This window comes from Phacochoerus africanus, chromosome 2 (assembly GCF_016906955.1).
Source record: "Phacochoerus africanus isolate WHEZ1 chromosome 2, ROS_Pafr_v1, whole genome shotgun sequence".
Classification (NCBI taxonomy): domain Eukaryota; kingdom Metazoa; phylum Chordata; class Mammalia; order Artiodactyla; family Suidae; genus Phacochoerus; species Phacochoerus africanus.
In genome coordinates this window covers 130146674-131280071 of record NC_062545.1, presented here as the reverse complement: position 1 = coordinate 131280071, position 1133398 = coordinate 130146674, and the positions used below count along the sequence as shown (strand labels likewise).

Sequence of the window (1133398 nt, the reverse complement as noted above, 5' to 3'; positions counted from 1 at the left end):
GCCCCAAAAGATAAACAAACAGGGAGTTCCCCTCATGGCTCAGTAGTTAACAAACCCAACTCAGATCCATGAGGGTGCAGGTTTGATCCTCAGCCTTGCTCAGTGAGTTAAGGATCCAGTGTTGCTGTGAGCTGTGGGATAGGCCAGCAGCTGTAGCTCTGACTCGACCCCAAGCCTGGAAACTTCCATATGCTGCAGGTGCGGCCCTAAAAAGCAAACAATAAAAAAAGAGATAAACAAATAAATGCATAAACAAAAGTAAAAGGCAAAAGACAAATTGGGTAAATATTACAGACATATATGATAGCTATATTTAACTAAGGATATTAGAATCTTAAAAAGCTACTATGAAATTTTTAGGAAATAAAATGAATACTACAATAGACAAATAGTAAAAATTGAATGATACGGATCCCCGGTAGTAATCAAATAAACAAATTTAAAATAAATAGATAACATTAAGAATGGCAGACTTATTTTCCTAAGATGATGCCCAATATGGGCACTGGTATAGGGAAAAAATACCTTCTCCTCCGTTGTTGGGGATGGAATAAATTGGCAATTTTCTGGAGTCTGTACTTATCAAAAATCCTTTTTTTTTTCTTTTTTGGCGGCACCTGTGGCATGCAAAAGTTCCTCATCCAGTGATCAAAGTTGTGCCACAGCAGTGACAATGCCAAGTCCTTAACCACTAGGCCACAAGAGAACTCTGTATTTATTCAAAAATCTTGAAAATGCACTTCAAGACTTCTGCTTCTCAACATCATCCTTAAGGTGAAATGATTGATTTCCCTCTAAGATCAGGAACAGGGTAAAGATGTCCACTCATACCATTTCTCCTTAACAGTGTGCCAGAGGCTCTAGTTAGTACAGTGAGGCAAGAAAAAGAAAAGGTATCCAGACAGGATAGGAAGAAGTAAAGCTGTCTTTATTTGCAGAAAATATGATCATCTATGTAGAAAATTCTATAGAATCTACCAAAAAAATCTACTAGAACTAATGAGTTTAGCAAAGTTGTTGGGTATAAGACATAAATTTTTATTATATTTTTATATATAAGATGAATTTATTTTTATCAATATTTTGCTTTTGCTTTATAGCGCCACACGTGTGGCATATGGAAGTTCCCAGTTTATTTTTATTTTTATTTTTTTTTGTCTTGTTTTGCTATTTCTTTGGGCCGCTCCCGCGGCATATGGAGGTTCCCAGGCTAGGGGTCCAATCGGAGCTGTAGCCGCCGGCCTACGCCAGAGCCACAGCAACGCGGGATCCGAGCCGCGTCTGCAAACTACACCACAGCCCACGGCAACGCCGGATCCCCAACCCACTGAGTAAGGGCAGCGACCGAACCTGCAACCTCATGGTTCCTACTCGGATTCGTTAACCACTGCGCCACGACGGAAACTCCTGGAAGTTCCCAGTTTAGGGTCGAATCCAAGTTACAGGTGCTGGCCTATGACACAACCATAGCAAGACCTGATACTTAACCCACTGAGGCCAAGGGGCGAACCCTCATCCTAATCGATACTAGTCAGATTCGTTCCCGCTGAGCCACCATGGGAATTCCTTAAATTTATTATCTTATATAATATAAATGTTCATATTATATTTTTATATATTAGAAATGAATGATGGGGCAACGAAGTAAAAAATAGTTATCATTTGCAGAGTTCCCGTCATGGCTCATCGGCAATGAATCTGACTACCATCCATGAGGACGCAGGTTTGATCCCTGGCCTCACTCAGTAGGTTAACCATTGCCATAAGCTGTGGTGTAGGTTGCAGACGCAGCTTGGATCTTGCATTGCTGTGGCTGAGGTGTAGGCTGGCAGCCGTAACTCCTATTTGACCCCTAGCCTGGGAACCTCCGTATGCCTCAGGTGTGGCAGTAAAAAGACAAAAAAAAAAAAAAAGAAAAGAAAAAATCATTATCATTTGCAATAGCATCAAAATAGTAAATTAAGAGGGATAAATCTTAAAAAAAAAGTATGAGTTCTATACACTAAGAATTAAAAAGCATTTCTGGGAGAAGTAAAGAAGGCCTAAATAAAACGAAAATGTAGACCATGCTTTTGGATCAGAAAACTCAATATTGTTAAGATGTCAATTTCCTCCAAAATGATATATAGATTTACTGCAGTCTCAGCAGGCTTTTATTTTTGTTAATTGACAAGCTGATTCTAAATTCACATGTAGGGAGTTCTGAAATGAATAATCCAGCTAGGAACCATGAGGTTGCAGGTTCAATCCCTCGCCTTGCTCAGTAGGTTAAGGATCTGGTGTTGCCGTAAGCTGTGGTATAGGTCGCAGAGGCAGCTTGGATATGGCGTTGCTGTGGCTCTGGCGTAGGCCGGTGGCTACAGCTCCGATTGGACCCCTAGCCTGGGAACCTCCATATGCCTCAGGTGCGGCCTTCAAAAGACAAAAATAGATAGATAAATAAATGACTAAATAAATAAATAAATAAATTCACATGTAAATGCAAAGGACCTAAAACAGAACAACTTTGAATAATAAAAAAGTTAGAGGACTTATACTACCTAATTTTAAAACTTATTATAAAGCTACAGAAATCAAGATAGCATGGTATAGGTATAAAGATAGATATAGGTTGTTCCAAGATATAGCAATGGAAAAAATAGAGTCTAGACATAGACCTACACATATATATGGTCAATTGATTTTTGACAAAATACAAAGACAATTTAATGGCTAAAGGGAAGTCTTTTCAACCAATAATGCTAGAACGGTTGGATATCTATATCTGAAAAGATGAACTTTGATCTCTACTTTGCACCATATGTAAAAATTATCTCAAAGTGATTATAAACAAATTTAAGACTTAAAATTATGAAATTTCTAGAAGAAAACAGAAAATCTTTGCTACCTTGTGTAGGGAAGGTTTTCTTAGATGATACTAAAAGCATGGTCTATAAAAGAAAAAAATTGATAAACTGAACTTCATCGAAATTAAGAACTCTTGATCTTTGAAAGATACTATAAAGAGAATGAAAAGACAAATCACACTGAGAATACATTTGCAAATTACATATCTGATAAAGGACTTGTATCCAGAATACCTGAAGACCGCTTACAACTTGCCAATAAGAAAACTAACTGCCCAATTTTAAAAATAGAAAGAAGATATTTGGATGCTTCACTAAAGAAGATGCATGGGTGGCAAATAAGCACATGAGAAGATGTCCAACATCATTCATTGTTAGGAAAATGCAAATTAAAACCACACTGAGATACTACGATATGCCTATTAGAATGTCTAAAATTAAGTCTGATCAGTTGTTGGTGAGGATGTGGAGCAACTGCAGTTCTCATCCATTGCCAGTGGAATGTAAAATGGTACAAACACTTTGGAAAACAGTTTGATAGTTTCTTTAAAAGTGATGCATACATCTACCACATGACCCAGCAGGGAAGAAGCAAAGGGAAGGATTACAAAGAGCACAAGAAAACTTTTGTAGGGGTGGATTTGCTCATTATCTTGTTTGTGGTGATGGCTGACAGTTGTACACATCTGTCGAAACTCATCAAATTGTGGACTTTAAATACATGCAGTTTATTGTACGTCAATTATACCTTTACTAGTCTAGGTTAGACATGCTCACACATCTCAGGAATTTTATCCTGAGGGAATAGTGAATATAAAGCTTTATCTAAGGAATGTCTATCAGCATATTATTTATAATAATGAAAAGCTTTGACTAGTTGCTCCACCATGAAAGACTAGTTAAGCAGATGATGGATTCCTGTGCAGTTTCTGAAAATTGTGCATTTAAGAAGAATATTAATGACTGGGAAAATGCTTAGAATATGTTCTTAGTGGAAAAAAGGCAGATTGCAGAAGTGAATCTGCAATCTGCAGATTGCTATGGGAAATAGTAGGTGGTTTCTCAAACAAAGATAGAACTTCCATATTAACCAGCAACCCCATTTCTGGGCATACAGCCAAAAGAATTGAAGGTAGGGTCTCTAAGAGATATTTGTACAGTCATGTTCATATCAGCTCTATTCACAGTAGTCAAGAGATGGAAGCAACCCAAGTGTCGATTGTTAGATGAATGGACAAAATTTGTATGTACATATACAATGAAATATTATTCAGCCTTAAAAAGGAAGGAAATCCTATCACATGCCATAATCTAGATGAAACTTAGGGCATTATATAATATGAAATATGCTCAGACTGCTTTATCCTCCCTGCTGCCTGGAATGTGGACATGATGGGTAGAGCTCTAGCAGCCATATTGGACCAGAAGGAAAACTTAAGGGTGGTAGAAGAGCTAAAAGGAACCTGAGTCTCTGATTAAATATGGAGAAATAAACTTTTGTTTAAGACACTTCAGACTTTTTTGGTTATGTAGCAAAAGCAATACTATCTGGTACGGAATTTGAGCACATGAATCAAGAACTTAGGACATTAGCTTGGCCAGAGCTAAAGGTTTGAGAGCTTTTTCTTTCTTTCTTTCTTCCTTCCTTCCTTCCTTTCTTTTTCTTTCTTTCTTTCTTTCTTTCTTTCTTTCTTTCTTTCTTTCTTTCTTTCTTTCTTTCTTTCTTTCTTTCTTTCTTTCTTTCTTTCTTTCTTTCTTTCTTTCTTTCTTTCTCCTTCCTTCCTTCCTTTTATTTATTTATTTTTTTCTGTGTTGTGTCATGCAGAAGTTACAGGGTCAGGGATTAAACCTGCACCACAACAGGGACCTGAGTCACAATGGTAACACCACCAGAGCTACCAGGGAACTCCAAGAGTTTTCAAAATATTAACAGAAATCCTGGGTGATTGCATCAATTTATATTCCCACCAACGGTGTAGGAGGGTTCCCTTTTCTCCACACTCTCCCAGCATTTATTGTTTGTAGACTTTTTTTTTTTTTGTCTTTTTGCTATTTCTTGGGCCGCTCCCGAGGCATATGGAGGTTCCCAGGCTAGGGGTTGAATCGGAGCTGTAGCCACCGGCCTATGCCAGAGCCACAGCAACTCGGGATCCGAGCCGCGTCTGCAACCTACACCACAGCTCACGGCAACGCCGGATCCTTAACCCACTGAGCAAGGGCAGGGACCGAACCCGCAACCTCATGGTTCCTAGTCGGATTCGTTAACCACTGCACCACGACGGGAACTCCTGTTTGTAGACTTTTTGATGATGGCCATTCTTGACTGGTGTGAGGTAATGCCTCATTGTAGTTTTTACTTAGTGATGTTGAGCATCTTTTCATGTTTTTTTTTTTTTTTTTTTTTCCATCTGTCTGTCCTCTTTGGTGAAATGTCTGTTTATTTTACTTTATTTGATTTTTTTGTCTTTTGTCTTTTTAGGGCCACACTGTCGGCATATGAAGGTTCCCAGGCTAGGGGTCTAATTAGAGCTATAGCTGCTGACCTATGCCACAACCACAGCAATGCTAGATCTGAGCTGTGTCTGTGACCTACACCACAGCTCACGGCAATGCTGGATCCTCAACCCACTGAGCGAGGCCAGGGATCAAACCCACAACCTCATGGTTCCTAGTTGGATTCATTTCTGCTGTGCCAAGACACAAACTCCAAGAAATGGTCTATTTAGATCATCTGTCCATTTTTTACTGGACAAATTTTTGTTTTTTTGATATAATTCTCCCATTCTGTGGGTTGTCTTTTCATTTTTTATCATTTCTTTTGCTGTGCAAAGGCTTTTACGTGTAATTAGGGCCCATTGATTTATTTTTGTTTTTATTTTCATTATTCTAGGAAGAGAGGCTCAAACAAGGTATTGCTGCAATTAATGTCAAAGAGTGATCTGCCTATGTTTTCCTCTAAGAGTTTTATAGTATCTGGCCTTATGTTTATGTTCTTAAACCATTTTTAGTTTATTTTTGTGTATGGTGTTAGAAAATGTTCTAATTTCATTCTTTTACATACAGTTGTCCAGTTTTCCCAGCACCACTTACTGAAGAGCCTCTCTTTCCTCCACTGTACATTCTTGCCTCCTTTGTCATAGATTAGTTGACCATAGGTATATGAGTTTATTTCTGGGTTTTCTATCCTGTTCCACTGATCTAGATTTCTGGGGGGTTTTGCCAAAGCATGCCGTTTTGATTAGTATGACTTTGTAGTATAGACTGAAGCCAGGAGGACATTATGGCAGTTCCTTAAAAAACTAAATATAGAACTACCATATGATCCAGCAATCCTACCCCTAGGCATATATCTGGAGAAAACCATAATTCAAAAAGATACATGCACCCCAATATTTATTGCAGCGCTATTTACAATGGTCAAGACATGGAAGCAATCTAAATGTCCATCAACAGGAATGGATCAAGAAGGTGTGGTACAGAGATACAGTGGAATATTACTCAGCTTTACAAAAGAATTCATTAATGCAGAGTTCCCATCGCGGTGCAGTGGTTAACAAATCCGACTAGGAACCACGAGGTTGCGGGTTCAATCCCTGGTCTTGCTTGGTGGGTTAAGGATCCGGCATTGCAGTGAGCTGTGGTGTAGGTTGCAGACGCTGCTCAGATCCCAAGTTGCTATGGCTCTGATGGAGGCCGGTGGCTACAGCTCTGATTTGACCCCTAGCCTGGGAACCTCCATATGCCGTGAGAGCGGCCCAAGAAATGGCAGAAAGACAAAAAAAAAAAAAAGAAAAAAAAGAATTCATTAATGCCATTTGCAGCAACATGGATGGACCTAGAGATTATCGTACTGAGTATAGTAAGTCAGACATATATCATATGATATCACTTATATGGAATCTAATAAAAAATGACACAAAAGAACTTATAAAACAGAAACCAACATTTCAAAACCCATCTTTTGGTTACCAGGGTGAAACTGCTGAGGGGGGGAAGGAAGGATTGGGAGGGTGCGAATAACATATACACACCACTGTATAAAATAGATGATTAAAGAGAACCTGTATAGCACAGGACAATCTACTCAAGAGTTTGTAATAACCTATATGGAAAGAAAAAATGGATATATTTATATGTATGAATGATTCACTTTGCTGTACACCTGAAATGAACACAACATTGTTAAGTCAACTCTACTCCAATAAAATTAAATAAAAATTGAAAAAATTAAAAAAATATAAAAGAAGTCCTGGGTGAAAATGAGATTGCTTGAGAAGAGTATAGCCTGAGAAGGGGGGGACACTAAGGAGAGAGCCTCAAGGCCCAGCAGTTACAGGAGTGGGGGGAGGGACGGCCAGGGCAGGGGCTCAAAAGTGGAAGAAACCCAGGACCAAAGACGCCCAGTACATCTGGCTCCTTCATTCTAGGGCTAGGTCGGCAGTCCCTAATATGTGCCCGCTGTGTGCACAGCAAATGCTGAATTTCCTCTTTGTACCGCCAGCCTGTTTCCAGGTAGGCCTCCTTCGTGGGCCTAGAAGGAAGCTCCTGGAAGTGTCCATTGTTAATCCTTTTTATTGTCCCAGCGCCCACAGCAGAGACTGGCATGTGGTGGGAAGGCAATAAATATTTGCAGTCGGAACCGAACTGAACTGCTGTTGGCAAGGAAGTGCTGGGAAGGGAGGGTCTCAGGAAGGAGGGGGTGGCCTGCAGGGCCAAAGGCGGAGAACAGTCGGGTAAGATAAGGCCTATAAAGCGCCGGTGCCGTTTGGCTCAGTGTACTGGCCATTAGGAGGACACTGGTGACCTTGGGGAGAAGGGTCTCCATAGGGATGTCAGGGCAGAAAACATCTACCGTGGGGCAGGGTGTCTGGGCTGCATACGGGTGTGGCCACTATTGGGAAGGAAAAGGGAGACAGGGTGGGGGGGAAACTGGGGGAGAGAGTTTTAATTTTCTTTTTTTTGCTTTTTTAAGGCCGTACCTGCAGCATATGGAGGTTCCTACACTAGGGGTTGAATCAGAGCTACAGCTGCCGGCCTGCACCACAGCCACAGCAACTCCAGATCCGAGCCCCATCTGTGACCTATGCCACAGCTCATGGCAATGCTGGATCCTGAACCCACTAGGCGAGGCCAGGAATCAAACCTATGTCCTCATAGATACTAGTCAGGTTCATTACTGCTGAGCCACAATGAGAACGCCTTAATATTCTACTTAATTATAGCAGGGAAACTGGGGAGGAAGCCTCCCTGTTCTCTCCAGGGCACTGTGGCCTTGCCCCTCTTGGAGCCAACGACACTCCTTATTCCTTGTGTGGCCCTTACTCATCTCCTGCTCTGTGACATTGGTGGCCTTGTTTTATTTTTTGTCTTTTATCTTTTTTAGGGCCGCACCAGTGTCATATGGAAGTTCCTAGGCTAGAGGTCAAATCGGAGCTGTTACTGCTGGCCTACACCACAGCCACAGCAATGACAGATCTGAGCCGCACTGCGACCTACACCATAGCTCATGGTAACGCCGGATCCTTAACCCACTGAGTGAGGTCAGGGATCGAACTCAAAACCTCATGGTCCCTTGTCGGATTCATTTTCACTGTGCCACAACGGGAACTCCTTGGCAACCTTGTTTCAGAAGCCATGTGACTCTTTAACTTCTCAAGTCTGTAGAAAAATCTTTTCATTTCTCCCCCCGCCCCCCCATACCTCTCTACGTTCCTGGAAAGCAAAGGCTATTCAGGGACCACTGAGTATCAGGTAGCTGCTTGGCTGAGCTGGCTGCTCTTCCTTCCCCTCTATCAGCACTTCCAGAAAACCATCTGAACTTCAAACAGCGTCCATCAGCAAGGGCTGGTGCTCCACTGGTCCCTGACATGGCCTCATTAAAACAGAGGGGCAGCCCATCACAAGAAGGGGGCACCCATGTAGGAGGGGAGGGGGGTGGGACTGGAAGTGGCCTTCTCACACCTCTGGCAGGTGTGTGTGAAGCCCAGGCAGGAGTTACACATATTTTACAGCAGCGGGTTAATGAAGGCAGATGAGTTGACAGCACTGACCCACATGGCCAGTTTATTCCATGCTAAGATGATACAGTGATTTTATAAATCTTGTTTTACATACTTTGAGGAATCCAGGGCAGGTCTGCCTTCACCTTACAATAAACACTCAGGTCTTGTCCCGTGGTTCACTCGGATAGTTTAAGTAGAACCTGTTTGCTGCAGCTGGAAGGAAAAGATGGCAAAGCAGAGGCAGCTGGCTGCTGTGGTGGAGGGGAGGGGTGGCGTCCCAGGTCAGCATCCTTTGGAAGTGGGGACCAGATCTGCAGGAGCTCTGTTTATCAGTGGCTCAGGGGAGTTGATGGATTCATGCTTTCCACTTTACGGGAGAGTCTAACATCAATCCACGCCTCTCAGATTTTAGGGTACACAGGCATCACCTGGGGGCAGTGGCGAGGAGGTGGGAATCTCCTTAAAATGCAGATTCTGATTAATTGTATAGCTGGGGTAGAGCCCGAGATTCTGCATTTCTAACCAGCTCCCACCACACTTTAAGTAGCAAGGATGTAAATCAGAGGACAGTTCTTGTAACATCCAAAGGACTGCTTAAGGAGCATGGTGGCCCATAAAGAGGGCCGTCTTCCAGGTTTGCTGGGTTTCATGCAGACCACATGCCTTTCTGGTCACACTTTCCATGGGCTCCGGCAGCTCAGTGGCTCAGGTTACACATTTCTTTAGTTAAGTTCCCAGCCTGATGGGAGCCCTAGAGACTTCGGGCTTCTCTGTGTCCCAGGGCTTTCCCAGCAATTCATCTGGGAACCATCTCCATGGATGAACTTCTTCCTAGGGGTTAACCTGGTTCTTTCTGGGTGGATCCTTTCCAGTTCTGTTTTCTCAGGGTGGCTCTTCAAGAGTTGGGATGTGCTGGCCACAGTGTTTACATAATAAATAAGAGGAATCTCATTTAGAAATAAATAATCCCACCTGGAAACCAGAGAGGAGGTGGTGAGAGGACTGAGACATGCTGTTGGAGCAGGCTGATCAATGAGTGGCGGCCCCTGGCCTGAGCGGTGCCTGGCACCAGCACCCACCTGATATCCTTGAGCTGCATCCTAGATCCTTATTCGGCAAACCTGAGCTGCTCTGCCTTGCCTTTCACTGGAGCTGGATGCTCAGACAGGGCTGCCTGGTCAGGATCCCAGGGAACACTGGTCCTGGGGCTCCGAGTAGCTTCAGAGGGGCTGCTGAAACCCCCTCACCTGTTTGTGTTTGTTGTTAAAGGGACCAGGATGATTCCATTGCTCCACCGAGATCTTTTGAGTGTCATGCTTCCTATTAATTTGCTGATTCATAAAAATAAAAATCATAAAATACAACTACCTATAAAAAAAATCACAAGAATATCATTGCCTTAAATTTTAAAAAGCACTGTTTCCAGAGAACTCAGAATGCTTCTCAGATCTTCCTGAGCATCCCCTGAACAGAGAGGAGTAATGAGGTGAGGGCGCTAGGCCAGGGATCAAACCCCCACCACAGCAGTGACAGAGCTGGATCTTTAACCCACTAATCCACCAGGTAAGTCCCAGCCTCTTCTGTACATAAAACCAGGCGTGCTTTTATTTGCCACACTTTAGGCATGTGTGGGAGCTTTCGGCTGGTGGACCCCTTTTCCCTGCAGGGAAGGTTTAAAAAAATTCCAGTGGGTACAAAATCCTAATACCTCCCTTTGTTACTTTCCTTTGTCTTTTTCTCTGTCTCTTTCAACTTTAAGAAATTTTTGTTTTTTTGGTACAAAGCTCAGGCCAGCCTGCCTGCAGCCCCTGCCAGAGAGCAGAGCTAGCTGTGTGGGTGGGTTCAGCCCTGGTGGGCTCTGTGTCTCTGACGCTAGAAGCAGACACAGGATCAGTGAGGTGCCCTGGGACTTCAGAGGGGACACTGGCTCTTCAGGCGTTTCTTCTTCTCCACCGCCAGTCGTAAGGCCTGAAGGAGCTTGTCCTTGTTATTCAGGATGTTATACTCAGAGAGCTTCACCAGCTTGTCGAAGGCAGCCTCCGTGTACGTCAGCTCCTTGGTGGCGTAGGGAGTTTTGGGGCCATAGATGTCAACCTGGCCCTGCTCCAGCTCCTCGGGGCTTCGCTCCACACCTGGAAGAGCAGAAGGACTCATGGTAGCCCCTTTATTATGTGACGTTGTAGTGGCTTGTCTCTGTTCGTCTCCCCAAGGTCCACCCCTGCACACACAGGCATGTGTGTGCGCACACCTTCCGATCCCTCAGAGCAGGGACACAGCTTGCCTGTCTTAGGACTGGCCCTGCACCAGTACAGAGCCAGGAGCAGGGGGCTATGGGGGGTGGGGGGTGGGGAGCTATTCTTTCTTGCCAAAGCTAAGGTTGGCTCAGACTGGAGCTGGGCCAGGCTTCCCTGTTCCCTCACACAGCCTAAGAGCAGGAGCTCTTGGTCGAAGGCCAGGGCAGGTAGGGTGCGAGCTCACGGTGGCGGTGGCTTACCTGGGGCTTTGTACTTTTGGAAGGTGTCATTGATGAGTGGGAAGAAAATCACGATGGGGGCGTCAGGCTCCTGGGAGTTCTCCAGCAGGTAGCACTCCTTGAGGTTGTCCTCCTCCTGCACCTCATATTTGGGGAAGGGGATGTTCTGCTCGGTGCAGTACTCGCAGGTTTGTTTCATGGGCTAGAACATCACAGGAGGATGCATTTGAGTATCAGGATGGGGTTGGGAGTGGGTAAGAAATACAGAGTTCTTAGCTCCAGCTCCCTGATCTTTCCAGACTCAGGTCTCTGACTGCTTTGCCTGTTTGTGCTATTTTTAGGACAAAGCTGGGTCAGGATGAAGAGCCTGAGGCAGTAGGTTGGTGTGTGCCCAACTGCAAGCATCTTCCCCAAGGAAAATGAACAGAAGCCCTTTTGATGATGCAAAATCAGACCTGAATATGTGGGTGGCTCCCTGAGATGGTGGCAGACTTGGCTGACCAGGCTCCTGTGGGACATGCATGGGCTTTGGACTGACAAAGTGCTACAGGGCTGGGAAGGACTCTGAAAGAGCATCTTTTTTTTTTTTTTTTTGTCTTTGCCTTTTCTAGGGCCGCTCCTGTGGCATATGGAGGTTCACAGGCTAGGGGTCGAATCGGAGCTGTAGCCGCCGACCTATGCCAGAGCCACAGCAACACAGGATCCGAGCTGCATCTGCAACCTACACCACAGCTCACGGCAACGCCGGATCCTTAACCCACTGAGCAAGGCCAGGGATCGAACCCGCAACCTTATGATTCCTAGTCGGATTCGTTAACCACTGCGCCACAATGGGAACTCCCGAAAGAGCATTTTTTATAAACATGAGATAACAGAAGGAGTAGCAGGCACAAGAGTACCAGAATCCCCTTAGTTCTACCCTCTGTTGTATGCTCATGAGCTGTGTGACCTTAAGCAAGCCACTTACCCTCTCTGTGCCTCACCTTCCTCACCTATAACATAGACATAATAGCAGTTGTGCCAACTACCTCAAAGAGCTGGTATTAAGGATCAGGTAAGATCATGTGTAGGAAAGTACTGTCCCTTGTTTACAAACATGGCATTATCATTGGAGTCATGCTTGTCATCTGTCTCCACTCCCCCTTTCCTGGCCTCAGGATAGGACTGTATTAAAGTAGATAGTAGAAACAATAGTTTCTTTCCCTTAAAAAGCCAGAAATTTTCAAAAGTAAATAAATAAAAATCTTTGGTCCTAACTCTTTGGTATAATTACATGGAAGGTCATACTTCTGCTGGGTGGGTGGGTAGAAAACTATGTGATCACTTTTAAAATAGAGCATCTCAGAGTTCCCATCATGGCTCAGCAGTTAATGAACCTGACTAGTATCCATGAAGATGCAGGTTCGATACCTGGCCCCATTCAGTGGGTTGAGGATCCGGCGTTGCTGTGAGCTGTGGGGTAGGTTGCAGACATGGCTCGGATCCCGAGTTGCTATGGCTGTGGTGTGGGCCATCAGCTGTAGCTTTGATTTGACCCCTACACTGGGAACTTCCATATGCTGCGGGTCAGCCCTAAAAAGCTTAAAAAAAAAAAAAAAAAAAGAGCATTACTGGAGTTCCTTTAGTGGCTCAGTGGTTAACGAATCCAACTAGGAACCATAAGGTTACGGGTTCGATCCTTGGCCTCGCTCAGTGGGTTAAGGATCCGGCGTTGCCCTGAGCTGTGGTGTAGGTTGCAGAAGTGGCTCAGATCTGGCATTGCTATGACTCTGGTGTAGGCTGGCAGCAACAGCTCCAATTAGACCCCTAGCCTGGGAACTTCCATATGCTGCAGGTGCGGCCCTAGAAAAGACAAAAAAGAAAAAAAGAAAAAAGAGCATTACAAGCTTTAGAACTGACTCAACTCTATTAAGGCTATTTTTTTAAAAAACTGCACTTTCTTTTGCAGCTAAAGAATTGCCAAATGTGGAAAATACTCAAATGTAAGAATAAAATTAGAACTAGCTCAGTGAACCTAGTAAACTCTGGGCCCCAACGCGTGAGGACCAGCAGGCTGCCCCCCTGAGGTCTGGACATCTAACCTCCGTCAGGTATTAGAGCCTTGAGCTTCTCCGATGCCGAGTCTAGGAGCCTGTGGGGAGCAGCCCGGGGAGCCGTTCCTTGTTGCACTTGCCTTTGTCTGGGACCCGGCACAGTAATTGAGGTGGATGATGAGGTCAACTTTTCTCTCAGGCCTGAGGAGGGGCGGGTAGCTGGAGTTGACAAAGAACGCGGTGTCCAGCAGGCACAGGTGGTTCACAGACCCTGTCAGCTGGTTGGGGAAGCTGTCCAGCACCGTGTCTGAAAATTGAGGCTTCCAGTTACCTTCACTCAGAGACACCTGGTGGGGACCAGATACCCTGCCTGGAGCTCCTGCACCTCAGCCTGGCCTCCAGCCTTCACATTGGCCAGGATGCCTGGTGAGTCCCAGGGGCCCCTGAGTGGGCTGAGGAAGACCAGTATTACCTTGGGGCTTTAGCAAGTCTTTTATGGAACATGGACATAAAACCCACTGAGGCTCAGCCACAGAGCTTGTGGGGTAGCAGGGGCTTAAGACCATAAATTAGTGCAAACTCTGGGCCCACAGCCGGCTGCCCTTTCCTCCCCATACCATGAGAAGATGGATTATTAGGCCAGGCTCAAGCTGCCATTTGTAGGCCATGGCCAAGTAAAATACCAATGATGGTAGCAAGTCAATCTCAGAGCCTTAGCAGGGTGGGAATGAGGCACTGAGCTGAAGCTTTAAGGCCACAGTACTTTTTTTTCCTTTTTCTTTTAAGGCCACATCTGCAGCATATGGAAGTTCCTAGGCTAGGGGTTGAACCAGAGCTGCAGCTGCTGGCCTACACCACAGCCACAGCAATGCTGGATCTGAACCACAGCTTCAACCTATGCCACAGCTTGTGGCAACGCTGGATCCTTAACTCACCAAGAGAGGCCAGGGATCGAACCCACATCCTCATGGACACTATGTTGGGTTCTTAACCCTGAGCCACCATGGGAATTCCAAGGCCACAGTTTAAGACCCAGCTCTAACATTCACCATTTGGGGGCTTCTGCACTGGGCCATCCCAGCCTGACTCCGGGGGCATCACTCACATCAAAAGATGCCCCCAGAACACAGCTATAGAAAGTCAGGACACACATTTCCCCACAGGTAAAATGGGGCCAGCTTCTACCTCCTGGGATTGTCATAAAGATGTTGTGTGGCGTTTGTACAATTATTACATACACCACCGCTCCACCCTCTGTTTGAGGCTTCACCAATGTGGACTCTGCTGTGGGGAGAGCCTGCCCTCGGCCCAGTGCACTCCTGGAGTAGAGGAGTTTCTCATCCTTCACTCTGTGGCAGCCTCCATATCCACTCTTCTTCCTCCAAAGAGAGGGCAGACCTCGTTGGCAGCAGGTAAGGTTACCTTTCCACATGGAGAACTGGCTGTTCTGGAGGTAGTCGGTGTGCAGCTGCAGCCCCAGCAGAAAGTTGTGGAACTGGGACACAAAGGCCCGATGGGTGAGGACATTGCGGAAAGTATCAGACAGCCACGATGCTGGCGTCACCACCGTGGTGTCCAGGACGTTGGCATCACATTTGGGAATTTCAGGTAGGAGTGGCTCATCTTCTGCAGGAGAGGGAGTGGGGATGGAGGGCAGGTCACAGAACTGGGGTCCCAGGATTGCCCAGGTGAAGCACAGTGTGGTAGCCCCACACCCAGGAGTCAGCCTATCAATGCAGTGCACTCCTTCCTTGCCTAGTTTTTTGGTTTTTGTTTTGTTTTTTTTTTTTTTTTTTTTTTTTTTTTTTAGGGCCTCCGGCATATGGAAGTTCCCATGCTAGGGACTGAATTGGAGCTACAGCTGCTGGCCTACGCCACAGCCACAGCCACATGCATGGAATCCTAGCCACATCTGCAACCTATGCCACAGCTCACAGCAACACTGAATCCTTAATCCACTGAGCAAGGCCAGGGATCAAATCTGCATCCTCATGGATACTGGTTAAGTTCATTACCACTAAGCCATAATGGGAATTTTCTTCTTTGCCCAGTTCTCAAGGCCCTGGCATCTGAGCCAGGAGGCCCCAAGGGAGAAACAGAATAGGGGCAGGGTAGTGGAGAGGGAGCCAGTGTGACGGGCAAGGAGGGGTTCCAGAGAGGATGACATCCAGAGGAGCAGCCTTGAATTTCGCTCATAGACTCCACCCTCTTCAGCTCTCCTGGGCACTGTGTAGCTGTAGCAAGCCTACCGCACAGTGCATGCATGCCCCTGGGCCAGGCCAGAGCTGCATGGGCGTGTCCATCACAATCACCCTTCCATCCAGGAAGGGTAGACCCTCTAGCCCTAACTGCCTCCTATCTCTGTGGGCCGCAGGGATGATGTCAAAACACATGGCAGGTGGACTGGTCCTCAGTTGGTACCCTCCTTCCCCACCCCCCATCTCCCAATCAAGAAGGAAAGCCAGTGTTTCACCCACCGATATCATGCATTTTATCCCTTGTCCACATGTGGAAAAACTCCTCTGAGGTGTGGGACAGATTCCAGGCATCAAGCAGATTCAGGGAGAAGATACTGCTCCACAAACCTAGGGAGTGGGACCAGCCGTGAGTAGCTCTGCCCAAGCGCCTCCAGGCCCACCCACATACTGACTGGTTCTGCCCTGGCCTTGATGCCCCTTCCCAGTCAGGCTGCTCATGGGGTGGGACAGGCTTTGACTGCCCTCTTCCCATAGTGCAGCTGATGCAGGAGACAGGTCTTCTCCACCCTCCTCTTGGAGCTGGGAGAGCGTATGAAGACTCATAAGACACAGCCCCAGCAGGAACCTTATGTGGACAAGTACAGGCTTCAAGTTCAAGTATAGACATCACCCTTTGCATCAGTTAATACACCAGTTTAGGACAGTGCCTGGCACCTGGTGAGCACTCAGTCAATGTCATGCCATCTCTAATTATTATGATTAAAGAATGCAACACAATAATACTCATATGAAATCATTCACATACATCAACCCATCTGGATCCTCAGTAAGGGTGGTTTTACTCTCAAGCCCAATTTATGGATGAGAAAATTAAAGCTCACAAAGATCAGGTAATTTGGCCCACTTTGCACAGCTGATAAATGAGGAACCAGAGTTCAAGCCCAAGTGTCTTAACTACAGATTTCTGAGCCACATGCCTAACAGCATAGGTGCTCAAAGAAAGGAGAGGCTGCTGGGGGCTGTGGGCTTCAGGACAGACCTCACAGGAGAAAGTGGGACTTTCTGGGGTGGGTTGGATTTGGGATACATGGAAGGGAGTGGGTGTGGACAACTAGTTTAAACCAGAGCATGACTGTTGTTGAGGCTGTCAAGATGGGTCTATTTTTTGCAGTTGCCCTTTCTTCTGAAGGGAAGAACTCTATGAGTGGACATCCCAGTCAGGCCCCTGTACTCAGTGGACCAGATTCTGGAGAACCAGGGAGCCTAGTGTTGGGAGCTGGGCCCGGCTTCCCCAGAGACTGTCTTCACCCTGAGGTCTCCTCTGGCTCCTTGCATCCCTGGAACTGAGTCAGCCCCCATCCCCTCCAAAAAGAGCCATGGTGCTGCCTAGAGTCAGAGGTAGAGGGACTAGGAGTTCCAGAAGCTTCCATCTCTGCCTGCCATTCCCAGTCTGGTTCTGAATAGATCCCAAGGAGACCACTGGAGACCAGGACATCGGGAGAGTCCCCTGGAGGCCCCAATGACCTAGGGGCCCCTGTCAGGTCCTTTTGGGCCCAGGGAGATCAGTGCAGTCTGGGAGACTGGTCTCAGGGTAGGCTCAGGAGCCTCTCCTGGGATGAGGGAGAGGAAGATGCCAGCAAATGCCAGAAGGATCATATGCCTGAGGGGCAACCCAAACCAGTTCCAGCACCTGGGACAAGATCCTGGGGATACAGAGTGTGTCTTCTAGTCATTCCTTCAATTCAAAGGTAAAGCCTACCCAGCCTGGGGTGGGGTTCCCTGCACCCCACCCCCCACCTCCAGCCTGGAGTTACCTAGCATGTAGCACATCTGCGACTCTGGAATCCTCCTCATCAGCCGCCCCATGAAGAACTCGGAGCCAAAGAGCTCGGCAGGAATGAAGGCCCCGTACTTCTGCAGGCCAACCTCGTAGGGCGAGAACTCACACCACTCTGCACAGGGAGCAGCAGGGCCAGGTATCAGTCTCAGGTCAGGAACAGTCCCACCCACCCTCCTCGAGGAGCCTGTGGGAGGGAAGCTGCAGTTCCCTCATAGGGCACACGGGGGCGCCTGTGACTGGTTTCTGCTTGCTCCATGTTTGCACCCTGCACGGGTTCGTTTGCTTCTCAAAACAGGAAAACAGGACCAAAATGGATGTCAAGGCAGGGCAAGTCTCTAGAGTCCTTTCTTCTGGGCAGCTTAAGAAATATCTAGGACCTTTTCCCTTCATGACCCTTATTTCCTCTGTCCCGTCAAACCTCTGAGCCGGGAAGCTTCAGGACCACAGGCATCAAGGGCAGAAGGGGCGTGTGTGCTGGGGTGCTGAGTGCCTGTGCCTGCTGAGAAGAGACCCCCTCATAAATTGCTAGCCACCAGTGTTACCTCTGAAATCCTGGTTGCTTACATCATCCTTGACACTGATGGTGAGGTAGATGGGCAGGGGGTTCTGGCCCTGGCACAAAGCAGCACGCTGCTCTGAGAGTTTGCATTCGTTTTTCTGTGGGGAAATGAAAGGGTTAAGGAGAAGAAGCAGACAAGCAGCCTGGAAGCAGTATAGAATAAGAGGACAGTCTAGACCTCTGCTCTGGGAGCCCATTTCCTGACTCCTGAGCCCACCAGTGATGGGCTGCTGTGGAAGTCCCAGCTGACACCAATCGCATCTGCTCTTAAAATGCACCTGGAGAATGTTCACTCATCCATGCCCTTGCTGTTTACCACCCCCTGCTGCCGTCCCCCCACTCCCCCCGGTCTGTAGTTTAGGGCTGTCCCTCAGAGTCCCAAGCTTCTCCCATCTCAGGGACCAGAGAAAGAAAAGGTAGGCATGGAGGAGGCCACCACTGCCCCTCTTTGTTCCCATCTCCTTCCACCCCATTCAAATGGGAGCAGCTCCATTTATTTATTATTTTTTGCTTTTTAGGGTTGCACCTGTGGCATATGGAAGTTCCCAGGCTAGGGGTCGAATTGGAACTGTAGACACCATCCTACATCACAGCCACAGTAATGCTATATCTGAGCCGCATCAGCAACCTACACTGCAGCTTGTAGCAATGCTAGATCCTTAACCCACTGAGTGAGGCCAGGGATGGAACCCACATCCTCATGGATAGTAGTCAGGTTTGTAACTCACTGAGCCACAAAGGGAATTCCAAAGGAGAAGCCCCATTAAAAAAAAAAAAAAAGTCTGCTTTGGATATTGGGCTCCCTCCTAAATTTGGGAAGAAAAAAAAAAGCTTTTTTTTCTTTTTTTTTTTTTTTAACAAAGGGCTTGGAAATGGGCACCAGATGGCAGTCAAGTTCCTTCTAAGTCCCCAGAGCACAATGCAGTGTAATCAGAGCAGGAGTCCTACAGATAGCCTGAGTCACATGCCACCTCCCAAAGTGAATCAGCCAGTGTAGACAAGGCCAGTGGAGGTTTTAGAGGCCCAGGCTCTGTCCCCAGGCCAAGCAGCTGCCTTCTGGGTGACAAGCATGGTTACCCAAGTGCATAAAGGCCACAGAATCTGTGTGGGATGGTAAATGCATGTATAGGTCAAACAATTCTTAGGCCTCCCTTGAAAGGCCAATGAGGTGCCTGTCATAACCGGACCCAAAAATATAGGCCCTACAGAGCTGACCATCCTGGAAGGAGAAGAGGCTGCAGATTCGGAAATGAACCCAGTCAAAACACACTGTCAAGGGGGCCTGAGAGAAAGGGGCTTCTGCCTTGGCCAGAGTGGAAGAGCAGGGGCCTCCTCCCATTCATCCTAGAATTGCTTTCCCAGGAACCTTGGCTTCATCCCACACCAAACCCTGGGCAGCGCTCATACTTCTACTGTGAATGCTTTGGAGTGTGGCTCCTCACCACTGACTCCTGTTAGAAACATTAACCACCACTTATTGACGAAATTCCCATTTAAAGGAATAGCACAGAGCAAAGCCAGAAATTGTACTCTGTCCAGCCTGAATCCAAAAGCCAACAACTGCAGCCTCTGCCTGCCCTGCTTAGTCATGAGGACAGATTAGACAGTGGGTTACTGAAAGGGGCAGGGTAGGGTGGGATCCATCCAAAGCTGTGGGTTCCTGAGTCTAAATCCCCACTGCCAAGCACAGTTCCTGGCGTGTAGGAGATCCTTAGTTTTGTTGAAAGAATCAATTTTGAAGATGAGGTTTGGCCAGTCCTTGTTGCTCAAAATGTCTGGGTGTTCTGGAAGAGGAGATCTACTAAATATTATTAGAAAATAACTTGCTGTCCCTTCATGAGGCTTCAAGTCCCGCTTCATGGAGATTGAACTCAAAGGCTCTGGCCAAGACTAGAATTACCAGACCCTTATAATCGTCCCACTAGCCTCATTGTAATGCCCCTCCCTCCACCTTGAGCAAGCCGGCATAGCTTGAAGGGACTCTCCTGGAACTTCCCTATCACCTGTCCCACATGCAAATAAGGTGCTGCCTGAAACCAATCAACACTCAGCCCTTATGCATGTGCAGTGGGCTATGGCAAGAAGCACCAGTGGGCTGGGGTGGAGAAATCAGGCCCCCACTCAGGACTGCAGCATGGGGATTTAAGGAAAACCCAATTGCAGGGCCGGGCAATTCCTACTCCCAGTACTCCCAGGGCAGCTTGCTCTTTCTCTGAGAATGTACTTTGGTTTTAAGAAACTTTCTGGGAGTTCCCGTTGTAGTGCAGTGGAAACAAATCCAACTAGTATCGGTGAGGACGCAGGTTCGATCCCTGGCCTCACTCAGAGGGTTAAGTATCTGACATTGCCGTGAGCTGTGGTGTAAGTTGCAGACATGGCTCAGATCTGGCGCTGCTGTGGCTGTGGGGCAGGCCGGCAGCTGCAGCTCCCATTTGACCCCTTGCCTGGGAACTTTCATATGCTCCAGGTATGGCCCTAAAAAGCAAGCAAGCAAGCAAGCAAAGAAACAAATAAACTTTCTGTAACACACCCACCATTTCAATTCTTTCCTGTGGCAGGCTGGGGCCGAGGGACCAAAACAAGGCAACCCTAACACCTCCTCCTTCTGGCAAGTTCTGATTTGAAGTCAGAACCCCCTCAGTACCTTTGGGTGTGGGGCACATAGCTGTGTGGGCCTGGTTAGAAGTTTGATGGGAAGCCGTGCTTTGGGGCCAAGTCATGGCCCAAGCTGGTTCCTCCCTGGGGCCTTTGCAGTCAGAGGAGGCCAGGGGTTAGCTGACCTCACCCTGCTGTCGAGGACCGCAGCATCCCTCAGGGACCCCACTGCTTCTCCATGGCCCTCACAGCTGCTGGGACCCAACACAGGCTGCTGCTCTTCTTGGGAACATATTGCTCAAATCATTGGCTATCAGAGCTGGAAGGGACCTCATGGGTGGGGGTTGAGCATCCTCTGCGTGGTGGCCATGAGAAGGGGCCCAACAGACCTCCAGCTACAGGCCATGTAACTGGCTGAGGGCCCCAGCTACTCTGCTCAGAAACCCATGGCTGAGTCTGTGCTGAGGCCACACTTCCTACTGGGCTGCTCCCAGCCCATGACTGAACAGGGCAGGGGGCCTGAAGCAGGGGTGCCAGAGTCCCCGGCTGGCCACCTTGGCTGGAGGACTCTCTAAGGGCCTTGCTGACCTTTGGACCACACAGCAGGCTAGGATGCTTCCACCCAGCCTTCCCTCCCTCCTCCATTTGGGGTCAGACTCGCATCACAGTCTGATGGCTCCCTCCTCTTTCCTCTTACAGGTACTTTGGCTCTCAGAGGCCCCACTGCCTCTCCTCAGGGTGGCACCTAAGCCACCCTAAAGGGATGTTGGAAGACAACCCCACCATCTGCATCCATCATGCCTTCTGATGCCTCATGCTTCCTAAGGCCCAAGGATCCCTCTGCAGGTCTAAACCTAACTCCCTTCTGCTGTGATGAATGGCTTGACAGCCCGATGAAGGAGGAGGGCTGGGCGTCAGCCAGGGCAGCTCGGACCCCAGGAGAAGCTGAGTACCTACCTCATCCCCCAGACAAGCCTCGATCAGCAGGCCCCAGAAGTCTGTGAAGGTGACCTTGTAGCCTTCCTGGCTGCGCTGCCGGAGCTCCTCCTGGAATTTGGAGAGCTGGTCTGGGAACAGGGCAGGCATCTTGTCCTTGACTACATGCCTCCGCGCCTCGAAGATGGCAGGTTCCAGGTTCTTAGAGGACCAGTGGGGGTCGCGGTACAAGGTAGCCATGGTCCTGGAGAAAGACAGGCATGGCTGAGAGAGCTGAGCCAGCAGTGGTCAGATCGTCCCTGGACCCTGGCAGGAAAGAAGGTGGGAAGGTCCTGGGAAACCCTCACCTGCTGGGAGAGGAGCCTGGAGGAAAGGGAGTGAGGCTGGTGGGGGAGCAGAGAACACTCTTAGTCAGTCACAACTGCTGCTATTTCGTGACTGCCTGCTGTGTACCAGGTGGAATATGCTGCTTAAGGGTGAAGATTCTGGGGAGTTCCCGTCATGGCTCAGTGAAATGAATCTGACTAGCATCCATGAGGACACAGGTTCGATCCCTGGCCTTGCTCAGTGGGTTAAGGATCGGCATTGCTGTGAGATGTGCTGTAAGTTGTAGACATGGCTCGGATCTGGCGTTGATGTGGCTGTGGCATAGGCCAGTGGCTACTCGACCCCTAGCCTGGGAACCTCCATATGCCGCAGGTGCAACCCTAAAAAGACAACAACAACAACAACAACAAAAATAAGTGAGGATTCTGGACCCAAATCTTCCTGGGTTCAAAGCCAGACTCAGCCAGTTACCTAACTGCTCTTCACCTCAGTCTCCCCATCTGTGGCTTGGGGAGAATAATGATAATTGTGCCTACCTCACAGCATTCTTGCGAAGATGACCTGAGTTAGTCATCTATGCAAAATGGTGAGGATGGTATCTGGCACAGAGTAAGTGCTGGGCCCTGGAGTTACAGGCCAACATTTCAACCCAGGCTTTGCCGCTTCCAAATCCTGGACTCTTCCCCTTCTGCCACATTAATTCCCATAATTAGGGTGCCAGCCAAAGGTTCATGTCCCCTTCTTCTTCATAACTGAGATGTGGGCAGTGGGGAGGAATAAAACAAAGACGGAGATCCCCTAAGCCTGGGTCTTGGCTTCTGTCTGCTTCTGCTGGGCCTGGACCCAGCTCCTCCCAGTCAGGCTCAGGGCAGCACCCAGGAGTCCCCCTCCCCACAGTGGCCCTTGTCTGCAGCTGCCCAGTTTTTCTGAGCAGTGGCTTCTTCCTTTAGCAGATTTCTTCCACAGAAAGTACCCTGCTCTCCATAAGGGTCAGGCTGTTACTTTTATGCTTTGAAAAAGCTTTCAAAAACAAAACTATAAAAGATGGATTCTGATTTTAAAAAACTCCTTCCCAACGCTTCCCCAGGCCACCAGTAGGCTCCCTCTTCCCCTCCCAGCCTGGCCTGAGTTCCTCCCAGTTTCCAGCCTGGCCCAGGGGTAGGCCAGAGGATGCATGTGTCCCCTACCCCAAAGCAAGCAAGGTTATCTCCTTGACACACTTCCCATGGGCAGTGGTTTAATGAGGAGATTAAGAACATGGACCCTGGACTCAGACATCCTGGGTTCAAATCCCACTTCTACCACTCACTAGCTGAGTAAATACCCTTGTTTTTCCAACTGTAAAACCAGAATGATGTGGAGTTCCCAATGTGGTGCAACAGGATGGACGGCATCTTGGAAGTGCTGGGACACGGGTTCAATCTCTGGCCCAGTTTAAGGATCCAGTGTTGCTGCAGCTGTGGCTTAGGTTGCAACTGCGGCTCAGATCTGACTCCTGGCCTGAGAACTCCATATGTTGCTGGACAGCCAAAAAAACAAAAACAATGATAAAATAAAATGAGCATAATGTAAACATTGCCTTCATAGCCTTCTTGTGAAGAAGAAATGAAATGGTCCAGCGGAAGCAGCCAATAATTGTCAGTTATCCCTCTGTCCCATCTGGGCAGAAGTCTTGGGGCCTCTGGGGCACTAGGAACCCTTGATTTTTCGCAGAGAAGGTCCCATCCACCTGCTCAAATGAAAGCTACCCAGAGCTCCTCCAGGATGAAGGGCACAGCTTGGGACCCCAAGAGCTCTGAGGCCCACTAGCTCAGCACAGAATAAGATGCAGCCCAGGATGAGAGGCTGTGGATGGTTCCAAAGCCCTGGTCACCCTTGACCGAGGCTGCATTATAACTCTGGTGGGCCCTTTCCACCATCAAAATATTAAAAATTATGTTTTATGACTGTTGTATAAAGACAAGTATAGTAATAGTATTTATTAAAACATTTTCAACCTAGAAGTTCATTTTTTTTCTTTTGATCTTAAAAGAAATGGAGCCATTTTTGCGGGCGGCCCCAGGTTCCGTGGCTCCTGTAGATAAGCTGGCCTCACCTGCAGGGGAGCTAAGGGCTCATGGTCCCTGCTCAACAGTGAGAGTGAGGAGTTAGGAGCCCCAGGAAGCCTGCAGGGCAGAGGGAGTGCATAGGGATGGGGGTGGGCTGGGATGTGGGCAGCCAGAGGCCAGAGCCAGCACCACCGGCCCCAGGTGACCCGGCATGGTCCAAGAGGGCAGGTGCACTTTCCCAGTGGGATGGGGTTGGTGGCACCAGTGGTTCACTTATCACTGGCCATCACACTTCTGGGTTCCTGCCACAGCTCCTCAGAAATAGTAACATAGTAATAACCAACATGAGGCGCAAAATGTCCCCTTGTGTGCCCAGTACTGGGAACACATCTCACAACCCCTTGAGATCAGTGCAATCACCGTCCCCACTTTACAGATTCAGAAAAGGAGACTCTGAGAAGTTAAGCTGCAGGCCCTGGGTCACACAGCTGTGAGTGGCAGAGAGGCTCAGGTGTCATGAGTCACTCTCACATGGTGGGGCAGGGGGAGATGAGCTTCACCAGAGACCCCCCTCCCGGCAGCCCATATGCTGCTTGCTCTGGGTTTCACTGGACAGTGGCCCCTGGCTCCTTACCAGGTGGCCCCGGACAGGCCGGTGATGTAGCTGGCGCAGTTCAGGATGTTCAGCTTCTGCAGCCCCAGCAGGTGGCCATACATGGCAGTCATGGATCTTGTTCCGCCCCCAGTGGCCATGATGGCGATCAGCGGGACCTGGGGGCACACAGGGGCAGACTGTTTGGGTGATGCTGGCAGAAGACCTGGAGTGACAGGAGCTTAGAAAGAACAGTGGAGGAGGGAGAGCTTAGAAAGAACAGTGGAGGACTGGGTGACCTGAAACCGCCTTTCACAGAGGTAGACAAAGAACTGGATCTGAGCTCCAAACCCAATGGTCGGTGTCAGGCTCAGTAAATCAGAAAGTCATGGTTGGAGGAGTTCTTAGCACTGTTAACCTAGCCCTCAATTAACAGATGATGGAACTGGGATCCAGAGGGCTGGCTGGCTTGCTCAAGAAACTAGCTAGGGAGTTCCTGTTGTGACTCAGTGGGTTAAGAACTTGGCATAGTCTCCGTGAGGATATGGGTTTGATCCTTGGCCTTGCTCAGCAGGTTAGGGATCTGGCATTGCCACGAGCTGTGGCATAGGTTGCAGATGTGGCTCGGATCCCGCATTGCTGTGGCTGTGGTGTAGGCCGGCAGCTGCAGCTCTGATTCGATCCCTAGCCTGGGAATATCCATATACTGCAGGTGTGGCTCTAAAAAGAAAGAAAGAAAAGAAAAAAAGAGGCCAGCTTGTGTGCAATTCCCTCGTGGCTGCAAATTGACATCTGTATAAGGATTTGGTGTCAGGGCCCCAGCCCCAGGCCTGGCATGTGGCATGTGCTCAATACAGACTAGATGTACAAGAGCAGGAGTAAGTGAATTTTTTGAGGTGGGGGAACAGCAGGGTTGTCAGCTCTGGGTTTACCTAGGCTTAAGGTGCCCTCAGTGTGAGAGGTGGGAGAGGGAGGTGTGAGGTCTTCATTGAATGGGACTATAAGACCCTTCTGTTGGCCAGGGCCCTATCACAGCCATCTCTAGGCACGAGGTCTCTGTCCACACTTGTGGCTGGCCTGAGAAGGTGGGCTTGTGGGAGGGCTGAACTGCTGCCCTGGGGACTGTGGGCCTCAGTGCACACCAGGGACATGACAGAAGTCTCTTACAGAGCCATCATCATCTGCCCTGCGAGCTGAAGCTGGCCCTGCAAGTGGAAGCTGCTTCCCTCCAGCCTGACAGCTGTTCATTCTGGGTGTGTGTGTGCACTCACACATGTGCACATTGAGAGAAGGGAGAACTGAAGAATGAAGGGCCAAGGGTCTTTTGGGTGGAGGTGTGTGGCATGTGGGCTTTGGTAAGCTTGTGGAGTTTTCCTGTCTGGGGACAGGAGGCCATGTCATCCCCACATAGTAAGACATTGTCCATCACCTCAGGATCTGCCAGCTCCCGGAAAGGGGCAGCCAGGGTGTCTTCCTTTCTCCCTATTTTTCCCTTCCTGCTCCTTATGATCAAACAACTGAGTCACATCCTGCACAGCCCTCGCCTAGGCACCTGGAACCTCAGTAGTAAGAGCCACCAGAAAAGGCAGTGCTGAGGCCACCCTGGGGCAACAAACAGATGGACTGCAAGGGGCAGCTGGCAGGCACAGTGCTGGAAGGACAAGAGTGGCTTGGTGTGGACCTCTGCTTACCCACCTCGTCCATCTGCAGGTCCTCTTCCAGCTGCAAAACCTGCTTCAGTGCCTCGGCCGCCACCACCCTCCGCTTCTGCAGGAACTCCAGCTCTGCCTGGCACAGGCTAAAGCCCAGCCGCACGTCCAGTGTCTGGGGGCTGGGGGGACAGAGGACCTTGGCTGAGTGGCCCGTAGATACCACCTCCAGGGAGAAGGCATGGCTTTAGGGTCAGTTGGACCTAGGATGGAAGCCTACTTCTGCCAGGTAGCACCTCTGTGACCTTCAGCCTCTGCTTTCTCGTCTGTAGAATGGGGCTAATTGTGCCCAGTTCTGGCCCTGTCTTCAGCACTCAATGAGATAACAAACATCAAACCCTCAAAGTCTTAGCTAGAGCACTGTAAGCAGGTACTTAACACAATGAGGAACTCACTGATCCCCCTGCCTCTTCAACACGATCTGGAAAGTCCTAAAAAGCTTCCACCAGGCACCTTCTAGAGTCTGAGGCTAGACCTGGGGGACAAGGGGTCCTAAGATCCTTTTGGTCAATCCCTTGCAATAAGGCTCTTCTGAGCTGGTTAAATGAGGCTGTGTTCCTACGGAGCTCATGTTCCTGGGTGAGCTCTTATAGCCCCCAGAGTAAGATCATCCTGTGTGTTTGTGTAATTGACAAACCCCTTCATATCCAGATCTTACCCTGTCACCCCCACGGGTCTGCAAGGCAGCATCCTCAACACTTGCCCTCTTTTTATCACATTCCTAGGCTTCTGGCCAGGCATACAAGCTCCTACCTCATCTGTCCAACCTCATCTCCCACTGCTTCCTGGAAGAGTCCATCAACTGTCACAGCCCAGGAGCAGCAGTCCAAGTTCTGAGCCTTCGAGCAAGCCCTTGCCCCCACCAGAAGCTGCCTCCCTCTGCCTAACTACATCCATTGAGTCCTCCAGGGCCCTGCCCCCAGTGACTCCAAGAGAATGGATCTTGACAATTTCCAGCCTCAGTCTTAGTGACCTGAGTCACAAATAAGGTCATATCCCCTTGATGGCAGAGCCTGGGAGCTCTCCCATCACGTTTCCTCCATGTCTAGTGCAGGCCTGCAGACACAGCCCCGAGGAAATCTTTCCTTGGCCTCAACAAGGAGTGAATGATAATAGCATTAGTTCATATTTGGCCTTTCCTTGGCCTCAACAAGGAGTGAATGATAATAGCATTAGTTCATATTTGCTGAATGTGTTCCACTTCTCAGATCACTGATTCCTTCACATGCATCATCTTACTAGATCCTCAAAGCAACCCAGTTATGGACAGCTATACTCTTGGTATTGCTCCAATTTACAGATGCAAAAAACAGACTGAGAGAGGCTTAATCACTTAACCAAGGACAAATAGTGATCGAACTGCAAATAGAAACTAGGATCACGTGATCTTGAACAAGACCAGCAAGACAATTCAAAATGGGGAAGAATAGTCTTGTTACCAAATGGTGCTGGAACAACTGGATATCCACATGCAAAAGAATGAAGGTGGACCCCTGTTTCACAGTGTACATACATATCAACTCAAAATTGATCACAGACCTAAATGTGAGAGTTCAAACTATAAAGCTCTTAGAAGAAGAAAACGTGGGAGCAACTTTTCGTGACCTTGAATGAGGCAATGGTTTCTTAAATAGGACACAAAAAGCATCAGTGACAAAAGGAAAAATATACGTATGTTGGACTTCACCAAAATCAAAAACTGTGCTTCAAAGGACACCATCAAGAATGTGAAAGACTGGGAGTTCCCATTGTGGCTCAGTGGTTAGCAAATCTGACTAGAAACCATGAGGTTGCAGGTTTGATCCCTGGCCTTGCTCTGTGGGTTAACAATCCGGCGTTGCCATGAGCTGTGGTGTAGGTCGCAGATGTGGCTTGGATCCTGAGGTGCTGTGGCTCTGGCGTAGGCCAGCGGCTACAGCTCCAATTAGACCCCTAGCCTGGGAACCTCCATATGCCACGGCAGCGGCCCAAGAAATGGCAAAAAGACAAAAAAAAAAAAAAAGTGAAAGCCACGAGAATAGGAGAAAACATTTGCAAATCACTTCTGACAAGGGGCTTGAATCTAGAATATACAAAGAACTCTTACAACTTAACAATAAAAGGGAAATTACCCACCTTAAAAATGGGCAAAGGATTTGAATAGACATTTATCCAAAGAAGATATACAAATGGCTCATAAGCCTGTGAATGACAGGCTGGTCACCATCATTGGTCACCAGGGGAATGCAAATCAAAACCACAGATACCACTTCACACCCCCCAAAAGATGACTAAGTCAAAGGGACAGACAGACAGAGGGCACTTTACCAGGGTGTAGACTTCATGTGCAATTCACAGTTCTCATTCTGGGAAGTGAAAAATAAAAACTTTGTCAGGGATGACCATTCAGGGCCATGTGGTTCCAACCAAAGTCGTGGAGCCTCACCACGCTGCATCCCTGCTCGCACTTGACTTAGTTGCGTGTGCGCGCACACGCGTGTGTGCGCGCACACACACACACACACGCTCCAGCTCCACTCCCTCTACTGCATATGACCCTCCCCACTATCCTCCTCTCAGCCTCCACCACTGTCTTAGGCTCCACCCTGCAGCTCAGCAGTCTCCTACCTGACAGTACTCTTCTACCCCGCCTCAGAGAGACCCCATGAGGCATCCTCCCACCCACCCCAACCACCCTGGATCCCCCAGGCTCTTCCCTTCTCCCTGCCACAGGAGCTCCAGGCGAAGCTGCTCAGGGGCCCTTTCCCAAACTCAAGCCCTCACCAAGGATAGGGTCACCGTCTGGCCATCTGAGAGGCAATCAAGGGGCTGGCACACAGGGCTCTTCTTCTTGTGTGCACAGCAGCAGCAAAGCTGGAAGGATGGGCAGTTCTGTGAGGAGGAGGGGCTCCTCTAGCCCCGTTTGCTCTCCCCTCTCCCCCGCCCCAGGCCTGTATGCATACCTTACAGCTCCACCTGCTCTCGGGCACCTCCACGTGTAGCTGGGGCTGGAGATACTTGGGGTAGTGGAAGCAGGTAGGGTTTGGACAGCCGGGGTTCAGGTGGTGTAAGGTGCGCTGGGTATGCTCGAAGGACTCTGTCACTGTCACCAAGAGGTCTTTCACTGGGAGAGAGGATGAGAGGGCTAAGACCCCTGAGAAGCCTCTCATCCCCACCCCAACTGGGCCCGGTAAAAGGCCTCACTGCAGGCACCCAGGACAGGGGTTTAGAATCACTGGGGGGGGGGAGTTCCCGTTGTGGCTCAGTGGAAATGAACCCGACTAGTATCCATGAGGATGTGGGTTTGAATCCTGGCCCCTCTCAGTGGATTAAGGTCACAGATGCAGCTTGGATCCCATGATTCTGTGGCTGTGGTGTAGGTGGGAACTAGCCTGGGAACTTCCATATGCCACAAAAAGAAAAAAAAATTTAAAAATACAATTAAAAATATAAACACTGAGGGCACTGGTTAAAATGCCCCAGAGGGGAGTTCCCATTGTGACTCAGGGCGTTAAAGACCCCATGTTGTCTCCGTGAGGATGCAGGTTTGATCCCTGGCCTTGCTCAGTGGGTCAAGGATCTGGTGTTGCCACAAGCTGTGACAGAGAGTCTCATTCTCAAGGGCAGGGCCCAAGAACCTGCATTTTAACAAGGCCTGTGTGTGAGGTCTGAGACACTGAGTCCCCTGGACTAGTGCTTCCAGGTTCTGCTTCTTTACAAGGTGCCCCAAGGTTACCCTCCCACTGCACTGAAGTGGGCCCTCCCCTCGCCACTGGTTTGGGGGTAGAGCCTCCACCTCCCTCTTCCCCTCCCCGGCAGGCCTGTGGGGCTGGAACCCTTGCAGGGGGAATGGGATGGAGGTGAGCTAAGAATCTCCTAGTTATGGATCTTAGGTCTCACCAGCTTAAAATGCTAGGTCTCTGTGCATCATAATCTGACTAGAGGAAGAAGTACAGCTGGATGCGCCCAGGGTGTGTCCGGGCCACTGCCCTGGATGCTGACCACTACACTAGACCCAGGGACACCCCAGGCTGGCAGGGGGCGGCACAGATCAGTGTGGACAGATGGGCAGAGCTGTGCCACTGACCTCTGACTGAGGGTGCTCGTCATGCAGGAGCCTGGAAGCACAGTTCCCTTTTAGTGCAGGGGGAGGACAGGGGTTCATGACCCTTGAGGGTGAGTGATCCCAAGGAGTCTCGGCCAAGCTTTTGGCTCACCGACCGAGCCCAGGGCAGCCATGGAGCAGTGACTCTGGCATGGACAAGGTTGGGCAGTGGTGCTGCCCTCCCCATCCCCCAATAGGCAGAGGTGGTCAAAGGGCTCACCTTTCCTATTCTTCTGCCTCCTGGATTCTGCCTGAACCTCTAAGCAGGACATTTGTCGAGACTGAAACAAAGGAAGGTGAGGTCATGTGGGGAACAAGCTGCCCCACTGCTCATACCAGGCCACAAATTCCCAAAGACTGATGTTTAGGGGAGAGATCTCCTTTAGATGCATCTAACTGAAATGGCTGTACCAACAGCTGAATTAAGAAAATCTTTTTAATCCTGGACTTGTGCTTATAGAGATTGGGGTTGGAATAAAATGGGATGAGACTGACACCGGGAGGAGACTGCCACCTCCTTTTATTAAGGAGGTTCCCGAGGTCATAGTGGGAGATAGGTTGCTGGTCCAGGGCCATCGATGGCTCTGGTGTTTCCTCCCCAGGAGCAGGTGCCCAGCTGATGCCCCATCACCACCCATGCCCCTTTGTCTGGCTGCGTTTAATCTCAAATCCTGATAGCTCTGGGACAAGGGCCCAAGGGTGGGGGCCTGGTTCCCCCCCTTCAGTTCTGTTCCCGGAGAACAGCAGCCAGAGGTGGGCTCTGGAGATACAAGAGCCTGGAAGGATAATTACCACCAGCACGCCATTGGTGATGAGGTTCTCCGGTGGAGAAGGGCTGCAAAATAAAATGAGAACTCCTGGTCAATCTTTTTTTTTTTTTTTGCTTTTTTTGCTGTTTTGGGGGCCAAATCTGCCTCATATGGAAGTTCCCAGGCTAGGGGTCAAATTGAAGCTATGGCTGCTGGCCTACACCACAGCCACAGCAACATGGGATCCTAGCCAAGTCTGCGACCTACACCACAGCTCATGGCAACGCTGGATCCTTAACCCACTGACAGAGGCCAGGGATCAAACCCACATCCTCATGGTTACTAGTCAGATTCATTTCTGCTGTGCCATGATGGGAATTCCAGTCTCTCATTCTTGATGGATTTCTCACAAAGATGACAAAAACTTACGTAGGGTTAGTAAGGAGATAGCAGAGGCTTCTTAGTCCTGTGGAAGATACTGACTTAAGAAGCTTTAGCTTCCCATTGTGGGAAGTCCTGTCAAACCAAGAACTGAAGGAATGAGCCCAGATTTTCTTTAATGTGAAACAAATGAAGTTGATTTTAATATGTCAAATTATATCTAACTCAAAGTTTAAAAGGTGATTTTAACGAGGCACCTCAAATATTTCTAAGAGCCCCCAGACAGAGGAATTTGACAAGACCTCTTGTTCCAGTTCCTGGGTCTCATTTTCCCCTATCCCTAGGCTGATCAACTGATCACAGGGGATTTCTGCCCTCCAGGCAGGGACCTTGTGCCCCTCCCTCACTGCCCCTTCCCTTCCTTCCTCTCTCTTCATCCTCTTCTTCCCACATTCCAGCTCTATCACCCAATTCCACTTAAGTTCATAGCACAGCCATACCTCCAGGACCCTGGGTCCAGTTTTCTTAATTGGAAATGATGGAAAATAACCCCAGATGCTGGCCCCGAGCCTTTCCGTGATGTGGTTCCCGAGTTGGCTGCAGAGGGGCACAGCCTCTGCAGTGGGCCGGCTTGGTGGACTTTGCCCTAACAGTTCTGGGTTCAGGAGGAGACGCCTTGGTCCTGACCTCTTTCCCAGCCTGACCTCAGCAAGGCCCCACCAGCAGGGTGGCAGGCCCTGCTCAGAAATTCCAGGGAGCTGAGGCAGGTGATGAGGCCAGAATACTAGGTCTTTAAAGCAATACCGACATCAGCAGAACTGGATGAGAAGGGGTGGGACCCAGGCAACTATAGCATTTAGAGGCTCCCAAGTGATTCAGAGACACAGTGAAGAACCAGGGGTGGGTGGGAAAGATGAGGGGGCAGCAGACAGGAGGACCAGGCTCTGCAATGCCTGTGCCCAGGATCTGCTTGGGGTCAGGACCTTGGGGGAACCCCAGGGGGCTGCGCTTACTCACCTCTCCTCCAGCAGGAACTCCACCTCCAACTCCTCCATGCCCTGCAAGGGATGGCAGCTGTGAGCTGTGTCTACACCTCTCTGCAGACCAGGACCTTGTGCCACCCCAAGACACCCTGTGGACCTGCCCCTGTCCTCACCCTGCTATCCATCTGTCCTGGAGTGGAGGCAGCTGCTCTTGCTTCTTTTTTTTTTTTTTTTTTTGGTGTTTTGTCTTTTTTTTAGGACCACATGCACAGCATATGGAGCTTCCCAGGCTAGGGGTCTAATTAGAACCACATCTGCCGGCCACAGCCACAGCCACAGCAACACCAGATCCGAGCCATGTCTGCAATCTATACCACAGCTCATGGCAACACTGGATCCTTAACCCACTGACTGAGGCCAGGGATCGAACCTACATCCTCATGGATGCTAGTCAGATTAGTTTCCGCCGAGACACGACGGGAACTCCTGTCCCCGTCTTTGATGTCAGGAACATGCTGACCACTAAAGGGAGGGTCAGGGTATGAAGTTGACCCCCAACCCCAGTGGGTAAGTCCCCCTGCCCCAGAACTTTTTTCCTTTCATCTTCTCCCTCCAGTGTCCACTACCAAGAGCCTCAGCACCTGGGACAAGAGAGAGCTGAGATTTTGCCCCCACAAGCCCAACTCCACGGCCAGGAGCCCCTTCCTTCATCCACTACTTTGTATCTTTTGCCGTATAACTTCAGGACATCATGACCTCATTGGACCTTAATTTCCTCACTGGAATCGAACCCAGGCGAGAGCAGGAGTGCTGGTCCCCTGATGTGTCCCCAGTGCCTGGAACAGTGCCTGGCCCTGGGTAGGCATTCAAGTACTTATTGAATGGTTGAATCTATAACACGCTTTCCAGCTCTAACTTTCTTGGATTTGCAGATTTGCCCTTCTTTACCCTTATCTGTCCTCTACCCAGGGGCCATCCCAGCAGGACTCTGAGGGAAGAAAGAGAACCAACTCCACCTCCATGCGGTACAGGAACAATGCTAGATTGTTCTAGAAGGATACGAGATGCATGTATTCCCATTTAAACTTCACAGTGGCCCTGTGGTAGGAATTATTATCACTACTGAATAGCTGAGGAAACAGAACTCAAAGGAATCAAGTACTATCCACAAGGTCACACAGCTAGGATTTGAAGACCAGCGCTGTCTTCTCCTGTCATGGCTAGAGAGAGAGGAGCTTGTGGGACAGCATCATAGGAATACCCAGCTGACCCTCAGGAGGCAGGAAGCTGAGGCCTGGGTCACCAGCGCTCACCTCTGGGTTGAGTGGGAACTTCACATGGGTTTTCTTTCGGAAGCAGAGCTTGGTGAGGTCATAGAAAACTGTCAAGAGATGGTCATCTGGTGTCACTGTGTCTTCATCGCAGATGCTCAGCTCTAGCACGTTCTAGGGGTGAAGAGGGCACAAGTCTGGTTACCAAGGTTGCATCAACTCACTTCCAGGATGAGGGGCTGACCTCAGGCCTAGTGAGGAGGTGGGTCTGAAGGGTGGGGACCAGCACAGCTCAGGTGTGAGGGACACTTGTAGGGACATGTAGGGTTGTCCTTTCCAACACTCTAAAGCCTTCCTGCCCTTCTCTGATTTTCCTACTGGGGAACTTTTTGCTCTTTTGCAGGATTGGGAGGGGTCTGTGAAATGTGAGAGATTTCATTTCACCTGGGGGAAGGATAGAAGGGCAGAACAAGCAAGACCCCTGCTCGACATAGAATGTTTCCAGCACTGGGACCAGGAACTGAAGACAGTTCCTTTGGTACTAGAAAGCCCAGTTCAGGGAAGCCAACATCATAACAACCAGGGAGAGTGATGTGACAAAGATTATAGAGGCATTGCTTTGGTTGGTGTGATGTATTGAAATTCAATCCTTTGGTTTATCAACCCCTAACGAGGTCCCATGGATGGTCCCAAAGCAGCATGTAAGGTGGAGCAGCTACCCTATCATCTGGCTGAACTCTGAGGTTAATGATCTTAGATGACATGGATTAGCTTCTGAAGCTTCCTGTTCCAAGGATCCTGGGAGATGCAAGTTGGGGACAGGTTTGCCTCTTTGGTCCCTAACTAGTGGACATGAGGTGGTTCTGGGGGTTTCCAAATGAATGAGATCTGTTGACTTTTGTGATGACTAGAAACCAGGTGTGTCTCAGAGCCAACCCAGCAGCCCTATAGATCTTTAGACAGAAGAAACACAAATTCTGGTTTCAGGATGGCAGACTGAACCCATACTCCCTTTGCCACCAAAACCATATATATGATAGAAAAAATATTTTAAAACAATAAATATAAAGCCCTACCTGAAAACAAAAAATATACATCATGAAGCAGAAATGGAGATGCATTCATAAAATATGAAAGTAGTAAGTTAGATGGAGCTGTCAAGCCTCAACAGCCTAAATGCTGGGGTTGATGCCTCTATAACAAGGCCAAGATTGCCTTGTGGGCACTCTGCTGAATCTGTCAACCCTGTGGAAGGATATTCAAGAGAGGATTCCCTCTCAGAGATGTAAATGCAACTTCGAGTCACCATATATCCGAAGAAGACCAATACCATGAAACGGCAACTCAACAAAAGACATACACCCAAGGGATTAGAAATAACAAAGCCATCTAAAAAGGACTTAAGATAGAGAGAGTCCTCTGGCTGGAATTAGACTAGCCTCAGACCTAATAAGTTGAATGGCTCTCCACTGCATTCTCCTGATTGGAGTACCTTCTGGAAGATACTGGCAACACACTCTATTTTGGGGCAGGAGACGCCCAGTTCTAGCAACAACTGGGCAGAAGGACAAGAGAAACAGGGAAAGGGGAGAAAGATAAGTACACTCAGAGGGACAAGCATGAGACAGGCAGCAGGAATGAGTGGGTGAGTGGGTAGACAGGTCATAGGAGGTTGATAGAAGAAGTTGGCAGAAAGATAAATAAGCCTAAGAAGGACACCTGCACAAAGAGAAGGACAGGCAGGCAGGGCTGGGAGAAGACCTGCAAGCAGGGCAGGTAGGTATTGTCCCCCCATCTCACCTTCACTTGGCTCTGGATCTGGAAGTTGAAGGTTTCATTCCACTCTGGGTTTGGGCAGTTGGAGATGGTCCTGGTCCTCAGTCTCTTATGCGAGGCGGTGGGCAGCCAGAGGCTCACAAAGCAGTCAGTTTGGCTCACTGTCCAAGCAAGACAAGGGTTGGGGGAGGGGAAGGTGAGGCACCAACCCAGGTCCAGAGAGGAGACAGTGAGGGGCCAGGGATTGTCTCTGCTTCACATCCCCTCCTGACTCATGGCTGTGACTCTCCAGCAACCTTTGTCCCACAACCCCGACGAGATCATAGACGGTAGGCTAGAGCTATCACAAAGGGGACCCAGGTCTCACTGACTATTCTCATGGACACAGATGGCCTCTGGCTCCTCTCAGAAGAACACTGGCTCTCTGAGCAAACACCTGTTGGCCTGGGACAAGGCAGGGCTACATGGTTTTCCCTCTGCCAGGGGAGCTCTAGAGGACTGGCCCCCAAGTGTCCCGTTTATTGCTTAACCTTTGCCCACGGCACCAGGGAAAGCAAAGTGGAGCCTAGCTCTGCCCCAAGAAGAAGCAAAGACTAGAAAGGACACGGTCAGCTGGGAGGCAGCCCCGAGGGCCCCAGTGGGGAAGGGCTTGAGTGGCACAAGCTATCCTGCAGGGACTACAGTCCACACATGACTGAGGGCTCAGCTGCACCCAGACGTGGTCTTCATGTCTGTACTGGTCTTCCAGCCTGAGGTGTGTGACCCAAAAAACACTCACACCCAAGACCACACACTTATTTTACAATCTTTTTTTTTTTTTTTTTTAAGGGCCACTCCCATGGCATATGGAAGTTCCCAGGCTAGGGGTCTAATCGGAGCTACAGCCGCCAGTCTACACCACAGTCACAGCAATGCCAGGTCCAAGCCGTGTCTGCGACCTACACCACAGCTCATGGCAATGCCGGATCCTTAACCCACTGAGTGAGGCCAGGGATCGAACCCACAACCTCATGGTTCCTAGTCGGATTCATTTCTGCTGCGCCATGACAGGAACTCCTTATAATTATTTTAATAACCAAGTGGGATGACGCTATATATGCTCTGGAAAAGGGCAAAGGCTGTGATCCCAACAGGCCACTGTAAATTGGAAGAACGCCACCAGGGGGCCTTCTGTTTGGCGCAGTGGAAGGCATAGGGTGAAACATGGCAGCCCAGCCCCGTTCCCTCTTCCCATCCTACCTGGGAGGAGGGAGGAAGAGGTGCCAGAGTCACCCTTGTTATTCTTCTGGGAATCTGCCAGGGTAATTCTCAGGGTACCCACCCGATACATAAAGAATGGGAAAAGCCAGTACAGTTTCCAGTGTCAGAGAGTCTTCTAGCTGATAAAGCTGGGTGGGATGGGAGTTCTTTACTGACAGGATAGATCCAAACTAGTTCCTAATTATAATTAATGATGTCCTGTGAGGGAGTTCCCTTCGTGGCACAGTGGAAATGAATCCGACTAAAATCCATGAGGATGAGGGTTCGATCCCCGGCCTCACTCAGTGGGTTGGGGATCTGGTGTTGCTGTGGCTATGGTGTAGGTTGGCAGCTGTAGCTCCGATTCAACCCCTAGCCTGGGCACTTCCATATGACATGGGTGTGACCCTAAAAATTGAAAAGAAAAAAAAAAAAGTCCTTTGAGACAATGAAAACAAACTTACGACTACCAAAGCAGGAAAAGGAGGAAGGAATAAACTAGGAGTTTGGGATTAGTAGATACAAACTGCTATACATAAATAGAAAACAACAAGGTCCTACTGTATAGCCCAGGAATTATATTTAATATCTTGTAATAAAGTATAAAGGAATAGAATATAGAAAAGAATATATATACATGTATAACTGAAACACTTTGCTGTACACCAGAAAAATAACACGACACTGTAAATTAGCTATACTTCAATTAAAAAATACTGTTTCTGGAGTTCCTGTCGTGGCTCAGCAGTTAACAAACCCGACTAGTATCCATGAGGATACAGGTTCAATCCCTGGCCTTGCTCAGTGGGTTAAGGATCCGGCATTGCCATGAGCTGTGGTGTAGGTCACAGACGCAGCTTGGATCTGGCATTGCTGTGGTTGTGGTGTCGGCTGGCAGCTACAGCTCCAATTAGACCCCTAGCCTGGGAACCTCCAAATGCCATGGGTGCAGCCCTAAAAAAACAAACAAAATACTGTGTCTTAGAAAATGAAGGTGAAATAACAATTTGTTTTAAATAGTAATAATAATAATAATATCCTGTGAGGTATCAGGTGAGGAACCAGAGGTATCCCTCCCAGACTGACTTAGCCCTACATTGTCACTGTAATGAGGACTTTATCAGACTTAATAACCACAGTTTGCATCACCAGCATCCTTAGCTTCTGATGTCATCCCCAATGGCCGATTCATCTTCAAGGGCTCGCCATTCAGTGAATTAGAATTCACGACTTCCTCCCATTGAGCAGGGATAAGGTAACACTGTTCTTTAGATGTCACAATCATCATTAATCCAGTAACAAAGAATGACTAAAATCCAACAGAATCAAAAGAAAATGATGAACTCATTCGCTATCTTTTCCTTCCATACCCAACCTGTTTTTCCTGCACCTTCAACCAACACCACAGTTCACAGCAACGCCAGATCCTTAACCCACTGAGCAAGGCCAGGGATTAAAGCTGCATCCTCATGGATACCAGTCATATTTATTTCTGCTGAGCCTCAGCCTCATCTTTCCATCCTCCCTATCACCCCAGCTCCTTCCCTGCCTCCAAACACACACACACGCCATACATATGCATAGGTACGTGCCCACACACATGCAAAAATACACACTTGCACACGTGTGTTCACACTCCAGACCCCCTGGAGCCAAACCCAAACCTTTGCAGGTCTCAGAAGGCCATGCCGTCTTGCCATGAACAGCCTTTTCTTCCTCTTTCAGGCTACCCTTCCTTGGGTAGCCCTTCCAGATTGCAGAAGGGACTGCCCCTGGAAGCCTTACCAGAGCCCACAAGTCTGGACCAGGTGCCTATCCTAGCCCAGAGCCCTCTGCTCTTCTCCCAGTGGAGCACTGGCTACACCACCTGCAAGGGTGGTTCAGTACATCTGTCTCCACCGTGCCCTGAACCCAGGGAAGCCCAGGAGCACAGTGTTGGTGCCACTGGATATTTGTTGAACAAATGAATGATAGGAAAGGCCAACTTCCTGCTTTTGGTCTATATCAGAAATTCTGGGCCAAGTCACCCCAGACATAGGTAAGCAAGTTGGTATATCTAATGACTGCCCCTGGGGACTCCCTGGGGACTTGCTCAGTCTTTCTGGGACCCTCCCTTGGCTTTTCCTGGACTCCAGAGTGCCTCCTGCTGGTCTGACTCCTGTACATGAGGAGCCTGCAGGCAGGGACCCCATCAACCTGCACCCACTTGCTTAGCATGATTTGAAGGACCTCTAAAGGCCCCTTTCCCTCTAAAATCCCTTTCCTATCCTCAGTCCATGCCTCAAATCGTCCCGTGAAATCCATTAAAGTAAGCTGCAGTATCTTTGAGCCAAGGCTTAAATTTCTAATTAAGACAAAAATGCCCCGGAAGAGCCAGGATTGGTCAGACACCCATATTTCAACCGTTAATTGGTTTTCAAGTCCTTTCCCAGAGATCCGTTCCACCTGCTCCCACACAAGGTTGGGAAGGAGGGTGCAGCCAAAGAGGGGTTAATCCTGGGGAGGTGAGGGTGATGGAGGGAGGTGCCGGGCCCAGATGACAACCTGGGGCATCATTAGCTGACTGTGAGGATAGTGACCAGCATGCTGGCAACTAAGAGTGGTGAAGCAAGGATGACCCAGGTCTAAGGATTTCAGGGATTTCCGGGGATTTTTTAGGCATAGATAGATTCTAATTTTTGTTCCTTATTATATGACAGACAGCTTGGTCACTTGAATGGCATGTCTCTTTTCCCAGTATGTGGGTGGCCAAGGTGACTCAATGATGTCTACAGGTGTCAAGAACATTATCTAAGTACTTTAGAGACACCTGCCTTGGGGTGTTGGTTTGAGTTTTAACTTATTTTCCCAAGAGGAAGACAAAGCCCTGACAGCTGGGAGATTTCTGAGCTGATCTCTCATGTCCTGGCCCAGGGCTTGGTGGTGCGCTCCTGGATAGGGGCAGCAGCCCTGAATCTCATTCCTTTCAGGCTCCTGGAAATCTTGGATACTCAGGCACCCATTACAAGACTGAACCAGAGAGGAGCTCATTTTTGATCCAAGCTAGAAGGAACAATTTGGGCCGAGGTAACCCAGGACCTGCAAGATGTCAGGATAGTCCCAATTCAGGCAAGGCAGCAACAGACCCAGCTGGTGACAGCTGTGGATCCAGGCACAATTTAACCTGGGCCAACAGTCCCCAGACATCATGGATTCCCCCCACCTTGATCCTCAGGGGAATGAGGAAAATAACAAGAGGATCAGGTCCTCCCAGAGGGCAGCCTGTATCCCAGAGGCGGGTGTGGGGAGGGGGGAGAGGAGGGGTTAGGAGCAGACCTCAGCCCCCTTCTCTGGCTGCCTGCTTCCTCATCCCACCTCCACCTCTGGGGCCCGTAGGTGATGGGGGTGGCCAGGAGAAGACAGAAGAAAGGGCCCTAGATGATGAGAAGGTCTGAGTTCACAGGTGCAGACATGCCACCAGGGTGTGAGGCCAGCATGACCCACAGGGTGGGGACAGACACGCCTCCAGAGAATCGGAGGCAGCTGTGGGTGTGTGGGAACCTTGGCCATCCCGTCCCCTAGGGGAGTCAGGTGAGGTGGCTGAGGACCCATGTGACATGGCAAGAGAGGCAGCCTGGCCCCAGGTCTGGGGGACACTTCCAGTCTCCTCTGATCACTCTCTGGTGGCCTGCCTGGAAGGCCCTGAAAAGCCAGAGAAGTCTCTGGCCCTCTGGCCGGCTTCGCAGCAGAGCCGGGCCCAAAGCGACACTGGCTGGAACTGGTCCTCTGCTGTAGGCTCTGGACATTCACCCTCCTGGGACCCAGGCTGAATCCTGCTGGACCCCTTTGCTCTCTTTGGGGCTCAGGGCCCTGGGTCCTCCACCCTCCACCTTCCTCCTTGCTGTGCAGCATTGCAGAAGGTGTGTCAGCCTCTCTGGCCTGTGCTCTTGCACACTCCGGTATCCCTCAGGAAGTCCTGCAATCACTTCCTCAGGTACTCAGGTGCCCGTCACTTAGATCCCTATCCATCCTCTGAATGGCTCCCGCTTCCTTCTCTGGGCTTGTCCCATCTGCCCCCTAGCATCCAGACCTGGGGGCAGACATGGATTCCGCTTAAGGCAGTTAACCCTCATGTGAAAAGTGAGCCCCTGCCCTCAGGGGGTGGGGAGGTGGAATGGTACTTGGACATCTGGCCCCATGGTTCCCCTCTCCCCCTCAGGAGTGCCCCTCCCCACCAGCTTCTGGATGCTCATGCTCTACCCCTTCAGACCCCAGACCCTGAAAGCAACCTTCCTTAGCTACTCCCAGTTTTCAGTGTCCTCCTCCACTTCTGAATTCTGTGGTGACAAGATCAGAATGCCACCTCTATTACTGCTCTGCAATCACTTTGGGCATAGATGCCTCCCCTTGTATCACAACTGTCCCAGCCTAGGTGAGGCCCGGGGTGAGGGCATGGTAATGGAGCTTTGGGGAAGTTCCTATCATGGCTCAGTGGTAGCGAACCCAACTAGTATCCATGAGGATGTGGGTTCAATCCTTGGCCTTGCTCCGTGGGTTAAGGATCCAGTGTTGCGTGAGCTGCAGTGTAGGTTGCAGGTGAAGCTCAGATCTGACATTGCTGTGGCTGTGGTGTAGGCCGGCAGCTATAGCTCTGATTCGACCCCTAGCCAGGAACATCCACGTGCTGCACCTGAGGCCCTAAAAAAACAAGACAAAACAAAAAAACCCTGGAGCTCTGGGGAACCTGGGGCCCTTGGGCCATTCCTATGTGATCACTAGTGAGTGGGGACCCCCCAGCCATGGGCCTTGGCACAGAACTTTCTCCTCCTTGAGGGCCATGCTTCCCTCTTCCTCCCTGGATGGTCGGGGTCGGGGGTTGAGGACGAGGGCAGCCCAGAGAGGGGCTTTTGTTCTCTTGCCCACTCAGATGACTTCATTTCTTCCTGAAGCCAGAGACTTCCCTGGGTGCCCAGGGTCTGGGAATGCAGCAGGGGCTGTGATGAAGGGGAAGGTAAGGCTGCAAGAAGGCACTGCACAAAGAGCCCTGGTGAGTTAAAGCATATCCATGGGCTGAAGTGTGGAACTGGGTGCTCTGGGGTACCTGGCATGCACCCTCGAACCCGCCTGAGATCCACGTCCTGAGAAGGGCACTGGGGCTGAATAGGAACTGGCTCCAAGGTACTTTAGGGCTTCCCCTTACCAGCCCATAAACTCAAGCAGGAGCAAGGAGCACCCAGCGTGGGGAAAGCTGTACTCCTGGAACAGATCTCAGGAAGGGGAGAGTAGGGAGGAGAGAGGGAGGTGATCAGTGCTCTTGGATAAGGCCCACTGCAGGGTAGTGCCAAGGTGGCCACTAGAGGGAAGGGCTTGGAAAAATGATACAAATTCTAAAGTCTGAAATACAGCTTGAATACAGGACACAAGCACACATGAATGCATGCACACACATGTGTATACACACACACACACACGCTCACAGACACAGCCGCACTTGACCATTTCTCTCCCAGGGCATATCTCCTTCCTGCCCCCATAAGCAGAGAAGGAGGAGGGAAGTGGGAGGGGTGACTCACCCACATCAGCCCGCCGGACGTTTTTCATTCGGATGACCCTCACCGTCAGCAAGTGGCATGGAGACAGCCCCTCCTGTGGATTGAGAGGACAGTGGACTCACTCTTCAGGCAACGGTGGCAGATGGCCTTGTCAGAGAAAGCAGCTCAATCTGGCACTGGCTCCCACCTCCCAGACTCAAGTAGCCTCCCCCTCCACCCAGTTTCTGGGCTCTGGAGGACACTTCTGGTCCCCAGGGGCCCTGGGGCTGTGGAGGCCAGGGGGTTTGTCTTCACCCTGCTTTGAGCCTGTCCTGTCCATGTCTTTCCTATTTGGATCTTGGGATTAGAAACCCTTTCTCTGAAAGACCCAGGTCTAGGCCAGTCTTTTTACTGTCCACTCCCAGCCCACGTCCACAGCAGGCACCCTCAGACTCCTCCAACCCACCCAACAGCTCTGTTTATAGAGGCCTCTGAACTGGAACTCTTTACATGCCATGTGGTCCAGTCCATGTCTCTAGAATCACTTGAAAATCTTTTAAGAAGATGCAATTCTTTTTCTTTTCTTTTTTCTTTTTTTTGCCACAGAATACAGAGTCTTGATGTAGGATCTCAGTTCCCAGACCAGGGATTGAACCTGGGCTGCAGCAGTGAAAGCACTATATCCTAACCACTAGACCACCAGGGAACTCTTTTTAAAAAAATCTTGGGGTTTAGGGAAAAACATCAGAGTGTGAAGAAAAAAAAGAGTCCCTATAATGCCACCACTCAGAGGGGATCTCTATTATCATTTTTCGGTTGTTTTTAAAAAGTTATAATAATTTTTTTTCTCTTTTTTCTTGTCAGGGCCCCACCCATGGCATATGGAGGTTCCCAGGCTAGGGGTCGAGTCAGAGCTGTAGCCACTGGCCTACACCACAGCCACAGCAATGCTGGATCTGAGCCATATCTGCAACCTACACCACAGCTCACCACAACACCAGATCCTTAGCTCATTGAGCAAGGCCAGGGATTGAACCTGTGTCCTCCTAGATGCCAGTCAGATTTATTTCCGCTGAGACACGATGGGAACTCAATAATAATTTTTTTCAACTCAGACTGTCCTCATCTGCCTTGGCTATTATCAGAGATAGTATTTTAATAACATCTATTGAACACTTATTTGCCCAACACTTTTCTTATAGTTTCTAAATCTCATGAAATCTTTATAATAGAAGTGTTGTTATTTTTATTTTTTTTATTATTTTATTTTTTTTGTCTTTTTGCCTTTTCTTGAGCCACTCCCGTGGCATATGGAGGTTCCCAGGCTAGGGGTCTAATCGGAGCTGTAGCCACCAGCCTACGCCAGAGCCACAGCAACGCAGGATCCGAGCCGCGTCTGCAACCTACACCACAGCTCACGGCAACGCCGGATCCTTAACCCACTGAGCAAGGGCAGGCACCGAACCCGCAACCTCATGGTTCCTAGTCGGATTCGTTAACTACTGCGCCACGACGGGAACTCCGAAGTGTTGTTATTTTTAAAATTAAGGAGTTCCCATTGTGGCACAAAGGAAACAAATCCGACTAGTACCCACCTCGCTCAGTGGGTTAATGATCCGGCGTTGCCTTGAGATGTGGTGTAGATCGCAGATTTGGCTTGGATCCCACGTTGCTATGACCGTGGTGTAGGCCTGCAGCTGTAGCTCTGATTAGACCTCTGGCCTGGGAACTTCCATATGCTGCAGGTGCAGCGCTAAAAAGCAAAAAAAAAAAAAAAAGATATAATTGAGACATGACATTGTATAAGTTAGAGGTACACAGCATAATGATTTGATATATGTATTTTGTATTGAGATTACCACAAATTTACTTATCCATCACCACACATAGTTACATTTTTTTTTTCCTTCTCCTGTGAACTGTTATCATTTTGATGTCTGTCCTTCCAGCCTCTTTTGGAGCTTAATTCTAACCAGGAACAATAGGACAATGGCTGGGAAGCCTGTCCTTTAGTCTCTGAGATAGGTATGTAAGTCAATTTTAGGGACCCTTTCTTCTGTCTCCTCAGGAGATACCTCAAAATAGGAACAAAAGCCATACTGAAAGTCTCATATAGGTCTGAGGATTCCTTTTGTGAGATTAAACCTGAAATACCAAGTATCTTCAGGGTGAATAAACAGGACTCTAACAGGATTACATTTTGAGGTTTGAATCTTGGGCCAGAGGTTGCACACACCGCTTCTCTTCTGGTTCTGGAAGTAGAGCTGGGCCTTTAGCCAGCCCCGCTCTGGCCCAGTGGCCCCTCATTTCTCACTCTCCACCTGGGCAGAGCTGCATCCTAGCCTGACCTGGTGAGGAGGCAGAAGTCATCTTTCATCTGGGAGAGCAGTTCTGGCCAAGCCTGTGCCCCTGGCCCACTTTCTCAGAGAGCAGCTGGAGCTCAACTGGGGAGCTGCCCAAGGTCTCAGCTTAGGCAGGGTCACTCCTCAGGTCTCTGAACCCAGGGTCACGGTCCTCTCAGTCATCACAGCCCTTCTCCTGCCTCCAGGAGGGGCTGCCCTGGGCCCTGTGTCTTTCCTGAGAGCATTCACTGCTTCCCTCTCGAGGTCTCCCTGTCTTTCAGGAAAAGCTCTCTGCTGTCATCTAACCCCAATGCCTCCCAGTGAGGCTGACCATTTATTTCTATCCTAACCCAGCACCAATAACAACACCAGCTACCCTCTGTGAGTGTCTACCACACCCTACATATTGTGCGTATAATCTCTCTATTTTATCTTGTTCAATCCTTACTACCACGAAGGAGTTATCATTAGTCTCCCTTTACAGATGGAAAACCTGACCCTTAGTCTTTTGACATGGAGCTAGAATCAAAAGGAACTAAGTTTGAATCCAGTTCTAATTCTACTTTTTTTCCCTTTTTTTTAGGGCCGCACCTGTGGCATGTAGAAGTTCCCAGGCTAGGAATCCAATTGGACATACAACTGCTGGCCCATGCCACAGCCACAGCCAAGTGGGATCCGAGCCACGTCTGTGACCTACACCACGGCTCAAGGCAACCCCAGATCCCTGTCCCACTGACCGAGGTCAGGGATTGAACATGCATCCTCATGGATACTAGTTGGGTTTGTTTCCACTGAGCCACAACGGGACTCCCTCCAGTGCTAATTCTTAAGCCCATGTTTGTAACCATGGGGTACACTGTCACCTTACCTCAGAATGACCCTTGGCAAACACAAAGATGGGTTCCACTTGCCCCAGTCTCTTCATGTTCGGTCTTGTCCTCTGAAAATCTATTTTCTTGGCAGATTCTTCTTTATGCTCTGTATTCCCCCCAAAGCCTCAAAATGCCCCCAAAACTCTGGCCGTCCTTCTGCTTACAATGCTCTTCTAACACATCCCGTCATTTCCATTTTTTAAGCAGCCCAAGCACATGAACTCATCAGAGCGGTAAAGGTTCTTGGAGAAGTTCTCACTTTCTAGCAGCTACAGAGGCTCCTTTGTGGTCAACTCAGAGCCTCAGATCACACCTCTAGCTCAGGAATTTGCAGGAGACTCTCAATTTCAAAGCCCTCTGTACAGTGCTCTTACATCTGCCAGAACGGAGACAGAGCCCAGCAGGTTTGAGAAAGAGCCCTGAGGAGCCTTGTGGGGAGGAAAGCGGTGGGAACCCCAGACTCGGATCTTGGGCCCAGATGATTCCAGGCACCAGGGCTGTGGAAAATGACCTTCTGGGATTAAAATGAGTGAACATAGTTTGCTCAGTTGCAGTGGTGCTAGACACAAGTAAACTTCATGGCCCCGGAGGTAACTGATGCATAGTAGAAAGATGTAATAAACAGAACACCATGTCTGTGACTATGGGAACCAGAGTTTAGGGAACCCAAGTGTATGGGGTTTGTGAACTGGAGTTCTGCACTTGCCATCAGCCTCTCCATGGATTAAATCATGAGCCATGGCAGCTGCAGACCCGCAGCACCCCCAGAGCAGAGCTCAGGGTGAAAATCAGGAGTGAAAGCGCTCTGTGCTCTGGGGAAACTGGAAGAATGGGTCTTCAGATAGTCAGAGATTTTTGGAGAAGATTTTATGTGCCCATTTCTTGCATCTCCTCATATCTAGAAAAACACTAAAATCCTTCAAGGCGATGTCTGCTCCTTGCGACTAGTAGTAACCTTCACGAGATCAGAAATACATTTTGTAAAACATGCGTATGGCTGCATGCACCTCCCTTTCACCTTCATCCTATCTTGATGTCCCCCCCTTCCCTCTTGGGGTGATATTTCAGAGCTATCTGAAATACCACGTCTGGACTGTAGTTAAGGATAAAACAAAGAATGTCACGATCATCTGCAAGGGTGAGAGCCAGTGAGTCCTGCAGGCTGTGAAAACTCAGAATACTGGCCCTGACAGCAGAGATGCACATCCAAGGAATGATTTCAGTGAGCCCAGGCCTCTTTTGTTCCTGCTGCCTGCCCTTTGTTGCAAAAACTCCTATAGATCCGAGCTCCTAAACTTACCTCCTCCTTGGAGGATTTTCTCAGGGCTGCCTGAGATGACGTCTCCCGGGCTTAAGTCCTAATTTTGCCCCAAATAAAACTTAACTCTCAACTTTCAGGTTGTGTGTATTTTTTAAAGTTGACAGGTAGCTTATGGGATCCAGGTAAGAATTTTAGGGATTTGGACAATCCCATTCCTTGGGCAGGATGTCCCATCTGGGCATCAGGGTAACAGTTTAACAACAGGCGAGGCCAGGCACCAGGACAGCTAGGCTGTAGTCCTGGACCAGGGATGGGCATGATTCCTCTGGTTCAGAGGGGCATTGGAGGGTCCTGGGGCCACTTAGGGGGATGAAGCTCAAGCAGGGACTATTTGGCAAGCAGTCCAGAAGGGTGGCTGCTCAGGGAGGATGACTGGATGACACTTTTCTGGGAAGACACTGCTCAGCCTTCAGACACACCCGGCTCTAGTCTCCTCCCCTGGCCTTGGTCCCTGGAGCAGGTCTTGCAAGACTCCATTTCCCTCGAGACCTCCAGAGGGCAGAGGGATCTTGCAGCTCCTTTAGAAAAGACCTCGACTTTCAGGATTGGCTGTTTTGCAATCCAATGTCACCCCTTAAAAAAAAAAAACCCTAAACTTTATAGCTAGGACTTTGGCAGGGAGATTGGAAACACCCTTTTTTATCCTCCTCTGCCTGGGGCGCACTGCATCTGTTCTCACCTAGCACCGTCCCCCCACCAAAGACAAGCTCTGAGGAAGGTACTACGATCCATCCTGCTCTGTGGAGGAGATTCAAGAGCTTCCTGCTCACACAAGGTCAGGTGGCCCAGAAGGGGCGGGGCTGGGACTCAGGTCTGGGTCCACCTGACCACAGGGCAGCCTTTTCCATCCACCTGGAGGCTAGCTCTCACTGGGAATTAACTAAATCAATTAAAAACTTGCTCCAGGTCATGTACTAGACTAGTTAATAGCAGAGGCAGGAGGAAAACTGCTAACTCCCATTTTGGTGCTCCGCCCGCACCCCAAGAATTTAGCTATCGTCACAATTTCATCAGAAGAGTATTTAGTTACAGATGGGCTCCCATGGTCCAGCTCCCAGGTTGGGAGGAGGGTCTGACAACCCTGTTTCAAGGTGGTGGGTCTGAGGCTCATGCCTGGATCAGGCATACCCTAAGCAAACAGCCCATGAGGGCTGGGTGCTGGGGACAGAAGACTGCACCCAGGAAGCCTGTGGGAACCTCAGTGCTTTTTAGGGCAGGCCCTGCTGGTGATGCCGGAGCTGGGTGTATCCATCATCTCCCTGCAACACCCAGGTCATAGCTCAGACCGGCTGGTGATAGCTTCCAGGAGGCAAGGACTCTCCCTAAAAGGAGACTACTGGGATAGGGACCTTAGGGGAACCCAGAACCTTTTCTAGCTAGTCTGAGCAGCACCCCAGATCAGGGGTCATCTGGGAGAAGCCGTCATGGTGGATTTCCTCTTTATCATCCAAGCTAGGTGAGGGGTCTGGGCAAGAAGTCCCAGCTCTGAGTCATGGACCCTCTAGGACCAGAAAGGGATGGGACAGCTCCCAATGGCCTCAGCTGCTGCTTCAAGGTAAGCTCTGTCCCTTTTGTGGCAGTCTCTCTTGGCCCAGGCTCCTAGAGGCTCGCTGAGACCAGAGAGGCAGGAGCACGTGTGGACCAGAGGACCTTCTGGCCCCCTGAGGGCTCTGAGGAAACACAGCCCAGAAAGCAATGTCTACCCTGGCCCCAGGGCAGCAGGATCCCAAGGGATGGCGGCTTTCAGGGCATCGCTTGTCTCATTCTGGGACCTTTTTTTTTTAAATTTTTTTAGGGCTGCACCCACAGCATATGGAGGTTCCCGGACTAGGGGTCAAATCGGAGTTGTAGCTGCTGGCCTACACCACAGCCACCGCAACTCGGGATCTGAGCCTCATCTGTGACCTACACCACAGCTCACGGCAACACTGGATCCTTAACCCACTGTGTGAAGCCAGGGACGGAGCCTGCAACCTCATGGTTCCTAGTTGGATTCATTTCTGCTGTGCCACAAGGGAACTCCTCATTACAGACTTAGTGTGAGCTGGGGTGGGAGGGAGTGGGGAGGTGGTGGAGGTAAGGAGGGAGAAGTTGCAGCTGACAGCCCTGGGCAAGGCAAGCCTACAGCTAATTGGCAGATTGAGATATGATGGGGAAGCGGAGGCAGAGTTGGGCTAGAGCCACCTGGCCACCTGACCCATGAACCTGGGGTCTCCCTGTGAGGGGCTGTGTAGACCCAGGAGTCTTGACCACAGACCCAGGAGATGCGCTTCGTGGTGGATGGCGAAAGGTTGGTAATGGCACCGACCCTCACCAGACACCACACTCCACGCTCTCACAGCAGGCAGTTAGGATGTCCACAGGATAAAAGCCTACTCACCAATAAGACAGGCCAACATGGCCCACCCTTGGCAGTGGCCCCTCCACAGCATCTTGTCAAGCCAGTGGGTACCCGCAGCCAGGCCACCCACCCAGGAGCCCAGCCCCAAGTGAAGCAGACCACGTCTCCAGGCAGAGGCTGCCTGAGCTGAATTGCTTCATGTCTTTGCAGTGCTCCCAACCCTCCCTGAGCCCGTCTCCACCCTCAACTCCTGGCCCACCCACCCAACCCTGCTCCCTCACCTCCAAGGTACAGGTGGCTGGGGGCCTGCCATCTTCTGCTTGGTGTGGGTCCCCTGGGAAGCGGGAGACCCACACAGGCACCTGCTTCTGGAGCATTGCGCGACTCTGCAGCTGGGTGGTGAGATGGGAAACTTATACTGACTCAGAGCCCCGCCCTCTGCAAGACTCCTGGCAGTGGCTGGGATTGCCCAGGGGGAGGGGCTGTGATGGGTAGACAGGGGCCTGGGCCTAGGCCTCTTAGCATCAGGGGACCCTCAGGTCTTCAGATCCTGCAAATGCAGGGACCTGCAGGACCAGCTGTTTGCTGCCCCTGGAAGCTCAGAATGACCAGTCTTTCCAGTGAAACAGGGAATGCCAGGAAGAGGCTGCTGGCCTCTTGTGGCTTTAGGATTAGCCCTGCCACGGTGGGAAAGCCCTCTCTCTGCAGCTTGTGGAGGTCATGGCTCAGAGGTGGTCTCTGGGGGATGTGCCCTCCCTCTTGGTTCTATTTAGTCCCGTGACTAGGTGTCCTGGGAACACCTCAGAAGCAGCAGGGACCTCGAGAGAGCCAGGACTCCCAAAGTGAGAGGATGAAGAAAGTAATGGCCCGAATCCTTGGGGAGGACATGGTCGAGGGCAAGTGCTCCCTGATCTCCCTTCTGGAGGCCAGGTGTGCCCGGCTCCTTCCCAGGCTAAGGGCAGCTTTGAGGATGCTCCTGCCCCACCCACCCAGCTGATCTCTATCTCTAGGCTAGTGGCTGGCTCACTCGGGGGCCTGGTGAGGCGGCTCCGCTTGCTCGGCTGCCTAGCTAGGTGCACTGAGAGTTTCCTGCCTGAGCTACTGCCTGGGGCCCCACAACCGGCTTTTCTGGCCCACGGATTAAAGTGATTTTATGAAACTCAGGGTGAGATCTGCATGCAGGGCTGACTGGGCTCAAATGCAGGGGTGCAACCTGGTCGGTGATATCTGTGGGGCCTCTTCCTGTGCCAGGGGGAGGATGTCCCCACCCTGTCACCCTCTGCTTGTCAGGCCCTCCAGAGGGGATATTGGATTCCTCCCAGTTCCCATCCTTCCCTGCCATACCCCCCTGCCAAAGACACAAACTCAGCAGCCACTCCCTCGGTGGAATCTGCTAAATTTGATTTAATTTACAACACCCAGTGAGCACCTATTGCATACATGCTACAGAGAGAGGAAATTCCAGGCAGGAAGCTGCTGATACTCCAGTAGGGGAGCCAAATTCTTCCAACCCTCCCAAGGCACAGAGGGCTGAGTCTCCCATGGTAACAGAGAGTATCCTAGAAGGATCAACACAAACTTGACATTTGTAAATATCTGTGGTTTACAGAGCTAATAACTGGCTTGAGGGCACAGAAGCAGGGAAATGGGTGTCCGCTGGAAAGGGAATGTGGGTTTGAGAGGGCTTCATGGAGGAGGTGGCATGTGAATTGGATCTTGGAAGATAGATGGGATTGCAATAGCAAATGAGAGGTGGGAAAGGCATGACGGGAAGAAGGAACAGCACAAGCAGGAAGAGGGAGGCCAGAAAGCAGGGTATGCTCAGGTATGTAAGTGGTCTGGTATTGAAGCAGTGAGTTGTGTTGTGGGGGGAGATGTAGGAGGTGGAGAGTGGGACACAGAGAGCGTTGGAAGCTGAGCAGAGAGAGGGAGGCTCTGTGAAGGAACCAGTCTGGAAAAATACATTAGGGCCTGATAGTTGTGACCTTTAAAAGGCATGCCTTTTTATTTTATTTTTTATTGTCTTTTCTCATTTTAGGAAAAAAGCAGCATATGGAAGTTCCAGGCTAGGGGCTGGAGCTGCAATTGCTGGCCTACACCACAGCCACAGCCATGCCAGATCTGAGCCATGTCTGCAAACTAGGCCGCAACTTACGGCAACGCTGGATCTTTAACCCACTGAGCAAGGCCAGGGATGGAACCTGCCTCCTCACAGACACTATGTCGGGTTCGTAACTAGCTGAGCCACAACAGGAAATCCTAAAAGGCAGGCTTTAAATTTGGACTATTTTCTAGGCAATGGGGAGCACAGATGGTTTGTGAGCAGCAGAGTGACATGATCAGAGATGAATTTCAGTAAGGCAATGCTGACTGGTGTGGACAACCCCACCCACAGTACTGGAGTGTCCTGAAAGTGATGAGGTGAGGGCGACGGTGAGATCCAGGGGGCCACCTCACCTGTCTCCGCATTTCTTCCACTCTTTCACCCTTCACCATCAAGTAGGCCCACGGCAAGCCCAAACTCCAAGGCATCCCCCATAGCCTGGAACCTGATCCTTTTCTCAGTGAAGGAGCCTAGCCACACTACCCCACTCTATCCATCTGTCCTAGGCAGCGTATGGAAAATCTGGGTCTCCAGTCCTTGTATTTCCTCATTGTCCACAAACTCCTCAAGAGCAGGGCCTCACTCTAGTTGAATGAAGAGGCTGACAGGCGGTGGGTGGAAGTTTCCTTCTCCTCATCCTCTGCACGGCCTCTGACCCCAGTGGGACCTGATCCAACAGCAAACAGAATGGACCCATGTGCCAGCATTGACTGACTGCCCGGCTCTGTGCTGACAGGGTGTGGTCCGGAAGGAAATTGCAAAGAATTTGTGATCTAGTGCGGGGAGAAGAGAGGGTGAATTAAGGAGTGAATGGTCCAGTGTGGACTCTAAGTAGGGCAGGAAGGGACAGAGGACCGTCCTGTGGGGACAGTGGGGAGTGGGCTGGGAAGGCAAGGAGTGCCAGGCATGAGGCAACGTCCACACGATGCAGTCTCTCCTCTAATCCAGGGTGTCTCAGAATGAACATACCATTAAAGCCACAACAGTGCTCTTGGTACACAACTGATGCTCCAAGTTAACATCCCTGCCCCCAGAGCTCCTTCCAGTGGAAATTCTGAAGCCATCTCTGCACAAAGTGGAGAGGACTGGATTTTTTCCTACCCGCCATCCTCTCCTCTTTATTGAGCAGAGAGCCTGAGATCTCCCGGGACACCCCCATCCTGCTCCTCTGAGCCTCCATCTCTGGCTATGACTGGCCCATTGATAAGGGTGACCACCAGCAGCCTCTTGGCCTCAGGTAACACAGCATTGAAACTGCATTCCTCCCCATGGCTCAGCTGATATCACTCCCAGGCTAACCCCCAAGGGTGAATTCTTCACCTGTCCTCTTTCAAGATGCCTCTGGTGCTGTCCTTTCCTCCCACCTCATCAGCAACATCTGATTCTCAGCCTCTTGCCTCTCATGAGTTCCTCCTCCACACACCTGGGTAGCCAGTGAGCTGTGTGTGTGTTTTATACTTTATTTTTAGCAGGCTAGTGAGCTTTGTAGTCATCCCTTCAACCTGTCATTCTCCTGTTCAAACACATCTAATGCTCTTCTACCCTAACAGATTCTGGATTCCAATACCTTCCAAGCAGAGCCCAAAAACAGCCCCCTGTAAATATGAAATTTCAGTTACAATGAAGGAAATGTTTCAGATCGGCAATGGAAAGATGGACCATTCATTTTTGGAAAAACTAGCTTACCATTTGGAATAAAAAAGTTAGATCCCAACTTCTTAACTGCACAATAAATTCCAGACATATTAAATATATAAACATTAAAATAACACTATAGAAGGAAAGATTTAAAATAAAATATTTGAGAATTATGAGGATGAGGAGGATTTTCCTAAACAAGGTAGAAAACCTAGAAACCAATAAGGAAATATTGACAGATTTAAATACATAGAAATATAAAACTGGAGAAAAGTTAAAGATGCTGATAAGCACGGCGCCACCTCCAAAACATATTCCAGATTTCTTCCTCTTAATAAATTTCTGTGGATAACAAACTCACTCTTAAAAAATAATAGTAAAGAGGAAAGTCTTACTGCTGGATAGTAAAATAGACTACAAAGTCACACTAACACAAGCAGTAGCTTGTTAGTGCAAGAATAGGACCAATGGTACTAAAAAGAGGGGCCAGAGACAGACCTTGACATTTAAGGGCAGTTAATACATGATAAAATTGGCACCACAAATAAATAGAAAAAGAACAGATTTTTTTTTAATAGATGACATGGTTATGAGTGACTCAGAGGATAATCCCATAAAAGGGATTAATAAAAGAAATGGAAACCTGTAAAGATAATAGCAGATAACATAGGAGGATCAATTTGTGGTCTGGGGGTAGGAAGGATTTCTTAAACATCATTTTCAATCCATGTACCGTAAGGAAGAAAATCATTTCTAAATCTGATTACATAAGAATTACAGATTTCTGTCAACTAGGAACACAGAGAAACAGGGACTAGATAGCTGACAGAATGCTGGATTCCAATATCTTTCACGAAGATATTCACAATGCTGCTGCAAATCCCAAGAGGACACAGTGTCTAGTATATACAAAGAATTCTTACATACTGCACGAGAAAAAGATGGCCACGCTGACACAAGAGTAAAGTAGAGGTTCGAACCTGCAGTTTATTGAAGGGGAAACCCCCCAAACAAATAAGCATTTGAGGAGCGGCTCAAAGTCATTGGTATTCAGAGAAGTTGAAATAACAATAAAATTTCACTGCAGCTTTAAATTGGAAAACTCTGGGAAAGCTGAATAATGATTGCCTCTCTCCGAGGAGAGAATGGGAAAGGCTTGGTGGGTTCAGAGAAGTAATGAGAAGATAAGCTTGCGGCTCCTGGGCACCAAGGGTGACAATGGTCAGGTCCTCAGCCCTCTGCACTCAGGGGAAACTGTTTTCCCTCCAGCTTTCCCTCATCATCCCAGCCACTGCTCTAGCCCAAGCCATTATCTTCCTCATCTCTACTGTATTAGCCTAACTGGTCTTCCTGCTTCCACTTTTGCCTTGCTATAAGCCATTCCCCACAGAAGAGCACAAATGATTTCCTAAAAACATGAACAAGATTAAGCAACGGCCCTGAGGAAAACTCTCCCACAGCTTCTGGTGGCTTGTCCTTCTTGCCATGGTCCTTCACATTCTCCTTCCCTGGAACACAGCTCAGCTTGTGAAGTGGAGATGCTGTTGTATTTCACGCTACATGGTCAGCCACTGGTGTCCATGTCATCTACTAAAGAGTTTGTTCTTTTCTTACTGATCTGTGGTGCTGATTTCATCAGACCCCTAAATATCAGGGTCTGTCTCATGGCCTTCCACACTCGGAATGGGCTAAATTCTTTCATACATCAGGGATTCTGCACTTGCTGTTCCCTTGCCCGAAGTCCTTGACTTCTCATTCTGTGGCTAGCTGGCTCTTTCTCCTGTCATGGCTCTGTCCAACATCATTCTCTCCAGAAGCCCTGCCGGATCACCCTTGGTAACATATGTGCCTTTCATCCATTGACTTGCTTCTGTGTTGCTCTGGTTATTAAGTTAAATGAAATTTAATACAGCACAATTTATCTTGTTCATTTATTCTTTTTGCTTCCCTCCACTAGATGGTAACCCTTTTCAGGGCAGGAACTGCTTGTCTTGTTTAATAACTGGAAACACCTGATGCCCATCAGTAAGGGGACGGTTAATTATGGCATATTCACACTCTGGGCTATCACACAGATGTCAACAGGGACAAAGGGGGTACAAATATTGAAATGTTTACAAAATGGCAGTGTTTCTTTGTGTCTTCTATTACCTGTGAAGTAGATTCTATTACTATCTCATTTAAAGAAGAATGGAGACATGGAGAGGATAAGCCACTTGCTCAAGGTCACCCTGGCAAGTGACAGGGCTGTGATGCAAATCAGCCTGTCCCAGACCTTCTTGCTTTAACCATCAGAACTCAGCCTTTTGGGAGATGCCACTGGCCTAGAAAATCAAAATTCTCCATTACGTGTTTCAAAGGCTTCTTTATGTTCCTATGTTCCTTGATGAAGTTCAATTTCCTAAAACAAACATACGAGTGAATACATTTTTGAGAACCTGAAATAAAGCAAACTGTATACTCTCCAAGTAATGAGAGATTTTAAAAAATCAGCCATAGAAATTAATATGTCAAGATGATTCAGAACTTCTGGCCAATGAACTAGACATGACTATCTCATGATGAAGAGACACAAAATAAGGATAAATATGACATGAAAGGATCTTCATTTCAAGGTAGGTAATATTTAGGTTCTTAGTGTTCTCAACAGATCCCGCCTTTTAGGCATTATCTTGGTAAGAAAATGTTAAGAGTCCGACTCAGTGCTTTGCATTCTCAGAGCCCTTGTGTCCAGAGCACATTTCTCAACTTGTTGCAGTTTCTGCTGCTAAAACTTGTGCCTCTGGTTTCCACCGGATGCCAGGTTTTATCTTCCTGCTTTTGACTCTCCCTATCTCTTACACAGAGTAAGACTGCCAGGAGCCTTTTGTACAGAGTTGGCTCTTTGTTACAAGCTCCCTCTGTGAGGATGATACTGTCCTTGTCTCAAACATGATTGAACAGAGTCCAGTTACTTCAAGGTCTAGACATGGAAGAGTTATAGACCTGGGTTTGCACACTGGTTCTGCCACATGTTAGCTGTAGGAATGGGGTTAAATTCATCCCTCGAAGCCTGAGTTTCTCCACCTGTAAAATTAGAAGCATAATAATTTCTTCCTCCAACGGTGGTGTTGAAGAATAAATGAGATAAATGTCTTAGCACGTGGCTGGCCCTTAGTTCACAGTGGATCTACTGCAAGTTCTGTGACCCATGGCACAGCAACCTCAGAGACTGAGATGTCAAGCCCTGCCCAACAAGCGCACAGCCAAAGCTGGGTGAGAGGGAAAGGTCACGCAAACGGTCTCAGGCTGATCATGTCACACTTGAGGACAGGTGTGAAAATAGGATGCTCTGGGAACACAGCCACCCTGGGCTCGAAGGCCAGAAAAGGCTGCCTGCAGTAGGAAAAACTTGAACTTGCCCTTGAGGAAAGGTAAGGACCCAGGGAATAAAGAAGCAGGAAAGGGCATTTTTGTCAGGTGAAACAAGCCTGAGCAAAGGTATGAAGACTCAGAAAGAATATTAAAGAAAGTCCTAGGAGTTCCCATGGTGGCACAGTGGTGATGAATCCAACTAGTAGCCATAAGGATGCGAGTTTGATCTCTGGCCTCACTCAGTGGGTTAAGGATCCAGTGCTGCCGTGAGCTGTGGTGTAGGTTGCAGACATGGCTCAGATCCTGCGTTGCTGTTGCTGTGGCTGTGGCGTAGGTCGGCAGCTACAGCTCTGATTTGACCCCTAGCCTGGGTACCTTCATGTGCCATGGAGACAAAAAAGACAAAAAAAAAGAAAAGAAAGTTCTAGATGTCATTCTTTTGTTGGTAGTGGTGACTCATAGAAAGTTTTTGAGCAAGAGTATTTAGAAAGAGAGCAAAGCCTACTCCTGTAGGCAGAACAGGTGACCATCGGCATCATGCGTCTAGGGAAAAAGACAGGTGTGCCTCCTTCATGAGCCCAGAGTGGCTCACCGGGGCAAGCCATCACCTGCAGAAGGCCCCTAATAAAGAAAGTTTGTTCCCTTTTAACCTGAGAGGAAGGGCTATTGGTCTGGTCCTACCCAAATGCCCTGCAGGCCCCCAGGACTCTGGGGCCACACAGAATCTGTCTCATTTTCTCTAGCTGTCACTCTGGGCTCAAGGGGACAGTGCTCAGGAATGATCAGCCCGCATGTCTGTGGAGGAGAAGGAGGAATCCAGAGCAGGGCCTGTAAGTGTCAGAGGGCGATGGTGGGAGGCAGGCACTCATTCCTCACCTGGTCTCTCCTTGTCCTGGCTTGACCCAAGCAGAGTCCTGTCCATCTGTGTTCAGGCCAGGCTAAGTCTACACATGGAGTCACTGCCTTTCTGTCCAGTCACTTCACAGGAACAGAAGGGCTTTCTTCTGGCCATAAGACTGGATGTTGGCAGAGGTCAGTTTGCACAGGGGTTATGTGGCCATGGAGCCCACACAGTGCTAAGTGCTGGAAGAAGGTGGCTTTGCTAAATGGAGGAAGCAGCTGGTGTGACCTCAGTAGAGAATGTTTGCCAAGCACTCAGGAGGTGCCCAGAGCTGGCTCCAATTCTGGAGAAACTGATTCTGCATAGACTTCTTATAAGGAACTCTTTAGTTAAAAATAGATTGTCCTGGGAGTCAAAGATTTACCAAAGAGTTATGAGTTTTTGTTCGTCATTTTTTTTGTTTATTTGTTTTTTGGCTGCACCTGTAGTGTGTGGGAGTTTCCAGGCCAGGGATAAAACTTGTGTCACAGCATTGACCTGAGCCATTGCAATGACAATGCCAGATCCTTAACCCACTGCACTACAAGAGAACTCCAATTTACTAAAGAGTTGGGGGGCAGGTGGAAAAGATGAAATGAGAACATTTTTAACCTGTGCAATTTTGTGTTTTGGTCCCTGCAATCCCTATATTCCTTTCTTCCCTCAAAAGGGGAAGGCGACTATCTTCAAAATACAAACAGAAACAGAAGTTAAGTCTTGGCTTCTGAATGTCTCTAGGCCTCAGTTTTCCTATAAATAACAGTTATGGACACAGCAACATCTTGTTTGATCCACCTTCTAGAATAAGGTCAATTAAAAAAAATAAACCAATGGGGGCTAATTAAACTCAAAAGCTTTTTCACAGCAAAGGAAATCGTTAAAGAAATGAAAGACAACACACAGAATGGAAGAAAATCTTTCAAACAATCCAACAGACAAGGGCTTAATCTCCAAAATATACAAACGACTCATACAATTCAACAACAACAACAAACCAAACAACCCAGTTGGAAAATGGGCAGAAGACTTAGACATTTCTCCAAAGAAGATATATGGATGGCCAACAGCGACATGAAAAAATGCTCAACATCATTAATTATTAGAGAAATGCAAATCAAACTACAGTGAGGTACCACCTCACCCTGGTCAGAATGGCAATCATTAACAAGTCAACAAATAACAGGTGCTAGAGAGGGTGTGGAGAAAAGGGAACCCTCCCACACTGTTGGTGGGAATGTAAATTGGTACAACCGCTATGGAAAACAGTATGGAGGTTACTCAGAGAACTAAATATAAAACTACCATGTGATCCAATAATCCCACTCCTAGGCATATATCTAGACAAAACATTCATTCAAAAAGATATATGTGCCCCTATGTTCACTGCAGCTCTATTCATAATAGCCAAGACATGGAAACAACCTAAATGTCCACCGACACATGAATAGATTAAAAAGATGTGATACACAAAAGACCCAGAATTGCCAAAGCAATTCTGAAGAACAAAAACCAAGCAGGAGGCATAACTCTCTCAAACTTCAGGCAATATTACAAAGCCACAGTCATCAAGACAGTGTGGTACTGGTACCAAAACAGACATACAGACCAATGGAACAGAATAGAGAAGCCAGAAATAAGCCCTGACACCTATGGTCAATTAATCTTTGACAAAAGAGGCAAGAACGAAAAATGGGGAAAAGACAGTCTTTTCAGCAAGCATTGCTGGGAAACCTGGATAGCTGCATATAAATCAATTAAACTAGAACACACCCTCACACCACACATGAAAATAAACTCAAAATGGCCTAAAGACTTAAATATAAGACAGGACACCATCAAACTCCTGGAAGAGAACATAGGCAAAACGTTCTCTGACATCAACTTTATGAATATTTTCTCAGGTCAGTCTCCCAAAGCAACAGAAATAAAAGCAAAAATTTAAAAATGGGGCCTCATCAAACTGACAAGCTTTTGCACAGCAATGGAAACCAAAAAGACAACAAAAAGACAACTTACAGAATGGGAGAAAATAGTTTCAAATGATACAACTGACAAGGGCTTAATCTCTAGAATATACAAGCAACTTATACAACTCAACAGCAAAAAAGCCAACAATCCAATGGAAAAATGGGAAAAAGACCTGAATAGACATATCTCCAAGGAAGATGTACAGATGGCCAACAGGCACATGAAAAAAATGATCAAAATCCCTGAGTATTAGAGAAATGCAAATCAAAACTACCATGAGATGCCACCTCACACCAGTCAGAATGGCCATCGTTAGTAAGTCCGCAGATAACAAATGCTGGAGGGGGTGTGGACAAAAAGGAACCCTCCTGCACTGTTGGTAGGAATGTAAGCTGGTACAACCACTATGGAGATCAGTATGGAGATACCTTAGATATCTATACATTGAACTTCCGTATGACCCAGCAATCCCACTCTTGGGCATATATCCAGTCAAAACTTTCCTTAAAAAAGACACATGCACCTGGATGTTCATTGCAGCTCTATTCACAATAGCCAAGACATGGCAACAACCCAAATGTCCATTGACAGACATTTGGATTAGGAAGAAGTGGTATATATACACAATGGAATACTACTCAGCCATAAAAAAGAATGACATAATGCCATTTGCAGCTACATGGATGGAACTAAAGACTCTTACACTGAGTAAAGTAAGTCAGAAAGAGAAAGACAAATACCATATGATATCACTTATATCTGGAATCTAATAGAAGGCACAAATGAACTTTTCGACAGAAAAGAAAATCATGGACTTGGAAAACAGACTTGTGGTTGCCAAGGGGGAGGGAATGGAGTGGTTGGGGAGCTTGGGGTTAATAGATACAAGCTATTGCCTCTGGAATGGATTAGCAATGAGATCCTGCTGTGTAGCACTGGGAACTATGTCTAGTCACTTACGATGGAGCATAATAATGTGTGAAAATAAAATGTGTACATGTACGTGTAACTGGGTCACCATACTGTACAGTAGGAAAAAAATTGTATTGGGGAAATCACTATTAAAAAATAATAATATGTAAAGAAAAGAAAAGATGTGATACATATATACAATGGAATACTACTCAACCATAAAAAGGACAAAATAATGCCATTTGCAGCAACATGAATGCAACTAGAGATTCTCATGTTAACTGAAGTCAGAAAGAGAAATGCAAATACCATATATCACTCATATGTGGAATCTAAATATGGCAAAAACGATCCTATTTACAAAACACAGACAGATCACGGCCAAGGAGAACAGACTTGGGGTAGCCAGGGGGAGGGGAGAGGGAGTGGAATGGATAGGTAGTTTGGGGTTGGTGGATGCAAACTCTTACATTTGGAATGGATGGGCAATGGGGTCCTACTGTATAGCGCACGGAACTGTGTATGACTGGATTACTTTGCTGTAAAACAGAAATTAAAGAAACATTGTAAATCAACTATAATTTAAAAATAGAAACTTTAATAATCTACCTAGGATACGGTAATTTTCCTCTTCACATGTCTGGTTCCTCTTTTAGTAAAAATAACTAGAAAATACAAAAATAGATATGGAAAAATACATAGGCAGTCATTTATCCTACTGTGGGCTCCCTACCTCTACCATCCAACAGCTGGGGTAACAGGGAGAGACTCTTGGGATCTCAGAGCTGAGGGCAAGTTTGACCTCAGGGAGACACCATTAGCCCTCCAAAGAGTAGCTTGGGCAGACTTATGGAAACTCTGAAGGCTGCCTGAGGAGTCCTGGGAAATTATGGAGCTGCAGGCCTGCTGGAGATGGTGGGGCAGTGGGAGCCTATGGTGAGATCTGCTCAGTTGGGCCCACTGGAGCCTGGGCACCCAGCTCAGTGAATGCCATGTGAGGGGATTAAGTAATATTTACGATATTCAAAATGTATAAAAAATATTAAATTGAACACCTGTGAATCCACTACTCAGCTTGAAAAATTAGTAAAGAGTCGAATTCCCCTTGTGTGCCCCTCACCTGGTCTCTACCCTTTTTCGCTTGCTAGTGATAACCATGAACCTGAATTCGAACCTCAATTCAGTCACCACTCCCATGCATGTCTTTGTACTTTTCCTAGATTTCTAAGCTGTATTTGGTATTGTTTTTCATGTTTTAAGCTTTATATGAGATATCACATAAAGGATATGTATTCTGCAGTAAACATTTTATTCACTTGATATTATGTTTATATGATTTGCTTACATTGAGGGTATAGATCTGGCTCATTCTTTGTCATAGCTGTGAACTAGACTACAATTTATTTGCCCATTTTTCTGCCATGGACATTTAAGCTGTTTTTAAGTTTTTGTTCTTACCATATTTTGACAGTCCCCCCCCCCATTTTAACATATCTGAATTATGGGATACTTATTAAACATGATGATATGTAATACCTGGCAGTATTTTCCCTTGGTGAATGATGTGCTTAAAGTCAATGAAGAATGATACAAACAATCCTACTGTGCGCTTTCTTGTATATATTGTATTTCTTTAGTGTATACACCCCCAAGAGTAAAAAATTGCTGGCTTAAAAGGTATATTTTCCCAATTTCACTAGATATTGCCAAATTGTCCCCCAAAGTAATTTTTACTGATTCACACTCCCACTGCTATGTCAGAGAGTTCACATAGGGGAATTCTAAGAGGTATCATCTGACTTTTTGAGTTTTTCCAATCCAACGGGTATGCAATTGTCTCTCACTGCAGTTTTAGTGTGCATTTCCCCAATTATTAGTAATCTGGGGCATCTTTTCAAGATCTGTTACTTTTTCTAACCCATATTCTAGGGACTCTTCATCAACTCCCTTCCTTCCAGCCTCTTAACCTCCTTTACCATACAGTCAAATCCAACTACCACCCTCATTACTTAGTATAGCAATAGTTATCAAAAAAACCCCCAAACCCCACAAAACTATTTATGCCCAGATAATTCCAATCTTGGAAACTCCACTAAGGAAAAAATTGCTACATGCTTTAAAATATTAATTGCATCTAAATTTTTGATGCTAAGGAACTGAAAATCACCCAAACTATCAATATTGGTAGATAGAGCAATAAATGATGGCATAGTCCTATGACAGGGTTCTATGTTGTCATTAAAAGGAGAATTATTGGGAGTTCCCATCGTGGCTCAGAAGAAGTGAATTTGACTAGGATCCATGAGGACACAGGTTCAATCCTTGGCCTCACTCAGTGGGTGAAGGATCTGGCATTGCTGTGAGCTGGTATAGGTCGAAGATGCAGCTCGGATCTGACATTGCTATGGCTGTGGTGTAGGCTGGCAGGTGCAGCTCTGATTCGACTCCTAGCCTGCAAAACTCCTTATGCCATGGCTGTGGCCCTAAAAAGACAAAAAAAAAAAAAAAAAGGAGGACTATAAAGAGAATAAAGCAGTACAAAAATATATATGTATGTTTATTTGAATTTATTATATAATAAGAATGGCTGATTATGAAAATAAATAAAAACCATACATTTCCAATAGAAATCACACCTCAAAGGAAAGTAAGATCACAAACACAATAGCTATGAAAAACAAAATAAGTAAACCTGGGGGAAAATAAATAAGAAATTGATGTATAAAAATTATGGCATTACAAATTAATAGTGGAAAAGTGGATTATTTAATACTATTTTGGACAAATAACCATCTTCTGCAAAAAAAAAAAACCTTTTTGCTACTCAGAGAAAAGATAAGCTGGTTCCACATCTCACTCCTTATATTAAAATAAATTCTAGATGTAAATATAATCTAGTTGGTTACTGTTTTATTACCATTAGTGAGGAAATAAAACACAAAACACATGCAATGAAGGAAAACCAGTGGATAATTCTGACTGCATACATGTTAAATTTCTCCTTGTCAAAACAACTATAAGTAATAATAAAAGACAAATTTGTAACAATATGTACCAAATTTATTAAGGGCTAAATTCCCAATAAGCCAAAATTCTTTCAAATAAATAGTAACACCTTGGTAGAAAAATTGACAAAAGATATAAACAGGTAATTCATGGCAGAGATGTATATGTCTGTGGGGAGTTCCCATCGTGGCTCAGCAGAAACGAATCTGACTAGCATCCATGAGGATGCAGGTTTGATCCCTGGCCTCACTCAGTGGGTTGGGGATCCCACATTGCTATGGCTGTGGTGTAGGCCGGCAGCTGTAGCTCTGATTCAGCCCCTAGCCTAGAAACTTCATTAACCATGATTGTGACCCTAAAAAGCAAAAAAAAAAAAAAAAAAAAGGAAGAGAAAAAGAGAGAGACAAGAGAGACGGGGGGTGGGGGGAGAGGGGGAAACAAAGAGAAAGAAAAGAAATATATATATCCATGGCTCCCCAATGTTGGAATCACCTGGTGATCCTTAAACAAATATTGATGCCCAGCTCTAAGGTATTCTAATGTAAATGATAAGTGACTTGTGCACTGGGTTTCGTTTGTTTGTTTGTTTGTTTTTTCTTTTTGGCTGCACTCACAGCATGTGGAAATTCCAGGCCAGAGATCAAATGTGCACCACAGAAACAACCCAAGCCACTGCAGTGACAGTGCTGGTCCTTTACCTGCTGAGCCACAAGGAAGCTCCTAGCGTTGGAATTTAAAAAGCGTTCCTGGTGATTCTGACATTCAACAAAGTCTGGGAATCATTGGAATATGCAATAAGCCTATAAATGATTATCGCTAATAATAAGAATATAAATTAAACCAAAAAAAAGAGATGCCATTTTTCATCTATTAGATTGGCAAGGATGACAAGTTGGTAATGCTGTGTTAGTCATGGTGCAGGGAAGAGTCAGTAAGACTTTGTTGTTAAGATGTAAATTGTTAATCAAGGAAATTAAAAGGGGATTCTAAGAAGTGGAAAGATATTCCATGCTCCTGGGTTGGAAAAATCAATATTGTAAAAATGGCCATGCTACCCAAAGCAATCTACAGAGTGAATGCAATCCCTATCAAATTACCCATGACATTTTTCACAGAACTAGAACAAACAATCCAAAAATTTATATGGAACCACAAAAGACCCAGAATTGCCAAAGCAATCCTGAGGAACAAAAACCAAGCAGGAGGCATAACTCTCCCAAACTTCAGGCAATATTACAAAGCTACAGTCATCAAGACAGTGTGGTACTGGTACCAAAAGACATACAGATCAATGGAACAGAATAGAGAACCCAGAAATAAGCCGACACCTATGGTCAAATAATCTTCGACAAAGGTGGCAAGAATATAAAATGGGAAAAAGACAGTCTTTTCAGCAACGGGTGCTAGGAAAACTGGATAGCCGCATGTAAATCAATGAAACTGGAACACACCCTCATACCGTGCACAAAAATAAACTCAAAATGGCTTAAAGACTTAAATATAAGACAAAACACCATCAAACTCCTAGAAGAGAACATAGGTAAATATTCTCTGACATCAACCTTACAAATGTTTTCTCATGTCAGTCTCCCAAGGCAACAAAAGTAAAAGCAAAAATAAGCCAATGGGACCTAATCAAACTGACAAGCTTTTGCACATCAAATGAAACCATAAAAAAAAAAAAGACAACTTACAGAGTGGAAGAAAATAGTTTTAAACAAAACAACTGAAAAGAGCTTAATCTCTAGAATATACAAACAACTTATACAACTCAATAGCAAAAAAAGTCAACAACCCAATTGAAAAATGGGCAAAAGACCTGAATAGACACTTCTCCAAGGAAAGATGTACAGATGGCCAACAAGCACATGAAAAAATGCTCAACATCACTGATTATTAGAGAAATGCAAATCAAAACTACTATGAGGTACCACCTCACACCAGTCAGAATGGCCATCATTAATAAGTCCACAAATAACAAATGCTGGAGAGGGTGTGGAGAAAAGGGAACCCTCCTGTACTCTTGGTGGAAATGTAAATTGGTACAACCACTATGTAAAACAGTATGGATGTACCTCAGCAAGTTATGTATAGAACTACCATATGACCCAGCAATCCCACTCTTGGGATATATTCAGACAAAACTTTCCCTGAAAAAGACACATTACCCATATGTTCACTGCGGCACTATTCACAATCGCCAAGACATGGAAACAACCTAGATGTTCATCAACAGATGAATGGATTAAGAAGATGTGGTATATATACACAGTGGAATACTACTCAACCATCATAAAGAACAAAATAATGCCATTTACGGCAACATGGATGGAACTAGAGACTCTTATACTAAGTGAAGTTAAGTCAGAAAGAGAAAGACAAATATCATATGATGTCACTTACATATGGAATCTAATAAATGGCACAAATAAAACTTTCCACAGAAAATAAAATCATGGACATGGAGAACAGACTTGTGGTTGCCAAGGTGGAGGGGAGGGAGTGGGGTGGATTGGGAATTTTGGGTTAACAGAGGCAAACTATTGCCTTTGGAATGGATAAGCAATGAGATCCTGCTGTGTAGCACTGGGAACCAGTGATCACTTATGATGGAGCATGATAATGTGAGAAAAAAGAATCTATATATGGGTGACTGGGTCACCTTGCTGTATAGTAGAAAATTGACAGAGCACTGTAAACCAGCTATAATGGAAAAAAAATTAAATAAAAAAAAGATGTAAATTGGCACAAACTTTTGAGGGTGATATGGTCATTTCTATAAATCTGTAAACCTTGTATGAGCTTTGGCCCAGGAATTCTATTTCTAGGAACTTATTTACATAAACTCTTGCACAAATCCTCAAAGACATTCAATTCAGTGTTATTCCTATAATTGCTTTTTGTTGTCATTATTCCTTTGGCTTAACAAGGGCTATGGCTCAGGAGTGAGTCACTGATGGATCGAGGTACCAGTCATCCCTTCTCCCTCATATATCCATGGCACTGGGGCCTTGGACATTGCTGACGGGGGCTAGATAGCACTCTCCCTTAGGAAGCTAGTTGCGCCCATAAATTTACATAGGAGCAGAGAAGCCTATGGGGGCAGGGGGTTGGGGGAGAGGTTGCGACCCTGACAGCTTCCCATTAGGGATTCACTGAAATGTATATGATGAACTGAAGAGATCCTTTGGGAGCAGATGGCAAGGAAGGGCAATGAGAGAGAGGAAATACACCATAAGGATGAGGGAGGTTTGGACCAGTGTCTTGGCCTCAGTATTAGGCATTAGCTTGTTGGAAGCGAAGGCACAGAGATATTGCCAAACACCCTTTATATTTACTCATCTTGCTACCATGGAATTATTTGCAAAGAACTGGCTCCCTATGTGTGTGTATTGAGCTGTATCATTACCAAGAGATACTTGGTAACCAACTAACTTTGCTGGGGGAACTCTCCTCTTTGATCCAGACAGGGCAGATGCATCCCTGAGCCTGGGCAAATCAGCAGAGATGCTTTTGTAGAGAAGTCTAGAGTCAGCAGAGGAATGAATGAACCAATGAATGAATGAAAAAAATGCCTCATGGACAACGACAACAGTCTAGGAAATTCTCTGGCCTACCTGAAGGGAAATGGGGAAATATTGAATTTTCTGTCAACTTGGCAAAGAGGAGAGTGGAATCACTGCAATTTAGATATTAATATCATGCTTTCTGGGCATCAAAAATTGGAAACAACCTAGATGATATGATGGTATCTTATAGCCTTTTTTTTTTTTTTTTGGTCTTTTTAGGGCTGCACCCACAGTGCATGATCCCAGGCTAGGGGTCAAATCAGAGCTGCAGCTGTGGGCCTGCACCACAGCCACAGCAACATGGGATCCGAGCCACATTTGTGACCTACACCAAAGCTCACAGCAAAACAGGATCCTTAACCCACCGAGCGAGGCCAGGGATCAACCTGCCTCCTCATGGATACCAGTCAGATTCATTTCTGCTGAGCCACAACAAGAACCCTATAGCCATTTAAAAAAATCTTTTATTACTTAATTGGTAGAGGAAAACAATCACTAATTGCTGTTAGGTGGGAAGGACCTAATATGAGCTCAATTTTACATGTATAAATATATATTTATACATAAACAAAACAGATTTCTATGTATATATGTGCCTAGGAAAAAGACTGAAAGGAAATATTGAGGATTTAAGAGGTTATCTCTGAATGATGATAATATATATATTTATATATTTGTGTGTGTGTGTGTGTGTGTGTGTGTGTGTGTGTGTGGCATATGGAGGTTCCCAGGCTAGGGGTGGAATCAGAGCTGAAGCTGCCAGCCTACACCACAGCCACAGCAACACCAGATCTGAGCTATGTCTGTGACCTACACCACAGCTTACAGTAACACTGGATCCTTAACCCACTGACTGAGGCCAGAGAGGGAACCTGCATCCTCATGGATGCTAGTCAGATTCGTTTCTGCTGAGCCACGACAGGAACTCCTGAATGATGATATTAGCAATGTTTCTTTTTCTTTCTTTCTTTCTTTTCTTTTGTCTTTTGTCTTTTTAGGGCCACACCCATGGCATATGGAAGTTCCCAGGCTAGGGGTTGAATCGGAGCTACAGCTGCTGGCCTACACCACAGCCACAGCAATGCCAGATCCTTAACCCACTGAGCAAGGCCAGGGATCAAACCCGCAACCTCATGGTTACTAGTCATGTTCATTAGCCACTGAGCCACATGGGGAACTCTAGCAATGTTTCTTTTCTTCAGTAAACTTTAAAATATTTCTAGTGTCTATACTGAACAGATGTTACGTGCTCTTCATAGTCAGGATTTTTTCAAAGAGTAAAATTATTATATGTTAACAGATGATTATCTGTTGAATAAATAATTATGTGACACATAAATAAAGAGACAGGGGAAGAAAATAACATTCATTTTGTGTCTCCATGTGCCAGGCCACCTGGTCAGACAGTCACACACATCAACTCTGTAAAACATGTCCAAGTATATTGTCTCCTGCCTGTCCTCTGAGAGCAGCAGGTGGCCTTGAGTGAGGACAGGGTCAGGCAGGTTCACCCAGGGCACGAATTCTTCCTCAGGTGCCAGGAGGCCCTCTCCTCCTCCTCCCACCAAGCAGCTGGCTCACTGCTCACCATCTGGATCCTCCTCTTTCCCCACCTGAGACACCCACACTGGGCCAGGAAGGGGGCAAAGCCATGGCTCACTGAACACTTGACTGGAGCTAACGCCAGAGCCCAGGACAGGAGGGCCTTGAAACTGCTGAATGAGGACACTAGCTTTGGAGAAGAAAAGTGCCATCAAGCACAGTAAAGGATTATATACATGTTGTGTCACACCTGATATGGAAATGGGGCCTTTGTGAGTGGGTAGATTTGACTTCACTGTAAGAAAGACCTTGGGGAGTTTCCGCTGTGGCTCATCGGATTACAAACACAACTACAATCCATGAGGAAGCAGGTTCGATCCCTGGCCTCGCTCAGTGGGTTAACTAACAATCCAGCCCTGAGCTGTGGTGTAGGTTGCATACACGGCTCAGATCTGGAGTTACTGTGGCTGTGGGATAGGCTGGCAGCTGCAGCTCTGATTCAATCCCTAGCCTGGAAACTTACATACGCCACAGGTGTGGCCCTAAAAAGCAGAAAAAAAAAAAAAAAAAAGATGACCACCCTGGTCATTTGGGAGGTAAGAAGTTTCTTTGGCTGGGATTATGCAAGAGGTTTCTGCCTGCGAGATTCCTCCAGTGGGCAGGAAATTGCTTTAGAGTCCAGATGATCTGTTTCAGCTTTGAGATTCTGCTACTCCCCATCTGGCCATACCCCTGATCAAGGGCAGTTTGCTAATCCTGTCAGTTTGCTAATCATGCTTGAAGAGCTGTGGGAGAGGCCGTCTGAAGGCCAGGCCAACCTACATTGCCTAAGATGGAAGTGACTCCAATGGTGGGAATTCCACTAGGCAGGGAGGAGAAGGCAGGGCAGGGCCAGCCTGACCTGGTGAGAGAGCTATTTGGGGAAGGTGGGCCTGGGGAGCCCCCCCAAGTCAGGTTTGGTGGATGGCCATCCACTCAACCTTCTGAGCCTAGCCCTGCAACTCACCTTGCAGGGCAACTTGGACAGAAACATGGACTGTTTTGTCCTGCGTGGCCCTCATCAGCCCCCTGACACACCTCACAAAGGGCAGGCAGTAGGGAGCACCTGCTGTATACAGGAAGAGCACAAAGAAAACCTCTCCAACCAGAGAGGATATCAACAAAATGTTTACAAACAACAACCAAATTTCACAGACAACTTGAAAGTGGAGACAACATCCACATAGACCAATGTAGAGGAAAGAATAAGAGCACTGGAGTCATATGGACCTGAATTCCTGTCTTGGCTGTGGCAATGACTAGCTAGGGAGCATTAGGCAATTGCTCTCTCTCCCTGAGGCTGATTTTCCTAATCTGTAAAACTGGGTTAACAGTACCTATTCCACAGGTTTTGTGTAAAGATTAGAGAATACACGTATGTATATGTAATTGGCACACAGAATCTTGCATATAATAAACCTTAGGCAATTGCAGCTATTGCTGTTTTTATTTTTGCTACAGAACAAATAAATTGGGAAGAACTGAGTGAACCTGGAAGCAAAGAACCTAAAGGCTCCAGTATGGGCTGGAGCAGCGAGGGAAAGCTTTGTTCATTGATGACAATGACATAAGAGCAACTAATAAGTGCCAGGCATGAGGTTATAGTTCTGAGCGTCAAAAGAGATGTGGCACCTGCACTTGTGAGTATCCAGTGGAGTTGCTGGACAACAAACAAATAAATACAAAGCAATTTACAATCATAAGTTGTGGTAAGTCTTATCAAATAAAAGAATGGGTGCTAAAAAAGACACTCACAGAGGGTACCTGGTTCTAACTGGGGAAGGAATCAGAGAGGCCCTTGGAGGAAGAGGCCTTTAAGCTAAACCTAGGGAACCATCAGCATTAGCTACACTGGGCTGCCCCTTCTAGGCTGAAGGCACAGCACATGCAAGGTACTGAGAGGTGTTGAAAGCTGGTGTGTTTAGGGATTGAATGTGTGTGTCTGGGCATCGAGAGTAAGGAGCGATGAGGTGAGAAATGTCTGGGAAGGTGAGCAGTTGGCTGGATCACATGAGACACTGAAAGACTTGGTTAGGATTTGTTTTTTGTTTTTTTGGCTTTTTTTGTTTTTGTCTTGTTTTTGTTTTTGTTTTTCCCTTGCCTACAGCATGTGGAAGTTCCTGGACCAGGGATCAAACCCACACCACACCATCAACCCAAGTCACAGCAGTGACTATGCTGGATCCTCAAGTAGCTGAGCCACCAGGAAACTCCAGGATGTGGTATTTTATCTTAAGGGATTGGATGCTGTTGATGGGCATTAAGCAGATAAGTGATGTGAGTAAGATCATTCTGACACTGTGTGGAGAACGGATGGGACAAGCCTGGAGGCAGGAAGGTGAGTTGCGTGGTTCAAACGGGAAACAAATGGTGACTCAGGCCCGAGGTGAGTAGCAGAGATGGAGGGAAATAGTGATGGAATTCAAGAGGTATTTGGGGATAGAACCATTACAGTCTGAGGGATTAGATGTGAAGGGCTGGACAGAGGATGTCCAATGGGCCTCAGTAGCCTGGGGAGTTGGGGGGAGTGTAATGCCTAAAGGTGGTCCTGAGGGAAATCCACCAAGTACCAGCGTGGGGGGTGGGGGGCAGTGGGCAGATGGGGAGAGACTGGGGAACTGAGCTTTGAGCTGGGCCAGGCTGGGGAAGGCAGCAGGAGCAGGGACGGGAGGGCATTCCAGGAGGGGGAAGAGGCAGGATCTGGGTGAAGAGGTGGGAGTGAGCTTGCCTCATGCCATGTAGGCGGCACAGCCAGTGTAGGGTGTGGGGCGAGTCCCACCGGGAGGGAAGGGTGGGTGCCACAGGGGGTGCAGCAGGACTAGGGATGGAGCTGGGGTGGGGCCTGATTTCGCCAGGCCTCTGCAGCCAGGCAGAGGCAGCAGCATTGATGTCAGAGATAAAGGGAAGCCGTATAGCTGAATTCGATGTTCTAGGTCTGTGCCAGCAACTGCAAAGACATTAATGAGCAGCCACAGAGCTTGTCTTTCCTGGAAATATTTACTGACAACCTAATATGATAAAAGCATAGGGTGTTTATAGACAAAGCCTCTTGGCCTCTTGCTGTCTTCCAACCTCAGTGGCTATTCTTCTCAGTCTCCCTGGATGGCTCTTCTGCCTGCCAAGTGTCTGGAAGGTAGAGAGCAGGAGGGCACAGCCTCTGCCTCTTCTCTTCTGTCCCTTTCCCTATCCTTTGGAGATCTCATCCTGCTTCATGGCTGGAAACATCATCCATACTCTGCTTCATGTATCCAAACCAATGACTTCTCTGACCTATCTCCCAAGTTCCAAGCTTGTATTTGCCCCTGCCCACCTGACATTTCAACTCAGATATATGTATGACAAGCATCTCAAATTTAAAATGTCCCCCACAGGAGTTTCCTGGTGGCCTAGAAGTTAAGGATATGGTGTTGTTACTGCTGTGGCATGGGTTTGATCCCCGGCCTGGGTACTTCTGCATGCTGCGGGTGCAGACAAAAATAATAAAATAGTAAAATAAAGTAAAATAAAATAAAAAATATCCAACTCAGAACCCTCCAGTCCCCTCCACCCCAATTCACTTCTACCTTGGGTTTCCCCAGCTGAGTAAAGAGAACTTTCTAATTATGAAGGAAAAAAGCTGGGAGGCTTCTCTGAGTTCTCATTCCATAGTCAACCTACCATAAAGTCCTGGAAGTCCTACCTCCAGAAAAATCCAGAATCTCTCCACTTCTGTTTAAGCCGCCATCCATTTCCTCCCTGACTACAGCCAAAGCCTCCTCACTTATCTTCCTGTTTCCCCTCTCGTCCCCTAGAGAATCCATTTTCCACAGACCCGCTAGAATGATTGGTATAAAACATAAATCAGATAAAGCCGACCCTCAGATGAAAACCCTTCTAGGGCTCTTCCCTGATGCTTCAGAATAACCCCCAGCTGCCTTCTGCAGCATAAAGCTCTGATGGCTTCCTCTCTTCCCTGCTCCCTGCTCTCTAGACACACTGGTCTCTCAGTTTCTAGAACAGACCAACCTTGAGCCTACTTCAGGGCCTTTGCACTTAGAATTTGCTCCCTGTGAAGTACCTTCTCGCCAGTCTTCTCATCGTTCAGATGTTGGTTCAAACGTTGCCCTCCCACCTGATGTCCCTTCCCTGCTGCCAGTCACCCTCTATCACAAAGATATCTGTCTCATATCTTTGACATAGAAAAAGTTAATTATTTATTATGTCTCCCCCATTAGAATGTAAGTTTCAAGAGAGCTGGATCCTGTCTGACCTATTGAGTGCTCCAGATCCCACTCCTAGAACAACACCGGGTGCACAGTGGGAGGTCCAAAAATATTTATTCAATGACAAATACATGCTGCAGATGTGGTTCCTGGGCTTCTTGAGATAGAAGACATGTACAAGCCACAGAAAGAGTTACCTGAGAATACAGAGCAGGAAATGGCAACTCAAAATGAATCTGATAAACTAATCTTTGTTGAGGTATTGGTGGATGACAATAAGCTATCCAGTAATGCCAGCCTATAAAGAGCCCTAGAATGACAAAGGCATAATCTACAGGGTGGTCCTGGAGGGAAACCCTTCAAAGACTAAAATGGAGGTTAGAGGAGGAGCTGTTTAAAGGTTGGTGGGTTCTCCCCTTAGCCAGACTCATCAAGAAAAAAAGAGAGAGTACTCAAATCAATAAAATTAGAAATGAAAAAGAAGTTGCAACAGACATCACAGAAATACAAAGGATCATAAGAGATGACTGCAAACAACTATATGCCAATAAAATGGACAACCTAGAAGAAATGGACAAATTCTTAGAAAAGTACAATCTTCCAAGACTAATCCAAGAAGAAATAGAAAAGATGAACAAACCAATTATAAGTACTTAAATTGAAACTGTGATTAAACAATTTCCAACAAACAAAAGTCCAGGACCAGAGAGCTTCACAGGTGAATTCCATCAAACATTTAGAGAAGATTTCACACCTACCCTTCTGAAACTACTCCAAAAAATTGCAGAGGAAGGAATATTCCCAAACTCATTCAATGAGGCCACCATCATCCTGATACCAAAACCACACAAAGATACCACACACACACAAAAAGAAAGAAAATCATGGGCCAACATCAATGATGAACATAGACGCAAAAATCTGCAACAAAATACCAGCAAACCAAATCCAGCAATGCATTAAAAGGATCATAAACCATGATCAAGTGGGCTTTATCCCAGGGATGCAAGGATTCTTCAATATCCACAGATCAATCAGTGTGATACACCACATTAACATTAAGAATAAAAACCATATGATCGTCTTAATAGATGCAAAAAAATCTTTTGACAAAACCCGACACCCATTTCTGATAAAAATCCTCCAGAAAGTAAGCATAGAGGGAACCTACCTCAACATAGTAAAGGCCATATATGACAAACCCAGAGCTAACAACATTCTCAGTGGTGAAAAGCTGAAAGAATTCCCGCTAAGATCAGTAATAAGATAAGGAGGTCTGCTCTTGCCACTTCTGTTCAACATAGTTTTGGAAGTCCTAGGCACAGCAATAGAGAAGAAAAAAATAAATGGAATCCAAATTGGAAAGGAAGAAATAAAACTATTGCTGTTTGCAGATGACATGATACTATACCTAGAAAATCCTAAAGATGCTACCAGAAAACTGTTAGAGCTTATCAATGAATTTGGTAAAGTTGCAGGATACAACATTTTTTAGGCAAGAAATAGATTTATTAAGATTAGATGCTTGTAAGTGATGCAAGTGAGCAGGCAATGAGGCTCTGCCAAGGATACAACATTAATACACAGAAATAAACTGCATCTCTACACAGTGAAAATGAAAGATCAGAAAAATAAATTGGGGAAATAATCCTATTTGCCATCTCATTAAAAAGAAAAAAAATTATTTTAGGAATAAACCTACCTAAAGAGACAAAAGACTTACATTCTGAAAACTACAAGACACTGATGAAAGAAATCCAAGACGATACAAACAGATGGAAAGATACACCATGATCTTGGATTGGAAGAATTAATATCAACAAAATGATTATACTACTCAAGGCAATCTACAGATTCAATACAATCCCTATCGAATTATCGATAGCATTTTCCAAATAACTAGAACAAAATATTTTAAACTTTGTTTGGAAACACAAAAGACCTGGAATAACAAAGAAATCTTGAGAAAGAAAAATGGGGATGGAGGAATCAGGTTCCCTGACTTTAGACTATACCCCAAAGCTATAGTCATCAAAACAGTATGGTACTGGTGCAAAAACAGAAACAGGTCAGTGGAACAGGATAGAAAGCTCAGGATTAAACCCAGACACCTATGCTCAACTAATATATGACAAAGGAGGCAAAAATATACAATGGAGAAAAGTGGTGCTGGGAAAACTAGATAGCTACATGTAAAAGCATGAATTTAGAACAATCTTTAACACCATACACAAAAATAAATTCAAAATGGATTTAAGACCTAAATTAAGACTGGATATTATGACACCCTTAGAGGAAAACATAGGCCAAACACTCTCTGACATAAACCACAGGAATATCTTCTCAGATCCACTTCCTAGAGTAATGATAATAAAAACAAAAATAATCAAATGGGACCTGACTAAACTTTTCAGAGCAAAGAAAACCTTAAAACAAAGAGAAAACCTACAGAATGGGAGAAAATATTTGCAAATGAAGTGACTGACAAGGAATTAATCTCCAAAATATATAAACACCTTCTGCAGCTCAATATAAAAAACAAACGAACAACCCCATCAAAAAATGGGCAGAAGCTCTAAACAGATAATTCCCCAAAGAAGACAAACAGGTGGCAAAAAAAAACACATGAAAAGATATTTCACATCATTAATTTTTAGAGAAATGCAAATCAAAACTACTCTGAGGTACCCCCCCCTTTTTGTGTCTTTTTGTCTTTTCAGGGCCATAACTGTGGCATATGGAGGTTCCCAGGCTAGGGGTCTAATCAGAGCTACAGGTGCCAGCCTACACCAGAGCCACAGCAACACCAGATCCGAGCTGCATCTGCAACCTACACCACAGCTCATGGCAACGCTGGATCCTTAACCCACTGAACAAGGCCAGGGATCAAACCCAAAACTTCATGGTTCCTAGTTGGATTCATTTCCACTATGCTACAATGAGAACTCATGAGGTACCACCTTACATCAACCATAATGGCCATCATCAAAAAGTCTACAAACAAATGCTGGAGAGGGTGTGGAAAAAAAGGAACCCTATTATACTACTGGGGGAATGTAAACTGGTAAAAGCACTATGGACAACAATATGGAGATTTTTTGAAAAACTAAAAATAGAATTACCATATGATCCAGCAATCCCACTCCTGGGCATCTATCCAGAGAAAGCCATGATTCAAAAAGATACATGTATCCCAGTGTTCACTGTGGCACTATATACAATAGCCAATACATGGAAGCAACATAAATGTCCATTGACAGAGGAGTAGATAAAGAAGATGTGGTACATATACACAATGGAATATTGCTCAGCCATAAAGAGGAATGAAATGGCATTTGCAGCAACATGGATGGACCTAGAAATTATCATGCTAAGTGAAGTTAGTCAGACAATGAGACACCAACATCATATGCCATCACGTATATGTACAATCTATAAAAAGAGAATACAATAAACTTATTTGCAGAACAGAAACTGACTCACTGACTTTGAAAAACTTATGGTCACCAAAGGGGACAGGTTGGTGGGGAGGGATGGCTTGGGGGGTTGGGTTAGAAATGTTCTAAAATTACATTGTGATGATGGTAGCACAATTATAAATATAATAAAATTCACTGAATTAAAAAAAGAAAAAAAATAGATTAATGGTTACTTAGGCCTAGGGGAGTAGATTTCCTTTGAGACAATGAAATTAGATAGTGGTGATGGTTGCCCTACCCTGAATATACTAAAATCCACCAAAATAGATACTCTGAGTATATTTTATGATGTTATGAATTAGTTCACAAGAAAGCTGTTAAAATGTAAAACAAAAAAAAAATTTAAAAATACAGGTTGGTGGATTCTCAAGGAGGTGAAAGACTTATTTCACTGAGAACTATAAAACATTAATAAAAGAAAGAGGAGTCAAAGAACTAGAAAGATATCCCATGCTCCTGGATTGGAAGAATTAATATAATTAAAATGGCCAGACTACCCAAAGTGATCTACAGATTGAATGAGATCCCTATGAAATTATCCATGGCATTTTTCACAGAACCAGAACAAATAATCTAAAAATTTACATGGAACCATAAAAGACACAGAATTGCCAAAGCAATACTGGGGTGGGGGGAAGAAGCAAGAGGCATAACTCTCCCAGACTTCAGGCAATATTACAAAGCTACAGTCATCATGACAGTGTGGTACTGGTACCAAAACAAACAAACAGACCGATGGAACAGAATAGAGAACCCAGAAACAAACCCAGACACCTACAGTCAATTAATCTTTGACAAAGGAGGCAAGAATATAAAATGGGAAAAAGACAGTCTTTTTAGCCAGTGGTGTTGGGAAAACTGGATAGCCGCATGTAAATCAATGAAACTGGAACACACCCTGACATCATGCACAAAAATAAACTCAAAATAGCTTAAAGACCTAAACATAAGACACCATAAAACTCCTAGAAGAGAACCTAGGCAAAACATTCTCTGACATCAACTGTACAAATGTTTTCTTCAATCAGTCTCCCAAGGCAATAGAAATAAAAACAGAAACAAATTGGACTTAGTTAAACTTGCAAGCTTTTGCACAGAAAAGGAAACCATGAAAGAAAAGAAAGAAAGAAAGAAAGAAAGAAAGAAAGAAAGAAAGAAAGAAAGAAAGAAAGGAAGGAAGGAAGGAAGGAAGGAAGGAAGGAAGGAAGGAAGGAAGGAAGGAAGGAAGGAAGGAAGAAGAAAGGGAAAGAAAGAAAGAAAGAGAAAGAAAGAAAGAAAAGACAGACAGACAGGAAGGAAGGAAAGAAAGAAGGAAAGAAAAGACAGCCTATGGAATGGGAAAAAATAGTTGCAAATGATGCAACCACTAAGGGCTTAATCTCAAAAATAAACAAACAATTCCTACAGCTCAACAACAACAAAACCCCCAAACAACTCAATAAAAATATGGGCAGAAGACCTAAACAAACATTTCTCCAGAGAAGACATATGGATGGCCAACAGTCACATGAAAAAATGCTCGACATCACTAATTATTAGAGAAATGAAAATCAAAACTACTATGAGGTACCACCTCACACTGGACAGAAGGGGCATCATTAATAAGTCTATAAATAACAAATGCTGGAAAGGGTGTGGAGAAAAGGGAACCCTCCTACACTGTTGGTGGGAATGTAAACTGATACAACAACTATGGAAAACAGTATGGAGATTCCTCAGAAAACTAAATCTAGAACTACCATATGACCCAGCAATCTCACTCCCTGGCATATATCCAGACAAAACCACAATTCAAAAAGATACATGCACCTGTACGTTCACTGCAGCACCTTTCACAATAGCTAAGACATGGAAACAACCTAAATGGCCATCTACAGATGAATGGATTAAGAAGATGTGATACATATATACAATGGAATACTACTGAGCCATAAAAAGAACAAAATAATGCCATTTGCAGCAACATGGATGCAACTAGATTTTCATACTAAGTGAGGTAAGTCAGAAAGAAAAACACAAATACCATATGCTATCACTTATATGTGGAACCTAAAATATGGCACAAGTGAACTTATCTACAAAACAGAAACAGACTCACAGACATAGAGAACAGACTTGTGGTTGCCAAGGGTGAGGCAGAGGGAGTGGGATGGACTGGGAGTTTGGGGTTAGTAGATGCAAACTACTACATTTAGAATGGGTAAGCAATAAGGTTCCTGCTGTATAGCACAGGGAACTATATCCAGTCTCTTGGGATATCTATATATCTATATCTATATATGTAGATATGGCAAAATCTGGTTCATTTTGCCATACAGCAGAAATTGGCATAACATTGTAAATCAACTATAATCTTAAAAAAATCTAAAAAAAAAAATTGGTGGGTCCCTTAAAATTCTCCACATCCAGGATTCCTTTGTCAAAAAATGCCAGCACATCCTCCCCAATCATACATGCCCGCCCCCCACATACACACCCTAACTTCTCACCCTCTCTTGCAGAGCTGTGATTCTTTTTGTCATGTTCAGATATTTCATAAAGTTTTTAGGGAATGACCAGTTGACAAGTTTCTGAGAAATTCCATGGAAATTTACCAAAAAAAAAATGTACCTATGAATTCTGACATTTCACCATAAATCTTAATAAATTACAGCAAGGCACACAATGGAATATTATTCAGCCATTAAAGGAACAATTAAGAAGTTTAATCTCAACCTAGACAACATTTATGACTTTAATTTTAGGTTAAGAAAAAAAAAACAAACCTGGGCATAAGTCTACAAGTATACTAGATCTAGTATAAGTATTACAAGCACAACTCTATCAGATTAACAAAGAAGACTAGAAGTGAATAGTTATTGTATTGAATTAATAGGATTACAGTGAATTTTTCCTTTATGTTTCCAATGGTTTTTGAAATTACTTTTACATACATAAAAATGACAATATTATGATTAAGCACAGCATCTTTGTGTGGTTGCCTCTGTCCCAGCCCTGTGGACTTCCTGGTTTTTGCTCAAGCTGCCAAAGCAAGACAATGGGCACAGCCTCGTTTCTGGACCATGTCAGGTGTGTGGATGAAGGGGCAGAAGAGGAGAATTAATCATTAATCACAACAATGACAACAGTGGTCAGTGAGGTTCCAGCTTCACGCACTCCAGCCATTCTGCTCCTGACATGATTTTTCCACAGGGATGAAGAAACTAAAGTCTGAGAGGTTAAGAACTGGTCACAGGGCTGGCAACCTGCTGAGAAAGGTAGCAAAGCCCTGGTCTGATATCATAGCCATGCCCTCAACCCCTCTAACGGGATGCATCCTTGCAGATACTCACTGCTGTGATTCAATAGCTCTCGTAGTCTTTGGGGGGCCACCTATGAGTGTAAGTCAGGAGGCTTGGATGCCAGGGTAGGGGGGCCCTGACCTCCCAGAAGTCCTCAGATCTCCCCCCCCACCCCCGGACCCCACAGCATCTCAGAAGCAGGCCTGCCCACACCCCACCCCCCAGGACCTCAGGAATTCTGGAAAGGAGTTGGAGTCAGGAAAGGAAGGGGAGGAAAACCTGCTCCTTGGGGGTCAGGTGGTGGCAGGAAGGGTGAGAAAGTGTGGGGGGCAACCACTCTTTACTTGTGACTCTGAGAGGAGTCACCAGCAGGGACCCTGGCGCCTCCATGGGGTGGTCAGGGGGAGGAGCTGTGTGCTCAGGAGGACTGGCCATCCCCCCAGCATCCTCAGGTGCCTCGGGTGGTGGACACTGGGTTGACAGCTGCAGCTATGAAGTGGGACCTACTGGGGCCAGGCAAGGTGACCCTATGGTCAAGGCCCATGATAGACCTACCAAGACAGGGTCCAGACAGAGGGTGAGGAAGAGACAGAGGGGCCCGCAGGAGGTGAAGAGACCATGACTCAAGGGCTCCCTGTGAGCAAGGCCTACAGAGGGAAGCGAGCCTCACTGCATGCAGAGCTCAGCCTGGCACTGCCACTGAGAAGAGAATGGCCAAAGGGGTACGAGAACACTGCCCCCTCCCCATTGCTAGGACATACAGGAAGCTCACACATCCTCCTGGAGGAGAAGCAGGGGGTGAGGGGGAGACAGATCTAGACCCACTGATGATGACCTAAAAACACTCTTCAATGTTTGTAGTCTATTCAAAGAAGCAGGTGGAACCGACTTATTCAAGGTTTTCTTGCCACCGTCAGGGAGGTGGGGTAGGGGGTGGTCTTCGGGGAAGCCCTTTCCCTCCAACTCCCTCTGAGCTGCATGTGGCTACAGTTATGACCCTGCCCTGCCACTGTGCTGGATGGCACAGGCTAGGCATCTATTATTTGCCAGGTTGTCTTCTAAGTCCCTCACCTGCAGGATCTCAACTCCTCTTGTCAGTATCATATCAATAGAAACAGCCCCTGTCTCAGGTCTCTCACTGACCTTAACCTCTCAGAACCTCAGTTTCCTCATCAAATGGAGACACTGATCCCTCCCTAGCATAGAGTGTACGCAGGACAAAGTCATCACAGTCATAGTTATCATCTCTTTGGACACAAAGACAGGTAAGGACAGGTAGGTGATGGGGTAGGGCTGAAGGGACTCAACTGGAAAGAAAAACAAAGCTACAATGCCTTAACTCTCCAGCAACAACTCAAGGTGATCTTTTTCAGAGTCAGGAAAGCAGAGGGGGCTGTGTGTGTGGGGGGGGGGTGCAGAAAACTTAAGGGGCCAGGAGCCCTCTCCCCAGGAACGCCGACATACCTGAGAGCCCCCGGGGGCCATGGTTTCTGGTACCTGTGTCTGCTCCAGCTCACTGCCTTCTTCATCTCCTTGCAGGCTCGGTAAGACAAACACATCAGTTCCCAGGCCAGGCTGGCCTTCTGAGGCCTGGAGTGTCATTCCAGCCACGTCTCTCTCTCTGAGGTTCCGAACAGGCCGTGTGGAGCTGGGGCTGGTCCTTAACAGCGAGGCAAACAGCAAACATCCTTGGGAAATTTCAAGGGAATTTTGCAAGAAAAAAAGCGCCAGCAATGTTATCGGATTCCTCCTGCAGACAAATGAGCCTGATGAATTATTGAGGAGGTGAAGGAAGACAGGACTTGGTTAAGGGAGCCCCACATCGCTGTGACTATTTCAAAGGATCAGGCTGATTTGGGGGGAGGGGACGTTCACAGCGGCATCCGCGCACCAATCAGCCACAGTAACTGGGAAGCTAGAATTACGCTCTCATGGGGCAGCGCTTCTTGGGGGAGGCCTGCGTTTGTGAGTTGGGATCCAGGCTGAGAGAGAGCTCCCCACTGCTCAGGGCTATTTTTAAAAGTGTGACACGCCATACGCCAGTGGGGAGGGGTGGGGGAGCCAGGGCCGAGGGCGAGGGGCTGAGGCGGTCCAGACCCTGATATCGGGAGACTCGCCGGCTCTGGAGGATGCAGCCACTCACGACTCCTGGCTGACATCCGCACATCTCTCTTTTGAGCCCTGCAAAGAAATCCTTAACCTGGTGTTCAGCGCTAAGGTTGCCTTGGGCCAGAAGGAAATTTAGTAATTTACTCTGCTTCGTTTTCAGCCCTTTCTTTGGTTTGATTGACGCCACCTGACAGCCTAAAGAAACCCCGTCATAGCTCCATAGTAAAAACAAAAATACAAAAAAATTTTAAAAAACCAAACCAAAACAAACAAACTCTCTTTGCGTTTACAAGTATTTTAAAATATACATCCAAACGGTGCATCTTCCTGTCTTTCCAGGCTCTGAGTGATCCAGCATCCTCTGGAATCAGGGATACCCTACTATTCCCCTATTTAAACACTTTTCTGGAGTTCCCTGGTGTCCCAGTGGGTTTAGGATCCAGCATTGTCACTGCTACGGCATGGGTTCGATCCCTGGCCCAGGAACTTCTGAATGCTGAGGGTACAGCCAAAAAAACCAACAAAACAAAAGACTCTTTTCTGAGGCTGTGCCTTTCCATTGGGGACTCTCTCTGGCCTAAACGGCCCTATCAGAAATCAAGCAGCAGCCAGACCCCCAGACTGACTGACCAGTCATATGCTTGCGGGGTGGTGGGGGTGTGTTCCTAAATTGCCATTTTTCTGTTTGGGCTGAAAGGTAGTAGAATTCACACCCTCCACCCCCAAATATACCACTTGGCTTTAAGGATTGTTTGGGACTGAAAGCAAGGAGCAGATACAAGAATCACTCTCTGCTCTCCCCCTATTTGATTACAAGCAGCATGTGTGTTTCCTCCCCTCTCCATCTATAAGGACAGAACTTAATAAGCAACAATTTCTGACCTTTATCAGCCTAGAGAAGCACCAGAGCTGGGGCAGTAAATTATGGAAAAGTATGTAACTAGGAAGATAAAGGTCAGTTTAACCAGGTCAGCTTATGCCTTGACTCCCCATCTTTGGTGATAAGAATGTTTCTTTCCTTCAGGATAAGGAGAACATCTTCCACACAGGAATTCTAATCTCTAGTCTTTAGGAAGGAAAAAAAGTTCTGCTCTTTTTTTTTGTCTTTTTTTTTGTTGTTGTTGTTGTTGTTGCTATTTCTTGGGCCGCTCCCACGGCATATGGAGGTTCCCAGGCTAGGGGTCGAATAGGAGCTGTAGCCACCAGCCTACGCCAGAGCCACAGCAACGCAGGATCCGAGCCGCGTCTGCAACCTACACCACAGCTCACGGCAACGCCGGATCGTTAACCCAGTGAAGCAAGGGCAGGGACCAAACCCGCAACCTCATGGTTCCTAGTCGGATTCGTTAACCACTGCGCCACGACGGGAACTCCTCTGCTCTTTTTTTAAGAGCCTTTAATTCAAAATAATCAATATGCAGAGCAGCGTATTTGAGGGCAAATCTGCTTCCTTTCATAGCCACTATTTCTCTCTTTCTTTCTTCCTTCCTCCCTCCCTTTTCTTCTCTCTCTCTCTCTTTTTTTTTTTTGTTCATTAGGGCCGCACCCACGGTATATGGGGGTTCCCAGGCTAGGGGTTGAATCAGAGCTGTAGCTGCCAGCCTACACCACAGCCACAGCAACACAGGATCCAAGCCACATCTGTGACCTATACCACAGCTCATGCAACGCTGGATCTTTAACCTACTGAGGCCAGGGATTGAACCCACATCCTCATGGATGCTAGTCATGTTCATAACCCACTGAGCCACAATAGGAACTCCTGGCCACTATTTCTTAACAAGTCTAATTTCTGACAGGTCATTTTTTTTTTATATATCCTCAAGATATGCTTCTTTAAAAGATGCCATGTGAAATTTTAGTTATTCCTGGTTTTATTTTGTATCAGTTAGTCCTAAAAGTAATGCTTATTGGAAAGTGGATAAAAGACTGATTTTTAAAAATCTAATTATACTATTTTTTCCAGTTTTATTGCAATAGACTCGACAAATAGCTGTGTGTAAGTTTAAAGTATGTTGCTGTTCTTTTTTATTGCAAAAAGCATCGATAAAGAAAAGGCATTTTCCATGGTATGATTAAAATGGCATGATGCTTTGCTAGATGAAAATAATCATTTAGAATGTGAGAAGTCCTACAAATGATTAAAAACAGGCATCCTCAGTTTCTGGGAGCAGGTTCTTTAAGGAAGAAAGTTTTCCAACAAGAAATTCCCCTTAAAACATGATGGAAGACAATATGAGAAAAAGAATGTAGGGAGTTCCAGTTGTGGCTTAGCAGTTAAGAACCCAACTTGTGTCCAAGAGGATTCGGGTTCAATCTCTGGCCTTGCTCAGGGGGTTAAGGATCTGTCATTGCCATGAGCTGCAGTGTAGGTCACAGATGAGGCTCGGATCTGGCGTTGCTGCGGCTGTGGCATAGGCAGGCAGCTACAGCTCTGATCGATCCCTAACCTGGGAATTTCTGCATGCCTCTGGTGTGGCCTAAAAAGCAAAAGGAAAGAAAAAGAGAGTGTGTGTATATATGTATGCATGACTGGGTCACTATGCTGTACAGCAGAAATTGACACAACACTATAAATCAACCATACTCTAATTAAAAATAAATAAATAAATTTTAAGAAGAGAAAGCCCCCTTGAGGGAGAAAACCATGAAGAGAAAGGGGTTGTCAAGTAGACCAAACATACCAAGCCATTCCATAATAATTTTCCCATTGGTGTTTATGTTACATTACATTCTGGAACTGGCTCCTTGCACAGTGAACTAATGAATCATATAGGGCAGCACTGTGTCTTGAGATTTGGGGAGCTAAGGATTTATTTAATAGATTTTAAGCTATTAGATTTTATCGCTTAAAAGTAAGCTAAGGATTTACTTAAAATTTTCCGTGCACCTGCAGGCCTCCAATTTTAGGGAACAAAAAAGAAAATGTTTGCCAACACAAACAGAATATGCAGAAAAAAGTACATGTTGTTTAAATGAGCAATGGCTGTGGTCTCATTGTTGGGAACACTGTCTTTTCTCAAATATCTCTATCCAGCAGGAAGGAAGAATCTAACAGAGTATAGCTGGGGGCAGTTATTGGGAAAAAATCACATTGTTCCATATTTACTCCAGGAGCTGCTTCCATCTGTAAAGGGCTCAGAGTCTAGCAGCACCTGGCAAGCCCCCAAGGCACAGTGGCTGTCTCCTGTCAGTTGTGGGCAGGCTCTCCAGAAGGCGCTTTGGTTTCAGGCAACAAAAACCCACTTCATTATATTTGAAAAAAAAAAAAAAAAGTGAGATGGGGCTTTATTGGAAGGAGCTGATTACAGCCATGGAGACTGGGAGGTAATATCAATTAGAGTATCTCTTATAGGTCCAGGGACAAAGTATCAGGTGACATCAGGAGGCACAAAAGGCAAGGCACCTGTCCTGCGGTCCTGGATCCCCCACTGGACCCCCATCTCATCCCCCCCACCCACCCTGTGCACGTGGAGCAAGCCTACCAAGGAGCCAGCGGGGCTCGTGGGCGGCAAGGGGTTCCCACAGCTCCAGGGCAAACTACTGGCAAGTTATCCAAACTTTCCATGCCTTGGTTTCTTCATTTATAAGACAAGGACCAAGACGATGATGATGATGATGATGATGATGATGAGAGGCCTCATACAAGTGTGAGACTTAACACTTGCCTGAGAGTGGGCTGCCGTCAACGTTAATCCCTCTCCTGCCCAATACCATTACAGAAAGTGCGACTTCAGTAACCCAGCTTAATACCAGAACTGATTCATATGAATATTATAGACCTGTTGGCACCCTAAAATGATCTCAGTATTACATGGCTCTTTTTTATTTATTTTTGGCTGCAGCGTGCAGTGACTTGATGTGGGATCTCAGTTTCCAGACCAGGCATTGCACCTGGGCCAAGTCCTAACCACCAGACCACCAGAAACTCCCAACAGCGATATTTTTGGCAAAAAAAAAAAAAAAAGGTTATTGCCTTTTTTTGTCTTATCCCATGAAGGGAAGGGCAGACATTTCCCTAACTTTCCTTCAAGAGTGAGCTTTACGAGTGGTACACTTAGCACCCCCACCCTCACTCCTGTCCCGTCCCCCCTCCCCACATAAGAATTCTTCATCGCAGAGCAGGAAATGGGACAGGGCTTGGCTTGAGTTAAAAGTTCCCTCAGTCCTGCAGCCAGAATGCAGACATAGGGAAAGGAAGATAGCTCAGGGCAAGCACAGGGTTGAAGCTGCAGTGCAGAAACTTTTTGGACCCTGCCACCCTGGCACACCAGGCCTTGGGGACAATGGCTGTGGGCTGGTGCAAGCATCATGCACTGAGGAATCCAGGGGGTTCTGAGCCAGGAAAATGGTGAGCAATGCCCCAAGGGAGACGAGCCTGTGGTGTGTGCCCTGCAAAGCCCTCTCAGCTTCATTCTCTGAGAGAGGCATGCAGGGGCAAACAAGGCAGCAGATTTAGGGGGGCTCCCCAGTCAGCCTACCCAGTTTGTCCAGCAGTGGGCCAAGAGAACAAGCCCAGAGTAGCTGGAGCACCTGCAGTTTGTCATCGGTGCTACAGGGCAAGAGCGGGGGGCAGTGGCAGGTGCTAGCAGGGCCTGTGCTTCAACAGTGACATCATGTGGCACTGATTACACATAAAATAAACAACAAGGACCTACTGTATAGCACAGGGAACTATATTCAATGTCTTGTGACAACCTATGATGGAAAAGAATCTGAAAAGGAGTATGTGTATATATATATTAAATTTCTTTGCTGTACACTTGAAACTCTCAACACATTGTAAATCAGCTATACTTCCATTAAAAAAAAAAAAATAGCTCAAGAACTTGGCTGAAAGCAGGCTGTCCAGTTTCTTCTCCCCAGGACTTTAATGGCCAGGACCCTCTTTGAAATAGAAAGCATTCCTGGGTATTCTGTGGTCATCACTGATGGGAGAAATCCAGGAAGGAAAGACATTTTTTTCTTTCTTTCTTTTTACCGCCACACCCACAGCGTATGGAAGTTCCCAGGCTAAGAGTCCAATTGGAGCTACAGCTGCTGGCCTACACCACAGCCACAGTGACACCAGATTTGAACAGGTCTACAACCTACACTGCAGCTTGTGGCAACACTGAATCCTTAACCCACTGAGTGAAGCCAGGGATCGAACTTGCATCCTCACAGAGATGACATCAGGTCCTTAACCCACTGAGCCACAATGGGAACTCCAGGAAAGACCTATTTCTGAGCTTGATTAGTTGGAGGCTCAAAGTCAATTAGATCAATAATTTAAAGGATTTAATCTCATTTTGAACCCCCAGCTAGAGGAGTGGTTGCACATTATTACCTTGGGGCCTAGTCATCAGCCCTGGTTTAGACAAAAACCAGCAACAACTTATGAAACCTTCTGACATCCAGAGGAACCCTCATCCCCTTCTCGGAGGAGAGGAACTCAAGGTGCTCACACTTTCTCCGGGATTGGGTCCTCTTCCTCTTCCTGCTGCCTACCTCGGTGGGTGGCCCTGCCATCCACCCTATTGCTCAACTGATTAGTCAGGACTCCTTCAGTTGTAGGTACCAGGAGTGAGCTTAGGCATCAACAGCAAAGCCTTGCCTCATCCATCTGGGAAAGATGCTGGACTGACTCACAAAATTGAGAAATGAAGTACCTGGGAAGTGGACGATGGAGAAAATCTGGGATTTGAAGCAGCAGGACGTGTTCCCTGTCCTGCTTCCTCCTCCTCTTCCTCTGCTTCATTTGGCCCTGACATCAATCTTTCCTAATCATTATTTTAGAGACAGACCTGTATGCAGATTGTGAGGAGATGGAATACTTAATTGTATAAATGATCAGAGATCACTTCTGGGAGCCATGGTTTCAGTTCAGGTGATCGCCACCAGAGGGCAGTGTTGCCAAATGCTTGTTGCCAGGACAAAAAGGGGATATAGCCATTAGCACCCCAAGCTTCCCAAGCCTCACATCATGGGAGGGGTCTTCTCACCAGGCGTCTTTATCCTAGGGAAGGGCTCTAATCGGCCTGCTTGAGGTGTCTGCCCCTGGGCCACACACCCCCTGCCTCGCCCCTAGTGTTGAGAAGATGACGTACTGTGATAGGCCAGTCCTGGTCATACCCTCTCGCCCGAGGCCTCTGGACAGGGGTTGTGGGCAGAGAACAGTGACGGGAACTCTCACTTGCTGGGCACGAGCTGAAGACTAGTACAAGCACAGTCTACCCTGCAGATGCTGGTATCACCAGCATTTAAAAATAAACTCCCAAGTGGAGTTTAACCCACCTACAGAAAAGCGCATGAATCAGAAGTGTGCAGTTCGATGAGTTTTCGCTATTGACCACACCCACAGACCCAGCACCTTGACGAAGAAACAGACACTATCAGTATCCTAGAAATACTCCTTATAGTCCTTCCAATCACCACTCTCCTGACCGCCAAGGGCAAGCACTATCCTGATTTCTAATATCATAATTCATTTGATCAATTTTGGAAATTTATATAAATGCAGTCATCTGGTATTCTTTTATGCCTGATTTCTTACACTCAATATTATATTTATGAAATCTATCATATAGTTTGTACAGAGTGTTCATTTCATAGCTGCAAAGCATTCCATTGCATGAATACACCAAAATTTATTTCTCCTACTTAGAGTCTTTGAATGTTGCTCTGAATCATGTCCTTTGAATATACATGTAAGTGCTGGTTACTAATTAATATTTAAGGGCTCTACATGAGCTTACAAGCATATTTTGTGGAAAGGTTTGCAGAGCGATGAGGATGCTCTGCGCACACAGGGCCCACTTTTTCTCACCTTTTTGTCCTGGCAACAAGCATTTGGCAACACTGCCCTCTGGTGGCGATCACCTGAACTGAAACCATGGCTCCCAGAAGTGATCTCTGATCATTTATACAATTAAGTATTCCATCTCCTCACAATCTGCATACAGGTCTGTCTCTAAAATAATGATTAAAAAATTTAAAATAACACTATTTATCAAGTACCTACTATGGTCAGATATTATGTCCCTTCCTCTTTTTAACTTTTAAAAAAACTTTATGGAAGTATAAGTGATTTAAAAGGTTGTAATAGTTTCTGCTGTACAACAAAGTGGTTCAGTAATACATACACACGCATCCATTCTCTTTCATATTATGTCCATTCCTACCATAGAATATTCTATTTAACCTTACACCAAGGCTAAAAATTGGTTATCTCTGAGGTAAGAAAATAGACTTAAAGAAACTCAAAACTAAGAGTTCCCGTCATGGCTCAGGGGGTTACAAATCTGACTAGTATCCACGAGGATGTAGGTTCTATCCCTGGCCTCGCTCAGTGGGTTAAGGAACCAGTGTTGCTGTCAGCTGTGGTGTAGGTCGCAGATGTGGCTGTGATCCTGCCTTGCTGAGGCTGTGGCATAGGCCAGAAGCTGCAGCTCCAATTCAACCCCAAGCCTGGGAACTTCTATGCTGTGGGTGTGACCCTAAAAAGACACACACAAAAAATTGAATATACATGTAAATGCTGGTTACTAATTAATATTCAAGGTAGCTGCATGAGCTTTTTTTTTTTTTTTTTTTGGTCTTTTTGCCATTTCTTGGGCCGATCCTGTGGCATACGGAGGTTCCCAGGTCGAATTGGAGCCGTAGCCACCGGCCCACGCCAGAGCCAAAGCAACACGGGATCCCAGCCGAGTCTGCGACCTATACCACAGCTCATGGCAACGCCGGATCCTTAACCCACTGAGCAAGGCCAAGGATCGAACCCGCAACCTCATGGTTCCTAGTCGGATTCGTTTACCACTGAGCCACGATGGGAACTCCATGCCGCATGAGCTTAAAATCATATTTTGTGGAAAGGTTTACAGAGCGATTGATGGTGATGCTCTGGGCACGCAGGGTCCACCTTCCCTCACCTTTGTCCTGGCAACAAGCATTTGGCAACCCTCTGATTCAACCCCTAGCCTGGGAACGTCCATATGCCAAGAGTGCAGAGCTAAAGAGCTAAAAAGCAAAAGAGCAAGAAAGCAAGAAAGAAAGAAAGAGGGAGAGGGAGGGAAAGAGAGAAAAAGGAAGGAAGGAAGAAAAAGAAGAAAGAAAGAAAGATTCAATACTCATCTCAAGGCACACAGACCAGCATTTGAACTTCTGCTCTCTCCCACACGTACCATCCCTCAGAATTCCCCAAATGGATGCAACTCTGTGCGTTCAGTACTCACTTAAGACTCCCCCTCCCCCTCCCTAGGGGGGCTGGGGTTGCAGAGGAGCAGGCGCCACCTCCTGGGCTCTCTGCTGGGAGGCACGTGCTTCTAGCTCCTCTTCTGTCATCTCCCTCTCTGCTGAAGAGGGAGGGACACTTGCTTTCCCACGTCTGTTTCCACGAGGGAACACATTTTTGTGATTGGTAGAAGCCGGAGATGTTGACTGGGTCATGCTGTACTAGCGGATGGATTAATACACCTAAAGGTCGAGAGTCTCGGGGGGGTGGGGGGGAGAGGAGGGGGGGTTTCTCCATCTTCCGGCACCTGGGCAGCATAGGTCAGCCTGTTCTCTGCTAACTGCTCCAGGCCAGGTGTTAGGGAGGGTGACAAGCCTTTCCTGGTTTGTTGAGGACTTTCCCCATTTTTGCATTGAAATTCCAGAGTCCCAGAAACTGCCTCAGTCCCCAAGCAAGTTGACATCCCTTCTCACCCAAGTTGCACCACAGCGTCAGCTGTTTTAGATTCTCTAAGAGGATGAGACGTGATTTAGGCCTCTTGGTTTGTGACACCTGAGCCAGTCAGCTGCCATCAGAGCTCTGCATCAGGAATGACCATCCCCAGGTGGGCTCTGGCAGCACGAGGCGGGACAGGGTTGGGTGGCTCAGCATGTTGTTGGGTTCTGCAGGTGGCCTGGGCTCTGGCTTTGCTGTATGCAGAGCTGCCAAATGAGGTATGGAAACTTCATCCTATTAACCACAAGCTATGATAGCCTCCCAGGTATTGATCCTAAGTCTTCTATTTACTTTTAATTGACAATGTTTCATAACACAAAAGGATATCTATCATACACTCATATATGATGTAAAAAGTAGTGAAATGTATAAACCCATGTACTCACCACCACTACCACCCCCACTTGAGAAACAGAACTTTGCCAATGCTTTTGAAGCTCCTGCATGCTTCTCTGGAATCATTACCTCCCTGTAAGGGTAAGAAGGCATTGGAATTTTGTGTTTATCATTTTCTCAACTTGTTATATGTTTACTACATACATACGTATCCCTAAATAATATCTTGTTAACTGTGGAATACTTGGGTACTGATCCACATGCAACCACATTTACTTTCCTTTTTCACTTAATGTTGTGACTTGGGGGGGGTTCATCCACGTCAAGGTGCAAAGCTGGCAGTTGCTTGTTTTTTCCTTGCTGTATAGTATTCCACTGTTTGAATATTCTATAATTTATATAGCTATTCCCCTATTGACAGACATTGAGATTTAGTTTTCTGGTAACACAAACAGTGCTTCCACAGACAGGCTCTCTATGATTCCTGGTGCATGTGTGCACAGGTTACTCTGGGGTGTAGATCAGATCCTGACAGTCTTTACTGACCACCCAATGGCAAAGGTCTCTTCTCTGGTTTGATTTTCCTTCCACCCCAGAGTGCTGAGTCCAAGACTCTCCATTAAGCCCTCCTTCCCTGTGCTTTATTTAAGATCCATGATTGTGAGCGACAAAAACCCAACCCAGGTGAAATTAAACGAAAAAATGGGTGTCGGGGGTGGAGGAATATGTGGGAATGAAAGACTGAGCGGTCAGGAGGGGGACAACTGCATCATCACTGTTGACACAGCCCAGCATCTCTCTCCACCACTGGGTCTGGAGACCTCTGTCTTGCCTCTACCCTCAGATAGGCTCTCCCTCTCTCAGTGGGGGTGGTAGCACTCACTTCAGCCTCACAGCTGCCCAGGGTCAAGTCCAGTGGGAGAAAGTGCCTACCTCTGCAGCCCTGAAAAAGTCTCTTGGTGTCCCTCCAGCTGGTCACCTGCTCATCCCTGGGTCAGTCTCTGTGGCAGGGAGAATGCAGTGCCCTGCTCCAAGCTGAGCCGCAAGCCCAACACTACAGTCCTACGCTTGTGGGCTGAGAGTGGAGAAGGGAGTTCCTTAGCTGGAAATGGGTACTGTTCCTAAAAGAAGGGCAATAACCACAAAGTAGCCTAAAACAGTGAGTGTCCAGCTCACCCTAGGCCTGCCCTGTGTCCCTGGAGAAGGTATGTTGAATCCTCGGTGTCCATTTCTTTATGTGTGTCTGAGAGTGATGAGCTAAGGGCCCTGTGACCTTGTCGGGCTCTGAGCTCTGACTGTGGCCTTTGGTTGCCTCGTCATCCTCCTCCTGTTTCCTCTCGTGTCTTTTATGATCACACCCAGGTCTCCTACACGGTTGGTGGGATGTAAATTGGGTACAGCCACTCTGGAAAATAGTATGGAGGCACCTCAGAAAACTAAATATAGAGCTACCATATGATCCAGCAATCCCACTCCTGGGCACATATCTAGACAAAACTTTCATTCAAAAATATACATGTACCTGTATGTTCATCACAGCACAGTTCACAATAGTCAAGACAGGCAAAAAACCTAAATGTCCATCAACAGATGAATGGATTAAGTAGATGCGGTAAATGTACACAATGGAATACTACTCAGACATAAAAAGAACAAAATAATGCATTTGCAGCAATATGGATGGAACAAAAGATTCTAAGTGAAGTCAGAAAGAGAAAGACAAATACCATATGCTATCACTTACACACAGAACCTAAAATATGGCACAAATGAACCTATCTACAAAACAGAAACAGACTCAAAGACAGAAAAGGGACTTGTGGTTACCAAGGTGGGGTCGGGGGGAGTGGGATGGACTGGGAGTTTGGGGTAAGTAGATTCAAACTATTACATTTAGAATGGATAAGCAATGAGGTCCTGCTGTACAGCCCAGGGAACTATATCTAGTCTCTTGGGAGAGACCATGATGGACGATAATATGAGAAAAAAAATGTGTATATATCTATATCTATATCTGACTGGGTCATATGCTGTGCAGCAGAAATTAGCACAACACTGCAAACCAACAATATTTACTAAAAATGAATAAATAAGTAAATAAAATCACAGATGGGCCTACCCCTGTGGAACTGCATGGTCAGCCTTTGCTGCTCCGTCTTCCAAGCGTTTCCCCATGTTAAGTTCTCAGAAATGCCACACTGCAGTTCTGAGCTCACCTCCACCAGCCCCTTCCTCTGGCCACACAATATGACTTCACAGAGGCAGCTCCCCTGCTGTAGGACAGTTTCTCAACCCAAGCCCATCACAAGGGCCAGAGTCTCTAAAGCACTTCATCTTGCCTTCAGGCTGCAACCTTCAGAATTTTCAATGGATTGTCACCACCGTTATGCCCCTGAATCTGACTTGTCACAGAATTTGATCATGTCCTTCCTTTAGACAGTCCTTGAGTTCCCCTCTCTCCTTTTTTCTTTGTCTTTTTCTCTTTCTCATGGATACTAGGCAGGTTTGCTACCACTGAGCCACAATGGGAACTCCCCCTCTCTGCTTCTTCCTTGCTCACTTTGATGAAGCCAGCTGCCATGCTGTGACCTGCCCTGTGGATGGGCCCAGTGACAGGGAGCTGGAGACAGTCAACAGCCCATGGAGACCTGAGTCCTGCCAACAGACACATGTGTCAACTTGAAGGTGATCCTTCCCCTCCAAGGAGCGGGCGAGGCCTTGAGCTGATCATGATTCCGACAAACACCTTCATGGCAGAGGGTCAGGCACAGCAGAGGAATCCAGCCACAGAAACCAAATCAGCTCCAGGCAACTCCCGTCAAGGAACAGAGATGATCTTGCTCCTGAGGCTTCCCATTTAGGGAAATAAATCTAAATTTTCACCATTCAGGATTTTTTTCTTCTTCTGATACACACTGTATTAGGGTTTTTCTGAGAAACAAAAGAAAGAGAGGGAGAGAAAGAGAAAGAGGGTGGCATGGGGGTGGGGTGGGTGGGATTTACTTTAAGGAATTGCTCACACAGTTGTAATTCCAAAATCTGCAGGGTGAGCTGGCAGGCTGGAGACCCAGGGAAGAGCTGGCAGGATTCCCTCTTGCTCCAGGAGGTCAGTCTTTGTTTTATTAAGGCCTTCAGCTGATTGGATAAGGCCCATCCACGTTCCATAAGGTAATCAGCTTCCATAAAGTCCAGCTGACTTAAATGTTAACTCATTCACAAAACACCTCCACAGAAACATCCAGAACACTGTTTGACTATCTGGACACCACCTTGGCCCAGCCAAGGTGACATAAAAGTAACCATTAGATATACTCTACAGCTGCTTAAGTAAATGCCCTTCTAGTTCCAATTTATTAAGGGCTTTGCATAAATCCTGAGTTCGTATTGAATTTTATCAAACAATACTTTCATATTACTACTCTCATTTGAGCTCTACATTGTGACTTACAATTGATAAGTTTTCTAAAAACCCTTCTTGCATTGTGGAAATAAATCCAACTTGATAAGAAAAAAGAAGTGTTTCTCAATTTACCCTTTGCTCGCCATTCCAATTGCCACCACCCATGTTGGGCAATGGGAAGAGTGCTGGCCCTGCGCCACGACTGGTGATGAGACAGCCTGCAGGGCCTTCCGGTCGTCCCTGGCCATCTCTGGGCCTGACCAGGGAGAGGCCCACAGGCCGCAGGCAGAGCCTTGCACAATCCACATGGAGCCTGTGGGTGGGACCTGATAGCTGCCTGAGTCACAGTGCTCACCCAGATTGAGGTGGGGCGGATGGGGTGGACCTCCTGGTAGTCAGGGGGCCCAGGTAACAGCAGCTTGTGGAGGGTGGGGAGTGAGATGAACACTCATGCACACACACACTCACACAGGACATATGGCCCTGAGCCTGGGCCCAGCCCACTCTGGGGGCTATGTGGCACTCCTTGGCTCTCTCTGGCTTTAGTGAAAATTCCTCCAGAGTTCCCATCGTGGCTTAGCAGGTTAAGGACCTGACCCTGTCTCTGTGAGGATGTGGGTTCAATCCCTGGCCTTGCTCAGTTGGGTACAGGATACAGTGTTGTCACAAGCTGCAACATAGGCTGCAGATGTGGCTCGGACTCAGTGCCCTCAAGGTGCAGCTTGATTCAACCCCTAACCTGAGGAACATCCCTTAAAAAAAATTCCCCCAAAGGAACAAGTCTTTTTTCCCACTTGTCTCCCTCCTCACTCTCCAGAGCACAGGGGCTCTGAGTCAGCCCGACTTCAAGATTGAGGGCACGGTCCTCCAGACGGCCAGGACTTCTGACCCCCACTTGAGGAGGAGCTAAGGGAACAGCCCATACAAGATTGCCGTCACCTCCGACACCAGCTACAAGTTTGGGGATCCCTGGAACCAACCCCACTTCAGAGCAGCTGGCACCAAGACTACCCTCAGGTTTGATAATTTGCTAAGACAACTCAGAATTCAGGAAAGCTCTATACTTAGGATTATGGCATGTTTGGATTGATTGATTGATTGATTGATTGATTGATTTTGTAGTGAAAAGATATAAATTGAAGTCAAAGAAAGAGATCACAGGGCAGAGTCTGGGTGTGGGGCTAATGGGAGCTCCCAGCTGTCCCCCCTCTGTGGAGTCACAATCAGCATTCTCACCTCCTGGGCCCAGTGTGTGACAATTGGCCTATTACCAATCAGGGGGCCTGAGACGTTGGTGTTCGGTGTTTACCAGGGTGCCATCACCTGCTGCCCGCATGGCTGACCTTTACCCTCCAACCCCTCTGGGAGGTCAAGCTAATAGCTTTAGTCCCAGTTCCTCTGGAGGTTGGAACTGACCTGCCTGTTCCAGAGGCCTCATCACAAATCACACTGACAAACTGTCCAGCAGCCAAAGCAGGCAAACAAAGACACTCCCATCACACAGGCCATTCCAGGAGCAAGCCCTCTCTTCAGGTCAGGTTAATTCTTCACAATACAATAGGGCATGCTCCAGAATCAGTGCCCAAAGATGTGGGGTGGTGGGGCTGTTAGAAGCCTCACATTGATTTTAAAGCCTCCAGTTCCAGGTCTGGCTTTGCCACTTCTGAGTTTAGTAATCTTGAGCAAGTTGCCAAGGACCACTGGGAACATTACTGCAGGTGAACAACTTTTTTTTTAATTGTCTTTTTAGGGCCACACCCCTGGCATATGGAAGTTTCCAGGCTACTGGTCTGCCAGGCTATGCCACAGCCACAGCTATGCGGCATCCAAGCCATGTCTGCAACCCACACCACAGCTCACGGCAACGCCAGATCCTTAACCCACTGAGCAGGGCCAGGGATCAAACCCTCATCCTCATGAATACTAGTTGGGTTCGTTAGGCGCTGAGCCACGATGGGTACTCCTAGCTGAACAAAATTTGGGTTTGTTGATACTCATTGCAACCGAGGAGGCTGCACACTGTGGGGAACTATGGGGTGTCTTGGTAAGTGAGAGGCAGGAGGAGTTTATTGCAGGATTTGGGCTTGTGTGAGGTGATTTAGAGTGTTAAAAAAAAAAAAAATTTAACAGAAGCCTCAGACAGTCGGGGAGGCAGAAGGGGGAGCTCTCGTGCTCTAGAATGATAGCAGAGCCCAACAGGAAGAAGGCAGATGTCTTTCCTGGCAAAGGACTCAGCCAATGAACAGTCCTGGACTTTACTGTAGCCTTCCCAACTTTCCTTTCCTCTCTGTAAAAGTGTTCTCCTCCCTTGCACATGGTTCACCATGGCCCAGAATTGCACTTCTCTGCAGATCCTGGATAAACCCATCTTCATTGGAGAAATAGCTGACGATCTGTTGATTTCAGGTCAAGAATGGAATGCTCAAGGAAGCAAAGTGTTGCTCTGGCTTGGGTGCTGTCAGAAAGTGAGGGCAATTCTGGAGTTCCAATTGTGACTCAGTGGGTAAAGAATCCCACATAGTCTCTGTGAGGATGCAGGTTCAATCCCTGGCCTTGCTAAGCAGGTTAAGGATCTGGCATTGCCATGAGCTATGGTGTAGGTTGCAGATGCAGCTTGGATCCAGCATTGCTGTGGCTGTGGTGTAGGCCAGCAGGTGCAGCTCCAATTTGACCCCTAGCACAAGAACTTCCATATGCCATGGCTGCAGTCCTAAAAAGAGAAAAAAAGAAAAAAGAAAGTGACGCTAATTCTATGACTAGGTGTCTTAATTTTGATCTAGGAGGTGAGGGAATGGGAAATTCAACCCCACCTGTTATTCTCTGGAGAGGAGCTGGAAATTGAGTTTATAATCAATCATGCATATATAATAAAGCCTCGATAAAAATCCCGATAATAGGGAGTTCAGGGAGCTTTCAGGTTGATGAACACATACGCATGGGGAGGGTGACACACCACAATTCCACAGAGACAGAAACTCATGCATCAAAGAGAATAAAATACTTAGATATAAACAAGTGTGAGATGTGTTCACTGAAAACTACAAAACACTGTGGAAAGAAATTAAACACCTAAATAAATGTAAAGAACATCACATATTCATGAATTGTTTAAGACAAAGTTAAGATGGAAATACCCAATTCATTTACAGATTCAATTCAATCCCCATCAAAATCCTAGTGATATCCTTCGCACAAAGAGACAAGATAATCCTAATAATCACATTGAAATTCAAGGGACCCTGAATAGCCAATACAATCTTGAAAAGAAAAAAATAAAGTTGGAGGGGGTCACACTTCCTGATTTCAACTTACTACAAAGCTACAGTAATCAAGACACTGTGATATCAGCATGAGAATAGACAAATAGAGCAATGAAATAGAATCAGAGTCTAGAAACATACCCTCACATTTACAGGTAATTGATTTTCAATGAAGGTGTCAAGAAAATTCAATGGGGAAGGAACAGCCTTTTCTTTCAACAAATGGTGCTGGAAAAACTGCATATCCACATGCAAAAGAATGAAGTTGAACCCCTACTTCATATTACATACAAATATTAACTCAAATGGATCAAAGACCTACATGTAAGAGCTAAAACTATAAAACCACTAGAAGAAAATATATGTGTAGATCTTCATGACCTTGGATTAGGCAATGGTTTCTTAAATATGACACCAAAAGCACAAGCAGCAAAAGAAAATATAAACTGGGAATCATCAAAATAAAAAACTTCTGTGCTTCAGAGGATATCAATAAGAAAAACTTGATATCCACATGCAAGAGGATAACCCACTGGATAACCCACAGACTGGGAAAAAAACTTTGTGAATCATACAGCAAGTCAGAGAACATATAAAGAACTCTTCTAAATCAACAAAAAGACAAATAATCCAATTAACATGGGGAAAAGATCCAAACAGATATTTCTCTAAAGATATACAAAAGGCCAAAGGTATGTGAAAAGATTCTTGACATTACGGACACACATGCAAGATACCACCTCACACCCACTGGGACAGTTATAATTAAAAAAAAGACAGAAAATAGTAAGAGTTGGCCAAGACATGGAGAAAGTGGAACACACATAAGATGCTAACAGGAATGAAAAATGGTACAGCTACTTTGGAAAACATTCTGGCAATTCCTCAAAAGGTTAGCAGAAAATTAACATATGACCCAAGAATTTCACCCTTTAGGTATACATGCAAGAGTTAAAAACGTTGTCTGCACAAAAAATCATTTATGAACTTTTTTGTCTTTTCAGGGCTACACCCACAACATATGGAGGTTCCCCGGCTAGGGCTTGAATCAGAGCTGTAGCTGCTGGCCTACACTACAGCTCGTGGCAACATCAGATTCTTAACTGGCTGATTGAGGCCAAGGATCCAACCCGTGTCCCTCATGGATGCTAGTCAGATTCATTTCCGCTGAACCATGACAGAAACTCCTCGTATATGAACATTCATAATAACCAAAAAAGTGGAAACAATCCAAATGCCCATCAACATGAACAGGTAAAGTGCGGCAGAGCTACACAATGGAGTATTATACAGCCATAAAAAAACAAGACGTCCTGACACCTACTACAAAGTGGATGAAACTTGAAAACATTATGCTGAGAGCAGCCAGACACAAAAGGCCACATATTGTATGATTCCATTTACTTCAAGTGTCTAGATTAGACAAATCTATAAAAACAGTAATTAGTGGTTGCCTAGGGCTGCGGTAGGGATGGTTTGAGGTTGACAGTTAAGGGTGAGGGGTTCCTTTTTGGGTTAATGAAAGTGTTCTCAAATTGACTACAGTGATGGTTTCACAACTCTGAAAATATAGAAAAAGTATGCATTGAATTGTATGCTTTAGACAGATATGGGGTAGGTGGTTTATATCACTCAAGTTGCATAAAAATAGTATAAAAGGAGTAGAGGCAGTAAGAGGAACCTGTCAGGACATACTGTGACTCCTGTCACCTGAAATCTCTAGGGTAGACCATCCCAGCCCTGCCTGTCCCCACTCCTGGTCCTATCCGCAAGTCTGGTCTTGCACCTCCAGATGGTGCCCCAAATCCATCCTGGTCAGGCATGAAAAGAACTTGTGACTGCTTGGTCCAACCAGCTGTTCTATGCACTGGCCTGGTGAGGAGTTTATTTTCAGCTCCTCTCAAACCAGCTATGAAGGAGAAGGAGAACTAGGGGGTGTAGGGAGGCAAGACCAGTGGCAGAGGTAGCCCAGGCCTGGGAGAGCCCAGGAACCCCAGTGCCATGAGGGCCACTGTGGCTGTGCCCGCTGCCGTGGGGTTAAACCCCCAGCCCCTGGAGGGTCAGAGTGTGACCCTCAGGGTCCAGAGGCCCCCGAGCAGTCTCAAGTCTGTGCTTCTGGAGGCCTAGCACTTGGGGCCCGGTGCTTCAGAGCCATCCTTAAAGCCTGCAGGATGGTGCCTTGGCTGTTTCGGATGTTGTAGTCACTGAGCTGCAGCAGACGGTCAAAGTCTTCCTCCTTGTAGGTCATGTTGAATATGGAATAGGGGGAGGTGACCCCCGTGAGATCCACCTGGCCAGCCGGGAGCTCTGCAGGGCTGCGCTGGACACCTGACCAGGGGTGGGAGCAGGTTAGGTGCAGGGTCCAGAGGCCTCCACAGCTGGCAGAACTGTTCCACGCAACTGGACTCCAATGAAGGGGCTCCTTGCTTTCCTCCCAGCCCTCTGTGTCCTTTGCCCAGAACTCTAACTGTGGACAGCAGGATGCTCTTTTGAGATATGAAGCATGTGCTACATACAATTTCCTTGCAGCATTACAATTCTTCCACTGTTCAGGCCACCCCAGGTACCTATCTCACCTTCAGGGGGTCAGGTGGAAGCAGCAGAAAAACAAAGGCCACTAGGTTAGTGAGTAGATTCATACAATTCATGATGGAAGCATGAGTCTGAAAACCAAAGAGCTTTTGCTTTGCAAGAAACAGTCTCTGCTGAGAGCGAAAGAGAATTCCAAGAGGTGGGCCGAGTGGGGTTAGAATAAAGCTGGAGGGTTTGGAGTTATGGTGGGAACTGGAAAGCCAGGAAAATGCACAATGGCAGAATCAGTTTTTCCCATCAAAAGGAGGTGAAAATCTGACCAGTGGGTGGGAGGCGAGGATTAGAAGGAATGTGCTGAAAGTTCAGATTTTGGGATTCGTGGAGTAGAGGACTAGCTCCCTGAGAAAGGACCCTAGAGTGGGTTGAGATAGGATGACAGAGAGGCCAGATGTGATCCCAGATAGTTTTAGGGGAATCTGAGAGAGAGGGGTCACCTGGACAGTGACAGTGCCTTGATTCCTACAGCGCCTCCCCCCACCTCCCCCCAACCCCAGGGTGGGAGAGAAGAGCCCAGGAGTAGCAAGGGGCATTGGGGGAGGGGGAGGCCAGAAGAGCCTGGGGTCACGACACAAAGAACAGCAGTCCATTGACTTTGCAAAGAGAGGGCTCCTGCTGGGATGTGGGGATCCCCAAGACGCCAGGGTACTGTCCCAAACTGATGGGATCACCCTCAAGACTGTCCTCCCTCTGCTGGCTGCAGGGGCACTGGGCAGGCCCAGGGCGATGCCTCTGGTAGGTGGGGTAGGCTGTTAGGGAGGGCAGTTCCTCACCAGGGGCTGAGTGGTCTTTGAAGGAGGCATTGACCAGCGGGAAGTGCAGCACGGCCGGGGCGTTGGGGCAGTCAGGGTCTAAGAAGAGGTGGCACTCCCTGGGCTGGTGCTGCTCCTCCGGGCTGGGATCCACATGGGGGAACGGCAGCCCCCGGCCCCGGCAGTCCAGCTCCACCTGCTGCAGCACCTGGCAGGAGGAAGGGGGCCCAGAGAGAGCCCGCTATTTCCCAGTCATCCCAGGTCAGTGCTCTAGAAAATGCGAGGACAGCTCCAGCCCAAAGTGACTGCTCCGTATCAAGACAAGCGCGTTCTGTCCTGCTGGTGGCCCAGTCAAGCTACGCTGTGCCACGGAGGGAAGCAAAGGACTCCGGTGGTCAGCAGTGTTGTTTGGCTAAAATCTTTCGTGGGGTACAGACCTAACACCCCAGTTCCTACCTGGGATTGCTGTTTCTGGGTTATTCAATCTTAGAGCCTCAAGGGCCTCAGTAGGGGACACACTTCTGTCTCAAAGCCCTACCCACCTGCTCCCCAGAGTTCCCAGGGTGCCCCGAGGGTGTGGATGTGGACAGGCCAGGCTTTCCCCCCACCTCTGTGCAGCTGTTCCTCTTGGGGTAGGCATGGCAAGGATGTGCAGCTGATCCTCCCTGTCCACCATTCCAGGGAACCCAAGGCCCCAGCACCTCCACAGCCCTTCCCAACCCTGGCAGAAGCCTGTTGGTCAGAGCTTGTCACTTCTCTCTCTCTTCCCTTGGGACCCAGAAGACCTGAGCCACTGGCCCTGCTTCTCGCCCCTGGAGTGTGGTCTGGCTGGGCAGAGGCTCTGGGGTTCCCATGGGGTGAGCAGAGGCACCTCAAAGGGCGAGGACAGAGAGTAGTCGAAGGAGAGGATGAGGTCCAGCCTGCGACCTGGCCGGAACATGGAGGGACAGCTGGTGTTGAGGAAGTAGCCGGCATCCACCAGGCAGAGCTGGGGCTCCTGCGGGGTCAGCTGGCTTGGGGAGGAGTCTGGCTGGCAGTCTGAGGAGGCGGCAGCAATAGTTAGGGGCAGCCACCCCAACACAGGTCACGTCCTCTGTGCTGCCTTCGCTTCCATGTCCCCTTCTTACTCCTGGTGTCACTCCCTGAATGCACATGTAACCCCAAGACCTTCCCCAAGCCACACCCCAGATGTGGATGCTATAAACTGCCGCCCTGCTGCCAAAGCCTCTGTTCATCCCAGTCATGGTCCATTTCCACCCGGAAGCCCAACCTTGTCACCTGGGGACACTTACCTGCCCAGGTGGAGAAATCTTTCTGGGCACAGTAGTCCTGGTGCAGCTGGAGGCCCCGGAGGAAGTTAGAGCTGTGCTGGTAGAGTGGTCTGTCTGTCAGGAAGCCCTTAAACATCTGGGCCAGTGCTGTTCCAGGCTGCAACCATGAGGAGGTCCTCGAAGAGGCAGGGGACTCCTCTGAGCCCAGAGAAACAGACATTGGTCCAGTGAGGGGCCTGGAAACACTTAGCCCAGTCCCCACCCCCTCTGAAGGAGAAGTGGCCTCATCCCAGGCTCCCCTCAGTGCCTCCCTTTCCTACCCAAGCTCCTGATCTTGTCCTTGATGTGCTGCTTCCAGGTGTCACCAGAACTGGTGAGGTCATACCAAGCATCCAGCAAGTTCAAGGAGAAAATGTTACTCCAAATACCTGAAGGCCAAACCCCCAAGAGAAGTCAGCCCCCTGCCACCTATCCCTTGGAAACCAGCAGTTCCCAGCCTTGGGTGCAAATGGAAAATGGGAGTGGCAGCAGGCTGCCCTGCAATGGCCCTTCCCCACAGCCCACCCCCACCCTCACGGTGGGCTCTGCCCAGACCTGGGTACAGGTGTCACAGTCAGAGAGGCCTGGCCTGGGACTGGCCAGAGCCTTCAGAGTGAGCACTCCTCACCTTCCAGAAAGCAGACCCGAGACTCAGGGATCCTCCTCATCAGCCGCCCCATGAAGAACTCGGACCCGAAGAACTCAGAAGGGACAAAGGCTCCATACTTCAGGAATCCAACCTCGTAAGGGGAGAACTCAACCCACTCTATGCGGGCATGATGGGGAGGCAGGAGTGAGGACGGTGGGCTGGGGCGGGGGGTCCAGCTCTGACAAAGGCCAAGGATACTGCCCACCCAGAGGCCTCAGCCTCCTCCCTGTCCGGCTGACTCCTGGGCTGACCAGCCCCCGTGCCCAGGACCACCACCCTTCCAGAAGGCTGACCATCTGTGTAGGAGTTTCCAGTGTGAATTCTCTACGGACGCTCAGGGTGCAGAGGAGGAGTGCGTGCATGTGTGTGCAGGGGGAGGGTGGAGGGACAGGACTGAGGACTGTACCCTTGAAGTCGAGGGTCTGCAGATTGTGTTCTTTGACATTGAGGCTCAAATAGAGGGGTAGCGGGTTCTGGCCCCGCTCCAGCGCAGCGCTCTGTCCCGATAACTTCTGATCCATCACCTGGGGTGGGGACAGAGTTGCAAATAGGGTTCACCTCAAGCATCAGGGCCGAAGTGAGGTTGGGAGCATCCTGGAGGCAGGGTGGTTGCATGGGCTGGGAGGAGGGGGTGGAGAGGCAGTTGGCCCACTGGGATCTGGGTGGCCCGGGTGGGTATGCACATTCACTTTCTGCACACGCCCCCCAAGTTCTGACCAGCTCCATACGCGGGATTGCCACGTAGAGCCATGCAGGTTGTGCCCTATCTGCAGAGGGTGCCATCCACGAGGACCACAGTGTCAGCAGTGAAACCCACCCCTGCGTCCTGTGGTTCCAGTGGCCCACGTTTATGGGTTGAAAGATGGAGGGGACATGGACCCTGATGCAAAGACACAAAGATACATACACACGCGCAAGTGCATTCCAGAAAGGACTCAGGAAACCTGTTCAGTGTACACTGTAAGTTTTGCCAGGGGCTGGGCTGCCTCTTCTAAGTTCACCTTGATGCGGTTCAAGTTTCAGCCCCTCCCAAGCATTTTCCTAAAATCCTCCCCTCCCCTCATCTCCTCTTTTCCTGCTTTGCACAGCACGAAGTTATACTCCACTGTTTATTCCTGCCTTCTGTTTCTAGTCTTCTCTCCCAAAGAACTCCAAGCCCCATTTTGATGGCAAGGACTGTGGCTTGCCTTTTAGGGGAGCCTCCAAAGAGCCTTGCCAAGTTCTAGGGGAACAGAGAGGCTTCCTTCTATCCCAAACCAGAGATGCAAAAAGGGTTCATCTCAAGCATCAGGAAGGTTAATGGTGGTGGCACCCTGGAGCCCTACCTGAAAAGGATCCTGCTGCCACAGGCCCTTGGCTGTTTTTCACAGAACAGTACATGTACCACAAACATGCCACCTCTCTCTTAGGTTGTCTGAGCTGGAAGGCACCTCATTCAGCAGCTAGACCTAGGGGCTTCCCACCCCACCATATCAGCCTTTATCATTAGACCTGCTTAGAGTGTGTTAAATATACAGATTACTAAGTGTCTTCTGAAAATCAGCAGATGCCACTTAGGAACTTGCCTCTTTAAAAGTCTCCCCAGAGGTCCCATTGTGGCTCAGTGGAAATGAATCCGACTAGGAACTGTGAGGTTTTGAGTTCCATCCCTGGCCTCGCTCAGTGGGTTAAGGATTCAGCATTGCCATGAGCTGTGGTATAGGTCACAGCTTCGGCTCAGATCCCGAGTTGCTGTGGCTGTGGTGTAGGCCTGTGGCTACAGCTCCGATTTGACCCCTAGCCTGGGAACCTCCATATGCTGCGGGAGCAGTCCAAGAAATAGCTAAAAAGACAAAAAAAAAAAAAAAAAAAGAACCTGACTAGTATCCATGAGGATGTGGGTTCAATCCCTGGCCTCGATCAGTGGATTAAGGACCTGGCATTTCCACAAGCTGCAGCATAGATTGCAGATGTGGCTCAGATCTGGCATTACTGTGGCTGTGGTAGTTGTAGGCCGGCAGCTGCAACTCCGATTTGACCCTTAGCCTAGGAACTTCCTTATGCTGTGGGTATGACCCTAAAAAGACAGAAAATTAAATAAAATAAATAAATAAAATAAAATAAAATCTCCCCAGGTAGGGTTCCATTGTGGCCCAGTGGATTAAGAATCCAATTGCAGTGGCTTGGGTCACTGTAGAGGTGCAGATGTGATCCCCAGCCTGCTATGTTAAGTACATTAAAGGTATGAATAGGTATGTGTGTTGAGGAGGGAGGAGGCTTGATGAATATCTGTGATTGCCCTTCTCAAAGTCTTCTCGTTAAGAACCCTGTTTGCCTGCTTTCCTACTACAGATGCAATTTCTGCCCTAGGAAAGGTTGGGAACAGGGTCAGCACATCCTTCTATCTACTCAAACAGTACCTGGCAGTCCTTTCCCTTTTAATAGCTCACCAGTAAGTGGTGGAGGCCTCTGGATCTCTAGTCCCCCATTTCCAAATGAGGGTGCCCAACCCTGCAGAAGGCCACTCTGCTGGCATGTGGGGATTGCGGAAGCTGGGTGCAGTGCTGGGGATGTGTTAACGCTGGTGATCTAGACCTTGTCCAGGGTGGGACTAAAGCATCTCCAAAACTTTTGTCCAGAGTTGAAGATAAATATGTAAGACCTTCTTAACTCAGGAAAAGATAGAGAAAAACTGTTTCTCCTTGAGGAATGATGAGCAGTTTCTAAGCTATTTAGTGCTTGCCAGCAAGAGAGTAATGACAAAAGTTCCAAGGAGATAGAGTTTCTGCTGTGACTCAGTGGGTTACAAACCTGACTAGTATCCATAAGGACACAGGTTCGATCGATTCCTGGCCTCGCTCAGTGGGTTAGGGATAGTGTTGACATGAGCTATGGTGTAGGTCACAGATGAGGCTCAGATCTGGCATTGCTGTGGCTGTGGTGTAGGTAGGCATCTGTAGCTCCAACTGGACCCCTAGCCTAGGAAACCTCCATATGCCATGGGTGTGGCCCTAAAAAGCAAAAAAAAAAAAAAAAAAAAGGGGAAAATTCCAAAGAGTTATTTGAGAAGTGCTGCTTATAATAGGTGTATTTTACAAGTGGGTTTTTGCAAAAGCTGAAGCAATATTATAAACATATGTAGACTAATTAAGTTGTTCTGAGCAAAATTTCAGGGTATAGTATTTCTTTAATAATACTTAGTAGAATTGTGATTTGTTATGTATGGAGTTATATTTTCTGATAATTTAAAACAACTTTTGATACTGTAGACCAGTATAGTATAGAGTTAGTAAATACTTAGTTTTATCTAAAAACTTAAATTTGCAATCAATACTAAATTTGCTGAATAAAGAATTATTTTTAGAAGTATATAATGAATGTGAGTTTTAAGAGGTAAAGCATACTGACCTTAAAAAAAAAAGAAATAGTATATGAAAAGCTTTCATGTTGGGACAAAATTTTTAAAACCACATAGGTGCTCATTTTTAAGATTACATTGTTCAATAATACAAGGATTTTTATTCTTGTGAATTAATTTTTTAAAACTAATTGTCTTTTTTAAATGGCTATAAACTGTGTACATAAAACCATGCATTAAGTCGTTACTGGAGGATCAAATGGTAATTAAATATGTCTTCTTTATAGCCTAAGATCAAACTGCATTTTCTAGAACCTCATAAAGTGAACTGTTAAAACAAGCTTCCGGAATTTCCGTTGTGATTCAGTGGTTAACAAATCCGACTAGGAACCATGAGATTGCGGGTTTGATCCCTGGCCTTGCTCAGTGGGTTAAGGATCTGGCATTGCTGTGGGCTGTGGTGAGGTTGCAGACGCGGCTCGGATCCCGCGTTGCTATGGCTCTGGTGCAGGCCAGCGCTACAGCTCTGATTCGACCCCTAGCCTGGGAACCTCCCTATGCCGTGGGTGCGGCCCTAGAAAAAGACAAAAACACACACAAAAAAATTAAAAATAAAACAAGCTTCCGCCACTTAATAGCAACAAATTGTTGCCGCCAAGCTGAAAAGTGAGTTAATACAACACAGCACCCTCAAAACTGAACATGAACAGTAGCTCCAAAGATACATAGGATATATTAATAAAAACATTTCAATTAATGATGTTGGTTTTATAAATTCAATGCCATTTCAATAAAAATCCCAACAAGATTTATCATGAAACTTGACTAGCTGATTCTATTACATATATAGAAGGGCAAAGGACCAAAGGTAGCCAGGGTAATTCTGAGACCCAAAGTGGCAGATGGGGGTAAAATCTGCCCAGTCAGATACAGAGATATAACTAAGTAACTAAGCCAGTGCAATATTAGCTCAGAGACAGAGAATGAGCCCCATTAGAAAGGAATAGAGAGCTTAGGAAAAGTCCTGTGCGTGTATGATTTATTATATATTCATGCTGACACATGACCAAAGTAATAATTCGGATCAGTGGAGAAAAAAATCAATAAGTGATGTTGGAGAAGTCTGCTATCCATATGAAAAAAACAAAATAAAACTGAATTCCTGCTAACTTAATAACTTAAACTAAATTCTGGATGGCTTAAAGCCCTAATTGAAAAAGAAATCTTTAAAACTTGTATAAGAATATATAGAAAGGCATTTTTTAACTTTCGGGGAGGGAAAGATTTCTCAAGGAACTCTAAAAGTACAGACCACAAAGAAAAAAATGACACGGATTATATTCAAAGTATGCATCAAAGTCTACTAGAACAGAGAAAGGATTATTATCCTGAATTCATAATGAATTCCTACAAGATATTTAAAAGATGAATAGACAAAATGAAAAGAATTTGAGCAGTTTCTGCTGGGGTGCAATGGAATCAGCAGCGTCTCTTCAGTGCTAGGATCCAGGTTTGATCCCCAGTGGCTTAGAGTATCCAGCGTTACCTAGCTGCATCTTAGGTCGAAACTGTGGCTTGGATCTGATCTCTGGCCTGGGAACTCCATATGTCATGGGGCAACCAAAAAAATAAATAAATAAATAAACAACCCTTTTGTGTTTCAGATGTTTCAAATGTTTTAAAAGAAACTTTGTTCAGATAACTATATTGGTAAAACAACAGTTTTGGGGGAAAAAAATCCCTATTAATTTTATTAGTTAATGTAAGACTCAGCAGTTAACATACTAAGCTTTCCTTATAGAAGCAATGTATAAGAAGTTCCCAACATGGCGCAGAGGAAAAAAATTTCACTAGGAACCATGAGGTTGCAGGTTCAATCCCTGGCCTCACTCAGCAGGTTAAGGATCCAGCATTGCCGTGAGCTATGGTGTAGGTCGCAGACATGGCTCGCATCTTGCATTGCTGTGGCTGTGGTGTAGGCTGGCAGCTGTAGCTCCAATTTGACCCCTAGCCTGGGAACCTCCATATGCCGAGAGTGTGGCCCTAAAAAGCAAAAAAAAAAAAAAAAAAGTATAAACATTGTGTATGCTCAGTTTTGTCTTAATAATGTTAGGATAACAAAAAAGAAATAGAATAGCTAATGTTTAACGCTTACTCTATTCCAAGTCAGCACTGAGTGCTCAAAACAACCCTATACTGTAAGTACTATTCTCATTCTCATTGTAGAGATGAGAAAACTGAGGCTTAGAGAGGTTAAATAACTTGTCTAAGGACACATAGCTAGCCAGAGGCACTGGAATTTGAATCTAGGAATTCTGGACCCAGATTTTTTTTTTTCTTTTTAGGGCTGCACCTGCAGCATGTGGAAGTTCCCAGGCTAGGGATCGAACCTGAGCTGCAGCTGCTGGCCTACACCACAGCCACAGTCATGCAGGATCCAAGCCTTACCCATGACCTATGGCACAGCTTGTGGCAACGCTGGATCCTTAACCCACTGAGTGAGGCCAGGGATCAAACCCACTTCCTCAGTGACACTGTGTCAGGTTCTTAACCCACTGAGCTACAACAGGAAGTCCCATAGTCTGTGCTTTTAATGCTACCATGAAGTTGAAGAATACATTTTATATTACGCATAAATAAAATAAAAGCTGTTCTGAGTGGGAGGTTGTGGTTAGCAGATCTAAACTATTACATGTGGAGGGGATAATCAAGATCCTACTGCATAGCAGAAAAAACTACATTCAATGTCCTATTATAAGCCATAATGGAAAAGAATACTAAAAAAGAGTATGTGTGTGTATATATATACACACATCTGCTGTACAGCAGAAATTAACACAACATAGTAAATCAACTATACTTCAATAAAAAATTTAAAATAAATAAATAAAAGCTGTTTCAAAAATCTCACTGGTGGAGTTTCCATCATGGTGCAGTGGTTAACGAATCTGACTAGGAACCATGAGGTAGTGAGTTCGATCCCTGGCCTTGCTAAGTGGATTATAGATCCAGCGTTGCGGTGAGCTGTGGTGTAGGCTGCAGACATGGCTCGGATCCTGTGTTGCCATGGCTCTGGCGTAGGCTGGAGGCTACAGTTTTAATTGGACCCCTAGCCTGGAAATCTCCATATGCCGAGGAAGCGGCCTTAGAAAAGGCAAAGAGACAGGAAAAAAAAAAAAAAAAAAAAAAACTCACTGGCTCCAAAAACAATGCTTAACTGACTTTGGCACTGACTGGTCCCTAGCTCTTGGGAGATCCAGAAATGTCTGCTTCATGGCAATTAATTGAAGAATAACCTGGCCCAAAAAGCTGGCATCCCAAAGTTGGACAGACACTGCAGCATGGTGGTTTCCACATCTTTTAACCACTGGCCTCTTCTACCCAGCAGAAAATGCACACGTGTGTCAAGTAGCTGCAATGCTGCCCCAGCCCTGCCCGTGCACCCATGTTCCACCTCGCACATGCAGGAGCCCTACCTGACCGTGTAGCATGAACTCCAGCACCAGACCCCACAGGTCCACAAAGGTTGTGGGCTGGCCCTGCTCAGCCCGCTGCTCTAGCTCCTGAAGATAACTTGCCAGGTGCTCTGGAGAGAAGGCCTCCAGCTTGCTCTTGGTCAGGTGCTCCCGGGTATGTCTGATGGGTTCCTTGAGGTCCTTCTGTGACCACTCAGGGTCCCCGTACAAATGGGCCATTGTCCTGAGAGAACAAAGGAACATTACAGTTGGAGGCCAAGGCCCAGCACGGGTCGTTGCAACTCTAAGTCACACCCTCTCACTTCTCCCAACAGGTGGCCCCTGCCACCAAGGCCACGCCTATCTGGAAAATTTCTTGGGGCTTTCTCATCTTCTTGATCAGCATTGTCCAAAATAAATAGAATGTGAGCTACAAATGCAATTTGAATTTTCCTAATAACCACATTTTGAAAAAGTAAAGAGATCCAAAAAATTAATTTTAACAATATATTTCATTTGATTCAATAACCAAAAATTATCATTTCAGCATGTAATCAACATAAAAGTTAATGTAAGTTTATGTTTTTCTCAAACTGTTTTCAATATTCATTGTGCATTTATTTATTTATTTGTCTTTTTAGGGCCACACCTGAAGCATATGGAAGTTCCCAGGCTAGGCGTTGGATTGGAGCTACAGCTGCTGGCCTACACCACAGCCACAGCAATGTGGGATCTGAGCCACATCTGTGGCTTACACCACAGCTCACGGCAACTCCAGATCCTTAACCAGCTGAGAGAGGCCAGGGATTGAACCTGCATTTTCATGGATAATAGTTGGGTTTGTAACCCACTGAGCCACAATGAGAACTCCCTAAAGTCACATTTCAGTAAGACACAAAGGAATGAACCTCCAAGAGTGGAAAATCTGACCTCATCATAGGCAGGGTCGGGTGGAGGGAGACAATGGTGTCTTTAGGTAAAATAGCATCTCCTGACCTCAATTTCCTCATCTATACTATAGGGTCATTAAGAGAAACAGGAGTTCCCATTTGTGGTTCAGCAGGTTAAGAACCCAGCTAGTATCCATGAGGATGCTCATTTTGATCCCTGGCCTCACTCAGTGGGTTAAGGATCTGGTGTCATCGCAAGCTGCAGCGTAGGTCATAATATGGCTCAGATCTGACGTGGCTGTGGCTGTGGTATAGGCCGTGAACTGCAGCTCCAATTTAACCTCTAGCCTGGGAACTTCCATATGCCACAGGTATGGCCCTAAAAAAAGAAAAAGAAAAAAGAAAATAATAACATTAAAATAAGAAAGACCACCCTGGAGAGCATAGTGAGGATTATATGCGGTAACAACCATTAAAGAAAAAAGAGCTACCAGCTTGGAGCTCCTAATATGTGTCACATATGTTAAATGTTTTACTTGGGCTGTCCCACTGCAGTCTATGGAGTAGGTACTATTATTACCCCCATTTTGGAGATAAGTCAGCTGAGAATCAGATAAAATAAGTTGTTCAAAGTCACCGAGCCAGTAAGTGGTGTTGCAGAAACTCAAATCCAGCTCCTTCTAGATCAGCTGTCTGCCACCTCTTCAGTAGCATGGCAGGACTTTGGGTCTGTTTCCTCCCTTTTGAGGCATCCATCAGACCACACTGCCCACACCCACTTGTCTTCCCCATAGAGAAGGTTCCTCTCATGTCCATTCCACCCCCTACCTGCGGCCTGATCATCTCTGCTCTTCCAGTCCCCAGGGTCCTCACCATGTAGAGCCCGAGATGCCACTGAAGTAGGTCACACAATCCAGGAGGCCCAGCTTCTGCAGGGCCAACAGGTGGCCGTAGAGAGAGGTCATGGCTCGGGCACCCCCTCCTGTGGCCATGATGCCCACAACGGGTATCTGGATTGCACAGAGACACAGATTGGCTTAACACGGACAGGGGTAGAGCTGCCTCCTGTCTCCAGGGAAGGCACCTCCTGGTCAGGGCCTGTAGGAGTCAGGGTTAGAGCCAGCACCCAACTCCTCCCCAGACAGTGACAGCTCTTTGACTTGAACAGATCCCCAAAGAGGTTTCCCCACACCCTATATCTTCCCCCACATGCCCACTCCCCAGGGTCTGGAATAAGGCCAGTGCAATGTATCTGCACCTATATCCTCCTGCCCCACAAACCTCATCTTCCTGCAGGTCGCCATCCAGCTGCAGGACCTGCTTCAGGGCCTTGGCCACCACCTGCTTCCTCCTGCTCAGAAAGGCTTTCTCTTCTGCACACAGATCGAAGCCCAGACGCACGGCCAGCTCCTTAGGGCTGTGGCAGTGGAGGATCCAAGGGTCAGGATGCACTGGCTGGCCAAGCCCACAATAACTGCCAAATAAACTCCCTAATCCCAATCCCAAGGATCACCATCTCCATTTCCACCCCTGCCTGGTGACTACCCCTGTCCCCCTCGGATAGGAATGTCCCTTACCAGCTCTCAGCCTTGAGGTGCAACTTCACTCCTGGGGCCTGAAATCAAAGCAAGAGACCCCACTCAGAATGCCCTAGACCCTGGGGGCCTTGGGCTCCTCCATTTCTCTTCTCACTGGGACCTCCCATCCAGCTGAGGCCACTTACATTTGTAGCAGGAACATCAACGGTCACTTCCTTCCCCAGGGCCAAGGCCCTCAGGGCCACAGTGAGGTGCTCAGCTGAGTTGCTTGAGCTCCAGCCATTGCTTCTAGAGCTCTGGAGGGAAAATTCATTCATTCATTCATTCGTTCATGCACTCACTTAACCAATCCTTACTGAGTATCTAGACAGTGATCTGGACAGACACAGGCCCTCCCTGATAATACAAAAAGTGTACAATATTGACAGTGGTTGTAAGTACAATAGTTACCATTGCTAATAATGACAAACATAATAGCTGTCTAACTTTGCTATGTACCTGAAACTGACAGTGTTGTAAATCAACTATAATAAAAAATAGTAGCTTGTATTTATTTAGCATATTAATTGCTAACTTTTATTTATTTATTGTTCTGACTGAATTGGTGTGCATGAATTTATAAAGAAACAGGTAATGAACTGGTGTTAGTAGATACCATCAAGGAAATAGGCAGTGTGATGTGATATGAGAGTAACCGAAGGTGGTATGTGGGGGCCTATTTAAGATGGAGGTGTCAAGGAGGGCCTCTGAACAGGTGCCACTGGAGCCGAGATCTGAAATAGGAAGTAGAAAGGAAGGAAGAGGAGCCAGTGGCCTGGGAAGGAACCACAGGAGGACAAGGAGAGCACTTGGTGTGTTGGAAAAACAAGAAGCGACAAGCATGGCTCGAGCAGCATGAACGAGGGAAGCACAGAAGAAAATAAGGCGGCAGAGGTGGGCAGGGGCCAGGTAATGTGGGGCCTAAGGACATGGACATGGGATTTATTCTAAGAGCATTACTGGAGGAGCCCTTGTAAGGTTCCAACAAAGACTGACATGGCATAGCAGCCCGGTACCGCCCCCCGCAAGACCACCCACCCTAGGCCCCCAGTGACCAGCCCTGTCTGCCAAGGGCGTGCTGCCTAATTGGGGGAGGCCAACAAGGCTACAGGGGCCTGGCCTTGGGAGAGGGAAGGCCAGGCAAAGATCTGTGGCAGCTGACCCACCCTTAGGCACCCACTCAGCTCTGCCTCTTGGGCTGCCATGTAGTGGAAACAGAAGGCTGAGGCTGTGCCTAGGACAGATGTCTGCGTGTCCTCATACGACCCTTTCAGCACCAGCTCCAGCTCCAGTTTGTCCTGATCTAGGGAAAGAGTGGGCAAGTCAGCAAAGGGGACCAAGAGCCTGGAACCCCAGCTAGGATCCAGGAAACCGGAGGTACTGCCCAGACATGGGGAGACCACGTGACTAGACCTTGGCAAACAGCACTGTGGGAAGGACTCACCCACAATCCCCATGGGACTCCCACCTCCTGTGAATGCCCTCCCCCAGGCCCAGGGGACTCGCCTGCCCAGAGGAGACCCTTTGCACATGTGCTGAGTGGGCAAGGAGAAAGAGGGAGCTCTGCCCTGTGGCTCACCTCCTGCTCTACAGGTTCCAAGCCACCCCTTGCTCTCCCCAACATTCCAGGCAGAAACCAGACCTTGTTCTGAGCAGATCTCACCTGTAGCCATGGCTGTGCTCCCCATGGCGTCTAGACGGACATCCAGGCGTGACAGCTCTCGGGCCTGGGGCAGACCATTTGTTAGACAGGGGGCTCTGTGGGGGAAGCTGAGGTCCTCTCAGCCTCACCATCCCAGATCCACCACCATGCACAGAGCCAGAGGTGGGGTCCAGAGTGAGACTAGACACAGAAACGCCTCACCACACCTGTGATCCACTGCAACTGCGACGCCATGTATCCTGGAGCAGAGCCTCTCTGGTCTCTCTGAGAGCCCAGCACCCCACCACCCAACCGGCCCTCAGACTCTGTTCTTTCCTCTGTATCATCCTCAAGCTGGAGGATGCATTCTGCTACAACTGCTCCCAGTTTATGTGAACCTCGGGTCCCCAGGATGATGGAGAGGGTCAGAGAAACCCTTAACATTTTCACAACTGGTCTATCTCCTGATTGTCCTCCACGCAGCCAACTTGCCAAGTGAGCCTGCTGCATTCTCTCTGTGACGCGCGCCTGCTGCCCTCTCAGCTCTTGCTAATGACCTTCTCCCCCAGAACTGCTGAGTTCATCACCCAGCCACTGGTTTCCATCATCTCAGAGAAAAGGCAGCTGCCACAGGTGTGGGGGTTTGAAGGTGTTTTTGAAAAGGTAATACTAGCCCATCAAACAGGCATTCGTATGTCCCTGAGGGTGGGTGCCTGCTTCCATTCTGAGCTCTGACTGCCTTACTCACCTCATGCAGGGCCTGGCCTTGCTCCACAATCATGCCTGTTGTGCTGGCTGGGAGCCTTACTTTGAGTAGAAAGTATCTAATCGTTGCTCAACTCCCCCCATGCCTGTCCACTGCAGCTTCAGGAGCATCCTACGGTTTAGGAGAGCTGACCATGACTGTCCACTGTCCTGAGGAAGAGCTGATGGACTCCTGGCTCCATCTCAAAGCTGCCAGGTTGGAGGCACAGCACGCTGCAACTCCCTCTGAGGCTCGTTACCTTAATATTAAGAACCTGAACCTGGCCTGGCCTGCGTGCCCTCCTCACCACTTTCAAGGCTAAGAACTGTGAATTCAGCACACATGGACTTAACACCATCAGGGAGTGCCTAGAATTTGCCCAACACTCCCTCAGCCATCCTGCTACGGCCCAGAACGCCTCTTGGCAGAATCCTAACACCCACCTCTGCAAGTTCCCTTTAGTCCCAGGCCCCTCCAAGCCCTCCAGCCCCAGACTGCTGTCCCAGGCGACCACTTTAGTGAGGCCAGATGGCCTTACCACAAAGCCCTGTCCTTTTCTTGTCTCTTCCAGCCCACCCCTCCAAGGCAGCCGCCCCCCATCCCCCTACCCAGTGTCCATTCTAGGGCCCCCCCTCAACTCCCCCTCACAGGCCTGGAGAAGTGGTTACCACAAGCACGTTGTTGGTGATGAGGGTTTCCGGGCAGTCTGACCTGGAAAAAAATCAAACCATCCAGAGTCCAGCCTTGCAAAGGCAAAGGCTTCCTGCACAAACATGCCTCCTCCTGGCTGGGGCTGCCCCCAGGTGGGGCTTCTCTGAGTGACCCTGAATGTTCTCTAAGTCCTGGATGTGATTCAGGTGTGGGAGATGCTTCTGGTGCGTGAAAGGTGAGGAGAGATAGCGAGTAGGGCGGAGAAAACACCAGCCTTCCTCTACTTATTACTCTTAGGGGGTCTCCCCACCCCAAATGGCAGGGGTAGGAGATGCAGGACAGAAAATCTCAGCTGGACAGACTGATGGGAAGACCTGGGTCAAAGACATTTCCCTGAGAAAAGCCTGGGTCCTGAGACCTCCCTGGGCTGTGCCGCATTACTCACGTTTTCTCCATTAGGAATTCCACGTCCAGCTCCTCCCCCCTCTGAAATCAAAGATGAGCAAGCTGTCAACATACATATGTGTCTTGAGAGTTAGCACATCTCCTTTACGTGCGTTATCTCATCATCTCAAGCAGCCTCTAAGAGGCCCGGTGTTACAACCCTTGCCACTGTACAGATGAGGAAATGGTGTCTTAGGGAAAGCTGGGCCCCCTGCCCCAGTTCCCCGCAGCTAGCAGAGAGCAGCTGTCCTGCCCGGCAATGCCGAAGAGGAAGGAGAGAACACAAGGCAAAGGAGCTTGAAGATGCCCGAGGCCCTTTCCGTCTTCCTCCAGAAGGTGGGGGCTACAGATCTCAAAACTCAGGTCTTCCCCGTCCCCCTGGGGGCCGCCTCCTGGAGAGTGGAGATCTTCATCACCCAGGCCCTGGGCCCTGGGCGGGTGGAGGTTGGGTCAGAAGCTGTGAGCAGGAGTGATGAACCCGCCCCCACCCAAAGAGTTGGTCACCCTCAGCCGTGTTTTGTGATGGAGGAAGTTTTCTATCACCCCAAACCTTCCTCCCCCATTAGGTGATTCAGCCGGTAACAGTCAAGCCTCCTCTCCTATCCAAAGGTAAATATCTCTGGGCGGGGCTTCCGGCTTTCTGCAAATGAGTTCAACGCGGCAGCGTCCTAACAGCTGGGAGAAACTGGGCAACTTCCTCAGCCTGGAGCTGCGAGGTGGGGCCGGTGGGGCCGGTGGGGCCCCCCCACCCACCTGGGGATGCTGGGAGAACGTCTTCCGCAGCAGCGTGCCAGGGAGGACTTCCGAGATGTCGTAGAGAACCTTGAAGCAAGCATCATCCTCCGTGACTGGGTCCTCGTCGTAGATACTCAGTTCCAGAACATTCTAGGGACCCGAGAGCCGCAACTTAGCACATTGTTAACTCATAGCTCTGGCTCACACCTGTTGAATCCTCACGTAATCCCAGGGCCGGAAGGGAGTACTGTGCCTCCACACCTTGTAATTCAAAGTAAAAGTAATGGTGAAGCCTAAAAGCAGTCGAAAGGAATGTCTGGAGTTCCCGCTGTGGTGCAGTGGGTTAAGAATCCAGCTGCAGTGGCTCGGTTCACTGCAGAGGTGCAGATTTGATCCCCAGCCCAGTGCAGTGGGTTAAAAGATCTGGTGTTGCTGCAGCTGTAGTGTAGGTCACAGCTGTGGCTTGGATTCAATCCCTGGCCCAGGAACTTCCATATCCCATGGATAAAGACATTAAGGGAAAAAAAAAAAATCCCCCTGCTAATTTTTGTTTTTATAAAAAAATTGTTTCAAAGAGTTCCCCCACCCTTCCTGCCACTAGCTGCTCACCTGCTTTGCTGGGGCTCCATAGGTTCTGGGAGTCTTCATATATTGTGTCATGTAACCTCCCCCCAACCCAGTTAGAAGGGACTCTCACTGCTGCCGCTGCACACAGGGGCTTAGGGAGGCCCAGAGGCTTGCTGAAGCTCAGGCCACAGCAGCTGGTGGGCTCATATATTTTCCCGTACATCTAAGCTGAGGCACAAAGACACCGCCTGCCCAGTTTCTCTGCCAGGAGGACGGTGTGTTCTACCCCAAGAACTCTCCCTCCTCTGTGTGTAGGGGACAACCTGTCCTTGGTGAGTGGCCTGGCCTTTACCTTGACCTGACTCTGGATCAGGAAAGTGAAGGTCTCGTTCCATACAGGATGACTGCAGTTGGTGACTGTTTTGGTCTTAAACTTTGTTCCAGCTGCGGTTGGCAGCTGAAGGGTCACATAGGAGTCTGCCTCGCTTACTGCCAACATCAAGGGAAAAAAAAGAACGAAAGAAAAAAGAGCCTTGCCAGGTGCCTCCCAAGCACCCACAGCCTCTGTGGGCAGCCCAGGCCAGCCCAGCCCCAAGGCACTTGTCTGGGCCTTTCCCACAGGACCTGGTTGTCCCTATACCCCAGGAGCCCAGGACACAGTTACTCACACAGGTCAGCCCAGCCCAGGCCCCGCGCCTCCAGGATCCTCACAGTGAGCTGCCAGCAGGTAGAGGCCTCCCCCTGGAGAAAAAGAGCAGACCACCCAGTCATCCTGCTCAAGAGCCCCACCCATTGGTGCCGAGGCTTCTCCTGAGCTGCTTGCTGATGCTGCAGGTGTTCTGGGGCCAGGTGGCCGTTGCCCACTTCTGTCCATGGGGCATGGTCTCGGGCCACCGCAGTCAGGGAATGGCAGGCCATGTAGAGGGTGGAACCTTGGGACCCCCTCCCTTCAGGGACAGTGTGGTGGTGGAGAAAGCGGGAAGCAGAGGACCAAGGAATGGCCACCACCTTGGACATGTCAGTTTGGGGTCAACCACCCCCAGAGCTCCCAGGGAGGATGGGCCTGGGGTGAAGCATGTGACCCCACTGCCCAGCGTCCCTCCAGACCTCTGGACCGGAAGCAGGCATGTGAATCCAGGAGGCTGAGCCCTGGGGAGCCCAGTGCCCCATGCTAGCCTCAGGTACACACCCCTACTGGGTGTGCATTAGAATCTCAAGGGCATCAGGCTGTTGGAGTTCCCGTTGTGGCTCAGCAGGTTATGAACCCGACTAGTATCCACAAGGATTTGAGTTCAATCCCTGGCCTTGCTCAGCATGTTGAGGATCCGGCCTTGCCCCAAGCTGTGCCACAGGTAGCAGACAAGGCATGGATCCTGCGTTCCTGTGGCTGAGGTGTAGGTTGGCAGCTGCAGCTTCAATTCAACCCCTAGCCTGGGAACCTCCATATGCTGTGGGTGCAGCCCTAAAAAAAAAAAAAAAAACAAGAGAGAGAGCATCAGCTGAGCAGGTGTTGAAAGTATAAAGATGCTGGCGAGGGCATGTCAGCCCACAGACAAGCCCAGGAAGAATGAAGAAACAGTGAGCAGAAGCTGGAAGAGGCCAAGAAGACTAGCGGAGTTGGTGGCAAGAGGAAAAGCAGAGGGAAGGTGGAGGTGAGGCTGAGTCTTGCGGGGATAGGGCCCTGGGGCAGGGGTACGCTCAAACCCCTACTGCTGAGGCCCTTGGCACTGCTGGGGTCCAGGGAGCCCTTGGGTGGCTTTCTGTTCTCCCTGAGGCCCCACTGGGTAGCTTCTTCTGGGTACCCTGCTCACATTTCTTATAATAAAGTCCTCTTGCCTGAGACACAGGCAGCACCACGCTCGCATGGTGGACGTTCAACATTGCATGGTTGGGAAATGGCGCTGTAATGAAACCAAAGCTCTTTCCCACTCTGCACCCTCCCATGACCAGTCTCATTCCCGAAAGTCTCGCCTCTCACCGGGAACCCATCTCTCCTCTGCACAGGGACCGCCTGCCAGGGGCTGGCCCAGTGTCCGGGACCGGCTCTCTATGCCCCCACAGGGGAGCTTAAAGAACAGTGGGCCAAGGCAAAGCCAGTCAGGCTTATATCCCCACCCCCACCCCTCTCCCTGGGTCCCTGCGTCATCCCTGTCTTGTGGTTTCCTGCTGAGTATCTTTGTCATCCTTGTCAGCTCCCTGGCTGACACATGACCGTCCCAGCAAGGCAGACTTGTTTCTCTCTTCATGAGGATTAATGCCAGTGACGCAGCAACATTTTAACTCTATAGGCCTTAAGCCAGAAGTTGTAGGTCACGGGGACTCAGTGACATTATAGACACCTGCCTCTGTTCCTCCCAGCACCCAGATTCCATCACCACCCACTGCAGAGACGGTGCTGGCTAGGACCTGGGTTCCTGTGAGGAGACGTGCTTCAATGCCCACTCTGAGCCAGTGGGGGAGGCAGAGGCAGCCCAGTCCCTCCCTCCTCAGGGCCAGGGCCTGTGGGCTGCTCTAAAGTCACTTGGGGCTATTGAGAATCGAGTCCCTGTTGCTCACTTTCCAGCCAGCACCATGCCCAGTTAGGTGCCCCTTTCCCCCTCTGATCACTGAGAGCCTCTCACCCACAGAAAGCCCACCATTCCCTGGAGGACACTTTTCCTAGCCTGAAGCCCCATTCTCCTCACCTGCAAGACCGCCACCAACACAGAGCACCCAGAGGATGGGCTGTGACATCATTACAGTGACTGGCCATTGCTGGGGCGAGAGCACGGAAAGGACAAAGCCAGGCTCCCCACCAGGTTGTCTGGATCTAAACCCTGATTCTCTGCTTCCTTGCTGTGTGACCCTGGACAAGTCACTAAACTTCTCAGCGCCTCTGTTTTCCCATTGCAGTGGGACAAAGAATAGGACCAACCCAACCCAGTGTTCTGAGGCTGAATGTGTGAATGCCTGTAGAATGCTTAGCAAAAAGTAAGCCGTTTCTAGATAATTGCTCTTGTTACTAATTATGAAGCACTTGTGTTTCTGGATGCTGTACTAAGCTTATTACATATTTGAACTTGATTTATCTTCCACACTCTCGCAAGATAGTTCTTTCATTTCCACCCATTTTACAGATGAGAGAATTGAGCCTCAGCAAGGTGGACTTGCTCTAGGTCCCAGAGTTAGTAAGTGATATTGTTAGGATTCAAACCCAGGTCTTCAAGGCCAGAGCTCCCACCCCTGTGTGGTTCTGCCTTCCTGGGACTTTGCTTCTTTGTAAAAGCCCTTTCCCCCTCTGCCCTATGAATAACTAGACCTTAGAATATCAGAGATTTGTTTTAGACAAATATGATGATTGAGCCAACTAACATGTTAACTGATAGGATTCTTTTCTCCTGAGGGCTCTGGGACTCACCCTCCCTGTGGAAAGACCCTCCCACCTGAAATGCTGCCTTCATCACGACTGTCCCAGATGCCCATGGAGGGGCTCCCCAGCAGCCCCCCCCCCTCCCAATCGGTATTCCTACGGGATCCTGGAAGCGCCTCTCTGCTGAGAGTCCCAGCAAACCCCGCCCCCGCCCCTTGCAAGGCCCCTCCTCCATGACTCAGTGCTGGCCCCTGCCCATCACGAGGGATGTGACCCAAGGAAGCTTGAGGGGGCTGCAGTCCTCAGAGGAACTATGACCATGAAGTCTTCGCCGGAAGAGGAAAATGCGTGGGCTGCCTTTTCCCTCTACCAGGATTCAGTGACCCACCGTGGGGCAAAGCGAGGAAGTTGAGATATCAACCGGTGGAAGCTGCGGCCACAGCCTTGGGCCCTGCACCTTCTGGGTCAGGCTGAGCTGATGCTCTCAGACAATACAGTTGGCACTTCCCAGACCTAGTTCTGAATGCCCGGCCTGTCCTGCCAGCCAAACTCCTGCTGCCAAGGCAGTCTCCAGTTCCCTGTACCAGCAGGAAGGAGGGGTGAGGCTGCTTCTGAGGCTTGCCTGCCCCGGGAGCTGACTTGAAGCTCTCAGGGACTCAGCTGGAACCATCAGGCAAGAGGCTTTGCTGGTGTGTGGGCAAAATCGGGCTGCCAGGACCACTGAACTTTGAGCTTCAGTCTGGGCTGGGCCCAGAGCAGGCAGAGGGTGGGAGGAGAAGGATGCCCAGCCTTTTCTGGGGAGACAAGGAGGAAAGGAGGCACTTCGGAAAACTCAGACTCCTGGCAGGAACAGCAGATGGAGCCAGGGCTGTCCAGCCCCTCTGTCATCCCTCTCTTGCAGCCTTGGGTTTCTTCCCACACCCATCAGGGCGTTCACACTGACATCTGCCTTGGGGAGGGTCCTCCAGACCTCAGGCCACATGCAGGGACAGCAGGTGTCCTGTGATGGAGTGGTCCCATCTGTCTTCCCCAGGAATCCCTTGTGCCTGGCCTGCCACAAGCAAGTCTTCTCCAGGAGCACCAGGATGAAACTGCATAAGGAGACCCAACTCCAACTGTGGGTTAAGTCTCAGGGCCAAGATCCAGGAGTCTGGCCAGTCTGTGAAGAAGGCAAATGCCTCACGACAGTGAGGTTGACCCCCTTTGTGGCCACTGGGGCAGAAGGGAAGAACTGAAGAGTCAGTCCTTCTGGCCTGGTGAGGATGAAAACTATGGACCAAGGGGAAGCACCTGCCAGGGGTGAGGGCGAGCAGCTTGTAGGCCTCTTTGGCCTGGTTGCATCCTCCTAGCTCTTGGGCCCTGCACATTATTTGAGGTGGATGAGGAGTTGGATTGTCAGAGCTCCCAAGACACACAGGGTGGTTCCTGGACTCCAGCCAGTTCCAGGAAGCCCACTGCCTGCAGCGGTGGGCTGTGGGGCTGGTGGGGTCTCCTTCTGTGACATGCAGCCACTGTGTTCTCTGACGTGGTGAGTGAGCCTTGTGGGGGGAGAGAGAGGGACTCTCAGGGGGCTGCTGCCTAGTTGTTCAAGGTGAGGACTGGTCTCCCCGGCCCTGGCTTCTATGGATGCTAATCGTCTGTCCCTCCCACCCCCCATCCCTAAGAACGGATTCCCTCACCTTCTCTTCTCCCTCCTACCCTCAGCCTCTGCCTGGGCAGAGACCCCAGTCTTGGACCCAGGCCCTTCCCAGAGACCAGCATCACCTTGGTTTCAGCTCTGTCGAGCTTCTTGGAGTGCACCCTGGCCCCCAGCCCTACCCCATATGAGGCCCACAGGCTCGGTGACACTGTTACCTGGTGAGGATGGCCTGGTGGTCCCCTAGGCGTCAGTCTCTCCATGCCAACCCTTTGGCTCCACTCCAGGCCCAGCTCCTGCCAAGGTGTCAGCTCTCTGGATGCCTGGCAGTGACGACTCCACTGGGATGAGACCGACTGTGAACCTGCCAGCCTCGGAGGAGCCACGATCCTATAAAGAGCCTGGGCCCCACCTCCAGGTCACTCCCTCAGCCCAGCATCTTCTCTTCCCCCAGAAGCTGAGTCAACCAGCATCTCCAGATACCTCTGGCAGGGCTCCAGGGCTTGCAGGTGGAGCATCCCTTCCAGAGCTGTGGTGTCAGGACAGCAGAGAGGGGTTGGGGGCAGGTCCAGGAGTAGCGGCAGCAAGCTGGCTCCCCTGAGGCTGAGGGCAGAAGACAGGCTGGGGGCCAAGCTAGAAAACCCCTGCAGCCCAGCCCTGGGGAAGGAGGGGTGAGCACCTGAGAGCAGACAGGAGGCCAGGAGCTCTGGGGTGACAATAGGGCTGTCCCACGGGCAGGCACTAAGCAGACTCTGGAGACAGCTACAGAGACTCTGTACTCTGGTTCTGGGCCTCTCACCCCTTCTGTATAGCTGGTTCTAGGAGTTTAGAGGACTTCTGTTAAAATTGAATGGAAAGCTTTGTAATAAAGGTTAAGAGACCAGTTGGGAAAGTCTTATGAATATTATAGAAAAAAAGCTTTGTAAAGTCATCCATTTAAACTATTCAGTATGCACAATATGAAGGGTTCTCTTGAAATGCCCTGAATTCAGTCATCTTACTGTCATTACATAATTGAACAATAGTAATTTGTTGTTTGAAGCAAGTGAAACTGCTTTTTTTTTTTTTTTTTCTTTTTTAAGGGCTGCACCGGTGGCATATGGAAGTTTCCAGGCTATGGGTTGAATCGGAGCTACAGCTGCCAGCCTCCACCACAGCCACAGCAATGCTGGATCTGAGCCACATCTGCGACCTACACCACAGCTCATGGCAACCCAGGATCCCTGACCCACTGAGCCAGGTCAGGGATTGAACCCACAACCTCATGGATACTAGTCGGATTTATTTCCACTGAGCCACAACAGGAACTCCCAGGGGCAAGTGAAACTGAATTAATGGTAACTTACTCCAAATGGATCTAAAATGTATTATTACAGAAAGAGCTAGAAGAGAAAATTAGTAATGGTCTATGAAAAAGTGAAAAATGGGAGTTCCCTGGCAGCTCAGCAGATTAAAGATCCAACACTGCCACTACTGTGGCACCGCTTACAGCTGTAGCACAGGTTCAATCACCGGCCTGGGAACTTCTGCATGACAGGAGTGCAGCCAAATGAAAAAAAAAAACCAAAAAAACAAAAAAACAACTTCAAAATGGGTATAAAATCTCATGAAAAAGTAAGGTAAAATGTAGAAAATGACAAAAAACAATTCATTCCAAAGCGGGTCATAGATGAAGCAGTGCACAAAGTCACCAGCTGGTGAGGGGCAGAACTCAGGATTATGCTCTCTGGTCTGAAAGCCCTGCCCTCTCCCCAGACTGGACTCAGCCCAGCCTGGAGCCCACCCACCAGGACTGCCCCGGTCTTTGGTGGCCAGTCCCAGAGCAATCCTGGGACCACAGGAGTCTGAGGAAATACACCTCCCTGGGAACTGAATTCACATCTTCCTGAACTGATGCGGGATCTGGAAATACTCGCGGAGACTAGAGGGCAGAACTGCAACTTCACTCTCCAAGTGATCCCTGGTGCCGGAACCCCACAGCCCTGGAGGACAAGGCCCCTGGGCTGAGCTGGCTGGACGAGGAGGGGAGCGCGGTGCTGTTTCCCCATCTGTGCAGTGATGGTGTGGCAACGGCTGCACCTGAAGAAAATCATGAGATTCTTCATTCAGAGATTCTTAATTTAGGGCTAAGGCCCATGGATGGGATTCAGGGCCCTTCCCCCCAGTTCCTGAAATTATATACAAAACTATATGGATATTCATGCATGTGAATGCTTCTGGAAAAGCGTCTAGAGTGGCACTGTCCAGTAAGAATTTCATGTGGCCTACATACGTCATACTAAATTTTCCAGAAGCCATATTTTAAAAAGTAACAAGATACAAGCAAAATGAATTTTAATAAACCACTTCGTTTAACCCAATAGCATTACCAATTCAACATTTAATCAACATACAGAATTATTAAGGATGTCAATTGATTCAAAGAAGAATGCACAACCTGAGAATTATGAGTTTGTTTTATCCAAGGTCTTACTGAACTCTATAGCCCAGGAGAGAGTTGCTTAGTAGCTCTGAATAAACTGCTCCAAAGAAGTGGGGGAGGAACCCATACATACAGGAATTTTGGGGCTGGGAAATACATGTAATCAAGCATACATCTTGGTGAAAGATTACTGCTAATTACAAAGAACATATCTCATGGTAATGATTTTAGTCCTTTTCCACGTATGGGAGATTCAAGAAACTGGGGTCACTGGAATTCTTCCTGAGGCAAGCATCTAACTATCTAGGGTTAGATAGAACCCCTTCATCCAAAGCACAGGGTGCCTCGACCTATTGTGTTTTTTGTCTATTTTTTTTTTTTTTAATTGTCTTTTTGCCTTTTTGAGGGTGGCTTCCTGCAGCATATGGAGGTTCCCAGGCTAGGGGTCAAATTGGAGCTGTAGCTACCGGCCTACACCAGAGCCACTGCAACTTGGGATCCAAGCTGCGTCTGCAACCTACACCACAGCTCACGGCAACGCTGGATCCTTAACCCACTGAGCAAGGCCAGGGATCAAACCCGCAACCTCGTGGTTCCTAGTCGGATTCGTTAACCACTGCGCCACAACGGGAACTCCTATTGTGGTTTTTTTTTTTTTTAAATTCTATATTCCTTTGAGAGTGCAGTGCTGGTGGGTGACTACGGTGGGTGGTGACTTAACCTTTGTACAACTGGATGAAGTGCAATGCTCTTTGGTCTTTTTTGTCCACAAGGAGATATTTTATGTATCTCTCATCTTAAGTCTTCCAGATCCACAGTGTCTTTTACACTTACTTTATAGCTTAACTCAGATGAGCTACATTCCAAGTAGTACCACACGTGGCTGGTGGCTACCTTGTTAGAGAGGGCAGGTCTTCAGTGAGGCTGCAGAATCCTGCCAGGGTGAGAGGAGAGAGCTAGGACCCTCCCCTAGCAATTTGCCAAAGGTGCCAAGAAAAGATTTCACTTGAGCCCCAAGGTGGAAAAGAGGCAGGGCCAGGAGCAGGGAAGCAAAACTGCGGGCTTAAGTCTTGCGCATCTCCCCACCAAGACCCCAAAAAGATTGAGGCTTGGGGGGACATGATTGGGAGAGGTAAGTCAAGAAGGGTCAGAGTTCAGGGCGAAGTGACGGAAGAGAGGCCAAGGGATTGGAGTGGTCAGTCCAGTCTGAAGCAGGGCCAGAAGGCACAGCTGGCCTTGGCTGAGGCCATAGGTTGTCCATCCAGGCCAATGGCACCCTCAAGGGAGGGACCTGTCCACGGGGCCCAGCAGAGTAGGCCCTACCCAAGCTGGAGGAGGTCTTGGGCACCTCCAGTTCCCATTCTGTCACCACTCTCTCCTCTCAAAATTTGCTCTATGCTCACAGTGAATGAACATCTATTTTTTTCATTTGGCATTCAGAGCTCATTTAATTTTCCCAAATGTCCTCTGCAGAACCAGCCCTCCCCTCACTTCAAGGCCCTTGGTTTAGGGGGGTGTCACTCCACCTCCAGCCGTAAGAACCCAGCAAATGGCTCAGGCTGGCTAATCAGCATGGGCAGTTGCCCTGACCAGGTGATCAGTTCACTGGACCCAGGACCCAGGACCCAGGCTGGTGCATGAGGTATGGAAAGAGGTGCTTCGTCTTTCCTCCTGGATGTGAACCTGGGAGGATGTGAAGCTGGAGCTGCTGAATGCAGCCGTCTGTCCACCAGGAGAAGCAGGCCTGCCAGAAATGAAGCCAGTGATCACAGGTTGCACTCAAACTGTGTGCTGGCAGGATTGGCTTTACTGTGAAGCTAATGATGCTCAAGACAGGTCCTGCCATGAGAAGACCCCAACAATAGGTTCTTGGGACCATTCAGACGGGTGAGTAAAATCTACAAAGGTCAGCGGCTTTAACGACAATGGTGAAGACCACTGCCTCCCATTCTTTTCCTTCCTCTGTTAGTATTGATGCCACTGTGGTGTTTTGGGATCTGGCTAAGGAGAAGTTAGGTTAGAGATACATACGTTTAATTTCAGTTTGGTGGGACATAGTTATGCAGTTTGCAGTCGGTTTCTTGTAGAGTGAAGTGGGTGCCAGCCATGCTGGTTTAGAAATAGTTTCCAAAATATGCCTACCACCCTCAGGGCCAATTCGTCTGGCATCGTGCAAGGCAGACGATATACTGAAGACTAGGAAAAGAAACAAGCTCTGAAACACAAAGACCAAAACCAGTCTGTGGAAAATTCATCCAGTCAGACACACAAAGTCCTAAATGGAAGATTTAGTTTTCATTTGAAACGTGATCAAAACAGAAGTTCCCTCCTGAAGGCGATGTTTTCAATCACATCTTAAATGCTTTTCTTTCTTTCTTTCTTTCTTTCTTTCTTTCTTTCTTTCTTTCTTTCTTCTTTCTTTCTTTCTTTCTTTCTTTCTTTCTTTCTTTCTTCTTTCTCTCTCTCTCTCTCTCTCTCTCTCCTCTCTCTCTCTCTCTCTCTCTCTCTCTCTCTTTCTTTCTTTCTTTCTTTTTCTTTCTCTAATGGAAATGTCAAGAATTAGAAGTTATCAGAGTCTCCATTGTGGCTCAGTGGTAATGAACCCAAATAGTGTCCATGAGGATGCAGCTTCCATTCCTGGCCTCACTCTGGGCTAAGGATCCAGCATTGCCTTGAGCTGTGGTGTGGGTCCCAGATGAGGTTGAGATCTGGCATTGCTGTGGCTGTGGTATAGGCCAATGGCTACAACTCCGATTCAACCCCTAGTCTGGGAACCTCCATATGCTGCAGGTGTGCTCTAAAAAGAAAAAAAAAAAGTTATCATAGTCCTGTAGTACAAGTAGCTGGCATACCTACAATAGCTCAGATGTGAGAGAAACTTAGACTTTACTTTTTGATGACTATCTTTAGTGTTGTACTTAAGTTGATTTTTCTTATTTGTTTGTGTATCAACTGTAGATTTTTGGTTTGCAGTTATTCTGAAGTTTTGATATGAGTCTATATATATATATATATATATACGAGATTGTTTTAAGTTGTTGGTCTCTTAATTGCAAGTGCATCTCCAGTGTCCTGCATTTGTACCCTTCTCTTCTCAGGATTTCTGATTTTGGTGGCATAATTGTGTGTGGATGATTTCGTATCTTTACTGTATATATACCTTTACTGGTGAGCCTTGTCATTTGTGGAATTTTTGTTTCCTGTTGCTGTCTTTTCTTTTCTGCCTGGTGAAGTTCCTTTAGTATTTGTTGTAAAGCTGGTTTAAGTTCCTTTAGTATTTGTTGTAAAGCTGGTTTAGTGTTACTGAATTCTCTTAGCTTTTGCTTCTCTGTGAAGCTTTTGATTTTTCCTTTAAATCTGAATGAGAGCCTTGCGGGTAAAGTAATCTTGGTTGGAGGTTTTTTCCTTTCATCACGTTAAATATATCATGCCACTCCCTTCTGGCCTGCAGAGTTTCTGCTGAAAAATCTGCCGATAACCTTATCGGGGTTCCCTTGTATGTTACTTGTTTCTTTTCCCTAGGTGCTTATGAGATTTTCTCTTTGTCTTTAATTCTGGTCAGTTTGATTAATATGTGTCTTGGGGTGTTCCTCCTTGGGTTTATTTTATATGGTACTCGTTGCGCTTCCTGGATTTGAGTGAGTGGTTCCTTTCCCATGGTAGGGAAGTTTTTGGCTATTATCTCTTTGAGTATTTTTTCTGTCCCTTTCTCTCTCCTTCTGGCACCCCTATAATACAGATGTTGGTGCATTTAACGTTGTCCCAGAGTTCTCTGAGACTCTCTTCATTTGTTTTCAATCTTTTTTCCCTTTTCTGCTCTGCATCCATAATTTCCACTCATCTGTCCTCCCGCTTGCTTATTCGTTCTTCTGCCTCCTGTATTCTGCTGTTAGCTGCTTCTAGGGAATTTTTTATTTTAGTTATTGTATTATGCATCTCTTCTTGTTTAAGTTTTATATCTTATATCTCTTTTCTCAGTGTTTCCTGTAAGTTATCCATCTTTGCCTCCAGTTTATTTCCAATGTCTTGCATCATGTTCAGTATCAACAATCTAAAGTCTTTTTCCTGGAGGCTGAGAATCTCCTGAGCACTTAGCTGTTTTTCTGGAGTTTTTTCTTTCTCCCTCATCTTAGTTATAGTTCTCTGTCTTTTCATTTTTATAGGTTTTTGGTATGGTGACCTTCTTACAGATAAGAGAGTTGTAGCCTCTCTTACTTCTGGTATCTGCACCCCTTGTGGCTGAGGTTGGTATGGGGCTTGCTGTAGGCTTCCTGATGGGAGGGACTGGTGCCTGCCCACTGGTAGGTGGAGCTGATTCCTATCCCTCTGGTGGGTGGGGCTTGTCTCTGGATGAGATTAGGGGCATCTGTGTGCCTGGGGGGGGCGGTTCTTTAGGCAGCCTGTTTACTGAGGGGCAGGGCTGTGATCCCACCTGGATTGTTGTTTGCCCTGGGGCTTCTCAGAACTGATGGGTGGGGCCAGATTTTCCCAAAATGGCCACCTCCAGAGAAAGGCACACTGCTGAATATTCCCAAGAGCTTTGCTTCCAATCTCCTTTCCCCACAAGCCACATTCACCCCTGTTTTCCCAGGAGGTTCTCCAAGAACTGCAGCCAGGTTTGACCCAGATTCCTATGGAGACCTTGCTTTGCCCTGGGACCCAGTGCACGTGAAGGTCTGTGTGCAGCTTTTAAGAATGGGGTCTCCATTTCCCCCAGTCCTGTGGCGCTCCTGTGCACAAGCCCCACTGGCCTTCAGTGCCAGATGCTCCAGGGGCTCTTTCTCCCAGTGCCAGATCCCCAGCCGTGGGAGTTTGATGTGGGGCTCAGAATTCTCACTTCTGTAGGTGAGTCTCTGTGAAACAGTTACTTTCCAGTCTGTGAGGCTTCCCACCCGGGAGGTATGGGGTTGCTTATATCACGTAATCGCCCCTCCTACCTCTTGATGTGGCCTTCTCTTTGTCTTTTGGAGCAGGATATCTTTTTAAAAGTTTCTGGTCCATTTGGTTGAAGATTGCTCAACATTTGGTTGTAAATTTTGTTGTTTTTACTAGATTTTTCTTTTATAAAAGTGGTTAAAACAATGTCTTTTGTCCTCAATGTGCTCTTCTAGAACTTTGTCCCTCCCCCATCAAGGGCTGGAGGTGCTAATAGGATGTAAAGAACTTGACACGGCTTGACTGAGGTTATGTCACAAAAGGTGATGCAGCTTCTCCTTAGAGGCTGGAGCCCTCCCACCGACAGCCACTGTTAACAAATGGCTAAGTCCCTGAGCTTCCACACTGTGATAAAGCCAGGCCACCCAGAAAGGCCAGGAGTCCTTGTCTATAAGTCCTCTCAGCACCAGTCCAGTCCTGGGGATGCATGAGCCTTCAGAAGCTTCCAGCCCTACTACTGAGTCATCTGCAGCCTGTGTCCTTTCTGAATTTCTGACCCACAGAATCTGTGAGCCTAACAAAGTGGTTACTGTGTTATGTCATGGAGCTTGGAACCCTCTGTTACACAGTCATGTAATTAAATCAGAGGTTTTTTCAAAGTTGGTAACAATCCTAAAGTTTTGCCTGCCACTGCCAATGAAGAGCTATGAAGTGGAAAGAAACGATCAATATCAACAATTATTAACTATTAATAATTTAATAACTAAATTTTAATCAAACAGGTTGGGGGGGATATTGTATTCTATTTGCTTTAAAGAAAATTATATTGGGAGATCTCTTGTGGTGTGGCAGGTTAAGGATCTGGCATTGCCCCTGCAGCAGCTCAGATTGTGGCTCAGGCCTGGGTTCGATCCTTGGGCCTGGGAATTTCTGCATGCCGTGGGCCTGACCAAAAAATAAAGAAAATTGGAGTTCCCGTCGTGGCGCAGTGGTTAACGAATCCGACTAGGAACCATGAGGTTGCGGGTTCGGTCCCTGCCCTTGCTCAGTGGGTTAAGGATCCGGCGTTGCCGTGAGCTGTGGTGTAGGTTGCAGACGCGGCTCGGATCCCGCGTTGCTGTGGCTCTGGCGTAGGCCAGTGGCTACAGCTCCGATTCGACCCCTAGCCTGGGAACCTCCATATGCCGCAGGAGCGGCCCAAGAAATAGCAACAACAACAACAACAACAAGACAAAAAAAATAAAGAAAGAAAGAAAGAAAGAAAGAAAGAAAATTATATTACAAAGTTGCTGCTGAATAAAGAGGCAGTAAGGGAATATGAAACCAAACAATGAAGAAAAAGGAATAGAGGTTAATTAATAAAAATATTTTTCCTGGAGTTCCCTTCCTGGCTCAGTGGTTAAGGAACCCAACTAGAATGATAAGGATTTGGCCTCGCTCAGTTGTTTAAGGATCCAGCATTGCTGTGAACTGTAATGTTGGTTGCAGACGCGGCTCGGATCCTGTGTCACTGTGGCTGTGATGTAGGCTGGCAGCTACAGCTCCGATTTGACTCCTAGCCTGGGAACTTCCATATGCTGCAGGTGCAGCCCTAAAAAGACCAAAAAAAAGGATTAAAAAAAATTGTTCCTTTCAAATTTTTTTGTGATAATTTGGTATTTGTCAGTCTTTTACAATTTGTGTTTTTACGTGATTTCTTTTATCATTCTAAATAAATATTCACTTTCTTATATAATTTTATATCAACTTGTATAAACTTCAGGCTCCATAGACCATGGATCTAATCTGTGTGTCACACTGTTCAAAGCACTTTATATAACATAAATATATAACATTTTTATTGATTCCTCAAATCCTATGAGGCAGGTATTATTATTATCCTCACTTTAACAATGAGAAAACTGGGGCAGGAATCAGTTGAGGAACTTCCCCCAAGTCAACCCAGGCAGTGCTCTTCACCACCACTTCCAATATCTTCCCTCTGTGGCAGAAGTGTAGACAAGAGGGAGTACGAGAGAGTCCCTGGATCAAGCCTTGCCTGAAGGAGTAAATCTAGTTCTGTGTTTCTTATTTGGGTCTCAGCCCTTCCCCTTCTGTTTTAACTCTGGGAAGGAAGGTTCAGTCCCTCCCCTCCCTTTACCTTTCCCCCAGAATAGCACTCGATGACAATGTAATAGAGGAGAGGAAGTACTTGCCAGGGTGGAGAAGGCAACAGAGCTGATACCCAGCTGGTTCTCAATCCAGGAAAAGCCCTGAAGCAGGTTGTGGGACAGTAGCAAGATGTATTGAGTGAGGAAGGGATGACACACACACACTTCAGCATTCAGCACTAATTATCATGTCAAGATCAAGGCACTGGCGGGTCTGCGCTCTTGCCTCATGAGGAAGTGGTTATTCATCCAGCTGGCAAGAGATAAAGGATCATTTTCTGTCCATGACTGCTTGTGACCAAGCAGGAGAGGAGCATTTGCCCCTGCCCTCACTTCAGGGCTATTAGAAAGGATGAGCCTCTCTCTGAGCAAGGTGCAAGATGCCAACCAGCTAGTCCATTCATCCATCCAACAGCTATTTATTGAGTGTTTACCATGTCCCAGACAGAGAGCTGGCTGAGTGGAACAGGCCTGATTCCCATCTGAGGAATTTTCTGTCCAGTGTACAGTCTGCCTTCCTCTCCATGTTTCTCAGCCAAGGTAGCACATCAGTGTCTCAGAACCCAGGGTGTTAACACTGTAGGCACTGGAGAGCTGGGGCGGGTGTCTGACCCAGAATAGTGAGTAGTTCCCAGGCTAGGGGTCGAATCAGAGCTACAGCTGCTGGCCTATACCACAGTCACAGCAACATGGGACCCAAGCCACATCTTCGACCTACACTGCAGCTCACAGCAACCCTGGATTCCCAACCTACTGAGTGAGGCCAGATATCGAAACTGCATCCTCATGGGTATTAGTCAGATTTGTTTCCGCTGTGCCACATAGGTAACTCCAATATTATAAACAAATACTATCCAGCTAATTGATTTCTGTCTGGAGACAGTGGTGGCAAGTACATGAGTTTCAGGTAAGTTAAGAAAAAGAAGCACATCTCAAGAATCACCAATGGACCTGGACCAGTCTCTCTTCAGGATGCCTCCGCCTCCCCTAACCTGGCCTTCTCCAACTCTGCCGCATCTCCCCGGCCCCCACTCTGCCCTCTGCCCTCCTGGTGTTTTTCTCTCTGATTCGTTTTTTCATAAATACATTGGAAATGTGTCCGAGCCTTGAGAATTTATTGTGTTTATAACTTTTATACTCTAGCTCATAATTTTAAAAAATTGAGCCCTTCATACATTTTCAAAACCCAAACCCAAACTAAATTGTTTTAAGCATGAATAAGGCCCTTTAATGATTTTTACTTCTGTGGGTTGGTTTATCTCAGAAAAAAAAAAAAAAAATCTAAATTCCAGTGGTGACAACCCCATGTCCAGAGTTTCAGGTATCCTGCTCTGTTCCCAGGAGTTCATGTGAAATCTATGCTTCTCTGTCCACCTGGCATTGACACATCTGAAATGTGGTAGCTTTCCTGCAAACACCCAACCAACAACGACCCTCCTGGGGACGGTAGAAGAGGGGAGGATCATGAGACAATAATTAGCTTGCTGGGGTTCAGGAGGGGTGTGGGCTACACCTCTGCCCACCTGCCCCCTTCCTGCAGCTGAGGAAGCAGCACCCAGGCTCCCCTCCAAGAGCTGAGGAGCCTTCCCACCCTCTGCTCCATGGAGGGGCCGCAGTGAGTGACCTGAGCAGGAGCTGAGAGCTGGAAGGATGGCGGACAGGCCAGCCCCTCATCACACTCCCCAGTACCAGCTTAGTAGATATCTTGTCTCATGTAACAGGATTTAAAATATATACGTACATGTGCTTTTACAGTTTTGACCCATTCTCCTGTCTCTCTCCCCTCTCTTGACCAATGGCACCTGCTGTCAAAGCTTGAGGCAAGAGGGAAAAAGGAGCCTCCTTCTGCTGCAGGGCTTAGTGTCAACTCTCCAGAGACAGGGCTTGAAGGCTGACCATTGCAAGGAAAATAAAAGAGTTGGTAAATGTCATGAGTTTCCTTTTATGTGTCATGAGCAAAGCTTTGACATGGGTTTTGGGTAGAGAGCACTTTTATCTGCCCATCCAATGTAAGAAGAATAGAGAAAAGCCCTGTACTGCCAGGAGTGGAAAGGACAAGAGGTCAATGCTGGAGGTGGGGGGGTGCACCAGTGGGAAGGGATGAGACCTCTGGATAAGAATGAGTCTCCCTTTTGCCAACCCAGAAACTTCTGATCCTGGAGAAGTTCTCAATCTTTGGTGGATCACAGTGGCTTGAGGGAGTGAAAAACAGGGAGAGAGAAACGGACTTGCTCAGATCACAAGCTGCATCTGAAAAAGAGCCAGGAATTCAGACCAGGCTCTCTCACACACATACACATACATACTCGTTCACACACCCCACTCAGCTTCCAGAAGAAGGAGCCTGTGTTTGCATGGGGTGGCAGCTATGCATCTGGCCCAAATTCAAAGAGCTGAATGTGGATAATGAGACAGGAAACTGTGCACACCTGCCAGTAGCAGTCCTGCCAGCATGGGTCCATCACCCCATAGGCTTCAGGAGGCTGAGCAGTGAAGGTGCTGAGTTGGGAGGAGGGATTCAGGGAGGCTTCAGAGTGACGAGGAAGAGAAGAAAGGACAGCAAACCAGAACGTATGTGTACAAGAGTTCCCTTGTGGTGCAGAGGGTTAAGGATATGGTGTTGTCACTACTGTGGCACAGGTTTGATCCCTGGCCCATGAATTTCTACATGCCATGGGCAGGGTAAACGGAGGAAGGTAGGAAGGGAGGGAGGGAAAGAAAGAACGTGTACAGATGTAATGTTAGAAAGAAGTTACACTCCATGATTCTGTGTGTACCAGGATTTTGAACAGACAAAATTAACCTGTGGTGACAAAAGTTAAAATGCAGTTACTGGAGTTCCCGTCATAGCACAGTAGTTAATGAATCCGACTAGGAACCATGAGGTTGCGGGTTCGGTCCCTGCCCTTGCTCAGTGGGTTAACGATCCGGCGTTACCATGAGCTGTGGTGTAGGTTGCAGACGTGGCTCGGATCCCGCGTTGCTGTGACTCTGGTGTAGGCTGGTGGCTACAGCTCCGATTTGACCCCTAGCCTGGGAACCTCCATATGCCGTGGGAGCGGCCCAAGAAATAGCAAAAAGACAAAAAAAAATGCAGTTACCTTTGGTTGGGGTTCTTTTCTGGGAGGGAAGCACAATAGACTCTTTAGAAGTGATGAAAATGTTCTATATTTTGACCAAGATGGTAGTTGCTCCAGATGTACACTTATGTAAATATTTATCCAGTTGCACATCTATGATCTTGCACCTTCCTATAAAGGTTATACTCAATTAAAAAGTTTTAAATAAACAACTAGGAGTTTGCAATTGGGGGTGAGGGCAGAGAGCTAAAAAGCAAGCTGATTGATGGTTCCAAACCCTAGAAAAGCTCAGGTATCTCTAAGGGTAAAAGTGTAGATGAACCTGAAAATAGGTTGATTGGTTTCAAGCTGGCAGAAGAATCTTGATTCCACAGATCTCCTGCCTAACACCAACAAAAGATGAAAGATTTACTCTCAGGGAAGAGGAAGATTCAAGGGCAATAGGCACAGCTGGGAGCAGGTAGATTGAGTCTACATACTGAATATAAGTCACCACCTGGACTTCTTTACACTAAGAGTGTCGCAAGACATGTTTCTTTGAAAACTCCATCTTATCCTTCTTTACTTTATCCCATCTTCATTCATTCTTTACTTTATCCAATCTTCCTGCTTGGAAAAATAGTCACAGTGTTGGTAAATGACTTAAGCTTAAGAAGTGTGCCTAAAGGTCAGAGTAAAAGCTTAACGTTTTACCAGCTAAGTGGATTTTAATGTGGTAAAAGAACTTATATAATAGTAAACAAACCCTGTATCATCCACCCATAGCCACTCCTCACTTGATCTCATCTAAAGAGCACAATAAAAGGGTGTGGTTTCTTGAGGCAGTGCTCTTGGTCCCTGAGACCTTGAGTCCCCCTGGTTCCCACCTTTACTTAAGATAAATGTCTCTGTGTCTTGTTTTATGTTAACTTTTTTCCTTAAGTTCTTCAGCACCATCCTGCTGAGAGCCAACCTTATACCTCCCCTTCCAGCACTGTTGCCACCACCACCACACAAGAGAACAGAGATTCCCTTCCAGGGAAATGGAACAATAAAAGAGAAAAAAAAACTATCCCTATCATAGGTAAGGCTTGTACTATGCAGTTCTAGGTCCCCATCTGATCAACCTACAGTGAAGCCCCCACTCAATCAGGTCAGATTATCTCGTACAAGCCTTCCAGACATCACTTTATTGCTTTGCTCTTAAATGTGAACACACAGCTGGAGATCACCAATATGTGAAGAAATCTTCTAACATAATGACCAAAGAGCAACAATTACAAATCAAATAAAAAGATGCAGAGGAGACAGAGACAATAAAGATAGCTGGAGGAAAACTTAAAAAAAAAAAAAAAGTCTGCTGTACAGCACAGGGAACTATGTCTAGTCGCTTATGATGGAACATAATGGAGGCTAATGTGAGAAAGAATGTATATGTGCATGTGTGACTGGGTCACTCTGCTGTACAGTAGAAACTGACAGAACACTGTAAACCTACTATAATGCAAAAATAAAAATCATTTAAAAATAAAAATAAAAAATTTTTTTAAAAAACTAATTAATCTCTTTCATGAGATTAAAAAAAATGATGCAAGAACAACAGGGTGCCATGAAGTAAAGAATTTAGAGAAGGACCCCTGTATGTTAAATATATGATGGCAGAAATAACTAAAATTAATAGAAGAATTAGTCAATAAAGTTGAATAAATCTCCTAGAAGCAAAACATAAATACAAAGAAATGGAAATAGGAGATTTAAGTTAAGAAAATTTAGAGAATCATGCCAATATCTTCCTATTAGGAGTTCTAGGAACAGATAACAAAGAAAACAATTAGAGAAATTATTAAAGAAATAATAACAGAAAATATTGTAGAACACAGAAGAGTCTCCAGATTAAAAGGGTTCACTGAGTACACAGAGCAATCAACAAATAAACAAACAAAAAAGATCCTCACCAATACACAGTATCAAGAAATTTCAGAAACCTGGGAATAAAAGTGCCTGGAAGAAACATAAAAAAGTCACACACAAAGGGCTGGAAATCATAATGGAATTGAACTGGACACCAACACTGGAGGTTAGAAGACAAGGGGAAATAGTCTTGAAAATTCAGATAGAAATGATTTCAAATGTAGAATCTTATTTTCAAACTGTTAGTCCAAAGTGAGAATAGAATATTGGGATACACAAAAATGTAAGGTCTCAAATTATTTTTACCTTTCTCACAAGCTATTGGCACAGTGCTTTCTAACCTAAAAGTGCATGGGGATCACCTGAGGATCTTGTTAAAATGCAGATTCTGACTCAGTAGATTTGGGGTGGATCCTGAGATTCAGCATCTCTTAACAACTTCTCAGGTGATGCCAATGCTGCTGGCTCATGGACCACTTTTGGAAGTAAGGCACTAAAGGATGTGCCCCCATGAAATTGAGAGACTAAACCAAGATAGAAAAAGGAAGAGCATCCAGGAAATTGAGGAGCCAACATGAAACAAGTCAAAGGTAAAATAGAGACAACAAGAAAGTATCAAAAGAAGGAGGAGGCTGAAGTGGAGGAAAAAATGAAACTGATGATGAGGTGACATATTGAGAGAAGACTTTTAATGATAGTGGAAGGTTTGAGGATGAATTAGTGACAGGAACATAGAAATCTAAGCAAATGAAAAAGTGTGGCAAGTATTAATTTCAAAGAAAACCAAAACTTAAGAGTAAAAGAAATGTAATTATATACTACATAATCACAATAACATAAACAATAAATATGGACCAAAAATCATAACAAACATTGGGGAGTTGAGGGAGGGTAGGATATTAATAAAAATTGAGCCCTCATCTTTCATAGTAGGAGGTCATAAAAATCAAGAAAAACTGGTATAAGCATGTTGTTCAGAAATATGGAGGTAAATACCTAAAGAAACAACTAAGGGAGTTCCTGTTGTGGTGCAGAGGAAACAAATCTGACTAGTATCCATGAGGATGTGGGTTCGTTCAATTCCTGGCATCACTCAGTTGGTCGGGGATCTGGCATTGCCATGAGCTGTGGTATAGGTTGCAGACATGGCTCAGGTCCTGCATTGCTGTGGCTGTGGCAGGCAGCTGTAGCTCCAGTTTGACCCCTAGCCTGGAAACTTCCATATGCTGTGGGTGTGGCCCTAGAAAGCAAAAAGAAAGAAAAGAAAGGAAGAGAGAACTAAAAGAATTCCAAGCAATTCCCTGCTGAGTGGGAAGGAGTGGGGAAGGGAAATAATGCTTTTTCATTATAAGCTTTGCAAAACTATTTGATTTTTTTTTAAATTAAGTACATGGATAACTCTGATCAAAATAAAAATAAAGAAAACTATTTAAAAACGTGGATGCTTTGTCATTAATAATAAACCACTTAGAGTACACATCACAACTTAATTGCCACTCTCCAGTGTTTCAGGACCCAGTCTTGCAAACCACAGTTCAGAGGCAGTTCATTCCCTTCAGATGCTCAGTTCCAGGAGAGGCCACATGGCAGGAGATATTTGCAGAGAGAAAAATAGCATGTTCCAGAGATGGTTCTGAAACTTCCTGACAGCTAAGAGGATATCCAACAGGTTCCTGAATAAGGTAACCCTAAGCAGTGCCTACTTTTTCTAAAAGAGAAACTTTTCCCTCCTGGGTTTCCTATTTCACTAAGTAGCAACAATGTCCATCCAGTCGCCCAATAGATTAGTCAGGATTTTTTTCAGTTCCAGGTACCAGAAGCTAAATTCCAACTGGCTTAAGTGGAAAAGCAATTCTTGCAATCCCATGTGGCTCAGGGAAGGCCCTAGGGAAAACCCAGGTTCCAATCCTACCTTCAACATTCACCATCGTGCTGCGATGTGGACAAGATAATTAAATCATTTTAAGATGGAAGTGATAATATTATTGTGAATATGAAATGCATTAACGTTTTAAAGTACTTTGGACTGTCTGGTGCAGAGCGAACACTCAATAGACACGGGCTATTACTACTATAAGCTATGGTGCAGGAATCACAACAAATCTGGAGGACAAATAAAAACATCTATCCTGGACACATTGCAGTGTAACTGCAGAACATCAAAGATAAAGAAAAAAGTATCAAAGTCCTCAGGAAAGAGAGACAAGTTTCTTAAAAAGGATTGACAATTAGGCTGAAGTGGGCTTTTCATCAGCAGTCAGAAAAGCCAGAAGAAAGCAAAATATCCTCAAAATACTGAGAGAAAAAAAGTGACAAATGAGAATTTTTAACTCAGCGAAACTATTCTTTAAGACTCAGTATTAAATGAAGAACTCATCAGATGAAAAACAGCTGAAATTTACCACTAACAGCCCTCACCCAGCCCTTCTAAAGATTTACTCCAGGAAGAAGGAAATAGGACTGAGAACAAAGGATGAATGGGAGAAACACTGGTGGGAAAATAAGTTAGTAAACATATGGCAAATGAAAATATTGTTTATACAAACAACAGTCATGATGATGACTAATATAGGGAATTAAAAAGAAAGAAGTAAACACAGAATAATGATCTATGAAGTAGGAAGATGTAACAGGAGCTAAAACATTCTGCAGACCTGGTATTGTTCTGGAGGAGAGTAAAGGAACTGATTAACTTTGTGAATTTAAGCAAACAGGTTAAAATTTAACAGTAGTTATAGAAAATAATAGAAACATCACATAGATCCCAAAATAACAGAGAGAGAAAAAAAGAATCAAATAGAATTCAGGAAAACTTAGAAAGAGTGAATAGGAGGCACAAAATGAGATAATAGTAATGAATCCAAGTATTTCAATAATCACAATAAATATTGATGGACTAAATTCATCAATTTAAAAGCATAAATTTACCTTTCTATAAGATTGAAGTTTACCATAATAAAACATTTAAAAAGGGAGATCGTCAGTGTAGAGTTTCTACCAAAAAAACCCACCTATGGGTGTTTTCAAGGGTACACTGAAATCATAAGGACAAAAAAAGTTGAAGATAAGACATAAGAAAAAGCTACACCAGGCAAACACTGATCATAAGAAAACTGGTGTACGTAATAGATAAAAGAGACTTTAATGTAAAAGCCATTAGGGATAAAGATAATTACTATGGAAAGATAAAAAGAATAATTCACTAGGAAAATACGACAGTTTGAAACATGCATGTACCTAAATAATATCCCTGAAAATGTTCTAGTGAAAATTTGACAAAATTACAAAGATATTGACAAATCCACAATCACATCTCTCTCACTAATAAAAATTATAAAATATTATTAAAAATATAGAATGTTTGAGTTCCCTGGTGGCCTAGCAATTAAGGTCTCAGCATTGTCAGTGCTACGGTTCAAGTCACGCTGTAGCGTGAGTTCAGTCCCTGGCCTAGGAACTTTGGTATGCCATAGGTACAGACAAAAAAATAAAAATAAATATTTAAAAACATATATAAGATGCAAACTATTGTATTTGGAATAGATAAGTAATGAGATCCTGCTGTGTAGCACTGGGAATTATATCTAGTCTTGTGATGGAACATGATGGAGGATAATGTGACTGGGTCACTTTGCTGTACAGTAGAAATTGACAGAACACTGTAAACCAACTATAATGGAAAAAATAAAAATCATTTAAAAAATATATAGACGTTTTGAATAACAAAGTTAACAAGATTTATTTAAGGGCCTTATTTATAAAGACCCCTGTAGCCACTACATTTAGAGAACATACAGTCTTCTGAAGCGCTATGGAAAATTTATGAACATTAATCATAAGTGAACCTTTATGCTAAGTCTCAAAAATTTTAAAGGAGTAGTGTAAGAGAAAAGAACAAACTTGACTTCATATTGGATCTATTCCTTTAGCTCTAACCTTTGTGCTCTGTTGCCTATGCTTAGTGGTTGGCTCTGCACCTTTGAAAAAGAATGCTGCCTATAGTCTGAAATATATCTAACAGCCATTTCTCAAGGCTCTGCCTCCCTGGCTTAAACACTTTTCATCATAAAGGAGTTCCCATCGTGGCGCAGTGGTTAATGGATCTGACTAGGAACCATGAGGTTGTGGGTTTGATCCCTGGCCTCACTCAATGGATTAACGATCCGGCGTTGCCGTGAGCTGTGGTGTAGGTCGCAGACGCGGCTCAGATCTCGAGTTGCTGTGGCTCTGGTGTAGGCCTGTGGCTACAGCTCCGATTAGACCCCTAGCCTGGGAACCTCCATATGCCGTGGGAGCGGCCAGAGAAATAGTAAAAAGACAAAAAAAAAAAAAAAAAAGTTGCAGAACAAAAAATAACACTTTGGAGGTTTACAACAATATCAGACCTGCGAAAGCAAAGGATGACCACATCCCCTCCAGAGTTTGGCTGGTACCAAGAAGTCTGCAACAATCACAGCCCTCTTTCATTTTAGTATGAAAGAAGACTTTCATAGGCTTTCTTTTTTCTGTTTCTTTTTCAGCCACCCTTGTGGAAAATGGAAGTTCCCAGGCCAGGGATTGATTCTGAGGTGGAGCTGACGGCAACTACAGCATTGCTGGATCCTTAACCCAATGCCCCAGGCCAGGGATCTAACTGGTGCCTCCAAAGAGACAAGTTGGATCATTAACCTACTGTGCCAGAACGGGAACTCCCTGAAGTCTGAATTCTAACTCAGGTAAACTGGTTACTTGGGACAATAACCTGTCATCTTCTCCGTCTGCTGGCTTTCAGGATAAAGTTGCTATTCCTTGCACCAATCCTTGGATTTATCAACGCTTTGGATTTATTGGCTGTCCAATAAGTACAAGCTTTGACTTGGCAACCAGTAGTATATATAGATAACATCCTTTCACCAAGATGCTAACAAATTAGAAATCAATCACGAAAACATGCCTTTAAAAATCTGTGATTTGAAATTTTTAAAAAGCACATTTCCAAATGGAAACATAGAATAAGCTTACTTAAACTTCACTTTTTAGTACAGAAAAATTGCGACTAGTACAGAGCACTCGCATACCTTGTGCCCACTTTTCCCTTCACCAATATTTATACATTATTATTAACGAAATCCATACTTCATTCAGACTTCCTTGGTTTTAACCTAGTATCTTTTTTCTGTTCCAAGATTTCGCATTACATTTAACCATCACATCACCTTAGCCTCCTCTTGGCCGTGACAGTTTCTCAGACTTTCCTTGGTTTTGACAACCCTGATAGTTTTGAGGAGTACTGGTCAGATATTTTATAAAATGTCCCTTGACTGAGATCTCCATGACTATGCTATGGTTGTGGCTTTTGGGGAGAAGAATCACAGAGGTAAAGCATCATTTTCTCCATCAAGGGTATATACTGTCAAGGTGCCACATCACTGCTGCCATTGACTTTGATCACTGGGCTATGGTAGTGTTTGTCTGTTTTCTCGACTGTAATTTATTTTATTCCCCCTTTTCAAACTGTCCTCTTTGGAAGCAAGTCACTAAGCATAGCCCATACTTAAGAAGAATCCATCTCCCTTACAGGCGAGTATCTACATAAATCATTTGGAATTCTGCATTGAAGACTGATTTGTCTCTTCTCTCTCACTGACTTATTTATTCAATCATTTATTTCTATCAGTGTGAACTTATGGATATTTATTTATGCTTTGGGTTATATGATGTTATTTATTTTGTTGCTCAAATTTATATGTGTATTAATATACATTTAATATATTGTTTATGTATATACAAACCTGTGTGTATATACTTTAATCCATATATGTGCACAAATCCATAATTATTTTTATATGTATCTATCAGTATGTATGTTAAGCTAAGCATAAGTTCACACTCGCAAAATCTCTGACTCTAATCCAGTACCACATACTTCATTTGTTCTTTTTAATGAATAATTAAAAAAAATAACAACAAAAACAAAACTCAAGACCCAGATTGTTTAATGGCAAGCTTTATCAAGAATTCAAGGAATAGAGAGTGCCCTGGTGGTCTAGTGGTTAGGACTCGGCACTTTTATTGCTGCAGTCTGGGGTTCAATCCTTGGTGTAGGAACCAAGATCCCATATCAAGCTGCTGCACACTGCAGCCAAAAAAAAAAAAAGAATTCAAGGAACAGAGACAATTTTAAATATGAATTTGAAAGGCATCAACAAAGACCAAAAAAAAAAGAAAAAGGAAAGATATCCCACATTTAATGCCATTCCAAATGAAATCCCAGAAACGTTTTCAATGAAATTTTGATAAGCTGAATCTAAAATTTATGTAGAAAGTCCAAATAACAATAATAGCCAAGACAATTCTAAAGAAGAACACAAAGAGGATTTGCCTTACTATAAATTAATTACAGCTGAGCCTTGGTGCAGGCGTAGACAAAAGGACAAATATAACAGAATATGGAGCCCAGAAACAGCTCCATATTTGGGAAATTGCTATATGAGAAAAGTGACAGTGTGGCTCAGAGGAGAGAAAAAACTATTTATTAAATGGTGCTGGGGAAAACCTAACTCGGGCCTTATATTTAAAAGTAGAAAGTTTGGAGTTCCTATCGTGGCTCAGTGGAAACAAATCTGACTAGAAACCATGAGGTTGCGGGTTCAATCCTTTGCCTCACTCAGTGGGTTAAGGATCCCGAGTTGCTGTGGCTGTGGTGTAGGATGTGGCAGCTACAGCTCCGATTAGACCCCTAGCCTGGGAACCTCCATATGCAGCGGGTGCGGCCCCAGAAAAGACAAAAAGACCAAAAAAAAAAAAAAAAAGTAAAGAGTTTGATATTTACCACATCAGAATAAGGAAGGATTTCTTTCTTTTTTCTTTTTTTTTTTTTTGTCTTTTCAGGGCCGCTCCCACTTATATGGAGGTTCCCAGGCTAGGGGTCTAATCAGAGCTGTAGCCACCATCCTTCGCCAGAGCCACAGCAAGGCCAGATCCGAGCCACGTCTGCAACCTACACCACAGCTCAAGGCAACACTGGAGCCTTAATCCACTGAGCGAGGCCAGGGACTGAACCCGCAACCTCATGGTTTTCTAGTCAGATTCCTTAACCACTGAGCCACAACAGGAACTCCTAAGGAAGGATTTCTTAAACTAGAAACAAAAACCACACAAACCTTAGAGCAAAACAATTATATACTCAATTACATTAAAATGTAATTAAAATATAAAACTTCTTAATAAAAAACACCTTCCAAAGTTGAAAAAATAAACCACAAAAGGTGGGAAAAAAAAAGAAAAAAAAGAGGCACAGACTAAGGGAAGATGTCTGCAAAATATTTAGCCAAAAAAGTATTAGAATCAAAAAATATCTTCATATATTTACAAAGCAGTCACGAAAACAACAACTACAAAGAACTGAGCAGAAAAAATTAGCAGAGTATATAAATAGGCATATCACAGAAAAGGAAACCAGGATAGCCAAGAAACAATAAAAAATATGTTCAATGCCACTAGTATTCAGGGAAATGCAAATTAAATTCACTACTTCATACATATTAGATTTGCAAAAATTCAAAACTCTTACAAGATTTTAAAAGGGAGAAATAAATTCAGCATTTTCCCTTCTCCTCTTGGGAAGTCCTCCAAAAGCAACAGGAGAAAATAATAACAGAAACACAAACTCCACCTTTGATGAAACAATTTGAATCCAAACCCACAAATTATCTGGAAGTACTGCCAAAAGCAATGAAAATTAAGCAGCAGAGGCAAGCAGAAGGGCAAGGATGCAGGCGATGGCTGAGCTCAAAGAGCTCAGAGTTACATACCAAGGTCCAAAACATAACCAAAGCCAAAATGAAGAATGGGGCACATGGGCTTGTGGCTGGAACTTCCCGGAAATTGGTTTAATTATGAGAAATATTGGAGGTAGGGCTGATTGAGAATTCCCAGAGACATGCCCCTCAAACACAAAGCTGAGTCTATTCCAGCACCTGAGCAGACCCACAGCTGCTTGTCTCCTTTAGCTGAGCAATGGTGAGTCAAGGAACTCATGCAGGCTACCCTAAGATATAAGGATGGTTCCTGCTGGGCACTAGTTGCTCAGGCCTCTCCTGGAGCCTTGAGATTAACTTCCTATAAATAGTTGGTATTTATATGAGAGTTCTCCAGAGAAACAGAACTAATAGGATGTATATATAGAAAGAGGCTGATTGGAAGGAATTGGCTCAAGCAATTACGGAGGCTGTAAAGTCCACAATCTGGGCTGGCAGACTGGAGACCCAGGGATGCTGATGAAGTCAGAGGCAGTCAGCTGGAGAATTCCTTCTCACTTGTGGAAGCCGGTCTTCTTGTTCTAGTCACTCCTTCAACTGAATAGATGAGGCTCACCCACATTATGGAGGGCAATCTGCTTTAATCAAATTTAAGTGCAGATCTCATCCCAAAAACACTCTCCAAGGTGACACATGAAATGAATCATCACAGGGTCTAGGGTTCATTTCCTTAAAGGCAGAGTCTGAGGCAGGAATTTGGATGCACTTGTTATATAGAAGGAATCCTCTTGGGAAATGGACAGTGATGGAAATAGAACAGGAAAAGTGGCTAAACAAACATGAACTCTAAGCTGCAGTCTAGCTTCAGGCTGATCCTTTGGGGACTTCTGCAGCACTTTCATGACACCAATGTTGTTTCCACTTTAAGCAAGGGGTCTGGGCTCTGAACTCCTGTGTCTGCTGGGTGGTAACTCAAGGCTACTCCAGAGCTGGGGGTATGACTGAGAACATCACTTCCCAGGTGGGGTGGTCAATTTTAGGTGTTAACTTGACTAGGCTCTGCTGCCTTTTGGTCAAACACCAGTCTAGATATTGCTATGAAAATATGCTATAGATGTAACTAATTTATAATCAGCTGACATTGAGTAAAGGAGTCATGTGGGTGGGCCTCATTCAATCAGTTGAAGACCTTCAGAGCAAAAACTGAGGCTTCCCAAAGAAGAAGGAATTCTGCTCAAGACTGCAACAGTGATTCTCACCTCTTGCCTGAGTTTCCAGCCTAATGGCCTATGTACAAATTTCAGACTTGTCAGAGTCCATAATCACATGCACCATTTTTTCTCTCTTTCTCCAACAGGTTTTAAACCCTCACTAATACATCAGATGGGTGGGCTTTCATTCAACCAATGGCAAATCTTTGGAGAAGGACTTACCTATGAGCCATTAGTAACCAACCCTCCCAGCAGCTGGAGGGTAGGTGCACTGGTCTGGTAAAGGGAATCTGGTAGGGCACCAATCACATCCACTACAATCCACTCCTGCATAGGCAGATCCACTTGCTTCCCACATTAAATTCACTCCATCCACGGACAGCTTCTCCAGGATTCTGGTCAGTCACAATTCCTGGGGACTCTCACAAGAGAAAAGTTAGTGGAATGAACTACAGCTTGAACTGCTACAATTGATCTCATATCTGTAACTGATGCTGTCATCTTCCCCGTCTACACTCCCCCATCTGGGTTCTCCTCCCCCTCAACCAGCACTTGGTTGGTCCAAGTGGCTCCCATGGTAGAGTGTCCCAGACCCTCATGTCTGAGGGATCTGGAGCTCGGGTTACTATGCTTTTATCAGACCGTGATTGCTATATGTGCCCAGTTTACAATTTGTGTGAGAAAACCAAAGATCATCTGATGTCAGACACGCTCTGCCCTGCCTCCATGGTATAGCAGCAGCTTTAGCTCCTGAGGATCAGAATCAGTTACTCCTGCCAGTATGGTAGGTAATTGTTTCCTTTGCCTGCCGGTCCACCAGCATGAGTAGCCCGTATGACAAAGCAGCAGCCATAATTGTACGTTTAGTGGGATTCTTATTGTGTCCCCAGATAGAACTCTTCTCTCATCTCTGGAAACCAGGACCTCTAGACCCACAGAGCCTAAAGTTTCAGGAAGGGTGTGTCACACAGAGTAGTGGTGATCAGGGCCAACCTATACCTCTTGGTCCTTGGACCCATGTATTCTACCTTTTATGAGGAGACTATCACGTAATGACCATTGACTTACGGTGTGTATTGCTTCCTTAAGATCATCCTAAAGGAGAGACTTAAAATAATCCCATCGTTAATCACAGGGCATATATAGAGTAGGCAGCATTTGGGACTGAGAGACAATCAGCTGACAACTGACAAATTATCTGTGACTTTCCTTGGTACCATGGTTTTCTCCTTGACACTGTCATTCTTTTTGTCTCAGGCTCACCTTGAGAGTCATCTTTCCATTTTCCTCTCCTTTGGACCAAGTGTCCCAAGTCCCTGTATTCTTATCCCTCAGAAAAGACTCACATTCTGACTCTCCATTCTCAAGGTTAGAGAGCGCCATCACTCAGTTCTTAGATTCCTTGTATTCTGTTTGTATCCATTCCCTTAACAATCCCATTCAGTCTATGGCTTTAAGCACCATTTACACACTGATGATTTCCAGACGTATAACTTCAGATACCCTCAATTCCAGATTCACATAGCCATGTCATACTGGGGAGTCCTTCCTCTTGGGGACCTGGCTTCTATTTTTTTTTTTTGTCTTTTTGCCATTTCTTGGGCCGCTCCCACAGCATATGTAGATTCCCAGGCTAGGGGTCCAATCGGAGCTGTAGCCACCGGCCTATGCCACAGCCACAGCAACGCGGGATCCAAGTCACGTCTGCAACCTACACCACAGCTCACGGCAATGCTGGATCATTAAGTCACTGAGCAAGGCCAGGGACCGAACCCACAACCTCATGGTTCCTAGCTGGATTCATTAACCACTGTGCCACGATGGGAACTCCCTGGCTTCTCTTTCTATCAATGAATTCCAGGCCCAGAAACATTGCATAAAGTAACATAGTGGAGTTATGGTTGTGGCTCAGTGGTAATGAACCCGACAAGTATCCATGAGGATGTGGGTCCCATCTCTGGCCTTGCTCAGTGGGTTAAGGATCCAGCGTTGCCATGAGCTGTGGTGCAGGCGCTGACATGGCTTGGATCTGGGTTGCTGTGGCTGTGGCATAGGCCGGCACCTGCAGCTCTGATTTAACCCCTAACCTGAGGACTTCCATATGTCACAGGGGCAGCCCTAAAGGGCAAACAAAATAAAAAATAACAAAATAGAGTCATATATATAGTATATATGCGAATATGTTAACATACAATTAAGAACATATTAATTCTACATAACATCTAAGGCAATTACACCTTCCTTTCTGTGTGCTGCTTATCTACTTTGGCTATGTTTCTGTCAGATCTTTGGTCTTTTTTATTCTTGAACATTAAGAGTTCTTTATATGTTGGGAAGATCAGTCCTTCTTTTCAGCAAGTATTGCTGGGAAACCTGGACAGCTGCAGAAAAATCAATGAAACTAGAACACACCCTCACACTATGCACGAAAATAAATTCAAAATGGCTGAAAGACTTAAATATAAGACAAGACACCATCAAACTCCTGGAAGAGAACATAGGCAAAACGTTCTCTGACATCAACCTTATGAATATTTTCTCAGGTCAGTCTCCCAAAGCAACAGAAATAAGAGCAAAAATTAAAAAATAGGACCTCATCAAACTGACAAGATTTGCACAGCAAAGACAACAAAAAGACAACTTACAGAATGGGAGAAAATAGTTTCAAATGATACAACTGACAAGGGCTTAATCTCTAGAATATACAAGCAACTTATACAACTCAACAGCAAAAAAGCCAACAACCCAATGGAAAAATGGGAAAAAGACCTGAATAGACATATCTCCAAGGAAGATGTACAGATGGCCAACAGGCACATGAAAAAATGATCAAAATCCCTGAGTATTAGAGAAATGCAAATCAAAACTACCATGAGGAGTTCCCGTCATGGCGCAGTGGTTAACGAATCCGACTAGGAACCATGAGGTTGCGGGTTCGGGCCCTGCCCTTGCTCAGTGGGTTAACGATCTGGTGTTGCCGTGAGCTGTGGTGTAGGTTGCAGACGCGGCTCGGATCCCACGTTGCTGTGGCTCTGGCATAGGCCGGAGGCTACAGCTCCGATTAGACCCCTAGCCTGGGAACCTCCATACGCGGGAGCAGCCCAAGAAACAGCAAAAAAAAGACAAAAAAAAAAACTACCATGAGATGCCACCTCACACCAGTCAGAATGGCCATCATTAGTAAGTCCGCAGATAACAAATGCTGGAGGGGGTGTGGACAAAAAGGAACCCTCCTGCACTGTTGGTAGGAATGTAAGCTGGTACAACCACTATGGAGATCAGTATGGAGATAACTTAGATATCTATACATTGAACTGCCGTATGACCCAGCAATCCCATTCTTGGGCATATATCCAGTCAAAACTTTCCTTAAAAAAGACACATGCACCCGGATGTTCATTGCAGCTCTATTCACAATAGCCAAGACATGGCAACAACCCAAATGTCCATTGACAGACATTTGGATTAGGAAGAAGTGGTATATATACACAATGGAATACTACTCAGCCATAAAAAAGAACGACATAATGCCATTTGCAGCTACATGGATGGAACTAAAGACTCTTATACTGAGTGAAGTAAGTCAGAAAGAGAAAGACAAATACCATATGATATCACTTATATCTGGAATCTAATAGAAGGCACAAATGAACTTTTCGACAGAAAAGAAAATCATGGACTTGGAAAACAGACTTGTGGTTACCAAGGGGGAGGGGGAGGGAGTGGGGTGGTTGGGGATCTTGGGGTTGATATAAACTATTGCCTCTGGAATGGATTAGCAATGAGATCCTGCTGTGTAGCACTGGGAACTATGTCTAGTCACTTATGATGGAGCATGATAATGTGAGAAAATAGAATGTGTACATGTATGTGTAACAGGGTCACCATGTTGAACAGTAGAAAAAAAAAGTATTGGGAAAATAACTATAAAAAAAAAAAAAGATCAGTCCTTTTTCCTGTGAAATAGATTGCAAAAATTTCCCCAGTTTGTCATTTACTTTTTGAGCTTGTTAGTGATGTTTCTGTCATGCAAAAGGCTTTTGCATTTTTAATTTACATTTATAAATGTTTTCAACTTACTGTACTTGCATTTTGAATCATAATTAGAAATATCCTTAGGCCCACGTTTACTTCTAGTACTTTTTGGACTTCATTTTGTACCTCCCTGGCTGGTGAACCAGGACCAAGCGGTAGTGAGGAGGCTTTGCAGGGATGGGGGTGGGATGTCAAAATAGGGGTGGTCCTACCCCATAGGGAAGCAGATTTCTCCCTGCATCAGTCCACATCACAAACATGTTCCAGAACAGTCCTGGATCCCAGCCTGCTCTCTAGCTGCGGTTTTTCCCATCTACCACATTTCTGCAGCCTTGAGCTCCTCCCAGCCCAGAGTAGGGCACTTTCACCTACTACTGCGTAATGTCCTCTGGGGCAACTGGAAACATCAGGACCTCAGGCTGGCACAGGCTATGACAGCAAGTCCCAGGCCACAAAGCAAGAGGAGGGCAAGGGTTTCTTGGATCCTAGGACCTCAACCTGCCTCTTAGTCCTGGATTCCCTGAGGTCAGCCTGACCCCAAAGCAAGCCCTCTCTGGAAGTCTTGATTGGAAGCTGCTTGTCTAAAAGCCCACTCAGGACTAGGTTTTCAGAGTCAAGGCCCCAGAAGCCAGACAGAGTCTGGGAATGAGAGAAGGAGCCTCAGGATCATGGCCCTGTCACAAACAGGCCCCCTCTGTAGCCAGCCTGTGGGACACAAGGAAGATCTGAGGAGGCAGTTTGCCCACAGTGGTTCTTGCTCAGAGGAAGGCATAGAGTAGGAAAGGGGCATCTAGGCCTAAGGTCATCAGGGACTTCAACTGAGCAGGCTACTCTGCAGGAACACCTGGGAGCTGCTTGCCAGCCGAGTGAGAACAGGGAGGGAGGCTTGTGTGAAGGCTGTGGCCTCAGCTGTTGATCCCAAGAGGCAATGCAAGAAGGTTATGGCTGAGGAAGGCCAGGTGGTCCCTTAAGCCTGTACTTCCCAGCCTGTCATGTTACAGTACCACGACGTACTCGAGTGTGCCACCCTAGGGTAAATGGACAAGTCTGCAGGGAACTGGGGAAGGATAAGCAAGAGAGGTACAACCCCACTCCCCAGGCCCTTCCAGCCACCTGGAGGGCTGAGGAACTCAAAGTGCCTCATTCAGGAATGTCAGAGAACAGCAGCCCTGCCCTTGGCTACCAACTCGCCCTGACACTCCCCTCCCACCCTGGCTCCTGTTCCACTTCAAGCCCAGCTCTTGACAAAGACATCAGGTCTCTGGGTGGTGGCACTAATAATTGTACAGGGCTGGGGCCTTGAATCTGCACAGCTCAGCAAGGCCAGGATCTGTGAGGAGATCAGGGTTCCACCCTCTGGGTGGCTCCCACGCTGAGGGCCTTTTTCACCATCTTGTGGAGGTCAGCCAGCACCACCATGAACCTCCGGTATAGCTAATAAAAGAAAGAAAGAACACACGTATGCACACTGGGGGCACACAAAGGTAGAACACCTCCTTTCTGGCCAGGAGGAGAGAGGGAGAAGAGGAAGATTCATGGGGCAAAGAAAAGGAGTCCTGTCAAATTTCCCCAGGAGGCTAGATCCTTTCCCTGGCTTAGGGGAGAGATGGGGCCTGGGGACAGGTCAGTCTGGCCAGCATTGCCAACCAAGCAGCCCTACCCCCAGCAATGTGGCAGAAACAAGCTCAGGTCTGAGCTATATTCCTCTGAATGTAACTGGCAGGATGGGGGAATGGTAGGGATCCAGTCATTTAGGACAAGCCAAGAGGCCACTACTTCTCCACAGCTCAGAGCACTCAGCACCCCCTTTAAAAGAGCAACCAGCAAGTACTGACTGCACATAACACACCAGCCACTGTGCTTAGCGTGTCACGCACCTTGTCTCATTTCACCCCTCTGGCTCCCTGAAAATGGCCAGCAGCTCTACGGACCAAGAGGCTCCTTGCATATGTCAGAGTCCACTGGTCCCATATCAGAGTGAATGTTTGCTCAGACTGATGGTGCATTAGGGGACTAAAAAATACACTGGTGATTAAAAAAACTCAGATATTGTTACCAGAATAAAATTGTATGTGATGGCAACATATAACTTTTTTATTATTGAGGATAAACAATTGCTAATTTAATCTACGTCATTTCTTAAAAAGACAAATTCAGAAAATTTATGTTGGGGAGTGATCTTCGCCTGTCTTCTGTCCTTCATCTTGAAACTGGAATGCTCCTTTGTAATATTTTACTTACCTCCCACAACACCAAACCCATTAGATATAAATATAGATTAATAAATTCATAGCATTATTTCAAGGCTCTGACCCATCTCTGCAACTGCATCTCTTTGGCTTCCTCTGCAAGTCCCACACTGCCACCTGAAGGCCACCATTGCCATTGCATGGCCATTGATCAACCCAGAGCTTGTACAGAACAGTCTCAGAGACGAGAAGACAACCAAGAATTACCAAATATACAAAGAAGGCCAAGCTCATGAAGGAGAGGCCACAAAGAACCTATCCCAAGGAAATCGCTTACAGAACAATCAGGAAAATGACATAAAATGCACATATTAACACCATCTGAAGTAAGGAGTGATGGAAGCATATTCATACAACAAGAACAGATCGTTTTGGAAGATCCAATTAGAGAACTTAAACAGGAAAATGTGATAGTCAAAAATTAAATAAAACCCCCCAAAAGATGCATAGAGGATCAGACAGGATATAGGTGGAGAATGTATATGTGAACCAGAAAATCATGCAAAGAAAATTTCCAGAATGCAGCACAAGTGAAAAGATAGAATGTGCAAAAGGAAAGTTTAGGGATAGAGAGGATCGATTCATACATTTCAATATCCATTTATCAATATCCATTTAATAGGAATCTAGAAAGAGAGAATGAAGAAGAGTAGAGTTTTGATAAAATTGGAAAATAATTCCTTGGAGCTTCAAAAAGACATGACTTTCGAAATCGAAAGAGCTCACTGGAGTTCTTGGCTCAGTGGTAATGAACCCGACTAGGATCCATGAAGATGCAGGTTTGATCCCTGACCTCACTCAGTTGGTTAAAGGATCTGTCATTGCCATGAGCTGCGGTGTAGGTCACAGGTGCGGCTCTGATCTGGCGTTGCTGTGGTGTAGGCTGGCAGCTGCAGCTCTGATTCAACCCCTAGCCTGGGAACTTCCATGTGCCCCAGGTGTGGCCCTAAAAAGAAAAAAAAGAGAGCTCACTGATTTTAAGCTCATACTTTAGAAAAATCAGAGTGAAACACGTGAAAATCCAAGACAGAGAAAACCCTATAATTTAGATAATCTTATCTACAATGGGACAGGAGTTTTCGGCTGAAATCAGGCTGCTCAGAGGCAACATCCAATGCAAGGGAGCACAACAATCTGAGGAATGTGAAGCTCGAACCAAGAAGTCTACCTTCATCCAGACTATAATTCATAAATCAGGACAAAAAAAGAAAACTCCAGACATATAAGGACTCAGAATGTTTACAACCCTCCACTATAGACCTATTCAATTGCACACTCCAGGAAAGAGAAATAAACCCAAAGGGAAGATAGCAAGTCAAAGGAGAAGAGTCAGAAGGGTGTGTAAATACCAGCTCACCAGCCTGCCCATCCCAAGGGCCACTGGCCTTGGTGAGGAGGCAGGAGAGAAACAAGCTGCCCCCACCCTGTGCCCACCCACAGCACTGGCCCAGCTGCCTCAGTGCCCCCAGTCATGTCCAGTTGAAGGCCTGGGATCCTAGGCCAATCCGGGATGTGGATACCTTCATCCCAGCTGGGAGCTAGAACAAGGGTCTTCTTCCCAGAGTCAGGACAAGTGAGGCTTTGTCTCTTATTAGAAGAGAAAATGGGACTTTGGCCTTGGAGAGCATGTGTGTGTGTGTGTGTGTGTGAGAGAGAGAGAGAGAGAGAGATTGAGGCAGAGGCTGCAGCCAAAGAGAGCACTGCTGGCAGAGGGGAAAGAAATGAGCCAAGTGTTCCAGTGAGTGGTGAGTATGGCAGGGCGGCCCCTGAAGGGCACCAGGTGGCTTGGCACTGGGTGGGACCTGACGATCCCCACACCAGCCTGGTCAGGGTGGATCTCCCCTCCACAGACCTAAAGTCTGCCCATACTGGAGAGGGTCCAGGTATTTGGAGGGCCCCGGTGGGTCAGAAGAAATGATAAACAGAGGAGAGAGAGAGAGAGAGAGAGAGAGAGAGAGAGAGAGAGAGAGAGAGAGAGAGAGAGAGAGAGAGAGAGAGAGAGAGAGAAATCGCCCAGGTTGTGGGATATGTTTGTGAAAAAGGCAGGAGTTTCCCCTGTGGTACAGCGAGTTAAGAATCCGACTGTAGTGGCTTGAATCACAGCTGTGGCTCAGATTCAATCCCTGGCCCGGGAACTTCCATAAGCCTCGGATGTGGCCATTAACAAAAGAAAAAGGCGGGAACCCAGGCCCCAGCGTTCCCAGCCAGGGTCCCTCCACTTCTGCCCATCCCTGGCAGCTGACAGGCACTCACCAGCCACCCCGACTAGGAAGGACACAGACATGCTTGCTCACATCCACTCAGCCTCTGATAAATGAATATGCCCTCAGACATTTAGCTTCTGGGAATGGTGAGACCATTTGCACGAGGTGGCAGCTGTATGACAAGAGAATGGCAAGCGTAGAGAGCGAAGATGAATCATTAGCAGGGGGACCCAGGAGCTGGAGGCCAGCAGGGCAGGTTATCATCCCACAGCCTCCTGGAGGCTGAGCAGAGAAGGGTGGGGAGCTGTGACCAGGGACAGGGAAGCCAGAGGCGAAGGGGAGTTAGCAGGCAGGACCGGGGAGTTAGTGACCCAGAATGGCAACCCATGTGGTCCCCCTTCGTTCCTGATAGGCCTTAGCACTGAATCCAGGAGTGGGGTGAGCAGAAGATGGTCAGGGCTGGGGCCATTTGCAGAAAGTGTGGATTGGATGGATTCGTCTTTGCTTCTGGTCTCGGTTAAGAAGGGTAACCTGCACCTCAGCTCTCACGGCGCCCATTCTGTTGAGGATCTGGAGACCTGGGTCCTCTGAGGTCTTTCTGTGTTTGGGGTGGACCCTAGGCTGGACAGTTGCCCCATTTCCCTTACACACTCCAACATCACATGAGCCCTGTTCACCTTTGCCTGACCTTCCCAAGAGCCCCTGGAGAGAGCCTCTCCTTCCAGAAACCCGTGGGAGAAGATCCCTGCCCCAGGTCCAGGCTGCACTCCTGCAGGAGATTCCCAAGGCCCGACAAGATGGGAAGCAGGAGCCCCAGAGGGTTCCCACCCCTCCCCCTAACCTAGCCCTGGTCTGGAGCCCACAGTCCTTCCTCTCTGTCACAGCTGCAGCCTGAGTCAGCCTCCAGCCCTGTCCGCAGCCTGTCGCCGGTCCAGAGCCAGTCGGAGGGCCTGCTTCAAGGTCTCCACATTGTTCAGAACGTTGTATCGACTCAGGGCCACCAGCCGCTCAAACTCCTGGGGCTCATAGGTGAAGTTCATCATGCTGTAGGGGGTGTCAGGCCCGCTGATGACAAAGTCCCCACAGGCCTTCTCCTCAGCAGTTTGTCGCTCCACACCTGTGGTGGGGAGTGGAGAGAGGCCAGGCTGGGGCACTCTGTGGCTAGGAGCTGCCAGTCCAGAAGTCCCCCTTCCCTAGGACATCTGGCTGGTTCTGTGGACTCTGCTTGGGCCCAGAGCTCAGCTCCCTTGCCCCCCCGCCCCCCAGGAGGAGCCAGGCCAATCCAGGAAGCAGTGGCCACCTCGGGTCCCCCAGGTGTATTGCAGTGGTGAACCCAGTCTCAGAAAGGCACCCTAGCTCCTGGGCCAGCCCCAGCCCCAGCCCCAGGGTTTCCCCTCACCTGGGGCCAGGTGCGTGCGGAAGGTATGGTTGACCAGGGGGAAATGCAGCACGATGGGTGAGCACGGGTCCCCTGCCTTGGCAAACAGGTAGCACTCCTGGGGTTCCTTCAAGTCCTCAGGCCGCACCTCAATCTTGGGGAAGGGGATGCCTCGGTCCAGGCAGTACTGCTCTGTCTTCTGTAAGACCTGGGCGGGGACCCAGACCTCTGAGCTCCTGACCCTGCCTGGCCCCCTGCACTCACACGGGCCCAGGCTTCAAGGCAGCTCTGCCTCCCGCCTTGAGTGGCTTCGGGCCACAAGAAGAGAACCCACCCCGGGTATGGAATATGTCCATCACCTCTTAAGGCTTGAGGGAGCCGCTGGCTCACAGAGACTCCGCGAGGGAACCCTGAAGGTTCTGTTGTTACCACAGTAACAGAGGGACAGCAGACCTAAACCCAGGCCCAGATAGGAGTAGTAGGGTCCAGAACAGAGCTATCCTCTTCACTAGGATAAAGCACTCTCTTTGGTCTCCTTTCCTGACCCCCACCCTCTGCCATCACCTCAGCAATCCTCTTCCTCCAACCGGGAAGACCAGAGTGCTGACGGTGTTTGCAAGCTGCCCACCTGTGGCTTAGAACCCAAGCCCCCCCAGGAGGCATGATCCCCACTCAGCCAAGCTGCCCCTCAACAAAGAACTCCCCCCTTCTTACCTCAAAAGGGGCGTCCAGGGAGTAGTCAAAGGACAGAATGAGGTCCACGGCTCTCTGCGGCTGCAGGCTCAGTGGGAAGGGAGAGTTGATGGCAAAGCCTCCATCTACCAGGTACAGCTGGTCTCGCATGGGAGTGAGCTGGTTGGGGAAGGCATCCAGGTGCGTATCTGCACAAGGACAAGTGCTTCTCTTTGTGCAACCTCCTCTTCGCAATGCCCTTCTCCTCCTCTCTGACACCCATGGGGCCTCCCACCCCAGCCCCCAGCCCTGCTCCCAGCATAGCCCTTCCCCCACCATCCCCTGGGCAGCAGGGGCCCCACCCCACCCCCCAGGTCAAAAGGCAGCACTGGCCCAAGTGAATCAGAGCCAGATGGAGGACCCCGCCCAGAACTGCACCCACCTTTCCAGGCCACAAACTCCTTGCCAGCCACATAGTCCTTGTGCAGGCAGAGGCCCCGAGTGAAGTTCAAGTTCTCGGCTGCGGTAAAGCGGGAGGTGAATATGTCCAGCACAGCCTGGGAGAAGGGCCCCTGGGGGGTGAAGAGCCTGGTTCGCAGCCGTGTGGGGTCGTGTAGCTGGAGCTTCTGGCAGTCGTCTAGGTGAGGGTGGGACAGAGAAAGAGAGTGAGAAGTGGCACCCTCTTTTGTCCCGCAGTCCGTCTCCTCCATCCCCTCCTCCTCTCCCACTGTGCCTCCCAGGTCTCTGACAACTGCTTCCCAGAACCCCTTTTAAATGACTCTTTCTTCCACATTTCCCATGTTTTGAAAGTTGCATGTGACACTGCAAGTATTAAACAATATCACATACTATTAAAAAATAATTAATTAAATTAAACAATGTGCTATTCAACAATAGCACATACAACTTCTGATCAGAATTTCACCTATTAAACACACTCTGAGCAGCTCCCATGTGCTATGTTGGGCACTGTGTTGGGCACGGGGGATGCAAGCGTGAACAAGACCCCGCCCTGGCCCTCCAGGGTTCACAGCCTACTTAGGGGAGAGACACATAAGGAAATAATACATGGCCACAGTGCCCTCAGGTGAGGACAACATGGGAGGCGCACACAGTCCTGGGGGACCTTTAGGTCAGAACCTAAATCGGCCTGGAGGGACAGAGTGGACAGAGCTGCCCCTGGCAAAGCAGTGTCTGAGTGGATTCCCTGGTGGCTCAGTGGGTTAAGGATCCAGCAATGTCACTGCTGTGGCTCTGGTCACTGCTGAGGGTTCCATCCCTGGCTAGGAACTTCTGCAGCAAACAAACAAACAAACAAACAAAAACAGCAAACCAAACCAACCAACCAAAAAACCCTAAAAACAAAAAAACAATATCTGAGCTAAACTTTTAAGTACTAAGCAAGAATTACCCAGAGAAGAAAAGTGGGGAAGGTATTCTACGCAGTGGGGAGCTCATAGGCCATTTACTGAGGGGGCATAAATGGAGCCCTGGGGTGGGTGGAGAGAGTATCAATGAGACACCTAGGGGTCCAGGGCTGAGTCGATTAAGTGGAGCCCAAGCAGAGAATTAAAGGCTTATCACGGAGCACTCACAACTCCCACTAGATTTTCTGACCTATGCCCTCCCCACCCATCAGCACCCCCAGTGCTGCTCCCTCCCCACCCCTAACCACCTCTCTGCAAACCTTTGTGCATCCAGAGAACCTAAGCTGGAAGACACTGTCTTTTTTTTTTTTTTTCCCCCAAGGGCCAAAGATGCAACATATAGAAGTTCCCAGGTTAGAGGGTCAAATCAGAGCTGCAGCTGCCAGCCTCCACCACAGCCACAGCAACACCAGATCCTTAACCCACTGAGTGGGGCCAAGAATCAAACCATGGATACTGGTCGGGTTCGTTTCTGCTGAGCCACAGTGGGAACTCTTAGAAGTCACCTTGGTACTTCACTTAATGCAGTGGGACCTCTGAGTCCTTTGCTGCCCTCGCTGTCATTTCTCATGCCTCTGCCAGGGCCCTGATGCTGGAAAGAGGTGTGGGAGGTAGGGGGCAGGGCAGGGCCTCTGCACTCACCCGTGATGTTTAGGCTGCCTCTATGCCAGTCTAGGAAGCCAAGGCCTGAGCCAGCGATCTTCAGGAAGATCTCATCCAGGCTGGCTGCAAAGGCGCTGCCCCATATACCTAAGGAGAAAGGCAAGTCCCTCAGCCCTTGCAACTCCTCCACCCCACATCAGGGCCTGGCTCCTGCCCTGTCCCCAGCCCCCCAGCCCAGACTCACCCTGCAGGTAGCAGAGCCTGGGCTCCGGCCGAAGCTGCAGCAGTCGGCCCATGAAGAACTCTGAGCCAAAGAGCTCCGTGGGAACATAAGCACCATACTTGGGGAAGCCGACCTCATGGGGGGTGAACTCGCACCACTCTGGGGGCCCAGAGCAAAGGGAATGTCACCAGGGCCTCCCCACCAGGACCCTGTGGGTCCCCTTCCCCACTGCTCTCAAGCTTTGTGGCCTGAGCAGGAATGTTGGCCTTGCCAAGAGCAGGAGGCAACAAGCCCATTATGCTCCTAGGCTCCCACCTGTCCCCCGAGAGCCCTGGTGCCTCCCACCCTCCCACCTGCCGTTGCCTCCACCTGCACACCCAGACACCTGCAAAGTCTTCCCCACTGATGTTGGTACGGACGTTGATGCTGGCGTAGATGGGGTAAGGGTTCTGGCCCTGGCTGATGGCCTCCTGCTGGTCAGACAGCTTGGCAGGATCTTCCTGGTCAGGAGAGAAGGGCCTTTTGGGAATTCCCTTTCTCCATCCCCATGGCCTGAGGCCTGGCACCCTGTGGGGTGTGGTGTGCCCACGAGTGACTCTGGTTGCTGAGGCCAGTGCTTTAGAAACAGCTCTCTAAGGGACAGCCTTTGGGCTGCAGCAGAGGTGAGACTGCTGCAGGGCCTGTTCAATTCCAGGGGCACTGGGAACACCCTCCTGCCTTTCTTCCCATTCAAGAAGTCTGTCAGAACCCAAGGATTTTGTATTTTTTTCTCAGCAATGAAAAATCACATCTACAACTGAGAGCCACACTCCAGTGGGCCAGGCCCCAGGGCTGAGAACCTCAGTCAGCCCCAATTTCACCTCCCAACTCCTGCTGGACCTGCAGTTCTAGGATAAGCCACCAGGTAGTGCGAATCACGCCCACTGGGCCAAGGGGCTGCAGAAGTGTTCTGCATCCACTGCATTTGGTACACTTTCTTTTTTTCCAGGCCAGGGGTTGAACTGGAGCTACAGCTGCTGGCCTACACCACAGCCACAGCAACTCAGGATCCAAGTTGGGTCTTCGACCTACACCACAGCCCACAGCAACGCCAGATCCTTAACTTACTGAGCACTTCCTCATGGATACTAGTCAGGTTTGTTATCCACTAAGCCACGATGGGAACTCCTGGTACACTTTCAAAACACACCTGTACTAGGGCGCAACTGCTCACCAACCAAAACTGGTATTTCTGGAAGTGACACCTAAGCACAGATGTGTTGTTTTCTTTCTTTCTTTCTTTGGCCTCACCCACAGCAGGCCTTGAACCGGGATTGAACCCACACCACAGTAGTAACCAGAGCCACGGCAGTGATAATGCTGGATGGTTAACCGCTGAGCCACAAGGGAACTCCCCCCAGGGGCCTCAGACCTAAAGGACAGCTTTGCAAATCTCAGATCTTAGTCTAAGGCTAAGTGTTGGTGGGGCAGGATGGAAAGGAGACACGTTATTACCTGCTCTTTCTTTTCTTACCTGCTGGCACAGGAAGTACTCAATGAGAAGGCCCCAGAGGTCAATGAGGGAAATGCTATGGCCACAGCTCTCCCGGATCCCAAGTTCCTGGGCGTAGTACTGCAGACGCTCTGTGGACATCGCCCCCATCTTACTGCTGCAGACCCGAGCCTGGGCACATTTGATGGGGCCCTGCAAGGCTACCTGAGACCAGGCGGGGTCCTTGTAGAGTGTGGAGATGCACCTGGGCATGGAAGGAATGAGGGACGGAGGGAGCACAGCAAGCGGAGAAGGGAATGCAGGTGTCTGTGAGTCACCCCTCCTCCCCCATCACTTGCATCTCCTCACCTCCACCACCCATCAGGGGCCCCGAGGATTCAGTCCCTTCCTGCCCTTCCTAACCCTTTTGGAGACAGGATCCCAGCTTCTCCCCACCAGCTCACCAGGTCACATCCCTGCCCTTTCAGGGCTCTCCTTTATTCTGCCCTGTCCCCACATCACTTACCAGGTGGACCCCGAGACCCCACTGAGGTAGGTCACAGTGTCCAGGAGGCCAAGCTCCTGTAGCCCTGCCAGGCTGCCGTAGAGGGAAGTCATGGCTCGGGTTCCACCTCCTGAACCCAGCACAGCCACCACAGGGACCTGGACACAATAATTGTCACCATAATATCTACCACCCTTTATCGTTTCCATGTCACTGCTTAGCATGTCTGAGAGCCTGACTTGCATTTTCTTGTTGAAATCATCAAAGCAACCCAATGACATCCCCACTCTACAGATGAGGAAACTGAGGCAGAGGAAGGTTCGATAATGTGCCCATAATCATAGTTAGTAAGTAATGGGCTGTCAAGCCGAAGCAGTGTGGCCTCAGAGATGGCTCTTAACCAGGAAAACATGTACCTGGGAGGAACACTACATTCCCTCAAAACAGCTAAATCAGGGTCTCAATCTCAGCACTGCTGATAATTTTGGACCACAGAACTCTCTGTTGTGAGGCACTGTCCTGTGTGTCACAGAGTGTTTAGTGGCATTCCTGGCCTTTATCTAGCATTCCTCTCCCCTGCCCCCCAGTTGTAACAATTGTCCCCTAGGTGAGGGGTAGGGGGATGAAATAGCCCCCAGTTGAGAACCACAGAACTGAAGTGACAAAGTCCAGCAGGCAGCCTGAACCTGCCCCAGACATGAGAGGTGCCTGCTGGGGTCAGACCAGAAGCTTTTTGGCTGCTCAGCTTTCCCACACGAAGGTTTGGTTCACTCCACTCCAGATTTTGTTTCCTTTCCTTGTCCTTCCTTTCTTCTGTAGTCTTGAAAAAAATGCTCCCTGGCCACTGCCCAGCCAGGTCATGGTCCCTTCAGAGCACTGGAAGTGACAGAGCTCCCTGTAGCAGGTCTGTGCCCTCTCTACCCTCCACCCACTCAGCGGAGATCGGGTACAGAGCAGGCATTACCAAGCGAAAAATCTAGGCTTGCTCAGCAGGTCACCGCTGGGCACAGGCTCTGTCTCCTAGTACACATGCAGCCAGGAGGAAGCCACAAGCTCATCCTGGATTTACCACAGGGTTCCCTTAGTACTGCCTTTCCTCCTGCCTCCCAGCCACAGGCTCGCTCCCAAATCCCTTCGTCTACAGTTATGGCCTCAACTGTGTCCTCCCCACATTCATAGGTTGACACTCGAGTGTGACTGTATCTGGAGAAAAGGTCTATAAGGAGGTAACATAGGCTATGTGAGCTCATAAAGGTAGGGCCTCAATCCTATAGCACTGGTGTTCTTAAAAAAGGAAGAAGAGAGATCCCCCCAAACCCCTGCACATGCACAGAGGAAAGGCCCTATGAGGACAGCAAGAAGGTGGCCATCTACAAGTCAAGAAGAGAGGCCTCAGAAACCAATCCTGATGCCACATGATCTGGAACTTCCAGCCTCCAGGTGAGAAAATAAATGCCCAAGGCTTAAGTCGCCCAGTCTGTGGTATTTGGTTATGGCAGCCTGAGCAGACCAGCCACCTCCCCTGGCTGGGGCTGTTCAGCCCTCCTTACACATGGGGTCCCGACTCTCCCAATTGTGCCCATCAGCTTGGGCACACTGGCCTGCCCCTTTCCTCCTCTGGTCCCCCACTTCCCCAGTGCTTCCTGTCACCTCTTAGGCACATAGTCCTCTCAAGGAAAGAGGATGGGTGGCTGGGTGGCTGGGTTTGGTCCCAGTGATTCAGGGATCCAGTCCTCCATTCCATACCTGGCTACTGTCAGGAGCCTGGCTCAACCCCAGCACCTGCTGTAGGGCCTTGGACACGATCTGCTTCCTCTTGTCCAGAAATTTCTGTTCACCATCACAGAGGTCAAAGCCGAGACGCAGGTCAAGGTCCCCAGAGCTGCCTCAGATGGGGTACCAGGTGATTATTCAGTAGAGGAAAGCCCCCTGCCAAACCCATTCTTTCAGGAGCAGATACACGCTCCAGGAACCCCTCAGAAAGATGCCATGGAAACCACCCCCCAAACTCCAGCCGAGGCCAGGAGGCAGAAGAACCCCCACACGTGCTCACCTCATTTCTGCCTTCACATTCACAGCCACCTCCTGGCCCTGGAAGAGACAACAGCCCACCCCTGAGCGCACTGATTGGGAAGCTAGCACCTGCAGCCCCAGTTGCTATGGTAACCCTGGCTCAGATGCAGACACCATGGCGAGCTCCCAGCTGGCCTGACCCCCTCACAGGCCCTTTCCGCAGGCCTTTCTTGGTGGTCGCAGAGCAGACAGAGGGCCTTCAGGCACCCAGACAGAGCCTTACCTCCCCCAGGGCCACGATGTGCTGCTGCTCCTGGCCCAGGGCCAGAGAGGAGAGCAGGATGTTCCCCTGACCCAGCAGGCTCGTCTGGGCCTCCAGCTCAGCACTCGGGCCACTCTGCAGAGGAGAAACCACCCAAAGTGGAAAGGGGCCTCCTCCAGCCTGGCCTGACCCTATCATCCACCTCTTCCTGGGCCCTGTCACCCACCTGTAGGACTGTGAGCGTCTCTCCCAGCTCCACATCCAGCCTGGAGCTGAGCGCTGCATTCACATGGAAGGTAAACGTGGCTGGGAGGCCTGCCTCCCCTGGAGGCTGCAGAGGCAAGAGCTGAGGCTTCTCAGAGGCCCCAGGCACTGCCACCCGAATCTGCCTAGCGCCTGGGAGTAGAGGGCCCAGGTCAGTGCCGGGTGGGGGTGGGGGTGGGGGAGGTAGATCATGATGGTGGCACCTGAGCAGCAACTCCCCTTTCCTTCCCCTTGGAAATGCTATTTATCGCCCTGCTCACTCTCCAGCACTGTGTCCCACAGCAAAGGTGTCATGAAGGACACCTGAGGTCCCCTGACCCCTGGTCAGGACTGGGAGGCGGGGTGGGGGTGGGGCAAGAATCCCACAGTGCCTGGGCAAGGGCCCCTGCCCTGAGCTTGTGGGGCTATTGATTTTGAGACTACTAAAATGTAATTCTATAATTACATTATAATGATCCCACATTCATTATTACAGTAATTACCAGTATGCAACTGGTAGTTCCCCCTGTCTTGCCCCATTCCAGTGCTGTGCTTATTGCCTTGGGGGAGATTGGTGCCTGGAGAGAAAGCGAATAGACTGCACATTGTTTCTGAAGCACAAGACCTTGGGAGAACACAGAGGGTTTGCAGGGGAGGTAAAAGCAAGAATTGCGTTCGTGGCACAGGGAGAATAGATGTGGAGGAGCAGAGAAGAGCCAGTCCTGACTAGGTGAGGCCAGGCTGCAAGGAGGCGGAGAAAGGCCTCTGGGTCCAGAAGCAGCAGGTCTACCCTGTTCCTGAAGCATTCTGGGGCACAGGTGAGACCCTGGAGAGAAATGGCTACGCATGACACCCAGAGGGGACCCAAGGCAGACCCACCAAAGAGCCCCAGAACCAAAACACCCCAGGAGCAGAGGTCCAAAAGGAATCCCTCTGCCTGTCTGCCCTTCTTAGTGGTAAATGAGATCTGGGGACTTGACATGATGCAGGGTGGGAGGGACTTTGAGAAAATTAGGAAAAAAGGAGTTCCTGTCACGGTGCAGCAGAAACGAAGCCAACTAGGAACCATGAGATTGTAGGTTCAATCCCTGGCCTCGCTCAGTGGGTTAAGGATCCTATGTTGTGGTGAACTGTGGTGTGGTTCACAGACGCAGCTCAGATCCTGCATTGCTGCAACTGTGGTGTAGGCTGGAGGCTGCAGCTCTGATTGGACCCCTGGCCTGGGAACCTCCATGTGCCATGGGTACAGCCCTAAAGTGACAAAAGACAAAAAAAAAGTTATGAAAATGGTATTTTGCACACCACAGTTTACAACCTGAGGTTGATCTGCACTGTTGACAGTCAGAAACAGAATCTGTGTTGGGGAGAACAAACAGGCCCCCGGCTGTCACACACTTGGGTCTGGTTCTGGCTCTGCCACCTACTGCCTCCGTGACCTTAACCAAGTTTCTTCCTTAAGCCTCGGCATCATGAATGAAAAGATCATGACAGTACCTACTTTATGAGGCTGTTATGAGGATTAAAAGATCAAATACTGTAAAATGCTTAGCCCCAAGCCTGACTCAGAGAAAGTGTGTAATATTACCTGGCAGGACTCAGGCTGTAGGCTCAGACTTCCAGCGTCGGAGGGGACTTTAGCTGTCACACAGCCTCCATGCCCCTCCCACATCTGGACCCTCCTGAGTGGCTGCCCCCAGTGGCAGGTTGTGATGACCCCAATTCTTCACTTCTGGAAGGCTCACACTTTGCCACGTGACCTCACTCCCTCCACTGAAGAGGTCAGCCATATGCCTTTCCCTCCAACTGAGGGTCAGCCTTGTGCTCGTTTGGGCTAAAAAAAAATTAGTGTGTGGCTGTGACGTGACCAAGCACTTGCTTGAAAAGCACTGGCTCACTGGACTTGCTCTCTTGCACCTCTGCTGATGCCCTGAGATCATTCCCAGGCTCCTATGCTGGTCATAGGAGGTGGGTGAGGGACACGGGGAGAGCAGAGCCGGGCAGAACCAAACCCAGCCTAGATCAGCCAAGCCTCAGCTGATCACCAGACATGTCTGACACTGAGATTTTGTGGGTGCTTTTTGTACCATAGAGGTTGGACTGATACAGCCTCTGCGCTTTGATACTTCCAGGAACAGGAATTCACTACTCTCAGAGACAGTCCATTCCATCCTTGGCCAGCTTGAAGCAGTGAAAAATTGAGAGCTTTCTGCTCCAGAGCCCTCTTCTTGAAATCAGCATCCCCCACCCCCCAGAAGAGAAGGCAAGACCCAAGGCCGCTGACCAGACTCACCATAGCCTTGATGGGGGGCTGTCCCTTCTCCCCCGAGGGTGCCCTGGATTCTCAGACAGGGGTGAGCCTGCGGAAAGCAGAGGCCTGTGGGAGCCAGACAGGGGCCAAGCCAGGAGGGAGGGAGGGACAGGTATCTGGGGCAGGGTCGAGCTCACAACCTTCCCAGAGCTGGTGCCTTATGAGCGGCGGTCTTCTGTCACAGCCCCCCTCCCAGGACTCAGAGGAAGTGGTCCCTGGTGTGAAAGGTGGAGGAATGGGGGGGCCCTGACAGTGGCTCCTTGGCAGTCCCAGAAGCCAGGGGCCCAAGTGAGCAGTGTTCTGTGCACAGGTGGGCAGGCTGGCCTCTAGGCTACTCCCTTACATTGGAGGTGGCTTCCTGCCCCCTAGTCCCTGGAGATCCCCTCCAGCACTACTCCCCTCCGAGGAGGGGGCTGAGCGTCCTTTGGAGGCAAGTGGCCATCATGGGCTCAGTTGTGGACTCCTCACTGCCCCCCAGCCCCAGGCAGCCCCAAGCTGGCCTCCCCTACTCACCACCAGAACCCCATTGGTGATAACTTCAGATGCGGGCACCTGGCTGCAAAGGAGGAGCGGCTCGTGAAACAACTGAATCCCTCAAGATGGCTGTTATATGTAACCAAAGTGGCCAGAACAGCTTGGGGGCATGGCAGGGTTGGGGGTGGGGGGCAGGCATCAAGACCAGGACGTCCCCTCTCAGGCCAGGCCAGCGCAGATGGCCAGAGCCGTGGAGGAGTCTCAAGGCACATGGGGAGGGCACGGGCTCCACCTGGACTCACCTGTTCTCCAAAACAAATTCCACCTGCAGCTCTTGGGAATCCTACACGGAGGGAGTGCGGGAGCACCGATTATCAAAGAGCCCCTATCATGCTGTACAGCACAGGGAACTATATCCAATCACTTGTGATGGAACATGATGGAAAATGTCATGAGAAAAAGAATGTATATATATATATATGTATATATATACATATATACATATATATATATATATATACACATATATATATATAACTAGGTCACTTTGCTGTACAGCAGAAATTGACAGAGCATTGTAAATCAAGTATAATTTAAAAATTAATTTTTTTTTAATTTAAAAAAACAATGAGCCCCCAAAACCTCAGGACCCTCCCCCAGCACTGTGCACAGGGGACCCAAAAGGGGGTGGCAGCATCTCCATGAGGAGCTCCATCTGTTCATAGCTGCAGGCAGGTGCTCTTCTAGGCTCGGGACTCAGCAGTGACCGAGACCCACCCAGTGCTCTGCCCTTGAGGAGCCATGTGCGGGCTTTACTCAGGGAAGAAGTATTGGAGGGATGGTTCTGTGGTTTTGGGGCTGCAGGATGGAGGAGGGTCTGTCCTAGAGGCATAGCCTGTGCTGACCAGGAGCCCCTCCTCGGTGCCCTGTGCTGGGGCTCTTCCCCTTGGGCTAGACCCACTGCTGGTGCATCCAGGATGGCTCACCTGCTGGCTGAGTGGGAAGGTGTGTCTGTGGGGTTGGCCAGGCTTGAGGCTCTTCAGGTCAAACAGCAGCAGGGAGAGCTGGTCACTGCCCAGAACATCCTTGTCATAGAGGGTAAGCTCCAGGATATTCTGGGGCCGGGTCAGGAGAAGGGAGACTGAGGCAGGCACCCTGAAGAGACCTCTCCCTCCACAGCCCCAGCCCCTCACCCACCCTCACCTTCACAGCGCCGTGGATCCGGAAGTAGAAGGTCTCATTCCACTCGGGGTCACTGCAGTTGGCCACCACCCTTGTCTGGACGGGGCTGGGGGATGCCGTGGGCAGCCACAGTTGCACATAGCAGTCAGCTTTGGACACTGTAGGTGGCACGGGGAGGGGTCCTCAGGCTCTAGCTCTTATTGCTGAAAAGGTTGCCTGGAGGAGGCTGGGGCTGGATGGGAAGGGGCAGGGGGAGAGAAGGCTGCCCTTGCAGCGGCAGGGCAGGGGATGGCCGAGAGCCAACGTCCTCCTCTCCATCTCCACCAGTTGTACCTTCCATTCAACTGACTGGAAATCCTCCAGTGGTCAGTTGAAAAGATCAGGTGGCAGCACAGACCATTGAGTAGTTCCCAGAAAGAGCCTGATTCAGGACACAAGCTCCACCCATGCACAGGCATGCAAAGTCCTGGAGAGCAGATGGTGACTTCTAGCAATGGTGGGCCTCCCACACACACCCAGGCTGGCACCCCTCCTTGTGGGTCTCAGGGAGGAGTTGGTGGTCTGCATTCCCTCACCTCCAGCTCCCGCCTGCCTGCCTCCTCATCAGAGAGGCCTCTGTTCAACACCCCCCCCCCCACACACACACTCAGACCAGTCTCTGCTGGGCTCTGGGGAGGCCCCAGGGAAAGGAAGGGAGAAAGTGTGGAATTGGGGGCTCACTCACGCAGGTCTGTGCCCCGGATGTTTCTGGCCCTCAGCACCTTCACCTGGAGGTCGTAGTACGGATGGGTCTCCTGCTGAAAGGACTGAACTCTGGAGACTCAGTGCCGGGAAGCTGTGTGTGGGGCCCAACCTCAGGTTTTCTTTGTCCCATCACAGAACAGCAGTCTGGCCCAGGGTCACTGATGTCACTGTGCCAGGTATCCGGGAAGACTTGGCAGGGCAAGCGCTGGGACTTGAGCATGTTGGTGATGAACCTGACCTTGGAATCAGTCAGGCTAGATTCAAATCTAAGCTACACAGTGGTCTAGCTAATTGGCCTTGGGCAAATTACTTCATTTCCCTGTGCTTTGGTTTCCCTGTCTATAGTGTGGGGGTTATAATGATACTCTCATAGGGTTGTGGGTGAGGTTTCTTGTTTTGTTTTGTTTTTTATGGCTGCACCCATGGCACATGGAAGTTCCCAGGCTAGGGGTTGACTCTAAGCTGCAGCTGCCACCTACACCACAGCCACAGCCACACTGAATCTGAGCCCCATCTGTGACCTACACCGCAATTTACATAACACCGATTGCACTGGGCAAAGCCAGGCATCAGACCCACACCCTCACATATACTATGTTGGGTTCTTAACCTGCTAAGCCACAACAGGAACTCTGTGGTGAGCTTTAAGTGAGAAGTCATATAAAGGGCCCAGCATAAGCACTTCATACATATAGCCCAGATGTGCAGCTCCCTCAGACTATAGTGCTGCTGCTGCAGCTTGAGAGCTGAAGTGAGGGCTGGAGTGATGTGCTTAAGGAGATTAAGTATTAAAGGAGAAAACTGTGATTGATAACCCCACCCACTAGCTCTTGACAAAGCCAGAAGATGGCCCAAGAGGGGGCGGGCAGGTGAAAACAAGAGTCACTCAGCTGGTACTGGTCTGACGAGTCGCTAAGGAGACTGTAGCTTAGACCCAGGAGAGAGAACAGCAGACCGCAGCCTCCTGATCCCGGCCAGAGCCTTATTCCCCTGACCCCTCACCATCAACCCCCACTCTAGGGCCAGGGTAGGGCATTCTGGGCAACACCCCACCCCACCTGCCAGCTGCAAGTGTCACATGACCTTGCTCATATGCTCCTCGCCCTTCACTTCCTAATCAGGGGGTACTATTTTCAAGGTTTTATTTTATTTTTTTTTGGCTGTGCCCACAGCATGCAGAGAAGTTCTAAGGTCAGCGACTAAACCTGCACCACATCTGTGACCCGAGCCACAGCAGTGACAATGCCAAATCCTTAACCCACTGCACCACCAGGGAACTCCTCAAAATTGTTATTATTATTTAGCTAAACTCTCTAAGCTCCACCAGGTTATCTGGAGCAAACTGGTCACAACCCAGATTAAACCACAGTCTGGGGGCTGGCCCCAGTCTCCACCGGGACATGTGCTCCCAGGACTCCTCCTGTCCACACCCCTGGGGAAAGTCAGGTACTTTACCCGCCACGGCTTCCACTGAGGTCCTCTTTTCTCTCTCTTCCTCAGAAGCACCGCACCTAGGAGGGGCAGTCCCTTGCCTGTCAGCCACCTTGGCCAGAGTGCCCAGAGCATGGCCAGGCAGCCCTGCTCCCAGCAAGAAGCCCTGCCTGCGCTTGCGCAGCTCTGGCTACACTCACTGCTGGCTCAGGTCTGACAGGTAGCGCTAGGGTGGGGAGGGTGGAGCCAGCTGCTCAGCTAAAGACTTCTGGCTGGGGCTGGAGGTGGGGTTTGACCTGCTCCAGGAAGTGACTGAAGCCCCATTTCCTCTGGCAGGAAGGACTTTAGACCCTCTCCAAGAGGATGAGGAACTGGCACTCTGGTGCCCAAAGATCCTGGTTATTCCTGGGCTGCTCCCCAAAGAGCCACGCCTGAGACTTACCCCAGATGGTTTGATTTAGACGGTATGGGTAGAGCCCAGGTGTTCTTCATATTTCCAAGAAGGCTTTTAGGTAATGCTGACACAGGTGGCCCAGGGAACAGCAGCCAGAAAGTGCTGAGTCAGTGGCCTAGTCTCCCCCAGATATCAAAACTACCTAAAACCAGGCATTTTTCCTGGCATTTCCATTGCAGCTCAGCGGGTTAAGAACCCAACACAGTTCCCGTGAGGATGCAGGTTCGACCCCTAGCCTTGCTCAGTGGATTAAGGATCTGGTATTGCTGTGGCTGTGGTGCAGGCTGGCAGCTGCAGCTTGGATTGGACCCCTAGCCTGGGGACTTCAATATGTCTCAGATGCGGCCCTAAAAAGAAAAAAAAAAAAAAAAAGCCTAAAACCAACAACCTCCAAACCCTACCTTCCCCACAGCCCTTAAGGAGAAATATGGAAATTTCTGCTTCCCCATAGTGGTTCACTGGACTCAAAGATGTTTCTAATCTTTCAGACTTCCCTCATTTTTTTTCCAAACACTGAGAGGCTGCTGTGTGCCAGATACCAAACTAGGTAGGCCCTGGATCCAAAGCCGAGGAGGGCCCAGTCATGTCCTGAAGAAATTCAGACTTGTGACTCCCTGTGGAAAGGGCCTATGCCCAGGCCCTTTCTGAACGAGTGGAAATACCTGGAGGATCCAGGAACAGAAGTAGGGATACAGTCAGGTGGTATCAATAAGGGGCAGGTACAAACCAGCCTGCCTGCCCTCAAGCTACTAGAGATAAAGGCCTTAAGATCCCCTTTGACCATCATGAGCCTTAGGATGCAGATGGTGTGTAACGTCCCCTTTTCTGTGGACCGCCTAGGTGGCCAAGACAGGCACAGTTTCTGGAAGAAAGGATTTTGAGGGCAGTGAGCTGTTGGGAGATACATTTCTGTTCCCCAACCAAGACCCGATCATCTCCACTCTCCTCACCAAGGCCTGAATTGGAGACTGAAAAAAATGACATTCTTAAAAGAGGTGATTCAGCTCCAACATGAACCCTGCAGGCACGTTCAGACTAGAAACTACCAGAACTGCTGTTGGGAAGATTTCAAGGAGGGCCTGTTTCTGCTTAATTTGGAGCAAGAGACCAAGACCTGTGCTGGGGTCTCAAATGCCAGAGTCCACCCCTGTTAGTGATCTGTACACACACACACGGAGGCCCACAGAGCCACAGTAGGGGAGCCGGATGGCAGGGGCATGGAGCTCGCTGGAGGCAGAGTCAGGATTGGCATCCAGTGCTCCTGATGGATGTGAGTGCTTTCTGGGCTGCATCACTACCTCTCCTGGAAGTCATCAGCCCCAGGCCTCCAGAAAGTTCTGCCTCTCAGTTCCGTATGTTTTTCATTCCCAGAGAAAACTCAGGATGCCTACAGACAGCTCCTGAGAGGGGACGCAGAAAAACCAGGTCATCATTTTGAAGCTGGCCAAAGTGGGCCAACACTTCTCCACTTCTCAAATGTCCCCAGGTCCCTCAAGCCCACCAGTTTCACCCCTTCCATGCCCCTCCCAGTCACTGTGAGGCATGAGGCCCTAATACATGAAATACAGGGGAAACAGTTTGGCTTAGGTAGAGCTGCAGTGGCCATAAGCACTTTGTGGTGCTGGAAATGTTCTATATCTGTGCTGTCAGTATGCTGGCCATCAGCCCCACCAGCTGTGCTGGACAGCAGAGATCAAGACACACATGAGTCCCCGATGTGGCTAAATGGGATCAGGGGCACCTCTGCAGCACCAGGATGCAGGTTCAATCCCCAGCCAGACACAGTGGGTTAAAGGGTCTGGCCTTGCTGCAGCTGAGGCATAGGCTGTGCTCGCAGCTCAGATTGGGGACTGCATAGACCAGGGGACAGCCAAAGAGGAGGGATAAAAAAGACACACATGACAGAAATGTTACACTGATTGTTTTCTTAGTCATTTATTCTTTTCAGTTTTTAAACTATCTCTCATTGTTATTTTCATTAAATCCCACAGGAAAGGGGAAAAAAAGAGATCTAAACAGGCTTGGTTTCTTATGTCAAGATGTTTATTATGAAAGATCTTTGTCAGCCCTCACTACAGAGCTTTCATCTCTAGCCTCTCCACATCTCTGCGGAGGGCAGAGTCTAAGGAAGGAGGAGGGCATCTGGGAAAACTGGGTCGTTTATGTATTCCAGAAGGGAAGGAAACACACATTCTTTACTGCTTCAAACACGTGTGCCACCCAGGAGGTGGGGGTGGGAGATAAACGGCAGGCCAGGCAGGCAGGGCACATGGGGCGGGCTGGCCTGATGATTCTGCTGCTGCTCCTGGAAGAAGCTCCGTCCAAGCTGGTACAAACTGGGCCCAGGGCAGCACTGCTTCTGGTGGAGGGTGTGACCAGTTGGGACATGGCTCTTGTGAAGCGCTGCCGAGCCTCCAAAACCTGAGCAGAGTCTCCCACTTCTGTGAGCGATGCCCTCACTCCGTCCCTTCAGACCCTCCATGGAAAGCATGCCTGGAAGGGGCCTCATCTACACACCACCAAATCAGGCTACAACACAGGCCCCAAACAGCACAGTGCTGTGGTTTAATAAGTATCTTGGCATGTCAAGGACAGACCACCAGAACAATGTCACTATTGGGTGCTGTCACCCATCCTCACTACCATTAAGGACAGTAGGGCAACAAGACGGTGAATGTGCAAAAGCCCAAGGAGGATGGCAGGCAGGGCCACTCTCCCTGGGTATCCTCAGCCTGCACTCCGAGCACCTCACAAGCACACCTGACATCATGTCACTGTCAGTTCCTGAACTGATTATTCCCTGTGCGTAGCAGAGATCCACCTATAATATCCCAGCACAATCCTCCAAGCCCTGTGAAACAAAGCTGGGAGCAATGGCCAAGACAAGCTGTAAGGAAGGGGGCTGTCACTGGCTGGAAAGAGAAAGGTGCCCAAAACACAGAGCACCCCCTCACAGCCTGACCCAACCTGCCCTGGGTGGCTGGTGGAGGAAGCAGGAGCTTGGGCAGATGTCAGCCGAGAGGTCACATACCCAGGGCAGTCCACCCTTTAAGCCACCATCACACTCAGGCCCAAGCACCTGAGAATGATGCTCTCCTAAGCTTCTAGGCACAGAGCATACCAAGGAGTCTATTTACAACATATCTGACAGTCAATGATCAATGTATCACCAGAGGAGTTCCCATTGTGGCTCAGTGGTTAATGAACCTGACTACTATCCATGAGGACAGGAGTTCTATCCCTGGCCTTGCTCATTGGGTTAAGGATCTGGCGTTGCCGTGTGCTATGGTGCAGGTCGCAGATGCGGCTCGGATCTGGGGTTGCTGTGACTGTGAAGTAGACCAGCAGCTACAGCTCCGATTCAACCCCTAGCCTGGGAACCTCCCTATGCCAAGGGTGCAGCCCTAAAAAGATGAAAAAAAAAAGTGTATTCCCAGAAATTGGGACCTCCTCTCGCTTCTCATTTGACCTTGTTTAAATTTATTAGTTATTCCCGGTGTCAGGAAAATGGGAGAGAAAGCCTGGGTAGAGCAGTGTCGGGAGGGATAGAGGAAGAAAATAAATAGAAAGAGGAGACTGGAAAATAAAAAGCCAGGTGGCGAGGCTGGTGGGGAGGACACAGGGTCAGTGACTACAAAGTGACCAGCATTACCCAGAGGATGAGCCGTTGGGCTTTTGCAGCCAGAAGAGCTCTGGCACTGCTTTCCTCATGGGACTCCAGGAAGCCGAGCTGAGGGCTCCGGTGAAGTCCTGCATGTATCTTAATAGAAAACTCTGAATAAACAACCCTGGGGTTACAAACACTTGAGACAGTTTCCTCACTCAGGTGATCAGAATGCAATGGCAGGGCAGCACCCGTTCCCACCGCCTCCTGTCCCAGCAGGTGTTAAATTCTCCAGAATTGTCTGTAACATAATGGTGTATAAGGTGTAACTAATCTCTTTTTCTATTAAAAATCTGGCAATGCCAGAACATGAGTCTGATTAATTCAGAGATGTTCCAGGGCGCAAGGTAGCCAGTAGTGTCCAAGTGGGGAGACACCAGGGGGTGGCAGCAGCCCCCGATTTCCAGGACTGGGGCCCATCCCTGCTCTGGGATAGCCAAGCTGTCCACTGCTTAAATCCTCGGCTTGTTGGACTCAGGTGTCGGCCGGGTTGACCTCTTTGGAGCAGAAGTAGTGCACGACCACTCCGTTGGGGTATCTTGCAAATGCACTGCAGGAAGGCAAAGGACCCAGGAGTAAGTGCTGCTTTAAGACAGGGCTACTTCTTCCTGGAAAAGGCACCTTACGAGGAACCATCCCAGACACAGCCCACTCTACCCACAAAGAACAGCCTGGCCCTCTCTGCATTTATATAGCCACCATCTCTGTCAACTATCCGACCAGAGGACGAAGTCCAGACCATTCGAGTGCATGGAGCTCTTACTGTCATCAATGAGCCGGCAGATGGGGCCAGCATACCAGCCTGGCTCAGCAGCAGCTCACTGAGGGCAGGCTGCTCATAAGAACAAGTTTCAGGTTAATTTTAAGAAGGATAGCAAGTCTTACTACAGAAAAGGACTCTTTCAGCACATTAAAAAAAAAAAAAAAAAAGACAAATCACTCTTCTTTCAAGGAAAAGGGATCTACTAGAGTATACGCCTTGAAATACAAGGATGCTGGCTCAGGCTTTTAGTCAAGTCATGAAGCAGCAGGCTGAAAGATCTTTTTATGCTCCTCAGAGGCATATCGTTAAAACACAAGGACTTCCTGCCCACAGCTCTCACACATCCACTGGCTACATCACAATGTTTAGCGGCCAGAGGGGAAGGGCATTAAGGACAGGAAGTCAAGAGCCCCATGCCATACATTTCAAGCCTTTAAATTCCCAAAGCCCAACCCCAACAGACAAGAGGGCCTTCCCTGCAGAGGCTCAAGAACTAAGAGTGGCCTGACAGCCAGCTCTTCAGTTCAAGGGCAGACATCCATCCTGGACATGACCTGCATCCCAGCTGCATCGCAGCTGTGGCTGAGGCTCACCTGTTCCCAATTTTCTTCTTACACACCATGCACACCTTCTCCTCTGTGATGATGCACTTCACCTGCTGGTGTAAGATCCGCTCCTCCTGGACCTGAGAGCAGAAAGGTTGGGGGAGAAGCCCCACTGTCCAGCTGGCAGAACAGAAGGAGGGGCCGGCAGCATCTCACCTCCCAGCCCACAGCGCCTCCCCTCACTGGAATATTGTGCCTAGGTGCCCAGCTGGTTACACCTAGGCTTGAGCTAAGGCGTAAAGGAGCACAAAGCTCTGCCTTTGTCTACAGGGAGCATGGTCCCCGCCTTGCCCCGAGAAGTCCAAGGCCACCCTTGAGCCTGGAGGACTCCTACCCTCAGGAACTCTGCGTGGAGAAGGTTCTTGAGGACTTGATTGAACCGTTTCTTTTGTGCATTCTCTTCCAAGACCTTTTCCAGAAAGATGCGTATATCATTAATCTGAGTATTTGCTGGCAGAAGATTGATGGCCTGGGGACGGGAAGAGAAAAGAGAACCGAGAAGGGAACAGGGTGAGATGAGATAGGAGTGTGACAGGAAATGCCTGACGTCTTGGAGCCCTCAAAACCCCAGTCCTTCCTCTGGCCAATCTTCTCATTCAATGATCCCTGAAAGCACCCTCCATCTCCCCAAAATAACTCCTGACCTTGGTGGTGTCCAGTTTGCTGTGGTGCAGCTCGAGAACCTGCAGGGCAGCCTGGAGGTTGGCTTGTGGCTCCAGCAGTTCCAGCTTGATTGGTCCCAGGCAGTGGACACTGGGGGGTGACAGGTACATCCGGAGCAGGGACAGGTACACCTGTCTCGTACAGCACAAGCCACACATGTCAGGCCAGCAGCGACCCTCCCAGAGCCCCCCAGTGTGACCACACCTCAAGGTGAGCCTCAAGTGCTAAAGGAACAGCTGTCGCGGAGCATTTAAAACTCATCACTTTCACCCTTTTAAAAAATGTAAAGGCAGTCGACTGAAGATGTCGAAAACTAAGGACCATGTTTTCCCTGAGAAAAAAATCAAATGCCTTGTATTTTGCATTATATGGTTGACAAAAGGCCAACCCTGCAAAATGACTCAGAGACCCCTCATTTTCTTGGGCTCTGAAGACTGAGAGACCCCACCATGTATTAGCAGGTGAGGGAGACCCCAAGACGAGATGCCATGTGTTCTGCTGGTACCTGTACCACAGCACTTCTCAGCCTGGGCACTCAACACTCTGGGCCAGGGAATTCTGTGCTGAGGCTGTTGCCGTGCACTGCTTAGCAGCAACTCTGGCCTCTACCTCCTGGATTCCAGCAGCAACCCTCATCCCCAGTCACTGGCCACCATGTCTCCAGATATTGACAGATCCACATGCAAGCTAGACAGAGCACACACGTGCACCTTATCAGAACCCATCAGCTGTTCCCTCTCACCAGGCGGACCACAGACTTTATTATACAAGTTGGGACTCTTTTGAGGGTCAAGGGGCAAAGTAGAAGTAATCACACAAGAGCAACAGATGTCAGCCAGAACCATTCCAAGAAAACCAGGACCATGGTCACCCTGCCTCTCCCTCAACACACACATGCAAAGTCAATCAGCACCTTGAGCTACTCACTGTCCTATCTTAGCAGTTCATACCAGGGTCAGCTGTGGCCAAACCAGAGGGGTCAGCTATGCTAAGAGGGACAGTGCAAGGCACACATGCTTCATGCAGCCAGGCTCACTACTTACATCTTTGTTGCCATCTTTGTTTTGGTCATAATGCTTGTGGCAATACCTGCAAGGGAGAAAGTGGCTATTGGACAAGGTCAAGTCTAGAGAGAGGACAGTGATGCTGCCTGCATGACCAGCCTGATGACAGCAAGACCGGGGGCCAGTTCCCTCTCCTCCTGCTGCAGAATGGAGGGGTGGCCTTCTTAGCTTCTCACACCTCTCATCTCTCTGGGGCGGGGGTATGGGCGGGCTCTTTTAGACCTTTGGGAGGTGGGTGACAGGGTCAACGTACTCTTCAGCCATCCTCGTGTCCTTCAGGATGTGGACATAGATGAAGAGAGCTTGTTCATGTTTCCCCATGCGTCCCAGCAAAAGAGCACGCTCTTCTAAGAGGCCTGAGGGGGGAAAAGGAGCATGTGTAACCATCCACCGTCAGGCAGGCCTAAGGCTAGGGGCCAAGCTATTAGAGCAATGGAAATTGGGGAAATACAAAATTGGAAAAAGTATTTTTATTAATTGGGATTTTTTTCAAGGAGAAAATTACTAAAATTTTTGTTTTGGGTGGGTTTTTTAAATTTTGGTTTTAAATTTTATTGAAATATTGTTGACTTACAATGTTCTATTAGTTTCAGGTATACAGCAAAATGATTCAGTTATATATATGTGTATATATATTTCTACATAGATATGTACATATTCTTTTTTAGAGTCTTTTCCATTACAGCTTATTATAGGATATTGAGTATAGTTCCCTGTGCTCTACAGTAGGTTAAAATTTTCAAAAGGGATGAGAGGAGGGAGCTATTTTAGGAGGTACTCTATCCCATCTTTTTTGTGATCACTCAATAAATGGAGTAACAACACTTGATGATCAGCCAAGTGCACAAGCATTTGTGAGGTACCAGGTACTTCAGTGAAGGTAAGAAGACCCCTGGTCTCTGCTTTCATGGAGCTTACGCATCAGACAGACAGGTGTCTTTTACAGACAAATTATGCCCAATTACAAAAACTGCTAAACCATGAACTTGGCCAAGAACATGTACTGAAACAATAAACAGGTTTCAACCTGGCTAACTATTGGTATGTGGTGCACACCCAAAAGAGACTCCTCTCAGTCATGGTACAAAAGTAGGCCTGCATCATGTGGTCTTGTTTCCCAGGCCTGACTTTGTGGAGGTCTGGGGAACCTCTAAAAGAGAAAGATCAGTTTCTTTGTTTTTGTGTTTTTTTTAGGGCCGTACCCGTGGCAGATGGAGGTTCTCAGGAGTTGAATTGGAGCTGCTGCTGCCAGCCTATGCCACAGCTCACAGCAACGCTGGATCCTTAACCCACTGAGTGAGGCCAGGGACTGAACCTGTGTCCTTATGGATGCTAGTCAGATTCATTTCCACTGAGCCACGATGGGAACTCCGGGAAAAATCAGTTTTTGCATCATCTTCTGTGAAAGTGGCTCTGGAACTAAGCCAGACACTCACCATCAAAAGGAAAATCACAGATGAGCCGGGCTGGATCATAGTAGCCAGAAATTTCCAAGAATAAGAGGAGCTTCCGTCGATATTCTCCCAGTTCTCCCTCTTCCTCACCAGCAGGGACTGGAGCTGTGCCTTTAAGGGAAACCAAGCTCAGGAGGCTGTGTTGGGCAGCAATGGGGGGAGTTATCAAGAAAAACAAGGGGGATGGGGTTCAGCGATGTCACCACCATGATTGGAAAAGGCCCCCACAGTGGTTTCCAACTGGCCTTCTCTTGGTTATAGTCTCTACATGGCCCCCAAACATCAGCTTGAGATTAAGAAAAAAAAAAAAAAAGAGCAAACAAACTACTAGAGAGGCACTCAGACAAACAAACCTGTTTCTTTTTTTTCTTTTCTTTTTTTCTTTTTTTTTTGTCTTTTTGCCATTTCTTGGGCCGCTCCCGCGGCATATGGAGGTTCCCAGGCTAGGGGTCTATTCGGAGCTGTAGCTGTCAGCCTACGCCAGAGCCACAGCAATGCAGGATCCGAGCCATGTCTGCAACCTACACCACAGCTCACGGCAACGCCGAATCCTCAACCCACTGAGCAAGGGCAGGGATCGAACCCTCAACCTCATGGTTCCTAGTCGGATTCGTTAACAACTGAGCCATGACGGGAACTCCAAACCTGTTTCTTATCAGTGCAGTTGTCACTCTGCAGACACATCTGCTCCTTCCCCATCCGCCAGGGGTGCCAGCCAAAGAGGCTCACATGTGAGCTCCTGCATCTTATGGGCTGGCTTCCCAAGGCACTTCTGGCCCCCTAGGCCTGCAGAGAAGGTCTACTTCCCTACCCCACGCATGGCACCCAGGGCCACCCCGCTTCCTGAGGACTGGTACCTGCAGGGAAGGACAGGAGATATTCCTTCATCAGACCTTGCACCTTCTCACAGTAAAGCTGGATCAGGCAGTTGTGGAACCGGGAGCCCGTCTCCTCCCAAACGTGGATGACATGTTCCTGAGGTGAGACAGAGGTCTGCCAGTACCCTCTGTGCTGGGACCCAGCCCAGCCACCCAGGTTCCCTCACATTTTTAAGGCCCAACAGGTCCCACCCAGACTGTCCCCTAATTAAGTTGCACAGATTACCAGGGGACAATCTTCTAAAATCACTAGGACATTTCACAATACAACCCAGCAATACCAGAAATTATGTGCTTGATTTCCAAACTAGGCTCCTTTATTAACTCTGCCTCATCATCCTCCAAATCAGCCCATATAATTAAAGTTAAATATTTGCATTCTGGTACTTAGGACTGACAGGATTGTCCTGTGGTCACAGTTGAGTCTGGTTGTACCAATGTGAGTTTGAAATGTTCTTCTCAAACATCTTTCTCTTCTATCCCTCTGTACATTACCTAGATTTAGGAAGTAGCATCAAAAAGGTCTCCTGGGACTCTGTCTTCAGAGGAGATTAAAAGAACCCTCTTCCTTACATCCCCTCCAATCCCCAAGGGACACAAACCCCAATCACTGACTCATGGAGTCCTGGATCCTGGCTTGGAAGATTTTTTAGTTCAGATCAAAAAATATCTTACCAGATAAGGAATAGCCAGACTCTTAAAATTCTCTATTAAGAAGCCAAGCACTCGGTCTCGTGGCAGAGACTCCACCTCTGGGAGGTCTTCAGTAAATATCTGTTGGAACAAAACCTGAGCTCCAGCAGCAGAACTATCTGACTGCAAGTCTTCCAAAGGCACATGTGCACCAGCGTAGAGGCAAGTGGACAGACAGTGTGGCAGGAAGGATGGGCATCTGCAGCCAGATAGTGTGGGACAGACTAGGTCACAGGTCTCCTGACATCTGTCTACCAGGGCTCTTCCCGCTCCACCTTGCTGCTGTCGCACGTTTCCCAGTCTTTGAAACACCAGAGAAGCTGCATGAATCCTTCCTGTCCCTCCACCACCACCACTGCCTTAGGAGAATCATGACCAACTGTGGTGCCAGATAAATCCAAGGGACCCCAGTGACCTACCTTCAGGCCATCCTCTGGAAAATCCCTCAGCACCCACACTGAGTAGGAAAAAATCAAGTGCAGGTTTTCTGTGCCTAGAGGGAAGAGTAAGACTTGTCAGCAGATGCAGCCCACTGCCCTGCCCTCAGGACTGGGAAGGCAGGTGCCTGTCCAAGCACCAGCCACTCAGGGCTGTTGGGCTCACCAGGCTAGCCACACACCAAGGGGCAGTCATGGTTCCACCACCGGGCAACTTTCACCCCAGCTGAGGAACTCAGTTGGGTGAACACAAGGGAGGGAGGGGACTGACCGGCCAGAATCAGGAAAGGAGAGAGATCGGGTCCCCCTGAACACAGCCCCTTCCCTATGCCTGCCCATCAGCTGGACTCACCCAGATGTTGCAGGTACTGCACTGTCCTTTCATGGCCTTTCAGAGGGGAATTTGCTTTCTTGGACTGGTCCACCAGCACCTGCAGAGCTGGCCATGAAACCCAAGAACAAGGTCATGAGCCCCTCCCAGAAGGCGCATCTCCACACAGGGTCATCACACCCCAGGAGGCATACCCCGTCAACATGCAAGAGACCCTCCCCATCAAAGAAACCCCGTCCCCCAGCCACCTTTCTCGTGGAGTCCCTTCTTCTCATACAGGATGATCAGCTCGCTGTACTTGTGAGCCTTCTTCAGCACGTGCTCACTCTCTTCGATGTGGCAGTGATTGTTCTCCAGGCGCAGCAGGGGAGCCACCAGGGCCACGTTCGTCTGCAGTGGAGGCAGGACTTCAACAGAAACTGCTTCCCGGGGAGGCTCACCCTCACCCAGCCCTGGCCCACTTCCAGAAGGAATGTATGATAAGCAAGAGAGAGCAAACCACCCTCTTAGACTATGGTAGTGGCCTTACAGCATTTATGCTCTTTCACACAATGTGATAAGTGTTTTTTTTCCAGGGGCAAGGGGGAGAACAGGGAAGTTTTCTTTGGGGAAATACTGTCCCCTGTTCACCTTATAGCACTAACCTGTCTCAGCAGAGGAGATCAGCCTAATGTAAGATTTTGGGTCAACATCTCACCTTATCCCCTCAATTCCAAGAAGCTCACAGATGTCAGGCCAAGAGGAGGTGGTTCCTGTCATCAGGACTTCACTCTTACTAGTGATAAGGACCCCAGAGTGGCACCTTCCCAGTTTCAGTGACTGGGGGATTGTGGGGACCTGAGAACTCACGTGCAGGTAGCACTTCAGCAGCGTGGTGTCAATGATCTGCAGCAGCTTCTTCTTGGATTTGATGGTAGGCGTGCCTTCCATGAGCGGGGAGGTGCTAGACTGGTGATCAGAGTCATTCAGCTTCTTCACCAACTGGCTTCGTTTCTGCCAAAGACAAAAATGTGGGGTCGGGAGCTCCCTTCGTGGCTCAGTGGTTAATGAACCCGACTAGGATCCATGAGGACACAGGTTCAATCCCCGGCCTCACTCAGTGGGTTAAGGGTCTGGTGCTTCTGTAAGCTGTGGTGTAGGTCGAAGACACGGCTTGGATCTGGCATTGCTGTGGCTGTAATGTAGGCTGGCGGCTACAGCTCCAATTGGACCCCTAGCCTGGGAACCTCCATATGCTGCAGGTGCAGCCCTAAAATAGCAAAAAAAAAAAAAAAGTGGGGTCAAGGGCAGGACTATATCTTCCTGTGTCACCTACCAGGCAATTCCAAAGTCCTCCAAATTAGCTCATACCTTTCCACCCTGATCTCACGTTGGCATCAGTTTTTATCAGGGATCAAAACAGATGACCACCAAAATGCCAGATGCAATAATAACTATTTACTGGTATTTATTACCCTCCAGGCACTTCATGTATTTTCGTATTTTAAACCTAAGGCAAATGCGGGTATTATCACCCCCATTTTATAAGTGAAGAACCCAAAGCACAGATGTTAAAGGCACCTTGTGAGTAACAGAAGCAGATTTCAAATTATGGCCAGATTCTAAAACCCCTGTTCTTTTATTTTTTTAAAAAACTACTTTATTGAGGTTTAAGTTATACACAATAAAATGTACCCTTTAAAAGTATACTATCAGATGTGTGTTGACAGATACATACACCTATGTAACCATCACCCTAATCAAGGAACAGAACCTACCCCAGAAAGTTCCCTTGTGCGCTTCCCAAAGAATTTCACCTACTCCTTCCTGCACTGATCTGATTCCTATCACTAGAGATTCCTTTTTCACCTATTCTAGAACTTCATATAAATGGAATCATCTAGTATGTACTATTTTGTGTCTGGCAATGCCCACGGTCTTACTTGTTCTACCATCTCTCTGGCACAGTGTCAGTACCAGTTGCCTTCACACATTCCAAGCATCAGTGGAGAAGGCTGGGAAAGAATATATGCTGGGAGTCCTAAAGTTAGGATACTGGAAGTAGGAGTTCCCATCCTGGCGCGGTGGAAACGAATCTGACTAGGAACCATGAGGTTGCGGGGTCGATCCCTGGCCTCGCTCAGTGGGTTAAGGATCTGGCACTGCCATGAGCTGTGGTGTAGGTTGTAGACATGGCTTGGATCCTGCGCTGCTGTGACTGTGGAGTAGGTCCAGTGGCTACAGCTCCGATTAAATCCCTAGCCTGGGAACCTCCAAATGCTGCAAGTGTGGCCCTAAAAAGCAAAAAAAAAAAAAAACCCAAAAACTGGAAGTAGAAGGTATTTTGTGATGCCACACACTTGGGAGACTTTCTGCCTCAGGAATCTTTTTCACTTGGCACATGGGCTGTGCAACATGCAAAAAGAGGCGATATTTGTGTGTTCCCTGCAGGCTGCCAGCCACCCCTGGAGCCCTATGTTAAGGAAGTGCCAAGGCAATGGATGCCTGATTGGATCTGTGGGACACCCACCGAACCACTGACCCAGAAGTAGGTGGTGGGAAGCCAGCTCACAGTTCTCTTGTTTTTTTCTTTTTAGGGCCGGACCCGTGACATATGGAGGTTCCCGGGCTAGGGGTCCAATCAGAGCTACAGCTGCTGGCCTATACCACAGCCACAGTAACATGGGATCAAAGCCGCGTCTGCTACCTGTACCACAGTTCATAGCAACACCAGATCCTTAACCCACTGAGCAAGGCCAAGGATCGAACCCGTGTCCTCATGGATACTAGTCAGGTTCGTTAACTGCTGAGCCATGATGGGAACTCCCCAGCTCACAATTTTCTCAGGCCTATCAGGGGGAAACCCTCCAAAGCTTTGTAGAATACTTATGGGAAAAGTTAACAAGTTCTCTGACTCTGAGTGGGTGCAAATAATAACAAATAAATAATAGCCTTCTGCACAGAAATTTAGGGTTCAGAGGCTTCAATGGAGATATTAGTTTCAGTGCTGCCTGAAAATTTATCTGCCCATAACAGTAAATTGAAAATAACTTAAGTCTGAATACTCTCCCTAAAAAAACATGTCATAGAAGAATATTTAATGATAGGAAAGGACTTTCCTAACATATGGCTGAATGTTTTAAAAGTAAGCTGCATACAGCAGAAATTGGCACAACGTTTATTATAAATCAACTATACTTTAATAAAATTTTTTTAAAAAGCAAGCTATATAGGGAGTTCCTGTCGTGGCGCAGTGGTTAACAAATCTGACTAGGAACCATGAGGTTGCAGGTTCGATCCCTGGCCTTGCTCAGTGACTTAATGATCCGGTGTGGCTGTGAGCTGTGGTGTAGGCTGCAGACGCGGCTCGGATCCCACGTTGCTGTGGCTGTGGCATAGGCCGGCGGCTACAGCTCCAATTGGACCCCAGGCCTGGGAACCTCCATATGCCGAGGGAGCGGCCCAAGAAATGGCAAAAAGATAAAAAAAAAAAAAAAAGTAAGCTATATAATGATATATAATTTGATATTCATTTGTAATAAATAAACCAAATAAATAAATACACAAAAACTATTCACAAGTACATACGAAATTCTGGAAGAATAACAGTAGGAAAACCTTTTCTTTAGGTGGTAGAGTTACAGGTGATTTTCATTTTTGTTTCACACCTTTCTGTGTTTCCCAAATTTTCTGCATAGAGGAGGTATTTTTTTCCAAAAATACGTATGTTCCCAAAAAGTTTGCTTAAAAAAACTAATTCTTAGGAGTTCTCATTATGGCTCAGCAGGTTAAGAACATGACATAATCTCCATGGGGATATGGGTTCGATCCCTGGTCTTGCTCAGTGGGTTAAGGATCCAGCACTGCCACAAGGTGTGGCGTAGATCGCAGATGTGACTAGGATCTGGTGTGGCTGTGGTGTAGGCCTGCAGCTACAGCTCCAATTTGACCTCTAGCCTGGAAACTTCCATATGCCACAGGTGCAGCTACAAAAAAACAAAAACAAAAACTAATTCTTTTCTATCAACTAAACTTCTCTCTTTTGGGGAGATCCCATTGTGGCTCAGTGGGTTAAGAACCCAACATTGCCTCTGTGAGGATGTGGGTTCAATCCCTGGCCTCACTCACTGGGTTAAGGATCCAGCATTGCCATAAACTGCAGTGTAGGTCACAGATGCACGTCAAATCTGGCTTTGCCCTAGCTGTGATGCAGGTCCTAGCTGCAGCTCTGATTTGACCCCTGGCCCAGGAATTTCCCTATGCTGCAGGTACGGCCATAAAAAGAAAAAAAAAAAAAAACTTCTCTCTTTTTAGTTCCTGTGGTAGCTTAGTGTGAATTTACCAGGAACTGAGTGTGTTTCCTGGTATTAGGATTTTGCAAAAAAGAGCTCAATACTATTGTTAAAAAGGGAGATAAAGCAGAACAAAAAGACCCCCACGCCCATCCTAGATTCTACAGCATTCATTTTTGGAAGACCTGTGGCATTATGGAAGGCCCTCAATTCCCTCCCATAGAGAAGCAGGTACTGGAACCCCCAGGTAAACTCTTCCATACATTTCTTTTTAAAATTATAGTTGATTTACAATGTTGTGCCAATTTCTGCTGAATAGCAAAGTGACTCAGTTATACATATATATATATACCCATTTTTATGTCATTTCCCACCATGATCTATCCCAGGAGATTGGATACAGTTCTCTGTGCTATACAGTAGGACCTTGTTGTTTACCCATTCTAAATATAAGTTGTTTACCCATTCTAAATATAATAGTCTGCATCTACTACCACTCACTTCTATATCATACCTACCTGTGTCAGGTAGTCAATCAGAGCTAAGTGAGCCTTCTCCAACTCAGCCCCAGAGAGCACAGGCAGCGGGTTAGGATACTGCAGCTGCTTCCTGTAGTCTGTGGGTAGCAGGTCTGGGTACAAGCCCATCACATGGGTAGGATCTACATGGAAAGTAAACAGGATCCCCAGAAAAAACACAACAATTTGAGGATAAACCAAAACAAGATTATTACTACAGCAAAATAAGTTCCAGACTGATTATTTAAAAGGAATGACTCAAGTTCATACAAACTACAGCTATACACATATATTTTAAGTATTATTTATATGTATATTTCACTAAAACATCTCAAAAACGGCATGACTCTATTTCAAGACATACACAGAACTGGAATTGAATATTCATTATCTCGCTAAAAGCAAGAGAGAAAAAAATTTCCCAAAGAAAAATTGATAAGACACTGAAGTTGAAAGATCAAAAGGCTAAATAATTAAAAAAAGATGTCAAAAAAGGAACATAAGTAAAACAAAAGGACCAGGAAACAGGCTACAGAATATATTTGAAGCATAAAAGACTAATAGGTTGACTATATAAAACAAATTCACACAAACTGTTTAAAAAAAAAAATTTCATTTGATTAATGGACAAACTAACAAGAGAAGAATATAAGTGGGAAAGTGTTCTGCTACATCATTAATCAAAGCACTATGTATTAAAAATGTCAAAGGTAACATTTTCATATGCATTTATTTTTTTATTAATTAATTATTATTTTTTGGGTGGGCATACTCACAGCATGCAGAAGTTCCTGGGCCAGGGATCAAACCTGTGTCACTGAAGTAACCAGAGCCACTGTGGTGACAACACCAGATCCTTAATCTGCTGAGCCACAAGGGAACTCCTTTATATGCATTTAATTAAAGTTATTTTTATATAATACTACCCAGTGCTTGTAATAGTGTGAAAATGAATCACTCTTATACTGCTAAGGCAAAAATATGGATACCTCAATCAGGAAAAAAGCACTCAGACCACTTCTAAGAGTTTATTCTCAGAAAACAATCCAAAGATGAGAGGGCATGGGAAGTGGGGTCAGTGCACCCAGGGAAACCACGAGCTCACACTACTCCAGCTCTAGCCATTCCATAAGGTAGCCCTAGCAGCACTTAGCACACCCCTGGAAACCCCCAGCCAGCCAGCAAAAGCTGGCCAGCATATGCCATCTACACATAGAATGTTCCAGCACAAGTCCACACCTTCAAAACTAGGAGAGCTAACTGTTTTTACCTAATTCATAAAAACACAGAAAGTCAAACAAAACAAGGAGACAGAGGAGTATATTCCTAACAAAAGAACAAGATAAAATCCCAGAAATAAAAACCTAAAGAAACAGAGATAAGTAATTTACGGTAAAGAGTTCTAAGTAATGTCCATAAAGACGCTCAACAAACTAGGGAGGACTATGGAGGAATACAGTTAAGAACTTCAATGAAGAGTTAGAAAATATGAGAAAGAACCAATCAGAGCCGAAGCATACAATGACTGAAATGAAAAATATACTAGCAGGAATCACAGATTAGATGATACAGCAGAACACATAAAGGATCTGGAAGACAGAACAGTGAAAATCACCTAAAGAGAACAGCAAAAAGGGAAAAAAAATGAAAAATTATAAGGACAGTTTAAGGGACAACTGTAATGTTAAGAGTATAAACCTTCATCATAGGGTTCCCAGAAGGAGAAGGGAGAAAAGGGCAGAAAACCTACTTAAAGAAGTAATAGCTGAAAACTTCCCTAACCTGTGGAAGGAAAAAGATATTCAGGTCCAGGAAGTATAGAGAATCCCAAACAAGATGAAGTCAAACAGATCCAAACCAAGACATATCATAATTAAGATAGGGAAAGTTAAAAATAAGGAGAGAATTTTAAAGACAGCAAGAGAAAAACAACTGGTCACACATAAAGGAACCCTCATGAGGCTATCATTTGATTTTCCAGCAGAAATGCCAGAGGGGAGTGACATGATATATTTAAAGTGCTGAAAGGAAAAAAAACAAAAAAAAAATTACAACCGAGAATACTCTACCCTACAAGGTTACCAGTCATAATTGAAGGAAGATAAAAGAGTTTCTCAGATAAGTAAAATCTATTAGTTTACCATTGCTAACCAGCCTTAAAAGAAATGTTAAAGGGTCTTCTTTAACTGGAAAAGAAATGGCCGTAACTAGAAGAAAAAAGTATACGAAAGAGGAAAAAAAAATTCTCACTGGTGAAAGCAAATATATAGTAAAGGCAGTGGAGCAGCCACTTTAAAAGCTAAGAGAAAGGTTAAAAGACAAAAGTCATAAAACCAACTATAGGAGTTCCTGTTGTGGAGCAGCAGAAATGAATCTGATTAGGAACCATGAGGTTGAGGGTTCGATCCATGGCCTTGCACACTGGGTTAAGGATCCAGCATTGCAGTGAGCTGTGGTGTAGGTTGCAGATGTGGCTTGGATCCCATGCTGCTGTGGCTGTGGTGTAGGCCGGAGGATGTAGCTCTGATTGGACCCCTAGCCTGGGAACCTCCATATGCTGTGAGTGCAGCCCTAAAAAGAAAAAAAATAAAAATAAAAATAAAACCAACTATAACCACAGTAAGTAGTTAAATGATACACAAAGTGAAAAAATGTAAAATATTATGTCAAAAGCATAAAACTTAGGAGGAGAGGTAAAAATATACTGCTTTTTAAACAAGCAAATATAAGCTTAGAATAAACTGCTAATTTACAGACAGAAACATATGAACCTCATGGTAACCACAAACCAAAAACCCTACAATACCAAAAAATAAATAGATAAAATAAACCAACAACAAAACCCACCAAAAACAAACAAGAGAATGGAACCCAAACATAATACTAAAGAAAATAAACCATAAGGGAAGAGATTAAAAGAAGAAAGGACCAGAGAAGAACTATAAAAACAACCAGAAAACAAATTTTTAAATGGCAATGAGTACATACCTATCAATAATCACTTTAAATGGACTAAATGTTCCAATCAAAAGACATAGGGCAGCTGAATGGATAAAAAAACAAAACCCATATAAATGCTGCCTCTAAGAGACACAATTCAGATCTAAAATGCAAAAGGAAATACAAAAAATGAAAACGAACAAACAAAATAAGCAAAAGGACAGAAAAGACAGTTCACGCAAATGGAAATGAAAAGAAAGCTGGAGTAGCAATGCTCATACCAGAAAAAGTACAGTGGGTTTTTTTTTTTTTTTGGTCTTTTTGTTTTTTTAGGCCCGCAGCCGCAGCATATGGAGGTTCCCAGGCTAGGGGTTGGAGCTACAGCTGCCAGCCTACACCACAGCCACAGCAACGCAGGATCCAAGCCCCATCTGCAACCTACACCACAGCTCACAGCAACGCGTGGATCCTTAACTCACTGAACTAGGCCAGAGATCAAACCCACAACCTCATGGTTCCTAGTTGGATTCATTGCCACTATGCCATGACAGGAACTCCCAGAAAAAGTACATTTTAAAACAAAGATGTTAACAAAGACAAAGAAATTGACAGTAATACAATAATAGCAGGGGACTTTAATACTCCACTTAGATCAATGGATAGAAAATCAGTAAGGAAACAATGACCTTAAATGACACATTAGACCATATGGACTTCTTAATATATATATACAGAACATTCCATTCTCAAACTGCAGAATACATATCCTTTTCAAAAGCACATGGAACATTCTCTAGGATAGATCACATGTTCAGCCACAAAACAAATTTAAAATTGAAATTATATCAAGCATCTTTTCTGACCACAAATGTATGAAACTAGAAACCAATTACAGGAAGAAAACTGGAAAAAACAGAAATAATCAAGATTAAACAACACTCTAGTAAACAACCAATGAGACAGTGAAGAAAGTAAAAAACAGAGATAATCAAGATTAAACAACACTCTAGTAAACAACCAATGAGACAGTGAAGAAAGTAAAAAGTATCTCTCAAACTATAAAAATGGAAACACAATTTTCCAAAATCTATGGGACACAGCAAAGGTAGTTCTAAGATGGAAGTTTATAGCCACATAGGCTTATTAAACAATCTAACTTTACACCTAAAGGAACTAGAAAAAAAAAAAAAGCCCAAAGTTACCAGAATGATGGAAACAATACAGACCAGAGCAGAAATAAATGAAATGGAGACAAAGTAAAACAAAACCCTAAAACAAAACAAACAAAACCCAGAAAATGTCAATGAAAGTAAGAGTTGGTTCTTTGAAAAGATAAACAAAATTGATAAACCTTTAGCCAGACTCATCAAGACAAAGAAAGAGAGGGCCCAAATAAATAAAATCTGAAATCAAAAAGATATTACAGGAGTTCCCGTCATGGCGCAGTGGTTGGCGAATCCGACTAGGAACCATGAGGTTGCGGGTTCGATCCCTGCCCTTGCTCAGTGGGTCAAGGTTCTGGCGTTGCCGTGAGCTGTGGTGTAGATCGCAGACGTGGCTCGGATCCTGCGTTGCTGTGGCTCTGGCGTAGGCTGGCAGCTACAGCTCTGATTTGACCCCTAGCCCGGGAACCTCCATATGCCGCGGGAGTGGCCCAGGAAATGGCAAAAAGACAAAAAAAAAAAAAAGATATTACAACTAATTCCACAGAAATACAATCAATAAGTGACCATTATGGGAGCTCCCATCGTGGCTCAGCAGAAATGAATCTGACTAGCATCCATGAAGATGCAGGTTTGATCCTTGGCCGTGCCATGGATCTGGTGTTGCCATGAGCTGTGGTGTAGGTTGCAGACATGGCTCGGATCTGGCATTGCTGTGGCTGTGGTGTAGGCCAGCAGCTACAGCTCGAATTCATCGCCTGGCCTGGGAACCTCCATATGCCATAGGTGCGGCCCTAAAAAGACAGAAGTCAAAAAAAGAAAAAATAAAGAAAAAATTTAAAAGTGAACTATTATATGACCTTGCAATTCTAGTTCTAGCTAATTATTGAAAGTAAAAACACTAATTTAAAAAGATAAACGCACCCCAATGTTCACTGCAGCATTATTTTTTTGCCAAGATATGGGAGCAACCTAAGGGTCCATCAATAGATGAATGGATAAAGATGTACTATATATTTATGAATGGGATATTAGTCATAAGAGAGAATTAAATTTGCCATTGGCAACAACATAAATAGACCTAAAGGGTATTATGCTAAGTGTGACACATTCTTTAACATGAATTAGCTCACGTGCAACTGGTTAAGTGGGAGAATGTTGTCAGTATGAGGCAAAAGCTGTATTGGTTGGTAAGCAATTTTCCCCAGCCTGTTAGTATTTTGATGTGACCAGGGACAAGTATTTTCACAATTAAAGAGAAACCTTAACTATACAGGGAGACCTAAAGAGCTGAAAATCCTACAAAAGTGCCCTCTTTTAGTTCAGTAGAAGCTAGTTAATTAGCAGCTTCAAGAACCAGTATACTTTCTATGAAGTTAAACCATCTGGGGAAGATGAGAATTAAAATGAGGCAAAGATGTTCTCCCCATATTAACTGTTTGGAGGTCTCACAAAGGAGTCTATGCCCAGGATCGGATTTTTTTTTACTCTGATGAAACTAGTTTTTATTAGAAGAAAATATTCTCAAAGATCTGTGTCTCAAAGGAGAAAGCACAGCCCCAGGGTTTAAGACTCTAAAGGACTATCATTACCAACACCAGTCGAAATTTATTTTAGGAGGATAATTATTTTTATTAGTGTTCCACTTACAAAGTTGTCTAGGTTTTCCAAGGTCTGCTCCAATGTTATTCTTCCCATAAGTCCTGTTATTTTTCATATCTGTTATAGAATATAATGTGCAGGACCACATTCAAGCATTAAGAGTAAAAAATGCCTTTGCGTCAATACATATAAAAAACGGTGCCATATGAATATCCTGGCCATTAGAAAGGGATCCAGCCTCCCTACTGTAAACAAACAAAGGGATATTTTGTTAAGATATCAGTCTCATGTGTCAGGATCAGCCTGTCACTAGTAATCTGATGATCTCTGGACATATCAAGAATATCCACTTACAGAACCTAAGGACCAGACCTTAGACTGAGGTCAGTCAATGGAGGTGCTGCCCAAGAGAACCAGTCAAGAGCCAGCTGCCCCCGGATGACATCACCACCAGCACACACCTCCCGCCACTGGGAAGGGTCCACTTGTGCCTTATCTTCCGTACTAGACTGCTCTTTGAAAAGCACAATTCCTGTCTGCTTACTGTTGCTTGGGGCCCAGCAGAGTGTACTGCACCCTCTGAGAGCTCAGTATATATTTGTGGAATGAATAAATTAAAAGGCAGTAGCTTCATTAGGATTGACCTAAAAGCTTTATGATTGAAGTTCAAGTGTTGTCAGTACATGGGAAAAGGACCAAGTTATTACAGCAGGTCTAGCTTATTATGCCAGTGTCTTCCCAAAGAGCTGATGGCACACTGAAGACAAACGCTCCAACTAAGTTCATTCTGAGGAAGGATGCCAGGTATTCATGGATTTTAAATTATTCAGCTTCCATCCCCCTTCTTAAGAGGAACCTATTTCTTTTTGGTGAGCTACCCCTCCTACACCACATGCCATCTTGGTGGGAGAACAGTCCTAGGCACTTACCTTGGCCTTCAGAGGCAAAGGAGAGCCACAACCTTTTTCCCCACCCCTAGTACAGTCAGAGGTAGTGAGACCATGACCTAGTCCCAGCCAATCGGATACCCTTGATCTTGAAAAAGTGATTTAAGGTTGACAAGCAGTATGGCACACACCAACATATATCCAACCCTACACACTTCTTTTATGCAATGATGATAATCCTCCAAGAGCTGGGGTCTATGCTCCCATGCCTTGAACTTGGAAAGCCTTTTTAAATCAACAGAATATAAGAGAAGTAACCATCATAAAAGGCACTGAGGCTTCCTGCTTGGTCTCTTGGATTGCTCACTCCAGGAAAAGCCAGTGATTCTTCATAAAGACATTCAAACAACATTATGGAGACACACCCTTGGACAAGAAGTGAGGCCCCCAGTCCACAACCAGCACAAACTTGTCAGCTATAAGAGTGAGTCCTCTTGGAAGTGGATCCTCCAGCCTAGTCAAGACTTCAGATGAAGGTAGCCCAGCCAGCAGGTAGTACAACTGCAACTACATGAGAGCCCAAACAAGAACTGCCCAGCTTAGCCCTCAAATTCCTAACTAACAGATACCAAGAGAGATAACAGATGATTTATTTTAAGCCACTAAATTTGGGGCTGATGTTTGATAGCTAAGACAAACTGATGGGGAGCAATTTTTATTGAGGATGAAACAACAGGGGAGGTAGTAGCAGTGACAGCTAAGGAAGGGGCTGTGCCAGCAGAGGACTGCCCCTGCTGTCTTGGCTACAAAGAGATTACTGTCTGGCTCCCTGTTTCCTGCTGGGAGGGCCTCCAGAGTAACCTTGGGTTCTATCATTCCCAAGCCTGGTCCCCCCCCCCCCTAATTTTGAAGGCTCCTCCACTTGCCATTCTCCTAATATTCCAAGAAACCATACTTGATTTAACCAGCTACTGCTTAACTGATCAGAACTGGTCTCCACTGATCACAACCAAGAACCTTCACTGATAAAGGGAGTTTCCATATTTTATTACTGGCCAAGGTCAAGGGAAGGTAGAAAAAAGGCGAAACAAAGAGGAGGAAAAAAGAGGAGAGAAAGATATAGAGTCAAGCCAAGTATATATATAGCTTGATCTATAAGCAAAAATGGAATATACTCAAATGAAAAATTTAATAATAACAGCAAATACTTACCTGGCATTTATTAAGTACCACACACTGTTCTAAGCACTTTACTGATCTAATCATTTTACTTAATCTTCACAGCAACACTATGAGCTGAGTAGTACTACTTGCCCCGCCTTGCAGAGCAGAAAACTGAAGCACAGAGAGGTCTAATAACTCTGCCTGAGGTTAAGCAGTCTGACTCCAGAGCACCTGTTCTCCACCACAACGCTCTAATGTCTAGACAGTTTTTAGGACACTGAGAAAAGGAAAGGCTTTGCAGCACCACCCTATGTGGCTCTCAAAAATGAACTACTGTTGAATCCTACTAAGCTTAGGTCGGTGACTTTGGTCTAGAAAAGCATTCAGAATCTACTAGATGATCAAACACACGTACACTGACTTGACTTTGTTACCTTCCTTTAACGGCAAGAGCAAAACATCCCAGAAAACTGGAGGTCTGGATGCATAGGTGAGACCAGAGACTGTAACATCGGAACTGTAAATATGTAGCCACGTGGCCACCTACAGGATCCTGCTATGTACGAGGATCAATTTGGCTGAGTGTAAACTTTCCCCATTCTCGGAAGTCTGGCATCATTTCTCCCTGTTCTTTCCAGTTTCCCCTCCCTCGAGGTTTAAGTTCCTTATCCCAAGGCCGTGCCCACTTGTTACCTGTGCCAAGCTTAGCAAAGACCTGCATGGACTCATCAAAACGCTTCTGGCAGAAGAGGTTGAAGGCATACAAGTTCTTGATGTGATGGATCTGTTGCTGCTTTTCACTGTCAGAATCATCCTTCATTTCCTAAAAAGAGAGTAGAAAAGGTAAGAACTCATTCACTCAACCACTATGTATCTGCATTTACTAGGTATCAGACAGTATCTAAGGCCATGCATATGCCACAGTGTACAGAGCAGTCCCACAGCTCTGCCCTCACAGACTGCCCTTACGTTCTAATCATAAGTAACTAGGCAATCAAAAGACAACAGGGTTTCTACAAAATATCTGACCAGTATTCCTGAACACTGCCAAAGTCCTGAAAAACAAGAAAAGACGAAGAAACTGTCATAGATCAGGGGCACTAAGAACCCATGACAGCTAAATAAATACAATGTGATTTCTAAATCTGAACCTGGGACAGAAAAAGGGACATTAATGCAAAACTTGGTAAAGTCTGAATAAAGTCTAGAGTTTAGTTCAAAAGCAGAAAATCAAAACAAAACAGGGAGAATGATGATGGAAGCGTATGGGATAGGTATTCAGTCTAGTCTGAGTGGTGCGTCCAGGAAGGCTCCCAGGAGGAATGTGAGATACAGAGGACATGCTGGAGTTGGCCAGGCGAGGACAGGGAGGTGACAGGCAGGAAGAGAGGCCAGCACATCTGCCAGGCCCGAAAATGTCAGAGAACAGGGCATGCTCAAGGAATGAAAGACATTTAACATAGCTGGCACAGTGGGGAAAGGTCCTGTTCAGAGTAAAATCCAAATAGATACAGCTGCTTATTATCTGTTTCTTCCTCTAACCTTCCTCACCCCCAACCCCACATCCTTTTCAACCAACCTTTACAACACATTTCTTCCTTCAAAATGTCTCTCCATATGTTCCCTCCCTTTCTTTTCTGTTCTATTGCCGTCACCCTAATCCAGACCACCATGAGCATGATGTGGCCGCGCCTGGGCTGAGGTCTGCTTGGTGCTTTAAAGGCTCTCAAAGCCTGGGGCAGCCTCCCTATATAAGTTATTCCCAGATGTTCAAGCCACATCTTCTGTACCATTCAGGATGGGCTCCAAGCAGCCTGGAAATACTTGTTTCCACTTCTTTACCTTCCTAGGACTCTGTAACCCTCCCCGTTTCCTGCTCCTCCATGTCCTTAAAGGGTCCAACCTTAGGATGCCTTTTCCAGCCTGATACCAAAGTTTAGTATTGTAACTGCCTTCTGAAAGTTTCATTTATGCTCTCTGATTTATTTAAATAAAAGATAGGTTCTTTAAAAGCTAAGAGGATATCAAGCAACCTTCCTCATCACAGAGCAGAACACCTAGCAAATTCAAGCCTGGAAAATAGAAGGGAAAATGGAAACCCACTTCCATCTTTTCTACTGAAGATTAAACAGTCAATCTGCAACAGAAAGATCACTGAGAAGACCCCAGACCTTCCTGTTGAGAAAAATAGATACTCGAAATACTATGTGCTACCTAGTACCCTTTTTGATAAAGTTTAGGAAGTAAATACATATTCAAGCACACAAATATACATAAAAGATTAAACAAAAATTTAAAGGGCAGGATAACATAAAATTTAGGAAAATAGTGTCTAGTGTCTATATCTAGAGGGTAGGCAGATGGGTGGGATGGGGAGAACATACAGGTTATAGAAATTACTTTTGGGGGCAGGAGAGTGAGTTCATGAGTATTCATTATTTCAAAAATGAAAATAAAATAATTTAGAGCAATAGATGAGTGGGAAAAAAATAGTAAGATGCTGAAATTATATGCCTCAACAAAGAAACAATCTTTATGGGATATTAAATGTCTGTAAATATTAAGATTGGATTTTTTTTTCTTTTTTTGTCTTTTTAGGGCTGCACCCATGGCATATGGAGGTTCCCAGGCTAAGGGTCTAATCGGAGCTATAGCTGCCGGCCTATACCACAGCCACAGCAACACCAGATCCAAGCCACATCTGCGACCTACACCACAGCTCACGGCAATGCTGGATCCTTAACCCACTGAGCGAGGCCAGGGATCGAACTCAAGTACTCATGGATGCTAGTCAGGTTCATTAACCACTGAGCCACTATAGGAACTCCTGGATTTTTGTTTTGAATCTATAACTTATACATCCAAAATAAATGTTGCTCTTTAAAAGTATCTACCATATATAATTTTAAATATACATATTTCAAAATTTGTGATCACTGTTTTCTTTTCAGAAATAATTAATAAGATACTCTAAAAACTAAGTTTTCCTACTATTATCTGAATAAAAACCTCTTCTCTTTTACCAAATTAACACTGTCTGGTTTAATGACTAAGTGAAGCTTGGAATGACTTTTAGTTGTTTCCTAAAATCAAATCCACCCTTTAGAGATGACAATAATCACCAGTGGGGATATTTAAATAAACAGACAGAGCTTGAAAGTCAAGTGCAAGAAGCATGCTGGCAATGGAAGCATCACTGAAGCAAGAGCATGGTCAACACTCTGCAGTGAGTAACATCCCACACAAACATTCAAGGAGAGTGACAGTCACAAGAGTGCAGGCCTGGGAATGCAGCAACCTGAGGTGGGCTCAGAATACCTACTGAAGGCCTGCTTATCTGAACACAGGAACCCATCAGTGAAAGGGCTTTTGAGGGCCCTCCAGATATTGCATTCATCTGAACTGTAACCCTGACATCTGACTGTTTTTGTTTTTGTTTCGCTTTTTAGGGTCACACTGAGGCATATGGAGGTTCCCAGGCTAGGGATCTAAGCGGAGCTACAGCTGCCAACCTACACCACAGCTACAGCAATTCGGGATCTGAACCACATCTTTGGCCTACACCACAGCTCACAGCAACAACGCTGGATCCTTAACCCACTGATCGGGGCCAGGGATCGAACCCACAACCTCATGATTCCTAGTTGGATTTATTTCTGCTCTGCCACAATGGGAACTCCTTGTTACTCTTTACTTTTTTTCTTTTTATGGCAGCACTTCGGCATATAGAAGTTCCTGGGCTAAGGGTCAAAATGGAGTTGCAGCTGCTGGCCTACACCACAGCCACAGCAATGCTGGATCCGTAACAGGCGGAGAGAGGTCAGGGATTGAACCTGCATCCTCACAGACCCTATGTTGGATTTCTTAACCTGCTGAGCCACAATGGGAACTCTTGATTGTTATTTTAATGTTTACATTGTCTTTAATTTTTCAAGGCGATACTATATCTATTAAATTATTTTACTGTCCTATTAATTCTATGAGAAGCTATTATTATAACTGGCATTAATTGTACATTTGACAGATAAGCGAACTGAGACAGTGAAAGCATTTCGAGTTCCCTCGATATTTTATGGTGGGAGCAGATCCTGAATCCAAATCCCCTGACTTTTGGCTCTGTGATATTCCTCCAGCCCAAACTAAATACGAACATAAACTAAAATTACCTGCTCTGGAGAACAATGAGGAAGGCAAACTCACACCCAAATCTCAGAAACAAGACTTACTGCGAGCTGCAGAGCCAATTCGAACTGCTTGTCCTGGAGAAGCTGCTGGATTTGGGTTGCCATGGGGACTGGAATGAGTCTCCAAACAAAATGGTTGCTGGCCACGTAGATAATGTTTGATCTGGAGACAGAGTAAGAGGATGAGCAAAAGCGCCATGGCTTTATGGACACACAGAATACTTTAAGCTTTGGAATAATAGGGCAGCTACAGTAAAGAAAGCAGTTCCTTACCCTCCCGAGGTAATGAAACGAGGCCTTTGCAATTCAATGCTCTGGACCAGAAGCCTTGGCTCAAATGTTCGGATCTCTACATATCGAGGCAACACTGCAATGATGTAGGGAGGCTGGTGCTCTGCACAAGAGAGAACATTCTGAGTTGTATTTCTGCTCTAAGGCTTTAGGTTTATGAACTGATTCAGCTTCTCATTTCTTAGCTGCATTTGGATCTCCAAATAGTCCACTAGTCCAATACCAAGATCCCATACTGTGATACACAAAGGAAAATGTCTTGTCTCAGCGACGCTAAGAGAAATCTCATGCACAGAAAAGATGCATCCAGCTTTGTTCAGAGTGACCTGATCCCATTCCTGCTGTATCCTTGAGAGAACTGGGTGAGAGTGTCACAGGCTCCTTTCTCATCACAGCAGCACAAGGTCACACAACTTCTTTTTTCATTCTCTTAGGAAGGTCAAGAAGAGGACAGTTTCTTTTTTCTTCTTTTTCCTTGAAATTGAAATTTCTGGCCAATGTTATTTCTGCTTTAGATTTTCACAGGGATAAGTCATAAAGCTTTACCTGATGCTCACCAGTTCACAGAGAATGCAGCTGGATGGCATTCTCAGCGTAGCCATTTTCTTTTCTGTTTCTTTTGGCCACGCCCATTGTACATGGAAGTTCCAGGGCCAAGAATCGAGCCCTTACTACAGACAGATCCTTAACCCGCTGAGCTACAGGGAAACTCCTAAAGAATATTTATGTGGCTAACTTGCTATAAATTTGTCTTCCTTGTTATTTATTTTCTTTCTTTCTTTATTTTTTTTTTGTCTTTTTTAGGCCTCATCCACGGCATATAGGGGTTCCCGGACTAGGGGTCAAATCAGAGCTGTAGACACTGGCCTAAACCACAGCCATGCCAGATCCAAGCGACGTCTGCAACCTACAATGCAGGTCACAGCAATGCCATATCCTTAACCCAGTGAGCGAGACCAGGGATCAAACATGCGTCCTCATGGATACTAGTCAGATTCATTACCGCTGAGCCACGAAAGGAACTCCATTATTTATTTTCTGATAAAAGAGTTTTTCAGGTTATATTTGAAATTTATACTCTAAATGAATACTGCAATAAAATTTCAAAGCCAAAGGGAACTCAGAAATGCGGAAACTGAGGCCTAAGTAATACCTTTATCAATTTGAATGCTGTTGTTGTTATTATGTTGATATTTTTCATCTTACCAAAAAAAAAAAAATTAAATAGCCCATGGTTTTGTATTAGATTCTTTTTTTTAGGCTGGTCTCATTTTTAAAAACTATTACAATTTTCTTACATGATAATTTGTATAAATATGTAAAATTTCTCTGTCCTTGTAAAATCTAGTCCACTTTCAATAAGGTCTAATTCAATAAAGAAGCAATCTGGAGTTCCCGTCGTTGTGCACTGGAAACAAATCTGACCAGGAACCATAAGGTTGCAGGTTTGATCCCTTGCCTCGCTCAGTGGGTTAAGGATCCATCATTGCCGTGAGCTATGGTGTAGGCTGCAGACATGGCTCAGATCTGGCATGGCTGTGGCTGTGGCTATGGCCGGCAGCTGTAGTTTCGATTCGACCCCTAGCCTGGGAACCTCCATATGCTGTGGGTGTGGCCCTATAAAGCCAAAAAAAGAGAAGAAATCTACAATAAAAACCTTTTTGGTTGATATATCTTATCATTTTTTCAGTCTCCCCAACTTTTTGACAACAGAGGTGGTCTGGATCTGTCTGCCTCTTCAGCCTTGGCAGAGTGGCTGGTGTGCAGCAGGCATATAATGAATGGCTGACATTGATATGATTTGTATATTCAGCGAGCATTTACTAAGAGGCTGTGATATTTCAGGCACTACTCAAAGGGGACCAAGACATGAGCTCCTACGTGAGCAGAGGAGACAGAAAACTCACTGGCCAGTGGGACAGGGCGGCTGCCCCAACAAAGAAAGCTGAAAGGGCGGTGGGAATACCAAGGGGGAAGTGACTAATTCTGCCTACAGATCAGAGAAGACTTCAGAGAGGAAGTGCCACTGAAAGGCGCCTGGTCACAGGAGCATGACACTGGCTGGGCAGAGAAGAAAGGAATAGGTAATAGCTTGGAAAAAGGCACAGGGACAGGGAGGCCCTTCTAGAGCCTGGGAAAGTAGTGAGGAGGACAGCAGAGATATAAGCAGAGTTTAAAGTTACTCCATTCTAAGAAGGTTCATCTTCTTCCTATCAGATGGTCCATTCTACCTAGAAAGAACGTCTTCGCCCCCAGTACTTTAAGGCACAAAAACGCTTTTGAGAAACACTGCCAAAGGTGCTGGGCACTGGCCAAGATTAAAACAAGAGTCAGAAATCCACTTCCAGCATATTTCACACACTTTCACCTCATCTCCCTCTTCTGAAGGGAAAACAAGGGTCCCTAGAACATCACATAGCTTCTTGTGAAGCTCCTAAACATTCCCCCAATCCCCAAAATGTGTTAATATACATAATTTTGAGCCTTCTAAAATACTCCTTCTGGTCTATTCATCTCTAATCACCAGGAGAATAACCACCCTAGACCATGAGGCTTTTATCAAGACAATCTACCACTCAGGAATCTCCTGGCCACTCAGACCTTCTCCTGGGCCTCTAACAACTGGCCCTTCCTTATTCTTCCATAATCCAGACCATCTGTTTCAGCCAGCTCCATTGCTGGATGCCCTCTCACAAATCAGCATAGCTTCTGCCTTTCTGCTCATTGGTCAAACTATACTTTCTGCCTAGAATGAATGAAATTTTCCTTCAAGCCAGATCCTAAACTCTCTGCCTGGTCTAGTCCAATCTTAGTGAAACTTCTTACTGACTAACTGAACAATGAACTTTCCCTTTCTAAACCATCAAATTTCAACTCAACACCTTAACCAGGCCCTTGTTTCATCTCTTTACCCAAGATGTAATCCTTATGTCCTGAGCTAGAGGCCTTAAAGACAGCATGTCCTTATGCCCCCCAAAGCAGTAACTATTTCTTTTCTTTCTTTTCTTTTTTTTTTTTTTTAGGGTGTTCCTAGGCTAGGGGTCAAACAAGAGCTATAGCTGCTGGCCTTCGCCACAGCCACAGCCACACCAGATCTGAGCCATGTCTGTGACCTACACCACAGCTCACAGTAATGCCTGGATCCTTAACCCACTGAGCGAGGCCAGGGATCAAACCCGAATCCTTATGGATACTAGTTGGGTTTGTTACCACTGAGCCACTACTGGAACTCCAGTCACAAATGCTCACTCTTCCCAGTGAAAAAGAATTTCTGTGAGTATGGTCATATGCTTCCAGGCAATCACAGAGAGCTGGGAGCCTGAGGCAGGTGTCAGAGCAGAAACACATAATGTGTAGGAGAGACACACCTGAATACACCCTGAGCGCTAAGCTAAAAAAACAAGAGCAGCAATTACCACCACGTCAAAGACCTTTGGACGTTGAGTTATACACATTAAAGGACTAAATAAAGAACTTCCAATACTTTCCAAATGTAGTCCATTTGGCAGAGGACACAATAAAACAATTAAAAAGAAGGTAAAAGAAAAGGAACTGAGAGGTAAAAATAGCATTAGACATTCACTTCCTGAGATGTACAATTCTATTACATGATTTCTCCTCTAGGGCAAAACCCAACTTCCTACAAAAACCAGAATATCCTTTTTTTTTGTTTGTGTGTTTTAGGGCCACATCTGTGGTATACAGAAGTTCCCAGGCTAGGGGTCGAATTGGAGCTGCAGCTGCCAGTCTACACTACAGCCACAGCAATGCCAGATCTGAGCTGAATCTGCAACCTATGCCGCAGCTTGCAGCAATGCTGCATCCTTCACCCATTGAGCAAGGCCAGGGATCAAACCCACACCCTCATGGATACCAGTCAGGTTCTTAACCTACTGGGCCACAATGGGAACTCCAAGATATTCCATTTTTAATTATTCTAAAATATTTTTCTACTTACAAGAGGAACTGAGAGTGAATGACAGTGGAAACCACAGTCAGCTAAAGCTACCAACGGGGTTCCAATCTGAGGGTGGCACACAGCCCAAGCCCAAGGTGGGAAAGAGCAGTTATGGTGGTCTCACCCATGGCCACTGGAATGTCCGTCCAGTTGAGGGCACACTTCTGCGTGCAAATCCCCTCCTCATTGAGCACCACGGTGAGATCATCTTGACCTACGGCCACCTTTCCATCTGCCAGAGGTGCAACTAAGGGCTCCAGCTGTTTTCCTGTTGGGAAGAGCTCTTTGATGGACCCCTTTCCATCCACCTAAAGGGAGACACAGAGTGAGTCACCCAGCCTTCTCCAGCCAGAGGCATGAACACGATGGCATGGAAAAATCAAGTTAAAACTCCAAACCTACAGAAGCCAATAATATTCGTCATTTGGCATAAAGAAATATTATAGAGTTTGTTATGACAAATTTTGTCATCACAAGATATGCTTTTCTCTAACACAGAGAAAAGCATCTAGGCTGGCAACTAACAATGTCAAGTACTGGCGAGGATACAGAGCAAGTGGAATTCTCATGTGCTGCCGGTGAGAATGCAAAATGGTACAGCCACTCTGTTTTTTGGCATCTCATAAAGTTAAATACACACTTACCATGGAACCCAACAATCCCATTCCTAGGCATTTTCTCAAGAAAAACAAAAACCTGCTTTTACACAAAAATCTGGGGGCAAATGTTTATAGCAGCTTTGTTTATAATGGCTAAAAATTGTAACCAACTTTGTCCTTCAACTGATGAATGGATAAACTGTATGTAGTACATCCATACCATGGAATCCTATTCAGCCACGAAAAGGAATATACTGACACACACAACACAGATGGATGTCAAATGCATCATGCTAAGTGAATGAAGCCAGGCTTAACAGGCTACATGTTGTATGATTCCATTTATATGACATTCTGGAAAAAGCAAAACTGTAGCAGACAAAGGACAGATCTGTGGTTACTAGAGGCTGAGGTGTGAAAGGAGGGCTGGCTTCAAAGAGGCAGCATGAGGGAATTTTGGGCGGTGAGAGAACTGTTCTGAATCTTGATTGTGGTGGTGGTTATGAAACTCTAGACATCTGTGAAAACTCAGAACCATAGATCCAAACGAATAAATTTTACTCTACGTAAATAAATGAGTATGTTTTGAATAACCTGGTCCTGAAGCAAGCTTTCCCGCCCTCAAAACACTGCACCCTCAAGAAGGTGATGGCCATATCTAAGGCAGAGAAATGAGAGCCTCCTCCAAATTGTGGCTCTGCCTCCTACCCCTCGCAGGCTTCTCTCAGGCACCTGTCTACCTAGTTGCTATGCAGTCAGTGGCACAGCAGTACTCACCTACAGGCTTGCGGTGCTGATGCTGATAAAACTGTGCTATTCCAAAAATAAAAATATGGAACCAAGATATTCACTAGATAAACAATGAAGAGCTAACACAGCATGGGGTAGGGAAGTGGGAGGTGGGGAGAGAGCTTCGAGGATTGCCAAGTCTATTTTATGAGAGGGGTATGAAGCTGAGGAATTTATACTGTCCTATAAAATGAATGGTACAGTAACCTTTTCTACATTTAGTATGCATATTAGAGGGTAAAACTACCAATGTCATGGATATTTACCATGTAGGTTAAGAGAAAAAGCAGGGTATAAAACAATGTGTATAACACGATATTTTGGTAAACAGACACAGAAGCCCATTACCAAAAGGTTAACTGTGATTATTTCTGAGTGGGAGAATTATGGATAACTTGCCTGTCTTACTTTCCTTATCTACATTTTGTAATTTTCTACAATAAACACATGGCTTTTGAAATTTTTAAAAAAACTGAAAATAACTTTTACAACAAATATATTAAAAGATCTTGGGGAGTTCACATCATGGTGCAGCAGAATCGAATTGGACTATGACCCAGGAGGTTGCGACTTCAATCCCTGGCCTCACTCAGTGGGTTAAGGATCTGGCGTTGCCGTGAGCTGTGGTGTGGCTCAGATCTGGCGCTGCTGTGGCTGTGGTATAGGCCGGCAGCTGTAGCTCTGATTGGACCCTTAGCCTGGGAACCTCCATATGCCAAGGGTGCAGCCCTAAAAAGCAAAAAATTGGGGGGGAGGGGCAGGAAACTCAAGACTTAAAAATACTTAAGTTAATACTACAGTTAGTATATAATTCCTGAGCTTTCAAGCCTCAAGACAGCAGTCCATCAGAATGTTATTAAACAGAGGCAAGCAGCCCTAATTATCTAGTCCAATAACTAGACACAGGACATGGATAATTCATTATATAAAGGTCTGAGTTGATTCTGCCTGGCTTAAGTTACACCGACATCTTATTTGTGGAAGACGCTCAAAGCATGAAAAATACCCAAGCATACAAACACAAACCCTATTATGCCAAAGACTCTACTTAAGGCAGTCTCTTGACCTATAGCTCAGAAGCACATAATCATCTCCCCCAGGTAACTTTATAATCACCTTCCCCAAGGCAAGCTGATGATATTTGCAAAACAGTTGAATTTTACCCTTATTAAGTAGTAGTCTCTCTTGAAGCCCACACAGATAGAATTTTCACACCAGGCCATGGACTTGGGTACATCTGGTACACTAAAGTCCCCCTGAAGAAAGAGAGCAAGAGTTCAACTGGAAAGATGTTAAAAGAAAAAAAAAAAAAATGACCTTCTTGTTCTTTCACCTCCATTCTGCAAAATCACCCGCACCCTGATCTGAATACAATTTTATTAGCACAAGGCCAGGAAACCATCCATAATAAAAATATATGTCACCCATGAACTGGACAAGGCATATCTGGAAGAGGAGAAAACCCACTTTGAAAGGAATTAATCTGTACAGTTGTAGAATGATGTTACTCTTGCCTCTGAAGGCCAGGAGACGTAAATGTAGACAAGTGGGCACAAGAAACGCCCAGGTACTCATACTAGCAGGGCATTCTTCTAGGGAGAACTCTAAGATGGAGCTCCTGAGCTTCATGAGAACTGAACAGTAAGTCTTTCAAGCTGTGGGTCAGTTTAGCAGCAGCTCCCATCCAACCCATGGACCAGATAACAGTGGACTTTTACCTGCAATTCATGAAATTCCCTGTCTTTCCAGAAATAGAGCTGCAGCTTCTTTTTCACGGCCACACACATCCGCAACACCTCGTCACCAGTCTCTGTGTGCTGGGAAGAGACACCCAGAGCGAATGAGGATGCGCTCATGATGACTCCGTAACTGAGTGACAACTGAATTAGAGGTTTTCTACCCTGAAATGGCTACTAATCCAAACATCCTGTCATACAAGGTCACACTGCCAGACAAGCTGAGCCAAAGTACATTGGCCCCAGAAAATCTCATGGATGTTCACCATTTAGAGAGGAAAACCTACATAACTGCTTCCTCCTTTTTAAAAATAAATAGGAGTTCCTGTCGTGGCGCAGTGGTTAACGAATCCAACTAGGAACCATGAGGTTGCGGGTTCGGTCCCTGCCCTTGCTCAGTGGGTTAACGATCCGGCATTGCCGTGAGCTGTGCTGTAGGTTGCAGACGCGGCTCGGATCCCACGTTGCTGTGGCTCTGGCGTAGGCTGGTGGCTACAGCTCCGATTCGACCCCTAGCCCAGGAACCTCCATATGCCGCGGGAGCGGCCCAAGAAATAGCAAAACGACAAAAATAAATAAATAAATAAATAAATAAAAATAAAAATAAATAAATAAATAAATAAAAGTTTCTTGCTCATGGCTGTCAATACACTCAGGGCCAGGGACCAGTCTGTGTCAGTGAGAGCAGGCCCACTTTCAATCCTTTAAAGGAGTAGGGGGACAGAAAACATCTAGGTATAAAATGGATGCACCGTCAATGTAGACCCTGAGTGCTTAAAAGTGATCAAAGCTGTGTAGAGGGGTGAGGCAGATTTTGAAGAGCACAAGGATGATGAATTGGCAAAAGCCAGGAGAAATGTCTTTCCTGAATAATGAAAACTACCTAAAAACAAAGACAACCACAGTATGTTTAGAACAAGCATCAATTTTTCTTTCTTTTCTTTTTTTTCTTTTTAGGGTCTCAACTGCAGCATGTGGAGGTTCCCAGGCTAGGAGTCAAGTCAGAGCTGCAGCTGCTGGCCTACACCACAACCACAGCAATGCCAGATCTGAGCAGCATCTGCGACCTACACCACAACTCATGGCAACGCCGGATCCTTAACCCACTGAATGAGGCCAGGGATCAAACCCGCAACCTCATGGTATCTAGACGGATTTGTTTTCGCTGTGCCATGATGGGACAGTTACTACCTTGAATTCCCATTACTGGTTTGTCTATGCCAAACAGACATTTCATCTTTGGTTAGCTATCTCCTGAAATAGGGCTCTCTGGTGCTCTAATTAGCACACACACAAGGAATGTAAATGTTTCAACTTTGGCTCACCTATTAAGGAGGAAATTTCTCTAATACAATCCAAAATCAAATATTCTCTTTGGAATCTCTGCTGAGCTTTGATATCAATGTTATTCTTCCCATTTAATGGTAGGAATGATATAGGAAAGGCTGTATCTTTTTTTTTTCCTTGGCAACGCCCACAGCATGGGGAAGTTCCCAGGTCAGGGATCCAACTTGAGCCACAGCAGTAATAATGCTGAATCCTTAACCTCTAGGCCACCAAAGAACTCTAAGAAAGGCTGTTATCTATTAAACACAAAGTCAGATTTCATCTTGCCTCCACTTACCTGGAGGTCACATGTGAACAGTGATGCTCCCTTTGCCTTGGAAACTGTGGTGATTTGTTGAAATGTCAGTAGGTCGTGGACATAAATATTATTTTCTGTTTGGAAAGAGGTAAAACACCAGTATAAATGATCAAAATTTTCTAGTATAGCCACCTTCAAGACAAAGAAAAAAAACAACTGTGTAACAACCAGAAGAACCAAATGGCAAGTGTTGGTTCAAGATGTACTTTCAGCTTCACTAACAATGACTTATTCTGGTCCATCAACAGTATAAAATATTTAGGAGGTCACTTAGTCATCTAAACTTTGATATTTTGTTCCTTTAAATTTGGACTGGCTTGAAAAAAAGGGCTCTTTCACTTCTAAAGAGCACTCTCATATTCTGTCTTTCTCAAGTCTGGAAACTTGTGATGCAATATTTGTACAAGGAATTCCTTTCAAAGCTATTTATATCAGGAAACTCCAGTAAGAAAAAGGAAGTCCCCTGTGGATTTGGTACAAATTTGGCAAGGATGTCTTGTCCAACAAAGCAAGCACAATAATTTCACCTGGGCCTCCTACCTCGTTTTAGTTGTGTTCCTCTCTTGCCTAGAAATTAAGCTTAAATTGATTCTACCATTTGGGTCCTGGGCTGAACAGTACAGAGCAGGAGGCAAATTTCTAGTTCTGCTGCTTGTCAAGAAAAGGCCTCACTGGCTGCTTTCCATGAAAATACGGCTTTTCAAACCAGGCCTTGAACAGTCTCGCTCTGATCCCTCACCTGTCTCTCACCCTACACCCTAAGTCTGGTCAGATCTCAGGGCCTTTGCTTAAGCCATTTCCTCTGTCTACAATGCTCTGCTGACTTTGGTCTTCCTGTTGAAACCCTAGTCATCCACTGGACAATGCTGTCCCTCCCATTACTAATATGCTACAACACTTTTTATAAATATCCACTGTATCTTATCACACTGAAACATGCTTACTTTCTGTCATTTTGGTCTTAACAATCAGAATCTAAGTTTCAAAGACAGAAACTGTGTCTCATTCAACTTGGTACCCTCGATGCCTAGGTAGGACTCAACAAATATTTGCTCAATTACTGAGTGAATGAATGAATAAAGTGACACTTCTTGGAGAACAGAGCTCAGGATTGTGGGGGATGATGTTGCCTTTATTATCTGTGTGCCCTCCTGTATCTGGTTAGGAACGCATCAGTTTCAGGGTTAAGTAACAACTATCAAAGTAGCCATGAAAGGGTTAATCAGATCATAATTTTTTTTTTTTTTTTTAAAGGCCGCACAGCATAGAGAAGTTCCCCCCAGGCCAGGGATTGAATTCAATCTGCAGCTGTAGCAATACCAGATCCTTTAACCCATTGCACCAGGCCAGGGATCAATCTCATACCTCTGCAGTGACCCAAGGTGCTGCAATCAGATTCTTAACCCACTGCACCACATCAGGAACTCCTTGCTTTTGTTTTATGACACATGAAATACAAATGCAACCCCTTTTCTTACCTAACAAGCTGACCAGAATCTTAAACTGGGAAACCACATGGATCTGGAAAATAGCAAATCATTAGATTCAAACATTTCTGACAAGGTTTAGCAAATGTTCATTTTAACTACAATACTTTTTTTTTAAGAGACTAAAAGGCTAATATCAACAACAGGGATCTGACATAATTACATCAAGCACAATTTCTGCTCATGAAAGAGGGTCTCAGGTACATGATAGATGGACAGAGATCCCAGCATAAATGGGAGGACAGAGAATATGAGGATGAATAAATAATGCTACAAAAGTTCTAGCTGTGATAGGGTCTCATGGAAGTCAAATATTCTTCCACTGCCTACCTGCTGAATCTTTTTGGAAAAGTTCTTATTGGATTTCTCTAGTGTCACTTCAAACCTGTTGCAACCTATGAGAAAGAAACACACACTCACATTTCCAAACACAGGGATACATGTAAAAATAAATACAAGAAAAAAGCTGCTCCATGCTCTTCTCCTACATGAATTGTAAAAAAAAAATTCCTGAAAAGACTTTAAGTTGGAGATATAAAACAGCCAGCTGTCTTTACTGAGGAGAGTAAGCTGCTTTCAACTCCAATTTCAGAACAGAGGGTTTCATGCACCTTCACTTGGCATTAGCAAAAAGGACCATACCACAGAAGTTTACCGAAGCTGCAAGGTACTTAAAAGGATTTTATCTTACAAAATAGTACCTTGGCAAAGTATTTCACCAAAAGAAAAAAAAAAGTGGGCAAAGTAAGAGTCAAATATAGGAGCCCAAGCAATGAAACCCAGCCCAAAGCATCCTTAGCTCTAGATAGACTAACTAAATCCCAGCGGCTACCCCATGTCCTGCATCACAGGATACAGCAAACACTCAATACCATCCCCAGAGCTAAAGCAGTTTAATGTGTCTACACTTACTGCCACTCTCAGGTGATGCTACATCTGCTGACACTGTTGCAAAAAAGGGGAAGAAAGTTACAGACTATAAAAACATGTGAAGCCAGCCTTGCTGGGATGACAAAAATATTCAGCATCAAGTTACCAAAGTAGGGGAGTGGGGGAATGAGGGATAAATTAGGAGTAGGAGATTAACATGTACACACTTCTAGATATGAAATAGACAGCCAACAAGGACCTACTGTGTATAGCATATGAAACTATAATCAATATTTCATAATAACCTTTAAGGGAAAGGAATGTGAAAAAGAAAAAATACACAACTGAATAACTGAATCACATGCTGTGCACTTGAAACTAACACAACATTGTAAATCAACTCTATTTTAATTTTTTTTTTCTCTTTTTACAGCCACACCTGCAGCATATGGAAGTTCCTGAGCTAGGGGTCAGATTGGAGCTGCAGCTGCAGCCTATGCCAGAGCCACAACCACACTGGATCTGAGCTGCATCTGTGACCTACACCACAGCTTGCAGCAGTGCTAGATCTTTAACCCACTGAGCCAGGCCAGGGATGAAACCCATGACCTCACAGAGACAACGTTGGGTCCTTAACCCAATGAGCCACAATGGGAACTCCATCTCTATTTTAATTTAAACAAAAAGTTTCACAACTTAAATGTCCATCAACTGATGAATGGAGAAGTTCCCATTGTGGTGAAGTGGAAATAAATCCGACTAGTATCCATGAAGATGCAGTTTTGATCCCTGGCCTTGCTCAGTGGGTTGGGGATCTGGCATTGCTCTGAGTTTTGGTGGAGGCTGCAGATGCGCTCAGATCCCACACTGCTGTGGCTATGGCATAGGCCAGCAGCTACAGCTACAATTTGACCCCTAGTCTGGGAACTTTCACATGCTGTGGATGCGTCCCTAAAAAGAAAAAAAGAAAAAAAAAACAGTTGAATGGATACAGACGATGTGGTACATATATACAATGGAATATTACTCAGTCATAAAAAGAACAAGATAATGCCATTCGCAGCAACGTGGATGGAACTAGAGATTATCATACTAAGTGAAGTAAGTCAGAAAAATAAAGACAAGTACCATATGGTATCACTTAAATGTGGAATCTAAAATATAACACAGGAATTCCCCAGTGGCTCAGCAGGTTACGGATCCAGCACTGTATTGCTATGGCTCAGGTTCAATCTGTGGCCCTGGAATTTTTGCATGCTGTGGGTGCAGCCAAAAGAAAAAAAAACTTTTTTATGACACAAATGAACCTATCTACAAAATAGAAACAGACAAGGGGTTGCCAAGGGGGAGGGGGTTAGCAGAGTCATGGAGTGAGAGGTTGGGGTTAGCAGATGTAAGCTATTATTCACAAAAGGGATAAAAGACAAGGTCCTACTGTATAGCACAGACAACTATATTCAATGTCCTTTGATAAACCATAATGGAAAAGAATATTTCAAAAAAGAATGTATAGGGAGTTCCCGTTGTGGCTCAGCAACTAGTATCCATGAGGATGCGGGTTCAATCTCCGGCCTTATTCGGTGGGTTAAGGATCCAGCATTGCTGTGAGCCATGGTGTAGTTTGCAGACGCAGCTCTGATCCCATGTTGCTGTGGCTGTGGTGTAGGCCGGCAGCTGCAGGACTAATTCGAGCCCTAGCCTGGGAACTTCCATATGCTGCGGGTGTGCCTATAAAAAGCAAAGGAAAAAAAAAAGAATGTACATATATGTATAACTGAATTACTCTGCTGTACAGCAGAAATTAACACATTGTAAGCCAATGATACTTCAGCTGAAAAAGTTTCAGAATGAAAAAAAGTCACCTAGGATTCAAAGGAGAATAATTATTATAATAATAACAGCAGCTACCATTAACCAAGCAATAACTGTCAGGGTGTAGATTTTAAAATTTATATATATTTTCTGTAACCTAACAACCACCCCAGGACGTAGGTATTATTAGTCTAATTTCGCATCTGAGGGACCTGACAGGTCAAACATTTAGGGAGTAGTCAGTGAGAGGGAGCCCAGAGGCATACTCAGAGCTGACTTTTCGTAAAGCCTGTGTGCCCGCTACCTGCCTCCCAGCTCAGGGAGAGATTGTCCACAACATTGAGCAGGCAAGTCGGTGGAGATTCTGTGAGGCAGCCATAAGGGCCAAAGCCACCAAAGCTGGCCTTACTTCCTCCACGTGTCCCTCAAAAGAGGATTGAAGACAGGGCCCCAGAGTCATGGGAGATTCAGAAACCTGCCCTGTGCTATGTCATTAATCTTCTTAAGAAAAAAAAAAAAAAATCAGCCACTACTGCTTCATAAAGAGTTCTGTATCTGAAAAGGACTTTATTACCACTCTGCAGTCTCAGGAATCCTTCATAATTGTAAAAGGCACTGAGGACCAAAGCTTTTCCATGGATTATAGTTATCAATGTGTACCATAGCAGAAATTAAAACTGAGAAGTTTTAAAAACATGTAATGGGGTTTCCTGGTGGCTCAGAGGTTAAGGACTCAGCATTGTCACTGCTGTGGCTCACATCACTGCTGTGGTGCAGGTTCGATCCCTGGCCTGGAAACTTCCACATTCTGTGGGTGTGGCTAAAAAACCCCTCAAAAATATGTATTAACTGACTTAAACATAACAGTAATAAGCTCATTACATATTAGCATAAATAATATATTTTTGAGAATAATAACTATTCTTTCAAATTTTTAAAAAAGCATTGTTTTGTACTTTTATAAATCTCTTTAATGTCTGCCTTAATAGAATACAGCTGACTTTCACATCTGCTTCTGCATTTAATCTGTTTTGATATGTTCTTTGGTTGAGGTATATGACATTTAGTTGGAAAAGGGAGGAAAATGTTAATAGGCTTTTCAGATAATTGCGGATCTTCTCTGATGCTATACCAAAACTTGACAAATGGTGTTTTTTGCAGTCTAGAATCTGAAAACCATTAATGACCTTTTCTGTTAAGTTATAGTCCATTAGTCTATTTTACACTTTGAATGGCTCTTTTATTCATGCTTGCTTTAGAAATTTCATGAATTGGAAAACAGTGGTTCACAGAGTCAGGCAGATTTTCCAAATGTTGACACATTTTGTTGCAGGATTCAAAAAAGAAAAATCACATTATTATCACCCCCAATCTTATCAGAAAAATCCTTAAGTACTGAAAGGGGGTGGATACAAGTTTTCCACAGTTCTAATTTTCTCTTGAAAGCACTAGCTTCATTGTTAGTAACAAATATTGCCAGTTTTTTTCTTTGAAGTGACAGGCTCTCTTTGTTCATTTTTGAGAAAACATCTACTCAACAACCAAATGGTCTGAAAAACCAGTCTGTCAGTCATTCCTTCAAGCATAAATGATGCTTCAAGAGAAAAGGGGTCAGTCACATGAGTATTTTTCCCAAGAAAGCCACTGTACTTCATACCTTGCACACAGCAGAAGTGCTTAATGCACACTTGCTATTACATCACAGAGATTACTGAAAAGAAGTGTTCTTTTTTTTTTTTTTTTTAAAGTAGCACATGGAGGTTCCCAGGCTAGGGGTCGAATAAGAGCTGTAGCTGTAGGTCTACACCACAGCCACACCAGATCTGAGCTGCATCTGCGACCTACACCAAAGCTCACGGCAAAGCCAGATCCTTAACCCACTGACAGAGGCCAGGGATCAAACCTGCGTCCTCATGAATACTAATCAGGTTCCTTACCACTGAGCCACAATGGGAACTCTGAAAAGACGTGTTCTCAAAGGTTTTAAGATACAATAAAATGAATACCTTTTTACTGCCTCTTAAGTGACACTGGTTATTTAAAAAAAAAAAAAAAAGCACTGTGATTACAATGCTGGGAAAAAATACGACTGCTAGTACAGTGTGGTGCCAACAAGTTTGTGGACCACTGTCTTAAACTTGAGCTAAGGGGCAGAAGTTTTATCTAACCTTTTTTTTTTTTTTTTTTGGCCCTGCCCAAAACACATGGAAATTCCCAGACCAGGGGTCAAACTCAAATGACAACAGTGACAACACCGGATCCCTAACTGCTAGACCACCAGGGGACTCCAGTTTAAGTTACCATTACTTTCGTACCATCAGTGCAATGTCAATAAATATCAGTGAAAAAAATAGTAACATTTTAGTGTGATTGTGAACTTAGTTTTGAAGTTGTGGATCCTCTGAAAGTATCTTGGGACCTCCTAGAGTTAGAACCTGTCAACTGAAGTGGGGGGGGGGAGGACAACCTAAAACTTGAGAATTATGTTTCATTCTGGGGACTTGCTGAGAGGACTTAAGCCTAGGAGACCGCTCTGAGGGACTGCTCCGAAGAGGTAAAGGGGGGAGTTCCCGTTGTGGAGAAGTGGTTAACGAATCCGACTAGGAATGATGAGGTTGTGGGTTCGATCCCTGGCCTTGCTCAGCGGGTTAAGGATCCAGCGTTGCTGTGAGCTGTGGTATAGGTCACAGACGCAGGTCGGATCCCATGTTGCTGTGGCTCTGGCGTAGGCCGGCAGCTACAGCTCTGATTCGACCCCTAGCCTGGGAACCTCCATCTGCCGAGGGAACAGCTCAATAAATGGCAAAAAGCCAAAAAAAAAAAAAAAGAGGTAAAGGGGAAGCCAGGATATATAGGAGTTTTAAACAACCACAACAAAAAGCCAGGTGGTCAAAGTTCAGAAGATTATTGCTATTTAAGGAAGCTGGACATCTCAAGTTAATGAATTCAGGGCTTTTCTATATATGGGAAGATGCAAGAGTCTGGGTTCATTGAAATCATCCCTTTGATATGCACCTTAACCATCCAGGGCCAGAATCCTGTTTTTCTCCATCCTGAATCCCCTCAAGGTGCACAGTCCAGAGGCTGCAGTGGCTGATGGCTTGATGGCCACAACATCCTTTGTTTATTAATTTGGTAGGTGACTTTTTTCCTGCACAAGACCATATTTTGAGAACCACTGCTCCAGGGTAAGGCATCACTAAAGTAAACATAAAGTTGTGAAGACCTTAGATGAGATGTAATCTAAACCCTCTGTTTGGAGTTCCTGTCGTGGCTCAGCAGAAACGAATCTGACTAGCATCCATGAAGTTGCGGGTTCGATCCCTGGCCTCACGCAGTGGGTTAAGGATCTGGCATTGCTGTGAGCTGTGGTGTTAGGTCTCAGACTCGACTCAGTTCCTCACTGCTGTGGCTAGGATGTAGACTGGCAGCTGCAGCTTCAATTCGACCCCTAGCCTGGGAACCTCCATAGGCTGCAGGTGTGGCCCTAAAAAAGACTAAAATAAAAATTAAAAATTTTTAAAAATTTTTAAAAATAAAAAATAAACCCTCTGTTTAGGACATGTGTAGACTGAAGCCTAGAACCCAAAGCAGATGGCTCAGCTCAGATCAGAGTCCAGGTCCCGTTGATCCCAGTCTTTCTAGGACATCTTATTACTCTATCTCTCCCTTACCCCTGCTACAGGTTCCAAAGAAAAGGCTCTATTTCAAATATATATATTGAAAAGGCTCTATTTCAAATATATATATATTGTCTTTCAGGGGCCTCACTGGCAGCATATGGAAGTTTCCAGGCTAGGGGTCAATTCGGAGCCATAGCTGCTGACCTACGCCACAACCACAGCAACGCCAGATCTGAGCCTTGTCTGCAACCTACTGCACTGCTCACAGGAATGCCGTATCCTTTAACCCGCTGAGCAAAGTCAGGGATCGAACCCATGTCCTCATGGATACTAGTCAGGTTCATTACCGCTAAGCCACCATGGGAACTCCTCCACTCTTATACTAAGCTATTTACGATGGAAAGTTATATACTAAGTTGAAAGCTATGAAATTTTTCTTTTTTCTAATATAGCCAAATAATGACATGTGGTTCAACCTTCTCTGGCATTAACAGCCAATTTCTAAACTCTGTAGCTCCAAAGTATAATATCTAAACACATCAATTTTCCATAAAAAGAATATAGAAATAAAACTAGAAAAAGGGAGTAGACTACTCTTTTCCCCACTTAAGTATGCTCTAGTAGAATAAACTTCAAATACTTTTATTTTCCTTCATTTTTTACTGACAAAGTAATATCTGATTGAAGCCTTAGTTCTCAGTCCTTGCATCTGATCTCAACAATTCTGTAAAATACTTTATAGAAGAGGAAACTACTCACAGTCATGTGGCTGAGCAGAATTAAAGTGTGACTCAAAGCCAGGTCCTCTCTCTCCTAGTCTACCCCTCAGAAGTTAAGAAGATCTTTTAAAACCAATGCCTCCTAATTTCTTTTCCTACTACCACACCATTTACATGAGAATCTTATTCCCAATGGCAATATTTTTTATTTCTGGCATGAGTCTCCAATAAGTGAGAAGGGAAAAGACATCCAGCCCCACCTCCCAGAATGGGTGGGTGGGTGGGGAGAGTAAAGGAATAGAGTCTTAAAAAAAAATGAAAACCCTGGAGATTCTCACAAGTTTCTCCCACTTTCCCACTGCGCTACCACCAATCATTCTTTTAATGGTCTAGGAATAACCACTGATTTCACAGTTGTATACCAGCCAACTATCTTTTTCCTTTTTATGAACAGTGAGCCACTTCTTACTTGGTTCTGGAAAGATGCCACTTACCAACATCCTTCCGAATCCTATAGAGAAGAAGATGACCTTGTTTCGTTCCAACAAGCAGCCATTCCTCTGCAAAGAGAAGGTCAATGAGCTTTAGTTAAGATCCTATTTCTTTAGCTGGGGCTTACAATCAGAAACCAAAGGGTTGAGGAAATGAGTTGCTTTGGACAGTAGGTGTTTTGCAAAACTAAGGGATGTTTATATTCAAGAAATATTTGAGAATCAGCCAAACGAAAAAATAAATATTGAACTAGACGAGACATATCAGAGAGTGGAAAATGTCCCTGGCATCACTGTTTCAAAACAAATGGAAGAAAAAAATGATGGAAGTTTATAAAATCATAAAATGGGTAGTATAAACATAAAACTAGGCATCTAATCTCAGAAGTAACAGCTAAAAGGCATCCTTTGAAGGTTTAATGATTTTACTGTAAGAAAAATAAGAAATGCCATAGCATATTAAGCTTACAGAATGCATTATCTCAAAAGATGGTCTAACATGGAAAATAAACTTGTGGTTGCCAAGGCGAGGAAGAGGGAGTGGGATGGACAGGGAGTTTGGGGTTAGTAGATGTAAACTATTGCATTTGGAGTGGATAAACAATGAGATCCTGCTGTACAGCATAGGGAACTATATCCAGTCGCTTGTGATGGAACATGATGGGGGATAATGTGAGAAAAAGAATGTCTATATATGTATAACTGGGTGAAATATGTATATATGTGAAACTGACAGAATATTGTTAATCAACTATAACAAAAATTTTTTTAAAAAAGACGGTCTAACAGATTAATAAATGTTGACAAAGATGTGAAGAAACTGGAACCCTCCTCACACATTGTTGACAGGAATATAAAGTGGTGCAGCACTTTGAAAAATGGTCTGACAGTTTCATAAAAGATTAAACACAAGTTACCATATGACCTAGCAATGCCATCCCATGGGCATACACACTAGAAATGAAAACATATGTCCACACAAAAACCTGTATATAAACGTTTACAGCTGTATTATGCACAACAGCCAAAAGATGAAAACAACCCAAATATCCATCAATTGACAAATGGATAAACAAAATGTGGCATATTCATACAATGGAATATTAGCCATAGAAGCAATGAAGTGCTGATATATGCTACAATAGGGATAGAACTGACAACATTATGCTAAATAAAAGAAGCTACCTACAGCTTCTATTATTATTCTATTACAGCATGATTCTAATATATGCATGATTCTATTATATGAAAAGTCCAAAAGAGACAAATCTAGAGACAGAAAGATTAGTAATTACCTAAGGCTGGTAGGCCTTTAGGGTAATGAAAATGTCCTAAAATTGACTGGGTCATACTTGCACAACTCTATGAATGTACTGAAAACCACCAAATTGTACACCTTAAATGGGTGAATTTTAAGGTACATGAATTACATCTCAATAAAGCTCTTATTAAAAAAAAAAAAAAAAAGGATGTTCTAGGATAGCGGCTCTTAAATTTCAGTGTGTACCAGAATTTTCCCAGGATCTGTTAAAACAGATTGCTAGTCCTTGCCCTGGGTTTCTGATTCAGGAGGTCTGGAAGTGGGCCTGTGAATCTGCATTTCTAACAAGCCCCCAAGTGATGTTGATGCTGTTTGTTCAGGGACAGCATTTTGGGAGACACTGGCCTGTGCTAAAAGTAAAAAAGGCTCTGAAAGAACTTAAATAATTATCCTGACAGATTTACATTAAATCATTAAGGGATGTTAAGCATGTTCAGATACTTCCTCAGCCTTTTGATGCTGGAACGTAATGGTCACTCATTCCCTTCATAAACCCTTGATCCTCTGTGAAATGTTGGAAGAATGGCATAAAGAGATAAACTCTATTGAGCATGCATTGTGTTCCAGGAAAGAGCTAAGGACTTATCATGTTATAGCAACTATCCTTTGAAGTATGTCCTTTTCTTAGACCCCCATTTTACAGAAGAGGAAGTTGAGGCCTAAGGGATAAAAAACTGGTCCAGAGTCACTTAAGTGGTAAGATGTGTAGCAGAGTCAGGACTCCAACCCAATCTGTCTGACCCTTAGGCACATACTTTCTTGCACTTACTAGGGCATCTTGTCTCAAAAGACCGGGTGTTGGCCTGGGGCTGTCTGAAAGGCAATGATTATGCTTATCATAACAAGTCAGGAGCCACATCAGGAACATTTCTCCAAGTTGATGTCCTTAATCTTCCAGAAAAAGATAGTGACTCTGTCTTTTGTGTTTTAAAGTAAAGGCAGGACTCGGAAAGTAAGACCCAGTGAGCTCTCAATGACCTAAGTGGAAATCAGAAATAACACTAGCTCTAAGAGAACACTGGAGATTTTTGTTGGAACAGGACATGGGGGGAAAAAAGCATTTAGCTCACAATGCTTACTTTGCAAAAGATATTATGTTTAGAACTTTACTCACAGTTATCACTGTATTGAGTAATTGATCATATTCAATTTTTTGAAGATGCACTGATATTTCAGATATAAATAAAATGAAGTTGAAATTTTTTAAAAGATTTCATTTGTGACATACATAAACGTCTACAGCAAAAAGGCCAACACAATGTTCACCATCTTCCCCATTCCTCCCTCTCTACTCTGACCCCAAGCCCCTGCCAGTTTCTGTCTTTCTTTACCTCTTTCAACAGCCCCAGATCCCACCCAGGTCTGCAAGGCCAATCAATTCCACTGCTCAAGGAACCCAGCACCAGCTCTCTCTGGGGACACTGTGATGGCCTAGGCTGGTCTCACTCTGTGTCCTTCCATGTTTGCTATCAATTAACTTAGAGCATATCTTTGATGCTGTCACACTGGGGCCTAAAAAATCCTCATGAAGCTGCACTACCAAAATATGAAACCAAACTCCTAAGTATGACTTCAAGAGTCTTTTCATTTTTATTGAAATGTTTATTTGCCAATAGACGTTTCTTATCAAATGTCTACTCTATTGATCACAAAAAGGAATTAGATAAATTTGCTGAATTTTTTTTTTTCTTTTTAGGGCCGCACCTACAGCTTATGGAAGTTCCTGGGCTAGGGGTTGAATCAGAACTGCAGCAGCTGCCGGCCTACGCCACAGCCCTGGCAATGCCAGACCCAAGCCACATGTGGGACCTACGCCGCAGTTTGTGGCAATGCTGGATCTTTAACCTCCTAAGGGAGACCAGGGATCAAACCCCCAACCTCATGAATACTAGTCAGATTCTTAACCCCCTGAGCCACAACAAGAATTCCTGCTGAAATATTTTTTAAAAATTGTTAACTGAAATTTTATTTGACCCTTCTCGAGCATTCATCTGGAGATGCAGAGGAAAATGCACTTACCATTCTTGCCAATTATAACAACTCTCTTTTAACTAGTAAAAGTGACAGGGATAAAGTAGGCACAGGTAGGTTTTAGAAGTCCCAATAGGGGATCATAGATAAAGAGGGTAACCTGGGGGATGTTGGGAGACCACTGTATGTTCAAGAAAGCCATCAGAATAAGGCAGGCTTGCTTAACTAGTAGAGGTGCAAGAACTGCCTCAGGTCTTTGGGTTGGGGATGGGATGAGGCCTGCATTCAGATTCAGACCAAGGGCAAGAGTTTGAAGACTGCCCTTCAGCTGATTCGAATACACACCTTACCAGATACTAAGGAGGAGCTACTACTCTGGAAAGGAAGAGATGGGCTTTTCCAACCCCCACACCCCTTGGTTAATAAAACTGTGGCCCACAGGATCCTCGGGCAGATCCTACCTGCTTGCATCTCTAACAAGCGTCCTATCCTAATAAATCTGTTTCTTACCTATCACTATCTCTCACTGAATTCCTTCTGCATGGAGCCTTAAAGAACCTGAACCTTAGTGAGTCCAGACATAGGATGAGTAACTCGAATTTAAAACTGTGGGTTTAAGTCCCAGTCTGGCTTTAGGTTGGGTTCGAGTTCTGGCACATGGGTTCAAGTCCCAATCTGTGTTCTGGCTAGGTTCAGGCCTTTAGTGTTGTCAGTTTCAAAAGCACCACACACACATACTCATTTCTAATCCTCAAACTCATAAAGAAAAAATACTGCATCACCCAGACTTTGAATAATAACAGAACTTTGAAGAGGCTTGATTTGGTTACAAAAGCCAGTGGGGGCTCAGGTGTCATAGGCTGGGCATGCTCTATGACATGTCATCATATAACACAGCTGAGCATGCAAAACAGAAAACGAGAAGCCTGTAGAGCAGGCAGAGCATGGGGTCGACAGTCCCTTCTGAGACTCAATCCTGCACATCAGAAAGTCAAACAAACTATACAAATGGGTAATACACACGAAAAACAAAGGCAAGTCAGCCCTAGAAAACTTTTGAAGGTCTAATCCTGAGCCACAAGGTTGAACTTGATTCCTCCTGGGAAGAAAGGCAGAGCCCTCTTCCTCACAATTACCTTAATGAGGCTCTATCCAACACTGCAAGCCACTCCCAACTCAAGTGACAAACAACCACTGCTGAACATGGCAGGGAGTACAGAGAGGAACAGGACAGTGGTCACTTCATTTCTTTGGGTCATAGGGCAAAGTACAGTGTTTCTCAAAGCATGAGCCCCTTATAACCACTATGGAAAACAGTATGGAGGTACCTCAGAAAACTACATATAGAACTACCAACAATTCCACTCCTGGGCATATATCCAGACAAAACTTTCATTCAAAAAGATACATGCACCCCTATGTTCACTGCAGCCAAGACATGGAAACAACCTAAGTGTCCATTGACAGATGAATGGATTAAGAACATGTGGTACATATACACAATGGAGTATCACTCAGCCATAAAAAAGAACAAAATAATGCCATTTGCAGCAATATGGATGGAACTAGAGCTACTTGTACTACTAAATGAAGTCAGAAAGAGAAAGACAAATACCATATGATACCACTTGTATATGGAATCTAATACATGGCACAAATGAGCCTATCTACAGAAAAGAAACAAACTCAAGGACATGGAGAACAGACTTGTGGCTGCCAAGAGGAAGGAGGAGGGAGTGGGATGGACTGAGAGTTTGGCGTTAGTTGATGCAAACTATTGCATTTGGAGTGGATAACCAATGAGATTCTGCTGTACAGCACAGGGAACTATATCCAATCACTTATGATGGAACATGATAGAAGATAATATGAGAAAAAGAATGTATAGATGTATAACTGGATCACTTTGCTGTAGGGCAGAAATAGAACACTAAATAAACTAAAATAAATTTTTTTTAAAAAAGCATCAGCCCTTGAGTAGCTGCACCAGAATCACTTGGACTTATTAAAAATGTACATCTGGGAGTTCCATGGTGGCTTTAGCAGGCAAGGGATCCAGCATTGTCACTGCTGTGGCTCAAGCTGCTGCTGTGGCATGGGTTCAGTCCCTGGCCTGGGAAACTTTGGTATGCTGAGAGAGCAGCCAAAAAAAAAGAAAAAAAAAAAAAGCACATTCCTGAGCCCTGCTCCCAGAGATTCTGTTGCAATGATTCTGTGGTGGTGCCCTGAAATCTACATTATTTAATTTAATTTTGTAATTACATGAGACATTTACCTAGTTCCAAAGCTAAAACTAAGAGAAGTCCATCCTTGTCTAGTCCACCCTGGTCTCTTCCTTCTGCCATAGGTAACCCCTTAATCATTTTTATTTTTTCATTGGTTCTTTGGAAAATATAATTTAAAATGATTATGTACACATATATACTGATATACACACACACACCCTTACCTTTCTTGTAGGCTCAGAATATATATTAAAGTTTGAGAACCAGGTACTAGAATCAGATGTAATTTGCTGAATATGTCACCTTGGAAAAACTATGTAACTTCTCAGGTTCTTCCTCTGCAAAATGGAATTATTATTTCATAACTGCTTAATACAGATTAAAACCCAATAATGGAAGCCATTACTACTAATTAATTAAGCAAATATTTAGTAAGCATCCATTATGAGTCAGGAACTGTTCTAAGCAATGCACATAAAGCTACATAGAAAACAAAGTTACTGCTCTGAAAGAATTTATATTCTAATATGGAGAGGGATAATAATAACATACAGCACTGGGGGCAATCCATAAGATAAGGCTAAGTAAAAGAGTAGCACAATGGTGGATGAGGCAGTCTCTTTGATATAGAATAGTTAGGGAAGGTCTTATGTGACATTTCAACAGAGACCAGAATGAACTAAGGAATGAGCCATATAATATCTAGGACAAGCGAGTACCAGGCAGAGGAGACAGCAAGTGCAAAGACCCTGACCTAGTTACGTGCTTTGTGTGCTCATGGAACAAGGAAGACCTTGTGACTGGTACCAGAAAGAAGCAAGGGGTAAGACCATAGGAGATACGGTCAGGGAAGTAACCAGAGGCCTGAACATGATGGGCACTGCCAGTCATGGTAAGGACTCTGGAACTTATTCTAGTTGTGACATGAAGCTACTAGAGGGTTTTGAGCAGAGAAGAGATGTGACTAGATTGAGTTTTCAAAGGGTCACTCTACCTCTATGTGGATAAAATACTGCAAATGGCACAATGGCAAACCCAGGGTGATCAGTCAGAACACTACTACAGTAATCACATGACAGAGAACAGTGCCTTCATCAACAGTGGTAACAGCAGAGATAGAGAGAAGTGATGGGCTTATAGGTTTTTATTTGTTTGTTTTTTAGCTGTGCCTTCAGCATTCAGAAGTTCCCAGGCCAGGGATTCAAGCCACAACAATGACAATGCCAGGCCCTTAACCTGCTGAGCCACTAGGAAACTCAGAGATTGTAGAATTTTTCAGGAGGTGGCACAGACAAGATTTGTTGATGTACTGGATGTGGTGTATAAGAGAGTAACAGAAGAATAATTCCAAGGAGCAAAATAGAAATACCATTTGCGAAGATGCGGGATACAGGAGGACAGGCATGTTTTGACATCAACAACTGTGCTGGCCATGCTACCAGATATCCAAATGAAGATGCTGAAGGGGTAGCCCAAAACCTACCACAGCATCCTGGTAGGCAATGGGCATTTCTCCTGTAAACTGGAGATCAAGACCAAAAGCTATCTACAATTTCAAAACTGTGTTTTCAGAAAGCACAAGTACAGGGAATCTTTACTGTGACAAAGTGGAGTTGGTGAGACTGAAGCATGTGTCCTATACTAGTCTCACAGGGTATCAAAGTCAAGGATTCTGACAAGCTAAGTAAAGTGTGGTAAGCTGCTGCATCCATCCTCTTTATTTTTTTCTATTTATTTATTTTTTTTAATTTTTTTTGTCTTTTTGCCATTTCTTGGACCGCTCCTGCAGCATATGGAAGTTCCCAGGCTAGGGGTCTAATTGGAGCTATAGCTGCCAGCCTACGCCTATGCCAGAGCCACAGCAACGCCAGATCCAAGCCGCGTCTGCAACCTACACCACAGCTCATGGCAATGCCGGACCGTTAACACACTGAGCAAGGGCAGGGATCGAACCAGCAACCTCATGGTTCCTAGCTGGATTCATTAACCACTGCCCCACGAGGGGAACTCCTTATTTATTTTTTTGACTGAACCTGCAACATGCAGAAGTTCTCCAGCCAGGAATCAAACCCATGCCACAGCAGCGACCCAAGCCACTGCAGCTACAATAGTGGATCCTTAATCCACTGAGCCACATGGCACTCCCTGCATCCATCTTTTTTACACCCTAGTCTGAATGGAATATCCCACCCTCCATCTTCCCATATTAGGCTGCATATGTCTCTAGAATCATTTATCTTGTAATCTGTTCATATTTGTCTGCCACTGTGTGTCTTGGAAGCACTGGCACTGTTTCTTATTCATCCTTGTCTTCCAGTCCCTAGCATAGAGACTGGTCCATGCAGGTACTTAACACATACTTGACGACGAGACAGGAGAATGAGCTTCTTTGTGCTGAGTGTCAGGTCTTTAATTTTTTCAATTTCTTTTTTTCTCTTCTATTTATTTTTAACTTTTACTGAGAGCATTTAATGACTGAAAATGAGATGGGTTTTTTATTGTTTTGTGTTTTTGTCTTTTTAGGGCGGCAGCCGCTTCATGTGGAAGTTCCCAGGCTAGGGGTCAAATCAGAGTTGCAGCTGTTGGCCTATGCCACAACCACAGCCAACACCAGATCAGAGCTGCATCTGCAACTTACACCCTAGTTCATGGCAATGCCATTTCCCTGACCCACTGAGCAAGGCCAGGAATCAAATCCACGCCCTCATGGATACTAGTCAAGTTTGTTACTGCTGAGCCACAATAGGAACTCTGAGGTTTTCTTGAAATAACTGGAGGAAGCAGGATTCTCTCCTAACCCAAAGGGCTAGGACAGTTTGCTGTAGAGGTGTGACTTTCAAGAGGCCCAGGGCTAAACAGTAAGGTCCTACTGTATAGTATAGAGAAACTGATAAACCATAATGGAAAAGAATATGAAAAAGAATGTGTGTGTGTGTATGTATAACTGAATTACTTTGCTGTACAGCAGAAATTATCATAACATTGTAAATCAAATATATTCAATAAAATAAATTAAAAAAAAAAGAGGCCCAGGGCTGCTAAAGGCAAGAGGGCACATATTAGCAAAATGTGGTAAAAGCACCTTACTGAAGAGGATATGAGAACTCTGACTGGGTGGCACTGCCTATAGATAATGAATAGGATGCGGCTACCACCAAGATTCCACCAGACCCATCCACAGGTACCTAGCTTAGCATAAGATTTGATTAAGGATTCTGAGCCACCTTTTTATGGCCCTTGATTTCTAGGATCTATCTATACATTAACAGGAAAGATGGAAGTTACTTCTCTTTGGTCTTCGGTTATCAGACACAAACACTCATAGATAGGAGCATAAAGTTCATAGTCAAGAGTCAAGGTTTATTTCAGAAATCATTTGAAATTCTGGAGCATTGCAAGTGAAAAGATGCTGACCCTGCTTTCTGCACTGGCCAATTCCAAGAGGATCATGCAAGCTTTTGTGGGTTAGATTTCATGACATCCTGGAACCCACAAGGGTTGGATAACCTGGGCACTTTGACTCTAAAACAATTAACCACTTGGTTAGATTAAGAGTGGAGAGTAGTAAGTTAGCTACAGGAATGTAAACTAAGCGATGAGTGATCACTAGGGGAAAAAGGCTTACGTGTTAACTTATTCAATGCAAAAAACAGCCACTAAAACCAAAAAAAAACAAACAAACAAACAAACAAAAAAACAAAACAAAACAATGTTGTCTTTCACCTGGAAAACACAAAAATCCGGACAAGTTCAAGCCCATGGCAGGCGGAGAACTTCCCACTGCTTTGTCCTCCCCAACTAAAGACTTCTTAGGGATCGAAATAAGCCAAACCTGAGTACAATCAATAAGGAAACCTCCACCTCCAACCCTATACCGAGAGCAAGAGCATGTGAACGTCCTTAAAATACGTGGATCCCCGGCGACCACCCAAATAGCCCCACGACCCTCGTCAACAGTGCTTTGCCCTCCCCCTAACCCAGGACCCTCTCGGACGGCGTCAGACCGGAGTCCACACAGCCAGTCGCCCGTCCACTTCCCTAGCCTCGTGAAAGGTCCGGCGCTGACCCCTTGGCTCACCCCAGGCAGCCAGACAGTCAATTTGCAGAGGCAGTTTTTCTAGGATCGGAACCGGCTCGAAGGCGTCGTGCATGGCGGCGAGCGAAATCGCCTCCGCGGTCTCACCCGCACTGTTCGGGGTCGGAACGAGGCCAAGAGAAGAGACAGGACCCCTGTTACTGGCCCGTAGACAACAGAGCCATCTTCAACACCGGACTTCCTGTAGAGTGAAGCCCTCCCCTTCCGCAGTTGAAGCCCCGCCCCTTCCTCCCCGGCTTCCGGTGCAAACTCGAGGAATGCCCTGGTATCTGCGTCCTTTTTCACCCAGGAACAAGCTTCTCCATTGTGGAGCCTGAGTTAGCCATGCACTTAACGAGGAGGAAAAAGGATCTTAATATTAGAAATGTATAAGGCAGCATAGTATGGTGAAAAATTCAGGCTTTGGTTATCAGACCTAGATGGGAGATCTGCCATTTAGGAAATTAGCTAAGTAGCTGTAATGTTTAAGAAACTTAATCTCCATGGGAGTTCCCTTCTTGGCTCAGCGATGAATGAATCCAACTAGGATCCATGAGGATGCAGGTTCCAGCCCTGGACTGGCTCAGTAGGTTAAGGATCTGGCTTTGTGGTGAGCGGGGCTGTAGGTTGCAAATGCGACTGAGATCTGGCATTGCTGTGGCTGTGGGATAGGCTGGCAGCTACAGCGCCAATTCAACCCCTAGCTGGTAACTTTCATATGCTCCAACTGCAGCCCTTAAAAAAAAAGAAAGAAAGAAAGAAACAATCTCCAGAAACCTTAGTTTTCTTTTCTGCAAAATGATGGCAGTTTGCCTACCTCCTAGCCTTTTGAGCGATTAGCAATGCCTGACACTCTAAGCACCCAGTAATTGGTAGTTTTAATATTACCTTATAAGCCCAAATAGTTTAAGTACTTTACCCATATATTTTAAAGATTGTTCTAAAAGTGTGGTCCCTAGACCAGCAGCATCAGCTTCAACTGGGAACTTGTTAGAAAGGCAGTCTCATTCTCAAAAACTAGAGTAGGGGCGAGGAGGCGGTGTCCAGCAGCCTATTATTTAATAAGTACCCAAGGTGAATCCATGAAGGTTAAAGTTTGAGAACAAATGCAAGAATGATCTGTCATCTGGCAGTTTACCCACAAAAAAACAGGTATGTCATAAAAGTAAGCATTTGGTTTAAAGCAAAATATAAAAGAAAAAGAGTGAGTCCATGATAGGAGCTGTAAAAACAAAAAAACCCAAAACAAAAACACCCTTGGTCACTTTATTTTTATACAGTGTTAGTTTCTTCATATGAAAATTAGGAATATTGTCCCATCTTTACCAAATGCTGTTTCGGATAATCAAATATTTTCAAGTAGTAAACATAAAAACTGTTAAAACTTTGTGTTGTGGCTGGTTTTCACTATAGAAACTGAACATCTTGAAAACTTAGAATTACCAGCCGCTGTGCTAGAAAGCCTAATACTTTGCTGTGCTGGAAGTTCCAGGTCCAAGGACCAAGACCAAAATAGCAATGTAAACTTTAAAGTAACAGGTCAATATGATGCTATAAATTCTTTCTGAACCTATCCTAAGAACTGATGCACTGTAGCCAATCCTAGTAACACAAGAAGCCATAAAAGAAAGCAGAATTATCAGGTCCCAGACTATAGAATTTGTACTATACACCCCTGCTTAACACAATAGGTTTTTATTTTTGTTTACCTAGTCTCAAGTCAACATCTAGCCAGCCTAAAAATTGACCAACTATCTTGATGCATTATGACTATTACTCACTTGCTAAGTTTCACCGTGGGAAAAGCAAAGCAATTGGCAGTAATACCAGCCTTCTACTAGTGGGTCAACCTGAGACTAGAGTCAGTTCTTCGTATTGTTCTTTAGATATACTGCCTAGGTGATTTTTGTTGTTGTTGCTGTTAATCACCATACCAAACAGTTATAGAGAAATGTTACATAAATGTTAACACTTTCACTATAGTATGAGTTAGTGAAGATTGTGGTTGTGTGGTCACCGGTTTGAACAGAAAATAAGACAACTATGAAAACCATGGAAGGGGAGTTCCCATTGCGACTCAGGGGTTAACAAATCTGACTAGCATCCATGAGGATGCAGGTTCAATCCCTGGCTTCACTCAGTGGGTCAAGGATCCAGCATTGCCGTGAGCTATGGTATAGGTTGCAGACACAGCTCGGATCTTGTGTTGCTGTGGCTATGGTGTAGGCCAGTGGCTAGAGCCGCAATTGGACCCCTAGCCTGGGAACTTCCATATGCCATGGGTTTGGCCCCAAAAAGCAAATAAGTAAGTAAATGAATAAAATAAAAACCATGGAAGGGAAATTCTACAAGAGAGTTTGGGAGAAAGAAGGGTCTTTAGGAAAAAAGTGAGAAAATCTATCAATTTTGTTAAAATTTTTTTTAATATTAAAAAGTGGTATGAACTTTCTATGCAGAACAAAAATCTTGGGAAGGCAAAACTGGACAAAACCATTCAAACAAATATAGTGCTTCAAATGAATCCCATCACCTTGTGATGTTTCTTATAAACAACCGCTGAACCAACACCAATACAAGAACAGTTGATCCTAAACAATGAGCAGCAGTCCAGGGCCTCCACACTATTTCATGCAGAAAAAATTGTTTAAGCCAGAAGGACCTGTTTCTTTTATATTAGCTCCCGCTTCTGAAGCACTGTAATCCCTTTAGCAGGGTGCTCACTCACATGCACTTAAGATGGACTGCCTCTCTGCATCTAGTGCAACACCCAGTGAAAGGCATGAAAGCAAACAAAGCACTGCCTAGGACTCCCACAATGCCGTCCTAGGAGGCTTACAAAACAGTAGTTAAAAGTTCTGGAGTGTGCACCACATTGCCAGCAATGGGATGTGTCACAATAGCAGATGTCAAAAGAGTTAAGCTAATATTTCTCTCTAAAGTACATCTGAAATAGAAAAATCTTCAATATACACCATTTGTAAACAAAATTGCACTTGATTTCGCTTTTCAAATGATCTTAACTATACTGTAACAGTCTCTCTTCTTTTTTTTTTGTTGTTCTTTTAATCATTGATAGAACCGTGGCTCCTTAACACAAAAGGATTCTTTTTTTTTCTCAAAACTACGTCTGCAAGATTTAACCTTGGCTTCCCAGGAAATGCAAAAATAATTAACAATTTCCCCCATCACCTATTTAACTCCCTAAATAAATAAAAATTACAGGCAGTTGCTCCTGGATATTACATATTATGACATTGATGTCATAGTTCTTTAGGAGATGTTAAACTTTTTAGTGTGCAGATTAAACAATTTAAACATTATAGGAGGTTCAGGAACAACATATATAAAAGTTGCATAAACATCCACGTCAGGGTAAGGAAGAGAAAGGGGCATCAATGCTGCAAATAAAAAACTTGTAAGTTTTTCTCATCCTATGAACTTGTTTTCAATAGAATGCTCTCCTTGTTGCAAGACCTTTCGCCAGCTCCAATGCACAAAGATCAAGGAACAGATCAGGATGTCATTGCCTCCTTTAATCCCACGGAGCAGTGCAGAGACTGACACAGAAGCTGATCTCTTCCCAGTCACTAGCCATCTTCAACTGCGAATCTTCCCATTCCTACTCCATTTTGGACCTTTCGAAGTGCGTGATCATTCGTTCCTGGGGGGGCAGGGGTCGGGGGAAGAAGGTTTATTCTATGTGTATTAATTCAAATGGTCTACATTCCAAATATCTTTTACAAAGAGGATCTCACACATTTTCTGTAAGTACTTAAGTTCACTAAATATTTACAGCAATGGTTCTTAACCATCTATGAAGATTTTGAAACACAAAGATGTCCAGGCCCTACCCAAGATTTAAATGAATGGAAATTTCTAGGCTACCGGATATCAAACTGCAAATAGTTTGATTACTAACCTCATCTGAATCCAGAAGAGCTGGAAGTGCTCTGCAGAGACAAAAACAAACTGAATGATGTAAAATATAGCCATAAATGGTTCATAAAGGACAAGAGAAAAATGAGTGCATTTAAACTTTTTATAATTATCTAAGATTTGCATTCCATTTCAGAAAAAGAAAAAGCAAATACAAAAAAATAAGACTCATACTTACTAGAACTATATGGACTTTAATAGGACCAATGTTTAATTAAAATTAAAGGCATGGAGGAGTTTCCATTGTGGCTCAGCAGAAACAAATCCGTTGAGGTTGCTGGTTCGACCCCTGGCCTTGCTCAGTGGGTTAAGGATTCGGCATTGCCATGAGCTGTGGTGTAGGTCAGAGACGGCTTGGATTCAGCATTGCAGTGCCTCTGGTGTAAGCCAGCGGCTATAGCTCTGATTCGACCCCTAGCCTGGACCTCCATATGCCATGGGAGTGGTCCTAAAGATACAAAAAAAAAAAAAAACCTACAGGAGTGGGAAGGAACTTGGAAATTTCAAAAGGATTATCTGATTTTAGGAAGATCTATAGCTAAATCTTTCAGAGCAGAAATGTCATCTAAATGAGTAATATATATTACTTTTATCTGTATATCAGTCCTAGTCTTTAATTATTTTTTAATGTCTTTTTAATATTTTTAAAATTATTTCAAGGAATTTAATCTTTGACTTCTAGAGTTAACTACAAGCATTCCTATTAGTATGTTCTTCCGCTCATTCATTTAAAATAATAAGAGTGGAGTTCCCGTCGTGGCGCAGTGGTTAACAAATCCGACTAGGAACCATGAGGTTGCGGGTTCGGTCCCTGCCCTTGCTCAGTGGGTTAAGGATCCGGCGTTGCCGTGAGCTGTGGTGTAGGTTGCAGACACGACTCGGATCCCGCGTTGCTGTGGCTCTGGCATAGGCCGGTGGCTACAGCTTCGATTCAACCCCTAGTCTGGGAACCTCCATATGCCGTGGGAGCAGCCCAAAGAAATAGCAAAAAAAAAAAAAAAAAAAAAAAAGACAAAATAAAATAATAAGAGTAACACTGACTTTGAAAAAGGCCACGGTCATTAAGGTAATGATTCAAATACTTACACATCTGTCACAGATGAAGGAACATTCTCTTCTACCCACTTTAAATCATCTTCCTGCTGAGAATATATAAATGCCAGAATTACTAAAATGAACCAAAAAATACATCTCAAGTAAGGATTTAAAGAGGTCGCAATTTAATCTTTTGTCATTCTGAAGGAGTATAATCATGAAACGGGACTGCTAACAGAGAAGTCAAATAATGTAATTAAAAAACCATATAACCAAAATATAAAATATCTCACATCCTTAAAGGCTTTCTTCTCAAGAGTCTATTACCTAGAGTTCTGCTTCATGTAAGCTTTGCTCCTTAAAACTGAGATAAATTATAAAACCCTTTTAAAGGCATAGTGAATGCATAGTTCTTAAGAGAAAAAAAAGGCTGACTGAAAAAAATCTTGATCTTTACTACAAAGAAGATCACGTTAGGTTATTAATGGGGCTATGATTTCATTGATGAAAACCATTAAAAAGAATCATGAGACTAGTCTAGAACCTTTTCAGGACATAATAGTAAACCATCTAGTTAAAGATACTAGGTCCTAGACAGAATCTCTTGCTGTGTCTTATTTTTTAAACTGTTATGTAAATACATTAAGAGTTTTATAGGAGTTCCCGTCGTGGCGCAGTGGTTAACGAATCCGACTAGGAACCATGAGGTTGCAGGTTCGGTCCCTGCCCTTGCTCAGTGGGTTAAGGATCCGGCATTGCCGTGAGCTGTGGTGTAGGCTGCAGACGCGGCTCGGATCCCGAGTTGCTGTGGCTCTGGCGTAGGCCAGTGGCTACAGCTCCGATTCGACCCCTAGCCTGGGAACCTCCATATGCCGCGGGAGCGGCCCAAGAAATAGCAACAACAATAACAACAACAAAAAGACAAAAAAAAAAAGAGTTTTATAAAGTAAGCCTAATTCAGCATAGGTAAAAAAAATCATGAAGGCCTGTACATAACTGCTGAGCTCCAGGACAGAGGAAAAAGAAAAGTCAAACTTACTGCTTTGTTTACTTTACTATTTCCATTTGGTTCTTGTTTGGTACTTCTCATTTTCATTCCTTCTACAGAAGACAAAAAAAAAAAGATTGGTTAACTCCATCAGGAGACCAGCAAAAATGTATTCAAAGATTTATTGACACTAAATTTATACTAAAGATAGCTTTCTCCATCTTTATATCTGTGCTGAGAAGTTCAAAGTTAGGTTTTCAGCTCATCTCTAGCAAGTAAACTGGATATTTATTTATTTACTTATTTAGCTGCGCCCTTGGCATATGGAAGTTCCTGGGCCAGGGACGGAATCCTTGCCTCAGCTCTGATCTACACCACAGCTGCTGCAATATCAGATCCTTAACCCACCATGCTGGGCCAGGAACTGAACTAGTGTCACCAGAATGACGCCAGATTTTTAACCCACTGTACTACAGTGGGAACTCCTAAGCTGGATATATAATGTACCATTATTTATCGAACTTACCATGGTTTCAACTAAAGATCCATACCCTTACTTTCACTTCCCACTAATTTAACCACATACCAAACTGAAGAACAACATGTTATAAAACGATAAACAATGTACTTTATATCAAAGTCTCTTGGAGCTCCTGTCGTGGCACAGGGGAAACGAATCCGACTAGGAACCATGAGGTTTCGGGTTCAATCCCTGGCCTTGCTCAGTGGGTTAAAGGATCCGGCATTGCCGTGAGCTGTGGTGTAGATCGAAGACATGGCTCGGATCTGTTGTCGCTGTGGCTCTGTTATGGGCCGGCGGCTACAGCTCCGATTCGACCCCTAGCCTGGGAACCTCCATATGCCGCAGGTGCAGCCCTAAAAGGCAAAAAAAAAAAAAAGTCTCTTTATTTTGATAATCTAAATGTTATACTTCATTTCTAAAAACCAGAAAAGAACAGAGCACAAATAAAAGCTGAATTTTATCATTACCAAAGCTTTCTTTCAGCATTGGTTCTTTTTGTTCATCCTCCTCCTCTTCCTCAGACAATGGTGAAAAGGCAAACCTAACAGAACAAAGGTAAAACAGAAAAAAATCAGAAAACTAAAAAACTACTCCACTATCTGGATTTAACAGGACAAATTATGAAACCTCAACTATAGTCATTCAAAATCAGTTCAATGAATAATAACATAATTCTTCCCCATCATAAAGCTCTTGATTGCCTACACTAGCAAGAGAAGCAAGACAGTATGATATTTACGAGTGCAGGCTCAGCCACAGACTACTTGTGATCTTAGACAAGTTGCTTATTTCCTCTGTGCCCCAGGTTCCTCATCTGTAGATGGGGATAATAATAGAACATTACTCATAAAGGTGTTGTGTGAAAAGCAGGTAAGTTAATTCAAGTAGAGTGCTCAGAATGACAATAATCATTCAATAAATGTTCGTTTATAAGCATATGTATCACACAGGGGTAAGCAAATTCTCATGTAATTCAAAATTTCAGCCTTCAAATTGGTAGTTATAAGATGGAGAGCTTGGTCTTGTGTGCCCCACGTAATTGAAGATCGCCATTTCCAAGTGGGGAGCTGAGAAGATGAGGGCCCAATCTGGTATATTTCAGTTTTCTTTCCTTCACAATTTGCAAGAGATTCAGCAAAACAGCTGGAGGATAGGTAATTCTCAGAATGCTTTGGCTTTGAACTCATACTGCTGCCTATTTTTTTCCATTTTACTGCTGCCTATTATTTTCATTCTACCTTGTTTTAAAATCTCCCTTACATGATAAGAAAAACTCTTAATAGGGAATACCTAAAACCTTTTAAAAGGTAATTAACAAAAATTACAGTAAATATAAAAGTCAATGTGATGCTTGAGATGCACTTATTTTAAAGTCAGAATAAGATAATGAGGCCCACTCTCATTTCCTCTATTCAATATTATACAGGAAGGCCTAGCAAACACAAGAGTCAGAAAGAGACAGGAAGATTACTAATTGGAGATAATAACCAATCTAATGAGAAAATCTAGAAATTATTAGAACAAGATAACTTAGGAGGGCTGATGGATATGATAAACAAAAACAAAAGCATTCCTACCTTAAGTGGAAAAGCCTTAACTATTTTTTTAAAAGAGGTTGCATCCATAACAGCCACAAAATTTTCAAAACACACTTAAAGTTACAGAACTGAAGCACTGAAAGGACTGAAAAATGGAGAGATATCACAAAGATAAGGTTATCAAAAAGATATATAATTTCCCTCATTAATCCATTAAACTCAATTAAAATCCAATCAAAATCTGATAATGGTTTCCTAAAATTAAACAAGCCAATTTTTTTTTTTTTTTAAAGAGCAAAGACTCAGAGTTCCCGTCATGGCACAGCAGAAATGAATCCAACCAGGAACCATGAGGTTGCGGGTTTGATCCCTGGCCTTGCTCAGTGGGTTAAGGATCCAGCGTTGCCATGAGCTGTGGTATACGTCACAGACGCAGCTTGGATCTGATGTTGCTGTGGCTGTGGTATAGGCTGGCAGCTATAGCTCTTATTTGAACCCTAGCCTGGGAACCTCCATATATAGTGGGTGCAGCCAGCACGTGCGGCCCTAAAAAGCAAGAAATAAATAAAAACAAAATTTGCAAATACATATATCTTTTAACCCAGCAATCCCAAGTCCACTGGCTAATATGTACTGAGCATCTGGTATTGGGCCACTGTGTACTGAAAATTTAACCTTATATACACAAGGAGAGGTCTGGCCTTTGTTCTCAAATACTGGGAGGTAATCTCTGCCCCTGGCATATCCTGTCTGATGGGGAGTATCTTTGGTCACCCACTTGGGCTTTGGCCACAAGACAGTCTAAGAGCATGACTTGTGATGAGGTCTCTATGGCATCACTTCCGATCTCCAGAGGAATTAGCAACTGAAGCAACTGGAGACTGAAGGTCAGCCACACAGGCAGTAGGTGATCCAGCCCCAATAAAAATCTCTGGACACCAAAGGCTCGAGTGAGTTTCCCTGGTACACTGCAACCTGGAAGAGGAAACACTGTAACTCCACAGGGAGCAGACAACTTGACATGCTGCATTTGGACCTCTGCTGAGCTCTGCACTCTAAGTCTCTTTCCTTGGTTTTTTTTTTCCCCCTGTAGGACTGCATCTGCAGCACATGGAGGTTCCCAGGCTAGGGGTCGAATTGGAGCTGCCACAGCAACGCCAGATTCCAGCCGTGTCTGCAACCTGCACCACAGCTCATGGCAACTCCATATCCTTAACCTACTGAGTGAGGCCAGGGATCGAACCTGTGTCCTCATGGATGCTAGTCAGATTTGTTTCCACTGAGCCATGACAGGAACTCCTCCTCTTGGCTGACTTTAATTTTTAACCTTTTTCTGTAATAAGCCCTAGATATGAACATAACCGTGTTCAGTGGATTCTATGAGTTCTTCTGGTGAATTATCAAATCTCAGCTAGACTTGCAACTGGGGGTCAGAGGTAAGAACAGTCTTATGGGGACCATTCCCTCAGATTTTGCAGGGTGGCTAACTCCATGTAGCCAGGAACAGTTCTTTGCCCCCATGGAACTTACATCTGGTTTGGGGGGTGGGGGCTGGGGAGAGAAGGGAGATAGTAAATATTAAATATATAGATTTTAGATGGTAATAAGCACAATGAGAAAAAAATGGGGCATGGAAGTATTGGAGTGTGTAAGAATAAATGCATGTAGCTTAGCCAGGACTCCATGGGGCCTTCCCAAAACAGATCCTCCCAGGTCCTCTGCCTGCCTTTCCTACAAAGAAAAACTTTAGCCTCCAAGACCTTCCCAGAATTCCAAAGAATAAATTTAACCAGAAAAATGAGAGTGGTCAAGGGAGTTCCTGCTGTGGCTCAGTGGTAACGAACCCAACTAGAATCCATAAGGATGCAGGGTGCAATCCCTGGCCTCGCTCAGTGGGTTAAGGAACTGCCATTGCTGTGAGCTGTGGTGTAGGCTGCAGACTCGGCTCCGATCTGGCATTGCTGTGGCTATGGTGTAGGCTGGCAGCAGTAGCTCTAATTCCATCCCTAGTCTGGGAACTTCCATATGCCGCCAGGTACAACCCTTAAAAAGAGAGAGAGAGAATAGTCAAGCAAGACAAAATATGTTCAGCAATTAAACAAAGTCAAGGACCTTTAGTTCCCCTTCAAGAGCTATAGATAATATTCTGAGCCATGTCCTTTGAGCTGTTTTGCAGAGCCTGAAATCCCCAGCAGATAGAAGTTAACTGTATGCTGCCACAAACATAGACCCCAAATGGTTTGGAATCAGAGGGCTAACAGTGTTGACTCCAGATTACCTCACCAGCAACCAATCAGAAGAATGTCCAGGAGCTGATCATGAACCCTAGACCACCCCACGTGACTCTGTCTTTTAAAATCTTTCTGAAAACCAAGAGTAATTAAGGAGTTTTTTTTCAGTTTGCTTTTTTCCTTTCTTTCTTTCTTGGGTGCCCCACTGTATATGGAGTTTCTGGGCCAGGGATCAGATCCAAGCTACAGCTGCAACCTGCACCACAGCTGCATTAATGCCAGATGCTCTAATCCACTGTGCTAGGTGGGGATCGAACCTGCACCCTGGCACTGCAGAGACACCACAGATGGCACTACACCACTTAAGGAACTCCAAGTTCAGATTTTTTTAAGCAAGCCTGGACTCCTTGCTTGGAGCCCTGCAATAACCACTATGCTTTCCTTCACTGCTGGGACCCGTTCGTGAAAGTCTGCCTCCTGATATGGTCAAGGAGACTGATGACCCCAGACTGCATGGCAAGTCTGGGAAAGCGACAGTCCTGCTGCTTCTTCTCTGTTCAGTCATACTGCCAATGCAAACTTTGGGAGCTGGGGAATTACAGCTTAATAAAAGATTCCAAGAAAAAGACCCAGGAGAGTGTAAACGTCAGGGATTAGTGCTTTCTCAGAAGCTGCAAGAAATCCCTAAAGTCCCTACAATTCCCCCTTTCTCTATCCCCCTTTCCACTTTGGGGACTGCCCCTTTCTAAGAAAGTCCCCAATAGAATGCTTTCTGATTACCAGTGTTTGTGAGAACAATATGTTTAGGTTTGACAATAGGCCAAGACATGGGCCATTTAACCCCTATGTGTGAAGTTGTTTTCCCTACCAGGGAATAGTTGATAAATACAGTAGGCACTGGGCATTGACACGAGGAAAGCTGGTACAGTTTATACCTAGCAACTAAAAACAAGTTAGGAAAATATGGGGCTGCTGCAAAAGGCCAGCCAATTGTGAACTGATATGTCAGGTCTATTAGCTCTACCCCAAAGAGTGTAGACGTCACGGCCTCTATTTCTACTGTGATCTGCCCTTTTGATCTAACCACAAAGACTAAAAAGATCTTCTTTAGAAACCTTTGATACTATATAACTTTGCTAATGAAAAATAGAGCTAAACAAAGAGATTTCTATAGTTAACAAGCCTTCTCTTTCTGTTCCATAAGAATTAGGTCACAGTTATAAGTATATTAAATACTGAGAAGTCAAGTGGAAAGAACAAGAAAAAAAACCATTGTGAATGTCCCCTTGATATGCAAATCATGAGGATATAGTTGGTGGATTGGAAAGTTAAAAAATATCAGCAGATGTATGATGCATGCTAAGAAGAAATAAAAATTGTATATAAGCTTGGTCGATTCAATCAATAAACAAGCAGTCCCACACAAACGCTGGGTCTGTGTCCATTCCTTCGCCGATGCTGCCCCTCCTTCAGGAGGCCCTGGACCTGCTGGAGCGGGACTCTGGCACTTCACCACAATCCAGTGCCAGTAGACTGGCCTTATTGTACATGGGCAAATGGACCCAAGTTTGGTTCAGTAACATGTGCAAGGGTATTTAATATATTCTTGTAGCTTATTCCTATTTTTTTGGCCCCACCCACAGCATGCAGAAGTTTCCAGGCCAGGGATAGAACCTGAGCCACAGCAATGACAATGCTGAATCCTTAACCACTAGATCATTAAGGATCTCCACTTACTCCTATTTTTAATACCCCTAAGTATAAGAGTTAACAGAGTAGGCCTTAAGAAGGGCCTACATAAAAGGATGCCCCATGGCTGATGTCCAGGAACTTGGCACTTGATCTGGTGCCTAAATGATTAAGGGTAGATCACTGTGCCTAGACTGAATATGCAATTTATAATAAAATTTGCTTTGCTTCTGGGGATCTGGAATTTTACCGTATATTAGGTAGAGGGTGCTTATGCGACCAGCCCCCCCATAATAACCTGAGTGCTAAGTCTCTGGCTTCCCTGAGTATTTTTTGCTGCTGGGAAAAGAAGCATACTTGATGTACTTCCTTAGAGGAGGAAAAGAACATTCAGAAAACAAGGAAGTTCCTGTCATGGCTCAATGGTTAATGAACCTGACTAGTAACCATGAGGTTGCAGGTTTGATCCTTGGCCTTCATCAGTGAGTTAAGGATCCAGCATTGCCATAAGCTTTGGTGTAGGTCGCAGACATGGCTCGGATCCCATGTTGCTGTGTCTGTGGCATAGGCCAGCAGCTGCAGCTCCAATTCTACCCCTAGCCAGGGAACCTTCATATGCCATGGGTATGGCCCTAAAAAGACAAAAGACAAAAAGAAAACATGGATTTTTCCATACTCTACCTGTGTCCTTTCTCCTTGCTAATCTCACCATTTTACTGTAATAAACCTTGGATCTAAGTATTTACTCACAACTATATGCTGAGTCCCATGAGTCTTTTTTTTTTTTTAGGGCCACAGGTGCAGCATATGGAAGTTCCCAGGCTAGGGGTCAAATCAGAGCTGTAGCTGCCAGCCTGCACCACAGTTCATGGCAATGCCAGATCCTCAACCTACTGAGCAGAGCTAGGGATTGAACCCACATCCTCATGGATACTAGTCAGGTTCGTTTCTGCTGAGCCACAATGAGAACTCCCACGAATCCTTTTAAACATATTGGTGGTCTTGGGGACTCTGAAACACTCGAGCTGGAAATAGTCCAAATACCCATAAATAGGGAAGCAAGTTAATTAACTTTATTACAGCTGTACCATGTAATATAGTGTCATCCATGAAAATAGATGAGTTTAATTTAAGCCAGTTGTCTTGGAAAGTATTTCCACAATGCACTGTTGAGTGAGTAAAAGAAGATTCCATATTTGAACATGGAACAGCCTAATCAGATTAGGCTATTGACATGGGAATTACAGGCAGTGAGCACAATGTTTTAGAAGAAAAGGAGAAAGGAAAAGGGGAGGTAAAGCAAAACAATTTTTAAAAGACTGAAGAAAGGTGAGCTCCCATCATGGCACAGTGGGTTAAGGATCCAAATGAAGCAGCTCAGGTCACTTTGGAGGCATGGGTTCAATCCCTGGCCTGGGAACTTCCCATATGCTGTGGGTGCAGCCATTAAAAAAAAAAAAAAAGATTGAAGAAAGGGAAAAAATTTTATGTACAGATATATTAGCAAGTAAGCAGAAGATGAACAGCTTGATGTAGAGGGAGGGGGCAGAAAAGGCTGGGAAACAGCTGCCAGAGGTGACGGAGCAGTGGGCCCTGCCTGGTGCGTGGGAAGACGAAGGTAGCAGATTTCAGTCTGACCCAGATTACCACCTAGAGTACAATGGGGCAGTTGGCTGAGCCCATGGTCCCTGTGCTGCCTCATTAAAGGAGGGGGTAGGGCCACAGGCTTTGGGCAGCATCTGAAGAGCCATAGGGCTCCCACTTTTATTCCCACCCTAAGAGTTCTAGGAGCCAGCCTGCCATTAAAGGAGTCACTGTGCACTTTCATCCCAGAATCCTGTCACACTGCAGTTGTTTCCTTTCTTCTTTCCTCCACTTGGGTCTTAGGAATGCCACAACTTCAAAGACCCCAGAGTCTAAGGGCAGCTATTTTCCTTGAGCTGTTGTGAGATGGTTCTTTCTTGCCCCTGGCTGTCCAGGAAAGCCTAATGGCAATGTTGGAAGGCTTCCTTTTGTGAGTTTTGTGGGGAAGGAAAGAGGATATAGATTATATAGAAAGAGGAAATATATATGTGTGTGCCTATAATATGACACAGGAATAAATCTATGAGAAGTCTATCTACAAAAAATAAATATATTGATCAATGTAAAGGGTCACCACACCCTTAGTTATAGCATCTCATCCTTTCCTTTCTTGGTGTAGTTGCATAATATAAGCCCTTAACTGTCTAAATGCACAAGAAGAGAGGGGAAAAAAAGGGAAACAAAGGCATGGCTAGTCACAAAATAAACACAGCCAATTCCTAAATAACTGAGATTTTCCTATAGGAACAAAGCAAACAAAGCAAATTCACAGTCAGTCACTTAAGTTTTCATTTTACCCTCTCTATTGTAACAAAGTAAGCTGAGCTTCTAACTACAGAAATTGTTCTTTCCTTTTGGATGCTAGTTAGGTGAGACTTTCATTACAACTGTCACATAACTATCCACCTCCCTTATTTACCCATAAAAATACTTACATTAACAGAAGATGTCAGAACTGAAAGGGACCTCACATCAATAGGTATCAATTCCCCCACATTATGTGAAGATGAAAGAAAGGCCCAGAGAGGTGAAAACAGGCAGCATGCCAAAAATCAATTTAATAGGAGAGCTGAGACATGAACCCAACTCTCCTGATTTCAGGCCCAATGAGTATTATTTCCATTGTATGACATACCCCTGACACTGTCACAACACTAAATTGATGACATGGCTATTCAATGGTTAACAACATGAATAAAAAGTATCAAAAACCTCTGGTTGTTTGCAGATGGTCGCCACAGAACCATGATGACAAAGAGGATCATAGAGAATAGCAACCGCCAGATGGCATCGTCTACCCACAGCTCCCGCCAATCCTACCAAAAGGGGGAAAAAATACATTTTTTATGCATTATCTTACCCCTTAAAGCCTCTGAAATAGAACGAAAACTATTTAATCATTCAATTTATATTTACTAAGGGCTTGCTATGTGCTAAGAAGCACTGTGCCAAGCGCTTGGGATAGAAAGTAAATGAACCTAATTTCTTTCCTTGTACTGTTCACTATTGTGAAAGAAAAGGTACTGAGTAGAGCACTTGTCAATGCTTCATTAGAGCTGTGAAAACCTTTAGGGAAGGGTTTTTATAACTTGGTAAGAGAAAATAACATCAGGTTATTTTTTGTAATTTTCATTTATTTAGTTTTACCAAAATAGAGCCTAAGATGCCTCCGAAGAAATGCTAATGGCCATAGTCTTTGTGCTCAGATCTTAAGGACATGGCTTTTACTCAGACTGGCATTATTCACACATACTTAATGTTTAGGACTCTGGACATCTTGACTGAGAATTTTTAGTTAAGGCAAGACTGGGTTATGACAGACCATGGTTATCACTTATAAAATTCTCTCGAGCTACTAGTATAGTTAGACCCTCTCTCCCCCAAACAAAACACAACAAACCTACCATACCAAGCACTACAGTAACGCAGAATACTCAGAAGAGATGCATTCTAATCCTCAGAGTAGAGACAAATCTAATTTTTTATAAGGTGCAAACCTTACTATCATCATCATCATCATCATCATTGTGTATAACAAACTGTATACTCTTCATAAATCCATGTGTTTGTAACTCACCGACTGACAAGTCACTATCCTGAACTTCATGGTGGTCCAGATGATAAACACAATAGATGCTAAGAGGAATTAAAATACCAGATCAGTGTAAATGTTGCTTTACATCCCCAATTACATTCTTCAATTCTGATTAAGTGGAATCACACACATCCCTAACCCCCAAACATCACATTCACTTTTCTGGTTTTTAACATATTTATTCAATACAGATTTATTTAACTACTGTACTTAAATAATAGTTTTGTTTACTATCTGGTTACTTCAGTAACCCTGAGAATTGGAAAAGAAGATAATGGAAGTAAGACTTTTCCCAGCATTATCAATAACAGACTTTTTCCCTTCCTTTATCCTTAGCACAGTAATGCTAATTTGTCTTTAGCTGGTCAGATGGAAAAAAAGGTTGATAAAATGACTATAAGACAAACACAATTTGTTGGTTCTAATCACAGGCTAGACCTCACTATTCCTGGTACAAGGGCCAAAAGGCCGGAAATAAGCCTACTCTGGCTATGTTCTACCTAATGCCTATATTTTACACATGCTTAGTGACATACGTAAAAGGAATATAATGGTGGAGTTCCCGCTGTCACTCAGAGGAAATGAATCTGAGTAGTATCCATGAGGATGCAGGTTTGATCCCCGGCCTCACTAAGTTGGGGATCCAGCATTGCGGTGAGCTCTGGTGTATACTGCAGATGAAGCTCAGATCCCTCGTTGCTGTAGCTGTGCTGTAGGCTGGCAGCTGTAGGAACTTCCATATGCCACAGGTGCAGGCCTAAAAAAGCACACACAGAGAAAAAAAGAAATATAATGGGAATGTAATCTGACCTAAAATTCTATAGCTATTTAATAAAACCAAATAAGCAAGTATTAAAGTCTTCTAAAAGGAATCCGAATGGTATATGGCACTCAAACTAACTTGCCTCAAGAAAAAGAATGGAGACAGGATAGCAATATACTAAGAGCTGAAATTATATGCAATTAATTTTCAGTTAGTATACTTAAAATAAGTGGTTCTCAATCTTTTCTGAACCACAAATGCCTCTGGAGAATCACAAAAGTTAAAGATCCCTTCCCTAAGTGAAATCCACAAATCTTTTCTATGTAATTTTAGAGAACCCACCCATGACCTCTTAGATTAAAAATCTCTGTTCTACATGGATCACATTTAAATATGAGGAAGAAAGTCCCCAGCTTACCTGCCACTGCCAAGATAAGCGTGTTGGTGAAATGTCGGTATAAAGAGAGTTTTACAATGTTCCTCCGAAGTTTTAATAGCTTCATTGTTTGAGTCAGACTAATAAATATGTGTTTGAAGGTCAAGGAAATCAACAGTCAGGAAAAAACAAAAGCTAGTAAATTAACCCTCATGTTACTAGGAGGCTCTGGGGTCATAATGACAGAGCTATGGATCCCATAGGCCTTACAGCTCTCTTATTCTCAATCTCACAAACACCCCAAGCCTTACCAAGGTTAATAAGAAAGTCTGCATTTTCAATGAGATACTGAAGATGACAGAACCAGGATAACATGAGAACAGAAAAAAAATAAGGGAGTCCCCGTTGTGGCTGCTCAGCAGAAAGGAATCTGACTAGTATCCATGAGGACACAGATTCGATCCTTGGCCTCGCTCAGTGGGTTAAGGATCCAGCGTTGCCATGAGCTGTGGTGTAGGCTGCAGACTCGGCTCAGATCCCCAGTTGCTGTGGCTGTGGTATAAGCCAGCAGCTGCAGTTCCGATTCGACCCCTAGCCTGGGAAACTCCATATGCCTCGGATGCAGCCCTTAAAAGACAAAAAAAGAAAGAAAATAAGAAAAAAGAAAAGAGGAAAATGTTAAATAGAGAAATAAAGAAGCATTTTTCTAAAAAACAAAAATGAAATAAAGACAGACAAATAGAAGAAAATGAAATGAAAATGAGTAAGAGGCAAGGGAATATGACTTAGCATTACCTTCCCTCTTCCTTTAAGGTAAGCAGCTCTGTTTTCACTGTCCCAGCTAACTGAGGCTCAGGTCATAAATACACTCATGCCTACAACCTTCCAGAGTTCTATATTCAAACCCCTTGTGCCATATGAATAAAACTGCCATCAGTTGCCTAATCAATGCTGAATTATAAAAGGACAGTACAATTAGAATTCACTGATGATTCTAGGCAGTTAGGCTCTAAAAGCAATGACTCCATTTTCAGAACATTATTCCCAAGTAGAAGCTGCCACAGAAGACAAGAAGGGAACTGATGACTACCAAAGAGGATATCTACTCTCATGTCCAACTTCCAGAATGAGCAAACACGAAAATGAGTGACTTGGAACTTGGTCCATGCTTTGACAGAGACTGAGCTGCTACCTAATCATTGGTTTATCTTACTTAGGGTCTAATCCCACCTCCCTCTCTCCACTCCTCCCAATTTATAGAGGGTCACAAAACACATCTGAAAAATAAGTGATCTAGAACAGCTTGGCCATTTGAATCAAGATTTCAATTTCAAAGATTTTGATATATGACAACCTACTCAAATTCACAGAATTGTAGTTGTGTTTACATTCAGCTTTTACAATCACCACAAGTCTATCGAGACAATAATATTGCACAGGAGCAGGGCAGGAGCAGAGCAGCCAGTGATTCAAAGTGGGGTGCATCAAATACCCCCATATCAAAACATATTAAAAAAGAAAATCCCAAAAAATAAAAATCCAAAAACTCAAATCTTTACTCCTATGGGCCAAGCCCCTAATAAACAATATTTAATTTTAAGAGTGGGAGAAAAAAATTACTTAAATAGAAATTCATCTGTTACATGTTGGTTGACTTGGCCTGTAAATGAATCAATATTTATTTCAAAGAGTTGAAGCCTTCAGACAATCTCAAGTCAGGTTTTGAATAAGGATACAAAACATTTACCCTGTAAAGGTTTAAATCTACTAAAACCTACACAGAATTTTAAGAGCATCACACAAACTTAAGTAGTTCCCAAAACGGAGTTTAAGAATCAAAATCTTTTCATAGTTTTCAAAGTATTTAATAATCCCCCAAAAGTGAAAGAAATGGCAGGACAGAGCATGCCAGTGATTCTAAGTAGGGTGCACAAATAAGTCCAAAGTAAAGTGAAATGTTCATTGAAAAAAAAAAAAGCCAGGAGCTTTTATCCTGTGCTCAGATCACAATCACCAATTTCTGATGCAATTTTAACAATTAAAAATAAACAAAGGAATGCTTACCTGAGGCCCCAGGGTGTTAGACTGAAAATACCCTAATCCAGACTAAAGGGTAATCAACAAAACTGGTTAAAAAAAAAAAAAAAAAAAACCCTTGGCAGAAAGATCAATGAAAACCCATCTCCAAAGGGAGAAAACGGACCGCCATCAAACAAGCCAATGAGAAGGATATCCACCAGCACAGGGCAGTGTCTAGGAAAGCCAAGGGGATAAAGGCCAAGGAAGCAAGATCAGTCTGGGCCTGCAGACAAAGAAAAAGAGGTGGTGAAAAAAGAGATGTCTAGAAAGGAACAGAAAAGAAATCGGCAAATGATTCTGCATTTTTAATCATCTGGAGTGCTTCTGCATTTGAACTGAAAGAAAACAAGAAGGAGTAACATTTGGTGCCCTCGTCATTCTTCCCTTCTGACAAACCATCATGTAGAATATACAGCTGTACACATTTCGCACAAATTGTTGATTATGATCTCAATACAATGAAACATGCTGCTAACTAACAAGGGACAACCACCAGAGTTCCTAGCATGCTAAGGTCCACATTAAGAAGCAACCACACCAAAACTGACATGGTGCTATAAGCTCCCCATCCCATCCTACTATTTCTAATTATTTTGATTTTAGCTCTATGTTTAAAAAGGCCCTCCGCATAATTAAAATCACTTCATCATTAATATACTAAGAATTACTGATTTCTAATATTGTACTACAATATATTTTTACAAAAAAGAGCTCACCTCGAAATAAGATGTAAGGCAAATACCTTATCTGTCCCCCAAACTGTGCTGCCTGTTTCCACAAATTTAAGACGCTATTTAAACAACCCTAATTACCCAATCGCCAGGGCATTATTGAAAGGATATCCATAAAATAATACAGGCATCAATTGCTGAGAGGGCCAGGTTTACTATCAAAGCCAAGGGATAAGAAAAATGCTACAGCAGAAGAAGAAAATGAAATTGGCAGAGGATTAAAGTTGCTAAAAGTCTAAGGAAATTACATACAGAGAACAGTGTGGTTTGAAAACCAAATCTGTATCCATAAAGTATTTCACCTAAGGGGTGATTTGTTGCAAAACTTATTGAGCCCAGTTTGAGAGAAAAATCAAGTATATAGCATTTACCACCTTGACTCTAACAAGTTATTACAGAGAGTAATTTTTAAATAAATAGGAAAATAAATGGAATGACCTAAGGGGGTTCACTTTTTCACATTAATCCAGCTCTAATATAAATTTCTCCATCACTTACATCTCAGTGCTTTGGTTTCCTTTCCTGGCAAAAGGCATAATTATGTAATTCTCAAGAATTATGTGCCATTTTAAGAAAGCCTTTGAAATTTAAGTGCTGGTTAAGCAAAGAGCACTGTCACTTTAAAACAAAAGTCCGATTAACCACTGTGTGCATGATTACACAAGAAGGGAGCCCACTGCTCCACCGCTGCTCCCCACCGAGGAACTAGTAAATAAGTAGTAATCTGAGTATACAAGTGGGAAGGCATTCCCTGTCACATATTGAATTTAAAAGTTCTGATAGATTAAAAAGAAAAAAAATGAAATGGACATCTATTTTGAAAACCAGAGCCAAAAGGTGCTTTAGAGGAATGATAAAGAAGTCCACATTTCCAATTCACCTTCTCAAGACAAAAACAATACATCTGAAATGACTACAAAAACTCAGATAAGCAATACTGACCCCAGTAACTCTGAGGACCCCTTCCATGCCGGAGAACAAAAGATAAAGGGCTCCTGCTACCACAACCTTGTGAAGGGTAACACCAAGGCGAGGCCTAAAGAGGAAGCAAAGAGATAATTGAGTGCAAATGCAACTTAGCCTGAGACAGGCTAAGTAACAGAAACTCTATTTTGGCCTAATATAGGCCAAAAACTTAACAGAGGTAAGCCAGACATACTTGATTCACCTAAGGAAGAAAAACTCAAACAAACATATAGTCTTAAATCAAGACAGTGAATACCAGAACTTTAGACTTTGTCCCTGTTTGCTACATTTCTTTTTTTTTTTTTTGCTAGCACCCACAGCATGCAAAGCTTCCAGGCCAGGGATCAAATGTGAGCCACAGCAGTGACAACACCAAATCCTTAACCACTAGGCCACCAAGGAACTCTACTTATTGCTAAAACTTTTTATTATAGACAATTTTGAAACATTCACCTGCATAAAGGACCCCTATAAACCCATCATCCAGTCCCAATGGTCATCAACCAATAGCTAATTCTGCCCCACGCACACTTCCTCCACTTGCCACCCTCCCATATTATCCTGAAGCAAATCCTCAACATCTTACTTTTGATTGATATGTACTTCTGTATGCTTTTAAACAAGTACGGATTTTGAAAAAAACTACAATATCCTCATCAAATCTAAAAAGTTTAACAATTCTTTAATATATTGAAACTCACTAGATAAACTGAATGTTATCAAGTTAAAAAACCAACAAATATGAAAAGTGTATCTTCTGTTTCAAGGTAGAAAAATCTCAGATCACTGATATTCAAAATACTACTGAATCAGAATCTACATTTTAACAAGATCCCCAGATGATTCATTAGTGTGTTAGAGACATGCATGGCTTTAAATCACATCTACCTAAGCCTTTGCAATATCTGTTCTTATATTTTGTTATACACTAGAAAAACTGCAAATGGGCAGGAATTTATCTCCCCACTGGTGTAACTCAGAAACCCAGAATTGGTCCTTGCATACAAGAAGCCATCAAATACGTTAAATGAATAATTTTAAATGAGAAAAACTCCCCTTCCCTTAACCCTAAAGCAACACTTATTCATTCATTCACTCATTCACTCATTTATTTTGCTTTTTAGGGCCAAACCTGCAGTATATGGAAGTTCCCAGGCTACGGGTCGAATTGGAGCTGTAGCTGCAGGCCTAGACTACAGCTATAGCAATGCTAGATCCAAGCCGCATCTGTGACCTACACCACAGCTCATAGCAAGGCCAGATCCTTGACCCACTGAGTGGGGCTGGGAATCGAACCCACATCCTCATGGATACTAGTCAGGCTCGTTACCACTAAGCCACAAGGGAACTCCAAAACTCCTTTACATGAATGAATAAATTTTAAAAAAATTAAATCCCCCAATTCTTCAATTCCACTTAAAATTCCACTTAAAAATAACTCTATACCTAACTCCAATTCTTTCTTAAACTCACCCCAATCAAGCTTTTTGTCCTACTCCATTACCAAAACCATTATCTTCCACAGAGTAATCCAGTGGTCATTTCTCAATCCTCTTACTTGACACAACTTATCACTCCCTCCTTGAAACAGTCTTCAGCTTTGTCTCCCACTTCACTGGCCACTTCTCAATTTCCTCTGCCTTAATTCTATTTCATCTCACTGACTTCACTAATAGTTCAAGAGCTCAGTCCTTTGATCTCTTTGTATACATTCACTTCCTTGATGATCACATGCAGTCTCATGGCTTTAAATAACATCTACATCCTGATGACTCCCAAATTTATACCTCTGCCTTAATCTCTCCCTCCTACTTTCCTCACATGAATATCTAACTGAACTCCTAATCTTGTCTCCACTCCCATATTATGCTACCTAAGATCTTCCTCAACTCAGTAAATAATTCCATCCTTCCACTTGCTTAGACTGAAAGATGACATCATTCTTGATTCCTTTTCTCTTTCTTAGTACACATGTGATCTACCAGTAAATTTTATCAGCTCTACCTTCAAAATATAAGAATCTGACCACATCTTAGCATTTCATCTCCTGGGTGTACATACAGTTCCTTCATCAACTGGAGATCTTTGCTTAGATGTCACTAAGTGAAGCCTTCCATGACCAATGTTATTTAGAACTATAAGTTCTAACTCCTGCCTAGAACTCTCTATACCCTTTCCCTGCTTTATCGGCTCCACAGTACTTATCACTGACATATTAGATACTTTACTCATGTATTTTTGTCCATGCATCACCCCTCCACAAACATAAACTCCAAGTCTTTTGTTCTCTTGTTATATATATCCTTTGGGCCTAAAACAATGTCTTACAGAAGGCACTCAAGAATGCTCTTTTCATAAAAAAATCTGATTTGCAAAAATATTTTGGAAGAGTAAAGTCATAGTAAGTTTACTCTAAAAGTTCAGTGTTTCACTGTCATTTGCTGTACTGCATGTTTTCATGCGTATGCTGCTTGAACTCTAAGCAGTGAAATGAAACACTAACATTTGTCTAACTTTTATAAATCTACAAACTTTCAGATACTTTTTATTTCAGAACTACTTTTTTCTTTTGGGCCACACCCAATGTGGAAGTTCCATGCCCTATGTGGAAGTTGCCAGGCCAGGGACCAAACCCGAGCCACAGCAGCGACAATGCTGGATCCTTAACCCCACTGTGCCACAAGACAACAACTAGAACTACCTTTTTTTTTTGTCTTTTTGCCTTTTCTAGGGCCGCTCCCACAGCACATGGAGGTTGCCAGGCTGGGGGTCGAATTGGAGCTGCTGCTGCCAGCCTACACCAGGGCCACTGCAACTCGGGATCTGAGCTGCATCTGCAACCTACACCACAGCTCATGGCAACACCGGGTCCTTAACCCACTGAGCAAGTCCAGAGATCGAACCCACAACCTCATGGTTCTTAGTCGGATTCGTTAACCACTGAGCCACGACAGGAACTCCTAGAACTACATCTTATATCAACTCTTTCAGAACTACACTGGGAACCTGCAACATTGTTTCAATTAAATTAACATTTTAATTTGCTCTTCTATATAGGAAGTTAATACTTACTTGACAATGCCATATCCCAGACTGACTATGATGACCAAGGTTCGAGCCAGTGAGCGTTTAACAGCCGAAAGCAGCTCTGCAAGGATCAGGGCACCTTGGACTTTAAGAAGAAAGGGAAAAAGAGTGCAGAATGTAATCTAGGTTTGGGAAAAGGCTAATTCTAGAACCAGAATGTAGATTCCAAAAACTCTTCAGAATAAGCATTGATAATAGACCTACTTAAAAACAATACCTCTTCTGCAATGTTTACAAGCACAAGCTGGTATTACTTAGGATTTTATTCACGTGGAGAGCAATCCAGGTGTGCTCAATTTACCTGCTTACCACTTCACTCAAACTTTAGCAGAACACTTCACCCAACTTGAAAATTTTATAGCATCTAAGGAATATTCCTCTTACTTAAAAAAATTGTGAAATGTAGTTATACACAGAAAAGCACAAAACACACACAGAGTTTTCAATTCATTTTCACATCTACTATTTTCAAGCCATTTCAAAGAGAAGGGGAAAATCTAATTAGTGTATCTTGCAACCATTCATTAATAATAATTGGTCTAATGAGAGAACTAAAGCTATCACAAAATATTTCTGTACAAAACACTTTCTATCATTACCTACTCACCTTACTACACCATAAATACCCTCCTACTTTTTTAGTTTTACTCTATTTTACCAAATAGATACAAATCCCCGTACCACTCACATTTTAACATCTTTGAAATTAAGATGTGTCTTACAATCAATGTCATCTTACAATTAAATTCACAGTACTTTCTTTCTTGGATGGATATAATAATAGTATCCTAAAAATCAACAGCAATTGAGATTCAATAATAATAGTCCCCAAATGGCCAATACTGTTATAACTTTCGTGAATATATTTCAGTAAAATTACTTTTTTTTCAATAACTACTTTTAAAAAATTGACTTTTTGTTAATTTACAATGTTGTGTTAAGTTACAAGTATACAACAAAGTAATTCAGTTACATACAAATATTTATCTATGTCTATTCTTTATCAAATTCTTTTCTATCATAGGTTATTACAAAGCATTGAATGTAATTCCCTGTTTTATACAGAAGATCCTTGTTGTTTATCTATTTTATAGATAGTGGTGTGTATGTTAATCCCAAACTCCTAATTCATTTCCCCCCCTCAGTAAAATTACTCTTAAATCATTGAAACCACAAGTCAAGAGGTTAAAAACAAAGTCACAATCATAGTGATTCTGCTTAAATTATTCTAATAATTAAATAACTTAAAAGTAAAACTTAATGACTGCTAACCTTAGAAAAAGTCTCACCTGCTAATCACTCATGAATTGGCAAACATTTTTTGATTACATACCAGATTCTCCTTTGTATCGGATATTCTGAAATTCTGCATAGAAGACAGCTTTCTCAAGCATTCCCAGGAAGATGACAGCACCGATCCAAAACTGAATTCTCAGGAGATCTCTCCAGTAGCAAGCAGACCATGCCAGCCACAGTACACCAAACAGGACATATACAATACACATCACCATAAAAAACTGTCATCCCAGTGGGTAAAAGAAAAAAAGAAGGATTAGGGCCAAGAGCCAATTTAGGTCAACATGCAGTCTGAACATATTACAAATACACACACACACACACACACACACACTACACTTTCTATTTTAAAAATAAATTATTTTATTTCTTTGAAGTTCAATTTAGATAGAAAAACTATCCCCTCTCGGGCAGAGGGAGACTACCTAAGAACCTGTCATCAAGAGTGACTGCTCTACTATATTAAAAGAGTTTTTTAGCTCACGGTTTAAAATAATTTAAATTAAGATAACACTGAAGAGGAAAAAAGGCATGGCAGGGTTAGGATATATATGACAGCAATGAAAAACAACAGAGCGGGAAAACTGAAAAAGAAAAACAACTAATCACAAACAAAAGAAATCTGAAAATAGATTAAGGATATTCTTGGACACAGACACACTGAAAAGGAGGAAGGAAGTATCGTCATTTACTTATACTAAGTGGGATTAGAAACCATAGGGTTTTAAGAAGTACCCCATTTTTGGATTCTACAGAGGACGTGAGAGATGAAATGATCTTTGAGGTAGTTTCCAACTCGAAAATTTCACAAGTCATTGTCTTCCCCATTTTACAATGAGAAAACGAGGCACAGAGAGGTTCACTGACACTCCCAACATCACGTTCCAGGAAGAAGTTAAGCACAGAACCACATGCAATATTTTCTGAACTATATGCAGGAACAAGTCTTTAATACTGCCACAAAACATGGTCAATCTTTAAGGTTAAACTCATTTAATGGTCAGGTTAAAGAAAAAAGTTCACTTACAATCATCAGAGGATAGTCTTCAAGTGTGAGGTATTCATAGGGACCTTTCACTTCAACAGTCACTGCCAAAACATAGTCCTCAGAATTAATGAAAGGATGCAAACATTAAACAAATACCATTGTCTAATATTAGTTCGATTAAATTAATGAAAACTCCATTGGGTGATTTGCTTCTAATCATTTCAATCCTGGTGAATATTACATTTGTAAAGCACTTGCATGAAGTGCTTTACAAATGTTCTCATAGTTCACATTGTGTCCTGCACAAGCCTCCCTATGCCACTGCTCGTCAGTGTCTTAGGTGGAAAAGCTCTTTGTTCCTATACTCTCGTCCTTTAAAGACAAAGCTGAGTGTATTTCCTCCACAAAGTCTGCTGAGCCGCCCAAATGAACTATTCCCCAACTCTTCTCAATTCCAAACACTTCATACATATTTTTCCTTATAGTAACATTACTAATGTGCTTTGATAAGTACAGGACTTCATTCCTTCATTCTGCTGCTTTTTTGTCTTTTCTTTCTTCTCACCTCTATTTTTCTATTGCTTTTTTTTACCTACTTCAATTTTATGTCATTTTTCCTAACATAGGAAACATACCGTTTTCAAAAGGTGATTAATAACAACAAAGTGTTTAAGGAAACAGAACAAATGACAGTAACATCAAGAATTTAGGAGCTCCCGTCATGGCTCAGCGGAAACGAATCTGACTGGTATCCATGAGGACGCAGGTTTGATCTCTGGCCTCAGTGGGTTAGGGATCCAGCGTTGCTGTGAGGTGTAGGTCACAGATGCGGCTCGGACCCCACATTGCTATGGCAATGGCATAGGCCAGCAGCTATAGCTCCGATTTGACCCCTAGCCTGGGAATCTCCATATGCCCTGGATGCAGCTCTAAAAAGAGGTTAAAAAAAAAAAGAATCTGAAAGACAGATTTGTCTTACTGAAGTAAACCTATGACTATTTTAAATTGTAACTGATAAAACTATTTGGATGAATTTTAGATATGATTAATAAATAAACCCATTTATCTGAGAAGCGACAGCTAACTCCAGAGACAAACCATTCAAAAATTTCCTACTAATTTTTACCAGACAAAAAGGAAAATCATGTCCAATATTTTTATGAAGAAAAGGAGCATTCCACAATACCAATTACAAAAACTTCATAGATAAACTGGTTAGTAATCGAAACTTAATAAAAGAGCAAGTAAAATAATCAGTGACTATATGTCACATTGTTTGTTTACTCTATTGCAGATGTCAACAAAATATATAGCACATGGGCCAAATCTGGCCATCCACTTTTTGTAAATAAAGTTTTATTGAAGGCGTCCTCTTGTGGCGTAGAGGGTTAAGCATCTGGCATTGTCACTGCTGTGGCATGGGTTTGATCCCTGCCTGACCCAGGAACTTCCACATGCCTTACATGCCACCAAAAAATAAATAAATAAAAGTTTTATTGGAAAACAGTCACATCCACTCACAAATAGTCAACTGTATGGCTATATTTACACCATAGCGGCAGAATTGGGGAGCTGTAATAGAATATTTACCATATGATACTTTAAAAAAAAAGTTGGCTAATTCCTACTCTATTATACTACAATAGAACATAACATTTACAAAGCACTTACCATGTGACACATACTATGGAAAATATAGGAGATGGAAAGATGTACAAGATGTTTTCTGCCATCTAGTGGATTACCATCTACAAGGGGAGAGGGAGCTGGAAAGCAACAGAGAACTGTCCCCTGAGCCAGATCCAGAAGGATGTGTGTATTTTCCATGAGACACAAGTAAATAGCCATCTGGATAGAGGATATTACATGAACAAAGACAGGTGTGAAAATGCATGATCTATCTATCTATCTATCTATCTATTTATTTATTTTGCTTTTTAGGGCCACACCCACAGCATATGGAAGTTCCCAAGCTAGGGGTCAGATCTGAGCTACAGCTGCTGGCCTACACCACAGCCACGCCAGAACCAAGCCAAGTCTGCAACCTACACCACAGCTCATGGCAACGCTGGACCCCTGACCCACTGAGCAAGGCCAGGGATCAAACCCATATCCTGATGGATACTAGTCAGATTGGTTTCTGCTGCACCACAAATGGAACTCCTGCGTGGTCTATTTAAAGGACATACAGTCTGAGACTGCACACACTACCACCTAAGAGCATTTTGACACAAGGCAATAAAAGGTAAACTGATAATTTTGTAGAGTTTTATAAGCCTTGCTGTAGAACTGGATATTTTATAGGCAACAGGAAGACATCAAAGATTTTAATGAAGGTAAAAAGATAAAACTGTTTTAGAGAGAGGATTTTAGGACTTTCACAAGGTGTAGTTAAGTTTTAAGAACCATCTTCTTAGTTACAAACAGATAAATAAAACAAAAAGAGAGAGGAAACACAAAGGACATGAGCTGGAAAACAAGATAAACATCTCTATATATCAAACTGAACAAAAACTCAGAATATAGTAGTGCATGAGGCTGAATCTATGGTCATGCTGGACTCTGGGCCCCAAAGAAGGCTATAGTAGCTGGGCATGCAGCTCCTTGTGAGATCACTGAAACTAGTAGGTTTGTAAGATAAAGGGGGACCAGGGCCAGATTTGATGCATGAAGAGGCTGAAGTGGAGTACAGCAAGGTTTCTCCTCCATTCTTTTCAAAGAAAGGTTCAAAGTAAATGCTGGCAACTGCTACTTGAGAATGTTACTCATTAGAAAGCCACAGGGCTAGATGCAGGAGGATATACATAAGCCTTGGGTCCAGAAACTGCCAGATCACCTCTGGTCTTCCTAGATCTGCTACATCCCATATTACTATGGAGAATAAGACCCATCTCTGGATTGGGAATTAAACATTTAATACAAGAATCCAAAAACAGCAGAAGTTCAAAATTAAGCCAAATAAAATAAAGAATAAAGATAAAAGTAGAAATTAATGAAACAGGAAAATTAACAAAACCAAAAGCTGATTCATGGGGATAAAAATATAGTAAAATAGAATTCTAAAAAGGTTTAAAAAGTGAAAAAGAAGGCACAAAAGCAGTAATAAGAATGAAATAAGGGTGTTTTTTTTTGTAAAGAAATAGCATTATTAACTTTATGCCAACAAACGAAATATTAGATGAGACAGATAATTTCTCAGAGGGGAATAAAATCTTATTCAAGGAAAAATAGAAAAATTATTTAAAAAATGAATCACTGTTCAAAATTTTTGTTGGGGGAAAAAAGGATCATCAGGACAAAACACTACCATAAGTGAGTTCTAGCAAACATTCAAGGAATGGATAATCCTATCCTTACAAAAAATGTTAAACAAAATATAAAAATAGGGGACATTCTCCAATTCACTGTATGAGAAAAGAATAACCTTAATGTCAAAACCCATAGAAGATATTCAAGAAATGAAAACCATAGGCTGATCTTACTCTGAACAAAGACAAAAAAATTCTAGACCATAGAACCCAGACACACGCGTACATGCATGCGTGTGCGTGTGTTTGTCTGTCTGTCAAGGCCAAACAGGGGCATCTCGGAAATTCAAGAACAGTTTAACATTAGAAAACCAGTTAAGGAGTTCCCGTCGTGGCGCAGTAGTTAACGAATCCGACTAGGAACCATAAGGTTGCGGGTTCGGTCCCTGCCCTTGCTCAGTGGGTTAACAATCCCGCGTTGCCGTGAGCTATGGTGTAGATTGCAGACGCGGCTCGGATCCCGAGTTGCTGTGGCTCTGGCGTAGGCCAGTGGCTACAGCTCCGATTCGACCCCTAGCCTGGGAAGCTCCATATGCCGCGAGAGCGGCCCAAAGAAACAGCAAAAAGACAAAAAACAAAAAACACTTAGTAAACCAAGACTAGAAAGAAACATCCTGAATCAAAAAGAAGAGTGTTTTGGACTCTCCCGGTGGCTCAATGTGTTAAGGATCCGGTGTTGTCACTGCTGTGGCATGGGTTCAATTCCTGGCCTAGGAACTTACACGTGCCACGGGAAAAAAAAAATGAAAAATCTATAGTAAACATCATACTTAATGGTGAAGTATGACAATACTGCCAATAAAGTAAGGAGTAAGGTAAGGATGACCATTATCAATGTTTCTATTCAGTATCTACTTGAGAAAACAGAAGGAAAGAAAGCTAAGGAGGAGAAAGAAGAAACAAAAACTACAGAAAATAAGACCAATTAGTAACTTACTATAAAATTCTAGGTAAGAGGTAATGACTCCCTGACTGGCTAGCAAGAGTGGAAAGAAGCACATTAATAAAAATTAAGACATTAAAAAATTATCCAAGTCAATTAATTTAAAAATTTCCAAGTTCTGACTTGGCAATCAAGTTTTAAAAAGTTTAGCTTAGAATACTGAGAACATGATACTAATTAAAAATTTTAAAAGGAGAATCAAATGAAAGAGGATGAAATAAAGTATCTGTAATACATAATAAGAAAGCATATATGAAATGCCTAAGACTGTATCGCATACATAATGGTTGTAGAAAAATGTTAATTTTTCTCTCTCAATTTTTCTACGTCATAACATTTATAATTAATTATTCCCTCCTCTAAATCACCTCCTTTAAATTCTGATGGGTCACTACCCACCATGTGATGCAACAGAAAATACAAACAATAAAAAGAAATGAAATGTACTTACTGGTAAAAAGACTACTTGGGGAATTTTCTTTTGATGATTCCTTAGAGGATGAAATGCCAACATGTACAATAAAAATGTATGGTGCATCTTGCCAAGTTTTCAATGGATCATGCATTACCTAGAAAGGAAAAAAGTCATCAAATCTTCCAGTCTTGAGAATTAAGAACATAGATTAAAAACACAATATGGGAGTTCCCGTCGTGGTGCAGCGGTAATGAATCCAACTAGGAACCATGATGTTGCAGGTTCAATCCCTGGCCTCACTCAGTGGGTTAAAAATCTGGCGTTGCCATGAGCTGTGGTGTAGGTCGCAGATGCAGAAAAGATCCAGTGTTGCTGCGGCTGTGGCTGTGGTATAGGACCCCTAGCCTGGGAACTGCCATATGCCGCAGGTGTAGCCATAAAAATGCAAACAAAACAAAACAAAAAACCACGATATGAAAATTTTGTTCCAGAACGTGCCTGAAAACATGGTTGAGTCCTTCAGTTTTGCTCATTAAAACAATAACCTGCTTCTTAACAGTTCTTAACCTGCTGAGCCACAATGAGTACTCCAAGATTCCCATTTTTAAGTAAAAATAAACTTGAATACAGACAAAAGACTAGAAGATAAATATGTTTATAGTCTATCAGTGTGTGGCAGCATTAGATGTTTACTTTCTTCCCTTCATTTACGTATTTGTTTTCTAAATCTCTGATAATAAGAAAAAACACAATGGATATTGTTTAAAAAAAAATTAATGAAGCCTGCCATGCCTAACATATTTTTAGGTTAAAATTCTGTACAACTATAATTAGGGCATGAAGAGTAGGTTCACTTCCAGAATGGCAGAATAAGGACCTCTGAAAGTATATTCACCTGTAAATGCAACAAAAACTCAGGCAAAAACCTTCAAAATCAACGTCTTTGGAACTCTGGAAATTAAAGACTTGCAACCCATCCTGGAAGTATTTCCTCAAGAAAAACACCAGAATCTCAGCATAAGAAAAGCAAGTTTGTAGTGTTTTGCTCACCAAGACCTTTTCTAAGCTCCCTGAAAACAAAGTTCTCCCAAATGTAATAGCTGTGGGGTGGGGTTGGGGGTAAGCAGTTTGACAGCCACTGGAAAACAAAAGTTTGGAGGTCCCCTGAAGCCCATTCACCAGAGGTCTTTGGTAGATGCTGAAAGTTCCAATTTCAGGGCTTATCTTTATTTTTTCTTTTATTGAAGTATGGCTTATTTACAGTGTGTTTCTGCTGTATAGCAAAGAGATTGAGTTATACATATATTTTTCATATTCTTTCCCAATATAGTTTATCACAAGATATTGAAAGTAGTTCCCCGTGCTATACAGTAGGACCTTGTTATTCATCCACACTATACACAATAGTTTGTATCACCTAATCCCAAACTCCCAATCCACACCCGCACCCCACCCCACCCCCACAAATCTGTTCTGAGTCTGTTTCTGTTTCACAGATAAGTTCATTTGTGCCATATTTTATATCCCACATATAAGTGATATATATGGTATTTGTCTTTCTCTTTCTGACTTACTTCACATAGTATGATAATCTCTAGGTCCATCCATGTTGCTACAAATAACATTCTTCATTCTTTTTTATGGCTGAGTATTCCAGTGTGTGTGTATGTGTGTGTGTGTGTGTGTGTGTGTGTGAGTTTTTAGGGTCACATCTGCAGCCTATAGAAGTTCCATGTTGCTACAAATAGCATTCTTCATTCTTTTTTATGGCTGAGTATTCCAATGTGTGTGTGTGTGTGTGTGTGTGTGTGTGTGTGTGTGTTAGTTTTTAGGGTCACATCTGCAGCCTATGCAGTTGCTACAAATAGCATTTTTCATTCTTTTTTATGGCTGAGTAGTCCAGTGTGTGTGTATGTGTGTGTGTGTGTGTGTGTGTTTGTGTGTGTTAGTTTTTAGGGTCACATCTGCAGCCTATGGAAGTTCCCAGACTAGGGGTCAAATCGGAGCTGCAGCTGCTGGCCTACACCACAGCTACAGCAACATAGGATCTGTGCCGTGTCTGCCACCTACACCACAGCTCACAGCAACATTTGACCTTTAACCCATTGAGTGAGGCCAAGGATTGAACCTACATCCTTATGGATACTATTCAGGTTCTTAACCTGCTGAGCCACAACAGGAACTCCTATACATTTTCTTTATCCATTCATCTGTCAATAGGCATTTAGGATGTTTCCATGTCTTGGCTATTGTGAGCAGTGTTGCTATAAACACAGGGATGCCCATTTCTTTTTGAATTACAGTTTTGTCCAAATATATGCCCAGGAGTGATCGCTGGATCATATGGCAACTTCATTTTGAGTCTTTTGAGGAACCTCCATAGTAGCTGTGCCAACTTACATTCCAACCAACAGTGTAGGAGAGTTCCTATTTCTCCTCACCTTCTCCAGCATTTGTTATTTGTAGACTGGCCATTCTAGACCAGTCGGAGTTGCAGTTTTGATGTGTGATTCTCTAATGACTGGTTATGCTGAGGATCTTTACTGGTGCCAGGTCTTATCTTTTACATGACCTAACTCATAGCTCATTCAGTGGGAAGGACTCTGTACTCAAAGCATTGTCAAAAACACTCAGTAGCAACTGTGAAAGAGCAGAGCTGCCTGAAGTGACATTACCAGGTGAGACCATCAAGAGGCTGAATAAAACCTTAAAAGGAAAAACTGGAAATGAGATGCCCATAAGAGTTTTGAAAAGCTCCAAAATATTCCTGGAAATCTAAAAGGCCATAAGACATGCAGGACAATGCACTGTGCCCAAGAGAGACCTGAGAAGGCCCTAATTGCTCAGCCCTGACCAACCTTAAGGCTCTGTTCAAGAAGTAAAACTTGGAGTTCCCACTGTGGCTCAGTGGTTGACAAATCCGACTAGGAACCATAAGGTTGCAGGTTCGATCCCTGGCCTCACTCAGTGTGTTGAGGATCTGACATTGCCGTGAGCTGTGGTGTGGGTCACAGACACGGCTCAGATCCCACATTGCTGTGGCTTTGGCGTAGGCCGGTGGCTACAGCTCCGGTTAGGGTTCCCTAGCCTGGGAACCTCCATATGCCGTGGGTACAGCCCTAAAAAGACAAAAGACAAAAAAAAAAGTAAAACTTTTGCAACCACTATGGAAAACAGTATGGAGGTACCTTAAAAACTATACATATGGAGTTCCCGTCGTGGCGCAGTGGTTAACGAATCCGACTAGGAACCATGAGGTTGCGGGTTCGGTCCCTGCCCTTGCTCAGTGGGTTAACGATCCGGCGTTGCCGGAGGTGTGGTGTAGGTTGCAGACACGGCTCGGATCCCGAGTTGCTGTGGCTCTGGCGTAGGCCGGTGGCTACAGCTCCGATTCAACCCCTAGCCTGGGAACCTCCATATGCCGCGGGAGCCGCCCAAGAAATAGCAACAACAACAACAACAAAAAAGACAAAAGACAAAAGACAAAAAAAAAAAAAAAAAAAACTATACATAGAACTACCACATGACCCAGCAATCCCACTCCTGGGCATATATCCAGACAAAACTTTCCTTAAAAAAGACACATGCACCCGCATGTCCATTACAGCACTATTCACAATAGCCAAGACATGGAAACAACCTAAAAGTCCATCAACAGATGAATGGATAAGATGTGGTATATATACACAATGGAATACTACTCAGCCATAAAAAAGAACAAAATAATGCCATTTGCAGCAATAGGAATGGAACTGGAGACTCTCATACTTAGTGAAGAAAGTCAGAAAGAGAAAGACAAATACTGTATGATATCACTTATATCTGGAATCTAATACATGCCACAAATGAACCCTTCTACAGGAAAGAAAATCATGGACATGGAGAACAGACTTGTGGTTGCCAAGAGGGAGGGGGATGGAGAGGGATGAACTGGGAATTTAGAATCAATAGATGCAAACTGTTGCCTTTGGAATGGATAAGCAATGAGATGCTCTGTACAGCACTGGGAACTGAATCTAGTCACTTATGATGGAGCATGATAATATGAGGAAAAAAATGTATACATGTATGTGTAACTGGGTCACCTTGCTGTACAGTAGAAAACTGACAGAACACTGTAAACCAGCTCTAATGGAAAAAATAAAAATCATTATAAAACAAAGAAGTAAAACTTAAGCAGAGTTTTGTTTGTTTGTTTGTTTGTTTTGTCTTTTTGCTATTTCTTGGGCCGCTCCCGAGGCATATGGAGGTTCCCAGGCTAGGGGTCGAATAGGAGCTGGGGCCACTGGCCTGTGCCAGAGCCACAGCAACACAGGATCCGAGCCGCGTCTGCAACCTACACCACAGCTCACGGCAACGCCAGATCCTTAACCCACTGAGCAAGGGCAGGGATCGAACCCGCAACCTCATGGTTCCCAGTCGGATTCGTTAACCACTGCGCCACGACGGGAACTCCTAAGCAGAGTTTTATATTGTGAAAAAAGCCAGACACAGACCATAAACTGTGTGATTCCATTTGTACAAAATGAATAGAAGAGGTGAATCTATAGACAGATAATAAGTTGTTGCCTAGGGGAACAGTGGAATGGGAAGTAACTGCAAATGACTAGGTGATTACTTTTTGGTGTGATGAAGATGTTCTGGAATTAGACAGTGATTGATGGCTTCACAACTTGTGAATATATTAAAAACTTCTTAATTGTACGTTTTACAACAGTAAATTCTGGAGTTCTCATTGTGGCTTAGCAGTTAACAAAGCCAATTAGGATCCATGAGGTTTCGGGTTCGATCCCTGGCCTCGTTCAGTGGGTTAAGGATTCAGCATTGCCGTGAGCTGTGGTGTAGGTCACACATACAGCTCAGATCCCGAGTTGCTGTGGCTGTGGTGTAGGCTGGCAGCTACAGCTCCAATTAGACCCCTAGCCTGGGAACCTCCATATGACGCGAGAGCAGCCCTGGGGGGAAAAAAAAAAGACAAAAAAAACCCCCAGTAAATTCTGAGGTATGTATGTTTTAATGAAGTTGTTATAAAATTTAAAACTTCAACCAGTCTTGTTAAGGTATGACCTAACAGTGATAACTATCTTGTTTTCCTCTATGTACTTTTTTTTGTCTTTTTAGGGCTGTACCTGCAGCATATGGAAATTCCCAGGCTACAGGTCAAATCAGAGCTGTAGCCACCAGCCCACACCACAACCACAGCAACACCAGATCAGAACTGGGTCTACGACCTACACCATAGCTCATGACAACACCTGATCCTTAACCCACCAAATGAGGCTAGGGAATGAACACATGTCCTGATGGATACTAGTCAGATTTGTTTCCACTGAGCCACGATGGGAACTCCTTCCTCTACATTTTTAACTGGCAAAGTTTCAAAGAATTAGTTACTGTGAATTAGAAAGTGAATTACACAGGAGTTCCACTGTGGCACAGCAAGTAAAAGATACAGCGTTGTCTCTGCAGCAGCAAGCATTCAATCAGCGCAGTGGGTAAAGGATCCAGCACTGCTGCAGCCGTGGCATAGGTCAATCCCTGGCCCAGGACTTTCATATACTGCAAGTACAGCCAAAACAGAAAATGATTTATGAAAACTTAGAGCATATTTATAGTCCTAAACCTTATTTCAATCTTCCAAACTCTTCCAAAGACATTCTATAAGATAATTTTAAATAAGAGTTTAAGGTTATTTCTTGAAAGTTTCTGTTTATAAGTAATATTTATAAAGCAATAACTACAAAACAATATAGACTGTAGCAAACATGGAAAATACAAAAACACAAAGAAAAAATAAAAATCACTCAAAATATCATCCAGAGATAACTATTATTTAACATTTTGGTGCAGAGCTTCCATTCCTAAGTTTCTTTTTTTAAATGTCAGCATAAGAATTCAAAATACAGAAATATTAAGAAAACTGAAATGCCTTAAATTCCCTACCACACTTACAGTTTTGTCTCCAGTAACAGTAAGATTTGTTCCATTCTCCTTAGACTTTAAACAAAAAAAATGAAATAAAAAAAAGAAGAAAAAAGAAAATTAATTCAGAATTTCGACTTTACTCAGAAATAAATAACAAGAAAAACAATTACCTCCTGTTTTTCTCCTAAGAGAGGCAATCGATGTATGAATTCCCCAGAAAAGCTCTATGAAAGAAATACAAAACAAAAATTCAAGATGTATAATAGTAAAAGAAAAGCACAGCTCAAAATCCACAGAAATGGTTAAAGCAAAACATATTTATTATAACAATAAACCAAGGGAGTTCCCGTCATGGCGCAGTGGTTAACGAATCCGACTAGGAACCATGAGGTTGCGGGTTCGATCCCTGCCCTTGCTCAGTGGGTTAACGATCCGGCATTGCCGTGAGCTGTGGTGTAGGTTGCAGATGCGGCTCGGATCCTGTGTTGCTGTGGCTCTGGCGTAGGCCAGTGGCTACAGCTCCTATTCGACCCCTAGCCTGGGAACCTCCATATGCCACGGGAGTGGCCCAAAGAAATAGCAAAAAGACAAAAATAAATAAATAAATAAATAAACCTAATAACATGGCATTAACAGATAAAATACTTCCTTCCAATTAACCACAAACAAGCGAATAAAACCCTGCTGGGAACTAAAAAATGTCAAATCAAACTGGCCACTCGACTTCTCCATAAGATCATACATATTTAAGAATGACAAAACCCTAGAGAGAAGATACATGCTCTGGATAAAGACTAAAGGGATGTTATAGCTCCCCCTTTTTTTTTTGTCTTTTTGCCTTTTTCTAGGGCCGCTCCCTCGGCATATGGAGATTCCCAGGCTAGGGGTCTAATCAGAGCTGTAGCTACCAGCCTACACCAGAGCCACAGCAACTCGGGATCCAAGCTGCGTCTGCAACCTACACCACAGCTCATGGCAACGCCGGATCCTTAACCCACTGAGCAAGGCCAGGGATCTAACCTGCAACCTCAATGGTTCCTAGTCGGATTCGTTAACCACTGCACCACAACGGGAACTCCTATAGTTCCCTTTCTTTCTACAGAGTAGTAAAATGGGGCTCAAAGCTATAAAGCTCTAGATGAAGAAATGAGATCTGATCCTAAGATTCCAACCCCTGGAGCCCACTGCTCTTTTCAATACACACCCCATGCCCATACTAGTTACCTTTCTTACCAGTTATCAGCACATAAAGCATTATTCCTCCTGAGGAATTAGGGCGTGCGTTTCAACTCTATTACATTACACTGGAGGGGAGGAGACCTTATGAATACAGATTTATACCAAAACCCTGGAAAGATTATAGCAGATCTAAAAGTACTAAGCCCTGGGCAACAGTATGCATACAACAGGACACTTTCCACAATCAAATCCAAGAAAGGCCAACCAATCCTCCTAGCTTGGGAGATAATTTTGGAAAACCTACCAAAAACCCCCTATTCAACCCCACATCATGCCTAGCTATCTTTTTCCACCATTCTTCTACTATTTTAAAGGTATTTTCTTTTTCTTCCAAGTCCATAAAATCTATGTTATAATAAGAACTCAATCCTTGTAGTTCAAATATCAATTATTTCATCTGTTTATTACATAACTATTAAATTAAAGCTTTCTTATCAATAAACTTTACTTCTACAAACTAGACAGAAAACTTAGTTTTCCACAAAATCCTTGCCTCTTCAAGGCAAGCTGCTAAACATTCTGAAGCAGTATTTTAATGCAATAAAAACAAAGCAAAGGCTACAGTTAAAGTTAATTTTTTTCAACACCTATAAATATGTAAGTTTTTCTATCAAAATTTTGGGGTCAGATCCTGCTCCTAAGAAAAGAGAATTTTATATAAGTCCCTTGTAATCATATAAACCCCATTTATAGGATTACATACATGAAAGCATTAAAATACATAATATTGGAGTTCCCATCATGGTGCAGTGGAAACAAATCTGACTAGGAACCATGAGGCTACAGGTTCAATCCCTGGCCTCGCCCAGCAAGTTAAGTATCTGTCATTGCCATGAACTGTGATGTAGGCTGCAGACGTGGCTCGGATCCCAAGTTGCTGTGGCTGTGGCGTAGGCCGGCAGCTGTAGCTCTGATTAGACCCCTAGCCTGGAAACCTCTATATGCTGCAGGTACGGACCTAAAAAGTAAAAAAAAAAAAAAAATGGTAATAATAAATAAATTAAATTAAATATATATTATTCACCTCTTTCCCTTTATTCAAAAAAAAGATATAAAAATCAACCCTTTGATTTCAGGTCTACCTCAGTAAATTCTAAAAGTGCTGATTTTTCTGGGACATGTTAATGAAGTGAGATGACAAGAGAATTACAAATCAGGGGTTTCAGGAGTTCCCGTTGCAGCTCAGCAATAACAAATCCAACTAGTATTCATGAGGACGTGGGTTCAATCCCTGGCCTTGCTCAGTGGGTTAACATCTAGTGATGCCGTTGAGCTCTGGTACACATTGCTATGCCTATGGCATAGGCTGGCAGCTGCAGCTCTGATTCAAACCCTAGCCTGGGACCTTTCATATGCTGCAGGTATGGCCCTAAAAAGCAAAAAAAAAAATTTTTAAGCTGATTAAAGGTTCAATAAAGAAAATCTGGTATATACCTACTTACAATGGGATATTATTTAGCCTCAAAAAGGGATGTATTTTTGATACATGCTATATACATGAACCTTGAAAACACTCTGTTAAAGAAGCCAAAAAATATTATATGATTTTACTAGAACAGCCAAATTCACAGAGAAAGGATACAGAATTGTTGTTACCAGGGAAGTGGAGGTGAGGGCGGGACTGAGGGTTATTATTTAATGGTTGTGAAATATCAGCTGCAGGTGATGAAAAAGTTTTGGAGATGCCAATGGTGACAGTTGCACAACAATATGCATGAACGTAAAAGTCACTGAATAGGACTGAACGTAAAAGACACTTAAAAATATTTAAAATGGTAAATTTTATGTTAAGAGTATTTTACTATACTTTTAAAAAATTGGGGGTTTGCTTTTTAAACACAAAGGAAAGTACATCCTCTCTTCGATGAGATTAATATTTAAGTGGCTGACTATGTACCTATCAGAACACACTTCTAACTTATTTCTGCCAGAAGAAGGAATTGAGGAATGGGAAACAGATGGCTTCCAAAACACCAACATCACATTTTCACCTCTTCTACTTCCCTTTGACTACTATCACACATTACCTGTGCTTTAAAGAGTTCACTGCCGTTCTGGAACAATTTTGATGATGTTTGATATTTCCCAGACAAGCCTTTTTTTTCCTTAAGATTTTCTAAGTATGTCTCCACTTCTTCTGTCTGAAAAAAATGAAGAAAATACCAAACATTTAACTTACTTTTTACACGTAAGATATTTAAAAGATAACAAATAGATTGCCTATGATACAAATACAGTTTCGGATTTGCCATTTTAAAAAAATTAACAGCATCAGATAAAGACTCCAAGTAATAGTATTCAAGACTCTAACAGTATTAGACTCTAGAGTAGAGCATTCTAGTCTAACTCACAAAAGGTAGTTTCTCTAAAAATTCTACGAAGACCAGGAACCTGTCAAGAGTCCAGAAGGTTTTGTCATAAGAAAATACATTTACAAGAGTTACTTGACTAAATTAACAACACCAATAAAAATACTTGTGCTCCTAAATAGATAAACTAGAGCACAAAAGTGCTATAGCCATTCATAGCCCACTAGTAATACTCTGAAAAAACTTATCATTTCTGGAGTTCCTGCCATGGTGCAGCGGAAACGAATCCGACTAGAAACCATGAGGTTGCAGGTTCAATCCCTGATCTCACTCAGTGGGGTGAGGATCTGGCGTTGCCATGAGCTGTGGTGTAGGTTGCAGACGCAGCTCAGATCTGGTGTTGCTGTGACTGTGGCGTAGGCTGGCAGCTGCAGTTTCAATCAGACCCCTAGTATGGGAACCTCCATGTGCCACAGATGTGGCCCTAAAAAGACAAAAACAAAATAAAACAAAAACTTATCATTTCTGTAGTTTCATCCATCAATCAGTTCAGTGATTTTTCTTCCACAACAACATCCCTAATCTCATTGTGTTTTTTTTCCTAAGCTCCAATTTCACATCTCCAACTATCTGCTTGTCATTTCCATAATTCTGGCGCATGGCAGTCCAAAATAATTTTTAACTTCTCAACTTGTACTACCTACAAAGACTGAATCTTCTAAGCTCTTGACCATCCTACCACAAGTTTCAAACCTAAGAAGTTTTTAACTAAATTCAATTAGTTACCAATTAGGAAAAACAGATCAACTATATTCTGGAGATAGCATCATTTCTCTTTTAGTTGTTCAGCCCTGTAAGTCCTCATCATAGCTATCTTACCAAGTGCTGTATAACAAAAGCCAAACACAATCACAAACACTACAAAAAAGATAATGTAAAACTCTAATACGAGGCAGAAATTCAAAGGTTTAAAAAACCAACTGGAGGAGTTCCCTTGTGGCTCAGCAGGTTAAGGATCCAGTGTTGTCAATGCTGTGGCTCTAGTTACAGCTGTGGTGTGGGTTTGATCCCTGGCCCAGGAATTTCTGTGTGCCATAGACATGGCCAAAAAATTAATTAAATTAATAAATAATTTTTAAAAACCCAAGGGAGTGATGGACAATTTTTAAAGATTAGTCATATTATTTTTGAAAAGAAACCTCAAGAATAGTAGGGGAAATGTTAAAAAAAGAAAAGAAAAAAGAGAGAGGAAGGAAGGGAGGGAGGGAGGGAAAGAGAGCAAAAGGAAAGGAAAAGAAAGGAGCAAATAGGGGGATGGAACAGAATAGAAATGGCCTAAAAAATGTGTCTAGAAGCCATGTTTCTTCAATGTTCAAGTACAATGTCCTATGGCAATTCTGAAACTGCCCAAGGGCAATTTCATGAGGTCTAAGAAGTCAAAGCTATTTTCATTTTCACCATGTACCTAACTGTACTAGCAGTCATTGTACTCTTCAGTCATAAAATTACAGAAGGAAAAAAAAGTCAGTTTTACATAAGAATGCCCTTGATGAAGCAGTAAAAATTATTAATATCATTAATTCTGGACCTTTGGGTACATGCCTTTTAAAATATTCTATCAGACAAAATAAGAAATATATAAAATACTATAAATGATTGACTTAAGGTAAAGCACTTTGCAACTGTTTTAACCTATAAGCTAAACTATTCGCTTTTTTCATTGACCTGAAAGACTGATCAACAAACTACAGTAATTCAGAATTGATTATTTGGGAGATATTTTCTTGAAAAATGGGCAAAGGGAGGCTGTCACATGGAGGAAGACAACTGACAGTATCCATTGTCAATGATAAAATTTGAACTTTCAAGCAAAAACTGGAATTTTGGAAAATTTGCATGTTCGTCACCATGAGGATAATAGCTTCCAATACTTAAGGAGCTTCTGATGAGACCAAAAGGTGATATTAGCGAATGCAATTCTGAGTTAATTGTAAAATGAATTAATATTTGGAAGGTTTATATAATTCAGTAAACCAGTATTTTCTAAATGATCAATGAAAGAAAATGCAAAATCAGACAGGAGTAAAAGACCAAAGTATAAGACACATCAATATATTTTAACATAAAAGAGCACAAAAAAGTTCAATGAAATGGTTTCAGTTTCTACACTGCCACTAATCTCTGAGAAACTCCACTTGTTACAGCTGGGTATAGAATCAACAATATCCATAATTATTTCACAACATTATTAAAATCCCTTACCAACTAACCAATATCTGTGTGAGGCCCTATTTTGTGCATAAACTTCAACCAAAATAAATATCACAACAGACTGAGTAAAGAAGGACATAAAAGAATCCAGCTAGGAGTTCCCATTGTGGCGCAGTGGAAATGAATCCAACTAGGAACCATGAGGATGCGGGTGCGATTTCTGGCCTTGCTCAGTGGGTTACAGATCTGGCGTTGCTATGGCTGTGGCGTAGGCTGGCAGCTGCAGCTCGGATTGGACTCCTAGCCCGGAAACCTCCATATGCTGCAAGTGCAGCCCTAAAAAGCAAAAAAAAAAAAAAGAATCCAGCTAACTTCCATCACACCAGATAGTAAACAAACAGAAAACAGATTTGCAAAATACAAAATAACACCGTGCTTCCTGTTTTTTTTTTAATATTTTTCATTTAAAAAATTACTTTTTCAAATATAATGGAAAAATGAAAATCACATAATTAAAATATATATGCTTTTTATATTAAAAAGCAGTGAGCTTATTATAGTTTTTTAAAATAAATATTTCTCTAGTTTTAATTTCTCTTTAATTTTTTTTATTTTTTGCTTTTTAGGGTTGTACCTGCGGCATATGGAAGTTCCCAGGCTAAGGGTCAAACTGGAGCTGCAACCATCAGCCTACACCACAAACATAGCAACACCATACTGAAGCCACATATTCGAGCCAGACCACAGCTCACAGCAACTCCGGATCCTTAACCCACTGAGCAGGGCCAGGGATTGAACCCACATCCTCATGGATACTAGTCCAGTTTGTAACCCGCTAAGCCACAACAGGAATTTTTTTAATTTCTAATACAGTAACCCACATGAACAAAGACTTTTGGGGGTTTGTAGTAATTTTTAAGAATATAACACAGTTCTGAGGCCAAAAAGTTTGAGAACTGATTATACAAGTATGTCTGCAAATTGGGAAGCAAGATTCTAGTTTCAGCTCTTCTCCACAGCTACATGACACTAAATCTTCCACCAGTTTGGGACCCAATGATTTCTTAATGCTAAAAAAAGAAGCCTGTGATTTTTATGTTCCATACCTTGAAGTTGTATATCTCATTGTAACAGTCAGCACTTTTCAGATACCAGGTTATATTCAAAGATACGTCACAAGGTTCTCCATCAACTATAAAAGAAAAAAGCTTTGTGAATAAGACTATTCCCAAACAAGGATTTTTCCCTAAACTATTATCCACATCCTATTTATTTCCTGCTAAACTAAGACATTCAAAAGACCATCCCTTCTCCAAACAGAAAGTAATGAAGTAATAAATGTAAAAAGAACTAGATATTCTTCAGTTAAAAGTAAGAATTGCTGTTCATAGAAAGAAATAGCAGTTAAGCTGTTTTTAACCTTGAAACAAAATAAACAAAAAGCAAACCTGGCTGGGGAACAAAGGAATAGCAAAAGCCAAGATAAAAGATTAGGTTATTCTCAAAACCAATCTCAGGGGACCTCATGAAATCATAGAAGCCTCATATAACTCACTAAACATAATTTAAAACACAATATTCTAGTGGACCAAAGCATTAGTCTAAAGACTTAGGAGTGTAAATCTGATTAGTTGTCTCAGCTGGGGGAAATCAATATTCCCTTTTATATGTGACTCCAGGTGAAGAAGGGAAAACATACTAGAGATATCTACTTTGTGCAAATGTGACAAAGACAAGTATGATGGCATCTAGGAACCTACTTTTGGTTCTTAACAAAAGAAGCACATCTAAAATTATAATTTTCCCCTTTGTTTTGTTTTCTGAAACTAATTTTTATATGGCATACTTTTTTAAGGCTCAAGTAAAATATACAAGAATTTGATGTGTTGAATTTATGGAAATGATAAAAAGGACACTGTAATCTTGTTATGAACTACTCATAAGAACCATACAAAGAGGGATTAAGTAAATAAAAGCAAGTAAGAAAATGCCTTAAACAGGAGATTTGCTGGGAAATGTGCCTGCAAAAATACTATTTACATTAAAGACATTCTTTACAACTTTAAATGAATGGCTTTAAGAGACATTAAAAATGGGTTCTGCCAATTTCATGGAAATCTATAGTATTCCATACCCACAAAAGCATGAAATTAGAGACAAGGATAAGTATGAGAAAACAGAGAGAAGTAATATAGTGAAAGACAATGCAAATTTTAAGAAGCCGCAAATCCTCCAAAAACAATGAAATGTAGACACTTCAAAATATGCAGCTGGGAGTTCCCGTTGTGGCACAGTGGAAATGAATCCGACTAGCAACCATGAGGTTTCAGGTTCAATTCCTGACCTCGCTCAGTGGGTTGAGGATCCGGCATCGCTGTGAGCTGTGGTGTAGGTTAGACGTAGCTCAGATCCCTCGTTGCTGTGGCTGTGGTGTAGGCCAGCAGCTGTAGCTCTGATTAGACTCCTAGCCTGGGAACCTCCATATGCCGCGGGTGGGGCCCTAAAAAAGCAAAATATGCAGCTTGGGAAACAACCATTAGAAAAACCAGTAGCTGGAGTTCCTGTCGTGGCTCAGTGGTTAACAAACCCGACTAGTATTTGTGAGGATGTGGGTTCAATTCCTGGCCTTGCTCAGCGGGTTAAAGATCCAGTGTTGCCATGAGCTGTGGTGTAGGTCACAGATGTGGCTCAGATCCTGTGTTGGTGTGGCTGTGGTGTAGCCCAGCAGCTATAGCTCCAGTTCAATCCCTAGCATGGGAACCTCCATATGCCATGGGTGTGGCCCTAAAAAGACCAAAAAAAAAAGAAAAAGAAAAACCATTAGCCAAAATACAGATAAGAGGAGACTACATAATAAAAGGCTAGAATAGCAAAGAGGTTGTCAGGCTACTCCAAAAGAAAAAATACTGCTATCCCTCAAAGCTACTCTTTATCTAGTAAGGCAACTTCACAAGAAAGCCCAGTGTGTCAAGAGTAAGATTTGATTTAAACCAAACTTAAATCATTAGTCAGGAGATCATACTTCCATAGACGAAGCATATTCTTCATTGAAATTCTACCTGCCCCCTTCATCACCATAGCATAAGCTCAATGAGATAAAGGGTTTTTCCTATCACTGCCCTGCCATCTAAAACAGTGTCTAGCACATAGTAGGTTTTCTGTAACTATTTACTAAACGATTAAAAGAATAAAAGTACCCAACAATGACATAACTTTGCACTTTCATGGAAAGAAATATGCATAGCTGCACACATGGATGATCTGATCTTGAAATGAAGCTGCCTATCATCATTCATTCTCTAAAATAAAGCCAGTTGCAGAAATAAAATACAGCTTTCCTTTAATACACAATGGGGTATTTTGGATTCAGATACGTGGTTTTCCCACTGGACAGACTTGTTTTGTTCTACATAATCTCTATTTCCTGGTTATTATCTTTGAGCTTCCTCTTCCAAAGATCCAAGTAGTACAATACTCCTGCAAACAAAAGCTTTACTGAACATATTTGTTCAGAGCCAATGGTCTGCAAACCTAGATCATGTGTCCAGTAAACATCTAACATGCACACAAAAGCAAAATCAGTGGTTCTTTCTCTGACTCAGGACAGATTAAAACACCATGCAGGCAATCAACCAACACAATCTGTCTAACTATATACTGTAAACACCAGAAAAACAAGAGAAGAAAATAAAGTTCACACAACTAAGTATTCTGAAGATTATTCAGTGAAAGGATCTTAGTTATACTACATATGTTTATTCTTAGACAGTGCTGGACTATTAAACTTCAGAACTTATGTTGCTCATCAGAGGTAGAAAACAGGTAATTTAAAAGTTTGAAGACCACTCAAAAACTCAATAAAACTTCAGGAAATGCAAAAAACTCACATTTCAGGAAGATAGTAGTATTTTTGAAGAGGATCTTTCCGAAACTAAAATAATTTTTCCCCTGAAAAGATAAAGAAGAGAAAGGATAATTAGCATCAAATCACTTTAATCCCCAAAGCAGCATGCAACTGGTATAAAAACCTAAATTTATAAAATGTTCTAGTTAGTTTTCTTAACACACATACAAAAAATGCATAAATATCCTTCCTTTTAGTAAAATTCAACCATATCCAAACTGCAGGATTTTGAAGCTTGGTGCGGAGACATGATTTTTTTTCCACAGGCCATGAAGCAAGGACTCCGGAAGGAAGGCTCCTATAAATCCTCAGATAACTTAAATCTTCATGGAAGGTACTCTTTAATCGGTTCACTCCTTTTACTCACTGATCATTGTCTAGAATAACCAATCATTTCTTCAAATAAAGTATTCTATGAGCAGATGGCCAAATTCAACTATCAACCATTATACAAGTAACAATACCTAAAACTGAGAACCTGAAGATCTTCACCAACTGAACAAAAGCTATAATTCCTGCCATATCAAAAGCTCAAATAAGATTTGGGCATTACAACCAGTGAGCAGAGCAGAACAAAAAAAACTACTGTGATTTTAATAAGACTAATGACTTCTGGCATTTCCTGCCAGCTTGTGATTTATCAGCTCACAGGACTATAGCTCTTACTCAAAGGAGGTTTTAAAAGGGCCGAGGGTCAACCTATCTAGTTAATTTACCCAGAAGAAAAACTAACTTCTCACAATAAATTTTAGAATACTATTTCTTCCGTTTTGTCCACTCTCACATTAGACTACATTCCAAATGCTTAGGCTTCCTAATCACATGGCAAAGCTTAGAATAACTATTTCAAAGTCCAAACAAAATCAAACAGCTTCACAAGTAGAATCATCTAGTAGCCAAAAAATGAAGAGGAAGAAAAAGAAAGATGTCTATTTACATATCCCTCTCATTCAACCCGGAGTCATAAGATTCTGCGAAAGTTCAGCTGAAAAGAAAAACCACTTTCCACATATACATCAAGTTTACATGCTTCCAGTCAAAGTTCTCTGACTTTGCTGATAAGGAACCGCTCCATCACCACTCTCCGTTTCGGAAACGACCCTGGCATTACTGCTAATCTACCCACAGAAGTGTGGGGCTTTCCACTCCCGGTAGGTGAGTCCACGTTAACCAAGGACACAAACACTCCCGGCAGTCCCACCCCTTTGGAAGCGTACTTTGGCGGAACCTTCCTGGACCCCATGGGCCGCCGTAGCCCCACCCCCTTACTCTTCCAGGCTCAGTTTCTCCTTAAGTGAACACTCACCAACGATATCGGTATGTGCCACTTGGATCGGTCGGCAGCTGCCACGGATGCCGGTCCTACACCGAAATGTGACAGTGGGGACGTGGGAGCCCCCAGAAGAAGAAGAATGACAGGCAACACCTGAAGCCACGCAGCCGACGCCATCTTCACAGCCATGGAGTGCCTACCGAAAGTACTTCACCTTCTTCCGGTTCGTCCCGCCCTCTTCCGGCTCCCCTCTGGGGGCGGGATCATCCGGGTCCTCAAAACCGCAGGGGGCGTGTTTGTTTTGCGACTCAGCAGCCCCTCCTTCAGGCACACGTCACGGCCTGGTGTGAGGCTTTGTACCTACTGCGCAGGCGTCATCTTGCTGTCACCTAGTCACCTTGGAGCGCTAGGATCATCGCCAAAAGCCATCGCCGAGTCTCTCGACTCCTCTACCTTAAGGGTTTGGGGACCAGACAAGAACCCCGTGGGGCGTTTGGCTCTCTCCTCCTCCTGTTGGCCCCTGTCCCTCATCCCTTCTGAGTCCGAGTCAAATGCCGGGGCCAGGAGTCTAGGAAAGCCGTAAGTCTGGCTGCCTACTTAAAGTCTAGTATTGAGTTCTAGGTTTCCGGAGGTATTTAAGCAAAAACTGGAATTTAGCCGGGGTGGAGTATAAGCGATTCCTAAACTGGACTGTGTAACAGATAACTCCTTTTAAAAAACCTCTTCTGGCCCTTAAGTCTGTGATGTAGATGTTGGCCGGCGCACATCAACTTAGAGCGGCCACCCGGCCGGCACTTCCTACTCACAACTAAAACCGGGAGAGAGTGGGTCAGTTTTCAGTATCTGTGGCGTGACCGTCACTGAGAAAGATCTGCAGAAGCTTCGCCCAAGTCACGCAGACCGTCTTGTTATTTCTTGGTTCTCAGTCTCAGGGTTTTCATTCTCTGGGTCTGAGTACACGCCCCCTCTGTTGCAGAAACCTTTTCGGTTCCTAATGAAGGTAGTTCCTGACCAGCCACTCAAAACCAAGAAAACTTTGCCCCCAAAAAACTAGTAGAAAGACTAGTTTGGGCGTGGGAATCCCAGGAGCAGGTGTCAATTTGTCACTCCTTGAGAACCTGGAGCCCCAGAAACTTGACGGTGGTAAAGCGCTGGTGGTTATTTAGAGAGACAATCTGAGACCGCCTGGGGCCTTTGCCTGAGAGCTGGGAGCCTGGTGAAGTGACTGGGAAGCCATGGAAGCAGCTGGGAAAGAGGAAATCAGGTAAAGTCCCAGTAGTCCAGCAGGTACTGACTCCAGGGCCCACGGAGGCAGGCAGAACCTGGAAATAACATTCTGGCTTTGAAGATTTTATTGACTTTGATTGCGCTTATTTGCACGTTTGGTATTTGTACATTAAATTTATATCTTTTCAATTCTCCAGAGAATTAGGTGATATTAATAGCCCCGCATGAAGTATTTTCAAGATAGTTAACAAAACTGGAAGAATTGTTATCAGAACTCTTAACACATGAATTTCAAGCATGTAGCTTTCCAAATTCCGCTGTATACACCTCTTCCTGAAGCATTCCAGAGTACATTCTTCAAAGCTGGAAAGAATGCTAATTTCTCTAATCTTTGCACACTTGATCCAAAGAAACAGTGACAAAGGCTCAGTGAAGGATTTGATTACTGCCATGATAAACCATGTCCAAGTGTGTTTGTCTGAGCTTGTTTTCATAATATTTTGAAATAGTATTCAGTTATAGCTTCCTACGTAATCATGGTCATACTGACTACAGATGTATTCACTGTGTCTCATGCATGAAAGTCAATGTGGGTTTTTTTTTTTCATTATAGCCTGTAGTTGTTTTATTTTTTGTCTTTTTGCCATTTCTTGGGCTGCTCCTGCGGCATGGAGGTTCCCAGGCTGGGGGTCTAATCCGAGCTGTAGCCGTTGGCCTACGCCAGAGCCATAGCAGCGTGGGATCGGAGTGGATCCTTAACCCACTGAGCAAGACCAGGAATTGAACCCGCAACCTCATGGTTCCTAGTCGGATTCGTTATCCACTGCGCCACAACAGGAACTCTGCCTGTAGTTGTTTTAATCAGTATATGTTAAATACATATACTCAAGTAGCAATATACATACATCTTGATCATGTTCTCTTCAGAAACAGCTTTTCTGGAAACTTGATTTTAAAAAACATTGGCCCCTAGGTTGTCAGCATCATCTTAAAAGCAAAGGATTTTCCTTCTCCATTGGTTTCTATCCTTATTCTGGCACCTTGCACATACCTCATTATAGCATCTGTCATGTTGATTTGTGATGTCAGGCTCCCAAAGAAAGCTTGAACACAGTCCTTGTGTTATTATGGCCCTAACACAATTTTGCAACACAGTGGTTTATGTGCCATGTTTAACTAGAATTAAAGAAGGTGCAGGAGTTCCTCTCGTGGCTCAGCAGAAACAAATCCGACAGTATACATGAGGACACGGGTTCGATCCCTGGCCTCAGTGGGTTAAGGATCTGGCTTTGCTGTGAGCGGTGGTGCAGGTTGTAGATGTGGCTCAGATCTAGTGTTGCTGTGGCTCTGGCATAGGCCAGCGGCTACAGCTCAGCTCTGATTCGACCCCTAGTCTGGGAACCTCCATAAGCTGTGGGTGTGGCCCTAAAAAGACAAAAATAAATGAATAAAACAATAAAAAAATAAAGACAGTACAAAAATTGGATTTACAAACCCCATGTAAAATAGGTTTCATAAAATATAGGTTTTTTTTTTAGTGTTGAAGATGAAGCTGTGGATAAAAACATTTTCAAAGACTGCAGCAAGATTGCTTTCTACAGGTAAGGAGAGGAAATGTATGACCTAAGTAAAAGAGTTCTGAAAATATTTCAAAACTGATGTTTATTAAATTTTTGAGAATAGGCTTTCTGAAGAAAGAGTCAACTAGGAAACTCAGTATTAAGGAGTTTATCGGATAGAAGACATTCACCTCTACTACTTTAATTTGCTGTTGTATTTTATTAATATGTTCTTATTAATTATGATTAATTATATAATTATACATTATCATTAAAATTACTATATTAATAAACAGGTATTTTCAAAGTCAAAGCTTTTTTAAAGTAGTGTTAAAATTTTGAATCTTTGAAAAGGTAATACTTTTACATGGTTCAAAAATCAAATAATATAAAAAGATACACATTGAAAAGTGTTACTGTCATTCCTGCCCCCTTCCACCCCATTCCAAATCTTTCCCTGTAAGTAACCAGATTTATTCATTTCTTATTTATCCTTGCAATATTTCTCTTTGTGGATGCATATATTCTTTTTTTTTTTTTTGTCTTTTTAAGGCCACACCTGTGGCATATGGAGGTTCGAAGACTAGAGATGGAATTGGAGCTGTAGCTTCTGGCCTATGGCGCAGCCACCACAACTCAGGATATGAGCCACGTCTGCAATCTACACCACACCTACTAAGCAAGGCTAGGGATCAAACCTGCGTCCTCAAGGATGCTAGTCAGATTCATTTCTGCTGAGCCACAATGGGAACGCCAATGCGTATATTCTTATATCACTGCCATTCTTATGCCAAGTAACTTTCTGTAGACACTTGTATAGGTCTTTTTTTTCTGCTTCATAATTATTGTGAAGCCCTCTACATGAGTATATGGATTGTCCTCCTTTTAGAGCTCTATAGTATTCCATTGGGTGGATTTTAGAATTTATTTATAAATTCTAACATTTATTCAGTCTCTCGTCAGTTGCTATACGCTTGTATCTTTTTAAGATGTTTCTTTTTTTCCATTATAGTTGATTTACTAGACCCTTCGATTGTTTTCAGTCTTTGCTATAATGTCACTGCCACAGTGAAAAGCTAGGCATATGTCATTTTGTACACGTGCAGGTATATTTTTAGGATGAATTTCCAGGAGTGGGACTACTAGGTCAAAGAGTAAATGTATTTGAAATTTTAACTATTACCAGATATCCTTCCATAGAGATTGTGTCATTTTGCACACCCATCACCACTATAGGATTGCCTGTTTCCCCAGAGCCTCAAAAAATATTTCTTTAAAATCTTTTTTTTTTTTGACTGTCTGCCTTTATGTGATCCTGAAACTGAAATCCCCAAAAGTTATACAATTTTCTACTTTATTCACACTATATAAATGAAGAAAATCGTATCATTTTAATTATGAACATATACCTTAGAGGGAATTTTATAGTGAACTCCTGGTCACCTTGTCAAACCACTGAATTATGTTGGATAGCCACTAGAATTTAGAGAACTTCTATTAAAGTGTACATTTCGTGGGAAGAGGGACAGAAGTCAACAAGCTAATAAATGTCAGCTATGAAAACTGCCCACCTTCTCAATAAAGGGGACAAAGTACCATCCTTGAGCAGTATTATGTTGAACAGTTTCATTAGTATTCTTCTTTTTTTATTAAGACTCTTATTAATTTTCTTAGCACTCTAAAGTATTCCTGTTAGTGCTTTATTGAAGTACTAATACTGTCTGCCGAACTCACTATCAAAGTTAATTTTAATGACTACCATAAGAATTTATAGTCCTTTGGAGGCTGACAATCACCAGTGGTTCTCAGACATCTGTATACTCCGTATCTGTAGACGTCAGAAACAGCAGCTCTCCAAGAAGTCTACCTATCGGGCATTACTAGACTCAGTCACGACAGGCAAAGATAGCACCAGGTTCCAAATCATCAATGAAGTAGCTAAGGTAAGATAAAACTATTTTCTACAGAGAATTATTTATGTCTGTGTTTATTTGGGTTGAATTAAGTAAATTTCCACAAAGCCTAATTAAACTATGTATGCTTCAGAAGTAAACTCTGTGAGAGAAGTAATGTCATCTTTTTCATAGCTACACTAATACTACTTTAAAAGTCATATGAGGAGTTTCTACTGTGGCTTAGCAGTAACAAACTCAACTATTATCCATGAGGATGCAGGTTCGATCCCTGGCCTCGCTCAGTGGATTAAGTATCCAGCCTTGCCATGAGCTGTGGTGTAGGTCACAGGCGCACATGGATCCTGCATGGCTGCGGCATAGGCTGGCAGCTGCAGCTTCAATTCAATCCCTAGCCTTGGAATTTCCATATGCTTCACATGTGGCTCTAAAAAAATAGCAAAAAAAAGTTATATGAGTATCATATTTCTTTAAAAAACTAGTGCTGCTGCTTATACCACCCATTTTTTTCTGGAGGAATTTTCCCCCTTGCTTGGCATCTGTGAGACCTTTGAGTTCACAGCAGATGATACCCCTGAAGTCTTAGGTCTTTAACTGCTGATCTGAATCTCCCAAACTATACATCCCTTTGTAGCTAAGGTTGATAGCTGTTTTTGGGAAAACATGGGGTAGCACTAATTTCCTTCCTAGAGAGCCATTTGCATGTGGTCTAATAGCCTGAAACCCAGCCAAACCCATGTATCAGGTTCAGCAGAAGCATTTGGTTCCAAGAAATGCCAGGAGTCCACCAGAGACCTTCCAGGAGTCAGTAGGCCTAATACTAGCAGTAAGACCCTTTCTTTTCTCATTTTTCCTGTCATTTGCTCATTTTCCTTCTTGTCTCCAATGTGTCTAACCCCAGAGAGCTGTAGCTGTCCCATGGTCAGGGCAAGAATCCCTTTCCATCCTTGAGTAGGCTCAGTCTGTTGAACACCTGAATAATCCACTGTCATGATGACACATGCCAAAGCAGAAGGACTCTGAATCCCAGAATGGGCCAAAATGCAACTTCTTAATGCAGCTCATACCAGTGGATCCCTTCACATGGTCTTTTCAAGACTATAGGTCAGTTTCTTTATACATACCTCCCTTTGGGTCCTGAAAATGTGAGGGACAGTGCTGTTCAGGTCAGGTGCCAAGACCAGAGCACACCAGCTCTGGGTGCCTTCAAAGGAGAAGAAGCCACAGTCCGGGAGGACCCACAGGAGCTCAGCACAAGACAGCATGGAGCTCAGGAGGAGCTGAAGAGCTGGACAAGCAAGGGCAATTTATGCAGAATATCAGCAACATGGCTCCCAAGACTGAGAACCTTGAGGACCACTTGGAACAGACTCCATGCTCAGGTGCTGGAAATAACAGGGCTGCACGGGGAATCTGCACACTGATCTCAGGCAAATGCATGTAATGTGTATGTTTGGGAAGATTCTAAAATTCTGAGCTCAACTTCATTTTAACATCTTCCTTGCCCCTTGGAGTTGAGATGACTAATAAGGACTTAGGCTGTGTGCCCTCTATCAGTTTGATAGGGACACCATAGATCCAAACAGTAATTTCTGAAGTTGTCTGAACCTCATTTCCTGCTCAGCTCACATAGTCAAAGAGCTTCCATTAGAGGTTGCTTTGGGGGTGAAGTGGTTGCTTCATGGGATTTTTCACATTAGGATGTGGTATGGACATGGTATGGGTGTGGAGATTTTTTATTTTATTTTATTTTATTTATTTATTTATTTGTCAGGGCTGCATCCACAGCATACGGAGGTTCCCAAGCTAGGGGTCTAATCGGAGCTCCAGTTGCCGGCCTGCACCACAGTCACAGCCATGCCGTATCTGAGCCGCATCTGCAACCTACACCACGGCTCACGGTAGATCGTTAACCCACTGAGCAAGGCCTGGGATCAAATGCACGTCTCCATGGGTACTAATCAGATTCATTTCCACTGCACCACAATGGGAAATCCTAGAGATTTTTTTTTAAAAGCTGCATACATCCACTTATTCAAAATGATAGCTTTTTATTTCAGGTTCAGAGAGACAGAGCCTAAAGTCTAAGGGGATCATATTCAGCTCACAGCTGCAGTTCTCACATTTCACTTATGAGGCAGATTCTGACAAACCCAACACACTTAGTGCCTACCTGCCCCCACACCCTGAATGCAATAACTTTGTCATCAAGGTCTGTTGTTAATTTTTAAAATCCTTCTTCCCAATTTCCTTCCCCCAACTTACCCCTTAATAAGCAACCAGGAAACAGAACCAAGCTTCATGCACCATTGTCCTAGCTCACACTGCCATAAAAAATACCATAGACTGGGTGTCTTAACTGTGACATTTGTTTCTCACAGTTCTGGAATCTGGGAAGTCTAAGATCAAGGTCCCACTTCCTGGCTTGTAGACTGCCACCTCCTTACTGTACAGCTGACCCTTGAACAACACAGGGGTTGGGGGTGCTGATATCTCCACCCAGCAGAAAATCCAAGTGTAACTTCACAGTCAGCCCTCACTATACATGGTTCTGTATCAGCAGAGTCAACTAACCAAGGATCATATGGTAGTATAGTATGTATTTATTGAAAAATGCCATGTATAAGTGGACCCATGCAGTTCAAATCCCTGTTGTTCAGTGGTCTCAACTGTATATTCACCTAGTGGAGAGAGAACTAAATGGTCCCTTCCTGTAAGGGCAGTAATCCCAACATAAGTCCATCCTCATGACCTCATCACCTCCCAAATGTCACCACTTTGAGGGTTAGGGCTTCAGCATATGAATTGGAGGGCTGGACGAAGAGGAGGGTTGGAGGAGGGGGGAATGACACAATTCAGTCCATAGTAAACATGATGTTCCTGGGACACGGTAATGTTACAGAACAAAGTGTTGCCCTGTTGTCTCCAGGTCAGGACATCTAGATTTTGAAGAAAAGCTGGCTGCAGGTTCAAATGCTTCAGTTTTCTCACGTGGAATCCTATTTCTGATGACAAAATAATCAGTTAGATATGTGATTAAAAAGTTTCCAGAGTAAGTGTTCCCTTGTGGCCCAGCTGGTTAAGAATCTGGTGTTGTCACTACCGTTGCTCTGCTTACAGCTGTGGTGCAGGTTCAGTCTCTGGCCTGAGAATTTGCATGCTGTGGACACAGCCACAGCATTTTAAGCAACATGGATGGACCTAGAAATTATCATGCTAAGTGAAGTCAGTCAGACAATGAGACAACAACATCAAACGCTTTCACTGACATGTGGAATCTGAAAAAAGGACAGAATGAACTTCTTTGCAGAACAGATGCTGCCTCATAGACATTGAAAAACTTATGGTCTCCGGAGGAGACAGTTTGGGGGGTGGGGGGATGTGCTTGGGTTATAGGATGAAAATCCTGTGAAATTGGATTGTTATGATCATTATACAACTACAGACGTGATAAATTCATTTGAGTAATAAAAAAATTTTTTTAAAGCTTCCAGAATAAAATGATAAAGGAGTTGTCAGTAAATAAAACGTTAACTGCTTTTGTAGAACTCTTTTTCCTACTATCACCGGTTTTTTACCTTCAAGTGAAAATTTTACCTGGATTGAGAAACAAGGAAGATCTAATCACATGACATCAGAGTAGGGAAATGTATGCTGTCTTCTGAGTGTAGTTAAAAAGCTCTGCTAGGAGTTCCCATCGTGGCGCAGTGGTTAACGAATCCGACTAGGAACCATGAGGTTGCGGGTTCGGTCCCTGCCCTTGCTCAGTGGGTTAAGGATCCGGCGTTGCCGTGAGCTGTGGTGTAGGTTGCAGACGCGGCTCGGATCCCGCGTTGCTGTGGCTCTGGCGTAGGCCGGGGGCTACAGCTCCGATTCGACCCCTAGCCTGGGAACCTCCATATGCCGCGGGAGCGGCCCAAAAAAATAGCAAAAAAAAGACCAAAAAAAAAAAAACTCTGCTAGCCAGGCTATCTGGAACAGATCTATCCTTGACCTACTTTATATTGCTGATTTTTATGCTTTTTCATGATATGGATGACCATCTGGCAAAATGTTTCTCTTCCAGCCTGTTTGCAGGTTTTCACCGGAGACAGCACTTCCAGCAGCGTCTCTAAGGACGCAGGGATATCTCTGAACAAGTACCCCTTGCCTCTTCATCTAAGCCTCAAGAAAATGGGACTGTGCCAGCCACCTCCTCAGCAGATGAGGAACAACTACCATTTGTTAACTAGGACTGTTTCTGCAGAAACGGCCAGGCACAGGCAGCTAACCTGGGAACTGAACAGGCTAATTGTCCTTGGGGAACAGGCTAATGTCCAGCATGAACTTGCCAGCATTCTCCATAGAGAATCAGTGCTTGCAATAAGCCAACTAGCTGCCATAGTGGAAGGGGCACTTAGTGCCCTACAGCAATTTAGTAAACTCTTAAACCAGTCTCTGAATCCTGGGAAATATTGACCAATAGCTGAGAGAGATCATTGTTCACTCTTCTAGGCCTTCAAGGTCAACTATTCCTTATAGTATAATAGAGAGGCCTGGGCCAGAGGAAAAGCAAGATCTATCCATCAAGGAGAAGTTAATGGGGTCATAGTTTCCCTTCTTAGTACCTACCACCATTTAAATGTATTCTGGGCTATTCTGTTAACTCAGTCACAGTCTCTACTAGTTTTGGGTGAAATTTCTTTAAGTTTTGTTTTGATATAGTTGTGATCAATCCACTGCTTGAGCATACAGACAACGATGTTTTATCACCATGATTTTTATAACCTATCTGATTATTTTTGCCCTTGTGGCCAAAAAAATTAGACTTATGGATGACCAGCTACCAGGTTTTATTTTTAATAAGTAGGGAAGAAATAAGATAGGAACAGGTAATTTATATGCTTCCAGCTAAACCCATGCTGTCTCACATTATTTTAAATATTTAGTTACATATTTCTTCACTTATTTTGCATAAATCAATCTTGCTGCAAGTTGTACTTCTGTTATCTAAGTATTAACACTAAATAATTCTGAGTTTAAGGGTCTAACCTCTATAACTTAATGTATTTTTTTGCATTATTCTTTTTAATCTTCACTAATAGGAAGAGATTCAATAATTTATTTGTATATTATTTTAAATGTCCAGACTGGTCCCTGGAGAACAGGAATATCTATGAACTCTTAATATTTTAGATAGGAGGATATAACATTCATGTCCAGACTTTTTGACAGCAAGGTATTGATGGAAGAATTAGGCAATAATTGGCAGTTAGGAAACCCAGGGAAGTGGTTTATAAACTGTCATCCACAGAGCTCTGAGGTTTCCATGGAGGTTTCTCAAGATTCAGTGCAGGCTCCAAGCCCCTTCCTGCTGTCTTCAACCCAAGAAGCTTTTCTTATTGGACTTTTGAGAGTCCACTGTTGTTAAAAAAAAATTTTTTTAAGTCAATAAAAACAGCGTGAGCCAGATCATATGAGCAAATGTATACTAAGGTCCAAGGAAACTGTGCTTAGAATATGAAGCTATGTTGATGATAATAAGAGATAAGAATGAATCTGGGAGTTCCCGTCGTGGTGCAGTGGTTAACGAATCCGACTAGGAACCATGAGGTTGCAGGTTCGATCCCTGGCCTTGCTCAGTGGGTTAAGGATCCAGCGTTGCCGTGAGCTGTGGTGTAGGTCACAGACTTGGCTCGGATCCTGCATTGCTGTAGCTCCGATTAGACCCCTAGCCTGGGAACCTCCATATGCCGTGGGAGCGGCCCTAGAAAAGGCAAAAAGAAAAAAAAATGAATCTGAATATCAGCTTTGAAAAGGGTTACCTTTTGGCCAAATTGGCTTGCTTAATTAAGTTAGGATGAGAACAAAAGGGGGCTTTGACTCGGATTTTTTTGTGTTTGGTTGCATAAGGTCGTTATGGAAAAAAGCAGGCTTATTGCTACCTTCTCTCATATAATTAGGATTCTTTCCTAGGCAGCAGCCTCAAGAACAGAACATCCCGGACCAGTCTTTGGTTAAAAAAAATAAAGCATTCTATTTTACTAAAAATAGGAGGGTCTCTGTGTGCATAAACTAAATCCAAATTGTTAATCATATACGTAGGCAGACAGCCTGTGTGCCCTCTATGACATATGTGTTTCATCTTCTCTAAACTGCACTCTCCTTAAGAGTTTATCCATCTTTGGAGTTCCCGCCGTGGCTCAGTGGTTAACGAATCCGACTAGGAACCATGAGGTTGCGGGTTCGGTCCCTGCCCTTGCTCAGTGGGTTAACGATCCGGCGTTGCTGTGAGCTGTGGTGTAGGTTGCAGACGCAGCTTGGATCCAGCGTTGCTGTGGCTTTGGCGTAGGCTGTTAGACCCCTAGTCTGGGAACCTCCATATGCGGCGAGAGCAGTCCAAGAAATTGCAAAAAGACAAAAAAAAAAAAGTTTATCCATCCTTTTCACAGCAATCAGCACATCATAATATCAGGTGCCAATTAAATGTTAGGTGAATTAGATTTGAGAGAGCAGTGGAAATACATATCTAACTTGGGAAAGAATACATAACCTAACAGGATTTCAGCTTTACATTTTGGAAGCATTTTCAAATCTTAGAATTCTGATGGCACATTTGAAGTAATTCAAATATACGAAAGAATATTAAACATATAAGCAATGACTACAGTATGATTGGGGATGGGGGAAAGGGGGAGGTGCTGGCCAAAGAGTACAGACTTCCAACTATAACAAGACGAATAACTTCTGGAGATCTAATATACAGCATAGTGATTGTAGTTAGTTATACTCATATACTTGAAAGTTGCCAAGAGAGTAGATCTTAAATGTTCTCAGGACCAAAAAAGGGTAATAATGTGACTTGATGCAGGTGGCAGCTAAGACTATGGTGATGATCATTGTGTAATATCTAAGTATCAAATCAGCATATACAGGAGGAGTTCCCATCCTGGCTCAGCGGAAATGAATCCGACTAGGAACCATAAGGTTGCAGGTTGGATCCCTGGCCTCGCTCAGTGGGTTAAGGATCCGGGCTTGCTGTGAGCTGTGGTGTAGATCACAGCGAGGCTTGGATCCGGTATTGCTGTGGTTGTGGTGTAGGCTGGCAGCTGTAGCTCTGATTAGACTGCTAGCCTGGGAACCTCCATATGCCATTGGTGCAGCCCTAAAAATTAAAAAAAAATAAATCAACATATACAACTTAAACTTACACAGTATGTCAATTATATGTCAGTAAAGCTGAGGAAAAATAATTTCTGTATGATCACTGCTATATCATAAATGTTTTAAGAATGTCTGTGAAAGCAACCACAGCGCATGTGCAGCCTATTTACCTGGGCACTCTTCAGTGCCATGTCACTGTTTAAGTGCTCTGACTACTTTCCCATATTCTGAAGAAACAAGGTTCCAGTAACATCATTTTTGGGGGGTTCTTTGTTTTCATATTTTCGTGCTGCTTTGATATCTTCCCTGCTTCCTATATCTTGCTTGCATCACATTGTATCTGTTCTGTGTTATGTCACATAGCCTATAAGCTTAGCCTTTCATTTAACAGACATTATAGTAACAATGGACCCTGTCATAACCAGAATTTGGTATCACACCTGATGAAGGATTTGCAATCAAACATGTGGCTTGGCACACCAATTGAAAACTACTGTCTTAAGATATTTCTTTTATCTAGATGCCTCCTTTTGTAACCTATATCCAGCAATTTCTGCCCTTGGAATTTGTTTTATTTTTCAAATTCTATATTCTCTTTTTAATTGTGTGCTGCTCTCATCTTCCATTGTAACTAAATTCTCCAGCCTCTTGAGAAAGTTCCTGAGAACTTATTCCTAGGTGTACAGGAAGTGCAAGAAGCCTCATTTATCCATGCTAGAGAACCTCAATGGCCATCATTCTCCATTCTGTTCTGTTGTATTTTGTGGCTTGTTGCCCTTGACCTTTTAACACCAAACTTTTTTTTTCTTTTTTTTCTTTTTATGGCCGCAGCCACATCACATGGAGGGCCCCAGGCTAGGGGTCAACTCAGAGCTACAGCTTCTGGCCTACACCACAGCCACAGCAACACAGGATCCAAGCCTTGTCTGTGACCTACACCACAGCTCACAGCAGTGCCGGATCCTCAATCCACTGAGCAAACCCTCATCCTCATGGATCCTAGTTGGGTTCATTAATTGCTGAGCCAGGAAGGGAACCCCCACCAAACTCTTATTCTTAAGATCTCTCTAGTCTATCATAGATAAAGTAGGCCACAGGTCACAGTTTTCCAAGAGCAGTTTCAGCTTATGCCTGTCATTCACTATAGAGACCCCTTTCACTCTTAATGGTCCTGGTCTGGACAATTCTTGTTTTCCTAGTCATAGAACACATAGGAGGTGACTAGAGTAGAGCCAAGCATATACATGTATAGACTGGGGAGCTTTTTTCTTCATGATTGCCATTGTTCTCCAATTTGTTTGGCACATAACACTTTTAACATAGTTTTCTAATTATCATAATTTGTAGAACTGACCTGGGTAACCTGTTGAAATTAATCTGGTGTGTGTTCCCAGGTTCCTCTACTGGCTGAAGTTTATGGTATAGAGGGAAATATTTTCAGGCTTAAAATCAATGAGGAAACACCCCTGAAACCCAGGTATGAAGTTCCTGATGTCCTCACAAGCAAACCAAGCACTGTAAGGTAAGCCAGGGAACACACTACTTTGGAAACACCCTTAATAATGTTCTTCTATCCTACTTTGAGTAGCAGCTTTTGTATGAGCCTCATATTTTATTCAAAGACAGAACTATTTGCAGAGTTAGTTTTCAGTTATTTGGGAATAAATTTATCCATGTTGGTGTTATCCATTCTGTTTTCTCCTTATCCACCATTTGACTCATCAGCCCTTAATTAAAGGGGAGAAGCAGAGTTTCTGATCCCTGCTCTTCCCCTTACAGAGTAAACAGTTTATCAAACCAGACTTTGGGAGCAAGCACGTGAGCTGTTTAATTGACTCAGATTAGCAGCGAGACTCCGGAGATGTAATACACTCACCGAAGTCCCATGCTTACAGTAATTTATACAGTTAGACTAACTCACTTTTAATTAGTCTCAGAAGTACAACATGCAATTTGACTTAGAGTCAGAGATAAATTAATAATCAGTGTCTAGGTGAAAAAAAGCCTTTGGGGATTAAAGCATTTTTCATGTACCTGCAGAATCTGTATCAGTTCTCAGCACATTTTCAGGGTTATTTCCACATGACTCTGTTGGTTTGTTAAATTTTTCATATTTATCTCACTCAGGAGATATGAGATTATGCCAGATGCTTTAATTTTTCCTACATCATTATCATAGTTCTATATAAAATAATCTTATGTTTCCCCTAAAAATCTGATAATAAGAAATTAATTCAGCTATGGTAGAACTATCATAAATTTGTAATATATCACTGATCCACTATTATATGCCAAGAACTTGGGAACTAGGAATTATTTTTTTGTTTGTTTTTTGTTCTAATGGCTGCACCCACGGTTGATGGAAGTTCCTGGGCAAGGGGTTGAATCTAAGCTGCAGTTGCTACCTTTGCCACAGCTGCAGCAATGCCAGATCCTTTAATCCCCTAAATTGGGATAGGGATTAAACCTGTGCCTCTGCAGCCACTGTAGTCATATTCTTAACCCACTGCACCACAGCAGGAACTCCAGGAAATAGGAATTAAAAGGAGACCATTCTCAAGGCTTTGCAGTTTGATAGATGAGAGTATGTGTATGTATCTGTGTATGTCTGGGTGACATTTCTTAACTATCCTGCACTATTCATTTTAGTAGTGGATCCTTTAACATTTTTGCATCTGGGTTCATAAGTAAAATTAGTGTGTAGTTTTCTTTTTTGTGTTATCTTTGCCAGGTTTTGGGGTCAGGGTAACATTAGCTTTGGGTAGTAAATATGGTGTATTAGTTTTGCTTCTATTTCATCATCTTTCTAGAGGCCCTTTGGCTACTGTAATAACTAGAAAGCTTAAAAACTACATTTCTCCATTTCCCAGATGTCCACGTAGCTAGTTTCTGATGTAATTCAGGTTCCACCAATTAGATGCACTTATGGTCATCTTGATTTCAGAACTGAGTTTCCTATTTTGCCGGTGTGTTTTGGCAGCTGTAGAGTGACTCCAGAGCCACTAGTTAGGGCAGAGGTTTCTTGCTCTCTGCATTGCAGCTAAGGTGACATGATTCTGGAGCCCAGAAGTAGCCACACTGACTTCTGATTACACATCTTCCTTGATTCCAGCTGAGGTAGAAGTTCTGTTAGCTTCCAGTTATGCAATATTGTTTTAAAGGCCATTCCTGGACACTCATCCAGGCACCTTCCATGATATTGTAAGCTCCTAATTCCCCCCTCCCCCACCAACCCCGAATTAAGTCATTTATGTCCTGCTTAAAATAGCCAGAGTTGTTTCTTTTAACTACAGTTGAGTCTTGGTTGACATAGTCATTGGTATCAGAAGTAACTACAGGCAATAGACCCTTAAGGATGGGAATATGAGCTTAGTTAGCTAATCTAGTTGGATTTGAAGGCAGTGAAGGCCTGGTTTTCTTTAGAGGGTGAGATATTAGTGTTTGGGGATAATGTTATGAGTCTGGGCCCCCCTCCCAGACTCATATGTTGAAGCCCTACCCCTGCACCCTCCAGACCTCTATTCAGAGATAGAGCCTTTGAAAGGTAATTAAGTTAAAATGAGGTCATTGGGGTGGGCTTTAATCCAGTGTGACTGGTGTCCTATAAGAGGAGGAGATTAGGATACAGACAATATAGACAGAGGAATGACCCTGTGAGGACACTGTAAGATGGCCATCTGCAAGCCAAGAAGAAAGGCCTCAAAAGAAGCCAAACCTATGGACACTTTGGTCTAGGACTTCCATCTTCCAGAATTGTGAGAAAATAAATTTCTGATAAGCCATCCAGTCTGTGGGATTTTGTTATGGCACTTCTAGCAAACTAACACAACTAGCAATAAACCATGGCATTCTGTGGCAAAGTCATTAAATTACTACTATGGTCAACTGAAATAGAGTACCTATTGAAAGCATGTCTCTGGCAGACCAAGGGATGGGGCCATAGTATATAGCATGGCTGTCATACAAAATTCAAAACTCTGCGGTGGCCTGGCTGCTCTGGCTGCTAGTAATTTCACTGCAGAACTTGCAGAAAACAGCATTTTCAGAGTTTTAAATTCTTAGCTCAAGGTATTATCAAAGACCTCATAGACTTCTATGACAATCCTAGAAGTCTCTCATATCTATTGCAGCTACAGAGTCCTTGTCACTGAAAATCAAATACAGCGTTAGATTCAGTGGTTTGCTGAATGGGACTGTGAGTTGACTTCACAGCCTCATCAGGTCTGTGAATTTAGAGCATTAACTGAGAAGTTCCCATTGTGGCACAGCAGAAACAAATCCAACTAGGATAGGAACCATGAAGTTGTGGGTTTGATCCCTGGCCTTGCCCAGGGGGTTAAGGATCTGGCATTGCCATGAGCTGTGGTGTAGATTGCAGACATGGCTCAGATCTTCTGTTGCTGTGGCCATGGCACAGGCCAGCAGCTATAACTCCGATTCGACCCCTAGCCTGGGAACCTCCATGTGCTGCAGGAGTGGCCCTAAAAACCAAAAAAAAAAAAAAAAGCATCAACTGAGAAAAGGTAGGGCACCTCAAAACTGAATAGCGACATTTGGGAAGATATGGATGACTTAGTACCCAAACCTCAAAATGCTACTGACCCTCCAGTAGCATTTCAGCAGAGGAAGCTCCTCTCCTCTGTCCTTCAAGGCTGATTCTACCTTGCTTGGTCCCCTCGTGTTAACCTGACCTGAAATATGCTGTGCCGGGGCATTGCAGTGTTCCCATGCTTCACCCCTACCACCCTTCACTGCCTCCAGACCTACTATCAGAGTCAGACACCAGCATGCCTAGGGAGCCAATTACAGTCAAACCCAGGATGAAACGGCTTACACACCTCAAGAATTAGAAGATTTTACATTGGCGAAAACCTGGGAAATACACATGAAAATGGTTTCTGAGCGACTCCAAGACCAGAAAGAATGTAATTTTAAGATCACACTAAATATATTGACATGGATACATATACTAGAGAATCTAGATTTGATATGCTAGCTTGGACAGCTGAAAATGGCCTAATTATTTTCTTGGTTGGTTAACTATAACCTATACTCAGCTATGGACTCTGCTGAATGAAGTTGGGATATCAGAAGTTCCTTGGCGTGGTGTAAAAGACCATAGACTTAGGGAAATAAATATGAAGTGGATACATCATATGCAACCAGCTCATCTATGCCCTAATTCTGTTCTCCAAAGGATCCAAAAATACTCCCTACACTGAGAAATACACTGGTGAGAGAACACTTGGGAAGCATTGTAGATAGTGAATGTCTTTTGTGAGCTAGATAATGGTGGGACTTGGTGCCATTAAAATGGGCTTCCTGATTTCAGTAGCAGAGATTCTAGATAGTAGAGTCAAAGCAGCAGCATTTGGTTGTTAGAGACAACATGGATGTGTTTTCATAATGTGCAGTAGGGCCTGTGTGGTACTCAAAATGGCTCAGCCCTCAGCACTGATGTATTCATCAAGGGGTCCATTAAACTTAAATAGATGGCCTAAAATCCTACTTTATAGAGACACCAAAAGAATTCTATTTAAAGTTTGATGAATGGTGAGATACAACCTCTCAAACAACAGAGTTAGTTTCCAGAACCCAAGCGTCTTACTTGAGGGGGAGGTCTGGAATCATGGAGAAGGATTCTGTAAGGATATAATATAATTACAAACTTTCCCTCCTAATCATCCCTAAAGAGGCCTGTGACCATGTACCTGAGTGACTGTGCCCTAGAAAAAGAAATATTGAGACTTCGGTACTTTAAGTGCTACTTCTGAGTTTATGTAACTCCTCGAGATCCAAAACATCCTGAAAGTCTACCTGTCAAACTGGGGGCTGATGGAAGTCAGGTGATAAATAGATAAACAAAAGTTTGACCTTTCCATCTCACTGTGGACTCAGTGGATCAATAACACAATCTGTATTATTTCCTCAGTTTCTGAGTGTCTGGTTGGAGTGAGAAAGAAAATGAAAATGTTTAAATTCTATACATTTCTCAATGGTGAAAAGCTGAAAGAATTCCTGCTGAGATCAGGAACAAGACAAGGATGTACACTCTCACCACTACTATTCAACAGTTTTGGAAATCCTAGCCATGGCAACCAGAGAAGTAAAAGAAAGAAAAGGAATCCAAATTGGAAAGGAAGAAGGTAAAACTATCACTACTTGCAGACGACATGACACTATACCTAGAGAATCCTAAATACCAGAAAACTGTTAAAGCTCATCAATGAATTTGGCAAAGTCACAGAACACAAAATTAATACACAGAAATCAACTACATTTCTATATACTAACAATGAAAGATCAGAAAGAGAACTTAGGGAAACACACTCCATTTACCATCACATCAAAAAGAATAAAAATACTTAGAAATAAACCTACCTAAAGAGACAAAAGACCTGTATTCTGAAAACTATAAGATGCTGATGAAAGAAATAAAAGATGACACAAACAGATTGAAAGACCACCATGCTTTGGATTGGAAGAGTCAGTATTATCAAAATGACTATACTACCCAAGGCAATCTACAGATTCAATGCAATCCCTATCAAATTACCAAGCAACTTTTTCACAGAACTTGAACAAAATATTTTATAGTTTGTTTGGAAGCACAAAAGACCCAGAATAGCCAATGACATCCTGAGAAAGAAAAATGGAGCTGGAGGAATCAGGCTCCCAGACCTCAGACTATACTACAAAGCTACAGTCATCAAAACCCTATGCTACTGGCACAAAGACAGAAATATGGATCAGTGGAACAGGATAGAAAGCCCAGAATTAAACCCATGCACCTACATACAGTCAACTAATCTATGACAAAGGATGCAAGAATATACAATGGAGAAAAGACAGCCTGTTCAATATGTGGTGCTTGGAAAATGGGACAGCCATATGTAAAAGAATGAAATTTCCAACACCATACACAAAAATAAACTAAAAATGGATTAAAGACCTAAATATAAGACCAGATACTATAGAACTCTTAGAAGAAAACACAGCCCACTCTTCAACATAAACCACAGCAACATCTTCTCAGATCCACCTCATAAAGTAATGACAATAAAAAAAATAAATGGGACTTAATTAAACTTAAAAGTTTCTGCACAGCAAAGCAAACCCTAAACAAAACAAAAAGACAACCCACAGAATTGGAGAAAATCTTTGCAAATGAATCTACTGACAAGGGATTAATCTCCAAGATTTATAAACACCTCCTACTACCCAATACCAAAAAAACAAACCAACCCATCAAAAAATGGGCAGAAGATCTAAACATAATTTTGCAAAGAAGACATACAGATGGCCAAAAAACACATGAAAAGATGTTCAACATCACATTAGAGAAATGCAAATCAAAACCATGGTGAGGGACCACCTTACACCAGCCAGAATGACCATCATCAAAAACTCTACAAACAGTGAGTGCTGGAGAGGGTGTGGAGAAAAGGGAACCCTAATACAATGTTGGAAAGAATGTAAATTGGTGCAACCACTGTGAAAAACAGGATGGAGATTCCTCAGAAAACTAAAAATAGAACTACCATTTGATCCAGCAGTCCCACTCCTGGGCATTTATCCAGAGAAAACCATGACTCGAAAAGACATATGTACTCCAGTGTTCATTGCAGCACTCTTTTCAATAGCCAAGACATGGAAACAACCTAAATGTCCATCGACAGAGGAGTGGATAAAGACTATGTGGTACATATACCCAATGGTGTATTACTCAGCCATTAAAAGGAAAGAAATAATGGCATTTTTAGCAACATGGATGGACCTAGAAATTATCATGCTAAGTGAAGTCAGTCAGACAATGAGACACCAACATCAAATGCTATCACTTACATGTGGAATCTGAAAAAAAGGACAGACTGAACTTCTTTGCAGAACAGATACTGACTCACAGTCTTTGAAAAACTTATGGTTTCCAAAGGAAACAGGTTGGAGGGTAGTGGGATGTGCTGAGATTTTGGGATGGAAACGCTATAAAATGTGGTTGTGACAAGCGTTGAACAACTATAAATGTAATAAAATTCATTGAATGATAAAATAAAGTGCACCTAAAAATAATAAATAAATTCTATACACCACAGTGTTACTAAACTGTCCAGACCAAGGTAATAATGGTGATGATAGCTAACATTTATTGAGCACTTATTATGTGCCAGGCACTGTGCCAGATACTTATATGTGTGAGCTCATTTAATTCTCTCAAAAATCTCTATTTGTTATTTTATTATTTCCACTTTATAGATGCAGAAACACAGAAATAGAAAGATTGATTACCTTTTCCAAAGTTATACACCTAGTGTGTGGTGGAGCTCTGTTCAGCCCAGGCTCTCTGACACCAAAGCCTCTGCTCTCAATTACAGCTCTCCACTGCCTTATCTATTACTCTGTCCCATGAAAACTGATTTAGTGATTTGAATTGAAGATTGCATTGAGCCATGAAAACCTGTTGCAACTTTTTTTCTTCCTGCTTTGTTTTCTAGGCTGATTTCATGCTCAGGAGATACAGGAAGTCTGGTATTGGCAGATGGCAAAGGAGATCTGAAGTGTCATATCACAGCAAACCCTTTCAAGGTAGACTTGGTATCTGAAGAAGAAGTTGTTATGAGCATAAACTCCCTGGGCCAACTGTACTTTGAGCACCTGCAGATTCCTCCCAAACAAAGGTACTTTTTCATATTACTTGACACATAAAGAACTTAAGAAATCCTGATTGTAAATACCAGTAGCCTAAATAGATAATACATCACCATAGAAAATGAGTTTGCCTTATTTGCAAAATATTGTTCTGAGAAATTCCATCTTTTCACCTGTGCAGGTGAGTGCAGTCTTGATGACAAGAATGATTTCCAGACTTTTGTAGACATGACACTTTTAGCCCATCCTGTGTGTTGGACTGATGGCATTTTCTACTCTATATACATCCTTAACTAACGTCTTCAGAATTTCACTTTACCCCTTTATGATAACACGAGTTACCTTAGACTTGAATAGTTGTCTAGGAATTTTCTGCAACCACTTGAACAAAGATGTTTGTGTGTGGTTGCATGAATAAGGAGATAGTAGTAGAAGGAGATTCTTTTTCCATTTTTACAAATATTTTTAAATCCTCCAGTCTGTAGTTCTTTCTGTTTTTATCCTAATGATGCATATCTTGCAGAAAGCAGTCAACGTGTGATTTTTTTTCTTAATTTCAACTTATTTATATTTAAAAAATTTTTTTGCCTTTTTAGGGCCGCACCCATGGAGGTTCCCAGGCTAGGGGTCAAATTGGAGCTGTAGCTGATGGCCTGTGCCACAGCCACAGCAACGCCAGATCCGAGCCACGTCTACAACCCACACCATTTGGCAACACCTGGTCCTTAACCCACTGAGTGAGGCCAGAGATTGAACCTGCATCCTCATGGATACTAGTCAGATTCGCTTCTGCTAAGCCACAATAGGAACTCCCTATTTTAAAATTTTAATATTAGAGAATCTTATTTTATCACAGAAATGTATTCATTGTAGGAAAAAAATAGAAAAGACTGTAAAGAAGAAAAATTAAAATACCCATGATCTGCCACCTACTCCTCTAGTATTTTATGAATATTCTTCAATTACTTTTTTAACTGAAAATGCTAATAGTATAGCAAATATCTGTGTTTTGTTACTTATATTTAATTTATTATTTATCTATATTTACAACATTAATATTTAAAATATTTCTTCCTTTTAATAAACCCCCATTATTTTTGTTTTATTTGGTTTTAGAGGTGATATCTAAGTTGGGCCTTTTTGTTTTTTTTAATAAGAAAGTGGTACAAAGGTATATGTGATGAAGAGTCTCCCTCACCATTTGTCCTTGAGCTACCCAATGCCAGCCTTGAAAGTGATGTTTCCAATTTTCTGTGTATCCTTCCAGAGATAATTTATGCCTATACAATAAGATTGATATATTTTTTTGTTTTTTCCTTTCCTGATACAAATGATTACACCTTTACACATTTTTCTCTACCTTGCTTTTCTTTCTTTTACCAATGTGGTAGTCGGTAATTTCCTCAAAGCAGCTACATAGTTTTCAGTGTATAGTTCCACCATGATTCATTTAGCAAACTCCTTATTGATGGACTTTAAAGGTCTTTCTGATCTTGTTTTACAACTACTGACGTCATGAATAACCTTGTATATGTGTCATTTTGCATACATGCAAGTATATCCATAGACCAGAGTCACAGAAATATAATTTCTGATCAAATGTTTGTACATCTGTACTTTTGGTAGCTGTTTCCAAATTGTCTTCCATAGAGGCTGTATATTAGTTTACATTTCCACCATTTATATTTATATTTGTTTAGGAAAATTAGATTATACACATGGAAAAAAATTTACATTAGATCCTAACCTCAGAACATTAGCAAAAATGAATTCCAGAAGGATAAAAATTAAACATAAAAAAACAAAAATAGGAGTTCCCATCATGGTGCAGTGGAAACGAATCCGACTAGGAGCCATGAGGTTGCAGGTTCGATCCCTGGCCTCGCTCAGTGGGTTAAGAGTCTGGCGTTGCCATGAGCTGTGGTGTAGGTCAGACATGGCTTGGATCTGGCGTTGCCGTGGCTCTGGCGTAGGCTGGAGGCTATAGCTCCGATTTGACCCCTAGACTGGAAACCTCCATACGCCTCAGGTGCTGCCCTAAAAAGACAAAAAGACCAAAAAAAAAAAAAAAGTAGTTTCCTGGTGGCCCAGCAGGTTAAGTTTCCAGCAGGGTTACTGCTGTGGCGTGTGTTTGATACCTGGCTCAGGAACTTCTGGATGCCTTGGGTGCAGCCCAAAAAAAAAAAAAAAAGTTTTTTAAATAGCAGAAAATATAGAATATTTTTATAATCTTATTAGTGTAACAAAAACTGCAGAGCCATGAGGGTAAAGATTGATTGATTGGATTACTTAGAAAGTTTAGACTTTATTATAGCCACAAAGCCAAGACACAAATCAACAAAAAAATTGAACAAGGGAGTTCCTGTGCATTGTGGCACAGCAGAAACAAATCCAACTAGGAACCATGAAGTTGTGGGTTCTCTCCCTGGCCTCACTCAGTGGATTAAGGATCTGTCATTGCTGTGAGCTGTGGTGTAGGTCGCAGTCGAGGCTCGGATCCCGAGTTGCTGTAGCTAGGATGTAGGCCGGCAGCTACACCTCTGATTCAACCCCTAGCCTGGGAACCTCCATATGCTGCAGGTGCAGCCCTTTAAAAAAAAAAGCCAAAAAAAAAAAAACTTAAAATGAAAAGGCAAGGGCTTGTAATTTCCTGTCTGGCATGTGAGGAACTCAGAAGTTGCCACAAACAAGAATGAAACATGAATCAAAAATTACTACTCAAAATATAATATAGACCTAAATGTAAAACCTAAAACTGTAAAACTTATAGACAACAAGGTAGAAAGAAAATCTTGACCTTGGATTAGGCAAAGATATTTTAGATACTATATCAAAAGTGTGATCCACAAAAGAAAAAATTGGTTAAATGGACATAAACAAAAGTAAAAACACCTGCCCATTCAAAGATGATATAGAGAAAATGAAATGAGTCATAGACTAAGAGAAAATATTTGCAAAGCATATATCTGATAAAGAAGTTATATGTATAATATTAAAGAACATTCAAAAGTCAACAAGAAAATTATCTAATAAATAAAATGTTTAAACAGATATTTCACCAAAGAAGATAAGCACTTGAAAAATATGATCAGTGCCATTAGTCATCAGGGAACTGCAAGTTAAAACAACAATGACATACTACCACATACTATGAAAATGGCTAAAATTTGTCAGGCCAGCCACATCAAGTGTTGACAAAAAGAGTGACTAGAACTCTCATACAATGCTTCTGGGAATGTGAAATGGTTACAACCACTTTGGAAAATAATTTGGAGTTTTCTTAAAAAGATGAACATCCACCCACCATATGTTACAGCCATGACATAGATAGGAATTTTTCCACAAGGAATGAAAGTGTAGGTCCCTACAGATATTCATAGCAGCATTATTTGTAATAGCCAAAAACTGGAACAAATGTCCATCAACCACTGAGCATGAACAAACTGGTATATCTATAAAATGAGATACTAGTTAGGAATAAAAAGGCATGAACTATTGAATTAGATGAACCTCAAAATAATTATGAACTTTGATCCAAAAAAATTAGCCCAAAATACATTATTAAAAAATCCTATCACTACCCAAAGCAGTCTACAGATTCAATGCAATCCCTATCAAATTACCCAGGACATTTTTCACAGAACTAGAACAAACAATCCAAACATTTATATGGAATGACAAAAGACCCAGAATCACCAAAGCAATCCTGAGAAACAAAAACCAAGCAGGAGGCATAACTCTCCCAGACTTCAAGAAATACTACAAAGCCACAGTCATCAAAACAGTATGGTACTGGTATCAAAACAGACAGACAGACCAATGGAACAGAATAGAGAATCCAGAAATAAACCCTGACACCTATGGTCAATTAATCTTTGACAAGGGAGGCAAGAACATCAAATGGGAAAAAGAAAGTCTATTCAGCAAGCATTGCTGGGAAACCTGGACAGCTGCATGCAAAGCAATGAAACTAGAACACACCCTCACACCATGCACAAAAATAAACTCAAAATGGCTGAAAGACTTAAATATACGACAGGACACCATCAAACTCCTAGAAGAAAACATAGGCAAAACACTCTCTGACATCCACATCATGAATATTTTCTCAGGTCAGTCTCCCAAAGCAATAGAAATTAGAGCAAAAATAAACCCATGGGACCTCATCAAACTGAAAAGCTTTTGCACAGCAAAGGAAACCAAAAAGAAAACAAAAAGACAGCTTACAGAATGGGAGAAAATAGTTTCAAATGATGCAACCGACAAGGGCTTAATCTCTAGAATATATAAACAACTTATACAACCCAGCAGCAAAAAAGCCAATCAATCAATGGAAAAATGGGCAAAAGACCTGAATAGACATTTCTCCAAAGAAGATACACAGATGGCCAACAAACACATGAAAAAATGCTCAACATCGCTGATTATAAGAGAAATGCAAATCAAAACTACCATGAGATATCACCTCACACCAGTCAGAATGGCCATCATTAATAAATCCACAAATAACAAGTGCTGGAGGGGCTGTGGAGAAAAGGGAACCCTCCTGCACTGTTGGTGGGAATGTAAACTGGTACAGCCACTATGGAGAACAGTTTGGAGATACCTTAGAAATCTATACATAGAACTTCCATATGACCCCGCAATCCCACTCTTGGGCATCTATCCAGACAAAACTCTACTTAAAAGAGACACGTGCATGCACCCGCATGTTCATTGCAGCACTATTCACAATAGCCAGGACATGGAAACAACCCAAATGTCCATCGACAGAGGATTGGATTCGGAAGATGTGGTATATATACACAATGGAATACTACTCAGCCATAAAAAAGAATGACGTAATGCCATTTGCAGCAACATGGATGGAGCTAGAGAATCTCATACTGAGTGAAATGAGCCAGAAAGAGAAAGACAAATACCATATGATATCACTTATAACTGGAATCTAATATCCAGCACAAATGAACATCTCCTCAGAAAAGAAAATCATGGACTTGGAGAAGAGACTTGTGGCTGCCTGATGGGAGGGGGAGGGAGTGGGAGGGATCGGGAGCTTGGGCTTATCAGACACAACTTAGAATAAATAGATTTACAAGGAGATCCTACTGAATAGCATTGAGAACTTTGTCTAGATACTCATGTTGCAACAGAAGAAAGGGTGGGGGAAAAATGTAATTGTAATGTATACATGTAAGGATAACCTGACCCCCTTGCTGTACAGTGGGAAAATTAAAAAAAATTATTTAAAAAATCCAATCAGCATGCTGTACAGTATCATTTATATAGAATTCTCAGCATGCAAAGTGGCTGCCTAAGGATGGGGGTAGGGAAACAAAGGAGGGAGAGGAATGCAAACAGAAAGGAAGAATTGCAAACAGACACAAGGCAACTTCTGGGGTGACAGGTGGTCATTATCTTTATTGTGGTTATGATTTTATGAGTGTATACATATGCCAAAAGTTATCAAAATTGTACGCTTTAAATATGTTCAGTTTATTGAATGTCAGTTCTACCACAATAAAGTTTTTTTTTTTAAATAAATACTGGAGAACAGAATCATTATAGTAAAAATGAAGAATGCCTCTGATGGACTTATTAGACTGAATGCAGCTAAGGAAAGAATGTCTGAGTTAAGGATGTGACAGTAGAAATAATCAACTAAAAAGCAAAATGGAAAAAAGACTGGGGAAAAAATGAGAATGGGTTACCCAAGAACTCCAGGGAATCTACTGAAGATATAATATACAAATAATAGGAAGAAGTCTAGAAGGAGAATAAAGAGAAAGGAACAGAGGAGTGCCGATCATGGCACACTGGAAACAAATCCGACTAGGAGGGTTCGATCCCTGGCCTTGCTCAGTGGGCTAAATATCCAGCATTGCTGTGAGCTGTGGTGTAGGTCACAGACGCAGCTTGGATCTGATGTTGCTGTGGCTGTGGCGCAGGCTGGCAGCTATAGCTCTAGCTATAGATCAGACCCCTAGCCTTTGGAACCTCCATATGCCATAGGTACGGCCCTAAAAAGCAAAAAAAAAAAAAAACAAAAACAAAAAAAAAGAGAGAGAGAGAAAGAAAGGACAGAAGGAATATTTGAATCAACCACTAAAAAAAGTTTAAAATGAGTATAATTGATATATTAAGAAAAGAAAGAAATGGATTCATATAAAATGCTCAGTTAAAACCATAAAAGACAGGAGTTCCCTTCGTGGCTCAGTAGTTAATGAACCTGACTAGGATCCATGAGGTTTTGGGTTCCATCTCTGGCCTCTCTCAGTGGGTTAAGGATCCGGCATTGCCCTGAGCTGTGATGTAGGTTGCAGACACTGCTCAGATCCAGCAGCTGTGGCTATGGCATAGGCTGGTAGCTGTAGCTCCGATTCAACCCCTAACCTGAAACTTCCATATGCCAAGGGTGCAGCCCTAAAAAGCAAAAAACAAACAAAACAACAAAAACAACATAAAAGATAGAAAAAGTATGGAAGACAAAAGTGGAGCAGAACAAGGGCAACAAATAGAAAGCAGTAATAGGAGTTCCTGTCGTGGCGCAGTGGTTAACAAATCCTACTAGGAACCATGAGGTTGCGGGTTTGATCCCTGGCCTTACTCAGTGGGCTAAGGATCTGGCATTGCCGTGAGCTGTGGTGTAGGTCGCAGATGCAGCTCGGATCCCGCGTTGCTGAGGCTCTGGCGTAGGCTGGAGGCTACAGCTCCAATTCAACCCTTAACCTGGGAACCTCCATATGCCGTGAGAGCAGCCCAAGAAATGGCAAAAAGACAAAAAAAAGTAATAAAAGTAGTTATTACTCTAGGTGTATCAATAGTCATCTTGAATGTCAATGGTCTGAATATACTAATTAAAAGACAAATCATCACTATGGAACAACATACAAGGTTCAATTAAACATTGTCTGTAAGAAACAGATGTTAAATATAAAGACACATATGAATAAAAGTAGAGAGGGAGAAAGACAACCATGCTAACACTAATCAAAAGAAAGTAGGAGTTGGAGTTCCCTGGTGACCTAGCAGTTAAGGATTCAGCATTATCACTGCTGTGGCTCAGGTTTGATCTCTGGCCTGGGGAACTTCTGCATGCCACAGGTGTGGCCAAAGAAAGAAAGAAAGTAGTTATATTCATTAATAGAAAGAGCTGACTTTAAAACAAGGAGTTATCAGGAATGAAGTTTACTACATAATGATAAAGGAGTCAATTCTCTGGAAAAAACACAACTTTACTATGTGTGTGCCTAACAACAGAGCATCAAAATAATTGAGGCAGGAATGATATAACTAACTGCAGGGAGAAATAGATGAATCCACTATTATAATTAGAGACAACACCCTTCTATCAGAAATGGACAGACTCAGCAGAGACAAAATCAGTAAGGGCATATTCTAATTCAAAAACATCATCAGAGTTCCCACTGTGGCACAGCAAAAACAAATCTGACTAGTAACTATAAAGATATGGGTTCAATCCCTGGCCTTGCTCAGTGGGTTGAGGATCCGGCATTGCCGTGAGCTGTAGTGTAGGTCACAGATGTGTTTTGGATCCCACGTTGTTGTGGCTGTGGCATAGGCCAGCAGCTGTAGCTCTGATTTGACCCCTAGCTTGGGAATTTCATATCCTGCAAGTGCAACCCAAAAAGAAAAACAAAAACAAAACCCACCATCAATCAACTGGATATGACTGACATCAATAGACTTCTTCATCCAATAATACAGATTCTTCGGAGTTCCTGTCATGGCTCAGTGGTTAACAAATCCGACTAGGAACCATGAGGTTGCAGGTTTGATCCCTGGCCTTGCTCAGTGGGCTAAGGATCCAGCGTTGCCGTGAGCTGTGGTGTAGGTTGCAGACGCGGCTCAGATCCCGCGTTGCTGTGGCTCTGGCGTAGGCCGGTGGCTACAGCTCCAATTCAACCCCTAGCCTGGGAACCTCCATAGGCCTAGGGAGTGGCCCTAGAAAAGGCAAAAAGGCAAAAAAAAGAAAAGAAAAGAAAAGAAAAAAAACCAATAATACACATTCCTTTCAAGCTTACATGGGACATGCACCAAGATAGACCATATTTTGTCTCATGAAATACATGTTAACAAACTTAAAAGAATAGAAATCACAAAATGCAGCTCTCAGACCACAATGCAATTAAAGTAGAAATCAATAATAGAAAGATGGAAAATTCCAAAATACTCAAAGATTAAACAACATGCTTCTAAATAACACAAAGAAATCCAAAAAAGAAAAAAAATTAAATGAAATGAAAGTGAAAGTACAACTTATCAAAATTTATGGGATGCAGCAAAAGCAGTGAAGAAATTTTGCTTTTCTAACATATGAATTCAGTGCTACAAAGATTTTTGTTGTCGTTGCTAAACTTAAGAAAAATAGAAGACTACGCAGAGAGTGGCTTGTATGTGTGTCCTGGACAGAGAAACTTCGTGAGCTGGGTTAATATTAATTTACATAGAGACTCAGACAGGACACCAGTTACCTTGGGCAAAGTACTGGTAGTGACCAAAGCTCTTCCCTCTGACCCTCTCCTGAGAAACAGAGCTACTATCAAGACAAATTCATGTACACTCTGTGTGCCACCATGTCCTCAGCTCCTACATTGAATGTTTTGAAGGCCTGTCTGTAAAGCCAAAACTGTTGTTGGGAAGAGTTTTGCCTATGAAAGTCTTGATGATTTTAAGGATCAATCCATTTGCTGCTCTTACAACTAACTAATCCTGGTGACAGATCTGTATTTCCTGGAGAATAGGCTAGAGCTGTGATACAGACCTTTGAAAAGTATTTTGGTCATCACATGAAGTCTTAGATTCACAACAACAAAAAATCCTATAGTGCATCCTTAGTCATGTTGACTTATGACATTGTGTGGTCACTGTTAGGGTAAGCTTAAATTCAGGAGACATAGGATGTTCATGTAGGTTCTGATAAGTTAGATTACATAGCCAAAATTTGGACATTTTTAGAGAATCTTGTGCTTTATGTAAAAACACTCCTAAGGGAAAAAAAGAATATCGTGATTTTTAAGATCCAAAGTTGCTCCTAAAAAGACAGTATCAATTAATGTACCTACTTTGTACTAAGCTAAGGATCCCATACTGTTCTGATCTCCTAACCTGGAGAAAGACATAAATACTGGATAATCAGACCTCTGGGACTGAACGATTGTTCTTCCAGGTTGTTATGTCACCCTACCCTAACAGCTCTAGCCTCTTCTACCAGGAAATACAGGTCTGTCACCAAATTATTTCACTCAAAATTTAGTAAAGTGTTTACCTCTGAAAGCTGTGGGAGTGTGCAGGGAGATAGATACATTTGATGAGAGGTACACAGGACCTCCAAAGGAACATGTCATTTCTGTTGCTTATGCTCACTGGTGGGTTCTTAGTCATTCAGTTTAGAATTACTCTTTAAACTCAGCACATAACAATATATACTCTTCTCTATGCATGCATTTGACACTAAAGAAAAAATTAATGTATGATGAGAATGAATAGGTAATTCACAGAAGAACTAAAAATATCTGTTAATGGATAAAAAGGTAGTCTACATCATCAGTAATAGAAATTCAAATTGAAATGCATTATCTTTTCTAAAATTTTAGATTGGCAAAAGTTTGTTGTTTTTGTTTGTTTGTTTTTGGCTTTTTAGGGCCATACCCACGGCACATGGAGGTTCCCAGGCTAGGGGTCTAATTGGAACTATAGCTGCTGACCTGTGCTACAGCCACAGCAATACCAGATCTGAGCCGCATTTCTTACCTACACCACAGTTCATGGCAATGCTGGATCCTTAATCCACTGATCGAGGCCAGGGAATGAACCCACAACCTCATGGTTCCTAGTCAGATTCGTTTCCACTGGGCCATGGCAGGAACTCCCTAGATTGGCAAAGATTTTTTTAAATCCATAAAGTCCAGCATGGAAGAAATAATCTCTCAAATACAACTGTAGGTGTTAGAATAAGTTGTCAATCATTCTAGAAGACAGTGTATCATGTTGCTCGGCACTAGGGTAACAATGCCTGAGAGGAACTGTGTTCTACCTTCTTATGTTTTGTTTAAATATTATAAGCATGTATTACAATAATAATAAAAAACTGATACATGCATTTTAACTTTTTTTTTTAGGGCCACAGGTGAAGCATATGGAATTTCCCAGGCTGGGTGTCAAATTGGAGCTACAGCTGCCTTCAACCACTGAGCGAGGCCAGGGATCAAACCTGCGTCCTTATGGATACTGGAGGGGTTCATTACTGCTGAGCCACAACAGGAACTCCCTGATAAATCCATTTTTAAAATGTTAACAAGAAAACTCAAATATATCTACATCTTTATAAGAAATCAAGCTATTAGATTAATGTCATAAATGTTTGTAAACTCTGTAACATTTTTATAATGATATTATTTGTAATAAGTTTAAAGGATATAATTTATGGGATCTCAGACATTGAAAATCAAAATCTTTATCATTGAACAAAATTCTGTCAGTCTTGCCAGGAGTGAACAACTTTATTTATATTAAAACAGAGCTACCAAGGAAAATGAGGAGGATGCATCAGTTGACACCACTCAGGTAATTTAGATTAAGCAATTTATCTTCTTCACTTTCATCATTATTACAGAGAATAAAATGGGTTCTGTTCTTCCCTTCTACAGATGGGTAATTGGCAAATGCTGTATTATGTACAAATGGGACCACCTGTCTCTTCTGCTCACTTTATCATCACAATGATTTATTTACTCATTTGTTCATTCATGTATTCATTCATAAAACAGATAATTCCTGAGTCCCCGCTTTGTGCCAGGCACAAAAAATTATTCTAGGCAAGGAGAATCAGCAGTGAATAAAGCAAATCCCAGCCTGTCCTCATGAAACTTAGAAGCTATTGGGGAAGTTCCCGTCGTGGCTCAGTGGTTAATGAATCTGACTAGGAACCATGAGGTTGAGGGTTCGATCCCTGCCCTTGCTCAGTGGGTTAAGGATCCGGCGTTGCCGTGAGCTGTGGTGTAGGTTGCAAACGCGGCTCGGATCTCACGTTGCTGTGGCTCTGGCGTAGGCCGGTGGCTACAGCTCCGATTCAACCCCTAGCCTGGGAACCTCCATATGCCGCGGGGGAGTGGCCCAAGAAATGGCAAAAAGACAAAAAAAAAAAAAAAAGAAGCTATTGGGAAAGACACAACACTAAGTAATTACAAACATGAAGAGTGTTACAAAAGGATGCCATAGGAGCATACGGCGAGGAACCTGACCAAGACGAGGGTCAGAAAAGACCTCCTGAAGGAAATAATTTTAAAGCTAAAACTGATGCATGAGGATATATATTAGCTAGTCAGAAGGTTGGGAAAAGAATATTCCAGGTAAAGGGAATTATATACTCAGCGATCATGAGTACATTTGAAGAAATGTTGTATAATACAGAGACACACACATATACACATCTTTTAGCAAGAGAAAGGAAAGCAAGGGAAAAGGTGCTATATAACATGGCGAGAGAGAGAGGCAGAGGCAGTTCTGTGGAGAGTCTTGAATAATTCTTTTACTCAGTAAACATTTGTTGAGAACCTCCTGTATGCCAGGCACGTTGAAGGAGTTGATGATATATCACTGAACAAATCAAATTCCCCCATTATCATGGAGCTTACATTCTTGTAAGTCATGTTAACCTTGGTCTTTAAGGAAAGGTCTTAAGCAGCAAGGATGCATGGTCTGATTTCTGTTTTTAAAAGATAATTTTGGTTGACTTCTGAAGAATGGATATTTCAGAAATCTCTTCATCCAAAGCCACATGCGTTTTTCAGAGAAGCTCTGACAGTAGCTCTGGCCACCAGGAATGGTGAAAAATATTTCAAGTGCAGTAAGACAAAAGCTTTTTCCTCTTAAGAACTGACCCCTACAGATGAGTATAAGAGAAAATAATTTTTCCACTTTCAGATAGGGAAGATAAGAACAATGAACACAGTTGTTGTGCCTTACACAGTTTTGTGATAATATGTTTGACCCACTTTTGGGAGACCTCTAATCAGATAGCTTAGATAGCAGTGAGTCAGACACCCCCTGCAAGAATCTAATGACAGCTATGAACCATCTCTGTAGAAAAAAATTTTTTTTTCATATTGTTTGAGGGAGTTTAAAAACTTTAAAGCCTATGTAGACCTCAGGATAATAACCTTTAAGAATTCAGGTGTGATTTTTAAAAAACAAACACAGACTACTCACTTTACAGAAGTTTTAAGTATGAAGAAACAACCTAAAAGTAAGGAAAGGGTTCATTTTTTTAAAACAAATGTGCTTTTCACATACACACACAGTTTTTTTAAAGCTTTTTCCATTTTACTAGAGAAAAGGAGATTTTCTTGAAGCTGGAAGTTTATAACTAGGTCAAAAGACTCTGAACCTGAGCAGTCCCCATCCCAGTTGACTCTCCACCCAGCACAGGAACATAGCTAGTAGCTAGCTAACTGAAGCAGGGGGAAAGTGCCCATCCCAGCCAAAATCTTTGCTTAGAGTCTCTCAAAAGAGACCCAAATTATTTGATTCTAAATGTTTTGTCTTCATGTGTAAAGACTGCATGTTTCAAAGGGCTTTCACATCATTTTGGCTCTTGTAAAGATATCCCTGTCAAGCAGTATGGCAGTTCCTAAAAAATTAAACATAGAATTACGCTATGATCCAGCAATTCCACTTATGGATATATATCCAAAAGTGAAAGCGAGACTCAGACTATTTGCATGCCTCTGTTCATAGCAGCGTTATCACAATGACCGAAAGGAAGAAGCCATCCAGCAATCCAAGAGTCATTGTCACATGAATGTACACACAAAATGGGGTTTATATATACGATGGAGTATCATTCAGCCTTTAAAAAAGTAAGAAAGTGCTGAGGCATGCTGCAAAATGGATGAACCTTGAAAACAGTATACCAAAGTGAAATAAGCCAGTCATAAAAGGACAAATGAGTATGATTCTATCTCATATGAGATACCTAGAGTTGTCACATTCATAAAAACAGGAAGTAGAAAAGTGGTTGTCAGGAGCTGAGGGGAAGGAAGAATGGGGAGTTATTTTTTAGTGGGTGCAGAGGTTCAGTTTGGAAAGATGTAAAAGTTCTGAGATGGACGGTGGTGAGGATTGCACAATAATGTGAACATACTTAATGCCACTTAAAATGGTGAAAAATGTCAATTTTATATTATGTATATTTTACCACAATAAAAATATATTCATGTCAGCTATAGGCCACAGGTTGTTTAATGGGATTCATATAGAACATAGATCTAATTTGTTAAATGTACTGGTATAGTCTTTTAAAAGATGAACTCATTTCCTCAGTTTAATAATTTAATCAAAGAAATGCTATCGTGGTAACCACATTTGTTGCAATACATAAACTCACTTTGCTACCCTTTTTTGTGCCAACAGGAGAATCCAGAGGAACTAGGCCTGTGGGAGGAGAAATTTGGAAATTTTGTGGATGTCAAAGTTAATGGTAAAATTGAAACTGGTGTAGTGTTAAAATAGGTCTTTCCAAAATGGTAAATGTCTCTATCTAAAGGTACCTTGAGGAGTTCCTGTCATGGTGCAGCAGAAACAAATCCAACTAGGAACCGTGAGGTTGCGGGTTCTATCCTTGGCCTCACTCAGTGGGTTAACGATCCAGCATTGCCATGAGCTGTGGTGTAGGCTGCAGATGCAGCTTGGATCTGGCGTTGCTGTGGCTCTGGTGTAGGCCTGCAGCTGTGCTTCCGATTAGACCCCTAGCCTGGGAACCTCCATATGCCATGGGTGCAGCCCTTAAAAAAATAAATTTTAAAAATTTAATAAGTAAATAAATAAAAGTACCTTGAGCTTTGGCACCTAAACACATGTCTTCTGTAAGGAGAACAGAAATCTCAGATTTGGGTCCCCTATTCTTCAGTAATGCACCAGAGAAATAGTGAGTGTCTGACCTGTGGGAAGTTTAAAACAGGTATAGGCCTCACAGAGCTATGGTCTCATGGAAGGCCCTAGGTCAGCATACTGCTTGCACTATCCAGTGACTCAGGTGCAAATTCCACATTTACAGCATTCTGTACCCCCCCCCCCGCCCCATTTTCCACATTCTATTTTTTCCTCGTTTTTACAGCCACACCTGTGGCATATGGAAGTTCCAAGGCTAGGGGTTGAATCGGAGCTGCAGGCCTATACCACAGCCACAGCAACAGTAGATCTAAGGCACATCTGCAACCTACACTGCAGCTTGAGGCAATGCCTGATCCTTAATCCACTGAGTGAGACCAGGGATTGAACGCTCATCCTCAGAGACAACATCGGGTCCTTAACCCACTGAGTCACAACAGGAACTCCCCAAATTCTATTTTTACGAGAGTCAAGTGATGAGAAACCAAGTTCTAGAGCTTCTTACCTCCAACATGTGCAGCCAGTGGTTCTGAACCTTTTCCAGTCCTCTCCATCATTCATGCAAGCATCATGTGTCCATCTATGACATTTCTTACTAGGCTTAGTGATGGTGGGGGGATGGGTGGGTCTAGATGGCTGGGAAAGAATTTGTCTCTTTAGGAGATAACATCAAATACTTTTTCCTTGTGTAGTTGGAAAAAATACTTTTCTGCTTCCTACTCCCTAACCTGTAGAATAACAGACCTTCCCTAACTCCTTGAGAATCTCTATTCTAGCATCCTCTTCTATGGCCTAGTATAATGATCGAGACTGACATTGTGTCCAAAAATTGTACGTGGGGGGCCCTAGGGCTCTCCTTTCTGTAACATTATAATCTTTTTTTACCTTATCTATAAAATCCCCTTTCCATAAACTCCTCCAAATAAGGACCATTTGATGTCAAATACTTTTCTCTAAGAGTGAATTTCAGCCAATGTTATCTTTCTTAGTTACTTTCATTTTCCCCATATTTCTAAAATAATTGTTAAAATAAAGGACTTTTGTTAAAGGAAATTTATTAATTTACAATCACAGGGAACTGGGGGGGAGGAGGATTTTGAGGAACAAGGAAAGTTTCTCCTGGTGTCCTTGACATTATAATTCTGCATGCGGTAAGCGTGAATGATCAGGCAGAGGACATGCAGTCTTTCATCCAGCAAAGATTAAAAATGCTCACTATCTTCTGCTTCCTAAGGCAAAGAAGTATGCAATGTATTTCAGAAAAATTTAGATTAGGAAAAAATCTAGAATTTTGTAAACATATTTTACAGATAGAAAAGAGATTTACTATAAATAACGACACAGAGAACTTTAGCACACAGTCAAGGAAACATAACTAATAAGTGACCAGAACTTTGCCTTGTGCATTTTTGTATCCCCACAACACCTGAATATAACATCATACAGAGTCAGCGTACGTGATCAGGGCAAGCTCAGGTCTCTCGATCCTTAGTCAAGTCATCTTGCTACTCTTAGAGTTAGTTGAATCTCCTTAGTTGATTGTCCCACTGAGAAGGAAAACTCAGTCACTGTCCTGGTCCCTGCAGGTCCTACGTCCATTGGTTTGGATTTCTCCTTGCATGGATTTGAACATCTCTATGGGATCCCGCAGCATGCAGAATCACACCAACTTAAAAATACCAGGTAAAGTGAAAAACAAGAATTCTTACCAGAGGCTTTGGTTTTTGGACTGGAAATGTTTGAAAGTAAAATGTGAGATGTCTGCGCCGTTGCTAATATGAGCCTCCCCTTTTCCTTTTTGATATTGCTTGTAGATCTTTAAGTATTTTCCTTGAATGATTACTCAGAGCAGTGGTTTTCAATTTTTATTTTTTGTTTGTTTTTGTTTTTGTTTTTGTTTTTGCCAGGCCTGCAGCATGCAAAAGTTCTCAGGCCAGGGACTGAACCCACAACACACCAATGACCTGAGCCACAGCAGTGACAATGCCAGATCTTTAACCCACTAAGCCACCAGGGAACTCCCTTATTTAATTTTTTTGGCAAAAATTAGACAATTATAAAAACTGTAATGTGGAACCCTAAAAATATAGAGTAAATAAAAATATGGAGCTGCTGTGGTTGAGTAGGGTGGAGTTCTTCAACACATCACCTCCCTGGGTTTTGCTTTTAGCTCTCAAGGCCTTTCTGAAGACCCCTTGGAAACACGCTGTGAAAATCACTGACCTAGAAAAAGCTTTTACGAAAAATGGACAGTGAGCCAGAGAATGTAATCACCCTCGGGGAGGTTATTTCAGACTAACACTATTGACCAAAAAAATGCCAGAGGTATCAGAGGAAGTAGAACCAAATGAAACACAGTCTGATCAAATCTGCCAGGTTTAGGTGCTGCTTAGATAATAAGTAGACATAGTGACAAGTGAATCAGAAACTGTGTTGCTCTCACAGCAACCTGAGTTCTATGCTCCCCACACAATTCTGTTCCTAACTTTCCCTGCTCAGCACCGTAGAAGCATATTAGGACACCGGCATTCTGTTTTAGCAACAGAGAAATACTCATAAAATTTGTCAATTTATTGTGTGCTTACTATTGTGGAGGATTCACAGGAAACAGTCCTCACCTCCCAAGAGATGTTCAGAAAAGATATCTCAGTTATGAGCTCATGCATGCCTATAGTAGCATGAGGGGAAGCTAAAGCAGTCAACGGAGGGGAGCCATATTTACCCAGCCTGGGTCAGAAAACCTCTAGGGAAATGTTAAGAGTTGAGCTTTGAAAGATGTATAGGACCTAAGACTTTGCAGGGGAGAGTGGAGCTGTACTATTCGTTAATGTATACATGATGGTCATTGATAATCCTTTGTGTGTTTCAGAGATGGAGAGGCTTACCGTCTTTATAATCTAGATGTATATGGATATAAAATACATGACAAACTGGGCATTTATGGGTCAGTGCCTTATCTCCTTGCTCACAAAGTGGGCAGGACTCTAGGCATTTTTTGGCTAAATGCCTCTGAAACGCTAGTGGAGATCAATACAGAACCTGCTATAAAGGTGAGCTATATCTCATGGCTGCATGTCATACTTACAAAAGAAACAAAACCAGTGAAGAGTAATCATAGCTCTAGGTTTTCTAGTGGCAGTCATCTGCCACCAGAGTCTTCACAGTATAATCAGTGAAAATTATTGGTATGTAGTAAAGGGACAGACTATTACACACATTCGGGTGTGTGTTGTGGGTTGGAAGGAAATTTTTCAGACCTTCATTCCATTCTTTTTCCAGTATACACTGACCCAGATGGGTCCAGTTGCTGCTAAACAAAAGGTCGAATCTCGAACTGATGTGCACTGGATGTCGGAGAGTGGAATCATTGATGTTTTTCTGCTGACAGGTCCTACACCTTCTGACATCTTTAAGCAGTACTCATACCTTACAGGTATTTGCATGTGGAAGTACCTGTTTCTTATTCCATTATATTTCCTGTATCCCATGTATGATCACTGTAAGTTACTATCTGTTTCACACCATGTAGAATTTACAAACAATTACTCAAGCTTTTTAAGAAGCAAGCATTTCTGTTCTCAGACTCATCCCATTCAGCTTGGTTAAACATTCCACTGGGGCTTGAATTCTTCATTCTCTAATCCCTGATACTCACCATCTGTATTCCTTGGAGCCTTTAACCCCTGGGCTTTCTCTAACTTCATCTCAGATGACCAGTGTCCCAACCCAAACTCTTGTCTGTTCTCTTCTTCATTAAAACATACCACTAAAGCATTTTGTCTTTAAAAGATGTAAATGATTGGAGTTCCCTGGTGGCCTAGTGCCATTGGATCTAGCATTATCACAGCTGTGCCTTGGGTCATTGCTGTGATTCTGGTTCAGTCCCTGGCCCGGGAACTTCCACATGCTGCAGGTGTGGCCAAAAACAAATGATAGAAAAGACTGTTTTAACTGATGCAGAAAAAGCATTTGACAAAATCCAACACTACTTCTTTTCTTTTCTTTTTGGTTGCACCTGTGGCATGTGAAAATTCTTCAGCCAGGGATCAAACCCGTGCCACAGCAGTGACCCAGGAGGCTGCAGTGACTACATCGGATCCTTAACCCACTGCACCACAAGGGAACTCCCCAATGCTATTTCATGATTAAGACTTTCAGAAGGTTAAGAATAGAAGGAAACTTCCTCAACATGATAAAAGGCACTTAAGAAAAATTCACAGCTGTCAAACTCAGTGGTAAAAGACTGAAAGGTTTCCCCAAAGATCAGAAACAAAATGAGGCTGCCTACTTTCACCATTGTTATTGAACATTGTAGTGAAGGCTCCAGCCAGAGAAATTAGGCAAGAAAAAGAAAAGGAATCTAAATTAGAAAGGAAGAAATTATTTCTATTTACAAATGATGTGATCCTATATAACAGTATTTCAAAGTCACACACACACACACACACACAAAACTACTGGAGCTAATAAACATGTTAACCACAGTTGCAGGGTTCTTGATCAACACACAATCAGTGGTATTTCCAGCAATAAACAATCTAAAAAGAAATTGAGAAAATAATTCAATTTACAATAACATCTAAAAGAATGAAATCCCCAGGAATAAATTTAACCAAGGAGATGAAAGACTTGTATGCTAAAAATTATAGCACATTCCTAAATTTAAAAGGCCTGGAGTTTGCGTTGTGGCACAGTGGGTTAATGATCTAACTTATCTCTGTGGAGGCTCCTGTTAGATCCATGGCCCAGTGTAGTATAGCATTGCTGCAGCTATGGCATAGGTCAAAGTTCAGGCTTGGATTCGATCCCTGGCCTGGCAACTTCTGTATGCTTCGGGGACAGCCTGAAGAATAAAAGAAAAAAAGAATAAAATGAAAATAAATAGGCTTAAATAAATGAGAAGAAATCCCATGTTCATGGTTGGAACACTTAATATTGTTACCATTGAAAGTAATCTATAGACTCACTGAAATCCTTGTCAAAATTCCAATGGCCCTTTTTGATAAAATGGAAAAGCTCATCTTAAAATTCATATGGAATCGCAAAGGGCTCTGAATAGCTAAACAGTCCTGGGGGTTAAAAAAAAGTTAAAGGAGACATACTTCCCACAACAGGGATCTTCTCTAGCCCAAAATCGTGGGAAACTAGAGGCTCAAATTGAAAGTTTGTGTAGAGAGAATGAATCTCTGCGAAAAGCAAGTGAACGTGATAATGACACACTAAGAATTAAGTGCAAAATCATAGAAGACCAAACTGAAACCATTGGAAAATTAAAAGAATGTTTACAGGAAAGAGAGGAACAAATCAAAACATTACATGAAAAGATCACTGAAATACAAAAGTGTACTCAAGAACAGCTTGATGAAAAATCTTCACAACTGGATAACGTAACTGAAAAACTAGAAAGACATAGTGAAAGAAAAGAAAAACTAAAACAGCAGTTGAAAGTAAAGGAATTAGAACTTGAAGAAATTAGAAAAGCTTACAATACACTTAATCAGAAGTGGCATGATAAAGGAGAACTTCTCCGTCATCTTGAAATGCAAGTAAAAGCAGTAAAAGAAAATTTTGAAAACAAAGAAAGGAAACTTAAAGCAGAAAGAGACAAAAGTATTGAACTGCAAAAGTAAGAATTAAGTCCTAAAGGATGCAATGGAAAAGCTTCATAGTATGGATGATGCCTTTAAAAAACAAGTTGATGCAATTGTTGAAGCTCATCAAGCTGAGATAATACAACTGGCAAGTGAAAAACAGAAATGTATTGATTCTGTGAATTTAAAGGTCCATCAGGTTGAAGAAGAAATGCGTGGACTTCTGGAGGAAACATGCAAGAACAAAAAAGCAATGGAAACAACAATTAAGCAACTTGCTTTTGCTCTAGATCAAATTCAGCAAGATATGTGATGGTTCTGAGAACAAATTTAATTGAAATGGACCAGCAGACCTATTGTAAAAATGATTAAATATTGTAATAGTAGTAACTGCTATGACTTTGAAATGTCTCTTTCTGTACATTTCATTCTGATTATAGCTGATTATATTTTAAAAGACTTTTTGATCAAGTATTAATTGTATATGTAGGTTTTTTATAATAAATTGTTAATTATGTGTATTAGAAAACCTATCAAAATAACTAGACTTAAAACACTTTTCTTGTTAAAAAAAAAAAAAAAAAAAGGAGACATACTTCCCAGTTTCAAAACTTACTGCAAAGTTTAAGTACTCCAAACTGTGCTACTGGCATAAGGATAGACATATAAGCCATTGACAAGGTAGAAATGAACCCATACATCTCTGACCACTTGATTTTCAATAAAGGTTCAAGACCATTCAGTGGGAAAAGAATCATCTCTTAACCACATGGTACTGGGACAACTGTATATCCACACACAAAAGAATGAAACTGGACCCCTATATCACACCACAGACAAAAAATTAACTCATAATGAATCAATGGCATAAACATAAGAGCGAAAGTCATAAAAACTCTTAGAAGAAAACAGGGGTAAATCTTCATGACTTTGAATTTGGCAATGGATTCTTAGCCATGACACCAAAAATATGAACAACAGAAGAAAAATTTAGATAAGTTGGACTTATTTAAAACTGAAAACTTTTGTGCATCAAAAACATTATCGAGAAAGTAAAAAAGCACCCTACAAAATAGGAAAAATGTTTGCAAATCCCATATTTGATAAGGGTCTCAAATCCAGAATATGTGAAAATCTTAACAACAAAAAGGAACAGGTTTTTTTTGTTTGTTTTTGTCTTCTTGGTATTTCTTGGGCTGCTCCCATGGCATATGGAGGTTCCCAGGCTAGGTGTCGAATCGGAGCTGTAGCCACCGGCCTACTCCAGAGCCACAGCAACTTGGGATCCCAGCCGCATGTTCAACCTACACCATAGCTCATGGCAACGCCAGATCATCAACCCACTGAACAAGGGCGGGGACCGAACCTGCAACCTCTTGGTTCCTAGTCGGATTTGTTAACCACTGCACCACGATGGGAACTCCCAAAAAAGAACAGTTTAATTCTAGGATGAGCAAAGGGCTCAAGCAGACATTTCCCCAAAGCAGTAGACATTTCCCCAAAGCAGATGTGCAAATGGATTAACAAGCATCTGAGAAGATGCTCAACAGCATTAAGTATTAGGAAAACGTAAATTAAAGCCACAATGAGGAGTTCCTATTGTGGCTCAGTGGGTTAAGAACCCAATATAGTGTCCAGGAGAATGCGGGTTCGATTCCTGGTGTTGATCAGTGGGTTAAGGATCCAGCCTTGTCTCAAGCTGAGGCACAGGCTGGCAGCTGCACCTCGATGAGACCCCTAGGCCAGAAACTTCCATATGCAGCAGGTGTGGCCATAAAAAGAAAAAAAATATATTTAAAATACACACGCAATGAAATACAAATACTGCTTCATAGCCACTAGGATAGCTAAATAAAAAAAGGAGAATAGTGTTGATGAAGATGAGGAAGAGTTAAAAACTCACACATTGCTAGTGGTAACATAAAATGGTTCATCTGCTGTGGAAACAGTTTGGCAGTTCCTCAAAAGCTAAACATAGAATTATCATATGACCCAGCCCGAAGATTAATTTTATGTGTCAGCTTACCTAGGTCATGGTGTCCAGATGGTTATACACTAGTCTCAATGTCTCTGTGAGGTTATTTTTTTTAGATGAGATTAACAGAGTTAAATCAGTAGACTCTGTGTAAAGCAGATTACTCTCCATAATGTGGGTGGGCTTCATCCAATCATTTGAAAACCTTAAGAGAAAAGGACTGAGGTGTCCCCTAAAGAAAAAAGAATCTGTCTTCAGACTGACTCCCTTTGTATTCAAACTGCAACTTCAGTTCTTCCCTGAGTGTCCAATCTGCTGGCTTACCTGCAGAATTCAGAGTTGCCAGCCCCCACAATCACATGAACCAGATCCCTAAAATCAATCACTTTTTCTTTGTGTATATGTATAAATATGTACATACATACACACACCCTATTGATTCTCTGCAGAACCCTGGGCATCTACTCAAGAAACTGAATAAGGACTTAAACAGATACTTGTATGCCAGTGATCATTGTAGTATATTCACCATAGCTCAAAGGTGGAAACAAGCCAAGTACCCATCAAAGATGAGTGGATAAACAAAAAGTAGTATATAGAGAAAATGGAAAATCACTCAGCCGTAGCAAGGAATGAAGTTCTGATACATGCTGTAACATGGATGAACCTTGAAAGCATTATGCAAAATAAGCCAGACACAAAAGGACAAATATTATATGATTCCACCTATATGAAGTACCTACAGTGGGCAAATTCATAGAGACAAAAAGTAGGTTAGCAGTTACCTGGTGCTAGAGGGTGGGATGGGTAACAGAAAGTTACTGCTAATGCTTACAGAATTTCTGTTTGGGGTGAAATTTCTGTTAAAATTTTTGTAAAATAGCTAGTGGTGATGTTAGTACTACACTGTGAATGTAACTAATACCACTGTATTGTACACTTAAAAACAGTTAAAATCGGAGTTCCTGTCATGGTGCAGCAGAAATGAATCTGACTAGGAACCATGGGGTTTCGGGTTTGATCCCTGGCCTTGCTCAGTGGGTTAAGGATCTGGCATTGCTGTGACTGTGGCTTAGGCTGGCAGCTGTAGCTCTGATTAGACCTCTAGCCTGGGAACCTCCACATCCCGCAGGTACAGTCCTACAAAGCAAGACTTCACTTAGCAGTAATATGTTACATATATTTTACCACAATTTTTAAAAATTGATAACATACCCCCCAAAAAAACTCACATTGAATTGTATTCTTTATATGGGTAAGATGTATGGTATATGAGTTACATATCAATAAATCTGTTAAAACTCAAAGTAAGATAGCATCACTTCTGCTGCATTCTATTGTTAAAATTTCCTGAGTCCAGCCCATTTTCAAGAGAAGAGGAATTTGATTCCAGTTTCGATGGAAAGAACAAAGAATTTGTGAATATGAGAAGATACCCACATAGGAATAAGTACCATCAAGACCCACCTACTTGAGTTCCCATCTTGGCAAAGGGGAAACAAATCTGACTAGGAACAATGAGGTTTCTGGTTTGATCCCTGGCCATGCTCAGTAGGTTAAGAATCTGGCATTGCTGTGAGCTGAGGTGTAGGTCGAAGACATGGCTCAGGTCTGGCATTGCTGTGGCCCTGGCGTAGGCTGGCAGCAGCAGCTCTGATTAGACCCCTAGCCTGGGAACCTCCATATGCCATGGGTGCAGCCCTAAGAAGACAAAAGACAAAAAAAAAAAAGGCCCACCTACAGTCCCTTTCAGCATTTTTATTAGAGAGAATAAGCCTGACTTACAAGAAAGTGCTTCAGAAACAATGGATCTACCACTGTGGTCAAAGAAAGCTGATTTAAAAATTTATAGATTATCTGTTGACTCCTGAGGAGGATTTAGCTCAGTGATATCTCTCCAGTATTATACCATAATTCCCTGGCTAATCAATATTCAGTGTTTACATTTTTCAGATGCTCAGAGTAGCAGATGCTTTATCCATTCCACTTCCTCCCATGGAGATTTCCTCCCAGATCTCAGTGTGGACTGCTGTTTTCTAAGCTCCCGGCACAGCTTTCATCCTAGGACTTACCATTTTCTGGTGTTAAATCCCTCCTTTCTTGGATCCTGTGTTTCCTTTTTTATTATTATTACCTTGTTTTTGTTTGGGTTTGTGTGTGTGTGTCTTTTTGTCTTTTGGATGGCACCCGAGGCACATGGAGGTTCCCAGGCTAGGGGTCTAATCAGAGCTACAGCTGCCGGCCTACACCACAGCTACAGCAATGCGGGATCTGAGCTGCATCTGCAACCTACATCACAGCCACAGCCACAGCAGGATCCTTAACCCACTGAGCAAGGCCAAGGATCAAACCCGCAACCTCATGGCTCCTAGTCGGATTCATTTCCGCTGCACCAAGACGAGAACTCCTGTTTTTGTTTTTGAAGTATCTTATGGTAGTTTCCTATGGAAGTGTGCATTAGAGGTGTACTTTTTGCCTCTTTGCAAATATGAAAACATCTTCTTTTCCTACTTTCACCCTTGTTTGATAATTTGGCCAACTAGATTAAAAGTTATTATCTCAGAATTTGAAGGCATTTCTCTGCTATCTTCTTGCTCCAAAATAGCACTGAATTCTGTTCCTTTGTATATGATCTTTTCTCTCTGAACTATCTTATCTCTTGAAATTTGTAATATTCTGAAACTCTGAAATTTTAGAATCAAATTCCTTGATAGAGACCTTTTAAAATAAACAGTGTGCTGCTTGTTCATTCTTGAGAATTGTGTCCTTCAGTTTGGGAAAAGTCTTGTTATTCCTTTGAAAATTTTTTCCCCTTTTTCTCTCTATACTGATTTTATAATCTCTCTTCTGTTTCTGAACAATTTTCTCAATTTTCTCTCTTCCAGGCCTTCCATTTTTGCTATCGTATTTCTATTTTCTGCAGACTTTTCTTATTTAACTTTTTAAATTAGAGTATAGGTGACTACCAATATATTAGTTTCAGGTCTACAACACAGTGGTTCAATATTTTTATAGCTTCTACTTCATTTAAAGTTATAAAATTGGCTTTATTTCCTGGGCTGTAGATTACATCCTTGAATCTTATTTATTTTATACATATGAGTTTGTATCCCTTAATCCTCTACTCTGTCTTGCCCTTCCCCACACTTTTAAGCACCTAGCTTTCCAGGAGCCTGAAATGTATAAAGGAGTTAAGAAACGTTTGTGTCCACTCTTACTACTCAACACCAGCATTCATTATATGGGGAAGGGAAAATGCAGACTTCTATCTTCTGATGGTCCCTTATTTCTAATATCTTATACTTGCTTATGCTATCTGAGTCTTATTTTATGGTGCAACCTTTTTTTTTCCCATCTCTCTGGAGATACAACATTTTGATGTTTACTTTGATTCCTTGTGTTGTCCCTGTTTTCTCAGATAGCCTTTTATTCTGTTTCCTTATGTGAGTTGCTCTCTCTAGCTTTGGAGCCTTTACTCAAATGTTGGATGATCTTTGGCTATCCATGCATATTAAGAATAAGGTTCTGCCTGGAAGCTCTATGTGCCTGGATGAGCTTTACACTGTCATGTCAGGTGGTGGGGGGAGTTCTCCTGTGTACTAGTGTTCTGAGAGCAGGGATGAACTCTTCTTGTTGACATCCCCCTCAGAGGAACTCTGGTGAAAGCTTACCCAGCTTTGCTCAACAGTAACCATCCCTCCCCTGCCTGCTGCCTTTCAAAATTTTGATGAAATTACTCCCCTCCTGTTCTCTTTCTTCTTGTGGTTTTATTCTTTTTCTCCCCCCCATTTTTTCTGATCTTAGTAGGACTGTAGGGAGGGAAAGGAGATAAATGCAAGTGGTTGACTAGAAGTCCTCCATGTTATCACTAAATGTTTTAGTAATAGTTTCTTAACAGTTCTTCTTGCCTTCATTCTCCCTTCAAATCTGCTACCTAATTTTTCTAAAACATAGGTCTGCTAAGGTTACAGCTTGCCAAATTTTTGAGACTTCCCACATGAGAAGATTTAGAATCCTTAGCCTGAACTATAGGACCTTTTACAAATTGACCATCTCCAGGTTTGTTGTTTACTGGTCTCCCTCTGTGTAACCACCCTGGAATATTTGTTTTTCCCTAAGCTTATCATGTTCTTTTCTGCCTCTGTGTCTTTTCTGTTTCTTATGCCTGAATACTTTATCCCTTCCCCTTGTCTGATATGCTGTTACTTATTCTTCAGATTTCAAACTAAGTGTTGTCATCTCTGTGAATCCTGTCAAGACTCCACATTTCACTGCAGGCAGAATTTATCAGCCCCTGTGCAATCCCACAGCACCAGGCTGATGCCTTTAACATAGCAGGTTCTATCTCAGAGCAGAGCAGTTTGTTCACATGCTTACCTCATCAGCCAAACTGTCACTCTCTTAAGGGTAGGGCTCTGCTTTCCTCTTGATATTCTAAGTACCAGGCTCAGTGCTTAGACCCTGTAGACATTCAGGAGATGCTTATCAAATGTATAATTATCATGGCATGGCTTCCGTGCCTGCCCACTTGCATCTCTCATAAGCATCCTATCTTAATAAATCTATTTCTTGCCTAAAAAAATGTATAATTATCATGATGGTGATAATTGGCTCAGTTATCATCTCCCCCTTTTAGGCACACAAGCCATGCCCCCTCTCTTCTCCTTGGGGTACCATCAGTGCCGTTGGAACTATGAAGATGAGCAGGATGTAAAAGCGGTGGATGCAGGATTTGATGAACATGACATTCCTTATGATGTCATGTGGCTGGACATAGAGCACACCGAGGGCAAGAGGTACTTTACCTGGGACAAGAAAAGATTCCCAAACCCCAAAAGGATGCAAGAGCTGCTCAGGAGCAAAAAACGTAAGGTAAAATAAGCCAACACTCAAATCTTTTCATTACAAAGAACTTTTAAATGTTGCCTTGGCACATTAGTAGAAGAGAACAATCTGGTAAAAAAATGGCCATGAAAATAGAACCTTCAAGTGTAACTGTAACTGTGATAACAGAGAAGCACTGGTGAAAAGGTGATGATACCATCCACCCATGCCTAGCTGTCTAGGTTCCCATAAGGATGAAGGGGCCTAGAATTCAGTCCCATTTGTTATGGCCTCCCTCTAGTGATGTGATAGAGGCACCCCATGCAAAATGTGGTTTTGATGTCAGGATTGATGACACCACACTGGCACCAAGAGGGTATGAAAAGGTTAATTAGTCCCATATGTTTGTGGAGAGCGGAGCTGACTCCCCATTCCTTTGAAAATGGCCTGAGAGAGGAGTTCCCATTGTGGCTCAATGGGTTATGAACCTGACTAGTATCCGTGAGGATGCAGGTTCAATTGCTGGCCTTGCTTAGTGGATTAAGGATCTGGTGTCACTATGGCTGTGGTGTTGGCTGGCAGCTATAGCTCCGATTCAACCCCTAGCATGGGAACTTCAATACTGTGCAAAAGAAAAGAGAGGAGTTCCCATCACGGCGCAGTGGTTAACGAATCCGACTAGGAACCATGAGGTTGAGGGTTCGGTCCCTGCCCTTGCTCAGTGGGTTAACGATCCGGTGTTGCCATGAGCTGTAGTGTAGGTTGCAGACGTGGCTCGGATCCCACATTGCTGTGGCTCTGGCGTAAGCTGGCGGCTATAGCTCCGATTCAACCCCTAGCCTGGGAACCTGCATATGCCGAGGGAGGGGTCCAAGAAATTGCAAAAAGACAGAAAAAAAAATAGAAAAGAAAAAAGAAAGAAAAGAAGAGAAAATAGCCTAAGAGAGAGCTGGAAAGGAGATTGGCTCAGAGGTGGTTAGAGGGTTGGACTGGGGTAAGGATTCCTGTGCACACACCGGGGCTTGTGTGGTTTGAACTTCCTGTTGGCATCAGAGAAGGGAGCATCAGGGCTTGCTCTGCATGCATAGATGTAGGCAGAAGGGTAAAGGGGAGCAGTGAGGCTTGAAGCTCTTAACAGTCTCTTAACAGCTGTATTACACCATTTTTCCTGCTTGCTTTCCTGATGGACTCTATCTGTCTATCTAGTTAAGGAAAGAACTAAAATAGGAGTTCCCATCGTGGCTCAGTTCCCTTAGTATCCATGAGGATACAGATTTGATCCCTGGCCCCACTCACTGGGTTGCCATGAGCTGTAGTAGGGTCGCAGACTCAGCTCAGATCCCCGTAGGCCGGCAGCTGTAGCTCTGATGAGACCCCTACCCTGGGAACCTCCATATGCTACAGTTGTGGCCCTAAAAAAACAAAAGACCAAAAAAAAAAAAAAAACAAAACACAAAAAATTAAAGCTAGAAAATGGAAAGGGGGAGAACACATTGGAAAGTGTGTTATACCAGGGTGGTTGTGGTGGTAATAGCAATAATGAAAAGAGTGAAGGAGAAAAAATATGATAGAGGAAAATGGGAGAGCTCCATATGTATCATGTAAATGGATCCCTGCACTTAATCTCGCTCTGAGATTAAAGATGCCTTTTCAACCCATTCCACTGAGCTTCAGGCCTTTCACAGGTGGTCAGAGCCAATGCTGTTAACTCCTAATTTCTCAATGAATAAACAGCTACCATTTATCAAGCATTCATTATGAGTCAGAGAGTACAATAAAACACATTATTCCTTCCAGTTTTCATAAAATTATGAGGTACATCTTTTTATATCACTTTTCAAATGAAGAAACTGAGGTTTAGAGTAGTTTTGTATTTTGCACAAAGGCATACAGTAAATAAGTAAGTAGCAGGGCAAGAATCTGAACCCTGGTCTGCCTGCCTCCAGAGCCTACATTCTTATAAGCAGTTATTTCTCAGGGCCTTCAAATGTCCAAGATGCTGTGCTAAAGATAAAGGGAATGAAGAGATGAGCTCCTTGGAGTCTTACAGTAAGTGATGGAGAGGTAGGCGTACAGAAACCACAGTACAGGGCAGTAACGTGACAGTCAAAGAAAGATGGGAGGATCGGAGGGAGGCAGGAGGTGGACCAAGAGAAAGAAGATTGCATCCTGCTGGACTCAAGCTGGGCTTTCTGCATTTTTGATGAGCCCTGAGGATGTCTGTCTAACTTGTGGAAAAGGGGGAGAGGAAAGAAAGTGTAGCCAGAGGTTGGAGCACCCCGTGGTGTTTGGAAAGCATCGCGCAGGCTGGTTTGACCAAAAAGCAAGGCATGTACAAGGTATGAATAGGTGGGAATCTGACCTTATTGTAGGCTGCTTTGTATGCATTTGGAGACATTAAAAGTTTTTGAATAAGGGGTTAATAAGCAGAATATACGAAGAACTCCCACAACTCAACAACCCTAAAATGACCAGATTAAAATTTGGGAAAGAGCTTGATAAACATTTCTTCAAAGAAAATATACACATTGCCAACAAGTACATGAAAAGATGCTCAACATCACTAATCATTAGTGAAATGAAACTCAAAACTATGGGGTACCACTTCATACCATTAGAATGGCTACTACCAAAAAAAAAAAAAAACAGGAAACAACAAGTGCTGGTAAAGATGTGGAGAAATTGGAACATTTGTGCACTGAATGTGGAAATGTAAAATGCTGCAGCCCCTATGGAAAACAGTATGGCAGTTTCTAAAAAAATTAAAAGAAATTACCATATAATCTAGCAAGCCCACTTCTGGGAATATACCCAAAAGAACTGAAAGCAGAGACTGCAGCATAAATTTGTATGCCCATGTTCATATCAGCATTGTTCACAATAGCCAAAAATTAGAAGCAGCCCAAGAGCTCTTTGACAGACAAATGGACAAAGGAAATGTGGTGTATACATACAATGCAATCCTTCCTTTTTAAAGGAAGGAACCTCTGACACCTGCTACACCATGGATGAACTTTGAGGACATTATGCTAAGTGAAATAAGTCAGACACAAAAAGACAAGTACTATATGATTCCACTAATCTGTAATACCTAGGGTAGTCAAAATCATATATAGAAAGAAGAATGGTGGTTTCCATGGGCTGGTGGGGAAGAAGAAATGGAAAGTTGTTTTTGATGGGTATAGAGCTTCAGTTCTGCAAGATGAAAAGAGTCCTAGACATTGACTATACAACACTATGAATGTATTTAACACTATTGAACTGTACACTAAAAATTGGATAAGGAGTTCCCATCATAGAGCAGTGGAAACGAATCTAACTAGGAACCATGAGGTTGCAGGTTCGATCCCTGGCCTCCCTCAGTGGGTTGAGATCTGGCGTTGCCGTGAGCTGTGGTGTAGATCACAGATTCAGCTCAGACCTGGCATTGCTGTGGCTCTGGCATAGGCCAATGGCTACAGCTCCGATTAGACCCCTAGCTGAGGAACCTCCATATGTCGTCGGTTCGGCCCTAAAAAGACAAAAGACAAAAGACAAAAAATAAATAAATAAAATAAAATAGGTTAAGATGGTGAATTTTATGTTATGTATATTTTACAGTTTTGTCATTTTTTCAAGTTTTTGAGCAATGAAATAAATTTTTAGTATGTAAAAAGATTTGAATCGATGTGAAGAAGGATGATTAGAAGGTTATTCTGGGGGAGTTCCTGTCATGGCTCAGCGGAAACAAATCCGACTAAGAACCATGAGGTTATGGGTTTGATCCCTGGCCTTGCTCAGTGGATTAAGGATCCAGTGTTGCTGTGAGCTGTGGTGTAGATCACAGACGTGGCTCGGATCTGGCATTGCTGTGGCTGTGGCCTAGGCCGGCAGCTGTAGCTCCAATTAGACCCCTAGCCTGGGAACCTCCGTATGCCGCAAGTGTGGCCCTAAAAAGAAAAAAAAAAAAAAAAAAAAAAGAGGTTATTCTGGCCAATTAAAGAGGCCAGTGGTCTTGAGGGCCCCTGACTGCAAGTAATGGTATGAGGAAGGGAGAAAGGGATGCTGGAGACACTGAGCCGTGATCACAGCTTTTCTCAAACCTCCTTCCTGAATACGCCTGTACCATTGGACTGGGGATTTTTTTTCTTTGTTTTTAATGTGCTAGTCTCTTTTCTTTAATATTTGCTTTTGTCAGTGTTATCTTATCCTCTAGATGTCTAGGAAGCAGGGCCCTTGCCTACTTAATGCTTTATGTAAAGCACCCAGCACCACAGAGGGATAGAAGCTTAGTAAATGTGACCTTAAGAACAGTATTGGTAGGGCAGCGAAAATTATGAAAAAATATTGACCTGGTATCAATTTATATTCCCATAAGCACATGAAAGGTTATAGGTTTTACGGGTGTCTGAAATATTTCAGTAATAGTTGTAGTTGTTTTGAGTAAACTTTGAACTCCAAAACTATACGATTAAAACATATAAATGAAACATACGGCTCATATGAAACTGATGAGATCTTTAAACCTTTATGTCCTGACAGCTTGTGGTCATCAGTGACCCCCACATCAAGATTGACCCCGACTACTCAGTGTATGCTAAGGCCAAAGAACAGGGCTTCTTTGTGAAGAACCATGAGGGGGGTGACTTTGAAGGTGTATGCTGGCCTGGTGAGATATTTTATTTACCTATCACCCTCTGTTTAGTCACAATTATTGAAGGCTGCATGGCCATCACTCTAATTTCTTGTATATGTCTCATGCCAGATTTTAGGTACCTTTCCTTAAAGATGATGGTATTACCTTCTTTTATATCTTGCATCTAACACCTGGTACAGTGTGCTTTGTATACATTTATAAGTCAATGAGTGAATGAAAAAAAAAAAAAAACAAGCAAACCTCAATGACATGCTATTTCCCTAAGCAAACAAAAATTTAAAAATAGAGAATGAGAAAAGGAGAGAAGGAGAAACAAAGAAAAAGAGTCCTGCAATCTCTCTCCCTATGATTCTTTTTTGCCCTGTTAGGCCATAGTTTTGACTTCTCTCCAGACACCCCTAACAACTCTGAAGTCTTCATTTGGAAATTCTTAAAGCCTTGGTAGAAACCCCTCAAGGATTCTACCACATCACAGCGTTCCATCACAAATCCATACACTGCAGAGAAACCCCACTCGTTCCTCTTCCCTTATACCATGTATAAACATGTCTCTGTTCTCTTTAAGAATGGTGGGATTGAGAGTTCCCATCATGGCTGAGCAGTTAACAAACTCGACTAGTATCTATGAGGATGCAGGTTCGATCCCTGGCCTTGCTCGGTGGGTTAAGGATCCAGCATTGCTGTGAGCTATGGTGTCAGTCACAGATGCAGCTCAGATCCTGTGTTGCTCTGGCTGTGGCATAGGCTGGTGGCTACAGCACTGATTGGACCCCTAGCCTGGAAACCTCCATATGCTGTGGGTGTGGCCCTAAAAAGACACACACACACAAAAAAAAGAAGCAGAGAGGGGTCACTCCAGGTCATCTACATCCTTACTAGGGCTGTCTGAGCTGGAGGGACAGGCTCTCCCCCTGGCCTCTGCGCTCCTGATTATCACTGGAGTCCAGCATTGCCTTCTTCATTCACTTCTTGCCAGATTGTGCCTCTGTTTTAGCTATTTTTACCTTTTTTTTAAGATTCTTTTTAAATTTTTTTCATTCTTTTATTTTTATTTTTTGGCTGTTGCATATAGCAGCTTGATGTGGGATCTCAGCTGCCAGACCCGGGGTGAACCTGGGCCGCAGCAGTGAAAGCCCTAATCACTAGACAGCAAGGGGACTCCCAGCTATCTTTTACATTTGATGTGAGGTGCCAATTGATTATCCAGCTTTCACATCTGATATTTCTTTTTTTTAATTTTTTTTTTTTTGTCTTTAGTTTTTTAGGGCTGCACCCACAGCATGCGGAGGTTCCCAGGCTAGGGGTCTAATTGAAGCTACAGCTGCCAGCCTACACCACAGCCACAACAATGCCAGATCCAAGTCGCGTCTGCAACCTACACCACAGCTCACGGCAATACTGGATCCTTAACCCACTGATCGAAGCCAGGGATCAGACCCGGAACCTCATGGTTGCTAGTTGGATTAATTTCCGATGCGCCAAGATGGGAACTCCTGATATTCTTCTTTACAATTCATCTTATCTTGAGAACTACTGTTCCTAACAGGCTGTCTGTTCTTCTGCCTCTATAGGTCTCTCCTCTTACCTGGATTTCACCAACCCCAAGGTCAGAGAATGGTACTCCAGTCTTTTTGCTTTCCCTGTTTATCAGGTTTGTGTTTATTCTTTTGCTCTTTCCTAGTTACTTGAAAGGATGAAATAAGGGGAAAAAGCGAGGAGCTCCTTTGTGGCACAGTGGGTTAAGGATCTGGCATTGTCACTACAGTGGCTCAGGTCACTGCTCTCGCATGGGTTCAGTCCCTAGCCCAGGAATTTGCACTTCCATAGGCCTGGCCCCCCAAAACACTGATTAAATAGAACTACTCTGCTTCACCGCGTAGCTCTTGATAAATACCACTTGTATGAAAAGGCAAGGATGCCAACCATATTATAGACTTTGATAGTGAAGAGATGCCATGTGAATTACCAAATACACAAATCTGTGATTTTGACTTCTATTATGATAGACTCTATGATATTATCAAAGTACTTAATGATATAGATTTATTATCTTTTCAAGTTGTGTGAATTTTTACATAAACTAGTATTGCATGATGTATTTTTTTAATTAATTTTTTTGTCTTTTGTAGGGCCACACCCACAGAATATGGAGGTTCCCAGGCTAGGGGTCTAATCGGAGCTGTAGCCACTGGCCTACACCAGAGCCACAGCAACTTGGGATCCAAGCCTTGTCTGTGACCTATACCACAGCTCACGGCAACACCGGATCCTTAACCCACTAAGCGAGGCCAGAGATCGAACCCACAACCTCATGGTTCCTAGTCGGATTCCTTAACCACTGCGCCATAATGGGAATGCCCATGATATTATTAAAGATGATGACAATGATATATGTGAAGTATATATAACGTGACACAAAGTAAGGTGTAATAGGAGTTCCCTGGTGGCCTAACAGTTAAGGATTTGGCATCGTCACTGCTATAGTTCAGGTTTGATCCTTGGCCTCAAAACTTTTGCATGCCATGGGCACAGCCAAAAAAAAAAAAAAAAAGGGTAAGGTATAATAATAATTCTTAAAATCGTATAAGAACCACAGAGAGGACTGGAGAGGCCACATCTGGAGCACTCTTTCCAACCAATAGGAGCAAGGCTAATAATGATACCTAATATACCTTGAGCTTGTGCTGTGTGCCAAGCTAAGCACTATGCTAGTCACTTCGTGTGCATTGTGCCATTTCACCTTTGATAATAATTCTTTGAAGTTGGAACTGTAATTAACTCTAATCTCATAGTTGAGGGAATTGAGGCATGGACAAGTGTAAAAACCTGCTTGGAGTTACCATCATGGCTCAGTGGTTAACAAACCTGACTAGCATCCATGAGGATGCTGGTTCCATCCCTGGCCTCGCCTCGCTCAGAGTTAAGGATCTGGCTTTGCCGTGAGCTGTGGGGTACATCACAGATGTGGCTCAGATCCCACGTTGCTGTGGCTGTGGTGTAGGCCAGCGGCTACAGGTCTGATTCAGCCCGTAGCCTGGGAACCTCCATATGCCACCAGTGCGGCCCAAAAAGACAAAAAAAACCTGCTTAAGTTCACCCATCTAATCAGTGGTGGACCCAAGATTTAACTCAGGTCTGTTTGTCTCTCAAGCCCATCTCTTTACCAGTAAACTCTCGTTTCTGAGCATCCTGTATTAGGACGTAGAAAATAACTTGGAGCAGGGTAAACACTTGGGCCAGTCTAGCCATGCTCATTTGCTTCCCTGTTGTCTATGGCCGCTTTCACATAACCCTAACAGGGTTGGGTTATTGAAAATGAGGCCTTATGGCCCACAAAGTTGAAAATACTTACTATCTGGCCCTTCCAGAAAAAGGTTGCCAACCCTTGTATTAGAGGGTGCTAAAGAAGAACAGTCAAATTAGTTACATATTTGGAAACCATACAGCCTTATTCACAGAAGTATATACGATTAGAAATAATTCACCATAAAGAGTCAAAGAAAACAGGTAAGACCATCATGTGGGTGAGGCAGCAGGTGTATTCGGTGGTGTCCCAGAAGGCAAGCTAGGCCCTGTGAGAGGATGTTACAAGGAGCAAGGCTTTCAGAAAACAAGGGGATGAGCTGCCTGAGGGCCTCCCAGTCATTGTAGCTATTGAGTCACATGCTGCAAAACCAGGGATTATGAAAAGGGATTGCAACATCATGTTAACTAGGTGACTCAACAGCCCCTTCTTACTCTGAATCCATTCTGTGTGGAACACAAACTATAGTCCATGCTAATAACAAACATGTATCTTAGCTATCAAATCTTTCAGAGCACTAGAGGGAAGGCGGAAGGAACCTTTTTATGAACAGCTAAACTGCCCTTAGTTAAGGGCTGTAGCAGATGGTGGATGATGTAGAGTCTAATTGTGAACATTCACAACTTCTCTCTAGGGCTTCTCCAGCAGGATCTCGGAGTGGACTTGCTGGGCAATGTGGGAATACCGCACAGCACTCTTTCCTTCATCAACAAGTACTTAACCAAGAACCCTCTGTGGTTCCAGTTGTTCTAGGTATTTGGAATTTATCAATGAACAAAATAGACAAAATTCCTGCCCTGTGGAACTTTTATTCTAACAGAGGACAGAGCATAGATAATAATAAATAATAAATTAAATGGAGTATGAAAGGGGAATATCATACACACCTTGTTGCCCTGTAGTTTTCTCATGACCAAGATTGACTTCCTAGGGATCTACAGATATCCTCTACATATGGAATGACATGAATGAGCCGTCTGTCTTTAGAGGGCCAGAGCTAACCATGCAGAAGAACGCCATTCACCACGGCAACTGGGAGCACCGGGAACTTCACAACCTCTATGGCTTTTATCAGGTAGGACATCTAAAAAGAAGCCATGTGCCCTGCCTTTTGGGCTGAAAGTCATTTGCTTTGTAACAACCTTACCATACCATTCATTTCTCTTTGTGTATCCTTTCTGACAACTGTGTCTTATCAGGTTGTAGCCAGTATAAGACTCATTATTTCCCCCTTTGCATCTTCTCCTTCTCAAATGAACTTGATGAATTATAACACAGAAACATCTTCCTTGAGAGAAGCCATTAGTAAATCGCACTGGATACTACCTCAAAACTTTGACTGAAATAGGCTGTATATAAATACATAAAGGCAATTAAAACGAAAGTTTTGAAATTTCACAAATGTCTAAATACAGCAAGTCTGATATTCATACCAGGGGAATAAGGTTTAGAACACAGATATACAACTTCAATAAGCATACTCTCTCAATGTAGAAAGCTTTCCTTTAGTACTCGCTTAGCCTTCTCAATAGAAAGTGATAGAATTGTCTTCCATTTGCCAGTTGCATCCAAAAAACTTGGCAATAACTTGCCCTAATTTATATCCATGCTTCCTATCTTCAGAATGTAACAGGGTTCCTATGGCTCTCCCACCAATTGCTGTTCTCCAGTGGGAGCTGCTGATTACATATAGCAGGGTTTTCAGATAGCATCTGTATACTTCTCTCACAGTCTCTTACTATAACTGCAAACTACTTTATAGTTGGGGAATTTTCTTATGTAGGCCAGGGCTGGTCACTTCGTCTCTCTGAATCTCAGTTTTTTTGTTTGTTTGTTTGTTTTTCATTAACGAAAACTATCCCAGAGGTTATAAGAGAAAACCTTATAAAAATGCCTAGCAATAGTAAGCACCAAGTCAATGCTATTTTATTATTTACTATTATACATTGCTACTTTCATCGAAGAGATTTTTTTTACACTTTTGTGGGAGAATTAAAGTAGTTTCATTGCATCATGAAAATTATTTGGCAGATTTTTTGGCGGATTTTTAATATTTTTCCATTTCACATTCCCACCTATTTATTTTCGCCTGTAACATAGCTTACTGGGGATGTCTGTTCAGTGCCATAATCCAGTCATCTCTCTGAAATCTTTCTTTGACATTATAGCAAATGGCCACTGCAGAAGGACTGATCCAACGAGCTAAAGGGAAGGAGAGACCCTTTGTTCTGACACGTTCTTTCTTTGCTGGATCACAGAAGTATGGTAAGGACTGGCTTGTACAATCAGACTTAAAAACTCAAGCTGGCAATCTGTCTTTTTTGACCATCTGTGGTATATGGTGCTACTGTATTGATGCCTTCCATTTCAGTAGCCATTGGTCAGGTCTTAGATTGTAGATAATGCCCTAAAGTAAGCCTTGTGTCCTGTGAGACAGAGTAAACCTATTGTTTGTTTTTTCTTTTTGGCCATTGCCCATGGCAGGCAGAAGTCCACAAGCCAGGTATCGAACCCATGCCACAGCAGTGACCCAAGCTGCAGCAATGACAATGCCAGATCCTTAACCACTAGGCCTCCAGGGAACTTCCAGAGTAAATCAGTTTTAATAAAATTTAGCTACTTGTTTCCCACTAAAGAAATAGCCACTTAGTTGTTGAGTGAATGACTTCAGAGTATCTTAGTTTGCTGCAGTGGGCGTCCCTGATCCTGGTTTATCAAAACCAGGGAAAATACACTTCTAATACATTCCTTCAGCCACCTGTTCCAGTCAGTAATGTGGCTTAAAATAGACCTAGCTTTTGCCTGTGGGGTCAGGGTCATCTATAACTGGATCTGGTTTACTAGCTAATGCGGACCTAGTTCATCTAAACCACCCTGTGGCAGAAGGGCTATTTTAAGTCCCCTGACCTTGCATAAATAACCTGAAGCTTAGAGCCTTTATTGTACCATAGACATTATTAGGCCTCCTGCTCCACCCCTGAAAACCAGCCCCATTGGTACTCTGGAAAAGACCAAAATGTTATCATCAGACAAAGATTCATGTACAGAGATGCTTACCACAGCATTGATCCTTAAAATTAAAAAGAAAGAAAATCCAAACATCTAACAGTAAGGGAATAGTTATAAAAGTATGGTATATTCACATGATAGACTATCATAAAGCTATTTAAAATAGTAGCCTTGGAGTTGCTTTGTGGCACAGTGGCTTAAAGATCCAGCATTGTCACTGCAGTGGCATGGGTCACTGCCGTGGCACAGGTTTAGCTCCTGGCCCAGGCTCTTCCACATGCTACAGGGCATGGCAAAAAAAATAAAATTAAAAAAAAATAACATAGTTACCTTAATTGCATGAGAAAATTTTTATGACACGATAAATGAAAAAAAAAGCAGAATGCCTATTTATATATTATCCTGCTTCTGTTAAAATGTGTGTGTGTGTATGTGTGTGTGTGTGTGTGTGTGTATAATATACTCTCACACACACACACACCAATATATGTAGCTAGTAATCTGAACAAGTATTATACTGTGGTGATTATGAATGATTTTAATTTTCTTTTACTTATTCTTATTTTCCAAATTCTCTGCCAGTATCCTTTGTAATCACTATAAAAACCAAAGTATTTTAATGAAAACAGTTATGAACAGCAGTTTAAAAAATATAACAGAAGATATGCATACTAAGTAATCTTTGAGCTTTTAAATATGGGCCCACTGCCTAGTCTTCAGTACCCTGTGTGAAGTTGTCAGCTTTGCCCCAAAGTAGAGAGTAGAGCATTACTGGGCCAAGTCCTGTGCTGAGACCAGTAGCAGAGAGAGCTTCTGACTAAAGAATCATGTGAGACATGAAAACATGTCTGCGTGTTTGCATGAACTTCGTATCTGGCTAAGAATATTGTCCTGTGGATTTCAAAATCATCATGTAAAACTATACATAAAGCATTTGAAGTCAAGGAGAAATTATGAGGTACTATTTTAAAAGAAAAGCCCCTCACAAGGACCTACTCTATAGCACAGAGAACTCAACTCAGTATTCTGCAATAACCTATATGAGAAAAGAATCTGAAAAAGAAAGGATATATATACAACTGACTCGCTTTGCTATATGCCTGAAACTAACAGAATACTGTAAATTGAGTATATTCCACTATAAAATAAAAATTAAATTAAATTGAAAGAAAAAAGAAAAGTCCCTTGAAAATATTTTTCTTTGCTGGACATAGGACAGCCTAAATTTCTATGGAAGACTCAAACAAAAATAGCTACCAAAACTATTTTGGTTAAAGAAAGACAGAAATGTTTCAGGATTAATCTAGACTTGGTAAAATAAGGGGTTTTTTTTTTTTTCCTTTTATAGATATCTTTAATGGTACGCATCTTCACAAGCTCTTATCAGCTATTCAGTGCACAAGGGCTCTGGCTTTAGGGTCAGACTGCCTGAGCTCCAATCCTGCCATATCACTGCCACATTTCCCACATCTGTAAAATAAAGTTAAACTGTGTTAACTGATAGGGTGGTTGTGATGATTAAGTGGAATATACAAGCAAAGTAGGATAACACCTGGCTTGGTGAGGGCTCTATAAATGTTAAGTATTGTTATTGCCACTGTTATTATGTCTCCCTTATATGGTTTATACTACTCCTCTCAAATCCTCAAATAGAGCATTTTTTAGGGGGTTGGGAGAACAGGCTTATAGATCTCTGAAACAGAATTGAGAATCCCAAAATAGTCCAACACATATGTGACTAAATGATGAGCAACAAAGTTGCCAAAGCAATTCAATAGAGAAAGGAGTTTTTTCGATCAAAGGTGCTGGAACCTGGGTATTCGTTGGGGGTAGGAGGGAGAACCTTGACCCTTAATTACCTCATACCATATACAGTAAATAACTCAAAATGGAATATAGATCTAAATTATAAAAGCTGAAACAAACAAAAAGCTTCTAGAAGAAAACACAGAAAATGTTTGTGACTTTGAAGTAGGCAAAAATTTCTTAGAACATAAAAAGCATGAACCATAAAATTAAAAAGTGATAAATTGGACTTGACCAAAATTAAAACCTTATGCCCTTTCAAAAATATTGTTAAGAAAATGAAAGTTAAGCCACAGACCAAGAGAAGATATTTATAATATACATATATATCCATCAAAGGATTTGTATCCAGAATAATATAAAGAACTTTTACAATTAAATATAGAAAGAAATATTTTCCTTTATGTTAGTCTGTTACAAATTAAGAATCTACATATGCAATTGAGTACATGGGCTGATTTGTGATTTTTTTTTTTTCTTGTTTTCTTTTCCTTCTTACTGGTGGCCAAAGGTGCTGTGTGGACAGGAGACAACACAGCAGAATGGAGCTACCTTAAAATTTCTATCCCTATGTTACTCACCCTCAGCATTACTGGGATCTCTTTTTGTGGAGGTAAGATAATATTCTCAGCCTTGAAGAGAACAAAAATAAAAAGGGAGAGTGTTTTGTCAAAGCTGGTTACAAATGCTTTTTCAATAGCTGTTTTTGATAAAATGAAGAGGGTGAGAGCAGAGTGAAAGGGCCACTTCAGAGCTATCTGTGTCTTGTCTGAACTGAGGACAGTGAAATAAAATCATCAGAATGGCAGCCAGAGGGTTTCTTTCCCTCATACTTTTACTGCTCTCTCCTTAGATGCTCTTAATAACTGAGTTTCTCTTCTTGCCTTTTCAGGTAGAAAACATGACTTTTCTACTTGAAAATGAGAAAAATGGAGAGAACTACAAAGAATTTAGCAAGTCAGAAATCAGCCTTTCAGAAATCCTTTGACATATCTTAACTCATATGTATATAGCTGTTAAATATACGTGTGTGTGTGTGTGTGTGTATAAAACAGTGAGGGAAGGCAGCTCTTTGGAAAGATAAAATTTATTTATTTTATTTATTTATTTATTTAGGGTTGTACTCGAGGCATGTGGAAATTCCCAGGCTAGAGGTCGAATCCGAGCTACAGCTGCCAGCCTACACCACAGCCACAGCAATGCCAGATCAGAGCCGCGTCTGTGACCTACACCACAGCTCATGGCAATGCCAGATCCTTAACCCCCTGAATGAGGCCAAGGATCAAACCTTCGTCCTCATGGATGCTAATCAAATTTGTTTCCACTGAGCCACGACGGGAACTCCAGGAAAAAGAAATTTACAATTAAAATAAGATTATTGGCTGAGCTTCCTTCCCTAAACTCCCTGCAGATGAGAGATCTCAGTATGCAACACAGCATGGTGGCAGATCCAGCTGCTTGTTTTCTGTGAGACTAGAAGCATCTTAGCATCACTTCTTGATAGATGTGTTTCTCAATGGTATTGGTCTACATACAATACAAAGAATATATATCCTGCTTAAGGGCTAAGCATGAAATTCTACCTAAACCTCTAATTCTGATTATATTCTTCTCTTTAGTTCTTTCCGTAGTTCTTGTTTCAGTTGTTGCTTTCAAACAAAATCAATCACCAGCCCCCCACTGCACCACTAAATACAGACATATTGAGTCAGGCTGACATTCTGCCATTTCCTGGTTACCTGGGTTCAGGACATACTGAGATATTGATTTTGCAGTCGTGCTCTGAAATTTTTTTTCTTTCTTCTTTTTTTTTTTTTTTGGCTGCAACCACGGCATGTGGAGGTTCCCAGGCTAGGGGTCTAATTGGAGCTACAGCTGCCAGCCTACACAACAGCCACAGCAACGCCAGATCCAAGCTGCGTCTGTACCCACTGAGCGAGGCCAGGGATCGAACCCTCAACCTCATGGTTCCTAGTCGGATTCGTTTCCGCTATGCCACAACGGGAACTCCAGTGCTCTGAATTTTTGACAGGAAAAGAATATATTCAAAGAGCGTATTGTCAGATCCCCAAGCAGGCTGAGCTTTTTAGTATGTGCGCCCTAATTTGAGGCCACAGTTTTTTGCTGTCGTTTTGAGTGCACATACAGCACCTTTGCCCTGTCAGTCTTCAAGGCCTTATCTTACCTGTGAGCATCCTTGTTAGAAGCCTGGGTGTCTCACTCGGACTTTCTTTACTGACTACTCAGCGGATGTAGGCGGCTTCATTGGGAATCCAGAAGCAGAACTGCTAGTGCGGTGGTACCAGGCTGGAGCCTATCAACCCTTTTTCCGTGGCCATGCCACCATGAACACCAAGCGACGGGAGCCCTGGCTCTTCGGAGAGGAGTACACCCGGCCCATCCGAGAAGCCATCAGAGAGCGTTATGCCCTCCTGCCCTACTGGTATTCTCTGTTCTACTCTGCACACGTGGCTTCCCAGCCCATCATGAGGTAAAAAGGCTTCACTGTTCAGGAGACCCAGCAACCAGTCTCCCCCAGGAGATCCCTTCAGCCTCTGGGAATGGAGTAATTACAGTGATTGCAAGAGAGAAGCTTGGTGTTTGATCAAGTGTCAATCAGCTTATTGAGCACCAACTGTGAGCAGAGTCAGGCAGTGGAGGTCACAGAAAAACTAGATCAGCTACTTGGTGATTCAAGTGTTAATATTTGGTAGGAGACAATGAGATTTTTCAAAGGAAAAAGAAGTGACTTTGTAACTGAATTCATTCAGAATTTAACATATGTAGAAGGACAGGAGTTCCCTTCGTGGCTCAATGGTTAACAAATCCGACTAGGAACCACAAGGTTGCAGGTTCGATCCCTGGCCTCGCCCAGTGGGTTAAGGATCCAGTGTTGCCTTGAGCTGTGGTGTAGGTCACAGATGTGGCAGGATCTGGCATTGCTGTGGCTCTGGTGTAGGCCGGTGGCTACAGCTCCAATTAGACCCCTAGCCTGGGAACCTCCATATGCCGTGGGTGCGGCCCTAGAAAGACAAAAAAAAAAAAATGTAGGGGAACAAAACTTGCCACCCCAAGATGTGTCTCTTTGGCTTGAGGATTATTTGGGGCTACTTGTTTTTAAGAAACAAAAGGCTCAGGAAGTCTTTCTTTTTACCTCCTCCTTAACTCCCTAAAAGAATTCAAAGGGCCTGGTCCAGGAAGTGCATTATCACTAGCGATATCTGCAAAGAATATGAGGTAAGCATGGTAGGGAACGTGGGGACCAAAGTCCTCTCTACGTCCCATTGTCTCTGGCTGGCCCAGCAAACACCTGTTACCAAACATTTGTTTTTCCATCTCCAGGTGAATATCCTTTCCCGCTTTGATATCCCACACCCCACTCCTTTCTCCTTCTCTCAGGTGGCATATAAAGCCTCAATTGCCTATCTTGTCCTTAGGTGTCATATTTATGGAACCCCGTATGTACATAATTAAATTTAATTTTCTCTCATTAAACTGTCCTGTATCAATTTACTTTGTAGATCAACTAGGAGAACCTAGGAGGGTGGAGGGTTGTTTTTTTCATCCTCACACCCACACACATCCTTCCATGAAGTCTAAGCTTTATCTTACTGCAGGGTTTTCCCTAGTGTATAAATTATATTCTGGTTCTATTTTGAGGGCAGGATATGAATACCAACTCTCTGGGTTAGAGAACAGAACATACAGAGACACACATAGTACACCAAGGCCTCCAGATCAGCAGGTCCTCAGCCTGGCTCAAATCAGAATCACCTGGGGGAGTTCCCGTCGTGGCTCAGTGGTTAATGAGCCCAACTAGTATCCACGAGGACATGGGTTCGATCCCTGGCCTTGCTCAGTAGGTTAAGGATCCAGCATTGCTGTGGCTGTGGTGTAGGCTGGCAACTACAGTTCCGGTTGGACCCCTAGCCTGGGAACCTCCATATGCCACAGATACAGCCTTTTAAAAAAAAAAGACAAAAGCAAAAATAGAATCACCTGGGAGCTTTGTGAAAATAAAGATTCCAAGGCCAAACCTCCAAACTTAGGTTAAGTTCCAGACATCTATATTTATTAGAAGTTCCCCTGGTGATTTTAGACATCGACCAACTTTAGAGACCTCTGCTTTGTTACCTTGTTAGTAGGAAAGGAATGGTTTATTACAAAGGCTAGTGAATAAACTAAGTTTCTCTTACTAAAAAACACCTTTTCCTCATGAAATTGAAAATAATACTAGAATGATTAAGTTGATATCCAGATACATAGATACTGAAAGTTTTATGATTTTTATAAGCCCAAATGCTTCCTAGTTAGTTGTGTGCAACAATAACAACAAAACCAAAAACCAAAACCACACGTTTCTGAAAGTTCCATAAATGTCGCCACCTTGAAAACCAAAAAAAAAAAAAAATTAATTCTTTTTATTTACATAGGATTAAAGATACATGAAAAGCAGTGACAGCATGAAAGAAATGGCACAGATTTTACAGCACTATAAAATACCCTTTTACAAATATTTACTTTGTTTTATACCAAACGTGTTAGGCATTTGGATTGGACAAAGCTCTGATTCTGCTTGTCAGAGTAGTATTCAGTGCTCAACAATGAGAAGGGGAAATTTCAGGTACCAAAATTCTCAATCTTTCATAGGACCATTTAAGCTAGTAGATAGCTTTTTCACATAAGAAAAATAGGCAGTAATCATTACAAGTGCTCATAAAATCTTGAATTATATGAAAAAGAGTCTTGGCCTTTTCCAGTTTTCTTTGAATAGTGATAAAACTGAAAATATAAGTTATTGTATTATAATAAAACAGCTAATGGTGCTGAAGCAAAATTTCTTTTTTTTTTCCTTTCTCGAGGCCTCTGTGGATAGAGTTCCCTGACGAATTGGAGACTTTCGGTGTAGAAGATGAATACATGCTGGGTAAGCTTTTCTTGACTAATTGTAGTTATGATGAATACTGTAATTATGTTTTTCTTATTATATTTTCCAGTGTAACAGCACTGAAAAAAAAAAAACCCTACTCTAAGAAAGCCAAAAACAAAAATAAATTCCGTCACCAAGGTTTTTCGTGTATCACAGCTTTATTCTGTTGTCATGTAGCACTTCTCAGAACACGGCAGCTTCATATGAACCCATTCTATTTGTGGATGCAGTTTGGGATTCTTGTTCTGGGTCCACTTCTAAGCCTTATGATACCACCACAGGCAAGGGAAGTATTAAAAAGTAGACCAGATGGTGATCGTAAAGAACCAGAAGAGCTTATTTCCTGTGCGAGATAGGGATGTTTTAACTTCGTGTATTGTTTCGTTTTCAGTTGGCCTCTTTTTTTTTTTTTTGTCTTTCTGCTATTTCTTGGGCCGCTCCTGCAGCATATGGAGGTTCCCAGGCTAGGGGTCCAATTGGAGCTGTAGCAACTGGCCTACACCAGAGCCACAGCAACGCGGGATCCGAGCCGAGTCTGCAACCTACACCACAGTTCATGGCAACGCCGGATCCTTAACCCACTGAGCAAGGGCAGGGACCGAACCCGCAACCTCATGGTTCCTAGTTGGATTCGTTAACCACTGCGCCACGACGGGAACTCCCAGTTGGCCTCTTCTTTAACAAGGATCAACCACGTTTGGAACATGGAAGTTTATCAGTTGAGGACTAGGGGTCAAGAAACCAAGATCAGTGGAGCATTGCCCAAAAGGTGACTCGTGTTTCTAAAGAATGGAAACTCCCTAATGTAAAAAACCTGTCTCTTTAAGTCTCCACTCATCCTTAGGTCTCAGGCTAAAAAGCTGCTTCCTTGGAGAAAATTTCCCAGACCAAAATTGCCTCCTAATACCTAATTCCATCTACCTTAGTCAAAGTCAGTCCCTCTTATTACATAACTTTCATTCCATTTTGTACTTTTGCCTGTTTGGTATTTGTCTTAAGTGTAATTAATTTTATCTTTTTAACTCCATTTTTAAAAATTTTTTTAAATTACCGTTGATTTACAATGTAATTCTAATTTGTAATTACTTGCTTAGTATCTGGCTTTACTGATGGTAAACTTCATGAGGGCAGGGACCAAGTCTGTCTTACTTGCCACTCCATCCCCAGGGCCTAGCACAATGCCTGGCACTCAGCAGGAACTCAGTGAATATTTGTTGAAATTAAAGAGAAAATTCATAAATGGATTTTTTTTTTCATCTTTTTGGGGTTGCAGGTGCAGCATATGGAAGTTCCCAGGCTAGGGGTCAAATCAGAGCTGCAGCTGCCGGCCTATGCCACAGCCACAGCAACGTCTGATCTGAGCTGCATCTGTGAGCTACACCACAGCTCCCCACAACATCGGATCCTTAACCCACTGAGCAAGGCCAGGGAGTGAACCCATATCTTCGTGGATATTAGTTGGGTTCATTACTGCTGAGCCACAACAGGAGCTCCCTGGATGGATTTTTACATATGATGGTACCCAGATCAAAATGATATTAACAATCCAGATTGCCTTTGAGAGAATTATAGGTTTCCGGATGATATCACCCAAGGAGGAGGACCTGAGCACCCACGCTGACCACACTTCCAGGTCACAGTTGTGGGCTCACCAGGCTCAGAGCCACTTAGAGCCAACAAAAAAGCAAGGTTCCCCTTTAATCCTAACACACTTAAGTGGGTTAATGGTAGGTAATAATACAGTCCTCTTTGAGCACTTGTCTTCTAACAATGCATCTCTCTTTTGAATCACTGGTTCAACTCACCAAGATCTCTACCTTCTATTCGGGTGGTCTTTGAAACCACAAAAACACACAATTAAAGAGAAGGGATGTTTTCAGACCTCCTGTAATGATATTCAACTTTATTTCTTCTTCATTTTTCCAGGAAGTGCTTTATTGGTTCATCCAGTCACAGAACCAAAAGCTACTGTGGTTGATGTATTTCTGCCAGGATCAAATGAGGTAAAAGTAAATGAGAAATAGCCATATACCTTACATGTTTCATATCTCTTCCCTTCGAACTCGGTGGCTTAAAACGACAAAAATTTATTCTCTCACAGTTGATGTCTGAAATCACAGTGTGAGCAAGGTTGGTTCCTTCCAGAGGCTCTGAGAGGGAATCTGTTCAGGACCCCTCTCCTGGCTTCTGGTGGCTGCCTGCACCCCTTGGCCTTCCTTGGTGTGCAGCCACATCGCTTCAGGGTATCCTTCCATCTTCACAGTGTGTGTCTGGGTCTCCTCTTCCATCTCTCTTGTAAGACACTTGTGATGATACTTTAGGGCCCATCTGAATAATTCCAGATAATCTCCGTATCTCAAGATCTTTACTGTAGTCAGATCTCTGACCACAGAAGGTAACAGTCACTCCTTTCAGGGATTATGAAGTGGGTGTATCTTTTTGAGGGGCCACCATTCAGTCCACTACGCTTGTCATTATTGATACGACAGACTTTTCTACAGAAGTAACCAGACTTTTCTACAGAAGTTTCAAGATTTATGTTCCTCAGGAGTTCCCGTCATGGCGCAGTGGTTAGCGAATCCGACTAGGAACCATGAGGTTGTAGGTTCGATCCCTGGCCTTGCTCAGTGGGTTAAGGATCCGACATTGCCGTGAGCTGTGGTGTATGTCACAGACATGGCTCAGGTTCCACGTTGCTTCGGCTGTGGCGTAGGCCAGCAGCTACAGCTCCAATTTGACCCCTAGCCTAGGAACCTTCATGTGCCGTGGTGTGGCCCTAAAAAGACAAAAAAAAAAAAAAAGATTCATGTTCCTCTGCTTGGTTTCTCTAGTAATTTGTAGGTATGAAGGTGGGGGCTCTTTACAGAAGTTCCTCTCAAGTAGGAAACCGGAGAAAAGGTTAACTATAACAAGAGCAAAATAAATTGTCCTGCCAGGCATTTCTGCTGAGTTTCTTCAGTTGATTCTAACAAAGCATAGGCTCCTGTTTAAAGGAATTAGCTCCCTTTTCCAGCTTAGCTGCAGATTTCTATTAATGACCTATGATCGTTGCAAGCACATTGTTGTGACTGGGTGACTTATTCCCTCAACACCATTGCCCAGAGTGTCCTGTGATTATTTTTCTTGCTGCTTCTTCCCAAAGCCTAGGTAGGAGAGACAAACCGTCTCTTGCCAGACCTTTCCCTCACTGGTTAGCTACCATGACATCACACTGTGCGAGGGAGCTATCTAAAGTCCCTTGCTGTCACCTTCCCCATATTTCTGTATGGCCCATTCCTTCTCCTGCAAGTCTTTGTCCCAGTACCTTCTCAGTGAGGCCTTCTCTGACCCCTTCTTTAAGATTACAAACCACTCCTACAGCCCCTGCTACTGTCCAGCCCTCCTTCATCCCTTATTTTTCTCCATGGAACATGCCATTTTAAACAGTCTATATATTTCCTTTTATGTTTTATTTATTATTCCTCTCTCCCACTAGAATGTTGGCTTCTTGAGGGCAGTGATTTTTATGTCGTAGTCACTGCTGTATCCCCAGCATCTGGATGGGCATCTGGCACATAGTAAGCCTTCTGAATACTTACTGGATGAGGAGCTTGGTAACTAAGCTCTGGGTCTGCTCTACAGGGGGTTTGGTACCAGTTGTACCCTCCCCGGCTGGGCTCTTTGAATATGGCACCAGAGCACACCCCCTACCTCTCACTCCACTTACTTCTGGAAATGGTAGACAGGTAATCCCAAAATTGTGTTTGAACACTTTTTTTTTTTTAACCTTTCACTCCTATCAGCTCTTTATATAAAGCTACTAGAATTCACCAGAGAAAGACATTATAAGAAAAGAAAGCCAAGACAATACTCCTTGCAAACACAGACACAGAAATCCTTCACAAAACATTAGCAAATTGAATCCAGCCAAAGGTAAAAACTTCATGGCAAGGTGGGACTGATCCTGTGGAATTAAGAGTTCACCGTAGCTAACAACAGTCAAGTCACAGCCCTCTCACATTCACAGCTGGACAGTGACAGATTCAGCAGTCCAGCTTTATAAAGGATGTGGCAATCCCAAGAGATGAATTTGTGACATAGACTGTGGCTGCCAGTAATTATATTGGACTAGAAGAGAGAAAAAGATTTTGTTTTCATGCTGCTGCTGATGGTATCTTAAGTATTAATCCCATCAAATGACTTCATAGGACCTTTTTGACACTTCAGCAAGTAAACCCCCTTGATAGGCATCTCAGATAAGAGCTTGAACCTCACCACTACATCGTACTCGGTTTTAAAAAAAAGAAGACACTATAGTAGTAATCCAAGTTTCCGTTTGTTTTTCTCCAAGATCTCTTTCCTTGTCTGACCCTTTCTTTACTCACCTCGTTTCTGATTTATTTGCCTGCAGTGTGTTTTTCTGCTTTGTCTGTTGCTGTTTTATCTCTTCCATCATCTTTTTTACTGCTAGGTCAATAAATTTTTAGAAGCCAACTGGAGTATAAAATCCATGAAGGCAGGAACTGTCTTTCTGTTCACTTGTGGGTACCCAGCACTGCTGAGCAGGGCACATGATATGTTGTTTAATAAATAACTTTTGGATGGATGCATGGAAAAATGAATGGCCTTTTAGTCAGCTTCATCCATCATAGTACTAGCTTAGTCTTTCGAGATTTTTTTTTTAGGGCCGCACCCATAGCATATGGAGGTTCCAAGGCTAGGGGTCCAATTGGAGCTACAACTGCTGGCCTATACCACAGCCACGCAACGCAGGATCTGAGCCATGTCTGCGACCTACACCACAACTCATGGCAACACCAGATCCTTAACCAACTGAGTGAGGCCAAGGATCCAGCCCGAAACCTCATGGTTCCTGGTCTAATTTGTTTCCACTGCGCCACAATGGGAACTCCTAGGATTTTTTTTTTTTTTTTTTGAAAGCCTATGTTCTTCCTAACCTCTCTACTCAAGGTTTTTCTTAATTATACTTATTTTAGTTTTCTGGTTATTTGAAATTCAGATACATGGATGTTTTATTGAATCATGAAATTGTGAGCAGAGTTGCTCATACACTCTTTTTCATTAGGGTCCTTTGCTTTTCAGGTCTGGTATGACTCCAAGACATTTGCTCATTGGGGAGGAGCATGTACTGTAAAGATCCCAGTAGCCTTGGACACTGTAAGTTATTTTCAGACGCCATTTGTACCTGTTGTGCTGTATTAGTCTGCACAGGCTGCATAACAAAATACCATAGACTGGGTGGCTTAAACACCAGATATTTATTTTCTCCCAAGTTCTGGGGGAAATCACAGGGCCAACTATTTGGTTCCTGGTGAGGACTTTCTTCCTGGCTTATAGACAGTCACCTTCATGCTGTGTCCTCACATGGCGGAGGGAGAGAGTGAGAGCTCCTGGGTCTCTTATAAGGACAGTAATCCTTTGGATCAGGGGCCTACTCTTATGACCTCACTAACCTGCATTACCTCTGTAAAGGCCCATATTGGGGGTTGGGGCTTCAACATATGAATTTTGTGGGGACACATTCGTCCATAGCCTGTGCCTTCATAGAAACAACCAAGGACATGAGTGTTCTGCATAATAACACATAGATGTAGAGACTGAAAATAAATTAGTAGTTGCTGAGAACTAAAGGCTCTTTATATCAATAGAGCTATTAAAATGTGAGGGTAAAAAAAGTATAAAAATAGCATGTACTCTGATTTCACAGTATGGAACGTTAAGGACAAACAGCTCTTTCCCATATATTTACATTTGTATATCTAAGAAAAATGATAATAGTGAAAACAGAGTAAACACAGTGGTCACCACATGCACTGAACAGAATATCCTTCTATACAACAACAGAAATCATGAGTTTTTAGTTGAAGCTTTAGGCCCAGAGGAAGTCTGTGAGTTATGCTGTTAGACTCAAAGAAGCCCATCCAGACTGCATTTCTGAAGGGAAGTTTGCTCCTGTAGCTGAATCACAACCACTATCATGGGCCCTAAGTAGTATAAAGATTTATAAGTAGCTATCAATGCTATTTTTTTTAATTTCCCTATAATTATTTTTTATTTTTCTATTATATTTGGTTTACAGTGTTCTGTCAGATTTCTACAAAGTGGCCCAGTCACACACACATATGTATATACACACATTCTTTTTCTCACATTATCCTCCATCATTGATGCTGTTTTTAAAAATTCTCAGCAATGGTATGAACTCCATTATAAAGAAAATGAGGAGCTCCCATTGTGGTGCAGCAGAAACAAATCTGACTAGGAGCCATGAGGTTGCAGGTTCGATCCCTGGCATTGCTCAGTGGGTTAAGGATCCAGCGTTGCCGTGAGCTGTGGTGTAGGTCGCAGACACGGCTTGGATCTGGCATTGCTGTGTCTGTGGCATAGGCCGGCAGCTGTACCTATGATTGGACCCCTAGCCTGAGAACCTCCATATGCCATGGGTGCAGCCCTAAAAAGCAAATAAAGAAAGAAAGAAAATGATATTGGATGCAACTTCCAGATCTAGAAGAGACTTTGACATTCATCTACTCAAATCCCTCATGCTTACTGGTGAAGAAACTGAGGTTTAGAGAAGTTAACATACACGTCCAGGGTTGTGGCTAGATTGTGGCAAAGCTGAGACAAGACCCAGGTCAACTGGACTCCCACCCCAGAGCCCATCCATGCTACTCACTGCCTCATCTGTGGAGGAAAAGAAAAAAGAAGAGATTGACTGATGAGGGTGGGAGGTCGATGCCACTGACTGCAAGTTGAGCAGAGGGTGGACATCCCGACTGTTCCACCCTCACGTCCAGCTTCATTTATATAGCAGTCCCCTTACCCATGCTTTCACTTTCCGCAGTTTCCATTACCTTCATCAGCCAACTGCAGCCCCCACCTGTGACCCAAAACATTAAATGGGAAAGTCTAGAAATAAACAATTCATGGGTTCTAAATTGCACGCCATCCTGAGCAGTGTGATGAAATCTCATGCCATCCTGCTCCATCCTGCCCAGGACATGAATCATCCCTCTGTCCAGTATATCCACACTGTATGTGCTACCTGCCCCATTAGTCTAAAGGAAAAATATTGCATTCATAGGATTCAGTACTATCCTTGGTTTCAGGCATCCACTGGGAGTCTTGGAACATATCCCCCACAGGGAAGGGAGGACTACTTCATTATTGCTCTTCTCCCTGCTCTGTGATTCAGAAAACTTCCTTAGAGAGGATTGCACTTCAAGGCAGGAAACCTACTGGGCTGTCCCTGCCGGAAGTGCCATTCCAGAAGACCCATAATTTGGGGCTATGGCTACAGCTCTGTTGTCAGGGTCACTTAAAGTGCCTTTGGTGGCTTCTGTAATTTCACAGATTTATCCTCAAAATTGAGTCAGTCATCCCCAGGAAGCCAGGAGCAAGAAGGGTATAGACAGAAGTCATTTTCCCCAAACCAAGAAAGTATTATCTTTTATAAACGCATACACACATATATCTGAGCCTGCTTGTACAGATAGAAAAATTCACTCTGTAGCAGAGCCCTAGAAATAAATTTGTTTATTATGTTGAAAGGATAATTAAAAATACAACACAGGAAAGGCTACTTAAAAGATAGGCAGAGTAGATAATAAATTAGTGAAGGGTGAGACGTTTCCTTAATCATTAAAAAGCGAACCATCTTGGAGTTCCTTTTGTGAACTCAGCAGGTTAAGAACCCGACTAGCATCCATGAAGATGCATTTTTGACCCCTGGCCTTGCTCGGTGGGTTAATGGATCTGGCGCTGCCTTGAATGTGGTGTAGGTCACAGGCACAACTTGGATCTGGCATTACTGTGGCTGTGGTGTAGGCCGGCAGCTGCAGTTCTGGTTCGACCCCTAGCCTAGGAACTTCTATATGCCATGGGTACGGCCCTAAAAAGAAAAAAAATAAAGAAAAAAAAGAACCATCCTGTACAATGAAATATTTTTATTTACTTTGCAATTGCTTTACATAAATGCTCTGTCTCTGAAAGTGTTGCTCTATTACAGATACCAGTGTTTCAACGAGGTGGAAGTGTGGTACCAATAAAGACAACTATAGGAAAATCTACGGGCTGCATGACTGATTCCCCATATGGACTCCACGTGGCCCTAAGCACTAAGGTATTTGAAAAATGTTACTCTTACACATCTCATTTGTTACTACTCTCTTTAGAGTGATAGCCTTTTGAGTGTGTAAAAGTGGTGAACCCTGTCTATGAAATAAGCACTTCTGATATTTACCCAGAACAAAGCGTTGAATCATTGTCATCTTGTCTGACTTTTGTGGATTTGTTCTTAAGACTACTCTGAGAGCTAGAAACCATGGAAATGTCCCCTGAGGCATCGTGACCCTTAGCGCTCTGCGCCTTGGCATTGATTACCACTGCACTGAAAGGCCATCGGGCCCTAGGCAGCCTGCCATGTGGATTAGCCCTGAATTTCAGTCTCCTGTAAAAGGGTCCCGTGTCTATGCAACATTCCAGGGACAAAGTCCGACACAACAACTTCTGTTCTCCTCCGATGACTCAAGCAACTAAAATAGCCTTGGCTAAATGCCAGAAGGATCCAGAATTGATCTGTCCTTTTGAGGAGATGTTTGGAGCCAAGTGAGGCCTGTAGCCAATTCCTCCTCTCTCCATTTGCCAAACAGAAATTCCTACTCTTAAGCATATATTACAAAATAAATAAGCTTTCTTTTTCTTACATCTTTCTCTTCCTTCCATTTCCTTAGGCATGTCTTCTTGGGCTAAACTATGGTCCTTAGGCCCACATGAAGCCATGGAATAAATTCAAGAGACTTGAGGTTCATAGCATCAGGCATTGTCAGTAACAGTGAATTGTCATACGGAGTGCCGTGACCCTGTCTGCCATGCAAAGGCATCTTCCTACTAAAAGAAAGTAGGAACTAGACACCATTCTCTAAATGGAGGGTCTTCTAGAGATAGTTGACTGACCTCATCCATTATATACCAATTTTTTACTTTTAATCTGCTTCATTCCGTGAACTCTTCTTGACCTGCTGTTGCATTCTAGGACAGTATTTTTGGAGAAGCCACCTGTGCCAGTGACTATACTTCATAGTTTTTGTTTTTAATTTTTTTTTAATTTATTTATTTAAGGCTGCTCCCGTGGCATATGGGAGGTTCCCAGTCTAGGGGTCCAAATTGGAGCTGTAGCCACCGGCCTACACCACAGCCACAGCAACTCGGCATCCAAGCCGCGTCTGCAACCTACACCACAGTTCACGGCACTGCCAGATCCTTAACCCACTGAGCAAGGCCAGGGACCGAACCCACAACCTCATGGTTCCTAGTCGGATTCGTTAACCACTGCGCCACGACGGGAACTCCCTATACTTCATAGTTTAAATCTCTCAACAAGGCTTAGCTCTTTGTGCCCTTCTTGTGTGACTTCCGTATTCATGTTATTTCATAAATGGGTATTGAGTGTTTATATTGTATGCTGACTTTGCATAGCTTGAATATTAACCTGTGGTTGGTTCAACATAACTTTTCACAGACTTTTTTAAATCTATTACTTCCTTTAGGAGGTGGGCATCTTTTTCTGGAAAACTATGACATAAGCATATTCTCTGTCTGTGATTCACTCGCCAGGGTTCTGCCATGGGTGAATTCTATCTCGATGATGGCCATTCCTTCCAGTACCTCCATCAGAAGCAGTTCTTGCACAGGAAGTTTTCGTTCTCCTCAGGTGTTTTGATCAACAGGTAATAGCAGCTAAAAAAGCTGTGTGCCTTCTTAAATAAATGATGCCATCTTTTTGCTATCCTCACATGCACAGCTGATATTTTAAGGTACTATTTATAGAAATTAACAGTGAGGGCCATTTGTGGAGTATTTTTCCTTTTTTTCAAATTCATTAACTGAAAAATAAAATTTTAATATAAACATACAAGTATAATACACAAATACAGTTGTAATGTATTTATAGTACACAGTGTGATGACTGGATTTGATTGTATTCTTATCATTGTGAAAGTATTCTCATCATCAAGTTAATTAACACATTTATCACCTCACATATTTAACCTTTCTTTCCCCTTTGATGTGGACACAAGTTCTACTCTCTTGGCAGATGTCAATTGTGCAATACAGTATCATCAACTATATTTACCATGTTGTACATTAGATTCTCAAACCTTATTCACCTCGTAACTGAAAGGTTGTACGCTTTTACCAGCCTCTCCCTGCTTCCTGCATCCCCAGTCCCTAGCAGCTACCATTCTACTCTCTGTTTCTATGAGTTCAGCTTTTCTTTTTTTACATTCCATATATAAGTGATACCATATAGTATTTATTGACTTTTTCAATTCACTTATTGTAGCCTTCAGGTCTGCATTTTGTTTGGTACTTTTTAATATTTTGTCTCTTTGTTGAAATTCTCAATTCGTTCATGCCTTGCTCTATGACCTTGGTGAGCATCTTTATTAATGACCATTAGTTTGAATGTCTATCAGGTAAATAACTTATCTCCATTTCATTCAAGTCGATTTCTATGGATTAATCATATTCTTTTGTTGAGAACATATTCTCCCATTTCATTTTCCTTGACGTTGTGCATTGGTTTCCCACATTAGATAAAGCAGCCAGCTCTTCCAGTCTTGACAGACTGGCCTCATGTAGCTCCTTGTTGCTCCTTGTTGCTTCCCTGAGCTCCTTGTTGCTTCTCAGACCCTTGTGATCATCCAAGCTGCCACTTTATTCTCAGCAATTCCCAGGGGTTGAGGGTATGCTAAGACCCATCAGTGTCCCAAAGAGGCAGATTTTAGTCAGCTTCTGGATGCAGGCTGGTAGAAGCTGGACCCTCAGCAGTAGCTGGGAAAGTTGTGCAGTCAGATCCCTTCCAGGGAGAACCTGGGAGATGGATGTTTTTGTCTGCTCCCCCTGCACTGAGCCCGGGTGGTGGGGTGCGGCTCGCCACAGCACTGCCTATTAACAACTACTTCTTTATCTGCTGTAATTAACCCTGTTGGCTATCAGAGCTAGGTGATTTGGGGGCCCTTCCCTCAGATGGGAGCCTTAAAAGGTATGGCACTAGAAGTGTGATCCAAACCCCTCCCTCTCCCTGGAGAAGCTGGACATTAGGGATTCCTTCCCAATTATACGGGACTGTGCCAGGGGTGGGGATTGTATTGAGAAGGTGTCTCAGCCTCTCATGCTTGTTTGGATGTGGGCATTTTCTCAGTCACCTGATGTGTAGGAATCACTCAGCTAGTTTCCAGATTTCTCTCGAAGGGATCTGGGTATATGTGGCTTTAGATTTAGTGTGTCTGTGGGAGGAGGGAAATCCAAGTGCCTCTTATGTTGCCATCTTGGTCCGGAGCCCCCAGGAGTATGTTTCGGTCACTCCATGAACATCTCTTCCTCAATGTCTCCGTTTTCCTTTCCTTCCCTTTCTACATAATAAAAAAGAATTCAGTTTAAGTTCCCATTAATCCTATTTATTTCCTCCAGTCAGTCAGTAAGTATCTGATTTCTTACAATTTGATTGCAGTGTCCACGTCACATTTGAGACTTCAAGGTCCTTAAATTATGTCTCTCCAAATGGTTTGTGAAAGGAAGACTACTGGTTAGTGGGTCCTCAGCACCTGGAATCATCTTTTTCCATTTCTTCATCCTAGTAAATGTGACAGCTGTATGTTTCATGCCTCCATAGGATAAGATGGAAGGCAAAGTCACCACTTGGGGACCTGGTCACCAGTCCAAACTCCTGTTCCTCTCCTTTTCCTAATGCCATTTGTTGCATCTGTTCCAGTTGTGCCGACGAGCGGGGTCATTATTCCAGCAAGTGTGTGGTGGAGCAGGTCTTTGTCCTGGGCCTCAGGAAGCGGCCCTCTTCTGTGACTGCGCGCTCCTCTGGTGAGGAAATGCCCATCTGTTTTTGTAAACATAGACATATCTGCAGTGAAGAGATGATGAGTCTAAATCTGACATGATGTGCTTAGCCAAGCAGACTCTCCTCTTTCTGGCAGGAGTCAAATAGACTGATATCTAGAGAGAATGAGGCCATCCTACTTCTCTTCATCAGCTGGTCTTTCTGCTCATTGTAAGCTGTTAATACTCCTCTAAGGGAAATTATTTGGGACCTAAAATAATATTGTAGCTCCTCTGAATGTTTAAACTGTAGATCCCTGAAGTCCTGGAGACACCTACTCAACGTTTATGGAGTTTCTGAAAGGGCATAGGACAAGACATGTCATTTTGTACCTCCTGAATTTCTTGGACAAATCACTTTGTTCCTTACAATTTCTTTACAACCCGTCTTGCACACAAAAAAACGGGGTGTTTCATTTTTTAAAAATTCACAGAAGTCCGTGGGTATAAGTGCTGTTAGATTCTCCTATGTGGGGTATAAGGTCTTATGACAGTCAGAAACATTTCAGATTCAAAGAAAAGATTTTTCTCTCCTACATATTCATCAAACATTCTATTTTTTCTAGATGGTAAAGCTCAGCCTGTGGCTTTTTCATATTGTGCCAGAACGTCCACTCTGAACCTGGAGAAGCTCTCACTCAACATTGGCACTGACTGGAAGGTCCACATCCAGTGACCAAGCAGGGCACCTGGTGACAAGTGCTGGGAGCACCTTCCCGGAGCCTTGCGTTGTGATTTGTGCTGCACGCTAACTTGTCTAGTCCGAGGTCATCTTTCAGTACTTACCAGTTTACTAATGAACAATAGGTTTCAGATTTTTCGGATGTCATGTTTTTAGACGTGCTAGGAATACTCTTTGTGTCACACACCACCTCTTCTCCTACATGCAAGTGGCCCAGAGACATTCGCATAGTTCATGCATCTTCCACACCCCTGGATTCATGATCTGTGGCAGGCACTGTGGCCCATGCGTGGCTTCTCTCTGAGCACAGCTGGGTATTGGGCGTGCTTTATGTGAGAGGCGGGCCAAGCCCACACTGTGGCCCACTTTCGGTAGAGCCACTCGTGCTGTAGCAGCTGAGATCAATCTCCGAGCGGACAGCAGCCCCTGGTGTCCCACCATTATCTTTTAGCACATAGACGTGAGCAAAACAACCCTTTTCTTTTTTTTCTTTTCTTTTTTTTTTTTTTTGGTTTGTTGCTCTTTGGGACCGTACCAGCGGCATATGGAGGTTCCCAAGCTAGGGGTTAAATCAGAGCTGCAGCCGCTGGTCTATGCCACAGCCACAGCAACTCGGGATCCCAGCCGCATCTGCAACCTACACCACAGCTCTTGGCAACACCAGATCCTTAACCCACTGAGCAAGGCCAGGGATCAAATCCGCAACCTCATGTTTCCTAGTTGGATTTGTTTCAGCTGAGCCACAAGAGGAACTCCAAAACAACCCTTTTCTGCTTGCACTGCATACACTGCAGCAATGGGGAGTTACTCTACCCTAGAGATTGACCTGGGAGCACAAAGGATCCTTTGCCCTGTTGTGTTTGGGGGCCTCCAAGATTCCAAATTAATCTCCTTAAAATTCTAATTTCTTTATATTGATTGTTTTTATTAAATACCATCTACTAGCCAAAGAATATTTGTAGCATGAGTAAGGTATAATTAATAATAATAAACCAAATACTCATGTCCCCACCATCAAACCTTAGAAATAGAACATAGGGCTGGGACTAGGATGAGGCAGGTAAGGTACCAGCCTTGGGCACAACATTAAAGGGCATGCTAAAAATCACAGTAATCAAAATAAATGATATTTTAATGCAATATCTTTAAAAATCAGAAGTAATTCAAAAAAATCATGATGAACAAAATATCAAAATACTGGATTTAACTCTGTTTTGTTTGTTTTTGGCTGCACTGGTGACATGTAAAAATTCTCAGACCAGTGATCAAACTTGTGCTATAGCAGCAACCTGAGCCACAGGAGTGACAATGCCAGACCCTTAACCTGCTGAGTCACCAGGGAACTCCTGCTGGGTTTTACTCTTGCCTCAGACTCCAGGACACCTTGGCCTGGGCAAGAGCATTACACCACCCAGCTCCTCAGGGTACTCCCTGCTCTGAGACCCTGAGAATTCCTGCTGCCACAGAGTGTGCTGGAGCAGCTTCCAGCCCTCAGAACTCCTCCACTTGTATTTTTTCTCCTCAGGCTTCCATCCCTTAGCACCTTGCCAACTGCCACCTCTGTGCTTCTGTTCCCTGGGCCCCAGTATCCACTGCCTTCCCTCTACCTTTGCACCTCCTACCATCCATCCAGGCCCAGCTCAAACCCCACTTATCCATAGAGCCTTTCCAACTACCCTGACACCCTAGATTCCCCTTTACCATGAGCCGTGATTTTGCCCTTCTCTGAAATGCTGCCCCACTTTTCATATGCACTCTGCTTAGCATTCTCAGGGATGGCCCCTTGGTGTTTCAGGTTTGTCTGTCTTATGCCCCTACTAGATTGTATGTTCTTCAAGATCATGTTATATTTGTCTTATATCTGCCAGAGCACCATTATACTTGGCTTTTAGTGATGATCGGCTTAATGGGCTGACTGATGGATTTGATTGATTAAAAAATTTGAGAATTGAGTTTGTTTCTGATTTTCTGACATAGGACTCTTCTCTCCACATAGAATAAACACTGCACAGCTCCTCATGGACACATGAATCCATTGAGATTTGCACCAGACATAAGCACACATAAGACATATGCAGATTCCTTGCTCCTGTTTCTCTAAGTTTTGCATTCAAGAAGAAAGGAAGAAGCCTACAGTAGCTGAAGTCCTATTTCCCAGCTTCAGATTTCCCTTGCCAACCTACAGTAAGGCAAATGATGGCTTTTAATGGTATTTAAAGCTGAGTAAGTAAGACCTATCTTCAGATTATGTCTATTCACCCACTTAAAATATTTTTGGAGAAAGGACTAAAATAAGAACCGTAGACTAAGTTGGTGAGGAACTGCTCTGTCTTGATCCAGAATGTACTGAAATGTTTAACGAGACACATTGAATGAAGAGAAATACGGCCTGGGGGCTCTTAAATGTTCTCTGCCCTTCTTGCTTTTTCACCCTTTACCCACCTCCTACTGAAGCAACGGTCCAGAGAGCTACGTGGGGCTGGGTTGGCCTACAGTTACCTTGTTGTAGCTAATCCTCAATACATTTTCTCAGGAAACTAGATTCTATGTGAGAAATGAGAATCATTTCAACAGAGGATATACAGCCCTAAAATGAATGTATAATGTGTCTTTCCTTGAAGTCTTAGATTTAAACGCCAAGAATGAGTTGACAAAGCAGTTCAAAATAGAACTGCTCAAAAGAAGTATGGTCAAAGGTAGTTCATAAAAGAAATTGAAACAGGCAAAATAAGCATGAAGTATAGCATTCAGACATGTTAATACTCAAATAAATGGGGGGCGCTTGATGGGCCAGCATTAAAATGAAAATGTCCAGTGCTGACGTTGACATGAGACTAGGCATTCTCATGTACCACTGGTGGAACTATATATAATAAGCATAATCTTTCAGGATGGCAGTGTGGCAATGGCATCAAAATTTTGTATTTGCACACTTTAACACAGCAGTTGCACGTCAGATAAATTACTCAGAGCTACTCATCGCACTGTGGCTTAGACTGTGGAAATCTAGAAATAAACTAAATGTCTTTTAATAGGGGATTGGTTAAATATAGCCCTTTCATACACTGGGATATCTTGCACCCATTAAAACAACAGTCTTGGAGTTCCCGTCATGGCGCAGTGGTTAACGAATCCGACTAGGAACCATGAGGTTGCGGGTTCGGTCCCTGCTCTTGCTCAGTGGGTTAACGATCCAGCGTTGCCATGAGCTGTGGTGTAGGTTGCAGACGCGGCTCGGATCCCGCGTTGCTGTGGCTCTGGCGTAGGCCGGTGGCTACAGCTCCGATTCAACCCCTAGCCTGGGAACCTCCATATGCTGCGGGAGCGGCCCAAGAAATAGCAACAACAACAACAAAAAAAAGACAAAAGACAAAAAAAACTTGAATGAGATCTTTAGATTATATAGAAATTTTCCTAATTTTGAGAATTGTACTATGATTATATAACAGAATTTCCTTGGTTTTTAGGAAATACACACAGAAGCATGAAAGGATAACAGGCCATCATAGTTCTTACTCTGAAATGGCTCAGAAAATAATTTACATACATATACAAAAAAGAACAAAAATTAGCAAAATGTGTTAAAATGTTACAATTGAAAAATCTGGATGAAGGGTATCTGGGAACACCTTATACTCCATGTTCAACTTTCTCGTAAGTTTTAAACTATATACCAGGTCATATCTCCATAGATAGCATCTAATAACTTTAAAATGTTTAGTTTCTATCATTATAAAGGCATAAAAGCTGTGGCACATAAAACAGGAGCAAACAAACGGAGTTAGGAATGAACTCCAGACCAAGAAAATACCTTTATTTTTGATGCAGCAGAATCTTCATCAGATCAGCGGTACTTCCCCTGAAAAGTGCTGGTGGCACTCTACAATAGCACTCTGTGTGACTGACTGCAGGAGCTGACCAAGGAGGCTTCAGGAGGGCATCCGCACTGAGAAATAGAATGGAATACATATTTATGGCAGGCAATTATTTAGGGTGGATGCCCTGTGCAGTGTTCAGAGAAAATCCTTTGTGTGTTTGGAAGCCCAGTTTGGTCACCTTCCCTCTTTTCCTAGGTCTAAGTCATCCAGCAGGTCATGGCTGTGATGGACCTGGGGTGGTCAGTTCCTGATAGGATCCCAGGACGTTGCTTCCAGTTTGACTAGGCACCAAGACATGCCCTGCCCCAGGAGTCGTGTTTCATTTAAATGGACCTATGGGGAGTTCCCGCTGTGGCACAACAGAATCTGCAGTGTCTCGACAGCACAGGGAGACAGGTTCGATCCCCAGCCTGCCACAATGAGTTAAGGCTCCTGCGTTGCCACAATCACACGGCGGCTCAGATCTGATCCCTGGCCTGGGAATTCCATATGCTGTGGGGTAATCAAAAAAAGAAAAAAAGAAAATGGACCTCTAGGACTAATTATGTTCTGGGGTACAGCTCGCTTCAGGACGAAGTGAACTCCAGGGTCTCGGTCCTTTGCTTCAACGGGACCACGGCCAGTCCCAGACTGGCCCATTCTCCCGAAGGCTCCCTAGGGGACCACGGCCAGTCCCAGACTGGCCCATTCTCCCGAAGCCTCCCTAGAAAGGAAAGCACAGCCTGCCCCGCGAGCTTGCCTTAAATCATGCTCAGCCTGTTAATCCCGGTTAACTAAAAGCTGCCTATCAGGTCGCTGTAGCTGTAGGGAAGACCACGATTCTGGAGTTTGGTCCGTGTGCAGAATTCCTTCGCATTTTCACATTCCTTTCAGTGCCAGTGTATCATCATGACAAGCAGCAGAAACATGTCTAAACACATAAATATTTGGAGTTTAATGAGTTTTAGTTCATAATTGACCAACTTGCCTAAAAGCTTTCTTAGCAATAGGACTCCTATGACAACAGCAAGCATTCTACTCTGCTTTTAAGATTTCCGTCTAAAAGTTCCTAGACAGAAACGACTCTGACTAGTATCTATGAGGATGTAGGTTCGATCCCTGGCCTCGCTCAGTGGGTTAAGGATCTGGCGTGGCTGTGGCTATGGCGTAGGACAGCAGCTACAGCTCCAGTTCAATCCCTAGCCTAGGAACCTCCATATGCCAAGGGTGCAGCTCTATAAAGACAAAAAAGAAGAAGATTTCCGTCTACCAAACCCTCTGAATGCTCTGCATAATTCCAGGGGTAGGGGGAGGCACTCTAGACTAAAATAATTTCTCAGCCCAGGGGGTAGAAAGTCCTCAGCAACTCCACTGGAAACAGATTACCATACTAACCGTGAACAATAGAGGCCATATAACTTGCATTCCAGTAGAAATAAAGGAAACCTTGGCATCTGCCAGTCTTATGACCAGCCTTGCTCAAGACTGCAATGGCATGGCAAGGCCAGCCAGAATCAAACAGCTGCTACTTGACAGTTGTTTTCAGCCAGGCTAATGGTGTTAGATTCCACTCCAGTCCGAGCAAGGGGAAGGGAAGCCCTCTGTCTCTGCGAGGACCCAGAGATCTTCTGTCTCATTCACATTACTCGAATCTTGGTCATTCATTTTCCTCCTTCACTGGATAGCAGGAGACCTGGGGTTTATTTGGTTCTGTACTGAACTGGCCATGTTACTTAATCTCTCTAGGCTTTAGTTTCCTCTTTTGTTCAAGAAACAAGATAATCTCTAAAATTCCATGAGTTTCCTATGACTAAACTGTAAAAATACAGGGAGTTCCCATCGTAGCTCAGCAGTAAGGAACCCGACTAGTAACCATGAGGTTGCAGGTTTGATCCCTAGCCTTGCTCAGTGGGTTAAGGATCTGGCGTTGCTGTGAGCTGTAGTGTAGGTTGCAGATGTGGCTTGGATCCTGCGTTGCTGTGGCTGTGGTGTAGGCCGGCAGCTGCAGCTCTGATTTGACCCCTAGCCTGGGAGTTTCCATATGCCATAGGTGTGGCCCTAAAAAGGCAAAAAAAAAAAAAAAAAGAGTATTCCAAGTGTATAGGAAGGAAAAACAGTAACTTTCCAGAAAAACTGGTGGACACGCCACCTTAGCCAAGTAGTCAGGGTTGATATTACCTGTAATAAAACATCAATATCCCAAACCCTCAGATCTGATTTGATGAGAAGGGCGCATCACCTCTGTGACATTCTTCCCCCAAATCCTTAATTTCAGTCTGATCATATGAAAAACATCAGACAAACTCAAGTTAGGGACATCCTACAACAGACCTGACAAGCACTTTTCAAAAGTGCCAAATTCAGTAGAGACAAAGACTGTGGAACCATCTTTGGAGGACACTAAGGAGACATGATAATTAAACACAGATCAGATTCTGTAACAGAAGAAAAAAAACATTAGTGGAAACACCAAAGAAATCAAATATATCTTACAGGGGAGTTCCCATTGTAGGTCAGCAGTTAATGAACCCGACTAGCATCCATGAAGACATGGGTTCCACCCCTGGCCTGGCTCAGTGGGTTAAGGATCCTGCGTTACTGTGGCTGTGGTGTACGTCAGCAGCTACAGCTCTGATTGGACCGCAAGCTTGGGGACTTCCATATGCCACGGGTGCAGCCCTAAAGGACTATATATATATAATCTTGCAGTTCAGTTAATAGTATTTTATCAACATTAATTTCTGAGTTTTGATCATTGTACTATTAAGGGAGGCTGTTGAAGGGTATACAGAAACTCTATGCCATCTTTGCAAAAGCTTTCATACATTTAAAATTACTTTAGGCTTGGCAGATTAAGATCTGGCATCGTCACTGCTGTGTCTCGGATTCGATCCCTGACCTAGGAACTTCTGCATGCTGCAGGTGTGACCAAAAAAAATTTAAAAGTTTTTAAAACGGTGTAAAATGGCTAGCTCACTTAATGATATATAATTAGGTGTTCTAATTATAAGGAAATGCATTGATTCCAAGAGTGTTGAATTAAAGAAATGTTGGTGGAAGACAGTGATATGTAGTCATTAATTATGTTGTTGCTGCAGCAGAAACCATTCCACCTACAGATATTGCATGATGTTGGCTGAAACATGTTATAAAAACTAGTTCTTCTCCCTTAAAGAGGCTGCCAGGAATTGAATGTGCAGCTGTCTACATGTTTATTACCTGCCGTTCATGGGCTCAGATTGGATTTCTCACTGATGGTATGTTTCTACAGCTGTGCAGGTCCTTCTTGCCTTTGGACCTGCTAATCTAAGAAGGGCTTTTAGGCCACACAATTGGTAAAGCAAAATGAATCATAGCCCCTTGCAGTCTGCGTGTTCAATATTCCCATCCGGCTATGACAAGAGGCTGATGTCTACCACACACCAGCTTAGTTACCACAGATGAAGCTGGCTTAGCTGAGGAAAGATCAGCAAGTGTGTGGCCGGCAGACAGCTCCACCCCCAGAGGCAAATCAACCAAGATACTTTGATCGCCTTGGCAAAGCAATAAGAAGTGGAAGAAATTTCTTCTTATGTAGGGAAATTTCATTTGACAAATATACAACATTTTTTTTGGCCACACCCATGGCATAGGGCCAGGGATCGAACCCACACCACAGATCAAACTCACACCATGGCAATGACAATGCCAGGTCCTGAGCCCACTGTGCCACCAGGGAACTCCACAACACATTTATTAAAAGACTTCTGTATGCTTAATCTGAGGGCAGAGCAGGGACCCAGTTCCCACCGTCACGGAGCTTACAGTCTGTGGGCAAACAGGAGGCTCAATAAACAGAAACAGAAAAACATGGGTCAGTGCTGTGAATTTCAAGATGGTATAGAGCACGGGATGGGGACTGGAACATGTAATGGTGCACATGACAGTGGGGGCAGGAAAGTCCTCCCTTTGCTTTCCATTCTATTAGTGCACTTGAGGGTTGAAGTTAGGCTTTACAGAGGCTCTTTCAGTGCAGGCAGATAGGCACACCTCTGACCAGACTCTGTGACCATGTGGTCCCTGGCAGATGCGCCCATCCTGGAGCTGTGCACATGGAAGATGGCTGTCCAGTAAACACTCATAGAGTGAATGCAGATTTGCACACTGAGTGACTCTCACTCAACTTGATTTAACCCAAGAGTAATATTAACTTTGGTTCATCTCTAACAACATTTATTATATGCTTAAGTCAATCCTGGCACTATTTTAAATGTTGTAGGCAATGTGTTTAATTTTTACAACTCTGTAACACAGTGACTCTCATTATACCCATTTTATAGGCAAGAAAACTGAGACCTAGGAAGAAAGTAAGAAGTGACTCACCTAGAGCTACACAGGCATAGCCAGTGAGCAGCAGCCCGACTTTGATATTTCTTTTCTTTTTTTTTTTTTTTTTTTGTCTTTATAGGGCACACCTGAGGCATATGGAGATTCCCATGCTAGGGGTCGAACCGGAGCTGTAGCCTACACCACAAACACAGGAATGCCAGATCTGAGCTGCATCTTCAACCTCCACCACAACTCATAGCAACACCAGATCCTTAACCCTCTGAGCGAGGCCAAGGATCAAACCTGTGTCCTCATGGATACTTGTCAGATTCATTTCCACTGAGTCATGACAGGAAATCCCAGGAGCCTGACTTTGAGCCCAGACAGTCAGCTTCAATGCTGCCCTCCTCTCTCCTGCCTCCCCAAGAGTAGTAGCAGAGATCCTTGGGCACTTCCTTGGAGGGAGGGAGAACAGGCTGATGGTTCCCACAAGCCGCAACTCCAGACACAGGGGTCCTCAAAGCTGCTTCCCCAGGGATCGTGGGCCTGGGTAGTACTCCCTATTTCTGCTGTCACTTTCCACCTTCTCTCGTAGCCTTTAGCCTTGGGCTGAAGGGAGGGTTACATGGCAATAGGCAGGCCCGTAGTGGGGGACTAGCCTCCACTCAGCCACACCTGGAATATGGCCATCTCCTTACAGCCTGGGTAGAGCTACCAAGAGTAGAAGACAAGGTGGAGGCCAGGCAGACAGTTCCCTTCCTCAGAGCTGCATGTGATCTCCTCCAACAGACCTGAAGCCAACTCTTCGGGTATGACATACTGGAACTCGACAGCCGACCTGGTTCAGTATCCATTTCCAACTTCTGACTCAGATGCCTAATGTGGCACGGTGGAATAATCTGTACTCAGGTGCACTTTTTTGTAGGTGATTTGGTCCCAGTGTTTGTGCTGGGGGTGGAGAGAGACAAGAGATGGCTAGGTTGGGTGGGCAAGAAGACACAGGGATTTTTCTCAACTGAGGACTCTGCTGAGTGGCATTTTCCACCCAGACAGTTTCACTGAACGCTGACCCTAGAACATTCTAGAAGAGATGCCAAATCCAGTTGAATAATGTTCTGATATCCTAGAATTTTAAAAAGTAAGAACACGTGTTCTCAAAACTGCCCAGAACATTCTCCTAGAATTCAGAATTTCCCACTCACCCTTGCTGGCTGTTTTCAATACTGTTCCCCACCAGTTTGGTGGCCAATAGTTTGACAGTCTGGATAAGCACCAAATCAATAATGTAGCCATCATTCTTTCTAATTCTCAGTGTCAGCCTTAAATGTTCCCCTTTCATTTCCTGAAGACAACAGCGCTTAAGGGCAACACAGCTGCACTGCTAGCCTCTCTCTTGCATTCGGACTCATGATATTTCTTCATGGCTATTTTTGGTTTTCCTGGCTCAAGCTGCTTCAGGCCACTGAAACACAACCCTCACTCCCTTTCTCTCCTCTGGCATGTACGCTGCTGGTAGGAGCCCCCCAGGGAAAAACTAAAAACTGCAGCCGAAATCCTTTAGGGCTCCTTCCTCAGGAAAACTGATGACTTCTAGATCACAGCTCAAGTTTTAAGACGGACGCAAGCTGGACATTCTTCTGATGGGCTTTAAACTTTGAACTGGATGTGGACATTTTTCTCTCTGATGACAGAATCACTGCAACTTCCCCCTTGCAGTTGCTTCCTTTCCTTAAAGGTAGCCGTATCTTGTTTTCTTTAAAAACCTTTCCCTTCCAAATTTGCCTGTCATGCCGACTGTCATTAGCGCGTCTATGGCCCCACGGACAGGGGCCGAGCCCAGGTCCCCAGGGCCGATGCCCCAGGCGGCCCAGGGCAAGGGCACGGAGGCCGGGGTTGGAAACCCAGGTGGTAAATACTCAGCCATCATCAGCCGCAATTTTCCCATTATTGGCGTGAAAGAGAAGACATTTGAGCAGCTTCACAAGAAATGCCTAGAAAAGAAGGTTCTTTATCTGGATCCTGAGTTCCCACCGGACGAGACCTCTCTCTTTTATAGCCAGAAGTTCCCCATCCAGTTCGTCTGGAAGAGACCTCCGGTGAGTAGCTAACTGGTTGCTGCTTGGGTTTCCCCTCTGAGAAATCTGCCCCCTCAGCGCCTTCTGAAAGCTCTGCAGGGCCCTGTCCTCAGGTGAGGAGCAATTCTCTGCTCTTTCTCGCTTTCTGAAAAAAAAAAAAAAAACCTTGCATTAATTGGAACTCAGGTTAATTCCCCCTATAAAATAAATAGTCCTTTCCCACAACAAATTCCAAACTGCAATTTCCAAACAAATCCCCAGATTCCCACCTGGAGGGTAATCCAGACCTATTCCCTCCATTTAAGTAACTTTTTATAAGAGTCCTTCAGTTTCTCATTGAAGGGCTAAAATCGTGATGTTCTTTTTAGTTTGCTGGCAGCCATGCCTCTGAAATACAGAGCCCTGGGAAGAGGAGAGTGGCAGCAAAGACGGCTTTTTTTAGGCAGGAAACTACTAGGATTAGAAGAAACCCTAGCAATCGTTTGTATCCATCACCTCCCATATGAGGAGATAAAGACCCACCAGAGGGAAATACATCCAGGGCGACCTCGACAGCCCTGATGGAGAAACACTTTCTCTTTCAGGGACTCTTCCAGAACCTCTGGGTTTCATTTACAGTCATGTACCGGGGGGGGGGGGGGGGCGGGGAAGTCACATTCCCCTGGCTCCCTTCTCTGATCACACCTCCAGTATGATTCTTTTTTTTTTCTTTTTTTTTAGGGCCGCACCTGCAGCATATGAAAGTTCCCAGGCTAGAGGTCGAATTGGAGCCATAGCCACCGGCCTACATCACAGCTCACGCCAACACTGGATCCTTAACCCACTGAGCAAAGCCAGGGATCGAACCCGTGTCCTCATGGATACTAGTCGGGTTCATTACCACTGAGCCATGATGGGAACTCCTCCGGTATCATTCTTGTTCATAATTGAAGAAAAATGTATTGAACCGGGGTTAGAGCCAGAAACCAAGCAAGCAACTGAGGACACAGCGTAAATGAAAAAAAAGAGCAATTCCTGCTCTCCTGGAGCCTAAAGTCCTGAGGCGAAGACAGGCTTTGAACCAGGGCGATGACTATCAGAGCAGGTTCAGGGTGCTCTGGGATCTGAAGGCAAGGGAAAGAAACCCTCCTGAGGAAACCATTCCAGCTCAGCCTCAGTGCTCCTCATTAGCTTAACCAGGTTACACTGAGGCCCAGGGCTGTTCAGAAGCCACGTGTTTCTCTTTGACAGGAGATGAAACATCCAACAACCCTGGGCTCGCCCTGCCTGTTTCACAAGGGCCCTTTTCCTCTCCAGCCCATGACTGTCCTGAGGACTCTCAGTTTAGAAGAGAACTAGAAAGAACTTCATTCTCCAACCCCATCACTGCCCCCGCTGCTAGAGCCCACAATGGGACATGTCACATCCCTGCGGAAATAATTTCAGCGACACCGTTCTCCCCTCCCCCCACGCCTTCATATTCCTTCAAACTCCGTCCGCGGCCTCTGGGCCCTTCCCCAGCCAGCCCGGCCTCCTTGCCTGTCTCGCCCTCGCCCCCGCCCCTGCATCCTGGCACTTGCAGCTGCTCATACCTCACGGCCTTGGCTTGTGCTGTCTCTCTGTCTGTCTGTGGTGCTCTTCTTGTCTTCATCTGCTCCTCCTCACCCTCGCCGCAAATCCCTGCTCAGGCGTCACTTCCTTCCCAGCTCTCTCCTGTCTGTCCCCATGGGCTGAGAGCAAGGAGCACTCCTGTTCCTCCTTGGACCCCCTCACCCAGCAAAGGGCCAGGCCCTGTAGGTACTCAGCGGCTGGTGGTGAATGAAAATCCACACTGGAGGGCGCTGACCGCTCAGAGAGGAGGTGGGCCCTGCGTTCCCGGGCTGGCAATTCCGGAAAGCCTTTTCCAACAGTAACACAGAGAAAAAACTTACTGCTTTCAGTGAAGTCGTTGGTGGATTTTAGCCTTCAAACCTAGAACTGCATATTCATAAAAACATTTTAAGGGTCTACTATGCTCTAAGCACTAGGTCAGTCCTGAAATTGTGTCAGTGTGATATGAGGGGCACCAGAAGGCCTGTTCCAAATGACGCTCCCACCACTGCCACCATGCAAAATCCTGAACCATCTACTGTCAGGAAAGGTCCTGATAGCACGATAGCACAAAGCTCATGCTTGGTTAAAATATTCTTATTTCCCCTGGGGTTAAAATTAGGGGAAAATGGTTTGTTGGGTTTGTTAGCATAAATTAGAATATAGAATAAGGGATGGTCAGAGTTGGAATATCTTGGGGATGTGGTCCAGCCCTTTCACATACAGGTGAAAAAATTAAGGTCTAGAAAGGGCATAGAGCTTATCTACAGTCACACAGCACACTGACTGAAACTGAAGTACTGCAGTAGCTCTATAACTTTCTGAAAGGTAAATCCCTTCTTGGAGACAGGAGTTTTTCATGCACTCCCTGGATGCAGTGATCTTTGGCAACCTTGAACAGTCTGAAAAGGGGACTACATCCTATGAGAGGCCCTTCCTGCTTTTACTATCAAAGTCACAGAGTCAGTGAAAAACAATCTGAACTTCTCTTCATAATCAAGTATACCTATTACAGTCAGATAATGATGATGATGAAGGGGAGAATTATTCGTGGCCAACTATGATTCTTGTAAAGACAACAGGCTGCACTTTCAACCATGTCCTCTTAAAAGAAGAGAGACCCTGCAGAGTTCCCATTGTGGTGCAGCAGAAATGAATCCAGCTAGTATCCGTGAGGACGTGGGTTTGATCCCTGAGCTGGCTCAGGGGGGTTAAGGATCTGGTGTTGCCATGAGCTGTGGTGTAGGTCACAGACACGGCTCGGACCTTGAGTTGCTGTGGCTGTGGTGTAGGCCGGCAGTTGTAGCTCCTATTAGATCCCTATCCTGGGAACCTCCATATGCCGCGGGTGCGGCCCTAAAAAGCAAAAAGTAAAGAAGACCCCCCACCTGTTTCCTCTTGTGCCCTCTCCTCACACGCCTACAGAGGGGTCTCACTGCCTTTCCTCCTCTGTCAGGGAGCATCCTGCATGGCGTTTCCAAGCCAGACAACCTGATTCCTTTCGCCTTTCCTTACAGCATCTATTTTTAGGATCAGAAAGAAAACAAACCATACACTATTTCCCAATTGTTTAGCCAAATTTTCTTGATGAAAAACACCCATGCAGGAAAGAACAGCTCTAGAACAGGGCTTCTGGGAGACCGATGGCTCTGTTCCAGTATCACTGGGGACAGGTGTGTGGGCAGACACGTGTTTCACTTCATACAGTGCAGGCTGCAGGCACACAAAATTCCTGGCCTCTCTTCTCTCCGCCAACCCCTACCCCAGACTCTGGGGTGGGGAGAGGGATTTGTGAAGAGAACCTGACCTGTGAAGCCCAACCCTTTCCTTCTTTTTCCCTCCTGGAACAAGCTACCTACTCCCCCTTGAGGCAAAGTTTTCCAGAGGCAGTTCCCCATGGGGAGTCCTGCAAAGGTTCTGGGCCACTTGCCACAACTACTAATAGCAGTGCTAACCGCCAACCTTGACTGAGAACTCATCACATGATAGTCCCTATTCTAAGTGCCTCCATATGTTAGCTTATTTCATCTTTGCAACAACCCTGTGAGGTAAGTACTGTTATTGTCCCCACTTAGCAAATGAAGAAACGAAGTCTCAGAGGGATAGATAACATGTTGAGATCTCACAGTTAGTAGAGGGTATAGCTGGGATTGGAACCCCTGGCTTTAGAACCCCAGCTCTTAACAATGAAATCCATCTAATTTTGGGGTTTAGAAGCCAAGATCAGATTTATGAACAATAAATGTGGTATTTGGGATTCTCGCCTGCTCTACACTTTTGTCTTCTACATCCATGGGTTCAAAACTCTGGCATGGAAATGAGGTGTCACTTATTGGGCCTCCACAAGCCATAACAGGAATTGGGGCTCAGGGTTTGACCCCTGGAAGCAGCAGCCTCTGTGAGCTGGCATTAGAATAGCAGAGTGGCTGAGACACAGTCCCCACCACCACCATTGGGGTCAAGTACTGGCCCTCCTACTTAAGGCTCGGGTCATCTTGGTCAAGTACTTTTCTCTTTGCTGGTCATAAGTTCCCCTCTGAAAAATGAAGGATAGTCCTAATGAAAGGACCCATCTCCTAAGCTTGCTGTGAAGACGGAGTTAATCCACACTAAAGGCTTACAGGTGCCTGGCCCTTGGGGGAGGGCCCAGTGAACACGGACAGCTCCCAGCACCACCTACATCCAGCTCTGCAGCCTCTTCAGTGAGGAAACCTCAGAAACATCATTCCAGCTTCATTTGTGTCTAGACCAATCAGGATACTAATCACAGCAGTGTACCTGAGTACTTTATTTTTTTCAGGTTTAAGGTTTTGTGTTGTTGTTGTTTTTAACTCAAATTGACCCAAAGCAAAAGTTATATTACAAAGAAAGAACAAAGTACATTATGATATAACACACTAGGAGTTACAGGAAAGCCTCATCTAAATGAATCAGTGCAGGAAGTTCCCTGGTGATCTAGTGGTTAGGACTTGGCACTTTCCCTTCTGCAGCCCAGGTTCAGTCCTTAGCTGGTAACTGAGACCCCACATCAAGCTGCTACACACCACAACCTAAAAGGAAAAAAAAATTAAATGGAACTTTTAAAACAATGAATTGAGAGTTCCCATCGTGGCTCAGTGGGTTAAGAACCTGACTAGTACCCATGAGGATGTGGGTTCGATCCCTGGCTTCATTCAGTGGGTTAATGGACCTAGTGTTGCCATGAGCTGTGGTGTAGGTCGCAGATGTGGCTTGGATCTGGCACTGCTGTGGCTATCAGGTAGGCTGGCAGCTGCAGTTCCAGCTTGGATTTGACCCTTAGCCAGGGAACTTGCACATGTCATGGGGAACGGCCCTAAAAAAGAAAAAAAAAAAAAAGAATTGGTCCAACCAATATGAGGATATGTGTGTGAACCATCCCCTCACAGGCAGGCAACTGTTGTAAAATGTGAGTGTATCACGCAAGTATGGAGGTGACCACATAAAGGGGGTTCATGCTGGGCTGGGGTACTTCATCACTCACTCAATGAATGGTTATGACAACCTGGGAAATAAAGGGGTGACCAAATTCTGCCACTTTTCCATCTGTCTTTGTCTTGTGCATTCCAGGTTATTTCTCCACATTCTGCAGTCACTCAAAGTCAGGGGCAACCTAGATCCCTTTTGCTTTTGGAGGGAGGAGCCATAAGGGGCCAGCTGCAGGGCCTTGTGCATCTGGTACCCCCTTACCCTTTGGAAGGAAGGATCCCCAAATTGCTCCATAGCGATCCAAAGGCCCACAAGGAAGTTCTCTCTTGGGAGGTAGCATCTCCTGTCTTGGTAGTCTAACGCTTCCAGACCGGAGTCCTCCCATAGGAAAGTTGACTCACATCCTCTTTTGGCACAGGGCACAAGGATTCTGCACAGAGGGTTATGTTCTGACCCTCCAAGTTAGCTCAGCTAAGACCTGCAACGGCCAAGACTCATGACATGCACCTTGGTCCCAAGCCTCCTCTGTCTGGGGCCTTGGCAGAGTAGCTGCCATTCCGTACCTTCCATCTCACTCCAGCCCCGTCCTAACCTGGACCACAGAGAAAGCGTCCACTCGATTGGGAGCCAGGTTAAGACAGACCTCAGGTTAAATTTCACTTGATGGATAGGGCCTCAGTGTCTCTGAGCTCTGCCGGGAGAGGGAATTTCCTATTAGGGCCTCCCATTCACAGCTCTGAGTTGAGGTCAAAACTGCATCATTGATACACAGCCACCCCTAATGTATTCCCTCAACTCTTTGCCTAGGAAATCTGTTTTCCCTTCCTCCTCTGCCCTCCAAGCTCCTGGGGCTCAGAGCTGGGACCCTGTATTTTTCCCTGAGCCATTTTCTGCTCAGCTTTCTTTGTTTCCTCTGGCTGTTGGGGGGTGGGGGAATTTACCCCCTTCCCCTTATCTCCAGATCCAGAACCTTGCAATTTGCTGGCCACGGCTGGTCCTCTAGCCATAGGCTGCCTATTTACCTCTTCCCCTCAAATCCTGTCCCCGTCACTCCATGTCTTTAGGGCCTGACCCTTTGCTAGTTCGGAGCAGGGTCTCAACTTCACCCACGTTTCTCTGGTGGACGCCCTCTCTCTTCTTAGTATCACTACAACCCCATATCCAGGTCTGCTCTGCCCTGCCCCATTGGCCTAAACCAGCTCTCCACCCTGCTCTTCTGCACTCCTTGGGGCAGCTAGTCCCCTGTGCCAACACCTAGACCTGAAAAACCTCTTTGCCTCTATACTCTGAACAGGTGACTTTATTTCCTATAGTTGCCATGCCTGGAAACCTCTTGAAACACACTTTTTTAAAGGATAGAGTTTAGATAAGTTTCCCAGGCTGTAACTTATCATGAACTGTATTTTACCAAGTCTAGAAGATTTTGATGCTGGTACTTTTTTTTGGCCAGGGCTGCACCTGCAGCATATGGACATTCCCATAGGGGTCAAATCGGAGCTGCCCCCCACAGCCACAGCAACATCAGATCAGAGCCAAGTCTGCAACCTACACCACAGCTCACAGCAACACCAGACCCTTATCCCACTGAGTGGGCCAGGGGGCAAATCCGCATCCACGTGGATACTAGTCGTGTTCATAACCGCTGAGCCACAATGGGAACTCTGTTCCTTGATCTTATCAGAGGGTATACACAGAAAGTCATGACCACTACCCAGCTGCATGCAATTGAAGGAAGCTTTCTAATGAAATATGTATCACAATTTCAGAGATGTTAAAATACGAGGGAGAAAAGGGCCTTTTAATTGGACAGATAAGACCCCTTTCACAGTTCTGCCATGTCCTGCCTACTCCTCTTCCCAAACCATTTCTTTCTCCCACCTGCCTATCAGCCTGGACCCAACCCCACCAGCTGGGCTTTGCTGCTGCCTGTCTGATCTGGTCTCCTGCCCCTTCCCCAATTCCCACCATCCAGGCAGAACTAACTTCTCCCTTGTCCCAAGATGTTACACCAGACAAAATTTAAAAATAAATTATATCCTTCAGGTTAGGTCTTGTCCTCGCTACAAAATTATCTTTGATATTTGACACATACTTATCCAAATGTGCTTCTGTGTAAATCCTTAGCATGGCTGACTCTTCACCTTCTTGCTTCAAGAGGAAAACACATGAAGAAAAAGTAGGGAGATTCTTGTAATGACAGAAAGGGGGCTGTACATGGTTGTTTTCTAGGGGAGAAAAAAGGAAAAAACACGGCTGATTTACTTCCAAGAGCTAGAAGAGAAGCCAAAGTATGGTGGAGAAAGCAACAGGGCAGGAAGCCACCCTCTCCTTGACCTGACCCTCAAAGACCTTTTGACCGATGAACTTGTGAAACGCCAGAGGCACATGTGCAACTTTTCTTGGTAAAGGGTGGAAGTTAGTGTCTTGATTTACACGGGCAGGGTTGAGCCAGCACACCCGGAAGTCAGCATGTGGAAAGTGCAGGAGTTGGGAAAGAGCAGCACAGAGAAGCAAACTGCTAGAAACTCACTGAACTCTGCTGGGGGTGAGGAGGCTCTTCCCTTTCAAAGGCTATAAGTGGGTGTTCAAGATCTCCAAGAAACCCTGAGGCCTCTGCTAACGCCTGGGAAGCATTCAGCTTAAGAGAAGCTGACACTTGCTTTACCAGTTTCATCCAACTTTCAGGTTTAAATAAGCACCATCAGAACTTTTACAAGTTGATTGTGTACCCTCAGAACACCTACCACATATAATAGTATAAAAACTGCTATTAAAATCTCCTTATAGGAGTTCCTGTTGTGGCTCAGCAGTATCCATGAGGATTTGAGGTTGATCCTTGGCCTCACTCAGTGGCTTAAGTATCCAGCATTGCTGTGGCTGTGGTGTAGACCAGCAGCTGCAGCTCTGATTCAGCCTCTAGCCTGGGAACTTCATATGCCGCAGGTGCAGCCCTAAAAAGCAAAACAAACAAACAAACAAACAAACAAAACTCCTTATAAATCATAGGACTGAAATCTTTGAGGAAGTTCCATGGTGGTGCATCAGGCTAAGGATCCGGCATTGTCACTGATGTGGCTCAGGTTGCTGCTGTGGTGCAGATTTGATCCCTGGCCTAGGAACTTCTGCATGCCTTGGGTGCAGCTTTAAAAAAAAAAAAAAAAAGGTTTGGGAACTACTACATTCTGCCATTCCAGGTAGATGGGCTTTTTTCCTAATGTGAAGGTTTTGAAGGTAAAACAAATGCCCCTACCTTCTTCGTTAACCTGTAGTTAGTACCTTTCACAGTCTGAAAGTTCATCCTCATTTCTAGCCAGAACTCTTCCAGCCACAATTTTAGCACGTTACATCTGGCTCTGATCCAGAAGACAGAGAAACAGTCAGCTGATTTCTTCTATATAATATTCTTCCTATTCATGAAGAATATGCCATCCTTCCTTAAGTTGCTACAGATCAAATAGTCATAAAACTAACTACCCCATAGGTGTGACTTTCCCAATGCTTTGGATGTCAGTGCTGTGATCCATGGACAGCCAATCCCTATTCAGGGTCACTTGACCTGAGTTACTCAATTCCAAAAGAAGAAATCCTAGGTTGGCACAAAATAAAAGTCACTCCATTCCAATGTGTGATGAGAGGGAGGGAGCAGACCTACAGAAACACAGAGGCTGTGTGCAGTGAGCTTCTCTCAGGGGGTGTTAGCTTTCCAGTGAGCCTGTCATCTTCTGTCAGTTTTTGTTTGTTTGTTTTTTTCTATGTTGGCCTCCCCATGGCGAATAGAGTTGCTGGGCCAGAGATCTTCTGTGCAACCCCAGATTCTTTAGCCCACTGCCAGGCCAGGGATTGAACATGTATCCTGGCGCTGCATAGATGCCACTGATCTCATTGTGCCACAGTAGGAACTCCCCGTCAGACAGTTTAGAGAGAAGTGGGATCCCTATACAGAGAGGAAGAACTGGGGCATGGTGCTGAGTGGTTAAGACAGCTGGACTTAGAACAAAATAGACCTGGTCTGAACCATGGTTCTACCAATAGCAAGTCACGCAAACCTTCCAAGTTTCTCTTCTGTAATGTGAATGAGGATATTCTCATCATGTGGCTGTTTTGAGCTAGTAGCCATAAAGTCCTAGCAAGTGCTCCAGGTAAGGCAGCAATTACTATTAGGACAGGCAGCAGAGGACAGGAGCATAACACAGTGATGAGGTGCACAGGCTTTCAACTTAAATTTGATTCAAATCCCAGCTCTGCTGCTTACCAACGTGACCTCAGGCAAGTTAGCCATCATTCCTGAGTCTCGGTTTCCTCACCTGTGGAAAAAAAACTCTTACTTTCTTAGAGTTGTTGTAAGGATTAAATGAGATACTGTGTCTAAAGATGTGTGGTTCTGTTGCTACACTCTGTTGTGTTCCATTGTGTCAGTAAATCTTGACATCTAATAATAGAGCAAGTCCTCCCAACCTGTTTTTCTTCTTCAGTTGTTTAAGCTATATCTGGCTATTTGCCTTTCCATCTAAATTTTAGAATAAGGGTGTTGAGTTCCACAAAAAAAAAAAAAATTTATCAGGCTTGCATTGGATTAATCTAGGAAGAAGGCATGTCTTGACAATATTGAGTCTCCTATCCATGAAGAAGGGATATCTCTCAATTTTAATGGGTCTCCTTTAGTATCTGTCAATTAAGATTTTTTTAATGATTTTCTCCATAAAGGGAGTTCCCGTCGTGGCTCAGTGGTTAACAAACCCGACTAGCTTCTATGAGGATGCGGGATCAATCCCTGGCCTTGCTCATTGGGTTAAGGATCTGGCATTGCCATGAGCTGTGGTGTAGGTTACAGAGGTGGCTCAGATATCATGTTGCTGTGGCTGCGGCATAGGCTGGTGGCTATAGCTCTGATTCCACCCCTAGCCTGGGAACCTCCATATGCCACAGGTGCGGCCCTAAAAAGACAAAAAGACAAAAAATGATAATAATAACTTTTTCCATAAAGGTTTTGAACATCATTTGTCAGATTTATTCCTAGGCATCTTTTGTTGTTGTTGTTGCTATTTTTATAATTGGCATCTTTCTTGAAATGGTACTACATTTCTCAAACATAAACATGTGCTATATTTACTATACTCTTAGTAATTCAAATAATTTGATTGTCGATGCCAAGTTATTTGTCTACAGAATCTTTGTTTCTGTAGAGTTAGGTCACTTGCACATAATGACAGGGCTCCCCAGTACATTATGCACAACTGTATTCAGCAGCCTAATTCTTGTTTCATTGCACTGGTGAAACCCTTTAGCATAATGTTAATAACTAAGGAGATAGCTGGCATCTTCATCTGGTTTCCATTTTTAAAGGGAGTATTCTTAATGTTTGCTGTTGAACAGATTTTTTTATAGATTTACTTGTAGAAACAATTTATCCTTAAGGAAGTTCTCTATTCCTGCTTTGCTAAGTTTCTTTTAAAATCATAAATGGTGGTTGAACTATATCAAATAGTTTTTCTGCATTTATTAAGAAAATCATGTGATTTTCCTCCTTTAAACAGTTAATATACAAAGTTACCTTAGTAGAGTTTTCCAATAACGACCCCTTTCGTTCTTAGAATAAAACAAACTTAGAATGGATTCTCTTTTATATATCACTGAATTTTGGTTTACAAATCCTTTATTTGGGTATTTGCATGTATAATCATTAGTGAGATTGGTTTATTATTTCCCTTTCTGCTGCTGTACCGTTTTGGTTTCAAGATTATATTAACCTCCTGGAGTTCTCGTTGTGGCTCAGCAGTAACAAATCTAACTAATATCCATGAGGACACAGGTTCAATCCCTGGCCTCGCTCAGTGAGTTAAGAATCCGGCGATGCTGTGATGTAGGTTGCAGACACGACTCAGATCTGATGTAGCTGTGGCTGTGATGTAGGCTGGTAGCTACAGCTCCCATTTGACTCCTAGTCTGGGAACTTCCATATGACTTGGTGTGCTCTACAAAGACAAAAGACCAAAAAAAAAGATTATAATAACCTCCTAAAATGAGTGGGGATTGTTCTTTCTTCTATTCTGTGAGGGAGACTGTGTAAGATGGAAATGATGTGTTCCTCAAATATTTGGTAGAATTTTGCCAGTATTTTTTTAAGGAAAGATTTTAATCTATTGATGCAACCTCTTCAATAATAATGGAATCATTTGAAATTGCTTTTCTTCTTAAGTTAGAGGTAATATTTATTCTTCTAGGAATATTTAGTGACCATCTTTATCTCTAAAAAAAAATTTGTTTTGCTCTGAAGTCCATCACATTGGATATTAATTTATGTACACCAACTTTGTAGGTGTTTCTCTCGATTTTTTTTTTCATTATTTTACTTCCAACATTTCTATGTCCTGATGGGGTGTGTTTTTGCTTTTGCTTTTGCTTTTTTTTTTTTTTTTTTTTTTTTTTTTTTAGGGCCGCACCCACAGCACATGGACATTCCCAGGCTAGGGGTTGAATTACAGCTACAGCTGCCAGCCTACACCACAGCTCACAGCAACATTGGACCCTTAACCCACTGATCGAGGCCAGGGATCAAACCCGCAACTTCATGGTTACTAATTGGATTCATTTCCACTGCACCATGACAGGAACTCCTGGGGTGTGTTTCTTATAAACTGTGTATAGCTTTTTTTAAAAATCCAACCTGAAAATTTTTGCCTTTTAGTTGGAGATTTTAGTCTATTTACATTGATTATAAGCATTGATATACTTTGAGTTTATTTCTATCATCTTAACCATAACCTTTCTGTTTGTGTTGCTTTTGAAAATGTTCCTTTTTTGCTCTTTATATCCTTTTAACTGATTAAAAGTGCTTTCTCTCATTTTTTTTCCTACTGGTTGGGAAGGTATTGACTATTTATGTCTTTTCAGTGGTTGCCCCAAATTTTTAGCAAACATATTTATCTTGACAAGGCCTGAAATATCAATAGTACCATTTTTCTCATAAATGAGAACTCCTCTTCTGGGAGTTCCCATTGTGGCTCAGTAGTTAACAAACCCGACTAGTATCCATGAGGTTGCGGGTTCGATCCCTGGCATTGCTCAGTGGGTTAAGGATCCAGTGTTGCCGTGAACTGTGGTGTAGATCGGAGACGTGGCTTAGATACCCACGTTGCTGTGGTTGTGGTGTAGGCTGGCAGCTGCAGCTCCAATTCTACCCATAGCCTGGGAACTTCCATATGCTGTGGGTATGCCCCTAAAAAGACCAAAAAAAAAAAGGATGAAATAAATAAATAAATACTCTTCTTGTAACCAATCGGCCATTGTTGTTCAGAATTTTAGCTCTAGCTTAATTTTTCAACCTTAAAAAGTAGAAAATACAATATTTGCTTAGATTTACACACATTAGACAGTTTCTTTGCTTACTGTTCCTTCTTGAGTCTTAGACTTTCCCTTCTATAATGTTTTTATTTTTTCCTAAAGTACATTGTTTGCGTCCCCATTGTGGCTTAGTGGGTTAAGACTCCAACTAATATTCATGAGGATGTGGGTTTGATCCCTGGCCTTGCTCAATGGGTCAAGGATCGGGTGTTGCCATGAGCTGTGGTGTAGGTCGCAGACGTGGCTTGGATCACCTGTTACTGTGGCTCTGGCGTAGGCCAGCAGCTGTAGCTCTGATTAGAACCCTAGCCTTGGAACTTCCATATACCCACAGGTGTGGCCCTTAAAAAGACATACCAAAAAAAAGTACATTGTTTAGACGTTGCTTTAGCAGGGATCTATTTATTATAAGCATTTTCAATTTCTCTTTGTGTGAAATTTACTGTCACTCAAAATCATTTTCTCAAGTAATCAGCCCTGGGTTGATTCTCAGTACTGTCTGTCCTCTGGTTTACACTGTTGGATTGAAATCAGCAGTCATCCTAATTGGTATCCCTTAATAGGCCACCTGCCTTTTCTGACTGCTTATAAGATATGTCTACAGCATTCTGCAATGTTGTGTTTAAACATATATTTCTTAATATCTTTCCTGCTTAAAATTCATTGGGATCCTGGATCTGAGGATTGGAGTCAATAATCAATTGTAGAAAATCTCTTAGAATATTACTTTTCTCCATATTTTTTATTATCTTCTTCTAGAACTCTAAACATACATTGAGCTTACCTTGCTCTATTCCATACATATCTTAACCTCTTCTCTTTTTTTTAACCTCTTCTTTTTCCTTTTCTAAAAATTTCTGACCTCTCTGATTCTCTGTGTGGTGTTCTGGAAGATTTCTTCTGCTCTATCTTCCAATTCACTAATTCTCACTTTAACACCACTTAATCCAATTATTGAATTATTTGTTGAACATTAATTGGATACTGCTTCAAAAAACAAAAGCATCTAGGAGTTCCCGTCATTGTGCAGTGGTTGGTGAATCCAACTGGGAACCATGAGGTTGGGATCTGGCATTGCTGTGAGCTGTGGTGTGGGTCGAGGGCTTGGCTCGGATCCCAGGTTGCTGTGGCTCTGGCGTAGGCCAGCGGCTGGAGCTCTGATTAGACCCCTAGCCCAGGAACCTCCATGTGCCACAAGAGCAGCCCTAGAAAAGGCAAAAAGACAAACTGTATAAACTGAACAAAATTATTTACTTCTTTTTTTTTCTTTTTGTCTTTTTACCATTTCTTGGGCCGCTCCCACGGCATATGGAGGTTCCCAGGCTAGGGGTCTAATCGGAGCTACAGCCACCAGCCTACGCCAGAGCCACAGCAACTCGGGATCCCAGCTGCGTCTGCAACCTACACCACAGCTCACAGCAACGCCGGATCGTTAACCCACTGAGCAAGGCCAGGGATTGAACCCACAACCTCATGGTTCCTGGTCAGATTTGTTAACCACTGCACCACAGTGGAAACTCCTGCAAAATTATTTCTTTAAAAAAACTGACCTTAAAAAATTATCTTGAGCTATTATAGTATCCTATAAAGCTAATGTCATGGTTTCAAACACCAGTGAAAATAGATTACCCAGTGTGCTTATTGAAATTGCATAATCCTATTGATATAATTTAAAAATAAATAAATAAATATAAATAAATAAATAAATTGCAGAGTCCCAGATCTCTACCAAGAGGTCTTAAATCTTTAGGTCTGGGGTGAGCCCTGGGAATCTGCATTTTAAAGTGGCATCCCAGGTAATTCTGATGCAGATAGTCCAAAGACCACATTGTTTTATCTGGCCTTGCCCAGGGCATGTGAAAGTTCCCAGGCCAGGGACTGAACCTGAGCCACAGGAGCAACCTAAGCTGCTGTGGTGCCAAAGCCAGATCCTTCACTCGCTAAGCCACCAGGGAACTCCCAAAGACCACATTTTGCAAAGCACAGACTAGATGAAAATGAACAAGAGTGAAGAGCAGACAGGGAGATGGCATCCACCCTCCACCCATGGGCAGGTTGCCAGACCTGTGTTGCCACCTATCTCAGCTCCCTGCATTTGGAGCTGCCCACTTGAGCGCTGTGAAACTTCTTCTGGTAAATATAATTCTGACATACATTTATCCTCCTTCCCCGTCCACCACATTCTCTGCCTCAAAGGTTCTGAACTCACAACCACGGATGTCTGTCCACTGCCACTGGGACCCACTCTGATGGGGACTTTCATTGGGAGTCAAGCTACCTACGCTCTGGGTCCCTCTCCCAGATTAGATTAAACGGCCAGTCAAGGTCTTTGCAGGGATGGGGCAGGGACATGGGGAGAATGAAGGCTTCATTAACCTCAGACAATGGCCTGGAGCAGATTCCTCCTATGCATTCAGCAGCCTGTATAGGATTAGTGTATACAGCATGTTTTGATGGCCCCATGTTATATCCCATTGGCCGCCAGGGTTGAAGGCATGAATGCCTTTTGCTGAGGCAGGGTAAGCCTCTCTGTAACTATATTTTCTCTTTTTAAAGAAAGAATCCCAGCAAGGCTGATAGAGGTAGGCTGAAGGACTGCCGGCCTTGTGGCCTGTCCTGGGGCTGTCTCTGGCTCTTGCTCCCCTTGCCCGCTCCCTCTTTGATGGGCATGGTGTCGCCCCTTGACCATGGGCTCAGGGGCCTCCAGGCAAAGCTGCTGACTCTGACCATGGCCTTTCTCTGGGCTGTGTTCATTTGCATTGCACTGCTGAGGGTGGAGGAGCTATATAGGCTCCAGGCCATTCACAGGAGGATTAGGCCTGGACTGAGGGCGCAGCCAGATAGAGGCCGCAGTAAAGGCCCAGCTCTATGCCCTGAGCAGTCACCATGCCCTACCTGCTGCCAGGATTCTTCTGTGACCGAGTGATCCGGGAGAGGGACAGGAGAAACGGGGAGGGCACCGCCACACAGCCCCTCAAGTATGAGGGGCAGGATTTTGTTGTTCTCAGACAATGGTGCCTGGCTCAGAAGTGCCTCTTTGAAGACCGTGTGTTCCCAGCAGGTGTTCAGTCCCTGGGCTCCCTTGAGCTGAGCCAGAAAACCAAGATGAAGGCCATCACATGGAAAAGGCCAAAGGTAGGGATGGGAGGGACAGGGCTTCAGGAGACAGCTCCTGGGGGTAGAAGGTCAAGTAGTCCAGAGCCTGAAGCCATGGACCCCAGGTCTGAGCAAATGGCATATCAACTTTTTCCTGCCCATGTGCCCCCCAAATACTTCCTGCTTCCTCCTGAAACTGGAGCTGTTCTTTTCTATTCCTGAACTAGAGATTCTTTAATACCTTATAGAGCCTTGAGACTATAGCTATTTTTAAGCGAGCTAGTACGCTGACTGTGTTCATAGTGAAATAGTAAGAAATGACTGACTGTCACACCTCTTCTGAGAAAAGCTATTCTGAGGGTGGGAGAGTGGAATGGTTAAGAGGACTAAGGTTCAGGGTTTCCAGAAGAGTTTCGTGGAAGGTGATGAACAGGGGATTGCAGGAGGCTGGAGACCTGCCTTCTTAACTTTTTGCCTAAGGCTGGCTCATTAGTGATGTGTGACTTCTGTTTAAATAGGAAGGTCCGTGCTGGTGCTGACTGGCCAGGCTCCTTATAGGGAGAAGCGGTTGGCTTAGGATAACTTACCTCCTGGGCAACTGAGAAGCCAATTTGTTTCGGCTGCATTCAGCTACTCTGTGCTTCTCAAAGTGTGGGCTTTGGACTATCTGCATCAGAATCACCTGGGATGCCAGTTTAAATACAGATTCATAGGGCTCATCCCAGACATCTGTATTTCTGTATTTAACTATCTATATAGTAAGTGACACTTGAGTTCATACTGACTTATACCAAAGTATTTCTCCTTGTGTGTGTGTATTGTAAATGGATTTTTTTTTCAAGTTCCATTTGTTCGATTGCTAGTATATAGGAAAACAACTGACTTTCATATACTAATGTTCTACGCAACTGTGCTATACTTGCTTCTTAGTTCCAGAAAGGTTTCTTTTTTCTTTTTGTCTTTGGTATTTTCTCATAGACAGTTACGTCATCTGGGAATAAAACAGTTTATTTCCTCATTTCTAATCTTTATAAATTTTATTTACTTTTCTTGTTTTATTGCATTAGCTAGTTCAGTAGGATATTGAATAAGAGTGGTAAAGGGAGACATTTTGACTTGTTCCTAATCCTAAAGGGAAACTACCTTCTTTCTTAACATTAAATATGAAGATAGTGGCAGTTCTTTAAAAAAGTAAATTTTCTTTACCAACTTGAGGACATTCCCTTCTATTCCTAGGTGGTTTTTTGTTTTTGTTTTTTCATTTTGGAGTTTTTGTTTTGTTTTGTTCTGTTTTTTGCTTTTTATGGCCACACCCTAGGCATATGGAGATTCCCAGGCTAGGGGTCAAATTGAGGCTACAGCTGCCAGCCTACACCACCGCCACAGCACACAGGATCCAAGCTGCGTCTGCAATCTACACCACTGCTCACGGCAACAACAGCTCCTTAACCTACTGAGAGAGGCCAGGGATCCAACCCGCCACCTCATGGATACTAGTCGGATTTGTTTCTGCTGCACCACAATGGGAACTCTGGTTTTTTGGTTTTGGGTTTTTTTTTTTTTTTTTTATCATGAATGGGTATTGAATGTTGTCAAATGTTCATTCTGCATCAGTTGATATGATCATATGATTTTTCTTCTGCCTGTTGTGGTGGATTGCAGTGATTGACTTTCAAGTGTTGAACTAGCCTCGAATACCTGGAATAAATCCCATTTGTCTACAGTGTACAATTTCTTTTACATATTGTCATTTTTGAGTTACTAATTTTTTTGAGGATTTGGTTTATATTTTCATAAGAGATATGGTCTGTAGTTTTCCTTTCCAATATCTTTTTCTGGTTTGCTCATTAGGGTACTACTGGCCTTATAGAATAAGTTATGAAGTGTTCCCCTCTGCTTCTATTTTTCTGGAAGATATTGTAGAGAATTGGTGTCATTTCTTCCTTGAATGTCTGGTGGAATTCACCAATAAAATCATCTGGGTTTGGTGCTTTCTTTTTTGGAGGGTTTTTAATTATTGATTACATTTCTTTAATAGGTATAGCCCTATTTAAATGATGTTTTTGTCCTTGTGTGGGATTTTGCAGCTTGTGTCTTTTGGGAAATTAGTCCATTTTATCTAAGTTACCAAATAAATCTGTGGGTATAGTGCTATCTGTAGTTTTTTGTTTTTGTTTTTGTTTTTGTTTTTGCAGGGAGTGTAGTATGTCTTTATTATTCTTTAGTCCATGGGATGAAGAGTGGTGATCTCTCCATTCTTCCATTTAGCAACTGATGTTGGTAAATTGCATCTTCTCTCTTTTTTTCTTGGTTAGAATGGCTAGACAGGTATTGATTTTACTGACCTTTTCAAAGAACCAGATTTGGGTTTTATTGATTTCTCTATTGCTTTGCTATTTCCAATTTCAATGATTCTGCTCTAATCTTTTATTATTTCTTTATCTGCTTGCTTTGGGCTTAAATTTTTCTTCTTTCTCTATTGTTCTGAGGTAGGATATTGATAGTGATACCAGATCTTTCTTCTTTTCCAATACATGCATTTAATGTTACAGATTGCCCCTCTAAGTACTGCTTTCACTGCATCTCACAAAATTTTTTTAAGGGAATGTGGATCAGTTATTACCCCTTTATTGCTGTTTTATTTTTAAATTTTTTATTTTTTTCATCTCACAAATTTTGATGTTATGGTTTCATTTAGTTCAAAACAATGTTTAACCTCTCTTCTATGACTTGTGTGTTTAGAAGTGTGTTGTTTAGGAGTTCCCATCGTGGTGCAATAGTTAATGAATCTGACTAGGAACCATGAGGCTGTGGGTTCGATCCCTGGCCTTGCTCAGTGGGTTAGGGATCCGGCATTGCCGTGAGCTGTGGTGTAGGTTGCAGACGCAGCTCGGATCCAGTGTTGCTGTGGCTCTGGCGTAGGCCGGTGGCTACAGCTCTGATTCAACCCCTAGCCTGGGAACCTCCATATGCTGAGGGAGCGGCCCTAGAAAAGGCAAAAAGACAAAAAGACAAAAAAACAAAAAACAAAAAACAAAACTTTATAAGGATTTCCCGTTGTGGCTCAGTGGTTAACGAATCCGACTAGGAACCTTGAGGTTGCAGGTTCAATCCCCGGCCTTGCTCAGTGGGTTAAGGTTCCGGCGTTGCTGTGAGCTGTGGTGTAGGTTGCAGACAGGGGTCGGATCCCGAGTTGTTGTGGCTGTGGTGTAGGCTGGCAGCTGTAGCTCTGATTAGACCCCTAGCCTGGGAACCTCCATATGCCGAGGGAGTGGCCCTAGGAAAGGCAAAAAAAAAAAAAAAAAAAGAAGTGTGTTGTTTAATTTCCAAATAATTTGGGATTTTCCAACTATCTTATTGTTACTGCTTACTAATTTCATTCCACTGTGGTCTAAAAATATACTTTGTATGTTTTCAAGTCTTTTAAATTTGTCAAAGTGTGTTTTATAGCCCAGAATATGGTCTATCTTAACGACTCTTCCATGTGATATTGAGAGCAAAACGTGTATGATGCTACAGTTTGGTGGAGAATTCTTTAAATGTTAATTAGGTTGTCTGCTAGTGCCCTTCACGTCAAATATATCCTGACTGATTTTCTGCCTACTATCTATAATTACTGAAAGAGAGGTAATAAAGCCTTCAGGTATCATACTAGACTTGTCTGTTTTTCCTTTCAGATATATCACCTTTTGCCTCATGTCTTTTGACACTGTTGTTAGGTGCATCCACATTTAGGATTGTATGCTTTCTTGGAGAAAATTTTCCTTTATCACTGTATAATGCAGCTCTTAATTGCTGACAATTTTCCTTGTTATGAAGTCTGCTTCATAACAGAAATTGATACAGCTACTCCAGCTTTTTTCTTTTTCATGAGTATTAGCAGGGTATATTCTTTTCTAGCTAACTGACTCTTTTTATTAAAGTGATTTTCTTATAGACAACATATAGATGGGCCTATTTTTTTTTTTTTTTTTGACCTCACTAGCAGCATGTAGAATTCCTGGGCCAGGAATGGACCCTGTGCCACAGCAGTAACCTGAGCCACATCAGTGATAACACCGAATCTTTAACCCACTGTGCCACCAGAGAATTCCTAGTTGGGTCTTTTAAAAAATCTATTCTCACAATCTCTATCTTTTCATTGATGTATTTAAGCCATTCACATTTAAGTGATTATGCTATGTTTGGATAAGTATCTACTATGTTTATAACTATTTTCTATTTGTTGCAATTTTTCCTTGCTTCTTCCCTCTCCCCTTCCCTGTCTTCTCTGTTTTAGTTGAGTATTCTATATGATTTCATTTATCTCCTCTCTTAGGTATATCATATGATTTCATTTATCTCCTCTCTTAGGTATATCAATTATACTTTTTTTAAAAAAAATGTTAATAGGGAAGTTTCCATCATGGCTCAGTGATAACAAACCCCACTAGTATTTATGAGGACTCAGGTTTGATCCCTGGCCTTGCTCAGGGTTAAGGATCTGACATTCCCATGAGCTGTGGTGTAGGTCGCAAACACAGATTGGATCCCCTGTTGTGTGGCTGTGTATGGTGTAGGCTGGCAGCTACAGCTCCGATTTAACCCCACAGCCTGGGAACTTCCATATGCCATGAGTGTGGCCCTAAAAAGACCCACACACAAAAAAATGTTCATGGTTATGCTAGAGTTTCCAATATACACTACAACCAATCTTATTTCACCTCAAATAACATGTACCATTGCATGTGTAGTCTAGTACCTTATAATAGAAAATTCTCAATTCCTCCATTCCTTCCCTCATAACATTACTGTCATGTATTTCATTTATCCATAGGCTATAATTATTCAATACACTGTTATTATTATTACTTTAACCAAAGTTGCCTTTAGATTAAGCATAAGAAAAATAAAAGTGTTATTTTACTTTCATTTATTCCTTCTCTAATGCTCTTCCTTTCTTTATGTAGGTCCAGGTTTCTGATTGATACAAATTTCCTTCTCACTGAAGAGCTTCTTTTAATGTACATATCTTGCAAGGCAAGTCTTGTGGAAATGAATTCCCTGTGGTTTTATTTGTCTGAGAAAATATTACTTCTTCAGTTTTGAAAGATAAATGCTCTGTATATAGAATACTATGTTAGAGGGGTTTTCTTTCATCAGGAAAAAATTTAAATATTCAAATATTTCAATCTAATCTTTCTTGTTTGCATGGTCTCTGCTAAAATTCTTGTTTTTATTCCTCTAGAGGAAAGATATCACCCCCACTCCCCTTTTCAAGGTCTTTTCTTTATCTTTGGTTATCTGCAGTTTGAATATGATAGGCCTAACGATTGTTATATTTCCTTTCATTTTGCTGGCAATTATGCCACTGATGTGCTCTGGGTTTCCTGGATCTGTGATTTGGGATCTGTCATTAATTTTGGAAAGTTCTTAGGCATCATTGCTTCAAATATTTCTTTACTCTCTTCTTTTTTTCCCCTCCAGTATTCCAATTATGCATATGTTGCACCTTTTGAATTGTCTCATAGGTCTTTGATGTTCTACTCTGTTTTGTTGTCGTCATTATTGTATTTTCTCTTTGCATTTCATTGTGGGAAATTCCTATTGTCTTATCTTTAATCTCACTGATTTTTTTTCTTTGTCCATGTCTAATCTACTGATATGATCATCAAATACATGATATAGTGGGTTTTGGGTTTTTTTTGGTTTTTTTGGTGTGTGTGCTTTTTAGGGCCACACCCATGGCATGTGAAAGTTCCTAGGCTAGGGGATCGAATTGGAGCTGCAGCTTCTGGCCTCCACCACAGCCACAGCAACACAGGATCCCAGCCATGTCTGCGACCTAACCACAGCTCACAGCAATGCCGGATCCTTAACCCACTGAACGAGGTCGGGGATCGAACTCGTGTCCTCATGGATACTAGTCAGATTCATTTCTGCTGCACCACAATAGGAACTCCATTTGGGGTTTTTTGTTTGTTTGTTTGTTTTTTGCTTTTTGCTTTTTAGGGCCGGACCTACAGCATATAGAAGTTCCCAGGCTAGGGGTTAAATCAGAGCCACATCTATGACCTACACTACAGCTTACAGCAATGCCAAATCTTTAACCCACTAAGTGAGGCCAAGGATCAAACCTGCATCCTCACGGATTCTAGATGAGTTCATTGCTGCTGCCACAATGGGAGCTCCCATGTTACAGTGTTTTTTAGTTCTATCATTTCCTTTGGATTCTTTCTTAGAGTTTCCATCTTTCTGCTTATATTACCCATCTTTCCTTGAATATTATGTACTTTTTCCATTAGCACTTTTGTCATACTAATAGTTATTTTAAATTCTGAGTGATAATTCCTTTCCAACATCTATGTCATACCTGAATCTAGTTCTGATGCTTCCTTCACCTCTTCAGACTGCTTATGCTTGCCTTTTGACATCTCTTGTAATTTATTTCTGAAAGACAGACATGTTTTGTGTAATACAAACTGAAATAAATAAGCTTTTAGCGTGAGGATTTATGTTAAGCTGCACAGAAATTGTGCTGTGTTTGTTCCTAATAGCTGCAGGTGTCAGAGGCTTCAAATTCCTTTAATATCCTTGTTTTGTCTCCTCTCTTGACTTTAGGCTTTCCCAAATACTCTTCATTGGAGTTTGCATCTTGCAGCTCTTTCAGCTGTAAGTCACTGTTATTACACTGGAGCCCTGTTGATGAGGTGTTATGATGAGGGAGGGGAAGTGTTCTATAATCTTAAGATTAAAGCTGTCTTACCTCTTTTTAAAAATGATTTTTATTTTTTCCATTGTGGTTGGTTTACAGTGTTCTGTCAATTTTCTACTGCACAGCAAAGTGACCCAGTCACACACAAACATACACATTCTTTTTCTCACATTATCCTCCATCATGTGTCATCATAAATGACAAGATATATTTCCCAGTTAAAGCTGTCTTTTTTTTTTTTTGTCTTTTTCTAGGGCCGCACCTTCAGCATATGGAGGTTCCCAGGCTAGGAGTCCAATCAGAGCTGCAGCTGCCAGCCTACACCACAGCCATAGCAACTCGGGATCTGAGCCGCATCTGTGACCTACACCACAGCTCATGGCAATGCCAGATCCTTAACCCACTGAGCAAGGCCAGGGATCAAACCCAAAACTTCATGGTTCCTAGTCGGATTCATTAACCACTGAGCCACGATGGGAACTCCAAAGCTGCCTTTCAATGGGCCTATCTCTCTGGGCTGTGACTTTCGCACACTTCTCATTGGTACAGCTTTCCCCCTTCTTAGATGAGAAAGAAAGGCTGGAGGGTGCTGGAGTGGGAGTACTGCCCATTCCCAAACATAAGTAAGACTCTGGAAAAGTCTATTCCCATGTAGAGAGGATTTTTCTTGAATTTCCTGCATGAGAATTTGGAGAAATTTTGGAGGTAAAAACCATGAAATTGGGTGTGGGGGGAAATCCTCTTAAGAACGTGGCCTCCAGAAGTTTCTCACTCTCATGCCAAGTCCACACTTGGCTTCCTGGAATTCATCAAAATTACCATTTAAGTGTTCCTCCCAGTTTATGGCTGAGGCAGCTTCTGTTCCAGATAAGCAAATCTTGGCTCTAACTCTTTGGTTTCACTTGTGTCCATATTTCAGGGTGGTCGATTGCCCTGCAACCTCAGTTCTCTGATGGGTCTAAGCAAAGTCATTGGCCTTCAGTTTATTTGGCTTTTTCTTATAGCAAGGATAGGAGTGATGACTTCCAAGCTCTTTATATGTTGGAGCTGAAATCAGAAGTCCCCTACATATATCTATATTAGCCCACCCTATTAAATATATGTTGTTTATTTTATAAGGCACATGATATGTTAGGACAACACACACACATCATTTAAAACTAACAAGAATACTTACCAGAGTTCCCGTCGTGGTGCAGCAGAAATGAATCTGACTAGGAACCATGAGGTTTCGGGTTCGATCCCGGGCCTCGCTCAGTGGGTTAAGGATCCATCATTGCTGTGAGCTGTGGTGTAGGTCACAGATGCAGCTCGGATCTGGGGTTGCTGTGGCTGTGGTGTAGGCTGGCAGCAACAGCTCCAATTAGACCCCTAGCCTGGGAACATCCATATGCCACAGGTGCGGTCCTAAAAAGCAAAGAAAGAAAGAAGGAAAGAGAGAGAGAGAGAGAGAAGGAAGGAAGGAAAGAGAGAGAGAGAGAGAGAGAGAGAGAGAGAGAGAAAGAAAGAAAGAAAGAAAGAAAGAAAGAAAAAGAAAGAAAGAAAGAAAGAAAGAAAGAAAGAAAGAAGAAGAGAAAGAAAACTTACCTAGGGTTGCATGTTCAGAATGTTTTAATGATGGGAGTTATACGATTTTTTAAAAAATGTTTGGAGACACTGTGCAAACCACAATACTCAGAAAATGAGGAATGGTCATCTGCTGCTATTTGCTGGGAATCCATCATTGACAGATTTAGTTTCCATGTTACATTATAGACAAAGGAGTGACCGGAGGTCTTAGGTCCCCAAGCTAAAATGATAGAGCCAAGACCAGTTACCCTTTCTTCATGCAAACCAAGAAAAATAGGTCTCAGACATTCCAGGGGATATTTACACAGTGGTTATAAGTAAGGAGAGAGGGAAGTCAGCAGTGGTGGTGGCAGCAAGGCAGGCAGTATCTAGGCAAATCAGAGCTGATGAATTAATCCTCAACTAGCTCGGTAACTCTCACCCAATCAGACATCTCTCATGAGGACAAACAGTTGAGGGTCTCTAGGCTGGGGTTTCCTGGAAGGCAGGCCAGGGTGATTTCCTATTTGTCCTTAAGTCCCCTAGGTCTCTACATACTGGGAAGCTTAATTAACATCTAGTGAATTTAGCTGAGATAGTGCTGAATGTAAGTGACATATTGGGGAATCTCTACTAAGGCACAAAACGTAGCACCATTCAAATACCTGGACCTCCAAACAGATGGAAGAGAAGTCAATGCATGTACTACAACCTTTCCAAGGGCGTCAGCCCCAGAACCGGTGGCCAGTGGAGGATGAGGTGTGTGTCTCAAGCTATAGACCCAGAGAGAGGAAGCCACACCTGTGACAGTTAAAAATTGTAGCTAAAATTCTAGTATTTGAGTCACTTTATAACATATTCCTTATCACAGGGGCTTAGTGAAATGTCTCAGCTGGCAAGTAACAGAGGCCCAACTCAAATAGGCTTCAACCCAGAAAAGCTCATAGAACTTGAATATTCAATGGTGATGACACACACAACCCAAGCCTCAAACCATGTCACCAAGACAAATATTATCTATTTGTCCATCTGTCTAACACCACCATCCTCTCTACCCACCGCTCCATCTGAGTCCTCTGAATTGTCTTCATTCTCAAGCTGGCTACCTTCACAAAAGGGCAAAGATGACCATCAGCATCTTCAGGCTGACTCTCTACAAGCTTAGTAACTCCAGCAGAAGAATATATTTCTTTCTCAAGAGTTATAGCAAAAGTCTTGGCCCATAATTCATCGCCCCAGATTTAGTCATGCGCCCATCCCTAAACCAATCACTCACACTCTTAACTGCCCTTAAAAGCCATCTGGAACTGGGAAAAGCCCACAGGGGAAGCCCATCAGAACAACGTGGGCTGACAGTAGGGTTGCTCCCCAGGGGAGAAATGAGGTATAACGCCAGGAGAAGGGGGCAAAACACAGGGGAGACAAAAATAACATGTGGACTATAATTGGTTTCTTTAAGAGGAAGGAGTCTTGTTTGGAATAAAGAGTTTTATATTTTCTTAGAGGGAAATGGTTTTCAAAGATCATAATCTGGGAGTTCCCAGTGGCTCAACAGGTCTAGGATCTCGGCATTGTCACTGCTGTGGCTTTGGTCACTGCTGTGGCACAGATTTGATCCCTTGCCCTGGAACTTCTTCCACATGCCATCGGTGCAGCCTAATAAATACAAATAGGAGTTCCTGTCGTGGCACATCGGCAACGAATCTGACTAGTAAACATGAGGATGCACGCGGGTTCAATCCCTGGCCTTGCTCAGTGGGTTAAGGATCCCGTGTTGCCATGAGCTGTGGTATAGTTCGCAGATGCAGCTCAGATCCTGTGTTGCTGTGGCTGTGGTGTAGGGCCAGCAGCTAAAGCTCCGATTTGACCCCTATCCTGGGAACTTCCACATGCCATGGGTACAGCCCTAAAAAGCAAAAGAAATAAATAAGTAAATAAAAATAAACACTACATCCTGGATGTGGATGTTCTTTTTACTACTTGATTTTTACTGCATTTTTTGTGTTTGTTGTTGTTGTTATATTTTGTTTTAATGCAGAGAGATAGGGAAAAATTTTTTTAGAGAAAAATAAATCATGAGTTACATATCCAATTCAACTTTAACACTGCAATTTTAACATTAAGTTTTTCAATTTTATAACTTTACATATTTCCTCTTACACTAAACATATCCTGGTGCCTAATGACACTAAATACATTCTTATTTACTTTATCGTGCATGTCAAAGTTTTAAAATAATAACAATATTATTTTTATTTACTATGTTTCATATTTATCTACAGTTTGGGGTTTTGACCTTAGGATACACCCCAAAAGGACTAAACAGCCAAAATTTTATATTTTAAGTCAATGGAAATAATTCATTTTAGATGTGTGGTCATGCCACCAATTTGATAAGCAGTTAGGTTCCTTTGCTTCAATTTGCTTTCACTTTTTATAGATTGCTTTTTTTTTTTTTTTTTGTCTTTTTAGGACCACACCTGGGGTATATGTAAGTTCCCAGACTAGGGGTCAAATCAGAGCTGTAGCTGCCGGCCCACGCCATAGCCACAGCAATGCCAGATCTGAACCGCATCTATGACCTACACCACAGCTCATGGCAATGCCAAATCCTTAACCCACTGAGCAAGGCAAGGGATCATACCTGCACCCTCATGGATGATCAGATTTATTACTGCTAAGCCACAATGGGAACTCCTTTCACAGACTGCTTTTTAAAACTATCTTGAATTTTGCCTTTTAATTTTGTAAAATTTCCATGGTTCCTAAGTCAAAATTGTTCTCAAACAGTTATATTCAGAGTTTTACTTCTGTCCCTATATTCACCTCCTTAATCCTTCACTCCCCTTCATCCTTCACTCCCCTTAATCCTTCACCTTTTTAAAAATTATTGTTTTTGTACTAGTGGCCTCCAGACCCTCCAGTCCTAAGGACTAAAAGTGTTAACCCCTGTGACACTGCCCTGTTACTTCACCATCAGTCAGTCAGAGAACTGGGCGTGAGCTGAGTACATACCCAGACACCTTCCACAACACACACACACAACCCTCCCCTTGCCTTTACAAATGCTGTGCTGAAACCGTTTGAAGAGCTCAGTGTTTCTGGGCATGAGCCACCTGTTCTCCTGGCTGGGCCCTGCAATAAACCTTTCTTTGCTTGGAAAAAAAAAAAAAAACCCCTCAAACAAAAATATATATGTTGTTTTGGGTTTATCCTTCCACTAAGAGTTTTGAGTGGGAGGTGTGTGTGACATGGTCAAGGTAAGACTTCCCCTCTAATAGGAGGGAAAGATCCCTGAGTGCTGAGTTCAGGGAACTTCAGCTCACTTGAGGGTATCGGGTGATTGTGATGGAAAGATGAGGTGGAGGGGCTGGGTCACAGGGACAGCAATGCTCCTTGAAGCTGTGAAGAAGGGTTTTAAAACCAAAGCACAGGAGCTCCTGTTGTGGCACAGTGGAAATGAATCCAGCTAGTATCCATGAGGATGATCCCTGGCCTTGCTCAGTGGATTGGGGATCTGGCATTGCCATGAGCTGTGGTGTAGGTCATAGATGCGGTTCAGATCTGGCATTGCTGTGGCTGTGGCGTAGGCCGGCAGCGACAGCTCCAATTTGACCCGTAGCCTGGGAACTTCCATAGGCCTCTGGTGTGGCCCTAAAAATCAGGAAACAAAAACAAAAGCAAAAATCCCAAAACACAGAATCCACAATTATTTCTGAAGTTAAAAGACAAAGCATGATATATCTGAACAAAAACAAGAGCACCCTCTGTTGGCCACTGTTGGGATGAACATAATTGGTAGTGCCTGGATTTGAAAAAGGTTGGGGCCAGGGGAGCTATGTGGGTTAGCTTGAATGAAAAAATGCACTCTTGGGAGTTCCCATTGTGGGGCAGCAGAAACAAACCTGACTAGTATCCATGAGGATGTGGGTTCGATCCCTGGCCTTGCTCAGCAGGTAACGGATCTCTCATTGCTTTGAGCTATGGTGTAGGTCAAAGTTGTGGCTTGGATCCCATGCTGCTGTGGTGTAGGCCGACAGCTGCAGCTCTGATTCAACTCCTAGCCTGGGAACTTTCATATGCCTTGGGTGAAAGTTGGGTGCAGTCTTAAAAAAAAAGAATAGAAAAGAAATGCACTTTCCAACAGATGGGGAAGTCTTAGAAGCCCACATTGAATTTACTCTTGGCTCTTCCCAGCTCTCAAGTCCCGTGGCCTTTGGGACATGTGCTGATACTAAGCACCTATGTTACCACATCTTGAGAAGAAAGATCCTATTTTCCCTCCTTCACCTCTTTTCCTGGCATAGAAGAAAAAAAAATCAAGAACCTTGTTTTCTATTATGCCTTTTCCAAAGCCCTCCCAGAAATGACACTGCCCTAAGGCTGAAGGTACATCCTTACTCAGACAGTATATCAGTGTGAGGGAGCAGGGTGGAACAATGAGAATAGGAGACATGTATCTGGCTTTGCTTATTTACTAGCTGTGTGTCCTTGGGAAAGCTTTCTTAACCTTTCTGAGACTTGGTGTCCTTACCTAGAAAATAAGAATGACTGTATCAAATTCACAGAGGGTTTTGGAGGCTTACATAAGTGATGAATGTAAAACTTTTTTTTTTTTTTTTCAGTAGCATCATGCAGCGGCTTAAGATGGGATCTTAGTTCCCAGACCCGGAATTGAACTCAGGCCACAGTGGTGAAAATGCCAGGTCCTAACCACTAGACCACCAGGGAACACCCCTAAAACTCCTGATACGTGACACCAGTACTACAAAATGGACCTCAGTAAATAATAGCTACTACCACTATTATTTCCTTTTTGTTTTTCACAGGAAATTTGCGAGAATCCCCGATTTATCGTTGGTGGAGCCAACAGAACTGACATCTGTCAAGGAGACCTAGGTAAGAAAGTCCCTCAGGTCACATCTAGCTGAACAATCAAGGGGTGATTAAAAGGTGTCATCCCTTTACAGGAAGTAAAAGGATAATAATCTGGGTTTTTGTTGTGGTCTGTCTTTTTAGGGCCTCACCCATAGTATATGGAGGTTCCCAGGCTAGGGGTTGAATTGGAGCTACAGCTGCCAGCCTACGCCACAGCCACAGCCGTGCCATATCCGAGCCACATCTGTGACCTATACCACAGCTCACGGCAACACCGGATCCTTAACCCACTGAGCGAGGCCAGGGATCAAACCTGCGTCTTCATGGATGCTAGTCAGATTCATTTCTGCTGAGCCACGACAGGAACTCCTTGGTTTTGTTTTCAATGAATTTGGAGGGAGAGGGTTTTGGTAACATTGCCCTCATTTGTCTAAGTGCTGAGGATTGCTTCATTTAATCTTTGTCCCTCACACCTTTCTCATTGATTCTTTGCATCACAGGAGATGTGCCTCATTCCACAGCCTCCTCTTCAGGGCACTTACACACCCCACTCAGCAAGACAAAAGCCCTGCTTTTAGGGGGACCCCCACCTTCCTTAAAAGGCAGCTCTGAAACTGTCCGTGTACAACACACATCTCTTGGGCACACAGAATCTCTATGCTCACAACAACTGCTTCTGTAACTCCAACTCTTGTTTAAATTGCCCCAGAATCGCTCCATATTAAAGGAGTCTTAATCATGCTAAGTGAAGTCAGCCATACAATGAGACACCAACATCAAATGCTTTCAGTGACAAGTGGAATCTGAAAAAAGGACAGACTGAACTTCTTTGCAGAACAGATGCTGACTCACAGACATTGAAAAACTTATGGTCTCCAGAGGAGACAGTTTGGGGGGTGAAGGGATGTGCTTGTGCTGTGGGATGGAAATCCTGTGAAATCAGATTGCTATGGTCATTATACAATTACAGATTTGATAAATTCATTTGAGTAATAAAAAAAAAAATCTGAAAAAAAAAGTCTTTCAACAAAGGTGACATTTGCCCTGTGGATGAGAGTCAGTTTTCTACCAGATTAGTTAGTTTGGCTGCGTCACCCTTCCTCTGTCTCAGCCTCTTGTTCGGAAAAGTATTACTTTTGGTGTGGACTGCAGGAAAGTTCTGTGAAGTAAAGTTGGAGGCGACATCAATAGATTCAACTTAGAACTTGAGGGGAAAGGACCAAATGAAAAGAATTTGTCCCCAGGAGCACAGGATGAGGAGGTTGGGAATATCTGAGTTCCTGCACTCGAGGGAAGGCTGCCTCCAGAGCCTTGGGCAAGCTAACAATCTGGGCCTTCTAGTCAATACACTGTTTCAAAGGAGAGGCTGGCTGCTTGGGGTGAGTGGTGGAGGAGGGACTGTGGCAGCTCTCAGCCTCCCCTCTGCAGTCTCAGAAATGCTAGCACATCCCACACAGCACAACAGAGGCTTTGCATAACAGCATGGGTGCACACACACACACACACACACAGCAAAGTGTCCCCTCCAACTACCAACTGGCTTTCCTTACAATATAAGTTGGCTGAATGGATGGCTCTCAGATGCCCAGCCTCCTCTAAGGTCAAAAGGGGAAATGGACTCCCATTGCAAAGGCAAGGGGCAGGCAGGTGTTAGAAAGAATGACCCAGTTACGACCACCTACGGCTCTGTCTCCACTGAGGTCCAGAAAGAAAGTGAGCTAATATTGCAGATAGAGGAGTTGCCTACAGCCTTCAGGAAAATCAGTCAAGTCAGTTATTTTGTTGATCACCTGGTCCAGGGTCTGCTATCAAACTCCTTCCCTGGGTTGACACCTCTGTAAGGCCAGTTCTGGAAGTGGGACAATGACCGCCAACTGAATGCCTTCTCCAAAGAAGTGCAGCAGCTGATGGGAATAGGGTCTCTTTCTTCCCTGGAGGTGCCGGCCCTCCTGTGACCTGTGCCACGTGTTTGCCTGCAGGGGACTGCTGGTTTCTGGCAGCCATCGCTTGCCTGACCCTCAACAAGCGCCTGCTTTTCCGAGTCATACCCCATGATCAGAGTTTCACCGAAAACTACGCAGGGATCTTTCACTTCCAGGTGAGGTCATGGGACTGTAACTAATAGGGCCAGCTGCCATCCACAGGTCTCCCGGCCTTGACTTCCCAGTGGCTCTAGGAAAAGTTCCACCCACCCTCCCTGCCATGTGGGCAGAGATTCCCTTCAGGCCTCAAGCCTGTGAGGAAGCAGTTATTTATTTTTTCCTACCCCCATTCCTTCCGCTAGGCCCCAGGAAGGCCCGAAGATATCCTGTTTGCTAGCCTGCAGGTCTATTTTTGCCTCTCCAGCTGGCTGGCTGCTGTGTTATTACCGGCAGCCCTTCTCAAGTTAGTCCCTAAGACAGCCGTGGGAATCCAGAGGAGCTTTAGGTTGAGAAGTCCCATCCACAACTGCCACTCCTGACGACCTGTGTCCTTTAAACCCCAAGGCCAGCCTACACCATGTATACTACTCACCCCTTCTAGGCTGCAGTAAAAAAAAGTTCAGTTAATCTGGAGACCAAACTTTTGGGTTGGCCCAGAAATGAGCCTTTTGGTTCCAGAATCGATCCAGCCATTGGCAACATTCTGGATCTAAATTGTCCTGGCAAAGAGCCAAACCCCGTGCTGGGCTAGAACAGAAATGAGCTTCATGTGTGGGCATCTAGCAGACACCAGGGTTCTAAGACTTCCATCTGTCTCCAGCCCTGAAGGCTCCTAGTGTCCTGGGACTGACCCAGACCATCAGTCGATCTTGTATCCCAGGACGGAAGGCCTCAGAAAAGGTCTTCTCTGAAAGTTCAGAATCAGTGTCCTGCTGCCGTCTGAGTGCTGGCAAGACAGGTGGACCCTGAATTTTGTTTTACAAGCTGCTTTACAAGGTCTGATATCTCAAAGGCCATAAATGCAAAGACCAGACAGATGTTTGTCCTCTTGTCCATAGGAGAGAAAATGTCATTAGAAGGAAATTAAACAGATTTTGCTTTCTTGGGTTAAAACCGATCTGTTCAAAAAGGATCATCCATAATTGAGATTATTAGATAGTGTTCCTGCTTCAGCCAGAGTCAATTTCCTCTTCCACATCAATCCTTCTTCAAAAGCAATTTCTACCTTTTTTGTCATCAAGAAACACATAAGTTGTACATCATCTTCACCTAGACCAGTAGTTCTCAACTCTGGCTACACATTAGGATCAGGTGAGGTACCTAAAAATACTGTACTGAGGCCCTAACCCAGATCTATGAACAGGAAAAGGAAAATTTCAAGCCCTCAGATACACTCGGAGCACCTCCCATCCCCCATACTGGGTGGACTGTATGGAAGAGACAAAGTGGTTTGTAACTCACTTCCTGCCCTTGAGGAGTTCACAGTCCATTTAGAGAAAAATTCACACACCCCAAACCCAGAATAATATGAACACAGCACCAAGATGCAGAGCCAAAGAGAAGGAACTGCTTTGGGATGAACGACCACTAAGGATGTGGGGTAGGAACACATTTCCCAGTGATAATCTGAGGATGTGACTCTGTGCTTGACGCTTCCGAGCAGTTCTGGCGCTACGGAGACTGGGTGGACGTGGTTATTGATGACTGCCTGCCAACTTACAACAATCAACTGGTTTTCACCAAATCCAACCACCGCAATGAGTTCTGGAGTGCTCTGCTGGAGAAGGCTTATGCTAAGTAAGGCAGCCCTTTGGGATGCAAGGCAGGGCTAGAGACAAGGAAGTGGACTAGAAAATCCAGTGAGGTCTCACTCACAAGAGGAGGCGTGTTACATGTGTGTGTTTGGGAGTGTGTATGTGTGTGTCTTCAACTCTGACACCAAGTCAGAGAAGATCAGGCCAACGGAGCAATGACTAAAACCACAGATGAAATGAGACGTGTGCAGGAAACACTTAGCCTCCCGTAGTGAGCTCCTTAATCCTGCAATTGTGGTGGCATTGCAAGTCGTGGATCTGAGCCTTGTATCTCTAGAGCTCAGCTCCCAGAGTCTTGCTTGGCTCAATCTCTTGAGCTTGCAATAGACGGATATGTTCAATTTAGAAGCCCCACCCCAGCTACTAGTGGCCTTAATGGAGCTCTATCTCGGGTTCAGGGTGTAGTGGAAACAGAGGTCTCAGGAAGTGAGAATAGCTGGGTTCCAGTCGCAGTGTTTCTCCTCTCTGTCACAGTCTCTGGAGCTCAGTTTCTCCATTGTTAAAAAGGGGAATCACAGTACCTATTCCAATAGCTTACGGGGTTACTGGAGAATTGGATGAGGAACATCACAAGACCCAAGGGTAAAGTTCTGGCGATAGTGGTCCCTGGGTCATGTTCCCTGGAATCCTGCAACCCCAGGCTGGTCTTCATCCTCTCTCCAAGGCTCCATGGTTCATACGAAGCCCTGAAAGGTGGAAACACTACAGAGGCCATGGAGGACTTCACAGGAGGAGTGACAGAGTTTTTTGAAATCAAAGATGCTCCCAGAGACATGTACAAGATCATGAAGAAAGCCATCGAGAGGGGCTCCCTCATGGGCTGCTCCATTGATGTAAGTCTGGGGGTGGGGGGCAGGGGGCTGCCAACTGTTGGGAAGCCTTACCCAGTGAAGAGCAGTGCAGGACTTTCCTCTGGGACCGAGTGAATGTTTTGCTTTAGGAAGCAGGAACTGGCTCTCAACCCTAAAAATTGGGAATTCCTCAAGGGAGAGGAGTTTCTGGGTATCTTCAATAAAGATATTGAGCAAGGACCCTGCAAGCCCTGGAGTTTAGGTGGACATAGGTCCAGAGGCCTATGTCAGTATTTCTCAGCCCCTGCATGCCCCTATTCAGCTGGCCACACACTTGGCTATGGACCTGAGCCCTCCAGTTCCCTAAGAAAGCCTCCCAGCCATTGAGCTTTGCTTGCATCTCTTCTTGAGACACAGGGCTTTGTGTGGTAATCCCAAGAAGCTCAGCCTGCAGCCCCTGCTCTCAGTGCAACAAAGAGGTAAGAACTGAGGCCAGAGCCAAGGATAAGGGGATGGCAGCCTGGCCAGGAGACACACCTTCCTCAGGGGCTGCTTCATGTACAACAGTCCTGGCGATTTCCATTGCGGAGAAAGGGGCCCAGGCAGAATTCCTGTTCCTCCCCCTCCTAGTACACCCAGTAGACAGGGCAGCATGGGAAGATCAGCCAGCGGATACTTTTCTTTCTGCATCATTGTTCTCTACCTTTTCTCCATTCATGCTCTACTTCTCTCTCCTCTTGTCCTTTGTCTGTCCCTTCCCTTCTTTCTGTCCCCTTCCCTTTCTGTCACCCTCCTTTGTTTGCTCTCTCTCTCCCTCTCTTGGACTGTCCCCTGCCTGCCCCATCGGGCCTCAGGATGGCACAAACATGACCTATGGAACCTCTCCTTCTGGGCTGAAAATGGGGGATTTGATTGCACGGATGGTGAGGAACATGGACGAGTCGCGGCTCAGGGACTCAGACCTCATCCCTGAGGGATGCTCAGATGACAGACCGACCCGGGTGTGTACGCCTCCAACAGTCTGGGCTGACCATCCCTGCCACCTGCATGACCCAGCCCTGTTTGTGTGATGTCAGACACCCCCGCCTCAGCTACCAGTGCCTCACACACACACTCCGCCTGGGGTCTTCTGAGGGTCTGGGCTGGGGCAACCTGCATGCTCCAAGGCTCCTGGGAAAGGTGGGAGACAGCATTTGGAGGGAATCTCTGTCAGAGTTCCTCTGGGCTTCACGGTCCAGGCAGTTTCTCTGGTAACAAATGAACAGGCAGAAACACAAGAGAGAATTCACTTATTTTTAAGTATTTCTCTTCCTCTAAACATTCATTTCTGTATCCAGTACATATTTTTTGAGCTCCTACTAGGCACCAGGCATTCTTCTAGCAAAGAAAATTCTCTCCCCTTTGTTCAGGATTCTAGTGAACGAGCCAAGTCTTCCCTTCACAGATCTTATATTCTAGTACTTTCAGAAGTAATAAGTGCCGAATAGTAACGCAGAGAGGAAATTAACCCTTTTTAAGGATAATAACATGTTATATGTCCTTTTAGGATTTTACTACGCATACACTTAATCTAAAGTTTTATTTTAAGAATGCTGTCACACTATATGTACCTCTTTGCAGCATGCTTTATATTTCAGTTAGCTCTATATGCTTAATGGACCAATGAGAATAGTATTCTTTTTGTATATTTTTTATAGTACTCTTTTTTATATTTTTAATAGTAATTTTATTACTATTATTTTTGGCTGTGCCCAAGACATGCAAAGTTCCCAGGCTAGGGATAAAATCCTCACCACAGCAGCAACTCTCACCACAGCAGTGACAACACTGGATCCTTTAGCCACTAGGCCGTCAGAGAACTCCAGAATTATATTCGTAATGTGTCTCCTATAACATTTTTAGTGGCTGCACAATATGCCAGCATACAGATATCATTTATTTACCTAGTACCTTATTATTAGGAAATTAGATTGTTTTCTTTTTCTGCTTTTAGCTATTGTTTTAAAAGGTTAGAATGGACATCCTATTAGATACATCTTTGTGTCTCTCTGTGATGATTTCCTTAGGACAGATGGCCAGCAGTGGAATAGCTAGGTATGCATAAGTAATGCTGCAAGAGTCCTTTTAAGCAGCTTCCCTGGTCTAGAACTGAGAGATGTGTGACTCTCCTGTTCCCTCCCTTTTTACTCATCATGATCTGGGTCCGATAAAGGCGGAAATCTGGAAGAGGCTAGGATGCCAAAAGCCCTGGCCTCTCATCTTGAAAAGGACTCCAGGATGTTCCTCTTAAAGCTGTCATGTTATCAGGCAAAGTGAAGCCACAGGGTCTATCTAGGGTTCACCAGGCTTTAGGAATCCTAGCCCTCTACCAAGGATCTCCTATGGAAACAAATCTCAAATGGAAGAGCTACCCCTATTCCCTGAAGCACAGTCATGTCTGAGTAGGACTTGCCTCTCAGAAATCTCTCCCTGGGCACTATGACTTTCGATTTCTTGAATATCATGTTCTAGGCGGGTGTGGAGGAGGTGAGGGGTATAAAGATAAAAGGTTAGACCTACCTGTTTCATCTAACCCCTTTTCTTAATCCTTTTCTCTTCCAGGAATTGTTAACCCTGGGTGGGCTCAAGGGAAGGGGAGGCCAATCCAGGTCAGCTTCTATCTGCCCTCTTCCTCCTCTGAAAGGCCCCAAGGGATCCAGAAAGGAGGGCTAGGCACACTGTCACCCAGCTCGTGCCACAGGCTCCATCCACAGTGCTCCCCGATGGTCAGAGGGCCAGCTTGAGAGAAAACACTGCCTGGGCTGCATCTTCTCGGCTCTCTTAAAGGGCCAGTGAGGATCTTCTCATGGCATCTTCCAGGGTGTGAAGGAGTCCTTGTCCTCCCAGATCCCAGGACATGGACCAGTGTGAACTTGGTTTCAGACAGCACCCCCTGACGGCCTGTCTGGTTTTCACTCCACAGACAATTGTTCCTGTTCAGTTCGAGACAAGAATGGCCTGTGGGCTGGTCAAAGGCCACGCCTATTCGGTTACTGGGCTGGAGGAGGTAAGCCTGGCAGGGCCTGGTGGGACGAGACTTGAGGGCTACTTGGATGACCTTTCAAAGTCAGGATGTGGCTTCCTGTGCCCTCCACATCTGCAGAGTCTGCCTCCACTCAGGCACTCAAGCCCAGTGCCTGGGGTTGGAGGAGACCACTGGGACTTGCCACAGAATGGGGCTCAATTTATGTTTGATTTTAGTGCTAAACAGCAATTGCTCCAACGTTTCCAAGGAGCCAACAGAAATCACTTTGGTATTACAAAGCTGATTTCATGGGCTCTTGTGCTGCTTGTTTTTCATGGTCAGATAGTTATGATGTTTTGCTCCCATTGGGATGTCTGGCCTTCGCTGGGTCACACTGGAGACCAAAACCTCACCAGGCTTCTGTGCACAGTTGGGCAAGTTGTTCCCTATTCACAGGGATGGGTAGACAGGGACAGTCATCTGCCGTGGTCCACGAGGCAGATGGGAGGAAGGGGCATCTTCTGATTGATCCATCTAGAGGGGACGTTTTCTGTAGCTCCGCAGTCAGCAGGGTGTTATTTCCCATTCATGCAAAGACACTTAATATGCTAGCAAAGCCCTACATTACATGCCCCACCTCCTACCCCAAAGCTCTTCATGGCCAGATGTTCCTTAAGAAAATCATTTCTTAGAAAATGGCAAGGTGATGGCCCAGCCTGACTTCTGTGGACTCAGGTTCTGCCCCATCACCCTGCCTTTCCACAGGGAGCTTCTGATCAGTCTCCTTGACCAGGGCCAAGCAGGACATCCCCAGTATGGGATTCTCTCCCCACTCCCACCCCAGCCCCCAGGGCAAGACAGCAAACCCCTTTCCAGAAAGGACCCAGAGTGAGAGAACTTTTTCTCTTTGCTCAAGGCCCTGTTCAAGGGTGAAAAGGTGAAGCTTGTGCGGCTGAGGAACCCCTGGGGCCAGGTGGAGTGGAATGGCTCCTGGAGTGACAGGTAGGTGAGGAGACCCCACAGGGAGGGAACAACGGAGCCTGGGGCAAGGCTGGGTTAGGTACCAATCCACAAGAGTACTACAAATGCTTGGTCTAAAAGTATCCTTAACACCAATGATCCACAGAGGAGAAGTGGGGCTGTCGGCTCGGGAAAAGGGCAGTAAGATCAGAGCCAGGGGGATTCTGGGATCCGGAGAGCTCACATGGCCACTGGCTGAAAAAGAAAGATTCTAGAAATGGGCTGAGCAAATCCTTGCTTCCTTGGTGCACAGTGTGTGCCAGGCCCCATGCTACTGTTTGGGGACTTAGAAATGAATGCAGAGACTTAGACCCTGACTTGTAGGCTTTCAGATCCAATGGGAAAGACAAACACTAATAATCACTGATATAAATGCTAAGGTAAGTGTCACAAAGAGGGAGCCCCTCCCCTAGCTTGGACAGGAAGGCAGAAAAGGGGTACCTGGAGAGGGTGGCATTTGACCTAAGCTCCCTGCTCGGGGAAGGCCCTCGGTGCCCCATCAGTGGGCCACGCCTCTGGCCCGAGTCACCCACAGGGATCCTCGCTGTGTCCTCCAGTCTCAGAAAGTGGTATCTGGCCTTAACTCACTTTCTGCCAACACCTCTGCTGCAGGGACTGCTGACAAGTGAGGCCCAGCCTCGATCACTCAGAGGGACTCCCTTTCCCCACTGTGTCCTTCCTGCCGGTCTCAGGACTCGCCATTCCCTTCAGCATTCCCTGCTTCCAAGCACTTCCTCAATCCCTTCCCTCTCCAGAACAACCCATTTAGTTTCACTCTCCTCCACGTGCCTGAAACACAAATGTGCTTTATTTATGTCCTCCTCCTTCGGGAGAAAGAATGTATAAAGCTGCTCAACCTTTAAAAACACAAAACAGGAGAGTTTTGTGGGGTGGCAGGGTGGAAGGAGAAGTTGACATGTTTGGGCTTTCTCTCCGTTACTCAGACAGTCACTTTGTAGATGACGAGGACTGTTCTAAAAGTTTTTCATGAGTGATTTTATTTCTTGCTCATCACAGCCCTGTGTATAGGTGACATAATCATTCCCCTTTTGCAGCTAAGACAGAAGCAGAGCAAGGGTGAAGCGACTTGCCCAAAGTTACAACTAACATTATTACATTGAAACCCCAGTTTATCTACTTCTAGAGCCCAAAGTCTAACTTTTAAAGTGTTTACGAATGGTTAAAGAATCAGCTAGGAGTTCCCGTCGTGGCTCAGCAGAATCAAAACTGACTAGGAACCATGAGGTTTCAGGTTCAATCCCTGGCCTCCTTCAGTGGATTAAGAATCTGGCATTGCCATGGGCTGTGGTGTAGGTTGCAGACATGGCTCAGATCTGATGTTGCTGTGGCTGTGGTGTAGGCTGGCAATTGTAGCTCCGATTGGATCCCTAGCCTGGAAACTTTCATATGCCACGGGTGTGGCCCTAAAAAGAAAAAAAAAAAAAAAGTATCAGCTAGAAGAGTCCCCACTATGGCACAACAGGATCAGTGGTGCCTTGGGAATACTGGAACACAGGTTTGATCCCTGGGCTGGCACAGTGGGTTAAGGATCCAGCATTGCCATAGCTGTAGTGTTGGTTGCAATTGTGGCTTGGATCTGCTCCCTGGCCCAGGAACACTGTATGCCATTGGGTGGCAAAAAAAGGAAAAAAAAAAAAAAAGAATCAGCTAGAGAAGAGTCAAGCCCTTATAAACCATTTAAGGAGCTTGATCTTAATCCTGAGGGTGGTAGGAATCAATTACTGGATCTTACACTGAGGGTATTAGATCAGATTTGCATTTTAATGGGTCACACTAGCTGAGATGAGCTATTCTCTAACCTTCTTCCTGTTTCTCTGATACCTCCTGCCCTAACCTATACCAGGCCTTCCCTTTCTTCTTCCTTCTATAACTCCTCCATTGTCCCTCTAGTTGGAAGGACTGGAGCTTTGTGGACAAAGATGAGAAGGCCCGTCTGCAGCACCAGGTCACTGAGGATGGAGAGTTCTGGTGAGTCCAAGACCCAGGAAGACCCTGAGGGGTAGGCGATTGGGTAGGGGCTGAAACCCTAAACCTCAAACCCCAGAGGCCATCAGATTCCAGCCCTTGGGACATCTGGGCTCTGTTCATCTCCAGCCAGTGGCCCCGAAGATTGAGGTTTGGGGAGGAGCCCGAGAGTCAGGACCAGGCCAGCACGATGTGGCCCCGCCCTCTGCCATGCACACTGCTTCAGCCACTTGCTCCCGGCCTTCATGGTGCCACTTTCTAAGCCCAGGAAGCTCTACTTACTGTGCTCATCCAGTGCCACCCTTATCCTCACTCAGATCATTTCTACTTAGCCTTCGAGTCAGATTCAACTTTTCTTCAGGATCCCCTTGTCTTCCCTAGGACTGAGATGAATTTCTTTGTGATACTCATCACGTTTAAAATTGCTTGCTTAGGAGTTCCCGTCGTGGTGCAGTGGTTAACGAATCCGACTAGGAACCATGAGGTTGCAGGTTCGGTCCCTGCCCTTGCTCAGTGGGTTAACGATCCAGCGTTGCCGTGAGCTGTGGTGTAGGTTGCAGACACGGCTCGGATCCCGAGTTGCTGTGGCTCTGGCGTAGGCCGGTGGCTGCAGCTCCGATTAGACCCCTAGCCTGGGAACCTCCATATGCCGCGGGAGCGGCCCTAGAAAAGACAAAATAAATAAATAAATAAATAAAATTGCTTGCTTAATTGTCTGTCCTTTCCCATCTGTGTCTCTTTTCCCTGTGCCTGGCACAATGCCTAGGACCCAGTGGAGGGGCACACATGAAACATTTCAGAGAACTGAACTGTGCCAAGCAATCCCATCAAGGACACACGAGTTTGAGTCTTTATTTCAAGAGATACATCAGAAATGACCCTAAAAAGGAAGGACAGGGCTCTCTCTAGGTCCATGACCAAGTTTCTCTGGATCATTTCATTGTGCTGTGTTAGCCTTGGAGTCTTACCTTTCCCAGCTTCCCATATGGGTCTCTCTTTCCTTCCGACTTCTCAGGATGTCTTATGATGATTTCATCTACCATTTCACAAAGTTGGAGATCTGCAACCTCACAGCTGATGCCCTGGAGTCCGACAAGCTTCAGACTTGGACAGTGTCCGTGAACGAGGGCCGCTGGGTGAGGGGCTGCTCTGCTGGAGGCTGTCGCAACTTCCCAGGTGGGAGATGCTCTGAATGAGGGAAGGGTCCAAGCAGAACAAGTTCCAGGCAGAATAATATTAACCAGCATTTGCCGAGTCTCTACTAAGTCCCAGACAGACATTACCTTATGAAATAAGCCATCCCTATTTGACTGAGAAGGAAACCTCAGGAGAAGTTTTATATGAAGGGGCTGGTAACAACTTTTAGGCAGGTTATTGTGTCAGAACAGGACCATGTTCATGATGCTGAGATGGGACTGGAGGACTACTAGCATCTATGGCAAGAGTTCAAGCCAGGGAGGATGAAAGCCTAGGCCAAGTTGGGAGCAGCAGAGATGGGAGGATGGGACAGGTTAAGGGGAGAGGATGTTGGGTGATGTGGAGAAGGAAGAAGGTAGAATGACACTGGGTTTCCCAGTTTGAGAACCTGAGTGGATGCTGCCTATGATGCAACATGAGACACCTAAGAAAGAAAAATCAGTGTGTTGTATGTTTTTGGCGGGGTTGGCTATGTCTTTGCAGGGAGGGAGCATGGGATATGGGAAATGGGATTTCTGAAGCCCCTGCAGAATATCCAAGGGAAGATGTGTGATAGTGGACTGGCTGCATAGATAAGAATGGTACTTGGCTCTATGACAGGGATTCAATACATATTTGTGGAGGGAAAGAAGAAAGGGTGAAAAGAAGAGAGGAGGGAGAGAAAGGAGAAAAAAAGAAAGTAAGGACAAAGGGAGAGACAGATTGAGGCTGGGATCTACAGCTCAGGCATCATCAGAGTATCGGGAAAAGTTAGAAAGTGGACAGGGTGAGAGAAGAGGCCCAGGAACAAACCCCAGGGACCAACAACACTGAAGGGGCAGGTGAGGGAAGTGTAGCCATCTGCAAAGAATGAGAATGAAAGTGCAGAAGAGGAAGCCACACAGCCCATCAGCACAGCTCCATCTGTATAAAGCTATAAAGGCTACCACCCCCAACACACCAAATAACTAGACAAATGCTGGGATCATATTTTCCATACATACCTGAGCACCTATATGCTGGGGGGATAGAGATAAAGAGGTTCCCTCCATCTCATCTCCTGGGCTGCCCCCTTCAAGAGGCAGACCTGAACATACCATTCCTTTGTGGGGGCACAGACACTTTCTGGACCAACCCACAGTACCGTCTGAAGCTCCTGGAGGAGGATGATGACCCTGACGACTCCGAGGTGATCTGCAGCTTCCTGGTAGCACTGATGCAGAAGAACCGGCGGAAGGACCGGAAGCTGGGGGCCAACCTCTTCACCATCGGCTTCGCCATCTACGAGGTACGCAGTCCCTAACTGGCTTCAGGCTACCTTTTCAGGGAGGAGGCTTTCATGGGGCTTCCCCAATACTCAGTGACCTCTCCCCCAAATCCCCAAACTCCCTTTATCAGGCCCCCTTGTGTCAGAACCTCTTAGAAGTTTGTAAGAGTTAAAAAAAACTCATCTAGGGGAGTTCTCGTCATGGCGCAGTGGTTAACGAGTCTGACTAGGAACCATGAGGTTGCGGGTTCGATCCCTGCCCTTGCTCAGTGGGTTAATGATCTGGTGTTGCTGTGAGCTGTGGTGTAGGTTGCAAACACGGCTCGGATCCCACGTTGCTGTGGCTCTGGCGTAGGCTGGCAGCTCAGCTCCGTTAGACCCCTAGCCTGGGGACCTCCGTATGCCACAGGAGTGGCCCAAGAAATGGCAAAAAGACCAAAAAAAAAAAAAAAAACCACCCATCTAGGGAACGTGAAGCAGGGCCAGGGTTGTCAGGTAGGTACAGAAGGAGCCAGATGCCTGCATTCACTCAGCAGTTGCTAGCATTCACTTCTGGCAAGCTTTTTGTCCCCCTTCAGATCTGAAATCCACAGAACCTGAGCATCTTCTCTTTCTCCCCAAGGTCCCCAAAGAGGTATAGAAGCGGAGCAGCCAGCTGTGTGTGCAGTGCCACCTGGGGTCCTATGTCTGTGACACATCGGGAAGCTCCTGAGGGGTTTGTGGGCAGGACTGTGGTAGAAGAGGGCCTTGCCCCAGTCACTCAACTCCAGAACAGATCCTCAGGGTGCGGCATGGCCTCCTGACTACCACCCCCACCACCTGCCCTTTCTCCCCTCCTGCCAGAGAGGGAGTCATACACTCACACACTGAGTCACACACACACACGTTCTGAGGGTGACTGCCCTCTTTGGGTTAGAGGGATTGCCTCCCTCAGACCTAAGCCACAGCTCCGCTGCCTCGCTGGGGTCCTATTTCAACCCAGAGGTGATCTGGAGCTGACCAGCGGCAGTTCTGGTAAGTGGCCCTGAGCACGGGATGCTAAACTCGACCTTCACTTCTGATCACAACCAGAAAAGTTAGAGGGTATGGGGTAGGGAATTCCAGGGCTGTTGAGCTATTTGAGACCTTGGGAATCAGAAGCTGGTAGATCCTGACTGTGAGAGGGGTGACCAGGCTGTAACAAAGAAGGACTCCCCAGAGGAGGGCTGTGAGCAGGACAGGGTGTCCCTCCTGAGGGGCTCAGGTCCCTTGGGCTCTTCTCTCCCTCAGATGCATGGAAACAAGCAGCACTTGCAGAAGGACTTCTTCCTGTACAACGCCTCCAAGGCTAGGAGCAGAACCTACATTAACATGCGGGAGGTGTCCGAGCGCTTCCGCCTGCCCCCCAGCGAGTACGTCATTGTGCCCTCCACCTATGAGCCCCACCAGGAGGGGGAATTCATCCTCCGGGTCTTCTCCGAAAAGAGGAACCTCTCTGAGTGAGTCCCAGCCTGGCTTTCCCCGCCTGTTCCTAAGAGCCCACATGGCCCATTCCAGAGACTGGAGGCACGAGGCAGCAGGACAGGTCTCCTCCACATCCATCCATCCATCCCACAGATAGTTACTGAGCACCTACTATGTTCCAGGCTCTCGTCTTCTAGACACTGAGGATAGAGCAGTGAATTAAACAGAAAGAAACACCTGCCCTCATGGAGCTTGACATTCTAGCACACGACAGCAATGTACAGGAGTATCTTCAATTTAGATAAATGATAAGGAGAAAATATAAAGTGGGTAGAGGGAGAGGAGCAATTAGGGGTGACTGAACTTGTAGGAAGAGTGGCCAGGGGAAGTCAGCAAGGCCACATCCTGCCCTCTTGGTCACCACAGCATAGGCTATGCCACTTGGACCTCTGTCTCTAAAAGAAACACAAGGTCCATGTGTAAGTGGCTGGGTCCTGCCTCTGAGGAAATCTGGACAAAGCCAGCAAGAGCCCCTGGGTCTGCACTTGGCTGCAGGGGATGGTAGCCACAGTGTGGGATGTCAGTTCCTGGGGTTCTCTTGATTTTGGTCCCGACTTGGCTCCAAGTAGCCAGGTGACCTGAGCAAACCCCCTCTGTGCTTCCCACTTACTCCTGGTGACACTGAGACCCTCTCACGTTTGTGTTCCTCACAGGGAAGTTGAAAATACCATCTCTGTGGATCGACCAGTGGTGAGTGGTTTGGTTCTTACGTGGGAAAAGGCCCAAGGCACAGGCTTGTGGTGGAGGGAAAAGTGGGTATGGGACGGAGGCACAGGAGTCTGAGTTATTGAGTCTGAGTCTGCAGTTACTCCGTGTTACTGCAACTTCTGTTTGGCATGGCCTGACGTCACAAGGCACTTATGTCCTGGGGCCATTTAGTCAGCCCAGGGGCTAGAAGGACAAGAAAGTCCTAGAAGGAAGAGGGGTTTGAACTATTAGAGAGAGGGATCAAAGCCACAGGAAGGGATGACAAGAGCAGCAGCTAATACTGGATTATGAGCCGGAACCCCACACAGAAGAAAAGCAGCACTACACAGGGTCTGGAGTCAGCATCAAAACCTGGGTCCCCCACCTGCCAACTTGGCACAACCTCTCTGACTCAAGTTTCCTACTCAGTACAATACGGATGATAACATGTAAGCCTTGCAAGACTTCTGTGAGGTTGGAATCAAGGAGATCGTGTACATGAAGGGTCTGGCACATCACAGGCCCTCATGGTTGTTACTGCTCATGTTTTACATCTGACCACGTAGTGCTCACATGTGCCATCTCACTCCATCCTTGCAAGGTTTCTGAGATGTAACCAGGTTGTTACCCCTGGCTTTCAAGTAAGGAAGCAGAGGCTCAGCAGAGTTGAACAGCTCCCCTGAGTTCACAGAGCTCATAAGGGGAAAGGCTGGAACTTACATCCAGATTCTCAGTGCCCAGGCTCAGGCCCTCTCCCCTACCCCATGCTGAGGCTTGTCCCCAGGGGTGGGAGGCCCAGCGTTAGAAGCAGACAGCTGGTGTGTGTTGCGGTCTTCTTGTGTGAGAGTCTTATGAATGCCCTGGATGGGCTCTGGCTAATACATGGTCCCTTGTGCTCTGTGGGTGTGTCCTAGGCCAGTAAGAGGACAGCAAATGCCCCACTTAATTTTCTGCTGCGTGGTGACACTCATGGTTTTCATCCTGGCCCTGTGCCAGTGGAAGATTTCCCAGTCCCTTCTGAATTATCACAGACCTTGGTTTTAGTATTAAGTGCATGTAGTGCTATTCTTATCATTTGGACGTCGGTGATCAGGGTATTCATCAGGAGTTGCAAACTCAAAGGCTTATGGGAGCTGGCATGTCACCTAACTGAGAAGAGCTGGCAGGTGTGGGGGTTTTGGGCGTCCCTACACTCATATACTTGCCTGTAGTTCTCAATTGACACTTGGCTTCACTGTCGGAGGGAAGACTGGTGTGGTGGTGACTGTGGCAATCTGGAAGGTGTGGAGAGCTGCTGCTCTTGACTCCCTGGATTGCTGTCACAGGGGGTCACAGAAGATCCCCTTCCTTGGCCATGTCCAATGATGGAGTGAACTATGAAAACAAAGCCATAGCAGCTGCCTATCTCTGGCCTGGAGAATTCACCCTCCAGCCCCCTTTGGCTCCACATGACCCAGATTTTCTGAATCCTGGAACCTCACTTCACACTGAGGACCAGGTCACAGGAAAGCCAAAAGCTGCTGGGTTTTATGGAAATTGCCTTTCACTTAATCTGCATTTACCATTTCCTTTCCTTGTGCAGAAAAAGAAAAAAACCAAGGTGGGTGTAACAGGGTGAGTGGGCAGAGAATGGAATGTGTGTGCGTGCGCATGCGTGCACTGGACTTGCCTCCTCCCCAGCCCTCCGCCTCCTTCCCCGAGCTCCTGTTACAGCTGTGGGTGTGGGGCCATGACAGCAAACACTTGCCAGGTGGAAGCTATGCACCAGACACTCTTCTAGGTGCTTTCCATGAATTAACTCAATCCTCACAACTACCCTATACGATTGGTACAGGTAGACCTCGGATATATTGCAAGTTCAGTTCCACACCATCACAATAAAGCAAACATTGAAATACAAAGCGAACCACAGGAATTTTCTTGGATCCCCAGTGCACATAAAAGATATATTTGCCCTATACTGTTGGCTATTACTAGCGATAAATAATAAATGTGTTCAGTACCACTAAAACTAAAAAAAAAAAAAAAATACATACCTTTATGGCTAAAAAATGCTAACCATTCTCTGAGCCTTCAGCAGGTCATAGTAGTAACATCAAAGATGCTTGACCACAGACCACCATAACAAATATGGTAATAATGAAAAAGTTTGAAATATTGCAAGAATTACCAAAGTGTGACACAGAGACACAAAGTGAACAAATCCTGTTGAGAAAATGGCGCCATAGACTTGCTCAACATGGGGTGCCAGAGACTTTCAATTTGTAAAAAATGCAGCATCTGCCAAGCACAATAAAGTGAAGCACAATGAAACGAGCTGTGCCTGTATTATATTATTTCCATTTTCAGAGGAAGAAAAGGCACAGGCAGACTGACTGACTTGGCCAAGACCACACAGCCAGTAAGTGGCACTTGGTGGTCTGGCTCCACAGTTTGGGCTCTGAACGACCAAGCTATACTATTGGCCGACCAGTGAAAATGGGCCTGAAATAGGGGTCCTGCAAAAACCAAAAGGAGCCCCTCTTCTTTCTCAGAAGTGGGTTTGGCTAAGCTAAGCAAGACTTGATTCTTGGGAATGGCAAGGTGTTCTGTTCCTCAGGGTACATTGAGAGAGCTGTGTGAGGTTTTCCAGGGAGAGTCGGGGTCTTGTGATGCCAGTTGTCTGCTCTGTAGCTGGACAGCTCCTTCTCCCTCCTCTATTTCCCCCTGCCTGCTCCCCATTCCTTCTTTCTTAGCCTTCTGGGAAAGGGGTGGGAGAGGACACCCAGAGGGGCTGTCACTGCCAGAGCTCTTGTTCCAGGTGAAGCCTATTGCAAAGCCCCTCCTAGACAGTGACCTCTCTCTCTCTGAACTAAGCCCCTCTAAGTCAAGTGCCCTGATGGACTGGACTTGCTCACACATCCAGATGGCAAAGGGGAAGAGAGCTTCACCTCACAGCCCCAGGAGAGCTGCTCAACTTGACTGTTTTGAGGGGGAGCAATAAGGAGAGCTACCTGCGCAGCTTCTACTTCTGGGTCTTAAGGAATAGCACCTCCTGGGTGCCCTGGTTAAGACCCCTTTGCTGTAAGGATGCTATTGCTCAAGGTGACAATGTGTGCTAAGAGCCTCCCAGGGACCTCGTAGCAAAGCTTTCATCTGAGACCACGGTCACTCTTTCCCTCAAGATTATGGTTGTAATCAACTCGGTCCTTGCTTCATTCACCCCATAACTTCCCTGTGGTCTCCCAGCCTTCCTCCTCTGGCTATCCCTGTGGGATGTAAGCACCAGCCAGTACTGGTACAGCATGGCAGCTGCTCTCCACCCTGTTGTATCCTCCTCACTTGCATGAGCATGTCGGCAAATACCCTTGATATTTGGGTAGTATCTTAAATGTTTTTGCAGCACAACTTTACATTCATATCTCGTGTGATCCCCACAAGAGCCCTATGAGGAGGGCAAAGCAGGTTTTATCACCCCCATTAACGGATGAGTCAACTGAGGCCAGAGGCTATTTCTCTTAGGTGAGAAGCAGAGCTGGGACTCCAGGCCAGTGTTCTGACCTCACATTGACCATGCCACTAATCAGGGTCCTTTTTCCAATCTGTCTTCTGCAGAGTCTGACAGGTTCCTTAGAGGTGCCTAAGAAGCTGCAATGGTGATGTGGGGTGCTAAGAGAAAAGAGCCCTGCTCTCTTCATCAAGCACAGAAGCTCTGTTTTTAATGGCTTCTGGGGAAGTTTTATTTGAAGGATTTCCATTCAAAAAAAAGAAAAAAGTCTATATAATACCCGAAGATCAGTGTACTACATCATGCTGCCTTTTTTTTTTTTTTTAACATTCTTTGCATTTTCCACACTAACTACCTTGTTTAATCCTCATAACTCTACCATGAGGAGATAGGGAACTGAGGTCCAGAGAGACTGAGCATTTTTCCCCACACAATTTCTTAATGGCAGAGATAGAGCTTGAACCAAGGTTCAAGAGCTCCCAACTCTGCTCTTTCCCTCTTCACTGGATGAAGCTGCTCCAGGAGCGAGGCTGCCTCCATGTCTCGCTCAGCCTGTAATCCTTGCTTCCTTCCTGCCCCTCCCCAATTCCCTTCTCTCTCCAGCCCATCATCTTCGTTTCAGACAGAGCAAACAGCAACAAGGAGTTGGGTGTGGACCAGGAATCAGAGGAGGGCCAAGACAAAACAAGCCCTGATAAACAAGAGAAATCCCCAAAGGTTTCTGAGCATGTGCATGAATGGGGTAGCCAGCACACAACTGAGGTCTATGTTCTGGGGGTGCATGGGGGTTGGAGGGGCTGCAGGGGGTGGGGTGTTCTTTTAACATCTAGGGGTCTGGGTTTGTCCTACTGACCTCTCTTACCAAGTCCCCCTAACGCTCTGGGATGCTGCTTGGGTGAATGTCTTGGGGTTGGCTGCCATACCAAGTGGGTCCTAGGCCTCTGCTGGAGCCTGTCCACCCAGGACAATGAAGGAAGCGGGATCCAAAGCCAGCAAGAGAAGCAGCTTGAGAGTACTGAGACCAAACAACTATTTCCCAGTTTCACTAACAAAGGGAGGATGAAGAATAATACCAGGAAAGGAGGCTGACACCAGAAATGAAGTCCTCTAGAGCCCAGGGGAGGGTGTTAGACTGGAGTGGAGAGAGGGGGTCATATAAAGCTTAATGGAGGTGAGGCTAAGAGGTGAAAGTCCACAGATAGATCCAGGGACATCTCTATCCTGTAGTGCCCATGCAACAGAGTGGGGGTCTTCTGACGATGTGGTCTTGAGGACAGAGGCGGCTGGAGGTGTCAGAATGGTCTGGCCCCCTTTGTCCTGCTGGGGCTGGTTTGGTTGGGATGGTCAGGCTCAGAACAGTGGAGAAGGTGCCAGCTGGTGGGGATAGCTAATCGGGGGAGAGGACCAAGGGGGCTATCAACATGTTTGCACAGCTAATGTACCTCCTCTGGCTGGGACGTCTGAGCTGGGGAGGTATGGAGTGAAAGGTCATTGGGGCCTGGATGAGTCTCACTCCAGATCATCTGGTTCAGCTAAGAAAGAAGAGCATGTGCCCCGTCCTCAGCTCCTGCTGCCGCCTAAGGCTGTTTTAGGCATTCTGATTCCTTTGGCCCAGAAGGAACTTTCCTCTTGGGTCTGTCTAATCTCCATGGTCCCCCCTTCGCCAACCAGTTTTCCTTTGTCCTTCCATAGCCAGAGCCCAGCAACACTGACCAGGAAAGCGAGGAACAGCAGCAATTCCGGAACATTTTCAGGCAGATAGCAGGCGATGTGAGTACCTCCAGCCCTAACTCTCCTAGACACTCCTTTCCTTGATTAACAGCTTGATTTGCCAGTTATCTCACTACTTGTCAGCAGAGCTCATTCTGGCTTTTGGTGGAAACAGAAATCAAGTCCACAAATCAAGTCCTTGAGCTTTAGACCAACACCTCCACTGGGTGGCTCTGAGCTGCCCACTGCAGTTGAGACAGCTGAGGGTGCAGTGTCTTCCTCAGAAGAACCCCCACTTCCCCATGACAGAGGAGCCCTGACAGGGACAAACCCCAGAGAGCAGGCATGTTCTGCAAAGCCTGTGCTCCATCAGCTGCTATACTCTCAAACCCTCTCTTTTCCCTTCCTCCTCAGGACATGGAGATCTGTGCAGATGAGCTCAAGAATGTCCTTAACAGAGTGGTGAACAAACGTGAGTGGTTCACACTCTGGGGCGGCGGGGGGCGGGGGGGGGGGGCGGGCGGGCAGCGGCAGGGCAGTATGTGTCATTATCTTAATGTGGCTCCTTGCTCTTCTCCACGCCCCCCAGATAAGGACCTGAAGACTGAAGGGTTCACATTGGAGTCCTGCCGTAGCATGATTGCTCTCATGGATGTATCCTTCCCACCATTCCCTCCCCAGCCCTCTCATCAGCCCCTGTGCAGCCTCTGGGGGCTAGAGCAACAATAAGGGGGATGCCCAGCCAAGCTGAGGGGTTCAAATTCATGCCTGAGGAAAGATTTAAGGAGACCCTAAGTCAGAATGTCCTAGCTGCTGGTCTGAAAGGGGCCATTGGAAGAGGCAGGGTTGGTAAGAACACTGGCCCCTGCTCTTACCTCAGTCCTGGGGTTCTGCTTAGGACTCTGCACAACAAAAGTTGTCCTTAGGAGAACTCCCTGGGTTACAGCCTAGGGAGGCCCGGTGGGGGTGGGGGTGGTTGTTAAAATACCAGGATGGGGTGGTCAGTGGGAAATCCTGGGCAAAGCCCTCCTATGGGGCTACCTTCCCAGCAGAGCCCCCCGAGAAAGCCCTCTCCCAAGACATGGGGATTTTGCTATGTGCCCTGTAGCCCTGACCTCCTTCCTCCAGACAGACGGCTCTGGAAGACTGAACCTACAAGAGTTCCACCACCTCTGGAAGAAGATTAAGTCCTGGCAGGTGGGATGAGAGAACGAAGATGGGAGTGGGGAAGGGACCGACGCAGAGATTCAGGGTGTGATCTCTGTTCTCAAATTTCTATTGCCAGAAAATTTTCAAGCACTATGACACTGACCAATCCGGCACCATCAACAGCTATGAGATGCGAAATGCAGTCAATGATGCAGGTGCGGGGAAGAAGGAGGTGGCCAGAGTGCGCGCTGGTGGGAGCAGGAATGGGAGGGGGACTGGGGCCCCACTAGAGAGAGGACCGAGAAAAGCTTCTCATTTTCCTCTCCCAGGCCCCACAGAGTGACCAGGGGACAGGGAAGAGAGCAAGTAGGCCTGAGGACTCCAAGCCTACTTCCTCCTCCCTGTGTCTCGCCCACAGGCTTCCACCTCAACAACCAGCTCTACGACATCATCACCATGCGGTACGCAGACAAGTACATGAACATCGACTTCGACAGTTTTATCTGCTGCTTCGTCAGGCTGGAGGGCATGTTCAGTAAGTGGACAGCTACCCTTCTGCTCTCCTGTGCCCCTCCTGCAGCGACAGCTGTGGCAGTGGGCATCTCCGCCTGATCACCTTCCAGTCTGCTCTGGGATGGCGAAGGGAGGGTTACTGGTGATACCCTGCCTGGCTGACTGCTGTGCTGGAGGACAGCACTCAGCCCCTGGTCCTCTTAGGACAACATAGAGTGGGTGGAGTGGGAGTGGGCCTGTAACTGGCCTCTGGCCTGTGTTCTTCCACACAGGAGCTTTTAATGCCTTTGACAAGGATGGAGATGGTATCATCAAACTCAATGTTCTAGAGGTAAGGCCTAATAGAGGCAGTACACTCCCCCTGCACCTTAAAATTTGAGGTGGAGGAGTCCATGAAGACTGGACCCCTGTGTGCTGCTCACTTCCCAACAGTGGAGGAGGGATGGGGTGGGAAAAGAACACAAAGGAAGCTCAGGTCAGCAGGGTGTGGCTTGTAGGGAACATGTACCAGGGGAAGGCTCCAATGAGGCCTCAGTTCCTAAAATGACTTTATGCAGGAAACCATTTACCTTCTAGGAAAGATCCGGGGAAGGATGCAGTAATCTGCTGCTTCTCAGAGAATTGTCCCGTGTTGCCAAACTGGGGCTGTCCCTTCCCTCCATCCTGTTAGACCCCTAGGGCTGGACTCTCATTTCTTGCCTTCTGAGCCTGGGACTTCCTCTTTCAGTGGCTGCAGCTCACCATGTATGCCTGAACCAGTCAAGCTGGCCTCATCCAGGGCCAGGCAGGATCGCTCAGGATTTCAGTGTCACCCAACAGAGCTAGAGCCCTTACCTCCAAGGACACGGCAGCTGCACCCCCAGCAGACCTTCAGGCGCCTCATCGGTCTTGTTCTTCCTCTACTCACTGCCCTGTCAGTCTCAGGGCATCTCTCATCTTGTCATGCCCAGTCTGGCCCTTTAGTTAAGGAATGGAAGGAGGGAGAACAACTGTCCCTCCACCACCCGGATGCAAGGGTCTCTGTCTGCATCAGTAAGCCAGAACCTGGTGAGAACTTTGCTCAGAGTGGCCTCAGCTCCAAAGCCAATGCTCCCCTAAGCTTGCCCTAGGCTGTTCGCAGAAGCATTTGCCAATGGCACTCAGCACTTCCTGGTGCTGGACCCCTCTATCACTTCTACGGTCTCCCACCCCTGGGACAGTAACCCAGTAAGCACTTGGTTCTTCTGCCTGATTGTTTCAGGATGAGCCTGCTCTGCAGTAAACTAGCTCAGGGGCAGAGGGCTGGACACAGTGGGTTATCTGACTCATAAGTTTGGCTTCATTCTAAAAAAAAGGCGATCTAAATAAAGGCACACGTTTGGGTGGTTTGTCTGTGTTTTGTTTTCTCATATTTGGACACCAGCCATAGCAGGGCTGAGCAGCTCCAATCTTACCCATCAGGTAAGAACCCTAGTTTCAGAATACACCAATGGAAAATACACACATACACAAATAAATCCTGAACCCCGCTTTAATCATGCCTTTTGCTACCTCTTGAGCACAGGAAGTACTCGAATACTTTCCAAGATACATGAGGAAAGGAAAAGGAATAGCTGTTGGTGTCTAGAACATCAAGACAAAATGGATCACCTGTAACTAGAGAGGCCAGTTACCTGAGTATAACGGAACAGAGATAAAGTTTTTAATCCTCGTTCCTCCACTAATATGACCTTGAAAAAATCCTTAAATGTAGCTGTTTGCCAAGCTTATTTGGACCATGGTCTATGGTTTTATCTATAGTCACCTTGCATTTTCCACTTTCCTTGTTCTCTAGACCAACACGGTGAAGAAGGGCTTGGCTATAAATATGCAGATAAGGTAACAAAAATAAACAATTAGTAAAAGTACTTTATTTTCCTCTTATATTTGCTTCATAGCTTGCTTTACAAAGTTAGGAAGTTCACAGCTTTATACCAAAATGTAAGAAGACTAAGCTATTTGCTTATAAACATTTTTGCAGTCAAGTATCATCTAATTTTATTCTTCTAACCCAAATTCAGTTAAGAATTAAAAAAGAAAAAACAAACGAACAACAACAACAAAAAAACCCTTATCAGACCCCAAGGGTGCTGGAACAGCTCTAGGGCATATATTTCTCTTATGCAGGAGAAAGATCTTTAACAGCCTTTCCTCCTTGACTCCCTCCTCTCCCAATTCAGGAGGGCTACTCTTTGAATTTAGAGGAAATCTAGGAAATGTTAGTCACCATGTGACCCCACAGGGCCACATCTTGGGGGTTGGACATGAGCTAAGAGGTTACTATCTGATGAGTAGGAGGTTTGGTTGACATCAGGATTTCCTACCCACTTGGATCTGGAACTCAGTATAACCCAAATCACCTCTACCACTGCTTCTATGCCTAACCATTACACAGCTTCTCTGAAATCCTGAGGATCCTGATGATTGGGGCAGGGTTAAAAATCACTATTTTAACAATTTGGCAGGCATGGCCTTCTTAACAGTTTTAGGGGCTCTCCTTTAGGCAAGAGGAACACAATTTAAAAGTCAAAATTTCTAAGTATAAAAATTGCAGTTATTTGAGCAGACCAGAGGGTATGTGCTGTTTAAATCCCACTTCACAATATACTATGATTTCCCCTCCAGTGAATTCTCTTCCATAAAATATACCAGACCACTCTGCTAAGTGTTGTACACCTACTCCCACCAAATCATCCACATACCTAGTCACTAAGTTGTCCACTGTATAGTCTACCAAAGAGAAAAAAACAAACAAAAAAAACCCTTTGTTAGGCAAACAATCATTGAAACAGCAATAATGCTGCCTATAAATTATAGATATGTCAGGAGCTAAATACTCAACTGCTAACTCTTCTGAAGTGGGGGGAAAAAACTCCCCGTTAAAGCAGGAGTGTAGTAACAATAATATTCTCTCCAATTCAAGTAATGGCAAGTCAAGATACTTCTTTGTTTGCATTGTGTTTAACTGCTTGCTTGATACAGAGTAGAGTAGTATGCCAACATTTTGAGCCTGATTAAAAACTTCAGGATAAAACTTGAAGTGACTGATAGTTCATCAGAACAAACTGCTATTAAAACACAAGCATATGGAGTTCCATTGTGGCCCAGCAGAAAGGAATCCAACTAGTAACCATGAGGTTGCAGGATCCATCCCTGGCCTCGCTCAGTGGATTAAGGATCTGGCGTTGCCATGAGCTGTGTTGTAGGTCACAGACACAGCTCAGATCCCACAATGATGCGGCTGTGGCTTAGGCCAGCAGCTGCAGCTCCAATTTGACCCCTAACCTGGGATCCTCCATATGCCTCAGGTGTGGCCACAAAAAGAAAAACAAAAAACAAAAAACCACGAGCATATGCACACAAAGGGATTTATGCTATGGTTATCTTGGCTTTGGCTGCTAGAAGTAGATACAAGTAATTAAAAATAACATTCTAAAAATGGCCTCCAATTCCTTATGACTTGCACTTCGTAAGGTCATGTAACAGTTCCTTCTTTAGTTAAGTACTAAATACCAGAGCCAACACCAGCGTGTACACGTACAAGGAGCCTCCATAACTGCACACACAAAGGCAGATAGACTGTGCATGGTACTATCAAAATTAGGCTCAAATCAGTTTTTACTAACAGTCTGTTCATACCTTCAAGGGTTCCCCATGACTGCCTAACACCTCACATACCCGATTCCTGCTGTACAAAGTCTCCATCGCGCTCATCTTCTCAGATATGTCCTTAGGCAGGACAGAAGGGGAACTATGCAACAGAGCACGCAAGCCCTTCTCAGCACACTGCCCAGCCAACATGGAAATGCAGATTCTCTATAGCCCAAAGGACAGAAGTTGAAGAATAATTCCAAATCTACTTTCCCAGGAATCACCATTCCCAAACCCACAGAACACCTTAGCTTCTCTGGTCACCTGAACAGGAAACAGGGTGAGAGATGGGAAAAGCTGCTTGCTCTCAGAAAGAAATAGCACAAATAAACTTTATGCAACAGGATCTTTTCTGTCCTCTCTCAAGCATCACGCAAGTCTCAAGAATGTAGTCAACACAAGGGATCTCCTATTCAGAAAAACAGAAGTAGACACCCTGTAGGGCCACTCCTTATCTAGATGTAGCTCCTAGATTCACTTTTAACTTTTTTTTTTTTTTGGATCCAGTAAGAAACACTGAAGCCTTTCCTGGAAAAAAAGAACACCTCTTAGTCTTGCACACAATTCCAGGGGATTTGCACACCCCTGAAACCTGTCTACAAGGTGAAGTCGCCTTGCCTAGTGAAGACGAGTGAGTGGAAGTATGTGTGCTAACAGAGGTGGAGAGAAACCTGACACTCTGTAATCCCAGGAAAGAGTAGAGATCATGTTTGAAGCTTGGTATGCAATGAAGCTGGGCTCTTTTCCCTTGTCTTCTCTTTCTCTGTAGAATCTTTCAGTTTTGAATCTAGAAACAAAAGGCTGGAAAGCACCACCTCAATGGTTCTCATAAGAGTCCAGAGAAAATCTCAAAACAAAGCCACCTCACGAAAGCTTTGTTCATCTGGCTGCTCTCAATGGACAGGCAGGGTCTTTCCCTTCACCCGACTCCACTCCCCTTCCTTTCCAGCTGGCGGGAAGATGAAGTCAAGACACTGGTCTTTAAGACACCTGCTTGAGGCCTTAAAAATGTATTCAGATGCTTTATTCTGACTCTCCCACTGGGTACTATGGGTGGGTAGAAAGCACCCTGTGAGCCCAGAGGAAGTATCTGACAGCTGCCATCAATCTAGGCACAGTCAGAGAGTGGGGGAGAGAGGGGTCAGCAATAAAGCAAACTAAAAGCTTCCAAACCCACAGCCTGCCGGGAGAGTCAGAAACTGGAAAGAGAGATAAAGGCTATACCTCCAGTTTGAACAGCCTGCCAATGCCTGCTGTGAGTGTCCACATCTAACAGTGAGACTTCCAAGTAGACACGAGGCTGGTGTACTGCACTGAACGGAGCACTCTCGCAAAACTTGCAGAGGTTTAATAGGAAGTACCGTAGGTAAGGACTTGTCATTATGTGATTTGTTGTCTGAGTTCCTAAAATATAATCAGCAGAGCAGTTACTCCAGCTGTTAAAAATCTACTGTGTGTCCCTTTAGCATTTAAAGCCAGCACTGCCCATCTGCAAAGTAAAAGAATACTGAAACGCACTGTACATAATTGTTAGGAAAGGAATCTATTTGCTTCCAATTTAAAAACCCAGTTGTTACAATTAACTGACTGTAATAAAGGACAAACTAAAACTGATCCTAAAAATCTAGCATTTGAGCACATTTATACTTAAAAAAGTCTGACTATAGGTTTAAACCATCATAAGAACACAAACTAAAAATCACAAACTGAAATCAACAAAATATACGTTATGATTAGGGTCAAATTGGGTAACCAATTAAGATGTGTTTCTTTAATAAACATCTGGAGAACACTAGTAGCATCAATTATTATATGCCATACTGTCCCAGAAGAGTATGGTTCCTTAAAAACCTGTTTAAATCTGACAAACCTCCAGCAAGAACTTAAAAGTATAACCTATCATCCCATAGAGCTGCCCAGACTTATGCTAGGTGGTAAGCCTGGCTAGTAACCACTTTCTCTTCCCCTCTTTCACTGGGGAAGGGAAGACACTGGCCTATGTAAGGGGCCAATGTGAAATTACTTCAACTAAAGACTTCCCAACATGGGAGGCAAAAAACTTCATGAATCAATTTTGCTGTCATCCTCAGCATGCCGTTCAATGTGTCCTGCAGCATCCTAGGAATAAAGGGAAAAGGGCCCATGAGAGAGAGAAAGGTAGTAGGACAAGAGAAAGCCAAAGCCAAGGACAGCTTCATGGGTACATGCTAAGATCCATATATGCAAGGCAGTGAGGACCTAGCACTTTCCTAATTCACATGGAACTATGCCCTTAAAGATGAGTTCTTGTCTTAACACAAGAGCAGTGTAACAAACCTCTGGGTTCAGTTACAGGATTGGAAACATGTGAAAACATTCTTTTTAGGCTCTTTTCAAAAACTACTGAGGAGTTCCCATGGTGGCACTGTGGTAACTAACCCGAGTGGTATCCATGAAGATGCAGGTTTGATCCCTGGCCTCGTTTAGTGGGTGAAAGATCTGGCATTGCCATGAGCTGTGGCGTAGGTCACAGATGCAGCTTGGATCCCAAGTTGCTGTAGCTGTGGTGTAGGCTGGCAGCTGCAGCTCTAATTAGACCCCTGGCCCGGAACTTCCATATGCTGCAAGTGCGGCCCTAAACAGACCAAGAAAAAAGGGAGGGTGGGAGGGAGGGAGCGAGAGCCTTGTATCTCTCTGTTCACTGCAATCCTGTTTCTAATAAGGCAAAAAAGATTTACTGAACTCTGCTCTGGGCAGTCATATGATCCCAGACTGACCCCAAAGCCAATGATGTACCTGTTTGGATCCTTTCCTAGCAGTAAAAAAAGCATCACAGTTCTTCCAGCGACATTTCAGAGTCTGAAAGTTTGGATTTGTATGGTCAGTCAGCAAGTGTTGTTTTAAATGGTCTATAACACCAAATATCAGAGCACAACCATGCCACTGGAAAGAAAAAGAATGAAAGGGTATGTTATAAAGAGCACAGGAAACATGCAATGAAAACAGCCCTCATATGTATCTCATAAGTAAGCCCCTAATCCCTTTTTCTTTTTTTTTTCCCCCCAAAGTGGCTTGATGTAGAATCTCAGGTCCCAGACCAGGACTGAACCGAGGCTGCAGAAGTACCAGGCCTTAACCACTAGACCACCAGGGAACTCCAACAGAATCTATTCTTTATTCTTGGCTAGAAAATTCAACAAAGTCAGAGGCAACCAAATTAATTATAAATATAATGAGAAACCTTGAAGAGACTGGGAAGTCTTTTGACACTTCAGCATTTTGAGAAGGTAAAGCACTAAGGCAGCCATTACACCATGAGATAAGGTCATTACTGATAGCCAAGTTCCACATAATTCAATTTAAACCATACTTATCCTTGGAGTTCCCATCATGGCGCAGTGGTTAACGAACCCGACCAGTAGTAACCATGAGGTTTCGGGTTTGATCCCTGGCCTCACTCAGTGGGTTAAGGATCTGGCGTTGCCATGAGCTATGGTGTAGGTCACAGACTCGGCTTGAATCTGGCGTTGCTGTGGCTGTGGTGTAGGCCAGCAGCTGTAGCTCCAATTCAACCCCTAGCCTGGGAACCTCCATTTGCCATAGGTGTGGCACTAAAAAGCAAAAAAAAAAATTTTAATTTTTAAAAAATAAAAATAAAAAAATAAGCTTATTTGTCCTACGTGGAAGGCAAAAGCAGACACTCAATACAAAAAGGATAAACTGATGATAATGGAGATCTATAAGATGGCCTAGGGTTGAGCAATATCTAAGTCTAGTGGCAAGAACAGTTTCACTTCTTACCCAGCAGCGGTAATTCTGCATCAGATTCAGCCTCACGGCCTGAATACTGCCGTCATAACAGCCAGTATAAATCTAGAGAAAAAGGTTTATCACATCAGACCAAAGCTACAGAACACAAAACAATACACACACACAAAAATCCTCAAAATAAGAGTCAAAGCTACCAATCAGTAGCTGCCACAACATGAAAAAATAAACCTAAACCCAAAGCAGCCCCAGAGTACCACAATAGGGAGGTATCTTCTAGCTCTTCAGTCTGGCATTTGAAACTGTGCTCCTTAGAGTATCACTGGGGACTGCAGCTGAGAGCAGCAGTGGGGCTTAGGGGCATGGGCTTATACTTTAACTGGTGAAGCTCTGGCTTCTAATGGGCATTACATATTAGGCATCGGTATTTCAATGGAACAAAAGGTTCACGTGCTTAAAGTCTGAAAAACATCCACTTCGGTTCAACTTCAAAATTTAAAAATAAAATAAACCAAGGATTAGCAGGGTGAATGAGTTAGCTTCTACTTTTAGGTTTGCTAAAATTATGCCACACTGCCCAAATCTCCTGATTCAATTCCAGTGTACTGCTCAGATCATAATGTACTGCTCTGAAAAATGCATTACTCCATTTCTTTAAAATATCTTAAATTTACCTTCTATTTAATGGTATTATATTTTTATTGCAATTGTCTTAGATCTTAATAAAAAATGAAATATTCAACAGCCTTACTAGGTTACTTCTCAGTATTAAAATACCAAGAGATAACCCTGCTGTATAGCAATGGGAACTATATCTAGTCACTTATGATGGAGCATGATAACATGAGAAAAAAGGATGTATACATGTATGTGTAGCTGGGTCACCTTGCTTTATAGTAGAAAATTGACAGAACACTGTAAACCAGCTATAATGGAAAAAATAAAAATCATTATAAAATAAAATAAAATATGGAGAGAAAGACATTCAATAATGAGGTATATCAAAAATGGGTGTCATTTTTGTGACAAGTGACAAGAAGAAACACTGTTAACAGTTTGTAGAATTTTTAGCAAACACATTCAAAGATTCAAAGGCAAACATGTGACACAGAATATTATACTCACCATACTTTTATGGATGGTCATACACATAATCATGTCTTTGTGTCCTCCATAAACTTGCAATCGATCATGGGACTGAGGTGGAGGGGAAAAAAAAAAGAGAATTAAGGTTATGTATACTTTGTATTTAATAAGCATAGTCCTTGAAGGCCTTTTGCAGGTTTAAAATTACATCTGAGATACCAGGCTGAAGCACCAGTAGCATATTAACAGAAACATAATTTAGCAGCAACCTTTCTAATAAATCCTCCTCTCTCAGGGAAGAGCTGGGAACTGGAAGAAATAAAACCAATGTCTGTTTCATGTCAAAATCTCAAACTTGAAATTGTACACAGGAGAACTAGACAGGTGTTGGAGACTACAGCTGCTCTCCAGAACATTAACTTTTTATTTCTTTTTTTTAGGGCCACACAGGCAGAATACGGAAGTTCCCAGGCTAGGGGTCCAATCAGAGTTCTAGCTGCAGAGCCTACACCACAGCCACAACAAAGCTGGATCTGAGCGGCATCTGTGACCTAACACCACAGCTCACAGCAACACCAGATCCTTAACCCACTAAGCAAGGCTAGGGGTCAAACCCATGTCCTCATGGATACTAGTCGGGTTCATTAACCACCTGAGCCACTATAGGGACTTCCAGAAATCATTTACAATTTGACATCTGTGAGCCTGACCAGTATCTCAGAGCAGTGTTTCTGAAAGTGCTGTCCAAGCACCAGCTGCTTCAGAATTATCTAGAACACTTAATGCAGAATGCAGATTCCTGGATTCCACTCCAGCCTTTCTATTTAAGAAAAACCAAGACCATTTCCAAATAGACAATCTCCCCAAATCATTCAAGCAAAACACTGGATCTAAATTCTACCTGTAATTCATAGACACGAACAAATTTATCCAGGCAAGCCGTCACCATCACTTTTCCTAGGATATTCACCACAGTCACTGCATGATTGTGACCTTTATAGATCCGCACAAGCTCACCAGTCTGCATCAGAACAGAGGGAGAAGGCACTAGATTGATGTGAAAGATTCCTTCTGACTTTTGATATTTATGATTCTGTAAAAGTCGTAATTCTGAGACTAGCTGTAGCTGTGCAAATTTTAACTGATGAAGTACTCCCACAAGCATTGTTATATATACAAAATATATGCACTGTATTTTGATAGAGAACCTAGTGTCATAGAAAGAAGGGGCTACAGCTCCGCGTGTATGTATTTTATAGCTTTCTAAGTATTTTCACTTTTATCATTTCACAGGATCTGGACAACAAGTCCCTGAGGCTGGATCACCCCCAGGCTTACAGACCAGGGAACTAAGCTTCAAAAGTGGCCTCTATGACCTGAAGAGAGTCTCTTGGCTGTTTTCATTTGTGCTATTTTAAACTACCTATCATATCCACTCTCTTGAAGCCTCAGATGCTCAATTTATCTCATGTTCAAATGAGGCATTCAAACTAAACCTTATGTAAACTTTGAATTTGTCTCCCACTAAGAACTATGATGAGGTCAGAATTTCTGTGGTGCTCAGTGTTATCCAAAAGCTTACTACACACAGGGATTATTATTAAGTCTTTCACTAGAAAAAGGGCTCAATTTAAATTGCAAGAGGTCTGAAGAGTCCTTCGAGCTTTAACCACCATTCTATTAAAGATTTCTTTATGCAACACAACTTACATGAATGTTGTGGGCGTGGACTGACTGATCACTAGAACCACTGAACACAAGGTCATTCACCACCTTAAAGAAAAAAATTCAGGGAGTTAGAGTCGGTATAAGGTTCTGCGTTTCCTTCAATTTGCAATGCACATTGATAAGTTCTACTTTCCACGATGAGCAAGAATAAGTTAAGTTTCTCAGATAAATTTTTTGAATTGAAACTTCAGTCCTACCACTATGTACTCTGATGAACTGGCAAGGTATTATTGGGTTTGTCACCTCTTCAGAATGATTACGAAGTAGCCTAGAAGGCATTAGAGTATATCTACATTCTACAATGAGATACACTTTTGTTTCTCAGTTAATATACTAAAAATAATAATAATATATCCCATTTTGATCCAGGCATAAAGAAAAGGACTGCAATCTCCTTGCACCTTTCAAGATGACTGTGCTCTACAAAAGGCATTAGACAACATGGGAAATTTCATTCAATCCTTTCTATTTGTGCCAATGAACTCCTGTTCTCTTGCACTATACTTGCCTTCATGCAGAGAATGGTTTTGCTGTGGCCCTCCAGAGTTCTAAGGAGCAGTCCGTTCCGTGCATCGCGTACACTGATGGTACAATCATAAGACCCCACAACCAGCAGCTTTCGGGCCCCTTCCTGGGCTGTGGCAAGACAGCTGACAGCCCGAGGGCCATGGCATTCAAAGATTTCAAGTCGCTTGTTGTTCTGAAAATTAAGTCACCGTTATATGAAGTAAAAGCAATTTAACTGGAAAAACTCAACATCAACTAACCAAAATCACTACCTTGCTACAAACTCTAAACCCTAACACCCCTAAGTACTCACATCCACTCCCTATCCCTACCCCTCAGCCCCTGCCATTCCCATTCCAATTCTCTGTGCTCATGGTTTTTTTCTCCCTCATTCCAGTGGGGACAGTCTTACATTATAAACTCAATTCAACCTTCAATCCACACTATAATTAGAATTTGGTTTTCTTTTTATGTCCTCTCTCACTTCCCTGAAATTAATAATGAATGATGAAATTTTTTTCGTATTTGAATATATTTTCTTTCCATGCCATAGACCTAAGAACTCTGTTTTTTGTCACCTAAAATTTATGCTTTCTCTTTGTCGTGGTGTTTCAAAAATTCTATTGAGAACTTCTCAGACAGAGTTTCTCATTCTCCACCTTTCTGTTATTCTAACATTCTTCTGACTTCTGGTTCTATGTCTATCTCTGACATCATTTAGTTAAACTACAGAATACAGAAGCCTTTATATCAGTCAGAGTGGCATGGCCACATCCTGAGTTCCCATTTCTTTCCCTCAGATTTTAGACTTGCTTCCTTCATCCCTAAACCAGTCTTGTTCATAAAGGTACTTTAGGTGCATGCATGGGATAAAACTCCCAGGAGGAGTTCCCGTTGTGGTGCAGCAGAAACGAATCCAAGTAGGAACCATGAGGTTTCGGGTTTGACCCCTGGCCTTGCTCAGTAGGTTAAGGATCCAGCGTTGCCGTGAGCTGTGATGTAGGTTGTAGATGCAGCTGGGATCCTGCATTGCTGTGGCTGCGGAGTAGGCCTACAGCTATAGCTCCAATTGGACCCCTAGCCTGGGAACCTCCATATACCATGAGTGCGGTCCTAAAAGAAAAAAAAAAAAAAACCTCCCAGGAACTAAGCAAGAACAGCAGCTGGGAGCCTACAGAGCTGAGCATCAATTTCGACCATCTTGAGATGCTGGGGAGACGGACCAGTGGAGTTCAGGGCACAATGGTGGGTACACCCAAGTAAAAGTCCTGGCCTACTGAGCCCTAGGAAGCACCGCATTTCAGGAGTATGGGTAAAACAGGAAAGGCCCAGCCCTAACAAGACTTCAAAATTCACATCTCTGCAGAACCTTTCAAATCTGTCTCGAAATTCACCTTCACTGGAGCTTTTCAACCATTTGAAGACCTTTTCAAAAAACAAAAAGACTACTCCCATTTGAATTTGTCATCATCTTGCCCCAAAAGTCTTGTTCTTAACATCTATCTACCTTTGATTACATCCATCTCACAAAATATTAGAGAACTGGGTAATTATCAAGTTTCATCCTTTAAAAATACCTTAAATCTATTTTTTCATCTTCATTTCTATTGCCCTAACCAAATCTAATCTAGGCTTTAGCACTTTGCATTCGGAAAGCAAAAAGCTTCACTAATTACCCTTCTGTGATCTATTCATATCAAATGAACTGAGTAACTTGGCACTTGATTATATGTGCTATTTTCTTTTTACTTAATTTTAAGCTTCTTCTTTTTTTTTTTTTTTTTGGTCTTTTCTAGGGCCACACCCGCAGCATATGGAGGTTCCCAGGCTAGGGGTCTAATCGGAGCTGTAGTCAATGGTCAATGCCAGAGCCACAGCAACGCAGGATCCCGAGCTGCATCTGTGACCTACACCACAGCTCACAGCAATGCTGGATCCCTGACCCACTGATCGAGGCCAGGGATCGAACCCGCAACCTGATGGTTCCTAGTCGGATTCGTTTACCACTGTGCCACGATGGAAACTCCAATTTTAAGCTTCTTAAAGGCAGAAACCATGATATATTTTCTTACATTCCTTATAAGTAGGCCCAGCTAGCCAGTGGCAAGAGAGATAGTAGGTGCTCACTAAATGTATGAATGATAATATATAATTAGGCGTAACGTAGAAAACATTCTAACACACTGTTAAAAGATGACCAGAAGGCTTTGGGATAGAATACTACAGCAAACCAGTAACCAAACCTATCACTTCCACCTCCAATTACATCTTTTATTTATTATCTTCTCGTCACCTTAGTCTAAATTCACGTCAGTTGCCATAGCAAAGCCTCCTAGTCTCCCTGCTTTTACTAATACCAGAATTTTCCAATCTGTTCAATTCAGGGTGACTTTTTCTAAAATACAAATTGGATCATGTCTGTCATACTTTAAAGCTTACAAGCTTGACTACATTAATAAGGCATATAGGGCCATCAAGAACTGGTCCATATTCACTTCCTAAGCCTCATCCTGGGACCTAGCACTTGATAGTGCTCAATAAAGGTTTGCCCAACAAGTGGAGTTGTCTTTGTCTTAGGAAAGAATAAGGCTCACAGGCATGAAGGCAAACTTTTGACTTAGTTCAGTTTATAGAACAGGCTACCCTCATGAAACCCTAAATCAGTTCCAAACCACTTCAATGTCAAAGGAATTTCAGCTCATTTTTCATGGCGTCATTTTTAAAATGAAATAGACTAGTTTAACCTATGACTCATTATCTGGCCCCAAATCATCAGGCTTGGTTTAATTTAGTAGAGTCACATTTTTGTCCTGGCACACTTGGGCCTGAGCAGACAGAATGCAGCATCTTGTTTCACTTACAACAGAAGATAAGTTTTTGAGGAGTGGCTCATTCTGTTGCTTTCTCACACACATACAAAAACAGGAAAATGTCTGCATTCTACTTCTTCCCACACACACTCACACTATTTTCAAGAGGCATGGAAATTTGGCCTTCTCTCCTCAGTCACTAACCTTTATGTTAAAGGTGACTACAGTGCCATTTGCCAGTCCTGCGTAGAGAATTCGCCACCTACTGTGGAGGCAGAGAACGCGGTCTTCCAGCTGTAACTGCTCCAAACACTCTCGTGTCTGATAAAAGTACACAACACCTGATCAGCAGAGGTTAAAGGCAAATAAAATGTAAAAAAATCTTTCTGAAAACTGAGTGTGAAATTATTTTTATGAGGACAAAAATGTAGCATCTTCTGTTGTAAAAGATTAGATTTTTTTCTGCTTTGAAATATGTGGCCAAAGACACTCAAGCTGTTGGTAATATAGTAAACAAATATAAGTTCTAATAATGTTACCCATATTTCTAATTTGGAATGTGCAAATTCTTCAAAGGGCCCTAAGAACTGGGTTTTAGCTTCTTAACTAGCCAAGATAAAGTTAAAGCTGCACCTGATAGAGTATTCTTGGTTCTAGTCTCACAGACATAGAGAGCAGACTTGTGGTTGTCAAGGGTAAGGTGGAGGGAGAGGGAGGAACTGGGAGTTTGGGGTTAATAGATGCAAACTAATACATTTAGAATGGATAATCGATGAGGTCCTGCTGTATAGCACAGGAACTATATCCAATCTCTTGGGATATAACATGATAGAAGACAGTACGGGAAAAAGAATGTACATATACATATGTATGACTGGGTCACTATGCTGTACAGCAAAAATTGGTACAACACTGTACGGAGCTCTTCTGTTGCACAACAGCTTAAGGATCCTGTGTTGTCACTCAGTGGCTTGGGTCACTGCTGTGGTGAGGGTTCAATCCTTGGCCCAGAAACTTCCACATGCCACAGACGAAAGGAAGGGAGGGAAAGAGGAAGGAATTGGTACAACACTGTAAATCAATGATACTTTAATTTAAAAAATTAAAATTTTCTTTATTTTTGCAAGGTTTTTTTTTTTCTTTTCTTTTTTTAGGGCTGCACCTGCAGCATATGGAAGTTCCCAGGCTAGGGGTCGAAAAGGAGCTGCATCTGCCAACCTACAACACAGCCACAGAAATGGCAGATCCAAGCTGCACCTGCAACCTACACCACAGCTCACGGCAATGCTGGATCCTTAACCCACTGAGCAAGGCCAGGGATCGAACCTGCATCCTCATGGTACTAGTCAGGTTCATTACCACCAAGCCACAAAGGGAACTACTCTTCCTTTACTTTGTGTTCCTATTATCACACATATTCAATCTATATATGCTGAAACCTTAATGATTTAGTATTATAAATATAAGTTCTGCATCAAATAATTAAGTCTTTTAAAGTTAAGTATTCATATTATTCACCTATGTGTTTTTATGCAAACAATTTTCTCTTATTTTTCCCAACACATTCAGAAAATTCTGTCTCAGAGGAGATATCTACATCTAGGTCTTCAGGTTTAAAACACTTAAACATTTCTTTTTCTATCTAGTATTAATTTTGGCATATGATGTGAAAATAAAAATCAAGAGTAATATTTGTTGAAAAGATCAAGGGAGGTATATCATTAATAGGAGTAAGTGAAAAGATAATGGTGGAGAGAGACAGAAAATGTGGTTTACATCTAAGCCTCATTTCTACCAAGGTTATACGAGTGTACTGAAATAGGCTGACAAGCAAGTAAGTGATCAGACTGAAGCATCTGTCTGTCTCCACTCTATAGAGTAAATACAGTCAAAGCACTTCAAGATTATTACTTTCAATTTCTCTGGATCCACTCACCTTAACATTATAGCAGCGAATAGTGTGATCACTAGAACCAGTATAAAGGGTGGCACTCTTCCCAGAGGTCTGAGTAACCAAGAGGCAGTTCACTTTGGAGGTATGGCCCTCAAACACACCAATGCACTTCCGACTCTAAAGTCAAGCACACATCAGATCATTACTTCTGGATACAGATGGATAACAACACACTTCCTCAAAAAAAAAAGTGCTGAACCAAATAGGCATTGTTGCATTGTTGTATCCTCAGAATCTAGGACAGTGCCTGGTATCAAAAGATGTTCAGTAAATACCTGTTTACTGAATGTCCCGCAAATAGTCACTATACCTGCAAATCTATGTTAGCTGAGCCACTCCAAAAAAATATCTAGGGCAATTCACTATAAGACAAATCAGAATATTAATTAATGCCTAGGGCGGAGTTCCCATCGTGGCGAATCTGACTAGGAACCATGAGGTTGCAGGTTCCATCCCTGGCCTTGCTCAGTGGGTTAAGGATCCGGCGTTGCCGTGAGCTGTGGTGTAGGTTGCAGACACAGCTCGGATCCCACATTGCTGTGCCTCTTGGCACAGCTCTTGCCAACGCAGGATCCTTAACCCACTGAGCAAGGGCAGGGATGGAACCCGCAATCTCATGGTTCCTAGTCGGATTCGTTAACCACTGAGCCACAATGGGAACTCCAAAAATGCCTCTTCTTATACATCCCCAATATTCATTCTATTCCTCCTTTGCTATATAGCAGCTATATGACTGACCTTGGCACCAACTCCAGGGCTGGGACCTGACTATCCCCAAGCCTACTGTTATAATCCCATCTCCTTTTGCCAAGTAACTCTTCAGGAAGGAAAATACAGGACCATATTTTGGTGGTGGGAAAGCCATGAAACTCCAATGGCTCCTGACATCTATCTGTGAGCAGGAGGAGAACTCACTTTAGGAAGTGGTGATACCAGAGAAGGCAGAATGGAAAGAAAGAAAGAAATTAAGTCCCCGGTAACCCCACTGAGTCACTGGATCAACTGTATCTAAAGTTAGTCTAAAGCCCATTCCATCTCTCAACAGCAAATAAATTTCTATTTAAGAGAGAGCAGGGTAGTTTCTGAAACCTGCAACCAAGCAAAAACATTCAAAGTGATCTATCAACTTACCACCAGATTATAAACACGGACAGTTTTATCTGCTGAACAGGTATACAGTAAATTTCCAAATATTTGAATTGCATTTACTGCAGCCTGGTGCCCCTCAAAGCTCCCTTCTGTGGGTTCATCATCCTCTCCTGGCTCTGAAGATATTTCTAAAAAACAAGAGTATGTTTCAGAGATGCGTCTGCTTGTGTCTCAAAGATATAAAAAATTAAAACCATCTTGCCATTCTCAATGAAACTGGTGGATATACAGGGTATTACGCTAAGTGAAATATGTCAGACAAAGACAAATACTGCATGATCTCACTTATATGAGTATAAAAAACAAAATAAACAAAGCAGAAATAGACTCACAGAAACAGATAACAAAGAGATGGTCACCATAGAGAGAGGTGGGGGTTTGGGCAAAATATATGATTTTCAGTTATATAATAAATCAATCACAGGGGTATGATACATAGTATAAGGAAGATAGTCAAAAATATGTAATAACTTTGGGAGTTCCCACCGTGGCTCAGTGGCTAACGGAACTAACTAGCATCCACGAAGATGCAGGTTGGATCCCTGGCCTTGCTCAGTGGGTTAAGTATCCAGCATTGCCGTGAGCAGTAGAGGTCACAGAAGAGGCTTGGATCTCGTGTTGCTGTGGCTGTGGTATAGGTTGGCAGCTGAAGCTCCTATTTGACCCCTAGCCTAGGAACTTCCATATGCTGTGGGTGTGGCCTTGAAAAGGGAAGAAAGAAGTAGAGAGAGAGGGAGAGAGGGAGGGAGGAAGGGGAAGAAAGACAGTAAGGAAGAGAGAAAGAGAGGGAGGGAAGAAGGAAGAGTTCCTTCTCAAAACAACCCTCCCCTCCCCAGAGCCAACCAAACCTTAATGTAGTTCCCTTGGGAAATCCCGTCGTGCCTCAGCAGTTAATGAGCCCCACTAGCATCCACGAGGATGCAGGTTCGATCCCTGGCCTTGCTCAGTGGGTTAAGGATCTGGCATTGCCGTGAGCTGTGGTGTAGGTCGAAGATGCAGCTCGGATCCCAAGTTGCTTTGGCTATGGTGTAGGCTGGCAGGTCCAATTCAATCCCAACCCTGGGAACCTCCATATGCCATGGGTTCGGACATAAAAAGACAAAAAGACCAAAAAAAAAAAACCCAAACTATATATATAGTTCCCTTGGTATTCAAGGGGGACTGGTTCTAGGATCCCCCACCCGCTCCCACATATCCAAATTCACAGATGTTCAAGTCTCTTATAAACAATGGCATAGTATTTGCATATAACCTACACACAGCCTCCTATTTACAGCAGACCCTTGAACAACATGGTTTGAACTATACAGATATTCTTACACACAAATTTTTTTTCCAACAAATGTGTATTACATGATCTGCAGTTAGTTGAATCCACAGAGGTGAAACCAAAGATACAGAAGGCCAATGATACTAATTAATTGAATAGATAAGAAAGATGGGAGTAAGAAACTTAAATGCCAGGATTTGAGGATTTAGGGATACCGTAACTGCTGGTCAAATAATTCTTCCTGGTGATAAGCCCCAGTACCCACCCTCTACTCTATAAACATATTTAAGTAGATTTGAACTCTAATTTTAATACTGACAAGACTTTTTTTGTGATTAATTTAAATAAAACGGAACAACCAAATACCTGAAGAGTTCTTTGATCCTTTTATGGAAGAGATCACAGTCTGAGTTTCTGCCACACTACAAAATAATAGCAAAAGTCTTCTTAGCATCTGTATGAACAGGACAGGGAGTAATACTTCTATTTTCCCGACACAAAAGATTACTCTAACCAATTAACAAAATAGCAATATATGAGATCAGTTTTTCCATCTGAAATTTCTATATGAAAGGCAATAAAAGTATAGTAAATATTTACAACACAAATGAGAAAGCAGAAAATCTCCATTGTTAGGGTTTAAGTCTTCCATATCCATAATCCCTACTGATTTTCTATATATGATTCTTTTAGAAATTCTGATTAATAACCAAAAGTCCATTTTTTTAAGACAAGAATGTTGAAAGCTGTTCCAATTGGACCAACACAATACCCTTACCTCACAGGGACGCCATCTTCATAGCGAGTGCCAATCTCACTGGTAGAGCTAACTTCATCACAACCAGAGCGAGAAGTTTCTAAGTTTCGCTCTGTGGGGTTCCAAATATCCTTTTTAGATGGGCTGTCTGGCTTCTCTTCTCCAGATTCAGAAGAATCAATGGCTACCACTTCTAACTGAGGATTAGGAATTTCTAGGACTTCCAGAGACGAATCACTATCTGGTTCATCCCTGACACTCTCCTGCTCTGGGCCAGTTCTGCTATCTTCCCAGGTAGAGGTTGTCACTTTCCCCCCTTTAGTGGACTTGGCAGTTTTTACTTTCCTTACAGGTTTAGCAGTAAATACATCCTGTTCAGTGTCACTGTTCTCAGGAACATGGGCAGCCCGTAGAGTTTTCTTCTTCCGAAGTTTCTTCTTTTTCTTGTTCCCCCTAGTTTCAGCTGATGTCAGAGTGGACTCTGCCTGGTGGTCTGGCTGGTCAGCTGGAGAGTGGGGCTCTTTCTCTAAAGGGGTTTCTGAAGCAAAGGACAATCTTGGAAAAGAACTGGTACAGGCTTCAGACCCACTGTTGCCTTTGGTTGGCTCTTCACCTTCTTTATTTATGCTAGGAAGACCAGCTGATTGGGAAGAGGGGGTGTTCCCTCTGTTTCTGATATTTCCTTGCTCCATGGAAAACTTCAGTTCTTGGCTAGGCTCATGGAATCTTTCTGTTAGCTCTGATAAGGACAATGCTGTAGTCATGACTGGATAAACTGGACAACTGTCACTGATCTCTCCTGAATTGAGAAGGAAAAAAAATTATTGCACCTTTTTTGTGTCTATTTATAGTCAGAAACTGCAATTATCACTGACTGAATTTCTACCAAATTATGACAGTTCAATATGTTAACTAAACCATGACTGTTAAAAGTTATCTCACCTCTGAGTGTCCCATAACGTACACAAATTTTTACTACAGTACTTATATACTTAGCCTTGCATTAATCTCGCAAATAACATGCATGTCTTATTCCTTACAAAAGCTCCTTTTATTGCCAGGGATTGTTTCTTTTGATCTTTTTGCTTTCTTGTTTGAAATGTCCACATATTTAACAATGTGTTGTATTCTTAATAAACATTTACTTAAATATCTACTTAGCTGAATGCTTTCACCTTTATTCCTTATAAGTTTCATTGTGCATTTTACCTGTACATCATCCAATTTAGTTATATACTAGTAGTTTAAAAGTCTGCTAACTTAAAAATGTCTATTTTCTGAGTTCTTGCTGCGGCGCAGCAGGTTAAGGATCCAGCGTTGTCTCTGCAGTGGCGAGGAATCTGACCCCTATCCAGATGTAGTGGGTTAAGGATCCAGCATTGCTGCAGCTATGGCATAGGTTGCAGCTGCAGCTTGGATTCAATCCCTGGCATGAGATTTGCCCTAAGTGGTGGGGCGGGAGTCTGTTTTCTTTCAATTAGTTATTTCATGTCTAAGAATTTAAAATGATGAAATAATCACAGACATGTTCAAAGATATATATAACACTCAAAGAAAATTGTATAAATTATTGCACATCCAGATTATTATGTAACTTCTGAAATATTATGCAACTAGTAAAATAATGTTTTAGATGGGTTCCTTTTATGACACCAGAAAAATGATGATAATTAAGTGGGAAAAAATGATTTGTCCTTTGTATAAAGTCTCCGTGTAAACACATAACATTTATAATTTAGGAAAGACTGAAATATATAACAAAACTACATTTTTATAGTTTCACATTGTCAACAATGAACATCAATCAATTACTTTTGTAATCAAAGGAAATCTAATAAAAGTTATTTTTGAAAAAAAAAATACCTCTAGTTTAAAAGAACACTAAATACTATCCGTATAAAAGTAACATAATTCAATGTGAAAGATAATATAAATTTGATATAGATATCAGTGATCAGTGTTGCAGCAGGTAGCAAAATCTAGGGTGATTCTTCAGACTTTTTTTTTTTTGCTTAAAAAAAAAAATCACACAATGTAAGTTTGTTTGCTTTTTATTTAATTTTCAATACAGCACCATTGTGGTTATGCAAACTGCAGATAAAGATTTTAAGTAGCTTAGAAGTTATACTCATATGGTAACCAGGTAAGAATTATTTTATGAAAAGAGTAAAAACCCTAGCTATTTCTTAAAACCACCCAAGTTCCTATTAGATGATTCCAAAACCCAAAGCCTTTCACCATGGTCACCTGCACGCTTAGGCCTTTATTAATCTTGGTCTGTACTTGAAATGATAAAGACAGTTAAGTGCTGAGAAACTCAGAGGATGTATCTTATCTATAAAATTGACTGAACAGCTTCAACAACGTTTATTTCTCCCCCCCCCAAAAAAAAATCAGCACCAATCCTAATAAATGGAACCTGTCAGGTGCTAATCCAAAGTCAATTTAGTAATCTTACATTAGAGAAAATTAGAAAAAAGTTACTGATATTTAAATAATCCCCCTAAATAAGAAAACTTCAAGAAAAACTGTAATAACTTCAGGAGGTTTTCTGAGCCGCACCTACAGCATGCAGAAGTTCCTGGGCCAGGGCTGGAACCCACGCCACAGCAGTAACCAGAGCCACAGCAGTGACAACACTGGATCCTTAACCCACTGTGCCACCAGGTAACTCCAAGTAATAACTTTAGTTTTAATGGGCAAGTATGACATTACATCACTGATAGGAAATTGTCCAAGACCCACCATAGGGTTGCCCTTAACCTAGAGAAAAGTTTACATACTATTAGCTTGCAGTAATTCCTTGGACACATTGCAAGCAGAGCCTTGTGACACAGCATTAACATTCTCATCTTGTTCAGGAGACATGGGTTCTTGTTTAATCTGAACTGATGAGTCTGGAGCAGGAATACTGCCGTGGCCTTGGAAAGTAGATGCGATTACTTGGAGAGGGGCTCCAGTGGACGATGGAGACACATGGGAAGATGGAGGCTCCAGGAAAACTGGGGAAAAAGGATTCGGCAGCAGTGGGGCATCAGCAGACGTTTGAGGTCTAACGTTCCTTTGTTCTCGAGTAAGGGTACAGGGAACCTGGTCTGGACGCTCAGAAGGTTCATAGGTTTCTAAAATGGCAAACACACATACGAATGCAAAAATGTTTGTCTGAAAATCAGCCACTCATTCCTGAACCAATTTGTATTTTTAAAGATTACAAGAGAATTTTAAAGACCCTCATAATTCTTCAAAATAGATTGTTATACAAGCTATACAACCACCAAGGATACCAACAGAACAGGCATTAGTATTCCCATTTTTCAGATTTTAAATGACATCCAGTGTCAAATCAGTACTAATGGAAGAGTCAAAATTTGAACCCAAGTCTTGGGATTCCTAACCCAAGACTCTTTCTCTAACATATCTCCATTACTAAGCACTTTGGGGCTGTAGTATGTACAGAACTATGAAACCAAGGAGACATGAGAGAAATCATATTAACTTTTTCAGGACTATTTTAATTCCCCTCTACAGAGAACAAAAAATAACAAGTTACAGGGGGTCTGATCCATCAAATTCTCTGAATACCTTGTAGTCCCTGTAGAATCTGTATTCTATGGGTCCTCAGGGCACTCATCTCCATAGTTATCTAAAAATAAAGTTATTTTGTTAAGCATCTGAAATCCAACTTCAAGATGATCCAATTTTCATTAAACCTTCCATGTGCTGTTACCTGCTGCTTGAGCATAAGTAGCCTCTGAACTTCAACATAAGCGGTCTGAAGTGCTGCACGGGCTTGTAGAAGGTTGTTATCCAGGCACTGCAATGACTTGCTTAGCTCTTCCTCCCTTAAAGAAATATTCAGCAGCTGGTCAACCTGAGAACGTTCTGTCAAAAGAAACCATAAGGTTCAGTTTAATAATGGAGACTTCTAATAATACAGCTCCTCAGAAGATGGGGCTACATCAATTATCTAGGATAAGCCTTTATTTTCTTTCCAATAAGTCACTGGAAGGAGACTCATCAAATTTCACAAATCATGTAGTCAAGCCTGATGTGTCAGAGCTAGAAACCAAGCCTCACAGGTTCAAGTGTACTACCACATGGTACCATCTTACCAAATCACCATCTTTTACCATGACCCTTTCAAGCAAAATCTCTGCCCTAGGCAGATCAACTCTTGTAGGTTTCATTTCCAGTCTTCTTTCATCTGCTACCCTCTTTACTCAAGGCTTTTGCTTAGATTGGGCCCCAGACCTGAACTGCCTGCACTCTCTTCCTGATTCATATTTTTCTAGTCTGTTAATTTAAAATAATTCTCTTTATTAGAGAAGACATCCTGAAGAAAATACAGTACATGCAGGAGATCCCTGAGTTCACTGTGGCTCAGCAGGTTAAGAAATTGACTAAAATACATGAGGATGCGGGTTCAATCTATGGCCTCGCTCAGTGGGTTAAGGATCTAGCACTGGCACAAGCTGCGTGCGGCATGGGTCACAGATGTGGCTTGGATCTGGTGTTGCTATGGTTGTGGCTTAGAGTGGCAGCTGCAGCTCTAATTTGACCCCTGGCCCAGAAACTTCCACATGCAGCAGGAGTGGCCCTAAAGAGAAGGGAAGGGAAGGGAAGAGAAGAGAAAGAAGGCAGGTAGGAAGGAAGAAGGAAAGAAAAAGGGAAAGGAAGGAAAGGAAAGGAGGAAAGAAATAGTTTATTCAAGTTAATTTTTATTTTTTTAAGAACCACACCAGACTAGGGCTTGAATCAGAGCTGCAGCTTCCTGCCTACACCACAGCTCACAGCAATGCCAGTTCTTGAGCAAGGCCAGGGATTGAACCTGCATCCTCTTAGATACTACTCAGATGCGTTTCTGCCGAGCCACGATGGGAACTCCCATTCAAGTTACTTTAAATAAAATGTTCTACCATGTCTATGCATTTGTCATCTTTGTCTCTTTCCCATTCAATATGCTAAGACCTCTCACCTAAAGTCCAGACCCATATATCCAAATGCCACCCTGATATTTCCAGGTAGGAGTCTCTGAAGTCCTTTAACCCAAGGGATCCAGAAGGTAACTCACCTTCTTCCTCTACCCTCAACCTGCAATTCTCATGGAGTTTCCTACCTCTACAAATAATGCCGTCATCCTCACAATTGCCACAGCCATAAACTGGGGTCATCCTTGACTCCTACCTTAGCAATCACACCCAATTGCCCCAAGTTCACCCAATCTCTTCCTGCACTAGCCCTTATACTGAGGAAGGTTAGAGTCAGTGGAAAGCAAGAGTCGTAGAAGCTTATCACTCAGGAAGTCACACTAATAATTTCTCTCCTTAAACTCACATGAGAAAAAGCAACCAAGATGCCTCAAAAATAGAAAGTGAGAGGGAGTTCCCATTGTGGCTCAGTGGAAACGAATCTGGCTAGCATCCATGAGGACACAGGTTCAATCCCTGGCCTTGCTCAGAAGGTTAAGAATCTGGCATTGCCTTGAGCTGTGGTATAGGTCGCAGACTCAGCTTGGATCCCGTGTGGCTATGGCTGTGGAGTAGGCCAGCAGCTACAGCTCCATTTGGACCTCTGGCCTGGGAACCTCCATATGCCACGGGTGCAGTCCTAAAAAGACAAAACAAAAACAAAAACAAAACAAAAGTGAGAGAAATGGCTATAAATGACCAACAGAGACAAAATTTTTACTATATGTCCTATTCCTCTCCATCCCACCCAAAAGGCCTGGTGAGACCTTCTGGCTTTATACTGAACTCAATTTGTCCAAAATATGCATTAACTTTAGCTTACAGGTCTAGGAGGCATCATGTATTTCTTCTCTAATTTCAGCTGGATATGGAAGAAAATCAAATTTTTTCTATGTCCTTAAGCAAGACAACAAAAATATGAAAAATAAATAAATAGGCGATCAGTGTTTGATAAACTACACTTGGTGTCAAGTTTTAAAAAGGCTGAATTGCTGTAAGAACAATTTCTTTTTGCCAGAATATTCTATACTCTACCTTTCTTTCCTTTAATTTTCCTTCTTTTGTTTTTTCTCTCAAGACTTGGGAGTTCAGGAGAAGACCCATCCTAAGGAGATAAAGAAAACTGAATATTAAACATGTAAAGGCCATTATTGGGGTTTATTTGGGTTTATTGGGAGGGAAGAATCAATTCTAAGATCATCATACATTATTCTTCATTATTGCTACCATCTCTAACAGGACAGTAGGGGTCTCATGCATATGGTATGAATTCAAATATTAGTTGAATGAATGGATCTGATTTAAAAAAAAAATCCAAGGTAAATTACATTCCTGGCATCCTAGAGGTGGCAAAGCCCACAGGGCTCAGGCAAAGCATTTCACCTGGGTAAAAGCTAGTAATACGTTACCTGATTTCATAATTTCTACATTAGAATTCAGCAAGAAGATCTTCAAAACAAAAAGCTCAACAGTCTGAGACTAGCCTCAAGATAACAGCTTTGTCATAATCCACCAATGCCCACTACAGCATCTAGCTCAAAGAGGCAGAGGAGGGGAAGCTAAACCCAGGTTTAGAACCTATGCCTCTTACTTTGTTATACTGTCTTGGAATTAAAGGAAATGGCTCATTTTCTCACAGTGCCAAACTCCAGACCACAGTACCACCAGCAACTCTTTCTTTTTAGAAAGGGTTCCACAAAGAGTTAAGTGCAACATTAGAAACAGAGGCGCCAAAAGAGAAGTGTCAGTGAAGTAACGGACCGGGATGGGTAACTGAAGTACAAAACATACCGAGTGACAGGGACTAAGACTATGCTCACACACACGTACTCTCATGGTATTAAAACCTCCTCGGGGATAAGCCTAGTAGTCCCGGGGGCTGACAAGCACACATGCCCAACCAATTCCACACTAGAGTATCCTTCTTCAGTAGCAGTACAGAATGTATCATGAAAACAGATAAAGTTACAGCTGAAGATATGGCTTATTCCTTGGTCAGTTGATACAAAGAATCATTGGCTTAGAGACTAGTTTTAGAGATGACTTCATAGTTTCCTAGTACTGTACATTCCTATTCTATTACACCTAACTTAGTAGAGCTACTCAGTGAAAGAATCCAGGAGGATAAAAATATGAAAGTAAGAATAAGAACCTCAGAAATCTTCTATTCCGGAATAGGGAGAAGCACATCCCCAGATATCCAAGAAAGATTAAACAGTTAAGTCTTTCTTATTATGGCCAAGTCACCACATAAAATGTTCTACAAACAACACAAGAATCATACTCACCCCAGTGGCTCTTCGTTTTTTTCTAATGCTCTGGCCATCATTTTGTTCAGCACCAGAGGTACAGCTACTATCTGTGGCTGCATCTGCCAAACTGGAGATTGCAAGGGCTGAGGATGCACTTGATGACAAAGAGTTTCCTTCTCCATTACTCTCCTGGGCATTGTGATTTTCCGAAGGTGATGTGGAGCTCTCCTGGCTGTGCAGGTCTTTTGCCAAATGCATCAAAGGGATCGTATGGTCAGATGATAACTGGGCACTATGTCGCCTTTGAGTAGCATCATATTCAGCCCTTTCATCTGTTCTTAGGGAGGCAGCCAGAGGTGTGACTTCCTGCTTAAGGACCATGGTTGTTTTCTGACTCTGTGTAGACCTCAATGAGTTATCTGGTGAAAAAATCTGCTGGGGCTCATTTTCTTTGCCAGTACTTTCCTCACTGAAGAAGCTATACACAGAAGCCCTATCCATGATCACACTACTCTCCGAAAGGCTTCGTTTCCTTGCCAACCCAGGGGATGAAGAAATGGAAATATCTTCCCACTGGAATCCTTCTAGATTGGACAGATCATCCCCATCCAAATCCAAGTCTTCTTGTTCAGTTTGAACCAGAGGCACCATTTCTATGCCAAACCTCAAGAAATAAAAAGAAAAAAAAAATCATAAATCAGACATAGTTGGGAAAGGGGGAAACCACTTAATGTGCCCAATTCTGTTTGGCACTGAGGTTACAAATACAAACAAATAACATGGTTTCTGCCCTCAAGGAACAGTCTAGTAGGAGTTCCAAACATAAAGTATGTAATGCTATTATAAGTATTATAATGTAATGAATTCTAAATTAAATATTTTTTGTGTACAACTATATACAAAGGGGGGAGTAAAACTGAAGATTTAATGTGGAGTTCTAAATCAACGATAATAAATGTATAAGTTTTAACAGCAAATAGAAAACAAACAATAATGTTTAGTGAGCATTCACAAGCAGGAGACACCATGCTAAGAACTTTATAATCTCAAGGATACAAGTTACGGGAATAGAAAAGGGGGTATAATAATTATGTTATTTCAACAAGGATAGAAATTTAAGCCTGGATGGCTATACAACTGTAACACAGCAGGATGATTTTCAAGTAGCAAACCTATGGTAAAGGCTGCTTTACCATTCAGAAAAGTTTAGTGCCTCAACATAAGATGAATAGCCAAACTACTACACAAGTACTCCAGAGAAAGTATTTTGTGATTATGAATATAATGCCCAGAGTAAATACAGAAAGATAAGCATCTACATGTTCTAAGTAAAATGCAATGGAAACACTTACACGTAAAAGTTGTACCACTGATTAAGATCTACAAATAGATACAGATTTACAGACATACTTTTTTATGCTGCGACTTTATGGCCCCATCACGAAAATGCCGGATTTCTGATGTTTTTTTCCTATGTCCCCACCTCATTTCTCAGAAGCAGGTATGCTTCTTTTTAACCTTAAGTCCTTGCTAGGAAACACTTTATTTCATTTGTTACAGAGTAGGAGTCACTCTTGGATATTTAAACCAGACATCTACAACGTATATTTTTTGCAAACATTTAATTAAATTTAACAAGTAGAATTCTCTTCACCAGAGTCAAAGGGCAAGTTTAAAAGAAAAAAAGAGAAATGGAAACTGAAAAGAAGCACACACCTGGGTAAGCCTTTGCCTAGTTCTTGCTTTTTCTTGGTTACTTGCTGAATGACCTGTTCCCAGTTGACATTTCTCCGAGATGCATTTAGAATCTGCCGAAGGGTTGGCTTGAGTCCAGATTCCTTCTCTGTCTCACTCTTTCGATGACCACTGATATTGCGAATGCGGCGAGCACTATTGAGGTTTGGCTCAGGAAGGTGTGCTCCAGTTTTGCTCTTTAAGCTAATGTGCCGGGTTAGATCTCTCTGGAGTGAGGCAGGAAAGCCAAGCTTACTTAGTTCAGGCAGGAGGGGGCCTGAGGGCTGACCTACATCGCTTTTTTGAAGCTCGGCATCCAGGCTGGTACTCTCGAAGCCTTCTGTTTCATAAGATACATGAGATTTAACAGGGTCATCAACCTGTGCCTCTGCTAGAGAGGTTTTCAAATCTAACAGTAAGCCAGAGTGTGGGCTGGTTATAGATGTCATTTGCAACTCGGATTCTTTCTGGTCAACTGTTGAGTTACATGGAGAGGTGGATGGTCTTCTAGATGTTTTCAGGTTTTGGTCATCCCCCCTTTTCTCATCAGCAGCATGAGTACTGCAGGATAAAACTTCTGTAGTTACAGAATCCAAGGTTCCAATTTTTGTTCCATGCTTTTCTGTGTCAGATATCTCTCCATCGCTTTCATCTTCTGATGCGTGTACTTGAAACTCAATCTTCAAAGATCCTTTTTCAGACTCTTCTACATTCCTACTTGCTTTTGCATAATTCCTGGTGCTTTTAGAAGTGCTAAGAAGTGGATTCTGCAGTGATTCATGACACTGTAGCACCTCTTTGGCTTTTTGTAATGTATCACTTAAATTTTCATCAGGATCTCTTTGGATTCCTGATGTACTTTTATTCCCTTTTAAAACACGAGGACAAGAACCCTGCGATTTGGATATTGAAGAAGAACCCTGATTTTCTTCCACAGTGGGTTTGTCCAGGGGATTTGAATGTTCTCCAGGAAAGGAAGAATTTGTTTTGGTGGTTTTGGAGGCATTCTTTGAATCTTGTTTTTGAGAAATTGATTTAGTGGCTGGAATTGGAAGGAGTGGGGATTTTAATGATGGTGTCTTATTTGATTTATGTTCTTGTTCAGGTTTTTCTGTAATGGGACTTTCCCTCACCACCTCATAGGAAGCAGTGCAGCCAGAAGTGGCTTTGCGACTAAGAGACCCGGTATGTTTTTTTTTGTGTGTTTTCAGCATTGAGGAATTATTTGTTTCATCAACTTGGGGGTCTTTTGTTCCTCCAGTTATAAGGCTAAAATCAAAGAGAGGCTTCTCTATCACTTCTGACTTGTTACCAGCGACTTCTTTCATTCCCGATTGTAAATCCAAAGTCTTCTGGGAAGGGTAAGGAGTCCAGCGATGGAGCTTTTCCCTTGCTACACTGCCATTCTTCCCACCAATTTTGGAAGCTGTATTATCTGTTTGTTTAGTGGTTTGGCTTTCCAGCTGCTCAAAACTGAAGTCAAGTAAGCCTTCTGAAGGAAACCTATCACTTGTAAATCCTTCAGAAGGACCTCTGTATGTGGCAACTGTACCAACCTTGTCATTTTCTTGCCGCTGCCAACTGTATCTCCCTTGACTGTATTTGCCTGACTTAGATTTCTTATTCCATAACATAGTCATGTCCTCCATTTGACAGTTAGAATTTCTGTTTCTGCTTGGTTGAAATTTGTCTCCGGGGCCACTGTAATTCCAACTATTTGCACTACGTCCATTGGATTTCCAGTTTCCGTTACTGCTGTTCATATGCCAACTGGAAAAGCCACCTGTTCCTTCAGAATGCCAACTGGAATTCCTTCCTGCACCATTATGATTCCAATCTACCATTCCACTACTTGAATGCCAACCACCTCCAGAATTACTATGGTTGTGAAACCAGGTTGAGGAGCTTCCTGCAACACCCTTATGCCACCCGGAACATCCTCTTGGTCCACCACTATTCCTCAAAGAATGTGGGAAGCTGTTTTTTCTAGTATTATTAAAGCCATCTTTCTCCCATTTCCAGTCCCGCTGAGGAGGTCCACGGTGATGCCACGATGGCTGACTGAAGTTCTCTCTGTCTTGGTAAGGGACTCGGTCTTCTCGTCTCCTTTGGGGTCGCCTGTCATCAGAGTTTATTTCTTGGCTGCTATTGGAAGGTTCATCTTGTCTGAAAGAAAAACAGTCTTTCATTAGTGATTTAAAGGCGTTTTTATGGTCCCTTTAAAGGCATAACCCGCCAAATTTACCCTTCTGCTTCTCTCCTCTGTTACTCAGAATATGTAATAGAGTCTATTTTTATTTGAAATAGTGGTAACTTTCATATCTTTAAATGATATAAACTTATATTTCACAACTTACTGATTTAGAAATTAATATCTTATGTCTCCTATCACCCAAGAAATATTTAAAACTTGACACATTTATACTATCCTCCCTCTCCTGCTTCTGTTTTTCTTGGCATATTCTGGGATTTTGTTCCTATCATGCAATTCTTATTTTGATATTATACAACTTTCTGAAAATAAGAACAAGTACATTTTGTAGCTATGGCTAGCTATCATAGTTAACACAATTTTTAATTTCAGGTGGTCTTAATGCCATAATTCCTTCAGTAGTTAGTTCCTTCTGAAAAACCCAGTTTCTTAAACTATTTTAAATGGTAAGATTTTACTTTGCAAAATCACTTTCATTAATACTTTATCAAGTACACATTCAATGACTGTTAGTAATAGAACTTTTAAGCGTAGTTTCTGTTCCTGAAGAGCTTACAGCCTTAGCTACGGAAATAAGACCACAAACAAGAGTAAAATAGCACATGACAAGTAAGTAGCACCCATAATAAGTGCTATAAGGAGCTCCATGAGCTACAAGTTTTTATAAAGAAGTCACAGATAGGAGTTCCTGTCATAGCGCAGTGGTTAACAAATTCGACTAGGAACCATGAGGTTGCGGGTTCCATTCATGGCCTTGCTCAGTGGGTTAAGGAGCCAGCGTTGCTGTGAGCTGTGGTGTAGGTCTCAGACGCAGCTCGGATCCCACGTTGCTGTGGCTCTGGCTACAGCTCTGATTCGACCCCTAGCCTGGGAACCTCCATATGCCACGGGAAGCAGCCCTAGAAAAGACAAAAAAAAAAAGTCACAGATATATGAACTATTCATATTAGACAAGGAGCCCACAGAAATGTGAACGAATTTAAGCAAATAACACAAGAATAAGTGCAAAAGCACGTGTGTGTGTGTGTGTTCTTCTAGGGACGCACCTGTGGCATATGGAGGTTCCCAGGCTAGGGGTCGAATCGGAGCTGTAGCCGCCAGCCTACACCACAGCCACAGCAACGCCAGATCCAAGCCACATCATGGCAATGCCACTGCTCACTGAGTGAGGCCAGGGATTGAACCTTCGCCCTCATGGATGCAGGTCAGATTAGTTTCCAATGAGCCATGATGGGAGCTCCTTTTGTTTTGGTTTTTTTTTTTTTTGGAAAAAACATTTTTCTCTACAAAATGCCTATGGTATGCCTAGCTCAGTGCTTAGCATGTGGCAGGTGCTCAAAAAATTGAATAATACTAGTTAAAAGTTATTAAGTGCCTACTGTAAGATTATCTTGCTTAATTTCCACAACCTTGTGACAAGTATTCTTATCATTCCTACTTTTTTAGATAAGAAAACTGAGATTTATATAGGTTAAGTAACTTGCTGAGAAGAAAACAGCCAGTAACTGTTATTGCAGATTTGAAACTAGGCAGTCTGACTCTAGAGACTACACTCTTAACCTTGGCCTTGAGAGGATGAAAAATCTCAAAGTTTCTGCAACTGGGTTTTCTCCTCTGATCTTGACTTAAATCTAACTCAGTACTGACTAACTGGCTTCAAAAGTTTCTAATGTCTGTAAGATTTTGGATATAAATTGGAATTTCTTCCTTTTTCACAACATAGAATTAAAAGTTAATTTACCTAAAGGTTTGAAAATGCACTTGCATTATGAATTACAACCATTTCTAAATAGGAGACCCTAAGATCCCAAGTGACAAGTGTTACTACAGACAGTTGCAAGATTTTTATATCACCATCAACCAGAGTGCTTTTTTCTTGTTTCTAAGCAGTATGAAACTTTTAAAATCTAAAGGGATTACTGACTTGGCTCTACTAATGTGATCCAGATACATGAGGAGAATTAGGCCATAAATGAGTCACAAAGTAAAATTTCTAGATCATCATGCATTGGCTAGGTTGGGGAGGTGGGGTGGGGGGAACAAAAGCATGCAGCTAATAAATCCACAGCCCAGAAAGAACAATCTAATTAAAAACTTCAAGAAGGAAAAAAGAAAAAAACCTCACAAAGAAATCAGTAAGTGATTTTATAAATAGGTCACCAAAGAGGCATGTTAAAATAATCAAAGAATAGTAACTATGACATGAACGTCTAATGTACTGAGAAGCTCTTTCACTCTCTGACTTAATGTTTAATCATTTACACAGATAAGCTAATAATGGCACAAGAGTGTAAGAACAAAAATAGAAGTTAGTCTCCTAGAGGCTCCAGCACTCTAAAACAAGAGTAAACCACAGCTATATTGAAAGTAGTGAGAATGTCACTTGAAGGATAAACACCTAAACAACTTAAGAATCAAATTGCTACATACATTTTAAGACTAATAAGAAAGTCTCCTTCAAGGACTTGTTCAAAAAACTTTTAGCAGACACAATAAAAATTACTTCTCTTTTATATTCAAATCTCTAACTGAAAATGAAATACAGACCAGGTATAACTAGTATTCAGAAAGGATCTTTAAAAATTTTTGAATTTGAAATGTTTTTCATCATGTCCTAGGACTTAATTACCCCATCTCATAAATGGTTCTGTATCTCTTTTACTCATACCTAAAATTCTCTGCTTCACTGATGAAACACTTTAGACCATAAATCAGTAAGGGTGAAATACAAAAGGCTAATACCTGAATTACATAGATATGAAATTACATAGTACAAGCTATAAAACTTATATTTGCTGAGATCATCTTGACACTAATTTAAAATATAGTAACAAAGGGATAAATGAAATTTGGTAGAAGCACCATGTTAATTCACATCCAAAAAATAATTTTTTCCTAGGGGATGCAGTAAGAAATGCTATATAATATACTCAAATGAAGTTTCTTCACTAATACCTTTCCACTAGAAAATCTGGATACCAAATAATAACAATTTATTGGTACCAAAAATATTTGGAATAAAAACAGCTCTAAACATAGTTATCAATATGGTAAAAAAACTTCAGATATGTAGCAGCTGTAGCTAGGTTTTATGTAGGGTCAATACTGAGGGGTTTTTTTTTTTAAGCAGTTAGTACAACTGTTTAAGAAAGTATTCCACTTATCCTTTTATGAATAAGACAGCAAATTCAAGATAAACTTTATAATTAAGATAAGTCTGAATGCTATAGGCTGAAAATAGTAGAAATGTAAATTGTATTCTCTACTACATTCTGTTTCATATAGGCTTTTTAAAATATCAAAATCGGAGTTCCTGTCATAGCTCAGTGGTTAATTAATCCGACGAGAAACCATGAGGTTGCGGGTTCCATCCCTGGCCTTGCTCAGCAAGTTAAGGATCCGGCATTGCCATGAGCTGTGGTGTAGGTCACAGATATGGCTTGGATCCCGAGTTGCTATGGCTGTTATGTAGGCTGGCAGCAACTGCTCCGATTAGACCCCTAGCCTGGGAACCTCCATATGCCTCGGGTGCAGCCCTAAAAAGACAAAAAAATAAAACATCAAAATCATTACTCACCGACTTTGTTCATCCCTTTGTTTTATTAACTGAACGAGTTCCTTGTCAAAATAATCTTCTTCCTCTTCTTCTCCCTTTCCATCATCTTCTCTTTCCTGGGCATCAACGTTATCTTTGTGCAACTGGCCAGAAATGTGCTTTGCATATGCAGAAAGACCCACTTCTGTGACCCCGCACACTCGGCACTCATGACTACTGTCCCTAGGGAAAGAGGGAGATGAGGGACATTCAATTCTCCCCACTGGCATGACACACTCACCAGATCTGTTACAGTTTCCTCTGAAAGACACTGCACACTTTGGCACAGTGAAAAATTAGTGCTAATCAGTTTCAATGCTCCTTTCATCACTTTCAGTAAGTTTGCTCATAAGTTACTTTTGAAATGAATTAAAGATTTTTTCCAGCAATCAAGAGGCAATACACTTCAGAATAATGTAATTTAGGAGGAGGAATCTTCTTGAATTGCTGTACTTAAAATCTTGCCAGAGGAAACATGGTGAAAGGGGAGGCAGGGCAGGGGGCTCAGAGCAAACAGAAGTTGCTCCAGAGCACACCCATGGTGCCAGCTGCACTCAGAAAGCCTGGCCAGGCGCTTACATTTAATCTCTGGCACAAAAGCTTTCTCCCAGTGAAAATTAAGGGTGGAGAAAAGATTAGGCGGCATAGCCAATCACAACCCAGTAACTAAATCGGTAACTAAATCGGAACAGCTGGAGCTCTGCCTGGAATGTGAAGATTCCGGACCCTAGGGCAAATGATAGGAGTAGTCTCAGCAAACTTTTTTTGGTCTGGATGATACATGTGATCTACATTCTGCTTCAAAAGGGCTTTATTTTAAAGGGAATGGAAAGCATTTCAGTTGTAGGAAGTTAACAGCTGTGCTAGGCAAATGGTTTTTCTCAGGTTTCAGAAAAGAATACCATTAAAAAAAAAAGAATACCACTAAGAGAGAAGCAAAACTAAGTTCTCAGTTAAGATAACTGGGCAAAAGGCTTTTGCTTCTTTTACTTTACACACCTAATGGTATATCTCATACTTGGCCAGTTTAAGAAGCCAAAGTCTTGAATCAATGTCCAGAGCTACAGCAAATGAATAATTTCACTGCCTTTTTGGCTTCCTAAAATCTCCGATTGGCTCGGCTGTCTGTGCAGTCATTGACACATCTGAACACGATAGCCACATGTGTAATGAGTGGACAGTAATATCCACTCAATAATCCAAACTGGCCTAACTGTATCATTTTATAATTTGTTTGGGGTTAATACTAGTGGTATTTCTGCACTTCCTATGCCATTCTATAACACACACACACAGAAACATGCTGTCTTTGCTAATACAAAGACACACAATACTGCTCCATCTTCCCCTCACATATATCCATCCAGACATGGGCAGATTTCACATCAGCCAACCAGAAGAGACTTTCATAATTAAGCACTTCATTTACTAGAAGATGGTTTCTGTTACAGATCATCTAAACATCAACAAAATAAACAAATAAACCATACTGATCAGCTACTAAATTTCAGGGAGCATATGGTTAATGGTGACAAAGTATAAACAAATAACGCCCAGTAAGTTAAACAAAACAAAAAACACTTTTTTTTACTTGTAATAATCACGAAAAATACTTCAGAAAAACAGAGAAAATTAATAAGTTTCCATCTTTTTTACTTTGTAACTACAAATGTTCTGGATGTAATATAGTCTTTGACATTAAGATTCATTTTAATGAGTTCTGGCCAGATTCCCTGAAAACGTCATTAGCCAATTACCCCAAATATCAATATTCTAATTCCATCTAATCCTCCAGGAACTTAAACTAATTTCACCGAGAGTTTTCCACTCTACTTTCTACATTTACACACGTGAAAAAGAATTCTCATTTCTGCAGTTTACCAGGGATATACACACTCCTCTCAAGCAATTAAAATTACAGTAGTTCATTCAAAGTGAACGTTAACTTGCAACAGAAAGCAAGCTTTTTCTCACAGCAACACAGAATAAAGTAGAAAATGTATATATAAATATAAATCTATCCCCAATGGGCAGCAATCAGAAGAATCCAAAGACTGTAACAAACTTAGAAAACATAATTTAGGAGTTCCCGTCGTGGTGCAGCGGTTAACGAATCCGACTAGGAACCATGAGGTTTCGGGTTCGGTCCCTGCCCTTGCTCAGTGGGTTAACGGTCCGGCGTTGCTGTGAGTTGTGGCGTAGGTCGCAGACGCGGCTCAGATCCCGCGTTGCTGTGGCTCTGGCATAGGCCGGTGGCTACAGCTCCGATTTGACCCCTAGCCTGGGAACCTCCATATGCCACGGGAGCGGCCTAAGAAATAGCTAAAAAGACAAAAAAAAAAAAGAAAACATAATTTACACTATAACAATGACTCAAATCAACTGGATTTTCTGGTTAGAAAATCTTTTTGGCTTTAAATTCTTTAATAAAAATGTCTTAATCCACTTTTCTACCTAAAAAATTTCAGAATGCTAAACTGTATCATACTGCAGTACAAGGGACATCATTCTAAAAGGTATTCCTAAATAAAATCCCTGATTTTATCCTTACTTCTAAAATGCAAAAAGGAGTTTCCAATGTGGCCCAGCAAGTTAAGACCCCAACTAGTATCCTTGAGGATGCAGGTTCAATCCCTGGCTTCACTCAGTGGGTTAAGGATCCAGCATTGCCACAAGCTGCAGTGTAGGTCACAGACACAGCTTGGATCTGGTGTTGCTGTGGCTCCAGCATAGGCCGCCAGCTATAGCTCCAATTCAACCCCTAGCCAAGGAACTTCCATATGCTGCAGGTGCAGCCCTAAAAAAAAAAAAAAAAGAAAGGACATAATCAGAAGGCAATGCTCACTTTTTAAAATATTAAAGAAGTAGTGTAAAATAGACAGTAATTAACTCTGTTAAAAATAAATATCCATAATCATAAATCCACACATTTTGCAATTTCCAAAGCACAAGTATATGTTGGGTATGTATCAGACACTCAAACAGATTTTTAAAACATTTCTACTTTCACTGCAAGAAAGAGTATTAACCATAATTCTGAAGTTATTTGATAGAAAAATATCTCAAGATCCTACCCAGAAGGGTACAGGCAATAAATGCAACATAAAAGCTAAGACTGAAAAGCTTTTATCAAAGCATAGAAATCCTTAACATTTTTCCTACAAATCTAGTTGTTTTTTTTTTTTTTTTTTCAAAAAAAAGATAAGCTTTACAAGAAATTTCAAAAAGAGAAAAGAGAGAATCTACATTTATATAGGGAAAGAGAAGTATAAGTGAACCACATCTTGTGAAAATTCAAATGCGTTTGTGTCTGGTGTCAAGCATATTTCCTGTCATACACACAATAAGCATTCATGCTTCCACATAGGGTGTTTGGGAAACCACATGTTTTTAAAAGTCAGTAGCAAATTAAATAATATTTTAATGATGCTATGTTCCAATTCTTTTTTATCGGAGCTATAGCTGCCGGCCTACACCACAGCCACAGCAACATGGGGTCTGAGCCATGTCTGCTATCTATACCACAGCTCACGGCAAAGCCAGACCCTTAACCCACTGAGCAAAGCCAGGAATCGAACCTGCATCCTCATGGATACTAGTCGGATTTGTTTCTGCTGCATCACAACGGGAACTCCCAATTCTTTATCAAATAACCAGTGAAAACACTACTTTGCATAAATATATGAAGTAATTGTTGACAAAAAAGTATTACTTCACTTCTTGACTAATAAAGGCAATAATTTTTCTCAGAACTTTTAACAGAGAGCCCAAATTAGCTTCATCCTGTTACCACGCAATTTCCTCTCATGTGCGAAAGGCAAAGCCTTCAGATATTCTATCCATAAGCTCTTCCTTATTAAGCTTGCTCTAACTATACCACAACAGCTGGTGGATAAATTAAGGTTTGTTCCCTTTTAATAGCATCGATCTGTAGAAACTACTTACAGGCCATAGATCTGAACAAACACATTAGGAAAAAATAGGGAAATGCTTCAGATGGCCACAACTGTGAACCAAATAAGGTAAGTAAGTTACTTTCCAATCAAGCTTGCATTTAAAACCTAAAATACGCTCTCTAAATTTCTTAACCAGATCACAACCAAAAAGTATAGTGATACAAATAAAAGCCAAACAGAAAGCCTTAACATGAGAAAATCAGTAATTAAACATGAAGTCCAGAGGAAATAATCACAAACTGAGGACAGGAAGAAGAAAGATAATGGCTGATAACTATTTGTCCCTTTGGTACAAATTACTGATGACTGTCATGACAATAAATGTTCCAAGTCAGTAAATGATTTGAGATTTTTATCCTTTTTTTTTTTTTTGTCTTTTTGCCTTTTCTAGGGTTGCTCCCACAGCATATGGAGGTTCCCAGGCTAGGGGCCTAATCGGAGTTGTAGCCGCCGGTATATGCCCACAGCCGCAGCAACGATGGGATCCGAGCTGCGTCTGCAACTTACACCACAGCTCACAGCAATGCCGGATCCTCAACCCACTAAGCAAGGCGAGGGATCAAACCCGCAACCTCATGGTTCCCAGTCGGATTCGTTAACCACTGAGCCACGACGGGAACTCCTTGTCTTTTTTTTATATATAGTTCTGCCAGTTGTTTTCCTAGCCACCTGCTTGGCTTCTCCCTTATAATTTGTTAAAGGCCAAGAAAACTGACAGCACTGTATCTAAAATATGAGGAAATAAGTGCTTTCCTCTAAATAAAATGAGTTTGGGTGCAAAGGCTGACATTGTCAGCTCAGAGGCTTCTAACGCTTATTCCTTGATTATTTAACTATGCTGCAGGAGTTCCTCTATAGTGCAGAGGGTTGAGGATATAGAACTGTTGTGGGTTTCATCCCCACCCTGAGAACTGCGACATGCCACAGAAGCAGCCAAAACAAAAAGAAAAGAAAACCATAAAGACTATGTATGCTCCAAATAAATGAAAACAGTAGACAAACTCTCCATTACACAGTTAAGTTGATGAGTGGAAGAGAGGAGAAATAAGTTCCAGAACAAAACATACATGGCATGTGCTTCAGTTATGTTAATAAGATGAAACAAAATGTGTGAGTGTATATAAAAATATAAATTTATGTATACACACAAAAAAGAGATTTGGGTAGCTTATACACCAACCTGTTGATTTTCCTCTAAGAGAGGAATAAAATAAGATGCAGTGGGAGGGTAGAAGTGAAAGGACCTCTACTTTTTTGTTACTTTTTATGATTCTGTGTAACTATGAACATGAATCTTAAGTTATCAAAATTTATTTTCTTAATGTTTTAAATAGCTGATTAGTGATCTATGAATAAAATAAGGCATTAGTTTTAGAATAAAATGGGCTTCTCTCCTAATGACTAGATTTACTGACCTCATTTGTTTTGTTTAATTTTATAATATAGTACAGGTCAGTAAGTAGTCCAGGAAAGGTAAATTCCAGAAGAAAGTCTGTTGGAAATAGGATCAAGTAATTAAGATAATCCACAAATAAGTAATCAAGGATTGACCATATTTCACAGATTTTAAATGATAATAAGTTAAAAATCGTGTGTGTGTATATATATATATATATACACATATCATATATATACACACACACACATACAGTATAAGGGCTCTCCACACAAAATCTCAGTAAAGCCTCTTTTACACAGTTGCCAAGGCCTAACCTTCACAGAGTTAAGACCACTGAAAAATTCCACTAATATGCTAAACAGGTGCCTAAAGGTTAATCACATATTAATTTGCCCACACAACCTAAAACTGTATTATTTAAAATACAAATAATGTCAAATGGCTTAGGCTGGTACCCTGACCAAGCCTTGTAACCATTATTCATGGACTAAGGTATAAATTCCTAATTTCAGTTTACCAAAGTTTCTCTGTTCCACATGCTCAAAATTTCAAATTCACACGTCTAAAACATCAAAAGAGGAAACTTAATTGGAAAAAAAAATATGGAATATACATCCTGCTACATTTAATTTTTTAAGGTGCTAATTTATTAGATTTTCTTAAACTTTTCGAACATTAATTCACAAAGTAACATTCTTAAATACTCAAGGTTTATATATCAATTTTATTTACAGTAATGAGATTCAATGCTATTTAGCAGACTTTGGACTTCTTAGACAATTCCGGCAGCAGTAAAGGTTTATGGCATGCAATAATCTGAACAAAGCTGAGACAATAATATGAAATGTCTTAGATGCAAGGCTGGTGTGTCCGAATGAAATGGTTTACTAATGAGAGAACTAGCTCATCCCAACCCACCTTTGTGGTAATCTATTTGCTAGAACTGTGAATTCTGCACATTTGAGATGCACAAAGATTTATCCCTTTTCAATGGAAAAAAAAGACCTACTGTACTTGTTAGTACTTCCAAAAGATAGTTCTATGCCATTAAACAGTATTAACTTATGACGGATTACTATACAATAAGCTGACAGGCACAAGCAGCCCTCAGACCCCCCACACCCACAAGTTTATGGAAGACAGCCGTTCCCATACCTGCCCTTCAGGTTTTCAAGTTCCCTGTGATGCAACATGCTCCGCATGTGTTCATCCATCTCCTTCAAAATTAAAGAAAGCAGATTAAGGGGATTGCTTTGAGGAAAAAAATTCCTCTGTCCTATTCTATCAACAATTGGGGCTCAAGCTCCTTGAGTCTAAAGAGTTTTTTGCGGTTACTCTTCTCAACTCAATACTGAAATCAGTCATTAATTATTTAGCTATGCTTTTGACATACTTCATTTTTTAGTAAAGGAATTAAGAAAGACCTCTGGGAGTTCCCGTCGTGGCTCAGTGGTTAATGAATCCGACTAGGAACCAAGAGGTTGCAGGTTCCATCCCCGGCCTTGCTCAGTGGGTTAACAATCCGGCGTTGCCGTGAGCTGTGGTGTAGGTTGCAGACGCGGCTCGGATCCCGCGTTGCTGTGGCTCTGGCGTAGGCTGGTGGCTACAGCTCCGATTAGACCCCTAGCCTGGGAATCTCCATATGCCGCAGGAGCGGCCCAAGAAATAGCAAAAAGACCAAAAAAAAAAAAAAAAAATGGGAGTTCTATCATGGCTCAGCAGAAACAAAGCCAACTAGTATCCGTGAGGATGCCAGTTCAATCCCTGGGCTCACTCAGTGGGTTAAGGATCCAGCAGTGCCGTAAGCTGCGGTATAGGTCACAGACATGGCTCAGATCTGGCATTGCTGTGGTTGAGGCATAGGCCAGCAGCTGCAGCTTCAGTTTGACCCCTAGCCTGGGAACCTCCATATGCTGCACACACAGCCCTAAAAAGCAAAACAACAACAACCAACCTGAAATCACATAACTTTTCGACTACTTGGCTATTTTTCTCCATACTCTTTCCTCACTCAACTGCGAGTTTCTCAAGATTAAGTTACAACTATCATCCATGTCTTGGCCATGCCTGACATACAGTTATTAATATCTGTTTAATAAAGAGATGGCTATATCAATTCTAGACAGAAGTTACAGATATAACAAACTTTTTCGGGAGTTTCCGTCGTGGCGCAGCAGAAACGAATCTGACTAGGAACCATGAGGTTGTGGGTTCGATCCATGGCCTCGCTCAGTGAGTTAAGGATCCAGCATTGCCATGAGCTGTGGTAGAGGTCACAGATGTGGCTCAGATCTGGCGTTGCTGTGGCTGTAGCGTAGGCCAGCAGCAACAGCTCCAATTAGACCCCTAGCCTGGGAACCTCTATATGCCAAAAAAGACACACACACACACACACACACACACACACACACACACACACACAACCCAAAAAACACAAAATTTTTCTATGGCAGATCAAGAAGTTTTTAAAAAATGCTTTGAACACAGCAGTTCAATCACACCTGCACCTTCACTGCCCATTCCCCCTCCCCACACCAATGACTTGTTTGGTTCCAATGAAAATTTGTTTTCAAACTTCTAATGAAAAGTTTGAAAATGGACTGCATTCTCTCCTCCCTCCACCCCATCCTTGGTGGGAAAGAAAAAAATCTGCAGAAAGAGCTTCCACTTAAAAGTGAAAGTGGAGTTCCCTTGTGGGGTTAAAGGTGTGCTAAAGCTTGGGTTGCTTCCAGCCCCGGGAAATTCCACACGCCAAGGCCAAAAACAAGGTGCAAGTGTGCCACACATATACACACACACCTCAAAAAACTCAAAAAGTTGTAAATATCTCTTTTTGACACCAACGTACATAGACCAGTATGCCATAGAGAATGGTTACATAATTGCTGAGTATTACTATTAACTGCACCCTGTGTGCTAAGTGCCCCAAATATTTTCGCATTTGAACCACAAAACACTGCTAAGGGAGTAGTACTGACATCATAAGGCCACAAGGAGAAACTAACTTGTTTATTCACTAAATATTTATCAAGTGCTTATTAGGTGTCAAGTACAGAGTTAGACATTGAAGGGAAAATATTCAGTCCTACCCTCTCAGAGTCAGTGATAATCCAGTGATGAAACAAGACTAAACTCTAGCAGATCTGATATCAAAACCAACATTTCAAACACTGTGTAACATTGCAACATTTACTGCACTGAGACTTTATTATATACAGTTCATTTGTTAAAAAGAATACAACAACCTATTCTTTAAATTGTCTAGGAGTTCCCTTGTGGCACAGCAGGTTAAGGATCAAGCATTATCACTGCAGCTGCTTGGGTAGCTGCTGTGGTGTAGGTTTGATCCCTGGCCCAGGAATTTTCACACACCATGGTCCCATGGTCGCAGCAAAAAACAAACAAACAAACAAGTTATCTACACACAGCATGATACACAGTGTTACGATTCAAAACACTTCCCTTAAACGGTAATTATATTGAGGATGAGCATCCTTTCCTTCCCATCTCTACAAATGCTTCATCCAGAGGGAAAAGCTTTGCATGTGACCCCTTTTAGCTACAACTGATCGGCTATTAACCGAATGAACACTGAGGTGAAAACTGAATTGAATTAGTGACAGGATATAGAATGAAAAAAATCCATGAACAATATACAACACCTGCTCAAATCCCTATGCTTCCTATTGTTTAGTTTTCGTTCCTTGTTGTTCAGTTTTTCCTTGGATTATTTTTAATGTATGCAAAATCTCCTTTTTCTTTGAGCTAAGTTTAGGTGGGTTCTGTTTCGTGCAGTGAAGCCATTCTTAACCAGAACAGCATTAACTGAAATGAATGATTTTTCTCTCATTAAAAAAAAAAAAAAAAACACCTAATTCTAGGAGTTCCTGTCATGGCAAAGCAGAAACATATCTGACTAGGAACCATGAGATTGTGGGTTCAATCCCTGGCCTCTCTCATTGGGTTAAGGATCTGGTCTTGCCATGAGCTGTGGTGTAGGCCGAAGACGGCTCAGATTCTGCGTTGCTGTGGCTCTGACATAGGCCGGTGACTATAGGTCCGCTTCAACCCCTAGCTTGGGAACCTCCATATGCCGCGGGTAGGCCCTAAAAAGGACAAAAGACAAAAAAAAGATGAATTTTATATTCTATTTCAGTAAAGATGTTATCATTCAAAACTAGTTTTGTTTAGAGTTTCTGTGTAGTGGCTCAGCAGTTAACGAACCCACTAGTATCTTTGAGGACTCGGGTTCAATCCTGGCCTTGCTCAGTGGATTAAGGATCTGGTGTTGCCATGAGCTGTGGTATAGGTCAAAGATGCAGCTCAGATCTAGTGTTGCTGTGGTTGTGGTGTAGGCCAGCAGCTACAGCTCCGATTCGACCCTTAGCCTAGAAACTTCCATATGAGGCAGGTACAGTCCTAAAAAGACAAAACAAAACAAAACAAAAAAACTAGTTTTGTTTGTTTGTTTTTTACTGCTGCACCTATGACATCTGGAACTCCAGCTAAGGCCTATACCACAGCTTGCAGCAACACCAGATCCTTAACCCACTAAGCAAGGCCAGAGATCAAACCTACATCCACACAGAGACAATGTCTGGTTCTTAACCCACTGAGCTACAATGGGAACTCCCAAAACTAGTTTTAATTTTTTTTGTTATTTTTGTTTTTCTAGAGCTGCACTGTAACACATGGAAGTTCCCAGGCTAGGGGTTGAAATTGGAGCTGCAGCTGCTGGTCTACCACAACCACAGCAAAACCAGATCTGAGTCACATCTGTGACCTTCAACACAGCTCAGGGCAATGCCAGATCCTTAACCCATTGAGCGAGGCTAGGAATTGAACTTGCATCCTCATGGATCCTTGTTGGGTTTGTTGCCACTGAGTCATAATGGGAACTCTCCAAAACTACTGTGTTTTTGTTTTCGTTTTTTTAGGGCTGCACCCATGACTCATGGAGGCTGCCCAGGCTAGGGGTCAAATCAGAGCTGTAGCTGCTGGCCTACGCCACAGCCATAGCAACTCGGGATCCCAGCCTCGTCTGCAACCTACACCACAGCTCACAGCAACGCTGGAGCCTCAACCCACTGAGTGAGGCGAGAGATCAAACCTGCACCTTCATGGATACTAGTCAGATTCCTTTCCACATCCAAAACTAGTTTTAATGAGACATTTGATTGTCTAAAACACTTTATTAAGCTTTTTCTAAATTTACATGTGAAATCTCACCCATTCCGTTTCAAGAAATGAATGCAAATAATGAGATAACTGAGTTTTTAAAGTAACTGAGAAAGATTCACAGGCACAGCCCCAAGTGCATACCTACTCAGTTACAAAGTACCTTATACTAGTATTATGGGGTTTTTTTGGTTTTTTTGTTTGTTTTTTTCTTTTTTCTTTTTTTTTGTCTCTTGTCTTTTTAGAGCCATACTCCGCAGGATATGGAGGTTCCCAGGCTAGGGGTCTAATCAGAGCTATTGCCGCTGGCCTACGCCAGAGCCACAGCAACGCGGGATACAAGCTGTGTCTGCGACCTACACCACAGCTCACAGCAACGCTGCATCCTTAACCCACTGAGTGAGGCCAGGGATCGAAGCCGAAACCTCAAGGTTCCTAGTTGGATTTGTTTCCGCTGTGCCACGAAGGGAACTCCTATGAGCATTACGTTTTTAAAAGGAGGGGGAAGAAGGGGGAAAAAAAAGATTTGGGATTGAACAAATTTGGCAAAGACTAAGTAACACAAAAAAAGTTTTTAGGAGTTCCCGTAGTGGCTCAGTGGTTAATGAATTTGACTAGTATAAATGAGGATGCAGGTTCAATACCTGGTCCTGCTCAGTGAGTTAAGGATCTGGCATTGCCATGTGCCCATGAGCTGTGGTATAGGTTACAGACGTGGCTCAGATCCCGAGTTGCTGTGGCTGTGGGGTAGGCTGGTAGCTACAGCTCTGATTTGACCCCTAGCCTGGGAACCTCCATGTGCTGCGGGTACCACCTTAAAAAGACAAAAGACCAAAAAAAAAAAGTTTTTAAAATATTTTTAGACTCCAGGTCTTCTCAGACTTTCAAAATTTAATAAGCATCAGGATACTCGGGGATATAATATACAGCTATCCTTGACCCTTTCTTCCTCCGTAGTATATTTGAAAAAACTAGGGTTATAGTAGTAAGGAAAATTAGAGGAAAGCACTGCTTTAACGTAAGTTTTTCCCAGTCTTATCTAAAAATAAGTATCAGAGTTTATCCCTTTTAATTAACCCATTCTGTTAATTTCTTAGACCATATCTTAATACCTAAATCACGCCATTCCTTTGCTTAGAAAAGATGAAACATGTTTTAACACAGAATAGAAGAAATCCCAGAGCTCCCATCATGGCTCAGCGGTAATGAACCCAACTAATATCTATGAAGACTCAGGTTCAATCGCTGACCTTGCTCAGTGCATTAAGGATCTGGCATTGCAGTGAGTTGTATAGGTTGCAGACATGGCTCAGATCCTAAGTTTCTGTGGCTGTGGTGTAGGCTGACAGCTACAGCTCGGATTTGACCCATAGCCTGGGAACCTCCACATTCAGCGAGCGTGGTCTGAAAAAAAAAAAAAAAAAAAAGACAAAAGACAGAGTAGAAGAAATGCAAAAAAAAAAAATACTTAAAATGGCATAACTATGAGACTAACAAGATAGGCTGGATACTCTATACAATTCTGACAATATGTCTCTGAGTATCTGCCTATCTACCTCACACCTCAATTTCCTATTTCTTATCTGAGAGTAGCCATAAGGAATTTTTATTTATTTTATTTATTTATTTTCTATTTTTTGTCTTTTTAGGGCCGCACCTGTGGCATATGGAGGTTCCCAGGCTAGGGATCCAACCGGAGCTACAGCCACTGGCCTATACCACAGCCATAGCAACACGAGATCCAAGCCAAGACTGCAAACTACACCACAGCTCACGGCATTGCCGGATCCCCAACCCACCGAGTGAGGCCAGGGATCGAACCTGCATCCTCATAGGTGCTAGTCAGATTCATTTCCAATGAGCCATGATGGGCACGCAAGGAATTTTTATTGAAAATCTGCATAAACCCTGCCTAAATTTTTAAAACTCAAAGAGTAGTTCTTTTACTTTTGTAAAAGGCAGCAGGTATATTCTAAACATAATTTAAAAATCTTAACTGATTTTTCCATCACTAATAGGAAAAAAATTCTTTACCCTAGCCTAACAGATGGATCATAATCAAATCCCTCAGTCTGGCAGGCAACACTCTTTATCAGCTGTCTTCATTTAAATTACAATTAAGTTGCAGTCCTACTATTCTCAAGATCAAACTGTTTTAATCAGATAAGCTGTCTTTTTTTTTTTTTTTCTTTTTAGGGCCATTCATGTGGCATATGGAGGTTCCTAGGCTAGGAATCCCACCAGAGCTGCAGTTGCCAGCCACAGCCACAACCACAGCAACGCAGGAACCCAGTGGTGTCCGTGACCCATATTACAGCTCACAGCAATGCTGGATCCTTAACCCACTGAGCAAGGCCAGGGATCAAACCCACATCCTCATGGATACTAATCAGATTCATTACTGCTGAGCCATGACGGGAACTCCTCAGATAAGCCTTCTTACCAACCCTTAGAACTGTTATACTCCATTCTACTTCTGTATCTTTGTACATATTTTTCTCCCACCTAAAACGTCTCTGCTCAGAGTTCCCATTGTGGCTCAGTGGTAACGAACCCGACTAGTATCTACGAGGACGAGGGTTTCGATCCCTGGCCTCACTCAGTGGGTTAAAGATCCAGCAATGCCATGAGCTGCAGTGTAGGTCACAGATGCAGCTTGGATCCCGTGTTGCTATGGTGTAGGACACACTGGACCCCTAGCCTAGGAACTTCCATATGCTGCTGAGGTGGCCCTAAAAAGCAAAAAAATAAAATAAAATATCTCTTCTCCACTGCCTTTAAACCATTTTACTCCCAAACATCTTTCAAGATTCCCTCAGAATTCCCTAGCTAAACTTGCTCATGATAGTCTTCCCAATTCTCTGAATTTCCAATGACAAGAACATCTTAAAAGCACAGGAAAAATATTGCTCAGTATTTAACCTAGAAGCACTACTTTGAAAAGAAGGATATTAAAAAAAAAAAAAGCAAAACTGTTAAGACCAATTGCAGCCAATTTCCATAAAGCATTGGAAAATTCTTTTGGTGCAAAAAACATGTTTTTTCTTTGAGCAACATCCCCACCTTGTGGATGTCTAAGGATATAGCTAATATCATTGCCACTGCTGCACTTTTCATAAGCACATACAGAAAGAGAATGCCGCCACCTATCAGTTGCCTTAGCTAATCAGAAAGTTGTTATCATCTCAACCCGAATTTTAATTTATTTCCTCTATAACTGGTTACTAACTAAATTTCTCTTTATCTTACTTTTGAGTAGCCTCAAATTCTGGGTAGAGGTTTAATGATACAGTTACTGGCTTCATGAGAAAGTAATGAGAAAGAAATCAATGAAATGAGACTAAGGTTTACAAAAGAAGCATAAACAGGATGTTAAAATCTTTCACCCATCCACAAATTTTGTCTCTGACAAAATGTCATAAAAGCCTCAGATTCTCCCTCTTCTATTATTACCTTTTTTGAGCTGTACACAGTGTTGCACAATATGCATTTTCGTTCTCGTACCATAGTGACCAGATCTGAAGCACTCAACTTCACACCTGCAATGAGGAAGTAACATTTAGTAACCTTTTCTTCCCAGATGTCTTCTTAGATTCCTCTTAACATAGCCCCAAACACAAGCCCTGCATCTCCCTCACCCCTACCCTCCTCCTCCCCCAGTCCTCCCATCTTGGTAAATGAAAATTCCAATTTTCCAAATACCTAGGACAAAATCTTTGGGAGTCATCCTTGATCCCCACTTTCTCACCCCATATTGACCACCATCAGCAAATCCCACCAGTCCCACCTTGAAGTATATCTAAAACCACCCGTCACTGCTTAGCACCTCTATCATCTTATATGGCAACAACCTACTGACTTGACTCTACTTCCACTCTTGTCTATCCTCTCATGGTCTGTTCTCAAATTAGCAGCCAAAGATTCTCAGAATAGGATTCTCTTAAAATTTAAGTCCGATCATTTCACTCCTCTGCTCAGAATATTCCAATAGATTCCCATCTCACCTACAGAAAATCCAAAGCCAGAGTTCCCTTCGTGGCTCAGCAGAAATGAATCTGACTAGCATCCATGAGGATGCAGGTCTGATTCCTGGCCTTGCTCAGTGGGTTAAGGGTCTGGCGTTTCCGTGAGCTGTGGTGTAGATAGCAAACATGGCTCAGATCCTGAGTTACGGTGGCTGTGGTGTAGGCCAGCAGCTGTAGCCTTGATTCGACCCCTAGCCTGGGAACCTCCATATGCCTAGGGTACGGCCCTAAAAAGACCAAAAAAAAAAAAAAACCAAAGCCCTTCTCCATGATCTGTTTCTCTCCCTCTGACTCCATACCCTATTACTCTCCCTGTACTGCCCCATTCACCACATTGCCCTCCTTGCTATTCCTTGACCCTACCAGGGATTCTCCCACCTTAGAGCCTCTTTCCTATCTCTCCGCCTGGAATATTCTTCCTTAAGATGTGCTTGTGGTTCTCATGACTCACTATCTAATGTTTTGTTTTAGTTTTGGTTTCTTTATGGTCACACCCATGGCAAACAAGTTCCCAAGCCAGTGACTGAATCAAAGTCGCAGCTGCGACCTGCACCGCATTCTTAATCTACTGTGCCACAATGGGAACTCCTCACTCTCTCGTGTTGCCTCACTGGGGAGGCCTTCCCTAACCTCCTATAGAATAACCATATTTCCTGCCCCCATTTCTTCTACTCCCCTATTAGGCTGCTTGAGTTTTTACTTTCTAATAAGCACTTTGATAAAGAGTTTCCATAGACAGCCACAACATTATCTCCCAACCCACATGCTCTACTCCAATATGACACTGTCACCTCCACCCATCAAAAGGTAGAGCCTGTTTTCTCTCCTCATGAACTGTTTTGACCAAAACAATGCAATCAGAAATGGCAATGGAATTTCTGAGGCTGAGCCTTAAAAAATCTGCAGCTTTTAGAGTTCCCTGGTGGCTCAATGGGTTAAGGATGCAGCACTGCCACCATTGTGGCATGCGTTTGATCCCTGGCTCAGGAACCTCTGCATGCTGTGGGTGTGGCAAAAAAAAAAAAAAAAAGCAGTAAATAAGCAAAATTAAAAAAAGGAAAGTCTGCACCTTTTACCTTTGCACACTTAGAACACTCCCTCTTAGAACCCAGCCACATGGAAAGGCCAAGAGGAAAAAAACAGGTCCTAGCTAAGCACCCAAACAACAACTAGCACCATATGACAGCCATATTGAGTGAGTAGGTCACATTGGGTGTTCCAGGTTCAGCTGCCAATGAGGGATTCCAAGTGAGACAAGCTGAAGAACCATGCAAGGAGGCCCTTTCAAGCCATAGAATTTTAAGACTCAATAGCTATTTTAAGCCAGTAAATTTTAGAATAGCTTGTTAAACAACAAGAGATATCTGAAACAAGCATCCTTTACTACCTGATGTAATATATATTTGTTATTCTATTTCCCACAATTAAATACTGGGGTCTGGATTAAGACCAGAGGTTCTCTATTCTATAAGCACTAACATACTTTCCTCCTATATCCTGCAAGGATGCCCTACATGAGAATTTAATTGTACTCCCCAAGTAGAATTATTTTCCCTCCACACATATAACACCAAACTCTAACAGATTTAACTGCTTTATGGCCTGGGTTTATTCCTTAGGGGACTTAACATTGTGAGGTAATGAAATTATAAGCTACACTGTTTTAATCTATAACCCCTAGACAACATAGCAGAAGGACCAATGAGAAAGAGGCCTAAGATTCTCTATTTCTCTTGTCACTGAGCAGTTTTCTTGCTATTGCAACCCAGTCCATACCACTAATGAATGTCTGAAATAACTATTCAATAACGAAGAATGAAACACCAAAACAAGATGGTAAGGTAAAATTTTGGACATTTGAGAAAGCTGAATGTCAACTAATAAAACAAGGAAATGCACCTTTATAGATAGGTATAGTATTATTCATGCTGCCAGTATTACCACTAAATAATACTATCCTGGAGTTCCCGTCGTGGTTCAGTGGTTAACGAATCTGACTAGGAACCATGAGGTTGCAGGTTTCAGCCCTGGCCTTGCTCAGTGGGTTAAAGATCTGGCGTTGCTGTGAGCTGTGGTGTAGGTTGCAGACGCAGCTCGGATCCTGAGTTGCTGTGGCTCTGGTGTAGGCCAATGGCTACAGCTCCAATTAGACCCCTAGCCTGGGAACCTCCATGTGCCGAGGGAGTGGCCCTAGAAAAGGCAAAAAGGCAAAAAGACAAAAAAAAAAAAAAGGCGAATCAAAACCATAACTGCTAGCAAAGTAATCAAAAAAGACCTTGTGGAGTTCCCGTCGTGGCGCAGTGGTTAACGAATCCGACTAGAAACCATGAGGTTGCGGGTTCGGTCCCTGCCCTTGCTCAGTGGGTTAATGATCCGGCGTTGCCGTGAGCTGTGCTGTAGATTGCAGACGTGGCTCGGATCCCACGTTGCTGTGGCTCTGGCGTAGGCCGGTGGCTACAGCTTCGATTCAAGCTGGGAACCTCCATATGCGGTGGGAGCGGCCCAAGAAACAGCAACAACAACAACAACAACAACAACAACAACAAAAAAGACAAAAGACAAAAAAAAAAGACCTTGTATTTACAAATAATGAGCTGGTATGATTCCAGCTAAAACTTTAATTTCTAGGTGAATGATTTCCATTAAGCTTTCTGAAATACTGAAATTAGCTCTCAGCCTTCTATTTGGGAAGCACTGCTCTCTTTATAAGTCTTAACAAGGATGAAAAGTCAAGAAAATGAAACTATCCAGCTCTGTAACCTCAAAGTGCTTGAGAGATTACATTATACAAGTCAAGTAAACATAACATAACATACGACACTGCTGACCTCACTTTATTAACCATCTTACATTTTTTTCCCATATCACTTAATTTTTTTTTAGGTTTTTAGTTCTATTATAGTTGATTTACATTGTTCTGTCAATTTCTGCTGTACAGCAAAGTGACCCAGTCATACATACATACACATACATTCTTTTTCTCACATTATCCTCCATCATGTTCCATTGCAAGTGACTAGATATAGATCCCTGTGCTTTACAGCAGGACCTCATTGCTTATCCACTCAAAATGCAATAGTTTGGATCTGCTAACCCCAAACTCCCTGTCAGTCCCACTCTCTCCCCCTCCGACTCGACAACCGCAAGTCTGTTCTCCAAGACCATGAGTTTGTTTCTTTTCTGTAGAAAGGTTCATTTGTGTGCCATAGATTCCAGATATAAGTGATATCATATGGTACTTGTCTTTCTCTTTCTGCCTTACTTAGTATGAGTCTCTAGTTCCATCAATGTTGCTGCAAATTGCATTATTTTGTTCTTTTTAATGGCTGAGTAGTATTCCATTGCCATATCATTTAAATATGATACCAATTATCAAATATCTCTCCAAATAACTATAAGTATCTGTGATATTTATTGATGTCTAAAAAATCCTATAGTAAATACTTTTTCTCAACATCTTAATTACTATTCCTGTTAGTGCAATTATCATTCCTATAGGCAGATGTATACTACTGATTCTTTTCTTTCAGATTTTCATATTAGTCACCAAACACTGACAGATTTCGATTTTTTTTTTGCTTTTTTTTTTCCTATTTTTGGGTTTTTTTGCTTTTTAGGGCCACTCTCGAGGCATAGGGAGATTCCCAGGCTAAGGATCAAATCCATACGCCACAGTCACAGCAACATCAGATCTGAGCCACGTCTGCAACCTATACCACAGCTTTTGGCAACAATGGATCCCAGACCCACTGAGCAAGGCCAGGGATGGAACCTGAATCCTTATGGATATCAGTCAGCTTCATTTCTACTGCACCACAGCGGGAAGCCCCTAATTTTTAAATTTTTATTTACTCTTCAGTGTGATAAACCTCCATGATTTGTACCAATTCTTCTCCCTTCACCCGACTGCTCTACTCACTAAAGTCTCCTGTCTTGACTTCTGTCCCCAATATATGAGCAAGTTCTAAACCCAAGTAGTACATCAGAATCACCTGTATAGCTTATTAATAAAAAGAAACAGTGGTGTGTAGGCAGAGTATAGAATCTCCAGACACTCCATTTTGTACATCATCATGCTCTCCCCAACCTAATATAAGGGTAGCCACTCAAAGTGACAAACTGATCAGCAAGACTGCCTTTCAAGTTACCACTGTCTTATAACACTATGGTCTATCTCAAACATCAGTGTTAGAATATTTCTCTAAATATTTAGGTAACCCAAGGCTGGAAGACACCTGTTTAGCATAAAAAAATTTTATTTGAAACATTGTCACATTATCCTATCTTACTGTTAAAAATAGCCTGCGGAGTTCCCATCATGGCACAATGGAAAAGAATCCACTAGGAATTCCATGAGGTTGTGGGTTCAATCCCTGGCTTCGCTCAGTGGGTTAACGACACAGTGTTGCCGTGAGCTACAGTGTAGGTCACAGATGTAGCTTGGATCTGGTGTTGTTGCGGCTCTGGCGTAGGCTGCTGGCTATAGCTTCTGTTGGACCCCTAGCCTGGGAACCTCCATATGCCACAGGTGGTGTGGCCCTAAAGAGACAAAAAGAAAAAAATAAAAATAAATAAATAAAACAGCTTGCTATATAAGAACAGGCTGTTTGAAGGTAGCCTGATCTTCCTGACTTTATCATGAGGTCCTTTTATATACCTCATAATACTGGTTACAATAAACACAGCAATACTTAAAGATATTTGAACTGTGACATACTTCAAGCCAACTCAGATTCTATATGACAATAATAAACTGTGAAACACTGATTAAAAAAAGCTTCTTGGTTTGTTAGGGTTGGGGGGAGTGGTACTCAGATTAGAATCCCTTTTCTAAATTCCACAGGTAACTTCCTGTGTCTCCACCTTAACTGACAGAAAATTAATGGATTTCTGGTGAGCAAGACAGTGCAACAGAGAGACAGTATTCAGTGATAGAACATGTTTTTGCCACTACCCCTAGGGAGCCCAAAAGGTTATGGATCAAAGACGTGACTGACACTTCTGAAAATTCTTCACTTTCCTGAGTGGGACGCCCTAGAAAGTTTCAAGGCTCCTAGCTAAGGAATGAGTTTTAGTAATCTGACAATGGAGGTTAGTAAGTATTTTGGGACACATCAACCTATAACCACAATTTTCAAAAGCTTATTCTGGGTAGCTGCCCTATTTTCTAGGTCTAAGTTCTGGCTGACTCTTGTTCCCAAGGCAAGTGATTGGTGGTTTCCTGCATCCAGGATTTTCTTTTTTCTTTTTTTTTTTTTTAAGCCCACATCTGAGGCATATGGAAGTCCCAGGCTAGGGAACGAATTAGAGCTGTAGCTGCTGGCCTACACCACAGCCACAGCACCTCAGGATCCGAGCCTCGTTGGCAACCTACACCACAGCTCATGGCAACATCAGATCCTTAACCTATTGAGCGAGGCCAGAGATCGAACCCACATCCCCATGATACTAGTCAGGTTGTTTCCACTGGGCCACAACAGGAACTCCCAACATCCAGTATCTTTGATAGAGCATAAGTTCACAAGCATTTTACTCCCTGGCATTCCTACTTTTAATATTATCTGCCCTAACACAACACTTAGTAATATAGATATAGATATATACCAACCACTCTCTATTAGCAAGCACAGAGCTAAAATAAAGACAGCAAATTAAGGCTGTGATTCAGGAAAAGGAATTAAAACTCAAACATCTGGCAAATGAATCTGTTCATACTGCCCATCACCAGGCAAGGAAACAGACAGGGCAGAACATGATCTGATTCCTTACCTCAGAATTAGAACTACCGTCAGGTTCTAATTCCTCACTCAATTCTGGACATTAGCAAGCATTATATCCTAGAGGGAAAAATAACTGAGAAAGAACTAGGACAATACCAACCCTAACAAGGTAATAAAAATACTAGCAAAACTTACCATCATATAACAAAGTCATAAGCCCAAAGATAGCTTGTACAAACACTGTTTGGGTTTTTTTGTTTGTTTTTTGAGGTTGTTGTATATGGAATTCCCAGGCCAGGGATCACATCTGATCCATAGTTGTGACCCAAGCTGCAGCTGTGGCAATACCAGATCCTTAACCCACTGTGCCGAGTCAGGCATCGAATCTGAATCCCAGCACTCCCAAGACACTGCCAATCCCACTGCACCACAGCGGAAACTCCTATAAACACTGATTTAAAAGTTTAACTTGGAAAAGTTCTCACTGTGGCACCGTGGGTTAAAGATTCAGTGTGGTCTCTTAAGGCTCAGGTCACTGCTGAAGCACAAGCTTGATCCCTGGCCCAGAGCAGTGGGTTAAGGATCTGGCATTGCCAAAGTTTTTGGGCATAGGTTGCAGCTGCAGTTGAGATTTGATCCCTGGCCCAGGAACTTTCCCATGCTGCAGGCGAGGCCAAAAAACAAAAAAAAAAGTTTAACTTGGGAGTTTCCTGGTGGTCTGGTGGTTAGGACACAGCATTTTTTTCACTGCTGCAGCCCAGGTTCAATCTCTGCTCTGGGAGCTGAGATCCTACATCAAGCCACTGCACATGACATGAAATAAAAAAAAAGAAAAAAGAAAAAAAGGTTTAACTAGGTAGCCTGCTGTATTTATTTAACAGTTTAAAAAGGTGTGCATTGTTTTTTTTTTTTTTGTCTTTTTGCCATTTCTTGGGCCGCTCCTGTGGCATATGGAGGTTCCCAGGCTAGGGGTTGAATCGGAGCCATAGCCACCGGCCTACGCCAGAGCCACAGTGGGATCTGAGCCAAGTCTGCAACCTACACCACAGCTCACGGCAACACTGGATCCTTAATCCAATGAGTAAGGCCAGGGATCAAACCTGCAACCTCATGGTTCCCAGTCGAATTCGTTAACCACTGAGCCATGACAGGAACTCCAAAAAAGGTGTGCATTCTTGTAGTCAATATCATTTATATATATTTCCAAACAGCTGCAAAGACCCACACAGTAATTTAAAATTCTGTGACGTGAATTATAATCAATGCAAGCTAATGAGTAAGCCACGCCAACTGCTCAAAAAGCTTTGTTGTTCTCCATGCATCTTATTGCTAACAGCACATTCAATAATCTTCACCTACTATATACAAGTATGACTACAATAGCAACAGTTTTCATTATTTCTTCTTTTTATAGAATCTTTTAACTTCAAGGGTGACTACATCACAGTGTTGGTGTATACAGTAAAGCATTTACCTTAATAGTTTTAACTGATGTTAACAGTTTTCTAAACGCCTCTGTCCTTTATTAAAAAAAACCACTAAGTCCCTGAAAAGGTCAACATATTTTTTATTAGATTTTAAGGAGGAATTTATGTACCACTAAAGTAGTGGTTTTGCAAATTATGGAATCTGCAAAAATCTCATATCCCTGTAAATGTCAAAAATGTCAAAAGCCTAATGTTTATTAAAAGCTCACAGGAGTTCCCACCGTAGCTCAGCAGAAACAAATCTGACTACCATCCATGAGGACACAGGTTCAATTCCTGTCCTTCCTCAGTGGGTTAAGGATCCAGCATCGTCATAAGCTGTAGTGTAAGTTACAGAAGCTGCTCGGATCCCAAGTTGCTGTGGCTGTGGCTGTGGCGTAGGCCGGCAGCAGTACCTCTGATTCAACCCCTAGCCTGGGAACTTCCATATGCCACAGGTACAACCCTAAAAAGACCAAAATAAATAAATAAATACTCTCATGCATACTGTGATTGTGGCAGTGATATATCCAAAATCTCAGCAACGCAGTAAGAAAATACACTTACAAAGAATTAGCTCCTGTTTGGAGTTCCCATCATGGCACATCAGAAACAAATCCGATTAGGAACCATGAGGTTGCAGGTTCAATCCCTGGCCTCGCTCAGGGGGTTAAGGATCTGGCGTTGCCATGTGATGTGGTGGTGGTTGCAGATGCGGCTTGGATCCCACATTGCTGTGGCTGTGATGTAGGCCGGCAGCTGTAGCTCCAATTGGACCCCTAGCTTGGGAACCTTCATATGTCGTGGGTACAGCCCTAAAAAGACAAAAAGACAAAAAAAAAAAGAAGAAGAATTAGCTCCTGTTCAAAAGTACAGTATTCCACAAGCTTGAAAAAGTCTTACAAGGCCCACTTGATATGATCCTTCCTAATGTGTACTACAGAAGTTTGAGCTTCTTTCCCCCTTGATCTCTATGCACCAAACAAAATGGCATTTTCAGTTTTTCCCAACTACCATGCTCCTGCCACCAGGCTTTTTCTTATCCTGGTCCTTCTCTGTAGAATGCTCTTACTCCTTTCTATCTCGCTGACTACTCATCCTTCAAATCTCAGGCCAAATGTCAGATGCCTGAGGAAGTATCCCCTGACCTCTCAGACTAGCCACTCTCCTAAAATCCAGGACCTTCTTTATACCACTTGTCACAACTATGACTACTCCTGAGGCAGATAGTAGAGCAGCAGTGCTCAACAATATCAGATCAAATCTTTTTCCTAAAACCTTATGGGAATTTTCATTCATACATAAATATGAGGGATTATTAGAAGAACCCCCAGTCTTGGAGTTTGCTCCTGGCCTGGCCTAATGGTTAAGGATGGGTGTTATCACTATTGTGGTTCCGGTTCAATGCCTGGACTGGGAACTTCTGCAACCCGACTCAAATGGCCAAAAAGAAAAAAATCCGGAGTTCCCATCGTGGTGCAGTGGTTAACCAATCCAACTAGGAACCATGAGGTTGCGGGTTCGATCCCTGGCCTTGCTCAGTGGGTTAAGGATCCAGCGTTGCCATGAGCTGTGGTGTAGGTCGCAGACACAGCTCGGATCCCGAGTTGCTGTGGCTCTGGCGTAGGCCAGTGGCTACAGCTCCGATTAGACCCCTAGCCTGGGAACCTCCATATGCCGCAGGAGCGGCCCTAGAAAAGGCAAAGAGACAACAAATAAAAAGATAAGAAAAGAAAAGAAAAAAATCCCCAGTCTGCTTCTCTGTCAGCTTCCCCAATTGTCACCACACAACTATTTTTCTTTAAAGATATTTTTAGGAGTTCCTGTGTAGCTCAGCGGGTTAAGAACCCAAATGGTATCCATGAGGATGCAGGTTCTAGTCCTGCCCTTGCTCAGTGGGTTAAGGGTCCAGTGTTGCTATGAGCTGTGGCATAGGCCAGTAACTGCAGCTCCAATTGGACCCCTAGCCTGGAAATTTCCATATGCCGCCAGTGCAGCCCTAAAAAGGCAAAAAAAAAAAAGATATTTTTATATCTTTTTTATTGTAAATATTTTATAATACCTCCTTTAGTATAACTTCCCTTATACAAAATTCAGAGCTACTGTAACTTACACTTAAAAATGTTTAAATAGGAGTTCCCGTCGTGGCGCAGTGGTTAACGAATCCGACTAGGAACCATGAGGTTGAGGGTTGGGTCCCTGCCCTTGCTCAGTGGGTGGACGATCCGGCGTTGCCGTGAGCTGTGGTGTAGGTTGCAGACGCGACTCGGATCCCGCGTTGCTGTGGCTCTGGCGTAGGCTGGTGGCTACAGCTCCGATTCAACCCCTGGCCTGGGAACCTCCATATGCCGCGGGAGCGGCCCAAGAAATAGCAACAACAACAAAAAAGACAAAAGACAAAAAAAATGTTTAAATATTGTGCTAACTCTAATAAAAAAGAAAATTTATCATAAAACAATATATATTTCAACATATAAATGTTTTGGTATGATAAAAATAAGATATAAGACTATGAATGGCGGGAGTTCCCGTTGTGGTGCAGCGGAAACGAATCCAACTAGGAACCATGAAGTTGTGGGTTTGATCCCTGGCCTTGCTCAGTGGGTTAGGGATCCGGCGTTGCTGTGAGCTGTGGTGTAGGTCACAGGTTCGCCTCAGATTTGGCATTGCTGTGGTTGTGGTGTAGGCCGTGGCTACAGCTCTGATTAGACCCCTAGACTAGGAAACTCCACATGCTGCAGATGTGGTCCTAAAAAGCAATAAAAAAAAAAAAAGACTATGAATGTAACAGTTACAAATACAGACAGATATGTATATATCATAAACACATATATATATGTTATAACAGATATATGTTATAACATATATCTATGTTATATTGTTGATAAAAATACCATGAGTAACATTGCTGTCTGTAATATGATTTTCAAAAATGGTGACCAACTCTTGATAAACTTTCTGAAATAACGAAACCTCAATGTTTTGATTTACATGATAACTATGTTCTATTAAAAAAAAAAAAAAAAAACAGAGGAGTTCCCATTGTGGCACAGCAGAAACAAATCTGAGTAGTACCCATGAGGAAGCAGGTTCAATCCCTGGCCTCCTGCAATGGGTTAAGGAGCCAGCAATGCCATGAGCTGTGGTGTAGGTCACAAACAGGGTTCAGATCCTACATGGCTAGGGCTATGGCTGGCAGCTACAGCTCTGATTGGACCCCTAGCCTGGGAACGTCCATATGCCATGGGTGCAGCCCTTAAAAAAAAGCAAAAAATAGGAGTTCCCATCATGGTGGAGTGGTTAATGAATCTGACTAGGAACCATGAGGATGTGGGTTTGATCCCTGGCCTTGATCAGTGGGTTAAGGATCTGGCGTTGCCGTGAGCTATGGTGTAGGTCGCAGACACGGCTCAGACCCCTCGTTGCTGTGGCTCTGGCGTAAGCCAGCGGCTACAGCTCCGATTAGACCCCTAGTCTGGGAACCTCCATATGCTGTGGGAGCAGCCCTAGAAAAGACAAAAACAAAAAAAAACAAAAAAAGCAAAAAATATATTTATATACTCTGCATTTATACCTAAAGCAAATTTGGTTCTAGGCTCAAATAGTCATAAATGGATTTTCCAACTATGTCAAAAATCCTCTGGAACATTTGAAGGTGATTCAAGATATGGAATAATTTTTTTTTTTTTTTTAGGTCCACGCCCACAGCATATGGAGGTTCCCAGGCTAGGGGCTGGATCAGAGGTGTAGCCACCAGCCTACACCAGAGCCACAGCAATGCCAGATCCCAGGCACCTGCAACCTACACCACAGCTCACAGAAACGCCAGATCCTTAACCCCCTGAGCGAGGCCAGGGATCAAACCCGCAACCTCATGGTTCCTAGTTGGATTTGTTTCCACTGCACCACAACAGGAACTCCTGGAAAAAATTTTTTTTTAATGTACAGGGATGTTCCTTACACTGCAGGATATCCCGATCTGCATCCACTCAACTCAGTGTCACCCTCCCAATCATTTTGAAGCTCCTGCAAATTTCCAAACCTGAGGAATGATCCTTAACACATCACTGAAAATCAATGCAATAGAGTAAAGGAAGAAAGCAAGATCTCTATAGCCAAATTACTTGGGTTTGAAACCCAGCTCTATCACTTAGCAAGTGTGCAATCTTGGGCAAGTAATTTAATCTTTCTGTGCTTCAGTTTCCACATTTATAAAATAAAAATATCAGTATCAATATCAGAGGGCTGTTATAAGGAATTAATAAGAAAGTCCACACAGTGTTTTGTACAAAGTAAGTACTAAGCCTTTGTTATGTTTAGCTATTAGTATAATTATTAGTAAAATTACCACCTCTACCAATAGAGTGTAAACTCCATGTCAGCTGGCAGGAATGCCTGTCTTGCTCATCATTCTATTCCCATCTCCTGGAATATCATCTGGTATAGAACCGGTATTCAGTATTTTTTTTTTTTCATCTTTTTACCATTTCTTGGGCCACTCCTGTGACATATGGAGGTTCCCAGGCTAGGGGTCAAATCGGAGCTGTAGCCACCAGCCTACACCAGAGCCACAGCAATGCCAGATCCGAGCCACGTCTGCAACCTACACCACAGCTCACGGCAACGCTGGATCCTTAACCCACTGAGCAAGGCCAGGGATCGAACCTGCAACCTCATGGTTCCTAGTCAGTTTTGTTAACCGAGCCACAATGGGAACACCAATATTTTTTGAATGAATGAATGAATTAGATTAGGGAGTATGTTTGGAATAGATACATAATTTAAAAACTGGAGTATAACCTTCAACAGTATTATTATTTTACATTATACTACTAAGACACTTAGATGAACGTCAGGATTTACCCTGATGACATATACACATGTAGAATATCTCTAATGGGACACTTAAGAAACTAGTAAAAGGAGTTTCTGTCATGGCTCAGTGGCTAATGAACCCAACTGTCATCCATGAGGTTTCGAGTTGGATCCCTGGCCTCAATCAGTGGGTCAAAGATCTGGCATTGCCCTGAGCTGTGATGTAGGTGGCAGACTCGGCTTGGATCCAGTGTTGCTGTGGCTGTGGTGTAGGCCAGTGGCTACAGCTCCAATTGCACCCCTAGCCTAGGAACCTCCATATGCCATGGGTGCAGCCCTAAGAAGACAAAAAGACAAAGAAAGGAGACAATCATTGCCTCTGGGAAAAATAATTGAAGACCTGGGAGTCAGGGATTTACTTTTCTCTATGAACTCTTTTGTGCTTCCCCCAAATTTATGCAGTAACACACATATACAGCTGACACGAACAAAATGGGCGTTAAGGAGCTCTGACCCTCCTTTCAGTCAAAATCCATGTAGAATTTGTAGTCAGCCCTCCTTATACATATTCTACCAACCACAGATAATGCAGTACTGTAGTATTTACTATTTTTTTTAATATGCATATAAGTGGACCCATGCAGTTCAAAACTATATTGTAAGAGTGTATTACTGTTCTTAACATTTTTTAAGCTTTTTTTTTTAAACCCATAATTTTTTTAAACCTAGAAGACATGAGGCCAAGAAAAAAAGACTATACAGTGTTTCTATGTAGAGAACTTATCTGGAGCTCCAGAAATCATCAAGAAGTTTGACATTCACATATTTTGAACTTTCAAAATGGCTCATTACAGGTTATCACACCACATTGATCAATCCCTATTTACTGATACTCCAAAAAAGTCTCATCTCATTGGATATTGATTACCTGTCTAGAAAGACATGAAGAAGGAACAAGTAATAACAATTTTACCTTTATATACTAGTTTATGGTTTACAAAAAATGGTGGGGAAAGCATGACCTTGGAATTAGACAAAAATATCTAATACATCTATCTCCTTGGGTAAATTTTAATCTCTCCAAAATTCAACCTCTCTTCTATAAGAACAATGCCATCAAGTTATCAGGGTTTTAGTTTAAAAAAAAAAAAAAGAAGAGGCAAGTTATTGCAGTGAGTTTTGTCTTTTTAAAGCTAACTATATTTTGCATAAACTAGTTTCAAAATTCTAAAGGTACAAAAGGGCCTACAGCTGGTTTCAAGGGGTGAAATGCAAGTTTACAAGGGAGGACTCAAGAATTATCACATGAACCCACTAATCAATCTCAGCATCATTATGGGGAAAACTAGAGTACTAGCCCAGTACATATAGTTCCCAAAGTGTTTACCTGAACTAATCAAGTTTTTTTTTGTTGTTTGTTTGTTTGTTTTCTTTTTGCCATTTCTTGGGCCGCTCCCGCGGCATATGGAGGTTCCCAGGCTAGGGGTCGAATCGGAGCTGTAGTCACAGGCCTATGCCAGAACCACAGCAACTCGGGATCCCAGCCACATCTGTGACCTACACCATAGCTCACGGCAACACTGGATCCCAAGGCCAGGGATCGAACCACAACCTCATGGTTCCTAGTCGGATTCGTTAACCACTGAGTAAGGACAGGAACCCCCTGAACTAATCAAGTATTACCTCTACCTTCCGGTTTACAGTAACATGATAAATGATAACACTAGGTATCAATCAGATAAGTCCAGATAACTATACTAATCTCTTTTTTCAGTCAACTTATGACTGAAAAAAGAAAAGTGAAAGGAAAAAAGAAGGTAACTTCTAGATTTAAAGACTTCAACAGACGTAACAGTCAAACGCAATACATAGACTTCAATTAGAAAACGGATCAAGGAGTTCCCGCCATGGCTCAGTGGTTAACCCCCGACTAGCATCCATGAGAACGCAGGTTCAATCCCTAGCCTCGCTCAGTGGGTTAAGGATCTGGCGTTGCTGTGGCTCTGGTGTAGGCCAGCAGCAGCAGCTCCAATTAGACCCCAAGCATGGGAATCTCCATATGCTGCAGGTGCGGCCCTAAAAGACGGGGGGAAAAAAAAAAAAAAAAAGGAAAATGGATCAAAAATGAGTTCTCTTGTGGTGCATTGGGTTAAAAATCCAATGTTGTCATGGCAGCGGTTTGCCAATCCCTGACATGGGAACCTCCACATGCTGCAGGCTTAGCCCAAAAAAAAAAAAAAAAAAAAAAAAAAAGGTAAAAACAGACAAGAGAAAGGATAATTGGAGGAAATTTTAATAAGGATTGGATGTTACATAATATATAAAATGTATTGTTGTTCAGTGTGATTATAATACAGGGTTATGCAGGAAATGTTTATTAGAGATACACTTAGGGGTGAAATATCAGGAATAAAAGCTGTAAATACAGCAAAATACTAACAGCTTTTGAAATCTGAGTCATCAATTTACACAAGGTTCAATGCAGTATTTTCCCTACCTTTCTGGATGTTTAAAAGTTTTCTTAATTAAAGAAAACCTTCTATGGCATTTCCACTGTGGCAGTGGGATTGTCAGTGTCTCTGGAGTGCTGGGACAAAGGTTTGATCCCCAGCCTGGCACAATGGGTTAAGGATCTGACCACAGTTGCGGCACAGGTCGAAACTGTGGCTCAGGTCTAATTCCTAGCCCAGGAAACTCCATATGCCATAGGGTGGTCAAAAAATAAATAAATAAATAAATAAAATAATAAAATAAAACAAAGCAAAATAAAATAAAATATAAAAAAGCTTGTAGAGGAGTTCCCATCGTGGCTCAGTGGTTAACAAATGCAACTAGGAACCATGAGGTTGTAGGTTGGAACCCTGGCCTTACTCAGTGGGTTAAGGATTCGGCGTTGCCATGAAGTGTGGTGCAGGTTGAAGATTTGGCTTGGATCCCGAGTTGCTGTGGCTCTGGTGTAGGCCAGCGCCTACAGCTCCAATTAGACCCTTAGCCTGGGAACCTCCATATGCCATTGGAGCGGCCCTAGAAATGGCAAAAAAAAAAAAAAAGTTTGTAGAGAAAATTATTCCACTCGCACTCCTGTTTCCCAGCTAACGCCACCTTATCACTGTTAACCAGTTTCTTATGTATTCTTTCAGAGACAGTCTATGCACATACATGAAAATACATATACTTTTTTAAAAACCACAAATAGTTGCCAACCAGAACACCCACTTTTGCATTTTTTTCCACTTAACATATCTTGGAGATCACTCAATATTAGCACATAGAGGGCTGGCTCATTCTTTTTAACAGGTACATAATTTCTTTAACCAGTCCTCTACTGACAAACACTTAGAAACTTTCATTTCTCTCTTTTTTTTTTTTTTGCTTTTTTTTATGGTCGCTCCCAAGGCATATGGAGATTCCCAGGCTAGGGGTCAGATGAGAGCTACAGCTGCAGGCCTACACAACAGCCACAGCAATGAGGGATCTGAGACCTACACCACAGCTCAAGGCAATGCCGGATTCGTTAACCCACTGAGCAGGACAGGGATCAAAACCAAAAAACCTCAGATTTGTTTCTGCTGCGCCATGATGGCAACTCCAGGAACTCTCATTTCTTGATAGTCTTTCAGATTAAAAAATCAATGATGAAAAAAATCCCTGACTATAAGGTTTCAATGAGAGATTTAACATGCTGGATGTACAATTGGAGTATTCATATGTAACCCGTGTACCAAGTTATTCATTCGATATACGATATACGGATTAACCCTTTAACTTCCCATTAAAATAATCCAATCAAAAATTGGAGTTCCTGTCGTGGCTCAGTGGTTAACAAATCTGACTAGGAACCATGAGATTGCAGGTTTGATTCCTGGCCTTGTTCAGTGGGTTAAGGATCCAGCACTGCCATGAGCTCTGGTGTAGGTTGCAGACGCGGCTTGGATCCTGGGTTGCTGTGGCTCTGGTGTAGGTTGCAGACGCAGCTTGGATCCTGGGTTGCTGTGGCTCTGGTGTAGGCCGGTGGCTACAGCTCCGATTCGACCCCTAGCCTGGGAACCTCCATATGCCGCGGGAAGTGGCCCTAGAAAAGGCAAAAAAACAAAACAAAACAAAACAAAAAACCCACAATATGGAATTCCTGTCATGGCTCTGCGGTTAATGAATCTGACTAGCATCCATGAGGACACAGGTTCAATCCCTGGCCTTGCTCAGTGGGTTAAGGATCCAGCATTGCCGTGAGCTGTGGTGTAGGTCGCAGACGAGGCTCGGATCCTGCGTTGCCGTGGCTGTGGCATAAGCTGGCAGCTACAGCTCTGATTTGACCCCTAGCCTAAGAATCTCCATATGTCTCAAGTGCAGCCCTAAAAAGCTAAAAAAAAAAAAAACAAAAAAATATACAACATGTATACTTCTCACTGAGCCTTTCCAGATCCCAGAACCAAATCAGCAAGCACCTACCATTATTCTTTGCTTTTCTTGTACAGCAGCCCTTAGATTACACGTACTCTAATATATAAGCACAATAACCACCATTCACAGTTTTTCCTTTTTAAATATCTTCCTTTCAATCAAAGCAATTGGTTCTGATGAACTAACCTGATCAGCCTGCACACCCCCTAACTCCTTCCAAGCCACTTTGAAGTTCTCTTCAAAAACCATCTAGTTGAGGAGTTTCCCTCGTGGTACAGCGGAAACGAATCCGACTAGGAACCATGAGTTTGCAGGTTCAATCCCTGGCCTCACTCAGTGGGTTAAGGATCTGGTGTTGCTGTGAGCTCTAGCGTAGGTTGCAGAAGAGGCTCGGATCTCGAGTTTCTATGGCTGTGGCATAGGCCCGAAGCTGTAGCTCTGATTAGACCCTAGCCTGGGAAGCTCTATATGCCACGCATGAGGCCCTAAAAGGACAAAAGATAAACAAAAAAACAAAACAAAACAAATCTAGTTGACAGAACACTGTAAACCAACTATAACCAATAAAATAAAAATCATTTAAAAACAAACAAAAAACATCTAGTGATGTAGGAGTTCCCATTGTGGCTCAGTGGAAACGAATCTGACTAGTATCCATGAGGATGAAGGTTCCATCCCTGGCCTCGATCAGTGGGTTAAGGATCCAGCATTACAGCAGTGTTTAGGTCGCAGATGAGCTTGGATCTGGCATGGCTGTGGTGTAGGCGATTCAACCCCTAGGCTGGGAGCCTCCATATGCCTCGGATGCAGCCCTAAAAAGACCAAAAAAACAAAACCAAAAAACATCTAGTTATCTTTAATTAAGGCTCCTACCATTCTCCAGATTCATCTGTTAACTCTAGAAACTATAACTATAGCATAGTTACTTCTCAGCAGAAGTACTTACAATATCTAACTTGATGTAACAAGAAAAAGATGAGCTTTGTCATTGTATCTGATTTTCACGACTTACCCTAGTTAGGCTATCTTGAGCCAAGTACCATCAAACTCTCAGCGACCTCCTCTGAAATGTGCTCCAAAAAACCTACCTTCCATTACAATACCTCATTAATTTTTTTGTGACAGACCTGAGAGTATCTGGCACATGCGTAGTAAGTGCTAAATAAATCCTAGTTGAATCTAAACATTATTTTCCATTGTTTCATTCACACCAAACTTAAGAACAGGGCTTGAAACAAATTTTAAGACTTCCTATGAGGCTTAGAATACTATGAGGTTTTTAGTAAGTGCTCAAAAGTTATTCTGGTTTGAGTAAATTGGATATAAACAATTACGGTGGATAAAGATTCGTTTGCTAGGTAAGATAACTTCTCTTAACTAGGATGCGAGTCCCAAAATGCTAAAAGCCATAGAAATCTTAAACTTCCTAACAAGATGGCTTAATCCGACTCTCAAAAATAAATTGAGGAGACTGAAGGGGGAGTGAGGCGCAAAGCATTTCCTCTCCATAATTATGCACTGAGATTTGGATTAAATATTGACACATAGTAAGCATTCCATAATCAGTAGCTATTATTAAGATGCATCCCACAGGGAAAACGGAAGGAGGAAAAAGGAGGCTGTCAGTCACGAGAGGTCGAAAAGTGTTCGTGGTCTGAGTCCTGTAAGCCTTAAGAGAGCACTTGGGTCTCTGCGCTCCCTGCGGCCTCCGGGGTGGGAGGGGCGCAAAGGAGGTCAGCGGCCTCGCCTAAAGGTCAAGACTCTGGAACCACGTTTCCTGCTGGATCTCAGAGCAGAGCCGGAACGCCCCCGCGAGAATATGTACCCCGAAGCAAGAAGCACCGCCTGCCCGTAAATCTCGCGGGCTCTGCGAGAGGGGACTACCCGGCGCCTCCGCGCCGCAGCAAGCAGGAGCAGACACCCGCAGCTTCCTACAATCCCATAGCCTCCCTAAAGTGGCAGACTACAGGGTCCCTGGGCTCCGATACGCCTCTGCGCAGCCCGGTCATTCGGTACTCACACTCACAGCAGATCCCTCTTACTCCATCAGGCCGCCGAGGCCCCGGCGAGGGAGCCCCCCTGACGCCCCCGCCACCGCCTTGGCTTTGGGTCCGGCAACCCGCTTCGGACCCACTCCCGCCGGGTACCACCTCTGCCTCCGCCGCCGCCGCCGCCGCCGCCAGAGCGCAGGCGCATGGTACTGGCGTCACACTCCTTCCCCCGCCCCCGGCGGTCAGCTTTTCTCAATAACCTAGCTTTATTTGAACACAGGAGAGTGAGCAACGGACACAGAGGAACGAAGCTTTACTCCAAAAGAATGAAAGACCGAAGAAGGCAGGCTGGCTTATGGATGAGTTAGTCTGCTGCACAGGACGCTGCTGTAACCAGCCTCCCTCGTTTCTTTTTTATTCTCTTTGCTCTTTCTGGGCCTTCTTCTCGTATCTACTCTCTTCATAAATCCCCACTATTCCGTGACACTGTCGTGGCTAAGTTTCAATCACTCCTGTGTAAAACTTACTGAAGCTTAATGGAAGACGCAAGAGCTTTAGAACAGACACACCTGAGTTCAAGCCGAGCTAGGTACTAGTAATTTGTGATTTGGGAAAAATTATAAGTTCTCTTGAATCTCACTTTCCTCAGTTAAAGTTAGGATACTGATATCTCTCAAGGTGTTGCTGGGATTGAATGACATAACATAGATCCAGCGCTGTCCCTGAAATGGTGCCTATCGCAAAGCAGATAATCTAACAACATCAATGATTATATTATTAGTACCTAATGTATTTACCTTCTTCAATAAACTCAGCCCATATCCATTCCTTTAGGGTCTTATTTTAGTGACGAAATCTAGTCAGGTAAACAAAGTTACATTAAGGTTGACAATGATGTGAATTTCCTATATTATTGAACTTCTAATAAATAGCTATGTTTAAAAAGACCTTGAATGCTTCACATCAAAGTAAGCAACTCCCTCCATCTCTGTGTAAGATTTGCTTCTTGAGGATTGAGGAATTTATTCCAATTCTGTATTTGTGATATCACAAGTCCTTTAACTACCAAGATGTGCGGGGTATGCTGCATATTCTTTTTTTTTTTTTTCTTTTTACTGCCACACCTGAGGTATATGACGTTCCCCAGCTAGGAGTCAATTCCGAGCTGCAGCTGTGACCTACACTGCAGCTTGCAGCAATGTTGGATCCTTAACCGATTGAGTGAGGCCAGGGATGGAACCTGCATCCTCACAGAGCCAACACTGGGTCTTTAACCAGCTGAGCCACAACGGGAATACCCTTCTCTCTTTTAAAGGTATGTAGTGGAAGAACTGCTTTCTCCTATAAGCTTAGGGCCATAGTACAAGAGAAAGCTTATAGAAGACCAAGGTCAGCTGTTGGTGAGCATCAAGGTAATCCTAGATCAGGGTTTTTCAACCATGGCACTATTGATATTTTGGAGATAACTCCTGTGCTTTGCTGTGCATTGTAGGCTATGTAGCAGCATGTCCGGGCACTAGATGCTATAGCAGCTCCCCTTCCATCCCCTACCTCCCACACATACACACCTGCCATCTTGACAATCAAAAATATCTTCAGACTTTGCCAAATGTCCTCTGGAGGGCAAAAATGTCCTTGGTTGAGAACCATGGCATTATACCAGTGAACATCCCAACTCTAAATGAACTCAACCCTACATTTTCTCCACTTCTCCTCTCAAGAAGTGATTACTACTTAAGAAAATCACACAGGAGGGCAGAAATTGGTGAGCTCATTTTTACCAATCTTTTATAGGCCCTCAATGCAGCTTAACAGTCATACTGCTTTTCTCTGGTCAATTTGCTCCAGCACTTTCTACAACAATATTCCAAATCCTTTCCAATTTCCCTAAAACTCCTCTTTATCAGCAGATGACCTTGTCTCCTACTTCACAGAGAAAAGAGACCATCGGATGAGAACTTCTTTAACTTCCTGTTACTAAACATACAAATTTACAAATACTTCCTCTCATTAAAAGTAAGGAGATATTGGAGTTCCTGTTATGGTGCAGCAAAAATAACTCTGACTAGGAAACATGAGGTTGCAGGTCCGATCCCTGGCCTTTCTTAGTGGGTTAAGGATCTGTCATTGCCATGAGCTGTGGTGTAAGTCGCAGACTTGGCTTGGATCCTGCGTTGCAGCAGCTTTGATTCGACCCCCAGCCTGGGAATCTACATATGCCATGGGTGTGGCCCTAAAAAGCAAAAAAAAAAAAAAAAAAGACACTGCTGAGGAGGAGGGGGAGGGAGTGGGATGTACTTGGGAGTCTGGGGTTAGTAGATGCAAACTATTGCATTTGGAGTAGATAAGCAAGGAGATGCTTCAGTGTAGCACAGGGAACTACATCTAGTCACTTGTGATGGAAGACGATGGAGGATAATGTGAGAAAAAGAATGTATATATATATGTGTGTGTATGTATGACTGGGTCACTTTGCTGCACAGCAGAAATTGATAGAACAATAGAAAAATATAATAGAAAAAAAAAAAAGGAGTTTGCATCATGGCGCAGCGGAAATGAATCCGAATAGGAACCATGAGGTTGTGGGTTTGAGCCCTGGGCTTGCTCAGTGGGTTAAGGATCCGGCATTGCCATGAGCTGTGGTGTGGGGTTGCAGACTTGGCTCAGATCTGGCGTTGCTGTGGCTGTGGTGTTCCTGTGGCTATGGTGTAGGCCAGCAGCTACAGCTCCAATTGGACCCCTAGCCTGGGAACCTCCATGTGCCAAGGGTGCAGCCCTAGAAAGACAAAAAGACAAAAAAAGAAAAAAGAAAAACCTAAAAAAAATGTAAGGAGATATTCTCTTTTTTCCTTCCATCAGTGTTTTGGATTGCTTCTACTCTTACCTACCCAAGATCTTTACCTAATGACTAGCACTTCTCTTTGAAACTGTTTTTCTCAGTTGTGTCTTCCCTATCAGGCAGTTGGTTGGTTCTGTGTGTCTCAATTCTAACAACAACAAAACAACAGAAACAAAAAACTTTGACTCCTTGTCATCCTCTTTCGCTCCTCCCCTCAAGACCAAACTTTCCAAAGGCATTCTACAACTTGACCCCATTTCTGCATCTCCCCTCTCTCTGAACTATTGCATATGGAGGTTTCCAGGATAGAGGTCAGATGGGAGCTACAGCTGCCGACCTACGCCACAGCCACAGCAATGCAGAATCCAAGCCACGTCTGCGACCCACACCACAGCTCATGGCCAGATCCTTAACCCACTGAGCAAGGCCAGGGATCGAACCCATAACCTCCTGGTTACTAGTCTGATTCGTTTCCACTGCACCACAACAGGAACTCCGCAGTCTATCTTTCAACCTCATCATTCCATCACATGGTTTTCGCTAAGATCACCAATGACTTCTGTGTTACTAAATTGGAAGGCTATTTCCCAGGCTTCATCTTCCTTAAACTTTTAGGAGTACACAAACTCCTGTGAAAGGTTTTTTATTTCCAGCACTGTGCTTTATTCTCAGTGATGCCTGGAAGCATTTCCAGATCTGCTTAAAATTTTTTTTTTTGTCTTTTTGCCTTTTCTAGGGCTGCTCCTTTGGCATATGGAGGTTCCCAGGCTAGGGGTCCAATTGGAGCTATAGCCACCGGCCTACGCCAGAGTCACAGCAACTTGGGATCCGAGCCACGTCTGCAACCTACACCATAGCTCACTGCAATGCCAGATCCTTAACCCACTGAGGAAGGCCAGGGATCGAACCTGCAACCTCATGGTTCCTAGTCAGATTCTTTAACCACTGAGCCACGATGGAAACTCCTGCTTAAGATCTTTTGATATTCTCAGTGATCATGGTAAAGTGAAAAAATGCAAGATCTTCCAAGATCTTTTTTAAAAAATTGTAGTATGATTGATTTACAATGTTATGTTAGTTTCATGAGTACAGCACAGTGATTCAGATATATATATTACAAAATGTTGGGTATCATTCCCTGTGTTATACAGTAGGTCCTTGTTGGTTATCTATTTCACATGTAGTAGTATCATTGCCAACATTTTTTTTTAACAGCTGCATCTGTGGCATATGAAAATTCCCAAGTCAGGGGTTGAATAGGAGCTGAAGCTGCAGCCTGCAGCTTCAGATTCCTGGGGCATCTGTGAAGCTGCAGCAAGATGGGAGGATCCTTAACCCACTGAGCCAGGCCAAAGATTGAAACTGCATCCTCACAGAGACAACTGTTAAGTCCTTAACCCACTGAGTCACAGCAGAAACTACATCATTGCCAACTTTTAAAAACCCTTTCTCCCCTTCACCGGAAGGCGGCGCGCTTTAAGCCTCTTAAGTAGGATGAACTGCAAGGAATTTCCAGAAGGTGTTATGTTGTTCTTGGCACACTCTGTTCTCACAGTCTGGAAACTCCTATCTCCTTCCATTCCAAATTTCCGGGGGAACTCCTACTTAGCCTTCACGATTCAAAAGTCACTTCCTCCGGGAACTCTTCCAGATACCCTAAGAATAAAGCGCTTTGTTCTCTGTGCCCCAACGGCGCCTCGGATTTTTCATATTCCAAGCACTATATTCTGTCCACTACAATTTGTTTACATATCTATGTCCCAGTCTAGGCAAAGGTCGGGGAGGCATTCTATTCGTTTTCTCTTCCTCAACATTCATCTCGTACATTGCCTGGTACATGGTTTGCCCTCGGTAAATGTTTATTGCATAAACACTTTCCATCTTGGGCGGGACTCGAATTGTCAGGTTAACCGGTGAGTCCCCAGACTCTCCGCCTGCGTGGCAGGGAGATTTAAACCGCCCCCCCGCCCCCACACGAGGGTGATTGGCTCCAGCTGCAGGGGTGTGTCCGCGCCCGCCGCGCCGGAGGAGCGCGCAGGCGCGCAGGTTCGGCGCGCGCAGGCGCAAGAAGGGAGCAGTTGGAGAGTCCGGCCTGCGGGTGTCCGATCTGCTGCGGCCGGAGAGGAGTGGCCGGAACTGCTTGGTGAGTCTCCAGGAGTGGGATTGAGGGAGTTGGCTGGGGTGAAGATTGGGTTCATAATCCCAAGGAGAAAGTGTATATCGTGACAGTTGAAAAATTGGTGGGGTCGGGCTTGAGGGGAGGAGGGGGCGCTCTGGCCCGAACTGAGCTGGTCCGGCCGGGCTCGAAGACGCGAGGCTCCTGGAGACTCTCTAGGGGTCAGAGGAAGAAGGGTGGAGGGATGTTGGTTCTCTGGACTTTTCCTTGAAACCTAGCAGAGGTAAACTCCCACTCCCTGACTTCTCACCCTCGCAGTTGTCGGGATTAATAGACTGTATGGTGGCCACAGTGATCAGATTAATTTTCAACTACCTGTATGAAGGTTTCTGAGATTCATGGCATTGGAGAGTCCATGCTCTCTAGGAAAGTCTGTACTTGGCTCGCGGCTTCACTGAAGACAAACGAAGGAAAGAGTTACTAAAAGTACAAATTCCACGGAGTAAATGGTGGTGGTGGTGGGGAAGTCCTGGAAAGTGCTGTTTCACCTGGAACTTTTTTTCATCATTAGTCACCACAATGCTAGACAAGGCAGATGGGGGTCAGAGGAAACGAAAGTCGTCAAAATTGGGAAAAGAAGATGAGAAGAGAATATAAATTTTGCCTTTTGCTATTTGCCCTCTCCTTTGGGGAGGGCTGGAGACGATTATGGATACTGGCCGCTTATGACAGTGTTGCCTTAGCTTCCTGAAAATAATGTAGCTTCTTAGTAGAAGGTATTTCAAGAATTGAGAGTGATATTATTCCATCTGCCCTGGGACCTTAAAACTGGTTTGCAGATGTTCTGGTGAAATCCTGCAGGTTTGGCCAGACAGAAATTGTTCTTCCACTTTCTTGGTTAGCCTGAAAGATACCACGCTTGAAATTCATGAGACATCTTTAGCAAGAATACTTTGACATTTAAACTTAAAATATTTCATAGTAAAATTTTAAAATATTATTATTTCTTCCACCAGCAAATTTGATTCCTAAGGCATCCACTAATCACCTGCCTTTCATTCCTTTGGAAAGAGGTAATGAGAAAAAAACACTTTCATATAAATATTAACAAATATTAGGAGAAAACCCTCTTCCTATATGACCATGCTCCTTTGACAGGCCATGTGAAAGTAAAGTAAATGATCATGTAACTTAACCCACAACTTAAATATCAGTGTTGCTAGGGATCTTTTTCTAGGTGCTTGTGACATGTAAATATGCCCTAGAGAATTGCTGTTATCTTAGTTTCATAATAGGAATGGCTTATTGTGTCATTATGTTTTTAACAATATTACACACTCTTTCCTATAAACAGAATTTCTGAATGCTTCTTAGTATTTGTTTCTTTTACTCTAAATTAGCTTTAGTAACAAGCTCACTGAACTGAAGGTCACATCTTTTTATCATTCAGAACCCACCCTTGAACCAAAAAGAAAGCAAACAAACAAACCTGAAAACAGACCCTGTTGCTGATGGGACAGCTGTTGTTACTTCCCTTGGTATGAACCATACCACCGTCATAAAAGTCCAAAGTAATAAATGTGTTAATTACTAAGCACATACGTATTGCTTAAATAACAACTAAAATTTCTTTTTCTTGCTTTGCACTTTGGAAAATAGTGCTTTGGGCCTAATTGCCTCTTTTTTTAAAATAAAATGAAGATTGGATTATCTAAACTCTAAGGGCAGAAGATTCCAAAATTCTGTGAGCCTTGTGATGGCATTCATTGTTGTGACATAATTCTAACAAACCAGATGAAAGTAGATTAGAATAGCAAAAGGGAAAAAAAGGATGTTCACTCTTTGACATTTTTGTGAAATCAACTGCCTTTGTTTTGTTTCTTCTGAATTGTTTTGTTTTCCTCCTGTAGTTGCTATTTCTCCTTTTTTTTTTTTGCTTTTTTTTGCTTTTTAGGGCCACTCAAAGTATAAGGAATTCCCAGGCTAGGGGTCAGAATGGAATCGGAGCCACAGCTGCCGGCCTATGCCATAGCCACAGCAACGCCAGATCCGAGCTATGTCTGTGAGCTACACCACAGCTCATAGCAACGCCAGATCCCTAACCCACTGAGTGAAGCCAGGGATCAAACCCACATCCTCATGGATACTAGTCAGATTCAATTCTTCTGTGCCACAACAGGATCTCATCTATTTCTTGAACATTCTGGAAATCTGATTTTTAGCTGGATTTGTACTCTAATTATGTATATGTTAGCATTTATAATATATGATGTTACTTGCATCCAAGAGTGCCGAACTTTTCACTCCAGAACCATGTTTTGTTTCCAGTTCTGTAGATTGACGGGGAAGTAGATGACAAGGACTGGTCTTTTCTTTGTCTTGGTGAGTAGGGGTGTGGAACAGATGGATCCAGTGCCTCTAACAATTGGAGGAAGTGGATTGTGGAGCCAGGAAACAGCATCTCCTGTTCTTTTTGTAATATTGAGCATTAGAAATGGGATTCCATTTGCAGTCATTTAAAGTTCAATTGGAGTTCTTGTCGTGGCTCAGTGGTTAAAGAATCCGACTAGGACCATGGAGTGGTGGGATTGAATCCTGGCCTTGCGCAGTGGGTTAAGGATCCAGTGTTGCTGTGAGCTGTGGCGTAGGTTGTAAATGTGGCTCGGATCCCACGTTGCTGTGGCTCCAATTCGACCCCTAGCCTGGGAACCTCCATGAGCCATGAGAACGGCCCAAGAAATGGCAAAAAAAAAAAGAAAGTTCAATTACATTTTGGTTCTATTGCAATTTAGGTTGAATTGCTCCTAAATTTTTTTTTGCCTTTTCGTGCTGCACTCTTGGCATATGGAAGTTCCCAGGCCAGGGGTCAAATCTGAGCTACACCACAGCCACAGCAATGTGGGATCCAGGCTGTGTCTACAACCTACACCACAGCTCTTGGCAATGCCAGATCCCCTACCCACTGAGCGAGGCCAGGAATTGAATCCACCACATGCTCACGGAACTAGTCAGATTTGTTTCCACTGCTCCACAACGGGAACTCCCGCTACTAAATATTTAAATCACTGTTCACTGTATTTTTCTGGAATCCCCTCATCTTACTGATTTTTTTGAGTTCTTTGATTTAAAACTTGTTTAAAATTTATTTTGACAATGTTTTGATAATTAGGTTTCTTCTTGATGCTTATAAAATAAAATCAAAACTTCTTGGTGTAGTATACAAGCCCTTCATGACCTATCTCCTGTCTGCCTTTTTTTTTCTTTTTAGGGCCAAACATGTGGCATCTGAAGTTGTAGTTTTTTTCTCATTTTGCTGTTCTGATTGGGCGATTTTCACTGTTCTGTCTTCCAGATCCTTTACATGTTCTTTTGTATCATCTAATCTACTATCGACCCTTTCATATATATATGTATTTATTTATTTATTTATTTATTTTTTGTCTTTTTGCCTTTTCTAGGGCTGCACCCTCGGCATATGGTGGTTCCCAGGCTAGGCATCTAATCAGAGCCATAGCCACTGGCCTATGCCAGAGCCACAGCAACACAGGATCTGAGTCACGTCTGTGACCAACACCACTGCTCACGGCAATGTCGGATCCTTAACCCACTGAGCAAGGCCAGGGATCGAACCGTAACCTCATGGTTCCTAGTCGGATTTGTTAACCACTGCGCCACGACGGGAACTCCACTATTTTCCTTTTCTGTACTCTTCTTTTTCTTTTTAAATCTGCAAAATAGTGTAACAGCTTCAAAGGCTTTTTGTGAAGATTAAATGAAAGGATACATTAAAAAACTTAGAACAGAGCCTGGCTCATTTTAAATGTCCAGTGAAGTGCTAGCTGTATATATATATATATATTTTTTTTTTCTTTTTGGCTTTTTGCCTTTTCTAGGGCTGCTCCTGTGGCATATGGAGGTTCCCAGGCTAGGGGCCCAATCGGAGCTATAGCCACCAGCCTATGCCACAGCAACAACAACACAGAATCCGAGCCGTGTCTGCAACCCATACCACAGCTCATGGCAATGCTGGATCCTCAACCCACCGAGCAAGGCCAGGGATCGAACCGGCAACCTCATGGTTCCTAGTCAGATTTGTTAACCATTGTGCCACCAGGGGAACTCCTGTATAATTTTTTTTTTTTTTGTCTTTTTGCTATTTCTTTGGGCCACTCCTGCGGCATATGGAGGTTCCCAGGCTAGGGGTTGAGTCGGAGCTGTAGCCACCGGCCTACGCCAGAGCCACAGCAACGCGGGATCCGAGCCGCGTCTGCAACCTACACCACAGCTCACGGCAACGCCGGATCGTTAACCCACTGAGCAAGGGCAGGGATCGAACCCGAAACCTCATGGTTCCTAGTCGGATTCGTTAACCACTGCACCACAACGGGAACGCCTATTTTTTAATCAGTTATTGTATTCTTCAGCTCTGATTGGTTCTTATATTTTCTAACTTTTTGTTGAAGTTCTCACTGTGTTCCTCTATAGTCCTCCCTAGATGTTGAGCATCCATATGGTCATTACTTTGAGCTCTTTTTTTTGTTTTTGTTTTTAGGCCCACACCTGTGGCATATGGAAGTTCCTAGGCTAGGGATCTAATCAGAGCTACAGCTGCTGGCCAGTCATTGCCAGATCTTTAACCGACTGAGTGGGTCCGGGGATTGAACTGCATCCTCATGGATACTAGTTGGGTTCATTTCCACTGAACCATAGCAGGAACTCCTGTGGCATTTCTTTAATAGTCTATCTAAAGTCAGGAGTTCCCTTTGTGGTGCAGCAGAAACGAATCTTACTAGTAACCATGAAGTTGCAGTTTCGAGCCCTTATCTTTGTTCAGTGAGTTAGGGAACCAGTGTTGCTGTGAGCTGTGGCATAGGCCAGCAGCTGTAGCTCCGATTCAACCCCTAGGCTGGGAACCTCCATATGCCGTGAGTGCGGCCCTAAAAAGACCAAAAAAAAAAAAAAGGAATAATAGTCAGAAATCAAAATGTTTTTAGAGTTGGTCCTACTTGGGTTTTGATTCTCAAATCAAAATTGTGAGAGATGCTTAATGATTATTATGAAAATTTGTCTTTTTTTTTTTTTTGGTCTTTTTAGGGCCCCATTCATAGCATATGGAAGTTCCCAGGCTAGGGGTTGAATTGGAGCTGCAGCCGCTGGCCTATACCACAGCCACTGCATTGCAGAACCTGAGCCCTGTCTACAACCTATACCACAGCTCATGGCAATGCCAGATCCTCAACCCACTCAGCAAGGCCAGGGATCAAACCCGTGTCCTCATGGGTACTAGTTGGGTTCATTACCGCTGAGCCATGATGGGAACTCCAGCTCCTGAATGTTTTTTTGTATAATTTTATTGAGCATTACATTCTAGCAAAGTTCTAAATGCTGTGAATAATTAACTTGATCCTTAAAACAACATTTGAAGTAAGCATTATATCCTCATTTAATGAGAAAACTAAAGAATAGAGAAGTTAAGTAATAGAATTTTAAACCTTGATGCTTCCAAATAGGGGGCGCTTAATCAGAATACCATATTGCTTTCTGTATAAACAACAAGAATGCCACTCAGTCTACTGCAGGGGGATATTCCTTTCTAGGGATCTGAGTGCTTTATGTTTTCCATCTATGGCCTCTGACTCCTCGTATCAGAATATTTGAGGAGTTCCCATCGTGGCGAAGTGGGTAATGAATCTGACTAGGAACCATGAGGTTTTGGGTTCAATCCCTGGCCTCACTAAGTGGGTTAAGGATCTGGCGTTGCCGTGAGCTGTGGTGGAGGTCACAGACTTGGCTTGGATCTAGTCTTGATGTGGCTGTGGCATAGGCCGGTGGCTACAGCTCTGATTAGACCCCTAGCCTGGGAACCTCCATATGCCGCGGGTGAGGCACTAGAAAAGACAAAAAAAAACCAAAACAAACAAACAAACAAAAAAATGAGAAGCTAACCAGAAGTGTCTTGGATGGTTATGGTGAATATTTTACTCGGTCATGGTAAAGCCTTAGCTAGTCATCCCCACCTCAAAGTATTTCCCTAGCAGATACCATACGTATGTCTGCCAGATTATGTCTCTCTCTTCCCTAGAGAATGAATGGTACATTCTCGATCCTACTTATCTTTCGTATAGATCATCCCTTTTCTGTTCACACAGCCTTTTTTTGGACATAGTCCATGTAATTGATTATAATAACATTCAGATCATCCTCCTCGGGATTATACATTGGTCACTGGGGGTAGAATTGTGGAATTTCCAAGGCTCAGCAGGACTTGGAAACTAGGAGATGAACATCAAGTAATTAAGTTATAATAAGTGCTTCTGTAAAACTGAAGTGAAATTTTGATTTTTTTTTTTTTGTCTTTTTTGCCATTTATTGGGCCGCTCTCGTGGCATATGGAGTTCCCAGGCTAGGGGTCTAATCGGAGCTGTAGCCACCGGCCTACACCAGAGCCACAGCAACACGGGATCCGAGCCGAGTCTGCGACCTACAGCACAGCTCACGGCAATGCCGAATTGTTAACCCACTGAGCAAGGCCAGGGATCGAATCCGAAACCTCATGGTTCCTAGTCGGATTTGTTAACCACTGTGCCACGACGGGAACTCCTGATCTTTCTGATTAATGCTTTTTAGTGGTACTTTCTCCCTCAGCGGTCTTGAATCATACGTTTTGGGAGTTCCCATTGTGGCACAGTGGTTAACAAATCCGACTAGGAACCATGAGATTTCAGGTTCCATCCCTGGCCTTGCTCAGTGGGTTAGGGATCCGGCATTGCCATGAGCTGTGGTGTAGGTCGAAGACGCTGCTTGGATCCCACATTGCTGAGGCTCTGGTGTAGGCTGGCGCAACAGCTGCGATTAGACCCCTAGCCTGGGACCCTCCATATGCCACTGGAAGCGGCCCTAGAAATGGCAAAAAGACAAAAAAAACCCAAACAAACCATGTGCTTCATTGCTCTTTGAAACCAAGATATTTAATAGATATGGTTCAGTGGTATACTTCTTGTATTTGCATAGTTTTCAAGCCTTGGTATAAGAATAGTTAAAGTTGTTCCTGTAGAAAGTAGAAAGGAAACTTGAGAGAGGAAGTAAAAGAAGGAAACTAACATTAGCATAAATAAGACGTCCTCTCATCTAAATGCCTTCAGGAAGAGTTAAATTTCCTAACCAGAACATGGATTCTTTTTGGCCAGACTGGAGTGCTTTAGGTATTTTGGAATACCGTGCACCCATACTTTGTGAGTATACATGTGAACATTTTTTCTTCTTTACTTCCTTTCTTCTTTGCATGTGTACACTTTTTATGTTTCATACTAAAAATGGAAAGTAAGAGTGAAATATATTCTTAAAAAAGTAAGCCCTTTTATGCAGTGAATTTCTGCTTCGTTCTCAGTATACTAACTTTTCTTCCATTCTTTGCGTTTATTCTCCATTATTCATCTTCAGCAGTCTTCATTTGGTAACTAGAATGGCACCTACTAACTCACAGCATGAGAAACCATGTCTGAGCAAAATATTCACCCCAACCATCCAAGTATTTTGGCTCTGATTCTGAGTTTATCTAGAAGCTTTCTGATTAGTTTCTCAAACATTTGAACTAGGAGTCAAACGCCACAGGCAACATAACAAATAACATGAATAATAATACACAGTTCATTAATAATTGTCATTTAATGAGTCTACTCTGTATTAGGCACTGTGCTAAGCACCTTATGTTACCTGTGCACTTTATTTCTGAAACAACCCTGAGAGGTAGAACTGTTATCCTAAAGAACAGGGAAATAGAGACTTGAATAGGTTAAGTAATTTGCCTAGGTACCCAAGCTAGGATAAACTCAGGATCTGTCTGATGTCAGCATTTATTATGAACCACTACATTATGGTCATTCACAGTTTCTTAAATTTTCTCATTTTATCTGAAAGTAGTAAGTTTAGTCACAGGAGAATTAATAACTGAAATTATATTCAACCCAGCTATGCTTTGACAATAGGTCAGATGGTCTTAGCCTCAACGCTAGCATGACTGTAGTCCTGCAGAGGCAGAATTTATTTGCATGAAACAACTGGAAGTTTAAGTGAAAAGGAAAACTATATGTTTGGAGGTAGTAGAGAAGAATGTTTTATTTTCCATATTCTAAATACAGTATAACATGAAATTCACATTTCAAAAGAAACAAAGGCAATTTTCTTGGCATAAAAATATGTTCCCTTACTTGATAGTAGATACTTGAAAAATGTTTGTGGAATGTATTGAAAGCGATGTATTCTAGGACTAGGGTTCCTTTCTGCCACGCCTTCAGACTAGGCAGGCTGCTGACTCCTCCTTGCTCTCCATCCATTGGCATTAGGCAGTTTTCAGCTCTCTTGGAGAGGTCATCATAGCTGGATGGTAGTTTTCAGCAGTTCTCTTCTGACAGCACTGGTCTGTAGTTTCCCTCTTCATTTGGACCCTAATCTATCTTGTTCTCTTAAGACCACAGTCCTGTGCTTCTCCTTTTCAGATACCATCAAGTCTGTTCCAAGAAGTACGCCCCACCCCTGCCACTTCCCCATTAAGGACTGTGTATTTTATTTTATTTATTTATTTATTTGTCTTTTTTTGCTATTTCTTTGCGCCGCTCCCGCGGTATATGGAGGTTCCCAGGCTAGGGGTCGAATTGAACCTGTAGCCACTGGCCTACGCCAGAGCCACAGCAACGCGAGATCCGAGCCGCATCTGCAACCTACACCACAGCTCACGGCAACGCCGGATCGTTAACCCACTGAGCAAGGGCAGGGACCGAACCCGCAACCTCATGGTTCCTAGTCGGATTCGTTAACCACTGCGCCACGACGGGAACTCCCAGGATTGTGTATTTTAGAGAGAGCCTAATAGTTACATATTATTCTCTTAGCATAAAGTTGGACTCGATGATCTCTGAGGTTTATTTCTATTCAGAGATTTCTCTGAGATGAGAAACAAACTTTGTTCATAGATAATTGGTTAATTAAGCAGAAATTTCTATAGGCTAGTGTTTTCCAAATGGTCATCCATGGAACCCTGGATTCTTTGAGATTAATAAAAGTATTCTTGGAAGGAAGGACTTTTTTTTCTGCTGCACTCATGGCGTGCAGAAATTCCTGGGCCAGGGATTGAATCCATGCCACAGCAGTGACAAGGACTGGGTCCTTAATCCACTATGCCACCAAGGAACTAGGATCTTATTTTGTTTTTTTGCCCCTTTTTAGGGCCGCACCCATGGATGGCATAAGGAAGTTCCAAGGCTAAGGGCAGAATCAGAGCTACAGCTGTGGGCCTAGCCACAGCCACAGCAACTCGGGATCCAAGCTGTGTCTGCAGCCTACACCACGGCTCACCGCAGTGCTGTATCCTCAACCCACCAAGCAAGGCCAGGGATCGAACCTGAAACCTCATGGTTCCTTGAGGTTTGTTTCTGCTGTGCCATGACTAGGATTTTATAGTAATATACATTCGAGTGGGATCAACAAAGTTAACAGATTACTTCACTGCCTCAGGATTTATTTCCAACCAAGAATTTAAGGAGCCAGCCGCTCTATAATGTAAGGATAAACATAAACACTAACTAGAAGAAGGAGTTCCCATTGTGGCTCAGCAGTTACGAACCCGATTAGTATTCATGAGGATGCAGGTTTGATCCCAGGCCTCCTCGCTCAGTGGGTTAAGTACCCAGCGTTGCCATGAGCTGTGGTGTAGGTCTCAGACGCGGCTCAAATCCTGCATTGCTTGGCTGTGGCGTGGGTTGGCAGAAAAAAAGGAAAGGAAACTTGGAATTTTGTCCCTTTAGGGAAAGACATATTTTCAGAATTCGGAGAATCTGGCATGAAAACTTTAATGCTTCAGGTCTGTTTCTTAACATGGTTGTTCTGTCTTGTTTTCCAATCACCATTCTTCTTCCTGGAGAAGAAAGGTGGTCCATTTGATGTAAAAAATAAAAAAAATAAAAATAAAAAAATTAAAAGTTTTTTATTTCAGTGATGCTTACTCTATAGCCACTACCATTTATTTTAACTAAATCCCTTAGATTTTATACTACGGCAGAAGATTGTTTGGCATAGGAAAAGCTACAAAATTAATGTTTTCCTTCCTGTCTTCCTTTTAATTCCTATTTATACTTTTTTCTTTTACTTTAGTATTCTTTTTTTTTTTTGTCTTTTTTGTTGTTGCTATTTCTTGGGCCGCTCCTGCGGCATATGGAGGTTCCCAGGTTAGGGGTCGAATCAGAGCTGTAGCCACCGGCCTACGCCAGAGCCACAGCAACTCGGGATCCGAGCCGCGTCTGCAACCTACACCACAGCTCACGGCAACGCCGGATCGTTAACCCACTGAGCAAGGGCAGGGACTGAACCCGCAACCTCATGGTTCCTAGTCGGATTCGTTAACCACTGCGCCACAACGGGAACTCCTTTTTTTTTTTTTTTTTTTTAACTTTTTAGGGCTGCAAAGCAGCGTGTGGAAGTTCTCAGATTAGGGGTCGGATTGAAGCTGCAGCTACCAGCCTACACCATAGCCAGAGCAATGCCAGTTCTGAGCTGCATCTGTAACCTACACCACAGTTCACAGCCAGATCCTTAACCCACTGAGCAAGGCCAAGGATTGAACCCTCATCCTCATGGATACTAATTGGGTTCCTTACCACTGAGCCACAATAGGAACTCCACCTTAATGTTCTTTCAAATAGTTTTTTTCCACCTTTAAGTCTTTTTTAAAATTTTTTCACTTTTTTAAAAGTTGAGATGTAATTCACATAACTTAAAATTCACCATTTAAATATGCCATTTAGTAGCTTTTTATATATTTATAAGGCTGTGTAGCTATCACCACTAATTCCAGAACCTTTCCATTTCCATCCCCCCACAGCAATCCCATACCTCCCCCAACCCTGGCAACTGCTAATATATTTTGCCTTTATGGATTTATCTATTCTAGACACTTTGTATAAATGGCATCATACAGTAGAGGGCCTTTTGTATCTGGCTTTGTTCACTAAGTATAATGCTTTAGAGGCTCATACATGTTGTAGCATATAACATTCCTTTTTATGGTTGAATGATATTCCATCATATGGACTTTTGAGTTTTTCCCTATTTTTTTTAATTGATGGTATAGTCGATTTACAATAATGCTTGAGTTTCAGCTGTAAAACATAGTGATTCAGGGTTTTTTTTCAAATTATATTCCGTTATGAGTTATTGTAAGATATTGACTATAATTCCCTGTGCTATACAGTAAATCTGTGTTGCTTATCTGTTTTATGTCTAGTAGTTTGTATCTGATAATCCCATGCCTCTAATTGCTCCCTGCTTTCCCTTTGGTAGCCGAAAGTTTATTTTCTATGTCTTTGAATCTGTTTCTATTTTGCATATAGATTCATTTGTATTACTTTTTAGATTCCACATATAAGTAACATATTTGTCTTTATCTGACTGATTTCACAAAGCATAGTAATTTCAAGGTCCATCCATTTTGCTGCAAGTGGCAATATTTCATTCCTTTTTTATAGCTGAGTAATACTACATTGTGTGTGTGTGTGTGTGTGTGTGTGTGTGCACACCACATCTTCTTAAATCAGTGGTCTGTTCATGGGCACTTGGGGTTCTTCCATGTCTTGGCTATTGTAAATAGTGCTATTGTGAACACTGGGGTATGCCTGTCTTTTCAAATTAGAGTTTTCATTTTTTCTAGAGATATACCCAGGAGTAGCATTGCTGGATCATATGGTAGCTCTAGTTTTAGTTTTTTAAGGAACCACTATGCTGTTCTCCATGGTGGCTGCACCAATTTATGTTCCCGCAACAGTGTATGAAAGTTCCTTGTTCTCCACATCCTCGCCAGCATTTATTATTTGTAGACTTTTTGTTGATGGCCATTCTGACCTATGTGAGGTGGTAACTCATTGTAGTTTTGTTTTGCATGTCGCTAATAATTAGTGATGTGCCTCTTGGCCATCTGTCTGTCTTAAAAAAGAGAGAAATGTCTATTTATGTCTCTGTTTAGCCCATTCTTTTTGATTGTTTTTTTTTAATTATTGATTTTTATGAGCTTATTTGAATGTTTTGGATGTTAACCCCTTGTTGGTCGCATCATTTGCAAATATTTCCTCCCATTCCTTAGGTTGTCTTTTCGTTTTGTTGATGGTTTTTCTTTTGTTATGAATAAGCTTTTAAGTTTAATTAGGTCCCATTTGTTATTTTTACTTTTATTTCTTTTGCCTTGGGAGACAGACAGATCTAAGAAGATATTGGTAATTCCTATTGTGGCTCAGCAGGTTAAGAACCTGACATAGGAGTTCCTGTGGTGGCTTAGTGGTAATGAACCCAACTAGTATCCATGAGGGCACAGGATCAATTCCTGGCCTTGCTCAGTGGGTTAAGGATCTGGCATTTCTGTGAGCTGCAGTATAGGTCATACCCTGTTCAGATCTGGGCATTGTTGTGGTTGTGGCACAGGCTGGTGACTGTGGCTCTGATTTGACCCCAACCTAGGAACTTCCATATACTTCAGCTATAACCCTAAAAAGAAAAAAACAAAACAAAACCCGACATAGTGTCTGTGAGGATGCGAATTCAATCCCTGGCCTAGCTCAGTGGGTTAAAGATCTGTCATTGCCACAAGCTACGGTGCAGGTTGCAGACACAGCTTGTTTTTTGTTTTTTGTTTTTTTTTGTCTTTTTGCTATTTCTTTGGGCCGCTCCCGCGGCATGTGGAGGTTCCCAGGCTAGGGGTCTAATCGGAGCTGTGGCCGCCAGCCTACGCCAGAGCCACAGCAACGCAGGATCTGAGCCGCGTCTGCAACCTACACCACAGCTCACGGCAACGCCGGATCGTTAACCCACTGAGCAGGGGCAGGGACCGAACCCTCAACCTCATGGTTCCTAGTCGGATTCGTTAACCACTGCGCCACGACAGGAACTCCAGCTTGTTTTGTCTGATATGAATATTGCTACTCTCACTTTCATGTTGTTTTCATTTGCATTAAATGTATTTTTCCATCCCCTCAGTTTTAGTCTGTGTCTTTTGCCCTAAAGTGAGTCTCTTGTAGGCAACATATTGCGGGTTCTTGTTTTTTAATTCAATCTACGACTCTGGTCTTTTTTTTTTTTTTTTTTTGTCTTTTCCAGGGCCGAACCTGCTGCATACAAAGGTTCCCAGGCTAGGGGTCTAATTGGAGCCGTAGCTGCCGCCCTGTGCCACAGCCACAGCAACACCAGATCCGAGCCGCGTCTGTGACCTACACTACAGCTCACAGCAACTCGGGATCCTTAATCCATTGAGCAAGGCCAGGGATCGAACCTGCAACCTCATGGTTCCTAGTTGGATTTGTTAGCCACTGAGCCACGACGGGAACTCCCGACTATGGTCTTTTTTTTTTTTTTTTTGTCTTTTTGCTATTTCTTGGGCCGCTCCTGCGGCATATGGAGATTCCCAGGCTAGGGGTCGAATCGGGGTTGTAGCCGCTGGCCTATGCCAGAGCCACAGCAACTCGGGATCCGAGCCGCATCTGCAACCTACACCACAGCTCACGGCAACACCGGATCGTCAACCCACTGAGCAAGGGCAGGGACCGAACCCGCAACCTCATGGTTCCTAGTCAGATTCGTTAACCACTGCGCCACGACGGGGACTCCCGACTATGGTCTTTTGATCAGAGCATTTAGTCCATTGACATTTAGAGTAATTATTGATCAGTATGTACTCATTATCATTTTAAACCTTGTCTTCCAGTTGTTTTTGTAGTTCTCTGTTCATTTCTTCTTTTGGTTTCTTCTTTTGTGGTTTAATGGTTTTGATTTGTTTGTACCCTGGATTTCAAGTATATTGACCCATGAGTATATCTGTTTGCTTTGAACTGATAATCATACAAGTTCAAGTCCCAAATTTTTATTCTCCCTCCTCTATATTTTGTGATTTCGATGTCCTATTTTACATCTTCATGCTTATTCTTTTGCTGTTAATTATAGTTATAATTGCTTTTATAAAATTTTTGGATTGTTTTTTAATCTATATATTGGCTTATCTAAGTGATCTTCAGTTCTTTTATATATTTGCCTTTCCTGTTGTAATTCTCCCTTTACTATAGCTTTTGCTTCTTTTCCATTTAGAGAATATCCTATTTAGAGAAGACCCTACTTTTTTAAACTAGGTTTAGCATTGCTGTATTCTTTTAGTTTTTGCTCATCTGAGAGATTCTTTATCTGTCTGCCCTTCTATTCTAAATGATAATCTTGCTGGGTAGACTATTCTAGGTTACAGGTTTTTCCTTTCAGTACTTTCTTTTATTTTTTATTTTTATTTTTGTTTTTAGAGCTGCACCTGAGGCATTTGGAAGTTCCCAGGTAGGGGGCAATTTGGAGCTATAGCTGCTGGCCTACACCATAGCAATACAGGATCTCAGCCACGTCTGTGACCTACACTGCAGCTTGTGGCAATGCCAGATCCTTAACCCACAGAGTGAGGCCAGGGACCAAACCTGCATCCTTGCAGATACTAGTCAGGTTCCTAACCTACTGAGCCACAACAGGAACTGCCCTTTTCAGTAGTTTGAATATATCATGCCACTTCCTTCTGGCCTGCAAAGTTTCTGCAGAGAAACCAGAAGATAGTCTTATAGGGTTTCCCTTTTAACTGATTCTGTTTTTTTCTTTCTCCTTTTCTTTAACTATGCCATTTTAATTAAGATATATCTTGGTATGGGTCTCTTTGGGTTCATCTCGTTTGGGACCCTCTGTGCTGCTGTACCTGTGTCACATTCCTCTTTACATTTGGGAAGTTTTCAGCCATAATTTCTTCAAATACGTTTTTCAGTCCATTTCTCTCTCTTTTATGGAACCCCTATTATGTGTAGATAGGCACATTTTCCATAGATCTTGAATGTTGTTTTCTTTTTCTTTTCATTTTTCTTTCTGCCTGCTGTTCTGGCTCAGTGATTTCTGTTATTCTGTCTTCCAGATCACTTACTTGTTTTTGTGTCATTTAGTCAGCTATTTATTGTTATTAGATTGCTTTTTATCTCATCAATTGATTTATCAACTTTAGACTGGTTCATTTTTGTAGTTTCTAGTACTTTGCTAAAATAATATGCATTTCTGGAGTTCCCATTGTGGTGCAGTCTGCTTTTTTTTTTTTTTTTTTTTGTCTTTTGCCATTTCTTGGGCCGCTCCTGCGGCATATGGAAGTTCCCAGGCTAGGGGTCAAATCGGAGCTGTAGCCACCGGCCTACACCAGAGCCACAGCAAAGCGGGATCCAAGCCGCGTCTGCAACCTACACCACAGCTCACGGCAATGCCAGATCCTTAACCCACTGAGCAAGACCAGGGATCAAACCCGCAACCTCATGGTTCCTGGTCGGATTTGTTAACCACTGCACCATGATGGGAACTCCTCTGTCAATCTTTTTTTTAAAGTTTCTTCACGTAAATTTATTATTATTTTTATCAATCATCTTTCTTAATTCAGATCTTTTTTTTTCTTTTTACAGCCGCATCTGCAGCATATGATGATTCCTGGGTTAGGGGTCGAATGGGACCTGCAGCTGAGGCCTACACCACAAGCCACAGCAATTCGAGATCTAAACCACGTTTGTGACCTATGCCACAGCTTGTGACAATGCTGGATCCCTAACCCACTGAGCAAGGTCAGAGATCGAACCCACATCCTCATGGGCACTATTTCCAGTTTTTAACCTGCTGAGCCACAATAGGAACTCCTTAATTCGTTTTTTTTTTTGTTTTGTTTTATTTGCTCTTTAGGGCTGAACCAGCAGCATATGGAAATTCCCAGGCTAGGGGTTGAATCATAGCTGCAGCTGCTGGCCTATGCCACATACAACCACAGCAACTTGGGATCCGAGCCGCATCTGCGACCTCCTCCACAGCTCATGGCAACGCTAGATCCTTAACCCACTGAGCGAGGCCAGGGATTGAATCAAGTCCTCTTGGATACTAGTCAGGTTCGTTCCTGCTGAGCCATGACTAGAACCTGAACTCCTAATTCAGTTATTTTTATTACCACTTTTGAATTCAGGATCTGATGGACTGGTGAGCTCTGTTTCATTATTTGTTCTTTCAGGGGATTTCTCTTGCTCTTTCAGTTGGGAGTAATTCTTCTGCCTTTTCATTTTACTTTCTTTGTCTCTGTGTTTCTCTATAAGGAGAATCAGTTATCGCTATGGTCTTGGAGGGGTGTTTTCATGTGGTAGTGTCCCTGTGTAGATTGTGTGTGTCCACTGACTTTGTGTGAGCATTGGTTTTTGTTTGGCCAAGCACATGGCATGTGGAAGTTCCCTGGGCCAGGGATTGAACCCTCATCACAGCAGTAACAACCAGAGCTTTAATCTGCTGGGCCACCAGGAAACTCCAAAAGGAGTCTTTTTTTTTTTTTTTTTTTGTTGACCCATGAGCATATGGAGGCCCCAGGCCAGAGATCAGAGCAGACCTAGGCTGCAGCTGCAGCAACGCCAGATCCTTTACCCCGTTGTGTCAAGCCAGGGATCGAAGCTGCGTCCTGGCTCTGCAGAGATGCCACCAATCCCATTGTGCCACATTGGGAACTCTTGAGGGTTGGTTTTGATATGGGCACCAGCCACATCTTTCTTCAGTGTGTGTTAGCCATTATCCCCTGATAGGAGGTCTGTAGTTGGTGTTGGAGGGTCTAAAGCCTCTGTGGGATGTCAGCCAGGATTTCCTTCCTGCTCCTTGGCTGCCCTGTCAGGGGCAGGGTCTCCTCTCTCGTTGTTGGAATAGAAGCCCTAAGGGTTGGGGTGGTGGATCAGGCTCTGTTACCCTTGAGTGCGTGCCTTGCCCCAAAGGTGGTGATTGCAGAAGTGGGTGATGCCTGTGCACTCACAGAGGACCAGTGGCACTACGTCAGTGCATATAGGCATTCATGGCTCTGCTTAGAAGCAGCCCAGGGACATGTCCCTTCCTGTATTGTATTCATCTCAGATCTAATGCTAAGCTGTGATGTGGAGTAGGTGGGGCCAGAGCATTCACTATGCTGGAACTGAGGGTCAGGACATTGCTAGGGCATTCTCCCTAGGAGACTGACACTAGGTACTGCTGACCCAACCCAGACCACACCCTAGGCCCCCCATGCTGTCTCTGTATAGCTAGATGGAGTTCTGTCATAGGGCCTGTCTGCCTAAGCCGCTGCACACTCCTGTGGTGCTACCCCATGTTTGCACTGACAGTGGCCGCCACCCTATTCAGATCACACCCCAGGCTCCATGGTCTGTGCCTGTGTAGCTAGACATAGTTTTTGCCCAGATCTTGCACTCTGCTGTGGTATGGAGTGAGTGGGTCCATGGCATTCACTCCATTCGGATTGAGGAGTGCAGAGCAGCAGCAGCCACTAGAGCAAGGCTCTCTCCGCTCTGATTATTGGTGAGCCAGCACACTTGCACTCCTTGTAAGGAGGGTCTAAGCTTCTCTAGTGCCACCTTTCTACCATGGTGGCATATCTCCTCTGCCAGGACCCCAGGACTGCTAGGATGCCCAGATTGTGGTTTGATCTGCTCATTCCCCAGCGCAGGGGACCACCCATGCAGACCTTCTCTTCCTTTCAGCTCCTTGTCAGGGGTGAAGATCCCTGAAGCCTTTGTTCCTTCCTACCTGGTGACGTGATCTTCTCTTGAAGCTTTGGTTGTATAGTTCTGCCAGTTTCTAGCAGTTTTCCTTGAGAATTTTCCCCATGTAGATACATTTTTGATGTGTTTGTTGGGGGATTGAGGTCTACATCCTCCTACACTGCCAACTTGATCTCCCTATGGGGAGTTCCCTACTTTTTGGCTATTATGAATAATGCTTATTTGAACTTTGGTTTACAAGTTTTCATGTGGACATATATTTTAATTTTCCTCTAATATATGTAGGAATGAAATTGCTGGATCATATTGTACTTCTGTGTTTAACTTTTTTTTCTTTTTTTTTTTCTTTTTAGGGCCATACCTGCGGCAAGTAGAAGTTCCCAGGCTAGGGGTTGAATCAGAGCTACAGTCTGCGACCTCCACCACAGTTCACTGCAACACCAGATCCTTAACCCACTGAGCAAGGGCAGAGATCGAACCTGCATCCTTATGAATCCTAGTCAGGTTTGTTACCACTGAGCCACAACGGAACTCCCCTGTGTTTAACTTTTTGAAGCGTAAGTTGTTCTTGTCCTGCGTCATTAAATGCTCTCTATGTTTTTCCTTCTTTAGGTACCAGAGTTGTAACGGGTAGGATATCATCCATTAGTGTTTTTGTGTATAACAAAACCTTTCACCTGAATTAGTGGTTTTCAAGCCTGGCTACACATTGGAATCACCTGGGGATCTTTAAAACTAACTGATGTCTGACTCTCACCCCCCCAGAGATTCTGATCCAATTAGTGTGAGGTCCCACTTTGGCCTCCATATTTATAAAGGCTCATCAGTTGATAATAATGTGTAGCCAAGGCTGGGAACCTTTAAAATGTATTCTAAGCCTGGGGTTAGACTTGCTACTTGAAAAGCAGAAGACAGGGACTTCATGTATATTCAGATTGACCGTTGAACAGCCTGGGTTTAAACCGGACGACTCCACTTAAGAAACCAAAAACCAAAACCCAGATTGGGACTTGAACCCACTGTTTTTTAATTAGAATCACTTACCTGGTTCTGGACTTACTGAGGCTCAGGTTCTTTGTGTCTCAGCACAGAAGGAATTCAGCAACAGACTGAGTGATAGGCAAGAAATAGATTTATTAAGATAGGACACTAGTGAGAGATAAAAGCAGGCAGGTGAAGAGGCTCTGAAGAATTAGGTGGGGCTACATTTTTATAATCCAGGGAGAGTGGGAAGAGGGAAAAGACCGCCTTGGAGTTCCTGATGTGGTGCAGCGGAAACAAATCCGACCGGTAACATGAGGTTGTGGGTTCGAACCCTGCCCTCACTCAGTGGGTTAAGGATCCGGCGTTGCTCTGAGCTGTGGTGTAGATCACAGATGTAGCTAGATCCCATTTTGCTGTGGCTGTGGCAGCAGCTGTAGCTCTGATTTAACCCCTAGCCTGGGAACTTCCATATGCTGCAGATGCAGCCCTAAAAAGCCCCCCCCCCCAAAAAAAAGACTGCCTTCTTCCTCCTTCTTCGAGTGGATGTCAGGCTTACCTCACTAGCTCTTCCTCACATTGGGTAAGAGAGTGTCTGACCATGTGAAGTCAGATTAGGACTGTCATAGTGCTTATTCCAATCAGCAGAAGGGTAGTAACATGTGCTAAAATATGTTAAATTATCTCAGTTTTTCATTTAACGAGGATCTCCTACTTTGGAATGTCATCTTCCCCTTAAATTCCTGTCCTTGGTCCTAAGGATCATTGTCTTGCTGAACTTAAATGCAGGCCTCATTTTATCTTTCACTTGATGACTTGAGGCATATCTCATACTTTTATTTGTGGTTTTATAGTTAAGCAAGATCACTTAACTGATGGCTTTCTTGAGTGATTATTTACTTATTTGTTTATGTTTTGTCTTTTTTAAGGGCTGCATCTGCGGCATATGGAGGTTCCCAGGCTAGGGGTCTAATTGGTGCTGTAGCCACAGCCACAACCACAGCCACAGCAACACCAGATTCGAACCACGTCTGCAACCTACACCACAGCTCAGGCAACGCCAGATCCTTTACCCACTGAGCAAGGCCAGGAATCAAACCTGCAACCTCATGGTTCCTAGTCAGATTCGTTAACCTATGAGCCATGACAGGAACTCCATTAACTTGCAGTAGTCTTTCAAAGTTCCCATGGTTTCCCTCTCTACCTATGGACCCCTACTGGGACTTCTATAGCTTCCTGTGTAACTATCCTATTCTATCCCTATCATTTATACTCTATATTTTACTCTGTATGTCTATATTTTTTGCCAGTACATACCTACTACATTACCAGCCTAACCCTGTTTTGTTCAAGGGTCAACTGTACTTTTTTTTGGGCAAAGCTACTACTTTGAATATCTTGATAACATGGCTTTCTACTCTCCATTTAATATGTGTAATAGCAACTGAAAACAAATACTCTGTGTACAGTCTGCCTGTTTTTCCTCCTGGCTCTACTGTGTGAGCTCACAAAAGTTGCTTAACCTCACTGTTCTTTAGTTTGTACATCTGTGAACTGTGGGATTAAATCGTGTTTGCTTTGGTCTTATTGTTTGTGTGTCCTTCCCTCCAAAATTAAAAGTTAAAATCCTAACGTAATAATGTGATGATGTTAGTAGGTCGGGTCTTTGGGAGGTGCTTAAACTATGAAGGTGGACCCCTCACTAATGAGATTAGTGTCTTAAAAAAGAGACCCCAGAGAGCTCCTGGCCCCTCCCACCATGTGAGGATGCAGCAGGTTTGTGTGAGCTCTAAAACACCAGAGAGCCCTCTCAAGAACTTTCAAAACACCCAGTCTGTGCTTGTAAGGATGAAATGAATGTGTGTGTGTATGTATTTGTATATTTGTAAGTATTTCTTAGAATAGTATCTTGCATGTATAATGCTTTATAAGTATTAACTATTATAGTTACTTTGAGTCCTCTCAATCCCTTACCCACTACCTAGACTTTAAAAATCGTTGAGTAGAGATTATGTAAAAAGTTAGCTGCCATTTAAAATTGGTGTATTTTTGAAATTTTTTCATAATAGGAAGTTGAGAAAGTAGCGTAGTGACCTTTCATGTGTTATTCACCCAGCTTTAGCAGTCATGGCCAACCTTGCTCCCTCTATACACCCACCCATTTCCCCACCTCCAAATTATTTTAAAGCAAATCCTACAGGCTCTCATTTAAATAGCCTCTAATTTCATACATTTTCTTTGAATCCCTGAGGGTGCTGATTGTAGAATTAGAGAACCAGGATACATTGGAGGTGAGGGGCCATGACAGGAGACTGACTGTATTCCTGAACTCCAGGGTGGAGCTGTTGTAAATTTTCTATTCCAGCTCAGTTGTCTGCTTCTTTATAGGATCTTCTTATCCACTTATTATTTTGCCATGAAAGTACTAAGAACGTATTCAGACCCCATTAGAACCCATTCGTAGCACCTTGTGTGAAATATGTTTCCCACCCAGTCAAACCATTACAAGGGCCTTTGCTCTAAACATCTTTTAGCAGGACATTTAGGACAGATTTTTCTACTATATTATTTCTATACTTTCATGGTTGGGATGGGTGATCATCAGTTAGTGGATGGAAATGTTGCCATAGATTACACTTGCTGTGAATATGTGCCAACTGGAAGATCTTTCTCAAGAGAGGCTGAGGATTGGGAGTTCCCATTGTGGCTCAGCAGGTTAAGAACCCTACTAGTATCTGTGAGGATGCAGGTTGGATCCCTGGCCTTGCTCAGTGGGGATTAAGGATTTGGCATTGCCGCAGGCTATGGGGTAGGTCACAACTGTGTCTGGGATCTGGTGTTGCTGTGGCTGTAGTGTAGGTTGGCAGCTGCATATCTGATTCAACGCCTAGCCTGGGAACCTCCATATGCCATGGGTACGGCCTTTGAAAGGGGGGGGAAAATTGGGAGGCTAAGAATTGATATTATGCTTATAAAGTAGGGTCTATAATTTATTCTTTGTCCTTAATTTCTCCAGCCTTATAAATCTGTTTTCTTGGTTGTCATAAGGTATCATATTTTTCTTTTTTTTTTGGTCTTTTTAGGGCCGCAGACCATCCTTGGTTTCATAGTAGATCCAGACTTGAATAATAGATCTGCTCTTGACTGACTCATTTACCTTGAGCAAATTACTTGCTTAAACTGAGCTTTAGTTTCTCCACCTCTAAAGTGGTATAACAAATAATGACATATACAAATACTTAGTAGGCTATGTGACATGTAGTATGTTCTCAGTGAACATTTCTCCCTCCCTTCTCCCCCCATCACCAAGGTTTATGATAGAAATTAAGAAAGGCAAATTAGGGAGTTCCCGTCGTGGCGCAGTGGTTAACGAATCCCACTAGGAACCATGAAGTTGCAGGTTCGGTCCCTGCCCTTGCTCAGTGGGTTAACGATCCGGCGTTGCCATGAGCTGAGCTGTAGGTTGCAGACACGGCTCGGATCCCGCGTTGCTGTGGCTCTGGCGTAGGCCGGTGGCTGCAGCTCCGATTCGACCCCTAGCTTGGGAACCTCCATATGCTGCTGGAGCGGCCCAATAAATAGCAAAAAGATGACCAAAAAAAAAAAAAGGCAAATTAGGAGTTTACTAGTAAGCCCAAATGAACTATAGTAAGGGAAATATGGTATAGGAGCACTGAGAAAAATACGGCATTTTCATCTCAAAGGCACACAATTTGCATAGTGTATTAAGTTCCCAGGAGCATTGGGAAAATGACATATTTAATCTATTAGATTCTATCTAGGAAAAAACAGTTTAATGGGATTTTTGTACCAAATGATGTTTCATTTTTCTTCCCCTCCCCATTCTGTAATTCTCTAACATTCTGGATAGCCTTTCTTGACTCCCTGAGAAAAACTTCTGGAGATAATCAATATGAATAAAACTATATAGCTAATTCTAAGTTGCACCTTGCCTGACACTTCTGAGCAGTTTAGTTAAGGCTAAAAGAGCCTGGGGAGTATTATTCTTTGTCTCTTTTGGCCTTCCTCTTACAATTCTGCTTTGTCTTTGTCCCATTTACTGTAATCATGTGCTCAAATCCCTGCTAGATAGCTCTGGCCTGATATCAGCATGTCAGACATGTGAGAACTTTACAGATCTGTTTCTTGTCTTGTGTGTCATCTATCTGCTCAGGGAGGAAAAAAAAGAAGTACTAGGCAGCACTTTGAGTTCCCTGAAAGGGTGTGGCCTACAAAATGATATCATTTGCTATGCCAGGAATGACTCTTCACATCCACTTCACAGCTGTATCTGCCTTTTTTTTTTTTTTTTTTCTTTTGGCTGCACCCATGGCATATGCAAGTTCCTGGGCCAGACCTGGAACCCAAGCCACAGCAGCAACCGAGCCACAGCAGTGACAACACTGGATCCTTATTCTGCTGAGCCCCGGGGAACGCTTATATTTGCTTTTTTTGGATAATTAAAGGCAGGACTCTTGGAATCTTCAAGTTTGACAGGTCAGTTTTGCATCCAAGCCTCTCTTTGAACCTACATGAAATTTTGCTCATATTTACTAAGAGAAATAGCAAATATTGACTTATAATTGGCAAGAATCACCTCTTGGAGTAGAATTACAAAATTGTACAATTTGAGGAATCTGAGCTTCCTTACTCCCAAAATATCTTCCTCCCCATAGGAAAATGTATTGGAAAACATGACTAGGGATACTAATTCCACATACTAATTGGTTAATGAGTATGGCCTTTTTTTTTTTTTATCATTTTCTGCTCTGTAGGGCATGTGGGAGTTTTACATGAGAGGGATAGATAACTTTGGAGCATACTCCCTGGGAAGGACAGACTTTGAAATGTTTCTTGTTGGGGTGCTAGGAAGTAAAAAGAGAAGCGTAAGGCTGCCTGGGAAGGCAGATGTGAATATTAGAGAAAGGAGGGATGTACAAGAAAGGTGAGAGGGTAGAAAGCAACTTCTTTTTCTTTTTATAATTAGAATTATGAAAGATTGACAAAAGAGAACTATAGCATGAACATGTGTGATTAAAGCTAAAGTCTCATAAACAATTAGCAAAGCAATAAATCATGGTTCTATTTAGGCATCTATCAATGAATAGTTCTTAATTTAAGAAAGACCTTTATCTCTTGACTATGTATCTTATATATCAGCCTTTTGCCAGAACTACAGTCCTGTTATGGCAGGCAAGACATGAGATTAAATTTTCAACTTTTAGTAACAGTAATTTTAATATTAATAATAATTTTATGAACCTTAATGTCTTTAATCAAGCCTAAAAATCTTAATTAAATCTTGAAACAGCTGCGGCAATGGAATTATAAACAGGACTCTTAATGTAATGCCTTCCTGTCCTGGGACTATATGATATTGCTGCTTTTTGTTTAGGTAGGTCTTTTTTTTTTTTAGGGCTGCACCCACGGCATATGGAAGTTCCCAGGCTAGGGATCTAATCAGAACTATAGTTGCCAACCTACACCACAGCTCACAGCAACACCAGATCCTAACCCACTGAGAAAGGCCAGGGATCGAACCCTCGTCCTCTTGGATACTAGTTGGGCTCATTACTGCTGAGCCACAACAGGAACTTCCTGTTATTAGATAGTTCTAGTAAAAGTGTTGTTAGCTATGGATGCGACTAAAAAGATCTGTATGTGACTAGCAGGCCATTCCGGATCATAAATGTGTAATGGCAGATTTTGGTTTGTGGATCTATTAGATGTAGCTTTGTTTCTAAGATCCTCTTCAAACACTTAGAAAGTACGCCTTGTTTTTCTACTTATTTATTTTTCTACTCATTTATTCATTCAGAACACATTTACTGGCGTACTAGCTGTCCAATCCTGTTAGGTGTTAGAGGTACGAAGATAGAGTCCTTGCCAAGAGTTCAGTCTAGTGCAGTCACAGTTAACAAGGTTTCCTGTTTGTCAGTGAATGCACTCCATGGCACAATTTCTCAACCTTAGCACTTTGACATTTTGAGCCAGATGATTCTTTGTTTTGGGGGCGGGTGCTGTTCCAAGAAGTATTATAGGATGTTTAATAGCATCCCTGGCCTCGACCAATTAGATGCCAATAATACTACTCCTCCCCTCCTCCCAACCCCCCAACTCCTGACAATCAAAAAATTCTCCATACATTGCCAAATGTTTCCTGGGGATAAATGCAGAATGTAAACCAAGGGCTTTGGTAAAATTGGTTTTCAAAAATTTAATACAGGAGTTCCTGTTGTGACTCAGTGGTATGAACTTGATTAGTATCCATGAGGACACAGGTTTGATCTCTGGCCTCACGCAGTGGATCCAGGATCCATGTTGCTGTTTGTTAGCTGTGGTATAAGTCGCAGACATAGCTTGGATCCCAAGTTGCTGTGACATAGGCCAGTGGCTACAGCTTCGATTCGACCCCTAGCTTGGGAACTTCCATAAGCCACAAATTTGGCCCTAAAAAGACTAAAAAAAAAAAAAAATTAATACAAAGCTAGCAAATGTAGGAGTTCTCTTGTGGATCAGCAGGTTAAGGATCTGGCTTTGTCAATGCAGCAGTTCAGGTAGCTGTTAAGGCATGGGTTTGATCCCTGGCCTGGAAACTTCCACATGCCACAGGTGTGACCAAAAAGCTAGCAAATGTAATGAAAACGACCTAGATAAGTCATACAGTGCATTACTCCAGTGACTGCTCAAAGAGGAATACTACACAGCAGTATCACTGTTGATAATTAGAAGGCAGGACTTCACTAAAACAACAAACAGTACAGTAGTTGGGAAGGGAGAGTCTACTTTTAATAAAAACTTTAGTTTTGGAGTTCCTGTCATGGCTTAGCGGTAATGAACCTGATTAGTATCCATGAAGGATGTGGGTTGCATCCCTAGCCTTGCTCAGTGGGTTAAGGATATGGCATTGGCCTTGAGCTGTGGTATAGGTCACAGACACTGCTCAGATCTGATTGCTGTGGCTGTGGTGTAGGCCAACAGCTGTACCGATTCTACCCCTAGCCTGGGAACTCCATATGCCACAGGCACAGCCCTAAAAACCAAAGAACAAAAAACCAAAAGCTTTTAATTATTTTCTGAGCTCCTTGTATCAACATTATCCTTTTCTTGTTAAGAATGAAGCATTTCGGGAGTTCATCGTGGCTTAGGGGTTACCGAATCCAACTAGGAGCCATGAGGTTGCGGGTTCGATCCCTCACCTTGCTCAGTGGGTCAAGCTGTGAGCTGTGGGGTGGGTCAAGCTGTAGGGTAGGTCACAGATGCGGCTTGGATCCCAAGTTGCACTGGCTGTGGTGTAGGCTGTGGCTACAGCTTCGATTAGACCCCTAGCCTGGGAACTTCCATATGCCACCGATGTGGCCCTAGGAAAGACCAAAAAAATAAAAAAGAATGAAGCATTTCATTTTCTCTGAGTAGCCTGGGCAGCTGATACATTTTAAGATTTTTTTTCCTGTGTTCTTCAGGCACATGAATTTGAATTTTGTTACTTGACTCATGGAGTACTACCTAGCTTAGACTTCTTCACCTTATTTAATACTTTTCCATATTCAGACATTGTACAAAGTACGTTGTACCAGACGGCATTCATTTATTAGTTTCTTGCAGCTTGTCTTCAGTAATGCCTGCCTTTTCAAAACTTAGGGATCACTTTCCTATTAGAAACAGTGCCTCACTGGAGTTCCTGCTGTGGCGCAGTAGGTTAATAATCCTGCAGCAGCTCAGGTCACTGCGTAGGTGCTGCTTTGTTCCCCAGCCTGTTGCAGTGGCTTAAAGGATCCAGCATTGCTGTAGCTGCAGTGTAGTTTGCAGCCATGGCTCTGATTCAGTATCTGGACCAGATTCAATACCTGGCCTGGGAACTTCCATATGCCTTGGATGCAGCCATAAAAAAGAAAAGAAAGAAACAGCGCTTTACTGGAAGTCCTGAAACCTGAGTTTAGTTTCATCTCTGGTACTAACTAGCATTTAAACATTTAATTACTGTCCCCCAGCCTTAATTTCTATAGATAGATAGATATAGGTATTAAATAGATAGAGACAGGCTGTTTTACCCTGTTTTCCAGATACGTATTCTAAATTCTATAAATAACCCACTCTGCTCAAACAGACTTGTTTGTGTCCTTATTCTTAACAGAATATCTACATTTCGGTTTCTGCACCTATTAAGAGTTTTAATTCATCATGGATAATCTGTCAGCAGAAGAACTTCAGCTGAGAGCTAACCAGGTTACTGATGAGGTAAGTGTTGTACTTAGAATAGGCAGTGAATTCTCTTTTAATTTTCACAGTGGAAGGATGAGAGGACCTTCTTAGAAGACCGTTTTGGCCTGCTCCCAGTCTCTTTATATCAAAGAATGCATTTATCCTAAAGTGCCATTACTAGCTCCTTGCTTTTAACTCACCAAAGTATTAAGTGAAAACAATTTGTATGATTTTTTTTTTCTAAGATAGTCGTTACTGAACAGTTATTTGCAACAAAGATATCCTGGACATTAGTTTTAACAGAATTTTCTAATTTCTGTCTACTATACCTAGGTTTCTGCTTACTTTAAATATTTATAAATCCCATTAACTATCTTCACCTTCCAGATTTTCTCTTAAGCAGCACCTGGTAGGAAGAAAATAACTAAAATTATAGTGACCAACTTGTTTTAAAGTGGGAGATGAATGGGCTGGCAATCTTTAAAAATAGGGTTGCATCATAAATATGGCTTGTAATTAGATTTTTTGCAGGAGAGACAGGGGCTGCATGTTTTAGAATACTAAAATTCTGTATTTTTTCCTAGTCTCTGGAAAGTACAAGGAGAATCCTGGGCTTAGCCATTGAGGTAAGAAAGCATTTAATCATCAAGTTAAGTATAGAAACTGTACTTAATTCTAATAGCACAAGTTGGAATTTTTGTTAAGAGTTAGGAGGGCATTGTACCAGTAAATTTGATTATTTGAAACCAGCGATTGCCAAAATTGTCAAACCATGCACTAATGGGTTTTAATTTTTCTCGTCAGTATTGGAATGTGGCGGGGAAGGTCAGTTCACCATGAATTTGTGACGTAATTAATTTGTGGGGGTTAATATGTTAAACTGTGTTGGTTTGGGGAGATGAGTTTTCTCTGTAGCTCTAATCCTTAGAACTTAGGTTTCTAATGATTCTCTTTTGATGTTTTTCAGACCTTGTAGATTTTGTTTCTACTGGGTTTTCGTTGTTGTTGTTTTGTTATGCTCTCAGCTTTTTTCCCTTCTTTTAGTCTCAAGATGCAGGAATCAAGACTATCACTATGCTGGATGAACAAGGGGGTGAGTTGCAATCATTGGCAGAAAATCTTGATTTAGGACGACAAGAAACCTTTTCAGATTAATCATGTATAAAATTAAGCCTTTGGGAGTACCTTCTCTTTGTAAGATAAGAATGATGTGCTCCTTTCTTTCTTCTGATTTGGATTATAATATCATGTTTGTTGCCTATTTGAAGTAGAGGCCACAGTGCCCATTTGTTTACCAAATATTTGTTACACATAGCAGGGCTTATTATATATATTGGTCATATGTGTATTAGACTTTATGATGTTCTTGCACCATTTTCAGAAATCAAGTCCTTAAACAGGTCTAGATTCATGTGGGCTTGGAAACTTTTAGTGTGATTTATTTGGTCCTGAGAAATCTGGTCCAGTTTTTATTAATCTTATAACAGCCCTCAGGTTTCAAGCCTATTCAATGATAGAAATGCTGGAGATAAAAATTAAATGAATAGAGGAGTTCCCATCATGGCTCAGCAATTAGTGAACCCAACTAGTATCCATGAGGACACACACGGTTTCAATCCCTGGCCTCACTCAGTGGGTTAAGGATCTGGCATTGCCGTGAGCAGTGGTGTAGGTTGCAGACACAACTCGGATCTGGTGTTGCTGTGGCTGTGGCATAGGCCAATGGTTACAGCTCTGATTCGACCCGTAGCCTGGGAACCTCCATATGCTGCTGGTGTGGCCCTAAAAAGACCAAAAAAAAAAAAAAAAAAGAAAGAAATGCTGGATCTTGTCTGGTCAAAATATACTTAATTTGGTTGCAACGGTGATCTCTAAACCAATCCTCACATGCTCTTATTATACAAATTTCTTTAGAAAAAAATCTTTCCGTTTTTTTCAGAAAGAAAAATGGTCAGAGGCAAAATGCCTCAGAATCAGTATGTGAAAGATTGTTTTCATTTTGGACAGTATGTGATACCTTCTGGCACGATACAGTCACCATGATGGGTTAATGGTAGATTCAAGGTTAAAATTTTCTATTCCATAATAATAGTGTATTCTGATTGGGACCATGAAAATAATAGAAAGTGTAACTTCCACAACTTATTCTTAGAACAACTAAACCGAATAGAAGAAGGCATGGATCAAATAAACAAAGACATGAGAGAGGCAGAGAAGACTTTAACAGAACTCAACAAGTGCTGTGGCCTTTGTGTATGCCCATGTTATAGGTGAGTTGATAAATCAAGACCCTTTTCAAATAAATCTAAAGTGAGAGTGCGCGCGCACACACACACAACACCCCGCCTCCATGTTCCGTAATAAGTGTGACTGGGCCTAAATAAGGAACTTTGTTAGACCAACTGAAGCTCTTTCTCCTTCAGGCAGAGAATTAGATCCTGGCTTTAGAAGATATATGAGAAGGAATGGCATAAAGTAAAAACTGTGTAAATCTACTGCTAGATCATGTGATATCAGCTGAGGCTAAGGATACAAAACTGATAAAAGTTGGTTTGGAGAACATCCTACAGGAGAGATAGGACCTGAGTTGGGCTCTGGACGATTAGAATGATCTGGATGAACATGGAAGAAGTGGGAGACATTTCCTGTGGAAGATTTAATGTAAATAAAGATTATGAAGGAGCTTGACCTAACCATACTACATGATTCATAAAGATGATAAGTGGAAAATAAGATATAAGTAGGCAGTAGAGAAGCTTGAATGCCAGCCTAAGGAGTTGATTGATTGGAGTGAAGTACATAACTGTACTACCCTAGGAGGCCAGTTAGGAACCATTTGTAATCTGGGCCTGTGGGGTATAACTTTTTAATCAAGATTAGAGAGAAAAGTGTAGATCAAAGAAAATTCACTTTAAATCAATTAATTGTACATCAAACATGAAGGAGGAAAAATCATAGAAGACTCTGAAGTTTTGAAGTCCAGTAAGGTAGGAGATGAAAAGTCTTCAAAATGTTTACAGTGTATGAGATTGTATTTGACATAAAGGAATTCATTCTATTTGGTGACTTTATTATGGATATTTAAATTCTTGGAGTTTTCATTGTGGCTGAGCAGATTATGAACCCGACTAGTATCCATGAGGTTGTAGGTTCAATCCCTAGCCTTGCTTAGTGGGTGAATGATCCAGCGTTGCTGCAACCTGGCATTACCGCAACCTGCAGTGTAGGTCACAGTTGCGGCTTGGATCTGGCATTACTGTGGCTGTGGTATAGGCCGGCAGCTACAGCTCCAATTCAACCCCTAGTCTGGAAACTTCCATATGCCGCAGGTATGGCCCATAAAAAAAAATAAAGTACTTTAAAAAAAACCTCTCAACTTGGGTAAAACAGACTCCATAGTGTTGACAAATATATGTATTCAGACAAGGGTGACCATGTCACCCTTCTTCTCTGCTATTAGAAGAAACTCATCTTTGTTTTAAAAAGTCATTAAGAAGACAACTTTGAACTTTATCCTTGACTGAAATGACATTGTCTGGAGACCAAATTACTACCTTTTCTGCTGAGAGTATTCATTTTTTAAAGAGCTTTGAAAGCATTAATACTTCCATCCAGTTGTCTCAGCTGGTATGGTAAACCAGAAATGGGATACAAAGGTTTAGAGACTCAGCATTTGTATTCCTCAAAGGAGTTAAGAATAGAGGAGCGTTCTGTCCTACTTTGAGGTAAAGGTTTTCATGTGACAGGATTCTCTGTGCCATTTCTACTAGAGAAAATAGAGTTAAATTGTTTGTCGGTGGAAGTTCCTGACTCATTGGAAATGAATCCGACTGGTATCATGAGGCTGTAGGTTCAATCCCTGGCCTCACTTGATGGTGTAGGTCACAGGCGTGGCTCAGATCCCGGGTTTCTGTGGCCAGCAACTGCAGCTCCAATTCCACCCCTAGCCTGGGAATTTCTGTATGCCACAGGTGCAGACCTTAAAAAAAAAATTGTTTGTTGGTCAAATTTAGTGTTTATTTTGGGCATAAGAAGCTAAGAAAAACAATTCTCTTGATGTGTTCAGACCTTGGTTGACTCTCTCAAGATGCATATTTTAATAACTATGACCTGTCAAATAGGGTTTAGTGGGTTACTTTAAGAATACAAGTTAGAAATGTACAGATTGTTTAAACTCTTTAACTGTGTTTTGTGATCTTACTTGTGCTTTTCTCCTCTGTTCTGTGTATCTTGGAAGAGAGCAGAGAAAAAGAAGCAAATTAATTTCCCTGAGATAGATACTAAGAGACGGGCCAGGAAAGGGGATTCCTCCTTAGTACCTAGAGCAAAGTATCTCTGAGTCAGAGGTTGATGCATAGGAAGAGCAGTGACTCCTCAGATAGTCTGATATCATAGAAAATGGGAAATGGAGCTATAGAAGTATTAATTTTATTTTTCTTTGTGTGCCCAGCTAAGCATAGGCAGGATTTTCTTGGACACTGATGCAAGCGAAGGTAGACATCTCTAACCTCAGCAGAGCCTTTACCTAGTGGGTCAAGAGAAGAAAGCACTTCTTAACAGATGCAATCAAGTTGTTCCTGTAATAGGACCGATGTTCCCTAAAGAGGAGAGGGTAGTTTTTCAGTTTAAAGATTCTGATTTTAATTACCTTCCCTCCACCTGTCTCTCCTTTACACCATTGAGCCCTTGCCCTCTATGGTAGCTCTTGTCTTCTTTAGCTTTACTTATTTTCTTTCCTGCCCGGGTCCTGATCTTTGTAATCTTATCTGCTGATCTGTGTTTCAGTTAGGCTTATCATGTAAATAGCTTTAACATGAGTTTCTCAAAGGCAGAGGCAGTTCTTAATTTTCTGTATAAATCTAGTACTAGTTCAATGGTGATAACAACTCAGCCTCTTCTCTGCCCTTTTGAAATCTAAAAAACTCTCAAAGCCGAAGGTTTGTTTTTTTTCAGAATGTAGTATCACAACTCATTTATTAAGCTGTAAGATGTAACTGGAACTGAGTCTATTTAATGATCTTTATCACACTTAGTGTAAATGTTAACCTCTTTCATTACAGAAATATTGATATGTGTGATTATGTGGTACTGCTCAAGATGTATCACATCCAGGGGTTTGAATGAGAGTTTTGGGCTTATAAGTTGATATAGGCTCTTACTATCCTAAGCACTTTAAATTCAGTCTTTACAGTAACCTTAATATCAGGTATATGTTCTTGATAAATTATCACCATTTTATGTATGAGGAAACAGAGGCTCAAAGAGGCTACACTAGCAAGTGGAAGAGCTGAGATTCCAAACCAGGCAGAGCCCTAGTTTTTAACTATGTGTGACCTTGCTTGACTCTGGCAAGAAAAGAATGAATCTTTTTATTGTTGCTCTTGTTAGGCCTGTTGCTATATAGAAAACCTCTTGAGCAGATTTGTTCTTTGAGTTTTGTTTTTGTGCGTGTGTGTCTTTTTAAGGCCATACCCTCGGCTTATGGAGGTTCCCAGGCTAGGGGTGGAATCAGACATGTAGCCGCTGGCCACAGCCACAGCCACAGCCATGCCAGATTCAAGCCGCATCTGCAGCCTACACCACAGCTTGCAGAAACACCAGATCCTTAACCTGAGTGAGGCCAGGGATCAAACCTGAGTCCTCATGGATAGTAATCAGATTCGTTTCTGCTGAGCCAAGACGGGAACTCTGAGATTTTTTTTGTTCAGTAGTATTCACTGAAGCTACATCAGCAAATCTTTTTTTTTTTTTTAAGCAATCTTTTTTTTTTTTTTTTGATTAGACATGGAAATAGCTTCACTTAACAGAACCCTGTATTAGAAGGGAATTTTAACCTTAGCTAATTCTTTTTTTTTTTTTTTTTTTTTTTTAGGCTTTCGTACTTTTAGGGCTGTACCTGTGGCATATGGAGGTTCAGGCTAGGGGTCCAATTGACATTACAGCTGCTGGCCTAAGCCACAGCCACAGCAATGCAGGATCTGAGCCATTTGAGAACTATACCACAGCTCATGGCAACACCAGATCCTTAACCCACAGAGTGAGGCCAGGCATTGAACCCGCAACCTCATGGTTCCTAGTCGGATTCATTTCTGCTGTGCCATGACGGGAACTCCATAAACTTAGCCATTTCTTCTTAAATGACTACTAGAATTTAAAAACAGAGAACCAGGATTAAAAATTGTGAATTAATGTCATTCTTTTAGCCTGCTACTATTTGAATCCTAAAAGCAAAATAGCATAGATTCCTGTCAGTAACTTTGATAAGTTGTAATTCTAATTAACAAGAGTTTAAAAAGAAGGCAGGCTTAAAATGGAATGCCTCATAATAGTAAACTGCCTCGTGTCCCAGTTTAACCATTCTCACACAGGTATTCTTCTGTCTTTAACTCTCCTCTTTTCAGTCTGTGCTTAAAATGTCAAACACAATGGAATGGCTCATAGTTTGAAGACAAATTGATACTTCAACCTCTTATTAAAGAAGTTCAGAACTAGCACTATAGGTTTTATATTTACTGAGTCTTATGTCATATTAAGTTGTAAATATTCAGCTCTGATTGGTTAAAGTAAGTCCTGAAGTACTGTATTTTAGTCAACAATTGAGTATTTCCTCCTTCCTACTCTCACTGGAGATACTACACATTTGCCTTCTCTTCATGTTAGTTTTCATAATTTTAGGACAGAATATCATCATTCAGACATTATTAAGAAAACTGAGGTATGCTCTGGTTGAAATAGTTTTCTTGTTTTTCTTTTTATCTAGATTCTCAGATGTTGGTTGTTTCTGTGAAACCAGGCAGGAATTTTAAATGCATTATGTTTTGAAAACTCTAAGCTTGCTTTTGTTCTATTTGACCGGCATTCATTACTTTCTGCATTTCATTTTCTCACTTAATCTCTTCCTTTCTAATCTGCTTACTAAAAATGAAGATTTAACATCAGAAGCCGGGCTCAGTAACTGATCAAAGGAAACTTTAAGGTGCAATCTTGTGGCGTGACTTGGGCTGTTAACCTGCTATCTAAAGGTGATGCTTCAAATTGCTTTTCTGTGCATGTGCATGGATTTTGTGAGTGGTAGAGACTGCCTTAAAAGCTGTGCTGTTGTATGTGATGTAAAGTGAATTTGTCCTTGATGAGTGCTGTCTACTGGAAGATGGACTTGACAAAATGATCTTAATTTATAATATCACTCTTTGACTAATGGCTCTGATGCTAAGTTTTTGCTAAATAACACTTAAGATTATAAAAGTAGGAGTTCCCTTCGTGGTGCAGTGGGTTAACAAATCCGACTAGGAACCATGAGGTTGCGGGTTCGGTCCCTACCCTTGCTCAGTGGGTTAATGATCCGGTGTTGCCGTGAGCTGTGGTGTAGGTTGCAGACGCGGCTCGGATCCCGAGTTGCTGTGGCTCTGGCGTAGGCCGGTGGCTACAGCTCTGATTCGACCCCTAGTCTGGGAACCTCCATATGCTGCGGGAGTGGCCCAAAGAAATAGCAAAAAAAAAAGATTATAAAAGTAAAAACACACCTGAAGTTTCCTAAGAAATTTTAAATAGGTTGATCTTTGTAGAGAATTGCTGCATTCTAGTTCTGTTCAAAGGTAAGGGAATTTAGGCTCAATCCATCTTTCCATGGACTTTGATTTCAGCTATCTTCTCTTAAGTTTCCCTACTCCTTTTGGTTCTAGATTAAGATTTCCTCTACTAAAGTGTTGCTTCTAATGATTTTGATTCTCCACTATTTAGGCCACTACCAAATTGAGGAGTTAATTGTCAATGTAAGTCATCTTAAATGCCATTTGGAACAAGGTGGGATACTAATTTAAAATGTTACCATATCCAGTATCTCCTTTTTTTAAAAAAAAGAAGGGTTTGTCTTCTTTAATCTATGTTATAATCTGTTCCATAGTAGCTATTATGTCATACGTTAGCTTGCTATGGTTTCATATTGAATTAATACAGAGCTAACTAATCTTAATTTTTTATGGACGTTAACCCTCTAGTCAGCTCTCTGTTTATTATGTTTGACTCCTTAATTTTGGATCTTTATGGGAACTATGAAGAGTATGGTTAAATTGTAGCAAATTAAGTGTTTGATTTCTACCCTGTGTCTTTCTCTTTTTTTCTTCTTTCCTGTAACCTGGTATTCTCTTTTTCTCTCTCTCTCTCATACACACACACACACACACACACACACACACACACACACACTATTTACTTGATCCCTTTTCTCCTTGATAAGAAAGAATTATAGCTAATATTGGGCTTTTTGCTGTTTTTATTCAGTTAGTACTAATGTTGACAACCAAAACTCAAAGTGTTAAAATTGCAGTTGTTAAATTGTGATTATTGTTAAGTTATTGTTAAAATTCATATCCTGATACTCGTTTTCTGTATTTCCATCACTTTCTTGAATTAAGGGATATTTCAAATTCTTGTTTCAATAATGCCATTTTTGAAGGTGATATTTATATGAAAAATGTGGTAAAGATTATTACTCTTCAGAACTGACAGTCAAGGGTAAATCTATCTAGATAGAGTTCTTAATTGGTTAAAATCTATCACAAATTTATTTAGCATTTTATCATGAAATCTAATTTCTTCCTAAAGAGGCTGTAAATTCTATTATGCAAAAGAGTTCTGTTGCAAATCAGAACCATTTCTTTTTTACTTACTATAGACCAAAACCAACCCTGGCCAAGATGTCTTTTTTATGTAGCTAAATTCCAACTATATTTAGTTATCTGTAGATCTCAAAACTAGGGAATGTTAATGGGCTAGAAGAATAAACATGCCATTTGGTAATGTGTACACTTAAAGGGATGAATTGTTAACGAAGGATCAGGTTGAAGTTCTAACCAAAGAACAAAAATATTTGTCTAATGCTTTATAAAGCAACTTTACATCTATCATCAACAGCCCCGTGAATTATTAAGTATTGTTATCTTAGTTTTACATATAAGGAAAAGATGCTCAGAGATGAAATTTTACATAAGGTTCCATAACTACTGAATGACAGGTCTAGGATTGGGACTCATGTCAATTTATTATAAGTCTTGTGGTTAAAAAAAAAAATCCTGTGTGAATACTTAAGACTACCAGAGTAATCTAAAATATCCCTTCTACAAAAGATTGGAAGTCTCGTAGAACAGTGTTTCTCTTCCCTGATTGGGTAGCTAAATGACCTATTGATTTTAAATAAAGCAATAGTTACAACAGAAGATTCCCAGCCTCCACCCCATATACACTGAAGCAGAATCTTCTGAGCATAGCCTGTGCATCTATATGTGCAAAAGCATCCTGGTCATTTTGGTGCTCAGTCAGGTTTGGGAAGTACTACTTTTTAAAGCATTTATAACCTTTTGAAGGAATAAAAATTAGATTAAAGCCATTATTATTTTTATTAGATACGCAGCTGCCTGACAGTGCCCTTAAAAACAGGTAACTAAGGGTGTTACAACTCAGTTGGAGAAGCTGCAGGATAGTGGCATGCGGCAGGATGTTGAGCAAGCAAAAGGCACTACCTGGAGTAGAGGAGCTGAAAGAGACATGAATGTGTCAGGATGAAGATATGAAGTCAACAGCATATAAATATCACTGCTTTGTAAACATGCAAAACATGTCCTAACTCCATGAAAAAAAAGTGCAGGATTTTTGTTTCCCCAACCCTTTTGAAAGTAAAATGACAGCTCAATTAAGATTAGCTTTTTGGGAGTTCCCGTCGTGGTGCAGTGGTTAACGAATCTGACTGGGAACCATGAGGTTGTGGGTTCGATCCCTGGCCTTGCTCCGTGGGTTAAGGATCCAGTGTTGTCATGAGCTGTGGTATAGGTCACAGATGCGGCTCAGATCCTGCGTTGCTGTAGCTCTGGCATAGGCTGGCAGCTACAGCTCCGATTGGACCCCTAGCCTGGGAACCTCCATATGCCGTGAGTGTGGCCCTGGAAAGACAAAAAAAAAAAAAAAAAAAAGATTAGCTTTTTGTACCTTTTCCACTGGATTTTGGAAGAACTTCTTTGAGGATCCAGTTCTTTTAAAGGGAGAAGGGTTTGATAACCAGTTTGACTCTTTGTTTATAAACTATGCCTTAATTGAACCTCATTCACAATATCATGTTAAAACAATATGTTTCCATTTTATGCTCCTTATATCTGATTAAAGGAAAAATTCTCAGAAGTTGAAGGAATTTGAAATATTCTTTTTTTTTTTTTTTTTTTGTCTTTTAGGGCCACACTGGCGACATATGGAGGTTCCCAGGCTAGGGGTCGAATTGGAGCTTTAGCCACTGGCCTACACTAGAGCCACAGCAACACCTGGCCACAACAACGAGGGATCTGAGCCGCATCTGCGACCTGCACCACAGCTCATGGCAGCGCTAGATTCTTAACCCACTGAGTGAGGCCAGGGATCAAACCCGAATCCTCATGGATGCTAGTCAGGTTCATTAACCACTGAGCCATGACGGGAACTCCAGAAATGTTATTTCTTAAGGTTAAGAAGATTGGAGCATATATATATATTCACTCGTTAGACCAAGAGCCCACAAGTCCTGTCCCGGCCTGGTAACACTGCCAGAAGCATCATGTCTTATTATTTAGTGACTTTTGAATTCCAGCCCTCACTCTTTGACCTGTTTTACAATCTGACATTCTTATAAAGGCCCTACCTACTTTATATCACTTCTATTAATATTTCTGGTTAACTTTATGGTAAATAATGCATTGTTTATTTTGTTTAGTTGCTATTACTCTGCTTCTGAATTTTGCCTGAGACCCATCTTATTAACGGAGAATACATGTAAATGGGTTTCTACCAAACTAACAGATAATTATATATATTCATTTAAATAATATTCATCCCACCTTGTTCCAGGAATAATTTAACATGGCTTAATAATAAATAGATTAATTAATTAAACATAATAGCATGAATAGGAAATCAGTTGCAAAGAACTTAAAGTGGAACCTGGAAAGGCACTTTGAGAACTAGCTCTTCAGTATCCATTGATTTATTTTTTCAGCACTTCTTACCCAAACAGTAGTAGTAGTACCCTTTTCTGTAGCATTGGTGAGTAAGGTCTAAGATCCCATTCTAAGTTTGCCAAAAACAAATCCTCACATGATCCTATTAGGAAAGAAGCCATTGTTTTCATAACATCCCTCCTTTGCTTTTGCAATTTCAAAATTTATTCATTAAATATATCATGTGGAATGAATTAGAAACCAACATTATAACCATATACTACTGTTTTGTTTATAGAAAAGCAAAAATTAAATTTTGTGAGTAGAGACTGTACCTAGCTAAATTATCAGTTAAAGTTTTATATGTGTTTTTATTTTCGTAATAGCCTTTTTAAATGAAAAAGCCCTAAACCAAAGGATTTATAACTGGCACCAGGGTACTCATTTATTGGCTATTTAATTTGGAAAATATTTCATGCCTCTTCTTCATGATATGTGTTTCTTAAGAAACTTTTTTTTTTTTAATTAATGCAAAATTCTGACTTAAAAAAAAATGGACCAAGGGGAATTACTACAGTTCAAGTGAGTGGGCAGCTGAAGTCTAAGTATTGCCCACTCAGTCTTCTTTCTCTTCCATCTTTCATCAGCCTCTGAGATGCGTGCAAGGAACTCTTAAGGCATCCCAGAGCATCTTTCCTAAGGAATTTTTTCCCTAGTGTCCAGTACCCTCTTCTGGAGAGTGTCAGAAACTAAGGGAACATGAAAAATAGTCAGTAATTACATTATGCTATTTGCTACCTGCTTAGTGAATATTTGGTGGAAGTAATTTAAGTTTAAAAAAAATTTTAATGTCATCGGGCTTAAACAGTTCATCTTTTTCCCATACCAGATTGTGATAGAGCATAGTATGGATAATCTCGATTTAGCTGTGTGTAGCATTTATGCTAAGGGTGGTAGGCCATCACCAAGGTAACAAGCACAAATAATAACAGTTCTCCTTCTCCTGCTTTTTGGTATCTCTCTACACTCCTGTCTCTCACACAGGACAAAGAACTTTGAGTCTGGTAAAGCCTATAAGGCGACATGGGGTGATGGTGGAGACAACTCTCCTAGCAATGTAGTATCTAAGCAGCCAGGCCGAGTGACAAATGGTCAGCCTCAGCAAGCAGCCACAGGAGCAGCCAGCGGCGGATACATTAAACGGTATGCTAGCTCTTCCCAGTGTATTTACCCTTTCCCTGAATGAATAGCTCTTTCTGGAGGATGGGTATAGTTATGCATGAATCCTAACTCATCAATTAGAAATAGCATTTATTGGAATTCCCCCCACCGTGATGCAGTGGGTTAAGAATCCGACTGCAGCAGGTCACTGCAGAGGTGTGGGTTTGAAATAGCATTCATTCTGTTCTAAAATTTGCCTTCTGACAAAATGGCCTTCAGTGATGAATTAACTTTTCTATATAAAATACGTTTCCAAATTATTCAAGAAATCACGTTTTACTTCTGTAAATACAAAGATGTGTTTTAAAATGTATCATCCAGAGTTCCCGTCATGGCTCAGTGGTTAATGAACCCAATCAGGGTCCATGAGGACGAGGGTTTGATCCCTGGCCTTGCTCAGTAGGTTAAGGATCTGGTGTTGCCATGAGCTGTGGTGTAGATCACAGATGCGGCACGGATCCTGCATTGCTGTGGCTGCGGCATGGGCCAGCAGCTACAGCTCTGATTCGAACCTAGCCTGAGAACCTCCATATGCCAAGGGTGTGGCCCTAAAAAGACAAAAGACAAAAAATAAATCATCCAAGGAGTTCCCATGTGGCGCAGTGGGTTAAGGATCTGCCGTTGTCACTGCTGTCGCTCTGGTAATAGCCGTGGCATGGGTTTGATCCCTGACCCAGAACTTCTGCATGCTGTGGGTGGGGCCAAAAAAAAAAAAAGTGTCATCCAGAGTAGCAGTTGACCAGATCCCTATAAGGATATCTGTAAATGGTCAGTTAGTAAATATTTCAGACTTTACAGGAGTTTTGCAACCTATTTCAGAGCAGTGATTCTTTAGACTTAAGCATGCATCAGAATCACCTTTGATGTTTAATAAAATGTAGATTGCTAGGATCCCTTCCAATCTTTGATTCAGGAGATCTGGAGTGGAGTGTGAGAATGAGCATGTTTTTTGCTTTTATTTTGGCTGTGCCCATGACATGTGTGGTCAGGGATTGAACCTGCACCACAGCAGTGGCAACTCTGGATCCTAGGCCACCAGGGAACTCCCTAGAGTTGTTTCTTTATCTTGTCTTAAGGGTTTTTAAGACATTGCACTCTCTTGGGTCAGTCTTTGCATTTTTTGCTATAGAGTATTTCCCAAAAATGGTAACCTGCATTCCTTAGGTTCAACACTTGCTGAGGTCATTTTGGTTACTTATTTTTATGAAAACTAAATCACCCCATAATTCACCCCAAAGTACTGAATTAAATTTTTTTTTTTTGCAATAGTATAACAAATGATGCCAGAGAAGACGAAATGGAAGAGAACTTGACTCAAGTGGGCAGTATCCTAGGAAATCTAAAAAACATGGCCCTGGACATGGGCAATGAGATCGAGGCTCAAAATCGACAAATAGAACGGATCACAGAAAAGGTAAGAGCTTCTTAGTGCCACAGGAAAATGAGACATCCAATACAGTGTTTTAGCAATGGACATCTGTGCTAGATACTTTGGGGAATAGGATAAGATCTTATCCTCACAGGTCTTAACAGTTTTGATGAGGCAGCAGGTCTAACACATTGAAAAACAACAGTTGGAGTTCCTGTTGTGGTGCAGCGGAAACAAATCTAGTATCCATGAGGATGCGGGTTTGATCCCTGGCCTCCCTTAGTGGGTCAGGGATCTAGCATTGCTGTGAGCTATGGCATGGGTTGAAGACACAGCTCGGATCCCACGTGGCTGTGGCTGTGGCTGTGGCTGGTAGCTACAGCTCCAATTCGACCCCAAGCCTGGGAGCCTTGGGTGTGGCCCTAAAAAAAAAAAAAAAGAAAAGAAAGAAAAGAAAAACATCAGTCAAGTCCTCCTCTCTCACTCATGGTAGTTGTTCATTTTGAGACTAAGACCTTGGAATGAAGTGCCTTTATTTAAAATTTCACTCATGAAGCTTACTGTCTTCTCTAACTTTTGTGTGTGCTGTCATTTGTTTTACTTTCCCCTTAATGAGCACGTAAGCTTTTGGAATTTTATTTTGTTAATAACAAATTACTAAATTTCTAAGTCCTCATGTCGTAAGTAGGTAAAAATCACTTTTGCAGAATGGTTCCTGTGGGGTAGACACAAAAACACAAGATAGAGTCCTATGAGTAATGAAAAAGTATGATTGCTATTTTTTACTTCACATGATATAAAAGAAACTGAAATTATGTTCAATATTTGGTTGTGTCATATCTAAAAGCTATTCTTACTTCTTGTTACTTCATTAAAATCTCTCCGTTAAAATTTGGGTTAATCTTTTAAGCCTGGCTCTATTGAATCACTTATGATGGAGTTCATTGAGGCAAACAGTGGTTCATAAGATGGTTTTAATGCTGTTATGTGGGTTTAGGCTACATAGTAAACCCATCATTTTAATTCACATATTGATGTGGTTGGCAATACATCTGTTCCAAACATCTTGGGGCAGGTTATTTCATTCTCTGAGTTAGACCCAGGGTAGCTCCAGATGAGATTCTTTTTTTTTGTCTTTTTAGGGCTTCACCAAAGACACGTGGAGGTTCCCAAGCTAGGGGTCAAATCGGAGCTACAACTGCCAACCTATGCCACAGACACAGCAAGACAGGATCTGAGCTGGGTCTGCGACCGACACCACAGCTCATGGCAACACCAGATCCTTAACCCTCTGAGCGAGACCAGGGATCGAACTTGCATCCTTATGGATACTAGTCAGATTCATTTCTGCTGAGCTATGACAGGAACTCCTCCAGAGGAGATTCTGTGTTCAGTTCAGGGGACTCCCACATGGTCCAGATCTCCAGCAGAGAAAAGCATTTTTATATTTTCATTGCATCTAAAATGCCATTTAATATAAGATGCATCCCAGTTTCAGACATATTAAACTATGAAAAAAGATGTTACAGAGGGAGTTCCTGCCATGGTGCAGTGGGTTAAGAATCTGACTGCATCGGCTTAGGTTGCCATGGAGGTGCAGGTTCAATCCCAGCCTGGTGCAGAACGTTAAAGGATCTGGTATTGCCGAAGCTGGAGCTCGGATTCAGTCCCTGGCCCAGGAACCTGCATATGCCATGAATGCAGCCATTAAAAAAAAAAGAAAAAAAAAGAGAAAAAAGTTACAGAATTCTCGAAATACTGGCAAGTTCTTCTCTTATACCTTTGTCATGTTTATATACCCAAGTAGTTCTAAACGAGTTTGATATTCTATCACTTCTTACCCAAAATGAGTTTTGTAATGTGACTATCTCCTGAATTTTTCTAAGTATACGAAATTTAATGTTTATTAGAGCAGCTTACCTCGTGAAGTAATGCTGGTATCTTTTTTTTTTCAGGCTGACACCAACAAAGACCGTATTGACAATGCCAATGCCAGAGCAAAGAAACTCATTGACAGCTAAAGTTACTGCTGTACTTCTTTATCATATGTTCACTTCCCTAGCTCCTCCTTCAAAGTCATTACCTTTCCAAAGTTTGAAATTTTGGTTCCACACTTCTAATCGAGAGAGGATGTGGAAGAAGATCTAGGAGTAACAGCCCCCTATTTTTTTTTTATTTTCTCTTTTTCCCTTGAGAGTAGACTGCTGCTTAGTGTTCCATCTAATATTTTTTCTCAGTTCATACTCTGAGATTGGTTTTCACACGTCATATGTAGTGTTTTTCATCCCTTCCATTTACTTTTAGCAGGTTCTTTTGCTTTCAAGATTTGGAAATGCTGCCAAAGATAGCCATGTAAAAGGGAAGCTGGAGGTGTTGGGGGCATTCATGAGGAGGAGAGGCAAGAGATAAAAGGTTGTTATCTCAGTAAAATCTGCAGACCCTAAAGTAACCAGTGAAGATCTGGTTCGGTTTCATTTTTATTTAAGTTGCAGTTATTGGATGGTTAGTTTTAGAACTTTCAAAACAATGTTTTGGTTATACATCACAACTTTGCAACCTCTGCTTCAAAAAAGAATAGAGTGAGTTTTAATGTGAGCTTAATTTCTGAACTCTTAGTGATTCATGTATGTACATAGATTCTATGATCCCATTTCATATTGCACCATATAGGAACACATGTATAAATAAATGGCTTTTTACTTCCATATTATTAATAGTATCATGGTCCCATCATAGGCCTGTTAACCTCATAAATTTGTCATTAGTCTTTGAAGAAAAAAATATGTAAATATGTATGTATAGCATAAGAATTTCTCTCTAAAGCAGGGTTTTAAATTTTTGGAAAAGTCTGACAAAGTATATCACGTGAATTCAGATTTACCTCAATGCCAAGAATTATGTTTAGATAGGAAAAAAATAAACTTGTTTTGATCTCAGGTAGAAAATAGTTAGGTTGCTTTAGGTTTTATGTAGCTTTAGACTTTTAAAAACTAGAATTTGTGCTGTTTAAAAATGATTTAGAAAATTATGCATTTGGTTTACTTATTGATGATTGCACTATCGTTCTCTTACCTTTTGTATTGGACTTCCAGAATCACATTTATTTAGATCCTCAGCAGTGTTATAAGAATGATTAGTATTTGTCACTGTTTATTTAAAAACTAGCTTCTGCATACTTCAAAGCTATTAATGTGGATTGGTTTGACCAATAATCACTCTTTGATCCTTACGATTAAATTTCATAACTAACTAATGGAATTGTTCTTTCAAATAAGTAATATGTTTCTGTGACTTCTTTTTTGGGGAGATGGAAGGCAATAATTTCATCAGCTCCTAGTTGACAAACTGAGTAAAGCGAAAGTCCATCAATCAAAAGGCACTCCAGCACAGAGCTGCCTTTAGCACCTTTCCCATTTTTATTGGAAATACAAGACTTTTCCCTTCTATGATTTGTCATGAGGTTCATTTTAATGACTTATTTTGAGTCTTTTATTCATTTGAGCTCGAAAACACTAGTGACTGTAAGGATAATGTTTATGAGTGAAAACTACAACCCACTTACTGGAGGAGATAAGAGTTAAAATGGGAACTTTCAAAGGCTGAGAGGGAAAATATTTAAAGTGAGATTTTATCAGGCCCCCAATAATGACAGCCGTATGCTAAAAGGAGTAATTTTGCAAGTGGTAGCATATGTATAAAATAAGAAGGTATAAACTTAAATGCCCTCCCTAAAAGCATTTAAAAAAAAAATTAACACTATTATGACTAAAAGACATGGTTCTAAGGATACCAATATGCTGTTCCAGCAATATAATTGGGAGTTCCCGTCTTGGCCCAGTGGTAATGAACCTGACTAGGATCCATGAGAATGCAGCATTTGATCCCTGGCCTTGCTCAGTGGGTTAAGGATCAGGCATTGCCATGAGCTGTGGTGTAGAACACAGACATGGCTTGGATCCTTTGTTGCTGTAGCTGTGGCGTAAACTGGCAGCTGTACCTCCAATTCGACCCCTAGACTGAGAACTTGTATATGCTGTGGGTGCGGCCCTAAAAAAAACAACAAAAAAAAAACCCCAATATAATTAGAAGTGTGAGCTAAGGCACTAAATTGTATTTACACTCTAGCTCTGGCACTTTCTGGCTCAGTGACTGTAAATCCATTTCTGCATCTCAGTTCCCTTGTATGTAAATAGGGATTAATGATTCCTACCTCAGAGTTGTTTCAAAGACCGAATGTATAATGTGTTTAAGGCACTTAGAACAGTGCCCAGCAAATGTAAGCACTTTCTAAGTGATAGTTGCTGTTCTTTCTAGAGTGGAACTCTCTATTGGGTCAAAGATCTCTGTGAATTTGATGTAAGACCACTTCAGAGAAACAGACACATGTGTATCATGCTTAAATGGGTCTTCAAAGCCCATCCATGGATCACAGGTCAGACTTTTTCAAAGCTTTTAATACTGAGAGTAGAGGAATAAGGACCTAGCAATTAGGCTCATAATGCACTAGAAATAGAAGCTGTTGACTTAAAACCCTTTCTGATCTTTTCCTGTAACACTATCTGGAAACTTGTTTCTGTTACTTTTGAAAGATGGTAACTGAAGTGGTTAGTACAAGCTCTGGGGTCTGACCATCTGGGTTCAATTTTTGGTTTAACTCATTTACTAGTTTTGAGACCTTGAGCATAAAACTGACCTATGATTAAGGAGTATCCTCCACAGAACTTAAAATTTTTCTTTTTTTACAATAACCTCCAGAGTTCCCGTCATGGCACACTGGAAACAGATCTGACTAGCGACCATGAGGGTTCAATCCCCGGCCTTGCTCGGTGAGTTAAAGATCCGGCGTTGCCGTGAGCTATAGTTTAGGTCACAGACGTGGTTCCGAACTGGCATTGCTGTGGCTGTGCTGTAGGCCAGCAGCTGTATTTCTGATTAGACCCCTAGCCTGGGGACCTCCATATGCCGAGAGTTTGGCCCTAAAAAGAAAAAAAAATAAAAACAAAACCCACCAGTAACCTTCATCTTCAAATTTCCAGACTTATAATGACAGTGATCTTTATTCCCTATAGTTGTGCCTGTTTTTTTCATCCTTCAAAATTTTAATTCATCCTTTGTTACCATACCTTTTCATGTCATGTGTGGATTATGAGTCACTCCTTAAATTTCTACTTCCCAGACATCCTATACTCAATTGCATTTAGAATTGGTTTCTTTAAATGCTATTCTTTAGGTTACTCTTGTACTAATTCTAAATTATCCCATTTGCATTCCTAATCATATTTATAGTTCTCATATATTCAAGTTCTTTCTTCTGTAGTCATTTATTTTTCATCCTAGTGTAGTGTTTGGTCCAAGTCTTGCATTTCTGTACAGCTTACTAAATTCTATTTTAATGTTTTACATATGAAATAAATGGGACCTTTTTTTTTTTTTGTCTTTTTGCCATTTCTCGGGCCGTTCTCACGGCATATGGAGGTTCCCAGGATAGGGGTCGAATCGGAGCTGTGGCCACTGGCCTACACCAGAGCCACAGCAACGCAGGATCCGAGCCGCGTCTGCAACCTACACCACAGCTCACGGCAACGCCGGATCGTTAACCCACTGAGCAAGGGCAGGGACCGAACCCGCAACCTCATGGTTCCTAGTCGGATTCGTTAACCACTGCGCCACGACAGGAACTCCCGGACCATTTTTTGAGTCTTACCATGTCATGGGCACTATACTAAATGCTTTTTATATATCTTTCCACCAAATCCTTATAATGTACCTGAGACTAAGAGGTATTCCCCATATTATATAGATGAGAGTAAATTGCTTAAATTCATAAAGCTAGTAAACGATGGACTTTGGATTTAAACCAAGATCTTTCTGACTCCAAGGCCCATGAACTTACTCAGCATTCTACACTGACTTCCAAACAAGCCGTAAAAGAAGGCAGGCAACTTAGGACTGGTGGGCCACTAGAACCTACTTTGTTATCTCATATTTAAGTCTAAATACTTGTGTACTATGTCTTTGGGCATATTACTTTATTTAGTCCATGCCTTCAAGTAGCTCAGTCTGTTAAGAGACAGATGAATACAGAATGTGAGAAGTGCTACCCTAACAGATGGAGCAGTTAATTCGGATTAGATATCTAAAGAAAGGGGCTTAGACATAGGGAAGGGCAAGTTAGTAAGAGAGGGTGTTCCTGGCTGAGCACACAGTGTAAAGACAATTAAAGGAGAGAGACACTGAACTATGGGTTTAAGGAGCAGAATAATGTGGTATAACGGGGCAGGCAAATGAGAGCAAAGAGAAGGATATCTGGAAATAAGGCTGAGCCCAAGGTGTGAAAGTTAGCAGTCACTGATTCTCATGAGGGTGGGGATTTTATAAACTCTAGTTAATAATTAAATGTCTGGGGACAATAAGTTTAATTTGTAAGTTCTAATTTATTAAATAAGTACTAATAAAGAAATGCTAATTGTTCCAGTAGATCAATAAGATTAATTAAGCATAAACAGTTTATAGAAAAACAAAACTCAATTGATGATGATAAATTGGTACTGCCATCCCTCCCCAAATTGTGAAACAGAATTAACATGGGAAAAAGATTCCTTAGACCAGATTTAAGGTCAGAGAGACTTTCTTCATATTAAACACTAGGTTCTTGTGATCTCGTGACTTAATAGTTAAACTAGGTTTTGGCTAAGACAAAACTTTAGAAAACAACAGAGTGGTAGCTTTCTAAATGTTCATCAGTAACAATCTGAAATCATCTGCCTTTATACCTTCTGTGTCTCTTACCAAGCATGGTTCCAGGACCACAGAAATGTTTATCAGTCACTTGAAGGCGGTTTGCTACTTTTGCAACTTGAACAAGAACATGAAACATTTCTTCCTAATCAGTTTACTTTCAAAGGGCTACTTGCAGCTTAAAGTTCTCCTGTCTTCTTCCTTGAAAGGATTAGCCTTTCTTCCAGCCATAGTTCATTAAAAAATCTTTTATTATATTCCCTCATTCAGAGAATAAATTTAATAAACATAAGTTGTTGTAAAATATTGTAGCAGTTTTCTGATAGGTACTTTGATTATTTGAGTTATAAATACAAAAAGATTACCAGAAATAAGACACTGTTTCCAACAAAGCTTCAGGAAAATCTTGATTATTAAAACCCTTGTATCTTACAAGTTTTGCATATATAGTTTTAGCTCTTCAGAGCCCTCTATCAATAAGGCACCTGCAATAGTGAAAAATTTGCTACTGCAGCCTTGGGGAACATCTCTTAGTGTTGTGTGGTTGCTTCTCTACAAAGTACACTTTTAATCAAAAGAGTCATGTGTTTACATACATCCTAAATCCCAAGTATAAACATTGCAATTGAATTGATGGACTGGAATCTTAAATTCTTTAACTATAGCAGCCTCTCACAAATTATTTGAATTTCATAATATAAAATATAAAATATAAAATGTTAACACAGAAGTGGAATGGCATCTGACTTTATGAAAGCTTGCACATAGGAAACACATGAAATTTCAAGCTGTTGTGTGAAGCTATTCTGGTACCAGGCAGCATCCTCTCACTGTATAAATAGCAACTAGCTACTGGGTTTCTTAAAGCCAAACTAATGATGGTTTTGAAGATGAACATTGTCCTTTGCCCTATCCATGACTTAAAATGGAGGACTCTTCCTGTCTCTTGATTCCTTTTAGCTTATTTGAGATAAGCCCTGGGAAGGAAAACGATCAGAGTGAAATATAACCTCCTGGAGGGTCATCTCCTTACTGCAGACATCCTTGACAGCAGGAACCTCTGATTCTGCCAGATTGCAAAAGGTTCCAACCAGTGTCCTGTAAGGTTCCCATGTTCCTGGAGAACATCACGCAAACTTCTTCTTGGTGGCCGTGAACCTCTCCATGTACTAAAAATTATGAAAGAATATATATTTTATTTTGCCATGAGCAAATAATTAACTTATTGGTTATCTAGAGTTTTATATGATTTTTTCCTTTAGGTTTTTACTGGATATGGTCCATTTCCTATAAAATCTACATATTCTAAATGCAAATTTTTTTAACTCAATGAATTTTACTACATTTATAGTGGTACAATGATCATCAAACCTCTAAATGCAAATTTAAAGCACATGATTTTATGGGTTTTTTCCCCTTTTGTATCTTAAGAGGAAACCTATCAAAAGATAAAGATGCTTGATAATAAGCTGTCTAGAGACAAGTAAACATCTTGGTACAGTACCACTTGGCTGATTCTCAGAACCCGCCTCCACAGTGAGGAAAAAATCCTATTGACATAAACAGGATTATACAGACATCCTGCACCTAAAAACATTTGTGTGGGTTGCTTCACCTCTCTCTTCTCCAGAGCAGTGACTAGAAATGCAGCAGTATACTGATACATACCTTGTCATAGCCTTCTAATTCTCGAAGTTTTTTTATTTCAAAAAGGTTGCCTTCCACAGCAAGCAGACAGATCTGGGAATCACTGAGAATGCTCTGTGGGAGCATACTGAGCTCAAGGCAGTTCTCCTCCAGACGGAGAACTTTAAGGCGAGGACAGCAAGATATCTTCACTGAAATCTGAGATATCTATTGAATAATTTCAAAAAAGATAATAGGACAAAGTATAAACACTATAATTTTTTAAACTGAATTATCACTTTTTTTTTTAGGGCCACACCTGTGGCATATGGAGGTTCCCAGGCTAGGGGTTGAATCAGAGCTGTAGCCTGATTCTTGTACTTAAGTAGTATGCTTTGGAGTTCCCGTTGTGGCTCAGTGGTTAACGAATCTGACTAGGAACCATGAGGTTGCGGGCTTGATCCCTGACCTTGCTCAGTGGGTTAAGGATCCGGTGTTGCTGTGAGCTGTGGTGTAGGTTGCAGACACAGCTCGGATCTCGAGTTGCTGTAGCTATGGCATAGGCTGGCAGCTACAGCTCCAATTAGACCCCTAGCCTGGGAATCTCCATGTGCTGCAGGTACGGCCCTGGAAAAGACCAAAAAAAAAAAAAAAAAAAGTACTGTGCTTTTCCTCCTATATTTTGAATTATTCCTGATTTTTGGCTTCCCTTCTTGTCTCTATAGTTTTTCAAGCAGCAGTCCCTAATATTTAATATTCAGTCTTTCTAAACTCTCCTAGAAAGCTCATTCATTCTTAGTCTATCATTTCTGTTAAGCTTTCTATCTACACTCATATCTGCTCCCTCTATTGCACTTCTGTCTTTAATTTTTAGTAAAACACTGGATGTTTCACCATCAGAATCCACTCAGTGTGCCCATTCCCAGTAGCACCACTATTTAGGCCTTTGAGTTCAATACCAAGCAGTTATCTTTGACTCATTCACCTCTTCTGCCCTTTAAATGACCCAAGTCAGCAAGTTTTTTTTTTCTTTTTTCTTTTTCTTTTTCTTTTTAGGGCCGCACTCATGGCACATAGAAGTTCCCAGGCGAGAGGTCGAATCAGAGCTGTAGTTGCTGGCCTACACCACAGCCACAGCAACACCAGATCCAAGCCATATCTGTGACCTACACCACAGCTCACAGCAACGCCGGATCCTTAACCCACTAAGCGAGGCTGGGGATCAAACCTGCAACCTTATGGTTCCTAGTCGGATTCATTTCTGATGCACCACAATGGGAACTCCTAAGTCCCTAAGTTATATTTACTCTGATGGTATCATCTCAGACCATCACCTGGGACCTAGTTAAAAATGTAAATTCTCAGGAGTTCCCATCATGGCCCTAAAAAGCAAAATAAATAAATAAATAAATTTTCAGATGCTACCCCAGACCAACAGAATCATAAGCAATGAGTGTGGCAGTCCAGTGATCTCTCAACCAACTCCCCCAGTTATTCTGATGCACACTATAACCTAAGAACCGATTTAAGGCAGCATAGGTGAACGTGGAGTAAGTGCTCAACTTTCTTTACAAGTTTTTTTTCCTTTTTTTCCCTAACATTCAGAATTTTCCAAAAAGCTAAGAACATACAAGAATATCCACTTTAAGGAAAAGATAAAGCCAGTCTTCTCAAAGGCTGATTGGAATTTCATCACAATATAAGGTCACTACAATATAGAACAGTTTTATCTAATAAAACTTGTTGTGGAGTTCCAGCTGTGGCACAACGGGATCAGTAGCACCTCTGGAGCACTGGGACGCAGATTTGATTCCTGGCCTGGGTTAAGGATCAGGTATTGCCACAGCTGTGGCATAGGTCACAACTGTGGCTAGAATCTGATCTCTGGCATGGAATTTCCCTATGTCTCGGGGCAGCCAAAAAAGAAAAAACTCACTTCAATGATTGGAATATTCTATATCTGTGCTGTCTAATATCGGAAGCCACTAGCTATGTATGGCTACTGAGCACTTGAAATATGACTAGTGGCAACTGAGGAACCAAATTTTTAAATCTAATTTAAATGAATTTTAATGGCCACGTGGCTAGTGGCAGGCTGTAATGGACTATGCAGATCTAGAAGCATGGACACCAGCGAAACTAAAGACTACCTAGTCTCACTGTGATCAATGTTTAATCATTTGTGCCTTATGTATAGCCCAAAGATGTTTTTCCAGTCAGATACATATTAACCAAAGAGCTTCTAAAATCATGGAAACAAATTTCAAACATTACAATTAAAGCTGTCCAACAATGAAATGGAATTTCTCCAGAAATCCTATCACTGATGATTTTTCAGCAAAAGCAGGACACACATTTGACAAAGATGTCAGAAAAAAGACAACTGAATGACCTCTGATGTCCAACTCCGACAACTTATGAGTTTAAGCTTCTTTTCCACACTATCTTCCTGACATGGCTTCTTGCTAAATGATTAGAGATATATCTGAGGACAATTGGAGGAAGTCCTCAAGGTTTATGAGACAGAGGTTTAACTTTTGAAATTATCTCACCCCGTTACACATCCCACCCTCCCAAACGTACACAATAAAGAGTTCCCATTATGGCAATGGGAATAAACCTGACTAGTACCCATGAGGATGCAGGTTTGACACTTAGCCTCGCTTAGTGGGTTAAGGATCTGGTGTTGCCGTGAGATGTGGTGTATGCCTGCGGCTACAGCTCCAATTCGACCTCTAGCCTGGGGATTTTCATATGCTGCTGCAGGTGCGGCCATAGAAAGCAAAAACAAAAAACAGGAGTTCCCTTCATGGCACAGCAGAAACGAATCCAACTAGGAACCATGAAATTGCGGGTTCAGTCCCTGGCCTTGCTCAGTGGGTTAAGGATCCGGCATTGCCATGAGCTGTGGTGTAGGTCGCAGGCACAGCTCAGATCCTGTGTTGTTGTGGCTGTGGTATAGGCTAGCGGCTACAGGTCCAATTAGACCCCTAGCCTGGGAACCTCCACATGCCACGGGTGCAGCCCTAAAAAAGACCAAAAAAAAAAAAAAAAACCCACAAAACAAACACACCCTATGTCTCAACAAACGTCATAATACTTTGGGCTTTGAAATTAATACAGCCCAAAGAATATACCTTTGCTCTAGCCTTAGACACCCCTCTCCATGATCACAGTTGAGAAAACAATTGGTTATGCAAGAGACTATAAACCCACACATGCTGTAGAAAAACCCCTTAAACTCTACACCTGGTTCTGGTTGAGGTTGAGTTCGATGACCTGCAGCTCCCCTACTATGTCAGGTATGCTCCGAATCTGGTTCTTGGAGAGATCCACTACATCCAGGTGCCGTAGGCTACAAAGCTGGGGTGGTAGTGCTCGCAGCTGGTTCCCAGAGATGCTCAGGGTCTTCAGGGCAGACAGTTGCCCAAAAGTAGATGGCAGCTCTCTTAAGTGATTGTTGTTTAGACTTAGTGTCTCTAGCTTTTTCAGATGGCATAACTCATCAGGAAGAACAGCTGGCAAAGAAAAATGTAAAAATCTGAATCTGATAACAGCTGAAAAGCACTTTTGATGAAGTATATAAAAACTATATGGTAGCTGTTACTCCTCTTGTTAGTATACATAGGAATTTTTGGAGTTCCCCATTGTGGTGCAGCGGAAACGAATCTGACTAGGAACCTTGAGGTTGTGGTTGCAGTGTTCCATCCCTGGCCTCGCCCAGCGGGCTAAGGATCCGGCATTGCTGTGAGCTGTGGTGTAGGCTGAAGACGCAAGATGGATTAGGCGTTGCTGTGGCTGTGGTCTAGGCCAGCAGCTGTAGCTCAAATTTGACCCCTAGCCTGGGAACCTCCATAAGCCAGGGGTGCAGCCCTAAAAAAAAGACAAAAGACAAAAAAAAATAAAATATATATATATATATATATATATGTATAGGCATTTCACATGTTGTGCCATTTTTATACCTTTTTACCAACATAGTCTTCAGAAGGTGAGGATCAAAATGCAGGAAAGTGGAGTTTCCATCGTGGTGTAGCGGAAATGAATCCTACTAGGAAACCATTAGGTTACAGGTTTGATCCCTGGCCCCTCTCAGTGGGTTAAGGATCTGGCGTTGTTGTGAGCTGTGGTATAGGTTGCAGACGTGGCTCAGATCTGGCATTGCTGTGGCTCTGGCGTAGGCCAGCAGCAACAGTTCCAATTAGACCCCTAGCCCGGGAACCTCCATATGCCACCGGTGTGGCCCTAAAAGGACAAAAGACCAAAAAAAAAAAATGCGGGAAAGCATTATGTGTATAATGGGCTCCTTTTGTGAAGGGGCCACTGCACAATCCCACAGCAGTTTTGTGGGATTTGGAACACCCTCCCCTTTCCATCCCATCTGCCCTCCCAAATCAGTAGCAAAATTAGCCCTGCCTACATTACCTCCCAAAGATGGTCCCTTTCAAATCCAAATTAACCCCATCCCCAACAATACAACACCAGAGGAGGCTTATAAATATAATTACAACAGATAGAAAGCTTCAAGGACTCAGACATTCTCCCTAGTCTTGAGCTCCTGAACTGTTTCATAACAACAATCAGCTTGTTAGGAAAAAACCACCCTTTTTTTCCCTTAAGATTCTGATATATTTATTTGAAAACTAGTTTCATAACATTATAATCACACTCCACACTATATTCCAAGAGAAAAACCACCCTCTTTAACACCTTATCACTAGCAAAAGCTTCCCCAGGAGCAAACCTCCCCAGGCGCAAAAGCCTCCCCAGGCGCAAAAGCCTCCCCAGGCGCAAAAGCCTCCCCGGGCGCAAAAGCCGTACTCAGTCTGTTGTTGTTCAAGGAGAGGCTCTTCAGTAGAGTGAACTTCCCTATAATCATAGGCGGTAGACTCTCGATCTTGTTGCTGGACAAGTCGATGGTCCTGAGATTGCTTGTCAGCTTCTGCAACTCTGAGGGGAACTGATGAAAGGGGTTCACAGCGCAGAGAATCCTTTAACTTCCCCGCCCGCCGTCCCTCTCCCTTTAAATTCCCTGGTCCGAGTCCTTCCAGTCTCACCTCGGTCAGCCCACGATCCTTAAGCTGAAAGACACCAGTTTTCTGCGCGGTTTCCACATGAGCACGGAGGGCACTGTTTCCCATCCTAGCGCCACTGCTCAGGTCCCTGTGGGAAGGAAGCGCAGCTGTCACCGCTCGGTCCAGGCACCCAGCCACCCGGTTGGCCTCCCGGCTGGGTCTGAAGCCTCAGCTGTCACCTCCTGCGGATCCCTGGATCTTGGGGGCCAGCCCAAGAGTGGCTGGGAAGAAAGAGCAGAACACCAGGCCCTGCCGATTTTGCAGCTCTTCCGAAACCAGCCGCCGCTAGGAGCCTAGGGAGGATCCGGGATCCCGGAACTCGCCTCCTACCCCTCAGCTCACAGCCGGCTGGGTGGAGAAAGACCCAGGACCCTCGCTCGCAGGGGATGAGTTCCCCGCCCGGGAGGAAACACCCTGTGACGTCATCGAGCCGCGCCGAGCGTTCCACTCACTCTCCGCGCCACCCGGGAAGGTGTTGCCCAGCCATGGCTGCCGCTAGCCCCTGGGACCTGGCCTCCGCGCCAAACGCTGCCGGGCTACTGCTGGGCCATTTCGTAGCTTCAGGGTTGGTCACTCAGGTGCGTGAGGGCTATGGCGTCATTAAGGGGGTGCCCAAAGTGGTGACAGAAGATGGCTGTGAGGTGGTGGTGGTGTTGGCTGCGGGAGTGGGTGTGAGGGTTAGCTGGAGGCTGTGCGAGGTTCGAGGCAAGTGGAGCTCCTTGCGGGCGGCAGAAGTGTCTAGTCCGCGGTGGGTTCTGCAAAATCTTGATTCTGAGAAGGTGTTTCAAGTGTCTGGCGAGTGAGTTACCCCAGATCATTTCATGGGCGATAATAAAGATTAGTGTTCCCAGCTTTTTTTCATTCAGTGATACCGCCTGTAGATTGTAATGGGTGGCGGGGTTGGGAAGTACGGGTGGGTGCTAAAACATGCATCTCCAAATAACGCTCGTTTGTGTGAAATATTGAGGCATTACGGGAGACGCTGGATACAGGAGAGCGGCAAGGGAGGCATGCATCTTTAAAGGCCAGGGGAAAAAATATTGGCGAAGAAGACCCATAAAACCTTGGAACCTGAATGAAGGAAGGTGTTAATTTTGAGAAGAGAAGAGGGAGACTAGCTCAAGGGGGTGGTAGTTTTAGATTCGGCAGGAAGCGCATGTTCGCAGGTCAACGGGAAAGAGCCAATGGAGGGAGAAATTGAAGATGTGAGGGAGTAATGGAATAGAAATAGCAGATGTGACAAGGGAATGGGGAAAGTGGGGTTAAGAGAAGAGAAAGAAATTTTGAGGTAATGAATAAGTTGAGAAATTTCACTAAAAAAGGAAACTGAGAAAAATAGGTAAAACCACCTGCAGAGATTAGCGGTATACACATGATGGAAGATTTGTGGGAAATATGCAAGTCTTTATACCCAGAAGAGTCATTAGAGAATTCTATTATCTGCTTAGAGTAATTTTAAGATGCAAAAACCAAAACCTAAGGAGACCAAGAAACATGTCCAAGTCACTCAACTAGCGAAGTAGTTAGATCCTGATGCTCCCTTTTCTGACATATCATATCATCTCTAGGATGACTTGTGACACTGTCTTGAAAGAGTTTAAACTGTTGAAGAACTTGAAGACCTAGTAACAAGACTTTATGGACTTTGGGGAAAATGAGTGTATTACTTGAAGACCTAGTAACAGGACTTTTTATGGATTTTGGGGAAAATGAGTGGAAGTAAGGAATGCATTGGAAAATAGACAAAACATAACCACAGCACTCCATAGTTCTCACCTTCCTCACTTGTCTCCTGTGTTTTCTTTCTGCCACGTTGCATAGTGCTTTCACTCATGTTGTCTAGTTCTGTACCAAAGTAATTTGCAAAGTTCATGCTACAAGATTTGGGATTTATCCCTTTGGAACGAACTGGTGGGAGATAAAAACACCTAAGCCAAAGGAGTAAGTCTCTGGTGAGAGAATTGGGCTGCTGTTAGTGTCCCTCAGGTAACACTGATTAGACAGTTACCTCTTTTGCCTACAGGTAATATCTGCCAATCCATGGCTCCTTAAGCCCATCTTACAATGTTATTTATTGCACAGCTAGACCCAGTGAGGAAACTTTTGTAGATTTGTAGCATGATTTTACTTTAAGCAAACTTTACATATAAAACCTACTTTTATTACAAGGATTTATCATTGATCTTTTCAAAATGAGCTATTATATGATTGCTTTAAACAGTCTATTCCTTAAGTGCACATCATCCATGTGCATTAAAAATTGAGTGATGCTTAAAATTGATATGATACAACTCTTATAGAAAATATAGCTTGTGTAAGTTTTGTTTTGTTTTGTTTTGATCTATCCACTGGAGAATGATTTAGTGAAAGAATTTCTAGGGATAATATGGGATACTATTTTGCCTTATGTCCTAGGACTGCTTCAGAGGCCTTACATCCTAGATGTTATTCTGGCAAGCTTGAGTCACAGTGCCTTGATCAAAGTCCCCTCTACTGGCAGTGCATAGGATAAGGATCTGGACCTAACAAAAAAACCCTCAGGATCTCTTTTCTTTTTTTCCCTTTTTCTTTTTTTTGGCCGCACCCCTGGCATGTGACAGCGCAGGGACTGAACCTGTACCACAACAGCACCCAAGCCACTGCAGTGACAACATTGGATCCTTAACTCGCTGTGCCACAAGAGAACTCCTATTTCCTAATAGAAAGAATACTACCCTCCCCACACATACATATATCATCTATTTTCTCAGTCTGTGCACTGATCTTCTCTGCACCCACCCCCATTTTAAGGTCTCTCTGCTATACTACTTCCCTTTAAAAAAAAAAAAATTGAGAGTTCCCATCACGCAGCAGAAACAAATCCAATCAGGAAACATGAGGTTGTGGGTCCAATCCCTGGCCTCGCTCAGTGGGTTAAGGATCCGGTGTTGTGTGAGCTGTGGTATAGGTCACAGATTTGGCTTGGATCTGGTGTGGCATAGGCTATGGCATAGGCTGGCAGCTGTTGCTTCGATTCGACCTCTAGCCTGGGAACCTCCATATGCGGCAGGTGCGGCCCTAAAAAGCAAAAAAAAAAAAAAAAAAAATTGGTCACACCTGTGACAGATGGAAATTTTCTGGCCAGGGGTTGAACCCAAGCTGCAGCTGCAACCTATACCACAGTTTCAGTAATGCCGGACCCTTTAACCACTGGACCAGGGATCAAACCCTCACCTCCACAGCGACCAAGCCACTCCAGTTGGATTCTTAACCCACTCACCACAGCAGAAGCTCCTATACTGCCTCTCCCTTTTGTTTTTTAACTTATTTTTTTGTCTTTATTTATTTATTTTTTGCCTTTTGAGGGCCGCATCTGTGGCATATGGAGGTTCCCAGGCTAGGGGTCTAATCGGAGCTCTAGCCACTGGCCTACGCTACAGCATAGCAATGCCAGATCTGAGCCGCATCTGCCATCTACACCACAACTGATGGCAATGCCAGATCTTTAACCCACTGAATGAGGCCAGGGATTGAACCCACAACCTCATGGTTCCTAGTTGGATTCATTTCCGCTGTGCCACGATGGGAACTCCTATTTTTTGTCTTTTTTAGGACTGCAACCTTTGCATATGGAAGTTCCCAGGCTATGGGTTGAATTGGAGCTGTAGCAGCTGGCCTACACCACAGTTTATAGCAGTGCCCACATCCTTAACCTTCTGAGCAAGGCCAGGGATTGAACCTCCAACCTCATGGATACTAGTGGGGTTCTTTATCGCTGTGCCGCAGTGGGAACTCCCTGCATCCTTTTTAATATACCCCCCCCTTTTTTTGTTTTCTGTCTTTTGTCTTTTAAGGGCCACATGCGTGGCATATGGAGCTTCTCAGGCTAGGGGTCCAATCGGAGGTGTAGCCACTGGCCTATGCCAGAGCCACAGCAACACCAGATCCAAGCCGCATCTGCGACCTACACCACAGCTCACAGCAATGCTGGATCCTTAACCCACTGAGCGAGGCCAGATATGGAACCTGCAACCTCACGGTTCTTAGTTGGATTCGTTAACCACTGAGCCACGACGGGAACTCCAATATCTCCCTTTTCATAATTCAGTATGGGGAGTTCCCATCATGGCTCAGTGGAAAAGAATCAGACTAGCAACCATGAGGATACAGGTTCGATCCTTGGCTTTGGCTCAGTGGGTTAAGGATCCAGTGTTGCTGTGGCTGTGGCATAGGCTGGCAGCTATGGCTCTGATTCAACCCCTAGCGTGGGAACCATCATATGCCAAGTATGTGGCCCTAAAAAGACCAAATAGGAGTTCCCATCGTGGTGCAGTGGTTAACGAATCCGACTAGGAACCATGAGGTTGTGGGTTCGGCCCCTGCCCTTGCTCAGTGGGTTAACGATCCGGCGTTGCCGTGAGCTGTGGTGTAGGTTGCAGACACGGCTCGGATCCCACGTTGCTGTGGCTCTGGCGTAGGCCGGTGGCTGCAGCTCCGATTCAACCCCTAGCCTGGGAACCTCCATATGCCGCTGGAGCGGCCCAAGAAATAGCAACAACAATAACAACAACAACAACAAAAAAAAGACAAAAAAAAGACCAAATAATAATAATAATAATAATTCATTATGAAGAAAAGACAGAAAGAGGATGTAAGCTTTTATTTATGTATAAATATATAAAGCTTTTATTTATGTATATATATTAAACACATAATGTAATCAGGTTTGTGTTTTTTGTTTTTTGTCTTTTTAGGGCCACACCCAAGCCATATGCAAGTTCCCAGGCTAGGGGTCAAATCAGAGCTATAGCTGCCAGCCTACAGCCCAGCCCCGGCAACACCAGATCATAGCCACATCTGTGTCCTACACCACAGCTTATGACAACGCCGGATCCTTAACCCACTGAGTGAGGCCAGGAATTGAACCTGAGTCTTCATGAATGCTGATCAGATTCATTTTTGCTGAGCCACTATGGAAACTCCAGTGTTTTTATATTAAACATAAATGTCCTGGATTTCAGCTTCTTGTTTCTAGCTGCAGAGTAAACACAAATACCTTAAACAGACTAGCAGTGGCATGAAAATTATGTAATATATAATGGCAATCATCAACAGTAAAGACCTGTGTATTCCCAATCTTTGAATTTTTTTTTTAAGGTGTAGGGCTAAGTCACATGCCTCAAATAGAATTTCCGTTTAATAGAGGAATTTGACTGCTCTTTCTTTCCTCTCTCTTTTTTTAGCTCTCCCTTTCTTAAAAATTCGTGTTTACCCTCTGATTTCTGTTTCATGTTCTTGACTAAGCTCCATTACCTTGTTGTTGAACCCAAGAGTTTAGTAGTTTACAAACGTGCAACTAAGATTAGTGTATAAACATGGAGGGATGGAGCAGTACCAGAGAGGGAATACGTTACGGTAAGAAATGGGAGATGTATTACTTTCATTACTTTCCACCTAAGAGAGAGAAGAAAGAAAAATACAGTCATGTTGATATGATGAAAATGCAGATTAGATGTATTCTCACTTTAGCACTGATGCACATAGGCAATGTGAAGTTGAACTAATACTTAACCTACATACTCTTCAGTTCTGCCATCAGTAAAATATCTTGTGTTATCTACCTCATTGTATGGCCTAATTAGCTGTCCAGTCATGTAAAACAGAATCCTTCAAAGTCAGTATTGACTTGACTTTATCCTTTGTTTCCCCGTATCGGCTAGGACTTACTGTTTTTCTTTTTTCTCTTTTTAAAAATTAAAGTATGGTTGATTGACAATATTCTGCCAAACTAGGACTTATGAATTCCATCTTCCCAGAAACTGATATCTCTGACTTCCTTTCCTTTTTTTTTTTTTTTTTGTTGTTGTTTCTTATTCAAATGAATTATTTGTTTCTTGGTTTGTTTGTTTTTCTTTTCAGGGCTGCACCTGTGGCATATGGAATGTCTCAGGCTAAGGGTCAAATTGGAGTGCTTTGGGGTTTTTTTAATTGAAATGTAGTTCGTTTACAGTGTGTTAGTTTCAGGTATACAGCAAAGTGATTCAGTTATACATACATCTATAAATATTTTTTTTTTCAGATTCTTTTCCATTATAGGTTATTGCCAACTATTGAGTATAGTTCCCTGTGCTCTCCAGTAGGTCTTTGTTCGTTACCTGTTTTATATATCACGGTGTATATGTTAATCCCAGACTCTTAATTTATCCCTTCCTTTCCTTTTTAACTGCTACTGACGTAGTCTGCAGCTTCACCTTCTCACTGGTAATGCTATAGCAGCCACCTTTTTAAATATCCAACCTCCAGTCCATCTACACTAGTTTTTTTGTTTGTTTGATATTGTTGGCTAGTTACCAGAGTAGGGTTTTTTTTTCAGTGTTGTGAAACTGTTTTTAAAACTTTTTGTAATCATCCCCAGTGGTAGCTCCATACTTATTAAGCAGTCACTTCCCATTCCTTCCTTCCCTCATCCCCATTAATTTTGTTTTCCATACTACCCCATTTACAGTTCTAAAATATATATAGGAGTTACCATCATGGCGCAGAGGAAACAAATCTGACTAGGAACCATGGGGTTGTGGGTGTGATCCCTGGCTTTGCTCAGTGGGTTAAGGATCCGGCATTGCCATGAGCTGTGGTGTAGGTCACAGACGTGGCTCGAATCTGGCGTTGCTGTGGCTGTGGCGTAGGCTGGCAGCTGTAGCTCTGATTAGACCCCTAGCCTGGGAACCTCCATATGCCACGGTTGTGGCCATAAAAGAACAAAAAGGCAAAAAAAAAATAAAATATATATGATCAGGTTACTTCATAGGAAATCTGAATTGCTCTCATTTTCTGCATTGTGATTGCATATCATAGCTGTCAAGATCTCCCATGATCATGTAGAAAACACATTTCCAGATTCATCTTCCTCTTTTTCTCACATATGTTAGTGCTAATTGACAGTTTCTGAGCATTTGTAATGTTTAGTTCTTTCTGTCTAGAATACCTTTTCTTTCCCATCCATCATGAGTTTGTTAAGGACAGACAGGTTGTTTCATTCATCCTTGAATCTTCCTCTTTCTAACTCATAAATATTTGTAAAATTATCATTGGTCGGAGTTCCCGTCGTGGCACAGTGGTTAACGAATCCGACTAGGAAACCATGTGGTTGTGGGTTCAGTCCCTGGCCTTGCTCAGTGTGTTAAGGATTTGGCGTTGCTGTGAGCTGTGGTGTAGGTTGCAGACGTGGCTCAGATCCCGCATTGCTGTGGCTCTGGTGTAGGCCGGTGGCTATGGCTCCAATTCGACACCTAGCTTGGGAACCTCATATGCTGCGAGAGTGGCCCTAGAAAATGCAAAAAAAAAAAAAAAGACCAAAAAATAAAATAAAATACTGAAGGCATTTAAAAAAAAAATTTATCATTCATCAGCAAACTTGCTATGAAGGGCCAGAGAGTAAGTATTTGGGACTTTTCAGTCCATAGGGGTGTAACTAGGATGTTATAGTGTGAAAACAACATGAGATAATATATAAATGAGTGAGAGAAGTTGAGTTTCAATAAAATTTATTTCTGGGCCCTGAAATTTGGATTTCATTTAATGTTCATGCATCACAAAATAGTTTTCTTTTGGGTTTTTTTTTCCTCCAACAACTAAAAGATATGAAAACCATTCTTAGCCTTTAAGCTATACAAAAACTGTCAATGGGCTGCCTTTAGTTCATAGGCTATGGTTTCCCAATACCTGGTCTATATGATATCTGAAGTACTTTCCTGTGCTAAGGAAAAGAGGAAGAGGATAGAAGAAGTTATGGATGAAGCCAAGAGTGAACAAGATAATATTTGTTCTGAGATAACCTGCAATTTAAGAAAACAGTATAACATAGAATGAAAGGATAAAGAGGAGGTGGGGGAGTTCCCATTGTGGCACAGTGGAAACAAATCCAACTAGGAACCATGAGGTTGCCCTTTCGATCCCTGGACTTGCTGGGCAGGTTAAGGATCTGGCAGGATCTGGCATTGCTCTGGCTGTGGCATACTCTGGCAGCTGTAGCTCTAATTTGGCCCCTAGCCTGGGAACCTACATGTGCCACAGATACTGCCTTAAAAAGTTAAAAAAAAAAAAAAATGTAGGCGGGGTTTTGAGGGGAGAGATAGGTGCTTTTTAGAAGAATAATTTTGCCTGGACAAAACATCGCTTTATCTGAGAGAGTGAGAATGTAAAAGGAGACTGTATGAATGATTTATACCCAGTAGAGGTCATCATTCAATCAGGTGAATGATTCCATGGCCCGGGAAGTGTTTGATTTTAGCCCCAGGAAGGGCTGAGAGAATAGGTTTCAGTCATTTGTGTAGAAGTGATTCTCCAACCTCAGCCTTAGAATTCTCTGGTTAGCTAATAGTAATGCCAGTCAATTGTGTATAATACTTTGGAAGATAGTACAAAGTGATTTTCTTGTTTTTCTTATTTGAATATTTGGTCAAAAGATTTGTGATAGTGGAGGTTTTAAAAACAGGAAATACAGGAGTTCCCATCGTGGTGCAGTGGTTAACGAATCCAACCAGGAACCACGAGGTTGCGGGTTCGATCCCTGGCCTCTCTCAGTGGGCTAGGGATCTGGCCTTGCCATGAGCTGTGGTGTACGTCACAGACGCAGCTCAAATCCAGTGTTGCTGCGGCTGTGGGCATAGGCTGGCAGCTACAGCTCTGATTAGACCCCTAGCTTGGGAACCTACATATGCTGAGGGAGCAGTCCTAGAAAAGGCAAAAAAAAAAAAGTCCATAGACACAAGAAGGGAAGCCAAAAATCAGGAATAATTCAAAGTATAGGAGGAAAAGCACACTACTTAAGTACAAGAATCAGGCTACAGCTCTGATTCAACCCCTAGCCTGGAAATCTCCTTATGCCTCAGGATCATCCCTAGAAAGGGCAAAAAGACAGAAACAAACAAAGGAAATACACATTGCTACTATCCTACTCTTTTTCATTTTTCAGGGACAGTGTTAGACGTAGTATATCCTCATATTTTATTTATTTACTTATTTATTTATTTTTTGTCTTTTTGCGTTTTCTAGGGACCGCAACCTCATGGTCCCTAGTCAGATTCGTTAATCACTGAGCCACAACGGGAACTCCTATCCTCATGTTTTAAACACGTGGGCATATGAGTCCAGTGCACACAGAACCTTTTTCTTTTTTTTTTTCTTTTTTTTTCAAAGTTATTTTATTTATTTTTCAGGATCTATTTTTTTAAATTACTCAATGAATTTTATTACATTTATAGTTGTACAACAATCATCACAACCCATTTAAAGCATTTCCATCCCAAACCCCAGGCACATCCCCCCACCCCGCAACCTGTCTCCTTTGGAAACTGTAAGTTTTTTCAAAGTCTGTGAGTCAGTATCTCTTCTGCAAAGAAGTTCATTGTGTTCTTTTTTAAGCTTCCACCTAAGTGATAGCATATGATATTTGTGTCTCACTGTCTGGCTAAGTTCACTTAGCACGATAATTTCTAGGTCCATCCATGTTGCTGCAGATGCCATTATTTCTTTCTTTTTAATGGCTGAATGATATTCCATTGTGTATATGTACCACATCTTTATCCACTCCTCTGTTGATGGACATTTAGGTCCGTTTGCATGTCTTGGCTGTTGAGAACCTTTTTTCTGACATACTGCTGCTTTCTCTGTTTACTTACCAATAGGAAATGTTAAATATATCTAAGAATTCAGCTTCTTGCTTTGTAAACTTCTCCAGACTACAGCACATCACAGATGTTCAAGCTGAAATCTACCAGGTAAATTATGTTGGAGTTTTTACTTTCTATATCTAGTGTGGGGAAAACCTTTTTTTAAAATCATTTATTTATATATACATTTTTTTCTACTGTACAGCATGGTGACCCAGTTACACTTCCATGTATACATTCTTTTTTCTCAGATTACATGTCCCATCATAAGTGACTAGACAGTGTTCCCAGTGCTACACAGCAGGATCCCGTTGCTAATCCATCCCAAAGGCAACATTCTGCATCTATTTACCACAAGCTCCCAGTCCCTCCTACTCCCTCCCCTTACCCCTTGGCAACCACAAGTCTATTCTCCAAGTCCATGATTTTCTTTTCTGTGGAAAGGTTCCTTTGTGCCATATATTATATTCCAGATATAAGTGATGTCATATGGTATTTGTCTTTCTCTTTCTGATTTACTTCACTCAGGACGAGAGTCTCTAGTTCCATCCATGTTGCTGCAAATGGCATAATTTTGTTCTTTTCTATGGCTGAGTAGTATTCCATTGTGTATATATACAATATCTTCCTAATCCAATCATATATCAGTGGACTAGTGTTGGGAAAAAGTCTTGATTGGTTCCAAAGCAATTTTCTTGCCCATTGGACAATGTCTAGCACATAGCTATATAGGCATTTCTTTGCAGTACTAATAGTAGTAATGCTCATAGTAGTAGTTAGGAGTAGTAGCAGTAGCAGCAAAAGGGCTTGAACACCAAAATCAAAAGCTTCAATAAATCCTTGGGGCTCTTGTAACAAATCATCCTCCTGCTCCCCTAACTAATCCTGAGTTAAAGACTGCCCATTTTTATCAAAGTTTAAGCCTTTACTTCAGGCTATTTTTTGCGTAAACTAAATGTTATCTTTGTTCCTAATGTAGAAAAACCTGGAAATTGAACTCCTACGACTAGAAAAAGATGCCGCAGATGTTGTCCATCCTTCATTTTTGGGTAAGTGGTTTAGCTAAATGAGTAATCATTGGAATTTCAACTTTTTCTTGGATTACTTTAAAAAGCACCAAGCTATAAAATTATGATAATTATTTTAGGTATTATCCCAAAGCTAACAAAGTCTGCATTGTTATATGCTTGAAGAGAAGTCCTGTTGGCTTAACTATTGTAAATAGCATAAAAAGTGAATGAGGCAGGAGCTCCCCAGAGTCAGTAGAGCTTAAACAACAAAGGCTAAAGAACTTTCCAGGTTAGAGGATGCTAAAGGGACATGACAGCTAAAGTACAGTATAGTCGTGAATTAAATATTAGAAAATTTTTTGCAATATAAAATGTAAAAAAATAATTTTTTTCTATAAAGGACATTTTTGGGCTATTTGGAGATGTTTAAATATGGGCTGTATTTTTTTTTTCTTTTTCTTTTTAGGGCCACACCCTCAGCATATGGAGGTTCCCAGGCTAGGGGTTGAATTAGAGCTACAGCTGCCAGCCTATGCCACAGCCACAGCAATGCCAGATCCGAGGATCTGGATACAGATCCAGCAACGCCGGATCTTTAACCCACTGAGTGGGGCCAGGGATGGAACCCGAAACCTCGTCATTCCTAGTCGAATTAGTTTCCTCTGCTCCACGATGGGAACTCCTGGGCTGTATTTATTTATTTGTTTATTTTGCTTTTTAGGGCTGCACCCTAAAAAGCATATGGAAGGAAGTTCCCATGGTAGGGGTCTAGTCGAAGCTATAGCTGCCAGCCTACGCCATAGCCACGGCAACGCCAGATCCGAGCAGCATCTGTGACTTATACCACAGCTCAAGGCAACATCAGATTGTTGACCCACTGAGTGAGGCCATGGATTGAACCTGCATCCTCTTGGATACTAGTCGGGTTCGTTTCTGCTGCACCACTACAGGAATTCCTAAATATGGGCTGTATTAAATATTGGTAGTATTGTACCAATGTTAAGTTATCTGAATTTGATAATTGTAGTTATATAAGAGAATGTTCCTATTTTAGGAAATACTTGCTGAAGATTTAGGGGTAAAAGTTCATTACGTCTGCAACTTACTCTCAAATTGATCAGCAAAAATATATGTATGGGTGTGTAGAGAAAGGGGAAGAAAAGGAAAATGTAGCCAAATATTACAGTTGGTAAGTCTAGATAAAATGTATATAGGAGTTTGGTCAGTGAACTATTCTTTTTTTTTTTTTTTTTGTCTTTTTCCCATTTCTTGGGCCACTTCTGTGGCATATGGAGGTTCCCAAGCTAGGGGTCTAATTGGAGCTGTAGCTGTCGGCCTATGCTACAGCCACAGCAACACGGGATCCGAGCCACATCTGCGACCTACACCACAGCTCATGGCAACGCCTACACCACAGCTCATAGCAACGCCGGATCCTTAACCCACTGAGCAAGGCCAGGGATTGAACCCAAAACCTCATGGTTCCTAGTTGCATTTGTTAACCACTGAACCACAATGGGAACTCCAGTCAGTGAACTATTCTTGAAACTTTTCTGTTACATTTGAAATTTTTTCCAAATAAAAATTTAAAAGAAGAGGAATTGATAGCCATCAATTGAATTCTGTGGAAAATATTGAAATAATATTACTTATAAGATAAATGCTTTTTAATATTCATGTACAATATTAGAGGCAGAGATGGGAAAAGAAACTATTTGAAGAATGCGACTCTGGCTATAAAAACGGAACCAAGAGTAGAATTGAAAAACACAGAGAATTTAGCAGTAGATTTGATTGTCTATAGGAAAAGTAAGAGAAAATAGTTGAAAATGAAATTGGTGGCAAAGATAGCCAAGATAAAGATAGCAAAGATTAAAGATAGCAAAGGGGGATATTGAGGAGGGAAATGATGGGATTAACTTTTGACATTGATGGTATTAGTGATTTCAAAACTTACTTGTCCTGTTGCTAACTATAACTACTCCTCCTCGTTTGTATAGCTGAGAAGTGTCATGCTCTGCAAAGCATGAATAATCATTTGGAAGCAGTGCTGAAAGAGAAGCGGTCCCTCAGGCAAAGACTGTTGAAAGGCACGTGCCAAGAAAACTTGCCAATTGAAGCTGTTTATCACAGGTTAGACTAAAAAGTAGACATTAACAGTTACACATGTTTTCTGAGGGTAGTTTTTGTTTAGTAGATACTTATTTCTTTATTTTCCTTTTTAGGGCCACACGTGCGGCATATGGAAGTTCCTGGGGCTAGGGGTTGAATCAGAGCATATGTAGGCCACTGGCCTACACCACAGCCACAGCAACAGCAACACCAGATCCCAGCCATGTCTGCTACCTACACTGCAGCTCATGGCAATGACAGGGGCCAGGGATCCAACCCACATCTTCATGGATTCTTAGACTCATAGTTATTTCATCGCATACTTTGTTAAACAGTATATGAATGATTGGATCTGTTAACATTTTATTAATGCTGATACATTTAGCCAGAAAGAAAAACCTTTACTTTTTTGGAGTTCCTGTGGTGGTGCAGAGAAAATGAATCCAACTAGGAACCATGAGGTTTTGAGTTCCATCCCTGGCCTCACTCAGCAGGTTACTGATCCTGTGTTGCAGTGAGCAGGATCTGATGTTGCTGTGGCTTTGGTGTAGGTCGGCAGCTGTAGCTCTGATTCGACCCCTAGCCCCGGAACCTCCATATGCCAAGGGTGCGGCCCTAAAAAGCAAAAAAAAAAAAAAAAAGAAGAAGAAAATCCTTTACTTTTAAGAAATTACAGCAATGGTGAAGAGAAGGCATTCCTTTTGCCCATTGTGTTGGGAATTATAAATAATGATTTAATGAAAGAAATTAGATCTATAACATACAGTAGGGTGTGTAAGAATCATTTTTATTCTGTGTAGAGTATTTATTGTAACAGATTGATTCTTGCATTAATGTTGCCTCTACATAAAAATTCTTTTGGGGGATTTTAAGCAGGGACAGATGAAAACAATGTCAACTAAAAGAAGAATAACAGGAGTTCCCTTCGTGGCTCAGTGGTTAATGAATCCGACTAGGAACCATGAGGTTGCAGGTTTGATCTCTGGCCTTGCTCAGTGGATTAAGGATCCGGTGTTGCCGTGAGCTGTGGTGTAGGCTGCAGACGTGGCTCGGACACTGCATTGCTGTGACTGTGGTGTAGGCCAGCGGCTACAGCTCCGATTCGACCCCTAGCCTGGAAACCTCATATGCCGCGGGAGCGGCCCAAGAAATGGCAAAAAGACAAAAAAAAAAAAAGAAGACTAACAGTTCTGAGCTCACCTCTGCTGTTTGTATGCCTCAAAGCCTTGGGCAAATGATTTAAGTTTTTGTCTGTTTCCCCATCCATAGAATGAGGATGCTTTCTGTTGCTTTCTTTTTCATAGGAGTATGGCAAGTATCAAATTGAAGATCTAGATTTTTACTACTAATAATAAAATTAAAAAGCAGGCATCTGGGGATCTGATTGCTAACTTTCTCCATCAGTGCCTCACTGACCCTGAGCAAATCAATATTTTCTCTTAAGCGTTAGATCTTTTATCTTGTATTAAAATGAGATATACAAATCCCATTCTTGTGGATATACTCATATCTATTCAGTACAGTAACTACCATTAATGTGTATATTAAATAATATTATATATATCAGAAGAACTGAGTGATGATTTTAAAGCATTTTGCAAAAGCAAAGATTCAAAGTAGTTTCACATGTAGGCTATTTCAGTGAAGTATATCTATCCTTATTGTCTTCACCCTTCACTGAGAATGAGTAGATGAAACAGAGGTTTTACCTAGAGAAATTTTTTTACTTATGTGAGAAAATTATTAACATTGAGGTTTGTGTAACATTATGTTGGGTTCCAAAATGATTATTGGAGTCCATTTTGGCTGATGTTACGGATATGGCATTGTCACTGCCTTGGTGCAGGTTCAATACCTGGCCTGGGAACTTCTGCATGCCATGGGTGCAACAAACCAAATATGATTAGTGTCGTCTCTTTCTGTTTTTCTGTTTGGGTGGCAAGTTAATTCCTGCTTAAAGTGAAAGCAAAGGACCTTTTCTATCACTGGTATTTCCATGAATAAAGAAAGATTGCTAATGGTTCGTTTGGTAGATTGTAATTCTCTTATTTCATAGTTAAAGTCCTAATTAAAGAGAAAAAAGATAATACAAAATAACTAAACTGAAAGATAAGTTAACTTCTGAAGTTCCCATTGTGGCTCAGTGGGTTAAGAACCCGACTCTTATCTGTGAGTATATGGGTTAAATCCCTGGCCTTGCTCAGTAGGTTAAGGATCCGGTATTGTCACAAGTAGCAATGTAGGTCACATGTGCAGCCTGGACCTGGCTGTGGCTGTGGCATAGGCCAGCAGCTGCACCTCCAATTCAACCCCTATCCCAGGAACTTTCATATGCTCCTGGTGCAGCCCAAAGAAGAAAAAAAATTCTAAAAAAAAAGTTGACTTTTTTTCTCCCTCCTTCAGATATATGGTACATTTGCTGGAGTTGGCAGTAACTTTCGTTGAGAGATTAGAAAGCCATCTGGAGACAATTAGAAATATCCCTCATTTAGATACAAATCTAAAGAAAATGGTGAGTATTTCCAATAACACTTAAGTGCCTCATCAACTTCTTTCACTTTTAGCTATCTTTAGTTCTTTTATACTAGAATCTCAAATGTGCGATCTCATTTTTTTTTTTTTTTGATGGCTGATATTATGAGTGAATTATTTTTTTTGTTTGTTTGTTTTTTGTTTGTTTTTTGTTTTGGGGGTTTTGGGTTTTTTTTTTTTTTTTTTTTGTCTTTTTTCCATTTCTTGGGCCGCTCCCGCGGCATATGGAGGTTCCCAGGCTAGGGGTCTAATCGGAGCTGTAGCCACTGGCCTACACCAGAGCCACAGCAACACGGGATCCGAGCCGTGTCTGCAACCTACACCACAGCTCACGGCAACGCCGGATCCTTAACCCACTGAGCAAGGGCAGGGACCGAACCCGCAACCTCATGGTTCCTAGTCGGATTCGTTAACCACTGCGCCATGACGGGAACTCCAATGAATTATTTTTTAAATCAAGATGCTTTTTCTTCTTTATATCATTTTTCTTTAGAAGTTATTTTACATTGTTTTATTCCAGTATTTTAAAAAAATTTTTATTATAGTCAATTTACGATGTTCTGTCATTTCTCCTGTACAGCAAAGTAACCCAGTCATACACATATATACATTCTTTTTTTCACATTATCCTCCATCATGTTTCATCACAAGTTCCTTGGCCTATAGAGCAGAATCTCATTGCTTATCCACTCCAAATGCAATAGTTTACATCTACTAACCCCAAACTCCCACTCCTTCCACCTCCCTCTTGGCAGCTACAGCTCTGTTCTCCATGTCCATGAGTTTGTTGCTTTTCTGTAGATAGGTGTATTTATTGCCATATATTAGATTCCAGATATAAGTGATATCATATGGTAATTGTCTTTCTCCTTCTGACTTACTTCACTTAGTATGAGAGTCTTTAGTTCCATCCATGTTGCTGCAAATGGCATTATTTTGTTCTTTTTTATGGCTGAATAGTATTCCATTGTGTATATGTACCACATTCTTTTTTTTTTTTTTGCTTTTTAGGGCCATACTTGTGGCATATGATCCCAGGCTAGGGATCATATTGGAGCTGCAGCTGTTGGCCTATGCCACAGCAACACAGGATCCAAGCCTCATCTGCGACCTACACCACAGTTTATGGCAGTGCTGGACACTTAACCTACTGAGCAAGGCCAGAGATTGAACCCCCATCCTCATGGATATTAGTTGGTTGCATTTCTGCTGTACCGTAACAGAAATTCCCATATGGTAGTTCTATATTTAGTTTTCTCAGGTACCTCCATACTATTTTTCATAGTGGTTGTACCAAGTTAAATTCCTGTTTTATTCCAATATTTAATAAATATGTGTTATCTTCCTTGGGCAAGGGACTATGCTATAGGTATCATGAGAAATAAACAGGTATAACCAATCGCTGCCCTCAAATTCTCAAGATTTGATGGATATACTATAAAGTAGAAAGTATCTTATACTTTCTTTATAGCATAGTATAAAGAAAGTACAGTGTATTCATACTTGCACAATGAATATAGCAGAGAATTATAAAGAAGATGCTATCTGTTAAGCACAGCAAGAGAGGGGATTACTTTCCCTTTATGGAGCTTGGGAATAGGGCAGGAGGTAGGAATACCTCAATAAAGTTTTACATAGGATTTAGTAGTGAACTGAATCTAAAAGAATCAGTGAAATTTGGATGCACATCAGAAAGAATATTTGAGCCCAAAGCAGCAATGTGAGGAAAGATATGAAAATCAGAGAGCACAGGTAGTTTGAGGGAAGACTGGTACTCTACTTTGACTGATGCTTAAAGGTATTGAGAAGGAGATTGACTCAGGGTTTGTTTATGCAATGCCTTGAAAACCAGACTAAGGAGTTTAAACTTTGTCTAAGTCCTGGGAAACCATTAAATATTTTTTGTTTTGTTTGTATTTTAGAGAAGGACACAGAGAAGTGGTTTGATCATAACTTAGTCATGGAGATAGAGTAGGCTGAGCCTTGCCACTCAAAGTAGGTGCAGAGCATCAGCATCACCTTGAAGCTTGTTAGAAATGCAGAATTGCAGACCTCATTCACCTTGGACCTCCAGAATCTGAATCTACAGTTTAACAAGTTCCTCAGGTGATTCCTATGCACATTAAAGTTTGATGAGCTATGGGTGGAGTTCCCTTCATGGCTCAGAGGTTAACGAATCTGACTAGGATCGGTGAGGATGCGGGTTCGATCCCTGGCCTCACTCAGTGGGTTAAGGATCCAGTGTGGCCGTGAGCTGTGGTGTAGGTTGCAGACACAGCTCAGATCTGGCATTGCTGTGGCTGTGGCATAGGCTGGGGGCTGCAGCGCCAACTTGACTCCTAGCCTGGGAACCTCCACATACTGCGGGCACAGCCCTAAAAAGCGGAAAAAATTGAAAAGAAAAAAAAAAAAAAAGGCTATGGGTTAGAGCACTAGGCAGAGGAACCAAAGGCAGAGAAGCTTAGAGAATAAATAGTCATTCTGATAAAAGATTTCAAGCATAGGATTAAAAAGGATTTTGGAGATCAGATTTCTAGCACATGGCTACTACTATTTGAACAAGGGACACATCCAAGGAATGAAGTTTCTAACCTTGATGACTTGCAGATGTGTAGGGTCAAGAGATTAGTTTTTTCACATCTTGCACAGATAGTGTTTAATCACGCTTTGTTGAACTGTAGTTATATCGAGTTTGAGATGTTGCTTGTGCATCCAAATGGAGATTTCCAACAAACTGAAATATGGGACTGAATTTTAGGATGTTGATTCAGGGTCCTCTGCATTGAGCTGATAATTGAAGACAAAGAAGAAATGAACCCACAGAGAAAAAAAGGTGTGCATAAAAAGGAGGAGAGGAGTTCCCCTTGTGGCACAGTGGAGGCAAATCTGACTAGGAACCATGAGGTTTTGGGTTCGATCCCTGGCCTTGCTCAGTGGGGTTAAGGATCCAGCGTTGCTGTGAGCTGTGGTGTAGGTCGCAGACATGGCTTGGATCTGGCATGACTGTGGCTGTGGTGTAGGCTGGTGGCTACAGCTCTGATTGGACCCCTAGCCCGGGAACCTCCATATGATGAGGGTGTGGCCCTATAAAGCAAAAAAAAAAGGAGAGTACACTTTTAAGAAGCTTTTGTATTAAGGGGCTAGAAAAGATCAATTCTTAACTTTTGGTATCATAACTATTTGTGATACAATAATGATATATTAATGACAGACTTGATTTATCTCCTGTTTTCCCTTTCTTTCAAATGTTATAGAGCACAGCTTTAGCAAATATGGACATTTTGGTGATGAAGACAGAAGAACTGGCAGAAACTATACTCAAGTGGCGAGAACAACAGAAGGAAGTTTCCTCTTGTATTCCCAAAATATTAGCTGAAGAAAATTTTCTTCATGATGTTATAATGCCTCCTTTACCTTTTACTTCCAAAGTTAAAGTCCAAACTGGTAACACCAAGTGATTATCAACTGGGTATTTTTGTTTAATTATATATAGTTGTGTGAAGTCCATTTCTAGTCAGTTATGATATTTATAGACTTGGCTGCTAGCATTACTCAAAGAGCCCTCTTTGTAGTAAGATTCCAAGTCCATTAAGACCAAACTGAATTTTCCTTTGTTTGTCATATATTTTTCATTTCACTTTTCATTAAAAAATATAGCTATGATGATCTGTTAACATGAGTGCCTTAACCATATTGTAGGCAGCAGACTTTATATGATGTTTTTTAAAAAATGCTTATTTCTGGGAGTTCCCTTCATGACTCAGTGGTTAATACATCTGACTACCATCCATGAGGAAGCAGGTTCGATCCCTGGCCTCGCTCAGTGGGTTAAAGATTCTGTGTTGCCGTGAGCTGCGATATAGGTCACAGATGAGGCTTGGATCCTGTGTGGCTGTGGCGTAGGGCAGCAGGTCCAGCTCCAGTTTGACCCTTAGCCTGATAATCTCTCTATGCCATTAGTGCGGCCCTAAAAAGCAAAATAAATAAATAAATTTTAAAAATTAAAAAATGTTTATTTCTGAATTAGAAGAGTTTTGAATTTGAAAGTATGTTATTTATTCCTGCAGGATTGTCACTAAGTGTGCAAAAAAGAGTAGCATAGCCAGCCCAACTGCTGTCCTTTGAAAGGCCTTCTTGTAAAGTTGGTACTTGGCTGGCATCTGGGAACTTAGATTTCAAGAGGGTTCCCTCCACTCTCACCGATAAGAGTTGCTCACTGTGACTAAGGTGTTTATACAGGTTTATGTGAACACTTCCTTTCTTCCTGGTAGTCTACAATTTTGGTACATACACAGCAGAAGATACCTATGTGACTAGCCCTCAGTAATAACCCTGGTAATGCATTCTTTTTTTTTAATTTTAAAAATAGTGCTCTTGGAATTCCCATCATGGCACAGTGGAAATGAATCCAGCTAGGAACCATGAGGTTGCAGGTTCGATCCCTGGCTTCGCTCAGTGGATTAAGGATCTGACGTTGCCATGAGCTATGGTATACATCATAGACATGGCTTGGATCTGGTGTGGCTGTGACTGTGATGTAGGCCAGCAACTCTAGCTCTGATTCGACCTCTAGCCTGGGAACCGACATATGCTGCTGGTGCAGCCCTAAAAAAAAAAAAATTAATGCTCTTTATTATAAATTACAGAAATATTTCTCTTTTTTTTTCTTTTTTTTCTTTTTTTTTTTGCCATTTGTAGGGCCGCTTCTGCGACATGTGGAGGTTCCCAGGCTAGAGGTCGAATCGGAGCTGTAGCCACCGGCCTACACCAGAGCCACAGCAACTCGGGATCCGAGCTGTATCTCTGACCTACACCACAGCTCACAGCAACACCGGATCTTAACCCACTGAGCAAGGCCAGGGATCGAACCCAAAACCTCATGGTTCCTAGTCGGATTTGTTAACAACTGAGCCACGACGAGAACTCCAGAAATATTTTTTTTGAATAAATATGTGCAGAGTTTGACTTGGATTGGTATTTTGTTGAGTTCTTCAAGCATCTCCTTCCTAACAGCCTCCAAGGCCTGGGTGGGGGAGTCGAGGGGAGCGAACTGGAGAGGGAAACTTTATAAAAGACAGTGACTGAGGCAGATTTTAAACATTATTAAAAAGCACAAATAAGGAGTTCCCGTCATGGCACAGCAGAAAAGAATCCAACTAGGAACGCTGAGGCTGTGGGTTCGATCCCTGGCCTTGCTCAGTGGGTTAAGGATCCAGTGTTGCTGTGAGCTGTGGTGTAGATGGCAGACGCAGCTTGGATCCCACGTTGCCGTGGCTGTGGCATAGGCCAGTAGTTACAGGTCCAATTAGACCCCTAGCCTGGGAACCTCCATAATCCATGAGTGTGGCCGTAAAAAGAAAAAAGACCAAAAAATCCCCCACAAAACCCAAACAAAATAACAGAAAAAATCACAGCTGCCCCATCCAGCCCAATACCTGTCACAGAAAAGTTTGTTTGTTTAGTTTCCCCCCAAAAAAGAACAGTTCCAGGTAATTCCATTGCCACCACATTTGTGTAAGTTTTCACTGATCAGTGGTATTACTGAGTGGGAGCAACTTGGTAGCAGGGTCCAGGGGGCTATGAGGCCTGGTGGCTCTGCTCTGGCCAGAGCCCAGGCACCACTGACCGACCACTACCAACTGGGCTGGCATCTTCCTGCACTCACCTCTCCAATTTCTCCCACCAAACGGTAAATGGCCTATGGGCACCCCTCTGAGAAATCCTTGGCTTCTGCTTGGATTGGCTGAGTGTGTGGCTTCTCCTGTGCCAGTCCCTATCCATGGGACAGGGAGCATTTAAGGCAAGTCTAACCAGATATAGTCAGGGATTACAAAGTAGAATGCCCCATCTTCTCTGTCTGGGGTCAAAGGTGGCTCATCTCCTTCATCCTTCCCCACCCTCCAGGTGGTGGAAGGGATAGGATATGTGGGGAAAGAACAATGGGCCAGCCGGCTCCCCCCTCCAAATGCCACTTCTGCCTTAAAGCAGGGGAGGCCCTGGGCACTAGATGGACTTTGAGACCTGTGTTTCTGTTTTTCTGTTTTCTGTTTCTGTTTTCTGTCCCAAGGTGGGGGGGAGGGGCAGCAGAAAGGTCCGTTTCATAACCCCTTGCCCTTCTGCCCAGAGCCAGGGGTGGATAATGTAGCCACCCTCCTCATCTGGGCTGGGCGGTTTGTGTGGCCATTTGCTTAGCCAGCCTGCAGTGCTAGGCCCCTGAAGTGCCCTCTTTCTCTCGTCCACCCTTTTCCAGGCCCAAGACCTGCTCAGGTTTAAAGCTGTTTTAAACCAAGTCAAAGAGCAAACAAGGTCCATTGGAAAATCAGAAGATTCCCAGCAGTTCTCACTAGTTCAGCATTCAGTGTCCCCTGTTTGCAAGCGCAGGGGGGTCGAGGAAACTAAGAGGAGAGAGAATCCACTGTGGTGGTTGATGTGGTCCCCCAGGCCAGCTGGCTCCTCTGGAGAAGCTGGAATCACGGAGGGACGCTCAGATAGCTCTCTGCCTTCCCTCAAACACCTTCCAGGTCCCCACGACCCTGTTCTGCAGTGGGGAGAGCTGTAGGTTAGGGCCTATCCACCCCCTGGCTCATCCAGAGCTTCAGGATTCTCACGCCTGGATTGTTGTGCTTGTGCCATGTGCTACAGAGGAGAAGGGACCCTGGCCCCTCGCCCCGACCTCTGCCCTTTGCTCCTTAAAGAGGACACCATACTTGTCCAGGAACTCTCGAATGGGCCCGGGCAGCTGGGGGACTTTCTCATAGGAGTCCAGGTGGCCACTGACTGTCTTTCGACAGAAATGTTGGAGAGGGGTTGGCTCAACACCAGAGGGATCTTCTCGGCCCTGGAGTAGATGTAATAGGCTCTTGGACGGGCGCGGGGAGGGGGCTCCCAGGGAGAGGGTGAGCCGGCGGCTGTCAGGCACCTCGAAGGAGGCCAAGGAGGAGGGTTTAGTCCGAGGCGAGGAGAAAGAGGAGACGCCGGAGGGGGGCAGATAGTGATGCATTGGCTTGAGTACGCAGTCGAATCGGGCACGGGCTGCGTGCTCCGGAGGTAACCCTGCAGCAAGAAGCTGGCCACCTCGCACTGGACGTGCAGGTTCTTGATCCCAGACTGGGTCTTGACGCTGCGCGTAATAAGAGGCGCTGGTTCGAGCTGTGGCGGATGAGAAAGGTGCTGGCGGGCTAGGCGCTGAGCAGCAGGTTCGCCTCGCTTCGGGTTACGGCGCTCCAGTAGAAGCCGCTCTCCTGCAGCTTGCGCACTGCGTTCACCACCAACTGGTACTTGTTCTTGGAGCTGAAGGTCTTGAGGCGCAGGCTGGTGTCCGGGGCCCGCTCATCCCAACCGCGGGAAACGTTGTTGGTGACCCGGGCTCAGGGAGCCAGTGTGGATCTGTGCGGTGGTGGCGGCAGCTACTCGGAGGCCTCCTCACAGCGGATGCTACCTCATCCCGGGCGGGGCTAGCCCTAAACCAAAATCCCTGGCCTTTGGGCTGCGCCTTCTGTGGTCCCCAAGGCGCAGAGGTGGAGCTGCGGCCCGCGGTGGCCCTCTCTGGACCCAGAGGTCGGCGACCGTGAGATCCACAAAGAGGCCTTGTGCGCGCGCCCCTCAGGCTTTGCTGGCGGTCCCCGCACCACCCTCTGGGCGCCCCAGGGCCGGCCGGGCGGAGGTTGGGGCGAAGCGGCGGCAGGAGCTGGGCTGGAGTCTTGGCAGTGGCGGCGGTGGCAGAGGAGCTGGGAGTCCAAGTCGGAGCCCTGGCATTGCATCTTTAATGAGCTCTTGTGGTAGACAGCATTTCGCACACGTCACAACTCAGTTGCTGGGGGAATTAAGCTTATCCTGTGGGGATCCACTGGTCGAGGACTCAAAGCTTGCGCCTGGTTTCCCCCAGACTTTGTCCCGTACACTTTTCCCATTGCTCTTTTGCTTTGTATGCTTTCGCTGTAGTAAATCATAGCCATGAGTACAATGATATGCTGAATCCTATGAATCCTTCAAGCATATCGTCAAAACTGGGGGGTGGGGAGGAGGTCTTGGGGACTCTGACACTAAGCAATTCCTGAAGGTGTTCACTGGCAGCCTTAGGAATGGGCAAAGAAGGATTGCAAAGAAAAGAAAAAGGCACATCAGGAGTTCCCGTAGTGGCGCAGTGGTTAACGAATCCGACTAGGAACCATGAGGTTGCGGGTTCGGTCCCTGCCCTTGCTCAGTGGGTTAAGGATCCGGCGTTGCCGTGAGCTGTGGTGTAGGTTGCAGACGCGGCTCGGATCCCGCGTTGCTGTGGCTCTGGCGTAGGCCGGTGGCTACAGCTCCGATTCAACCCCTGGCCTGGGAACCTCCATATGCCGCGGGAGCAGCCCAAGAAATAGCAACAACAACAACAAAAAAGACAAAAGAAAAAGGCACATCAGGGTAAAACTTTTAGAGGTTTGATGTTGGAGACCACTGAACTGCTGAACTCTGCAGAAGGCAAACTTGGTGCACCTGCAAAAGCACAACAGGCTAAGGAATGCTTAGGATGGCAAAGCCAGATAAGCATATCTGCTGATGCACAGTTCTAAGGTACAGGGTCTCCTTCAAAGACAAGATAAGGGAGCTATGCATAAGCAGCTGCACTATGTCCTATGGATAGGCACTTCCTTGCTAGTAGTTTCCTTTGTTATTCACTAGGAGATATTTTTGTCACTGCCTATGCCTGATTTTGCTAGCTAACCTACATACATCGCCTTCCTTAATAAATTAGTGTGTGCTAAAACCTAGGCGTCTTTGTTCTGTGGAATAGAGTGCCTCCTGGTCCCCCACTTTCTAAATGTAAGAGTCTTGTGTGTTTTGCTATACCACGCTGTCCCTCTTTCAGGATCTCCCGTTGCCCTGCAGCACTGGATGCGGCAGTTTTACTTTACAAATTGCTATCTGAGATTATGCATATAAAAGGGAGAGGTACACAAATACTAAATCTCAGGATGTATTCATTTACATCAATAGTACAACTGCCCTTGGCTTCACACTTGGGGTTTTCTTTTGCCTTAAGATGTATGCTTCAATATTTTGATACTGTTACATTCTCTATATCACCACATTTCACTCATCCTTATACTCATCACACTCTTTAAACTAGACCTCAATATAATAGATGAGTTAAGTAGCTTTTCATAAGGAAACAGGATCATTACCAAAAACAACTCTTTTTTTTTGGTCTTTTTAGGTCCGTACCAGAAGCATATGGAGGTTTCCAGGCTAGGGGTCTAATTGGACCTGTAGCCGCTGGCCTTTGCCAGAGTCACAGCAATGCTGGGTCCGAGCCACGTCTGCGACCTACACCACAGCTCACAGGACCTCACGGCAATGCTGGATCCTTAACCTACTGAGAGAGGGCAGGGATCGAACTTGAGTCCTCATGGATGTTAGACGGGTTTGCTAACAGCTAAGCCATGACAGAAACTCCTAAAACAACATGTTTTGAATCCTATTTTGCTGCCTTTGCAAGTGGCATATAGAATGGTGGTCATAACTTTTTTTTTTTTGGTCTTTTTTGTCTTTTAGGGCCACACCCATGGCATATGGAGGTTCCCAGGCTAGGAGTCCAATTGGAACTGTAGCCGATGGCCTACTCCAGAGGCACAGGAACTCGGGATCCGAGCCATGTCTGCAACCTACACCACAGCTCATGGCAACATTGGATCCTTAACCCACTGAGCAAGGCAAGGGATCGAACCTGAGTCATCAGGGATGCTAGCTGGGTTCACTAACTGCTGAGCCACAATGGGAACTCCCATAACTTCTTGAACAGTGCCTAACATTGCCTAAACACTAAGCAAAAATTTTAGTTGTATTTCATTAGAAATCTGTTCACATCCAGCTTTGGTTTTTACATCTTACTAAGTTTTTCTTCATGTGATTTTATGTATGTGGGTATGTATGTGTGTATATATATATTATCATGTCACATGTATCACGATTATTGATGTACCTGGTTATTTTAGTTTTTATTTTTAGTTTTTTGTCTTTTATGTCTTTTTCAAAATAAACAAACCTGCAATTTCATGCTAAAATTTTATCTGAATCCTATATGATTAAAAGGACATACTCTCTATTTAGTGTACATAGTTAAAGTGTAAGCCTGCAGGCTGATTCACAAAAGCTTGAGGTAAGTTGAGACTGAGACCTACTACAGAGAAAAGCTAATTTAGTACTGTGCTAGAGCCAGTAACTTCAGGTCAATTTTTTCTCAGTTTCTAGACATCTGGATATCCCCCCCCCCAAAAAAAAAACCTCTGAAATGTCTTTCTGCTTACACTAGGAGGTGTGTGAGACTTGCAAATTCATTTCCAACATAAAAACTATGTCACTTTATGATGGTTTCTCGAGGAATAAAGATGCTGCCTGGTTTTTCCAACATTTTTTCTTATATCATTCCTTGCTCTGATCTATGTCTTCCAGCCTGAGCACCTGTTATCCTCCCAAACCTTAAATAAAGTTAGAAAAGTAGTCTGAGGAATAGGAAAACACAAAGGTTTTCTTGACATGCAAAATTAAGAGTTGAGGGAGGTCCTGTTGTGGCTCAGTGGTAACGAACCCAGCTAGTATACATGAGGATTCGGGTTCAATCCCTGGTCTCACCCAGTGGGTTAAGGATCCAGTTGTTTCTGTGAGCTCTGGTGTAAGTTTCGGAGGTGGCTTGTATTTGGCATTGCTGTGGCTGTGGCATAGGCCGATAGCTGCAGCTTCAATTCTATCCCTAACCTGGGAAATTCTATATGCCATGGGTGTGGCCCTAAAAACCAGAAAACAAAAAAAAGCCAGAGTTGAAATAAGACTAATCAATGTATTGCAGAATCTCCTGAGATGTCTGTAAAGCAAATAAATTTACATATGAGATTTGTTCTACAATTGGGGGAATCCACTTATGTAATTGCTTTTGTTTTTTAAGTTAGTAATTGCTTTTGTTTTTTAAGTTAGTATAATTCAGGGAGTTTCCATTGAGGCTCAGTGGTTGTCGAACCCGACTAGCATCCATGAGGACTCCTGTTTGATCCCTGGCCTCGATCAGTGGGTTAAGGATCGTGCATTGCCGTGAGCTGTGGTGTAGGTCGCAGACCTGGCTCAGATCTGGCATTGCTGTGGCTGTGGCGTAGGCCAGTGGGTACAGCACTGATTGGATCCCTAGCCCAGGAACTTTCGCATGCTGCGGGTTCGGCCCTAAAAAGACAAAAAAAAAAAAGAACAAAAAAATTAAATTAGTATAATTCAAGATAAGTAGATCACATACTAGAGTTCCTTTAGTTTTGTCTTTTCTTTTTCCTTTTTCACTATTTCCAAGTTATATTTACCCCTCTCCTTTTGGAAAAAAAATCTTATAAACATATGCAGGAAAAGATTTACATTAGGATGTGGTAAAAGCAGGAGTTCCATTAGCAGTTTTATGAACTTTTCCTGGGAGACTACAGACCTCTGATGTTGCTATACTAGAATTTATGGTAACAAAATAGGAATCAAATACCTTACTTGAGGCTTTGAATCACGTTATTAATGTGGAAGGCTAGTAAAAGTGAAAAGTCAGGAGTTAGTGGCTTAGCAGTTAAGGATTCCATGTGGTCACTGCTGTGGCTCAGGTTCCGTTTCTGGCATGGAAACTAATGCATGCCATGGGTATGGGAAAAAAAAAAAAAAAAGTGAAAGCTCATTCATTTCCTCAAAGTTTGAGGAATCTTTTGTGGGACATAAAAATTTTCCTTGTTCAATGAAGTTTTACTGAAAAAACTTTGCTGGATGGGAGGTTTTCTGTAGATCACCTGAAGTTTGTTTAGTGAATTAATTGAACCCAAGGTCGGGTGGGGGGGCGGGTCATCAGAACCTCCAGTCTGTAGCCTGGGCTTGTGACTGATGTCAGTGGTGGAAGGCAGTTTTGTGGGACTGAATTAACCTTTGGCATCTGATTCTGTTTCTGAGCAAATGGTATCAGAGTTGGGTTGAATTGTAGGACACCCAGCTAGTGTTGGAGAATTGCTCCATGATGTGAGGAACCCTCCTACCCCCTCCCTCCCCTCATATTGGTAATTGAATCCAGAACCTTTAAACTCCTAATGAATTGATCATATAATTAATTTAGAGGATGATCATTAGTGGCTGTAATAGCACAAAAAGACAGGTGCCACTTGATTTAATCAAAGCTCTGGATTGAACTAGTAAGTTGCAGAAGAAAATTTAGAGGATAGAAAAAGATTTAAATATCACCATAGGGATCAATCTGTAGAACTAGTCTGTGAGAAAACAGCCTGGTTGCTTAAACAAATAAATACCAGGGTTGGGGTGGAGGAAGGAGAGGGACAAGAAAGCTACTAGATAAAAGATTAAAAGACATATTAACCAAATTGTATTTAGATCCTGATTCAAACAAAGAGATTGTTAAAAAAAAAAAAATCAATCAGGGAGTTCCTGTTGTGCTGCAGAGGAAATTAATCCGACTAGGAACCATGAGGTTGTGGGTTTGATCCCTAGCCTCGATCAGTGGGTTAAGGATTTGGCGTTGCTATGAGCTGTGATGTAGGTTGCAGATGCAGCTGGGATCCCGAGTTGGTGTGGCTCTTGCTCAGGCTATTGGCTACAACTCCGATTTGACCCCTAGCCCAGGAACCTCCATATGCTGCAGGTTCGGCTTTAAAAAAAAAAAAAAAAGAAACTGGCGTCTTTGATTATGATAATAATATTATGGTCTTGTTAAAAAGGAAGTCCTTGGGGGAAAAATGTAATTGTAATGTATACATGTAAGGATAACCTGACCCCCTTGCTGTACAGTGGGAAAATAAAAAAAAAAAAAGGAAGTCCTTGGAGTTCCCGTCATGGTGCAGCAGAAACGAATCTGACTAGGAACCATGCGGTTGCAGGTTTGATTCCTGGCCTTGCTCAGTGTGTTGAGGATCTGGCGTTGCTGTGAGCTGTGGTGTAGGTCGAACACAAGGCTTGGATCTGGCATTGCTGTGGCTGTGGTGTAGGCCGGCAGCTGTAGCTCCAATTCGACCCCTAGCCTGGGAGCCTCCAAATGCCGCCACTGCGGCCCTAAAAAGACCAAAAAAAAAAAAAAAAAGAAGAAGTCCTCATCTTTCAAAGGCACACATTGAAATATTTATAAACGGTATAATTAAAAATATAGAATACTGTTATTCCAACTTCTCCAACCTGAAGATAGAAATATATTAATGCAGCAATACTTTCCCCCTTAGCTTTACTGCGATATAATTAACATATAATATTGTAGGAGTTTAAGTTATACAGTGTGATTATTTCATACATATATAAATAACATTTATATTGGCTAATATATCCTTCACCTCACATTTTACCTTTTTTTTTGTGGGCGGTAGTGATGAGGACTTTTAAGATTTAGTCTCTTAGCAACTTTCAAGTGTACAATACACTATTGTCAACTACTGTCACCATGCTGCACATTAGATTCCCAGAGTTTATTTGTCATATATCTGGCAGTTTGTACACTTTAACCAACATATCCCCATTTCCCCCAACCCCAGCCGTGGCAGCTACCAATCTACTGTTTCTATGCATTTTGACTTTTTAGGATTCCATATATAAGTGAGATCATACAGGATTTGTCTTTCTCTGTCTCAGTTATTTCACCTAGCATAATGCCTATCCCTGTTGTCATAAATGGCAGGATTTCTTCTTTTTAGTTGTTGAATAATATCTCATTTTATATATACGTATATATTTTATATGTATGTATATATAAAATCATTTTCTGTATGTATTCACCTTTGATGGACATTTAGGTTGTTTCCATATTTTTGGTAATTGTAAATAATGTTGCCATGAATATGAGGGTGCAGGTATATCTATGACACAGTGATTTAATTTCCTTTGCATATATACCCAGAAGTGGGATTGCTGGATCAGAAGGCAGCTTTATTTTTAATTTTTTTTTAATCTTTTTGTCTTTTCTAGGGCCACATTTGCAGCATATGGAGGTTCCCAGGCTAGGGGTCTAATCAGAGCTATAGCTGCCAGCCTATGCCAGAGTCACATCAATGCTGGATCTGAGCCGCATCTTCGACCTACACCACAGCTGACGGCAACGCTGGATCCTTAACCTACTGAGCGAGGCCAGGGATCAAACTCACAACCTCACGGTTCCTAGTCAGATTTGCTAACCACTGAGTCATGACAGGAACACCTATTTTTTAAAATATTTTGAGTAACTTTCATACTGTTTTCCCTAATACAGCCATTCTTTCCACTGCAGAGCAGTGAGTAGAGGAGCCATGCAGAAGACTAGGGTTCAGGTCAAGTTGAACTGTAGATCAGCTGTCCCAATACCCTGGGGATGATCCTTTCGAATGAGAGTGAAGACTGGATTGGTAAACTACGAGTGGCGCATGTCTGACGCACTAATCAAAGGCATTACCATGACTCTATTACTATCACTGGAGCACTTAAACTTCCTCCTGACTGGTCCCTCTTGCACTTCCATGCTTATCCACTCCTCAGGATAGTCTCAAAACAGTGGCCAGAGTAATCTTTTAAAAATATAAACCATATAATTTTACTTTTCTCCTTAACACTTTCCAATGGCTTTCCACCTCACCTAGAATAAAATCCAAAGGCTTTACCCTGGTCTCATGCTCCCTTTATGACTCTCTGCCTCTGCCATGCCATTCTATCCCCATTGGTTTTCCTGCTGTTCCTCTAACATTTCAGGCTTTCTTCAAGTTCAGGGCCTTTACATGTGCTTGTTCCCTGTGTCTGAAATTGCCCTTCCACACAACAGCATGACTCTTCTTTTACATCCTTAAGATTTTTCTTAAGTGTCACATTCTCCACGAGGCTTTCCCGAGGACTTCCAGGGCCACATTATCTACAGTTTCAGCACCCTCTTTACTTACTTCCTATCCCCTTTCTGCTTTATTTTTTCTTTAGCTAATCTCATACACATTTTACTTAAATTGCTTCACATATTATTAGTTTCTCTCACCAAGCTGCCTGAGGTCAGAGCTTTGCTTGCTCTCTTCTCTGCAATGTGCCTGGTTATAATAGGTGATTTCTTAGGAATTACTCGTTAGATACATAAATTAATACCTGCAAGTTGCCCCCCCCCCAGTTTATTCAAACCTGTTTGTCACCTTATCAATAAGGCCTTTCCTGAATATCCCATATAAAGTAGCACCTTTCCCCCTACATACACACACAGAGACCATTACCATACCTCCTTGCTCTCCTTTTTCAAAAAATCTCATTTAGCACCATTCAAGTTACCATATAATTGTGTATTTATTCTCTCTTCCCTTCCCTGTGGATTCTAATTTCCACGAAGCCTGGGGCTGTATCCTCAGGGCCTTAGAACAACTTGACTCTTGGCAGGCAGTAGCTATTTCTTGGGTGAATTAATGAACTAATTCTATTTGGTAATATACCCTTCACGATCACAAACTGTAATGGTGGCTATGAGCTTCCAGTACAATCTAGAGAAGCTCGCCAGTAAGCGTTCTAAATTCCTTTAACTCCAATGCCCCGTCAAAGAAAGTTCCTTATAGAGAACTGCAAAAACATTGGTGTTGCCCATTTCATTTCCACCCCTAAAACTTAAGAATTGACAGCTCAGGCGAACGCAGCGAATAAAAATATTTAGCAAATTATTTTGTAAATTGTCTGGCGTTCACCAAACTTAACGTATTTACTTGACTCACTACCGCCGTCCACAATGGGAGAACAAGTTCCTAGTAGGCAGGGCAAGCCCCACCCGGCCAGGATCTGCGCCTTCCCACCCGCGGGGCTCAGGATTGGTCTAGGCTCTGCAGTCAAAGCCGGGGTCAGGCAGCGGCGCGCGCGGGCGGGGTCGTCCCCTTGAGGCGTGTGGGCGGAGCGAGGCGGGGCAGCCCGCGCGTCCTCCCGCCCACGGGGCTCAGGATTGGCCAAGGCTTGGCAGGCACCGCCCTGGTCGGGCAGCCGCTGGCGCATGGGAGGGGCCGTCCCGTGAGGCGCGTGGGGCAGGCGGGGCCGGACAGGGTTGGGACTGGGCTTGGGGTTGGGGCCGGGGATGCAGCAGCAGGGCGGACCTGTGGGGTTTGAGCCGTGGCGGAGGGATGGCCAATGTGCGGGTGGCCGTGAGGGTCCGGCCCCTCAGCAAAAGGTGAGTCTGGGCGGGAGGTAGAGCCTGAGGCGTCAAAAGAGCTGAGTCGAGATTGAGGAACCCGCCTCTCTCTCAAGTGATTCTGGCGCGGCGAAATCAGACACAAAGTGGTCCAAGGGGCCAGCGTCTGGAAACTAAAACCTGGCGGGACCAGGCCTCGCTTGGGTTGAGTTTTTGATTACTGCCCGGCGGGTAGTGGTGAATGAATGGTCTCAGGGTGGTCTGCCCTGTCTGTGTCCCTGGAGTCCTGCCAGCAGGGGTTTTGAGGGACCGCGGCCCAAGTCTTGGTGATGCACGAATTGGGCCTTTTTCTCTGGGTTTGCTGAGAAGGGCTGGCAAAATGTCTCTTGGCGCGTGAGGGAGCCGCGGTCTCCTGTCTCTTCTCGGTGGCTCTGGAGTATCTGTGAGGACTGAGGCAGAGTTGTGTGTGTTCCTGCCTGCCCAGGGGTTTCTCTGTGAAGCTGTGGAGGAAGGCATGAAAGGGAAAGAGGCTCAGAGGGGTCATGATTTCATTCTGTGCCCAAAAGAAGATCTACGACTAGGGGGAAGTCGTTTTAACCCTCATTGTAGCCAGTGCCCGGTTCCTCATGGCTGAATGTGACCCTGCACTTCTCAGCTGTTAAGGCATCCACTGCGCGGACACACAATTTCTTTCCCTTTTCACTGATTTTCCTCTGATAGGTTTGGAAATTCAGGGAGGGCTTCTCAGAAGGGTTGGCGTTTGAAGCTAGTAGCTTTTTAAAGAGCTAATAGAGTTTGCTGACAGGTGCAGAAGATGTAAAGAGCACAATACTGAGATCTAAGGACTTGGGCTGTTAGGAAACAAAAGTTTTGGTTGAGAGGGTGTGTGGAGGGAGGTGAGTGGTAGGAGATAAAGCTGACAATGTGTTTTGGGACCAGAAAGCACATATTGGAACCATTTGGGAGGTTTAAAATTTTCCAGGACATAAGTTGGCTGGAAAATTGGGCCGAAGGGTCAAATAATCTCCCATAACAGAATTTGGTACTAGCAGGGATTATGTTTGTCCTGATTGGTGGTGATTGGCTTTGAAAAGTCATGGAATTGACAGAATAATGAGGAAAGCAATGAAATGAGGGAAAGGAGCAAAAACTGAAAAGAAAGAAGGAAAATACAAAAGAGGTACAATGAAGAAGGCAGGAAAGCAAGCACGTGTCTGAACTGCTGTGTTTATATTGGTGCATGGTTTATGACATCTGGTTTCAGCCTTACAGATGTAGTGGCTCAGGGTCGGTGGGTTTTCGTGGGTACAGCTGCCACTCTCAAGATAGCCTCTAGCTGATCCTCTTCTTGTGAAACTGTTCTTCTGGGTCCTCAGGATAACAATACTGACCACTCCTAACAGTAAGTTCTCAGTTCTTTGGAAACTAGGAATTAATAATAGCATGGATTAGTTTAAGAAAATGCTGTTGAAATTAAGTTATTTGCAGCCACATGGAGAATAACATATTAAACAAAAGAGGAGGGAAAGAGGGGCACAGAAGTTATTTACTTTTAGCTCAGGTTAGGAGCTTTGACCCTTCAGCAGGGAGTCGAAGGTCAAGACTGCAGATAGCCAGGTGTAAGCAGTTATTAGCAGGCTGCTGCTTCAGGAGCAGATGATGTCAATAAACCCCAGCCAAGAAGTTGGGACCACTCCTATCTCCTTACAGAATCATATACAGATGCAGCTACGTTTCAGGGTTTGTTAACTTCCATCGTCTTTACTGAAGCTCACTGGAGCATACAGAATCTACTGATTATGTGGTTTGTCCCAACCTTCAAACAAGTCATCGGTACAGACTCAGTTAACAAAGTCATTGGCTCTCATGTGGTACCTGGGAAGAAATCTTAGAGATCATGTGGTCTAAGCTTCCATTTTTTTTGTTCTTCTAAATGAGAAAAGGTCTTATTTAAGATCTAAAAGTAGGTAGAGCAATGAAATGAGGGAAAGGAAGATTCCATTCACTAGACCAAGCTGCTCCTTCCTGAGATTAGAGAAAAGTTGCACTTCTTTCTCAAATGTCTATTTGCTCAGAGGACACAACAGACCATTGGTAAAATGATAATTATGGGAAATGGATTTAGTGCCTTCCCTTTTACCTCCCAGTTGTTTTCCGTGATCAGAAAGCCCGTGTCTCATTAAAAGATGCTGCCCCTTGTCTATACAAATCATTCATTGTTGAGAGGACATATTTTCTTTTGCCAAAACTTTGGGCTCTGGAACTCTCCCCACCGCCATGCCCTGTCAAAAGTTACTTCTCATGTACTATATTCCTTTTCTTTCTTTTTTTTCTTTTCTTTCTTTTTCTTTTTTGGTCTTTTTGCCTTTTCTTGAGCTGCTCCTGCGGCATATGGAGGTTCCCAGGCTAGGGGTCTAATTGGAACTGTAGCCTCCGGCCTACGCCAGAGCCACAGCAACGTGGGATCCGAGCCACGTCTGCGACCCACACCACAGCTCACAGCAATGTCGGATCCTTAACCCACTGAGCAAGGCCAGAGATCGAACCCACAGCCTCATGGTTCCTAGTTGGATTCGTTAACCACTGCGCCACGACGGGAACTCCACTATTTTCCTTTTCTGTACTCTTCTTTTTCTTTTTAAATCTGCAAAATAGTGTAACAGCTTCAAAGGCTTTTTGTGAAGATTAAATGAAAGGATACATTAAAAAACTTAGAACAGAGCCTGGCTCATTTTAAATGTCCAGTAAAGTGCTAGCTGTATATATATATATATATATATATATATATATATATATATTTTTTTTTTTTTTCTTTTTGGCTTTTTGCCTTTTCTAGGGCTGCTCCTGTGGCATATGGAGGTTCCCAGGCTAGGGGCCCAATCGGAGCTATAGCCACCAGCCTATGCCACAGCAACAACAACACAGAATCCGAGCCGTGTCTGCGACCCATACCACAGCTCATGGCAATGCTGGATCCTCAACCCACCGAGCAAGGCCAGGGATCGAACCGGCAACCTCATGGTTCCTAGTCAGATTTGTTAACCATTGTGCCACTAGGGGAACTCCTGTATAATTTTTTTTTTTTTGTCTTTTTGCTATTTCTTTGGGCCGCTCCCGCGGCATGTGGAGGTTCCCAGGCTAGGGGTCTAATCGGAGCTGTAGCCACCGGCCTACGCCAGAGCCACAGCAACGCAAGATCCGAGCCTCGACTGCAACCTACACCACAGCTCACGGCAACGCCCACTGAGCAAGGGCAGGGACCGAACCCGCAACCTCATGGTTCCTAGTCGGATTCGTTAACCACTGCGCCATGACGGGAACTCCTTGTATAATTTTTAATGGCTATTTTTATTCCTCTCTATTCTTAGCTGTCTTTTTTTTTTTTTTTTTTTTTAGTTTTACAAATGAGGTAAGAAGTGGATGGCTTGGTTATTTTCCCTTCTAGGATAGTGGTTCTCAAATTATAGTATACATACAGTCTACCTGGGGAGCTTCTTATAATGCAGCTTGTTAACAGGAATTCAAATGAACTAACCTCCCCATCTCCCATAATTCTGATGAAGGAACCCTGTGGGCAACACTTAGAGAAACACTGTCCTAGGAGTAAATGTGTAACTGAGGATTTATCCTTGTGCAAAATCTTTAACCCTAAAGAATGAATGCCTTTTGGTAGAATTCACCACCTAGAGGTAAATTGTAGTGGCACTACTAGGCTTCCTTTGAGCTCTGTGAAGCCAGCTGCCCAATTGTAGTTGGTTCTCTTTCTTTCTCTTCATTTTGTTCTAGAATATTTTGGAACTACTAGGTTACCAATGGCAGTAGTTCAGGCAGGGGAGAAGCAGCCTCTCACCCACCTGTAGTGTCACATCGTTTTGTCAAGACCTCAGGTTTAGGACGTATACATATATATTGGCTGCTTTATGCTAAAGAATCCTAGATGAATCCTCAAGAAAGGGCACACTTTAAAAAAATTAAGTAATAGATTTGGAAAAGTTATTTCATGTTTTTTTTCTTCTTTATTGTCCAAATTCCTGTATATTTTATAGTAGGTGGAGGGGTAATAAAATCTACCTTAAAATGCAGAAAGGAAAAAAATGTTATCCTTTAAAACATTAATACCTGAGCTGAAAGGTTTTGTTGAGCTGAGGGCTTGGAGTAGGGATGCAGTTTTGTTTTGTTTTGTTTTGTTTTGTCTTTTGTCCTTTTAAGTCTGCACCCACAGCGTATGGGGGTTCCTAGGCTAGGGGTCTAATCAGAGCTATAGCTGCTGGCCTACACCACAGCCACAACAATGCCAGAGCCAAGCCGCATCTGCAACCTACACCACAGCTCACGGCAATGCTGGATCCTTAACCCACTGAGCAAGGCCAGGGATCGAACCTGTAGTCAGATTCATTTTCGCTGCACCATGACAGGAACTCCGGGATGCAGTTTTATGATGCTGGGGGACAAAGAATATTTCTGCTGCCTTAAGTGCTGTATAATATGAAATGCGAAAGAGTATGAGGGCCTTGAGGTAATTTAAGTAACGTAAATGTCATTACCTGGGAGAGGGATTTTTTTTTTAAATCCAGGGCTTTATCCCAAACTTACAGGTTTAAAAAAAAATCATGGAGTTCCTGTTGTGGTGCAGTGGAAATGAATCCAACTAGGAACCATGAGGTTGTGGGTTCAATCCCTGGCCTTGTTCATCGGGTTAAGGATCCGGTGTTGCCATGAGCTGTGGTGTAGGTCGCAGATGTGGCTTGCATCTGATGTTGCTGTGGCTATGGCATAGGCCAGCGGCTATAGCTCCGATTAGACCCCAAGCTTGGGAACTTCCATATGCCGCAGGTGCAGCCCTAAAGAACAACAGATAAATAAACAAACAGCCTTGCTCCCTCTAGGTGAGATCCAGGAAGGACAGTGTGGTGTTAGGCTCATAGAACTGGCACATCCTCCACTAGATGACAATGGCTTTGAAAGTGCTCCCCACCACCCTTTGTATCCATGGGATGACTTTTCCCTGAAGATTAGACCAGAAACCAGGTGACTACAAAGATTACAAACTTGACAATTTTAGTATTAGAAATAAGTTTTTTACTGACATCGCTCTGAAGGACTATGTAATACTATGATGAAAAGTGTGGGTTTGGGAGTCACACTGCCTGGATTGAAAGTCAGCTCTTACCACTTACAAAACGACATAACTTTAGGCAAAATACTCAGTCTCCCTGCACCCCAGTTTTCTGATCTGTAAAATACAGACAGTAACAGTACCTACATCACAGAATTGTTGTCAGAATTAGGTAAATTTTAATGTAGCTCTGATTCGACCCCTAGCCTAGGAACCTCTGCCATGGGTGCGGCCCTAAAAAGAAAAAAAAAAACAAAAAACAAAACAAAAAAACCCTTAAATCTAAAAGCCCCTGTCTGACTGTGTGCCCCTTGCTACCTCTGCCTCCCCAAATCCTTAGGGTCACATCCTGGGAAACCCGAGAAAGGATAAAAATGAGACTGAACGTATTTTCTCAACTCTTGGGTCCCAGGCTGGAAGTAATTTAATTGATAGCTTTCATTGTAGTGGAAAGAGTGTTAATGAATTAACTCTCATCTATTAACATCCTGGCCTGGAGCTTTTTATATTGTGAAAAGGGTTTCTTATTTACTGGAGTGTATGCCAGTCATTTTTGGCTGAAGGTCTGGGTCACTTGGATTACACCCTTGAAAGTGAATTTAGGGCTTGGGTAATTGTTAGCAGTGTTACTACATAACTGTAATATAGGAAGGTTCTTAAGGATCTTGGTTCTTACTCTCATTTAAGAAGATGTAGGGAAAGGATTTAGCAAATATGTTCTCAGTTCTCAACAGAGAGGACTCCAAAACCTTTTTTGTTGTTTTCTGCGCTCATAATCTCAGAAAAAATGAGAGGTGATGCCATGCTGTGTGCTGAGCTGAGGATACTCTCCAGGATATCCAAGCCTGATTTCTAAACACACGACTTTCAGACAGATTTGTGTTTATATTTCAGCTCTGCCACTGCTAGCTGTGTGACCTTGGGCAAGTTACAGAATTTCTCTCAGCTTTAGCCTCCCATCTGTAAAAATGAAGATAAATGTGTCACAAGGTTGCATTAGGATGACTGCATAAAACAAAGTACAGTATATACTGTATTTATATTACAATACCTAGCACATAGGGGGTACCCAGTAATGGCAACTCTTCGCAGTTCCCAAGCCAAATTCTAACTATCCAGAGAAGCACATCAGTGAGGGATGGCTTGATGTGATGATTACAGTGATTTGTAGAGATGGACACCTTGGTTATGGAAATAGCTGTAGGGAAACATTTTGTCCCAATAGCACTGGTGTCAGCTTTTCCTTTTTCTCTCTCTTTCTTGCTTGCTTGCTTTTCTTTTTCTCTCTCTTTCCTTCTTTCTTTCTCTCTCTCTTTCTTTCATTCTTTGTCTTTTTAGGGACACACCTGTGCCATAGAGAAGTTCCCAGGCTAGGGGTCAAATCAGAGCTCTAGCTGCCGGCCTACACCACAGACACAGCAATGCCAGATCCTTAACCCACTGAGCGAGGCCAGGGATCCAACCTGCATCCTCATGGTTACTAGTCATATTTGTTTCTACTGAACCATAATGAGAACTCCCCAGCTTCTCGCTCTCTCTTTTTTTTTTTTGTCTTTTTGCCTTTTCTAGGGCTGCTCCCATGGCACATGGAGGTTCCCAGGCTAGGGGTCCAATCGGAGCTGTAGCTGCTGGCCTACACCACAGCCACAGCAATGCGGGATCCGAGCCAAATCTGCAATTTACACCACAGCTCACGGCAATGCCGGATCCTTAACCCACTGAGCAAGGCCAGGGATTAAACCTGCAACCTCTTGGTTCCTAGTCGGATTCGTTAACCACTAAGCCAGGACGGGAACTCCCCAGCTTCTCTTTTCTTGTTTGTTTATTTGCTTTTTAGGGTCACACTTGTGGCATATGGAGGTTCCCAGGCTAGGGGTTGACTTGGAGCTACAGCTGCTGGCCTATGCCACAGCCACAGCAATGCCAGATCCAAGCCATGTCTGTGACCTACACCACAGCTCACGGCGATGCTGGATCCTTAACTCACTGAGTGAGGCCAGGGATTGAACCTGCATCCTCACGGTTACTAGTCAGATTCGTTTCTGCTGTGCCATGATGGGAACTCCCCAGCTTCTCTTTTCTTGACTAAGAAAAAAAGACAGGAGTTCCTGTTGTTGTTCAGTGGAAATGAGTCTGACTAGTATCCATGAGGATGGGGGTTTGATTCCTGGCCTCATTCAGTGAATTAAGGATCTGGTGTTGCCATGACCTGTGGTGTAGTTCAAAGATGCAGCTCGAATCCTGCATTGTTGTGACTGTGCTGTAGGCTGCAGCTGAACTCCCTGGTCCCAGGGAGTTCAATCCCTAGCCTGGGAACTTCCATGTGCCACAGGTGTGGCCCTAAAAAGCAAAAAAAAGAAAAAAAAAAGGCAATATTTCTTCTCATATGGATTTGTGTCTTATTTCTAGGGAGACCAAAGAAGGGGGAAGAATTATTGTGGAAGTTGATGGCAAAGTGGCAAAAATCAGGAATTTAAAGGTAAGCCTGAAATGGTTCTCCTTTTTCTTTCCAGTGAGGACTTAGTATTATTAGATGGGCTTCTGAGATGAAGGTGTGGATATAAATGTGTTTAGAGAGGGAGAGTGGGAGGGAGAAGGGCTTGTGAGGGGACTGTGGGAAGAGCTTTGATCAGCCACAAATCAAGTATAAAAAAGCAGGAGTTCCTGTCGTGGTGCAGTGGTTAACGAATCCGACTAGGAACCATGAGGTTTCGGGTTCGATCCCTGCCCTTGCTCAGTGGGTTAACGATCCGGCGTTGCCCTGAGCTGTGGTGTAGGTCGCAGACGCGGCTCGGATCCCGCGTTGCTGTGGCTCTGGCGTAGGCCGGTGGCTGCAGCTCCGATTCGACCCCTAGCCTGGGAACCTCCATATGCCGCGGGAGCAGCCCAAAGAAATAGCAAAAAAAAAAAAAAGCCCCCCCCCCAAAAAAAAAGCCAAAAAAAAAAAAGCAGGAGTTCCTGTTGTGGCGCAGTGGAAATGAATCCGACTAGGAAGCATGAGGTTGTGGGTTTGATCCCTGGCCTCGCTTAATGGGTTAAGGATCTGGCATTGCTGGGAGCTGTGGTGTGGGTCGCAGATGCAGCTCGGATCCTGCATTCCTGTGGCTGTGGCGCAGGCCAGCAGCTGTAGCTCTGACTTGACCCTTAGCCTGGGAAACTCCATATGCCTTGGGTACAGCCCTAAAAAGTAAATAATAATAATAATATTAATAATAAATCAGAAAAGAATTGCAGGGGATGTGGCTGCTGCAGCCCAAGTTCTGTCACATAGGGTGCAGCTGTTTTGGAACCTGGTCAGGGGCTGCTTTGAAAGTAAACACCAGGGGTGTTATGGGGCTGTGGCCATTGTAAATCATGTTGGGGAAAATCCATGCATATATTTAACTTCTCTAACCACCAATTAGACTTTGATACCACTTCATGTCGTAGCATTACTGGGGATTTTGGTGTGTATCTACTAATGCAGGACTCATTTTGGCCATAGGGAGGGCCAAGGAAGAGACTTGAGATCCCAGAAGAGTCAGTCACTAGCCTGAGTCTTGCTAAAAATTCTGTTTCAGAGACCTCTGAGTCATAATTGGACAAATACTGGGAACTTCCTCCCCCATGATTCACCCCCTCCTAGGGCTCATTTCCTCCATTTCATTCTTCCGTTTCCCAGGCCAGCGGAAGTAAAAGGGTCTCTTTCTTTCTGGGCCTTGGGCAGTGGAGAGGGACAAGGAAGCTGGCTGTGTGACTGCTGCTGTTGTCAGCTAGCAGGTGGTACTCAGCATGCCTGAGAACTGAGGAAGCTGACTTGCAGAATAAGGGTTATCGGGACCCAGGCCCCCTAGCCATGCCCACTTTTGTATTACTCCTGTGACGTGATCTGTTTCATTTTGTCAGTAGCTCTCTGCTGAAAGAGAAGCCTGCCTGCCAAACTTTCAACAGGAGCTCCCTGGGGACAAAAGGCCTTTCATTCTCTGCTGTCTCTTATTTATATCTCTGTTGCCTAATCACTTCAGCTGCTTTGTTCTGATAGCTCATAGTTTTGGTTCTTAAGAATAAGTCCTGCCAAGATTAAACTCTAATCTGCCCCCTGCACACCTCACTGGCTGCTTACTTCCTTGAGGTCATTTATTCACTAAGAACCTGTGGACAGCCTCATTCTCCTGTAGTTTATGGTGCCTCATTCAAGGGGTTGTTTCTCCTTGTCCACAGTCTAAATTTCAAGTAGTAAGATAGGCATTTCTGTGATAATGCCATTCTCCCCATTACCTGGTTGTCCAGACAGTCTCAAGCTCTGAATCTGCCCTCATCTGCCTTGGGTAGTTGGATTGGTCCTGACCCTTGTATCCAGCATGCTTTCGCACTCACTGGGGGTGGATACGCCAGGGACCTCTGTGAAAGCCATAGGCTGATAGAGCCTGTCAGACCCAGAGACTGAATTACTCATGCACTTCCGCTATCCTCTGCAGAAATACTTAGAGAAGAAATGATAGTGATAAGAGGAGGCTCGGAGAGGGAAAGGCTTTTTCTCCCCAGCTGTCTCACATCTCATAGGGTTGGTTCATATATGGGTAGATATGCAATAGTATGATAGATGTTTAATTCTCTGGGGCTTCATTGTATCTAACAAGGTGAAGACAAAGTTTACTCTTTTTTTTTTTTTTTCTTTTTTAGGTAGATACCATAAAGAGCCTCATGACCAGTCCAGGTTTCTCTAGCTACAGTAGAGAGGAACCAAGTGTTACTGGCCAGATTCTGATATTATAGTAGAGAAGACACTGGATCCTATGTTTGATTTTAGGTGGATGGTCGACCTGATGGCTTTGGCGACTCCCGGGAGAAGGTTGTGGCTTTTGGCTTTGATTACTGCTACTGGTCAGTCAACCCAGAGGACCCCCAGTATGCATCTCAGGATGTGGTAATGTCATTTTTCCTTCACTCTCCCCAGGTCTTAATATCTGGATAATTTACTGGGAAATTAACATGGAGTCTGGGCTTGTATGTTTCTTTCTTATGGTAATTTGGTCAGAAACTAAGGATGTTTTGATCTGAGAAGTAGTGGGAGGCATCAGTTGTAGAAAGAGCAAAGGAGATAGGAAAAGACTGCTGGCTGGGGGCATGGAGGTTGGTTAGTGTCCATTTAGGCTTAGGCCTCAACCTGATTCAGATTCAGTAAGTTCAGGTGATGTTCTGCTTCTTGTGTAGGTGAATGGGCCCTCCTCAAACCTGACCTTGTGTTGTGTGTAGCAGAAGGGCCCAAAATTCTAGAGACTGGTATCTTCTTTGTGGTTATGCTCCTATGCTGAGTATAAAGGGTTGGACAGCTAATCTGCCAGTCTATAGGGTAGCAGCAGCAGAGGCCGATTCTGCTGATCTGCTGAGGGTTGAGAGGACTAGTCGAGGCTTTGCCGGCTAACACTGTGGGTCACTCTTCCTGCTGCTTAGCTCTCCCACAAGTTTCCAAGGCAGCAGGCCTGGCCAGATGAGCCTATAGGACTTCTCTCTGTTTCTGTGAAGCAGCAGCATTATCCTGGTTGGAGCACTGTCAAAGGTCATGCGTTTAGGAGTTCCTGCAGGATTGATGGTGTCTCTGGAGCACTGCGACACAGGTTCGATCCCTGGCCTGTCATAGTACGTTAAGGATCTGGCATTACTTGTGGCATAGGTTGCAACTGTGGCTCAGATTTGTTCCCTGCCCAGGAACTCTGTGTCCTGAAGGGTTCCCAAAAAAGAGAAAAAAGAAAAAAAAAGTCATGAGGTAATGCATTTAGTCCCCATGATGACTGGCAAGCCTTGTCTCATTCAGTTCTATGACTGCTGGCAGTAGCCTTCATCCCAGCAGCCACCAGAGTCCTGTCTAAAATTGGAAAAATCATTAATGTGGCCTTTAATATGTTCTTTCTTACATGCAAAAGAAAAATACTAGAGGACTATGTCCTTAGGGAATTGCATTGAAAATGGAAACATTTTGTGGGGAACCCTAGACAACTATTGCTGTCAGTCTACATGGCTTTGAATAAAAAGCCAAAATGTGTTTTCTGCTAAGTAGTTCAGCCTTTTGTGTAACTTTTCCTAATTATGCTAAAGAAACAATGTTATCAAGTTTGAGTGACTTAGAGGACAGCATAGGCATACCTGGTTTTATTGTGCTTTGCTTTATTGTACTTCACAGATAATACATTTTTATAAATTGCAAGTTTGTAGCAACCCTGCATAGAGCAAGCCCTTCGGTGCCATTTTTCACAGCATTTATTCATTTTGTGTGTCTGCGAAATTCTCGCACTATTTAAAACTTTTTCATTGTTATATTTGTTATGATCTGTGATTTTTTTATGTTACTACTATGACTCACTAAAGGTTCAGATGATGGCTAGCACTGTTTAGTAATAAAGAATTTTAACTTAAGGTACATTCATTGTTTTTTAGACATAATGCTATTTCACTCTTGGTAGAATATAGCATAGCATAAACATAACTTTTGTGTACACTGGGAAACTGAAAAATTCATGTGACTGGCTTTGTTGGAACATTGGCTTTATTGTGTTGGTCTGGAACCAGATCCGTAAATATCTCCGAGGTACACCTGTACTGATTTTCTGCTGATGCAGACTTCTGAAGACGGTTGGATAATTCTAAACCATGGAAGTATAATTCCTCATCCTTCCCTTTTGAGAGGAGTATGTGGAAACAAGACCCTAGACCTTGTGGAATATGTTGTTTCTTTGGGTCCCTTCTATTATAATTTTTTTGTGGTCACAGTGTGTTTGCTGTAAATGTTCAACAGAAAAGGGCAGTGTGGATATTACCTGGCCCCTACCAAGTCTTCTCCATCCTGTGGGGGATGAGGGCACTGGCAGGTCCAGGCTTGTCTTGTAGCCCTTGACTTTGATCCCAGCACTCGGGTGGGTATGAGGTATCTGGTTATTGGTGTTGTACTGTTCCATGGAGGTCCTCCAAGAAGAGCCAGGAAAGGAACTGACTCTCAAATAAGAGGATGAGACTCCTCAAGTAGTGACTGTGTGTGAGGCATAGAAGACAGTGGTCTTTCTATTAGCAGAAAGTGTGAGCATTCTTTTTTTTTTTTTTTTTGCTATGGCATATGGAAGTTCCTAGGCTAGGGGTCAATAGGAGCTGCAGCAGCCAGGCACAGCCACAGCAACACAGGATCTGAGCTTTGTCTGTGACCTACACCACAGCTCACGGGGCCAGGGATCAAACCCGCAACCTCATGGATCCTGGTTGGGTTTGTTAACCTCTGAGCCACGAAGGGAATGCCAAGTGTGAGTATTCTAATGGCTCCTTCAGTCCTTCTTGGCCACAGCCTACCTATGACTGTTGTGTACATAAGAAACATTAGTTATTTTGTGTAATACTTAACAGGTAAAAAGTCTGGGAAATGTGTAAACAAAACAAAACTACATATCTATATCTACCTATTTATACATCAACAAGCTTGGGTAGAATTTTGCTATGAAGCTCACATTTCACATTTATGTAGCTTAAATGTATAAAAATACACTTGATCTTAGCCAAAAGGCCGAGAAGCGATTAAATGTATAAAAATAATCTGGTGAAAAGCCAGAAGCCCATAAAGGATGGGAACTCATGAATTTGAAGTCTGATTTAAAGTTCAATGGAAAGATCAAACAGGATTTATACAGGAAGCCTGTGCAGAGAGATAAAACCAGTGTCTCCTGAGGTTTATTTTGGCTTGTTTATTAGTTGTCTAAGGCCCTCATTGGTCAGGGCAGGAGAGGGAAGGAAAGGGAATCTATGTCACAGGCTGTAGAAGAGCCAGAGGTCCCAGACTGATGGCAGGACTCATACCCAGAAGATTTTGTTGGAGGGACCCATGGCTTTGACATAGAAATTAGAGCCCAGACTTAACCCTAATCATTATGGCTCTGAGGTGAGAAGGGGTAGGGAGGCAGATTGTCGTAAAATCATAGGGCTTGGCACAGGAAAGATTTTAGATGTCATCCAGTTCATCCGTTACCAAAGTATAGTGATCTTCTATACTGCCTTTTGTTTATTTATTTAATTTTTTTTTTTCAGTGGGCTTACTTTTAAGACAGCCAGAGGGCTGTGGGAAATAGAAACTCCACTCTTTTTTTGTTGTTGTTGTTGTTGTTGTTGTTGCTATTTCTTGTTGCTATGGCATATGGAGGTTCCCAGGCTAGGGGTTGAATCGGAGCTGTAGCCACGGGCCTACGCCAGAGCCACAGCAACGCGGGATCTGAGCCGCATCTGCAACCTACACCACAGCTCAGGGCAACGCCGGATCGTTAACCCACTGAGCAAGGGCAGGGATCGAACCCGCAACCTCATGGTTCCTAGTCGGATTCGTTAACCACTGCGCCACAACGGGAACTCCTATACTGCCTTTTGATATGGGGGGTGGGGGTGAAGGGAGAGGGGCCGGTCTTATTATTTTGTTGTTGTTGTTGTTGTTGTTGTCGTTGTTGTTGTTGTTGCTATTTCTTGGGCCACTCCTGCGGCATATGGAGGTTCCCAGGCTAGGGGTTGAATCGGAGCTGTAGCCACCGGCCTACGCCAGAGCCACAGCAACGCGGGATCCGAGCCGCATCTGCAACCTACACCACAGGTCACGGCAACACCGGATCGTCAACCCACTGAGCAAGGGCAGGGACCGAACCCTCAACCTCATGGTTCCTAGTCGGATTCGTTAACCACTGCGCCACGACGGGAACTCCTGGTATTACTTTTTTTCCTTTTTTCTTTTTCCGGGCCATACCTGTGGTGTATGATGTTCCCGGCTAGGGGTTGAATCAGAGCTACAGCTGCCGGCCTATCCCACAGGCACAGCAATGCCAGGTTCCAGCTGCATCTGCTACCTATTGCCACAGCTCTTGGCAGTGATGGATCCTTAACCCACTGAATGAGGCCAGGGATCAAATCTGCATCCTCATGGATTCTAGTTGGGTTCTGAACCCTCTGAAACACAACGGGAACTCCAGGGGCCAGTCTTACTGAAGTATAATTTAGACACAGTAAAATTCATTATTAAGTGTACAGTTCTGTGGTTTTGACAAACACAGTTGTGTAGCTTACACCCCAATCAGTATGTAAAACAGTGTATCATCTCCCAGATTTCTTCATGTCCCTGAAAGTCAAACTGTTCTCCTTACCCCCAGCCCCAGGCAACTGCTGATCTGTTTTCTTTCCTACAGTTTTGTCCCATGATGTTGTATAAATGTAATAATAGGTAGTCTTTTGAGTCTGGCTTCTTTCACTTAGCATGGTGTATTTGAGAGTCACCTCTGCTATTGTGTGTATCAGGTCTTATTCTGATCTTTATTCAGACTTATTTAAATCATCTTCTTCCCCAGAGAAATCATGTGGCTTTGGGTACACTGATTCTGACTGCAAAGAATGAGGGACCAAGTCTCTGGGGGACTGTGCCTCCTTTTGTGAAGGAAGGGGTGTCGTCACCCTCTGAAGTTACAGTGTTGATTTCAGAATATCCAAATATCTAATGGAAAAATTTCTCCACTGGCCTTTGGGGGATTTTGAACATCATAAGCCTTTGTTTGATGGGTATTGACAAGAAGTCACATATTCCATGTTGGTGCTGCCTCCTCTTCATAGTCTCTTGGAGTGTTAGAGCTTAAAGGGAACTTAGCAGTCATCTAAGCCAGGTTTTCCTAACCTCAGCGTTATTGATGTTTTGGCTGGGTGATTCTTTGTTCTTGAGGGGTCTTCAGAGCAGAATATTCAGTAGCATCCCTGGCCTCTATCCACTAGATACAAGTAGCAATCCCAACTGTGACAACCAAAAATGTTTCCAGACACTGATTACACCTCTAGGCCAACCCCCATGTGTTCCAGATATAGCATGTAACTTACATGGGCTTGTACTGGCAATTAATGCCCAAGTAGTGCTAGACTCATGCTTGCTGGGGAGGTCTTTGCATTGTATCACTCTCCTTCCCTCTTGTTCTTTATTTTATAGCCTTGAGATAGGTTCAAGATTAAAATTCCTTATTGCTTTAGGATTTCCCAGTCCCTAGTGGTGACATACTTGAACACATAGATCAAGTGTCAGCAAACAGGAGCCTCTAGAGAACAAGTCAGCTACTATAAATTCTGCTGAGAGGCAGCTTCTTGTCAAATATCTACAGACTCTAAGTATATATCATTTCATCTGATTCTCTTCCAAAATCTATTAAACCTGTATTATTTACCCCATATTATAGTTAAGGAAACTGAGCCTCAAAAAGTTTACAAGACTTGCCTGAGTCCTTTAGCCAATAAGTGGTGGAGCAGGGATTCAAACTCAAGATTGTCCGGCTCCAGATTGTATGCTTTTTCCACTAAGCCTCTCTGACTCTCAGAGTTAAATCTCATTTAGTCTACTAGTGACCTGATCCTCTCTTTATGCATATTGCTTGATTTAATCCCTTCAACACCTGCAAGATAGATTTTATCCCTCTTCTCTAGTTGAGGAAATTTAGGCTTAGGGAAGCTACACCATAATCTGCCCAAAGTCACACAATAAGAAAATGAGTCTCAGAGTTCCCATCCTGGCACAGTGGAAATGAATCCGACTAGGAACCAGGAGGTTGCAGGTTCGATCCCTGGCCTTGCTCAGTGGGTTAAGGGTCCAGCACTGCCGTGAGCTGTGGTGTAGGTCACAGACATGGCTCAGATCTGGCATTGCTGCGGTTCTGGCCTAGGCCAGCGGCTACAGCTCTGGTTAGACCCTAGCTTGAGAACCTCCAAGTGCTGTGGGTGTGGCCCTATAAAGACAAAAGATAAAAAAAAAAAAAGAAAAGAAAATGAGTCTTCTGCAGGATCATCTGAATGTGAAGTTCATATTCTTTACTAAACTACAGTGTAAAAGGAAAAAAATAAAACTCGGGATATAGGCAAAGAAAGAGATGGAAAATTTGAGGAAGAAGAGAGAGGGTGAAGGGGAAAGAGAGAAAAGTTATAGTGAATGGGAACTGGCAGGGGATTATACCACTTGTCCATTACTCATGACTCTGGTGTCATCAGCACCCCATTCTTAAGGGAGGTTGTTATTGGCCTAAATTGTGTTTTTAGTCTTTGTTAGTGTTTAGACTTTCAGTCAAGGCTTTTCCCAAAAATTGACCTACATTTTATCTGGTTTGAATCTATGTTAAAGTTAATCGGTTTCTTCTCATGAAGTTAGACCTGCCTTTGAGTTTAGGCACAGACACTTATGTGCTGGCTTACTTTGGACAAGTTACTTAACCTCTCTGAGTCCTATAGTTTCTTCATCTTGAAGAAGAAACAAGTAAGGATGTAAAGTGCCCAGCCCAGGCTCTGCCACTAGAAGTTGAATAAGTGAGGTCATGAGCATTGTGGTTTGGGTCCCTGTTGTAATTACCATAATCACAGTACAGGGAAAGCAAGACTGATGCTTCTTGCTAGGAGATGAACTAGATTTGAAAATCTCTTCTTGGAGTCTACTTGTGATCCCTTGTGAGACTGGCATGCTCCACTTGGAAAGTTAACTTCCTTCCTTTCCTCCTGGACAGGAACAGCTGTTGGAGCAGGAGTCCTATGCCCAAACATTATTGTGTTTGGGTGATTGTATGTTTGTAAAACTTTCCATAAGGAGCATTAGCTCAGCTCTACCCACCAAGGACTGTAAGTGGCTGTCAAAACAAGTGCAGACTGAGTCAACAGAAAGCACGTCAGAAACAAAAAGCTACCCAGCCCTTTCCCTGTGGAAAGTAATTGCTTCTATTCTCCTGGGAATCTTTATTTAAAAATTCTCTGTTATTTGGTTAAAATGCAATACCTAAAATGCTTCTAGCTTTTGCAGATTAAAAAAACATGTGAGCGAGGAGATTTCCTCCTCACAACCATCAAATCTGAAACTGAAATTATAGCAGCAGTGTGAGTGTGCTTGTTGTTTTAGTATTATTTCATCTCCATAATATGCTGAACACCAAATAGCACACAGAGTACATCCATTGCTTACCCTCAGAGGGCTCTGGTGGTGGTGGTGGGGGCACAGTGTGTGTGTGTGAGCAAGCATTTGTGTTACAGGTTCTTTGGTGAATATTTTATCCAGTTCCGAACTTTAGCGTGAGGATGTTAGGATTTAGAGAAGCTTCAAATGAAAATCCCACACCCCCCAAATGATTAAAGGGCTGGCTGCAGGAATCCAGGAGAAAGCCCCTGTAAGTGAAGTGTACCTCGTGTGCATTCTGCTTGTGGTGATTTAATGAAGGACTGTTGTTTCGGAGACAGGGAGACAGGTGATAATAATGCTTGGTAAGTACAGAATATGATGATTTTAACAGTTTAGGGAGCAGTAGCACCAACTTGTCTTTATTACCCTTGGGATTAAATTGCAGAGGATTGTATATAATTAGGGCATGAAGAGTAACCTGTGCAGAAATTTTGAATCCTGATATGTGGTAGCCAAATACTTTGATTTTAGAATTCCAGAATGTTGGTGTTCAAAGAAATGCTAGAGACCCTTATGATACTTATTTTATTTTATTTTTTTGTCTTTTTTGCTATTTCTTTGGGCCGCTTCCGCGGCATATGGAGGTTCCCAGGCTAGGGGTCTAATCGGAGCTGTAGCCACCAGCCTGCGCCAGAGCCACAGCAACGCGGGATCCGAGCCACGTCTGCAACCTACACCACAGCTCAGGGCAACGCCGGATCGTTAACCCACTGAGCAAGGGCAGGGACCGAACCCGCAACCTCATGGTTCCTAGTCGGATTCGTTAACCACTGCGACACGACGGGAACTCCATGATACTTATTTTAAAGATGAATGCCTAGAGAGACAAAAATAACAGGTTTTTTAATATATGTATATGTGTATATATATGTGTGTGTTTATGTGTGTATATATATATACACACACTCTTTTTTTTTTTTCCTTTGTGGCTGGTCCAGAATTGTGCTTGATGTTGCAGGGAAATGCCTGTTGCTTATTCTAGTGATGGGGCCCTGAACTGCAGGGCAGGAAGTGTGCTGCTTATTAGCAGAATCCCAAGGAAAGAGCTTGTTCTTTGTAATGGGCCATTCCCTGGCTCTGTACTCCATCAAGATGAGGAAATTGCACTATTGCCATCTAGTAGTATGGGGGAGTATTGAGCACCTGTTACTACTAATGTGACCGTGCTGCGAGTAGTTACTGCTGCCACGGAAGCAGCATTTCTGTCTGGGGACCACACCCACTGTAAGATGAAGACAAGTGATCCATGACCTTCTGCCTCAGAAAGTAAGTGGGGTGAGGTGGAAAGGACCTACTTTCTCTGAACTTGGAGTGTGAATGAAGGCTTTGGGGAGATAGAAGAGGGGTGGAAGAGCTCCTGAAACTGAGGAGGGGCCTTGAAGGTGTAGGAGGAGGGGAAAACATGAAGAAGAAACTAAGGGGAGGAAGTTCCTATTGTGGCTCAATGGTAATGAGCCTGACTAGTATTAGTGAGGATGCAGGTTTGAACCCAGGCCTCATTCAGTGGGTTAAGGATCTGGAATTGCTGTGAGCTGTGGTGTAGGTTACAGACAGAGCTTGGACCCCAAGTCGCTGTGGCTATGGAGTAGGCCAGCAGCTGTAGCTCCAATTCAATCTCTAGCCTGGGAACTTCCATATGCTATAGATGCGACCCTGAAAAGAAGAAGGAAAAAAAAAAAAAAACTAAGGGGAGAAGGAATTTGAGAGTTCACAGAGGGAGAGATGCTGTTAGGATTATATCACTTCTTACAGTAGATACTGTTATGTCTGATTTGGGTATGGGCACAGGCTCAGACAGGTTGAGGAGCTGGCTTTAAGGTCTTAGAACCAAGTGATGGAACCAGCACTGAAACCTTTGGCTCATTCCAAAGTCAAGTGCTCATGTGCTGCCACACATAACTCTGTTTATTTCTGAATTTCCAGTGCTGTACATCTTAAATGATCAATTAATGGTTATTGGATTGATCATCCAATTTATGGTTCCATAGATGAAAGACAAGTTAGGACTCTGCCTTCTCAGATCTTGCTGCTGGTTCTGAGAAGGCCTTGCAGTTTGGCCTAAGTTAGAGAGCCACAGGCCTCTGTGAGTTTCCCTGTGCATCCCGTTCCCTAATGCATGTATGTGCCAGGGCAGCGGGGGAGCGTGTGGGTGTTAAAGCATTTTCTCATGAATATTTGCAGAACTGTGTACATTCCATCACTAGTGCTATTTCTTCCCAGCCAAGATGAAGACAGAAGTAGAAGGAAGAGAAGTTTGTAAGAAAAAAGCCTTTTTGTGCAATAATTGGATGCGGCTCTGCAGGCATGAGTGGGGGAAGGGATTTAGCATGAGTGCTTCATTTCAGTATGTTCCCTCTGCCAACAGCACAGCTGCTCAGCTCCGTAAGCATGGCCAAGGGCTGGATTTTAAAGGAATAAGGTCATTCTTTTCACCTCATCTAACTTATTTTTTCCCTCTCTTTAGAAACTTGATTATGGGTCTTTAAATAGTAGTTTTTAGGTGTTCCCACCATGGCAGAGTGGGTTAAGAATCTGACTGCCGTGACTTGGGTCATTGCAGAGGTGTGGGTTCACCCCCTGGCCCGGTACAGTGGGTTAAAGGATCCAGTGTTGCCATAGCTGCGGCATAGGTCAAAACCAGGGATCAGATTCAGTCCCTGATCCAGGAACTTCCATATGTTGGGAGTGTGGCTATTGGGAAAAAAAAAAAAAAAAAGTAGTTTTTAGGACCATAGAAAAATCTGAAGAACGGAGTCCTTGACAATGCTTTCTATTGGTGCTGGGTGGCTGTAATAAAAATGAACAGCAGAAACTAGAGAGATCTCTTAAAATGAAAAAGTTTGGATTCTTTTTCTCCTCTGTGAGCCAAGGGTTATAGGAATTCTGGTAATATCTGGAGTCCTTGAGATTTAGGCTGGAGAAAAGAGTCTATCTGTAGGGGAGGTATGCCCAAAGTTTGGTAGTCAGCTGGAGACCTGGGACAGCCTAAACATAAATATTGATAGAGGTCCTGTGACCATTGTCCTTGACATTCCCCAGAAGTTCTCTTGCTTGCTTCTGCAGTGCTGAGAAATTGTCCTGTACTCCATTCCCCTTATACTTGAAGTTGTCCTGGATTTAAAAGGCTTTTCAATTAATAGCTCAAAGAAGAGAGGCCTGATGATGGAGATGATCACTCTGAAGGTCTTTGGAAAAACTGGTTCAAAACATAATCTGGATAAGAGGATACCAAATGAAGAGCAGCTCTTTGAACAAAAGGTCTGTGTGTCCACCACAGCAGACACGTGTGGACAGGCAGACTGGTAACAGTGGGCTTCTCCAGAGGAAGCCACCTGGTCCACATTGCCAGGTGTTAAATTCTTTCCCACATGCTGGCATAGTAAGTCTGTGTTCAAGTCCCCACTCAGCACCTTTCAATGGTCCTCTGTTTGGGGGAGCCAGTCCAGCCGACCAACAAAAGTGCAGTGTTCTGAAAAGAGTGCAGAAAGTGTGAGGAGAGAAATGGGACTGGTTTCTAGTTCTGTGCTCAGCAGAAAGCAGGCAAGTGCATAAATTGTGTGTCAGCAAATCAATTATCAAAATATTTTGCTATGAAGGCAATACAAACTAACTGGACAACATTCAAACAGTATGGAATGGTAAAATGTAAGAAGTAAAAACCCCTTCCCTAATGCTATAAAATTGGGTTGTAATAGTCATTGTACAACTATAAATGTAATAAAACTCATTGAATTAAAAAAAAAAAAACCTCACTCTTCCCTTCCTTCTTTCCCATGGGTCTCATTCTCCAGAGGTAACCACTGTCTGCAGTTCCTTTGGTATCCTTTCAGGCATTCTCTAAACATAAGTGAGCATACGTAGCATGTCTTTTTCTTTTTTTTTCTTTTATTTGGCTTTTGTCCTTTTAGGGCCGCACCTGTGGCAAATGGAGGTTCCCAGGCTAGGGGTCTAATTGGAGCTGTTGCTGCCGGCCTACACCACAGCCACAGCAACACCAGATCTGAGCCGCGCCTGCTACCTACACTGCAGCTCACGGCAGCTCGGAATTCTTAACCCACTGAGCGAGGCCAGGGATCGAACCTGCAACCTCATGGTTCTTAGTTGGATTTGTTTCCACTGCGCCATGACGGGAACTCCAGCGTGTCTTTTTCAAAACAATACAGGAGTTCCCGTCGTGGCGCAGTGGTTAACGAATCCAACTAGGAACCATGAGGTTGCGGGTTCGGTCCCTGCCCTTGCTCAGTGGGTTAACGATCCGGCGTTGCGTTGCCCTGAGCTGTGGTGTAGGTTGCAGACGCGGCTCGGATCCCGCGTTGCTGTGGCTCTGGAGTAGGCCGGTGGCTACAGCTCCGATTCAACCCCTAGCCTGGGAACCTCCATATGCCACGGGAGCGGCCCAAAGAAATAGCAAAAAGACAAAAAAAAACACAAAAAAACAAAACAATACAAAGGGGTTTACACTGTACATACTATTTTTCAACTTTGTTTATTCTAATCAACTTAGCCCTAATTTATTTGTAGTTCCTATAGTTCTGCCATGTTGTCTTAATGCTATATAGAATTCCATTGTGGATTTCCCGTTGTGGCGCAGTGGAAACGAATCTGACTAGGAACCATGAGGTGCGGGTTTGATCCCTGGCCTTGCTCAGTGGGTTAAGGATCCCGAATTGCTGTGAGCTGCAGTGTAGGTTACAGATGTGGCTCAGATCTGGTGTTGCTGTGGATGTGGTGTAGGCTGGTAGCTGTAGCTCCGATTGGACTCCTAGCCTGGGAGTCTCCATATGACTTGGTGTGGCCCTAAAAAGAAGAAAAAGAAAAAAAAAGAATTCCATTGTATAATCTACTGTAGTTTATTTAGTTTTCTAGTGATGGACTATTAGGGTATTTCCAGCTAAATATATAATATAGTATATTGTTATGTGATTATGTAATTATATAATTATAATCACATAGTTATATAATTCTGCTGTTATATAATATAATGTTTCTGCTAATCTCTGTATACTGGAGTGAACATCTTTGTAAGTATAACTGTTAAGATAAATTGCTGGAGGTACAGTTGTATGTTCAGAGAGTATGTATATTTTAAATTTCAGTAGATTGTTTTTGTCTAATTGCCTTCCAAAAAACTGTACCAATTACACCCTTAACAATAGTGTGTCAGGGGAGTTCCCATTGTGGCGCAGTGGTTAACGAATCCGACTAGGAACCATGAGATTGCAGGTTTGATCCCTGGCCTTGCTCAGTGGGTTAAGGACCCAGCGTTGCCATAAGCTGTGGTGTAGGTTGCAGATGTGGCTCAGATCCTGAGTTGCTGTGGCTGTGGTGTAGACCAGTGGCTACGGCTCCAATTGAACCCCTAGCCTGGGAACCTCCATATGCCACGGGAGTGGCCCTAGAAAAGACAAAAAAACAAAAACAAAAACGAAAAAACAATAGTGTGTCAGAATACTTGACCACATTCCTTGTCAACACTAGGTATTATCAAGCTTTTAAACCTTCGCCTATCTTATAGATAGTCTTATTTTTGACTCTTACTGTAATTGAGATTGAGCATCTTTGTATGTTTCTTGGCCAGCTGTATCTTTTCTTTCCCATAAATTATATGTTCATATATTTTTCCCATTTTTCTATTGTATTAGTCATCTTTTTCTTATTTTTAAGACCAGTTAGAATATTAAGGAAATTGATCCATGTCAAAGATGTTGCAAATGTTTCCCCTATTTACTTTTTTTTTTTTTTAATGTCTTTTGAGGGCTGCACCCACAGCATATGGAAGTTACCAGGCTAGGGGTCAAATTGGAGCTGCAGCCACCAGCCTATGCCATAGCCACAGCCCCAGCAACTCGAGATCCAAGCCTGGTCTGCAACCTACACCACAGCTCACAGCAACGCTGGATCCTTAACCCACTGAGTGAGGCTAGGAATTGAACCTAAGTCCTCATGGATACTAGTTGGGTTTGCTACTGCTGAGCCACAATGGCAACTCCTCCTCTATTAATTTTTTTTATGATTCTGCTTATGATAATTTTTTCCCTGAGTCTCTCTGTGTGTGCACATGTGCGCTTAAATGTAATTAAATGTATTTTTTTTTTTTTTTTGCTTTTTAGGGCTGTACTTGCAGCATATGGAAATTCCCAGGGTAGAGTTTGAATTAGAGCCGCAGCTGCCGTCGATCTGAGCCTCATCTGCAACTTATGCCACACACAGCTCGTGGCAATGCTAGATCCTTAACCCAACGCGAGGGCCCAGGTATTGAACCCACATCCTCATGGATACCAGTCGGGTTCGTTACCACTGAGCCACAATGTGAACTCCAAATTTATTGATCTTTATGGCTTCCCGGTATGTTAAGCTTAGAAAGGCCTTCCTTTCTAAGATTATGAAAATATTTGCCATGTTTTTTTCTGGCATGCTAATGAATTTTTCTTCTTAATAGTTAAAAATTTGATCCCTTTGAAATGTTTTGGGGAGTTTCTGTCGTGGCGCAGTGGTTAACAAATCTGACTAGGAACCATGAGGTTTCAGGTTCAATCCCTGGCCTTGCTCAGTGGGTTAAGAATCTGGCATTGCCGTGAGCTGTGGTGTAGGTCGCAGACTTGGCTTGGATCCCATGTTGCTGTGGCTGTGGTGTAGGCCGGTGGCCACAGCTCTGATTGGACCCCCTAGTCTGGGAACCTCCATATGCCGTGGGAGGGGCCCTAGAAAAGGCAAAAAGACGAAGAAAAAAAAAAAGAGAAATGTTTTGGTGTAAGAAATGAGGCGAAGCTTCAGCTTTATTTTTTTTTCCCACTTAGCTAGCCAGCTGTCCCATTAACACATATTGACACCCATCCTTTCTCCACTGATATGAAAAAGCCACTTTTATCATTTACTTAACTGTTATATATACTTGTGGTCTTTTTTTTTAAATCACTGAATGAATTTATTACATTTATAGTTGTACAATGATCATCACAATCCAGTTTTATAGGATTTCCATCCCATGTGGTCTCTTTTAAAACTATTTTGTTTCATTGATCTCTTTGTATTCTTGTGCCAGAAACAGTTTCAGAAGTTTTCAGACGTTCGTAAAAGCACATACCATTCTGTTTTACTATTTTTTAGAATTGGATAGGACTAGTCTTTTCTCATTTCTTTTTCAGGGTATCCTGATTGTTTTGGTTTTTGCTCTTTCCACAAATGCCATGTACTTCCCTCCTGCTTTTGGTCATGCTGACTCCTCTTTCTAAAATACATTAAAATATCTCACTTCTCCACTTTCTGTCATTCAAATGCTGCTAGTTCTTTTTTTTTAATCTAGTGAAGAATTTTTTATTTTTGTCTTTTTAGTTTTTTTCTAGACCGCACCCATGGCATATGGAGGTTCCCAGACTAGGGGTCTAATTGGAGGTGTAGCTGCTGGCCTACACCAGAGCCACAGCAACGCGGGATCCAAGCCGCGTCTGCAACCTACACCACAGCTCATGGCAACGCCAGATCCTTAACCCGCTGAGCAAGGCCAGGGATCGAACCTGCAACCTCATGGTTCCTAGTTGGATTCGTTAAACACTGAGCCATGACGGGAACTCCTGAAGAATTTTTTAATATCTTTATTTTTTACTGAGGTGTAGTTGATTTGCAATATTTTATTAGTTTCAGGTGTGCAACATAGTGATTCAAATTTTTATAGGTTATATTTCATTCAAGTTATTATAAAATATTGGTTATATTTGCTTATTCAAGACCCACTTAAAATGTTACTTTCTCCTTGAAGTTCTCACCATGCCTTAGATTCTCATAGTATCTTGTTACTCTCTTATAACACTCTTGGTATTAATTAAAATTAATGTTCTTTAGGTATATGACTTAGCTTTTACTTTAGACTGAGTGATCCTTGAAGGCAGACCAGGCCTAATCTATCTTTGAATACCCGACATTTCCTAGCATGGTGACATTTCATTCATTAATTCAGTAGGTATTTATTTATTTATTTTGTCTTTTTAGGGCTGCACCCCTGGCATATGGAGGTTCCCAGGCTAGGGGTTTAATCTGAGCTGTAGCCACTGGCCTATGCCAGAGCCACAGCAATGCCAGATTCGAGCTGTACCTGCAACCTACATCACAGCTCATGGCAACGCCAGATCCTTAACCCACTGAGCAAGGCCAGGGATTGAACCTGCAACCTCATGGTTCCTAGTCAGATTCATTTCCACTGCGCCACGACAGGAACTCCCTAATTCAGTAAGCATTTAAGAAGCAACTGTTGGAGTTTCCGCTGTGGTGCAATGGGATTGGCAGCATCTAGGGATAGCTGGGACACAAGTTCAGTCACCGGCCTGGCACAGAGGGTTAAGGATCCGGTTCTGATCCCTGGCCTGGGAACTCTAACTCCATATGCCAAAGGGTGGCCAAAAAAGAAAAAAAAAAAAAACAGTCATCATCTGTAACACAATGAAGTTAAGTGCTGTGGAGAATATGGAGTGATATAAGATGCGCTTCCTGCCCTCAGAAAGCTTACAGTCTTAATGGGAATAATAAACATAACAATAATATATTTATCAAATATATATTTATATTTATTATTTATTTATAAGTATTTTTAAATAATAAAAATAATCAACAATACCAAGCATTCAAGTGTTAAATGAGTGGTACTTACATTAAGTACTTTGGGAATCCTGGGGAATAACACACTATCCATGAGTTCAAGGGAGGTCATTTCAGTCAAAAGGAGAGGTCTAAGCAAAGATTGGAGGGCAAGAATGTACAAAATGTGTTGCAGTGGGTTAGGTGGTGCTAGTCCAAAGTGAAGCTAAGAGGATGTAGCTGTCGTGTCCATCTCTCCAAGTGTTCCAGGAAGCCAGACTCCCAAATTCCATCTCTGTGCTGCTCCAGAATCCTAGGGGATATGGAGGCTAATCTCAGATTCTCTGGTATAGTGGTAGAGTGGCCTCAGGAGCATCCTGTATACTTAGCTGGGTCCAGCAGGTACAAGCCATGTCATATAGGCCATGTAGATATTTTACTTGAGAGGAGGAGGTGGAATATACTGGGTTACAAGGTTACAGAAATAGCACTCACCATTTATCTATTTTATGCCAACATATGCTAGGTAAACAGATTGGAAGTGTGTGTGTATGTGTATATGACAGAGACAGAGTTTTGCTTAGTTGCTTTACCTCACTTGATGTAATACCTTTTCTGTTGATCAGATTTTGAACAAATCTAATGTCACATTCAAGATTTTTTTCCTAGAGGTTCTAATAGGCTATAGTGCCCGTACTGTGTCTTCGTTCACTCCCATTGCTTAGACACCATTGCCTTCCTTTGTTTCTAAACTTTGGTTTGGGGCCATGTTATCTCCATCATTCCTGCTCTGTCAAGAGTCTGCCCTGGGACATCATACAGATCTGTTTTGTTTCCAAATGGTAGATGTGTTCTGATTTCTTTCTTTTCTTCTTTTTTGGGGGGGTGGTGGTGGGGGGAGCTGCACCCAAGGCATATAGAGGTTCCCAGGCCAGGGGTCGAAGAGGAGATATAGCTTCTGGCCTACACCACAGCCATAGCAACACCAGATTTAAGCCTTGTCTGTGACCTATACCACAGCTCACGGCAATGCGGGATCCTTAACCCACTGAGCAAGGCCAGAGATTGAACCTGCATCCTCATGATTACTAGTCAGATTCATTTCCGCTGAGCCACAATGGGAACTCCAGAAGTGTTCTGATTTCTTGTAGAAAAATGCCTTCTATGAGCACATTACTGCTTTTTTCTTGTGGATGCGCCCACTGATCTTTACTAAGGACTATGTATGTCCAGATATGACCTTCTAGTGAAAGGAAGAGGACATGCTTCCTACTCTTTGGGAACACAAGTGTAGAGAGCTAGGGGTGGTTCTGCCTTGCTCCTCAAAGTGTGGACCTTGGTATTGCCTAGAACTTGTTAGAAATGTGTATCTTCAGAACCTAAGTCAAATGTACTGAATCAAAATCTGCATTTTAAAGAGATCATCAGACATGAGTGCACATGAAAGTAGTAAAATTAGGCAAGCAGATTCAGATTTAAGAGGTTTGGGTTGGAGCTTAGACACTACTGGGCTGAGGACTACACTTTTAATAACAAGATTCTAGAGTACACGATAACTTGTACCTTAAATTATGCAACTTTGAATTGATTACTGCTTTTCCCAAGGCCCAGATAACTGTGTGTTTGCTGTAAAATGTAGATTATTCCCTAATCGACATTTATGTTACTTGTCGGTCTGGCTGACCCAAGAAGGAAGCTGTGTTAGATGCTGACATATCCATTTACATATCTGCCATCTCTGGTAAACTTAGATGACTTGTGGTCTAGTGAAACAAGCTTTATATTATGTGATTTTACATAGCCTCAGTTGGGAGTTCCCATCATAGCTCAGCAGTAACGAACCCTACGAGTAACCATGAGGACCTGGGTTTGATCCCTAGCCTCCATCAGTGGGTTAAGGATCCAGCATTGCTGTGAGCTGTGGTGTAGGTTGCGGATGTGGCTTGGATCCTGTGTTGCTATGTTTGTGGCACAGGGGCGTCAGCTGCAGCTCCACTTTGACCCCTAGCCTGGGAACTTCCACATGCCGTGGGTATGGCCCTAAAAAGCAAAAAATAAAAAAATTAAAAAATAGCCTCAGTTTTCTTATCTTTCAAGAGGGAGTGATAATCCCCACTTACCAACACACAGGAATATTGTTGGACCAAAATAAAGTATTAGGCTTGAAAGAACTTTGAAAAAATCACAGATTAAATAAATATCAGTTGGCATTATTACTACTACATTCTCTGATGTTTATTTACCAAGGAAGAAATCTCTTTACAGATTTCTGTATATTGCCAGTGAAAGTAGCTTTTGCTCTTAATTCTTTAATAATATTTTTCTTCTAAAATACTGTAATTTATTAATTAAAAAATAGGTAGCATATGCACATGGCAGAAAAATAGTCCAAAAGGATGTACAGTGAAAATTACATCTCTTTTCTATCTCCAGCTACCTCTTTCCCCTATTCTGAGGCATTGTTATCAATTTTTTGTGTATATTCCTTGATATTTTATGTAGATCTAAGCATGTAGCTATATATTTCCCTTTTTTTTTTTTTCTGTCTTTTCTAGGGCCGCGCCCACGTCACATGGAGGTTCCCAGGCTAGGGGTCGAATCGGAGCTGCAGCCACCGGCCTACGCCAGAGCCACAGCAACGCGGGATCCGAGCCGCGTCTGCAACCTACACCACAGCTCACGGCAACGCCGGATCGTTAACCCACTGAGCAAGGGCAGGGATCGAACCCGCAACCTCATGGTTCCTAGTCGGATTCGTTAACCACTGCGCCACGACGGGAACTCCTGCATCTTGTTTTAACATGTATTTACTCAGTTAATACATCTTGGAGATATTTCCATATCCATCTATATGATTACCTCACTTTTTTATGATCATATAGTAAAATTCTGTGTGAATGTTATTTGCTACTATGAATTTTTAAACTATGTCTTTATATTTACAGTGAATTTCTTGTAGGCAGCATATATGCAATTGGCTCTTGTTTGTTTTCCTCATCAGAACATCTTTACCTTTAATTTGGGCTATTTAGACCATTTACATTTAGAGTAATTACTAATATAATTATGACAGTCATTTTGCTGTTTTTTTGTAATTGACCCATCTGTTCCATTTTTGTATTTTTTCTACCTTTATTTGGATTGTTTTTTATTCCATTTTATTTTTTGTGGGTTTATTAGCTATAGCTCTTTGTAACTAGTTGCTTTAGGGTATACAGTATACATTTCTAACTTATCACAATCTTTCTTTAAGGGATAATATACTACTTCTCACATAAAATAAGATATGCTAAAATATTTCTCTCTCTCCTTTCTGCCTTTATACTATCAAGTCATACATTTTGTTTACCTGTGTTATGAACTCCATAGTACATTGTCAATAATTTTGTTTAAACAGTAAATTATCTTTTAAGGAATTTAAATAATAAAAAAATCTTATGTACTTACCTATGCAGTTACCAGTTCTAATGCTCTTCACTTCCTTTTGTAAATCTGTATTTACAGATGGTGTCATTTTCCTTCTATTAGTATATTCTTTAACTTTATTTCAGCTATCATATTTTGGGCCCTGCAAAGATGGAGACTGTTTGATTTATATCTGACAAATCATATACTGTCAAGTCTGGTGTCAGCAGATGATCCATATTGGTTTGGGATTTGCTCTATGGACTCAGTAGAGCAAATTATAATTTAATATTTGTTTCTTAAACTAAAGGCAGTGAGTGCCTTTGACAGGCACGGTGATAATATGCTATGGCTTCTAGAACATGTCCAAGAGTCTTTCCCTTACATCCTAAAGACAAACTAAATCAAAAATTGATAATTTACTCTGAAACATTTTGGAGCATTTCCAGTTATAGGCCTTAGCTATCCAGTGTCCTTATTGCTGGAACAGGAATTTGACTTTGTATTTTCTTTTCTAGGCTCTGAAGCTAGGGGTTGTCATCACTGTACACTGGCTCTAATTAGTCAGTGATTCTTATATATAAGAATTCTTACCTTCCAGCAAAAATAACTTCTCTAGAATCCTGAGCAGTTGTGGGAATGAAGGGAAACAGTCTGTTTATACCTTTATTCTATTTGCTTTTACCTGTTTGGCCCCATTTTTTTCTCACTTCTTCCTTAAAGTAACATTAAATTTGATGTGTCTTTTATTTGTGAAAGTTCATTAGGTCAATAATATGTGATTTTTTTTTTTTTTTGCCATGTTCATTCATTCGTTCAACATACATATACTGAAAAATATGCCAAGAATTTGGCTAGGCACTGGAAATAACCAATAGGAACTGGACATTGTACTTTTCCATGAAAAACAGTTCTTGAGAGTGACAGATACATAGAGTTAATTACTTAACAGTGTAGTAAATACTGTAATAAACATTTTTTGGTTTTTGTATTTTTGGACACGCCTGTGACATGTGGAAGTTCATTGTGCCACAGCAGTGACAATGCTGGATTCTTAACAAGAATCCACCAGGGAACTCCTATAACAAACATTAAAAAATTTTTTTTGAAAATTTTTTGTTTTTTAGGGCCACAGGTGTGGCATATGGAGGTTCCCAGACCAGGGGTTGAATCGGAAATCCAACTGCTGGCCTATGCCACAGCCACACCAAGGTGGGATCTGAGGCACGTCTGCAACCTACACCACAGCTCACAGCAATGCTGGATCCTTAACCCAGTGAGCAAGGCCAGGGATGGAACCCTCATGGATACTAGTCAGGTTCATTTCCGATGAGCCACAATGGGAACTCCCATAATAAACATTTTAATCAAGCATTTGAAAAAACTTGAAGAGAGAGGTGGGCCTTTTTTTTGTCGGGGGTGGATAGGGGAGTTGTCAAAAATCTAGTCCACAACATGATTGCTCTTTTTAGGATTGAATGGGATTTAAACCTGTAGTTCTGCTTCCAAAAATTGGGAAGGAAATTTCTTCTTGACTTAAAGGTGGTACTTCACATACATGGATTTAACTACACAGCTTGGTGGGTTTCCAAAAACATCAGTGACTTTTCAAAGCACCGCATGAATCATTCAGTAATCCTAACTTGGCACTCCCTCCAGGTTTCATTCTAGATACCATTTAGTCATATGAAATACGTATATGAATCATTTGCTTAAGGCTGGCTACTTAGCATAATAACTTGATTTATAATCATTATGAGGGAGCTACGTTCAGTGAAAACCTCTTCTTTCTGCAGGAAAGGCAGAGTGGATGGTTTCTCATTTTTCAAGTATGAAACAGGAATATGAGCTATTTATAGACTTACTTCCCGCCATAGACTGAACACAATAGGAGCCTGAAATCAAATGGTGACCAGATGTGCCCAGGCATCCTAGGAAGTTGGTCTCAGAGCAAAAACGGTTGGACTCACTCATAAGATGATCATCTGTATACAAACAGCCCCTTCTATCTGGTCCCCAGGAGCGAAGAGGTAAACAGAGGCATGTGCTCCAACTTGTTTTTCTTGCTTCTCTTCCTCAAAGTGGGAGATTATTCCTTTGTTAGTAGTTTCATTTCCCAGCTCTTGTCTCTGTAGTTAGGCAGTGAGAGAAAGTACAAATGCTTTCTGGGGATATGTGCCCAGTTGTAGGAGGAAGAGTTAATGTGACTTCCATGCAATTGGTGGAGGTAGTGGTTCTTCTCAGATGAGAGCTGACAGGAGTGGAAACCCTTAATTACTTTTTTCCCCACTTTACTATTCCTCCCCTGTTAAACTAACCCCATCTTATTTGTGGTGGTGTTATGGTTTAAAGCACAAACATGTAGTGGTTTCTGGCTGGTACTGCTTTTCCTTTTCTCCCATGTTAGAGATTTTGAGAAAATAGAAGCAACTTCCTCCTTCAGTAAGCATCTGACAACATTCCTGTGCAGCTGAGAGATTTGATTTCAGGGTTTGGAAAAACTGTGCTTTTTTTCTTTGTCTTTTTAGGGTCGCACCCATGGCAAATGGAAATTCCTAGGCTAGGGGTTGAGTTGGGAGCTGCAGCTTCCAGCCTAGGTCACAGACACAGCCATACCAGATCCAAGCCAAGTCTGCTACCTACATCACAGTTCATGGCAACGCTGGATCCCTGGCCCACTGAGTGAAGCCAGGGATCAAACCCACATCCTCATGGATACTAGTCAGATTCATTACCGCTGAGCTACAATGGGAACTCCTGTAGTTGTGCTTAATTTTGGAGAATGTTCTTGTGACCGACTCCCTTAAGTGGCAAGTAAGAAAAGCAAATACCACTTGTTGAGAACCTTCTCTGTTCCAGGTACTGAACTGAGTTCCTCAGTCATCTTATTCACTCTTGACAGCAGCCCTGTAGAGTGGGTTATCATCATTTCTATTGTACAGACTTGAAAACTAAGGCTCAAAGAGGCTGGGTAACTTGTCCAGGGCCACACTACAAAGAGGTGGAGCCCTGAGTGAAACCCATATCTGCTGCCTCCAAAGCCCTTGCTTTTTCCATTACACCTGCTGTGTGTGTTAACTCCTCCTGACTGTGTGTCTGCCCCGATAGTTGAAATAGGATGTGAATTAGCTGGCAATTAGAAAAATCTGGAGTGTTAAACTTTACATTTCCTGTAGAAAAGGACCCAAGAATCATAACAAAGAACACGAGGTTTTTAAGCCTCCCTGTTGATGCCTCTCTCTCTCTCTAAGGAGAACACCACCTGTTTTAAATTTGAATCTGACGCAAGTGCTTGTGTACAGGTGCAGTCAAGGTGTTTACTTCTGAATAGGCCTAATCGACCCAACCACTTTCTTAGATCCAAGAAATAGCTCATACCTCATAGCAAATTCTGCCACAGGGGTGAGGTTTTGAAGTGGACTTTAAAAGTGATGAAATGTGTTCAGATGTGCCTGTGGAGGAGCCTGGGGTCTATGTACTAACCCTGCTAGCCAGTGTGCTCCTTTCCTTCTTGGCATAACTCAGTATTGCCTGGTGCCTCTTTTCTGAGTAGGTCCTTTCTCATCTGTACGTTGGGGTGTTCAGTTTCATATTGTAGAAGGAAAGAGTGAATGTAGGAGCTCTAGATTGAATCCAAAGAACCTTTTTTTTTTTTTTTTGTCTTTTTAGGATCAAACCCGCGGCATGTGGAGGTTCCCAGGCTAGGGGTCTAATTGGAGCCTTAGCCTCCGGCCTACACCACAGCCACAGCAACGCCAGATCCGAGCCGTGTCTGCGACCTACACCACAGCTCACGGCAATGCCGGATCCTTAACCCACTGAGCAAGGCCAGGGATTGAACCCGCAACCTTGTGGTTCCTAGTCAGATTCATTTCCACTGTGCCACGATGGGAACTCCCCCAGAAGAATCTTCACATATGTTTTTGAATCAAATGAAATCCTACATTTTTTTCTAGTTTTGTCCTAAATTCCACCAACTTTAATTTCAAAGTGTTTATTTTTCAGCGAAGATAAACCTCATCTGTTCAGTGTCTTCTATGTGGAATGAATCTCTTAGGTGTTCCTCAGCTCTGTTAGGGTTTTTAGAGCCTTATTAACCATGCTTCAGTGAAAATCAGTCCCAGGTTCCTGAGTGGCTATCCATGTTTGTGTCAGAGCATCTCTTAGCTATCACTGGCAAGTAATTGTTGAGCCGAATGCTCATCACTGTCAGGTCTCTCTTCCATCATCTTATTTTTTGGTCTTTTGCTGCACTTTATTAAAGTGGCTGTGACAACTCCAAGAAACACCTTTGTTCCAGGGCTGTTGGCTAAGGCTGGAGCCATGCCTTGTTATTTGGTTGGGGCGACTTGATGTAAGGGGCTGAGGCACAAGGAGTGCTAGGAGACGAGCATGGTTAGAGGTCTTCTAGTTTTAACAGACAGCTGTCTCTGCAAACTACACAGTCTTCAGGGCTTGAGGAGGGAAGTATGGCTCGAAGGAGGAAGGCCCCTGCTGGGGGATGCATGACGCAGATGCTGTTCAGATCAACACAAAACTGATCTCTTTAACTAGACCTTGAATTGCTGAGAATGACATGGGCTGGTGGGGCCCCACTATGAAGTCAGAACTGTCTTGGGGAGGCCCAGCTCATCTGCTTCTCCCACATTAAGATTAGTCTCTTGAGACCCATTCAGACTAAACAATATTAGAAACAGGAAATTGGCTCCTAGCAGCATGGTTGCAGGAAAACTTTTTCCACTTAGGCAGGAATGAGAGTTAAAAACAGAAACTCCAATCTCTAGGCTTGTTTTCTTCTTATATAAAATTGGTATTAGCAATTCCAACAACTTGAAGTAGCTATGCCCCACAGACTGCCTCTCAGAGTGCTTGCCGCCCTGGCCCCATTAGAGAAGGTGGTAAAGAGCCTGGTCAACACATTAAAAAAAATGTGGAAACAGCACTACATGGAGGATACTGAGCTGATGTTCATCTTGGCTGAAGATCACTTATGTGGAATTAATGCAAGCAGCCCACAGGGACGACCTAGACAACATTCATTGTTGAATTTTATTCAGCATACATTTATTGTGTGTGTTCTGGATGGGGTGCAAAGATTATTTTTTCTCTTACTCAATCAGTGGTAATTGAGTGTGTACTATGTGTCGTGTGTGGGTGCCTTAGATCTGTGGTGTTCTTTTATCCCTTTAGTACCATAGGGGCCTGCTCAGGTTTCCTTCTGATAGTCAACCCAGGGCATCGCTGAATCTAGGGGTTCAACTCCTGGGACTTCTGTTTTTTTTATGTAATTTGTTGGTGGGGGTGGACAGGGGACCTTTTTGGAAGAAGGGAGTGTGGACATGAGGACAAAGAGGAAGCTGAAAGCTATTGAGGAAATGTTCTTCTTCTTTGCCTGCTGTGATGTCACTCTGCCTAAATAGGCCAGTGTTGAGGAAGGCCTCTGAAGCCCTCACTGTCACCCCAGCCTCTGTTCACAACCCCTCCTTTGTGTCATGAACAAGCTTCTGCAGTAGAAGAACCCGGGTGGTGTAAAGATTCTTTAGCAGATGCGTATCATTATGTTTTGCTGGTAAGGAAACAGAACTACTCTTTTGGAAACTTTTTTTTTTTTTTTTTTTGCTTTTCAGGGCCACACCCACAGCATGTGGAAGTTCCCAGGCTGGGGGTCAAACCAGAGCTGCAGCTGGTGCCTACGCCACAGCCACAGCAGTGTAGACCCCGAGCTGCATCTGTGACCTACACCACAGCTCACGGCAATGCCAGATTCCTGACCCACTGAGCGAGGCCAGGGATCAAACTTGCATCCTCATGGATGCTAGTCAGATTTGTTTCTGCTGTTTAAGGGGAACTCTTGAAAACTGTTTAAATTGAAATATACATATGAAAAATTGCACATATTATAAGTGAATAGCTTGGAGTTCCTGTTGTGGCTCAGCAATAATGAACCCTACTAATATCCATGAGGATGTGGTTTGATTCCTAGCTTCAGTTAGTGGGTTAAGGATCCAGCATTGCCATGAGCTGCAGTGTAGGTCACAGACATGGCTCCAATCTGATGTGGCTGTGGCTGTGGTGTAGGCCAGTAGCTGCAGCTCTGATTCTGCCCCCTAGCCTGGGAACTTCCATATGCCACAGGTGTGGCTCTAAAAAAACAAAAAAATAAAAACAAATTAAAAAAGTGAACGGCTCAAATTTTCTTTTTTTAAAAAATTTATTTTTTTTTTGTCTTTTTGTGCTTTTTGGGCTGCATCCGAGGCCTATGGAGGTTCCCAGGCTAGGGATCGAATTGGAGCTGTTGCTGCCGGCCTATGCCAGAGCCACAGCAATGCCAGGTCCGAGCTGCGTCTGCAACCTACACCATAGCTAATGGCAACTCAGGATCCTCAACCCACTGAGCAAGGGGAATCGAACCCGCAACCTCATGGTTCCTAGTCAGATTCGTTTCCGCTGCACCATGACGGGAACTCCTCAAATTTTCTATGCACCTAAACTTTTACAAGCTGAGCATACTCACATAACCAGCATTCAGATCATGAAATAGAATGTTGCCAGCACCTCAGAAGTCCCACTTGTGCTTTATTAAAATATATTTTAAAGTTCTTACCTGGGGCTTTTTTCCAGTGAATGCTCTGAGATCTTGAGAGGCAAAATAATGTTGCTACCTAATAGCTGAATTTAAGAGAGGGTAGGCAGGCCAGACACAGCACTGCCAGACTTTGTTTTCAACCTTCCCTTCTTATTCTGACTTGCAGCTGTCAGTGTCCTATTAACTTTTTCTAACATCCAGCCCGGGGCTGGTTTCTAGCTATAGAAATGCATTTCAGTTTGTTCTTTCTTTGTGTTAAATTTATAAAATACACTGAAAGTGAAAAAGGACATTTCTTTAACAGATCGATATGTCGTGGAGAACACTTCAAAATAGAGTAGATCAGTGCGGTTTCAGTATGTGTACTCTTTGGTACCATTCAAGTTGCATGTATGCCCTATTTATTAGTTGTATGTAGGATTGTATCACAATCCAGCTTTATGAGTTATTACCCACATGCAGAGAAAACTACCCTGGCAAGCTTCTCGGGAGCTGTATGCCTGCGCTTTGGCATAGCTCCATTCTTTATCATATGACCCACATAGGAATGGAAGGTATATATATATATAAAGGGAACCAATAAGAAGAAAGGTCATAGAGTTAGAATTTTGTAAACTGGAAAGCGTTTTTTTTTTTTTTTTTTCTTTTCAATAAACCATTGTTCAGTGTTGTTTTTGGTCAAGATTATGGACTGTAGTGCCACCCTGCTTAGGTTTGATCCCCGCCTCTGACATTTACTAACTGTATGAGTCTTGGCAACTTTCTGGACCTCCCTCTGATTTAATTCCCTCATCTGTAAAATGGAGATGATAATAATATTTACTTCATGGGTTATTGTGAGGAGTAAATTATTATTACTTTTTTCTTTTTTTAGTGCCACACTTGTAGCATATGGAAGTTCCCAGGCTAGGGGTTGAATCGGAAGTACAGCTGCCAGCCTACACCACAACCACAGCAACGTGAGATCCAAGCCATGTCTGTGACCGACACCACAGCTCGAGGCAACTCTGGATCCCCAGTGTACTGAGGCCATGGATCGAACCTGCATCCTCATGGATTCTAGTTGGATTGTTTCTCTGCACCATTATTTTTTTTTTTTTCTGTCTTTTGTCTTTTTTGTTGTTGTTGCTATTTCTTGGGCCGCTCCCCGGCATATGGAGGTTCCCAGGCTAGGGATCGAATCAGAGCTGTAGCCACGGGCCTACGCCAGAGCCACAGCAACGCGGGATCTGAGCCGCGTCTGCAACCTACACCAGGGCTCACGGCAACGCCGGATCGTTAACCCACTGAGCAAGGGCAGGGACCGAACCCGCAACCTCATGGTTCCTAGTCGGATTTGTTAACCGCTGCGCCACGACGGGAACTCCTGCACCATTATTAATACATGAAAAGTGCTTTGGAAATTACCAGGTACATTTCCGTAGCGAATAAGTTGTTACTTTAACATCTATCATGGCACTAGACTGGAAACTCTGAATCACTTTCTCTCTTCCTTTCTTTCTTTCCTAAATGCAAATTAGTATGGGATTGTGATGGGATATAGAGTTTCCTCTACAGGAATTTTCTTTACAGCCAGCTTTGCTTGCACATGTTTATTTCACAAGATGAAGACATCCATGGCATGGGAGAGAAAAATACCACAATTTTTTTTCTTTTTTGGGCCGCACCTGCAGCATATGGAAATTCCCAGGCTAGAGGCTGAGTCAGATCTGCAGCTGCTGGCCTACACCACCGACAAGCCAGATCCAAGCCATGTCTGTGACCTACACCACAGCTCGCCGCAACACCAGATCGTCTAACCCACTGAGTGGGGCCAAGGATGGAACCCACATCCTCATGGATACTAGTCGGTTTTGTTACTGCTGAGCTGCAGTGGGAACTACCACAATGAGGTTTTTTTTTTTTAAAGCTTAGTCTTTGTCTCCTAGAAATCCCCTCTATGGTGAGGTAGAACTACTGTAAGCTTCTATCAATTTCATCCTATGCAGGTGGCTGATGTTTTCCTTCTCAAAATAAGGTCTCCAAATTAACAGCGTTAATACTACCTGGGAACTTGTTAGAAATGCAGATTAATGGCTCTACCCCATACCTATTGAATCAAAAATTCTGGGGATGAGGCCCATCAAACTTTTTTTAACAGTCCTCCAGGTGATTATGATGTATGCTAAACTCTAAGAACCGCTGCTTTCTGTTTGTTTCTATTTGTAGACAGGTGGGAGCATAGTCAATTTACATATTGGGGGAGGGATTAGAAGTTGAGAAACACCTGTCTTAAATGAGCTAACTTTGCAGTGTAGTGTTCTCGTTTCAAAGTGCTTTCATGTGTATTGTCATCATTGCATGTATTTGCCACAAAATTGTTGTGGTATGTACCATTATTTCTACATTTTAGAAGGGTTGATAAAGACTGCTGTGATCCAATAAGTTGTAGAGCTGGAACTTTGGAGTGTTCTTTGTCCAAATCCTGGCCCCTGTCTGTTGTAGCACGGCATAGCCTTTCTATCCTGGAGCTATGGCTGGGCTGTTTCCAGTCTGGCTTCCTTAGTAATAGGCCCTGAGATAAAGAATTATGGGAAAGTCATTTATCTGGAAGTATTGCTGGGAAACAAGTGGTAGGTGGGGTGGGGAAATGAGAGCAGCAAGGGAAGGAGGACGCCAAGCAGCTCCGCAGAGGTGCTCTGAAGACAGAGTATAGAGTTTTCCTAACTGAGAATGTACTGAATTTTCCTGCACTCATCAATCACTGGTAAAGACTGCCTCCTAAAAACATCTGGCTCTCAAAAGGAATTCCAGTAACCTGAGGGCAGTCCTCCAAAAAAAGAAACAGAGAGACACAGATGCTGACTTTTGGAAGTTAAAGCACACTAGCTGCCTGGTGTGCATGAAAATGGTAAAAGAGTGCAAATGTATATAGGCATAGAACATTAACAGCACCTGCCTATACCATCAGAGCGGACCCAGAAGACTGCAGTAGGGAACTAAGGAGTGATGAAATACATCCTGGTCCCAGAGTGGGCTGTGGCAAAAGTGCTCTGTGTATCCTGTTTCCCAAACTTCCTGGATGAGCCCTGCTCCCCATGCAGTTACTGATTACATCCCATAGTCAGTAAACACTGTCTCCTGTATTTTCTGCATCTATCAATGTGGACATCAAGAATTGATACTCATAATTTTGACCCCAGGTCCTGCTATTGCAAAATCCTTAGACATAGGTGTTCCCATTGTGGCTCAGTGGGTTAAGAACCGGACTAGTATCCATGAAGATGCAGGTTCAATTCCTGGCCTTACTCAGTGGGTTAAGAATCTGGCATTGCCACGACCTGCAGCATAGGTCACAGGCGCAGCTTGGATCTGGCATTGCTGTGGCTGTGGTGGAAGCAGTCCACTGCAAATCTGATTCGACTCCTAGCCTGGGAATATCCATATGCCACAGATGTGGCCCTAAAAGGAAAAAAAAAAAAAAAAGAACAAAATCCTTAGACACTAAAGAAGACTAAGTCAAACAATTTGAAGCCTTTTTTTTTTTTTTTTCTTTTCATGGATACACTTGCGGCACATAGATGTTCCCAGGCCAGAGGTCAAATTAGAGCTACAGCCACAGCCTATGCTGCAGCCTGTGGCAACCCACTGAGCAACGTCAGGGATTGAATCCACATCCTCACAGAAGCAATGTGGGGTCCTTAACCCACTGAGCCACAATGGGAACTCCAATTTGAAGTTTAATGTAAATGAAGTTGACTTACTTTCTCACTAACCAATGTATCAGAAATGTTTTTTTAATAAGAAAGTTTCATTTTATGATCATTGAGGTAAAAGTGGCTGAGGCTTCACTATGATAATCATTCATACTGCTCACTAAATATTCATGGCTCTTCATCTCCTCTTGTATGTTAGAATTTCCCTTCCTGGTCTCATTGTGTGAGGTGAGGACATATGATGAACTCTGTCTAGTATATTTTAGGGAGATATGATGTCTGAGCTTTCAGTTGCTGGAGCATAATCTTCCAAAGCCCTGTTTCCTTCTGGCACCAAGATAAGTAACGCTGGGGATCTGTAGTTCTATCAGAGAAGCTGCAACCATCAAGACTCCCTGCTGACCACACGAAGCATGAGCCAGAAATAAATGTCTGTTGTTTTAAGCCACTATGCTTTGGGGATTTGCTTCTGTAACTCAGCTACGCTTGTTCTGACTGATGTCTCTTCGATGTTGAGCTTATTGAGTGACTTTAACTTTGGTACAATATCAGTTACAGTAAGAAAATAGGTCAAGGTGATCTATCCATGTATTTCCACTTTATTTTTGATGATAAATTATTTTAGTATATTTCAGAAGGCTGTTCATGTATGCAGGACTTTTAAATTTTGCTTCTTTTTCCTTTTGGAACCCACAAACTTCAAAACTATTTTTGAAGATGTTGGCTCTTAAAAGGGCTTTTGCCCTACAGCTAGGGATGACAGACTATGGCCCGTCGGCCAAAGCTGGGCACTGCCTGATTTAGTAGAGTTTTACTGGAATATAGCCATGCCCACTTGTTTATGTAATGTTTATGGATGCTTTTTACTGCAAAGCTAGAGTTGGGTAGTTGTGACAGAGACCATATGGCCCACAAAGCCTAAAATATTTGCTATTTGGCTCTTAATAGAAAAACTTTGCTAACCCCTGTCTTATAGTTCTTTAATTATTAGGAATGGAAAGATTTCCAGATGATTTGCCTCAATTGTTACAGATACCCTAGCTCTTGGAAATTCTGTCTGATGGAATGAAGGCCTTCTCCTGGCTCTGCAATGTCCCTTTATCTTATATCCTCTCCTGAGGGCAGTGAAACAGCTTATCCCTCCTGGATTCTGCCTGTGAATAAACAAAGACTTCCTTGCCCCTGTTAATCAGACTATTTTCCATGGTCCTGTCCTCATTGTCTCTGTCCCGACCAGCTGCTGGGCAAACTGCTAACAAGTACACTTGTCATGTGACTGCTGCTCAGTGATTCTCCTTTGTGCTCGTTGCTGTTGACAATTGAATTTGCCATCATGATCGGGCTTTTTCAAGCTGCATGGAAGGGTGGTGATCAGGTTGTCTCATGTGATGGGTCATGAACGTGAGGCTATGTGAGGAAATAGGAAGCTGGAAACTGCAGTCACACAGCCAGCCCACATGACAGTGGAACATTATTCATTACTGCTCAGAATTCAGCAGCAACTGTAGGAGGCCAACGGCAGCTCCCTCTCTCCCATTCAGAGCTCCCCAAGAGATTTGATCCTGTCCATTGATCTTTATCCAATTTGCCATAACGTTATGAGCATTCCTCTTTGGGGTCATCTAATGGTTGACAGCCTCTCTTTTGCCTATATGAATATGCTTGCTTTGCTTGGGGTCTGGTCAGATGGGGCCTGGTAAACAGGGTTAAATGACAAAACATGGCAAATTAGGATCAAGGAATCACTCGTGGTTGGCTTTTTAGAAGTGATTGTGGGAATGGCAGGAGTCTTCAGATTCTATTCCAGTAAATCCATCTTTCATCTTTTCTCACAGGATCCTGTCTACAGAACCCATCTTTTTGCAGGGAGAAGGGAAGCATTAGAGCTACATACCCATCTATCTGGCTATGAATTCCTTGCTCATATCCAGAGAGTATGAAAGCTGCATATGGGACCTACCAGATCTCACATACCACTTGGACAGCTGTCCATGGGAACATTCCTTAGCAAAAAAAAGCATTGTTAGAAATAGCAAAATCTTGTATAAACAAAGATGTGTGTTTTAGTGATCTTAAAACTCAGTTCTACTTATTCCTTCAGAGAATATGAGTTTATGTTTCTCTGTGCCAGGAGTATGTGTATCACCTCTATATGAGTATTTGCTGCTATGTGCAATTTTTTTCCTTTACTTTTTTTCTTTTAGAAAATTTCTATTATTTATTTATTTTAAATTAATTAATTTTTTTTTTTGGTCTTTTTGTCTTTTCCAGAGCCGTACCCGCGGCATATGGATGTTCCCAGGCTAGGGGTCAAATCTGAGCTGTAGCTGCTGGCCTACCCTAGAGCCACAGCAATGCGGGATAGGAGCTGTGTCTTCAACCTACACCACAGCTCACGGCAATGCCAGATCCTTAACCCACTGAGCAAGGCCAGGGATTGAACCTGCAACCTCATGGTTCCTAGTCAGATTCATTTCCCCTGTGCCACGATGGGAACTCCTCTTTTTAATAGAGGTGTTAAAAGAGTTGCATTCAGTAGAGAGGGTGTATTTTAGGGTATAATACCAGAGGGACCCTAGACTTTCCTCTTTAACACCCCATCTCCTTCCTAGATGAAAGGTGGTGAAGTATAGTGATTAAAAGGATGGTTTTGGAGGAGCTCCCCTTGTGGCTCAATGAAAACAAATCTGACTAGTATCCATGAGGATGTAGGTTCACTTCCTGGCCTCACTCAATGGTTAAGGATCCCACCTTGTTGTGGTTGTGCAGCCTAGCGGCTACAGCTCTGATTCGACCCCTAGCCTGGGAACCTCCATATGCCATGGGTTCAGCCCTAGTATGGTTTTGGAGTTCTCATTGTGGCTCAGCGGAAACAAATGTGACTAGCATCCATGAGGACGTAGGTTTGATTTCTGGCATCACTTAGTGGGTTAAGGATACGGCGTTGCTGTGAGCTCTGGTGTAGGTTGCAGGCATGTCTTGGATCTGATGTTGGTGTGACGTAGGCCAGCGCGTACAGCTTGATTCAACCCCTAGCCTGGGAACCTCCATATGTCGTGGGTGCGGCCCTAAAAAGACAGAAAAAAAAAAAAGTATGGTTTGGAGTTCCCTGGTGGTCCAGGGTTTTAGGATTTGATATTGTTGCTGTTGTGGCTTGGGTTCAATCCCTGGTCCAGGAACTTTTGCATGTTGTGGTCATGCCCAAAAAATTATGGTTTATTTCTCAGATTTCTCTAGATCCTGGGCTAGTTTCTTTATCTCTCTGTGCTTCGGTAATCTATTTGTAAAATGGGGATAATGATACCTACCTCAGAGTTGTTGGGAGTACTAAATGAGTAAGTAAATATAACGTACTTAGAAGAGTGCTTAGCAGGTAATAAATGCTACATACGTGTTATCTCTTATTATTTTCTCTGATACCTGATCACGATCTTACCCACATAGAATGATTTCTCCAATCTTTTCTTTTTTTTTTTTTTGTCTTTTGTCTTTTGTCTTGTCGCTATTTCTTGGGCCGCTCCCGCGGCATATTGAGGTTCCCAGGCTAGGGGTCGAATCGGAGCTGTAGCCACCGGCCTATGCCAGAGCCACAGCAACGCGGGATCCGAGCCGCATCTGCAACCTACACCACAGCTCACGGCAATGCCGGATCGTTAACCCACTGAGCAAGGGCAGGGACCGAACCCGCAACCTCATGGTTCCTAGTCGGATTCGTTAACCACTGCGCCACGAAGGGAACTCCCCCAATCCCTTTTCTATTCATGATAGTGTGTCCCTCTATCCTTCCCAGTAGCATGTGCCTTTAATAGGGGGCACTATGAAGTTACAGCTGACTCAGATGCGTTACTCTCATGGTGAGAATGTCTAGTGTTTTACAGGATGGTGGGGAAGATCATTTGGGGCACAGTGTGCCAGGAGGTTGTAGAGTCAGGGGAAATCACATCCTTAGAGAATATCTAGAAATCTGAGAAATACTCAGCTTGCTTCCATTCCTAGCCCCAGATTTTCTTAAGAAGCTATAGGGTTTGCTTAGCCTCCTGTGGAAACCTGAGCCAGGTCTGTAGCTTTCTACTGTTTTCTCATTACCATGTCCATCTAGGAGAATGCTAATTCACCAGCCGCCTGCTTTAACAGATTCAAGAACAAGGGGCCAAGAGTATAGAAATGAGGCCATGAGGAATACAAGTTAATGTGGAGCTGAGGAAAGCTAGGAAGGATGACCAGGTGCTGAAAAGGAAAGCTGTAAGCTTGTTTATTGGTGCTGCTGCTTCTCCACTGCCGAGAAACTGGAATAGAGTGCTGTAAATTGGTCTGTTGATGACACTGTCTAAGGCATTCTTAGCAACAGTTTGGAGAGCCAGCTCCAGGTTACTCAAGCTGCTGGGAAACTGCCCTCTAGGCAAAACAGCCCCCCATAGACAACATCATCTAGGCTGGTTTAATTCCAAAATTTATGTCCTTCTTGGGCAGAACTGAATGTAGTCCTGTTCAGTGTGAATCTGCTTGGGTGCTCACTAACATTGCTTCCAGGACATGTGAACAGACTGGGGTCATGGTAGATGGAGGTGCTGTCCCAGCATTCATTCCTCTGTTGGTATTTCCATGCTTACTACATCAGTGAAGAAGCTGTATGCGCTCTAGGAAACACTGCAGGTGATGGTTCATTTTTCTAAGACTTGGTTATTAAGTATGGTGTGGTTGATCCACTAGTGAGTCTTCTTGCAGTTCTTAACATTTCATCTTTAGCATGTGGGTACTTGTAACACCTTACCTGGACACTTTCAGACTTTGGTTGCAACAAGAGTTGTGCACCCCTGTTAGAGGCTGTTGAGAAAATTCTTCCTACTTAAGTTTGTCCCTTGCATCATGATGCTCCAGAACTATTAGCAGATATGTGGACAATGTTAAATATTGTAGCTGGCTGCCAGCACTAGATACAGCAAGTTGTGAATCATGGATTAGTCCCATTCCTCTTAGGCATTCTTGCAAAGGCAGACTAAGACACAAAAGGAAGCTCTTTGGCCTGTGACTGACTATAAAAGTGGTGGAACAGTTGAATAGATCATGTAACAGATCGTTTATTGTGGCATAACAGAATCGTTCATGAACCTCTTAGCTACAAACAATAGTAAAATTACCCTGGTTATTCTGGATGCCATTTCGGCTATCTTCCAGGCTGCTGAGAAGCTAGGTGGAACTGAGACACTTGGTGTAATTGAAGAATATAGTAGTTTGGACAAAATAAAATCTTTATAAAACCATGAAAATGAGTCTGTATACAAAGCTTCATTAAGCTTGATTGAGAAATGTTTACCATAGAGGAAGAAGAATATCAAAATATTATTCCAGAAACTACCTCTGAAAGCTGTTCCAAGTTCAGGATGGCATTCCTGGGACCATTAACTTTTAGGCTGTACAGCTGAGGCATGAATTTGTTATACTAAACATGTACTGTGTGGTTTGTCTGTTTCTCTACTGAGAACTCTTTAAATGTGATTTGTTGTTGTAGCACTTTTTTTTTTTTTTTTGACTGCCCCATGGTATGTGGAGCTCCCAGGCCAGTGATCATATCTAAGCCACAACTGTGGCAATGCCAGATCCATAACTCACTGTGCCGGGTGGGCAATCGAACCAGTGCTCCCAAGATGCTGCGGATCCCATTTCACCACAGTGGGAGCTCCTGTAGCACTTTTATAAGGAAACTGTACTTGAACAATTCTAAACTGTACATACTATATATGAAGTTTCTCCTTTCAGTGAGTCTCTAGAATTCTTCCAAATCTGGTATCATTATTAACTTCAAAGTTGCTCTCTAGGCACAGGTTCATTTGTCTTAAGGAAAGAGGACTTGACATTCCTCCAGAAAAACTGAAAAATAGCTGTCTCCCCATCAGGACTGTAAATGGTCACTGTAAATGGCTTTTCTCAGTGGGTTTCTTATTTCTGTGTGGAATTTCATACCTTGCAGTGTCCTGGAAATAAAGATTAAATGTCACCCCTTTCTTTATTTCAAGAATTAGAAAAAAAGCGGCAGTGGTAGCTATGAGTCAGCAGACAGTCAGGATCTAGAGAGGGTTCAGGAGAGGCCTCAGGCTTTGCTGCAGTTCTAACAGAGGAAGTTGGACTTTATACTTTGAAATACTTACAGGTAAGGGTTGGAATGGATGGATTCTTGGGAGAATCCAAGATGAGGGGAAAGTTGGCATTGATCAGTCACACTTCTTGGTATGTACCCAAAGAAGTTGAAAACTATATGCACACAAAAATCTATGCTCAAAATATTTATAGCACCTTTATTCATATTTGCCAAAATTTGGAAGCAAACAAGATATCTTTCAGTACCTAAATGTGTAATTGATGGTACATCCAGATGATGGAATATTACTCAGCACTGCAAAGAAATGAGGTATCAAGTCATGGGAAAAAAAAAAAATGGAGGAAACAATGCGTATTACTAAGGGAAAAGAGCCAATGTGCATGATTCCCACTATATGACTCTCTGAGAAAGGCAAGGCAATGGAGACATAAAAAGAACAGTGGTTGCCGAGGCTTCATGGGGAGGGAACAAGGGATATCTAGGTAGATTATAGGGGATGTTTTTAAGGCAGTAAAATTATTTTTTATGATACCATAGTGGTTGCATGGCATTATATACTTGTCAAAATTCAAAGAACTGTGAAAAACAAAAAGCCTTATTGTGAACTATGGACTTTAGTTAGTAATAATATATCAATATTGGCTCATCAATTGTAACACATGTAGCACCGTAATGCAAGATGTTAGTAATACGGGAAACTCAAGAGAGGAAAAGAGGCTGAAGGCAACGTGGGATCCGAGCCGCGTCTGCGATCTACAACACAGCTCATGCAATGCCCAATCCTTAACCTACTGATCAAACCCGCAACCTCATGGTCCCTAGTCAGATTTGTTAACCACTGAGCCACGACGGGAACTCAATTTTTCTGTAAACCTAAAACTGCTAAAAAAAAAAAAAAAAAAAAGTCTTTTAACCTAGAAAAAAGTTAATAGATTAGGGAGAAAGTATTTTCAAAGCATATGGCAGATAAAGGGCCAATGTTTATAATATACTTTTTTTTTTTTTGGTCTTTTTGCCATTTCTTGGGCCACTCCTGCGGCACATGGAGGTTCCCAGGCTAGGGGTCGAATCGGAGCTGCAGCTGCCAGCCTACGCCAGAGCCATAGCAATGCCGGATCCGAGCTGTGTCTGCGACCTACACCACAGCTCACGGCAACGCCGGAACCTTGACCCACTGAGCAAGGGCAGGGACCGAACCCTCAACCTCATGGTTCCTAGTCGGATTCGTTAACCACTGCGCCACGACGGGAACTCCCAATGTTTATAATATACTAAGAAGTCTGTCTGTCTTTGTTTCTTTTTTTTATGGCTTCACTCATGGCATACGGAGGTTCCCAGGTTAGGAGTTGAATGGGAGCTATAGCTGCCAGCCTACACCACAGCCACATCAATTCTGGATCCAACCTGCATCTGTGACCTATACCACAGCTCATGGCAAAGCCAGATCCTTAACCCACTGAGCGAGGTCAGGAATCGAACCCGCAAGCTCATGGTTCCTAGTTGGATTTGTTTCTGCTGCGCCACGATGGGAACTCCAGAAGTCTTTCATATTGACAAAACAACAACAACAACAAAACAACTATCCAATCGAAAAAACAGGCGAAAAATATGAATAGACCCTTCAGAAGAAAGCAAATTCAAATGGCCGCCCCTGCCAAAAAAAGAATGATGAGTTCAAACTCACTGTTATTACAGTAACAATGAGATAGGAGTTTTATTGTTCAAACTAAGAGCAGTTAAAAAAGATTGCTGGTGGGAATATGGAGGAAAGGGTTCTATCATTGTCAGTAGAAATGTAAATTATTATAAGCTTTTGGGAAAACAGTCTGTCAATATTTATGAAAATAAGAAATATTTTAATCCTTTGACCTACCGATTCCATTCCTGACCTGAAAATGAAAACAATACGTCAGGATACATGGTCAAGGATATTTATTGAACCATTGTGAGTAGGCATAAAATAGTAGAAACAAATGATTGCTCATCTATAGGGGAATGGTTGACTCAATTTGGGGGCATTTATACCATGGAATATATTGCAGATGACTTAGAAGAATTTCCGTGAGATGGTGCTGACTGAGAAAAGGTGTATGATAACATCTCATTTTAAAAGAAGTGAACAAAACCCATAAATATGTGAGTGAGTATGGGTGCACTTAAGATTATGACCATGGGAAGAACAAGAAATGCCAGTTGTTAACATGTTCCCCACAGCAGGGGGTTAATGTATGAGGAAGGTGAAGAGGAAGGGAAAATAAGGGTAGCAAAGTAAAAGGAAATAAAGCATCCACCCCCCCACAGCATGAATGCTATCCCAGTTATTTTAAATTAAGTAACTATGGCTGTAAGTCTATGCATGAAAAAAGGAAGAGTTATATCTATGAGAAATAACCTGTATGTACATGTTATGTGATAAAAAGAAAGTTGCAGGTTGATGTGTATTATATGTGTCTATTTCCATAAAAACAAACAAAAAACTGTATATCCGGAGTTCCCTTCGTGGTGCACCAGAAACGAATCTGACTAGGAACCATGAGGTTGTATGTTTGATCCCTGGCCTCGCTCAGTAGGTTACAGATCCAGCATTGCTGTGAGCTGTGGTGTAGGTCACAGATGCTGCTCGGATCTGGCGTGGCTATGGCTGCGGCTGGTGGCTGTAGCTCCGATTTGACACCTAGGCTGGGAACCTCCATATGTTGTGGATGTGGCCCTAAAAAGCGCACGCACATGTGCACACACACAAACCGCATATCCTTATATATGTGGAGAATGGTATAGAAGAACATATCTATTGAGTATATCCTCTTACCTTGGTACATAAAGGGCACTTGTTGGATACTTAAATGAGTAGGATTGGGGTGGTAAGGGATAAAAGATTAGCTTTTTCTTCATACATTGTATTTTTTCAGTTGGAACAAAAAATGAGCTTTCGCAATAATTTGAAGGACAGCAGAGAAAAAAAATATAATTGTATCTGTCTATAATAAGGCTTCAAATTCTAGTCATTCAATAATGGCGATATGGTAGAAATTTGGTCATTAGATTATAATTCTTTTCATGTGCAAGTGAAAAGGTTAATGCAGCAAAAGGACTCCAAAAGTGATTAACAAATTGCAGAAGGATCAGACTGTGTTGTTTTTGACCAAAGGCTGTAACAAAATTTTACTGAAACTGCCATTTAGAAGTCCTGAAAAGGAGACTTGGTAAGGTTTCCCCGAGTGTGAGCAAAACAAAAGGAAGTAAGCAAACCTTGAAGAACAGTTTTAAATTATAGGGGCATAGCTTAATGCTCAACAGATAAGGTTTGCCTTTCCTAATAACTCTGAACAGTTATTTTGGCAGAATATCGCCATGATTAAGAGCAAGAGCTTTGTTTAGAGGTATTTACTATCTGTGGAACTTCAGTTTTCTTATGTGAAAATTAGAGAACGATGATAATAGTAACTACCCTCATAGATGTATTGTGAGGATTAAATGAGTTAATAACATTTAAGGTGCTGAGAGCCTAATACAAAATAATTACTTAGTAAATGTGACTAGGTATATAAATCTAAAACTCTGGTTTTGAATATAGCACTTCTATAGAAGTATATGTTGTACAGTTTAATCCTAACAAGCATCCTTAAACAATAAGAGTGGTGCATAGCATAGTATTTTGCTTTAGCAAGCACTCTACAAATTTTGGTTGAGCAAATAATTTCATATGATTTTACTAGAGTTCCTGTTTAATATTTTACATGTTTATATTTTTCAGAAAATTGAAATTAAAAGTTTATAGGGTGATAATTTGTGTGCATCTTAATGGATTCAAGAATAAAACAGATTCCTATGTGCTTAAATATACACAGCATTCAGTAGGAGAATGAGGATATTAATTGGTATTTTAGAAAATCATTATGGAGAGAGGATTCTGGGAAGAAGACAGGAATCTGTCTTCCCACCTAGATAACAATTGCATTGGAAGAATCTGTCTAAAATAACTGTTTTGGAACTTTGGAATCTATTGAATGACTTGCCACTTCCAAAGAAGACTTGGAGGATAAATTGAAGTTAATTTCAATTTCAGCTCTCAGCACAGTAGCAGCTACACATTCTTTTTCTCTAGCCACGTGGCATGCAACTGTGCACTAGTCCTGGAGCATCTTACACATGGCTTGCAGAAGTCAGGGTGGGCAAAATGGGACCTGATTTCCAAATATCAGGAATCTGTCCTGATTGCTAATTGTTGTATCTGACCACAGAAATGTAGACAAAGAAGTAGGTGGCTGTCGTTGCAGTACTTCAAGTCCCTCCCATCCTGCCAAGTGACTTCCAGGGCTTTAAAGAGCCAGAACCTCTTTTCCCCTCTACCACCCCACTTCATTTTTCTCTTTTCCCCTTGTGAGAGCCAGACATTTAAGACTGGGACATTTAAAAACAACAAAATATACAGGAAAATTAGAAAGCGACCACATATGCCCAGGGAAAGGCTCAGAAAGGACTTGAGAATGCTTTAGTTTTATACCTCTATCTGATGCTCAGCACAAAGACAGCCTACAACAATCAAAACACAAAAACAATTTTAAAAAAAGAATAACAAAAAACATACCATGGAGAAAGGGAATAATCTGATTTCCAGAGTGACTCCATAGTTTGGTTCAAATCTCCAGTTTTCAACAACAAAAAAAATCACAAGGCACACAAAGAAACATGAAATTATGGCCCATGCAAAGGAAAAAAAAAATCAATAGAAACCACCCCTGAAAAGGATCTAAAGGCAGATGTATTGGACATATACTTTTAACTGTCTTAAAAATGGAAAAGGAACTAAAGGAAGATGTGGAGAAAGTCAGCAAAAAAAAAATGTGTGAATAAAAATATGGTCATTTCAGTACATGCAGAAAAAAGCTTGTAACCAAATTCAGCATCCACTTATGATAAAAACTTTCCACAAAGCAGGTATAGAGGAAACATACCTCAGTGTAATAAGGCCGCATATGACAAGCCTGCAGCTAACATCGTGCTCAATAATGAAAACCTGAAAACATTTCCTCTGAGATCGGCTCACTCTTGCACTTTTATTCAACATAGTATTGGAAATCTTAGCCACAGCAATCAGACAAGAAAAAGAAATAAAAGGAATCCAAATTGGAAAGGAAGAAATAAAACTGTCACTATTGCAGATGACGTGATACTATACATAGAAAAATTCTAAAGTTCCTGTTGTGGCCTAGCAGATTAAGAACCTGACATAGTGTCGTGAGGATGCAGCTTCAATCCCTGGCCTATCTCAGGAGTTGAGGTTCTGGTGTTTTGTCGTGAGGATGCAGCTTCAATCCCTGGCCTATCTCAGGAGTTGAGGTTCTGGTGTTGCCACAAGCTGTCACAGATGTGGCTTGCATCTGATATTGCTGTGGCTTTGGTGTAGATATCAGTTGTAGCTCCAATTCAATCCCTTAGCCTGAGAACTTCCATATGCTGCAGGTGCAGCTGTAAAAAGCAAACAAAGAAAAATCCTAAAGATGCCACCAAAAAACTACTTGAACTCATCAGTAAATTTGGTAAAGTTAAAGGATACAAAATTAATATACAGAAATCTGTGGCATTTTGTATGCTAACAGCAAACTATCAGAAAGAGAAATTTAGAAAAATCTTATTTACCATCACATCAAAAAGAATGAAACTAGGGGAAAAAAATCTAACTTAGAAGGTAAAAGACCTGTACTTGGAAAACTAAGACAGTGATGAAAGAAATTGAGGACAACACAAATAGGTGGAAAGTTATACATGTTCATGGGTTGGAAGAATTAAGATTATCAAAAATTTCCTTACTACCCAAGGCAATCTACAGATTCAATGCAATTCCTATCACAATACCAAAGGCATTTTCATAGAACTAGAATAAATCTTTTTTTTTTTTTTTGTCTTTTTGCCATTTCTTGGGCCGCTCCTGCGGCATATGGAGGTTCCCAGGCTAGGGGTTGAATCGGAGCTGTAGCCACCGGCCTATGCCAGAGCCACAGCAACGTGGGATCCGAGCCGCATCTGCAACCTACACCACAGCTCACAGCAACGCCGGATCTTTAACCCACTGAGCAAGGGCAGGGATCGAACCCACAACATAATGGTTTCTAGTCAGATTCGTTAACCACTGCGCCACGACGGGAACTCCATAGAATAAATCTTTCTAAAATATGTATGGAAACAAAAAAGACTCCCCAAAGCCAAAGCAATTTTTTTGTTTATTTGTTTTTTTGTCTTTTCTAGGGCCATTCCCACGGCATATGGAAGTTCCCAGGCTAGGGGTCCAATCGGAGCTGTAGCCTCCAGCCTACACCAGAGCCACAGCAATGCAGGATCTGAGCTGGGTCTGCAGCCTACACCACAGCTGAGCTGTGTCTGCAACCTACACCACAGCTCACGGCAACGCCGGATCCTTAACCCACTGAACAAGGCCAGGGATCGAACCCGCAACCTCATGGTTTCTAGGTGGATTCGTTAACCACTGCGCCATGACAGGAACTCCAGCCAAAGCAATCTTAAGAAAGAAGAACAGATTTTGAGGTATCATGCCCCCTGACGACTGACAATACTACAAACCTAAATGATCGAAACAGTATGGTACTGGTTGAGAAATCAGCCGCATAAATCAATGGAACAGAATAAAGAGCTCCCAAATAAACTCACACACTTATGGTTAATTGATGACAAAGGAGGTAAGAATATACAATAGGGAAAGGACAATCTCTTCAGTAAGTGGTGTTGGGAAGCTGAACAAACACATGTAAAAGAATGAAATTAGAATTTTTTTTTTCACATCATATACTAAAATAAACCAAAATAAATTAAAGACCTAAATTTAAGGCTAGAAAACCATAAAACTCTTAGCAGAAAACTTTGCTACAATTTATATCAGAAGATGTTTTGCCTGTGTTCTCTTCTAGGAGTTTTATGGGGTCAAGTTTTATGTTTAAGTCTTTGAGCCATTTTGAGGGTTTTTTGTTTGTTTTGTATGATGCAAGGGGGTATTCTAGCTTCATTGATTTGTATATGGCTGTCCAACTTTCCCAACACCACTTGCTGAAGAGACTGACATTTCCGCATTGTATATTCAGGCCTTCTTTGTAGAAGATTAATTGACCATAGGTGTGTGGGTTTATTTCTGAGCTCCATTCTGTTCCATTGATCCATGTATATTTTTTTGGTGCCGATAGCATGCTGTTTTGGTTACTGTAGCTTTATAGTATTGTGTGAAATCTGGGAGATTTATGCCTCCTGCTTTGTTCTTTTTCCTCAGGATTGCTTTGGCAATTTTATGTCTTTTGTGGTTCTGTATAAATTTTAGATTATTTGTTATGGTTCTGTGAAAAATGTCATGGGTAATTTGATATGGATTGCATTAAATTTGTATATTGTTTGGACTGCATGCCCATTTTAACAATATTAATTCTTCCAATCCAAGAGTACAGTATTTCTTTGAATCAGCTTCAGTTTCCTTTATTAATGTTTTATAGTTCTCAGCGTATAAGTCATTTACCACTTTGGTGAGGTGTATTCCTAATTTTTGGGGGTTTTTTAAAATGCAATTTCAAAAGGGATTGTTTGTTTACATTCCCTTTCTGTTATTTCATTGTTAGCATAGAGAAATGCAACCAATTTCTGTATGTTAATCTTGTATCTGGCTACCTTGCTGAATTCACTTATCAGTTCTTGTAGTTTTTGTGTGGAGTCTTTGGGGTTTTTCTGTATATAGTATCATGTCATCTGCAGATAATGACAGTTTTACTTCTTCTCTAACAATTTGAATACCTTTTATTTATTTCTACTGATTGCTGTGGCTAGGACTTTGAATATTATGATGAATAGAAGTGGTGAGAGTGGGCATCCTTGTCTTGTTCCAGATTTTAATGGGCAGGTTTTCAGCTTTTCACCACTGAGTATTATATTTACTGTGAGTATGTCATAAATAGCTTTAATTATGTTGTGGTATGTTCCCTTTATATCCACTGTCTTAAAGGTTTTTATTATGAATTGATGTTGAATTTTATCACGTTTTTTCTGCATGTATTAAAACGATAATGTGGTTTTTGTCTTTTGTTGACATGCTGTATCATATTGATTTGCATATGTTGAATCATCCTCGTGACCCTGGGATGAATCCAACTAGGTTGAGGTGTGTGATATTTTTTACATGTTGTTGGATTTGGTTTGCTAACATTTTACTGAGAATTTTAATTAATTAATTTACTTACTTTTTTTTTCCTTTTTGGGGTTCATGGATGGCATATGGAAGTACCCAGGCTAGGGGTCGAATTGGAGCTGCAGCTGCCGGCCTACACCAGAACCACAGCAATGTGGGATCTGAGCTGCACCTGAGACCTACACCACAACTCATAGTAACGCCAGATCCCTAAACCACTGAACCAGGCCAGGGATCAAACCCTCATCCTCATGGATACTAGTTGTATTCATTTCCCCTGCATCACAATAGGAACTCCTATTGAGAATTTTTACATCTATATTCATGAAGGATATTGGCCTGTAATTTTCTTTTTTGGTAGTGCCTGGTTTTGGTATCAGGGTGATTATGACTTCATAGAATGTCTTTGGGAGTGTTCCTTCCTCTTCAGTCTTTTAGGAGAGTTTCAGAAAAATTGGTATATGTTTGGTAGACTTTGCCTGTGAAGGTATTTGGTCATTGACTTTTGTTTGCAGGGATTTTTTTTTTCTTTTATTTTAAAATTACATATTCTATTTCACTTCTAGTGATTGGTCTGTTCAAGTTGTTTGTTTCTTTTTGATGCAATTTTGGTGGGCTGTGTGTTTCTAGAAACTTGACCATTTCCTCTATCAAATTTGTTGGCATGTAAATTGTTCATAATATTCTCTTAAGATTTTTTCTTCTGTGTTATCAGTTGTGTTTTCTCCTCTTTCATTTCTTACTTTGTTTATTTGGTTATTCCCTGTTTTCTTATTGGTGAGCATTGCCAGAGGTTTGTAAGTTGTTTACCCTTTCAAAGAACTAGCTTTCGGTTTTATTGATTTTTTTTTTGTAGTATTTTTTAATCTCTATTTCCTCTCTGATCTTTTTTTTGTTGTTGTTGTTGTTGTTGTTGCTATTTCTTGGGCCGATCCCGAGGCATATGGAGGTTCCCAGGCTAGGGGTTGAATCGGAGCTGTAGCCACCGGCCTACGCCAGAGCCACAGCAACGAGGGACCCGAGCCGCGTCTGCAACCTACACCACAGCTCACGGCAACGCCGGATCGTTAACCCACTGAGCAAGGGCGGGGACCGAACCCGCAACCTCATGGTTCCTAGTCGGATTCATTAACCACTGCGCCACAACGGGAACTCCTCCTCTCTGATCTTTATTATTTCCTTCCTTCTACTGACTTTAGGTTTGTTTGTTCTTTTTTTCTACTTCTTTTAGGGGTTGGGTTAGATTGTTTATTTGAGTTTTTTTTTAATTTCCTGTATCACTTCGGAACTTCCCTCTAAGAACTTTTTGCTGCATCCCATAGTTTCATATGGTTATGTTTTCATTGTCATTTAGATAGGCTCATTGTAGATCAAGACAGTGTTTTAAATATCTTTCAAATCTCCCACTGCACTCTATTCAGTGCTAGGTCCCTGTTATGGATTTAATAAATAACTTCCTGCCCCAGTTCTGGGACCTGCATATCTCAAGACTGTTCCCCTGCCCCCCTTACTTCCCAGGCCCTGAACAACGATTCTTTCTTCTCTCTCTTCATTAGGTATGACATAGGTTTCAGTTGACCTTATTCATGTTTACCTGCATTTCAAAATTTTGTTGTAATTTCTTTCTCCTCCTGTTCCTTGGAAACTGTTTAAACAACAATTTACATGGTATGCATTGCATGGATATATATGATATGAATAAATATGGGAAATAAATTTCTCTGTAGTTCAGAGTATAAAATGGAAAAGGCAAATAGGAAATCTAGTTTTATCTGTCAGTCAAATATATATAGCCTGTTGCCTGTTTTTTTGTTTTTGTTTTTGTTTTAAATCTGCTTCAAAAGACAGGAAATAGGACCCAAATGATGTTGATTAACTCCTAGGCAAGCTTTTAGTGGGAAGGGACTCTGAAGATTTATGCTGAGCACAGACCCAAAGATGAATGACTCAGAGTAGCATTGAGGGACCAGCTTGATGTTTATGAAGAGTGAATAGTATTTCCTGATAATTTGTGGGGCTGTTTTGGCAAAGCTGGCACAGATGAGGCCTTCTTTTTCTTCCTAGGTAGGTTTCATGCACTTAAAATAAGCTACTGCCAAGTGGACAGTGTGGCTTAGATAGATGTGTATGCCTGAGAGGTAGAGCTGAAGCATGCTTTCCCAATGAGAAATTAAGCAGACATTTTTTTTTTGGTCTTTTGTCTTTTTTTGTTGTTGTTGTTGTTGCTATTTCTTGGGCCGCTCCCGAGGCATATGGAGGTTCCCAGGCTAGGGGTCAAATTGGAGCTGTAGCCACCAGCCTACGCCAGAGCCACAGCAACGCGGGATCCGAGCCGCATCTGCAACCTACACCACAGCTCACAGCAACGCCGGATCGTTAACCCACTGAGCAAGGGCAGGGACCGAACCCGCAACCTCATGGTTCCTAGTCGGATTCGTTAACCACTGCGCCACGACGGGAACTCCAGTAGACATTTTAAGTTAAAATAAAAACATTAAGTTATTTAAGTATAAATATTGGTGAAACTATGCTTATGAGTACCATAAATAACTAGAGTAAAACAAAAAATAAAAATAATTAGGCTAATTTCCTCATTCAAGTGTTCTTTTTTTTCAATAAATTTTATTGAAATACAGTTGACTTAGGACAAATATTCTTTTTTAAAAATTTTTTTTATTTTTTTTGTCTTTTTAGGGCCACACCCATGGCATATGGAGGTTCCCAAGCTAGGGGTCCAATCGGAGCTGTAGCTGCTGGCCTACACCACAGCCACAGCAACATGAGATCCAAGCCGAGTCCATGACCTACACCACAGCTCATGGCAACGCTGGATCCTTAACTCTCTGAGCAAGGCCAGGGATCGAACCCACATCCTCATGGATACTAGGCAGATTTGTTTCCGCTGAGCCACAGAGGGAACTCCCGGACAAGTATTCTTAGTTACTATATTTATATCAGAATTTAAGACCTGAAAGGGATATTAGGTATTATCAGGAATATAGCAAAAGTCTGAAAGAGTGAACTACATACACCAAAATGTTAACAATGGTTATCTCTAAATGGTGGGAGTATTTTTATCAGCATTTTCTGTTTTTTTTTCCCCCTGTTTTAAAGATATTTATTTATGTAATAGAACATTATAAGAATAATTCTCAGAGTGATATTCAGATGCTAATCCTTATAAGTAAAGATATTTTCTATTACTTCATTAAATGCAGTGTTACTTAAAGTCGTAACCAGAGCAACTGAAGTGACCATGCCTAATCCTTAGTCCACCGAGCCACCAGGGGACTCCTCTTAGAATCCTCTTATTTTAACAATAGGAGTATAGACTAAGGGAGATACATAACATTTAAAATTCATTTAAATATAGTATATTATAGGAATTCCCGTCATGGCACAGTGGAAAAGAATCCAGCTAGGAACCATGAGGTTACAGGATTGATCTGTTGCCTTGTTCAGTGGGTTAAGGATCCAGCATTGTCATGAGCTGTGGTGTAGGTCACAGACGTGACTCAGATCCTGTGTTGCTGTGGCTGTGGTGTAGGCTGGCAGCTCTGATTCGACCCCTAGCCTGGGAACCTCTATGTGCCATGGGTGCGGCCCTGAGAAGCAAAAAGAAAGAATATATTATAGAATTTATGGAGTTCCCATTGTGGCTCAATGGTAATGAACCCCACTAGTATCCATGAGAATGTGGGTTCCATCCCTAGCCTCGCTCAGTGGGTTAAGGATCCTGCGTTGCCGTGAGCTGTGGCGTAGGTCTCAGAAGTGGCTCAGATCTGGCATTGCTGTAGCTGTGGTATAGGCCAGCATCTGCAGCTCCAATTTGACTCCTAGCCTGGGAACTTCCATTTGCCACAGAAGCAGCCCTAAAAAAAAAGGAGTTTCTGTGGTGGCTCAGTGGTTAACGAACCCAACTAGGATCTATGAGCATGCAAGTTTGATCCCTGGCTTCACTCAGGTGTTAAGGATCTGGCGTTGCTGTGACTGTGGTGTTGGCCAGCAGCTGTAGCTCCAGTTTGACCCCCTAGCCTGGGAACCTCCATGTGCTGCAGCTGCAGCCCTAAGAAGCAAAATAAATAAATAAATAAATATATATATATATATAATAGAATTTAAGGCCATTTTCTCAAGTATTTCTTAAGTAAATTAATAAAACTGGTTAAGAATCTTTTTGTGTGTGAAAACCTTAGTTTATAATAGCATTTTTTAATAATAGAAATGTATGGGTCAAAAGATACAAATATCCAGTTATAAAATGAGTAAATTATGGGACTATGGCATACAGCATGGTGACTATTGTTAATAATACTGTAATGCATATTTGGAAAGAGCTAAGAGAATGTATAATGAAAGACCATAGCAGGAAAAAAATTTGTAATTATGTATGGTGATGAATATTAATTGGACTTGTTCTGGTGATCATTTTCCAATATACAGAAATAGTGAATTATTATGTTATATACCTGAAACTAATATAGTATTATGTTATTTATACCTCAGTTTTTTAAAAATCCAAGGAAAAAATGAGGACTATATGAAGCCTTTTTGTGGGAAAGTATTAAGGGTCAAGAACATGTATTTTATTGGCCAAATAACCTCAATCAGGTATATGATTTTCATATTTTAAGAGGGAAATAATGATCCATAGGCCCTAGAAACCTACAAGATATGAAGAAAGTTTAAATTGTTTTTACTTTAATGCCTTTTTTTTTTTTTTGGTTCATCTAGTGCCATGCCTGTGGCATATGGAAGTTCCCAGGCTAGGAGTCAAATTGGAGCTACAGCTCTTGGCCTACACCACAGCCACAGCAATGTGTGGTATCTGAGCTGCATCTGTGACCTACACCACAACTCAAGGCAACACCAGATCCTTAACCCACTGAGTGAAGCCAGGGATCGAACCTGCATCCTCATGGGTCCTAGTTGGATTTTTTTCTACCCTGTCACAACGGGAACTCCTACTTAAATGCTTTGTGAAGACTTTTTTTTTTGAAGTAAAATTTTAATAGGATGGATGGCAGAAATTTTTCAAATGTTTCTGGGTGGGAGTTCCCGTCGTGGCTCAGTGGTTAATGAATCTGACTGGGAACCGTGAGGTTGCGGATTCGATCCCTGGCCTTGCTTAGTGGGTTAAGGATCCGGTGTTGCCATGAGCTGTGGTGTGGGTCGAAGATGTGGCTCAGATCCCGCATTGCAGTGGCTGTGGGGTAGGCCGGTGGCTGCAGCTCCGATTAGACCCCTAGCCTGGGAGACTCCATATGCCGTGGGAGTGGCCCTAGAAAAGACAAAAAGACAAAAAGCAAAACAAAACAAAACAAATGTATCTAGGTGAAATTGGGACAACTATGGTATCTGTATTCAGATAGTCATTTTCTTAAATAAGTATGTGGTTCTTTTAGAGTATGTGGGAGTACCAGAGAGAAAATTAACTCTTTTGAGTAGTCTATATACCAAAAAATGGAAAAAAATAATGTGTGGTTAAAAATTTAAAAGACAGCACAATAAAAAACTGTTCTAAAAATTTGACATGTATCAAGCCAGTTAATTCTCTCAAAAACTGTGAGTTTTAGGTACTTTTTAACCTCCCTTTCACACGTGAGGGCACTGAGGTAAGGTTATTTGCCCTAAGAACCAGGTTTTGAACCTATTAAGTTGCAAAGCCTATGTTCTTAACCATTAAGCTGTAACTGTAGCTGTTTAGAGGAAAGAAATCCTGAGCCCTTCCTCCACCTTCAGGCCCCATTAAGTTATATTTCACATGAATACTCTCTCTTCAAATAACAGACCCAGAACCCTACTTTTCTGTAGTACTACCACAAGTTTGGAGAGAGGATAGGTCAATAGATCCACAAATAGTATGAGCTATACCTCACCATCTCTGTGCAATGAAAAATATAAGTAAATACAACTCTGGGTCACTTGAGGTTTTCCTAAGTAACTAACAGCATTAGTGAAAACACATGTTTGAATAGTTTCCAGAGTTGTCTGGAATTATTTTCCAGTTTAAAGATTCCTGCTAACAGATACAGTTAATTTTTAGATTTTTTTTTGTTGTCCTTTTGGCCACACTGGTGGCATCTGGAACTTTCCAGGCCAGGGATCAAATCTGAGCTGCAATTGCATCAATGTCAGATCCTTAACCCACTGCACTGTGCTGAGGATGGAACTGACACCACTAGAGACAAGCAGGATCATTAACCCACTGTGCCATGGGGGAACTCCAACTTTTAGATTTTTTAAACTAGATTTTTTTCTCTCCTTGAAATGTCCTTCTTATTTCTTACTCATTGAACAGTTTCTGATAGCTGCATTTGAAATCAACATTTATTTCATCATTTTGAGCCCTTTCTCATCCTGAATTGAAGTCATGGTTTTTTGGGGTTTTTTTTGGTTTATTTGTTTTTGTTGCTGTTGTTTGGCCACACCTGCAGCATGTGGAAGTTCCTGGGCTAGGGATCAAACCTGCGCCACAGCAGCCACTCAAGCTGCTGCAGTGACAACTCCAGATCCTTAACCTGCTGAGCCACAGGAAACTCCAAAGGTGTTTTTGTTATGAGTCTACTTGGGACTGAGAGAACACAATATATAGTAGAAAGAACTACAGAACTACCAAAAAGCAAGCAACTGAAAATAATCTATCAATGAAAAATTTCTTTAGGGAAATACAGGGCAACCATTATTCTTGGACCTTTAACAGTCATCATGAAATCTCCAGACACATGGTTGATTCTCCCTGGTTTTAAGAAAGGTGTATCTGATAATATTGCTGATATTGGGGAAATTCATTCCTTCATTTATCCTGTTGACCTCCTTCTTAAAAAATAGGCTGTATTTGTTAGAGCAGTTTTTGGTTTACAGAAAAATTGAGCACAAAGTACAGAAAAATCCCATATATATTCTGTCCCCCGACTATCAACATCACACATTATAGTGATACATTCGTTGCAATTGATAAACCTCCATTGATTGATATATCATCCAATGTCCATAGTTTACTTTAGGGTTCATTCTTGGTTTTGTACATTTGTGAGTTTGACAAATGTATAGTGATATGTGTACACCATAATGGTGTAATATAGGGTAATTGCACTGCTCTAAAAGCCCTTTGTACTCCACTTATCATCTTTCCCTTCCCCAACCCCTGTCAACCACTGATCTTTTTACCATCTCCATAGTTTTACCTTTTCTAGAATGTCGTAGAGTTGTAATCATACAGTATGTAGCCTGTCCATATTGGCCACTTAGTAATGTGTATTTAAGGTTACTCTGTTTTTCATGGCTTGATAACTCATTTCTTTTTGGCACTGAATAATATTCCATTGTCCGGAGGTACCACCATTTATTTATCTAGTCGATGTGGAGAAGAGTATCGTGATTGCTTTCAAGTTTTGGCAGTTATGAATAAAGCTTCTGTACACATCTGTGTGCAGATTTTTGTGTGGATTTAAGTTTCAATGCCTTTTGGGTAAATAGCAAGGAGTGTGATTGCTGCATTTTATGGTAAAAATATGTTCAGTCTTGGAGTTCCCGTCGTGGCGCAGTGGCTAACGAATCCGACTAGAAACCATTATGTTGTGGGTTCGATCCCTGGCCTTGCTCAGTGGGTTGGCGATCCGGTGTTGCCGTGAGCTGTGGTGTAGAGTCGCAGACGCGGCTCAGATCCCACGTTGCTGTGGCTCTGGAGTAGGCCGGTGGCTGCAGCTCCGATTAGACCCCTAGTCTGCGAACCTCCATATGCCGCGGGAGCAGCCTTAGAAAAAAAGGCAAAAAGAAAAAAAATATATATATATATGTTTAGTCTTATAAAAAAACCCTGCCAAAATGTATTCCAAACTGGCCCGGACCATTTTTCATTCCCACCAGCAATGAATGAGCACGCCTATTGTTCCACATGCTTGTCAGCCTTTGGTGTTATCAGTGGATTGGATTTTGGCCATTGTAATAGGTGTGTGGTGATACCTCCTTGTTTTAATTTGCAACACTGATGACATATGATGTTGAACATCTTTTCTTATGCCATCTGGTATATTCTTTGGTAGGGTATCTGTTCATATTTTGTGTGTGTTTTAATCAGGTTGTTCATTTTTCTTATTGAATTTTAAGACTTTTTTGGGTATATTTTGGGTATCAGTCCTTTATCAGATATGCCTTTTGCTAATATTTTCTTCCAGTCTATGGCTTGTCCTCTCATTTTTTTGATAATTTTTTTTAAAATTCTGGTTCCTGGCTTTGTTGTCCTTAGGAAATTGTTATTGCTATGGATTTTGTTTTGGGCTTTAGGTGTTGTGTCTCAATACAGTAGCATCCAATGAGATGCCCCCTATTTAGCTAGTACTTAAAAAGACCAGAAGTACTGTATTACATAAAATTAATCTCTATTGAATGCTTTCTTCTATTTATATTCCACAAAAAAAGTTACATTACCCATTTCTCTTCCTAAACTGGACCCTCTAGCTTTATATTGCCTTTTGGTGATTTATTTTAGCTTTCAAACTGTTCTTGGTATTTATAGAGAACTCTTTCCTTCTGTTTCATTATAATATCACAATGAGAGTGGACTATGGTGTCATCTGGCTCTATTGTGCTCTATCTAGGGCTATGCTTTTTCGTAGAATTTATGATGAGCTAAGCCTCACAGTTCTTGAAGAATGGTAGCTGCATCTTAACAGCTTATGACAATTCCAGGTTTGGAGCCTACTGGTTTTGCCTGTTCAGGTCTGTTACTGTTGAGTGAAAATGGTATCGTTAAAGATGTTTTTCATAGAAACTCAAGGTGATTATTTGAATTCAGATAAAGACATTGAAAAGTAATATTCTGTTTTCTTTCTTCACAACCCACTGAGCTCACCCTGCCTTGCTATATGTGAGCTGTGGGAAGAAATACCATATACACTAGATGTGGCCTTGGTCTGTCTGCACCTGTTTCCACTTCCTGCTGGAACACTATTAAGAAAGGTTGAGGACCTTTTAAGTTGGAACATGAATGACGAAGAGGCTTCCATGCAAAGATCTGTGTTTAAGTCTGTTTAAGCCAACATGGAAAATGCTATAAGGTGGTGGAGTAGAAGGACCTTGAGCTTACCTCCTCTCACAAACACACCAAAATCGCAACTAACTTCTGAACAACTATTGATAAAAAAAGACTGAAACCTACCAAAAAAGATATTCTACATCCAGTAATATAAAGAAGAAACCACAAGACAGTAGAAGGAGCACTCGCCATATTGTCAAATCCCTTACCACCTAGGTGAGCAACTCACAAACTGGAGAATAATTATATTGCAAAGTTCTCCTATAGGAGCAAAAGCTGTAAACATTGCATCAGTCTCCCCAACCTAGGGCTCTAGCATCCGGAGGAGGAGCCACTAGAGTATTTGGCTTTGAAGGCCAGCAGGGCTTGATTGCAGGAGCTCCACAGGACTGTGGGAACAGAGGCTCCACTCTTGGAGGATGCATACAAGATCTCACACTTACTAGGACCCAGGGCAAGTGTAGTGACTTCATAGGAGCCTGGGCCATACCCACCTGTTGGTCTTGGAGGGTCTCCTAGGGAGGCGGGAGGCAGCTTTGGCTCTCTCAGCAGTGATAAAAGCCAGTGGTAGACATATCAGGTTGTGTTCATCTGTGAACTCTTGGTGGAAGCAGACATTTTGCTTGGGTCATTAGCACCAAGACCTGGCCCCACCCAACAGCCTTTTGGCACCAATACTAGGGGGCCTCAGGTCAAACAACCAACAGGCCAGGAACACGGTCCCACCCATCAAAAGACAGGCTACCCAGAGACTTCCTGGGCCCATAGCCACCTCTTGATACACCCATTGACATGGCCTTGCCCATCAGAAGGCCAAGGACCAGCTCCAGCCACCAGGGGGCAGATACCAGAAGCAAGACAACTATGATCCTGCAGCCGGAAGAACTGAGTCTGCAAACACAGATCAGAACCTACCCTGGGACCAGCTGGTACCTGGCCCTTGGGTGACGAAAGGGGAGTGCACTGCTGGGACACATAAGACATCCCCTACAGAGGGCCACTTCTCTAAGGTAAAGATGATTCAAGAACGTGGAAAAGAATGTATGCTTAGAGCGAGAAGTTACCAGAAGTTTTAAGAGTCAGAAAATAATGAAGAACAACCAGATTTGAGGAATACAATAACTGAAATGAAAAAAAAAATGTTGAGTTTTGTGGAACACTTCCATCTAGGAAATGGATAGCAGCCAACTCAAGTGCCCTGAGGAAGAGAAATGACCCCTCCTTTTTTGGTCCCTGGAAATTTAACCCACAGATGACAAGAGGCAAAGTGAACACTGCCTGAATTTAAGCTTGCCTTTTTTTTTTTTTTTTGTCTTTTGTCTTTGTTGTTGTTGTTGTTGTTGCTATTTCTTGGGCCGCTCCCGAGGCATATGGAGGTTCCCAGGCTAGGGGTTGAATCGGAGCTGTAGCTACCGGCCTACGCCAGAGCCACAGCAACGCGGGATCCGAGCCGTGTCTGCAACCTACAGCTCAGCTCATGGCAACGCCGGATCGTTAACCCACTGAGCAAGGGCAGGGACCGAACCCGCAACCTCATGGTTCCTAGTCGGATTCGTTAACCACTGAGCCACGATGGGAACTCCCCTGAATTTAAGCTTTCTAATGTAAAAGTGAATGAATGGAGAGAGGAAAGTACAGAGCTGGGAATGAGATTGGGGGACAGGGTGGCAATGGTACAAGGCCCAAATCTTTCACTGCTCCCTGGGAGCTTTTGGCCCTCTGAGTATTAGCACTAAAAAAATAAGCAAAGAAAACATAAATATTTCACTGGCCAAGAAGTATAACTGCAGCTGCTAAAACAGAATAGGATAGTGTAGCCTTACGTTAGCAACGCCTGCCATCATCTCTGTGGTCCTTACCTACGTGTGTTACCTCAGTCTTCACAACAAACCTGTGATATGTATACAAAATGATATGCATATAGCTTAAAAAACCTGATGCTTACAAAGTTTAAGCAGTGTTCAAGATCACACAGCTGTGAACTGTAAGAACCACATTCCAATTATCAGGTGGTTCATGGAGTTAAAGGGAAAGAGGAAAAATGGGCAGGAAACCATGGGACCCTAGGTAACAGGGAAGCCAGGCAAAGCCATGTCACAGAATAGTCTGATTTGAGCACCACACTGGCCATTTGTGTGCTCAGGATGCAGTACTGTCAGACTCTTGATGCCAACATGGGGAATTTATCAACTGTTCTTTTGTTTTTGTGTCATTCTTTCAGAATTCAAGTGGGAGAATCTAATTGGCAGCTTTCATTTCACATGTTAGTGTTCTAACCACCAGGAGATGGAGAGAATTATCTGGCCTCTTTAGCTTCTGTTGGGGAGGGTTGGGCCCTGCTTCCCACCAAGACTTATTGAAACAGAGATCCCCCCCACAAATAGGAAGAGTATTTGTATGCTGGGCAGCAGCAATACAAAGGATGAATGTCCACCATACCAGCCATGGTGTGCAGATGTCCATGTGACATTCTGCAAGGACTGGGTGAACTGGAAACTCTGCTTTTCCTATAAACCAGGCTGTTTTTCTTCAGCCCAGGGTCTGCCTGACAGAGTCCAACAGGACTTTCAGACACTACACAAAGTATAGGTTTTCACACCAGGATCTCTTGCTGTTTCTGATTCATTAAAGCTAACCACCAGAGAGACGAATGTTAACAGAACGAGCTAGCTGTTAGGTCAGTCTGAGGAAGCAGCATAGAGAAAGGGAGCCCAGAGGGAAAACTCCTCCCTAACTTCTGGTCTTAACTGATCCTCATGTGGTGTCATGAGACCATTGAATTTGTGTGATATATTACCCAGCAATATCTCATTGTCGTTTTATCTGGTTAACCATATTAAACTTTTTTTTTTGTCTTTTTAGGGCCACACCCGAGGCATATGGAGGTTCCTGGGCCAAGCGTTGAATCAGAGCCTATGCCACAGCCACACCAATGCCAGATCCGAGCCACGTCTGTGACCTACACCACAGCTCATAGCAATGCCTGATCCTTAACCCACTGAGCAAGAACCTGCATCCTCATGCATAGTCAAATTTGTTTCTGCTGAGCCATGATGGGAACTCCTAAACTTTTTTTTTTTTGGTAATAGGAATGAAAAAGAATTAATGTACATGGTCTTTCTTCACGAATTTGTTTGCATGTCTTTGCCCTTCACCCAGACTCTCTTTGTCTTAAGATTAGGGACTATGTTAGTTTTGTATCTTCAGTGTCTAGCACTGTGCCCAAAATACAGTAAGCACTTTAAAGAGCATCTGTATGAATGACCACCTGAACGAATTTTCCTTAGCAGTCTTTCTCTGAAATGGAATTGTTTCTCATAAAAATGGTGGGGAATTTATAGTCAGGGATGTTTGAAACATTAAAATTTTTTTTGGTTTGTTTTTTGACTGCGCCCATGGCATACAAAAATTCCTGGCCCAGGGATCAAATCTGTGCCACAGGAGTGACCTGAGCCACAGCAGTGACGACAAAAGATCCTTAACTGCTAGGCCAACAGGGAACTCCTGTTTGAAACATTTTGTAATATTTTAGGTTAAAAAAATTTTTAAAGCTGCTTTGGGAAGGACCGTAGTGACTTGCTTTCTCTTTTTGTTCTTACAGGTGTTCCAGGATTTGGGGACTGAAGTTCTATCTGGAGCTGCCAAAGGCTACAACATATGCCTTTTTGCCTATGGGCAGACAGGTTCTGGGAAGACATACACCATGCTGGGCACCCCAGTGAGTACTGGGATGGGAATGCCGTATCTTTCAAAAGCCACAGCAAGCCTGAATCATGTGTGGTCCTTACCACTGAGAGAGAATGTGTGTTTCACAGTGAACTTCAGTAAGATTTAATGGGTCCTATTCTGTATTATTCCTAGGCTTCTCAGCACTTTAATTGAAAGGTAAACTTTGAATAATTAGACCCTCTTTATTATATCCTGAAGAACCTTAGAATTTCACTACTCTCTTTGAAACAGACCTTATCAGACCTTCTGAATTTCTCATATCTTTTCCAAGTTTATCACTTGTAGCTTTTTAACACCTTTGGTATAGACAAGTCCGAGACTGAGCCTTAGGTACTGTTTAGGGCTGTGTGGACATGGGATTGTGTGTGTTAGATCCGAGTGTTAGAAAGAAGAAGGTGAATCAGGTCCTGAGATAGGAGCTCTCAGAAGTGTGTAGGACTTATGAGAATCTTCCTTTGTCATGGAAAATTAGTGGGTAGAGTTCCTTAAGAATACCTATTTGTTTTAGGTTTAAAAGTATCTGGTGAGATGAACTGGTGGAGCAGATGACAAATAACAGCACACTCAATAAAACAGCGTCCTTCTTTAGGACACTCTTCCTCCTGAAAGATGATCCCTGCCACCATGGGCCCAGTGCATTGCTTCCTAGGTCCATGTTTAGTGTGATTTTTTATGTAAAAGAAGAACATGCCCACTCAACCAGGGGTGTTAAGCCCTTAACCTTGGTGCGGGTTAGCACTGGGTTCAAGATGAATAGAGAAGACTGTTCTCTCTAAATGTGAATTTTGTCTTTTTTTGTGGGGGGGGGGTGCACACCTGAGTCATATGGAGGTTCCCAGGCCAGCGGTCAAATCGGAGTTGCCAGCTACACCACAGCTCATGGCAATGCCGGATCCTTAACCCACTGAGTGGGGCCAGGGATTGAACCTGCATCCTCATGGATACTAGTCAGATTTGTTTCTACTGAGCCATGACGGGAAACTCCCTAAATGTGTATTTTGAACACCCATGTACTCTAGTCCTGCTGTGTGTGTGTCGTGGGGGGGGGGGGCAAAGGAGATAGGGTTCTTAGAGGGACCATGGAAGTCAAGTGGCTTTATCCAAGAAGCTATAACCTTTATGGCATGAAAGCAGGAAGCTGGGTCTGCTAGTTTCTCTTCTCTTCCTTCTTATGGTGGTGATCTGCCTCTCATGTGGTACATTCCTCCCAGGAGAGGCTCCTAAAAGCACTGGGAAATAGCATCTTTCAAATAGCCTGGAAAATTGCCTGGAATGAAGAGGTTGGTGCAAGGAGCCCACCCAGTGGGTGTGGTTCCTGGGAGTCAGGGGAGAGCCTCACAGTGAGTGAACAGTAATGCTTTCCTTTCTTCTGTTCTCCAGGCCTCTGTTGGGCTGACACCGCGGATATGTGAGGTACAGACTCTATTTTGACCGGATCCTCTCAAAGTAGGTCTTCTTTGTGTACTGCCTTCGGTGAAGCCCCAATCTCTGGTTTGTGCAGGGTCTCTTCATCAGGGAGGATGACTGCACCCCGCTGCCTTCCTCCTGCAGAATAAAAGTCAGGTAAGAACTGACAGCCTCTAGTGTCTGAAGTGTTTCTAGTTCAGCTCCAGATTCTAGCATGCTCAGCTGTCCTCTCTGCTTTCAGATCACCCAGAGGAAGCCACAGCAGAAGTATCTTGTAGTACAAGATGGAAAACATACTTAGATTTTAGGTTGCAGGAAAGTTTGTACCTAGCCTCAGGCTTAAAATGCTGGTGTTTGCTGTGGACTGGCTGGCTGGTTTCCTTTTCTTCATTTTCTGTACAGTTTCATGTTATCTTTGGGGACCCCTCTTCAAGCCTCTTCTGGGTTGTTCTCCAGGTCAGCAGTTTCCAAACTCTAGTTCCCAGACTAGTGCTGCCTTACCCACCTGACATTTTCATTAGTCTGCACTGTAAATGTTGGTGGAAGGTTAGCAGTTGCCCCTAATTTACTGGTATCTATGTTTTTTGTTTTGACATTCAACATCCTTATTTAAAAACATGAGGTAGGAGTTCCTGTTGTGGCTCAGTGGTAACGAACCCGGCTAGTATCCATGAGGATGTGGGTTCAATTCCTGGCTTTGCTCAGTGGCATAAGGATCCGTTGTTGCTGTGAGCTGTGGTGTAGGTCACTGACAAGGCTTGGATCTGATGTTTTGTGGCTGTGGTGTAGGCCGGCAGCTGCAGCTCTGATTTGACCCTTAGCCTGGGAACTTCCATATGCCATAGGTTGGGCCCTAAAAAAGCAAAAAAATAAGTAAATAAATAAAAATAAAAAAACACAAGGGGTTCCCTTTATGAATGAATGAAATGAATTGAATCCGACTAGAATTATGAAATGAATCCGACAAGTAACCATGAGGTTGCAGTTTTGACTGACCTTGCTGAGTGGCTTAAGGATCTGATATTGCAGTGAGCTATGGTGTATGTTGCAGACATGGCTTGGATCCCATGTTGCTGTGGCTGTGGTGTAGGCCGGCAGCTGTAGCTCTGATTCAACCCCTAGCCTGGGAACCTCCATATGCCACTGGTGTGGCCCTAAAAAGCAAAAAATAAATAAATAAGCAAAATAAAATAAAAAACATGAGGTGTAATTCACATAATTCACAAACCATGTAGTTCATACTTTTAAAGTATATAGTTCGGTGATTTTTTTTTTTTACAAGGTTGTTCAACCATCATTACTATCTAATTCCATAACATTTTCATTACCCTAAAAAGAATAAATGTCCTTTTTAAAAATTAAATCATTGTTGGGAGTTTCCATTGTGGTGCAGCAGAAACAAATCTGACCATTATCCATGAGGATGCAGGTTTGATCCCTGGTCTTGATCAGTGGGTTGAGGATCCAGCATTGCCATGAACTGTGGTGTAGGTCACAGATGTGGCTCAGATCTCGTGTTGCTGTGGCTGTGGTGTAGTCCAGCAGCTATAGCTCTGATTCTATCCATAGTCTGGAAAAAAAAACCAAAAAAAAAAAAAAGAAATCATTGTAAACATTATTTTACTTTTTTTTTTTGGCCACACATTCTAAAACAGACTCAAGGACCTGGCGTGACCAAGGTCTCAGGGTGTCAGAGTTAGAACTGGAAAAAGAACTAGGACCTTGTGATTCTTGGCTTAGTGTTTTCCCCACCTCTAATTATATGCCTCTTTCTACATGTCTCTAGCTTCCTGGAAATCTATAATGAACGAGTGCGGGACCTGCTGAAGCAGTCTGATCAAAAAAAGTCCTATACCCTTCGGGTCAGGGAGCACCCAGAGATGGGACCCTATGTACAAGGTGAGCCACTGGAGGTCTGAGACCAAACTGAAGCCTGGGAAGTTGTCCTCATGGTCACAGATTCACTCGCCGAATGCTAATGAATACGTAACTATGTTCCAGCTGCAATGCTAGGTGCTGAATTGTACTGATAAATGGAAAAGACAGTCCTGCCCTCCCAAGCAAGCTTAAACTCTCACTATAGGGATGAATCAGAAAACAAGCACTAATTACAGTTGTGATAAAGGCTAATAAAAAAAAATAAATAGATACAGTGACAGAAAAGAACACTGAGTGGTGTAGGTGACCCATCTGCTTGGGGTGGTCAGGGAAATCTTCGAGAGGAGGAGGAGCCCATTGTGTGAGGACAGGTGTGTAGCAAGGGGAACTGTGTTTCAGATACAAGCAGCTGCATGGCTAGAACCCTGAGGGAAGGGCATGGTGGTTTCCAAGGAGGCCAGTGTGTCTAAAGCTTGGTGAATGAGGGGGAAAGTGGCGTGAAATAGGGTTGTGTCTGTGGTGTCAGATCCAGCAGAGCCAAACTATTTCCCAGGTCGGCCAGGCTCCTTTTTGGGGTGTCTTTCCATTGCTGCCAATAGTCAGGGAAATGGGGAGATATCAAATGTGGCGCAGGGTCTGCACTGCTTCCTCATCAATCACTGATGTTTGGTGTTTGGTACCATCTGTCTTGTTCCACTAGGCTGGGTGTTGCTATTCAGTAGAAACTCTTGGGTTCTTTCATGAGGGGAAGCTTTTACTCTTTTGGGCCACCTGCAGATTTTACGCTCTGATCCCCTTGACAATATGCTGTTTAAATTCTGACCATGAGAGGGCTATGAAATGTCAAGAGTTGGTCTCTGATTAGCTAAACAGATCAGAGTGCTAATGGATGACTCAGTAGTTTGCCAAGCACCGATTCTGCTACCTATGTCTTTCCCCAAAAGTTCCATCATAATTGGCTGCCTGGAAATGACAAAAATATCGCTTACTTTGCTGGGAGCCAGTTGGCGTTTCCTCTGTAAAACTCTGGATACACATTTTTGTGTAAAGCAATACTCTGAAAGCAGACCATGAGTTGATGCAGTAGTGCCCTAATTTCTCATCTCTTTGATTATTTTTACCTTAATATATTTTTATGTTTAAGTGTCTGGCCTGGGGGAGTAACTAGAGGAAACCTCAGACATAGTCCTTATGTCCTCACTGCACAGAAGAGAAAATGAAGTCTGGAAGAAGTTAAGGGATGTCCCTAAAGTCGAACAGCTAGTTGGAGCAGGGTTGGAACCGGGAACCTCGTGTAGGACTAGAAGAGAAGAATGGAACAGATCCTGTACATGGTGGGGGTGGGGTGGGATGGGGACCTATGATCATAGGTTTTTTTTTGTTTGTTTGCTTTGTTTTTTTTGTCTTTTTTTTTTTTTGCCATTTCTTAGGCTGCTCTCGCGGCATATGGAGGTTCCCAGGCTAGGGGTCTAATAGGAGCTGTAGCCCCCGGCCTACGCCAGAGCCACAGCAACGCGGGATCCGAGCCGCGTCTGCAACCTACACCACAGCTCACAGCAACACCGGATCGTTAACCCACTTAGCAAGGCCAGGGATCGAACCTGCAACCTCATGGTTCCTAGTCAGATTCGTTAACCACTGCGCCACGACGGGAACTCCAGATCATAGGTTTTTTGATTGTCACAGTACCTGAAATCCAGAGAATTCATGCAAGGTCATACAGCCTGGGGTACATGCCCAGGGTCAGTGACAGGATCAGGTTAAAATCTCAGGGCCCTTTTAGATGCCTTCATGAAGTGAACCCTTGTGGCAAGGGGGGAGGGTTGGTAGGAAACAATTAGAAACCATAAAAAAAAAAAAAGTCTCTTAGATCCTTTGGGTTACATGCTTCTTAAAGTTGGTCTGGACCTTTGCAAATCATTACATTTCTCCTGTTTCTTAGAGATGAACCAAGAGCTCAAATAGGATAGAACTAGCCCTAGAACCCAAGACCCTGAATGGTCACATTAACTTAACTGTGTTATTCATTTACTACCCTCTGATGGCATTGCAGCAAACTTTTTTTTTTATTAAATTTTTAGCACCTCACCTGTGGCATTTGGGAGTTCCCAGGCTAGGGGTCACATCAGAGCTGCGGCTGCCAGCCTATGCCACAGCAACGCAGGATCCAAGCCACATCTTCGACTTAGACCACAGCTCACGGCAACGCCAAATCCGTAACCCACTGAGGAAGGCCAGAAATTGAACCTGAATCCTCATAGATCCTAGTCGGGCTTGAAACCTACTGAGTCACAATGGGAACTTCAGCAAACTTGTTATTTTTATTTTTTAAAATGCTTGCTTTCTTTATTCATTTATATTATCTGCCTGTCTGTCTACCTTTCTTTCTTTCCTCCTCCCTCCCTCCTTCTTTCCTTCCTTCCTTCCCTATCTTTGGGCTCTTACATTCTGTGAATATGACTCCAAAGCAAAAAAGCATTTCTGCTTTGAAACCAATTCTACAGGAATTTATTGAGTACCTGCTGGATACCTATACTATTCAGGGTACCATGGGAAATATGAAGATATAAAGACTTTAAAGAACTTGTAGTTCCAATTCAGAACTGTGAGCTGGAACTTGATAGCTACCTAAATCCAAGAAAAGGGATAGCCTCTTACTTTCCATGAAAAAGTTTATTAATTAGATGACAGATTGTTGAAGTATGAAATGAACAGAGCCCTACCCAAAGCAAACATGAGAGCCCAGTGGTTACAGGGTCTAAAATTCTATCTGAGTGAGACAGACGGTGTTATATTTTTGCTTTGGCCTTTATCTTAACATATAGGGTTGGGTATAGAGCAGGAGTATAGAGATGGGTAGTTGGGACTCTGAAAAAAATTATTTTGTATTATTTTTGTACTTAGTTTGCAAATAACAGGAGTATTTTGTTTTTTAATTCTTATACTTTTTTCCCCTTGCCTTTCTCACTGACTAGGATCACTAGTGCCATATTAAATAAGGGTGTTATTTTTACAGTCTTTTTTTTGGGGGGGTCCTCTTTTTTTTAGGGCCACACCTGCGCCATATGGAGGTTTCCAGGCTAGGGGTTGAATCGGAGCTGTAGCCACCTGCCTACGCCTCAGCCATAGCAATGCCAAATCCGAGCCGCTTCTGTGACCTGTACTGCAGCTTATAGCAATACTGGATCCTTAACCCACTGAGCAAGGCCAGGGATCAAACCTGCGTCCTCATGGATGCTAGTCAGATTCATTTCCCCTGAGCTACGATGGGAACTCCAAGAGCATTAACAGTCTTTAATAAGTCTTTAGTCTTGTTCCCAAGGGAAGGCTTCAGCATTTTACCATGATGTTTGCAATAGCATTTGTTGTCATTAGATACTTTTTATCATGCACTTTTCAAACTGTTGGAAAGGACTAGTTTTGTTTATTTGTTTTTGTGGGGTTTTTTTTGTGGGGGAGGGAGTTTGCCACATCCATGGCATGTAGAAGTTCCCAGTCCAGGGACTGAATGCATGCCACAGCAGTAACCTAGGCCGCTGCAGTGACAGTGTCAGATCTTTAACCTTCTGCTCCACAAGAGAACTCCAAAGAACTAGTTTTTTTTTTTTTTTTAATTTCAGTCCATGGCAAACCGATACTTTGATAAAATAAAGATGAATTACTAGAAAAAAAGAAAAAGATGTCTTAATTATGACACAATTCTTCTTTATTAGATTCAAAAGATATAAAACTACTCCATCATATTTTTGTAGAAGTTTCTAACACTCTCATTTTTGTACCTAGCTTATCACACATCAGTAGCAGTTTTGAGAACTGGCCCCAGTCTGTGCAGTAACTTGGAAAAGCACTTCCTTAGCAGATTAAGGGAATTCTCTTTTTATGTTAGTTTTATGAGTCTTTAAAATTTTGTAATCTTGAAACAAATCAAACTTTTGAAAAAGTAGCAAGCACATGAGTTCCCATTGTGGTGCAATAGGATTAGCAGTGTCTCTGTAGTGCTAGGATGCAGGTTCAATCCCTGTCTCATAGTATAAAGAACTTTTTTTGTCTTAAACAATTTGAGAATAAATTGCCCACCTGATGACCCTTGATGATTTTATGGTGTCTTTCTTTCAAACAAGAATGTTCAACACAACCATCCAAATCAGGAAGTTAACTTTGACACATAACTACCCTCTGATCTTAGAGCCCTTTTAAGTTTCACTAATTGTCCCAGTAATTGTCTGAAAGTTAAGAGTTGCCTTTGGTTGGGATGTCTCTCTGATGTTCTGCATCTGGAAGATTCCTTGTTCTCTCTTGACTTTCATGAACTTGACATCATCAAGTGGTGCACACTTTTGATTTGTTCCATTACTCATGATTTTTTTTTTCCGCTTTTTAGGGCCACATCCTTGGCATAGGGAAGTTCCCAGGCTAGGGGTCCAACTGGTGCTGCAGCTGCCCACCTACACCACAGCCTCAGCAACGATGTGGGATCCAAGCTGCATCTGTGACCTACACAACAGCTCATAGCAATGCCGGATCCTTAACCCGCTGAGCAAGGCCAGGGATTGAACTGGAGTCCTCATGGATACTAGTCAGGTTTGTTACCGCCGAGCCACGACAGGAACTCCCATTACTCATGATTTTTAATTTCTTCATTTAAGATGATATCTTCTTCACTCTGAAATTACTATTTTCATTTTGTCATCAACAAGTATTTTGTGGGGGCGGTACCTTGGAACCATGTATGTGTCCAGTACTCACCTAACTTTCAGTTTATTTATTAACTTGTTTATGCTGGCAGAGATTCATGATTTCTTATCACATTAAATGAGTCACCTTCTGTTACTATTGTTTTTTATTTTCATGCTCCAGTTATCCCAGATTTAGCCAACGGAATCCTCTTCTTGTTCACTTCTGTGACATTTTAGCATATTGCTGTCATTCTTTGAGTACTTACTTACTTTCTGACATGACATGTTCCAGGCTTATCTGCTTTCCCAGGGTCAGTCTTGGAATCAGCCATTTCTCCCGGGAGCCCTGCTCCTTTTTATCAGAGAGTAATATTTGGAAGCCAACAAGATCTAGGTGCTAGTTATACTCATTGCTTTTCAGATGTTGCAACTCCTAGTCCCTCTGAGTGGACAGAGCTAGGTAACACATGTTCACACCAAAACCTGGAGATGCAGTCCAACACAGCAGGGTTCATTCTGCATTTCTCCCTTTGATATTCCTTTCTCTAACAGTGGAAATGCTTCTTTGATTCCTCCCCTGCCCCATGTGTAATTAGTCTCCTTGTCATTGCTGTCCTGTCTCTTATGTGGATGACACCCTGTGCTGGGTCATTTCCCTTGCTACAGGAAGCCCTGCCATGCCTGCAGTCCAGTGCTCTAAGCAGGCTGCCTGTCCCCCCCACTGCACTATGCAGGTCCTTTTCATACCCCTCTTGGTCTCAGTTTCCCTTTGCTGGGCCACCTCCTCACCCTGACATAGAAGCCCTGTTTACTCTCTGTGTCCGCCTTTCTCACCTTGTTTGGGCTCTGCCCTCTCATGGCCCTACACGCTGGCAGTCTGCTCACCTTCCCCGGGCTTCCATGCCCTGTCTGGCTCCCTGAGTGGGAACGCTCTGCTCAGCCCGCTGTTGCTGACCTGCCACGCATATTGGCCCCTCCTCACCCCATTGTGGTGCCAGGCCTTCTCTCTGCATGGACACCCTTCTCGCTCCTCTTAGGCTCTTCATCCTGGTGTCGTTGCCTGCCTTGCTTTGCTTCACTTAAGGACTTAAGGACTAAATTACTCAGGAAAGGGAAATGGAAGGGGTACTAAGAATTTTTTAATATAAGCAACTACTGATTTTTTTTTTTTTTTAATTTTTATGGCCGCACCTGTGGCATATGAAAGTGCCTGAGCTAAGGGTCAAATCAGAGCTACAGCTGCCAGCGTACACCACAGCTTGTGGCATTGCCAGATCCTTAACCCACTGATTGAGGCCAGAGATAGAACCCTCATCCTCATGGGCATTATCTCAGGTTCTTAACCCTCCAAGCCACTACAGAAACTACTAGCTACTGAATTTTTGCAAGTGCTTTTCTATATGCAAATGTGCCCTTTATCCTGTTAATATGGTAAATTATGCTTATTTTTGAATGCTGTAGCAATCTTGCATTCCTGGCATAGACCCAAGTTCATTGTGATGTATCATCCTTTTTATATTTGCTGGATTTGTATTTCTAGTGTTTTGTTTGGAGTTGTTGCATGTATGTTCAAGAGTGAAATTCTGAAGAAAAAAAAAAAGTGAAATTCTGTAATCATCTTCCTTGCCCTGTTTCTCTTCCTCCTCTTCTTTTTTTTTTAATTTTTTTTATTACTTGAATGAATTTATCACATCTGTAGTTGTATAATGATCATAACAATCCAATTTCACAGGATTTCCATCCCATAACCCAAGCACATCCCCCCACCCCCCAAACTATCTCCTTTGGAGACCATAAATTTTTCAATGTCTGTGAGTCAGCATCTGTTCTGCAAAGAAGTTCATTCTGTCCTTTTTTCAGATTCCACATGTCAGTGAAAGCATTTGATGTTGGTATCTCATTGTATGGCTGACTTCACTTAGCATGATAATTTCTAGGTCCATCCATGTTGCTAAAAATGCCGGTATTTCATTCCTTTTAATGGCTGAGTAATATTCCATTGTGTATATGTACCACATCTTCTTGATCCACTCCTCTGTCGATGGACATTTAGGTTGTTTCCATGTCTTGGCTATTGTATAGAGTGCTGCAATGAACATCGGAGTGCATGTATCTTTTCGAGTCACGGTTTTCTCTGGGTAGATGCCCAGGAGTGGGATTGCTGGATCAAATGGTAGTTCTATTTTGAGTCTTCTGAAGAATCTCCATACTGTTTTCCATAGTGGATGCACCAATTTACAATCCCACCAACAGTGTACTAGGGTTCCTTTTTCTCCACATGCTCTCCAGCACTTATTGTTTGTAGACTTTTGGATGATACCCATTCTAGCTGGTGTAAGGTGGTACCTCATAGTGGTTTTGATGTGCATTTCTCTAATAATGAGTGATGTTGAACATCTTTTCATGTGTTTTTTGGCCATCCATATGTCTTCTTTGGAGAATTGTCTGTTTAGATCTTCTGCCTATTTTTTGATGGGTTTGTTTGTTTTTTTGGTATTGAGCGGCAGAAGTTGTTTATAAATTTTGGAGATTAATACTTTGTCAGCGGATTCACTTGCAAAGATTTTCTCCCATTCTGTGGGTTGTCTTTTTGTTTTGTTTAGGGTTTCCTTTGTTGTGCAGAAACTTTGAAGTTTGATCAGGTCCCATTTGTTTCTTTTTGTTTTTATTGTCAATACTCTAAGAGGTGGATCTGAGAAGATGTTGCTGTGGTTTATGTCAGAGAGTGTTTGGCCTATGTTTTCCTCTAAGAGTTTTATAGTGTTTGATCTTGTATCTAGGTCTTTAATCCATTTGGAGTTTATTTTTGCATATGGTGTTAGGGAGTGTTCTAATTTCATTCTTTTCCACGTGGCTGTCCAGTTTTCCCAGCACCACTTATTGAACAAGCTGTGCCTCCTTTGTCATAGATTAGTTGGCTGTAGGTGTGTGGGTTTAATTCTGGGCTTTCTATCCTGTTCAGTGGTATGACTTCTGATCCCTGGTCCAGGAATTTCAACAAGCCACAGACATGGCCAAAAAAAAAAAAAGTGAGTTAAAATCTCCTGCTATGACTATGGGTGTCTTTTTCTCCTTTTAATTCTGTCAATTTTTGTTGTATACATTTTGGTACTTCATTATTATGTGCATACAGAATTGGAATTATTAAATTTTCCTGGTGAGTTGAATGCTTTTATCATTTTGGAGGATTCCTCTTTATTTCTAGTAATGGTTTTGCCTTGAAGTCTACTCTACTTTGTCAGATATTACTATAACTACTCTAGCTTTGTTTTCGTTAGTGTGGGCATTTTTATCTTTTTTATACTTTCTCCTTTTCTGTATCTATATGTTTTAGGTGTGTTTTTAATAAAAATATTTATTTGGCTTTCACTTTGTTTCATAACAATTTTGATCTTTTAATTTGAGCATATGGTCTGTTTATTTTTAATGTAGTTACTAATTTTATTTGGATATAACTCTGTTACCTTATGTTTCTATTTACGTTTTCTGTTTTATGTTCCTTTTTCTCTACTTGCATGACTTTTGAGTTGGTTAATTTTTACATTATCCCATATTTCTCTTCTTTTAGCTTACTGTTTATACATTGTCTTATTATTTTTGTAGTTGTCCTAGAGATTACAACATGGATCATTGACTTATCAAAGACTAATATTAGTTGGTACTTTTACTTCATCCCAAAGAAAGAATGTTGGAAAACTTGAATTCCATTTATCCCTTCGTGACTTATATGTCATTATTTTGGTCTAAATTTTTTTTTTTTCTTTTCTAGGGCCTTACCCACTGCATATGGAGGTTCCCAGGCTAGGGGTCTAATTGGAGCTGTTGCTGCTGGCCTACACCACAGTCACAGCAACACCATATCCGAGCTTTGTCTGCAACCTACATCACAGCTCACGTCAACGCTGGATCCTTAACCCACTGAGCGAGGGCAGGGATCAAACCCACAACCTCATGGTTCCTAGTTGGATTTGTTGACTACTGAGCCAAGACAGGAACTAAATTTTTTTAAAATCTACCTTCTGTCTGGTATTTTTTTTTCAGCCTCAAAAATAACTTTTAGTATTTCCTCTAGTGTAGGTCTGCTGTTGACGAATTCTCTTGTTTTTCAATTGATTGAAAATAACTATTTTTTCTTTATTTTTGAAGGAAAAATCCATTAAGTATAGAATTTTAAGTGTTTATTTTTCAGCAGTTAATTATCCCATTGTCATCTGCCTTCCATTATTTCTTTTGAGAAGTCATCTTAGTAAATATTTTAGTGGTTTTCTCTTTGCCTTTGGTTTTTAACAGTTTACCATGAAGTACCTAGGGGTAGATTTTTTTAAAAAATTGTTTCAAGCTTCCTGAATCTGTGGTTTTATATCTTTTTATTTGTTGTGGACATTTCTTAGTATTACTTTTAACATTGCTTTTACCCACTCTCTTCTTTTGGAACTCAGAAATTACAGCTATGTTAGACCTAAGCCATATCTATATGTATATGTATATCTATATCTATATATATATATATAGATATAGATATAGATATATCTTATGCTTCTTACTCTCCTATATTTTGTATCTTTTGGCTCTCTCTGCTTTATTTTGGTTATGTGTTGACATGTGCTCTTGTTCACTAATTTTTTTCACCTGTGTCTAACCTGCTGTTTAACTTATATGTATTGAGGTCTTACTTTCACTTTTAGTATGTTTCATTTCCCAAATCTACGTTTGATCCTTTTTATTATAGTCTCCAATTTTCTTTGAAATTTTATAATCTTATCTTTAGCTCCTTGAGCGTAATAAGCTGAGTTAATTTAAAGTTACTGTAATTCCAATATCTGGATCTTTTTTGCTTCTCTTTATTTTTTCCAACTGCACCTGTGGCATGGGGAAATTCCAGGGTTAGGGCTCAAACCCACACCATGGCATTATCTGAGAAACAGCAGCGATAATGCTGGATCCTTAACTCACTGAGCCAGGGAATTCCTCTTGGGTCTCTTTCTATTCCCTATTATTTTTGCTGGGGGTTTTCATTTATGTTGCCAGGCCTGCTAAATGTGTCTGGTTTGTTAAAATTTTGTGCCAGACAATATTTACTAAATTGTTTATTAAAATAGTTTGGAGGCCTTGGAGTTCCCATCGTGGGTTGGTGGTTAATGAACCTGACTAGTAACCATGAGGTTGCAGGTTGGATCCCTGGCCTCGCTCAGTGCGTTAAGGATCCAGCATTGCCGTGATCTGTGGTGTAGGTTGCAGACTCGGCTCGGATCCCACACTGCTGTGGCTGTGGCGTAGGCTGGCAGCTATAGCTCTAATTTGACTCCTAGCCTGGGAGTCCTATGCCCTAAAAAGACAAAAGACAAAACTTTTTTTTTTTGAGGTCTAGAACAACGATATCGTCTGGTAAGATGACTTAAATTTGTTTGTGACAGGTTCCTGTACATACCAGTGATCCAGAATCACCTTAGTCCAATTTAAGGACTAAGAATGTTCAAAGCTGAGCTGCCATCCCTTCAAAGGCTGTTTACTTCTAATTCAACTTTATTCCTGTGTTTCAGTCCTTTGAGCTTCCAACCCAAAGAGATGGGGTGCCATAGGGCCCCCTCTGGGTGGGCTCTGGACTGCAGTCTGTGTCTCCGTAGTCCTGTTAAAAGAACCCCTGTCAGCCACTTCTCAAGATTTGGCAAAAAAGGGTTTATTTTTCTGGGCCTCCATCTTCCCCCAATATATGCCCTGGAAAAATTTTACTCTCTGGTCACCCCTCTGTGTCTTTAAGATGATGTCTTTTATATTTTGTTTTTATTTGTTTATATTTTGTTTTTAAAAGTCTTCAGTGAAAATGTTGTTTATGTTATCTAGTTTTCCATTACTGAAAGCAGAAGGTCTCTATCTTTAATTAAATTTTAAAAATTCTTTCTATTATAGAGAATTTTGAACATTTTGAACAAAAACAGACCTCCATGTTTTACCCCATAACCATTGACAAATTCTGCCCTATCTACATTATTGTCTACATTCCTCATTCTATATTGGTTTGAGGAAAATTCCAGATGTCACATCAATTCATCTATAAATATTTTAGTATATAGCCCTAAAAGATATGGAGTGTTTTTTTAAAAAATCACCCCTACAAAACTGTTATCTCATCTAAGCAATAGCAATAATTCCTTAATATAAAAAAATCCAATCACTGTTCAAGGTACTTTGTTGATTTTTATTGTAGTTGTATTCCGCTATGAGCCCGTGGAGTTACTTTGTTCCTGAATCTTTTTTTTTTTTTTGTCTTTTTGCCTTTTCTAGGGCCACTCCTGCGGCACATGGAGGTTCCCAGGCTCTAGGGGTTGAATCGGAGCTGTAGCCACCAGCCTACACCAGAGCCACAGCAATGCAGGATCCGAGTCACGTCTGTGACCTACACCACAGCTCACGGCAACGCCAGATCCTTAACCCACTGAGCAAGGCCAGGTATCGAACCCGCAACCTCATGGTTCCTAGTCAGATTCGTTAACCACTGAGCCACAACGGGGGAACTCCCCTGAATCTTTAATACAGAGATTCTCTAGCACGGTTGTGAAGGCCTTGTCTTACCCAGAAGGTAACCAGTCATAAAGATGGACTTTCATGCCCCTGAGCTCCTCTTGATCTATCTAAATCCTACTTACTCTATAGTGGCTAAATTCAAGTCTCATTTCCTTCATGGAGCTTGTCTTTACCACTCTAGTCTCCTCAGCATTTATTCTTTCCGCTCCCATGGCATGTGGCCGTATTATCATGTAGCATATAATTTCTCATGATTGTAACCTGTGGGAGGATAAGGATCTGTGTATGTCACACTGAGTCCACCATTTTGTGGGGGTACATAGTGCCTAATTCAGGAATTTTGTAAGGGGCAAATGAGGTAATGTATGAGAACTTATAACTATATATAGCAAAATCATAAGTAATTATTATTGTTATTCTTTTTGTTGTTATCATAACCAAGTGACTTCCAGACTCTGTGAGAGCAGAGACCTGTGTTCCAGGAGCCTGTCAATGCCTGACAGTAGGCTCCCAATAAATATTTACTGACTTAATTTATTATATGAATGAATGAAGTCATTCCCTCATTCTTGCCTATCAACTAATACGAAATAGGATGATAAAGTTAATTACTTAAAGGAAAAGGTTAAACTTTGCAAAAAGTGTTATTTAATTTCTTTTTTCCTCCTCACAAATCTGATAGGTTTATCTCAACATGTAGTTACCAACTATAAGCAAGTAATTCAACTCTTGGAGGAGGGGATAGCAAACAGGTAACAGGTTTGTTTGTCCCTGTCATTCTCGCAATCTCATTTGTCTTTCCCGTGTTCTCATCCCCCTTTGCATCTGTATATTTTCTCTGCAGCTCTCCACATTCACAGAACAGTAATGTACCCAGGGTAAGGGGCCGTGGCTAAGATTTAGTGCCATTCTCACTAAAGATGAAGTTGGAGTTTGTTCTGGATGTAATAATATTAGTCAGTAAGCCCAGTTAATTATTCTATGCTCTGTCTTAGAATACACAACTTCTCCTGTTTTGATCAAACAAAAGATTCTTGTCTGCACTGTCTTCTCTGTGGTAGAGATGATATCATTTAATATAGTTTATATATAGTTTAAAGTGATTGAGAAAACCATTTTTCTTCTAGTTTTGCATACTGTAAAGGTTATCCAAAAAGACTGTTTTGCATCTGCTATGAATATGTAAGTGCTATAGAGTCTTCTAAAAGTTATTGTAAATTATGATAATATTCCATATTGTTAGTTACTGTGAAATATCCAGAATGTTATTAATATGTGCCTGAAAAAATTACCCTTTTTACCTGAAAAAAAAATGGGACAGTTTAGAGACTTTTATTTACCCTATGGATAACAGGTCCAAGTTAATTGAACATGAAGGAAGAAATTTAAATTTAGCATTCTGCTCCTTGGCATTCATGAAACTCTCCTAGAGGCACTTTTGTATTGGCCTTCAGGATATCCTGAGTTCCTTGATCTTTAAGTGTCAGGCTTCACTTTGTCCTTTTTATCTTTGAATCACTGAGACCATCCTCTAGATTTTGACTCTTTTATTCAATTCTGCAACTCCTCTGAGAATAGAAGTCATTGGGTCGGTCTTAAACTGGAACAAGGTTGACTTGGATTTAGAAGAAGGGAAAACTCTCCTGACTCTCCTAACACTGAATGACTCGCTCCAGGAGATTATGAATTCTACCTGGCCTAAGAACGATGTTGATATAATTCATTTTAAAGCTCTTTCTGGTGCTATAAGATTAACATTCTGTGTTAAACCATGACTGACCTTCTCTCTCTCTTTGAGGCTTTTCCAGCAAGCTCTTCACCTCTGCTTGTCTTAAATAGGTTTGGGGAATATTCTTCCACGTTGATGACACTGTAGTATCATCTTTACAACTCTGACTTTTAGCTTCTGTTGCTTAAAAAGAGTTCTAATTGTGGTTTAGCATGAAGCTACTACATTTGCTTTTATCCTGAGATATCAGTACCTAAAGCACTGCCTCTTCCCTGTTTGGACCCCTCTCCTAACTATAACAGACTGAATATGGATGTTTTGTGAACCTCACTTGTCAATCTCAGACTAACATTTCTTGTGTTCCTCATAGATCCTAAGGATCCACCATGCATAAACAATCCTTCTCCTAATTTTCTTCCCTTCTACACACAGAATCACAGCAGCAACCCATGTTCATGAGGCCAGCAGCAGATCCCATGCCATCTTCACTATCTACTATACACAGGTTGGTTACCACTTATATTTGCTTAGAGGTCGTCTTTTCACTTATATTTTGAGTACTTTCTATCTTCCCCCCATTTCTTTTTTTTTTTTTCTTCTTCTTCTTCTCCTTTTTAGGGCTGTACCTGAGGCATATGGAAATTCCCAGGCTAGGGGTCTGGATTAGAGAATTGGAGCTGTAAGTGCTGACCTACGCCACAGCCACAGCAACACAGATCTGAGCACATCTGTGACCCACACTGCAGCTCTCAGCAACACCAGATCCTTAACCCACTGAGTGAGACCAGGGATTGAACCCACATCCTCATGGATACTGGTTGGATTCTTAACCTGCTGAGCTACAATGGGAAGTCTTCTTCCCTCCTATTTCTTTTTCTTTCTTCCTACCCACCCCTTTATAAGTCCTCTAATAGGACCTAATATTATAAGGAGGACCTACACACAATCTACTAAGCTATACACCCAGAAAGGGTAGAGTCAGTTCTTAAAGACAAATCAAAATATCTTTGATTTATATTTTACTTTTAACATTTCAAATATTTTCATATCTGTATGATCAGTATGGGCATTTAAAATGAAAAGCAAGATTGAAATGAAAGAAAGCATTAAAATGAAAAAGTAGAAGATTCACTTCCATCATGATGGAGTGAGAAGATTGACACATCCTATCCGCTCAAAGCAACTAAAAACCTAGACAACACTGTCAAAGCAGCCATTTCTATACTCTAGAAATAGACCAAAGCCATATTGTAATCCAAGAAGCATTTATTCAAGAGAACTACTGAATTGCAGGTAAGAACAGTGCAAATGTGTGCTGTGGTCCCTTGGGCTGCTCCCATCCTCCCCACCCACATTCCAATGTCTGTTATGGAGGTAGTTCAATCAGAGAAGGGAAGGTGGCGAAAACCGGCAGCTCTTCTTGCTACCTGCTAGCTGACTCACTCGATTAGGAGCATTGTCATTTAAAGTAGTGATCTTGGTGGCAAGCTAACAAGGAGATCAGTGTCTCTATTAGCCTGAGATTGTAGGTCTATTTAAGGCAAGAAATGAACAGGCAGATTATCTGGGGATTAAACAGTGATTTCTAGGAGATAATACTGTGATAGGAGACTTGATAACATCTTCACATATCCTAGGTTAAACAAAAACTGTGCACATATGCAACAGAGACTACATGGGCTCAACTTCCCACACTCCACTCCAGCCCTGATGACTCTTCACATATGTGCAGAGAAGACATAAAAGGGCCCTGTGGCTTGTGAGTACTGGGGTAAACTTAAAACAGCCCCAAATCTTAGTGCATAGCCCCATCTACATATAGATCTCTTAACAGAGATAAAAGTACTATTGACTCAGGGTGTTTTTAATTACAACTTCTGACCCATCTTTGGCTGAACATTAAGCCATGCAGACACAGGATAGCCCCCTAAAAGCCAAGCTTACAGTCAAAAACAACTAAAGGAAAAAAACGAAACAGAGATCTCTTTGGCTATATGCTGTGACGGACACAGATTTTAGCGATTTAGTCCATGCAGATTACCAGACAAAACAACAACTACTACCAACCTCGAGAGGAAAAAATCAGAATCTAGAGTCGTTACAGTGTTATCTTAAATGTCTTTTTTTAACTGAAAATTATTAGACACGCAAAAGCAATCAAACAGGATATGCTAAGGATTAAAAAAAAAGTCAATAGAAACTGACTCTAAGTGCGCCAGATGTTGGATTTGCATACAAAGACTTCTAAGCAGCTAATAGAAATATGTTCAGAGTTGAAGGAAACCATGTTTAAAGAATTAAAGGAAAACATGATGGCAGTGACTCTAGGGAATCTCAATAAAATGATAGGAATTATTTTAAGAGGGAAATTCTGGAAATGTATATTAACGGAAATGAAAAATTTACTAATGGGACTTAACAGATTTGTTTGTTAGTCTTTTGTCTTTTTAGAGCCGCACCAGCGGCATATGGAGGTTCCCAGGCTAGGGGTCTAATTGGAGCTGTTGCTGCTGGCCTACGCCAGAGCCACGGCAATGCCAGATCCAAGCCACATCTGCAACCTAAACCATAGCTCATAGCAACTCAGGATCGTTAACCCGCTGAGCAAGGCCGGGGATCGAACCCGCAACCTCATGGTTCCTAGTCAGATTCATTTCTGCTACGCCACGGTGGGAACTCCTCAAGAACAGATTTGATACAGCAGAAGAATTAGTGAAGTTGAAGATAGACCAATAGAAATCATTCATTTTAAAGAAGACAGAGTGAAAAAATTAAAGTAAAATGAATAGAGCTGCACAGACCTGTGGGACACCAGTTTTGTTAACGTAAGTATAATGGGAATCCCAGGAAGAAAAGGGAGAAAGCAGGCATTAGAAAAAATCGAAAAACAGTGGCCTAAAACAGTCGCCAAATTGTTGAAAACTGTTAAGTTTCAAGGTCTAAGAAGCTTAAGAACTTGAAGTAAAATTAACACAAAGAGACCCACACTTAGACACATCATAGTCAAACTGTTGAAAGTCAAAGAGAAAATCTTGAAACCATCTAGAGCAATATGACTCATGATATACAGAAAAATAATTATGTAATTAGTGGCTGACTTCTTATCAGAAACATTGGACCCCAGAAGAAGAGTGCTGAATAGAAGTAAGACTATCAACCAAGAATTGTATATGCAGCATAACTTACTTTCAAAGTTAGGGTGAAATAACTATCATTTTAAAAAAGGAAAAAAGAGAATTTATTGTTAGCAGACCTACATATAAGAAAACTAGGTGAAATCTTTCAAACTGAAAGAGAGTGATAATCAGACAGTAACTTCAGTATAGAGGAAGAAATGAAGAGTGCTGAGAATGGTAAATATGTGGGTAAATATAAAAGACTATGCAGGAGTTCCCATCGTGGCGCAGTGGTTAGTGAATCCGACTAGGAACCATGAGGTTGCAGGTTTGATTCCCGGCCTTGCTCAGTGGAAGGATCCAGCATTGCCATGAGCTGTGGTGTAGGTCGCAGACACGGCTTGGATCCCGAGTTGCTGTGGCTCTGATGTAGGCCGGCAGCTACAACTCTGATTAGACCCCTAGCCTGGGAACCTTCATATGCAGCAAAAGCGGCCCCAGAAAAGGCAAAAAGACAAAAAAAAAAAAAGACTATGCGAATAGACTCATTCTCATTTCTTCTTATGAAAACAATAAGATTGTGTAAATCATACAGTAATTATAATGCATTATTATATAGCATATATTTACATTGTCATATATAATAATAGCACAAGGGAGTGAGGAAGAAAAGGAGATATATTGGAGCAAACTTTCTGTATTTTATAGGAATTAAGTTATTGTGTTTTGAAATTTATCATGATAAGTTATGATGCATATTGTGATCAGAACCACAAGAAAATAGCTCAGGGAGTTCCCTGGTGGGCCAGTAGTTAAAGGATCTGGTGTTGTCACTGCTGTGGTGCAGGTCGCTGCTCTCACTCTTGTTTGATCCCTAGCCCAAGAACTTCCACATGCCTCAGGCATGGCCCAGAAAAATAGCTCAAAAACGCAGTTTAAAAATCAGCAGAAATGGGAGTTTCCATTGTGGCTCAGCGGGTTAAGAACCAGACTCATATCCATAAGGATGCAGGTTTGATCCCTGGCCTCACTCAGTGAGTTAAAGGAGCCATTGTTGCTTCGTGATGTAGGTCATGGATGTGGCTTGGATCTGATATTGCTATGGCGTGGCGTAGGACAGCAGCTCTGATCTGACCCCTAGCCTGGGAACATCCATATGCCATGGGTGCAGCCCTAAAAGGATGGAAAAGAAAATAATCAGCAGAAATGAAATAGTACACTAAAAATACTTATATTAAGAGAAGGCAGTGAAGGAAGAACAGAAAAAAAAAAAAAACACGAGATAATTAGAAAATAAATAGAAAAAGAACAGACATGATTCTGAAAAAATCAATAGTTACATTAAATATGAATGAATGTCCAAATTGTCCAACTGAATAAAAGCAATACTCAGCTATATACTATCTTCAAGAAACACTTCTTTTTTTTTTTTTGTCTTTTGTTGTTGTTGCTATTTCTTGGGCCGCACCTGTGGCATATGGAGGTTCCCAGGCTAGGGGTCGAATCGGAACTGTAGCCACCGGCCTACGCCAGAGCCACAGCAACACAGGATCCGAGCCGCGTCTGCAACCTACACCAGGGCTCACGGCAACGCCGGATCGTTAACCCACTGAGCAAGGGCGGGGACCGAACCCGCAATCTCATGGCTCCTAGTTGGATTCGTTAACCACTGCGCCACAATGGGAACTCCAAGAAACACTTCTTAGGGAGTTCCTGTCATGGTGCAGAGGAAATGAATCTGACTGGTAACCTTGAGGTTGTGGTTTCAGTCCCTGGCCTCAGTGGGTTAAGGATCCGGAATTGCCATGAGCTGTGGTGTAGGTCACAGACGTGGCCTGGATCTGGCATTGCTGTGGCTATGGCACAGGCCAGCAGCTACAGCTCCGATTCTACCCCTAGCCTGGACACCTCCATATGCCGTGGGTGTGGCCCTAGAAAAGACAAAAAGACAAAAAAAAAAGACTTCTTAGAATCAAAAATACGTATAGATTGAAAATAAAGGATGGGAGAAGATACACCATGCAAATCATGAGAGAGCTAGAGTACTATATTAATGTAAAGCAAGGAAAAAAAATAGATTTTTAAGACATATGCTGGAGACAAAGAAGGACATTTCCTAATGATAAAAGGTCTGTACAGGAGTTACTGTTGTGGCTCTTCAGAAATAAATCTGACTAGAAACAAATTGAGGACGCAAAGGTTAAATCCCTGGCCTCGCTCAGTGGGTTAAGGATCTGGCATTGCCATGAGCTGTGCTGTAGGTCGCAAATGCAGCTCAGATCCGGTATTGCTGTGGCTTAGTGTAGGCCAGCAGCTCCAGCTCCAATTTGACCCATAGCCTAGGAACCTCCATATGCCACAGGTGTGGCCCTAAAAAGACAAAAAAAAAAAAAAAAGTCTGGGAGTTCCCGTCGTGGCGCAGTGGTTAACGAATCCGACTAGGAACCATGAGGTTGCGGGATGTGGTTTGGCCAGACTTTGATCTCGCTGCTGCTCTTTCCACAGCCACAGCAGTGACCGATAGAACCCCTGAAGCCAGGCAGCTGCGAGGGAACTCCCTGAGAGCTTGCTGGAGGATACCAATCAACCCACCTTAATTCATCAGACCTGGTTTCAGTCAGCCCTCCATACCCTGGCGCTCTACTGAAATGGGAGCTCCGTTGCCCAGGAGCTCCCTTCATGGCTCAGTTGGTTTAACGAACCCAACTAGGATCCATGAGGACACAGGTTCAAACCCTGGCCTCGCTCAGTGGGTTAAGGATCGGATGTTGCCGTGAGCCATGGTCTAGGTCGAGGACAGGGCTCAGATCTGGTCTTGCTGTGGCTATGGTGTAGGCCAGCAGCTGTAGTTCCAATTTGACCCCTAGCCTGGAAACTTCCATATGCCTCAGGTGTGGGCCTAAAAAGCCAAAAGAGAAAAAAAAAAATCTATGCCCCGTGAAAGAAGCCAGACATTGTATGATTCCATGTGTCTGAAATATTCTGAGAAGACAAATTTATAGAGCTAGGAAATCAGTGAGTAGTGGCCTGCGACTGGAGATAGCAATGGAGATGGATTGCAGACAGACTTGAAGGAATTTGGGGAGTCATTAGAAATGTTTTAAAACTGGATTTTGGTAATGGATGCACAACATTATAATAAAATAACAACAACAAAAAAATATTGAAATTTTTTTTTTTGGAAAAAGGGGAAGTAGTTTTGCCTCTGAGGGCTGGATGCCCCTGGATAGAACAGAGGCAGAGTCCTGCCCAGCAGGGTACCGTGCTGTGATTGAGGTTGACAAGACACAGTCTCCCATCAGGGGACCCCCCCCCCACCTGCTTTGGATCTGTGCTGATGAGGGCCAGAGCCTTCTGCAGGGCAGTCGAGCATTTAATTGGTAAATTGTGCTCAGCCAACTTTGTGAGAATTTGCCCACTTTGTGTGTGGAAGTTTTGCTCATAATTTTAATGAGGGGAAGGCCCAGGGTTTACTGATTGTATCTGTCAAATATTGAGAACTCATCTGGTTAGGAGAACATTACAATACAGATTTCTTGAGTGAACTGGCTAAAAGTCCAAATATCACCTTGGTTAGGAGGGTGTCTATGGGGAGAAAACAACACGTTGTTCCCAATGAGAAGCTTTACCCATATTTTATCCCTTAGGCAATCCTGGAGAACAACCTCCCCTCAGAAATTGCCAGCAAGATCAACCTTGTGGACCTAGCAGGCAGGTAATTAGGATCTCAAGGCCAAGGGAAATGACTCCCTTGACCATGACCTTGTTCTCTCCCGTTTTACAGGGAATAAACCTTTTCCAGCCTTTTACACATTTCAGTCGTCCTGAGAAAATTACAGCAGAAACTAATTGTTTGAATGCTAGGTAAAGAAATTATCATTTTCCAGGGGCTGAAAAGTTCTGTGTCGGGGTTCTCAGTCTTTGCTGCCCATTAAAATCTCCTGGATCTTTTAGAACTCCCAGTGCCCAGGCGGCACCTCAGATCGAATAAATCAGATTATTAGTGGAGTCAGGGTGCATGCAGTGTATAACCAGGACTGAAAACCAGTGCTCTAAGTAGAGGTGACTGAGAATGCTTTTTTCCTTTGACCTAATACTGATTTTATGCAGCTCCATATGCTACTTTAAAAGAAAAAAATACTCTGTCATTGAGGAGAAAATACTACCTTATTTAAAGTTTTATTTTATTGGAATATAGTTGACTTAAAAAGTTGTGTTAATTGCAGGCATACAGCAAAGTAAATCAGTTATACTACCTTTTTAAGTATTAGGAGGAAACATGAATTGTGCTCATTATGTCCAGAAAGAAGAAACTCTCAGAAATAATGTGATCACAAAAAAAGTGTAACATGAAATAAGGCAAATTTTCGTATTTTAACCCTGCTAAATAATTAATATGGTACAGTACTCCCTTAAAAGCTTAAGTGCTTTCTGGAAGAAACTGTATCAGCCAACTGGAAGTGTGAATTTTTAATATTTCCCATTTACTTAAATAAGGAATTTGAAACCATTAATGACATAAAGCCATTAATATGTAAGATTAAAACAATAGAGAAAAGGGGAATTGTATATACAAAAAAAACTGTTCATATCATTACTGTAAATAAGTATTATATTTAACTCAAAGTGCCCTGGCAGACAAAATAAAAACAAATGTAATGAATTATTTCATTTTTACTGCCTGAGAAGCAGAAGAATGCCAGTTCGTTACAAGGTGGTAACATTTATTTTTTGGAACTGAATTCTCAGAGAAATTATTTATGGGGGTCTTTTACATGATGTACAATACAGTGGGTGGTGTCTTTCAACAGCATTATAAGGATAGGGTCTTCTCGTTTGCTTTTGTTTTCATTGACTGTTTTAGTGAAAGAGCAGATCCCAGTTACTGTAAGGACCGGCTTACTGAAGGAGCCAACATCAACAAGTCTCTCGTGACTCTGGGAATCGTCATCTCCACCTTAGGTATTTTCTGGGCCTGGATTATCAGAGTGGGAAGGAAACTTTGGAAGATAACTCCTATGTTTTCATTTTGTCAAATGGAGTAGGTACTTAAAAGGTTATTTTTGATAAAGTTACCCTCTGGTTTGGGGCATGAAAAAATTGATGTTTGTGGTGTCAGAACATAAACCCACATCCTACCACTCTCATTCCCAAAAGAAGGGAGACCACAAAATTGTGCGGCTTAAATATTCTATCTCTTGAGTCCAGAGACTAATTCAGGGCCCATGCTTAAAGCATCCTGTCAAGTGCAGAAAGAGATCAGAAGTATGATGCTATGTTTTCCAATCATTGCTTTGTTTGAATGCATTTGCTTCCTAATTCCTTTTTTTCTTCCACTTTTATTATTTTGTGTCTTTTAAGCCCAGAACTCTCAAGTGTTCAGCAGCTGCCAGAGCTTCAGCAGCTCAGCCAGCGATGGTGGCAACAGTGGGGTCCCTAGCTCTCCTTCCGGGACCAGCAGTGGCGGGGGACGCTCCCGGAGGCAGTCTTACATCCCGTACAGGGACTCTGTGTTGACCTGGCTGCTGAAGGACAGCCTTGGAGGCAACTCCAGAACCATCATGGTTGCCAGTGAGTGGGACACTGGAGCTGGTTCTATGCGAGGACTGGTGCTCTCCTTTAGAGGAAGGGCCACAGCCACCCATTTCATCAAGGGCCTTATACAGCGTGGGCCATGGCAGCAAGGCCAGTGGTCATGGGCTGGGTCAGAAGGGCTTGGAGGGTTCTTTAACTTTCTCCTTCTACTTCAGCCGTGTCTCCTGCACACACTAGCTACAGTGAGACCATGAGCACATTGAGATATGCATCCAATGCCAAAAACATCATCAACAAGCCGAGGGTAAATGAGGTGAGACCTTCATCTGAGGTCCTGGTCTGGTACAGTTTACACTAAGTTCTCCTTTCTTTCTCTCATTGATTTCTTTCTCTTCGTATTCACCCCAACTGTCACACTTGTCTCTGAATGATAAGAGAGTGAAATTCTTGCCACTCGAAGAAAAATTGTTTAAAAGTTTCTGTGTTTACTGCTTTATTCTGAGTTTATGTTAATATACATCTTTTATTTTTTTTCCTATGCAAATTACAGTGACTTTTCTGTTTAGGGCTAAAAACTTTAGACATATGAATTCTTTAGTTTTGAAAACTGAGTAATGATGAGAATATTCCAAAAGTTCCTTACATGCTTTGCAATTTCAGTGAAAATTCTGGGACAGAAATCACAAACTGGGGGCCAGATAGATATAGCCCAATATATATGCCCTGGCATTTATGTTACCTGCCTGACCTCCTGCTCTAGGGCACTGATTCTCAAACGTTAGTGTGTATCAGAACTGCTTGGAACGTTCATTAGACCACTGGTGTGTCCCAGCCGTCAAGAGTTTCTGATGTAATAGATGTTGGTGGGGGACAGAATTTGTATTTCTTTCTTTCTTTTTTTTTTTTTTTTGCTTTTTAGGGCCGCATTTGCAACATATGGAGGTTCCCAGGCTAGGGGTCGAATTGGAGCTGCAGCTGCCAGCCTACGCCACAGCCATGGCAACTCGGGATCCAAGCTGCATCTGCAGCCTACACCACAACTCACAGGAATGCCAGATCCTTAACCCACTGAGTGAGGCCAGGGATCAAATCCACAACCTCATGGTTCCTAGTTGGATTCGTTTCTGCTGTGCCACGATGGCAACTCGCAGAATTTGCTTTTTTTTTTTTTTTTTTTTTGGTCTTTTTGCCTTTTCTAGGGCTGCTCCCTCGGCATATGGAGGTTCCCAGGCTAGGGGTCGAGTCGGAGCTGTAGCCACCAGCCTACACCGGAGCCACAGCAACTCAGGATCTGAGCCACGTCTGCAGCCTACACCGTAACTCACGGCAACTCCAGATCCTTAACCCACTGAGCAAGGCCAGGGATCGAACCTGCAACCTCATGGTTCCTAGTCAGATTTGTTAACCCCTGTGCCATAACGGGAACTCCAAGAATTTGCATTTCTAATAAGTTCTTAGGTGAAGTTGACTCTGGCTCTGAGACCACACTTTGATTATTTTTGTTTTCTTTTGTTTTTCTTCTTTTCGTTTTTCTTTTTTGTCTTTTTTTTTGGTCTTTTTTTTTTGTCTTTTCTAGGGCCACACCTGCGGCATATGGAGGTTCCCAGGCTAGGGGTCCAACCAGAGCTACAGCCGCCAGCCACAGCCACAGCCACAGCCACTCGGGATCCAAGCTGCGTCTGCAACCTGTACCACAGCTCATGGCAACAACAGATCCTTAACCCATTGAGTGAGGCCAGGGATCGAACCTGCAACCTCATGGTTCATAGTCGGATTCATTAACCACTGAGCCACAATGGGAACTCCTGAGACCACTCTTTGAGAAGATTACCCCAGAAGTTACTCCCAAGGAGCAATCCGCTTCTTCCAAGCTAATTGCATGTAGCATCCTATAGCCATTGGGGGCCTGATATCAATTGCTGGTGACCGAGTTCTCTGTGTTCCAGGATGCAAATGTGAAGTTGATCAGAGAGCTCAGAGACGAGATCGGAAGACTGAAAGCCATGCTGCTGAGCTTCGAGCTGGTATGTGGGCAGTAAGGACTTTTCTGTCCTCAGAAGCCCCTTTTCCTTTTTGCAGGGGATCTGAGCCCTGCTTCATTCTATGTTCTCAGTGAGGTGACCCTTGTGGGGCAGGGGCAGGAGCAAAGATAGGACAGGGGTTACTCTGGTACCTGTGTGGTTTCAAATGGTTGGCACCCTCTCACTGTATCCTCTCTACCATCCACAGGGCATACACCTAGATGGCCCTTGTTCTGTATGTGAGCAGATATGGGGAAGGAGCCCAGCAAAGAAAATGTCCTTGGATTCTCCATCTTTGTAGCAACCCGAATGCAAATACTTAGGCTTCTGCTTTGTTTCTGATTTTAACCATTAAGTTTGTCCTTTATCTGCATCTTATCTTTCTTCACAAGAGTACAGGTGGGACCCACAAAGTACATCCCTCTCTTTATTTGCGCAGAGAAACTTCCATTCATTGAATGAGGGAAAGGAAGAGAATCTGAAGGAGCTGGTTCTCCAAAATGAATTGAAGGTGGGTGTGTTGGGGGGGAACTCACTTGTGCTTTATATCACCTCAGGAACAGGTCTGACCTCTCTCTGGCCAGGCTTTCTCCCTCGTCAGGACAGAGATTGTATCTGAGACATCTTTTCTTTCCATTGATCCTTGAGTTGGGGGGGAGGTGTTTGTCCTGGGGTTCATGACTGTCTTTCTGAATCTGCTTTAATCTTTCAGGGGATCATGATAACTCCCTTCACATAATGACAGTAACCTAGAAAAAAAGTTATTTTCCAGTCAGTAAATCAACCGACCAACATGTATTGAGCACCAAATAGGTACTCAGCATGATGCCGCTGGAGATACGAAGACATTCCTGCCCTCAGGTGGCTTGTAGTCTAGTTGGAGTCATATTTAAAGAATGGTTAAGTGGGATAACTTACCGAGTTAGATGGAAGGAAGAATCATTACGCTTGGAATTGTCAGGGCCGAAATCAGTGCTGGAGTTGGAAGTAGACACCAGTCTCCAGTGCTGGAAATAGACTTTGAAGGATGGGTAGAGTCTGTTAGCTGGAGAGAAGGGCTTTGGCATTGGGGAGAGGGAGGGGTGACAGAAGCCAAGGCAGGGAAGTGAGAGAAGGACTGGTGTGGGAGCAGGACTAAGCCGGCTAGAACAGGTGCTCATGGTAGAGAGTAGTGGAGGCAAGAGTGGGGCCAGTTTAGGACTTTTGACCTTGGCATAAACTGGATGACTCATAGCTTCTTGAACCAAGTTGACATAATAAAGGAATATATTGGGGAAATTAGCATAGAATGTAGGATGCATGTAGAGTGGAATGAGGATTGAATTCAGAGAGACCATCAAGGAAAGAGACTGTTGTTGTGACCCCATGAGGATCAGGACAAGACTTTTGCAGAGATGAGAGAGATTAGATTAAATGTTGATTCCCAGAGGCATTTAAAAGGGGGAAGTTGCAGATATTATTTGCTGACAGGTTAGATTTCGATCTTGCAGATGAATGTGTCAGTTTCTAATATTCTACTGCATCATTCTATATATTATTAAAGTATCCTGGCTACATCAGTATTTCATTGCCCAAACTAAACTTTAGGATTACTGCACATATCCATAAGTTTCTCAGAAATCCTGTTTAGCTATATGTGTTCTGATCTGGGGTTCAGAAAATACCATCCCTCTATAAGTGAGAGATGAAATAGAAGAGTCATATTATTCCAGGTTCATTAGCATTTTTATTTTATACAGGCCAGCCAACCTGGACTTGAACCTGCCAGTTGCTGGCCTCATGACCTAGCACAGGTAGGAGTAAGTAATGAAGGCTGGCCAGAAGGGAGGTGTGCTCAGCAGTGTCTCCAGGGGGCTGTGCCCTGCCCCCTACCTCTGCCAGGGCCCAAACTACCCCAGCCCTTCATGGGTACCCCCTAGTTTTCAAACTTCAACTCAATGATTATAATGCTCAAAAGAATATTTCTAGGATCATAAAATTTTGTACCTAAATTTGGCATGATTTCTTTTTCTTAAGTTTTCTCTTTATCAGAGAAGGACCTAAGCTGAATCCATTCCTTTTCCTGGGCTTCCTCCGTTCCTACACTCCCAGGAGAAGCTTCTTCCTTCAGCATTAGTTTCTACCATAAGAGGAAATAAAGGACCCTATATTCAACATTGTTCCTTCACGTTTCCCTAATGGACTTAGTTAAGGCTGCTAAGCTGTGGTGTAGGCCAGCAGCTGCAGCTCTTATTCGACCCCTAGCCTGGGAACTTCCATATGCCACAGGTGTGGCCCTAAAAAGATTAAAAAAAAAAAAAAAAAAAAAACCTGCTCCTGATCCACAGTAAGATGTCAGTGTTCATTCCTGTTGTTACTGGTTGTTGTTGGCTTTTTTTTTTTTTTTAATTTTCTTTCTCTTTCTTTTTTCTTTTCTTTATTTTTTTGTCTTTTTTGGGCTGTATCCATGGCATATGGAGGTTCCCAGGCTAAAGGTCAAATTGGAGCTATAGCTGCTGGCTGATGCTAAAGCCACAGCAACAGCAATGTCATATCAGAGTCCCATCTGTGACCTACATCACAGCTCACAGCAACACCGGATCCTTAACCCACTGAGTAAAGCCAGGGATCGTATCTGAGTTCTCATGGATACTAGTCAGGTTTGTTACCGCTGAGCCACAACGGGAACTCCACAACTAATTTTTTAAAATAAGATTTATGGTGTTTTTTTTTCCTAAAAAAAATACATGCTCATTGCTGAAAATAACATTTATTGAGTTTCTATTTATTAAAGTAACACTTGCCTATTGAGGAAAACTTAGAAAACACAGAAGGCTCACAGAGGATGTGCAAGGACCCCCATAGGGCCTTGAATAGTAATGGAGGAAAGTGAGAAGCGATGCCATGAGGATGGCACCAAATGTTTGTCTGCTCCCTGTGCTGAGGGTCCAAGACCATCTCGTCTGTCTTCCCAGATTGACCAGCTGACCAAAGACTGGACCCGGAAGTGGGATGAGTGGAAGGCCCTTGTGGAGCATTACAGAGTGGACATCAACAGGAGGAGAGCTGGGCTGGTCATTGACTCCAGCCTGCCACACCTGATGGCCTTGGAGGATGATGTCCTCAGCACAGGTGTCGTGCTCTATCACCTGAAGGTGAGTGGGTGGGCGAACCCCTTCTATCCTTGAGCAGCGGCCCCAGAGGTCAGGGAGGGTAAAGCCAGCAGTAGTTTAGGCCACAGAGCTGCCCCCAGGTTTGCCTTCAGAAAGCTGGGCCAGGCCTGCCAGGCAACTGTGATCTCTTGCTTTTGTATGAATAGAGCCGAAGACTAGAAATCAGAACAATCCTTTGGTTTTCAACTGCTGCTATCATTGCTCTTTTGTTCTCTGTGCCTTAATTGCCTCATTTTAAAGTAAGAATAATGGTGCTTATACTCATTTTTCATCATCTTTTTAGGGCCATGCTGTGGCATGTGGAAGTTCCCAAACTAGGGGTCGAATTAGAGCTGTAGCTGCCAGCCTACACCACAGCTCACAGCAACGCCAGATCCTTAACCCATTGAGCAAGGCCAGTGATAGAACCCGAGTCTTCATGGATACTAGTCGGGCTCATTACCACTGAGCCACGATGGGAACTCCCTGTTTTTCGCCTTCTTGAAGCACAGGAATGCAGCCATGGAGGTGAAATCTAACCTCAAAATTCCATCAACACTCCTGAGTGCTCTCCAAAAATACAGGCCGCTCATGGACGGCCTTCAGAGGCTAAGGCATCAAAAGATCAGAAACAGTTTCCTTCCAGTACTTCATTCTCACCTTCTCCTTCTCCATTTCTAGGTTTACCTCGGAAAGTAAGAGAGGAGAGAGGAAGCAGACAGGGGGCGCTTCAAGAAAGCGTGTGGGTGAGGGCTGACCAGGGTGTGTCAAGCAACCACCCAGAGAAAATAGAGTGCTTTGAAGGCCTTGCACAGGGACCTGGCTCCCCTGGTTCTTTGTCACCTGGAGGCCAGCTCCTCATTTCTAAATGAAACGTTTTGAGTTAGTGATCTATAGTCGACAGAATCTTATATCCTGTCTTCATTAAAAACATGTGCCCTACTGTAGAAGGGCAGTCCCCATGAATGGCTGACCATACTCTACGTGACCAGAATCTGTATGCTCACTAAAAATCCAGTCTTCATTTTTCCTAATTGCCCCCAGCACATTAAATTGACATTTAAGAAACAGAGCTTATGGGGATGTGTGATGCTGCTGTCATCCCTAGAGAAGTTAGGCTGCTAATGCTGCAGCGCACATGGTGGGAGATGTCAGCAAAGCTCACGTTTAGAAAGTCTGTCTTCTTAGGATAAGCCCTTAGGCAAGTTGTCAGAGACTGAGCCTCCCAGACAGAAAGTTAAAGTAGCTTCTTTTTTTGCCACAGTATAAATCAGCTCAAGAATGTGCCTCAGACAGTAGTGGCTCTTACCTTAATGACAGCTCTAAGCCCCAAAGGCTTTCAGTCCTATTAGTCAGAATCTCGGGGAGAGGTTGGAGGTCAGGTAGAGACCTAGTGAATTAAAATGCTCAATATCTCAGTGGAACCAATCTGATATATTGTTTGGATGTGGAGTGAGCGAGGAAGGTAGACGTCAAGGGGCAGAGCTTAGGGTAGCAGAGGTTGAAGGATGATGGTGAGACTGAGCCGTAGGCAGCTGGCAAATGATGCTGGAGCACTGGTGCCCTTGCCGAATGCCCTGAGGGGACTGAGGGTGGAGTCAGTGAACCTGAGGGATGAGGTTTCAGTCCACTTCTTTTTTTTTTTTTTTTCCTGTCTTTTTAGGGCCGTACCTGCAGCACATGGAAGTTCCCAAGCTAGGGGTCCAATTGGAGCTTAACTGCCAGCCTATGCCACAAGCATAGCAACATAGGCATACCTCAGGGTAATGCCAGATCCTTAACCCACTGAGCAAGGCCAGGGATTGAACCCGCATCCTCATGGATGCTAGTTAGAATCGTTAACTGCTGAGCCACGGCAGAACCTCCTCAGTCCACTTCTAACCCTGGCATTTCTTCAGTTTTTGTGCCCATTTTCCTCCTTGTTGTTTGTTTAGATCCTAGTTTGGGTAGTAATGTAACAATCACTCAAGATTCTCAGTTTTTATTTGCTAACTTAGTTCTAGGCCCAGGACTAGTCCCAAGCGATGGCCTGAGAGCTGTTTTCCCTTGAGTCACCTTGGGAAGCACTGTGGATGGGGAGCAGGCAGTGGGAGGGGTGGGTGGAGCACAGGTTACTGCTGTCCTGGACTTCATCTTCATGATTGTCTTTGTGCCGCTGCACCTCCCCAAAGAGGCAGAGGGGGAGTTCCCTGGTGGCTCAGTGGGTTAAGGATCCGGTGTTGTCACTGTGTGGCCCAGTTGCTGCTGTGATGTAGGTTGAATCCCTGGCTCTGGAACTTCTGCATGACACGGGCATGCCTCCCCCACCCCCTGAAAAAACAAGAGGCAGAGTGGGCAGCAGGCACCAGCACCAGCTCAGCCCATGTTAAACAAGATGCCAGCATGTTTTAGGGGAGGCTGTTGTGCGCATCTAGAAGTTGGGATGTGCTGTGGCCTTTATCCCTTCGAGAGGAATGTGCCTCCTCATCGGGGCTGACCCGAACCCCCACCGAGCAGTCTTAATGCTTCTCGCTTGGGTCTGGCTGGTGGCGTCTGGAGACTGGCATCCATTGGCTTGTTCTATCCTCAGTGGATGAAGGGGAAAGCCTGGTCTCAGCCTGGTTGTGAGTGTATGTGGAGCCAGAGCCCCTCTCATTACTTCCAGGCATCTTTCTTCTCACAAGCAATTTGGAGGGAGCTCCAGGGCCCTCCTTTGTGGCTGCTGACAGTGAAGCCTAGTGTGGAACTTCCTAGTTACTTCAAAAACATCAGTCACTAGGGAGAGGTTGGAAAAGCATGGACGCAGGACCCAGAGAGACCTGAATTTTAGCCAGAGTTCTAGTTAGTGTTTAGGCTCCCTGGGTAGCTTATCCACTATCAGCTTCAGTTTCCTCCTCTGTAAGGGGGATCATGACACCTATGTTTTGAGTCGTTAGAGGATTAAATAGGAGGTGTCTGTAAAGCACTTGGCACAGTGCCCAGGACATAGATTATTCAGTAAATGATAAATACATATCTAAGCTTACATCTCTGTTGCTGTGGCGCTGCCTTCCTCACCCAGAGCCGTGTGGTCTTAAACTGCACGCATTTTGTAATCCAGGCCCCAAAGGCCCTGTCTTCCACTAACCCAGTGGTTCACTGATACTAACTCCAGTTTCCCCCTCCTCTGTTATACTCCTCTCTTCCAGTCTGTTTTGATTCTAGATGTGCTTTTCTCCTTTTTGTGCTTTACTCTTCTTAGAATCTGGTGTCTGTTAAACTTCACCTGTGGACCAAGAAGGTAAACATCCTGTTTCCCACACATCATCATAGAAAGTGTGTCTCTTTGAGACTGACTGTAGCAAACTTGGATCACACTAGCCTAGCCTCTGGGAGAAAGCTATTCCCGTCTGCCTACTTCATCAGACTAGAGAATCTCTGATTGACAGCCTGACTCCAGGCTATGGGACAGAAAGGGGCTGGCCAGCACTATTTGGACTTTGTAAAAAAGCTGGTGCTGCTTTGTCATGTATTTTTTGCCCTCACCTTCTCAGGGGCTTCCTAGGCTTCAGAGTGAGTGGGCACAGCAGTCAGAATAGCCTAGACCAAAATCGAGAAGTGGTATGGAAAAGGCTAGGGCGGGTGTGGGAAGAAGACAGTGATGACACTCAAACAGGTGGACTTTCCCTTGGGGGCAGGGCTGTGTCCATTTTTATTCTCATTAAAGTTGTTTCACTTTTCCCTTTAGGAGGGGACAACAAAAATAGGAAGGATCGATTCGGATCAGGAACAGGACATTGGTGAGTGACAGAGCGAACTGGTCTGATGCCTTGTGGCAGGTACTCACGCCTGATGGGTGTCTGCAGAGGAACCTCGTGGTGCCCTTGGAGGAAGGAATCTTCAAGGTCTGAGGGGTTGCTCCTCTTTTCCTGCCAGCCTATGGGTCTGGGACATGATCGGAGGAGAGCCACCCTGTGGAATGATCTGGATCTAGGTGGTTTCAGGTGGTGGCTCTTCCTCTCTTGTCATGATGTGAGATCTTTCAGATGTGGATTCTGATCCCCTAGAAAGAATGGAAGAAGTGTTTCTGTGGGCTGTGCCTCCACTCAAGTGACCCCCCTCTTCTGTAGTCCTGCAGGGTCAGTGGATTGAGAGAGACCACTGCACCATCACCAGTGCCTGTGGAGTCGTCATTCTGCGGCCGGCCCGTGGGGCCCGCTGCTCAGTCAATGGCCGGGAGGTTACCGCCTCCTGCCGTCTGACCCAAGGTAGGTCCATCTGCAGCCCTGCTTGTGCCAGGATGAGTGATAGACCAGCTGTGTTCTTATGAACCAGACCCAGAGAGCTCAGTGAAGAATGCTCTAAGGATGGAACACCCAGCCTCTGCACCCAGAGAGCTGAAGATTTTCTAATATTATCCTCTTCCTGTAAACACAGAAGTTCCAACTCCAGGGCTCCAGAGTGGAGAATGACTGTCTGAATTTGGTACCCATGTTTGTTAGCTTTGTGTCCTTGGGAAAGTCTCTGAGTTTCAATTTCCTCATCTGTAAAGTTAGAGGATAAGTAGATAATTAGAGGATCATTGGGAGGATTGAATGAGCTAATCCATGCAACATTCTTAGCAGTGTCCTTGGCACTTAGTGAGCACTCATTGTCATGATTACTGTTGCTATCCCTACTAGAATTAACCTGTTCAGTCCTTTGAGGCTGAGCTTGGATACCCCCTCTTCCACAAAAGCTTTCCTTGCCCACCCCACCTGGAGCTCGTCTTGCTTTCCCTTGGATACTAGAGCTCCTCTAGTTCGTCTCATTAATTCGATGCTGTATAATATTCAGAGTTCCCGTTGTAGCTCTGCAGGTTAAGAACCCCACCTAGCATCTATGAGGATGTGGATTCAACCCCTGGCCTCACTCAGTGGATTAAGGATGCAGCATTGCTGCAAGTTATAATGCAGGTTGAGGATGCTGCTCAGATCCCATGTTGCTGCGGCTGTGGTGGAGGCCGGCAGCTGCAGCTCTGATTTGACCCCTAGCCTGGGAACTTCCATCTGCTGCGGGTGTGGCCCTATAAAGCCCCCCCAAAAAATGCTGCACAATATTCAGTGAATATATATCTTATTGACTCAGCCTAATTACCAACTTGTTGAGGGCAAAACTTTGTCTCAGAGCAGTGCCCTGCCTGTAATATGTACTGAGAATATGAGCCATGGGTTGAAATCACATCTGTCTCTGTGCCACAGGAGCCGTCATAACCCTGGGGAAAGCGCAAAAGTTCCGATTCAACCACCCAGCCGAGGCCGCCATCCTTCGGCAGCAGAGGCAGGTGAGTGCTGAGGCATTTTCCACGAGGCTGCTGGCCTCTCTACTTCTTCCTGGGGTAGGGGGGTGGATCGGGTTTGCCTGGGTCTTTTGGGGAGGGGGTGATGATGTCAATCTCACTGTGCTTCCTCCCTGGTCCGCAGGTTGGAGAGGCTGTTGGTGGCAGTGGCTCTCTGGAATGGTTGGATTTGGATGGAGATGTCACTGCTTCCCGGTTGGGTCTCTGCCCCTTGCTTTGGAAGGAAAGGTGGGAAATAGCTGCTCCCTCTGTGGTGGAACCTATTAGTTTTGCTTTTTTTCCCCTAATTACTCAATGAATTTTATTACATTTATAGTTGTACAACAATCACACAACCCAGCTTTATAGCAGTTCCATCCCAAACCCCTAGCCCATCCCCCCACCCCTCAATCTGTCTCCTTTGGAAATCATAAGTTTTTCAAAGTCTGTGAGTCAGTATCTGTTCTGCAAAGAATTTCATTGTGTCCTTTTTTTAGATTCCACGTGTAAGTGATAGCATTTGATGTTGGTGTCTCATTGACTGACTTCACTTAGCATGATAATTTCTAGGTCTGTCTATGTTGCTAAAAATGCCGGTATTTCATTCCTTTTAATGGCTGAGTAATATTCCATTGTGTATATGTACCACATCTTCTTGATCCACTCCTCTGTCGATGGACATTTAGGTTGTTTCCATGTCTTGGCTATTGTATAGAGTGCTGCAATGAACATCGGAGTGCATGTATCTTTTCGATTCGTGGTTTTCTCTGGGTAGATGCCCAGGAGTGGGATTGCTGGATCAAATGGTAATTCTGTTTTAGTTTTCTGAGGAATCTCCATACTGTTTTCCACAGTGGATGCACCAATTTACAATCCCATCAACAGTGTACTAGGGTTTCTTTTTCTCCACACCCTCTCCAGCACTTATTGTTTGTAGACTTTTGGATGATGGCCATTCTGGCTGGTGTAAGGTGGTACCTCATAGTGGTTTTGATGTGCATTTCTCTAATAATGAGTGATGTTGAACATCTTTTCATGTGTTTTTTGGCCATCCATATGTCTTCTTTGGAGAATTGTCTGTTTAGATCTTCTGCCATTTTTTGATGGGTTTGTTTGTTTTTTTGGTATTGAGCGGCAGAAGTTGTTTATAAATTTTGGAGATTAATACTTTGTCAGTGGATTCATGTTTATAAATTTTGGAGATTAATACTTTGTCAGCGGATTCACTTGCAAAGATTTTCTCCCATTCTGTGGGTTGTCTTTTCGTTTTGTTTAGGGTTTCCTTTGCTGTGCAGAAACTTTTAAGTTGAATTAAGTCCCATTTGTTTATTTCTGTTTTTGTTGTCATTACGCTAGGAGGTAGGTCCGAGAAGATATTGTTGTGGTTTATGTCGGAGAGTGTTTGGCCTATATTATCCTTTAAGAGTTTTATAGTGGTTTTGCTTCTGAATTCATTACAATGTGGAGTGGGGAGATAAGTGTAGCAGTCAAGCCCTGCACAAGGCCTGGTCTGAACCAACTTGGGTGAGTGATCTTAAGATGCAGATGAGCTGCTCAGCTGGTGGCTGCCAGGGAAGTGGTCTTGGCCTTCATTCATTTCCTCTTGGTTATTGCAACTTTATTTGTCCCTAAAAGAGGGACATCATTTGATGTTTCCTGTGGCTACTTTCCCCTGTCAACAAGACTTACATGTGGTGTGTTTGTGGATCTCTTTGATGCTGCTTCTGAACCTACCTCCCTATAAACCTAGGCTGCCTGTGTGTGAGCTTTGGGTGTGTCCATTAGCTTCCTGGGCTGTGGTTTCCTCTGAATTTTTGAAGTTATCGTGGGACTGAGAATGCTCTTTTCCTCATAACCAAGGGTCCAGAATTATGCATCTTAGGGGTGAGAACTCTAGGAAGAGCATGAAAATATCTTAGGGTTCTGCCCTTTCTTCCACATTTCACCTGCCTTGTGACTGTGGAATGCGGGGTCAGAGTTTTCTATGTGATTTGTGGCAACTGCTCTTCTTCCTCATAGTCATTCTTCATCCACTTCTGCATTGACCCTCCCCTCCCAGTTCTAGATGCCTTGCAGGTTGGATACTAGTAGTAACAGTGGCATCTTCCTGTTCGCTAAGCTGCAAGTGACTTCTACCTTGGGAACTCTGTGTGGAAAATGGCAACAGGGGACTTGGTGCCTGTGAGAGTGCTGGTGTGGGGGGCTGTCCAGCCCATGAGCACGGGGCACCTGGGAGGGTTATGATGGCCCTTCCCCTGCTTCCTTCAGAGGAATCTAGCTGCTCTTTGCTTAGGCCAGGAGCATTTGATGGCAGCCGAGGGTAGTGTTGGGTCAGGTGTTGGAGGTGAGGTGTTGGGTGAGGGCAGAAGCGCTTTGATGCAGGGAGCCCGAGCAGCAGGCGGGTGTTCACAGGAGTGCTGCTAAGGGCCCAAGGACAATACTCAAGTCTAAGGGACGATGGCCCTAGTGTCGGGCAACTCTGCGCCCTGAGAGCTGACACAGGATGAAGTGTATCAAGACCCCACAGACTCAGGACCGAAGCCGGGGCTCTTGTTTTGTCAGAGTAGCCCTCCATTTTTGTAATGAAGTCAGGAGAGGAGGCCTTGTCTTAGATAGGTTCTGTTGGGAAAATGTACAGAGGATGTGTTTTTCCCGGAGTCCCGAGGCTCACAAAGAATGGCTCTTCAACTTAAGGGGCTGTAGCTTTTGAGATAGGTTGGAGTTGGATAAAGCTGCCTTATCTCCTCGCTCTATGACAGAAAAGCTGTGTGGCTTTAGGCAAGTTACTGAGTCTCTGAGTCTGTTTGTTTACCTCTAAGTAAGGATACTACCATCTCTTCCAGGGGTCCTCGTGATGTGGGTTGAAAGAGCAAGTGGAGTCCCAGTGCCCGACACCCCACAGCCCTGCTGCCAAGAGGCTGTCCTTTCCTGTCCTCCCTTCTCACCCCAGCAGACCTTCTACCCTGGGGAACACGGGTCTTTTCCTGCCTTTTTAAGGTCTTCTCAGGCTCTCTAGCCCTGTGGGCATGGACGTGACCTTTCAGTAACACCAAGAATGCACTCTTTCATTCAGAGGACAGAGGAGGATTGGAGAAGCAGGCTCTTTCCCCTTCACTGCCTCACTCTCAGCTCTAGCTCCCGGAGCCCGTGGGCCGGGCCTCTCCTGCCCAGCTACCATCAGGGCCTTTGTGCACCAGCCCCTGGTGGCTGTGGGTGGTGTGAGCTCAGGCCTGTGACTGGGCAGAGGGGCCAGGAGAAGACCTGAGAGTGGGGAGCCCAGCATGTTTTCAGTGGGGCTACCCATCTGGGCTTGTGGCCGTGTCTCCATGAGGGTTTCTCACCAGCACTTGGGCGGGGTCAGCTCCAAAGCCGCCTCAATTCCTGGTTTTCTTTCCATCCCCTTTCTCTCTGGAGGCATACTTCTCTGGTGGGGACCCTACAAAGCAGAGCTGACTCCAGAACAGGGGAAGTTGTCCTGTTGACTACTTTTTCTCCCTGCAGCAGTGATCTGGACCTGAGAGCAGTTTGCTCTTGACAACTGTTTTTTGGTCTGTGTTCTTGGCATTTGGAATTTTGGGAGCTTAACCTTAAGTGCCTAGAGCCCAAGCCTGTCAATGCCACTGTTGCCTCAGCGAGTAGGCGCCGCTGCATTCCTGCCTTGGAAGCCTCCAGAGCCGAGTAGCCCAAGGGCATGGTGGGTCCTGGCAGTAGCTGGGGTGCCTGAGCCCTCAGGATAAAGGGCACCATCTGAGCAGGTTACCTTGGCCGCAGGTAACTGAAGACTGCCCTTGATAATCTCCCTGGCATGTAACATAAAGTCAGCATTTTCTTTCTTTCTTTCTTTTTTTTTTTTTTGTCTTTTTAGGGCCACACCCACAGCATATGGAGGTTCCCAGGCTAGGGGTTGAATCAGAGGAAGAGCTGCTGGCCTACACCACAGCCCCAGCAATGCAGGATCCGAGCTGAGTCTATAACCTACACCACAGCTCATGGCAACATCAGATCCTTAACCCACTGAGCGAGGCCAGGGATCGAACATGCGTCCTCATGGATGCTAGTCAGAGTCATTTCCTCTGAGTCACGACAGGAACTCCCTGCATTTTCTTTTTCACCTACTTACTGGGAACTTGGCTGACTTGCTCAGCACAGGATCCATTTTCAGTCTGGTGGAGTGTGGCTTCTCGAGCAAATGTGCAGTGTGTGCGGGGTGGGGAGGGGGTTCCTCCCAGACTGCCTCTCCTTGCAGGGCTTGCTGCTGCTGTGGAGGAAGCTGTATTGGTTCTGCGGAAGCTGACCAGCTGGCTTCCACTTTCCTGAGAAGGGTGGAGGGGCTTTTCTCTAGGGAGACGCAGATTGTAAATCTGAGGGTTGGTGGACAGACAGAGAAGAGAGCTGAATACTCTCAGGGAATTCAGAGTAAAGACCCCCTCCCTGCCCCTTGTATCTGATGGTCTGGATCTTAGCTGGATGGGCTCAGGTTTGTGATTCAGCCATGGCTGTGGTCAGACACATACAGATATATGTGTAAAATGTTACCCATCAACTGCTTTTTCTGTTTGTGTGGTGCCAGCTGTTTTTATTCCAATGCTATACCTAGCCTTTGCTTTACCGGTGATGAAGGGCGCCTTTCCTCTTTTCTATATATTCCACTGTGTGTGTTTGGCTTTCTGCCCACAACAGCCAGTGCCTGCCTTCCTCAGGGCACACATCCTGGTCCCTGGACCCACTGCACATTGAGTCCCCTCACAGCCTCCTTTCTAGAGAGGAGCCTGCTGATGTGTCAGCTCTACTCATGCCCCCTTCCATCTATTCCCTCTCCCACCATCCATCCTTCACTGTCCTCCTAAGGCTGCACTAAGAAATCTGAATTTCTTCTAAGATAGAGGCAGCAAACTTTCTGTGAAGGGCCAGATTATATTTTAGGCTTTGTGGGCTATAGGGTCCCTGCCCCAGCTACTCAGTTCTGCCAGCGTGGCACAGAAGCCCCCAGACCATCTGTAACCATGGGTGTTGCTATGTTCCAATAATTTTATTTACAAAAACAGGCAGAGGACCCATTTGGCCCATAGGCTGTAGTTTGGTGACCTCTGCTTTGATACCCCCTAATTTCGTTCTGCTCTACAAAATGGTAACTCTCCTAAGCAGAGTGGACCCTTTAGAGCACACTGCTCAGACCGTTTGAGATATGGTTCTAGTGTCAAGTCACTGAGTGGGTCTCCAAGCCTGAGAGCCATGGCATGCCGGGGCTGGAATGAGGGCCGACGGCAGCCTAAGCAAGGATCCAGCTTCTGTGTTAGCTTCCTGCAGACCCTGACCCTCTCACCACAGAGCGGAGCCCTGCAATTGGCTCTTTTAGAAACCTGAATGGCAGGGATGGAGAGACCCTGCAGAAACAGCATGGGAGGCCCTTGCACAGAAGGCAGGGAGAGGTTAGCACGCGGGGAGAAACTGTCAGTCTTCAGAAGGTGACTCTGGGAGTTCCTGTTGTGTCGCAGTGGTTAACGAATCCGACTAGGAACCATGAAGTTGAGGGTTCGATCTCTGGCCTTGCTCAGTGGGTTAAGGATCCGGCGTTGCCATGAGCTGTGGTGTAGGTTGCAGACGCGGCTTGGATCCTGCATTGCTGTGGCTGTGGCGTAGGCCGGTGGCTGCAGCTCTGTTTAGACCCCTAGCCTGGGAACCTCTATATGCCGTGGGAAGCAGCCCTAGAAAAGGCAAGAAGGGAACCTGGTGGCAGAGTAGAGCATGACTGTGTCTATAATTTTTTTTTTTTGATGAAGGTGCTGGGGCCTCATGCAAGCCAACAGAGTCTTTTTAAGTTTCATATTATTGGAAAAGTCCAAGCATACTACAATGATCAATTTGTAGCTAATCTTGTTTCATTTATATCTCCAATTCACATTCCCTACTCCTCCCCACTGGATGTAAAGAGATCCTGGACAGTTTTGTTGCAGGATTCTCATACAGGGAGACGAGACATGGAGGTTTTTTGCCAGCAAGCAGTGTTTATTCGTGCCAGCACTGGCTCTGCGGATTCATACCCAAAGGCTGAGCCCTGAATGCAGCGGGGCGCAGTCTTATATACCCTCTGTTATTATTTTTTTTTAGCACTTTGGTCCCTTTGTCCTTCTTATAAGGTAACATACATTCTATAAATTCTGGTTGGATGGTCTATGCTACAAAGTTGCACACGGAAAGGATTATGTCATACTGCCACAATGTTGTGCATATGCGTGCACAGCTGTTTTTGTACATTACCTTCCCTTTGTTCTGGGAGGGCCCCTACCACAGTTTCATCAATAAAGGCGTCAGGGTATTTCTTTGAAAAGTATGCTTGAGTCTAAAACTCTTGAACCCTCTTTCGGGGTTGGTTTACGGACAGCAGCCCTGGAGTGGAGACCAGCTCTCCTCTGGGCCCCTGGCTCACCACATGGGAGAGGGTTTCTGCTTCAGGGGATGGAGATACAGTCGTGATCTCTGAACTGAGAGGAGAGTTTTCCTTCCCACAATGTTTCTGGAGCTCCTGCTTTACTCTAGTTACAAAGATTTTCAACATACTTTTTTATTTTTTTTTAAAGGACAAAGTTTCTTGATTTAGCAAAAATGTTTTTTTTTTTTTAAATAAAAATAGCCGCTTTACTTTTCCTGGTCATTTTCCTTGACCAAAATGAACTTGTGTTTCCATTAAACCCATAATCTAAGAATATGCTAGTCTCAGGCCTCTTCTCCCCTCCTGCACTGTGACATCATGAACTGCCTGTGACACTGTGCCTGTGTGTCCCAAGGGGCCGGAAACCCAAAGCTCTCTCCTGCCCTTTCGGATGCTTGGTTCCCTGGCTTGGCTGAGGTCACTACCAGTGTGTACTGAGCTGGGTTTGCATTCCTCCCGGTAACCCCAGCCCCTGTGACAGGAGAGCACTGGGAGAGCAGATCGACGAGGACCACCAGCCACCGAGGGCTAGAGAGACACCTCACAGGTCCCAGGTTCAGCAGCAGCATCGCTATCTGGGGGATGTGAGGCAGCGAATCCTAGTGGGACAGATTAGAGCCCAACAGGAACCGGAATTGGACGGGGCAAGTGCCGGCCGACAGATAAAAGAGGGTAGGTGCCTGCTTCCCCTTCCCACTTCTCTATCTCACTGCTACCTAGGCCTTCTGTATTCTCTCCTTTGTTTTCTTTGTGATAAGATGGAATCTTTGGTATTAGGTGTTCTCTCACCTCTTAGAGACCAGAGGCTCTTACAGGGGGCTGGGAGCCGGAATAAACAAGCCACCTTCCTTGCTGCCCCTGGAGGTGATGCACCTCCTGCTCGCTTCTTCACACATGCACGTTTTTCCAGGCTCTGCTGCTGGCCTGCCTTAGTCTGTGCCCACTGCCGTGCTGGGGTCAGGGGGCCCAGCACTCCCACCGCATCACCCTGGCCAGCTTTTCACTGTGCAGGTGCCGCTATGGCCGGAGGTGCTAGAGTCCCAGCAGCCACAGGTAGGGAGGGAGGGCTGACCTTCTCTCAGGGTGTTTTTGGTTTGCAGACTATCAGTGGCTGCTCAGAGAAGAGACCTGGCTGCCACAGCAAGACCATGTAGCAGAGAAAGAACTTGAAGCCTCTGTGCCATCTGATTCGTGGTGCCAGACAGACCCTGAGACTCAGCCATTCCCCCGGGTCCGAAGCCAGAAAAGGCTGGTGCACCCACAGCTCCTGCGGAAACACGCACTTCGGGTGGCAGAGCAGAAGGTCAAGTGGAGAAGGGCCTCCTTTCAGCTGGAGAGGATTGTCAAGAGGCAGAGGCTGCTGGAGGCCCACAGGAGGCCGGAGCAGCTCAGGGCACTGTGCTGGCTCCAGGATGACCACCCCCGGAGGCCCCTGTTCCAGGCCCCCGACCCTGGTGCCCTGGTCTCAGGTCCTCAGTGTAGAAGCACATGGACCAGGTGCAGTTCTTTGAGCCTCCGAAGGCCCTGTGGCCAGCACTCGGCCCAGCTGCACAGGTACAGCCAGCAGGCGCGTCGGGAAGCTCTGGCTGAGGTTTACAGCCTCGTCATCTGGGCACTGATCTTTACTTCCCAGGACCTGAGTTTCCTTGGTCTGTGAAATGAACTTTTTCCCTCTTCTGCTCACTCTTTTTTCCCTGTGATTGATATTTTCTGAGACTCAGTCTTTTCCCTGATCCCACCTTGGGTGGCTTTGGTGGTATCTTTTTTTTCTTTTCTTTTTGCATATGGAAATTCCCAGGCTAGGAGTGGAATCAGAGGTACAGCTGCCAGCCTACGTATGCCACAGCCACAGCAACGCTGGATCCCCTACGCACTGAGTGGAGGCCTGGGATCAAACTTGCATCCCCATGGATACTAGTCAGATTCATTTCCACTACACCACAGTGGGAACTCCAGGTGGTATCTTCTTTTTTGTTTGTTTGTTTGTTTGTTTTGGTGGTCTTTTTAGGCCCGCACCCCTAGCATGTGGAGTTCTCATACTGGGGGGTGGAATCAGAGCTGCAGGTGCCAACCTACGCCACAGCCACAGCAACTAGGGATCCAAGCTGCATCTGCAACCCACACCATAGCCCACGGCCATGCCGGATCACCAACCCACTGAGCATGTCCAGGGATTGAGCCCTCACCCTCATGCACATTAATCAGGTTTGCCACCGCTGAGCTACAATGGAACTCTTGTCGTATCTTCTGAGAGAGAATCTCAGCTTCATTTTCCATCTGCTGTAGGCCCTGACTGTCCACTTATGTCTCCCTGTGTGTGTCCTGCCACTACCTCCACCTCATATTGCCTCAAATGACACTCGTTCCCACACCCTTCCCACCTCCCCCTCCCACCTGACCTGCTGGGTCCTGTGAGCTTGCCGACCCCATCCCATGCTGAGCAGTGGAGCATTGTTTGTGACCCCTGGGTGCCTGTTTGTTTTCTCCTTTACTCACATTTAGTCAAGATGAGGAGGTGTTATCGCCCAGACTGCTTGGAGCAGAGGACTGTGTCTGCCTCTTTATATCTATGGCCCATAGTAGGTGCACAATTAATGTCTGTCAATGTTATGTTTGTTTGCTCACCAATCTGTTCTTCAGAGTACTAAGCAGTTTTCTTTTTAAAAACTTTTTATTATGTAAAAATTTCCAACATGCACAAGGTTGAGAGACTTGTATCTATCTTTGTCATCTCCATTCAGCAAATGTCAAGATGTACCATGTTAGCTTTGTCTCCCTTCCTTCCTTTTTCTGATGAAGTATTTTATTTTATTTTATTGCCTTTTTAGGGCCGCACCTACAGCATATGGAAGTTCCCAGGCTAGGGGTCTAATTTGAGCTGCAGCTTCCAGCCTACACCACAGGCACATCAATGCTGTATCCTTAACCCACTGAGTGGGGCCAGGGATTGAACCCGAGTTCTCATGGATACTAGTCAGGTTCATTACTGATAAGCCACAATAGGATCTCCAGATAAATTATTTATTTATTTTTAAAATTATTTCCCCAATACATTTTTTTTTTCTACTGTACAGCATGGTGACCCAGTGACACATACATATACACATTCTTTTTTCTCACATTATCATGCTCCATTATAAGTGACTAGACATAGTTCCCAGTGCTACATAGCAAGATCTCATTGCTAATCCATTCCAGAGGCAATAGTTTGCATCCATTAACCTGAAACTCCCAATCCACCCCACTCCCTCCCCCTCCCCCTTGGCAACCACAAGTCTGTTCTCCATGTCCATGATTTTCTTTTCTGTGGAAAGGTTCATTTCTGCCCTATATTAGATTCCAGTTATAAGTGATATCATATGGTATTTGTCTTTCTCTTTCTGACTTACTTCACTCAGTGAGAGTCTCTAGTTCCATCCATGTTGCTGCAAATGGCATTATTGTTCTTTTTATGGCTGAGTAGTATTCCATTGTGTATACATACCCCCTCTTCCTAATCCAATCATCCGTTGATGGACATTTGTGTTGTTTCCATGTCTTGGCTATTGTGAACAGTGCGGCAATGAACATGTGGGTGCATGTGTCTTTTTTAAGGAAAGTTGTTTGATATATGCCCAAGTGTAGGATTGCTGGGTCATATGGTAGTTCTACATATAGATTTCTAAGGTACCTCCATACTGTTCTCTGTAGTGGTTGTACCAGCTTACATTCCCACCAACAGTGCAGGAGTGTTCCCTTTTCTCTACACCCCTCCAGCACTTGTTATTTGTGGACTTAGGAATGATGGCCATTCTGACTGGTGTGAGGTGATATCGTGGTAGTTTTGATTTGCATTTCTCTAATAATCAGGGATGTTGAGCATTTTTTCATGTGCTTGTTGGCCATCTGTACACCTTCCTTGGAGAAATGTCTATTCAGGTCTTCTGTCCTCTTTTCCATTGAGTTGTTGGCTTTTTTGCTGTTAAGTGGTATAAGTTGTTTGTATAGTTTAGAGATTAAGCCCTTGTCAGTTGCATCATTTGAAACTATTTTCTTGCATTCTGTAAGTTGTCTTTTTGTTTTCTTTTTGGTTTCCTTTGCTGTGCAAAAGCTTGTCATTTTGATTAGGTCCCATTGGTTTATTTTTGCTTTTATTTCTGTTACTTTGGGATACTGACCTGAGAAGATATTCATAAAGTTGATGTCAGAGACTGTTTTTCCCATGTTTTCTTCCAGGAGTTTGATGGCGTCTTGTCTTATATTTAAGTCTTTCAGCCATTTTGAGTTTATTTTTGTGCCTGGTGTGAGGGTGTGTTCTAGTTTCATTGGTTTGCATGCAGCTGTCCATGTTTTCCAGCAATACTTGCTGAAAAGACTATCTTTTTCCCGTTTTATGTTCTTGCCTCCTTTGTCAAAGATGACTTGATTGTAGGTGTCTGGGTTTATTTCTGCATTCTCTATTCTGTTCTATTGGTCTGTATGTCTGTTTTGGTACCAGTACCACACTGTTTTGATGACTGTGGCTTTGTAATATTGCCTAAAGTCTAGGAGAGTTATGCCTCCTGCTTGATTTTTGTTCTTCAGAATTGCTTTGGCAAATCTGGGTCTTTTATGCTTCCATATAAATTTTTAGCTTGTTTGTTCTAGTTCTGTGAAAAATGTCCTAGGTAATTTGATAGGGATTGCATTGAATCTGTAGATTGCTTTGGGTAGTATGGCCATTTTTACAATATTAATTTTTCTAACCCAGGAGCATGGAATATCTTTCCATTTCTTTACATCTTCTTTAATTTCCTTGATTAATATTTTATGTTTTTTTTATTTTTTTGTCTTTTTGCTATTTCTTGGGCCACCCCTGCGGCATATGGAGGTTCCCAGGCTAGGGGTCAAATCGGAGCCATAGCCAACCGGCCTACGCCAGAGCCACAGCAACGCAGGATCCGAGCCGCGTCTACAGCCTACACCACAGCTCATGGCAACGCCAGATCCTTAACCCACTGAGCAAGGGCAGGCACCGAACCCACAACCTCATGGTTCCTAGTTGGATTCGTTAACCACTGCGCCACGACAGGAACTCCATTTTTTTTTTTGTCTTGATTAATATTTTATAGTTCTCAGCATATAAGTCCTTTACCTCCTTGGTCAGGTATATTCTCAGGTATTTGATTTTTTGGGGTGCACTTATAAAAGGTATTGTATTTTTGTATTCCTTTTCTAATATTTCATTGTTAGTATACACAAATGCGACTGATTTCTGAATGTTAGTCTTATATCCTGCTACTTGGTTGAATTTGTTGATCAGTTCAAGTAATTTTTGAGTTGAGTCCTTAGGGTTTTCTATGTATAGCATCATGTCATTTGCATACAGTGACAGTTTTACCTCTTCTCTTCCTATTTGGATGCCTTTTATTTCTTTTGTTTGTCTGATTGCTGTGGTTAGGACTTCCAATGCTATGTAGAATAACAGTGGTGAGAGTGGGCGTCCCTGTCTTGTTCCAGATTTTGGTGGGAAGGCTTTCAGCTTTTCTCCACTGAGTATTATATTTGCTATATTTATTTGTTTGTCATAAATGGCTTTAATTATGTTAAGGAATGTTCCCTCTATACCCACTTTGGTAAGAGTTTTTATCATGAATGGATGTTGGACTTTGTTAAATGCTTTTTCTGCATCTATTGAGATGATCATGTGGTTTTTGACCTTCCTTTTGTTAATGTGGTATATGATGTTGATTGATTTGCATATGATGAACCATCCTTGTAAACCTGGGATGAATCCCACCTGGTCATGGTGTACGATCTTTTTGATATGTTGTTGGACTCGGTTAGCTAAAGTTTTGTTGAGAATTTTTGCGTCTGTATTCATCAAAGATATTGGCTGATAGTTTTCTTTTTTGGTGGTATCTTTCAGATAAAGTATTTTAAAGCAACTGCTAGACCTCATGTCATTTTTAATCCTACATCAAGTATACACTTCTGAAATATAAGGACTTTTCTTACAACTACATTGTCATCACACCCAACAAAATTAAGATGAAATTACTCTGTATAATCAAAAACCTGGGCCATATCCAAGTTTCTCCAACTGTTTCAAATATATATATATATATATATATATATATATATATATATATATTTATAGTTCATTTAAATTAAGATCCAATATGATTTACATACTGAATATGGTTGTTATGTCTTTTAAGCTTATTTTAATCATTTTAATTTTTTTCTTCATATCATAAATTTCTTAAAGAAACTGGGTCAGTTCTGTAAAATACACCTCTGTATAGATGTGTTTCTTTGAATCCTTACAGCACTGGTCAAGTAGTTCTCATCCTCATGTTGCCTATTAACTGGAAGTTTTCCCTAAAGATATGATGACATTCAGATTCAGTTAAACATTTTTATAAAATAAAGACACCTGGGGCTTCTTTGAGGGTCAGTACAATAGTCCAGTTTCCTCGTGTACCTGGACAGCTTTTTTCTGACACCAGACATTATATCACATTAGGGACAGTGACATTGGCCTAATTTTAAGCCTCTTTTGGAGGAAACTAAGTGGGACTTTATATTCCCCCGTCAGTAGGAAGTAGGGGCCTCTTACTTTCCTGTAATGGCTTTCATTGTCTCCACAGTGTTTTCCTGAATCAGGATTCCTCCACCACGTTACCTCCTCTGCCTGACCCTACTGACCAATTATCAGAGAAAATCCCCTCAGAAGAGTATGTACCCCAAGCTGCTTCCTACCCCCCAAGGATGGTGCATTTCAGCAAGCATGCCCTCTGTTCCTCAGGCGAGGAGCAGCTCTGCACAGCCACGAAGGGCCTGGCCAAGAAGAGAGCCTCAGCCCCAGGCACCTGCCTCACCACGAGCTCCGGGTCTGCCAGCGATCAGCAAATTGAGGGAGTGGGTAAGCAGCCCTACGCAGTAGCCCCAAGTTTAGCGTCTTAGGGCTGGTCAGCTCACAGGATGAACCAGGGGCCCCTCACCCCTTCCACCCAGACCAGAGGGCCAAGGGACTAGCTGACTGTGGCCACACACCATCCCTGGGAAAAAAGAAGGGAACCTCGGGCCCCACGAGGCTGCTACGGGAACCAGTTTTAGTTCCTCACATCCCTGTGGACCTAAACAGGCAGCTAGGAGTGGAAAGGCAGCCAAGACTTTCCGGGCAAAATCCATACCACCTTCTCCAGACAGAGCATCGCAAAGGCAGCAGAGGGAGTTCCCATCTTGGCTCAGTGGTTAACAAACCAGACTAGCATCCATGAGGACACAGGTTTGATCCCTGGCCTTGCTCAGTGGATTAAGGATCTGGCGTTGCTATGAGCTGTGGTGTAGGTCGCAGATGTGGCTCGGATCCTGTGTTGCTGTGGCTCTGGTGTAGGCCGGCGGCTACAGCTCCAAATGGACCCCCGGCCTGGGAACCTCCATATGCCGTGGGTGCGACCCTAAAAAAAGATGAAAAGACAAACAAACAAAACCAAAAACAAAAACAAAAAAAACCCCAAATCAAAGGCAGCAGAGGGTCCTGGCAGTTAGGGTCAGGGATGCTGCCCAAAAGTCCTCTTGTTTGCCCCATGACAGCCCTTTGAAGAGGCAGCACAGTGCAGGGAGACCCAGACACTGTGGCCTCACTCATAGATGCCAGCCCAGTAGTAGATCATGCAGGAGAAAAAGCTAGTGACTTTCCTGATGCAGAGAGAAGTTACTCAGTGGATTCTCTCTCCCATGTCTGTGCCAAAGCCCTGACAGAGCCACTGAAGCTGGAGGAGCCCCAGAGGAAGGAGCAGGATCTCCCAGAGCCTGAGAACTCCGAAAGTGATGACAGCCAAATATCTGCGGACTCGCTGGCCGAGAAGGGGTACCAAAGCCCACAGGACAGCCCAGGGGACAGTTATCTCACCCTCGGCCACAGCCACCTCAGGGCCAGGGCTCAAGCCTCTGTGAAGGGCTTCACCACATCGTCAGGCAGTGGACTACTCACCCAGACTCACAGGAGCTTTTCCCTCGATAGCCTGATCGGCGCTGAGGAAGAACTGGGGGATGATCAGCAAGAGGAGCCTTTTCTCAGTGCTGGTGCTGCTGACGAGATGCCCGCGGAGACTTTCTGGCGCCTGCAGACCTTCAGTCTGCCAACAGGGGACAAGGAGGCAGCATGCAGGCTTGGTTCAGTTAGCCACAGAACCGGAGCCAGGCTGGACACTGTCCTGCCAGTGAGCGGTTCATTTTACCTGGAGCCCCAGCCCCGCTGTGAGCAGCCTGAGTTGGTGGTGGAGGCAAGCTCCTCAGAACAGGCCATGCAGCTTTCAAGAGGGAGCCCTCTGGTGTCCATGGATTCCTGGTTCTCCTGTGACTCCAAGATCAATCCCAGCAGCCCCCCAGATTCTTTATGTCCAAGTCCTAATGGCCAGGATTTTCAGCCCTGTGGTTGGGAGAGGCCTGGATACTGGCGAAATATGGAGGCACTGAAGTCATCAGGTACAGAAATAGCCCTGCCCCACAGCCCTGGGGCTGAGCCACCCTCCTCTGTCAGAGGTGTGTACCCGGTCCCTGCTTCCAATTCGTCCAGGTTCTCCCTCTGGGGCTCTTCCAGGCTTCTGCAGCCAGGAGTCGAGGGCACCTTTCAGGCCAGAAGTGTCTCTGACCCAGCCCAGCAGGGCTTCTCTGAAGCATCCAGCTCGAGTGGGTCAAGCTTGTTGGCTGCCTCTGCCACCTCATTCACTTATGTGGGCAGCGCCCGTGAGAGAGACTGGGCTGCCCTTCAGCAGAAGTACCTCCTTGAACTGTCTTTTCCTGTTTTGGAGGCCACAGGAGAGCCCCGGCCAGTCTGCCCCTCCCTCCAGGAAGACTCTGGTTCCCTGTCCCAAGTTTCTGGCAGGGGAGGAGATGCTGTATTGCCAGTTGGTCCTGGGGTATCTGGCAGCCTGGATGTCAACAGTTCTCCTGTCCATCTGTCCAAAATTAGGCGTTTGAGAGCAGAGAAAGAACAGGACAGTCTGAGTGTTGAGGTAGAGGGTACTTCAGATTTCTTTACAACTAGTGAGAAAGAGGTGAGTTACAGTGGAGCTTATTCAGCAGACGTAGAATCATCGACTTCTGGAGCCACAAATGCCCGGGTCTCTGCAGCCGAGAGCAGGATAGAACATTCCATGATGGAAGCACCAGAAGTCAAGCAGAACAGCTTGGAGGTATCCTCTCAGAGTAGCGAGAAACCTGGACCAATAACTTCCTCTGATGAATGTTTTGTCCTGAAGAACCCTTGTCACCATATCGTCACCATAGCCACCAAAGACCCCCACTGGCCACGAGCAGAGCAATTAGGTCAGAACAACCACCCCCCCTCACAGGACGAGAAGACAGACTCCCAGGAGAGCTCCAAGGAGGCTGGTGAAAGACGCAGCAGGCTTTCCTTCACCTTCCCATCAGGGCCAGAGCTGTACCTCCATTCTGCTCCCTGGAATCCACTCCCATCTTCCCTGCAGCCCCCTCCCTTGGAGACCTTCTACGTGACCAAAAGCCGGGATGCCCTGACAGAAACCGCCTTGGAGATCCCGGCTTTCAGAGAAGCGAGGATGCCTTCCCCACCCGCCAGGGAAGCCTGGGGCTTTAGTCATGAGCACCAAGACCTCCAAAATGTTTACAAGAAGAAAAAATCACCAGTGGTGTTACCGAATTCCAAGATTACCTCATCTCAGCAGGTCACAGAGGAGAGGCCCATTGATCTGACCACCAAGCAAGTCTGCAGAGAAAAAGGAGAAAGACCTGGAAATGTTGAAGAAGAAAGCCATAATTCAGTTTACTTTTTTGTCACTCAAAACAGACATTTTCTTCCATCTACCAAGATAAAAATAGGTGAATTTGAAAATGAAGCTGGAATTTTAAATAAACACAGGCTTCCAACGCTCAAGCCAGGAGAAAAGGCCTACTGCAGTGTTTCCTCAAGCAGCTGTGGGTCTAGAGAGCCTCTCCTTTGTGAATCGGAGGCAGATAAGGAAGAAGAGCAGGGGCAGAATGCAGTCTTCAGACAGTCCCAGGCCTTTGACACCAAGAGACAGTGTCCTTCTGGGTTCAGGTCTGATTTCATCCGTAGAACCTTCAGTTTAGGCCTTGACAAGGACATGCAAGGGGAAGGTGCTCTTCCCCTGAAGTCCAGATTGGTACATCATAGAGTAAGCAGCCTGGAGACCTCAGCCCAGGATGAGAGGCCAGCCCACAAGGGGGAAGGGAAGAATGAACCCAAGCTTCTTAGAAAAGCTCTCCATCCCAGAGACAGCTCCGGAGGGTTTAAGCTTCCACAGGCAAAGTCTGCCTTTGAAAGACTCCACTCAGTTACATGCTCTCAGGAAAGAAACCTCGGTGAACGTATGGTCCCTGCAAAACCACAAGAAACTTGGCTAAACCCCAAGGAAGAACCTCCTGGAAAGAAGCGCAATAAAAGAGTTAATAATGCTGATGAGATGGCTAGGCTAATTAGGAGTGTAATGCAGCTGGAAAATAGCATCTTGGAAATGGAATCCAGGCAGAGTAAGCAGCTGTGTGCATCCTACACACTGGGAGTCGGTGGGGAGTGCGTGTCCCAGGACCAGAAGCACCAGGAGATGGCCAATGATGTACTAAGGCCAGGCAGCTCTGGAAACCACCAGTCCTTCAAGGATCAGCCATCTGCTCCAAGAGGGACAGCTGATGTCACCTTTGGGGACGGTGAAGCCGGGGAGGTGGAGGTTCACAGTAGCGCTGGGAAAGATCCCCAGGTGTGCGACGCCAGGTCTGTGAGAGGGCACACCTACCCAGCTGTGTTAGACAGCCCCACCGGGGACACTCTTGACCATTCAGGGATCTGTACAGTTTTCAGAGAGCCTACCGGCACTGGTGCTGATCCAAGGAGAACAAAAGCACCGGCTGGAGCTGTGTCATCGCAGCCCAGGCCTCAGAGGACTTCCGAGGCGGGCAGGCAGTCCTGTGGCTTGGGAAGTCTGGAGGCGCTGGAGGTTGCGAAGGGATTTCAGGAAAGCCAACCTGCCAAAGGCGTGTGTAGCTCTAAGCAAGACGAGCTGAAAGTTCAGGGCCGAATTGAAGAAATGGTTGTGTCAAGAGGGAGCCTGCACGAGGGAAACAGAGCGGTCTCATTGACTCACAAACTCCCTGGGCCGTGCCTTCATTGGGAGGACACATTTTTCAGCCAAGAGAGCAGCCTGTTGCTGAGCCAGCCAGACTCCTGTATGGCTCCTCGCCAAGACCTGAGTAATACTTTGCCCTTGAATTCAGCAAGGCTACCAAGAAGCTATCCTCATGCACCTGATGCTATAGGCATCCCTTCTGTTGTCTACGTGCTGGATCCCACCATGTTGAAAATGCCCACCAGCCCCTTGGTAACCGGAGTGAGGTGTCAGGACCAGAGTGGGGATCCTGGATGCCACGGCCTGCAGGGAGACATTGGAGGGGCCCCCTCTGTGGCACACCCTGCTTGGGCTGGGTCTGTGATATCCATGGCTGCAGGATCTCATGGTCAGTCCAGTGCACCAGAGAGCATTACTCTGGGGGCAGAGGGCAGGAGATCAGCAAGCACCAGTCCCCAGGACCACAGAGGGGACTTCAGAAGCACCTCAATGGGCTTGAGTAGCAGGGCAGGTTCTCCAGCTGAAGCCGAGACAGCTGTACAAAGAGGACCAGAGAGAGCCAGCTCCCTGAACAGGGCCTCTGGCCCACTAGAAAGGAGGGCTGGCTGCCCCTTAGAAGAGGGGAGCACCCATGGCCTGGTGATGAGCCAGAAGGCAGAGGAGGAGGCCAAGGACCCTGGGCCCACCTGTGGTTTTTTCTCAGCACCAGCGTCCCTGCGGCAGGTGCCTCAGCCAGAGCCCTCTGCCCGTCCACCCTCACGCCTGGTTGTTTTGGGAGAGATGGGACAGGCCGAGGCCCAGCGGAAGCAGCCTCATGATGTGGTGACTAGGGGCACAGTCCTTTGTTACAGTGAGACTTTGTTAGAACCTGAAGGTTCTTCAGGGGCCCCTGGCAGACCTCAGCATCCACAGATGTCCCAGTCAGTGTCAGACAGGGCCAGACATGAGGGGGAAGCACAGGGACTCCATGTGGCACCTCTCTCTGCTGAACCAGGACACCTGTCCATTGATGAGAGGACATCCGTCCTTCAGGCCACACCCCCCTCTACAGACAGCTTTTGCCCTCTGCTCAATGCAGACACTCACCCGGGGCCACAGCGTCCCTCACGGCCTTCTTCTCGTGCTGACCCTGCTCTGGGTAAAAGCCATCGTAACGGGAAATTGGAACATTTCCTGGGAGCAGGTGAACAGTCTGTATGTCACTCTACCTCTTTTGAAATGATAGAGCAAAAAGAAGCAACCAGAAGATCTTCTGCTGATCCTTTGGGCTCAAACAGTCTTCCTCCTTCAGCAGCTGTGGAGGAGGCCAGGAGGGTAAAAACAGAGGGAGTAGAGGCTGCCTTAGCTTCTCAGGCCCCTTGTGATGATGCTGGTGGGATTCCACGTGGGGGAGGCCAGTCCGCTGCCCATCAGGAGGCTGCTGAGGATGTGTCCTCTGGTGGTCAGGAGAGCAGCCCAGTCCAGCAAGAACCTGGGACTCTGAACAACATGAGGGAAGGAGGTCCTGGTAACTTCCTAATGTCTGCACAGGGAAGAAAAACAACCAGTTTGGAAAGTCACCAAGATGTCCAGAATCCTGGCAGCCTCTCAGGGCCTAACCAAGGCCAGGTCCAATGCCTTGAGCCTCCCACCGGCTTGGAAGGGAGGGTGAGTCCTAAGCAGGGTATTGTCCTGCCTGGAGCCCTGAGTGGAGTGGAACCCGAAGCTCCCTTGCAGCAGCGTGTGAAGCAGGAGGGCAGTGTCAGTTCTGGGCCGGCAGAGGACTGCAGGGCCGGCGGGGAAGGTCCCAGGCCAATCCCACTGCTAGCTCCCAGCCCCGGGGCAGTTAGGGAGGACACCCCACACCGATGCCTGCAGCAAAGCCCAGATTCTGTTGTCTTCTTGGGGAGCACTGGAGGTGGAAGGACCCTTGGTCCGTCTGGGGGGCTAGGAGGCAGCAAATCTCATCCTCCCCAGCACCTGTGCAGCCCCCAGCCCATTGCTTCCCAGGGCCATGCCTCCCCTTCCTCCGATTCACTGTGTTACAGAGTTGGTGACCTGGGCAGCTGGGCCTCCAAGGCTGCCCCACATATGTGCCATTCACCCTGTATGGGAGCCTCTAGGGGCTGGGGAGTGGACAAGAGGGGAGAGCGCCGTTGCAGGGACCCTGACATGCTCTTGGGACACGACCTTGAACCCAAAGACATTAACGTGGAGTTGGGGCTAGCAGACAGCAGCCCTCTGGAGCCCCCAGCTGCTGCTGCTGACCTGCCTCTTGCTCAGGGCTGCAGCTCCCCTTCTGCCCCAGATGTGAGGACAGGCTCCCTCAGCTGCTCAGTTGCTGATGGAAGCTCCGGGTCAGTCAGAAATCCTGAGAAAAAGCTTGAGGAGAGGAAAGCCAGCACCGAGCTCGAGGCTGCCGCTTTCTGCACAGGCAGGAGCCCTGAGCCACCCAGGGGGTTTCAGGACAGTTGTGCTGGTGGCCAAAGTGCACAGGGCTCTCAACCCAAACCAGAACGGCCCACAACAGCTGGTGGACGACACAGTGAGCCGCTGGTGGGGCCACAACATGGATGTTTGGGAAACACCATCAGTTGCCTTCCAGAGAAGACACAGCTTTCTGCGGAGTTCAGGGATCACCGTGGCTTGGATCCCAAAGCCAAATATGTAGCAAAGGTTAAGTACATCCCCAGTCCCCAGGCTGACAGCCCCTGGGAGGAGGAGGAGCAGCAGAGAGACTGGGCTTCAGGTGGTGGTGAAGACCCTGCCTGGAACAGGAGCCCCCCACCTCCTGAGGAAGACAGCTCAGACATCCATCACATTGGCGGTACAGGCAGAGAGCAGGTGGCTGAGGCCAGGCCCCCTGTGTCCAAGACACTCTCATCAGGCTGCAGAGGCTCAGCCACTGTCCCCTTGGAGCAATGTGGAGCACCTCAGCCTGCGGTCCGGGTTCCTGCACAGGCCTCTTCTGGCGGGGACCAGCCAGCGCCCCACCACCGGTGCGCCCTTCCTGTGCTTGCTGTCTTCTCTGGCCCTGAACACTTGAGACCCCAGTTCTCTGTGATCAGCTCTTCCCGGTCACTTCAGAAGCTGAACTTGAGCGTGGAGCCACCTTCCCTCACAGATGAGGATGTGCAGGAGCCTAGCAGACTGTGGACCCCACTTCCCGGGGGCTCTTCCTCAGGAATGTCTTCGGTGGCAAGACCATCTGTGAAAACTGAGGGCTGTGATCAGGGAGCCTCCAGTGATTTGGACAAGAGCACCGCTGATCCCAGGCACCTGCCACCTGCGCCCCCTCCTCACCCAGGGATGGCACATCCCCCGTGTGTGCCAACCCCCAACTTCACGGCCAGCCAGCTGTCTGGTTCTCTGGAACAGGCCTGGCCAGGAGAGCCAGAGAGACTGGGTGCCCAGGCCAGACCTGGGGAGCTATGCTCTGGAGCGGGCACAGAAGACCTGCTCTTTGGCTCCAGCGATATCCACCCCCGTGTCCTGCCCTGGCATCCCGTGGGGCCTGAGCGTGTTGGCTGGAAGCAGTGTGTGTTTGGCGGTGTGGTCGATGTCTCCCGTGGCTGCAAATCCCAGTGCTGCAGCACGGATGGCGTAGAAGGCCAGGACTCCGCATTCCACTCCTGCCCCAGTACCTGCGCCAGCGCCCGCGGCCTGGCCAGCACACGCAGCACCGAAAACACCCAAGGTTCCCATCAGGCCTGGAAAGTGTGGGGTTCCTCGTTTGCCCTGGGGAACCCCCATGCGCTGGCCAGCTCTGGAGGGACAGCCCCCACCAAGGGCCCTAACAAAAGAGTCCAGTTCCTGGGCAGCCCTGGTGAAGCGGGCTGTCTGAGGAAGGAGCTGCCCTTGACAGAAGGAAGTGCTGTAGGTCCAGTGGATGAGGTTATGATGCTGTGTCCCTCAGAGGCCCATGGCCCTGTGGGACCGCCTGGGATGAGCACCTTGGAGCAGGGCACACAGACCCTGGGCTCCGGGCCCCACGGGAACCATCCTGCCATCTGCTGTGCCCAGTCGGATGCGGCCTCCTGGGCCAGCATGCATAGCCTGTCTCTCCGCCTCTCGCAGCTCCTACACAGCACCTCGGAGCTGCTGGGGAGTCTCTCCCAGCCAAGTGTGGCTGAAAGGGAGTGGAATACCAAGAGGGAGACTCCAGATGAGGCGCCCCAGGCCCTTAGGATGGACAGCTGTACCCAGACCACCATGGATGAGGGAATCCAGACGGACCTGGCCTCACCACCTCTGCACCTCCAGGCCCCAGAAGCCAACCCTCAGAAGGTCGATGTAGTCCTCGAGGGGCTGGGCCCAGATATTTCCATCACATCGCAAGAAAAGGGACATGTCCTGGGGACACTTGAGAAAAGAGAAGCAGAGGAAACAGTACGGAAAACTGTGGGGCTGCAAGATCTTCAGGAAGAAAGCACTCAATGCAGGTCCCGGAGCCCTCTAGAACCCTCGTCCCACTTGAGCTTTTGGAAAGGCTGCTTTGGGCAGAACCTGCCTTCCCTGAGCCCCCAGGCTTCTCCTGATGCCTCCCCACCTCCCAGCTCCCAGCCAGAGGAACCCTCTTCTCTGGCTGGCAGCAGCCCTGGCACAGCTCCCTCCTCAAAGCCTTGTACCCACACTTTGGAGTCTCTTGGGGAGCCCAGGGTTCTGAAGAAGCAGGGCCTCTCAAGTGCCCCACTGGTAGACAGGGCCTCCTCTCCCATCCTTACCCTTAGTGCCCACACCCAAGGGTTGGGGCTCCCCTCAGGTGCTTTGTGTCTCAGCACCCCCTCGGCTCATTCCCTTGAAGGCCACCAGAAGCTCACCTCCATCCCAAGCCTTCCCCTTTATGCCCCCAGGCTTCCAATGGGTAATTCTCAAGCCACCGATGAGTCAGCTGACACTCAGAGAGTGGGGGTTCTGTGTGGAGAAGGCAAAAGTTCCTCAGAAGGGGGTGATCGCAGGCCCTCCCAGGAGGTGAGCTCCCAAGGCAGCCCACGGCCGAGCGCAAAACTCCAAGTTCGTTTCGTGGAGCAGCCCCCACGGGAGCAGCAGCAGCAACAGCAGCCGGGGACTACCACTGGGGGCCCCAGCAGACTGCATCCTCCACCCACCAGGAGCCAGACCCACAGGCTGGCCCTCGGCTTCGGGCCTGAGGACACGACCTCCCTAGAATGTGGCCCACTGAGCAGTAGGGGGCCGAGTCAACGGTGGAGCAGGACAGAGAATGGGTGTGAGAGCTCAGCATCTCCAGCGAAGCCACGGCCCTCTCTGCACGATTCCTTCTCCTGGGAAGGCCTCCAGCGCCACAGCCCCTGCCCTTTCTCTGAATTGACTCATACTCCAGGGCTCCAGGGTTACATCTTGGGCCCAACTGAGGCCTGCCAGCCTGAGGGGCCACTGCACCCCAGTTCCCGGATTTGCATGGACCAGAACCTGAGGGACCTTCCCATGCATAACAAATTTAGCGACTGGTGTGGGGTTCAGGATGGCTCTCCCAGGGAGCCAGGTGTGATGGATTTGCTGGGAACCGGGCGTGACTGTGGCTCTGGAGAGCAGGGGCAGAGGCCCGCACAACCTCCTGATGACCAGAGCCAGACCGAGTGGTCCAAGAGGGAGCAGATCCCCCTGCAGGTAGGGGCCCGGAGCCTCTCACTCAGCGTGGAGCTCACAGAAGCAAAACTGCACCACGGCTTCGGGGAGACAGACGCCCTGCTACAGGTGCTGCAGAGCGGGACGGGGGAGGCGCTCACTGCTGAGGAGGAGCCACGTACCTGGTGAGGGCCCAGCTTGGAGTGGGGCACGAGGGATGGGCCGAGAGGAAAGAGAATGGGGAAGGCTAACAGTTGTCTGTTCCTTCTCTCCGGCTCATCCTGGGATCTTCCCGCGGTCAGAGATCTGAAGATGGAGAAGGGCGTTCATAGTCAGCTTCACTGAATCAATTGCATTTTCTCTCAGGTCAAAACAAGCCATGGAGAACCTGCCAAGGGAGCGGGCTGGGCCCCCTCAGAGCTTTCGTCGGACGCGAAGCCTCAGCCCTCAGAAGCAGCCGATCTCCACGTCCCACCAGGATCTCCCCACCCGGGACTTGGACCTACCCAGCAGGCGCCGAGAATACCTGCAGCGGCTGAGGAGGGACGTTGTGGAGACCACCAGGTATGGTGGGCCCAGAACCCTGTGGGGAGCAGGCTTCGTGTGAGACGAGTGTGTGTGGGGATCAGGGCCTGAATGTTAGTGTCTGGAGACAGGAGGAGCGATGCCAGGAGTGGGTCCTCCATGCCTGCGCACAGCCCGAGGCAGCCGTGGAGACTGAGGCAAAGGGAATGAGGAGGATGTGGGAGGGGCAGCGGGGGAGGAGGGGCTGTGACGTGCTATGTAAGCCTGTGGGCCTGGGCCTCAGGGTGGACATAGAACCAAACCTGAAGACCCTATGGGCAAAGAGAGGGTGGGTCCTTCAAGAGGGTGGTTGTGAGCGGGCCTGGGGTGAGCAGGCCGGGGCCGTCACCCACCCAGCGTATTAGGAGGCATCTCTCCACCCCTGTGGTTTTTACCCAGGAACCCACGGTCGGCGTCAAGGTCGGCTCACCCTCCCTCTGACATAGAGCTGATGCTACAAGAATACCAGCGGGCCCGTGAGGAGGCCAGGGTGGAGATTGCCCGGGCCCGGGACCGACTGCGGGAGCGGACGGAACAGGAGAAGCTGAGAATCCGCCAGCAGATCGTCTCCCAGCTGCTGCAGGTGGGGAGTGGGGCAAGCCTCTGATTCGGGGGAAGGCCCGGGGCCTGGGGCAGACCTCAGACTGGGTCATCCACCCCTGGGGCTGCCTCTGAGTCTTGGAATGTAGCATCTGGAGGAGGGCAACAGACCCCTGGTGCCAGCTCAGCCTCGCCTCGCTCCCTCTTTACATGTCCCCCCCGTCAGACCAGCTACTGCCCTGGGCCAGTCTGGGAGGAGGCAGCTTTGGTATATAGTTGGGGTGCGGGTGGGGGAGGCGTGAGGTTGAGGCAGGAGGCACTGGGAGGTGATGGGAGCTGGGGAGGTGAGAGAGGATGGTTTCCGGGGCGATGGGGGTGGGCAGAGAGGGTGCACCTGAAGCTGGTTAACAGTGATCTGTCCTTCCCAGGAAGAGGAAAAACTCCACACACTGGCCACCTCCAGCTCCCGGTGCACCAGCTCTGATGGAAGCCTCTCATCTGGTGTCACCTCTGGCTACAATAGCAGCCCAGCCCTGCCAGGCCAGCTCCAGTCCCCAGACATTGTGGTGAGTAGGCAGATGCAAGGCACGAACCAGGGGCTGGGACCACTGTGGCAGGAGTGGGGGAGGAAGCCCTGCCTCCCAGAGGCCACTGCTGACCAGGGTGCCCATGTACCATGGCCTTCTGTCTTCCCCGTAGCTTGTCTGCCTCTCCCCATTTACTCATTCCTTCAACAATTACTCATCTTGTTGGCACTGAGCAAAACTGTTCTTTCCCTTAAAACAGATTATTGGAGGGATAAACAGCATATTTTATGATTATTTCATTACTGTTGCAGTAAGATCTGTGAAGAAGGGGTACTAAGCCAGCATGAAGCAGGAGAGCTGGCCTGGTCAGCAAAGATGCTCCGAAGAGAATATGTTTAAACTGAGACTGGAGGGCTGAGAGGTAGTTAACGCAGTTAAAACTGCTGTCGGGAGATACATGGAGGCTGGAGAAGAGCCTTCTAAGCCGAGGGCCCAGCACATGAGGCTCTGAGGGAGGAGGAGCTTGAGGAACTAAGAGAAGGTTCGTGTGGCTGGGATGTAACGAGCAAGGTGGGAGAGAGGACTGTGAAAGGCCAGGCTCTGTAGGCTCTATTGAGAATTCTAGCCACTTTCTAATCCATCTGATCATAGTTCTTCCCAAAGCTACTGACAAGCTTTGTGGTAGGGAGGAGAATGTTGAGATTGCCAGAGAAGGGGCAAAAGCAGCCCTGGCTTGACCCGCTCACGACCTTGGCAAAGCTGAGTGAGAGACTAGTTGCTTGGTTTAGGGTGCTGCCTTAGCAGAGGAGTGGATGTACGTGGAGGACTTGGTGGGGAATCAGAAGTTGGAGGCAGGGAGTGGAGGAATGGAGAACTGCATGCACTTTGGGCTCCAAGGGCTGGTGCTGGCCATGTGACAGGGAGCTCCCAAGGGGGCAGAGTTTGAGGGGAAGATGATGAGTCTCGTTTTGGATTCACTGGGTTGAAGGTGTGTGTGAGAAATGCAGCGGAGCAGCTGGAAATCAGACAGTTGGGATTCAGATCTGGAACTCAGAAATAAAATCTGGCTAGGGATATAAAATCTGAAATTGCTTTTATAAGCAAAATTTCACATAGTTTAAAAAAATACTCAATTTAAACAGTAGCAAGAGACAAAAAGTGTCAAGTGCATCTTTCAGTCCCTTTTGCCTCTAGAAGCAATCATCTATCCCATTCGGATGTATACTTGCCAAGATAATCTGTGCATCTATTAGAAAATGTATATCTTTTAAGAATAGTGAAGGAGTTCACATTGCGGTGCAGTGGAAACAAATCCGACTACTATCCTTGGGGATGCGGGTTTGATCCCTGGCCTTGCTCAGTGGGTCCAGGATCTGGCATTGCCTTGAGCTGTGGTGTACGTCCCAGATGTGGCTCACATCTGGCATTGTTGTGGCTGTGGTGTAGGCTGGCAGCTGTAGCTCCACTTTGACCCCTAGCCTAGGAACTTCCATATGCTGCAGGTGGGGCCCTAAAAAGAAAAAGCAGAGGAGTTCCTGTTGTGGCTCGGCAGTAATGAACCTGACTAGTATCCATGAGGTTGTGGGTTCAGTCTCTGGCCCTGCTCGGTGGGTTAAGGATCCAGCATTGCTGTGGCTGTGGTATAGGCCAGCAGCTGCATCTCTGGTTTGACCTAGCCTGGGAACATCCATGTGCTGTGGGTGTGGCCCTAAAAAGAAAAAATATTAAGAATATTGGAGTTTCCATTGTGACTCAGCAGGTTAAGAACTCGACTGGTATCCATGAGGATATGGGTTTGATCCCTGGCCTCTCTCAGTGGGTTAAGGATCCAACGTTACTGTGAGCTGTGGTGTAGGTTGCAGATGCAGCTCAGATCTGGCATTGCTGTGGCTGTGGCCGGGAGCTGCAGCTCAGATTTAGCCCCTAGCCTGGGAACTTCTATATGCTGCAAGTGCTGCCCTAAAAAGAAGGAAAGAAAAAAGAGTATGTATGTCTTTTTGTAAAGCTCATGAATACACACATACTATAACCATTTTGTCTCTTTGCTTGTTTCCTTAAAAATATTTTTTAGATATCTTGTCACATCAGGAGTTCCCGTTGTGGTACAATGGTTAACAAATCCGACTAGGAACCATGAGGTTTCAGGTTCGATCCCTGCCCTTGCTCAGTGGGTTAAGGATCCGGCGTTGCCCTGAGCTGTGGTGTAGGTCCCAGACGCGGCTCAGATCCCACGTTGCTGTGGCTGTGGTGTAGGCCAGTGGCTACAGCTCCGATTTGACCCCTAGCCTGGGAACCTCCATATGCCGAGGGAATGGCCCTAGAAAAGTCAAAAAGACCCTCCCCCCCCAAAAAAAAATAATAATAGGGGTGTTTGCTATACTTAAACAATTTTCATCTGATTTGGAAAAAATAGGGAGTTCCCATTTTGGCGCAGTGGTTAATGAATCCGACTAGGAACCATGAGGTTGCGGGTTCGATCCCTGCCCTTGCTCAGTGGGTTAAGGATCCAGCGTTGCCTTGAGCTGTGGTGTAGGTCGCAGACGCGGCTCAGATCCCGCATTGCTGTGGCTCTGGTGTGGGCTGGCAGCTACAGCTCCGATTTGACACCTAGCCTGGGAACCTCCATATGCTGCAGGAGCGGCCCTAGAAAAGGCAAAAAGACAAGAAAAATAAAATAGATATCATGTCACATCAGTAAATCTAGTACTCCTTTTAACAGTTGAATAATGTTTTCCTTTTTTATTGCAATTTTTTTCATTTATGGTTGCACCTGCGGCATATGGAAGTTCCTGTGCCAGGGGTCAAATTGGAGCCACAGCCACAGCAACACTGGATCCTTAACCCTCTGAGTGAGGTCAGGAATTGAATCCGTATCCTCACAGAGACAATGTTGGGTCCTTAACCCACTGAGTCTCAACAGGAACTCCTTTTATGGTCTGTTTTTAAATATGATGTTTTGTATAGATAATATATTCGTGTAGTAGAAAAGTTAAGAAATATATGCATATCTAAAGATATTCAGGGAGGAGTTCCTGTCGTGGCTAAGTGGTTGACGAATCCAACTAGGAACCATGAGGCTGCAGGTTTGATCCCTGGCTTCGCTCAGTGGGTTAAGGATCCGACGTTGCCTTGAGCTGTGGTGTAGGTCACAGATGCAGCTCTGACCCCGTATTGCTGTGGCTGTGGCATAGACCAGTGGCTACAGCTCCAATTAGATCCCTAGCCCGGGAACCTCCATATGCTGCGGGTGTGGCCCTATAAAGACAAAAAGACAAAATATATATATATATATATATATATATATATATATATATATATATATATATTTTTTTTTTTTTTCCCCCAGGGAAACAACTGTTTCTGTCCCCCATCTACCTAGACCTATCCACCCAAGAGAACAGTTGTGGTTTGGGGGGGATCCCCAGGGAGCGTCCTTATATATGCAGAATACAGCCCATTATGCCACTCATACTTTTTCACTCTGTATATCTTGGAGCTCCTTCTGCATAGAACACTGCACAGCGCCCCACTGTGAAGAAGCACTGGGTTCATTTAACTGGTCCTTCACCTTGTAACTGATGCTGCAGTGATTAACTCTGTGCATGTATCATTTCGTACATGTGCAAGGCTATCTGTGTCATAAATTCCCAGAAGTGGACTTGCACGAAGAGGATGTCCATTTGGAACTGATAGATACTAGCAGATCTTCCCTCACGGATGTCCTCCTTTGTATCTCACCCCCAGTGGGAGGTGACAGTGCACCCCCTACCCACCCTCACCATCATGTGGGTATCACATGTTTGGATTTGCTGGGCCTTCTCTTCAAATCCTTTGCTCATTTCTCTTTTTTTTTTGTTGCCAATTTCCAGGAGTTCTCTTAGCAAGATATCCCTTTGCTTAATGTGAATTAAAAATATTGTTTCCCTTTTTCATCATTCTCTTTTGGCTTTGCTTATTGTGTTCGGAGCCATTTAGAGAGTTTTATTTATCTGTTTTCCCTTTATAATGTCCATGTTCTGAATCCTAATTAGAAATATACTCTTCATTCCAAAATTATAAAGAATTTTTCCTGCAGTTTCTTCTAGAACATGTATGGTTTTATTTTTCATATTTAAATCTTTGATCTGTTTGGGACACACACAGGATGAGGTGTGGGTCCAACTTTATTCTTCCCAATGGCTGTCCACTTGTCCCTGTCTAGTCATGAGAAGTGTGTTGGACACTCATCTTTGCCTCAGCAGTTTAAGATGAAAACTTTTCTTGTACCAACGCTTGTAATATAGTCTCCTACCCATTACTCTTCTTTTCCTGAGCTTTTCTAGTATTTTCTTTCTTGTTTTTTTGTCTTTTTTTTTTTTTTTTTCTTTTTAGGACCGCACCTGCAGAATATGGAGAGTCCCAGGCTAGGGGTTGAATCAGCTACAGCTGTCGGCCTACACCACAGCCATAGCAATGCCAGATCCAAGCCACATCTGTCACCTACACCACAGCTCATGGCAATGCCGGATCCTTAATCCACTGAGCGAGGCCAGGGATCGAACCCTCAACCTCATGGTTCCTAGCTGGATTCATTTCCAGTGTGCCACAATGGGAAGTCCCTCTTGTTTATTTTTCATATAAAAGTTAGGATCTCTTTCTCTAGCTCAATTATATATAAAAACTTTTTAGTATTTTTAATCAGGTCATATTAAATTTATAATTTGACTTAGGGAGAGATCACGTCTTATGCTGTGTAATTTCCTAACCAAGTTTCCTTCATATGTCTCTCAACTTTCTTATCAGATTCATTCTTGTGTTTTATCTTTTTTGTTACTGTTATAATGAGTTTTCTCTTTCTTTATATCTTCTATCTGGTTGTTCTATGTATGAAAGGTATTGATTACTTCATATTAATTTTGTGCCTGTATTGTTTTTTGATTGATTTTCTAGATCTACCCTTATAAAGTAGACAGCAACACATGTAGCTATCTTAATTTCCGTTTAAATTAATTAAAATTTTACTTCTTAAGTCACACTGGCCACATTTCACGTGGTCACTAACTGCATGTAGCTAGTGGCTACCATGGTGCATAGCCCTGCCCTTGATATTTTTTCAGGTATACAACCACATCATCTGCAAATAGTGATCATTTTACCGTTTCCTGATTTTTGTACCATTATTTTCTTCCTCTTTTCTAATTAAATCGCCCAGTATCCTGGCATAAGTAAAATAATAAGCAATGACAGTGAGCCTTGCCATCTTTTTCTAGGCTTTAGTTGGAATGCTTCAAGATTTCCTCCTTTTTTTTTTTTTCTTTCTTTCTTTTTTTTTTTCTTTTTAGGGCTGCACCTGCGGCATATGGAGGTTCCCAGGTTAAGGGTGCAATTGGAGCTATGGCTGCCAGCCTACGCCACAACCACAGCAACGCCAGATCCGAGCCATGTCTGTGACCTACACCAAAGCTCATGGCAACGCTGGACCCTTAACCCACTAAGTGAGGCCAGGGGTCGAACCCGCAACCTCATGGTTCCTAGTCGGATTCATTTCTGATGCGCCACAATGGGAACGCCAAGATTTCCTCCAGTTAAGCTGAAGACTAGCATTTGAGCTGAGATAGGTATATTTTGCAATACTAAGGAAGTAGCCATCTATTCCTGTTTTATAAAGTATTTTTGTCCAGAATGTTTATTTCAGAGTCTCTGGGGATGAGTCTTTGATTGATTGATTTGGGGACTAATACTGAACCATTCCTACATTCCTGTAGTCAGTCCTAAAATATATCATATACTTACGCATATGGTATCTTATTATTTTAATGTATTTTCAGAGTCTGCTGCTATTTTATTCAAGATTTTGTATTATTACTCATGAGTTTTTCCCCTGTAGTTTTTGTTTTTGCAGTATTTTCAGGTTTTGGTATCAATGTTATGTCTTTTTATAGGGGAAAAAAAAGGTGGTATTCAGGAATAGTTATAAAAGTAATGAAAACTTTCTACCTGTTGTCAAATTAGAAAGCCAGATGATGCCAGGACTTTGGGGATATAGGAACCCGTATAGGTCTTACAACCCAGCAGTGTTTGCAGAGGTTATGAGGGAACATATATGAAATTGTTTATTAAAAAATTATTTGAAGGGGCAAAGATTTGGAAGCCATTAGAGAATCAGTCCATTAGTGAGAGAATGGACATGTACAAGGGGATACTGTTTAAGAGAATCCGCAGACTGGGTGGACATCCAGGCAGAGTACTGGATGAAAACACTACAAGACAGAGTGAAGTACAACATGTTACTACTAATTATATACATTAAAACTATACATACACAAAACAATCCTTTTTCAAGAATACATACAAACAAAAAGATATTCTCTAAAGACATCCCAGTGATTTAAGGTGAAAAAAAAAAAAAAAAAGAGAATGATTTAAGGTGAATGGAAGAGGGAAGTTAGGGATGAGAGATTAAAACATTTTTAGAATTTTTAGTAATCTCTTTAAGAGATGACTCTTTAAGTGGGGCCTAATTATGCTGTGAAAATGACAAGGCCTAGTGTTTGGAAGGATTAGTTCTTTGAAAAATTTCTTCAGAGCTCTCCCGTGGTGCAGTGGGTTAAGGATCCAGTGGAAGGAAAAGAAAAAAGAAATTTATTCTGTGTAAAGTGGTGTTTTGAGATCAGGGGTTGGCAAACCCCTTTGGCCATATCTGGCTCATGGCTTTTTTTTTTTTTTTCTTTTTTTCTTTTGCCACACCTGTTGTGGCATGTGGAAATTCCTGGGCCAGGGATTGAACCTGAACCCCAGCAGCTGTGGTGACAACACCAGATCCTTAACATGCTGCGCCACAAAGGAATGTTGCCTCACGCATTTGTTTACATGTTGTCTGTGGTTGTTTTGATGCTCTGGTGGCACAGGTGAGTAGTTAGAGCTATTCAAATGGTCCACAAAGCCTTAGGCACTTACTGTACCCTTTACAGAAAAAAGTTTGCCAACCTCTGGTTTAGATTTTCCATCTCTTGTGGAGTCCGTTTTGATTCTAACTTGTTAATTTCTCCCTTCTAAAATAATTAATTCCTTTTTCCCATGATAATTTCTTAGTCTTGGTTCATGGTCAGTAATTTTGTGGAAGGTGTTTGCCTCCTGTTTTCTCATGATTAGATTGTGGTTATGCATAAGAAGACCACAGAAACAACATGCCCTCCTCATTTGCCAGATAAAGCAAAGCAAAATACAGGATACCAGCTGAATTAGAATTTCAGAGGAACAGCAAATTGTGTTGTAGTGTTAAGTATGTCCCATGCAGTGTCTCCTCCTCTATACATTCTATCTGAGGGTACGTGATATCGTTATGTCTTATTAGTGATGTTAACCTTGAAGTTACGGTGGTGGGTAGCTGTGATCTCTCCACTGAAGGTATATTTCTCTTTATACACTTTTTTTTTTTGTCTTTTTGGGGCCACACCCGCAACATATGTAGGTTCCCAGGCTGGGGGTTGAGTCAGAGCTGTAGCTGCCGGGCTACACCACAGCCACAGCAACGTGGGATCCGAGCCGCATCTGCGACCTACACCACAGCTCAGGGCAATGCCGGCCGGATCCTTAACCCACTGAGCCAGGCCAGGGCTCAAACCCGCATCCTCATGGATACTAGTCAGGTTTGTTAACCACTGAGCCACGATGGGAACTCTTCCCTTTATAAATTAATGAACATCTTGGGACAAATACTTTGAAGCCATGCAGATATCCTATTTTTCCTCAAACTTTTGCCCACTTGTTTGTATCTTGCCTGAAAAAATTACTACTTTGGTGCTTTAATGCCAATTTTGAATTCTCCTCATTTCTTCTACATTTACTAATTGGGATATTTCTGTAAGGAAGTGTTATCCTTTCTCTCCCTATTTACATTTATTCAATTATTTATTTTGTTCAGTTTGTACTCATAAATATTTCATTCTGTGGGTTATAACCTAGTACTGTCATTATTAATTTAATTGCTCACATTTCATTATTTGGAGTTCTTTCAGATTGGGTCCTATGCCCTTTTAACATGCCCATCCTTTCTTGAGCATGCCCTAACTTTAATTCATTTATTATTTTGTTGTTGTTATAATTTATGGGTTTTTAGTATCTTCACAGAGTTGTATATCCATCAACAGAAACTATTTTGAAATATTCTTATTGCCTCCAAAAGGCTGTTAATCCCCAAACCCACCATTCCCAACCCTAGGTAAACCACTAATCTACTTACTTTCTGCCTGGATGGATTTGCCTTTTCTGGACATTCCATGTAAGTGGAATCATATAAGTGGCCCTTTGTGACTGGCTTCTTTCAATCATGTTTCCAGGGTTGTCTTAATATCCTACGGTGGCTATAACACATTACCATAAACACAGTGCCTTAAAACAACTGAAACTTATTCTCTCATAATTCTTGAGGCTAGAAGTCTGAAATCATGGTATTGATAGAGTCATGCTCCTTTGAAAACTCTGTGGGGACGGAGCTGTGTCTTGGAAGCGCTGGGATGGAGGTTCGATCCCCAGCCCAGCACAGTGGGTTAAAGATCCAGTATTGCCGCAGCTGCAGCTTAAGTTGCAACTGCGGCTCGGATATGATCCCTGGCCAGGGAGTTCCATATGCCTTGGGGTGGCCAAAAATGGAAAAAAGAAAAAAAAGAAAAGAAAACTCTGGGGGAAGACTCTGCACCATGCCTCTCTCTGAGCCTCTGGTAGTTTCCCACAATCCTTGGCATTCCTTGGCTTGTAACTATCACTCCAACCTCACATGCCTTCTTCCTGTGTGTCTCTGTGTCCCTGTGTCTTCTTGTGGCCTTCTTATAAGCACACCAGCCATTGAATGTAGGTCCCGCTCTAATCCAGTAGGACCTCATCTTAACTTGATTATATTTGCAAAGACCCTATTTCCACATAAAGTTACAGTTACAGATAGAAGGGTTAGGACTTCAGTGTATCTTTTTTGGGGGACAATAATTCACCCTGCAACAAGGGATCGTCTACACTGTAGCATGTAGCAGAATTTCATTCCTTTTTATGGCCAATAATACCACGTTGTATGACTGTCATGTGTATTTGTCCATTCATCAGAGGATGGACATCTAGGTTGTTTCCACTTTTTGCCTGTTAAGAATAGTTGCGTCATGATCATTAATGTACACATTTTTGTGTGGACATGTTTTTCATTTCTCTTGGGTATTCGCCTAGGAGTTGGATTGAGACCATAGGGTAACTGTTTCGCCATTTGAAGAACTGACAAACTTTTTCAGGATGGCCTCACTATTCTGCAGTCCCATCAGCAGTGTGGGAACAGTGTATTTCTCCACATCCTGGCCAACACTTGTTATTATTCACCCCAGTGAATATCAAATGGTACCTCATTGTGGTTTTGATTTACAGTTGTCCTGATGGTTAGCATCTTTCCATGTGCTTATTATACATTTATAAATTTTTCTAGGAACAATGTGTTCTCACATTTTTTGTCTACTAAGTTTAAGAGTTCTTCGTATATTCTAGTACAAGTTCTCTATCAGTTATATGATTTATAAAAAAAAACTTCATGATTCTGTGTGTTTTCACTTTCTTGGAGTCATCTGAGGCACAAAAGTAATTTTTATCATGTCTACTTTATTTTTTCTTTTATTGCTTGTGCTTTTGTTTTCTTATCTAAGCAACTACTGGAGGCTCAGTGGGTTAAGAAGCCAACTAGTATCCATGAGGATTCGTGTTTTGATCCCTGGCCTTAATCAGTGGGTTAAGGATCTGGCATTGCCAAGAGCTGCAGCATAGGTCACAGATGTTGCTTGGATCTTGTATTGCTGTGGCTGCGGCACAGGCCAGTAGCTGCCGCTCCAGTTTGACCCCTTGCCCGGGAACTTCCATATGCTGCAAGTGCAGCCACAAAAAGGAAAAGAAAAAGAAACTTTTGCCTAATCTAAAGTCCCAAACATTATGCCTATATTTTCTTTTAGTAGTTGTATAGATTTAGTTCCTACATTTGGGTCTTTGATCTGTTTTTGAATCACTTTTTGTATATAGTGAGAATTAGGGATCAAAGTTTCCTCCTTTGCATGTGGATATCTAGTTGTCCCAGTACTATTTGTTCAAACAGCTGTTCTTTTGTCCCATTGAATTGTTTTGGCACCTTTGTCAAAGATGAACTGACTTATAGATGGGTGGACTTATTTCTGGATTCTTAATACAGCTTCACTGAATTAAATGTCTGGCCCTAGGCCAATACCATACTATTTTGATCAGTTACTATTTAGGTTTGTAGTAGATTTGAAATCATAAATTTCCGTCCTCCAACTTTGTCTTTTTTCAAGATTTTTTTTTGTCTATTCTAAGTCCTTTGACTTTCCATATGAATTTAGGGATAAGCTTGTCAATTTCTGAAAAGAAGTCACCTGGGATTTTGATTGGGATTGCATTGAACCTGTAGATCACTTTGGGGAGTGACAATATTAAGTCTTTTGATGCATGAACATGGGATATCTTTCCATTTATTCAAGTCTCCTTTGTTTTCAAGTATTTTGTAGTTTTCAGAGTATGAATTATGCATTTGTTAAATTTATTCTTAAGCATTTTATTCTTTCTGATTCTAAGTGGGTGTGTTTTCTTAATTTCATTTTTGGCTTGCTCATTGCTACTATACAGAAATACAATTGATTTTTGTATATTGATCTTGTCTCTTGTATTCATTTATTTATCTTTATTTTAATTTTATTTTTTACTTTTTAGGGCTGCATCTGTGGTATGTGGAAGTTCCCAGGCCAGGGTTCAAATCAGAGCTACAGCTGCCGGCCCACACCATAGCCACAGCAACTCAGGATCTGAGCCGCATCTGCGACCCACACCACAGCTCGTGGCAACATCAGATCCCTAACCTACTGAGCAGGGCCAGGGCTTGAACCTGCGTGCTAGTCATATTCGTTACCACTGAGCCATGACAAGAACTTCCTCATTTATTCTAATAATTTTTTAGTAGAATACTTAGGATATTCTATATACAAAGTTATATCATCTTGTTTTGCCTAACTGCCCTGGTCAAAATTTGCTTTTGCTTTTTAGGGCCATACTCTCGGCATGTAGAAGTTCCAAGGCTAGGGGTTGAATTGTAGCTGCAGCTGCTGGCCTACACCACAGCCACGGCAATGCCGATTTGAGCCCTGTCTGTGACCTACACCACAGCTCATGGCAAGGCTGGATCCTTAACCCACTGAGTGGGACCAGGGATAGAACCTGCATCCTCATGGGTACTAGTCGGATTTGTTACTGCTGAGCCATGTTGGGAACTCCCCTGGCTAGAATCATGAGCACATGTTAAATAGAGGTGGTGAGAACAGACATCCTTATTGTGTTGCTGATCTTAGGAGAAAAACACACAGTTTTTATTATTGGGTATGTTACCTGTGGGTTTGTCGTAGATAATTTTTATCGAGTTGAAGACATTTCCTTGTAGTCCTGGCTTATTTTTTTATCATGAAAAGGTGTTGGATTTAGTTAAATTCTTATTCTGCATCTATTAGGAAGGTCATGTGGGTGTTCTCTTTAGTTCTATTAAAATGGTATATTACATCCATTTTTTTTCTGTGTTGAACAAACCTTGTATTCCAGGGATTAAATCCCACTTGGTCATGGCGTATGTCTGATATATGTTGCTAGATTCAGTTTCCTAGTATTTTGCTGAGAATGCTCATGTCTGTGTGCATAAGGGATATTGGTCTATAGTTTGTGATGTTATTTCTGGTTTTTGTATCAGGGTAATCTGGCCTCAGAGAATGAGTTGAGAAGTGTTTCTGCCTTTATTTTTTGGAAAAATTGTGAAGGATTGGTGTTGGTTCTTCTCTAAATGTTTGGTAGATTTCACTAATGAACCTATCCCATTTTGAAATTTTCTTTCTGGGAATTTTTTTGATTACTAAATTTACATGTTAAAGGTCTATTCAGATTTTCCATTTCTTCTTGAATCAATTTTGGTAGCTTGTGTCTTTCAAGAAATTTGTCCATTTCGTCTAAGTTATCTAATTTGTTGATGTGTAATTGTTCATGGTATTGATTCGTTTATATTTTACTTTTTCATAGATATAAATATCTAAAGTTAAAAATTTCTAAGCAAGGAGTTCCCCTTGTGGCTCAGTGGTTAACAAATCCCACTAGGAACCATAAGGTTGTGGGTTCGATCCCTGGCCTCGCTCAGTGGGTTAAGGATCCAGCGTTGCTGTGAGGTATGGCGTGGGTCACAGACTCAGCTTGGATCCTGCATGGCTGTGGCTGTGGCTCTGGCATAGGCCAGTGGCTACAGCTCTGATTAGACCCCTAGCCTGGGAACCTCCATGTGCTGTGGGTGTGGCCCTAGAATAGACCAAAAAAAAAAAAATTTCTGAGCACTGCTTTTTTATCCCACAGGTTGATATATGTAATCTATCTTTCTTTCTCTCTCTCTCTCTCTCTTTCTTTCTTTTTCTTTCTCTCTCTCTCTCCCTCCCTCCGTCTTCCTTCCTTCCTTCTTTCCTTCTTTCCTTCCTTCCTCTTTAGGGCCGAACCCTTGGCATATGGAGGTTCCCAGGCTAGGGGTCCAATCAGAGTTACAGCTGCCGGCCTACACCACAGCTACAGCAATGCAGGATCTGAGCCATGTTCGTGACCTTAGACCACAGCTCACGGCAACTCCAGGTGCTTAACCCACTGATTGAGGCCAGAGATCGAACCTGCGTCCTCATGGATACTAGTTGGATTCGTTTCCACTGAGCCACAGTGGGAACTCCTCTTCTTTTTTCTCTTTACCTTTTGTTACAGTATTTCTACACTATAAATGGTCTTTGCATTCAGAATGCTAGTTCTTGTATTAGATCAAATGGACTCTGCTTACTTGCAGTTCTTTGGCAAACATTCTTTTTTCCACCCTACTGACTTTTCTTGTAATTTCTTCAAAAAACACTCAAGGTTCTCTGAGTTGATACTTGAAAATATTTATTGCCATTTAAGTGAAAGAACATCTGTAGGTTAAAGTATATGGTAAATATTTCCAATATATACCTATTTACACTTTCAAATAATAGTATATAACAGAGCCTACTTGCCCACACTCTGCTTAACAGAGTGTTTATTAAGGGCTTTTACCTTTAACCTTTGCCAGTCTGACAGGCATAAAATAGTATTACTTTTTTTTTTTTTTGGCTTTTTTCTTTTGTCCTTTTAGGGCTGCACCATGGCATATGGAGGTTTCCAGGCTAAGGGTCTAATTGGAGCTACAGCTGCCGGCCTATGCCAGAGCCACAGCAACGCCAGATCTGAGCGTGTCTACGACCTACACCACAGCTCACGGCAACACCGGATCCTTAACCCACTGAGCGAGGCCAGGGATCGATCCTGCAACCTCATGGATTCGTTTCCGCTGCGCCACGACAGGAACTCCAGTATTACATTTTTGTTTTAATTTGCAGTTCTCTTGTGTCTGAGATTGAGTGCCTTTTCAGATATCGAAGAGCCCGTTGGCTTTTTGCTCTGCCTGCCAGTGTGCTGGGTCCATTTCTCTGTTCTCCCTTTGTTTTTGGAGGCCTTTCTTTATATTAAAAAAAGTATTATCCTTTTGTCATCTGAGAGGGTAGTGGTTTTTTTTTTCCCTAGCTGTTTGTTTTTATCTTATGGTATGTTATCTAGTTTTTATCAGTCTTTCATGGCCTCTGGATTTTGTGCCCTGATGAAGCAGGGATTTCTTCACTTGTGAGACATTAAACATTTTTTTCCCTCACAGTAATATTAAATTCTCCCCACCCTGTATATTTTGAGCCACAAAGCATAAATAAGTTATTCTGGCATGATGTATAAAGTGGGTCTGATGTAGCCTTTTCTTCAGATTTCGTATGGTGACCCCATTGTCTCAGCAGTATTTATTGATTAAGTGACACATGTATTATTTTTGGAAGTCTTTAATATAGCACTTGGAACAGATGGGATCATCTCCAGTATATTATAGAGTGAGAAGAGAGGGGCTAGGCTGGTCTTGAAAGAATCCCAATACATCAACTTAGGCTTTTTGTTTTTTTGGCCATACCCAGACCAGGGATTGAATCCCAGCTGCAGCTGCAACCTACGCCAGATCTTTAACCCACTGTACCACAGGGTGAGCTAAGAGAGGAAATGGGGAAGGAGCACCCAGAAAGATAGGAAGCCAGGATCCTAGGAATTCAGGAAGCAAGTATCTCAAGTGAAAGGGAGATGTTCAGCAAGATGAGGACAGGGACCTGTTCTCCAGGTCCAGCCACACAGATGTAGCCAAGGCTAAACTTGAATGGGTTCAGAAGGGAATAAACAGTGGGAGATGGCAAACTGTGACAGCTGCTTCAAGTTTATCTATGAAGGACAGGAGAGCAAGCATGCCTGCTGAGGAGGTTTTTAAAGGTGCGAGAGAAGTTTGCATGCTTAAATGCTGATATGGAGAATCGTCAGGAGAGAGAGCTGGAGGCACCAAGTGAAGGGAGATCATCCATCGTGAAAGGTGCTTAGGAAAGCGGCACAAAATCTCAATCTTGGAGTTCCCTTTGTGGCTCAGCAGGTTAAGAAACACCACGCAGTGTCCTGAGGATGTGGGTTCAATCCCTGGCCTCACTCAGTGGGTTAAGGATTCATTGTCACTGCAAGCTGTGCTGTATGTAGCTGATGCTGCTCAGATCTGGCGTTGCTGTGGCTGTGGTGTAGGCTGGAAGCTGCTAGGGAGCCCAGGAACTTCCATATGCTGTAGGTGCAGACCTAAAAAAAAAAAGAAATAAGTGGGTTAAGGATCCAGCATTGTCCCTGCAACAGCTCAGGTCACTGCTGAGATGCAGGTTTGATCTCCAGCCTGGGAACTTCCATATGTCACAGGTGCACCCCCCCACCCCCTACTCCCCCAAAAATCTGAATCTGCCTAAAGAGTCCACTTGTATGTTACAGCAGGAGGGAAAGAGGCAAGGATGGAAAAAGAATGTCTTTGCTCACCTCTTCTTGTCTTTAAAGGAGCACTAGGTTAGGAACTGATGATAGAAGTAGGGTGGTGGGTGCCTGTTAGATCCAGCAGAGGTCAAGGGGCTGCTTGAGGTCAAGGCGGGGCGACTGTATCACAGATCCAGAGGTTCATCCCCATCTGGCCCCAAATTAGGACATTTGGCTGAGCTGCTGTACCTTGGGGGGGCCAAAGGTCAGTCATTTCAGAGCCCATCATTTTTCCTTCTCATTCCACCTCCCAGTTGGTTTTGTTTGCTGCCCACACTGAACACAGCTCTGGCCACGTCCTCATTCCTGGTGCTACAGTGGCACAGAGGGTGGCCCACCACTGACCCCGGTACTCCATCCTCAGGCCCCAGTTCATTCTGATCCCTGTTGGAGCTCTCCCACAAGCAACCTTTGAGCGGGGGACTTGAAGGGCAAGGAGCCCTCCAGGGTTGGCGCCTGTTGCTGTTGACTTCTCCGGGGCATCCAGCCTCCAGCAGTCTCAGTGGGGAAGATCTTTCCACTTGATCCTTTATGTCGGAAACTGTTGGTGTCATTCAGAGGCAGAGGAGATGATTTTGCACTGGTTTTCCGGCGTGCTGCATCCTCCCTCTCTCTGCCCTGGTCCTGAGCATCTTCTCTGCTGCAGGCGGACACAAACTCACCTGATTCCAGAGACGCCTGGCTCGGGGATGTGCGAGGCCGCTCTGCAGGGAGGAACAGCCAGCCGAACCTGGCCGGGGCTGCCTGGAGAAGCTTAGCCTACAGTGAGTGGGGGGTGGGGGGCGGCTCAGAGCTACCTGCCTGGTGTGGGGACTTGGGGGCTGAGGTCTGCTGGATCCATGCAGGAGCCCATTCTGTTCGGAGGCCGTAATGCCCTTGCCGTCTCAGAGCCCCCACCTGTTCACTGCAGGCCGCAGAGCCTCCCTGGGCAGCTGGTGCTGTTCTCCCTCCAGCCTGTCCAGCCTGGGGACCAGCTTCTCCTCCTCCTACAAGGATCTGGCCAAGCACATTGTGGACATCTCGATGGCTGACGTGAGGTTCCCTGTAGCACTCTGCTGGGGGTGCGGGAGCAGGGTGGACGAGGGCTTCAGCGGCTCTCTGGCTCCAAAAAAAGGGAATCCAGTGAACGTGGCCCGAGGGTCTAATCCAAGGGTCTGCTTTGTCCCATGCCCACTAATTGGCGTGTGGTCCCTGTGTCCCCAGGTAATGGCTGCTTGCTCAGATAACCTGAACAACCTCTTCAGCCGCCAGGCAGCAGCTGGCTGGAAGTAAGTTCCTCTGCAGGCTCTGGTCCCTGCGGCCCTGCTCCTCTCCCTCCTTCCCCCCACCGGGTTCCTTGAGTCCCTCACCCCGAGCTCTTCCTATGACCCTAGCACCCAGTCTACTCCCTCCTCTTCCTCACCCTTGGTGTCTCCCTAGCCATCAGGGTGAGGAGCAGGAGGTGCAGCTATACTACAAGGTGTTTTCTTCTACTCGGCATGGCTTCCTGGGGGCGGGCGTGGTGTCGCAGCCGCTGTCTCACGTGTGGGCAGCTGTAAGTGACCCCACCTTGTGGCCCCTGTACCACAAGCCCATCCAGACAGCGAGGCTGCATCAGCGGGTCACCAACAACATCAACTTGGGTGAGCGCAGGGACAGAGGCAGCCCTCTCGGGAGGCTGGGTGCTCAGGGCAGGTCCAGTGGGGTGTCAGGCTATGGAATGATGGGTGTTGGGGGCCTGAGTGCCATCTGTCCGTGCACCTGCCAACTCTCTGCATCCCTGCCCCTCCAGTGTACTTGGTGTGCAACACCACCCTGTGCGCACTGAAGCAGCCACGGGATTTCTGTTGTGTCTGCGTGGAAGCCAAAGAGGTGCCTGCCTTGCTGGTGGTAGAGGTGCTGGGGGAGGAACTTGGGCTGGCGTGTTGTGAGCAGCAGTCTTGGTGGGTGTCAGGTCCTCTGGGGGAGGGAGGGCAGGTTGGACAGGGTGGGGTGGCTTGAAGGCTGGCCCAGTGTTGCCTTCCACAGTACCGATTGCACAGAAGCCCGTCCCTGGCTGTGCCACGTGGCACAGGCTGAACTCGCATTGTTCCGCTTGCAGGGGCAACTATCTGTCATGGCAGCTCAGTCTGTGTACGATGCATCCATGCCCAGACCCAGCAAGGAGGTGGTCCGAGGAGAGATCCTGCCCAGTGCCTGGATCCTGCAGCCCCTCACTGTGGAAGGGAAGGAGATCACCAGAGTCATCTACTTGGCCCAGGTGACCCACTCCATGCGGTTGGCCATGCAGCACGCCTGCATTTGACCCTGGCCCCATGGGAGTTTTCTGTTTAGCTGTTCAACATCCTTCAGTGCCCAGGACCTGTGGCCTGAGAACTAGAGACTCGGGGATTTCTTGGGTCACAAATCAGTGGGGAGTCAGATCAGAGTGAGACAGAGTTGATCAGCTTTCTCTGAAGCTGCTGTTATGGCTGACATGCTCTGGCTGTTCCCGGGGTCCTCAGGAGGTAGATGAGCCACCGTGGGGCAAAGCAGCATCCTCAGTTTCCAGCCTGACCTTTGTCATTAGGAAGCCAGGCCTTTGCCTAGACCCAAACAGCAGGGCGCAGGGTGCAGGGAGCAGGGCTGTAGACATCTCAGTTCAGTGCTTCCCTGTGGCAGCACGCAAGGGGTGGCTCCTTTACAGCTGAAGCATTCCCTGGGGTGCATTCTCAGGTCTGTTTGCCCCTTTAACTCTTCCCTCTTTGCTTTATTTCAGGTAGAACTTGGTGCTCCAGGATTTCCCCCTCAGGTCCTAAGCGCCTTCATCAAACAGCAGCCACTGGTTATAGCCAGACTGGCTTCCTTCCTTGGTAGTTAGCATCTCACTGTCAAGATGATGCTCCAGGACGCCCCCGGGACACTGTGGCAGCTCTCAGGACTCTGTGTCCTGAGGCAGGAGCTGAGACTACCCGCTGTGGCAGACAGCACTCAGCCCCGAGCTGCCAGTGAAACCCCATCACTCTGGCACCTCTGCAGTATGAGGGGCCTGAGCTCCTGGCCGTGGCCGTCCAGAGTGAATGAAGCTCAACTCACCTTTTCGGATTTCTCACCTTTCTTTCCCGTCTCTGGGACCCTGTGGCAGACAGGCCATGCGAGGATCAGGACCGGGCCCAGCCAGGAGAGCTGGGGGACTGCAGTGCTCTGCCTCGGTGCTGCCTTAGTTTGGTGCAGCCCTCGGGTTGGTAGGGAAGTGAGTGGCCACTGGTGAGACCCTGCTCAGCATCTGCCTTCAGCGTTCAGCTCCGCTATGGGATGGAGTGTTAGGAAATAGCAAAACAGGAAAACAGTTTTAAAAAACAGCTGCACAAACCAGAACACTGATTTAGAATGTTTGTCCTCCTTGAATTTTTACCAAATGCTTTATAATTGATTTTGCTTTGCCCCCTCTACCTTTCCCTTGCAGGAGGGGACGGTTGTCTGGATCTTTGTCTGAGTCGGGAGTCCTGAGCCATGCTCTGTCATGGAGCCATCATCCAGAGCTCAGGAGGGTGGGAAGGCCACTGTAGAAGCTAAGCTGGTCGGATAGATGTGGGGTCAGGGTGGGGGCCTAGCTCTTTGAGGAGGGCTGGGGATGGAAGGACACCTCTCCTCTGAGAGATAAAAATTGTCCTGTGAAAGCAGGTGGGAAGCTCATGTACCCCCTAGAAGAGGTAAGTAATTTGTTAAGAGGAACCTCTCAGTTTCATTCCTTACCTCCTTCAGAGCCTTGGTCCCAGGCTTTGGTTTTCTCTTGTTCCATAGACTGCTGTAGACACTTCTAGGATGAGATGGAGAATGGGTCGTTTTCTTGTACCTTGGCCTGGCTGATCTTGAGCTTTGAATATTCTGTGTGGTTACCTGGGAATGTGGGGACGGGAGAGCTTCTCAGCTTCAGTTCCTGTGCCTGGAATCTTTGGTGGAGGAGTGTGACCATAGGGGATTGAGATGTGGTGGGATGGTAAATTTCTGAATAGTACAGCAGAGATTTATTTTTCTAAGTGTTTGCAGGATTTTTTTTCTTACCTCATATTAAGTTATTTATATATTACTAAAGGTTTTTTTTTTTTAATTGCTTTTAAACTTATTTTTCTGGTTAATTTTTTTTTGGTACCACTTGATATATTTAACACCCTATCTATGTACTCCTATCTCTTTTCATATAAATCTCTTCCTAAGACCATTGATAGAAAAGGGCAGAACACTTGTGTACTTTTATTCAAGTGAAGACTGCCCTGGGAGAGCCTAAGTGTGTCATTTGAGCTCAGAATTCAGCCTGGAGATTATGATGGCAATAACTGCTCAGGGCCCAGTTTCAAGCTCTAAGAGTTTACACATATGTACCAAGTGTTTCCTATGAGCTCAGTATTGCTTCGAACATAAATAGCAACCAGATTGGTTGCCCAGCCATGGCCAGCTGTAGCCCAAATATGAACATGAGACAGAAGAGTCACTGCCACACTCAGTGGTGACCACAGTCCCCTGGAAGGAAGGTCTATAACAGTTATGCACCTCTGGGGCTTCTGAGGCAGAGCCTGCAGTAGGAATCTGAACATGTAGCTGCAGCATATGGAGGTTCCCAGGCTAGGAGTCAAATGGGAGCTGTAGCTGCAGGCCTACACCACAACCACGCCAGACCTGAGCCATGTCTGTGTCCTACGCCACAGCTCATGGCAACGCCAGATCCTTAACCCACCGAGCGAGGCCAGGGACGGAACCTGAGTCCTCGTGGATACTAGTCGGCAGCTCCAAAGTCAGGTTGTTTCCTCAGACTTTATTGTGCACCAGAATCACCTGAGGGACTTGTTACACCCCAGGCTGGCCCCTACTAGTTTGTATTTCTAGGAAGTCCCAGGCGATCCTGAGGTTGCTGGTCTGGGGACCACCCTTTAAAAACCACTGTTTTAGACAACTAGTAGCAGGTATGTGGAAAGGAACCTAAAAACTGATGAGTTCACTACTTCATTAACTGCCTGTCTCTGTAATTCCTAAGGTATCTCATTGCTTGCCTGAAGTAGGCCTTTAAGGTTCACACAAGCCAGCATTTCTTCCTGCAACAGGCCTGTGCTGCTGGTCCCACCTCCTGTGAGGCTGGGTGTCTGAAGTAGCTGCTGCTTCCTGCAGGGCTCAGCTTCCTGGGACAGTGCTTTTGTTCAGCCTGATGGGTGCAGAAAGATAAAAGCATTTCTTAAAACTGTTTTGGCTCCCAGGCATTTAGAACTTTCAGATAAAGGCCTTTGAAAATGAAGATGAAGAAAAAAGGTTCAGATGCAAAAACTTAAGGAGTGATGGACAAGCTGAGGGGACAGGGAAGTTGCAGCCTGACTGGGCAGAAGCATGACTACAAAGTTGTGTGACACACCCCCATTTTTAACTTTCTGTGCTGACTGGACCTATTGTGAGTTAAGAGCTTTACCAAAGTCACAGCAGACCTCTCCAGGCCCCGAGCATCTTACCTCCCCTTCCTTGGGTTGAAGATCTCTTTGATAGCTGGGAATTTTCCCCATAAGAAATACACACACACACACACACACACACAGATTGTGCAGGGTGTGCACTTTAGGAAGATTCACTGAGTACCCTTGTCCCTCCCGTGACAAAGCCTGAACCTCTTACACACTGCGAAAGTAGAAAGACCATTAATTTTACAGGAGTGAATGCACATTATCAAGCTAGTGCTTTCTTAGTCAAAATAAGTGCATGGTTTGTTGACATGTAGAAAAATTAAACACCTCAGCACCAAAGAAAATAAGACTCATGAGAGCTGGTAAGCTGGTAAGGCATCCGGTAAGTAGGAGTTGTGCACATTATCCTAAACCTTCACAGGAAGTAGCACAGAAATCAAGACTGCTGGCAGCGAGGTAACCAGGGCTCCAGGCTCACATGATGGAACACCTAGGCACTGCTAAGTGGGCCAGCTCGACCTTGTCAACATCCACCTGCCACTTCACCACCTTCCTCAGGGAAGAGTAAGGTGAAAATAACTAGACATGAAGCCCTTGGTACAGAAAACAGTTTATTTTAAAAAGCACTAATGTTCTGCCTGTGCTTGGCCCCTGGATGGAGCTAGAGTCAAGAGTGACTACCTGCACGGGGCTGAAGGCAGGCGGCGTGCAGGGTAAAAGGTGGGTTTCTGCCAGGCGAGCCCCACCTTATCTGTTGTACATTTTTAAGGAGATGGCAGTCCAGCTCCTGGTGGTAAGACAGACTCTGACTCCCAAGATTCATGTTTGAACTTAATCATTCAAGTCACTTGCCTCTGTCATGATTTCCCAAATCACAGAGCTCTAAGAGGTGCTGGGATAGCAGCAAGTGGTGCTCACAGGAGCCTCCCCACATCATTTCATTTAGTATCCAAGTTGTAAATGCCAACTCTTCTGCTCCAGGGCTGGAGTCTCTAGGCTTTTCCACTATAATCCTGAATCAGGTGACCCCTCCTTCCTCTGGGACTTGGGATGGCAAGCCTGTAGTCAGTGGGATGCCAGGCAGCCACCCTCTCCCTTCACATGGAAACAGGAAGCCTGACGACAGACTTAGCTACTCCCACAGCAGCAAGGGTCACAGTGGGCACTTGGAGTGGCTCTGGGGCCTTGTCTTGAGGCACAGTCAGGCTGGGTTCCAGCGCTCTGGTGAGATGCCCAAGGTAGGGCTACTTCCCAGCCCTAACTCTGGGCCAGCAGAGTCCCCCGGTTTGGCTGCACCAACTCACAAGCTCTCAGCTGGGGCTCTGGCACTTGAGGCTCAGCTGGAAACAGGTTGAAGACTGTTGCTAATTCTTCAACAAAATCCTGGAAAAAGCACAAAGATGACAGAAAAGGATACTTCACCCTTTCTACTAAAAATCAATCCCAAATATCTCTAGCTATTTTATTTTTTCCCAACTGCCTCCTACAGTGAAATGGACTTGAGACCTTGTCCCATTAGCACTCTAGGACATTCAAATTCTGGCAGGGAGAGTGAATGCGTCGGAGGCTCAGACTCAGAATCACCTGGTGAGTACTTCATATGCACGTTCTCTCTTCATGAAAAACCCTAGAAGGTGTAAGTTATTCCCATGTTATGGATGAATTACCTTGTCCCGAATCACAGTAATATTAAGGATGAGCTGAAATTGAAATCCAGCTTATTCTGATTTAAAAAAACGCACCCTCCCTAGGCCATGTTGCTTTCTAACTCCCTGCCTTGCCCTCCTCCATGGACACAGTCCTTCACGCAATAGCCACTTAAATGTGCAGGAGGCCCCCCACAGCAGCCACTCCATTTCAGGGTGGGCCTCAAGACACTTGACAGTCCACTGAGCAGTAGGAAGCTCCCTAAGAATGACACCTGTTCTCTCTCCAGGTAGGAGGAGATGAGGAGTCCTTACCCCCGGCCACTGGGCCTCATGGAGGTTGCCCAGGCAGGCCTCTATCTCCATCCGTCCCATGAGACCCTTCTCCACCAGCTCCCGGAGCAAGAACAGCAGCAGGTCCCACTGCAACACACAGAGAGGAGGGGGTTAGGGCGTCCGGGAGGATTGCACAGTGACCCTGACAGGCAGGACAGAGCTTTGGGGCGGGAGGAGGTGGAGACAAGATAAAGTCTGAGCATGGAGAAGAAAATAAGCACAGCCCCCAAACCAGCTGATCGCATTTGAGGTGAGGGTGGTGGGTATAAAACATGACTGAAGCCTCCCTGCTCCCAGCCGACCACTTCTCTGGCTCACCTCCCTCGGCCGAGTGTCTGCCAGAAGGCCCATATTTCTTGGGCTCAGCAGCAGCTGCAGCGGAACTGGCACCTGGAAGTCATCCTTCCACAGGGAAAGCAGCATGAGCAGGAGCCTTCGAGCCTGCCCTCTCTCTAGCCGGTGTTGTGCCGGGGGGCCCAGGACAGGAATTTGATCTGCAACTACAGGAAGAGAGGAAAACCAAGCTTTAAGTAATGGAGACAGGGTTATGTGGTCAGCCCGTGAGAGGAAGAAGAGCAGAAGAAAGCTCCATTTTCTAATCTTGCCCGTACCCAACCCTGAGAACTGGGGGATCTGGCAACAGAGTGATGTGATAAAAAGGAACCATACCAAGGAGGGACGCTAACTCCACAGAGCACTTTGCCAGATGCTGCTCAGCAGGTGGGCACAGGAACTGTGGGGGAAAAGCAGGGAGACCCTGGACATTAGCGCCATCCTTAGAGCAGCGGCCCAGAGCCAATGCGGCTCTGGTTATAGGCACTGGACAAGGGTCTACAGGAAGAGCATCCTGCCACGTCTCACCTGGCGGCACCGCAGCGTCTCGCCCAGCTGGCCTAGGAGCCGCTCCAGATGCTCTGGGGAAACTCCCTCCTCAGGGTCCCGGGGCCCCACGGCCAGAGAGAGCACATCCTGGAGAAAGTTGGGGTGGGAGCAGAGTAAGGCTTCAGGCCAGGCTATGGCCTAGGAGGCCACAGAGAATGTGCCTTGGGGTAGGGATCGGCCAGTGGAAAGAGGCGAAAGGAAAAGGAAGACCGGGCCCTGGGGTTAAGTGACTGGGCCAAGGTGCCTTTAGACTTGGGGCTCGGGCAGGACAGCACAGCTGGGAGAAGCAACCAAGTGGACAACAGAGGAACGAGATGGAGCAGGTAAGCCGAGGGACAACATACTGCCAGAGAACTCGGGAGGTGTTAATCGTCTTGGGACAAAGACGTACACAGCTAATTCCCAGAGGGCATCTTACGCCGAAAGCATTTAGGGGAACTGTCCTACTTTGTACATATGATATTTCCTGTCCTTTATGGTATTCTGTTCATCTTCTCAGGAGAGTTGAGGTTTCAGTACAGAAATCCTCTGTATATACAAAACCAGTAACTAACGGCTAGGGAGAGTTTTCTTCTCCCTCTTACAGACTCTAAATTTTAGCCGTACCTTCTTAGTCCCTAGTCCAATCTTTTATTTTCCTTTTTTTTGGTCTTTTTGTCATTTCTTGGGCCGCTCCCGCAGCATATGGAGGTTCCCAGGCTAGGGGTCCAATCGGAGCTGTAGCTACCGGCCTACGCCAGAGCCACAGCAACACAGGATTCGAGCTGTGTCTGCGACCTACACCACAGCTCATGGCAACGCCAGATCCTTAACCCACTGAGTGGGGCCGGGGATCAAACCCGCAACCTCATGGTTCCTAGTTGGATTTGTTAACCACTGAGCCATGGCGGGAACTCCCAATCTTTTATTTTCTGACACTACTACCTCTGACCTGGGCCAGAGAGAACTAGTTTCAGACTCTGCCCCATCACTCAGCTCTGCCATTTTTCCTTTTCACCCTTTTGGGTGATTCAAATACAAAACTCAGAGAACAATTACTAAAACCATTCAATTCTGTTCTGCCCTACCTAATTCCACTCAGTCATGAATAAAATGGCAACTAGCTGAATAACACAGAAAACTGCCACACAAATACTGGAGCTGAGGGAGAAAGGAAGGAGACCAGGAAAAGAGCAAGGAGAGGGAGGGGAGCCAAAGGGAGTAGGGAGCTGTGTACTTTTATCTCGGAGATGAGGTGGGAGGGGAGGGGAGCATGGTGCTCACAGGCACGGGAGCAGCCCCTCCGCTCCCCCCGGGTGGCCGACTCAGGACCCTGGGCTCGAAGTGTGCGACTCACAGCTGCCTTCACCTCCCTCCTGATCAGTGCTGCAAGTCAGAGGGAGGACAGAAGAGACGTCACCGAAACAGCTCTGAATAGCCCACCATGCAAACCTATGCCTTCCCCATGTACAACTGGCTCTGAGTCTTGTCTCCCCTGGTGGCCTCCGCCTTCCTGCCAACCCACTCCTGAAAAACTTGCCTGGCCCTTACCTGTGATGTTGGCTGACAGCCAAGCACAGGCTTTCTCTGTTGCAAGCCCCACGGCAATATTCTCTGCACTGCTCAGAACCTGTGACACAGGAGGACTGCAGAGTCAGGGGCCAGTCAGGGACAACGATGAGTGTCCAAGCCCAGGACTGACCCACCTGCCCCAGAAGCCTCACAAGCTCGCTCTTGCCCGCGCGCTCTCTCTCTCACTCTCACACACACACACACACACACACACACAGGACTCCTTCCTACGTACAGCTGCCGGGGTCTCCTCAGGAAGCAATGCCTGCACGGCACCTGGGCTCTTCTTTTGGCAGAACCTAAAAAGAGACAAAGGTTGCTGATGTCTAGATATGTCTGCCTGGCTCAGAGAAGGAGATGTCCTAAGTGCACCAACCACCCCAGCCAGGAGGGCTCTGCCTCAGGGGAGGCACTCAGCCCTCCTACCCCACCCCGGATGCTGGGGGAATGGATACCCAACCACAGGCTCTTCCAATACCACTCTGGACTTCGGGTCCTAAAACCTCCCAAACCCAAGGTAAGAGCCTACAGAGCGGGCAAAAAAAGAATGAAAAAAGCAGGGTGGGGAGAAGACATGAAATAAAGGAGGAGTATAATGAGGGCAAAGGGACAGGAGAGTAAAAGCGAAGAGGGGAGTGGCGATGAAGGTCCAAACAGACTGGCGCCTTACTCCCGCCCCAGGGTCAATGCCTGGGCCCCGTGGGGGCACAGCTGGGAACACAAGATCTCCAACAGCTGGGCTGGGTCTCCCCCTTCTCGTCCCTGCGTCACCAGCTGCTCCTGAAGAAGTGACTCTGCCTGGCGCACCAGATCTGCCACCAGTGTGGCCCTACAGCAGGAACAGCAAAGTTTGGAGGTAGTTGGAAAAGCTGAACAGGAAAGGAGCTGCAAATTCAAGGAAGCCTGGTCAGAACTAACATTCTAAGAACATTAGCAATTTTAGCGGCCCTCCTGCCGCCTGGCCGATGTCCTCTATCACCCGCTCCCCCACACCCTCAGGCTGACTTTCCTCAGTCTGAAGGGAAAAATGGTAAGGAAATGAGACTGGAACCCTCAACCCAGGCTCACTTGATATGCTTGACACAGTTAGAGCCAATTCTCTCTGCCACAAACTCCACAGTCCTGCGCAGGGATGGCGGCTGGTTGTGGAAGAAGGCTTGGGCCAGCTGTGCCTGCGGGGAGGACGGAGCACTGTGTGGAGTGCTCCCTTTCCCTTTCCCCTGGGTGACGCCCGCCTCACCCTGCCCCTTACCTGCAGCCCCTGGGTGGTCCGGGGAGGCTGGGCCCCCAGCCCAGTGGTGGTGGTGGGGGTGATTTTCCTCACGAAGCCCCCACTCCGCCCACTGCTGCCTGATACCCATGAAGCCAGCAGTTTGCGGAGCTCTCCTGCATCAGGGAAGCCCAAGCACTTAGTTCCAGAACCATCCCACCCTCCCAAGTATCTTGACTTTAAGCATTTGTGGAGTAGAGAGAATGAGGCAGCAGGGAGCGCCTAAGAACCAAACAATGTATTAGGGTGCTGGGCCCCCAGGGTGCCTCTTGGGGACTCACGAAGGGACAGGCCAAGGACTGGGATCCTCGGCGGGGAGACTGTATCCTCACCAATATAGGGGCAGCAGGTGTAGAGCAGGTGCTGGTCCACGACAGGCATGCTGTCCTGGGGGAGAGAACAGGCCAGGGATGGGGAGGCAGGCTTCCTATCCCCCCAGCATGCCAGAAATGGGGCACTCAGGTGAGAGCATCACATAAGACTTTAGCCTCTACTCTGGCTTGTCTCCAGCTGGGCCACACCAGGCAGCCTGCCTCCTTGACTCTTGTGGTTCCCGTGGTTCTGGCTGGATGCCCACACTTACCAAGCCATGCTCTGAAACTACTGTGTTCACCTCAAAGGCATCCAACTGACCATCTCCCAGAAAGAATAGGTCCTCAGGGACTGTGGGAATCTGACAAGAGATCAGCGCAGTACAAACTCCAGTCAGCACTTTAGAGATTCATCACACCTTCTTCCTTGTAGTTTCAGGGTTTAGACACCAGGTTCAAAGCAACCTTCCTCTCAAACTATGGCAAACCCTGGTCCTCCTCTGGACCTTCACCTTCTGGCTCTGCCCTGGTTCAGACTCAGACACCCTCCCTCTCTCCATCTCTAGCCACAGTAGTTACCCCCTTCCCCAATTTGGACCCTCACTCCACCAACCTGGAAAAGCCAGCCCAGGACAGCCAGCAGCAACAGCTTGTTCAGAAAACACATCTCCCCTTCACTTTCTTTTGACAAGACCAAGCTCCTAAAAGGTAAATGAGGGTGTGAACGGAGTCTGTGCAAAGAAAGAAATGGAATGGCATAAAAGAAAGCTATCAATGGGGAGATAATTCTCAACAGTAGACATAGAAGGGACTGCTGTCATGCAGGCAACCAGGTCTTACGGCCCCTCCCAGATGTGTATTCCTCTTAGCTGGGCCACAGTAGGGATAGTAAAGGGCCAATAGGAGCAAAGGAAATAATTTAAAAAAAGTGAAAAGACAACCCACAGAATGGGAGGAAATCATTGCAAATGAAATAACCAACAAGGGATTAATCTCCAAAATACATGAAAATCTCATACAGCTTTATATCAAAAAAACCAAACCACCAAATCCTAAAGATGGTCAGAAGATCTAAATAGACATTTCTCCAAAGACAGACAGATGACCCAAAAGCACATGAAAAGACGCTCAACATTCTAATTATTTGAGAAATGCAGATCAAAACTACAATGAGGGATCACCTCACAACCCTCAAATGGCTATCATCAAAAAAGCCTGGAAACAATAAATGCTGGAGAGGGTGTGGAGAAAAGGGAACCCTTCTAAACTGTGGGTGGGAATGTAAATTGGTGCAACCATCATGGAGGCTCCTTAAAAAACAAAATATAGGCATTCCCATCGTGGCTTAGTGGAAATGAACCTGACCAGTATCCATGAGGACGCAGGTTAGATCCCTGGCCTCACTCAGCAGGTTGAGGATCAGACATGGCTTAGATCCCGTGTTGCTGTGGCTGTGGTGTGGGCCAGCAGCTACAGCCCAGATTTGACTCCTGGCCTGGGAACCTCCATACGCCACAGGTGCAGCCCTAAAAAGTAAAAAAAACAAAAAAACAGAACTACAACATGAATATGACCCAGCAATCCCAATCCTGGGCATATATCTGAAGGAAACCAGGAAACCATAATTCAAAAAGATACATGCACCTCAGTGTTCATTGTAGCACCATTTACAATACCCAAGACATGGAAGCAACCTAAATGTCCATCAACAAAGGACTGGATCAAGATGTGGTACATACATACAATGGCTTTTTACTGGGCCCTAAAAAGGAAGAAAATAATACCATCTGTAACAATATGGATGGATCTAGAGATTATCCTACTAAGTGAAGTAAGTCAGAGAAAGACAAGTATCATTAGGAGTTCACTAATATGTGGAATCTAATAAAATATTATATAAAAGAACTTATTCACAAAACAGAAAAACTCAAAGATTTTGGTTACCAAAAGGGCAACACTGAGAAGAGGGATAAATTGGGAAGCTGGGATTGGTATATAGATACACTACTATAAACAAAGTCAATAAGTAACAAGGACCTACTGTATGGCACAGGGAAATCTACTCAATACTCTGTGTTAGCCTATATGGGAAAAGAATCTGAAAAAGAACGGATATATGTATCACTGATTCACTGTGCTGTACACCTGAAGCTAACACAACATTCTAAGTCAACTGTACTCCAATAAAATTTTTAAAAAGTGGTGGGGGAGCAGTCAAAGTGCAATTAACCGCTCACTGTCTTTCCTTGTGGCCTGGCCTCTTCCCTAAGGGTCAGTTCTGGCTGTGCACACAGGAAACAAAGGCTGCTGGACCCTCTTCATAAATGGCAGCCTCAGCAACATTGCCCCGGTACCCTTTGCTCAAGCTGTGCCCTCTCTCTACTCACCGATGCAGGTGCAGCAGGAGGGTGAAGATGCTGCGGTAATAGTCCAGCATGGGGACAATGTGGTCTGCGAGGGAAAGGAACTCCACCAGCCAGGGCACCGTGAGCACTGCTCGGCGGGCCCGTAGCCCCTGTTGCAGCAGAGCCCGCACATCTAGGGCTGGGGGCACCTGCAGGGCCAGTGTCAGTCAGCAGGCATTCTGGGGGGCTGGGGAGACCCTTCTAATGCCAGTGCCTTGCGTCTCCTCCCAGCTCCCTCCTTACCAGAGCCCCCATTCACCTGGCTCCTCAGGGCCAGAATGGAGTCCTGGAGCTCACGGGTCGGGGGTGGTTCGGGCCCCCGGTATGGCAGAAAAGCCACAAAGCCAAGGAATTTAGCCAGAAGCCTCAGGCTGAGCAGCACCACAGCAAATTGCCTCCGTTCACCCTTCAAGAAGTAAAAGTCCTAAGCATAAAGCTTCTAGAACAAAACCAAAACTGTTACAGATTTCTTCTTGAAAATACCCTTTTTCCACTAGGTCAGAACCCCATCATCTCCTATGTTCCAGTTTCTTTCTTTCTTTTTTTAGGGCGGCACTTGTGGCATATGGAAGTTCCCAGGCTAGAGGTCAAATTGGAGCTGCAGCTGCTGGCCTACACCACAGCCACAGCAACAAGGGATCCAAGCTGCATCTGTGACCTACACTACAGCTCACAGCAACATTGGATCCTTAACCCACAGAGCAACGCCACGGATCGAACTCGTGTTCTCATGGATACTAGTTGGGTTTGTAACCCGCTGAGCCACAAGGGAACTCCTCTTGTTCTGCTTTCTAACCTGCCAGTCCACGTCTGACTCTCCGTCTTCATCACTAGGCTCAGGCTGAGGCAGGGCAAGGCTGTTGAGCTCCCGGATCTTCAAACTAAGACTATCCATGAGATGCTGGTTAAACTGGAAGCTATGAAGGGGAGAGGGGAGAAAAGGCACCAGAAGAGATGTAGGAAGGACCAGAATAAAGAGGTGCTACACACAGAAAGGCTCAGCAAGGTGGACAAGGGAGGCCAAGGAGCAATGAGGTTACCCATGTGGGCTAAAGAATGAGAAGGGACATGGAGGCAGGAGGTGTGGGTTAGAAGGAGCCCCGATCACCCAGCCCCACCATGTTCTGCTCCAGGCCAAGGAGAGAAAACTGTCTACTCTTCTTCGAACATAAACCTTTCCTGGCATGTGCCCTCATTCTTTGCGTAACAGGGGACCTTTACCTGCTGGCACTTAAGATGAAGTCTCTGAAGAAGCCCTGACAGCCTGGGAAAGTGGGGGGTGGGCAGGGACCCCCGCTGCTCTGAGGGGCCACAAGCCGTTCCTGTAGGCGCCGCAGCCGCCCTAGCTTGTCAGCTCCAAGCATATTTAACACATCCGGAGTCTCACCCAAGACGGTGCCCCCAGCGCCACCAGGACTCTGACACATCTAGGGCAGGGGGAAGAGGAGAGAAACCGAAAACCAGTTAAGTTTTTCTGGGAAGAACTGAAAAAAATGAGGAGGAAGCAATGAAGCCAACCATGTATCATGTGCCATAGATACATTTTTTTGAGGTCTGGATTATACTCTTTTTTTTTTTTGGTCTTTTTAGGGCTGCACTCATGGCATATGGAAGTTCTCAGGCTAGGGGGTGAATCAGAGCCATGGCTGCCAGCCTACACCACAGTTCAAGGCAATGCCAAATCCTTCACCCATTGAGCGAGGCCAAGGATCAAACCTGTGTCCTCATGGAAACTATTTGGGTTTGTTTCACTAAGCCACAACCGGAATTCCTATATTCTTGTTTTTACAGGTGAAGAAATTGAAACTTCAAGATTCATCATTTGCCTAGGGTCACAAAAGCTAGGATTTGAAACTGGACCTGTCTGAGTCCTAGGCCTGTGCTCTTTCTGTCACAAGAAAGGACAAGGGCAAGGAAGTCGTGAGAGGCTGAAGGAAAGCCAGGGAAGCAGGGGGTGCAGGCATGTGAGAGAATGCTCTGGCTCCTCTCAGGCTGCCCCAACATCAACCACCACCCAGAGAGCAGAACTCTTATTCAACCTCCAGCCAAGGGCCTTCCCACCCACCTGCCTGACCAGTCCCAAAGTGCCAGCCATATCCTGGCTGCCTATAATATATACTGTCCGCTGCAGATGAATCTCCTTCTGGGCTATTACCTGGAGAAGTTGTTTTTGGAAAAGTCGAACAAAATGGCTGTGGCTGCAGGCTGCAGAGAGTTGACTCATCATGGCTCTGAGGAATGAGAGACACAGATGGAGTTGTGAGGGAAGGAGGAGCAGGGGAAAAAGATCTGAGAGAACAAGCCAATCCTTGGGCCTTTCAGCCCTTTACCAGGGACTTGAGCAGACCTCTGCCAGAGCTGGCACAAGGATGTGGGAAAAGGCATGGGACACTTTCCTCAGCACGGAGATCCTTCAAGGCTAGAGATACATTTAACCCAACAAGGAATAATACCACCCCTCTCATCTTCAGTTACACTGAGTGCCTGTGAGCTTTATGACCAACATGGATGGTGGATCACTGGACAAGAGGATATTCTTTCTGCATTCTAGTTACCTAGGTATGCAAAGTGATCCGTGTTGTCAAACCAAATGATGGAGAAAACAGGTCAGAAAGGGTCTAACCAGTGACTTGGGCCAAAACTCAAGCAACCTGGAATAAGAGCGTTCCAAGCACTCGAAATCACAGAGCATGTGCAAATCATTTCTGAGTGGAAGGAGCTGGAGAGACAAATCCCTTCTGAGTAGAGGCAGAGGTGGCAGTAACTGGAGAGATGAAGGAGGACAGAAGCTAACAGCTGGGAGCTAGAAGGAGTGGGGCAAAGCCTTCCTCCAATCAGCTACCAAAGCACTGCTAGACTGCTCAGTGTTGGAAGCAAGGAAGACAAGGTGACTAGTGTCTGAGCACCTACCTGATCCTGCTGCCCAAGCCCTTCTCAAAATCCCAGCCGGGCTCCTCGTGGCGGTCTTCCCACTCTCGAAGCACCTCATAAAATACATCCCTGACAGACACACAGGAATGCCTATCAACGGAGGCACAGCTGACCTGACTCACTCTCAGGAGTGCCTTCCATAGCTTAGAACTGAGGCCAGGACTACCCCACAACCCCATTCCTTTCCTCTCCAAAGTGCTCTACATGATAACACTACCATCTGGGAAGCAGGACACCACACGCTTCACATGCTTCTGAGGGCAGTTAAAGCTGATCTGGCAATCTGGCCTGAGAACCCTGTGACTAGAGTCACAAACCTGTGAGAAGGCTGCTAAAGTCAGAGGTTCAAGTCCATGGATGGGCATGAAACAGAATGAAGCTAAGCAGCCCTTATGATATTTGCTAGGAATGGTCTGCTGGTGCTAACCTACCACCTGTTCATGCCAAACTCCTAGTTTTTATGAAAATGCTGCATCACCCCTCTCCCAAAGTTCCCTTCTCTTATCACCTCTGTTTTTTAAAAGTATGAAAGGCTCGGTCACTGGAGAAGTTGGCACGATTGTCAGTTTCTGGCTGGAAGGAGACAGCTTGAGCAGACGGAGGCATTGCCAGAGAGACCTAAAAAATATGGCAGTGGCATTAGGGACTGAACCGGCAGGGTTCATGTGCAGAAAAGTTCATTCCCATATTCCAGCCCAGTTTTAGCCCATATGACACTAGAGTGGTGTGAACTGGGGTTCCTGGATTGAGTCTGGGAGAGGTCAGGTCCGGGCTAGTAGATGTCTAAGATGGGGTCACTACCTTGGCAACGCTGCCCTCATAGGCAGCTCGGAGGCGGCCTTGCAGAGCTGGTGAGAAGCATAATAGCCGCTCATTCTCAGCCAACAGCTTCAGGGTCCCTTTGTCCAGGTGGGAAAGAATGCTATAGGGACAAGAGCACAAATGACTGGGAATGAGACAGACTGCAAACAGGAAAGAGGACACCTGCACACTACACAGCGCATTACCTGGACCATGGAGCGGGTACATAAGGAAAAATCATGGGCCAAGGATTAAAGATGATGAAGGCAAAGGGGAAGGAAATGAGATCTTAGGGAGCAAGGAACAAGAGAGCAGGGCAGAAACATTAGACATAAACCCAAAGGTCAGCTACCAAGACCACTGGTGGCAGTTTGATTCTCTCAAGAGCTAAATTCATAGCCTTGACATAAAATTCAAGGCTACATTTAGGAAAAGGTCCAGGGTCACTGCATCTGTGTCAAGCGCAAGCATGTATCCAAGTAGCCAGAGAACCAAGTAGACAATGGGAATAAGGCTCAAATGCCTCAACTGGAGAAACTCACTGAAACTGATGCTCCAAAACCTGCACAGCAAAGAAGACACAATCATGGACACTCTGGAACAGCGGGCTTTCCAGGGAATCTACAAGGACAGTGCCAAGCTGCTGGTTAAGAATGATTCCATTTCCAGACCCCATTTCTCAAAAAGAGGCTGGTTCACTGACCTATGGGTCCTGGACTTGGTTCAAGGTCACTATCCTTGGCGACCACCATTCTCCGGGCAGTAAGAAGTTGAAGGACGAAGAAAAGCTCTAAGAAGAGGTTTGGTACCAGGTTCTCTGGATAAAACAAACAAACAAACAAACAAAAACAAACCTCCAGGACACTGAACACCATTCAGAACCCAGCAAAGTTCAGTTCTACATGCCTTATCAATCTTTTTACCCTATAGTTCTACAAGTATCTCCATTCCAATCCCCTTTGCTCTTACTGACCTGCAATGCATGAAGAGTAGACAAGGGCTACTAGCTCCAGGCGCCGGCGGTAAGACACTCTGGCAGGGTCAGCAGGTTCAGCTGTGAGGTTTCCTGTCCGCATGGGGTGAGGGCACCCTGATTCTGGGGTTGGACAGGCAGGAGCAGATGACTGCTGCAGCTGCTTAGAACTATGGGGAAAGTAAAATGTCAGGAGCAGTCAGCCTAGCTTCCCCTCCACAGCCACCCTCAGGTTCCTTCAGAAACACATCCACAGCCCAGGGTTCCCAGGGGTCAAATCAATCATGGAGAAACCCTGCATATCCCCTATGGTCGAAGCTGACATCCCAGGGAGCGGCAAGGCCATACCGCTCCTTCCTGAGCATCTCCCGCTCCTCTTGGAGACTTCGGCACCCTGAGGGGAGGCCATGGCCCCAAGGGCTAGTGTCCAGGACTGAGGGTTGGGAACTGGGGACACAGTTGATTGGGGGTGAGGTGAAGCAAGTCTTGGGCTTGGAGAGTGACCGCTCTTCGCTCACCGGAGTTGGGTTGATCCTGCGTGAAGGCTTGGTCCTGCTAAGGAGTAGCCACAAGTTTTTCTCAAATTCTTTTTCAAGCATCTCCCCCTCCACCACAATCTCATTGCAAAACACGCCTCGCTATGGTAGTTATCTCTTTTCCAACCTTCTTGCCAATACTACGCTCTACCATAGAGTACCTAGCCTTAATTTACTGACTGCCCTAGCGGAGCCTTGCTACCACCCATCTCCTCGATGAAGGCTGATTCTCACCCTGCAGAGCCCGGAGGAACCGAGCCTACGGGAGGGAACTCCTCCAGGTTGCTGAGGTTTGGCGGGTCAGAGCGCGCGAGGCTAGGGCTGCTGGGGCTGCCGGAGCTCTTGGGCCTTCGGCCTCCGGCCCAGGGTAAGCTCTCCCCGCTGACTCCCTCCTCCAGGCCCCCGGGGCCCCGGCCTCCACGCTCGCGGGCCGGCCCCGGGCCCCGCCTCCTGCCCCCACGGCGGGCCGAAGGGGCCTCAGCTGCGGCAGCGCTCGAAGGCTCTGTCGGAGGGAAGAGCTGGCTGCGCGCTCCGCGGCCCCCCCGCGGCGGGCCCCCCGGCCTCCCTGGCAAGGCTGCGGAGGAGCCAGGGGCCTTGGCGGGGGTTGGGGGGCCCTGCGGGAGGACGCGGCTGCTCTGCTCCCTCAGGAAGTTCAGCAGGAATGGAACGAATTCCTTCCGTAGTGGCCGAAGTGAGCTCAGCGCGGCCGCCTCCCCGGGGTCATCCTGAGGAAGAAGCGGCAGTGAGCGAGAGGGTCAGCTGCCAGCCCGCGGCCACGAGCAGTAGGGGCTGCAGGGCGCGCTGAGGCAGGCGGGCAGCCGGGGCATCGGCCCCTAGTTGGAGAGTACTCGGCCCGGGCTGACAGCCAGGCACCCCAGAAGAAGGGGACCGGAGGATTGGTGTCTCCGCGGGAAGCAGTTTCGGGCCAGGCTGGGGGCGTGTCGGCACTGTTACCTCCGAACTCTGGGCGCTGTGCGCGATCCACCGCACGGCGGCTGCGACCGACAGCTCCTCTCTCAGCAGCGACTCCAAAACGGCCGCCATCCCGGTTCGGGCGCTCGGAGGCGATTGCGCAGGCGCCGGCGCGCCACGGGCGGTCTGGGAGGGGCGGGGCCGGCGCCGAGGGGCGACCGTTGGGCCGCGGGGCGGAGGAGGCGGGGCCGTGGGCGGGGCCGGGACCGGCGGCGGCGGGGCTTCCCCATGCTGAGGCTCGGCTCGGGCCTTGGATGAAGGCCTCGGCTGGGCTTGCGGTTACCGGCCCAAGGCCCGGTGGTTTGCTAGGTGCGGCGCGCCGCTGTCGGTGAGACCGGGTCCCGGCTGCCCTGGGCCGAGGGCGACCTGCTGGGGCTCGGGACGCAGCCGGGGAGACCTAGGGCCCAGGAGAGCGGCAGGACGGTAAAGGTGAACAAGTCTCCGGGGAAGGAAGATGCCTATATTTACGATAAACACGTTCTTTTAAGAGTTTACGTTGTCTAGTTTTCAACCATCACCACCCCGAAGAAGTTAGGAAAAAGTTAACTTAATTTTGACATTGTCTTTCTCAAAGGCTGCGTTTTCAATCCCGTCCCATCCTGTACCCAGGCACTGTTTTTCCAGGATTCACCATCAAAAGATGACTTAAGACTCTTAAGACTCAATTCTTGCAGGGGCGCTTTTTATGATCCTCAGCCCACAACCCTCAGAGTGCTTCAGGCCGTCCTGCACACATAATCGCCTACTATGTATCCCTCACCCGTTACACAAGTTTACTTATTTCAGCTACTTTGCAGTTGAGAAGTTAATAGGCACATACATGATTAGTTTCTGGGAGCTTGAGGTGTATGTATCTTAATTTCTTATTCTGAAAAACAGGAGAGGGAGCTCTTTTTGGATAGTGCTCCTCACCGAGAAATCGAGAAAGGGAAACCAGGCAGAGAGAAACAAATGGCAGTAACACTGCAGGCCAATCCAAATCAGGAAAGGTGAGGCAAATCGGCCCACAGGAATGCCTCTCGTGAGTTCCTTTGGTTCTAAGGAAGGTGGAAAGGAGTGTGTGGGGGGAAGCAGAAATCACTTCAGTGCTATAGGTAGGATTCCTACAGAGAAGGAGAAATTACCTCCCCCTAGAGATAGAATGATGGCTTGAAAGAGAGCTTTTAACACGTTCGATTTTTACATGGGGAACCATCTCCCCCTATCCTCCAACTCTGGTTTTTGTCTTCAGGGATACTGAACACCTAGTTTCTATTCAGTCTAGTGCTTCTTTTTCTAGGTCACTTCTGGATGTGATACTGCATTTATAGTAACACTTTCTGCTCCCCCTTGATCTTGTAACCTGTGGTGCATTTGATAACTTTATTAAATTAGAAAAATTATATTTCCCACTTCTGAAATCCAAACCACCACACAAACAGAACTAGAGTTTGCATGCGGAATGAATATTTTATTACTAGATTATAAAAATAAAATACAAAATAATTTTAAAACAGAACTTAAAACACTGTACAAAGCTTTAATATGATCCAAATGGGAAAATTAAATAAATAATTACACGTTTATGTACAGATGGCCTATACAAAGCACTCCATGTTTCTGCCAATACTCTATGTCCTTGGTTGCCTGAGCAAAAATGCATAAAGAGGGCTACTTGAGGGTAAAGGGACACAATACAGTACCTTTGGAGGTATTTCAAAGAACAGTTTCTCATCACTCTGTGTCATGAAGAGGAGAAGAAAGGAAGAAAACTGTGGAATTGTTGAAGTTCTCTATTCTAACTTATTGGTTTTGCTTGACAAGAGAAAATTCCTCTGATTCGTGGGTCCATTTAACAGCTGCCAAGAGGTAATATTTCAAGATTTAGATCTAATTCAAAACTAGTTGTTTCCCAACTATCTCTTTTTTCCTAAAAGCTGTGAACTTGTAAGTAAATAACTTGGTTATTTTAGGAAAGGATCAGGAAGGGGTCAGGAACTGTGAACTGAGGGAACTCAAGCCCAGGTCATGTGTTCTTTTCTTTATTCAGTTCACCATTCCAGTTTCAGAGTCCCAAGTGGTACAGTGTTATATTTGCTTTAGCTTCCTATCTCTGTTTTTCTGAATGCTTTTTACTTTAGTAAACTAACTGGTCACTAGTTTAAAAATAAAAAAAATCCCAAGGGCTTTCCCCTCCCTGGGTTGATCCCTAAAATAAATCACATTCAAGCTCTGGTAGATTTGTTTATCCCTTGTGGATCAGTGAAGAACACCCTGACAGACTCCAGGTATGGTTGAACGCTGCGCATGAATTTTTTTTTTTTAAGGATTTAAACCGTGTATTTCAAGGGGGGAAGAAAGCAACAAACATATGGCAAGCGTAGTCTATATAAAAATTTGGTTTACCCAGTACTTTTAACTGGGAAAGTTAATACTTATGTACACAATATGAAACAATATTAAACTACTTTGAAAAGAGAAAATTTCCTATCATTAGAGTGTAAAATTATATATCATCAGCAAATTCTCTAGTTACAGGGACTCAAAGGTCTGCTTTACTGAATCCTGTTCTCTAGGTCAAGGAACCCAGAATTCCTGGCCCAGGGTATCTGACAGACATGTCAGTATCATCAGTGATACATACTCTGCCCATACTATCACTTCAATTAAAGAGGCAGATTCTGTTCAGTTTTCACAGGGTAATGAAGAAAAAGGCTTCACTTCCTTTACATGTCTCCTTAAAACCAAGGATCTCCAGCAAAATCTAAGGAAATATTCAAGTCATTACTGAGTAAAGGTTTCTATTTCGCTATTCAGTATCTTGAGGCTGTGTATCACCTCAGGGTTACTTTGATCTTATTACATACTTTAATTTTCTGGTCCAAATTTGCTTAAGGGGGATAATTAAACATCTAGCTTATGTTTTAAAAGTTGGAGCAGATAATCACAGCTGAATTAGAAAATGTATTGATGGGTCAAGACTTTAATAGCATCATTTCATATCCAGCCAGGGATCTGAGATATGCAGCACCCAAACTCCCCTTTAATTGGGATCCTTGTCCCATGTCAGGGAGTTACTAAGAACTATAGGAATTCCGCATTTATCTCCTGCAGTTCTCTCTAGCAATGTTGGTAAATATCAACATGTGAGGACTACCATAGTGGTTACATGCCTTAATCCTGTAATACTTTTTGTATTAGAAGATAGATAAGTAACTATTCTGCAAATAGTTACTATTGATTGGTTCTGTAGACAACTATTCTGCAACAGAACCAAACTCAAAAAAATTAAAGTACAGTTGTCATCAACCATTCTATCTCCTCAGTGATATAGGTGCTGAAATAGTCCTCCCTTTAGGCAAAGTCCCAACACATAAACAGAAATGGACAGATTTTAAAAGAGTAAATGCAAATAACTTAATCCCAAAACACATCAACATGACAGAAGAAACAAACGGTTCCCTAACATATGCCACATTTTGATAGATATAAAGGAATGAAAAAAGGTTTAAAATGGGAAATTTTTGATCTTTAAGACAAAATCTAGACTTATCTACAAATAAATGTATTTTCAAATAGGCAGAGTAAGATGCATTTTTTTCCACCTAAGCCACTAAATTCTGAATTCTGGATCCTGTTTCTCCTATCACCAATTTATAATGTTAGATTAAAAATGTAGTTCCTATAACAAAGAATCCTCTGCTCTTGAGGGAAAAAGCATCTGGTTTTAATTCAAAGCTACTGGATATAGAAAAACTAGTTATAGTTTCAACTGTCTGTCTCTGGGTTTATAAAACATGCACCAACATTCTTCCTTGCCAGTTGAATATAAACATAGAAACATTCACTTAAAAATCTGTGGCCTGGAAGGAATCTCTGATGATTACAGAAGAACCTCAGGTTCCCATAGGGGCTAAGAGCGAAACATAAAGGGATACTGCACCCTAGTCCACTGGATTAGTAATAGCTGAGATTTGTTTAACATTTTAAAGCAAGTAATATAAAGTGGATAATGACAACAGTGGGTCTCAAATGACCATTTTGCTACTTATTTAGGGTTTGATTAACTTGGCAACTTAAAAAACCAAAACATTTACTCCACAACATGCAACTTAAAAAAAGAGTAAATGTAACAATGCCACTGTCAGCAAGGCCAGTTGCACACCAAGTTGAGAATGAGAGCACCTACTTAAGATTTACCATTTAAAGATGTTTTATAATCTGTGCAGTCAAGTTAAATTTGATATGACCCAATCTTCCTTCTTTGTTGACTATAGTTAAAGTTAAATGCCTTTAAGCTGTGCAAAAAACTGCTGTGCGGAATTTTAATATTTCAAACAATCTGCACGCCATGAAGATTTGGCAACCTAATTTAGGAAGAATGCTACCTACAGGGATTGAGCTGTTGCTAATTCCATCTTTTGCTCTACCCAAGTAATTCCAGAGACTAGTCAAGGCCTCCCTTGACTAGTAAGGGCAAGTGTGACTAGGTGACTAGCCATTTTGTAGTGAGAAACTAGGAGGCACTTGGTTTTCAAAAGATAATTTTTAACTTCAGCCCCATACAACTCTTAGTGTTGGTTGGCTTAACTTCAATTGATGGCCATGTCCCTTATCTTAGGTAGAATAACCAAACTAGTTTAAAATTACTTGATCTATGTTTGTCACTGAAATATGAAACATGGCATCACTAAAAAATAAGAATAAAAAAAATAAAAAATACAGAACTAACAACAACAACAACAAAAATCCCAATTCATTTTCTGTCGTTCTCTAAAATAAAATAACAAAAATCCTGTGCCAACAGTGCTCTGCTCAGGGCTGCCAACTTCTCTTTTTAGACTAAAATATTTAAAAGCTAAAAGCACAAACTATGCTTTTAAAAACCATAGAGTTTTTAATACGTAAGATATAATTAGTCTGTCTTCTTTTGAAAGTATCGGAGCACAAATATCTTTGGTTAACTCTTTTCCCTACATGCAAAATAAAATATTCTTACACAACAAGGGTCTTTCTGGATCTTGAGTTTGTCATTACCATTTAGAAAACGGGATAGATAACACAGTGGAAAAGCTGGGAGAAAAATGGAAGGAAACAAGAAAGAGAACATTCAGCTGTCATGTTGACATCAATGTCAGTTTTGATTGCTAGCAGAGAAATGCCAATAAGAAATTAACACACACACCAAAGTTGCAGCCTCATCAGCTTTTCAAATAGTTACCATGAGCTTATTTCTGATTAGAGAGGTCAGGATTTAAAGCTGGCTACTTTTAGCACAATTTAGCTAACACAATAGAAAAAAGAATATACTTTCTTAATTGTAGATTACTTCCCAGTACTCCTGCCCTCCCCCCAAAAGTGATGTGAAAAGAATAAAGCAGAATGGTAATTTTAAAGAGATTAAAAAAAAAAAATTGTCAGACCCATGATTATCATCCCAGTTTATCCACTCTAACCATGACAGAATTATGTGATTAACATGACAAATCTCTGAACCAGTCTTATAAGCATTTCCTAGTAATTATTCCCCTATTAAAAATTTTTAAATGAAAATTAAATAACCTATCTTGGCTTGTTAAAGATCGCCAACCTCTGCATTATACACAAGGAAGGCAAAAAGAATCTGAAGTGTCACATGCCAAGAACATATTTTCAGAAAATGAAGATAGGCAAGGCCCAAGTGTACTCGAGGCACACAATAAAAAGTATTTTCACCATCTGTGATCTTGAAATTACAAATGGAGAATGAGAAAGAATGAGTTTATATAAGCATATGTTTCTCTATATATTTATAAGTATTTATATAATTTACCATGAAGACATGCAAATAGTGTTATAGCAACTATTATACAATATAATACATAAAGATCAGTCTTCCAATATTACAGTTGCTCTAGTTAAACAGCAAATATGTCTTGTCTACTGCATTCCTCTGTAGTCTTGAAACCAGAGAGAAATTAAGATTTCACACTATGCTACATTTCTTATGGGAGACCATATATGCCTCAATAGTGTTTTGAGTTGTTGGGTTTTTTTTCTTTGTTTTTTAAAAGCTCAACACAGATAAAGAGAACAAGAGAGGTTCAGTGCAGCTTCAGGGCGGCTTTGATGCAGCATTAGAATATGTTCACTTTGTGAGGAAATATCTTTTTTTTTTTTCCCCAATTCAACCATTATTAAGTTTGGCAGCAAACACAAGGTCAAAGAGAAAGCACAGATGTTTGCTAGAAGGCAAATTTCAACAACAAGCAGACCAATCTACCTGACCTTAATAAGGTCTTTACAACACAAAAACTACAGAGTATAAAAGAGCCCATTTAAAAAATTGAGTATAATGTAACTTTGCCTAATTCCTGTTAGAAGAAGAGTAAGATCAGAACAAATATGATCCTCCTAACAGTTTTCTAAATTAAGATTACATGGAAATCAGGTCAAGAAGCCCAAATATTCAAATTAAAGCACAGGAAAAGCAAGTAATAAAACACTGAAAGATATATAATGAGCCTAAATTTATTTCCTCAGATACTCATTCCTTATTGGCTAAATGTATAAAATACAAAGTTTGAGAATTTTAAGCCTCAATATATTTAATTTCTAGTTTTCTTTCCAAAGCTCTAAAAGCATAGAGTCACATTCCATAGCAATGTACTTCCCTGGTATCATCCCAGAGGTTGATATGAGAAATAGTTGGTACCTAGAAGCCTTGAGGAAGCAAGGTCTACTCCCATCAGTGTTCCCCCCACAAGCAGGAAACTAACAGGAGAAGAGGGTTCTTCTATCCTGAAGGGCATTACCCTCACATTCTGCCCCTCTCCCTAAAGCACTAAAGCACAAAATAGCTCTGTTTAGACTTTTCCTTAAGTTCCATCAGTTATTTTTCATAATAAAAATATACTAAGAACTGTTGCTCCAAAGAGAAATACTAGGGGGTTCAAAAAAGTAACTTTATTTGAAATTCCAGCATGTGCTGCTAGAGCACATGAGAATGTACTGTTAAAATAGAGACTGGATCAGGTGAGAATCACTAACTTTAAAAAAATGTGTAATCCAGTGAGATAATAGGAATGAGGCAAAGTAAAAAGGTGTGAACTCTCAATACACCAGAGCAACACACAGGCCAAATGTATGTGAGCACTGGCTCCCCAGCAACGGGCTTCTTACACACTTGAATGTTGGAGCAATTCTGACTCTCCAAGGTTGGGAAGTTTTGAACTGAAAATATTAAAATGAGGAGTTTTCATTTTTGCTATATAATCTGAGTGGAGCCTTAAAAAAAAAAAGTAAGCTAAACCCCTTAAAATTGCATTCCACTTCCTACCTTCAACATTTTTGTATTGAAGGCAGCTAATAAATGAGAGTTCATGTAATCAGTTTCACCTCCTTGGATTTTACTGGACTCCCCCTTCCTATGCAGAGGCATTGATTCCTGATCTGCTTGCTGCCTGCCTTAGGTAATTCCTTATCATATATTTTTATCTTCTTATAAATAATTTATCATGTTACTTTCTTTTGCAAGAGAAGATCAACACTGATTTTTTAAATAGACAGTACAGGGACGCACATGCATCAGGTTTAGGAGGAAGATCTCACACCTTTCACAGAAACACAGCCCAGCTCCTATCTGCTGAGTTTACTGGCTGACTTACTCTTCCCTGGGGGGGCTTTAGTGCTGGCCGAGTGGTGGTGGAGGCCACTGGATCCTTTCAGGCCATTCTTGCTGGGTTTGCAATGCTCCTGTTGGCAGGACCTCCTGGAGGAGGAAGATCCTGAGTGGCTGGGAGGCGACTTGCTTCTCCCCAGATGCGGGGATGAACTCCTCTGGTCATGGGGCCGTCCAGCCCTAGATGGTGAGGAACTAGATGTGCGAGGCAAGGAAGAGCTCCGAGGAGAGGCACTGGGACTCCTGCGAGGGACAACTGGACTCTTGGGTGGTGTTTTTGGATTGTGAGGGGATCCTGGGCTCTTGCACTGAGTAGTGCTCCGGGGTTTCTGAGATCCGTTTTGAAGAATTTGGGCCAGGCGAGAGAAAAGGTCTGAGTCGGAATTGCTACTCCCTAGGACTTTATATCTGCGGAGCCTTAAATAAAAGAACAGAGAATAATTATTTTCACTTAAATTCGTTTCAGGAATTCCCATCGTGGCTCAGTGGTTAACGAATCCGACTAGGAACCATGAGGTTGCGGGTCTGATCCCTGGCCTTCCTCAGTGGGTTAAGGATCTGGCGTTGCTGTGAGCTGTGGTGCAGGTTGCAGATGCGGCTCGGATCCCGTGTTGCTGTGGCTCTGGTGTAGGTGGGCGGCTACAGCTCTGATTCGACCCCTAGCCTGGGAACCTCCATATGCCGCAGGAGCAGCCCAAAGAAATAGCAAAAAAAAAAGACCAAAAAAAAAATTATACACACAGTATTCTTCATTAGAATTTTACATCATAATGACATCTATTATAAAGGGACTATGACTAGACCACACTAGCAAATTACCGAGTATCTAGTTAAAATGGACTGGGGAAGAGACAAAGCCTTTGCTTCATGCTAATAAACACTAAGCAAAGCTCTAAACATATTCTACCTGAGTTCCTCTTCCAAAAATCATGAGGCAAATATTTTATCATTTATCATTTTATAGATAATGAAATTGAGGTTCATAGCACTAGAAAGAGGGAGAACTAAGAATTAACATGGATGGGATTTCCTGTTGTGGTGCAGTGGAAATGAATCCAACTAGGAACCATGAGGTTGCAGATTCGATCCCTGGCCTCGCTCAGTGGGTTAAGGATCTGGTGTTGCCATGAGCTATGGTGTAGGTCACAGATGCAGCTCAGATCCCACGTTGCTGTGGCTGTGGCCTAGGCCAGCGGCTACAGCTCCAATTCGACCCCTAGCCTGGGAACCTCCATATGCTGAGGGTGTGGCCCTCAAAAAAAAAAAAAAAACTAACCCGGATCAAAATGACCCCTTCAACTACACTGTGCTTGGGAAAGGCAGGGAAGGAAGTACTCGATCAGAAGCAGGCAAAGGAGTAATGACACTGGTGACATATTATAATTAAGCAGACACAGAAATAATGCTACACACTTAACATTGGGAGAGCACACTGCATTACCTGGCTTCTACTCCAGGCCTTGTGGGTGGCTTTCCTGGTGGTGGTCGAGGCAAGAACTGAGATGAAGTTGAGTTATTGACTTGATCTGTGCTGATCCATGAAACTGGCCTTGGAATTTTGCTCTTTCTGGACTGGGAGATGATGGGTGTCAGAAAGCTGTCTTCAGCTGACCTGCTCAAGTGTGAATCTACAGCCAGTCTTGAAAAGGGAGTGAAGACTTGTTCTTCAGAAAAGGGAGCAGGAACAGTGGCTAATCTCTCCTCTAGCAGTTTATCAGAGGCACTTGAGAGGTCCCCAAGGAAAGACTTGAGTTGCCTTTTTTCTACCAGAAACTTGACTAGATCTGGCTGATAAGCTTTCTTTTGGAGGAGCTTTTCTTTTGCAGAGACTGGAGAGGATGACTCAAAAGCCGAGTCTATCTCTTGTGCTAAAACAGGGATTCGGCTGTGTCTAGTTACAAAGGATGACCTAACCACATCCTTCCGGGATGGGGGACAATGCTCACTCTCTGAAACAGAATGAAATAGTTCTCCATTTCTAGGGGCCATTTTCTCTCTCTTACCCTCTTGGTGCAAAAAAGTAGAGAGGTCTCCTTGATGACTTGGCAAGTCTTCACTCTTGAGGTCACCATCCTTAGATATCTTACTTTTTTGCATTGCTGCCATCTGGCCTATCTGTCCTTCGACATGTGGGTCAGTAACGTGCGGAGAGATTTCTGAAGTTCCAACTGCCAGAAGCTTCATTATCTCATGATTTTTGTCTTGATTTGGCACCACACTGAAAGTCTGTGTCTTTATCACATCAAGAGGTTCAGCAGTAGCTGTGTGATCCCTTTCCACTGTTACCAAGTCTCCTGGGAGAGGGGCGATCTCAATATAATGCTGCCTTTTACTCAATTTCTCATCTTCATTATCTGACCCTAGAAGGATGCTTTTCCCTTCCTTTTCCCTAGGGAGACCCTCAAATTCCCTCAGAGACGGTCTGTCATGGTCAGAAAGGTCTTTTGGTCCCAGGTCTTGGGGTCTGTCACACTCTCTAATATTGGGTAACACGTCATGACCAACATGATCCATCTGAAGACCCAAGTCTGTTCTGCTTCCTCCACTAGGAGGTTCGCCCTCTATCACAACCAAGCCAGAGAAGTTCTCCCTTGGAGAGAAAAGTTCCACAGTGGGCTCCATAGGATGAAGGTCTTTCTTTTCTGGCTGCTGACCATAATGAAAGCTTCCTGAAGTCGACTGCGTAGATGCCACAGAAGGTCTAGGAATTGTAATCTGGTGAGAGGAGAAAAAAGGTTAAATGCAATAATGTGGAATTATAAATGAAGATGCATGAGTTGAGATTTAACACACCAAGTTCTAATCTTTTTTTTTTTTTTTTTGTCTTTTTGCCGTTTCTTGGGCCGCTCCCGCGGCATATGGAGGTTCCCAGGCTAGGGGTCGAATCAGAGCTGTAGCCACTGGCCTACGCCAGAGCCACAGCAACGCCAGAGCCACAGCAACACAGGATCCGAGCCGCGTCTGCGACCTACACCACAGCTCACGACCTACACCACAGCTCATGGCAACATCAGATCGTTAACCCACTGAGCAAGGGCAGGGATCGAACCCGCAACCTCATGGTTCCTAGTCAGATTCGTTAAGCACTGCGCCACGACGGGAACTCCTCAAATTCTAATCTTTAAGAGGAACACAGATGTCAACTAAGTCTGCCCAATTCGTACTTAAAATGAACAGTTCTGCTTTTTTTTCTTTAGGGCTGCACCTGCAGCATATGGAGGTTCCCAGGCTAGGGGTTGAACTGGAGCTGTAGCTGCTGGCCTAGGCCACAGCCACGCAGGATCTAAGCCATGTCTGTGACTTACACCACAGCTCATGGCAATGCTGGATCTTTAACCCACTGAGCAAGGCCAGGGATTGAACTTGCTTCTTCGTGGATGCTAGTCAGATTCGTTAACCTCTGAGCCACGACAGGAACTCCCTAAAGTGAACAATTCTGAATAAAAATGCATGATACTCAAGTTCCCCTACTCGGGAACTATACAGAACAGTCTCCCTGGATTATCATCCCTGCCTTTTCTCTAGCCTATTCTGTGCCCTGAAAGACTGACTTCTACACACTGTACTATCTAGGCTCCCTTTCCTTCTGGTTTCTGGTTGGGTTTGCCCAATGGGCAGCACCAACACGGCATCAGAGAGTTGGAGGAGAGAAATATCTGGGTATTTCTTCTCTCAGCCTCCTCCCAAGGGACTGCAGCTTTGGTAGGAGCTATAGCATACCACTCCTGGCCATAGCTCCTGTCACATGGCCCTGCTCCCAGAGGTATGACCCTTACCAGGTTCTGCCCCTCTTCTTTCTCTTTCAGGACTCAGAATGGGAATGGCTCCCTCTATTGCTGTTCCTGTTAGCTCTCTTAAACTCTACCCACATCTGTAAAAAGTTCCTTTCAATAAGTTTTCTCCAAGTCCCTTTGAATGTGCCAGCTATTTCCTGCCAGAATCTAGATACAGGATTACGAGGGGAAATTACTGCAAATTATTGTAAGCTGAAAAAACTCCAAACTTACATGCATTTTGTTGCTTCCCATAAATTCTGTCAAATACTGTTATGAATATTATATCTTCCTATAAGCAACCATACAAAGATATTCACTAATATTTTATACCTTCTTTAATTTTTTAAGGTCAAGGCTACAATAAATGAAACTCTACCCTCTTTCCACAGAAGACCTTTCAATTCTATGCAAATATGATTAAATATTTAATAAGAATGTCTTTTCATTTTTTGCCTTTTCTAGGTCCGCTCCCGCGGCATATGGAGGTTCCCAGGCTAGGGGTCGAATCGGAGCTATAGCCGCCGGCCTACACCACAGCCACAGCAACGCCGGATCCAAGCTGCGTCTGTAACCTATACCACAGCTCATGGCAACGCCAAATCCTTGACCCACTGAGCAAGGCCAGGGATCGAACCTGAAACCTCATGGTTCCTAGTAGGATTCTTTAACCACTGCGCCACGACGGGAACTCCAAGAATGTCTTTTCTTAAAGACATTTACATCTTCACATTTGTTAAAAGTGATGTGTGAGGAGGCAGAGCATGTCAACCACATAAACTAGTAAGGAAAAAGGCTTTTTGAGAAATTAAATAAATCACTTTATGATGCCCCTAAGTTCTAATAAAACTATGGAAATTAGTCTGAATTCAAAACAAAATGAGGAGTTTCCGTCATGGCACGGTGGTTAACGAATCCGACTAGGAACCATGAGGTTGCAGGTTCGATCCCTGCCCTTGTTCAGTGGGTTAAGGATCCGGCGTTGCTGTGAGCTGTGTGTAGGTTGATGACGAAGCTCGGATCCTGAGTTGCTGTGGCTCTGGCATAGGCTGGTGGCTACGGCTCCAATCAGACCCCTAGCCTGGGCACCTCCAAATGCCGCAAGAAGCGGCCCTAGAAAAGCCAAAAGAAAAAAAAGAACAAAACAAAATGAAAGTGGACCTGTCATAGGAGATTTAACCTCTAGTCCAATGACACCAAGAAATCCAATTGGTTCCAGAGTCAGAGAGGTTGTTTAGATCTTTTCTCTGTGTGTCAGGAATACAATTTAATTTAAGAACATGTAAAAAAGCTTGCCCTAAGCCCAGCCCAGGGAGAAAGCACCTAACTAATGGTCTAAGCAATTATGATATCGTAAGTCTGAGCAATTATTATAAACTGCATAGGAGAATGGAACCAGTGTTCAGAGACTCTGTCAGGTTAATCCAAGACAGGCTGGATTCAGACTTGAATTCTCACAATAAGCCTAGACCGATAATGACCTATTGGTGCTGTCACCCTTTAGGAAGTCACCCCATACCTCTCTTTCATTCTATAATGTATTCAGGCAGATGGCAATTTTCTCACATTTTTTAAAGTGATATTGAAACCTAAAATTTGTACTTACTCTTCAAAATTTACTTTTTAAGATCTGACTGTGATGGTGATAAGAAAAGCAGATGTGAAATTATGTTAAATACCAAATAACAAGGGAGATGACTATATTTACATTCAAAATAAACCAATGGTCATATTATTACTATACGTAGCTCCAAGTACAAAAGCCACAAAAACTCAGCAGTATTTATAAAAATAACATTCCACTGGGCTTCTGAGATTGAAGCTAGGGAATCAATGTACTTCTGAGCCTAACTCAGCTAGCCTCAGGATATAATGTACACACACGTATGGTTATGAAAAAAAGGGAGTATATAGAAAAGATGTGATCCACCAGACAAGAGTATTTCTTTTCTTGAAAAAAGTCTGAGCAATTATGATAAACTGCATAAATTACTGTCACATAATATTTATGTAACACTTTAAATTTATAAAATATTGCTAAAATCATTTTTATTGTTTCATTTCATATCTGCCTGGTATTTTAATTGAGTACTTTTATTAACACACATTTCACAAATGAAGAAAAACAGTCAGAAAAAAGTCAGAGGCAGGACTCGAAGATTTTGAAAATCCTGCACAGCATAGCCTATTGACATGTACTACACACTCTCAAATGAAGTCTGGAAAACCAAATCTGCAAAAAAAAAAAAAACATTATCAAGATAAAAGGAGAAAAACCAAAGATCAATAGCTGCACATAGAGAATAGCACACTACCTCTGAGTATAACTAAGGACACTCTACAAATAGACTAAATTACTGATCTCCAGGAAGCCATAAGCATCTTTTATTGAGTTCTATAATTCACAAATATTTCATTCAGGCATGAATTCAGTCATTTCCTTTCCTCTGTTCTGGAACTGTATCAAGTATGCCTTCTACAGAATTAAAATATAACCCTAATGTTTTCTATTTCTTTCCTATTTCCTTATTTTTATTAATGCCTTGCACTGAATTTGACTAACATCAATCTCACTACTTTTTTAGTTCAGATAAAGCAGCCTCATTATTTTTTACATGTTTACAACTTGTCACACAGCAAGAGACAGTAAACTGGAAAACAACTACCTACATTTTAACTTACAAATGATCCTTTCCTTTTATCTCATTCAAAGATAGTAATGCTATTAAGATAATAAAACTTTGGGAAATTCAACATTCATACCAAATAGTCTCTCTTTCAAATGAAAGGTATGTGGTATATGAAATAGCAATATTTCATTTTGGTTTCTGACAAATAATTTAGAAGAGATATAGGTAGTACAATATTTTATTGGTTTCTACTATAGCCAAGAATGACTGAGTTATAGGAACAAATTCCTGGCCTATTAAAAAAATTAAATTTTAGGAGTTTCTGTTGTGGCTCACTGGGAATGAACCCAACTACTATCCATTAGGATGTGGGTTTGATCCCTGGCCTTGCTCAGTGGCTTCAAGATCCAGCATTGCTGCAAGCTGCGACAAAAGTCACAGATACAACTCAAATCTGATGTTGCCATGGCTGTGGCGTAGGCCAGCAGCTCTTCCTCTGATTCAACCCCTAGCCTGGGAACTTGCACATGCTGCAGGTGTGGCTCTGAAAAAAAAAAAAAAATTCAAATTTCTTTGGGCCAAATTCCTCTATAGACTTCTTTTGTTTAAAGCATCTTTATTTAATGCTTTATATTAGTGTCAAAAATTATGACTAGGAGTTCCTATAGTGGCTCATTGGTTAATGAGCCTGACTAGTCTCCATGAGGATGTGGGTTCGATCCCTGGCCTTGCTCAGTGGGTTAAGATCTGGCATTGCCATGAGCTATGGTGTAGGGTGCAAATGCAGCTCGGATCCTGTGTTGCTGTGGCTGTGGTGTAGGCTGGCAGCTACAGCTCTGATTCGACCCCTAGCCTGGAAAGCTCCATATGCCGCAGGTGCTGCCCTAAAAACACAAACAAAAACTTATGACTAAAATTAAACTACTATTATTGAACAATTTTTTTTTGTCTTTTCTGGGGCCGCACCTGCAGCATATGGAGGTTCCCAGATAAGGGGTCCAATCAGAGTTGTAGCTGCCGGCCTATGCCAGAGCCACAGCCACGCAGGATCCAAGCCGTGTCTGCGACCTACACCACAGCTCACGTCAACACCGGATCCTTAACCCACTGAGCAAGGCCAGGGATCGAACCCGTAACCTCACAGTTCCTAGTCGGATTCGTTAACCACTGAGCCTCAAAGGGAACTCCTCAACAATGTTTTTATGTACCAAATTTTTATTTCTATAAAGACAGTACACAGTTGTGGTAACATCTGAATATAAGGAGGCCATAAATGCTAACAGAATGTCTCACTCTCTCACTCTTTACCCCTACTGCTTACTCTTACCACGTTTATGTTGGTTACTTTTGCTAAAAATGCCATTATATTGTGGTTTGGCTTATATAGATAGATCTGAGGGTGGATTGGGGGGGGGTGAGGGATGGAGAGGGTGGCAGTCTTTGCTACAAAGGTGGGTAAAACAGAAAACCTAAAGCTTTAAGACCTATGTAAATGACACGTAAAAGTCGTTTTTTCCCTTCCCCTGTTATCCTACCCCTCAGAGCCAGTCATTATTAATAGTTTATATTTAACGGAGCTTAAAGCTATAAAATTTTTGTAGAGGTACTAGGAATTATAAATAAGTCGCAACTGACACCCAAAGAATAGAAGTCCCAGAAAAGACAGACTGGAATAAAAATATTTCTTGGCTCATCTGTAATTATATATAACATACGAGGCTACAGGATTTAACAGTCAGTTTTCAAATCCCTTCATACAATCTTGGAAGACATTCTGGGGGCAAATCTAGTCCAACTATCCCCAACTTCTATAATCTATAGATTTCTACCACAGCATCTGTAACACTTAAGTCAATAAGGAGACTCACTGGGCTTTGAATTCTTGACGACTAGCACTGCACCTGACACAGAGTAGATGCTCAGTAAATGTTGAATATATGAGTCAATCAACCACTGGATGCTTGGATTTCCTCCACGAAGCCTCTCCCAAGTGATAGTCCAGTATATTTTTGAACACGTCACAAATGGGCTTTTTTTTTACTTCCCAAGCTGGTCCATCCAATTTCTGGTCTTTTCTGACTGTTCACAGATTTAATTATATTATCATATATAATTCCAGAGATGTAATCTCTTAGAAAAAAAACTTTCCTGTAATTATGATGACAAAACTTTCTAGATCAAAAATAGATATTCATGGTTAGACAGAGGACATTTGGCCACTGCCCAGTCAATGCACATGCATCTGCTAAAAAATCCACTTCCAGGGAGTTCCCACTGTGGTTTGGGGGTCAAGAACACTTCTAGTATCCTTGAGGATGCGGGTTTGATCCCCGGCCCTGCTCAGTGGGTTAAGGATCTGGCATTGCCATGAGCCATGGTGTAGGTTGCAGATGTGGCTCAGATCTGGAGTTGCTGTAGCTGTGGTGGAGGCCAACAGCTGCAGCTCCAATTTGACCCCTAGTCTGGGAACTTAAATATGCTACAGGTGTGGCCCTTAAAAAAAAAAATTAATTAAAAAAATAAAAGTGGTATGGTGATGCTTACTCTGCTAAAAAAAAAATCCACTTCAAGAAGTTAATCAGGTGGTAATCAAACCAAAAGTCTTTACCCTTCCACTTATTAAAGCATACATCTACTAAAATATTACATGAATGACCCATTTTTCAGTGGAGGCGCTCAGTAACTCCATGAGCTTTCAGTCATTCCAGTTTATAAAAGGGCTCCAAATATTCAGTGGGACACTGGAAAAGCCACATGAAACTACTATTTCAAGTAAGTTGTACCACTGAAATGTCTCAAGTCTTCATTGCAATTTTGACAGTTCAAGTTCAACCCCTTACATTTTCTTGGACTACTGCCAAAGCCTCCTCACTGGCCACCCGTTTTCCCTTACATGGCTCCCAAAGAGCAAATTACTTTCCGCCCTCAACCCTGGCACAGTTTCTTGTCCCGCAGCCCATACAACTCAGCACAAAAGGCCAAGACTATCACCTTTCTTTTGCAGCTCATCTTCAGCCCCCTTCATTTGCCCTAAATTCTGGACCGTGTAAATACTCCGAACTTCAGTGTTTCAAGCCTCTGTGCCTTTGCACATGCTGTGTGTTTTGCCTGACACTTCTGCATCTCCTTCTAGAAAACTTAATCCTCCTTCAAAGTCCTCTTATTTTTTGAAATACTTCTTAACATTCCCAGAAAGATTTAAAATTTTTTCTTTCCTCCCCAATTATGAAAATAATGTATCTTCACCACAGTAAATAAAATTAGAAATTAAGAGTTGAGAAAATTGAAACAAATATTGCACTCTCCTATAGGCAGATTTATCTGTGTCCTTAACTGGGTACACAGCTCCAGCACAATCACTTCATGTTGTTTAAGGTAAACTTTCAGATGTAGGACTTCACTGTCAACCTAACAGGTTGATGCCAACTGTTTATCCCTGAGGTACAGCATAAAGCCTGGAACTTAGCAGACACTTCATAGAATTGAAGGACTGAAAAGAAAAGACTTAAGTCAATGCAATCAACTGCTGATCTTAATCTTATAGTACTGGTATTGTAATTCCTATAAATATAGTCAGAGAAGCAAGTCAATGAGCAGTCCTTCAGTATGTTGACAATCCCCTGGTGTGAGGAATGGTTGGTCTGTATGACCAATAGAATATAGCAGAAATGATGATATGCCCTTTGAAACCAGGTTATAAAAGACACTGTGGAAGTTCCCTTGATGGCTCAGTGGTAATGAACCCAACTAGTATCCATGAGAATGTGGGTTCTATTCCTGGCCTCACTCAGTGGGTTAACGATCTGGCATTACTGTGAGCTGTAGTAAAGGTCACAGACACAGCTTGGATCCTGCATTGCTGTGGTTGTGGTGTAGGCTGGCAGCTGTAGCTCAGATTTGACTCCTAGCCTAGGAACATCCATATGCCTCAGGTGCAACCCTAAAAAGAAAAAAAAAAAAAAAAGGCACTGTACCTTCTATCTAGTGGAGGGTGTTCTCTCCTCCCCCATCTCTGTCTCTCTTCCCTCACTGGAAAAGCCAGCTGCCATGTCAAGTATGCAGGGCCTACACAGTGAGGAACTGAAGCCTCTGGCCAACATCCAGTGAGGAGCCAAGGCCTGCCAACAACCATGTGAGTGGGCTTGAAGTGGATCTTTCCACCCCAGTCAAACTTTATCATGATTTCCCTGGCTGACAGCTTGGCATCAGCCTTATGAGAAACTCCAAGCCAGAACCATCAGACTAAGCCACTCCTGAATTCCCAACCTTCAGAAAAAGTATGAAACAAAAACTGTTGTTTAAAGCTGCTAAATTTGGGGTCATTTGTTACAAAGCAATAGGTAACATACATACAGATGGTATTATAATTCCCCAGTCACATTTACACTGTTTCCAAAGGTATTACTAAAAGGAAGCAGTGCCTTTCTAAAAGACTGTCGAGAACCAAGTGATCATGTGGTGCAATCTGCCATGATGGGGCTTCTGTAAGGTATAACCCTTCCATTTCCACATTACAATTCAAGTCCAACCTTCTCCCTACAAACGGTGATTACCCACCACCATGTAAAACTACAATTACTGTCATTCTGGACCAGTAGTTAGACTTCTTTTGAAAGCAATTCAAGTTATTTTGTCTTCTCTACATTTGTTCATTACGCCAGTTTAATTTTGTCTTTCCATTTGCTAATCAAAACAATTTTTCTCTCTCCTGTAAGCCAAAGCTTAGTCTTATTTCTCTCCTTATAAATCTATGCTGTTCATCATCTTTTTAGAAGAGATTAGTAGTGGGAAAAATTCATAACTGTTTACTCTGGGGAAAAAAATCTAATTTCCAAAAATAATTCCAAACCAATTTCTTTTCAACCTAGCAAATTTACCCATCTTTCAAAATAATTAGCTAAAAAATTTATACATGCAATTTGATAACTAGTGGTTCACGTATATAGATGAGGAAAGTCCTAAACAAGACTAACAAATCTGTACTAAGAAATAAAGAGAATTAGAGAGTGCTAAAGTTCCCACAGTAACACCAACTATACCTGTAACACAGATAAACTTTTGCTTTGCCTATTTTTAGAGTTCCTTCATATTTTAAGATAACAGGACATTTTCCTTTCTCACCACCATAAAAAAGAAACAAGGCTGAATGAAAAAGATATAAACTTGGAGGAGTTCCCGTCATGGTGCAGTGGTTAACGAATCCGACTAGGAACCATGAGGTTGTGGGTTCGCTCCCTGGCCTTGCTCAGTGGGTTAAGGATCTGGCATTTCCGTGACCTGTGATGTAGGTTGCAGACGTGGCTCAGATCCCTCGTTGCTGTGGCTCTGGTGTAGGCCAGTGGCTACAGCTCTGATTAGACCCCTAGCCTGGGAATCTCCTAGAAAAGGCAAAAAGACCAAAAAATATATATATATATATATAAACTTGGAGTTCCCACTGTGGCATAGTGGGTTAAGATTCCGACTGGAGGAGCTCAGGTCACTGAGGAGGCCAGGGTTCAATCCCTGGCCTAGACCAGTTGGTTAAAGAATCTGGCACTGCTGAAGCTATGGCATAGGTTGCAGTTGTGGCTCAGATTAATCCCTGACCTGGGGACCTTCCATATGCCACAGCTGCGGCCCTAAAAAGCAAATAAATAAATAAAATAAAATAAATAAATAAATAAAATACTTGAGCAACAGTGAGTACCTAGCAGAGTCAGAGAAATAATAATGGTACAGAATAATAGAGTCAAAGAAAAGGAGAAACTGAATCTAGGAAGGTGGAAAGAGGAAATTAATGGAAAGAGGAAGGTGGAGCGGTAAAAGAAACACAGGGAAGGGAAGGAGGCATTAGGATCTGCCTCTAGCCCACAGGGAACCTTTGTACAATTTGGAAAAAAGATGCCCCTCGAAGAGGAAACAGCCCTGCACAAAGATGCACAGTTTGGCTACAAAGTTTGGGTTAGATTTCAGCCCCAACTTGGTCCCTTGGCTTAGCCAGTTTATGCAGTCAACAACCTGTGTAACTGTACAGTACAGTCCTAGGAAAGGAAGAAAGACCAACTATCTCTGATGAAAAAAGAGGTTAGTATTTATTTACCTGTTTTGAAGTACAGGTAAATTCTTCCAGAGCTGTACACAAAAATCCAATTTTGTTAACTTTTCTTACTGCTTTACACCTGCATATGGAAGTCTTTTTAACAGAAAACATTTCAACTTGGGTGACAATGTTGTTACAATTGAGCTGGAAGAGACAGTTGCTAGATGATTATGGAATTTAAGGAAACCTATGTTAAGGGCAGGCATACCTACTTGCACCTGAGGTTTTTATAATTCCTTACTGCTTCTATATCTGGCTTTTGTTGGACTCACACAGTTACAGAGGGCATCAGTGTTTACTGATAAGACGCTTAATAGGCATCTCTAGATAAATTTCCAAATTGAGAGTAGAGCTTCCTCACAATGTTTCTTTGCAAAAGGCCTGTATCACAACTGCCTTCAGTCGCTTGTTAAAATGCAGATTCCTGGGTTTTACCATCCTAGACCTACACAAGCAGAAATTCTGGAAGTGAGGCTGGGACTCTATTTTATAAAAATGGACATTAAAGCTTGAAAACCTTTTTTTTTTAAAGGCCACATCTGCAGCATATGGAAGTTCCCAGGCTAGGGGTTGAATTGGAGCTGCAGCTGCCAGCCTATACCACAGCCACAACAACGCCAGATCTGAGCCGTGTCTGCAACCTATACCACAGCTCAGGGCAACTCTGGATCCTTAACCCACTGATTGAGGCCAGGGATCAATCCCATATCTTCATGGATTCTAGTTGGGTTCATCAACTGCTGAGCCATGAAGGAAGCTCCTGGAAAGCTATTGTTTAAGAGGAAGGTAAGATATGAGAAATTTCTGGGTGAAGGTTATGAAGGAGAAAGGGAACAAAAAGAATGAGACCTGGCAACAGTGTACAGTATAAAGTAAAAACCAGGAATGGTTATATGTATTCCTTCCTCACCACATTTATAATGTAGAGATCCAAAATGTGTAGAATAACAAATTTTTTTTAAAAATCATGTTATACACACACACACACAGAAATAGTGCTTGTGGTCTAATTATAAATGTTATTCTGAAATTGGGTTATAAGGACATTTTGTGTATTAGGCTGCTAAACAGACAGAAAACCTCACTGGAGAAATTTCACACCGGAAGACAGACTACAGAATTTAGTCCAGACATCACTCTCTACAACTATTTGCCAAACTTAGGCCTCTGCCTATGAAGCTTAGTTGATCAACTACTATTAGTCTTTTCTTAATAGTGTCTTGAGTTAATGACAGAAAAATGACAAGAGCAAATCACTTACCGCTGTAAGGGGTCCCTCTGCTTGCGCTTCCATTGGACTTGTCGGTGTAACTGCAATAAACTGACCAGCAGCTCCAGCCTGGAGTTCCAGCCTATCTGTGTATTGTTCTGAAGCAGCAGTGGCTGGGCACTCTCTAGAAAGTGCTAAGATCACACCTGAGGTTTCCTTCTTTAAATGATCATTTTCTGCCCAAGGACCTAATCGGAGTTTGTCATCTTGAGGCGATTCCTCCAGGACTTGAAGTACTTCAGGCTCTTCATCAGAAGGGCTTCCAGTTGTTTTATGACCTAAAGCCTCATTTGTCCTAAAATCCCGAAGGTCCTGTTCCTTATCCACAATCACCCATTCTTTGGAATCAACCTCCTGCTTGCAGGAGCTCAGGTTAACAGCTACAAATCCATTGCTGCCACCACCATCTGCTTGCTCAGGGGTGTTGGCAGAGGCAGGCTTGGAAGCATCTGGAAGATATTCTTCATCATAGTGCCAGATGTGGTCAGTGCGGGACACAGAAGGAACACAAGGCTTATGCAGCAGAGCAGGGAGAAGAACTTCCTTTCCTGCGCTGGAATCTTTCTGCATTTTCTCCAAGCTTAAGAAAATGAATACAAGTTACTCATTTGTCCTAGGGAAATACCTGTTATATTACCTCTAAGCTCTACGAAGATGAGAGAAACTAATATGGACAAAGCATAAGGAATGTTTCATAGGCTGACAATGCTCTTCTCCATATGCCATGAATCTGTTTGGGAACATGGAGCCCATGGAGGGAGATGTCTCTCCTGATGCTGGGCAGAGGAAAGAAGCCTAACCAGGCTAACCAGGTGACCCATTTCACCTTTGCTCTGCCAACTCAATCACACTGCCCTCTGCTCTGTCAAGGGAACTGGGGGATAACATACCAAGGAGCTTTTGGCCTGAAAGAAGTCCTACAAAAGGAAATGTGGAAGCTGATAAACATCAGGCAAATAGGCATCTCATTTGTTTTATCTTCAGAGAGGTATAGAAATGTAAACTCATTCAGGCAAACCCCTTCAAAGGCAGGGCTTTCAACCACACCCCGCCCATTCTGCATAAAGAGCTCCACATAGCAGGGAGGAAGTGACCTTGGTGGTTTGGGAGCTTCAGCATGTATTTTTGGTTTTGTTGAATTAAAAAGGCGGCTGACACTGTACAAATCTCTATGCTGGCTGAGGGGCAAGCAACAATAATGTGTAGACACAAGCTTACATCACACAGCTGTGAAACTGAATGATTACTATATGAGGAAGAATACACAGCTATAGAGTACTATTTTAAATGGAAACAAGACTGGACTAGGCCAGAAGCAGCTAAACTGTCTTCAGGCACAGTAACTACTATGTAGTCAAATACATGGCCCTTCTAACCTCATATTTCATTGCTAATAGCAGCCACCAGGGATGTACAGTGAAGGATGTGACTATTATTAAAGCCTTAATATTACTGAAGCCTTCTACAGTTCATAAATATGTCCTAAGTTCTTTTTAAAGTTTCATTTTAGTCTTCTGTTATCAAAATTGGAGGTACTGGGCCTCATAACCATGAACTACAAACAGTTGTTACCTATACATAGCTCTCCAAAGTTCCATCTTTCCTTCTTTCCCAGTAGAATGATCAACATTCATGTCTCTTTTTTCCTATAGCACTTGAATTGAACTGCCTATAACTTGCATTTAAATTACTTTTTCCCCTACTTCAGGTACCTTCCCCTCCTTCTTGCCTAATGCCATCCTTATCATGCCCTCTGTAACTCTACACTGCACCTTCTCCATTCCAATAAAAGAGATCAGGGCATTCCCATCCTGGCGTGGTGGAAACTAATCTGACTACAAACCATGAGGTTGCGGGTTCGTTCGATCCCTGGCCTTGCTCAGTCTGTTAAGGATCCTGTTGCTATGAGCTGTGTTGAAGGTTGCAGACACGGCTCGGATCTGGCATTGCTGTGGCTGTGGTGTAGGCCGGCAGCTGTAGCACCAATGTGACCCCTAGCCCAGGAACATCCATATGCCATGGGAGCGGCCCTAAAAAGGCAGGAAAAAAAAAAAAAAGACCATCTTCCAAAAAATATCACCTCAAAATGTTCATCTAATTTGCACCTAGTGTTATGAAGATACGATTCCACTAGTCAGTTCTCAAAGCCAAAGACTGTATGTTATAGAAGTTATAACAATATGAGAAGACAAATCACATTAAGAATGAGGATAATTGGGAGTTCCCGTCGTGGTGCAGTGGTTAATGAATCTGACTAGGAACCATGAGGTTGCGGGTTCGTACCCTGGCCTTGCTCAGTGGGTTAAGAATCCGGTGTTGCCGTGAGCTGTGGTGTGGGTAGCAGACGTGGCTCGGATCCCTCATTGCTGTAGCTCTGGCGTAGGCCGGTGGCTACAGCTCCAATTGGACCCCTAGCCTGGGAACCTCCATATGCCGCGGGAGCGGCTCAAGAAAAGGCAAAAAAAGACAAAAAAAAAAGAATGAGGATAATTAAAAACATGGGTGAACATGCTCAGTCAAATCACTACTACAAAAATGCAAGCATTCCTTATTCGAAAAACTTTACATAATAGAAATGAATAATAATACTATCTTAGTTGCTTCCAAAAAAAGAAAAGAAAAGAAAAACAAAAACTATTCTATACCAGGTCTCAAGAAACTTGTCAGTATCTGGCTTTGGCTCCAGTGCCAGACGTTTTTCTAGCTCAAAGCTGTGGATGGAACGTAACTTTCGCACCAATGGAACATCTCTGTCTGGCTGAGTAATCTCTGAGCGGACACGAATTGGTGAACCGAGACTTGGAGCATTCAGAATACCATTTGCTTGACCATGGCTGTTCTCTTCTTCAGTAGCAGCCTAGACAAAACATAAAAAAAAATTCTAGTTGCTAGACATTGTAGGAATCATTGAAGTCTCTCAAAATAATATCAGCAAATGACTAGGATTTTTTTCCAGAAGATTAGGATATTCTGGCTAGTTTAATTCATTATATACTTGTCTATTAACCCTTTATTAAATAAGTTTTCTTAATTTATTTTCAGATTCAGTACTTAGTTTTTTATATTTTGGTGCAAAGATAAACAGACTAAAAATGTTTAACAATCTCAGTTTTTTGTCCTGTGTCCCGATGCTTGCAGGATCCCATTCCACTAAACTAAGATTAAAACCTGGAGAGGAAATTCTCTTTGAGACAAAGTTGTCTCACAAGAGATAGGAGAGATTGCCTAGCCTGAATACTCCCTGTCTCATTTCCTCTCTAAAAACCAACAAGAAAACCAAAGCTAGAATAATAAGGAGCTGGGTAGAGCAGAAGGAGGCTGAGCATGAGGCAACCCAGAGGGTTGGGGCTGCCTAAGGACAGATGCCTACAGCAGCAAAATTACAAGGAAATTCAGCCTTACATGACAGTAGTGTGAGAGAGGAAAGTCTGGATTTCTATTTTGATTAAAGACCTTCAGACTTCCCATCGTGGCTCAGTGGTTAATGAAGCTGACTAGCATCCATGAGGTTGTGGGTTCAATTCCTGGCCACTCAGTGGGTTAAGGATCAGGCATTGCTGTGGACTGCGGTGTAGGTCACAGACACAGCTTGGATCCTGCATTGCTGTTGCTCTGGTGTAGTTTGGCGGCTATAGCTCTGAATTGACCCCTAGCCTGGGAAACCTTCATATGCCGCAGATGAGGCCCTAAAAAGCAAATAAATTAATTAAAAATAAAAATAGTTTATGCTAGATTCAAAGTTTTTGATTGACAGTTATTTTTCTTCTGTTTTCAATTATTAGTGTTTAGAAGTTTACCGTTGTTCTAGCTTTTTTTTTTCTTTGGTAGATGACTGTTCCCTTGCTACTTTTTAGCTTTTCTCTTTGTCTTTAGTGTTCTGAATTTTAATATGATATGTCTAGGCATATGCGTATTTTCATTCTGCTTGGGCTAACTTATGGCTTCCTGAATTTTTGATTCACAATTTTGCATCTGTTCTGGGAAATATACAACTATTCTTTACCTAAATAATGCCACCTCTTCATTCTTTCTGTTCTCTCTCTAAGACACCAATCAAATAAGAATTCATTAGTTCTTTGCTTTTTTTTTCTTTTTTTTCTTTTTTTTTTTGTCTTTTCTAGGGCCATACCTGTGGCATATGGAGGTTCCTAGGCTAGGGGTCTAATCAGAGCTGTAGTCGCTGGCCTATGCCAGAGCCATGGCAACGAGGGATCCGAGCCTCATCTGCAACCTACACAACAGTTCATGACAATGCCTGGATCCTTAATCCACTGAGCAAGGTCAGGGATTGAACCCGAAACCTCACAGTTGGTAGTTGGATTCATTAACCACTGAGCCACGATGGAAACTCCTCATTAGTTCTTTTATTCTGTCATATCTCCTTTTTATTTTATTTTATTTTACTTTATTTTATTTTATTTTTATTTTTAGGGCCTCACGTGTGGCACATGGAAGTTCCCAGGTTAGGGGTCTAATCAGAGCTACAGCTGCAGCTGCCAGCCTATGCCAGAGTTACACCAATACCAGATCTGAGTCACATCTGCGACCTACACCACAGCTCATGGTAATACCAGATCCTTAACCCACTGAACAAGGCCAGAGATCGAACCCGAAACCTCATGGTTCCTAGTCAGATTCGCTTCCACTGCGCCATGATGGGAAGTCCTAGCATAAACAAATTTTTTTTTTTTTTTTTGTCTTTTTGCCATTTCTTGGGCTTCTCCCACGGCATATGGAGGTTCCCAAGCTATGGGTCCAATTGGAGCTGTAGCCACTGGCCTATACCAGAGCCACATCAATGAGGGATCCAAGCTGAGTCTGTGACCCACACCACAGCTCACGGCAATGCTGGATCCTTAACCCACTGTGCGAGGCCAGGGTACAAACCCGCAACCTCATGGTTCCTAGTCGGATTCATTAACCACTGAGCCACAACGGGAACTCCGACATAAACTATTTTTAAAGAATAAGGCTGAAATAACAAAAAGAACAAAATAATGCCATTCACAGCAACATGGATGTAATTACAGACCATCAAACTCAGTGAAGTAAGTTAGAAAGATAAGGACAGGAGTTCCCGTCGTGGCGCAGTGGTTAACGAATCCGACTAGGAACCATGAGGTTGCGGGTTCGGTCCCTGGCCTTGCTCAGTGGGTTAACGATCCGGCGTTGCCGTGAGCTGTGGTGTAGGTTGCAGACGAGGCTCAGATCCTGCATTACTGTGGCTCTGGTGTAGGCCAGTGGCTACAGCTCTGATTCGATCCCTAGCCTGGGAACCTCCATATGCCTCAGGAGCGGCCCAATAAACAGCAAAAAAAGACAAAAAAAAAAGACAGATAAGGACAAATACCATATGACATCACTTACATGTGGAATTTAAAATACTGCACAAATGAATGTATCTACAAAACAGAAACAGACTCAGACATAGAGAATAGACTTGTTATCAAGGTGGAGAGGGGAGGTAAAGGATAGACTAGGAGTTGGGTTTAATAGATGCGAACTATTACATTTAGAATGGATAAGAGGAGGTCCTTCTGTATGGTACAGGGAGCTCTATCCAATTTCCTGGGATAGAACATGATGGAAAATTATATGTATTTCAAAAGAATGTATATACATGCATGACTGAAATTGGTACATTACAAATCAGCTATAATTTAAAATTTTTTAATTAAAAAATAAAGAATAAAGCTGAAATAAATACATTTACAGCTAAGTAAAATTTGAAATACTCCTCTATCAAAAACCTCCACTGAGAAATCTCTAAAGGGAATATTTCAGGAAGAAAAATGATAATCCAGGTCTTTCAAAATTGCAAGGAGGAGTTCCCATCGTGGCTCAGTGGTTAACGAATCTGACTAGGAACCATGAGGCTGCGGGTTCGGTCCCTGGCCTTGCTCAGTGGGTTAAGGATCCAACGTTGCCGTGAGCTGTGGTGTAGGTTGCAGACACGGCTCGGATCCCGAGTTGCTGTGGCTCTGGCATGGGCAGGCGGCTGCAGCTCCGATTTGACCCCTAGCCTGGGAACCTCCATATGCCACAGGAGCGGCCCTAGAAATGGCAAAAAGACCAAAAAAAAAAAAAAATTTGCAAGGAAATGGTAAGCATCTATGAAAAATCCATATAATCATTGCTTATATAAAATAACACCACTAACAATCTAACTTACCTAATATCATAAAAAGAATTAAAAATAGAACTAAATCAAGTTTAAATAATGATAATGTGGGAAAGACAGAAAACTAAAGTAATTAAGATCTACATCAAGTGTCATTTCACTCTGCCACATACGCAAACATCCATATGGGCTGGCAACTGAGAATGTCACAAGAGATTTTTTATTATAAGAACAGTTTGCTCCTGGTACTGAAACCAAGCAGGGCCCCATGAGTCTACTGAGCATACAAGCCTTTCTGTGTCTTCCATTTCTTGTTTTTAGGGAAAAACCTCAGCCTCTGTGACCTTCCCTGATTTCCAAAGGGTAGGTTCAAACAGTTGCTAATCAGGGAATAGAGGGTACTCAGAGACCAGAGAGGAGCAATCAAGAAAAAAATAGTGCAGCTTTGGGGGCAGGGTCCTGGTCCCTCCTCAAGGAATATAGATAACAATATCTTTGAGTTCTTCTATAGAACTAAAACCCCCAATGAATGGAAGATGTTAATGAAGCATTCTTTATTCTGGAAAGAAGACCACCAGACAGACCACTGAACACCAGCTTTGAAAACAATGCAGGCTTGCCTCTACCCTGATCTTTATCTGTGGCCCCATTTTTCACTCCCCAAGCTATAAAACCACCTTCCAATCTCTCCTAAGGGGGGCACAGTCTTTGAGGCATTAGCCTTCCATGACCCTCCTTTGCCTGGCAAAGCAATAAAACTACTTTCTTCTCCTTCGCCCCAAAATGTCTCCTCGTTTCTATTCGGTCCTTGTGAGCAGAGGCCTAGTTCCAGCAATAGTACCATAAAGACAGCCAGAGGAGACACTACAAAACTCTGACACTGAGTTCCTGACCACTTTTCACTACTTGTTCCTGATTACTATTAGTCTAGATAATGCTTATTCAACAGCCAGACCACAGGGCAGCATATCAATCTATATAGAGAAATGTTTTTGCAAATGACTCTCATGACTAAAAGTATATTCATTGTTAATTTTTTAAATGAAATGTTTGAAAATATAGTGTATATTGCCCCCAAATAGGCCAAGCTCCTCAAATCTTCACAGAAGATTGTTTTCAAGATGTATTTCTCTTCCATAAAGCAGAACTAGCCAACTTGCTATCAATCATGTTAACAGACTTAAGCCACAAGTCTCATTTTAAACTTATGAATTTAACCTCCTTCCCAACTAAAGCACTACAAAAATATAGGGAGTACCAAAAACTGATCTGTAATTCATTACTCCTCCATCCCATTTATCTTCATCTTATCGTTGATGAAAATGGAAATGAAAGGAAACAGTAAAAACAAAGAGAAATTTGGGGATAATCTATCCCAAGATCACTAAAACTCATTGAACTCTGAATTCTTTATCACTCCCCATACTTACCAGTGGACCTGCTCATGATCCTAAAGAAGAAAAAATCATGTTACTTACTCAACATCCACTTTGTCAGCTCAAACCAGTGTGATGCTTTCCATTTCCAACTCTTATTTCCCCACATCCCTCTGAGACAGTTTTCAGAATGAACCCTCCTAGATCCACTGTTCTACACTACGAAAGGGCCCAGTGTTGTCACTTTTTTTGGAAAGACCATTAACTTCTGTTCTATAGATGTCTCTTCTTTTAGTCTCTGTGTCTGGTTATTTTTAATTTATTTTTTATTACTCAATGAATTTATTACATTTATAGTTGTACAATGATCATCACAATCCAATTTTATAGGATTTCCATCCCACAACCCCAGCGCATCCCCCCACCCCCTAAACTGTCTCCTTTGGAAACCATAACTTTTTCAAATGCTGTGAGTCAGTATCTGTTCTGCAAAGAAGTTCAGTCTGTCCTTTTTTCAGATTCCACATGTCAGTGAAAGCATTTGATGTCGGTGTCTCATTGTATGGCTGACTTTACTTAGCATGATAATTTCTAGGTCCATCCATGTTGCTAAAAATGCCAGTATCTCATTCCTCTTAATGGCTGAGTAGTATTCCATTGTGTATATATACCACATCTTCTTGATCCACTCTTCTGTCAATAGATATTTAGGTTGTTTCTGTATCTCAACTATTGAAAATAGTGCTGCAATGAATGTCAGAGTGCGTGTGTCTTTGCGAGTTATGGTTTTCTGTGGATAGATGCCCAGGAGTGGGATTGCTGGATCAAATGGTAGTTTTGTTTGTAGTTTTCTGAGGAATCTCCATACTGTTTTCCACAGTGGTTGCACCAATTTATATTCCCACCAACAGTGTACTAGGGTTTCTTTTTCTTCACACCCTCTCCAGCACTTATTGTTGGTAGACATTTTGATGATGGCCATTTTGGCTGGTGTAAGGTGGTACCTCAACGTGGTTTTGATTTGCATTTCTCTAATAATGAGTGATGAACATCTTTTCATGTGTTTTTTGGCCATCTGTATGTCTTCTCTGGAAAACTGCCTGTTTAGATCTTCTGCCCATTTTTTGATGGGGTTTGTTTTTTTTGGTATCGAGCTGCAGGAGGTGTTTATAAATTTTGGAGATTAATTCCGTGTCAGTTGTGTCATTTGCAAATATTTTCTTCCATTCTGTGGGTTGTCTTTTTGTTTTGTTTTTTCTGTTGCTGTGCAGAAACTTTTAAGTTTGATTAGGCCCATTTGTTTATTTTTGTTTTTACTGTCATTACTCTAAGAAGGTGGATCTGAGAAGATGTTGCTGTCATTTATGTCAGAGAGTGTTTGGCCTATGTTTTCCTCTAAGAGTTTTATAGTGTCTGGTCTTATATCTAGGTCTTTAATCCATTTGGAGTTTATTTTTGTGTATGGTGTTAGGAAGTATTCTAATTTCATTCTTTCCCATGTGGCTGTCCAGTTTTCCCAGCACCACTTATTGAAGGGACTGTCTTTTCTCTATTGTGTACTCTTGCCTCCTTTGTCATAGATTAGTTGGCTGTAGATGTGTGGGTTTAATTCTGGGCTTTCTATCCTGTTCCACTGATCTATATTTCTGTCCTTGTGCCAGTACCATATGGTTTTGATGGTTGTTGCTTTGTAGTATAGTCTGAAGTCTGGGAGACTGATTCCTCCAGCTCCATTTTTCTTTTTCAGGATGTCTTTGGCTATTCTGGGTCTTTTGTGCTTCCAAATATACTTTAAAATATTTTGTTCGAGTTCTGTGAAAAATGTTCTTGGTAATTTGATAGGGATTGCATTGAATCTGTGGACTGCCTTAGGGAGTATAGTCATTTTGATAATATTAACTCTTCCAGTCCATGAGCATGGTATATCTTTATATATATTTGCATCATCTTTGATTTCTTTCATCAGTATCTTACAGTTGTCAGAGTATAGGCCTTTTGTCTCTTTAGGTAGGTTTACTCTTAGGTATTTTATTCTTTTGGATGCAACGGTAAACGGGATTGCTTCCCTAATTTCTCTTTCTGCTCTTTCATTGTTAGTGTATAGAAATGCTGTCCATTTCTGTGTATTAATTTTGTATCCTGCGACTTTGCCAAATTCATGGATGAGCTCTAACAGTTTTCTGGTAGAGTCTTTAGGATTCTCTAGGTATAGTATGATGTCATCTGCAAATAGTGATAGTTTCACTTCTTCCTTTCCAATTTGGATTCTTTTTATTTCTTTTACTTCTCTGATTGCTGTGGCTAGGACTTCCAAAACTATGTTGAAGAGTAGTGGCGAGAGCAGATATCCTTGTCTTGTTCCTGATCTCAGAGGGAATTGTTTCAGCTTTTCACCATTGAGAATGATGTTAGCTGTGGGTTTGTGATATATGGCCTTTACTATGTTGAGGTAGGGTCCTTCTATGCCCATTTTCTGAAGGGTTTTTATCAGAAATGGGTGTTGGATTTTGTCAAAGGCTTTTTCTATGTCTATTGAGAGGATCATATGGTTTTTATTCTTCAGTTTGTTAATGTGGTGTATCACACTGATTGACTTGAGGATATTGAAGAATCCTTGCATCTCTGGGATAAATCCCACTTATCATGATGTACAATCCTTTTAATGTATTGTTGGATGTGGTCTGCTAGTATTTTATTGAGGATTTTTGCATCTGTGTTCATCAGTGAAATTGGCCTGTAGTTTTCTTTTTTTGTGGTATCTTTGTCTGGTTTTGGTATCAGGGTGATGGTGGCCTCATAGAATGAGTTTGGGAGTATCCCTTCCTCTGCAATTTTTTGAAATAATTTCAGAAGGATAAGTATTAGCTCTTCTCTAAATGTCTGATAGAATTCGCCTGTGAAGCCATCTGGTCCTGGACTTTTGTTTGTTGGGAGTTTTTAAATCACAGTTTCAACTTCAGTTCTTGTGATTGGTCCGTTCATCTTTTCTAATTCATCTTGGTTTAGTCTTGGAAGATTGTAGCTTTCTAAGAATTTGTCCATTTCTTCTAGGTTTTCCGTTTTTTTTTTTTTTTTTTTGCGTATAGTTGGCATAGTCTCTTATGATCCTTTGTATTTCTGCGATGTCTCCTTTTTCGTTTCTAATTTTATTGAGTCCTCTCTCTTTTTTTCTTGGTAAGTCTGGCTAAGGGTTTATCAATTTTGTTGATCTTTTCAAAGAACCAGCTTTTTGTTTCATTGATCTTTTCCATGGTTTTCTTCGTTTCTATTTCATTGATTTCTGCTCTGATCTTTATGATTTCCTTCCTTCTACTAACTTTAGGTCTTGCCTGTTCTTCTCTCTTGAGCTGCTTTAGATGTAAAGTTAGCTTGTTTATTTGAGCTTTTTCTTATTTCCTGAGGTGGGCTTGTATTGCTATAAACTTTCCTCTTAGAACAGCTTTTGCTGCATCCCATAGATTTTGGAGTGTCATATCTTTGTTGTCATTTGCTTCTAGGTATTTTTTAATTTTCTCTTTGATTTCTTCAGTGATCCTTTGGTTGTTTAGTAGCATGTTTAGTCTCCACGTGTTTGTGTTTTTTGCAGGTTTTTTCTTGTTGCTGATTTCTAGTTGTACAGCATTGTGGTTGGGAAAGATGCTTGATATGATTTCAATTTTCTTAAAGTTACTGAGGTTGGATTTGTAGCCCAGGATGTGATCAATCTTAGAGAATGTTCCATGTGCACTTGAGAAGAATGTGTATTCTGTTGCTTTTGGATAGAATGTCATATAAGTATCTATTAAGTCCATCTGATCTAATGCTTCATTCAGGGCCTGTGTTTCCTATTGATTTTCTGTCTGGATGATCTGTCCATTGCTGTAAGTGGACAGCAATGATTGTGTTATTGTTGATTTGTCCTTTTAAGGTTGTTAGCAGTTGCCTTATATACTGTGGTGAACCTATTTGGGGTGCGTAGATATTTACAATTGTTATATCTTCTTCTTGGAGTGATCCTTTGATCATTAGGTAGTGACCTTCCTTGTCCCTTAAAATAGTCTTCATTTTAAAGTTTATTTTATCTGATATGAGTATTGCTACTCCAGCTTTCATTTGATTCCTATTTGCATGGAATATTTTTTTCTATCTTCTCACTTTCAATTTGTATGTGTCCCTAGAAGTGAAGCGGATCACTTGAAGACAGCATATATATGGATCTTGTTTTTGCATCCATTCAGCCAGTCTATGTCTTTTGGTTGGGGCGATTATTCCATTAAGATTTAAGGTAATTATTGATACGTGTGTTCTTATTGCCATTTTATTAATTGCTTTGGATTTGTTTTCGTTGCTCTTTTTTCTTCCCTTCTCTTGTTCTCTCCTCTTGTGGTTTGATGACTATCTTTAGTGTTGTATTTGAGTTGATTTTTCTTATTTGTGTGTGTATCAATTGTAGATTTTTGGTTTGCAGTTATTCTGAAGTTTTGATATAAGAGTCTATATATACCAGAGAGTGTTTTAAATTGTTCATCTCTTAATTGCAAGTGCATCTCCAGTGTCCTGCATGTGTACCCACCTCTTCTCATGATTTCTGATTTTGGTGGCATAATTGTGTGTGGATGATTTGGTATCTTTGTGGTATATATACCTTTACTGCTGAGCCTTGTCATTTGTGGTATTTTTGTTTCTGGTTGCAGCCTTTTCTGCCTGGAGAAGTTCCTTTAGTATTTATTGTAAAGCTGGTTTAGTGTTGCTGAATTCTCTTAACTTTTGCTTATCTGTGAAGCTTCTGATTTCCCCTTCAAATATGAATGAGAGCCTTGCTGGGCAAAATAATCTTGGTTGGAGGGTTTTTCCTTTCATCACGTTAAGTATATCATGCCACTCCCTTCTGGCCTGCAGAGTTTCTGCTGAAAAATCTGCCAATAACCTTATCGGGGTTCCCTTGTATGTTACTTGTTTCTTTTCCCTAGCAGCTTTCAATATTTTCTCTTTGTCTTTAATTTTGGTCAGTTTGATTAATATGTGTCTTGGTGTATTCCTCCTTAGGTTTATTTTATATGGTACTCATTGCACTTCCTGATTTGAGTGAGTGGTTCCTTTCCCATGTTAGGGAAGTTTTTAGCTATTATCTCTTCAAATAATTTTTCTGCCCCTTCTCTCTCTCTTCTCCTTCTGACACCCCTATAATATGGATGTTGGTGCATTTAACGTTGTCCCAGAGTTCTCTGAGACTCTCTTCATTTGTTTTCAATCTTTTTTCTCTTTTCTGTTCTGCATCCATAGTTTCCACTAGTCTGTCCTCCACCTTGCTTATTTGTTCTCCTGTCTGGTTATTTTTTAAAACTACCTTCATCTTTTCCATAAAATACAAGATGAAGGTTATGATGTCCATACCTGAGTGCTATGAGCAAAATAAGCCAAAATGCTGTATTATAAATACATACATAACTAGCAATACAATGTTCTACTTTCTCATTCAAAATTGAGAATCATGACACTTTGCTACACCAATAGGAAAAAAATAATAAGCACACAAGATATCACTTCCCATGCAAGAAATACATACCTTAAAGACCCCGAGCTTTATTTTATTTCTGTTGGCATCCAGTTCTTCCCAGACATCCTTCTCCTGTGGACGAGGGTGTCCCAGAGATCCAGGCAATTTATCTGGTGACACACCAGCAGGGATGCCATTCTCCCCATCACTAAGCTGTTCATCTGGAAACACCTCATCTGTATTTTCTCGAAGCAAGTCTCCTGGGATGGGAGTGGCATTGGCAATTCTGAAAATAAGGGATGAAAAAAACTTAAAAACACCAGATTGAAAAATTACTATGAGATTATCCTACATTTCATTTACAGATTTAAATGGTGAGGTCTATACATAATTAAGAGAGTAAAACAAAACAAAAAAACCTCAGAAACTTAAGGCATGCCAACTCTACTGAAATTAAACTGCTTTTTTTTTTTTCTTTTTTAGCCACCCAATGGCATTTGGAGTTCCTGGGCCAGGGATCAGATCTAACCTACACTGCAGGTATGGCAAAGCTGGGTTCTTTAACCCACTATTCTGGGTTAAAGGATTGAACTCGTGTCCTGGCACTGCAAAGATGCCTATGATCCTGTTGTACCACAGTGGGAACTACTAAAATTGCATTCTGACCAACAGAATTTTCAAGCTGATTTAAAAATACAAATTCCAGGAGTTCCCATCATGGCACAATGGAAACGAATCTGACTAGGAACCATGAGGTTGTGGGTTCGATCCCTGGCCTTGCTCAGTGGGTTAAGGATCCAGTGTTGCCATAAACTGTGGTGTAGGTTGCAGATGCAGGTAGGATCTGGTGTTGCTGTGGCTCTGGCATAGGCCAGCAGCAACAGCTCCTATTAGACCTCTAGCCTGGGAACCTCAATATGCTAAGGGTGCAGCCCTATAAGGACAAAAGACAAAAAAAAAAAAAAAAAAAAACCAAAAAACCCAAATTCTAATACAGTAACTCATTGATTTAACAATTACTTCATTTTTTTATTTTTTGCTTTAATTATTTTTTAGGGCCGAACCTGCAGCATATGGAGGTTCCCAGGCTAGGAGTGAATTTGGAGCTATAGCAATTGGCCTACACCACAGCCACAGCAATGCCAGCTCCTTAACCAATGAGTGAGGCCCAGGATTGAAACCTCATGGATAGTAGTCAGGTTTGTAACCCAATGAGTCGCAACCACAACTCCCAGAAATCACTTTTTTTTTTGTCCTTTTGTTGAATCAGAGCTGCAGCTCCCAGCCCACACCACAGCCATAGCAACGCCAGATCCTTAACCCACTGAGCGAGACCAGGGATTGAACCTGCATCCTCATGGATCCTAGTTGGGTTAGTTACCACCGAGCCATGATGGGAACTCCCCAGCAATCACTTTAAAGGTTAGAAATATTTTGTCTATTTTCCAAGAAGCATTTGTGAATTTTAATAATTTCTATTCTTCACCCACTTTTCTTAACATAAAAATGTTAAGTGTCAAAATGATGTAAGTAGATATCAGATCAATCATTTATGTTACATTTTTTTTTCTTTCTTTTTTTTTTGTTGTTGTTGTTGTTGTTGTTGCTATTTCTTGGGCCGCTCCCGCGGCATATGGAGGTTCCCGGGCTAGGGGTCGAATCGGAGCTGTAGCCACCAGCCTACGCCAGAGCCACAGCAACTCGGGATCCGAGCCGCGTCTGCAACCTACACCACAGCTCACGGCAACGCCAGATCGTTAACCCACTGAGCAAGGGCAGGGACCGAACCCGCAACCTCATGGTTCCTAGTTGGATTCGTTAACCACTGCGCCATGACGGGAACTCCCGATTTATGTTACATTTTTTAATAGAGTGAAATGTGCACTTGCTCTTTCACTAAAGACTTTTTACTACCTATACATACAAGGCTCTAGGGATATAAACAGGAGAAAGGAAATTCTTGCTCTCTAGGGGAAACTAGAAATTCTTCAATTATACAGTTCATATGATTCTGTACAAACTGACCAGAAACAAAATAGAAAATATTAATTGGCACTTATCTACATATTCTTTCAAAGTAATTTCATGTCCTATTTACAGGGTTGGTCATTTCTCCCTTAGATTTCTGGCCCACGAGAGGCTTCTCTAGTTCTCAGTTATTACTTACTAAGTGATCAAGCCCCTGCTGCCTCTAATGTTCTATAACTCTACATACTAGCTGTTTTTTTTTTATTTTTAATTCTTTAGCTGCTGTTGTTTTATTTTAATACTGCTGATTTAACACAACATTTAGCACAGAGTGAAACCTTTCCTTAGAATGATCTGCAGTGTTTAAAAGCAGAAAGACAGTCTTCAGTAGATTGTACTGACACATAAAATTACTATGAATGGGAAAATAGGCATCTTCTCAGTGAGCCACTCTAAAGGAAATGGTCACATCCTGGCCCACGTGTCAAAAGTATGTCATGCTATGAGCAGTGATTTCTCAGGGATTTTTTCTGACAGATTTCAGATTTCATGACCTTCACTACCACCTCTCTCAATGTTAATTGGGAAAAGCACAGATAATAGCTGCCAGGAAAAAACCCTAGAGCCTTCTACAGTATTGCCTGTAGTTTTGACACTGGGAACACAGTGAAAAGGTCATTTGGCCCACATTAGTTCAAATGAAAGTAATTAAAGTTCAGAAACAGACTACTTAGAAGATGTATTTTTCAGATACAAGTTCAATATTAATTCATATACCGATGTAAAGAATTACAATGGACACAATCGTATTTGTGCTACGTGGTAAACCAAACGTTTCTTTTCATCTTTTCTTAACAAGTTTTTTCTTTCTTTTTTTTTTTTGGTCTTTTGTTAGGGCCAAACTTGCAGCATATGGAAATTCCTTGGGAACTGGAGCTGTACCCGCCAGCCTACACTGCAGCTCATAGCAACACCAGATTCTTAACCCATTGAACGAGGGCCAGGGATCGAACCCACATTCTCATGGATACTAGTCAGGTTTATTACCACTGAGCCACAATGGGAACTCTCCAAATGTTTCTTCAAAGAATTCCCTCTACTCCTAAGGAAAGGGAATGGCAAAAGGAGGAATATTTGAATTCAGGAAGCTCAGCAGACTTGTTTCCACCCCGCCCTATTTTAATCACTTGATGTTCTAAATCCCTTTTCCCTAGGCCTAGCTATGATTCTGCTTTATTCCCACCACCCCAATTCCTTGGCATTTCTTCCTTCCACCTCCCAGGAAACACATCACACCTCTCCTTAGGAAACTGCCTCTATTTTTGCTCTCAGAGCCTCTTTCTTACATCATAAGCTTCAGTGTAACTTCAAGGATCATATCCATCTTCTTCACACAGGCTCTCACCCACATGACTCAGGTTCCTCCCTGCATTTATTCCTCCAGTTTTGGTCTTTGTTTAATTACTATTTTCTTTCTAACTCTGATCCAAATCTGGAGTTTGAGATATGGAAAGAAAGAACTCTTTCCCAGGAAAATTATTTTATGTTCAGGAACAAGAATGATGAGAAAGATATAAGTGAGGATATTACTAGTACAGAACCTGTGTTTGCAAGCAAGGAATAAACTACAGAAGATTAGGGAAAAAATGGAGACATACGGAAAAAGTGGACAGATGTCAAGAGAAGTAGTAAGATTGGACATCTTTTTCTTTTTTTTTTTTTTTTGGCTGTGTCAGCAGCACATACAAGTTCCTGGGTCAGAGATCAAACTTGCACCACAGCAGCGACCTAAGCCACTGCAGTGACAATGCTGGATCCTTAACCCACTGTACCATAAAGGAACTCCAGACAACTTTTTCATGTGCCTTTCCCCATAATGTAAGGGAGAGGCTGGCAAATTAGGGCCTCTAAGTCAAATCTGGCCTATTCACCAATTTCTGTAAATAAGTGTATGCACACAGGCATGCTCATTCGTTTACATATTGCCAATGACTGCTTTAGCCCTACAATGGCAGTGGTAGTGGTGGGAGACAGCAGAGCCCACAAATATGTGTCTGGCCCTTAGTTAACAGATAAGGCCTTTTACCTTCTCGTGAACTTACTTTCTCCCTTTACTACAAACTAAGAGTTGTGGGACATAAATTATCATTCTTTCTCCTTAACACTGATTCTCTAGGGCTTTCCAGGTATTCTACCATGTCATTTGCAAACAGGAATAGCTCAGAGATCTGTAAACATTTTCCTCATAGGGTCAGATAGTAAAAGGTAGATTTATAGGTCTAATACTTCGCAGGTAAGATAGATGCTACAATTAGTAGGCAAACATATGAAAAATAGTCTCTAAGTATCTTCCCACAAGATACTTATTACTCACAAAGGAAAAAATAGTAACTTTATAGTGGAGAAACCTGATTATCGACATTAATATCATCAATAATAAGACATTTTGACACTATGTATTTCCTTATTTAATGCCATCAGTTTTCCTCTTATCTTGTCTTTAAATGTATTGCACAAATTCTGATATGTAGTGTTCTAATTATAATTATTTTTCTAATAACTTCAGTTTGTATTTTCCTTTTCACTCAAGAAGAGTTTAACAGGAGGTTTTAAAGTTTCCAGGTGGAAGAGCCTTTGATATTTTTGTTTTTGTTGGTAATTTCTAGTTCTATTACACTGTGATCAGATAATATTTCTGCTTTATGGAGCTACTTATATTTTCTTGGTGACCTGACGACTGGTCAATTTTTGTGAATATTTTGAGTGTACTTGAGCAGAAGGCGCAACCTCTATCATCAGAGTGTAGATACTGGAAAATATGTCTAAGATCTAACTTCTTGATTATGGTATTTGTCTTCTGTTTCTTATTCTTTGTTCACTTGAACTGAGTCATATATTAAAATCTCCAATTACCAGTGATTTTCTATTTTTAACTCTTTAACCTCCTTTAGTTATTGCTTCGTAAAAATGACTGTTGTAATTCTGATGACAAAACATTAATAAATGCTCTTTCTCATTTCTGAATTGGGACACTTGGCACTAAAAAGTACACCTTCACCTTCGTAAATTTTAATGTGTTTTTTAGCTTGAATTCCACATTGTCTGATATCATCATTCTCTTCAGATTCTTTCCATCTTTCTGGCATATCTTCAACCATCCCTTTCTAAAACACGTTTTTTAGGTGCATCTCTTGTATCAGCATATGTACACAGCTATATAAACAAACTAAAAACCTTTTCCTTTAAACGGATGTGCTCACTGATACTTATTGCTTTGACTGATATGTTTGGTCTTAATTCTGTCCTAGTATTTTATAATTTTGTGTATTTTGTTATATCTGCTATATTTCTTCATGAGATGGGTATTCTTTAAATTTATAAATTTTGAGTTTCTCAGTTTTAATTGGTATTGTTTTGCTTTTCTCCTTCAAGGACTTGAACAATACAAATGCCATTCCTTCTCTGTCTTCCTTCCAATGGCATTACTTCCTCTCTAGCCCTTTTATTTTATTTATTTATTTTTTGTTTTTTAGGGCTACACCCACGGCATATGGAGGTTCCCAGGCTAGGGGTCTAATCGGAGCTACAGCTGCCAGCCTACGCCACAGTCACAGCAACTCAGGATCCAAGCCAAGTCTGTGACCTACACCACAGTCCACGGCAACGCTGGATCCTTAACCCACTGAGTGAGGCCAGGGATTGAACCCGCAACCTCATGGTTCCTAGTTGGATTCGTTTCCACTGTGCCACCAAGGGAACTCCTCTCTAGCCCTTTGAATGATTTATTTATTTTCATTCCCTTGGGGCTTTTTCGCCACTAACTTTATTCAATGCCCTTTATTAAATTTCTGTTTGAGTCTATTTTTCCTTGTGCACTTTTTTATTTATTCCATTCTAAGACATCTTTTTCTTCCACTTCTTTCCTGAGTTCAGTCAACTCTCATTTCATTTCTTCCTCCCTCTTTTCCTTTTCCTTCTTTCCCTCTTCACACCATACTCCGTTTTTGTTCTTAGTTTTTAAATTTCTGATTCAATTTCTTAGTTTTTAATTTTGAGTCTGGTTATCCATATCTTCAAATGCATGAGTATATTTAGTTCCATTTGAGGTTTTGCCTTATAACTGTCTTCTTCAAAATTTTTTTTCTGAGAGGAAATTTTCTTAATATATATTAGATTGTCTTGATTTTTTGAAAGAACACTTTATGGATCTTTAAAATATTTTTCTTGGAGTTCCCGTCGTGGCGCAGAGGAAATGAATCCAACTAGGAACCATGAGATTGCAGGTTCGATCCCTGGCCTCACTCAGTGGGCGAATCCAACTAGGAACCATGAGGTTGCCGGTTCGATCCCTTGCCTCGCTCAGTGGGTTAAGGATCCGGTGTTGCTGTGAGATGTGGTGTAGGTCACCACGCAGCTCAGACCCTGCATTGCTGTGGTTGTGGTATAAGCCGGTGGCTACAGCTCTGATTAGACCTCTAGCCTGGGAACCTCCATATGCTGCCGGTGCGGCCCCAAAAGGATAAAAGAAAAAAAAATTTTTTTTTCTTGTTCATTTTTGTGGTATTGGAGTGTTTTACAAAATTCATAGTTTAACTGACCCCCTCTTCTGTCAGCATAGCAAAATCCAAACACTTGAGTGGGCTTTTATTTGGTCAGGGGAGCCGTGTATCTTCTGCTTTTATGTTTCTCTTTTCCTGTAGGTAATTAAATATTATTTCCATCCTTTTCCCTCTGTAATTATTAATTTATTGTCTTTTAGGTCCAAATTCATCCTTGTTGCCTATTCTGTGATAGTGGATCTGTGCCCTTTAAATCTTTTCCTTTGCAGCTGTCATGGGAGCTTTGTAGAAGGCACTGAAGAGCCACTGCAGGAGGAAAGGGTTTTGCTTTGGGATCCAGTGTGCAGTTTGGCAAGCTACCCCAGTGTGCGTGGCTTTCCCCAGTGCTTGTCTCCTGCAGCACATAGACAACAGTAACAATTCTCATCCTAGAGTAACCCCTACTATCCAGAAGTTGTGTATCAGACTGACTCTAGTGAGACACCTCCAACAAATCCCTGTCTCTGGCACCCCAGAAGGTAAGGTTTTCAGCAAATTCTATCAGTGTGGCATCAGAGCAACCTCTCTGCCATCCAATGACTGAGGACATGTCCTCTCCAACAAAGTTAGAACTCAGCCCTGGGATGGGGACTGAGGGAGCTCTTTCCTAGATGCTTAATGCAGCCCTGTGAGTAGGAGCTGCACTTTATATTTGTGATTCCTGTATTCTTTACAGTTCTCTCTATCTCTTCAATCCCATGTTATTCCAATTTTGTGTTATGGGTAATATTTCTTTGTATCATCTTTCCCTGTCAAATTACTATGTAGTTTCTCCCTCTGACTGGACCCAAACAGATCTGCGTTTTTTCCCTTCACCAGTCAACTGACAAAGGGGTATTTCTCCCTTCCGTTTTTTTTTTTTTTAAGTTTGTTTTATGTTTAGTATATTTTGTTTAGTTTTAGTTTGTTTCATGGCTGCACCTATGCCACATGGAAGCTCTTGGACCAGGGATCAAAGTGGAGATGCAACTGTGGTCTACACCACAGCCACAGCAATGGCGGATCCTCAACCTACTAAGCAAGGGCAGGGATCGAACCTGCAGATCGAACTCACATCTTCACACAGGTAACTTCAGGTCCTAAAACTGCCGAGCCACATCAGTAATTCCTCCCCCCCTTTTTGTCTTTTTTTCTTCCCAGAAGCTATGTGTCTTGAATCATGCATATTTTTACCTCCTTATAATTCATGATCTGATCTACCTGGACATTTTTTGGTATTTTCATTATTTAGACGTGTTTAGTCTTTCTGACGGTTTTAGATCAACATTAAGACCCAGTGCTAACTTTCCTCTTCCCTACAGATTTTACCTATCTGCCTTCAGTAAGCATCATGGTGGGTGAGGCAGAAGCATTAGAGATATTCCACAATGCTTGGTGTTTTGTTTTTTCTCTTTTTACTTATAGTTATTTTTAATTCGGCATCCTTTGTCTTCAAATTATGCTGAGGACGCAGTTTTGTGTGGTTTTCCTTTCTTGTTATTCTTTCTTATTTTAGGAATAAACACTGGGAGATGGGAACATAAAGTGTCTTCACTGACTTCAGCTACCAGTAAGTGTTATCACTTGGATTTTTGCATGTTTGGGACTTCTTTCTTTCTTTTTTTTTGGGGGGGGGGGGAACTCGCGGCATATGGAGGTTCCCAGGCTAGGGGTTGAATTGGAGCTGTAGCTGCTGGCCTATACCACAGCCACAGCAACAAGGGATCTGAGCCGCATCTGCAACCTACACCACAGCTCATGGCAATGCTGGATCCTTAATCCACTGAGCGAGGCCAGGGATCAAACCTGCATCCTCATGGAACTAGTCAGGTTCGTTAACCATTAAGCCATGATGGGAACTCTGAGACTTGTTTATTTCTAACAACAATCAAAATTGGAGGACAGAAGTATTAAAGCAAGAATAAAAACTTCTACATAGGCTTCAGCTCTGTCACTAATGTTTATCTAAAACTGAATGATTAGCTCAATGTTAGGATCATTTCCTCATTTTTAAAATGGGGTGGCTGGAGTAGGGCAGTGGGTCCCAAACTCAGATAAGCATGAGAAACATCTGATGCATATGGACTTCTGTGCCATTCCCCTAGATGTCTGGGATGAGTCCTACAAATGAGTATTTTAAACAAACATCTGTGGTAATTCTGTTGTAGCTAGTTAGGGTCTCACATTTAAGAACCCTTAGACTAGCTTAATCATGGATATCATCACCACTTACATGAGTCCATGTAAGCTTTTCCGATTCAATAAGCTCTAGTGATCCCAACTCAATACAAAAAAAAGCAATGGATTAGTGATAGAGTTTCCCAATTAGCTCACTGTATGATTTTTCCCTCTTTACTTAAAACAAACAAACAAACAAACAAAAAAAACATTTAAAACAACCAGAAGAGTTAAAAAAACAAAAGGGTCAGAAAAAAAAAAGACAATGCCCCCAAGACTGAGAAACCAACAAAGCAACTGTATTTAAACCATAGAGAGGGAAAAAAAACATTTTAAAAAACCACTAAAAAACAAAAAACCAAACAGATGGAAACACACTAACCTCTTCCTAATACACTTCGAAAATGAAATCTCTTTCATGTTTGGTTCCCACTAACCTTAAGCACGGACGGTACAGTTAGGTGTGGCTGTGGCTTGTTCTTTCCAGGGCCTGATATATTCTTTGGTAGTAAGTGCAGCAGAGGCCCGCTCTCACTTTTGAAACCAAGCAGGGCCCTGTGGGGCTCCTGGGCACACAAGCTTTTCTGTGTCCCCCATTTCTTGTTTTTGGGGAATGGGGCATTAGCCTCCATGACCTTCCCTGAGTTCCAAAGAGCAGGTTCAAACAGTTGCTAATTGGGGAAGAGAGGGCTTACAGAGACCAGGGAGAAGCAGTCAAGAGACAACAATACAGCCTTGGGCAGAGTCCTAGTTCCTCCTCAAGGAATGCAGATAACAATACCTTTGAGTTCTTGGGCAGAACTAAAACCCCCAATAAATGGAAGATGTTAATAAAGCATTCTTCATTCCAGAAAGAAGGATAGCCAGCTTTGAAAAACAATGAAACCTTGCATCCACCCAGATCCTTATCTGCAGCCCTATTTTTCACTCCCAAATTTTAAAACCACCTTCTATTCTCTCCCAAAGTGGGGGTGGGGGGGTACGGTCTTTAGAGCATTTGCCTGCTGTGACTCTCCTTTGCCTGGCAAAGCAGTAAATTTAACATCAACAAGTCACACAAGCTCTAAGCTCCCATTTCGAGGTACTTTCTAGAAAAGTAAATGCAATAAAGGCATATATAAGATAAGTGTTAACTCAAGGAAATCCAGAGGCATCCCTCTGTCTTAGCATTTTGTCAACTGAAGGAATCTGGATGAAAGAAAAGACATTTCTGCTAATAGGATGCATGGAGGAAAGATACTGCTGAACCACCTGTTGAGGACGTACCCAATTGCTGCAGGGGTCAAGCGGGTGTGCAGCTGAGGAGTGGTGGAAGTAGTCGTGGTTGTAAGGGAGCCATCGGTGCCAGTCTTCTCCCAGTCAAAAGGGTCACTCTCAATTACTCCAAAGGTCTTGATGCTGTTGTCAAACACGGATGTGAGAAGCTAAATCACAAAAGGAAAAACCTAGAGTAAGCCAACAGTAAACATGGTGACTTTATTCTATAAGCACCCCAGACTCTTAAATTAGTAGTGTAATTTAAAAACAAAACCCAAAACCTCATGATATAAAAAGGGTAATCTGATTAAGGACTATACATGGATGATGATATTCGATTAATACTGATTTTTCTTAGTTGAGGCGCTGGTTTGTAGTTGTGTAGGATAATGTATTTGCTCTTGGAAAATAAATAACAAACTGTCATACCTAAAACCCACTTTCCAATGGTCTGGCAAAAGAAAATGTGTACTGTTTGTGTGCATTTGGATTCAATCATCCACGTGATCAATTTTTTTTTTTGTTAAAAAGGGGCATTTTCATATGGTTTAATTTAAATATGTGACCAGTACTGACGTTGGTATATCTAGGTTAAAGGGTATACAGAAGTTCATTGTGCTTTCTTCAAATGTTTTTGTGGGTTTGAAAATTCTCATACTGTGCGTGTGTGTATGTGTGTGTACGAGAGTGTACATGTACGTGTGTGTACCCATGTGCACACGCACAAATGATAAAAAAGAAATTCACTAATATTTGATTTATGTATTAGTTCACTTTTGTCTTTAAATTCCAAACATCTAATATACTATTGAGAAAGATCTCACAAAGACCTTCCTTTACTATTTGACAGTATGCAACATTTTCAATTTTATAATTAAAACTGGATTAAAATCTCATCATTTCTCTTACTCTTTTAGGATCCTATTTTCAGAGATTCATCTTATACATTTTCTGTCCCAGACGTGAAATCAGCACTTCTTCATTAGAAGATTTTTACAAAAGTCTGTTTAGGCTTTAAAAAGATTATTCTGGCTACGAAGTGGAAAAACATGCTTAAATGGGGTGGGAGATGAGGGTGCTAGGAACATGACTAATGAGAAGGCTGTCAACTGAACCAGCTTAGTAACAGTGAGAGTGATAAGAAGTGTTAGGATTTGGTCACAATTTGTAGAGGCAACATAACCTCCTGATAGAAAGGATGAAAGCTGTGAATGTAAAGAAACAAGAATAATTCAGATTTCTGTCCTAAGCCACTGGGTAAATGGTGGTGCCATTTACTGAGATGGAAAGCAGTGAGTATGAGGACTGGGATATTCAGATTTTTATGGAGTTGAGGGAGGAACAGTGAATATAGATACAAACTTGAGAGTCATCAGCATATAGATATTAAAGCCATATGACTAGATATCACCTAAGGAGAGTAGGTAGCAAGCCCTAAGGCTCAGGGCACTCCAACATTTAGATGGAAAGAAGATGAGTAAAGGAAACCAAGGAGTGGCCACTGTGGTTAAGAAACAGAGTGCAGGGTTCTAGACACCAAGTGAAAAAACCACCTCATCAAATGATGGTCAATGCTATCAAGAGTAAATTTATAGTTATTTCTGATTATTTAGTTGTTGTCTTTCACCAAGGCTGTAAGCTCCAAGGGGCTGGTGCATGTCTGATCTTGCACACTGTAACACTATTACAGTACCATATTGTGATGTGTACGAAACATTTATTTAGTCATTTAGAGAACCAAAAATATATTTCTTATAGATATTTAGTCTTTGTCCACAGTTCCTGGCTCACAGCTCCCAAAACCCTTGAAATTTTCTGAGAGGTAAGATCAATGGGAGTATTTTTTGTTACATTATTTGATCTCTAGTCTGCAGTTCCTGAAATCACTTCAGAGCCATAAATGTGAAATGAGTGTCTTGTTATTCATAACAAGTCCCTTTCCATCACAACTAGGTTGAGGATAATAAGGTGACTTTTGGAAAGCACCTAAGAACAGAGGCTGGTCACCATCAGGACCAACTGTGTGATTAGAGGGTTGAAACTTTCAGTTCTACCCCCTTGATCTCCAGGAAAGGGGAGAGGGGTTGGAAGTTGAATCAATAACCAATGGTCAATGATTTAATCAATCATACCTATGTAAGGAAGCCTCCATAAAAAAACAAAACTGGGAATTCCCGTTGTGGGTCAGCAGTAATGAACTCGATTAGTATCCATGAGGACACAGATTCGATCCCTGGCCTAACTCAGTGGGTTAAGGATCCAGTGTTGCCATGAGCTACAGTGTAGGCCAGCAGGAAGCTCCACTTCGGCCCCTAGCCTGGAAACTTCCATATGCCACAGGTGTGGCCCTAAAAAGACAAAAAACAAACAAATAAAAAGAACCCCACCAAAACCTTGGAGAGCTTCCAGGTTGGTGACCATGTGAAGGTACTGAGAGAGTGGTGCTCTTTGTGAGGTCATGTAGGCTCCACACCCTTTCCTCATTCCTTCTTATGTGTAGTTCTTCCATCTGGCTGTTTGAGTTATATCCTTCAGCTTTTTTTGTTTTGTTTTGTTTTTTGGCTTTATAGGACTGCACCCTCAGATATGGAAGTTCCCGGCCTAGGGGTCAAATCAGAGCTGCAGCTGCCAGCCTACATCACAACCCCAGCAACACTGGATCCTTAACCCAGAGTGAGGCCAGGTATCGAACCTGCATCCTCTTGCATACTAGTTGGGTTCATTCCTGCTGAGCCAAAATGGGAATTCCCTGAGCTATATCCTTTGTAATAAACTGGTAATCTAGTGGAAAAACTGGTTTCCCAAGGCCTGTGAACCACTTTGCAAATTAACCAAACCCAAGGAGGGGGCCATAGGAATTTAATTTATAGCCAGTCAGTCAGAAGTACACGTGACAACTAGGACTTGAGAATGGTATCTGAAGTGGGGGGCAGTTATGTGGGAATGAGTCCTTAACCTGTGGAATCTGTTGTGTAGGTAGTGCCAGAATTAAGTTGAACTACAGGAACCTAGCTGGTGTCAGAGAACTGCTTGGTGGTGTGGGGGAAAAAAACATGTTGGAAATTGTGGGTACACAATCCTTAAGTAGTACTCTAAAAACAATTCGAGAATAAATGTTTATTTTTAATATTTACTGAAAGATTCACATGACTTTACCTTTCATTTAAGTCTCAAAGAAAAAAATAATAAATGCAGAAAAAGAAATTAAAAAGCTAAAAGGAATTGGAAAAGGCATGGTTATAAAACCTGGGAATTTTAATTTTGGTCATATTTTTGTTTACGAAAGTTATCTAGGTTACAGCTTAGACCTTCCCAAATTGTCAGAAGTAGAGGGCTACAGAAAACACAAAGGAGGAAAGGAAAATGGATTGAAACCCTGGTATGAGAATTTAGGTGGTACACCTTAGCCCTCTCTCCTGACTCTGGAAATCAGGTTCTCATAGGTTCCCCTGGAGTGAGATGCTTCTTTCCTGAAAGGTGGAGTTCCTACCCATGAGGGAGCACCTGCCCTGCTGTGAGAGCACTCAGGATGCTACTGCTAAATGCTGAGTCTGACTGGGTGGCAACAGGGATGACCCTAAACATTTTTACTGCCAGATGTCCTTTTGTCAAAAATTCTTCTCTTGCATTTATCACAGTATTAAATGTCTTATAAAATGTAGCATATGCCATTGGACAATCAAATAAGAAACAGTTTGTTACTATGATGGTGATACTCAAGACCAGCAGAAGGAGGCAGAGGGATGGAGGATAAAGTAAGAAGAAATAGAAGGAAAGTTAAAAGTATTGAAGCATTAAAGGGACCTTACTGTAAACAAATGGTCAGCCAATACTGAGCACTGCAATACCTTAAAGAAGAAAACATTTGTAATAGCAGAAAAAATTTTCTAATTCAGGACCAGGAAGGCTCTGAATCCTCAACTTCAACAGATGGAATAGGAGAAACAGGACATATCAAGGACCTTTTTTTTTTTTTTTTGGTAACTGAATTCATTATATCACATTTGGCTAAAATAAGTAATAAAACCAGAAAACTCAGGAGTTCCTGTTGTGGATCAGTGGTTAACGAATCTGACTAGGAACCATGAGGTTGTGGGTTCGATCCCTGGCCTTGCTCAGTGGGTTAAGGATCCGGCGTTGACGTGAGCTGTGGTATAGGTTGCAGACACAGCTCGGATCCTGAGTTGCTCTGGCTCTGGTGTAGGCCGTGGCTACAGCTCCGATTGGACCCCTAGCCTGGGAACCTCCATATGCCGCGGGAGTGGCCCAAGAAATGGCAAAAAGACAGAAGAAAAAAAAACAAAACAGAAAACTCAATTCAGTTATTCATTCAAACAGATTTGAGAACAATATAAATCTGTCACCTTATAAATCAAATATATATACACACATACGTGTGTGTGTATAATAAATAAAACTTGTAGTTTTCATCCTTTTTATACCCTAATACCACTGAGGATTAAAACACTATCTGATCAGAGCAGGAGAACACTGTACAGTAATTCTCAAACTGAAAAGGGGACAGAGCTAAAAGTGAAAGAAACTTCCACAATTCCCTCTGACACTTATCTCTAAGAAAGCATGATCCATGTCTCTTCATTGAGAATCACTGGAAATCTAGTATACATCTGACTACTTTTATTTAATAATATATTACTGGAGTTCCTATTGTGGCTCAGTGATTAACGAATCCAACTAGGATCCATGAGGTTGCAGGTCCGATCCCTGGCCTTGCTCAGTGGGTTAAGGATCTGGCATTGCTGTGGTACAGGTTGCAGATGTGGCTCTGATCCTGAGTTGCTGTGGCTGTGGCTGTGGTACAGGTTGCAGATGTGGCTGTGGTACAGGTTGCAGATGTGGCTCTGATCCTGAGTTGCTGTGGCTGTGGCGTAGGCAGGTGGCTACAGCTCCGATTGGACCCCTAGCCTGAGAACCTCCATATGCTACAGGTGTGGCCCTGAAAAGACAAAAGACAAAATAAACAAATAAATAAATAAGAATATATTTTTAGAAAATACAAACTTATCTACAAAGTACAAGTTTCTCAAATTAGAGTAACATGCAGCCATATGTCAGAGAGAGTTTAAAATCCTTAGATAAATGTGCACAGCTTCCTGGAAAATTTTACTCACAGATAAGACGTATAATATGATATTTTATAAAACATTGCACACAAAGACATTAGAAAGCAAAATCCACAGGAACATTTAGGATAAATCAAGAAAATGCAGAGAAAATTTGCATTTAGGGCTGACACTTTAAGACTGTTCCCAGACCTCTTGAGAACCACTTTGCTGCATAAAGAGAAATTGATGAAATAGTGTGAGAAACATGAAAAGTATTAGCATCAACAGGAAGGTGAATCTTCCTTGAATGGAAGGAGGGAAGGAGACATTGGTGGGAAAGGGAAGACCTGGGGACAGTCTGGACAGGACAATGCAATACAACTTTTATTTATTTACTTTTTGCTTGTTAGGGCCACACCTGCGGTATATGGAGGTTCCCAGGCTTAGGGGTCCAATTGGAGCTACAGCTGCCGGCCCACACCACAGCCACAGCAACTTGGGATCCGAACCATGTCTACGACCTATACCACAGCTCACAGTAATGCCAGATCCCTGACCCACTGAGCGAGGTCAGGGATCCAACCCGCGTCCTCATGGATAGTGGTCGGGTTCGTTTCCACTGGGTCAACAGGAACTCCCAATACTACTTTTAATGTGGTTGCTGTTGTTGTTGTTTGTGTCAATTTCCCTTCTACTTGCACTTATGAATAAGAGGTAGTCTGTTTTTCTTAATCCCAATTCTAATGGGATATACAATATAATGACAGACCCCCAACAAGTACATAAAAATCAGATACTATGTCCAGTTAATGAGATTCTGAATAATTTGGATTTTCTACTTTTCTGTAATTTCCAAACTTCTATAATGACTTGTATTACTTTTATTTATTATTATCATTTTTTATTTTTTTTGCTTTTTAGGACCACACCTGTGGCATATGGAGGTTCCCAGGCCAGGGGTCCAATCGGAGCTATAGCTGTAGGCCTATGACAGAGCCAGAGCAACGCCATATCCAAGCTGTGTCTGTGACCTACATCACAGCTCATGGCAATGCTGGATCCTTAACCCACTGAGCAAGGCCAGGGATCAAACTCGCATCCTCATGGTTCCTATTCAGATTTTTTTCCACTATGCCACAATGGGAACTCCATGTATTATTTTTAATAATAAAAAAATTTAAAAAATGCATTATCTAAAATAAATTATATACATAAGCATATGTAGTCTGCAAAAATACCTGGTACTAGCCCCACTCCCCAACCTGGAATATTCTTATTCTTTGCAGCAACCAGTCATCTGACATAGACATAATGCCTTAGGGAAACACCCCTTATCCTTGGCACAAATACAATTCAATAGCTTTATCAAATTTACTGCTACATGAAATCCCAGTTTGCCCTTTCGAAGAGCATAGGCAAAGTCCAGTCTTTGCAAAAACAAGAAGTATTTGTAATGTGATACTGAGGACTGAGAATTCTGATTCCTGAATTCTCAGTTAACAAATGATAAATTAATGGATCAATAGAGCACTTAACCAACAGAGCAGAATGGCAATGCTGGCTTGGCTGATTCAACAATAGATTATTTAAAGCAAAAGAAATTGCCTCACTTCAGTGATAAGCAGATGAAATAGAGGAAAAGAAATGTACATGTCCCTTTTTTTTAGGGCCGCACTTGAGGCATAGGGAAGTTTCCAGACTAGGGGTCAAATCAGTGCTACAGCTGCCAGCCTACACCACAGCCACAGCAGTGAAGGATCTGAGCCATGTCTGTGACCTACACCACAGCTCGTGGCAATGCTGGATCCTTAACCCACTGAACAAGGTCAGGGATGGAACCTGCACCCTCATGGATACTAGTTGGATTCATTACCGCTGAGCCACAACAGAAACTCTCGCACATGTTCTAGATTTCTCTCCTGGGAAATTTTTGTCAGCATTGGTAGAGGGGAAAAAAAACTGCATTACACCCATCCTTTAGAGAACAGAAAAACAACAAAAAAGAGATAGATTAAATAAAGAGAATGAGTTTTAAAAGCTGCAGAATTTTAGGCTGCTTTCACCATTCACATCAAGATATTAGGGCTACCTGACACTAAATGTCATCTGTTTCTTTCAGGTGCTCATCAGACAATAAGATAAACTGGTAATGTCTAAGCTTCTCAATGCTTTCTATAAAGCTCAATAAAAAAGGTAAGCAGCATTTCCTTTTTGCCTTAACTAAACAAAGCACCATAAAAGGAAATAGAAGTCCTATTAAGAGAGAAGTAATGTTGAACAGAATACAAGAAGAGAGATAATTATAAGCAAAGGTAGTGTCACTGATGTACATGTAAAACCACTTATGTTTATATAATACTTTATAATTTATAAAACTATTCTCACAATTATCTCATTAAAATCTTAACAACACTGAGGAGTATTTCCACCATTTCACAGACAAGAAAACGGATTTAGAAAGGCCATACGAATGGTATGTGGTAAAGCACAGCTGCAACAGGTCTTTTAAATCCAGTGCTTTCCTACTGTATAAGAGATATGGCCAGTCATCAGGTGTTGAGCTTCACCCCACAGGCCTGCAAGTCCCCTGTACCTGCCCAGACTTGAGACCCAAGAAAGAGCCTGGAGACAGTGACGGAGACAGGGGATCTTACCTGTTCCCAGCCAGAGGGTCCTGGAGCAACACCCCCACTGTGTATGGCACACAGGACATGGCAGCAATCTTTACTACTCAGGGGAGAGGGTAGCTACCATTTATAGGGGGGAAATGACATCATGTTGGCTCACCAGTTACCAGAGAAACCAGCAGCTGGGGGAAGTCTCTCAGCTCCTCAGATTAATGACCACTATGAGGGTAGATGTTTCCCTTTAATAAATTAGCAGGTAGAACCATTCTGGCCTAAAAATTAGAACAATCACTAGCTGGGGTAGGAGGCAAACACATTCATGTCAGTGGGGTATAGGAGAGGCAGGCACTGGTCAAGCAGGGGATGTACAAAGAGCAAGAGAACAGCTATCTTGAGCAGCCTGACAGTACCACAGGCAAGGCAAAAAAAAGTATAAAGTTGAAATTATCCCTGAAAGCCCCTTATGAGGCCCATAAAGTACAGGACAGTAGTTGTACAACATAGCTGGTTTTTCCTCCAGCATTGGGAGAGACTTCTATTTCTTCAGATAAATGCATGAGGCTGTCTACATTTAGGGGGTATATTGTAGCTAAAAAATTACTTAGTTCTTTTAAGCATTAGAATCATACTCAGTGCCTAATTCTGGATGACTGGACTGGATGGTGTTAATAAGAAAAAGGCTGAGGGAACAGCACATTTACAAAGGCTGCACTATCACCCTCACCACAGGGCATGGCTAATGGAGCCACAGGGCAGGTAGAATCACAGACATGTTCATCTCCTGCATATGCAGCTGAATTTCAGTGAATCAAGTAAACACAGCTTTAGTTATATGCGTTCTGTAGTTATTTCAAATACTCACTCACTGATTCAGACATACATGGAATGCCTACTATGCTGAGTGCAAGGCATGTGAGGGTGTTAAGTCTTGTTATCAGAGAATTTGCATTTAACAGAAGTAATACTTACATTAAGCAGATTTAATTCAATTTGGCAAACTTTCATTAAATGTCTATTATGGTGCTAATTTCTTGAGAAAAACTGAGATAAATGAGCAAGGTCCTGGCTCTAATGCAATTTATGTAGTAAGGAGACTAAACAAAGTACTGCTATGACAGTTTAGCCTAAGAAATCACTACTGTGTGAAAGGAATCAGAGGAGACTGTGGAGAAATTGGCATCTGAGTAGGGTCTTCTATTTCACAAGACAAGCATGCATTATGGGTGGGGCGAGCAGAAAGAAGGGCTGGTAGTCCCATTTGACTGCATAAGCACAATTGAGAATGAAGGGGAGTGATTAAAGGAGGGAGAGCAGGAATTCATCCACTTGTCTTCATCTCCACTGCTCATATCCAAGTCAAGACCATCACTGTTCCTTGCCTCCTGCCCACAAGGGAAGACGCTATCTCCCCGCCTCCCTTAATGTTAGAATTGAGCCACTGTGAATTGGTTCTGCTCACAGAGGTATACGCCAAAGCGTTTACATCACCGCTAGGCCTGGTCTTAAAACCCCTCAGCCACCATCCACACTCACTCTTCCCTTTCCTGGTGACTGTAAAAGCCATGGACTAAAGACAGCAGTGTCAAAGTGAGTGGAGCCTGGATGTTCAAGTTACCACTTGAGAGATGCCCAGGAGAGCAGCCCAACTTAACTATGCTGTTATGTGAGCAAAAAAATAAACCTCTGTGGTGTTATAACAGTGATTTTTAAAATATTTCTTTCTCACCAAGGCCCAGCTCAGCCTCTCTCAATACCTTCCTAAGTAGACTCTGATTCTCATCTACCTCATTTCAATGCACACGACTGCAAAAGTAATCCTCTTTGAACACAAACTAGATCACAGCATCCTGTTTATTAGACTTCCAAGGCATCCTGTTGCACTTAGAATAAAATAAAACTCCTAAACAAGGCCTACAAGGCCCTGTATCTGGCCTCTGCCTTTCTTCCTAATCTCATCTCAAACCACTCTCTACCCACATTTTCTGTGTTCTGGCCACTTTTCGTTCCATTCCTTTCTCGTAGCAGAGTCTAAGCACATATTCTTCCCTTTGCTGATAACCTTCTTCCTCTTGTTTTTGCTCTCCACACGGCCAATACAGTCCCCTTTTTTAGAGTCTGGCTTAAATGACAACTTAAAAGAAAGACCTTCTCTGATGCCTTATTTTATGGGAGGTTCTCACTTTTATTCCCTAGCTCAGCCTCTTATTTGCTTCACAAGCAGCCTATCTACTATGCCTTTTGAAAAATTTAACTCTGCTGTTACTCAAGTCAGAGGATCCTAAAATGGCTCTAAGTCCCCCAATGCAGAGGCAAGCTTGCTGCATTTTGGTGTAATCTCTGTATAAATAGTCCTAATTCCTAAACCTGGAAAGTATACTACCAAGATTAATGAAGCTTGGCTGGCTTTGGACTTCCTCTCTCTCGTATGCTCTTATGTTAGAAATGCTGTGGCAATATATGAACTGGCTGATATACATAGTTTATTTTCAGGTTCATCAACGCTATATATGTTTATGGGTTTCATTAGTCTTCTCAATTTGCTAAATGATGCTTAACACAATCTGACACTCTAAAAAGAAACTTTTGTGTTCTTATGTCAGGATCATGTGACCCTATTAATGACTAACAATTTCTGATAGTTCTTCATATAACTTATTAGTTCTTTCATTGTAATTTTATTAACCACTCATGTCTGTATTTACTTAACAATGCCTGCTATGTTTGTGGCCACTTCTCCAAGGAAGGTATGGATGGGGTAAACCAGAAAGAGCTTGAGCCTTTTTGAAAGACTCAGAAATATGTTCAGGTACCACTTCTAGGAGCACTCATTTTCCCAGGCAATGTGTCTAAACTAAGTCTCCCTAAGATAGGGATAACACGCTACCCATGTATTACTGTGACAATGCCATGTCATTATTGTGATAATGTGTTAAGGCACCAAGGATTCTTCTTTATCCAATCTGATGCTGCGGTCTTAGTTTCCCATTAACTAGTAACAGTGTCACCTACAGAAGGAAGTACTGTGGTGGAATTTAAGGTTGCTAAGATTTTGCTAGGCACCCCTCAAAAATACGTCCCTTTCTCAAAATATTTTAAAGGGATTTATTTAAATTATATGGTGGCAACAACAGACAATGTTTTTATAGCTGTCTATGTTTCTGAAAGTGCTGTCCTGGCACTTTTTTAAACTTTTAATTTGAAATACTTAAAAGATTCATAGGAAATCATAAAAACAATACAAAGAAGTCACCTTTACCCAGTTTACCTCAATGGTAATATCTTAAATAACTAGAGTACAAGATCAAAAACAAGGAAATGACATTGGTACAATCCAGAGTTTATCAAATTTCACCAGTTTCATGTGTAGTCTGTGTGCGTGTGTGTGTGTGTGTGTGTGTGTGTGTGTAGAACTATATAATTTTACCACTAAAGGAGATTCATGGCCCAGCACTTGTCTTTTATAGTTGCTATACTCTTTCAAAATCTAATAATAAAAACAATCCACAGGTTCTACATCTGTGGATTCAACCAACCACATCAAAAATGGTTTTTTTAAATCCAGAAAGTTCCAAAAAGCAAAACTGGAACTTGCCACAAGCCAGAAATTATATGCCAAGCATTTACATTGTATTAAGTATTATAAGTAACCTAGAGATAATTTAAATTATATGAAAGCACAAGTTACATACAAATATAGCTATTTTATATAAGGGATTTGAGGACCTGGCATCCCCGGGGGTCTTGGACTCACCTGTAGATAGCGAGGGTTGAATGTATTCATAATGAGATATCTGGTTTAATCTTCACCATAATATCTTTACCTTTAGTTTAGAACATAGTATTTACGCACTTATGAGAGCTGATTCTCCTTGCATTTCCTGAGTAGGAAACTTAAACTAGGCAAACTAAGATTCAATTCAACTTTTCTAACATTTGTTGAAAATTTAGGTATAGCAACATGCCAGGATAGTGTGGATAAAAAAAACAAAGTAATATATGGTTGTACCCCCCAGGATTTAAAAGCCAGTGGAGAAGGCAGACATAAATAAATACTAAGTAGTGACAAACTTTGGGTGTAATTTCCCAAAACACCTTCACACTTTCCAAAAGCAGGTATCAGGCTTCATTCAAATTGAGACATGCATAAGAAATTCCTGGTAGAGAGCAAACAGCTCTTCTCTCTAGGTCTACACGTTCCATGTGAGTGAGCACCAGCAGGTTACTTGGTAAGGTAAAGATTTACAAAACATAGATATTGAAAGTGAAAATGGCTTTGTAAAAAAGCATCATACACTTTGATTATAAAATACACTTTAGTCTTGGTTCAGCTGGAAACATACTATTATCTGAATACTTTGATATAGTTAGGGAAGCAGTCACACTAAAGACTGGTACAGTTTTTGCTTGCTGCTGGAGTGGTTTGATTTTTGTTTTTAACTACATTGGTTGTTCAATATGGAATTTAAATTCTGAGAGAACAGTAATTCAACTCAAATTCAGAAATGAATTCCAAACTCTAAAATTAGCCACATAGACGGCATTAGTTCAGAAGAACGTTCAGATTCAAAGCAGAGAAATTTTTCTCAAAATGAAGACTTCAGCAGGGCATTGTGAGGAAAGCCAGAGACAGAAGCTGCCAAGGTCAGATCTTTGCAGAACCTGTTATCACACTGATACTAGTCATCAGAATGCATCAGTCACCGACAACGATGTTTTTTGTTCCCAATCATCCTTCTTCCATCTACCTGCCCTCTACTCCCACCCACTGCTTACGAAGGACTGGGGAACAAGAAAGAATCAGAAAATGAAATGTTATGCCTCTTCTCTCTCTTCCAAAAATAAAAAATTACTATATATTTTATACTGTTACCAGGTGACAGAAACACAGAAAAGCCCTGAAGAGAATGTCCAAATGAAAAACTGGACAATAGTCATAGGTCTAACTTTCAAACTTTAGCTGGTAAACACGATAGTCTTCTTTAGATTGTAGGCTAAGTGGAGAATGTGATGAAAATTTTTTTTACTGTGCTAAACTTTAACACTTGCATGCAAACTTTGTCAATAAAAAATTTATCAGCATCCAAGATGGGAAAGTTGGAACACTTTCCAGCTCCTCATGAATCTAGTCTTGTATGTACAATTTCATTGTTTTATTGCAAGTGATGTGAACTCTCTGCATTTCAGAAAATCCATATAAAACATAAACATGAGAACATATTCTGAAGTAACTCATATGCAATGTAATTTTTCTATTTGTCTATACAGTTTATAACCCAAATAGCTATATATAAAAGAACAAGACAAGCTCACCCACTTAAGGTCTCTAAGGACCAAGACTATGTTGCCTCTCTGCTTTGTATCCTGTTTACATCTTATACAAAAGCTGCAGTGTCACAAAGAAATTGTTATTAAATGCAAAAAGTTCACTGTGCTGTAGATAGTCTTTTAGTCTTTTGACACTAACAACACTTTAGAATGTAAAACTTCCATTAACAAGGAGTAAATCCAATGTGCTGTCCTTTGTATTTAAAAACGATACACTAAAATACTACTGTTATTATTAATTGATGTGTCTTCATTAATGTTTTCAGTGGTAATGATTATTTTGCATTAAGCTCTGACCAAGTTTCCCTGTTTTCAGAAATAGAATCTTCTGAAATCCAACTGGTTGGGGTTAGGGATGCAATCTGTGGTGAACCTAGTCAACCCTTTTAAGGCCTCATTAACTGATGCTCTAAGGAAATGATTCACTGACCACAGACAAAATGGAGCCAATAATCTTCACTGACTGTTGTCCCATAGCATATTAACTTATTAAATGCAGCCCTCAAGCCCTCGACAGATACATTACCTTTGGACATTTCCTTCTGGTCAACAAATTCCAGAAGAGAAGAAACACATACATACATGCACAGACATGGACATAGAATAACAGTATTATTCTAGGGACCTCCCATATTCATTTATAACATCCTAAAAGGTACAAGGAGTGAAGACAGAGACTAAAAGAGAGAGCAGAATTAACCTAGAGAACTCACAAAGATGATTACCTGGTAGTCTGGTTTTGTAAAATAATCCAAAGAGGAGATGTGGTCCAGAAAGATGCTGAATTCTGGAGGGAGATGTTTCAACATAAGCCTGTGGTCATACCTCTCCTTAATAGAGCCTACTTGTTCCTGGGAAGTAAAGAGAAAAGGAACCAATGTCAATTTCTCTTGGCAGCTACACATTAAGAGCCTCGCAGTAACCATCTCAAGGGTATGTACTAGCAGCTGAGACAGCGGGTAATTAAATATAAAGCAAGAACTGAGCTCTTACTATAGCTAATAGCTTAATGCACACTGCCTTAAATGAGGGGAAAACTGTAACGCAGAACCAAAAGAGTAACACAGAGTTCTGTATCAGTGAATGAATAGCTCCCCAAAAGAAAGAGCTGATCTTAAGTCTGGTCTGGTTTTATTAATCAACAAATGTGTTTGCAAGTTTCAAACCAAACAATATAATGTGAAATTAAAAAATTAAAAGCCTAATTGACTTATAAAAAAGAAAAAAGGGAACCAGTAAAAACAAAAACTAAGAGGTAGGGTTAGAAATTAAATAAGAAATGAGGGAGTTCCCGTCGTGGCGCAGTGGTTAACGAATCCAACTAGGAACCATAAGGTTGCGGGTTAGGTCCCTGCCCTTGCTCAGTGGATTAACGATCCGGCGTTGCCGTGAGCTGTGGTGTAGGTTGCAGACGCGGCTCGGATCCTGCGTTGCTGTGGCTCTGGCGTAGGCCGGTGGCTACAGCTCCGATTCAACCCCTAGCCTGGGAAACTCCATATGCCGCGGGAGCGGCCCAAGAAATAGCAACAACAACAACAACAACAACAAAAAGACAAAAAGACAAAAATAAATAAATAAATAAAGTAAATAAATAAGAAATGATAATTAGAAATTATTCTTTTCTGTATACATAGAAAAAAATCATAACATTAATTATATCTCTAATATCAGCTCATAGAAAAATACACATATTGGGATATAGTGAAAATGTTTGTAAATTTTAATTCTTATGCATAAGTATATTCTCAACCAAAGTGCCTACTCAGGAGAGGGAGTTCCCATCATGGCCCAGCAGAAATGAATCTGACTGGCATCCATGAAGGCACAGGTTCGACCCCTGGCCTTGCTCAGTGGGTTAAGCATCCAGTGTTGCTGTGATCTGTGGTAGACGCAGCTCAGATCCAGTGTTGCTGTGGCTGTGGTATAGGCTGGCAGCTACAGCTCCCATTTGACCCCTAGCCTGAGAACCTCCATATGCTGCAAGAGTGGGCTTAAAAAGACAAAAGACCAAAAAAAAAAAAAAAAGCCTACCTAGGAGATATTTTTATTCTTCCCCCTACCCAAACTTACATTTCCATTTCCAAAATTACCTTGTCCTTTATTTTTCTCCAAGGCAGCTGACCAACTACAAATTCCACCAACATGTAGAATAAGGACCAAAGGTCATCATGTCTTCCCATTTCCTTCATAACCAAAACAGAATTCAGTCATATTACATTACCACTCCTTGTGAGTACATTACATTGTCTAAGACCTAACCATTGTGTTTCCATCTCCCATAAAATTATCAGCTAAATGTATATATCTATATAGCTACCTAACAATCTACATAGCAGAACAGATATACGGAAAATTTTTTGATGCAAAGAACACCCCAAAACCCAGAAATGGTGGAAAAATATAATTAACAGCCCGTTAATCAATGAATGAGTTCATTAAGAAGTAAAAAAAAGTAGTTACCAAGGGCTTGGGGGGAAGGGGGAAGAATTAGTTTTCAGTGGGTACAGAGTTTCAGTGTTGCAAAATGAAAAAGTTCTAGAAATCTGTTGCACAATAATGTGAATATACTCAAAACTACTGAATTGTACACTTAAAATGGTTATGGTGGCAAGTTTAATGTTAGATGTTCTTTAATACAATAAAAAAAATAAAGGAAATCTTTAGAGGCAAAATTTTTAAAAAGCTAGAAACATGTGAAACAAGCTAATACTGAAGCTTTGGCTTTGGGAACACCTGTCATATGTTTATCAACCATGCAGTTGACAGTGTAAAAGCACTAAGCCTACACAAGACAGGAGTTGTAACTGAGACACTGCCCCACCTCAACCCTCACCACATAGCTAGGACCCTCAAAGGGCTATATTTACTGAAATATTTGGTAAGTATGTTATACAGCAATAATTTTTTTCTATAAAATTATTTCTATAAACCACTATCAAAGTAATAAAGTAAGTGATAAAAAAAATCTGCTCTGAGAATCTGTTACCATAGGCCAACCCCTCAACCAGATTTGGAGTTTAAATTTATATTGTTCATGTGACCCAGGAAACCAAGCCCAGAAATTAAGTATTTGCTGGGTGATCCTGTTCTCCAGTAATGACAGATGCAAATGAAACTCCTCTCAAGTTAAAAGCACCTTTAAATTCAGACCTCATAGAAATCCTATAGATAAACTATAAAGAGCAGAAATTAGATATCCAAGAATTTCAAAAATGGAATTATAAGATAGATAATATGAAATAAGAATATTTAAAATGTTTAAATAAAAATAGAATCAAAGTCACAAGAATGTAAGCATATTCTAACCCCTAAAATAGAAAGAACAATTACATATTAAAAAGGATCAAAAATAACATCTAGAAGTAAAAATATAGAAATTAAAAACTTAATGGATGCAAACTACTATATATAGAATGCAACAAGGTCCTACTATAGGGCATAGGGAACTATATTCAATATCCTGTAATATGGAAAAGACAAAAAAAAAAAAAAAAGGAGTTCCCGTCGTGGCGCAGTGGTTAACGAATCCGACTAGGAACCATGAGGTTGCGGGTTCGGTCCCTGCCCTTGCTCAGTGGGTTAACGATCTGGCGTTGTCGTGAGCTGTGGTGTAGGCTGCAGACGCGGCTCGGATCCCGCGTTGCTGTGGCTCTGGCGTAGGCTGGTGGCTGCAGCTCCGACTCGACCCCTAGCCTGGGAACCTCCATATGCCGTGGGAGTGGCCCAAGGAAATAGCAAAAAGACAAAAAAAAAAAAATCCTGTAATATTGGAAAAAATTAAAATCATGAATAAAAAACAGTTTTGGACAAAAAATACCCTGTAATAAACTATAATGGAAAAGAATATGAAAAGGAATATAAACACATATATATATAACTGAATCATTTTGCTGTACAGCAGAAATTAACACAACATTGCAAATCAACTCTGCTACAATAGAACTGAAAAAAAAAATTCAATAGATAAAACCCAAAGGACAGGTTAAAAAGCTGATCGAACACATCAGAAGAAAAAAATTAATGAACTAGAAGAAAGATCTGAAGATATTATCTAGAATGCAAAGCAAGAGACAAAAAAGAGAAAATCTGGAGTTCCCATTGTGGCTCAGCAGTAACACACCCGACTAGTATCCTCTGGCCTTGCTCAGTGGGTTAAGGATCTGGCGTTGCTATGAGCTACGGTGTAGGTTGAAGACACAGGTCCCGCAGTGCTGTGGTACAGTGTAGGCCAGCAGCTGCAGTTCTGATCCGAGCCCTAGCATAGTTCCATATGCTGTGTGTGTGACCCTACAAAGGGGGGGGGTGGCGCTAGAAAATCTAACAGAGTCATGGAAGACAGAACAAGAAGGTCTAAAATACATCAATTTGGAAATATGGAAATAAAGGTATAGAGAGAAAGAAAAAGAGGCAATATTTAAATAAAATAACATCTGAGGATCTTCCAGAATAGACAATAGACATGAATGTTCAGATTTAGGAAGCATAACAAATCTCAAACAAAAAATATAAAGAAACCCATACCAAGGCATATTTGAACATATCTATAGTTCAGCAAAGACAATAATATCAAAAGCAGTCAAGAACACAAAAAGGAAAATTAAATATAAAGTAATGACAATTAAGTGGTCAAAGGACTCAGTAGCAACCGCAGAACCAGAAGAAAGTAATTTCTTCAAAGTACTGAGATAAAACAAATAGTTACAAAGGATTAAAATGAGATAAAATAAAAAGAGAATCAAGTGCTTTGAAAAATCCTTGTATTGTCTGGAAATTATGTTAAAAGATTAAGATACCAAAAAAATAAAAATGGAGTGTATTAATTAGGTTTAGAAATTATCAAACCAGGGTCACAGAGTATGAAAGAAAGAAATATATTAGAATTATCTGGGAATCATTTTAAATCAGACAAGACCTCTCAAGTTTCCATTAATTGCACTCCTATATCACCACATATACTGATGACACTGCTATGAAGCTGAGTTACTGTGTAAAGCATTCTATTTCTCAGGTGTTTTGGGAGCAGGGTAAGAACCACTGCTATGCACTATTAAATTTCTCCACCCTGGTCAGATGAATAACTACTAATAAGAAGGTTAACACAGCAACTGATAGAGCACTCTAGGCTCGAAAAGATTTTAGAAGAATTCTTTACTCTCTAGATTAAAAATTACATATATGGAGCTCCCGTCGTGGCTCAGTGGTTAACGAATCTGACCAGGAACCATGAGGTTGCAGGTTCGATCCCTGGCCTTACTCAGTGGGTTGAGGATCTGGCGTTGCCGTGAGCTGTGGTGTAGGTCACAGACACAGCCCGAATCCCACATTGCTGTGGCTCTGGCGTAGGCCGGCAGCTGCAGCTCTGATTCGACCCCTAGCCTGGGAACTTCCATGTGCCACGTGAGTGGCCTTATAAAAGGCAAAAAGACAAAAAAAAAAAAAAAGAATTAAAAATTACGCATATATATATAAAATCCCTTTCTATTAGCTATTTTGGAAATGTTATACAGCTATTATCATCTCTGAATACGTTTATGCTTAAAAGAATGTCCTATTTCAAAAATTCCAATGTGGACCTATCTTTAATAGGATTAACTAAAAAGCATAGTACTTGTAAAATTTTGTAAGAATCTACTTGGAGAATAAGAGCACTTTCTTTTCAAGGCAGAATAATTAACTAGATGCCATAAAATAAAGCAACACTGAATCTAACCAAAGCAGTTAAAATGTTTGGCAGAGTGCTACACACTGATAAAAATACTTTTCTGATTTTTCAGAAAAGTTTATAATCACATCCCAAGAAACCAAATTAACTGGAGTGTAGCATATTAAACCACAGCATTCCCCTCCTACTATATTTAGCATTGGTCAAATTTTAATTAAGTGAATTTGGATTCACAGAATAAGAATAAGGTAACAAAAGATGAAGAAAAGGTTTCTTGGGATTTCCCATCGTGGCTCAGCAGAAACAAATCTGACTAGGAACCATGAGGTTGAGGGTTCGATCCCTGGCCTCGCTCAGTGGATTAAGGATCCAGCATTGCCGTGAGCTGTGGTATAGGTTGCAGACACGGCTTGGATCTGGCATTGCTGTGGCTCTGGTGTAGGCCAGTGGCTATGGCTTCGATTCCACCCCTAGCCTGGGAACCACTATATGCCATAAGGCCCTAAAAAGCTAAAAAAAAAAAAAAAAAAAGAAAAAAAAAGGTTTCTCTTTATTTTATCAAGGAATCACTTGTTAAATTTCTCAACTCCATCCAAACAAAATCAAGGACTGAGAGTCATAGTGTATCCACCTTTCCCTACTCTTAATTAAATTTCAGGATGAGGGGGGAAAAAATCAGAACAAAACAAAAGGACCAACATAAAAAAAAAAGAAAGAGAAATTTAAAATATTTAACCCAAGAGGAAAGGTACAATTTACTAAGATGAAAATAAAAGGTTTAGGTTGTTTATACTTTAGATCTTGATGAAAACAAAAGGCTTGATGGAGAGGGGATATCAGAGCTTAGATGCAGATTACAGATGCATGGTGATCTCCTATATTTCATTAGGTACTGATAGTATGAATTTCCAAATAATTTCTTAGATTAGAACTCATGTTTTATTTCTTCAAAATTCTGTATTCAATTTATTAATATTTACCCATACCTAATTAAGGATACAAGATTCCCTATAGACATATATGTATACCTATTATGTTTTCTGACAAACCCAGTTTATTTTCTGTGCAGCTGCAACATCTACTGTCCACTATAGACCTTACCAAGCATTAGTACTACTAACATTTTTTCATCTGCTCCTAAGCACTTTCCACAGCTTTGTACTCCAATATAAAGAAGTCAGTTTGATTCAAGCCATCAGCATGCTCATGCAAATATGACTCTAGTTCAGATACCTACCCTGTTCCGATGAGCATTGATTGATGCATAACGAACTGTCCCTCGAAAGCCTGCCACAGCCCGAGGCTACAAAACCAAGCAAAGAATAACAAATGAGCTTCAAACAGCGTAAGTTTCAGCACACTCAAGCCCATGAAGTACAACAGAGAAACATATGTCTTATTGTTGCAAGAAAACACTATTTAAATTTCTAACTTTTCATTGTAAAATTATAAAAATCAGAGAATATCTCTGAATCATGTTTAAAAAACCACTGGTAACATTTTAGTCATCAGTGAGTCCCATCTTTCCTACATACATTTTAAAATAAAGTGGCATTTATGACAAACTCTGTACATTAGAAAGCATTAAATGCTTTCATGTACCTTGAATCATGCAAGCAACACAGTATATTCATTAATATTCAGGCTCTGGTTATAAATAAGTATATTAAGACCATGAGAAGGAGTTCCCATTGTGTCTCAGCAGTAACAAACCCAACTAGTATCCATGAGGATGCAGGTTCAATCCCTGGCCCTGCTCAGTGGGTTAAGGATCCCCAAGACATCATGACTAACAGGAATATCTATTCTCAATTTGGTTGATGCAACTCTGAGATCAGAGATTTCTCCTTCTAGAAGAAAAAACTAAGAGGATAACTGAAAGCTTACTATCAACTCTTTTCAGTAAGTAACATTTCAGAGGAAATGAATGTACTTTCATCCATTACCTGAGAAGAGCATTTGCTTACACTAAAATGTTTCTGTAACATGCAATTTGTCCAATTATTTTCACCCCAATATCTGTCAGAATGAAAATCTCTAGACCCATTATCACATCCTGCAGCCTAGTCCATGGTTACCTGGGTACCTAGACTTGCCTTGATGGATTCTATCCAAGACAAGCCCAGAAGACTCTGTCCAGTTAAGAGTTCCCTGGTCTGGCTCTGATATTCTACCATGGAAAGGTTGAGATAAAGAGAGATTAACGTGTCTAGTGAGATCTTGCTGTGCTCCATCAAAGAAATAATACCAGGTCAAGAAAATTCAGACACTTTATATAATGCAGAAAAGACAACTCAACCCATTTGAGGAACACAGTTATATTTGCAAATAATTTTAATTCAAAGCAGGTTATAATAAACATCAGCAGCAAAATACAATATACTATGAAAGCCCAGGAGCGGTAAGCATTAGTTCTCTTTGGTGGAAAGGAAGAAGAAAATGTCTTAAGAAAGAAGAAAATCTTAAAAATAAGGTGACACTTAACTGGGCCCTGAATAGGCAATCTCCTGAAACTTCCCCAGTTGATGGCAATTTGGCAATGTCTATCAAAATTGCAAATGCATAATTCTCTTTGACCCAGTAAGTTCACTTCTGGGAATTTATCTTACAGATAATACTTGCATATGTGCAAAAATAATGATATACAAATTTGTTCACTACATTAGTGTTTATGATAGCCAAAGACTGGAAGAAATTCAAATGTCCAATAATAGGCAACTGTTTAAATAAATTAGTGTACTTCTATACAATGGAATACACTTTGCAGCTGCAAAAAAGAATGAAGATGCTCTATATCCTGACATGGAAAGGTCTTACAGACACAGTTAAGTGAAAATAAGAGAAGTGCAGAATGTACATCATGCTACCTTTTGAATCAAAAAGAAAAATGAGAATATCTATTTGTATTTATAGCATATGCAAAAAGAAGTTTGAGAAGAATACATTAAGGAACTGATTACAATATAACTACCTCAAGGTGAAGGGAGGGATAAAGGCAGTATGGGAAATGAGTGGATTTGGAATAGCAGGGGTGAAATGGTGATTTGTTTCACTGTTTATCTTTAAAATTTTTTCAAGTCAGGTTTATTAAAGTATAATTTACATACAATAAAATCCATACTTTAGGTACACACAGTTCTATGAATTTTGACAAAACTATATAGTCATGTAATTTACCACAGCAGTCAAGATATAAAATACTTCAGAGTTCCCTGGTGGCTCAGCAGGTTAAGGATCTGGTATTGTCACTGCAGTGGCTCTGGTTGCTGCTGTGGCACAGGATTGATCCCTGGCCTAGGAACTTCTGCATGATGTGGGTACAGCCAAAAAAAACCAATACAGAATATTTCTGTCACCCCAAGAGTTCCCTTAATGCCCTTTTTAAGTTAGTTCCTTCCCCTGACTCCTAGTCTCTGGTAACCTCTGATTTCTGTCCCCCCCCTCAGCATTTAAAATTGTCTGGTATTTTTTAGGTTTAACCATTCTAATTTCAGTGTAATGGTATCTTACTGTGGTTTTAATTTGCATTTCCCTAATAACTAAAGATGTTCAGAATTTGTTAATGTACTTATTTGCCATCTGCACTATCTCTTCTTAATGAAATGTCTATCCAAATCTTTTGCTTATTTTTATTGGTTTATCTCTTTTCTTATTATTGAGAGTTGCTTATAAATTCTGGATATAAAGTCTTTTGCCAGATGTTTGCTTTTGCAAATATTTTTTCCCAGTTTGTGACAGTTCTTTCTGTTGCTTAATAGTGTTTTTCAAAGAGCAGAAGTGTTTCATTTTGATGAATTTTTCTTTTATTTTTGTACAATATGAATATATTACATTTTCAAAAATTATATTAAAAAACACCTTTAAATAAAAAGAAACTAAAAAGTGAGAGTAGTTAATAACCTAAGAGCACGTTTTAATAAAATAAATACCTAGAAGCCAAAGCAACCTAAAGAAAAAAGAACAGAGCTGAAGGTAGAGCCTCTGACTTCAGACGATAGTACAAAGCTACAGCAATTAAAACAGCATGGTGCTGGAACCAAAAACAGACACACAGATCAATGGGACAAAATAGTGAGCCCAGAAATAAAACCCAAACAATTATGGTAAATTAATCTATGACAAAGGGGGCAAGAATATATAATGGAGAAAAAACAAGTCTCTTCAATAAGTGGTGCTGGGAAAACTGGACAGCTACATGTAAAAGAATAAAATTAGAACATTTTCTCATAGCACATACAAAAACAAACTCTAAATGGACTGAAGACATAAGTATAAGACCATAAAACCACAAAATCCTTAGAGGTAAACATAGGCAGATACACTTTTGACAAAAATCAGCATTTTTGTTTGTTTGTTTGTTTTTTTTTTCAGAAAAAAGAAACCTATGAATGGTTTTGTTTATTTATTCCACAGGGAGCTACTGAATATTTGTCATGCACCAGGCAGTATCCTAGGGGCTGGAAATACAGCAGTGAACAGATCAGCAGTGAACAAATGAGATAAATTCATGGAACTGCAGTTAGAGGGAAACACTTAAAAAAGTAAACAAGACATATTTGTCAAGATCAGGGCAATGACGACAGTGAAACTGGATGCTGTGAACCAGAGTGACATCCAGAAAGTGCAGAGTCAGTGTAGATCGGGGGGTCAGGTAGGGAGGAGAGAGCTGACACCTGAGTTATGAAAAGCCAGACATTCATGACCCGGAGGAAATATTCCAGGCAAAGAAGATGGAGAGAACCCAGAGTGTCCACTGACAAGTGAAAGGAGATGAGTGGGGAGATTTAGGCAGACAGACCACAACTTCTCCTCTAAGATCCGTCATGGAAGTGGATGGTTTTAAGTAGGAAAGCAACATCAGCTGACTTCAACATTTAAAGTCCGTCTGTTTGCTATGTGGGAAGAAGACTGTAGGGGCCAGGAGGAACAGGGGGCACTTGGGAGACTGTAGCATCAGCCCAGATGAGAGGAAGAGAAGCTGAGATTAGGGTGGAAGGGGGGGTATAGAGAAGTGGACTGCCTCTGACATGTGGGAGACAGAGTTTGACAGGACTATTACATATTAAGTGCCTTCATTGTCCCACACTGCTTGAACTTCTATAAAAGATACAAAAATACTATTATTACTGAGACTCTAATACTGGGAGTTTTGTGTTTGTTTGGGCAGATGAGAATGTTTATTCACATGACATATTTATAAAACATATACTGATTCAAAATGCCTCCATGTGTGATACAGGGAATAAAGTAGGCAAGAAGGCTCCAGCGTGGGTAAAAGTAACAAGGAAAATTTCATGAACTTGAGATGGGCCTTCGAAGACACGTAAAACTGAAGGAGAGCATTCCGAATTCCAAGTTGGACAAGCCAGGAACAAAAGAGCAAAAATCAGCATTTTTTTTTTGGATGTTTCCTCAGGCAAAGGAATCAAAAGCAAAAGTATCTAATTAAATTTAAAAGCTTTGCACAGCAAAAGAAACCACTGAAAACATGAAAAGACAACCTATTGAATGGGAGAAAAATATCTGTGAATGATATGACCAATAAGGTGCTAGTATCTAAAAACTTATAAACAGCTCATTCAACTCAATATCAAAAAAAGACGACCCAATTAAAAAATGAGCAGAAAACCCGAATAGGCCTTTTTCTTTTTCTTTTTTCCGCCAGATTCTTTTCCCATAAAGATTACCAGAGAACATTGGGTAGAGTTCCCTGTGTGTACAGCAGGTCCCTGTTGGCCAGTCACTGAATAGAAGACCTACACAGATGTCCAATAGGCACATGAAAAGTTGTTCAACACTGCTCATCATCAGAGAAATGCAAATCAAAACCACAATGAGCTATCACCTCACACCTGTCAGAATGGTTATCACCAAGGAGAGTATGAATAACAAATGCTAGGGAGGATGTGGAGAAAAGAGAACCCTCATATACTGTTGGTGGGAATATAAATTGATGCAGCCACTATGAAAAATATTCTGGAGGTTTCTCAAAAAACTAACAATAAAAGTACCACGTGACCTAGAAACTCTATTCTTCTGTAAGTATCCAAGAAAATGAAAACACTAATTTGAAAAGATATATGCACCTCAATGTTCACTGCAGTATTATGTACCATAGCCAAGATATGGAAGCAACCAGTGTCCATAAACCTATGAAGGTATCATACACACACACACACACACAGACACACACAGAGGAATATTACTCAGCCATTAAAAAAGAATGAAATTTGAAATTTTACCATCTGCAATAATATGATGAACCTGGAGGGTATTAGACTAAGTGAAGTAAGTCATGCAGAGAAAAACAAATACTGTATGCTATCACTTTTATGTGGAATCTAAAAAAAAAATGAAAAAAATGAATGACTATAACAAAACAGAAGCAGACTTACAGATGCAAAGAATAAACTGTGGCAAAAGGGGAGAGGGTCATGATAGGGATAGAGGAGGAAGAGACACCAACTACTGTGTACAAAATAAATAAGCTATAAGGGTATATGGTACAGTACAGGGAATATAGTCAACATTTTATAATAACATAAAATGGAGTATAATTTATAAAAAAAATCAAGTCACCTGAAATTAATACAATATTGCAAATCAACTATAATTTGAAAAAAGAAAAAGAAAAAATACCTAAATATTTAAGTAAAAGTGAAAAAGAAAAAATAATTTGAGCCTTAAAGGACTGAAAGAATTACAAAAGGAAGAAGGAAATGCATTTTCAGTAAAAAGAACACAGTGAACAATGCAAAAATAGACAAAAGTACTGTGTTAGGGAAAAGAGTTTGGCATGATTGATGCAAATGGTGAGAGAAAATAATGGAAAAGTAGGTTGGAACCAGATTAAAGATGGCCTTAAATATCATATTACGTTGTCTGGCTTATAAGGTAGAGGCAAATAGAATTCACAAAAAATTTTTAAATAAAGAAGTAACATGACTGAGGAAGTGCCTGGACGTTTACTCTGCTGGAAGTACAAAGGACAGATTGCTAGGAGAAGTTAGGGAGACCAGTGAGGAAATTATTTTAATAATTCAAAGAAGAAACCACAAGACTAGTACAAGGACAGAAGCAGTGAGGGAGGGGACGAATGTTAGAGACAGAATGAGCTCCTAGGAGAATAAATCCAGAAAAATGGAAGGACTCTGGGTATAAGCCCAAGCCTACTGCTAACCAAAGGGAGAGGATCAGGAGGGGAAAAAAATCATGGAGAACTATGTAATAGAATGCTCAAAGGAAATAAGAAAACGTCTGAAATTCTGGAATGGTAACATTAAAATTTTTGTCTTAAGTAGGTCACTATTGCCCTAGGTACTGGAAGTTTCAGGTTAAGAAGAAAGTAGGAGAAAACATGGCATTCCAAGAGCTCAGACACAAAAGGCCAATGTGAGATGCCAGACGAAGGGCTAAGGAAATTGGGGCATCCTCTAAATCAGGAAGAAAAAAAAGAACATGCAGATTCAAATCATTAAATAAATAGAAGTACAACTCCGCAACTATAAGGCTCAAAGTAATATACAGATATATAGTAATATATATATAAATTTCAGAACTTCTTTATACCTCACATTCCTATTACATCTTAACTAGAACATCTTTTTGTGTGTGTGTGTGTGTGTCTTTTGTTGTTGTTGTTGTTGTTGCTATTTCTTGGGCCGCTCCCGCGGCATATGGAGGTTCCCAGGCTAGGGGTTGAATCAGAGCTGTAGCCACTGGCCTACGCCAGAGCCACAGCAACGCGGGATCTGAGCCGCGTCTGCAACCTACACCATAGCTCACGGCAACGCCGGATCGTTAACCCACTGAGCAAGGGCAGGGACCTAACCCGCAACCTCATGGTTCCTAGTCGGATTCGTTAACCACTGCGCCACGACGGGAACTCCAACTAGTACATCTTAAATGTGCTAAATAGTACAGGCTCTCAAAACCAACCATACAAACAACTCATTAGTGTCACTTGTATAAAAGATACGATTCATCATTCTCTTTATAACACATTCTGACTGATGACCCTATACCATAAGTTTGATAAGGAAATATACATTTATATTCTGAGGGAGTTTGTGGTGATGGAACACTTTCGTATCCTCACTGTGGTGGTAGTTATATGAATCTACAGGTGTGATAAAATTTTATATACCACTTCTCCCCACAAGAAAAAGTGCATGTAAAAAATAGTGAAATCTGACTCAGGTCTGTACTTGAGTTAATAATAGTATACCAATAACAATTTACTAGTTTTAACAGTGCACTACAATTATGTAAGATGTTATTACTGGGGGAAGCCAGGTGAAGGGTATATGATAACTGTACTATTTTACAATAGCTCCCTGAATCTGCTCCATACTTCCAAACAAGCATCCTCAGGTCTACAGTAGAGAGAAGAAAAGCAAAGCACGGGACTTGTTAATGAAGAATTCAGAATGGAGGTTATTGCTGCAATGGCCACTATACTAGCAACTTAAAAACTAAATGAAATTTTGAATCCAGTTCCTCAATTGCTCTGGCCACAACTCAAGTGCTCAATAGCCACATGTGGCTAGTGGCTACCATATTAGACAGTGTAGATACACACACTTCCATCTTTGCAGTAAGCTCCACTGGACAGTGCTGCTTAAGGAAGGAAGAGGGATGTGCTCAGGACGGGACCCCCAGCACACTTAGAAGGTGGAAAGGAGCTATTTCTTAACCTAGGTGGAGGCCATGGATGTTTTAATATTCTTCCTTAAATTTTTTATATGTGTTTTTTATACTTTTCTGGAATATAAATATAGAAGACAAAAAAACTGAAATAATGGTTTTTGCAGAAAACATGATGGCATATCTAGACAACCCAAGCAACTTAATACAAGTTTCTTAAAAGCATTAAATAAGCAAAAGTGTACTATATGAAAGAAGTCTACAAAGGCAACTTTTGATTTTATATTAGTGGAACAGTATAAGAAAATAATTTCAGTCATAATTAGGGTCCCAAAAGTGGAAAGTAACTTTACTTGGAATTTGAGGGTTTTTTTTTTTTTTCAGTGAAGAAAGAATCAAGGCCTTTTGCTTAGAGTGCAGAATGGTGTTGGAGGTTGAGGACAGAAGACAGCACATGAGAAATGGTTACCATGGAAAAGGAGAGAGTAAACTGACTAGGAAAACTGATTGCTGGGCTGTGCTGAAAGCTCATTTGATTATGATGGTAACTTAAGGTAAGACTGTCAGTACAGTTGTGTTTTTTCCTCCAGATACTTTTAACTGCTTGTTTAGAGATGGAGTTTAGTCTAAGAATTGAGTTTAACCTAGACTGGAGTCAGGTTAGCACATTGGAAGAGAGAGGGAGGGAGGGGTTGAGAGAGTATCACTGTGGTTGAATTTAGCCCAGGCTAAACAGGAGTTGACTTGCCCTTTATTTGCATATTAATAGCTAGTTCCTTTTAGGGGTTTTTTGTTTGTTTTCTTTCTTTCTTTCTTTCTTTTTTTTTTTTTTTTTGCCTTTTTGCCCTTTTCTAGGGCCTATGGAGGTTCCCAGGCTAGGGGTCGAATTGAAGCTGTAGCCGCCAGCCTACAGCAGAGCCACAGCAATGCCGGATCCGAGCCGAGTCTGCAACCTACACTACGGCTCACAGCAACGCCAGATCCTTAACCCACTGAGTAAGGCCAGGGATCGAACCTGCAATCTCATGGTTCCTAGTCGGATTCGTTAACCACTATGCCATGATGGGAACTCCCTTTCTTTCTGTCTGTCTGCCTGTTTTTCTAGGGCCACACTCCAGCATATGGAGGTTCCCAGGCTAGGGGTCCAATCAGAGCTATAGCTGCCAGCCTATGCCACAGCCACAGCAACAGAGGATCCAAGCCTGTCTGCGACCTACACCACAGCTCATGGCAACACTGGATCCTTAACCCACTGAGTGGGGCCAGGGATCAAAAGCCACAAAAGAACTTCAACGTCCAACACCAAATTTAAATGTCTGCCTGCTGTGTCCACATTCTTCCTTTTCTCAGTTACAGTGGAAGAAGTGTTTTTGCTCTAATTTATTTGTGCCAGGATTCCTTTCCCTATCACTTACTTGTTCCTGCTCTGTTCTACATCACCAATTTTTTTGTTCATGTTTCTTGAATCATTACTACAGTACACAAACATGTTATAGCTGCCATTTAAAAAAATAAATTAGGGAAGGAAGGATTTTACTTCCAACTACTTCCCTGTTTTACCTACATTCCCTTTCTCCACTTCCTCTGCCCAACACTCTCTTTAACCTACTCCAATAAAGTTTTCATTGTTTTACAGAATCACTCTTATAAAGGTCAGCAGTTGCTTCTATTTTTGCCAAGTCCAGATGGTCAGTTCTCAGTTCCCACCTTACTTGATCTATCAGTAGTATGTGATACAGATAATAACCACCCCGCACATTTGAAGCACATTCTTCACTTGGCTCTCAAGATACCACATTCTCCTGATTTTCCTCCTACCTCACTGGCCAATTCTCCTCCCCACTCTTCTTAGCTAAAGTGACCCAATAGCTCAGACTCAGAATCTCTTTTTTTATCTAACCTTTTCCCTGGCTGATCTAACCTATTTCCATTTTTAAAATTGCCGTTATTTTTAAACACTGGGAGCAAATGATTCTTAAATTTATATTTTCTCTAGCACCGATTTCTCCTTGGAGCTATAGATTATGACATCAAATCAAGTATTATTTCCATCTGGAATCTAAGAGGCATCTTAACTTTAAAAAACCAGAGCTCTTGTTTTCCCCTCATCAAATCTGCTCTCCAGTCTTCTTCCCTATCATGGTTAACAGCATGACCACTCATTTAAGACAAAAATTTAGAAGTTGTTCTTGAGTTGTTTTTTCTTGTGATTTTTTGTTTTGTTTGTTTGTTTGTTTTTGCTTTTTAGGGCCACACATGCAGCATATGGAAGTTCCCTAGCTAGGGATCAAACTGGAGCTGCAGCTACCAGCTTACACCACAGCCATAGCAACACAGGATCCAAGCTGCATCTGCGACCTACACCATAGCCCACAACAACACCAGATCCTTAACCCACTGAGCGAGGTCAGGGACTGAATCCAAGTCCTCAAGGATGCTAGTTGGGTTTGTTACTATCGAGCCACAAGAGGAACTCAAAGAAGTCATTCTTGCTCTTCTTTTTCTTTTTCTTTTTTTTGTCTTTTTTTTGCCGTTTCTTGGGCTGCTCCTGCGGCACATGGAGGTTCCCAGGCTAGGGGCCTAATTGGAGCTGTAGCCACCGGCCTATGCCAGAGCCACAGAAACTTGGGATCTGAGCCGCGTCTGCGACCTACACCACAGCTCACGGCAATGCCAGATCCTTAACCCACTGAGCAAGGCCAGGGATCAAACCCGCAACCTCACGGTTCCTAGTCGGATTCGTTAACCACTGCGCCACCATGGGAACTCCGCTCTTCTTTTTCTTTCACATCCAAATATCAAATCCAGAAAGAAGTCTTGCTAAATCCATATTTTTCAACCACGTTCACTGTATCACCTTAATGCCCTAGGTGTGAGTCACCACCAATGATCACCGACTAAGGCATCAGCCCACTAACTTGTCTTCCTGATTCTACTCTTGTTCTCAATAATCTCTTCTTCACGGTGATTTTTTTTTTTAAAGCATGCCCTAAAAATTGAAAAACTGTTTTAGAATAGAAATGGGATTCAAGAAAGATATTCAAATCCAATAAACTACACAGAACCTAAGTTCTCTACCTGCCTGACTACCAATTAATGCAAGAACATTGATAAAGCCAGATTGTCTCCCCACAATTTCCAGGCACTTAATTTCTCATGCAGCTATGTTTTATTGATTCTGTTTGTCTGTTTTAGAAAAAGGTGATTTTATTTGTATTTTAAAACTTTTTAAAAAATATCTCTTTTTTTTTTTTGTCTTTTCTAGGGCCATACCCACAGCATAGGGAGGTTTCCAGGCTAGGGGTCTAATAGGAGCTATAGTCGCCAGCATACACCAGAGCCATTGCAATGCAGGATCCAAGCCAGGTCTGCAAGCTACACCACAGCTCACGGCAACACTGGATCCTTAACCCACTGAGCGAGGCCAGGGATCAAACCCACAACCTCATAGTTCCTAGTCAGATTCATTAACCACTTAGGAAAATGGGAAATCCTAAAATCTTTTTTTTAATTGAAGTTTAGTTGATTTACAATGTTGTGTTAGTTTCAAATGTACAGCAAAGTAATTCAGTTTTATATATAACTGATTCTTTTCCCTTATAGGTTATTACAAAATACTGAATATAGTTCTGTGTATTATACAGTAGGTCTTTGTTGGTTTTTTACATATAGTAGTATGTTTAAGTTACTCCCAAACTCCTAATTTATCCCTCCCCTAGCCATGTTTTAAATATAACCTACTTCTGTATATAACTCTATAATTAGCTTATTGACAGATCATGTAACAGATTATGCAACAACCCTGATCAAAATTTTCCAAAAGCTTCTTATTACACTTAGAATAAAATCCCTCTCTTTGCAGAATCATACACATTCTGGGGCCCACCAAACTCTTAAACTTCATCTCTCTCCACCTGCCCCTTCATTATGCTATGCTATGTCATGCTGCAGCCACAGTGGCCTCCCTGCTTTTCCTTAAATACACCAAACTCACTCTGACTCAGAGCCTTTGCACTCGCTGTTCCCTTTGCCTGGCATGCGCTCTTTCCAGATAATCACATGGCTTAGTCTCATGTGTCCTTTGACTCTCAACTCAATACCTCCTTAGAGAAGTCTTTTCTAATACCTCTAAAATAGTCTCCCAGCCTCACTGCTCATCACTCCCTATGTCAATACCCTGCTTTCTGATTCTCTGTAGAATTTATCACGATCTGAAATATCTATTGTCTACCATCTGTCTTCTCCACTACAAGCCTCATTTTGTTATCCTTGTTTACTGTTGCCGTACCAGCACCTAGATCCATGCCTTACATATAATATTCTCATTAAATATGTATTTTATAAATGAATAAACAATAACCTTGTAATATTCTAAAAACTAAAAACAAAGATACGTGAAACAGAAATATATTCAAATCTAATAAGCCATATGGGACCTAAATTTGTTACCTGCCTTGCTATCTATTATTGCAAGACCTTCGCTAGAACCAAAAAGATTATAACTTTTAAGTGCCTAAATTCTCATGTGCATAAATTTTAAATATAATTATTTATTGTATACAAGTTCATTATTATACATATAAAGCTCATTCAAAACCAGTGTTTCTACTTCTGAGCAATTAATCTGCTAAAAATGAAAATAACATTCAGTACCAAGTTAAAACAGAACTAAAGGTATATAAGGAGACATTAAAGAGCTGTAGTATGAGATCAACTGCCAGCATGTCAACATGAGGCACTCAACTGACCTGCTCTCCAGTAAAACTAGTAAAAATAATTTAGACTGCTCCCCTTCTTTCCTCTCTTCCAGATCAGTGAGGGTGGCTCCACTGCAGAATGCTGCAGCCAAGAACAGAAGGCTCACTTCTTCCCCAGTTCCCAGCCAAAGGGCTTTCAGGGTATAGAACCAGGACTTCAGCACTGCTCATCTTCTCCCAGCTGCCAGCTGCTGAGGAGGCCAAGTTGCAGGCCAGTGTGATAGAGGTAGAAGCTCCTCTCTTCCACCCAGCTTCCACACTGTGCTGGTTCCATGCCAGGAGAGGCAACCCAGAGGCCTCAAACTACCGCCCCCACCTCAACGTGAAGGCTCAGCTGTTAAGAAAGCCACTCAGAAAGAAGCTTGCCATGAACCTCACTCCCAAATCCAGAGCCCTCATTCAGAGATTTTGCCGTAAAAAAAGATACCTACTAATCTCTTCCTGAAAGAACGTATTTCATTTGCAACAGTGAAGTTAATTAAACTTAAGACCCCTCTTAAAAATATGAGAGGTTATAGTAAAGAGAACTGGGAGGAGATCTGCAGGCTGCCAGGTGAGAACCAGGGGGATTAACAGCTCAAGGGAGCTCTTCTAAAAAATATCAAACTCCAACCTCAGAAATTTTAGGACATACAATTTGACTGGATTAGTTTTTTAAGGAATTGACGCCTCAGGGTCAACAGAGCAATCAGTGAGCAATAATCCAGTTTTTAAACTGGATGAGGTCAGAGAAAGTACAGAAGAGAGCCCCACCAGCACCACCGTCTTCTAGAGTGATAGTGGGCAGGGCCAAAGCCGCGTCTCCCTCTGAGGAGCAAAGCCAGAGATGTAACACTGTGTGTTGTGCACCTAGGGCAGGTGACGGCAGGGGCGGGGGGTGGGGGGGTGGGGTGGTAAAATAATCCAGTCAGTCACTAAACAAATAGGCAAGTAACATTAACAAGCCCTGGAAGGGAGGACCATTTATTATCTAAAATGTTCAGATTCCAACAACAACAACAAATTATAAGGCAACAACAACAAATTATAAGAAACAAGAAAATGTGACCCATACATGTAAAAAAAAAAGTAAGCAACAGAAACTGCCTATGAGAGTTACTAAATGTTTCATATAATGAGAAAAGATTTCAAAGTAGGCTTTACAGAACTAAAGGAAAGCTTGCTTAAAGTAGTAAGAGGGAGTTTCTGCTGTGGCTCAGCAGTTACAAAACTGACCAGTATCCATGAGGATGCAGATTGGAGCCCTAGCCTCACTCATGTGGGTTAAGGATCCAGTGTTGCCATGAGCTGTGGTGTAGGTTGCAAATGAGGTTCAGATCTAGCATTGCTGTAGCCGTGGCGGAGGCCAGCAGCTGCAGCTCTGATTTGACTCCTAGCCTGGTAATTTCCATATGCCTAGATAAGATCCTTAACAAAAAAAGAAGAAGAAGAAGAAGAAAGTACACTGATATTGCCATATCGCATAGAGACTTCAAAGAGAAATTTTTAAAAAGAACACTTCTTTTGTTTTTTTAGGGCAACACCTTCGGAATGTATAAATTTCCAGGCTAGGGGGTCAAGTCAGAGCTGAAGCTACCTGCCTTCACGAGCCATGCCAGATCTGAGCTATGTCTGAGACCTACACCACAGCTTGCAGCATCAAGGGATCCTTAACCCACTGAGTGAGGCCAGGGATCGACCCCACATCCTCACGGATACTAGCTGAGTTTTTTGTTTGTTTGTTTGTTTTTTTGCTTTTTAGGGTCACACCCGCGGCATATGGAGATTCCCAGGCTAGGGGTCAAATCGGACCTACAGGTGCCAGCCTACAGACACAGCAACGAGGTATCCAAGCTGTGTCTGCAACCTACACCACAGCTCACGGCAACGCCAGATCCTTAACCCACTGTGCGAGGCCAGGGATTGAACCCGCAACCTCATGGTTCTTAGGCGGATTCGTTTCTGCTGCACTATAACGGGAACTCCACTAGTTGAGTTCTTAACCCGATGCCCACTGAGCCACAGTGGGAATTCCCAAAGAACATTTCTGAATGGAAATTCTGGATATGAGAAGTACAACAACTAAAACAGAAGAATTATGAAATGTAGAAAAAGCCTCAGAATGCAAAAGACTCTTGATCCTAAAGGGTCAACAAGTGTGTTCTTACAAGACCACTCTAAATCTGCATCTAATATACATGTTTTTACTTGTTTCTTTCTTTTTCTGGCCAAGCCTAGGGCATGGGAAGTTTCCAGGCCAGGGATCAAACCCATGTCACAGCAGGGACCCAGACCACTGCAGTGACAATGCCAGATCCTTAACCTGCTACACCATAGGAGAACTCCATAATGTACATGTTTTCTTTTGTTTTGTTTTTTTTGGTTTTTAGGGCCTCAGCTGCAGCATGTGGAGGTTCCCAGACTAGGGCTCCAATTAGAGCTACAGCAGCCAGCCTGCACCACAGCCACAGCAACACAAAATCCGAGATCCGAGCCGCATCTTCGACCTTCGTACACTACAGCTCATGGCAATGCCAGGTCCTTAACCCACTAAGCAAGACCAGGGATTGAACCCGCAGCTTCATGATTCCTAGTCGGATTCGTTTCTGCTGTGCAAAGACAGGAATTCCTGTATATGTTTTTAAAAGCCACAACTTTCAATAGTAGAATTAACTCCATTCTCTACTGTAATCATAGAATCCATATGCTACTTCTTGGATGACTTCTGTTCTGATACATAGTTAACATTTCTTTAAAAAGAGTAATAGTATAAATAATAAGTTAATTTTTTAATATTTAACAATGATATGAAAAATCTTACTGGTCTGACGTCACCAGAGGAATTGGTAAATTGTCGAGCCAAGCCAAAATCAAGCATGTAACATTTCCTACATGTACTAGGAAAGCGACCCATGGCGAAGTTCGACTAGAAAAATAAGGAAAATATACTTATTCATATTACACTTACTCCTTACATCTTATCCTTCCTTTATCTTATTCTTCCATTTAAACTCTATATAATACACATGTCCCAAATATACTATCCTAGTCAATTATGTTTACTGAATATTAACACATAATTTTGCAGTAAGTTCTGTTAATGCCTAGGATCAGATGAACTCTGAGCAACAAGAAATTTACGTAATTGTATAAAATTACAAAAACACAACACCAACTTAACCAGAATCAGTACTTGAATTCCTTAAAATTCCGGTCTATGTCACTGTTTGAATGAACACTCAACCCCTACTTTTTTAAAATCAGAAGAAGTAGAAGTGAACAGTATAGAATCCACAGCTCAGAAATTTCAAGGAATTTCCTATAAGCACCATTATGCTGAATTTCACTAAGTATAAAAATTAAAATACAATTCAAAGAAACATTTCAAAACAGATTTAAGGAAAATACACTTGCATTCTTCCTTTAATAAAAGTAAATGTAACATTATATGACCACAGACTTGCAAAGATGGGTATATAAACAAGGGAATTTATAAAGTAGAAGCCAAACTGTTACAAGAATTGTTAGCTTTTATTTTAAAATAGTATTCTACTTAGGGAGCTTTCTTTTCTTTTCTTTTCTTTTTTTTTTTTTTTGCCTTTTCTAGGGCTGCTCCTATGGCATTTGGAGCTTCCCAGGCTAGGGGTCTAATCGGAGCTGTGGCTGCTGGCCTACGCCAGAGCCACAGCAATTCCAGATCTGAGCCATGTCTGTGACCTACACCACAGCTCACGGCAACGCCAGATCCCCAACCCACTAAGCAAGGCCAGGGATTGAACCCGAAACCTCATGGTTCCTAGTTGGATTCGTTAACCACTGAGCAATGACAGGAAGTCTTTATTTTTTTTTTTTTTCCTTAGGGAGTTTTCTGATCAAAATTGAAACTCTTCAGTCACCATGGTTCTCAAATAATATTTAATTTGACATAAAAATAAGAGCAGGAGAAATCTACATTAAGTCTGACTCAACTATGCCAATTTTAGTTGTCATTTTCATGTAAACTATTTAATTTTAAAAATCATGTAGCAACAGATGGGTAAAATTTCCAATGGTACCAACCAACATCTGATAAATTTATAGTAAATACAGCATATAAGAAATGGGTCATTTTCCCTTATGAGCAATGAGAAAATTAAAGCATATTTCAGTTGCAGAAATGACAATTTCTAAGAAAAAGAGAATAGAAAAGAATACTATATATTGGTACTATAGCACTCAGGAGAAAAAATAAGCTCTTTCACAACTAATGGTTTATCATAAGTATAATTTGTTACTTGAGAAATTAGTTCAAATAACACAAACATCTAAAAGCAACATATGTATATATTCTTAACCAACATAAAGAACAAGAAATGCAAAGAATACCAATTTAGGTGTAAGGCTAAGTAATTAGTTAATACAATAGTCTAGCATTAATAATTTTTAATTTGGCTAGCATTAATAATTTTTAATTTGGCTGCTGAGCAACATTTTCACTGTATGAGAAAAGCTCCTGATTTTATATGTTATAGTTTGTAATTATTATTTTTAATTAAAAGGCACATTACTATTTTCTTCAAGTTATATTTTTGCTACAGAAATAAAATATTGCTTTGTATTTAACAAAGAAAGCTACATTTGTAATTTGTGTTCCATCATAAGATTAAGAGTATCAAGCAAACTCATTCTGTGCTCTGGCAAGAAAAGGCCTCCTACCGGTTTGATGTCTCGGTGCAAGAATCCCACAGAATGGATGCTCTCAATAGACTCCAGAATCTGTCTACCCAACCGAAGAGTAGTGCTAATAGTGAATGTGCCCCGGGACTGGCTACGGCGTAGATCCGCCAGATTCCGACCCTGTAGAAATCAAATAAGCACTTTCAAATATGGTACTAAAAATGTTAGAAGAGAGGGCAATTATTCATTTACCATTAAAAACTGCTTTGACTGAAATAGAAAGGACTTACCCAAACCATGATCCTCTCACTCCACAAAGAGAATCTCTTAAGGTAATTCATGAACATTTCAGAAAAATTTAGGAATAACTGAAATTTCCTTAAATATATTATGTCTCTAAGTCATCATGTTTCCCTTTGTCACTGATGTCATAACAAAATATGGTCTTTTTTCTAAAACATTTTTATTAAAATATAGCTGATTCATAATGCTATGCTAATTTCTGCTGTACAAAATATAGTCTTGATTACTTAAAAAAGATATAAATAAAAAATATATAAACAGGGCAGTAATTACTCATTATTGCCTAACATATATTCCTATATAAACTACTTAACTTTTCTGTGTCACAGTTTCCTCAAAAAATGGGGCCAATAATAGCTACTTTATAGTGTTTTATAAGGATTAAACAAGATCCATGTAGTGTTTAGAATACTATCTGGCACACAATTATTGTTATAAGCAAAAATGATATGAAACAAGCAATTACTTCTAGCAGCAGATAAAAGCAACAAATTTATCTAGTCTATGCAGATGTATTACATTCATGACAGCATTTAGTCCTTGCAGAACCTTAAATAGAAGTTGTTATTCCTGTTTTACAGATGAGGAAACTGAGGCTCAGAGAGTTTGAAAACCTTAACCCATTAAGGTAAAGTTGCTCTTCAAATCTAAGTCTATCTGACTCCAAAGTGTTCTTTTGCCACTTCATAGTGCTGCTTTGCCCAGAAGACTCCTTATCGTGTAGGTGGGTAACAGACCCAGCAACTTGGGTCTATAAGGCTGCAACTCCACCTCTCAAAGGATGGAAACTAGCTCCACATCACAAAAGGATTTAAATATCCTGAAATTTTACAGTACATGTTTGGGATGAATACGATTATTACCATAACCTCAACTAAAGATAGCTGATTTGCTTTTGGAAAAGTAATAAGTTCTTAAATTACTTAAATACCATTTAAAGTAAAACATTAAAGAGCAGTTAAGAAATATGAGAACTGAAAAATTATAGAAAACTAAGAAAACTTTCATACATCATATCTTCTTGAAAAATGTAGTTTTCCTATAGCATAAATTGGTAGTTATCTTTATTATTCTTTTTTGATGTTAGCAGAATTTATTTTATTGTCTTACATCCTCAGCAAATATAAAATGAGTGATAATCTAGAGCATTGAGTTTTATAATCCCTACAAGTACCTAATAACTCTTACCAGCATTTCAATATTTTTTTCCTTCAAAAATTAACCTCCAGCCCACTAAGGATCCAGCATTGCTGAAGCTGTGGTAAAGGTCACAGCTGTAGCTCAGATCTGATCCCTGGCCCAGGAATTTCCATGTGCCATGGGTTTAGCCAAAAAAAAATAAAAAACAGAAGAAATGAAAAAGAAACATACTTAAAAGGGGAGAAAATAATATAATGAACCCTCATATACCTAATGCAGAATTAATAATTATCAGTTCATGGCCAACATTGCTTTACCTGTCATCTACTCCTTTCCTCCTCCCATGCAATATACAATGTCTCTCGTTCCACACACGTATTAAATTATTCTCATGTAAATTCCAACCATATAATTTCATCTACATATATTAAGGAAAGACATGAAATTATAAAATCAAACATGTTATAAGCAAGCGATTTTCTCAACATAAATCTGAACTGGAAATATGAGTATGAACCATAATATACTTTTTTGTAAAAAAAAACAGTTCCTCTCATGACTCAGTGGTCTAGCATCCATGAGGTCTCAGGTTTGATCCCTGGCCTCGTTCAGTGGGTTAAAGATCCAGCATTGTTGTTAGCTGTGGTGTATTTCACAGACGCAGCTCGGATCTGGTGTTGCTGTGGCTGTGGCAAAGGCCAGCAGCTACAGCTCCGATTGGACCCCTAGCCTGGGAGCCTCCGTACGTCATGGGTGTGGCCCCCCCAAAAAAATATATATATACACACACACACATATATAAAGATATATATATATCTATATAAATCTATATATATGACCTGAACCCATCCACTTGAAAAGAATTTAAAACAATGGCCAACTCAATTGCAGTAGGCACCCATAGCATCTATATTGTGGTTTCCAAATACCATTTCACATTAAGAAGAATCAAGGCTTAATGGAGAAATGGCTGATTTCACCTCTGGTGCATGAAATATATAGAATAAACCTGGTACACAGTGTTGTACCTGAAAGTAAAGGTGCTATCCAAGTTCCCTATTAGAGAACCAATTCATTATTCTGAAAATTGATAATAAAAGAATAAAATATTAATCCTGCCTTTCTGTATGAAATATACATCAGGATAACCTAGTAGTTGGCAGAGTGCTTTTAAACAATTCCAGCTAATAAAGAAGAAATTATAAAATTACAATAGTACATTTTCAACCCCAATGAAGTAAGGAACCTAGGCAGTGATTATTAACAGACTGATGAAATCAAAAAGAAAACTCATTGGGAACTTTAAAATGGATGAAGAGGCTGACAGGCCCTGAACCTCACTGATCAATCTTACAACACAACTAAAAGAGGGACAACCAGACACTGCCTAGAGATATGATATAAAGAGGAAGCACATAACTCAACTTTGAAATATTCTGGCCAAATAAAACAAAACTGGAATCTGATCTAATCACAAGTTTATAGGAAATACAGGGGACAGAAGAACATGTTACATACCACCACAGGGAGACAGTAAAATTCAGAATATGGAAACGTCGTCTTTTTCTTTCTTTCTTTTTTTTTGCTTTTTAGGGCCATACCTGTGGCACATAAAGGCTCCCAGGCTAGGGGCTGAATCAGAGCGCAGCTGCCCGCCTATGCCACAGCCACAGCAATGAAGGATCTGAGCCACATCTTTGACCTACACCATAGCTCACGGCAATGCCGGATCCTTAAGCCACTAAGTGAGGGCAGGGATGGAACCCTCGACCTCACGGATACTAGTTGGGTTTGTTACTGCTGAGACACAATGGGAACTTCCAGGATATGCAAACTTCTGCATGACAAATGACTCTGTTTTTATCAGTGACAATGCAAACAACAATAAAAAGGAAAACTTAAAAAAAAAACCCAAAAAAACTGTAAGAAAGAATCTATAGTTTGAAAGAGGCTTAAGAGATATACAGCCACCAAATACAATGTATGAACCCTGTTAGCAACCAGATTCAAGTAAGACAAATACAAAAAAATAAAAGAGAAATTCCCTTGTGGCCCAGTGGGTCAATGATGTGGCTTGTCTCTGTGGCAGGGCTGGTTCAATTCCTGGCCCAGTGCAATGGATTAAGGATCCAGTGTTGCTGCAGCTGTGACCTACGTCACAGCTGTGGCTCAGATTCAATCCCTGGCCCAGGAACTTCCATATGTGGCAGACATGGCTGAAAAAAAAAAGAGAGAGAGATACAATAAAGGCTATCTTAAGATTGACTTGATATTGATGCTATTATTAATATATTACTGTGTATTGTGGTTAGCAATGGGAAAAAAGAATCTTTGATTCTTAAAAACATATATTGATATACTTAGAGATAAAATATGCCTTAGATTTGCTTTGAAATCATCTGGAGAAGGAGAGGAAAGGGAGAGTACACCTCAAACAAGACTGGCCTTGTTGAGGTTCCTCACAAAACTAATTATACAACTACCATATAATCCAGCCATCCCACTCCTGGGCATATATCCAGACAAAACTACAATTCAAAAAGATACATACACCCATATGTTCATAGCAGCACTATTCAGAATAGCCAAGACATGGAAACAACCTAAATGTCCATCCACAGATGAACAGATTAATAAGACGGGGCACATATATAAAACGGAATTCTACTCCACAATAAAAAAGAACAAAATAATGCCAATTTTCAGCAACATGGATGCAACTAGAAATTCTCATACTAAATGAAATAGGTGAAAAAGAGAAAGACAAATACCATATGGTATCACTTATATGTGGGATATAAAATACGGCACAAATGAACCTATCTACAAAAGAGAAACAGACCTGCAGACATGGAGTAGAGACTTGTGATTGCCAAGGAGGAGTGGGGAAGGTGTGGGATGGACTGGGAGTTTGAGGTTAGTAGATGCCAACTATCACATTTAGAATGAATAAGCAATAAGGTACTACTGGATAACATAGGAAACTATATCTAGTCTCTTGGGACTGGCCATGATGGAAGATAATATAAGAAAGGGAAGGTATATATATGTATAACTGGGTCACTCGGCTGTACAGCAGAAATTGGCACAGCATTGTAAACCAACTATACTTTATAAATTAAAGGATCTGGTGTTGCCATGAGCTGTGGTCTAAGTCACAGACGTGGCTCAGATCTGGTGTTGCTGTGGCTGTGGTGTAGGCCAGCGGCTACAGCTCTGATTCGACCCCTAGCCTGGGAACTTCCATATGCCATGGGTATGGCCCTAAAAAGATAAATTTTAAAAATTTCTAGAAGTTCCTATTGTGGCTCAGCAGTAATGAACCCAACTAGTATCCATGAGGATGCAGGTTCAATCCCTGGCCTCACTCGGTGGGTTAAGTATCTGGTGTTGCTGTGAGCTGTGGTGTTAGGTCACAGATGTGGCTTGGATCTGGCACTGCTATGGCTGTGGCTCAGGCCAGCTGATGCAGCTCCGATTCAACCCCTAGCCTGGGAATGTCCATATGCTGCAGGTGCAGCCCTAAAAAGAAAAAAAAATTTTGAATGACAAAAAAGAATAATGAGAGTTTTTAGAAGAAATCAGAAATGTCAGTGGGAAGCTGAGTCTGAGCATATAAATTTTATCAAAATACATGGGGGAAACCTAGTAGTTATCTTCAATATGTCAAATAAGAGAGAGAACCCTTTAGTAGTTATATCAGCTTTGGTCTTGTCCCAAATCAAGTCAACCATAACTACAGAGATGGGGGGTTAATGATGGGTTAATTATCTTATGACAGGAAAAAAATATATAGCATATAAAGTCAAATGGAAAGGTTATTGAATGAGTCCACAGGAGTCTGCTAAAGGTTATAAAAGCCACCATTATCTGATACTCACCACCCTCTCTTTTCCCAGACTAAAGAGCCTTTCCATTTCCAGAAAGTAAGATTAGGTAAGTGCAAATAAAACTAAAATGAGCATATGCAAGACTAAGAGAAACTACAGACTGAAAGAGCTCCTGTCCATATTCTCCAGTCAGTAGGAGCCTAATGACAAAAGGAATTTTCTCTTATTGTGCCAACAATACTGGCCTCAGGCTTCCATCAAGCCCTAACTCCCATCAAGTCAGTCAGTCTCCAGCAAACCACAAACCTTCTTGAACTTAAGCTTCTTTGTTTGCAAAATGGGGATTAAACATGTTCTGTCCTCTTCAAGGGATATAGTAAGGATCAAATAAGATGCATGATAAAGCCAAAAGAAAATAATACATATCATATGAAAAGTTACATTATTATTGGCTAAAGTGAGAGGAAGCAAGGTCCATATTAATGATCTAAAAAGGTACAGGGATAGCTGCTTCGAAAAACAGAACTATGCTGGCTCAAGGGTAGTGAGTCTCATGGCTCAAAGACTTTAAGGCTACAGTGTACAGAGAGATTAGTATCTATAGATCTAAATCAAACACTGAAGAATAGTAGAGGGAAACAAGAAAAGCCTCTGATGATAAAACGAAGCATTTAGGTTCAGATCCATAGTAGTGAAATCACTACCATGTAGTTACGTTGAAAGAAAATAAATAACCAAACACCCAAAGATGCTAAAGATGAAGGGAAACCCTGAGAACTTTAAATCAGGCAGCAAGGGGAACCAGGGCTTTTACACTTTGATGGTGACTACAGGTTCAGAGCTGTGTGTGCGTGTGCGCGCGCGCGTATGTGTGCGTGCGCGTCCGCACGGCGCGCACACTCAGAGGAAAGACACTGTCAGAGAGAATGCAGTAATTTCCCTCTTCTCCTTACTGCAGCCATTACCCCAATGTTCCCTTTCTGAATTTCTTTTCTCTGCTACCTCAACCCAACTCCACTTGCTATCTAAAGGATAAAGAATAGTGATGTTAATGATGACGAGAGAAAGATGAATGGCATTTCTCCCCTACTTCATCTTATGCTTAAATTTTCAAGCAAAGTTGATATTTACAAAAATGAAAAACTAGAGTCTTTAAGGTAAAGAAGGGTGGGGAAGGAAGGGATGGGGATAGGGTAAGACTCACGTTATAACTAGCAATCCATGTGGGGATTAAAAACTACAATGACGACAATCAATGAAGATATGGATTAACTAAAATAGTTGACAAGGACAATCCTTCCATCTTTGGAAAAATCTGTTATCAAGTCTGTTTAAATAAAGTTCCATCTGCACAGTATAAACTATCCTGATACCAAGAATACCTAATATTATTTGAATCTACCATAATTAGGTGCTTTGACCAAAACTGGACAATTTTTTTTTTCTTTTTCGGCCACACTCATGGCATATGGAAGTTCCTGGGCCAGGGATCGAATCCAAGCGGAGCTGCAACCTACTCCACAGCCCCAGCAATGCCAGATCCTTAACCCACTGCACCTGGCCAGGAACTGAACAGGTGCCTCCACAGAGACAAGCCAGATCATTAACCCACTGCACCACAGCAGAATTCCAAAACTGGACAATTCTAAGATACATTTTCAGAGTAACCTACCTGCAACTGCATCACCACATAGTTGAATCGATCATTCCTCCCACAGCCAATAAATCTACAAACATGGTCTTTCCCTGGATAAAAGAAAGAAAGAAAAAAGAAGAAAACAGTGGAAAGGGTTATACTATGGTTTCTTTTCTTAAAAACAAATACCTTGTTTTTCTTTATAGTATTTTATCATTGAATATAAAGGGACCTGTCTTAAGAACCTTAAGGACAGGAGATTTGTATTATTCAAATTTTCTACCCATTTCCCCCCATATCCTACATTGCTCCTTATGTAGTGACATAAATGTCTACTAAATGAATAAACAAATGAATTAAAGAACAAGTGAATAATAATTTACTTAGGAAGGAAAGAAGTATGAGGTCATATCAGATCACCTTGCCCAGACATGATAAATATGAAAGCACAGAAGAACAAAAAATAAGAACTTGTTAGGAATACAAATCTTGAATTTTATATATGGCCTGCCATTCTCCATTATATGTCTCAGTGAGTCATTGCCTTTCTGGCCCTCACTGACTTATACTTGCTGAATGGCATTTAACCTGAGCTGCATATCTGAAATCCAAGTACGTGCTAAGTGGCAACGGTACAGAGGGAAGCAGAGGTGGAGCAGAGAGAGATCTAAGGTCCTATCCCTGATTCAACAAAAGTAAACCAAAGTCTTAAAAGAGGATCGGGACTGGTTGATACCAGGGCCAGAAGAGGACATCTGGCTGGAAGGAGAGAGAACAGAATAAGATGATGCTGGATAAACAGGCAAGTACCAGATGATGGAGGAGTTAAAGTGATGGAGGAGTTTGATTCTGGGGCTTTTATGCTTATCCTTTTCTTTCTTTCTTTACTTTTTTTTTTTTTTTTTGCTTTTTAGGGCCACACCCGAGGCATATAGAGGTTCCCAGGCTAGGGGTCAAATCGGCTGTGTGCCACAGCCACACGGGATCCTAGCTGAGTCTGTGACCTACACCACAGCTCATGGCAACGCCAGCACCCCAATCCACTGAGCAAGGCCAGGGATCAAACCCAAATTCTCATGGACACTAGTCCGATTCGTTTCTGCTATGCCACCACAGGAACTTTTATATTTATCCATTATGCCAGAAATAAACGAAACCAATTTTAAAGTCAAGTAACACCTTGTCAATAAATATTAAAATTAAAAGGTAAATAAAGATTATGACAAAACACAGACAAGAAGACCTACTGTGTGCCAAGTGCTAAAGTAGGCACTAAGAATACAAGATAAATTACATAAGATCCATGCCCTCAAGGAATTCACAGCCCAGATATATCAACAAAAATTGTAATACATTATGATGAACTCTATATTACAGACAAATTGCTGTGGATACACAGATGATAAGAAAATTTTGTTTATGAGGCTTTCCATGAGTTAAATCACTAGATTTTTTTTTTCTTTCTTTTTTTTTCTGGCAGCACCTATGGCATATGGTCCTGGGGCACAGACTGAATCCATGCTACAGCAGTGACTCCAGCTGCTGCAGTGACAATGCCAGGTCCTTGATCCGCTGCACAAGGGAACTCCTAAATCACAAGATTTTAAGTATATAAGAAGAGCATTCTAAGAGACAGACACCCACAGAGTGTGAAGGATCCAAGCATATATGAAAGGTGATTAATAAAATTAACAGGCTAAAGGCGGGATAAGGGTTAAAAGGTAGGCCAAGGTAGGGGCATGCTGAGACAAGAAAAGTACACTCAAGTCTTGCATACCACATAAAGGAATGCAGTTTTACTCATTATTAGATAATGAGTGGCAGCTTGGGGTGGGATCTGGTTCAAAGGTTTTTCAAGCATGAGAGCCACATGATTTGGCTTGTGTTTTGGAAAGGTAATGCTGTTCACCATTAGATGCTGATTTATGGAAGAAATGAGAGGCAGGGAGATCAATTAGGAAGTTAATATGGTACACCAGGTAAAAGCTGGAAGAAGGTTCAAATTAAAGCACTCAGAGTGAGAATTTAAACAGGAAAGATTTCAAATTAAGCTTTAAGAGACAGATTATGGAAGAGGGAGAAGAAAGTGAAGGAAGGCTTTTAGGTTAAGCTAAGTGGATGAAGTAAACTGCATTAATATAAACCAAGACAGGATCCAGCATATCTTTTTTCAAATTCTAACACAATCTCATCAGAATCTACCCTCAAAAGGATCCGGGATATCTTCACTGTTCCATACTCTAACACAATCACATAAGCTTCTAATCTCAGAAAGATGTAGCCCATCCTCACTGTTTCAAATTCTGACTTAAACACATCAAAATCTACCCTCAAAAGGATGCAGCACACCCTCACTGTCCCATAGTCTGAAATAATCACATAAGCATCTACCCTCAGAAGGATCCAGCTCATCCTTAATGTTACATACTGTAACACAAACAAGCATCTAATCTCAGAACGATTTATCCCATTTTAACTGTTCAAAATTCTAACACAGAGTTTTCCCTCAGAAGGATCCAGTAAAAAATATACGCATGCGAGAACTCGTGTGTGTGTGTGTGTGTGCGTGTATATATTAACCAAGAGAAGAGGAGAGGGTTTGGGGACTTTGCATAGGACATGCCAGCTGTGTTAGAAATTTAGGGGTTGGAGTTCCCATCATGGTTCAGTAGTTAACGAATCCAACTAAGAACCATGAGGTTGCCGGTTCGATCCCTGGCCTTGCTCAGTGGGTTAAGGATCCGGCGTTGCCGTGAGCTATGGCGTAGGTTGCAGACGTGGCTCAGATCCCGCGTTGCTGTGGCTGTGGTGTACGCTGGCAGCTGAAGCTCTGATTCGACCCCTAGCCTGGGAACCTCCATATGCTGCGGGAGAGGCCCAAGAAATGGCATAAAAAAAAAAAAAGAAAGAAAGAAAGAAAGAAAAAGAAATTTAGGGGTAGAATTTAACAAGGGTCAACTATAGAAAGGTGTCAACTATAGAAAGATCTTTGGATTTTCAGTGGAGGTTGAGTTGATTGCCCAGATAAGATGGGTAGTTTGAGAGAACTGGATCGATGCCAGGATACCAACACATCAGGGAAAGAAAAAGGAACTGGTGAAGGAGACTAAGAAGGAAATGGGAAGCCCAAGGAGTCTTGTACCTCATAACTTCCATACTTCCTGTGAAGAATTAAGCAAAATAATCTCAAAAATGAGCAGAGCAGGGTGGGTTATGCTTGAAGAGAATGTCAGTAATTCAAAATAACTGCGGCAGAGAAATAGAAAGAGAGAGAACCAGGTTCCCAAGTATGGAGTAAGAAGTGAGCCCTGGAGTTCCCATCATGGTGCAGAGCAAACAAATCCAACTAGGAACCATGAAGTTGGAGGTTCGATCCCTGGCCTCAATCAGAGGGTTAAGGATCCGGCGTTGCTGTAAGCTGTGGTATAGGTCACAGATGCAGCTTGGATCCTGCATTGTGGTGGCTGTGTTGTAGGCCAGCAGCTGCAGCTCCAATTGGACCCCTAGCCTGGGAACCTCCATATGCCACAGGTGAGGCCCTAAAAAGCAAAAATAAAATAAAATTTAAAAAAATAAAAAAGAAGTGAGCCCTAATAAATTGTCATTCAGATAAGAATCCTGAGTACAATCCAGATACCAAAACTATAACAATCTTTGTGGTAAATTAGGTACTCGACTAGGTCATATCTAACTGGTAAGCAACTAAAAAACAAACGTTCCTACACTATGTGCTATTAGGTCTGATCATGACTCTCCATTCACAAAAATAGTTGTTCAACTTCGCACACAATAAGATTAGAGGTGAGGTCTAGAAATACTTCAAAAACAACTCAAATTTCTTAGGACAACCATTTTATAAACTTTTATGCACTCCCAGTACAAAAGACAGCTAAGTAATCTCAATGACACTCCAGACTAAGGTTATTTTATACAGAAGTGATGTCAAATCCAAGCCAACCTCTCATTTTATTCCTATCTGATTAATTTTAATAGGTTTTTACAACTGTACATAAATGGCACCAGTACATATGTATGAACTTAATTTCAGCATCTTGAGGCTACACTGTCTATGTCTGCTTGTCTGATGCCTAGACTCTAAGTACTTCAAGAGAAGCTCTGCACAGGATACATACTAAATGAATGATGAATGAATAAATATTTTACAATAGCGTATTAAAACATTATTAACATGCCACAAAACTCACTCACTTCAAGTGTAAAATTCAACAGCTTTTAGTATATTCATAAAGTTGGACAACCATGACCACAATCAATATTAAAACATATTCATCAGCCCTACCCACTCCACCAAAAAACCCATAATAATTACTGTCCTCCCCACTCCCCACTCCTAATTCACCCAACCCTATGTACCACTAATCTACTTTCTCTCTCTAGAGATTTGCCCATTCTGAACATGTCATAGCAATGGAGTCACACAATAAGTGGTATTTTGCGACTGGCTTCTTTCACTTAGCATAATTTATTCAAAGCTCATCCACGTTTTAGCACGTGTATTTCATTTCTTTTCAGTCTTGATAATATTCCACTGCAAGGATCTGCCACGTTTTAACCATTTATTGTCCCTTTGGGCTGTTTACACCTTTTATTGTTATGAAAAATGCTGCTATGAACTTTCATATACAAGTTTTTAAGTGGACATGTTTTTATTTCTCTTGGGTATTTAACTGGGAATACAACTGCTGGTCATATGGTAACTACATGTTTAATCTTAAGCAGTCCATAGGAACCTCTGGTTTGTTTTTCAAAGGAGCTGCAGTTTCATATTCCTACCAGCAACATGAGGGTTCTAATTTCTCCATATTCTCACCAATTCTTGTTATCATTTATATCTTTTTAATTATAGCCATCCCAGAGGGAATTAAGTGGTATCTCATACTTTTAAGTTATATTTCCGTAATAACTAATGATGTCAAGCATCTTTTCATGTGCTTATTGGCCATTTGGGGAAGTGTCTGTTCAGATCCTTTGCTGATTTTTCAATTGGGTTATCTCTTTATTATTGAGTTATAAAAGTTTTTTATATATATTCAAGATAAAGTCCCTTATCAGATGTATGATTTGCAAATATTTTTTCCTATTCTGTGGCAAGTTGTCTAGTCACTTTCTTGATGGTGATTTTTGAAGCACTATAGTATTTAAATCTGATGAAGTACAATTTATTTATTTTTCATTTTGTTGCTCTGTGGTTTTGGTGTCATACCTAAGAAACCATGGTCTAATCCAAGGTTATGAAGATTTCTTTTTGTTCTCTTAAATTTCTTTTAACTTTTTACACAATTTTTAAAGGTTACACTCCATTTACAGTTATTACAAAATATTGACTATATTCATTTTGTAGCCTACCTTACACTCAATAATTTGTACCTCCCACCCCAATATTCCCCATCCCACTGGTAAGTACCAGTTTGTTCTTCATATCTGTGAGACTGCTTCTTTTCTGTTATTGTATTCACTAGTTTGTTGTATTTTTTAGATTCTGTACATAAATGATACCATAGAGTAATTACCTTTCTCTGACTTATTTCACTAAGCATAACGCCCTTCAAGTCCATCCATGTCGCTGTAAATGGCAAAATTTTATTCTTTTTTATGGTTAATACTCCGTGTGTGTGTGTGTGTGTTTGTGTAAACATCTTCTTTACACATTCATCTGGTTGGTAGACACTTAGGCTGAGTCCATGCCTTGGTTATTATAAACACTGCTTTTCAAATTAGTGTTTCTGGGTTTTAGGGGATATATACCCAGGTGTGGAACTGCTGGGTCACATGGTAGGTCTATGGTCAGTTTTTTGAGGAATCGCCATACTGTTTTCCTCAGTGGCTGTACCAATTTACATTCCCAACAGTGCACAAGGGTTCCCTTTTCTCCATATCCTCCCCAACGTTTGTTAATTGTGCTCTTTTTGATGACTGCCATTCTGACAGGTGTGAGGTGATACCTCATCGTGGTTTTGAATTCCATTTCCCCGATGATTAGCGATATTGAGCATCTATTCATGTGCCAATTTGCCATCTGCATTTTCTCTTTGGAAAAAAAGGTCTATTCAGTTCTTCTGCCCATTTTTTAAATTGGGTTGTTTGATTTTCTGTTGAGTTGTATGAGCTATTTGTTTATACGTGTTGGATATTAATCCCTTGTCTGTCACATCATTTGCAAATACTTTTTCCATTCAATAGGTTGTCTTATGTTTTGTCAATGGTTTCCTTTGCTGTGCAAAAGCCTTTATGTTTAACTAGTTCCCATTTGTTTATTTTTGCTTTTATTTCCTTTATTTTAGGAGACAGATCCCCCAAAATATTGCTGTGATTTATGCTAAAGAGTGTTCTGCCTAAGTTTTCCTCTAGGAGTTTTACAGTATCTGGTCTTACACTTAGGTCTTTAATCTATTTTGAGTTTATTTTTCTATATGGTGCTAGAGAATATTCTAATTTCATTCTTTTACATTAGCTGTCCAGTTTTCCCAGCACCACTTACTGAAAAGATGTTTTTTTCTCCATATATTTTTGTCTTGTTTGTCACAGATTAACAGTAATGTCGTGAAGACATACATCTACGCATTCTTCTAAGAGTTTTATACGTTTAGGCCTTTGAGCCATTTTGAGTAAATTTTTATATATGATGTCAGGTAAATATCCAACTTTATTCTTTGCATATGTGTAACTGTCTTAGAAAGACACACTCCTCTTGTGTTTCTCCTTTATTCTCATTCCTCTACCATACTCACAACACTTCTCATACCAGAAGCGTGGTCTTTCCATACATCAAGCTATTCTCCTAGATACCAGCTAAATGTCCTATTATTAAATTCAATTCTTACACTGTCTTCCTGGAGTTTGCATCAGATGCCCAGAAGGTAAGAGCTCAGAGTAAGATGGCCCCCACTTCAGATGTCAATCACAAACTCTAGATTGTCATCTGTACTTCTAATTAACCAGCTATAAATTGGGGTTCCCATCATCACCCCCTTCTTGAGTTTGAACTTACTAGAATGGCTTTCAGAATTCACCTATGTTCACCAGTTTATTCCAAAGGATAGATATGAACAAACAAATTTAGAGATGCAAAGGGCAAGGAAAGGGGCACAGAGTTTCCATGTTCTTTCCTATTACTCCACTCTCCCAGCACCTCCACATGTTCACCAACTCAGAAGCTTTCCAAACCCCACAATTTTAAAATTTTTGTCGAGGCTTCATCCCTGAGGCATGATTGATCATTAACTCAATCTCCAACCCCTGCACACTAGAGGATAGGAGGTAGGGCTGAAAGTTCTGAACTTCTAATCGTGGTTTAGTCTTTCTGGCAACCTACCACCATCCTAAAGCTATGCAGGAGCCCACCAAGAGTTGCTTCATTAAAACAAAAGACATTCCTATAACCAAGGAAGTTCTAAGGGATTTAGGAGCTCTGTGTCAAGAACCAGGGTTCTGACCAAATGTCATCTAAGACCAAATATTGGAACAATAAATGAACCTAGTACTTTTTTTTTTTTTTGCTTTTTTAGGACCGCACCCACAGCATGAGGAGGTTCCCAGGCTAGGGGTCTAATCAGAGCTACAGCTGCTGACCTACGCCACAGCCACAGCAATGCCAGATTCGAGCTTCGCCTGCGACCTCATGGTTCCTAGTTGGATTCATTTTTGCTGTGCCACAATAGGAATTCCTTGAACTTTTTTTGTTAAATTTATTCCTAAGTATTTTATTCTTTTTGTTGCTATTACCTGTTAGTTTCATTTTTGGATTGTTCATTGCTAATATCTAGTAATACAAATGATTTTTGTATATTAATCTTATATCCTTCAATCTGATGGAAATTATTAGTACAGAGGTTTTTTTTTTTTTTTTTTTTTTTAGTGTATTCCCTAGGATTTTCTAGATATAAGATCAAGTTATCTGCAAATAGAAAAGTTTTACTGGGAATTTACACTGTGGGTCAGCAAGTTAAGGACCTGGCATTGTCTCTGTAAGGATGTGCATTATTACATCCCTGGCCTCGCTCAGTGAGTTAAGGATCTGGCATTGCCACAAAGCTGTGGTGTAGGCCATAGATGTGGCTCAGATCTGGTATTGTCATGGCTGTGGTGCAGACTGCAGCTGCAGCTGCAGCTGCAATTAGACCTCTAGCCCAGGAATTCCCATATGGCACAGGAGTGGCTGTAAAAAGAGGAAAAAAGGAGTTTAACTTTTTTCCAATCTTTATTTCATCACATTTCATTGAAATAAAGTGCACTTTATTCCCTTAATTGAATAGAAGTGGCAAGAGAAGAAGTCCTTGTCTTGTTCCTTATCTTTAGAGGAAAGAGTACAGCTTTTTCAACCATATTTGCTGTGTGTGGGGGGTTTTTTGGTTTTTTTGTTTGTTTGTTTGTTTTTTAATAGATGCCCTGGATCAGAGTGAGGAAGTTTCTTCCTATTTCTAGCTTGATTTTTTTTTTTAGGGCTTAACCCACACCATATGGAAGTTCCCAGGCTAGGGGTTACATAGCTCAGAGCAATGCCAGATCCTTAACCCCCTGAGCAAGGCCAGGGATTGAACCTGTGTCCTCATGGTTACTAGTCAGATTCATTTCCACAGAGCCACGATGGGAACTCCATAGCTTGAGTATTTTTATCATGAAGGGGTACTGGATTTTGTTAAATGGGTGTTCTGTGTCTACTGATAATCCTGTGGTTTTTGTTCTTTATTCTATTGACATATGTATTTTATTAATTGATTTTTTTTAAATTTTGGCCATGACTGCAGCATACAGAAGTTCCCAGGTCAGGGATTGAAGCCATGCCACAGCAGTGACCCAAACCACTGCAGTGACAATGCTGGATCCCTAACCTGCTATGCTACCTGGGAACCCCTGATTTTCATATTGAACCAAAATGCAATTCCAGGGATAAATCCCACTTAGTCATGGTATATTATCCTTTGCTGGATTCTGTTTACCAGTATTTTGCTGAGGATTTTTGCCTCTATATTCATAAAATACACTGGTGTCTTCTAATGTCTTTGCCTTTTTGGTACCAGAGTAACAATGGCTTCATAGAATAAACTGGGAATTGTTCTCTCCTTTTCCATTTTGTAGAAGAGTTTGTAAAAAATAGGTATTAATTCTTTTTTAAATTTGGGTAGAATTAATTCACCAGTGAAGTCATTTGAGTCTGGTCTTTCCACTGTAGGTAGGTATTTTGAATTATTTTTTCAATCTCTTTATGGAGTTCTAGTCATGGCTCAGCAATAATGAACCCAAACAGTATCCAAGAGGACATGAGTCCAATCCCTGGCCTGACTCAGTGGGTTAAGGACCCAGAGTTGCCAGGAGCAATGGTATTGGTCACAGATGTGACTTGGATCCCACATGGCTGTGGCTGTGGTATAGGCCAGCAGCTGCAGCTCCAATTCAACCCCTAGCCTGGGAACTTCCATATGCCATGGGTACAGCCCTAAAATTAAAAATCTCTTTACCTGCCATAGGCCTATTTAGATTTTCTATTTCTTCATGAGTTAGTTTCAATAGTTTAAGTCTTTCTAGGAATTTGCTCATTTCATTTAAGTTATTTAATCTGTTGTCATGTAGTCCATAGTATTCCCTTATCATAATCCTTTTTATATTTCTATAAGGACAGTAGAAATGTCCCCTCTTTCAATCCGATTTCAGTAATTTGAGTCTTCTTTTTTTTTTTTCCAGATCCATTTAGCTAAAGGTTTGTCAATTTTGGTCTTTTTTTTTTTTTGCTTTTTGGGCTACACCCAAAGCATATGGAAGTTCTCAGGCTAAGGGCTGAATCAGAGCTGCAGCTGCTGACCTACACCACAGCCACGACAACACAGGATCCAAGCCACATCTGTGGTCTATACCACAGCTCATGGCAATGCCAGATCCTTAACCCACTGAGTGGGGCCAGGGATCAAACCCGCATCCTCATGGATACTATAAGAGTTCATTTCTGTTGTACCACAACAGGAATCCCATTGGTCATTTTTTTTAAGGAGCCAATTTTTGGTTTTTGTGGATTTCCCCTACTGTTTTCCAATTCTCTCTTTTGTTAATTTCCACTGTACTCTTTATTGTTTCCTTCCTTTTTCCTCCTTTGCTTTAATTTGCTCTTCTTTTTCTACTGTCATAAGGTTAGGCTACTGAACTGGAAATCTTTCTAGCTTTGTAATGTAGGTGTTTACGTCTATAAATTTCCTTCTACTTAGGCTGCGCCCCATAACTTTTGGTACCTTGTAGTGATTAAGGAATCCGCAGAAAATCACTTTTGAATCATAGAAAGTAGGGTCATTAATGCCATGTATCATGCAGGATAACCTATTTTTTTTTCTCTGTGATTGTGTGAGACACAATATTGATGGAAAGAAAAAAGTAATGTCCTAGAGTTAAATTTCCACTCTTCCACTTAATAATTATGGGACCCTAAATAAGTTTCAGTTTCCTCAGCAAAGCAATTGAAAAAAATTAAGTGAGGTAATATATTTATAAAGCATTTTCCTAATTAACTATTCAGTATTCATTCCTCCTATTAACAGCACCCCAATTTTCCTTGGGAAATGATCTTTCTCAATTGCGTATCTACTGTCTCAATGAGTTTGATTCACTCTTAGGAAAACTGGGCATTAATCCTCTAAGCCAGTCAGAATAATTTAGAGGTTGAGCTCAGTTTGATGATGGGAAGAAAACTAGATATTCAAAACCTACAACAATCAATTATGATGTTACTCTAACAAGTATAATGTTTCAGGGATGTTCTAATCAGAGCAAAACTCAATACTTTCATATAATTATAAGAAGAGATGTTATTTTTAGAGAAAGAATATAGCTCCCTTCCAGTTGCTATCAGCAATCATCTCTCAACCATCAAAGAAACCAGATTAAGAATAAAGTTCACAATATGGGAGAGATAATTATAGGAATAAGTCAGATGGGCAGTCACATGCAAAAGAATGAAGACTAACTTCTATCATACACAAAAATCAACTCAAAATGAATGAAAGGCTTGATCATAAGACCTGAAACCACAAAACTCATAGAAAAAAATACGAGGGGTAAGCTCCTTGACAACAGTCTTAGCAATGATTTTTTGGACGTGACAACGAGGGCAAAGATGACAAATGCAAAAATAAACAAGCAGGCTACATTAAATCAAAAAGTTTCTGCACAAGAAAGGAGTTTCTGTTGTGGCACAGTGGAAATGAATCTGACTGGGAACCATGAGGTTGTGGGTTTGATCCCTGGCCTCACTCAGTGGGTTAAGGATCTGGCGTTGCTGTGGCTGTAGTATAGGCTGGCAGCTGTAGCTCCAATTTGACCCCTAGCCTGGGAATCTCCATACACCACAAGTGTGGCCCTAAAAAGCAAAAAAAAAAAAAAAAAAAGTTTCTGCACAAGAAAGGAAACCGTTAAAATATAACTAAAGCATATTCCACTTATGGCTCTTTCAGCTTGGTATAGAGGAAAACTGAATGTGCTCAAGACTAATCTCTATAAGCCACATGAATAATAACATAGTACTTACCTCAAAGAGTTATTGCACAAGTGAAATCAGCTAAGGTACATCTAATACTTAATATGCTGCCTGGTGCACAGTAAATGCTAAATATATGTTCGCTATTATTGCCATTAAAACTTAGTGATTATGAGTACTGATTCTGGAAGAAGCTAAAATACTGGCTCTACTGACCAGGCTCACCAAGCATATGCCTCTCCCTGAAACCATCCATTCTGTCAAATCTGACTGTACTTCACTGGACCAGGTCAAATATATCCCATAATGTCACTGTCCACACTGTTCATAGGATAATATCCCCAAAGTAACTGTTTTTATCATTTGCCTACTCAAGAAATCATTAACAATAACACCTAGAGAAATAAAATGGTGAAGCTGGAATTCGATTCATTCTGCATTGCTTATCAAATCTCATTTCCTTCAGTTCAACAGGAACTATACACTCTGATGAAGTCTGTTTCTTTTTTCTCTCACAAATATTCTACCTTATTTTTTGCTCACACTATTTCCCACAACTTCACCTCTTCAAATCAAATACAGCTCTTAAAATCTAAATATCCCTGGGTAGTTAATATTAATGAATGAATTAATACTCAGCACTAGATTTTCAGATATTTAACATGTATGTCACCTGGCCAGGTTCTGAAGGGGAAAACGTAAACAAGACAATTAAAATAAGAGTTCCTTGGAGGCAAATAAGAGCAATAGACTCTGATACACAGATGAAACTAGAGAAAGAAGAGAAGTCAGCAAGGCAGCGCTGATCACTAGGAGCCACACAGACTACTGACCACGAGAAAACATAGAATGGAAACATACCAACAAACCAATTTTAGCTTTCTGCTTATGTGTCTCCTCTTAGTAATCTGCTAAAAGACAAAAGGAATCCTGAACATACACCAGATCTTTACCAATCACTCAAAATATCAACACTAATGCTTTTTCTTAATATTCCTGTTCCCGACCACTCTAACCCTATAGAGAATGCTTGTGGTCTATCACCAAGCTCTGTGCAAAAGAGAAATAATCAGTGATATCATCCTCCCAAAAAAAAGACAGTAAGACGTAGATTAATTTAGACAGAGATGATATCTGAAGATACTATAGGTAAGGTAGGACCTTGCTGGTTAACACAGATCTTTAACTGTGATATTAAGAAAGGATTTCTATACATCTAAGGCAAGTAGTGATAAATTCTTCTCTAATTGCCCCCTTTTCTTTTCTTAAAGGAATAGATATGCTATATGCTTAACTAAATGCACATATAACCCAAAGAATCTTTTTGTTCTTACAATTTCAGATGATCAGATACTACTCTTGCTTTCAATTCAAGACCTTAAAACCATGGCAGGTGGTGGTGTGGTAGTATACATCCTATCGTTAAATGTTCCTAAGAGTAAAATGTCATGCAAAAGGCAAACACTTTTATAAGACCTGCTGCTAGAGGAAAGTAAAGCAATCAGAGATGGGTATCAATCATTTTTCTTTTTAAATAAAAAAGCTGGTTAGCAATAAAGTGAAAAGCTGAGCTAAAAGTATCCCTAACCCACTAATGGAAATGCTCTGGAATTAAAAAAACGAATTACAAATTAACAGGTAAGAAGATTCTGCAAAACTGGACTATTAGGCTGCTAAGGACACAATAAAACCAGCATTCCTTGTCCAGCTATCATTTACTCTTCATATTTTCCCACTCTCCACCAAAAGCAAACCAACCATATCCACCCTAATAATAATTGATGAAATACATGCACCAATGGGAAGTGAAAAAATACAAAGCATAGGTCCTGTCCTCAAAGTATTTACAATCTTATTAAAAGAAATAAATATTTACAAGACCAATACAGGCAGTACAAAATCATATTATAGCTTATAAAAACAAGGAATATGCATTACAGAGAAAGCAGTAGATTAATTAGATTAAAATGAATCATAGTTTGAAGCTTGATTGAGTTTACTTGACAGTGATTTTTTTTTTTTTAAAAAAAGGGTGTCTTCTAAGCCAAGTGCTTAGGAAAAATAATTTAGACAAAGAGCCCAAGGAACAGGTTCCTTATGGTGAGTTCCCTTGTGGTTCAGTGGGTTAAGGATCTGGCATTGTTGCCACAGCAGCTCAGGTCACTGCTATGGCACAAGTTTGATCTCTGCCTTGGGAACTTCAATAAGCCACAGGAACAGCCAAAAAAAAATGAGTCCAAGAAACAAAGACTCCTATCAGCACTCATTAGGATGCCTATCTAACAATCCCTTAGGTTCTAAATATCTCACCAGGAGCCAAAGGAAAAGGAAGGACTCTTCAGTCTAGATAACGATCACAGGGAATTTTAACACTGAAACAAGACTATTTTATCATAATGGCCGATTTAAAACTAGCAGTCTTTTTGGAGTTCCAAGTTGTAGCTCAGCAGGTTAAGAACCAACTAGTATCCATGAGGACTCAGGTTCAATCCCTGGCCTTGCTCAGTGCGTTAAGGATCTGGTGTTGCCACAAGGTGTGGCATAGGTCAAAGATGTGGCTTGGATCTGGCATGGCTGTGGCTGGCAGCTGCAGCTCCAATTTGACCCCTAGCCAGGGAACTTCCATATGCCACAGGCACAGCCCTAAAAAATAAAAATAAATAAATAAATAAAAAACTAGCAGGCTTTTATGATTAGAATGAAAAAAAAATGAGTATCATTTCATCACCCTACCTTATTTTTTCTTTGAAAGAGGAATAAACTTTTTAATGAATGGTGCTAAAAGAACTGGATATCAGGAGGGATAAAATTAAGTAAATAAATACATCTCATACCTTATTTTAAAAATGAACTCCAAAAGGATCATAGACTTAAACATAAAATGTGAAAATATAAAACCTCTAGAGAGAAAAATAGAATAATATCTGTAGGACTTAAGAAGAGGCAAAGTATCCTTAGATTTGACAGCAAAAGCAAAATTCCATAAAGAACGATAAATTGGACATTGTAAAAATTAAAAATCTTTGCTTTGTGAAAGTATTGTGAAAAACTTACACACTGGATGAAAATACTAGCAAATCACATAATTCAACAGAATCTGAAAAAGAATGAATATATGTATATGTATAACTGAATCACTCTGTTATACACCTGAAACTAATACAACATTGTAAATCATTGTAAATCAAACTAATACAATCATTGTAAACTGTACTTCAATAAAAAAATAAAAATTAAGACAGGACTTACATTCTGAGTATATTTTTTTCTAGCTCGAAATAAATTAAAAAAAATTTTTATTATGATTGATTTACAATGTTCTGTCAATTTCTGCTGTACAGTAATGACCCAGTTATACACACACACACACAAACATACATTCTTTTCCTCACATTATCCTCCATCATGTTCCATCACAAGTGATTAAATACATAGTTCCCTGACATCACCCTATTTTATTAGCACCACGCTCTAACCAACTGAGCTAACTGGCCTTTGCCAACATTACACTATTTTAAAATTTACTAATCTATCAAAATGTATTATCAAATTTATGTAAAAAAAAAGGAGAGAAAAAAATAATAGATTAAGAGAGCATGAGAGGCCCAGTATCTGCATAACAGGTATGCCAGAAGAGAGGATAGACAAAATAAATGGATGGAAATGATCACGAAAATAATTCAAGAAAACTTCCCCAGAAAAACTTACAGATCATGAGTATCAATAAAGGACACAGCCTGGCACACTAGGTGAAAATACACCCATACCATGGTGTATCACAATGACACTGCACAACACTGGGGAAAAAGAGAAAAACAAGTTGCCAGAGTAACAAGAATCATAATGAGAATTATACTTCTCGACTACTATAATGAGTCTGAAGACAAATTTCTGAAGTAAAATCAGCAGTCATTCATTCTTTTTTATTAAAGAATAATATTCCACTGTATGAATATCCCACAGTTGATTTAGCCATTCACTCTCTGAAGGACATATTTTTGGCAATGAAGAATAAAGCTTATGGAGTTCTCCTGTGGCACAGTAGGTTAAGGATCCAGTGTTGTCATTGAAGTGGCTCAGGTTGCTGTTGTGGCTTGAGTTTGATCCCTGGCCTGTTAACTTCCACATACTGAGGGTGGGGCAAAATAAAGCTGATACACCAGTCAGAATGGGCATCATTAAGAAGTCTATAGAGTTCCTGCTGTGGCACGACAGGACTGGAGATGTCTCTGGACTGCTGGGTCACAGGTTTGACTCCTGACCAGGCACAGTAGGTTAAGGATCCTGCATTGCTACAGCTGTAGTATAGGTTGCAACTGCGGTTCAGATCTGATCCCTGACCCAGGAACTCCATATGCCCTGGGGCTGCCAAAAACAGAAAACAAAAAAAGAATTCTACAAATAACAAATGTTGGAGAGGGTGTGGAGAAAAGGGAGCCCTCCTATACTCTTAGTGGGAATGTAAGTTGGTGCAGCCACTACAGAAAACAGTAGGGTGGAGTTTCCTTAAAAAACTAGAAGTAGAGAGAGTTCCCATCCTGGCTCAGCAGAAACGAATCTGACTAGTATTCATGAGGATGCAGGTTCAATCTGTGGCCTTGATCAGTGGGTTAAGGATCTGGCATCATTATGAGCTGTGGTATAGGTAGCAGAGGCAGCTCGGGTCTGGTATCGCTGTGGCTGTGGCATACCACCAGCAGCTGCAGCTCCAGTTCAACCCCTAGCCTGGGAACTTCCATATGCCATGGGTGTGGCCCTAAAAAGACAAAAAAACAAAAACAAAAACAAAAAACCCTAAAAGTAGAGTTGCCATATGATCCAGCAATCCTACTCCTGGACATATATCTAGACAAAACTATAATTCAAAAAGATACATACACTCATATGTTCACTGCAACACTATTCACAATAGCCAAGACATGGAACTAACCTAAATGTCCAACCACAGATGAATAAAGATGATGTGGTGCATATATACAATGGAATACTACTCAGCCATAAAAAATGCCGTTTGTAATAACATGGATGGAACTAGAGACTACCATATTAAGTGTAGTAAATCAGAAAAAGAAAGGCAAATATCATATGACAGCACTTATATGTGGAATCTAAAGTATGACAAAAGAACTTTTATGAAGTAAAAACAGATTCACAGACATGGAGAACAGACTTGTGGCTGTGAGACTAGGGTGGAGGTGGAGAGGGATGGCGTGGGAGTTTGGGCTTAGCAGATGCAAACTATAATATAGAGAAATGATAAATAACAAGGTATTACTGTATAGCACAGGGAACTATATTCAATACTCCATGATAAACCACAATGTAAAAGAATATAACTGAATCACTATGCTGTATAGCAGAAATTAACATTGCAATCAACTGTATTTCAATAAAAAGATAAAAAGAATAAAGCTAATATAAATAGTTATGTACATGTTTTTCCATGACTATAAATTTTCATTTCCTTAGGGTAAAAGCCTCTGAGTGGGACTGCTGGGTCACATAGTAAGTCCATATTTACATATGCTAAGTATATGTTTAATTGTTTTCTAGAGGAGCTATACCAATTTGCCTCCCACCAGCAATGTGTGAGGGTTCCAGCTGTTCTACATCCTTGTCAGCACTTGGTATTGCCAAAAGTTTTAAACTATTTTAATATACATGCAAAGGTAACTCACCATGGTTTTAATTTATATTCCCCTATTGGCTAAGTATGTTAAATATCTTTTGCTGGGAGTTCCCATTGTGGCTCAGCAGTAACAAATCCAACTAGTATCCATGAGGACATGGGTTCAATCCCTGGCCCCACCCAGTGGATTAAGGATCCAGCATTGCTGTGAGCTGCGGTGTAGGTCACAGATGCAGCTCGGATCTGGCGTTCCTGTGGCTGTGGCTCAGGTAGGCAGCTACAGCTCCAATTTGACCCCTAACCTGGGAACCTCCTATTGCTGAGGGTGCAGCCCTAAAAAGCCAAAAAAAAAAAAAAAACCTTTTGGTGATCTGACTTTCCACTCTATATCCTCTGCCAAAGCCCATTAAAGATTTTTAATTGGATTGTTTTCTTACTATTGAGTTTTCAGAGTCCTTTATATATTATGAATATAGGTACTTTGAGAGTATATGATTTGCAAACATTTTATCCCTATATATAATCTGTCACTCATTCTCTCTCCTTTTTTTTTATGGCTGCACCCACTCAAATCCCTGCACCCAGGGACTGAATCTGAGCTGCAGCTGTGGCAACACTGGATCCTTTAACCTACTGTGCCTGGAAAGGATAGATTCCATGCCTCCACAGCCACCCAAGCCACTGTAGTCAGATTCTTAAGCCACAGCAGGAACTTCCTGCCTTTCCATTCTCCTAATGGTGTCTTTCACAAGCCAAGCTTTTTAATCTGATTCAGTCCAATTCATCAATTTGTTTTCTAGCAGCACCTGCAGCATGTGGAAGTTCTCAGGCCAGGGACCAAACTAGTGCCACAGCAGCGACCTAAGTAACAGCAGTGACAGTGCCAGGTCTTTAACCTACTGAGCCACCAGGGAACTCCAAGGTTCATTATTTTTTTATATGGATATCCAATTATTCCAACACCACTTATCAAAAAGACTATTTCTGGGGAGTTCCCATAGTGGCTCAGCAGAAACACATCTATTTTCCATGAGGACGGAGGTTTGATCCCTGGCCTCACTCAGTGGGTTAAGGATCTGGTGTTGCCATGAGCTGTGGTGTAGGTCACAGACATGGCTCAGATCCTGTGTTGCTGTGGCTGTGGTGTAGGCCAGCAGCTGCAGCTTCAGTTCAATCCCTAGCCTGGGAACCTCCATATGCCGTGGGTGTGGCCCTAAAAAGACCAAAAAAAAAAAAAAAGACTATTCCTTTTCCACTTTGCAACTTTGTTAAACATTACTGGTCATACCTGTGTATGTTTCTGGAATCTATTCTCTATTTCATTGATCTATATGTCTATCCCTTTCCCAATATCACAGTCTTGATTGTGGTAGCTTTGTACTAAGTTTTAAAATCACGTCATCTGAACTATATAAAAAATAGATAAACAGGAATTCCCGTCGTGGCATAGTGGTTAACGAATCTGACTAGGAACCATGAGGTTGCGGGTTCGATCCCTGGCCTTGCTCAGTGGGTTAAGGATCCGGTGTTGCCGTGAGCTGTGGTGTAGGTGGCAGACGCGGCTCAGATCCCGCATTGCTGTGGCTCTGGCATAGGCCGGTGGCTATGGCTCCAATTAGACCCCTAGCCTGGGAATCTCCATACGCCACGGAAGCGGCCCTAGAAAAGGCAAAAAGACAAAAAAAAAAAAAAGATAAACAAGGACCTACTGAGTAGCACAGAGAACTAGCTCAATATCTTGTAATAACCTAAAATGGAAGTCTAAAAACTAATATATGTATATATATATATATATATACATATATATACAGAAATACATATAACTGAATTACTCTACTATATGCTTGAAATTAACATGACATTGTAGATTAATTATACTTCAAAAAATATCAAGTGGTTTGACTTTTCCAACATTTTTTCTTTTTCAAACTTGTTTTAGCTATTCTAGGTCCTCTGCCTCACTAGAGATTTTCTAAAATCAGTTTCTCTAAAACTACAACAGAGCTGTTGGGATTTTTATTGTTATTGCTTTGAATCTATAAATCAATTTGGGGAGAATTAACATATTTATAATAGTGAGTCTTCTAATTTATGAATATGACATGTCTGTTTACTTTAATCCTTTTTGATTTTTTAAAAACAGGGTTTTAGAAGTTCCCACAGTGGCTCAGTGGTTAACAAATTCAACTAGGAACCGTGAGGTTGTGGGTTTGATCCCTGGCCTCCAGTGGGTTAAGGATCCGGCATTGCCATGAGCTGTGGTGGAGGTTGCAAAGGCGGCTCGGACCCCTCACCGCTGTGGCTCTGGCGGAGCCCTAAAGGCCAAAAATAAATAAATAAACAAAATAAAATAAAATCAGGGTTTTCGAGTTTTTGGTACAAAAAGCTCATAAATATTTTGTTACATTTATAAGTAAGTATTTCATTTTGGGAGAGCTATTATAAGAGGATTTTTTTGTTTTTTGTCTTCTTAGGGCCACACCCATGACACATGGAGGTTCCCAGGCTAGGGGTCGAATCGGAGCTGCAGCTGATGGCCTATGCCACAGCCACAGCATTAACTCACGTCAATGCCAGATCCTTAACCTATTAGCAAGGCCAGGGAGCAAACCCACGTCCTCATGGATACTAGTTGGGTTTGTTAACCACTGAGTCATGATAGGAACTCCCTAAATGGATTTTTTAAGTTCAGTTTTCAATTTTATAGCCAGTATACAGAAGTATAACTGCTTTCTGTGTGCTGACCTTGAATCAGTTATAAACTCATTTATTCCAGGAATTTTTTTTTTTGTGGATTCCTTAGAATTCTCTACATAAACAATCATGCCATCTGCAAACAGGAACAATTTTATTTATATCCAATCTGTACACCACTATTTCTTCAAATATTTTTGCCATACCACGACCATTCTCTTCTCATTCTGGGTCTCTAATGACACAAATGTTATTAGACCTTATGACAGTCTCAAGGTTTCTGAGGCTGCTTATTTCTGAGGCTGCAATCTGTTTTTCAAGTTGGATCATTCCTATTAATCTATTTTCAAATTCACTGACACTTTCATCATCTGTCATGTCCTCTTTGCTTATTACGCCAATCCATTTTTTTGTTTGTTTCCATTACTGTATTGTATTTTGTTTCCATTATTGTATTTCTCAGTTCTAAATTTCTGTTCAGTTCTTCTTTATATCTTCTACTTCTTTGCTGAGACTTTCTATCTTCCCACTCGTTCCTGGAATATGATCATAATAGCTGATTTTAAGTCTTCCTGAGATAATTTTAACATCTGTGATCTTGGCACTGGCATGTTTCCCTTCTTTTTCCATGTGAGTTCAGATTTAACTGGTTCTTTTTGAGCTAGGTAATTCAAGATTGTACTATAGACATTTTGAATATTACCTTCTGTGACTCTGGGTTTTATTTAAGTCCCATGAAGAATGTTGGTGTTTTTGTTTTAGCCAGTAATTGACCCAGTTGTGTTCATACTTCAAGTTCCAACCCGTCTTCTATAGGTTGTATTTCCAATTACCATACAGTTTGCAAAGCTTCTGCAATTATACTGAATGGGTTCCATAATCGTCCCACGCAGCGTCCAGTTTGGGGCCTGGGGTAGTCTATCCTATAATTCAGTCCACAATGTTTCTGTATGCTATTTAGAATCAGACCCACACATCCACAGCTTGGAAGTCAGCTCAGTAGTCTGTGGCCAACTCTAAGTGGTTAATTTCCCAAGCTCACCATTCTCCTGCAATCTTCTGGTGTCCTGGGGCTTCTCTTTTTCAGCCTTCCAGCAGAAAGCTGGGGCTTCATTAAGCCCATATTGCCATGTGCTTCCCATAATTGTGCCCACATCAGGGCCAAGCAACAGAAGAGCAGAGGGAGAAGAAAAGCAATGGGATTTGCCCCACTTTCTTGAGTCTATAGCTCCTCCAATTTGAGAGGGAGGAAGATTCCCTTCCCTCTAAGATTTCAGAGTCCTGTCTGCCCCACTGATGCAACTGTGGCCACTGTCACGGATTGCTTGAGGTCTAAGGTACAAGAGAATGAAGAAAGGGAGAAGAAAAGAGCAAAAAGAGGAAGATGTGGGATTGCCACATTTTCTCTGAGTATTAAGAGACCCTTTCCTGCCCCTTGAGTCAGAACTCGTGGGCTTCTGGTGCTTTTTCTGTCCGTGTTAATAATGCTCATATCCAAGTTTCAGGATACCTTAAGTTCAGGCTGGAAGAAAAAAAATGGTACACTCACCGCTGGTTCAGCAGTACTTTGAATTCTGGTCTTCTTCCTCAGTCTGCTTCCTACTATTTATTTTTCAGAGTCCGCAAATAGGCACTTCAAGCATTCTGTCCAGGTTTTATAGCTGCATTCAGTGGGAGAGACAGGGTGAAGTGTGCTTACTCCATCTTATCTGGAACCAGAACCTGGACTACTGCTTTTCATAACAAACTTTGTAGAACTCATTGACTATTTAAATTATTTGTTAAATTTGATTATAAGAAATTAAAAATAAATAAATCCTGTAATAACCTTATTAAGGAAAAGAGAATAAGCAAGGTAATTAGGATCATATTTTTTTAAGCATATATACTTTTGGATATTAAATGCTTTGGAAAAATGAAGTTCTTCTTAATTGTACTTTATTTTATTTCTTTAAATCTTATTTTACCTCTGAATTTTTATAAATACCGGGACTGTTATAAACTTTTTTATTTTTATTTTTTGCTTTTTAGGGCCACACCCACGGCATATGGAAGTTCCAAGGCTAGAGGACAAATCAGAGCTACATCTGCTGGCCTACGCCTCAGCCACAGCAATGCGTGATCCAAGCCGGATCCTTAACCCACTGAGCGAGGCCAGGGATGAAACCTGCATCCTCAAGGATACTAGTTAGGTTTGTTATTGCTAAGTCACAAGGGAAACTCCCTAAATTTTTTTTAAAGAAGAAAAAAAAAAGGAGTTATCCAAAATATGAGACAAAGGAAGCTACAAACTGTTTGAGAAACTGAAAAAAAAAGTTCAGGATGACCAACATTCTGAATGTAAGCCCAACAGTTTCAAGAAACGAGAATCTGGCAGGCATCAATTTTGTATGCCATGTTAAGGTGCCATGTTATCTACCTGAATAAAGGAAGGCCCTACAGTGTTTTGGCAATGGTTGGGGGATGACCTTATCTAACTGCTGTTTGAAGGATCCGTCCTCTACAGAACATAAAGATGCATAGAAATAAGTCTTACTGTCTGAATCTATGGGGTCACATCAAGTTGCATAACAGTATATATAGTATGATTCCACATGGGGTTGAGGGTTGTGGATAGGGAAAGAGATTTAATACACAGATACACGTACACGTATGCATGCATGCATGTACACACATAATATCATTATATATATCATATATATACTCATGATTATATACCCATATACCCATAAATCATATGATTTTTATATCTGATTATATGATTATACACATGTATGTATGTGTGCAAATAAATAGATAAAACAGATACTGAATGTTTTGGGAAAAACCACAATAAACTAGTTAACAGGGGTTAGCTTTAGAGAAGGAGAGTGAAGGACTAAAAGAAAAAAGCTTTCATTTTTATTCTTCTGTTTAAAATTTTTTTACCATGCAAATTCATACCCTTAAAAAGGGCTGTAAAAAAATGGAAAGAGACTTTATGCATAAACTAGATATGAGATAGATATAAGATATTAAAACAAGATATGTATGAATGAGCCTAGAATTCAACAGCACTGTTCCAAGCATGTAGTAATTAACATTCAAACACAGTTACAGATCTCCCCACAAATGTTATTTCCAACAATTTATAAAATAAGTTCACAACATAGAACAGCTTTTTAATTAATTTCACCTAATTTACCAGGTATTTTCAAGCATTCAGAAATGTGAAGAAAGATAAAGAGTTCTTATTTTGAAGATATTTATAATTATCATTTAATTATATTTTTACCGTAAAAGAAATGTTTATGTTATTTATCTCAACTTCTTAAGCAGTGAAGTGTTTAAAAGGAAACAGCAAAAAATCCTCTCCTTTCCTGCTCCCTCTAATTCCAATACCCATTCACAATGGCTTCTTGAGTTCAATATAATGCCAGACTTTCTTTGTACATATAAAGCACATATAAACATACACATTTACAAACATATCCTCCCTCAAGGAAATACATCTCTACTCCTTAAAATAATCTAGATCTGTTCTATTTCCCACATGTCATTTTTCTAAACCCAAATATAGTAATGAATAGACAAATCTCTAAGCTGGATATAATGTTAAATCTTCCAAGTTAGGAAGAGTTAAAATGGACATATTGAACAGATTAAGTTCTCAGTGACTGCCTAATACCCCTTGATGGAAAAGATGAACCCTATCCAGGGCAAGCAAAAGTTACTTTAAGGGGAAAAAAATGTACAGGCTGAAATGAACAAAAGGTAGATGATAGTGGTTTTGTTTTTACAGTGACTTGATGTGTGGGATCTCCGTTCCCAGACCAGGGTTTAACCTGGCCACAGGGGTGAAAGCACCAAGTCCTAACCACCAGACTACAAGGGAATTCCCTTTTTATAATTTTATTTATTTATTTATTTGCTTTTTAGGGCCACACCTACTGCATATGAAAGTTCCCAGACTCAGGGTTGAATTGGAGCTACAGCTGCCAGCATACACCACAGCCACAGCAATAACAACATGGGATCCAAACCACGTCTGTGACCTACACCACAGCTCACAGCAATGCTGGATCCTTAACCCACTGAGCAAGGCCAGGAATCAAACCCACATCCTCTCGGATACTAGTTGGGTTTACTTCTGCTGAGCCACAATGGGAACTCCAATTTTCTTTTAGGTGATAGGTTTATTAAAGGTTTAAAAATATACTGAGAGTAGTTCCCCTTGTAAAAAAATACATATAGGTCTAAGAGTCCAACTACTATACTCTCCCATAGAAGGAATTATCAGAGATTTTCTAAAAAATTCTTTGATGGAACAGAACCTTAAACAAGGCAAGCAAATTTGAAGTAACTTTCATAGACTCTTCTATACTGAACAGACCAGGGGTCATAACCCAGAAATTATGAATTTCTTATATTCTTATGAATCAGGGAAAAGAGGAGTCATAGTTTATAACAGCTGTAAGACTTCAAGCAGGGAAAAGAGTAAGTGCAGATGATACTCTGTGATAGAAACCCTTCATCTTAGCTCTTGGCTTTTGCTCTGCAAGCTCCAAAGAGAAAATAAAATCTAGGACCAATATTTCAGGGTTAAAAAAAAACACTCCCAAATTTCAAAACAAAATCACAACCTCTTTATGGGCTATAAAGAAAAGTTTTTCCCTACATTTATATGGGACCAAAAAAAAAATGAATTCCTATTTCAACTGAGAATAAAAAAATTATTTGGTTATCAAACAGTAGCATTTACTTTTTCACCTCAATATAAATAGGATTTTCACTTGCTTTCAGAGGATCTAGAGGAGAAAAACTTTTAAATAATTAAACAAGCTTTTGATCAATTATTTTCTCATGAACCTAGGTCACAGTGGTGAAAGTCTAACTACTAGACTACCAGGGATTTCCCTCAAGTTGGTATTTTGAAAGAGTACAAGAGATAAGATGATGTTGATCATTCACAGCATGAACTAAAGAGCTAAAATGGCACAGAAAGGCTGGACAACTTTCCAGTCACTCACTAACTTAAGAAGTGATTTTCCAGTACAACAAACTTCATTAGAATTAACTCATTATGGAGGGAACACACATAAGAATTAGCGAGAGGAATTCCCATCGTGGCCCAGCAGAAACGAATCCAACTAGGAACCATGAGGTTGCGGGTTCAACCCCCGGCCTCGTTCAGTGGGTTAAGGATCTGGCGTTGTCGTGGGCTGTGGTGTGGGTCGCAGACGCAGCTCGGATCTGGTGTTGCTGTGGCTGTGGCGTAGGCTGGTGGCTGTAGCTCCTATTAGACCCCTAGCTTGGGAACCTCCATATGCTGAGGGAGCGGCCCTAAAAAAAAATAAAAAAAAAAGGAATTAGTGAGAAATCCAATCTACGGAGTATCTTTAAGGTAAAACTATCTTTAAGCTTAGGTATTTATTTATATACCAACTGACAGCAAGTAAACAAAACATAAACTTTTAAAGAAAGACTAGGAAGACTTCCTTTGATGAAAAGATATGTGAATTTTAGACATTTTATAATATTCTGAATTTCCAAAACATTAGACCTATATACATGCAAAGATTCAAACAAACAAACAAAAACCAACCTTCTAAACAAAACAGAAATCATTTTCTGGAGGTCCCAAGTGACTATCTTTTATAACAATTAAGAAATGAATATCTATATAATAAGGTTTTGAGAAACTAAGCCCTGGTTATCCAAAGGTGACTTCATCAACTAATATTTATAACACTCTACAACAAATTATTCCAGAATCTTAGCATTTCTTTTTCTTACAAGAGAAAGTGTATTAAGAAAATAACAACCAGGAACTCCCGTCGTGGCACAGTGGTTAACGAATCTGACTAGGAACCATGAGGTTGCAGGTTCAGACCCTAGCCTTGCTCAGTGGGTTAAAGATCCGGTGTTGCCGTGAGCTGTGGTGTGGGTTGAGGAAACGGCTCGGATCCCGCGTTGCTGTGGCTCTGGTGTAGGCCGGTGGCTACAGCTCCGATTAAACCCCTAGCCTGGGAACCCCACGTGCTGCGAGAGCGGCCCAATAAATGGCAAAAAAGACAAAACAAAAAAAAAAAGAAAATAACAACCAGAAATAGGGGAGTTAATGTTATCTTATTCTCCCACATCTCCATTCACAAATGTATATATACTATGTTCAAATACAAAGCCATTTCCTGCTAGCATTTTGCCAAAATATAAATGTTAAGTTTAAATGTACATAATTCCTGCCCTTTTAGATACATGAAATTTAACAGAGAGCAGAAATATATTTTAAAAATACATTTATTTTAAAATAACATTGTAGGGAGTTCCCATCATGGCTCAGTGGTTAATCTGACTAGGAACCATGAGGTTGCAGGTTCGATCCCTGGCCTTGCTCAGTGGGTTAAGGATCCGGCGTTGCTGTGAGCTGTGGTGTAGGTTGCAGACTCGGCTCGGATCCCGAGTTGCTGTGGCTCTGGTGTAGGCCGGCAGCTGCAGCTCCGATTTGACCCCTAGCCTGGGAACCTCCATGTGCCCTGGGAGCGGCCCAAGAAATGGCAAAAATAAAATAATATAAAATAAAATAAAATAACATTGTAAACATGTTGAAAAGACCACATAAGAATAAGGAAAAATCTAGTATTTATTTAAAACCTATGGAGAGAAGTGTGTTGGTCCAATTGCAATTAGTGTCCCAGTGCCTATACTATGATCTAAACTGCTTCCCATTACAAGGAAACCGGGCTTCTTGAAGAAAAAGTGTTCCTGATCCCAGCTATTGTGCCAGAAAAGTTCAAGGAAAGCCTAAAACATGTACTATCCCAGAAAGCAAAAATGACATCAAAGCACAATGAAGTTACATCAGAAAGACAAGCAGCCCACTTGAAAGGGCTTCCACTAGCCAAAAAAAATGAAAAAAAAAATTTAACCTGAAAAGAATAATGCCTGCATTGGGTTGAAATAAAATATATACCAACCCATGACCTCATGGTGATACTCAACAACATACTTGTCACATAAAGGCACAACTCATTATTTTGAAAATTGGTAAATAAAAGGGGAGAAAACCTCAAGTCTTTACCCTATCCTTCTTAAAATAAATGTATTTTAGGAGAAACAAGCAGCTGACGAAATAAAAGTTCTACTCTGTTGACTAATTCCAGTTTAGAAATGTAGAAGGAATAAAAGAATCAGAAATCACCATTTTGCAACCTCTGTGAAAACAGTGGATGTAGACAACATACTCTCGCCAACAACAACATCATTAGGACACAAATCTCATTAAGCCTCCAGGTCTAACTACAAGTTCACAGGAAATATGGAGACAGAGGAACACGTTAAACAGCACTACGAGGATACAATCAGCCAAATTCAGAATTTAAACTATTTCTTCAAAATAAGAACTTAATTTCTCAACAATAACAAAAATGGCCAGAACAAAATAAAAAAAAAAAAAGGTAGGAGAGGGGAGGAGGAACTCTAACAGATCAAGAGAGACTTAAGAGATATATTAATCAAATGCAATGTGCCTATCATGTACATGAATCTTGAACAAGTCGACTGTAAAAGGATATTTTTGAGACAATGTGGGAAATTAAACACTGGCTGCTAGATTTTATATGAGATTGAGAAATAATTTTCTCAGGTGTTTATGACTACAGTGTTTATGTTATTAACAAAGGAGTCCTTTAATATAAATGATGGATTTTAGCTAATAATAACGTATCAATATTAGTTCACCAATTGTAACAAATACACCACACTGGTGTAAGATATTAATAACAGAAAAATCAGTAGATGGGGGCTTTGCACTTTCTTTTTTTTTTTTGTCTTTTTTGTTGTTGTTGTTGTTGTTGTTGCTATTTCTTGGGCCACTCCCACGGCATATGGAGGTTCCCAGGCTAGGGGTTGAATCGGAGCTGTAGCCACCGGCCTACGCCAGAGCCACAGCAACGCGGGATCCGAGCCGCGTCTGCAACCTACACCACAGCTTAACCCACTGAGCAAGGGCAGGGACCGAACCCACAACCTCATGGTTCCTAGTCGGATTCGTTAACCACTGCGCCACGACGGGAACTCCGGCTTTGCACTTTCTGCTTAATTTTTCTGTAAACCTAAAACAGTTCTAATGAGTAAAGTCTATTAATTAAAAGAAGAAAGATTGGAATATGGGCTTCTCTCAAAGGAGATTCTCTAATCCATTCTTAAAACTGGTCACCTGAAGAGTTTCCAGTATTATTATCTCAGTCTTTCAGTAACCGAGACTTACCCACATTTTTCTAAGGTTATATATATATGTGTGTGTATATATATATACACACACACATATATGTATGTGTGTGTATATATATATATATTTGGTAAGGAATAAGTGACTAAGACTTCCTATGTTCCAACTGGTACAATTTAATAGATTCACAAAATCATCAATCAACAAAGCTTCTCTAGGCAAAGGAATATCTGTCCAATTTTAATATATTTCCAAACACCACCCCATCTCAAACCCATAGATTCCCTAACTGGCTAGTAATTCATAACTCTGAAATAAAGAATATTCTCATTAAAAAAATTAAAAAGACTTTACATACTAGATAAAGATACACATTAACATATTTACAAATGATATGATGTCTAGGATTTCATTTCAAATACTTCACCTGAGTAGGAAAAAAAATGTAAGATCCAGATGTAACAAGACTGACCAAATGCTGATACTTATACAGAAGCTGAGTAAGTACATGGACATTCATTACACGATTCTACTTTTATGTATATTTGAAATTTTTTTCAACCTACACCACAGCTCACGGCAACACCAGATCCTTAACCCGCTGAGCGAGGCCAGGGATCAAACCTGCAACCTCATGGTTCCTTAGTTGGATTCGTTTCCACTGCGTCACGATGGGAACTCCTGAAACTTTTCATAATAAAAAAATCAGGGAAAAAAACTTAAGATTTGCTTGTCTCACAGGATTCTAGACAAGTATCAAATTTTGTTAAGATTGGAAAGGAAATCTATCTTTTTAAAAAGTCTTGATGGTAGGGATTGCAGAATTACTAATGATCACATTTGAATTCACAGGACAAAGGTTTTTTTCCCTCTTATACCAGTACTGGAGATAAAACTGTTTTTATTAAAACAAACAAACAAAAGAGCGGTGTGGTGAGCTCAAGAGATAGAGCTCAAGACATCACAAAAATGGAGAAGTGAAGACAGGGGAATGTCAGTATAAAATTTTTTTTGTCTTTTTAGGGCCGCATCAGCAGCATATGGAGGTTCCCAGTCTAGGGGTCAAATCAGAGCTGTAGCCACCAGCCTGCACCACAGCAATGTGGGATCCAAGCCGAGTCTGCAACCTACACCACAGCTCACAGCAACACCAGATCCTTAACTCACTGAGCAAGGCCAGGGATCAAACCTGTGTCCACATGGATACTAGTCAGATTTGTCCACTGAGCCATAACGGGAACTCCTAAAATATTTATTAAGATGGAGAAAAGACAGAGTTCCCTGGTGGCCTAGTGTTTAAGGATCTGGCATTGTCACTACTGTGGCAAGGGTTTGATCTCTGGCCTAGGAATTTCCATACGCTGAAGGCATGGCCAAAAATAAACAAAAAAGAAGGGACAGAAGAGAGAAAAAAGAATCTAACATACACAAGGGGCAATTATCTCCTTCGCACAGTGTCAAAGCAAATAAATTGAAAAACAAAGGTCTGGAGTTCCTGCCGTGGCTCAGCAGTTACCAAACCCAACTAGCATCCATAAGGATGTAGGTTTGATCCCTGGCCTTGTTCAGTGGGTTAAGGATCCGGTGTTGCTGTGAGCTGTAGTGTAGGTTGAAATTGCGGCTCAAATCCCACGTTGCTGTGGCTCTGGCGTAGGCCAGTGGTCACAGCTTATGGACCCCTAGCCTGGGAACCTCCATTTGCCACAGGTGCGGCCGTAAAAGGACAAAAAGACCAAAAAAAAAAGAAAAGAGAAAAACAAAGGTTTGAAGATAGTATGCTGCTAGTATAAATTAATTATAATTAAACATAAATTAATTTACTAGAATTCCAAACATCTCGGATCCACAAAGACAGCAAATTCACCCTAGCAACTACCCAGTCGAGAATTTGAGGGTCCTAAGCTACATTGTGTTTTGTCCTCGCTGTTATACCAACTACAGTTATTTCCACCAATTACAGCAACTTCCTTTGCTCTGAATGTTAGTACTAAATTCCTTTTTTTTTTTTTTGTCTTTTGTCTTTTTAGGGCTGCACCTGAGGCATATGGAGGTTCCCAGGCTAGGGGTCCAATTGGAGCTGTAGCTGCTGGCCTATGCCACAGCCACAGCAACAGGAACCCAGGATCTGAGCTGAATCTACGACCTACACCACAGCTCACAGCAATGCCAGATCCTTAACACACTGAGCGAGGCCAGAGATCAAACCCGAAACCTCATGGTTCCTAGTCGGATTCATTAACCACTGAGCCACAATGGGAACTCCAGGAATTCCTGCTAATACTAAATTCCTTTAGACACTAATGAATGTCCAATAACAATTTCAAAACCTTCTAGAGCTCAACAAGCTCATTTAATGTTCTTCTTACCCCATCTAATTTTGATTCAGATAAAACATTTAAATATCAATAATAACAGATTATGTCATAAAATGAAAACACAAATATGAATCAAACTAGCCATGTATTCAGGCATGTATTCATCATCACTGGACTGATGTCAGGGAAAAAGTTATTTATCCTTGTAGTAAAACAATAGGGACCAAGTAGTTAAATGGACTTCAAAAATGATGACAGGGTCAGAAAGAGGTTTTTGATGAAACTGAAGCTACTGAAATCAATACATAACAAATACTATTATTTTTAATTCATCATGCAGTGTGATTTGAAAGTAGCTTCCTTCATGTGATTAAAGCATGTTTAAGGAGTTCCTGTCATGGCTGAGTGGTTAATGAATCCGACTAGGAACCACGAGGTTGCGGGTTTGATCCCTGGCCTCACTCTATGGATTAAGGATCTGACGTTGCCGTGAGCTGTGGTGTAGGTCGCAGATGCAGCTCGGATCTGGCATTGCTGTGGCTCTGGCGTAGGCCATCGGCCACAGCTCTGATTCGACCCCTAGCCTGGGAACCTCCACATGCCATGAGAGCAGCCCTAGAAAAGGCAAATAGACCAAAAAAAAAAGAAAGAAAGAAAGAAAGCATGTTTAACATCCAAAAACATGAGTAGAAACAACTCAGAGCTATTTACATTTGGCTATTTTTTAAAAAATGCAAATTTTACTGTAACTGACATTATGAAAGCACGTTCTCAAACAGAATGTTTCAGGTAATTCACTCTCTCATCCTTACTCACCATAAAAAGGAATTCCCAAAGTCCAGTTATTCTAAGCAATCAGTATTTCTACAACTATAAGATGGTGATAAAATTTCCAACAGAAAACTGTTCAGCATGTTTATACAAGCTGAGACCAGAATACTCAATTGATAGAGAATGTAATTGAGGTTCATAAAGATGATAACAAATTATAAATTGTTTGGTGTATCATACAAAGCAGCTTACCTTGTAGCTTTTTCAGTACAGCAACCTCCATTTTCAGAACTTGTTTTGGTTGTTGAGCTGATTCTACCTTCAGTGCAACATTTTCCCTGGTAAGCATGTCCAAAGCATCGTAAATTTCTCCAAAGCCCCCACCCCCAATCTTCCTCAGCTGCATGGGAAATAAAATAAAAACATACAAACAAAAAATTACTAAAGATTCTAATTAGAAACTCATCTTTTATATTGATAAAATAATATATAATTTGACTATCCCTATTAAAAGAGCTCAATATTGTTAAATTAACTACATATATGACAAGAACAAATACCTAGACAAAACATCACAATCTTTTCCCACAGGTTTGTCCACAAAATCAATGAAGTTACTTCAGCCACAGTTTTGTTTTTGTTTTTTTTTCTTTTTAGGGCCACACCACCTGCAGCATATGGAAGTTCCCAGGCTAGGGGTCCAATCGGAGCTACGGCTGCTAGCCTACACCACAGCCACAGCAACGCAGGATCCAAGCCATGTCTGTGACCTACACCATAGCTCACGGCAACGCCAGATCCTTAACCCACTGAGGGAGGCCAAGGATCAAACCCGCATCCTCAGGGGTACTAGTTAGATTCATTTCCGCTGAGCTACAACAGGAACTCCCTATTTCAGCCACAATTTTAAAACTGGGTCTATAGTCAGCCAGAAACATCACAAAAGACAACAGTATCTGAAAGTTTCACATCCTACAAAAGCCCTTCAACATCCAGATTTGTCCTAATTCTAAGGCAATTTTTAAACCCATAAAATCTTTTTGCCAACTGAAATCTTATCTGGAACCTGACTGAGATGTGTATGTGGGGAAGCTGGAGGAGGGACAGAGGCAGCCAGAGCCCAGCCCTCTCACCACCATTTACCTTCCCCTCTGAGGCACTGAACAGGCCCCACAGAACAAGCATAAAGCTCCTATTCTAAACTATCCCAGTGTTCACTATATATCCACATGAGCAAATTATAGTAAATTCAAATCAAATTAAATACTTTCATCAAATAAAATATTCTTCCTGATAAAATGTGTTAGCTTAACTATGAACTATCAGGATCTTTGTCTGAGCTTATATTGTAAGCAAGTTGTGAGGAGCTAGTGACAACTAGAAGTGTAGAGCTGTGAGAAACAGGGGTAGGAGGAGATAGATGATACAGTTCAAGCTAGACACAGCATGAAATGAGTTTTCTTCCACTTCCTGAAACTGGGTCTTCCTACCACATTATCAAACAGCAAGGATATAGAAGAATGTAGGAACTCATCACGAAGGCACAGGGTCTCACCTCAAGTCCTACTTCTCTCTACACAGGGTCTGTATTGATTACTGCATCTAGGCTGATTTCTTTACCCTCTCTAAATTTCTACAGGAATTATTTGCTTAATAATTTAATAAATCATTTTACTAGGTTAAGTATCTCAGATATCACTTATATAATACACTGTTCAGCTTTTTAACTCACACTGTTCAACTTTCCATTGTCAACATCCTAGCCTCCTGCAGTGAAACTGAGCTTCTTCAAAGAAAGGGCAACTCCTACTTTTTATTTCCCCTATGGCATTTGGCAAGTAGTAACTATATAATTATTGCTAACAACTATTTATTACTTTGTAATATAGGAGCCATAATCCTTCTTTATTCTGGTTTGGTGATGGAAAGAGATACCATGAGAAACTCTGATACAAATTTGGGACTAAAAAAAGTTCCAAAACTTAATTTCAGTTAAATAAATTGCTCTTTGTTGGGTTCTGATTGGTTCTTATGATTATATTTTGTCCATTAAACAAAGCCTATGTAATTTAAAAAACTCAAACAGGGAGTTCCCCTTGTGGCTCAGTGAACTCAACTAATATCCATGAGGATGTGGGCTCAATCCTTGCCTTGCTCCATGTTAAAGATCTGGCATTGCTGTAAGCTGCAGCATAGATCACAGATGCAACCTGGATCCTGTGTTGCTGTGGCTACGGCATAGGCCAGCACCTGCAGCTTATTCAACCCCTAGCCTGGGAACTTCCATATACTGCAGGTGCAGCCCTAAAGATGGAAAGAAAATAAAATACAAGTTACGGAGTTAATTTCTAAAAAAAAACAAACAAACACTAAAACCCTCATAAACAGTATCAAAAAGACATATTTCTAATTATGGACTGTATTGCAAGGTGGCTGGTGTTTTACCTCACAAAAAATTCTACCAAACAACAATTCAAAACAACCTTACGAAACAAAAATTCTAGGCTAAAGTAAATGATTTTGCTCCTTGGTCTATTCCTACAATGTCATTTGGACAATAATAGAGCATTAATTCTTTAATTGAGCTTAATGAAGCCTGAAGACATCATCAGGGTTTATATGGCAAAGAGATAGAGGCAGTTTGGTAAGATGGTAGTATGAAGATTAGGGAAAAAATAGAGGTAAGATTGTGGCAGATTTTTTTTCCAAAGATGGCCACACAATATTGCCCATCCTTTTTGCTCTTCTTCCATGTGACCTTGCCACTCCTCCATCAAGAGGTAGAGTCCATTACCCTACCCTCTTCAACCTGTGTGGATCTTGTGACTAATTTAACCAAGAGAATACTCTTAAGGGCCAGCGACCATGTAAAAAGTGTGTCCATCCTAAAAAGCCACACCTTGTAGAGGCCTTAGAAAATGAGCCACTAGTTTCGGCATAAGAGAAAAAGGACCCCAAGGCACAAAAGAAGCCATTTGGAAATGGACCCTCCAATTCAACCAAACCTGCTAGTGCCTCACAGCTAAGTAAGAGACAAATCACCCAGATGAACTCTTTCCAAATTCCTAATCCACAAAACTGTGAGCAAAGTAAATGACTGTACTAAGCCTCTAAATTTTGATGCAGTTTGTTACACAACAATAGATAACCAAAACACCATCCTTAACAGTGAGCCTGTGATTTCTTACTAATAATGCCACTATGCCTCCCAAATTTGGGAGATAGGCACGGCAGTACATTAGCTCTAATTATCAGGACAGAGCAGCTATGCCAGGTATAGCTTCATTTGTCACCTTCTGCTATATCTACTGGAGAACAATCAATCTCTATCATAGCACTTAATACAAAGCTCTCAACAAAGCAACACTCATGCCTGATTTACATAAAAGAGTAACAATTGTTAGAATCTCCCTGTACCAGTCCAATGATGATAAGGTTCTTTTCTTATATGTACTCAAGTATATTTTCAAAACCTATTAATTTGCCTAATCAGTAAAACACTGTACCATAGAAACAAAATTTTTTATTTGTAAATGAAGAATCTTCTGGGGGGGGAGGGGAGTATTAGGAGGATGGGAGTAACATATACACACTACTGTATAAAACAGATAATTAGAATTCCCATCATGGCTCAGCAGTTAATGAACCCGACTAGTATTCATGAGGGTGCAGGTTGGATCCTAGGCCTCCCTCAGTGGATTAAGGATCCAGCATTGCCATGACCTGTGGTGTAGGTTGCAAACACAGTTCAGACCCTACGTTGCTGTGGCTGTGACACAGGCCAGCAGCTGCAGCTCCAATTTGACTCCTGGCCTGGGAACTTCCATATGCTGCAGGTTCAGCCTCAAAAAAAAAAAAAAAAAAAAAAGAATTAGAGTATAGGAACTTCCTGTTGTTGCTCAGCGGTAATGAGCCTGACTAGTAACTATAAGGATGGGTGTTCAACCCCTAGTCTTGCTTAGTGGATCAGGGATCTGGTGTTGCCATGGGCTGTGGGGTAGGTTGCAGATTCGGCTCAGATCTGGTGTTGCTGTGACTGGGGAGTAGGCCAGCAAGTGCATTTCCAATTCGACCCTTAGCCTGGGAACTTCCATGTGGCACAGGTGCAGCCCTAAAAAGTGGGGGGTGAGGGGTGAAGAATTAGCATATAAACAGAACCTAATCCTACGAAAAGAACTGAAAGTAACTGCTTTAGGCATATAAGCAATATATGTATTATTTCCTAATAAAATGCTATTTTTATCAAGATGCCAAAACTTACACCTTTGTATGTACACACCTCTTCTCCCAACCCCACCCCTCTGCCTCCCTGATGTATGCTCACCACTTTCCATCTTTCCTTGACCAGAATTCCAACACTGAGGATATCTGGCTGCTCTCCTCCTCCACTCATTGCAATTCACTGATGTGGTAGAATGGCTATACAAGCAACCAGTTCCCAAGGGTGGTTTCCATTTAACCTAAAACAAAAGAAACAGGAGCAGTATATCAGAGCTAACTAACACAACCATCCAGCACCAAGTAGCACTACTAATTGTATATATTAATTGGGTTGCTTTGCTAGAATAGAGGAGAAAACCCCACAAACTCAGTTTCGAAACCTATTTAGTGCATATAAATTTTTTTTAAAGTACTGATCTTTCCTGGAGTTCCCGTCGTGACTCGGTGGTTAACAAACCTGACCAGCATCCATGAGGATGCAGGTTCGATCCCTGGTCTCACTCAATGGGTTAAGGATCCGGCATTGCCATGAGCTGTGGTGTAGGTCGCAGATACAGCTCAGATCCTGCATTGCTGGTGCTGTGGTTGTAGCATAAGCCAGTGGCTACAGCTCCAATTGGACCCCTATCCTGGGAACCTCCATATGCCGCGGTTGCAGCCCTCAAAAGACAAAAAGACAAAAAAATAATAATAATAAAGTATTGATCTTTCCATTACAGATGCCCAGTGAAACAGCCAGACATTAAAGATATTACATTATAACATATTTGTGTAATTATACAAATATAATTTACAATAAGACTGCTAGAATATAGGTCAAGCATGATGTCAATGGCAGTTGATCCAGACTACTACCCTTAGTTCAACATATTGCTAAGAAAAAGACCTAATTTACAATAGCTTAAAGTTTAACAGGATATAACTTAAAGCTTATCCTCAGAGCTAATAAAATTTGAATGTTATATAATGCACTAAAATGTAATAGAAAATAAACATGAGCCATAAAAAAGGATTGCTGGTCAAACCCAATACAATGGTATTGTAAGGAAAAATGATAATAATAACATGAACAGCATATCTGTAGAAAATGAAGATACTGAAGAAAAATACGGCCTAAAGGAGATAAAACTATGACCTAATATTACAGAACAAACCAAAGGACATAAGAAAAAGATACTGTAAAGAACTTAAAACATAATTAGAAAAGCTCTTAAATGACTGTATAGCACTGGGAACTGTATCTAGTCACTTATGATGGAGCATGATAATGGGAGAAAAAAAGAATATACATATAATGTGTGACTGGGTCACCCTGCTGTAGAGTAGAAAACTGACAGAACACTGTAAACCAGCTATGATGGAAAAAATAAAAATCATAAAATAAAAAAGGGGAAAAACTATTTAGAGGAAAACAAGTGGAAGTGTTTTAGCTTGTACACACTTTGAATTTTAAAAGGTCAAAAAAAAAAAAAAAAGAAAAGCTCTTAAATGAGATAGCTAGGCAACAGGAAGACATAAATGAGGTCTGAGTAAATTCAAAAAAGGATCAAAAAAAATTTTTTTTTTGGTCTTTTTGCTATTTCTTGGGCCGCTCCCGTGGCTGATGGAGGTTCCCAGGCTAGGGGTCCAATCAGAGCTGTAGCCACCGGCCTATACCAGAGCCACAGCAACGCGGGATCCGAGCCGCGTCTGCAACCTACACCACAGCTCACGGCAACGCCGGATCCTTAACCCACTGAGCAAGGGCAGGGACCGAACCCGCAACCTCATGGTTCCTAGTCGGATTCGTTAACCACTGCGCCACGACGGGAACTCCCAAGGATCAAAAATTTTTTAAATTGAAGACTCAAGTAGAAGAGATTTGAGAGAAAACACAGAAATAAAGGTGAAAAAGAGAAAAACAAAAAAAATTTTTAAATTGAGAAGTTCAAAACAATAAAAGGCAAAGTAAATACAAAATGCATATTACAGAAGGCCCCCTAAAATAAAACCAAAGCTATGAAACAGAAAAAATATTAGCCACTATAACTCCAAAAATTTGCTGGAAATTAAAAAAGGACTAAATCTGCATGTTGAAATGGTATATACTACATTTCTGGGAAAACAACTCAGAAGATCAACACCTAAACTACTGAATTTCAAAGGGAAGGAAAAAAATCACTGGACATCTGTGCAGAAAGTCCAAACTATATATGGGAGGGTGTGGGGGAATGAGACTGACAACAAACATTGGAACGAACAGCTTATTGTGCATTTAAATATCCAAGAAAACATGAACCAAGCATGTTCTATCCAGCTGAACTAATCTTCGAGGCTAAAAGAAAACAGGAATACACAGAACCCAAAGAATAGTGTTCCCAAGAAGTGCCCCTAGGAATTAACTACATAACAAGTATGAGACAATCAAGAAACTGTAAGAGGAGTTCCTGTCATGGCGCAGTGGTTAATGAATCCGACTAGGCACCATGAGGTTGCGGGTTTGATCCCTGGCCTTGCTCAGTGGGTTAAGGATCCGGCATTGCCATGAGCTGTGGTATAGGTTGCAGATGCGGCTCGGATCCCATGTTGCTGTGGCTCTGGTGTAGGCTGGCGGCTATAGCTCAGATTAGACCCCTAGCCTGGGAATCTCCATATGCCACGGGAGCGGCCCTAAAAAAGGCAAAAAGACAAAAAAAAAAAAAAGAAAGAAACTATGAGAAAGGAAGGAAAGAAGGAAGGGAGGGAAGGAAAGGAAAGAAAGAGAGAAAGAGAGACAGAAAGAAAGGAAGGAAAAAAGAAAGAGAAAGGGAGAGAAAGAAATCGAGAAAGAGAGAAAGAAAGAGGAAAGGACGGAAGGAGGAAAGGAAGGAAGAGAAAGAAGGAAATTATGGTAGAAGATACAGCATGAGAATCAGCCTGAAAAAGCGTAACAGCAATGAGAACCCTTACCTCTAGATGGCAAACTCTAAACATCATTTGCTACTAAAAGAAATCAGGACACCTTGGAGAAATGGCTTATTTCAGTTCTGGCAGAAGAAATTATACACAAGGTGAACATGGGGCATCTTGTCGAATCAGAAAGCAAAAATGTTAACAAAACTACTACAAACAAACCAAAAGGAAATTGGAGACAAGGGAAACAATTCTTATTTGCCAGAGATGAAACAACTTGAGCCTACAGAGAATAAAGACTGCAATGATTGGAAAACTTCAAAAATATAAACAACCCATGAACCTCATGACACTCAAAAAAAAAAAAATTCCTCTTTGGTCAATTTTGAAGGTTGCTAGAACACAACTCATTCTGAAAACAGGCAAATCGCTGGTTAAATGAATCTAGGCAATGATCACCTATAGCTGCTAAAACTGTAAGGTAAATAATGAAGAACTTCAATATAGACAGAGAAAGTTGAACTCATTGATCAACCTTAACATCACTAAAAAGTATGACAATGAAACATGAAGTGCTTCCCGATATGATTAACAAAAAAATTTTTTCAGTACCACCTATGAAACCTCTTGCCTTCACAAACAAGAAACAGGAGTTCCCATCATGGCTCAGTGGTTAACAAATCCAACTAGTAGCCATGAGGTTGCAGGTTCAATCCCTGGCCTTGCTCAGTGGGTTAAGGATCTGGCATTGACATGAGCTGTGGTGTAGGTTGCAGACATGGCTCAGATCCTGCATTGCTGTGGCTGTGGCATAGGCTGGCGGCTACAGCTCCGATTAGATCCCTAGCCTGGGAACCTCCACATGACGAGGGTGTGGCCCTAGAAAAGACAGAAAGATGAAAAACACTCAAACAAACAAAAAAAAACAAGAAATTGGGAGTTCTCGTCGTGGCTCAGTGGTTAACAAATCCAACTAGGAACCATGAGGTTATGGGTTCGATCCCTGGCCTTGCTCAGTGGGGTAAGGATCCAGCATTGCCATGAGCTGTGGTATAGGTTGCAGATGCGGCTCGGATCCCATGTTCTGTGGCTCTGGCGTAGGCCGGCGGCTACAGCTCCAATTTCACCCCTAGCCTGGGAACCTATGTGCCTCGGGAGTGGCCCTAGAAAAGGCAAAAAGACAAACAAACAAACAAACAAAAACAAGAAACAAAAAACCTAAATTTAATTAAGTTTCCAGATTTAATTATCAGTTTACAAAAATAAGGGGACAGAGATACATGTTAAATGACAACATGAAGACACAATAAGCTAAATCCATGAAGCTGGAGATCCTAAAGAACAAAATGAACAACACGTAAACAACAAAATAATAAAACAATCAACAAAATAATCCAAAATAAATGTCTTGGAAAATAAAAAAGCTTCACATTATAAGAAATAACTATATATATATATATATATATATATATATATATCAATCTAAGGCAACAACGAGCAATCAAAGAAAATTAGGCATGTACTGGCTAAGAAATAATGGGTAATACTGTAAGGCATAATAGCAGTAGCTGTGTTTAAAAAGTCTTTCTCTGCAAGAGATACATACACTACCAATGCACAAAATGATAAAAGGTCTCAGATGTGCCTTAAAGTTCTCTAAGAGGAAAAAGTTATTGTGTTGGGGTTAGAGGATTAAATGAGACAAGAATGACAAAATTTTTATAATTTTTGCAACTGTACGGTGGATATATGTAAATCCATTATATTATCTATTTCTGGGTGTGTCTACAATATTATTAAAAGTAAGACACAAAAGATGCATAGATTAAAAAGATCTAGAGTCCTTTTTAACAAATGGTGCTGAACAAGTACATACCTACATGCGAAAAAAAAAAAGAATTTGTACCCCTACCTAATATCACATACAGAAATTAACTCAAAATGGATCAAACACCTAAACTTAGAAGCTAAAACTTTAAAACTTTTAGAAGAAAATAGAGGCATAAATCTTCCTTGACCTTGGATTAGACAATGATTTCTTAGATATGAAATCTAAAGCACAACAAACCAAAGAAAACAAATTAATTGGACTGTCAAATATTTTCAAATTTTATATATCAAAAGTCAGCCTATATAACTGGGGGGGGAAATAACTGTGAAATATATACTGTATATAATACAATTATATTATATATAATTTGATTAATATATATTATATATTGATATATATTAATATACAATAATATATATTAATATGATTGATATGTATTATATATTAATATGATTAATATATAATGTGATTAATACCCACAATATATAAAGAATAATAAAATAAAACAAAAATCAAATAATTCAATTAAGAAATAGGCAAAGGACCTGAATAAATATTTCTCCAAAGAAGAAGTTCCCGTCATGGCTCAGTGGTTAACAAATCTGACTAGTATCCATGAGGACGCAGGTTCGATCCCTGGCTTCGCTCAGTGGGTTAAGGATCCAGTGTTGCCATAAGCTGTGGTGTAGGTAGCAGACGAAGCTCAGATACGGCACTGTTGTGGCTATGGTATAGGCCGGCAGCTTTAGCTCCCATTCGACCCTTTGCCTGGGAACCTCCATATGCCGCAGGTACAGCCCTAAAAAGACAAAAAAAAATAATTATAATAATTAAAAAATAAAAAGGAAATCCTGTAATATGCTACAATATGAATGAACCAAAAGAACATGGAGTGATCTAAGCCAGTCACAAAATATCAAATACTCCTGTTAGTCCATTTATATGAGATATCCAGAGTAGTCAAAATCATGGAAACAAAGCACAATGGTGTTTACTAGGGGCAGGAGGGGAGGGGAAAAAGTGACACTGTTGTTCAGTGAGTACAGAATTTTACTTTTGCAAGATGAAAAAGTTCTGGGAATCAGTTTGTCAACAAAGTGACTAAACACTACTGAAACTGTACACTTGAAAATGATTAAGATGATAAAATTTATGTTATGTGTTCTTTACACAGGTAAAAAAAAAAAAAGAAAAGAAAAAAAAAAGCATGGGCCCCATAGAGAGGAATCTGGTGATAGTCAGCATAATGATATAATTTACATTTAAACTCTAACTCATGGGAGTTCCCATTGTGGCTCAACTGTAATGAACCAGACTAGTATCCGAGAGCACGTGAGTTTGATCCCTGGCCTCAGTAGGTTAAGGATCTAGTGTTCCCATGAAGTCACAGCCACGGCTCAGATCCCATGTTGCTGTGGCGTAGGCATAGGTGGAAAGTTGCAGCTCTGATTCGGCCCCTAGCCTGGGAACTTCCACATGCTGGCGGTGCAGCCCTAAAAAAGCAAAAAAAAAAAAAATTAACTTTTAAAAAAAGTAGATAGTGGAGTTCCTACTTTGATGCGGTAAGTTAAGAATCCGTCTGTAGTGGCTTGGGTCTATGTGGAGGTGCAGGGTTCGATCCCCAGCTCGGCATAGTAGGTTAAAGGAGCTGATGTTGCCACAGCTGCAGCATAGGTCACAGCTGTGGCTTGGATTCAATCCTTGGCCTGGGAACTTCATATGCTATGGTGCAGCCATAAATTTTTTTTTTTAAAGTAGATACAATTCACATGCCATAAAATCCATCATTTTTAAGTATGTAATTCAGTGGTTGCTGTATATTCACAAGGTTGTATAATCACCACCACACTATCTAATCCAGAATATTTTCACCATTCCAAAAAGAAACACTGTATTTATTAGCTAGTGCTCTCTGTTCTCTACTTTCCTTGATTTCTGGCAATCACTAAACTATTTCCTGTCTCTACAGCTTTGCCTATTGTAGGCCAAGTGATATCTGACAAAGATGCAAAGGCTATTCGACACAAAAAAAGAATTTCCAAGAAAGAATGTTGGAATAATTGTATATCCGTATGTAAAAAACTGAATCTCAATCTTAACCTCAAACCTTATACACAATGTATCACAGATCTAAATGTAAAATATAAAACATTTAGAAATAAACTTGTGAGAAAATCTTTGAACATGATTCCTAAAGCAAATTCATAAAAGAAAAAAAAAAGATAAATTGATCTTCATCAAAATTGGAAACTTTTACTCTGAAAGACACTGTTGAGAAAATGAAAAGACAAGCTACATGATGGAAGAAAATGTTTGCAAATCATAATATCCTACCAAGGGCTTATATGTGAATATATAGAAAATGGTTAAAATTCAACAGTAAGATAGAACTATCATATGATCCACCAATCCCACTCCTGGGCATATATTCAGAGAAAACTACTTCAAAAAGAAGTAGCACTACTAGCAGCACTACTCACAATAGCCAAGACATGGAAACAACCTAAATGTCCATTCACAGATGAATGGATAAAAACAGATATGGTACATAGGTACAATAGAGTACTACTCAGCCATAAAAAAAGAATGAAATAATGCCATTTGCAGCAATGTGGATGGACTAGAAATTACCATACTAAGTAGAGAATCAGCAAGTGAAAGATAAATATCATATGATATCACTTATATGTCAAATCTAAAATATGATACAAATGAACCTTTCTATGATACAGAAACAAATTCATAGACATAAGAGAGCAGACTTGTGGTGGCCAAGGGGGAAGGGCTTGGGGGAGAGATAGAATGGGAGGTTGGGGTTAATAGATGTAAGCTATTATAAACAGCATGGATAAACAAGCTCTTAATGTACAGCACAGAGAAATATACTCAATATCCTTGATAAATCATAATGGAAAAGAGTATTAAAAAGAATGTATCCATATATGTATAAATGAATCACTGCTGTACAAAAGAAATTAGTATAACATTGTAGATCAACTATATTTCAATAAAAATAAATATAAAAAATTCAACAGTAAGAAAACAAATGACCCAATTTAAAACTGAGCAAAAGACAAACAGACACGTCACCAAAGAGGATACAATAATTGTAAATACATGAAAAGATGTTTGACAACACTTGCCAGTCTCCAAAAGTTATATACTATATGCTTATATTCATCTGACATTCTCAACGGTGAGAGAGAAAAGATCCGTGGTTGCCATGAGTTAAAGGTGGGATGAGGGTGTGATTATAAAGGGGTAATATGAAGGACTTTGGGGGGAGGAGGAACTATTATGAATATTTACAAATATGATTATGAACCTATTACGATTATTATTATGATAATAGTGAGGGTTACATGAACCCATACATATGCTAGAACTCAGAACTGCAGGACCCAAAAAAGTCATTTACCATGTTAATTTTTATTTATTTATTTATTTTTATTTTTTGTCTTTTTGCCTTTTCTAGGGCCTCTCCCGTGGCACATGGAGGTTCCCAGGCTAGGGGTCCAATCAGAGCCATAGCCACCGGCCTATGCCAGAGCCACAGCAACACGGGATCCGAGGCGCCTCTGCGACCTACACCACAGCTCACGGCAACGCCGGATCATTAACCCACTGAGCAAGGCCAGGGATCGAACCTGCAACCTCATGGTTCCCAATCGGATTCGTCAACCACTGTGCCACGACAGGACTCCTACCATGTTAATTTTTAAAATAAATAAAATTTATAAAAGGAATATCCGCAATTATCTGAAAAGATGGTAAAACACTCCTTTTTCGAATGTGTATCTGTATGAGGCCATATTTTCTTCGTATGCTTCAACCAAAGCAACATATTGCAACAGACTAAACACAGAAGTATGAGAATCCAGCTGTCTTCTATCACACCAGATACTAGAAAGACTTGAAAAAATGTAAAACAATGCCACTCATTTGTTTTTCTGTTTTGGAAAATACTTAGCATGTAACAGTTTTATTATTTTAAAATAAATAAACTTAAAATATGTTTTAGGAGTTCCCGTTGTGGCTCAGCGGAAATGAACCTGACTAGCATCCATGAGAATGTGTGTTTGATCCCTGGTCTCGGTCATTGGGTTGAGAATCTGGAGTTGCTGTGAGCTGTGGTGTAGGCCAGAAGCTACAGTTCTTATTAACCCCTTGCCTGAGAACCTCCATATGCCACAGGTGTGGCCCCAAAAAAATTTTTTTTAATTAAAAGATTTTGATTTTAATATAGTAAATAGCATTAGCTATAAATCATGCTAAAATAATAAACAATTCTTTAGGGTCCTCAATAAATTCGAAGGTAGGAAGTCCTGAGAGCAAAGAATTTGAGAATGGCTGAATTATCTTAAACAGATCTATATTTAAATCAATCTATTGGAGTTCCCATTGTGGCTCAGAAGATTAGGAACCCAACTAGTATCCATGATGATGCAGGTTTGATCCCTGGCCTTGCTCACTGGGTTAAGGATCCATAAGCTGTGGTGCAGGCCACAGACACAGCATGGATCCCATATTGCTAGGACTGTGGCACAGGCCAGCAGCTGCAGCTCCGATTGGAACCCTAGCCTGGGAACTTCCATATGCCTCAGGTACAGCCCTAAAAAGTAAATCAATCTATTAATAATCTTGATTATATACAAAGTTATTTAAATGGGTAATCTTTTTAAAAAAAATCTACAGTCTGAACTTTTACCAATCGTTCTTTCAATAAACAAATATTTGGAGTTCCCGTCATGGAGCAGCAAAAACAAATCTGACTAGGAACCATGAGGTTACGGGTTCAATCCCTTGCCTCGATCAGTGGGTTAAGGATCTGGCATTGCCGTGAGCTATGGTGTAGGTCGCAGATGCAACCTGGATCCTGCGTTGCTGTGGCTGTGGTGTAGGCTGGCAGCTGTAGCTCGGATTTGACCCATAGCCTAGGCACCTCCATATGCTTCGGGTGCGGCCCTAAAAAGCAAAACAAAACAAAAAACCCCCAAACATTTGATGATTACCCTGCCAAAAATTGTGGGAATACTAAGATGAATAAATCATGGTCCTGGCCTTTAGGACAAGAGGTACTCCAGGAGAGATTTCTCATAGATGATGCTACTGACAGACTATCCACATGAACCTGAATGCATTAAGAGGAGACTTGTACAATTGGTTGGGAATTGAATTAATATTAGAAAATTAATGAAAGATACAGTACAATTACTAGCTGCAAAAACTAGTGTAGGAAAGGAGTTCCTCTGTGGCTCAGATGGTTAAGGATCCAGCATTGTCATTGCAGTGGCTTGGATCACTGTTGTGGCATGGGTTCAACCCCTGACCTGGAAACTTCCACATACTGTGGGCATGGCCTCCCCACAATAAAACACAAATTAGCGTAGGAAAGAAGGAAAAAGTACTTATACTATGTATCTAAGATAGATTTCATGGCTTAGATGTCAAAAGCACTTACAGTCATAATAACTTGAGCTCTGAATATTGTCCTAACCAAAATTAAAATATAACATTAATGCAAAATCAGAGGACCTAACTGTGGTAGGAATGAAACAGACAGGCAGTGAAAAAGCTAAATCCTCAACCTCCAGAGTGGAAAGCCAATAGATAATGACTAAAATTTTAAAATTAATCAGCAGTGAGCTCCCATTGTGGCTCAGCGGGTTAAGAACCTGACTCGTATCCATGAGGAGGTGAGTCTGATCCCTGGCCTTGCTCAGTGGGTTAAAGGATCCAGCATGGCCGTAAGCTGCAGTGTAGCCTGCAGATGTGGCTCGGATCTGGCGGATCTGGTGTTGCCGTGGTGTAGGCTGGCAGTTGCCACTCCGATGTGACCTCTAGTCTGGGAACTTCTCTATGTTGTGGGTGTGGCCTTAAGAAGACAAATAAAATAAAATAAAATAAATCAGCACTAATACAAGAATGTTCATCTGAGACATGGAGTTCAATACCAAAAGAATCAGCAAAAGTGCTAAAAGTGAATATTTTCACAGATTGGGAAAAAGGCAAAGTGGGAAGGCCAGAAGACTTTTCTTTAATGAAGTGTATAGAATCATTCAACTTTTTGAATTACGCTCATATTTAACACTGATTAAAAATGAAAACTAGGAGTTTTCTTACAGTGCAGTGCATTAAGGATCCAGTGTTGTCACTGCAGCAGCTTAGAAACTAAATTTAAAATGCACCTTGTAGGAGCTCCCATCATGGCACAACAGAAATGAACCTGACTAGTATCCATGAGGATGCAGATTCGATCTCTGGCCTCACTCAGTGGGTTTAAGAATCCGGTGTTGCCATCAGCTATGATGTAGGTCAGATCCCCCATTGCTGTGGCTGTGGCATGGGCCAGCGGCTACAGCTCTGATTCAACCACCAGCCTGGGAACTTCCATATGCCGTGAGTGCAGCCCTAAAAAGATAATATAAATAAATAAATAAATAAAATGTAACTTGAAGAACATTTAAACGTGAATGCTCTTTTGGTTTGAATGTTCTTTTGGTTTTTGTGTTTTTTTGGCTGTGCCCATGGCATGTGGAAGTTCCTGAGCCAGAGATAAAACTCACACCATGGCAGTGACCCAAGCCACTGGAGTAACAACACCAGATCCCGCTATGCCATAGGAGAACTGCATATGTTTTAAGTTAGATACAAAGCAGTATATATGATCTCATTTCTATTAAAAAAAAAATATATATATATATTATGAATAGAAAAGAACCTGAACTCACATTTACTATTACCATTGGTTGTTTCTATACAGTATGATTATTTTCTTGCGGTGGATATAAATTTACTATAGCAAACATCTATTTTTACAATAAGAGAAATACTATTTTTAAAAGTCAAAAATTTCAAGCCTGACCATATATAGCCAAAAAAAAATTTTGACGAGGGGTGCCAAAACCATTCAATGGAGAAAGAACAATCTTTTCAACAAATAGTACTAGGAAAACTTGGTGTCCACAGCCTAAAAAAATGATACTGGACCCTTATTTTATAACATACAAAAATTCACTAAGGATGGTTCACAGAATTAAATGTAAGAACTAAAACTATAAAACTGTTAGACGTATATATAGGCGAAAAGCTTTATGACACTGGATTTGGCAATGATTTCTTGGATATGACATCAAAACAAATGGAAAAAATAGATAAACTGAATGTGATCAAAAGTTTTTAATTTTGATGAAATGTCCATCAAAGAACACAATAAAGTAAAAAAGCAACCCATGGAATAGGAGAAAATATCTACAAGTCATATATTTGATAAGGGATTAATATTCAGAATATATAAAGAAATCCTACAACTCAACAAGAAAATAACAAACAACCTGATGAAAAAAAATGGGCAAAAGCCTTAATAGACATTTCTCCAAAGAAAATATACAAATGATCAATAAACACATGGAAAAGTTATTTATTTTAAATAACACTACTAGCTACCTCTCAAAGATACCCAATAATTTTCACTGTCTCACTCTACATTACCAGTGGAAAGATCATGGAACAAAGCGGTATCCTGTACGGTCCTTCAAGACACTGATATAAACCTAAGAATACATCTGTTCCAATTAGGAACTGAACCCTCAGAGAAAAGCCCAAATCCTATAAACTACCAAATTATACTAGACTCCTTCTAAAATGGCTCCTGATAATCCCTATCTCACACTATTGATCCCCTCCCCTCAAGTGTGGGTGGATCCAGTGACTTTCCTCTAATGAAAAGGATACAGCAAAAGTGAAAGGAGTCATTTTCCAGATATAAAAGACTGTGACATCTACCCTGTTCATTCTTTCTTTCTCTGGCTCTTCCTACTTTCTTGCTCCGATGAAGTAAGCTGCCATGTTGCCTCAAGGAAAAATCCACATGCTAGGAGAACCTCTGCTAGCATATAATTCCACTTATAAAAGGTTTAAACAGCCCTCAGTACAAACACCCACCAAGGAACTGAATCTTGGCAACAACCACTAGAGTAAGCCTGAAAATAGATCCTTCCCCAGTTGAGCCTTGTGATGACTACAGACTACCCTAATTGCAGCCTGTGATTGATCTTGAAATAGAGTGCCTAGCTGAGTTACACCCAAAATTCTGACCCACAGACACTGTGAAATAATAAATGTTGTTGCGTTTTGAGTAATTTGTTATGAAGCAACAGACAACTTACACACCAGGCTTCACTGGTACTGGGCAACAGTTTCTCAAAGTTGTGCAAAAAACAGAGGTTCTTTTTGATTCCACATCATGGATTATATCAGAAAAAATTAATGTAATTTGGCTAGAGTATAAATGCTGTCAAATAACTGTTTGGGATTAATTTTTTTCAGTAACACTAATAACTTTAAAATAATCTTGGTGCAAGAAAATGATGTCCTGCAAGAAGGAAATTAAATAAATTTCTCCTTGGCAATATCCCCAATGACTGAAAATAGAAAGTAAAGAGCATGCTAATGAATTCAGACAATGATGCTAAATCTGGAGGTGTTGCCAAAACAGACTCAAAGATCATCAAAATATGGATAGAACATACTAAATGGAGACTCAGCTTGTAAAATACCATGTGGTGAAAAATCATTTGAAACATCTGCTAGATAGGAAAAGATTGAGAAGAAAAACAGCCAGCAAATTAGTAAGTAAACATTGATAATCCCCTAGGTTACAAATTCCTTCATGATGAAGATCATACCAGATTCATTACATCCTCTGCCAAAATTAAAATGGTCAACTTTGCAGTTAATCAATAGATAGTTGGTAAAGCAATTTAATCAGCCAGTTGAAAATGAGACATCAAACTGTATGTAACTTAAAAGTGATACAGGTTCACATATACAAGTATAACAGAAAGATGAGAGGAGAAATGAGAACTAAAAGGAGAATGAAAAGAAAAATGCTAAGAGATACAAAAGCTAAGGGACAAAAAATTGTATAAAAATTCTAAAAACATAACCCAGACCAAATCACACTTAATGAAGAAAACTCCCTACAAAAGTTTTACCTGAGAAGTTAACACTTCAGTGCGTTTTTTTTAGCATGAGGAAACCCCCTCAAAATAGAGACTAAGACCAGACTACTTAGATTCAAATCCTTGCTTTGTTGGAGTTCCTGTCATGGCTCAGCAGAAACAAATCCGACTAGGAACCATGAGGTTGAGGGTTTGATCCCTGGTCTTGATCAGTGGGTTAAGGATCCAGCGTTGCTGTGGCTGTAGTGTAGAACGGCAGCTACAGCTCCGATTTGACCCCTAGCCTGGGAACCTCCATATGCCCTGGTGCGGCCCTAAAAAGACAAAAGACAAAAAAAAAAAATCCTTGCTGTGTAACCTAGGACCCATTACTTAACTTCTCTAGGCCTCGACCTCCTCATCTATTTTTTTAAAAAGGGGATAACAGCAGTGGCTATTTAAGGACTAAACATGATAATATATGATATGTGTAAAGTGTTTTATTCATCACAGTGCCTGCCACATTCACTATGCCCAATAAATGGCATTCACTACTTAATATATTATTTTGCATGCTTATTAACTACCAGAAAAGAAACAGTCATGTTCACAGACATAATGCTGCCCAAAACAGTCCTTGTCCTGCTTGAATGTTGATGAAAGGAAATAATCATGTCTGCGTGGAAGCCTAGAATTTAAACTTATTATGCAACTACTACTTACCAATTCAAATAAAAATGTTTTTATCAGTACAATAATTACTCTACAACTATGATTACAAATTAAATAACAGCATTTGCACTGCTATAATTTTGCTTTTAAAGTTAACAGAAAAATTAGCTGATCAAGGAGTGCTCTTGTGGCACAGCAGGTTAAGGATCCAGTGTTGTCACTGCAGTGGCTTGGGTTGCTGCTGTGGCATGGGTTCAATCCCCAGGAACTTCCATGTGCCATGAGAGTGGCCAAAAAAAGTAGTTGATTGAAAAGAGAATAAAAATAAACCAGTGCTATTTCTAGATTGGAAAAAAAAAAAAGTATAAATTAGTTCCCAAATGTGTTTTGACTTGAAGCAAACTTTGAGTATCCATCTACATTAAAAAAAGGAAGCATTATCATAGCGAATATCAAAAAAAGAAATTATTTAAAAATAAAAAGATTTGTACACTACTAGTAGTAATATATTTTGGAAAATAGTTTTATATTATAAAGCAAAGCTGAAAATACGAACACTCTGACCTAGCAACTCTTTGCCTAGGTATATCTCTGAAAAACATTCTTTTCTCACATGCACCAGGAAACATGTATAAGAATTTTCATGTTGTAGATGCAAACTACATTTAGAATGGATAAGCAATGAGGTCCTACTGTATAGCACAAGGAACTTTATCCAGTCTCTTGGGATAGACCTCAATGGAAGATAATATAAGAAAGGAAATGTATGTGTGTGTGTATGTGTATGACTGAGTCACTTTGTTGTATAGCAGAAACTGGCACAACATTGTAAATCAACTATACTTTAATTAAAAAAAAAAATTCATGGTTACACTGTCCATAAATGCCAAAAAATGGAAACCACCCAAATGTCCAGCAAGAGGAGGATAAATTGTAATATATTCATACAGTGAGAAAACATATTAGCTTCCTACTCTGATGTAATAAAATGCCACAAATTTAGGAGCAAAACAACACAAATTTATAGTCTTACAGTTCTGGAGTTAAGAAGTCCAGGCTTCCAATGGGGCTAAAATCAAGGTGTCAGCAAAGCTATGCTCCTTCTAGAGGCCCAGAGGAGAATCCTTTTCCTGGACTCTTCCAGCTTCCAGAAGCTGCCTTCATTCTTTGGCTCATGCCCCCATCCTCCATCTTCAAAGCTGGAGTAGTACAGTTAGCATTTTCAAATCTCTCTGACCTCTGCTTCCATCATCACATGTCCTTATTTCTCTGGAACAAAATACATATGCCTCCCTCTTATAGGTCTCTCATGAGCACACTACACCCACCTGGATAATCAAAGATAATCTTCCCACCTCAGGGCTTTATTTAAATCACACCTGCAAAGTCCTTCTGCCTATGAGATAACATATTCAGAGGTTCCAGGGATTAGGAAGTGAATACATTTGGGGGACCATTATTCTATCTACCACAAAAAATATACTAAAATGGAAGTGAAGAACTGATACTCTGAACTACATGAATAAATCTCACAATAGACAATGAAAAAACTCAAGCAAGACAAAAGTATACCTACAATGTAAGTCCTATATAAAGTCCAAAAATAAGCAAAACTAAACTATGTTAAATAAGGATGCAAACATAAGTAGTAAGTCCATATAAAGGAAAGAAAAAAAAGGACAATGATTTTTCATAAAAATCACAAAAATTAATTCCTTTGGGGTAAGGAAGAAGGGATGAGGCAAGGAAGGGTTTCTGAGACAGCGGCAATGTTCTGTTTCTTTTTTTTTTTTTTTTGTCTTTTTTCCCTTTTTTGTTGTTGTTGTTGTTGCTATTTCTTGGGCCGCTCCCGCGGCATATGGAGGTCCCCAGGCTAGCGGTTGAATCGGAGCTGTAGCCACCGGCCTACGCCAGAGCCACAGCAACTCGGGATCCGAGCCGCGTCTGCAACCTACACCACAGCTCACGGCAACGCCGGATCGTTAACCCACTGAGCAAGGGCAGGAACCGAACCCGCAACCTCATGGTTCCTAGTCGGATTCGTTAACCACTGCGCCATGACGGGAACTCCAATGTTCTGTTTCTTGACCACTTGGCCTTGTAGTTATTTTTTTTTTAACTGTATACATGTTTTATGTGCCGTTACAGTTATTCTTTAAACTGTATACATATGTTTTATGTATTCTCTTATAAAAAGAATAGTAACAGATAACAGTCATATAAACCAGAGCAGGGAAAGCTAGACACAGAATAGATTAGGCAACAACCATCCAGCAATGTAACATATAGCAGGAGACTGTCCCAACTATAAAATGGTGGAAAGCCAGTTAAACTGTGTTGAACACATGGCAGGAATCTAGGTTCATGGTAAAGAAACAGGCTTAAAAGTACATTAACAGTTTACAACATCTTCCTAATAAACTATAAATTTCTTGAGGTCAAGAGCAGAATTTCAGTCATCTTTGTATTCATAGGATCTAACACAACACCTACCACAGAACAATCTTTCAATAAATTTTTAATGAATAGAAGAATGAATGAAATGTCTTTCACGTCCTAGACAGTTGAGTGAAATGGAATATTCAAGTAAATAACTGAAAGTTGACTTCTTAAATTTAACATAGTCGTTCAATAAATTGTTAGAAAAATATAGAAGAATAAAAGGAGTATAATGCATAGTTTTGCCCTCAATGAGTTTACGGTCAAGGGAAGAAGTCAATTATTTCCAAATTATTCTTTGAGGTAGAACACATAATACAAAATCAGAAATTAATAGCAATTCGATGGATTTAAAATATAAAATAGGGGATTTCTTGTTGTGGTGCAGTGGAAACAAATCTGACTGGTAACCATGAGGTTGTGATTTGATCCCTGGCATCGATTAATTGGTTAAGAATCTGGTATTGCCGTGAGCTGTGGTGTAGGTTGCAGACATGGCTCAGCGCCTGCAATGCTGCAGCTGTGGCACAGGCTGGCAGCTGTAGCTCTGATTCGACTCCTAGTTTGGAAACCTCCATAATCTGGGGGCATGGCCCTAAAAGTCAAAAAAAAAAAAAGTAAAATACATAAAAAGTTAATTAAGGAGTTCCCATCGTGGCGCATTGGAAATGAATCTGACTAGGAACCATGAGGTTTTAGGTTCAACCCCTGGCCTCACTCAGTGGGTTAAGGATCCAGCATTGCCGTGAGCTGTGGTGTAGGTCACGGATGCAGCTCGGATCTGGCATTGCTGTGGCTGTGGCGTAGGCTGGCAGCAACAGCTCTGATTAGACCCCTGGGCTGGGAACCTCCATAAGCTGCAGGTATGGCCCTAAACACACACACACACACACACACACACACACACAAAACAGTTAATCAACATCAAATTGTAATATTGTTCATTTGACAGTGCGTGTGATGAATCAGAACTGGAGAAGATTAACATGGGCTAGGATCATCATGCAAAGCTTCTTAAAGGAGCTGGAGTTCCCTGGTAGCTCAGCAATTTATGGACCCAGCACTGACACTGCTGCAACTCAGTCTGCTGCTATGGCACAGATTCAGTCCCAGGCCTGGCAAACTTATATGTGCAGTAAGTGTGTCAACAAAACAAAACAAAAACAGCTTCTTAGAGGATCTAGATTGCAAAATAGCCAGATATGCCTCCCATTTCCTGTAAACACATCTGTTTACATTGTGACCTTGCTGCATCTGCATAGAAAGGTAGAGTTTCTTTCTCCATCCTGGAAACTGAGGTTGGCCCTATGACTTACTTTGACCAATGGGACATCAGCAAGCATGATCTAAAAGCTAGAAAAGCACCTGTGCACTGAATTTGCCCTCTTTTGCTGGTTTTAGAATCCAGATAGTGAAGAAATCCAAGCTAGCTGACAGCTTCATATAAGTGAGCCCAAACAAGACCAAAAGAACCATTCAGCTGAGCAACATCAAACTGTCAACCCAGGTAATAGTTAACAAATTATTGTTTTAGCCTGTGAACTTTGGGGTGGTTTGTCTCAAGATAAGAGGTAACTGACTAAGGAGGTAAGCAAAGGCACAGAAGAGGAAAAGCGCAAAACATATAAGTATATGGGAAAAACAAATGCATAAATTAGCCTAAGCGGAAAAGAGTTCTGATTGTGGAGAAAGAATACATAGACCCGAAAGAGTTCAGATTGTAAAAGTGAGGCTAGGAAAAGAACAGACTTAATTCAATTTCAAAAGAAAAGGAAGAACCACTGAAGGACTACAGAGCAGAGGATAAAAAGCAAGAGAAGAGAAATCCACATACAACTCCTATTATTCAGACAAGCTGAAGCAATAAAATTCTTCTACATTTGTTGGAAGCTAGATAATTCACTAACAGATAACAACATGGTTTCATAAGTACCGTATATAGCTTGTGTAAGATTCTGCTCTTTAATAGAAAAATAGGAAAATTATTCTTACCTACAATTTTAATCTCAATGGGAACAGTGCTAGAATTAATCATCAGAAAAGCTTATGACATGTCTAAAGAGTAAGGAAAACACCCTAGCCTGGGAACCTCCGTATGCCACAGGTGCGGCCCTAAAAAGACAAAAGATTTAAAAAAAAAAAAAAGAGTAAGGAAAATATTTTTGAAGCTATATTTGGGCATATAAGAATAAAATACACAGATTTCTAATGACAGCACAACTGTGAAATGACCCCTCTTTGTTTAAGAGTTCAATACACCCACCAGATGACCTCAGCTTCCAACCACCACTGGGTAACAGAGGCCAGATTTAACTTTCCACCTTAAATGAGAAAAAACAAAATATATGAAACAATGGATTTTAGACACTAGACAACAGGCAGAACAGAACATGGATCCACAAGGGAAGGGAAATAAATGAAGTAAGCCTTAGGACTGCCCCTAGCTCACTGCCTGGGGAGTTTCCAGGCTGCAGCACAGGAATGAAAAACCCAGTGTCCAGCAGTCTCATTGAGTTAAAGAGACAGAGTTCGGAGTTTGAGGAAGGCAAGGCAAGGTAGAACACTGAAGAGAGCTGTCGAAAGTTCAAATTCTAGATATCTAGAGAGGGTTCACCCAGAAGCTTTGGCTGAATACTTATGAGTACATGTGTGTGAAGAAGTGACCAAGGCCAGGGAAAGAACCACTGGAAAGAGGCTGGCGGACATGCTCACATAGGGCTATGAATAGTTTGTAAAATCACCAGAGTGGAAAAGAACTTTTAAAACATCAGGGCCATAAATGCATCTATTTTCCAGTAACTTTATCCCAGAAAGAATCCCCAAAATATTTAAAGGAATAAATTTTTTTTTAACAAATCCAGCATATAACAGTATGAAATCACAATGTCAGGCATCCAAACTGAAATTACCAGGGATACAAACAAATCAATAAAAACAGACCTAGAAGTGGTACAGACGACAGAATTCGTAGACAAGACTTTAAAACACCTATTATAAACATATTCAGGAAAATAGAGAAAAGCATTAAGCACAATGAAAGAAACTGAAGATTTTTTAATGAACTTCTAGACATGAAAACTACATATTTGAGATTTTAACAAATATGGTGGATAGGATTAACAGCAGATTAACCACTGTGGAGGAAAGTATTAGTGGAGTTCTCTTGTGGCACAGCAGGTTAAGGATCCAGTGTTGTCAATGCAGCAGCCTAGGGCACTGCTGAGGCACGTGTTTGATCCCTGGCTGGGGAACTTCTATGTACCCCTACCACAGGCCAAAAAAAAGAAAAGAAAGATTAGTGAATTTGAAAATATAGGCAAAGAAACTACCCAAAGTGAAACATACAGAGAAAGAGAGAAACCAAACAGAGCATAAGTAAGCAAAAGGATAACATCAAAAAGCCTAACATTCGTATACCTAGAGTCCCAGAAGGAGAAAATAGAGAAATGTTTTACACTTTTAACTTTGCTATCAGTTATTGCTAACCATACTATCTTTTTTTTTTTTTTTGGTCTTTTTAGAGCCGTACCTACGGCATATGGAGTTTCCCAGACTAGGAGTGGAATACGAGCTACAGCTGCTGGCCTATGCCACAATCACGTCAGATCCGAGCTGTGTCTGTGACCTACACTATGCCTCACCGCAACACCAGATCCTTGACCTGCTGAGCCAGGCCAGGGATCAAACCTGTATCCTCATGGATGCTAGTCAGATTCATTTCCGCTGAGCAATGATGGGAACTGCCCATACTATCTTATATAAAGTTTCTCTCTGCTTTTAGTAGATGTTTGTTTGTTTGTTGTCTTTTTAGGACCAAACCCGTGGCACATGGAGATTTCCAGGCTAGGGGTCGGGTCAGAGCTGCAGCTGCCAGCCTATACCACAGACAGCAATGCAGGATCCAAGCTGTGTCTGTGACCTACATCACAGCTCATGGCAACGCCAGATCCTTAACCCACTGAGTGAGGCCAGGGATCAAACCCATGTCCTCATGGATACTAGTTGGGTTCATTAACTGCTAAGCCACAACGGGAACCCCTTTTAGTAGATATTTGAAGTTCTGGATACATTTATTGGGCCCAGAGAGACTGCATGCTAAAAAAAAAGAAAAAAAAATTTGATGAAAAAATGCCTGATATTTTTTTCCAAATTATTATTATTATTATTACCATTATTATTATTTTGTCTTTTTGTCTTTTCTAGGGCCGCCTCCCGCGGCATATGGAGGTTCCCAGGCTAGGGGTCGAATCAGAGCTGTAGCCACTGGCCTACGCCACAGCCACAGCAACGTGGGATCTGAGCCACGTCTGCAACCTACACCACAGCTCAGGGCAACACCAGATCGTTAACCCACTGAGCAAGGGCAGGGATAGAACCCGCAATCTCATGGTTCCTAGTCAGATTCATTAACCACTGCACCACGACAGGAACTCCAATATCCTTATTGTTAAAGTAAAAAATCAGATGTTTCAAAGTTATTGTGATTATTATGTATTTAGAATATCTGATTAATATTTAGTATTATTATTATTAATATTTAGTATTAATTATACTAATACTGATTAGTATTTAGAATATCTGATTAATATTCCATAAGCATATTAAAATATAGTTAGATTCATTTCATATATCTCAAAAGTCAAAATAAAACATTTTTCACATTATACAAATTATTTAACTTATGTTTTAAAATAAAAAAGCTGAGGGGTAGACACAAGTTTACAAAGGCTACACACCAGCTAAGCTTTTCAAAATACCTAATACTACTAATGTAAACAAGAGAAGTAAGGGTCAAGAATAGGATAAACCTCAAGATTTTTTTTTTAACCCTGTAGCATTTTAGCAAAAGCATCTCCCCTAAAGGGCTAGTAAAAAAGAGATGAAGATATGTGAATAAACCTATTTGCTGACAGCAAAAGAGAAAGAATATTTAGTCACCACTCACACTTCAACTGTTCCTTCTAAACTTTCACAGGAGGTAAATTATATTCCAGCAGCATGGAATGTCTCTGGGCTCAATAAATATATTCAAGAAGGTAAAATATCTATTAAAAGAGAAACTTTACAAGTCAGTTATGGTTACAATTACCTACAACAAAACAGAAGTGTAAACAATCTGGTTCTCTTCTCCCTAGCTACTGATACTAGCAACACATAAACAAATTCTCCCCTTATAGAAAACCAGTGTAACTTACATGGAGAGATTGTAGGGAAAACACTAAACAAGACCATTCCTTGGGTAAAATCTACTGTAGCCAGATCAACCAAACAAAGCATTATCTATGATCCTCCCACTGAGACAAAGGAAAAAAAAATAAAGAAAACCTTTTCTGTAATGACCTTCATCATAATTGGATTTTAAGTATATTAATTTCCCTTTTTAAAAATAGCAAAACTAGGGGAGTTCCCGTCGTGGTGCAGTGGTTAACGAATCCGACGAGGAACCATGAGGTTGCGGGTTCGATCCCTGCCCTTGCTTTATGGGTTAACGATCCGGCGTTGCCATGAGCTGTGGTGTAGGTCGCAGACATGGCTCAGACCCCACGTTGCTGTGGCTGTGGCGTAGGCCAGTGGCTACAGCTCTGATTCGACCCCTAGCCTGGGAACCTCCCCTATGCCGCGGGGGCGGCCCAAGAAATGGTAAAAAGACGAAAAAAAAAAAAAAGAAAAACTAAAAAATATATATATATCAAAACTGAGGCAAAGAGAGATTTCATAATCTAAGGTCCTATGATGTTATTGCAGAGAAGAGAAAAGATTCAGACCTCATCTTGATGCACAATTAACAATTTTATTAATTTTTATTATATAAATTATTGTATTACATAAATTTATTAATTTATGAGGTTTGTGGCTATACTAGCCTTATTTTCCAAACCAAATATTAGAAGCCAGCATATGATAAAGGATAATTTTTTCTGATTTACACATAAGTGTACATATTTTTAAACTTACAAAGATATTCAAATTATGTTCTAGTTACATGTACATTTAATAACTCACCAATAAGCTTTTGGACTCTAGCTACAAGGAGTCTCTAACTATTTACCTATAAGGCCTCTTTTTGTAACCATCCATACCCTCCTACTGGTAATATCCAGTCCTAAATTCTGAGGTTCAGAGACTATGAAATATAACAAGGAATTCTGTCAGCACTAAAGCAACTGAGGCCTTGGAGAACCCAAAGTAGAAACTCGCATTAAAGGGAGAGGGTGGCCTCTTTAGGACAGATGTCTTCAAAGTGTTCTGGTGTTTAGAAAGGAGTTGTCTAAAGCTTTTTCAGGAATTGTATAAACATTTAATTTTATTAAATATCTTTATTTTAAAACATTTATTTTTAATTGTTTACTTATAGCTATGACATATCCACTAACCTCTGAAACAGAGTAGGCAGAATAAACTGTGGTTGATAAAATACAAGACTACTTCCCTGAACCCACTTCCCAGACGGTGAGATACGTCAGTTAATATGTTGATGTAAGGTAGTCTGTGTTTTCCCTTCATGAAACTTGGAACACTTGTAATTCCTTGTTCTATAATTGTCTGTTCCCCCTGTATTGCAAGCTCCAAAAATAAGATCATTTCTGTCTTGTTTCGGGCTGAGTCTCTAACCCCTACAATAGTAACATGGCAGATGCTTAATAAATATCTAATGAATTATTAAAGGATGAGGCTACAGCAACAGTCCTAAGGAGAGATAATAAGGATGGAAGAGGCTAAGTTAAGGTGGTTGCAGTAAAAATGAAAAGGAGAGATTTCATGCAGGTAGTGCCTCCCCCCACCCCCCAAAAAAAATTAAAAATTAAACTGAGATTTTTGAACTTGGGTGACTGATTAAATAGTGATACCTTCATTAACAGAATTGAAGAAGTTAAAAAGAGGGCTGATTTTTGTCTTGGACATGCTGAATTTTTTAAGTGCTATACAAGTCCAACAGAAATGAAGTCCTAATCTTGTTTACTATCCATTATACAATGTAGCTTCCAGATGATTTCTTCAAATCAAATTTCACACAAAGCAAGGCTAACATTTTCTTTAGTTATTCATTTTTTCATATTTCCCTCCCCTCATCTCTGCATGATTTGTCATTGTAAAATGTTGATAAAACCTTCTCTGAGAAATTTTAGAAACTGAGGCACTTAGTAGATCGAGGAAGAGAAAAAAAAAAAAAAACAGGTTTCCAAACTTACTCCATAACATACAACACACATGAAAAACTAAATGTTAGACCAATATTGACAAAATATAGTATTACATGATCACAAGGCTAGAACAATGTCAGAGAAAGAATGTAAGATCTTTTTTTAAAAGAGGCAATTACCCTGGAACTTCAAAAAGACAAAAATAGTATAAAATAATGATAAAACATATTGGTAAAAACCAACATAATTTCAACAAAGATGTACATTCTCTTAAAAATATATATGAAACATGGTTAGGTTAAATTTTGACAACTTATCAAAGACAGTCAAGAAGCCACTACTTCACATTCTTCACCAGACACTATAACAACTCAGATTCTTTTCAAAGTACACTTAATTTGTTTTTGTTTTTTTTTTTTTTTACAGTGGGAAGCTTTACTCTAATTGATGTGAAAGTAAATTGCTCAACACAATAAAAAGCAGCTGTCAAGATCCCCAAAACGAAGGGTCTTATATTACAAAGGTTAAAAAAAAAATAGAAAAAAATCCCAAATGTAGACCAAAATTGATAAGTATTATAGGTTCAAGTATTAGAAACAGAAGTTCCCATCATGGTGCAGCAGAAACAAATCCGACTAGGAACCATGAGGTTGCGGGTTCGATCTCTGGCCTAGCTCAGTGGGTTAAGGATCTGGTGTTGCCATGAGCTGTGGTGTAGGTGGCAGACATGGCTCAGATCCTGCGTTGCGTGGCTGTGGTATAGGCCAGCAGTGATAGGTCCGATTGGACCCCCAGCCGGGGAACCTCCATATGCCACGAATTTACAAAAAAAAATATTAGGAACATATAAAATAATAACCATAGAGAAAAGAATCATTATGTTAAAGTTAAACATAATGTATGTATGTACTAATGAAAATGTATCAAGAAGTCTTCTTAAAAACCACCTGTTTAAAATATGAAATTTTCTGGAAAAACTGACGTTGTTATGTAAATAATATACCTTCAATCTATATTTTAAACTCACAACCAGAGATCACTAGATATAAGGACAAAAACTTTTGAGTGGTAATGCGTTGTACTTGTGTTCAAAATTCAGCTCTAAAACTCAACTTTTTTCATAGTGGCTTAAAGGCTCATTTATCAAATATGGAAAAATATTTAACTTGATAGCATTGAGTATTTATGGGGGGATCTACCACTATCATCACTATTGTTAACAATATTCTGGATAACAACGATAAAAAAAATGACAAGACAGTAAAATATGTTTAATTTCATATTTCAAAACCTGTAAATATTGACAATGTCCTGCAATATTACTAATCAAGTAAACTGACATAGCTCCAGCTATATTTTGAGGGTTTCTCAAAAACCTCAAAGAGGAGTTCCCGTCGTGGCGCAGTAGTTAACAAATCCGACTAGGAACCATTAGGTTGCGGGTTCAGTCCCTGCCCTTGCTCAGTGGGTTAAGGATCCGGCATTGCCGTGAGCTGTGGTGTAGGTTGCAGACGCGGCTCGGATCCCACGTTGCTGTGGCTCTGGCATAGGCTGGCAGCTACAGCTCTGATTGGACCCCTAGCCTGGGAACCTCCATATGCTGCGGGAGCGGCCCAAGAAATGGCAAAAAGACAAAAAACAAAAACAAACAAAAAACTCAAAGAAAGGAATACATATTGAGTAATTCTGAGTAACACACACTCAAACTGTAAAGAATGCCACATATCACTAAGATAATTCTTTTACAGTAGGTTTTTTTTTTTTTTTAAGTAGGGAAGGAAGCAAGCTAAGCTGTCCATTAATTCTCAAAGGCTATTTTGCTAATCAATTCGGCCTTCACTAGTTCAGTAATGCTCAATAAACATTTTCCCTTGTTTTATACTTTTTTCTTTCTTTTCTTTTCAGGCAACAAACTTTTATTGTCCCATGCAGGTTTTGAGGATTAGGAATCTGAAAGTGTCTTAGTTGGGTGATTACAGCTCAAAGACTCTCACGAATTGCAATTAAGTTGTCATTTTTAATACATTACTTTTTTAAAGTTGTAAACTCAAAAAAAAAAAAATGCCCCCCAAAGTTAAATTCCATGATCATAGCAAAGTCAGCTCTGTAATCTTTGTTCAAAATGAAAAACCAACAATCTAGCACTATCACATTTTTTGTACATTTTTTAAATGTAAAATATCCTCAAAAGCTGTCTAAATTACACAAACTTCACTTCTAACACTACATTTAGAGATAGCTGAAGCACTGCAAAATGGAGTTCAATTTGCTAAAGCAAATGAGACTACTCTCATGAAGATTTCCTGAGGCATCAAAATAATAAATATTTAAAAGTCAAAAGAAGTCACAAAATTCTTGAGTCATACATAGTACAACAGAGAATTCACTAAATTATGTATTAACCATAGTACAAGATAATGAGCAAGATACAGTATTCTTAGCCTTCTACTGAAATCAAAATTTATTTCAATTTGATATTACAAATTAAATTAATGAAGCTGAGGATTTCCATTTCTTTCATGTGTCTAAAACTGAAAGAAGAAAGAGTATTTCCTAACATTCTAGCTAAACTTTCCTTTATAATCATGCTTGTGCCTTGATAAAAATGTACCACATAGGAAAACATAAGCTTCTATATTACAGATTCCTTTCAATATGTTTTCAATTTCAAAAGATCACAATATGTAATCCAAGTCCACACACCTGTTATTTGAAAAAATTTTAGTTAAGATGAATTCTTCAAGATTAGTCATATAAGTAATATTTGTTCTCAATACTGCTTTATTTAAAAAAGAACTATACAGTGTTCAGATTTTAAATCAATCTCCCATCACCCTTTCTCCCCAAATGAACGTTACTCTATTATATTTAGCCAAAAGAATATAGTAAACACATCTTTGTGGCCCATCATGACAAATTAGTGTTAGAAACCAATGCAACTGTTATTAATGGCTCAGAACCAAACACTGTAACAAAAACACACTGAGTGGATACTCCGTGTGTACATGTGCCCATTCATAATAATGCAAACCTCATACATGCATTAAAAAACTTGCTTTCTATTTAATACCAAAACATCTTTACATGAACACAAATTATAACAACATTGCCCTTTTTGATGTTCAAAGAACAATTTCTAAAGCAAGGGATGAGAAGAGTTAATGCCGGATTGCTGCCACCTACCAACTTTAATTCAAAGCAAAGTACAACTCAATGTCATTTTTACCTTCTAACGCAGCCACGACTCAAATAAAATTAAGTTCACTGTGGATAAAGTATCCTGGATTCCCAATGGATTATTTACTTCGGATGTGCAGGTAAATACGTGTGGACTCTCGTCCCTCCCACAGCATCCCGGGGTGTCAACATCATCTTAGTCAAAGCCAACGACAAGCAAATCCTTCTACCTCGCACCCTAAGTACCAGAAAGTCAGGGCCTCCATTGCCGTTACTACACAACAGATTCTACAGTCCCATGCCCTCTTCTATCGCATTTGGGGGAGCCGGATGGGAAAGAACCACTCAGGATATGCTGAGAATCCTGGATTCAGTCCTGGTACCAGACTCAACATGAATACAAGTGGTATGTGGGTCACCCACAGAAAAAGAAATAGAACGAAGCTTTGTGACCCTCGAAGTTCAGTGAAGACACCAAAAGCTTCTGGGGATACGAGGCACAACCCTTCGGGGAAACCGAGGAGAAGCAGGCGATCTCCGAGTTGGAGTGACTAGGTCTGGCACAAACCCAGGGAGTCTGCGACCCGGGAGTCTCTGGTACCCCTTCCCTCCACACCTGGGTCGGTCATTGGGCTAGGGGTGCGGCCGCAGAAGGGGGTTAGGAGTAGGGGAGGGCAGGGTGCGGAGCTCCCCCAGCTGCGCCCAGAGGGTCCGGGGGGGTGTGTCCTACCTGGGCCGTGGCAAACGCAGCGATTCGGGCGGAGGGTTCCGGTCCAGCTCAGGGCCGGGACCCGCAGAAGTCAACCCTCAGCAGGCGGGACTGCCGCCGCCTGCCCATCCCCCGCCGACGACTGCGGCGGGACCCGAGCGCGGCTTCGAGGGCCGGCCGGCCAAGTAGTCCCCTCGGGTACCGTCCGCGTTTACTGGCGGCGGCGGCGGCTGCTGCAGTTACTGCTGCTGCTGGCGGCCCTCAGCCGCTGCTCTAGTTTCAGCCCCTGCTCCTCCTCCTGCCGCCACCGCCGCCGCCTGGTCCCTACCGCTCCCATCGCCGCTGCGGCGACTACTGCAGCGCCCGCTGACCCGACCCGACGTTATTCTCCACCGTCGCAACCCAGCACAGCCTAGCCCACCTGCCCTGCCAGTGCGCACGCCCACCTCTCGGCCACAGGTGCTGATTGGAGAACGCGTCCCGAGTCCGCCACATCGGTTGGCTGGTCCCATTGCCTATCACGAAAGGGGCGGAGAGTCAGGCAAAGAACATCTCCGCCCCCACCGGAGAATTGCCGCTATCTTCACGTTTGCCTGAGAGGGCGAGTTACCGGGAAAGGAGCATCACAATGGAAGCGCGCGTGCGCGAGGGGATTCTGGACCTCGTAGTTCCAGCCGTAACGTCAACTGCCTGCCGGCCCAGAGAGGAGAAGTGGGCTTCTGGGACTAGTTGTTGGCTCACAGTGGGGTCTTCCTAGCTCAACAGTTATCTTGGTTATATAGTGATGGTTGTGACGCCAGGGTTGGCCTTTTCTGAACAAAATCGAAAATGCTTTCTCACCATACGAATTTCCACAAGCTGAGCTGAGGCATTGGGTCATGAAGAATGGCCCCAAGTCGTGAGGCCCTGCCATGCCACCTCCTGGCATGAACCAGTGCTGCCAGGATCTGGCAAATTGGCGTCTTCCCCAGAACCACCTAACATAAAGCTAATCACCGATGAGTGCTGGGAAAAGCCTAAAACTGTAAGCAAGAAAGGAAACAGAAACCTCCGGAAAGGAATATTAGCCTGGAACCCGGCGTATCCTTAGGGTTTCCACAACTATAGCGAACAAGATTTCATTCCCTTTTTGAAACATCACCACTGAAGGGTTCAGTGAGCAGCCCTGGGAGGTGCAGTATATGATTCTAAGCAAGAGAATGTGGGAGTCCTTAGAAGGCTTTCCAAAAAAAAAAAGGGAGGGGGGCGGAGCATTGAGGCTGTGTGGGATAATTTGTATTCGGTGTTGATGTATCAAGCTGTTTGGTAAAGAGGCAACCTTACGATTAAACCCCTCTCCCACCCTTACCCACCAACTTACAGAAGAAAAAAACTCCAAGAAGTTTAACAGCTTTCCTAGATCTACAAAACTATTTAGTGGCAGAACCAAAAACGTGGGTTATCTTAAACGTCCCTTGTCCTATGCTTTTTTTTACTCAATAATCACAGTGACTCCCAGGAGTCTGCCATGGACTGAAAGATTGTGATGCATTACAACCTTCATTTGACTTTAAATCTTTTTCTTCACTCAAGTGACATCATGATTAAAGCTAATTAAGAATGTAGAAAGGTTAAATATGAATCCTATATTCAATCTCATAACGATTATTGAATCTGTTTCTTCTTGTTCGGGAAATGCCAGAGCCTCTTGACATTATTCGAAAAACAGCAGTCTGTCTTGACTAGATTCTTGGATAAAAAGCAGGACAAAATGTACATTAAAGGCAATTGATGATGCAGCTCATCTGTTCTATTCAAACTTAAAGAAGTTGCCAAATTGTTTTTGTTCCACTGATTAAAACCACAAGTTGCTTTTTGCATTACTTTGTCTAACAGAGTATAGTTCACTTCAGAGTACAGGCAGGACAACTAATTTAAATCCGAAAGGATTAGTGTTTCTGTAAATACTTTAAAGTCAAAGAAATTTATAGGGGAAAAAATTTCAGATTCACTGAAATTATGCCTAGCAATAAGTGCCAGCAGCATATGGAAGTTCCTGGGCGAAGGATTGAATCCAACCCACAGCTGCAACCTATGCAGGTTTCCTAGTCCACTGCTTCTGCCCTGTGCTGGGGATCAAACCTCTGCTTCCACAAGGACCCTCTGCAGTCAGATTCTTGACCCACTGTGCCACAAGAGGAACTCCCTGTATATCTCAATAAAGTTGTTTTTAAAAACTCTGCACAATCTTTTGAAAGATGAAACTCATAGTGGACTGGTGCTCAAGTGTTTCCACAACCCAGCAGTCCTGTTTTTTTAATTTTTCATCAGTCTAACCAGTTTATTTTAAAATGTTACTTAATCCACTAAACAAAAAATATTTAGGGCCAATTAATGGCAACCACTTTGCTATGTACTTCGAAAACAAATATGAATAAACTCAGTCTGTCTTGGAATTTCACAATGGGAGTTCCTGTTGTGGCTCAGCTGTAACGGAATCCAACTAGTATTCATGAGAATATGGGTACCATCCCTGGCCTCAATCAGTAGGTTAAGTATCTGGCATTACCTTGAGCTAGAGGGTAGGTTGCAGACATGGCTCGGATCCCGTGTTGCTGGGGCTGTGGTGTAGGCTGGGAGCTGCAGCTCCAGCTTCAATTCAACCCCTAGCCTGGGAAACTTCATATGCTGCAGGTGTGGCCCTGGGAAAAAAAAAAAAGCAAAAAAATTCGCAATGAATTAGCAAACATGCAAATCCTATTACAATGCATTGCAGTAACTGCTGTAATAGAGGTATATTATGTAGGATATATAGATGCTCTAGAACAGGGGACAATAAACGAACTGCAGCATGCAGGCCAAAAATTGGGGGGGTCCTCTAAGAGCTCTTTAAGCCTGTATCAGCAGCATTCTGATTTTGACAGAAGTACATTCACAGCAAATATATTAACTACCTCAAGTGTTTATATTTTTGAAAACTCCATCCTTAATTTTACTGTGAAAGGCTTTAGAGTCTGTTGTCTTAATCTGTTGAATATCAATTTGTGTTTGATGAATATTAGTTGGCCATAATATCAGGGATGATTGACACTTAATAAAACTAGTAAAGCTATAGAAGAAACTAAAAGTTAACTTGCATTTACAAAAGTAATTATAATTACAGCTACTTTTTTTTTTTTGTCTTTTTGCCTTTTCTAGGGCCGCTCCCGCAGCATATGGGCGTTCCCAGGCTAGGGGTCCAATCAGAGCTGTAGCTGCCAGCCTACGCCAGAGCCACAGCCACTCAGGATCAGAGCCTCGTCTGCAACCTACACCACAGGTCACAGCAACCCTGGATCCTTAACCCACTGAGCAAGGCCAGGGATTGAACCCGCAACCTCATGGTTCCTAGTCGGATTCATTAACCACTGAGCCACAACGGGAACTCCCTACAGTTACTTCTTGATCTACTTCCTATTTATGCCTAACTTTTATGAAATACAAAACGACTATACCATTAAATGTTAAGTTATAAAAGTTAAGTTTTATTCTACTAGAACAGTAGTAGAGTTCAGTCTTTTCGGTTTTCTTTTTGTTGCAAGGTCATCCATTAACAAAGCATCATTTGATACAATTTGCAGAAAGTGGTGAGGTGATGTGATTCCTGATGTGTGTCTGTGACAGCCTGGAAAAAGTTCAGTGACTTTAAATCTGGTTCAGCTATTAGTTGCTCCATACCCTGGACGTCTGTGTAAGGTAGAATAATTTACTGGCAATGCTAATAGCGCACCCTAGTGATCACAGTATTCCACTGACAGCAATGGTGAAATAAAACAGAATGCTCTCTTCTATTTTGCTTTTCGTTTTGTTGTTGTTGTTGTTGTTTTGTTTTTTCTGTTTTAGGGCCACACCTGTGGTATAAGGAAGTTCCCAGGCTAGGGGTCAAATTGGAGCTGCATCTGCCGGCCTGTGCCACAGCTACAGCAACACTGGATCCTTAACCCACTGAGTGAGACCAGGGATCATAGCCACATCCTCATGGATACTAGTTGGATTCTTTCCCACTGCACGCCACAACATGAACTCTCTACTTTGTCTTATTAATAAATACAAACTATCTGGTAACTAGGAATTTTTAGGTGCTGTATGAAATGGAGGATTAAAGAAATATAAGCTACGAGGCTACTTTGAATTATAGTTTTTGTGTATATGTCTTATTTCTTTCCATAAGCTATAGAGGGATTACTTTTTATATTGTGCATTTTCCATACTTCACTCTGTAAATATTTATTAAATACACTAGTGGATGCAAAAAGTTAAATACTAGTAAGTATACAAAAATACAAGTGCTCTCATACTTTGAATTAACTTTTTCCCTTTATTATTATTATTATTATTATTATTTTGTTTTTTTTGGCCACATTTACAGTATGTGAAAGTTCTTGGGCCAGAGACCGAAATCATGACACAGCAGTGACCCAAGCCACTGCAGTGACAACGCCAGATGCTTAATCCACTGCACCACAGGAGAAGAACTCTGGGCTTGCCTTTTTCTTTTTTCTTGTTATACAGCCTCACCTTTGGCATATGGAAGTTTCCAGGCTAGGGGTCAAATCAGAGCTACAGATGCTGGCCTACACCACAGCCACAGCAACACCAGATCCAAACCACATCTGCAACCTAAAACACAGCTTGTGGCAACAATGGATCCTTAACCCACAGTGAGGCCAGGGATCAAACCCGCATCCTCACAGATACTAGTCTGGTTCTTAACCTGCTGAGCCACAATGGGAACTCCCGGGCTTGCCTTTTTCTGCATCTTCTGTATTAAGATCATTATGTTATATATTATATACTGTGACAATATACAGAATTAATTCAAAGAGCAATTAATTCAAGCAAATAATTTCAGCGAGGAGACTACTGCAACTGTTCTGGCAAAGGTATAAGAAAGACCTATGATGGGGCAGTGATAGTGCAGGGAGACTTAGCAAGTGATTTACTGCAGATGGAAAAGAAAATAACTTTAAAAAGGCCAAATTGCATGACCTGGAAAATGGTAGTAACTTTAGCAGAAATAGAAGATAGGAAGAACTGGTTTTGGGGCAGAGGATGAGTTGATTTTAGACTCTGTAAGCTAGAAGGTCCAAGCTCGAGGAAAAATTTGGAAAATGCAAGCCTGATGTTAAGATTGCACACATGGATATGCAATTCTTTCACCTACAGATGAAAGCAAAGCCAGGAAAATTCTAAAGAAGTAGGGCATCCACTCAGGAGGTGAGATAAAAGGAGGGCTAGGGCGAAAGAAGGAAGGCCAAGAGCAAAGAAGGCAGAGTAGTAGAAAGATGCAGTTCTAGAGCTATTGAGGCTTTGGGTACATGTCACAACTAAGTGAGTTATATTCTCCAAAAGTCTTCAGCTCAAATTCTCTGTTTTTGTCACTTCTCTCCTGCTTATAATGTCTTTGGGTTTTGTGGTTTTTTTTTTTTTCCCAAATTGGTATGACATTATTTCACTATCAGCCAGAGGTAATTTACTTTTTTTCAGATTATCTATGTTGCTTATCAAAGGCCAGATCAACTATTACTACAATTCAGTTAACCAGTTCTGGAAGATGCCGGAAAAAACTTGTTACCCGCCCTGATTTAGGCATGTTTATAAGAGATTAAGTTTCAATAACTAATATTGCATTCACTGAACTGCATTATTTTCATATATTTTACATGGAACCCAATGGTTTAATTTTTTCCAAGTTATTTTTGTTAATAGTTTGATAACATCTGCTAAATGGCTTCTGGAGAAGAGTTTCCCCTAAGGGAAATGTCTGTCCTCAAAATGGCTTGAAATATGTGCATATGTTTATTAATTGGTTTACTGATATGGACTAAGTAGAGACAGACATATTTTATCTTTTAAAAATCAATTCTTCTCCATTCCAGTTGCCACTTTCCTCACTTAGGTTACCACTTCTTATCTACATTCCTTAAGGAGCCTTCTAACTGGCCGTCTAGTCTTCCCAGTGTCTTTTCTTCTTCCACATTATAGTCAGAGAGCTCTTTCTAACTGCAAATCTGACCACATTATTCATCTGTGGAAACATATGAGTGATTCCTCATTGCCCTGAGCATCACTTAGAAAGCTCTTTATGCTCATTTTCCACTCTTGCTATTAAGAGCCAGTCTAAACTCCAGCCCATTCAGTAAAAGAAGAAAAAGGATAAATACTGGAAGGGAAAAGAAAAAGTACTTTATTATCTACACAGTAAATCTCAAACATATCTAAAGTATGAAAATTAATACTAAAATTGATACAAATTTAATTACAAAACAGAAACAGACTCACAGACATAGAAAACAAGCTTATGGTTACCAAAGAGGAAAGTGGGGGGAGGGATAAATTAGGAGTTTGAGATTAACAGATATAAACAATAAGGATGTACCATATAGCACTGGGAACTATATTCAATATCCTGTAATAACCTATAATGGAAAAGAATCTGAAAGAGAATATATATATATACTGTATATATCTGTGTATATATATATACTGTATATATCTGTATATATATATACTGTATATGTCTGTATATATATATATATACTGTATATATATACTGTATATGTTTGTATATATATATACTGTATATGTCTGTATATATCTATATACTGTATATGTCTGTATATATATACTGTATATGTCTGTATATGTATATATATATACTGAATATATATATATATACTGAATCACTTTGCTGTACATCTGAAATACACTGTAAATCAACTATACTTCAGTTAAAAAAAATGAGCCAGTGAGCTACAATTACACACCAGAATAGCTATGATTAAACAGACAATACCGGGAGTTCCCATTGCGGCTTAGCCGTAACAAATCCGACAAGTATCCATGAGGACTCGGGTTTGATCCCTTGCCTTGCTCAGTAGGTTAAAGATCTGGCATGCCATGAGCTGTGATGTAGGTCACAGACATGGCTTAGATCCTGCATTTCTGTGCCTGTGGCATAGGCTAGCAGCTACAGCTCTAATTCGACCCCTAGCCTGGGAACTCCCATATGCTGCAGGTGCATCCATTAAAAAAAAAAAAAAAGACAATACCTAGTGTTGACAACAACATGAAGCAAGTGGAACTTTGAAAAGACATTTGACAATTTCTTAAAAAGTCAAATATGACTCAGCATTTCAAATATATATAACTATATATATAACACCATATATATATACACACATGTACCTAGTGTCCAAGAGAAATGAATGAATGCATATATTTACAGTAACATACCTGTATAAGAATGTTCTTAACAGCTTTATTCATAATAGCCCTAAATTAGAAACAACCCAGATGTCTACGGACAAGAGGAGGGGTACATTTTTGTGTATTTATATAATTGAATATCACTTAAAAAAAAGAAAACGACTGGCACATACAGCAACATAGATGACTATCACAAGCAAATGAACCTGGACACAAAGCACATACTATGTGATACTATGGGTGGACATATAAGGATGTGCACAAAGTAAATTTTTGCATTAGATGCTAATATCCATCCATTACAGAAGAAGTATTAAGCAAGTCATCGATATAGCTGGCATTAGTATCCTTTGGCAACTGCCACAGTAGGCACACAAATGGAGAGAGATAGGTTAATCATGGGCTCAGTAGCATGAACTTACCAAGGCTCTTAGAGCAGTCAGTAACAGAATCCACTGCTCTTATACACATGGCATTATTCTTCAAGGAAATCAAACAGCCACTTGGTGGCCAATTGATTGCACTGGGATGCTTCTATCCTAGAAGAGTCAGTGCTACATTCTTTTAAGATTAGTCACTTATTTAGGGTATAATTTGCCTTTCTTGCCCACAGAGCTTCAGATACTGGGCCCATGGCCATGGGACTCACTGGTCAAATTGCATGTTGCACCATTCAGGAGTCACTGGGCTGAATGTTGGACTGGCCCATGGAAGATGCACTTAAAGTGTCAGCTTAGAGGCATGCTGTGTGAGGGTAGACAGTATATGCACTGAATCAGAAACCTTTGTATGCTGCATACCTGGGATTCAGGAACCAAGCAACAGCTCCACTCAATATCATTCCCAATGATTCCCTGGACAGCCCTGTATTTTCTGTCACTACAAATCTAGGCTGTTCAGGCTTAGAGGTCTTGGTCCCTAAAAGCAGCTCATTCTTGCCAGTGGATGCAGTAAAGGTTCTACTAGACTGCAAACTATGGCTGCAGCCTGGACCTTTTGGACTGTATGCAACCAGGGACTAGCAAACAAGAAGAAAAATCACCATCTTGGCAGGGGAAATTGACATGGATGAGCAGAAGGTGAGGGCAGCTGTTGAATAAAGAGAGCAGGAAGGAATATGTGTGTAATCTGGATGATCTACTCAGGTACTTTTTGATACTCCCTTGCCCAGCTGTGACTTAATGGATTAGCGCAGCAACTTAAAACTTTTGAGCTCACAAATCTCAGTGCCTGCTTAATATAGGACCCAAGTAATACAGATTATGTTGTTTAGGTCTCTTAGATTCTTATTTTTTGCCCACTGTATCTATCTTGGTTTAGTAGATGTTTGTTAAAGTCTCCTTTATTAATGTGTCTATTCATCCTTTTATACCTGTAGTTTTGCTTTATGAAAGTTGCTCCTCTATCACAAGACATCCTCAGCTTGCACATTTCCTACATGCAAGATTTTCAGTTACCATGGTTTGATTAATACTCATCCTCAACAACAACAAATAGTTCCAAATTCATTTATGATATTATATTAACTGTGTTGTAACTGCATAAAGTACAAACTATGCAGCTAGCTTTTCAGTCCACAAATTACTAAATAACAGATGAGTGTCATGATAAAGTGAGAAATTATGTAACTCCTTTCAGAGTTGGTGATTGGACATTGCACAGCTGTTCACTTCAGGGACAGATAGCAAAGCATGCAGTTGCATTGTTTCTTTGTCTCCCAGTGATAAACCTATATGACATTTTACAAAAGTGGGTAATCAAAAGAAGGACTGGCCAACAGAAATTGAAAAGCCAGCAAAGAAACTAAAGTGATAATAACGCTAGAAGTGACATTCCAGTCAAATCTAGATGTTACAGAAGTAATACAGGAGTTACAGGAGTAGTAGTTAACTATGGAATTGTTGACACCACTGCTATTTGAGAGGCTGCATATCAGAGGAGGCTAGTGAACACGAACTTCAAAACAAGTAAGTGGTTATGATGAATGTCCCAGAAGAAATGACACCGCCAAAAATCTTCACATTAAAGGAACTCTTGGAAGGAATTCACAGCACTGGAACACAAAGGATAAAGTGTTTGAAGCTGGTCCAAACTTAGTAACTTAGTAAGGACAATTTGCCAAGGCAAAGAAAAGATGCTCACTCTACATCATCATAAGTTACACAAAGAGAAGGCAAACACTTTAGACATTATTTTCTTGATAAAGTTTTGGAAAAAAACTTAAATGTTTGATGTTTCTAATGTTAAAAGTTACATTGTATTAAATAAATGTTTTACTATTTTCATTTTCCAACACAGTTATACTCAACAGTAAGAGTTTGTTTTGACTAAAAACTTCAAAGGCCATGGAATAATTCTCTCTTTCCCATTGATTACTAAGATTGCTCTGTGTGGTTTCAGCTTGCATAGCCATGCAGTAAGTAATTTACTACTATAAAGTGAGGACTGCCTGTATTTGGTTCCAGTTTCTCCACATCCTCACCAATACATTATCTCTGTCTTTTTGAAAATAGCCATCCTTGTGGGTATGAAGTCATATCTCATTGTGGTTTTGATTTGCGCTTCTCTCATGACTAACGCACATCTTTTCATGTACTTAACAGCAATCTGTACATTTTCTTTGGAAAAAAATTTATTCAAATATTTTGTCCATTTTTAAATTGGATTCATCTCTTTGATTTTCATCTGATTTTAAAAAACTGGTGAGTTAAGCCCATGTGCATTTATTGATTGATCTGAATTCTATTATACTATCCCGCTATATAGTCTATTTTCTTTGCCTTTTCCTTTTCTTGCTTTTGGTATTGTATTTTAGTTCCAGTTGTAAGCTTTATTAGTATCTTTATGTAATACTCTTAGTACTCTCTTTCTTTAAATACTGTCTATTCCTTCCCTAATATAAAAGAAATTTTGAAACTACTTCTTACTGGTCCCTTCTTTCTCATTATCTAGCCACTAGTTTTATCCTAGTGTTAAAACCAGGTGTTAATTTGTATCAAGTATTTATTTCTTGATTTGTTAGCTTCTAGTACTATCTTTTTACTTCTAGCAAATACCATTGAATGCAGTCAGTGAGCTTATTTAACTTTCTATCTACCCACTCATCCCTTTCTTTCCATTTTCAGTCGGTTGTAATTATTTTACATTATCAGAAGATCTGATTTTGATTCTTTTATCCCCACCCCCATTTTAAATCTTAATTCTTACAGTTAAACATATGCATCACTCAACCCCCAGACCATATGCCAAAACTTCTACAACCATTTTGTGACTGAAAATGTTCTCTAGTAAATTTTTTATTTAACGATTTTAATTTTTTTCCATTATAGCTAGTTTACAGTCTAGTAAATTTTTCAACTTAGACTCATAGGAAAAAAATATTTCCTGAGTATAAACATTTTACTTGGGTGGATTTTATACCTGGGCAGTTTGAATGGATATAAACACCCTTGAAAAGTCTTTTACTAAGTATCTTTAAATTGTTGCTCCTAAAAAGTCTACTGCCAATCTGACTTTATCTTATACATGACTTGCATTTTTTGCCTGGATATCCAGATTACTTTGTCCTTCTTGTTTTTAAGATCCAATGGCTTTACTAGGCTTGACTCTTCTGTTTTGAATTGTACAGTGATCTCATTTTCAATATTCCCCCCACACCCCCGGGGGAAGTTTCTTTTCAATTTGTGTTCTGGTCTATTGGTTTAGTTTTCTTCAGGGATTTCAGTTAATACATCTTCTATATCTTTCACTTTACTTCAAATCCCTTTTATCTTTGATCTTTCTCTTTTCCATCTACATTATACATGAGGAGAGGGGAGAGAGAGACAGATTGGTTTATCATAGGAGTTGGTTCACAGTTATGGAGGCTGAGAAGTCTATCTGCAGTTTGCAAGTTGGAGAACCAGGAAGGTGGTGATATATTTCAGTTTGAGGAGTTCCCATCATGGCACAGTGGAAACGAATCCGACAAGGAACCATGAAGTTGTGGGTTCAATCCCTGGCCTCACTCAGTGGGTTAAGGACCCTGAAGTGCCGTGAGCTGTGGTGTAGGTCACAGATGCAGCTCGGATCTGCTGTGGCTGTGACTGTGGGTGTGACCAGCAGCTACGGCTCTGATTTGACCCCTAGCCTGGGAACCTTCATATGCCTTGGGTGTGGCCCTAAAAACCAAACCAAACCAAAACAAAACAAAAAATCAATTTGAGTCCAAAGGCCTGAGAACCAGAAGTTTGGAAGTCTGAGAGCAGAAGATGGACATCCCAGCTCAAGAAGAGAGAGGGAGGAGTTCCCTTGTGGTGCAGTGGGTTAAGGATATGGCATTGCCACTGCAGTGGCTTGGGTTGCTGCTGTGGTACGGGTTCCAGCCCTGGCCCAGGAACTTCTACATGCCATGGGCACAGCCAAAAAAAAAAGAGAGAAGAAAAAAAAAACGTCCATCGACAGATGATTGGATTCAGAAGATGTGGTATATATACACAATGGAATACTACTCAGCCATAAAAAAGAATGATATAATGCCATTTGCAGCAACATGGATGGAACTAGAGAATCTCATACTGAGTGAAATGCGCCAGAAAGACAAAAACAAATACCAGATGATATCACTTATAACTGGAATCTAATAGCCAGCACAAATGAACATCTCCTCAGAAAAGAAAATCATGGACTTGGAGAAGAGACTTGTGGCTGCCTGATGGGAGGGGGAGGGAGTGGGAGGGATCGGGAGCTTGGGCTTATCAGACACAACTTAGAATAGATTTACAAGGAGATCCTACTGAATAGCATTGAGAACTTTGTCTAGATACTCATGTTGCAACAGAAGAAAGGGTGGGGGAAAAATGTAATTGTAATGTATACATGTAAGGATAACCTGACCCCCTTGCTGTACAGTGGGAAAATAAAAAAAATTATAAAAAAAAAAGAAAAAAAAAAAGAAAAAAAAAAAACCGAAAGAAGAGAGAGGAAAGCTGTTCTTCCACATTTTTGCTCCATTCGGGTCTCCAATGGAATAATGATGCCCACCCACACTGGTAAGGACAGAACTCTTTGCTTAGTCTACTGAATCAAATACTAATCTCTTCCAGAAGCACTGTCACAAACACGTCAAGAAATTACATCTTACCAGCTATTTGGGTATCCTTTAGGCCAGTCAAGTTGACATACAAAATTATCTGTCACAGGATTTCCTGTTGTGGCTCAGCAGAAACGAATCTGACTAGCATCCATGAAGATGCAGGTTCGATCCCTGGTCTTGCTCAGTGGGTTAAGGATCCAGTGGTGCTGAGCTGTGGTGTAGGTTGGCAGCTACAGCTCCCATTTGATCCCTAGCCTGGGAACCTCCTTATGCGGCAGATGCGACCCTAAAAAGACAATAAATAAATAAACTATTACAGTTATATTTCTTTTTAAAATGAGATGGGTTTTCTGGACCCTTAGGAGGAGGTGCTTGTCCAACGGTCAGGGATGGGCCAAGAAAGCTTCCCTAGCCCCACAGCTGCAGGCATCCCTTCATTGTTGCTACTGTCAGGCCTCAGATAGTCCTCTCTTGTGTTCACATCTTCAAAAACTGCATTTTACTAGTGTACTGCTTAATATATTACTCATGCACATGATCTGAACTTTTCTTTACCTACAGTATTGCTGCTATTCTCAGTCTGGTTTCTGTTTTGAGCACTTTTCCACAGAGTGAGGCTCTTTCTCAAATGGAGGCAGTTTGTATTTTTTGTTTTTGTTTTTTTTCCTTTTTGGCCACCCTGAGGTATATGGAGTTCCCAACCAGGGAAAAGATCCAAGTCACAGTTGCAACCTACACTGCAACTGTGGCAACTCTGGATCATTTACCCCACTGTGCCTGGCCAGGGATCAAAGCTGCATCTTGCTGCTGTAGAGACACCACCAATCCCCTTGTGCCACAGGGGTAACTCCCAAAGGTAGTACTTATTGGTTACTTGGAGGAACATTGAGGACTTAGATTGTCACCACATTATTTGATCCTCTCAGGATGGAACAGTTTTTTCCACTCACCCTCAATTTAAAGCATGTGTGGACAATTCTCAGTCCTGATGGTCCATATTTCCTAAGGGGGGTTCTCCCCATTTGGAGGTTCAGTTCGGCAAATCTTACTCATTTCTCCTTCCACTTTCCATCACTCCCACTGCACAAGGCCTGCTGCTGTTGATGTTTGGAGTTTGTGTGCTCATGCTCAGAGTTCACAGAGATCCTCTATAATCTAGTTTTGTTGAATTTTTTTGTCTTTTCTTTTGCTATCCTGGTTAGTGTACATGATTTTCAGGAAGAGTTTGGGGGAGATTCAGAAACTATACTTTTTTTTTGTCTTTTTTTGTTGTTGTTGCTATTTCTTGGGCCGCTCCCGCGGCATATGGAGGTTCCCAGGCTAGGGGTCGAATCGGAGCTGTAGCCACCAGCCTACGCCAGAGCCACAGCAACGCGGGATCCGAGCCGCGTCTGCAACCTACAGCACAGCTCACAGCAACGCCGGATCGTTAACCCACTGAGCAAGGGCAGGGACCGAACCTGCAACCTCATGGTTCCTAGTCGGATTCGTTAACCACTGCGCCACGACGGGAACTCCCAGAAACTATACTTTTAACGTGATCACGGGACCTAACTCTTTTAACTTTATTAATGGTGTCCTTTGCTGTACATAAGTTCTAATGCTTTTAATGCAAATTGTGAACTTGCCTGGCTGTATGATTCATCTTTCCTAGTAGTGCCCAGCTACTCTAGTATAAACATGGAGAATAGGTTTTCTTTAGTGATCTCTCCCTACTAATTACAAGTGCCCTTGTATTTTCATCTCTCCACCTGCAAAAACCCTTCCTTCACTGCCTTCCATGTTACCCTCCAAAAACATTTTAAAGCCTTAAAACTAAAGCAGTGGCTTTTTCTTTTCAACTCCAGGTACCCTTCCTTAAATGAAAGCTTACTTACAATCTAAAAATGAAATATCACAACTGTCCCAGTTTGGCACTTTTGCCCTTCTCTCATCGAATTTTCTCCTAGATGCTCTTTGGCAATTAGTCTGGGGTAAAAAGAAAGAAAGCTTTAAGTGAAGCGTCATGGTTTAGAAATAGAATGCTTACGACTCAATCCTGGAATATTCTGATTCAGGATCTAGGGTCAAACTAGAAATTTGTATTTTGTTAATGCTCTCGAGGTGATTCTAATAAATACTCGTTTGAGAACCATTACACTAGACTTATACTGTCCAATATATAGTAGCCACTAGCCACACGTGACTATTTAAACCTAATTAAAATTGCATAAAAAAAAATCAAGGTCCTCAGCTGCACTAGCAATTGCATGGCAATGGTCACTATCATATTGAGCTACAAATACAGAACATTTCCATCATTGCAGAGTTTTTCTGGACAGTGCTCCTCTAAATAGTTGTCTCCACAGTACATAGGGTGTATACCCAAAGGGATGCATAGATTCACGTGCAAATATTCAAGTGGAAATATCCTATTTTTCAACTAATTTTAAAATCTCCATTTTGGGATGTTTTATGATGCACTTAATAGAGAACTGCATTAATAATTATATATATATGTATGTATATATATATACACATATATGTATATTATATGTATGCTTAAAATTATTTACTGATAAAGAGTGTATGGTCAAAAAGTCTGGAGACTATTACACTAAATACCTATGTCTTTTAAAGAATCTGTCTGGACTGACGAGGACAACTCTTAATTAGAGCTCCTTTATAGGTAGAGGTTTTATTTATTTATTTTTTGGCTGTTCTGGCAGCATGTGAAAATTCCCTCGCCAGGGATCAAACCCACACCACAGCAGCGACTCAAGCTGCTTCAGTGACAACGCCAAAATCTCTAACGCACTGCATCATAAAAGAACTCCTAGGTAGAGTTTTTTATACTTCAAACCCAAACCCCCAAGCATGAGAAGCCCCTTTTTTCTTTTTAAATATACACATATAAGATATTTTATTTCAAAAAGCACAAGAACATTATACAAGTTTTAAATTTACATTTTGCAATAAAAGATATCAATATATGCATTATTTGTATAACTTTATCATGGATGGAATTTCAATTAGTGGTATAAACATGTTGCAGTCACTAAATATAGATTATCATCACAGTGAACCAAAATGCATAGTTGTTATGAAATGACAAAAGACAGTCACTAAAGGGTGAATGCACAGCCCATATACCAACATAATAAATTAATCATATTTAAATGTTTTTCTTCACTGTATCATTAAAATTCCTGCTAGTCCCTCACCAAATATTAGAAAAACACAATTTTGGAGCCATCCTGTTGAATCAGATCCTCCACAAACTACACTAAATAAAGTGACTTTTTGCTCATTTGAACGTAAACTTCATAAGCTTAAATATATTTGTTTGCAATGATGAAGGCAAACAAGTAGGGTATTTGAATATAATTAGAGATCCCTTGGGCTGGGGGCAGCACTGACAAACCTATGTTCACCTCTAGTGCAGAGATCGGAATCAATCTCAGTGAATGGAACTCAATAGGAAATGGGTTCTTTGGCAGTAAAGATCTGACTGGCCATTGCAAGATAATTCCTCTGGCAGCTTGAGAGCTTAACCCTGGGATTTATGAAGTGGATAGAAAAAGACTGGAAATAAAAAAATCAGTTTGTCTTTGTTAAACTGGGGCCAATACATTAGGGCAGAAGTCAGCATATTCTGTGGCCTAAACTGGCTCAGGCTTCCCAGTCAGATAATTCATCCAACAAAATTGCCTAAGAAATAAAGGAAGAAATACTCTGATCATTTATCATATACTGGCAAATTTGACAAACTGAATACTGAAATTTCTAATCCTCACCCATCAATAGTTACAAATTGTTCACTGGAGGTATATCTATTTCTTGATCTTTCTGAATAATAACTGTCCATGTAGAAAATCATGATTGTGATTCTAATGCCTGTTCATGCCAATTCCTTACTGCGAAGTCTAGAATTTCTTCACTTTACATGAAATACCAAAAAACTAAACCCGAATGTGCGTCATCAATCACTTTGCAAATATATTTCTATTTGCTTGCCTTTGCTGAGCAAAAAGAAGGTAGGAAAACATTTATACACATACAGGACCATGGTCACCAAAGGCAAAATAAGATGGTCTTTGAATTTATCTTTCAAACTCCTAACATTACCCCAGAGACAACAGCAGTTAAAATACAAGATTTCAATTAATCTTCTGCTTGTTGTTTTATAACAGAAGTTCTTGATATAAAAAGTTAAAGCCCCAAACCAAGGAGTCTATGCACAGATTCAGGAGAGCTCTGTTATTTATAAACAAGATGGCTCAACCACAGCATGTTTTAACAGAACACAGACTACTGATCACATGGCTTTTTTTTTTTTTTTTGGTTGGTTGTACTAGTCATATAACCAGTTTATGAAAAGTTTGCACACAGGTAACAAATTAAGGATCTGTCTTTTTCAAAGACGAATAAAATTATAACAGAACTGGTTTAAATCTGATTGTTCTAATTTATAGCTGCCATGCTCTATTCATTGGAGGAATTTTCTCATCCTCATCTATAGATAGTTTGCATCAGAACTGCATCAGGTTTCTGAGTCAAATAGAGTGGTACCGTAATCAAGAGATAAGTGAACTCATTTTAGAAACTTGCCTTTGGAAAACAGAAAGTATAATTTCAAAATTCAACAAAGCTCATCCTCACTATCAGAGGTAAGGATTGCAGGCTCTTTGTCCCATTAGGGATGAATAATACATACATTACCCTAATTCTTCTTGAGGTCTGCAGTAGGAAAACAAGCTCTTTCACACTGGCAGAAATTTGCCTTAGAAATGGAAACTCTGGCTATAAAGAAATTTAATTTAATTAATAGCTGAAACAGTAAGTGGCACATTAGGTTTAAAAGAGAAATAATAAAAATTTTACTTTTTGAAAAACTTTCTCAATTGAAGTACACTGCATGGTTTCTGCAATTCCTCTTTAGCTGCAAGGAAGACTACTGCAGATTATTAGAATCTTGTCAGTGATCCATAAGCTAAACTAAACTTGGAGGGTAGGGGAAGAAACACCAAATACGAAATTGTGGAAGAGTTAACCAACATGTGAGATTACCCACAATTGCTTGATGTGACAATTTATCGGGGGTACGAAATGGAATGGAACGGATTATGAAGGGAAATGAGTTCTCTGGAACTATCAGCAGAATCAGACTCTTAGGGTAAAGAAGCATTTCTTTAATGTTCTGGAACATAAAACATTCACCTGTCCCCCTTTTATTCCTTGAAGCATATGTTCGCTAATTGAAAGAAATACTCTATTAAGGAATATTTTATTGATTTTTGTGAATCTGGACATGGGGCAAAAGATCCTCCCTCCAACCCTTCCCCAGCCCTCAGAAAGGTCTCCATAATTGTGAATCCATCTTCATACTTGATTGTCCCAAGGCAGAGTTGGAGTTCACAGTAACTGCCAGTTGAATCCAAACAACATTTGATTAGTTTCCTGGCTCCTAGCAATCTCTTCTATAATGCAGTGTTGCTGCCACACCAAATGAAGCTTCCGATACCGCTCTCGAGATAAATGAAGAGGGTTGCCCCTCCTTCAGGGGGGAAAAAAAAGTAAGTTTGAATAAAATAACTGTCACATCTTTTTTGTCTAAATTAGTCTTAACACTTGAGATGTTCTGAGAATTGGGAGGTAACACCAGGATAGGGTTTTAAAAGGTATATTTTTTCTTCACCATAGATCACTACAAACTTGATACATTACTTAGCTAATGAAGCAGAAACTTACTCCTTGATTATTCAGAAAAATAAGTCATATGTATACCCCATGGGCATTATGGGACCTCATTTAAATGTCTAGAAAGGCTTACTAACTTGAAGCCGCTTTGTTCTTTTTTGGGTGGTTAGACTGAGTGGGTCCTCAACGGCTTTTTGGCCTCATCTAGTTTATCCAGCTTTGATTTCTCATCTTGCATGGCAGAGGTTAGGTCTGAAGTGGAACACTAAGCCTTCAAATTACATGCTGCTCCTCAGAAATATTTGGTAATTATTGTCTTTATGACATAATAAATTTGCTGGTGATTAGCAAATATTTAAATAAAATTACTCTGTACCAACTCTTAACATTTTATTACAGCTAATCCAAAATGACTACTGTCTGTCTGTCGCCAGTGATGAGAACTGTGAGCTTCGCATCCAAGTGGCACTCACTCATGTGTCGAAGCAGGTGGGGTATTGTCATATTGCTTAACTAATTTAAAAATTTTGCTTCTTTGTACCTTTCTGGAACAACTCAGATCTCTTATCCTTAATGACTAACTACATTCACCATCTACCTTTTTTTCTTCCTGAATTCAAAGACTCTCTCTATACTGGTCAAATGTTGTTATAACAAAAACAAATTTCTGTACGATTAAAAAGGTTCCAAGCCTCATCTGCAAGCCTATTCATTCTGAATAATTTTTTTTTTTTTTTTTTAGGGCATATGAGGTTTCCAGGCTAAGGGTCAAATCAGAGCTGCACCTTCTGACCTATGCCACTGCCACATCCACACCAGATCTGAGCCACGTCTGCAACCTACACAGCTCATGGCAACACCGGATCCTTAACCCACTGAGTGAGGCCAGGGATTGAACCCACACCCTCATGGATCCTAGTTGGGTTCGCTAATGGCTTAGCCACAAGGGGAACTCCCAAATAATATATTTCAAAAGAACAAAATTTTAGTTAAACAAAAAGAGTTTATGGTAAAGGGGATCTAATTTTTATCTATATGTACTCTGGGAACCATTGTGGCCTAACCTCCTTTTTCTCAAACCCATGAGTTTCTAACACCAGCAAAAGATAGAAAATTTCAGTATTCTGAGTGTTTTTGCTAATGCTTGGAAGCAAAGAAGGCTGATAGAGCTGGCTAATAAAAAGTTTCAAGTAGTGCAATGGAAACAATGAATAACCATTTTAAACTGAATTCCTTTACTGGTCACTACAGATTTCTTTTATACATATTTCTTTTATATACTTATATATATTTTATATATTTAAGTAATTCTGAAGAAAGACTGATTTAAAATAATAGAATATTCAAACATTAGGCTGGCTGGGGTCTCTAAAATTTTTATTTTAGAGAAGTACGCAGTTGTTGAAAATTATGTTACATTTATGGTGGCATCATATTTAATATTTTTAATTTTTAGCTATTTAATAGTATCTCTCAATATTTAGCATTAGCTTTTGTGTTTAAAGAGCTGTCACCATCCACATACTATGTGACTAAAATTAAAAACACTTACTTTAGGCCAGGGTCTGTTTCTCCATATTCATCCAAATAGGGGGCTGGGTAGGCACAGCCTCTGGCCTTACCTTCAACCAGGACCACTCTACACTCTCTGATTCTGAAGGACAAAACAAACAACAGGAAATATTAAGTGCATGTATGCGAGTGATAGGCACTGTGTCAAAGTTAATCTAGAGAAAAGACATGGCCTGTATCTGTTAGGAATTCAGTATGAAGACAATACAAACACAGATAAATAGACTAAAGAGTGTTTTATCTAAATAAAAGAAAACGAACATTGCTACTGTTGTTGAAGCTGTGAGAAAGGATCAAGGAATTCAGGGAAATGGGATCGGTAATAGTGACTGGATATACTCAAGAGAGGAAGGAGGCTAACCTATGTGAACCATAAGATACCCTGAAAAAATGGTGGCTGGGGTAGTTTCTGTCCTATTTCCTGACCTATATAGCCTGGAGCGGGGGCGGAGGGGGGGGGGCTTAACAGAACAGAACCAAATCTACTAGTTTGATAATCGTGGCCAGAAAGAAGCTCATCTATGCAAATGTCAAGCCTTTTCTTTTTTCTTTTTTCTTTTTTTTGTCTTTTTAGTTATTTCTTGGGCCGATCCCACGGCATATGGAGGTTCCCAGGCTAGGGGTCGAATCGGAGCTGTAGCCACCGGCCTACGCCAGAGCCACAGCAACTCGGGATCCGAGCCGCGTCTGCAACCTACACCGCAGCTCACGGCAACCAAACCCGCAATCTCATGGTTCCTAGTCGGATTCGTTAACCACTGCGCCACGACGGGAACTCCCTCAAGCCTTTTCTGGTTAGAGCTTCCAACTGTGCACATTACAAAGAATCACTGCCACTCACAGCAGAGAAATGGAAAAATGAAAAATAATGTTCGTGTACACATATACAGAGGGGATAAGTACTCTAGTACTTAATAATTTTACTTATTGCAAAATACGCAGTTGGAATAGGTAGTGGGTTTACTTACTTAGGTTCCCTAGAAGAAAATGGGTGTTTGGGTTTGGCTTCCATGCATTCATTCCCCATGTTTCAATAGATGCCAACAAGCAATGATTACTTCCTAGTGAGTGAGATGTTTGGGTTATGTAAACAGAAACTACATTACATGGAGAGAGTGGAAAGAAAAAGCACATACATCTACTTTGAATTTTCTCTCTCTCAGGAAACTTCCATGCTTCTTTCATAAACATGTGAGACTACTGTTTTGCTCTGTCATTTGCTGAGACATAGGGGAAAACGATGGCTGGTTGATAAAGGAAATGAAAATTAAAATGTTCAAAGGATACCATTAAGTAACCATTTACATGTCCTTTGAAAATCTAAGTTTCAGGACTCTAAACTCTTTCACTATACCTGAAAATAACACAATACCAGAGTAATCAATATAAAGTCTACACATTTGTTTAAGGTTTTCCACAATGAAAATGTCAACAGATCTCCTACTTTTTAAACTACTTTGCAATATCTTCTCAAATTCAATCTCATGTGAATAACAGGTCTATGCTCTAACATCTGACAGATCATATCCCACTAACATACTGTCTTGCATAATGGCTTCCAGACTGGATTCCAATTCCCTAAGTTCATTATGAAGCCTCCTACTTACTTCAGGAAAATGCAGACTCCAGCTCCACAGTGAAGTGCATGAAAAATGCAAGCCCCCACCTCTTCCCCATTCACGATTTCTTGGCAACAAATGTTCTGAGAACACAGTATGGCTCCACAGAAAAGACAGAGGACAGGGTGCTTTCGTTCATCATCTGAAGACCGTGGGCACCTCAAAAGGGAAGAAAACATTCAGTATGGTGGATAAAAAATAAAAGCATGACATAATCAGTTACCAGTGGATATATTTAGCAATGTCTTATATGTATTAGCAGTGTTTTCATCACTGGCTGCTTTGTAGCAAAGAAAGGTCTTACAACACAAGGAAACAATTAGATAATTCCTCTTTACTACTTCTCCTTAAGATAAGAAAAAGTCTTCTGATTAATCCAGAGTAAGAAGATTTATTTTTAGGTATACGATATTTCCATAAAATCTGTCACTTAAATATGCCTTGAGATTGAGATGTATTTACAGAATCCAGCCTTCATCTGACACGATCTTTTTTTTAAGAATTTTTTTTTGGAGTATAGGTGACTTACAATGTTGCGTTAGTCTCAGGAGCACAGCAAAGTGAATCAGCCATACATACACATATACATCCATTCCTTTTCAGATTCTTTCTCCATACAGGCTATCACAGAGTACTGAATAGATTTCCCCGAGCTATACATATAGCAGGTCCTTGTTATCGATTGGTTTTGAATATAGTAGGGTACATATGCCAATCCCAACCTTCCAATCCATCCCTCCCTGGAATATTTCCCCTTTGGTAAGGATAAGTTTGGTTTCAAAATCTTTGAGTCTCTTTTTGCTTTGTGAATAAGTTCTTTTGTATCATTTTTTATTAGATTCCGCATAGTAGTGATCTCATATCTATTTTTCTCTTACTTCACTTAGTATGATATTCTCTATGTCCATCTAAGTTGCTGCAAATGGCATTATTTTGTTCTTTTTTTTTATGGCCGAATTAGTCCACACACACACACACACATATATATACACATACATACATATATATACACCACATCATCTTTATCTAATCCTCTGCTGATGGACATTTAGGTTGCTTTCATATCTTGGCTACTTTGAGTAATGCTGCAATGAACACTGGGGTGCATGTACCTTTTCAAAATATGGTTTTCTCCAATACATGCCCAGTAGTGGCATTTTTGGATCATATGATAGTTCTATATTTAGCTTTTTAAGGAACCTTCACAATTCTCCACAGTGGCTACACCAACCTACATTCCCACCAGCAGTACAGGAGGGTTCCCTTTCCTCCACACCATCTCCAGCATTTATTATTTGTAGACATTTTTTTTTTTTTTTAATTACAGCTGTACCTATGGCATGTGGAAGTTCCCAGGCTAGGGGTTGAATCGCATTTGCAGCTGCTGGCCTACACCAGAACCACAGCAACACCTGATCCAAGCTGTATCTGCAACCTACACTGCAGCGTGAAGCAATGCCAGATTCTTAACTCACTGGGTGAGGTCAGGGGTTGAACCTGCATCCTCATGGACACTATGTTGGGCTCTTAAACCATTGAGTCACAGTGGGAACTCCTATTTGTAGACTTTTTGATGATAGCCATTCTGATGGGTGTGATGTGATATCTTATAGTTTTGATTTGCATTTCTTTAATAATTAGTGATGTTGAGCATATTTTCATATGGTTTTTGGACATTTGTAAGATATGACCTATTTATAGTCAATTACCCCCTTTGGATTGGTTTAGTCAAGCCTCCTCAATGTTGGAGGAATATGACCTTGAAGATATACAATTGTTGTTGTTTTTTAATCACAATTTCCAGTAAGGGTTTAAACACTTTCCCCCCACTTCTTTGAAGTGTTGAGATCTTAGGGTTCAAAGGAGAGTCTGCAGTCTTTGAGTTGGTGCGCCCTTCCATCTGGGAAACACAGCCAAGTCTTGGGAAGGAAAAAGCGACAAAGTGGACTTGCCTGAACTAAGCAGTACTTTGAGATCTGGCTATTTGACAATGTGGCATGTTAGAGCCTTGCACTCTCTGAATTCAAGTGAAAACGGCTATCTTTGAAAAAGAAGCTTGTGTTACTCTTATCTCTGCTGTATAATGGACATAGAGCAAACATCAATCTGGACAGTAAAAAATAAGTGCAACCATTGATGAGATCCAGTGATGTCCACAATGGGGTCAGAATAAAGAGCACCAAAGCAAAATCTCTACTAAGGTATTATCAGTTTATTTTCTGATGCCCAGTTTCTTAGGCAAGATAAGAAAACCACCACTATCTACACAGGAGCAAAAGGACTCTGCATATACCATTCCTGTCTCCTTCAAATGAGGGAGCTATTTCAATTCCAGGGGGTTGCTCTTTTGGGATAAAGCCCACATCTTCTTTTACTTTTAGCACAGGATGGCTAAATTCCATCCCATAGAGGAAAATGGGGATGATGCCTAAAATATAGGTACTCAGCAGTCACCCTTCCACTCAGAGATGGCTGAGTCTTAATGGAAACTGGTAGTAATAAAAAAATTGGAAGAGATCTTATGATTTAATTTCATTTTTACTTGAAATCAATAAGTACTATATCATCCAGAAGAATCTTCACTGTAATTAATGATTAACGCTTTTCTCAGATCCTTCCGAGAGCCAATAGTTTGATTTACTTCAAGGACTAAAAGATAACACTTAAGCACCAGGCTTCTGTGGAACCAATGTAGCCCTAAGATTAGGAAAAAAAATCACTGAATTTGGAGCTGGATGAAGTCTTTAAAATCATCTAGCTAGGGAGTTCCCATTGTGGCTCAGTGGTTAACGAATCCAACTAGGAACCATGAGGTTTCGGGTTCAATCCCTGGCCTCACTCAGTGGATTAGGGATCTGGCATTGCCGTGAGCTGTGGTGTAAGCCGCAGACTTGGCTTGGATCTGGTGTTGCTGTGGCTCTGGCACTGGCCGGTGGCTACAGCTCCAATTAGACTCCTGGCCTGGGAACCTCCATTTGCCACAGGTGCAGCTCTAGAAAAGACAAAAAGACCAAAAAAATAAAAATAAAATAAAATCATCTAGCTAATTTCTCAAGGGCTGAAAGGTAAAGCAACTCAACCACTTCTTTAGTTGGTTGACCTTAATCTTCCTGAGACAAGCAGCAAGGAACTGATAAGATCAAGTATAATTGGCAATAGAGGCTGAGTTATGGGCTGCCCAAGCCCCTGGCTTTGTGGCTCAAAGCAATGGTTGTAACTAAATAACAGAACTTCCTTCATCATTCCATAGGGCAATGATTCTCAGAGTGGGCCAAAAAAAGGCTCTTCACTCCCTTAAAACGACCCTAATCTGCAATTTCTCTCTTTGGTTTCTTCAAATAGCAGCAAGTTAATATTATTTAAAAAAATTTTTTTTTTGTCTTTTTAGGGCTGCATCTATGGCGTATAGAAGTTCCCAGGCTAGAGGTCAAGTTGGAGCTGTAGCCACCAGCCTACACCACAGCCACAGCAACGTGGAATCCTTAACCCACTGAGCAAGGCCAGGGATCAAACCTGTGTTCTCATGGATATTAGTTGGATTTGTTACTGCTGAGCCACGATGGGGTCTCCAACAGCAAGTTATTTAACACATAACTAAAGACTACTACTAAGTCACCTCATAGAGGATGGCAGTTAACTGGAATTACTAATTGGTATTCTCTTATTTCCCCCCTTTTTTATGGCCTCACCTGTGACATATGGAAGTTTCCAGGCCAGTGACTGAATCTGAGCCGCAGATGCAGTGGCACCGGATCCTTTAACTGACTTCATTTTTTAAACCCAGCCAAAGATCAAACATGTACCTCCACAGCAACCTGAGTGGCTCTAGTCTGATACTTAACCCACTGGGCCACAGTGGGAACTCCACTAGTTGGTATTCTTAAATTTGAGTTATTTGTGTTTACTGAGAGTCCTGATTAAGTTTACTAAGTTTAGCTGCTGCAATGCTTAGGAACATCTTAACTGAACGTCAGAATTTCTGCAATTTGAGAAAAGAATATTTTGTCACCAGTACATTATCAATGAAGGCTTTGATTTTCAGGCTGCTGAGATTCTTGCCTCCTAATTACAAGTTACTGCTATTTTATGTCACCATTACCACTCTCGTTCACTACAGGTGGTTTGTGATGCCACCTGAGTGTCAAGGATACAGAAGGACAGAAGTAATTTTGGCTTATTATTTCAAGATGTTGCACTGTGACTCAAATATGAAATATTCGCATACCAATGGCTAGAACAGATATGATTTCTCAATTTGTGACATTTCACTGATGGTGTGAGTTCATTAATTTACGCTATTCAAACAACCTGCATCATATTATAGCAAAGTAAGTGTAAAACCATAATTATTGTTAATTTCATAAAACTTAATTTTATCATATGTTCATCTGTTTAAGCTCATGTTGTTCTCTTACAAAAGTAACTAACAGGTAATTCATACATGGTGGTAGTAGTGAGCATGATGTAGCTTGTTTCTTTTGCTTCTCATTAGTCTTTATCAGCCAGTATTTTTTTAATTTGAAAGTGATCAGTGAAAGGGAAAAGGACAATAAAAGAAAGTTTGAGAAACACTGCTCCAGTGTAGTGTTTAATCCAACTGACGAAGGAGGACATGGTGCCAAAAAAGGCTAAAATGTGTATTCCTCTTTTCAGTTCCCAGGCTTGAACTTGAATCACAGTGTTACCTGTTTCATTGTTACAATGGGCTTCCATATAAGATTGTGTTTGGGGGATAAAAGGGTTCTTTAGTGTTATTTCAGTGAATGACTGTGGTCATCACACTGTAACGCATGTAAAACAATGTTTAAACACACATGTACAGGAGTTCCCATTGTGGCTCAGCAGTAACAAACCCTACTAGCATCCATGAGGATGCAGGTTCGATCTCTTGCCTTGCTCATGGGTCGAGGATCCAGTGTTGCTGTGGCTGTGCCGTAGGCTGGCAGCTACAGCTTTGATTCAACCCCTAGCCTGGGAACTTTCATGTGCCACACATGCAGCCCTAAAAAGCAATAAAAATTAAAAAAAAAAAAGGCATGCGTATAAAAGACATTTCTAAGAGGGCAATTTCCTTGGCAGGTTGAAAACAGTGTGGTTCCTCTACTGAAACAACTACTGATTTGGCAAAAACTGTCTTAAGCAATGATTTTGGAACTCTGAGTCTGGACAAATGCTTGCAGTGTCCAGAGGAGTGCCTGACAAAAAAAAAGAGGCTGGTAAATTTCACTGAATTTTGGTATTCTGTGTAGCGGTTATCACCACTATGCTGAGCCCCACAGCAGGTAGGTTTTCAGATTGGCAGCCCATAATCCTGGTGCAGTTTATGCCAGCATGTGCAAGAGGGACCTTGTCCTCAAAAATCAGGGCTGTGTTCAGCTCTGCCTGGCAGTTCACTGAGAGGTTGTCACACAGACTGGCTGTTGTTTCAACTCCCATGGGCTGAAGCAGCTTTCTTGATAGTGATGGTGAAGGGGATTTAAAGAGGTAAAATACTCTTTTATCTTTTCTTCTCTCTCTTTCTTTCTTATTGGCTAGGTACAGGAATTTTTTTTTTTTTTCCTGTCTTTTTCAGGGCCATACCTGCGGCACATGGAGGTTGTTCTCAGGCTAGGGGTCAAATCGGAGCTGTAGCTGCTGGCCTACATCACAGCCACATCAACGCCAGATCCGAGCCATGTTTACGACCTATGCCACAACTCATGGCAATGCCAGATCCTTAACCCACTAAGTGAGGCCAGGGATCGAACCTGCATCCTCATGAATGCTAGTCTGACTCGTTTCTGCTGAGCCAAGATGGGAACTCCGGGGTCCAGGAATTTAAGGAAATCTCTGTCAGTTCACTGGCTAACCACAGAGATAATGGAACAGAGACTTCAATGAACACCCAACAAGAATATAGTCTTTCCAAAAATAATTTGAAAAAGTCACTAAAATAAACAGCTAACGACAGACTTTACCAAGTGAAAACAGCAATTCCTGGGAAGGGGATTTTATTTCCAGAATTATTACATTACAATATTCAAAATGTCCAGTTCTCAAGAAAGCTTACAAAGAAATAGGAAAGTATGGCCCATTCACAGGAAAAAAAAGAAACATACAGAAATCATTCCTAAGGAAGCCCAGCACTGAGAGGTAATACACAAAGATTTTAACTCCCTTAAATATGCTCTGTGAGAGAACCCATTGACCAAAAAACTAAAGAAAATCTGGAAAATATATGAAAGAATAGGGAATATCAGTAAAGGAAAATTATAAAAAGGAAATAAAAAGTATAACAGCCAAAATAAAAAACTTATGAGAGGGGTTCAACAGTGTCTCTGAGCAGGCAGAAAAATCAGTAAATTTTAAGGCAGGGTAACTGAAATGACTGAGTCAGAGGATAAGAAAAAAAATAAGAATGAAGAAAAATGAACAGTGCCTAAGGGACTACAGGATACCATCAAGCTTACCATATACACACATCATGCAAGTTCAAGAACGAGAAGGAGGAGTTCCCGTCGTGGCGCAGTGGTTAACGAATCCGACTAGGAACCATGAGGTTGCGGGTTCGGTCCCTGTCCTTGCTCAGTGGGTTAACGATCCAGCGTTGCCGTGAGCTGTGGTATAGGTCGCAGACGCGGCTCGGATCCCGCGTTGCTGTGGCTCTGGTGTAGGCCAGTGGCTACAGCTCCGATTCAACCCCTAGCCTGGGAACCTCCATATGCCGCGGGCACGGCCCAAGAAATAGCAACAACAACAACAACAAAAAAGACCAAAAAAAAAAAAAAAGAACGAGAAGGAAAAAAAAAAAGACCCAGGTGCCCCTCTGATTAAAAAAAAAATCTGAGGAAATAATGGCTAAAAACTCCCCAAATCTGTTGAAAGACATGAATCTACTTAACCAAGAATCAAACTGAACTGCAGCAGGATAAATCCTGAGATCCATACTGAGGGTCATTATAACCAAACTGTCAAAAGTCAGAAACAGAGAAGTTTGAAAGCAACCAGAGAGAAGCAACTCAACCTGTACAAGGGACCCTCAATAAAATTATCAGCTGATTTCTCATCAGAAACCACAGAGGCTAGAAGGTAGTGGGATGATATATTTAATGTGTTCAGAAGAAAAAAGCTATCAACAAAGAATTCCATATATGGCAAAACAGTCTTTTAAAATAAGGGAGAAATTAAGATATTTTCATGCTAGGGAAGATCATTGTTAGAGGGCTTGTCCTACAAGAAATGCTAAAGGGATTTCTTCAGGTGGAAACCAAAGAATACTAATGGTAACTCAAAGCCATGAAAAAATATAGATAAGTGGTCAATGTAACTACATGTTAGTGTATAAACATCAGCAGTATTGTAATTTTTGATACATAACTCCTTTTTGTTTCCTGTATGATGTAAAAGATATAATAACTATAAATCTATGTTAATAGGCACAAAGTATATAAAAATGTACTCTGTGGGAGTTCCCTTGTGGTCCAGTAGTTAGGACTTGATGCTTTCACTGCTGTGGTCCAGATTCAACCTCTGGTCTGGGAACTAAGATCACATATCAGGCCACTGCACACTGTGGCAAAAAAAAAAAAAAAAATCTGTGATTTCAACATGAAGAAGGGTGATAGATTTGTAAATAAAGAGTGTTAATGTATGTTACTGAAACTAAGTTGATATCAATTCAAACTAAATTCAGGTTAACTGTCATCCCTACGGAGACCTAGCAAAGTTGTAGGATATAAGATTAACACACAAAATCAGTTGTGTTTCAATATATCAGCAATGAACAATCCAAAAAGGAAATTAAAAAAAAACAATTTCATGGGAGTTCCCCATTGTGACTCAGTGGGTAAAGAACTCGACATAGTTTCTGGGAGGATGCAAGTTTGATCCCTGGCCTTGCTCAGTGGGTTCTAGCACTGCTGTAAGCTGCAGTGTAGGCCTCAGCTGCAGCTGCAATTCGACCTCTAGCCCGGGAACTTCTATATGCTGCAAGTGTGGCTGTAAAAATAAAAAAATAAAAATTAAAAAAATTTTCATTTACAATAGCATCCAAAAGAATAGAAAACCCAGGAATAAATTTAACCAATGAGGGCAAGAACTAGGCTGAAAATTGCAAAACACTAATGAATGAAATTAAAGAAGGTCTAAATATGGAAGGCAGCACTGTTCATGGACCAGAAGACAATACTGCTAAGAAGGCAACATGCCCCAAGGCAAACTATAGATTAATGCAATCTCTATTAAAATTCCAACTGCCTTTTTTGCAGAAATGGAAAAGCCAACACTCAAATTTCAACATAACTGCGAATGGCCTCAATTAGTCAAAACGATATTGAAAAAGAAAAAGTTGGAAGGCTCATATGTTACAATTTCAAAACTTACTACAAAGCTACAAGTTAAATAATTGTGGTGCTAGCATAAGGATATACATAGAGACCAATGGAGCAGAACTGAGAATCCAGAAGCAAACTCAAACATCTATGACAAGTTGATTTTCAAAAAAAACCCCAAATAAATAAAAAATAATAAAAAAATAAATGAAAATAATAAAAATAAACAATATAAATAAATAAAATAATAAAAATAAATAATAAATAATTTTTAAAAAACACAAAAAAACAAAGTGGGTATCATGACTATTTATTAAGGGGCAAGAAGAGTCTTGAAAAATGGTGCTAGGAGTTCCCATCGTGGCGCAATGGAAATGAATCTTACTAGGCACCATGAAGTTGCCAATTCGATCCCTGACCTCGCCCAATGGGTTAAGGATCTGGTGTTGCCATGAGCTGTGGTGTAGGTAGCAGACACAGCTTGGATCTGGTGTTGCTGTGGCTGTGGCATAGGCTGGCAGCTGTAGCTCCAATTAGACTCCTAGCCTGGGAACCTCCATATGCCACGTGAGTGCCACCCTAAAAAAAGCCTAAATAAGTAAATAAATAAATCTTTATGACCTCAGATTTGGCAACAAATTCTTAGTTTTTTTGGTTTTTTTCTGGCTGTGCCCATGACATGTGGAAGATCCTGGGCCAGGGATCAAACTCTTGCCACATGCCACTGGTGTGCATCACCCCTGACCCCGCCAAAAAAAAGAAAAAGAAAAAAAAATAGATAAAATGGATTTCATCAAAGGACACTATGAAGAATATCAAAACACAACCTACAAAATACACTATGAAGAATATCAAAATACAACCTACAGAATGAGAGAAAACAGTTTCAAATTAAAAATCTGAGGAGTTCCCACCATGGCACAATGGGATTGGCTGTGTCTATGGAGCGCTGGGATGCAGGTTCTAACCCTGGTCTATCACAGTGGGTTAAGGATCCGGTGTTGCCGCAACTGTGGCATAGGTCACAACTGTGGCTCAGATCCGATCTCTGGCCCAGGAACTCCACATGCCATGAGATGGCCAAAAAAGAGGAAAAAAAATCTGATAAAGGTTTAATACCCAGAAAATAAAAATAACTCTTACAACTCAACAACAAAAAAGACAGTCCAATTATAAAATGGGCAAAAAACTGAACACACATTTCTCCAAAGAACATATGTAAATGTGCAATAAGCACATGAAAAGATGTTCAACATCACTGGTCATTAAGGAAATGTAAATCAAACCACACTGAGCTACCATTTTATACCCCTAGGATGGCTTTAATTAAAAAAAAAAAAAAAAAATAGGAAATGACAAGCGTTAGTGAGAACATGGAGAAACAGGAGCCCTCAGACATTCTGGTAGGAATGTAAAAAGGTGTAGCCATTTTGGAAGATAGTTTAGTAGTTCCTCAAAATGTTAAACACAGAGTTACCATAATGATCCAGCAAATTTACTCCTAGTGTAAGCTCAAGAAAAATTTAAATATACGTCCAAACAGAAACTTGTACATGAATGTTTATAGTAGCATTATTCACAAAAGTCAAAAGGGAGAAACAACCTAAATGTTCATCAATGGATGAAAAGATTAATAAACGCTGTTATATACGTACAATGGAATCCTATTTAGCCAAGAAAGGAACGAAGTACTGATACATCCAACTACTTGGAACTTCAAAGACATGCTAAGTGAAAAAAGCCAGACACAAAGGCCATCTATTATATGTTTCCTTTTATATGACATATCCATAACAGGCAAATCCAGATTTCTCTAAATAAAATAAAAATAACTAAATAAAAGCAGATTATTTAGTTACTAGGAAATAAGGGGATGGAGGGTGATCATTTAGTGGAGGCAAGGTGTTTCTCTTGGGTGATCAAAAAGTTTTGGAACTAGAGAGAGGGTAGTGGTTGCATAACATTCTGAATACACTAAATGCCAATGAATTATACAAAATTGTATGTTATGTAAATTATCACAACATTGTAAATCAACTATACTTCAATAAAACTTTAAAAAATGAAAAAAACAGGAGTTCCCATGGTGGCTCAGCAGCAACAAACTAGTATCCATGAGGACTAGGGATCGATCCCCGGCCTCACTCGGTGGGTTAAGGATCATGTGTTGCCGTGGCTGTGGTGTAGACCGGCTGCTACAGCTCTGATTCGACCCCTAATCTGGGAATTTCCATACACCATAGGTGCAGCCCTAAAAAGACAAAAAAAAAAAAAAAAAGACAGAGAAAGAAAGAAAAGGAAAAAAAAAAGAAAAAACAAACAACACCCCACCCAAATTGTATGTTATGTGACTTCCACCTCAATTTTAAAAAAAGACTGAAAATCACTGTTACAGAGGATGTTCAGTGGTCAGTTTTAAAAAAAAGTTGCCAGTGGTGGTAGTCTCCACTTGCTAGTTCAAAAAAATTTTATATAAATATTCATTCTTACCTGAAATGAGAAGCTTGATTTAGGAGGCAGCTATAGTCATCAGGAAGTTCTATCAAGCTATTTCTTTTTCTAGGGTATCTAGAAATAGAATTTAAATGGCAATTTTCTTTAAGAGTAAATAAGCCCAGATCGAAAAGAGACCAAGCAACAGAAGGAAGAATGTCTTAAAAATAACAAAAGCATTCATACTTGCAATCCATAGTTTCTACTGTTGACTAGATTAACTCCAAACTTCTCCGCCTAGAATTCCAGATCTTTCATTGTCTGGCTTCCTTTCCAAATCCAACTCCCACCATTTCCTAAGACTAAACTATTCTAGCTAGATTTCTCTATGATCTAGAAAGGTAATATAAAGTAGTGGTTAAGAACATAGCTTTTGAAATCAAACAGATCTGGTTACAAATCTAAAATTCTCTGACACCTGACCAGTCACTCAACCTAATCCTGTATGATAAATATATTATACTTTCTCAATCATAAGGCAGGCACACTATCAACTTAATAACACATTTTGGTGGGGAGGGATGATGACATAAAAATTTCATGCTGATTTAAGAAATGTTAAATATGAATAATAGTCATCAAGGAGAGTGTGAGAACTCAATAAGATACTAAAGTGAAACATAATGTACTTAGTACTTTACATATGTTTGCAACTGTTAGCATTCATTCTCCCTATACTAATACAATAAAAACCCTTGCATGCATGCCTTGGGGAAGGTCATCTAAATAACATGAAATTCTCTCCTCAAACCCTCATCAGTTCAAAACCTATAATTCTTTCTGTGATCAGCTAAAAATTATCTCCTCTAAGACTAACACTGCATCATTAAGAATATTTACTCTTGGAGTTCCCGTCGTGGCGCAGTGGTTAATGAATCCGACTAGGAACCATGAGGTTGCGGGTTCGGTGCCTGCCCTTGCTCAGTGGGTTAACGATCCGGCGTTGCCGTGAGCTGTGGTGTAGGTTGCAGACTCGGCTCGGATCCCGCGTTGCTGTGGCTCTGGCGTAGGCTGGTGGCTACAGCTCCGATTCAACCCCTAGCCTGGGAACCTCCATATGCCGCGGGAGCGGCCCAAGAAATAGCAACAACAACAACAACAAGACAAAAAAAAAAAAAAAGAACATTTACTCTTTACATTTCTATAACATCAACAGTATAGTCCATATGTAATTAATTATAAACTTTATATTGTCTTTAATTTATGTACATAATTAGACTATAAATTACTCATGACCAAAGGATGTATGTATTATGTCTTTTAACTCTCCTAGACTATTTTAATACCGTGCTGGGGAAATAAAAGATGTCTAAAAGGCACACAATGACTTAAACGAAAAACTGTGTGAAATTAATTGTTCTAAAATATGTACTACTCATCTGTTAATCTCTTCTTTTCTTGGTGATATGAATATTAATGCATCTGAGCACAGGAGGTGGATCTATAATGTCTAAATCACTAAATCTGGGTTAAGGGGTAGACAGCATATGCACATCGAAGGCAAAGGTGAAAGGAGCTCAAGGGGTAAAAACAGATGAGAAAGGGAGGTGGCAAATGCACACTGTCTCACAGTGTTTGCTTTAGCCATTAAAAAAAAAATTGGTACTGATGTCAGTATTTAAGGTTAGGGTTCAATTCCTTTCTTATTGACGCAAATCAATTTGAATAAAGATTAGAGATTGTACATAATACAAATAACACCCTGGAGAGAGTGCAAAGAAAATAAGTATGCAGTTTTGGTCCTTGTTGAGTTTACCATTTAGTGATTTATGGTGTTGGAAGGGACACATGCACACACACATATGAACACAAACATATGAGAGGATATTTTAGAAGTGGCTTCAGGGAGAAGGTAACATTTGAACTGGACCTTTACAAAGAGATGGGTTTTGATTAAGCCATAACTTAAAGGGAGATAAGAGGGCTGAAGAAAAGTTTTGTTGGGTAATCCCTAAGCATATAAGAAACGGGAAGGAAGGAATAGTTCTATTTATATCTAACTTTATTCGCAAAAGGGAAAAAAGTGGTTTACATGAATATGTCATTATCCTCTCATTTTAACACACTAGCAACTCCAAGAAGCCATCTCCTCCTTGCCTTTTAACAGGTATGCAGTAGCTTAAAGAATGAGAGATGTTCATGTCAAACAATTTAAGAGGGAAAGGACAGCCATTTCAAGAAAACAACCAATTGTACAAAAATCTAATTTCTGGCAAAGACCTAACAGAAATGTAAGAAAAAATGTGCTGAGTGAGAATGAAGACAACAGAGTAAAAAGCATGCTCAACAACCAACTACTTTTGGAAATACAACTTGATGGGGAAGGATTGAGAAAAATAAAACCGACCTGACAATGGTGCTTTTTTGCTTCAAACAGTTTAGTAAGGCAGGGTCTGCACACCACCTGTATGGGTAGTGGAAAGAAAAAGCAAATGGGTCATCACAACGTCAGTGCAAATACTCATTAAGCCATCCACCCACTCTCTGTTCCTTCTTTCCATGTGCCCTCTGCTAGACTTTTTTTTAACCTTACATCTGCTCCCTTTCTTCTCTTCCTTTTTGTCTTCCTATTTATTTTCCCCCTCTTTTTCATTAATTTCTTTTTTAAAGGGTTCATCTATTACTAGAAAAACTGAAAGCATTCTGAGTATTTTAACAAGAGGGAATTTAATACCAGGAATTGAAAATAATAGGGACAGAAGGGCTGAGGAAACAACCAGGATACAAAAGGGCCAGGGAACCCTAAGATTAGCTAATAAAAGGAGGCGACCATCCTTGCCAGGATGGAGGAACAAAAGAAAATAGTGGTAGTATTGGTGTTCAGAGGCTAGTGCCACTGGTGGAAGACTTGTGTGGTGGGAACTGGAGCCAGGGAAGAGCTGTAGCCACAGGCAGAGAGAGGGGGTCTAAACACAGGCTTCTCTCTTCCTCCTGGCCTCCAATATCCTACCAGGGCCTCACATAGGCTGAACGCAGGCAGAAGCCAAGTGACAAGGGAGACTAGGAAATATGGTGGTCAGTCCCCTGCCCTTCAGAGCAGAGGATGAGGAAAGGCTTTGAAGCAAGCCGAGCCAGGAAAAGTACAGACTTTTTGTTTCCAAGTTTGAATTTTTAACATTAACCCAGAACAGCAAGTTAAAAACATAACGACTCGAAGAACATAAAAGTAAAATTAGTACAACCTACTGTGACTGTACTCAACACAAAGAATGATACTGATTTTTTTAATCTATTTGATTCATTTTTATCACACTAGAGATCAGAATACCTCATGAGAAAAGTGGAAACACAGAAAAGAACTCGCGAGAAGAGGTTGAGAGCACAGAAAGAGGTGGCAGGAGAAGGGCAGACATTCACACAAATCCTGACACAGGCATGCAGGGCAAAAGACACTAATTAAATAAAAAGGTAGAAAACAGAAAAGACGAAAGGAAATTGGGGGTGTGATACTATGACCGATAATGTTAAAAAAGAATCAACAAGCTCAAAATGGGGTTACTTGTGCTAAGCCCATGATCAAACCAAGACATAACACCTAACCTAACTGCAATTTCAACCTTCCCCAGGAACGAAATCTTTACGTCAGTCTTGAACTTCCCAGTCACCACCAGTAAGGTAACCTGCCTAAGAGAAACTTCTGTTCCTCAAAGGAAGGTACTTTGCCTGAAAGAATCTTTTTTTCCTTTATGACTTCCTTGTCCCACACCTCTCTGCCTGTGCAGTTCCTTTGTACTTGGTAGATGGGATGCACCAACTAGATCTTCAATTTTACTCAGCTGAATTTTTTAACAATAATAAGAAATTTCTATTTGGTCTTGGAGTCAGTTCCTGGCATAAATGGGTCAGCACAACCTCAGGACTGAGGTTGCAAATGCTTGAAATTTTCTAAGTGATGTGAGGGGAAAGGTGTCTTTTGTTTTATTTGGACCTAAGGATAGCTGCCAGGAGAATTATCCATGTGACTACAGGGTTGAATCTTTCAGCCTCCCCTTACCTTCCACCCAGAGGAGGGAAGGGGTGCTGGAGGTTGAACAATTGCCAATGGTTAATGACTTAATCAATTGTGCTCAGGTAATGAAGCCTCCATAAAACCCCACAAAGTCAGGATTTGAAGAGTCTCTAGGCTGGTGAACATGTTAACACAATGAGACGTGATTATTAAAATGATGTTACATGTCAATGTTATCTCAAAAAAAAAAAAAAAAAGAAAGAAAGAAAACAGTGGTGGCAAAGATAGGGAGATTAGGAGGATAGAGAGTGATCAGAAGGGCCAGTAAGTAATGAGGTAGAAGTTTTAATGAAAGGAAGACACACTTCTCCAAGAGAATTTTTTTTTTTTTTTTGGTCTTTTTAGGGTCGCACCTGTGGCACATGGAGGTTCCCAGGCTAGGGGTCTAATCAGAGCTATAGCCACCAGCCTACGCCACAGTCACAGCAACTCCAGGTCTGAGCTTCGTCTGCAACCTACACCACAGCTCACGGCAACGCCAGATCCCTAACCCACTGAGCGAGGCCAGGGATCTAACCCAAAACCTCATGGCTCCGAGTCTGATTCGCTAACCACTGAGCCATGACAGGAACTATTCCAAGGGAAATTTAACTGGATACACCTTTGATCTACCAAATGACAATTTTTTCCTCTTCAGTCACCCTTCTGAAATGTGTACCACCTCGTGAGATATGCTACTGTTGCAGCCCGACTTTGGGTTCTTTTGATACTTAACTGTGATGGCATGGCTACTGACAACATGACTTAGCCCCACCCACCCCTACCCCATACTCATTTAAAACTGAGATGAGATAGCATCTGTGGGGAAAATAAGAACAGTGAATAGCAGTCATGGTGGAACAATTAGAAACTGTAGCTGCCCACTGCTGCCAGTCTTATCCCTAACTCCTTAAGTATGTGAATTAGGAATCTCATCTATTTTTGTTACCCCTTTAATCAATGTTAATCAATCTAATAGCTTAGCAAATAATTTTAATATAAATATCCAAACTGTATAATAACCCAATGATGATATTTTATCTCAACAGTACCTCTGGAGGAGGGGCCTTATAGTATCCCAATATTTCTGGAAAAGCAGAAACAAATTTGTGGGTAAAGATAAATAGCTACAGAGTGCACTGTACTCGCTCTCTGCAGAATCTGCAAGAAAATAAAAAATACATTTAATAAGCACATTATTCTTAGTCAATCTACTAATAGAGTTTCTTCATTATTTATGCTCATTTCTATCCTCTCTAAGAGTGTATTTTGTACTCCATAAAACTGTGGGTGACAAATAAGACACAGTGATCCTTTTAAATCTGATCAAGTCATTCTCCTGATCAGATTTTTCCAACAGCAAACCACAAAAATAAAAAATACAAAGGTCCCTATTATGGCACAAAGCCCTACCTGATCTGCTCGTGGCTGCCTCTTGGACCTTATCTCCTACCACCCTCCCTCCCCTTGTTTATTAGGCTTCAGACACTCATCTCTTCCATTCCTTGACTATGTCAAGCAAAGCCTTTGAGTTTATTGTTCCTTCTGCTTAGGAATACTCTTCCTTCAGCTCTCTAGCCGGTTGAACCCTATCTCTTTCTTTAATGTCTCTTGCTCAATGTCTGCTCACAGAGAAGCCTCCATGACTATCATGGGAGGTACCCACTCTGGCCCCAGGATTCTCCATTCCCATGACCTGCTTTATTTTTCTTTGCAGCACTTACCGCCATTTGACGTTATACTATATATCTCTATCTGTTTTTATTTGGTATCCTCCCAATAAAAGAAATGACTTAACTTTATTTACTGCCATATTACAGCATTGACTAGATGATATGATTTTTTAAAAAATGAAAACAACAGATCTGTACCGATGATCAGAACAAACCTAGGTCTAATAAATTCTCCTGAACTGAGTTCAAGATGAAGAAGCTGACAGACAGTAAAGTAGACAAAAGGAGAAAAGGACAAAAGGAAGAATCTCTGAGCAACTTTAATGACTCTTCCAAAATGATACAAATCTTTTTTTTTTTTTTTGAAAACCATACAAACCTGATTTTTACCCACACAAAGTCACAAGGAAGCCTTCTCTATCCTGATACAGATTTAACCCAAGTAAAGGAAAAAGGAAATGATTCTGTTACTCAAATACACATGGCCTTGGTTTGTCAAAGCAGGCCTCTTCCAGCAGCATTTTAATTCCTTTATAATAGTCATACATTCAAAATTCAAAAAACAGAGTATACAATAAAAATTTCCTCTTACCTAACCAAACAGTTCTCTTCCCTTAAAAGCAATTTATGTTTCTGATTTCTTGTACACCTTATCCATTATATTCTGCATGCAGGCATCCTATAAACTCAAGTACAAAAACTGTACACAGATGAGAGCCACGAGTAGGTTTCACCGATTATGAGGCTAATCTGGTTTTTGGCCTCACCTTTTACCTAAACTAGGGCAGGGTAACACTTATTTGGAGTGAACACTTCATTCTTCACTGAGACGAAGAATGAAGAAGTGATTTCTCACCCTGTATTCTTGAAGTTAAAGATAAGAAAAAAAGTCTCTCATTTACTACTCTGTGATTTCATTTTCCTACTTACTGGTAAACAGATCTTCAGGTGGAGTTATTCCAAGTAAATAATGGAAAAACAATGCAGCACAGCGAAGGTAAGGGATGATGCCATTCTTCAATGAGACCCATAAATACCAGCCAGGAATACCACACCCAACGTAGCTAAGAAGCAGTAATTCCAGAAAAAACAGAATATTAATCAGGCTAAAACTCTGCCTAGATTATAAACACATCCCTTTCAAAAATATAGCTAAGCATTAAATAATTTTTATCCACTTAATTTTTAAACACTTAAAACAAAGTATTTAACTAGCTATAGCTTCAGTCTTTAAATCTCCTAATAGCTTCCTAAAGAAAACCACAAATCTTCCATATTTTACCAAGCAGATTTTTTTTTTTTTTAAGGGCTGCACTTGAAGCATAGGGGTTGAATCGGAGCTGCAGCTGCCAGGTTACACAACAGCCATAGCAACACCAGATCTGAGCTATGTCTGTGACTTACACGACAGCTGACAGCAATGCCAGAACCTTAACTCACTAAATGGCACCAGGGATGGAACCTGGATCATCATGGATACTGGTTGGGTTAGTTACCACTGAGCCACAACGGGAACTCCCCCATGTAGATTTTTAAGGCAAAGAACTACCTTTTTCTTTTTTCCTAATCCTTGTATTGAAATGTGGACGGAATGTACTTATCAATAACTAACCAAAGCAGCTAAATTAGCTAAAAAAAATAATAATAATACTCTCCTGATTTCTGTATTAAAACTGGTAATTTTCAGAGCTCTGAAACTAATCTATATGGTACTATAATCATACAACACAAAGAGTGACCCTTAATGTAAAACATGGACTTTAGTTAATAACAAAGTGTCAATGCTGGTTCATCAACTTAACAAATGTACCACACAATCACAAAAAAATGGAGGGGGAAGGGAGTAAATGGGAAAACTGAATTTTCTTTTCTTTTCTTTTTTTTGTCCTTTTGTCTTTTCTAAGGCCACACCCGAGGCATATAGAGGTTCCCAGGCTAGGGGTCTAATCGGAGTTGTAACCGTTGGCCTTTGCCACAGTCACAGCAACGCCAGATCTGAGCCATGTCTGCAACCTATACCACAGCTCATGGCAACAAGGGATCTTTAACCCACTGAGCAAGGCCAGGGATCGAACCCGCAACTTCATGGTTCCTAGTCGGATTCGTTAACCATTGAGCCATGATGGGAACTCTGGGAATTCTGTATTTTCTGTTCAATTTTTCTATAAACCTAAAATAGCTCTAAAAAATAAAGTATATCAACATAAAATATACACACATATACAGTACCTAAATTAAAAAAAAAAACTGACAGATGAAGATGATGAAAACAAAAAAGGGAACTTGGCTGCAGGTGATGTTCAGTAGAGTACTCCTGTTACATTTTGGCTTCAATCTTTGCATTGTCAATGTATTTTACATATTACTCACAACAATCTTAAAAAACTTCTAATTAGTTAAGTGCATCAACTATATGGATTCCCTCAAAATGACAACCTATTTTTGCCTTTCTACATTTATTTAAATTCTAAATACTGCATATTATTAGATTTCTATCATTTTTTGCTTATGTTTCCAGAATAGTTAACAAGACTAACTAGTTTCAGACTCAGAAACAAATAAATCAGTAACTCTTATTTGTGGTTAATGGATAACAACAAACACCTTTAACTGATTTTTATTTTATTTTTTTGTCTTTTTGCCATTTCTTGGGCTGTTTCTGCAGCATATGGAGGTTCCCAGGCTAGGGGTCTAGTTGGAGCTGTAGCTGCCGGCCTATACCACAGCCACAGCAACGTGGGATCTGAGCCAAGTCTGCGACCTACTCCACAGCTCACGGCAACGCCAGATCCTTAACCCACTGAGCAAGGCCAGGGATCGAACCTGCAACCTCATGATTCCTAGTCAGATTCGTCAACCACTGAGCCACGACGGGAACTCCTTAACTGATTTTTAAAAACCGGAATTTAAATGGTCCAAAATTACACTGCCAAACAACCAAATGATGTGGAATTATAAAAAAACAATACTGAGATAGACTGGAGTAATGGACAGTTACTCACCCATTTGTATATTGAGAAACTTCTGCCAAGAAAGAAGATGCAGAATGAGCCTCTTCACTCTCTTCTTGAGTCTGTGCAAGGGGGATGTCTGAAAAAGAAATTCTGAAAGATAAATATATGACTCTGCTATTCAATTTATCAGCTATACCTCAATTTCATGGTTCTAAGATAATAAGCAATGTCAGTTCAACTGAGGTTCTTTGCCTTCTTCTCAATCTGAACTATTGATTCTGAACATTTAAACTATTAAACTTTATCAGTATGTTAGCTGGAGAAACAAATAGGACAGAATCACATCCATGCAACATAATGCTTAATAAATATTTACCACATTATAATATGACAAAGTAAATAAGGTCCTCTACCTGCTCTGAGTTCCTAGAAGTCTTAGCAAGCAGGTAGAAATTCGACTTTTAGAAAGGAAAACAGGTTGCTATCCTGTCTCCTTGCTCAAGCAAAAAGACATAAAAAAACAAACAAAAAAACTATGGGGGTCATTTTTCCCCATAATCTGTCCTTCACCTATGGGAGGACTATTCTAAACCTTTCTGGCAACTGCCAACTCTCCCAGTTAAGTTAAAATTCTGTGTGAGCCACTGAAGTTCTCTTTGCAATCTGCTGTGAGGGATGGTTACAGCACATTTGAATATTACTCTCTTGTTTTAAAAAAGTTTTGTTTATACATTAATTCATCTGAAAGGCCACAATTAAAATTACCCTGATTCTCTGATCTTTTTTTTTGTTTGTTTGTTTCCTGTGACATATGGAGGTTCCCAGGCTAGGGGTCAATCGGAGCTGTAGCCACCGGCCTACGCCAGAGCCACAGCAACACGGGATCCGAGCCGCATCTTCGACCTACACCACAGCTCACAGCAACGCCGGATCGTCAACCCACTGAGCAAGGTCAGGGATCAAACCCGCAACCTCATGGCTCCTAGTCGGATTTGTTAACCATTGAGCCACAATGGGAACTCCCTGATTCTCTGATCTTGAACATAGCCAGTTCTTTTCCCTTTTTGATTAAGGTCTCTTTAGAAAATACACTTTTTAAATTATTTTATTTTTTGCTTTTTAGAGCCACATCTGCAGCATATGGAAGTTCCAAGGCTAAGGGTCAAATTGGAGCTGCAGCTGTCAGCTTACACCACAGCCACAGCAATGCAGGATCCAAGCCACATCTGTGACCTACACCACTGTTCACTGCACACAGGATCCTTAACCCACCGAGCGAGGTCAGGGATCGAACGCACATCCTCATGGATATTAGTTGGGTTCTTAACCCACTGAGTCACAACAGGAATTCCAGGAAATGCACTTTAAAAAAAAAAGGAAAATAGGAGTTCTCACTGTGGCACAACAGGACTGGCGGTGTCTTGGGAGTGCTGGGATACCTGTCTGATCCCCGGCCTGGCAGAGTGGGGTTAAGGATCTGGCAGTGTTGCTGCAACTGTGGCTTAGTTCATGATTATGACTCAGATCTGATCTCTGGCCCAGGAACTCCATATGCCACAGGGCAGCCAAAAAAGAAAAAAAAAGAAAGAAAGAAAGAAAATATATCATGTGCTCATCTTGATATTTCCAGTATTTGTATGTGAGTCGTTTTTTCTTGATTTGAGGTAAATTTTATTTGCAATAAAATGCCCAAATATTAAAGGTACCATTTGATGAGTTTCGACAAATGCATACACCTATGTAACAAGATCTTTTTAAATTAATGAACTTTATTTTTTAAAGCACTTTTAGGTTCGCAGCAAAGTTGAGTGCAAAGCACAGATTCTTCCATATACCCATTGTTCCCAAGCACCCACAATTTCCCCCACTATCAGTCACTCACCAGACCAGGCTATTTCTTACAACCTACAATGACATATCATCATCATTCAAAGTCCATAGTTAACACTAGGGATCATTCTATGGCGTTATACATTCTATGGGTTTTGACAAATGTACAATGAGACATATCCACTATTATAGTATTCCACAGAATAGTTTCCTTACCCTAAAAATCGTATCTTTGCTCTGCCTATTCGACTCTCTCCCCTAACCCTAGTTGATCACTGATCTTTTTACTGTCTCCATAGTTTTGCATCTCCCTGAATGTCATATAGTTGGAATCATATAGCATGTAGCCTTTTCAGATTTGCTTCTTTCACTTAGTAATATGCATTTATGTTTCCTTCATGTCTTTTCATTGTTTGATAGCTCATTTCTTTTGAGCACTGAAGAATATTCCATTGTTTAGATGTATCAGTTTGTTTATTCACAAGGACATATGGGTTGCTTCCAAGTTTTGACAATTACGAATAAAGCTGCTATAAACATGCGTGCGGGTTTTTGTGTGGACATAGGTTTTCAGTTTATTTTGGCCATTACCAAGGAGTGTGAATGCTGGACTATATGGTAGGAGCACATTTAGTTTTGTAAGAATCTGCTGAACTATATTTCAAAGTGGCATAGACTTCATTCCTAACTGCAATGAAAGAGAGTTCCTAATTTTGGGTTTATTCTTCTGTTGTTTCATTTATAAAAAACATAAGCAAATATGACTACCTGTAAGCTTGTATATGCATAATACATGAAATAAAGGTTTATACTATAACTACTCTCCTGTACCCTACTCTACTTTTTTTACTTAATAATATATCCTGGAGATCACTTTTTCAATTGTTTCAATGAAACATAATACAGAACTTAGGAAAATATGATTAAAAGCATAATTAATTTTGCCAGTAAATCATGGGAAGATGTTATTTACAGTTAACAACTGATGGGAGCTTTACCTGTGTCTATGGTAAGAAGTATCTGAAACATGTGTGCCATGGTGATCAAATGGAAGAGATAAAGGTGGTTATAGGAAGAGCTAACTGAGGAAGGCTGCAGATCAACAGCGTCATCCCAATACAAGGATGGAAAGGCTAACACAGCACCCACCTATGATAGAAAATAGATATCAACATGGGTAACAACAAAGACCAACACAAATTAATCTCATAACTAAATATAAAGAACACCAGACACTGCTCTTTGTGTGTGCATGTTTTAATAACCATCATATTTTTTCTAATTATTCAATAGGATATTTCAGAACATAACATACCAAAAGTAGAGGACAAATGTCATCACCAAACAGGTTTATCCCTTTGCTGGGTCTACTTATTCTAGTTCTAGGTAGTAGTCTCAATACTGTGATTTTAGAAGATGCAACATTATAATCACTAGGGGAGTTCTTAAAATAAGTGATACACAGGCCCCATGCCAGTTTAACCAAATCATAATCTCAGCAGGCTGTGCTCGCAGTTACCAGCATTTTTTTTTTTTTTTAGGGTTGCACGTGCAGTGTATGGAAGTTCCCAGGCTAGGGGCTGAATTGGAGCTACAGCAACACCAAATCCAAGCCACGTCTGCAACCTACAACACAGTTCATGGCAACGCCAGATCATCAACTCACTGAGCCAGGCCGGGGATCAAACCCGCATCCTCATGCACAGTAGTTGCGTTCATTTCCACTGAGCCACAACAGTATTCTTTTCAAGGTTTCCCTCATGAGAATCCAAAAGACAAGAGTGACAGTCACTGGGTAGAGGATACTAACTTTGCATCCATGCTCCCAGCCTCACCTTGGCTCTCTCTAGGGAATTTTTTTGGGGGGGAGGGGAGGGGAAAGGCACATTCTTTTTATTTTATTTTTTATTTTTTTTTATTACTCAATGAATTTATCACATCTGTAGTTGTCTCTAGGGAATTTTTTTTTTGTCTTTTTTGTTGTTGTTGCTATTTCTTGGGCCGCTCCCGCGGCATATGGAGGTTCCCAGGCTAGGGGTTGAATCGGAGCTATAGCCACCGGCCTACGCCAGAGCCACAGCAACACGGGATCCGAGCCACGTCTGCAACCTGCACCACAGCTCACGGCAACGCCGGATCGTTAACCCACTGAGCAAGGGTAGGGACCGAACCCGCAACCTCATGGTTCCTAGTCGGATTCGTTAACCACTGCACCACGACGGGAACTCCTCTAGGGAATTTTTTATGGGGGTGCTGTGCCCATAGCATGTGAAAGTTCCCTGACCAAGGATCGAACCCACATCATAGCATCGACCCAAGCCACTGGAGTGACAATGCCAGATCCTTAACTCACTGTGCCACATAAGAACTCCCTAGAGAACTTGTTCTGAAGGAGTAGAATCATCACAGGGATGGAAAAGCTGTGGTGTGCCAGCCTAGATGTGCCCATGGCCTGGTCACTATCCCAAATAACTAATGATTTTAAGATAGCTCATACTATCATTCATTGCTTACAAACAAATTGAGAAAAAGAAGGAGGGGGAAAGAATAATACATTATTAGAAACAGTTTATTTGTATACACACCACCTAAATACAATCATCTAAAATAAGACCTATTATAAAGTAAAGGGCTAAATGTGGTATCATCTTTAAAGTGATTTTGACTGTCTCAGTCAAATCTATAACTATTTGTAACGCAAATGGACAAAAGAGATTAAACTTCATAGTTTGAATATCAATAATTTATAATATTGAACAATGAGGAAAATCTGAATGAGGAAAATATATGAAATCATAAACTTGAGTGACTTTGAAAAAAATTTACTGAACACTTACCAAAACATGAAACAGATCTATGGATAGAAGGCAAGGTGTATCATCTGATTTCAGGATGGGAAGAACAACTAAACAAAACAAAAACCAAAAAAAACTTTAATGTAATTCAGTTAGTAATAGAGTAATGTAGTTAAATATAATGGAAGATACAAACATCTAAGACAAAAATTTATCAGAGTTATAAAATACAAAAGCTGGTAAACTGGTACATCACATCTTTAAGATATGGGAACCAAAATTAAAGATTAACTCAACTGAGAAAAGGATCTAAAAAGTCCTAGATATAATTTAATGATTGAAAGATAAGAAACAGGAGGAAAGGGTAAACTAGGATAACTAAGAAATTGCTCAATAAGTATTTGCTCAATGAAAGAGAATTACTTTCACACAATGTTCCCGAACAGTTCCCCCTCCACAATTACACATTTCTAAACATTCTGTGATGCAAAAATATGTGAACAAATTTGGGACTGGGGAGCAGGGATAGCATGCAAAGCAGTGTAAGTGAAAGGAGAATGGACAAGAGACTCCTGAGCAAAAACTAGATAATGGTTTATAGGGACTGATGAATGGAAGGAAATGCAGATAGCTCAAAAACTTCCTTTCTGATCTGGTCAGACTCCAAATTCATAAACCAGGGAAAGAATGACAAGGAAGTGAAATCAAGAATTCAAAACAACAGTAAGGGTCTTGACTATATCTCAATAAAGCTATTATTTGCTTAAAATGAGGGAGAGAAGCCTCTTCCCAGACTAGGTCAATTTCTTAACCCCATATTCACTATTTTAAACAAAAAGCGTGAAAGATAAGGGCACAGGCTTTGGAATCAGACAGAAATGGGACCCAGTACTTCCTGTGATTACGTGTTACATGCAACAGACTTGACTTCTCTAAAGAGACAGTGAATACAACATTGCTGGGAGGTTTGTTAACATGTGCGTTAAAAGTACTTATCCTGAGCTTGGCATACAGTAATCACTACAAATGATATTAATATTGGCTTTATAAAACTAAACTGATCACAGGGCTCCGCCATTAACTAGCTATGTGTTCTTAATACTCCACTTACTGTTTCCAGCTCTCACTTCCTCAAATTAAAAATTAAAAAAAAATTATTATAGTTGAAAAACTTTTGGTAATATTTCTGATGTCAGTTAACATGTCCACGACACCCCAATACTACCTATCTTATTTTCTTATCAGTATTACAAAGTATTTTGTTCCCAGGACATTTTACTAACTCCTAATCCCTTGTCCTGAATTTTATCACCTTTTCAGCCAAAAGAATACTCTTACTGTCACCAATTTTTTCTAACAGGAAGATGTGGAAAAATTTTTTTTTTCTGGCTGCTAAATATATTTATTTTTTAGAAGTCCTCTGAAATCAAAAGTTAATTTTTTGCATGCATATTTTCATTTCATCTCAGTAAAATCTTCCATTTACGCTAAATTAAATATTGCAGCAACACTTATATGATACAGTAAGAAAAGTATAGGCTTTATGGTCAAGTCTTGGGTTCCAATATTAACTCTGCCTCTTATTGGTTTTATGATCTTAGTCATGTCACATAACTTCTCTGTGCCTCAATTTCTTCATCTGTAAATTGGGAAAATGATAATTTCCTTGAAGAATTGTGGTTAGAAGACATGATTATATTAAAAGATCCTTGTACAATATGTGACACATACATGGTAGTGAGCACTAAATGTCCTATTGCTATTGCAGAGTCAACATATTAAAACAATATTTATCACTTTTCGCACAAAACAGCTCTCGGTTGTGGACTTCCCTGTTTCTCTCAATAATCTTGTTACTCATTTTAATTCAAATTCTTGCCTCCACCCATCCCAATTTCCTCTCTAATTTATGTTATCCATGCAAATATACGTTACCTCTAATTTTTCCTTTTCCAATTCAATCTATACAATATCAAATTAACTTTAGAGAATTATTGCTCAAAAAGTTTCAGAAATTCCCAATAACCTAAAGAATAAAGTTCAAACTTCTTACTGGGGCATTTACAACCCTCTGATTTTATCAGAACTTCATCTTTCTCTATCTATCTATGGGTACCACTACTCCTATCAGACTTGTCTATCTAAACATACCACACACTTTCCTACCTCCTCAATCTCTGCTCACCTTGTTCACTGGACTTAAAATGCTGTCTCTGTTCCCCTTAGTTTATTTTTATGGACCCCCTGTTAGAGGGAACATCTGCAGAGTCCCATAGTGATCTCTTCCTGTCTCAATTCTTAAAGCACATATTTTATTTATTTATTTATTTTTTATTTTTTTTTGTCTTTTTGCTATTTCTTGGGCTGCTCCCGCGGCATATGGAGGTTCCCAGGCTAGGGGTTCAATCAGAGCTGCAGCCACCGGCCCACGCCAGAGCCACAGCAATGCGGGATCCGAGCCGCATCTGCAACCTACGCCACAGCTCACGGCAACGCCGGATCGTCAACCCACTGAGCAAGGGCAGGGACCGAACCCGCAACCTCATGGTTCCTAGTCGGATTCGTTAACCACTGCACCATGACGGGAACTCCTTAAAGCACATATTTTAAAAACATATTTATTTGTCCTACTTTTGAAGTACACATTTTTACCATATATCTGGCATTTGGCTACTTCATGAGTTTTCACAGAGGTTCTGCTCTTTTAATTCAATCAAAAGCTTTCTAATGGCAGAGACCATATCTTATACCTCTACACACAGTTTATAGCCCTAACACCTTGCAAATAAAGACGTTTCTGCTGATAAATTTTCACATGACAAACTTTAACATAAAGGCACAAAGATACATTACACAGCAAAAGCACATCGATTCCATTAGTTACTGCCAATTAGAAATTATGCACTACTATTTTGGTCTTTGTCATCTGTGACAATATTATTATTATTCTTTTTTTCTTTTTACGGCCACATCCGCAACATATGGCAGTTTCTGGGCCAGAGGTCGAATCAGAGCGGCAGGCCTACACCACAGCTATAGGAACACCAGATGTGAGCTGCATCTGCAACCTACGCCACAGCTTGTGGCAACACCAAATCCTTAACCCACAGAGCGAGGCTGGGGTTCAAACCCACATCCTCACAGAGACAAGGGCAGGTCCTTTTAACCTGCTGAGCCACAACGGGAACTCTTGTGATGATGTTAAGTAGTCTCTTTGGTGCTTATTTTGAGGTGTTTTAAAACATTATAAATCCCATAATGTGTGATAAATATAAAAGCAGGGAAACTATGTGGAACTGCTGGTAAAACAAGGTATCTAAATTGTAACTGAAACAAAAAGAGATACCAAAAAATAAAAAAATTAAGCCAAAATATTACTATGCAAATAGGATAAACTGTTAACAATAGGAAGAGGTCCTAAAAACAAGAAGCACAAGCTGGAAATTAACTTGAAAATATAAAATATAAAAGTGTTTCATAGTGGAAGTTATAATGAAATCTGTGTAGCAGTCTGCATGGAGCCATGGAATCCCCATGTCATCAGAGTGACAGAAAGCTGCTCAGGAAGAACTCCTTAAGAAGCTTGGGGGATGAACAAGGAGGTAACTGACCTGTTTCAACAGACTTTCAAGGTAAAGCTGCTGGTCTTATTTGCAGGGGGCGGGGGGGGGGGGGAGTGACCTGCTAGATTGGCTAGGAAAAAACCATGCCTGGTTTTAAAGCTTAAAGAAACTGAGTGACTCCATTATTTGGTAGAAACATACGTAGAAGTGCCAAGCTTAACCCCCTTTACATGTGACCAAAGTGAACAAATAGTCTTATAAACAGTCCTTTTTAAGCCTGACCTGTTTAGGTGCAAAGGAGTTCCTGTAGTACAAATATCCACATGGAAATGCAGATAACTAAAATGAAAGCCAATCCACTTTCAAAGAAATCATTCCACTACTGCATAACCTCTAATCCTTTTTATTTTCATATTAACTGAGAGCACCATATGAACTTATTTTAGCTTGCTAGAATCTACAAACAAACCCAGCTGTTACAGCCTGTCTCTCAAAGAAAAAGGCCTACAGTTTGAGATTACTACACTTAGCATTTCTATTATTTTTATATACCTTTAATACATACTAGAAAAATTAAACATATTTTTATGTCTTTTTTTTTTTGCCTTTTCTAGGGCCGCTTCCCACAGCACACGGAGGTCCCCAGGCTAGGGGTCGAATCGGAGCTGTAGCTGCCGGCCTACGCCAGAGCCACAGCAACGCAGGATCCGAGCCACACCTGCGACCTACACCACAGCTCACGGCAATGCCGGATCCCCAACCCACTGAGCAAGGCCAGGGATCGAACCCGCAGCCCCATGGTTACTAGCTGGATTCGCCAACCACTGCGCCACGACGGGAACTCCCTAAACATATTTTAACATGATCTGTCCACACCACTGTTCCCTTTTCTAACCAGACTGGGATACAAAGATGTTAGTAAATGTGGATGTTGGTTCAAAAAAGTCCCTATGTGAGTATAATGAACACAGCTGATAACATTTGGAAAATACTTGGTTTTAAAAATAAGACTGCAGGTATTACAGGGGAAGCCAAGTTTTGTTTTGTTTTATTTTTTGCCTTTTCTTTTCTAAGGCTGCGGTTATGAGTGCTCAAAATTAGTGCGGTGTGTTGTTTCCTAGTAAAATACACTGCCAGAAATACAATGGGAAAATACATATAAATAACATATTAATAATAATTCAAAAAATAATTCAGAGAAGACTCTACCTGAAAGAAGACGAATCAGATGTTTCTGTATCAGCACCTGAGAACAGGTAATCCTTTGTGCAATGGCGAACTGCATTAATGCTTTCAAACCATTATGCTAGATTTTTGTAAAAGAGGAGAAGATAAAAAGATAAGGGAATATGACAGGCCAAAGTCACTCACTGTAAAAACCAATCCCAGTCTGCAAAAATTAGTGCAGACTCATATACTTTACGTTCTTTCAAATAAATTATAATAAATTACAATTATTTTTAACACTTTTAAAATATTTTATGACCTCACTGAATTTTTTAATAGATTTTCACGACAAAGAGGTATTTAAGATATAATCATCTCAGTTCTCTTCTAAGTACTCTTTTTTTTTTTGTCTTTTTGCCTTTTCAAGGGCCACTCCCGAGGCATATGGAGGTTCCCAGGCCAGGGGTCGAATCGGAGCAGTAGCCCCTGGCCTACACCACAGCCACAGCAACATGGCATCCGAGCTGCGTCTGTGACCTACACCACAGCTCACGGCAACGCCGGATCCTTTAACCCACTGAGCAAGGCCAGGGACCGAACCTGCAACTTCATGGTTCCTAGTTAGATTCGTTAACCACTGAGCCACGACGGGAACTCCTAAGTACTCTTTTTTACCAGAATCATTCTTCTAAATGTCTGGCCTGTGCAAATAAATGTATTTATAGAAATTCTATAACGATAGCAGAAAAATCACTGGATTCAGAGAAGAGATCATCTGCTTCCCAGAAAGAAGGATGAGAGCTATAGGGAAGCACACTGTGGACTCCAAGTCCCATGTGCAGGCTGTCAGAAAGTAAGAGGGAAATGGCTGAGAGGGGGTGGTCTGGGGAATCCTCAGCTGCCCAGTTTGTTTTTACAGAGCTTCTGAACACATTTCTTTCTTTCTTTTTTTTAGGGCCACACATATGGAAGTTCCCAGGCTAGGGGTCAAATTGGAACTTCAGCTGCCTGCCTACACCACAGCCACAGCAACACCAGATCTGTGACCCACTCCACAGCTTGAAGCAATGTCGGATTCTTAACCCACTGAAGCCAGGGACTGAACCCTCATCCTCATGGATACTACTCAGGTTCTTAACCCACTAAGCCACAAAGGGAAATCCTGAGCACATTTCTTAGGTACTGTTTTTCAGGGTTCCCAACATTATGACATGCAGGTCTGAGACAGGAGTATAGTCAGTCAGGATCTGCCCATTAAGGAGTCATGGCTTAGATTTATTCTTAAATTCAGTAAAATGATTTGTCTAGAGTTAACCAGCATTAATACTTAATGCTACATGATGGTGCAAAATTAGCTAGAAGGAAAAATGCAGGAGACTCAAGTTTTCTGATTTGGAAATGAACAGAGAAGGGGAAAAAAAGTAACTAAGAATATCATCAGAACGCTTTCTGTGAGTTACATTTAACCACAGGTTACTAGTAAACTCTGCAAAGTGTGTAAGCCTCGCCTTTCAAGCTCCTGAAACTGAAGTAGCTTTTTTTTTATTTTTTATTTTTACTTTTTTGGCTTTTTAGGGCCATGCATATGGAAGTTCCCACACCAGGGGTCAAATAGGAGCTGCAACTGCCAGCCACAGCCACAGCCACGCCAATCCAGGCCAGTCTGCAACCTACAGCAGAGCTCATGGCAATGCCAGATCCTTACCCCACTGAATGAGGCCAGGGATCAAACCTGCATCCTCGTGGATACTGGTCAGGTTCTTAACCTATTGAGCCACAACAGGAATTTTTTTTTTTTTTTTTAAGCAGAATTCTGGTAACTTTTACAGAAAAAGGAGTCAGTAAATACTTTTCTTTAATGATAAATTTACTGTGGGATTCCTAAAAAAGCATACCATAAGTTACATTCACCCTATTGGAATATACATACCTGTCTATTTTGAAGTGCTCCAAACAAAGGTTTTCCTTCATCTCCCAAAAGGTTTTCTCAAAGAGTAAGAAAAACAAAAACAATAAATTCTGATTATTGATACAATTGTATACTTGGTTTCTATCTATAGATGTTCCTTAATTCCCTGAGGCCAGCCACAAGGGGAACTCCTCATATATCCTTTAACTAATTTCACTTCTGACCAGATGATTTAGACTCTTTCCTTTCAAAGTTTAAGTCTATACCAAAATCAGCAAATTTCTGAGAGAATACTACAGAGGCGAATGTAGATCATTTAAAAATTGTTACTATAAATAATAAAGTCCTTGCAACAATCTATAAAGTATACTTGAATAAAACAAAGTATTCTGATTCATTTCCCCTTTTAACATCTCTTCTATATAAAAAAAAATGTTTTAATGAAAAATGCTATAAAATTTGGTTGTGATGATTATTGTACAACTATAAATGTAATAAAATTCACTGAGTAATTAAAAAAAGAAAAATAGTTGACTTACAGTATTATATTAGGTTCAGTATATAGTATAGTAATTTGATATTTTTACAGATTATACTCCATACAAAGTTATTACAAAATATTGACTATATTCCCAGTGCTGTGCATTAACATTCTTGCAACTAATTTATTTCATACCTAGTAGTGTGTACCTCAATCTCCTTCCTCTATTTTGGCCCTACCCCTACCAATCTCCCCTCTGGTAACCACTAGTTTGTCTTCTATATCTGTGAGTCTGTTGTGCTATATTTGCTCATTTGATTTATTTTGTAGATTGCACCTATAAGTTAAAATATACAGTATTTGTGTCTTTCTCTGCAAAAAAATTTTAAATAATTTTTTCTTAGTCACAACTTACTTTGTTTAAAAATAATACATAAACAGGTGCAAGTAACATTATTACTCTTTTAGGTACAATTTTAAAAATTAGGTTTATAGGATAAAAGGAGAGGAAATTGTGAACAGCAAAAAACATGGGCTCAGAAATATATTTTGCCATGTTGGCTAGGGTATTTATTATTAAATTACTCTTATTTTCAGTCATCCTTAGCAATAGACACATGTATGAGTGGAAGGCTTACTTCCTATTTTCTTTTTCCATTTTTAAATGGACAGCAATAAAAGATACTCTGTTTAGATTCCTCAGCTATTTCTCATAACTATGCCAATGCATCCTATATATGTCTCTCCATACCCATAGGGAGTGAGGTAAGTTAACTGTTTATATGCTAGGAATACAGTACAGCATTATATCCATTGGATGGAAAAAGCCTTATAGCGAAAACAGTGTAACACTCTATTAAAAAAGATTCCAATTACTACCTTACAGAAACACATATGAAAACTCAGTCCCATTCTCCAACGAATTTCCCATCTATTCTATGACAAAACAGTGACTTTTTTTTTTTTTTTTTTGGCCGCATCTACAGCATCCTGGACCAGGGATTGAACCTGTGCCATAGAAGAACTCCAAAACTGGGACTTTTTATATAAATTTCTGATTCCTAATGCTTGTCTTCCCCAAAATAGTAAAGTGCAAAATACCTTCATTTGAAGTCTGAAGATAACAAGTAGATCATGACTCCTAAAGAATGTTTTACATTTCCTATCAAATTGTTGAGGTTCTATTTAAACTTCATTTTTTCCTATTTCTCATTTTATTTAATTATAGTAAACATAAACCTGTGTATTTATCTTTCACTTATGGTTTAAGTCTAACAGGTTTGGAAATGACTTCTAAAATCTGTTCAGAGAGACAGATACTCATACAAAGGAAGGTTCTGTGAAAAAGTGGCTTCATGCTACTTAATTCAAATCATGACACAGTGTCTTGTCACAAAAATATATTTAAATGAAGAAAATGTAGTGGATTCATTAAAAACAACTACTAAAAACATATATTGGAAAGGAGTTTGAAACTTGTTTGGATAAAGACGACACGAAAGAATTACAATTTTTATTTATTATTATTTTTTGTCTTTTTAGGGCCACACTCACAGCACATGGAAGTTCCCAGCCTAGGGTTGAACTGGAGCTACAGCGGCTGGTCTACACCACAGCCATAGCAACATGGATCTGAGCCACATCTGTGACCAACACTACAGCTCATGGCAATGCTGGATCCTTAACCCACTCAGTGAGGCCAGGGATCGAACCCATATCCTCATAGATACTAGTCAGGTTCGTTACTGCTGAGCCACGATGGGAGATCTGAGAATTACAATCCTTAATTTTTTTTCATGTAGAACTCTACCCTGTGACTGCCAGCAGCAAATATACTAACTAAAGCTAAGCAAATCTTCACTGACACACTTTTCTTTCTTTTGTCCCCCAGCTTTGAGATACAGTTGACTTATAACACTGTGTACAGTTAAGGTGTACAAAATGTTGATTTGATAGCTACACTTTTCTATAAGAAGCTTTCAATACTGCAGAGAACTTGATAGAGCCATCCCTTCAGACTTGCTTGGTTTCTTCCTGCTAATCTGTCTCTCCCTTTTCTGGTAATTTTTTTAGTGGACTATGGTTTATCTTTAAATTGTAGAAGAAATAAGTTACTTGACATTTCTAGCTTGATTCTTCTTCCTTTACATTTTTCTCTTGATCTTCCAGTGTTTTAATTCTGCCACCTTTTGAATATAGCTTGATTCGTGCTGTCCCTTCCAAGCATTTTCAGTTTATGCCCATTTTGTAGTTAAAAGAGATCCATACAAAAAAATTATCAGACTAAGTGGCATCATGCCACACTAATCTACTGAAGTAGCAACAGTCCTCAAACACGTCAAAGTATTCCATGCCATCAAGGAAAAAAAAGAATAATTTTTGGTCAAAGTTAATTGTTTCTATAAAACTCTAAACCCCTTCTTTTATAGGCCTTACCAATTGCCTGGATAGTGAAAGCACATGTGCTCCAGGTCATCATGGGGATTCGAGGATCTGTTTCATCAGGAGGCATTTTCAATCCAATTCTATAAATTGTTGTGGCGAAGAGAATGACCATTTCCTTGATGCTATTAGAGTATTTTATCCTAGAAATAAAACAAGAAAAATTTCTATAATGACTTAGTAAAAGGGGGCTACCTACTCAGAAGTAAACTACCTCTGTCAACTTAGAGATAAATGCCTCTGTGAAGATTTTTTCATTAAGAAAAATGGGAAAAGCAGAACTCTAACTCCTATAGGTAGAAAAATATCTCTTAGAAAATGGTAACAACCCAGATAACTTCACTTCTTATAAAAGATACAGTAAATGATCACAGTAAAAAGGGTCCAGGCTCAAATTAAGGGTCAGACTATAGAGAAGGATTAAATTTCAGAGGAAACAGATTGTTTTAGTGTATGGAAAAGGGACTAAGAAGTTTTTTTGGGTTGACTGTGTGTGTGTGTGTGTGTGTGTGTGTGTATAACAATACATGTGCTAAGAGTGATGATTTCTAGTTTCCTGAACTTCTATTTGTAACAAGTAACAAGTATTTTCAGTAGCAATGCGTAAACATAAACAAGGCTCACAACTAGAAATATGTACCTAAGGTAATATTCGTTAAATAATAATGTTATATTTTTCAAAGTGGCTTCACATAAATATCTTCAAATAACTTTATGAGCTAAGTCTGGAGGCCACTGTCTCAATTTTACAAACAAGAAAAATGAACTACAGCAAGGGTAGGGTGATCTGAGACATTTTAGAAGTCACAGAGCAACTCAGATGTGACTTTAACTAAAGTCTCTTAAATTTGGTTCTTATAGATTAGACTGTATAAAAATGGCATTTTTGCTGGTCATGGCATGGTTCATCCTAATACATATTACTTTATATCTCAAACCACTTAATTTCATTAATACAAATAAAATTCTAGGGAGAAAGCAGTAAGGTAAAAATGGGATATAGAAAACAATTTTACAAATAAAGCAGGAAGGAAGGACAGATAGAAAAATGGAAGGAAAGAAGGAATGTTCTTTGCTCTTATTTTCACAACCACTTACAAACTTCCCTTAACTGTTTAGATACTTACGAAGACTGGACTCCAAAACTCAGGATAGAATGGAACTCAAAAGTGGAATCACCCATTCCTTGATCAAACAAGAATGGAACTGCTGCATGTTCTCCTTACAAATTAAAAGTAAAAAGAAAGAAAAATCATGGGAGTTTAGTCTGACACACACGTTTCTAGCTTTTGCAAATTACATATGATCATCTTAGAAAATTCAGAAAATGTTGATAAGCAATAAATAATCATTCAAAAATTCTCCACCCAGATAACCAGATAGCATTTGGGTGATATTCTTTTTTCTCCATATAAATGTTACACATGTACATTTTTTTTTTAATGGCCACACCTGCGGCATATGGAAATCCCCAAGCCAGGGGCTCAGTCCAAGCTGCAGCTGTGACCTACACTGCTATAACCCAACTGTGCTGGAGACTGAACCTGCAGCTCTGCAGTGACTCAAGTTGCAGCAGTCAGATTCTTTTTTTGTCTCTTCTAGGGCTGCACCCATGGCATATGGAGGTTCCCAGGCTAGGAGTCCAATTGGAGCTGTAACCACCAGCCTACACCATAGCCACAGAAACACCAGATCTGAGCTGCATCTGAGACCTACACCCCGGATACGGCAGCTACAGTGACCCCAGATCCTCAACCCACTAAGCAAGGCCAGGGATTGAACCTGAGTCCTCATGGATACTAGTCAGATTCATTTCTGCTGAGCCATGACGGGAACTCTAATGCCAGATTCCTAACTCACTGGGCAAGGCTAGGGATTGAACTTGTATCCTCACAGACACTATGTTGAGTTCTTAAACCCCCTAAGCCACAAGAGAAACTCCAAATCTGTAAATAAAACTTCCTTTTTTTTTTTTGCTCTTTAGGGCCACACTTGCAGCATATGGGAGTTCCCAGGCTAGGGGCTGAATTGGAGCCACAGCTGCTGGCCTACGCCACAGCTACAGCAATGCCAGATCTGATCCGCATCTGTGACCTACACTGTAGTTTATGGCAATATCACATCCTTAACTGAATGAGTGAGGCCAGGGATTGAACCTGTATTGTCATGGATACTAGTCAGGTTTATAACCTAGTGAGCCACAACAGGAACTCCTCAAATACTTTTTTCTTTACCATCTTTTTTCTTTTCAGGACTTCAATGACAAAAATGTAGGATTAAAGGGGGGAATAAAGGTTCCATATGTGCCTAAGGCTACGTTGGTTTATTTTCTATCACTTTTCTCTATTTCTCAGATTGTATAGTTTCTACTCATCTAATTTCAAATTCCCTGACTCTTATTTCCCCTTCTCCATTCTACTACTGAGCCCTTCCAATTTTTATTTTATATATAGCATTTCAATTCTATTATCTCCATTTGGTTGTTTTTTAATAGTTTCTATTTTTTTCTGCTAAGAATGCCTATCTTCCCATTCATTTCATAAGTGTTCACCCTTACCTCATGTTTCATGATTATAGGGCTGCTTTAAACTTTTTGTCTGAAAAGTTCAACATTAGAACATCGCAGGGAGTTCCCATCATGGCTCAGTGGTTAACGAATCTGACTAGCATCCATGAGGACGCAGATTCGATCTCTGGCCTTGCTCATCGGGTTATGGATCCGGTGTTGTTGTGAGCTGTGATGTAGTTTGCAGACACAGCTCAGATCCTGCATTGCTGTGGCTGCGGCCAACAGCTACAATTCCAATTTGACCCCTAGCCTAACCTCCATATGCCATGGGTGCAACCCTAAAAAAGCAAAAAACCCCAAAAAAAACAAAACTCAGGATTGGCATTTGGTTGACTGCTCCTTGAGAGTTGGTCAGATCCTCCTAATTCTTTGTATTTTGAGGAATTTTGGACCATATCTTGGATATCTTGGATATTACAACATGAATATATTTGAATATTATTGACTCCCATTAAAATTCTCTGGAAAAATGTACCCTTTTTGTTCTAGTAGGCAGTCAACCCAATTAAGTTGAACAAGTTCTGTTTCACTCGCTGTGAGTGGTGATTCTTATATTAGTTTTCAGAACCTTTGCTATGTTGTTTGTCTGCTAGTACATGTACTACTTAAGGCACTTGAGTGGTGGTTTAATGTAGCTTTGTTCTCAAAACTGTTGCTATGCTTCTTTGGGCTTGTTCCACACATGTGCAGCTTAGGGATGAGCTCAGGACTTGTGACGGTCTCAAAAATAGGAGATACCCTGCTATAGCTCTCTCTTCTCTGGGATTTCTCCCATATTCACTAGCCCTAAGAATCCTTCCCCCCAGTTCTTCTGGTCAAAATGACAAGTTTCTCTCAGTTTTAGTCCCCTGTGCTATCATGCAGGTTCATGTGACTAGGGCTAACTTTGGGGTTAGGTTGTGAGGCAGACAGAAAAAAATAATAATAATGAGGATTCATCCTGCATTCTTTGGAGCATAGTAAAGCCCATTTTTTTTCTCAGTTCCTCTGGCCAGTAAGACTGGTTTTCTCTTGGGATTTAAGATGTCTATGTGCCAACAATGGTAGTATAGCTCCCTGACTGGGGCTGTCCATGACAAAGAGACAAAAGAAGGGAAAAAAAAAAAACACAGCAGGGCCTCCTTTTACACTCTCCAGTTCTGAGGGGTTTCTTTCCCAGTCCTCTAGCCAGGAAAATGGCATCTTTGCTGGATTTTTTTTTTTTTTTTTTCCTTTAACTGCTCACGTCCATTGCATAGTTCTGTGACTCAGGCTACCCTGGGGTCAAAAACTGGAAATAAAGGAGGGAAAAAAAAACAGGAAACTGCCTATACTAATCATTCTTCAGATTCTGACTTCCCTCCCCAATCTGCCTGCCATTATTTACTTTTCAGAGTTTTTAGGTAGTCTCATCTTTCAATTGTGAATAACAGATAGATGAGGTAATAATTTTCTTTTTCTTTCTTTTTTTTGGCTTTTGCCATTCCTTGGGCCCCTCCCATGGCATATGGAGGTTCCCAGGCTAGGGGTCGAATTGGAGCTGTAGCCACCAGCCTACACCAGAGCCACAGCAACACGGGATCCGAACCGCGTCTGCAACTTTCACCACAGCTCACAGCAACGCCAGGTCCTTAACCCACTGAGCAAGGCCAGGGATCGAACCTGCAACCTCATGGTTCCTAGTCAGATTCGTTAACTACTGCGCGACAACAGGAACTCCAGTAATAATTTTCAAATGCTTTTTCTTGTTGTCATTAATATTAATACACATTAACAATATTAGCAATAATAATAGCTAACATTTATACAGTATTTACTATGTACCATGCACTGTTCTACTTTATATAGGATATCTCAATTCTTCATCACTGAGATAGGTATTATAATTATTCCCACTTTGCAAATAAGAAAATTGAGGCACAGAGAAGTTAAGTAACCTATCCAAGATCACGCAGATTAGTAAGTGATGAATCTAAGATTTAAACCCAAGCATTGTGACTCCAGATTAATTACTGTTTGCCTCCTGGTATGAAAAATTATTGAGTAAAATGATTTAAGCCAAACTTAGCTGTGGCCTAAAAAAACCTTTATTTTCTGATATTTAACAAATCTGTATTTGCTAACCATACTTTCAGAGTAATAAGTTCTTTCAAAAGACTTTAAGACTTAAATCTGACACAGCTAAATATAAAATAATTTTAAGCAAACCTTTAGCATGTTTCACATTATAACCTCTTATTCTGGCTAGAACAGTCTGTATCCATCGTGCCAGCGTCAAAAGTTGAGCAAGCGCTTCTGTATTCTCACTGAAAAATGATATTTAAAAATAATTAAAGCCATTGGCACAAAGTCAAACTGAAAAGCTGAAGTTCGTATGGTCTGTCTCTGGATAAATGGCTATACGAAAAAGTCAAATTCCTCCAGATTACCTTCCTAGGTCAGAGAAACATGTGTGCCTAAAATGCAGTTTGAGGAGGGAAGAGAATTTTCAAAGCACAAAGAATAAGATACCACCCACATGCCCATCACCTGGAAATAAGGGCAGTAAATGGAAATTACCACTCTAGTTGCTTAAGTCAAAAACTAGGTGACATCAATAATTTATCTGATTCCCTCATAACCCACATTTTAATCTATCAGCAAGTCTTGCAGGTTTTACCTTCTAAATATATCCCAAGTTGATCACTTTTTCTACCTCCATCATTACTCCCCAATCCAAGTTACATTATTTCTCACGTGGACCTTCCTGCTTCCAAAATGGTGTTTCATTATTATCTATGTATGTATCATATAACAGTCAGAAAGCTCTTTTTAAAGATAAGTCAGATCATACCATTTCCCTATTCAAAATACTCTAATGGTTTCCATCACAAATAATACAATTCTAACTTCTAATCTTAGCTCATAAGCCCTTTTAAGATCTGATTCCTTGCTTGCTCCATTCCAAGCATACCGCCTTCTTGCTGCGCCTCCAATATGCTGATGTGTTCCTACCTCAGGGTCTTTGCTCTTGATACTGCCTGTGCATGGAATTTTCTTCTCTCGGAGAGTAGCACTGCTTGTCCTTCATTTCATTCAGGTCTCTATCCAAATGGCATCATCTCAGAGGAGCTCCCTGCCGACTCTATCTATAAAGAGCTTCACACACTGGTCTGTCTCTGGCCCTTTATGCTGCCAATTTAGTTTTTCATAGTATTTCTCACTATTCAACACTCTGTATTTATATGTTTATTGATGGTCTCTCCTCTCTGTAACATATATTCCATAAGGGCAAGGACTTGACCTGAACTGTTATTAACAACCAAGGGGGACAAGAAACAGTGCTATTAAAAAGGACAATAAAGTAGAAATGTGCTTATTGAAAGAACAACTGTGCGTTAAAATATACAAGGAACTGTGCCAAAATTCACATATCTGGGAACAAATGTAAACTAAGAATTTTTCAGTTCTTAAAAATAAAAGTGTAAAAATAAAACACTACAAAAACAAAAAACAAACCAAAAAAGCTGTATTCTGATTGGTTATGCCCAATTTTCTTTAAAAATACTAGCTTTGTCAAAACTAATAAAGTTTTTATTATATACTCTTAACTTTAGTATCTTAGGTTATACTCAGGTTGATTTTCTAGTAAAAGAGGTAAATATATTCAACTACACGGTTCAAATGCCTCAAAAAAATGTTATGTATAATTATGCAGTTCAGATCCTAAGTAACAAAATTGACACTACAGATTAAATGTCTCACAGGATCTGAAGAGACCTAGTTCTAAGGATTAGTCTAACTTTAGAAAGGACTGCCAAGAAGCATCCTATTCTTAGAGATATCAAGGAAAGAAAGTGCTTTATAGCTCTTTAGAGAATATTCCTTTAGAGAGTAATTTACATGTTTAATAATTCTTACTTGGGCAACCACTGTGTAAAACAGGCTTGCACAGGCTAACAAGAGGTTGGACAGTTACTTTGTTTTACTATGACTTATTTTATCTTTGTCATCATACGTATAGTTTAGGTGAGGCTTTGGAGTCAGGTCTAGGTTCAAATCCTCAGTCTGTCCTGGGACAAATAAAAAACTATTCACAGTCTCTAATTCCTTATCTTTAAATGGGAATAACAGTACCTATTTCATCAAACTATTTTGGGAATTTAAAAAAATGTAGCTAGTGCTTGACAGAATGTCTAAAACATATGAGTTAGTCAAAAAATAAAAGAAAAATCTTTCTGATGCCTTCTTCCTGAAAGATAACATTCTATGTCCCAATATACTAAGTAGAAGATAATTTCAAAACTACATTTTTTAATGACATGGAATAATAGAGACAGAACAATACTTATTAATCCTAACTGCCAAATGTAACACCTTTGAACTCTTTTGTTGTGGAAACATGTAAAAAGTGTTTTATCTACAAAATCATTTTCTTTAGCAAAACTACCACTATAAATGCATTGAGTTTTAAAGAAACTGAAATAACAACAATAATAAATAGTACTGTTATTATCACATAGAACAGTTAAGAATACAGAAACATACAATTAATGTTCTAGTTGTCATAAAAAACTAATGAGTTTGCTGTTAAATTCTATTCAAAGATGGTCAGAATATAAAAGTTACAAAATTTATTCTAAACACTAAAAAACTATTCATACATGAATCTAGTGTTTTTATTTACTTCTTTAGTTAACATTTTTGTCCATATCTCTACAACTGCAGCATTTGGATCTTGGGGAAAATAGAATAAAAATAATAATACAAAGACCTGCAGAGCAAACAAACTCCACATAGCAACTCAAACGTTGGCAAAGGACTGTAAGAAAGGAACTGGATCTTCTTTGCATCATTTCTCCTTCTGTGAGTGCTAAGATAAAGATCAAAGTTATACTGCTTTAATGGGTATTGGAAGACATATATAAAACACGTATATTTGATAAAAGAATATCCCAGTTAACTTAGAAGCCAAAACTTGGAACTTTTATTCACATTTTTAAAGTTGAATATGTTATGAAATGAAAAAGTTTTAATTAATTATAGCAAAAAAGAAACTAGTAATCTAATTAAAAACAGTCAAAATAAAAGGATTAAAGAAAAGTTAAAAATTAACCAAAACATAAAAATAAAACAAAAATTAAAACATACCTGTTTATCCTTTGAGGTTGTAAAGGAATAATGGGGATTACAGTATTGCACAGAGACTTGCAAAGAGGGCAAAGATATTCTCCACTCTCTAAGTCGAAAAGGTCAACATGAATGCGCTGCTGAGAGCTCAGCTGTACAGCTTCAAAGTACCTGCAAAATTCCAAGACAAAGTTCTACTCAAAATGACACATGGGAATTCCCACTGTGGCTCAGTGGTCAGTGAATCCGACTAGGAATCATGAGGTCATGTTCAATCCCTGGCCTTGCTCAGTGGGTTAAGGATCTAGCGTTGCCATGAGCTATGGTGTAGGTCGCAGAAACAGCTCGAATCTGGTATTGCTATGGCTCTGGTGTAGGCCAGCGGCTATAGCTCTGACTGGACCCCTAGCCTGGGAACCTCCATATGCTATGGGTGCAGCCCTAGAAAAGACAAAAAAAAAAAAAAAGACACACGAATCTTTGCTCTAATCTGTGTGAAAAAAAAATTGGAATTTCTGCCACAATAAACAGCTTTAGAATTATATGCAAAATCAACAAATTATAATTATAGAAAAAAAATGCACATTCCTTGGGAGACAAACTGGAGCACACATCAGGGCAGAACAAATTTAAAACAGTTTTACAGAATTATAACTTGTCTCCTGCCTCAACAGCATGAAGATACAGTATAGGTGCTACCTCCCCTCAGTTTCCAATAACCAACTTAAGTAGCAAGGGCTATTACAGTTAAAGTATGTATTTTAATCAAAAGAGTAAAACCGACACAAAATGTATCCTAGGAATTATATTTTTGAATTTTTATCTCTTCCAGAGATAGAACTGGAATTTCATGCCCTACTCTATCTCAAAGGTACTTTTTACTCTATTTTTTTTTTTAATTATCAAAGTATAGTTGATTAACAATATTGTGCCAATCAGTCTGTTTTGAGATTTTTATACAGATTACTATTTCTTTTAGACAACTACTGATCAAGAGCAACTAATTTGCAGAAAGCAAGTACGGTGAAAATTTTAAGTTGATAACTTTTCACATCAATTTCTAAGGATGATACTATGATGAATATTATACAAACAAAATCAGTAATTAAAATTGCTTCAATTATTCAAAATAGAAAAGAAGACATGAGAAAACATGTCTTTTTGTGGCCTTTAGTGAACTTCAACATTCCTAGCTTCTAGGAACATGTCAGGAGGACAACTTACTTCTGCCAGCACACTGCATGCATTACATGACCACAGCTTCCTGTGTAAGTTCCATGGGCCAAGTCTGAATCCATGAAAAGTGGGTCCAGGGTTTCTGACACACAAAGAGAAAAATAAGAGGTATATGTTCATCTGCCCCACAATCACAAAGAGAAAACAAAAAGAGACGTTATCAGGTTTAAAATTCTAATCATAAACTTTCTTAGGAATGTCCAAGAGAAGTGTCACAATATCATGATAGCAGGATACATACATATATATATATATTTGTTTTTTAATTTTTTTTATTAAAAAAATTTTTTTTTCATTTTTGGCTGCCTTGCAGCATATGGATTTCCCAGGTCTGGGATCAGATCCAAGCCACAATTGAGACCTAAGCCACAGCTGCAGCAATGCTGGATCCTTAACCCACCATGTCAGGCTGGGGACTGAACCCACGTCCCAGCGCACCCAAGACACCGCCAATCCCGTAGCACTGCAGCAGAAGGTGTATATATATATTCTTTTTTTTTGCTTTATAGGGCTGTACTCACAGCATATGGAAGTTCCCACAGGCACAGCAACTCAGGACTTGAGCGGCATCTGCTCACAGGAATACCAGATCCTTAACCCACTAAGGGAGGCCAGGGATCAAACCTGCATCCTCATGGATACCAGTCAGATTTTTTCCTGCTGCGCCACAACTGATATGAAAAGTTACCAACTTAAAATTTTCACTGTACTTGCTTTCCACAAACTAATTAGTTGCTCTGATTAGAGTTCATATCCTGAACTCCCGAGGGATATATATTCCTAATAGTAAGTTAAAAAAGGGGAGTTCCTGTCATGGCTCAGTGGTTAACGAACCTGACTAGTATCCATGAGGACATGGGTTCGATACCTGGCCTTGCTCAGTGGGTTAAGGATCTGGCGTTGTAGTGAGCTGTAGTGTAGGTCCCAGATGCAGCTTGTACCCTGCATTGCTGTGGCTGTGGTGTAGGCTGGTAGCTGCAGCTCCAATTAGACCCCTAGCCTGGGAACCTCCATATGCCGTGGGTATGGCCTAAAAAGACAAAAATAAATAAAAGAAAAAAGAAAGAAAGAAAATATAAAGCTAGATTTCCAGGTCCGATTCTAAAATTAGTAGGGATTACTGACAACTTCTATTCTTGATTTGTATTTTTATTTTAACATTAGGTTTTAAGTTGCATTACCTTGGTTGTTGAAGTGATTTTCTATGATCCAAACACAATTTACTTTTGCAGTTTTAAGAGTGATTTGACTGGATAATTTGAAGGGATATTTAGGGTTATCATAATCCCCTGGATAAGAGCACAGAAATGGAGTCCAAACCTGATTTCATCATTTATAACTTATAACCTCTGATAAATTACTTGATTTCTCTGTGACTCAGTTTCATCTGTAAATGGAGCCAATATTGGTACCTAATTCACAGGACTGTTGTGAGGATTAAGTGAGTAAAGATACATAAAGTACTTAATGCCTGGCACATATAAATATTCATTAAATATTAGCCTTTTTATATTATTCCAAGGGTATTTTATTTAAAACAAATTTTTTTTGTCCTTTTTTTGTCTTTTTAAGGCCACACCTGTGGCATATGGAGGTTCCCAGGCTAGGAGTCAAATAAGCCGGTGGCTTACACCACAGCCACAGCCATGCCAGACCCGAGCCATGTCTGTGACCTACACCAGAGTTCATGGCAATACCAGATCCTTAACCCACTGAGTGAGGCCAGGGATCAAACCCCCGAGTCCTCATGGATGCTAGTTGGGTTTGTTAACTGCTGAGCCATGACAGGAACTCCTCGAAGAGTATTTTAAAAACAAAGCAGTTAATGGGAGTTCCATTGTGGCTCAACAGTAATAAACCCAACTACTATCCATAAGGACGAAGATTCGATCCCTGGCCTTGCTCAGTTGGTTAAGGATCTGGCGTTGCCGGGAGCTGTGGTATAGGTCACAGATGCAGCTCAGATCTGGTGGTGTTGCGGCTGTGGCATAGGCCAGTGGCTATAGCGCCAAGTCAACCCCTAGCCTAGGAACTTCTATATGCTGCAGATGCAGCCCTAAAAAGACAAAAATAAATAAATGAAGCAGTTAACTCCTGATACAATATAAGAAGTACAATAAATTACCTAATTAGTACTCTAGCCAAGAAAATGTTTAACAAGAACCTAATCATATAGCAACAATTAGACAAGTTCCAATGTAAGACACTGTACAGGACAACTGGCCTACAGTCTTCGAAAAAGTTATTGCCACAGGAAAAATAAAAAGGAAAAGGCAGGCGACTATTATAGATTAAAACAGATATAACAAAAGCAACGTACGAAACATGACTGGATCCTAAATGGGAAAAAAAAATCAAGCTAAAATGAGACATTTGGGAGTTCCTGTCATGGCATAGCAGAAACTAATCCAACTAGGAACCATGAGGTTGTGGGTTCAATCCCTGGCTTGCTCAATGGGTTGGGGAATCTGGCATTGCCATGAGCTGTGGTGTAGGTCGCAGGCGCATCTCAGATCCCGTATTACTGTGGCTGTGGTGTAGTCTGGCAGCTGTAGCTCAGATTCCCCTAGCCTGGGAACCTCCATATGCCGCAGGTGCGGCCCTGAAAAACAAAACAAAACAAAAAAAAGCAAAAAAAAAAGAGAGAGAGACATTTTGAAAGCAATTGGGGAAGCTGAGATATGAGTTTATTATTAGGTGACATTCCTGAATTATTATTATCTTAAATATATAATGATGATAGATATATAAAGATTATGTCCTTAGTTTTAGAAAACGCATTTGGAAATATTTAAGGATGAAATATCATGATGCCTGCATCCTACTTTCCAATAGTTCAGCAAAGAGAAATGGAGATAGAAAGATAGAGAAAATGAGCATTGTGGCCATGTGCTAACCAAAAATTTAAAAATAGACAAAGGAGCCAACCTGGCATGTAAAAACCTAGGTTGAATCAATGGGTAAATGGGTAAATTGTGATCTGACCAAATAAGGCTAAAAAATACAACCTCACTCCCAAACTTCTTTTAGATAGTCTTTTTTCTAATTACATAAATATGAAAAGAAACGCTCAAAAAGGTATTTATTAAATAATACATACCCCCTGAGAGTTCTATGGGTTTTCCCCTGTGCTGGGTTAAGGTGGTGGATTTCTGGACACAGGCCGATAATACCATGGCATTATTTTCTATTTTCACCTCTTGTTCTTCTTGGCAGAGGATGCATGTCAGCACCTCCTTTTCAGTAACAGACGGCCCCCGTTTAGGACCCAAAGCAATTCTAGAGTAGTCACTGACTCCTGGGGTGCTACCAAGAGAAACGACCAGAAATGAGGACACATGTTTTGGTTACTTGTCTTTATATTTTGGTAGATTTTGAGTAACTGCAGGGCAAGAACTTTAAGAATAAAAATATCGAAATAAAAATGATATTTAGCAATATTAGCTTAAAATCTTCCCCCCTGATTTTTCTGTCTTTTATCAGTTAATTTGCTTACTTAGAAAATACATTCTGTGTTACTAAGTGGAAAAAAAATGCATATGACAAAGTATAATGATATTATAATTTTATTTAACTTATTGTACCAAGAAGCTGGGTTATCTTTTTCTGATTATAAAAGTAAAATGTAGGAGTTCCTGTCGTGACTCAGTGGTTAACAAATCTGACTAGGAACCATGAGGTTGCGGGTTCGATACCTGGCCTTGCTCAGTGGGTTAAGGATCTGGCGTTGCCGTGAGCTGTGGTGTAGGTTGCAGATGCGGCTCAGATTCCCCGTTGCTGTGCCTGTGGCGTAAGCCAGCAGCTATAGCTCCAGTTAGACCCCTAGCCTGGGAACCTCCATATGCCATGGGTGAGGCCCCAGAAAAGGCAAAAAGACACACACATATACACACACACACAAAAGTAACATGTGCTTAAGAAATTTTGGAAAGTCTAGGAAAGTGTAAAGAAAAAATAAAAATCATTATACTCTCACAGCCTAGAGAAAGCCACTTATGTATTTCCTTCCAGTTTGCTATTTATAAAACATTTTTTATAAGTATTTGAGATCACACTACATATACAGTTTGTGTCCTGCTTGATTCACTTATAGATTAGCTGTTTTCTCCATGTTATTAAAAATTTCTTCAGAAATATTATTTTTTTTGGCCACACTCACAGCATGTGGCAGTTCCCAAAGCAGGGACTGAACCAGCACCGTAGTTACAACCTGCACCACAGCTGTGGCAACAATGATCTTTAACCTGCTGCACCACGAGGGAAATTCCAGAAACATTATTTTTAATGGCTACAGAGTACTCTAACTGTATGTGTCATAACAGTTTTATCTATTCACTCTGATTAGGCTTTTAGTTTGTATTCTATTTTTGTTGCTGTTAAAATTAAAAACGTACATCTTGGAGTTCCCATTGTGGCTCAGTGGTAACTAACCCGACTAGCATCCAAGAGGATGCAGGTTCAATCCCTGGCCTCGCTCAGTAGGTTAAAGATCCGGTGTTGCCATGACCTGTGGTGTAGGTCACAGACATGGTTCAGATCTGACATTGCTGTGGCATAGGCCAGCGTCTATAGCTCCAATTCAACCCCCAGCCTAGAAACTTCCATATGCCACTGGTGCAGTCCTAAAAGAAAAAAATCCCCCTGAAAACATACATCTTAGTGATTTAGCAATTCTTGAGATGTACTCAATGTGTACAATAATAATATAATAAATAATAGCAAATACTTATAAGCACTAATTGTAATGTGAGGCACTGTTTCAAATACTTTAAGTTATGCTACCTCATTTAATACTTCCAATGATTCTATAAGGTAGGTACTATTATTACCTCCATTTTTCACATGAAGAAACTGAGGCCTAGAAATGATAAGAGACTTAACTAATGATTCAGCATTACGAAGTAATCAGGCCAGGATTTAACCCAGATGATCTGACTTCAAAGGCCATGGCTGTACAATATTGCCTCTGTATTTGTGCAAGAAACTCCCTGAAATATTGCAGATCCTCCAACAAACTGGAAATATCATAAATGGTCATCATCAATGTAAGTGAAATTACATAATACAGAATGTTACGCAGTTTTTAAAAGGTAGGTCTCAGCTAGATGTGGTACCACCTTCTAGGAGGCATCCAGCAATATGTGGGTAAGCTTTACCTTTTGGTTATCATAAAGACTATTGGACTTAAGTGGATTAGGGGCCAGAGATGCTAAATGTTCTGCAATTCATGAAGCATGAAAAAGAACTGCTGCCCAAATGTCAAGAATGAGAAATACTGAGCTTGTTTTATATTGAAGAACATATATATACAGATTTCCAAGACATAGTATTAAATGAAAATGAGAAATTAAAGAATCAAACATACACAATACCATTTATGCAAATAAAACAAAAAGCTGAATGACATTATTTAATTTCTATAGTTATATATATTTATATGTAACAGCAAAAATTCTGATAAGCTATGGATAAAACTTATAACCACAGTATCTCTATGGAAGGGCAGAAAGGGATCCAGGGTCCAAGATTTAGGCCAGTGTTCAAATGGAACTTTAGCTTTATCTCTAACATTTTTTTTTTTTTTTTTTTGCTTTTTAGGGCCACATCTGAGGCATATGGAAGTTCTCAGGCTAGGGGTCGAATTGGAGCTGTAGCCGCTGGCCTACACCACAGCCACAGCAATGCCAGATACAAGCCGTGTCTGCAACCTACACTGCAGCTCACAGCAATGCCAGATCCTTAACCCACTGAGTGAGGCCGTGGATACTAGTCAGGTTCATTACTGCTAAGCCACAATGGGAACGCCCTCTAATATTTGATTTTAAAAATGAAAATGTGTTAATATAACTGTAAGTAAAATTTTGTTTTAAAACATGTAAGAGAATATATCTGTGACCCTGGAGTAGGAAAAGCCTTCTTAAGAAACAAAAAGTTAAAACTCTAAAAGATTGACAAATGTCTTTATCAACTTTGAAGACTTCACTATGGCAAAAATTTCTTTTTTTTTTTTTTGTCTTTTTGCCATTTCTTGGCCTGCTCTTGTGGCATATGGAGGTTCCCAGGCTAGGGGTCAATCGGAGCTGTAGCCACCGGCCTACACCAGAGCCACAGCAACTCGGGATCCAAGCCACGTCTGCGACCCACACCACAGCTCACGGCAATGCCGGATCCTTAACCCACTGAGCAACGCCAGGGATCGAACCTGCAACCTCATGGTTCCTAGTTGGATTCGTTAACCACCGAGCCACGACGGGAACCCCGGCAAAAATTTCTTAATTGATGTTAAATTAAGCAGGGAAAAATATGGGAAACATGCAACAAAATTTAATATCCATAATTTTAAAAGGACTTCTACAAATCATTTAGATAAGAGTAAAGAACCCAATAGAGATGAACAAAGGATAATAAAAGGTAATTCTCAAGGCAAAATCTAACAGGCTAGTGAATAATCATAAGAAATGATGTTCAACAGTACTAACCAGGGAATTTCAGAATGGCACAAATTTATAATTTTGGTTATATCAAATATTTTCAAGTACTGATAATTTTAAGTATTTGTGAGGATGAAATAAGCAGGCACTCTTCATACACCGCTAGGAGTAGGAACTGGTTAAACTACTTTGGAGGGTAATGTGGCAGTATCTATTAAAATTTTAAATAATTATGACCCAGCCCTTTCACTTATTAAATTCCACTCTTGAGAAGTACTTGTATACATGCACAAGGGGGCACATAAAAAAATATTCTGATACATTATTTGTAATACAGAAAAATTAGGAAATAAAGGAAAAACTTTAATGTCCAAAATCTGATAAATGAAGTATTATAAATCCATACTATGGATTACTATGCAACAGCCATAAAGAATGATGTAGAATTTATACTACAGATCTAACAGTATTGACATGACATGCTTTGAGTGAAAAAGCAAGTTGCAGAACAAAAGTTATGGTAAAATTTTAAAAAGTCACTAAAACACAAAAGATTTGTTATTATTTACGTAAATATATTTATAAATGCACAGAAAGATGCCTAGAACAATAGTTATTTACTACAATAAGTATCTGTGGAGAAAGATGAGGAATGCAGAGAATGGTTTAAGTGGACTTACTGTGTTATATGAATTGTTTTAAATGAGAACACACATGTAATCTTATGTGTACAATCAGGAAATAAAAATATAATGAAAGCATTAGTGCCATTAATTAACTCAGTACATTTCTGCTTACATTCTCTTGTTTGAATAAACCATAGAGAAGTTTCTTTTTCATTACTTCCTACGTATTTTGTTAATATGTACCATTGAGAGGATTTGGACTTCTGCTTGTTTAAAGTTTTGTATTAGTTTCCAGTTTTATTACTACAGTCATCCAAGGATAGCCTACCTTCATTTTTAAAAAATATTTAAAATATAAAATCTATATTCTTTTTTAGCATACTCAGCTTCAGGATACAGACATATTAAATAGAGTATGATGTTCCTACTATTATTACAAAGCACAATTTCCTAAAAGTACCACAACACACATTTTTAAAGAGTAGTGAAGTCTGTTTTTAAAAATAACTTTATTAATAAAAATAAATAAAAATAAGCATATGAGGTATTTTCAATATTTAACTGGAATGCTTTTCAAAGTACCATCGTCTCCTCCCTTTTCTCACTGTATCTACGTAACAGGCCACAAAGCACTGCTCTCAGAAAGCTAACTAATTTCCCCAGAAACACATTAGTCACACAGACAAAACACCAGATTTAATGGTTCCCATTCCAAAGTGTTCTCCATGACTGTAACTATAGGCACTGTCTTCTTTTTCAGAAAAAAAGAATAACTAAGACCATCTTTTTCCAGTGAATTTTTTTTCAGTCTTTAATAACAGCAGTCGTTTTGTCAGAACTCCTAAAAATAATGAGGAATATATGAACTGATATATAAATGTGTAGCCAAAAAAGCCCATGCACAGCAGTTCCTGCTATGGCTCAGTAGGTTAAGAACCCAACTAGTATCCATGAAGATGTGGGTTCAATCTCTAGCCTTGACCACTGGGTTAAGTCTCCAGCGTTGCCACAAGCTGGGGCATAGGTTACAGATGCAGCTTGGATCTGGTGTTGCTGTGGCTGTGGTGTAGACTTCAGCTTCAGCTCCAATTTGACCTGTAGCCTGGGAATTTCCATATGTCTCAGGAGTGGCTATTAAAAAAAAAAAAAAGCCCATGCATATAAGATAACAGAAGCTGATTTCTATCTTTTCTGTTTCCCTCTTCAGGTCTTTCCGTGCATAAAGGTTCCCAACAAATTTCATGGCACACCTGAATGATTTATCAACATAAAATTACATCCAATAAGTACCTTAGAGGCTTCATTGTGCTCTTCCTAGCTTAAAAACAGTGTAATTTGTCTTACTTTAAAATATATTTTGAAAAGCCATTTTTTAAAGTGAATATGTAATTTTTCCACTAAGAAAGTTGCTAATTTTTACTTTTGCTTTGTTTTACCTTTCTTCCTCCATAATGGAGTCTTCTTTCCCAGACATTTCTGATGTACTGTCATACATAAGTTTGTGAGTTTCAATGAAGTTTTTTTGTAAGGCAGACATCTGAGCCATGATCTTCTGACGATGCAGCCTAGCAGCTTCAGCTTTTCTTTTTCTTTCTGCCTTTTCTTTATCATGAATAATCTGGTTATTAAGAGATCACAAAAATTAGGAAAGATTTATTATTATTATTATTATTATTATTTGTCTTTTTAGGGCTGCACCCACGGCGTGTGGAGGTTCCCAGACTAGGGGTCTAATTGGAGCTATAGCTACTGGCCTGTGCCAGAGCCATGGCCATGCCAGATCCAAGCCACGTCTGCGACCTACACCACAGCTCACGGCAATGCTGGATCCTTAACCCACTGAGTGAGGCCAGGGATCGAACCTGCATCCTCATGGTTCCTAGTTGGATTTGTTTCTGATGAGCCACGACTGGAACTCCAGGAAAGATTTATTGTTAAAATTTAGGGAGTTCCCGTCGTGGCGCAGTGGTTAACGAATCCGACTAGGAACCATGAGGTTGCGGGTTCGGTCCCTGCCCTTGCTCAGTGGGTTAACGATCCGACGTTGCCGTGAGCTGTGGTGTAGGTTGCAGACTCAGCTCGGATCCCGCGTTGCTGTGGTTCTGGCGTAGGCCTGTGGCTACAGCTCCAATTAGACCCCTAGCCTGGAAACTTCCACATGCGGCGGAAGCGGCCCAAGAAATAGCAAAAAGACAAAAAAAAAACAAAAAACAAAACAAAACAAAAAATAAATAAATAAAACTTAAAAAAAAAATTTACATGTACTGTTCAGTCAGGCAAAATTTCCTAAAGAAAGCCTAGATTCAATCTGATGCCTCAAAATTAACATACAGGCTCCATCACATCACACAACAAGCTACTCCTTTGGTTATTTCAATGATTTAACTTAAAAGGCCATGTACCTTAAATATCTAACAAACTGCCTTTTATATTCAATGCAGTACATTAAAAAACAAAATTAAATGATACAAAATTTTAATTTGTCAATCATTTAACCTTTGACATTTAATCAACTTAAAGCCAACTTGATGATGCCTAACAGTTACTCCTAAATGCACTAAGAATGACAACTTTAACATTACTGAGATAAATTGGTGTCCTTTTGTTTAACTTAAGTCCAGTGTTTTCCTTTCAGGAAAGACAGTTAATAACCACAAGTAATAATATTCTAATCATTTTAAGATTAGAATCATCAAAACCTAATTCATTATCATGGAAATTCATAATCTAAATATTACTTCATTTCATTGAATCTAAGATGCACCAATATCTTGTGTTCCACTAAGAATGCTAATTAAATAATAAGCCATGCATAATACATATTCCAATTTCAGATATTAAAATATTTCAAAAATTAATAAAATAAGGTATTTTCAACAGAGTTCCAATATACATCAATTTCTTCTGCTTCTGTAAAACATATATATTATATTGAATATTAGATAATTATGTGTCAAGTACCACTAAACCCTGTGGTATGGAAACATAATCAGCAAAAGAAGAGAGACACTACATGCTCTACAATAAATAGGTTCCTTCTAACAAAAAAGCAGCTCCCTTACACTAGTAAAGGTCAAAGACAGAGATGAACAGTCATCATTATTATAATGTTATTACCTCATCACTCTTAATAGATTCTGATCCTGATGTAGTTGCTACAATTAAACAAGATTTTTCTCTCAACCGCTTCACGGTATCAAACATCTGTGAAGAACAGATGAAATGTTAAAGAAGATTTGGTTAGACAAAACAGAAAAATTCACTCATCTGATTTTGTCATCATGTCTCCAAAGGTCTGACTTAAATATAAGATATGTAAACATAAATAGCTTAAGTTTGTACATATAAAAAATGACTCCTGACTTTGATAAACACCTCCCCTGGTTGATTAGCAATCCAGCTAATGAGAAGATTGGAGAGAGCAGAATCAGCTGAATCAGCATGCAGGTGTGAGCACACCTCTGCTTCTGCTAGGGAAAAACACATTTTTAAAAAATAACATTTTTTAGGAGTTCCCATTATGGCAGAGCGGAAACGAATCCGACTAGGAACCATGAGGTTGCGGGTTTGATCCCTGACCTCACTCAGTACGTAAAGGATCCAGAGTTGCCATGAGCTGTGGTATAGGTCGAAGACTCAGCTCGGATCCTGTGTTGCTGTGGCTGTGGTATGGGCTGGCAGTTATAGCTCCAATTTGACCCCTAGTCTGGGAACCTTCACATGCTGCAGGTGTGGCCCCGAAGCAAATAATAATAATAATATTTTTAATGCAAAGATATGGACAGTGAGTATGGAAAGTGAAAGCTTTTCTTCCTGATGCCAGTCCCTCTTCCCCAAATTAACTAAATTAAAGATAATTAGGGAGTTCCTGCTGTGGGGCAGTGGGTTAAAAATCCAACTGCAGTGGCTTGGGTCACTGCAGAGGTATGGATTTGACCCCTGGCTTGGAGCAGTGGGTTAAAGGACCTGGTGTTGCCACATCTGTGGTGTAGGCAGCAGCTGAGGCTCGGATGCAATCCCTGGTCTGGGAACTTTCCTATGACCCAGGTGCAGTTATTTAAAAAAAAACAAAAACAAAAATAAAGATAATTAGTATTTCTTGGCAAGAAAAAAATGAAAATATATATTTCTTTATATTTACATATATTCTTGTTAAAAAGTGATCCTACTATAAACACTGTTTCCTACTTTCTTTTTTCACATAATCATTTAATTTTTTTTTGGCTGCACCTGTGACATATGGAAGTTCTCAGGCTAGGGATCTAATGTGAACCATAGCCGTGGCAATGCCAGATCCTTAGTCCACTGCACCAGGCTGGGGATCGAACCCAAGTCACTAAAGAAACACCACCAGATCCTTAACCTACTGTGCCACAGTGGGAACTCCAATTGTTTATCTTAGAGATGTTCCCACAACAGCTTAGACAGATTTATTCCACTATTTTTTTGCCCGTGTTATGGTTTTATTAACACAAATACAACGTGCACATGAGCTGTGTACTCATTTTCTTCACTGCGCAACCTAGCACTAGGATTAGTGACCGCTGGCCAGCTGGGCTGCTCTTTCCACATGGCTTTGTGGTTCTCAGAGGAGATGTTGTAAGCAGCCTAAGTACAATAAAATTTGCTGCACATCACAGCACTTCAAGCTCCTTGAGGTTGTGGACCAGGAACCCCCAGAAGCCACTAGGCAGCATGTGCTTTGTTTCCTTGTTCCCATCCAGATCTGGCCCTTAAGTCTTCTGAGTGCCCCACTGTCAATGCTTCTGGGTTCCTGCCAGTTACACTTATTCTTGACATACTGGCCTGACCAGTGCTGCATGAACTTCTTGGTCCTCTTTTTGGTGATCTTTGGCTTCATGAGAATGGCCATGACACTGAGTAGGAGACGGCTGCCACCTCCACAAGCAGTGCCAAAGAAAAGCTATCTCATTCTTTTTAGCAAATATCTTCCGAAAGAGTACTGAACATCCATAAAAATTACTTAAATTTTGAAAGAGCCTCAGTCTCCTGTGGAAAAACCTCCCACAAGGAACTTACGATACAATTTTACATTAACCATTTAGGTAAAATACCTAAGGTTTATAAGAAGAAATACTTGTGCTTCTTATATATTTTGACAATGAACTTTGTTATCCTAATAGAAAAGGGACTTTCAGGAACAAATCTCCAACTTAGTCCACAGATATAAATACTGGACTAAATGACAGTTCGACTTTTCTGAGGTATCATTGGTTTATAACATTATATATGTTTCACATGTACAGTATTTCTTTCTGTCTGCCTTTTTTTGCTTTTTAGGGCTGCATCTGTCTGTCTGTCTGTCTTTCTTTTTTTGCTTTTGGCTTTTCAGGGCGGCATCTGCGGCATGTGTGGTATATGGAAGTTCCCAGGCCAGGGGTTGAATCAGAGCTGCAGCTGCTGGCCTATGCCACAGCCATAGCAATGTGGGATCCGAGCTGTGTCTGCGACCTAAACTGCAGCTCATGGCATGCTTGATCCTTAACCCACTGAGCAAGACCTGGGGTCCTCATGGATACTAGTTGAGTTCATAACCTGCTGAGCCACAAGCAGCACTCCCCTGTATGTTATATTTCTACATTTCTAAATACTACAACATGCTCAGCACCAAAAGCTTAGTTTGCATCCATCACCACACAGGTGAACCCCTTTACCCATTTCACTCTCCCCTACTCCCTTCCCTCTGATAATCACAACTCTGTTCAATCTGTGTTTGTTTTTGTTTGGTTCAATCTGTTAATTAATTTAACATTCCACATATGACTGAAACCTACAGAACAGTTACCTACTTCTTTTGTTTTTGTTTTATATTTTAAAGTGATCATATTGGTAAGTTTAACAAAAATACCAAATATTCATGAAATCTACTTCAAGAGAAATCCTGATAATAACAGCATTATTTTATGGTTACATTTCAAATTACATAATGCTTATTTAAGGAGTATCTCTGATGAAGTAAGAACAAAGACTGACTGCTACAAGTACAAATCAGGACAAAGATCTCCAACTGATAGGAATGTGAAAAATAACCACCCTATATTCTAATCATCAAAACAATATCTAGGGAGTTCCCGTTGTGGCACAGCGGAAATGAATCCAACTGGGAGCCATGAGGTTGTGGGTTTAATCACTTCACTCAGTGGGTTGGAGATCTGGCATTGCCATGAGCTGTGGTGTATGTAGGTTGCAGACACAGCTCAGACCCTGCATTGCTGTGGCTGTGGTGTAGGCTGGCAGCTGTAGCTACAATTTGACCCCTAGCCTGGGAACCTCCATATGCTGGGGTGTGACCCTAAAAAGCAAAAACAAAACAAAACAAAAAAATATCTAGCTGATAACATAAAAATATTTTAATAAATACAGTGAAAAGAAGATCCACAACCTTGCCTTCAAGTTTCCATGCAGAGGCCTTTCCATTACAGCTACATTCCTGTCCCCTCTCCCTACCTATTCATTCCTCCCCAAAGGCACTGCCCTCTACCCAACAGTTCAAGCTCCAAATTCAAGAGTCATCTCTGACTCCTTGATTTCTCTCATTCCTTTCATCAAATCTATCAGCAAGATCTGCAGCTTCTACAATCACATTAACTTGAATCAGTCCAGCTTCTTGCCATCTGCATCCTAGCCTAAGTCATGCTGCTTTCTCACCAGGATTACTGCAATAATCTTCTAATGGTTTTCCTCTTGTCCCTATAATCTACTTGTCCCAGCAGCCAGAGTGATCTTTAAAAATGTAGATCAAATTATGTCACTTAAAATTCTTCAATGATTTCCTATTGTCCTCAAAAATGAAATCTGCCACCTTACCCTGACCTATAAGACCTGGCCCCTGGCTGTTCCTCTGATCTTGCTGTCTGCCTTTCCCTCCCTCCCCCATCATGTTCTACTCACACTGGCCTTCTTTGTGGCCACCTTTGTGGCCCTCAGCAAAAGCTGAGTGAGCTTTTGCATCGCTGTTCCCTCGTTCTGGAGTACTTTTCCAGATTGCTGTTAGACTGGCTCCATGTCATTCAGTTTCAATGTCACTGTCTAAAAGAAGCCTTTTCTGGAGTTCCTCTCGTGGCTCAGTGGTTAATGGATCCGACTAGGAACCATGAGGTTGCGGGTTCGATCCCTGGCCTTGCTCAGTGGGTTGAGGATCCGGTGTTGCCGTGAGCTGTGGTGTAGGTCACAGACACGGCTCGGATCTGTCATTGCTGTGGCTCTGGTGTAGGCCGGCAGCTACAGCTCCAATTTGACCCCAAGCCTGAGAACCTCCATGTGCCACAGGAGCGGCCCTAGAAAAGGCAGGAAGACAAATAAATAAATAAAAATAAAATAAAAGAAGCCTTTTCTGATTACCTGTCTTAAGTTACCCCATCCTAATCCACTGAACTACCCTGATATTTTTTTGTTTACTGTCTGTATGCTCCACAACAAGCACCTTACTTGTCTTGTTCAGAGTTTAGAAATGAGCATAGCACAGAGCAGGTATTCAACACTTGTTTACTGAATAATGAAACAAATGCATAAATCCTAATTTATTAAAAAAAAATCCCTTCACTAAAACATAGGGAAAACAGAATTACTAATACGAAAAATTACAACTGACCATTAAAATCAGTAGTAAACGATTTTATAATTGGAGAATACAGTAGTTTAATTTTAGAGGCAAGCAGGGGAAATATTTAAACCAAGATACGATCAGTTTATTTTTCAGGTTTACCTGGAGTATCCATGTAATCATATCCTTCTGGCCTTCTAACTGGGGAATTCCCTTGAGTTTTTCCAAAAGCATTTGTATATTCTGAGCATTCATGGCTGAACTTCCCAATCCTTTTTAAAACAAAAAAATTTGCATAATAAACAATATATTCATAATTATGTTTAAGTTATAATTCAGTTAATGTTATTTACATTGATAACCAAAGTTTGCAAACCCTTAATTAGATTAATTTTTCAATGGAAAATCTGCAATTACATAAAGTACTATAGTACTAAATTAAACAACTTGAAAAACTTGAATTACTTTAGGTCTCTTTTTTATATTTTCCATTGTGGCTACTAAGTGGAAAAGGGCTACCCTTGATGATCTGTCTCTTGCCTTTCCTCTACTTGGGTCACTGTCTAGTAAAAGTACTTACTGAGGACCAACGCTCCCAAAAATATGAAAGTAGGAGCTGTCATAACCATAAACTGAACAGGTTTATGATGTATTCAAGGATCTAGAAAATAGTGTTTAAACAGAAAATGAGATGCTTTTCTCCTACATTAGCACAATGTTCCTAAAATGTGCTCTGAAAAAACTGTCTTAATCATGTAGTATTTAATAAAAATCTAATCTAAACCTATCCTGTTCTTACAAGTTGAATGCAGTGCAAAACAAACACATTGTTATTCACTCAGACTTCTGCAATCATATTAAATTCAAGAACATGAGTATCATCTGTAAATGGATAGTGTGAATAATATGGATGATATAGCAGCAAATATTTGATAATATCTGAGATAAGGAATGAAAGAAACCATCAATGTATGCAACTCACTCCAAAAAGGGGGTGGGACCATGCAGTAAAAGGATTGTAGTGGGGATTAAAAAATATATTTGTATTATGGAAATTTTTCAAAACTAAAAAAGACAATTTCAGAATTTTCTGTTTTTAGGATTGACAGATTTAAACTCTATAGAGCTACACTTTCCATTAGTAATTGGCAGTTAGCTGAAACTGTGTTGAAAATGATACTAAAACATACTTGAAGCCTTATGGTAAAAGTCAAATGTCACTTCTTCTTCAGGAGATTTTTGAAGCTGTTGCTTTTCTTCTAGTAAGCCCAATGCCAGAATATGAAATGCCTGAAAGAGGAAAATAGGACAAGATCTTTAAAATTGTGGTTCTTCAGGTAAATAAATTTTAAATGGAGATATAAAAATAAACAATCTGACTGGTAAAAAATGTGCAAAGGTTATGAACAAGCAGTTCATAGATAAAGAAATGATACATATACATATGAGAAATGTTCAACACCACTTAAAATTAAAGAAATGTGAACTAAAACAAAATCATCCTATTTTTCACCTATCGAAATGGCAAAATTTTAGAGTTTTATAGTAAAATACAGAGCTAGCAAAGGTTCTGGGAAGCAGGCACTTTTAATCACAATGATGATTAGAAAGTAAATTAGGGAGTTCCCGTCGTGGCGCAGTGGTTAACGAATCCGGCTGGGAACCATGAGGTTGCGGGTTCGGTCCCTGCCCTTGCTCAGCGGGTTAACGATCCAGCATTGCTGTGGCTGTGGTGTAGGCCAGTGGCTACAGCTCCGATTTGATCCCTAGCCTGGGAACCTCCATATTCCGTGGGTGCGGCCCTAAAAAAAAAAAGCAAAAGTAATGACCTAGTGTTAAAGAATTAGTATGATATATTCACTCAGGTATGCAAATATAACTGTACAATGATGTTAATTTTAGTGTTCTTTGTCAAAGACCTAAAAACAACCTAAATGTCTATTAACAGGAGACAGTTAAATGCATCATAAGATGTCCATATAATGGACTATGAATCTGTCAAGCATGAGGTAGGCCTATATGCACTAATGTGGGATGACTTTCAGAAGATAGAAAACTTTTAGGCAGGGCACTGGGAGGCAGGGAGAGAAATTTTAACTTTTGATTTCAAGTATGTCTCTACGGGTTGAAATTTTTACTGGATATGTTTATTGCTGTAATACAAAATTTGAAATATACACAGTAAGATAGCATTTAGAGCCTCCAGACCAATAACATCCAAGGATAATTTAGCTAAGCAGGTTCTAAATAAATATTACGGCTACCAAAGGTGACATTATCAATTTATCTCTAAGAGTATCAAGAAAAAAAAATAGCTGCTTCCATTTAATGAGCTAATCCTACAACTCAATAAAATGACTATATTTAAACCCTTTTGAGCAGTGAGGTTTGCTCCTTAACTGGGAAGTGGGGTAATCCAAGATTCAAGCCTAGACCTGCTTGTCTTCAATCTTTATTATACTGTCTTCTTATAATACAAGTGAAATAAAAGATATAGAAAATTGTTACGATAATTACATGCCAATTCATTATTAGCAGGAATAGGTTTTCTTCTTCTTCTTCTTTAAACTATAAACGATTCCCAAGAATAAGGATCCTAAAAACTTGAGGATGTGTCACTGTGCCATATCTAAGCTATTTTTAATGACCCTTAGGTCTCAGGTACTCTAGTTGTAGTTCTGACTGAAGCCAGTTAACCAGGGATCTTCTCCAGATCCTCAAGAATTCTATGAAGTAGCTAAAGTATCTGACATAGAGAAAAAATTTTAGGTATACATACCATCTGAAGCATCCCTTCAGTCCATAAGTTAGAATCTGGGTCTACAGCCCGCTCAAATATGGTCCTGAGAATGTACATCATAACATCACAATTGAGAAGGTTAACCACTTTGCTGAAAGCAGGGCAGAATTCAGGAGGTGGTGGTGGTGGTAATGCTAAAATGGGTCAAGATCAGAAGAGAAAAACAGGTACATTTTTATTTGGGTTATCTTACATGCTAAATTGCAAATGTCAGGATCACATATATTATATGCAAAACAACACATGATCTTCACTACCTTTAAAGCACTGAGAATATCAATGTCAAGGGAAATATGAGTCACTATGTAAGTCACCCAAAATAAACTCCACTTGTCAAAAATTTTAAATTCTCTCATGACTGATATAGGTTGTATCTTCACATGTGAATAAGAAACAAAGGGTTCTCTGCACTTAGCTGCATTAGCTGCCAACTCTCAACAAAAACACTGTATGTTTTGCTGATACAAAACAGAATATAGTCAAAATGAGTCAATCCAGAATCTTTTTTACCTTCATCTTTGTTTTCCTGTTTTCTCCTTTTCTTCTGCATATGTTCAGCCTATTAAGAAAAAAAAGTCTATTTTTAAATATTCTGCTTAACAAGCATGAAACCAGTGGAATACTTGGAAGCAGGCAAGAAAGCTCCACGAATCTACCAAATGACTTCTTATACTGAAACATGTTTTCAGATGCTACCTTATCCCAGAAACAAAATAGCTATCCCAGAGAAGGCCATTGCAAAATAGATGGGAAATATCCTTTATCAGCAATTTAGTCCCCATTCTTTCAGTCAACAATATTCACCTAGTGTCTATTATACACAAGGTATTGTACTATGAATTAGTAATTATTCATTTTATAAGGACAAAGCCAGATATCACCTTAACTAAGTGATCAAACTTATATCACCCCTTAATGGGACAAATAAACATTATGTGCCTAGTGATGTGATGTAATATATCACTTATGTAGTATTCTTGCTCCAAAATACTTAACTTAAATCTAATCATGAGAATACAGTCAAACATATGCAGAATAGAAGGTATTCTAAAAGACAACTAGCCTACTATTATAGAAATGTCAATGTTACAAAAGACAATAAAGTACATGATCTTTGATTGGATTCTCCCACCCTTAAGACAATTAAAAACAATATTTTTGGAGGAGCCATAAAAGACCAAGAATTGCCAAAGCAATCCTGAGGAAAAAGAACAAAGGTGGAGGAAAAACTCTCACAGACTTCCCACAATACAACAAAGCTACAGAAATCAAAACAGCATAGTATTGGCACAAAAACAAACATATGGATCAGTGAAACAGAACAGAGATCCCAAAAATAAACCCACACTCCTGTGATCAATTAATCTTCAACAGAAAAGGCAAGAATATACAATGGAGAAAAGACAGTCTCTTCTACAAGTGTTGCTGGGAAAGCTGGGCAGGTGCATGCAAATGAATGAAATTAGATATTCCCTCACGCCATACATAAAAATAAACTCAAAATGGCTTAATGACTTAAATATAAGATATGACACATAAAACTCCTAGAAGAGAATCAAGGCAAAACATTCTGACATAAATTGTACCGATGTTTTTTTAGGTCCATCTCCCAAAGCAACAGAAATAAAAGCAGAAATAAATGAATGGGACCTAATCAAACTTACAAGCATTTGCGAAGCAAAGGAAACCATAAACAAAATGAAAAGACAAACTAGGCACTGGAAGAAAATATTTGCAAGCAAAGTGACCCAGGGATTCATCTCCAAAATATACAAACAGCTCATACTTCAATAATTAAAAACAAATTACCCAATCCAGAAGATTTGAATAAACATTTTTCCAAAGAAGACATACAGATGGCCAAAAACCACATGCATAGATGATCCACATCACTAATTATTTGAGAAATGCAAATCAAAACTATAATGAAGTATTGCTTCACACTGGTCAGAAGTACCATCATTAGAAAGTCTACAAATAAAAATGCTGGAGAGGGTGTGGAGAAAAGAGAACCCTCCTACACTGTTGTTTGGAATGTAAATTAGTACAGCCACTATAGAAAAACAAACGGAGGTTCCTTAAAAAACTAAAAATAGGACCACCATGTAATCCAAGAATTCCACTCTTGGAAAACCCAGAGAAAACCAAAATTTGAAAAGATACGCACACCCCAATGTTCACTGCAGCACTATTTACAATAGCCAAGGCAGGGATGCAATAAACGTCCATTGACGGAGGAATGGATAAAGAAGATGTGGTATATATATATACAATGGAATATTATTCAGCCATAAAAGAGAATGAAATAATGCCATTTGCAGCAACATGGATGCAACCAGAGATTATCATACTAAGTAAAGTTAGACACTGAAAGACAAACATCGTATGATATCATTTATATGTGGAACCTAAAAAAAGGATACAAACGAACTTATCTGCAGAACAGAAATGACTCACAGACTTTGAAAAACTTATGGTTACCAAAGGGGACAGGTGCAGAGGGGGAGGGAGAGTGGACTTGGGGTTGGGGCATATGCACACTGAGGTATAAGGAATGACTGGCGAACGGGGACGTGCTATAGAGCACAGAGAACTCTACCCAATATTCTGGGATAATCTACGTGGAAAAAGAACCTGAAAGAGAGTGGATGTGTATACATGTATAAGCGAATCACTCTGTTGTACAGCAGAAATTATCACAACCTTGTAAATCAACTATACGTCAATAAAACTTTAAAAATAGAATGACATAAATGAACTTATTTGTGAAACAGAAATAGACACATAGACACAGAAACTTATGGTTACCGAAGGGAAAAGGGGATGGGGGGAGATAAATTAGGAGTTTGGGACTGGCAGATACAAACTGCTATATGTAAAATAGAAAAACAACAAGTCCTACTCCATAACACAGGGAATTATGTTCGATACCCTGTAATAAACTAGAATGGAAAAGAATATGAAAAAGAATATTGTATAATATATATAGATATAGATGTAACTGAATCACTTTGCCATATACTAGAAATTAATACAACATTCTAAATCAACTATACTTCAATAATTTGAAAAAAAAGAAATAATTTTGAAAGACTATCTTTGGTATAATTAGGAAAATCTGAATAGTGCCTACATATTAGATAACATAATTGATTTAATTTTAATTTCTTAGGTAAGATAATAGTCTCTAATAATGAGAACCAATGTGAACTACAGAAAAACCAGGTAATTTTCTATGGAGTTAGAAAGCATAAAGTCTTATTTAATGAAAAGGATAACTTTCCTACCTTGCTATGCTGTGTTTTTGAGTAATGATAAAAGTACATATTGAAGTCTTTCAATGATTCATCTTTCAGTTCATAAACTCCATGGCCTGATACCCCTGGTTTCCTAAAAAGAGAGAAAATACAGAGATGAACTGCAGTGTTATTGAAGTACAGAGTAAGACAAATTAAGAATCTAAAAATTAATCTAAAAGTCAAAATCTAGAGGAAGAAAACATAATCTTATCTTATTCAGCTTGCTTAAACTGAAATGACAAATTTTAAGAGGAAGACTAAAAACCTAGACTGTAAGCCCAAAGTCCTGATAAGAGCTAAGCTGTGTTCCATAATTATGAAATTCAAATGAACCTGAAGAAGTTTATTTTTCATACTATATAGATCTGATCCCATGCCCTATTTAAATCCCTAAGGCTTCTTTTTTAGCCTGTGAAGCCTAAGATTGCCTATTTAAGTAAAGCCTGCATTGCCTAAAGGCAAATGTAAAGTAGTAGTAAGACATCATGTCTTTGCAAACTATAAATGAAAATATAGTGGTGAATCCTCTATAGAGAACTATAAGGAAAAGCGTCAGGGCCAAAAGGAGTAATACCATACTTGTTCTGCACATTAAACAGCTTTTGGTCTCTGTTGATGTAAGTGAAATATTTCATTGAACATTATTAGAGCATAAAAAAGCCATACTCTACTTTTAAAGTTATGTGAAATTAGCAATTTATAAATACAATACTATAAAAAGAAAAATCACTATCAGTATCAATTTTTTTTATTTCAAGAATGAATCCACTTAAAATCTTATTTCCATTTTATGTATCTCAAAGAATCAGAAAGTTACAAAATAATGTAAAGTCTACTATTAGTATAATACAAAATAAAAATTTAACAGAATAAATGAAGTCATGGCTTAGATATGATAGAAAAGAAACTATAGGAAAGATTTCTCTGTTTACTTATTAAGTCACCTAATATCACAAATGGGTATTTCTCATTCACCTACCAAAAATAATCACTTCTTCAACATACATGTACTAAGTACCTAGAGTATGGACTTTATTCTCACTCTTTCTGTCTGTATTCCACTTTTTTTTTTTTGTCTTTTTTTTAGGGCCGCACCAGCAGCATATGGAGGTTCCCAGGCCAGGTGTCCAATTGGAGTCATAGCCATCGGCCTAGGCCACAGGCACAGCAACGTGGGATATGTCTATACCCCATTCTTATTCTTGAGAGTTCAGGGAAGAACTTCAGGGCTTCTACAAAGTATTCAAAGTACAAGAAAAAGACTGGTACCTCTCAGAATAAGCATAAATATTAAGTACTTACTTAAATGTGGCCACTTTGTTTATGACATTCTCTAAGCCAGTTTCATTATTTTCCTGTTAAAACAATATTTTTGTCATTTTTACCTTCATGTAACGACTTTATCTTCCCTTACAGTGAACTGAAATACTTTCAACAGCATTCCTGAAATGTTTCGTAAACGATTTAAAAAGATTAATTACCACTATTTAAAAATTAGATGTAAAACCAATGACCTTTGTTTTGAGGGACCAATTTTTTTGGCCACACCCTCGGCATGTATAAATTCGCAGGCCAGGGACTGAATCTGTGCCACAGCAGGAACCAGAGCCATGGCAGTGACAATGATAGATCCTTAGCCCCTTGAGCCACCGGGGAACTCCAGGGACCAATTTCTTAACAGAGGTAAGATCTATGTATAAACTGCTTAAGGAACAAATTTAATCTAAGTCTGCCCTCATATATGTATATACATACAACCAATAATTCAAAGAAAAAGAGCTTTTCTTTATGTAGTATGTTCTTCACACACATCATTTAAGCACATGCCCATGCTGTATTATTAAAATCAATGTAACAAAATAAATGGGATCTAGAGCATACATATATTAACACATATAGATGTCCAAATGTATTCTGACTTTTGGAATTATCATTTTTTTTTCTGAATGACCTGAACCTTTCCCTGAACAAGGTATTTTTTTTTATGAAGTCATTTAAAAACAGGATAAAAAGGAGTTCCCATCGTGGTGCAGCAGAAACAAATCCAACTAGGAACCATGAGGTTGCGGGTTTGATCTCTGGCCTCGCTCAGTGGGTTAAGGATTTGGCATTGCCATGAGCTATGGTGTAGGTCGCAGACTTGGCTCGGATCTGGTGTTACTATGGCTCTGGAGTACGCTGGTGGGGCTACAGCTCGGGTAGACCCCTAGCCTGAGAACCTCCATATGCTATGTGTGTGGCCCTAAAAAAAACAACAACACAGGATAAAAAAAACAAGACAAGATACTAAAGTAAGCTCATAGATTCCTATAGTCTTGCAAAAATTGAGAAATTTACACAGCAGAAATGAACACAACATTGTAAATCAACTATATTTCAATAAAGAAATTTAGCTTACTTAAAAAAAAGTACTTGAGATAAACATTGAAACATCAGGGTATACACTAAAGCTTTTTTTTTTTTTTTTTTGGACAAAGTATGGTATGTATATCATCACTGGTACATGAAATTTTTTTAGGTGGTACATAGTTACATATTCTTAAAATTTTGAAGTTATTTGCTTATTTTATTTATTTATTTAATATTTGTCTTTTGTCTTTTTTTAAGGGCTGTACCTGCGGCATATGGAGGTTCCCAAGGCTGGGAGTTGAATCAGAGCTGTAACTGCCAACCTATACCACAGCAACAGCAACTTGGGATCCGAGCCGCATCTGCGACCTACACCACAGCTCACAGCAACGCCGGATCCTTAACCCACTGATCAGGGACAGGGAGTGAACCCAAGTTCTCATGGATTGTCAGGTTCGTTAACCACTGAGCCATGACAGGAACTCCCTATTCACTTATTTTTTTTTTGTCTTTTGTCTTTTGTCTTTTTGTTGTTGTTGTTGCTATTTCTTGGGCCGCTCCCGCGGCATATGGAGGTTCCCAGGCTAGGGGTCTAATAGGAGCTGTAGCCACTGGCCTACGCCAGAGCCACAGCAACTCGGGATCCGAGCCGTGTCTGCAACCTACACCACAGCTCACGGCAACGCCGGATCATTAACCCACTGAGCAAGGGCAGGGACCGAACCCGCAACCTCATGGTTCCTAGTCGGATTCGTTAACCACTGCGCCACGACGGGAACTCCCCTATTCACTTATTTTAATATTTATCAGGAAAAAATAATCTAGAAAATGTCAGACCTAATATTCCTTGTATTACTGATAGAAAGATGCCAAGGAAAAATGTAAATGACTTTAAAATGTATTAATAATTATGAAATTGATAGATGTGTAAAAATTATGAAGGTGACATGCTAAATTACAAAGTTTGAGAATCAGTTAACAATGAAATTGGAAAAAGATACAGATATTTTTGGGGAAAAAGACCAATAGTCAAAGCTTATCTCTATTCTACTTCTCTAGAAAGCCTTCATAATACAGGTAAGTCTCATATCTTTTAGGAATCATTGCTCTAATTCATAATTAAATATCAAAGTAAAAAATATGACTCAACCTTTAGAATTATTACTTCAATATCAGTAATACTGAACATAAACATCACCTGTGGTGACAACACCCTGCAGGCCTCTAGTTAGAGGAACTGAGATACTAATGCAAGTTCACGCTGGGGGACATGGGAAGGCATCAAGCCTTCTCGAGACTACCAAGCAGCCTAGGATGCTCCAAGCTACCCTACCTTTCCTCCTTGCTTCAATTGGAGTCAGACTCATGTCAAAATCTAATGGTTCCCCAAGCCTTACGCACCTTCCTCACCATTTCTCATTTTTTTTTATTTGTTTCCAATAAAATCTTAAATGTTTTGTCTTGACATGTGTCTGCTTCTCAGAATACCCACACTAACACATGATCCAAATAGTCTTACTATTTCAGGAAGCCCCGTTCTCCTCTGGAGAAATCTTTTTTGGTCTTTTTAGGGCTGAACCTGTGGCATATGGAGGTTCCCAGGCTAGGGGTCTAATTAGAGCTGTAGCTGCCAGCCTACACCACAGACACAGCTACAGAGGATCCAAGACGCATCTGCAACCTACACCATAGCTCATGGCAACACCAGATCCTTAACCCACTGAGCGAGGCCAGGGATCAAACCCGTAACCTCATGGTTCCTAGTTGGATTCTTTCCGCTGTGCCACGATGGGAACTCCATCCTCTGGAGAAATCTCTTTTTTTTTTTTTTTGTCTTTTTGCTGTTTCTTGGGCCACTCTCGTGGCATATGGAGGTTCCCAGGCTAGGGGTCTAATAGGAGCTGTAGCCACCAACCTACGCCAGAGCCACAGCAACTCGGGATCCGAGCCGCGTCTGCAACCTACACCACAGCTCACGGCAACGCCGGATCGTTAACCCACTGAGCAAGGGCAGGGACCGAACCCGCAACCTCATGGTTCCTAGTCGGATTCGTTAACCACTGCACCACGACGGGAACTCCTGGAGAAATCTTAAAGTAAAAAAATCAAAGAGTTTTTCTGCTAGAAAATGTTTCCTAAATAGCCAGAATATGTCTAAAATGTTCCCTGATGTCCAAAAGCCAAGAATTAAAATTTATACCACCAAAAAATTAATGCTGATAGTTTCACCTGTGAAAATGCCTTAAAAAGATTTTCCTAAAACTCTGAAGTACCTTCCAATTAAAGGAAAAAATTACCCTATCTCTTAAGGATCCGGTGTTGCCGTGAGCTGTGGTGTAGGTTGCAGACGTGGCTTGGATCCTGCGTTGCTGTGGCTCTGGCGTGGGCCAGTGGCTACAGCTCCAATTCGACCCCTAGCCCTGGGAACCTCCATATGCCTCGGGAGCGGCCCAAGAAATAGCAAAAAGACAAAAAGACAAAAAAAAAAAAATTACCCTATCTTGAAGTAAGAGTAAAAAACAAAATTGGACTTACATTCTCAGGTAAATTTTTGGCAATGGCACTATGTGGCATGGGTTCAATACAAAGCAAGTGAATAATTTCTCTCATTGTGACTTCTTCTTTTGTCACATTTCCCACTCCAGGTACATAACGCTCTCCTAATACAAACAATTAAGAGAAAAAGTAAAATAAAGTAATTGCTTTCCATTTAAATCTCTTCCCATCAAGAACATTGCATTAAATTAAATCTGTGAGAGTGACCAAAAATTATTTGAAGATGTTCCTAAATCTGAACAAGATACAGTTGCTGAAAGAGGAAGAAAAAATGAAGAGACCTGAAGAACAAAGGACTTTTCTTGAATTAAAACACACACACACGTATACACATACTCACACATTATAAACAAGGCCCCTCAATTAAATTAGCATATGTTTCTAATCCAGAAAACAAGGAAGATGGCATTGAATGAGCAGTGGCCATCACAGAACAATACCTTTTCTTTCAAGATCTTTATCAATTTTATCTCTACTTGTTATTTAAGAATGAACAAAGTGAAAACTGAAAAACAAAATGCTTTATGTATTTATGGGTTAAATGACAAAAGAGTAAGATGTATCAGGATGGATGGTATTGCTAAAAGGCCCACATGAACAGGTTTCCATTTTTCATCTCAATTAACTACCAAATGGAGAGACAAAAAAAGCTACATTAACTATGAGAACTTCATGCACTTAATTCCCATTGGCTCAAGAAGGTTTACAATATTTGACCTTATGTCACCACTGATTTTCAACACCTCATCTCTACAAAGCCCTGTGATATCTACAAGAGTGTTGTTACAAAGACAGGAATTCTTTGCCTAACAGATTTGATGAATTCTAAAAATTAGCCAAAGAATGATATTTTATTAATTCACTTCCAACAGACTGATTCCTCTTTACCCTTGTAAAACTTCTGTAATTTTCTTTTTTTTTTTTTTAACCAAAACACTATCTCCTTGAAGTTTGATGCTAGAAAAGAACCTTGGAGTTCATGTAGGTTACTTTCACATTTTACAAATTAGGAATTTGGGACCCTAAAAACGTAAATGTCATGCTAAGTGAAGTCAGTCAGATGGTGAGACATCAACATCAAATGCTATCACTTACATGAGGAATCAAAAAAAGGACAAAATGAACTTCTTTACAGAACAGGTACTGACTCACAGACTTTGAAAAACTTATGGAATCCAAATGAGACAGGTTTGGGAGTGGGGAATAGGCTGCGGGTTTGGGATGGAAATGCTGTAAAATCGGGTTGTGATGATCACTGTACAACTATAAATGCAATAAAATTCATTGAGTAATTTTAAAAAAGAAAAAAAATGTAAATGTCATGCTCTCGACAGTTTGTAGCAAGGCCAAGACTAGATCTTCTGATTCCTAATTCAAATTTTACATTACTTAATGTTTTCTCCATTATATAACAAGAGATTTTATACACACACACACACACTTTTAAAAATGTTGGCTCCTAGGAGTTCCTTCCATGGCACAGTGGGTAAAGAATTTGACTGCAATGTCTAGGGTCACTTCAGAGGTACAGGTTAGATCCCTGGCCCAGTGCAATGCGTTAAAGGATCAGGCATTGCCACAGCTGTGGCATAGGTCACAGCTGCAGCTCGGATACAATCTCATATCTGGTAACTTCCACATTCCATGTGGCCATTAAAAAAAAAAAGCTGACTCCTAAAAATAGGACTCTGCCAAGTATTAACTAAATATCAAATCACATAGAAGGAAATATCCAATGAATGTGAATAAACACAGTAACAGCAAAGTAATAACAGCAATAATAAAATAAAATAGTAGCAATAGTGGAAAAAAAGTAAAAATATAAAACAGCAAAAATACAGTAAAGCATTAGAAATTCTTGGGGTTCCCACTGTGGTGCAGTAGATTAAAGGATTCAGTGTTGCCACAGATGTGGTATAGGTCACAGACGCAGCCTAGATTCGATCCCTGGCTTGGGAACTTCCATATGCCACAGTACCGCCAAAAAAGGAAAAAAAAAAAAAAGATTCTTCATATAATATTCCAAGAACAAACACAAAAATTCTCAAGTTTTTGTAATTTAATAAAGTATATCATCAACTTAATCTTTTACAGGTTTTTAATTTGTCCATTTTTTTCAAGCAGTTTCCTATGGAATACTCTGGAGTTATTCCAGGACAGCAAGTGCCTGGAAAATTTACATATCACTTAGCAATGAAAGTTAACCACACTTCTTACTGAAACAAGTAGCTAGTCCAGCAACTTGATCTCTGACAAGTAAAATAAATCCATGTTTTCAGATTTGATTAGAATCCTCAGTCAGACCTACTAATACCAAGCAGTGTCTTCTGCAGTAAAGTAAGAAACAAGAGACAGAATCAGAAGTGCTGAATTTTCACTTACTTGGTAAAATCAACAGACAACAATATAGAATACAGAAAAGTAAAAATATGACAAATACTTGCACAAATAATTTAATAAAATGACCCAGACCACTGTTACATTGAAATTTGATATATACAAACATTTTTGGCACTCAATGTATAGTTATTTTCATCTATATTTCTAACAAGGATAATAATTATATCCCAGACCTCTATAATCAAGTCCAAATAATTACAAATCAGGTATTGTAAAATGAAGATGTAATAGCAGTGCTTTATTGTTTTTGGCTACATCCATAGCATGCAGATGGTTGCTAGGCCAGGTATTAAACCTGAAGCACAGCTGTAACCAGAACCACAACAGTGACAACACCAGATCCTTAACATACTGAGCCATGAGGGTGCTTTTTGAAAAACGAGTTTCTAAACATATCAATCACATTAGTCACATTAAACTCTAATATTCTCTGCAGTACTTGGGAGAAGAATAAAATAACTTACAGTTCTCAGTGTTCTCTCTAAAAAGTAACCTTTTTTTTTTTTTTTTTTTTTTAGTGCCGCACCCTCGGCACATGGAGGTTCCCCGGCTAGGGGTCTAATCAGAGCTATAGAGGCTGGCCTATGCCACAGCCACAGCAACGACAGATCTGAGCCACGTCTGCAACCTACACCATAGCTCATGGCAAACACCGGATCCTTAACCCACTGAGAGAGGCCATGGATCTAACCCGAAACCTCATGGCTCCTAGCCTGATTCGTTTCCACTGCGCCATGACAGGAACTCCTCAAAACATGTTTTAATCTTACCCACAATATAGATGAGGACTTGAAGCATTTCTTCTATTAAGGTATTATATTGTTTAATCAAATCCTACAGAATTATAAAAGAAAAAATTAGTTATATAAGAAACAAAACACTGCATAAACATACATTTCTGGATCAGATTCATGGTCCAATCCATCCAGTATTTTCTTTTAGCAACAGAGAATTATAAGGTGAATAATTCCCTTTTTTTTAACTTCAAATTCAACAAGGTTCCCAATACTTGGCACATAATAAGAACTCAATAACAACTATTAAATATTACTGTTGTTTTCATTACCATTATCATTTCGTGTTATTCCCATTTAGCCTTAAGTCACCAAAGAAATTCTAATCATTAATTTTTCCTCTACCATTGGCTTCCTTCTTACCTGGGTTGGTGAAACAGTAGTTTCAAATAGATAAGTTATCAGCAGCTATGGTGAGAGTACTCTTCCCTAACACCTGTTTTCATTTTTGGCTGCACCCAGAGCATGTGGAAGTTCTCGGGCCAGGGATCAAACCCACAGCACAGTAGCAACCCAAGCCGCTGCAGTGACAGTGCGAGATCCTTAACCTGCTGCACCATAATGGAACTCTCATACCTGTTATTTAAATATTACAGTAAATTAGATATTCACTTTTTTCCCCCTTTTTTGGCTTCTACGTGGCATATGGAGTTCCCAGGCCAGGGATCAGATTTGAGCTTGCTATTGTGATCTATGCTGCAGCTGAGGCAACACCACATCCTTATATCACTGTGCCACGCTGGTTGGGAACTGAACCAGGACCTTAGCACTCTAGAGATGCTGCTGATCCCTTTGTGCCACAGTGGGAACTCCAAATATTCATTTTCACTAAGTATAAAACATGACTAAAAATTAGCTTTGCATTTTATATCCTACCCTTTGGTCCTTTGCAAGTGACTTCTAGTTTGAAAGAATAAAATAATGTCATTCATAAATTCAAAGTAGTCAAAGGCTACTTCATAAACTGGTATTAAATATTAAAATAATGAAGTTTGATAAAACTTGAGAGACAAATTATAAACTGTGAAAAATGTACCAAGTATATAACAAGTGAAGAATTAATATCCTTGTTAAATAAGGAACTTTTACAAAAACAGGAAAAGGGTGAGAACAGCAACAGATAACTGACTACCAAAAAGGGAAAAAAAGACCAATAATCATAAAAACATGGTCAACATCGCTGATAATTAAAGAACTGGAAGTGAAAATTAAACATCATCCTTCACCTACTGAATCAAGAAAGATTAAAAATACCAGTGCCATTACAGATGTATATACTGCTAAAGAAAGCTTAAATTGGAGCAACTTTTCTGAGAGCAATTTTACAATATGTATTCAGTCTTAAAAAAGTATCATATTGTACTCTCCAGCAAATCCACTTTTAAGAATTTATCTTAACAAAATAATTAGGCAAGTATTTAAACCTTGAGGTGCAGAGATGTTTTTTAAGACCAAAAAACAGGAAAAGCTCTTCAGCAATAGGACACTTAAATATAATGCATTCATATAGTACAATACAATACGGCCATTAAAAATCAGGACAAGACTTCACCTATGGCCTACAGCATAACTACACAGTGTTGTCTCTGCAACGGCTCTAGTTTATGGCTTGGTCACTGTGATGTACAGCAGAAACTGTCATAACATTGTAAATCGACTATACATTAATTAAAAAAAAGAGAAAAGGAGTTCCCATTGTGGCGCAGTGGAAACACATCTGACTAGGAACCATGAGGTTATGGGTTCAATCCCTGCCCCTGCTCAGTGGGTTAAGGATCCAGCGTTGCTGTGAGCTGTGGTGCAGGTCGCAGATGAGGCTCAGATCCTGCATTGCCATGAGCTGTGGTGTGGGTGGCTGATGCGGCTCGGATCCTGCGTTGCTATGGCTGTGGTATAGGCTGGCAGCTACAGCTCTGATTAGACCCCCTAGCCTGGGAACCTCCAAATGCCATGGGTACGGCCCTAAAAAGACAAAAAATTTTTAAAAAGATAAAAATAAATTAAAAAGAGAAAAAAAGCACAATTCATAAAATTTTTAAAAATCATGATGTAAAAAGGAATGATATAGTTGTGTATCTACTTAGTAACAAGAAAAAAACCTAAAACATTTCATTAGGCACAGGAAACAAATTACAAAACAGTACATATAAAAGATTCAGGACTTCCTGTTGTAGCTCAGCAGAAACTAATCTGACTAGCACTCATGAGGACGCTGGTTTGATGCCTGGCCTCACTCAGTGTGTTAAGGATCGCCTCTTGGCACATGGAGTTCCTGGGCCAAGGAGCAGATCTGAGCTGCAGTTGTGACCTAAGCCACAGCTGCAGCAACAATGGACCCTTAATGCACTGTGCTGGGCTGGGGATCAAACCTACATCCCAGCATTCCCAAGACACTGCTGATCCTGTTGTGCCACAGCAGGAACTCCACTTCTCCTTTCTATTAATCTACATATAGTCACCCCTCTGTATCCACGGGGGATTGGTTTCAGGATTCCTGCAGGCACCAAAATCCACATATGCTCAAGTCCCTTACATAAAATGGCTAGTACAGTCAGGATTCTGAATCCATGGATACTGAGTGCCAACTGTATTCTAATTTTTGTAGAGTATACATGTGTGTATATGTAGATTATATGCATAATGTATATATGTGCATGATTTCTGGAGATATATGTTAGTAAATAAAAATCATAAATATGATTAAGATTGTTAACAATAATATTCTCTTTAGAATTAATTCACGTAACAAGTTTCTTTCACTTACCTGATCTTTTGTGGCTATAGTCTTGTTAAAAGCATCAGCAAGTTCATACCTCTGAAGTACCAGTAACAAAAACCTGTTGGGGTCCATTAAAGATGCACCAATCTGTGAAAAAAAAAAATCAAGTACCACAGTTCTCATTTATTAAATGGAGAAACATTCAGTCTCTAATAGGACTATCAGAAAAATTATAAAGTAAGTCTACAGAAGATAGACTTACTTTCTAAGATACAACATTCAACAGTGAGAAAAATTTAAATAATAAAGTTATCAATAATTACAGTATCTTCTCTTATTATTAGGACTCTAAGAAGGAAAGTTGAAATAAATACCAGAAGTGATTTAAATAAGTACCTGAAGCATGATGATATCTTTATCATACATTTCTTCTCTGCACTTAACATCTTGGTAATAAAATACCTGTAAAATGAAAGGCAGAATCAAAGCTAAAAGAATCATTTTATTTCAAAGAGAATTCTCAACAAAAAGTATTCTTAAGGAGTTCCCATTGTGGGTTAAGGATCTGACTGCAGAAACTTGGCTTGCTGTGGAAGCATGGGTTTGATCCTCAGCCAGGGAAATTCCATATGCCACAAGTGAGGCAAACAAACAAAAAACCCCACAAAATCATTCTTAAAATTTTCTCTAAACTAGAAGCCCCATGAACTCCTAGCTGGCAAAAAATAAGCTATAAATCTATGAATAATTTTATGGGATTTGTGAAGATGAAGTGAGGAAACAGGGCATGAAAATAATTCAGAGTTAAAAAGGTGCTATACTAGGAGTTCCCTGATGGCTTAGCAGGCTAAAGATCCAATTTCGTCGCTGCTGTGCCTTGGGTCACTGCTATGACTCAGGTTCAATACTTGGCCCAGGAACTTCTGCAGGCCACAGATACAGCCAAAAAAAAAAAAAAAAGCTCTATACTGGTTGTTATCCTCAACATGCATAACAAAAGAATTTACTTCCCTTAAGTCTAAAATACCACTTCAATAAAAACAAACCAATTTCAACAATCATAACACCATGCAAGGCTTGTTTCCCCATCTTTTAGTAAAAAGAAAACTCCTCCTTATTTGCTCTCAAACAGAAGGGGAAATTGTAGGATAGCCTTCAATTAAGACAGGTAGTAGGAAAGAGTACAGGTTCCAGAGTAAGATAATCTTCAGAAAAGATATGTGTTAGTGGGAAGTTTACTGGTGGTACTACTGGCTTTCACTTAATTTACCACTCAACAGGATGAAAGAAGAAATGTCTATGAGGTCACTAGAACTTTCATTTCTGAGTTTATACAAGAGAATAGAACACAAAAACAGTTAGCAAAATCCAGGGACACAAGGTAAAATAGTGAAAGAAAAAACAGTCAGAAAATGAATACATTCATAATGTGAATATTAAGCCCTGTCATACCTGGCTAATGAGAGAGAGACCATTTCTTCGCCACATTTCAGCAACAACCTGGGCAACCAACACCAGACAACGCAAAGGATATTCCACGAGTACCTCTACTTGAAAATCCTCCTGAAACAGAGTGAGATCAATTGCATTATTTCTCATAGGGCTTGGATGTTATAGCACTACACATTCCTTGGTTTTCTCATTTATAAAATGGAACAGCTTAAACTAGATGACCCCAAGTCAACTATGATTCAGATTTCAATGTTCAAGTACATACATATAAAATTACTAATGGGGAATTATTCAGGTAGGTTACCAAAATATTCTTTTTCTTCCCATTCATCAACCAATAGGTGTTTAGAAACAGGATATAAGTAAATCAACACTTAATAGTCACTTACAAAAGGCACAAATTCATGCAGTCTTGAAATAGCACCCAGCCTGCTTAAACGCACATGAAGACCTAAAGGGTAAAAAAAGGAGAAAAATGAGAAAGCAATAAACCCAGCTAATTTGTTTCCTAGTTAACTCATCAAGTTTGAAAACTTGTGAGATCTAAATATACATTTGTGGAGTTCCTATTGTGGCTCAGCAGGTTACGAACCCAACTCCATGAGGATGTGGGTCTGATTCCTGGCCTTGCTCAGCGGGTTAAGGATCTGGCATTGCTGTGAGCTGTGGTATAGGCCAGCAGCTACAGCTCTGATTTGACCCCTAGCCTGGGAACTTCCATATGCCATAGGTGCAGCCCTAAAAAGACAAACTAAACTAAACTAAATAAATATACATTTAAGTTTAGAAATGATACTTTAGAACACAAACTTTTGATTTCTAATTTTTTTTTTTCCTTTTCCAGCCACACTCTCAGCATATGAAAGTTCCTGTGCCATGGATCAAATGTGATCACATCTGTGACTTACACTACAGTTTCACCAACGCCAGATCCATAACCCAATGCACCAGGCCAGGGATTGAACTGGCAACGCCATAGAAGCAAGCTGGATCATTAACCCACTGTGCCACAGTAGGAACTCCTGAATTCTAATTTTGAAACTCAGTATTACTAACATATTTAAGATTCTACATTGCGCATTATATATAAATAATATTGTGCCTCTTAAGAAAGGCTTGTTTTGCTCGACTACACATCAAAAAATGAAAACTAATCTAAGTATTTATTTTCATAAAAATAGAAGTGACATAAAATCACATGTCAATTATACCATATACAAAAATTAACTAAAAATGAATGAAAAGACATAAACATAGAAGCTAAAACTATAAAACCCTTCAAAGATAACATAGGGAAAAGGCTTCATAACACTGAGTTTGGCAATAATTTCTTAGATATGACACCAAAAGCACAGGCAGACAAAGGAAAAATAAGTTAGATAACATCAAAATTAATAACTTTTTTGCATCAAAGAGTACTATTAATAGAGTGAAAAGGCAACCCCACAGGATAGGAGAAAATACTTGCAAATCATGTATCTGATAAGCAGTTAATATTGAGACTATATAAAGAACTCCAGCAACTCAACAACAACAAAATCTAACTAAAAATCAGACAAAGAACTTGAACAGACATTTCTCCAAAGAAGATATACATACAGCCAATAAATACAGGAAAAGATGCTCAGTATCACTAATCATTAAGGAAACGCAAATCAAAACTATAAGGAGATACCTGGATCTTTTGTTACCTGGGTCACCAGGTAAACAAGCACCCTTAGATAGATGTTATTGTGACAGCTCTCTGAAGGACAGTGACAGTGACAACTCTTAACTGCAACATCTGAACTGAGTATGTTTGTATATACTGATTATAGAGCAAAAACAGAACTCATTCTCTTATATCTAGAAAAAGCAAACCTAATAGAAACTGGCAAAATTCAAACACTCACCAGCAAGAGTCCTAGAGAGTGGCAGATGTATGCTTACAAGATCTTCGGATACTTTGTAGGACTTAGTTTCCAAAGTATGACCACACAATTGTATTACTGTTTTGCTACTAGATACGAAACTTGTACTGCACCTCATCACAGCTTTGTGACATTCTTTATAAGCCACTAATAAGAGTTCCTCCTAAAAGGAAAATAAAAATGGAAATAAACTGACAAGTCATCTACTTTACCATATCATTCAATAAATATTTTAAAAATAGGAGCACAAAATAATTCTATGCGCTGCTAGAGCTACCTTAACAGGATCTGCAAGCCAATAGAAAACATTCAGACAGACACACATACACACATTTAAAAGTAAAGTAGAAAATTGTAAGCCATGTAAATGGTATAAACTAACTACTGAAAGAGGGGAAAAAAAAGAATCACAAGCAACTGGGTATATATATTTGTAAAAGCAGCTTTTGAGTGGGTCTAAAAGAACACACAGAATATAAGTATTTGGAAAAGATGGTGGGAAGGTAGCATTTTAAGCAGAGATACAGAATAAACAAAGAGAAATATGGGGAAGGACAACTCCTGTTCAGGTAGTGGAAAAGAATTAAAAATTAGATAAATCAAAGGGTTTATGGTTAGAATTAATGAGCAATTAATCTGGAAATATGCCTCGACATTGCCATGTGAATTTTAATATACTGACAATACCTAAAGGACTAATAATGTGGTCAACATACTGCTTCAAGTAGAATCAATCAGTTTCAATGAAGATGATAAATTGGAGAGGGTAATGCTAGAAGACAAGGAAATCAACAGAAAGATTACTAAAAAATGTAAGTCTAAGATGATAAGAGACTCAACTAGGGTAGGGGCAGTCAGGGCAAAAAAAAAAAAAAATAAGCCCACAGGAAATAAGTTAGAATTACAAAATAAATTTAGGAGAAGGAAAACTCAAATTTGGATGAGTATGGCAGGGAGAGAGGTGTCAAAGATCACTCTTTAAAGTGTGTTTTTTATACTGATTTTAATCTTGAAAAAAGAGTTCTATAATCAATTAAATTTGGGGAATATCCCTCTTAGAAATTAGCACATTGATTAATTTAAGGATTTGAGAAGCTGGGTGTCTTAAAAGAATCATGTTTGATTTTATTCAATCTAGCATTTCCTAATAAGAACACAAAACTTTTCCCCCCTCAAGAGTCTGTTAACATTTAACACACAGAACACAGTGGCTCTGAGACTTTCTGTACTGATGTATATAGATCATGGTGTCATGAATAGAACAAGGGAAGTCAAGAAGAGAAAATACAAGCTAGAAGTAGAAGGAAACGATGACAAGTCAATGTAATATATTCTGAGTTTGAAATACAAATGTAAGATCTAAGCAGTACTGTCTAGCACACAAATAAAAGTGATACTATAGCTTGGGAGAGTTACCTTGTGAAGTTTTAGCACACATGGGCATATGGAAGTTTCCAGGCTAGGGGTCAAATCAGAGCTACAGCTGTTGGCCTATGCCACAGCCACAGCCACAGCCATGCCGAATCCAAGCCACATCTTTGACCTTCAACCCACAGCTGTATCATTAACCCACTGAGCAGGGCCAGGGATTAAAACCACATCCTCATGGATACGAGCTGGGTTTGTTACCACTGAGCCACAATGGGAACGCCTATCTTATGAAGTTTTGATTAAGGTGGTAGAAATAAAAGATTTGTAAGAAAGACAATAGAATGAAAAATGTCTCATTTAGTAGGTAGAAGGAATGGGGCAGGGCAGGGGGTGGGAAGGCAATCACTTTTTGGGGAGCCAAAAAATATGTCCTGTCCTTAACAGTCTATAAAGCTACTCTGCTAGATTAAAGTCTATTGTGTCTGTGATTGTGACTAAAATTGTGAATATGTAACCAATCACTGGTGTGGAGCAGAAGAGAAAAGGAAAAAGGCTTTTGTTCCTGTTGTTTTTAAAATTAGGAATCCTATGTGTTTAGAGGCAAAAGAATGAAAGAGTGGGAAATACCAGAAGAGACAACTGAGGAAGCAGACTCCAGGAAGAAATAATATAAGTAGGGACCAAGAGCCTAGGAAGATACATTAGTTTTAGAAAGAGATTTAAAGTTTTAAAAAAAGAGAGAGGGAATGTGTGCACAAGAGACCGATAGCAAAAATATAGAGAAACTTAGAGAAACTATGGTGAGAGGTACAAACTGGAGAACATTGACTCAGATGATGTCAATTTTCTCAGAACAGAAATAAATGAGGTCATCTTTTCAAAAGGGAATCTGGGGGTAGAACTGTGCTATAAAGAGGTCTAAAATTATTGCTTAAGGAAAAACATTAGTTCTATGTTTTAAAATTAATTTTTAGTTGTATTATTAATAACCATTTCTCTCCATGGTACAATGTAAGGTCTATAATGTCTTGTTTATCACATCACCTAGAATGGCGTAATGCCTATATTGAAGAACAATAAGATGTAACAAATTGTGAGGACATATTTATATAGTTACTCTGTTTTTTAATCAATTTATGCATTTTATGTTTTACTTATTTTCAGAGGGTGTATTATTTTTGCTATTCTTACCATTAAGGTATTCCTTTTGTTATGCTATATAAAATATTTAATGGTATATAAGGCTTTCTTCTTTATAAATTTTAGTTGCATAATATACACAATTGTAATATAATGCTAATTTTTAAAGAAAAATTGAAATGTAATAGATAATACTAAATAGTAAAGATGAAAGCCATACAAAATGGGATAAAGTATAGAATAAATTTCCTTTTTGTCTCAGCAAAAAAAGAAAAATAATAATAATAATAAGTGTATTAGAGATACATCATCTTCTACATAAGTTCATGTTGTATTCCTATAACCAAGGGCTGGTTTAAATATATGTATCATTTAACTTTTTAAAAAATTAATTTTTAAATGGTTTAACACACACAAGTTTCTTGCTTGAATAAATACTCACCCCTCTCCATGGAATATTTAAAACCTATGTGGTCCTAATTTTCATATTATTAATATTTATGTCCAAGGAAATAAATTTATTTAATTACTGTGAGTCGTATTTATTAAATTCTACTATTCCAAAAGGTAAAAGAAATTATCCATAAAGCACATTTTCTAATTAAGTGTAAAAAACTACAAATTTAATATGAAAAATTCAAATATATAAAAACATTTTATACTTAAGTGATAAAACTTTACATCAAGAAAGTTGCAACATAAATCTACGCTATTAATAAGCATTAGAAAACTTAGAAAGTCACTGATCCTACTAACATATCTTACTTACATCACAAGCACACCACTCTTGGAACATGAGTAAAATATTCTTCAATTGCATCTGTATAGCAATGGCAGCCTCCCAGTCAGGATCCACTTCTATGTGTTGCCCAACCTGTCTTCTAATTTCTTCCATTCCCTACACGAAAAGAGGGATTAACATATGTACATAGAACTTCTTTGTTTCTCTACTGGCAAAACATAAAATCAACACGATTCATATTCATAAATGCATAGTTTTTTGTTTGTTTTTACTTTTTAGGGCCACACCTGTGGCATACAGAAGTTCCCAGGCTAGGGGTCTAAGTAGAGCTACAGCTGCCAGCCTACACCAAAGCCACAGCAATGCTAGATCCGAGCTGCATCTGCAACCTACACCACAGCTCACAGCAATGCCAGATCTCCGACCCACTGAGTGAGGCCAGGGATTGAACCTGCATCCTCATGGATACTGGTAGGATTTGTTTCCGCTACACCACAATGGAAACACCCCACACATAGTTTTTTAACATGGCTGTTAGACTAGGTCAGAATACATGGATTCAAATCCTAACTCTGTCTCTTTACAGCTGTGTGACCCTGGTCAAATTATTTCTAAGCTATGATTCCCTTATAGTTTAAAGTGGGGATAATAACAGTAACTACTCATAGATTGCTAAGATGCTCAAAAGAAACAATGCATGCAAGTGCTTACTATAATATCACATGGTAAGCAACAATAAACATTAATAGTAACAGCAACAGTTACTGAGGAATTTAGAAAGACTGATAAAAGCTGGATCCATGAGGCAGTGTTTAAACTTCATTTCTATTTTGCTAGATTTATTCCTCCTCAAATAAAAAACATAATTTGTTAAAAATAAAACAAAACATGAAAGACTGGTTCAATTTTTAAAAATAAGTTTATCTTAACTGATGTCCAGAAGAACTATCATACCTGCATACAGGTAAGAATCTTCAAAAAGGATCGAAAACCTTCAAGGAACTGCATTCTTAATCTTTCTGTCCACACTGTGGGCTTGCTGATCAGGATATACCTATCATTTCAAGAGACAAAGAAACATTTCATTTCCCTATATTGAAGTAATTTTAAGGTTATTATAACTACAGACAATGTCAATTCATCAAAATTATAGACTCTAATTTCTTACAATTTTAGGGCAGAGCTAGAATTTAATCAGGGAAATGTGAACACTCTGTGAGAGGCAGATGTCAAAGCTAAGCCTGACTTCTCCAGTCAAGTTAGTCTGGTTAAGTGACCTATGAGGAACCTAGCCTGCCACAGCTGGACAACCACAGGACAGATTTTCTAGAACTGTTCATACCCTTCACCCCAGGGGTCAGCTGAAATCCCTTCAGTCTCAAAATGCATGTCAAAACTAAATGTGCAGGATGTATTTATGCTGTTCATGCAAACTATTTCAAAATATTTTGTAAATTATAAAATATTTTTGTGTATTAAAATCATACATCTTTTCCCCTTAAAGCATGCAGTCATAAGAATTACAGAAAATTTGCAACACATAAAGTAGTTTGGCCTGAGGGTTCAAAACTTCTATTGCTGCTCAGTATGTAATGAAGAGAGATTGGTACAGCTTTGTAGAATATTCTATACTGCTTCCTCAGAGCTATTCATTCCCACTACCTGATTTCAGTATGATAAATATACTACTTCTGGTGGATGGAGGAGGAGTGGGACTGTGGGGAGGTCAGGAAATTTGGAACAGATTTCCTACCTTCAAGTTTTCTAGCCCAGAACCCAGAAAAAGGATGTAAACACTTATGTCATCTCAGCATATCAGAATATATTTGTTTTAAGAAATAAACAGTCTCATTTTAGCCTATCTTTATGAGACCAATACTTTTTTTTTTCTTGATTTGTTGTCTTTTGAGGGCCACGCCCGCAGCATGTGGAGGTTCTCAGGCTAGGGGTCTAATTGGAGCTGTTGCTGCTGGCCTACGCCACAGCTACAACACCAGATCCAAGCCGCGTCTGCAACCTACACCACAGCTCACGGCAACGCCAGATCCTTAACCCACTGAGCGAGGCCAGGGAGTGAACCCACAACCTCATGGCTCCTAGTCGGATTTGTTAACCACTGAGCCATGACGGGAACTCCAGAGACCAATACTTCTTTTGGCTATAAAGACAATGACTATCTTCATGGCCGATGGGAACAATGTTTACTATGAAAAGACTTCTCAGGAAGGAATCATTAACAATTATTAAAAATTATTTTGTACTCAGTCAACCCAAATCAATTCCTATTACATACCAGGTATTGTTAACATAAACATGAAAAAGACACCTTGCCCTTGAAGTTCAAAGGACAGAGGGGAAAACAGATACGTATACTGGATACTGCAATCCAATGTTAAGCTTCCCCGCAAAAAGGCACAAATAATATAGAACATAAAAAACAAGGCAAAAATATGGGGGAAATTTTTTTTCTTTGTAAAGTTAGTATGGACTATAGTTTAATTTCCCCCTTTCTTTAGGACAAATTAATATTGAAAGTCTACTAAAAATATAATAATTGGGAACTTATCAATGAAATAAACTTGAAATACATTAATTACATTCCAAATCTTTTATTTAAAGTAAAAGTAAGAAAGGCTAAACTTTAAAACCTATCACAATGAATGACGGCCTCAAAGGTTGCCTGTTTTCTAGAGCACTGCTATTTAAATTATGGTACACAAACCAGAACATCAGTATCAATTGGAAGCTCTTTAGAATGCAGAATCTAAGGTTCTAGTCAGATCTGCTAGGTAATAACCTGCATTTTAACAAGCTCCCCAAATAATTTTTCATATTAATATTTGAGAAGCACTGATCTAGAAAGACAATTTACATCTCTAGTTTCTAATGATCGCATACAGTTCATGCCTGACTTCTCTAGCAGATCTAGCAAGTAAAGACGATGTGAGGGATAGGAAGAAAGGAAAGAGTAAGAAAGGAAAGGACAGAGTTCCTCATGGCTCAGTAGATTAAGGATCTGGCGTTGTCACTGCTGTGGTGCAAGCTGAGGCTGTGGCATAGGTTCGATCCTTGGCCCAGATAGGAAAGGAAGAATTAAGATTTTGCTACACACACACGCAAGAGGAGTTCCCATCGTGGCGCAGCAGAAATGAATCCGACTAGGAACCATGAGGTTGCAGGTTCGATCCCTAGCCTCGCTCAGTGGGTTAAGGATCCAGCGTTACCAGGGGCTGTGGTGTAGGTCGCAGACTCAGCTTGGATCTAGCATCACTGCTGTGGCTGTGGCATAAGCTGGCAGCTACAGCTCTGATTCGACCCCTAGTTTGGGAATTTCTCTATGCCATGGGTGTGGCCCTAAAAAGCCAAAAAAAAAAAAAAGAATTTGCTATACTTATCAGAAATAGAAAGGGAGAGGTTATAGTAATAAAAGGATAATATTCACTTAATAAAAGCAAGGTTCAACTGTATCTCTTTTCTAAGTTTCATTTCCACAGTATCTCAACAGATACCTTCCACAGAGTGACAAATGAAACTAAATTAATAGCAGTATAGTATTTAGAATGAGAAAGGTAATAATCCCTTCCTTTTACTCCACAGATCTCAGAGTACTGTGTTCATTTCTTTGTGTATACCTTTAAGTGGTTTACAGTCAACTAAAAATGAGTTCAGTAGAGAAGGACAACAATCTAGAAAAACTTTAAATTTGAAACAGGTACATTTAAAGAAAATGATATACACCTTAACCTAATGAAGTCTTGGCAGATAGGCCTTTTGTCTTTAAATATTTCAAGTTAAATGAGCATTGAAGTTGTTCTGAGTGGACGGTTAGCAAGAACTATGGAATGAAAGCTACAAAAAGACAGAGATCAATATAAAATAAAAAACTTTGTAAAAGTTGGAAGGGTCCACTCAAAGTCTGGAATATACTGCTTTGAGAGAATGAAAATTTCCTGAGGCAGGCTGAAAAGAGCTTCTGCTAATACCAACAAACTTATTTCATGTTGAGGTACAGTCAGATAAGTAAGGTGAGACTATGGAGAGGTACAAAATTTGGAAAAATTTAGACTTTATTCTGGAAACAAAAGGCACTAAGTATTTGTAGTTATTTCTAACTCATTTAAACAGGGTTTCAGGAAAAAGTAGTGAATGAATAAATACATGGGAAAAGTACATAAAAAATGACAGGAAGATTTCTATGATGAGAGACCTGAGAAATGGGGCTCAATAATTATTTGTTAAAGGAAGGGTGTATGTGGTGTTTTAGGCCAGTTTTCAGAGAAGGCTTTGTTGTTCTTTACGTAGTCTATGAGGCTACATCATGTAGTGAAAGGAACATGAGTATTACAGATAAATACTGCTCTTCTCCAATCCAAACTCTGCTACTTACTAGTTTTGAGACTATAACCAAATAATTATAATCTACAGATAAAGATTATATCACATATCTTATGAGAATAAGAATAAAATGAGGTAAAATAAGTAAAGCTCCTTAGTACATAGCAGTTACTAATAAATAACACAAGAGCTTTGTAAGAGCAGATTATGTGAGAAGCCTAGCACAGTATCTGTTAAACAGGTGCTCAAAAGAACTAATTTTTCCTCTCCTTGTCACTAGAGATATCTCTATTTATGTAAGGATGTAGGAGATCAGTTGTAAGCATCAGGAAAGTGGGAAATGTTTGAAGTTACCTTTCCAACTAAAGACCCTAAAGTTTTACCATAGGAGTAAATATCTAGGGATATGTTACTCTAAATTATTCACCATAGAGAATAACTATAGTCAGAGATCCATAAAGTGTAGTACAATATGGTAAAACAATGATATGATTATGCACCACTTCTCTGAATACAAAAACAACTCAGTTGTAAAAATACTTCACAGTAATGAAAGCCACATTAAAGAGGTTTTTTTTTCCTACACAGTAGACCAGGGGATGACACTGATTTATCACTAAGCTTTAAGTACTGTCATTTGGAGTTTTTGTGTTTTTGTTTATTTTACATAACTAAATTATATAATTTGTTAACACACTAGCTAAATGGCAATTCATAACTGAACTCATCACCCTCTCTATAAGTACTAAAGATGTGAAAACCTAACAATTTACTAAATACTATATATTTGTATTATAGTTATAATCATACTTAGAAATTGAGGAATTTGAAAAGGGTTATAAGAATCTTTCTCAGTAATATTAAGGATCCAATGCATACTTCCAGAAGTCTGTCAAAGATATTTTTTTAACAAGACTAAACTATTTCCAGGTTGGTTTGGAACCAACCAATCTCTCTATACAAATCGAAATGTATTTCCTTTTAGGTCCAATGATCCCAAATGTGATCTATCAGGTATTCCAACTTTAAAAGGAAATTCTCAGATACAACCATTCAAATTCTATGGGCTGCTGCAAGAGCAGTACTTAAAGGGAAATTCATAGTGATACAGGCCTTCCTCAAGAAAGAAAATCTCAAATTGACAACTTAACCCACCACCTAAGTGAATTAGAAAAAGAAGAACAAACAAAATCTAAGTCAGCAGAAGGAAGGAAATCATAAAGATCAGAGAGGAAATCAATAAAATAGAGATTCAAAAAACAATAGGAAAAAAATCAATAAAACCAAGAGCTGGTTCTTTGAAAGGGTAAACAAAATTGAGAAACATCTGGCCATACTCACCAAGAAGAGGAGAGAAAAAACTCAAATAAACAAAATAGGAAATGAAAAAGGAGAAATTCCAATGGATACTGCAGAATACAAAAAACCATAAGAGAATACTATGAACAATTACATGCCAGCAAATTTCACAACTTAGAAGAAATGGATAACTTTCTAGAGACTTACAGCCCGCCAAAACTGAATCAAGAAGAAACAGATCAATCACTAGAAATGAAACTGAGTATATAATAAAAACACTCCCTACAAACAAAAGTCCTGAACAAGATGCTTCACAGGCAAATTCTCCCAAACATTCAAAGAAGAACTTATACCCATCCTACTTAAACTCTTCCAAAAGACTGAAGAAGGAACACTCCCAAATACATTCTGTAAAGCCACCATCATCCTAATGCCAGAACCAAAGATACTACCAAAAAAAAAATTATAGGGGAATATCTTCAATGAATATAGACGTAAAAATTCTCAACAAAATTTTAGCCAACCGAATCCAACAACATATAAAAAAGATCATACAGCACGACCAAGTGGGATTCATCCCAGGTTCACAGGGATGGTTCAAAGCATGCAAATCAACCAACATCATAAACACCACATTAACAAAAGAAAAGTCAAAAACCACATGATCATTTCAACAGATGCAGAAAAAGCATTTGACAAACTCCAACATCCATTCATGATAAAAACTCTTACCAAAGTGGATATAGAAGGAATATACCTTAACATAATAAAAAGCCTTTTATAAATCCACAGCTCCATACTCAATGGAGAAAAGCTGAAAGCGTTCCTGCTAAAATCTGGAACAAGACAAGGATGCCCACTCTCTCCACTTTCATTCAACACAGTATTGGAAGTCCTAGCCATAGAAATCAGACAAAGAAAAGAAATAAAAGGTATCCAAATTGGAAAAGAAGAGGTAAAATTGTCACTGTATGCAGATGACATGACACTTAAGGATTCCACACAAAAACTACTCGAACTGATCAATCAATTCAGCAAAGTAGCAGGATACAAGATTAACATTCAGAAATAGGTTGCATTTCTGTATATTAACAATGAAATATTAGAAAATGAAAATAAAAATACAATATCTTTTAAAACCTCACCCCAAAAAATTAAATACCTAGAAATAAACATGACCAAGGATGTGAAAGACTTACATGCTGAAAACTATAAAATATCAATCAAGGAAATTACAGAGGATTCAAAGAAATGGAAAGATATTCCATGCTCCTAGAAAAATAATGTCATAAAAATGGCCATACTACCCAAAGCAATCTACAGATTCAATGCAATCCCTATCAAATTACCCATGACTTTTTTCACAGTACTAAAACAAACAATCCAAAAATTTATATGGAACCATAAAAGACCCAAAATTGCCAAAGCAATTCTCAGGAACAAAAACCAAGCAGGAGGCATAACTCTCCCAGACTTCACACAATATTACAAAGCTACAGTAATAAAGACAGTGTGCTGCTGGTACCAAAACAGACATACATTCTAATGGAAAAGAATAGAGAACCCAGAAATAAACCCTGACACCTACAATCAATTAATCTTAGACAAAGGAGACAAGAATATAAAATGGGAAAAAGACAGTCTTTTCAACAAGCGGTGCTTGAAAAACTGAACAGCTGCATGTAAATCAATAAAATATACCCTCACACCATGCACAAATATACCCTCACACCATGCACAAAAATACACTCAAAATGGTTTAAAGACTTAAATGTAAGACAAGATACCATTAAACTCCTAGAAGAGAACATAGGAAAACATTCTCTGACATCAACCTTACAAATGTTTTCTTTGGTCAGTCTCCCAAGGCATCAGAAATAAAAGCAAAAATAAACCAATGGTACCTAATCAAACTGACCAGCTTTTGCACAGCAAATGAAACCATCAAAAAAAAAAAAAAACCAAAAAAAAAAACAAAACAAAAAGACAACCCACAGAATGGGAGAAAATAATTTCAAATGAGGCAACCAACAAGGGCTTAATCTCTAAAATATACAAACAACTTACATAGCTCAAGAGCAAAAAAACTAACAACCCAATTAAAAAATGGGCAAAAGACCTGAAAAGACATTTCTCCAAAGAAGATGCCAACAAACACATGAAAAAATGCTCAACATCACTAATTATTAGAGAAATGTAAATCAAAACCACTATGAGGCACCACCTCACACCAGTCAGAATGGCCATCATTAACAAGTCAACAAATAACAAATGCTGGAGAGGGTGTGGAGAAAAGGTTACCCTCCTACACTGCTGGTGGGACTATAAATTGGTACCATCAATGCAAAAAGTATGGAAGTACCTCAGAAAACTAAATATAGAACTACCATATGACCCAGCGATCCCACTCTTGGGCATATATCCAGACAAAACTTTCCTTGAAAAAGATACCTGCTCCCGAATGTTCCTTGCAGCACTATTCACAGTAGGCAAGACATGGAAACAACCTAAATGTCCACTGACAGATGAATGGATTAAGAAGATGTGGTGTAGGAGTTCCCGTCGTGGCTCAGTGGTTAACAAATCTGACTAGGAACCATGAGGTTGTGGGTTCAACCCCTGGCCTTGCTTAGTGGGTTGAGGATCTGGTGTTGCCATGAGCTGTGGTGTAGGTCACAGACATGGCTTGGATCCCCTGCTGCTGTGGCCCTGGTATAGGCCGGCAGCTACAGCTCCGATTAGACCCCTAGCCTGGGAACCTCCATATGCTGCAGGAGCGGCCCTAGAAAAGGCAGAAAGACCCCCCCCCCAAAAAAATTAAGATGTGGTGTATATATATCCAATGGAATATTACTCCGCCATAAAAAAAACAAAAAACAAAATAATGCCATTTGCAGCAACATGGATGGAACTAGAGACTCTCATACTAAGAGAAGTCAGAAAGAGACAAATACTATATGATATCACTTCTATCTGGAATCTAATATGACACAAATGAACCTTTCCACAGAAAAGAAACTCATGGACTTGGAGAACAGGCTTGTGGTTGCTAAAGGGGAGGGAGTGGGATGGACTGGGAGTTGGGGGTTAATAGATGTAAACTATTGCGTATGGAGTGGATAAGCAATGAGATCCTGCTGTGTAGCACAGGGAACTATATCTAGTCACATGACAGAGGGAAATATGAGAAAAAGAATATATATATGTGACTAGGTCACTTTGCTGTACAATAGAAACTGATAGAACTGATAGAACACTGTAAAGCAACTATAATGGAAAAAATAAAAATCATAAAAAAGAAAAAAATATTAAACAACAAAAAAAGGAAACTCTTCATTCTTTTCAGGGAGAAAAACTTAAGAAGCCTCTGATGGGAGTTCCCTTCGTGGCGCAGTGGTTAACGAATCCGACTAGGAACCATGAGGTTGCGGGTTCGGTCCCTGCCCTTGCTCAGTGGGTTAACGATCCAGCGTTGCCGTGAGCTGTGGTGTAGGTTGCAGACACGGCTCGGATCCCACGTTGCTGTGGCTCTGGCGTAGGCCGGTGGCTACAGCTCCAATTCAACCCCTGGCCTGGGAACCTCCATATGCCGCGGGAGCGGCCCAAGAAATAGCAACAACAACAACAACAACAAAAAAGACAAAAGACAAAAGACAAAAAAAAAAAAAGAAGCCTCTGATGAATATCAATAACGTGGTTATATGTATGAAAAAAGAGTTAAAAAGAAATTCATATCAACAAGAACATCTAAAATATGCACCAAAAGTCTATATAAGACAGAGCCAAAATGCATCATCAGGGGAAGGCATGGTTAATTATGATGAAAATTCATTTAGTGACCCCAAAAAATCCTAAGTTCCTATAAGAGGTCCTTCCTCAGTAACTACTTCTTTTTTTTTTTTTTTCCTTTTTTGGTCACCTTACCCCATGGCATATGGAGCTCTCGGCCAGGGATAAGATCTGAGTCGCAACTGCGACCTACACTGCAGCTGTAGAAATGCTGGATCCTTAACCAATTGTGCTGGGCTGGGGATCAAACCTGCATCCCAGTGCTCCTAAGACACCACCAATCCCATTGCACCACAGCGGGTACACCCCTCAGTAACTTCTTTATTGACCTAGTTTTAACTCTATAAGAAGCTTTCACTTAAAACATTTATTGATATGAGAGTAAAAGTTCTTCATACTTGCCATCACTACAAAGATTCCAAAAAAACCAAAAGGATCAGAGGTTTATTTACAAAATAGAATAAGCACAAATGTGTTTAGCAAGTACCCTCACTTTTTGACTTGAACAACTTACTTTAGATCACATATTACTGCATATACTCTTCCCAATTTGTCCTGGCTGTAACCCTGAAAGTTGAATTTATTGTTCCTATCCAAGTACTCTGGTAAAACTTCCAGCAGAGTTTCAGTAATGACAGAGATAACATTCTGCTCCTCAATAAGATGTCGAGCCTGCAAAATACGTCAAGAATACTCTTTTTAGTATTAACTCATTAGAGTGAGGACTTTATTCAATTGGTTGGTAAGTTATTACTACTATTTTTTTTTTTTTTTGGTCTTTTTAGGGCCGCACCCATGGCACATGGAAGTTCCCAGGCTAGGGGTCGAATAGGAGCTATAGCCACAGGCCTAGACCACAGCCAGAGCAACACCAGATCTGAGCTGCATCTGAGACCTACACCACAGCTCACAGCAATGCTGGATCCTTAACCCATTGAGAAAGGCCAAGGATTGACCAGCATCCTCATGGTTACTAGTCCGATTCATTTCCACTGAGCCACAATGGGAACTCCCAGTAAGACATTTTTAATAAATGTTTGTTGAGCATCACAGTCAGTCCTTAGTCTCACAGAATAGCAATTTCTAAGAAATTACTTTCTAAAAGTAAAAATGCCCTATTCCTCAGCAACTAGAAAACACCTGTCTGAACACCCTAAGCCTATTACACAGGTTATTTACATGAATGTTTACCATCAGTGAGCAAAGTAGAACAGATATACTTCAAGACTTCCATCATATTATTATCTATTCTGACATTCTCCCCCTCACTCACAATCCAGTTTCTTTTCCCCATTCTTTTCTCTAGCCTTTGAAAAGAAAACACAGGAACAGAGTTCCTTTCACGGCTCAGCAGTTAATGAGCCCAACTAGGATCCATGAGGATGCAGGTTCAATCCCTGGCCTCACTCAGTGGGTTAAGGATGTGATGTTCCTGTGAGCTGTTCTGTAGGTCACAGATGCGGCTTGGATCCCACATTGCTGTGGCTGTGGTGTAGGCCTGTGGAACCTCCATATCCTGAGGGTACAGCCCTAAAATAGCAAAAAACAAAAAACAAAACAAAAAGTAGGAAGAGTTAACCAAACTGTTCAGGAGAAACAGGAAAAGTAGTAGTATAAAAAGGAAGCTGGAGTTCCCGTTGTGGTTCAGAGGGTTAAGAACCCAAAAGTAGTGTCCATGAGGATGTAGGTTCAAATCCTGGCCTTGCACAGTGGGTTAAAAATCTGGCATTGCTACAAACTGCGTCACAGGGTTGGATATGTTAGGACCCAGTGTTGCTGTGGCTGTGGTATAGGCTGGAAGCTGCAGCTCCAATTTGACCCCTAGCCTGGGAACTTCCATATGGTACAGAGCGGCCCTAAAAAAGCAAAAAGAAAGCAGGCCTGTGGAAAGGCCTCCACTCTCCTCCCAGGCCTATGTTGCACCATGTCATGCAAATGCCTGACAGTTATACTCTCCTTGGGCTTTGTTTTATCTTGAGCTAGACTCCCCGCTGCCCAACCCCTAATATCAACAACAAAAACCTAAAAAACAAAAGAATAGCACACACAAAAAATCTTCTTGGCATTAAAAAGGCACTGCTCCTAACTTATTCTAAAAACTGAGAAACCAGCCCCAGACTTAACCAGCAGGGATCAGGACTTTTGGACCAAGATAGTGCCATCACTCCTACTCTGTGAGTTACCAGGTCCTTTGGCATCATTCAAGTATTATTCACATGCAGATACCACTGAGGCAAGTGGATTCTGAAAACTGTTTTAATTTTACTCACCACTAAATAAAATTCTTAAAAAACAAGTATTACTTAGAAAAACTGCAAAGACTAATCAATACTTACCAAAGTAGGAACAGTAAACATCTGAACTGAGAGTGCAGTTACAGAGATACTTCTGTCATGATCGTCACTGATATAGTCCTTCTGGAGCTGCTTATAATACTGAAAGATACAATAATAAGTGGAGAAGCAATTATTAATGACTGAAAACTTTTAAAATTCCAATTTTAACAGACGCTACATTTGTTTCTGTGTATAAGATGGCAAGTACTATAATTCCCATTTATTAAGGGGAGATACTAAAATCAAAAAAATATACTAGACAGAGAACAACAAACAAGAAACCAAATATGAATTCAGTTACTCAATGTAGCATATTTGGAAGCAAAAACTATTTAAAAAAACAAAGCACACAAACACACACAAAAGTAAAAATCACAGAGGACCGCAAAGGTGCAGTATATCCTTTCTCCAAACAGAATCTGGGGCAATCATTAGCAGATTTTATACCAATGGACTAGGGCAAGGACTGTATTAAAGTATTTAAAAACTGACATGACCCAGGAAACCAAGCAACCATCAGAATCATTCCAGCCTTAAAAAGAATGGATGCTGGCTGCACATAACTTCTTATCCATACTGGTACATACCACCTGAAAATAAACTGTGATAATATTGGGAGAACAAACATAATAATACATCTAGTCACATATCAAGCATCTACTACATGTAACTACAGTGTTAGATCCTTGACCTATGTATTTAATTTCATCCACTAGAACTCAGAGTTTAACGGCGTTCCCGTCGTGGCTCAGTAGTTACTGAACCCGACTAGCAATGACAAGGCTGCAGGTTCAATCCCTGGCCTCGCTCAGTGGGTTAAGGATCCGGTATTGCCGTAAGCTGTGGTGTAAGCTGTGGTGTAAGCTGCAGACGCGGCTCAGATCCTGCGTTGCTGTGGCTCTGGCGTAGGCCGGCAGCTATAGCTCCAATTGGACCCCTAGCCTGGGAACTTCCACATGCCACGGGTGCAGCCCTAGAAAAGATAAAAAGACAAAAAGACACACAAAAAAAAGGAATTCAAAGTTTAAGAGGTAATCATGGTTTACAAAAAAAAAAAAAAACAAAAAATCTCAGTAGTGAGATTTGCTGTTTGTAAAGGAAAAATATTCATTTTGGATCACACATATGGCCCAATATTCTATCTCCAAAGAGTTTTAGAAGAATAGAGTCGATAATTCGAGTTGTCATCACCTTTTAAGAAACCAAATATCTTCGTTACTTTTAACAATCTACTTAGAAGAACCAGGAAGTGCAGGGACCTTATCCCAAAGTATCATTTACTTAAGACAATCATTATTTCATTCCCTGATTCCATCTTGGGTCCTACCTCTGTCCTGTCTTAAGTTTTAGAGAGTTGCCTGTAACTCAGAATGACAGTAAGCTAACGAGTATTTATTAGATACTTCTGTATAAGGCAAAATAGAAGATTAAAGAAGTACATGTTCTAACTAATCTAACTTAAGAAAAACACACAAAAAATATAACATTGTAAGGGATATATAGGACATCAATAAAACAATATCAAAAAGCTCTAAATTTTATCTTTATATTCTAGCCTCAAATAGTTAAGCATAACTCTTACCCATCAAATTCCTGCCTCCTTTTAGCCCTGTTCCTTTTCTCTGCTATGCCTTTCAACTAGTCACTTCTCTTGCTATACTTTTACTAACAGACAAATGATTAGGAAGGGTAAATACATACGCAAATGTGGTAACTTCCTATTACTTTGTCGAGGCAAATAAGAGGTCACTGTCCACTTTTCTCCTCTCCCAGACTACTGTTTCCTTACTATCAAACATGAAAACAACTGAACTTTTTGACAAAGAAATGAACTATAAAATTAAATTCTTGCTTCATAATTTTCCCTTTTGCTTCTATTATTTCACTTACAAAAATGGTTTTCTATTTGTTGATAGCTATAAAGAACAATTACCTTCACAAATTCCATAGCAAAGAATTTTTTGTATTCCATCTCCATAAAAAAACTGCTGAAGATCAATTCGTGAAGGATCTTACGGGCACCTATAAATCATTTTTGGGGGAAGTGGGGGAGTATCACCAAGGCAAAAAAAAATTCCAGCTATTAGTAGTGGCAGAATATTATAAAAGTATTTCACATGCTAAAAGACCTCAAGGACTCAAATATTAGTAGCATTTATTACATTAATATTTAATAGCTAGAATTTAAAATACATATACATAATGCCTTTTCCCTCTTCTGCATCCCTTCACCACTGTATCTTACTTTATTCTACTTCCAACTCTTGTCCATTCCTTTTCATCTGTTTCACTAAAAACTACTCTTACTCTGTACCTTCCCTCTCCAACCCCTTTAGACTTTCTCTCACCTTTTACTTTTGGCTATTCATTTAGATTTCAAAAATGAAAATTAACATAACTTTTATAATGGTGCTATTACTTGAATATATGTATATTCTTTTTTACTAGTCCTGACTAAATGAAAAAGCGCTATAATAAAAAGGCAATAACCCTGGGTTTTAACATTGTTTTAACAAAGAAAAATGCATATTGATTGGTTAAGCTCACCTTGAAAGCATAATATCTTATCAAGTTCACTGATTTAATAAATATAAGAGATCACAACTCTTAAGGTCATAATCTTCCTTTGCTTCATGGAGAGCAGCATTAAGTAGAGATCTACCTACCTTTATAAAGCTTTGCATCCCAAAGCATTAACCTGCTTATGAGACAGGGATTCTCAGAGCCAGGTTCTTCTCTAAGGCATGCTTGACAAAAGATCTGTCTAAAGTCACCTACAATCAAAAGAAGTCACATAATTTTTATTCTTAGAGTATTTCTCGCAAAAGTACATTTCTATAGCATACGAAAAAACTAATATTAATCCTCCCATACTTGATGTCAAGAATATTAATATTAATATTAAAGAATGGAGAGGCAATAAAATACTATTTATAGCACCTGAAATGCAAACCTGAAAATTATCAAGACATAGTAAAAAAAAGAACAAAAAGATATTTTACTTTATACTCAATGACATTTTAAAATCTATTAAATCTTTATACTCAATGACATTTTAAAATTCTATTTTTAAAAAGTATTTTATGGAGTTCCTGCCATGAAGCAGTGGAAACAAATCGACTAGGAACCATGAGGTTGCAGGTTCGATCCCTGGCCTTGCTCAGTGGGTTAAGGATCCCTCGTTGCCATGAGCTGTGGTATAGGTCACAGACGTGGCTTGGATCTGGCGTTGCTGTGGCTCTGGTGTAGGCCGGCAGCAACAGCTCCAATGAGACCCCTAGCCTGGGAACCTCCATATGCTGCGCATGCGGCCCTAAAAAGACAAAAGCAAAAAAAAAAAAAAAGTATTTTATGAAAAATAAGAAAAACAGGCCATATGCTTACTTGAATAACTCATAATTTTATTCATCCAGGATCCCAGACGCAAAGCAAATTTCTGATGAGCCATAACCTCAGAGTGTAATACTTCTACATGCAGTGGATGTTGAGAGACATTTTCTGAATGACTCTACAAAGAAAGGAATATTAAAAACAAACTAGTTTTTTAAATCCTGATTTAAGTAATCTATTCTTCAAAAAGAGAAATCACATAATTGTTAATTGTTGTTCAAATCTCTGAGTCTAAATGCTCCAATCCTATCTTTATTTAGGATGTCAAACCACTTGGGCTCTTGTAATGTGCATTCCTCTTAAAATTCTCTTTTGACCATAATTCAGAAAATTACCTTAATATCTTCCTTTGCTTCCTGGCAAGCAGAAAAAGCACCTGTTTTAACAGCCCGACGACCCTAATTATAGACAAACATGACAATTAGTTAGTGGACTGACAATCCCAATCAGTAAGTAATATATAGCTCGAAGATCTAATAAAATCTTAATTATCGTCATATGCTGACTGCCTAAAAGTCCTAAGACTGACAATACCTAGAAGATAAACATAAATGTTTTGCAACTTTATGTAGCTCCAGAAATTTCAATACTGCTAGCAGAGAATTTCTATTCTTTAGGATCCTAGATTTCCTGCTTGGCAAGTATGTCAGTTATTTATTCATTGTAGTATATTCTGCTTCTATCAGATAATAATAACTTGAGTTTACTAAACTCCTGTTATATGCTTTAAATATTTTTCATGAGTGAACTTAAATTTCCTCAACATATGTTTTGTAACACACTTGTGGTCCACTAGTGGGTTAGAGGTGTGGCCAGGATATTGATTCCTCAAGCCCTAGAATCACTATACTAATTACTAGTGATGCTTCTTCCACTGAACTACATTCCTCCTAAGGGTAAGGATTAGGTTAACATTCCATCTGTATACCTGAGGAACACGCTTTGGATGGGTATTGAATAAAATCTGAGCAATGCTCTCAATATTATTCTATAAATAGTTTTATTAACTAATGTTAAAATCTCAGAAATGATCAGCATTTCATAATTCATGAATGACCAGTTTTTCATAATTCATGCATTCATTCAGAAACAGACTGAGGTTGAGGTGACATTCTTAACTACTCTTTACCAAAATATTTAGTAACTTTCTAATTATTTAGAATAAAAGAGGAAAAGTATAAATAGTTATCTAAAACTATGATATACACACACAGAAAAATCAAGTTTTAACCAATTTACTTAGGCGATAAGGAATAAATCAAGAGATGGTTGTACCTAACACAATACTAAGTTTACATAGCAAGGGCTGGTCATCACGTAACTTCCAAAAAGCTGATGGAAAACAGCATAATAATTCAAATGAAGATCACGAACCTCTTTGTCTATGGCAGTGGTATGCAACTGGGCTTCTGCAAGCTCACAGTCAAGAGCTCTCTGTAGACTGTATATGACATGGTCATATGAATGGTGTTCATCATTGAAAAGGACACAGTAGTATCTATCATTTTTCTCTCTGTTTTTTTTTTTTAAAAAAAAAAGATAAATATTTAAACACTACAACCAATAAACAAAGTATGAAAAATAGGCTTAAATAGTACATGTCATCTGTTGAAACAATAACAGGTAGTTTCCTACATACAGGAAAGTACCATTGTAATACTGATACAGGGAACAACTTTAAGTGGTACAGTGCCATGGAATTTTAAAGCCCTGATAAAAGTATTGCTTTTTCCAATCTCCTAAGTCTTATTACTTTCAGAAGTAAAATATTATTCTCAGTTAGTGGCACTATGTCTTTAATACTATTCTTAACTCTGGCTAATCTTCTAGTTTGACAAAGGGAGAAAAGGCCTCAGGCTCAGACCTTCGAGAAGACAATAGTCAGATTTTATTAACATTTTTTCTTTTTACAGCTGTAATTTTAGCATGTGGAAGTTCCCAGGCTAGGGGTCGAATCGAAGCTGTAGCTGAGGCCTATACCACAGCCACAGCCACAGCCACACCCAATCCAAGCCATATCTGTGACCTATGCCACGGCTTTCAGCAATACTGGGTCCTTAACTGCATCCTTATGAACCTGCATCCTCATGAACATGATGTTGGGTTCTTAACCTGCTAAGCCACAATGGGAACTCCATATATTATTAACATTTAGTTTGTATTGAATTTATTTTTACCTTCTAATTATTGCAAGTGATACTGGTTTTATAGTACACTTAAGTAAAAAAAAAAAAAAAACAAAACTGTGTCTATTCAAAGTGCCAGCACTACCATTTGACTGTAAGACCTCAGACAAATCACTTAAGCTTTTAATCTTGCTGATTAAAACCTTTTCCATCTCTAAGAGCATAATATCTACCTTTTGAGAGTAGTGTGAGGATCTTCTAAAATATATGAAAACAGCTGTCATAGGCTACACAAATGTCAGATGTTATTATCAGTTTTAAACAGTTTACAACAATACACTTTTTAAAAATATCCAATTGATCCTTATAACTCTAAGAGGTAGACTTTCTCAGGCCTCTTACAGCTTAAGAAATGGAGGCTCAAAAAGACTTCTCATAGTCCCCAAAGCAGTAAGGATTAGAACTTAGACCTATAAATTTGAAGTCTAGTGCTGTCTACAAACACAACCATATTTAAGCAATCCACCCTTTTTAGACAGATAGACTGTTAGTATTATGTTTACCAACACAAACTTTTTTTTCTTGGGCTACACTCACAGTACAGGGAAGTTCCCAAGCTGGGGGTGGAATCAGAGCTATAGCTGCCGGCCTATACCACAGCTCAAGGCAACGCCAGATCCTTAACCCACTGAGTGAGGCCAGGGATCAAACCTCATGGATACTAGTCAGATTCGTTTCTGCTGAGCCATGATGGGAACTCCCCCAACACGAAGTTTCTTGAAGTGTTTAACTGATCAATCTATTTGAAATTAAAATCTTGGGGGACATAATCTCTGATGATCTTTATTTTTTCAAGAAGTTGATGCCCTAGTAAGAGTCGAAACAATACATCTAATGTCTTCAAATTAAAACTCTTAATTCTCTCTCCTAAAATACAAACGAACCCAATAAACTCAAAAACCTGTATTTAGATTTGAGATGCAATTTTGTGAAATTCCTAATATTACACAGGTAGAAAAATTCCCATAAGGCCCAAACTGTATTTCATGGAATCTCTTTTGCATCTGTAAGAGGAAATGAAATATTAAGGTCACTGAAAAGACTTATGATTGTTAGAAATTGCCAGGGTATTTTGTTTGTTTTGTTTTTGTTTTTGTTTTTGCTTTTCAGGGCCACACTTGCAGCAAGATGGAAGTTCCCAGGCTAGGGGGTCTAACTGGAGCTGCAGCTGCCGGCCTACACCACAGCTCACGGCAATGCTGGATCCTTAACCAACTTAGCGAGGCCAGGGATTGAACCTGCATCGTCATGGATACTAGCTGGGTTCATAACCTACTGAGCCACAAATGGGAACTCCCTAGAAATTGCCGAGTTTTAGCCAAAAAAAACAAAACAAAAAACAAACAAAACTGTTCAATCCCTACAACTGAAATAATCCTAAATACCAAAGCACAGGGCAAAGGACTATTGCTAGAAACTGCAGGGAAGGAGGAGGCAGAGACTGGAGCAACAATACCTCAAGCAGGTTTATCGACCAACAAAGTGGCCACAGCACTAAGCAAAGAGAAGTGGGGCTCCCTACAGCTTAGGGAGCATAGGGAAAGGGGTAATTTCAATTTTTAGCACATTCTATTTTTTTTTAAAGATTTTATTTATTTAATTTTTTTAGGGCTGCACTTGCGGCGTATGGAGGTTCCCAGGCTAGGGGTCAAATCAGAGCTGTAGCTGCTTCCTTTGGCTTAACTTCTGTAGAGTGCCTAAGCAGAGCATTTCATATAAATGGATATTTTAAAAGTATTCCCAAGGAGCAATTCTCTAGAAAATTTTCATTATGATAGTTAAGCAGTAAATGACAACACAGATGTTCCAACACCGATTTTGCAATATAAATAACCACCATTAAAATTTCTCCCTTTAATGAAAACTATTGCCTTTGGAATGAATAAGCAATGAGATTCTGTTGTATAGCACTAGTCACTTATGATGGAACATGATAATGCGAGAAAAAGAAAGCATATCTGTATGTGTGACCGGGTCACCTTGCTGTACAGTAGAAAACTGACAGAACACTGCAAATCAGCTATAATGGAAAAAATAAAAATCATTTAAAAAAAATTTCTCCGTTTAGGTGTTCCCATTGTGGCTCAGCAGAAACAACTCTGACTAACATCCATGAGGACGCAGGTTTGATCCCTGGCCTCGCTTAGTCGGTTAAGGATCCGGCATTGCCGTGAGATGTGGTATAGGTTGCAGACGCAGCTCGGATATGGTGTGGCTGCGGCTATGGCTAGGCCAGTGGCTATAGCTCCGATTGGACCCCTAACCTGGGAACCTCCACAGGCTGCCTTTGATGTGGCCCTAAAAATACAATAAATAAATAAAAGAAAAGAAAATTTCTCCCTTTAAAAAAATTTCCCCACCTTATCTGGAGTTCAGGAGGCAGTTCTTTTTCCTCTTCCCATATAGTCATTTCTACAATATATTTTATCACAGAAGGGAATATTCTCCTGGCCTGGGCAATCACCTCTTCATTCAACGGACAACGTAAGCTCTGCAAGAAAAACATAATACCAACAACTGTATATAAGTAAGTGGATGAGGAAGATGTTATTAATTTTACAATAATAATTTCAATGATTTTATTACACCATCCTCCAGGAATGAATTTAAGTTCAGCTCAAGAGATTGCTATCCACATCAGTTTGGCCAAGTTGGAGCTACAGGAGACAGAGAGGAAAAGAGGCAGAACCATGGAACACCCCACCACTGCCACCACTTCATGATTCTCTCCCTTTAGAACAATTGGTTATAGGGATTGGTTATTCCCTACAGCTTACAAAAACTTTTCTCATTAATTTGTTCAGCTGATCCTCATAGCCAACCCTATAAAGAAAAGCAGAGAATTAATGGCACTTAAAGGGTAAAGATCCCATCCAAGGTCAAAGAACCTATAAATAAATATAATAAGTAAGACTAAAATCTAGGTCTTTTGACTCTCATGAAAAACAATTTTCATTTCATTACAGAATACCACCTCCTTAATAAATAAAGGTTTGCACAAACCAATCAGCTTAAAAAATGCATCCAAATGCTCTATATTATAAACCATTAGAGAAATGCAAATGAAAACCACAATGACACACCCCTTCACACCTGGTAGGGTTATTATAATCAAAATGGCAGATAATAAGTGTTGGCTAGGATGAAGAAATTTGAACCCATATTTGATGCTGATGGAAATGTAAAATGGTGCAATTTGGAAAACAATCTGACAGATGCTCAAAATGTTAAGTTACCATATGACCCATCAAAGGTACTCCTAGGTATCTATCCAAAGAAAATGAAAATATATATCTGTACAAAAACTTAAAAACAAATGTTCATAGCAGCATTATTCATAATAGGCAAAAAGTGGAAACAACCCAAATTTACATCAACTGATGAATGGATAAATAAAAGTGTATATCTATATAATGGAATAGTATTTGGCCATTATAAAAGACTGAAGTATATGCTAAAAAAGCACTAAAGTACTAAGGTGTACTTATTTTTATTTTTTTGCTTTTTAGGGCCACACCCTCGGCACATGGAGGTTCCCAGGCTAGGGGGTCCAATCGTAGCTACAGCTGCTGGCCTACACCACAATCACAGCAATGCAAATCTGAGACATGTCTGCAACCTATACAGCTCACAGCAACGCCAGATCCTTAACCCACTAAGCAAGGCCAGGGATCGAACCCACAACCTCATGATTCCTAGTTGGATTCATTTCCACTGAACCAAGATGGGAACTCTTTTTTTTTTTTAAGGTGTGTACTTTAAATGGGTGAATTTTTTTAAAAATATTTTTTTTTGTTTAGCAACTTAAAACATGTTGGGCACTGCTTTAAATGCATTCACTTATTAATTCATTTTATCCTCTTAACATCCTTGTTGCTAGCCCCACTTCACTGAAAATGAAATGGAGTCATGGAGGTTAGATAACTTGTCCTTGATCACACAGCTAATGGGTACAGAGCTGAATTTCAAATCCAGACAAAATGGCTGCAGAGTTAAATGGGAGAATTTTTAAACACATACGCAAGTTGTATCTTAATAAGCTGTTTAAACAAAAGAGTAAGCAGAAAATATAGCAGGTCTTAAGGCACACATGCACAAAATTCAGAAGAAATTCAGTATAAAGCTTTTAATATTAAACTCTAACTTACTTGCTATAGACTTTATTTTACTCTGTGGTGACCAAAACATTAACCCATGCATTTGCTCTTTTGCACCTATTCTTTCTCATTCCCCAATGCTTTTAGGATTTTAATGTCTACTATCTCTTTAGTATATAAACTTCCCCTGGAGATTTTGCTCAAAAGCTTTTACTTACAAGTGACAAAAGTATTAATAGTAGTATTAATCCACTACATTTCTATTTCTTACCTCTTGTAGCTAAATATAACTTTTCAGGCTTTCAGAAAAGTATAATCTGAAGAATTAAAGGAATCTACTCAATTCATACTGTATCAACCAAAGGCTAAGTTCTTCAGAAGAGGTCTGATAAGTATATAAGAAACTTTCAGATAGATCAGTATAGCTTGGAAAATAAGTAGGTCAATTAGAGGGAACAAAGGGTTATAATCAAAATAGATTTTTATTAAAAATACCTTAATAATTAACCTAGAAATGTACTGCAGGACTAGAGAGAAACTGCTCTAAATATACTTCAAAAGATGTTGCCAAATGCTGGGCATGATGGGCTGATTAGTATCAGCCAGGTCTAATTACACTTGATAAATCCCTATTGTGGCTGGCACAAAGCCACACACCTGGCAGGGTATAGATTTCACATTCACAAAGCAGAGAAGAAACAAATGGTAAGTACACAGGACTGTTTGAGTGGCAACTGATTAATCATATGCTAGTCATAAGTGCCCTTCTCTCATGTCCAGATCATGAATCAGTTCCAGAATATCCACATTTACCTTCAGAATAAGCATGAATGACCAATTACCTCTTAAATCTAACTCTAAATCCAAAGAAATACAAGATCAGGTTAGCGCAGGACTAAATTCAGTGTTCTGAAGTCATACAATTCAGGAAAACCCTAAACAGACCAGAACCCCACAAGGTCGAAGGAGGAAGGCTAGTTTTAAAACTAGATGAGCAATTTAATTCCCAAGAATTTTTCAGCTACTTAACACAAAAAAATACGAAAACAGTTTTCTAAAATAAATTATGAAGAGGATATAAAAATCAAGCCACAAAGCCCTCTAACTATATGCTAAAATATTCTGATACCCTTTAAAAAAATCAGAGGAGGAAGTGGAAATAAAAAAAATTAAAAGGGGAGTTCCCGTCGTGGCGCAGTGGTTAACGAATCCGAATAGGAACCATGAGGTTGCGGGTTCGGTCCCTGCCCTTGCTCAGTGGGTTAACCATCCGGCGTTGCCGTGAGCTGTGGTGTAGGTTGCAGACACGGCTCGGATCCTGCGTTGCTGTGGCTCTGGCGTAGGCTGGTGGCTACAGCTCCGATTCAACCCCTAGCCTGGGAACCTCCATATGCGGAGGGAGCGGCCCAAGAAATAGCAAAATGACAAAAAAAAAAAAAAATTAAAAGGGTTCTTCAAAAAAAAAAAAAAACAAAGAGAACGAATCGAAAGGGTTAAAACTGGATAGAATGTTACACGTAATGGACATCTGGTGATATTTGACTAAGTAAATTTTTTTTTGTCTTTTTTTTTGTTGTTGTTGTTGTTGCTATTTCTTGGGCCGCTCCCGCGGCATATGGAGGTTCCCAGGCTAGGGGTCGAATCGGAGCTGTAGCCACCAGCCTACGCCAGAGCCACAGCAACGCTGGATCCGAGCCGCGTCTGCAACCTACACCACAGCTCATGGCAACGCCAGATCGTTAACCCACTGAGCAAGGGCAGGGACCGAACCCGCAACCTCATGGTTCCTATTCGGATTCGTTAACCACTGCGCCACGACGGGAACTCCGACTAAGTAAATTTTTTATTTGTCCAATGAAGAAAAATCACCTGAGATCAGGACTAGTAAATGAGTAAGAGAGAAGAGGCAATTTAAAGATAGTGCAGAATGATAAGGTATATGGAGGAAAAAGTTAATGATAGGTGAATAGGTAAAAAATATATGAATATTCTTAGTATTATTTTTATTTTTGCAACTTTTTGTAAATTTGAAATTATTTCCAAATTCAAGGTTAAAAGAAAACCATACTGGAGCCCAGATTCTAAAGATATGAATTTCAGGAATTCCCTGTTGGCCTAACGAGTTAAGGATCCAGTGTTATCACTGCTATGGTTTGGGTCACCACTGTGGCACAGGTTCAGTTCCTAGCCCAAGAACTTTTATAAGCTGCAGTTGCAGCCAAAAAAAAAGAAAGAAAGAAAGAAAGAAAAATATCAATTTCAATTCCAACTACCACACTGTCTGGATTACTATGACAACTTTGAAAATACTTCAAACCTGGTGGACCTAGGAGTTCCCTCTGTGGCTTAGCGGGGTACGAACCCGACTGGTATCCATGACAATGCGGGTTCAATCTCTGGCCTCCCTCAGTGGGTTAAGGATCTGATGTTGCCATGAGCTGTGGTGTAGATGGTAGATACAGCTCGGATCCCACATTGCTGTGGCTGTGGCACAGGCCAGCAGATGCAGCTCCAATTTGACCCCTGGCCTGGGAGTTTCTGTATGCTGCAGGTGTGGCCCTAAAAGGCAAAAATCAATCAATCAATCAATCAAGTGGACCCAATTCATAACTCCTATTTTTTTTTTTGGTCTTTTGTCTTTGTAGGGCCACACCCATGGAATATGGAGGTTCCCAGGCTAGGGGTAGAATGGAGCTGCAGCTGCCAGCCTACACCACAGCCACAGCAATGCCAGATCCAAGCCACGTCTGCCACCTACACCACAGCCCAGATCCATAACCCACTGAGCAAGGCCAGGGATCGAACCCACAACCTCATGGTTCCTAGTCAGATTTGGTCCCACTGTGCTATGATGGGAACGCCTCATAACTCTTTATTTTTTTGGCTTTTCCTGGCAATTCTCCTAATTATTTCTCCAGAAGAATTTGTGATTACTTTGTCAAGTTCCAAAACAAAATTTGGCAGTTATTCTGAATGGGAATATTAATAAATTTAAAGATTAATAAAAATTAAAATTAATCTTAAAAATTAAAATTAAATATTAATAAAAAATAATCTTTTTAAAATTAATCCAAAAGGAAAACTTTTTTTTTTTTAGAGCCACATCTGAGGCATATAGAAGTTCCTGGGCTAGGGGGCTAAATTGGAGTTGCAGCTGCTGGACTATGCCACAACCATAGCCAACACAGGATCCAAGCTGCATCTGTGATCTATGCTGCAGCTTGCGGCAACGCCAGATCCTTAACCCACTGAGTGAGGCCAGGAATCAAACTTGCATCCTCATGGACCCTGGTCAGGTTCTTAACCCACTGAGCAACAATGAGAACTCCTTGAAAAATTTTTGAATCTTCCAATCCAAATGCCTTAAGATTTTTTTTTTCTTTCATGCCCATAAGAGAACAGTTTTAAAGTTTTCTTAAAACAGAGCTGGCAGATTTCTTCTTGTTTTTTTCCTGGTTATTTTACCTTTTTTTTTTTTTTGATGCTATAGTAAATGGGATATTTCTTTCACATTTTCTTAAAGCTATTGCTTGTAATGGCATTCAAGAAACATTTGTTGAACATGTTAAACAAGCTAATGATTTTTAACGTATTAGTTCTATAAGCAATAACCTAACTAAACTATAATTTCTAATGCTTTTTCAATTAAATTTCTTGGGTTTTCCAGGTATAAATCACAACTATTTTGCCTCCTCTCTATTATTTATGTATTTTAGTTCATTATATTTGTCTGTTTGATTGACTTCCAGAGTAAGTATAAAATAACAGTAGCAATAGTGGATTTCTTTATCCTGTCTCTATAATGGGAATACACTAGTATTTCACCATGAGGCATGCTTACTAGCTATTCATTTGAATAATCCAGGAAGAAGATGAGAATGTTATCAAAGAAAAAATGCCAGGTGGAAACAGTTTCACAAGTGAATTCAAAGAAGAGTTCATTCCAAGAATGTATACGTGATTGTGTTACATTACTCCTTTAAAATTAATTTCACCAGATGTTTTATTCACGATTCCGGCATAATAATTACTAATACAACTGATTTATAAATTCTGTATTTTTTCAGATCTGAAGTCAGTATAATGTTGGCTTTATATAACAAATTTGGAAAATTTCCCTTTCTTTCTATTCTCAAGAATAACTTGTATTTTTGTTTTGTTTTGTTTTTGTCTTTTTGCCATTTCTTGGGCCGCACCCACGGCATATGGAGGTTTCCAGGCTAGGGGTCCAATCGGAGCTGTAGCCGCCGGCCTACACCAGAGCCACAGCAACGCAGGATCCGAGCTGCATCTGCAACAACTTACACCACAGCTCACGGCAACGTCGGATCCTTAACCCACTGAGTGAGGCCAGGGATCGAACCTGCAATCTCATGGTTCCTAGTCAGACTGGTTAACCACTGAGCCACGACGGGAACTCTATATGTTTTTGATATCTGTTTAGTGTTTGAATAATTTTATCATTTTATTAGGAACACTTTAAAACAGAGAAAGAGATATTAGTATAATAAAAATAATTACCTAAATTTATTATCTCATTATTTTTCCCTGTATGCTTCTTTTTCTCTCAGGTATTTTAAGGGAAAAAAATAATCATGATGTTTTGCCCCCTACATTTTTTTTTAAATTTTATGGGAGTATTGTTGATTTACAATGTTGTGTTAGTTTCAAAATTATTCAGTTATATATATACATATATCCGTTCTTTTCCAGATTATTTTTCCATATAGGTTATTACAGAATATTGAGTAGAGTTCCCTGTGCTATACCATAGGACAGGTCATTGCTGGTTATTTATTTTACCTATAGCAGTGTTTATATGTTAATCCCAAACTCCTAATTTATCCACCCCCCAACTTGCTCAAATTTTAAGTTTGTTTCTGAAATATGAGTCTCTTTCCATTTTGTAAATAAATTCACTTGTATCATTTTTTAATTATATTCCACATATAAGTGATATATATTTGTTTTTGATTTACTTAGTATGATAATCTCTAGGCCCATCCAAATGGCATTATTTTTTCCTTTTTTATGGCTGAGTAATGTTCCATTGTAGATATGTACTACATCTTTATCATTCCTTTGTTGATGAACATTTAGGTTGCTTCCATGTTCTGACTATTATAAACAGTGCTGCAATGAATACTGAGATGTGTGTACATTTTTGAATTAGGTTTTCTCTGGATAGATGCCCAGGAGTGGGATTGCTGGATCAAATGGTAGTTCTGTTTGTAGTTTTCTGAGGAATCTCCATACTGTTCTCCTTAGTGGTTGTACTAATCTATATTCCCACTGGTTGTGTAGGAAGTTTCTCTTTTCTCCACACTCTTTCTAGCATTTATCGTTTGGTAAGTGAATTCATATGTATTTATTTTTGTCTAAGTTATTTCACTTAGCATAATACTGTCCAAGCCTATCAATGTTGTCTCAAATGGCAAGATTTCATTCTTTTTTATGGCTAAGTACAATTCCATTGTGTATGTACACACACACATCTTTATCCATTCATATAATGATGGGCACTTAGGTTATTTCCATATCTTGGCTACTGTAAATAAGGCTGCAGTAAACACAGGGGTGCAGATACCTTTTTGAACTACATTAACTTCATACTTCTTTTTTCTTAATTTCATCTTTGTATTATTCATTACAATGTATAGAATATATAATTTTTGTAATTATCTCATCTCCTGCAACTGCACTGAACTTATTTATTAGTTCTAACAATTTTTTAGTGGATTCCTTAGAATTTTCTATATACAAAATCATGTCATCTGCAAAGAGAGCTAGTAACACCCCACTAATAGTGCCATATCACACCAATATTTGTAATGATGCTAACACTGATAACTGATTTCAGGTGATGACAGTATGATGCCCAACCCCCCCTCCACTGTAAAGATTCATTTTTTTCCCTTAAGACTAGCAAGTAAACTATGAGATAATTTAGAACCATGTGAATACTGTTCCCCATCAACTCAAGTTTTAAGGGTTTTAGTGTCTATTAATGATCCTTGCCTAAATCAAGTATTTCTTAGGGTTTGCAAAATGTTGATTTTTCTTATTATCCCTTCTCTATTAATATTCCACTAAAAAGAAGAGCTTTAACCTCATGAACTGGGGATACTTACAATGAAATACAATTCCTACTGAAAAGGCAGAATGAATGTTTAGTTAATTTCCTTTAATCACCATTTTTAGAGTAAGGGATTGATAAGTACATACCACTGCCATGGCAAAAAACAAGTTTTATTCTACTTAGTTCTAATACAAGTTTTACTTTTAGAAATTCATGGATTTTTATATATTGAGTATGATTCAATCAATTACAGTGGTTATTTATTACTGTCTTTTTGATGCACCAATTATCCAACTCAGGTCAGTGAGGTTCAAGCTGAATATTAGGTTCTTTTGACACAAACCCATCTTCGTAAGCTTATCTTATACCCTAACTCATATCTGGAACCAGGTATTTTTACAAGACCTGATTTCCTTTAGTGGGGAATGGTATTTAAGAGACCAAAATCTAAACTCTAGATTCACTGCTATCAGGAACAGTTTAAAGAGTATAAAAACTATTCCTTGAAGTTTCAAAAAGGATTTCTCTATAAAACTATTTGAGTGTGGCACTTTTTTAGGAAGGACTTTTACTTTTTTTTGTACCATGTTAATCATTTTTATTACAGTACAGATGATTTATAATGTTGTGCTAATCTCTGCTGTACAGCAAAGTGACCCAATCATATACATAACATATATTCCTTTTATTACCTTCCATCACGGTCTACCCCAAGAGACTGAATACAGTTTCCTGTGCTATACAATAGGACCTCAATGTTTATCCATTCTAAATGTAATAGTTCACATCGACTAACTCCAAAGTCCCAGTCCATCCTACTCCCTCCCCTCTCCCCCATGGCAACCACAAGCCTATTCTCTATGTCTGAGTCTGTTTCTGTTTTGTAGCTAGGTTCATTTTTATCATATTTTAGATTCCACATAACCTTTCTCTTTCTGACTTACTTCACTCAGTACGAGAAGCTTGAGTTGCATCCATGTTGCTGCAAATGGCATTATTTCATTCTTTTAAATGGCTGAGTAGTATTCCAGTATATATGTACCACATAAGAAGTACTTTCTTGTGACAACTTTTTAAATTTCTTCATTGGTTACTGACCAAGTTTCTCTGTTTTTGAATAGATTACAGCACTTTATACTATCTGATAAAAGAATATAATATCAATAACTGTATTTGCAGAGTCATATAAAGACCCTTTCATAATTCTTCTGTATCTGTGAGTCTATGGTTATGTTCCCATTCTTCTTTTTAACTGTCTGTATCTGGGTTTGGTCACAATTTTTTTTCTTAACTGGGATGTATAGAGGATAATCAGTTTATTGACATTTTTTCCTTTAAGCAGAGCATTAATGAATTTATGTATTAATTCTACTGCTTCCTAATTCATTATGTTCTCTTTCTATTAATAATTACTTCATTTGTCCTTTTAGGCTTATATATTGTTTACTCTTAATTATCAAGTTGACTGCTTAAAAAAAAGTATCCTGAGTTCTTTTCATTGTAAATTCACTCCATCTTTAGAGAAATATGGAATATAATTATCAAGCCCTTAAATTCTCTAGAGTCGAATAAAACTCTACATTTAAATATTAGAACATAAAAATCAGGATTCTCAATGGAATTTAATTTAACTCATACACATAACATTTATTTCTATTTAATTTTACCAAGATTAAAATAGTTAGCAATTGAAAAATAACAATATTCTTACCTCTTTTGTAGTACCTGCTCTGCCAGGTTCATGACTTAAACAAAAAGGGCCAGTTTTCCATGCTTCAGTGTCTCCACAGTCACAAAATCCTCCTCCAGTAGAGGTATGCATCTGATAAATGAAAAATGAGTTTGTTTTGATTTTAAAACATATGACAAAGCAAAGAATGATAAAGATGACTATATAATAAATACTCCTCACTATTTCAACCTTAACTGCCTTAATGCTACAGATGTATATCAATAAACATCTGAATTAACCAAAAAAAAAAAAAAATCCTAAATAATCACAACCAAAACAGACCTTCAAAATCGATACATTTCTGAAACATACTTAAAGTTTTCAAACAATAGTTTTTAATATTTTGTAGTAATGGAGAACAGATGGTGAAGTGTGCAAAAAATAGCATATACAACACACAGAATGCTTGAGATTTTCTGATTAAAGAGAAAACTTTAACCATTATAGTGATATTAAGTACTTAAGAAATGTAAAATTTCATCTATATTGATTTCACACAGCAACTAAAACTTAGTCACCTTTTTCCTTTGAGGGTTTCTGTAAAAGAAATTATCTAAAATACACTAGGAGTTCCTGTCCAGGCACAGCAGCAACAAATCTGACTAGGAACCATGAGGTTGCGGGTTCCGATCCCTGGCTTCGCTCAGTGCGTTAAGGATCTGGCATTGCAGTGAGCTGTGGTGTAGGTCGAAGATGCGGCTCGAATCCAGCATTGCTGTGGCTGTGGTGTAGGCTGGCAGCTATAGCTCTGATTCGACCCCTTGCGTGGGAACCTCCATATGCCACAGGTGTGGTTCTAAAAAAACAAAAAGATAAAACATACTAGTTTAGACAGAGAAGGATGACAATGACCTGAATTTTGAATTTTTCCCAAATCTTCCTCTTCCAAAGCATACAATTAGCAAGAAGAACAAATAAAACCTCACATGAACCATGTCTATAGCATTACTTGGAGACAAAAATACCACAACCTTCAAATAAGTTATTTTATCAGAGTTCATCACTTGCCTATCACTTTAAGCCTGTGGATGCTGACAATAAGACAGGGAAGCTTAAAAGATTCCTTGAAAGAGAGTAGGGAGTACCAAGGACTTAAAGCAGAGACAAAAATAATATCCAGAAAGAGAAAGCCCTCCCAAGAAATTTTTTTAAAAAAGAATTTTAGAGTTTTCTTATAATACAGTGGATTAAGGATCTGGCATTGTCACTGTAGCTGCTTGGGTCACTGCTACGGCATGGGTTCAATCCCTGGCCCATGAATTTTCCACATACCCTGGGCAACCCCTCCCCCCAAAAAAAATTAGAAAGAGAAAGCCCAATGCCAAGGGACAAATACTGAATACAGGCTCGGACTTGCTGGTCCACAGGCAAAGAGGCTGAAAATAAGCAGGACCAGAAGTGGCAAATCGAAAGAAGCATTACTTTTGGAGGAAAATCAAATATATTAAAAAGAGGTAGTAATCCCTTAAAGACGTGGCACTTAATGAAAGAAGGAAATAACAAGGCAGAAGTTCCCATTGTGGCTCAGCAGTAATGAACCCAACTAGTATCCACAAGGATGTGGGTTTGATCCCTGGCCTCATTCAGTGGGTTAAGGATCCACCACTGCCGTGAGCTGTGGTGTAGGTTGCCGACACGGCTCGGATCCATATGTAAGTTTTCCAGGCTAGGGGTTGAATTAGAGCTGCAGCTGCTGGCCACAGCCACAGCCACAGCCACAGCCACGCGGGATCCAAGCCGCATCTGCGACCTATACCATGGCTCAGGGCAACGCTGGATCCTTAACTTACTGAGCAAGGACAGGAATCAAAACCACATCCTCAAAGATACTAGTCAAAGTCACCACTGCTGAGCCAAGATGGGAACTAGAAAAATATTTTTACTGTAGTTGATTTACATTGTGTTAGTTTCCGGTGTACAGCTATGTATATACATATATTCTTTTTCAGACTCTTTTTTTCTTTTTTTATGAGCACACTCAAGGCATATGGACATTCCCAGGCCAGGGATTGATTTCATGCTACAGCTGCCTGCAAACACACTGGATCCTTAACTCACAGAGCCACAGCAGGTACTCCTTCTTTTTCAGATTCTTTTCCATTATAGGTTATTATAAGACAATGAATACAGTTTGCTGTGCTATAAAATAGGTGTTTGCTGTTCACCTATTTTACACATAGTAATCTGTATCTGCTAATCCCTAATGTATCTCTCTCTCCCTCCTTTTCCCTTAGGTAATACTAAATTTGTTTCCTATATCTGAGTCTGTTTCTACTTTGTCAATAAATTCATTTGTATTATTTTCTTAGATTCCACATGTAAGTGATAACGTGATATTCATCTTGCTTACTTAGTATAATCTCTAGGTCTGTCTATGTTGCTACAAATGGCATTATTTCATTCTTTTTCATGAGTGAGTAATAATAGAGGACTACTGTCTTCTTTTCTGGCTGCTCCACACTACATGGAGTTCCCAGGCCAGGGATCAGATCCACGCTGCACCTATGACCCACACCTGCAGGAACACCAGATCCCCCAACCCACTGTGCTAGGCTGGGTACTGAACCCAAGTCCTGGTGCTTGCAGTAGTGACATGCCACTGATCCTGCTGCGCCACAGTGGGAACTCCAGCCAACACCTTCTTTATCCATTCATCTGTCGATGGACATTTAGGTTGTTTTCAAATCTAGGCTATTGTAAACAGTGCTGCTATGAACATTGGGTTACATATGTCTTTTTGAATTAAGAGTTTTCCCAGATATATGCCCAAGAGTGGGATTACTGGATCATATGGTAACTCTATTTTTAGTTTTTAAGGAGCTCCCATACTATTCTCCTAGTGGCTGCATCAATTTACATTCCCACCAACAGTGTAGGAGAGGTCCCTATTCTCTATACCCTCTTCAGCATATTATTATGTGTAGACTTTTTAATGATGTCCATTCTGACCTGTGTGAGGTAGTACCTCATCATAGTAGTTTTGATTTGCATTTCTCTAATAATTAGTGATGCTGAGCATCTTTCCATATACCTGATGGCCATCTGTATGTCTTCTTTGGAGAAATGTCTTATTTAGATCTTATGCCCATTTTTTGATTGGGTGTTCATTTTTTAGTTATTGAGTTGAACAAGCTGTTTGTATATTTTGGAGATAAATCCCTTGCTGGTTGCTTTGTTTACAAATATTTTCTCCCAGTCCACAGGCTATCTTTTGGGAGACAGACCTAAGAAAACATTGGTATCATTTATGTCGGAATGTCACTCTTCTAGTTTTACAATGTCATGTCATATTTAAGTCTTTAAGCCATTTTGAGTTTATTTTTGTGTATGGTATGAGGGAATATTCTAATTTCATTGATTTACATGCAGCTGTCCAGCTTTCCCAACAACACTTTCTGAAGAGACTGTCTTTTCTCCACTGTATATTCTTGCCTCCTCTGTTGAAGATTAACTGACCACAGATGTATGGGTTTGTTTCTGGGATCTCTAGTCTGTTCCACTGATCCATATGTATGCCAATACTATGCTGTTTTAATTACCTTAGCTTTGTAGTATTCTGTGAAGTCTGAGAGGGTTTTGCCTCCAGCTTTGTTCTTTTTCCTCAGGGCTACTTTGGCAATTCTGGGTTTTCTGTGGTTCCATATAAACTATAGGACTATTCGTTCTACTTCTGTGAAAAATGTCACAGGGTAATTTGATAGGGATCACATTAAATCTATAGATTGCTTGGTTAGTATGGTCATTCTAACAATATTAATTTTTCCAACATAAGAATATAGGGCATCTTTCCATTTCTTTGAAACATCTTCAATTTCCTTTATCAAAGTTTTATAGTTCTCAATGTGTTAAGTCTTTCACCTCCTGGGTCAGGCTTATTCCTAAGTCATTTTTTTTTTTTAGGGGGGGAGTTGATGTGATTTTTAAATGGGTTTTTTTTTTTTTACTTTCCCTTTTTGATATTTCATTCTCAGTCTAAAGAAACAAAACAGATTTCCATACGTTAATCTTGTATTCTACCTTACTTGAGCATTTTTTAAAAACTGAGTTGTTCATTTTCTTATTGTCGAGTTGTAGAGTTCTCTGTATATTTTGTGTACCAATTCTCTCAGATGTTTTACAGAGCCTCTCACCCAGTCTATGCTTTGTCTTTTTACTCTCTTTAAGGTCTACACTTTTAATCCAGTAAGTCCATTTCTGAGAACCAACCTATCCTAAAAAAATAATCCTACATACAGAAAAAATGATTTACATATAAAGATATTTATAGCAATACTGCTTAACATTGTTTTAAAAACCCTATCAATTTATTCTCCCACCAAAAGTGTTCTGTTCTCTTTCTACTTACTTTTGATGGATAACATATTAAGGTTTACAGTCATAATTTTTTATTAGTTATACAATAGCCTATCCTTCTGATGACTCAAAGCTTCCTGAATAAACTGTTTAAGAAGAGCTCTGCTAAAACCTAAAGATGATAAACCTAAGGATGCTCCATGAAATAATGCTTTGTGGTGGCACGCAAACTGGTTAAGCTTTAAATATTCCAAGGCAGCTTAGGGAAGAGGTTCCCAAAATTTAACAGGCAAGTTTTTACTAGTCCACAGAAAAATCAGTAATGCAAGGAATGTGGTAAGCTCTTTCATAGAAATACTCTTTATTCTGAGATTATCCTACTTTCTTATAATTTAAAATTTCTTTTTCTTCATAAAATGATAGGAGATGATAGGTATTTTTTAGTTGATGTTCATGTGCCCTTTTTAAAATTAAAATAAAACTTACTTGGCCAAATAAAAATCTGAAAACTCTATGCCTTACCCGAAGTCTTTTGATACTGTACTAGCTCACAAAATCCCAAAGCTTGGCAGCACAGACTTAGGAGTCTTCAAATTTAAAGAATCAGAAAACTCTGGTCTTGAGCCTCCAGTATTTCTCCTACTTAATATCCCAATAAAAATGAGAAGAAATTAACAACTTCTTTCTTATCTCTACTTCTCTACTTCTGGCATTCTTTCTTGGGTTTTTCAAACTATAACAAAGGGAGTCAACTGGGAAATACGGGATACAAGCAGTAATTAACTTGGGATATTCCGTCAGTGATTAGCTTTGCAATCTTAGGAAAACATTTTAACCACACCATATAATGAGTTCCTGGATCTGTTTTTTCTTGTGCACAATAATAGTAACACTATAACCCATCACTTCCTGAGATAGAAGCAGTAATACTGAGGCCAATCTAAAAACACAAACCACACTTTCAGCTCTATGGAAGACATAGTCTACATAATTTTAAGATGTTATTTATATTTACATAGGACTTTTTGAACAGTGTAAGTACAAAGAGAACCATCAGTTATATCTAAGCCCAGAGCCAATTATATTATTTAAAAAATAGATTTCAGTTCAAAATAACATGATAATCTAAAAAGGCAACAGGAAAGATAAAAGCTCTCAACCACATTAATAATTAAGAAAATTAAATTAAGACCATAACTGACCAAATTGGCTAAAATTAAAAAGGCTGGCAACACCAAATCTTGCAAGAATGTGGAGCCATGTGAACTCTAATATAATGCTGGAGAACTATAAATTCGTATGACCACTTTGGAAAACTGTCTAACATTATCTACTAGAACTCAGCAATTCTATTCTAGATATATAGCCTGGAGAAACTTCTGTATATTTATACCAAAACACACAAATAAGAATGTTCATAGCAGAATTTTTCATAATAGCAATAAATTATAAATAATCTACATAGCCACATACAGTACAATAATAACATGGGTAATTAAACGTTAAAAGGTAAATGGACAAACACAGTTATAAACACAATGCTGAGTAAAAGCTATTCAACAACAATAAAAAGATACAGAATGACTCCACCTATAACAGAGTTCAAAAATAAATAAAAACTATTCAATATGATTTGAATTTGGTAATAAGCTAAAAGAGAAATCAAAGAAAACAGAGTAGAGAGGTTATCACAACGGGAGAGAGAAGGATGGTGATCCAGAAGGGAAAAGCGGGAAGCCTCTGAGAGAGGCAACGTCTTATTTCTTACCTAAGTAGTGTTTTATAGTTATTCTTTAAGCTGTTCATATGCTTTATACAATAATCATATGATATGCTTAACCAGAGTGAAAGGCTCACATAGCAGAGCTGTTACAGCAGGAATTTAAGTACCAGTCAGGTATTTGAACCAGCTGGCCATCAGACTCCTGCTAAATCTGGAGATTTTATGATCTATTTTCATACCTTGTAACGATGATTTTTATGAACACTATTCTGGAAGCAGTCCATACAGAGTACACATGTTGGATCAATTGCACAGTCCCTGAAAAAGATTAAAAATAAGATTCCAAAACTCAGATGATTCCCACTGACGCTTAAGGTATGACTATAAAAAAATGTGAATGAGTTTCCTATTCAATACACAAACTGTATAAGAAAATAAACTGAATTCCAAATAATTTTAGTCTCATTTCACCCATATTTGAATGTGTAAGTTTGGATGTTTGGTTTTGTTTCCTAAATTATTCTCATTACTTTGAACTTACACTTGGTTTCAAATTGTTGAGTTATAATTCAAAATTAATTTTGTGAAAAGTTATAAGCTTTTTTTCATTCCTGCATCATCTTATCCTATTAGAGTTACAAATACATTTTATAGACACTGACTCTACACTGGTAAATGATGGTTGGTTAAAGACAAAATTTATTAAAATGTAAGCAACAGAAGGGCAGGGATTTTTTTTTTTTTTTTAATATGTCCCAAGCACACAGAGCAGTGCCTGGCACATGATAGGTACTCAATGAATATGTTCTGAATAAATTAAATCTCTCTTAATCTCTACTCTAATAAAAACTTTTAAAACATATAATTTCATTTAATATTTTCAGGGAAACATTAACAGTATAAATTAGTACAAAGTACAAAATTAATTTTTAAGATATTTAGAAAAGTTGAAGAGATGGGACTGTGAAGTTTTTTTAATGATTTTTTTTTTTTTTTTTTTGCCCACACCTGTGGCATACAGAAGTTCCCAGGCCAGGGATCGAAGCCCAGCCACAGCTGTGACCTACGCCACTGTGGCAAAGCTGTGACAGGCTATGCTTAACCCACTGTACCAGGCTGGGAAGTAAACCTGTGCTACTGCAAAGACAAAGCAAGATCCTTAACCCACTGTGCCACAGTGGGAACTCCATAAAATGAATTTTTAAAGGCAAATAAGGAGTTCCCGTCGTGGCGCAGTGGATAACAAATCCGACTAGGAACCATAAGGTTGCGGGTTCGGTCCCTGCCCTTGCTCAGTGGGTTAACGATCCGGCGTTGCCGTGAGCTGTGGTGTAGGTTGCAGACGTGGCTCGGATCCTGCGTTGCTGTGGCTCTGGCGTAGGTTGGTGGCTACAGCTCCTATTAGACCCCTAGCCTGGGAACCTCCATATGCCACGGAAGTGGCCCAAAGAAATAGCAAAAAGACAAAAAAAAAGGCAAATAAGAAATAAAGATTGCCTAATAATATTCTCTATAATATATATGATCTACTAACCTATTTAGAGCAGGATTTCTCAGCCTCAGCAGTACTGCCATTTTGAACTGGTTAATTACTTGCTGGAGATACAGGAGACTATCCTTTGTACTACAAATGTTTTATTAATAACCCTGGCCTCTGCTCACTAGATGACAGTACAATTCCCCTAGTTAGGACAATTAAAAACACCTCCATGATTCCCATTGTGGTCAGCAGTAACAAACCCAACTAGTATCCATGAGGATGTGGGTTCGATCCCTGGCCTCCCTCAGTGAGTTAAGGATCTGGCATTGCATGAACTGTGGTGTAGGTCACAGACGCAAACTGGATCTGGCATTGCTGTGGCACTGGCCCGCAGCTTAGCTCCCATTGGACCCCTAGCCTGGGAACCTCATATGCCACAAGTGCAGCCATAAAAAGGGAAAAAAAAAAAAAAAAAAAAAAGCATCCATGACCCTTTTGGAGAAATGAGGTTTACAATGTCTACTATGCTTTTATTGAAACTGACTGGGCTTCAGCTAAAAATATATAACAATGGAGTTCCCCTCGTGGTTCAGTGGTTAACGAATCCGACTAGGAACCATGAGGTTTCGGGTTCGATCCCTGGCCTTGCTCAGTGGATTAAGGATCCGGCGTTGCCATGAGCTGTGGTGTAGGTTGCAGACTCGGCTTGGATACCACGATGCTGTGGCTCTGGCATAGGCCAGAGGCTATAGCTGCGATTCGACCCCTAGCCTGGGAACCTCCATATGCCATGGGAGTGGCCCAAGAAATGGCAAAAAGACAAAAAAAAAAAATTTATATATATATAAATTTATGTATATAAAATAAGATAAATGAGCCTTCCTATGCTATATAGCAAAAGTGTACACAAAATAGAAAAGCTGGAGTTCCCAGTGTGACTCAGCGGATTAAGAAACCTACTAGTATGAGGATGCAGGTTCGATCCCTGGCCTCACTCAGTGGGTTAAGGATCTGGCATTGCCATAAGCTGCATCACAGGTTGCAGACGCGGCTTGGATCTGGCAGCATCTGTGGTATAGGCCAGTGGCTGCAGCTCCGATTCAAACCCTAGCCTGGGAACTTCTGTATGCCACAGGTGTAGCCCTAAAAAGACAAAAATAAAACAAACCAAAACCAAACAAAAATACAAAAGCTGGCTTTTCTCTGAGAAAAGAATAAAGAAAGGTAGCACCTTCTAAACAATTATTAACCATACATAAACCAGTCAAGCCTAGAATTACAGTGGAGCAAAAAACAATTCTCTGTATTCATAAAATCCAAAATTCACACTCCTAAACTACTTCTAATAAAGGGCAAAAACTACCTCTAATCAAGGGCAAAAAAAAAAAAAAAAAGAAATGCTGCTAAGATCTAAAATTTAAAAGTTTCAGGTAACAGTAAAGAATAGAAACGTTCTCTGTGCTACCATGCTGTTTAAGTTAACTGCTCTCACAGAAGGCAAAAAAAGTCTAAAGCTATTTCCAGTTTCCCTATCACTGGCCTCTTCTATTCAACTGAATTACAAATGCTCCTATATGTCTACAACCATTTGACACCAAATCTCACTTGGTGGCCAAAAATGACTGATACGACAAAAGACTATAGACTTTATTTATACCACTTGTTGTAACAGCCATTGATTTCTTAAGAGAAATGCTGCTTTTGGTTATAGGATCCTGCCCTAACTCTGCTAGGGAAGTATTCAGAATTCTAAAATACATGTGGCCCCAAGAGTTTCAAACAAATGTGCAAGGACTACATGATAAACAAGGCAAAGGTCTATCACTTACATACTTTTAGAGAACAGGAAGAAAAAGTGAGAGAACGGTTTAAGTCATATATTCAAAAATAAGCTGTATTAGCAAAAACAGACTTATGAGTACATAATAAAAACAAAGTTAATTAGTAAAATTAAATGTATTATAAATAGTAATAAAGGTACAAAATACTAAGTTGTACTCATAAACAATCCTGTACATTTCTAAATCTTACCTACAAGAATATGTTGTCTCTCCACTTTTGAAAACCTTCCCACAGAGCTGAAATGCTCCACTGTGTTTCAATTTCTCTAAACAAATATCTGGATCTTCTCCAAATAAGTACCATTCCAGTGGGGTGAATATTGACATTTGTATACTCTCCTCCTGTTTTTCCAAGTCTGGGTCCATTTCAGCAAAATAAATTTCTGGCACCAATTGCGCCAAATGGTTCAAAAAGGTAGTATAGAAGTCAACTTGCTGATCCCACCACTGAAAAACAAAACAAAAATGAAACTTTGTTACAAGTTCTTTCTTAGAGATTGAGGGGCATAAGTAATTGCATCATTCTGCAGTTTCAGGGAGTTCCCTGGTGGTCTAATGGTTAGAATCTGCACTTTCACTACTGCAGCCTGAGTTCAATGATTTTTTGTTTTAAAGGCCTTGGAAATAAGTGGTTGCCCACAAGTAACAGATACCTAGAAAAAAGAAGCACAGCTATAGTAGATGAGAATTGCTTTTCCCTTCCGAAGTGGCCAATTCTTTGTGTGTGAAAGCGATTCTATTACCAGTCAGAGGCTCTCCAGACAAAGCATTCCTCATACTAGCAGTTTAACTATTTTTTTTCTCCCAGTTTTATTGAGAGATAACTGACATAAAGCACAGTTTAATGTACAGCAAAATGCTCTGACTTACATATATCATGAAATGCTTATCACAATAGCTTCAGTAACATCCGTCATCTCACAGTAACACAAAGTTAAAGAAACAGAAAAACAATTTTCAGGGCAAACGTATTTGTTCCTCAGATAAACTCAAATGTGTAAAGAGACACATATACAAGTATTTCATTTGCAGTATTATTTATAATAGACTGCAAACAACCTAAGTGTCCCATAAAAAGAGTTGCATTCAATGCAACCATTGTAAAAAGGGGTGAGGGCACAGATCTGGGTCCTGATATGGAACATTCTTCGAGTTATATTGTTAAATAAAAAAACAAAAGGTACAGAACAGTGAGTGTGGTATGCTACCATTCATAAAAGAATGAAAAAAAGGAGATATATCTATATATGCTCACATATGAGTAGAAAATCTCTGAAAAAACTCAAAATAAATTGTTAACAGAGAAAAGAGCCCTACATTTATTTTTCACGGTACACTCTTTACTATTCCAATTTTGTAATATGTATATTATCTACCAAAATCTTTTTGTGCGTGTGTGTGTGTGTGTGTGTGTGTGTGCTTTTTAGGGCTGCACTCACAGCATATGCAAGTTCCCAGGGTAGGGGTTGAATTGGAGCTGAAGCTGCCAGCCTATGCCACAGTCATAGCAATGAGGGATCTGAGCCATGTCTGCAACCTACACCACAGCTCATGGCAATGCCAGATCCCAGACCCACTGAGCAAGGCCAGGGACTGAACCTGCATCTTCATGGATACTAGTCAGATTCATTTCCACTGCACCACAATAGGAACTCCTATCAAAAATCATTTTAGGGGAGTTCCCATCGTGGCACAGTGGTTATCGAATCCTGCTAAGAACCATGAGGTTGTGGGTTTGATCCCTGGCCTTGCTCAGTGGGCTAAGGATCCAGTGTTGCTGTGAGCTGTGATGTAGGTCGCAGACGTGGCTCAGATCCCGTGTTGCTGTGGCTGTGGCGTAGGCCGGCAGCTGTAGCTCTGATTAGACCCCTAGCCTGGGAATCTCCACATGCCACGAGTGCGGCTCTAAAAAGTCAAAAAAAAAAAAATCATTTTAAAGCTTTTTCAATCTACACATTTTATCTACAAAGTTATTCATAAGAGGAAAAGAAAACCTCCTAAAACCCTGAATGTCCGTCAACAGTGGAATAGTTTAAGAAATTGTGGAATTTATCATTTAGCCCTACTTGCCCAAATGCGCAAAGATATATATCCCATGTGTTCACTATGTCACTTGTAACTGTGAAAAAATGAAGTCCATCTAAATGTCTATCAAGGAGTTCCCACTGTGGCGCAGAGTAGACAAATTTGTCTAGTAACCATGAGGTTTCAGGTTCGATCCCAGGCCTTGCTCAATGAGTTAAGGATCTGGCATTGCTGTGAGCTGTGGTGTAGGTCACAGACACAGCTCAGATCCCTCATTGCTGTGGCTGTGGTGTAGACTGGAAGCTCTAGCTCCAATTCCACCCCTAGCCTGGGAACCTCCATACGCTGTGGGTGCAGCCCTAAAAAAAAGAAAAGAAAAAAAAAAAGTCTATCAATGATGTATATCCAAGAGTTCCCGTCGTGGCGCAGTGGTTAATGAATCCAACTAGGAACCATGAGGTTGCGGGTTCGATCTCTGTCCTTGCTCAGTGGGTTAATGATCTGGTGTTGCCGTGAGCTGTGGCGTAGGCTGCAGACTCAGCTCGGACCCCGAGTTGCTGTGGCTCTGGCTTAGGCTGGTGGCTACAGCTCTGATTCAACCCCTAGCCTGGGAACCTCCGTTTGCCGCAGGAGCGGCCCTAGAAAAGGCAAAAAGACAAAAAAATAATAAAAAAATAAGAAGTAATGTATATCCATACTATTCTATGCTGTCAGAATGCTAAAAAATACTATAGACTGAAAAAAGCAATTTTTAAATAATTTCATTTTTATTTTAAAAAACCTATATTATTTTTACTTTAAACATTTGAGTTTCCTAATTAAACATACATACATATACATTTATACATATACTTTCTTAAACATAGAATAAGGGTCTTGTTAGAGAAACATCAAAATATTAACAGTGGCTACATGAAGAAATGGAACTGGGGAGAGGATCTAGGAATTTTCAGATGTTACTTTAAGCAATATTATATTGATTAACCTTATCTGACAAGTGTTAATATTTTTACAATCAAGGAAAAAAACTAAAAAACTTTAGGACATATACCCATTTTAAATGATGTCAAGTAGTCTCAAAGTATCTCCCCGAAGATACTTATTAACTACAAAGGGCAAAGACAGTAACTATAAAGTAGAGAAACTTTGCAGATATCAACTTAACCAAGTGATTAAGATATATACCACCAAAAATAAGAACTATTGCTGTCAAGAATCCCTTAATATGATGCACTGAGAAGAATATAACATTTTTTGTGTTATTCTTGCCAAAAATGTATAACCTCATTCCAACTGTGAAAAAAATCAAGCCATCAAAACATCAAGTTGTGGAGCACTGCACAAAATAACTGCTCAATATTCTTCAACAGTATTAAGGTCATGAAAAACAAAGACCAAGACACTGTTACAAATTGAAGGAGATTATGGAGAAACCAAGACACTTACAAACTGGATGAGACAAAGGAAAAATAACTAAATGTAAGGTGGGATCTTCCATAAGATCCAGGAACAGGACTTTAGTAGGAAAACTGGTAAAATTTTAAAAAGGCCTATAGTTTAGTTAGTATCAATTATTAATTTCTGGTCCCTAATAATTGTATATGGTTATGTGAGATGTTATTAGGGGATGTATGTATGATGGATACAGAAGAAATCCTTGTGCTATTTCTGTAAGTTTTGCGAAAGTCTAAAATGAGTTCAAAATTAAAAGTTAGATAAAAAAAAGCTGTCACTGAAGATGTCTATTTCCATTTAATAGAAAGGTAATAAAGATATACAGAACATTAAAGTAGGTTACAAAGCAGTATGTACAAAATCTTATTTTGGTTAACTATTATATACATATTTTATTTATATATACACATATATTTTTTAATATGGGGAGAAAATATTAACAGTAGTGGGTGATGGGATTTTAGTATATTTTCATGGAATTTGTATGTTTGCATATGCAGTATGAGTAATATCCTTATACTGATCCTACATCTTGGGAGCAATTTTTTTTTTTGTCTTTTTGCCTTTTCTAGGGCTGCTCCTGCGGCATATGGAGGTTCCCAGGCTAGGGGTCGAATCAGAGCTGTAGCTGCCAAGCCTGCACCAGAGCCACAGCAACGCTGGATCCGAGCCGAGTCTGTGACCTACACCACAGCTCACAGCAACGCCAGATCGTTAAGCCACTGAGCAAGGGCAGGGATCGAACCCGCAACCTCATGGTTCCTAGTCAGATTCGTTAACCACTGCTCCACAACAGGAACTCCGGGAGCAATTTTTTAATTGTAAAATTTAAAATATTTTACTAAAAACTTTTTAGAAAAACCTATATCTTCCAATTCTGTAACTCGAACTTTTCTATAATACTCACAGACCAACAACTCGTGACCTCCACACATACCCGACAACAACTATAACTAGCAGATGACATTTAGCATTCTATGGTATACTTAAGTTTCTTCTCTTCAAATGATACTTTAAAAAAATTCCGTATATCCAGCATAATACACCAAACAAAAAACTTTTCTGTCCTATCTGTCCTTTCCAATTATGGCAAGTATAGACCTAGTTTTCATTCTAGTTTTTCAAGAATGTTTTCAAGAACACGAGAAACTTGAGAATCACCAAAAACCAGCAGTCTCTTCTTGTTCAAGTTCTTCATTTAAAACTGAGTCACAAGTAAAAAGTAAACTGACTTGTCCAAGACTGAATACTAACTACCAGAGTCAGGAACGAATGTATCCTAACTCCCAGAGTTCAGTGCTCATTCTACTTAACCAAATACAAATACATAATTATACTGTTTATTTATTTATTTAATGGCCACACCCATAGCATATGGAAGTTCCCTGCCAAGGACTGAATTACAGCTATGACTGACACTGCAGCTGCAGCTGCAGCCGCAGCCATGCCAGATCCTTTAACCTGCTGCGCCCCATGGTGGGAACTCCAATACACAATTCTTTTAAATTTACCCTTAAAGAGTTGCTCAATTTCACATGTGATAATCTGTGTGGGAAAAGAATCTGAGAGAGAATGGATATGTGTATATGTATGACTGGGTCACTTTGTTGTACAGCAGAAATTATCACAATTAATAGTAAATTAACTATGCTTCGACAAAACAAAACAAAAAAAATAAGATATAAGAATTCCTCAGGAGTTCTCGTCCTGGCTCAGTGGTTAATGAACCCAACTAGCATCCATGAGAATGTGAGTTCCATCTCTGGCCTGGTTCAATGGGTTAAGGATCCGGTGTTGCTGTGAGCTGTGGTGCTGTGGCCATGGTGTAGGCCAGCAGCTACAGCTCCAATTAGACCCCTAGGCTGGGAACCTCCATATGCCGTGGGTGTGGCTCTAAAAAGACAAAAAGACAAAAAACAAAAACAAAAACAAAAAATCATTCCTCACCTATTCTGAAAGACAGGAAAATAACAATTTATGTAGCTGGCAAAAGTATTGCTGTTAGCTGAATATGAGTGTATAAATAATTTTTACATGCCAAATATCATTTTAAGAAAGAATAGGTAGCTTTCTTGAAAACTCTGTCTTCCATTAGCTCTAACAATTATAGGGTAGCTCTAGGGCAATAGAACGTAAGAATAAAGTGGCTGGTTTATTAAAACCTGATGCCAACTTCCCCATATGTTTTAATAAAGGAATTTCTCAAGGGTGAAAAAAACAGTAAAACAAAACAAAAGCTTTGCCTTCTCTTCAGTTTTTCCCTCCAAATGAAACCTCTTGGGCTAACAACTGCCTAACACTCCTGGATACAACTAAATATTCTCAAAGTATATCCCTGTTATTACATGTCTCATTCTGAGTAGTATCTTAAAATGTTATCTTTACACTATTAGTTGATTTGGACAGAATGTCTGGGTATCAATGACTGACCTTACCACTAGCTCTCTATCCTCTCTCCCACCCCCACCTTAAGGCCTATTTAGCTCAAAGCCCATCTCCATGAATACTTCACCGAGTAATCTAAGAAAACTTCTCTCCCTTGTAACTCCAATACGGCACCTACTAAAGAAGGTACTGGTTCAGTACTTATATCTCTGCCAGGTAACATGAGTTATCTTTAAATGTGTACATCTAGCCTCTTCAACCAGACTAAGGGAAGGAACTTTTCTTCCAAATCCTTGTATCCCCACTAGCCTACCATAAGTACTTAACAAAAGTTCTGTCATTGCTGAAAGTTAATGGACTTCTTTCCAGCGATAACAAAGCAAATGATAACATTTAAGCCTTCTAAAACTGTTTACAGAATTCTTATAGGAGATAAAACACAATTATATAGTTTCACAAATTTTCTCCCTAGACGATGGCCACAGCTACGAAAATTTTTTTTCCACTAAGATTTGTCTTTTTTTATTTTCCAGATAAGAAAAACCACACAGGATGTATTTTACTGGGTGACATGTCCAGGAATTACTAGTGACTAGAGTAGGTTTGATTTTCTTTTTTGTTTGGTTTGTTGGTCTTAGTATTTGCCCCAATTTGAGACAGAAACAAAATTAAGAACTTTTAATTTTAAAGTTCAGGGGAAAGGAGTTCCTGTCGTGGCTTAGTGGAAATAAATCTAACTAGTAACCATGAGGACACAGGTTCAATTCCTGCCCTCACTCAGCGGGTTAAGGAAAGGATCAGGCATTGCCGTGAGCTGTGGTGTAGGTCACAGACAGGGCTAGGATCCCACATTGCTGCGGCTGTGGCATAGGCCAGTGGCTGCAGTTCCAATTTGACCCCTAGCCTGGGACCCTCCATATGCCACAGATGCAGCCCTAAAAAAAAAAAAAAAGAAAGAAAGAAAGAAAGTTCAGGGGAAAAAACGTTTTCTTCCCAACATTTGGAGTTAAGGGAAAGCTTTCCCAATTCACTATTTTGTGAAAACAAGTTCTCACAACATTTAAATTCCCAAACATTCCAAACATTTTCCTCATCCCCATGGAGATTAAAGCTATGTTCCCAACTCTGACTCAGGGACTTGGATACTCATCTGGGAACATCAGTCTGAAAACTTCAAGTATAGTAGGTTCCTTTTGTTCAAATCACAACTTGCCTTTCCTTAGACAGCTGATGGCTATCTACACAGCCTTCAGAGGCCCTTTAATTCTGTTTCTAATTCCCATGTTTTAAAGGTATAATAAAATCTGGAGACTGTAGAATTATTCATAACAAGTAATGGATTAGTAAAGGGAGCATCTCTAGGCACCAAGAAATCTTTTGTTTATACTAAGTCTTCCTGTATTACTATTTGAAAGAGTCATGAAATTTATTTATTTATTTATTTATTTATTTGCCTTTTGTCTTTTTAGGGCCACACCAGTGGCATATGAAGGTTCCCAGGCTAGAGGCTGAACCAGAGCCACCGGCCTATGCCACAGCAACGCAGGATATGAGCCACGTCTGTGACGTACACCACATCTTATGGCAACGCTGGATCCTCAACCCACTGAGCGAGGCTAGGGATCTAACCCACAACCTCATGGTTACTAGTCGGGTTCCTTAACCACTGAGCCACAACGGGAATGCCAGATTCGTGAAATTTAAACAACAAAAACCCTCACGTACTTGCTTATCCCATAGGGAAACCCTGTCTATAACATATCTGCTAATCAGCTCCCTAAGTTTGTCTGAACATTACCTCTAAGCCAACTTCCATTCTTACAGTTCATGATTAAACCAAAATCCACCTTCCTGTAACTTTTATCCTATGCTGCCTGAAATAATCCAATACAATTCACTCTGCTCTTTCACCCAACAACCTTACAAATAAATGAAGATAAATATTATGTCTCTTCTAAGTCTCTTTATTCCAGGGCTAAACTGGAATGTAGAAACTAAAGAAATTTGTTCACGCCTAGAAATGAAACTTAGCCATCCCTAATGACATATATCCAGATCATTCTCCATGCTGATTATTCTTTCATGGAACATGCACAATATACCTCTGTGCAGAGAAGTGGGAATGTTTATTACCTTCCTCAGCTGGGACAATGAATTGCTTTAAAAGATCACTTTTTTTGACAACCGCATCACATAATGACCTAGGGAGTTTGGGGACACCTAAAACCCTTAAATTAGCCATATAAAAGAGACCTAGTCCTATACACAAAAACAAGTCCTAGGAATAAGGCTTTATTTTCATGACAATTAAATATCACCTTGTTAGTTTTGATGCAATATTTAGCCTAAGGAGATTGTGTGTGTCCTATAATGTATCAGTCCTCTATCTGTTAAGCCTTGTGTTGTTTGTAAATATAATAAGTCTACCATGTCTTCATGGCATTGATAAAATAAGCCAGAATCAAATAGTCATTGTGACAAACAAGGCTCTCTCTTACCTTTGATAATATACATATAAGCATGCTGTTACAATTTAGTTTCTGAAAGCATCCCACCCCTCCTAAGCCATTCTCTTCCTTTTTTATAGGACTACAGGTTTGTGCTCTAATTTCCTAAGCTCTCCTTGAAGTCTCTAGATGAATGAAATCTAGTTTCCTACACTAGGGGGTACATATCTCATATTCTCTTTCTACTATATTGAATACATATTTCCAAACCAACTAAAATTCTTTCTTAGATTGTAAAGCAGAGTATGTATATATAAACATAAATGCATAAATTAATATATTTTTCCTCCTGTGGCTAAAGTCATTTCTGGCACATCGAATAATACCAAATGTTCAAAAGACTTTTTTTTTTGTCTTTTTGCTGTCTCTTGGGCCGCTCCCGCAGCACATGGAGGCTCCCAGGCTAGGGGTCAAATTGGAGCTGTAGCCTCCGGCCTATGCCAGAGCCACAGCAACGTGGGATCTGAGTGGAGTCTGCAACCTACACCACAGCTCACGGCCGGATAATTAACCCACAAGGGCGGGGACCGAACCCGCAACTTCAGGGTTCCTAGTTAACCACTGCGCCACAAAGGGAACTCCTCAAAAGACTTTTAAAAAGGTAGTCCATCAAGACACATTAAGTGGCTATAGTCCCACTCCTCCAAACAAATTAAAGTCTTCATTGTGAAAAATGGCATTAAGTAAACTATTAGAAGGAGAATTACATTCAAGTGATTAACAGCAGACTCCATTATGGACTGGGCCTATGTCATTCCTGGATAGCAAAAAGGCACTTAGGAAAGCACAATAACTCCAAGCACTTAGCTAATTACAGGGTGAAACAACATTAAAAAAAAAAAAGTGGAAAACATGCACCAAATGCCTTAAAAAAAGACAACCTCAGAGTTCCCATTAGGCTCAACAGGTTAAGGACCTAATGTCTCTGTGAGGACGCAGGTTCCCTCCCTGGCTTGGCCCAGTGAATTAAGGATCTGGCATTTCCATAAGCTGTGGCATAGATCACAGATGCAGCTCAAATCTGGTGTTGCCATGGCTGTGGTATAGGTCTCAGCTAAAGCTCTGATTCAGCCCCTAGCCTGGGAACTTCCATATGCCACAGATGCAGCCATAAAAAGAAAAAAATTAAAGATAAAAACACTCATCAAATAATTATTGTTTCTTCAACAGGAAGCATGTTAACTCTGAATATCTTAGAAGAAAACAGAGGGGTGTGAGAAAATCACCTGGAAACTAAAGATGTCTTAATAGTTTGTTTTAAGCCATCCGAGTTAAAATCTTAAAGAAAACTGTGTCATGGAGCACAGTGTATGATTAATACCGTAAAAGAAATCTGAGGTAACATTCAAAGCCAGCACACATGAAGAAAGGATGTCAGGACACTGCATTAGTTCATCCTGCATCACTGATCTATGCACATATCTACCCAGACAGACTCTCCACGAAGTACTGATGACAAAAAGCTCTTTATGTGCAGGACAATGTCTGTTATTAAACATAAGCAGTCAGTCTCAAGCACCGGCTCATATACATTAAGTTACTATTTTTCCCTAGCCTCTTAGAGATAGTAGGGCTGATAACTGTCATTCTGACTTGCAGTTTTAAAACTTAACTTCCTATCTGACTCTACGGAATTTGGTATTGAAAAGCAGAATTTTCCCTAACTGTCTACAATAGAAATTAGGGAATGCTGATGAAAAAACAACAGGCACTAGGCTCTATTATAATCTGGTAACAAAGCCCTTAAGTCAGGACTCAAGAGACCTTGGTTTTCATCCTAGTTTTCTCACTCTAAGTGTGTTCTTACTATAGAAAGCTGGGCTATGGCCTAAAATAATACAGCCAAAAATTTCTGGAGTCTTCTTCCAGGTCAATGGTTAAGGATCTAGTATTGTTACTGCTGTGCCCCTGGTTACAGCTGTGGCAGGAGTTCAATCCCTGGCCTAAGAACTTCTGTATGCCGAGGACATGGCCAGAAAAAAAAGGTTTCTAAGAAAAGTCACCTCCACTGAAAAAAAGCATATAACTTCTCACTCTTTCCTCTACATCTCAATACGTGAAAGTCAACTATCAAAAGATTTTATCTTTTAAAGATTCCCTACATACTTGAGATTGTAGATAATTTTTCCTGGATTTTCATAATGATTATTGCACAAACATAACAATATTAAACTTTAAAAAAACAAACAAAATCCCCCAATTTGGGCACAAGATAACTTGGGGTAATGGAGATGTTCTAAATCCTAATGTAGTGGTAGTTACACAAGTGTATACATTTGTCCAAACTCATCAATCAAATAAATGAATGATGCATTTTATTGTAAATTATACCTCCATAATGTCCCAACTAAATTTTAAACTTTTTAGTCTCATTACCTCTTTCTTCCTTTCTTTTTTTTTTAATGGCAGTACCCAGAGCATATGGAAGTTCCCAGGCCAAGGATTGAATTCAAGCCACAGCCGCAACCTACACCACAGCTGTGGCAATTTCAGATTCTTTAACCCACTGTTGCTGGGCCTGGGATCAAACCTGCACCTCCATAGTGAACCGAGCCACTGCAATAGGATTCCTAATGCACTGTGCCACAGCAAGAACTCCCAGACTCATTATCTCTTAACTTCCTCAACTCCCATTACCTCCACCTCAGCTTATGTGTCCTCATTCAATCATTCACTGAAATTCATACTTTCAATAAAAAATTTGAAGCAGGGAGCTCCTGTCAATGGCTCAACAGTAACGAACCCAACTAGCTTCCATGAGGACAAGGGTTGAATCCCTGGCCTTGCTCAGTGGGTTAAGGATCTGGCATTGCTGTGAGCTGCAGTGTAAGTCGCAAATGCAGCTCGGATCTGGCAGTGCTGTGGCTGTGGCATAGGCTGGCAGCTGCAGCTCTGATTGGACCCCTAGCCTGGGAACCTCCATATGCCACAGGTGTGGCCCTAAAATAAATAAATAAATAAAAATTTGAAGCAATGTGCCAGAATCTGAAGGTACAGATGTAAATAAGAAACATTTCACACTCTCAAGAGTTTACTGTCTAGAAAGAAAGACAAACAGTAAACAAGCAATGCTGAGTATAGCCTCAGACATGCTGCATACAAGAGAAGTATGGACAGGGTGCTACAGGAATGCATAGTGACACACCTAACCTGGCTCTACCATCAGAAAATCCTGATGTGCCTCCATGTTCTTAACCTCCAAAATTCCTGTTTCTGACGATAACCTCCAGTCCTCCCACTTATGTCAATATTACAACCTTTAATACTTCAAATCTCACCATCTGCCCGAGAATTTGTTTTGGCTTTTCTTACCTCCCTGTTCATCCTGGACTCCAAGGTTAGCCACTACTCTTCATTCTCTCCTCCTATCTTCCAACCACAACCTTCCTCCCTCAATCACTACCAATTTTGCTAAAATAAATCACTGATTTTGATTCTCAGTTTTTCACTAGGAGTATGTAAATCTGCTATATCAAGCACATGCCAGGATATATCAGTGAACAAGTCATACAAGATCCTTGCCTTCGCAGCACCTACCAGAAATTAGGTAGAAAAAAACAGACATTTAAATAAAGAAAGAAGAGTTCCCATCATGGCTCAGCAGTAACGAGCCCTACTAGGATCCATGAGCACACAGGTTCGATCCCTGGCCTCACTCAGTGGGTTAAGGATCTGGCATGACTGTGAGCGTGGTGTAGGTCACAGAGACATAGCCAGAATCTGGTGTTGCTGTCACTGTGGTATAGGCCAGCGGCTACAGCTCTGATTTGACCCCTAGCCTGGGAACTTCCGTGTGCCGTGAGTGCAGCCCTAAAAAGACTAATAAAATAAATAAAGATAATACAGTAATTACAGATTGTAATAAGTGCAGTGAAGGAAATTAACAAGGTGCTTTGACAGAAAATGACAAGAAGAAACCATCTTTTAACAAAGTAAATATCAGGAGTTCCCGTTGTGGCGCAGTGGTTAACGAATCCGACTAGGAACCATGAGGTTGTGGGTTCGGTCCCTGCCCTTGCTCAGTGGGTTAACGATCCGGCGTTGCCGGGAGCTGTGGTGTAGGCTGCAGACGCGGCTCGGATCCTGCGTTGCTGTGGCTCTGGCGTAGGTTGGTGGCTACAGCTCCTATTAGACCCCTAGCCTGGGAACCTCCATATGCCTCGGGAGCGGCCCAAGAAATAGCAACAACAACAACAACAAAAAAGACAAAAGACAAAAAAAAAGTAAATATCAAAAAAAGCAGAGGAAAAACACGCTAGGAAAAAAGAACAGTAAGCAAAGGCACAGACTCTGAAGCAAGACAGAGTTTGGGCTTGTTTTAGAAACTAAAGTGGCTAAAAGCCAATGAGTAGAAAGTAACAGGAAATGAGGGGAGATACAGGGGCCAGATCAGGTAGGATACTGAAGAACTTGTATTGAGTTTAGACTCTTATTCCAAGTAGATGGGAAAACACAGGATTTAGACAGGTGGTTGACACAACCTCATTTAGTCTTAGAGAGATTACTCTGGTGGCTCTGTGGAGAATGAACTGGAAAAGAGCAAAAACAGAAGCTAAGAGACCAGTTAAGAGGCCACTGCTGTTGCCTAGGCAACAAATGGTGGCTAGGACTAGAGAGGTGGAGTAGAAACAGAGAACTGTTTGTGTTTAAGACCTATCATGGAAGTGTCATCTACTGAGACAAGGATAACAAAACTTGATCTGCTGCTCTTCTTTGCCCTCCCAAAACCTGGTCTTTGCTGTCAGTTTATGACACAACCACAGCCATGAATGCTTAAGGCAAAAACTGAGTATCCAGATGTCACCTGTTTCTTCCAATTTCCCTTATGCCTAATCCATAAGCAAATCCTTCTATTTCTACCATACTTCCAAAATCTCTCTCAAACCCATCCACTTCTCTTCATCTGCAGTGAAATGGCTCTAGTAAAAGCCAACATCAACTATGGCTTGGTTACTATAGTAGCTTCCTAATTGTTCCTCCGTTTGAAACAGTTTTCAGACATCCAAGTGGATCAAGTAGGCAGCTGGATATGTGATTCTGGAATTCAGAAGTGAGATGACCTAGAGAGATAAATTTGGGAACTGAACGAATACAGACGGTATTTAAAGCACAGAATTGGATGAAATCACATGGGCAGGGAGTGTAGACAGGGAGGAGAAGAGTTTAGTACCATACCAGGAGGTCTTTTGAGATGAATTTAATAAAAAGAATCCAGTTAGGGAAGACAGAACGCCAAAGTTCTCTGAGACGAATCCACATACTACGAGTTCCCAATTTTTCTCAGTCTTCACTTTCTGGATCCAATAAGCCTCCTCCCCTAGAAACCACACTACATGACTCTCATCTCCTACCTGCTTGGCTGCTCTCTTTCTGGGTCCTTCCTTGCTTCTTCCTCCATTGTCTATCCTTGAAATTCAATCATTACTATCTGCCCCCCTCCTTCTCCAACTCTTCGTCCCTCTCTCTGTATGCACATGCATGTGCGTGCGCGCACACACACCCCCCCCCCCCACACACACACTTTGCTCCTCAAAGATCTTATCTATCCCATAACCTCATCCATCAACTTTATACAAAGAACTTGCAAATGTCTCTGGCTAAGCCCTACTTTAAACATGGCCCATAGACCAGGACTTCTTTCCCCAGGGCATGCTTGTAAAAATGCACATCCTCAGACCCTGCCCCAGACATACAGAATCAATTCCCGTAATGAGTCTTAAGCAATGGTTCTTCTAATAAATGTCGAATAATCCATACCTATCATGTCACTCTATATTGCATGTTAGGTGATGTCAGGAATTTGAGACTTCATGCCTACCGATAGCAATATGACAGAAAAAATGATCCAGGGTCTAAGAACAAAGTCTGATTTAAGGATGACAGAAACTATAATAACCAGGGACAAGACTCTAAAGGAACTGGTGAAATTTCTTAAATCTCTGTAACTTACCAATATTTACCATTTTTGTTTTCTCTGCCTCCCAATGGTGATTCAAAATCATTCAATTGTGGAGTTCCCGTTGTGGCTCAGTGGTTAGTGAGTCCGACTAGCATCCGTGAGGACACAGGTTTGATCCCCAGCCTTGCTCAGTGGGTTAAGGATCTGGCATTGGGGTGAGCAGTGGTGTAGGTCACAGACACAGCTCAGATCCCACACTGCTGTGCCTGTGGCGTAGGCCAGTAGCTTCAACTCCGATTAGACTCCTAGCCTGGGAACCTTCATATGCCGTGGGTGCGCCCACCCTCCCCCAAAAAAGTCATTCAAATGTTAAAGAATCTCTGAGCTTGTTTTGCTTAATGGAAAAGAAAAGATAAACTGCAAAGCCAATACCTTACTCCACCGCCAGGATAAAGCTGAAGATGATACTTTTAAAAAGAACAGGAAAGGAGGAGTTCCCGTTGTGGCTCAGTGGTTAACCAACCCGACTAGCATACATGAGGACACAGGTTTGATCCCTGGCCTAGCTCAGTGGGTTAAGGATCTGGTGTTGCCATGAGCTGTGATGAAGGTCACAGATGCGGCTTGGATCCTGTGTTGCTGTGGGCCAGTGGCTGCAGCTCTGATTGGACCCCTAGCCTGGGAACTTCCATATGGGTGGCCCTAAAAAAAATAAAAATAAAATAAATTTAAAAAAAAATAATAGGAAAGGAGTTCCCACTGTGGTACAGTGGGAATGACCAGCTTGTTTCTGTGGCAACACAGGTGCACTGGTTAAGGATCTAGTATTGCTGCAGCTGTGGTATAGGTCGTAACTGCAGCCAGGGTTCAATCCCTGGCCTGGGAACTTCCATATGCTGTGGGGGTGACCAAAAAAGAAAAAAAGAAAAGAAAAGAAAAGAAAAGCAGGGAGATGTCTGGGGTCCTAAATTAAATAGAGATCCAAGAAAAAAGTGATCAGGAGGCTTGACAGTCACAGGTCTTCATTCATTTACATCACCCGATTTTGTATTAAAATTTGAGCATTTACCTTATCTGTTCACTAGGGGGGGAACTGCCTGAGGCTATTACACTTCTTTTGTTATCTAGTATCTTGCAAAACGCAAAGCCTTGTCCAAAGAAATCTAATGTATCTTGAAGAGTTTGCAACAAAATTCTAGCTGGATTCCTGTACCATTATTTCCAATTCCAAGTAAGTAAAGTCCAGCCTGATAAAGTTTTACTGTACCAACTGGGAGAAATTAATATATCAAAGCTTTAAATGAACACCAGTCATCTTTAGCACTACAAAATTACAATAACACTTCTAACCACAGCACAGTTTCTCCACTCCTTCAGACATAAAAAAGCACAGCTTTACCTTAAGACTGGATGCTTCAGCTGCTTCTAATGTATTGCTTTCTTCTCACTTCTTACTATCTCAAACAGATGCGTCCTCCTTCAATACAGTGAAGTGAAGCTGAACTGCAACTTGGGGTAGAGGATGATTACAAGCACTCCTCTATTTGGTGGCCGAACTCCTTCCCTACCTATTTGTATCCCCCAGACAGTCTCTCCAGCCTGAGCATGAGATGGCCTTTTATTTCTGGATAAAACAATGCTCAAGGGTCTGAAGGGATGAAATACTTCAATAATGCTTTTATTAAAACTACAAAGAAATTTCGGAAAGAGGTGTATATCCCACACTTTTCTGTATGCAGCAATAAAGACAAATTGATAAAACCGTTCACATCATGCAGAGACCAATATTTGAATATTACCTATATAACTCCCTATTAGGTGCCTGGGGACATCCAGAATATCCTGTTTTTCTCCCACCTCTTATCCTCCTCAGTCAGCTTTCTCCCTGTAGTCAGACTAGATTCAAATTACTATCTCTCTTCCCATTTTTTTCAAAATACAAGGGCAAAGTATAGATTCCAGTATTATTGGTATCATTCTGACTTGAAATGTTTGAAAGTCTCTTCATCTTTAGAAAGCAAGGGCAGATGACGAGTTTCTCCCCTGAGAATTAGGCCTGAGTTCTCAAGACTACTACAGCAAAGACTACAACTCCTGCACCCAGGATCTTGTCAAGTTGACAGTTGGCAGTGGCCTATCAGGCCCCACCCAGTCAGCAAGGCAATACAACACTAGGTGCTGCATGCTGGACTCCTTCCGTCAAAAGGGGTTAATACTGCGTCTATCGAAAAATGGTTCTTTCTCCAAACCCCCACACCAGACCATCTAATAATATCACCAGTTTTTTCTGCTTCAGGATAGAGACATGCTTGAATTCGTCACGACTAATAAATGACAAAGTCATTACAGTCTGTAGACTTGGCCTACAGGAATCTGGGTGATGACTATTTATTCCGTGGCTTCCTTCCAGATCAAAACATACGACTCCCCCTCCCCAGAGCCGCCATAAGGGGTGAAGCCCCACATCCTCCTAAGCACGGTAGGAAGGGACTTGGGGGCGGGGGGGGGGGGGGGGACAAAAGGAACTAGCCTACGGGGACTTACAGACGCCAGCCGTTGAGGGGTCTGGGGCAACTCCGTGCTTACTTCCATCCTCTCTGCGCCCCCAGCCTCCTCCTCCGCCATTTTGAGGGAAACGGACGACCGCAGTTGCAGACCCCCGGCCGGAGGCAAGCGGAAACCTGTGGCCGGTCCCAGAGACGAGGGGCGACACTTTTACGACGGCCCCTGAAGTCGGGTTTGACGCAGAATCGTAGAGCGGCTTCCGGTCGGCTTCCCGGAAGGAGGCGTCACGGCCGGTGGGGCAGTACTCTTTTCTTCCAGCAATTTCTTAGTCACAGTGATCAGTGGCTGAGAGGTTGTATATCTGGTTTCGGTTACTTCTGCGAGGTAAAAAAGCAAAGTCAGCGTCCGTTATGAAAGGAAGAAAACTGTCGGGGCTAAACGAGAAACTGCTCTGGCTCGCTTTCTGGTCGAGTTGTTGTTCTGGTCTCCTGACGTACCTGCATGGATTACCCAGAGCCCACAAAATGAAAAAATAACTCAAAGATAAGCTGGCTCTGGGAATGTAGCCGGTGGGCTCTTGCAAGTACGCACAAGAAAACTTTGGCCCTAGCAGCTCTTGGGAGAGGTGGTGAAGAAGTAACGAAAAATTGGAAACCTAGTCATTCATCAGTAAAGACGAAATAAACGTGGTACATCCGCATTGTGGAACATCATTCAGTTCTTTAAGAGGGGGAAAAACAGATCTATGTGTAAAGATAAATTAAGCGGGAAGAAAAAAGCGGTCAATTGCTACAAACTAGTTTGGCAATTACCTACATTTTAAATGTAAAAGAGTCTGAAAGGAAGAGGACAAACTAGTAATACCTGTGAGGAATGAGAGAGGAGGGAGGTGGTCAAGACCTACTTTAGCTTCATCTGTATCGTTTTAAATTGTTTACGAAAGAAGTAATATTTAAATGTATTTTTTTACGAAAGTAAAACTATATATAATACAGTTCTCAACACTCCGGAGAGAAGAAATAGTAGTTAACTATTTGGGAAAAGATTGTCAGGTCTTTATAGTATATAAAAATAATTCGTAATGAATTGAGGCATTAGGAGTTCCCGTGTGGCGCAGTGGTTAACGAATCTGACTAGGAACCATGAGGTTGTGGGTTTGATCCCTGCCCTTGCTCAGTGGATTAACGATCCGGCGTTGCCTTGAGCTGTGGTGTAGGTCGAAGACACGGCTTGGATCCCAAGTTGCTGTGGCTCTGGCGTAGGCCAGTGGCTACAGCTCCTATCGACCCCTATCCTGGGAACCTCCATATGTCGTGGGAGCGGCAAAAGAAATAGCAAAAAAAAAAAAAAAAAAAGTGAGGCATCAACTGCTTAAAAAAACAAAGATATAAGTAAATATATCTGTATAGTATTGGGATGAAGAAGGCTTTTTAAATTATGACAGGAAAAAATATATAGACACACTTCACAAACTTAAAAAGTAAACCAAAGGAGTTCCCACGTGGCTCAGCAGGTTAAGGATCCAGCGTCACCGCTGTGTTTCCGGTTACTGTGGCTGGAGTCATCCCTGACTCGGGAACTAAGCAAGCCGTGAGCATCGCCCCAAAAAAATGAAAAAGTAAAAACTGGGAAAAAGTTTCCACAACATTCATGATAGACCAAAGAAGACTATTCCAATAAAAAAAAATGGACAAAATACATAAATACTCATAAATTTTTACAATATGCGAAAAAAACCTAACTAGTAAGCAAATTCAGCAAAAATGGATTCCACTTATTGCTTGTAAATTTGGTAATTTTTTTCTTAAAGATAATCACCATTGTTAAATCGAAACTATACTCATACATTGTTACCTAAAATGCAAGTGTAAGTTGGTAAACCTGTAGCAATATTTAAGACCTTTAAAAAAAAACAAACACAGCAGCACCTACCCAGATACAAGTTCCCTGGCTAGGATCAAACTCTAGTGGTAGCTGCAGTGCCAAGTTCCTTAACCCACTTTGCAAAGCTGGGGATCTAATTGGTGGGTAGGTCGTTAGTGGCCCTGGCTGCTGCAGTGGGATTCTTAACCCACTATGCCACATCAGGAATTCTTTTTTTTTTTTTTTTTAATTCATACCCTTTGGCCTAGCAAAACCATTTTTAAGACTGTATCCTAGAGGAGTAAGTCAGGATGCAAGTGAAGTTTTAACTATATCATTGCTGGCAATGAAGAAAAATTAGAAACAACTCAAATGCCCTCAATAAGGACACTGGCCAAACTATAGTCACACATACAATGCAATGCTCTGCATGCATTAAAAATATTATAGAACATTGGTTCTTAAAGTGTGATCCACAGACCCGCTGAGAGTTCCAAAGATTCAGAAAGTTTGTGAGGTAAAAAGATTTTATGGTAATTGTGAGGACGTTATGTGCCTTTTTTTTTTTTGTCTTTTTGCCATTTCTTGGGCCGCTCCCATGGCATATGGAGGTTCCCAGGCTAGGGGTCGAATCGGAGCTGTAGCTGCCAGCCGACGCCAGAGCCACAGCAACGCGGGATCCAAGCCGCATCTGCGACCTACACCACAGCTCGTGGCAACGCAGGATCCTTAACCCACTGAGCAAGGGCAGGGACCGAACCCGCAACCTCATGGTTCCTAGTCAGATTCATTAACCACTGCGCCACGACGGGAACTCCTATTCTTTTTTTTTTTTTTTTTTTAAACCATGTTGGTATTTGTAATTACTGTTGCAAAAGCAATGGTGGGTGAAAATGCTAACCTCGCTCGGCACAAAATAAGGCAGTAGCACCAAAATCAACTAATCCAAACTCCCCAGCAATTTCTTCACCACCATGCTCTTGCGGTTTAAAAAAAAAGAAGAGGAGTTGCCTTTATGGCGCAGCAGAAACAACTCTGACTAGGAATCATGAGGTTGAGGGTTTGATCCGTGGCCTTGCTCAGTGGGTTAAGGGCCTGGCGTTGCAGTGAACTGTGGTGTAGGTTGCAGATGCAGTTCGGATCCTGAGTTGCTGTGGCCCTGGTGTAGACATAGCACAGATCTGGCATTGCTGTGTCTGTGGCGTAGGCTGGCAGCTGCAGCTCCAATTAGACCCCTAGCCTAGGAAGCTCCATATACCATAGATGTGGCCTAAAAAGCAAAAAGCCAAAAGAAAAAAGAAAATAAAACTTTCCACAATTCTAAAATCCAGGGATATCTAAAAGTAATATTTTGGTGATTAATATTCTTCATTAAATACCTAGGTGTATTTGTCTTCCAAAATAGAATCATACTGTTTTAGTAACTCGCTTTTTCCACCAAACAATATATGTATAGTCAATATCTTCCCAAGTCAATAAGAATGCTGCTACAACAGTGGCTCTCAAATTTTAACCTCAAGATCCTTTTATACTCTTAAAAATTGGGGACCTTAAAGATCTTCTGTTTATGTAGGTTATATCTGCTTATATTTACTGTGTTAGAAACTAAAATTGAGGAAAAGTTTAAAATACCAATTTGTCTAAACAATTACCAACCCAATACATGTTAACATAAATAACAGTTGTGAATGAAAAATAGCTTGAGAAATAGCTTTCCAAAACATAAAATATTATTGAAAAGCATGGTAGTGTTTTACATTTTTGTAAATCTCTTTAACAAAAGAGAGCTGGGTTCTCATATCTGTTTCTGCATTCAATCTATTGTGATATGTTGCTTTGGTTCAGGTACATTAAGAAACTCTGTATCAGACACAACTTAGAATAGATTTACAAGGAGATCCTGCTGAATAGCATTGAGAACTTTGTCTAGATACTCATGTTGCAACAGAAGAAAGGCTGGGGGAAAAATGTAATTGTAATGTATACATGTAAGGATAACCTGACCCCCTTGCTGTACAGTGGGAAAAAAAATAAATAAAAAAAAGAAAGAAACTCTGGCCTCACACAGATACATAGTTGGAAAAGGGAGGAGTATTTTAATAGAGTTTTCAGATAATTGTGGATATTCTTTGAAGCTACACCAGAACTGGGTTGATAGTGGAACATTACATTCTGTTGGTCTATTTAGCAGTTAAACAGGTCTTTTACTCATGCTGGATTTGAAAACATCCTGCCTTTGTCATCTGGAAATATTGGTATGTGGAGTTATACAGATCTTCCAAATGTCAGTACTTTTCATATACAATATCCCCCACACACACATTTTAATATCCCACCATATTCTTGGGACTCACTGTGGCAGACATAAGTCCTCCACAAAATGTTCACCTAAAAGTCTGAATTTTATTGTAGACAGAAAGTGTTGTTTTCCTTGAATAGAAAGGCTTCCTTGTTCAAATTTGAGAAAATGCCTGCCAAAAACCTGTCCGAATAATCCTAGGATATCTGTCACTTGTTTTAAGTAAATAGGATGTTCCATAACGTTTGGCTAGCAACTCACGGAAATGCTTCTCAAGTCAAACACCACACTTTTGTATACAGCAGTAAAGCTGTATGTGTGCTTCCCATGTTATCACACTGAATATTTAATAAAAGACTCAAAGGTTGAGACCTAGCAAAATTAATATTTTTTGCTGTTTCATTAAGAGCACTGTTAAGGTTCCCAGGCTAGGGGTCAAATCAGAGCTACGCCACAGCAACACAGAATCTGAGCCTCGACTGCAACCTACACCACAGTTCACTGCAACGCCAGGCCACTGAGCAAGGCCAGGGATCAAACCCTCAACCTCATGATTCCTAGTCAGAGTTGTTTCTGCTGCGCCATAAAGGCAACTCCTCTTCTTCTTCCTTTTTTTTTTTTTTTAAACCGCAAGAGCATGGTGGTGAAGAAATTGCTGGGGAGTTTGGATTAGTTGATTTTGGTGCTACTGCCTTATTTTGTGCCGAGCGAGGTTAGCATTTTCACCCACCATTGCTTTTGCAACAGTAATTACAAATACCAACATGGGAACCTCCATATGCCGAGGGTGCAGCCCTAGAAAAAGGCAAAAAGACAAAAAAAAAAAAGAAGGCGGCAAAAATCCAAGGCATATGGAGGTTTCCAGGCTAGGGGTCGAATCGGAGCTATAGCTGCCAGCCTACACCACAGCCACAGCAACACGGGATCTGAACCGTGTCTGCGACTTAAGCCACAGCTCACGGCAACGCCAGATCCTTAACCCACTGAACAAGGCCAGGATTGAACCCTCAACCTCATGGTTCCTATTTGTATTCGTTTCTGCTGCACCACAACAGGAACTGCCAGTTTTATTTTCTACTTTATATATTTTCTAGTTTTTCTTACATTAAATATTTAATACTTTTAAAAAATGTTTTCTTAATCTACCTCTCTTTTAAAATACTAGATAGATAGATTATTCCCAATCTACCCAGCTCAGAATGCCTCCTTAAGGAGTTCCCTGGTGGCCTAGTGGTTAAAGATCCAGCATTGTCACTGCTGTGACAGAGGTTTAATCCCTAGTCTGGGAACTGCCACAGGCCCATCCCCACACCCCAAAAAATCTTCCCTGATCTAGCCAGTTGTGTTGGAATCTTTCTCTCCTCTTGGAGGAAGTAGTAGCTACATAGCTCTAATTTGTTAGTTCTTTAAGTGCAGAAACCAAGACATATACATAGAGATGTCAATACTATGTTAAAAATTTTAGATGCATTTTAAAGCATAACTCTGAAAACAATCCTGTGATGTAGCTTTTATTATGACCATTGTACGATCAAGGAAATTATAGCTTCAGCGAGTGAGGTTGCTTTTTCAAACCTGCAATTGCTAAGTAACAATACCTCGATTCAAAATCTAGGTCTGACTGGCTTTAAAGTTTGTCCATATAACCACCTCACTCTCCTACCTCCTATTAAAAAAAACAATTCTCTTTTAGCATTTTCTATGTTATACTATGTCTATTATTAAATAAACAAAAATGTTCATCAAGTATCTGGCACACATTTAATATCCTAGTATGTTTATATTAGACATTTTATAGGGCATGAACTAAATAAAATATAGACTTATAAATTATTATTGCCCTCTTCGGATCTAGACCAAGGCGTGGCTTGGCCTACTTTGGGATTATGAATTTTTTTATTCTTATGCAAAGACATACTTCTTTTTGAAATTAACATTGGTTCACAGTAAATTTTGTGAGTAAATAAGCTACAAGGTCATTTTTCAGGAGCCATTTTACATTTGAAATATTATCAACAACTAATACTTGCTGGATGCCCCAGGATGATACAGTCAGTTGTATCAACCATGCTCTGAATTATGTTTCCTTAGACTCATGGGTTTTGCTGGAGGTTTATAAGCCTGGTTACACATAAGGATCACCTGGGAACTTTTTAAAACTTCCAGTACCAGGTCTCACTCTACTGAGTCTGACTTAATTAGAAAGGGGTGGGACCCAAGTGTTGATTTTTTTTAATTTTAGACCTCTCCCAAGTGATCCTAATGAGCAATCAGAGTTGAGAAACCCTGAGTGATTTCATTTTAACCTCATTCTCTGGGATATTTTCTTACTTGGAATGATAGTAGTGCTTATATGATTCCTCCTGTGGGGAAGAAACCCTTGATATTCCTCAAAATTAGGGAAGAGCAACCTTCCTAGTTGGTCTCCATTTCCACTTTTATTCATATAATCGTCTGTTCTCTGCCAGACTTATTCTCTCTCTCTTTTTTTTTTTTAATTTTCTTTATAGGGCCGCACCTGCAGCATATGGAAGTTCCCAGGCTAAGGGTTGAATCAAAGCCGCAGCTACTGGCCCATACCACAGCCATAGCAATGCCATATCTGAGCCACATATGCAACCTACACCACAGCTTGCGGCAACGCCGGACTCTTAACCCACTAACCCACTGAGTGAGGCCAGGGATCAAATCTGCATCCTTGTAGATATGGTTGGGTACCTAACCCACTGAGCCACAATGGGAACTCCCTGCCAGAATTATTCTTAGATATGAATCTGGACATGTGACTTACTTAGCTAAATATATTAGATGACCACTCTATAGCATAAAATTTAACTCTTAATCATGGCATTCAAAGCCCCTCTCAACCTGGCTTGAAATGATTTTTGCTAGTCTTATCTCCCTTGCCACCCCTCATCTTAAACTGTCCACACTGTTTTCCACACACCATAAGTCTCATTCTTCTGTACTTTTGCATAGGTTAGTCCCTGGGCCTAGAGTGTTCACCTCCTTAACCACAACTCTTTCTATGAAGGGATTTCTACCTATTCTTTAAGGGATCAGCTTATACATGACTCCCTCTGAGAAGTTTTCTGATTCTTCCATTCTCCAACAGGCAGAATTTCTCCCTCTAAGGTTTCATTGCTTTAAATGGCTCTGGCCCAGCACTTATGTAACAGAGTTATTTAAATGCCTGTTGACCCTGCTAGACTATGAGCTTGAGAGCAGGAAATCTGTCTCAGCTTTGTATTCATAGCATACAGTGGCTGCCTGCCATATCATGGATGTTCAATACTTCCAGAAAAAACTCAGAAAAGACTAAAATACAACACTGATATAAATCATTGTAATTGAAACTTATAAATTGTTCTTAATAAAGTGTTTAAAAAATCAGCTCACAAAATATACATTGGTCCCACAATAATTTCCAAATCCAAGTTAATTATTAGAGGCTTCTTCCTAGGGATCTTAAGAGTTTTCAGCCTGAGATCTTAATAAAATGCAAGTTATATTTGAGGAGATAACTTCTTATCAGATTACCTTCCACTAGAGCTAATTTAACAAATGCCTGAAGCCCATTTCTATGGAATTGTACATGGTGTTAGAGGTCGGTTTTCAAAAGGAAAATGACTCTGAAGCAAAGATTAGCAAACAGGCACATTAGGGAGATTTCTTGGAATCATCACCTGCAGGAAGGGGAGAGGATAGGAAAGAAACATGTTTGATCTGAGGGAGAAGCTGAGCTGCAATGCAATCTGAATGATGACCTCAATCAACTCCCTGGGGATTTCTGAAACTGGACTAACTTCGAGAGTAGGGGCCAGGGTGGGTAGGCCTTTATACTTTCACATTGATAACTGAAAGGGCTTAGGCAGTGAACCCATGAGAAAATCCATTAACCCTAAAAGTATTATATCATTTACTCCCATCTTGTGAAGCAATGAGGACTATAGTCCTCAGTTTAGAGATAACAATAGGCCAAAAAGTTTACAAGGTTTGCCCAGTCATACAGCTAATAAGTGACTGAGCTGGCTTCAACCCACATTTGTCAGAGGTTCTTAGAACACTACATTGCCTGAAAAGTATGGTTTCAGCGTGAAACCAAGGGGTACTCCTGGAGAAGAGATAACAACAAAGGGAGGGCAATAGTAGTGGGAAAATAACTCTATGAATAAAGTAATAAAAGAAAGGACAGTGACCCCTAGACCCTATCTAGGCTGATTTAATCATGTGGATATAAAAAACCAGGGGACCCAAAAAAAGGCTGTGTGGGATTTAAATGGATGTGCTATCTTTTTTAAAAATTTTTTAAAATTGATTTTAATTAAATTTTTTTTTAGGGTCGCACCCACGACATGTGGAAGTTCCCAGGCTAGGAGTCGAATTGGAGCTACAGCTGCCGGCCTACACCACAGCCACAGCAATGCCAGATCTGAGCCAGGTCTCACAGCAACGCTGGATCCTTAACCCACTGAGCAAGGCCAGAGATCCAACCCACATCCTCATTGTTCCTAGTTGTGTTCGTTAACCACTGAGCCACGAAGGGAACTCTGTGGGATTTTTTGTTTGTTTGTTTGTTTTGCTTTTTAAATTTTTTTTTCCATTATAGCTTGTTTACAGGGTTCTGTTAATTTTCTACTGTACAGCAAAGTGACATCTTTACCTAAAATTACAAAACTGCCTTATTGTTTTGTTAAGGCCATAACTGAAGGTCGAGAACGAAAAAGATGATTATAACACAATTATTGTTACTTTGGGGGAATAAAAAAGAAGAAAAGCAGAACTGAGTGAAAGAAATAAGGGAGTTCTTGTTGTGGCTCAACAGGTTAAGGACCTGATGTAGTCTCCATGAGGATGCATGTTTGATTCCTGGCCTTGCTCAGTGGGTTAAGGATCCAGCATTGCCACAAGCTCTGGAGTAGGTGTCAGCTGCAGCTGTGATTCGACCCTTAGCCAGAGAACCTTCATATGCCACAGGTGTGGCCATAAAAAGAAAAAGAAAGAAATGCAGATAAAATGTGAAGAAAGCAAAGACTTGTTACCTCTGTGGAAGGGCACGTGGAGTTTGATTATAGGAGAATCTAATGACCTTTCAGGTGAGAGACAAAATAAGGAGAAGGGGAAATGAGAAGGTAAGAGTGAAAAGAAGGGGATGAAGGAAAATTAGTGGAAATATAGAAGATAAACTCTTAACATGATGAGGAAGAAAGGGGAAAGGAATATGACATTAATTTATTATTTATTTTCAGGCTTAAAAAATATGTGACACAAGTAAATTTACTTAAGGTCCTGTTCTCATAAATATGTATGTGTAATTTTTGTCACACTAATGAAAAGGCAGGAAAACTAAAATTAAGTGACATAGTTTAGCAATCCCAGGAACTACTTTACCCCAGAACCTATAGTAATCATAAAGGCAAAGATATTATAATTTATCTTATGCTATATCACTTAAATTACGCAGCCTATTCCTAGGCATCCAGTTTACCAAGAAACCAACATAGATGAAAATCTTTATTTGAGGGTACAAAGATGCTTTCAAATTAAAGATAATTTGTCTTGTAATAGTCTCATTCCATATCTTATTAACTATATCCAGATTGTTTTGTGGGTGCTTTTTTTTTTTGTATTTGTATTAGTTGCCTTTTTTTTTTTTAATTTTTATGGCTGCACCTGTAGCATATCGAAGTTCCCAGGCCAGGGATTGAATCTGCGCTACAGTGTCGACCTGTGCTGCAACTATGGCAATGCCAGATCCTTTAACCCACTGCATCAGACTGGGGATCAAACCCATGCCTCCACAGCAATCAGAGCCACTGCAGTTGGCTTCTTAACCCACTGCACCACAGCAGAAATACCAAAGTTTTGTTTTTTGTTTTTTCCCATTTTCACTGTAGGTTTTTCCGGAATGGACTAGTAGTGTTTGAAAAAAATAGGTCCCCAAATACTGCATTTCAGCTATGAGCTTTTTGTTTTGAAGTTCAAAATAATTTATCTGCAGTTCCCGTTGTGGCACAGCAGAAATGAATCCGACTAGGAACCATGACGTTGCAGGTTCGATCCCTGGCCTAGCTCAGTGGGTTAAGGATCTGGTGTTGCCGTGAGCTTTGGTGTAGGTCGCAAATGTGGCTCGGATCCTGCGTTGATGTAGCTGTGGTATAGGCCAGAAGCTGCAGCTCTGATTGGCCCCCTAGCCTGGGAACCTCCATATGCCTCAAGTGTGGCCCTAAAAAGCAAAAAAAAAAAAAAAAAAAAAAATTATCTTTGAATATAATCACCTCCATGTAATGAAAGATACCTTTTTTTGTTCATAGATGTTCAGAGTAATTTGATAAGATGAAGGGATTTTAAGGCAATAATTTGCTAATAGCTTACAGTGGTAGCCAGCACTGTAATGTTGTCTCAATACTTATGTTTGTATCACCCTGCAGAAGTCGCAGGCCAGGGATCAAACCTGCACCCCAGCAGCGACCCGAGCCAGAGCAGTACAATGCCAGATCTTTAACTGCTAGGCCACCAGGGAACTCCCTGTACTTACATTTTTAAATGGTCATAAAAGGAAAAGAACAATAGTATTTTGCAGCATGCGAAAGTTATTTGAAATTAATGTTTCAGTGTCAGAGTTTCTGCTGTGGCACAATAGGTTAAGAATCTGACTACAGTGGCTCTGGTGTCTGCAGAGGCTTGGGTTTGATCCCCAGCCTGGCACAGTGGGTTAAAGGATCTGGCATTGCCACAGCTGCAGCACAGGTTGCAGCTGTGGCTCAGATTCTGTCCCTGGCCTGGGAACTTCCATATGCTGTGTGTGCAGCCATTAAATAATTTTATTCAGTGTCCATAAGTAAAGTTTTATTGCAACATTGCCTCTTGTCTCTGGCTGCTTCGTGCTGCCACAGCAGAGCTGAGTATTTGCTACAGAGACCAGAAGGCCCACAAAGCCTGAAGCATATGTTATCTGGTCCTTTATAGAAACTGAGTCTACCCCTGTCATAGAAAATGATATAGCTCTTCTCTGAATTGAAATTACTTGGTCACACTGAGGTCAACTCTGAATATTGACTTAAACTAAATCATGATACAACTGTTTGGGGAGGATGAGGTCCGGAAGTATGAATGAAGGTAGTCCTTGAGGGCATTTCTTATGGTGGTTGTGAAAGAGGGTTTGTTCCTTAGTGGGAGTTGGTAAGATATCACTTAATCCTGAAGGTCCAAAAATTTCAGAGACTTGTTTACAGAGATATGGAGGTTGATAATAAAAGAGTGAGCTCTAAAATCGAAAATCTTCTCTGGTAGGTATGAATGGGGAGCACTTGGGACCCAACATTTTCATAGGAATAAAACCTGTTTCTTAGATGCAAAGTTGTTGAAATATCACTTCCTTAAATTGAATACGTGTGTAATTTTGAGTGAAATACAAATTATATTAGAAAATAGTACCTTGAAGGGAATCAGGATAGATCATCCCCAAATAGGCCATTTTAGATTAAGGATTATTTTGAGCTAAAGGCAATTCATAATCAACAGACATCGGAAGGGCTCTCTGCCCTTATCTGCCCAAAAGCAGAGCATAAATTTTCTTTTGTGAAGGTGACATAAATTTTCTGAGTTCCTGTCGTGGCTCAGTGGTTAATGAATCCGACTAGGAACCATGAGGTTGTGGGTTCAATCCCTGGCCTCGATCAGTGAGTTAAGGATCTGGCATTGCTGTGAGTTGTGGTGTAGGTCGCAGACACGGCTCGGATCCCATGTTGCTGTGGCTCTGCGTAGGCCAGCGGCTACAGCATCGATTAGAGGAATCTCCATATGCCGTGAATTTGGCCCTGGAAAAGACAAAGACAAAAAAAAAAAAAAGACAAGAAAACAAAACAAAACAAAACAATTTCCTCCCTCCCTCTCCTGAATCAGATTGAGGAGAGTGGCCTTATCACCAGAGACAGAGTCAGCACCAAAATGAGCCTGCATAAACAAATCTTACTAAAAACAAAAAACAAACAAAAACAAAACAAAAAACCCCCTTATCTTCCATTAGTTCTCCCATATATTTCCTAGTTACTTTCCCGCAATTGATCTCCCTTGAAGCCCAAGCCCTTTAAGAAAGGTGTTTTTTTTTTCTTTTTCCGTTTTTTGTTTTTTTGTCTTTTCTAGGGCTGCACGAGTGGCATATGGAGATTCCCTAGGCCTCTGGGTTCCTAGTCAGATTCCTTAACCACTGAGCCACGGGCGGGAACTCTGGAACTCCGAGAAAGATTTATAACTCCCAAGTCTAACCGCTTCTGTGAGTTACCTCTTTTTTTGTGAACTGCTCTGCAAGTGAAAAATATTAATAAAGTTGTATTCCTTTCTCCTGTTAATTTGTCTTTTTTCAGTTAAACACAAAGACCCCTAGGTACTGAACCTAAGAGGGTAGGTGAAGACTTTCCTTCCAGTCTCTGAACGTTGGATGCCTTAGTCCCATTAACAGTATTCCTGACAGGAGAGCTCAGATCTCTCTTCACATACCTGCAAAGCCTGGGATGGGCAGGGAGGGCTATTATTCATCCAGAGCTCCTAACTCATCTGAACAGAGAAAATAGAAGTTTGGTCTCTACTGAGTCCCTCCAAAGTACCTGGTCTTGATTCTTTCCGGGCTGCCCTACTCACCTCCCAACTCCATCCCTAAGCATTAGTACTTAACCCCAACAGCCTTCTGCGCCTAGGAATTTGCCTGGCGGTCCTTTAATTTGGAACTCCACCTCTCTTTGTGCGCCCACCAGTCCCACCCCAGGCACTGCCTTAGGACCCCAATGCTCCACCTCCCGCTCACCACCACTGGCTTCTCACTCTCTGACATCCAATGCTCAGGGGGTATCATCATATCATGGATATAACAGCGGTAACAGAAGGGACAGGAGAAAATTGGCGCGGTTTACCGTCCCCATGGGAACCTCCCCACCACCGACTGGGGCGGGGCTTTGAGGGGGAGTGGCCAGCGGCAGAGGGGGCTGGTTCCACTCGCAACACCATGCTCCGCCTCCATAACATCCCGGAAGGGCTGAAGCTTTTGCTAGGAAGCGCTCCCCCAGGAGGTGGAGCAAACTGGGTACTGCCGCTTAGTGTCCCTCTTGTGGCTCAAACTCCTGACCACCGTGAGGAGTTTTTCCGTGCCCCATGTGTCCCCATCTTTAATGAGGGTTATCCCATGGCTTCACAGCCCACAGGACTTGACTAAACTGTCAAGACTAAAAGAGAAACATGGCCAGGTCCCAAATTCTTGGATAATAAGTTGAATTTGTTCAAGATTATGGGGAAAATAAATATATTTTGTGTTAAAAAAAATTTTACTCCAGAAAATTGTGAAAAGAAAAAATTATGTGTAGACAACTTGGATAAATATAAAGGTAATGTTTATATATGTACAAATTAAGCATCTAGGTTGAATTGAAGGTTTCTACTTGTAAAAATTGTTAAATTATTTTTACAGTTTTAATAAGATTATATTCCAGGAGTTCCCGTCGTGGCGCAGTGGTTAACGATCCGACTAGGAACCATGAGGTTGCGGGTTCGGTCCCTGCCCTTGCTCAGTGGGTTAACGATCCGGTGTTGCTGTGAGCTGTGGTGTAGGTTGCAGACGCGGCTCGGATCCCGCGTTGCTGTGGCTCTGGCGTAGGCCGGTGGCTACAGCTCTGATTCAACCCCTAGCCTGGGAACCTCCATATGCCGCGGGAGCGGCCCAAGAAATAGCAACAACAACAACAACAACAACAAAAAGACAAAAGACAAAAAAAAAGATTATATTCCAGCTTCTTGTTATTTAAGAGTGGTTATTCTTAGCCTTTTGTCTTGTTCATTGACTAGAGTGCCTGGATTGTCTCAATTGAGCCTGGCATGTTCCTTGCTAAGCAATATTTCCTTTTTAATATTAGGAACTGTTTTTCATTTTGCTTAATCTTTGTTTTGTTGGAAATGTAGATGCTGGAAAGCACTTGAGCATGATTTTTTGGTTTTGGGGGGGGCGGTTTGGTTGCACCCCCATGGCATGCAGAAGTTCCCAGGCCCATGATTGAACCTGACCCACAGCAGGGACAAAGTGGAATCCTTAACTGCTAGGCCACCAGAGAACTCCAGAAGTGATTTCTTTTTCTTTCTTTTTTTTTTAGTGCTGCACCTGCAGCATGAGGAAGTTCCCAGACAAAGGGTAGAGTCAGAGCTGCCGCTGCTGGCCACAGACACAGCAACACTGGATCTGAGCCACATATGCAACCTAGACTGAAGCTTGGGGTAAAGCAGGATCCCCAACCTCTGGATGAGGCCAGGAATTGAACCCACTTCCTCATGGATACTAATCTGGTTCTTAACCCTCTGAGCCACAAGGGGAACTCCCCAGATGTGATTTTTAATGCCAGCAACCTGAATGTAACAGGGTTGGAACACAGATGTCAAAATGAAACACGTTTGGAAACAAATCCAATATACCCTCTGCAAATTTGAAAAGACATTATGACGTGGGGAATGCTTAGTGGTTTGATTGATGGTTATTTGCCTTGAAGTGTTTGGTAGGAAATTCAGCCCACCTTCAGAGGGAGAAACACAGCTTTTCTCATGATTGGTTTAAAAAACAAAACAGTACAAAACTAAGCTGTGTTTTGTGCTTACTAATGGGAATATAAATTTTAAAGAAGTAAACAAAGAAAGAAAATGGCAGAGTGGTACCACTGTCCTCATTATCTTTTTTTCTTTTCTTCTCTTTTTTTGTATGTGTGTCTTTTTAGGACCGCATCCATGGCATATGGAAGTTCCCATGCTAGCAGTCTAATCAGAGCTGTGGCTGCTGGCTTACACCACAGCCACAGCAATGCCAGATCAAAGCCATGTTTGCAACCTACACCACAGCTCATGGCAACACTGGATCCTTTAATCCACTGAGCGAGGCCAGGGACTGAATCTGCATCCTCATGGTTACTAGTCAGGTTTGTTACCGCTGAGCCACAATTGGAACTCCCTGTCCTCATTTTCTGATTCAGTTTCTTCTCAGCTTCTATTCCTGTTACTTGTCCCAAGAGTGCTGGTTTCTAAGCTGAGGAAAAGGGTGCTATCTGTCCTCTCAAGGAATCTGTGAACCAAAGCAGACCAATTTAAGGGCAGATTCCATTTGAAGAAAGAGGTTCTTATATAAGCTGAGAAGCAGTGGTCATTGAGGTCAATAGGGTCAAAATCAGGATGTGGAGAGAGTGATCCCTTTAGTCTTGGACTAAGATCATTCCCACAGCTGTGGAGGGATCAACCCTCTGTTAGAACCAGGAAATTCCCAAGAACATGATAAAGTAATCAGGGTTTTGGAACCAGGAAATTCCCAAGAATGTGATAAAGTAATCAGCACTAGTTTTGGAAGAATTGGTCTTTGTATCAGAGATTTCATTTCTGGGTTTGGCTTTCACTTCTTGGTTTGTGGGGGTTAGCTTCATTTTAGAGATGAGGATTTCCACACTTAGGAAATTACTCTTTTTTTTTTTTTTTTGGTCTTTTGCCTTTCCAGGGCTGTACCTGCGGCATATAGAGGTTCCCAGGCTAGGGTCTAATTGGAGCTGCAGCTGCCAGCCTACACCACAGCCACAGCAATGAGGGATCTGAGCTGGTGTCTGCAACCTACACCACAGCTCATGGCAACGCCGGATCCCCAATCCACTGAGTGAGGTCTGGGACCAAACACGCAACCTCACGGTTGCTGGTCCAATTCGTTTGCTGCTGCGCCATGATGGGAACTCCGGGAATCACTTCTGAAGTGAAACTCATATTGCTGGTTCAGATTGAGTCAGACATAGATTAGGAGGCAAAAGAGTCCTGGGCCTTAGGTCTCAGCCCTGGATCAAAGGGTTTCACCTAAGGGTCCTGCTGATCAGAGAATCCTGTCCTTGCTGGTGAAGGGACACAGCAGCATTTCAGCTATAGTGGAGGGGAACAGGGTGTGGGGAAAGAGGATTAGACGAATAAAGGATTTGTCAAAGGTAATACAACTGTGAAGAAATTGAGTCAGGGGTAAATCAAGATCTGTAAGACTCCAGGAATGTGCTCTTTTGCACAGGAGCCTGGGCATGGAGACATGGAAGCGATTGGGAAGAAATAAGATTGAGGGCTCAAGGAAAAAGGACTTTGTTCAGGCATGCAGGAAATATCTCAGTGTATCAGGAGAATAAAATCTAGTTTGGAAATAGACGAAGTAAATGATTCCACCAAGTCTGTAAAAGTAGTTAAATGACTTAGTTTGTAGCAGACTATGTCAATCCTGGGATTCAAGTGGTTTGATGAACACATTAAATAAACATGAGCAAACTTATTTGTCTAGGATCTGGGTAAATTTTGGGAAGAAGACCCACTCTGGACCCATGATGGTTTGAGCACCTGTCATTGCAGCTTACCAACCAACTATATATTCTATACAGGCATGTTCTTCCTTTAAAAACAAAATTTTTTTTGAGCATCATTTGCTATGAACTGTGCTAGGCGCTTTGGAGAAAAGGTGACAGTGTTCCAATAAAACTTCATGTGTGGACCCTAAAATTTGAAATGTGGAGATGAGCTCCATAAGAGCAATACATGGAACACTGTATTGAGATAGAAGTGATAAAAGACGAAAGGAATCCCTAGGTGCAAAGTGAAAGCAGATACCCAAACAACAGCTATGCACCAGAGGCGAACAAACAGGCCAGGTTAAAAGAAGTCAAAAAGCTCTGGGAGAGGCTGCTTCTGAAAAATAAAAACGACAGAGTACTTAAGGGGTTTTAAAGTGTCGGGTAGAAGTTCAGACAACTAGAGAAGAGTCATTAGTAATAAGAACTTGGAAAAACAAACGCATTTAAAAAAAAAAACCAAGATATTCATCAATGTAGGAAAATGAGTTGTGCAAAATAAGAATGGTTGTCCTAGAGCACAGGATAGCAAAATATGGGCCCTCGTCTACTGGCTGCCTGTTTTTTTACAGCCTCAGGGAAAGAGTAGTTTTTACATTTTTAGGTGGTTGAAAAATAAATCAAAAGAAGAATATTTCATAATACATAAAAAAATATATAAACTTCAAGTTTCAGTGTTCATACGTAAAGTCTTACTGAACAGCTGCCACCTCATTCATTTATGTATCGACCCTGGCTGCTTTTTTATAACAAGAGGGTTGAATAGTTGTAATAGAGACAGTCTGGTCCACTAAGCCTGAAACATTTACTATCAGGCCCTTTGTAGAAAAAAATTGCTAACCAAACACAATAACAATTTTTTTTTCACATGGTCATTGTTAAAAACTCAGAAAATATGGATAAACAAAAAGAAGAAAATGCAAATAACCAATAAGCTCATATAATCTCACTATCCCAAGTAATCATTGATAGTTTGGCATATACACTTCTAGGCTTTTTTCTGTGTGTGCACAAGAGTGTGTGTGTTTGGGTATAAAATGACATTAAACAGTACAGCTTTCTAAAATACTTATTATCATGTTAATGTATTTTCCTAAAAATTATTTTAGGGTTACTTCATGGAATTCAGCATGTCTATTTTTTTGTTTGTTTGTTTGGTTTTTGTTTTTTGCTTTTTAGGGCTGCACCTGCAGCATATGGAGGTTCCCAGTCTAGGGGTTGAATCAGAGCTATAGCTTCTGACCTACACCACAGCCATGCAGGATGCGAACCTACGCCACAGCTCATAGCAACACTGGATCCTTAACCCACTGAGCGAGGCCAGGGATCAAACCTGCAACCTTATGGTTACTAGTCAGATTCGTTTCTGACTCCACAACAGGAACTCCCTGTGTCATTTTGTTTTTAAGTCTCTTATAGTGGAACATTTTCTATGGTCTGTTTCCAATTTTCTCCAATTTTGCTTTAATAAACATACTTATTGGTAAATTTCTATAAATGTCCATATTTTTCCTTAGAATAAGTTGTAAGTAGAAATTCTAGGTTTAGTGCACATTATAATTTTTTAAATATTTTGATGGATAAAATATGCATTTATTATATTTTTATTAAATGTCTCATAAGAACTTAGTAGTAGATATTTTACAATACTAAAGATTACATGTAACATATATACAAGTTCAAGAATGACTAACATTGTCTCCGCCACCAGCTTAAGAAATAAAGACTAACTTTTTTTGGCCATGCCCATGATATATGGAAGGTCCAGGGATCAAGCCTGTGCCACAGCAGAGACCCTTGCCACAACAGTGACAATGCCAGAACCTTAATCCGCTGAATCACCAAGGCTAACTTTTAATTATTCAAAAAATCATAATGTGGGAGTTCCCGTCGTGGCGCAGTGGTTAACGAATCTGATTAGGAACCATGAGGTTGCGGGTTCGGTCCCTGCCCTTGCTCAGTGGGTTAACGATCCAGCGTTGCCGGGAGCTGTGGTGTAGGTTGCAGACGCGGCTCGGATCCCACGTTGCTGTGGCTCTGGCGTAGGCTGGTGGCTACAGCTCTGATTCAACCCCTAGCCTGGGAACCTCCACATGCCGCGGGAGCGGCCCAAAGAAATAGCAAAAAGACAAAAAAAAAAAAAAAAGGATGTCAATCACCAGACTTTGGATTCCAACCAATCTGGGGTCTACAGGCCTGTGCTCAGCAAGGAGTCACCATCCTCCACCTTAGGATGGCCTTAGTTCCTATTGAAGAGCTCAAATATACATGTTAGATTGTTATTTAAATCCCTTGAGGAGGAATTAGGACTGCTTTATTGCTGTACTATTTTTTCTTGACTGCTTCTCTTTATTTCTGCATTCTGTCACTTCCCTAATTAGTAAGTGGATCTGCTCTTTGGAAGTCAGGGAAAGTCTAGGAGATGAAGCAAGAAATGGGAGGACACAGAAAGGCTTTTGTACCTGGGAGGAACCTGCAGGGCCCTGCTCAGTTTCACCCTTCCCTTTTCTTTGATACTCCTCAATCTTGAGGGAGAACAGGTGCAGGACAAGAAACAGAAAAAAGTTTTGGTTAGAGAAGTTAATCATAAACTCAGCAGAGGAACTTGGCTTTAGGGGGACTCAATTATATTTTTATTTTCTAATTTTTGTTTTTTAGGGCTGCACCTGTGGCACATGGAATTTCCCAGGCTAAAGGTCCAATTGGAACTGCCAGCCTACCCCACAGCAACACAGGATCCAAGGTGCATCTTCAACCTACATCACAGCACACGGCAACAGTGCATCCTTAACCCACTGAGCGGGGCCAGGAATCAAACCCACTCATGGATATTAGTTGGGTTCTTACCAGTGGCCCACAATGGAAACTGCCATTTCAGTATTTTGTTTGTGTGTGTGTCTGGCATCTTTTACTGGTGTAATGTCCTCAAGTTTCATCCAAGTTGTAGTATGTGTCAGAATTTCTTTGATCTCTGATTTCTTACTTTTGCAGGTGTTTCAGGATTGTTGTTACAGAGCCCTATTTATATGGACGAAATTCTCCTCAAGTTTCTGTTTTCCTAAGGAGTAAAATGAGTGCTTCTTAAAAAGCTTTAAAAAGTCTGGTACATGGGAGTTCTCATCATCACTTAGTGGAAACGAATACGACTATTATCCATTAGGATGAGGGTTCAATCCCTGGCCCCGAATAGTGGGTTAAGGATCCGGTGTTTCCGTCAACTGTGGTGTACGTTGCAGACAAGCCTCGGATCCTGTGTTGCTGTGGCTATGGTGTAGGCCGGCAGTTGTAGCTCTGATTCAACCCTTAGCCTGGGAACCTCCATTTGCCATGGTTGCAGCCTTGAAAAGACTGAAAAAAAATTTTTAAAAATAAATAAAGAAAATATAGTATATTCATATGATGAAATATTATTCAGTCCTACAAAGGAAGGAGGAGTTGCCATTGTGGCTCAGTGGGTTAAGAATCTGACCTAGGGTCCAAGAGGGTGTGGGTTTGATTCCTGGCCTTGCTCAGTGGGTTAAGGATCTGGTGTTGCTGTGGGGGTAGCATAGGCTGGCAGCTGCAGCTCTGATTCGACCTATAGTCCGGGAACTTCCATATGCTGCAAGAGCGGCTATAAAAAGAAAAAAAGGGGAGGGGAAGGAAGGAAATTCTGGCATATGCTGCAACACAGATGAACCTTGAAAACCTTGCTAAGTGAAGTAAGCCAGTCACAAAATGACAAATATATGATTCCACCAATATGAGGTACCTAGAATAATAAAATTCATAGAGACATAGAAGAGAATAGTGGTTGCTAGTGGTGGGGAGGAGAGAAGGGGAATTAAAGTTTAATAGATACAGCATTTCAGTTTGGATGCTGAACAGTTCTGAAGATGGATAATGGTGACAGTTGCACAATAAAGTGAATGTATTTAATGCCACTGAAGTGTACATCTAAAATTTTTTCTGTTTTGGATACACTCTCAGCACATGGAAATTCCCAGGCCAGGGATCGAATCCAAGCCAGAGCTTCAATCTACACCACAGCTGCAGTAACACTGGATCCTTTAACCCACTATGCTGAGCCAGGGATTGAACCTGAGTCCTGGCACTGCAGAGATGCTGCTGATCCCGTTGTGTCACAGTGGGGACATGATTAGTAGCAATCTTTTTATGTTGACTACATATTTCTCCCAGCAAAAAATCTGCATATAGTCTGGCTCCTCCCCTGATCTTCACAGCAGTTCCTTAGAGCTGTCTGAGAGGCTATCTCCTGGACTATAGTTCTCAGTAAGGTCTGTGAATAAAACTGAAACTTACTGCTCTTACATTGTACAGGTTTTTTCTTTTTTCTTTTTTTTTTGTCAACAGGTGGTAAGTTTTATCTGTATTTTATCACATTTAAAAATAATCTAAAAATTTTTTATATATGCAAACGACTCTTTTAATTATATCACTTCAGCTGTGATATAATTAATAGACGGTGATAACTGATAAAAAATTCTTGAGCTTGTCCTATAAAACAACGGATGTGGGAACAGTTTGTTAAAATCCCTCTGCTTGTAAATTGCCCTCATTGATTAAGGTTGCTTTCATTATTTTCTTTCTTTCTTTCCTCCTTTCTTTCTCCCTCCCTCTCTCCCTTCCTTCTTTCATTTTCTCTCTCTCTTTTTTTTTTTTTGTCTTTTGTCTTTTTAGGGCCGCATCCACAGCATATGAAGGTTCCCAGGCTAGAGGTCCAATCAGAGCTATTGATGCCGGCCTGGGCCAGAGCCATGTGATGCCGGATCCTTAACCCACTGATCGAGGCCAGGGATCGAACCTGCAACCTCATGATTCCTAGTCGAATTCGTTTCCACTGCACCATGACAGGAACACCTATTTTTTTTCCTCTTATTTGTACACCTTCCCGGCTTCACACAGCTCAGTTGTTTCACAGTAACATGGAGTCAGTTTTTGCCCAGGGCGTGGTGATGGGGCTGGTTGAGGTCACTGACCTCTTAAACTGGGCCTGGCAGGTGTGTGATGAATAGCTTCTTGATGTCAGAGGGCCAGAAAACTTCACTCTGTGATCATGCTAAGCGCTTCCATTTTCAGTATTCAGAAACATGGAATCCAGATGCACCTGCACAGAACACCAATTACCTCGACTTTCCCCCACCTCCAATCACCTTTTCCTGTCCCTAAGACTACCTGCTTATCCCATAAATACTCTAACCGCCTCACCTTCAGAGAGACAGATCTGAGACTTGTTATCCCATCTCCTCGCCTGGCTGCTTTGTGAATAAACTCTTTCTCAGCCATAAACCTCTAGTCCCAGCATTTGGCTTGCGTGCAGAGCAAACAGATCACAAAGTGACTTCACAGAACAATAATTTAATAGTACAATTTTGGATTTCTAAATGAGGTTAGTATAAAAAATAGGGATCCGAAGATAATTTTTAAATCTCATGTTTATCAGTCATATAGTTCATTTCATGACTATTAATGACAATGTACATTGATAGTGAAAAGTCCAAGTGATAAATTCTCCATTGACTTTAGTTCTGGGAAAGTTTGTTTCATGGTGAATTGGTGCTTGCTATCTTTATGAGATGACAAGAAATCTACCTTTCTCCTTTGACTATCAGGAACTGAGAACCACCTCTTATCTGCTTTGCAGTGATTAGCTGGTCAAACCAGTATTTCTCTGTAGAACCATTAACCATCGCTAAATAAATAAATTCTTGTTTCTACTCACTTTGAGAACCTTGAGTGAATCAGCTTGGTTACAATTCAGTGTTTGAAATTCAGATTGCTGGCCTGTGTGACTTTAAACCATGTTTCTCTGTCCAAGATGTTTTTATTGCAGGTCTGTTCCTATCGTCTATCACATGGCTTCTTGTCGCATTCTACTTATGGAAAATCATTCTCATATCTTTGAGGTAGGTTCCTCCAAAGCCTCTCCAAGTGTTTTTTGTTTGTTTGTTTGTTTGTTTTTTGTCTTTGTAGCGCCGCACCTGGGGCATATGAAAGTTCCCAGGCTAGGGGCTGAATTGGAGACCCAGCTACAGGCCTATGCCACAGTCGAAGCAATGCCAGATCCAACCTGCATCTTTGACCTATGCCGCAGCTTGTGGCAACTCTGGACACTTAACCCACTGAGTGAAGCCAGTGATTGAACCTGCAACCTCACGGATACTATGTCAGGTTTTTAACCTGCTGAGCCACAATGAGAACTCCCCAAATGCATTTTTATATGCCACATTACCTGTGTTTTAAATCAGATTCTCTCTCAACTATACTTCAATAAAGTTTTTAAAATTGAAAAAAAATCAGCTTGCCTCAATTGTGTATTCCATATTTGAAGATATCCATCCAGATGTTTTCTAGTGGTGCAGTGTTAGACAAAACCAAAAACTTTATTCATATGGGTAATGCTCTCTACACATACACTATAGCCCTAGTTTTTTTCATCACTAGGATTCCAAAAGTTAGCACTAACTTTTTTTTTCTTTTTTAGCTGCTTAAGGAAGTTCCCGGACTTGAGGAAGTTCCCGGACTAGGGACTGAATACAAGCGGCAGGTGCAACCTATGCCACAGCTGTGGCAACAACAGGTCCTTAACCCACTGTGCCACAGCAGGAACTCCAGCACTAACTTTTAATTATCTTTTTTCCTTCCCTCAAATATCCAATCAGCTATCAAGTTCTGCCTTTAGGAGTACCTGCTATGGTGCAACAGGATCAGAGGCATCTTGGGAGTGCCGGGATGCGGGTTTGATCCCCAGCCCTGCACAGAGGGTTAAGGATCTGCCTTTGCCACAGCTGTGGCTTAGATGGAAACTGTGGTTTGGATCTGATCCCTGGAGCAGGAACTTCATATGCCGTGGAGCAGCCAAAAAAGAAATAAATAAATAAATTCTGTCTTTGCAGTCCTTCCTTTCTAACTCAGTGTCTCTCTCTCCCATCTTCCTACTTTAAGCCTTTGTAATTACCAACTACCTGGATGTCAGTCTCTTCAGGCCGCTATAACAGAATATTGCAGACTGGGTGGTTTGTAAATAACAGAAATGTGAGAAATAGATTTCTCACTGTCCTGCAGGCTGGAAGTCTGAATCAGGGTGCCAGCATGGTCAGGTTCTGGTGAAGGCCCCCCTTTCAGGTTGCAGACTGCTGACTTCTTGCTGTGTCTTCATATGGGAGAAAGGGCCAGGGATCTTTCTCAGGTCTCTATTACAAAGGCACTAATACCATTCAGGAGATTGGAGCCCAAAGCCCCCACCTCCAAATACTACCAACATGTGAATTTTGTGGGGACACATTCACACTATAGCACAGTATTAGTGCAGTATTCTTTTAACGTGACTCTCTGCCACACCTCTCTGTTCAGTTGGTTCCCCATGCTGTTGCCAGATCCATCTTCACTCTTGGCATTTATAGGGGCCTTCTTCTATGTGGCTCAAATAAGTGGTCTGGTCTAATTCTTCCAGGCATAATCTGGTCCCAAGGAAACTAAACTACAGTGTCACTCTATCAGTCCCTACCTTCCACCCTCACACCCCCCAGTTGCCAAAACCTGCAGATGCTTCGGGTCTCAGACTTGGTCCTCTGTACCCACAGATTCCGCATCCTCATGGTTGGTTAAATGCACAGACACCAAACCCCCGGATAAGGAGGACCCTCACTGTCTCTCCAACATGACCTACATTTTCTCACCTTAATGCTTTGGTTCTTGTTATTAGGTCCTAGTGGAAAGTGCTTCTCCCCACCACACTCCCTATCTCTTTCACTCAGAGATACTATCCATACTTTTTATGCCACTTCCCTAAATAAACTTTTCCAGATTTTCTCCAAAGATGTGATCTCTCCAGGTTTAACCTTCCTCTAGTCTTTTATATCTCAGTGTCTCTTGCAGCAAAGGGCATATTCATCTCAAACCCATTTGTGTATTTCTCTCTGTTAACATAAGCTTGTAAGACAGTGGACTATAGCTTTTTAGCTACTTACCATTGTTTCTTTATGTTTTCTGCTTAGATCAATATCTTGCATTCTAACGGTACTCAAAAAATATCTAATGAATTGAAATTGGTATAACTTCAATACTGGCTACATATCCTAATAAAATAACTCAAAAAAGGGCCCTATTTGTATAAAATTGTTTATTCAGAGTAGAAATATGTTTATTCAGAATATTTTTCCAAGACATGTTTATTCAAAAATGTTTATTCAGGAGTTCCCATCATGGCTCAGTGGTTAACGAATTCGACCAGGAACCATGAGGTTGCGGGTTCGATCCCTGGCCTTGATCAGTGGGTTAAGGATCCGGCATTGCTGTCAGCTGTGGTGTATGTCGCAGACGCGGCTCGGATCCCAGGTTGCTGTGGCTCTGGCGTAGGCCCGCAGCTATAGCTCTGATTGGACCCCTGGCCTGGGAACCTCCATATGCCCTGGGTGCCACCCTAAAAAGACACACACACACAAAAGACAAAAATGTTTATTCAGAACATAAACCAAAAGTTTAACAATAAGGGAATGCTTAGATAAAGTAAGGGCAAGGCCCAAACATAACTTTTCTTGTACCTAGCCCTTAGAAAGTATTTTAAAATTTATTAAATGAATGGTATAACGCTGTACTATAATATTATGTAACCAAATGTGTGTGGAGTCAGGTTTAGTTAAAAAAAAATTCACGAAACAGATTACATGTACAGAAAAACCTACGGAGTGACGCTGTTAATAGTCAGAAGGGGCCAGATAAAGCCATCTGTCACATTTGTACAGCAATTTAAAAGGCGTCCTCATACACACTTTCTCACAACAACCCTGTGAAGTACGCTGGGGAGGTATTATTAACACCGGTTTACAGGTAAGGAAACCCACTCACAGGTCAGGAGTGACTGACTAAGGCGGAGCCAGGACGCTGGCCTCCGCCTTCCAGACCGGGGCTTCTTCCTTGCCAGCCCTAGGCAACCGCCAGGGCCTTTAGAGTCTCAGTTTCCTTTTCTTCCGCGGCATTACTTTAGCAAACCGAGCTCAGAGACGTAGGCGGCCGGCAGGTGCACAGCGAGGTGCAGGTGCTGGAGGCGCCGCCCCAAGCCCTGCGATCATAGAGGCCGGAAGTGTGACCAGAGTAGCTCCTGAGGGCGTCGCTCCGCCCAGGTCCGGGACGCGAGGGCCGGGCCCCGGCGGGCGAGATGGCAGCAACGCTGGCCATCAGGGTGGTCGCCGGGCTGGCGGCCGCAGTTGTGGCGGCGGTGCTCCTGGAGCACTACGGCCTGGCCGGTCCTCCCTCGTCACTGCCGCAGCCGCGCACCCCCCGGAGCCCGCACCCTGCGCCGGGCGCCGGAGCCAGCAACATCTTCTGGGGTCTGCAGGTGACGTAGCTGGAGCCCAGGCGGAGGGTGGGTGGTGCAGGGTTGGCACCCGGCGGTGAGAAGCCGGTGAGACGCCAGCCATTTCTTCGGGGGCGCGGCTCGCCGGACTGGGCCCAAAGCCGGGGCTGGAAGGCACCGTCCTTCCCTGGGGGGTAGTGGATGCACAGCGTCCTTGCCTCCCCCTCCGCCCCGCAAGAGAGCCGCTGGGTCGCCTCTGCCCTTGCTGCCTCTTCCTGACTCTGCTATCTCTTTAATACCTGCTTTTGGCAGATATCCGACATTCACCTGAGCAGGTTTCACGATCCAGGCAGAGCTATAGACTTAGAGAAGTTCTGTTCTGAAACAATTGACATCATTCAACCAGCTCTCGTCCTAGCAACAGGTAGGGAGGATTGCTGTGCTGTCATGTTATTCCGCGGTCTGGATGGAAGAATGCTAGCCAGGGCTGTAGCTTTCTACTTTGGGGACGTTAGGAAAACTTCAGCCACAGCCTCAGGCGAATCCTCCTGTAGAAGGTATGGGACATTATAATTTCCTTTGCCTACGGATAACTGAGTCAAGATCCAGACAAAATGACTTGCCATAGCTAGGTTTTTTCCAAGCGGTAGAAACAAGGGTCGTGATTCTCATGTTAGTGTTCCCTCTGCTGTGTATCCGAATCTATTTGTTGTTTGTTTTTGTTATTGCAGTTGTGGATTTAAAAAAGAATTAGCGAAAACTCTAACCAGAGACCGAAAGTTTTCCTCTTCCTTCTCCTCTTCTTGTTCTTTTTTTCCTCCTAACTTTCCCATTTTCTTTACAGTGTTAATCTTATATTGTCACTTGTTTGAGGCTTCAGGTAACTCAGGACACTTTTTTTTTTTTTAATCCCTTGGTACTTCTGTGACTTGGTTCCCCAGAGTGTTCAAACACCTAACCATTTGCTCCCCACTGTGTTGGAGAAGCAACTAAAGGAGCATCTTCCTCTCACTTGACTGAAATACCTTCGCTTTTGAGGAAGACCTCAATTTCAAGTGTCTGTTTAGTTTCCTAGAAATTTTAGTATTTCATTCTCCGGACTACACCTTCCAGATTGTTTCTTGCTGTAAAAATAATACTTAAATTACAGATCCTGTAATTTTGGGTTTGGAAAATAAGGTTGCCATAGATATTAGACATCTGCCTAAAATGTTGGAATTTCTTATTAAAAGAGTTTTCATTTTATCAGAGTCTCATGATGCACTGCTCTCTTTAAAGATGTATTTTCCACAGCCCATTTCTAATATCACAAGAATGTAAATGTGCACTTGCTAACATATATATATATAAAGCCCTCGCTGAGAATCTTATTTATTTTTATTATTTTTGCTTTTTAGGGCCACACCTGCGGTATATGGAAATTCCTGGGCTATGGGTCGAATAGGAACTGCAGCTGCCAGCCTTGCTACAGCCCCAGCAATGCAGGATCCAAGGTGCATCTTCAACCTACACTGCAGCTCACGGCAATGCTACCTGCACTGTGACCCCATGCTGCAGCTAGCATGGGGTGGATCTTTAACTCACTGAGTGAGGCCAGGGATTGAACCTGCATCCTCAGGGATACTAGTAAGATTCAATACTGCTGAGCCACAATGGGAACTCCAAGAATATTATTTTAGATGGCTTGCTTTGGATAGAGATAAGACTCATAAGTGGTTATGCATATACATACTGTGTACTTTAAATATCTTTGTTCTTTGATGTGCATTTAAAAAAAAAAAAAAAAAAAGAACTCCCAGCCCAGGTTTATTTTGCATTGTGATTCAATTCGTATGTAAATCTATAGGAGACCTGACAGATGCCAAAACAAAGGAACAGTTGGGATCCAGGCAGCAGGAGATAGAATGGCAGACTTACCTCGGTATTCTCAGGAAGACAAGGGTAATGGAAAAAACCAAGTGGCTTGATATCAAAGGAAATCATGGTAAGTGTCAAATCCTGGTTATAATTAAGACTAGATTTCCTTTTTCCTTCAGGAGTCTAGATTCTCTAATTTAAATTGTAAAATGATAAAATGGAACGTTGTAACATAAGTTTATCTATACTGGATACCACAGCTATGAAATACAACTATACTATGTGATTTAAAAATTTCAGATGTCACTGTTAGACCTTGAGGGGAAGGTTGGTATGGTCTTTTTCACATGGAAGAAAAGCTTAGAGCAAAATCCATGCAAGTGGATGTTTAAAAAGATAAAATTTTGCTAAGAGAAAGAAGCCAAATCCTTAAGTCTACATACTGTATAATTCCATTTATATAACATTTAAGAAAAGGCAAAACTGTAGACAGAGAACAGATTGTGGTTGCCAAGCATTGAAGATGGGCGGAGAGGCTGACTCTAAAGAGGCATCATGAAATAATTTTGGGGGGGGTGATAGAACTGTTCTATATCTTGATTGTAGTAGTAAATACATGACTAGATATTTGTCAAAATCCATAGAACTGTACATCACAAAGATTGAATTTTGCGGGTATATTCATTTAAAAATTACAATTGCAAATATATTCCTCTATGTGAGAGAGAAATGGATAGTCACTTCCCATGTTTTAGATTATGATTGTTGTGTTAGTAATGAAATAAACTATTATCTAAGAGTCCTGATGGTAGATTTCTTTGTTTCATAAAGATTGACCTTCTTATTGGTTACTTAAGTACTTCATTTGTCTGCTTCAGTTAATTATTCATTGCTGATGAGTACCTATTTATATGTTTTTAAAAAGCTATCTTTTTAAACAGATAATTCTATCTGGTGAAATACACACCTCTTAGTTTGATAGGAAAATGCCCTCTCTATAAATACAATTGACCCTTGAACACTGTGGGGATGGGGGCACCAACCCCAGGTGGTCAAAAATAGTATGTACTGTAGTATGTATTCATTGAAAGAATCTGCAGGAATTCCTGCTGTGGTGCAATGGGATTGGAGGCCTCTTGGGAGCTTTGGGATGCAGGTTCGATCCCTGGCCTGGCACAGTAAGTCAAGCATCCGCCATTGCCACTGCTGCAGCTCAAGTTGAGACCGAGGCTTGGATCTGATCCCTGGCCTGGGAACTCCATATGCCGTGGGGTGGCCAAAAAAAGAAAAAAAAAAATCTGCATATAATCGAGTCCATACAGTTCAAATCTGTATTGCTCAAGGGTCACCTGTAGTTCTTACAAAGCTGCTAGATATTGTAAATTAAAAACAGGATATCCGGCATTCTCATCATGGCTCAGTGGTAATGAGCCTGACTAAGATCCATGAGGATGTGGATTCGATCCCCAGCTTTGCTCAGTGGATTAAGTATCCATTGTTGCCCTGAGCTGTGGTGTAGGTCACAGATGCTCCTGGGATCCCACGTTGCTGTGGCTGCAGCACAGCCTGGTATCTGTAACTCTGTTTCGACCCCTAGCCTGGGAACTTCCATATGCCACAGATGCAGCCTTAAAAAAAAAAGCAAAAAAATGAATAAATATAAATAGGATATCTGGGGAGTTCCCTCGTGACGCAGTGGGTTAAGGACTAGGCATTGTCACTGCTGCTGTGGCTCACATTCTGATACTAGCCCAGGAACTTCTGCACGTTGTGGGCATGACCAAAAAAAAAAAAAAAAAAAGGATATCTGGCTTACAACTTTCTCTGGCATGTTTACATTTCCTTTTTTTCCGGGTCTTAATTTGAGATACAGGCCAAATTCTTTTGCAATAAAAGGCAAATCTAGGGGATATTCACTGGTGGCTCAGTGGGTAAAGGATCCAGTGTTGTCATTGCTGTGGCTTGAGTCACAATTGTGGCGTGGTTTTGATCCCTTGCCCCAGAACTTCTGCGTCCCACAGGTGTATCCAAAAAAAAAAGGCAGAAAATCTGTGTATATTAGAAAAAGTTTTCCAAGTGAAACTACTGACATATTTCAAGTACCAAATATCAGATGAGGCCATGTGATTAAATAATTTGGATAGTTTTTTGGAGTTCATAATCATTTAATTTGACTTATAAAGGCATAAATGCTTATGGTGTGTGTGTGAATCTTTAAGATTTAACTATAACAGAGTTGTTCTCTTAGTAAGGAGATTATATGTATGATATATATATATATTTTTTTGGCCTAAATTGGACTTATGGCTTCCTTTCTAAAGTTATTAGAAATGCAGTGGTGGAATTCCCTGGTGGCCCAGTGGTTAAGGATTTGGCATTATCACTATGCTGTGGGTCTGATCTCTGGCCTGGGAACTTCTGTATGCTGTGGGCAGGGCCAAAAAAAAAAAAAAGGAAAGAAAGAAATGCAGTGGATTCTTGGAAGTCAAAGTTGGTAAACAGTTTTAGCTATTGCAACCAGGCAATCAAGCTTTATGAAATCATTATATTTCCAGATAAGTATTCTATGATGTCCTTAACCTTACTCCTTACCATTATATAACTCCTTTATTACCGAATCTTTTTTAAGATTTAAGAAGAGAGGGGCTTTGGCCCTGTTATCAAAGTCAGCTGCTGTTCAGAAGCACTTGGCAATGGATCTATATATCAAGCATGAATCTAGTCCTTGGCAGTGGATCTATATATCAAGTATGAATCTAGTCCTTCCTGGCTTCCAAAATCACATGATTAAAAATATTGGTTTATTCTGAGCAGTACATAATTCAAAGTATTTATTATTCTTCTGTATACTAGGTGCCTTAAATAAGTTTCCAGATAATCTGAATTCTATTAAATTATCAAGTGTTAAAAATTAAAATTAAGTGCCATGCTAATTAATTGGCATCCTATCATCTAAAGTGTTATTGAAAGAATTGTCATTTTCTTTAGTCATTGACCTGCTTGCATTTTTCTTTGTAATGTAGATGATGTTTGCTCTTTTCTTTTTAATTAGATGCATTCAACATTCCAAGTCTGGAGAGTGTTGAGAATTATTACAGGTACTGTAATGCACAGAAGACAGATCACAATGTAGAGTCCATGTTATAAGGAGTGTGCAGTCAATTCACTGAATGGGCGAAAACATTTTTTAAACAGAAAATTTCTGTATAAAGAATCTGGTAATTTTAGAAAAGGAGCCTTTTAATTTATTACTATTTATTTAATTTTTTTAGTCATTCAATTTTTTGTCTGCTTGGACTTCTTTCCTGTAATTCTTTTTATTTCATATATTTTAATGCTTTTGTTGACTAGTGGTACTTTTAATATTCTACATACTTTTTTTTTTGACATTAATGCACAGCAAACGTCATTTAAATCATAACTTGTCAGCCAGAGTACTGGGAATTTTAGGAATGCCTAGATAATGATTCTCTTAGCCTCTGGGGTGGCTGAAGAGCCTAGGTGGTCACTCCTGGCTGCTTTGCCCTTTCACCCCAGCAGGTCATACACATATGAAAAACATTTTTATGTGCCATGAATATGCAAAAGACTGTGAATGCAAACGGATCTTTGAGTTAGAAAACTAGTTCTCTAGTTTCAATGTGTTGGAATTTTTCTTTTGGCTGTAATTTCACTTTCTGTTCCAGGATATTAAGTAGCTTTGTTCTACATTATCAGTAAGCAAGTAGGAAGTATTAAGAGCCCATTGTTAGTTAGAAAGTAAGAGAGATACAAGAGGTAGTATTAAAAAATATGGCCTTGGGAGTTCCCATGTGGTTCAGCAGGTTAATCCAGCATTGTCACTGCAGTGGCTCAGGTTACTGCTGTGGTATGGGTTTAGTTCCTGGCCTGGGAACTTCTGCACGACATAGGTGCAGCCAAAAAGTAAAAAAGAATATGGCTTCTGCCTTCAAGTAGGTCTAGTTAAGGGAGATAAAAATTTAGCAAACAGTCAGAAAATGAAGGAATGACTAATGAAATGGTAGATTATTTGTTACATATAATTATCACTGTGAGGGGAGTTCCTGTAGTGGCTCAGCGGTAATGAACCTGACTAGTTACTATCCATGAAGATGCAGGTTTGATCCCTGGCCTTGCTCAGTGGGTCAAGGATCCAGTATTGCCATGCACTGTGGTGTAGTTTGCAGACATGGCTTGGATCTGGTGTTGCTGTGGCTGTGGTGTAGGCTGGCAGCTGCAGCTGATTCAACCCCTAGCCTGGGAACTTCCATATGTTGCAGGTGCAGTCCTAAAAAGCTAATATACATATTATTATACATATATATATATATATATATATCTCACTGTGAGAAATTAGAAAAGGCAGAGGTCAGCATGGAGTAGACATAGAGCAGACTTTATTTTTAATTTTTATTTTATTGGGATATAATTGACATATAACATTGTGCAAGTTTAAGGTATACGGTGGTTTCGTGTGATATATTTATATATTGCAGTACAATTATCACCATAGGGCTGGCTGATATCTCTGTCACATGACATAGTTATCACTTCCTTTTTGTGGTGAAAACAATTAAGATCTAGTCTCTTAGCAACTTGAAGTTTATAATACAGTATTGTTGACTGTAATTACCATACTGTGCTTTAGATCACCAGAACTTACTTATTTACTAGTTGCAAGTTGGAGAAGTCTTTGTAAAAGAAGTGAAAATTGCATCTAATCTTAAAGATGGGTAGCATTTTGGGAAGTAAAGGATTCTGAGGGGTATATTTTAGGCAAAATGATCAGCATAAACAGAGCTTTAAAAGTTAGAATGAGGAGTTCCCTGGTGGCTCAGAGGGTTAAGGATCCAGCGTTGTAACTGTTGCAGTTTGAGTCACTGCTGTGGTGGGGATTTGATCCCTGGCCTGGAAACTTCTGCATGCTACAGGTGCAGCCAAAAACAACAAAACAAAACAAGCTAATGATCTTTTGTGGGCAGTAAGGAAACTGCTATTATCAGAATAAAAGTTTATATTGAAGGACTTCCCATGTTCTATAGCGGTTTAAGGATCTGATGTCACTGCAGTGACTCAGGTTGCTGCTGTGGGGCAGGTTCAATCCCTGGCCTGGGAACTTCCACATTTCCACATGCCTCTGGAACTGCCAAAAAAAAGTTCATATTGGCAATTAGTATGATATTGGATAGGTAGTGTGGAGCCAAATTATGGGGGTCTCAAGTGACAAGCACAAAAATTTAGATGTGGTGGGTAGTAGTTTGTAATCTAGTACAGATTCCTAGGGAGATAAATAACATAATGAAAATAGTATTTTATTCAGGACAGTCACACAACAAAATAGGAAAAAGGTAGAGATAGAAAAAGGGAGAGATTGGAATTGTGTAGACCAAATAGAGGAATATTGAAGTATTTCAGCCATCATATGGAAGAGGCCTGAAGTAAATAGAAGACATACCTGTCTGAACCAAGGTCATGGATATAAGGGATAGTGACATCAATTTGAGGGTAAAAAGTCAGAAAACATTGGTTAACATATAATTAGAGTCACTAGGAGTTTCCGTCGTGGCACAGTGGTTAACAAACCTGACTTGTATCCGAGAGGACTTGGGTTTGATCCTTGGTCTTGCTCAGTAGGTTAAGGACCTGGCATTGCTGTGGCTGTGGTTTAGGCCGGTGACTTCAGCTCCAATTGGACCCCTAGCCTGGGAACCTCCACATGCCATGGGTGCGGCATTAAAAAGACAAAAAAAAAAAAAAAAGAGTCATGCCATCAAGGACCATGGTTCTCTTAATTAGAGTCACTGTACTTGGAAGAGGAAGTTGTCCTCTTTTGGTAATGTGAGAAAGGAAAATGACAGAGATGAAAATCTTTCATTTGTTATTAACTGTTTGTATCTGATGGTGACTATGGGAATGGGCTTATAAGACATTTTCAAAGAAGAGTTAACAGGAATTAAGTTCTGAGTAGTTATTGGGAAAGTAAAATTATTAGTCCCTTTAAAGTTTCTTCTTATTTTTGTTTCTAACCATGTAAACTTTATCAGGATTTAATAAATGATGGTTTGCTAGAGATAGAGACATTACAGAAATATCAACGGGAAGGAAAAAATCTTAAAGTTTTTTTTTTGTTTTGTTTTTTGTCCTTTTAGGGCCGCACCCGCAGCATATGGAGGTTCCCAGGCTAGGGGTCTAATTGGAACTGTTGCTGCTGGCCTATGCCAGAGCCACAACAATGCCAGATCTGAGCCTGGTCTGTGACCTATACCACAGCTCACAGCAATGCCGGATCCTTAACCCACTGAATGAAGCCAGGGATTGAACCTGCAACCTCATGGTTCCTAGTTGGATTTGTTTCCGCTTGTGCCATGATGGGAACTCCAGAATCTTAGAGTTAAATCTTTATTGCTAGAATGTCCCAGAGATGCTAAAATTCAGAATTCAAAAATGATTTTGACTATTTTAACCTCTGCTTTCAAATAGTTGGATTTCATTTTAAGTGGTTGGATTTTAATATGTCCAAAATGTAGGAGAGGAAACAACATATGTAAGATTACAAGAGCCTGAAGAATAGCTGAAAACAAAGTAGGAAAAATATAAATGAAAATTTTAATGAGGCAAAAAACACTGAAATAGAAATTTTAAGAATACTAAGAAGAGAGGTAATAGAACTATTTAACTATTAATTGTAATAGCTATGATAATATTTTTATTTGTGATATTTTTGATGGCTGTTGTTGCTTAAAGATAGCTCCCTGGTAGTACATTAAGTTTCAGAAGTTTATTTGTATTTTTTTCACATGGGCTCTTAGGTAAGACATCATATAAGACACTTAGATATTTTCTTATAATGTTCTGACATTTGAGCAATAAAGGTATGGTCCCAATATAAGCTCTACTTTGTTCCACATTTATTCAACAAATACTTAAGGAGTGCTGACACTGTACTCTGTTGCCCATCCCTTCTCCCTACCCTCACTCTCCACCTTTCTGAATACCTGAACACTGCTGCTTAAGGTGGTGAGGTCTTTCATTCCTGGATATGGACCCTGTGTATGTTATCAGCATAGTTTTAGGAACTGAAAAAAGATTTTTCTCCTGACTTGGTGACTTCATCTTTGCAAGGCTTTTTTTTTCCTTTTTTTTTGTGAGTTAAACCAGTGCAGTTCTGTTTCAAGAGGTAAACACTTTTGTATCTCACTACACCAAGAATTCTGCTAGGTACTTAGTAGGCCCTCATTAACATTTTAATGATTGATAAGTACCATTTCACCTGATGCTGATTGATCTTTTTAAATTGTTTAATGGACTGCATAAAATAGCCACCTGCTTCTCTGCTTTGCTTTAGTGACCTTGTGCTTGGTTATGGATATATTTGCCTGAGTCTTTAGAGACAATGGGGGAAAACCTTTATAATTTCTTTTAATCAATTTACCCATTGTGTATATAGTTCAGTGTATTTCTCTGTCAGATCATGAAAACTTCCTTTTCAAAGGGAGGCAAAATATTGTGTGATATTAGATAAGGAATTTAAACTCATTCTGTCTTTTTATGATTGCTCTAAAACTTTCCTGTCTTGTGTTTTTTAGGAAATATTCTGCCGTACGTAGGGATGGCTCTTTCCATTATGTCCACAGTACTCCCTTTGGCAACTATTCTTTCATCTCTTTGGATGCCACCCTAAATCCAGGACCTAAGAGACCTTTTAATTTCTTTGGAATTTTAGATCAGGTACAGTAAAAATGTCACTTCATTTCTCAGCTAAACTATTTTATTTTTTCTCAGATATATGTGGGTCACTTAAAGTTATCCTCAGTAAACAAATTCTTATCTAGAAATGCTTGAGAAAAATTTTACTGTGGTCACAGGTATGGCTAGAAGAAATTATTGATTACTTCAACCCTATCATTGCTATCCCTGTTCTTGTCCCAGAATCTGGGCAAGCATTACCTCACATTTTACATTAATTCAGTAAACATTTATTAAATATGTACTCAGTGCAGCGGGCGCTCGGGAAGATGCAGGGCATACAGCTTTGTAACTACCTGGTATGTTCCCAAATCCCCACAGTTGCCATTTTTAACTAATGATCACTAGTTTTTTGGTAAGAAAAGGGCAACCATTAAAGTCAATAAATAAGTTTCTTTTAGGAGTTCCTGTTGTGGCTCAGTGGTAATGAACCCGACTAGTATCTGTGAGGATGTGGGTTCGATCCCTGGCCTTGCTCAGTGGGTTAAGGATCCAGCATTGCTGTGGACTGTGGTGTAGGTCATAGCTGCGACTGAGATCTGGCATTGCTGTGGCTGTGGTGTAGGCTGCCAGCTGCAGCTCTGATTCTACCCCTAGCCCGGGAACTTCCGTATGTTGCAGTTGTGGCCCTAAAAAGCAAAAAAAAAAAAAAAAGTTTCTTTTAAAGTTTCGTAAGCTCAGTGAAAACTATTGCTGGATTAAAACTGTCTGGAAAGTCATGTCTGAGAACCTCTAATTATTTCTTGGTACAGCAAATGTCAACTCATTAATGAACACATGACCATATGCAAGACCTCTGTGCCCATATATAAGAATACAAGGGTGATATGATTAAAGCCCTGGCATCCTAGAATATTTAATCTACTGGTGGGGTTTAAGACTCATACAGGAAAAATTATAATAAAAGGCAGGATTTGATAAGTGCTGAAAGATTCAAAGTGATATGAAGGTTCAGAGGAGCTTGAACAGAATATTATTAAATGCATTGTATTGTGTTAGGCATTTTATATTTTTACATTTTTGTTTATTTATGTCTTTTAAAATTTTATTGGGGTATAGTTGACTTACAGTATTGCGTTAGTTTCAGCTGTCCATATCAGTTTATGTATATATAGATTCATTCTTTTTCAGATTCTTTACCCATATAGGTTATTACAGGATATAGGCATTTTATTTAATGAAAGTATGTTTTGTTTCCTATTTATCAAATGTCTTTAGACAGTTGATTAACTCATTATTTTAAATGTAAAATAAATATTATATATATATTTAAAATATATACCTCTTAGAATAGTGTTTTTAAGGGATGGGTTAATCTGAACGAAAAGCAGCTGTTTTGTAAAATGCAGATTCCCAGGCTTTGCCTTAGACTTCCCACATTAGAAACCCTGAAAGTAGGGCCTAGGAATTCACTGCTATAAGCACATCATAGATAGTATTAATGTATATTTATAACTGTGCAAGTTATTTTAGATATCATCTGTATGAGGGGTGATTTACAAGAGTAAAAGGCACTTATTTTAAATATTTGAAGACTTTTTTGACAGATGTATGTACAGGTGTAACTGTTACCACAATCAAGATGGAATACTTCCATTACCCTAGAAAGTTCTCTTGTGTAGTTAATCTTTGCCTCCATTCCCAGGGAACCACTGAATGGTTTTCTATCAGTATAGATTGGCACCGTTCTAGAATTTTATGTAAGTGAAATCATACAGTATGTACTCTTGTGTCTGCCTCCTTTTGCTTAGTATGTTTCTGAGACTCATCCATATTGCTGTGTGTATCCTTTTTATCTTTGACTAGTATTCCTTTGTAAAGAAACAAAGGAATTGCAATAAATACTGCAATTTGTTGATGATTTCTAGTTTTTGTCTATTAAGAGTAGAGCTGTTGTGAACATCCAGGTACAAGGCTTTCTGTGGATATATGTACTTCTTGTTTTAGAAATATAGTTTCAATGTCCTTTTTATTTTTAAATTTTATTCATTTATTTATTTTTGTCTTTTTAGGGTGGTACCCGTGGCATATGGAAGTTCCCAGGCTAGGGGTCGAATCTGAGCTTTAGCTGCCAGCTTATACCATAGCCACAGCAATGAAGGATCTGAGCCACCTCTGAGATCTACCACACAGGTCACGGCAATGCTAGATCCTTTAACCACTGAGTGAGGCCAGGGATCACACCCATGTCCTCATGGATAATAGTCGGTTCGTTACCCCTGAGCTGCAACGGGAACTCACTCAATGTCCTTTTTATTAATTGCACTATGGTATATAGGATTGAAAAGGTTAGTTGTTGTTCTTTATTTCTATAAATGAATTTATAAATAAATAAATGTAATTTAAAGATTATTCTTTATTTCTGTTTCCTTATCTATCAAATGGGAATAATCCCTGTCCTAGTTAGCACAGAGTTATTTTAGGATCAAATGAATTATAATGTAGGTGAAAACAGTTTAAAATTTACAGAGTTCCATACATTAATTAGTCATTAATTTGTGGAATTTGAGCCCTAGACATAATCTACTTATTATTATAAAATCTCTAGAAAGTAATATAATCTGTTGATATTAAATTTCAGCCTGAGCCCTAATTAAAGCTACTTCTGTTTTTCTTCCACTTCAGAAACAAATGGAAGATCTTTTATTACTGGCCAAGGAAAGTAGTTGGAGCAACCACAGTATTTGGTTTGGACACTTTACAACATCCACTATACTTTCTCCATCACCGGGGATTCGGTCAGTAATGAGGTGAGACTTACTTTCAAAATCAGAATCAATTTTTTTTTTTTAAATTCTTGTGTGTTGCTCCACCTATCTTGCTTTCCTGAAGAGGTCGTTTTATTAGTTTGACCTCACAAGTTATCCGTGTTCATTCATCTCATTTATTTTTCATTGGTCAGTTCGGCTACAGCTTATTTGTGTGGGCACCTCCATACGCTCGGTGGGCTGATGCCTGTTTTGCACACTCGTCACTTCCAGGGCACTTTGGAACTTGAAGTGGGAGATTGGAAGGATAACAGAAGGTAAGGGAACTATCCCACAAAATATGGCTTATACGTGTAAGCTTTGCTAAAGCAATGATAGTTTTCTTAGTGCTCTCATGAGTGACCCCAATTAAGGAAAGACTTGTGATAGCTCTGTGTTTTTATTTATTTTATTTATTTATTTTAAAATGTTTTATTTTTTCCATTATTGCTGGTTTGCAGTGTTCTGTCAGCTCTGCGTTTTTGAAGAAGTTTATGTATCAGGCAGTCTTTATTGTTATACAGAAACCTTGTTTGCCATCACTCTCCTATGCTGGATTTTTAAACACATCCTCTAGGAAAGAGTTTTCAAACTCCAGTGTACATGAGAATGATGGAGAAGCTTATTAAAAATAAAAATTACCAGGCCCTGTCTGTAGAGATGTCTATGTTGATCTGGGTTAGGACCCAAGAAATTACTTTTTGTAAAAAGCCCACCAGATACTCAGTGTATCATACTTTGAGAAGCACTGGGCTAGAAATATGTCTTTTCCTCTAAATTTTATATCTGCCTTTTTAGTTATTGCTATAAGATGTTAATGATTTAAGTTCTTCACATAGATAGTAGTTGGTTTTATTAAAGTGTTTTTAAAAATTGTTATTAACATTTTAAAATTTTAGTTGATATAGAATATTATGTTACAGGTGTACAGTGTAATTATTTAAAATTTTTAAAGTTTATGCTCCATTTGTAGTTATGATAAAATACTGGCTATATTTCCGGTGTTATTCAATATATCCTTATAGCTTACTTTATATGTAATAGTTTGTACCTCTTTTTTTTTTTTTTGTCTTTTCTAGGGCCGCACCTGTGGCACACGGAGGTTCCCAGGCTAGGGGTCGAATCGGAGCTGCAGCTGCCAAGTCCACGCCACAGCTACAGCCACGTGGGATCTGAGCTGCGCCTGCAACCCACACCACAGCTCACGGCAACGCCGGATCCCCAACCCACTGAACAAGGCCAGGAATCGAACCCACAACCCCATGGTTCCTAGTCGGATTCGCTAACCACCGAGCCTCAACAGGAACTCCAGTTTGTACCTCTTAACCCTTATCTCTGTGTTGCCCCTCCCCACTCTTCCCTCTCCCCACTGGTAACTGATAGTTTCTTCTCTGTATCTATGAGTCTCTTTCTTTTTTATTATCTGCCCTAATTCGTTGTGTTTCTTAGATTCCATAAGAAATAAGTGTATATTTATACACTTATAATTGATATCACATAATATTTGTCTTTCTCTCTCTGACTTATCTCACTTAGTGTAATCCCCTCCAAGTCTGTCCATGTTGTTGTAAATGGCAAATTTCATTCTTTTTCATGGCTGAGTAGTATTCCATTGTGTTTGTTTGTGTGTGTGTGTGTGTGTGTACACATCTTCTTTATCCATTATTCTGTTGATTGATGGACAGGTTATTTCCATATCTTGGCAATTATAAATAAATTCTGCTGTGTACATTGGGGTACATGTGTCTTTTCAAGTTAGTGTTTTCATTTGTTTTGGATATACCAGGAGTGGAAATGCTGGGTCATGTGGTAGTTTTAGGGTTAATGTCATTTGAAGAGAAAACGTATCTTATTTATCAAAAGTACACAGTATAGTTAAATATATATTTATTAAGAAGAACAAAATCTCTCTCTTTTTTTGTTTTTTTTTAGGGCTGTACCCATGACATATGGAGGTTCCCAGGCTAGGGGTCTACACTACAGCCACAGCCACACAGGATCCTTCACCCACTGAGCGGGGCCAGGGATCAAACCCACATCCACAAGGATACTAGTCAAGTTCGTACTGCTGAGCCACAAGAGGAACTCTTGAAATATATATTTTGAGAATAACTATTTAAGTATAATAGTTTAAGTATAAATAAGTATCATCTCATTTTTTAAAATCGATTGCTGTTTAACTTATTTGAATCCAGTGCTATGAAGATATGAGGTAACTCAGTAAATATTTATTGAGCTGAATATGTTATCTTTCTATTCTTAACTACAGTTGACCATTGAACAACACAGTTTGAACTGTGCAGGTCCATGTATATTCAAACTTTTTTTCCACAAAAGCCTTACTATTGTACCACACAATCCATGGTTAGTCGAATCAATGGATGTAGAACTAAGGATATGGAGGGCGGACTGGGAAATTATATTCAGGTTTCTGACTGCTTGGGGAGTCGGTGCCCCTAACCCCCACATTGTTCAAGGGTCAACTGTACTTCCATTAATTAAAAAGCATCTTTGTATCTTGGAAGGTACTTACTTACTTCAGTTGGCTTTTCTAGAAACTATATAAGAGCTGCACTTGAAGTCTATAATTGGTTGGCAACTATAATTGCTTTGAACTAGTTAACCTGTCAATTCATGATTGTGAGGCTGTGGGCTGGGCTGGAATTGCCTTTTACCAGGTAGCCTTTCTAACTCTTGATCAGTTTCTTTATTTTTTTGTAAATGCTATAGTTCCAAGTTAAGTGGTGTTAATTATGGAACCATTTCCTTTCTTTCTTTTCCCACCTGCTCTCCTGTGTTCCAACCCTGGGTTTTATCTGGAGTTTGTTTTACTGAAAGAACCTAACCTCTACCTGCCCTTATAAACATTTAAATTGTGTTAGTGCAATAGAAGAGTTTTTTTAAAAAGTTAGTATATTAGTAATATTAGGCTAGACTTTGTTATGGATGCAAATAAATCCAGAAATATCAATGGCTTAGCACAACAGATGTTTGTTTTTTCACTTAATGTAAATTGGTGTGAACCAGGGCAACTCTCATCCAAGCGTGACAAGGATTCATACTTCCTCCGTCTTATAATGCCACTATTTCAACGCCTCAATTCCAGGGCAGGGAAGACAGTACAGAGAACACATACCCACTCTTAAGTACTTTGGACCAGAAGTGTGATACATGTCACTTCTGTTCACAGCCCATTGGCCAGAACTAGTCACATGGTCCCAACCTAATACCAGGGAGACTGGGAAGTGCAGGGGAGCACGTGGAGTATTTGGTGAGCACTATTATTTCTGGCATAGCTAATCATTTCTCTCCTCAGTTCTAAAAGTTAGAAAATACAGAACTTTGGTTACTCTTTAATGAATACTTGTACCTTTCATTGTGCACTTAGAAAACCAAAACCACTTAACTTTTGTTATTGTCTTTGACATAATAGAAATAAAGGTTTAAAAGAATTAAAGGTTTCTAATTGTATGCATTTTAATATTATGTGTAGCATTGTTGATGGGATGAAGAATATCAGATATCAGGCTTATGATGAAAGTTTTAGGTTCAAAATAGTGTTAAAGTATAACAATTAATTGAGTTAATTCAACAACCATTTATTCAAAAATTAAAGAGTACATGTTATGTCCCAGGCATTGTCCTAGGACAGTGAAAATTCATTGCTTCAATCAGATCCTAGTTGTGCCAGATGTGAAGTATAAAGTGATAGGCGCAAAGGAAGAAAGAGAAATAATATGATTTACACTCATGATCTCAGAGAGTATAGTTTTATATTTTTACATTTGTTTTGTATACATCATCCTTCAGGCTGTCTTACAATATGAAGTGACTAAATTACCCCATTGTCCTCTGGTCTCTAGGTACCGGATCTTTGCTTTTGATCATGACCTCTTTAGCTTTGCAGATTTGATCTTTGGCGAGTGGCCCGTGATTCTTATCACCAATCCCAAGTCTCTCCTCTATAGTTCTGCTAAACATGAACCACTAGAAAGACTGCTTTACTCAACACACATCAGGTATGTAGCAGTTTTTCAGAATTTACTTTCAGTTTGATATTGATAGAGAGTAAGTCACTGTAATTGCATTCTCACGTGCAAGCTATGAGATACCCTACTTTCATTTTCTCAACCATCTAACATTATATAAAGTTAAACTGCCTATTGTTTCATTCCCACTCAGTGAAAAAATATATATAATTAAAAAAAATTTTTTTAACTTATTTTTTGGCCACACCTATTGCATGTGGAAGTTCCCAGGCCAAGGATTGAACCTGCGCCACAGCTATAAACCAGAGCCACAGCAGTGGCAATGCTGGATCCTTAACCCACAGAGCCACCAAGAAACTCCAAAAAATATATATAATTTTTAAGCTACTGAAATTAAAAAAAATCAGAAGTGCATAATCCTGCCATTGTTATTTTTGTCTTTTATTCCAGCCTTATTATATGCGTGTTTTTACATTGCTATAATCATAATACACCTATTCGTGTCCTACTTTAAAAAATTTACGTCATATATCAGAAGTATATATTTTTTCATTTTGTTACACAGCCTTTCAAAAAAGCAAAAGCTGGAGTTCCCGTCGTGGCGCAGTGGTTAACGAATCCAACTAGGAACCATGAGGTTGCGGGTTCGATCTCTGACCTTGCTCAGTGGGTTAACAATCCCGCGTTGCCGTGAGCTGTGGTGTAGGTCACAGACGCGGCTCAGATCCTGCGTTGCTGTGGCTCTGGTGTAGGCTGGCGGCCGCAGCTCCGATTGGACCCCTAGCCTGGGAACCTCCATATGCCATGGGAGCGGCCCAAGAAATGGCAAAAAGACAAACAAACAAAAACCAAAAAAGCAAAAGCTGTATAAACCTTATGGAATTGAAAATTCATTTGGCATATGAATTAGTATAGATAAATAGAATCTATATTCCGTGTATTTAAATAGAATCTAATAGGTGCAAACTATTGCATTTGGAGTGGATAAGCAATGAGATCCTGCTGTATGGCACAGGAAACTGTATCTAGTCACTTGTGATAGAATATGATGGAGGATAATGTGAGAAAAAGAATGTGTATATATATATATATATATTATATATGTATGACTGGGTCACTTTGCTGTACAGCAGAAATTGACCACATCGTAAATCAACCATAATAGAAAAAATAAAAATCTTAAAAATAAGTAAATAGAATCTACATTAGCATTCCTTTTATAAAGAGACTTATTATAACCTTTTGCAAACATAAGGGCACTTGTTTTAACATAGTCTTTTAAATTTTATTTTGAAGAGTAGTACAACATAATAACCTTTGGAAAACAGTGTAATGAGATTATAGTTGTACCCTTGTCCCACCCCCGCAGTCCCCAGTAGAGCCATTATTACCGTGATTTTCCTTCTCAGGCATTCTCCTTTAGGCTTGTTTTTTTTGTTTGTTTGTTTGTTTGGTTTTTTGTCTTTTTGCCATTTCTTGGGCTGCTCCCGTGGCATATGGAGGTTCCCAGGCTAGGGGTGGAATCGGAGCTGTAACCGCCGGTCTACGCCAGAACCATAGCAACGCGGAATCGAGCCGAATCTGCGACCTACACCACAGCTCACGGCAACGCCGAGTCCTTGACCCACTGACAAGGCCAGGGATCAAACCCTCAACCTCATGGTTCCTAGTCAGATTCGTTAACCACTGAGCCACGAGGGGAACTCCTAGGCATGTATTTATATAGTTGCAATTCACATGGCACAGACTATTCTAATTCAGCTTCTCTCTCAACAGGGAAAATGCACCACAGTTTGTCTAACCATTTTCCTATCTTATTGGTGAACTTTTTTATTTTTTTATTTTTTTGGTCTTTTTCTAGGTCCGCTCCCGTGGCATATGGAGGTTCCCAAGCTAGGGGTTGAATCAGAGCTGTAGCTGCTAGCCAACGCCAGAGCCACAGCAACGCGAGATCCGAGCCACATCTGCAACCTATACCACAGCTCATGCCAACGCCAGATCCTTAACCCCCTGAGTGAGGTCAGGGATCAAACCCGCAACCTCATGGTTCCTAGTCGGATTTGTTAACCGCTGAGCCATGACGGGAACTCCTTGATTTTTTTTCTAATTTGAGCATAAACATCTGATGCATATAGATTCTTCCTTCATTTGAATAACTGCTTTAGATGGAGTTCTGGAAATGAGATTCTAGGTGAAAAATTTTGAATTCCTTTGTGACTATTGATAAAGATTACCTATTTACTTTTGTTTTTGCAACTAAAATCATTATTCATTTTCACAAAATTGTGGCAGAATATACATAGCATAAAATTTACCATTTAATAGTTTTTGGTGTACATTTCAGTGGCAATAAGTACCTTCATATTGTTGTGCAACCCTCACCACCATTTATCTTCCAAAAGTGAAAGTATACCCATTCAGCAATAACTTACTATTCATCCCCACTGTCTCTATGAATGTGACTACTCTAGATTCCTCATACAGAGGAATCATACAGAATCTGTCTTTTTGTGACTGGCTTCTTTCATTTAGCATATGTCCTCATTCATTTTGAAGCATGTGTCAGAATTCCCTTCCTTTTTAAGGCTGAATAGTATTTCATTGCATGTATACCACATTTTGTTTATCCACTCAGCTGTTGATAGTTTTGCTTCCATCTTTTTGCTGTTATGAATAATGCTGCTATGAACATGGGTGTAAAAATATGTGTCCCAGTCCTTGCTTTCAGTTCTTTTGGGTATATATTCAGAAGTGGAATTGCTGGACCATATGGTAAATTTATGTTTAATTTTTTTAGGAACTACCATATGTTTTCTGTAGTGGCTGTGTCACTTCATGTTCTCACCAGGAGTGCATAACATACCTAACTACTTTTTTTTTTTTTTTTTGGCTGCATGTATGGCATGTGGCAGTTCCTGGGCCAGGGACTAAACCTGTGCCATAGTTGGAACCGGGGCCATAGTTGTGGCAATGCCAGATCCTTGACCCACTCTGCCATAGGGGAACTTCCCCCAATTACATTTTAAAACAGATACTAATTTATAATGTCACTAAGCAATATGAGTGCCTGTTTCACAGCACTTTTATCATTATTGGGTATTGTACTTTCAAAAAGATTTACTAGTAAATCTTGAAAAAAGGGTACCAAGCTAGTTCAATTTATTCCTTTGGATCAGTAGGTAAGTAGAACATATATCTCTTGGTCAGGTTTCCTGATATAAGCTAGATATCAAATTTAGATTTAGCATTGCTTCTAATTTCTCACTTGTTCAGGTTTCCTGAATTATGTAACTTCAGAAGCTACCATCTAGGAAGATACCAGATCATATACCAGATCATATGAATATACAGCCATACAATGTAATGGTCTGCTTTCTAGTTGTTCCTTGGTTTCTCTGGGGAATTGGTTCCAGGACCCCCTGTGAATACCTAAATCCACAGATGCCCAGGTCACTTATATAAATGGTGTAATATTTGCATATAATTTACAGACATTTTCCTGAAATATTTTAAATCATCTCAGATTACCTGTAATACCTAGTACGATGTAAGTTCTATGCAAATAATTGCTGGCACAAGGCAAATTCAAATTCTCCTTTCCGGAACTTTCTGGAAAATTTTCTTTTCTGAATATTTTCAATACATTGTTGGTTGAATCCATAGGTTCCACACCCTAAGAACCCATAGATTAACTAACGGAAGGCCAACTGAATTACATCTTTTCAGGTTATAATGGGGTTATTTTTCTTTGTAAAAACAATGCCAAATACCTAAAAACCATGCATTTATGCTCTCATTTTAGAGTCTTGGCCTTTTCCTTATCCTCCATTACTTCTGTGACAGTTAAGATTGATGGAGTTCATTTAGGGCAAGCCAGTCACTTGTCTGGTCCTATTTTCATACTAAAGTGGAACCCAAGAAACTATGGTAATAAGACACATAACATAGAAGTAATCGTCCAGGTAAGTTACTAATTTTCTATTTGCTATGTAAATGATTAGGCTATAACCTTATTGAACTCTGGCTTAGCTTGTTTGTTTTTAATCAGTTGATAAGGTGAAACTAAGTTAATAAAAAATTTGAAAACACTGGGTTTTAATATGTTCTGAAATGGGCAATTGGGGTAATTCTACTCTTAGACTAAAAATTAGACAGAGGACCTGAGTGGGCAGCTACTGGCTACAGTCTCCTCTTTTTCTTTTTTTTGCTTTTATTTTTTTAATTTTTTAAAATTCATTTTACTATCGTTGATTTACAACATTCTGTCAATTTCTGCTGTACAGCAAAGTGATCATGTTGTGTCACATGTGATTAGATATAGTTCCCTATGCAAAACATTAGGACCTCATTGCTTATCCCTTCTAAATGTAATAGTTTACACCTCTTAACCTCAAACTCCCAGTCCATCCTGCTCCCTCCCTCCTCCCCTTGGCAACCAAAAATCTGTTCTTCATGTCTGTGAGTCTGTTTCTGTTCTGTAGATAGGTTCATTTGTGCCACATTTTACATTCCATATATAAGTGATAGAACTAGAGTCTCATATCAGGTGAAGTCAGAAAGAGAAAGACAAATACCATCCCCTGTTTTTAATCCCCAGGGAATTTTTTTTTTCATTTTTTTGGCTTCTCCCAAAAGAATAATAGAACCTGAGCGACAGCAATGACAGCACCGAATCCTTAACTGCTAGGCCACCAGGGAACTCTCATTCTTTTGTTTTCTTCCAACTTTGGCCAGAATCTTTTAATAATAGGAGTGCATTCCCCAGTATACCCAGTGATAATGGAATAGGTCAGACAACATGGCTTTGATTGCTGTCTCCAAGGATAGGAAAATTGTGTCACTATTTTGAAAGCTCAGTTGAACATTAAATAGGGAGCCTGGTCCCCTCCTTCATCAGTGGGAAAGTTCTGTCCAGGGTTGATTGATTGATTGATTGATTTTGGCCACATCTGTGGCATATGAAACTTCCTGGGCCAGGAATCCAACCCATGCCACAGCAGCAGCCTGAGCTGCTTCAGTGACAACACTGGATCCTTAAATCGCTGTGCCATGGGGAACTCTGACTATAGATAAGTCAGAGAAAAATCTGTGAAAGAAGACATCAAAATATTATATTTTACCTATTCACTATACTTATACACTGTGTTGGTATTCATTTGTAGATTCTGAGCAGCCTAGTAGCAACTAAACCCTTAGATCAGTTATCAGTGTGGTTCCTGAACTAGCAGCCTCTTCATCACCTGGGAACTTGTTAGCAATCCCATCCCAAACCTATGAATCAGAAAAATCTGGAGATGGAACCCAGCCATCTGGTTTCACAATTTCTCCGGGTAATTCTATTGTGTACTAAAGTGTGAGACCCAGAATTTAAGATTATTGTGCCTACGTGGCCAATTTGAAGAGTAGACTAGAAATCTCTATATCTCAAAATGAAGGAAAAATCTCTGCTTTAATTTTTTTTTTTTGTTCTTTTTGTCATTTCTTGGGCCGCTCCCGCAGCATATGGAGGTTCCCAGGCTAGGGGTCTAATTGGAGCTGTAGCCACCAGCCTACGCCAGAGCCACAGCAACGCAGGATCCGAGCTGTGTCTGCAACCTACACCACAGCTCACGGCAATGCCTGATCGTTAACCCACTGAGCAAGGGCAGGGACTGAACCCGCAACCTCATGGTTCCTAGTTGGATTCGTTAACCACTGCGCCACGACCGGAACTCCAAAATCTCTGCTTTAAAACAAGAACTTATTAAAAAAAAAACAAAAACCGAGAACTTATAATTCAAAGAAAGACCATTTGAGCAATAAAAGTTTGATAAACATCAGTACTAGTTCTTTTTGCTATTTTACAACTTTTTTATGATAGCAACTTTAAATATATGAAAGAGATACTATAATGAATTCACATGTATCCTTTACTCCAGATTATCATTTTATGACCAATCTTATGATGAATCTGTACCCCTCCACTTCTCTCTCCTCCCTGCACCATGATGTCATTTCGTCTTTAAATATGACAGCATTGCTGAAAGAAAACTATTTTTAAAAACATAACCATAATACCGTATCACACCTGAATTCCTTAATACCAAAATATCTGGCTAATATTCAGTTTTCCTATTTTGGCATATATATATTTATACACACACACACACATATACATATAGGCATATACACACACACGCACATATATATGTGTGTGTGTATGTATATATTTTATATGCCAGTGTATATATATTATTTGGTTGATTCAAATCAGAATCCAAATAAGGCTCAAATATTGCATTTAGTTGATTTGTCTCTTTAGTTTCTTTTAATCTATAGGTTCTCTCTCCCCTCTCCTTTTTTTTTTTTTCCCCTCCTAGCAATTTGTTTGCTTTGGAAACTAGGTCTTTTATCCTGTAGACTTTCCATATTCTGGATTTTTGCTGTTTACATCCATGTGGTTTCATGTAGCATGTTCCTCCACTCCCTCTTAGTTTCTATAACTGGTACTTAGATTTTGAGGTTTGATCAGATTTGAGTCTGTCTGCTCTTAGGCAGGAATACTTCATTTGGTGTTTCATATTTTTATCAGAAGCCTGTAATATCTGATTGTCTCTCTTTTAATAATGTTAAGATTAATCAGTGTTTGTAGACATGGTTGGCCCTACTCAGTGGTGTCCTAGAAATTTTAACAACCAGCTTGAGGCAGGCTTCAAGGGGCACCCTGATTGGTAGCACTTCCCTGATTTATACCAATTTCCATAGTATAAATATCTCTACTGTGGCTGGTTTTAAGCTATCAACACAGCTGGTCTGCAAAATTCCTGAAAATATAGCAATTGGTCCTTGTGGATCAGTCAAGCTGGAGAGAATACATTGTGATACATGCTGATACTTCCAGTTCAAATCTAGAATTACAGGGTTTAAAAGAAGTTTTATTTAAAGTGCTAACAGGAAAAAAATCAAAAGTAAGTGGAAAAAAAATGTAGCTGTTCTGAGATAACTGACAGGAGTTCCCGTCGTGGTACATCAGAAATGAATCTGACTAGGAACCATGAGGTTTCAGGTTTGGGTTCAATCCCTGGCCATGATCAGTGGGTTGGGGAACTGGCATTGCTCTGAGCTATGGCGTAGGTCACAGATGCAGCTCAGATCTGGCATTGCTGTGGCTCTGGCATAGGCTGGCAGCTATAGCTCCTATTAGACCCCTAGCCTGGGAACCTCCATATGCCGCGAGTTCGGCCCTAAAATGCAAAAACCAAACCAAAACAAAACCTGAGATAACTGACAAAAATTATTTTGGAAACAATCTTGGAACATGGCACGTATTTTAAATATATATGAGGGCTGCTTGTCTGCTGTTCTTATAACTAGGATTCTGCTGGAAGAAGTAAGAGTGTTCACCACGTTTTTTCTGCTCAGAAGGACATTCATCTTAGATTTGATCCTCTAGCATCTTTTATTCTCCTTACTGACCACTGCATTGTGGTGAGTAAATTCAACTAAATGGTATGTGTGTTTTTACTAGATTGGGTAGGTTCAAAGTCATAAATAATATTATCATGTGATGAGAAAGCTGAACCTTATAAAGTTTAGTTAATTATTTGTCTAGAAGAATAAAATGACTTTAAGTTGATTTGAATTAAAATAAGTGGAGGCATAGACAAATAATACCTATTTTGGGACCTGTTCTAACGAATGGCATAAAACCAGGATAACTAAAGGAATTATAGGAATTGTGCTAAATTGGATTAGGATCTTTCAAAAATATTTCTTCCTACATAAATAATACATCCTTAATATAGAATACTTGGAAAATTTAGAAATAAAGTACAATCAGCCCCACATCATTCTTTGATCATGCTAATCATTGTAACCATTGTATTTGTCATTATGATATGCTATATTTGTTTTTCTCTTATTTATATTTGTATATATATGTTTTTGCTTTTTAGGGCTGCATCCATGGGATATGGAACTTCCCAGTCTAGGGGTCAAACTGGAGCTACAGCTGCCAGCCTATGCCACAGCCAGAGCAACAATGGATCTGAGCCACATCTGCAGTCCACACCACAGCTCACGGCAACGCCAGATCCTTAAACTCCTGAGTGAGGCCAGGGATCGAACTCACATCCTCATGGATAATAGTTGGATTTGTTACTGCTGAGCCAGAACAGGAACTTCATTTGTATATATTTGTGTGTGTGTGTGTATGTGTGTGTATGTATATATATATATATATATATATATATATATATATATATATATACACTTTTTTTTTTGGTCTTTTTGCCTTTTCTAGGGCCGCTTCCCTCGGCATATGGAGGTTCCCAGGCTAGGGGTCTAGTCGGAGCTGTAGTTGCCGGCTTACACCACAGCCACAGCAACATGGGATCCGAGCCACGTCTGTGACCTACACCACAGCTCATGGCAACGCCAGATCGTTAACCCACTGAGCAAGGCCAGGGATCGAACCTGCAACCTCATGGTTCCTAGTCTGATTCGTTAACCACTGCGCCATGACGGGAACTCCTATTTGTATGTATTTTTAACATAAACTGGTAATGTACTTTTCATTCTCTTTTGCTATCTAATTTTTTCCACTCAGAAATTTGACTATTTTCTCACATCAGTTTATATTTTATTATAAATGAAGCTTATTGGCTGCATTGTATTGTCATAGATATACCTTAATTTATTTAGCCACTTCCCTATTGTTGGACATTTGTTTCTAATTTTCCCCTCTACTATAAAAATACTGCTTATAACTAAGTTTTTTCATATATTAGCTTTTTGGGAAATTTCTGGAAATGAGTTGTTGGATCAGAGAGTGTATGCCTCATTTATTTTATAATTATACAAATTTTAAATTATTTATAATATTCATTGTTTTTGGTCTATCCCCCCCACCCCCCATTAAAATATAAGCCCCATGAGGGCAGCAATCTTTGTCTTTTTGAAATGCCTAACATAGAGTTGGCCCTTACATAAATATTTCCTGAATGAATAAATGGGCATTTTGTGTTTTGTTTTGTTTTTTAGTTTTTAATATACACTGTCAAATTGTCTTTCAGAGAAGCTCTGGCAATTTTACTCTTATTTACCTCAGATATCACCTATCCTGGGTATTGACATAAAAGATACAAAAGGTATATACATCACAGTGCTGAGAAGAAAATTTAAACCCCCTTTAATTTCACTTCCCAGAAATTGCTTTAGCATATATCCTCACATACTTGAAATGTGAATTCATTATTATTTTAATTTACTTCTATTACTTGTGTGATTGAGCTTGTAAAAAATATGACTAATGGGCATTTTCATCACATTTTTACAAATCCTTTTGTATCACTTATTTATTTTGGGGGGGAATTTTTAATAGTCACCTGGATCAGGCTTTGGAAACTTTGATATACTTATGAATCATCTGGGATTGTTAATAAAAGGCAGATTCTGATTCATTAGGCCTGAGATTCTGCATTCCTAACAGGCTCAAGGTGATTCCAGTGATGATCTGGGGCCCATACTTTGAGAAATAAGAACCTAGGTTACACATCTCTTTACCGTGATTTAATCTCCCAGTGAATGACTTATTGATGGAGAAAGCATAAGGAAATGCAGTCTCTGCTCAGCCTGCTGTGTACTGAGTACTGTTTTTTTTTTTTCACTCTTATACAACTTTAAATAAAACAATATAAATTATATTTATCCTAGTATGATGAGGGTAGACTATTTTAATTTGATCACTTTATATAATCATAAAATTACTTAGTTTCAGCATTGTTCCAAGTATCCAAACCTTGAAAGAATGGTGCTGAGGCAACATAATAATTTTTCTTTGGTGGATCAGATGTTCAATTCTCTTTGACCATATATTTTTCTTATATAGACATTTTTAAACTAATGATGTCATTTCCATTTTTGTTAATGAGGCCATTTTAAAAAGCTGCAGCTGTACCCATGTGTCTGTTCCACGTTAACATCTATTTCTCTGCAGGCCCGGGTTGTTTTTGTGATGATTGTGCTGATCCAGCTCATCATTCTCATTACTTTCAGGTTTCGAGCACATCCAGAGCAAAAAGGTTAGCACCATGGTTCCTTTTATTCTTAGAAGACTTTAGTGTATCCCGTGATGTCCTCACTATCACCAAGTAACAAATAGCACTGCAAATTATCTTTGCCCGAAGCTCTGTGAGGTGCATCCTTCAAACTATCCTGCTCCCCTCAAACCCTCTTTTCCATATCATTTTCTCCAACCTTTCCAGGTCATAATGAGCTCTTGCTTCTCTGAATCTCAATAGGCCTTCCTGAGGATTAAGCCTGTGCCTAACTAGCCAGTCACCTTGCTGTGCATAACCACTTTATATGTATATATTCTCTCCTCAGTCAGACTATAAATTCCTCAATACAGGAGCTCTTGTTTTCTACTTTGTTTTCCACAGCACCCAGCACTGAGTTTGTGCATAAGAGACAACAAATCTTGTTAAATTAAATTTTCCATATCCCTTCCTGGCTTGGATGAAATCCCTGGAGTCAGGAACTGATTGTGGGGGAGGGGAGTATTATAGTAATGAGTGAACAGTAGCATGGTTAATGAATAGGCAGTATACATATCCTCCTGAATGTTTTCCTGCTTATATATATTTTTAAAATTTTTGTGAAAAAGTTCAAGAAGCATTATTGCACACATATATTTTCCTGAACATAATGTTAATAAACAAATATTTGAAGAAGGGCCCCAGCCTCATGACATGGGAACACCAGTATTTTTGTATAGTTATTTAACATTTACAACATATTTTTATCTATGTTATCTCAATCCTAGAAACAATCCTGAGAGGTAGATGTTATTGTTCCCATTTTAATGATTAGAAAACTAAGGACTGGAGAAGTTATGTAGGTTATCCAATATCTCATAGCTAATAAGAGATGGACCCCAGGTCAGATCTTTTATTTAAACAACACTTCCCAACTTTGACTACACTTTAGAATTCCCTGGGGAACTTTTAAAAATCTGTGTCTACACAGCCCTCTTAGTGTTTACACAGAATCTCTGGGAGTAGGAGCTAAGTGTCAGTCATCCTCAGGTGACTACAATGCGCAGTCAAGGCTGAGAAGCATGGCTCTGAGGAAGGCAGTATTTCTCAGTCCTGCTGCTTAGAATCACTTGGGTTGCTGCTTGACTCCCCTCTTCCCAGGCCAATCAAATCAAAATCTCTGGAAGATAAGACCTGGGCATGAGTATTTTCTAAAAGTTCCCCCAGATGGAGTTCCCACTGTGGTGCAATGAGATTGGGGGTATCTCTACAGTACCAGGACTCAGGTTCAATTCCTGCCCCAGCACAGTGGGTTAAGGATCCTCCATTGCCACAGATGCAGCGACCTTTGTGTCTGATTCCTGGCCTAGGAACTCCCTATGCTGTGGGGTGGCCAAGGAAGAAAAAAAAAGTTCCCCTTGGTTATTTTTTTCTTCTTTTGCTTTTTAGGGCCACACCCACAGCATATTTAGGTTCCCAGGCTAGGGGTCGAATCAGGCTAGCTGCTGGCCTACACCACAGCCACGGCAACACTAGATCTGAGCCACGTCTGTGGCCTACACCACAGCTTATGGCAGTGCTGGATCCCCAACCCTCTGAGTGAGGCCATGGATCGAACCTTCATCCTCATGGATACTAGTCAGATTTGTTTCGGCTGTGCCACCAGGGGAACTCCCTCCCCTAGGTTATTCTAATGTGCAGCCAAAGTAGAGAATCAGTGCTTAAAGCATAGCTGCCTCTAAGGCTAAAGGATGATTTATTTTTATTTTTATTTTATTTTTGTCTTTTCTAGGGCCGCACGCACAGCATATGGAGGTTCCCAGGCTAGGGGTCTAATCGGAGCTGTAGCCACCGGCCTACACCACAGCCATAGCAACTCAGGATCTGAGCTGCGTCTGCAACCTACACCACAGCTCATGGCAACGCCGGATCCTTGACCCACTGAGTGAGGCCAGAGATCGAACCTGCAACCTCATAGTTCCTAGTCGGATTCGTTAAACCACTGAGCCACGACAGGAACTCCCATGGATGATTTATTTTTAATGGATAACAATTATTATAGGTGGATTTATAGATTAATAATTTGAGAAGTACCAGACTAGAACAAGAAGGAAGCTGAGAGAGGAATGAGGTGCAAGTGTGCAACCCACAAAGTGAGAAAGGTCATGTATCAGCTTTGAAATGACCTGTCAGGCTGAACAGTGTTATAAAATGCATGTGCTGGCCTATTGGAAAGACATGCTATTTACCTTACATCAGGCTGTTTGTCACTCAGGCCAGTCGTTTGAATAGTTTCACCTCTATTATAGTTCACCTCTAATAGTTTCAGTGTATGCTGAGGCTTCCCATCAAATTCACTTGTGTGTGACCAGCCACAGACAGGGTGAGGATCTGTGGTGCTTTAGTCCGTGGCCACAGAACAAAACCCTTGTGCTGGGGCTTTCTGGCCCTGCATTTTAAGAGATGTGAATTTGGAGAGCTTTGGGGATCTCTTCCAGTTGGAGTGAGAGGGTAGCTGTGTGAGTTCAGATCTGTATCATACAAGAGAAAAGAGTATTTGGATAGATTCTCTTACTTAAGATTAAATTTTGAGGGAGTTCCCATTGTGGCTCAGTGGAAACGAATCTGATTAATATCCATAAGGTGACAACAGTAGGTTCGATCCTTGGCCTTGCTCAGTGGATGAAGGATCTGGTGTTGCCGTAAGCTGTGGTGTAGGTCACAGATGTGGCTTGGGTCTAGTGCTGCTGTGGCTGTGGCGAAGGCTGGCAGCTACAGCTCCGATTCTACCCCTAGCCTGGGAACCTCCATTTGGTTCCCAGGTACAGCCTTAAAAAAAAAAAAAAAGACAGATTAAATTTTGATATTTCTTTGATATATTTTGATATAACTTATGAAAGTTTTACATTTGGATACTAAATCTTATGGAAAATGAGACTTGATCATCCTTTGAGCACAGGACTATATTTCAAATCTACATGAAGATAAAATAGTATAGTCCTCTGGTGGGTATATCTATTTTCATTCACCAAAAAAATGTGTGTGTGTAACAACTACATCACTGCTTTGAACTACCTACCTTCTATAATTCTAGATAAATTGGCTTACCAGGATTCCTGTCAACCTCTGAATTTAAAGTGGTGTCATCTGTATAATTACCGTAAATGAGTTGCTGAAGATGTAGTAGACAACTCATGGAAGTCTTCTAGAAAATATTATAAAGAACTTGAACTTTGCATCTGTACACTGGATTTTTCAATTTTATTCTGTTTAGGGCCGCCAGGATTTGTAAATTTGACCTCATTTTCCCTTCACGTCTTGAGCAAAATAAACATCTTCTACTATTCAGTGTTGTTGCTGACCCTATATACAGTGCTGGGTAAGTCATTAGGAAATCTGAGTTTGTGGAGAATTCTGGCAAAGAATATAATGAGCATTTTGACAAGAGAGTCATTTAGGTTCTTGAGAGCATAATGGCCAGCATATGTCTCCTTCTTAAGTCATTTCCTGGGACATGGTCTTGGGAAATAAAGTTCTTTTCTAATTTAAAGGACATTTAGTTGACACCAAGTTAACTTCAAGGTGCTGAGAAGACTGTGACAGAATTAGTATTTGTACAGAAACCTAATAGAAGTTCAGTTTAAATGCCATCTCCTCAGAGCAGCCTTCTCAGACTACCTTGGAGAGGTTCTATCCTCTATTACACTTTTTGTTTCCTTCATTACATTATCAGAATTTATGATGATCCTCTGTGTCTACCGTCTCTCCCCTCATTAGAATATCCACTGATGTCTACTTTGTTCCCCTCTATGCCCAGCTCTAAGCACAATGCCTGGTATGTGGTTGAGTGACTGTTTATTAATGTGTGGTTCCTAAAAACTCAGCTCAGAAAAGAGACACTGAGATAATCAGTGGGTTCAGGCATAACTGAGCTCTTCTGTTGCATGAATTATTATATCCATACTGTAAGAAATCACTTAGGCACTTATGGAAGCAGAAAGCACTATAATCTTTTAAATCTTTTTATAATTGTTCCTTAGTGACTAAGAGCTATTTAGGAGTAGAGTCTGTTTCCTACTATTAGTCCACCTTTGGACTTTTCTTTCCTCATTAGTTAACTCCTACCAGAGAAGAGAAAGTAGTTAAAGAAAAAATATGACCCTTAACCATCCTGTATAACAAACTATGGCAGATTCCCCTCTGGAGGCTGGTTTCCTTGTTAGAAGATAGGGTGAAGTGGCTTGTCTTCCACCAAGAGGCAAACCAAGTGATTTGGTTCATGGCTGTAAAAGAAAACATTAGAAGGGAGTTGTTCTATTTTTAAAAGCTGAAACTTGAAGGGAAAACACTTTTTAAAATCAGTATGTGTCTAATGGAGTATATATAATATATATCTGAGAAAATTACCTATGACTTTTTAAAGTCAAACTCTACTCTTACCAGTGAATGATGGTATTGCAATAGAGTTCCAGAAGCCTGCATACTGAGAAGGGGCAGTAAGTAATAACAGGGGGAAGGGAAAAGTCATTCTTGCATTTCAAGTGTAAAATTAAAATAAAGAAGCAAGTTAAACTTTGTACATGTTAACCCTGAGTAGATAGCTGATATATAAAAATAATGGGGGTGGGTCAGCAAGGAAAGGTTAAAATATACTCATTAATATTAATAAGAAATAAAAGAATCTATATTTTATAATGATTAAAGTGGTTGAAGTCTTATTGCTTAAAAGAGTAAATCTCAGTTATTTGGAAAATTAATTCTGGTATGTATGGAGTACCTCTCTGGTCTTAAAGGAAGTGTTTACTGCATTACTACTGCAACAGAATCTTCTAAAATTTATGAAGGTACTTCAGTCTGTTTCTGGAATCTATTCCAGGCAGAGCACATACTCAAGACACTTTTATAATCTAGAGAAATGTGGAGCAAAGAAGCAAATAATTGGTTAGCTAGGATACCATATAACCAATATTGTTATACAGGATGGTTAAGGGTCATATTTTTTCTTCTTCTTTACTAACATAGAGGTTAGTAAAGAAGAAGAGCTATGCAAATAAATGCTTATAGATGACTAGTCTCATATTTCATTATTCCTATAAATGCATCTTATGATGTATATAATCAAAGTTCTGATTATTTAGCCTCCTTTCCTGTTCATTGCCTCTTTCAGGACCATGGTTTGTTGGTGAAATCACTAAAGGCAAATTGGGCTGCTGCTTTTCCTTTGGGATCTTTGTTGATGGACATTTCCTACCAGGCAGCCTAACGTTTATATTTGGAATTCTCCAGGTAAGAAGTCAGAAATTCAAATTAAGAACATCTTGGCCTTGGTGGACTAATTGTGTAATAGTTATGAGTTAAATCGAGAATCCTAAATTAAACACCATAGGTCATGCTTCCTAATTTACTAGCAGGGCAGTATTTAGTATCTGATGTTTTGTTTGCTTTCAGAGTGCTTCCTTAGCTCTTTCTTCCACCTCTCTCTTATAGACATTTAAAATAATAGATTTTTGGCAGGCAGGTTTATAAGAGGTACAAGAGATTTTTGTTTTTGCTGTTTGTTTCATTGTACTTTTTCATTGACAATGATAGAATAAATGATAGTCTTCTAAGTAAACCAAAATTGATTATGATAATGAAGAAGGAAGAAAGGAAAAATGGATAAGAAAAGTGGGGAGTTCCCACTGTGGCACAACGGGTTAAGGATCTGGCACTCTTTCTGCAGTGGCCCAAGTCTGATCCCTGGCCAGTGAGGTGGGTTAAGGATCTGTCACTGCCACAGCTGTGGTGTAGGTCGCAGCTGCAGTTCAGATTCAGTCCCTGGCTTGAGAACTTCCATATGCCTCTGGTGAGGCCAAAAAAGAAAAAAAGAAAAAAAAGAGAAGTGAATTCAGTTACCCAATAGAAGCTTTCTAGTGATGTCTTAGTGGTACACTTGTTTGGGAAACATGGATATATTAGGTTAACATTGGATTAAGATTCCTTTAAAAGAAACAAACATACACCAGAAACCCCTGATCTATAGCAAATCTCTATAAATTGGTTTGAAAACTATTTACTGGAGTTCCCGTTGTGGCTCAGCAGTAACAAACCTGACTAGTATTCATGAGGACCCAGGTTCGATCCCTGGCCTCGCTCAGTGGGTTAAGGATCCAGAGTTGTCATCAGCTGTGGTGTACGTCACAGACCTGGCTCAGATCTGGCATTGCTGTGGCGCTACTGTGGCGGCTGCAGCTCCGATTAGACCCCTGGCCAGGGAACTTCCACATGCCACAGGTGCAGCCCTAATAAGACAAAACAAAAATGCATTATTTACCTAATATTTATTGCTTTCACTTAATGGGGCTAGAGAACCAAAACCTGAGGTGATGATCTGAGGTTTTGAAAGAGATCCAAAAACATTGTCAAAATGAGATAAGAGGGCAGTAAAACATGATCAGCAGGATTAAAGACAAATAGGGAAGACCTCTGCCTAGTGAACACGGACCACAGGCCAGAACGTTTTCTATATGGCAGCATTTCATATGTGTGTAGATCCAAGTCTTGTTCAGTTTTCTGTTATGTAGATGGAGGCTGTCTCTCAGAAATACTCTTATTCTGAGTAAAACCTGAGCCTTACCAAAAGGTGAGCTTATAGTCCCATTTTAATAAATAGTACACTAATAGTGGAATTTATGTATCCGCTAGGCCCATGGCTCCCAAATTCATTATGTCTCTGACCTATACCTCTTCTCTGCACCTCATATGCCTGTTTATCCAACTGTCATTTCTCATCTTCCTTAGCTGTCTAACAAGAATCTCAATTTAATACTATACCTCTGACAGGACCTTTATTATTATTTTTTATTTTTTTTTATTACTCAAATGAATTTATCACATCTGTAGTTATATAATGATCATAACAATCCAATTTCATGGGATTTCCATCCCATAACCCAAGCACATCCCCCCACCCACCAAACTGTCTCCTCCAGAGACCATAAGTTTTTCAATATCTGTGAATCAGCATCTGTTCTGCAAAGAAGTTCAGTCTGACAGGATCTTTAATTTTTTATCCCTCAACTTATTCCTCCCCCTGTTCTTTCCAATTTCAATAAATCATTCAGGATATGTCTTCTCCAGAATTATCTCCAATTCTTCCCCTTCATTCACATTTATACCTAGCTCATCAGCAAGTAGCACCTTGTTTGATCTATCTCCAATACATGTCTTGAATCCACCTCTTTTCTCTATTACTTTTACCACCACTTTTGTCATAATTATTTCTTGCCTGGGCTACTGCAGTCACCCCCTAACTGGTCTCCCACTGCTGCTCTTGCCTCCCTGTTGTCAGTTCGTCACAGAGCATGCACTGCGGTCCTTTTAAAATCTTAATCAGCTCACACACTTCTCAACTTAAAAGCTTTAAGCAGATCAGTAACATGATCTGGGTCCTACTGACTGCCCCAGTTTCCACCTGACTTATCATGTTCCAGGCCCATTGGCCTTAAATAGGCCAAGACCTCTCCCACCTCTATCTGGGCTTTTCATTTGTTTCTTCTGCCTGGAATGCACTTCCTTCCACTTTCTGTCCTCATGCCTTAGAGAGCCCATTTCCCAGTTACCTTCCTGTGACCCAGTTAGTTTCTTATTGAATTTCCCACAATCTGTAATTATCTTTCCCCTCCTTTCTGGGGAGGTTTCTCTTCTGCCTGTTAGAATGTAAGCTTTACGATTCATCTTTTCCGACTTGTTCACAAGCGTGTCCCTTGCCTAGAGCCTAGCACAGTGCCTGCCATATAATGGGTGCTTTGATGAATGAATGATGCATGTAGTGGTTGAACTTGGATTATAACTTAAATCTTCCAATTTTATATTCCAGTATTCATTATGCTACTTCAAATAAACATATAGGAAGAGAAAATATTGATACCCTATCCACCCTCACTCTGCCTAAAAAAAAAAAGAGTATTGTATATACTTAAACATTATTTGCCGCTTTCACATAAATAAAATGCCTTTAATGTGAATGAAAGGATACAGGCAAATAAACAGCTAACTAAAAATTGCAAGTGTTATAAGCAAGTGTGATTGAAACATAATGAATCAGATTATTAACTCCCAAGAGAGAAAGCAGTATATTTTTAGGAGCCACCAATAATGTGTTAGTGAGACCCAACTCCTCCAGGACTTGCTCATAATCTAATGGTTCTGTTCTGCTCTTTCCAGCTGGTGTTTTTTAACATCCCCTTGATGGCTTACCTGTGTTGGAGTTTGCTGCAGCGGTGCTTTGGTCACAACTTCAGGTCTCATCTCCGTCAAGGAAAATACTTGAAAATTATACCTGTTCATCTACTTATGTTACTGCTGTACATCTGGCAGATTTATTCCTGCTACTTTCTTCATATGACATATGGCACTCTAGCTTTATTATTCTCCCCTTTGCGGACCTGGCTGACACTGGTGACACCTGTTCTCATTCGTTGTGTGTGGACACTGAACTCCACAGAACTTGGAACCTTCATAGTGCAGTTAAAAAGCCACCTGAGTTCCTGAAGGCCATGTCTCATCATCCAGCTCTAGCCCAGGCCTCTGCCCCCCGAAACAGGCGGAAGGCCAATACTAGTAGGCAAGCTTCAGGGAGCTGCTGTTTCTTGGCCACCTGGGAGTTGGGGGGATTCCCCACTACTGATTCCTGCATAATGGACTGCAGGAAAAAAATCTCTAAATAATGCCATGATTCCTTCCTTCCCTAAGAAGGCAGAAGGTTGATTTACTTTTGTGAAGAGAGAGCCCTAATCTAGGAGATCCACAGGGCAGGAGCTGGTGTGTATGGTAGTATGTGAACCCAGTGTTTTTTTAACGTTACCTCATGTAAAGTACCTAGCACAGTGTCTGGAACTCAGCAGGGGACAAGGGCGCCACCACTTGAGGGGCAGGGAACCAGTGCAAACTTGGGCCTGACCCTGACTACCCTTGATTAGTTCCTGGTCCTCTTTTCCGACAGGGTTCTCTGCTTCCTCAGTCGGAGGTGTTTGCCACTAATCAAATAAATGAATAATGAATAAGAAATAACTCGGCGTGGCCTTGCGTGTGTGGTCAGGGCCCGGCGCGGGGGAGGAGTCACGCCGGGGCGGGGCGGGCGGCTCCTCTTGTTGCCGGAAGCGAACCCGCATCCGTGACACCCGGAAGTGGAGTGGCTACGGCTGTGCGGCTCAGGCGGCTTCCGCGGCAGCTAAGTCCGCTGGCTCCCAGAGTCCTACTGGGATGGCGAATGCAGTTCCCCCTGATGCTCCAGTCCCCACCCTGGCTGTGCCTTCGGAGCAGCTCCGGCACCTAGCAGAGGAGCTTCGGTTGCTCCTTCCTGGAGTGCGGGGTGAGCTGACACAGCGGAGACGGGCCCCCACAGGGCCCGGCGTGGGCAGGGAGAAGCCAGGCCAGGGCGGCGGCGGCACCAGGGAGCGAGGGATGGGGGAGTCGGGGGAGGGGAGGGCGGCAGGGCCCGGCGGGAGCGGAGGAAGTGGGGGCCTCAGGTAGCGCCGCTTACCTGTGCTCTTCCTTTTGCGGTGGCGCGGCCCACACGCCAAACCCACTAGTCGGCGAAGCCCGGGAGACTACCAAGGAGTTTAATCCGGAGACCTTTTGGAGAAGATTCAGTGAGTGCCTCTCTTGTTGGAGACTGTCATCTCTCATCTCTTCAATTGTCCCTGTCCCTTTCCTTCCTGCTTTTCCCCGGCCTGTCCCCTCTGTGGGGATACCTCATCTTACCCATTCTCGGCATCTCTGAGGTTGAGATTTAAAACACTGATTTTTGGAGGTGTTTTGAGACGTCTAAGCCGGCAAGGGTGGAGAGGGAACGTGTTATCTTCACAGCCCGTCCAGCAGCTGCAGCCTTATCCGTTTGGCACTAACATACTGGCTTCTGCCTCCTCCTCTGACTCTTCCCAGATGAGGCAGCTGTGACAGTGTCCACGGAAGCCACTACTCTGACCGTAGTCTTTTCCCGACTTCCACTGCCATCTCCTCAGGTGGGCTTTACTTTTCTGGAATCCTTGTAGTGCCTCTTTATTCTTTAGGAATCCTTTCATTTTCTTTCATGTTTTACACTCAAAGCAAGGGATTTCTTTCTTTCTTCCTCCCACCCTCCCTTTCTCCCGGACTTTCTTCTTTCCTCCTTTCTTTCTTTCTTTCCTTCCTGCACCCGCAGCTCTCCGAAGTTCCTAGGCCAGGAATCAAACATGAGCCACAGCAGTGACAACACCAAATCCTTAATTGCTAGGAGATCAGGAAACTCCTTAGCGTGGAATTTAGTTTTCTCATCTGTCAAGTAAGATTGCATATCTTATTGACTTCATAGGAACATTAACCTCAAGAGTTCTCATATCACAGGAATATTCTGAAAACCAAGTTGTCAGGTGCAGTACTTGACATGGAGTAGGCAGCTCTTCTAAACATTGGTTCTTTTTTTGTGTTTGCTTTTTAGGGCTGTACCTGTGGCATATGGAAGTTCCCACGCTAGGGGCCGAATTGGAGCTGCAGCTGCCAGCCTATGCCACAGCCACAGCCACACCAGATCCAAGCCAGTCTGAGACCTACACCACAGCTCATAGCAACGCTGGATTCTTAATCCACTGAGCGAGGCCAGGGTGGAACTCGAGTCCTCATGGATACTAGTTGGGTTTGTTACCACTGAGCCACAATGGGAACTTCAGTGAGTTCAATGAGGTTCAAAATGAACCTCAATATTGGTTCATTTTGAGGTTCATCCTGGTTATTTCCTTTCTGATAATTTTTTATTTTAAGCACTTGCTATTTACTGGGTGTTTTCAGATACATGATCCCTATTTGACAGATGAACAAGCAGGCTCAAAGGCTTCGGTTAAGGTAGATAAGTAGGGGTGCTAGGATTAAAATTAGGTTCTGGGATTCTCTTGTGGCTCAGCAGGTTAAGGATCTGGCATTGTGACTGCTGTGGCTCTGGTTATAGCTGTGGCAAGTGTTCCATCCCTGGCCCAGGAACTTTGGCATGCTGTGGGCCCAGCCAAAAACAAAAACAAAATAAATTAGGTTCTGTCTCATGTCTAAGCTACACCTATTCTGTTATACTACAAAACACCTTTTCTATATTGAATTATTTTTTATAATTAGTAATGATGAATTAGTATAAAATTCAAAAGATATCAAAACCTAAATTAAGTGTGCTGAAAAGTTTATATCTCCCCTCGCTTATTCCTTTTGTGTTATTCCCTATATATACTATGAATATACCCACTTAACGTGTATGTGCCTACTTTTTATGGTAAAATATCTTAAACATTTTTCTGGACTTTCCTTTTTTTAAAAAAAATTTAACAACATAGCTTGAAAATTGATTTTTAGAAGTAGGTATAAAGTTGCTCAATTCTTTGTAATGGCTGTGTGATATTCAATAGTGTGGATATAACTATAGTTTATGTTTGTCTTTTTTTTTTTTTTTTTTTTTTTTGGTCTTCTGTAGGGCTGCACCTGCGGCATATGGAGGTTCCCAGGCCAGGGGTCCAATTGGAGCTGTAGCTGCCAGCCTACACCGCAGCCACAGCAAAGCCAGATCCAAGTTGCATCTGCGACCTCCACCACAGCTCACAGTGGAGCAATCCTTAACCCAATGAGCAAGGGCAGGGATCAAACCCGCATCCTCATGGATCCTAGTCGGGCTCCTTGCCACTGCACCATGATGGGAACTGCCAACCATAGTTTATTTAACCAGTACTGTGTGGACATTTAAGCTGTTTCCAACTTGTAACTGTTATAAACAGTGCTGTTCTAGATTGCCTAATACAATCTTTGTTTATATCTGTATATCAGTAAAAATTCCTAAAAATGGAATTGCTAGATAAAAGAGTGTATGCTTTAGTATAAAAACCTTGAAAGTAAATATTGTTGGCTGTGGCCAGGTATGCTCTATGTCCAGTTTTTCTTGAACTAGTTAAACTTAATTTAGAAATAATTTTATTTTAAAATGGTGTATTCATTGCCTTATTTTATTTTTATAGTCAATACTTTAATTCTCTTAGTCTGTATATCTAGATGTTTTGAAATGAAAAAAATTTTTTTCATTTTTAAAGATTTTATTGAAGTACAGTTGATTTACAGTGTTTTGATGATTTCCGTAGTACAACAAAGTGATTCAATTATGCATGTACACACACTCATTCTCTTTCAGATTCTTTTTCCACAGATTATCACCGAATATTGAGTAGAATTCTGTGTGCTATACAGCAAGTCTGTTGCCAGTCATTCCATATATCTCACTGTGAATATGTCAATCCCAAACCCCCAGTCCATTCTCCCAGACTTTTTTTCAATCTGAGAGTCAGCTTCTGTTCTATGAATAAGTTCATTTGTATCCTTTTTTTTGATTCCATTTATAAGTGATATGATGTTTGCCTTTCACTGTCTAACTTCATTTAGTATGATAGGTTCATCCATGTTGCTGCAAATGGCATCCATAAAAAAATAAAATAATGCCATTTGCAAAAGTATATATATTTTTTGTCTTTTTTTTTTTGTCTTTTTGCCTTTTATTGAGCCGCTCCCGTGGCATATGGAGGTTCCCAGGCTAGGGGTTGAATCAGAGCTGTAGCTACCGGTCTACGCCAGAGCCACAGCAATGTGGGATCAGAGCTGTGTCTGCGACCCACACCACAGCTCACAGCAACGCTGGATCCTTAACCCACTGAGCAAGGCCAGGGAGTAAACCCACAACCTCATGGTTCCTAGTCGGATTCGTTAACCACTGTGCCACAATGGGAACTCCATTTTTTTTTTTTTTTGTCTCTTTAGGGCTGCATCTGTGGCATATGGAGGTTTTCAGGCTAGTAGTCACATTGGAGCTGTAGCTGCTGGCCTGCACCACAGCTCACGGCAACACTGGATCCTTAACCCACTGAGCGAGGCCAGGGATCAAACCTGCAATCCCATCGTTCCTAGTCAGATTCGTTTCCTCTGAGCCACGAGAACGCTAGTACTCTTTTTATATGGAATTATTTTTACATATTTTTTCTTTTTATATTAGTAATCATGTATCAATATAAAAGTCAAAACATATCAAAGTTAAATGTGTTAAAAAGTTTATATCTCCATCTCCTCTTCATATGTATATGTGTGTGCGCGTGTGTATAAAGCTGAGTCATTTAGCTGTACACCTGAAACTAACAGAACATTGTAAGCCAATAAAAACATTGATTTCTTCAGCAAAAAAAGGAAAAAATATTATTTTGCTGCACCTATAGTAATAAACTCTCTCTCCTTACATATCTCAGAGATTTGTGTGAAAAATGAGAGTTGTGGAGTTCCCGTCGTGGCGCAGTGGTTAACGAATCCGACTAGGAACCATGAGGTTGCGGGTTCGATCCCTGCCCTTGCTCAGTGGGTTAACGATCCGGCGTTGCCATGAGCTGTGGTGTAGGTTGCAGACGTGGCTCGGATCCCGAGTTGCAGTGGCTCTGGCATAGGCTGGCAGCTACAGCTCCGATTAGACCCCTAGCCTGGGAACCTCCATATGCCTCAGGATCGGCCCAAAAGATAGCAAAAAGACAAAAAAAAAAAGAGAGTTGTATGAGAGTACTTTAAAAGCATTGTGGAAGAAAGTTAATCTTTATTTCAAAGGGAGTAGTAATATTACCTTATTTTTCTTATCTACTGAGAGCCCTTTCTTTCAAATACACTTAGGACTTGTTGCTAAAATTCACAGCTAGTAAGATTCCACGAGGAGGTAGAATAGAACTATTTTTCTGTACATGTTCAGGCCAGTGTTTTTTTACTCACAGATGAAAAATTAGAATATGATTTTATTTGAATCATAATTGTTTTCTTAGGATTTCGGCAGGTTAGTTCTATTGAAGAATGGTTTTGTTAATTCCAGTCCATACAGAATGGTATTTTTATGAAATTATGGTTTGGATGTTGAAGCAATGTCAAGTTGCCATAAAAGTTTCTAAATACTCTGAATCATTGTACTTACCCATCCCAGACTGGTAACAGACCATTTATGGACTGGCATCAATCCGTGGAGCCTATTTTGCATAGCACTGGCTTAGAATTTAGCAGAGAAATGAGGACAAGGGAGATAAGAGAAAGCCAGTGTCTGCACAGGAGGAAAATAGTCAAAACTGAGCATTGTAGAATCCATGCTAATGACCTTTAGATATATTGAGATTCTATTAGGATCAGACAGACAAAGACAAAGAGGCAGAGAGACAGACAACTGCTTAACCATCTAAGATAGGGTTGGCAGACTTCTTCCGTAAAGGGCCGGATAGTAAACATTTTAGGCTATGCAGGCTAAGAACTCGACACTGCCCTTGTAGTGCAAACACAACTGTAGACAGTATGTAAATGAAAGAGTGTGGTTGTGTCCCAGTAAAAGTTTATTTACGAAACTGGCAGTATACCTGATTGGGCCCAAGGGCCCTAATTTACCAACTCCAGGTCTAAGATACAGTGACTATCTTAAAGCAGATCACAAGTATCTTGGGATATAGAGTATCAGGAATAAGTTTTTCCTGCTCTTTCTTAATGTCTTATTGAGTTGTCACCTCAGTAACTGGTGTTCAGCGAACTCCTCTCGGGTATGTGATGAGAATAGCACAAGGCCTAACTTATAATAGGACTTCAGAAAATGTTTCATGATGCTATACAGATGTTTGTGCTCTTCCATGGTAGATGGGCTGACCACAATGATCTAATTCATTTCCCTTTTTCATTCTGAAATTGGTTCATCACCTCCTAGGAAACCCAGAGATTCTGTGAACAAGTCCATGCTGCCATCAAGGCAATTATTGCAGCATACTATTCGCTTCCCAAGGATCAGGGTAAGCCTCTCTACAGACGTGAGCATTCGGTTTATGGGATAGATGTTTGCTAATACGATAGCTTATGTCCTGACACTTGTACCTTTACCGCAATTTGGTCATGTGATGTAACTCTCCCATAAAATTCAATCAAAGTTTAAATTTATGACATAAGTGACCTCATAAGTAAGCCTTTGTGCTAAGATACAGATGGTCTCTTCCCATCTACCCTGATTCTAAGGTTTTTAATTCTCACAGGCTCCTCTCTCTCCAACCTGTTATAACCACCACAGATGCTGGCTGGATATTAGGCATACCCAGGCCACAGCCATCCCGGGGCTTCTCCACCCATATTATATCACATCCTATTTCTATCTCCTTTGTAAGTTAAGAGGTCTCCAGCCTCCCCTGTATATTCATGCCTTCATTATAATCATGCTGCAATTATTATTTTTCCTTTTTGTTGCCCTGTGACATATAGAATTCCTGGGCCAGGGATCAGATCCAAGCTGCAGTTGTGACCTATGCTGCAGCTGTGGCAATGCCAAATCCTTAACCAACTGTTCTGGCTGGGGATCAAACCTGTGTCCCAGTGCTTCAGAGATGTTGCCAATATCCTCATGCCACGATTATAAATTGAGTACATGTCTTATGGATCTTCAGGGCTACTCACATTTTTTAAACTTGAAGTGTTTTATCCACAATTGTCAAGGAACCACTGTTTTTAATGATTGAGTACATGCTGCCATGGAAAGATCTTGTTTCAGATCTCTTTTGGAAAATACCAGTAAGGAATGGTGGGAGGAGCAAGAAAATGACATTGGGATGTAAATAAAACGTGAGTTTTGGGTTGGCACTCCAGTTAAAGCATGTGGGTGCACATTACCTCAAATGCTATAGGACTTAGACTCTCAGGAAAGCAGATGGTGACTTCTGGAAAGAAGGCCAGGCTGCTTAGTCATTGGTTTTGGCTGCAGGAACCACCTTGAGAAAGCTGGTAAGGAGTGCCACTCTTGACATTGTGGATGGCATGGCTCAGCTTGTGGAAATGCTTTACGTCACTCCAACGCAGAGGTAGTGATGCCACGGTTTGGATTATCAGTTAATGGGGCTCCTTGCTTCTGGGAGGGGGAAAAACTCATTTTAACAGTGAAGTTACTGATAGCTGAGAGTAATGACCAGCAGGAAGACCTTTTTGAGACAGGAACTTAGGTTATTGATTCATTCTTATTGATTCATTTCTCCAGCCCTGAGAACCTCATTTCCTACAACAGTGTCTGGGATGCGTGCCAGAAAGTGCCTAAAATCCCAAGAGGTGGGTGAGAATGGGATGTGGGCATTGACTCTGCTGGCCAGAGCGGACAGACCTGTCATATCTAGCTTCCAGTTTTGTAATATATATGTATTTTAACTTAAGAGCTTAGTGGAATAGATCTAGTTTATCGGCAATTTCAAAAAATAGGTATTAATACTTTTTACCAGTCTTTTTAGCTCTCATACGTCTAAATTCATACTTCATGATACTCTCATACTTCAGACACCTTCTGGCTGTGGCTCTGTCTCTTGTTGAATGAATGTGGTTTGCTCTTCTGGTCCTGATCTGGGGGGGACACTGAAGCGGTTCTGAAGTAGAGCCCACTAAGCTAAAAGCAGTAGTCATCCAAGAGGATCATGATGAGAAACATCATGTGACCATTTTATTTCTTCTTGTGGGGAAAGACAAAAGGCTCTTTAGCTCTCTGTCTGGGTACCCAGAGGATGTATGTGAGAAGAATTTTACGTTCAACTGCTGCCCTCATTGACTGTCCTTGGTGCTCCCTTCAAATGAGAATAGTTTCTTGCTTTTTGCAGACTTAGAATTGTTGGGTTTCTCCTCTAATTTTAGTGCTCCTGTTTCTTCACTCATAGATAACAAAGCTGCAGCCCTTTCAGTATTGACCAAGAGTGTGAATCTTGTAAAGGATGCACATGAGGAAATGGAGCAGGTGAGGGGACCTCTCTCTTTGCTGGTCATTGGAAGGCACCTCTGTGACTAGTAGATGAGCATTGGTTATGGAGAGAGGAGTGGGTGTTCCCATTGTGGCTCAGCCACAGTTGAGAACCCTCAGTTAAGAACCCAACTAGTATCCATGAGAATGTGGGTTCCATCTCTGGCCTCGCTCAGTGTGTTAAGGATCCAATATTACCGCAAGCGGCTGTGTAGGTGGCAGATGTGGCTCAGATCTGGCATTGCTGTGGCTGTGGCATAGGCCAGCAGCTGCAGCTCTAATTTGACTCCTAGCCTGGGAATTTCCATATGCCACACATGTGGCCCTTAAAAAAAGGGGGGGAAGAGAGAGAGAGAGGTGTCCTGAGTATCAGTCACATAGGTGCCATCCTCATTCCTGTCCTGTGATTGGTACCAGGAGAGTCAGAACAGCATTTATGAAGTGATTCAACTCTGTAGCCATGAGTGAAGTAGCTGGCTGAAGTTTGGGGACAGGGTAGGCATAATGCTCAAAGTACAAATGATTTTTTTTTTTTCCTTTTCTCCTTGGCATTCACATGATATGTCTTAGGCCGTGGAAGAATGTGATCCTTACTGTGGCCTTTTGAATGACATTGAGGAGGACAACTCTGACAACCATGGAGATGAGGAGGGTATTTTGGGATGTCCAAACAATCGGGACTCATATTGGTCGGAGGAGGATCAGGAGCTCATAATCCCATGCCTTGCGCTGGTGAGAGCATCCAAAGCCTGCCTGAAGAAAATCCGGCTCTCAGTGGCAGAGAATGGGAAGAAGGATCAGGTGGCCCAGCTGGATGACATTGTGGACATTTCTGATGAGATCAGCCCTAGGTAAGTGTGATGTCCACTTGAAGCAGCCAAGCAGCAGCATTCTGAGCTCAGCTTGCACTGTCACCTCCCTATTTTTTTCCCAATTCTTATTTTGAAAATGTTCAAACCAACAGAAAAGTTGAAAAAGTATTGCAGTGAGTACCTCTATCTCCATCTAGAGTCACCTCTTGTTCACATTTCTTCTCTTTTTTTCTTTCAGTCTGTTTTGGTGCTATTCTTTTTTAGTCCCTTTTTCCTCCCCCCAATAAATGTATTTATTTTTTCTTTTTAGCAGCACACCTGTGGCATTATGGAAGTTCCTAGGCTAGGGGTCAGCTGGAGCTGCAGCTGCTGGCCTATACTACAGCCACAGCAACACCAGATCCGAGCCATGTCTGTGACCTGCACCGAAGCTCATGGCACCACTGGATCCTTAACCCACTGAGCTGGGCCAGGGATCAAACCTGCGTCCTCATGGATGCTAGTTGGGGTCGTTACTGCTGAGCCACAATGAGAACTCCTTTTTAAAAAAAAAAAAAAATCTGTTTTAAAATTTAGAGTATAGTTGATTTACAATATTGTGCCAATTTCTGCTGACCCAGTCACAGACACACACTCTTTATCTCATGCTATCTTCCATCATGTTCTATCCGAAGAGATTGGATATAGTTTCCTGTGCTGTATAGTAAACTTCATTGCTTATCCATTCTAAATGTAATAGTTTTCATCCACCAACACCAAATATCCCCATCCATCCCCCTCCCTCCCTCTTGGCAACCACAAGTCTGTTTTCTATGTCTGTGAGTCTATTTCTGTTCTGTAGATAGGTTCACTTGTGCCATGTTTTAGATTACACATATAAGTGATATCATATGGGATTTGTCTTTCTCTTTCTGACTTGCTTCACTTATATGCGATTCTCTGTTTGCATCCATGTTGCTGGACATGGCATTATTTCATTCTTTTTTATGGCTGAGTAGTGTTCCATCGTGTGTATGTACCACATTTTCTTAATCCATTCATCTGTCGATGGACATTTAGGTTGTTTCCCTATCTTGGCTATTGTGAATAGGGCTGCTGTGAGTGTACGAGTGCATGTAACTTTTTGAATTATGGTTATGTCCGGATATGTGCTCATGTGTGCAATTGCTGGGTCATATGGTAGTTCTACATTTAGTTTTCTGAGGAACCTCCATACTGTTTTCCATAGTGGTTTTAACATTTTACATTTCTACCAACATTGTAGGAGAGTTCCCTTTTCTGCACAGCCTCTCTAGCATTGTTATTTTTAGGTTTATTAATGATAGCCATTCTGACCAGTGTGAGGTGGTAGTATTCACATTTTTTTCTGTATTAATTTATTTCTCTATAATTAGATGTAGCATTTTTATCCCTGAACCATTTGAGAGTAAGTTGCAGATATTGATGATATTTCACCCCTAAATTTCAGCATGTATCGCCTAAGAACAGACATTCTTATGCTTATTCTTCGTGTTACATATAAGAAATTTATCACTGAATATAACAGCATTACCTAATATTTACATTTCTCCAGTTGTCTGTAAAATTTCTGACAGCTTTTTTCTTTTTTTTCCCCTCTTTGGTCTCTTGCAACTAGAATAGTCTCTGTCCTTTTTAGCCTTTTTTTTTTAACTTTTTTTTGTTTTGTTTTTTAGGGCTGTACCTGTACCACATGGAGGTTCCCAGGCTAGGGGTGAAATTGGAGCTGTAGCTGCCGGCCACAGCCACAGCCACAGCAATGCAGGATCTGAGCCATGTCTGCAACCTAGACCACAGCTCATGGCAACGCCGGATCCTTAACCCACTGAGCAAGGCCAGGGATTGAACCTGCAACCTCATGGTTCCTAGTCGGATTTGTTTCCGCTGCACCATGGTGGGAAGTCCATTTTTAACCTTTTTTGACATTGACATTTTTACAGAATCTAGATCAATTGCCTTTTAGAAAATCCAAAGGTCTGGATTCATGTGATTGTTTTCTCATGATTATAGATTATATTCAGTTTAAACATTTTTTGGCAAGAATGTGCTTTTCATTGCATTATATCAGGGAGGCACATAGTTATTAGTTTGTCCCATTATTGGTGGTCCTAAATTGATTGCTTGGTTAAAGTGGTGCCCATTTTAGTGGCATTCAGGGATGAACCCTGCCTGTGTCAGTTATTAAATTGATGGTTTCACAACCCAAATGTCCATCGACAGATGATTGGATTCGGAAGATGTGGTATATATACACAATGGAATACTACTCAGCCATCAAAGAGAATGACATAATGCCATTTGCAGCAACATGGATGGAGCTAGAGAACCTCATACTGAGTGAAATGAGCCAGAAAGACAAAGACAAATACCATATGATATCACTTATAACTGGAATCTAATATCCAGCACAAATGAACATCTCCTCAGAAAAGAAAATCATGGACTTGGAGAAGAGACTTGTGGCTTCCTGATGGGAGGGGGAGGGAGTGGGAGGGATCTGGAGCTTGGGCTTATCAGACACAACTTAGAATAGATTTACAAGGAGATCCTGCTGAATAGCATTGAGAACTTTGTCTAGATACTCATGTTGCAACAGAAGAAAGGGTGGGGGAAAAATGTAATTGTAATGTATACATGTAAGGATAACCTGACCCCCTTGCTGTACAGTGGGAAAAAAATAATAAATAATAAAAAAAAAGGCAAAAAGACTAAATAAATAAAATAAAATTAATAGTTTTGATGCAAAAAAAAAAATAAATTGATGGTTTCAGATCCTTATGTTTTTAACTGAATTAATCACATTCCATCCTAATGGCCAAGGGAGTTTTTTTCCCTAGCTCTTTCGTGAAACAGGGTGTGTATGTATTCAGTAAATACCGGTCGAATTGGTTATTCATTGGTTGCCCAGTTTAAGGAACCGATAGATATTTCTGAGTCATTTTCTCACTAGTTGCATCCATAGTTGTGTATTAGAAATCATTTAGCTGAGCTTTTTTTGTTGTTGTTACTCTTTTTGGGGTATTAATGGTTATTTTTGCTTTCTGCCCTTAGTGTGGATGATTTGGCTCTGAGCATATACCCACCTGTGTGCCACCTGACTGTGCGACTCAATGTAAGTACTGGCTTTGAGGGAGTAGCCACAGACCTAACTGATAGAATTTCAGTGATCACTAGTGTTTCCTTTAAGCTGTAGGGAATGTATTTCTTTGTTATGCTTGGTACAAGTACAACAGTAGTGTCACAATTCTTACATATGTTTGTACTTGATAAATATTTGCTGAATTTGAATTATAGTAGTCATGAGCTCTAGTAGTACTCTCTTCCATAACCACTTGGGTAATTATTTAGAAAAACCTCGAGACCTTAGAAAAATGCTGCTTTGAAAAGAAAGTCTTAATTGCCGCAGTGCTTTAGGATTCTCTCAACCTGAAATCTCAAGTTTCTAATTTCTGCTATAGGCCAAAATAAGTGATTCAGAAGCATGCTCTGGGAATTCCCTGGTGGCCTAACAGTTAAGGATCCAGCATTGTCACTGCTGTGGTGCAGATTCAGTCCCTTGCTCAGGAACTTCTGCATGCCACAGGCGCAACCAAAAAACAAAAACAAAAAACACTTTGCTTTAATATCAATACATGTGTGATTTAACCACGAAGAGTCAATCTCTTTATAAAAATCTGATTTTATTATACTTTCAAGTCCTTGGTCCTGTGCTCAAGTTCTATTCTCTTATTTTTATAAACTTTAAGTTCTTATCTCTCATTTTATTGGAAAGAGAAGTAGAACTGCCAATGGCTAATATTTTACCATTAGATGTATCAGCCCTTATTAGATAAATTAGTGGAAATTAAAGTTATCAAATGCATCTTCACAGTGTACAGACACCTTGGAGTAGAATAGGAATCCACATCTGCAACCTTCATCACAGCTTGCTGCAACACTGGATCCTTAATGCACTGAGCAAGACCAGGGATCACCCACATGCTCATGGATACAAGTCAGGTTCTTAATCTATGGAACCGCAACAGGAACTCCTCTGTTTTATTTAGAGGAACTCCTCTAAAACTATTTTAAATTAAAAAAAAAAAAGCTTATGAAGGTATTACAGCAATGGTATTAATAAGATTTTGCTAAATAAAAAATAATCCATGATCCCACCATCCTAATCTAATCAGTCATTTTTGTTTTTGACTGTTTCCTCCAAGGTTTCTTTTTTTTTTTCAATGAGTTTTTATTAGTTGAGTCTTAAAATATTTTTTCTTTGGTTACACCCTTGGCATGCAGAAGTTCCCAGACCAGCGATCAAACCCACACCATAGTAGTGACCTGAGCTGCAGTGGTGACAATGCCAGATCCTTAGCCTGCTGCACCGCAGCAGGAACTCCTTAAGATATTTTTTAAACTTCTTTTTTTTGGCAGTGCCCAGAACATGGGGAAGTTCCTGGGCCAGGGATCAAACCTGCACTGCAGCAGTAGCCCAAGCTGCAGCAGTGACAATACCCAAGCTGCAGCAGTGACAATACCACATGGGAACTTTAGGAGCTCCTTAAAATATTTTAACTCTCCTTTTCTTTTTTTATTCCTTTCATTTTTATGGTAGGGCTCAAAGTGAGTAACTTCTTTGTTTTTTTCCTAGGCTGCAAAACTTGTATCTGTTTTAGAGAAAGCACTGGAAATTACAAAGTGAGTATGAAGACTTCTTCCCAAATAGCTTTTTGAGAATAAACCTGTCTAGTCATTCTTAACTCCTTCACCCCCATTTTGAGGAGTAGGAGAAAGTGGGTATAGTGTTTTCTTTCATCTTCACTTGTGAAATAGCTGAGTGTCGGCAAAGAAACTTGCTTTTCTTACTGTAGTTTTCCCTGTGCTCTCTGTTGGGGATAGGTTTTCCCTTGACAGTCAGTGTAAATACATTTAATTTCTCTTTCCCATTCCATTCACAGAGCAAGTCATGTGACCCCACAGCCAGAAGATAGCTGGATCCCTTTACTTATTAATGCTGTTGATCATTGCATGAACAGAATCAAGGAGCTCACTCATGAAGTTGAATTATGAGTTTTCAGGCTCATTTGTACTCTTCTCTGTCCCTTTCCTACTATCTCAGCCAAGCTCTGATGTCTGCTTTTAGAGTGGGGCTAGGATGCTTTCTAGAACAAAACGAAGTTCCTGTCTATACTTATTAAGAGACACTATTACAAAAGATTATTGATTAGGTCATACTAGTAATTATTTATAAACCATTTAAGTATGATATATTTTTCTGTGCTAGATACAAAAGATAATTGTATGAGTGTTTGTTCTTGAGTTGCCTCTCAGAGATTCCTGGGGAAGCTGCCCTTTTTGCAGTAAAGTATGTCATTTCTTTGTTAAAGATGTTGATAGTGTCAGTAAAATGCTTGGTGCCAGTAAAATGCTTGATTAACTGAGGTACCCTTCCAAAGTCTCTTTCTACCAGAAATATGTGGGTTGAGACTATAATATTGCTTTTGTTTAGGTTTATAGGTCTAAAGATCTGATTCTGATCAGAAACATATTTAGAACAAAAACACTTTATTTAGAGCAGTTGCCTCCAAAGGCCTTGTTAGTACTTCAGCATGTTTTATAGTTATTCTCACCAGCAAGTTCTCCTGAATATTATTCCAGGTTAGGTTACTCAGTGCCTCTGAAATTATTTTTTGGTATTGAGCTTGTGAAAATTAATAGGGGGAAATCTTGTGTAAAATGGAGTTGAAAAAAAATTTTTTTTAATTAAGAAAATTAATTTAAAAAAATTTAAAAAAAATGGAGTCGAGAGGCCAGAAGGGGGAGCACTCATGCACTGCCACTCTAAGTAACAGGAAGGACTGTGAATTCCAGATAGAAGTGATGTGAGTTGCATCTCCTGCCAGAAATTGACTACCCCAGGTACTAAGGCAGTGGGAACCCCTCATCACCCAGAACTCTCGCTTTTCTCCATTTGAGCAGTTGTTCAAAACAGCTGCTCCCAACTTCCTCCTTTGTGGTGGCTTTTACTATAACCTTCTTGACCCTAATTGCAGTTCTTTGCTGTTCCAGAATAAACCCATTTTGCTGATAAAATAACTGGCTCTTCTGTTTTTTATGTTAACAAGCTCAGTTATTAAGATTTGTCCACCTTATTGAACAGCCTTGTTTTCCTTATGCATACTTAAATTGTTATTCTCTGTACTATGTGTCTCCAAATGTAAGCACAATTTTTTTTTTTTTTTTTAACAGCTGCACTTGCAGCACATGGAAGTTCCTGGGCTAGGGGTCAAATCTGAGCTACAGGCTGGGCCCTACACCACAGCCATGGCAACTCCAGATCCTTAACCCACTGAGCCAGGCCAGGGATCAAACCCTTATCCTCACAGAGACAGTGATGGGTCCTTAACCGACTGAGCCACAGCAGGAACTCCCAAGTACAAAGTTTTTATAAGTCAAAAATTTTAAATGTCTGAGAGTTTATATAACTTTCAGGGCCTCTTTAGTTAATCCTTTTGCAAAATCATTAACAGATAATAATATTTTTGCATCAGTATGGAAGATCACATCTTGGAAAATAAGGTATACAATACTGCATATTTTAGTGACCTGCCTTAGACCTTATGTATGTATTACTGGTTTCCATACTTCTAATGCTAGTCCTTTGTCTTGTATAGGTGTACTTCATCGCATCCGCCCTTCTGACATCCCCATGGTCTCTTGAGATATAGTCAGTAACAGCAGCTGTTCTTTTTTTTTTTTTTGTCATTTTAGGGCTGCACCCATGGCATATGGAGGTTCCCAGGCTAGAGGTCGAATTGGAGCTGTAGCTGCTGGCCTAAACCACAGCCATAGCAATGCAGAATCCAAGCTGAGTCTGTGACTTACAACACAGCTCATGGCAACGCTTGGTCCTTAACCCACTGAGTGAGGCCAGGAATCAAACCTGTGTCCTCATGGATGCTAGTCAGATTCATTTCCGCTGATTCATTTCTCCCCCACCCCTTCTTTTTTTTCCTTATATTCATTAGTTTGTTGTATTTTTTAGATTCTACATGTATGTGATATCATACAGTATTTATCTTTTTCTGTCTGATATATTTCACTTAGCATAATACCTTCCAAATCCAGCAGCTTTTTCTTTTGAGAGACTAGTGTGTACTTGGGGTTGAAATTCCTTAAGTCCAAAGAGATTTTGTGTGGGGTTTTTTTGTTTTTTTTTTTGTCTTTTGTCTTTTTAGGGCCACAACCCTCAGCATTTGGAGGTTCCCAGGTTAGGGGTCTAATTGGAGCTGTAGCTGCTGGCCTATGCCACTGCCACAGCAACACCAGATACTCAACCCACTGATCAAGGCCAGGGATCAAACCCGCAACCTCATGGTTCCTAGTTGGATTTGTTTCCACTGCGCCACTATGGGAACTCCCAAAAGAGTTGTTTTTTTTTTTTTTTGTCTTTTTGCTATTTCTTTGGGCAGCTCCTGCGGCATATGGAGGTTCCCAGGCTAGGGGTCTAATCGGAGCTGTAGCCACTGGCCTACGCCAGAGCCATAGCAACAGGGGATCCGAGCCGCGTCTGTAACCTACACCACAGCTCACGGCAACACCGGATCCTTAACCCACTGAGCAAGGGCAGGGACTGAACCCGCAACCTCATGGTTCCTAGTCGGATTCGTTAACCACTGCGCCACGACGGGAACTCCCCAAAAGAGTTTTAATTTATTTTACAAAGTGCCATTCTGTATTTTTTTTTTCATTTTAAAACATTTTTTATTGTAAGTGAGAATTACAATGATTTTTCATTTTTTATTTATTGATTTTGCTTTTTATGGCCACACCCACGGCATATGGAGGTTTCCAGGCTAGGGGTTAAACTAGAGTTACAGCTGTCAGCCTACGCCACAGCCATAGCAATGTAGGATCTGAGCCGGGTCTGTGACCTACACCACAGCTCATGGCAACACCAGATCCTTAACCCACTGAGCAAGGCCAGGAATCAAACCCACAGCCTCTTGGTTGTTAGTTGGATTTGTTTCTGCAGCGCCATGATGGAAACGCCCCATTCTGTACTTTTAACAAGTATTATAAAGAACTAAAACTGAGAGTACCAAAGCAACAAAATGTTAACCAAAAAAAACCTAACTGTGTACAAAAGGAGTTCAGTTTTTTTTTCTTTTCTTATAGGGCCTCTTTTCTGTATACTTAATAATTGTGTATTTCTCTACTGACCAAATTCATGTTATTACCATCAGACTTAATTGTGCTATATTTAATATTTGATGATATTTAACTCTAATAAGGACTTATCTATGGCAGAATCTAGAATATCATTCTGTGCTCAGGTCTTATGTTGTATATTTTATAACTTTGTTCAGTCATCTTTGGCTCTTTAAGGATAATGGTCAGGAATGGCACCAGTCAATGTAATCTTAAAATGACTTTACTAGAAGATGGAGTTCCCGTTGTGGCTTAGTGGTAACAAACCCAAGTAGTATCCATGAGGATGCAGGTTCAATCCTTGGCCTCACTCATTGGTTAAGTATTTGGCGTTGCTATTAGTGGTCTAAGTTGGGCGCAATTCAGATCCTGTGTTGCTGTGGCTGTGGCATAGGCCAGCAGCTGCAGCACCAATTTGACCCCTAGCTTGGGAACTTCCATAAGCCACACATTCAGTCCTAAAAAACAAACAACAAAGGATTAACTAAAAGATCCTGTTTTTAGGTAATAGTGTCCCATTTCATCAGAAATATAAGAATAATTTAAATGTTTGGTTGTTTTCCTTACCTATAAATTAATGAATGTGTTAGGGAGCAGTAAAATGTTTAAGAAAACCCTGAACTTGAAAAATCTGAGTTTATTTATTGGAGTACCTTTACAAAGGGGGCTTTTTTTGTTTGTTTTTTGTTTTTAACCACACACACGGCATGCAAAAATTCCTAGGTCGGGAACAGCAGTGACCCAAGCTACAGCAGTGACAGTGATGGACCTTTAACTCCTTGTGCCACCAGGAAACTCCACAAAGTCTTTTTATTCCTCAAGCCCATTAGTTTCTCTTTTAAGCAGCTAGTCTTCATGGGTGCCTTGTGATAGAAATGAATATCTTTCCTATTGATTTCTGGGACTCTGATTTTGTTCTCCGACTCTTAGACTCATCCCGGAGATTCATTTGTCTGATAAGCAAAGTGTCTCTTCCCAGCACATTTGGTTTTCAATTGTAGATTCAAAGGGGTTGTTGGGGGGAGCGATGCGGAGCTGGAAGTTTAAGCTGGAGGTTCAGGGGCTACTACAGTGATACTTCTGAAGTTGGTTAGGTTCTGGAACATGTTGCAGTCCATTTCCACCGTGAGCCTCTGGAGCCCCACGTGCATTGGTGTGAACTGGAGTTTGGTGCACACGGTGCATCCAGGCTGCACTGAACTTAATCTAAAATAAAGGAAAAGGCAGGTACTAGATCTGTCCCAAGGTCATTGCTTTCCTGGTCCCAGTGACTGATTCTACCCTACTTGAAGAGGTGGGATGAAGAAATAGACATCCAAGTACCTTGCTGTTAAAACAAGTTTGAAGGCAGGAGTCTCCTATGATGAGCAGTTGTATGATTGAGAAGAGAAACATCCCATTCTAAGGGCTCCTGAGTTGCCTCTGTTGTTTCTTTTATGACCCATGACTTCGGTCTGGGCCCGTTCTTGGTAATAGTACTGGGTTGTTTGGGAAAGCTGTGGTTTTGGAACCCTCACATTGCTAACTCCCCTGGGTGTGGTGGACATATTGAGAAGATGTCAGAATGTCCACAGGTGTTTGGAGCCCCCTCAGCAACCTCCTGGCCACCTGTGGACCTTATGGTGACATGAGAGAATGATGCAGATTTCCTGTGAGGAGCTTTGCCCCACAAATGATCTTTGAGACCACAGAAGCCTGGTTAAATGTTGGCAGTCTCTCTCTTCTCAACTTATGGACAAGAGTGACTCACTGAATTGCATGAGGCCGAGGCAGTGGCCCAACAACCAGACAACCTGTCAGACCTCGGGTAGCAGGAGGAGGCATCATGAACTATGAACTATACGTGTGTATTCACCAGAGGAGGGGGGACAATGAATGAAGATACTTGCAACATCTAAAAGCAACAAGGGACTAATAACCTAGACCAAACAGGGAGCTCCCACACATCAACAAGGGTAAAAGGCAAGAAGCTCAGAAGCAAAGCGGGCAAAATTAGGAACAAATTATATCGAGGAGGAAAGGGAAAAGGCCAATAAACATATTAAGAGTTGCAAATTAGAAAAATAATATTATCTATTTCTCTCAGACTAGAAAAAATGGATATTCCCAAGAGTGAGGGGATGGTAGGATGCTGAGCCTGTGACTGAGCAACTCCATTCCTGGGCATGACCCACCCCCATACATACAGGGTCCCAAGCAAGTGTATAAGGGGCCAAGTGTGACGATGTTCACTCCAACAGGATAGGTGGAGGCACTCTGGGTGCCCATCACTGCGGAGTGGTGTGGTAGCAAGTGGGGGTTGTGTGTGATGGGAGGATTATGTAGCAGAAGCAATGGACTTGACATAAGTGGATGCATCTTAAACACATAGTTTGGAATGATAAGAAGAAGACATAACATCACTTTTTTAAGTTAAAAATACAGGCTCATGTAGCGACAGTACACATTTTACACATTTTTAAAAAGGCTGTAAAGAGTGGTGGTGGGAGTGGAGTGGGGAATGAGAGGAACACAAGGGAATGTGTAAATGACACGGTGTACTGTAGTATCACTAGTAGAATGCAGCACTCTGGCCACACTGAGGGCAGCCTAGCTTCCCTGTGATAGTTGCTCTCACCCAGCCCTGAACCCCTCACCTGCATTCACCAGCAGTACCTGGACTCTTGCTGCATGACCAGGGCAGCAGACAGTGTCAGGTGCCCAAGGGGCACACAGCCTCCCACACCCCTGCAGCCCTGTAGACGTTGGTGACCCCAGGATGAGAGAGGCCCTAATACTCTGGTTCAACTCTGGCGGGTATTTGTCTTCATGAACACAGCCTAAAGACAGCTATTAATCTTGGATCCCTGCCTTTCTGACCATTTGAGAGGTTTCTGTGGGATGAGAAGCTTGAGGTCTCTTACCTGTAGCTCTTCTCTCTGTAAATGAGGCCCCTTCCGAAGATGGAGATGACACAGTCATTCAGGGGAGCATCTAGGGTGTTGTGGATGCTGACTGAGGCCGTTAGGGGTTGATGCTGCACTGCTGTCTCTGGCATCTGTGGGAGATGCCAAGAGCACAGAGCTGCAGTCACTCCCTTCCTCTCCTGGCCACCCTCTCTGTACCCTCCTTGGTTACTCTCCTGTCTCTGCCATCCTCACCCAGGCACCACAGCTGACTTCTCTACCCCTCTGCCTGGTCTTTCTGCATTTACTTTCACCCGTGACCCATCACTGACCATCTCTGAAGGTGCCTTTCCTTCACTTATTGTCTTCAAAATTCACTTTCACTTGGCATTCAGAACCCTTCAGTGTCTCACCCCCACCTACCACCCCCCACCCTCAGGCTCATTTGTTCTTCCCCTCAATAACAGACATCCCAGCCCCAGCACACCCCTCAGGCCCTCTTCCTTTGGGCCCCTTTACTCAGTCTTCTGCCTGTAATTTTTTCCCCCACCTCTGCACTGAAAGCTTACCTATTTTTCAAGGCCCAGCACAAATGCCACCTCCTCCATGAAGTCTTTCCCAAACCCACCACTTGACTCCACTTGTTTCAGAGTGACCTTGTACCTCTATTAAAGCACTGACATAGAAGACCACATGTTGTGTCTCCCTTACCCAAGTCTCACCTCCTCCAGAGCAGAGACCAGGTCACATTCATTGTGGTCCAGATGACATGTGGAAAGAGGACTTGACCAACAGCCCTAAGCCTCTAAAATGTCCCATTTTTCTAATTGTGGGCATGATGCTCTCTGGGACTGTTTCTCATCTGAATAATGGGAACTTTCCACCTCCCAGGACTTTTGTATTAAGCAAAAGATGAAAATACACACATGTATAAAATGGTAAATAAACATAGGCTATTATTATTCCTGTAAGTATGGAGGCAGCAACTGGGAAGACGCCCAATTTTAGAAACCTTAATCAACTAAAGTTGGAAGATTTAAACCTTAATAGCATAGATAAGAAATCATTTCTTTCAAGAGATGGAGCTCCCAACCCAGCCTTTCCTGGTAGCTCTTCAGCACAGTCAGCTTCTCTGAAGCTTGAGGGGCCCTGTTCCTTCTGAATTGGGGACCTGAGTAACAGCAAATGCTGGCAATTTGGGTAAGGACTGGTTCCTACCTCGATGGCAAGTTGTGGCCTGCAAATGGCGATGTCTTTCTGATCAAAGCAGGTAAGCGTGGAGTGCGTTGCCATGGCGGTGAGTCTGAGCAATGTATTCTCTGGTGGGTTTTGTTCAAAATTGGAGAAGGACAGGAAGGAGTGTCTTTTCTTAGCTGAAACACATGACTGGTGGAATCAGTGCCAAGGGATGGGTGTTTGCACCCCTAATAACTTCACACATTATACAAAGGAGTCAGGACCTCACTGAAGCCAGAATAATGCCTCATTCCTTACAGCAATTTCTGATTTGAACTCACTCAAGAAGCCACTTGTCACCACCAACACCCTCGGGTGACCTCTTCATCAGGGCAGTGGAAAGGTCCCTGGAACTAGAACAAGTGAAACTCTTGGGGCCTCAGTTTCCTTGTCTAATCATAATGTCTACCTGACAGGATGGCTTGTGGTTAATGAGACAGTGCATGTGAAGTGCTGGTCTCAGACCTGCCACTAAGCCATGGCTGAATGTGGGCTTGCTTAGTCTCCCCCTGTTCTCTGCTTCTGCCCTTTCCCTTTTGCAGAGAAATGAAGTAATCCTTCGTCTTTGAGGAATCCTGGTAAGCTCATGGTCTGATCCCCAACCTATAAATATAGACACCTACCCCTGCTGTCACCCCTCCCAGGTGGATGGACTGTCCCCTCTTCCCCTTCCCAAGTCCTGTCCTTTACTTTTTAAATCTGTGTCCCATCCTGACCCCACCGCTGCTTAACTACTGTAACTTTGGCCAAGCTATTTAACTCTCTGTGTCTCAGTCTCCTCATCTATAAAGTGAGTTTAATAATAGATGTTGCGGGAGTTCCCGTCGTGCCGCAGTGGTTAACGAATCCGACTAGGAACCATGAGGTTGAGGGTTCGGTCCCTGCCCTCGCTCAGTGGGTTAACGATCCGGCGTTGCCCTGAGCTGCGGTGTAGGTTGCAGACGCGGCTCGGATCCCGCGTTGCTGTGGCTCTGGCGTAGGCCGGTGGCTACAGCTCCGATTCGACCCCTAGCCTCGGAACCTCCATATGCCACGGGAGCGGCCCAAGAAATAGCAACAACAACAACAAAAGACAAAAAAAAAAAAAATAATAGATCTTGCCTCATAAGGTCTTTGTGAGGATAAATGAACTAACATATGTAGAACACTTAACATCGTATTTGCCAAAAATAAGTGCTCCATAAATGTGAGCTATGTTGATTCTAGTTGCCTTTGATTTCCCCAAGGGTTGCACTATCATTTATAACCCATCTCTCCTGAGGCTTCAGTGTTTTTTTCTCTACTTATTCTCAGTATGTAAGCAGATTCTGCTCTCTCTCATCTTAAAAGGAAACAAAGAACACCCTCCCTCTCCCCAGTGTCTCTGGCTGACTACTACCCAGCCTCTCTGCTTTTTCCATCCATTCTTCCAGGAAGGCCTGCATATCTCGGCTCGCTTTCACCATTGCTCCTCTCTGTCAGTGGATGCTTTTCAGCCCTGAACTGTTGTGGCCTCTCTGCTGACCTTACTGTGCTCCCCTTTCCGCTCTTGGCCTTTTCAGTGTCTTACTCTGCTCTCTCCCTGACTGCTGCCTACTTGCTGGTGCTGCCTGGGTTTCCTCCTCCCCAGTCCCCACTCAGGCATTATCTTGAATACCAGGTCTGGGGTTCCAGCTGCCTACAGGCTGCCTCAGCTGGAAGGTCTCACAGGGTTTCAAACCCAACGTGCCACAAACAGAACTCATCCTCTCCCCCCAAACCTGCCCTCGCCCATTTACCCTACTCTAGAGGAGCACCCAAACTGGAGGCACCCCACCCCCGCCCCACATACACAAGCGCAATCTGACCCACCTCTTTAGTATGACTTCATTCAAAACGTGCTGCCAGTTTAGTTTGTCCTTCCTTTCTTGGCTCGATTATTACAAAACCTTCCAACCTCTAATCCAGTGGTTCTCAACATTAAATGCACGCTAAGAGTCACATGGGAAGCTTTATAAGACAATCGCAGTGCCAGGCCATACCCCAAATCAATCACATCTGTGAGGCCCAGGCATCGGTACTTTTAAAGTTCCCTGGGTGAGTCAACATGCAGGCAAGGTTGAGAACCACATAATATGACCCCTTCCATTCCATTCTTCCCTAGAGTTCTTTTTTTTTTTTTTAAATGAATTTCTAAACATATCAACACCCTTGGTTAAAAACTTTCACCTATTACGTGAGAATGAAACCCAAACTCCCAGCAGGATCTACAAGCCTCTTCATGATTTGGCCCCTTCTGGCTCTCACACCCCTCCCCAACCTGACCCCGCCTCCGCTCCTCACCTTCTGCCCTTAGAGGGACTAAGGCAGGGGGCCGTCGGGGGCTGCTGCAATCCTATAGACAAGCTCTATTCCACTGATTCTATTGCCTACGCATTGGAATAACCCAAGGATAAAAAATTTGGTGTTTGGGTCAAACTGTGGAGTTTCTGACTTAATTGGTCTGGGATGCAGGGTGAGCATCAAACTTCTCCCAAGCGGTTCTCGTGTGCAGCGAAGTTTGAACAACTTCTCTAGTTGCAACTGTAGGATAACATAGGGAGCTTTGAAAAAAATACCAGTGCCTGGATTCCATCCCAGACAATTAAATAAGAATCTTTGTTGTTGTTGTTGTCATTGTCTTTTTCGGGCAGCACCCAAGGCATGTGGAGGTTCCCAGGCTAGGGGTCAAATTGGAGCTGTAGCTGCAGGCCGACATCAGAGCCATAGACGTGGGATCTGAACCACGTCTGCACCTAAACCACAGCTCACGCAAGCTCATGGCAACACTGGATCCTTAACCCACTGAGCGAGGCCAGGGATCGAACCCACGTCCTCATGAATGCTAGTTGGGTTCATTAACTGCTGAGCCACAACAGGGACTCCAATAAGAATATTAAAGAGGAGAAAGAACCTGGGCCTATGTCCCTTTTAGGAAGAACCTAAAATGCCCATGACTCACTTTTCTCTCCCACGATGTTGTGTTCATCCTTCAAGATCTAGGGCAGTGCTCCAGCCTGGGTGAGATGCTCCCCTACCACTGTGCTATGTTTACCTTAGCAAACACTTACACTGCTCCTGTGGTCTGTTTACTTACACAATTGCAATCATGGGCATTTTTCCTCTGTGTGAAGCTCAATAAAGAATGAGAGAGGAGTTCCCATCGTGGCGCAGTGGTTAACGAATCCGACTAGGAACCACTGAGGTTGCGGGTTCGGTCCCTGCCCTTGCTCAGTGGGTTAACGATCCGGCGTTGCTGTGAGCTGTGGTGTAGGTTGCAGACGCAGCTCGGATTCTGCGTTGCTGTGGCTTTGGTGTAGGTCGGTGGCTACAGCTCCGATTCGACCCCTAGTCTGGGAACCTCCATATGCCTCGGGAGCGGCCCAAGAAATAGCAAAAAGCCAAAAAAAAAAAAAAAAAAGAATGAGAGAGAGGGAGAGAGAGAGAGAGCACACCTGTGGCTAGAAGCCATCTCTTCAGATCTGCAGAGGGTGCTACATGGCTGGTGCCTGCCTGGGTGGGAGCTGGGTGTGGAGTGTCTGGGGATGGGGGGCGAGTTACCCGAGTTGGCCTCGACTGTGAGGAGAAACTGATCCTTCCAGAGCGTGGCAGCAAGGACGCCATTGTAGTACATCGCCTGCAGCCCGAGTGCCAGCTTCACTTCCTTCTCATAGTCATTGGGGTTTATCAAGTTCACGGAGATCCGGGCATCCCCTCCCAGAGGTAGGGAGCTGGGCGCTTCCAAAAAAAAGTGGAGAGGATCGCCAGTCTCGAGACTGGGAGGATAGACGTCACGGACTTTCCCATGTTTCTTTCTGTTTTTCCAAACTTTCTCCAGCACCTTTTTTTCTTTAGGAGATCCTGAAAAACGGAATAAACAAAGCAGGCCTCTTAATCAAGCAGGTGTAGACCCTTCTAATAAAAGCCCAGGATTAAGATTCGTTTACCCACTGCTGCACAAATGTCAAAGTCACAAGAGCTTTGCAAACCTCTAGCTTAAAAGGTCTGTGTTAGGCAGACCCACCACAGGGACAGCCTGTCTCTTCCAAGTCACTCAAGGCCCAAGCTCTTCAAGTGCTATTGATTGGCCCCTTGAACAGTTAGTATTGTACAAGTCACACTGTCTCTGAGGCAAGTTTTGCAGGCACTTGAATCTTCCTAAGTGAAGGAATTTGGACTTATTCCAAGGGCAAGGGAGGCTATGGAATATTCTGGAGCAGGAATATTCAGTAACAGTATTACATTTGTGTCTTTGGAAGCTCATTCTGGAAACTCTAAGTTGGAGATGAAGTAATGATGGAGAGATTGGGGGTGGGGGTCCACTTAGGAGGCTGCTGCAATACTGTGGACAAGAGAGGGTGAGGCCCTGGGTGATATATAGCCAATGGGGAAGGAGATGAGGGGATGGGTTGTGAGGGTTCTGTGGGGTGGTGACAGGAATGGCTCAAGGACAAATGGGTGGATGGTGATGGGCTCCATTAACTAATACAAAGGGAAGAACAGGTTGGAGGCCCTGAAGGAGAACAGGAGAGAGAGACTTTGCCTGGCAGCTGGGCTTGGTATTAAGTGGGCTCCGTTCTAGCTGTGTTTCTCAGCTGGGGACAGTTTTGCACGCAGGGGACATCTGGAAATGTCAGGAGGCATTTATTTATTTATTTATTTATTTATTTATTTGGGCTGCACCCATGGCATATGGAAGTTCCCAGGCTAGGGGTCAAATCAGAGCTACAGCTGCTGGCCTGCACCACAGCCACAGCAACACGGGATCTGAACCGCATGTGTGACCTACACCACAGCTCATGGCAACGCCGGATCCTTAACCCACTGAGCGAAGTCAGGAATTGAACCCACATCCTCATGAATACTAGTTGGATTTGTTAACCGCTGAGCTGTGAAGGGAACTCCTCAGGAGGCATTTCTGGTTGTCACTGTTGGTGGTGGTAGTGGAGGGAGAGCTGACATCTAGCGGAGAGAGACCAGGAATGCTGCTAAATGTCGTATGATGCACAGCTCCCACAACAAAGTTATCTGGCCCAGAATGTGAATAATGTCAAACAGGGTTGAGAAAGCCTGTTTTCTATGATGGGGAAAGCACTGCACCTCTCTCTGGCCTGCATATGTCTGGCTCATCCCTTTCCCTCTGTTGCTATTTCCAGTGCTGAGAAGCCCGGGGCCCTTTCCTGTCCGGTACCTTCAGGGTACTTGTAGTTCTGTGTGATGTCTTCACAGCGGTCACTGGCCACAACCTTGGTGCTGATGTTGTTTCCACAATACTTAGTGTTGGACTCGGTCAACTCCAGTGTCCCATCCTCACGGCACTTCCAGACCACACATGAGGCGTTTACAGAGGCAAAAATATCCAGTACCGCAGGGGTCAGCCCCACTGTCCCTTCCTTGACCGCTTTGACTGGGACCAGATCACATTCCCCCAAAACTGAGGGAGAGAAGCATTGGTGAGTGAGAGGAACCACACCCAGATCCTGAGTTGGGTCAGAGCTGCATCACCTCCTATGTTCTATTGTCCTTTCCTTGGGATCAAGGTCAGAGGTGGGCACTAGGAAGGTGAAATTTCTGAGAGGGCACTGCCGAGGTGAAATTCACTTTTTTTTTTTTTTTTTTTTGCCATTTCTTGGGCCACTCCCACAGCATATGGAGGTTCCCAGGCTAGGGGTCGAATCGGAGCTGTAGCTGCCAGCCCACGCCAGAGCCACAGCAACGCGGGATCCAAGCCGCGTCTGCAACCTACACCACAGCTTATGGCAACGCCAGATCGTTAACCCACTGAGCAAGGGCAGGGGTCAAATCTGCAACCTCATGGTTCCTAGTCGGATTCGTTAATCACTGCGCCACGACGGGAACTCCTGAAATTCACTATTGAGTGACAATGCTTTTTGGTCATGGCCTATGACAGAAGCTCTTTCAGAAACTGGACAGCTAAGTACCTCAGGGAAGAACAGGTGCGACCAGGAATTCCTAAGCCAGCTTAGACTATGGATGTGATAGAAATGGGTTGCCTTTACTGAGTCATTATTATGTGCCCACCTCTGTGAGGGTTCTGTTTCTGGGAACAAAACAGCTGTCCTTTATGTGGCTCCTCAAGATTCCTTCTCTGATACCCTCCTCATCCATATCCAGAACCTCAGGAGTCCCACTCTATAAGCTGTCTTAAGACCCTCTGCCCTTCATTGAGATCATCTCCCTCGCCTGTTGCTCTGAGGGGGTAGATTCCCCTGGGCCTGGTGGCCACGGTGGCTGACACCTTTGTTCCCTTAAGTCCGTGGGCATGAGGTCAGCATTAGTCCGGCCACTGTCATTCCTACTGCATCTCCTGTTTTAGGGGATACAGACCCCCTTTGGATTCCCGGCTGTCCCTGTTTCCCCTCAGAAGGTCTCCTTATGTTCACACAGCTCTACGCTGGCTTTACCAGACTTTACCTCTAACTCCACTGGGGGCACTAGGGTGCAGAATCTGCCATCCATCATAACCCTGGGGCAGAGCAGGCCGTTTCATCCAGCACTCCGTGGATGTCTGGAAGATCCTGAAGGGAAGAACTCAAGTAAGAAAGAGTGCTGAAGAGGTTGTAGAAATGACAGAGTCATTACTATGGAGGCAAGAGGAGGCTGTGTAAGAGCAGTGCATGCCAGGACCAGCCCTGATGAGCAGTGTCCAAGGAAGGCCTACTCTCAGCAGGGCCACTCAGGGTGGGAGGTTCCCACAGGTGACACTTAGAGAATTTGGGGCCTTCCAGGTCTGGGCCCGCATTCCCATCAGGCTTCTCACCAGATTCTGCCTCTCTGGCCCTCTCCATTCTGAAGGCCCTCCTTGCTGTAGAACTCATCCACCAGCAGGCTCCCACCGGTGCCCTGGGCTGAAGTGAACGTGGTAACAACTCGGGCAGGGATTCCCAGGCCTCGCAGCACTACGTGGAAAGGGGCAAAATCAGGGTATCAGAGAGGCCTGGGTTGAGAAGGGCAGTGTGGCTCGTGTTTTCAGTGTCTCCTCTGGACACTGGCCACTTTTGCTGTCTTAAATGCCAGGTGACATTGTGGAAAGAGAAGGGGCACAGGCACTGGGAAGTTAGAACTGACACCCACCACACCCAGGCCAGATCAAGGCTGAGAAATGAGGTACCTAAGAGTTAGACAGCACAGGGAGGCTTACGGGATACACAACAGAGCACTGGGGCTTGCTTTTCTGGGGCCAGGACAGGGGAGCTTCAGGGAGAAGTGAATTTGGGAGCAGAGCTCGCCGGATGATCCCAGCTTTGCTGGATTAGGAAAAGGAGCTGAAGCTGGTTGGGAGGAGGTGGCCAGGATGAGGAGCTGGCTTCTTGGAAAGATGATGCACAGGAAGCAGTTATGGGTGTGATGAGAGTGGGGAAACCCTGCAGAGAGCAGGCAGGGCCTGCTTTTGGAGGTTCTGGCCAACATGGGGTGGGGGATACGGGGCAAAACCCAAGAGTCAGAGCAGACACTCTGTGCAGTAGCTGAGCTGATGTGTACGTGCAGCAGGCACACTTGCTCTATACCTGTGCAAGTGACAGCAGCCAACACCCAGGCCTGACTCTCGTACACGGGTCTCCCTAGGCCCGTGAGCCACTGCCGCAGGATGGGTGCGCTGCCCCGGCGCTTGTACAGCAAGGCCTTTTCCTGGGCAGTCTGGATCTGTGAGGTGGGCAGCACATTCTTCTCCTTGAGCACCTGCAGCTGTTTGGGGAGATGTGTGGATATTATAGGGGAGGAGGGGAGGGGGCTCATTTTCCTTTATGTGGTGATCAGACCATCATGGATGGGAGTCACCTGGAACTTGTTAAACCTGCATGTTCCTGGGGTCCACCTTCGCCCATGGGGTTATACCCTCCAGGGATGACACCTGGTGCAGGGTCCTCTTCAACAAGCCCTCTGGGGTTTGAGGACCACACTGGGCACATGAGCAGCAGGAGGGCTGCCCCTTGCCAGGTGCTTTCAGGGCTCCTTCCCCTGCCCCACCTCCACCCGGCCCAATGCCTTGAGAGTGTTTGCACCTGGGGCCTCCAGGCCTTTGCATACATGTCAGAAGCTTCCTCCTCCTCATGGGCTGGGCCTGCTTCCTCCCTACCTCTCCAGAAGGGAGGATGGAGCCACATGAGGACATGGAAACGTTACCCCTGCAAAAGGACTTTAAGGACGACGAGAAAGCACCAAGCCACCTTCATGGGAATCGTTTAGAAATGAAAACAAGTTCCTTGGAGCACCTTAGGTGAGAAGGACCTAAGCCCCAGGGTTGGGCTGGGGGACGGGAGGCAGGGGGGAGGAGTGCTCTGAGCAAATCCAGGCCACTTTTAGTCCTCACTGGCTTGTGTCCTGAGGGATGACACCTCCCTGTGCTTTTCTCTGCCCTGTGGACGCTGTTGTCTGCCCCTCCTCACTCAGACCCTTCTCCAGGGACTGTCCCCGACACCCTGGGAGGAGGGGACCATTTGTGATTTGAAGATGTCCAGGGCCGTAGAGGTGGGGCAGGTCTGTGGGAAGAATGCTGTCTCATCGCCCCCCTCCCCCACTACGACCCAGCCTCACTCACCAATGTGCCCAAGGTGTGGGCCACATGCACAGGATCTCCCCACTCCTCCACCTGCTTGTTCACGCTCAGTAACTTTAGGCTGAGGTCAATGACATCCTCCTCGAACTGCAAGGATCACAGAGGGCTGTGATGGAGGGTGTCCAGGTCAGGCTCTCCTCCCATATGCCAGCCCGTTCCCTCCTCCTCCAAGACTCAGGCTCCACTCCTTCCTGCCTTGTCTCACTGGAGATCTGTTGGCTTTTCGCTCCCTCCCCTGGGGCTCCCTGGTTCCCTGTGCTGGGCACTCCAGCCCTTTGCCTGTTCTGTCACCTGTCTCTCCTGAGTGTGAACTCTTGAGCACAGGGTGGTGTCCTTTCCTTTCCTGTCCCCTCTCTGTTGTTTTCCATATAACTTGCTCCCACTCTCCTGACAGAGCTGCACTGCATGGGGAGGAAACCACTGCAGCCTGCTTTTGAGGACCCCGCAATTAGAAGTTGGGGGGTACATGTAGCCATTTAGACTACTTAGAGCTCAGCAACTATAGAAGCAATCACAGTGGAAAGATTCAGTCTGCCTCTGGGGGTGGGGGAAGCCTTTCAGAAGGCCTTAAAAGATGGGTAGGGAGTTCCCATCATGGCACATGGGAAGCGAATCCGACTAGGAACCATGAGGTTGTGGGTTCAATCCCTGGCCTCGCTCAGTGGGTTAAGGATCTGCCGTTGCCATGAGCTGTGGTGTAGATCATAGATGTGGCTCGGATTTGGCGTTGCTGTGGCTGTGGCTGGCAGCTGTAGCTCCGATTCGACCCCTAGCCTGGGAACCTCCATATGCTGTGGGATGGCCCTAAAAAGCAAAAAACAAAAAACAAAAAACATAAAACAAAACATGAGTAGGAGTTTTCCAGAGGAAAAGGGAGGGAGGGTAGTACTTGCAGAGGGAATAATCAGTCTGCATGTTCAGGGGCTGGAGCATGGGGTGGCTCTTGGGAAAGGGAAGCAGTGGCCTAGCTGTGAAGGGCCTTTTATGTCAACCCAGGGAATTTGGTTTTTATCCTGTAGATGGTGGGGATTTAACAGAGGTTTGATTTGCATGGTCTTTTAGGAAGATAACTCTGGAAGTTGAGGAGGAGGATGGTCTAATGTGGCCCTGAGGGAAGAGAGGCACCATGTGGCTGAAATTGCCTAAAGAAATGCCCTCGTGATTGGGGCTTTGGGACTTGCCTGCTCTGTTTGGCCTGAACCCTGAAGGTTATGGGGCAATCACTGTCTTCCTGCCCTCCCTGGAGCCCCCATACCTGGCCAAAATCCCAGGGCATGGCCTCGATGCAGTCAGCTGTGCCCATGAAGATGAGGCCGTTCTGGTTCAGTACATATTCGCTGCATTGAGCCTTATTCCCCAGGAATACAGCATCCTCTGGAGAGAAACAGGCAGGAGTGAGGGTGTGTGGAGTGCCAGGCCTACCCTCCACCTCCAGGCCTCTGCCCGCCTGCTCAGGCCAGATTTGGCTGCAGGCCTTCCCTTCTGATCCAGGCCTGGTGGGGACCGAGGAAGACCACCCTCTTTTCACTCCCCAGTGGAACCCAGCCTTTCTGGTGAAAGTGGGGAAGCGGTCAGAGTCCCTGGGTCAGCTCCGGTGGCCCTCATAGTCAGCCAGCACAGGAGAGGGCAACCTTAAAAGGCCTACTGGTGCCCAGAGATACTTGCAGCCCGAGGGCTACCGGCCAGAGAGAGAGAATTGGGCCACAGCCCAGGGAGCTTCCCAGGGGCCAATCAGAGCGGTTGACAGGGGTGAGCAGACAGGAAGATGAGACTTGTGAGACAGGTCAGAGGGGACAGTGGGGCCATGTGGAGCAGCAGCCAGACCACTGGTTTCCACCCAGGGTGTCCAAGTGAGCCTGGGACTCCCATGGTCTCTCCCGGCTTCCTCTCCTGCCGTCCTCATCCAAGGGCCTGGACTGGGGAGCATGAGGAGGGTGGGGGCCTTAAGGAGGCCACTGCCCACTCTAGGAAGCTGGGAGCAACAGGGTAGAGGGGACTTGCTCTGCTTGTCAAATGTCTCCTTCTGCCTGTTGTGGGGGATGTTGTGGGGTGGTTAGACTGGTTCCAGGGGAGTACTCTCACCCAACCAGGATGAGAGTACACAAAGCAGCAAAGGATGAGATATTAGAAATCAGGAAGCCCTGAAGAACCTGGGGCCTAAGATCACAGAACCATGTGCCCAAGGAGCCCTGGACCTCTGCCCCTCTGTTCTGAGTACTTCCCATAAAGTCAGTTGGATGTCACTTCTTTGGAAATTGCTTCAAACTGAGGTGTTTGGCCCAAAACTCTGCAGGCTTTGGGAAGTACATTATCAGAGCACAGGTCGCACCCCCTGCTCTTCTCTGCCCCCCCCCCCGTTTTATAAAGTTTCCTGCTTATGAATAGGCCTCCAGCTTTCATTATAGGATATGAATTTTCCTTTCAAATCCAGGAGAAGCCCATCACCAAGGATGCTAAAATGAGACCAAATCCCAGGTAATCTCTGAAAATCTCTTCCCTCCCAGATAGGGCTAAAAACTCACCCCTAGCCAGTAAGTCACCCTCCCTGCAACACACTCAGAGGTATACCCACATAGAGAGGCCTTCTCTACGCAGTCCCTACAAGCTGAGCATGGAGGTGGGAATCCTGGCACAGGGTCAAGGCTGTGAGCTCCCTAAGAACCAGGCTTTGTCCCAGGATTGTCTTTGCTATATCTTTGTTCAGATTGTCAAGGGCTAGCTACGGATGTGGGCTCAGAGCCAGCGAAGCGGATACACTAAAGCCTTGGCTTTGGGGGAAAACAGTTTGAGGGTCTTGCTGTCTTTGTGTAGAGAGCCATGGGGCTTCCCCCAGCTGAGGGTGCCCTGAGTCTTCACTCACTCACCTGGGGCAAGGGTTCTTGGATGGACACTAGTGCCCACCCAATGTTCCACCTGCCACCCCCCTTGGAGCAGGAACAAAGGGCTTGGACTGAGGACAGGCAGGGCCATCTGAAGGAAGGGGTGCTGGAGAACCCCAGCCTGGGCAAGGGAAGTGGATACAGGCACCCAGTGGGATTCAGGGGCCACACAGAAAGGGTGTCAGGAATGGGGGGTCCAGGGATAGGGGCTGCAGGAACCTGGGAAGATGTCTTCTACTGCCCCTTGTCCCCAGCCCTGCTTTGTCCTCTTTGGGTTCGCAGTGAACTCATGAGAGAAAAGGATTTTCTGGGCAAGCCAGAAGAAGCTGTCTTCCATTCCTTCAAACACCCCTTCACAGAGCCCAAAGAATTAAGGTGTAGGGTGGCAGATTCAAAAAGGAGAGACAGACTCAATCTTCGGGCTGGGAAGGAAGAGAGGATGATCTCTTGGTTCCTGTCGGGGGCATATCAGTCAGGTCTGCTGCCTTTTCCCTGGATGAAATGCCCTGGCAGTGAGGGCTGAGCTTTACCCTAGGTAGCCACTGGTTGGGCCGAAGGAGGCCCCCCGCCCCCAGGAAAGCACCACCCTCTCCAGGCTGCTGAGCTGTGGGAGGCTGGCTGTTTGATTTGCCGCTCAAACAGGGAGGGGTCTGAACAATTCAAAATTCTGTGTTCTTTTTGTTAAAGAGGGTCCCCCAAATTTTAGAAACCTCAGGTCCCTTAAAACCTAGATTCACCCTGAAGACAGACTCTGGGAGCCCAGGGAGGGAAGAGAGAAGCCCTTCCCCCAGGTTGCCTTCATTCCTGAAGCACTTTGCAGTTCTGGGCCCCTGTCCTGTTACACTAGACGGTAGTTTTCCATGGTCATTTCAGTGGGTCTCACTCTTTTGACCAAATAGCCTGAGCCAACACTAGATAAGCCTTTGCTTTCAACAGCCCCTGGCTGCTTCCCATGCTAACACAGGACCCTGGGTCTGAGAGACCGTTCATTCACGGAGCAGGTGCCACGGTGGCTGAGTGCTGGTGCTGTCCTGGTGGGAACTGTCTTCTGGTATCTGCAGCACTCGAGCCTCAGCTCCTAGGACTTAAGTCCTGTGCAGCCCAGGCTGGCCCAGGTCCAAACTCACCTTGACTCCAGGGGTTAAAGAGGAGGGTGAACTGGCCCAGGCATTGCTCCCTGCCTGAGGCCTGCAGCAGAAGTGAGTAGTGGCCAATGACAGCATCTGCAGGTGTGGTCACAGAGATGGTCCAGGATTGGTCATCTCTCTCCTTGACCCTTGCACTCCATGACTTTGCATTCCCCAGACTGGAAATTGAGAACGTGGCTTGGGTCCTGTTGGCCTGGGAAGGCTGCTCTCCTGTAGTCACACGGAGGAGCATCAGTCACTTGGGCCTCTTGGCCACAGCTCAGAGTAACAAAATGAAGTATCACAAAGGTGGAGCAGGGGGGAATTAGTTTTGGAGGAGGAGAATGAAAGCTGCCCAGCCAGAAATGGGAAGCCATAAAGGGTGATGGGAGAGCATGGTCCTCAACTCCCATGGACCGACATCTAGAAGAGCTTCATAGTGTATGACGTTCATGTAGCAACAGTACCTCCTTCGCAGGGTCCACGAGAGGTCTTAATGAAATATTGCAGGTAAAGCCCTTGGCCTTATCTGACATGTAGTACAGATTCAGCAAGTAGTAGCAATTAAATGTTGTATTTAGCCTAAATTCCATTCAGACTTTTCCAAAAAACATACCGTATTTGCAACCCAAAGGAAACACTTAGTGATAATGCTCAACTTCTGAATCATAATAACTGCTGTTTATTACACATATTACCTCATGTTCACAGGTGCTACTGGTGGGCAGGCCTTCTTTGAGGCCCAGGTGCCCCTTGGTCCCTTGAGAGGGAGCTAGAGAAAGATGCCCCCCGCCCCTGTCCTCCAAAGAGGTTGAGGCCTGCCCTACTCACCAGTTCGTGCCACGAGGACTATCTTCTTCATGGTGCTCAGGAATGTGTGGACTGGAGCTTGGAAGTGCAGGCTGATGGTGAAGGGCTGCCCCCTCCTCACTGTAAGACGCTGGGAGCTGATGTCTTGGGTGTGGTGCTCGGCATTGTTTCTCGCTGCATGGAAGTCACAGCACTTGATCCCTAGGCCTGTTGTGGAAAGGATGAAGTCATGGAGACTAGGTCAATGTGACAGTATCAGTAAAAGCAGAGACCTTAGTGTCAGAGACACCAGGTTTCAAAGTTGCTTTGGCTCAATGGGATTGGTGGCCTCTCTGCAGCTCCAGGACGCAGGGTCGATCCCCAGCCTGGCACAGTGGGTTTAAGGATGTGGTGTTGCCATAGCTGCAGTGTAGGTCTGAAACTGAGGCTCAAATCTGATCCTTAGCCCGAGAATTCTGTATGCCAAGCGGCGGCCAAAATAACCCCACAAAAAACCCCACAGAAATTAAGAGACATCAGGGTTCACATCCTTGGCTCAACTTACTAGCTGTGCCACCCCAGGCAAGTAACTTAACCACTCTTAGCCTCAGTGTCCTCTTCCTTAGAATAACCATCCCAGAGCTCCCATTGTGGCTCAGGGCTATTGAAACTGAGTAGTATCCATAAGGATGAGGGTTCCATCCCTGGCCTTGCTCAGTGGGTTAAGGATCTGGGTTGCCGTGAGCTGTTGTGGTGTAATTCTCAAACGTGGCATGGATCCTGCCTTGCTGTGGCTGTGGTGTGGGCCAGCAGCTGCAGCTCTGATTTGACCCCTAGCCAGGGAACGTCCATATGCCATGGGTGGTGAGGCCCTAAAAAGACAAAAGACCAAAAAAAGGAAAAAAAAATTTTTTTTTTTAAAATTTCCAAGAGAATAGCCATCCCTCCTTGCAGGGTTGTGGAAAGCCAAAAAGATAATGCATGTAATGCACTGGGCACAGTGTCAGACAGAGAGTAAGTCGCATTAAGTAGAACTATTACTGTTATTATTAATAAGAGCAATGCTTATTCTCATGGTTGACTTCCTTTTCTGGTCCCAATCCAAAAGCAATAAGTAAAACCCACAATATTACTCCCCTCTACTCAGTCTTTGCTGAGAACATAATCAGATAATTTTCAGAACTGGTTTTAAAATCACTGAGTCTAGGGAGTTCCAGTCATGGTGCAGCAGAAACAAATCCAACTGGGAACCATGGGGTTGCAGGATTGATCCCTGGCCTCGCTCAGTGGGTTAAGGATCCAGCATTGCCGTGAGCTGTGCTGTAGGTTGAAGACTCATGGCTTGGATCCCGTGTTGCTGTGGCTCTGGTGTAGGCTGGCAGCAAGAGCTCTGATTAGACCCGTAGCCTGGGAACCTCCATATGCTGCAGGAGCGGTCCTAGAAAAGGCAAAAAGACACACACACACACACAATAAATAAATAAATAAATAAATAAATAAATAAATAAATAAATAAATAAATATAAAAAAATAAAATTACTGAGTCTAATCCTCTTGTTTCATAGATGAGAAGAGGGAGGCCCAGAAAGTAGAACCAACTCATCTGAGGTCGCATGTGACTCTTGCATCTAAAGGCTCGTAAGACCTACGATTCCTATGGCCCAGAAAAACCAGACCAGGAGGTGGCCCGTAAGTATTAAACATTCTCTTAGGCTACCCTCATTCCACAAAGAGGACTTGGAAATGTTCTAACAGATGCCCTTGAGTTTTCTGTATCCTCTGCTTCTGCCTGTTTTCTTGCTTAATGTCTGCCTCTGTCCCTTTCAGTTGGACTCCTGACTCCTACCTCCCTTCTCTCCCAACCGCCTTGAGGCTCTGACACCCCTGTGCTTTCCCAGATTTATCGTCCAGAGGTACCACAACCCAGTGAAAAGAGTCATGTTATGATGATCCTAGGATAAGAAAATAAACAGATTAACTACCATCACCCTCTTACCACCGTCATCACTATGGACCAGTTTACCATCAATAGTCTACTCTATTGCCACTCCACAGCCACACCACCAGTTTCACCACCATGGCACTGCCTCCTTTCCCCACCATAACCCACCACCATCACCTCCACTGCTGCCAGCACCGACTGCTACCTTCCCCACCAGAGTCACAGAACACTTACCTTCACCACCACCCAGCACTTGTCACCCCCCCCACACCTCCATCATCAGCAGCACCCATTTACTCTCTCCCGCCACAGCCCTACCATATCACCTCCACCACTATCAACACCCACTCCCACCTGCCACCCTAGTCATACCATCATCACTCCCACCACCATCCTAATTCATTTTATTTATTTATTTTTTTGCTTTTTAGGGCCACACTTGTGGCATGTGGAAGTTCCCAGGCTAGGAGTTGCATTGGAGCTGCAGCTGCCAGCCTATGCCATAGCCACAGTAATACAGAGTCTGAGCCGCATCTGTGACCTACACCACAGCTCAAGACAATGCTGGATCCTTAACCCACTGAGTGGGGCCAGGGATCAAACCCACATCCTCATGGATACTAGCCGGGTGGGTTACCACTGAGCCACAACAGGAACCCCACCATTCTACTTCTTTTAATGAAAACATGTAATAATGGAGGAGCTACAGACAGTCCAGTAAGCCCCATGGAGAGCTGCTTGGCTCACCCTGTCCCATGGCTGCAGGCTGCTCGGATCCACTTGACCACAGGAAATGCCTGTCTTGAACTGTCGCTCTGAGCTCCCTCTCTGAATCTCTCTTCCAGACAGAAAATGATGAAGGCACTTCAGTTGGCTTAAGAATCTGTAAACAGCATTTCCTTCTGTTCCTCCTATGAGCTTCCCCACATGTTTGTCTCTCCTACTCCATCCCCACTGGTATCTCTTGGACCAGCTGCTGGGAGTTCCCCTTTTGCATTTTATCTCTTGTGCCAGGAGGCCCAAGCAGGGGTATGCCTGGCAGGCTGGAGTTGGGGGTGGGGCGGGGGAAGAGTCACTGGCTGGAGAAATCAGGTAAACTTCGGAGCCCCCTGCTTCTGTGGCCTCAAGAGACCCTCAGGGATGTTACCTGGATAACAATGGAAGGAGGCCCATATCCAGCTCCAGACTCAGGCCCTAAATATACCACGGGCTGCGAGTTACTAGATGTTCATGTGCCATTTTGA

The 1133398-nt window shown here is 42.2% G+C and overlaps 18 protein-coding genes and 3 pseudogenes across 55 annotated transcripts; 8 read left to right on the top strand and 13 right to left on the bottom strand.

Annotated features, from left to right (window-relative positions):
• Window positions 1-8878: 8878 nt before the first annotated feature.
• On the bottom strand, window positions 8879-80970 carry PLA2G4E (phospholipase A2 group IVE). Its single transcript, XM_047766613.1, has 20 exons — window positions 80466-80970; window positions 42194-42266; window positions 35427-35563; window positions 33669-33800; window positions 32390-32430; window positions 31035-31077; window positions 30463-30523; window positions 29101-29261; window positions 28922-29011; window positions 28466-28503; window positions 26145-26280; window positions 24492-24628; window positions 21504-21726; window positions 17935-18049; window positions 17367-17504; window positions 15832-15939; window positions 14777-14980; window positions 13495-13661; window positions 11343-11523; window positions 8879-10980 (listed from the first exon to the last, which is right to left on the bottom strand). The coding sequence occupies exons 1-20, from the start codon at window positions 80601-80603 to the stop codon at window positions 10760-10762; spliced, it is 2544 nt and encodes an 847-aa protein (XP_047622569.1). The 5' UTR covers window positions 80604-80970; the 3' UTR covers window positions 8879-10759.
• A 17203-nt stretch (window positions 80971-98173) lies between these two features.
• PLA2G4D (phospholipase A2 group IVD) lies at window positions 98174-121488 on the bottom strand. Its single transcript, XM_047769452.1, has 20 exons — window positions 121360-121488; window positions 116825-116897; window positions 116509-116645; window positions 115608-115739; window positions 114856-114896; window positions 114428-114470; window positions 113036-113099; window positions 112539-112675; window positions 111519-111629; window positions 111373-111410; window positions 111077-111212; window positions 110669-110805; window positions 108927-109149; window positions 102520-102637; window positions 102093-102230; window positions 101746-101853; window positions 101447-101623; window positions 101026-101192; window positions 100176-100362; window positions 98174-99141 (listed from the first exon to the last, which is right to left on the bottom strand). Exons 1-20 carry the CDS (start codon window positions 121402-121404, stop codon window positions 98915-98917), a joined length of 2439 nt encoding a protein of 812 aa, XP_047625408.1. The 5' UTR covers window positions 121405-121488; the 3' UTR covers window positions 98174-98914.
• A 31431-nt stretch (window positions 121489-152919) lies between these two features.
• On the bottom strand, window positions 152920-168117 carry PLA2G4F (phospholipase A2 group IVF). Its single transcript, XM_047766612.1, has 20 exons — window positions 167957-168117; window positions 166482-166563; window positions 165779-165915; window positions 165562-165690; window positions 164878-164918; window positions 164615-164657; window positions 164084-164150; window positions 161777-161946; window positions 161572-161685; window positions 161329-161366; window positions 161022-161157; window positions 159297-159433; window positions 158813-159035; window positions 157685-157799; window positions 157321-157458; window positions 157116-157223; window positions 155489-155683; window positions 155089-155255; window positions 154396-154582; window positions 152920-154113 (listed from the first exon to the last, which is right to left on the bottom strand). Exons 1-20 carry the CDS (start codon window positions 168065-168067, stop codon window positions 153893-153895), a joined length of 2559 nt encoding a protein of 852 aa, XP_047622568.1. The 5' UTR covers window positions 168068-168117; the 3' UTR covers window positions 152920-153892.
• A 3729-nt stretch (window positions 168118-171846) lies between these two features.
• Window positions 171847-223489, bottom strand: VPS39 (VPS39 subunit of HOPS complex). Of its 5 annotated transcripts, XM_047766607.1 has the most exons (27): window positions 223283-223489; window positions 213691-213756; window positions 207085-207117; window positions 206503-206567; window positions 206164-206206; window positions 204665-204759; window positions 203023-203121; window positions 202468-202560; window positions 200041-200224; window positions 195941-196061; window positions 195710-195830; window positions 192177-192306; window positions 189481-189549; window positions 183728-183870; window positions 179788-179931; window positions 179187-179328; window positions 178960-179046; window positions 178590-178663; window positions 178153-178251; window positions 177457-177574; window positions 176582-176710; window positions 175399-175501; window positions 175125-175170; window positions 174063-174212; window positions 173753-173887; window positions 173407-173498; window positions 171847-172600 (listed from the first exon to the last, which is right to left on the bottom strand). In XM_047766607.1, the coding sequence occupies exons 1-27, from the start codon at window positions 223353-223355 to the stop codon at window positions 172525-172527; spliced, it is 2730 nt and encodes a 909-aa protein (XP_047622563.1). In that variant the 5' UTR covers window positions 223356-223489; the 3' UTR covers window positions 171847-172524. The 5 variants fall into 5 exon arrangements, with proteins under 5 accessions (XP_047622563.1, XP_047622565.1, XP_047622564.1 ...); XM_047766609.1 differs by lacking the exon at window positions 189481-189549; XM_047766608.1 differs by lacking the exon at window positions 207085-207117.
• Window positions 223490-226322: 2833 nt separating this feature from the next.
• On the bottom strand, window positions 226323-270900 carry TMEM87A (transmembrane protein 87A). Of its 3 annotated transcripts, none has more exons than XM_047766604.1 (20): window positions 270745-270900; window positions 269422-269482; window positions 266641-266726; window positions 263042-263155; window positions 259946-259999; window positions 259803-259847; window positions 253887-254004; window positions 249224-249285; window positions 248234-248417; window positions 246886-246985; window positions 243790-243883; window positions 242959-243030; window positions 240080-240188; window positions 238881-238939; window positions 238016-238119; window positions 230229-230302; window positions 229290-229351; window positions 228302-228357; window positions 227199-227229; window positions 226323-226940 (listed from the first exon to the last, which is right to left on the bottom strand). In XM_047766604.1, the coding sequence occupies exons 1-20, from the start codon at window positions 270898-270900 to the stop codon at window positions 226899-226901; spliced, it is 1683 nt and encodes a 560-aa protein (XP_047622560.1). In that variant the 3' UTR covers window positions 226323-226898. The 3 variants fall into 3 exon arrangements, with proteins under 3 accessions (XP_047622560.1, XP_047622559.1, XP_047622561.1); XM_047766603.1 differs by lacking the exon at window positions 242959-243030 and adding an exon at window positions 242271-242339; XM_047766605.1 differs by lacking the exon at window positions 270745-270900 and adding an exon at window positions 270565-270696.
• Window positions 270899-348266, top strand: GANC (glucosidase alpha, neutral C). 6 transcript variants are annotated; one of them, XR_007133109.1, is made up of 25 exons: window positions 270899-271290; window positions 273477-273539; window positions 275332-275440; window positions 283948-284075; window positions 291046-291228; window positions 301741-301786; window positions 304634-304700; window positions 306697-306793; window positions 307980-308160; window positions 308390-308543; window positions 317313-317548; window positions 322022-322148; window positions 323708-323787; window positions 326372-326515; window positions 327609-327705; window positions 330767-330868; window positions 332503-332746; window positions 335118-335182; window positions 337112-337188; window positions 340268-340342; window positions 343194-343307; window positions 344801-344913; window positions 346962-347065; window positions 347179-347252; window positions 347647-347704. XR_007133109.1 is itself a non-coding variant. In XM_047766601.1 (25 exons), the coding sequence occupies exons 2-25, from the start codon at window positions 271947-271949 to the stop codon at window positions 347754-347756; spliced, it is 2745 nt and encodes a 914-aa protein (XP_047622557.1). In that variant the 5' UTR covers window positions 271182-271290; window positions 271688-271946; the 3' UTR covers window positions 347757-348266. The 6 variants fall into 6 exon arrangements, 5 of the variants coding, with proteins under 5 accessions (XP_047622554.1, XP_047622555.1, XP_047622556.1 ...); XM_047766601.1 differs by lacking the exon at window positions 347179-347252 and adding an exon at window positions 271688-271975 and having other exon boundaries at window positions 271182-271290; window positions 347647-348266; XM_047766598.1 differs by lacking the exon at window positions 347179-347252 and having other exon boundaries at window positions 347647-348266.
• A 9122-nt stretch (window positions 348267-357388) lies between these two features.
• Window positions 357389-409971, top strand: CAPN3 (calpain 3). 5 transcript variants are annotated; one of them, XM_047766593.1, is made up of 24 exons: window positions 357389-358023; window positions 386527-386596; window positions 388555-388673; window positions 390161-390294; window positions 390976-391144; window positions 391957-392103; window positions 394065-394148; window positions 395023-395108; window positions 397038-397115; window positions 398128-398288; window positions 399407-399576; window positions 400178-400189; window positions 400825-401033; window positions 401712-401748; window positions 403328-403345; window positions 405836-405949; window positions 406925-407002; window positions 407357-407414; window positions 407532-407596; window positions 408071-408139; window positions 408228-408306; window positions 408510-408626; window positions 408877-408935; window positions 409332-409971. In XM_047766593.1, the coding sequence occupies exons 1-24, from the start codon at window positions 357715-357717 to the stop codon at window positions 409356-409358; spliced, it is 2469 nt and encodes an 822-aa protein (XP_047622549.1). In that variant the 5' UTR covers window positions 357389-357714; the 3' UTR covers window positions 409359-409971. The 5 variants fall into 5 exon arrangements, with proteins under 5 accessions (XP_047622549.1, XP_047622552.1, XP_047622550.1 ...); XM_047766596.1 differs by lacking the exon at window positions 391957-392103; XM_047766594.1 differs by lacking the exon at window positions 403328-403345.
• Window positions 409972-413800: 3829 nt separating this feature from the next.
• On the bottom strand, window positions 413801-475170 carry ZNF106 (zinc finger protein 106). Of its 2 annotated transcripts, none has more exons than XM_047766590.1 (22): window positions 475022-475170; window positions 456028-456113; window positions 448552-448613; window positions 442024-442224; window positions 436217-438400; window positions 434537-435164; window positions 433284-433353; window positions 431009-431163; window positions 430864-430924; window positions 430065-430403; window positions 427303-428080; window positions 426891-426946; window positions 425237-425382; window positions 424088-424222; window positions 422356-422472; window positions 419343-419534; window positions 418817-418879; window positions 418008-418127; window positions 417146-417217; window positions 416054-416125; window positions 415049-415195; window positions 413801-414391 (listed from the first exon to the last, which is right to left on the bottom strand). In XM_047766590.1, the coding sequence occupies exons 2-22, from the start codon at window positions 456079-456081 to the stop codon at window positions 414335-414337; spliced, it is 5709 nt and encodes a 1902-aa protein (XP_047622546.1). In that variant the 5' UTR covers window positions 456082-456113; window positions 475022-475170; the 3' UTR covers window positions 413801-414334. The 2 variants fall into 2 exon arrangements, with proteins under 2 accessions (XP_047622546.1, XP_047622547.1); XM_047766591.1 differs by having other exon boundaries at window positions 475028-475163.
• Window positions 475171-479876: 4706 nt separating this feature from the next.
• On the top strand, window positions 479877-523716 carry SNAP23 (synaptosome associated protein 23). Of its 7 annotated transcripts, XM_047766584.1 has the most exons (11): window positions 479891-479974; window positions 480964-481020; window positions 482276-482329; window positions 506660-506763; window positions 507312-507353; window positions 507772-507820; window positions 508880-508997; window positions 513488-513520; window positions 518727-518885; window positions 520173-520317; window positions 522228-523716. In XM_047766584.1, the coding sequence occupies exons 4-11, from the start codon at window positions 506707-506709 to the stop codon at window positions 522291-522293; spliced, it is 669 nt and encodes a 222-aa protein (XP_047622540.1). In that variant the 5' UTR covers window positions 479891-479974; window positions 480964-481020; window positions 482276-482329; window positions 506660-506706; the 3' UTR covers window positions 522294-523716. The 7 variants fall into 7 exon arrangements, with proteins under 7 accessions (XP_047622539.1, XP_047622544.1, XP_047622540.1 ...); XM_047766586.1 differs by lacking the exon at window positions 480964-481020; XM_047766585.1 differs by lacking the exon at window positions 482276-482329.
• Window positions 523717-526686: 2970 nt separating this feature from the next.
• LRRC57 (leucine rich repeat containing 57) lies at window positions 526687-534108 on the bottom strand. Of its 2 annotated transcripts, none has more exons than XM_047766580.1 (6): window positions 534042-534108; window positions 533694-533799; window positions 533458-533596; window positions 531886-532154; window positions 528679-528864; window positions 526687-528179 (listed from the first exon to the last, which is right to left on the bottom strand). In XM_047766580.1, exons 2-6 carry the CDS (start codon window positions 533775-533777, stop codon window positions 528138-528140), a joined length of 720 nt encoding a protein of 239 aa, XP_047622536.1. In that variant the 5' UTR covers window positions 533778-533799; window positions 534042-534108; the 3' UTR covers window positions 526687-528137. The 2 variants fall into 2 exon arrangements, with proteins under 2 accessions (XP_047622536.1, XP_047622537.1); XM_047766581.1 differs by lacking the exon at window positions 534042-534108 and adding an exon at window positions 533891-534025.
• On the top strand, window positions 534072-553024 carry HAUS2 (HAUS augmin like complex subunit 2). 2 transcript variants are annotated; one of them, XM_047766578.1, is made up of 6 exons: window positions 534072-534289; window positions 543377-543469; window positions 544341-544410; window positions 546372-546504; window positions 548887-548995; window positions 552270-553024. In XM_047766578.1, exons 1-6 carry the CDS (start codon window positions 534098-534100, stop codon window positions 552471-552473), a joined length of 801 nt encoding a protein of 266 aa, XP_047622534.1. In that variant the 5' UTR covers window positions 534072-534097; the 3' UTR covers window positions 552474-553024. The 2 variants fall into 2 exon arrangements, with proteins under 2 accessions (XP_047622534.1, XP_047622535.1); XM_047766579.1 differs by lacking the exon at window positions 543377-543469 and having other exon boundaries at window positions 552270-552780.
• A 2595-nt stretch (window positions 553025-555619) lies between these two features.
• Window positions 555620-564975, bottom strand: LOC125120763 (suppressor of cytokine signaling 3-like; annotated as a pseudogene).
• Window positions 564976-565036: 61 nt separating this feature from the next.
• On the top strand, window positions 565037-710441 carry STARD9 (StAR related lipid transfer domain containing 9). Its single transcript, XM_047766577.1, has 35 exons — window positions 565037-565147; window positions 572634-572703; window positions 575014-575130; window positions 631349-631465; window positions 632857-632889; window positions 632978-633039; window positions 634670-634782; window positions 646642-646711; window positions 648121-648193; window positions 654452-654519; window positions 655669-655766; window positions 656166-656375; window positions 656555-656652; window positions 658286-658363; window positions 658800-658871; window positions 661315-661494; window positions 665198-665249; window positions 665580-665717; window positions 666690-666772; window positions 666912-667015; window positions 673666-673868; window positions 674297-674750; window positions 679808-680082; window positions 680916-683199; window positions 683263-690039; window positions 690221-690418; window positions 690818-691001; window positions 691387-691524; window positions 707090-707207; window positions 707354-707475; window positions 707647-707711; window positions 707863-708065; window positions 708215-708294; window positions 708524-708682; window positions 709181-710441. Exons 1-35 carry the CDS (start codon window positions 565101-565103, stop codon window positions 709280-709282), a joined length of 13245 nt encoding a protein of 4414 aa, XP_047622533.1. The 5' UTR covers window positions 565037-565100; the 3' UTR covers window positions 709283-710441.
• On the top strand, window positions 609176-609844 carry LOC125119505 (importin subunit alpha-1-like; annotated as a pseudogene).
• Window positions 710442-712443: 2002 nt separating the features above from the next.
• CDAN1 (codanin 1) lies at window positions 712444-726588 on the bottom strand. Of its 3 annotated transcripts, none has more exons than XM_047766574.1 (28): window positions 726442-726579; window positions 725722-726212; window positions 725300-725506; window positions 724952-725121; window positions 724682-724795; window positions 724521-724599; window positions 723979-724099; window positions 723686-723795; window positions 723157-723246; window positions 722402-722477; window positions 721468-721673; window positions 721043-721163; window positions 720506-720652; window positions 720229-720395; window positions 718455-718542; window positions 718114-718203; window positions 717863-717917; window positions 717513-717646; window positions 717329-717432; window positions 716931-717089; window positions 716496-716559; window positions 716240-716318; window positions 715926-716074; window positions 714689-714796; window positions 714497-714560; window positions 714146-714327; window positions 713807-713914; window positions 712444-713228 (listed from the first exon to the last, which is right to left on the bottom strand). In XM_047766574.1, exons 1-28 carry the CDS (start codon window positions 726529-726531, stop codon window positions 713103-713105), a joined length of 3699 nt encoding a protein of 1232 aa, XP_047622530.1. In that variant the 5' UTR covers window positions 726532-726579; the 3' UTR covers window positions 712444-713102. The 3 variants fall into 3 exon arrangements, with proteins under 3 accessions (XP_047622530.1, XP_047622531.1, XP_047622532.1); XM_047766575.1 differs by having other exon boundaries at window positions 725300-725503; window positions 726442-726578; XM_047766576.1 differs by lacking the exons at window positions 712444-713228; window positions 713807-713914; window positions 714146-714327; window positions 714497-714560 and having other exon boundaries at window positions 714716-714796; window positions 715973-716074; window positions 726442-726588.
• A 1370-nt stretch (window positions 726589-727958) lies between these two features.
• Window positions 727959-877922, bottom strand: TTBK2 (tau tubulin kinase 2). Of its 5 annotated transcripts, XM_047766568.1 has the most exons (15): window positions 877553-877922; window positions 849852-849987; window positions 845780-845927; window positions 814470-814543; window positions 807564-807704; window positions 805690-805794; window positions 790724-790789; window positions 785915-786007; window positions 784550-784675; window positions 770816-770973; window positions 760896-761112; window positions 750499-750710; window positions 747845-748433; window positions 735540-736813; window positions 727959-734515 (listed from the first exon to the last, which is right to left on the bottom strand). In XM_047766568.1, exons 2-15 carry the CDS (start codon window positions 849918-849920, stop codon window positions 734056-734058), a joined length of 3732 nt encoding a protein of 1243 aa, XP_047622524.1. In that variant the 5' UTR covers window positions 849921-849987; window positions 877553-877922; the 3' UTR covers window positions 727959-734055. The 5 variants fall into 5 exon arrangements, with proteins under 5 accessions (XP_047622524.1, XP_047622525.1, XP_047622527.1 ...); XM_047766569.1 differs by lacking the exon at window positions 805690-805794; XM_047766571.1 differs by lacking the exons at window positions 849852-849987; window positions 877553-877922 and adding an exon at window positions 835782-835893 and having other exon boundaries at window positions 845780-845919.
• Window positions 877923-895079: 17157 nt separating this feature from the next.
• UBR1 (ubiquitin protein ligase E3 component n-recognin 1) lies at window positions 895080-1034986 on the bottom strand. 4 transcript variants are annotated; one of them, XM_047766565.1, is made up of 47 exons: window positions 1034748-1034982; window positions 1018123-1018379; window positions 1014851-1014929; window positions 1008575-1008685; window positions 999048-999178; window positions 995876-996014; window positions 994837-994899; window positions 994496-994619; window positions 993778-993885; window positions 993045-993133; window positions 991112-991210; window positions 989290-989447; window positions 980307-980406; window positions 979380-979508; window positions 976082-976262; window positions 974579-974640; window positions 974190-974300; window positions 973134-973199; window positions 972783-972884; window positions 969995-970058; window positions 966804-966928; window positions 963222-963274; window positions 961908-962010; window positions 959131-959179; window positions 958600-958754; window positions 957011-957110; window positions 955983-956092; window positions 951374-951460; window positions 949693-949874; window positions 944300-944505; window positions 941188-941281; window positions 939985-940134; window positions 937063-937160; window positions 933434-933527; window positions 932301-932449; window positions 929405-929460; window positions 927517-927613; window positions 922787-922854; window positions 920948-921098; window positions 918168-918255; window positions 916096-916229; window positions 914545-914653; window positions 911852-911908; window positions 909502-909579; window positions 898691-898861; window positions 897064-897165; window positions 895080-895368 (listed from the first exon to the last, which is right to left on the bottom strand). In XM_047766565.1, the coding sequence occupies exons 1-47, from the start codon at window positions 1034826-1034828 to the stop codon at window positions 895227-895229; spliced, it is 5262 nt and encodes a 1753-aa protein (XP_047622521.1). In that variant the 5' UTR covers window positions 1034829-1034982; the 3' UTR covers window positions 895080-895226. The 4 variants fall into 4 exon arrangements, 3 of the variants coding, with proteins under 3 accessions (XP_047622521.1, XP_047622522.1, XP_047622523.1); XR_007133108.1 differs by lacking the exon at window positions 895080-895368 and adding an exon at window positions 898220-898327 and having other exon boundaries at window positions 1034748-1034986; XM_047766566.1 differs by lacking the exon at window positions 909502-909579.
• Window positions 952355-955228, bottom strand: LOC125121445 (60S ribosomal protein L32-like; annotated as a pseudogene).
• Window positions 1034987-1060253: 25267 nt separating the features above from the next.
• TMEM62 (transmembrane protein 62) lies at window positions 1060254-1095954 on the top strand. Of its 4 annotated transcripts, XM_047766559.1 has the most exons (14): window positions 1060254-1060590; window positions 1060861-1060972; window positions 1062395-1062532; window positions 1065458-1065503; window positions 1069992-1070133; window positions 1072777-1072901; window positions 1073054-1073176; window positions 1076762-1076917; window positions 1080690-1080849; window positions 1084241-1084354; window positions 1086864-1086948; window positions 1090178-1090282; window positions 1092071-1092189; window positions 1095109-1095954. In XM_047766559.1, exons 1-14 carry the CDS (start codon window positions 1060411-1060413, stop codon window positions 1095433-1095435), a joined length of 1932 nt encoding a protein of 643 aa, XP_047622515.1. In that variant the 5' UTR covers window positions 1060254-1060410; the 3' UTR covers window positions 1095436-1095954. The 4 variants fall into 4 exon arrangements, with proteins under 4 accessions (XP_047622515.1, XP_047622516.1, XP_047622518.1 ...); XM_047766560.1 differs by lacking the exon at window positions 1084241-1084354; XM_047766562.1 differs by lacking the exon at window positions 1060861-1060972 and having other exon boundaries at window positions 1060478-1060590.
• Window positions 1095955-1096046: 92 nt separating this feature from the next.
• CCNDBP1 (cyclin D1 binding protein 1) lies at window positions 1096047-1110606 on the top strand. 2 transcript variants are annotated; one of them, XM_047766563.1, is made up of 11 exons: window positions 1096049-1096255; window positions 1096476-1096535; window positions 1096828-1096907; window positions 1101650-1101731; window positions 1102688-1102784; window positions 1102958-1103025; window positions 1103619-1103695; window positions 1104269-1104549; window positions 1107580-1107640; window positions 1109162-1109208; window positions 1109469-1110606. In XM_047766563.1, the coding sequence occupies exons 1-11, from the start codon at window positions 1096147-1096149 to the stop codon at window positions 1109578-1109580; spliced, it is 1074 nt and encodes a 357-aa protein (XP_047622519.1). In that variant the 5' UTR covers window positions 1096049-1096146; the 3' UTR covers window positions 1109581-1110606. The 2 variants fall into 2 exon arrangements, with proteins under 2 accessions (XP_047622520.1, XP_047622519.1); XM_047766564.1 differs by lacking the exons at window positions 1102688-1102784; window positions 1103619-1103695 and having other exon boundaries at window positions 1096047-1096255.
• A 2732-nt stretch (window positions 1110607-1113338) lies between these two features.
• Window positions 1113339-1133066, bottom strand: EPB42 (erythrocyte membrane protein band 4.2). The gene is made up of 13 exons (XM_047766558.1): window positions 1132902-1133066; window positions 1130255-1130440; window positions 1129424-1129654; window positions 1126673-1126791; window positions 1125400-1125504; window positions 1124369-1124546; window positions 1123621-1123759; window positions 1123275-1123378; window positions 1122031-1122273; window positions 1120401-1120700; window positions 1116825-1116979; window positions 1115625-1115758; window positions 1113339-1113927 (listed from the first exon to the last, which is right to left on the bottom strand). The coding sequence occupies exons 1-13, from the start codon at window positions 1132909-1132911 to the stop codon at window positions 1113765-1113767; spliced, it is 2067 nt and encodes a 688-aa protein (XP_047622514.1). The 5' UTR covers window positions 1132912-1133066; the 3' UTR covers window positions 1113339-1113764.
• Between the last annotated feature and the right edge of the window lie 332 nt (window positions 1133067-1133398).

Bases quoted from the DNA above. Each gene is read 5' to 3' on its own strand.
- EPB42 (XM_047766558.1), bottom strand. The intron at 1,123,379-1,123,620 runs GTGAGAAGCCTG...TCTTCCCTTCAG, and splicing joins GGCCAGAGAGGCAGAATCTG to GATCTTCCAGACATCCACGG. The intron at 1,116,980-1,120,400 runs GTAACTCGCCCC...CATGTGTTTCAG, and splicing joins CACAGTCGAGGCCAACTCGG to CTAAGAAAAGACACTCCTTC.
- TMEM87A (XM_047766604.1), bottom strand. From the start codon at position 270,900: ATGGCTGTGAAGATGGCGTCGGCTGCGTGGCTTCAGGTGTTGCCTGTC. The intron at 260,000-263,041 runs GTAATGTGTGAT...TTTCTTTCATAG, and splicing joins GTGAACTCTTTAAAGCACAG to AGCTTTTCTGGGGAATTCAT. The intron at 228,358-229,289 runs GTAAGTTTGACT...ATATATTCTCAG, and splicing joins ATAGTAAAGTAAACAAAGCA to CAGGAAGATGATTTAAAGTG.
- LRRC57 (XM_047766580.1), bottom strand. From the start codon at position 533,777: ATGGGAAACAGTGCCCTCCGTGCTCATGTGGAAACCGCGCAGAAAACT. The intron at 533,597-533,693 runs GTGAGACTGGAA...CCCTTTCATCAG, and splicing joins AGGATCGTGGGCTGACCGAG to TTCCCCTCAGAGTTGCAGAA. The intron at 532,155-533,457 runs GTACGGCTTTTG...TTTCTTTGCCAG, and splicing joins CTTGAACAACAACAGACTGA to CTGTTCTTCCTGATGAGTTA.
- TTBK2 (XM_047766568.1), bottom strand. From the start codon at position 849,920: ATGAGTGGAGGAGGAGAGCAGCCAGATATCCTCAGTGTTGGAATTCTG. The intron at 807,705-814,469 runs GTAGGTTACTCT...TGATTTCTACAG, and splicing joins ATGTGGTGATGCAGTTGCAG to GGTCGGAATCTGGCGGATCT. The intron at 750,711-760,895 runs GTATGTATTTCT...TGTTTTGTCTAG, and splicing joins TAAAGCTCGGGGTCTTTAAG to GCTGCTACTGAAGAAGAGAA.
- UBR1 (XM_047766565.1), bottom strand. From the start codon at position 1,034,828: ATGGCGGAGGAGGAGGCTGGGGGCGCAGAGAGGATGGAAGTAAGCACG. The intron at 1,008,686-1,014,850 runs GTATGAAAATAG...TTCATTTATCAG, and splicing joins ATAAAAATCATCGTTACAAG to ATGCATACCTCTACTGGAGG. The intron at 974,641-976,081 runs GTGAGTGTTTGA...TTTACCCTTTAG, and splicing joins ACTCTCTAGGACTCTTGCTG to GTCTTCATGTGCGTTTAAGC.
- CCNDBP1 (XM_047766563.1), top strand. From the start codon at position 1,096,147: ATGGCGAATGCAGTTCCCCCTGATGCTCCAGTCCCCACCCTGGCTGTG. The intron at 1,096,256-1,096,475 runs GTGAGCTGACAC...CAAACCCACTAG, and splicing joins GCTCCTTCCTGGAGTGCGGG to TCGGCGAAGCCCGGGAGACT. The intron at 1,109,209-1,109,468 runs GTGAGTATGAAG...TTCCATTCACAG, and splicing joins AAAGCACTGGAAATTACAAA to AGCAAGTCATGTGACCCCAC.
- STARD9 (XM_047766577.1), top strand. From the start codon at position 565,101: ATGGCCAATGTGCGGGTGGCCGTGAGGGTCCGGCCCCTCAGCAAAAG. The intron at 572,704-575,013 runs GTAAGCCTGAAA...GTTTGATTTTAG, and splicing joins CAAAAATCAGGAATTTAAAG to GTGGATGGTCGACCTGATGG. The intron at 691,525-707,089 runs GTGAGTAGGCAG...TCTCTGCTGCAG, and splicing joins TCCAGTCCCCAGACATTGTG to GCGGACACAAACTCACCTGA.
- PLA2G4E (XM_047766613.1), bottom strand. From the start codon at position 80,603: ATGACACTCCAGGCCTCAGAAGGCCAGCCTGGCCTGGGAACTGATGTG. The intron at 33,801-35,426 runs GTGAGATGGGGG...CTTCACCCCTAG, and splicing joins AGATCCAGAGCCAAGTGAAG to AACGTGCTAGAGCTGAGCAT. The intron at 13,662-14,776 runs GTAACCTTACCT...CTCAATTTTCAG, and splicing joins CCAGTTCTCCATGTGGAAAG to ACACGGTGCTGGACAGCTTC.
- SNAP23 (XM_047766583.1), top strand. From the start codon at position 506,707: ATGGATAATCTGTCAGCAGAAGAACTTCAGCTGAGAGCTAACCAGGTT. The intron at 518,886-520,172 runs GTATGCTAGCTC...TTTTTGCAATAG, and splicing joins AGCGGCGGATACATTAAACG to TATAACAAATGATGCCAGAG. The intron at 520,318-522,227 runs GTAAGAGCTTCT...TTTTTTTTTCAG, and splicing joins TAGAACGGATCACAGAAAAG to GCTGACACCAACAAAGACCG.
- VPS39 (XM_047766607.1), bottom strand. From the start codon at position 223,355: ATGCACGACGCCTTCGAGCCGGTTCCGATCCTAGAAAAACTGCCTCTG. The intron at 200,225-202,467 runs GTAAAATTCAAC...GTCTCCCTTTAG, and splicing joins GAGACTACTACTTAATAAGG to GTGGATGGAAAGGGGTCCAT. The intron at 178,664-178,959 runs GTGAGTCCAGCT...TCTTCCCTCTAG, and splicing joins GCAGTACCTGCAACATCTGG to GCACAGAAAACCTGCACTTG.
- CDAN1 (XM_047766574.1), bottom strand. From the start codon at position 726,531: ATGGCGGCCGTTTTGGAGTCGCTGCTGAGAGAGGAGCTGTCGGTCGCA. The intron at 721,674-722,401 runs GTAATAGCCCAG...CCCCTGCCCTAG, and splicing joins TCCAAAAACAACTTCTCCAG to ATGTGTCAGAGTCCTGGTGG. The intron at 720,396-720,505 runs GTGAATGGGGGC...CTGGCCCTGCAG, and splicing joins TTCTGGCCCTGAGGAGCCAG to GTGCCCCCAGCCCTAGATGT.
- HAUS2 (XM_047766578.1), top strand. From the start codon at position 534,098: ATGAGTTCCCCGCCCGGGAGGAAACACCCTGTGACGTCATCGAGCCGC. The intron at 534,290-543,376 runs GTGCGTGAGGGC...ACTTACCAATAG, and splicing joins CTTCAGGGTTGGTCACTCAG to GAAATGTTAAATATATCTAA. The intron at 546,505-548,886 runs GTTAGACTAAAA...TCCCTCCTTCAG, and splicing joins ATTGAAGCTGTTTATCACAG to ATATATGGTACATTTGCTGG.
- GANC (XM_047766598.1), top strand. From the start codon at position 270,899: ATGGAGTGCCTACCGAAAGTACTTCACCTTCTTCCGGTTCGTCCCGCC. The intron at 327,706-330,766 runs GTAAGGACTGGC...TGGTGGCCAAAG, and splicing joins TGCTGGATCACAGAAGTATG to GTGCTGTGTGGACAGGAGAC. The intron at 347,066-347,646 runs GTGAGGAAATGC...TATTTTTTCTAG, and splicing joins TGTGACTGCGCGCTCCTCTG to ATGGTAAAGCTCAGCCTGTG.
- CAPN3 (XM_047766593.1), top strand. From the start codon at position 357,715: ATGCCGACTGTCATTAGCGCGTCTATGGCCCCACGGACAGGGGCCGAG. The intron at 388,674-390,160 runs GTGAGGTCATGG...GCTTCCGAGCAG, and splicing joins CAGGGATCTTTCACTTCCAG to TTCTGGCGCTACGGAGACTG. The intron at 392,104-394,064 runs GTGTGTACGCCT...TTCACTCCACAG, and splicing joins CAGATGACAGACCGACCCGG to ACAATTGTTCCTGTTCAGTT.
- ZNF106 (XM_047766590.1), bottom strand. From the start codon at position 456,081: ATGGTACGAGAACGAAAATGCATATTGTGCAACACTGTGTACAGCTCA. The intron at 433,354-434,536 runs GTGAGTATGATT...TTATCTCCTTAG, and splicing joins AAAAACGAAGAGCCACTGGG to GATGGGTCTTCTCCTGAACT. The intron at 430,404-430,863 runs GTATTCAGAGAA...TTGCCATTTTAG, and splicing joins GATTCTACAGGGACTACAAG to AAACCTATGAACCTTCTGAG.
- PLA2G4D (XM_047769452.1), bottom strand. From the start codon at position 121,404: ATGGAGAGACTGACGCCTAGGGGACCACCAGGCCATCCTCACCAG. The intron at 109,150-110,668 runs GTGAGGACCCTG...TTGTTCTCTCAG, and splicing joins GGCATCTCGGGCTCTACATG to GACAATGGCCCATTTGTACG. The intron at 102,638-108,926 runs GTAGGGCTCCTG...TCCCCACCCCAG, and splicing joins AGTTCATGCTACACGGTCAG to GTGATGGATCAGAAGTTATC.
- PLA2G4F (XM_047766612.1), bottom strand. From the start codon at position 168,067: ATGCTCTGGGCACTCTGGCCAAGGTGGCTGACAGGCAAGGGACTGCCC. The intron at 161,686-161,776 runs GTGGGTGACAGG...TCTCCTCTGCAG, and splicing joins AGACGCTCACAGTCCTACAG to AGTGGCCCGAGTGCTGAGCT. The intron at 155,256-155,488 runs GTGGGTGCAGTT...GTCCTTGTGCAG, and splicing joins GGAGTTTGTGGCCTGGAAAG to ATACGCACCTGGATGCCTTC.
- TMEM62 (XM_047766559.1), top strand. From the start codon at position 1,060,411: ATGGCAGCAACGCTGGCCATCAGGGTGGTCGCCGGGCTGGCGGCCGCA. The intron at 1,072,902-1,073,053 runs GTGAGACTTACT...TTCATTGGTCAG, and splicing joins GGGATTCGGTCAGTAATGAG to TTCGGCTACAGCTTATTTGT. The intron at 1,090,283-1,092,070 runs GTAAGTCATTAG...TGCCTCTTTCAG, and splicing joins GACCCTATATACAGTGCTGG to GACCATGGTTTGTTGGTGAA.